Source organism: Triturus cristatus, chromosome 7, assembly GCF_964204655.1.
Source record: "Triturus cristatus chromosome 7, aTriCri1.1, whole genome shotgun sequence".
NCBI lineage: Eukaryota > Metazoa > Chordata > Amphibia > Caudata > Salamandridae > Triturus > Triturus cristatus.
In genome coordinates this window covers 880,856,574-882,010,006 of record NC_140590.1, presented here as the reverse complement: position 1 = coordinate 882,010,006, position 1,153,433 = coordinate 880,856,574, and positions in this window count along the sequence as shown.

Below are 1,153,433 nucleotides of genomic sequence, written 5' to 3'. Positions count from 1 at the left end.
AATCATGGGTGGATGGGGATTTAAAGGAGGAAATGATCCAGTTTCTCCTGGATTATATTTTATCTGCGGGAACAAAGCATATTATCGTTTGCCAGACCATTGGTATGGCACATGTTATGTAGGCCTGGTTTTCCCAAAGATATTCCATGTGGGAAGAGGAAGAGATGGTGTACATGAGTTAGGTAGTCAACTAACACGTATAAAAAGAGAATCTTGGTCAGAAATTGTGGGAGACATTTTTGGAGCATTGATACCAGCAGTGGGAATATCTCTGAATGCACACAAAATTAGAAATGTATCAACAGTAGTGGATCGCTTGTCAACAAGCACCGCTGGAGGATTTTTATTGGTAAATACAGAGATGGTTGCCATGCGTGCCATGGTAATGCAAAATCGACTTGCCCTTGATATCATTTTGGCAAAAGAGGGTGGAGTCTGTAGAATGCTGAAAGTTCAACATTGTTGTACTTATATTCCTGACGAAAGTCAAGATCTAAAGACATACATTAAAAATATAACTGATTTGCATGAGGAAATTGCACCACTGGAGGTTGAAGGTGTTTGGGAAAAGATTGGAAAGAAATTATCCTCTATTAAAGATTTCCTATTAAAATTAGGTAGTAATTAGGTAAAATCCTATTTCCATTAACCTGTGTAATTTTTCTAGTATTAATTTTAAGACTAGGATGTTTATGTCGCAAAAGAACGAAAATACAGAAAATTTTAAAAAGAGAAACTGTGAGAAAGAGACAAAGAGAGAAAATAAAAGACGAGAAAGAGAATTTGAAGAAGTAGAATTAGAAGAAATGAAAGATGGTATGTATAGAAAAGCACTAGGAGAAGAAATTGGTGAAACAGAAATGTGAACTAATAATAAATGAATTCATTTTCTTTTTATAATAAACTTACACAATTTTAGGTATTGTGGTGATATAATCACCAAAGGGGGGATTGATGGAGCAGGTAGTGCAACATTTTGTATACCTGCTCTATTCTTGCATGAAAATACTAATTATATAATCTATTAACTATAATATTATTAAACGAGTGTTGCATGTATACTAATCAACATCATTAAAACTTAAACTACACATGGGATTTGCTATTTGCATGGCTAAATAGCTCTTATAACTAAAATCTGTACGCATAATAATGAGTAGTATATGTGGTAATAGAATATTGCATGATATATGTAGCTTTGTAACGTTGCATCATCGAGGAGGATCGAAAAAGGCGAATATAATGGCTTTAAATTTCGCTATATGCTTGATAAATACAAGCACATAGATGGATTAGTAAGGGGTTAACATTAGAGTCACCATTTCTATGTATTCATAATTCTTTTGTGTTTGTTTCGCTTAAGTTGACATCTGGGCCTAAATCCAATATGGCCGCTGACATCGCACTCAGAAGTAGCCACTGTCTCGTGAGGCGCGTAGAGAAATGCGCAAGTGCGAACAGTATCCTGAACCTCTTAACGACCTTTGCTCTTCACGTACCCGGTCAGGGATATCAATTTGGTGGTTCGCCAAGATGGGGGAACAATCAACCTTACTGTAAACCGGAACAAGCCGACACTTTGGCTGACAAGTGACCTCACCCCTTGAACTGTACTGAGAATCTGGGAATAAGAATCGGACGATCCCAACCAGCCAATCATGACTGTCCTAAGCCTAAAAATGTATCTTCTTTAACCTGATTTTATTATAAAAAAGGGTAATAGAATAGAGAGGGTTATGTGAAGTTCGTGATGCCTTTCCTGATGGTCCAGATGCTGCCCGGCCACTTGATGACTGCAAACTTTTTCCAAATCTACGGGCTATGATAGATGCTTGCACGATTTCTGGTCCTTTGATAAAATTGGGGACTGTAACGTGCTGAGCAGAGGACTTTGAGCTTTGGCTGCTTTATTCGGACAATTTGCAACAGACTTGGTTATGCAGAGCCAATGAATTAGAGGATCCCAAATAGCCAGATTAGATAAATATGATGTTCTGCGATTTACTTAATTGATCTAGAAATTCTAAACTTTGATGAGACAAATGCAAATATAAATCATTATGAAAATTTAGATAAACAAATATTGATTAACAAAAAATATGAGTTTGTGGTTTTTCATTAAGGGAAATAAGGATTCTGAGTCTTAAATGTGTTTTAGCTGGTTCTAAATCACCATCAACCAATCCAACTAATTGGTCCGTCGACCAAGTGAGTGGAGTGCCTTGATGTTTAGGATTAGGGATCTATAGGCGACGGATGTTAATGTATATTTTGTAAAATAACTTTTCTCTCCCTATAGGTTATAAGGTGTTTCCCCCACATGTCCAGCGCTTGAATTACTCATCTCTCCTGTGTGTGTAGACTCGTGAATGGTGACATTTGTGAGTTGGTGTTATGGGCCCCACCAATGAATGTGTGTATGAATGATTGTGCGTGACGACGGGTCTGCGACGCAGGGAGGATATCGATATATGTTGTTCCCCATTTTCCCAGTCTTGCGCTGGATCAAAACTATGGGGCATATTATCAAGACAGGCGATAAAATTATCAGCGCTTTAGCATCAGAAATCTGCCACTAAAACGGCGATAATGGGCTTGATAATATGCTCTATGGAATTACAATTGAAGCCCATGTTAGATGTGAAGGACATCTAACCTGAGCTTTAATTGGAATTCCATAGAGCATAATATCAAGCCCATTATCGCCGTTTTAGCGGCAGTTTTCTGCCGCTAAAGCGCCGATAATTTTATTGCCTGTCTTGATAATATGCCCCAGAATGAGCAGTATGTTGAGAATAAAAAGAGGGACAGTTACATTAGAAAGATACAATAAGCATGTATGGAGAAGAGGTATGTGATACAGCCAGAGGAAGAAAGACAGATAAAGGGAGAAAAAAGAAGCAATCAAAACAGATGATGAATGGAAAAAAGAAGAGCATGGACGATTAAGGAGGGAAAGGGGTGAACTAGAAAACTGGTAGAATGAGAAAAAACAGGAGTATTAGAACAAATACAAGCATTGTGAGAAATCAAATTTGGCTAAAGTGGACATCTTGGCTGAATAAAATAGATACAATTGTAAGGAGGAAAACTGAAAGGTTTGGAAAAAAAGAGAGTGGGATAAAGAAAGCATGTTGAGTTTGAGGTATTCAGTAGAACAGGAAGTGAACCTACAAAGAATAGGGATGGAGAAAGCAAGCATCTTAATTTGTGGCGAAGATACAGTCCTTGTGGCAGCATGCAGTAACTCAGCGGGGTACCTACAGACGCTCTGTCTGAATCCGTGAGGAGCATAAGAAAGTGCTTGGAGTGCTCCATTAAGATCCTGCAGAGCCTGTAATAGTTTAACCTATACCAAGCGGCACATCAGTTGACGGCTCTACAGGAGTCCTGAGGGTAGTCTCCTGCAGAGGTTCACTAATATGCTGGCATGAAATCTGTGGCGTGTCACAGAGGCTCGGGATCACTGTTGGGCGCCGGTAGGTGCTCAGTAAGGTGCTGTATTTAAGCAATATGATGTACTTCTGTCCTTTCTGTCTACGCTGGTGCCCTTTCGGCAGCCTTGTACCATTGCAGGTACACTTGCACTATGGTTCCTCTGTTGCAGGCAGGATTGTTTTTGCTTGTGCAGGAAGGGGTGGCTTTGCGTGGATTCATAAATCTTTACGAGAGCCCTGCGTCATGCATGTAGCACTTTACGTGGTGCAAAATTGACACAGGGCTTTCATAAATAAGCCCCTATGTTGCTAGGTACCAGCATGAATTCAATGTGCAATCTTTCTTGCCCATAGTGCGCCAGGTATGCCCAGACGTGGGTCCTGGGCTCACTGTGCCACTAGGATCAAGCTATCCTGGCTGATGAGGGCAGAAACCCCGAAACTGGTCCCAGGATGCTTGTTTCCAGTCCAGGCAGGACCTGGCCTGGCAGTTTGGACTGGACTGTTCCCATTGCGTGTAGGGTCAAAACTGATGTGCATATGGCTGGGTCCAAACTGGAATGGCATGGTGAGCAAAACAACGATGGATTTAGGCCCAGATCTCTGTACTGGGGTGAATGTATGACATTGTTCTGCGTTCTGTCCATCAATTGTTCTTTTTGCATTAATAAAAATATACCATGAACTTGAAGTTGGAAATTCAGGGGGTAGGTGTTTTTTATGTCTTTTTCCAACTATTCAGTAACTACAGCTCACAATCAAACACATTCTGTGGTTTCGAGAACGTCATATTAAAAGTTCAGGTAATTTGGTTGCTGTTTTTTTAGACTTCAAAAGTAAGGCAATCATCTCCAGCAACTTACCTTCACAGTTCAAACACACTGGTTTCTCACTTTAGAAAAGTGTGCAACCTGCAAACACAAAGTGAGACTGACAATGGTACTCTGACCATAGTTTTTCATCTTTAATTTATCTGAATATTCGAGGTCCCAGTTAATTGTATTAAAAGAAGAAAGGGAATGTTTTAACACTGGGGAATCATGTCAGCGCTCTTGCTCCAAAACACTTCAAATGAAATGTCACGTCACAGCCATCATTCACGAGACCGCAAGGTCAAGAGCGGTTAACCTGAGCTCTTGGATGTTTTTATCTTGTTGAAAGGCATTCGCGGCGGCACCGCGGTGGTTGTGTTCCTAGAATGCAGATTGTGTTCAACACCTGTGACTGCGAGAACAATCAAACAGCACTACAGGACACAGCCAGGGAGATACAAAACAATCAAATGCGGTGAGCATTTATTCACATGTGATGAGCAAACCAGTAAATAAAACGTTGGCAAACTACACATTTGTCCATTTTCAATCAACATACAGTCCTCTACAAATTAAATGCTGGAAAAGATCAGAGAAGTTCAATCCATTTTCAAAGAAGAGCTTCTTTTTATGGATCCTTGGAGCTTCAGTGCTAATGCTGGATGGTGTGCCTCCCCCGCCTTTCAAATCCAAACCCCTTCCCCTTCTGTAGCCGGACCTCAGCGAGAGAGCAATGAGCGGGAGCTTATGAGGCAGTAAAAGCGCTCTTTTTCTGGAGCCTGAGGGCCTAGGAGCAAAGGAACGCAGAGCATGGAAGTTGGAAGAAACTTAGATATGACTCAAAGTGGTGGAGGCATGAAGACGGTGTAACATTGTTCTGATGGTTAATGCACTTACTTGTGTGTATTCTGTTGATCACAGGCAGGTTTGATTTGCCTGCCATATAGTTAGCTATGCGTTGCCACTTCAACAGTAAATTCATATCAAGTTATATTCATGCTTCGTACTATTTGCATAGTATAAACACCAAACACATTTGATACCACCATGTGCACAAAACTGATTAGCAAAAGACACACAGATGATGGACGAAATGCAAAGCAAATCAAACATTCACCCTCAGTCAAGAGATCAGGGTTAAAGCCATCATTCCTTTCTCACCATGCCACCCCAGTTTGGACCCAGCCATATGGTTTTTTTCACCCTAAGTTTGCAGGGCATGACCAGACGTGGCCCCCTTGCTCACTTTGCCACTCGATTCAAGCTAGCCTGACTGATGAGGTGTGTTACCCCGAAACAGGTCCAGGATGCTTGTTTCCATTCCAGGGAAGACCTGGCTTGGAAATTCGGGCTGGACTGTTCGCATGAGGCACAGGATCAAGACTGATTTGCAAATGGTTGGATCTGAACTGGGTGGCGATGTGAGCTAAAGAACGATGATGGATTCAACCCAGAGCTTTGACTGGGGGTGAGTGTCTGAAAAGTTTCAGCACTCCGTCCATCATCTCCTTGTGTTTGCTTCATGTAACTAAATAGGAATTGGCATCACAACATCACCTGGCTGACATAACTTCCATAGTTTACCCTAGCCCAACATTACACATTAGACACCGTCCCAGGCACCATTTTGTTTAAACACTCCTTGCATGAAGGTGGCTAAACATTGCCACCTTAACAGCAAATCCATATCTGCTCATAAATCTATAAGTCAACCACCAAGAACAAATTACCTCTTTGCTTCAAATCCACATATTTAGCAACATGCTGCCAAACATAACACTGACTATTAACCGACCACCGAAAAGCTCTGCAGTCGAGAGGAATGAAAAAAATGACAAAGCCTTGAAGCTCACGCAATCCTGAACCTTAGTGCTCCTCATATGTACATGACAAGATCCAGCAAACACTTTACAACATAAGCTACAACTAAACAATGCCTTTGTCTAGCCATGCTGAGGACTGTCCAATTTCACTTACTGCTAAGTAGCACGAAAACAACTAAACAGACTCCCTTGACTTCGGTTAATTAAACATCCCAAAGAACACATGCTACAACAACCAGAATGCATTGCAGGTGAATACAAATGATAGAAATTAAAAATGCAAATGCTTGTAAACAGAACACAAAATAAAATGCCTTTGATGGTTAACATGCATGAGACAGACCACTGGATACAGCTCAGAGGTAACATTTTGTACAAAAGTAACATTTTTCATTGGGTTAATGTGTCTGTAGCAGAGGTCCTTGTGTAAACTACAGGTCATAGGTTTGAATCTTAGGGCCCGATTCTGATCCCGTTAGGAAAGCCCCCCAAACGACTCAGATCTGGAGAGCTTTCCAAGCGAATTGCACTCCAGGACTCCAGGAGTCCGTGCAAACGATTCCGATGGATCCATATAGTGACGGACTCAGGTCACTCGGACTCCCATTGAACTCTATGGGAGCCTGTGCACCGATCGAGTACACAGGCTCCCATTGCAAAAAGGTGTAGGTGGGGAAAATTGAGCACCTGCGCGCACCCTGTGGCGGGCACCCCATCGTGCCCGACACACTGTGCAGTCTTGGATCGGGGGACCCATGGGAACTGTTGAGAAATGAGTAGTGCCATGGTGGTGACGGTGATTCCTAACAGGCACCCACCCACAACCGATTCGGAGGTCCCCAGGTGAGGGGTCTTGCTATGGCCCCCCAAAGTCTGATTCTCAAAGCCTTTCCATCTCGTCAAAACCGAGTCAGTATGGCTGTCACAATCAGGCATGGTACTCGCTGTTTCGGAAGCCGGCCCCATTGCACGTCACGATTCAGCTCCGAACGGCTCGGACTAACAAGATCGGGTTCGGAAATGATTCGTTCGGCATGTAAGAGATAGTTGCATTGTACTTGGTCGTTCGGAACGGTGGACGATTCGGCCGGAAACATAGGCTCTGAATCGGATTTGCTCATTCCGGAACTCGTTTAGAGGCCTTCTTAACCGGATCGGAATCGGGCCCTTAGTAAAATAGCTCATGTGTTAAACACACTCTGTAAATATATGTATGTATCCTGTAAGTCAAAGTTTGAAAGCGTCCATGTTTTCAATGTATGTATCTTCAAGTTTAATACAGTACGTAACATTGAAATGGATGGCAATTTGCCCCCAATTGTTAGTTGCCATAGAACAACTGAACTTCTGTTGTGCTCTATACATAGTTATGTTTAGCATTACTACACACATAAACCAACATAATTAAAACATGGTTAATTCAATGTGTATTGACGTGTTATTTTTCTCGACAGCCCCAAACACTGTTGTGTTTTTCAGCTGTATCCTGATTACCCCAATTCATCAGTTCACCAGGAGCACTCAGGTGGACAGTGGGAGTAGGCAGCACAATGACACTTTGTGATTCTGGTACTACCAGATGAACGTGGCCATGCTGCAATGGTGATAAATGCATCCAAAATGTTTAGGTGACTAACTTCTGCCCGTTACAATCGACCCTGCCATAGCAAACTGCTTTGGTTTTTGGAAGAGAGAGCATGAAACCTGCTCTCTCTTCTAAAAACCAAAGACGATTGCTTTTCCACACGGGGAGCTGCATCTTAGCAGCTCCCCATGTGGAAAAGCAATGCTGGCTCCCGAAGGACGCGGGGAGCCGGCGGGATCGTGGGGGGATTGGGGACCCCCCCACGGTCCCCAACGGAGTGCGCCAGCCCCAGGGGATGGAGTCCCCGGGCTAGGAGTGGCCCCCCTCCTCAAAAATCTATTTTAAAAAAACAAAGGCTGGCCCTGGAGGATGGGGTCCCCGGGGCTAGAAGTGACCCAGGATGCGGCCCCCCTCCTCAAAAATGTATAAAAAAAAAAAAAACAACGTCGGCCCTGGGGGATGGGGTCCCCGGGGCCATAAGTGGCCTGAGGAGGGGGGCAACCCAGCCCCCCTCCAAACCAATAAAAAGAAAATGGCCATGACCCGGGGGATGGGGTCCCCGGGGCCGATTATGGCCTCCAGAGGGGGGCCACGCAGCCCCCTTCCAAAGTAAAAAAAAAAAATAGGGGGCAGGCCCTGGGGAATGGGGTCCCCAGGGCCAATTAATTAGGAAAAGAAGGGGGGCCACACAGCCCCTTTCTTAGAAAAGCAATTTTAAAAAAACCGGCATCGTGCCGGCGGCCCCACCCCCTCCATGCAGCACTCTGCAAATGCACCCCCTGGGGCATTTGCAGATGGGGAACTAATTCCCCTTGAATACTGGTGGTCCCTGGGGCCCAACTAGCCCACCAGTAACCTCCAGTATGCACCAGGGAGCTGCGTTGCAGAGAGGTGTTCTGAGGACAGGCCCTTTTTTACACCTCTCTGCAACGCAGCTCTCTGGCGATGTACCTGGTGGGCTAGTTGCACCCCAGGGACCCTCAGGATTCAAGGGGAGTTAATCCCCCAACATAAAATGCACCACGGGGCGCGTTTGCACAGTGGTGAAGGGAGGGGGCGGGGCCTGAGTTGACATGTGTGCAAACACACCCTGTGGCGCGTTTTAAAAGTTGGGGAATTAATTCCTCTTCAATCCTGAGGGTCCCTGGGGGCTAACTAGCCTACCAGGTACTTCCAGTAAGCACCACGGAGCTGCGTTGCAGAGTGTTGTAAAAAAGAGCGTGGCCATTGAACACCTCTCTGCAACGCAGCTCTCTGGCGCATACTGGAGGTACCTGGTGGGCTAGTTGGCCCCCAGGAACCCTCAGAATTGAAGAGGAATTAATTCCCCAACTAAAAAAGCCACAGGGCGTGTTTGCAGACATGTCACCTCAGGCCCCGGCCCCTTCCTTCACCATTGTGCAAATGCCCCCCTGGCGAGTTGTAAGTTGGGGAATTAATTCCTCTTCAATATTGAGGGTCCCTGAGGGCCAACTAGACCACCAGGTACCTCCAGTATGTGCCAGGGAGCTGCGTTGCAGAGAGGTGTTCAGAGGCCACACCCCTTGTTACACCTCTCTGCAACTCAGCTCTGTGGCGCTTACTGGAGGTACCTAGTGGGCTAGTTTGAGCCTAGGGACCCTCAGGATTCAAGGGGACTTAATCTCCCAACATAAAACAACAACAGGGCGCATTTACACAGTGGCAAAGGGGCCTAAGGTGACGTGTGCAAACATGCCCTGTGGCGTGTTTTAAGTTGGGGAAGTAATTCCCCTTCAATCCTGAGAGCCCCTGGGGACCAACTAGCCCACCAGGTGCTTCCAGTAAGCACCATTGCGCTGCGTTGCAGAGAGGTGGTCCAGGCCGTACCCCATTTTACACCTCTCTGCAACGGCGCTTACTGGAGGTACCTAGTGGGCTAGTTTGACCCTAGAGACCTTCAGGATTCAAGGGGACCTAATCTCCCAACTTAAAACAGCCACAGGGCGTGTTTACACAGTGGGGAAGGGAGGGCACGGGGCCTGAGGTGACGTGTGCAAACACGCCCTGTGGAGCTTTTTAAGTTGGGGAATGTTAGAAGGCGACCTCAGAGGAGCCCGGAGGGGGCCCTGGCTATCCTGAGACCAACCCTCGAGGTATCGTAGCCGGGCACTGGCGGGAGACTCCTCAGGGGAGGAATCTCGTATCTAGGATCGTACACTTGGCACCATACGACAAAGAGACACCACACCGGGAGTTCTTAAGAACAAATCTTTATCAGATCGGAGTGGTAGGATCTTTATGATCAGCAAGGCAAATATGTACAAGTGGAGCGCGGGCTCACAGAGTCTTGGAGGGGGTAGGAGGTAGCGGGACAGTCTTTGGGGATATGGATCAAATGCAGGGGCGTACCCGGCGCACAGCTAACAATCCTCGAGCTGGGGGATACGCTTGTCATCGTCGGGGTCCGGCGGGACAAACAGAGTCTGTGGGAGCCGCGAGTCACTTAGCAAGGCTTAAGCACAAGTCGGAGGTCTTACGATCGTTTCGGGGAGCCGCGAGTCACTCGGCAGGGCTCAAGCACAGGATCAGAGGTCTTACGATCTTCCGGGAGCCGCGAGTCACTCAGCAGGGCTCAAGCACAAGTTCGGAGGTCTTACGATCTTCAGGGAGCTGCGAGTCACTCAGCAGGGCTCAGGTGTTTCCAAAGGCGAATCTGCTGGACAGTCCCAGAGCACCCCTTGTTATAGGGCGACTCCTTTTTGATGTCCGGAGCCTGTGCAGGCAGGGGTCTTGTCACCTGGGGGTCGCTTGTCGGGATTTCCTGCCATTGTCTTTTGTTCCTTTCAGGGCCGGTCGGGAGGAGTCCCAGACACCCAGCAGGCGTGGAGCCAGCCCTCTGGGAGGCCGGCGGGCCGATCGAAACCCACCTTCCCGGGGGAGCTCAGAGGTGCGATGGAAACTGCTCCTCCCTCTCTCATCCCAATGAGAGCGCGATGTTCCCCAGCCGTAGTGGCGCCTCTAGGCCAGGGTCGCGCTGGGGCCGGGCGGCCATCATGGTGCATGAAGTGGGCACACGGGCCCGGTGTGGCCGAAAGGAGGAAGGCCACGGACGGGGAAGTCCGGGTCGGGTGTGCGTGTGTTCTGGTGGGAAGGATCGGCTAGGCCGGGGGCTCGGGGGCTGCGTGAGGTGCATGGGTCGGGTTATGTGGTGCGGGGACAGGGATGGCTATGCTACGAGGCCGGGTCTAACAGGGAAATAATTCCCCTTCAATCCTGAGGGCCCCTGGGGGCCAATTAGCCCACCAGGTGCTTCCAGTAACCGCCACTGTGCTGCATTGAAGAGAGGTGGTCCAGGCCGTCCCTCTTTTTACACCTCTCTGCAATGCAGCTCTGTGGCGCTAACTGGAGATACCTGGTGGGCTAGTTGGACCCAAAGGAAAACTCAGGATTCCGGGGGACTTGAGCACCCAAATTAAAACGGCCACAGGGTGTGTTTGCACACATGTCACCTCAGCCCCCCCCCTCCCTTCACCGGTGTGCAAATGCGCCCTGTGGCGCGTTTTAAGAGGTAGTTTTAATCCCCCTGCCCTATTATGTACTAGGGCCTTACAGAGGAGGCCATGTAATCACAGGCGTACCCCAACGCATAGTGTTCCCTAGTGTATGTAGGTGTTTACACCGTATTCTAAGTGTCTTTTAGAATAGCACTGGCTCTAGGACTGGTTAGTCAGAGTCAGTTACCACCAGTACTCATCTGAAAAAGTTGAGAGTACAGGATGATTTTGCAACAAGGCCTCTTTCTGCTCCTCTGTTTTTTTTTTTGCACGTCTTCCTTCCTCCCGCACTTTTCTTCGTCTTTGAGGACTTCTGTTGCTTCTTTTTGCATTTCTTTTGCTTCTTTCTGTGCGTTTTTTCTTCTTTCTTCACATGTCCTACCTCTGTAGGCATAGTTAGAAACTAGCATTTAAAAAACCTTTAAATTTCACTGAAAAAACATAGGTTTCAGGCACGTTATAGTTAGAAATTAGCATTTAAAAAACCTTTGAAATTCACTGAAAAAAACATAGGTTTCAGGGATGTTATAGTTAGAAATTAGCATTTAAAAAACCTTAGAAATTCACTGAAAAAACCATAGGTTTCAGAGGTATTATAGTTAGCTGGACATTTCACTCGCACAAAACGATTGAAATTCCCCCGTTATAGTTAGTTCAGCTAACTATAACTCGCACCCCCCGCAATGCACTGCTGATGACATCACATTTTACATCACTCATGACATGGTCAGTGACATCACTCATGACATCACTCATGACATCTCAAATGACATCACTGATGAAACCGCGGATCACTGAAATTTTGGCAATTTTGCATTCTCCGCGGAACGCAAAATTACCCACATTCCGCAAGCGGAACGGAATTTACCACCCAGGCCTACTAATAGTGCTGTCTCAGTACTCTTTCGATGTCAGAAACCAGACTGTTTCAGCGCGCGCAATGAAATTTGTTTTATTTATTTATTTCTTTACATTACTCCGGTCTGCCGTTTAGCCGGAGTTTACTAACCCCACCATGCCCCTCCCACGCCCCGCCCCACCGCCCCGCGGAACTCCCTCCATGGGCCGCTACTGTGGAAAAGGTTGACATCCTACTTCTATTCAAAGAAGGAGTAAGCGCACTTTCCAGGGTGAGAATGAGATTCAACTCACACCCAAAATTAGTGCGAGTGAAAGGCAGGGTCGGATTGGCAGGGCGGGCAATCGCCCCCTGCCCAATGGGCCTGTGGCAGAGGCCTGCTTGTGGGCCGTTTTTTTCAGACTGTGGATCAAGAAACTCCAATACCTGGGCTGGTTTTCCAATGGAGCTCCAGCTTCAGATGAGTGGTAGTTTGAGCAAGCCACATATTAAGTCCCATTAATTGTTATTTGCAGAATGACAATAGGGCGTCAGGAGGACACCATCATGTGGTGCACCTTCTTCCTTCCTGGGCCCCAAAGGTGTCAGTGAGCCTTTGAGAGAGGTGTGTCTTTTGATCAGTGCAATTAAAAAGTAGTCAGCGCAAGGAGGAAGCTTTTGTCCCCCACAGCAGGTCACAACGACCAGACAGACAAGCCTTCTGCTAGTTTTCTCAGATTGAGGTTAGGAGTTTCATTCAAATACTTTGGAATGGCATTAGAGAAAAAAACAGAATACGCAAAGGTTTTAAATAACTTTGCAATAAAAAAAAAATCTGACTAGACACAGATAAGAAGAAATCACCTTTTTCAGCTTGAATGGTTGCAAACTGCAATTGTGGGCCACATTTTTCTGGGGTGCTTGGGACGATTTTTCATCCCATTCCTAGCCTGTCATAAGGGGATGTTTCTTTGTGAAGGGAAGTGTTTTCTCATTGAGAGAAATACAAAGAAAAAATGAATTTGCAGGAATGGCAATTCATTGTCCATAATGTGCAATTACTGTTCCTTCACACCTATTACGGCAGTGGGAAGTGTGACCGCATACGTTGTATTCCAGCCCTAGCGACTTCTTTAAAATATTGGCAATGAACAGAGCGTCATAAATACAAATGTCACAGAAAAATGTGTCTGGATATTTAGTATTTACTGCAGTATTTTCCTCTTGAATAGAAATAAGTCACAATTAGGTAGAAGTGCTGCATCTTAATGACAGCAGTAATTATTATGACACAAATTCCTGCCGGTGTACCTGATGCCAAGCACCATTAATTTTTGTGTAAAAACGCAGATCAATCTTTCCATTAGCAACACATTAGCACTGGTGGAAAGGAGCAGGCTTGTGTTTTCTTTGAGGAACATGTAACCTGAATACATTCTGTTGGCAAGATGAGTGCATTTAAGATGGCACTTAATCTGGCGCGTTCACTCCCCTCACACCTGATGGATAGTACTTCCTGTCGCACTGCTAGTAAAATGTTGGATAAGCAGGCAGGCAGCAAGTGTTAAAGCGATGAAAACAAGAAGGGGCAAGTCGCGCTTGCACGTGCATGTGGGCGGGATTTATCAGTGGCATTCACGTCTTATTTTAGTACTAGCTATTCATTGGCATCTGACAGTTTATGATCGAGTGACAAAATACTCGAGGAGATTTGCATTTCACTGCACCATCAAATTAATATATATTAACGGCTCCTTATTTGAGTAAGTGATCGTGCAATTAATGAGCTACCCACTGACACCACCAATGATCAGCTAAAGAACCAGTCAAACTGGAGCCCTTTGCATCGCCTTCAGCCACAGTGAGAGGATAGCCTATCTGCTAAAGAATAGTTGGAACTGTTCGACGAGGAACTGGAGAGAAACAAGGTGGGTAGCTTACTAACGGGACTATTCACAAATTTAGCTTACACTTTTGAGAAATGTACCCATGTAATTTGCTCATGCTTTAGAGTAATTTTTGCTACTTTTAGCTATTCACAAAATCTGAGTGTAAAATTACTCAGCAATGTAGACTTACATTTCGCCACCCCGATGAAACAGAAAAAGACCATTGATTGTTTATGTGCAGGAAGGTTCCCCTTCCTGCATATGAACAATCTTTTATATCTTACATTTTGCAACTTCTATGTGTGCTGCATTAAGTGGTGCAAAAGTGCCTGCGGTGGCGCATGGAAGCCCATTGTGCTCCGGCGCAGGGGAAAAGGACAGGAATGTGCCGTATCTGTAAGATACTAGTAGTTGGGGGATTAAGATAAGGATAGACACAAACTAAATAGTATTTATGTCCTTTGTCCAGCCGGACAGGAATTTATTTGGCGATGCACAAAATCAGAAAGTAATGTCAAGGGGGCACAGTCCGTGACCTACAGTGAACAAGACAAAACAACAAATATAGGCAACAGCGAGCAAATCGGTCTGTATACTTATAATCAGTGAACAGACCTGATTATAATTTGAGTGACCATTGTACATAGCATTCACAAGCATATTCAGTACATATGATCCTATTGTGTCGACGATGTTTCGATGCCGAAAAACAAAATAAATGGCATCATCTTCAGGACAAATATATAAATCATGTTTGTCTTGGAATTATAAACAATTTGCCTTTCATGCAAGGCTGGTCCGTAAAGCGGGGAAGGTCGTTCAGGTAGAGAAAGATTAAGACCATCAGTGGTGCGTCGATATCAGGATATCCCGCGTATTTATCAAGGAAACCGTCCAGATCACCGCTCAAGTGGTGCCGGTTGCAGAATCGCAGGCCGCGGCATCTCTGGCGGGGATCGCGATCAAGTCTGTTCACTGATTATAAGTATACAGACCGATTTGCTCGCTGTTGCCTATATTTTGTCTTGTTCACTGTAGGTCACGGGCTGTGCCCCCTTGACATTACTTTCTGATTTTGTGCATCGCCAAATAAATTCCTGTCCGGCTGGACAAAGGACATAAATACTACTTAGTTTGTGTCTATCCTTATCTTAATCCCCCAACTACTAGGGTCCACTGTTTTTTGTAATAAGTTAACGCCCGAGGTCCCTAGTGTATTACCTTCGGATTCCCTTGTCTCTCATAACTGTATTTGTAAGATACGGCGCATTCCTGCTAATTTCTTTTACTGTAGGGCAGCGCAACAGCAAGGCCTCCAGCACTGCCTTAATGCAAAAAACCCACAAATGAGGCCCTACATATTTTTAGGAGATTGGGTCTCCCTATAGCGATACTTCATATTTACTGTACGGTTCTGAGCGTAGTGTATTTGAAACTTACTTCAAACTTGTGAGTTTGCAACCAATTATTGGTCCTCATTAAGTGGTTTTAAACATCCTAATCCCCACCCCTCCTATCTGCAAAGAAAGATCCATCAGAGGATCACATGCCTCTGTGGTACGGGTAATGGTGTGATCCACCTAACTGTAGCGGCCCAATACAGTTAGAGGGGCAAATGAGTAAGTAGTAAATTGAAAGTAAACCTGAAAATTATTTATACTGCTTACGCTGGATCACTTTCACTACACTTCTCATGCTCCTCTACCTCTCTCTTTTATTAACGCAGCATTTTTCCACTCTGAACACCTGTAGCACTTGTGTGAATTTAAATGCTCTTTTGACCACTTGCACCTGGTTCTTTATCAACATCCACTCTCCAAAAATAAATACTTTTACTTTCCATTCCCACTCTGTTGTAGTAATAGCTCTGGCTTCTTTCTTGCACCTCGCATTTTACGAACCATTGGGAATGCAGTTGCTCATTCAACTTGAAAACATATTTGCAACAGAAATCGCCCTTTTAGCGACTCAAATTGAGCTTCTCCTCATTTTGAAGGTGTAACATTTACAATTCTCCAAGATGTCAGTTCCAAATAAGTATCTATATCAACCCCAATGCTGTGGTTAACTGAATTCCTTCTTTCATATACCTATTAGCTCTTTCACCTAACCCATTAGATTGTAGCTAGTGAAAAGGAACATTGAAGTAAACAATAAAAGTTGTCATCAGAAAGGGTTTCATATTTTCTAACGCTGGTTGAGGGCCATTATCAGAGCCAGAACACAAGGCAACCCTCCTAAAACATACATTCTCAAAAATGTAATCACAAATCCTGTGTTAACTTGTTTTATAAATGAACAGTTGAACCATTTAGAAAATAAAAACATTTCAATGGCCATGTACTGTAGTTGCTCAAGTAACTTTTTTACTGGTTCAGAAAAATCATGTGCTACTTTTTCCCACACTTCACCAGGCAACGGTACAACATTCAGGGGAGATTTTCTGGTTACCTATTGATAATCAGAAATAAGCACTCACTACAGCTACTGATGAAAACCTCCACCAATTTATCTTTTCTGGGTCACCAATATATTGCCTGAGAGCTTTCCTGGTGCATGTTATTCCCAAGTGCCTTTTTAGGTATTTTGAATAAACGTATTCTAGAGTAACTAACTCTAGTGGCACTAGTTTATGTTAATTCATCACAATATCTTTCTTGTTGCACAACTTATTAGTTATCTATTTGTAGATGCGCAGGTCCTCCCAAATGTGGTTATTCTATGGAAACCTTTCCTGGATCTATTGAATTTAAACTTCGCCATCATGCTTCCCACTCTTCTGCAATCACTACACTATTTCAGTTCTCTGCAGTGTCCAACCAAGCAACAACAAATTCATCCACTCTAATACCACTACACTCATCTACCTTCTTTTTGAATGAAAGTGACATTCTTCACAGACTATCTGCTCCTACATTTGCTGTACCATGTGTATACTGGATTTCAAAATCATATTACTAAAATCCTGCAATCTAATTCACCAGCCTCAAAGTGCCTTAAAACCTTTTTTTCTCCTATTAGATACACCAATGGATTGTGTAAACAATGCAACATTCTGCCACACAATTATGTTTTGAGTTTATGTTTAGACCACATAAGTGAGAGCTTTGTGATTTACTGTACCATAATGCACCTCTGTACCTTTCAAACTGTGCGATAAAATGCAATTATTCTTTCTTTTCTATCCACTCTCTGACACAGCACTGCCCTAAAATAATTGCACTAGAATCAACAGTCACGTTTTCCACTTGCTACAAATGATTTCAAAGTCTGTGATTTCAAGATAAATTATTAGGTCTCCTTAAACACTTAGGGGGAGATTTACTAAGATTTTGTGCCTTGTTTGCGCCACAAAAGTGATGCAAAATGGCGCAAAATCTTTTTTTCCTAATTTTCTTTCCAGCGGTAAACTTGTTTTGCACTGAAAATCACGTAAAAGTAATGCAAAGCAGGTCATAGCTCTGCTTCGCATTACTTTGCGCCATGAGGCTGTGTCAAGGGTGGTGCATGGGCGTTCCCATGCAACCACCCAAGTTTTCTCACGCTAAACCCAAATTACTGAACACAGTAGATTGGGTTTAGCATGAGAAAACTGCACCCTTTTAAAAGAGGCGCCAGGAAGGAGAAATGCTTTAATTTCTCCTTCCTTTTCTGACTTTGCATGCATGCTGCACTGTGCAGCATGCATACAAAGTGGGAATAGCTGAACCTTGTGTCTAGGCATAGTATTATGTACAGGAAGGGTACCCTTCCTGTACAAAACCTATGCTAGACTCACTCACACACCCTATCGCTATGGCGCTAAGGTGGTACATAGCGCACAGCAGCTGTAATCAGAGCCGGCACAAGGGAAAGGGGAGGAGAGAGCCATATCCTTGAAAATATGGCGCTCTCCTGCTCCTTCCCTGTCACTCAACGCAGCACAGACTTGCAGGAGCCTGCGCTGCGTTTCGTGGGGATTTGGTAAATCTCCCCGCAAGTATCCATCCTTACCTTCATCAAAACTTTTCTTTTCTTTCTTGCTCAACAATGTTTTAATGGGTCTGTGATGACAGCACACCCACTTCCAAAACATGCACACTACTACTGATTTAAATCCATGAATGACCTCAAAGTGTCCCTATCCAAATCTTCCTCTGATTTGATGATGTTGGACCTGATGCTCTCTGTAGGTCACCCACATTTTTACCTTCCTTTGCTTGCTGAACCTGTTTTGTTGAGTTTTAGGACTGTGCAATGTTTTCCTGCTAACCAGTAGTAAAGTGCTTGTGTTCTTTTTCTAAAGCTTGGTTAAACTGGCCTACACCTGATTGGTACATTTAATTTACTGGTAAGTCCATATTATATGGTACTACATGTACCCATAACTGTAAATTAAATTCTACTAGTGGGATGCAGCACTCATTGTGGCACCCACTAGAGTAGTGTGTAACACATGTCTTATGCCTGCCACTGTAACTTGCAGTGCAGTTTTAAACTGCCATTTTAACCTGGCAAAATAAAAACATTGCCCAACATAAACCTTCCATTTTAATAATTATAAGGCACCACTAAGATAGGCCCTAACCACTTGTATGGCATCATGCATAGTATTAAAAAAGTTGTACGGAAGTGCTTAAGCTTTATATATCCTGGTAGGGGAAAACCCCTAAGTAAACTTTTCACTGCTATGATGCTGTCTCTCCCATAGACTAACAATGGCTTACCTTATCTCAATTAATAAGTGCTAACTTCAGTTTGGGACCAGGTAGAGAAATGCTGTTTACACTCAAATGAATGGGGATTTACAACCCTCTTTAGTGGTAAAGTCAGAGTCTAAATTATATTTTTTTTATTTCACTTTTAAAAGGATGGCATTTTTCTGCCTAAACCAATTGTCCCTTACAGCCATCAGTGTCCTGGGTCACATGACTGTGAATGACCCTTTTGGAAGCAGAGGGTCTTCCTGACAGGATGATGTAGGAGGAGTTGTGTCCTGCACATATTGCACTTCAGTGGACCCTGCCTGCAGCACACAAAGACAACTGACACCAGGCCTGTCCTTGTCTTTGTCACTCTAGAAAGTTTGGACGTAGGATCAGTCAAAGGGAAATAACTGACCAGAATCTGTTTTGGGGTAGGCAATGGAATTCTCCTACACAAAGGTTGGTGCCATATATAAAAGTGGCATCAAACACACAAAAGGTGATAGGAGTATTCTTGCAAACAGTCAAACCAGTGGCAATTGCTGAGGGTACCATTCCAACCAACAATTTTGTGGCCATCATGCCACCGCAGGTTAGACCCAGCCATATTCAAATCAGTTGTGGTTGTGCTCCAATGGGATCAGTCCAGCCCAAACTGTCAAGCCAGGTCCTCTCTGAACCAGATCAAAAGCAACTCTGTTTTGCTATGGCTGGGACTCTTTAAATGGGTGTAGCTTTGTCCCAGTGTTACAGTGAGCAAGGGACCTACATCTGGGCATGCTGCTGCTCACTTAGGGTTTACATATCAAATACACAAAAAGTAGCAAAATGACTAACCACTTGCAATTGATCTGGGTACAATACCAAACCCATTCTTTTTATCCCCACCATGCCTCCTCAAAATAGACTCAGCAATATCAAACTCAGTGTTGGTTCTACCCTAATGGGAACTGTCTTGTGAGATTGTAAGGTAAAAAATAAGTCTGTGGCATTAATGTGACACCATGGTACGTGACCAGAATGGAGTATCTGCATAGCCCAGCTTAGTAACATATTTTATCTAAGTTGTGACTGCCCATGTTGTAAAGAGGACATGCCATTTTGTATGGTGTTTATCTCAGATGACAAAATGTTACCCGGAGAGTATATCCTAGTGGACAATGTAGTCATAACTTTATCTACTCCCAAAAGAGCCCTTTCTAAATGTGCCCTGTCTAAGGCAGTGTGCATTATATTTTATGCGAGGACATATCTGCATGAGAAGATATGCCCCTATGATGTCTACTTCCATTACTAGATATTACAAGTGAGCAGGGAAACCATTTTGATCTAATGTGCTGGATATGAGTGAAAGGGTGTTCCCCAGTTACATGAAGGCTTCACTGACAATAGGGATGTTTGGTATCAAACATCTTGTATTAATGAACCCACACTGATGCCAGTGTTGAATTAATTAATATGTGCACACAGAGGGCACCTTAGAGCAGTCGTGGCTTGCTGGGCGGGTGGGGGGTGTTGCGTGGGGGTTTGCATGGGGGAGGATTTTTAAAAAAATCCTCACCTTCCCAGCTCCTGTGCCGCCTCTGTTCCTTGTCGGGTCCTGCTTTTACCTGCTGCTTTCCTGCTCTCCTGCCTCCGGCAGGAGCAGGAAGCAGGCAGCCTCCCTCCCCTCCCCTAAGCCAATCACAACACTGCAATGGCAGGGTAGTGATTGGTGGGGACAAGGATAGGGAGGCCATTTTCTCTATGTAGGCTGCATGCAGTCCAAATAGAGAAAATGCAGAGTGCGCATGACTGGTTTGGTCGGCCCCAGAGGGCTGACCAAACAGTCGGGGCCCACAGCTTTGTGCAAGCCACTCCTCCCTGACCTGCCCACCTGCCTGCCCCCAACCAGGCATACCCTTCTGCTTTCTCGCAGCTCAAGAAGCAGAAACATAAAATGGTATTTAAATTCCATTTTATGTTTCTGCTTCTTGCACTATGAGAAAAAAGAGGGGCAGCGCTCCTCTGCCCTAATGGAAGAGCCGCCCCTGCCATAGAGGTGCCCCCTGAAATGAAACACTACCAGCCACTGGTGTGCTGACTGGCTGGTTAATGCCAGAGTGCCACCAGAGAAATGTTTATGACCCCCAAGCCTGAGGGCCTCTGGTCTCAGGAGGTCAAAACAAACCCTGCTTGGGTGGAGGGTGTTCACACCCCCTTCCACAGGATGACCCACTGATTAGTATTCCAAGGCATGGGAGCTTCAAAAAAGCCACTGCCATTGATATGCAAGTCTGGCTTTCCTCACTGGAGAGGAAGCCAACCCCCTTTGTTCATAGCCCCTTTGTCCATAGCCCATTGGCACCTGGACAGGTGGGAAATTTAGCTAATCAAGGAGGCATACCTACGCCCATGCTAGTACCACCCCTAACATGGCTGAAGTGGGCACAACTTTTGAGAGTTGGCCATCTTGATGATGGCAAACTTAGGGATTCTGGGACAGGGTTATGCCCACTTCCCACAGCAAGTGGTCATATTGGGGTGTTGCTCGGATATGAATTTACATTGAAAAATAAAAAGACAAGAGGTGTTTGGCAAAACAGGAACAAGTTGGTTTAATTAAATGCAGCATCGGGAGACCAGCAAAAGAGGCATGTCTGAAAACTGCCTCAATGTACAGAGGATTTGGCCGGCATTATATACAGTTCTTGAAGTACAATAAGCCAATTACAGATTTTTTTAGAGCACGTACATCCGGTCTCGTCATCAACCACAAATTAAACCATTATATAAGGAGGCACAGATGGCTCATGACTTTATGGAAACCTAATGTAGGCCAGTGTGTATGTGTCCAGTGTTCCTAACTACATGTGGCATCTGACTTTGCGGTATTCTGGGAATGCGTGTCCCTTTGGCCAAACGTGTATTATTGGGGCCAGTCTCCTCAGACCTTTTGTGGTGTAGCTGCCTATCTGTTGGATCTATCTGGGTTTGCCCAGTTTGCGCTTTTGTTTTCGGGCTAGGTGTAACCCCACCTGTGACCTATCACTTGGCTTGGGTTTGGGTCACAGGGCCTGTCTGACCACATATCTCTGACAGGGGGTTGATGGGGAGGTCATCTCAGGTGGATTTGACAGCAATGATACGAGTTCATTATTATGTGTACATTTAACATGGTGGTTGTTGATATTGCATTTACTGACATTCTCATTATTATGCATACAGTTGTCATGACGTACATCAACATCATATTTATCGGTATTGACATTGTTGTGTACATATATTATAGCGTACATTGACATCACATTAACCGATATTAACATTGTTATGTGTTCATATGTTCATATGTGTTCATATATCATGGCGTACATTGACATGGCATCCACCAATATTAAAAGAGGGCGTAGTGACCCCAGGGATAAGTTGCCTACTGGCTATTACCCCTCACTCCCCTTAACACCACATAATTGAGTATTTAAGGGATCCACTGATACCATATCTTCAGATTTTATTGGACACAAAAGAAGGAGAGGAAGAAGAAGACTGCTGACCTGAGAACCGAGGAGCACAACTTACTTGGCGTCAACCCCGCCGACCTGTCTGCTGCACCCGACCTTCATGGAGCAACTGATGTTTCCTGTCGCTGTGCAGACCTCAAGAAACCCAGAGAGCAACCAGTGGTACGCCTATTGCCACAGAAACTCACTTGAAGTAAAAGAGCTATACCACTTCTGCCACAGACACCAAAGAAGCACAGCCTGTAGACCAACTGTGCAGCAGCTCCCCTAGGAATAGGTGGATGTGCTATTAAATGTCAGATCCTTCCTCCCTTCAAGTGTGGGGATGCCAGGACTGATCTGAGCCATATAGTACCAATCCATGGGGTACTGGACCCCTTGCAGCAGTCAAGGCTTGTGCACAGACCGGACATTAACACTGAGGAAGACTGACCCACATGTCAAGTGACTTCAGGGACAGTTATATCCACATCGAGAGTGGCACAGCTTTCCTGTTTGCCCCTCTGGAGCAGAAACAAAGACCAAGAGTGAGTCTGTGACCACTGCAACCCAACACCTCAAAGCACCTATGCACCTGGGCTCCTGAGCCCGAGTTCAAGGGAGGTGAGAGTGCCAACCGGATCCCCAGACCCACAAGCCCATGCTTGGATTTGACCATACTGGACTTCCAGTTTCCGCCGGCAGCCTCTTTCTGCAGGCCCCCGCCAACAGGCAGTGACTCCATCACAGAATCCTGATGCCAGAAGACACCACTGCACCTGAACCCCATAGCGCAAGGAGTAGTGGACCAATGGTGTCTCTAACTGCCCGAGAATCTCAAAGGGTCTAAACTCCCTGTAGGCTCCCCTGGACTGGTGCCCCAGTCCCTGCTTTCAGCCTCTTTGTAACTGAACCGATCTCCCATTGAAGTGAATGGGATCCAAAACTCTGTGACACACCTCTACAATGGGATGCCCCAGAGCCTCCTGAGGTGACCTGTTGGTGTTGCCTCTCACCTTGCTTCATACTTACCTCAAATCCAGAAGAACACTCCCGTAAGTTGCTGACAAGTGCCCAAATGCAATACATGTTTTCCATCAATAGGATAACATTGATGGTTCAGAAGATGCACTGTGTCCATTGATGAAAACTGTAGAAAAAAAACATAACTCGAAAAGTACTTACCCAATTCCGATGATCTTGGTATCTAAATTCATATAAAATGATGTGTTATTTTTATACATTAGTGTTGGGTTTCTTTATTGAGTGTGGTCACACTTATTGTCTGTTTGTGTGCAATAAATGCTATGCACTACCCTTTGTTATGCCTAACTGCTCGCCCACACTACCACAAAGGAGAGCATCTGGGGTGCAATTTGTGCCTCTGTAATTCCTTTGGTGTTCGCCTGGACTGTTAGCTGGGTCTGGTGGCTCAGTGGACTAAAGCTGCCACTGCAGGGGCCTGTGTTTGACCTCAAGGTCACAGGTTCAAATCCCGAGGAGTCCACTGAGCCTTTTATCCATCTGAGGTCGATAAAATGAGTACCATTGAGTTAGGTAACAATAAACATCTGTTAGTCAGCGCCAGGACACCGATGGGTAATTGTGCACTTTACAAATACACCTGTTATGTTATGTTACTCTCTGCACAGTATAACTCATTTTGGGGCACAATATAGAGAGACAGCTTCCTATACAAACTACTTGGGATTCACGTTGGTTGGAATAATACCTTTGTTTTTCCAATTTCTCATTTTTTTGAGTTCAATAAAATTTTATTAGTCAGTGGAAAAGGATAAACCATTACATAACATCAGTTTGGAAGGGGAAAGGAGGGGGAAAGTGGGGAGGAAGGGGGGAGGGGGGAATAACAGAATGTGGCACGTAGAGGAAAATATGCAATAAAACAATAATCATGGGCAATGAGTATCTGAACAGTTAATCATGGGCATTGAAAAAGAAGAGAAACAGAGAAAAAAGAACAATGCAATTAAGAAAAAACTTGGATGTGGAAAGGGTATCAAGGGGGTTTGGAAACCTCTTGTTGGGCAGGCGTTGGGCGAGACGAATGAGCAGTACATTTATCTAGGTACAACGTAATGGGGAGCCACATTTCTGCTCGTTTAGTAGCTAATTGAACAGGAAAAACAAAAGAATTATCGAGTCTGTGGTTATGACAGACATTATACCACCATCCTTTGAGAGAAACATTAGATGCAGTTTTCCAATTTACAGTAATCTGCTGAAAGGCTACAGCTAATAACAGATCTACAATGCGAACACACATATCCACATTATCCCAACCCGGGGACAGGCTACCCAAGAAAAGATGAGTGAGGGAAAAAGGAATACAAGTATGAAAAATAACATTGACTTGAGCCCATACCTGTAACCAAAAGTCATGCACATACTTACAGAGAAATATCATGTGAAATAAGGTAGCATTAGGGGAGCCACACGACCAGCAAATGTCTGGGGTATTGGGAAAGCGTTTGTGCAGTGTAGAAGGAGTGTGAAGTAATCTGTTGTATATAAAGAATAAAGATTGTGTCAGGGAGGCTGCTCTGGAAGTTTTACGGAGTTTTGTCCATATTTTATCCCAGAGAGATATCGGCCATTCTGTTCCAAGGTCGGTCTCCCATTGGATCTCAACCTTAGATTTAGGTCTAAGTGATGGATGTGAGTGAAGATGTTTATAGATAAGGGATGCTTTGGGGCTTGTACGTAAAAGAGAATGGAGTTGGAGCGTTGGGAGTTGTTGAACAGGGGAGGGAGAAGAAGAACCCGAGAGCCTCTCATAAACCTCTAAAACGGTACTTTTAAGTAATAAGTATTTAGGGGCAAAAGATAAAGGTAGACCAAAGGAAGAACTAAGATCAGAGAAAGAGAGAAAGATGGAATCAGAAAAGAGTTGCGAAATCCATATCAAACCTCGGGACCTCCATGTTTTCCAATAGAAGGGCTTATTACCGATTAGAAGATATTTATTATGCCAAATGGTGGAAAAGAGGAAATCGGTGACAGTCATGGGAGGGCCAGGGGCCTCAGATAACAAGAGCTTAAGGGTATATTTGTGGATAGGAGTAGGAATCGAAGAAGGTTTACGAGAAAAAGCAAGATATTCTGTAAAAGAGAATGGAGAAAGGAGAGTGCGCTCAACCTTGAGCCACAAAGGGCAGGGAACAATGATATCATGTAGCCAGAGGGAAGCTTGACGTAGCAAAAAGGCCTTCTGATATGCAGGAAAGTCAGGGAAGTTGACACCACCCTCAGAGGTGGGGCGTATAAGTCTAGCAAGAGACATTCTAGGTTTTTTAGAACTCCACAAAAATTAAGATAACGTTAAGTTGATCTTCTTAAAGAATTTCATTGGAATAGATACTGGGATATTGGATAAGGTGTAGAGAATAATGGGGGAAATCATAATTTTAATAGTATCAAGGCGACCCCACCAGGAGAGATATAGGGGATGCCACTTTGTAGTAAGGTCCGTGATTTTTTGTGTACATTTGGACAAACAAAGAGAGATAGTGTCAGGAATGGAGGGGGTGATATATAGCCCCAGATATTTAATGTGAGTGGGGCACCAAGTAAATTGAGAGTCACAAAATTCTTGTTTGAAAGTGAATTTGGTCAGGGGTAGGATCTCACATTTATCATGATTAAGTCTATACCCAGAGAGGGAGGAATAATTCCGAACTTCAGCCAGAAAAGCAAAGACAGATTCCGCGGGATTGGAGAGAAAAAGTAAGATATCATCTGCATAAGCAGCAAGTTTAAGATGAAGGTCCGCAAACTGAAAGCCATGGATAGCAGGATTTTGACGTATTCTAGATAAAAAGGGTTCTAGAGCGAGGTTAAAAAGAAAAGGGGAGAGGGGGCAACCCTGACGAACGCCCCTACCCAGATTGAAATAAGAAGAAATTTGACCATTGGCAATTACTGCGGCTCTGGGGTGCGAGTATAACAGGGAAACTAATGAAATAAATTTGGGGCCAAAGCCAAACCAAGTAAGAGTGTGAAAAAGATATCGCCACTCAACTCGATCAAACGCTTTTTCGGCGTCAAGGGCAATCGCTGCAAGTGAATGTTGACAGCGGGAAGACTTTGATAGAATATTAAATAGAAGTCTGGTATTATCCGTAATATGTCGGCCCTTAACAAACCCGGATTGCTCTTCCCCAAGAAGATCCGGGAGTAGGTGATCCAATCGGACCGCCAGTACTTTAGCAAAAAGTTTATAGTCAATATTGACTAAAGATATGGGCCTATAATTTTTGCAATGTTGTACATCCTTCCCAGGTTTAGGTATTAAACATATGTGAGCATCCGAGAATGTCCCTGAGGAAGTACCTTGGGCAATAAAAGTACGGAGAAGAGAGTGTAGGCGTGGGATCAACAGTTTAGAAAAATGAAGATAGAATTCAACGGTAAAACTGTCGGGGCCAGGGGCCTTATTAAGCTTAAGGTGTTGCAAAGCAGTGAGTAGTTCCTTTTGTGTAATGTCAGATTCTAAGGAGGAAAGGTCAAGAGGAAAAGTGGGTGGTGCGTGAATGGTGGAGAAAAATGGGCAAGAGAGTTGGGGGAGGGCTGAGTTTCAGATGTGTATAATGTTTCATAAAAATGGGAGAAGGCAGCCAAAATATCAACATCTTTATGCTTCAGAGTGTCATTAGAGTCATAAACAGATTCAATATTGAACTTATCATGCTTAATCTTTAAATAGTTAGCTAGTAGCTTCCCTGCTTTATTCCTACCCCCATAAAATTTAGCAGTAGATTTTAACAAGTATAAGGAGGCGTCCTCCGTAGCTTTCTCATTAAATTTCAATTTTGCAGCAACAAGGGCTGTCAAGCTATCCTCAGAGTGGGAGGTAAAGTATGCGTGTTCCAACTTCTTAATATCTAAAAGGAGCTGTTTGGTGGATCTTCTGGCAGCCCCGCGCTTACTCGCAACGTATCTGATGATAAAGTCACGTGCAGCCGCTTTAAAAGCGTCCCAGATAGTATGGTCCGGAATATCAGTGTGGTCATTAATCAGAAAAAATTCATCAAAAAAGGAAGTGAAAGTAGACGTAAACTTGGGATCAGTTAGGAGCGAGTTATTAAATCTCCATCTTCTGGGACCATTAACCTTAGGGAACACATCAACGCTTGTAAGGACGGGGGCGTGATCCGAAAGTAATATCGGGCCAATCTCAGAATGTAATAGTGATTGAGCAAGGTTGTGGGAGACAAAAACATAGTCAAGTCTTGACTGGGAGTGATGACATGGAGAGTAAAAAGTGTACTCCCGTAATTTGGGGTTGCAAAGGCGCCAGGAATCCACCAATTTATGCTGTGAGATAGCATGACTAAATAGCTTGTGGGGTTTGTTGGGAATATAGGGGGCCATAGATTTCCTATCAATAAAGGGATCTAGAGGTTGATTACAATCCCCCGCCAAAATAAAGTTGTGGTCCATAAATTTAGTTAGTAATGGAGAAAAATCAGCCCAAAAGGAGGGCTCACCCGTAGTTGGGCCATAAACATTAAGAAGGGAAATTGGAACACCTCTGAGTGATAGCTTGGCAAAAACCCAACGACCGGAAACGTCCGATTCTTGAGTAAGAACCTGAAATGACAGAGACTTGCGACAAAGGATTACCACACCATTCCGTTTGCCATCACCCTGTGAGTAAAAGAGTTCGCCCACCCATCCACGTTTGAGCTTAACTGATTCTACATCGTTTAAGTGCGTTTCTTGAAGGAATGCAATATCAACATTCAATTTGGCTAGGTGTGACAAAATTCTTTGACGCTTAATTGGGGAGTTAATACCCTTCACATTCCATGACAAAATATTCAAGGACATAACGATAACCTATCTACAAAAATGTGAAAAAAACATATCAAAGAATGGAAAGCCCATGTACCTTGGAAAAGACATGAAAAAAGAAGAAGAAAGCGAGAACCAGTGTAAACATGCTGGAAAAGAGGAGAAGAAGAGGATAAATGAAAAGCTAAAGAGTAAGTGCACCAGGAGGAGCAAGGAATATAACTCTTATATAAGCAGAAGATTTCAGTCGAAGATAATATGCTAAAATATAAACATGTGAACAAGAATACATACAAGAGAAGAGGGAGGAGGAAAGGGTAAGGAAAGAAACCATCAAATGCATAGGGAAAACAGATAGGGGAACGGAGAAAGATCATACCTACAAAGGAGGGGTACGAGGAAGGGTGGAGGAGGGAAGGAGCCACATGGGTGAGGCAGCACATCCAGGAGCAGCGAGGCAAGGACCAAGAGACATCATCAAACACGGGGAAAACTTCCTGTAAGACGAAAAAAGAGAACGAGAGTTGAAACAAATCAGGACATCATGCGAGAAGCGTGACTAACAAGAAAACATGGGACAACCATCATGCATAAACGGTAACAAATCAGCAAAATAAGCTACTGGAAGATCAGACAGAGTCGAGTGAACTGCAACTGAGAGAAAATCTCTGAGCAAGTACAGGAAAAAAAAAATACAACAACCACATGAGAATTATGAAAACATTAGTCAACCATGAGCAGAGGTTGACGGTCCGGAGGCGTCCATGGCAGATGACTTGTGCGCATTGATAAAACTTTGTAGGCGCACTGGGTCTTCATAGGTTGTAGTCTTGTTATTATAGGTAACTTTAAATAGACATGGGTGATACAGGCCATATCGCGCACCCATCGCCCTCAGATCTGCTCTTAGGCTCAGAAAGACCTTACGGCGGGTGGCTCTGGCTTTAGCATAATCCTGTGCAAAGAACAAGGGCGTGCCAGACCAAGCTAGATTCGGAGCAGATTTAGCCGCCGTTAGAACCATCAAAAGGTCAGTGTATTCCAAGAAATAGATGATGACCCCTCTAGGTCTCTGTGAGGAGGAAGCAGAAGAAGGTGGTCGACCCAGTCTGTGAGCACGTTGGATGTTAAGGGACTTGTCCAGTGACAAATGCAAAAGCTTAGGAAGGAACGACTTGAAGAAGGCGATTGGATCAGATCCCTCAAGTCCCTCAGCCAGTCCGTAAATACGGAGGTTATTGCGTCTATTTCTATTCTCCAACTGCTCCACTTGTTGTTGAAGGTCTGAGACTTGAGATTTTAGGTTGGAGACCACAGAGGACGTCTCTTGAAATGACTGAACAGATTTTTCCATCGAAGTTACCCTCGTTTCCATCTGCGACCAATTATCTGTAAGGACCTGGAGTTTCATATTGGTCTCTTCCATGAAAGGACGCAAGGACCTTATCTCTTCTAACAACAACTCCATTGATACTGGACTGGAGAGTTTTGGAGGTGAGAGAGAATTTGACTTAAGTCTTTTTGTGGTAGATTTAGAATTATCCAGCGTACTTTTGGAAGGATCCATTGGTGTGTCTGAACCAGGCGAGTTAAGAGAGTCTTCCAGTTGCGAGAAAGCAGAGAAAACCTTAGAGTTCTTCACTAGCTGGGGTTTAGTCGAACGAGGCAAGTGCGACATTGATTTAAGTTTACCCATGTAGTAAAGGCGCGGAATGGCTGATACAGCAGATGTCACAGGAACAAAAACGGGGTAAATTGAATGTTTTATGAGGAGGATATGGCCAATTTCACAGCGCTTAAGCTAAAAAACAGTCGTTAAAGCATACATGGACAGGCAAAGAAGGTCATTAATGAGGAGATTACGGTAGCATGTATACGGCATATATTGCAGAGATTTGGCAGCAGCTCACCGCAGCATATGAAGCGATTTTAATCCACACAGCAAGAGGTGACAGGAAGCGCCTCGTGACATGCCTCTCAGGAATCCACATTAAATAGCAATATCAATGATAGAAAGCAACTAGGCATGTCATAGAGACACCCCACCACTCGTAGACAGATTCAGGGCACATCGTGGATAAAAGAAATTATGCCTTGAGGAACGACTTAGTGGTAAACATATGGAGCAAGGGCACCGCAAGAAGGGACTTTATATTTGCGTAGTACATAGGGTGAGTGGTACCATACTGCAGACTTGGTGCAGGGGAGCAGAGCAAATAAATGGGTTATAAGCCCATTAGAAATGTATAATTAGCGCTGGGCTGACTGAAAAAAAACCGCCACAAAACGCGCATCATTTGGCGGATCCAAGATGGCGGCCGCCGACGTGAGAAACTCGTCAGAACTTACGAGTTCAGTTGCTGTGTCACGGAGGCATAAAAATTGCTCCACTGCTGCCAGGTGAAGTCAGGACATGTTCCGACACCTTCCCATTCGAGCGTCTTCAGGAGGCGAGAGCAGGAACCGGCTCGTCCCTCAGCGCCGCCCCGGAGCTCTACTCGGACGCTGCCACCACCATCAGGCGCCAAGCCACCTCCAATTTCTCATTTAACCATAATTGGTGAATTTGAATTTGCCACTATTCCCATGTCAGCACTCCATGCGAGCATTGCAAAAGGGTACCTTGTGTCACCATATCCTGCTTTTAGCACCGCAAGCTAGGATCATGCTAGAAATGCTTCATCTCTTCCACTAGTGACCCACAGAATGCAGCCACTAACTTTGCACAAAAAAGCACCACATTCTTACACTTCATGTACTTTTTTCAATGAGCTCTGCAATTTGCAGAGTTTTCAAAATGCAGCTTCAACCCACATCTGTGACAAACTTGCTGACACATTTCTTATCTTTCCTCACTTTGACTTCAAACTGCACCATTCTGAAAAGATAATCCCTCCTCTCTGCTATCTGGAGCTTTTGTTCACAACATCAATCTTTCTACCCCTTTTGGCATTGGTATTGCATAATTTAAAGTGGGCACAATACTGTTTCTCATATCTTCTTTAAATACCTACCCAGAACAGCTGGTCCCTCAACGACATGTCAACAGCATTTTCAAAATCACATGCAGTGGCTAATGTTACTAATTTAGGGGTTACTGGATAACTGTTAGGCTGGGCTTCCAGGTGAGCCTAAGAGCATGAGAGAGGGGCATGCGACCTCACCACCAGCCTGTACTGGATGTCTTTGCCATAGTTGAGAGGGAATATGCAATGTTGCATCGCATGTGCTACAACGCATGTGATTACAGCGTGGTCTTTGTAACAACCGCATTGTTACAATGCAAGCCATTACATCGCAAGTCTTTTCTACGACTTGCTGTAGGGCACGCTGAACATAGGAATAGTATAATTTACTATTCCAACTCCTGTGTGTGCAACAGTAGGGAAGGTGTTCGAATAGTAAATTATACTATTCCTTAGTTTAGCGCGCCCCCTACAGCAAGTTGTAGAAACGACTTGCGATGTAATGGCTTGCGTTGTAACAATGCAGTAGCTGTAATGAACGCGTTGTAATCGCATGCATTGTAGTGCATGCAATGTAAACGCTGTTTCCCATAGAGAGGTTGTCTGCTTTGGACTGGTAGGGCCTAAGGCCAGAAACACTGCCTGTTTTGTTTACCTATACAAATTAACCATCCGATATCTGCAACAACTAACAAACACACAATATTTCAACAAACGCACACCTATCACTCCCATCAAACATGGTCACTCTAATTAACCATCACGCTCCAACCACTATTCACCTCTACAAAACACTCCTACATGCCCATCTATCATTCCACCACTACATCCACACTAATGCTGTTTCACTTCTACACAAAATGTACTCTGTCCCAAACCATAACCTAAAACACCAATCCCGACTAGGCAACTATGCCATGTATCCATACTCCCCTCAATCTAAAACACCCTCTCCCTTTTTCCCTAAATCCTATATCCTTCCATTACTTTTTTCCAACTCCAAGTGCTTCCCATGACAGCACTCTAAACCATCTAATCATACCCTCCACCACACAACCCTCACATTCTTGCCACCTGAAGCCAACGATATCACTCTTTTAATACTCCATTCCAGAAATAGGCCTACCTCTCCCCCATCTCACCCTACATATATCCCTCCTAAACCTAGTTTGTCCCCTCTCCCACTTCCCAAAGACTCTTCTTTAATCCAACCCCCATTCTTCAAAATCCTCACCACCCCAATATTTCACAATCAAATTATATATTTCAAGTCACAGCACCAATATTAGAAAACACTATACCATCAAAACAACCAAAACATCCAAACAACCTTTCTCTGTACAACCTCTCACGCATTCAGAAAAGTCCTATCCATGCCAGAATATCCATATGCATCCACTATGCACTTGATAACAACACAAATAACTCATATTATCACCCATCTCTACCTCACAGTTTCTAAACGAAAAAGGCAGCAAGCACTCAGGCATAAAACCAGAACCTCATGCTCCTCGACATCTCTCAGCTATACTCCTTCCACCTTCAACACACACAAAATAAAGCCAATCCACACCACTCTTGATAACCTCTCATCCCCTTGTATATAAACAGGAATGTTCCTTTTCAAAGCCAGCTCAATGCACCATCTCCTTAATTTCAGTTAATCTGCCGCCAGCCACACAAGCAAACCATAGAAAAAGACTGTTGAACGAGGATAAAGACACTCAAAAACAACTCAATTTGTTTTCTTCTGCAACTAACACAATTACCTTTAACACACCACCTACAACCTCCATGGCCAATACTCACTCTCCTGCAGTACAAAATCACACCTCCTCTACAACAACTCCTCTAAACTATCTAGTAATAAACTGTCTACTAATAAATGCCAATGCTATAGCCAAAAAGAAGCATCACATCTTTGACCTATTGGCAGACATAGAACATTACTTACTCTTCATATCTGAATCATTGCTGGGATAAGACAAAGCTTCAGTATTGCATCCCAGAAATCACATAGGCAAATGAGGAAGCAGATTATCCATCATATTTAAGGAAACACCAAATTTCACCAAAACTAAGCATGTTTCCTAACGATGTTGTGAGGCCCTCATTGTCAGACGCAAACCTATCTCAGTTTTTACTGAAACTTCCTTCTTTTTTACAGACCACCACCTTGCAATTAATTTTCCAGACTTCTTTGTTAGACACAGTTTCAAACCTACTTACTAAATACTCAAACCTATGCATCCTTGGTGATCTGAACATATTGTTTGAGAAACCTAACATGCCTTACCTGGTACAATCCTAACTCTGCCAGCTGTGAAACAGGAAGGGTTATGAGTAGGGCTAGCTACCACACCATGTAAAAAAATCCTAGCTACAGAAATGACAACAAAAAGAGGTTGATGGCCTATACCCCAGGAGGGGTATTAGTGTTATGTAAGTAGTTCAGTACTCACAGGCCTGGACATGCTGAACCTACAACAGTTCATTCCCAAACCCACATGCATCACAGGCCACACCCTAAATGTAATTGTCATGAACACAGACCCTCTTACAATCCAAAGAATTAATATAGTCACGTGGTCTGACTATCACCTGGTCGCTTTCCACACAAAACAGCACAGCTCATCCCAGCTATACTCAGCTTACCCACCCATATCGACCTTTGAACTAGTTGAATTTGAAGAATCTAGAAGTGAATCTTACTTCCAGCACAGATCTGGACACAATAACTGTTCAAAAACTCTGTGGAGGCCTCATGACATTTTTGTTATATTAATCCCACAGAAAATATCAAAACATAAAATAAGAAAAAAATAATCACTTGGATGAAAGCAGATTAAAAAAAGATAAAATGCCAAATTACATAGCAGCAATGGGCCTGGCTCAAAACAAACAATTCGCAAGACAAAAAACACAAACATATCATAATGTCAATGATATAAGAAGTGAAATAAACAATACTACAAAGAATTCAAGTGCTCTAGTAGCATTATTTTTAATACTCTCAGAATTTTGTATTCCAAAATGTACAAAACTAACCAATCTCATTTCTCAGGAATTGTATCTCAAACTGGCAGCTCACTTTACAACCAAAGGAGACATATTAGATTCACACAAAAAAACAACCGCAGTAACTAATCTCCACAAACCCCTCCAGGGGTAGGTTAACTGATTCTCTACACTCCTTCAAAGATCTATCACCAACTGAATTTCATGATCTTGTCAAAGCTAAAAGGTGATCTGGTAGCTCTGACCCTTGTCCAACACAAATCTTTAAGAACATTCTTTAAAAAAGCGTCAAAGGTCATCTCATTCAGAACACCAACTCCTTAAATGCAGACATTTTTTCAGAAGAAATAAAAAGGCATACACATGGCCATTATTAAAGAAAATAAACCCGGACCTTCAAGCCTCCAACAATTAGAGACCTGAATCAAACAATCTACCCCAAGGCAAATGCAGAGAAAGAGCAGCCTCTGCATAGATTTCACAATTTAACGCAGAAAACTCCCTGCTTTCCAAATGTCAAAAATAATTTTAGCCAGGAAGAGAAACTGAATGAGCCCTAATCTCCATCTGTAAAAACTTTAAAAACATAGTAGACCAGAATAATACTGCTGCGCTACTCCTTTTGGACTATTCAGCTACCTTTGACACTGTGACTCACGATGCCCTAGTCCAAAGACTGAAGCAAGCTGGCAGAGAGGGTACTGCTGTCACTTGTATCTCATCTTACTTACACAATAAAAAAAATGTGGTCCATACTCCTCCTGGCTTCTCAAGCCCCTACAGAAAAAAAAATCAGATGTCACTCAAGGCTCTATCATCTCTCTCCTCCTGATTGACAACTACATGAAATCCTTTCCAGAGCGGATTAATGTTTTTGTGGTGACCTGCTATAACTATGCAGACTACACACAGATACCTCTTAAATTGCAAAGCCCCAAGGACATTGAAAGCTTCAAAAATGTTAGTTGCCTTCAGGCCATTAATCAGTGAATGACTTGGAGTCACCTCAAATTGAATGCCTTCAAAACTGAAATATTTACGTGTGGTTACTTGAAAACGTAGGAGCATCTTTGTTCCGAGCCACTACCAAAAATATCCTAAGAAGTGTTGAAATTAGCAAGGTCTCCAAGCTCTCCATGAATGCCCAAATGGATAGGTTATTCAGACCAAATATTCTTACCATGAAAATGCTGCAACCCATCCTTCAGCACCTAGGAACCCCCCTACAAGATCAAAGCAACAATCTCTCTTGTCCTCCCAAAACTATATTACGCTAATGGTCTATGTCATGGCTCACCTTAATTAACCATGAGAAAAATACAGAGAAGTCAGAACTCCGCTGCCAAACTGCTTCTTCATGTAAAGCCACAAGCCCATATCTCCCCTGCTTTGAAGGCCCTCCACTGGTTACCAGTTGCCAGAAGAGTATCCTTCAATCTGCTTTGTGTCAACTAAAAGACAATAAATAGCAAAGGACCACTTCTCACCAGGAAGAAAATCACAAAATACATCCAACAGAGGATCCTACGCTCTAGACTGGAACCCTGTCTCATAATCCCAGCAGAAAGAAAAAAAAAACTTTGGTGAACTATCCTTCTTTGTGCAAGTACCTAAACTATGACATTTGTTACACCCATAAATAAGATCTGCTGAGAATAATCTCAGCTTCAAAAGACAAGGCAAGAGATGACTCTTCCCTATACGATCACAAAACTCGCAGCACAATATTGTACAGCAATTCTATGAACAAAACATTAATGAATAAATAAAAATGTTACCTCCCCTATGTATATAACAATGCATTTATATTTATACCTTACACATTTATGTATGTCTATATATAGCGACGTTATAGTGGGTACATACATACATATAGGGATATGAGACTACCTGGTCTTAAACAGGCGCAAAGAGGAGAAATTAAACATTTCTCCTCGTTTTTTGCTGTTTCCATATGTGCTGCATTGTGCAGCACAGGTAGAAACAGCAAAACGCCTTTGATTGTTTATGTGCAGGAAGGTTGTTTATGTGCAGGAAGGTGTCCCCTCCTGCACATAAACAATCAATAAAAAAATGAAGTTTTGCAACTTCTATGTGTGCTGCTTTAAGCGGCTTCTTCCTTCACATAAACAATCTTCCCCTCAATGCAGTGCAAGGGTGCCTGTTTTGGCGCTAGGCTTCTAAATTTAGCGCCAAAGCAGGGGGAAATACTGGGCTGCACCATATTGTTGTAAATATGGTGAAGCCTTGTGTTTCAGAAGTGGCAAATAATTGAGTCATCTGATAGAGGAGGTACAGAGGAATTTAAGCTATGCTCTTGTAAAAATTACCAGATCACTGCAGCATTAACTCTTTCAAAGCTTGCAGTTTGCCGTTGCTTGTACTTTGATTTTAGGTGTTAAACACCCAGTCAGTGAATAGTGATTTATAATTTTTCAACCAACTCATTTTATTTGATCGGACTGATGTTTAGTTTTGTAAAATAAAATCTATGACACAGAATAGCACAAATGTTGCTGCACTGTTTTAGAATGGCCATGGTTCCTACTTCTGCAAATGATGCAGTTCGAAGCAGTATTTCTGGTAATTGCTGCTTCTTGCTTAGACAAATGACACTACTTGTGTTCCTCAGTGACTCCATTTAATCATGATCCTCTCCGGACAGCAAGTGCCCATAATTAAAGACCTGCTTTTCTAATAGGGCCCACGATCCTGGTGGAAATTGCTTTCCTAAATTGACCGGCCTGACTGCTTCTACTGGAGAGTCAGTTGTGTAGTCCTTCTTCTACATTTCATAACAAGTTTCTCTTATTTTACACCAGGGCTCCAAGAAAGTCTTATAAAAGTGTCACCTTCTTACTGCTCTGTACGGACCGGCAGAAAACATTTCTGATTCCATGATCCAGCGTGTGCACTGTGGAATGGAAACTCAAAGGTCTGATACTTCTTCGACTCTGTCACGATGGCAGTCTGAAATTTACTGCTCAGTACGATGGTCTTTCAGTGGCGCTGGCTGGCTCCAAATTACATCTCATATGTAGTCCTTTTTCCTTTGCGTCCAAGCAATTTTGTTACAACCAACATGTAGATTCCAATCACTAACTGGAGCTTTAACTACGGCACAGGGAGTTTTGTCTATGAATATTCTCTCCATTATAATAAAATATGTGAGAGGCCTACACCCTACTCTCTACCAAGGCATCAAAGTGAATTAACTGCTCATTATCCTTTTACTAGTAACCTGTTGCCACTTTAGAACCAGAACAATCATTACTAGCCTCCATTTCTGATCTCTAAACTCACTGTTGTCTCCACACCTGTACTTATTACACTCCAAATGTTGTATCAATCAGAGATAGGCAACACTATTTTTTTTAATAATGTATTTATTAGTAGAAGTAGCAGTAAAATGTTTTTCACCAAGAGGTGCTGTGCAGAGACACTTGCACGGTACGTAAGCAATAGTGGGTTAGGATGGAAACATATCAAGAACTGATGGATGGTGTTGGACCTGTCAGCCCTAGGGTGGTCTCCCCATCTATTTTTGATCGTGCCTCATTTTTTTCCACCCTCATTTTTATGTTGGATCTAGGTCTCCGGGCGCCTTTTCATTGCCAATCAGTGTTAAGGTGCAGGTGCTCCCTTCTCCCAAGATGGCTGCCACAGGCCCCTGCTACTGCGGAGTGGTCGTTACTAGTAGCACCCTAGCTGCCAGGAGCTGGCTGGAACCCCACAACAATGTTGCGACACCAGCCCGTCTTTTTTGTCCCATAGGTAGAATGGGGAAGCTCCTGGAATATGCTGGAACCTTCTAGAAGGGAGGTGGGGTTTTACTTTTGCCGCCTTGGATAGAGGTCACCTGACCTAGGGATACATAAGTGAGGGAGGGAACATTTTCTGGTCAGTTGGCCAGTGGGAGTAAAGCAGACCTGGGGAAAATCCACGCAGGAGTGTAGGCGGTAGGGCCTAGCCAGGGACTTATGCCTCTGAAAGTGACAGGACTTAGGTACTGCCTTTTAAGTGAGTGAGGGATCCTGTACAGCCCACTGATCTAGCCCAGTGATAGGAGAACCCAGGGGCCATCTGCTACTCTTGACTAGGAAGGAACTAGTCACCAACTCAGTCCCTAACCCCCCAGGAACAGAACCCCCCAAGGGCGACAGTGACATCTGCGCCGCAAGAACTGAATGCTGAAACTTTGTGCCAGAGCTGAATGCTGAAACTTTATGCCAGAGCTGAATGCTGAAACTTCATGCCAGAACTGGATGCTGAAACTTTATGCAAGAGCGGAATGCTGAAAACTTCATGCCAAAACTGAATGCTGAAACTTCACGTTACGATTGAATGCTGAACTGCTGGGGATCAACCAGGTATTAGCGCTGTGACCCCTGCGCTCCCTGACCTGGCCTGAGATTCCCTGCATCTATCCCCGTTGAGCGCCAAGCGCTCCTGCTTAATTTGACCCACCCCCCTAACGCGGGGACCAGAGTGCGCTCACCGCCGCGGCCCGGAGGCCGGAAGCTTTCGCCATCATCGCATCGACGCCCGCGGAGAAGCCCGGGTCCCAATCGCTACCGTCGCAGCTACTGGCGGAGGTGTGAGAGGCCGTGGCCGGCCCCCGTCGCTGAAGCATCGACTGCGGAGTCCGGAGCGTTGTCGGAAGCCCCAGGACGCCGAGATCAAGGTAACCCCTGGGGGCTGGGAGGTAGCGTGGCCGAGTGGAGGCCGGAGAACTCAACCCCCCTGCTCCCCGGGAGGCGTGGGACGGGCCTGGTGCGCCCCCTACAGATCGGGAGCGGCACCGCACCCTACGACACTGGTTCCCCTCCGCGGGAGTTCCCCCCGTTCACTGGAGACTCTGACACCCCTCCGAGGAAGTGCCCCTTCCTTAGAGACTGCTGCTTATCAGTGGACCGCCTACTTGAGGCTTGTCAAGTACGAGTAGCGCTGTGTTCTGAAGTTCTGCACACAATTGCTTAAGGCCTAATTATTACGAGTAGCGCTGTGTTCCTAAGCTCTGCTCTGAAGGGCCTCATACTTGATTATCACGAGTAGCGCTGTATACTTAAGTTCTACTCTGATGTGTGTAATGTTTAATTATTACGAGTAGCGCTGTGTTCCTAAGCTCTGCTCTAAAGTGCCCAATGCTGGATCATTACGAGTAGCGCTGTGTTCTTGAGTCCTGCCCTGAAGGGCTTAGTGTCTGATTATTACGATTAGCGCTGGATCCTCAAGTTCTGCGCTTAAGCGCTAGTAGTCTTCCATGTGTGGCGCTACATTTTCCAGCCCTATTTCCAAGTGCTGATAATCGCTAGATACTGCGCAAGGTACCCACGGCAGGTTGAAACGCTAGTGGTGGGAGGGGCGCAGCGCACTGGTTAACCGCTGGGTTCACCGTTCCCACAGGTTCGCCAGGTATTACAAAGGGAACTATGATGAGTTGCTGATGAATCTGACCCTAATGTATTCAGGTACTGCATATTGCATCATCATGAATTGCTGGTGAATCTGACGCTAATGTATTCGGGTACTGTCTAGGGCACCATAATGAAATACTGGTGAATCGACTGTTAATGTATTCAAGTAATGTCCATTGCCATCTCATGAACTGCATTTGCACATAACTGCTTAGATAAAACATGTTTGATTTTCACTGAACCTACTGTGTGGCGTCCATTATTGTGTGCGTTTCCTGCTTCAGGGGATGTGTGTGTTGTATGGTCGCTTTACACTTAAGCCTTCGGGTGCCCAACCGCTCGAGTCACGTTACCCCCTTAGGGCCCGGTGACCCCAGGTCTTACAGATGGTGAATGCGAGCACGAACATGACATTGACATTGCAAACAATTGTCCCAATATATACGTATTTACAAAGCTAGTATAAATGATCAGGTGAGGCTCGTGGATGACTGCCATTTAGGCTTTACTTAACATGAGGCGATCATTGATCGCACTTTTGGAGGAGGTTCGCACACAGATAGGGCACAGTTCTTCCAGGAGAGGGTCCCAGGGCAGTGGTCCCATTATATAGAAGGACCGTCACTGGAAGCTTCCCTTAGAGATTATGGAGTGACCAGAAGACTAAAGTTGAGCAGGCTGAGCTGCGTGTAGGTTGCGATTTGAGGCATAACTGCACTCGATTGAGGAGAGGTAGTGAGCATCAGAGCCATTCATGGTGTCACCATTGCTTGATCACTGCCAGGATCTTCTAGAGAGCTCTTTTCAAGGCAGACTGGCAGCTGGCTTGGAGATCCTGCAAGACTAGTGGTAGGAGTGGGCCTTAGATGGCAGGAAAATGTGTGTAACACCCTCTCCCGCACACACTATGAAGGTATCTCAACAAGAAGATAACATCTCCATGTCCTGTACATTATCCAGCAAAAGCGTAGCTAGGTTCACTTTGATACTAACCCCGTTCGTACAACCCTATTTACCTGCAACACTAGGAATGTAATGACTGCCATTCTTAAATATATGCTGGTTATTATGGCGTGCAACAGCCCAGATAATTTTTGCGCACTGTTGTTGGATTTAGATTTGCTTGTTAATAGGAAATTCACTGATTTGTGGGGAAAGTGATAAGCCCTCCATTGTCCACTCTCAGCCAGAATTTAGTAGCAGATGAGCCATATTTTTTATTCTGTTGCTTCTTTTGTAGTCAGTTTAAATTTAAATTCCAGTTAGTATTCTGCAGTGTGCCCTATTTTAGCTATATGTTTTATAGTGTATTATCCATATAAAACTCTACAAAAAAATAAATAAAGAAGTAGCAGTCACTGTTCTGGTACAGCAATCCTATTGATTGCAGGGGTATAGTCTGATTGGACGGTCATCGGATCGATCATAGATTGTTTTAGGCTCACAAAATGTTCGGTAATTTGGTGGCGAGGGCGAGGTGATCAGCGGAGAGCAGCTGCAATAGTTGAGAATGTGCAGAAGGATTGGGCATTCACAAACTGCTGAGGAGACGACTTTCTCTCATGGGCCTCTGGTTGTGAGATTTTCTAAAGGATGGGGCTTCCTTCTCTAATTATTGGGTGAATTTCCTTTGACACATTATTTCAATTTGACCTTGAATAATACTGTATTGTATTGTATTGTAACTGAAGCCTTGTGGAACGTGGGTGCCCACTCATTTAGAGAGATGTCAACTCTAAGATCCATTTGGGTGCATATAGTAACTGGTGATATTTACAAGCAGAGGCCTGCTATTACAACCTGGGTGTGCAGTTTTAAGATGTAATTTCAATCTGGCAAAAACAAACCCTTGCTTGGCCTAAACCTTCCTTTTTTATATATGTCATCCCTAAAATATGCCCTAAATGCCCATATGGCAGGGTGTCTGGTATTTAAAAAGCTGGACATGTAGATTTGATCTTCACTATTTTGGCATATGGTGTTGAAGGGTGCGTTTGTTTACTGCTCCGCCTGTGCCATGTGTAATAGATATTTGAACTCAAGAGGCAGCTGGCCGTGATTGTCCCTGTTGGTAGCAACTCCATAGATTGATGCAGTCACAGAGGGAACACACAGTGCCTATGTTTACTTTACATAAGTGACACATGCTGAATAGAGGGAAATGCCCGTGCAGTTGGGCTAGACCAATACACTTTAAAAGGTTGGAGTGCTTGCTGAATCTAAACAGAACAAACAGGTATTTTACTTTATCTCCCTCTATCCCTCAAACAGGGGCAGGCTGGCTGGATAGCCTACATTGTCTCGAAGAAAAAGAGAGTAAGTAAACAAACAGGTTATTTTAAAACTCTATACTGTCCTAGACTGTCCCAAAAGCTTCAGTGAGGGAGCCCCTTGAAAGATGTGGGTTGTGGGACAGAGCCCACTATGCCCATACATTAAATGGTTTCTGCTCCTGCTTAACCTTAACTCTTGGGACTTTGAAATGTTTTCAATTCCTTTTTCCTGGAGAACCAACAGAAGAAAGGAGCGAACCTGCCAAGTCAATTTAATGAATGTGTGTAGTCGCTGGGCCAAAGATTCAGTTTGCCCTCACTCAGAGCTTTTTATCAGCAGAAAATCTGCTTCAATGGGATGTCGCGGAGAAGGTACATGTCCTTGTGGAGACCTGTTTGGCTACAGCTTCCAGCCTTTGCCAGAGGGATGAAATTTATCTCCCAAAAAGTGACTAAGTCTGAAGGTAGAAATCTTCATTGGGCGAGGGAGTGAATTCTGAATTTCTACCGCATGGACGTTTTCCGTTAAAAGTTAATGGCTTCAATGGGACTTAGTCCAGCAGCTGTTAAGCCTTCTGGAACCCATCTATGCCACAGCCTGCTGCCTTGCCCCACTGAGGATTGTTAACTTCCATTTCAGGGACTAAATTAGAAAGTAAAAGATCCCACCGGGATGAATCACAGTTGGCCTTAACTCATGCCTACGTATCGGTCAATTGTAAACAAAATGACCACAGCTGGTGTTTAGCCCTTTTTGGCATTATTTATATTTAAAGTGTAGAAATTCATACCTGAAGTGAGTGCTAGGCCAGTTGCAAGTGCACAGCTGAATGTTAGGCCAAGATTGACAACTGGCAGGGTGAAGAATACTTTGGCCGGTAATGCAGCAATCTCCTGATCAAATAGCTGCTCTGTATGAGGCGATTGGTCGCTCTTTATTGGATCTGAATAAAGCCATCACAAAGGGAGGCACAATTCGCTCGCTCACAGGGGTGGCCATGTTACATGCTGCACTCACTGGCAAATTAATGGATCCATTTTATGCAGAAGTACAGATTAGGGGCCAAAAAAGTTTGGCCACTCCTGTTTTAATCGGAGGTGTCATGAAGAATAATTAGTCTTGTTCCTAGCTCTAAAATCCATGGATAGGCCATCCATCAAGCTCAAGTGGACTATTTATAGAGATACCACCGCCTTAACAAAGAAATACTGGGAGAAGGAAAAGTGGGACTCCCTTCATGAGACCTTGATGTCCAAGGACTTTAAAGCCTTTTGGAACATCGTAATCACTGGTTGCCTAGAGGACAGAGCCGGTTTGGAACCCAACATTGCAGCCAAAGTGTAGAACTGGCACTACCAAGCATTGTATGCCACACCAAAGGCAGATGAAGAAATAAAGGGGCTTGATGCCGGCAATTTAAACAGGAAACTAGTCCTGTGTAGGAGTACCCAGAGATAACTTTGTCTTAAGTGCTCAGTTCCATTAACAAAATAGCTTCACAGAAAACACCTGTGATGAACAAAATCCCCGAGGACCTCTTTATCTCAGAAATGACAATTTGGGGTCTATAGATGTGGGCAAACCATAATGCTGATTTGAGGGGGGGGGGTCGATTCCCAAAACATGGGCTGGAGCAGAAATTGTCCCAGTCCACAAGAAGGGTTCTCCTTTGCTACCAGGCAACTATAGACGCTTTAGTCTAATTGATGTGATGCATAAAGCTTTTGCCCAGGTACTATTGGCACGTCTTCAGGGCTGGATAGAGAATCATAACATTCTTAGCCCTTTCCAAGCAGAATTCAGAACATGCACATCAACAATAGCTCACATTTTCAGGCTGCAACTCGTATATTGGAAAAACGTTATTCTGGAGGGCGTTGCTTCTACCTAATATTTGCTGACCTCAAGACAGCCTTCGATCTAGTACCAGGGACAAGTTGTGGTCAATATTAACTAATATTGATGTCCCGCCGTATCATTGTCAGATGATTAGGAGACTTCATGAGGGAAAGTTTGCCCAGGTTAGATATTGGAAATATGGGGATCTTACTGCACTATTTACTGGTAGCAGAGGTGTCAGACAGGGATGTGTGCTGGCCCTGACTTTATTTTGCTCATAAATCAATGACCTGGTAGATCAATTGATTAGGGTCAATTATAACGGCCCTATTCAATTGATCCACTGATATCCTTCCTCTTTCAAAATCTCCAATTGGTACCCAGAACATCCTTGACAGCTTCAACTCCTTCTGCGACGCCAGTAGACTAGTAATTAACATCACCAAGACCAAATAGATGGTCTTTAATCTGCTAAATTCTACACGTCCCAATCCCTGCCTGAATAATATCCTCCTCAAGAGGATATCCACTTTTGAATATCTAGGGCTTACTCTCACTAAAGACATGGACTGGACAACTCATATTACCAAAACAAGCCTTCAACTAGCTCAAATATAGGGGGATCTGGCCAAAATGCATAGGAGTTTGTTCCATAAGACGATCAGCCCCACTGTTGAAATCTACAAAGTGCAAACCCTGGATGCTAGTTTGTATGGGGCAGAACTCTGGAGGCATTGCTCCACCAAAGACATCACCAGAATGGAAAACAATTTCATCAGACAGCTAGTTAGTCTCCAAACTAGCACCCCACTTGATCCACTTTGATTAGACCTAGGTGTTAGATCTCAGAGAAAATTGGGCTCAGACCACTCACATTTTGGCAAAGAAGTTGGGCCACCCCTGAGTTGATTTCCTACAGACTCAAGCTAGAGGAGGTGTTTGGGTTACCTGGGGCTGGGAGTCTACACTGTTTTATCTATATTAGGGACACCCTGAATGGCATTCGTATAACCAACCTTCGGAGTAACCCCACTGGATACTGCCCAGAAACATCTAGAAAGGAACTTGCCAAGTGCTACAAGGAGCACAAACTAACTCTTTTCCAGGGAAGCACCACACTAGGCTCTCGGACAGTAACTTTTATTGGAGTAAAGCATACCTATAGACTAGAGCTCTTTTTAGATGATATCCAGCCCTCCTTAGTTAGAAAACTTTACATAGAATTCAGACATGGGTCACTTCCTCTACACACATTCACCAACAAATGGGTGGGCACCTTATCCTCCAAGTGTACAGCTTGTGATGTAGCTGAGGGTTCAGAGCTGCATGTACTTTTTTCTGCCTCGCCTATAAAAAATGTAAATAAAAATTGCTGATGGAACTGTGCAGAAATTTGGGGACCCTACGTGTTTAGAAGCATTTAGGCTCTTAAAGAATGACATCCAACAACTCATTGTCTTTGCTGTTTCTAGACACTTGTTTACAATGTGGTGTACACGCATGTGGTTCTTACAATTTAATTACTCATTTGTTACAATTAAATATTTTGTATCTAGGTAAAAGAGCTGGCCAGATTGTTGGGTATGGCCCTTCCCAAGATGGAACCAAGGTCTTTTGTTCTTTACGAATTCTTTGCAGGGGGGATGAGACTATATGGGTCTCAATGAATCTATGTTTTTTTCTCTGCTGTTGCTTTCAATTGCACTTTATGACATTTGCCGATAGTGGCTTACTATCTGCTTTTACTCTGAATCATTTTAATCAAGATAACTTTTTAAAATGAAAAATGAATGTTTTATATTTTTAAGTGTTTATTCTGTACTTTTATGGCAACCGTTGAAATGAAGATGATTAAATGAAATGAAAAATTCATATATCTAGTTCGGTTTAATAGATTTTTGTTGTTTTGGTATCATTTTGTTATTTAAAATATTTCCTCTCTATTTTTACAAACTGGAGTGGGTTTTTTTATTGTATTGTGTTTTTGACATTTTAATTGGTGCTTCTTAATGCTTTACACATGTTCTTAAATTAAGCCTGTTTGCTCAGTGCCTTAGCTACCAGGGGATGAGCTCATGTTTAAATTTCTGAATCCTTTACTGGAACTAACACAAATAGTGACATTATTCCTTGTGGTGGTCTACTGTCAATCCCAACTAATACTTCACTTTCCCATAACATAGGATCACAAAAGAAAGTCAGGACCCTTCTATCCACACACCCTACATGGCATAACTTGCTGACCTTGTAGGTAAGCGTTTCAGTGCTCCACAAAGAGGTAGTAAGCACTATACAGATGCTGCAATAAAATACAATACAATACAGAAGTTAATTACTTTTTTTATGAATAATACCTTGGCATGTATGGTGTGCATAGAATATATTCTACATTTGTGCTGAAATTGCTTCTCATCTTCAAACGAAATACAAAAGATTTCATGTGTAGATGTTGAGGATAAAAGATATACTGAATATTGTCATTTAGAGATAGCATCAGTCAGAAGGACAAAGCCTTAGCTAAACAAGTCACGACTTTATTCTGTAAACTCAGCGATGTTTACCATTAGGGAATTTACTCGTGCATGTTAAATCTGATGTTTAGGAAGAGCTGAAGAGCATCTCAGGCAACGAAGAATTGCTATTAATACAAGAGCATTGTCCCCATAAATATTAACCAGGTAACGTACAGGATGAATAATAAAGTCTAGAGCCACAACTCCATTTTATTGTACAGACTGCATGAACTAGTCTGAATTCTCTATCTACGATGAGCTATTCACCTACAATGAACCTCTACATTCCAGCAGATACTCTTGTGAAAGCTTGAGTCTACACGTGCCTTCGTGAGCGAAACACGACAGCTGAAGAAAAAAATACAAAAGCACTAAATTACCGGTTGTCAGTAAAATCAAGAATTAAAAGTAAATAATTCAAATCTACTACATTTGCTTTCTGAATAGTTCAGTTCATACAAATAATCACTCTGATATAAATGTAAAGCGCTTTAGTGCTCAAGGGACTCATGTTATCTCTAATGACATTGCATACATTATTCAAGGTGTCACGGGCATCCTTCAGTTTCCATGATTTAAATATCTTTTCAATTCGGTAGATAGAAAAGGACATATATGAGCTAGTTAAGCAGTAAGGGATGCACTCTATTATGTGACGGTTTTTTCTTTTAAGCAAATAAAATCAAGCATTATCAATGCCAATAGGTCTGGATTTAAAGCAATGTTGTGTGGTAATGTGTATCCTTTCAAGTAAATAGAGAGGGACTGGATATGTAAACCAAAGACCTGTAGAATGATATTGATTGAGGTTCTAGCCAGAACTAAACATCCATGTAGTTTAATGGCTGTCCAATTCTGTCTGGATAGCTGCCAGAGAAAAACACCACGCATTTTCTAGCCATCTAAGACACTTTAATGGCTTTACAATGTCATGTTTATGACAATATATGTTCAAGGTCAGGCAGCTGGATAAATAAAGAAAATGATCACAGCTGTGTGGCAGATTTTACACTTTTCTGTGAAAGCACACAATGTCTACCCAATTAAAACATACTCCTGTCTCCCAAAATGTGGACAGAGCCAAAACCCCTCTCTAGGGGTCGATTCCGATCCTGTATTTTTTTTTTCGTACGAGTCGTATCCGTATTTTTTTCCGTATGAATCGTACAAGTCACGTCGGACCCGTGAAGTACGATTCGTACGGGAAAAAGTACATACGGATCGTCCCAATCCGTACGAATCGTAGCTGGAAAATTAGTACGAGACGGACCCGGACACTTCTCCGTACAAATCGTAAAAACTGAAGTCCGACCGTACTAGTACGATCCGGACCGGCTTTACAATTTACAATGCATACAGAAAACGTCCCGTACACGGGGAATGACTTTGCCCGCTATGAAGCGAAGTTTGTACGCATTGTACCCCCAGCGCGAATATATGGTGCATACCCCCAGTGCGTAGGTACGCACCATACCCCCAGCACGTAGGTACGCACCGTACCCCCAGCGCGTAAGTACGCACCATACCCCCAGTGCATAGGTACGCACCGTACCCCCCTGCGTGTAGGTACGCACCATACCCCCAGCGTGTAGGTATGCACCCTACCCCCAGCACGTAGGTACGCACCGTACCCCCAGTGCGAATGTACGGTGCGTACCCCCAGCGCGTATGTACGGTGCGTACCCCCAGCGCGTATGTACGCACCGTACCCCCATTGCAAATGTACGGTGCGTACCCCCAACATCGCGTATGTACAGCGGATGTTGCGGGTACGCAATGTTGCGGGTACGCACCGTACATACGCGATGGCAGTCTACGCACCCGCACCGTCCATAAGCAATGGGGTGTACGCACCGTACATAGCAATGTCCGTGTACGCACCTTATGTCCACTACGCATGGGGGTGTGTGGCTGTACGACTCGTACCCCTGTACCGTACTGAGCCACGGACACTGTAAAACAACACAAGGAGGGCCTATTCGACTCGCACAACACCACAAAACATGTCTACACTGCACAAAAAATGGAAAGGACTGACTGACCTGGACACATCCAAACAGGCAAACAGAGGGGCAAACTCACAACCACCCCTTATAACACACCCACCAAAAATTCAAACTGAACCTCACCCACAAATGGACCAATAAAAAGGGACCACAGACACAAAACATGAGCCTTTGCAACAGACTCACTACTGCTACAGAGCACACACAAACCACTGCACCCATCCACCTTAACATATACACCTTCACAGTCACACACACCCCTTCACACATACCCCCTCTCCACATTCAGACACACACCGTCACATTCAGACCCACACACCCACAACCATCCACACCCTCACCCCACACCATGCCCACCGACAAGAATCCAAAGTTCACAAGGGAGGAGCTGGAGATCCTTGTCAATGAAGACATCAGAGTCGAGCCACAGCTGTTTGGAACATTGGTCAGACAGACCAGCATAGCTGAAAAATCACGCCTGTGGAAGAGGATCGTCGATAGGGTGAATGCTGTTGCACCCATCAGATGGACCAGGACCGAATGCCAAGCCAGGTGGTACGATCTGCGGAGGGCGGTCAAGAGAAAAATGAATGAAGAACACACCCAGAGCAACATCAATGGAGGTGGTGCTCCCCGCAGACCAGTACATTACCATCCCTGGGAGGAGAAGGGGATGGCCATGCTTCCGCCGGTGGGAGTACATGGACTCCAAGGACTTCCAGAGCCTGGTGAGTACACAAACAACTTACGTAACATGGGGGTAATGGCATCCACACCCCAACTACACCAAATGCACGCAACTACAACCAAGCCCTCACCCGCCAGAACCACAGTCAAAAACAACGCGAATGCCAATAACGTGTATTCCCCATTGAGAAAGCAGGGCCATGCTATGTCCCATGCTACACGAAGCACCAACCCAAGAATGGATGTCTGGTATGCTGGGAGGGTGGGTGCCCCAAAACACATGTTTGAATTCCAAATCAGACACAATTGCCCTCATCCCATATGGCCCAGCTACATACCCATGCACCATGCGCAATGCACAGGGATTGGGAAAGTATTGACAAGATAGCTCACACTTGGCCCGGGTGTAGGCAGCACAAGGCCCTCCTGTGACCAGTGCAAACACAAACACCAACACAACAAGGTCAGATATCTAGGACAGGAACTCACACTCACTGTCATGGCAGCATGCGCCATGGGGGGACAGCCACATCACCTGGGAGCCCCAATGCCAAATCACACTCCACCCACCAGCAGGCTCTGTCACACACAACCCCTTACACAAGCAGACACCACCAGGACAGCCAATGGATTTACCCACTGTCACAATGGACATGTAACACAACAACAACAATACATAGCCGAAGAAGCACCCAAGCCGCAAATCGACATGTCAAAGACTCAGGAGAACATATCAAGCTGTCCCCGCAACATACACATACACAAGTGAACATTGAGGAGAATGCTAGGCACATACAACTACCTGGAGGAACAGTGCCAACTTGAATGTGCATGAAACAGCATTAACATTGTCTGTCTCTCACACACATGGCAACGTGATGAACATCCCCCCAACAATGGGGGTGAAGAATCACAGTCACAGGCTCGGGAGGAACCGGATCCCACCAGTAGCGACGCCTCTCAACACTCCGCGGATGACCCCGACCGACCTGGACCCTCTGGTGTCCAAGCCCCTGCAGAACCTGGTTCAGAAACATCAGTGCCAACCACCACCCCCATTCCTGCCACATCCCAGGAGACACCCAGGAGCCCTGCCCGCAGTGAACAACAGAGCCAGTCTGACCAGGAGGGACAAGGAGGAGGCAGACAACACCGCCACTGCCATCCCTCAGGGGTCCCGTCGACCCAATGTGCCCACAACGGCAGGCCAGGCTCGTGTGAGCAGGGGTGGTGAGAGTGGAGGCAGGCAGAGGCGAGAACCTGACCAGCCAGCTGAAGGGACCGGTATGTCACACATCCACACCATCATGGAGGCATACCGGCGTGACACCAGGGAGATCAGCCAGGTAGTGGTGACCCTCACAGAGATCAAAAACCAGCAGGCCGAGCAACACGCCAGTCAACAACAACACCAAGGAGGATGGAGGCAAGACTGGCTGAGCTCCTGGCGGTGCAAAGGGACATAAGCCATTCACTCCGTCGGATCACCGACAACATGGGCAACCCTCCCTGTGCCACCAGGTGCAGACCAGCACCAGCCACAGGGAGGGAGGAGGAGGAGGATTTGTCCGACGGAGCATCCCAAGGATCGTCAAGGCCTGCATCTGAGGGTCCCCGGAGGACGGTTGGTCGTCCACGGAAAACACCGTGAGAGGCAGCGGGCCTTCCACATCTCTCAGGTCACCTGGCCTGGCACCAGGCCTTCATGTGCGACAGCATCACCTCATTGACTGACATCATCTGCCACATGGACTTGCTGGTCACAGTCTGACCAATGATGCCAAACACTGTGGGCTGGACTCTGATGACTTCAAATGCCAAGGATCCCATCTCCCCCTGTGAACTTTGGATTCTATGGTCCCTGCATTTCCCCTTTTTCTGTGCACAAATCACGCCCCAGAGCTAGAAATTAAAACATTAATAATTGAAATTTCATGTTGCAGTCATTTAGCATGAGTCCACAACATATGTGTGGGGATATGTCGAAGTATGCCTGAGTGTGGAACTAACTCCACCCATCCATACATATGGATCTGAGTCCGGTCGAGGACACACATGGCTCACAATGTATCACAAAATAGAGACATGGAGCACAATACTCACCCGTGATGGCCTCAAGCTGCTGAGGGGGGGCTTGCTATATTGCTCAGACAGACCAATTTGGAAGAGTTACATGAAGGTGTAGAGGTCATGGGTCATGTTGATGTGCCCGGGGAGGGAGTACCAGGTCTGTTTTGCGAGGTGGGAGAACTATCTCCTGCATGCAGATATTATGTGGATGTGATGAATGGTGGCCAGGGCAAGGTGGGCTGCATGGAGTTGGGCCAACGGGGTGTTGGATGACACACGTCCAAGGTCGGTTTGGGTCTGGGGTTGTGGACTGCCTCCTGAGTGTGGTTGAGGAGTCTGAAGGTGATCCTGCAGCACACAGTGAGCCATTGTACCTCTCTCAGGTAGACGGTGATGTGGCTGGGGCGGGGGATGTTGCAGATGAGGTGTGCGGATGCACCCTGGATGTGGATAAGTTCTCCTGCATTTTTGCTGTTGTCTTCCGTAGAGGCCGGTGCTGTAGTTGAGCCGGCTGGTGTCCTGGACCAGGGGGACGGTCTGTCTTGCCTTGGAGTGGATCTATCTGGGGTCATTAGCAGCATGTGGAGGGTGTTGCAGCATGAGGTACAGATGTTGGTGAGTTGCATGGTAATTGTGAGCGATGGGTCCATGATGAACACTAGCTTGCGTGTGTGGCCACTGGGTGCTGGTGCGGTGCACAGACCAGTGGGATGCAGGGAGTGGACCCAGCCGTAAGGGGACAATCCTCAGATGATGACCTCTGTCCTGTCCAAGTCCAGCCTCAGATGGCTGATGTTCAGCCATTCATCAACGGATCTCATGCCTTCTTGAAGTTTGGATCTGGCAATGGCTGGCTCTTTGGTGAGTTTGAGGAGCAGCTGGGTGTCAATGGCATACCAGATGATGATGAGGTTGTGTGCGCATGTGATGGTGGAGAGGGGGGTCATAGAGACATTGAAGATCGTCACGCTGAGAGAAGAGCCCTGAGGCATGGGTCAGATGACCCCAGCGTACTACATGTTGCAGGGTGGAGGCAGACTCCCTGGGCCTTGCTGGTGAGCTACTTTCTGATTTAATCCTGGGCCCTCCTCTGTTTACCAGTGTTGGAGATGTGTGAGCTGACAGTGTGGTAGCACATGGTGTAGAATGCCGTTGAGAGGTCAAGGGTGGTGGCCTCACCATTGCTGAGCAGGACAAAGTAGTCGTTGGTGGAGGCAATGATGACGGTTGCAGTGGTGTGATTACTGTTGAAAACGGTCTGGTGCCGGTTGGCTGCAGCTGGTTTCAGGGAGGAAATTGGTCAGTTGCTTGTTGAGTGTCTTCCTGATGACATTTGCTGGGTAGGGAAGCAGGGTGATGTACCAGGAGATCCTGCGGTACTGCCGTCCGTTGTTTAAGAAGGGCCTGGGGCTCTGCATGCCTCCTGCACCCATGGAATGTGACTAACTCAAAGGAGACATTCATTACGCTCTGGACGTGGGCTTCAAGGATGAGGAATGATGTGGTTGAGATGTTGTGTGGGAAGGGGCCTGATGGAGAGCCAGAGTGGATGGTGCACATGACCCCGGTTGTGTACTTGCTGCTGACGGGAGTCCAGGACCTGAGGGGGGTTTGTCCAGCGGAAAATAGTGCTGTCTGCCTCTGTGTGCCAAGGCTGTTGTGTATGGCCATGAGCTTGCAGTGGTACACAGTTGCAAGGGATGGGATCTGCCTTGCAAGGGTGGGGTGTCTTGGATGGAGATCTGCTGTCAGTTCACTCACAATGCTGATGAGCTCCTTGATGTCGTGTGTTTGGGTGTCTCGGCACTATCTGAAGGATCTCAACTTGTCCTTGCTGATGATATGGTGATGGCTGTGTGTGGTGTGTCCCAGGCCTGTAAGGAAAATGATGTCTCTTTGTGTTGCAAGGTTTGCACAAGAGTCTGGCTAGGTCTGTAGGAGTCCAGTAGGTCTGCCTTGTCCCAGGTGCCTTAACTGTTGTTGTGCTTCACAGGAAAGTCCGTCAATGGGCCAAGATTGTTGGATCAGTTGCTGATCCAGTGCGTGAGTCTGCAGAGTGTGGCGGTGGTGTTGTCTTGAGTGTCCCACACAGCTTGTCTGTGGCGACTTACATCAAGCATCTTTGGGGGATCTGTAGTGGGGTGTGTGGCACTGTGTTGCTTGTTGGAGACGTGGATTCAAATGTTGATGGACCAATGATGGATGGTGGTGTGTTTCCCCTCCAGCAAGAAGTTACAGGCCCCCAGCCACATGTAGCCTGTGGAGGTGAGGGCTTGCGTGCAGATGTACGTGTTGATGGCTTAGCGGAATTGTGGATGTAGGCCTGCAGATCTAGAGATGAGTCTTACTCCAAGGGTTGCCAGGGAGTTGCTGTGAACCCGGATTTGTGACTCTGAGGGTGTACTTGTGAAGAAATAGCAATTCAGCCCTCGGGATTGGTGTTGGCGTCCCTGCGGGTGATCTTTGATCCGTCTGAGATGGCAATGAAGACATCATGTGCTGAGGATGCTTTTGTCCAGGTTACTGTCATGAAGGTGATGTGTGGGACTGTAGTGTTGAGGAGGTAACAGAGTCCAATGGCGTGCTGGTGGTTGGAGCGGGTGTGGAGTAGGAGGCACATTACCTGGTTGTTCTGACAGGGCCTGGTAGGCTGGGCAGCGCTGTGTAGGCAGTTGGAGCAGCACACTCAGCATGCAAAGGTGTCGTGTGTGTGCTTAGGGGTTGCCTGATGGCAGGTGGATGATTGTCACAAGGACATTGCTTGGAGAGTGGCTGCAGCATGAGCCTGTTGTGTGACGTGGGTCATGCAAAGACTAGAGGGTCGTGCGCTGTGCATGTTGCAGGCGCAGACGGTCCTGCCTTTGGCACAGCGCTGGGGCCACAGTGCCACAGAAAAGCTGCTGGCAGCATTTTGAATGGGTGGAGGGGGAAGGGCTGAGCATTTATGAGGCGTGGGGGTTGCACAATCAGGGCACTCGGAGTGGCGGGCCGCAGGTGAGGCAGCAGCAGGCGGAAGGGGTTAGAAATTATGCAAAAATCAACACACAAAGACAAGGAGGTCTGCAAGGCACAGTGCAACAGGTGTATGTCAAGGAAGGAGTGTCAGGTCACTCATGGGTAACTCCCAGAAAGTGTATGATCAATCACCATAAATTACAGCCACTGTATCAGGCAACAAAATGCACAGATGCGCAAAGGAGACACACCCTCAGCAGGCATTCACGTCCCGTTGTGGGGAGCAACCTGCACAAATACATACCCAACCAGGTACTTCATGCACAATAGAGATCATTAGCCATAAAGGACTGCATGCATGTTGCCAAAGTACACATACACTCATATGCTCAATCTTTGTCAATTATGCCATAGATGACGCATGCAAACTGGTAAGAGATCTGTAGTGACCGAGATGAGGCACTGTTAGAAATGGGATTTCTGGTTGGCTAGGGCTTGCGCCAAAGCCAGACAGAAACCACCACTCTAGTCAGGGCTGGGGAGTTACACGCCAAAGATAACCCCTGCTCACCCCCTTGGTAGCTTGGCACGAGCAGTCAGGCTTATCTCTGAGGCGATGTGTAAAGCGTTTGCGCGCGCACCCAGCAACAACACCCAAGGCCCACCACAAAGGAAACTCCACACAAGGTATTCTATAAAAATAGCCTTTGTATTATACACAACACATTAGATAAAAACACACACTCTACAATGTGCCAACAGGCACGGGCAGAATTTACAAGGGGATTATATATACAGGGGACAGGGCCACCTGGACCGCTGTCCGGACTTAGTACTCTTAGAACATAGGAATAATACTTTAGAACATAGCACATACAATCACTGTAGCACTAAAAATAGAACATATAGCACACAACCAGTAACTACTGGCGCAATAATGACCTCAGCGTCATCACACTAGCATCAGGTAAGTACCACCTACGCAACCCTAACCACCTTTAGGAAAATATTGCGCAGGGAATCAGGACCTCACTAGCACCACCTGTACTAGGGAGAAAACAACCACCTAAGTATCACAATACCTGTAGGGGTCTAAGCACATAAACACATGATGCATAACATTCAGAGGTGTAAAGCAAAGCACATGACGCATAAACACATTCAGAGGTGCAGGAAAGGAACACAATTGCGCAAGAACTCGCATAAGCCACCACCTGTGGCAGTCCCTAGGCCAACTGGCCTTGTAGGGGGCTAGGACGCCCTGTCCAGCAGAGTCAGGGCAAGACTGCGCCCGCAGTCTAGGCAAAACACCAAGCGCCCAGGAGCAACTGAGCACAGCCTACACGTTGCAGCTGCCCACGAAGTGCTGGGCAGCTGTGGAACTGAACTTGGGCACCACTGTGCCTGTACATTGAATGTGGCATACGCTGGAGCCTCTCTGGGCTCTGAAACTACTATGCCCCCTTGGAGCCTCGTGGGCTCGAGAAAAAGGATGTGCCCAAAATGTTGGAGCGGCCCGCTGCCTTCCGGGGCCGCTCTGATCGCAAAGAAAAGTGCCCCCAGACGTTGGAGTCCCTCGGGACTCTAAGCAACACTGTCCCCAACTTGGGAGCGACCTCGCGCTTTCAAACAAATATGCCCCGCAATGGATTGGAGCCCTCTAGGCTCTAGACAGGAGAAATGCCCCCGTAGCGTTGGAGTCCCTCTGGACTCTGAAACACAATGGCCCCAACCGTTGGCGCAACTCGCGCTGTTAGCAACTCTGTCCCCCAAGCGCTGCCGCTGCCCACTGTCAGGCGGGGCAGCGGGAGGGATGAATGAGCACTGCGCCCGCAGTGCTCGACTTCAATACGGGGACGGCACCGGACGACGCGCCTCACCACACCCCCAGCCACCCAAGCTGAGCAGCACTCACCGGCTCACGGGCAGGCAACACACGGAGGCGGGGTGGGCTCCCGGTCCTCCTCTCGACGGAGCTGGGGGCAGTCACGGCGCTTCCTCTGGCAGTGGCCGCCGGTTCTTCCTCGGTGCGGGAGCGCGGGGTAGGCTCCCGTCCGCTCTCACTCTCCTTCAGGGTGCCGTCCAGTGCAGGGTGGGCTCCCGCCTGGACTTCCGTTCCCGGCCGAGGCCCCGCCCCCGTCCTACGAGAAATTGCCTGACTTCCTGATTGAGTCCCGAACCGGGCTGCAGCAGTGATTTTTCCCGTCACAAGAGGGGTAGGCTCCCTCGTTACAGTGGATGTACGGCGGGGTGGGCACCCGCCGTAAAATAAACAAATAAGCGAGGTGGGCACCCGCCAACGAGCACAGCAAGGTCCCTGGCAGGGTGGGCACCTGCCAGGGGATTTCAGGATCTGTATAGACGGGGCAAACGCCGGGTGGGCACCGGCTGTTAGAAATAAAGCGCTCCTGAGCGCTAAAGGAAAATGAAAGCGCTTCCAAGCGCTTAGGGACACAGGAAGAGCACTCCCAGCGCTTTAGCCTGAAAAGCACCACAAAGTCCAGCAGAGTTCTTCCCTGCATGCAGCAGGGCAGGGGTGGGGGGCAAGGCTGGACCCAGAGCCAGCTCACTGGGCCTCCAGGCAGGGAGGTAGTCCAAGTGGCGGTCCTCTGGTCCAGCGGCAGCAGCAGCCCCCCTCAGGTAAGATCCTGGCAGAGAACCGTTTCTGTGGGGACACAGCCCCATTTTTATACAGGCAAACCCTTTGTTCTGGGTTCAGGGTGAGGGGGAAAACCAGTCGCAGCTGGTTGGGGAGCACCCTTGATGTGCTCAGCCCCTCACTCTATTCACTGGAAGGGCTAGGGTCGTCAGTCGCACCACAGGGGGCGGGGCCAGCATTGTGTTTGGAAAACCCTGTCCTATTCAGGACCCAGGTGGACTCCTCCCACCCATCTAGCTGCTGATCTCCCCATTCACCACTGGGTGACTCATCCTGACACTGGGGAATCCCTAGCCCGTCACATGACATGACCAGCCAATCACGCAACAGACACACTGCACACAGAAGTGCCCACTTCTAGAAGTGGCACTTCCACCCTAGGTACATGCACGCCGCACACATCATCGCGCAGCATTCACTCCCACGAGTCCGCACATACCAAACTCGGGCCTGCACACCCCACGCATCAGGAACTACTAGGGACACATACATTCCCCATGCATTCCTATGGGAGGGCGGGCCTATCTCACCACATGCACTCAGAGCACGCACGCACTTTACCCTGGGACACAGGGAAAGTGCGCAGAGACCAAACAATCACCACACCAAGTCACCAATAAAAAGCCAAAAAGTCCAGGGGTGAACCTGCCAGAAGGGCCAAGTCCAACACAACCCCCTTCCAGCCAAAACGCAGGGCAGACCAATCACCACCGTGATGGACTTCCCTGCTTGGGGCGATAGAACACGGACGCGGGCCCGCAACTGCATGGACACCCTCCGGTTCTACGCCACGGTGAACCCATGGAATTCTTTTTAACACCACTGTCTGGACCAACTGGGCTACCCCACTGGTACTCCCAAGCTGTCCGCGGCCAAGACCAGGCCCTAGGCCACCCAGGTGCCACTGGTCTTTGCCTAACCACAGAGTGGGGGGTAGTAACCCCTGGCACATAGCGGCCATTCTCCACTCTTCCTCTCGGAAAGACAGGACTAGACTGCCACTGGTTCTCCAGCCTAGGGTCTACACCCTCAGGCGGACCAGGAGTCTCAGGGAAAGCTCTCCTCCCCCTACCTCTTCACCTAGGGTTCCTCCTCCTCTGGCGAGGGGTACACCTAGAACGCCATCCCAACCCAGGGTTTAACCCCTCAGGTTGTACCGGGGGCAGAGGTGGGCTCTCCCACCCTCTGCACCCCCTTCCAGAGCCCTGCTCCCTACCAACTGGGGCGGTACCTCTGGAAGAAGAACTGGTCGGGACGCTGGTTACAGACGTCCCACCCTTCAGGTTAGGCTGATCCCGAACCTGGCCTTCCAACCTCCGGCCTAGAACCTTTGGTGGAATAATTGCCTGGCACTCCAGGACTTCTGGGGATTTCCACTCCATCCCCCTGAGGCTATCAAAGGACACATACGTCAAGCGGCTGTCTGTCTGGCGCTGATCTCCCGTCCCCTGTCCACCTGACAGTGCGCGGAGATCCCCCAGAACAGAAGTGGTGCCACCCTGGTCACTACACGGGATCCTAGCCCAACTGGGTAGTCCCTGACCCACAGGCTCTTCCACTGGGAAACTCATCCCCCAATCACTCCTCACACTGGTCTCCTGTACCCTCCCTACCGGAGCGGTACTGCCAGACTCTAGAACCACAGGAGCCCTGGTTACAGGCGCTCCAGGTCCTCTACTCACCAGGAGATCTTCCTCAAATGGGCTAACAGGACAGCCTAGGTCCCCAACTTGGTGTTCCCTCATGGAACCATCCAAGTCCTGAGGCAGGGTTTCGTACGTCCGGGGACCCTCGGTCACCCTCTCACTCCTGCTCCACTGAGCCAGGCAGTGAGCCCCTACACCCTCCTCGCTATCCTGGGACCTAGCTGGGCTACACTGAGCCTCTTCCACCACGCTGGGCTGAAAGATACCTGACCCACTACTTTTGGAGTTACTCCCTAGTGACCCTAGAGAACCTCTAGCCCTTTCCCAGCGCTCTGCTTCATCTCCAAGCTCAAATGGGGCAGACACCCCACACCCCAACAGGTGTTGGCGCAACCCCGGTGCACAACAATTGAGCAGGTGTTCTCTGAGAATCAGATCACACAGTTTATCATAATCAGATTCTGCGGGAACTCTTATCCAATCAAACAGTGCATCCTCACATTCATCCACAAACTCCTCCCAAGACTGGTGAGACAGTTTCCTACTGCCCCTGAACTTCAACCTTAACTCCTCCTCCTGGGGAACAGGTACCAGACTGGGGGGACTGGGATTGGGATTTCCTACACTGGAATCTACATCGCTACTACCACTGGACTCAACCCTCCCTGGGGAGCCCAGAAAATTAAAACTGCGCGCAGGGGATAGTCTACCCTCCAGAGCTACTTTGCCTCTGGTGGAGGCCCTCTCAGCCTCCTCTACCCTCTCCCGCGCCAAGACCCACTCAGTCTCTCGCTGTTGCTTCCTGGCCTCCAGCTGCGCCATCGCCTGAGCATGCTCTAACCTGAGCTTCTCTAACGCCAGCTGGTGCTCCCTTTCTTTCCTCCTATCTTCCCACTCCTCTGGGGACAGGGAAAGGGATGAGGCGCTGCCTCCTACGCTGGACCCAGCACGGGACGCCCTACCTATGGGGTCCTCACTCTCTACTGGCGTCCAGGTATTGTCATCCTCTACCTCCTCTTCTGACTCTTCCTCTGTACAGTACCTTTCTAACTCCTGCCTCTGGCGCCAAGCTAGCTCATAGGGATCACAAGCAGGCTCCATTCTGGCGGACGTTATGGTAACAATTATACAGGGAACCTAGGGGTCTGAGTTCCACACAGGAGCACACAATTCACAAAAAGATTCAGCAAGCTCTCTAACCCAGAGAACTCACACTCACTTGCCTAGTGCCACACACCATTCATCCACACACACAACCCTCCCCTCGGACTGGTAAGGCAGTTTCTACCACCCCTGATTCCTCAACCTGACCACCACGTGACACAGGTACCAACTCTGGGCGCAGGGCGGGGGACAAATGTACAGGACACTATTACGCTGCCACCACTGGATCCCACCCTCTGGTGAATCCAGAAACACAATGCACTAAGGGGGATGATCTACCCTCCCGAGCTAGGGACACCTAACTCACAGTGCACAAAACCACATTTCCAAAGAAATGACAATTAAAAACAAACTTTAAAACAATAATCCCTATACCATGTGATTTATCTAAATGCAGAGTTTTGTAGTGCGGCCAGTTGCTGCTGCGGTACAGCGCAAACGCAAGTCCAAATCCCACCGCTGCCACCAACGCTAGAAATGGGATTTCTGGTTGGCTAGGGCTTGCGCCAAAGCCAGACAGAAACCACCACTCTAGTCAGGGCTGGGGAGTTACACGCCAAAGATAACCCCTGCTCACCCCCTTGGTAGCTTGGCACGAGCAGTCAGGCTTATCTCTGAGGCGATGTGTAAAGCGTTTGCGCGCGCACCCAGCAACAACACCCAAGGCCCACCACAAAGGAAACTCCACACAAGGTATTCTATAAAAATAGCCTTTGTATTATACACAACACATTAGATAAAAACACACACTCTACAATGTGCCAACAGGCACGGGCAGAATTTACAAGGGGATTATATATACAGGGGACAGGGCCACCTGGACCGCTGTCCGGACTTAGTACTCTTAGAACATAGGAATAATACTTTAGAACATAGCACATACAATCACTGTAGCACTAAAAATAGAACATATAGCACACAACCAGTAACTACTGGCGCAATAATGACCTCAGCGTCATCACACTAGCATCAGGTAAGTACCACCTACGCAACCCTAACCACCTTTAGGAAAATATTGCGCAGGGAATCAGGACCTCACTAGCACCACCTGTACTAGGGAGAAAACAACCACCTAAGTATCACAATACCTGTAGGGGTCTAAGCACATAAACACATGATGCATAACATTCAGAGGTGTAAAGCAAAGCACATGACGCATAAACACATTCAGAGGTGCAGGAAAGGAACACAATTGCGCAAGAACTCGCATAAGCCACCACCTGTGGCAGTCCCTAGGCCAACTGGCCTTGTAGGGGGCTAGGACGCCCTGTCCAGCAGAGTCAGGGCAAGACTGCGCCCGCAGTCTAGGCAAAACACCAAGCGCCCAGGAGCAACTGAGCACAGCCTACACGTTGCAGCTGCCCACGAAGTGCTGGGCAGCTGTGGAACTGAACTTGGGCACCACTGTGCCTGTACATTGAATGTGGCATACGCTGGAGCCTCTCTGGGCTCTGAAACTACTATGCCCCCTTGGAGCCTCGTGGGCTCGAGAAAAAGGATGTGCCCAAAATGTTGGAGTGGCCCGCTGCCTTCCGGGGCCGCTCTGATCGCAAAGAAAAGTGCCCCCAGACGTTGGAGTCCCTCGGGACTCTAAGGAACACTGTCCCCAATTTGGGAGCGACCTCGCGCTTTCAAACAAATATGCCCCGCAATGGATTGGAGCCCTCTAGGCTCTAGACAGGAGAAATGCCCCCGTAGCGTTGGAGTCCCTCTGGACTCTGAAACACAATGGCCCCAACCGTTGGCGCAACTCGCGCTGTTAGCAACTCTGTCCCCCAAGCGCTGCCGCTGCCCACTGTCAGGCGGGGCAGCGGGAGGGATGAATGAGCACTGCGCCCGCAGTGCTCGACTTCAATACGGGGACGGCACCGGACGACGCGCCTCACCACACCCCCAGCCACCCAAGCTGAGCAGCACTCACCGGCTCACGGGCAGGCAACACACGGAGGCGGGGTGGGCTCCCGGTCCTCCTCTCGACGGAGCTGGGGGCAGTCACGGCGCTTCCTCTGGCAGTGGCCGCCGGTTCTTCCTCGGTGCGGGAGCGCGGGGTAGGCTCCCGTCCGCTCTCACTCTCCTTCAGGGTGCCGTCCAGTGCAGGGTGGGCTCCCGCCTGGACTTCCGTTCCCGGCTGAGGCCCCGCCCCCGTCCTACGAGAAATTGCCTGACTTCCTGATTGAGTCCCGAACCGGGCTGCAGCGGTGATTTTTCCCGTCACAAGAGGGGTAGGCTCCCTCGTTACAGTGGATGTACGGCGGGGTGGGCACCCGCCGTAAAATAAACAAATAAGCGGGGTGGGCACCCGCCAACGAGCACAGCAAGGTCCCTGGCAGGGTGGGCACCTGCCAGGGGATTTCAGGATCTGTATAGACGGGGCAAACGCCGGGTGGGCACCGGCTGTTAGAAATAAAGCGCTCCTGAGCGCTAAAGGAAAATGAAAGCGCTTCCAAGCGCTTAGGGACACAGGAAGAGCACTCCCAGCGCTTTAGCCTGAAAAGCACCACAAAGTCCAGCAGAGTTCTTCCCTGCATGCAGCACGGCAGGGGTGGGGGGCAAGGCTGGACCCAGAGCCAGCTCACTGGGCCTCCAGGCAGGGAGGTAGTCCAAGTGGCGGTCCTCTGGTCCAGCGGCAGCAGCAGCCCCCCTCAGGTAAGATCCTGGCAGAGAACCATTTCTGTGGGGACACAGCCCCATTTTTATACAGGCAAACCCTTTGTTCTGGGTTCAGGGTGAGGGGGAAAACCAGTCGCAGCTGGTTGGGGAGCACCCTTGATGTGCTCAGCCCCTCACTCTATTCACTGGAAGGGCTAGGGTCGTCAGTCGCACCACAGGGGGCGGGGCCAGCATTGTGTTTGGAAAACCCTGTCCTATTCAGGACCCAGGTGGACTCCTCCCACCCATCTAGCTGCTGATCTCCCCATTCACCACTGGGTGACTCATCCTGACACTGGGGAATCCCTAGCCCGTCACATGACATGACCAGCCAATCACGCGACAGACACACTGCACACAGAAGTGCCCACTTCTAGAAGTGGCACTTCCACCCTAGGTACATGCACGCCGCACACATCATCGCGCAGCATTCACTCCCACGAGTCCGCACATACCAAACTCGGGCCTGCACACCCCACGCATCAGGAACTACTAGGGACACATACATTCCCCATGCATTCCTATGGGAGGGCGGGCCTATCTCACCACATGCACTCAGAGCACGCACGCACTTTACCCTGGGACACAGGGAAAGTGCGCAGAGACCAAACAATCACCACACCAAGTCACCAATAAAAAGCCAAAAAGTCCAGGGGTGAACCTGCCAGAAGGGCCAAGTCCAACAGGCACTTTGGATTGTGCTGAACACCTTTATTCCACATACACACACAAAGGGATATGCATCCATATTAACAGACTCACAGGTCAGATGACAGAACATGTGGGACATACGCTGGACACCCCCTTCACAACACGGATGATGTCAATCCCAATGAACTGACACACAAGGTAAGGGGATGAGCAAAACACATCCTGCTGCACACACAGAGGTTGCAATTCCCCATAGAGCATGTTGTTGTGATGTCCCCCACTATGTCCACCCGTAGCATCTGGAATGTTTCAGAGGCAAGGTTTACACACATTGATGCCTTCATCATACGCCATATTCCACTACAGACTGTCAAGAAGGCTGACTATCATGTCATGGGAGGCATGCTACATGTTATATGTTCCATGTTGAGAAGACATGTATGAATGGTACCACAACATTCACAGAAGCAGTCACCACACATTCCCAACCTGTACCACCACCAAAAAGCCTTGCTGCAATCCTTACCCAAACTGACATTTCCACATGTCCGTGCATGGAACGCTGATTCAGCACACGTTGCAATCCTCACGAGGAATAGCAGGAGGACAACGATGACACGAGCAGACAACAGGTTCAAAATAACTGGGAATGACAGACACACAAGAAGTCACCTAAAACAATTCTCAACGCACACATGGAAGTGTACAAAACATGAACAATGTTGGACACATGTAAATTGCAAATCAAGTCTCTCCGCAAAACTGCGTTGCATGACATCATCACTCGAGTGACACATCAGAACACACATCCAAGTCACTTTGCATTCAGTCAGCTGGACACACACATTGCAACACATGCCAATCAATGCTACAAGCTTGCACACTCATACCCGGTGACTCACCATTATGAGAAGAAGTTGCGTATGAGCTGACTCCGGATATCATCCCCCTCCTCCTCCCCATCACTAGCCTCATGACCAAGGCCTTGATCCTCCACGGGTGGATGCTCCTGCTCATCTGGATCCAGGATGAGTGGCACTGCCTTCTCAACTGCCATGTTGAACAGGATGCAGCACACAATGAAGATTTTGCAGACCTTCTCCGGGGCATAAGGGAGGGACCCGCCTGTCTTGTCCAGGCACCGGAATCGGCTCTTCAGGAATCCAAACGTCCTTTCAATCACTCGCCTGGTCTGCCCGTGTGCATCGTTGTACCGGTGATCTGCCGCTGTTCTTGGGTTGCGGAGAGGTGTCATCAGCCATGGCATGTTGGGATAGCCAGAGTCCCCTACATGGAAACATCATGTAAATAAGTGGGTCAGGAGATGCCGTAAGAGACAAAGATACCGCAACACATAGGACAAAAATACTATACCCACCAACAAGACATGCTCGTTCGTTGTGCAGCCGCTCCATCATTTGTGGCACCCTGCTACGCCTCATGATGTAGGCATCGTGTGCTGATCCTGGAAAACGTGCACAGACATGGGAAATCGGCATGTTAGCAAGACACACTACAAGGACATTTATCGAGTGGTAATGTTTGCGGTTGCGATAGGCTTGTTCCTGTGCCTGTGGTGGTACAAAAGCCACATGTGTACCATCAATGGACCCAATTACATGGGGCATCCCACCCAGGGCATAGAAATCCCCCTTGACATCCCTCAACCCCTCTGGAGTCGGAAATTTGATGAATTCATCAAGGTGCTCCAATATGGCTGCTAAAACATCACGCAGGACACGGCTGAACATAGTCTGGGACATCCCACCCACAGCAGCTATGGTCAATTGAAACGTGCCCGTGGCAAAAAAGTGTAAGGCTGCCATCACCTTCATCTTGGGGGTCAGCGCAGTAGGATACCTGTGTTGCGGTTGGAGGTGTGGTGCCAGCTTGTTTGTCAGGTCCTCAATCAACTGTTGAGTGAATCTGTAATGGCGGATGCAGGCACGTTCCCTCATGGCAGCCAAGTCTGGCATTAGTCTTGGGACAGGTGGTGCCCTGCAAAACATAGTTTTGAAGAATGAAGATTGAGAGTCGGCCAACATCAATGTCAATGAACATAGCACATGCTACACTGCTAATACACATCAGGTAACTATGGAGTCGGGTGTGTGCAATACATCCAGGACACAGATGCCAGCTTGCTGGCACTCCTCCAAAAACACCTGATACACCTGTTGATTATCAAGTCTACATGACATGCCCTGAAATGATTTGGGGGCCAGTCTGAGTGAAGAGCCACAGATATCACCGGAGTGACACACAACCACATAGCTGCATTTGAAGGATGTCATCTCATCCAGACAGCTGACTGCAAGGCACCTGCACAGGTCACATGGAATGTCAAATGTACATATCAAACACAGTGCGATGAAGGGGTACACGTGACAACCCAAAGACACAGCCATTGAGACAACAAACACATGTATGACAGAAAATATATGATGTCCGATGCATACAGACCCTACAGCCTTGGGAATCCACATGTGGCATGGTGTGCGTAGATGTGTTACATGCCCATCTCCACACAGACCCCTGTTGGATGCACCAACAGCAGATGCCGTTGACGGGACACTGACATCAAGCTCATGGGAACACATGACACACACCTGACATAGTCCCAAAGGGGCACGCTGATCGTGACATGTCAGTTGATAAAGTGTTCCTGTCCCTGGCATCAGGAGACAGGTGTGGGTGTTAATGACTGTGCCACCCACTGCTGCTATGCATGAGACAGTTGGATTACAGACACACATGTGGCAAGTGGCAAGGTGATGTGTGCCACATCGTGCCCCATCACACATGACATGTGTCCACAGGTCAGAACACATCAATTGTGCAACTAGATGATATGACCTGTGCAATATCACTGGCTAACACACCTAGGGCCTGCACATGACAGTATGCAATGATAAGTACTTGATGGACATCCATGTGCGACTCGTAGCCCTCCATTCCTGGCATGTGTACGGCTGTATTACCATTGTAAGCATGTGAAATGCGTACCCGTACGTGTACACACTGGTAGTACACATATGTGTACTAAGGTAGTACACCACTACCTTAGTACACATACGTGTACAACTAGTGCCTACACGTACTTGTACACATACGTGCACAAAGGTAGTACACGTACATGTACAACTAGTGCGTACATGTACTTGTACACGTACGTGTACAACTAGTGCCTGCGCGTACTTGTACATGTACGTGTACAACTAGTGCGAACACGTACTTGTACACATACGTGGACTACACGTACGTGGACTACCTTAGTACACGTACATGTACAACTAGTACCTACACGTACGTGTACAACTAGTGCGTACATGTACTTGTACATGTACGTGTAGGCACTGGTAGTACACGTACGTGTACTACCAGTGCCTACACGTACGTTACGTGTACTACCAGTGCCTACACATACGTGTACAACTAGCAACTAGTGCGTACACGTGTACACGTACGTGTAGGCACTGGTAGTACACGTACGTGTACTACCAGTGCCTACATGTACGTTACGTGTACTACCAGTGCCTACACGTACATGTACAAGTACGTGTACGTACTAGTTGTACACGTACGTGTAGGCACTGGTAGTACACGTACGTGTACTACCAGTGCCTACACGTATGTGTCAAACGCACTGTGCAACTGTTGCCATAGGGGTACGTGTAAAACGCACCGTACCTGTGTGTGGCTTTCAAAATTACATCGGGGACACATAAGGGACAAGTATTAGGCCCTAAATGCATGCTGGTTGTCATGGATACCGAGTTTTCTCTTCAAATTTTTCCATCAGGTGTCCTGGAAAATCAGTTGGCCACAAAATACAATGTTGCAAAGTGGTTGTTGACTTGACATGATGCTCTAAATTTGAACGATGCAAATGCTGTCACTGGTGTATGTTTAAAGGTATTGGAGTAAACGTAAGATGCAAATGATTCTGACCAATCACTATCTACTCCTCAAAATGAGAAGCCATGAGAGGGCACTTGCCTGCACAACTTTCCTGTCGACAACATTGCTGCTGTCTCTGCTTCCCTGGACCATGTCTCGTGCTGTGGAGAGGGCCCAGTCATTCACCCTGGAGGAGAATCAGGCCTTGCTGGACGTCCTCCTCCCACAGTACACCAGCCTGTATGGGAGACCAGGGGAGCAGGTGAGTGCTGAGTCTACTACCTTTGCCTATGCACCTGTTGTGTGACTGTCAATATTGTGTCCAGGTGGGACTGACATGCAATGTTGTTTAGAGTGTGTCCCGGAGGGGGGGTCATGCTTATGTCTCTCATGCAGAGCATCATGTAGTTCCTGTGTGCACTCCTCACTTGCATGGTGCTTCCAGTGACTTTCACTGCATAGTGCATGAGATATTCAGCCTGGCTAATCCTTGGGGGCTTTTATTCCTGTTGTCCTGAGGTGATTCAGTGGTCCCCCCAGTGTGACAGGTGACTGTACCCACAGATGTGTATGAGTTGAGTGGACCTGTGGTGAGAGTGTCCAAATGACGTGTACGACCTCATGGACATTGATGTGTGTGAATGTTCCTTGTCATGTGGGTGAGTGTCTATGTGAAGTGTTGCACCACAGCTGCATGTTGGAGGCTACTGATCTAACCATCTGATGTGACAAGTGAGCCGTGCTTTGTGTCTGACTTGCAGAGCTAGCACGACACCTGTGACTCCCCCTGGCAAATGGCACATGTGCAGAGTGAGGGTTGTATCCGCTGTTGTCAATGATAGGCCAGTGATCTGTGACTGGGTGTGTCTGTCTAGTCTGCTGAGGGTGCGTCAGTGGAGTGGGACATGTGACTGCATGGCACGTGCTGGCCATCAGCCTGCTGTTGCATGTGCTGCACAGTGTGTGGCATGATCAGTGAGTGTGTTGCACCCCTCATGCCACCTGTAGACTTTCAATGCCATGTACTGCATTGGCTCTTGCACACAGGCCAATTTCATGTTGTGAATGAGGCTATTCATGTCAGCATCCTATGCCCTGTTCAACATTTCAAAGATGTTCTAATGTGTGTCTCTGGGACATGGAGCAGGTGTATTGATGTTGTGTCACTTTGTCCTTCTGACAGGTAACTGCCTACGAGAAGGGGGTGATCTGGACCAACATCGTCAGGGCCGAGAGGACTGCGGGGGGCATGATCGGCAGCTGGCCCAGGTCTGCAAGAGGTGGCAGGACATCCGATGCTGGACCCGGCGGATCGCCCGTGTCCAGCTCAAGCTCTCTCCTCCTCGCCCCCAGGGCGGCCGCCGACACCTGACCCACCACATGAAACGTGTCCTGGCGGTGGTCTTCCCTGACCTCGATAGGCAGTTACAGGAGAGACTGCAGCAAGGAGGGGGTAGGTACATGGCATTTTGTCGTGTTATGTGTCACCAGCTTTAGGAAGTGCTATTTTGCATTAATACACTCCCAGAGTTCATATGTGAAGTGCATTTTCTGTTCCCAAATTTGACCTGGGGATCTTTTTCATCCCTTCCTCTCCTTGACATGTGTCCCCTGGTGTGTGTGTAATCACATTTGCACATGGTCATCTAGGGTGCCAGTACATTGCTTTCTGCATCATGTGGGAGGGTAGTCTGTGACTTGTGTCGGTACCTTGCCTGTGCCATGACCTGTTCACTATGTTGGGGGTCCATAGTTGTTGTCACTGATGCTGATTCTCAACATAGGAGTGTGAGCTTTCAACTGGACACCCTTGCAGCATGCATGAGCAATGTTGTGGCCTCAGACATGATGTGCATGAGTGTGAGATATACATAGTGCCCTGACGGTTGAACATGGTAGAGTCAGCTCATTCCAGGACCATGGAGCAGTGTTCCCACTACAGTCCCCTGAGACACCCTGGCTTCCTAATCATGTGTGTCATCCAGCAGTGTGCACATTCTCTGTGTGTGCTGCATAGGTATGCCTCTGTGGCATTGTTCCCTGGCCTAGTTTGGAATTTGTTAATGTATGCTATATGTGTCCACTGGACAAGGATACACCATTTTGCTTGTGCATACTCACACTGGGCAGTGCCTGTGTGGCTATTCACAACAATCTGTTGATGGTGGTTTGTCACAAATATGTGCTGTCAGCCCCATGAGGTGATCTGGTGTAAATGAAGCAAATTTTCTAGCACAGTTGTTGTAACCCTGAATAAGAGGTATCACTTCTTGATCTGTATAAATCACATTGACTCAGGTATCGGGGGGGGGGGGGCGTGAGGGAGAGGCATACATGTGCAACCCTCATTTTTCATTGCCGGGTCTGACTTGTGTGTGAGAATTTCCTGGACTAAAATACACTGGGCAGTGCCCCTGTGATGTTGGCCAGTGCTTAATGTGCGTGCTTTGCAGCCTGTGTCATTTTTTTGCCAACAAAAATCCTGCTCATACATTTTTGGCACGTGTGTGGTTCAGATGCAACGCAGTTTGGACTCTGTGTGCTGACATCTGTGTGTAAATTCTGGCTTGCCATGAGGGTGTCCCCACAGTACAGCTGGTCTTTTTTACAAACCAATTGCAGGCCCATTAGCTTATGCATTGTCCTGGGTGTGGACATGTGTGCCACTCCAGATGACAGGCAGTAGGTAATATGTGTAGCCAACTGTGTAATCAGGTGACGGATGGCCTGGTGACAAATGACATGATTCAAGTTGTTACTCTTCATGAATTGTACCTTGGCACTCACAGCACTTGTCAACAGTTGTTCATGTTTAACATGTGGAAATTTGATGATTTGTGTTGAGAACACTGATGTGCCTGCATGCAATATGTCGCACAAGGCAGTGCACACAAAAGTACATTGACACCCTTCATTGAATAAGCTGGCACCTTTTCAAAGAAGCCACTGTTATAAATAAATGGTGTTGCAGATTCTCCATATACATGTTCCCTCGGTGTGAGACTCATTAGTTGTCGGTGATACAAACTAACGAGTGTCAAGACCTCCATGGGCCCATGTATATGTACTTTCTGCAACACCATCTATTTCTAACAGTGGCTCCTCCGAAAAGGTGCCAGCTTCTTCAATGACAGTGTCAATGTATTTTTGTGTGCACTGCCTTGTGCAACATATTGCATGCAGGCAAATCAGTGTTCTTTTCACGAAATGGCCAATTGGCACATTCCAAACATGTAGATTGGTAAAGTAATGTGGGTCCCAAGGTACCAACATTTGTTCGTTTTTTGTTCCAAGGGACTTACAGATCTCTGAGTGTGGTGACACCTTGAGGATTGAGGTGTGTTAGTTTACCTTGAGTGCACCACTCCTGTTTATTTCAGGGTAAACAAGAGGTGTCATGACTTCATTGTGTTGCTGTGCTCACCGGTTCACAGACACTAGCTTCTCAGTGTATTGCTCATATAAGTTGTGGCCTTTTGTGTATTTAGTTTCCTGGTGTCAAAGTGGCATGGTGGGTCTACCAACTGGGCAGTACAGGGATAACATATGTGCGGAGTAATCCAGCTGTTAATCATGATGCATTGCCTGATATGCACTGTGACCAATTGTGCTCATGTGTCAGATGTATACAGGTGACTGATGCTTTCTGGTTTCTTCTCCTTGCCCATAGCATCATCATCCACAAGCGAGGGAGACACCTGCATAGACCTTGAGGAGGGACCCAGCGACAGTGCCACCAGTGCTGTGGAGTCAGCAGGAGACAGTGGCACGGAGGGTGAGGGGAGTCAGTCGGAGGACCTGTCCGGAGGTGAGAGCATGTACGACACCGATGGGTCCCAGGCTGACATCCTTGAGGAGGCGGAGGATGCAACAACATCTGGCAGCATCCCACCATCTGCACCCGCCTCCTCCATTGCCATCTCCGCCCTCCCAGTGTCTCCCATCCCTTCTGTCCGTGCAGGGTCCCACCGTGTCTCCTTCGGACCAGGCACCGCAGCCCCTGCCCCTGTCACCCCTGCTGCCCTCAGTGAAGAGTCTGTGGACACACTGCGGCAGTTGCAGGTAGGTCAGGCATTGATGCTGCATGTCCTCCTCCATGAACAAACTAGACTGCTCACACAGTTGGTGTCGTTCGTGGAGGGCATGTCATCAACGATGACTGAGCAACGCAGGTTTCTGCAGTCCATGGACTCTTCACTGACGGAAGCAGTGTCTCTCCTGCAGCGCTCCGTCCCCCACTACCCCGGACCCATCCACACTGCCCTCTCCCATGCCTGACCAAAGCACACACAGACAGTCACAGGCACACACCCCAACAGACACATCCAGCACACACCCAACTAAGGCACAGCGCACATCTCCTGGCACGCACACTCAGGGGGATGTAGTCACACCCACAGGGTCTGGGGGCAAACGGCACACATGCAGCCACAGTCAGAGTCCGCAGTCCTCACGACCCACTTCCTCCAAATCCACTCCCCTTAGCTCCCCTGCCAAACTGTCACCCAAAGAGACCTACATGGCTAGTCTGTCCCTCAGCCCCACTGTGACACCACCCCGCAAGCGGTTGAGGAAGTCTCCGGCCAGGGGAGTTGATTCCCCCCCATGTCCACCCCCTCCCCCAAGAGCGCAGCACCCCATCCCTCGGACATCCCCCCCTCCGTTGGCCCTGGTGTTTCTTCCGGTGCAGGGGTTCCTCTGGATGCCCTGGCAGCAGTGTGCAGCGAGCTTCTCACCGCCACCTTTGGCACTGCCCCACCCCCTGTGGTGGATACGTCCAGCCCTGCACCCACCACACCTACCCAACCCACGCCTGTCCCTGCAGTGCCTGGTACTCCCACTGATGATGCCCCCCCCCGGTCGACAAACCTTGAGGTGACTTTGTGCAGGCAAGGTAGGGGTGGACACAGTCGCATACGTCCACCCTTGGACTCGAACTATGGACTGGCCATTGGCCTTTGTAAATAGTGTCTTCTTACAATTTTTTTTGGGTGTGCTGAATAAAGACTTTTCATATAGTTTCCACACTATTGCATTTCAGGTACTTGATGTTGGTGATGAGGCCCATGAAGTTGGTGTTCTGGTAATGTGTTAGGGTTCTGGGAAATGTTTTAGTATGATGGTCATGAGGTGGACCATGGTATCTGTGTGCCTTCACAATGTCTGTGAAAATATTAATTGGTAGTGTGTGTTCCTTTGGATTGTGAGACATTGTCCCAAAGAGTGTTCCTTCCTCTGTGGCACCTGACATGTTCCCTGCAAACAGTTGCACAATTGTTGTGCTGACATGTGTCAACATATCCTTTGTTGGTGACGTATCCCTTCAACAATGGCCATGCATGCTCACTGATGTCTCCTGCTGAATCGTCTGTGCCATCCTTTCCAGTCACTGTACTTGTGTTTTGTGTATGTAGGAATGGCATCAGGGACCAATTGCCCATTTTTAGCACTATGCATGTGTGTAATCATGGCCTAACACACAAATGGCACGTGTAATGGAGGGTATTTGGGCACCTGACTCACAATTGTGGGCATTGTATCTAGTTACAGTGAACCCTATTCCTTACATGAGAGACAACATCTGGGTGGCTGGACCAGCACCTGGACATTCCTATCACTCCTGTGATGTGCGTGACAGTGTGTGTTCCCTTTGGCTAACTTATTTTAGTATGCATTTCCATGACTATACAGTCTGTTGGCATGAAATCAGGGTGTGTATTGTGGGGCTTCTGCCATGGGTGGGTATGCATGTGTTGTATGTCCTGCAGTGTGTGAATGACATCCATCCTCCTGGGAGTGGGGCACTGCTGGGAGTCCTCTGCACCCACCCCTCATATGTCTGTCCACTGCTGGGAGTCCTCTGCACCCACCCCTCATATGTCTCTCCACTGCTGGGAGTCCTCTGCACCCACCCCCATATCTCTGTCCACTTCTGGTAGTGATATGCACCCACCCTTCATATGTCTGTCCACTGCTGGGAGTCCTCTGCACCCACCCCTCATATGTCTGTCCACTGCTGGGAGTCCTCTGCACCCACCCCATATGTCTGTCCACTGCTGGGAGTCGTCTGCACCCACCCCTCATATGTCTGTCCACTGCTGGGAGTCCTCTGCACCCCCCCATATGTCTATCCACTGCTGGGAGTCCTCTGCACCCACCCCTCATATCTCTGTCCACTGCTGGTAGTGATATGCACCCACCCCTCATATGTCTGTCCACTGCTGGGAGTCCTCTGCACCCACCCCCATATCTCTGTCCACTGCAGGTAGTGATATGCACCCACCCCTCATATGTCTGTCCAATGCTGGGAGTCCTCTGCACCCACCCCTCATATCTCTGTCCACTGCTGGTAGTGATATGCACCCACCCCTCATATGTCTGGACACTGCTGGTAGTGATATGCACCCACCCCTCATATGTCTGTCCACTGCTGGGAGTCCTCTGCACCCACCCCCATATCTCTGTCCACTGCTGGTAGTGATATGCACCCACCCCTCATATATCTGTCCACTGCTGGGAGTCCTCTGCACCCACCCCTCATATCTCTGTCCACTGCTGGTAGTGATATGCCCCCACCCCTCATATGTCTGGACACTGCTGGTAGTGATATGCACCCACCCCTCACAAGGCTGTCCACTGCTGGTAGTCCTCTGCACCCACCCCCATATGTCTGTCCACTGCTGGTAGTCCTCTGCACCCACCCCCATATCTCTGTCCAATGCTGGTAGTGATATGCACCCACCCCTCATATGTCTGTCCACTGCTGGGAGTCCTCTGCACCCACCCCTTATATCTCTGTCCACTGCTGGTAGTGATATGCACCCACCCCTCATATGTCTGTCCACTGCTGGGAGCCCTCAGCACCCACCCCTCATATGTCTGTCCACTGCTGGGAGTCCTCTGCACCCACCCCCATATGTCTGTCCACTGCTGGGAGTCCTCTGCACCCACCCCTCATATCTCTGTCCACTGCTGGTAGTGATATGCACCAACCCCTCATATGTCTGTCCACAGCTGGGAGTCCTCTGCACCCACCCCCAAATCTCTGTCCACTTCTGGTAGTGATATGCACCCACCCCTCATATGTCTGTCCACTGCTGGGAGTCCTGTGCACCCACCCCTCATATCTCTGTCCACTGCTGGTAGTTGTTGGACTTGGCCCTTCTGGCAGGTTCACCCCTGGACTTTTTGGCTTTTTATTGGTGACTTGGTATGGTGATTGTTTGGTCTCTGCGCACTTTCCCTGTGTCCCAGGGTAAAGTGCGTGCGTGCTCTGAGTGCATGTGGTGAGATAGGCCTGCCCTCCCATAGGAATGCATGGGGAATGTATGTGTCCCTAGTAGTTCCTGATGCGTGGGGTGTGCAGGCCCGAGTTTGGTATGTGCGGACTCGTGGGAGTGAATGCTGCGCGATGATGTGTGCGGCGTGCATGTACCTAGTGTGGAAGTGCCACTTCTAGAAGTGGGCACTTCTGTGTGCAGTGTGTCTGTCGCGTGATTGGCTGGTCGTGTCATGTGACGGGCTAGGGATTCCCCAGAGTCAGGATGAGTCACCCAGTGGTGAATGGGGAGATCAGCAGCTAGATGGGTGGGAGGAGTACACCTGGGTCCTGAATAGGACAGGGTTTTCCACACACAATGCTGGCCCCGCCCCCTGTGGTGCGACTGACGACCCTAGCCCTGCCAGTGAATAGAGTGAGGGGCTGAGCACATCAAGGGTGCTCCCCAACCAGCTGCGACTGGTTTTCCCCCTCACCCTGAACCCAGAACAAAGGGTTTGTCTGTATAAAAATGGGGCTGTGTCCCCACAGAAACTGTTCTCTGCCAGGATCCTACCTGAGGGGGGCTGCTGCTGCTGCTGCTGGACCAGAGGACCGCCACTTGGACTACCTCCCTGCCTGGAGGCCCAGTGAGCTGGCTCTGGGTCCAGCCTTGCCCCCCACCCCTACCCTGCTGCATGCAGGGAAGAACTTTGCTGGATTCTACGGGGATCCTCCTTTAAAGCGCTGGGAGCGCTTCATTTGTGTCTTTAAGCGCCTGGAAGCGCTTTTATTCGCCCTTAGCGCTCAGGAGCGCTTTATTGCTGCCAGCCGGTGCCCACCCGGCATTTGCCCCGTTCTGGACTAATCCTGAAGTCCCCTGGCAGGTGCCCACCCTGCCAGGGACCTTGCCGCCGTATCGAGTGCCCACCTCGATTTGCGGTGTTTTGCACGAGCCGGTGCCCACCCGGCGTTTGCCCCGTCTTTGCCGATCCCTACGTCCGCTGGCAGGTGCCCACCCTGCCAGGGACATTGCTGTGCGTGTTTGCGGGTGCCCACCCCGCTTACTTGTGGTATTTCGCGGCGGGTGCTCACCCCGCCATATATCCCTGGTTACGAGGGAGCCTACCCCTCTCCTTACCGAGATTTGTAACTCCGCGCCCTCCGGCACCCGACCAGGAAGTCAGGCAGGCCGGGGGCGGGCCTCCGGGACAACAGGGACCGGAAGTAGGAAGGCGGGAGCCTACCCCGCCTCCCACCTGAGTCTCGCGGCGAGATTCGAAGCTCCAGAGCCGGCAGGAGCCTACCCTGCGCCCCGGGGCCCTCCGGAGAAGCACTGAGACCGGAGGAGTCCTGGCCACATCCGGTGAGTAGGGCTCCGGTGTTCCTGTGCCTATTGGTGGAGTGCCCGGGAGGAGGACCGAGCAGAGACACCGCGGGAAGTCCCAGGTAAGCGGGACTCCGGGTGATTGGAATCTCTGCCCCTCTCCCCCACAGCGGCACCGCAGTTGCGGGCCGCTCCGACGGGGCACACCAACGTGAGCGCCCCCCTCGCCCCCAAGAGAGGCCTCAGTCTAGAGGCGCTCCCACATAGGGGGGCAGTTGCTTTGAGGACAAGAGCGGCCCCAGAAGGCAGCGGGCCGCTCCAACGATACCCCCTCATTGGCGCCAGAGTCCAGGGTGACTCCAACAACAGGGCGAATAGTTGTTTAGAGCCCCGAGGCTCCAGCGTTACAGGGGCATTATTGTTTAGAGCCTGCGAGGCTCAGGGGGCATTTCTTGTTAAGAGCCTGCGAGGGCTCCAACGACGGGGGCATTTCGTTTATGCTCAGAGCGGCCCCGGAAGGCAGAGGGCCGCTCCTACGCTCTAGGGGGCACATCATTGAAAGAGCCTAGAAGGCTCCCAAAAAGGCACACTATTCATTTCAGAGCCTAGGAGGCTCCAACCCCGGCCATATTCGTGTGAGAAGGACCAGGGGTGCCCCAGCATTTCTCCAGTTGCCCAGCACTTAGTGGGCAACTGCTACGTGTAGGTTGTGCTTTGTGCGCCCTGGTCTGCGCAGCCTGCGCGGTCGCGCCCTGACTTTGCTGGGACATAGGGCGTCCTAGCCCCGACAAGGCCAGTTGGCCTAGGGACTGCCACAGGTGGTGGCGAATGTGAGTTTTGCGCTATTGTTCCTTTCCTGCACCTCTGAATGTGTTTATGCGTCATGTGCTTTGCTTTACACCGCTGAATGTATTTTATGCATCATGTGTTTCCCTTGTTCTACACCTCTGAATGTGATGCATCATGTGTAAAGTGCGTTTACCCCTACAGGTATTGTGATACTTAGGTGGTTGTTTTCTCCCTAGTACAGGTGGTGCTAGTGAGGTCCTGATTCCCTGCGCAATATTTTCCTAAGGTGGTTAGGGTTGCGTAGGTGGTACTTACCGGATACCAGTAGTGACTGGTTGTGTGCTAGGTGTAATTTTGCGCAACTGTAATTTTATTTCCTATGTTCTATGTGCTATGTTCTAAGAGTGCTACTTCCTGACAGTGGTCCAGGTGGCCCTGTCTCCTGTATATATAATCCCTTGTAAATTCTGCCCGTGCCTGTTGGCACATTGTAGAGTGTGTGTTTTTATCTAATGTGTTGTGTAATACAAAGGTTGTTTTTATAGAATACCTTGTGTGGAGTTTCCTTTGTGGTGGGCCTTGGGTGTTGTTGCTGGGTGCGCGCGCAAACGCTTTACACATCGCCTCAGAGATAAGCCTGACTGCTCGTGCCAAGCTACCAAGGGGGTGAGCAGGGGTTATCTTTGGAGTGTAACTTCCTTGCCCTGACTAGAGTGGTGGTTTCTGCCTGACTTTGGCGCAAGCCTTAGCCAACCAGAAATCGCCATTTCTAACATTGGTGATCAGCGGTGGGATTTGGACTTGCGTTTGCGCTGTACCGCAGCAGCAACTGGCCGCACTACAAAACTCTGCATTTAGATAAATCACATGGTATAGGGATTATTGTTTTAAAATTGTTTTTAATTGTCATTTCTTTGGAAATGTGGTTTTGTGCACTGTGAGTTAGGTGTCCCTAGCTCGGGAGGGTAGATCATCCCCCTTAGTGCATTGTGTTTTCTGGATTCACCAGAGGGTGGGATCCAGTGGTGGCAGCGTCATAGTGTCCAGTACATTTGTCCCCCGCCCTGCGCCCAGAGTTGGTACCTGTGTCACGTGGTGGTCAGGTTGAGGAATCAGGGGTGGTAGAAACTGCCTTACCAGTCCGAGGGGAGGGTTGTGTGTGTGGATGAATGGTGTGTGGCACTAGGCAAGTGAGTGTGAGTTCTCTGGGTTAGAGAGCTTGCTGAATCTTTTTGTGAATTGTGCTCCTGTGTGAAACTCAGACCCCTAGGTTCCCTGTGTGATCTTTTCTCTAGAACGTCTGCCAGAATGGAGCCTGCTTTTGATCTCAGTGATCTAATTTATTACAGTATGCAGGAGTTGGAAAGGTTCTGTAGAGAGAGAGGCATAGGGGTGAGAGAGTCAGACACTATGTGTGAACTTAGGGGCCACATGATCCAGTGGGTTAAGAGGCAAAGGGATCTTGAGCGCAGTACGGAAAGGGCCCAGGCCTCACACCTGGAGGGTGGTGGGTCTGTGGGGAGCCCTGAAGAGTCAGAAGAGGAGGTAGAGGATGACAATACCTGGACGCCAGTAGAGAGTGAGGACCCCATAGGTAGGGCGTCCCTTGCTGGGTCCAGCGTAGGAAGCAGCGCCTCATCCCTTTCCCTGTCCCCAGAGGAGTGGGAAGATAGGAGGAAAGAAAGGGAGCACCAGCTGGCGTTAGAGAAGCTCAGGTTAGAGCATGCTCAGGCTATGGCGCAGCTGGAGGCCAGGAAGCAACAGCGAGAGACTGAGTGGGTCTTGGCGCGGGAGAGGGTAGAGGAGGCTGAGAGGGCCTCCACCAGAGGCAAAGTAGCTCTGGAGGGTAGACTATCCCCTGCGCGCAGTTTTAATTTTCTGGGCTCCCCAGGGAGGGTTGAGTCCAGTGGTAGTAGCGATGTAGATTCCAGTGTAGGAAATCCCAATCCCAGTCCCCCCAGTCTGGTACCTGTTCCCCAGGAGGAGGAGTTAAGGTTGAAGTTCAGGGGCAGTAGGAAACTGTCTCACCAGTCTTGGGAGGAGTTTGTGGATGAATGTGAGGATGCACTGTTTGATTGGATAAGAGTTCCCGCAGAATCTGATTATGATAAACTGTGTGATCTGATTCTCAGAGAACACCTGCTCAATTGTTGTGCACCGGGGTTGCGCCAACACCTGTTGGGGTGTGGGGTGTCTGCCCCATTTGAGCTTGGAGATGAAGCAGAGCGCTGGGAAAGGGCTAGAGGTTCTCTAGAGTCATTAGGGAGTGACTCCAAAAGTAGTGGGTCAGGTATCTTCCAGCCCAGCGTGGTGGAAGAGGCTCAGTGTAGCCCAGCTAGGTCCCAGGATAGTGAGGAGGGTGTAGGGGCTCACTGCCTGGCTCAGTGGAGCAGGAGTGAGAGGGTGACCGAGGGTCCCCTGACGTACGAAACCCTGCCTCAGGACTTGGATGGTTCCATGAGGGAACACCAAGTTGGGGACCTAGGCTGTCCTGTTAGCCCATTTGAGGGAGATCTCCTGGTGAGTAGAGGACCTGGAGCACCTGTAACCAGGGCTCCTGTGGTTCTAGAGTCTGGCAGTACCGCTCCGGTAGGGAGGGTACAGGAGACCAGTGTGAGGAGTGATTGGGGGATGAGTTTCCCAGTGGAAGAGCCTGTGGGTCAGGGACTACCCAGTTGGGCTAGGATCCCGTGTAGTGACCAGGGTGGCACCACTTCTGTTCTGGGGGATCTCCGCGCACTGTCAGGTGGACAGGGGACGGGAGATCAGCGCCAGACAGACAGTCGCTTGACGTATGTGTCCTTTGATAGCCTCAGGGGGATGGAGTGGAAATCCCCAGAAGTCCTGGAGTGCCAGGCAATTATTCCACCAAAGGTTCTAGGCCGGAGGTTGGAATGCCAGGTTCGGGATCAGCCTGACCTGAAGGGTGGGACGTCTGTAACCAGCGTCCCGACCAGTTCTTCTTCCAGAGGTACCGCCCCAGTTGGTAGGGAGCAGGGCTCTGGAAGGGGGTGCAGAGGGTGGGAGAGCCCACCTCTGCCCCCGGTACAACCTGAGGGGTTAAACCCTGGGTTGGGATGGCGTTCTAGGTGTACCCCTCGCCAGAGGAGGAGGAACCCTAGGAGAAGAGGTAGGGGGAGGAGAGCTTTCCCTGAGACTCCTGGTCCGCCTGAGGGTGTAGACCCTAGGCTGGAGAACCAGTGGCAGTCTAGTCCTGTCTTTCAGAGAGGAAGAGTGGAGAATGGCCGCTATGTGCCAGGGGTTACTACCCCCCACTCTGTGGTTAGGCAAAGACCAGTGGCACCTGGGTGGCCTAGGGCCTGGTCTTGGCCGCGGACAGCTTGGGAGTACCAGTGGGGTAGCCCAGTTGGTCCGGACAGTGGTGTTAAAAAGAATTCCATGGGTTCACCGTGGCGTAGAACCGGAGGGTGTCCATGCAGTTGCGGGCCCGCGTCCGTGTTCTATCGCCCCAAGCAGCGAAGTCCATCACGGTGGTGATTGGTCTGCCCTGCGTTTTGGCTGGAAGGGGGTTGTGTTGGACTTGGCCCTTCTGGCAGGTTCACCCCTGGACTTTTTGGCTTTTTATTGGTGACTTGGTATGGTGATTGTTTGGTCTCTGCGCACTTTCCCTGTGTCCCAGGGTAAAGTGCGTGCGTGCTCTGAGTGCATGTGGTGAGATAGGCCTGCCCTCCCATAGGAATGCATGGGGAATGTATGTGTCCCTAGTAGTTCCTGATGCGTGGGGTGTGCAGGCCCGAGTTTGGTATGTGCGGACTCGTGGGAGTGAATGCTGCGCGATGATGTGTGTGGCGTGCATGTACCTAGTGTGGAAGTGCCACTTCTAGAAGTGGGCACTTCTGTGTGCAGTGTGTCTGTCGCGTGATTGGCTGGTCGTGTCATGTGACGGGCTAGGGATTCCCCAGAGTCAGGATGAGTCACCCAGTGGTGAATGGGGAGATCAGCAGCTAGATGGGTGGGAGGAGTACACCTGGGTCCTGAATAGGACAGGGTTTTCCACACACAATGCTGGCCCCGCCCCCTGTGGTGCGACTGACGACCCTAGCCCTGCCAGTGAATAGAGTGAGGGGCTGAGCACATCAAGGGTGCTCCCCAACCAGCTGCGACTGGTTTTCCCCCTCACCCTGAACCCAGAACAAAGGGTTTGTCTGTATAAAAATGGGGCTGTGTCCCCACAGAAACTGTTCTCTGCCAGGATCCTACCTGAGGGGGGCTGCTGCTGCTGCTGCTGGACCAGAGGACCGCCACTTGGACTACCTCCCTGCCTGGAGGCCCAGTGAGCTGGCTCTGGGTCCAGCCTTGCCCCCCACCCCTACCCTGCTGCATGCAGGGAAGAACTTTGCTGGATTCTACGGGGATCCTCCTTTAAAGCGCTGGGAGCGCTTCATTTGTGTCTTTAAGCGCCTGGAAGCGCTTTTATTCGCCCTTAGCGCTCAGGAGCGCTTTATTGCTGCCAGCCGGTGCCCACCCGGCATTTGCCCCGTTCTGGACTAATCCTGAAGTCCCCTGGCAGGTGCCCACCCTGCCAGGGACCTTGCCGCCGTATCGAGTGCCCACCTCGATTTGCGGTGTTTTGCACGAGCCGGTGCCCACCCGGCGTTTGCCCCGTCTTTGCCGATCCCTACGTCCGCTGGCAGGTGCCCACCCTGCCAGGGACATTGCTGTGCGTGTTTGCGGGTGCCCACCCCGCTTACTTGTGGTATTTCGCGGCGGGTGCTCACCCCGCCATATATCCCTGGTTACGAGGGAGCCTACCCCTCTCCTTACCGAGATTTGTAACTCCGCGCCCTCCGGCACCCGACCAGGAAGTCAGGCAGGCCGGGGGCGGGCCTCCGGGACAACAGGGACCGGAAGTAGGAAGGCGGGAGCCTACCCCGCCTCCCACCTGAGTCTCGCGGCGAGATTCGAAGCTCCAGAGCCGGCAGGAGCCTACCCTGCGCCCCGGGGCCCTCCGGAGAAGCACTGAGACCGGAGGAGTCCTGGCCACATCCGGTGAGTAGGGCTCCGGTGTTCCTGTGCCTATTGGTGGAGTGCCCGGGAGGAGGACCGAGCAGAGACACCGCGGGAAGTCCCAGGTAAGCGGGACTCCGGGTGATTGGAATCTCTGCCCCTCTCCCCCACAGCGGCGCCGCAGTTGCGGGCCGCTCCGACGGGGCACACCAACGTGAGCGCCCCCCTCGCCCCCAAGAGAGGCCTCAGTCTAGAGGCGCTCCCACATAGGGGGGCAGTTGCTTTGAGGACAAGAGCGGCCCCAGAAGGCAGCGGGCCGCTCCAACGATACCCCCTCATTGGCGCCAGAGTCCAGGGTGATTCCAACAACAGGGCGAATAGTTGTTTAGAGCCCCGAGGCTCCAGCGTTACAGGGGCATTATTGTTTAGAGCCTGCGAGGCTCAGGGGGCATTTCTTGTTAAGAGCCTGCGAGGGCTCCAACGACGGGGGCATTTCGTTTATGCTCAGAGCGGCCCCGGAAGGCAGAGGGCCGCTCCTACGCTCTAGGGGGCACATCATTGAAAGAGCCTAGAAGGCTCCCAAAAAGGCACACTATTCATTTCAGAGCCTAGGAGGCTCCAACCCCGGCCATATTCGTGTGAGAAGGACCAGGGGTGCCCCAGCATTTCTCCAGTTGCCCAGCACTTAGTGGGCAACTGCTACGTGTAGGTTGTGCTTTGTGCGCCCTGGTCTGCGCAGCCTGCGCGGTCGCGCCCTGACTTTGCTGGGACATAGGGCGTCCTAGCCCCGACAAGGCCAGTTGGCCTAGGGACTGCCACAGGTGGTGGCGAATGTGAGTTTTGCGCTATTGTTCCTTTCCTGCACCTCTGAATGTGTTTATGCGTCATGTGCTTTGCTTTACACCGCTGAATGTATTTTATGCATCATGTGTTTCCCTTGTTCTACACCTCTGAATGTGATGCATCATGTGTAAAGTGCGTTTACCCCTACAGGTATTGTGATACTTAGGTGGTTGTTTTCTCCCTAGTACAGGTGGTGCTAGTGAGGTCCTGATTCCCTGCGCAATATTTTCCTAAGGTGGTTAGGGTTGCGTAGGTGGTACTTACCGGATACCAGTAGTGACTGGTTGTGTGCTAGGTGTAATTTTGCGCAACTGTAATTTTATTTCCTATGTTCTATGTGCTATGTTCTAAGAGTGCTACTTCCTGACAGTGGTCCAGGTGGCCCTGTCTCCTGTATATATAATCCCTTGTAAATTCTGCCCGTGCCTGTTGGCACATTGTAGAGTGTGTGTTTTTATCTAATGTGTTGTGTAATACAAAGGTTGTTTTTATAGAATACCTTGTGTGGAGTTTCCTTTGTGGTGGGCCTTGGGTGTTGTTGCTGGGTGCGCGCGCAAACGCTTTACACATCGCCTCAGAGATAAGCCTGACTGCTCGTGCCAAGCTACCAAGGGGGTGAGCAGGGGTTATCTTTGGCGTGTAACTTCCTTGCCCTGACTAGAGTGGTGGTTTCTGCCTGACTTTGGCGCAAGCCTTAGCCAACCAGAAATCGCCATTTCTAACAGTAGTGATATGCACCCACCCCTCATATGTCGGGACACTGCTGGTAATGATATGCCTCTGCCTCTGCACCCACCCACGCACCCCCTTGGAGCAGTACACTGCTGGCCAGGACCTACACACACAACAATATGAAGGTAACATGCTGGGCTAGTCCTCTGTGCCCACATTCCTGGTGTGTGTACGCCTCGTATCCAAATTTTCCTGCTGCCATAATGGGGTAGGTGTGGTACGGACCGTACCCACGCATGTGTGCGTAGGCACGGTCCGTACCTGAGTACTCATGGGACCGTAGGGGTGTTCTGGTAATGTGTTAGGGTTCTGGGAAATGTTTTAGTATGATGGTCATGAGGTGGACCATGGTATCTGTGTGCCTTCACAATGTCTGTGAAAATATTAATTGGTAGTGTGTGTTCCTTTGGATTGTGAGACATTGTCCCAAAGAGTGTTCCTTCCTCTGTGGCACCTGACATGTTCCCTGCAAACAGTTGCACAATTGTTGTGCTGACATGTGTCAACATATCCTTTGTTGGTGACGTATCCCTTCAACAATGGCCATGCATGCTCACTTATGTCTCCTGCTGAATCGTCTGTGCCATCCTTTCCAGTCACTGTACTTGTGTTTTGTGTATGTAGGAATGGCATCAGGGACCAATTGCCCCTTTTTAGCACTATGCATGTGTGTAATCAAGGCCTAACACACAAATGGCACGTGTAATGGAGGGTATTTGGGCACCTGACTCACAATTGTGGGCATTTGTTAGAAAAGGTAGACGGACCGGGAGGGCCGGCCGGGGTCAGGGGGAGAGGTCTCCGGGGAGAGCCGTCTCCAGTGATCGTACAGACAAGTAACTTCCCCCCCACAGACAGATATCACACACGGATAAGGTTCAGTGTTCTTTATAAGCACTTATTTAAGGTACGGTTGAATGGTACAAGGAGGTCTGGACTCAGGGGTCCCCTCGTTTAGAGTCTCGTCAGGTAGGGAAGGGGGTAGCGGGACAGTCTATTTACCAATCAGGTAGTTCGGATGAGAGGATGATGAGCTCACAATCCTCGAGCTTGGTGGTTAGGTGGTACGGTCCGCGGCAGCGCCAGCAGGTCCCGGTGCGGATGGTCGTTACTACGGTCCGCGGCAGCGCCAGCAGGTCCCGGTAAGGATGGTTGATACAACGGGCCGCGGCAGCGCCAGCAGGTCCCTGGAAGATGTACGGTCCGCGGCAGCGCCAGCAGGTCCCGGTGAGGATGGTCGTTACAACGGGCCGCGGCAGCGCCAGCAGGTCCCAGGAAGATGACGGTCCGCGGCAGCGCCAGCAGGTCCCGGTGAGGATGGTCGTTACAACGGGCCGCGGCGGCGCCAGCAGGTCCCAGGAAGATGAAGGTTGCAGAAGGCCGCGGCAGCGCCAGCAGGCAGGACGATGGTTCACAAGAGCGGGCTACGGCAGCGCCAGTAGACCGTCAGGGTTGAGTTCACTCGGTGTCTCTCGACTCCAGGATACAACTGCCTTCCTGCTCCGGAGCTGCCTCAGTTATAGGGCTGGTGCCCTTTGATGTCCGGACCCTCGCACTTGGAGGTCGGGGGGTCCGGGATGAAGGTGTCCAGACACCCAGCAGGGGGTGGAGCCCGCGCCTGGGGGAGCTGGAGGCGATCGGCACCTGGCGGGGGAAGAGCTCTTGACACTTCGTCCTCCCATTGACCTGCCAAGTGGTCCGCTCACCTCCTGGGTGGATGGTGGTGCCGGGATGTCGGGGCCGGCCAGGCCCGGGGTTAGGGTCGAGGTGAGGCCATGCGGCCGCGTGGTGCAGGGCCCAAGATGGCGGCTTGACCCGGCCGGGGAAGCCGGTGGGCTGGACCCCGTGATGAGTAGGGGTCCGAGGGCAGAGGGTCCGTCGGGAGACGGAGTACATGGGCTTGTCACGGGGGTATGCCTGGTGGGCCGGAGCTCGGGCCCTGTCGTGCGGGGAGGGAGCAAGCCCTCTGTGTGGCCTGTCCAACATGCGTCCCCCCCAGCTGAAGGCGGGGAGAGTCACCCATCTCCTTGGGGACTCTCTTCGTCGAGGTGGAAAAAGCGGGACAGGCCATCCGCGTTGGCGTGGTCTTGGCCTGGCCGGTGCTCCACAGTGAAGTCCATTCCCTGCAGGGAAATGGACCAGCGCAAGAGTTTTGGGTTCTCCCCCCGCATCTGCATCAGCCATTGCAGGGGTCGATGGTCGGTTTGTACCCGGAAGTGGGTACCGAAGAGATAGGGTCGGAGCTTTTTGAGGGCCCACACTACTGCAAATGCCTCCCTCTCGATTGTGCTCCAACGCTGTTCTCGGGCCAGGAGACGTCGACTGATGAAGGCCACCGGCTGGTCATGACCTTCGGGGTTCAGCTGAGAGAGGACGGCCCCGATGCCGTGGTCGGAGGCGTCGGTCTGCACCACAAATTCCCGACTGTAATCGGGGGCCTGGAGCACCGGGGCGGTGCACAGGGCGGCCTTCAGCTCCTCGAAGGCCGCTTGGCAATCAGGAGTCCAGTGGACCCGCTTCGGTTGATTCTTGGATGTGAGTCCCGTGAGGGGCCCCACGATGCTGCCGTAGTCCTTCACGAACCGCCGGTAGTAGCCGGTGAGCCCCAAGAAGGCTCGGACCTCGGTCTGGGTGACGGGGGGCTGCCAGGACTGGATGGCAGCAATCTTAAGTTGTAGTGGGGCCACCAGCCCGCTTCCCACTTGGTGCCCAAGGTAGGTCACAGACCCTTGGCCAATTTGGCACTTGCCGGCCTTAATGGTGAGGCCGGCCCGCTGGAGGGCTTGGAGGACCTCTTGGAGGTGACGGAGGTGGTCGGACCAGTGGCGGCTGTATACAGCGATATCGTCCAGGTAGGCAGCGCTGAATTCTTCGAGCCCTGCCAAGACCTGGTTCACAAGACGTTGGAATGTGGCGGGGGCATTCTTCATGCCAAAGGGCATGACCTTAAATTGATAGTGGCCATCGGGGGTGGAGAAGGCTGACCGTTCCTGAGCCCTGGGTGTGAGGCCGATCTGCCAGTAGCCCGCCGTTAGGTCGAAGATACTAAGGTAGCGGGCGGCCCCCAGCCGGTCGATCAGCTCGTCTGCTCGGGGGATGGGATGAGCGTCGGTCCGGGTGACAGCGTTCAAGCCCCGGTAGTCGACGCAGAATCTCAGTTCAGGGGCGGTGCCGGGGGCAGCGGCCTTGGGAACTAATACAACCGGACTGGCCCAGGGACTGTCCGAGGGCTCGATGACCCCGATCGTGAGCATCTTGGCCACTTCCTCCTGTATGCAGGCCCGTACCCGATCTGGTACATGGTAGGCCCGGTGCCGGACAGGGGGACTGTCCCCGGTGTCTACGTCGTGCAAACACCAAGGGGTGACCCCGGGGGTGAGGGAGAACAGGGCAGCGAACTGCAGCAGGAGGTCCCGGCAGTCCTGGCGTTGTTCCGAAGTGAGGGCGTCAGAGAGCCGGACCCCATCCACGGAGCCGTCCTTCTCCTGAGTCTTTAAGAGATCCGGGAGGGGCTCGGAGTCTTCTTCTGTACCACTGTCTGTCGCCATCAGGAGGCTTAGTTCGGAGCGCACAAAGTGTGGTTTGAGCCGGTTGGTGTGGAGGACCCGCAGGGGGTTCCGGGTGGACCCCATGTCGATGAGGTAAGTGACGGGGCTTTTACGCTCGACCACTTTGAAGGGCCCCGTCCACTTGTCTTGCAGGGCACATGGTTCGGTGGGGGACATCACCCATACTTGCTGCCCAGGCTCGAATTCAACGGAGGAGGCATTGTGATCATACCACCTCTTCATGTCCTCCTGACTGGCCTCGAGGTTCGCCTTGGCCATCTCCCTGAAGCGCCGGGTCTGGTTTCGTAGGGCCAGGATGTATTTGAAGACGTCGGGAGGGGTCGTTAAGGGGGCCATCTCCCAACCTTCCTTGACTAGGCTGAGGGGCCCTCGCACAGGGTGCCCGTACAAGAGTTCGAAAGGGCTAAAGCCGAGGGACTTCTGGGGGACTTCTCGGTAGGCGAAGAGGAGGCACGGGAGCAGCACATCCCACTGGCGACGGAGAGGCTCTTCCAATCCCCCAATCATCCCCTTGAGAGTGCGGTTAAAACGCTCCACTAGTCCGTTCCCTTGGGGGTGATAGGGGGTCGTGAATCTGTAGGTGACCCCGCATTGTTGCCAGAGGGACTTCATGTATTTAGATATGAAATTCGTACCTCGGTCGCTGACGACTTCTCGGGGGAAGCCTACCCTGGAGAAGATCCCCATCAGGGCCCGGCCAACCACCGGAGCTGTCACTGTCCGTAGGGGCACCGCCTCGGGGTAGCGGGTGGCATGGTCCACTAGTACCAAGATGAACCTGTGTCCTTGTGCCGTGCGGGGGTCCAGAGGCCCCACAATGTCTATCCCCACCCTCTCGAACGGGGTGGTGACCACAGGGAAGGGTTGCAGAGGGGCCTTCAGCTTTCGACCACTCTTCCCGCTGGCTTGGCACGTGGGGCAAGATCGGCAGTGGTTCAGGACGTCATTCCTCATTTTTGGCCAGAAAAAGTGGGTCACCAGGCGACTGTATGTTTTGTCCTGGCCCAGGTGTCCCGCCAGGGGGACATCGTGGGCTAGGTTGAGCAGAAAGTCTCGGAAGCGGAGCGGTACCACCAGAACTCGACCGGCCCCCAGCTCGGCGATTCTTTGCTCGCTGTAGAGCAGGTCGTTGTCCCAGTAGACCCAGTGGGTTCCGGTGGTGTCCCCTGCGTTTTGGGTATCGGCTTGTTGGCGGAGTCCCTCGAGGGAGGGACAGGTCTTTTGTTCCTGGCGGAACTGTTCTTGGGTGGGCCCCCCCTCTTGACGCCACTGAGCCAGATCCGGAAGGTCCTGGTGTTGCGCGTCTGCTTCGATAGTCGGGTCCGGGAGGTCGGACTCGCCGTTGTCCTCGACGGGGGCAACCGGGGGCGGAGGTGCTGGCCATTCGGTTTCTTCTGATCGGGGGGTGGCACGGGCGGCCATGGATCGGGTGGTTATGCAGGCCCAGTCCGGGAGGCCCAGCATCCCCAGGTGCTCTCTTTTCTCGACGGTGGCCCACGGGGAACTCTCGAGGTCATTCCCCAGGAGGCAGTCCACGGGGGCATCGTCCCGGACCGTCACCTTCAGTAGGCCGGAGACCCCTCCCCATTCAAACGGGACGCAGGCCATCTTACACATACTCTCAGAGTTATCTGCCGAGCGGACGGGGCAAAGAATGTTCGGCAGGATCTGCTCGGGCTTCACCAGATGACAGCGGACGGCCGTCACGCTGGCGCCGGTGTCACGCAAGGCCTCGGCTCTCTGTCCATTAATGGTCACCCACTGACCGTATTTTCTGGTGTTGGCGGGTAGGGGAGCCCGCGGAACCATGTCTCTTCCCCCTAGGCATGCCAGGACCATGGCGGCCGGTTTCCACCCTTGCTGGGCCGGCTCGTACTCTTCGGGTCCCTCCGATGATTGCTCTTCCCCTAGGGCAGCGGCCGCTACCTGGCGGGGCTTGGGTGTTTGATTTAGCGGGCAGTTCGGGTCATTGGCGTAGTGGCCTAGTCGCTGGCACCGGTGGCACGTGACGTTGGCTCGGTACCCAGGCCGCAACGGGGGGTTGCTCCGGCCGGCCGGAGGCGGGGTGCTGGCCACGGGTGTTGCTGGTAAGGCGTCTCTCCCTCGCCCCTGGCCCCCTCCTCCTCCCCGAGGACGGTGCTGGCCTTGGTTGCCTCTGTTCTGGTCGTGGGGCCCTCTCCGGCCCACTCGGGTGCTTTCCCACCGGTCAGCTTCGGCGGCGAGCTGCCGGGGGTCGGTCAGCTTACTGTCGAGTAGGTGCTGCCTGAGCTCGACGAAACAGTTGTTTGACAGGTGCTCCCATACCATAAGGTTGAAGAGTTGTTCGTAAGTGGTGACCTGACTCCCCTTGATCCAACCTTCGAATGCCCGGCTGAAATAGTTCACGTATTCTACCCAAGTTGTACCTGGGATCCTGGTGCAATCTCTGAACCTCTGGCGGTACATCTCGGGCGTGAGGCCGTAGCGGGTGAGGAGGGCAGCCTTCATGTGGTCGTAGGACGACATTTGGTGATCGGGGAGCTGCAGCAGGGCATCGCGACCCTCGTTGATAAATCTCCCCCAAAGTCCGGCTCCCCAATCACTCCGGTCGATTCGGTGGGAGGTCATTGCGATCTCATAGGCTTTAAACCACTGTTGTATGTCGTCTTCTCGGACATATTCGCGGACAACATCCTTGGGGATGTGAACTTTTTTCTCACTTGGCCCCGGGGTGTGTGGTCGCTCAGGCACCCCCAGTTCCTTATTCTGTTTGCGCAGTTCTATTTCCGCTAGTCGGCGCTCGTGCTCGAGCGTTATTTTTTTCTCTTCCAGCTCTCTCTGTCTCTGCTTTTCTTCTCGTTCCTCTCGAAGCCGCATATGCTCGAGGTTGAGTTTCTGTTCAGCTAACTTGAGTTCCCCATCCATCTTGAGTCGTGCCATCTCCAACTCGTGTAATCTGACTCTGTCTCTTTCTCGGATCTCCTCCTGTGGGAGGCCCGTTCCCCGCTCCTCGGGAGCCGTGGCGTTCTCCTCTGGTGTGACGCTGTTTTGGTCGGAGGGTCCTGTGACCCCAGTTTCTGTCCATGACTCAAGAGCGCGCTTTAGATCATCCTTGGTACTCAGGCCGGTGGTAGCAATGCCAAGTTCTATGCAAAATTGTCTCAGTTCGCGGTGGTTGTATTCTTCTAATTTCTCCATTTGGAATTTCTCGGTGGAGCTGCTATCTTTGGTCGACATCGTGCTTATGTCGTGGGGTGAGCTACTCTCTGTACGATTACGCGTTGATTCGGATCGCGCCGCTGGCCACCAATGTTAGAAAAGGTAGACGGACCGGGAGGGCCGGCCGGGGTCAGGGGGAGAGGTCTCCGGGGAGAGCCGTCTCCAGTGATCGTACAGACAAGTAACTTCCCCCCCACAGACAGATATCACACACGGATAAGGTTCAGTGTTCTTTATAAGCACTTATTTAAGGTACGGTTGAATGGTACAAGGAGGTCTGGACTCAGGGGTCCCCTCGTTTAGAGTCTCGCCAGGTAGGGAAGGGGGTAGCGGGACAGTCTATTTACCAATCAGGTAGTTCGGATGAGAGGATGATGAGCTCACAATCCTCGAGCTTGGTGGTTAGGTGGTACGGTCCGCGGCAGCGCCAGCAGGTCCCGGTGCGGATGGTCGTTACTACGGTCCGCGGCAGCGCCAGCAGGTCCCGGTAAGGATGGTTGATACAACGGGCCGCGGCAGCGCCAGCAGGTCCCTGGAAGATGTACGGTCCGCGGCAGCGCCAGCAGGTCCCGGTGAGGATGGTCGTTACAACGGGCCGCGGCAGCGCCAGCAGGTCCCAGGAAGATGACGGTCCGCGGCAGCGCCAGCAGGTCCCGGTGAGGATGGTCGTTACAACGGGCCGCGGCGGCGCCAGCAGGTCCCAGGAAGATGAAGGTTGCAGAAGGCCGCGGCAGCGCCAGCAGGCAGGACGATGGTTCACAAGAGCGGGCTACGGCAGCGCCAGTAGACCGTCAGGGTTGAGTTCACTCGGTGTCTCTCGACTCCAGGATACAACTGCCTTCCTGCTCCGGAGCTGCCTCAGTTATAGGGCTGGTGCCCTTTGATGTCCGGACCCTCGCACTTGGAGGTCGGGGGGTCCGGGATGAAGGTGTCCAGACACCCAGCAGGGGGTGGAGCCCGCGCCTGGGGGAGCTGGAGGCGATCGGCACCTGGCGGGGGAAGAGCTCTTGACACTTCGTCCTCCCATTGACCTGCCAAGTGGTCCGCTCACCTCCTGGGTGGATGGTGGTGCCGGGATGTCGGGGCCGGCCAGGCCCGGGGTTAGGGTCGAGGTGAGGCCATGCGGCCGCGTGGTGCAGGGCCCAAGATGGCGGCTTGACCCGGCCGGGGAAGCCGGTGGGCTGGACCCCGTGATGAGTAGGGGTCCGAGGGCAGAGGGTCCGTCGGGAGACGGAGTACATGGGCTTGTCACGGGGGTATGCCTGGTGGGCCGGAGCTCGGGCCCTGTCGTGCGGGGAGGGAGCAAGCCCTCTGTGTGGCCTGTCCAACAGCATTGTATCTAGTTACAGTGAACCCTATTCCTTACATGAGAGACAACATCTGGGTGGCTGGACCAGCACCTGGACATTCCTATCACTCCTGTGATGTGCGTGACAGTGTGTGTTCCCTTTGGCTAACTTATTTTAGTATGCATTTCCATGACTATACAGTCTGTTGGCATGAAATCAGGGTGTGTATTGTGGGGCTTCTGCCATGGGTGGGTATGCATGTGTTGTATGTCCTGCAGTGTGTGAATGACATCCATCCTCCTGGGAGTGGGGCACTGCTGGGAGTCCTCTGCACCCACCCCTCATATGTCTGTCCACTGCTGGGAGTCCTCTGCACCCACCCCTCATATGTCTGTCCACTGCTGGGAGTCCTCTGCACCCACCCCCATATATCTGTCCACTGCTGGTAGTGATATGCACCCACCCCTCATATGTCTGTCCACTGCTGGGAGTCCTCTGCACCCACCCCTCTTATCTCTGTCCACTGCTGGTAGTGATATGCACCCACCCCTCATATGTCTGGACACTGCTGGTAGTGATATGCACCCACCCCTCATAAGTCTGTCCACTGCTGGGAGTCCTCTGCACCCACCCCCATATGTCTGTCCACTGCTGGGAGTCCTCTGCACGCACCCCCATATCGCTGTCCACTGCTGGTAGTGATATGCACCCACCCCTCATATGTCTGTCCACTGCTGGGAGCCCTCTGCACCCACCCCTCATATGTCTGTCCACTGCTGGGAGTCCTCTGCACCCACCCCCATATGTCTGTCCACTGCTGGTAGTGATATGCACCCACCCCTCATATGTCTGTCCACTGCTGGGAGTCCTCTGCACCCACCCCTCATATGTCTGTCCACTGCTGGGAGTCCTCTGCACCCACCCCTCATATGTCTGTCCACTGCTGGGAGTCCTCTGCACCCACCCCATATGTCTGTCCACTGCTGGGAGTCATCTGCACCCACCCTCATATGTCTGTACACTGCTGGGAGTCCTCTTCACCCACCCCCATATGTCTGTCCACTGCTAGGAGTCCTATGCACCAACCCCCCATATGTCTATCCACTGCTGGGAGTCCTCTGCACCCACCCCTCATATCTCTGTCCACTGCTGGTAGTGATATGCACCCACCCCTCATATGTCTGTCCACTGCTGGGAGTCCTCTGCACCCACCCCCATATCTCTGCCCACTGCTGGTAGTGATATGCACCCACCCCTCATATGTCTGTCCACTGCTGGGAGTCCTCTGCACCCACCCCCCATATCTCTGTCCACTGCTGGTAGTGATATGCACCCACCCCTCATATGTCTGGACACTGCTGGTAGTGATGTGCACCCACCCCTCATATGTCTGTCCACTGCTGGGATTCCTCTGCACCCACCCCATATGTCTGTCCACTGCTGGGAGTTATCTGCACCTGAGAAAATAAAGATTATGACAAGGCCTATGTGTCCCCTATGTGTTCCCCAACGTTTCGTGTACATGCATGTACACCATGCATTTTCCCTCCATGGCCTGTCAACCATGATGCCTTACGCATATTGCACTTTAAGAAATTTTGTATCTTTGCACAATTTATCTTTGAGTTGATGAAAAGATTAAATACGATGATAATGAGGGGTGTAGTCATATTATTGACTGCAGGCTAGTAGATAAACTGTTATCAAGATAAAATTGAAGTTTAGAAGTAAGTCTTACAGTCTTGTACATTACACTTTAGGAGTTCTATACTTTTTTAGATTATTTATATGGTATTCATTATAGGTATTTTGACACATCCATTGTTGAACTGTCGAGGGCCCAATTGCACTGCACATTGCACTTCAGCAGGTCTACACTTTTTGTATCCTTGATAGATTGGTGTGTCAGGATGTGTTGTTCCAGATGTATACATGTAATAGAAAGAGACTGTAAAATTGCTTTAAAAACTGTCTTTTTTTTTTTTTATTTCTTTTCCTGCTCTAATCTGCTCAATAAAAACATAAAAAAAAAAAAAAAATACCATGATGCCTATGCTATAACGTGGCCTGCCATCAAGTCTCCCATGAGAGAAACGACAAATCTGCACTGAGGCCTACACGTTTTGCATCATGTTTTCCTGCACTCGTGCCATTTTCATGAAAGCCCATTTTGTGGCTCAGCCGGAGCCCGAAAAGAGGTTTCAGGCCTCAGACGCTCTGAGAGCTGCAGCTGCGTATCCTTGGCCTCGCACACTTGGGCCTCAGCCAAAAGGGCCCAGTCCGGGGTGCCGAGATAGTATTGAGCACGGTTATCTGCTTACTCCTACTGAATCACATGCCTGCCTGGAAAAGGAGGAATAAACAAAACCCGCCTGCAAAGGATAGAGCCTAGCCTTTCTGTCTCCCTTTCAGTGATTGCAAAGCTCACGTCAGTGAAAAACCCATAGCCCCCATGTAAGGCCCACGCAGTGAATAAAGAAATAGAAGCCACATCGGCTCTTGGTGATGGGCAACCTATGTCACAGATCAGTTCCTGCTCCGGACTTTAGATATCAGATAATACAAGATGTGCTGGTCGTCCTGACACTGAAGGCCTCTCTTCCAGACTCCCCGACTGCACAGCAACCTTCCCCCAGTTACACGTCAGTTACACGTCATGCTCGAGTTGAGCACAAGTAAGGCAAAGTTCCAGTAAAGTTCCAGCTGATCACGCAACCCCCTCCAGGTACCCACCCACCTATGACACTCACCTATGACTCATCAAGTGGACGCCCACATGGACACCCACCTTCACGCCTACTTACACGCCCACATGCTCTTATCTCATTTTCTCTTGCTCTGCCTGAAGCGCTCCTGCTTACGTATAATATTGAATGTATATATACTGTACTCTGTGAATAAAGTTTCAGAAGACCCTTCCTGATCCCTTGTGGTGATGGAACCATTCTCCCTATAACTCGAGTTATTGGAATAAAGCCCTTTTGAACCTGATACCACGGACTCAGCCTCTTGTTTTATGCATCATCCTATTGATACCTATAGAAATTATGAGTGCGTAATACTTTATTTACGACATTTATATGGCGCCCGAACAGGGACGAATCCCCTTCCCCACGCGCCGGAGATGAAGGTCCAGTTTTGCCCCCTTCTACAGCCGTGACGGACTTCAAGTGTACACGTCGCAGGTTTTCCCGCCAACTCCCTCAGGCCAACAGAGGAGACGGACTGCGACCAGGCATCCATACGAGGCGGTGAGGATTGCGGATCGTCCCGACCCAGAGCCCACCCTGCGAGAGAGCTGTGTCCGAGGTTTCTAGAGATCCGCCAAAGATACGCCATTCCCGCGCATGCGCAGCGTCGAGTGTCCGAGGCCTTCAAGTTCTGCTTCCCGGTGAGTTTCATGGGGGTTGCATAAAGACGGGTTCATTTAATGAACACGGTAAAGACGTGTCTCACTCGTGAGACCGGTATGGTTGTGCTGTATTCCAGTGCACAGAGTTTTTAAGTATTCAAGTATACAAGTGCATGCATAGAGTCATTCAAGTATTCAAGTTTTCAGGTGCACCGATTCAACTGTATGAATGTTATTGTCTTAGTCAGGTTCAGTTAGGTTTGAATGTGTCAGGTTTGTATGTAAGATTGTTTCATTGTGATTTTGTTTTAGGTTACATTTCAACATGCCGTTGTTTTCGAAACTGCGTAAAATAGGTACTAGGAAAGGTGTATTAGAGGAATCAGTTAACATTCCGCCTAGAGACAAACCTGGACATTTCATGTACTGTAAACATGGTTTAGAGGCCGTGTTGTTTTTAGAGCTATGGGTAGATTACACGAAGGATTTAGAGACACAGTATAGATGGCCTATCACGGGAACGTGGGATGCGGAATGCATTATGAAGGTAGAGGAAGAGCTATGGAAGAGAAAATGTAGACCTGCTCAGAAGGATGCCATTGAGTTTTGGCGCAAGGAGTCACATAGAAGAACAGAGAAAGAATTCCACAAAGCAGAGAGAAGTAGACAGGAGTCTGAAAAAGCCAAAGAAAAAAAGTTACAGGAGGAAGGGGAGCGGGTAAAAAGAGAACAGGCTGAAAGAGAAAGAAATACTGTCGTTGCTGGTATTTATCCCGTCCTTTCAGAGGAACTAGCAAGAGTGGCCCCAGTAGAAAGACCCGTTAGAGTGCCACCACAAGTACCCCGAAAAATAAGACCAACAGCATCCGAAGCGTTTGTTACCGCCTACCTAGAGGAATCCCCACCAGCATACCTAGACGGATCTTTCCCTGCACCCCCAACACAGGCCCAGCTCCAGGAGCTCGAGGACGGCGGGGAGGGATCCGGGACAGCATCAGGGGGGGGCCGACTGTAAAAGTAGACATCTCCGAATGTATATACGATCCAGATCCAGGAAAGGGCAATATGCTCGTGATTTCACTAAGACTTAGACAAGCAGTCGCATATTTGGAAAAATTACCAGATATGGATCAAAACCTAAAGAAAATGTACAATTTCATAAGAACAGGGGAAGGTCCTGAGTGCATAGCAGAGGCCACACAAAACAGAAAAGTAATTATTAAGAACTATATCCTTCGTTTCCTAATTAACTGTCTGATCAGGGAAAAAGACGAAGGTGACGGGGACGTACACCCTTGTTATATAGGTTGGAGTGATCACATAGATGCCGGTCAGCATGATAAATCAGGACAGACAGACAGCATGTTGACCAAAATCCGAAAGGCAATAATAGCCTCACACGAAGCAGGACCGGACGGAAAGGCTGAGTCATCCTCTGATGACGAAGCCGGGGACAAAGACAAAGTACTATACGTGGGCCATGCCCGACGGTTCGAGAGGCCCAAGGGCCTCAATTACCGTAATCAGGGAACGGATATAAAAGAAAGATATTCCCTTGAGAGTTTTTTCCAAACTACCGAAAAGGCCCTGAATAGATGGATAGGTAACGACCAGCCCCTCACCCCGACCGAAAAAGAACTAGCACGGTCAGCCACCCTGTGGGTGTCCCAATATGATACATATAATAATGATATAGTAGCCCAAACGTTCTTGAGCCTCCCACCAAACGAACAGCGCATAGCTGGTGTTTACATGGTCCAACATTTGATTACATTGTATGAGAGTCAATATTCTGATCCCGGTCTATTGTATAAGTTGCTGGACGACATAGTACTAGACAGGTGGACGAACATGGGTACTGAATTGATTAATGTCATCCTAGATCAGCGACACACATATATAGAATTCGTGACTAGGTCCCTGCTTCCCGCTCCACCCCATGATAGGCGACAGTTATACGACAAGCTGAACCCCCTACGAGAGGTTCATCCTGTAAAAGATACAAACAATGTACTACAACGGGTGTATGTCTACACCCCCTTGTCAAAATTAGAGATACTGGAAATGAAAAAGATGTTGCCCTCCCATGATAAAGACCCGGGGGGTTTTCACCGAGAACTAAAAGACATTCTCCGCTTAGGAGAGTATACATATGCTGACATTCTAAAATTATTGAAAGTACTATTGCCTGCTGGTATTTACGAGAAGCTTAAAGAAAAGGACTGGGAGGTGGGAGAGAAAAAGATTAGCTGGGATGTGTTGGAAAGAGAGGATGCAGCCAGAGTTGGTCTGGGTCCCCGAGCTAAAGAATTACCTGAATTCCTTGTACAAGTTTTGCCTAGATTATTAGTTACTAAAAAAGAAGACTGGGATGCTATTTCAGCCTGTAAGCAGAAACCAGACGAGGACACAAGCGATTTTTACTCTAGGTTTGAGAAATGTTTTACTATCAATAGTGGCCTTAAGCCCGGTAGCGAATCATATCCCCATCTTTTCGTGCGCAAACTAGTCGAAAATTCCCTACCCGAGATTAAGTATAGGGTACTGAAGGTTGAAAGTACTTGGCAAGCAAACAGCCCTTCACAAATGTTACAAATGTTACAATATCACCAGAACAGAATTCGAGAAGAACACGAGCAGGAAAAGAGACGCATGAAAGACACAAAGATGAAGATGCTGGTGGCCCAATCGGCACCGGCAAACACAAACACGAACCAGAGTAGCGCGACACCAGTTAAAGGGAACTGTAATTATTGCAAGAAGCCAGGCCACTACGTAAATGAATGTGCAGTCCTGAAACACAATATAGCTACAGGTAAAACAAAGCCACGTCCATATCCTCCCAAGGAAAATAACACACATCAGACATCAGATACGTTTCCACCGCCACCACCGCCAGCCCATGCACCTGCACCCACCCACGCTACAGCACAAATATATCAGCACGCTCAACCTAACTATCCAGAATACCAAGCATATTCATGAAGCAGCCTAGAGAGGGAATTCGACTTGCCCCTTATTCCAGTTCCTGTGGACCAAGAGGGTCCCTATGTACATGCACGTTTACTGGGACAGGATAAAAAGTTTTTGATTGACACTGGGGCGAGTAGAACTACCATCAGTCATTCCGAGGTTCCAGGGGCACCCCTCTCGGGCTCAAAGAGCATATCCCTGGGTTTTTCAGGAAAGCCAATTATTAATGAAGTTTCGGAACCAGTCTCTTTAGGAGTTGGTCCACTGATACATACAACAGACTTACTGCTTACTAAATCATGTCCAGAAAACTTACTTGGTATAAAGACATTAAAGGAACTGGGAGCAATTATCTGTTGCTCGCCAGAAGGAGTGCGACTGTATTTACGTGATTTCAAGGGACATTTTGTAATAAAAGATTTTGACATCAGGCTCCAAAATGTACCACAGCACCTATGGGCACAAGGTCCGACTGACGTAGGTTTCATGAACATTACACCACACCAGGTCACCCTCAAAGCAGGAGTAGTGCTGCCACGAATACGACAATACAAGGTCCCACCTGAGGCTGAAGTAGGGTTACTGAAATTAATCGACGAACTCATTGCACAAGGGGTGGTGGTGGAGACTGATTCAAACGTATGCAACTCACATGTTCTTCCTATTCTTAAGCGAACTGATCCCAAAGCACCACCTGTCTATAGATTAGTTGTGGACCTGCGAGAATTGAACAAATGTGTAGTCCCACAGTACCCGGTGGTCCCAGACATTTCTTCATCATTGACTGCTATTGACGCAGAGGCTACGTTCTTTACAGTTATCGATCTGAAGAACGCATTTTTCAGTATCCCAATACATCCAGACAGCCAATATCTTTTTGGCTTCAGTTTAAAAGGCCGCAGCTTCAGATTCACAAGAGCACCACAGGGCTTCACAGAGAGTCCTAGCATCTACAGTCAGGCACTCAAACGACAACTAGACAGTATTCATATGCCTACCACTACAGCGCTGATACAGTACGTAGATGACATTCTCATCACAGCAAGATCAGAAACTGACTGCGAAGATGCACGGTTTTACACTTTCTGGCTGACAAGGGGCACAAAGTGTCCCCTTCGAAGTTACAATTCTGTGAACAGCAAGTGGCGTACCTTGGGCACTTGCTGTCCAAGGACGGTAGGCGACTGACACCGGAACGTATTCAATTGATTTCTGGCCTTTCACAGCCCAAGACACAAAAGGAGGTACGTGCATTCATTGGCCTCACTTCATATTGCAGGCAGTGGATTCCCCAGTATGCTTACATAGCCAAGCCCCTAATACAGTTGACGACACAGGAGGCAGCTTCTACTAATGTCCTCCCTTGGACACAAGAACACACTGTGGCATTTGAAGAATTAAAAAGAGCTTTATGTCAAGCACCAGTTTTAGCGACCCCTGATTACAACAAATCTTTTATGCTTTTCGTGACAGAGCAGGATGGAACAGCACTATCTGTCCTCACATAAGATCATGCAGGAAAACACAAGCCCTGTGCTTATTTTTCTAGTACATTGGACCCAGTAGCCCAGGCTTTGCCTGCGTGCCTAAAATCTGTTGCAGCAACGGCCTTAGCCATAAGACAAAGTGACTCGATAGTGCTGGGCCACCCCCTGACAGTACAAGTACCGCACGCAGTGGAGGTTCTCTTGAACCGGACACAAACCCAACACCTGACTGTAGCGAGACTGACAGGTTATGAGCTGACGTTATTTCAACCACACATAGAGATCAGACGATGCAACATACTGAATCCTGCTACTCTTTTGCCCTCTAGTACAGAAAACGTTCCACCACATGACTGTGTTGAAGTAATACATACCGTGACTAAACCAAGACAAGACTTGACAGATGTTGCACTCCCAGACCCTGACCTAACACTCTGGTGCCAATTCCGATCCGGTAAAAACCGGGTACGAACCGTCGGACGGAGCCTTTTCTCCGTCCGACTCGTACCCGGTGCGAAATCCATCCGAAAATGCAAGTACGATTCATACGGAAACACCATTTCCGTACGAATCGAACAAAACACCGACCGAACAGAAACAAAACACAATTCCGATCCTGAAAGGCGCCGACGTGACGTCGGTACGCATCCAGCCTACGTTTCACGAACCAGGAAGTACGATTCGAACCAACGTCATCCCGCACGGAAAATATTTACCGGCTGCCAAAAACTGCCGGGAAATCAGGACGACACACGCAAGGAGCAGCTGGATGCGACGAACAGACATGGACCCGAACCTACGTGCCATCCCTGCCCTCCTAGCAGTCCACCTGGCGTACAGGAACCGACGCAGACGCCGCAGAAGGTCAGCACAACAACCAGGGGCAAAGGGGGGGGCAGGGGCAGGACACACAACACCAACACATGGTACCAAATCACACATGGCCTGGACATACCTGACCATCAGGGCCTGGTCACTTCCAGGGGGTGGGGGCGAGGCCAGCAACGCAAGCGTCTGCCACAACGGAAGTGGATGGTCACGCGAACCGGTACGTACCCTACCCAGGCCGCAAGAGCGTGGGTACGGAACGTACCACGCGTCCACCTACGTCACTCCAACAATGGCGGTACGGCCCGTACCCACGTCAGAAATGCCTTGGTACGGCTCGTACCAGCATTGCTGGGGTCATGTAGGGGTACGCGTGGTACGACCCGTAGCCATGCCCCCAAGGCCTGTGTACGGTGCGGACCCCACGGCACCGCAACAATGGGGGGACGCACCGTACCCACCCACCAAAGGCATGGGTAGGGCCCGTACCCAGGCACGCAGAGCGTGGGTAGGGGTATGTACGGACCGTACCCCCACCCGTGCATGTACGCCCCGAACCCCCACCCGTGTATGTACGCACCCAAGCACCACCCGTGTATGTACGCCCGAACCCCCACCCGTGTATGTACACCCCGAACCCCCACCCGTGTATGTACGCCCCGAACCCCCACCCGTGTATGTACGCACCGAACCCCCACCCGTGTATGTACGCCCCGAACCCCCACCCGAGTATGTACGCCCCGAACCCCCACCCGTGTATGTACACACCGAACCCCCACCCGTGTATGTACGCCCCGAACCCCCACCCGAGTATGTACGCCCCGAACCCCCACCCGTGTATGTACACACCGAACCCCCACCCGTGTATGTACGCCCCGAACCCCCACCCGTGTATGTACGCACCGAACCCCCAGCCGTGTATGTACGCACCGAACCCCCACCCCACCCTGGTATGTACGCCCCGAACCCCCACCCGTGTATGTACGCACCGAACCCCCAGCCGTGTATGTACGCACTGAACCCCCACCCCACCCTGGTATGTACGCCCCGAACCCCCACCCGTGTATGTACACACCGAACCCCCACCCGTGTATGTACGCCCCGAACCCCCACCCGTGTATGTACGCACCGAACCCCCAGCCGTGTATGTACGCACCGAACCCCCACCCCACCCTGGTATGTACGCCCTGAACCCCCACCTGTGTATGTACGCCCCGAACCCCCACCCGTGTATGTACGCACCGAACCCCCAGCCGTGTATGTCGCACCGAACCCCCACCCCACCCTGGTATGTACGCCCCGAACCCCCACCCGTGTATGTACGCACCAAACCCCCACCCGTGTATGTACGCACCGAACCCCCACCCGTGTATGTACGCCCCAAACCCCCACCCGTGTATGTACGCACCAAACCCCCACCCGTGTATGTATGCACCAAACCCCCACCCGTGTATGTACGCACCAAACCCCCACCCGTGAATGAACGGACCGAACCCCCCCCCCCCAGCCATGTATGTACGCACTGAACCCCCCCCAGCCGTGAATGTACGCACCGAACCCCCACCCGTGTATGTACGCACCGAACCCCCACCCAAGTATGTACGCCCCGAACCCCCACCCGTGTATGTACGCACCGAACCTGCAATAAGAATGGTGTGTGCCAAACACCCCCAGCAGTGCCCAGACATAGGAGGGGTGGGTGCAGAGTCCTCCCAGCAGTGCCCAGACACAGGAGGGGTTGGTGCAGAGTCCTCCCAGCAGTGCCCAGACACAGGAGGGGTGGGTGCAGAGTCCTCCCAGCAGTGCCCAGACACAGGAGGGGTGGGTGCAGAGTCCTCCCAGCAGTGCCCAGACACAGGAGGGGTGGGTGCAGAGTCCTCCCAGCAGTGCCCAGACACAGGAGGGGTGGGTGCAGAGTCCTCCCAGCAGTGCCCAGACACAGGAGGGGTGGGTGCAGAGTCCTCCCAGCAGTGCCCAGACACAGGAGGGGTTGGTGCAGAGTCCTCCCAGCAGTGCCCAGACACAGGAGGGGTGGGTGCAGAGTCCTCCCAGCAGTGCCCAGACACAGGAGGGGTGGGTGCAGAGTCCTCCCAGCAGTGCCCAGACACAGGAGGGGTGGGTGCAGAGTCCTCCCAGCAGTGCCCAGACACAGGAGGGGTTGGTGCAGAGTCCTCCCAGCAGTGCCCAGACATAGGACAATATACCCCATCAACAAGTTCAGTGACCAACAAGGGTGATACCCCAGATGCAGGCGGAGCCATCGCTGAGCCAGCATGGCTATATTGAACGGCAACCCTCACACATCCAGGAAATGTAGACACAGCACAGCACAGCATCTGGGAGACACCCTGCAGGGAAAATGGCCTGCTCCACAGAGGATGGAACACACCTTGGGACAATGTCACCATACAGTGAGAGCAAACATGACCAAATACCATTGGCAGAGACCTTTGTGATGGCACGCAGATGGCAGGGTACACCCCATGAGCAGCACACTCCAACATTTCACAGACCCCTAACACATTATCACCACCCCAACGCAGGGAGCACCAGCACCAACAGCAAGTCCAGGAAAGCATCAGTGTGCAAAACCAAAAGAAAATGCTTTATTCAGCAGGAAAATATCTCTGAGAAAATGTCCACTATGTACAAGGGCCATGGGCCAGCCCAGCAGCAAAGTCCGGGGGGGGGGAAAAATCGGGACGTGTGTCCCCTAGCTTTCCTGCACAGTTCACAAGTCCATTTCATCCACAGAAGAGGGGGCATCAGGGGGGAGGGTGGAAACAGGCACCGCAGGGACAGGAGGGGAAAGGGTAGGTGTTGTGGGTGCAGGGAGGGATGATTCTGCCACAGGGGGGGTGCCAGCGCCAAAGGTGGAGGACAGAATGGCGCTGCACACGTCGGCAAGTTCCCCCAGCGACTCCCCCGCACCCAATCCAACCACAGGCCCCAAGGAGGGGGGGGGGGCAAAGGGATGGGTCGCAGCGCCACTGGGGGAGGGTGTGGACAGGGTGGGGGACTCAACTCCCCTGGCCGGGTCCCGCCTCCACCGCTTGCGGGGTGGTGTCATCCTGGGGCTGGGGGGCACACTCGCAGTGGATGATGCTGTCACCGACTGTTGGCCAGGAGAGCTAAGGGGAGTGGATTTGGAGGGAGTGGGTTGTGTGGAATGCGGACTCCCACTGTGGCTGCGTGTTCTACGTTTCCCCCCCGACCCAGTGGGTGTGCCTTCCTCACCCTGTGTGTGCGTGACAGGAGGTGTGCGCTTCGACTTCCCTGGTGGTGTGGTGCCTGTGTCTGTTGGGGTGCGTGCACGCTGACGTCTGGATGTGCGTGGGACAGGCACGGGAGTGGGAATTGTGGATGGGGCAGGGGTAGGGGGGGTACGCAGCGCTGCAGGAGATCCAGTGCTGCAGTCAGTGTGGAGTCTATGGACCTCAGCAACTGCCGTTGGTCAGACTGCGCAGCCGACATACCCTCCATGTATGCCTCCATCTGGGTCAGCACCTGGGTGTGGGCATGGAGGACATTTAGCATCGCAGTCTGACCAACCTGCAACTGCCTAAGGATGTCCACAGACTCCGCACTCACCGCAGCAGTGGTGACAGGGGCAGGGGGTGCGGTGCCTGGCAGGAAGGAGACATGTGGGGACCGAGCACGGAGGGAAGGGCCACGAGCATGTGGGAGGCCGGTGATGGAACCTGAGGTGGCGGGGGGATGTGGAGGGCTGCCATCAGCTGGGGGGGCAGACTCCGCCACCTCCTGGAGCTCAGCCTCGGACCCGTCTGCGTCATAGTCTGTGTTGGCAGTCGACAGGTCCTCTGCCTCACTCCCTTCGGCCTCCGTGCCACTCCATGTGCCAGACAGGACAGCACTGCTGGCACTGGTGCTCAATCCCTCCTCCCGGTCCGTGCTAGTGTCTCCTTCCGTGTCCCCCGGCGATGCTGTGGGCAAGGTGAAGAGACAGGAGATAATTAGACACCTGTACACATATGTCACATGAGTCAAATATACATAGGTCACATTGCATAGCCTGAAAAGCAACAGGAGTAACACCTACAAAACAATGTACATATGTAGGCCATGGAACACACAGTTTTTCGACCCACCATGCCACTGAGACACAATGGAGAGCATGACACAACAGCAAATCACTGCACCTGAAATTTTACAGAGGAGCCAGCCTCTGGGGACAAATGTGCACAGCACCTGCACCACACTGCGTCGTCAAAAAGGGATGAGCATGAATGATCTACATTTACCCTTGCCGCATGCTGCAAAGGCAATACATTAAACCAGGCAAAACATGACTGGGTCACTGCACCTTGAGCGTATGTCCAGTCAAACATCACACACAGGCTAAACCCAGCAAGGAGGATGAAGCTCCTGACATGTAGGCCTTGTACGCACAAACCACCCACACCTGAGACAATCTCATTGAGACGGAGAAAGTATGTACACCTCTTACTCTGGGATGAAAACACATGGCCTCCACCAATTAATGACTGTACACACACAGCCCCTGGTGGCCATGTCCACACATCATTGACAGGCAAACATCATCAGATTGTCTCAACAACACACACAGGTAATGCCCACTGTGAGTATGCACAAGCAAAATGGGTCCCCCTGTACAGTGGACACATGTAGCAACCTGTAGGTCCTAACAGTTGAGCCCAGGGTACAATGCCACCCTACCCAATCCATGGCGAAGACACAGTGAATGGCCATATTGTTGGATGACGCACATGAGACCTAGGAAGAGGTGCCCCAGGGCACAGTACTGCCCACACTCCTCCATGGTCCAGGATGGACATGACTGCAAATTAAGCAACCGTCCCTGCACTTAGCAGGCCTCCCACTCAGGCACATCATGTCAGAGGGCACACAATTGGACATGCATGCTGGAAGGCTGTACAGTTTGGAGACACACCCCTATGTCGTGATTCACAATCAGTGCCAAGTGACATGGACACCACAATGACTGAAATTGGCCATGGCACACGCAAGGTCCCCATACCTGTGGCACATCACCCCCACACATGATGCTGATGGCATAGGGCACCTGCATGAACTGCCTGCCTAAATAACCTTGTGCAAGAGTGGCTACAGACAGACCAGGGAACACATGACAAGGAGGGGAAGGGAGGGAGTGAGAACAGCACCGGGCTACTTTGGGGACAAGTTGACGCACTGCACAATCAAACCCTGGCAGTGTATCCATGCAACTGCGCACTTACATTGGCTGGGGACACACAACTGACACACATGTACCTACCTCCTTCCTGCTGCTGCTTCTCCTGTAGGCGCCTGTCCATATCGGGGAAGACCACCGCCAGCACACGCTTCTGGATGTGGGTCAGACGACGGCGCCCACGGTTCTTACGGCTCTCAGGTGAGTCCCCCAGCAGGAGCCGTGCAATCCTCCTCGTCCAGCACCGGATGTCCTGCCAGCGTTTCCTCACCTGAGACAGGCTCCGCCTCCGACCCTCTGTAACCCTCACGGCACTGACGGCTTCCCTCCAGATCTCCCCCTTGGCAATGGCGCCTACCTGTGAGGATGCAAAAGTGAGAATACATTAATCCACATGAGCAAAGACACAGAGACACACATATAGAACAATCCTCTTTATGAACAGGCCATGGTATGCATGCAACTAATTGCACCTTTGTCATAGGGACATTATCCACTGTGGACGGCCAAATGCACTACGTGCCATTGAAAGTACACGGGTGGCATGAGGGGTACCACACACTCACTGACCAGGGATCACACTGTGCCTCACAGGCTACACCAGGATTATGTACAGCACCTCACAGCAGTCACCTGCCCCAGCACACTGTTGCTACCTCAGCAGAGTACACAGACACACACAGGTACAGGACAATCACATGGCATTGCCAACTGCGGGTACACACCTCACTCTGCCCATGTGCCAGTAGACGGGGGGTGTCACAGGTGTGGGGCTGGCTCAGCACGGCATGCACACAGCACTGCTCCCTGCTCACATCGGATGGCCAGGCTATATCCATCCCTCATGCTGCTTGTGTGCAATACTCCCCATATGCACTCACCCACATGACAGGGAACTTACACACACACCAATGTGCAGGGGACGAACACGGCCTTTGGACACTCACAGCACAGGTACACTGAACAAACACACATCCATGGGTACTGACACCTGTCACACTGGGGGGAACACAGGATCACATCAGGACTGTGGAAACAACATCCCCAGGAGGAGTATGCAGGCAGAATGTGGCATGCACCTTGCATTCATTGTCACAGTAGGCACTATGCAAGTGAGGAGTGCACACAGGAAACACAGCATGCTCTGCATGGGTGACATGAGGCCTTCCACACCCTGGGACCCACTCCAAGCAACAGTGCATGTCTGTCACACATGGACACAATGCCAGAAGTCACTGGCACACAAAAGGGGCACAGTCTAAGCTAGTGGAGTCTGCACTCACCTGAACCCCTGGTCGACCATACAGGCTCTGGAACTGTGGGAGGATCACATCTATCAGGGCAAGGTTCTCCTCCTGGGTGAATGGCTGTGACCTCTCCACAGTCCTGGACATGGTGCCAGAGGAATCACTATCAGCAGCAGTGGTCATGGATGAATGGATGTGCAGGCAAGTGCTCTCTCATGGACCTGGCTGCCTTATATATGCCTGGCTGGCCTGTTCATGTATAGGAGTACAGATTGATTGGTCAGTCACATTTGCATCCTACGTTTCATCCAATCCCTTCAAACCTACCCCAGTGTGTGGCTTTGCATGGTTTCAGTTTTGATGATGATGTCAAGTCAACATCCACATTGCAACAATGTAGATTCTTTCAAACTGACTTCTGCTGGGCACCTGGTGCTCAAATTCAAAAATCTAACTCAGTCTCCATGGCAACCATCATGCATTTAGGCCCTTATACTTGTCCCTCATGTGTCCCCTATGTGTTTTCATACATTTACACACAGGTACGGTGCGTTCCACGCCCTAGGGCACCCCACAAGCAGTGATACGGACCGTACACGCGCTTGTACGGTCCGGATCACAATATGGGCGCTGGCGTATGCGTACGCCACAGTAGTACGGACCGTACACGCGCTTGTACGGTCCGGATCACAATATGGGCGCTGGCGTATGCGTACGCCACAGTAGTACGGACCGTACACGCGCTTGTACGGTCCGGATCACAATATGGGCGCTGGCGTATGCGTACGCCACAGTAGTACGGACTGTACAAGCGCTTGTACGGTCCGTACTACTGTGGCGTACGCATACGCCAGCGCCCATATTGTGATCCGGACCGTACAAGCGTGTGTACGGTCCGTACTACTGTGGCGTACGCATACGCCAGCGCCCATATTGTGATCCGGACCGTACAAGCGCGTGTACAGTCCGTACTACTGTGGCGTACGCATACGCCAGCGCCCATATTGTGATCCGGACCGTACAAGCGCGTGTACAGTCCGTACTACTGTGGCGTACGCATACGCCAGCGCCCATATTGTGATCCGGACCGTACAAGCGCGTGTACGGTCCGTACTACTGTGGCGTACGCATACGCCAGCGCCCATATTGTGATCCGGACCGTACAAGCGCGTGTACAGTCCGTACTACTGTGGCGTACGCATACGCCAGCGCCCATATTGGCCCAGGGACCCTATACACGCACTCCGAGCGTATGTACGGTGCGTTTCACAACTGTCAGTGGTGACAGGCGGCACACAGACAGGAATGGAGCGGTCAGGTATTGCCAAGGGTGGACACCAATGCATTGTCTGTGCAATACCACATGTGTGTGACACAGGTGTGTCAGGATGTGATGTGGCACTTTACCCCTGAGGTGTGGGCAAAGCACATGTACGATGAGCTGTGTACACATGTCGTGTGTGATGGTGCACATTGTACCACACATCCCCTGCACTCCTTTGACATGTGTGCATGTCGTACACACTAGTGGAGCCATGAGTCACTTGCATGTCCCAGTCACGGACACCCGCACCTGTCCCCTGATGCCAGGTACACGGAATATTACACATGACATGTGTATGGCTGCGTTGCACGCTGCAACCATGTCATGTGTGTGGCATGTCTTTCCATGATTTTGCTGTAGGTGTGTGGTCCAATGCATCAGCAGTTGCTGCTGCCAACATGTGTCTGTGTGTAGATGGCCATGGCACACTGTTCCGCACACCAGCCCACATATGTGATTTGCCATGAGGTGTGTATGTATGCAACTACACGGAGTATCAACACAAGTACATATCCACATGCTCTCTATGTATGTTCTGTCTCGACATGTACTCCTCCAAGGCAATGTGTGTGGCCTGTCCTATTCCTATGACATGTGACCAGTGCATATCGCATCCAACAACCTGTCTGTACCATACGCATACTACTTCTGCACATGTGTGGATGTCTGTGAATCCTGTGATGCGTGTGCATGTTCACTTACACTGGCCCACAATTAGTCTCATGCCATGTCATCGTGATCTTGCCCCCCTCCGTTAGTGGCTGTCCCTTGGTAGGAGTGTCACCTGACTGGCGTACGTGTCCAGGAAATGTGGCACAGACCTGACTCAGAATGTGGCATATGTGTATTGGCTGTGTAACATGTGCTCAGTGCATTGACAATGTCGTTGTACAGTGCTCACTCTTCGGTGTTCCTTCCATTTCACTGCAGGGCTCCGCCTCTCCCTCGACGTATGCCAGACATGGCTGCCCTGCATGAACGGGACTGTATACGCCGCTACAGATTCAGCCAACGGTTGATTGATGAGTTGACTGGCCGGCTGGAAGCACAACTCCTCCCGCGCCACAGGTATACCAGTGCACTGACACCCAAGTTGAAGGTGATGGCAGCCCTACATTTCCTTGCCACGGGTACGTTCCAACATACCATTGCTGATGTCGGGGGCATGTCCCAGACGATGTTCAGCCGTGTTCTGCATGATTTCTTAGAGGCCATGTTGGTTCACCTGGATGAGTACATTAAATTCCCAATTCGTGAGCAGTTGACAGATGTCAAGCGTGAGTTCTATGCCCTGGGAGGGATGCCCCATGTCATTGGTTCCATAGATGGGACACATGTTGCGTTGGTACCACCACAGGCACAGGAGGTGGTGTATAGGAATCGCAAACATTATCACTCCATTAATGCCCTTGTGGTGTGTCTGTCCAACATGGTGATTTCACATGTCTGTGTTCGCTTTCCAGGATCAGCACACGATGCCTTCATCATGAGGCGTAGCAGGCTGCCTGAAATGATGCTGCAGCTGCGGAACGAGCGAGCATGTATTGTTGGTGGGTAGACTCTGGCAGTTCAGTGTTTGGCGTCATCTTCCAATCTCACTGCCTGTGCTGACACACTTCTGTCCATGATGTTTCCTTGTAGGGGACGCTGGCTATCCCAACATGCCATGGCTGATGACGCCTGTCCGCAACCCCAGCACGGCTGCCGAGCACCGCTACAACAACGCCCATGGGCGGACCAGGAGAGTCATTGAGAGGACGTTTGGACTTCTGAAGAGCCGATTCCGGTGCCTCCACAAGACCGGCGGAGCACTCCCATATGCCCCGGTGAAGGTGTGCAAGATCATCATCGTCTGCTGCATGCTGCACAACATGGCAGTGGAGGAAGCTGTTCCACTCATACTGGATCAAGATGACCAGGACCATCCACCCGTGGAGGATGAAGGCCTTGGTGACGGGGCAAGTGATGTGGAGGAGGAGGAGGCTGTGGAGGACATGCGGAGTCGGCTCATACGCAACTTCTTTGCTTAGTGGTGAGTTCCAGTGTCTGAGTGTGCACGCATTGGGCTGTGTGTGGCATGTGTTGCAATGTGTGTGTCCATCTGCATGTCTGCCAAGTGAGTCAGTGGTGTGTATTGAAGTGTCACTCGAGTGATGGCGCAATGGAAGGATGTTGTCTGAGGGTCATCATTGTCACCTGTCATGTTGACAACATGATACGTGTTGAGTACATGCTTGCGGATGTGCTCCTTTGGGCTGACTCTTTGTGTGTCTCTCTTCCACAGGTCCATGGGCATGCTGTCTGCTGGTGGCATTGTTGTGCTCCTGCTACTCCTCATGAACACAGCAACATGTGCTGATTCAGCGTCACATGCACGGGCAAGTTTTGAAATCTCCTTAGGGTAAGGGATGCCTCACGGCGTTTTGGGTGTGTGAATTGTTTGTAGTCTGTGTGCACTTCTCCGGTTCATGTGTGTTCCATTTGCATACATGTTGATCCTACATGGGGAACATGACATGGGGCAGGCTTCACCTGGAGCCATGGTCAGACTTGGTGGCTGTCATGTGGCAGGGGATTGGGGATTGTGATGAGGCCATCATTGTGTGTAACACTGACCTCGGAAACATACAGGTTGCACCGGGTTGACATGGTGTGTGATTGCCCCATCAGGGCCTCAATGGTGTATAGCGGCCTCTCCGTGGCAGCAGGGGGTGTTTAGCTGTTATCCGTCACTTGTGTGCCAGTTCAATGGAATACCAGCATCTGTGTTGCAATGGGGGGTGCCAGTGTTGCTCCCACATGTTCATCCACATGACCTGTGTATGTGTTGACAGAGTATCATTGCCATTCCAACACACATGACTAATACATTTGTCCCTCTGTCTCCAAGGTGCCTCTTCCCTGTCAATGGTGGCCTGTTGCCACTGTGCGTGCGGCATGTCTGGCATAGTTTTCAGAGGTGGTGCATATGTGTCTATGTGTAGAGTGACAAGATGCTAGGGGTTTGTCAGGGAGTGGGAACTGTATTATGCACAAGAAGCACAGTTCCATCCACCTCAAGGCAAGAGAGACCATCCCCCAGGGCAACTACAACATCCGTGTCGAATCCTACCCTGCAGTCTACGGACATATGCCTTACGACTCCCATGATACTTGTCCATATCCGGAGTGCATCTGCACAGCTCTGCTACTGCGTCGGGCAACCAGGCCACATCAACGTCCAAACGGGATGGGGGGAATGTTTCACAGCCAGCTGCAGGATGACCTTCTCGATCCACGCCCACACTCATGATGCAGCCCACAACCCCAACACAACCATGTGGCACTGTGATCCAAAACTGCATTCTGGCATCTCCATGCATCCAACCTTGGGCTAGCCACCATTCTCAACATCCGCCTGACGCAAGCATGCAGGACATTGTAGGGACACATGTCTAGACATACCTGGGAGCGGCAAGCCAGGTCACTCCACATGATCCCTGACCTCTGCGCATGACTGTTGCTCCCCTGAATGTGTCTGTAGCCACAGTTGTGCGGGAACCACTCAGCTGGTTGGGCCCAGCACAGGTGAGTATGGTACTCCATGTCTGTATCAGATGATACATTGGGACCCATGTGTGTCCTGGGCAAGACTGCGACCCCACGGTTTGGATGGTTGGAGTTAATTCTGAGATCAGGCATGCTTTGACTTTACGACACACACATGTATTGTAATAATGCAGAATCACGGCATCATCTTGTAAGTGTGATTAATTTATTTGTGGTGGGGTACGGGTTTGTGGGGATGACAAGAGGTGCACAGCGGGAGTGTAGACTCCAAAGTTCACTGGGGGAGTTGGTATCCTTGCCGTTGCAAAATGTCAGAGTCCATGCCACAGTCTTCGTCAACATAGGTCAGACAGTGACCAGTAAGTCCATGTGGCAGAGAATGTCATGTGCTGCTATTGGGCCAGAGGGCCAGGTGCCAGGCCAGGTGACCTGGGAGATGGTGATGTTCTGCTGACTCTCACAGTCTTTTTCGTGGACGACCCACCTTCCTGCGGGGACCCTCGGAAGCAGGCCGTGACGATGTCTGTGACGCTCCGTCGGATGAATCCTCCTCCCCCTGATCCCTCCCTGTGTCTGGTAATGGCCTTCGCGTGGTGCCACAGGGAGGGTTGCCCATGTTGTCGGCAATCCGACGGAGTACACCGGTCATTTGGGTTTGCACCGCCACGAGCTCAGCCTGTCTATCCTCCATCCTTCCTTGGTGTTGCAGTTGACAGGCATGTTGCTGGGCCTGCAGGGTCTTCATCTCCTGGAGGGTCCCCTTGATGTCATTGAGGGTGGACGCAATCTGGTCCATGCCCCTGGTGTCACGCCGGTATGTATCCAGGATGTTGCTGACCTGGGACACTACCGGGTCCTGAGCTGCCTGGTCAGGTTCGCGCCTCCGCCGTCCTCCACTCCCGCCACCCCTGCCCACGTGCACCTGGCCTGCCGTTGTGGGTGCATCGGGTCTCCGGGACCCCTGAGGGAGGGCATCTGCGTTGCCGCCTGCCTCCTCCTGGGTGCCCGGAGGACCGTGTCCCTCCTGGGCAGACTGGCTGGGTGGTCGTGTGCGGGCAGGGCTCCTGGACGTCTCCTGGGATGTGGCAGGAATGGGGGTGGTGGTTGACACAGTTGTACCTGACGCAGGTGCTGCAGGTGGTTGGACACCAGAGGGGCCAGGTTGGTCTGGGTCATCCACGGAGTGGTGAGAGTCATCGCTGGCGGTGGGGTCCTCATCCCGCGGAGCCTGGTCCTGTGAGACTTCCCCCCCAGTGTTGGGGGGTGTTCGTCGACGTTGACCTGTGTGTGAGAGAGACAATGTTAACAGTGTCACATGTGGCATCCATGTTTCATGCATTTCTGATTTGGCACTCTTCCTCTGGGTAGTTGGATCTGTCTTGCATTCCTCTCACAGTGCACTTGTGCATGGGTATGTCCCTTGGCCACAGCTGTCAGGGCTTTACGCATGTGTGAGACACAATCTTAGTTGATGCATCTATTTGGGTACACAGTCAGCAGTGTGGTGTGCGGGCGTAGCGAGCCATGCAGAGGCGCCTTACGTGTTGCACTGTACGTGGCCAAATGTTGTTTTGCCAAGGCAATTTGATGTTGCAGGTAGGGGACTGAAGCATTTGTGACAGGGTTCTTACCGACACAGTGGGTGGGTATACTGGGTGTGTGGTTAGGTCTGTGCCTGCAGCACGGATGGACTCGTGCACAGATTGACACATGGACCGGTCTTCATCTACGGAAGGGGGGGTTTGAGGCACTGCCAGACCTGGTCTGCATGCACACAGTCCACCGGCTGACGAGTGGACATGGCCACACCACCCAAGGGTGATTTAGTCTCCCTGTGTCTCCCTTCCTCCCTCCCTCTGTCACCCTCCTCCCTCCCTGTGTCGGTCTCCCTCTGTCACCCTACTCCCTCCCTCTGTCTGTCTCCCTGTGTCCCCCTCTGTCTCCTTCCCTCTCATTCCCCCTCTCCCTCCCTCTCTTTGTCACTCTCTGTCACCTCAGGCCAGCTTCCTGGGCACACACAGTTAGCCGGTCTTTGAATGGCCATTGGCTTGTTCATGTGAGTTAGTCCCTGTTCTCCGGGCACCCATTGGGCAGTGTGTCTGAGTGTAGGCTGCTGCTGTGGCGGTGTGTGCTGAGACTCTATCAGAGCGATGCATCTTCATTGTCTGCTGTAATGTGCAAATTGTGCCTTCAGACCCATGTCATCCTGCATGGCAGCCACCATTTGCAGGCAAGACAGTACTGTGTGGGTACACACAGTTTGTATGGCTGTGCCCTGGGCCATATGGGCTGAGGGCATTGTTTTGTGCTTGTGAGTTGCTCAATGTTAGTTTTGATGCCCCCACTCCCAGCATCGACCACATCCTGTGTTGTGTTGGTGTTTTGTGTGGCCTGTGACTTGGCATGGCCCTGATTGATGCATGGGGCATGGAGGCGCTAGTGGCATGTGTGTGTTTGTGGAGTGTTGTTGTGTGCGGTGGTGGCTTGGGGGGGGTGGCATGCATGATTGATTGTGTATGGCATCCCCCCCATGTGAGGTGAGTTGTTTGTGTACTCACCAGGGTCTGGGAGTCCAGGCAGTCCGTGTAGTCCCTCCACCGCCAGCGTGGACATCACCTTCTCCTCCCAGGGATGGTATTGTACCGGTCTGGGGGGCGGCCCTCCTCCAGTGATGTTCCCCTGGTTGTGATTATCAGTCATCTTCCTCTTGACCGTCCTCCGCAGATCGTACCACCTGGATTGGCACTCGTGCCTGGTCCTTCTGGTGGTCCCAACAGCATTCACAGAATCGACAATCCTCTGCCACATGGCGGTTTTTTCGGATATGCTGGTCTGTCTGACCAATGTCCCGAAGAGCTGTGGCTCGACTCTGAGGATTTCGTCAACAAGGATCTCCAGCTCCTCCTTTGTGAACTTTGGATTCTTGGTGGTGGACATGGCGTGGGGTGTGGGTGTGGATGGTTGTGGGGGTGTGGGTGTGGATGGTTGTGGGGGTGTGGGTGTGGATGGTTGTGGGTGTGTGGGTGTGGTAGTGGAGGTGTGTGTGTGAATGTGATGAGGGGGTGTTTGTGTAGGTGGTTGTGTGAAGGTATGCAAGTGTGAGGTTCAAGTATGGTGGTGTGGGTCGTCTGTGGGCTCTGGCAGCAGTGGGTCTGTTGCAAAGGCTCATGGTTTGTGTGTGTGGTCCATTTTTATTGGTCCATTTGTGGGTGTGGCTGTGTTTGAAATTTGTGTGGGTGTGTTATGAGGAGTGATAGAGTTTTGGGCCTCTGTTTGGCAGTTTGGCAGTTGCAGGTGAGTGTATGTGATGTTTGTGGGGTTGTTGGGCATGTTTGGTGGTGTGGGGAAACTCTAATTGACTCTCCTTGTGTAAATATGGTTTGTCCTGGTTCAGTACGTGTGTTTTTGGCGTCAGTACGGTCCGTACATGCACTGGTGGGGGTACGGTCCGTACATTCCCTGGTGGGGTGTGGGTACGACCGTACATACACGGGTGGGGGTTCGGTGCGTACATACACGGCTGGGGGGGGTTTGGTGCGTACATACACGGGTGGTGGTTCGGTGCGTACATACACGGGTGGGGGTTCGGGGGCGTACATCCACGGCTGGGGGGGGTTTGGTGCGTACATACACGGGTGGTGGTTCGGTGCGTACATACACGGGTGGGGGTTCGGGGGCGTACATACACGGGTGGTGGTTGGGTGCGTACATACACGGGTGGGAGTTTGGTGCGTACATACACGGCTGGGGGGGGTTTGGTGCGTACATACACGGGTGGTGGTTCGGTGCGTACATACACGGGTGGGGGTTCGGGGGCGTACATACACGGCTGGGGGGGTTTGGTGCGTACATACACGGGTGGATGTTGGGTGCGTACATACACGGGTGGGGGTTCGGGGGCGTACATACACGGCTGGGGGGGGTTCGGTGCGTACATACACGGGTGGTGGTTGGGTGCGTACATACACGGGTGGGGGTTTGGTGCGTACATACACGGCTGGGGGGGGTTTGGTGCGTACATACACGGGTGGTGGTTCGGTGCGTACATACACGGGTGGGGGTTCGGGGGCGTACATACACGGCTGGGGGGGGTTTGGTGCGTACATACACGGGTGGTGGTTCGGTGCGTACATACACGGGTGGGGGTTCGGGGGCGTACATACACGGCTGGGGGGGGTTCGGGGCGTACATACACGGGTGGGGGTTTGGTGCGTACATACACGGCTGGGGGGGGTTCGGGGCGTACATACACGGCTGGGGGGGGGTTCGGGGCGTACATACATGGGTGGGGGTTGGGTGCGTACATACACGGGTGGGGGTTCGGGGGCGTACATACACGGCTGGGGGGGGTTCGGGGCGTACATACACGGGTGGGGGTTTGGTGCGTACATACACGGCTGGGGGGGGGTTCGGGGCGTACATACACGGCTGGGGGGGGGGTTCGGGGCGTACATACACGGGTGGGGGTTTGGTGCGTACATACACGGGTGGGGGTTCGGGGGCGTACATACACGGCTGGGGGGGGTTTGGTGCGTACATACACGGGTGGTGGTTCGGTGCGTACATACACGGCTGGGGGGGTTTGGTGCGTACATACACGGCTGGGGGGGTTTGGTGCGTACATACACGGGTGGTGGTTCGGTGCGTACATACACGGGTGGGGGTTCGGGGGCGTACATACACGGCTGGGGGGGGTTTGGTGCGTACATACACGGGTGGTGGTTGGGTGCGTACATACATGGGTGGGGGTTTGGTGCGTACATACACGGGTGGGGGTTCGGGGGCGTACATACACGGCTGGGGGGGTTTGGTGCGTGTCGAACAGGCTGGCCTGAGAGGCTCGGCACTTAGATGGCTGAAGTCATTTATCTCGGAGCGTACCCAGGCAGTGAGATTGGGAACTTTTACAGCGCCCAAAATCAAAAATGAATGTGGAGTCCCCCAGGGCTCGTCCCTGTCCCCACTTTTGTTTAATTTGTACTTACGACCCTTGTTATTTTCATTAAAAAAGTTTAGCGCCTTAATTTTTAACTATGCAGATGATCTGCAACTGATCTTCTGTCTGGACTCCCCTGGCGCTGCCACCGAATTTCGGGAGGTCATGGTTCACATTCAGAGATGGATGGGCCTAAATCATCTGAAACTCAACCCAGGCAAAACTGAACTGATTTTGCCTGGGAAGAGTGAACTGCATTGGGGACCACACTTCTGGCCTCCAGAAATGGGAGATCCTCCAGCTAAATCCCAAACAGTTAAGAGCTTAGGTATCACTTTTAATGAAGATCTTTCGCTCAAAAGCCAGGTAGGGACTGTGGTATCTGCAAGTTTCTTCCAACTTCGCAAGATTAAGAAGATCGCCCACCTTTTAATCCACCCTGCTCTGATTCAGGTCATCATTGCTCTTGTGCTGTCCCGTTTGGATTATTCCAATAGTTTATATCTGGGCCTACCGGCGGGGCAGCTCAAGAGACTCCAACTGGTTCAGAACCAAGCGGCCAGGTTGATCTGTAAAATTCCTAAGTGGCAGTCTATTAGACCTGGACTGGCCAGTCTCCACTGGCTGCCTGTAGCGCAGAGAGCAGCATTTAAAGCGGGATGCATTATCTTCAGGGCTCTACAAGGTAAGGGCCCTGGATTCATTAGCTGCCTGCTGGTCAGTTACACTCCCTCCCGTGCTCTCCGTTCTGGCCAAAAGAATTTGTTAGTCGTGCCCCGGATCAGGAAACAACGCCAGGGAGGAGGATCTTTCCACTTCCTAGCTTCCTCCCTGTGGAACTCCTTGCCACTGCCACTAAGACTCCACGAAGATCTGTTAGCCTTTAGACAGGCTTTTAAGACTTGGCTCTTTAAGCAAGCTTATCCTTAGTTAAATTTTCTTTCTTTCTGTCACATGTTATGTTTTGCTAGTCTTCCACAGCGCCATGAAGCCTACGGGCGTACGTGCGCTTAATAAATTTAATTTAACATAACATAACATAACATACACGGGTGGTGGTTCGGTGCGTACATACACGGCTGGGGGGGTTCGGTGCGTACATACACGGCTGGGGGGGTTCGGTGCGTACATACACGGGTGGGGGTTTGGTGCGTACATACATGGGTGGTGGTTCGGTGCGTACATACACGGGTGGGGGTTCGGGGGCGTACATACACGGCTGGGGGGGGTTTGGTGCGTACATACACGGGTGGTGGTTCGGTGCGTACATACACGGCTGGGGGGGGGTTCGGTGCGTACATACACGGCTGGGGGGGGTTCGGTGCGTACATACACGGGTGGGGGTTCGGGGGCGTACATACACGGCTGGGGGGGGTTTGGTGCATACATACACGGGTGGTGGTTCGGTGCGTACATACACGGCTGGGGGGGGGTTCGGTGCGTACATACACGGCTGGGGGGGGTTCGGTGCGTACATACACGGGTGGGGGTTCGGGGGCGTACATACACGGCTGGGGGGGTTCGGTGCGTACATACACGGGTGGTGGTTGGGTGCGTACATACACGGGTGGGGGTTTGGTGCGTACATACACGGCTGGGGGGGGTTTGGTGCGTACATACACGGGTGGTGGTTCGGTGCGTACATACACGGGTGGGGGTTCGGGGGCGTACATACACGGCTGGGGGGGGTTTGGTGCATACATACACGGGTGGTGGTTCGGTGCGTACATACACGGCTGGGGGGGGGTTCGGGGCGTACATACACGGCTGGGGGGGGTTTGGTGCGTACATACACGGGTGGTGGTTCGGTGCGTACATACACGGGTGGGGGTTCGGGGGCGTACATACACGGCTGGGGGGGTTTGGTGCGTACATACACAGGTGGTGGTTGGGTGCGTACATACACGGGTGGGGGTTTGGTGCGTACATACACGGCTGGAGGGGGTTTGGTGCGTACATACACGGGTGGTGGTTCGGTGCGTACATACACGGGTGGGGGTTCGGGGGCGTACATACACGGCTGGGGGGGGTTTGGTGCGTACATACACGGGTGGTGGTTGGGTGCGTACATACACGGGTGGGGGTTCGGGGGCGTACATACACGGCTGGGGGGGGTTCGGTGCGTACATACACGGGTGGTGGTTGGGTGCGTACATACACGGGTGGGGGTTTGGTGCGTACATACACGGCTGGTGGGGGTTTGGTGCGTACATACACGGGTGGTGGTTCGGTGCGTACATACATGGGTGGGGGTTCGGGGGCGTACATACACAGCTGGGGGGGGTTTGGTGCGTACATACACGGGTGGTGGTTCAGTGCGTACATACACGGGTGGGGGTTCGGGGGCGTACATACACAGCTGGGGGGGGTTCGGGCGTACATACATGGGTGGGGGTTCGGGGGTGTACATACACGGCTGGGGGGGGTTTGGTGTGTACATACACGGGCGGTGGTTCAGTGCGTACATACACGGGTGGGGGTTCGGGGGCGTACATACACGGCTGGGGGGGGTTCGGGGCGTACATACACGGCTGGGGGGGGGTTCGGGGCGTACATACACGGGTGGGGGTTTGGTGCGTACATACACGGGTGGGGGTTCGGGGGCGTACATACACGGCTGGGGGGGTTCGGGGCGTACATACACGGGTGGGGGTTTGAAGCGTACATACACGGCTGGGGGGGGGTTCGGGGCGTACATACACGGCTGGGGGGGGTTCGGGGCGTACATACACGGGTGGGGGTTCGGGGCGTACATACACGGCTGGGGGGGGGTTTGGTGCGTACATACACGGCTGGGGGGGGTTTGGTGCGTACATACACGGGTGGTGGTTCAGTGCGTACATACACGGGTGGGGGTTCGGGGGCGTACATACACGGCTGGGGGGGGTTTGGTGCGTACATACACGGGTGGTGGTTGGGTGCGTACATACACGGGTGGGGGTTTGGTGCGTACATACACGGGTGGTGGTTCGGGGGCGTACATACACGGCTGGGGGGGGTTCGGTGCGTACATACACGGCTGGGGGGGTTCGGTGCGTACATACACGGGTGGGGGTTTGTTGCGTACATACACGGGTGGTGGTTCGGTGCGTACATACACGGGTGGGGGTTCGGGGGCGTACATACACGGCTGGGGGGGGTTTGGTGCGTACATACACGGGTGGTGGTTCGGTGCGTACATACACGGCTGGGGGGGGTTCGGTGCGTACATACACGGCTGGGGGGGGTTCGGTGCGTACATACACGGGTGGGGGTTCGGGGGCGTACATACACGGCTGGGGGGGTTTGGTGCGTACATACACGGGTGGTGGTTCGGTGCGTACATACACGGCTGGGGGGGGGTTCGGTGCGTACATACACGGCTGGGGGGGGGTTCGGTGCGTACATACACGGGTGGGGGTTCGGGGGCGTACATACACGTCTGGGGGGGTTTGGTGCATACATACACGGGTGGTGGTTGGGTGCGTACATACACGGGTGGGGGTTTGGTGCGTACATACACGGCTGGGGGGGTTTGGTGCGTACATACACGGGTGGTGGTTCGGTGCGTACATACACGGGTGGGGGTTCGGGGGCGTACATACACGGCTGGGGGGGGTTTGGTGCGTACATACACGGGTGGTGGTTGGGTGCGTACATACACGGGTGGGGGTTCGGGGGCGTACATACACGGCTGGGGGGGGTTCGGTGCGTACATACACGGGTGGTGGTTGGGTGCGTACATACACGGGTGGGGGTTTGGTGCGTACATACACGGCTGGTGGGGGTTTGGTGCGTACATACATGGGTGGTGGTTCGGTGCATATCGCATCCAACAACCTGTCTGTACCATACGCATACTACTTCTGCACATGTGTGGATGTCTGTGAATCCTGTGATGCGTGTGCATGTTCACTTACACTGGCCCACAATTAGTCTCATGCCATGTCATCGTGATCTTGCCCCCCTCCGTTAGTGGCTGTCCCTTGGTAGGAGTGTCACCTGACTGGCGTACGTGTCCAGGAAATGTGGCACAGACCTGACTCAGAATGTGGCATATGTGTATTGGCTGTGTAACATGTGCTCAGTGCATTGACAATGTCGTTGTACAGTGCTCACTCTTCGGTGTTCCTTCCATTTCACTGCAGGGCTCCGCCTCTCCCTCGACGTATGCCAGACATGGCTGCCCTGCATGAACGGGACTGTATACGCCGCTACAGATTCAGCCAACGGTTGATTGATGAGTTGACTGGCCGGCTGGAAGCACAACTCCTCCCGCGCCACAGGTATACCAGTGCACTGACACCCAAGTTGAAGGTGATGGCAGCCCTACATTTCCTTGCCACGGGTACGTTCCAACATACCATTGCTGATGTCGGGGGCATGTCCCAGACGATGTTCAGCCGTGTTCTGCATGATTTCTTAGAGGCCATGTTGGTTCACCTGGATGAGTACATTAAATTCCCAATTCGTGAGCAGTTGACAGATGTCAAGCGTGAGTTCTATGCCCTGGGAGGGATGCCCCATGTCATTGGTTCCATAGATGGGACACATGTTGCGTTGGTACCACCACAGGCACAGGAGGTGGTGTATAGGAATCGCAAACATTATCACTCCATTAATGCCCTTGTGGTGTGTCTGTCCAACATGGTGATTTCACATGTCTGTGTTCGCTTTCCAGGATCAGCACACGATGCCTTCATCATGAGGCGTAGCAGGCTGCCTGAAATGATGCTGCAGCTGCGGAACGAGCGAGCATGTATTGTTGGTGGGTAGACTCTGGCAGTTCAGTGTTTGGCGTCATCTTCCAATCTCACTGCCTGTGCTGACACACTTCTGTCCATGATGTTTCCTTGTAGGGGACGCTGGCTATCCCAACATGCCATGGCTGATGACGCCTGTCCGCAACCCCAGCACGGCTGCCGAGCACCGCTACAACAACGCCCATGGGCGGACCAGGAGAGTCATTGAGAGGACGTTTGGACTTCTGAAGAGCCGATTCCGGTGCCTCCACAAGACCGGCGGAGCACTCCCATATGCCCCGGTGAAGGTGTGCAAGATCATCATCGTCTGCTGCATGCTGCACAACATGGCAGTGGAGGAAGCTGTTCCACTCATACTGGATCAAGATGACCAGGACCATCCACCCGTGGAGGATGAAGGCCTTGGTGACGGGGCAAGTGATGTGGAGGAGGAGGAGGCTGTGGAGGACATGCGGAGTCGGCTCATACGCAACTTCTTTGCTTAGTGGTGAGTTCCAGTGTCTGAGTGTGCACGCATTGGGCTGTGTGTGGCATGTGTTGCAATGTGTGTGTCCATCTGCATGTCTGCCAAGTGAGTCAGTGGTGTGTATTGAAGTGTCACTCGAGTGATGGCGCAATGGAAGGATGTTGTCTGAGGGTCATCATTGTCACCTGTCATGTTGACAACATGATACGTGTTGAGTACATGCTTGCGGATGTGCTCCTTTGGGCTGACTCTTTGTGTGTCTCTCTTCCACAGGTCCATGGGCATGCTGTCTGCTGGTGGCATTGTTGTGCTCCTGCTACTCCTCATGAACACAGCAACATGTGCTGATTCAGCGTCACATGCACGGGCAAGTTTTGAAATCTCCTTAGGGTAAGGGATGCCTCACGGCGTTTTGGGTGTGTGAATTGTTTGTAGTCTGTGTGCACTTCTCCGGTTCATGTGTGTTCCATTTGCATACATGTTGATCCTACATGGGGAACATGACATGGGGCAGGCTTCACCTGGAGCCATGGTCAGACTTGGTGGCTGTCATGTGGCAGGGGATTGGGGATTGTGATGAGGCCATCATTGTGTGTAACACTGACCTCGGAAACATACAGGTTGCACCGGGTTGACATGGTGTGTGATTGCCCCATCAGGGCCTCAATGGTGTATAGCGGCCTCTCCGTGGCAGCAGGGGGTGTTTAGCTGTTATCCGTCACTTGTGTGCCAGTTCAATGGAATACCAGCATCTGTGTTGCAATGGGGGGTGCCAGTGTTGCTCCCACATGTTCATCCACATGACCTGTGTATGTGTTGACAGAGTATCATTGCCATTCCAACACACATGACTAATACATTTGTCCCTCTGTCTCCAAGGTGCCTCTTCCCTGTCAATGGTGGCCTGTTGCCACTGTGCGTGCGGCATGTCTGGCATAGTTTTCAGAGGTGGTGCATATGTGTCTATGTGTAGAGTGACAAGATGCTAGGGGTTTGTCAGGGAGTGGGAACTGTATTATGCACAAGAAGCACAGTTCCATCCACCTCAAGGCAAGAGAGACCATCCCCCAGGGCAACTACAACATCCGTGTCGAATCCTACCCTGCAGTCTACGGACATATGCCTTACGACTCCCATGATACTTGTCCATATCCGGAGTGCATCTGCACAGCTCTGCTACTGCGTCGGGCAACCAGGCCACATCAACGTCCAAACGGGATGGGGGGAATGTTTCACAGCCAGCTGCAGGATGACCTTCTCGATCCACGCCCACACTCATGATGCAGCCCACAACCCCAACACAACCATGTGGCACTGTGATCCAAAACTGCATTCTGGCATCTCCATGCATCCAACCTTGGGCTAGCCACCATTCTCAACATCCGCCTGACGCAAGCATGCAGGACATTGTAGGGACACATGTCTAGACATACCTGGGAGCGGCAAGCCAGGTCACTCCACATGATCCCTGACCTCTGCGCATGACTGTTGCTCCCCTGAATGTGTCTGTAGCCACAGTTGTGCGGGAACCACTCAGCTGGTTGGGCCCAGCACAGGTGAGTATGGTACTCCATGTCTGTATCAGATGATACATTGGGACCCATGTGTGTCCTGGGCAAGACTGCGACCCCACGGTTTGGATGGTTGGAGTTAATTCTGAGATCAGGCATGCTTTGACTTTACGACACACACATGTATTGTAATAATGCAGAATCACGGCATCATCTTGTAAGTGTGATTAATTTATTTGTGGTGGGGTACGGGTTTGTGGGGATGACAAGAGGTGCACAGCGGGAGTGTAGACTCCAAAGTTCACTGGGGGAGTTGGTATCCTTGCCGTTGCAAAATGTCAGAGTCCATGCCACAGTCTTCGTCAACATAGGTCAGACAGTGACCAGTAAGTCCATGTGGCAGAGAATGTCATGTGCTGCTATTGGGCCAGAGGGCCAGGTGCCAGGCCAGGTGACCTGGGAGATGGTGATGTTCTGCTGACTCTCACAGTCTTTTTCGTGGACGACCCACCTTCCTGCGGGGACCCTCGGAAGCAGGCCGTGACGATGTCTGTGACGCTCCGTCGGATGAATCCTCCTCCCCCTGATCCCTCCCTGTGTCTGGTAATGGCCTTCGCGTGGTGCCACAGGGAGGGTTGCCCATGTTGTCGGCAATCCGACGGAGTACACCGGTCATTTGGGTTTGCACCGCCACGAGCTCAGCCTGTCTATCCTCCATCCTTCCTTGGTGTTGCAGTTGACAGGCATGTTGCTGGGCCTGCAGGGTCTTCATCTCCTGGAGGGTCCCCTTGATGTCATTGAGGGTGGACGCAATCTGGTCCATGCCCCTGGTGTCACGCCGGTATGTATCCAGGATGTTGCTGACCTGGGACACTACCGGGTCCTGAGCTGCCTGGTCAGGTTCGCGCCTCCGCCGTCCTCCACTCCCGCCACCCCTGCCCACGTGCACCTGGCCTGCCGTTGTGGGTGCATCGGGTCTCCGGGACCCCTGAGGGAGGGCATCTGCGTTGCCGCCTGCCTCCTCCTGGGTGCCCGGAGGACCGTGTCCCTCCTGGGCAGACTGGCTGGGTGGTCGTGTGCGGGCAGGGCTCCTGGACGTCTCCTGGGATGTGGCAGGAATGGGGGTGGTGGTTGACACAGTTGTACCTGACGCAGGTGCTGCAGGTGGTTGGACACCAGAGGGGCCAGGTTGGTCTGGGTCATCCACGGAGTGGTGAGAGTCATCGCTGGCGGTGGGGTCCTCATCCCGCGGAGCCTGGTCCTGTGAGACTTCCCCCCCAGTGTTGGGGGGTGTTCGTCGACGTTGACCTGTGTGTGAGAGAGACAATGTTAACAGTGTCACATGTGGCATCCATGTTTCATGCATTTCTGATTTGGCACTCTTCCTCTGGGTAGTTGGATCTGTCTTGCATTCCTCTCACAGTGCACTTGTGCATGGGTATGTCCCTTGGCCACAGCTGTCAGGGCTTTACGCATGTGTGAGACACAATCTTAGTTGATGCATCTATTTGGGTACACAGTCAGCAGTGTGGTGTGCGGGCGTAGCGAGCCATGCAGAGGCGCCTTACGTGTTGCACTGTACGTGGCCAAATGTTGTTTTGCCAAGGCAATTTGATGTTACAGGTAGGGGACTGAAGCATTTGTGACAGGGTTCTTACCGACACAGTGGGTGGGTATACTGGGTGTGTGGTTAGGTCTGTGCCTGCAGCACGGATGGACTCGTGCACAGATTGACACATGGACCGGTCTTCATCTACGGAAGGGGGGGTTTGAGGCACTGCCAGACCTGGTCTGCATGCACACAGTCCACCGGCTGACGAGTGGACATGGCCACACCACCCAAGGGTGATTTAGTCTCCCTGTGTCTCCCTTCCTCCCTCCCTCTGTCACCCTCCTCCCTCCCTGTGTCGGTCTCCCTCTGTCACCCTACTCCCTCCCTCTGTCTGTCTCCCTGTGTCCCCCTCTGTCTCCTTCCCTCTCATTCCCCCTCTCCCTCCCTCTCTTTGTCACTCTCTGTCACCTCAGGCCAGCTTCCTGGGCACACACAGTTAGCCGGTCTTTGAATGGCCATTGGCTTGTTCATGTGAGTTAGTCCCTGTTCTCCGGGCACCCATTGGGCAGTGTGTCTGAGTGTAGGCTGCTGCTGTGGCGGTGTGTGCTGAGACTCTATCAGAGCGATGCATCTTCATTGTCTGCTGTAATGTGCAAATTGTGCCTTCAGACCCATGTCATCCTGCATGGCAGCCACCATTTGCAGGCAAGACAGTACTGTGTGGGTACACACAGTTTGTATGGCTGTGCCCTGGGCCATATGGGCTGAGGGCATTGTTTTGTGCTTGTGAGTTGCTCAATGTTAGTTTTGATGCCCCCACTCCCAGCATCGACCACATCCTGTGTTGTGTTGGTGTTTTGTGTGGCCTGTGACTTGGCATGGCCCTGATTGATGCATGGGGCATGGAGGCGCTAGTGGCATGTGTGTGTTTGTGGAGTGTTGTTGTGTGCGGTGGTGGCTTGGGGGGGGTGGCATGCATGATTGATTGTGTATGGCATCCCCCCCATGTGAGGTGAGTTGTTTGTGTACTCACCAGGGTCTGGGAGTCCAGGCAGTCCGTGTAGTCCCTCCACCGCCAGCGTGGACATCACCTTCTCCTCCCAGGGATGGTATTGTACCGGTCTGGGGGGCGGCCCTCCTCCAGTGATGTTCCCCTGGTTGTGATTATCAGTCATCTTCCTCTTGACCGTCCTCCGCAGATCGTACCACCTGGATTGGCACTCGTGCCTGGTCCTTCTGGTGGTCCCAACAGCATTCACAGAATCGACAATCCTCTGCCACATGGCGGTTTTTTCGGATATGCTGGTCTGTCTGACCAATGTCCCGAAGAGCTGTGGCTCGACTCTGAGGATTTCGTCAACAAGGATCTCCAGCTCCTCCTTTGTGAACTTTGGATTCTTGGTGGTGGACATGGCGTGGGGTGTGGGTGTGGATGGTTGTGGGGGTGTGGGTGTGGATGGTTGTGGGGGTGTGGGTGTGGATGGTTGTGGGTGTGTGGGTGTGGTAGTGGAGGTGTGTGTGTGAATGTGATGAGGGGGTGTTTGTGTAGGTGGTTGTGTGAAGGTATGCAAGTGTGAGGTTCAAGTATGGTGGTGTGGGTCGTCTGTGGGCTCTGGCAGCAGTGGGTCTGTTGCAAAGGCTCATGGTTTGTGTGTGTGGTCCATTTTTATTGGTCCATTTGTGGGTGTGGCTGTGTTTGAAATTTGTGTGGGTGTGTTATGAGGAGTGATAGAGTTTTGGGCCTCTGTTTGGCAGTTTGGCAGTTGCAGGTGAGTGTATGTGATGTTTGTGGGGTTGTTGGGCATGTTTGGTGGTGTGGGGAAACTCTAATTGACTCTCCTTGTGTAAATATGGTTTGTCCTGGTTCAGTACGTGTGTTTTTGGCGTCAGTACGGTCCGTACATGCACTGGTGGGGGTACGGTCCGTACATTCCCTGGTGGGGTGTGGGTACGACCGTACATACACGGGTGGGGGTTCGGTGCGTACATACACGGCTGGGGGGGGTTTGGTGCGTACATACACGGGTGGTGGTTCGGTGCGTACATACATGGGTGGGGGTTCGGGGGCGTACATCCACGGCTGGGGGGGGTTTGGTGCGTACATACACGGGTGGTGGTTCGGTGCGTACATACACGGGTGGGGGTTCGGGGGCGTACATACACGGGTGGTGGTTGGGTGCGTACATACACGGGTGGGAGTTTGGTGCGTACATACACGGCTGGGGGGGGTTTGGTGCGTACATACACGGGTGGTGGTTCGGTGCGTACATACACGGGTGGGGGTTCGGGGGCGTACATACACGGCTGGGGGGGTTTGGTGCGTACATACACGGGTGGATGTTGGGTGCGTACATACACGGGTGGGGGTTCGGGGGCGTACATACACGGCTGGGGGGGGTTCGGTGCGTACATACACGGGTGGTGGTTGGGTGCGTACATACACGGGTGGGGGTTTGGTGCGTACATACACGGCTGGGGGGGGTTTGGTGCGTACATACACGGGTGGTGGTTCGGTGCGTACATACACGGGTGGGGGTTCGGGGGCGTACATACACGGCTGGGGGGGTTTGGTGCGTACATACACGGGTGGTGGTTCGGTGCGTACATACACGGGTGGGGGTTCGGGGGCGTACATACACGGCTGGGGGGGGTTCGGGGCGTACATACACGGGTGGGGGTTTGGTGCGTACATACACGGCTGGGGGGGGTTCGGGGCGTACATACACGGCTGGGGGGGGGTTCGGGGCGTACATACATGGGTGGGGGTTGGGTGCGTACATACACGGGTGGGGGTTCGGGGGCGTACATACACGGCTGGGGGGGGTTCGGGGCGTACATACACGGGTGGGGGTTTGGTGCGTACATACACGGCTGGGGGGGGGTTCGGGGCGTACATACACGGCTGGGGGGGGGGTTCGGGGCGTACATACACGGGTGGGGGTTTGGTGCGTACATACACGGGTGGGGGTTCGGGGGCGTACATACACGGCTGGGGGGGGTTTGGTGCGTACATACACGGGTGGTGGTTCGGTGCGTACATACACGGCTGGGGGGGTTTGGTGCGTACATACACGGCTGGGGGGGTTTGGTGCGTACATACACGGGTGGTGGTTCGGTGCGTACATACACGGGTGGGGGTTCGGGGGCGTACATACACGGCTGGGGGGGGTTTGGTGCGTACATACACGGGTGGTGGTTGGGTGCGTACATACATGGGTGGGGGTTTGGTGCGTACATACACGGGTGGGGGTTCGGGGGCGTACATACACGGCTGGGGGGGGTTTGGTGCGTACATACACGGGTGGTGGTTCGGTGCGTACATACACGGCTGGGGGGGTTCGGTGCGTACATACACGGCTGGGGGGGTTCGGTGCGTACATACACGGGTGGGGGTTTGGTGCGTACATACATGGGTGGTGGTTCGGTGCGTACATACACGGGTGGGGGTTCGGGGGCGTACATACACGGCTGGGGGGGGTTTGGTGCGTACATACACGGGTGGTGGTTCGGTGCGTACATACACGGCTGGGGGGGGGTTCGGTGCGTACATACACGGCTGGGGGGGGTTCGGTGCGTACATACACGGGTGGGGGTTCGGGGGCGTACATACACGGCTGGGGGGGGTTTGGTGCATACATACACGGGTGGTGGTTCGGTGCGTACATACACGGCTGGGGGGGGGTTCGGTGCGTACATACACGGCTGGGGGGGGTTCGGTGCGTACATACACGGGTGGGGGTTCGGGGGCGTACATACACGGCTGGGGGGGTTCGGTGCGTACATACACGGGTGGTGGTTGGGTGCGTACATACACGGGTGGGGGTTTGGTGCGTACATACACGGCTGGGGGGGGTTTGGTGCGTACATACACGGGTGGTGGTTCGGTGCGTACATACACGGGTGGGGGTTCGGGGGCGTACATACACGGCTGGGGGGGGTTTGGTGCATACATACACGGGTGGTGGTTCGGTGCGTACATACACGGCTGGGGGGGGGTTCGGGGCGTACATACACGGCTGGGGGGGGTTTGGTGCGTACATACACGGGTGGTGGTTCGGTGCGTACATACACGGGTGGGGGTTCGGGGGCGTACATACACGGCTGGGGGGGTTTGGTGCGTACATACACGGGTGGTGGTTGGGTGCGTACATACACGGGTGGGGGTTTGGTGCGTACATACACGGCTGGAGGGGGTTTGGTGCGTACATACACGGGTGGTGGTTCGGTGCGTACATACACGGGTGGGGGTTCGGGGGCGTACATACACGGCTGGGGGGGTTTGGTGCGTACATACACGGGTGGTGGTTGGGTGCGTACATACACGGGTGGGGGTTCGGGGGCGTACATACACGGCTGGGGGGGGTTCGGTGCGTACATACACGGGTGGTGGTTGGGTGCGTACATACACGGGTGGGGGTTTGGTGCGTACATACACGGCTGGTGGGGGTTTGGTGCGTACATACACGGGTGGTGGTTCGGTGCGTACATACACGGGTGGGGGTTCGGGGGCGTACATACACAGCTGGGGGGGGTTTGGTGCGTACATACACGGGTGGTGGTTCAGTGCGTACATACACGGGTGGGGGTTCGGGGGCGTACATACACAGCTGGGGGGGGTTCGGGCGTACATACATGGGTGGGGGTTCGGGGGTGTACATACACGGCTGGGGGGGGTTTGGTGTGTACATACACGGGCGGTGGTTCAGTGCGTACATACACGGGTGGGGGTTCGGGGGCGTACATACACGGCTGGGGGGGGTTCGGGGCGTACATACACGGCTGGGGGGGGGTTCGGGGCGTACATACACGGGTGGGGGTTTGGTGCGTACATACACGGGTGGGGGTTCGGGGGCGTACATACACGGCTGGGGGGGTTCGGGGCGTACATACACGGGTGGGGGTTTGAAGCGTACATACACGGCTGGGGGGGGGTTCGGGGCGTACATACACGGCTGGGGGGGGTTCGGGGCGTACATACACGGGTGGGGGTTCGGGGCGTACATACACGGCTGGGGGGGGTTTGGTGCGTACATACACGGCTGGGGGGGGTTTGGTGCGTACATACACGGGTGGTGGTTCAGTGCGTACATACACGGGTGGGGGTTCGGGGGCGTACATACACGGCTGGGGGGGGTTTGGTGCGTACATACACGGGTGGTGGTTGGGTGCGTACATACACGGGTGGGGGTTTGGTGCGTACATACACGGGTGGTGGTTCGGGGGCGTACATACACGGCTGGGGGGGGTTCGGTGCGTACATACACGGCTGGGGGGGTTCGGTGCGTACATACACGGGTGGGGGTTTGTTGCGTACATACACGGGTGGTGGTTCGGTGCGTACATACACGGGTGGGGGTTCGGGGGCGTACATACACGGCTGGGGGGGGTTTGGTGCGTACATACACGGGTGGTGGTTCGGTGCGTACATACACGGCTGGGGGGGGTTCGGTGCGTACATACACGGCTGGGGGGGGGTTCGGTGCGTACATACACGGGTGGGGGTTCGGGGGCGTACATACACGGCTGGGGGGGTTTGGTGCGTACATACACGGGTGGTGGTTCGGTGCGTACATACACGGCTGGGGGGGGGTTCGGTGCGTACATACACGGCTGGGGGGGGGTTCGGTGCGTACATACACGGGTGGGGGTTCGGGGGCGTACATACACGTCTGGGGGGGTTCGGTGCATACATACACGGGTGGTGGTTGGGTGCGTACATACACGGGTGGGGGTTTGGTGCGTACATACACGGCTGGGGGGGTTTGGTGCGTACATACACGGGTGGTGGTTCGGTGCGTACATACACGGGTGGGGGTTCGGGGGCGTACATACACGGCTGGGGGGGGTTTGGTGCGTACATACACGGGTGGTGGTTGGGTGCGTACATACACGGGTGGGGGTTCGGGGGCGTACATACACGGCTGGGGGGGGTTCGGTGCGTACATACACGGGTGGTGGTTGGGTGCGTACATACACGGGTGGGGGTTTGGTGCGTACATACACGGCTGGTGGGGGTTTGGTGCGTACATACACGGGTGGTGGTTCGGTGCGTACATGCACGGGTGGGGGTTCGGGGGCGTACATACACGGCTGGGGGGGGTTTGGTGCATACATACACGGGTGGTGGTTCAGTGCGTACATACACGGGTGGGGGTTCGGGGGCGTACATACACGGCTGGGGGGGGTTCGGGGCGTACATACATGGGTGGGGGTTCGGGGGTGTACATACACGGCTGGGGGGGGTTTGGTGCGTACATACACGGGTGGTGGTTCAGTGCGTACATACACGGGTTGGGGTTCGGGGGCGTACATACACGGCTGGGGGGGTTCGGGGCGTACATACACGGCTGGGGGGGGGTTCGGGGCGTACATACACGGGTGGGGGTTTGGTGCGTACATACACGGGTGGGGGTTCGGGGGCGTACATACACGGCTGGGGGGGGTTCGGGGCGTACATACACGGGTGGTGGTTCGGTGCGTACATACACGGGTGGGGGTTCGGGGGCGTACATACACGGCTGGGGGGGGTTTGGTGCGTACATACACGGGTGGTGGTTCGGTGCGTACATACACGGCTGGGGGGGGTTCGGTGCGTACATACACGGCTGGGGGGGGGTTCGGTGCGTACATACACGGGTGGGGGTTCGGGGGCGTACATACACGGCTGGGGGGGTTTGGTGCGTACATACACGGGTGGTGGTTCGGTGCGTACATACACGGCTGGGGGGGGGTTCGGTGCGTACATACACGGCTGGGGGGGGTTCGGTGCGTACATACACGGGTGGGGGTTCGGGGGCGTACATACACGTCTGGGGGGGTTCGGTGCGTACATACACGGGTGGTGGTTGGGTGCGTACATACACGGGTGGGGGTTTGGTGCGTACATACACGGCTGGGGGGGGTTTGGTGCGTACATACACGGGTGGTGGTTCGGTGCGTACATACACGGGTGGGGGTTCGGGGGCGTACATACACGGCTGGGGGGGGTTTGGTGCGTACATACACGGGTGGTGGTTGGGTGCGTACATACACGGGTGGGGGTTCGGGGGCGTACATACACGGCTGGGGGGGGTTCGGTGCGTACATACACGGGTGGTGGTTGGGTGCGTACATACACGGGTGGGGGTTTGGTGCGTACATACACGGCTGGTGGGGGTTTGGTGCGTACATACACGGGTGGTGGTTCGGTGCGTACATGCACGGGTGGGGGTTCGGGGGCGTACATACACGGCTGGGGGGGGTTTGGTGCGTACATACACGGGTGGTGGTTCAGTGCGTACATACACGGGTGGGGGTTCGGGGGCGTACATACACGGCTGGGGGGGGGTTCGGGGCGTACATACATGGGTGGGGGTTCGGGGGTGTACATACACGGCTGGGGGGGGTTTGGTGCGTACATACACGGGTGGTGGTTCAGTGCGTACATACACGGGTGGGGGTTCGGGGGCGTACATACACGGCTGGGGGGGGTTCGGGGCGTACATACACGGCTGGGGGGGGTTCGGGGCGTACATACACGGGTGGGGGTTTGGTGCGTACATACACGGGTGGGGGTTCGGGGGCATACATACACGGCTGGGGGGGGTTCGGGGCGTACATACACGGGTGGGGGTTTGGTGCGTACATACACGGCTGGGGGGGGTTCGGGGCGTACATACACGGCTGGGGGGGGTTCGGGGCGTACATACACGGGTGGGGGTTTGGTACGTACATACACGGGTGGGGGTTCGGGGGCGTACATACACGGCTGGGGGGGGTTTGGTGCGTACATACACGGGTGGTGGTTCGGTGCGTACATACACGGCTGGGGGGGGGGTTTGGTGCGTACATACACGGCTGGGGGGGTTTGGTGCGTACATACACGGGTGGTGGTTCGGTGCGTACATACACGGGTGGGGGTTCGGGGGCGTACATACACGGCTGGGGGGGGTTTGGTGCGTACATACACGGGTGGTGGTTGGGTGCGTACATACACGGGTGGGGGTTTGGTGCGTACATACACGGGTGGGGGTTCGGGGGCGTACATACACGGCTGGGGGGGGTTCGGTGTGTACATACACGGCTGGACGGGGTTCTGTGCGTAAATTACACGGTGGGGGGGGGGGGTTTGGGGAAAAATTTTTGCGTACATACACGGCGTGGTCCGTCCCCGGGACCCTTCGTACATACACGGCTGGGGGGGGTTTGGTGCGTACATACACGGGTGGTGGTTCGGTGCGTACATACACGGCTGGGGGGGGTTCGGTGCGTACATACACGGCTGGGGGGGGTTCGGTGCGTACATACACGGGTGGGGGTTCGGGGGCGTACATACACGGCTGGGGGGGTTTGGTGCGTACATACACGGGTGGTGGTTCGCTGCGTACATACACGGCTGGGGGGGGGGTTCGGTGCGTACATACACGGCTGGGGGGGGTTCGGTGCGTACATACACGGGTGGGGGTTCGGGGGCGTACATACACGGCTGGGGGTGTTCGGTGCGTACATACACGGGTGGTGGTTGGGTGCGTACATACACGGGTGGGGGTTTGGTGCGTACATACACGGCTGGGGGGGGTTTGGTGCGTACATACACGGGTGGTGGTTCGGTGCGTACATACACGGGTGGGGGTTCGGGGGCGTACATACACGGCTGGGGGGGTTTGGTGCGTACATACACGGGTGGTGGTTCGGTGCGTACATACACAGCTGGGGGGGGTTCGGGGCGTACATACACGGCTGGGGGGGGGTTTGGGGCGTACATACACGGGTGGGGGTTTGGTGCGTACATACACGGGTGGGGGTTCGGGGGCGTACATACACGGCTGGGGGGGGTTTGGTGCGTACATACACGGGTGGTGGTTCGGTGCGTACATACACGGCTGGGGGGGGTTCGGTGCGTACATACACGGCTGGGGGGGGGTTCGGTGCGTACATACACGGGTGGGGGTTTGGTGCGTACATACACGGGTGGGGGTTCGGTGCGTACATACGCGGGCGGGGGGTGGTGGGGTGTTCGGCGCGTATGCGGGCACATGTCTCCATGGTTGCTATGGGAGTTCGGTTCGGACGGTGTTTTTTGCGTACGGTTGTGAAATGGGGAGGACGGGAGGGATCGTACTTGCGCTGTCGGACTTTATTTTTCCGCACGGTGGGTTTTTCGACCGGGGACGTGTCGGTGACTTTTCCCGACCCGAGGACGTGTGGGGAAATCTTCCCAATGCGATTCGTATGGACTTTTTTCCGTTCGAATCGTACTTGGCAGTTTGTACGCTACTTTGACGATTCGGACGGAAAAAAATCCGGATACGAGTCGGACGGGGAATTTTTTTACCGGATCGGAATTGGCACCTCTATGTTGATGGTTCATGCATGAGGATGGGGGCGGGAGAATTAGTGGCAGCGTATGCAGTGACCACTGCTACTGAAATCATAGAGACTAAAAGAATAGACATACTGTCAGCACAAGCAGCAGAGCTCATCGCTCTGACACAAGCATGCATAAGAGCTAAGCACTTGAGAGTAAACATTTACACCGATTCACAATATGCATTCGGGGTAGTTCACGATTTTGGAGTACTATGGAAAGAAAGAGGTTTCTTGACCTCTCACGGGGCCAAGATACAGCATGGCCCCCTTATACAAGCCCTTCTGGAAGCGATACATTTACCGACTGCCATAGCTATCCTGAAATGCAAAGCACATACTAAAGCCACAGATACCATTTCTCAAGGCAATGATCTGGCAGACCAAACTGCTAAACAGACAGCTCAGACCCCACTAGACATGACGAACTCACAGATACCATCAATGACCAAAGCCATGACAGTCAGGGATCCTTCCAGGGATGTACAAGATATACAGACACATGCTACTCTAGACGAATTGAAGAAATGGTCGGAACAAGGAGGGGTACTGACTGATCAGGGTTGGATGACTAAGGGCAAGGCAACATGGTTTCTTCCTGATTCGATGGTACAAGTGATCATAAATACCGCACATAGTCCTGCACACTTAGGAGAGAAAGCAATGCTAGACAGCTTACAGAATATCTGGTTCAACAAGCACCTGCGTGCAGCAGCGAAACAAAAGGTCAGAACATGTATGATCTGTTGCCAATTCAATCCAGGTAAAGGCATTCCGGTGGAACAAGGTGGATTCTCTCCACCTGACCATCCTTTTGAAGTCCTCCAAATGGATTATATCCAAATGAACAGATGTAGAGGTTACAAATATGTCCTCGTAGTTGTATGTGCACTCACAAGATGGACAGAAGCCTATCCAGTCCCTGATTATACTGCTGTAACTACCGGCAGACAATTGGTGCGAGAGTTTTTCCCACGTTATGGATTACCGCGTGTCGTATATTCCGACAACGGTCAGCCTTTCTCCTCTGAACTCATGAAGCAGGTGTCCCTTCTGTTAGAGTATACCTGGAAGTTTCATTTTGTGCGACATCCTGAAGCAGCAGGCCTTGCAGAAAGGCACAATCAGACCTTAAAGACAAAACTAGCAAAGATTTGTGCAGAAAAGGGTGTAGATTGGATGGTAGCCCTGCCGGTTGCCCTCTTTTACATGAGAATGGTAGCCCATTCTAGAACTGGCTTATCTCCTTACGAAGTGGTCTTTGGTAGGCCACCGAATATGTGGGGCACTCCGATGCCTAAAAAGATTACTGATGTTGATAGTAACATGCTGACAGATTACCTGGCTTCCTTGATGTCTGCACTACTCTCTTGTCGTTCGCAGGTTGCCGCCGCCTTCCCTGACAACACCCAGGTCAAGGAACACTCCATCGCTCCTGGGGATTATATTTTAATAAGGAACTTTGACAGGACGAGCCCTCTTGAGCTGAGGTGGAAGGCGCCGAAGTTAGTGCTATTGACCACAAGGATAGCCGTTAAAGTCGAAGGACGGAAAGGATGGCTGCATATACATCACTGCAAGCGCTACTTCGGGAATAACGACTCTTTTAAAAAGGAGATGAACTTTTCAGACTTTGAGCCCCCTTTACTAGAGGAGACTCCTCAGCAGGAGTACAAAGCTAAACTTAGATCTAGAAAGCCAGACCCCGTTTGATCAATTAAGTCCACTAGGTGGTGAATCGGTTGAACATGTATTCTGACTTGCATAAGATCTCGGACAATGATAATCATAAAAAGAGCAAGATGAAAAGCAAATACTGTAAAATATTACGTGGTAGATGTATAGTGACTTTGATTTTTCTATCTCTTCTGTGCATCACGATAATATGTATCAGCTTAATACTACATGCTATTTTTCCTCCTATTGCCTCACTCTTACACTCCTCCACTAATGATACCATAAAGCACACATTTAGTGATCTGCCATCCTATGAGCTATCCTATCGACTTGCCCTGCGCAACAATACCTTTATTCAGATGCTGCACCATTCACATCAGACTAGCAATGCTACAGACTGCTGGGTCTGTGGCCGACTTCCCCCGTATCAGAAGGTGAAGGGAGTGTTACCTCTTTTCCCTTTTCCGTTCTCCCATAATGGTTCTTGCGGAGCATGGTTTGCCTTAATGACATCTATCAACGGTGATGCCAAAGAATGTCACGACAAGGAGTGTAGGGGTGACTGGGTATGGGGTAACTTGAATAAAGTCATGAATGAAGCATGTTTCCCAGACGAAGAAGGTCTTCCCCAAAGAAAAGGTACAGATCTAGAAAATGAAGAGTATCAGCAAGGAAATGCGACCCTCGACTTTATAATGTTGAATGTCAAGCCCATACACAATGTAGGCCCATCCTCAATTACAATCCTGCCAGTAAAAGGGGACTTGTGTGTCAGAAAACAAGGCTCAGTACATTTGGGGCACAGCGAGTGTAATACTATAATAGAGTTTAAAGACAAAGGAAAGTCCTATTTCAGAGCATCACGACACACCTACTTTATTTGTGGCCAGACAGCCTATGTACAGCTGCCCTTAGACTGGGGTGGGACGTGCTACATATCATTTCTTTTACCACCCGTTTTCTTGGCCCCATCGAACTATCATCAAGATCCCCAACTAGCACTTATCAGACACAGACGAGGGCTCGATGCCTCCGGCATTGACCAGACCGAGACAGCTTGGGAGCAATATACAGATTTCAACAAAGGATTCTTTTTCTTCATAGGTCCCGTCCAGAATAGTAAACTTATCCGCAGGCTAACAAGGATTCTAGAAACAGTTGTAAATAAGACTGCATCAGCCCTGGGGAACTTGACCCAGGAACAGTCTGCTATGAGAATGGTCGTTCTTCAGAACCGCCTTGTTCTTGACGTCATCCTGGCGGATAGGGGCGGGGCTTGTAGAATCATCGGCTCCAGCTGTTGCGTTTTTATTCCTAATAACGCACCATCTGTATACAAAGCAATAACAAGGCTCCACAAGATTGCCCAAAGCATACATCAAGACCCAGGCACGTGGACTTGGTCCAGTTGGCTCTGGGGAGTAATATCGGCATGGGGATGGAAAGTGTTGACCGTCTGTGGGTTAATACTACTAATGGTATTCAGTTGTTGTCTATGTCTGCAGTGTGGCCCGGCCATTTGCGGCCTGTGTGCTACTGCATGTGTTCCACGTCCCCATATACAAAGCATTGAAAATGGAAAAATAATGCTGCAAGAACAGATCGACTGTCTCATGAGACTAGATGTGACATGAAGGGTCCACTAGGGGACAAGGAGGGAATGAGAAAATAAAGATTATGACAAGGCCTATGTGTCCCCTATGTGTTCCCCAACGTTTCGTGTACATGCATGTACACCATGCATTTTCCCTCCATGGCCTGTCAACCATGATGCCTATGCTATAACGTGGCCTGCCATCAAGTCTCCCATGAGAGAAACGACAAATCTGCACTGAGACCTACACGTTTTGCATCATGTTTTCCTGCACTCGTGCCATTTTCATGAAAGCCCATTTTGTGGCTCAGCCGGAGCCCGAAAAGAGGTTTCAGGCCTCAGACGCTCTGAGAGCTGCAGCTGCGTATCCTTGGCCTCGCACACTTGGGCCTCAGCCAAAAGGGCCCAGTCCGGGGTGCCGAGATAGTATTGAGCACGGTTATCTGCTTACTCCTACTGAATCACATGCCTGCCTGGAAAAGGAGGAATAAACAAAACCCGCCTGCAAAGGATAGAGCCTAGCCTTTCTGTCTCCCTTTCAGTGATTGCAAAGCTCACGTCAGTGAAAAACCCATAGCCCCCATGTAAGGCCCACGCAGTGAATAAAGAAATAGAAGCCACATCGGCTCTTGGTGATGGGCAACCTATGTCACAGATCAGTTCCTGCTCCGGACTTTAGATATCAGATAATACAAGATGTGCTGGTCGTCCTGACACTGAAGGCCTCTCTTCCAGACTCCCCGACTGCACAGCAACCTTCCCCCAGTTACACGTCAGTTACACGTCATGCTCGAGTTGAGCACAAGTAAGGCAAAGTTCCAGTAAAGTTCCAGCTGATCACGCAACCCCCTCCAGGTACCCACCCACCTATGACACTCACCTATGACTCATCAAGTGGACGCCCACATGGACACCCACCTTCATGCCTACTTACACGCCCACATGCTCTTATCTCATTTTCTCTTGCTCTGCCTGAAGCGCTCCTGCTTACGTATAATATTGAATGTATATATACTGTACTCTGTGAATAAAGTTTCAGAAGACCCTTCCTGATCCCTTGTGGTGATGGAACCATTCTCCCTATAACTCGAGTTATTGGAATAAAGCCCTTTTGAACCTGATACCACGGACTCAGCCTCTTGTTTTATGCATGATCCTATTGATACCTATAGAAATTATGAGTGTGTAATACTTTTTTTACGACACACCCACCCCTCATATGTCTGTACACTGCTGGGAGTCCTCTGCACCCACCCCCATATGTCTGTCCACTGCTGGGAGTCCTCTGCACCCACCCCTCATATGTCTGTCCACTGATGGGAGTCCTCTGCACCCACCCCTCATATGTCTGGACACTGCTGGTAGTGAGATGCACCCACCCCTCATACGTCTGTCCACTGCTGGGAGTCCTCTGCACCCACCCCTCATATGTCTGTCCACTGCTGTGAGTCCTCTGCACCCACCCCTCATATGTCTGTCCACTTCTGGTAGTGATATGCACCCACCCCTCATATGTCTGTCCACTGCTGGGAGTCCTCTGCACCCACCCCTCATGTGTCTGTCCACTGCTGGGAGTCCTCTGCAACCGCCCCTCATATGTCTGGACACTGCTGGTAGTGATATGCACCCACCCCTCATATGTCTGTCCACTTCTGGTAGTGATTTGCACCCACCCCTCATATGTCTGTCCACTGCTGGGAGTCCTCTGCACTCACCCCTCATATGTCTGTCCACTGCTGGGAGTCCTCTGCACCCACCCCCATATGTCTGTCCACTGCTGGAAGTCCTCTGCACCCACCCTTCATATGTCTGTCCACTGCTGGGAGTCCTCTGCACCCACCCCTCATATGTCTGGACACTGCTGGTAGTGATATGCACCCACCCCTCATATGTCTGTCCACTGCTGGGAGTCCTCTGCACCCACCCCTCATATGTCTGTCCACTGCTGGGAGTCCTCTGCACCCACTCCTCATATGTCTGTCCACTTCTGGTAGTGATATGCACCCACCCCTCATATGTCTGTCCACTGCTGGGAGTCCTCTGCACCCACCCCTCATGTGTCTGTCCACTGCTGGGAGTCCTCTGCAACCACCCCTCATATGTCTGGACACAGCTGGTAGTGATATGCACCCACGCCTCATATGTCTGGACACTGCTTGGAGTCCTCTGCACCCACCCCTCATATGTCTGTCCACTGCTTGGAGTCCTCTGCACCCACCTCCATATGTCTGTCCACTGCTGGGAGTCCTCTGCACCCACCCCCATATGCCTGTCCACTGCTGGGGGTCCTCTGCACCCACTCCCATATGTCTGTCCACTGCTGGTAGTGATATGCACCCACCCCTCATATGCCTGTCCACTGCTGGGAGTCCTCTGCACCCACCCCCATATGTCTGTCCACTGCTGGGAGTCCTCTGCACCCACCCCTCATATGTCTATCCACTGCCGGGAGTCCTCTGCACCCACCCCTCATATGTCTGGACACTGCTGGTAGTGATATGCACCCACCCCTCATATGTCTGCCCACTGCTGGGAGTCCTCTGCACCCACCCCTCATATGTCTGTCCACTGCTGGGAGTCCTCTGCACCCACCCCTCATATGTCTGTCCACTTCTGGTAGTGATATGCACCCACCCCTCATATGTCTGTCCACTGCTGGGAGTCCTCTGCACCCACCCTTCATGTGTCTGTCCACTGCTGGGAGTCCACTGCAACCACCCCTTATATGTCTGGACACTGCTGGTAGTGATATGCACCCACCCCTCATATGTCTGGACACTGGGAGTCCTCTGCACCCACCCCTGATATGGCTGTCCACTTCTGGTAGTGATATGCACCCACCCCTCATATGTCTGTCCACTACTGGGAGTCGTCTGCAACCACCGCTCATATGTCTGGACACTGCTGGTAGTGATATGCACCCACCCCTCATATGTCTTGACACTGCTGGATGTCCTCTGCACCCACCCCTCATATGTCTGGACACTGGTAGTCGTCTGCACCCACCCCTGATATGTCTGTCCACTTCTGGTAGTAATATGCACCCACCCCTCATGTGTCTGTCCACTGCTGGGAGTCCTCTGCAACCACCCCTCATATGTCTGGACACTGCTGGTAGTGATATGCACCCATCCCTCATATGTCTGGACACTGCTGGAAGTCCTCTGCGCCCTCCCCTCATATGTCTGTCCACTGCTGGGAGTCCTCTGCACCCACACCTCATATGTCTGGACACTGCTGGGAGGCCTCTGCACCCACCCACGCACCCCCTTGGAGCAGTACACTGCTGGCCAGGACCTACACACACAACAATATGAAGGTAACATGCTGGGCCAGTCCTCTGTGCCCACATTCCTGGTGTGTGTACGCCTCGTATCCAAATTTTCCTGCTGCTGTAATGGGGTACGTGTGGTACGGACCGTACCCACGCATGTGTGCGTAGGTACGGTCCGTACCTGAGTACTCATGGGACCGTAGGGGTACGCACCGTACCCACGCATGTATGCATTGGTATGGTCCGTACTTGAGTACTCATGGGGCCGTAGGGGTACGCACAGTACCCACGCATTCATGCGTGGGTACGGTCCGTACCACTGTTGTCATGGTGCCGTAGGGGTACATGTGGTAGGCACCGTACCCACACATGCCTGTCCACTGCTGGGAGTCCTCTGCACCCACCCCCATATGTCTGTCCACTGCTGGGAGTCCTCTGCACCCACCCCTCATATGTCTATCCACTGCCGGGAGTCCTCTGCACCCACCCCTCATATGTCTGGACACTGCTGGTAGTGATATGCACCCACCCCTCATATGTCTGTCCACTGCTGGGAGTCCTCTGCACCCACCCCTCATATGTCTGTCCACTGCTGGGAGTCCTCTGCACCCACCCCTCATATGTCTGTCCACTTCTGGTAGTGATATGCACCCACCCCTCATATGTCTGTCCACTGCTGGGAGTCCTCTGCACCCACCCTTCATGTGTCTGTCCACTGCTGGGAGTCCACTGCAACCACCCCTTATATGTCTGGACACTGCTGGTAGTGATATGCACCCACCCCTCATATGTCTGGACACTGGGAGTCCTCTGCACCCACCCCTGATATGGCTGTCCACTTCTGGTAGTGATATGCACCCACCCCTCATATGTCTGTCCACTACTGGGAGTCGTCTGCAACCACCGCTCATATGTCTGGACACTGCTGGTAGTGATATGCACCCACCCCTCATATGTCTTGACACTGCTGGATGTCCTCTGCACCCACCCCTCATATGTCTGGACACTGGTAGTCGTCTGCACCCACCCCTGATATGTCTGTCCACTTCTGGTAGTAATATGCACCCACCCCTCATGTGTCTGTCCACTGCTGGGAGTCCTCTGCAACCACCCCTCATATGTCTGGACACTGCTGGTAGTGATATGCACCCATCCCTCATATGTCTGGACACTGCTGGAAGTCCTCTGCGCCCTCCCCTCATATGTCTGTCCACTGCTGGGAGTCCTCTGCACCCACACCTCATATGTCTGGACACTGCTGGGAGGCCTCTGCACCCACCCACGCACCCCCTTGGAGCAGTACACTGCTGGCCAGGACCTACACACACAACAATATGAAGGTAACATGCTGGGCCAGTCCTCTGTGCCCACATTCCTGGTGTGTGTACGCCTCGTATCCAAATTTTCCTGCTGCTGTAATGGGGTACGTGTGGTACGGACCGTACCCACGCATGTGTGCGTAGGTACGGTCCGTACCTGAGTACTCATGGGACCGTAGGGGTACGCACCGTACCCACGCATGTATGCATTGGTATGGTCCGTACTTGAGTACTCATGGGGCCGTAGGGGTACGCACAGTACCCACGCATTCATGCGTGGGTACGGTCCGTACCACTGTTGTCATGGTGCCGTAGGGGTACATGTGGTAGGCACCGTACCCACACATTCATGCGTGGGTACGGTCTGTACCACTGTTGTCATGGCGCCGTAGGGGTACGTGTGGTAGGCACCGTACCCACGCATTCATGCGTGGGTACGGTCCGTACCACTGTTGTCATGGCGCCGTAGGGGTACGTGTGGTAGGCACCGTGCCCACGCATGAATGCGTGGGTACGGTCCGTACCACTGTTGTCCTGGCTCCGTAAGGGTACTGTGGTACGCACCGTACCCACGCATTCATGCGTGGGTACGGTCCGTACCACTGTTATCATGGCACCGTAGGGGTACTGTGGTATGCACCGTACACGTCCACTTCCGTTGTTGCGGTACGCAGGGGTTGCTGGCCACGCCCCCCCGAATGACCAGACCCTGGTGGTAATGTATGGCCTCCATATTATAGGTTTGTGTTTGCGAATGGGTTATGTTTCCTGGCCCTCACCCCCCCTGGCCCCTGGGTGTTGTTCTCACCTTCTGCAGCGTGTGCGTCGGGGGCGGTGCACCAGGTCGTAGGCCAAGAGGACCGGGATGACACGTACAATGGGGTTCATGGCTGTACGTCGCGTACCGGGGCTCCATGGCGTAGGGTTCTGCTTTCCCTGCAGTTTTTCGCTCCCGTAGTCACAGCGAGGTGCTTAGTGACGTCGGTACGAATCGTACTTGCTGGGCCGTAAAACGCTGCTGAAATACGTGCGGACGTCGCGTACAAGCAGTTCCGGATCGGAATCGTGGGTATTTTTGTGCTGTATGGTCTTTTGTACGATTCGTACAGAAAAAGGCTTTCTGTACGAATTGTACTTCCTAGGTTGTAGAATGAGTTTACCTGGTACGAGTCGTACGGAGAAAACGCTCCGTACGACTATTCGTACAGCCTTTTTCCATGATTGGAACTGGCCCCCTAGTGTTCCTCACACAATATTCTGGCAGGTGTCAGACAACATGAACTGCAATTGACAATCTATGTTGTGCCTGGCAGTATTCATAAAACTATTATGCTAATATATATTCCTACATGATGATTTTGATGTTATTTATAGATGTTATTTCACCGAATACCACACGTTGCGGTTGATATTTAGTTGGCTTTAGTCAATATATAGCTGGGATCTTCAAACACCTCAATAATAGGTTACAGAGTGAAGTTGAGGGACATTGAGATTCGAAAAGTAAGAACTGTGTGTTACTGACATATTCATTGAATTTAGGGCCATATTATCAAGAACGGTGATAACATTATCGCCGCTTTAGCGGCAGGAATCTGCCGCTAAAGTGGTGATAAAGGGCTTGATAATATGCCCTAGAGAATTCCAATAGTAGCCCAGGTTCTGGTGTGAAGGACCACAAACCTGGGCTTCTATTGGAATTCTCTAGGGCATATTATCAAGCCCTTTATCACCGCTCTTGATAATATGGCCCTTAGTGTGGGAGAACGCCACAGCTACTTGTGTCACTTACCCTTGCCTAGTGGTGAGAGAGTTAGACAGCTTCTTCAATTCACCTTAGAGTATAATATAGGTAAAATAATTCGAAGAGGGAACATTTGGATGGTGAGATGTATTGTGGCAGTCAGACTCTGAGGTTATGCACTTTACATTAACCCTTGTATGACATTTTAAGTAAGATGTGCTGCAAATATCTGCCAGGAAGCTATCACTCCTCAGAGAAAATAAGAGGGACCTCAATCTGAATCCCGCAAAAGAGTGAATGTATAAACTGTGGTATAATAACTAGCGTTTTGTATCTGTTAATCTAATAAAAAATCATGTGGATTAGAAGTGTCATCATCATTATAGAAAATTCAGTGATTACAAATATTATCAAGATGTGTTAAAAAATAAACCACTAAATAATGTTCTCTCTAATTATCTTTCTTTGTGTTCAACATTCAGTGATGTGCATGTTTATATTGCACATTGAACTAAAAAGGTACTTCTCATGAGCAAGTCTAATGTTATTGGAATTGTAACTGCATTTACATTGTGCTTGCAACCCATGTCGGGGAAATTAATCACTTAACGTCAGACAGCACCAATGTTAGTGGTTAGTACAGTGTTATTGGTACAATTAGTTATTGGAATTAGTTTTATATGCTCAAACAAAACAATTCAAAACCCTTATTCAGTTTCTTTGTAATAGATTATAATAGGAGGACTTAGATGTGGGAGTTAATGGGGAGGGGAGGTATGTAAGTGCATGCAGAAGGACAGGTGGCATTAAAAGATGAGCTAGAGATTCGGAATTGCAAGGCTGCAGGGGTATGACTTTCAAAGGACAGGTTGTGATCTTTGAAGTGAGTTGTGGCCAGCTTGCAGAAAAACATTAATAGTGATTTAGGCAAACATGCATCTGATTTAAACAAGGTTGTATACAGGGAGAAGGCATGCAGAGCATGGAAAGGAGTAGAGGACCATTTTAAAAAAACAGGAGAGTTGACAATCAGACGTTTTTCAGTAACGGACAGCTTTTCATGCCCCACTTTAGGAATATAGAGATTGAAATTTAGGATGCAAGGCTGGAGAAAGAACAACATTATGTGCATGTGAAAATAGTGTTATATTAGGTACATTTGATGGCACTAGAATCAGCTGAACAGTCTATCCACTCTTAGGGGCCTATTAGGAAGTCCGCCCGCCACCCTAGCGGTGCTGGGACCGTCCACCAGTGGTCCAGCGGTCCCGCACCGGCAATTAGGATGCCACCTCCACGGTGGCGGTGGCATCCCCCATCCACATCATTGTGGCGGGCGGTGCACACAGCACCACCCACCACAATGCTGTGGCTGCACATTGTGCATTTGCATGCACAATATGGCAGGCACCGCACCGTGCCTGCCATGTCATCCATGCAAATGTAGGGGGGTACCATAGGTACCACCCATGTGCCCCCCAACCCTCCAACATCCTGGGGGCCCGCAACAGGCCCCCAACTGTGGAAGCCGTATGCCTTTCCATGGCGGCGTTGGGCTGCATCCCGCTGCATTTGTAATATGGATGGTGGTGTCTAGCAGACACCGCCACCATATTTAACCCTTTTCCGCCCGGGCGACTCGTCGACCGGGCGGAAAAGTGGCGGAAGGTCTTCCTGTCCGCTGCGGTACCCCCGCCATCATAACATGGCGGGGGGAAATGGGAGGCGAGCGGGGGATGATGTCGAGCGCATCGCCACCACCATGCGGGCGGTGGCGATCCGCCTGACATCATAATAGACCACTTAGTCTACAACTAGACCACCGTCCAAGCAAGGACAGCTGAAAAGCTCTTGGGTTGGAGAATACAGTATTGGCTAGATACATACAGATTGAAATAATAATAAGAGATTTAGGCCATACTTAGAGGAAACATGAGATTCTGTAAGTACTGGAAAAGATGTTTTCTAATATTAATCTTCAAGTTTGGCTCACAGAATTATGTACAAAGCAAAGTGGGATCCGTTTTTCATACCCCAAGTTGAGGTACAAGATGGAGGGTGAGAATAGCTTCCTCAGACAGTTGAAATGTATTTTATGCATTTCTGTGGCTGGACGGTTGAAATCCATACCCTAATGTCCGATGTATGATGATTAAGCCTCTTTTAGAAATGACTGAATGAAGACTTCAGGTCTGATTTAGATCTCGGCGGACCGGTCACTGCATCACAACAGTGAGGGATATCCTGCCTGCCTGCAAAAAAAAAAAAACTTCCATAGGATATAATGGGATTTACATTCGGGCGGATGGGATATACATCACCTTTGTTATGGAGTAACCTGCCTGCCGAGATCTAAATCAGGCCCTTTGTTATCAAGGGTCTACTGAGTACACTTTGTGAAGCTTTGCTCTTTGGTAAGGGTTGGGACTACAGATTCTGTCTGCAAGCTGAAGGGGACCCTTTAGATGAGGTCCAGATTTTGTCTTCCTTGATTACACTTTCAGTTGGGCTGCTGAAAACCAAGCACAGAAACCTCACACCACTTTATGCCTCTGATTTGCTGTTAGAGGGATCATTAAACAAAGGCTGTGTGTGGAGAGCAACCTGGAAAAGACATTTTAAAGGAAAACCACCTCAAATTTGTTCTGCAGCATTAGACAATTAATACACAAACTAGATAGTCCAATAAAAATGTCTAATTATATAAGCACCACTTTCCTTGACCCTCACTAGAATTTATGGTTCACTTCAGTCTTTTGTAACCTATATCACATTTCTTTTCCTTAATGTTTCCTATCTTCTGCACGACACACAGTGCAGTTAGTTTTCAGATGGGAAGATCTGGGTACTTGGGTGGAGCACAAATTCTCCAATAGGTAAAACACACAAATGGAGTCAGGCTGAGACCTGAAATTTATTTGGAATATGAATAAGGAACAATAGCCTGCTCAACCAGAGTTGAAAGGTGGCATTTTGACATTTTAGGGTGGGCTACACATTTTATAAGAATTTCCCCTCCCACTATATCCAATTCTCTTTCAGCTTTTTTCTATTCCTCTGTGAGCACTCTCTTTTTCCTGACTTCTCTTGCAGCCAGGCCCTGTGCTCTACGTCCTGCAAGCAGCCAACCCACCTTTGCTGGCCAATCCTCAATGGATATGTTGGTTGGGGGGGACCCTACTCATGCAACAGCCCAAACCTTGCCAGGGTGAACCACAACAAGTCCCTACATTAATCTGTGCTTTACCCTCTGGTAGCTTGACATGAAAGCAGTCCGACTTAACTTAGAGGTAATGTGTAAAGTATTTATGCAGCAAACAAACAGTTTTATAATGTTCACAACACAAGAAAAATCTGACACCAATCTAGAAAAATAGAGTACATTTTAATAGATTATTTGACATAAAATGACAAAAATCCAACCATTACAACCAGAGTTAGCACTTTTTAAGCTTAAGATTCAAAATAGCACCTAAAACATCAAAGCCTCAATGCAAGACATCTAGTCGGAGCTAAGTCAAAAGTTATGGCCAATCTCGATGGATCACAGTTCGGATAAACAAAGTGGATTATCTGGGCCTCCGCCTACCTTCAGACTTAGAAGACATTTTGAAGAAAAATGTCTCAGAAAGTAAGTTCCGTGGGACAAGGCAGCCGGTGGTGTCAGAAAAAGAGGTGAAGTCAATGTGAAGATTTTTACATTCTACTTAGTCTCTTTTATGGAAGAAGAAAATCTCCAGCAGGACAAAGCTGTAGGCTGCAGCAGAAGAGTGCTCCACAAGGCCGGATACCCCTTCTGCAACACTGAACAGGATTTGCTGCTGCAGAGAGGAATGTTGCTGGAGCTGCTTCGATGTCAATGCACTGGTGATGCACCTTGGGTGGATTGGCGAGCAGGTAGGTCTCAGTCTCCTCTCAGTTCTCAGAGAACTTTTTTGCAGAAAATGTTTTATGTCCCAAGTTTTTAGATGAGGGCTATCTGGGTACCTTTAGCACCACTTCCAAGGATTCAGAACTAGACTGGCACCATGTGGAGGATCAGGATTCAATCAGGCTGGAGCGAGGTGCAGGTTCAAGATGGTTGGACCCTTTCCCGTCCTTGAGGCTCTGATCAGGAGGCCAGCCAACTAGCCCTTGGAGTCACTCTGGACATTATGGGTTAAATCTGGAAAGCAGGCCTCATGTAGGAAGGCAGTCCTCTAAGGGCACAGGGCAGATGTCAGGCAACAGAACAGCCCTCCTGGTGCAGCAGGGCAGTCCTCAGAAGTACACTGCAGACCACATTCAGCAGGGCAGTTATATGAGAGTCCTTCTGCAGATCCAGAAGTGAACAGAAGAGTGGGTCTGAGAGTCCTAGTTTAACAGCTTTGAAGTGGATAAATCTTCTGAAAAAGTGGGAGGAATTTTCTGCTTTCCCTGTCCAGGTCCCAGTCAGTCTGGGTGCACAATAGGCTAGTGTGAAGTTCTTTGTGTGCAAGCTGATGCAGGGTCTTTGAAATAAAAGTAAGGCTGCGCACAGCTCCGCACCCACATCCTGCCAACACCATTCCCTCTATTGTTTGACTGTCTGGGAAGAATGCACAAAGGCCAACTGCCAACTACACTTTGTCACATGACCAAGGAAACTGACTGCAGGCACCAAATGGTTAGGAAAACAAGTTGCCAACTTTCTAAATGTGCCATTTTCAGAATTGTGACTTAAAATATGAGTTTACCATTCAACAGGATTTTCAATTTCATGGACACCAAACAAGATATTTCTAACTTCTCCCAAACAAGTGTTTCACATATTAACTGTAATAAGGTAACCCAGTGTTTTCCAATAGGAGAGGTACGTCTCACAGTAGTGAGCAACAAATTTGTGAGTTTTTTACTGCCATGATATGTAAAACTTAAAAGTCTAACTTTTTCAATATAATGCATCCTCCCCTATGGGCTGTTTAGGGATTACCCAAGAGGCGCATTACATGTAAAAAAGGGAGTTTTAGGACTCGCAAAAGGTTTATTTTGCCATGTCAAATTAGCAGTTTAAATCTGCTCACAGGCTGCAATGGCAGGCCTGGGACTTGTTTTAAGAGGCTACTTAAGGCGGTGGCACAATAAGTGTTGCAGGACCACTAGTAGCATTTGTCATACCAGTCCTGGATATATGGTATGCCACAGTACAAGGGAATGTTAAGTAAACTAAATATTCCTATCAGGGGCAAGCCCCTGTTACTATGCTTTAAAGAGTAATCACACACTCTCTGCCACTGGTTAGCAGTGGTAAAGTGCACAGAGTCCTTAGGCCAACAAAAACACATTCAGTAAAACAGGAGGGAAAAAGGCAAAACGTATGGGGGACAACCACCCTAAGGCTGACAGGTCTAAAACAGGGACTGAGCCCCAAGTTCTAAAATGGTGGCTGCAACATTTCTCTTCATGCTGCTGCCAATCAATCACAGCACTCAGTGTTGCAGGACTGGTCCCAGTCTCGAAAGACCAGCAAATCAGAATGCTTAATTTGTCATTTTATTCCCCCCTCAGTGCTCCCCCAGTAGTACTGCATCACTAGACATCTATACATTTTTAAGCTTAGTTTCTCTCAAACGGCTGCATGGATTTCTACCCAATCACAAAAAACACACTTTCTGGGTAACAATCTAGCTTTCTGTAAAATGTGGTATAATTACGCTCAACCGTTTTGGCTGTGGCATTGTCTAAAGTTCCTATGGGGAATTGCCTTGGGAAAATGTGATTTAGGACCCCCCCCCCCTTTTTCTCAGCTCCAGCTTGACGGCTCACCCTGAAACTTTTCAGGGACTAGCTGGACTTTCCACTAAAGAGGCATTATTTTGGTTTGCATTTAACTTATGAACCCATGGATGGATGTGAAACTAATCTGGCACTCACTAAGAGTAAGTCCAGTATGCCAATTTTCATGCACATGCTTGCAGGGTAAGGAAAAGAATTTAAGGTAAAAAAGGTGTGGTTTCTCATTTTAGCGGCCATAGGTATTTATCCCAAACTTGGCATGAAAGAAGAATTTTACACAGAAAATGTAATTACTGTTGTTTGGTAAATATTGGCACACAATTCAGAAAAGGTGCTGCGTGAGCATGAAAGAGTTAACATTATTATATATCTTGTCAGTAAAAAAGCCATTTGTTGATCTCTTTTTAACTTGTGCACTGTTTGAAGAATATACATGAAACCGACTGAGATGACTTTTGGTCATTTCAAATTCATGCAGGCACACCAAAAGATAGTAGTTAAAAATGGAGGGGGTGGGGGTTGGGAATCACTTTAGCACTGTGTGGTGAACCTGCGCAAGTTTTGGCCTGAATCTTGGAAGAATTAGTTTTCTATGTTAAATTTTGTGCCTATCCATTAAGGGGGATGGGGTGTAAGATAAAAAAAAGTAGGGGCAATAACATATTTATTTGCTTATTACTATGATGATATTTGATGAATATGCATCAAAAGTGGAAGGCAGTTAACCAGTGACACCCAGGCGGGTTTTTAAGCGTTGTACAGATGCAGTGGGGGCAATGCTAAATAAGGGATGAAAACCTTATTGATTTATTAATCATTTTGGCTTCCTTTGTTGGATCTGCAGGCTGACATTACCTTACCCTATTTATTTTACTCTTTCTATTTTCATGTTTAGACAAATGGGGCATGTTATAAGTTTGGGGTTAAAGATTGTGTTCATTTGCTAATAATATTGGCACTGTGTAATTATTCTGCATAACATTTGGAAGAATCCTAGGATTGATTATCTATTGCTATGTCAAATTTGTGACAATCCATCAAAGTTGTAAAATTAAAGGGGGGGCCCTGAAATTTAACAGTTTTTATTTTCTTATACATTTAAGGCTGTTTGATGAATGTGCATCAAATATTATATGTTCTATATATTTTGGATTTTGTGCTGATCCAATGGGGGAGGGGAATTAAAGCAGGGAAGATATTTTTCAATTACTAACAACTTTGGCACCATTTGTTGCACCAGCACAGACGTTTTGCAGAGACTTAGATTGTTTAGACTACTCTTAGTTTAGTTCAGGTAGGTCCATAAAGGGTGACATACTTAAAGGGGAGAAAACAAATTGTTTGTTTGCTGACAAATTTGTCACAATTTTCATCAATTCACACGTAACTGGAAATATGTTTTTTTAGGTTTATCGTTGGTTTGAGGGGCAATATAAATTAATTCACTAATAAACAATGGGGCATATTATCAAGGCGGCGCTATGAAATTATCGCCGCTTTTGCGTCTGTTTTCGGGCGAAAAGCGGCGATAATTTCCTTGCCTTATCAGCAAAGACACGCTATTGCGTGTTTTTCTGACTTAGTGCCCATTTCCAGCACGCCTAACTTTGCATCGCTAATGAGATGCAAAGTAGGCTTGGCTGGGAAACCAAACAGGGAAAATATCGCGAAGACAGCTTCGCGATATTAACAAGGAAGGGTAGCGATTTTTTAAATCACGTTAAGTATGCCTTAACGCAGGAATTTAACGTCTGTTAAATTCCTGACTAAGGCCTACTTAACATGGGGGTTGGGTTCTGTGGCTAAGACCACAGGCCCTATCATCTAGGATATCGCCGTTTTCCACCATGGAAAACTTCGATATTCACACTATCTCTGGAATTTTTATCGCCTCGGCGATGCGCGTTGTTGATAATGCTCTAACCGGGCGATAAATTCCAGAGATAGCCGTCGATAAATATGCAAGAACTAAGCGCGCTTTGCGATAGTTATCGTCGGCCCTTGTTAATATGCCCCTTGGTGCTCTTTCATGAGTCTGCATTAAATTTAACAGCAAAGTAAGCCCAGTGTTAGGACAAGAGGCTGGTTAAGCAAACCCTGCTGTGTACGACTGACAGGGGTTGGCGGAAAGCCTGGCCAATGTATTTTTTGCTGTGCAAAATAGGTACATGGCAGATGAATGCAGAATATAATTAAAAATCCATTACGTTCAGTGAAAAAGGACAGCTAAAAGTTAGATGGTACAGTGAACACAAAATTGAAAAAAGCCACGAATCTTTGGAGTTATGATGCGCCATGCACAATGCACACCATAACTCAACCATACCAATACACCCCTTAACAGATGAGATGTATAGAAAAACGAAAAACATGGTGGGGCATAAGTAATTTCGAATACTATTGAATATTGCTTATATAATTTTCCAATCTATTTTATCAAATGGAACATGGAAGTAAACAAAGTAACGGTGTAATGTCTTTGCTGTGACCTCTAAGAGACAGATAGGTAGGGAAAACAGTGTTCTTTTGTACTGTGTGCAAGGCAAAATACATCCAATTCATATGAAATTATATATTTTTTTTGATCTGGGAAGATAATTGCTTGAGACAATTTCATCCAAATGTGAAATAAGGCTATAGTTGCCTTGCATATCGTGAAACGTTTCTTATGAAGCACCTTTGTAACAGGTGTTTAGAGTTTCACCTTTATTGTTACCAATATAAGGAATGGTGCACCTATAAATATTTAATTTTAAAACAGACCATGGAATATAATCTGATCCACTTGCTGATCAATATTTAATTTAAATGGTACTACTTTTATTATATATTCAGTAGTGTTGTTAAAGAAAAGCAAACTCAAATTTCCAGAGTAAGTAGCAGTTGACAAATTCTCTAAAACTTCCAATTTATCAGTTTATAATGTAAACCAAAATGTAACCCTTGATGACTCCCGTGTTATAATTCTTAAGACACTGTATCTGTATACAATTTCTCAGTAAACAAGTGCCAAAAGGCCAGATGCATGACTGTTTTTTGAGGTCGCAAACGGGAAATCGGCCCTTTTGCGACAGCAAAATAGGTCTGCCCCATGTACAAACCCTATTTTGTGAGTCGGTTACCTATTACTGACTCACAAAATAGGGTTTGCAGTTCACCATTAGGAAGGGGCGTGCCAAGGGCGTCTCATCCGAATAGCGACTTGCACTATAATGTAAGATTTTTTTGCGACCGCAATTGTGGTTGCAAAACACTTGCAGTTTACCACCCACTCCAAGTAGGTGGCAAGCCACTCGCAAATGGTAAGTGGTCCCCAGGGGACCCCTTCCCTTCCCCTTTATAAATGGATGCAACAATATTTTTAAGAGCAGGCAGTGGTCCCACGGACCACTGCCTTCTCTTAAAAAGTGAAACAGAAACGTTCTATTTTTTCTTTTTTTTATGCATCCTATTTTCCTTTAAGGGAAACGGGCGGCATTTTTTTAAACTACTTTATTTAGAAAGCAGTCACAGACATGGTGGTCTGCTGACCCCAGCAGGCCACCATCCCTGGGAGTGCTTGCCATTACCAATGGGGTCGCAAATTGCACCTGCCTCATGAATATTAATGAGGCAAGTAATTTCCAACCCCATTAGGAATCGCAAACAGTGTTTGAGACACTGCTGTAAATTACATTTTGCGAGTCGCAAAACGACGCAATCCGCGACTCGCAAATTGTAAGGGTGGTACATCTGGCCCAAAATCTCTTAGTGTCCCCATTATAAACTGTACATTTCATTTGAATGAAAAACAAATCTATATGTTCCCCTTTAACATCAATGTGATACCAAGTTCTGCTCTTTTTAAGTGAATCAATTAAAATAAAGTTTATTCAAATTCTCCTCTAAAATGAATGGAACAATCTCTGTGCACCAATGTGCTCCTTATCATATTAGGTTTGTTCTTGAAGATCCTAAGGACATTTCATTAAATTTGTGTGAGAGGGGGCGTGGCCAACCGCCGTGCAAGATGGCCATGTAGTGGAGAGGCTCCAGCCAGACACGCCCGTTCAACAATAAATTCGCACAATGATCCGCATGGGTAACCTAGATAACTGGTGATTCCTGAACCGGAATGTGGAAGGAACAATTTGAGCCCAAAACCAGAAGAAAGGGATGAGGTGGAGCTGAGATCAGCCTCGCTAAGCACAATGTGGGCCGAGCTGTGAAGCCGGAAAGAGGAGGAGGGGCACTGCAGTATTAGAGGTGGTGAAGAGTGCTGGAGTGCCGCGATCGAAGAGGCCTGCGACCCGGAGTCACCTTGGAGCGCTCCTGCACCCAACTAACAGTCCCGTGCGCTGGACCGGGGGGGGGCGCAGTGACTCTCGGGCGGTGTTGAGCACCTGGTGGCCGACATCGAAGTGCCACCATCCTGGAGACAGACCTGGGTGGGGCCTGCCCTGAAGCGATCCAGATAAGACAAGTAGCAGGCGCACAGATCAGTGGGGGCACAAGACACCGAAGGGTACTAGCAACGAGACTGCGACGTCTGGAATATGCCTTCGAGGCCGCCTCAATGATACATAAGTGCTGCCTGAGCCCCACGCCACCAAGTCCTCCAAGGCTGTCATAGGGCGCAGTTGCCTTCCCCCTCTTCTAAAACAGTTCCGAGCTGCAACTGAGCACAGAAGCTCCCTGCATATTCAGGCGGCGGTTTGGGGGTAAGACTGGAGAATATAGGGGCCGGGGGCACCTCAGATAAATTAGCTCCTCACTGCAATCTTTGACCAACTGCTGGTACACGGCTCTCAAGACCTCCACAGGGAGATGTGACAATAGGAACTGAATCCTCCGTTCGAATTACTGCTGCACAAACATCTGCTGAGGTTGCTGGGTCCTCTCTCCCCCCACCCCACCTAATTACCTCGAAACATCGGCACCGGGGTCAGAGGGAGCTATACTCTGGAGGCGAGGAAGTGCGATATATATACGGAGAATATCACAAGAGGGGCAGCTTGGGCACTTGGCCACCGAAAATGGCCCAGAGGTTGTGAGGGGTCAACGAAGGTTTTCACATGTCGCAACTTACCCGAGCCAACCACGAAGTCACATAGAAGCTTGGATAACGATCAGGCTGGTGGAACAACCAAAAACCTGAGGCAACCCATTGGAAGGGATACCCTCCTTATCTTGAATGTCTGGCGAAGGGTAGGATGTAGTGAGTTTCCCCTACCACAGGAGAAGAAATCCTTTCAGAGCCGGACATGGCTGGCGGGAGAAGCGGTAAAGTGGCCATGCACGCAAAGCTGGATAAATATGCCTGGCAAAAGGACCCGGGCCTGAAGGAGAAAGCTGGGGAAGACCTGCCGGATAAACCACAGGTGGCGGGGGCTCACCAGAATCGACCCTGAAAGACATAATGGCCACCATCACAATGGTTAGAATGTCACTTGAAGCAAAACTTGATGCCGTTACCAGTGAGGATTCTCTGATGCGGGCAGATATGTGAAACATGAATACCAGACTCAAGGACGTGGACTCTGCAACCGGCTCCCTAGCCACAGATACTACGCCGCTGAAAAAACAAATGGCTGACCTGCAAGCAAGTGCAGATAAAATGGCTGAACAACTGCATGAGTATGAAGGAAGGGCAAGACGAAATAATATATGAATCCTTGGCGTGCGGGAGGGTGCGGAGGGGCCAGCCGCTGACCTGTTTGGTAAAGATCTGATTACTACCCACTTGCAGCCCGTCAAGCTATCTGAATTCTTCACGGTGGAACGAGCATATGGAGGCCCAAACCTGGAGCACCTCCAAGACCAATTGTGGTAAAGATTTTTAACAATATAGACAGGGATATTATTTTGCAGACGGCCCGGACTGCTTCTCCTGTTGTACTTGAGAACAGTACAGTGACCTTTTTTATGGACTTTACTCTCAAAGTTCAGCGTCAACATCATAGTTTCCTCGAGATAAAGAAAGCGTTGCGCGAAAAGGGACTCAAGTACGCAAAAGCGCGAAATTCAAAACCATACCGGGCTGTCCTGCTCCTGCTCCTGCTCCTCGGCGGGGGTGCCGTCCTTGCCCTCCCTGTAGCGCCGCTGGCGTTGTTGGTGCTCTGGTGGTGCTGTCTCGCTGGCTGTGGACTGCCGCTTCGTCGCGCTGACCGGAGCGGGGAGAACTGCAACTCCCAGGAGCCCCGGCGCTCCCTGACGACATCCAAGCGCCCGGAGGCGCATAAAACATCGCTGCTTCCTTGATGAGGTGGGAAAAGCGCGAAATTCAAAACCATACCGGGCTGTCCTGCTCCTGCTCCTCGGCGGGGGTGCCGTCCTTGCCCTCCCTGTAGCGCCGCTGGCGTTGTTGGTGCTCTGGTGGTGCTCCCTCGCTGGCTGTGGACTGCCGCTTCGTCGCGCTGACCGGAGCGGGGAGAACTGCAACTCCCAGGTGCCCCGGCGCTCCCTGATGACATCCAAGCGCCCGGAGGCGCATAAAACATCGCTGCTTCCTTGATGAGGTGGGAAAAGCGCGAAATTCAAAACCATACCGGGCTGTCCTGCTCCTGCTCCTGCTCCTCGGCGGGGGTGCCGTCCTTGCCCTCCCTGTAGCGCCGCTGGCGTTGTTGGTGCTCTGGTGGTGCTCCCTCGCTGGCTGTGGACTGCCGCTTCGTCGCGCTGACCGGAGCGGGGAGAACTGCAACTCCCAGGTGCCCCGGCGCTCCCTGACGACATCCAAGCGCCCGGAGGCGCATAAAACATCGCTGCTTCCCCCGCGTCGTGGGACGCGCGCGGGCGGGCGCCGGGAGAAGCCCGGGACAAGGGCGGGACCGTCTGTGGCCGTCAGAGGCCGAAGGAGGCCGGGCTGGGCCACGTCCCTTTTTCTCTCCAGCATCTGTGAGTTCATACGCTCGGTGTGTGTCCCCGCTCTGTTACCGGAGAATTATGTCTACTCGTTCCGGAAAGCTGTTAAGGAACGAAGGCGAAAAGGGGCCAAATGTGGCGAGCCCTATTATAGGAACTATGGACCGCTTCATCACCAGGGTGGCGGCGGTGATTGAAAAGGAGATTGCTATGTCTGAGCGGCGTTTATCTGAGGTTTACCTCCCCTCAAGATGCTCATCCTTGGGGGTCGACGCTCAATCGTTTATACCGGCCAGTGCCCAGGTTCAACCGCTTTCTCCATCTAGTGTGCCTGGTGTTTATACAGACCCCCCCCAGTTGGCTGGTATAGAGCAAAATATAGGTAGGCTGGAAAATTTGGCTGCTCTTTTCCCTATAGTTACAGCGGAAGACGATGGCCTTGGTAAGCTGTCCACATCATTATTAACTAATCTCCCAAGCGAAGCTATCAGTGAGCTGGAGCCCTCAATACCGCTCACTGCGCCCTTACCTTTATCAGAAGGGGAGCTAGTTAGGTCTTCCCCGAACTCCCAAACTCCAATCACTAGACAGGAGAATAGGCCCCTAAGCAAAAAGCTACGAAAACGTAAAAAGGGTTGCCTAGCGAGACAGGCCGCTCTTTACCAAAGACTAAGAAAGCCTTCTGGATCTGGTACGAAACCCACAAGGGGTAAGCCCATATCGAATGAAATTGACATAGATGGTGAAGTTCTGATCTCTTCCAAGGGGCTACACCCAGACGCAAACACTGTCAAGTTTTCAAAGCTTCCTGACTTAGCAACGGTTGAAAATATTTTTGAGAAGGTATACAGCCTCTTGAAACCGTTACTAACACAAGTCAAGGGTCTAGGGGAAAGGATAGACAAACTCGAGCAATCAACCCTTGACGGGTTTCACTCACTTAAAACAACATTTAAACAAATAATTAGAGTGACTGAAAACAAGGACTTGGGTGCAAAGGGGAACGAGCCCTTGCCTCAGAGAGACCCTAAGCACCCAATATGTCTTAACAAGGTTGTTCCCAATAGTCCATTAATTCCAGCTCTCATATCTCCCCCCGTCCCAAAACAGGGCCAAAACATAAGGGTTCAACAACTCACATAGAGCCTGACAAAAATAACCCTAAGCCTCTTCAACAAAATCAGCCACAGACTGTTAGTGGTAAAATGGAAGTCTCCAAAAAACCAGGGGCACGTAGCAATTTTAATGGGTTAGTGCTAGAGAAAGACCCTAGGTCTGCATCCCAACCTACCGCCACATCTACCCTCTCACCGGCCCCCAGTAAGTCAGATCGACGGATCCCCCCAGTAAACCTCCCACCAGACTGTCAACCTTTTGTTGCAGTCATGGTTAATGTGCCCCCTCTAAAGGATGGCCAGTTAGAAAACCATCAATCACTCAAGAACAAGTGTATCCACTGGCTGAAGGCAAACAAACCAATCCCGCTGGGTGTGGATGGTATTATCTTAAGTGTCCGCAGAGTGGATTGGGTAGGGCAGGGGAAAAAAACGCAGGAGGGGGATTGTATAATCATAAACTTCCAAGACCCAAGAGTAGTACCATCGATCTGTACTCCTATTAAAAGAATGGGGGCTCCGGGGTTTAAAGTGGTAGATCTTTCTTATTTTTAGCCTAGGCAAATTGTTGGCTCAACTGGTGGAAGTTTAAGTCCCCCTGTTTTTGGTCAGAACTGGGCTGGGGTCTCAGGGGATATCAGGGAGAACCAATTGTGGGCACCAGGGCCTTACTGACTGGAAACTGGGAGTAGAGCAGACCCAGCTGGAGTATTACCTACCAAAATAAATCTTTCAAGTGGGATAGGCGACTTTATATCCACCCCACATGATCCCTGTTCCCCTCATATTTCTCCGAGGAGGTCCATAGACAGGGGTATTCTGGCGCCCAGCGACTCTTCAGCTGTGACGGACCTAGTCTTTAAGGTTTTCAGCTGGAATGTCGCAGGGATTGCAAGAAAATTGGCATTACCGGATTTTACTGCTTCGGTTGATGAGCACTCCCTGTGCCTTTTCCAAGAGACATGGAGCTGTGTACCGGTCCATAGGGTGGGCTTTTCTTCCTATTCCTCCCCTGCGCAGGTTTCGGAAACAGGGAGAGGGCGTCCAGCGGGTGGCCTTCTCATCTGGGTCGCGGCTTCTCTAGACTGCAGAGTCTTGGAGTTTCCCACAGGTTCCCCTGACATACAAAACATTACCCTAATAGATCAAAGGGGAAGAACTGTCCTAAATGTTTATAATGTTTATGCCCGGGGAACCGTGGGCGGGAGAAAGTCCCCTGTAATATCTCTCCTCGAGACCTTGCTAAATAATACCCCATATAAGTCTCGTACATTGGTTGCTGGTGATATGAATTGTACGTTCGAGCCCTTGGGCTCGAACGTCTCCCTCGACCAAGACGAGGAGGATACCAGGTGGGGGATTCCGGTACTGGAAATCCCACCGATTAGAAGGTGGACAGAAGTGGCGCTCCAGTAATACTCCCTGAGCCTTGAATTCAACTTAAGGGCAGCAAATGGGAGGACATCCTCGGATAGGTTGGGTGTCCACACGTACAATAGGCCAGGACATACCTCTAGGCTAGATTATTTTCTAATAGACGTATACCTATGGCCTTATGTAAGGGACATGCAGGTGGTCTCCTCGACTGAAAGTGACCACAACTTGCTCTCTTTAAGTATGGTCCAGTGGTGGCGCCCCTCAAGTAAGGATCACATTAACCGGGTAGCCGCACCCCCGGATGAGTCTGAAGTCTCCCCTTGTGGTAGACGAATAAAATGGGCCAAACTGGTTTTATCAGAGGCAAAGGTAGGGGAAATTCAATTCCACTTAAACCACGCGGTAACAACTCTTGGAACCTCCTTGGAAGAGGTGGGTAGTGTGAGTGGGCTTTTCGTCTCCCTGGTAGAAGCCTTAACTAACGTCTTTACATTATACCATAACAAGTCGGGTAACAAAGACCTTAAAAAACCAGTCGATGGTTGGTATACCCAAACATGCAGGGTTCATAAGGCTAAGTTAGTTGAGGCGCTCAAAGTTAAGTCCCGTAGTGTGATACAGGAAGCAAGGAAGGCCTACAATAAGTCCCTTAAACTTGCCAAGAGGGAGTGGGAAGATAAATACTGGGAAGACCTGCTCCAGGCTAGTAAAATTAGGGACTCTAGGGCCTTTTGGCATCTCATAAGCACGCGGAAAAACCCCGATGCATTTGTGAGACCCTGCAACATCCCGCCTCAAAGCTGGGTAAAACATTTTGGGACCCTATACCTCCCCCTAGATGGGGAACGCAACGTGGGGATGGACTTCACACGAGTATTCGAACCTCACGCCTATGATCTCTTCACTCCCTTAGAGATTGAGGGGGTTATAGGGTGGGTAGCCCCTCGCAAGGCAGCGGGCCCAGACGGCCTTCCGGGGGACCTTATGAGGGCATATCCAGCGGATTGGGCACGGGTTATAGCAGCTCTTCTAAATGATATCATGATGGGAGGGGCAGTGCCAGAATCCTGGAAAGGGGCGGTGGTGGTCCCGATCTATAAAAAAGGGTGCAGGGAAACACCGGGGAACTACCGCCCTATAAGTCTGATTGACTCCACCCAAAAGATAGCTGGTAAAGCTATCCTTGGAAGGATTCTCGATTGGGTGGAGGAGAAAAAAATCTTATCAGACTTTCAGGCAGGTTTTCAGGCTGGTATGGGGACAATAGAACAGGTGTTCAGGCTGGCACTACTGGGGTGGAAGGTGGTGGAACTGGGCAAGGGTAGTCTTTATTTGGCCTTTATAGACCTGAAGACTGCCTTTGACCTAGTCCCCCGGGAAGATCTTTGGAGGGTACTTTATGAGTTGGGACTACCCCCTTACATCTTGTCCCTTCTCATTAGCCTTCATGCCCATACCTTTGCTCAGGTCCGCTGGGGTAAAAACGGAGAACTCACTGAGAAGATTCCAGTGTCCAGGGACGTAAGACAGGGCTGTGTCTTGGCACCCACCCTATTTTCACTATATGTGAACGGGGTGGTTAAACATCTACAACAAGAACCAGCCGACGCCCCCTGTCTCGGAGGAGTTCGTATCCCCACCCTGCTTTTTGCGGATGATACGCTCCTGATCTCGAAGACCCCTCAAGGCCTCCAGAAATTACTAACGCGTTTTCAGGAGTTCTGTGCTGCAAAAGGACTAATAATAAATGTGGACAAAACAAAATATCTAGTCCTAAATCCTCCTAAGAAATTGGGCCGTCCACCCACACTTAACTCGATCCCCTTAGAGAAAGTAGCCGAATTCGATTACCTCGGTATTCGGATTACGGATAGGTTGTCTTGGGCTAATCATATTGATAAAATGGTTCTCAACCATAGGAGAGTAGGAGGTGCCCTCATGAGGGAGTTCAGGGCCTCTCCTAGGAGATCACTTACCCCAGTAATTGATATCTACAAGGCCAAAGTAGTGTCATCAGCCTTGTATGGGGCAGAACTGTGGGGCCACTGCCGATTGGACGCCCTAGAGATAGCGGAGAGCAAGCTTCTGAAATCCTTTATCTCCGTTCCACTGAGCACACCATCTGTACCAGTGCGGTTGGACACGGGCTGTAAAAACATTAAAGACCAGGCCCAGCTTCGCCCGCTCCTGTTATGGACACGAATCTGGAGGGGTGAAGAACTAAAATCCTATGCTGATGCCCTGGGGGAAATAATGAGTCTGGGGGGCTGGGCGAAGATAAAGTGGTTAAGAGAAACTAAAAAGCTTCTGGAGATGATCGGACTAGGAGGCTGTTGGTCATCACGTTCAGCCCCTCCAAAAGAAGTTGTTAAGGCGCTTTTCTGGAAATGGACTGTGGAGCGTCTAATTACAAACTCTAACCACTGCAAGTCCACTGTCGCCTTTTTGCACATTAAAGACATTGTGGCTTTTGAACCCTACCTGGACTTGATCACTCTCCCCTTTGACCGAGCCCTTTATTTTAAATTTAGAGTTGGATCCCTCCCCCTGGGTGCAGTGGTATCGAGTTGGTCATCAGCGGCCCGTTCTTCTCCCAACTGTGCATGTTGCCCGAGTAGGGTTGAGTCCATTGCGCATATCTTATTTGAATGCCCGGATTATGCAAGGCCTAGGAGTTCCTGGTTGAAACCCCTCTGTCGTAATATGGGCACACGTAGCCACCTAGTAGCCTTGCGTATCCTAACTACGGACACTTCCCCCCCTATAGTTTGTGGAATAGCAAAATTTTTAAAGTCTTTTTGGCTTATTCGCTGTAAGAGATTGTCAGTAGCTGTTTAATTCTTTTTTAGCTAATTTAATAACGGGCATTTCATGCCCTTTTATCTTTTTATGAATTCTTTTACTGGCTTCTTGTAGCATTGTTTTTTTTGTACATTGTAATGATTGTATTTTTATTGTGCTTACAAGATATCTTGCATATCGAATAAAAGCTTATGACTGACTGGCAATGCTCTTCACGGCCAAGTTACGTGTGGAGGCGTAAGGTAAAGTTTGGTTCTTCGCTACCCCTAGCGAAGATTGGGACTGGTTTGAAGGATGGTGACAGTGGGGAAAGGGAACTCACAAAGTCAACGTGACGGGGGCTCACATTGGGGCAGTCCTGCACTGAACATGCTGCAGGAACGGAATCCAATGGAATCCAATGACGCATCTCTGGCTGGCGGCGCTGCGAGATAACTTATTGACATTTGGTTTCGCTGTACGTGCAAAGGGGGAAGCGGCCAATTCCATCCCTCTCAGCTTACATGGACCCCACCTTCCCTAATGGGCTCAGAAGTAAGGTTTTGAGCAATGTGTAAATTAATTCCTAGTATATAGTGAGGAACGCAATAATGGGAGAAGGTTTGGATTACTGGCATAGTTTTAACCAAGGAAGGTTCATCCCTTTTTCTTGGTAGTTGAGCGCGTGGTTGGCTGTTCCACGCACCACAAGTTACTAGGGTGGGCGATAGGGCTCTGCAGATGGGGGAGGTGGGAGGTTCAAATACCGCCATGCAGGGATACAGGGAGGTGGGTGGGGGTAAGGGAAGCTGTTGGGGGGGTTTACTGTCAGAAAGCAACTCCCACACTGGAGACGTGAAACGTAGGCTGAAGTACTCCGTCATAGTCTCTGACAGACAAGGGGTAGGGGGCAGTTTGGTAAGTTTTTTGTTTAGTTTACACACTGATGACAGGAAGCGACAGACTCGGAACACTCGGACTTCCACCACATGCACTGAGAGACACAATGCACGACATGTACCTTATTCTAACACATCATTGCAGGATGGTGACTGGCCTGGACGGATGCAGGGCAAGACAAGTATTGACATGGTAGTTAGCAAAGGGTCCATTACTAAAACAGGGTCTTAAATTGTTATCCTGAAACATCAACCGCCTTGGTAATAGGATCAAAAGGTGCATTGTGTTACAATATATAAAGAGGTACTTGCCGGATGTGGTTTTACTCCAAGAAACCCACTTGCTGGGGAATGCATGCAAGGCATTGAAGAGAAGGGGCTTCTGACTTATGGCACACTCTGCGTTCAGAGCTGGTTCATTGGGCGTGGGCATAATGGTGCGCAAAAACCTCCAGTTGGGAATAGATCACATTTGGATGGATGACCGGGGTAGATATTGCGATCTCGGGGACGTGGGAAGGACATATCTTGAACTTAGTGTTGTATATTCCTCCTGGCCTCCAAGCCTCAGGTTTCAGCGACCTAGGCGATCTAGTACTTGCTCTGCCGGAGGGAAGGCTTCTTGTAGGGGGCGATTTTACCTAAATTGTTTCAGACAGTCTCGTTTGCTGGCCCCCGAAACACCTACCACCCGCTCGTACCCATGGAGCAGCAATATACATTTACTCAGGTGCCCACTGCAGCATGTCCAGAATAGACTACATAATCACTACAGTGGACCAAATAGGGCTGGTCACAGAGGTGAGACACCTAGGTAGGGGAATATCAGACCATTCACCTATCTGGGCCCTGGTAGAGGTGGGGGAGCCACAGGTAGTAAGGGTAGCCCCAATAAATCCATGATATCTCAAGGATCCCTCCATATGAGAAAAACTAGTGAAAGAAACAAATGTCTATTTCAGTGAAAATAGAGAATCAGTAGAATCCTCTCAGACGCTATGGGAGGCCTATAAAACAATGGTCAGAGGTCATGCCATCTCACTGATTGCAGGTTCAAAGAAAGAAAAGCAGGCAGTAATGGCAAGTCTTGAAGCAGAGATACAGTCACTGGAAAGTCAGTTAAAAGACGTTAGTACAGAAGAAGTCCGACACTCCTTGAAATTAAAAACAAAAGAATATGTGGCCCTGGCCACATATGCTGTCAAACCTCAACACAGGGCAACTCTTAGTAGAATTTAAGAGGCTGGTAAATTATTAGCATGGCTGGACCGCAGGGAACAAGCCAGTAGAGTAGTGGTGAAACTCAGCGATGAATCTAACAACCTGCATACTAAGCCGCAAGTTATCGCAAACATATTCGGAAGTTATTATGCCCAAATTTATTGTCCTCATTCAAGTTACACGGTAGAAGAAGCGGATGCATTCCTGGAAGACATTTCCCTGCCCGTACTCTCAGACGCTGACCGAACCGACTTAGAACAGGAACTTCCCGCTACAGAGGTAGAAAAGGCAATACAAGACTTACACTCGGGCAAGGCAGACGACCCGAATGGTTTACTCATTGAATTGTTTAAACTCGCTCCCAGTAGACTTGCACCCTACCTTACAGCTATGTTTCAGGAGAGATGTGAGCTCTTCCATTAGATCAGAGATTAGCAAACATAGTGGTCATTCACAAAAGTGGAATACCAAAAAACAAAAGCTCCTCAAATAGACCGATTTCATTGCTTAATGCGGAAGCGACAATCCTAGCCAAAATACTGGCCACTCGATTGCTACCAGTTATTATCAAACTGGTACATCTGGACCAGTCTATCTTTATGCCTGCTAGAAACACTGCTCTTAATTTGCGACGGCTCTATGGGGTGCTAGCTCGAGTCGATACAATACAAGAGGACGTGGTGGTGGTATCCCTGGATGCCGCCATGGCATTCGACACAATCGAATGACCATATATGTTCTCAGTCATAAGGAAATTGGGCTTTGGCCAGAGTTTTTTGAGCTGGATACAACTACTGTACAAAAGCCCAGCGGCTCAGGTGGTGGTAAATAATCCCAAATCCCCAATGTTTACCCTCGGGAGAGGAACTAGGCAGGGGTGCTCCCTATCTCCACTGCTTTTTGCCCTGATGTTGGAGCCGTTAGTAATGTGATACGGAAGGATCTGATTATCAGAGGGCTCAGGTGGGTGGAGGACTGGGAGGACGGCATATCTTTGTATGCAGACGGTATTCTGCTATATCTAGAATCACCCAGTGTCTCCCTGAATAGAGCTATGCATATTTTATGGGTTTTGGGAAGTGTTCTGGCTATGGTATAAACTAGTCCAAATCGGTCATTTATGTTTTGTGTGGGAAAACACCTACACTGCCACGAGGTATCAATATCACTGAAGCTAAAACAAGTTTTAAATACCTGAGGATTCACGAGTTGAAAGATCTCGTCCTCTACTATGAGCAAAATCTCCTGCCCCGCTACAAAGACTAAGATAAGATGTTAGACATTGGGAAATGCTTCCGTTGTCCCTGCTGGGGTGAGCAGGTTTCTTCAAAATGATGGCCCTGCCACGTTTCTTATATGTACTACAAAACTTGCCTTGTCAGATTGGGGCGGTTTATTTCAGATCCACAGAGAGCTCCCAAAGGAAGCTTCTTTGGGGAGATAGACCACCCAGGATATCCATCTCTAAACTCACTTGTGGGTGGTATGACAGAGGGATCACACTCACCGACATAAAGCGATATTACTGGGCGGCTCAGCTGGCAGCAATTAATCAATGCCGCTGTAGGCCCCCGGGAGATCCTGGATATCAAATGGACAGATGGTTGCTTCCAGGAGGGGATTTCATAAGGGTGTTATGCACCAAACCCACTAAATTGAAACTTACTGGCCCCACACTACAAGCAGTACATATATGGCGGGTGGCATTGAAAAGCTTGGCATGGGAGGGGAAGATAACACGCCCCACTCCTCTTTGGGACGCTGAGGTTTTTGGCACTCTCAGGAAAACCAAAGGATTAATTCGGTGGGATCAGATTGGCATCTCCAGGATAGGAGATCTTTGGAAGGCGAGAGAGGTGGTCATCTTTTCCCAGTTTCAAAGCGATTATGACCTGGCCAGCCACTCTTTTATAACCGCAGTTTTTTAGTTTTTAAACCAATGCCTCTAGCGGCATATAACAATATGGCGGGCCTGCCCGGAATTCAGGAAGTGGTTCCAGCCCGGTCACCAATCTTGGTGCGCATTTTAGTGTTTTGATTGGCTCGCTCCAGGAACGATGTTTTGATGGATTGGGAAACGCAAGGGTGTATTTAACACTGTTCAGTGCTACAATAAGTAACATGTAGGCTACAGAGTATGTGAATAGGTCTTGAGCTGAGTAGGAACTCATGATAACATGAATACATGGCCATTTATCTGAGGCATTAGCAGTGTAGTACTGGCAATACCAACTATGGCAAACTATTTATAATACGAATTCTCCCTACAGTGTAGACACATTACTCTTATGAGATCACTATGAGGCACCAGACATCCACTAAATAACTAGGCATTTAATTTAGCTATTCAGAAGGCTGCATGTCTGTAGTATGCATTGAACCTCTGATGTATTGATTGTGTTTGCTGTGTTTTCCCCTTGTTTGTATTGGCATAGAAAAAACTAACACACGCACCAGCTTCTGTTTTAACGTTATGGCCTTACGGTACACACAGTATGTTTTTTATGCTTATACAGGTCGTACCAGAACCATGTTTTGAACCATACTCTTGATCCCCTGCTGTGACTAAATGTTTTTCTTATCCTCAGGTGGACCCTCTTCTATGGAAGGTTATTGTGGTAATGTACCGTTGTTGGACCTGGCCCTGTTTGCCTTCTTCCTCTTATATCTTCTGACCTGTTTTTGTTGGCTTTAGGAATCTGGGCAATTTACCAATGCTGATCAGTGCTAAAGTGCATCTGCTGTCTGTCTAAATTGTAATGGTGATTGGTATATCCATGATAGGTGTATTTGATTTACTGGTAAGTTCCTAATAAGTGTTCTGTATGTGCCCAGGGCCTGTAAATCAAATGCTACTAGTGGGCTTGCAGCACTGATTATGCCACCCACATGAGTAGCCCTGCAACCATGTCTCAGACCTGTTACTGCTGGCTAGCTTGAATCCAGTGGCAAAGTGAGAAAGGGACCCATGTCTGGGCATACCCTGCCAACATAGGGCAACGATAATGGATTCAACCCAGATCTAATAGTGACTGGGGGTTAGTGTAGGAAATGTTTCAGTGCTCCATCCATCATCTCCGTGTGTTTGTTTTGTTTGCCCTAAGTTGGCAAAGTATGCCCAGACATGGGTCCCTTGCTCTCTTTGCCATTGGATTCAAGTTAGCCTGGCTGAGAAGTTGTGTTTTCCCAAAACTTCTCCCGGGATGCTTGTTTCCAGTCCAGGGATGACCTGGCTTGGCAGTTCGGGCTGTGCTGTTCCCATGAGGAACAGGGTCAAGACTGATTTGCTCATGACTGGGTCTGACCTGGGGTAGCGTAATGACCTAAAGAACAATGATGGGTTCAGCCCAGATCTAATAGTGATTGGGGTGAGTGTCTGAAAAGTTTCAGCGCTCCGCCCATCATCTCCTTGTGTTTGCTTTTTCCACCCCTGGAGTAGGCCCATGCTAGCCCTAGGGGCAGGGTGCAATGTATTTAAAATATAGGACAGGCAACAGTGTGTTTTACATGTCCTGAGAGTGAAATACTGCTAATTTCGTTTTTCACTATTGCAAGGATTATCTCTGCCATAGGTTACAATTGGCGCTGCCTCGTAACCTCTTACAAACGTAACTTCTAATTGGTAAGAGATAGGGCTTTGGAGTTTGGGGTCCCTGAGCTCACAATTTAAAAATACATCTCTTAGTGAAGTTGGTTTCTAAATTGCACGGTAAAAAATGTCACTTTTAGAAAGTGGCCATTTTCTTGCTTCACAATTCTGTGCCTCTGCCTGCCTGTTGTATCCACATCTGAGAAAGGGTGACAGTTGGGCTCTTTGTACATTCACTCTAGGCAGTCACACAAATGGAGCTAAGCTGTGCCCTGCATATCCTGATGGCCTATCACCAGGCTGAATGGTCTTGCTGAGTTAGGGTGGTGGGAGGAGTTGTCACTGACACCTGAATAGGTTTGTGCCTGCCCTCACACAAAGCTGTCTCCACCCCCTGTAGTGCATCTGGAGCCAGGTCAGGAAAATGCAGGGTCTTGTGCACTACAAAGACTTTCCTTTGATATTTGCCTAATTCATTGTCAGAAACTGGTATAAGTACTGGAGGTGTGACACCATAGCTTCAGAACACTTCTATACTAGGAGGACATTCTACCAAGAATAAGAGATGGATGTTGTAGGAGGGGAACTGCCACTCTGCTTGTTGCTTTGTTGTGCTGGCCTACTGATTTCTGCTTCTGTCTTGGGCAGTGAAAGGACTGGGCTTTGCTTTCTACATCCTTCTTGCCAAGGTTTTCCAAGGGCCTGTGTGTGCGTGCCTCCTTATAAGAAGTCTCAGGGCCATCAAAGGCTTCACCTGTAGCCCTTGAACTTCTCTGCTGGGACCTCTGACCTGCCGAGTGGTGCCAAATCCAGTTTTGGGCCCTTGGAGGTGTTTTCTGCTGCAAAGAACTAAGAAAACCTATTCATTGACCTCCAGCACCTGTTTTGCCTAACGCAACACCGCCGTGCAGTTGAAAAACCAACTCATCACCGTGGTGCAGCTGAAGAATCGATGCAGTGACTGCCATGTGGCTGAAAGATCGCAGCAGTCCATGTCCAGAGCACCGCATCGCCAACATCTGTGGCACTTGCTCCGACTTTGACACATGCCCTGCTGTGCAGCTGGAGAAATCGATGCATCACCTGATTCGCAGCTGGAAAATCGACGTCAAGATGTTCAACACATTGCACCTCCGCGCCAAGTTCTCCATCGACATTGCCCAGCAGTACGGAATTGAGGCCGTGTGTCCAGAAACCGATGTATCACCTCCACTCACAGTAAAGTACTTATGCATCTCCTACCCTGAACTACAGTAAGGAACCGACGCATCACCTCCCCTGGCAGTAAGGAACCAATGCATCACCTCCCCTGGGAGTAAGGAACTGATGCATTGCTTTGCTTTTCCAGTGCCTCACCTCCTCTGCACCTGTTTTCATCTTTGATTGTGAAGCATCCCAAGTACTTTGTGATAAAAAGGGCACATCCATAGTTTCCTATAGACTGAACTATTTTGACCCTTTTACAAGTGATATCTTGATTTGGGTATGTTGGATTTTTTTCATTTTTGGCTTGTTCTATTCAGCTAAATATTAGATACTTTTCTAAACTGGTGTGGTGTCCATTGTAGTGTTTTCACTGTGTTACAGATGTGTGTGCGTGTGTATAAATATTTTACACATTGCCTCTGAGATAAGCCTTACTGCTTGTGCCAAGCTACCAAGGAGGTGTGCAGGGGTTATCTTAGCTTTGTAATCCCCTTACCCTGACTAGAATAAAGGTCCATACTTGGACAGGGTGCAAGCCGCTGCCAACTTGAGACCCCCATTTCTAACAACTGGGTACGTGTGTGGCATGGTACGAACGAATTTATTATTACCTAGCCACCCTTTACCAAAAAGGTATTAATAGGAACATACTGATCCTGACAGAAGCCACTGGATTCAGGTATGTGGAAGACACTAATTGATCACACTTAAGTGCCAAGGAGCGATAGTAACTCCAACTAGGCTGTTTTCCCCAGTTTTTAACCTTGTCAGACAGACCCGTGAATAAATATTGATTTGGACAACGCCTAGGCAATTTTAAAGATTTCCTTCTATAGTTCCCATGCCATTTTTCATTAAAAAATGCTCCCTTGTAAGGAAAGAGATCACAGCATTCCCTCAGAACGTCGGGACGAACTCAATGATAAAGCATGTGACTGGATAACATTCAGTGAGTGAGAGTTGCTTTAACCCCTTCAGTGCCACGCCCTTTCCCCGCCCTGTGCCGGGCGTTACATTAGCGGGCGGGGTTCATGACGAGATAGTCTCGTCATGGGCACAGCGCAACCGTGCTCCATGACGAGACTATCTCGTCATGGGCACTGAAGAGGTTAAGAAAAATGTATTTTCCCTATATCCAGTAGGCCCACCCTAGATGACTGGACGCAGTATATGAGGAGGGTGAGTCATGACCTCTGTTTCCCTCTTCCTCACCTCTCTTGATTTTTACACAAATAGTTCAATACAATATATTGACATAATCAATCTTAATATAGTATCAATAATTTAATCAATTCACAATAAAATCAGTGCTCATTATAATGTAAAAACACAATGAAATATAAAATTATGATTTCATTGCCCATTACTAACAACAAGCAATTCAAATATTTCCTAATAAAATACGTAGAATCAGCTATTATCAGGATATTTAAGCATCACACTTACGTCTGAGTCGTACATCCCCAATTAAAAAGCAGGCAACATTAAGATATATTAATTCATTTGGCAGCATTTGTAGGAAGGTCAGGCAGGACTAACTCGAGTAAAATATTTCCCTCTCAATAGCGGTAAAATATACATCTGTTGAACGGTCCTATAGTGCCTGCAGTGCCTGCAGAACATTACAAAGTGCAATGTGTCTTGATCTGAGAAGGGATCACAGCATCATGGGCCTACATTTTCAGCATTGTTCCAAACCTTTGGTTCAGCCAAGAGGCAGTAAATCTTCATAACAAAAATCTATGATAATTGCAATGCAATTTTCCAGGTCCACAGGCAAGATGTTATCCCTCACTTTGCAACATTTTCGTCAGCATTCGGGTCTATGGACATTGCATCCTTGCTTCATACAGTATTTCTTGTGAAAATGCCACTCCTCTCAATAAAGAATAAAACCTATAAAACAAACCATAGCTTTTGGTTTTCGTGGAGGGGCATGTTAAATAATGGGTTCAAGTCCACAATTAAAGATTCTCATCTTTTATTCTACAAAAGCGCATCCACCTGTAATAGATATATTGTTGGATATAAGACATCACAATACCGCCCTCATTAGCCTGAGAGAGGGGTATATTCACAAGAACATGTGATAACTACCGCAAGAGTAGCGTAACGCAACTTTCAATATCGCAACCTATCGAGAGAAAATAACCGCTTGCCAACATGGAATTCATAACAAGGCGGTAGCATGCGATAGTCACCAGATAACCCGCCAAATCTCTGCATGAAAATCAATGCCATGCCGCATAAATGCCATACGCAAATGCAAAAAAAAATGCGATGAGGCCAACCGCAGTACCAAAAGAAGCAAAAAACAGCCACAGGCATGCAAATTCCACGCGTCTGGCGGAACAATGCACCATAAAAACCACCGAAAAAATACACCAAAAACAATACAAAGCGCGCAGCAACATGGATGCACCCTGACACAGCGCAGGGGCCAACTCAAACCCCACAATCCCCACAGACTACCAGCAAGGAACAACAGGGTCCCGGAAGGCCAAGGAGAAGAGGGAGAGGAAGACGGGGTGCAGATCGCAGGAAAACAAGACCAGCGTCACGGAGGTGACAGAACACTACCAGCAACTGACCCAATAGCAGACCACCTGGATTGCAGTCGGAGTGCCCAGGAGGCCAATCCAGGAGGCCAAGAGGCGCCGGCATGACGTGACTACCTAAACCAGGCACAAACCCACTGCCACCAGGAAGGCTGCAACGGCGACAGGAGGTGGCATTCCAGTGCCACTGGAGGAGCTGAAGGAAACCCAGGCCACAGTCATCAGTGTGGAGATGGTGCAAGGAGTAGGGAGTATGACACAACATCAAAAGGGAGTGCAATGAACATGGACTGGGAGGACGGGGGAGTGGGCACAATGGCATACATGCACCACGAGGTGTAGCACACTGCACACCCACAATCACCCAGGTCCATGGACCCGATCCTCTTGGCACACTGCAGCACACACACATAGCACGAGCAGCACACCCACATTGATGACAACGAGGAACAACGCGCATAGCCGACACTGCAGAACAGAAGACACAACTGGCTCCGCACATGCACAGAAACATGCCTACTACATCTGATGGAGCCGGAAACAGTGAAATGGAAATGTACGCGTACGACATCACATCTGTCATGTAGACCAAATGTACACTGTCCTGCAGTAGAATCCAGCACCCCTAAACAGTCACAATGTACATTGCCATACAGTTTGCATGCAAACCGGCACAATGCGCCAACATATATGTCAACGCAAAGTCAAAATGCACCTCCCCTTCACATCGCAGAGGGGCACACAGCACCTTCAGCAGAGCACAGAATACGACACATCAGTGATGTCGGAGAGGACCACCACACCTTCGACACCGATGCCCTACAACAGCACATGGATACCCCACACAACCCCACACCAGGAACCGGACAGCCAAGCTACTCAGAGGAGAACACCCAGCCTGCAACAGCCCCCCTCAGCAGGAAGCACCCGCAAGCACAGTTGGCTCACAACACTTCACCCATCCACACATCGCACCCCTATGCCATGTTCCTGCATGCCAAAAGGAGGTGGCCCAACAGGTGTGGGTGGGGGCCAAACCCATGGAATGCGAACCAGGACACATACATAGGTGTCCATCACCCTTCAGGGGCGACCAACACCCCACTAAGGAGACCCACATTGCCATAGAGACAGATTCAGTTGCACATTCACAGTACAGAACCATGGGCAGGGGTGCTCAAATTGCAGTCACACACCCATGTTGGCTCTGCGTACGATGGCCCTGGCCACTCCCCCTACGAACTGAGTGAGTGACGACAAAGCTACATGTCCAAGCTCCAAACCGCTGCCTGCGGTGACACGTCTGCATCCGATGTACACAGCACAATGTAATGGCGTCGGGCCCAGGGCCCTCATGCATACAACAAGACCCCAGGGACACATGCATATATCATGTTGAACTGGCTATGGGCAAATGCCCCCAGCCTCTTTATTGGCAGGGCCACATGTACAGTGATGCCTGTGCTGGATGTGTGTGGGGTGAGTGTAAGTCATTCCGCACAGAATGTCTGGTGCTGGCAACCACTTGAACATTAGACACCAGTGCAACGGAAACAGAAAACACATGCATAAAAGAGTCAACTGCTGAGCAACATGGAGGGAGCTGGAGAAAGTCCAGGGGACAGCCAACATGCAAACAGAAGTGTCCGTGAGTTGCAGTGCACTGGGGATGGGACACTAGAGATGAGCATGCCCATATGAAGAAAAAGTCTTGGATTGTGTCCCTCTGACAGACACCTGATGCAGATGCAGTGGGGTGTGTCATACCTGCATCATCATCCCCATCAACGTCTCAGGGCCCCCACACTGTTTAAGGTAACATAGCTGCACAACCTCTCCACAGCTCAAAACTCAATCAGAAACGGACAATGGCTTGTGGTGCACTGAGTCACTGGCACCTGGATTGCTGAGCAGGGTATCAGGGTGATGATGGCATCCACGACAGGTGTGAGCAACTCCGTAAGTCTGTCAGGACCACAGTTTCGACTCTGGCAGATGGCTATTGCAGGTGGTCCTTGCGGTGGTGGCGTGTGCCTCCTGCGGTGATGTCACGTCCGGGCCAGTCAGGACTCGATTTGGTGTGTGAGCCCTGGTGGGACGCTGTTGGGCCCGGAGGCTGCGTACAGTGCAGGGCAACAGAGAAATGGCGTTGATGATCCCAAGGCCAACTCTTCAGGGGCCATCCAATATCTCAGAAGAAGGGGTCCCGGACCTGACCAGCACAGAGTTAGTGGCCCCAGATGCACAGCGGCCAGCACAGGTACCCAGCCACCGGACGGTGACTTGCGGCGCGGTCAGATGGGCCATGCGACCTGAGCGGGTCACCATCAATGTCCGAGGTGTATGTTGCAGAGGGTATCGGGGGACAGTGGAAGGTGTCCTCCAGGGCATGATGCCAAAAGGTTTGATTTTATCCGAAAGCAGCAAATGGAGGAGTGGAATGCAACACGCTCATTGCCACCGCCAATTAGGTATCAGCTACATGAGGATGAAAACTGCCCCCAGTCCTTAGACTCAGACGCCACCAAAGTTCGACCAGAGAGTGTCCATGATTGTTGGGGAACAGACTTAGTGGCACCGGGGCTGAGAGGAGATGCTGTCTGCGATGATGCCGGTACGCTGATATGAACTCAGCCGGTGCAAAATGAAGAGTCTGTGACCTACTGGACCGCAGTGTAGGCCGGAGGCAGCGGTCAGCAGAGGCCCACAGCCACGTGTCGTTGGCTGGGGAGGCACAGAGTTAGTAACACAAGGGCAGTTGTCTGTAGTGTTCGATCACCTCTGTAACGATGATCTTGTTCCCTCTGGACTGCAACGCGTCATCCTCTTACGCCTCTCCGTGCATGCGATGACATGTATTCTGCCTTTTGAATAACCAATGTTCAGTTCCAAACCTGTGACCCATTCATGTGCAGGGGTAACCGAGGGCAGTAGTCCGCGTAGGACCACAGACACGTGTGGTTGTGATGCCATGCACAGACTATTTGGCACCACATCGAAGTGAGGATAGTGACTTGTCCTATGTCTTAAATGGTGTTCACTGCCATGGTGTAATCAAGACTCAGTTTCAAATATGTGACCTACCTGACTGTGGTGTAGGCCTGAGGCAGTGGTCAGCATGGCCCATTCACCGAGTGTTACCGGCATAGGTTGGATGACCCCACCGGCCTGCGTAGTTCAAGTTCAGTGGCACCACGTGTTGGGACACCTCGATGCATGTGACCCGGGTTTCGTCTGGACTGAGCCGCATCTTCCTCTTACTCCTCTCCATGTGACCACTGGTGTGGACTCTGCCATTCGTGATTTGCACCTAGGTGCTGGATGTGGGACCTACTGGTCCGCAGGGTATTCCTGGTCCCTCATACACGTATCGCCGGCTGGCATTGAACAGGATTAGTGGCACCACATGTCGTCGGCTGGAATTGAACAGGGTTAGTGGCACCACGTGTCGCCAGCTGGCATTGAACAGGGTTAGTGGCACCACATGTCGCCAGCTGGCATTGAACAGGGTCAGTGGCACCACGTGTCGCTGGCTGGCATTGAACAGGGTTAGTGGCACCACGTGTCACAAGAAGCCCATATGGAATTATGCCTCACTGATTGAAGGGAGTCTGGTGCTGTTGCTGGTGGACCGGATTTGGGGTCACTGCCATTCATGACTCAGGACACAGTTTCACACATGGGACCAACTGGGCTGAGGAGTAGGCCTGAGGCGGCAGTAGAGTACGTCAACGAAAAAGGACTAAAGCAGGCCCGTGTCGTGGAGGCCGTGATGGTCTGAGGAGGCTGCCAAGGTCGCGGGACTCGGGCCTGGAGCTTGAGCCAGAATGTGATGGGCCCTCCTTGACACACGCTGGTGTCAGCAGGTGACCAGTGAGGCCTGGCTGCACAGTGGCGGGCCTGACGGGTTTGTGGTCTGGCAGGCGCACAGCGTCGCAGGCAACTCCGCTCATGAGGACGGCGTCGGCCTCGTGGCGTGGTGAGAGGCACCACCCTTGCAGAGACATTGGGCTTTCTGGAAGAGGACCACACCCAGGGCTATGTGCTACTTATTCACACCCCTATGCTGGCGTGGCGTACGCTGGGTCATCCCACTCCGATCACGCTTAGGGGGGGGCATAACAGGCAAGATTTCTGCGAGGTACCCCACTGGCTGTGGTGACATGGTTGTGTCCACTGTCCACAACACTCCATACACCAGAGGTGTATGTCGCCATGGATATGGGTGTGTGCTGCAGACTGCAGTCTGTCCAGCACATCTCTGCCACTCTTGGCATTGTGTACTTTCCCAATCATGGTACTACTGCATCCTTCACACATGCCTGTTTGCCACCTCTCCCCACATTCCGCTGTTGTGTGGCTGAGGTGCCATGCCATTGACGGCTCATGTTCACGGCTTGGCCAGGTGACCATTATGAGTTGTTCTGTCGTGTCTGGTGGGTGGGCATGTTGTTGTGCATGTTGGTTGTGATTTTGTGATATGTGTATTGCCAGAGTTGTGATTTGCATGGTTGTGGAGTTGAGGTGAATGGAGTGTTCATTTGGAACTTGCCAAGGGGCTGCGCATTTCTCTTGGTGCCATTCTGGGAACGCTGGTTGCTGATGGACTGCCGGAGGATGGAGGAATCATGCACACTGGCTGTGTATTTGAAGGCGACATTGTTGGAGGTTCCACGGTGTTCTGTTGTTGCCTGCACATTGGGGTGGGACGTGTGCTTTCTATTGCCGTGATTGTGTGCTGTATCACCAGGGGGCACAGGTGGGACATGTGTGCTGTGGATTGCCCCCAACACGTGCGTGCATCCTGCTATGGAGTATGATCCTTGCTTGGTCTTCAGCGTGACCTGGGCATTGTTTTGGACGTATGGGGACTGTGGTAACAGGATGTTGGTGATGTCCAGGACAGGTGTGAGGGACTTGGATGTGGCTGGCAGTGGGACTCCTCCGACTTTCGTAGCGCGCGATGCATCGCATTTGCGATGCAGCGCGCGCTACGAAATTCGTTTTATTTATTTAATTGTTACTTACCTGCAATTATCCATATTCTGGTTTTTAGAAAACCCCACCCTGCCCCTCCCCCGCCCCGCCTTACCGCCCCACGGACCTCCCTCCACGGGCCGCGGCTGGATAAAGTGCTGTTGACTCGGCGATAATTTCTTGTGAATATACCCCTGAATGTTTAACGGATAGATTGCATTTTGTAGACTTTTTTCAGACAATGCTTCTTTAAAAAGGTTTTTGGGATGAAAATATGGGAGGGAATAATCAGGAACCATTTCCTTTGTATTTAAAATTGACTTCCTATTGCCTCTTATTTAGGAAAAATCAAGACCATTTTGTTTAAATAACTTCCTTGCTGCGGGTATTGTCCTCTTTTCTTGTCTTTAGCTCCAAGAGACCTTTTTGGTGGAAGATGAGCTCAGTAAGATGTCTAAACGTGAAACATGGTGTAATAGTTGTTCTTTTTCATGTTCCTACCCTGCTCCCTGGGGCTGAATTATATACCACCAGGGGTTTCTAAAAACTACCTGCGTGTGTTTGTTTTCTAATTTGTTGGGTATTTTGCGCAAACTAAGTTCTAAGTTAAGTAAACAATTTCTTGGTATCCCTTCCCATGAGACAACACTTTTACCTTTTAATAGAATCCGTGCATACTGATTATTGCATCTCCAAACATTTTTTGCATGTTAATTGGGAGCTAATGGCATGGGTCACAGCTCTCCCTTGCACAGCCACTTAAATCATGTAGCTACAAAACATTTCCTGTTTTATTAGAAACAGTCAATTTGGAAATGAATTTCCAATTAAAGTTGGTCGAGGTTAAAAGGTTTGGCCCCGGTTCGGGGCCTTTTCCTTTAAGCTGTCAAGAGTGAACGAACTACGATGTCCCCAGGTGTAATTACAGTGAAAAATGCTGTGCCAGCGGCCGCTGCAGTGGGGCACAGAATGTTATGAAGGGCGAGGCAGCTTGTTCTCGGCCGAGCGGCCGGGGTTCGCAGTGCGTCACTCTAAGCTCTGTTGACAGGCCTGTCGTGTGAGCTTGGCACATTGACCCAAAGAGAAGCCCTCTGCCGTCAAATCCCCGTCCTCTCTCTCAAATGCAGGCTTGGCGAACTCTCATTTTAGCTCTTGGCGGACGGTTTTCAATCATATGACACAAACTATAAAAAAGAAACGAGCACATCTCGTTGCTGGTCAACTTTTTTTCTGAATTCAAATCTGAAAGCCGCTATATTAGCATGGAGTGTGAAAGGTTCACAGGAGGGTCGAGTCGAAGGCAGGTAAATACAGACACTATGGGGCATATTAACAAGCCAGGCGATAAAATTATCGCCGCTTTAGCGGCAGAAAACTGCCGTTAAAACGGCGATACTGGGCTTGATAATATGCTCTATGGAATTCCAATTGAAGCTCAGGTTAGATGTCCTTCCCATCTAACATGAGCTTTGTTGTAATCTAGGAAGTTTATAATGCATCTACTCTCTGTTGCTGTCCTTGCCTTGCTGCTCAGTCTGTGTGATGTCATCGGAATGTTAAGTGGGTTTGAGTGGAAGGAAAGATCAGTTGGTGAGATGGGCTGAGCAGCAGGGAGGCTGCTCCTGGTGGGGCATTGTTGGATATTAATCAAGGCCTAATCTGAACTTGTTGTGGATCCTATCTAAGAAATAAAGCTAAGATCTTGGACCACATCTATGGACTACCTATCTTTCTTTAATTGTAACACTGGCGACGAGTTAGAAGAACCTGCGTGCTGATTGGACTTTTAAAAGTGAAGGAATCAATTCTGAAGAACCTGCGTGCTGTTTGGACTGCAGAAATCAATTTTCAGTAAGTTAATATCTGGATCTGAAGGAACCTGGCACCCCTAATGCCCCACCGGTGACCCTGTCAACGGTCGCCCACAACTCAAGGTGCCAGTTCCTGCTACATTGTCTTTGTATTGGCCTGCTGTAACCTGCTGTGGTAGAGCATTTGTGACCTGCATTTCTATGTGGACAGCATACAACCTGGACATCTGTGGATACTTTTGGCCTGGAAACTCGAGGCGCTGTGGGCGTTTAGTCAGGGGCTGCCTCGAAGTACATTGGATTGTAATGGTTGTTCGTGTCACATCAAGGTTGCTCGGATTGCTGTCCTATAGACAACTGAAGGAGATCCGGCGTGTGACTGGATAGAGAAGTGTCACATTTACACAATGAACGAACGAACCAGCGTGTGTTTTTTTTTTATGTTGACCAAGCAAAGAGGCGGAGACTATGAACTTAACAGAGCCTGAACCAAGGTGTGTTTTTACTGAATGAATTTCCACGTTGCAGGCCTTTAGAGTTATTGCTGGAGAGTTGCTGCAATACATCAGAATTCGGCTTTTCTTGGTAAATTTTGTGGTTTACAATTATTTACGGTTGCTGGACATCGTTGACATTTTAAATGGTACACGCGCACCTTACCGTCAGTTTGTTGCCGCGCGCTGGCATAGGGAATTCTAAATGCTGTCCTTGACTTTCTCCGCTGCCCAGTGACGCTTGTGTGCAGCTACGCACCGCTAGCCATCCGGCGCGGCGTCACCGTACGTGCCGCCATCTTGTGGTTGGCGTCCATGTTGTCCTTGGCTATTCCCTGATGCACGCTCCCGTTTTGCCAACCACGTTTTTGCCAACCAAGCAGTTCGAGGATTCCGATTTACATCTTGAGGTGTTTTGTGAAGTCCACCGACCACCTCCTTTCCTCGTGGACATTTGGTGATCCAGTTATTTCTGGAGAAGAATTTGAAGACGTTCTGGCAGTTTGGATTTTCTGAGGAACTGTTGTTGGTTAATCCTTGTACAAGGTACTGTTTTTCCTGGTTGTAGCTCACATGTTCCAGACCTAAGCTGCTTACTGACAACGGTGACTACCTTCCTTATTTTAGCTTGTTGTTTTCCTGAGACTGTGCATTTTTCCTTATGTTGTCGTTGGTGCTCAAATGCCTTAATTCTGTCTTTCCGTCATGTGTGCTTTGTATGCGATGAAGTACCAACTACCGTTATCTGCCCTGTAGTGCGTAAATGGGTGAGGTAGGGGAGGCGTTATGTGTTTCCAGTCATGTGAGTTGGTGATTATGAGGGTTGTCCTTGTTTTGTGGTTGTATGAATAAGGGGGAGAGAGAGTATAGGGTCTCTGGTTTTGTTAGTGTATGTTTTGTTAACTTTGCCATGTGCGAGGTGTTGGTCTGTGTGTTTGAGTACCCACGTCAGAAGATTCTTAATGTGAGTCTTCTCAGACTTACCTGTCTGGTTTTACTATGTGTTTGTGGTTACCTCGAGTGAGGTCTCAGTCTGTGTGTTATGGGTGCGCACGTAAGAAGACCTTTGTTTTAAGTCTTCTCAGACTTGCCTGTCTGGTATTACCCATGAGTTGGTGGTTGCCTTGTGTGAGGTGTCGGTCTGTGTGTTGTGGGTGCGCACGTTAGAAGATCCTTACTATGGCTTCTCGGACTTACCTGTCTGGTTTTACCCATGAGTGTTGGTTACTTGTGTGAAGTGTTGGCCTGTGCGTGGTGGATGTGTACGTTAGAAGACCTTTGTCATGGCTTCTCAGACTTTGCTGTCTGGTTTTACCTTTGGGTTAGTGGTACCTCGTGTGAGGTGTTGGTCTGCGTGTTATCAGTATGCACGTTAGAAGTCTCCTAATATGAGTCTTCTCAGACGTATGTCTGGTTGTACCCTTTAATAGGTTACTTCGTGAGAATGGTTGGTCTGTGCGTCATGGGAGCGCACGCGTAGAAATTGTTTATCTTTTTATCATCTTGATTTGTTTGTTAGGGCATCCAATGTTACCCTTTTCAAGTTTTTACTTGAAGCTCATTGGTTTTTGGGATGTGTGTTTTTCTATCTTCGCACAGTTTATTTATTTAGCCTTGTTGCATAATGTACTTTGTTTTTGCATTTTACTATCTTCACAATTTGCACAAAAGTACATTGTTTTTGCACGTTCATATTTTCACTAATTTGATGAGGGGGGGGGATGTGTTGTAATCTAGGAAGTTTATAATGCATCTACTCTCTGTTGCTGTCCTTGCCTTGCTGCTCAGTCTGTGTGATGTCATCGGAATGTTGAGTGGGTTTGAGTGGAAGGAAAGATCAGTTGGTGAGATGGGCTGAGCAGCAGGGAGGCTGCTCCTGGTGGGGCATTGTTGGATATTAATCAAGGCCTAATCTGAACTTGTTGTGGATCCTATCTAAGAAATAAAGCTAAGATCTTGGACCACATCTATGGACTACCTATCTTTCTTTAATTGTAACAAGCTTCAATTGGAATTCCATAGAGCATATTATCAAGCCCATTATCGCTGTTTTAGCGGCAGTTTTCTGCCACTAAAGCGGCGATCATTTTATTGCCTGGCTTGTTAATATGCCCCTTTGTTCCTCAATGTACAGAGTAAGCGACCGGCAAGGCAACCGTCGCAGCACCAACGGCCGAGGATCCACACGCCCGCATTTCCCTATGACACAGTTGCCAAGGTGGCACCCGCGCACACATTCAGGTTGAAGACCCAACACAGTGCTTTATGAGCTATACACTGTAAAATAATAACTAATAAGGGCGCGGTGCCAATATTCCCCACTTGGTCGCAAACGGTCACTTAACAAGCATGTGCAATGCAATAGGTCTCGAGTTTTCACGAATTTGAGCTGTTAGCATTGTAAATGACAATGACTTTTATTCATGTTTTGTTTTTTAAAACAAATCAATGGCATTGTCATTTACAATGCTAATAGCTTAAACTCCCACAAATGCGAGACCTCTTGCATTCCAAATGCTTGAAGGCATCACTGAGTTGCCCCCTTCTGTCTCCCATGGCCCTTGAAGAGGTCCCAGTTTGCTACGAGTTAAATAAACAAGCTGGTGGTCACAACTAGGCCTGGGCTAAAATTTCGTTCCGTTCGCGGAAATTGAGATAATTTGACATTTTTGCAGTCCGCGGAAAGCGCGAAAATGTCAAAATTTCCGCATTCCGCAGCTTAGCGATAATTTGGTTCTTGCTCGCGCTGTAAAATAATACATTCTCGCGCGCGCGCGATCGCCTTACCTGAATCCCTGCGTTCGCCGACAAGTTTTCTTGATCCGGTCGCGTTCTCCATGAGATGTTGTATTGTTTTTAGCCATTTGCGTTGTCTCGCGACAGTTCACGCCCGCAGTGACGTCATGCGTCGCGCGATCACGTCTTTCTTCTCGCGATCATGCACCGCGAGACAACTGAAAACAAGATGGCCGCGCCCGCGAGCAACCACATGGGTAAGTTGGCGAGCCGCAACCATGCAGAAAATCTCGCGAACATGCGGGAAAAAAACTTCCGCATCTTCGCGATATTTCCGCATGTTTGCGATAATTTTTAACATTTTTGCGATAATTTGCGAAAGTGGATTTCGCAAATTCTGCCCACCCCTAGTCACAACTGCGTACAAGAGACCCTCCTGCAGTACGAGAAACTCGTTAAAGAAAATAGTGCTTATAGACTAAAGAAAACTACTGTGTAAAAACCAGAGTAAAAGGGCCAGTCCTCATGGGAGGTTACAAATGAAGACAAGGTAGGACTAAGGAGGGACTAATAAGCCTAATAGCTATTCAGTAACCAGCATTTACGATGGACAATGACAAATACTGGGTAGAGAGTGGGCGGGGCTTCAAGTACATACTCCAATCCAGTATGCTTTGCAGAGCATGATCATGCGGTGCCCAGGCTCGACCTAAAAAGCACTTTTTACCAATCTATTTTTGGTGAGGCAAAAATAGTCTAGAACCTCCATCCCCTAGATCTAAGAAGAACATCAACTGCCTTCAAGAAAGCCACATAGGAGAACTCCTCTTAAACAGCCCTTTGGATCAGTAAGTTAAACTCCTTAGACAATCATAAACTGCTTATTTTTCTACCAAAACAACAGCACAAGGTCTTCAAACCAATTTCTTACTTCTATAAATGTAGAGGTTTTTTTGAGGAGGAGATGCGGCGTAGTAGCCAAAGCTGCCGACTTTGAAAGCGGGGAACCAGCTTTGAGTCTCGGCGTTCATTCAACATCCTGTGATTCTGAGCAAATCACTCAAATTAAGCTCCCCCTGCCTTAAGAATCTAACCTTGAGTAATATCTTACATTTAATGCTATGTAAAGTGTTCCAATGCCCTTGGACCAAGTTCGCACAAAATAAAACAATAATCCCTATTTTGTGACGTCTATAGGATTTTATTCTCTTTTGTGGTACATGATATGTTTTCTTTTTGCAACTTTGTAAAGCTCTGGGATGACGATGACATGGTCTGCGCAGTATAAATACTTAAATAAAAAAAGAAAGTCAAACGTTAAGGATCATATTACAGAACATCTTTTATTTTACCCTTAAAAATGTTCACTTCTTTCTTCTAAATATGTAACTAGTTCTGACCGTATTTTAGGCAGCTAAACATTGCCACAGTTCTATAATCTGCATTTCACTGTATCTTGTAACCGTTTCTATTTGACTCTTGCTGAGCTGAGAAGCATCCGTTTCCACAAACCCCCTCCTCCCATCATCCCCCCAGCCTCTTACAGTTTTTAATACTTCTTTTGCAGTCTGACCTCTGGACAAATGTGAGATTTTACATAAAGTATACATAAATCTGCAGAAGATTGTACTGTACTGTCAGCCTCCCGCCCCCTGCTCCTTGCAGGACAGTTTTTACTGAGCCCAGCCCTGCTTGTGAAGTTTTTGAACATCCCTGAGCAGGAAACACCGCCCCCTGCCGGCCTGGGTGCTGTGGTGTTCATTCTGTGGGGAGAGAGGGGCGTCCACTCTTCGCAACAGCAGCAGCACGACAGGTGCTGCGTCCCAACAGCAAGCAGTCGATATAGGTAAGTATCTATGAACCATAAAAGGTCAAATGGATGTCTACACCCATGAATGAGTGCTGCGAAAGATGCTTCGGGGAGTGCTAAGAAAAGTTCTGCCGTACGCCAGCTGCCTGTGATTGCTGCATTGAAATAGGGCGCACTTCACTGTTCCAGTCTAAAAAACAGTTCCCATGTGAGGTGAGTGACTGGTCCTTGCTTATTGGAGCGGTCAGTGTTGTTCCGCTCTTGTATTTCTCAGACCTCATGGGGTCTGCGTTTTCGGTACCTTCGAAATGGAGCGAACAGATTTGTTTGTGTGGTTTGGCAGTAGGTGACACGATTGTAGTGTGAGTGTGCACATCGTGTTCCAGTCATGAAAATTCATTTAAATGCCTGTTGAATTGTGGGAGTTGTAGTTTTCCTCACTGATTCAGTCTCACGAAATGTCTACATTACAGTGGTTTGGGAAAGGAAAACATGGTCTGGAGTCTGCTGTCCCTGATGACACGGAGTCACCAAGTAACATTTGTAACACAGCTATTACAACCAGTGTGCAGTTGTAACTAAACACCTTACAAAAGCCATATTCTCATCATGGTTCAGCACACATCAAAAGACAGTCTCTACTACCACATTACTGGTAATAGAATGTGAGAATAATTCACAATTTCTGTACTTTAAAACATGTCGGGTAAAAGTTAAGGAATTATTTATAATCACTGTATTCAACACTGGATAATTATAGTTCAAAATATTTTTTATTCTTTTCTCTTCATCTTTAAAACAATGTCGTAGCCAACTCGTTTCATCCTTTCTCGGACTTCTTCAGGGCTACAGAAAGTATATACAGAAAATATATTTACATATTATATACAATGGTGCACCATCTAAAAACACATTAACTATACATTAATCGTACAAATTTGCAGACTTGCTCCAACATGTCAAGCGATCCCTTTAGTGACACTAACAACTGAACATTGTTACATGTGTAATTTTCCAAAATAGGTCACATATAGTTAAACAGAGAGGAGATAATTATTTGGTTATCTCTATTAAGTATCCTTGCTATCTGTGATCGCATTACATACGAGACATACAGATTCTAGATCTCAATGCACTCCTGTTCTTAGTATTTCAAGCATAAATGGGAGATTCAAAAAATTGGGGATATAACAAAATTCATCTGTTCACATGTTAATCTACTATCATGAATGATAGTGCATATTTCTTAGCATTATTGATATTTATCTTCTACCTTAGATCTGGATGTGAACATACCGATTTCTTCAAGTTGATTGACTCAACAAAGTTATTTTAATCAGGACAAGGTTATTACACTATTATAGTGACAATTATTAACTGATGAGCAAAGCATACCTCAAGTTGTAAGGTAGATACAAACAATAGATTATTGTCCTGAGCAATTTTTTTTCCAAATTATTAGAAAAGGTCCACATCAATATTTGTGACAGGCTTTGTTTATCTTGTTTATTTTCTCTTGCCAAAATTCAACAGACTTCTAGCCAACACGTGTTTTGTCTTATAATTGTGTCACACCGCGTTTCTTGAGACCACTCTCTTCGGGTCTGGAATTTTACGACCAGGTATATTTATCCACGTTTTGGCTACAAGAATTTTTCACCATTAGAATTTCAGCATGGGCGATTTGTACATGAATATGATCTCACGACTTTGAATTCAATCTATTGTGGCCCGTGACGCTTCTAGACTTCTTGGTTGGCGAGTGCTAACCTCCAATGTGCTTTTGGCTTATTGCATTTGCCCTGAAGAAGTCAGTGGTTGGCACCATTATAAAAACGAAACACTTGGTGGCTAGAAGTCTGTTGAATTTGTCAAGAGAAAATAAAGAGGATAAACAAAGCCTGTCACAAATATTGATGTGAACCTTTTCTAATAATTTGGATAATTGTTATGCTCAGGACATTAATCCATTGTTTGTGCCAGAATACAATTTTTTTGGAGCACACAATTGCAGTAATCATTCAAATCACAATTCATAAAACACGCAATGACTAATAATCATTTGGCATATGGGATTGGAGAAAATTAGGAACAATAAACGAAGAGCCAGAGCCCAACTGATTATTAGTCCTTGCGTGTTTTATGAATTGTGATTTGAATGATTACTGCAATTGTGCGCTCCAAAAAAATTGTATTTTAGTTGTTCAATCTTTGGATTGAGTTTAGGGAAGTAGGGTGTTCTCTTCCCCTATCTTTTGGATGCACCTTGGATCTTATACTTAGAGGTTAATTTAGTGTGATCACTATATGAGCGCCAGTTTTTCCCTGTACACCCAACAGTAATAAATTGTTTGTGCCAGGTGTAGAATTTTGTTCTATTAAAGTGGTGATAGTGGATGACTCTCACTTATGTCCTTTGAGCATTTGGCATTGAGAATTCTACCTGTATGCAACTCAGCGCAAAACGTATCCCATCCATCCTCTTGCTGTGTTATTATTGTAAGGTAGATACAAGATCCTAGTGGTCCTTTCAATAAATAAAGATGTCTTCAATCATTAGTACGCTCTATCTAGTAATGGAGAATAAATGTAATCAAAAAGTATGATAATTATACAAATTATATTACATTTCCTCGTTACGCAGCTATCCAGAAAGGTTAATGTAACATACCTTCCAAAGTTATTGTGTTCATCAATCTCATATATTAAATGGAGAGATGAAATCTTCTGTCTTGTAGCAGAAAATCTGTAAAATATATAACATGGCTAAATGTTGCTGTGAAGCATCACTAAGCTACCATATTGAGCAGAAAGCAGCTCAACCACTATCTTCAAGACACATTTTTATCGAGCGCTGCCTGTTTTTCAAAAAAAATATACCCCACACTCCGTGAAGGTTAGAACCATGAAAAGTTTAGGGAACAAAACTCAGCAGTGAAAAGTCCATTGGTGCAATTTTGAGCGCACTCATTATCACAGTACTGCCCATGACTGGTGACTAATAACAGCCAAGCAAACCATAAGGCACTGATTATTATGATAAAAAACGTGCCCGCAATATATGGGAGTCCTGGGTTCACCCCAAAGCAAGTGCGACCATAAATCCCTGATATTCGGGTAGCGCCATATTGGAATGGGGCACAATGTATAATTAATAGCCCCAACCAAAGTTTTGCATACCAGTCTTAAATAAATTAGTCTGTAAGTATATATAAGTATTATCTTATGTGGTCCCGCACTCGGTGAGGGTTAGAACCATGGAAAGTTTAGGGAACAAAACTCAGCAGTGAAAAGTCTATTAGTGCAATTTTGAGCGCCCTCATTATTACAATACTGCCCATGACTGGTGACTAATATAAGCCAAGCAAGCCATAAGGCACTGATTGTTATGGAAAAAAACGTGACTGCAATATATGGGAGTCCTGGGTTCACCCCAAAGGGATGTCATCATACGTCACAACAGGGCATCCACTTCCTTTAGAGGTGCAGTCCTATTTTTATAGAGACGACCTCAGATTATGAAAAAACTACGTAAGGTTTCGCGCCACTTGTAATTGGAAAACAGGGTTATTTAAAGCCCCACATTAATCGTTAACAATTTAACGTATCTGATTCGGAGAACGGGAGGACTATTGCGCGGAGGAGATCAAACCTTGGAAGAGGAAGTAAGCATGCTAGCAGACTCTTGACCTACGGGGAATAGACAATGAAGCATACGGGCATACGGGCTCTCTATTGGAGAAGCGTAGTTAAGTAGTTGGTAGCATTGTACTTATTATTGTGGCAAGGCTTCATATAGCTAATGGTGTTGTCTCTACAATTGTTTTTTTGTTTTTTTTTGTCTCTTTGCTGTCGTCTGTCTACTTTCACATACTTTAATATGACGACGTTGTTCAGCACTGCGTTTATGGAGACATCCATAAACTACACATACTATACGATATGTTTTCACGATACTAGCAATTTGAAAATGGAGCCATTCAAAGTTTGGCAGTGCTTAATGAAAATTAAATGTACTCTATTTAGGGTACCGTGGGTTTATGTGTGCAAGAATTTGAAACTTGGACTAAAAAGTAAACGGGTCAGTTATGTAGTTGCTTGGTTTCATCTTTAGGTGTTGAAGTTAGAGATATCAGTAACACGGTAACCCCGTTCTTTTTGGACAGAACATAGCTGTCAGCATTGCATTTTCTATAACGGCAATTAATTATATGGCAAAGAGCACGTTATACAGTGTTTGTTTTATCATGTTAGTTTGCAAAGAAAGAGATAGGAACCATATTTAGATCCTTCTCTAAGGTGAATGAGACTGACGAGCTATAATCATCGGCTTGGATAGATTTGGCCCATATGGGTTCCCCGTGTTTTTGCGCAGTTTGCCAGTCGTGGGCATCGAAAGAACTGTACCAAGTAGGGTAAAATTGTATATTTTGGTTGGTTATTGGATTGGTTTACATCGGGTACTAAGACGGGTATGCTTATTGATTGTTATTATTTTTTCTTCCAAGGAAATCCATAAATCATCCAAGCCAAGACACGGCCTTGAAGCAGAGTATGGTTTGACGACTAAGAATGTTAAAGAGGGATTAGAAGCGTATCTTTCCCAAACCTTTCTGGGTCAGTATTTGGAGCGTTGTGCCTATCCTTTTTTGTTAAAAACAAACAAGCTAATTTGTATGAACTAATCCAAAAAATACACATGACCATACAATGTTTGGTTATTATTATATTTTTTTAGGACCAGTGTGGACCCTTTTTTAGTGCTGTGGAGTATGGAAGAAATAGAATAAATCGGCATACCTTTGTTAAAGGAATTCTCTCTTTGGTAAGGATATATAGGAACCCAGGCTGTGCGCATTATATGTGTGTACCTCCAACTATTAACATCGTTCCCTAATGACTTACTTTATTATTTAGATAGACATAGAGGCTCTATAGGTTGTATATAGTGGAGGACGTCACCATAGAGCAAATGACTACTTGAAAGGCTACGGATGGATAAACTCTGGAAATACCTCCTATTTTGTGATCTTGTGAGTAATGCTGTGAACTCCCCTAGAAACAGGGTTATAAAAGTGGAAATATTGTATATATAGGACAAGGAACTCTGCCCTTCTTTTAGCTTTCTTCCTCTTTCTTCTTTTTTTTCTCCCCCCCCCTCTTTTTCTTTTACTTTTCTTTCTTTTTTTGTTTCTTCTTTTGTCTTTCTTCTTTTTTCTTTTTCTCTTTTTTCTCCTTTTTGCTTTGTTTTCTTCTTTGCTTTGTTTTTAAGAATTTTTTCTTTCTTCTTTCTTTTCGTTCTTTCTTTTTTTTTTTTTTTTTCTTTTTCTTCTTTTCTTCTTTTTCTTTTTCCTTTTCTTCTTCTTTCGCGTGTTCTTGGTCTTTAAATGGTTTAAATTATAGTTTGGTGTCAAATAGCGGCAAACATATCAATCCTTGAGTGAGGGGTGGGGCTCCTTTTGGGTCACATATAAAAAAACAAAAACAAAGAAAGACATTTTTTTCTAAAAAAAAGAACTTTAAAATTTTTTATTTATTGTCCATATCAGTCTTTTGAATAGTGGGAACACCATAGGGACTGGGAGGGCTTTTGACTGACAATATTTACTATGTATTCATGTTTGGCCCTTTCAACAACTGAATATTGTCTTATTCTTTTAGTACTCACGGTGGTGACTTTTTTGTATGTATTTTTTAGGTCCCTTGATTGCTATGGCACGGATGGAACTGACTTCTGTATAGGTCCTGATGTAGGTGGTCTAACTATCTTTCTTACACCACCGAAACGCGCGTCGACCGTTTATTGAGCCTTTGCTCTACAATAGAAAATTCTACTGGTCGTAGAGGTGTTATTTGTTACAACATATCCTCATCCTATGTACAGATGTCTATTGTATGAATTTTTGTGGGAGTATGGATGTGTTTGAATGAATGTGGTATGTTTGTATTTATTCAAGTTAAATACAGGGACATTTTTCTATTTGAACGGAATTGTGGATATGAATTTGTATGTAATACTTGTGTTTCTTTTGCTTTGTACATAAATTGTTATTATTAGTCTGACTGAAATAGAAAAAGGATATACATAAAAAAGAAAAATGAAAATGTTATGATACATATTCAAAGAAATTGAAGTAATAAAGCAATGACAAAGTTCATGTTTTTTTGTCACTATTGTGAGTGAATGGATAATTTAAATTGAAAAGAACTAAGTTTCAATGGAAGTTATAAATAGGCTATGAGGGAACATATTTAATTGTTTGTCACCCCAAAGGGAGTGCCACCATAATTCCCTGATATTCCGGTAACGCGATATTGGAATGGGGCACAATGTATAACTAGTAACCCCAACCACAGTTTTACATACCGGTCCTAAATAAATTAGTCTGTAAGTATATATAAGAATTGTCTTATGTGGAACTACAGATATTAGAATAAGCAATCTTGAGAGTACACCCACATGCATTAGCTGTAAACTTATAATTTTATTGATTTGTTTTATCGGTACTCACAAGGGGCCCGATTCACAGAACTAACTTAAGACAAAATCCTAAACTTACTTCCATTTTGGTATTCACAGAAGGCACTTACTCATTTCGGTATTCACAGAAGTTAGGAGTCCTAACTTTAGGACTCCTAAATGCCTTCTGTGAATACCGAAAGTCTTAAAATTAGGATTTTTCTCAGTTTAGTAGTATTAAAGTTAGGACTCCTAACTTTAGGACTCATAAATGCCTTCTGTGAATACCGAAAGTCTTAAAATTAGGATTTTTCTCAGTTTAGGAGTAGTAAAGTTAGGAGTCCTAACTTTAGGACTCCTAAATGCCTTCTGTGAACACCTAAAGTCGTAAAGTTAGGAGTTTTCTCAGTTCAGGAGTAGTAAAGTTAGGAGTCCTAACTTTCCTTCTTCTAAACTGAGAAAAATCCTAATTTTAATACTTTCGGTATTCACACAATGCATTTAGGAGTCCTAAAGTTAGGACTCCTAACTTCTGTGAATACCGAAATGAGTAAGTGCCTTCTGTGAATACCAAAATGAGTAAGTGCCTTCTGTGAATACCAAAATGGTAGTAAGTTTAGCATTTTGTCTTAAGTTAGTTCTGTGAATCGGGCCCAAGGTCCGTATGTCCCAAACGCCTACATTGCCCTCCCTTTGCTGTGTACCGACAAACATTCTACCATGATTTGGAGAATGCTTAAATACACTTAAAGCCTTACAAAAGCTGTATTGTATGCTCTGCAAGTCAAGGGAATAGGGACAGTCCGCATGACCTTTCACAGCATTGACATTTAAGTCACAAATAGGTCACCAGAGGGCACATCTGTTTTCCTGCATCCTCAGGTGGGAAGGGTAAACAACCGGCCGCCATTGTCCCAGCTGCGCACGTCATCCTGCCTGCAGTAGGAAAATAGAAAATAGTGCTTACAGACTAATAAGCATGTACCATGTAACTACAGAAGTAAAGGGGGCAGTAACTATGGGAGGGTACAAATGAAGAAAAGGCGGTACTAGGGAGGGACTAACAACCTGATTACTGAAAGAGAAGCCTGCATTTACGAAGGACAAAGACAGAAGTCAATGACAAATATGGGGGGAGTGGGCGGAGCTTCTCTTTCATACTCCACTACAGCAGCTCTTCAGGGCAGCGCATGTGTGCTGACTCAGGCTTGACCTAAAAACTTTGTAATCAGCCCTTAATGTACCTCAGTGTAATTGGTAGCACCCTATCCGCCCCCTACCCTCCTATCTTCCTGCACCTCCTGCCATCACACCGCAACAACCCCCCATGCCCCTGCCCCACAAAAAATACCACACCTTTTTCTCACCTGTGGTGCTGTCTCTGTCAATCCAATTTAGGGCCGGCCCTGGCTGTGCTGGTAAGAAGTAGAATTAGAAGTCTTTTAATAGAAGCAGCAGCTTTAACTAAGGGTGTTTTCACTAGGGTGACCAACAGGCATGGGTGCAAATTCAGGACGGTAAGTGTAAAAATTCAGAACAACGGATCAAAATTCAGGACAGAAGGTCAAAATTAAGGACAAAACTTCAGGACAAAAGGTCAGTTTTACAGACACATCAGAGGAAGTTGCACAATAGTATAAAAGTAAGTAAACAGACACCCACTTAAGTCCAAGTCTAAATAAGTTTATATTAGGTTGCGACAATTGTGCACTTCATAGTTTTTTGGTATGGGCGCAGCTATGAGCAATTGTGAAAGTCTTTTTGTGGCATTTTATATGATAATAATCTATTTATATGGTAACTGTTGGACTTGGCCCTTTTTGCCGGATCATCCCTAAACTTTTTGCCTTTCTCCTAGCCTGTTTTCTGACATGATGTTGGTGGTTTTAGGACTCTGGGCACTTTAGCACTGCTGTCCAGTGTAAAGTGCGTGTGCTCTCTGTGTTACATATGGTAAGATTGGTCTACACCTGTTTGGCCCATTTAATTTACCTGTCAGCCCCTTGTAAAGTGGTATCTCAGATGCCATGGGCTGGTAAATTAAATGCTACTGGTGGGCTTGCGCTGATTGCGCCACCCACCAAGGTAGCCTTTCATACCTATCTCAGGCCTCTGCCATTGCAGGGTCTACGTGCGCAGTGTCACTGCCGCTGTGACGTGGCACCTAAAGTGTGTGCCATGTCTGTGACCCCCCTTTTACTGCATGTCAGTCACCCCAAAGGTAGGCCCTAGCTAGCCCTATGGGCAGGGTGCATTGTAGGTAAAAGATAGGACATGTACCTTAAGTGTGTGACATGTCCTGGTAGTGACAAACAGCCATTTTGGTTTCTCACTACTGTGGGGCTGCCCTCCCATAGGAATGCATTGGGGGTTTCCTGATAAGTGTTTCAGTGGTAATTCCTGATATGAGAAGAACAGCGTGGTCAAGTTTAGTATATTTGGAATGGTAATATTAAATGCTGCGCAATGGTGTGCGCAGATTTATTATAACTATTTTAGAAATGCCACTTTTAGAAGTTGACATTTCTGTGTGCTATGTGTCTGCCTGCCTGATGTGAATTGCATGTCTGGCTTTTGAGTGACAGGGGCTGGTGAGGTGTGTGTGGCTCTAGGAGGGGCAGAGTGAGTCAGCACTAGGCTGAATGGGACATCTACATTTGGAGTAATGAGAGGAATAGTACCCTGACCCTGAATAGGATTGTGCCGGCCCTGTACAATGCTGGCTCTGCCCCCCTGTGGTGTGTCTGATGATGAGCCCCCACCTGACAAAGGGGAAGAGGCTCCTGGTACACAGAGTACTTCAATTCCCCCCTGAACCAGTTTTTGCTGGTTCTCCCAAGCCCTGTGCCAGGGCAGACAAAGCCAGAGGTGATATAAATATAGGGGCTGTGACCCCCATGAATGGGTGGTGCTATTCCTGTGCTTGGAGTGCATGCTGCTGCTGGGCCTCAAGAGGAACCGCCACGAGGGACTGCCTCCCTGCTGGAGGGCCCTGGGTGCTGGCCTGCCTGGGTCCAGCATTGCCCCCCTTACCCTCTAAGGACTTTTAGGGACTATAGCGCCTTGAGAGCTCGCTGCTTTTCTTCCAGAAAAAGAAGAGCGTGGTTTGCAGCGCGGAGCTGCCGCCTATCTGGAGGGAATCCCGATGTGGGGATTCCCTCACATTCCTGCCAGGTGAAGCGGGAGCCCACCCCGCATTGTGCCTGTCGAGCGGGTGCCCACCCCGCTTTAGGCTTTTATTTTAAGGCGGGTGCCTACCCCGCATTGCCGCTGTGTTGGCAGGTGCCCACCCTGCTTATATGATTATATTTCAAGCGGGTGCCTGCCCCGCATTGCCGCCGTGAAGAGAAGCCGCCAGCCCGACCAGGAAGCCAGGCAGCCTTGCCTGACTGTGAGCGGGGCCTCTGAGGCTGGTAGAGCAGGGAGAGAAAGTCCCGCCGCAGGAACCATCTGGAGCCTTGCGGGCTCCCCGACGGAATTCCCGTGTTCCTGGAGAGAGACCGGGTGAAGACAGAGTGAAGGGGGAGTTTTGCGGGCTCCGGAGGCTGCTGCAACTGGCGTAGAAGGGAACAGAGTCCTGCCCAGAGCGGTTGAGTGGGGGCTCGAGGTTGCACCAGGTTGGTGCCAGTCGAGGCACATTGCCGGTGCCTGAGCGGTCCCGCAAGAGAGCGGGCCACTCCAAAGATGGGGGCCATTTCATTTAGAGAGCCCCAGAGCGGGGCTCCAGAGGCGCTGCCAGTGCCTCTTTGTTTTTCTCACAGCTGCACCGCCGTAGCAGGCAGCTGCAATTTTGGCCATATTTGTTTTTAGGGCCCCAGTGGGGGCCCAGAGGGCACCGAGGTGCCCGTGCCTGTAATTATTTCCTCAGTTGCGCCACCGTAGCGGGCAACTGCAACGATGGGGCAAATTTTGTTTTAGAGAGTCCAAGTGGGGACCAATGGCACAGTGAGTGCCAGTGCCCACATTTTTCTTCACAGCTGCACCGCAATTAGCGACAGCTGCAACGTTTAGGCCAGAGCATATTGAGGAGTCCCAGTGGGGACCCAGGAGGCACAGTGGTGCCAACGCAATTACGCACCTGTGATTCTGCTGCAGTGGCAGCCAGCCCTGACATTTGGTATATAGGGCATTTAAGCCCTCTGAAAAGGCCAGTTGGTCAGGGGGTCAGTTGTACGTTGATAGGGCGCCAGGCCCTAATTTGATTTATGTTGTGCCTACGAGAAATGTGATTTATGCACCCTGATTTATGCCTCTACCGTGGTTTATGCTTATGAGGTTATTGCATACTGTGTTTATGCTGGTGAGGTTTATGGCCTAATATATTTATGCATAGGAGGTTGGCGCATATGGAGTATTACGCCTAATGTGATGCTCAGTGCATAATATGATTTATGTTGCAGGAAATAATGCTGAGTACAGTGCTTTGCCAGTAGTTACTGGTTGTGGCCTACATTTTCTATTTGTGCTTTGTGATGGTTCTGACAGTGGCCCCATTGGCCCTGTCATGTGTGTATAATCCCCTGTAAATATTGCCTAGTGCCAGTTGGCACAGTGTATATTGTGTGATTACTATTCTAATGTCTTTTGTATATTACAAAGGCTATTGTTACATATAACCTTGTGTGGAGTTTCTTTTGTGGTGTGCCTAGTGTGTTGCTGTTGTGTGTTTGTTGCGCAAACGCTTTACACATTGCCTCTGGGATAAGCCTGACTGCTTGTGCCAATCTACCAAGGGGGTGAGCAGGGGCTATCTTTAGCGTGTAACTCCCTCGCCCGACTAGAGTAGTGGTTTCTGCCTGGCTTAGGCGCAAGCACTAGCCAACTAGGAATCCCATTTCTTACTTTTACTGCACTGGTTTGTCCAGTCTGATATTTTGTATACAACTCATGGTCCTGAGCAGACATGTTTGGTGAGAGAAGTGGTCCGGAAGATCTGCTCAGATAGACTTTGTTACTAGCATCTCATATCTGAGTGCCATTGTGAGATGTAAAGCAGAAGCATAGGTGAACTAAAGGAGGATTGCTGTGAGAAACCCACTATTGGGAACACATTATGGGTGTTTCAGAAAGTGGAACTTAGAATATGGAATCTGACTTTGCTTATTGGGGCTTCGCAGAGAGTTGCACTAGCTGACGGAAGTCACAAAGGTGCTTTTCTCTGCAGCTTTCTTAAAGAAGGCACTGTTGATACACAATTACATAGTTTATTTTTGAAGCCTTGCCTATTGCTACAACCACAATATACATCTCAAACACAGCTCATGGCACTATGAAGCTGTCCCTAAAACCTTACCCCTAAAACAAAACATGTGAACATTTACAATTACTAGTGTAACATTCAAGAAGCAGTTGGGTCTCACTCAAAATGTCATATGAATTATGTATAAATCCCACACATAAGCACACAGCAAATACAGAATAGTAACATATAGGCAAGGAAGTAGCAAGAACATTAAATACCTCCCATTTTGAACTAAAGCTCTTATGGCACCAAGAAAGCAAAGAAAGTCATCACAACCCTCCCCAGAGAGCTCTCTTGTCCAAGGATCTAGCCATTCATCCTTCCATCAACCCCTGACATCCACCATTTCAAATTCACATTCTGTCATCTATTAATTCTTTCAACCATCATTTAGTCTTTCACCATTCATTCTGTCCTTCCATCTGTGTGCCACCTTTTCAACCATTGGCAAACCTATCCATCATCTATCCTTCCATCCACCCTTTCACTCATTCAGCCATCATCCATCCACCCTTTCACCCAATCCATCCTTTCCCTCATCCATCCACTCTTCCACCCATCCATACATTCACTCATCCATTCAACAATTTACACTTTCACCCATCCAGCCATCCTTTCACTTACTCATCCATCCACCAAGTCACTCATCCATCCACCCATTCAACCTTTCACTCATCCATCTATCCATCCTTTTTTCAGCTCTCCACCCTCCCTTTCACTCATGTATGCATTCTTTCACCCATCCATCTTTACATTCTTCTTTTCACTCATCCATGCACCCATTCGCCCATCCATTCTTCCAGTCATTCATCCATGCCTTTACTCATCCATCCATCCATCCTCCCTTTCTCTCTCCATTCCCCATTCACTTAGCTGCCCATCCTTATATCCACCCTTCACCCATCCACCCACTCATCCATTTACTCATCTGCTCATAAATCCATCCATTGACCCTATCACTCATCCATCCTTTCACTCATCCATCCATCCTTTCTCATTCTTCCACCCTTTCACTTATCCATCCGTCCATTCATTCACCCTTTCACTTATCAATTCATCAATCCATCCATCATTTCTCTCATCGATCCACTTGCCCATCATCCACTCTTTCACTCATCCATCCATCCTTTTACTGGTCCATTCACCCTTTTACCCATCCATCTACCCTTCCACCCATACATACATCTATTTACCATCATCTATCCTTCCACTCATGCATCAATCCATCCTTTCTCTCAGTATCCATCATTCACTCTTTCACTCATCCATTCATCCTTTCCCTAATCAATCAAGCCATTTATCTATTCCTTCACTTATTCACTAACACACCGTTTCACATTAATTATGAGCTGCACCTTTGTCTACTGAGTTGCAGACAGAAGAGGCCCATAAAGAACTTCACCCTCGCTGTAGTTCCTAAAGCAAGGGGTGGGGTGGGGGAGGGTTCACTATACCCCTGCACATAGGCAATCTGAACACTTGGAAGTAATGAGTGATACATGATGCACAGTGTCAGGATGTGAGGTGACTGTGACATGGTGTTGTTTCAAGGGCTTTAAGTGAGATTAAAAAACTGGGGGACTCTCCAAGGAGTGTGTTTGATGTAATTAGGGCATGGCTTAAAACGCCTAAGCTAAAAATATGTGCTGAGCAGAATGTGCCACCCGACTGATATTTTTCTGTTTCTATCATTGCGTCCAGTAACATTAGACCTACAACAAGCCATGACTTTTGGCTTTGTCAATGGATGTTAGTTGAATAAAATAAATAAAAAAGCAACAACTATAGCTTTGTTGTGTATAATAGTAAAAATGCTTCAGCTCTGAAATGATGAGACTGTGTAAGAACTATAACCTCTTCTTTTTAACTTCTTTCGCCAGCTTCATTTCATGAACTGGCACATAGCAGCATGGGCTTTTTGAACATTTGTTTTGTACATTTCTTCCATCTAACCCTAACAGAATGCCCTGCCCTAGACCACAGCAGGAGGAGGACACCACATGGTGTAACAGCTCACACTGGCCTATTGTCATTCTGTATGTCACAATCAGCCGCATACAGAATGACATGGGCTGATTGTGGGGCTGCTTTGTTACTGTGTCGGTGTGCATAGGGTGATCTGCTATGCAAGGGAGTCAGTATCACCAAAATATTAATTGGGCTGTGCCACAGATCCTATTAACAGGGGTAGCTCCTCCGCATTTCTAGAGTAGTGTCGCCCCCCCCCCCACCAGCAGCACAGAAGAAAAATGATAATAACCCAGTGTTTAGTATTGTTTTATTTTATTTAAAGGAGTATTGGTAGAGGGCCCAAGGGGATAAAAGGCACCCATGGGGAGTGGTATGCACTGGTATCAGTATGCATGACGGTTTGGCCAGCTGTCTCAGGCATACCCATGCGTCATGCGCATTGATGCTCTCTCCAACCCCGCTGACTTGCTGGGTTGGGGACAGCAACGCACAGGCTCCCAGTCTCTGGCCAATCCTGAAACCTTCCTCATACGTGAGAGCAGATTCAGGATTGGCCTCAGAGGAGGCTGGGAATCTCTGCCTGTGGTGGAGCCATGAGAGGATCAGAAGACGGCGATGCAGCAGGCTACAGGTGGCAGCAAGGTCTTTTTTTTAAATATTTTTTTCGTTGTTCGTTGTCTTCCCCTTTGCTCCTCCCTTCTCCTCTGACAACACTGCTACACATATGAGTAGATTATGAAAGGGCTGGGCCCATAAATTCTAGATCAGTTCTAGAGCTTCAATCAAATGGTTCTTTTTAGCATCATGAAAGCGTGGGTGGGGGGGGGCGAAAATCGTCAAAAATGCCAATCAATTCAAAAGGAATTTCTCTGGACATAGTAACCACAGGCTACTACATAAAGTGACTTAATTTATTACAAAGCCAAAAATAACTGGACATAGAGACACCTCAAAATGAGTGTGTAGAAATACATTGGAAGCACCATAAAGCCAAGTCTGCCAATAAAGTTAAGTCTGTGCAACATGCACACAAAAAAATTAGCTCACGAAATAGGATGAAGAAGATCAAAAAGCACGAGTCCAAACTTCCCTGCATTGAGGGTTGATGAATATAAAGCATCACTCTATCCCTATACTGATACTAACGTGACTTCTCTACTTAGGCATTCTTCAGGGAACAAACTGAAAAGGTGTCAGCATGTGGAGTCTTCCTAAGAAGTCTCTCTACCATCAATAGCTCAATAGCATAAAGCTATCGAGATGGAGCTTGTTTTGAGATGCTCTCTCTCTCAAAGCAGAGAAGAAGTGGGCTGCTCTACCTACGTACAATGTCCCAATATTACAGCTATCTTCCCAAGATTCCTTAGAGGTCATGCCATCCACTCCGACCACATTCTCATAGATACCTTTCCACATGACAGCATTGCTCCTGAACAGTAACATGGGGACCTTGATTCCCAGGCCTTCTCCGGTGTGAAAATACAACACTTCTCCTTATCAGTCTTGTATCCTCTTCTCTCCTTGCCTGACTCCTAAAACAAAAGACATAGTTCTAACTAACAAGGACGCCACTTCCACCAGCAGCAAAAATGTGAGAGAGAACAAAATCCACAGCACACATGAAATCTAAACCGTTAATTCTAAAGTGAGAGCTTCCAGGGAAATGCATTACAGGCCTACAAAATTATAATATCATAGGAGAAAGGGAGTATAAGCTTTAAGAAATTGCATAGGAATAAGGCACATTCACTTAATATTCCTACACACATGTAAAATGACTCGGTTAATAAACACTTTTAATAATGAATGATTGTCAGTGGCTTAAGACGATTTCTTCACGTTAGCGGTTTCTACTAGTTACATTTGCTTTCCACGTTGACTCTTCACGTTTTCCATTTAATGGCCTAAATACATCACATTTTATGTTATTATGTTTCAAGAAACTAACACCTTATGATAAAACGACAAGGATTATATGAGGGTGTGTTCCACATGTGTGAATATAATTCACCCCCACAAATGAAATGAAATTTCTGTTACATCAGTCAGCATAGACTGCCGAATTCCCTCAATCATGCACCTCATTCTCATTTCCCAGTAGAAAAGACCCAAGAATCAATATACAACACACACACAAACACACGCCCCAGAAGAGTTAATTTGTAGGTTTCACCTGAACAGTGCTTGCGCCAGAATGTGAAAGCTCTTGTATTTAATATATCTTAAAAAGAGGCTTTTATCAGTTCCCATTTGCGAATTACTGTGTTCATTCGCTTTTGTGTGGAATTACTTTTTTATTAACTTCCCCTGGCAGCACACATTTATGATACTTCTACTAAATCTTTTGAGACTGTTTAAGCCCCTGTCACTGTCAAGGTAAGATCACTTCCCATTCAAAAGGCAGACAGCTTTTAACAGTATGCTGGAATGCTTCCTTTGTATTAATTAGTTGTGTAAAGCAGATGCTTTAGCCTAAGAACGTTTGTGGCATTTCCTATTCATTCCTCAGTACCTTTCTTTGCACTTTGTAGGCATTATCGGATTGATTTTTTTCAACCTAATCTATTTGGTCATTATGATAAAATTCTAAATGTTGTAATAAACATTGCCCATTAAAAGTAAAGTTAATATAGAAGAGCTATGCTTTATTTTACTACTAAACAGGGAGCCACAAGTGCACTTACCTTGCAGACAACAGGGTCATGATTTCAATGGTGCAGTGACATCAGGACCCAAATCTGTAGGCACCCCAATTAACACCTAGAATTGCTATATTCTACAACTAAACAGGGAGTCACAAGTGCAGTTATCTTTCAGGCACTAGGGTCATTATTTGAGTGGTGCACCAGGTGGAGTGGCACCGGCCCCAAAAGTGGTCAGAACTCCTCTAAACACCTCGGGGCAGAATTACAATAACTGGCGCATCCCTGCATATCAGCAGGGATGCGCCAGTTATTGTGCGTCACTGCTCCGCCACCATGGATGCGACGCATTTACAATGCGGCACACCATTGGGCAAAAACGGACAGATGCATGACGCATCTCTGCCGTAAAGGCGGCACACTGCTGGAGTTGCTTCGCAAGTGTGACGCAGCTCCAGCAAGGCTCCGGGGTGCCCTATCTTTGAAATGCTGTGTCAATCCTTACGCCTGCTTCAAGCAGGCGCAGGGTTTTGATGCAGCATGGGCTTAAAAATGACTGAGTGAAATCTTGTAGATTTCCCTCAGCCACTTTTAGGAGGCATTCTCTGCTCCAGAATGCCCCTCCCTGCGCTGGAATGCCTACTTCTGCCGCAGGGCTTTACAACGTGACACATCTCCCAGATGCGTCACGTTGAAAAATACCCCGCAGCATGGCGCTGGATTTGCGCAGCCATTGCGTCACAAAAGTGACGCAACGGCAGTGTAAAAGAGGCGCAAGGGGCATGTAAATGTGCCCCTTTGTATTTTTTATTTTATTTAATGGAAAAGTGCGCAAGTTACACCTGTCATTCGAAGACAGAGCGAAAGACGTGTGATTTTATTCTATTACTTTACAGTGTGTTTTGGTGTCTTGTAATATCGTTTATGATTTTACTAATGTACAGGCACACACAATTTCAGTTATCTTGCAGTTAAAAGGGGCTTGACTTGAATGGTGCAGCAGGTACAGTGGCATCGGGGCCAAAAGCTCCATGGAGTCTACTAAATGCAGAATATTGCTACATTTTACTGCTAAACAGGCAGTCACCAGTGCAGTTATCTAGCAGGTACTAGGGCCATGATTTTAATGGTGCTGCAGGTGCAGTGACACTTTGTCCAAAAGTTGTCAGAACTCCCCTAAACACCAACTATTGCTATATTGAACTACTAAATAAGCAGTCGCATGTGCAGTTATTTTACAAGCACTAGGTTCATGATTACAATGGTGCAGCAGGTGCAGTGACACCGGGGCCTCAAAGCTCTAAGAACCCCTTTAAACTGTGGTAAATATTTCATTACCGGTACTATTTTTTATGCGGTAAAGTCAAGTAAGAATAACTCAGTAAATATAAGAGGCAGAATCCGTGGTATTAGAGGTTTTAAAAGGCTTTATTCCTATACAAAGGAATACAATTCGAATTGTAGGCTTTCTATTCCATCACCACGAAAGTTCAGGAAGGAAGGGCATACATTATTGACAGGTAATCACTTTTATAAGAATTACATTATAGTGTAACAGATGCAGGAGGCGTAACAGTTGATAAGAGAGATAAAATATGCATACGTAACCAAAAAAGGCGTAAACATGGGTGTAACTAAAATACGTCATTAAACATGATGTCACAAATGGGTGGATCCATAAGAGAATCCTGCAATGTCAGCAGAAATATTTGGCAGAGATGCGTGCGCAGCCGCATGACGTGTGATTGACTTGCAACTAGAGGGTGAAGGGGACTTGACATTTAGCTCTACATGTGGAGACAGGAGTCTGGGGGTTATGTCAACCTAATCCCAAATCATATCTAATATCCTATGTTTAAAGAACTGTGTTATCCAAAAGGAAAGGTCTCTAGGATAGAATCTATTCTATACTGACTGTTAGTGCGTGTACGGGCGTCTAAGTGTCTACGTGAGATGTGAGGGGGCAGGAATCTTCCATGGTAACGGGGCTATGAATTACTTGCACGAGGACAGTGAGGCCTGGCCCTTTGCACGGTAGCTGGAGGAATGTTTACCTAAACTACTAGACAGGAATGCATCGGATGAGGAGCGAAGCAGATAATCTTGAAGGCGAAATACAGTTTTTGGCAGGCAACTGGCTGGATCAGGCACCGTTAGCCGCGCAGGGAGTAGGACAAAGTTCATGGATACAGATACAGGCTCAGACTGGAGCTTTCAGAGGCAGAAGACAGGAAAAGGCTTGATGACAGAATTCAGGGCCTACTCGCCTGAATCTGTAAAATGTGGAAAGTGAACCACATAAAGTCGGTGGCCTTTCATACTTAGGAGTGGAGTATCTGACCCATTCATGGCGGATCTGAAAGAGGACATGTTGACGGTGGACGCACATGTATTTGCGTCTTCAAAACTGGAACTGGAGGGAACATACATGTACTTGTAGCATGCACATGGAGCCGTTGGGGTCTACGATAGGGGACATAACTGATCACAAAATTCATATTTCCTCATTCCCTCCTTGTCCCCTACGGACCCTCAGGAGATATCGATCTTCATCAATCCATCGATCTGTTCATATAGCATCATTTGTTCTTCTTTCTTCTTCCGGGATCTTGAACGAAAACGTGGATGTGGGATACACGATGTGGCACACAGACCACAAATCGCTGGCCCACATTGTAGACATATGCAACAACTGAATAGTATGAGAAAGCCAATACCTAGGAAGGATAGGATTCTCCATCCCCAGGCTGACAACACGCCCCAGAACCAACCGCACCAAGTCCAGGTGCCTGGACTCTGGTGTATCTGGCTTATAATTTTATGAAGGCGGGTTATGGCTTTATATACTGACGGCGAATTTTCTGGTATGAAAATGCAGCAACTTGATCCGATGACCCTACAAGCTCCGCCCCTATCGGCCAGGATGACGTCAAGGACAAGACGATTTTGAAGCACAACAATCCGCATAGCAGACTGCTCTTCTGTTAAATTGCCTAAGGCGGAAATAGTCTCGTTCACTACTGCTTCAAGGGTTCTGGTTAATCTACGTATCAGCTTACTATTAGTGACTGTACCTATATAGGGAAAGAATCCTTTATTGAAATCTGTGTATTTTTCCCATGCTGTTTCAGTGTAATCGACAATTGGGAGATCTCTCTGTTGTCTATTGTGTACTAAGTGAGTATTTCTGTGATAATCAGGAGGGGCTAGGAAAACAGGTGGCAGAAGGAATGCTATGTAACAAGTACCATCCCAATCTAAAGGTAGACATATATATGCGGTCTGGCCACATATGAAGTAGGAATGATGGGAAGCTCTAAATGTAGACTTGCCTTGATCCCTGAATTTTATTACAGTGTTGCATTTACTATGGCCCATGTGTATGGAACCATTCTTTTGTACACATAATTCCCCTTTTACTGGGAATACTGACATGGCGGGCAAGATTGGTGTAGCTTCAGATTCAACGTTCAGGATCATGAGGTTAAGAGTAAAATTACCTAATCCATATACTTCATTTTCTAGATCAGTTCCTGTTCTTTTGGGGAGTCCCTCCTTGTAGCAGACTTTAAGCAAAACTAGGTTCAGGTTTCCCCATACCCAGTTGTCTTGATAAACTGCGGAATTTGAATCTAAGGAATTAATCAAACTAAACCATGCTCCACAGGAGCCATTGTGTGTGAACGGATATGGAAAGAGGGGCAAAACTCCCTTATAGTTTTGATAGGGAGGGAGTCGGCCACATATCCAACAATTTGTGGCATTGCTGGTCTGATGGGAATGATGTAACATACTAATGAATGTGTTGTTGCGCAGCGCAAATCTATAGGACAATTCATGCGGAGGTAATTCGCTAAAAGAATGTTCTGCAGTTATATTGTAAGCACGTTTTAGAATAGGGTAATACATATGCAATAGTATGCTGAAAATAATGATCAGAAGACTTAGAAAAAACAAAATTAATAATGTTACTGTGCAGTGACTACGAAGTGATTTACAATACGCATGTTTTTTCAGCTGCATCTGTTGATTTCTTTCTCTATTCCGGTCTAGAGGATACATGTCAGAGACAAATTCAACCGATTCACCTCGGAGAGGACTTAAACAATCAAATTGTCTGACTTGCTAGACCTCAATTTCAGTTTGTACAGTTCTGGTTTTGATTTTTCAACCAAGGGGAGCCTTGAGTCTGTCTGTGAGGGAATACAAGGTTGAGTATTCACACTGGATGGTAGTCCGTAAAATTTCTTGATATGACTCGAGTGCAACCACCCTTTGCGACCCTCAATCTTCACGGCAGTCCTTGTAGTCAGTAGAACCAACTTAGGCGACTTCCACCTAGGATCCAGTTGGGTCTTCTGGTCGAAATTCCTGACCAAAACCAGGTCACCAGGAACCACGTTATGGGGCTTCCCCTCAGTATTATCGGGAAAAGCTGCGGCTACCTGTGAACGACAAGATTGTAGTGCAGACATCAAGGAAGCCAGGTAATCTGTCAGCATATTACAGTCAACATCAGTTATTTTGCGAGGTATAGGCGTCCCCCACATATTTGGTGGTCTACCGAAGATCACCTCATACGGGGATAGCCCTGTTCGAGAATGTGCTACCATTCTCATGTAAAAGAGTGCAACTGGTAAGGCTACTATCCAATCGACACCTTTTTCTCTACATATTTTGGACAATCTAATTTTCAGGGTTTGATTATGACGTTCCACGAGACCTGCTGCCTCGGGATGTCGGACACAGTGGAATTTCCATTGGTAGCCTAACAAAAGGGAAACGTGTTTCATTAGTTCGGATGAGAACGGCTGGCCGTTATCTGAGTAGACAACACGTGGTAAACCGTATCGTGGGAAGAATTCTCAAACTAACTGTTTGGCAGTAGTCGGGGCGGTGTAATCTGAAACCGGGTAAGCTTCTGTCCAACGGGAAAGAGCACAGACAACTACGAGAACATATTTGAATCCTCGACATCGTTCCATCTGGATATAATCCATCTGGAGGACTTCAAAAGCATGATCAGGAGGTTGAAATCCACCCTGCTCTACGGGGATGCTTTTACCTGGATTAAACTGACAACATATCATACAGGTACGAACTTTCTGTTTAGCTGCTGCTCGCAAGTGTTTGTTGAACCAAATGTGTTGAATGCTGTCTAACATAGCTTTTTCTCCTAGGTGCGCTGGACTATGTATTGTGTTAATGATGACTTGAACCATAGAGTCGGGAAGAAACCATATAGATTTTTCCTTCGTCATCCATCCTTGATCCGTTTGGATCCCTCCTAATTCAGTCCATTTCTTTATTTCTTCTGGTGTAGCATGTGTCTGTATGTCAATCACATCAAGGGCGGGATCCTTAACTGTCATGCAATGTGTTGGTGTCGGAACTATTGTCTTTGTCATGTCAGTTGTGTGAGTCTGATTCTGAGCAGTCTGTTTAGCTGTTCTGTCAGCTAGGTCATTACCCTGAGAAATGATATCGGTAACTTTTTTATGGGCTTTGCATTTCATAATCGATATTGCAGTAGGTAGATGAATCGCGTCTAATAGGGCTTGAATGAGGGGTCCGTGTTGGATGTGGGCACCGTGAGAAGTTAAATAACCTCTCTCTCGCCACAGTACGCCGAAGTCATGGACGACTCCGAATGCATAACGTGAATCTGTGTATATGTTGACTTTCTTATTCTTGGCTTGAATACAGGCTTGTGTCAGAGCGATGAGCTCTGCTGCTTGAGCTGACAAAGTGTTAATACGATTTGTTTCAATGACTTCAGTGTCTGTTGTGACTGCGTAAGCGGCCACTAACTCTCCTGTACTTGTTCTCATACATGACCCATCTACATACAATGTCAAGTCTGGATCTGACAAAGGGATATCTGTCAAGTCTTGTCTGGGTTTCGTCGTGATAGTAATGACTTCGACACAATCATGTGCCAATGGATCTGTTCCGCCCACTGGTAACAGTGTGGCAGGATTTAACGTATTACAACGTCTGATTTCTATATGTGGCTGAAATAATGTCAATTCGTAACCGGTGAGTCTCGCTATAGTCAAGTGTTGTGTTTGTGTGCGGTTCAAGAGAACCTCTACTGCATGTGGTACTTGTACTGTCAGTTGGTGTCCTAACACTATGGCATCGCTTTGTCTGATAGCTAAAGCTGTTGCTGCCACCGATTTCAGGCACGCAGGAAGAGCCTGAGCTACTGGATCTAATGTACTAGAGAAATAAGCACATGGTTTGTGTGATCCTGCTTGTTCCTGAGTGAGTACTGACAAAGCAGTACCTTCGCGTTCTGTAACAAAGAGTGTAAACTGTTTACTGTAACATGGTGTTGCTAAAACAGGTGCTTGGCATAAAGCTTTCTTTAAGCTTTCAAAGGCGTGTGTGTGTTCTTGAGTCCAAGGGAGGACAGTCGATGTGGCTGCCTCCTGTGTTGTTAACTGGATGAGTGGTTTTGCTAGAAATGCATATTGAGGGATCCACTGCCTACAGTATGAAGTGAGGCCTATAAAAGCCCGTACCTCTTTTTGTGTCTTGGGTGGTGGCATGTTAGCGATTAACTGGATACGGTCAGATGTAAGCTGCCTTCCTTCCTTGGACAGCGAGTGCCCAAGGTAAACAACTCGCTGGACACAGAATTGCAGCTTAGAAGGGGACACCTTGTGCCCCTTGTCGGCCAGAAATTTCAAAACCGTCAGTGACGCTGTCTCACATTCAGGTTCGCTTCGGGCGGTGATCAGCAGATCATCGACATATTGAAGCAAGGCAGTGTTAACTGGCATGTGGATACTGTCAAGTTCTCGTTTCAGTGCTTGGCTATAGATGCTGGGGCTTTCTGTAAATCCTTGAGGTGCGCGTGTGAATTTAAAACTTCGTCCATTTAAACTGAATCCGAACAGATATTGACTTTCCGGATCTATTGGGACGCTAAAGAAAGCATTTTTGAGATCAATTACAGTGAAGAACGCTGCTTCCGAGTCAATAGCTGTTAATAATGAAGAGATATCTGGGACCACAGGGTATTGTGGTATAATACATTTATTTAATTCGCGCAGGTCAATAACTAATCGATATACTGGTGGTGCTTTTGGATCCGTTCTTTTAAGAATCGGAATTATCGGGGAATTACATACATTGGAGTCGGTTTCGACAACCACTCCTTGTGCAATGAGCTCGTCAATGATTTGCAGCAAAGCCACAACAGCATCGGGTGGTAACTTGTATTGTCGCATTCGTGGTAGTATTACTCCTGTTTTTAGTGTGACACGATATGGTGTAATATTCATGCAACCAACATCAGTGGGGCCTTGTGCCCATAAATGTGTAGGTAAATTCTGCAGTCGGTGATCCATGTCTCTGGACACGTAGTGACCTTTGAAGTCACGTAGAAATAGTCGTACTCCTTCCGGAGAACAACATATTATAGCTCCCAGAGCTTTCAATGTTTTTATACCTAACAAGTTTTCTGGACATGATTTAGTAAGCAATAAATCTGTAGTACGTGTCAATGGACCAATCGTGAGTGGAAGAGGTTGTGTTACGTCATTTATTATAGGTTTTCCTGAGAATCCAAGGGAAATATTCTGTAAGCCTGAGAGTGGTGCCCCTGGAACTTCACTGCGTCTTATAGTTGTTCTGCTTGCCCCTGTGTCAAGTAAGAACTTTCTGTCTTCCCCTAATAGTTCACTATGTACATAAGGTCCCTCTTGGTCTACAGGAACCTCAATAAGGGGTAAGCCAACTTCCCTCTCTAGGCTATTTCATGTGTATCGCTGATACTCGGGATAATCTGCTTGTGCATACTGATACATTTGTTGTGTTGTTGCTTGTGTTGCAGCAATAGGCTGCGCTTGTGGTGGTGCTACGTTCTGTGGTGCAGCTCCTTGTTGCGGAGCTAGTTGTTGCGGAGCTAACCTAGGTTGTGCATGCTGAGGGATTGGTTGTTGATTCTGATCCTGTCTAGGTGGACGTGGTCTCTCCTGGGTTCTACCTGTAGCAATATTATGTTTCAGGACTGGACAATCGTGTATATAATGACCTTGTTGTTTACAATAGTTGCATGTCCCTTTCGTAGGACCTGCGGGATCACCCTTTTGATGACCATTAGCTGGGACTGACTGAGCAACAAGCATTTTCATTTTTGTATCTTTCATACGTCTTTGTTCGTGTTCTTGTTCTTCTTTAATTCTATTGTGGTGATATTGTAACATCTGTGATGGGGTATTTCCTTGCCAGGTACTTTCGAATTTCAATACTCTATTCTTAACTTGCAGCAGAGAATTTTCAACTAATTTTGTCACAAACAGATGTGGATATGACTCGCTACTGGCTTTTATACCACTATTTATACCAAAACATTTTTCAAATCGGGAATAGAAATCACTAGTGTCTTCATCTGGTTTTTGTTTACAGGCTGAGATTGCACCCCAGTCTTCCTTTTTCGTAGTTAATAAACGTGGCAGTACCTGCACTAGTAGTCCTGCTAGTGCTGTAGTCTTTTCCCCAAGTCCTGCTCCTGCAGCTCGGGCCCTTTCTTCGTTTTCTAATGCTGTCCAATCTATCTTGTGGTCTCCCACCTCCCATTCCTTTTCTTTAAGTTTCTCATAAACACCAGCGGGTAATAGGACTTTTAATATCTTCATAATGTCGGGATAGGTATACTCTCCCATGAGTAGTGGAAACCTGCTGGATCCTTGTCATGGCTGGGTACTACTTTCTTCATTTCTAATAATTCTAGTTTAGTTATAGGCGTGTACACAAACACGCGTGTAAAGTTATTACCGTCACCTCTGATTGGGTGTACTTCGCGTAACGGGTTCTGTCTATCTATGTGATACATTTTTCTTCCCATAATGGGAACTGGAACGTGTTCTGGGCATACGAAATTTAAATATTGGTTTCGGAATTCTAAAATTTCCCTAATCAAATCAGTACCTGACCCTCTCCATATATTCGTGAGTAGTTCTGTCAATATGTCAGGTAAGGGTCCTGGATCGGAGTGTTGGCTTTTATATAATATAAGGAGGTGTTGAATCATGTATATACTAGCTAAACGCTGTTCATATGGGTCAAGATTCAGAAACATGTGTGCGAGTACATCATCATTGTAGTCGCTGGGACTGTCAGCCCATAGTACTGCTGACCTGGCTAATTCTTGTTCGTCCATGGAATCGAGCATATGGTACCCCCTTCGATCTCGGAGTAATTTATCAACGGCTTGGAATAGGTGTTCAGGGGATTTTGTTTTTAACATAGGATTTGGAAAATGCCTATTATGTTCTGGACGTATTGGACGTATCTGATCATTAAAACCTCTAGTATTATTATGGGGTCTTCCTCTACCTACATAAGCTATCGTTTCTATTTGTACTGATTCTTGCTCCTCCTCCTCTTCTGATTCTACTCTGTCTGTTTCTCGTCTTTCTTTATGTATTCGTTCTACTTCTTTGCGGATCTTTCGACACATGGCGATTATACACGCCTGTCTATCATGTTTCTCTTCTGATATGTTCTGACCCCATTTGACAAGTTTTTGCATGGTATCATGATCTACCCCGGGCCTGTCTTGATTCCTAATTACACAATTTATGAAAAAACGTAGTAGTTGTCTTTGTACATCCACTTTCTGGTTTTCCATAGCTTCGTTAATACTTTCTGAACCTCGCCCTGTTTGGACAAAGCGATATATATTGTCTAGGTGTTCAACCATTCCTGGTATCGTCATTAAATATAATGTAGCTCGTCGTATACGTAGTGATGATATGAGCAATTTGTCCTGTCTACCTGGTACTGGATCGTATCTACAATCCACAAGCTGTTCTTTAAACATGTGGGGTGTACGTTGGAGTGCTAAATCTCTAAGGGTCTGTTTATTTCGCGGCGGGGTGGCAAACATGTCTGTCGTACCTCCTGTAGCACCATCTGAAGCGCTGGGCACGAAAGGATTCGTTGGACGTAGGATAGAGATTGTGGATGCGGGAAAAACTGTAGAAACGGACGGACCCGTGGGAACTTGTGTAGGAGTTTGTAGTTGCGGGGATACAGACCGATGCTCTTGGTGTTGAACACCATCGGCAAGCGGTGTGGGTGGCATGGCATTAGCATACTCGGGAGCTACGTCATCTAAATAGGAGGAAAGGAAAACGTCCTTTGCTGTTTTGGGATGTGTTTTGGGATGTGCTTTTATCGGGAGCAATGGAGGAGTTAAGTCTTTTGGTATTTCCGGGATAGCCTTAGGTAACCCTTCGGCCAGAAGAGGATACATACCATTCATAAGAGTGTTTCTTTGTCTATCTATTTGTTCTGAGTTTACTCGGTTTCCTTCCTCAAGTAATAGATTTTCTCGGGTTTTATTTGAATTCTCTCTACCTTTCTCGTCCTGTCTGAGTGCTTTTTCTGTACGTCTGTATGATTCTTTACGCCATAATTCAATGGCATCTTTCTGCGACTGTCTGGCTTTCTTTTTCCATAATTCTTCTTCTACTCTCATGATGCAATCTGCATCCCAGGTCCCAGCTGTGGGCCATCTCTGATTTTCTGGCAAATCCTTGGTGTAGTCCACCCATAAATCAAGAAATAATACGGCATCTAGGCCATGCTTATGATACATAAAGTATCCTGGAGTGTCCCTAGGTGGAATGGGAACAGCTTCTTCGAGTACCCCTTTTCTAGTTTTGATCTGTCTTAGTTTCGAAAAGAGCGGCATTTTTAGACCTTATTACTAGAACACACTTTATAAAACACAATAATGAACAGTCATTCACACCACAATGTATAGAACGTATTAAAACATTTAACGCTTAACATTTTTAACGAACGATGATAACTAATAGAAAACTAGTTACTGACATAATACTGACACTAGATAATACTTATTTATATGCAAGACATACTATATATACTGCTAAACAGTACAGATACACTGCTGAAACAGTGCAGACCGGATTTGTGTACCCAAACCCGTCTTGACCGGCACAGACTATGTGCACGTTAAGTGCCTCCCCGGTAATGGTACTCACCGGGTAGCTCGGAACGGAAGGCCTCGGAACGGAACTGAAACTGGACCGGACTGGACTCGACTCGACTGGACTCGGAACTTCGGAACCTGGTGGGTCTCTGTATACCTCGGATCTTGCTCTCTCAGCTAGGCTCTGATCGGGATACTTCGCACTTCTCACCGCCTCGTCTGGGTGTTGATCGCAGCCTCAGTTGCCCCTGCTTGGCCGGAGGGAGATACAGGAAATCCTGCAGGTACGCGTTTTTGTCCGTTCAGCTGTGGCAGGAGACCGGGCCTGCAATGCACCGCCGGCGCGTGAGATGAGAAAGTGTCCCTATTCGGGCGCCAATTTATGTGGTAAATATTTCATTACCGGTACTATTTTTTATGCGGTAAAGTCAAGTAAGAATAACTCAGTAAATATAAGAGGCAGAATCCGTGGTATTAGAGGTTTTAAAAGGCTTTATTCCTATACAAAGGAATACAATTCGAATTGTAGGCTTTCTATTCCATCACCACGAAAGTTCAGGAAGGAAGGGCATACATTATTGACAGGTAATCACTTTTATAAGAATTACATTATAGTGTAACAGATGCAGGAGGCGTAACAGTTGATAAGAGAGATAAAATATGCATACGTAACCAAAAAAGGCGTAAACATGGGTGTAACTAAAATACGTCATTAAACATGATGTCACAAATGGGTGGATCCATAAGAGAATCCTGCAATGTCAGCAGAAATATTTGGCAGAGATGCGTGCGCAGCCGCATGACGTGTGATTGACGTGCAACTAGAGGGTGAAGGGGACTTGACATTTAGCTCTACATGTGGAGACAGGAGTCTGGGGGTTATGTCAACCTAATCCCAAATCATATCTAATATCCTATGTTTAAAGAACTGTGTTATCCAAAAGGAAAGGTCTCTAGGATAGAATCTATTCTATACTGACTGTTAGTGCGTGTACGGGCGTCTAAGTGTCTACGTGAGATGTGAGGGGGCAGGAATCTTCAATGGTAACGGGGCTATGAATTACTTGCACGAGGACAGTGAGGCCTGGCCCTTTGCACGGTAGCTGGAGGAATGTTTACCTAAACTACTAGACAGGAATGCATCGGATGAGGAGCGAAGCAGATAATCTTGAAGGCGAAATACAGTTTTTGGCAGGCAACTGGCTGGATCAGGCACCGTTAGCCGCGCAGGGAGTAGGACAAAGTTCATGGATACAGATACAGGCTCAGACTGGAGCTTTCAGAGGCAGAAGACAGGAAAAGCTTGATGACAGAATTCAGGGCCTACTCGCCTGAATCTGTAAAATGTGGAAAGTGAACCACATAAAGTCGGTGGCCTTTCATACTTAGGAGTGGAGTATCTGACCCATTCATGGCGGATCTGAAAGAGGACATGTTGACGGTGGACGCACATGTATTTGCGTCTTCAAAACTGGAACTGGAGGGAACATACATGTACTTGTAGCATGCACATGGAGCCGTTGGGGTCTACGATAGGGGACATAACTGATCACAAAATTCATATTTCCTCAAAACACCAAATATTGCAATATTTTACTGCTAAAGAGGCAGTCACAAGTGCATTTATCTTACAGGCAATAGGATCATAATTTGAATGATGTAGCTGGTGCAGTGGCACCGGGGGCAAAAGTTGGTATAACTCCTCTAAACACCAAATATTGCTATATTTTGCTATGAAATAAGCAGTCCCAAATGCAGTTATCTTGCAGGCACAAGGGACATGATTTGAATAGTGCAGAAGGTGCAGTGGCACTGGCCCAAAAGTTGTCAAAACTCCTCTAAATACATAATATTCCTACCACATCAATTAATTCCATTATTTTCCTCTTTCATTTCATTTTTCAAAGATTTTGCTAGTATGTATTCACACTAAGCCACCCGTAACAGCACATTATATTGCCTTTTTGTCCACAAACAAATCATAACACTTTAACAGTCTTTCTGTAACTTATATTTTACAACTACTCAGCAAGCTACACCTTACAACAAAAAACAGCTTATTATTAATCACATAGGCGAAACCTAATGGATTTACCTATGCTTGTTTGATTTGGCTTAGCATTTAGCTTCCCTTGTTGTATATCTAATCTGCCTGTTCTTGCACACTGATAGCAGAGGACAATTCCAAAGCAATAGTTTGAAGACTAACAAAGTAGCATAAGCCATCATATATCTTCATCACAGACAAGAATGGCATTATATAATAAGGTGCAGGACAGCAATTTTATCCAAAAGGTTGTGGCCTGACCCTGGGAGCCTAACATGAATAGTTGCTGGGCTCAAAAAGTCCGTACAACTTAGCACCTATGTTACTGTGGATTTGCACCTCTCGTTTTGCGCAATTGCATCTGTAATTGTCCTTCTGGTAGGGGACCTGCTGTAGGTAAATTTGTTTCAGTGTAAGGTATCCTGAGTCATACACCTCTTGAGGAACATCACTGTTGAATATCATGTAAGACATTCATTGGGCACCCACCCAGCTGATTGACTGGGGAAACACAAGAATAGTGGGCCTTGACAAAAGTGTTCACTATGCGATATTTTGCTGTGTATGCCTTTCAACTTCAGTTTAGATGGAAAATTAATCTTCCAACACCTTTTCATAACATTCGTATGTGAGAGTGAAGTTTAACCTTTCTGAAGCAATATGTTCAGCAAAGTGACCCTACTTCCAGGTTCCATGTTGTTGTAGCTCAAGATGTTGCTTCATTATGGGATTTTCCTTCTTGGACCCTGGGAAGAGCAACATACACAAAGGTGCTCAACTTTTAGCAAATACTTAGCTGAACAAAAGTTCAGATCTATTGGCTTTGCCAATTCGTCTTACTTTATGTTGCTGTTTGGTCCCTGAGTGCATTGGAGGTGCAGCAGAATTTATGGGAGGTGGAACGTGGTTGTCTATCAAGACATAGAGGGTGGTTTCGGAAAGAATATTAGATGCAGGATCAGACGAGTAAACAGATAAATGGAAATTATGTTTTGTGTGAGAATGCCCATGGGAATGACTTAAAAGAATCCCTGATTATTGCAGATGACTTGGCTGCCTTTTAAGAGATGACTTGTTAGTAGTGTTTGGGATAGCGGGTTGCAAAGTCGTTACGCCACTCTTTAGTGCAATTTTCTAGACAGACCAGGAATGAAGGCGCCCAAATTGTTACCTTTCCATATGTTGGTGTAGAGATGTGTAAGGAGATTTTTCAATCTGGTGATTATGACTATTCATATGCTGTTCATGGCTATACTTGTATGGTCCAATGAATGATTAATTTGTCAAGGTAAATAATGTTAGCGCAAGTAATTGTAGCTGTAGGTGTTAGATTAGAGAAGTTGATGGAGAGATGCTGCAATTGGCAAGTAAGTGGCATGTCATTTTACAGTTTGGGTACTGTAAGGATTAGCCCAGTAGACAAGTACTTGAAGGACGAGGAGTACAGTACTGTGTGTTATAAGTGGGGGATCGTGAAAAAGTACTATCAGATTTGTTTGCTCAAGTTTGATGAGTGAGGATGTCAAGGTTATAAAAGAGATGAGTTGTACAGCATCAAATGTGGGGCCAAGAGTGGCGCATGCACTGAGTGTACAATAATGGTGAGTTTTATTCAGGAAAGGGAAGCTTAACAGTTCGAATATGAAGGAGTTAGGCAGGAAGGCTGTTGTAAATGTTTCCTTCTCGCAACATGGCTACTGTTCATCCTTATACCTTTCTCTATGTTTCCTCCCTCTCACCCTTCCAGAATACCTGCGCATATTCTCTATTCCATATTGATGTTCTAGACTTGTCAGTTGGTAGTTTGGTCAGCAGGTGTTGTGTATGTTCTGGCTGTGCTCTGCAATAAACTACATAAACTCCTCTGCGGAAGTATCCGGAGCCTACTTTCAACAATTTGGCGACGATCCCGGGATAGCAGCTGCCCAGACCGCAGGGTGCGCTGATTTCCACTCCAATTCCAGCCACAGCCACCGGAACAACACTTCGCCAAACGAATCCACCGACATCAAACTCATTTTCCCTCTGTCGAGCAACCGTTGAGTCCGCCGAGGAGAAAATTTGGAAGAAATTCAACGAAAACTTCAAAACAAAGGAAAAACTTCACAGACGCCATCCAACCAAACCGTGAGTTTAACGCTGCCAGCGCGTGTAACCCACTACGTGTCTCCGTTGCCAAGCACGTCTCCTGGGTTACCTCTAAGCGACACCAAGCAACGCTCCTCAGCTGCTTGCTGCAGCGTCACTTCAGGGTTGCCTAGCTACTACCCCAACAATGCCCTAGTATGTCATCCTTTGCACAGTCAGTGACAGCACGTCGAACTTCAACGCTGCACTTCACTCCTCGCTTTCATCAACATAACGCAGCACGTCAGGACGTAAGCGGACATCTTCAGTTCATTTCCCAGTGTTGCTATGCAACTTCAACTATCGGCATCTGTAAATCTCCGTGTTCTCATGAGGTATATTTAACGCTTCTTCACTGCGTATCACACGACTCAAATGTGGTGATGTGCGCACCTGTTTCCTGATCTCACTGATATGCTCACTTTCACCCAGCAGCAGGTACCATTCAGTGTTTACGGGGCTTATCTCACGATGATACGCACATCTTTCCTTATTGTGTGAAATTTATGTTTCTGTTTCCAAACTCATTACGCATGGTATATTTGCATTTATATTGCTGTAATCATCAGTTATTTGTCCTTGCCTAATTTTATCTTCTCATTTAAGATCTTTTGCACTATTTACAGTCATGGCACAACAAATAACAGTTACTCTTCCACCACCACTCTTAAATGAATCTGGTACTCCCTCCATACAGTGGGAAGATTGGATTATTATATTTGATAACTATTTGGATGCTTTGGATGGTCAGGAATTTTCAGGGAAACGGAAAAAAAGTGTTGCTTCTCAGCACTTTAGGAAAGGAGGGACAGCGAGTCTTCAGATTTCTTCCTCAAGCTTTACAGGCCAACGGGCAGCCCATGCCTGATGAATACAAGGAAGCTATATGTAGATTGGAGGTACGATTTTCCAAAGAGGAAAATTTAGTGATGAATCAATATAAATTTAACACTCATCGCCAATGGAGTGACAAATCAATTGATGATTTTGTTGCTCGCCTAAGAGAACTATCTGTGAAGTGTAAATTTGGAGCCATGAACGATGAACTTATTAGGGATCAGTTAATAGTACAATGCAACAATAAAAAGATTCGGGAAAGGTTATGGGCTGCAAAGAATCCTACATTGAAAGTAGCCATTGACCTTGCCAAAGTAATAGAAGAATCGGAGAGTTGTATGAAAGAAATACAAAAGAAAAACAGCACTCAACAAAAAGTGTCTGAAGTCTCTTAGAAAAATCCAGGTGATGAAAGCGAGCTAGTTGATGAAGAATTGGTTGCTGTTGTAAAGAACAAAATTAGACCATCTAACAAGAAGAATTCTCTTACAAAGATTTCAAACAAGTGTTGTTCACATTGTGGCAGCAATGGAAACACGTCAGAAGCTAGATTCTGTTTTGCTTCGAACAAAAAATGTCTAAAATGCGGTCGGCTTGCACATTTCTCTAAAATGTGTAAGACAAAAAAACATCCAAAAATAGCAGTCATTCAAGATTCTACGGGAGAAACCAAACAAGAGAGAGATCGATTGTTAGCAATTGATGACATTGATGTTGTTTCTGAAGATGATAAGAGACACATTAGACCAAAAGCTCTTTTTATAATTGATGATCGTGAAGTGTCTCTCATGGTGGACACAGGCACCAGATACACCATCATTCCACAATCATTACTTGAAAGTCAATGGGGTATTAAATCTTTATGCAAAAGTGATATTTCTCCAAGAGGTTTTCAGGGCCACTCCATTGACATTTTGGATTATTTTGAATGTGATATTCTCTTTAAAAACAGATCTATCTATGGTAAAATATATGTCTCTGTTGATGGACCTCCTATATTGAGATGGATTCATCAATATGATCTTCATATTATCATTAATCCAAGAGCACCCTCTCAGGTCATGGTTGTAGATGATCATTCCTTAGATGACATACTACAAGAAACTAGTGCAGTATTTAAAGATGAGTTAGGTGAATTGAAAGGTTATTCACATGTTATTCAATTGAAGAAAAATAGCCTACCCATTCAGCAAACATTCTGAAGAATTCCTCTATCAGTTAGACATGATGTTAAATCCTTGTTGAATGAAATGTTGCAGAGTGGGGTAATTGAGCCTGTTGAGGCATCCTCATGGGTGTCTCCGGTTGTTATCACTAAGAAATCAGGCGGAAAATTAAGGTTCTTTGTCGACTTAAGATCACTAAACAAATGTGTTGTTGCGGATACCTTTCCCCTACAAAATATTGGAGAATTGGTATCTACCTTACAGGGTGCTTAAGGGCATATTATCAAGCCAGGCGATAAAATTATCGCCGCTTTAGCGGCAGAAAACTGCCGCTGAAACAGCGATAATGGGCTTGATAATATGCTCTATGGAATTCCAATTGAAGCCCATGTTAAATGTGAAGGACGTCTAACATGGGCTTCAATTGGAATTCCATAGAGCATAATTTCAAGCCCATTATGGTGTTTTTTCTCACAACATGGTTCAAGATATGGTGTGTGCTTATCGTACTACAATTCATGGTTCTAATGAAAAGTCACCTTATGAGCTTATGCGTGGCAGACTTCCTGGTACAAAGCTTACCCCTTCCTGGATCAAAGAGTGGGTTTCTAAAGGGGGTGATTTTAAATTTCTCACCTGTCACTAGAACCAATATCATTTCTGGCTCGCATATTTCCGAAGGTGATTATGTCAAAGTAAAACCTGGAAGAATTTCCAAAGGTTTATCTAAATTCAAAGGTCTGTTTTGTGTCAAAGAAGTGTTTCCTCATCATGTTGTCTTGACCAATGGTGAAAAGTGGAATCTTCGCAGAGTTGCTTTATATCAAAAGTAATCTCCTGTCTGCAAAGATGTAGTTGCTCAAGAGTCTCATTTTTCCTCAGGCAACAGTGGGAATAGTGGTTACATGTTGTCTACAATGGAAGACGCCACTTGGCACTCTGCCCCTGTGTGCAGGTGGAGGTGATGCTTCTGACTCAAGCAACGCTTGTGACTTAAGCAACAATGCCAATGGTTTCCTCAACTTTCAGGGTGTACCCCTGTCTACAAACATCAGAATCACAAGGTGTCGTAGACCACCAGCTTACCTGAATGATTATGATAGTATATTAAGCAATCTAGGCTCATTTTCAGCATTTTATGTTTTTTCTTTTCCTTCCCTAAAGGAGGAAGGAGTGTTGTATATGTTTCCTTCTCGCAACATGGCTACTGTTCATCCTTATACCTTTCTCTATGTTTCCTCCCTCTCACCCTTCCAGAATAACTGTGCATATTCTCTATTCATGTTGATGTTCTAGACTTGTTAGTTGGTAGTTTGGTCAGCAGGCGTTGTGTGTGTTCTGGCTGTGCTCTGCAATAATCTGCATTAACTCACCTGCGGAAGTGTCCGGAGAATACTTTCAACAAAGGCCAGACAAGGCAGCTGTGGAAACTGAGATTGGTGGGGTGACCTCCATGGACCAAGCCTTCCTAAGTGGAATCAGAATGCTGCTGGCTGCTTAAGCTATAGCTTCAGATGGTGCAAGGTGCACATATCACATAGGAATGCTTTTTTATTTCTCTATTTCATTTTTAGTTAACTGATAGGGGGTGATTGTTGTATATTGCATTGATCATATTGAGCAAAAGTAAACCAGAATTTCTTACTTGCTCCACTAAAGCCATATCCACACAGGCCCTTCAGGTAGTTATTATAGGTTTTCAGATTGGCACTGGCATTTTGCTCACAAAGTTTTTCCTTCGAGCTTGGTTACTTTTTGTGCTCTACTTTACCACCAGCTAATATCTGGGCATTAATCGGACTGTGAAATATAAACAAGATAGTACAGTTTATGCTCACATGAAACTAGGCACAGCACAAGAAATGAGTGTGAAACATTTGTTCCAATGCTTACCTCTCCACCGAGGTCAAAATGAGGAGTCAAGTTTTGATATTTATCTGTGAGGTAGGCTTCCATTTCTACTCATCAATTAAAGAAGAAAAAGACAAGCTGGTAGACTAGGCATTTTTACGCAATGTATATCATGTTTTTGTTGAACTCACACTAGGGGCAACATCATAAATGTCTGTGCTACATGCAGAGTTCTGTGCCTTTTTGTATACACTTTAAGGTCCATATTTACAAAAACTTTGTGTAGGGCTTGCATTACTTTTGTAACCCAGATACAATTTAAAGTCTACTAGTGGGATTTACAATCCAACCAAATTGTGATTTGTGTTTAATTGAAATGTGTTGGACATTTTGCTGACTTTAGAACTGTACATTTTCTCTCTGCTAAACAGTGGTAGAGTGTGGAAGCTCCTTTTTTCAACATGGTAAACCTGGAATACTCCTGATTAGCATATTTAACTACCAATAAGGTCCACTTCTGTGACAATGCAAACATGGCACTAGGCCTGCTACCAGTAACCTGGCTGTCCAGGTTTAAAACGCAAATTCAACCTGTGAAAATAACTCCTTTTGCGGGCCTAAAACCCTCCTTTTAAAGGTTTACACTGTGTATATGTCACCCCTAAGAAAGACTTACTACATATTAAGACCTGGTATACATTATTCAAAAGTAGAAAATGCAAATGTTAATGCTAAACATGTGCTTACAGTTACTAGAATCTCAAAGCTATTTTCACTGTAGCAAGGTTGGCGTTTCGGAGGAAAGCATTGGGATACAATATTATGTTTAATAAATATCACATATGCCTAGGAAACAGCTATAAATGTAATTAAAGTCTTTTGTTTTTGAAATATTAATTACAAGCTCAATTCACAGGTGAAGTCAGATTTGTAAAGAACATTTTAAATAGATGATTTTTAAAAAGACACCTTTGCCATGGTTGAGGTCCCTGAATGCTAAATATACATTTTGCTAACATGTAGCAAATGTTAGCAAACCCACTTCTGCCACCCACTTCAATAGATGTCAATCAGGATTGAACTTGCTTCTAGGAGAGAGAAAGACGGATTTGTATGTTGGGACCTTCACAGGATGGCCTGTAAGCTGTGCCCAAAGACTTGATTAACTTCAAAAAGGCTTCCATGTCACAAGTACATGTGGCTAACTCTGAGTCCTGCACCACTTTGTGTCCCTCCAGCCAAACTGTCATCCATCACTGTGGGCCTCTTGTTGACATTTAATTGCCAGATCCTGCCTAAGTGTCAAGACCTACTTAACAGGCTTGCTGGAGTTTATCATATGACACTGGGGACACATTTCAAAGGAGGCTAACAGAATTCCAAAATAATTTGTGTATTCACTGTCTGGTTCCTGAAAGCCCATCTTTGTCATTCTAGACTTCTATTACTGCATTTGCTGGGGTACTGGGACTGCCTCAAACTTGATTCTGTTCTTAGAAGTAGGAGCTCACTAGGATTTCCCACACACCTCCAGCTGTCAGAGCCTAAATCTAGTATGGTGAAGACTTTGCACATATTGAAAACACCTAAAGTGGGTAGGGTTAGCCACAGAAACCTGCACCCAAATGTTTACGGTGACCACAGGGTCATTCCCACCTAATAGCTTGTGTCAGGCATAATTGTGGCATCTCCAGGCACCCACTTCAGAACATTCATAGATCAGTGAAAAATCAGAAGAAGACTGAACCTACTTGCTGTCTAAGACCTGAGAAGAGCCTCAGGCCAAACTTCATCTTGAGAGGCCAAGACTCAATTTTCTCTATTTTTGCAGAATCATCAACGTGTCTGACTTTGACGCAGATGTTGTCTGCCCTTATCTTTCCAATAGTCTATGAAACTGTCAAGTCACTCAGACAACGACATTGATAAGACACATGATGCGACATCAGTCTGGAGAAAGTACCTTCTTATCTCTATTTCCAGGTCAGACAAAGAACAATAGCCAAAACAGTGTAGTCTGAATTGATGTTGATTATTTGTTTACAAGAATGCATCTTCGAGTAGCATCTAGATGCACATTAGTTATGCCAGACATTCCCAAAGTCATAACAAAACATCAAAGAGAGTGAAACTGAACCATGCAGGAACACGGATTCTCTTGAAAAATATATTAGGATCCTCAACAGCTAGTTTTGGTCAGCAGCATGCTATCCCCACTGACGTACACTACCCAACAGTGTCATCCTCTGGTCTTGCCTCCACCAGGTGGAAGAGTCTCAAAGTGCAGAGACAGTGTGGAATCCATGAAAGAAATGTACTGGTATAAAATTACCTTCTACCCCAGAGGTAGATGTGTTTATTAAAATTAACATTTTGAATGGGAGGGCTTTGTAATTCTTCCCTGACGCATCTCACTATTTTTTAACCTTACCCCGCCCCACTATAACTCATGCCCTATGGAAACTGTAACTCGTGCCCCCACCATGCACTGTTTTCTCATGAATAATTTCACAGCAAATGTTGCAGTGATATTATCAATGATATCATAGAAGATGTTATGAGTGATGTAATATCTGGAGTGATTAACAATGCATCGCAAGTTTGCGAGTTATAGTTCCCTTAGGGCACGATTTATAGTTTTTTGAGCTAACTCTAGCTAAAACTGCTGAATTTCCTAACTATAACATCCCTGTAAGCTTTCTTTTTTTTCAGTGAACTTCTAAGTTTGTTGAGCGTGAAACAATATTTAATTATTTACGTCAATCCTGGCCCCCCTTTTAAATGCTTAATATTGCCTCGGGGTGGTGGTGGTCACCAGGAGAAGGGTCCGCATGGCCACCCTTATTTAAAATCAAGCCACTGGAGATGGTGGTTCCATTGAGCTCATGGTTGGGGCTCCGTGCGACCCCCCCCCATCAATATAGTTATAAAGCCCCAGAGAGGTGGTGGTCAACAAGGCTCATACAGCCTTAGGAGAAGAGACCTGTGCAATCCCCTCTTTTCTTTTTATATCCCACATGATGCCCCTAGGACCTGGCCCACCTGGAGGCTATATTATAAACAAGCGTGGGAGACTATGCTTGTTTTAAAAAGAATTTGTGAATGCTCTCAATTTTTTGTGAAAATTCAACAAAAAAAAATGCTTTTTTGCCCTGGTAGGGTCCAGCACCAATGCTTGGGGGTCAGGGTATTCCTACCCTGCCCCCTTTTCTTTTTATAATTTTTTTGTTTGAGACTCAGCTGAAACCGAGTCCCAAAATGGCTGCCAACACTTCCTGGTTGAAGTGTTGGCAGCTAATAAGATCTCTGGATGAGATCATCAATATTCACAGAGGCTTCGCGCTTCTAGAAATACAATTTTGTTTTCCCATTATAATCTTGAAAAACCACTGAACGGACTTACAAAACACACAAAAAGGGGTTTCTCTGGACCAAGAGCTAGCTTTCTGTCATATTTGGTGGAATTCAGTGCAGTGGTTTGAGCTGTAGACGTGTCAAATATCCCTGTGAGAATTAACACGGGAAACACACTTTTTTGCCCCGCCCCTTTTTCTCATGCCCCACTTGATGGCTCAACAAAAAACATTCCATGCACAACTAGAACAAGCTGGGCACTTTTTTGGGAAAATGTCTTGAAGATACGTCAAACGACGCAATAGTTATAAACAAGTCAGGGAACTTTTTTCCTATGGGAACTAGGTCTTAACTATAACTATATATATTACCTGTAAAAGTTCAGGCCTGGAAAAAAATCAATACATTAGATATAACCAGCCCTCTATTGATGAAATATTCGAATCTAACAGCTGAGACATACTCTAATTGGCTAAGGACCGCTGTTACCAAGCAAGCGCTGGTCAAAACTATTAAAAATCACAGAAATAGACCTTTTGACCCCTGGCTTTTACCTCAGCTTATGGAACAAAAGTAAAAGTGTATATGACAGGAGAAAGTATGGAGGTAAAACTATCTGAGGGAAGAAAAGATCAGTTATAACGAATATCTTCAAGAGCATACAAAGCTGATTATTTTATAGAAAACGAAGGGCCTTATTCTCAAGGAGCTATCGCCGAGTTAACGCCACTTTATCACAGCCAAAGGTGCAATAAATTTATCACCCCATTCACAAACTGGTGTCAACAGCCCATAACACCAGTTTACCCGCGATAGCAGCTGCTAAAAACATCACCACAGATGGCTCCGACAACTATCACTAATGAGATGAAGAGTAGGCTTTCCTGTGCAAAAAGCCACGACAACACCACTCCTCAACATTCTCAATGACCAGCCAAATCTGCGAAAAGACCATGAAACATGCGATAATGCACGTTAGCAGCAGGAAACTAACACCTGCTCTGACCTGGTGTAAAGTCGGATGACACCCGGCAGCAGCCAAGGGAGCACAGCCCAAAGAACAACAGATGCCCTCAAGTAACTGAACATGCAGCCCGGAGCCCTACTAGGACAAGAACACCCACCGCCACCACCCCCAGGACCACAACCCCCCAGAACCTTCCCCTGACCACCACAGAGGCAGCACGGACAAAGACAGTGGACCCACAGGAAACGCACCAGCCTCACAGACTTAACACCAGAGGATATCATTGCCCACTACAGGCTCAAAAGGACAACCATCCTACGCATCCTGACCATCATCGCCCAACATGCCGACGGCACCAACACAGCGGACATCCAACATCTCACCCCACACAAAGCTACTGGCTGTGCTGCACCTGTTGGCCTCTGGTACCCCCAAACAACACCCACTAAAGTCGGAGGAGTCTCACAGCCAGCCACATCCAAGTCACTCACACCTGTCCTGGATGCCATCATCAGCTTAGTAGCCCAGTATCTATACATCTACCACAATGTGCAGGATCCGCTGGAGACCAAGCAAGGACCATATGCCATAGCTGGATGCATGCACGTGTTGGGGGCAATCCACAGCACACATGTCCTACTTGTGCCCCCTGGTGGCCCAGACACAATCACTGCAACAGAAAGCACATGTCTCACATCAATGTGCAGGCAACATCAGTACACCGTGGAATCTCCACCAACATCATCACCAAATACCCCGCCAGTGTGCATGATTTCTTCATCCTCCGACAGTCCATCAGCAACCAGCTCTTCCAGGATGGCACCAATGGGAATGCACTGCCCGTTGTCAAGTACCAAATGAACACCCCACACACCTCATCTCCACAACCATGCAACTCACAACTCTGGCAATGCACACGTCACAAAATTACATACCACATGCAAAACAACATGCCCACCCACCAGACACGACAGAACAACTTACAATGGTAACCTGGGCAAGCCGTGAACATGAGCCATCAATGGCATGGCACCTCAGCCACACAATAGCGGAATGTGGGGAGAGGTGGGAACCAGGCATGTGTGAAGGATGCAAGTGAACCATGATTTGGAAAGTACACAATGCCAAGAGTGGCGGCGATGTGCTGGACAGACCGCAGTATGCATAACACACCCATATCCATGTCGACGTACACCGCTGGTGTATGGAGTGTAGTGGACAGTGGATGCAACCATGTCACCTCAGCCAGTGGGGGAGTTTGTGGAAATGTTGCCTGTTACGTTCCCCCCGTAAGCGTGAGCAGAGTGGGATGGCCCAGCGTATGCCAGGCCAGCGTAGGGGTGTGAATAAAAAGCACGTAGCTCTGGGCGTGGTCCTCTTCCAGAATGCCCAACATCTCTGCCAGGGTGGCGCCCCTCACCAGGCCACGAGGCCGACACCATCCTTGTGAGTGGAGTTGCCTGCGATCCTGTGCACCTGCCGTAGCCCGGCCTGCTGGACCCCGAACACATCAGGCACACCCCTGCACAGCCAGGCCACACTGATCACCTGCCGACACCGGCATGTGTCACGGAGGTCCCACCACGTGCCAGCGCGAGCTCCAAACTCAAGGCCCCTGACCATGGCAGCCTCCTCAGACCATCACGGCCTCCACGACACAGGGCCGCTTTACTTCTTTCTCGTTGACGTACTCTACTGCTGCATCCGGTCTACTCTACGGTCGAGTAGGTCACACATTTGGAAGTGAGTCTTGATTACACGATGGCAGAGCACATATGTTCATTGCAGATTTTATATCAGTGTACTCCCTTTGATGTGGTGCTATCAACTCTGTGCATGGCATTCGTACAACACATGTCTGTTGTCCCCTGCTGACTACTGCCTTCGGCCTACACTACAGACAAGTAGGTCACACATTTGGAACTGAGTCTTGATTACACCATGTCAGTGAACATTATTTAAGGCAGAGTTTATGTCACTATACTCCCTTCGATGTGGTGCTACCAAGTCTGTGCATAGCATTACAACCACACGTGTCTGTGGGCCTACGTGGACTACTGAAACAATGTGAGGGGAGTATTTCTTGTTTCATATTCATCTGCTCAGTTTCCCTCTTACTCCCAGACCTTACTTGCCTATTCGAGGGGGTCCCTTGCTCTATGATCCTACGTGGACTACTGCCCTCGGCCTACACTGCGCATGAGTAGGTCACCGAATTGGAACTGAACGTCGATTGTTCAAAGGCAGAATATATATCATTGCATGCAAGGAGAGGCGTAAGAGGATGACGTGTTGCAGTCCCGAGGGAATAGGATCATCGTTACAGAGGTGTTTGAACACTACCGACAACTGCCCTGGTGTCACTAACTCTGTGCATCGCTAGCCAACGATACGTGGCTGTTGGCCACTGCTGACCGCTGCCTCCGGCCTACACTGCGGGCCAGTAGGTCACAGAGTCTTGATTTAGCATTTGGCGGAGTTCATATCAGTGTACCGGCATCATCACAGACTGCACCCCCTCCCAGCCCCGGTGCCACTAAGTCTGCTCCCTGACATTCATGGACACTCTCTGGTCATACATTAGTGCAGTCTGAGTTTATGGAATAGGGGGAAGTTTTCATCCTCCTGTGGCTGTCACCGAATGTGTGGTGGCAACGAGTCTGTCGCTTTCCACTCCTCCATTTGCTGCTTCTGGATAACATCAGAACTCTGCATCATTAGCTGGAGGACACCTTCCACTGTCCCCTGCGACCCTCCACCACATTCACCTTGGAAATTGATGAGGACCTGCCCAGTCCACGTGGCCCTACCTCAGTGCACCGCAAGTCACCGTCGCGTGGCGGTGTGCCTGTGCCGACCGCTATGCATCTGGTGCCACGAACTCTGTGCAGCTCACGTCAGGGACCCAGTCTGAATGAATATTGGATGACCTCTGTGACTGTGGTCCTGGGATTATCGACGCCATGTGCATGTGGCCCTGCGCTGTCCGCTGCCTCCGGCCTCAACTGCGGACCACCAGGGCTCACACATCAAATCGAGTCCTGACCGGTCCGAACGTTGCATCACTGCAGGAGGCACATGCCACCATCGCAAGGGCCAACTCCATCCACCATCTGCCAGAGTCAAAACAGTGGTACTAGCAGACTAACGGAGTTGCTCAGACCTGTTGTGGATGCCATCATCTGGCTGATCCCCTACTCAGCCCTCCAGGTGCCACTGACTCTGTGCATCGCTAGCCAATGACACATGGCTGTGGGCCACTGCTGACCGCTGCCTCCGGCCTACACTGCGGTCCAGTAGGTCACAGGGTCTTGATTTAGCATTTGGCAGAGTTTAAATCAGTGTACCGGCATCATCGCAGACTGCACCCCCTCCCTGCCCCGGTGCCACTAAGTCTGCTCCCCGACATTCATGGACACTCTCTGGTTGTACATTGGTGCAACCTGAGTCTATGGACTAGGGGGTAGTTTTCATCCTCATGTGGCTGTCACCAAATGTGTGGTGGCAACAAGGCTGTCGCTTTCCACTCCTCCATTTGCTGCTTCTGGATAACATCAGACCTCTGCCTCATATGCTGGAGGACACCTTCCACTGTCCCCTGCGACCCTCCACCACATTCACCTTGGAAATTGATGAGGACCTGCCCAGTCCACGTGGCCCTACCTCAGTGCACCGCAAGTCACCGTCGCATGGCGGTGTGCCTGTGCTGACCGCTGTGCATCTGGGGCTACGAACTCTGTGCAGCTCACGTCAGGGACCCAGTCTGAATGAATATTGGATGACCTCTGTGACTGTGGTCCTGGGGTCATCGACATCATGTGCATGGGGCCCTGCGCTGTCCGCTGCCTCCGGCCTCAACTGCGGACCACCAGGGCTCACACATCAAATCGAGTCCTGCCCGGTCCGGACGTCGCATCACCGCAGGAGGCACATGCCACCATCGCAAGGGCCAACTCCATCCACCATCTGCCAGAGTCAAAACAGTGGTACTAGCAGACTAACGGAGTTGCTTAGACCTGTTGTGGATGCCATCATCTGGCTGATCCCCTACTCAGCCCTCCAGGTGCCACTGACTCTGTGCATCGCTAGCCAATGACACATGGCTGTGGGCCACTGCTGACCGCTGACTCCGGCCTACACTGTGGTCCAGTAGGTCACAGAGTCTTGATTTAGCATTTGGCAGAGTTCATATCAGTGTACCGGCATCATCGCAGACTGCACCCCCTACCAGCCCCGGTGCCACTAAGTCTGCTCCCCGACAATCATGGACACGCTCTGGTTGTACATTGGTGCAACCTGAGTCTATGGACTAGGGGGTAGTTTTCATCCTCATGTGGCTGTCACCAAATGTGTGGTGGCAACAAGGCTGTCGCTTTCCACTCCTCCATTTGCTGCTTCTGGATAACATCAGACCTCTGCCTCATATGCTGGAGGACACCTTCCACTGTCCCCTGCGACCCTCCACCACATTCACCTTGGAAATTGATGAGGACCTGCCCAGTCCACGTGGCCCTACCTCAGTGCACCGCAAGTCACCGTCGCATGGCGGTGTGCCTGTGCTGACCGCTGTGCATCTGGGGCCACGAACTCTGTGCAGCTCACGTCAGGGACCCAGTCTGAATGAATATTGGATGACCTCTGTGACTGTGGTCCTGGGGTCATCGACACCATGTGCATGTGGCCCTGCGCTGTCCGCTGCCTCCGGCCTCAACTGCGGACCACCAGGGCTCACACATCAAATCAAGTCCTGCCCGGTCCGGACGTCGCATCACCGCAGGAGGCACATGCCACCATCGCAAGGGCCAACTCCATCCACCATCTGCCAGAGTCAAAACCGTGGTACTAGCAGACTAACGGAGTTGCTCAGACCTGTTGTGGATGCCATCATCTGGCTGATCCCCTACTCAGCCCTCCAGGTGCCACTGACTCAGTGCACCACAACCCATGGACTGTTACTGATTGAGTTTTGTGTTGTGGAGAGGTTGCGCAGCAATGTCACCTCAGGCAGAGTGGGAGACCTGGGACATTGATGAGGAAGTTGATGCAGGTGTAACATATCCCACTGCATCTGCATCAGGACTAACCCAAATGGACACACTACTAGCAGTTTCTTCACATGAGTGCGCTCATCTCTAGTGCCCCAACCTCAGTGCACTGCAACTCACGGACACTTCTGTTTGAATGTTGGGTGACCGCTGTCCTTACTCTGGCTCCCTCCATGTTGCTCAGCAGTTGGCTCTGTTATGCAGGTGTTTTCTGTTTCCATTACACTGATGTCCACTGTTAAAGTTGTTGCCAGCACCAAGCACACCGTGCTGACTGGCTTATATTCACCCCACACACATCCAGCACAGGCGTCACTGTACATGTGGTCCTGCCAATAAAGGGGCCATGTGCACGTGCCCGTAGCCAGTTCAACATGATATATGCGTGTGTCCCTGTGGTCTTGTTTTATGCATGAGGGCCTTGGACCCTACGACATTACATTGTGCTGTATACAGCGCACGCAGACATGTCACCGCAGGCAGCGGGTACGACCTTGGACATGTAGCTTTGTCGTCAGCCACTCAATACATAAGAGGAGTGGACTGGACCATCGTACGGAGGACCAGTGTCGGGGTGTGAATGGTGATTCCGTGGCTCTAGGCGTGGTTCATTGCAGGACATGTGCACATGCATGTGTACCTGTTGTGGTGTGGGTCTCCTTTGTGGGGTGTAAGTGGTCCCTGATGAGACCTGAACACCCACGTATTAGATCTAGTTGGGCTTCCATGAGCTCTGACCCCACACGCACCTGTTCGGCCACTTCCTTTTGGCATTCTGACACCTGACATTGGAATGCAATGTGTGCCTCGGTGAAGTGCTGCGAGCCAGCCGTGGTGGCGGGTGCTTCCTGCTGTGTGGTCTGTGCCTGGGTTGGGGTCTTCTCTATGTGGCTTGGCTGCCCTGCTCCTGGTGGTGGGTTGCCTGAGAAGTCCATGAGCTTTTGTAGGGTGTCGGTGTTGGAGGTATGGTGGTCGTCTCCGGCATCACTAATGGGTTGTCTGGTCTGACCTGCTGGAGGTGTTTTTTGTCCCTCTGCAATGTGAAGGGGAGATGCATGTTGACATTGTGTTGACATTTATGTTTGTGCATTGTTCTGGTTAACATGCAGACTGTGTGACAATGTACATTGTGACTGTTTGGGCAGTGCTGGCAATTTGGGGGAAGAGTGGACATTGGGACTACATGACGGATGTGAGGTTGTACCTGTGCATATGCATCTCACAGTTCCCTGCTCTGTCCAGTGTGATTGGCCTGTTTCTGTGCATGAGCGGACCTAGTTGTGTCTCCTGTTCTGCAGTGTTGGTGTTGTACTTTGTGCCACATTGTCATGGAATGTGCAGTGATTGCCATGTGTGTGTGCTGCAGCGTGCCACGGGGATGAGGGACATGATCCTGGGTCATTGTGGGTGTGCAGTGTGCTATACTTGATTGTGCTCCATTGTGCCCATCTCCCCCTGTCCCCCCAGTCCCTGGTCGATACTCACCCTGTTGTTGTTATGTCAGGTCCTCTCAAGCTGTGTCCATACTCCCAACTCCTTGCATCGTCTCCACACTGATGACTGGCCTCCATTTCCTCCTGCTCCTCCAGTGGCTCAGGACTCCCACCTCCTGTTGCCGTTGCTGCCCTCCTGTTAACAGCAGGTTTGTGCCTGGTTTAGGTTTTCAGGTCATGCCAGCGCCTCTTAGCCTCATCCATTGCCCTCCTCGACACTCAGGCTGCATTCCAGGTAGTCTGATTGTGGGACAGTTGCTGGTAGTGTTCTATCACCTCCGTGACGCTGGTCTTGTGTTGCTGCGGACTGCACCCCATCTTCCTCTTCTCCTTGGCCTTCCCCGACCCCATTGTACCTTGCTGGTGGTCTGTGGGGCTTGTGAGGCTCGCGTTGGCCTCTGCGCTCGCTCAGGGTGCATCCATGGTGCTGCGCACTTTTGATTGTTTCTGGTGTATTTTACTTGTTCTGCTTTTATAGTGCATTTTCCCGTCAGACTCATGCGATTTGCAGGCCTGTGGCTGGTTTTCGCAGCTTTTTGTATTGCGCTTGGCCTCATCGCAGATTTTTTTTGCTGTTGTGTTTTGCATTTTTGCGGCGTGGTGTTGATTTTAACGCGGCCATTTGACACGTTTTCTGGTGACTATCGCATGGTACCGCCGTGTTGTGAATACTTGGTTAACACGGCGTAAATTTCCCACGATAGACTGCGATGTTGTAGGTTGAGTTACTTTTGCGATGATTATCACACGTTCTTGGGAATATGCCCCTAAGTATTTCTCAAAAAAGATTAAAAGAACTTCACGAGAGAACTGTTTGAGACAGTTCAGATTCTCTCCATTCTACCAAACAAACTGGGATCAACTAGGAGAATGTTTTGTAAAGAAAGTAGAGGAAATCCACAGCAAGTTAAGTACCATTAGTAGGCCCTCAGTCCCTGCCTTAGAATCTCATAATATAGTCCTGGTTAAAAAAACTTCCTGTAGCTTTCCTCCACTTACAGAAGAAAGAGTAGCAGAACTCATAAGTCAAACTAAATCAAGGACTCCTCTGGATCTCTGCTCCCTCAAGACAATTATTCATTATATTTCAGGAGCAGTAACTCTTACCCTCACTACACCATTGAACACTATTTGGATTCCAGACTCTTTCCTATAGAGTGGAAAAGGCCTCTATCCTTCACTGTTGAAGAAACTATCACTAGATCCAGAAAAGGTAAAGAACTACCATTCTTATCTAAGCTATCCTTTTCAACTAGAATCATTGGAAAACATATGAATACCACATTTTCCAAATTGCTAGAGGAGAATAAAACCTTTGACTCGAAACAGTTTGGGTCAGGCCACACCATAAGACTGAGTTTGCTATGGTTGTAGTCGCAGAGGAGTTGAGAAGTGGACTTGACAATGGTGGGAAGGTGGCAAAGATCCTGTCGGATCTATTGGCAGCCTTTGACACCATTAACCACCTGGTCCTTGTGGATCATCTGGAAAAAAACAGTGTTGGAGGTCTTCTCTTAAGCTACTGTTCTCTTTCCTCTTGGATAGGGAACAGACAGTCGCTCTGGGTGATTTTGTGTCCAAGGTCTTTACACTGCCTTGTGGGGTTCCTCAGGGCTCCTCGTTGAGCCCCACACTTTTTAACATTTACGTAGCTCCCATGACAAAATTGATTAATTCTTTTGGTTTTGCCCCACTGGCTTATGCAGATGACACACACATTTTTGTCTCTATTTTGAAAGATGTCAAGAAAACTGCTCATCTCTTCTTAGCTTTTTAACAGCTGCATGGGAGCCATCCAACAGCAATAACTAATGGACGCCATTTTAGGCTAGTTAGGGGTCACAGCTGCAACCTCTAACTTGCTCCCTGCTACTTCTGGTACTTCCTTGCAACCCTGGGCCTAAAAGGGGGCAAAACGTTTGCCTCCTCTGAGGCCACGGGTTCCAAAGGAAGTGCCAGGATAGGCAGGGAGCAAGTTAGAGGTTGCAGCTGTGACCCCTAACTAGCCTCAAATGACGTTTATGTAACAACTGCCTTATGTTGAACTCAGCTAAGACTGAGGTTCTCCTGTTGGGGAACAACACGGTTTTCAGGGATCAATCCTGTTGGCCTCAGATGATGGAGTCCTGTCCCATTCATTGCAAAAATAAACAAACTGACTTCCTTGTGCTTTTTTGTGGTGCGTACAATTAGGAAGATCCTCACTTTCATACCTTTTAAACTTCAAAAACCAGTGGTCAGGGCCACAGTGCTGGACTACTGTAATGCCTTATATTTAGGAATTCATCAGTGCTCTCTGAGGAAACTCCAGTGGTTACAGAAATCAGCAGCTTGCCTCTTAACGGAGATCCCCAAGTTCAAGCCAGTGTCTGAGACTTTACAAGAGCTGCAATGGCTCCCTGTGAAAGAGAGTTAGGTTCAAAGCTTTATGTCTGGCACACAAAACCCTATATGGTGAGTGCCCAGCATATTTGAAAAAAGTTCCTTCCTGGTACAGAAGGACGTCCTGTTCAATCAATTCCAGGACAGTCCGCATCCAGAAAATCAGAGCAAAGAAATGGGGAGGCAGAGGTTTTATTCAAAATACAGCTCATTTGTGGTATAGCCTCCCCGAACACCTCAGAAGTTGATCTAATTTTCTCAGTTTCAGTACACAGCTTAAAAAACTTGTTTGTGTAAAGAAGCAAACCCTAACCAAGCTGAGCTTTAATTGATCTCTCTTTATCTGACCTTCCGGTCTGTTATTTATTTATTTATTTATTTTATTTATTTAGCCATTTGTAGAGCACATGGTTACACCACTGGTGTGTCCCCGGGCTAAGACAGGCACTCTGAAAAGATGTGACTGCAATCTGCATGTCCCACCGAGTTGCACAGACTATCCAAGATATTATCTTTATTCTGTTTTTAAGAACAGCCAGGTCTTTAGCTGTTTGCAAAATCTACTTTCGCATGGTTCTGTTCTTAGGGACATCAGTAGGGTGTTCCACGTTTTTGCTGCGAGGTACCTGAAGGAGCGTGCCCACATTCTTGCTCAAAATATTCTTGGTACAGTCACTAGTGCCTTCCCCATAGATCTTAAACTCCACACTGGGGCGTATTGGGTTAGTAGTGGTTGAAGGTACCTTGGGCCACTCTTTGATAGAATACGGTGGCAATGGCACATTGCTAGGGGTGGGCGGAATTTGCGTAATTGCGTTACGCAAATCTCCGCGAAACGGTAAAAAATCTCAGCGAACACGCAGAAATTCCGCGAACACGCGGAATTGCTTGTTCGCGATGCTTTTTTCCTGTTCACAATCGCTGTTTGCGTGCTCGGGGAGAAATATCTCGCGAACACGCATTTTGGGACCGCGAACAAGCAAAAAATTTCGCAAAGTCGCGGAAACCAGAATTTTGGGCAATTTCGCGTTCTCCGCGGAACGCGAAATTACCCAAATTCCGCAAATTCCGCGAGCGGAGCGGAATTTACCACCCAGGCCTACACATTGCCTTAAACACGGCTCTCTTTTCCACTGGCAGCAAGTGCAGTATTGTCAGGGCTTTCTTTGTGTTAGCTCTTCTCGGGAAGCTAAGTACCAGTCGAGCCACTGCATTCTGCACCCTCTGTAGTTTGGATAGTCCTTTTTTTTGTAGCACCAAGATATAGTACATTCCCGTAGTCCATTTGGGAGGTTATCACCGCGTGTACTATGGTTTTCCTGGCATTAGGTGGCAAAAGATCAATGACTTTCCTCAGGATTTTCATGGCCCCGTAGCATTTGCCTGCTACCTTCCGAATCTGGCTGTCGGATGTCAGTTCGGAATCAAACCAAATTCCGAGGTTTTTCACTTCTGCTTTTGGGGCAGGTAGTTGGCCTAGTGATTCAGGTCACCACGCGGACGACCATATGGTTGGCACCTTGCCTACAACCATTACCTCCGTTTAACTCCCGTTTAGCATGAGGCAATGGTTCAACATCCAGTCTGCCACCTCTTCTAAACATTTGGAGAAATGGATTGCTGCCTGTTCCCTATCTTGAGATAGCATCACAATTAGCTGTGCATCATCCGCGTAGGAAACAATAGACACCTCATGTTCTTCCACTCACTTAGCCAGTGGTTCCACATACGGGTTAAAAGGAGTGAGGCTCAAATTGATCCCTGTGGTACCCCCTGGGGCAGGGGAATACTCTCAGAAAAGTATGTCTGTTGTGCGACTTGGAAGGTCCGTGCGGAGAGAAACAATGTCATCCAACTCAGAGCACTTCGCCTGATGCAACTGGCCTCTAATCTTTGGAGGAGCAGCTTGTGAGATACGGTGTCAAACTCTGCATTGAGATCCAACAGGATCAGTGCCGCCGTCTGCCCTTCGTCTGCTTATTTTGTCAGTGTTTCTGTGGCCAGGAGTAGTGCTGTCTCCGTGGAGTGGTCCATTCTAAAACCTGCTTGAGATGGGTGCAATAGATCGTTCCTGTTGATGTGGTCTACCAGTTGTTTATTGGTTACTTTCTCTGCAATCTTGGCCACAAACGGTAATAGTGAGATTGGGCGTAAAATTTCTAATACCGTTTGCTCTAAGGATGGTTTCTTTTTGAGCGGCCTAACAATTGCCTGTTTCCATTTAGTGAGGACCACACCATTCTGAAAGGAACATGAGATAAGCTCCGAGATATATGGCATAATCAGGTCCACTCCCTCCATTACTATCTCTGGTCGTGCCAGGTCTAAAGGGGAGGCAGATTTTATCCCTTTTGCTGGGACTATGAGTTCTTCTAATTCCTGAATCTTAAATTCATCCAGAGTCACCCCTGCACATTTTGTCTGACTTACACATGTCAGGCTAGTCCCCTGTTGCGCTTCTACCGGGAAGCTGTTATAGATTTTTGTCACTTTATCAGCGAAGAATTCTGCCACCTTATTACAGCTCTCTACAGAGGCAGCTGCATCACTTCTATTTTCGTGTGTTTTGAGAGACTTCAGTATGGCGAACATTTATTTGGGGGAGTTACTGGCCCTTTCAATTCTCTGTATAAAATTCACTTCTTGATTTCTTAATTAATGCATGATATTGTTTTAGTTCCTTTTTATAATTTTCTTTGGCCCTACTACAATATTCCTCCCTCCAGTCTCGCTTGAGCTTCTTACACTATTTTTGGCATTCATCAGTTCATCATTAAACCATGGTGCCGTTGCATTTTGTCTCTTAGGGGTCCTAGTGCTCCATGGTGCTATCTAATCTAATGCCTCTGTAATTCATGTTTCCGGTTGATTATTGGCTTGATTTATATCTTTATCTAGTGTGAGATTTTTTTCAATCAGTGCCTGGGTGAAAGAAATGGAAATGAAGTTATTCCACTTCCGTGTTGTGACTTTCTTAGTTGGTTGTTCTGATCTCTTTCTGTGAGAAGGCACCGTAAAAGAGACTAAATAGTGATCTGACCAAGGAATTGGCCTTGGTGTTCCCACCTCTGTCTCTGTGAAATTGGAGAAAATTGGATCTAGAATGTGACCCCCTTGGTGTGTTTGTGTGTTTTTGCACTAGATTCAGTGTCAGTAGGTCCTTGCATATTGTATGAGCTTCTTGGTTCTGCTTGTTATCAAAGTGTATCTTCTGATCGCCTAGCACCAGGAAATTTTCATACCCGAGAGCTGGGTGCACTGCTTTCTCCGGTAGAAATAAAATTCCGTGGTGCAGTATAATATATAATATATAATATATAATATAGGAATTAATAATATTAGGAAACTGAATTGTTATATTCAGGTACACGATCATAAGCCCATGTGCTAGGATATGTCCATCATACCACTATACAATTTAATAAAAACATCATATTTTATTAAAAGCCAATTAAAAACAAACAAAAGCAGTTAATGATCCTGTCATAAATGCAACTATTGCCAAAACATACAAATATCATATATACTTAATGCAAATTCTACTAAATTCAAGAGCACAACTTGTACACAGTACTTAATTACAGTTTTTTGGACCCAACATAACACAGTAGCTACACCTAGCAATTAACAATCCCACAAACTTAGAACAGAGAAACAAAGACAGACAGTATAATTTGTCATTAGATAACACATCCGTTAATAAATTTCAAAAAGGCTTTTCCTACACACAATATATTAATGCAGTGTCTACAAGAAAAGCTGTTCCCACAGATTGTGTTGTAGGGCTGCGTCGATGCGTTTCGATGGTTTAATCTAATTGTCCATCTTTTTCAAGACAAAAAATGTTTCATCGTCTCTCTTATTATAGGCACTGTTTGGTTGCCGTTGTGATAGACTCCTTATAACATATCTTGATCTCCTCGGATTCGTGGATTATCTATTTGTTCTTTGTCATTTAGTCAAGAACATCTTATTAAGCGATATTGGTTGTTTTATTACGAGACCCTGCTCCTGCGTCTTATAAGTACGGGGCAGATTATTCTTAATTGCAAACTCGTCCTCAACTTGCCTTTAGCGATTTCATTACAAGACCGGAGGCTACCATTATGCATATAACTTTTAATGCGTCACCAAGCAGCCGCATACATCATAAAGAAGTGAAGTTCCAGAATAGAACAATAAGGAAACATCAGCCGTGAGGACATAACAATCAGCCTCTTTTAAATGCGGCTCCAAGCAGATAAGTCAAGCTTTACTACTTCTCTTGCCTTTGATGTATTTAACTGCAATTTATTTACATTATTAATGTTTGTGTTAGTATTAATCGATCGCTAGCTGATTCTTTCTTGCTACAATATTTTTACTGCCATAATGGGCTAATTTAAACCGTTTTGGGTTCCCCCCCACCCCCCCCTTCCTGCCGCCGGTTTACCAAGCTCCTATTTTGGTCCTTGGTCTTCCTCACCCCCCCCCTACTCCTTTTGAAGCTGCCTTTTGCTTCATTCTTTCTCCGCCTTTCTAGCGTCTTTACCGGACCTCCGAATCTAAAGGCAGTGCGACCCCAGGCCTCCGCTTCATTACCTCTGTGACCCCAGGCCTCCGCTTCATTACCGACACCACTCGTTGTAGGAAATGCTCTCCTTTTCTTCTTTCGCGTTACTAGCTTCCTTAACTCGATGGTGAGAGGAAAGTACCTTGGCAGCACGCGCGCTACGTTCGCGCATTGCCAGGGCACTTTCCTCTCTCTATTCAACAACGTTGCAATGAGCTCGAGCTGTTTCTCATATCGCTCGTTAGTTACAAGAACCGGTTAACCCCTACTCCCTCAGTATTTGATCAGTTTTTCCTTACTAAACCTTAATTGTTAACGGTTTAATCCCCCTTGGAAGGCAAATCATTTATTTTCTGAAGAGGTTACCTCTTGAATAACCTTACTATCTTCATTTACCAATATATAAAAAAAAAAAAAAAAAAAAGGTACTTTAGATTAATTAGATTTTATTTAAAAAACAAAAAAAAAAAAAAATATATTAAGAGAGAAAATATATATTACATATAGAATATTAATATTTATTTATCAGTGATCTTATTTAAAACAAGAGATCAGTTATTTCCCTGTGTTCCTGATTAATATGTCTGATCTAGACTCGGATGAGGCCACTGCCCCCATCCCTAATTTGGAAAATGAGGCAATCAAAAATTTGATTCACGACGAAATGAGATCTTGTATGTTGTCTACCTTATCAAAAGTGATTACTTCAAAAAGATCACTCCCCACTGAGGAGAATGAAACTCAACATACTTTTGGTGATGACGATCTCTTTGAAATTCGGGGAAAAAGGTCTAAAAAGACTAAAAATATTGACTCTATCCCCAAGAGCACGACGGGAGGTCTCAGCACCTCAAAAATATTGGGAGGTCTTTGCACCTCAAATACTTCAGGTGTCCCTTGCGGCACAACTTTTAAAGGTGTCCCTTGCGACACAAATTTTATGGGTGTCCCTAGCGGCACGAACTATCGAAGTGCTCACATATCTGATACACATCTTGAGCAAGATGTTGATGATGATTTTATCGATGACGATGCCTCCGTTTTTCCTGATGAATATATCCTCGATCTAGATGAGGACGATGAGGATTTTAACTCTCAACCCTTAGACGATGATTTGCCTTCCTCTTCAAAGGACACCATCCTTGACCCTTTAGGCGGTGAGATGTTCTCTCCCCTTAACATTAGGCACCCTAGAAGCAACGAGTGGCTTCCTCAAGAGCACGTTAGTAAATTCATAACTAAGTGGCTAAGGAACACTCTGGAGAGGGACACACGTAGCTTACTAAGATCAGAATGCTCTAGACCCTTTATAGAGAATAAGGTTTGCCAGACTCCAAATCTTGACCCTGAATTAATTAAATATCTTTTTAAACTTGGGCGAGATCCAAGAAAGGGTATGGAAAGATCTTTCAAAATTTGCCAAGATCGTTTATTAGACGTCCTCGGACCCCTCGCTAAGATCATCGACGCCGCAGAGGATAGTTACCTTAATGGTTCAGTACTGAATACCGAGGCTATCCGAGGCTGGAGCCAGAGGGCCCTGGTCTTCTTGGGCAATGCTAATGCCAGCATCATTTCCGAGAGAAGGAGAATTGTTCTCACCAAAATCAGTCCAAAATTGAGCGACTTGGCGGATAAGGAGTCCACGAACAACCCTAAAGGGCTATTATTTGGCGAAGACATGATCAAGACCTTGAGCAAATACGTCTCTACCTTTACCGCTCTTGACAAGGCTAACCAGAACATGAAACGAGTTTTCAACAACTACAACCTTTTTGGCAGGGCCGGAAGAAGAGGCCAATCTTCCGGCCGTTTCAACCGAAGGCCATACTCCAGGTCCAGGGGTTACGGAGGTAGAGGCTACCAACCCTCAAACACTCCTCAATTCTACCCCCCAAGGGGGAGAGGATTTCGCTCGAGAAATTTCAGAGGAAGAGGATCATCCACCGACTTCAACCCTCAAAGTGAGTACTCTTCCATCCAACCCCCCTTTCCCCTCTCCAAAAGTAGGAGGCAGATTAAAACATTTCGTTCACAATTGGAAACTAATTACCCAAGACCCTTGGGTTCTGAGTACAGTGAGTGGTTTTATGATAGACTTCATAGATACTCCGGTTCAATTTTCTATACCAAAAAGCATCCCCTTGTCCTTAGATCAAGAAAAAATTATAGAAGAAGAGATATCCTCTATGCTTTTGAAAGGAGCGATAGTAGAAGTACCCTTCCATCTGATGAGATTTGTGAGCACTCTTTTCTTAGTAGAGAAAAAAGACAAGGGTTGGAGACCTGTAATAAATTTAAGGGAACTCAACAAGTTCCTTCTTTACAGACACTTCAAGATGGAGGGTATCCATCTTTTAAGAGATCTTCTTCTGGAAGGAGATTGGCTTGTGAAATTAGATCTGAAAGATGCTTATTTCACAATTCCAATGGCCGAGTGCCATCAATCCTTTCTCCAGTTTATTTGGAAGAATCATCTTTTCCAGTTCAAAGCCCTTCCCTTCGGCCTTTCATCAGCCCCTTGGTGTTTCACCAAGGTGATGAGAGCCGTGGCCTCATGCATACGGGAAAAGGGCATCCGTCTTATCATATACCTGGACGATATACTCATCCTATCTCAAGATCACTCTCAAATTGTTCAGGATATGAATTTTGTAATAAACCTCCTAGAAACTCTGGGTTTTATAATAAACAGAGAAAAGTCTATTCTTTTCCCCTCAAAGGAATTAGAATTTCTGGGTTTCAACGTCAACACTACGAATTGTCTTCTCCTCCTTCCCTCCAAGAAGATTTCAAAAATAAGAAAGGTTATAAGACACGTTCTCAAACAAAAGGACTTATCCTTAAGGGAACTAGCCAGACTTCTCGGTCTGCTTTCCTCTTCCATTCAAGCTATCTTCCCAGGCCCGTTGAACTATCGAGCTCTCCAAAGGATAAAAGGGAAGGCTCTAAGAGCAGGTCTTTGGTACGGAGATCGAATCTCGCTCAACCAAGATGCTATTCTGGAACTCAATTGGTGGTTGGACAACCTAGACGCTTGGAATGGACGAGCGATCTTTGGGTCAACCCCAGATTTTGTTTTAGAATCAGATGCCAGTCTTCACGGATGGGGTGCATGTTTCCTAGATCAGAACACAGGCGGAGTGTGGTCTCAGGTAGAATCTTCCCTCCATATAAATTTCCTAGAGCTTACTGCCGGTCTCTATGCTCTGATGAGTTTCAGAAAATTTCTTCAGGGGAGATCTGTCGTTCTAAAGATGGACAACATGTCTGCGGTTGCTTACATAAACCGTCTTGGAGGTACAAAATCCGCAGATCTCTCGAACCTAGCGAAGAAACTTTGGATGTTCTGTCTAGAACACAAAATCTCCCTAAGAGCGGAATATCTTCCGGGGAAGGCGAATCTTTGTGCCGATTGGAACTCAAGGTTCCTCCTAGATCACAGCGACTGGAAGCTCAACACCTCCGTTTTCAATTCTCTCAACAGTTTCTGGGGTCCTTTCCAGATAGACCTTTTTGCGAGCAGATTATCTTTCCAACTTGCGAATTACTACAGTTGGATGCCCGACCCGGGAGCTCTAGCAGTGAATGCATTTCTTCAATGCTGGAAAGGGATCAACGCCTATGCCTTTCCCCCTTTCTCAATGATTCAGAGAGTCCTTCAGAAAGTCAGGCTTCAACAAGCTTCAATCGTTCTAGTGACTCCCTTTTGGCCATCCCAAGCTTGGTTTCCCACTACCCTAGAACTTTCTTGCGATCTTCCCTTCCTAATTCCTCCCCTCGCAGATCTCCTCTCAGACGTGGACGGACACATTCACCCTCTAGTCCAATCAGGGAATTTGAACCTTCTTGCCTGGAGAGTGTCAGGAGATCCAATCATCTCTCAGGGCTTTCATCAACAGCTTCTACTCTCCTCAGCGAGTCTTGGGCTCCCGGAACACACTACCGGTATAACAACATCTGGAAAGTTTGGTTACGTTGGTGCCTGGAAAGGGACCTGGATCCCGTGGAGGCTCCTATCGTTCACATAGTTAATTTCTTAGTCTTTCATTTCGAGAGAGGGCTTAGTTATAGATCAATTAATTGCTATAGATCAGCAATCTCTGCAGGTCATGCTCTCATTAATGGAAAGACAATAGGCAAAAACAACATTGTCTGTCGAGTCCTTAAAAGTATCAGACTTAGAAGACCTCCTAAACCTAGATACCAATTCCTTTGGGATGTTAATTTAATTCTTGATCTTTTCTCTAGTTGGCCTGACAATAATCTTCTGAATAGGAAGAACCTTTCTATCAAGTTAGCCACTCTTCTTTGTTTAGTTTCTTGCCGTAGAGTTTCTGATGTTAAGGCTCTTGACATTTCATATAGATCTTATGACATGTTTGGAGTCAAATTCGACTTGTTCAGAAGAACCAAAACTATGTCTGACTCTATCTTTTATCCCAAATTTGATCTTTACCCAAAACTTTGTGTGGTTAACTGTATGAAAGAATATGACTGTAGAATGAGTTCTCTCCGCCCTTCTGGTGTGAATCAGTTACTCATCTCCTTCGTTAAACCTCACCTAGGTATTAGTTCTGCTTCTATCGCAAGATGGGTTAAAATCGTTATGGAACTAGCAGGTATTGATTTAAACATTTTTAAACCTCACTCCATCAGAGGCGCTATGGCCAGCAAATCCTTCTACTCAGGTGGTAACTTGAATGATATTCTTAGAGCTGCTGATTGGTCTAATTCTAATACTTTTGCTAAGCATTACTGCAAACCAATTTCTCATATGTCTGATGTTGTATTACATAGCTACCAACATGCATAATGGTAGCCTCCGGTCTTGTAATGAAATTGCGATTCTCCTATTACCATGACTAGAGAATCTAGATTTCATTAAAGACACGGAGGCTAACATTATCCCTCCCACCCTTCCCAGGGTGGTTAATTTAGTACTGTATTTATATCCTATTTGCATTGTTTATACTATATTTTATTCTATGTCTCTCTGCCTTTATTATTTATGATGTTCATTTGAAATGTTTTCTTGTTTTTACTTTTATAGTTTTATACTATTCTTTCTTCATTTAATTTTCTTTTTCTTGCAGATAATCCATCTTAACTTTACGATCTTCATTGTTTTTGGAAGAATCCTTTCTTCGTTTCCTGAGTTCTCCCTCGTTTCTGTGATATCCTCTACTACCTATGGAATCTTTCCTGGAGTCTAAGTTTTTTGGGACTTATCGTGCTATATTCCACAATTTAAAAGAGGCTGATTGTTATGTCCTCACGGCTGATGTTTCCTTATTGTTCTATTCTGGAACTTCACTTCTTTATGATGTATGCGGCTGCTTGGTGACGCATTAAAAGTTATATGCATAATGTTAGCCTCCGTGTCTTTAATGAAATCTAGATTCTCTAGTCATGGTAATAGGAGAATCGCAATTTTCACCGTATTATTTGAGGAAAACCGCTTGGTCTGTTGTTTTGATGTTACAGTGTAAGGCAAACACGTATCACCTCCTAGTTACGGTATTAGCCCCTTTCCTTAGCCACACAGTGCCGTCTCAGTAATCCTGTATAGCTTCCAATGGGTTCCTCTTGTCCTCCTGACTGCCAGCATTGCACTGCTTTCTCCTCCAGTCTCACCATAAATTGTGTTACTGGACCTGGTGGGTGGTAGATTAGAAAGCCAGCTATGGTGTTATCTTTTTTGCCGCTGATAGAGTAAATAAGAACGCCTCACAGTTATCTAGGTTAGCTTGTTTAATCTCACACTTCATTGTGGATTTATGAATTATAGTGATTCCGCCGCCTATTTGGCCTTTTCAAGCCTGCCTTACTAACATATAACCTCTTTGGATCACATCCAATGATCTTTCCCTCAGTAAGTCATGAAACTCATATTTGTGTTTAGCCAATGACCTGCAATTTAATAATGCTAAGTGCAACTTGCCCTCATTATTCCTGGTATGGGTTTTAGACGTTAAGATAATATTACAGTGCCCACATTTTAATGCTTTACTATCTACATTTATATTATGTTCGCATGATTTGTCAATGGGCTGTGATAGTCTAAGTAGTCTAAGTAGCTCCTCTGCTGAGTACTTACTCCTCTCTTGTGACCCCCACACACCAGGGGTCCTGGTCCCTGGACCCGGTCGAGCCCGGACAGGTGCAGATGGGCTTGCCTTTGGCTTAGGACACAGTGTTGGCACTAATCAGCCATCTTAACTATGTTGCCCTTTTTCTCAGACTCAGTGATCATTTGCGATGTCATCAGTGACGTCATCAGTGATGTCCCTAACCATGTCATGAGTTATGTAATATGTGAGGCATAAGCAGTACATTGCTGGTCAAAAGTTATAGCTAGCTCAGGTAACTGTAAGTGCTGAACTTCACTGGTTTTGTATGAGTGAAATGTGAGCATAACTATACCTTCCCTGTACCCTATGTTTTTTTCAGTGAATCTCTACAGTTTTTGTAATGTTATTTCCCAAGTATAACATCGCTGTATTTGTTTTTTTAAGTGAATTTCTAAGGTTTTTAAATCTTATTTCTTAACTGTAACCAGTAACCACTAACAGTGGGTGCGTTAGTGAGTTCATGAGTGTCTCAGTAGGTCTGTGAGTGATGTGAGAGTATCTGAGTGGATCTTTGAGTGGGTGCATGAGTCTGTGGGTCTGTGAGTGTGTCCATGAGTCTCTCAGCAGGTCTGTGAATGGGTGTAAGAGTCTCTGAGTGGATCTATGAATGGGTGCATGAGTGTCTGAGTGGGTCTGTAACTGGGTGCATGGGTCTATAAATGGATCTGTGAGTTGGTGTGTGAGTCTCTGAGTGGGTGTGTGAGGTGGAGCGTGAGTCTCTGAGTGCATCTGTGAGTGGGTGCATGAGTCTCTAAGTATGTCTGTGAGTGGTACATGAGTATCTGAGTGGAGATCTGAGTGGGTGCATGAGTCTCTCTGTGGGTCTATGAGTGGGTGCATAAGTCTCTGAGTGGGTCTGTGAGTGTGTGAATGGATTCCCGAGTACATCTGTGAGTGGATGCATAAATGTAAATTTGGTCTGTGTGTGGGTGCATGACTCTGTGAGCGGGTGTATAAGTCTCTGAGTGGGTCTGTGAGTAGGTTTGAGTCTGTGAGTGGTTCTGTGAGAGGGGGCATGAGTCTCTGAGTGGGTCTGTGAGTGGTTGTATAAGTATTTGAGTGGGTCTCAAAATTGGTTCATCTGTCTGTGAGTCGGTCTGTGAGTGGGTGCATGGGTCTCTGAGTAGGTCTGTGAGTGGGTGGATAAGTCTTTGAATGGGTCAGTGAGTGGGTGCATAGGTATATCAGTGGATCTGTGAATGGGTGCATGAGTCGCTGAGTAGGTCTGCCAGTGGGTGCATGAGTCTTTGAGTGGGTCTGTCAGTGGGTGCATAAGTCTCTGAGTGGGTCTGAGAGTGGGTACATGAGTGTCCAAGTGGGTCTGTGAGTAGATGCATGAGTCTCTGAGTGGGTCTTTGAGTTGGTGTATGAATCTCTGAGTAAGTCTATGAGTGGGTGCATGAGTATCTGATTGGGTTTCTATATGGGTGAATACGTGTATCAGTGGGTCTGTGGGTACATGAGTCTGTATGGGTCTGAGAGTGGGTGCATGACTCTCTTAGTGGGTCTGTGAGTGGGTGCATGACTCTCTGAGTGGGTCTGTGAGTGGGTGCATGAGTATCTGAGTGGGTCTCTAAATGGGTGCATGGTCTCTGAGTGGGTCTGTGAGTGGGTGGATGAGTTTCTGAGTGGGTCTTTGAGTATGTACATAGGTGTGTCTGTGAGTGGGTGCACGAGTCTCTGAGTGGATCTGTGAGTGGGTGCAAGAGACTCTGAGTGGGTCCGCTAGCAGGTATGCAAGTCTTTAAGTGGGTCTGTGAGTGAAGACATGAGTCTCTGAGTGGGTCTATGAGTATCTGAGTGGACCTATGAGTGGGTACATGAGTCTCTCTAGGGGTCTGTGAGAGGGTGAATGAGTCTCTGAGTGGGTTTGTGAATGGGGTGAATTTCTGAATGAGTCTCTGAGTGGATGCATAAGTGTATCAGTGGGTCTATGGGCGCATGAGTCTGTGTGTGGGTCAAGGAGTGGGTGTGTAAGTCTCTGAATGGGTCTGTGAGTGGGTGCATGTGTCTCTGAGTGGGACTGTGAGTGGGTGCATGACTGAGTAGCTCTGTGAGGGTGTGTGTGAGTATATGAGTGGTTTTCTAAATGGGTGCATGGGTCGCTGAGTGGGTCTGCAAAGGGATGCAGGGGTCTCTGAATTGGTCTGTGAGTGGGTGCATTAGTGTATTAGTAGGTCTGTCAGTGGGTGCATGAGTCTGAGTGGGTCTGTGAGTAGGTGCAAGACTCTCTGAGTGGGTCTGTGAGTGGGTGCATGAGTATCTGAGTGGGTCTCTAAATGGGTGCATGGTCTCTGAGTGGGTCTGTGAGCAGATACATGGGTCTGTGAGTGGGTTTGTGAGTGGGTGGATGAGTTTCTGAGTGTGTCTGTGAGTGTGTGCATAGGTGTATCTGTGGGTCTGTGAGTGGGTGCATGAGTATCTGAGTGGACCTCTGAGTGGGTGCATGAGTCTCTGAATAGGTGAATACGTCTCTGAGTGGGTCTGTGAATGGGGGTGAATTTCTGAATGAGTGAATGCATATGTGCATCAGTGGATCTATGTGTGCATGAGTGTGTGTGTGGGTCAATGAGTGGGTGTGTAAGTCTCTGAATGGGTCTGTGAATGGGTGCATGTGTCTCTGAGTGGGACTGCGAGTGGGTGCATGCCTCTGAATAGGTCTGTGAGGGTGTGTGTGAATATATGAGTGGTTTTCTAAATGGGTGCATGGGTCACTGAGTGGGTCTGCAAAGGGATGCATGGGTCTCTGAGTTGGTCTGTGAGTGGGTGCATACGTGTATTAGTAGGTCTGTCAGTGGGTGCATGAGTCTGAGTGGATCTGTGAGTGGGTGTGCGAGTCTCAGAGTGGGTGTGTGAGTCTCTGAGTAGGTCTGTGAGTGGATGCATGAGTCTCTGAGTAGGTCTGTGAGTGAGTGCATGAGTCCTGAGTGGGTCTATAGGTTGGTGCATGAGTATCTGAGTGGATCTCTGAGTGGGTGCATGAGTCTCTCTGTGGGTCTATGGATGTGTGCTAGAGTCTCTGAGTGGGTGGATACATTTCTGAGTGGGTCTGTAATTGGGTACATAAGTGTATGAGTGGGTATGTGAGTAGGTGCATGAGTCTGGTTGGGTCTGTGAGTGAGGCGCAAGTCTCTGAGTGGGTATGTTAGTGGGTACATGAGTCTGTGAGTGGGTCAGTGAGTGGGCACATGACTATCTGAGTAGGTCTGTGAGTGGCTGCGTGAGTCTCTGAGTGGGTTTGTGAGTGGGTGTGTGTCTTTGAGTTCATCTGTGGGAGGGTGCATGAGTCTGAATACATCTGTGAGTGGGTGTGTGAGTATCTTAGGCGGGTGCATGAGTCTCTCTGTGGGTCTGTGAGTGTGTGCATAAGTCTCTGAGTGGGTCTCTGAGAGGGTGGATGAATTCCTTAGTAGGTCCTTGAGTAGGTATGTAGGTGTATGATTGGGTCTGAGAGTGGGTGCACCATTGTCTGAGTGGGTCTGTGAATGTATTTTTTCCTTAATGTTTTCACTGATATTTACTAATTCGCTGCAACATTACATGGGGGGCGTATTGAAGTTTGTAACGAATTTGCGAATATGGTGCATGGTGCATGAAATAAAAATGTTTAGCGACAAATTGTACAGATGTGGAGTCTTTGAAAGATCCTTATATTCCTCTAATGGGATCAGGACACATCCAACCTGACCCCTTATCCCAAGTTCTGCCATTTCATTTCAGAACCAGGTACAATTTTGATAACCTAAAATGGTGGCCCCAACTCTGTGCTCAGGTTGCAGCCAGCCTATCATGCCATTCCTGTTAGTGCGCACATTCATGATTTCTCAAAAATTCAGCATGAATTATCCACGACAGTAAATATACAAATTTTGATTTTGTTTATTATCTTGCAAAGTACTGAATAGATTTACACCAAATAACAAAAAAGACCAATCTGAGGACCAACAGCTAGCTTTCTACCAAATTTGGCGTAATTTCGTTCAGCAGTTTGGGCTGCAGTCGTGTCTAATGAGTCTATGGGAATTAACATGGGAAACACACTTTTTTACCCCCATTTTTTCTCTGCCCTGGCTTGATGAATCACCCTGAAACTTTTCATGCACAACATGACCCAATATGACACACACACCCTTATGCATCAAGCCAAAATCCAGTCGGTAAAATACCGATTCCTTATTAGCTCCCGGTATTAAGTAAAAAATACCCAATCCCAATGCATCAACCCAAAAGCAGAAATCGGTATTTAAGGAATCCTTAAATAGCGATTCTTTAAATAGGGATTCCTTAAATACCGATTCCTTAAATAGCGATTGCATTTAAGGAATCCCAAAGTGAGATTCCTTAAATGCAATGCATCAAAGTTAAAAAATTAGCGATTTCGCTAATAAGGGGAGCAAATTACCATGAAGATGAACTGCATGGTAATTTGCAAAAACTTTGAAAAATGCACTTTTGTGCATTTTTCAAAGTTTCATGTTGCGCACACACATGCCCTTAGAGCATGTGTGTGTGCAACATATGTGCACATATCATTTTCAGGGGTGCAACAGGGTGTCCTTTTGACACCCTGGCACCCTTGAAAGTGCTCCAGCTATTAGCGATTCGGTAATACCGAATCGCTAATACAGAATGGCTTTACATTCATTCCTATGGGCCTCCAAGCCCATAGGAATGAATGGGTAGGTATTCCTTATTACCGATTCGGTATTACCGATTCGGTAATAAGGAATGTTAAGGAATCGCTATTTGAATAGCGATTCCTACATGCATAGCCTTTTGCTATTCCTTATTAGCGATTCCTTATTTTTCGCTAATAAGGAATCGCAAATGCTAATGTTGATGCATATGCCCCTTTGTTTGGAAAATTTCTGAAGATTTGTCAAATGGTGCCAAAGATATATGCTAGTCAAAAAAAGCGCTTACTATTGAAACATGACCCTAACTATACCTCCCTATGTAATATATGTAAATATTATTTTACAGGCTGCCAGGGCCCAGCTCAGAGTGCCGCACAACTGTTTCGGGGTGCTGGGGTGGGGACACTTAGATATATATGTCCCCACTCTGGTACCCTGAGGCAGTTGTGCGGCAGTCTGAGCCGGGCCCCGGCAGTCCGTAAAATCCAATAATCAGTATCACACAAAGAAAGGACACACTCGGACACCTTGCGTGTTCAGTAGTGCTGTTTATTTTCAGAAGGCTCTCCTGATGCAATTCGGCATAGCCAGGCCTTTGTCACAGTAAAAGGAGTGTACCAAATGACACGGTGAAATAATAAATATAAATGAATGGTCAAGAAAAACTGTTCCGTGCGTAGGGAAACTATACATACATCTACACAAATATACAGTGAAACTGATAATTATTCCCATATGAAACATGCAGTAACTGAATCATATGAAACATATACTTGTACTGTTAATGTTTACTATGCACAACAAATACGGATATGTAACATACTTTTTAATGTAAATATAAATGTATCAGTTAACTTCACTTTATATGTTACCGGTCTGGTTTCCCTGCATAGGGCGCTGAGAAGTACCTATATTAATGTAGTTTCAGGACATGAGGTGCGCAAAGCTCGCTCTGGTGCATGTACCCCGAACGAGCCATATGGTGTGCCCCAGAATGCCTTTTGCTGATGTTAATTCCCATAGGACCTTTGAACAAGGCTACAACCCGAACCCATGGATGGAATGACTACAAATTTGGCAGGGAGCTAGATGTGGGTTCACAGATTGTGCATTTTGTGATTTGGTGTAAATCCGTTCAGAATTTTTAGAGATATTAGGCCTAAAACAAATTTGAATATAGGGACACAGATTACCCGCAAATCCACCCGTGGGAAATCCGGGGATAAGCTTACATTAGCGAACTCCTGATTGGTTAGCCACAGCTTCACAGAAAAGTTGCAGCCTCGGTTTTGTTTGCCCGGAAACGGTTGCCAGGGTTGAAGAGTAGAGTGAATATTAAATGAAGTGGTCAGGTGAGAGGTTTCCTGACCCCTTGTGTATACTTGCAATGATGGGCGGGGATGTATTATGGCCATAAATATAACCTCAAAATTTGTTTCGTGATCGTTCAAAAACTCCGAGGATTGCTCGCGGAGCTCCGGCCGGCCCCCGGTTTAACTTCATGGTGGATCCGTGGATTCAGCCTGGCTGGAAAAAAATAAAAATATATATATGGAAGAGTTAATGGTACTGCACACAATCTACATATTTAAGTACAGCACATCAGTGTCAAAGCATGACTCATTTAATCAACGCATAAGAAAAGACTGGATTCCAATCCTACTAAAACTTCACAACATGACAGATTTTAAAACAGTTATCTGTCAGCAAATACATGATGTTACCAAATGATTCTCTCACACTGATCCCAAATACACACTAACTCACAGTGTGATTCTAGACAAGCACCACTATCCCTATGAGTTTACCAAAACTCATTCACTACAGTGCAAGTGGTAAGGGAACTGCACACAATCTACATATTTCACAACTGCAATTTACTGTTAATGCCTGATTCATTTAATGAAAGCATAAGCCATAACTGTCTTCTAGTGCTACTAAAACTTGACAACCTGACTGGTTTTAAAACAATTATCTGTCAGCAAATACACAATGTTACCAAATGCTTCTTTCACAGTGGTTCCCAAATGCACACAGACTCACTGTGTGATTCTAGACAAACAACACAATCCCTTACACTATATCAAAACACATTTCTTCATCTAGAAGTAGTACTACATTTTAGTATAGAAACATAACATAACTCATTTCACAAATTCATAAACAATGACTGGTTTCTAATTATACCAAAATATAAAAACTGCACAGTTATCTGTCTACAAACACATAAAAAACACAAATGCCAATCACAGAATGGTTTCTACATGCACACACATTGTAGAGAAAAAAAGTACTCCCTACACTTTAGCAGGAAAAATACATTCGTCTGATTAAAATCAAAATAGTCTACATACATCCCCTCACAATTAAATAACTCATCTTTCAAGTTCTTTTGTAGATGAAGGAGTATATCAACCACTCACCATATTTTCTTTTACAGAATCTCTGCACTGTGCACCTCTCAGCAAAAGCAAAGAATGAAAAAGTTTCCCTTTCATTTTCCACACATATACATTTAAACATCAAATCACAATCCTTCGCACATAAACTCAAAAGCAAACACACATTTCTATTGGTTAAACATTTCAACCCTTTCCAACTGAAATACATTTCAACCCTTCCCCCAATCTGCCTTCTGCCTGTTACCATAGAAACAGGTCATGGAACACTGCACTGAGCTCACAGGTCACAAATTCAGCACACAATGTTCCTACACAAGACAGGAAGTGTGCTTGACTTTTCAACATATCAGCTTATCATATATAATGTTCCTTACAATCTGTATTTGTTAACCAATAACAATCATACCTTTAAAAAACAAAAATATACACCCTACCTTTCAGTGTAGAAAGTTGTTATACAACCAATGATTTCTTGTCGTTTTTCAAAAAACATTGCAGTGGATCTGCGCACCCACCGCGAGAGAATCCGTGCATCCAACGCGATAGGATGCGCGCATTTCACCGCTTTTTTTTAAAAAAGGGGGGCCACAGGGGGTCCTTCTGGGACCCCCTAAGCAGATCTAGAGGGTCAGAGTATTTTCACTCTGCCCCCTTTATATCTTTTACACACTTATTCCCCTTCCATCTTCAGCCTCGCTTCTACCGAGGCAGAAAATGGCTGCCAGCAGTTCCTGGTTTCGAATGTAGAGAGACGCTCGACAGCCAATTAGCATTCGGCGCGCGATCAGGAGGGTGCGTGCTCCGTTCGGGGAGGGTGCGCTTACGGTGCCGGTACGGTCCGCGGATCCTCCGCGGCCATAGATATCACTAACTTTTTTACCCTAATTTTCTCAGGAACTACTGAACAGATTCACACCAAATATGCAAAAGGCACGAGTCCGAGCTGAGGACTACCTCTTTGCCAAATTTGGTGTCATTCCGTTCAGCGGTTCGGGCTGTAGCTGCGGCAATAGATCCTACGGGAAATTGCATGGGGAAAACGTGTTTTGGGACCCCCCTTTTTTCTCGGCTCGCCCTTTACGGATCACCGCAAATCTTTCAGGGTAGGAGCGGAGCTGGCCAAAAGTTTGGAGAATTTCACGAATATTCGTCAATCAGCGCCAAAGATATTCCCAATAGAATGTTGCGGATTTCCTATGGAAAATAGGTCCTAACTATAACTATCTACTGGCGACCGCCAGTAGATAATATCTATCTATCTATCTATCTATCTATCTATCTATCTATCTATCTATCTATCTATCTATCTATCTATCTATCTATCTATCTATCTATCTATCTATCTATCTATCTATCTATCTATCTATCTATCTATCTATCTATCTATCTATCTATCTATCTATCTATCTATCTATCTATCTATCTATCTATCTATCTATCTATCTATCTATCTATCTTCTGCTCCGTAGTGGATTTGCCTGACGCGTTTCGAAGCTCCATATGCTTCTCTTCAGAGGCTTTAACGGAAACGGTGTGCATAACCGCTAACCCACTTCGCCATTTAATATATGACACACCCACCAATGGGAGGCTCAAATGAGACTGTGCATTATGGGAAGTGTAGTGCGGAAAGCACATAATCAAGTCCTATATGGACCCTGCAAGTGGGCCCGTCCTCGATCCTATGTACGGCTGCTGTTCCACTTTCGTGGCCCCCAAGACTTCCGGGGTGTGCATACTCCGCGGCTGGACGACCGCATGTTATATTCTGCTCCAAAGTTGTCCACCTGTAAGTAGCACTCGACCAGCAGCTTGATTTATGTGTAGGTAGGGACGGGGATCCGCTTGTAGGAGCCGCTCCGTAGTGGATTTGCCTGACGCGTTTCGAAGCTCCATATGCTTCTCTTCAGAGGCTTTAACGGAAACGGTGTGCATAACCGCTAACCCACTTCGCCATTTGATATATGACACACCCACCAATGGGAGGCTCAAATGAGACTGTGCATTATGGGAAGTGTAGTGCGGAAAGCACATAATCAAGTCCTATATGGACCCTGCAAGTGGGCCCGTCCTCGATCCTATGTACGGCTGCTGTTCCACTTTCGTGGCCCCCAAGACTTCCGGGGTGGTGCATACTCCGCGGCTGGACGGCCGCGTGTTATATTCTGCTCCAAAGTTGTCAACCTGTAAGTAGCACTCGACCAGCAGCTTGATTTATGTGTAGGTAGGGACGGGGATCCGCTTGTAGGAGCCGCTCCGTAGTGGATTTGCCTGACGCGTTTCGAAGCTCCATATGCTTCTCTTCAGAGGCTTTAACGGAAACGGTGTGCATAACCGCTAACCCACTTCGCCATTTAATATATGACACACCCACCAATGGGAGGCTCAAATGAAACTGTGCATTATGGGAAGTGTAGTGCGGAAAGGACATAATCAAGTCCTATATGGACCCTGCAAGTGGGCCCGTCCTCGATCCTATGTACGGCTGCTGTTCCACTTTCGTGGCCCCCAAGACTTCCGGGGTGGTGCATACTCCGCGGCTGGACGGCAGCGTGTTATATTCTGCTCCAAAGTTGTTCACCTGTAAGTAGCACTCGACCAGCAGCTTGATTTATGTGTAGGTAGGGACGGGGATCCACTTGTAAGAGCCGCTCCGTAGTGGATTTGCCTGACGCGTTTCGAAGCTCCATATGCTTCTCTTCAGAGGCTTTAACGGAAACGGTGTGCATAACCGCTAACCCACTTCGCCATTTAATATATGACACACCCACCAATGGGAGGCTCAAATGAGACTGTGCATTATGGGAAGTGTAGTGCGGAAAGCACATAATCAAGTCCTATATGGACCCTGCAAGTGGGCCCGTCCTCGAGCTACCCATTGGTGGGAGTACAATATGACAATGGCGAAGTAGGTTCAGCGCTTGCACACACCGTCTCCGTTAAAGCCTCTGAAGAGAAGCATATGGAGCTTCGAAACGCGTCAGGCAATTCCACTACGGAGCGGCTTCTACAAGCGGATCCTCGTCCATGCCTATCATAAACAAAGCTGCTGATCGAGTGCTGCTCACCTGGTGGACAACCTTTGGAGCAGAATATATATATATATATATATATATATATTATCTACTGGCGGTCGCCAGTAGACAGTTATAGTTAGGACAGTGTTTCCATAGGAAATCCGCAACATTCTATTTGGAATAACTTTGGCGCCGGTTGATGAATCCTCGCCAAATTTTCAAAATAGGTGGGGCGCTCCGCTCGGCTCCTACCCTGATAGTCTCGGGGGGGTCGTCAAGCGGGGGCTGAGAAAAAAGGGGGTCCCGAAACGCGTTTTTCCCATGCAATTTTCCATAGGGACATTTAGTCCAAGGTACAGCCCAAACGGCTGAACAGAATTACTTGAAATTTGGCAAAGAGGTAGTCCTTAGGTCAGGGATGTGCCTTTTGCAGGTCTGGTGTCAATCTGTTCAGTAGTTCCTGAGAAAATCTAAAGTAAAATCATATATATATGTGGGCGGAGCCTAACCACACATCTCATCCTGAGATCTGATTGGCTGTCAGCACTTCATCCAAGAAGTTTTGGCAGCCATCTTGGGACCAATATACATGATAGCACCTCATTAAAAAGCATTGCAGTTAATAGAAGGTTTTAAGACATTAGTTACATTATAAATCATTTGTTGCTGGTACCATACTCTTTTTAGGAATTGTGGTATGTTCTAAGGTGATTTCACCATGTGAAAAAGCCTTCTGCTGGGATATCATGATTGAAAGAAAAATATTTTCTCATTCTTTTCCCACAGAGGTTTGGAAGGTGATCTATAAGCTAAACTGAGAGCTTATTTTCTGTAAATTCACATTATCTTTCTCGGTCATGTGAGAATGAAGTCTGACATTCTCAGTAAAACATGTACATCCAACAAGGGCAGAGACTGTCAGTTGATTCCTTTGTGTTCTACTGCAGCTTCCCAGAGTGTTCCAAAGAACAACTAGAGCGCTAACAGTCCTACTTATGATAAACGTATGGCACACCTGAAGCCATCTTGCTTGGATTAAAGTGGTAACTCTTAAAACATTTAATTTAAAAAGGAACACAATGAGGGGGTTCATTTTTCCATAAAAAGTATGATTAGTGCTGCAGAAAGAAAAATTAGGGCACATTTTGAGTGACTTCTCAAATCCTCTTCTATTTCATTAAAAAATTCTGACATGCAGACTGAAACATGCACTTTCAATACCAGCAGCAGTTTTCCCTGGTGAGCAGTAGCTTTACTACAGTGATCTAATGAGCAAAAAGAGTGCTAACATTCTGAATTTATGGCAAATGTGTGACACATCTGAATGCCTTCTTGATGGAATCAAAGTAAAAAACTGAAAGTATTTCCTACTGAGGAGACTGCAGTAAATGAGGAAATTAGGAAACTTCATAACAAATAAGTCTCCCAAGATGGCCACCAGACACAAAAGAGCCCAAATGTAGCCCAAGTATCACCCAGATGTAGCCCAAGTATAGCCCAATGACAGAATGTCCCAGAGTGTTCTTAAAAACAACTAGAGCGCTTACTGTCTTACTTATGACAAAAGTATGGCACACCTGAAGCCATCTTGATTGGAATAAACTGGTAACACTTAAAACATTTAATTTAAAAAGGAACACAATGAGGGGGTTCATTTTGCCATAGAAATTATGATTAATGCTGAAGAAAGAAAATGAGGGCACATTTTGACTTCTCAAATCCTCTTCTATTTTAGGCTGAAACATGCACTTTTAATACCAGCAGCAGTTTTCCCTGGTGAGCAGTAGTTTTACTACAGTGATCTAATGAGCAACTAGAGTGCTAACATTTAGAATTTATGGTAAATGTGTTACATATCTGAATACCTTCATGATGGAATCAAAGTAAAAAACTGAAAGCATTTCCTACTGAGGAGACTGCAGTACATGAGGAAATTAGGAAACTTCATAACAAATAAATCTCCCAAGATGGCCACCGGAGACAAAAGAGCCCAAATGTAGCCCAAAATCACCCAGATGTAGCCCAAATATTGCCCAATGACAGAAGTGTGCAAAACACTTATTATTTTGTGTTTTTGCAGTGTTATATAGTGCAGACTTGTCAGGTATTGGAGTGCTTTACATGAGCATTGGTTACATCACACAAGAACAAATTCATTTTGGTTGTAGACATGGGGAGACTAAGTGATTTGACCAGAATCACAGAATGGCGAGCTGAAGCAGAAACTTCAACCTGGTTCCCCAGTTGCAAAGTCTGCAGTTCTGGAAGTAACACCACATCCTCTCCCCTAAGTGCAACATTTAATCAAGTGGTCAACTGGATAAAAAAACATAAAGATAACAAATAATTTAAAAGTGCTTTGTCGCTATTTGAAAACTCAGAAAATATGTATTTATTTTAGTCTTTTAGAGCACTAACCAAAATTTTGATGCCAATAAGACCCTCTCATATATGTACTTTCTAAAGGAAATGCTCTAGGTATTACAGTTTTGATTACATCAAGATGACTTCAGGCGTTCCACACTTTTGTAATAAATATAGAATGTTAGCAATCTAGTTGTTCATACTGTTGAGAGGCAGAGGCCAGGGGCACGGACTCTGAAAATTGAAGGCAGGTAGGAGGGTGCAAAGGCAACAATTTAACCACACTGAGCTGGCAGGAAGGGCCGTGGCAGCACAACAGACTATGGAGGGCAGTGGAAAGGGGGGCAGGGGCAACAAACCAACAATACAGGACTTGCAAGAGAGGCTGTGGCAATGTAATAGACCATTGTGGGCAAAAGGAAGAGGCAATGGTAGTACAACCATACATGCCAACAGACCCGATACAGCCAGGAAACGTCCAATGTTTTTAAGCTCAAATGGGCTTTATTTGATCTGTCTCCTGTCTACAATCTCCTCTTTTTCAATGTAACTCAAAGGGGAAAATCAATACCCCAGTTTTTTTTCAAAATCTCCCTCTTACCAAGTTCAAAATGTTCGCAAGTATGGTACATTGGATCATGGAAGGAAATGGGGTAGGGACATGGACTTGGATAACAGAGGACAGGAGGGACATGGAGAGGTGCACCAAACTGACCCTGCAGGGCAGGCATCAGGGTTTGCAGCAGCACAATACACCACACAGGGCATGCGGGACGGGAGTGCAGCACAACAATCCATAGAAAGCAAGAGGGAGGGGACAGGACCATGCACATGGACAAGAGAGAACAGAGGGGCAAGAGGCAATGGTAGCTAGCTGACCATAATGGACAGACAGGAGAGAAAGCTGCAGCATAACAGACCATAAAGGGCAGGAGGGACGGATCAGGGGCATTACAATGGAACAGACAAGCCAGAAGGGAGGGAGTAGGGGTCTGCACATGTAAACCGAGGGCTGGGGGCAAGGGGGCAGGGCAGGAGCAGCAAGATATCCATGGAGGTCAGGCAGGATGGGCACTAGAAGCAAGACACACCATGAAGAGCAACAGTCAGACTGTGATGGCATATACACAGACCATGGAGGGAAGGTGGGAGGGGGTCAGGGGCAGCTAACTGACCACACAGGGAAGGTGGGAGGGGCCATGGCAGCACAGAAGACCATGCATGGCAAGTGGGAGGGTTAGTGGCAGCACAATGGCTATGATGGGCAAGAAGGAGGGTGCAGGGGCATGCACAAAGTACGATGGAGGATAGAAGGGAGGGTCAGGACCTGTGCACAGACAAGAAAGTTCAGGGGAAGGGGCCTCACAACAGACCGCACGGGGCAGGCAGGAGGAGCAGTTGCAGCACAACAGACCAGGGAGGGCAGAAGGGTGTGGCAGTACAATGGACCATGTAGGACAGGAGGAAGAGGATAGGGGCATGGCATGTGGACAGGCAGGGTGGAGGTGGCAGGGACAGGTTACAGTCATCTGACAATGCTAGGCAGGTGGGAGGGGAGTGGCAGCTCAACAGAACACTCAGAGTAGATAGGAGTGGCAGGTCCATGGTAGGGGTGGGCGGAATTTGCGTAATCGCGTTACGCAAATCTCCGCGAAACGGTAAAAAATCTCCGCGAACACGCAGAAATTCCGCGAACACGCGGAATTGCTTGTTCGCGATACTTTTTACCTGTTCGGGATCGCTGTTTGCGTGCTCGGGGTGAAATACCTCGCGAACACGCATATTGAGAACGCGAACAAGCAAAAAATTTCGCGAAGTCGCGGAACACAGATTTTTGGGCAATTTCGCGTTCTCCGCGGAACGCGAAATTACCTAAATTCCGCAAATTCCGCGAACGGAACGGAATTAACCGCCCAGGCCTAGTCCATGGAACATGGTGGGCAAAAAGGATGGAGCGGGGGCATGCACAAAGATATCGGAGGGCAGGGGGAAGGAGAATAGGGGCAGCAAGCTAAGCACAGAGTTTAAGCAGGAGGTCAATGATGGGGCATAGAATTGGGCAATGGAGGGCAGGAGGAGTGGACTGGTACATCATACTAAATTGAGGGCAGTGGCAGCACATCAGACCATGCATGGCAGGAGGGAGGAGGCTAGTCCATGGATTCAGACAACAGAGGATAGGGAGGAGGTGGATGGGGCAGCAAGCTAACTGTTCAGAGAAGGAGGGTATTAGGCACTTTATTGTTTTTAAAATGTGTGTCTGTGTGAACTACTTAAAATATGAACAAGTATGCAGCATAATCTCACTTTTATTCAGGAAGAAGAGGAAGTTTGTGACTGTGACTCCGGGCTCACTTGGCAGAAACACCCCCTGACCCTCCACCCCCTATCGCAAAATGTAATGGCCGTGAAAAGGGGAGGTGAACACAGTGTTATATAGAACATAGTCCTGAGAGCACGAATGAAAATGAAAACTAGATATAGTGTATGGTATAAACTATGCACCAAAAAGTGTGATATAAGATGAACCGGGCGTGAAATATAATATGCAATACATTGTGCGCAATGACAGATTCATTGGAGAGCGCGAGATAGCACAGGCACTAGCGCGTGCTATGTGATATGCGCCTTGGAGTGTAATATGCACAGGGCAGTGTTCTGTAACCTAACTAGTCTCTAAAGTTGTAATATAAAATATGTGCTGGGGAGTGTAACGTTGCATATGCACTGTGACAAAGATATGAATCCCAGATTGTAATATGTATGGCATAGCACTGTGCGTTATAACATAGGCATCGAGGAAGGCACGTTAGATGGAGCAATATAACCCGTGCGAAGACAAGTGTGGCATGACATATTCACGGGGTGGTGTTACAGTGCACATGGGCTAGACAGTGTCATAGCATGTGCACTAGCTGGTGGAATACAACACAGAGGTGTGAGGCAATCGGCGGGCACTGGTGGGTGTAACACAGCATTGGGCTCTGCCAGGAGCGCGCTGTGACTCTCAAGTGATGTTCGTCCCCTTTCCAGAGAGTAAAATAAAAAGCATTACACATCTGGCAGTGGATGTGTGTTTTATTAACCGTGAGGGGGGTTTCTTGCATAGTTTTGGTCGAATTTTTGTCGAATCCCCTTTGAATGGCTTGGTGTGCATGTGTATTAAATGTGCCCGTCAATAGCTACCCATGTTTGTATAAATAAACGACAAGGGTGTCTACCGGGATTAGGCACGGTAGGGCATCAGACATGTCAGAGCTTCACTAGTGGTGTAAAAACATTCCACGTGGATTCATAGTATGCATAGTCGCCTTTTAATGAATATCACGCAAATCGTCATGGTGATAGGTACGTACGGTTTGTCCAGCATGTCCTAGGTGTGTCTATAAATATATATTTTTTTAAAATAATAAAAAAACAGTGGCCGGCCCTGGGGATTGGGGTCAAAAAAATATAATTAGGAGACAGGCCCTGGGGGATGGGGTCATCAGGGCCAATAAATTAGAATAAGAAGGGGAACCACACAGCCCCCCTTCTTAAAAAATTAAAATAAATAAAAGACTGGCATCGTGCCGGAGGCCACGCCCCCTCCTTGCAGCACTCTGCAAACGCGCCCCCTGGCGAGTTGTAAGTTGGGGAATTAATTCCTCCTCAATACTGAGGGTCCCTGAGGGCCAACTAGCCCAACAGGCATCTCCAGTATGCGTCAGGGAGCTGCGCTGCAGACAGGTGTTCTGAGGCCAAGCCCCTTTTTACAACTCTCTGCAACGCAGCTCTGTGGCACTTACTGGAGGTACCTAGTGGTCTAGTTTGACCCTAGGGACCCTTAGGATTCAAGGGGACTTAATCTCTCAACTAAGAACAGCCACAGGGCGCGTTTACACAGTGGTGAAGGGAGGGGACGGGGCCTGAGGTGACGTGTGCAAACACGCACTATGGCACGGTTTAAATTGGGGATATAATTTCCCTTCAATACTGAGGGCCCCTGGGGGCTAACTAGCCCACCAAGTGCTTCCAGTAAGCGCCACTGAGCTGCATTGCAGAGAGGTGGTCCAGGCCGTGCCACTTTTTACACCTCTCTACAACGCAGCTCTGTGGCACTTACTGGAGGTACCTAGTGGGCTAGTTGGACCCTAGGGACCCTCAGGATTCAAATGAACTTAATCTCCCAACTAAAAACTGACACATGGCGTGTTTACACAGTGGTGAAGGGAGGGGACGGGGCCTGAGTTAACGTGTGCAAAAACGCCCTGTGGCCTGTTTTAAGAGGTAGTTTTAATCCCCCTGCCCTATTATATACTAGGGGTTTACAGAGGAGGTCATGCTAATCACAGGGGGACCCCAACGCATAATGTTCCCTAGTGTATGTAGGTGTTTTCACTGTATTCTAAGTGTCTTTTAACATAGCACTGGCTCTAGGACTGGTTAGTCTGACTCAGTTACCACCAGTATCCGTCTGAAAAAGTTGAGGGTACAGGATGATTTTGCAACAAGGCTTCTTTCTGCTCTTCTTTTTGTTCTTTCTGCACGTTATCCTTCTTCCTGCACTTTTCTTCGTCTTTAAGGACTTCTGTTGCTTCTTTCTGCACTTCTTTTTTTTCTTTCTGTGCATTTTTTCTTCTTTCTTCACATGTCCTATCTCTGTAGGCATAGTTAGAAATTAGCATTTAAAAAACCTTTGAAATTCACAGAAAAAACCATAGGTTTCAGGCACGTTATAGTTAGGAATTAGCATTTAAAAAACCTCAGAAATTCACTGAAAAAAACATAGGTTTGAGGGGTGTTATAGTTAGCTGGACTTTTCACTTGTACAAAACCATTGAAATTCCCCCGTTATAGTTAGTTCAGCTAACTATAACTCGCGCGCCCGCAATGCACTGCTGATGACGTCATATATTACATCACTCATGACATGGTCAGTGACATCACTCATGACATCACTGATGACATCTCAAATGACATCACTGATGACATCACTGATGACATCATCCTTGTGATAGTGTGGCAGACCTCCTCTCACCCTAATATAACCTTTGATACACACTTTCAAAAATAGAGACTAAAATGTTCAAAACAATGGACATACCAATTCCAGTTACAACAACCTCTTCAGTAATTCTAAGATCCACATACACATCCACTCATTCACCAACAGTCCTATACAGTCACTCATACATGTACTCACTCATCATATGTACTCATACACCTATACATCCTGTTACACAATGCCACTCATCCATAGAGTTACTCACACACATAGTCACTCATGCTAATAAAGAATCAAACATACATTTACTTGCATATACAGTTATACACACACCACCACACTTACTTCTACGGAAACTTACACATACTTAGTCTTTTAAACAATCACTTATAGAAACACATACTTATTCCTACAAGGACTCTTTCAATCTCTCACTCTCACATATACTCACTTATATACACCAATAGTCACATATACTAGTTTAAAACATATGTAGTTACTCATAAAGACACTATTGAGACAGTCATTCACTCACTAACACACCCATACACACACTCATCCACCCATACAGTCCTGCATACATGCTGTCTTCAACACATACAAACAGTGAGTCACTCATTCATGCACCTATGCACTACGTAATACCCCCCACCGAACCATGCAGGCACTCAGACTGATACTCAAAAAACCAACTAATAACCTATATAGACACCCATGTAGCTACTCACCAACCCATGCAGCCACTTATACACAAAGTGAGAGACTGATACAGATATTTACATATTTAAACATTACTCACTAAGCCATGTATTCACTATGATACACTTAATCAGTCAGTTACACAATCAATTTTTCAAAAACAAATCATCCATTTAGACACTTATATACCCATTTATTCTTCCATCGACCTTGAGATATACATATATAAAACATATTTAATTTTCAGAAAAACACACATTCACTGGATGATGTCATCAGTGATGTCATCAGTGATGTCATTTGAGATGTCATCAGTGATGTCATGAGTGATGTCACTGACCATGTCATGAGTGATGTAATATGTGACATCATCAGCAGTGCATTGCGGGCGCGCGAGTTATAGTTAGCTGAACTAACTATAACGGGGGAATTTCAATGGTTTTGTACAAGTGAAAAGTCCAGCTAACTATAACACCCCTGAAACCTATGGTTCTTTCAGTGAATTTCTGAGGTTTTTTAAATGCTAATTCCTAACTATAACGTGCCTGAGACCTATGTTTTTTTCTGTGAATATATATATAGATCATATGTCAGGACTTTGTGTCCCAGCATGCATCGTACTGTACAAAGGGATTACCTGTGATCCACTGCGGGTCTTCGCATGCTCCTTAAAAGACCCAAAAGACTGACTGGAGCCGTCTGCGCAGTCATCTGAGTTGTCTATGAAGAAGAGGCTGCCTGCCTCGAAACGCGTCGACAAAATCAAATTCCAACCCAACGTGAAAGATGCTGGCTCTCTGTTTTAATAAAACCTTTTGGTTTCACAACTGCTGTTGAGTGCGCCTCTAAAACCCTCGGGACCTTGGAAAAACAAAATGATAATTACGGCTGCCCGGCCGTGAGAGGCTGCACCATTCCCGTTTATGCAGGGAAGGCTACGCGGTAAAGGAACCATGCCGCCACCGCGAAAAGCACAGCAGATGTGGGTTAATCAGCCAGCATTGCATTTGGGGGGCCCACTGAAGGGTGAAAAATCGCTCCCACATTTGATGACTGCACGGAGCCCACTGGGGGCAATACTGAACTCCTGTCAGGACTTTGTGTCCCAGCATGCATCGTACTGTACAAAGGGATTACCTGTGATCCACTGCGGGTCTTCGCATGCTCCTTAAAAGACCCAAAAGACTGACCGCAGTCATCTGAGTTGTCTATGAAGAAGAGGCTGCCTGCCTCGAAATGCGTCGACAAAATCAAATTCCAACCCCACGTGAAAGATGCTGGCTCTCTGTTTTAATAAAACCTTTTGGTTTCACAACTGCTGTCGAGTGCGCCTCTAAAACCCTCGGGACCTTGGAAAAACAAAATGATAATCACGGCTGCCCGGCCGTGAGAGGCTGCGCCATTCCCGTTTATGCAGGGAAGGCTCCGCGGTAAAGGAACCATGCCGCCACCGCGAAAAGCACAGCAGATGTGGGTTAATAAGCCAGCATTGCATTTGGGGGGCCCACTGAAGGGTGAAAAATCGCTCCCACATTTGATGACTGCACGGAGCCCACTGGGGGCAATACTGAACTCCTGTCAGGACTTTGTGTCCCAGCATGCATCGTACTGTACAAAGGGATTACCTGTGATCCACTGCGGGTCTTCGCATGCTCCTTAAAAGACCCAAAAGACTGACTGGAGCCGTCTGCGCAGTCATCTGAGTTGTCTATGAAGAAGAGGCTGCCTGCCTCGAAACGCGTCGACAAAATCAAATTCCAACCCCACGTGAAAGATGCTGGCTCTCTGTTTTAATAAAACGTTTTGGTTTCACAACTGCTGTCGAGTGCGCCTCTAAAACCCTCGGGACCTTGGAAAAACAAAATGATAATCACGGCTGCCCGGCCGTGAGAGGCTGCACCATTCCCGTTTATGCAGGGAAGGCTACGCGGTAAAGGAACCATGCCGCCACCGCGAAAAGCACAGCAGATGTGGGTTAATCAGCCAGCATTGCATTTGGGGGGCCCACTGAAGGGTGAAAAATCGCTCCCACATTTGATGACTGCACGGAGCCCACTGGGGGCAATACTAAACTCCTGTCAGGACTTTGTGTCCCAGCATGCATCGTATTGTACAAAGGGATTACCTGTGATCCACTGCGGGTCTTCGCATGCTCCTTAAAAGACCCAAAAGACTGACTGGAGCCGTCTGCGCAGTCATCTGAGTTGTCTATGAAGAAGAGGCTGCCTGCCTCGAAACGCGTCGACAAAATCAAATTCCAACCCCACGTGAAAGATGCTGGCTCTCTGTTTTAATAAAACGTTTTGGTTTCACAACTGCTGTCGAGTGCGCCTCTAAAACCCTCGGGACCTTGGAAAAACAAAATGATAATCACGGCTACCCGGCCGTGAGAGGCTGCACCATTCCCGTTTATGCAGGGAAGGCTACGCGGTAAAGGAACCATGCCGCCACCGCGAAAGGCACAGCAGATGTGGGTTAATCAGCCAGCATTGCATTTGGGGGGCCCACTGAAGGGTGAAAAATCGCTCCCACATTTGATGACTGCACGGAGCCCACTGGGGGCAATACTGAACTCCTGTCAGGACTTTGTGTCCCAGCATGCATCGTACTGTACAAAGGGATTACCTGTGATCCACTGCGGGTCTTCGCATGCTCCTTAAAAGACCCAAAAGACTGACTGGAGCCGTCTGCGCAGTCATCTGAGTTGTCTATGAAGAAGAGGCTGCCTGCCTCGAAACGCGTCGACAAAATCAAATTCCAACCCCACGTGAAAGATGCTGGCTCTCTGTTTTAATAAAACCTTTTGGTTTCACAACTGCTGTCGAGTGCGCCTCTAAAACCCTCGGGACCTTGGAAAAACAAAATGATAATCACGGCTACCCGGCCGTGAGAGGCTGCACCATTCCCGTTTATGCAGGGAAGGCTACGCGGTAAAGGAACCATGCCGCCACCGCGAAAAGCACAGCAGATGTGGGTTAATCAGCCAGCATTGCATTTGGGGGGCCCACTGAAGGGTGAAAAATCGCTCCCACATTTGATGACTGCACGGAGCCCACTAGGGGCAATACTGAACTCCTGTCAGAACTTTGTGTCCCAGCATGCATCGTACTGTACAAAGGGATTACCTGTGATCCACTGCGGGTCTTCGCATGCCCCTTAAAAGACCCAAAAGACTGACTGGAGCCGTCTGCGCAGTCATCTGAGTTGTCTATGAAGAAGAGGCTGCCTGCCTCGAAACGCGTCGACAAAATCAAATTCCAACCCCACGTGAAAGATGCTGGCTCTCTGTTTTAATAAAACCTTTTGGTTTCACAACTGCTGTCGAGTGCGCCTCTAAAACCCTCGGGACCTTGGAAAAACAATATATATAGATACATATAGATATATTACCTACTGGCGGTCGCCAGTAGGTAGTTATAGTTAGGACCACGTTTCCATAGGAAATCCGCAACATTCTATTTTGAATAACTTTGGCGCCGGTCGACGAATCCTCGCGAATTTTTCAAAATAGGTGGGGCGCTACGCTCCGCTCCTACCCTGAAAGTCTCGGGGGGATTCGTCAAGCGGGGGCGGAGATAAAAGGGGGGTCCCAAAACGCGTTTTTCCCATGCATTTTTCCATAGGACCTTTAGACAGGGCTACAGCCCGAACGGCTGAACAGAATTACCTGAAATTTGGCAGAGAGGTAGTCCTCAGGTCAAGGAAGTGCCTTTTGTAGGTTTGGTGTAAATCTGTTCAGTAGATTCTGAGAAAATAGCCTTTAAATCAATATATATATCTGAGCCAGCTTACGGTGCGCTTACGGTACGCTTACGGTGCGCTTACGGTACGCTTACCGTACGCGTACGGTGGCGTGCGCGAGCGTGATTCTGATTGGCTCTTAGATCTTAGTAAACATTCGAATCGGCCGAAACCAGGAAGCGGCGGCCGCCATTTTCTCTCTCGCACTGAGAGTAATGATGAAAATACAAAGCACAAAAACATGTAAAGGGGCTGTTTAGACAGCTCCCACACACATAGCCATGTTGAGGGAGTCCCCAAAGATCCCCCAAGGCCAAAAACGGATTTTTTTTTTTTCCGCTATTTTCGCCGATTACGCTTACCGTACGCGTACGGTAAAAAATGATATAAAAAAAAAATTATCCACACTCTCCCCACCCCGTGTGCAATTGGTGGGCGAAGGCCACCAATTGGGCATGGCTTATAACTGATGAAATAAACTATAATATTTTAAAAAAAAATAAATAAAAAAAAAAATTATCCACACTCTGTCCACCCCGTGTGCAAATGGTGCCCGAAGGGCACCATTTGTGCATGGCTTATAAAAATTACGAAAAATTAAAATATTACCTTTCAAAACGAAGTGCATCATATGTCCTCCATGTGCGCACGGTGCGCGAAGCGCATCGTGCGTACATGGCCCATCTAGCGTAACGTGGGCAAGCGGTGCGCGTAGCGCACCGCGTGCCCACCGTGCGTGCACGGCACTAACTGCGTAAAGTGGGCGCGCGGTGCGCAAAGTGCACCGTGCGCGCACGGAACGAACTGCATTAAGTGGGCGCGCACGCCACGAATGGCGTAAAGTAACTTAGCATTTAAAAAACCTTGCAAATTCACTGAAAAAACCATAGGTTTCACACATGTTATAGTTAGCGGAAATTTTACTGATAAAAAAACAATGAAATTCCCCCGTTATAGTTAGTGCAGGCAACTATAACTCACGCGACCGCAATCTTCTGCTGATGACATATGTGTCTTTATGAAAAAAAAATATTTGTAATATATGTATAGCTAAAAATGTATGGAAGAAGACATGGGCAAATAAGTGTCTAAATACAGTATTAGCATCAGCAGAGGATTGCGGTCGCGTGAGTTATAGTTGCCTGCACTAACTATAACGGGGGAATTTCATTGGTTTTTTATCAGTAAAATTTCCGCTAACTATAACATGTGTGAAACCTATGGTTTTTTCAGTGAATATAGATATAGATATATATAGATATAGATATATATATATTCACTGAAAAACCATAGGTTTCAGGGGCGTTATAGTTAGTTGGACATTTCCCTCGTACAAAACCCTAGAAATTCCCCTGTTATAGTTAGTTCAGCTAACTATAACTCGAGCCCCCGCAATGCACTGCTGATGACGTCACATATTACATCACTCATGACATGGTCAGTGACATCACTGATGACATCTCAAATGACATCACTGATGACATCACTGATAACATCATCCATTGAGTATGTGTTTCTGAACAGTTTTAATATGTTTGATATACATAGGGAAAGACCTGTTGAAAAATAATTGGGTGTACAAGTGTGTGAATGGATGATTTTCTAGGTGTGTAACTGACTCTATAAGTGAGTCATTAAATGTATCTTACTGCAGACTAGTGACTAAACTGTGTGAATGTCTGTATGTGTCTGTGTGTTGGTGTATAAGTGGCTGCATGGTTTTGTGAATAGCTATATGAGTGTCTATATGGGTTATTGATTGGTTGTCTGAGTATCTGTATGGGTGCCTGAGTGTTTGTGTGGGTAGGGTGTGTGTGACTCTGTGACTAGATGTGTGAGTGGGTGATTCAGTGGGTGCATGGTTTTAAGAGTGCATCTGTGATGGACTGTATGGTTGGGTGAGTGTATGTATGGGTGTGTTAGTGATTGAATGTATATCTCAGTTGTACATGTGTCAGTAACTACATATGTGAAACACAGTATATATGTGTGTAAGAGTATATAACTATCTATATGTGAGAGTGTGTGATTTTGGGAGTGGCTGTATGCGCCATAGTGCAAGGATATCTGTGTCATGTGCTGTTTGTTTTTCTGCAGGAAGACACAGAATGTGTTAGTATTTTTATGAGTAAGTGAACTTGAGTGTTTTTAACTGTATAGGTGAGTAAATTTTACTGTGATTAATTATTTGCATGACTGACTAGATGTGTCAGTACCTTAAAGGATGATTGGCGGTGTGTGAGTCTCTATATAGGTGTATAAATTAAGGGTGGGCGTAGTGGGCGTAGTGGGGCTACGTGAAGCAGCACGTAGTGTGCCCAAATCTACGCACACTACGCGCTTCGCGTAGCCCCACTACGTGCCACCCACCTCCCGCCCGCCCTTCTTTTAAATAATATAAGCAATGAAAAATAAATTTTGCGCGAGAAATGCGCATGCGCGGGTGTCCGCGCATGCGCATTTGCCAGAAGAAATCAGAAACAGAAAGAGGGAGCCCCGGAGACGCCGCGCTTACGGGTAAGTCGACTTACTTTAATTTATTTTTCAATGCTTATATTATTAAAAGGAGGGCAGGCGGGAGGTGGGTGGCGGGTGGCAAGCAGCTACGCTTCGCCCTCGGCGTGTGCGTAGCGCTGCCCTGCTTCGCCTACTTCGGAAAGTGCGAAGCAGGCAGCGCTACGTACACTACGTGGGCGAAGCGTAGTGCTACGCCCGGGGTTAGTATAAATGCACAGAGTGACTGTAAGTATGAGTGACTGTACAGGTGAGTGAGTGGAGATGCATGTAGATCTAAGAGTCAATGAGTGGGTATGTAGTTATTGGTATTGGAGTATCTATGGTCTTCAAAATGGCCGTCTGAAATTTGAGTTGGTGTATCAAAAGTTATATTAGGGTGTGAAAAGGTGTACTAATTTATCACATAGATGATGTCATCAGTGATGTCATTAGTGATGTCATTTGAGATGTCATCAGTGATGTCACTGACCATGTCATGAGTGATGTAATATGTGACGTCATCAGCAGTGCATTGCGGGGGTGCGAGTTATAGTTAGCTGAACTAACTATAACAGGGGAATCTCTAGGGTTTTGTACGAGGGAAATGTCCAGCTAACTAGAACGCCCCTGAAACCTATGGTTTTTTCAGTGAATATCTAAGGTTTTTTAAATGCCAATTCCTAACTGTAACATGCATGAAACCTATGTTTTTTTCAGTGAATTTCAAAGGTTTTTTAAATGCCAATTCCTAACTATAACGCCCCTGAAACGTTTGGTTTTTTCAGTGAATTTCAAAGGTTTTTTAAATGCCAATTCCTAACTATAACGTGCATGAAACCTATGGTTTTTTCAGTGAATTTCAAAGGTTTTTTAAATGCTAATTCCTATCTATTACTTATCTCTAAAGATATCATGTTTAATGATTTTGATTGGATTTTATATTTTTCAAATTCAGTGTGTCAATTTCATTAATTATTTTTTTTTTAAATACTTTTTTATCACCATTTTTTTAACTTATTTTTTCAATTAATTCTTTTAAAAATTAAAAAATATTATTTGAACTTCATGGGTTTTTCAAACATATTTTTTTATATCTTTCAAAATATTTTTTTAACTATAAGTGCAAAACTTTATTTTAGATATATTTTTTTTCAATGTTTTTGGATCCTCGCATCCTAAGCGCACCGTTCACGATCCGTACGCGATAGCATCCACGATGCGACCGGTACGCGACTCCCAGCCTATACGCGATACGTTCGATGTACGTAACGCGACGTCTACGGGCTTTCGCGATGCGTCATATGCGTCCGTGACGCGGTAGGTGCGCGGATCCCGCGAAGTATTTAACCTTTAAAAACTCTAAACTAGTCTTAAAAGTAATATATTTTTACATCTAATCCTATAATTTTTTTTAATTCAATTTCGTGGATGCGCCCTGGGTGCATGCTGCGTAAGCGCACAGTGCGATGCATCACCGAAAAACCTCTGAGGATGAATTTTTGCCGGAGGAACCACACAAAAAACGTTTTGCTTCAGTGGTGTGTAAATTTTGTACTTTTCCCGAAGGACAGAATAAGACCAATGCCACCTTGGTCACATGTAAGATTTGCAAAAGAGTCTTATCGAGAGGGGATCCTACCAAGAAATAATCTTGCGGCACGGCAAGTATGATGAAGCACATGAGGAGCCTTCATCCGAACAATCTTGCATGTGAAGAGTGCTGATGGATGAGAGCCACTCCTGCGCCATCCACCTCATCGCAGCAGAGCACGTCAAGAGTGCATCCCTCAGACCAAACCTTGGACATCCGTCCTCAATTTCAATTTTTAAAAGTGCTCTGCACTAAGTGCAATAAGACTTTGTGCTATGGCGAGCAGTCAATCGACCTCATCTGCCGCCGGCAGGAAAGTCATATTTGCTAGTTTTTTGTTGTTATTTTTTTTACTGTTCCCTGAAGTTCATTTTTTGGTTTCTCCTGTTTTGTTTTTTGTTTCTTTTTCAGAAAAACCAAAAAAATCAAAAAATTGTTCAGAAAACCCCCAAAAAAACATAAAAGAAGAAAGAAGAAAAAAAAAAGTTCTTGTAAGAACTAACTTTCCTGGTTTAAAAAAAGAGCTACATTTCTTTGTTAGTGTGTGAAAGTTTAGATGAATGTATGTGTAGTACGTAATTGACTGAATGAATGCATTAGTAGCGTATGGTGAATGTATAAGTGCAGAACTATAAGGAAGTGCTGCAGCATCACACAGTAACCTCTTTAATTGTAGTGTGCTGTAGTACTTCCGAAGCACAGGGATGCAACATATGTACATAAATATGTTGCAAATCTATGCTTCTCTCTGCACGGCTGCTTAAACTGCAGCCATGTGGAGACACAGGCACCCTTGCACAATAGTGCAAGGATATCTGTGTCATGTGCGGTTTGTTTTTCTACAGGAAGAAACACCTTCCTGTACAAAAACAATTAGAAAATGCATTTTTCTCCTTCAATGTATGCTGAACATTTCAGCATGCATTGAAGATATAAAAATGTGGAGAAATTAAAACAACTCTCTTTGTTGTGCTTTTCTACACCAATTGTAGAATGGTGCACCATTCACACACACATCGAGATTTACAATTTCTAATAAATCTAGACATGTCTTGTTCTAGGAGTATTAAGTGCAATCATTCACAACAACACTTATAGAACACCCTTTCAACCGAAAGTGGTCTGCATGATGAGGTTATATTTTCATGGAGTATAAAAAGTGCACAGAGTGCCTTTTCCTCTCTTTGTAAACATGAAAGAGTATCTTACACAATATCTATGTTACAAAAAGTGACATATTTCCGTTTTTAAATTTCCTTGCAAATGATAGAAGGTAAGCACAGAATTTTGACTGCAAAGATGTTCAAAGAAGAATGATTGAAATGATTGCGGTCCTGCAACAGCTAAAAAGATGAAATATTATGAACCCCTCAAATCTCTTTTTTTGCAGGTCACTTGATATCTGATTATGGTCAGATTTCAAAACTACATAAACAAAGTGTTTACGTGTTTCAACTTTGTAGATTCATGCAGGCCTCTTCATTCTGCTTATTGAGACTTAGTTAAACTTACCTTCACAGTAATTGGAATAAAAAACTGTTATTCATTTTTGCCTATTTTTCATTAAAATATAAATTCTTAAAAATGGCTCATTTTAAAATTTGGATCTGTGAAAGAAAATAAAATAAACATTATAACATATAATAATACATTTTTTACAACACAACATAATTTCCACAAAGTAATTGTTTTGCCTTTTTTGCTGTTCTCAGAATATATTGAATTTCACTCGAAATAGTGATTTCAATGGTACTCATCACTTAACAGCGGGCAAAAAAAAAAATCAGAAAGATTGTTAAAAAAAAAAACAACATACTATTCTCAGTAAAATACCAGAAAATACAAATCATACATATATGAAATGCTTACAGATTACAAAATTTTATAACTTTAACTTATAAAAACTGTAAATGTTGCTACATTAAAATAATCACCGAATAAATGACCATCATAAAGTCCATAATTCAAAAATATACCTTTCCTTGAGGCCAAATGGTATTTTTGCACTTCTTCTTTATGTAAACTGTCCAATGGAAGTTCTATTAAATTATAATAATAAATTTCTCAGAGAGTGAATTAGCTTCCTAAAACTTTGGCTTCAAAAATATTAGGTAGGAATTTTGTAATTCCCTAGGCAAACGTTGTTTGAAAACCAACTGGGCATCATTACAAAGTGTCCAGCCTTTGTCACATTTTAGATTGGCAGTGTAATGTCCAGATGTGGTGGAAGGACCATCATGGAAAATTATTGCAATTGCTACTAAAGTCCTTCCTGATATTGATATTTGTGCTTCTATAAATTGTTTTATTAAAGTATCAAATTTTCTTCCATGAGCTGTACAACGTTGCATCATTAAAATGATGTATTTTCCATATTTTGTTAACAATAATGTGGATAACATTTCTGATTTACATTGGCTACACTCCATGTTTTGAATTGCACCTTTCACTAATTTATTGAAAGCCACTGATTTACAGTCTGGTAATGTTAAATACAGAAATCTCTCAGTGTCTACATTGGTGCTACATGTATACGTGCAATTTTCACAATGATGTTCCCATTTGTAAGAAAGGCCAAAAATATTTTCTATTTCTACACCTTCATTTTCAAAAATGGTAAGCATATACATTAAAAATTCCTGAGCATCTTGTTGGATATTTTGGGTAAATTGTGTAGAACCAGAACACACATCCAAAAGACTACGAACATCTGAAACAGATTGTATCTTACTTCTATCTGTTGTCAATTTTTCATAAACAGAGTGCAACAGAGAACAAAATCTTTTTTGCCGATTCTCCATAATTTGCTCTTGCAAATCTTCAAGATAAAAAACAACATTGACCACTACATTAGCATAGTAGTTGACACCAGAACCATTTTCAAACTGATAACTAACAATCTCTTCAACAGTGTCAAATTTCTTTTTACCTGCAATCGCAACATTATCTTGTTCTTTTCTTTCTTGACACCTTCAGAACAGATATTCTCTAACCTTCTTTTTCGACCAACCACATGCTTTTCAAATACAGGATATTGACCTAAATTTGGAGCATACACCCTTCTTAACCTATTATACTCTTTTACACAGTTTGCATCAGCAGTAACCTTTGTCTCATCAAAATTAATCAAAAACAAACCAGATAATGTTCTGACTTGCGACAAAGCAACATATGCCATACCCTCTTTAAATACAGTAGATCCAATGTTCACCAATGCACTGTCTACACTTAATCCTTGAGATTTATGAATAGTCACTGCATATGCCAGAGAAAATGGAAATTGTTTCCTACGGACATATAAATCTTTAACAAGCAAAAAACGAACTGAACAACGACCAATTTCTTTAACTTCATCAATCTGATCAAATTTAATTTTTAAAAATTCAATTCCTTCTTTTTTCTGATAATTCCCAAAATCCACCACTTTGCCCATTGCACCATTAACTAAACCTTTCTCTACATCCAAATTACGCCTTAAAATTACCCGGCAGTTTACACCCACATACAGTGTCTTTTCCAAACCAGCAGTTTTAGATATTTTTTTTTCTAAACAATCTAGTTTTGATCTCAACATACCCGTTAAAATAATAGTGATTCCTTCATGTAGTATTTTATCGATGGCTTCCATTTTGACAATTTCTTCATTTTACAATTTTAATAATTTTTCGTTGAATATTGAACACTCACGCAGTGTTGGCATTAAGCAAATCACTGACTTATTTTTAGCAATTTCCACGTACACTTTTGCAGCAACTGCATTTTCATTTGGAAAGACATTGCAAAGTAATCGACTCTCCAAAGCTTCTTTCCCTTTTTTTGAAAGAATTCCAATTCTTATATCTTGAAGAATACTTCCATATTTAGCATCATTTGCCTGTCGCATATTTGTTGTCAGTTCTTTGTATTCAAAATTACTCCAAATGTTCACATTACCAACACTGCCAAGAGACTTTCTAGTATCTTCATGGGCAAGTGTTTTAAATACCGGTTGTCCTTTTACCGGTATCAATTGCAGTAGATCTCCAAAAACTATGACGTGCTTTCCTCCAAATAACACGTCGTACTCTGTTTTAAGAATTTGCTGCATTCTTAAATGCACAAAGGCAAGCATCAAGTTTGAAACCATGCTCACCTCATCAATAATGAGAAGTTTAATTTTCTTCAGCACTCTTGAAACTTCACAACAAGCTTCTCCAGATAGCTTGTGGTATTCCAATGTGTTCTCATGCTTTACTGGCAGCATTAGTAAACTATGTAAAGTAATTCCTTTAATGTTATGTGCTGCCAACCCAGTTGGAGCAGTGACAACACAAGACAAATGCGACTCAGTTGTTTTTTGCAGATAACTTGTAATTACTTTAATTAAGAAACTCTTTCCTGTTCCAGCTTGACCACTCACATACATTCGGATAGGTTGAAATGATGTACATGAGCAGTCTTTCTTTTCATGAAGTAATCCATGGTCAATCTGCTCTTTCACTTGCTGATATATTTGTTTCTGTTAAACATTTAGTTGCTCTTCCAAGTTTCCTAACTGTATTGCATCTTCTTGTGCTTGATACATTGCTGTTTCCACCTCATTCATGGCAATCGCTGCTTCATTTTCAACTATTGTTTGTCCAAGTGGATCTTGACTCAGTGCAGCAGAACTTTGACTGTCTTGAGAACTGTCTCTAGCAATCTCAGCTGCAATTGTAGCTTCTTGATCAATGTCATCATTCAACATTTTCACATAATTTGCGAAAGCACTGCATTGTATGCTATCTTTACAAGCATTAAATGAATCTTCATAGCTGGGAAAATCTCCAAGTTATTCCAGTTCAGAACGCCATGGTTTGAACATTTGTAAAAGGGCTAAATAGTAAAATTCCCTTTTGTCAGCAGTGTCGCAACTCAGTTTTCTGTGATTAATTAAATTTCCTTTCCTTTGTTTCACCAGACATCCTTCAGAACCAATCACTCCATATTTTCCATCGTTGATGTTCTCTTTAATATTCCGTTTAAAAGTGTAGTTTTGCAACACTTCATAGAGACACATGTTCTCTAGATGATGACTTCTCTTTGGATAGTGTGTGTCCAACATATTGTTTTTCAAAATATCTGTACTTTCAGGGTCATTTTCTGCTAAATATTCAATTTCTTGAACAGATTTCAGTACCCGATTTCGCATTCCTGCAACACCTAGACTCACCCAAATGATTCTTCTACTTTTGGAATATAGACTTGCAGATGATAACCGATCTGAACAATCATATGCTCCAATTTCACGATGCGATAACATTTTCAAACTGAAACTGTATAATTTCTTACTTAGACTCTTCTCATGAGAAATCTCTTCCCACATTTCTTTCAATTCAGTCTTTTCTGATTTAGTAATGTAAGACGTTACATATCGAGCAACAGCAATAGAATTGTCCGCAACATACTGAATATCCATGTTAGCGTTCCACATGGATAAAATAACTGGGTTGTAGTCATTTATGTATTTTGATTCTTCGCTTCTTCTTAAGTTGTAGGTGTTTTTCGCAGACTTTCTTGTGATGGTATGTCGTACAGCTGACATGAAACTGTTCACTCTTCCTTTGGCTAATACAGGACATGGAAATCCAAAACGACATTTGGTAAAGAACTTATCCTTTGACTTGTACTTTCGTCGACAGTATTTTCCACACCTATGGCTTTGAAATCGTAAGACTTGTTCTTTTAAGTTTTTGTCTTCTCTGCTATTTGGTACAGCACATGTAGCATAATCTTCAATGAAAGACAAAACACTTTCATCTGAATCTGTTCCAAATTTGGGGGCATCCTTGACCCATAACAACATATGTATGTGAGGAGCACCTCTTGCTTGATACTCCTTTCTCCAAAAGAAATCCACAACTTCTCCAAGAGGAGGGATCTTTTTATTGCAGATGAAAGACATCATAGCTTCAAATCTATGATTGAAATATCTGCATACATTGACAGGATCCAAAGAGCACAATTCTCCAGGTGTCTTGTATTCAATATTATTTATCTTGGAATTTGCCTCTCGAAGAAATTCAAGTAAATCATCCCAAGCATACTCAGCACAGCTTAGTGTAACAAACCATGTAGGAGTTCCCAAGTTCCGTAGCATGCATTTCAGTTCTCCATGTCTACGGTACCAATATTCATTAGTCCCACGCTGGCATGCCATCAGATTAATCAACTTAGATTCTAAATGATCATCTCTCTGATGCACTTTATCCATAAAACCCTTTGCAGTTACATTTTGCAGATGCATTCCAGTTTTTAAAATGTGATTTACTGCATATGAAAGTCCAGACAAGTCACTTTCAAACAGAAGATGAAACATATAAGGGATACATTGTCGAAATCTTGGATCTTCTGCATATAATCTTGTTGTCCGATATTCAGAGGCAGGAATCTGCATAGGACGTTCATCATATCGTCCCCCTTTTCCTGTTGGAAACAACTGCGGGAAACAACGAGCTTCCAAACTCTCTTCCCATACACTCATGGGACTTCCTCTTGCTTTTTTCATTTGAAACAACTCAATTGTATTCCCCATCACCTCTTTGGAATGAAGTGGATGTACACTGTAATGTTCATAGATCTCTTCACATCTGGACATGTCCACTTTTTCATTTTGTCCACTTAATGTTTCTCTATCTTCTGCTAAATCTATTTCTTCTTCTCCAACAAACACATTTCTATAGTACTCATTATTTTTTATCAGATACAATGATGCCTTTTGCACTTTTCTAACATCCACTAACTCTTGCCAGATTTTCTTATTCTTAGTAGGAACACCATTAACTAGAATGGCTAGTGGCTCATTTTCTGCATGATCTACACCAATAGTTTCAACATTTTTCCTTAAATCTAATGGTAAATACACTACTCTTCCTTTCAATCCTCTTTGCAACTCTGCTGGAGGTAATTTACTTGTTTTGGGCTCCATACGAACAATAGCCTGAAATGGGTGAACACATTGTATCAGAATAGACTCTGGAGGAATAGCAACCAACTCTAGATTATTATGAACAGCTCTAGCAGGCATTTTATTCTCATCTAATTTATTATAACAATATTTGCAAATACGCTGCTCACATGCCAAATCAAAACAATCCTCTACCAACAAATAAGTTGCAAATTCCATCCACTTATCATTATCTTCTATTTCACTTTTAAAATACAGATTGACACCCCTAGTCTGATTTTTATAGTGACTTCGCCGACAACAAATACAAGAAACATTTGGTCTTTCACCTGAAATGACCTTAAACTTTGTCATTTCATCCTCAAATGTTTCTGTAATTACAGGTTCTACATTGTCTTCAACATTTTGTTCTACTAATGTTTCAGTTTCTTCACTCTCTTACTGAGGCCCAAAGTAACAAAACTCAATATCCTCACAGACCTGCTTCACATCTGAAACCAACCCACGCAAAAGAGCACTGTTCAACTCACTTAACTTTAGTGCTGGACTTTTTGCATAATATAACCTTCTCACTAACTTCCGCATTTGAGTATGATATACTGCCAGCATTCTGAAATGGTGAAAAACACTTTCACAAACTTTCCTAGAAAGACAAGCCAGAGAATGACCTTGCAAACCAGTATGTTTTCTCACTCTGCAAGGGTCTAGTCCTTGCAACAGCTTAATCTTTTGTTTTACACTTTTTTTAGTATAGACTCGTAAAAAACTACATAATTTTTCAATCGATTCCTGTCGTACACTACAAACACTACTGCAATCCCAAGTGTACACAGGGATTTTAGCACGTCTCCCTAAAACCTCATCAGCTATCACTTCTTCTGCATTTCTTTCTACAATTTTCTCTTTCTCCATTGGACAACCATCACTAACCTCATAACCTCTACCACTGGTGTCAACTGCATACAATAATTTTTCACTTAGTAAATAACTCTCTTCATTAAAAAAAGGCTCTGAACTAGAACTGTGTTTCCATTCTCCCAAAAAACATTTTTTTTTTAATAACTCTTTTCCTCCTACTTTTGGCGTGCATTACATATATTGATTTATCTAGTGATCGAATTCTGTTTAACACTAAAATAAACAGTTTCCTTTTTACTTCAAAAGCCTTTTCCACAATGCTTTCAATATGCTTCTTCTTTTTATAAAATAAAGCTCTCTTTTTATATTTCTTTACATCTTTCAGCAAATTATGCACTACTCTCTTGTAAAATATTTTTTTGCGTAATTCCTTATACTGATTTTGTCTTCTTTTACCATACTTTATCTCCTTTGACTGAACATTTGCTTTTTTACTTTTCCTCTTATTTTGATTTTTTTTCTCACTTAAAAAATTATTTGAAGTTGCAGCATTCTCTACATTCTGTTTGCTCCTACAAACATTTTTAATAAATTGCTTCGTGATCTTACCAGAAGATTTTTTCCTTTTAGACATATTATCTTTTTCATTCAATACTTGTGGTTGATGTTTCTTCAAATAATCCTCCTGTCTCTGTTCTCTTCTTTTTCTTTTTTTTTGTGGCATACTTTTAATGTTGAAAAACAGTATCTGCAAAAAAAGTCACAAATACATCTATATTAATAACTTTCAAATTTACAATATTCCATTACTGTACAAACACATTTTATATAAAGACAGACTAAAAAACTATAGCCCTGAACCACAAGTGTGACGATGATTAAAACACTACATACATAATGCATAATACTTTGAAGCAGTTAATGCCCTAAAGCCTACCTCACTAAAAGACCTCATGCTAACTAACTGAATGATTACAGTACTAAAAAGAGACACACTGGGTGAGTAACAGGGTGTTTGCTAGAAGTGTATGAATACTAACTGGGGATTTGAAGCTGCGAAAGACAACTGTGTAGAACTGAATGTATACTGGATAGGCATTTAAAGCAGTCCATATGCTAAGGCCCGGCTCACTGCATGAGTTCTTGGGTACTGACTGAATGATTAGACTACAGCAAGGAGACTGCCTGGATGAATTTATAACTGGTAGACTTTTCGCGCAGGGAATGAATTAGTACTTGGTACTAAAAAGGTCACTAAAAGACTGCAAAGGGAGTGACAATATGTTTGCTGGACTATATGGATATTGACTAGGGAATTGAAAGTATAAAAGAGAAATCTCTAGGTGGTTAAAAGACTGCATGCATAGTGCATAGGGGTTTGAAGCAGTCCATGTGCTAAGTCCGGGCTCAGTTCATGAATACTTAGACAGTAACTGAATCATTAGAGTACTGGAAAGAGAGTGTCTTGGTGAATTTATAAATGTTTGGGTTTTGGCACAGTGAATGAATTACTATATGGTGCTGAATGGGTCACTAGAAGACTACAAAGAGAGTGATAGGATGTTTCCTGGAAGTGTATGGAAACTGTCTAGAGAATTGAAGGTGTGAAAAACAACTGTGTAGTTGGTTAGAGAACTACATGCATACTGCATGGACATTTGAAGCAGTCTATTTGGTAATGAATGGTTCACAACATAAGTACTTATAAACTGACTAAATCATCAGACTACTTCTAGGACAGTGCCTGGGTAAAAATATTAAATTTTCAGTTCTGGGGCAGTAAAGACAATACTACATGGCACTGTACTTTAGTGGCAAAGCATGACTCATTTTATCAACGCATAATCAAAGACTGGCTTCTAATGCTACTAAAACTTGACAACATGACAGGTTTTAAAACAGTTATCTGTCAGTAAATAAACAATGTTACCAAATGATTCTCTCACAATCCTTACCCAAATGCACACAGACTCACAGTGTGATTTTAGACAATCAACACTATCCTAGGACTTTACCAAAACTCATTCACTACTGTGGAAGGGGTAAGGGGACTGCACACAATCTACATATTTAAGTACAGCACATCAGTGTCAAGGCATGACTCATTTAATCAACATATAAGCAAAGACTGGCTTCTAATGCTACTAAAACTTCACAACATGACAGATTTCAAAACAGTTTTCTGTCAGCAAAAGCACGATGTTACCAAACGCTTCTAAGACAGTGGTTCCCAAATGCACACAGACTCACAGTGTGATTCTAGACAAGCACCACTATCCCTTGGAGTTTACCAAAACTCATTCACTACACTGGAACAGGTAAAGGAACTGTACACAATCTACATATTTCACGACTACACTTTAGTGTCAATGCCTGACTCATTTAATCAACACATAAGCAAAGACTGACTTCTAATGCTACTAAAACTTGACAACATGACAGGTTTTAAAACAGTTATCTGTCAGTAAATAAACGATGTTACCAAATGCTTCTCTCACAATCCTTACCCAAATGCACACAGACTCACAGTGTGATTTTAGACAAGCAACACTATCCTAGGATTTACCAAAACTTATTCACTACTCTGGAAGAGTTAATGGTACTGCACACAATTTACATATTTAAGTACATCACATCAGTGTCAAAGCATGTCTCATTTAATCAACGCATAAGCAAAGACTGGATTCTAATGCTACTAAAACTTGATAACATGACAGGTTTTAAAACATTTATCTGTCAGCAAATACATGATGTTACCAAACGCTTCTCTGACAGTGGTTCCCAAATGCACACAGACTCACAGTGTGATTCTAGACAAGCACCAGTATTCCTAGGAGTTTACCAAAACTCATTCACTACAGTGGAAGTGATAAGGGAACTGCACGCAATCTACATATTTCACGACTGCTCTTTAGTGTCAATGCCTGACTCATTTAATCAACACATAGGCAAAGACTGGCTTCTAATGCTACTAAAACTTGACAACATGACAGGTTTCAAAAAAGTTTTCTGTCAGCAAATTCACGATGTTATCAAACGCTTCTCTGACAGTGGTTCCCAAATGTACACAGACTCACAGTGTGATTCTAGACAAGCACCACTAGGAGTTTACCAAAACTCATTCACTACACTGGAAGTGGTAAGGGAACTTCACACAATCTACATATTTCACGACTACACTTTACTGTCAATACCTAACTCATTTAATGAAAGCATAAGCCATAACTGTCTTCTAATGCTACTAAAACTTGACAACATGACAGGTTTCAACACAGTTATCTGTCAGCAAATGCACAATGTTACCAAACGCTTCTCCACAGGGGTTCCCAAATGCACACAGGCTCTCTGTGTGATTCTAGACAAACAACACTATCCCTTACACTATACCAAAACACATTTCTTCATCTACAAGGAGTACTACATTTTACTGCAGAAACATAACTCATTTCACAAATTCATAAACAAGAAGTGGTTTCTAAATCTACCAAAATATAAGAACTGCATAGTTATCTGTCTACAAACACATGAAAAAACACAAATCCTTATCACAAAATGGTTTCTACATGCACACACACTGTCAATAAGATTGTAGAGAAAAAAAAATACTCCCTATAACTTTAGCAGAAAAAATACATTAGTCTGATTAAAATAAAAATAGTCTACATACATCCCCTCACAATTAACTCACCTTTCAAGATGTTATGTAGATTAAGAAGTATATCAGTCACACACCTGATTTTCTTATACAGAATCTCTGCACTGTGCACCTGTCAGCAAAACCAAAGAATGGCAACGTTTCCCTCTCATTTTCCACACATATACATGTAAACATCAAATCACATTCCTTCCCACATAAATTCAAAAGCAAACACACATTTCTATTGGTTAAACATTTCAACCCTTTCCAAATGACATAAACTTCAACCCTTCCCCCAATCTGCCTTCTGCCCATTACCATAGAAACAGGTCATGGAACACTGTACTGAGCACACAGGTCACAAGTTCAGCACACACAATGTTGCTAATCAAAACAGCAAGTGTGCTTGACTTCTCAACATATCAGCTTATCATATATAATGTTCCTTACAATCTGTTTTTGTTAACCAATAAGAATCAAGCGTTTAAAACACAGAAATATGCACCCTACCTTTCAGTGTAGAAGGTTGTCAAACAACCAATGAGTTCTTGTCTTTTTTCAAAATTGCATCTTAGCCACCATTTTAGAAACATCTTACTTTCCAAACTGCCATTTCATTTGCAGAGACCATCTGAGTGCATCCAGACCTCCTTACAAGATGCTTACAGTGTGGATTGTGGGACACAGCTACATTTTCTGGAGCCAAAGGTATGCAAAAAACAAAGGCATTCACAAAGACCTAGGTTTGCCAAATGTAGACATTAAATGGATTGGACAGAGAGGGTTAAAGTGGCACCAATTGATGCCGTTGGTGAAATCCTTCATGCAAATCCAACACCCTGACCTCATAATAGTGCACTGTGGTGGCAATGACCTAGGCACTTTGACTGGGGTAGGTCTGGAAATGCTTATGAAGTACACCTTTGCACAACTGATTTCACTTTTCCCTAAAACTGCCTTTGTGTATTCTAACATATGCCAAAGGCAGAACAGGAACTGGTCCGATCATTTTTGTCCACAGATTGAGAAAGCTAGGAAACATGTGAATAAATCTGTTTCTGCTTTTCACCGAGACTACAGAATGGGGTCCATTTACAATAACAATCTGCGCTTTCATATGCAAGAGATGTATAGGAGAGATGGAGTACACTTTACTGATGAAGGAAACAGAGTCTTCCTCAACAACTTTAGACTCTGTATAGGTACTTACTTATAAGTACCAAAAACTCTCAATGAACACAACGGCTCTTTTTAGAGCCACTCAAGAACTAAACACTTAAGCTTAATCTTTATCTCCCAACAATTTCATTTTTTTTCCCTTGGATCCGTGAACCCACCGCGAGAGGATCCGTGCATCCAACGCGATAGGATGCGCGCACCATGCGTGCATTTCGCCGCTTTTTTTTTTTAAAAAGGGGGGCCCCAGGGGGTCCTTCTGGGACCCCCTAAGCACCTCTAGAGGGTCAGAGTATTTCTACTCTGCCCCCTTTATATGTTTTACGCGCTTATTCCCCTTGCTTCTTCAGCCTCGCTTCTACCGAGGCAGAAAATGGCCGCCAACAGTTCCTGGTTTCGAATGTAGAAAGACGCTCAACAGCCAATTAGCATTCAGCGCGCGATCGGGAGGGTGCGCGCTCGGTTCGGGGAGGGTTCGCGTACGGTGCAGGTAGGGTCCGCAGATCCTCCGCGGCCATAGATATCACTAACTTTTTTACCCTAATTTTCTCAGGAACTACTGAACAGATTCACACCAAATATGCAAAAGGCACGAGTCCGAACTGAGGACTACCTCTTTGCCAAATTTGGTGTCATTCCGTTCAGCGGTTCGGGCTGTAGCTGTGACAACAGATCCTATGGGAAATTGCATGGGGAAAATGTGTTTTGGGACCCCCCTTTTTTCTTGGCCCCGCTTGACTAATCACCACGAAACTTTCAGGGTAGGAGCGGAGCTGGCCAAAAGTTTGGAGAATTTTGCGAGGATTCGTCATCCGGCGCAAAAGATATTCCCAATAGAATGTTGTGGATTTCCTCTGGAAAATAGGTCCTAACTATAACTATCTACTGGCGACCGTCAGTAGATAATATCTATAAAACCAATGAAGTTGCCTCCAAATGACGAAGCCAATCATCGGCGTGGTAATCTGTATATTCAGGTAAGTAGCAGCCAAGTAATACGCACAAGTTCAGCCATACGCGTTTTGAGCTCACACTAGCTCTTGTTCACTGGCGGCAAGGAGACAGGAAACGGAATTGAGACCATTAGATTTATTTAAATAGAGACTCCTGCCCCAGTGGGCTGAATGGCATGCTGGTCTTTGTAGTCCATATAGCTGCCAATAAACTCAAAGTTCATTAACCCAGTGGCTCCGTACCTGCCTCGATGTAGACAATTTGAAAACCCAGTAGGGTATGTGCTTTACTGCCTGGCTTGCCTCATGTCACCTTCCCTGAATTGGCCACATTGTCCATCTGTGCCTCTTGATGTACGGCATAGAGTTCCCGCATGATGTGCAGTGGGGCTTCATAGCGGCCGGGCAAGCCGCTAAACACAAAACCAATGAAGTTGCCTCCAAATGACAAAGCCACTCCTCGGCGTGGTAATCCGTATATTCAGGTAAGTAGCAGCCAAGTAATATGCACAAGTTCAGCCATACGTATTTCGAGCTCACACTAGCTCTTGTTCACTTGCAGCAAGGAGACAGGAAACGGAATTGAGAACATTAGATTTATTTAAATTGAGAACATTAGATTTATTTAAATGGAGAGTCCCGCCCCAGTGGGCTGAAACATGTATGGCTAAACTTGTGTGGCCTGTTGGGGGACGATGGCCGGGATGCATAGGATGGTTGTCCTTTTGAGCCTGTAATGGCACAAGTTTCCTGCCACCCAGCGTTCCCCAGAGTCTCCAGATAAAAATGGTGCCTCACTAAATTTGAGGTTTGCAGGGGATTCTGGGTAAGAAAACTTTGGGGGATCCATGCAAGCTGTACCTCCCTAGCATCCCCCCGGTGTCTAGTTGTCAAAAATGTATAGGTTTGCTAGGTTTCAGGAGGTGCCAGCAGAGCTAGGGTTAAAAAACTACAGCTTGGCACTTTGCAAAAAAAGGGTCATTTTTCGCTGTGAAAATGTGGTGTGTCCACCTTGCATTTTGGGCTGTTTCCTGTCGCGGAAACTAGGCCTACCCACACAAGTGAGGTACCATTGTTCTTGGAAGACTTTGGGTAATGCGGGGTGGGTGGAATTTTGTGGATCCACGCAGATTCCAGAACTTTCCAGCACAGAAATGTGAGGAAAATGTGTTTTTTTGGACAATTTTTCAGGTTTGCAAGGGATTCTGGGTAACAGAACCTGGTGAGAACCAGTCATGTGACCCCATTCTGGATTCCCCTGGGTGTCTAGCTTTCAAAAATGTATAGGTTTGCTAGGTTTGCCTAGGTGCTGGCAGAGCTAGGGTTAAAAAACTACAGCTAGGCACTTTGCAAAAAAGGGGTCATTTTTCATTGTGAAAATGTGGTGTGTCCAAGTTGCGTTTTGAGCCGTTTCCTGTCGTAGGCACAAGGCCTACCCACACAAGTGAGGTACCATTTTTATCGGGAGATTTAGAGTAACACAGAATTGTAGAGCAACTGTTATTACCTATTGAATTTCGATGCATTTCTGTCTTCCAAATGAAAGACAATGTGTAAAAAAGAAGTAATTTTGAAAAATTACCTATAATTCTCATGCTAGTATGGGTACTCCCAATTTCGGAAATGTGCAAATATCTACTGTTTCTAAACTCTATATTTCGTTCCTATTTCAGAAATACATAGGTGTCTTTCATACCGATTTTTCCATGTATACATTTTCCCAAAATAATTGCTATATACCCGGTACATAATAAAAAACCATTGCAAGATGCTACTCAGTGATTGGCTCTGGGTTCGTCGGGTTCTTGGTGAACCTACAAGTCCTATATATATCCCCACAATCAGAAAGGTCCAGCAAATGTACCGGTATATTGCTTTCAAACAGCTGTCATAATTAGAAGAAGTTACAGTTGAAAACGTAGACACAATTTGCTGTTTATTTCAACTCATTTTCAGTTTTTCCTATATTTTACTGTTAGTTTCTATGAAGAAGCCTTGACATAAATTACCCCTTGCTGAATTCAGAATTTTGTCTACTTTTCTAAAATGTTTAGCTTTCCAGGATCCATTATTGCTTTCATACCCATTTCTACCATTAACTGGAAGGAGGTTGAAAGCACAAAAAATAGCAAAAATAGGCTATGTCCCAGAAAAATGCCAAAACTGTGTAAAACATTTTGGTTTTCTGACAAAAGTCTGCTTGTCCCTGAAAGCTGGGAAGATGGTGATTTCAGCACCACAACCCCTTTTGTGATACCATTTGCAGGGGAAAAAACAGACACTTTCATTTTTTTCTTTTTTTTGCATTTTTTGTTTCATTTTTTAAAACACAGATTAATACATTGCATGTCATGCAAATAATTTGTAGATGCTTTCAATATCGTAATGCCATTTTTAATCAAAAACAATTTGAAGGTGAACAAAAACAGAGCATAAATACCCTTTTCCTATGTAGTAACCTAAACACTAGACATCCAACAAGATACATCATAGCCACAAGAATGTTTTTTAAAGAAAAGGTCGACAGTATTTTATTTTTCAAAATGTTTTTTAGTGAGTGTTTTAGAAATGGAGTTGTGAGATTTTACAGAACAAAAGTTCTTTTTGGGGGTTTATCCTACTACTCAGCCTACACAACATCGATGCTGAGATTGGTTAAGAGCGTGCTTGTCTTGTGGGTGTTTGAGCTGAAGGTGGTTGAGCTGCTGTTGGTTGAGATGCTGGTGGTTGAGGTGCTAGTGGTTGAGTTGCTGGTAGTGGAGGTAGTGCTGGTGGAGGTGGACAGGGTGGGAGTTGTCAAGGTGGAGGTGGTGCAGGTGTTTGTGGCAAATGTGGTAGGTTGGCAGGTGGTATTTTCCTCCAAGGTTGAGTGCTTTAAGGGAAACAGCTATCTCATGGCGAGTGGGCCTCATTGCATCAATATGCTCCTGCATAACCAGACACTTTCATCTGTAGCCCTTTTTTCCTATTATACCCCAAAAAACTAAATTTTGCTGTATTATGGCTAATTTCTGGGTCCCCTCTAGGGGAATCCACAAACCCTGGGTACCGTTAGAATCCCCATGATGTTGGAAAAAAAGGACGAAAATTTGGCGTGGATACCTCATGTGGTTGAAAAGTTACAGGGGGCCTAAGCGCGAACTACCCCAAATAGCCAAAAAAAGGCTTAGCACAGGGGGAGAAAGGCCTCGCAGCGAAGGGGTTAAAGTTGACTTAATTTTCATTTTTTGGCATTGCTGAATTAATTGTAGTGTTTTCTTCTTTGTATATCATGCATCCTTTCTCTGCTTTGCTGGCCAAGTGGCCAATATTGTGTGGCCTGTATGTGTATGTGTGTTTGCCATAGACCAGCAGTTTGGCTTTGGTTCAGGCAAACCTTGTTCCCCACGCCATGTGGCAGGGTGGCTATTTAGAGTCTTCTTTACATAGACCTCCATGTTATCTTTGTTTTTCATTCCTTCTTCCTAGTTGTTATGAACATGTGGCCAGTGGACATTTTGTGTAGTCAGTATGCTTTTGCTATAGGTCTGCATGTGTTCTTATGTTGCCCGTGCCTTCACCCTTGGCGACCATGTGGCAGGGTGGTGATATGAGAGTAAGTATGTGATAGTATCTATATAAATAAGGGAAGTGGTGTGTATATATCTGCGTGCATGGGTGTGTGATTGATTTTTGGCATGACTGAGTAGATGTGTGAGTAACTCTATAGATCAGTAGCACTGTGTGACTGTATGGATAGTGTTAGACCTGGCATCTTTGGCGTGGTTACCCCTGACTTTTTGCCTCTACCGCCTGTATTTTTGATGCTATGCTGGATTTCATTTTTGCTGGTTTAGATGCTTTGGGCACTTTGCCACTGCTGATCAGTGTCAAAGTGCAAGTGCTCCCTTGGTAAATTGTTACATTGATTGGTTATCCATGATTGGTATATTTGTTTCACCTGTTAGCCCCTAGTAAAGTGCACTGGGTGTGCCAGGGCTGGTGATTCAAATGCTACTAGTGGGCTGCAGCACTGATTGTGCCACCCACAGGAGTAGCGCTAAAATGATGTCTTAGGCCTGCTTGCAGTGCCTATGTGCAGTCCAGGACTGCCATGTCGACCTGGCCAGTGCACCCACTGACCAGGCCTTATCCTTCCCTTTCTGTACATGTCAGGCATCCCTATGGTGGCCCTAGGTACCCCCCTGGGCTGGGTGCAGTGTATCTGAAAGGTAGGGCATGTACTGAGGTGTGTAACATGCCCTGGTAGTGAATTACAGCCATTTTCGTTTTTCACTGCTGAGAGGCTATCTTGCCCATAGGATAGAATGGGGAAGGCTGTTTACATGCCTATCTTCCCATAAGGGCAAGATAGAAAATCCAAGTTTGGTATCTCTGTGTTCAGAATTTAATTATACATCTTTTTAGCAAGATGGTTTTTAAATTCACTGTGTGAGAATAGCACTTTTTAGAAAGTAGCTATTCTCCTGTTTAACCTTCCTGTGTGCCTGTGTGCTGGTTGGCTGACTGGTGTCATGTGATGGGCTAGGTGGCTCCAGGAGCCTGGATGAGTCAGCAGCAGGGTGAATAGGGAGATCTGCTTTAGATGGGTGGGAGGAGTAGTCCCTGGGTTTGAATAGGGCTGCCCCTGCCAGCACAAAGCTGGCTCCACCCCCTGCTGGCCAGGCTGAGGACTCTGCTTCTGCTGGCACAAAGAAGGCTCCACCTCCTGCTGAGCGTCTAACAACCCTGCCCCTCACTCTGAAAGGAACCAGGTGCTCCAGAGCAGAGCACACCCAGGAACCGGTTTGAGCAGGGGAATCCCCCCACTGAAACACAAGAGACAAAGACTTGGAGGGGTATAAGAAGAGGACCCCAGACACCTAAAACTTTAGATCACTTTGGAACTAAGAAGAAACCTCTGCCAAGGAGAAAGCTGAAAAGGACTGAAGAGGAGAAGACTGCCTGCTTGCTGTTTTGCTTTGCTGCCAAGGAGAGGGGAAGGACTTTGCTGTGTCCCCTTCTTTTGATTCTGATCTCCAAGGGCCTGAGAAGAGCTGGCTCCCTGTTAAGAAGTCCCAGGAACAAAAGGACTTCACCACCAGCTCCCCTTGAACTCTGCTGAAGGAGTTCTGACCTGCCTTGGAGTGCTTGCCCAGTCTTGGGGCCTCAGGAGGTCGATTTGCTGTGTTTTGGGAGCTGGGAAGCAGAAGCGTGAAAAGAGTAACTGGTACCCAAAGCATCATCCGATTGCGTGTCGCAAGAACGAGAGTGCGTGGAAAATTTCATCGCGGCACCATCGCAACACGCAGGGTCCCCGCATCGCCGAGTGCGTCGAGCATCGTCCCGAAGCGTGAAGATTCCTGACATTGCGAGGGTCATCGCAGAACCAGTTTGCGAGCCGCACCACTGCCAGTGCGTGAAAGTCTCCAGTCGCTGTGTGCGTCGACGCAGAGTCCCGTTCTGTGGCGCATCGAGAGTTGCGGCACCGGAAGGCAACGCTGCGCCACGCATCCTCACCACATCGAAGAGTGTCGCATCGAACCTGTGCGTGAAGCTTCCCCCTAAGAAACCTACGCAACGAAGGCCAAAGTCATCGCATCCTCCCCTTACAGATCGGAGCCGGCGCATCCACCTCTGCTGCGTGAAGCAGGGCTGCTGCAAAGCCTCCCCAGGATCTCAGGAGTATCGCATCGCCTTTGCAAGCTTCCTTGTTATAGCTTTTGGGAACCTTATCGCAACTACAGGTACTGTTGGGCACGAAAGTGTCGCATTTTGTGCGTTGAGAGTCGCATTGTGCAGGACACTGACTTTTACATCCTGGAGTACTTTCTGCAAACTCTGAACTATCTTTAAAGTAACCTTTTTGAATTATATGTTGGTTTGTCTGTAGTATTTGGTCTTGTGAAGTTTTTAGTAAAGATACATTATTTTTCTAAAACTGGTGTGGAGTAAATCTGTGGTGTTTTCACTGTGTTACTGTGAGTGTTGGTACAAATACTTTACACATTGCCTTTGATAGCCTAGACTGCTCAGGCCAAGCTACCTAGAGGGTGAGCAGGGGTTATCTTAACAGTGTATCCCCCTTTCCCTGACTAGAAGCAAGGGTCCCTACTTGGACAGTGGTACCTACCCGGCCAACTGGAGACCCCCAGATCTAACAGATAGGTGTATGAGTGGATATTATACTGATGTAATGATGAGTGACAGCATGTATGAGTGACTGTATCAGTGTATGTCTGGCTCACAATATATAGATAGGAATCAGTGGATGGGTATCTAGTATCTGGTACTAGTGTGTCTATGGTTTCGAAAATGGTAGTCTGTATTTTAGAGTGGGTGTATTAAAGGTCATATTAGAGTGTGAAGAGGTGTGTCAGACTATCACGTGGATGATGTCATCAGTGATGTCATTTGAGATGTCATCAGTGATGTCATCAGTGATGTCACTGACCATGTCATGAGTGATGTAATATGTGACGTCATCAACAGTGCATTGCGAGCGCCCGAGTTATAGTTAGCTCAACTAACTATAACAGGCAAATTTCTCTGGTTTTATATGAGTCAAATGTCCAACTAACTATAACGTCTCTGAAACCTATGGTTTTTTCCTGTGACTTTCTAAGGTTTTTTAAATGCTAATTTCTAACTATAACGTCCCTGAAACCTATGTTTTTTTCAGTGAATTTCTAAGGTTTTTTAAATGCAAATTTCTAACTATAACGTCTGTAGAACCTATGTTTTTTTCAGTGAATTTCAAAGGGATTTTAAATATCAAACTACTATTGTGCTATTTGTCAATACTACTGTTTTCTCTAACTTTTCAACTACATAAAATAAACTGCAAAACTACTATGTAATGTAATATATTTCACAAATTACAGTGAGTTTTTAAATAATACAAAATAATTTAACATTCAGAAAACAATTTTTCTCCCTTTTTTTGCTGTCATCGGCTACTACTTAACTTCACTATTCACAGTGATGTCAGAGTAGTTTCATCATAAACAGCAGGGAAAAAAACAATCAACTAGATTGTTAAATAAAACCAAATCCCTAATTCTCACAAATATAATACAAAATCAACACAAATAACACATCCAATCGTATTTCAAATCTTCCATTCTTACCTTTACTACGTAGCTTCTGTGAACATTTTCCCAATACACCAAATAATGTATCAAAAATTTTGCTTTGAAAGCATCCAGTATGAATTCCTTAAAGTATCTTCACACCTTCCCACAAAGCCGAATGGTGTATCTAAAATCTTTGTTTCAGAAATATCAAGTACGAGTTGGGTAATTCATAAGGCAATCTCGGTTTCATTTCCAAGAGTGTATCGCTGCAATGACTCCAACCATTATTACACTTCAAATAAACTGTATAATGTCCACTTGTGGTAGTACTTCTAGCATGGAAAACAGTAGCAACTGTTGCAAAAGTTCTTCCAGAAACAGATACTTGACTAGCAACAACATTTTTAATTTTGGTTTCTACTTTTCTTCCATTTGGTCTACAGCGTTGTAGCATTATAATCAAATATTTTCCATATCTTTGTAGGCATAATGTAGATAGCTATGTTGATTTACAACGAGAACAGATCATCTCGTGATCTGCTTCTTTTAATAATTTGGAAAATAGTACAGATTTGCAGTCAGGTATTGTCAAATATAGAAATCGTTCTCTGTCAACTACAGTGCTTGAAGTTAACGAACACTGTTCACATTTATGTTCCCATTTGTAACTGAGTCCAAATAAACTCTCAATTTGAATTCCTTCATCTTCTAGTACTTCAAGCATAACTACCAAGAATTCTTGTGCATCTTGTTGTATATTGGCACTGAACGTTAAAGATCCAGTACATGTATCCAACAGTTGGTGAATACCAGAAGCAGACTGGATCTTACTTCTATCAGTTCTCAATTCTTGAAATAAAGTATAAAGTGCCGAACATAATCTTTTTTCCTGACTTTCCATAATTTCACCATAAACATCTTCAAGATAAAATATAATGTTTAGAATAACATTACCATAGCAGTTGACACCAGAAGCATTTTCTAAATGGCATCCGACAACATCATCACTTGTTTGTATTTTCTGCTCCTTTACATCTTTTCTTTTCTCTTGATTTTGTTTCTGCTTTCCAACCATAGTTGATTCTTCACCATGTTTGCGTTTTGAACACACAACACATTTCTCATAAATAGGATATTCACCTAAACTTGGAGCATAAAACCTTCTCAAACGATTATATTCTCTTACACAATTAACATCAGCACTAACCTTGTTCTCATCAAAATCAATTAAATACAAACCAGACAACGTTCTAACTCGAGATAATGCAACATATACCATTCCCTCTTTAAACACAGTTCCTACATTTATCAAAGCATTATCTACACTTAAACCTTGAGATTTATTAATAGTTATTGCATATGCTAAACAGAAGGAAAACTGTTTTCTACGAACAAACAAGTCTTTTAGAAGCAAAAAACATACAGCACGACGCGCAATCTGTCTTACCTCTGTAATCTGATCAAATTTAACTTTCAAGAATTCAATTCCATTTCTATTTAATATTTCACAAAATCAACAACTTTCCCCATTGCTCAATTCACTAAACCTTCTTCCACATTCAGATTACGCCTCAAAATTACCCGACAGTTTAAACATAAATCTACATTTTTTTCTAAGCCAGCAGTTTTTGATACAGACTTTTCCAAAGAATCCAATTTAGTCTGTAGATTTTCTGAAAGAAGAATTGTTATTCCTTGATGCTCGATTTTATCAATAGCTTCAATGTGAACTATTTCTTCATTTTCCAATTTCATAAGGTCTCTATATAGGGGCCAATTACGATTCCAGCCGCAAAACGAACCGGCCGACACAGATCCGGACCGAACACCGACCGACACGGACCAGCGCCGTACGACCTGTGCAGTACGATGCAACGCGTGTGAATTACAACTGACATGTACGGAATACAAGCCGTACGACTGAGCCGTAGGGAAAATAGTGATCCGGCTGGAAAACCGACGCGAATATCACCGACCGACACAAACCCGGAATGAAGCCGACCGACCCATACCCGCGATGTACGATTTGCGCAGTACGATGCAATGTGTGCAAAACAAGACCGACTCGCATGGAGAACAAGCCGCACGACCGACACTCACAGACAACCCGGCACACAAGCAATAGAGAACGTCGCGAATGACGTGTACCAAACACAGAAGACAGGCAGCGTGAACGAGGCGGACAAGCCCGCACGAGACAACAGCAGCATCCGTTTGCCTACAAAACACAAAGGAAAAAAAAAAAAGGACCAAACAAGCAATGACAAAGCCAATACATACCAACAAAAAATCATGGGACAAAGACACACCCACCACTCCAACTATAAAGGACTACAATCACAACCATGATCCCTTGCAAACAGGAGACACAGCCAGCAGCAAACACCAGTACGCAGCAACCACAGACACACTCACAACTCACTCATCACACAACTCACACACCATCAGCACCTCATACAAAAGCACACACACATACACCCAGCAAAACCAACACCAACCCACCATCACTTGCACCCTCACACACACATCCCTCACCACCACCACCCATCACCATGCCTCCAAAGAAGAAACCAAAGTTCACAGATAGTGAGTTAGTAGTGCTGGTAGACGAGATCATCAGAGTATAGCCACATTTGTTTGGTACATTGGTCCAAAGGACCCCCATCTCACAGAAAACCAAGATGTGGGTGAGGATTGTGGACAAGGTGAACCCCCAAGCACCAGCAAGGCACACAAAGGACGCCATCCAGAACAGGTGGTATGACGTGCGCAGGAGGGTCAAGAAACTCATTGAAAAAGATCACGCCCTGAGTCAGTGCACTGGCGGTGGCCCTCCTGCCAAACCAGTCTACTTCAGGACCTGGGAGGAGAAGGTGCGGGACATCCTACCACCAGAGAGTGTCCATGGCCTAACAGACATCCCAGAGCCTGGTGGGTACACAAACAACATACCCAAGATTGTGTGGCAAGGGGACAGTGAAACCATGCACCGCAAGCAAAGCTATACTAACCAATAGATAATCAACCCAGGATGTGTATGCCAGTCACACAAACACAATACCTGCCATCTCATAGTGACTGGGAACTGTGTCATGACATGTACCAACCTACAAACAAATAGAGCAAGCCAGTGGCTCTAAGCCAAATAAACCCTGCCGGACAATTTGACACCACAAACACACCACCTCACAGTGCAGCTGACTGTCAGGAAGGAATAGTGGGGATGCAGGTGAAGTGACTGTAGCCAAAAGCATGATGGGGCCTGTAGTCACAGATAGTGCTCCCCCTCCTGATTGGCCCATCAAGACCTCTCAGAAACATGCCCACATCACAGGGAGTGGAAAATGACTGACAAGATGGCTGACACTGGGTCCTGCTGTGGGGAGCACAAGGCCCTGCTCGGGGTTGTGTGCAAATCAGAAGCAGGACACCACTGACTAACATCCTGAAAGACAACTTGCACGCCCTACAATGGAAGCACGTTTCATGATGGGAAGGTGGACTGACAGCCCTGACCATACTTATCAGCATGGGGAGACACCCCCTCAACACAAACTCCACACAGCTCACCGGGTACAATGCATTGACACACACCTCATTGAAATATCAGCAAAAGATACCCCGTACTGGGTGCTGCTGTGTGAAGCACAGGGGCTCACTTGGGACTTGTAGCCAAACAAACACCAGGATTTCCCAGTCAGCCATCTTGCTATTGCTGTCACACCCCCTAACAGGGAAGCAGAGTCAAGAGGGAGGAAGTTTGAGCATGCTGGGAAGGGGGGTGTAGCCAAGAGTATGATGGGACTCGCAGTCACAGACATCCTACACCCACCCACATGGCACAGAGAGATCAAACTGAACCATACTCGCCTCACAGGGAGTGGGAAGGGACTGACAAGATGTCTGACACTGGGCTCTGTTGTGGGGAGCACAAGGCCATGCTGGGAAATGGCCAACAACAAATATCAGGACTTCACAGTCAGCCATTTTGTCATTGCTGTCACACCCCCTCACAGGTAAGTAGAGTCAAGAGGAAGGAAGTATGGGCATGCTGGGAAGGGGGGTGTAGCCAAGAGTGTGATGGGACTCGCAGTCACAGACAACCTACACCCACCCACATGGCCCAGAAAGATCAAATTGAACCATACTCACCTCACAGGGAGTGGGAAGGGACTGACAAGATGTCTGACAGTGGGCTCTGTTGTGGGGGGCACAAGGCCATGCTGGGAAATGGCCAACAACAATATCAAACTCTCTCCGTGACAAGCTGGGAAAAAGCAGTGTACAGGTAGGCATCTGTTTGAAAAGTAGAAAATGTCATGTTTGTGAACCAACGATGCATGTAGAAACATAAATCACATTCGGTGTCTCTTCCAAACACAGGTGGTGCTGGGCACCCAGCACCAAATGATGAGGATACCCAGTCCCAGACTCTGGTAGACACTGAGCTCTCTGGTCTGACTCTCTCACGGTCCTCTTCGGATGATGACGACCAACCTGGCCCCTCCGGTGTGAGCCATCATGCAGCACTAGCAGCATCAACATCTGCCCCCCCTGTACCCACGCCTCCAGCATCTGGACACCGACAGGGCACCGCTGCCAACACGGACAGACCAAGGACAATCAACACCCACAGCACAGGGACACAGGACCCCCCGGAAGCTACAGCCAACAACACCAGCAACACCACCCAAGGGGTCCCAGTGTCACCTGAGCGTCCTGCCGCTGGTCCTGCCTGTGTGGAGAGGGGTGCTGGGAGGGGTGGGAGGCACAGGGCGTGCCTTGCAGAGGGGTCTGGACTGCATGATGACCCCCACCTGGCACACATCTTAGAGATGCGTACCAGGATAGCACCGGAGGATTTGGCCAGGTAGTGGGGATCCTCAAGGACATGCAACACGAGCAGGTCGCCCACCATGCCCGCATGGAGGCCAAGTGGGATGACATCACTGCGGTGCATCGGGACATACTACAATGCCTCTGCCAGATCAACACCAACCTGTCCACACCCCCCTGTGTGCCCACAACATCTGTCGCAACACCATCTGCCAGCGCCACAGGGAGGGAGGAGGACTCTGGCGGAGAATCCCCTGCACCGCAGAGGCCTGCACATGAGGATACCCCCCCGGAAGAAGAGGGGTCGTCCGAAGAAGGACATGTGAGAGGCAGATGTCCCACCACATCCCCCAGGGCCTCTAAACCTGTTCTGGACAATGTTCTTCTGTGCGCAACCCGTTTACCTTGTCCAATCACACACAACTCGCCCACATGACATGGAGGGTTCATGTTGGGCCAATGTATCAGATGACGGTGGACTTTACTCTGGACATTTCATCTACCAGCACTTCCAACTCCAAAATGAACTTTGGATTCCCAAACCACTGTACAGCACCCGCCATCCTGTGCACTTCCCTCACACATGTTTGTAAATAAACTCACCAGTACACCATACTTGCCTCTGTTGTGATTCCAACTTGTCATGTTCAGGGAGATGTCGATCTGCTACACAACACAGTGCATGCCAAATACTGCAACAATGTGACCAACGTAAGATGAGTCATGGGGATGTGACACATGTGAGGGAGACACACCACTATGGCAACACAAAACATACTCACCATGGCCATGTTACTCATCCCACACAATGATGTTGACCTGAAACACATTGGCATGCACAGACACAACACCAAGCCCAGTCAGTGGTAACAAGTCGACAGGTGAGGTAAGCAGATGTCACTCAGATGTGGGAAGACAGACAACGTACATAACAAAGCGTAGCACAGGTTCATTACACATCAGCAACACGTTTATTCCACACTAGTTGCACGGTAATTCTACGTAACAGTGGACACATGCTCCCAATGTGTTGGAGAATGGAAGTCCAGGGATGTGTGGTACATCAGTTGATGGGAATTGTCAACTTCCACACTGGTGTTGGCTTCTGCGTGTTGGGGGTCAGTGTTGACCACACAACGGGCAAAGTACCATGGGAAGGACAGACAAGATACAGTCAAAAGCACAGAAGAACAGGAGAGAAATGCAATACACATGCACAAAACATGTTGCAAGACACCTATACAAACACTAGTTAGCAGTACTACCCTATTGTGGAGTACACACCACCTGAATGGACACATTACAGCACACATCCAGACAAGGGGCACATAGACACACTCAGACAGCAACAGAGCTGGCACAATACATACCAGGCTACCTCCATACATTCACATAACAACCCTGGAAACTCACATTCAGGTGAAGAAGTTGAGCTGAGAGCGGACGTCACCATCATCTTCATCATCACTGGCATCTTGGCCCAGGCTGGGATCCTCCACAGGTGCCGGACGTTGGTCGCCGTCATCGTCATCCTGGATGAGAGGCACCTTCTTCCGCACCGCCATGTTGTGTAGCATGCAGCAGACAAGGATTATTTTGAACACCTTTGCAGGCTCATATGGGAGGGCCCCTCCGGTCTTGTCCAGGCAGCAAAAGCGGCTTTTCAGGAGGCCGAATGTACGCTCAATCACCCTCCTGCTCTGACCATGTGCCTCATTGTAGCGCATCTCGGCTGGTGTCACAGGGTTCCTGTGGGGTGTCAGCAACCACGGCATGTTGGGGTATCCGGAGTCACCTACACACACAAGAATGAACAAGTAGCTGTGTTTTGTCGGAGTGCGGAATGCAACATAGACAAACACACACAATGAGAAACAGTCAGTACACACCGACAAGCCAGGCATGCTGAGCTGGCATCTGTGACATCAGCGTTGCAATGCGACTACTCCTCATAATGTAGGCATCGTGTGCAGAACCAGGGAACCATGCACACACATGTGTGATCGACATGTCAGCAAGACAGACCACCAGAGCATTGATCGAATGGTAGTGCTTCCTGTTCCGGTATGCCTGCTCATGTGCCTGTGGTGGTATCAGGGCAACATGACGTTCGGCATCGGCATCCTCCCCAGTGTATAAAAGGCATCCTTTATTTCAGGGAGTTCAGCTGGGCTCGGGAACTTGATATACAGGTCGAAGAATTGCAACATCCCCTCCAAGACATCGCATAGCACCCGACTAAACATCATTTGCGACACCCCACCAGCAGTAGCCACAGTGTACTGGAAGGTACCAGTAGCAAAGAAGTGCAGGGCTGCCATCACCTTCACCTTTGGGGTCAGTGCTGTAGGGTATGTCCAGCCAGGTAGCAGATGTGGCGCCAACTGCTCCGCCAACTCATCAATCAGTGGCCTGGTGAAGCGGTACCGTCTGATGCAGTTGCGTTCCTGCATGGTTGCAAGGTCTGGGAACGGACGATGGACAGCTGGTGCCCTGCAGTACAGAGATGCACAAAGGAAGATTGTCAGTTCATCCACCCATGTGGCCATGACCACGATCACTATCACATGCTAGTTCATGACATTACCCAATGTACTGAGGTGTGTGCTGGTGGTCATGGACACATATGTCACCTACCAGACCACCACCTCACATCTCAATTCCACATGTCCACATGAGTCCCATGTAGTGCAATGGCTAATCATCTGGCTGTGTCACCCAACCTATGTGATGCTGCAACGTTCCAAAAACACACCACAGTGACAATTGAGGCCTCATGTCTCCCAGGCATCACAGATCTTTGCCATACAGAAACCCAGGCTCCCTGTATTGCCACATCAACACAGCAATGGACATGGCATATCACGTACACACCACAAGGCAAGCGTAAGTCCCACAGGTAGTGGCCACTGTTGTTCCTGCTGGCCCTACATGTACGTCTCTTAGACACACACTGCATCAAGGTTGATGCATATACCACATGGATGTGGAGACTGTCACCCATTGGAAACATTTGATCAGACACATCTGAGACACAACATGCACACAGACTGTGGATGCACATCAGTATTGTGGCTACAGGTCTCACTGTGACGTACATGCCATCACCCCCAGGACTCAGGGTGTATGTGACTTGTCCTAAACATATCCAACCTGACACTGTGGCCGTGACTCATGCCCATTACTGTCCATTTGCACATCACAGTGGTAATGTGCACAACACACAAAGGATTCTGCCCCCATGTACACGTGCCCAGCCTGGGAGTGGCTGCACAAAAAACAGATGTGCCCCCCCCAAACACCCAGGGAATGCAGCCTTACATGCCATGGGACACTGTGTGGCCAATGCTGTAGTGTGGTAGGTGTGCACAGGTGTCCCTGGCCAGTATATGTGTGTTGCATCCGTATAATAGTCACACTAATGAGGTCCGACGCGGGTGACACTGCGTACGCATTGCACGGGTCATGTTCGAGCCATGCGTACGCTTTGTCATTAAATGCAATGAGGTCAGACGCGGGTGACAATGTGTACGCATTGCACGGGTCATGTCCGAGCCGTGCGTATGCTTTGTCATTGAATGCAATGAGGTCCGATACGGGTGACAATGCGCACGCATTGCACGGGTCATGTCCGAGCCATGCGTACGCTTTGTCATTGAATGCAATGAGGTCCGACGCGGGTGACTATGCGTACGCATTGCACGGGTCATGTCCGAGCCGTGCGTATGCTTTGTCATTGAATGCAATGAGGTCCGACGCGGGTGACACCGCGTACGCATTGCACGGGTCATGTCTGAGCCGAGCGTACGCTTTGTCATTGAATGCAATGAGGTACGACACGGGTGACAATGCTTACGCATTGCACGGGTCATCTCCGAGCCGTGCGTACGCTTTGTCATTGAATGCAATGAGGTCCGACGCGGGTGACTATCATGCATACGCGTCGGACAGGCATGGTCCGAGACAGGCGTACGCCTTGGCCATTGAATCGTATGGAGACGGGTGCATGTGTATATTCAAAATACACGTGGCACAGTCAGTTGAACGAGCCGGGCGCACCCATTGGCTCAGGACTGACATGGAGACGGATGCGGATTCAAAACTTGTACGAGTTGTGCACTGGAAATTCAGTTGGATGCCTACAACAATGTTGCAATTTCAAGTGTTCCATGAAGGTGAAGATTTTAACGATGCTGAAGGCGTGGACGAGTCATACTTTTAAATGGATTGGCCAGATTCATAGAATGCAACCGTGTTGGACCTATCACTTGGGACACAAGGCACAGAGTCTGCCTCTGCAGCACAGATATAAGGCTGGCTGGCCCCCAGGGAGCTCACTTGCCTGCACTACATGCTACTGGACCACATCCCTGCTACCACTGCTGCTGTCTCTGCATCCTCTGGCTCCTGCTATGGCACATACTCTGGAGAGGGCCCCAGCCTTCACTGAGCAGGAGACCCAGGCCCTGCTGGACGGGCTCCTTCCATAGTACAGAAAGCTCAATGGCAAACCAGGGGAGCAGGTGAGTGTGCAGCCAACTGACTTCCTAATTATGCATGTTATCTGACTAGCAGTACTAGCAGTGTGTACACCAGTGGCAAGCATTGCGTTCTGCATCATTGTTCTTCACCACGGTCCCGGCAATTAGGCGCGCCCGGATCGGTGGGCGTTCTTTTAAATATCTTGCGCCTCGGGCCTGGAACGTCCTCCCACTAGCTCTAAGAAAGAGCGACAACTTGACGACCTTCAGAAAGAAGCTCAAAACTTGGCTGTTTAGCCTATAAGTTTTCCTCCCCTGACGAAGCTTTATGGTCTCGGGTCTGCCAGCGCCGGGACACTCTGCTTGAGTAGCTAAGCTCTTAACAAAACCCATAATAACATAACATAACATAACATAACATAACATAACAAGCATTCTCACTGACTACTTTCATCCCCCAAAGTGTGTAGGTACATGTAATGAATAGTTTTCCTGCTGCTAAAGTGCATTATTGCAAGCTTAAACTATCCAGGCATTGTTAACATGTCAGACATGCAGGTGATTTTTCCTTCCCCATGGTTGCACTACCTGTGTAATTAATTTCCCTTTGTGATCATGACATGTATATCCAAATGTGTGCTGCACAAATCTGGGGCATGTGTGTTAATGTACTTTTCACTTTGTCCTCCTCACAGGTTGATGCTCACCAGAAGCAGGAGATCTGGCTGACCATCGCCCGAGCTGTTCTTTCTGTGGGGGTCTACAAGTGCCGGATTCGCAACTGCCAGAAGAGGTGTCAGGATCTTCGGGGCTGGACCCAGAGGATAGTTAGAATCCAGCTGAAGCTGTCACATCCACACAGGAGGGGTGGACACCGGACCCTGACTCCCCACATGCTCCGTATCCTGGCAGTGGTCTTCCCGGACCTGGATAGGCAGCTGAAGGCCAGACAGCAGCAGGAAGGGGATGAGTCCATGTCTGATCTGTGTACTATGACTGACATGCAAATAGCAGTCTTTTGTCCTGGTCACACTTCCACATTACGTAGGTCTTGTAGTCCAAAACTCAGGTCCCTCAATTGTGTGATGCACCCTCCTCATCTGTTCCACAGGTGTGGCCCCTCCAGTCTGTTGCTTGTGTAACTAGGGCACTGTATCCCTGCAGTCAGCTATGCTTCAGGTACCGGTCAGCATCAGTTCCCGTGAATCTGTTGTGTGTTTCATGGGTGGGTCAATTGTTTACACAATGCCTGAGATCTGACATGTGATCTGTGTGTGCCCTTGAGATGTGTACCAATTGCTGGTCTGACTCGCAACATGTGGCTGGGGTATTCCAAACAAACCCATGCAGCAGGGGACTCCAATTTTTGGGCCTCAGGAGTATGTATATCAAGTATGTCACACTTGCTTAGCCACCTGACTACTGTCCATGTCCAAACACTGTTTTACGTTGTCCTGGCCAGTCATGCTCCGTCAAGGGCATTTAGAAACACTCTGTAATCCCACTCCTGTGTATGAAATTGCAGGTTGTGCTTAGTGACATGTGCCCTCAGGTGTCTGCCTCTGTGTCATTAGGGTGTGGCTTGTTGTTACGTACAACTGGGGTGTCCATGATTCAGAGGGTCAGCATGACATCTGTGATGTGACTGTGAGAGACAAGACCTGTGTGACATATAGGTGTGTGATCATCTGACAGCGCACAATGGTGTATGCAGTTGGGTTACATGCATGACAGACTGTGATGTGTTAATGTACAGGGATTTGTGTTTGCTGAGACTCATATGTATGATTTGCATGATGTGGGGTCTTCTGGGTCCTGGATATGTTGTTTGCATGGGATGGGCAAGTGCGCCGGTCATCTGCAGAGTTAGCTTTACCCCTGAGCTAGGATTGTGAGTCAGTGCATATTGTTGTTGTCTGGATGCCCTGGTCCTGTGACAGGAGACAGTGTTGATTGACCTTCAGGGCATCCCAATGCCATGGCATTTAACTTGCTATGAGTGAGCCTGCATTGTGTTCAAGTGTGCACCATGCACCCCATTGTGGCATTGCCCATCAGGATATGAGTACATAATCGTGTGTGTTGCTGGCATGCATCCCAAGCATGAGAAATGAGTCTCTGCTCATCCCTTCATCCGGACACCTGTACTGAGTCAGTAGCAAGAGATGTGCTGTGTGTCTTTAGTAGGGGTGGGCGGAATTTGCGTAATTGCGTTACGCAAATCTCCGCGAAATGGTAAAAAATCTCCGCGAACACGCAGAAATTCCGCGAACACGCGGAATTGCTTGTTCACGATGCTTTTTTCCTGTTCGCAATTGCTGTTTGCGTGCTCGAGGAGAAATATCTCGCAAACATGCACTTTGAGAACGCGAACAAGCAAAAATTTCGCGAAATCGCGGAAAGCAGACTTTTGAGCAATTTCGCGTTCTCCGCGGAACGCGAAATTACGCAAATTCCGCAAATTCCGCGAGCGGAACGGAATTTGCCGCCCAGGCCTAGTCTTTAGTGACATACTCCTACATGTTCACTTGCATGTACAACTAATGTGTGGGTGGTGCATGTTGGCACATTGGGGTGTTGGCATCCAACATGCAACGGGCATATGTGTGCAAGTCAAGGAGGGATATGTGTGCCATGGTTGATGTTGAGAATGACAATTTTCTTATCCTAAACAGTGTTGGCACTTTGAGCTGTGTTCTGCTGATGATGCCAGGGCTTGCCCTGTGATGTGATGTACTCACTGTGGTGTGTGCAGTTGGTGCAGGTGACTGATGTTGTTCTCTTACTTCATATTCCTATCCAGATACATCCATGGCCACAGGAGGGGACAGCTCCACTGACCAGGAGGAGCCATAGAGCCTTACAGGGATAGAAGGAGAGGAGTCGGGTGGACCCAGTGGCACGGAGGGCGAGTGGAGCCACACAGAGGAGTCGTCAGCACCATCACCCCCAGCTGAGGGCCACAGCAGCTCTGAGGATGACTCCCTTGTGGAGGTGGGTGTCAGCAGCCACCAAACCCCAGCCAGTGAGGCTGTCCCCGCCCCTGCCACCGCCACCACCACCACCACCACCCCCCTACCATTGGCTCCCATCCAAGAGGTCCCTGTGGGCTCCCGTGTTCATGACATGTCTCCTTTGTGCCAGGCACCACACCCCCTGCGTCCCCTGCTGCCCTGAGTGAGGAGTCTGTGGACTTACTTCGACAGATCCATGTAGGGCAGATGTCGATGCTGAAGGTCCTCCATGCACACACAGGTCTGTTGACACAACTGGTGTCATTCATGGAGGGCATTTCCTCGGGCATGTCTTCCCTACAGAGGACCAATCAGTCCGTGGCCTCCTCCCTGATGGCAGCAGTGTCCCTCCTCCAACAGTCCCGAAACCCTCCTACCCCTGCACCAACCACGATTCTTAGCACCCTACCTGTCCCAAGCACAGAAACCCCCAAACCAAGGTCTAGACGTGCACACAAGCAGGCGCAGGGGACTGATTCCACACTCACAGGGGCTGGTTTGCAGACACACACACAGTCATCCACAACCAGTCCGCAGTCCTCCGAGACCTCTCCCTCCCAGCCCCCTTCCCTTGCCTCACCTGCAACCCCATCCCCCCAGAAGCTCTTCCTCTGTGACCTTGGCCTTTTCTCCACCGACCCTGCAGATCCTGATTACAAGGGGAAGAGGAAGTCCCCACACACAGAAGGGAGTGCCCCTCACACCCGGACACCCTACCCCAGGTGCAGTCAGACAGTGACCCCCACCCACAAGTCCCCCCGGCACCAGAAGAACAAGACCCCCCCCGCCACCACGCAGCTCCAAGGCAAAGTCTCCGTCCTCCATCCCCCAGGCCACCACTCCAGAGGTTCCCCTGCCACTACCTGCCCCGGGTTCCCCCACCCACAGATACACCATACCCAAAATGCTAAGGCCATCCCCCCTAGCACTTGCTTATCCACACCTGGTCAGACAGTTAGTGCCACTGATGTGGGGACCGTGTCCCCCCCTGCCCTGACGACCTCACCTGTCCCCCATTCCGCTCCCATGGATGTAGGCACTGCTTTGGAGTCCACGACCACCCCGTCTGACTTTGGCACTGCAGTGGTGAGCCAATCCACTCCATCTGACCTGCCCACTGGAGTTGTGCCGGCACCCCCACCATCTGACTTGTGCCCCACAGTTGTGACAGCACCCACCACTTCAGTCAGCTCCACTGCAGTTGCAAATGTCTCGCCTGCATCCCCCACCTCTTCACTGCCCCATTCTGCTGCGCCCTGATCCTGTCCCTGTGGTGCCTGGCCTGCACCCATGTATGCCCCTCCGAGGGGATGACCCCGGTCCTTAGCAGTGCAGGCAAGCACGGTGTGACAGTTGTCACCCTACTTCACTCCTTGGCATTTGGACATGGACTGGCCATGGGCCTTTTGTTTGCACAGACGTTTAACATTTAAAATTCTGAACAAAGCTTTTTTCTTTCTCCCTGGGAACTAGATTTCTCTGTACATTATGTTGATGATTTTTAACATGCCCTTGCACCTGTGATGCTTTGTTTACAATGTTGAATTCTGATGTGTTGCTGTGAGGTACTCCCTGTGGTCCATGAGATATGTATCCTATTCTGGTGGGTATCCATGTCATCCTTTGCAGCTACCTGGGTGTGTCAGGATCTACTATTTGTGGACATCTCTCTGTGAGCATTTCATTTGCATGGTCACATCTGTGGCTTGCACCCCTGCACATATGATGTGCTTCACATTGTCCAAATTGTCACTTCCACATACTTTGTGCTCATCAAGACTGGACCTACAGGTGTGGGCATCATTGTAATAGGAGCAACTGGGTCCTCTGTGCAACTTACTAGACATATGTTTTGGGTATGTGCAGATGACTTAGGGGAGACTCACGTACCCAGGCTGTTGTGACCAGAGCCTTCATTGTGTGGTAACTGATGGCTGACTGACCAAGTTTTCTGCAGACATGAGTGGGACTTGCGGTGAATATGTTTGGCACAGCTGGGGTCCCACCGAAGTTGGGTCCCCTCAAGTAAGTGTGTTGTCCCGTGACATGGCCTGGGCCCATGGTGTGTGTTGTATGAGCATGTGTGTGTTTCCACATCCCTGTTCATACACAGACAGTGTTCCCTTGATATGTTCCTGTTGTTGATGCTTGCTGACTGGTACTGGGTTCATCCCACTACTTTTCCAATGGGCTACCAGATGTTTGGGTGCATGACACACTAATGTTAATTGGTGTATCATCAGTGGGATTTGTCAGTTCTGAGTGGTGATGTTGTTGTCAGACACAGATGGGACGCAGTCAGGGTTCCTCAAGGCACCTGTTTATTTGCTAAATCATGTAGTTGTCCCTAGGTGGTAGTTTTCAGTGATTGAGACATTTGTATGTGTGTGTGACTGCTCCCACTTGTAGGGTTCATGGCTGTGATGCTGGCAGGTGTTAGCATGTTTGCCTTGTGGTTCTCCTTGGCATCTGCATTGTCCTGGGACTGTGGCAGGGATTCTGAAGGTTATGTGAGCTTTGAGGTCATGGCCATGTACCGCATACTGCGCAGTATGTCTGTCATTCCCCAGGGTTGTGAACTGTCCTTGTGTGATGTGTCTGTGCACCTTAGTTCCTCCCAACATTCCTGTGTTTGTCATGGGTGCATGTGCAATGTCACCTGTCTATGTGAGCTTCACAGATACACATTGTTGCAGTTCAGGGTGTGTGGTGTTGAGGGTGGACTGATGTGAATGTTTGCATGGATGGTCCCCAGTTTGTACGACATCTGCCTTTGTCATCACAGTGGAGGTGTCATGCATGCTTGTGTCACCCCAATGTCTGTTCCTTGGGGGTAGTGGTGTTGTGTGTCAGTCTCTTGCTGTGTTAGTTGGTGTTCATTCCAGCTTGTGTCACATGTGTCTGTTGTGTTCCCTCTCATCTCCCAATGCCTGATTGCTCACAGAGGGTGTCCCAATGATGGTTGACTTTTGTATGGCATTGTGTCCACATCTGTGTCACTGTAGTTCAGCCCCCCTCATGTGTTGTGTAGTTGCCTGGGGATACTGTGACACACACACACACACACACACACGTGCTGTGTCAGATGTGCAGTGTGAGTTTGCCTGTTTGTGTGTGTGCATCTGCACCAGTGCATTTGTATTGCTGTTGTGGGCCTTTGGCTGGATGCTGTTTCTGTAATTTTGCATGCTGTCCCTGTGAGTCACATCACATCATTGTGCACATTCATCCTGGCTGTTAGGTGCCATTGCTGGCATGGAATGTGAGTTTGGGATCTGACACCTACAGTCTACACATGTTGTTTTGATTGGTGTATCTATTTTCGAGATGTGTGCATGCTTGGTGATGGTCACTTCTGCTGTTGTGTCATTGTACGCTGTATGCATTGTCAGCCCCCATGTGTGGTGCTTATCTGCACATGGCCGAGAGTGTGTTATGTTTTCACAGCACTGTTAGCCTCACCACATCTCTGTGTGTATGGGACACAACCACTAGTTTGCCCCAGAAGTGTTTGATGTGTTGGGAGCAAGGATCATACATGCTGTTAGTTATTTGCAGCTTTGACTATGATGACACTTACCTTTTGGTCACTGTGATGAGGGGGGTTTAGTCCCCATCACCACAATGCTCAACATCTGCTGCATTTTGGAAGCCCCCACTTAACTTCTGTTCTACACAGTGAGGGGGTGTTCTTTTTACATTGCCACAGTGCCATGGTGATGCTTGCCTTGTGTATGTCACACTCATGTATTGGTCACACATGTGCTGTTACTTACATTGTATGCTTGTGGCCATAATCACAGTTGTGGGCATTTGTCACAGACTACACACTGTTGACATGATGTTAGGGGGGATGTATTTCGCAGACATACCTGATTTTGGAGTATGCTGATTTGTTGTGCATCACCCATCGTATGTGTGGGGGTGGCAGTAGTGATGTGCAACATAAGCCCTATGGGTGGGGGTGGCGGTGGTGATGGGCAACAGGTCCCCTGTGAGTGGGGGTGGCAGGGGTGATGGGCAACATCAGCCATATGGGTGGGGGTGGCAGTAGTGCTGGGCAACATAGTCCCTATGGGTGGGGGTGGCAGTAGTGATGTGCAACATAAGCCCTATGGTGGGGGTGGCAGGGGTGATTGGCAACATCAGCCATATGGGTGGGGGTGGCAGGGGTGATGGACAACATAAGCCCTATGGGTGGGGGTGGCAGGGGTGATGGGCAACATAGTCCCTATGGGTGGGGGTGGCAGGAGTGTTGGGCAACATCAGCCCTATGGGTGGGACTGGCTGTAGTGATGGGCAACATAAGCCCCATGGCTGGGGGTGGCAGTAGTGATGGGCAACATAGTTCCTATGGGTGGGGGTGTCCGGAGTGATGGGCAACATCAGCCCTATGTGTGGGGGTGGCAGGGGTGATGGGCAACATCAGCCCTATGGGTGGGGGTGGCAGGGGTGATGGGCAACATCAGCCATATGGGTGGGGGTGGCAGGGGTGATGGGCAACATCAGTCCTATGGGTGGGGGTGGCAGTAGTGATGGGCAACATAAGCCCTATGGGTGGGGGTGGCAGGGGTGATGGGCAACATCAGCCCTATGGGTGAGGGTGGCTGTAGTGATGGGCAACATAAGCCCCATGGCTGGGGGTGGCAGTAGTGATGGGCAACATAAGCCCTATGGGTGGGGGTGGCAGGGGTGATGGGCAACATAGTCCCTATAGGTGGGGGTGTCAGGAGTGATGGGCAACATCAGCCCTATGTGTGGGTGTGGCAGGGGTGATGGGCAACATCAGCCCTATGGGTGGGGGTGGCAGGGGTGATGGGCAACATCAGCAATATGGGTGGGGGTGGCAGGGGTGATGGGCAACATCAGTCCTATGGGTGGGGGTGGCAGTAGTGATGGGCAACATAAGCCCTATGGGTGGGGGTGGCAGGGGTGATGGGCAACATCAGCCTTATGGGTGTGGGTGGCAGTAGTGATGGGCAACATAAGCCTTATGGGTGGGGGTGGCAGGGGTGATGGGCAACAGGTCCCCTGTGAGTGCAACATCAGCCATATGGGTGGGGGTGGCAGGGGTGATGGGCAACATCAGCCATATGGGTGGGGGTGGCAGGGGTGATGGGCAACATAGTCCCTATGGGTGGGGGTGTCAGGTTTGATGGGCATCATCAGCCCTATTTGTGGGGGTGGTAGGGGTGATGGGCAACATCAGCCGTATGGGTGGGGTGACAGGGGCGATGGGCAACATAAGCCCTATGGGTGGGGGTGGCAGGGGTGATGGGCAACATAGTCCCTATGGATGGGGTGTCAGGAGTGATGGGCAACATTAGCCCCATGTGTGGGGGTGCCAGGGGTGATGTGCAACATCAGCTCTATGGGTGGGGGTGGCAGGGGTGATAAGCATCATCAGCCATATGGGTGGGGGTGGCAGGGGTGATGGGTAACATCTGCCCTATGGGTGGCAGTAGTGATGGGCAACATAAGCCCTATGGGTGGGGGTGGCAGGGGTGATGGGCAACATAAGCCCTATGGGTGTGGGTAGCAGTAGTGATGGGCAACATCTGCCCTATGGGTGTGGGTGGCAGTAGTGATGGGCAACATAAGCCTTATGGGTTGGGGTGGCAGGGGTGATGGACAACATAGTCCCTATGGGTGGGGGTGTCAGGAGTGATGGGCAACATCAGCCCTATGTGTGGGGGTGGCAGGGGTGATGGGCAACATCAGCCATATGGGTGGGGGTGGCAGGGGTGATGGGCAACATGAGCCCTATGGGTGGGGGTGTTAGTGGTGCTGGCCATGCAACCCCTATGGTGGGCTGTTGTTAGTGGCCAGGATGTGTATCCCCTGTGTGTGTGTGTCATTTGCGGGTATGTGTAGTTTGTTTATGTGGTAGGTGTCTGACTTACCGCCTGCGCCGTCGGCGTCGGTTCCTGATCTGGTCATAGATGCAGAGTACTGGTATGACATGCGCGATGGGATTCATGAGGTGTTCGTGTCGTACACGCTGCTTGTTGCTCCATTTTGTACCTGCTGCAAGCATCTCTGTCTCGTAGCCGTGGATTGAGTTGTGGCGCGAATCGTAGCTGATATGCTTGTTTTCCGGTTGCTGTGACATGCCGTACGTGACGACCCATCTGGCGCATAGGAAGTACGCATCGTACTTGTCATGCCGAAAACTGCTATGGATACTGCTTCCGGGCGATTCGGGTCATCGTTAGGAGTTACGGCTCGGACGGAGAATGGAGCGTGATTCACAGCCTACGTGTCGGTCGTGTTTTTGGCAGTTATGCGCATCGTACTTACTCTACAGGACGGACCGGCTCCGGGTACGTGTCGGTCGCACGGTAAGGCTACGGACAGCTGTCCGACCGGCTATCGGAATCGGCCCCTAAATGTATAACACTCTTCCACTGTAGGCATTAGGCAAACTATAGACCTTTTTTCTTTCATTTTCTTGCACATTACTTCTGCTGGTGTGTTTTTATTTGTAAACAAGTTCTTTAGTAGGCGACTTTGAAAAGCTTCTTTACCATGTTTGCTTAGAACATCAATTCTTACATCTTTTAGAATATTTCCATAATCTTCATCTCTTGCTTGTCGCATATTCTGAGTGAGTTCTTTATATTCAAAATGTAACCACAGATTCACATTTCCAATAGTTCCCAGAGATTTCTTTGTGTCTTCATGTAGAAGAGTTTTAAACACTGGTTCTCCTTTTACAGGTGTTAGTTGTAGCAGATCTCCAAATATAATTAAATGTTTTCCTCCAAAGAGAACGTCATAATCTGTTTTTAATACCTGTTGCAATCTTAAGTGTATAAAAGCAAGCATTAAGGTTAAGACCATGCTCACAATGCAGAAAGTATTGGGACCCCCTTTGTACAGATTAATTTTCCAACAGGTCAGGGAGAAAAGGGGAAAATGAAACCAATCTAACTAATAATACTCCCTCTTGACCTATGTAACAATTTCCTATATATGAGCTAGCACACAAAAAACACCAAAATGTATTCTTTATATTTTTATTTATCGTATTTTTATATTTTCATTTTTTCTTTATAAAAATATAATCAATTTTGAACAAATAAATCAATTTTTCATAAATAACATCATAACTATACTTTACACATTATTCATGCCAGTTCATTAATACAAGGGTATTATTCCAATTCATGACAAAAAACCAAACAAAGCCCAGGGAAAAGAACACTGCACATACAAACTCTTCATTCATAGAAACACATACCAGACATTCCTTGCACATATATCTCAGTAGTTTTCCCACTTAGCACATAATGAGTGATAAGGTAATCCTGATTGCCCCCCAGAGGGAGCTGCTACAAAGATTTGTAGGATCTACAGGGAGATTTGGTCAACGCGTTTCGGTGGTAAAAGGAAACGTGAGAACCACCTTCTTCAGGACCAGCTACTTCTCTTAGCGCAAGTTCTCAAAACCTGGGGTATCCTAAAGAAAACAAATTTTTACATACAAATGAAAAATTAGTCACTAGCCTCTAAACATTATTATTGGCAATACTGTGTGCTATAACAAGAGACACCGGTTGGGCCAATTTATACAACTGAGCATCAAAGTAAGAAATTAAAAGAGGAAGAATTCTAAAGAAAACAGAGATAGTTTGAGAGGGCCAACACGCAAAATGGTGCAATTTAAAATATTATTTCTAATCAAAGAAAGTTACCTTTGGCTGAGATTATAAGGACAAGATGTGAGTGGAGATAATCCCTATAGTACTCTACTCTACTCTGACCAGAAAGGTATAAATCCAAACAAAGAAATACTGTTTTTTGTAGTAGTCCTTTCAATAAGGCAAAGAAGGATACTTACTGTTTAGGGGAACAATATCGACCTACAAAGCCTGCTGTTTGTGCTGTAAAACGTAATCGCAGTATAATTTCTTCCTTTTATTTTTTTTTATCTGTTTGTCTGTAGATGTCCTAATAAAGTTTAAAGCAGAAAAAACCTAAATCAAGATTATTGCATTTTTTAATTGTCACTCCCAGTTCCCTATTTAGGTATGTCTAAATCTTTTTATTATATCCGCATAGTGTTTACATACCAATAATATTAGACTCCAAGTCCCACTAAATGTAGTGTGAGGCTAGGGTACATCCAACAATAATTCCGTAGTGCTCCATATATCTGTGTGAGGAAGTTAAAATATACTGCATCATAGTCTGTCTCCTATTTACAAATTGCTGCATACTATCACCAGATTTAAATGATTGTAAATACCTTTAAGAAGTAAATTGCTTAAAGATCACCAGGGTATTTCTTTTCCATCCAAAACCAGATATAGGTAGAATCCCAAAAATACAGAGACACGCTGTTGTAATTCTTTATGGTGTCCCTATGACAAAAGAGATACAAAAAGACAACCAAAAGGATAAAAGTCAATTAGTCTTGATAACCCATATATGGAGTCTATGTCCCAAAACACGGGACCAATAGTAAAATAAACGGACACCAAAGATCATACCTATGCATTACTTAAATAGTAAGGACGAATATAAGGAAGTATATCAAACACAACCTTTTCTTTAAGAGTAAATACACATTAGATAGGAACCGGAATTTTACCACTATTCTATATAGATCTACGCCCACCTTCGCTTTGTGGTAAATTGCAATGCTTAATCTTTAAATGATACTAGATACCCAACTAGCCATAGGTTAAGGGTAAAGTAAGCGCTAAATTGGAATACTGACAAGGGATAAAGGAGCAAAAAGATCCAAATTACCCCAGTTTAAACAACAATTCAAGCCATTTCCTCCTAACTCGCCAGCACTCGAAACATCAAAGTCCTTCAATAGCACGTAGGCGTCCTCAGATCGTCCTGCCGTCAGCAAGTGAGCATTGACCCAAATGCGTGTCTCTACTTATACTCTTCCCTCCGTAATCAATCTACCAAGATTGTCTAAACCGTATCACCTGTGAGTAAAGCAGTCACTAAGAAGGGACTAACAGATTTACGCTAATCGGAGCGCCATCTTTGAAAGGTATAATATATGCTCTAATATCATATCAACAGAAAGCCACAGTAGTCCGATCTAAATTACAGACCATCCAAAACCGAGGTTTTCTAAAATATAAATAGTAATAACATACCTCTATTAAGCGAAAAAGGTCTACATACAAGCCATGACTTCATGGCAGAACGGTTCTCAATAACAGAATGTTATTTTTTCGTCAGCGCCATCTTGTAGTGGCGAATATAAGGTCATGCAAGATAGGGAAAAAGGGACTAACAAAGTACCGCTATTGCAGGGCGCCATTTTAGAAAAGCATAATACAAGCCATCGAGCCTAATTTCTAAGTTCCCAAAGAGACTTCTATCTAAAATACATAACCCGAGGAGGTATGTATAACTCAACCAGCTATACCATACTAATTAGGGCATGTACGATCTGTCACGAAAGGGAGCGACTCAAGGCTAACGATTTCCATTACTGCCATATGCAAGTAGTCTATGTGCGGTCATCTGTTTATAGAGTCTGTGAACAAAATACGGAGAATCTTTTGAATAAGCGCATGATTTTTCTTGACACAATCACATGGAACAGGAACTATCCACATCAAGCCACTTAATTACAGCCAAACTCAACACCATAATATACACCCAGCTATATATATGTGTGTCTCCATCTGAGTTGATAATCCATATACTCGCTCAGAAGGAACAAAGAAAGAGGAAAAAACTTTTTTAATATAATAGGTTAGACTTTCTTATAGGCAGACACTGTAGCCCAGTGAACATTGTTTTCAAAGACCATTAATACGAACAATCAGATCCATAAATGAGTCGACATATTGTCTTAGGATATGAATTCCAAAACACCCCCTAGAGAAGCCCAACATAAAGAAATTTTAGCTCATTTAGAAAACTCATTAGAGCTGTTCATAATTATACATACAGGGAGAGTATCAAGTAATAATTACAGTTAGCCCCAAATCTCATAAACAGGTAACCGTGCGTTGTCTAGGTTATATAGATACTAACGGTAAATCCCTCAATCAGATTCTTAACAGAATATATCAGAAACCAATAGATAAAGAAAGGCCTAGTGTCCAGGGTTGAAGAGGAGAATATCTACATAAACATTTACCAAGATCGGGTAATATTCCATTGAATTTCCTCATTAAGGCCATGTTTCACACTGTCAAAAGTAAAGATCCAGAAGGTCTCTCTCCTTTTGCGCAGGGTTTCCATAGGAACCCCTACTTGGCCTTTCACTTTCTCCAGAATACACCATTTAATGTCTTGTTCAGTGTGATGTTGAGTACAAAAGTGTTGGACAAGAGGAGCAGAGGCCTTACAGGTACGGATCGCAGATTTATGCTCGCTAAAGCGTACCCTAAACTCACGTGCTGTCTCCCCTATGTAAGCTAGATTACAGAGACATAGGAGGATATAGATGACATTACGACTTCTACAGTTTGTGAGATCTTTCAGTTTGGCAGTATGTCCCTGGTACACAAGTACATCTGTAACTAAAGCAGTGTTGCAAGCGTGACAGGAGCCACAGGTATGATTTCCCATTATGGCTGGTAAACCCGTTAAGGTAGTTTGACGCACAGTATTGCTTAAGCTTGATCGTGTATGTACTAATATGTCGCGAAGATTGCGATTTCTGCGGTAAGCTACCAAAGGTTGCTCTAGCTGGGTTTCATCAGTGTCAGTATTCAAGATTTTCCAGTTTTTCTGGATGATGTTTTTAATCTTGAAATTCAAGGGGGAGTGATTAATCACACATACCACTTGTTCTTTAGAAGTGCGTTTCGTTCCCTCCAATAAGGCATCACGATTATAATACTTAGCCCTCTTGTATGCGTGACGTACTAATCTCTTTGGATAACCTCTTGCTAAGAGTCTTAATCTAAGGGCATCACCATGAGTGTGAAAGTCCAACATATTTGTACAATTTCTTCTTACCCGTAGGAACTCTCCAAATGGAATAGAGTCCTTTTGGATGTTAGGGTGATAGCTATGGTACTGTAGGATGGTATTTTTTGCAGTGGGTTTCCTGAATAGACTGACCTCTAGGATGTAGAATCCCGAAATCAGGATGTCCAGGAATCCCACAGAGTGGACACTACTCTTCACTGTGAAATTCAAATTATCATCACTTGCATTCAACCATAAGATGTATTCATTCAGAGATTCGTTGTCACCCTTCCAAATAAAAAAAATGTCGTCAATGAAGCGTCTCCAACTCTCTACATTGTCAGAGAAGGGGGCCGCCTCATTGAACACATGCTTGATTTCCCATTCACCCATATAGGTGTTGGCAACACTTGGAGCAACCGAAGCCCCCATGCTGGTGCCCTTAACTTGTTGGTATAGGGAACCATCAAATTCAAAAAAATTATTCAAAAAAACAATCTCCAAACAATTTAAAATGAAGTTATCTGGTCTGTCCTCAGGGAACCTCTGAAGTAAAGAGGTGACAGATTGCAACGCTTGACATTGAGGTATGTTGGTGTACAAAGCCTCAATGTCAAGCGTTACTAGGATTTCAGTCATGGGGTTGAATGGTTTACCCTCAAGTTTGCTGATGACATCTCCAGTGTCGCGAACAAAGGACGCATACGTCTGGGTGAGAGGACAAAGGAATGAGTCTACATACTTAGAGAGTGGTTCAGTGCTAGAGCCTATAGTTGATATAATAGGCCGCATAGGTGGATTATGAATATCCTTATGAGTTTTGGGGAGCCCATAAAGAGCAGCAGTCTTTGGACAAGTTTTGTTTAGTAACAGGTATTCCTGCTGACAGATGTCACTAACCTCCAATGCTCTAGTTGTTAATTCTTGAATTGTCTTTTTCAAATGGAGAAGTTCTCTGGGATGCGATTTTTTTATAATGTTGGGGAACAGCTAGCATATTAAGGATTTTATCATCATAGTCATTCTTATCCATAACGACTATTCCACCACCTTTTTCACATGGTTTCACAATAAGATTGTTGTTAGATTTGATCTTCTGCAAGGCATTATTTTCAATAGGGGACAGATTGTTTCTTACATATGGTAGATGTTTGGTTAGTTTGGTAACCTCCTTTATGACATTCTGTTAAAAAATCTGTACTTCTGGGCCAACCATCTCCAAAGTCGGAGTGAATTGAGATGGAGGTTTGTTTGGTTTTTTGTCATGAATTGGAATAATACCCTTGTATTAACGAACTGACATGAATAATGTGTAAAGTATAGTTATGATGTTATTTATGAAAAATTGATTTATTTGTTCAAAATTGATTATATTTTTATAAAGAAAAAATGAAAATATAAAAATACGATAAATAAAAATATAAAGAATACATTTTGGTGTTTTTTGTGTGCTAGCTCATATATAGGAAATTGTTACATAGGTCGAGGGAGTTAGATTAAGACCATGCTCACCTCATCAACAATTAATAGTTTCATTTTCTTAAGCACTCTTGACACTTCATGAGAAGCTTCTCCAGACAACTTCTGATATTGTAATTTACTATCATGCTCAACTGGTAAAATCAGTAATCTATGCAAAGTAAAACCTTTAACATTGTGTGCAGCTAACCCAGTTGGAGCTGTTACCACAGAACATAAATGTGAACCAGTAGTTTTTTTAAGCTAACTGGTCAAAACTTTAATTAAAAAACTTTTATCTGTCCCAGCTTGACCACTGATGTACATCAGAAGAGGTTTGAAAGATGAACACACACCTTCTTTTTTTCATGCAACAAACCGTGTTCTATCTGTTCTCTCACTTGTACATATATTTCTTTCTGTTCAACATTTAGTTGTTCTTCTAACTTTTCCAATGTAATATTCTCCTTGTGTGCTTGTTGCATTGCAATTACGACTTCATTCATAGCAATCGCTGCTTCATTTTCCAGTATTGGTTGTCCAAGAGGATCTTGACTACATTGACCACTACATTGACTATCTTGAGAACTTTCATTAGCTATTTCAACTGTAATAGTATTTTCCTGTTCAACTTCATCATTGAACATTTTTAAATATGTAGGGAAAATTGTACATGCAATGCTATCTTTACATGCATTAAACGAATCTTCATAGTAGTCAAAGTCTCCAAGTAATTCACTTTCGCTACGCCATGGTTTAAAGAGTTGGAGAAGTGCTAAATAGTAAAATTCTCGCTTATCTGGAGTTTCACAACTGAGTTTCTTGTGGTTTATAAGATTACCCTTTGCATGTTTTACTAAACAACCATGACATCCAACTACTGCATATTTTCCTTCTTTTAAATTCTGTTTAACATTTCTTTTGAAGCTGTAATGTTGAAGTACTTCATACAGACATAGCTGTTCTAGATGTTGACTCATTTTCGTATAGTATGTGTCCAACATATTAGTTTTAAGAATGTCTGTACTGTCTGGTTCATTTGCTGCTAAGTATTAAATTTCTTCTAATGATTTCAACACTCTATTCCGTGAGCAGGCAAGACCTAAACTTACCAAAGTGATTCCTCGAGACTTTGGATAAAACTTGAAGAGCACATGTGGTCTGAACATTCATAGGATCCAATTTCTCGGTGGGAAAGCATTTTCAAAGTAAAGCTGTACAATTTTTGGGCATTTTCCTTCCCACATTTGTTTCATCTCTGTTTTTTCTGATTTTGTTATGTTCGATGTAACATAACGGGCAACTGCAATTGAGTTATCTGCAACATACTGGATGTCCATGTTCACATTCCACATTTTTAAAATGACTGGATTGTAGTCATTGATATACTTAGACACTTCTGTTCTTTTTAAGTTGTAGGTATTCTTTGGAGATTCCTGAGATATTGTGTGCCTTACAGAAGAAAAAAAAGAATTTACTCTTCCTTTACAAATGACTGGACGTGGAAAACCAAACCGACATTTGGTGTAAAATTTCCCTTTAGACTTGTATTTTCTTCTACAGTACATTCCACAACGGTGACTTTGAAAACGTAAAACTTGCTGTCTCAAGCTTCTATCTCCTTCTTCTCTCGGAATCTCACATGTCACATACTGTTCAATGAAAGACAATACTGTTTCATCAGAATCAGTTCCAAATTTAGGTGCATCCTTGACCCATAGTAGCATATGTATATGAGGTGCACCTCTTGCTTGGTACTCCTTTCTCCAAAAGAAATCGGTAACTTCTCCAAGAGGTGGATTCTTTTTATTCCAGATAAAAGACATCATAGCTTGAAACCTATGATTAAAATATCTGCACACATTACAGGATCAAATGAACACAGTTCACCAGGAGTCTTTATTTCAACATTTTTTATATTGGAATTCACTTCTCTTAGAAACTCAAGCAAATCTTCCCATGCATACTCTGCTCAGCTAAGTGTGACAAACCATGTTGGTGTACCTAAGTTCCGCAACATACACTTGAGTTCTCCATGACGATGATACCAATACTCATTTGTTCCACGTTGACATGCCATCAAATTGATTAACTGTGCTTCTAAATTTTCATCTGCTTTTTCAACTTTCTCCACAAGTTCTTTTGCAGAAATAAGTGATTGATGAACTCCAGTTTTAAGTATGTGGTTCACTGCATACGACAGAGAAGATAAATCACTTTCAAACAAAAGGTGAAATATGTCTGGAATGCACTGTCGAAATCTAGGATCTTCAGAATATTATCTTGTTGATTGATATTCTGAAGCTGGAATACGTACAGGTCGGTCATCATATCGTCCACCTTCTCCAGTAGGAAACAGCTGTGGAAAACAACGAGCTTCCAAGCTCTTCTCCCATACACTCATTGGAGTTCCCTGTGCTTCTTTCATTTGAAATAACTCAATGCTGCTTCCTATTACTTCTTTTGAATGCAAGGGACATATTGTGTAATGTTCATAAATCTCTTCAGTCCTTGACTTGTCCACTTTTTCTATTTGACCACTTGAAATTTCACATTCATCATTTAAACCTATTACCTGTTCATCCACATTTACAGTTTTGTAATAAATATTGTTCTCTATAATATATATGGTAGCCTTTTCAACTTTATTAACATACACAAATTCTTGCCATATTTTCCGACTCTTTGTTGGTACACCATTTACTAGAATGACTACTGCCTAATTTTTCTCTTTCTCTCCAGCAATAGTTTCAATATTTTTCTTAAAATCCACAGGTAAGTACACCACTCTTCCTTTCAGCCCTCTGTGCATGTCTGTTGGTTGCAGTTTACCTGTTTTAGGCTCCATCCGAATTATAGTTTGAAAAGGATGAACAGATTGAATTAGAACCAACTATTCAATTCAGCCAGTTCCTCTGGAATAGCTACTAATTCTAAGTTATTATGTACTGCTCTAGCAGGAATTTTGTTCTCTTGTAATTTGCTGTAACAATATTTACATATACGTTGATCACTACCTAACTCAAATCGATCTTCCACCAACAAGTAAGTTGCAAATTATTCCCACTTACTATTGTTCTCCTTTTCACTTTTCAAATACAAATCAACATTCCTACTTTTACTTTTATAATGAGTACGTCGACAACAAACACAAACATAGTTTATTTCAGAGCACACTACATTAAACCTTCCAATTTCTTCTTCAAACTGATCAGTGGTAATCACTTTCCTATCTTCTTCAACATCTGTAATTGTCAAACTTTCATTTCTATTGACTGCTCTTCTGAACCAAAATATCGCATTTCAATATCATCACACTTTTTTTGAATATCTAATAAAGATCCATATAAAAGAGCAGTATTCAGTTCACTTAAACATAATGCAGGACTTTTTACATAGTAGTTTCCTTACAAACTTCCACATTTCTGAATGGTTTACTGCTAACATCGTCAAGTGATGAAAAACACTTTTACACACTTTTCTTGAAAGACAAGCCAGAGAATGCCCATGTTTCTCAGTATGTTTTCTTACATTACATGGATCTAGTCCTTGCAACAACTTAATCTTCTGTTTAATACTTTTCTGTGTATATTCTCGTAGCACATTTCACATGTTATATCAATAGATTCCTGTCAAATACTACAAATACTGCTACAACCCCACTTATACACAGGAGCTTGTGTACCTTTCCCTTGCACTTCTTCAATTATTAACTCTTCTGCACTTTTACCAACCAATTCCTCTTTTGGAAGGGGACAGCCATCCTGAACCTCATAGCAATGACCTCCAGTATCAACTGAAAATGGTAAACTATTTTCCTGGAAGTAACTTTCTTCATTAAAAAAAGGCTCACTACTAGAAGTATGGTTCCGATGTCCACTAAAGATTTTGCAAAAGTTGAGTATGTTCACAAGTCTTTTTCTTCTACTCTTCTCTTTCAACACTTTGATTACTTTATCTAATACTTTGATGCTCTTCAAAATCACAATTAATAACTTCTGTTTTAATGTAAAAGCAGTATCCGCTATACTTTCGATACGCTGTTTCTGTTTGAATTGCAGCACTTTCCTTTATATTTGCAGCATGTTCTCATTAAATTCTGAATCACTCTAGTTCGAAAAAGTCTCTGACGAATTTCTTGAAAGTGTTTTTGTCTCCGGGTAACAGATACTGTTTCTTTATCATGTTTTCTTTTCCTTGTATTTGAAATTGAAGTCTCCTCCTCCTTACTTGAAAAATTCTTCTTTTTCCTTTGCGTGATGTTATTTTCATTAAATGTTCGTAATATTTTTTTCTGAAATTGTCTAGTGTTTTTACCAGAAGAAACTGTTTGTGTAGTGCTCTCATTTTTTTGTAATTGAAAATCTTTTATTTTCTGCAAATATAAATGCTTCTTTTCTTGTCTTTTTTCCTCAGTTCTTCTAGGCATTTTAAAATTTTTATCCGAACGAAATAATTTTCTGAAAAAAAAAATAGATTCAATTACTTTTATATCAGTTCAATATATTACAATAATAACATACAATTACATAAATTCTACTGACGGCTTCCAGAAGCAGTGCTGCAATGTGATGGAGCACAGCAGGGGAGCAGTAGGACGACGGGTAGTGCCATAGAACATACAGCAAGTATTTATTTCATTATTTACATACACCTTTACAATTTACATGTAACTGCACTACCTTGTACTTGTCACCTCTCCACAGCACCCCACCACCCCAGACACTCCCTCTGCAACCCACTGCAGACAACTGTATAGATAAAAAATGTAAAAGTTGTAATCTATATACTTAGGATGATATTATCAACCAAACGGTACACAGAAAAATTACCATTATTAGCCTAACAATTTTATCTCCAACTTCGCAAGCATAACACTGCACCCAAAGCTTTAATTTGAGGGGAGGGAGTCTACGCACTGGCAATTTAATTTTGGGGACCTTGAAACGGATCTCTATGGGGCTCTATTTTCGGGCATCGCAAAGGTAGTCCGTTGTTTTTTTTTTTATGGGACTGTAGTGAGATAGTGAGACCATGCACATTGCTCACTACTAAAAAGTGGAGACATAATGCCAGGTGAGTCGCGTTGTAGGAGAAAAGAAATCCTTTAAGGAGAACAAATTTTCTCTCACGATTTCCCTTCTCTTTTTGCAGCGCAGGAGCAACATCATCGTGGCGTGATTAGCAGAGAGACAACCAGGCGTACAACGCCCATTGCCCCGGACTCCCTGAGACAGCTTCCCAATAGCACAGACAGAGCCACACCCGAGTACTTCACAGGTCTTCAAAAGACCATTTGCTTGTAAACGATGCTCTGTTTTTTCCCACCCCTTTTTAGAGCCCCTACATCCCCACTCTGCCTATTGCTGAAAGAACTAGCCTCCCCCAAAATTTCGCTCTGGTTGCGGCTTTGGGGACGACCACATGCAGCCAACTCCAACACAACCCCGCTCTCATCTTTCACAGGGTGTTGTTGTAGAGCTACGAAAACACACGCTTTGCCTGGCTCACTTAGGGGCATATTATCAATAACGGCATTCAAATTCTCACCGCTTTAGCGGCAGGAAACTGTCGCTAAAGTGGCGATAATGAGATTGATAATATGCCCTTGTGAATTCCCATAGAAGCCCAGCTTCACACCACAACCTGGCCGGCTATGGGAATTGACAAGGGCATATTATCAAGCCCATTATCGCCGCTTTAGCGGCAGTTTCCTGCCGCTAAAGTGGTAATAATTTTAACGCAGTTCTTGATAATATGCCCCGTTATCGTTCTAAATTAATGTCTTATGCTGAAAAGCTGCTTTACATTTCTTTCCCTACATCAACCTTTGTTTAAAACACCACCAGAGAAGGGTGATGAACTCTGGTCCACAAAGAGCAACTCAAAGCTTTCTTGTTCTTTATCAGAAACTTCATCAGCCTCTCAATGATTATCGCCAGCGTTTTCGGCCCCTTAAGAGGCTGGGTTGATGAGTATAATATGCAGTATTTAGGTTCGGCGGCGGAGAGTGCACGAAAATAAGGATGGATAGTTGAATAAAGGGTGACTGGATGGATGGCCAGATGGATGAATGGATAGCTAGATGGGTGGATGTATGGATATATGGATGAATGGAGGGATAAATTGATGCATGAACTAGTACTTAGGATACACGGGTGGGCTGATAGATGCATAGGATTGGTTCTGGGACAGATGTATGTATGAATATATGGGCGTATAAATGGATGGATGGCACAGTGCTTACCATAGGTGAGTGGGCTGCTAGATACTTAGAATAACTGCAGGACAGATGTATGTTTGTATGTAGGTAGGAATGTCTGAATGAATTGAAAGATGGTTGGATGGTGCAGTGCTTAGGATGAATGGATGCAGGGCTTTAAGCGGGCCAGCTCTGAGCACCGGCAGTTATTTTCAAAAAAACTCGAAACAGGTCTCTATCTGGCTCTATTTTCAGCCCTCGCAAAGGTAGTCAAGTTTACTTTTTTTTTATTGGACTGCAGTTAGAGCATGCACATCGATGTGCCCATGCTCATTTTGCTCACTACTGAGAAGTGGAGACATCATGCTACGTGAGCCACGTTGTAGGAGGAAGGGCAATCCCTTTCCCCAACGTAGGATAATTCGAGGGGATATTCTTAAGCACACAATGCTAGATATCTTCATGTAGACCACACCCCTACTTGGATATCCCACACCCCTTTAACCCCTTCTGTGCCCATGACGTGCTGGACTCGTCATGGAGCACAGTCGTGCTGAGCCCATGACGAGTCCAGCACGTCATGAGGCATTCCCTGGGGAATCCCTCTGGTGCGGGCACCAGAGGGATTACCTTTAATTAAAAATAGCCTCGGGAGCTGGGGAAGAGCTTCCCCAGCTCCCGAGGCCCCCCCCTTTCAGTGTAATGACGATCAGCGCGCACGTCGCGCCGACGTCATTACACTGAAAGTGAAACTGAAATGAGCCAAGAGGCTAATTTCAGTTTCACTTTCTACGTGCTCAGGGGGCTATCTCAGCCCCCTAAGCACGTAGAAAGATGGGAGAGGTATCGTTGGAAAGGGGAGAATCTCCCCTTTCCAATGGTACCCCTCCCCAGTGGATCCCTGCTTGGGGATTGCAACAGGAGGGCGATCCCCAAGCAGGGATCCACCCACTAGACACCAGGGAGGGGGGAGCGGCCCCTTGGGCAAGGGCCTTTGCTCCCCCCAAATCATTTTGGCCAAATTTAGACTTTTTGCCCCCCTGGGGGGCTGATAGGGGCAGTAGCCCCCAATCTGCCCCCCCCGGGGGGCAAAAAGCCCACTAGACACCTGGGAATTAAAAAAAAAAAAAAATACCCCACCCCAATTACTACAGTCTTTCTGCCCCCCGTGGGGCAGATGGGGCATTGGCCCCTAATCTGCCCCTTCTGTTGAAAACTAAAACGGCGATATGATTAAGCATTTACTAAAGACATGAATTCCTCTTCCTTAGAAAGTGTTTCTTGTCTTATGTTGACTAATGTCTGGACTCCATTTTGTATTGTCATGTCTCCACGTGCTGTGCACGAGAAGAGTCCTACCTTCTCATTAGTTGCTCTTGTAATCTGCCTAGTAACAGTCTATAAATAGCTCCTTTGTCCGTCTGGCGCATGCCCAGACTTGACCACATCTGTAATCAGTTAGTCTTTGCTTGACCATGTTTTCGCGGGCTCAGGACATTGTCGTCCCCGCCCACATATTGATTCTGTATCGAAAATTTCCATAAAAGGTAAAGAACTTTGCCTCATGTTGTATCCACCCACTTATGAGCCCCTCTGTTGTGTATAAAAGGGGACCGCGTACGCAAGTTCTTTGTGCTACTCTATGCAATACTGAAGAGTGTTGTATGGGTTGTAGGACCACCCTTAAGGGTTAATAAACTTTGTCTTTGTGTTTGCAGCTTCCGTGCCAACTTCCTTCTAACTTTTGTTACAGGAGAGTGAACCCTTGTATTCTGCGGGCCTAGCTGGGGCCTGTATTCTTCAATTGGCGCCCGTCACGTGGGGCTCATCGGCGACTGGTCGTGACGAAGGTGAGGAATTTGGCCGGGGATGTGATCACTGCCAGCGGCGGTTTTAGTCCTGGCATCCCGAGGTTTCTTCCTTCCCTTCCGAACTGACCTTCTGGGTGGCGCCGGTCCTCGACTGAGACCTCTTCTGTCGGTTTGCCGCGACAGCCGTTTGGGCGAATTTTGGAACTTGGCAGTTGGAATCTGGACACTCTTGATTGGTAAGAACCGTTGTACGGTACTTGCTCCGAGTTTTGAAGCCTGGGTGGCTATTTGAGTATGATTTGTGATGACCGGTCATATTTTGTATTGATTACTATGAGAATATATGCGTTGCAACACATATAGGCAGGTAATGTGGAGATATTTCTCCGGAGCTGTGAAAATTTGAACGGCACAAAGTTTAAGTGCCATTTTTGATAATACTGCATATTTTGCATTATTTTTGAGCATGCCTGTTTTTAACGCACTCCGTAAGTGGTGCTGCTGTTTTGGAAACCGGTTAAATCTCGAGGAATCTGCTCCAGCCCCCCCCGAGGGGACTCCTAATAGGGATATGTATGTGAAGCATGGTCTTTCCTCTATAATGTACAGCACAGTGTGGAGGAAATACACCAAAAAGGATCGTGAGTTGCGATGGCCTTTGTATGGTTCGTTTGATATGCGTAAGATTGAGTATGTGGAACAGTGTATGTGTAAACGGCGTGCTCGGCAAGACATGTTTGAATGTGTACGGTTATGGGTGAAGGAAGTGCGTGAACGAGAGACACGTGAGAAAGCGCTGTTTGATAAAGAGCAACGGAAATGATCATGTGAGAGCGCAAGAAGCGAAGCGTCGGGAAGCAAGAGAACTGGCGGGGAGACAAGAGAAAGAGCGTAGGTTGCAAGTCTCGGGTCAATATGCTGTCCGCCAGCCACTTTATCCTGTCCTTACTAATCTTGAAGATGATTTTTATTTATTAGATCGCTCTCCGCCCCCTTATGTTGGCGCGTCCGCCCCGAGATCGCAGGATTCTGGATCGGTTTCGGATAAGGTAGACACGCGGTCCATGTTATCAACTGACCGTATGGGTGAGCTTCGGAAAATTTCTCTTCGTGTGCTTAAGGGCAAGCTATCTCTTTCTGAATTATTGGAATCTTTGGAACTTTGGCGGGATAAAGAGCAGCTGTATTTTCTTGAAACCTTTTCTCATGACGTGATTACTGCCTTTCGGAAATATTCTGATGTTTTCGAGCCTGATGCTGTAGTTTTAGATGCTAAAGCATTACGTAACGGTACTTTTTCTCCCTCTAAGGTACCCGATGCGGTCCGACGGCTGTTTGCATTGCGGGACGCGGCGTCTGAACTTAAAGAGAGAGCGCACCTAAAAGCAGGGGAGACGGAGCAATCGGATTCCCGTACCGGCGGCGACCAATCATCTACCTCCCATTCAGATAAGAGTGAACTAGTGCATGCTAAACCGATGCGAGAGGCGGCACCTTTGTATGTTCCTCCTAAAGGAGCAGGAACTAGTTCAGATACATCTTCCCCCGATGCTAGGGGATATTTTGTGTATAATTGGGTTTATACTCCCTGGCATAGGGCTGATGTTATGGCATTAAAGAATGCATTGCCTGACCCCCGCAAGAATCCAGCGGCCTTTTACGAAGAGGTCGAAGGGGCCTTGAATTCTTGTACGATGACTTTAGCAGATATAGACTTGTTCTTTGGGCTTATTTTACCACCGGATATGTGGCGATCTGTGCGGAAGGTGGATGATCAAGCCGTTTTTACGGCCAAATGGTCTGAGATTGAGGATGTGGATAGGGAGAGAAAACCCGCGCAAAAACCACCCCAGCTTATTTTAGATCTTCCTGCTGCTATCTTGACTAAATTGAAAACAATTATCCCCCCTAAAAAGATTGATTGGAATATGTTAGCATTGTGTAAACAGAAGGTTGACGAATCAGTCTCCGACTTCTTTACACGTTTTGAGGAGACATTTCATGATTTCAGTGGTCAGTCTCTTACGGATGATACGGGTCGACATCTTTTTGTCGATAAATATGTGGCGAATTTATTACCGGGAATAGCAGCTCGTTTAAAAGCGAGTGAAAGTTCTTGGTCTACCTCGTCTCCAGCATCCCTCCTGACTATGGCTCAGTATTATGAGCGTCAGGAACAAGAAGCGAAGGGGCAGGAGGAGAAGAAATCGAAAGATTTGAAAACTAAGGTGATGTTAGCACAAGTATATGGTCCGCCTCGTCGGGGTGTCGACAGAGGTAGAAGAGGATCCTATGGTCCCCCTTCCGTTCGGTCAGATGTTAATAGAAATCAATGTGCGTATTGTAAACAGTCGGGTCATTGGGCTAGAGATTGTCCGGTATTATATGCATCTCGTCAGGTACGTGGTCAGGGACCACCGAGAGGTAGAGGGGGCTTTTCGAATTTCAGAGGGAATTCCAATGATCGTGCTTGATTTGACTCTAACGTGCAGCAACGAGATAGACCTAATGTATTTGATCGACAAAATCAGTATCAAATGTCTGGGAATGACCACCCTGGGTACTATGATTCGCAGCATGCATAGGATTGCGTTGGATGGGGGTTGGAATCAGTTGAAGTACCGGTTGATCAGAAGGGTCCTTATGTTTCAGCAAGCGTTTTGGGTTCTACTGATCGGTTCCTAGTTGATACCGGAGCTACTCGCAGTGCACTGTCCAAACAATTGGTTCCGAGGGCTCCCCCATCTGGCTTAATGGTTACATCGGTAGGGTTTGATGGTACACTCTCTCGCAGCCCTCTTTCTCGACCCCTTGCTTCCATGTTGATCACTTTTCTGCACCCTGTCCGTTTTTGCTCGCTCCGAACACGCCCGACAACATTATGGGTCTTGATATGCTTAAGCACTTTAGGGCTACGATCCGCTGCTCCCCTACTGGAGTACGTGTGATCTTAAACGATAATCACCCCCTGACAGACCGGATGTGTGTGGTTGCGGAGGATACTGCATTAGCTTCCCTCCCTCATTCTTTGTGGGCCACTTCGGATACTGATGTGGGACAGATGGTGATTCCGCCTGTCCACATTAGGGTCCAGGAGGGTGCGGTGTTACCGCGCCTCCCTCAGTATCGTATTTCCCAGGAGGGGGAGGAGGCACTCATACAGATTGTGCAGGATTTGATTAAGGTGGGAGTAGTGGAGGAAGTTCCCTATAATGTTTGCAACAGTCCTATTTTACCCATTTTTAAGAAAGATACCGATACTAGGGTTTATCGTTTTATCATTGACTTAAGGGAAGTGAATAAGATAGTGATACCTCAGTATCCAGTGGTTTCTGATATCACGACGTTACTCACTTTGGTCCCGCCAACGGCGACCATGTTTTCAGTCATTGATTTGAAAAATGCTTTCTTTTCGATTCCTATTCATCCTGATAGCCGATATCTTTTCGGCTTCACTTTGAATAATAGGTCTTATAGATTTTGCAGAGTCCCTCAGGGTTATATAGAGAGCCCTAGTATTTACAGTCAAGCATTGAAAAGGCAATTGGATTCTTTTGTTCTTCCTGATGGTGTCGCCCTCATACAATATGTCGATGACATCTTGTTGGCGGCCGACACTCCTGAGCTGTGTGAGAAGTGTACGTTATCCTTGCTTTCCTTTTTGGCATCTCACAATCACAAAGTGTCGAGGAAGAAATTGCAATTCTGTAGACCAAAGGTGACTTATTTGGGTCACCTTTTGTCTAAGGAGGGGCGTGCACTTACACCAGATCGTATTCAAGCAATTTTGGACACACCAGTACCTTCCACACAGAAGGATGTGCGTGCATTCTTGGGTTTGGCCTCTTTCTGTAGGCAATGGATATTGGGGTTCTCACACATAGGTAAGCCATTGTTAGCACTTTTGACAAAAGACACTCCGATTCCTCTTCCCTGGTCAAATGAGTGTGAAATTGCCTTTCAGAATTTACGGCAAGCCCTTTGTTCGGCACCAGTGTTAGGTACCCCTGATTATACGAAGCCCTTTTCACTGTATGTGCATGAGAAAGATGGATGTGCATTACCAGTTTTAGTGCAGATGCACAGCGACAAGCAGCGCCCTTGTGCATATTTTTCGGCTGTACTTGATCCTGTTGCCCGAGCATTACCAGGGTGTTTTCGCTCGGTTGCGGCGACAGCTGTGTCAATACGCCAAAGCGAGGGAATTGTGTTATCTCACAAGCTGTTGGTATTAGTTCCCCATGCTGTGGATGCCCTGCTTAATCAGACAAAGACGCAGCATTTGACCAGTGCTCGTTTAATGGGATATGAGTTGACGCTTTTGGCTCCTCATATTACGTTAAAGAGGTGTGCAACGTTAAATCCAGCCACATTGTTGCCATTTCCGGAAACTCAGTCTGAAGCACGAAAAACACATGACTGTATTCTTGTGACTGAGGAACAGACAAAGGGTCGTATTGATCTCCAGGATACGCCCTTTACAGATGTGGATGGAGAACTGTGGGTGGATGGATCATGCCTGAAGCTACCAGATGGTACGTCTTCAGCAGCGTATGCAATTACCACATTGCAAACAATAGTGGAGACAGCACGCATACCGCAGAAATCAGCTCAAGCAGCGGAACTGATAGCATTAACACGAGCATGTGAGCTCAGTGCAGGATTGTGTGTGAATGTTTATACAGATAGCCGCTATGCCTTTCGGAGTAGCGCACAATTTCGGCCTACTCTGGAAGGAGAGAGGGTTTCTAACGTCACATGGAACCCAGATAATGTATGGGGAGTTAGTTCACAACCTTTTGACTGCATTAACATATCCAAAGAAGATTGCTATAGTTAAATGTAGTGCCCATAAGAAGGTGGTTGATAAAGTGGGAGAAGGGAATGCTTTAGCAGACCGGGTGGCACGAGAGACTGCGATGCAGCCTGGTTCTACTGCAATGTATGTTGTGAAATCACAGACCGAGAAATGGCATGATGCCAGGAGAGTAGTGTTGGATATACAGAAGACCGCTTCCGATAAGGAACGGGAGCAATGGTCCAATGATGGAGAATTAGATGATGAAGGATGTTGGAGAAATAAACAGATGGATAAATGGAAGTTACCCACAGCCTTCGTACAACCTATGGTTCAGATGGCACATGGGCTAGCGCATGTCGGAGCTTCCGCAATTGTTAAATTACTCACACGAGTTTGGGAGCATCCGGAGATCGCTAGTACGGCAAAGAGGGTAGTGCAGACTTGCATGATTTGCCTAAGGTATAACCCAGGAAAGGGTACACGAACTCCAGCAGGAGGATTTGCGACACCTACTGCACCCTTTGAGGTTTTGCAGATGGATTACATTCAGCTTGAGCGCTGTAACAATCTGAAGTATGTTCTAGTAGTGGTTTGTGCCTTCAGTAAATGGGTGGAGGCATACCCTACGAAAGACAATACTGCAATGACTACAGCGAAGATGCTATTGAAGGAGTTTTTCCCTCAATATGGGGTTTGCAGATTGTTGTGGAGTGATAACGGACCTCATTTTATAGCAGATGTTATCAAGTATGTCCTGAAAGGCCTAGGCATTAGGCAGAAGTTTCATGCAGTGTTTCACCCTCAGTCTGCGGGACTGGTTGAGAAATATAACGGTACTTTGAAGCTTAAGATTGCGAAGATCCAAGCTTCGACTTCTTTGACTTGGCCAGATGCTTTACCACTGGCATTATTGTCACTTAGATCGATACCGCATTCTCGGACCGGTCTTACACCCTACGAGATTGTGTTTGGACGCCCAATGAATATTTGGGGTCCACCAAAACCGCAGTCAATGTATGATGTACCTTGTGTAATGATGAGTGATTATCTGGCACAGTTAACGGATAATTTGGTTTCTATTCATCAACAGGTTCGAGAAGCGCTCCCTGATCGGTCCACAGGTGAAGGTCATAACCTCCGACCTGGCGATCAGGTTATGATAAAGGTGTTCGAAAGGACGAACAGTCTGGAACCGAGATGGGTTGGTCCTGAGCAAGTCTTGCTCGCAACGTGGACAGCTGTGCGAGTTTTCAATCGGAAGAACTGGATCCACTCCTTGCACTGTCGTAAAGTGCCGCCTGGATTGGTGGACCCTGCTGTGTTGACCAACCATCGAGAAATCCTGACTGTGGAGAAAGGCCGTGCTGTGGAACCGAACGACACTGAGGAGCTCTTCCCGGACCAAGCGATCCCTGGAGGAGGGAGATATCATCTTCGACCGAGGAAGTGATTTTTCTTTTTCTGTACCCAGATATGTTGTCAGAGCGGCCCTTAGGTTAGTGAAACGGAGAGCCAATGAGGCAAGGGGGGGGATCAGCCCTGCATTAGTGTAGTGACCCCGTCTTGGCCCGCTGGTGAAGAAATCAACGGCTGCCTAAGGGGAAGAGTTCTGACAACCTTTTAGTTTCAGGAAGATATTGACTTTTTACTGCAAGATGGAAAAGAAGAAGATTCTTTGTGCGACAAGCTTTATTATCACTGTAGCTATTGTTGGTATAACCACATGGTTTGTTGAGGATGTGACTCCTGCCCGTGAGTTGCTTGTTTTGACCACTCCAGTGCCTGAGGAGCACTACTTCTATACCCTTCCGTATCAAGAATTGAAGCATCGTCAGTCTTATTTGAATAACACTTTCATCCAGATGTTGCATCATACCCATGTTGCTACGAATGCTACGAACTGTTGGATATGTGGTATGATGCCAGCTCATCAGAAGAAAGGAGGAACGCCATTCATACCTCTTCCTTTCTCTCATAATGGCTCTTGTAGAGCATGGTACACTTTGCTTTTTGCCACACGGAAACCTACAGTGGGACGATTACTTTTCAGACTTAATAGGGAATATCATCAGGATAAAGATGGCTATCCACAAGCGAATGGGACAATATGGGAATGGGAAGAATATCGACCAGACAATGAATCGATTCCCTACATTTTCACGAACACCAGAGACACTGCAGGGAAAGAGCGCTTTGTGATTCAAGTGATAAAAATGGTGCCTCACTGTGTGGGAGGCCTAAGGACCCGTGGGTACTTGGGCCTCCCACACAAGTGAGGCACCGTTTTTATCGGGAGACCCGGGGGAACGCTGGGTGTTAGGAAATTTGTGTCAGCCCGGTGATGCCACAACTTTCCCACACAAAAATATGTCAAAAAGGCGATTATTTCAGCTAAATTTGAGGTTTGCAGTGCATTCTGGGTAAGGAAACATTGGGGGATCCACGCAAGCCATACCTCCCTGGAATTCCCCGGATGTCTAGTTTTCAGAAATGTTTGGGTTTGGTAGGTTTCCCTAGGTGGCCGCCAAGCACCGGGCCAAAAACCCAAGTGACCCCGCTTGCAAAACCAGGTCGTTTTGAGATAGGCAATTTTCATGTCACCTCACTACGTTGTGGGCCCTTGCCTGTCGCGGGTACTTGGGCCTCCCACACGAGTGAGGCACCCTTTTTATCAAGAGACCCGGGGGAGCGCTGGGTGGTAGGAAATTTGTGTCAGCCCGGTGATGCCACAACTTTCCCACACAAATATGTGTGAAAAAGGTGATTTTTTCAGCTAAATTTGACATTTGCAGGACATTCTGGGTAAGGAAACGTTGGGAAATCCACGCAAGCATACCTCCCTGGAATCCCCCGGGTGTCTAGTTTTAAGAAATGTGTGGGTTTGGTAGGTTTCCCTAGGTGGCCGCCGAGCACCGGGACAAAAACCCAAGTGACCCCCCTTGCAAAACCAGGGCATTTTGAGATAGGCAATTTTCATGTCGCCTCACTACGTTTTGGGCCCTTGCCTGTCATGGGTACTTGCGCCTCCCACACGAGTGAGGCACCGTTTGTATCGGGAGACCCGGGGGAACGCTGGGTGGTAGGAAATTTGTGTCAGCCCGGTGATGCCACAACTTTCCCACACAAAAATGTGTGAAAAAGGTGATTGTTTCAGCTATAATTGAGGTTTGCAGGGCATTCTGGGTAAGGAAACGTTGAGGGATCCACGCAAGCCATACCTCCCTGGAATCTCCAGTGTGTCTAGTTTTCAGAAATGTGTGGGTTTAGTAGGTTTCCCTAGGTGCCGGCAGAGCTAGGGTTAAAAAACTACAGCTAGGCACTTTGCCAAAAAAAGTTCATTTTTCACTGCGAAATGGAGGTGAGTCCACGATGCGTTTTGCGCCGTTACCTGTCGCGGGCACTAGGCCGACCCACACAAGTGAGGTACCATTTTTCTCAGAATACTTTGGGGAACGCGGGGTGGGTGGAAATTTGTGGATCCACGCAGATTCCAGAACTTTCCACCACAGAAATATGGGGAAAATTTTATTTTTTTGGCAATTTTTGAGGTTTGCAAGGGATTCTGGGTAACAGAACTTGGTGGGACTCAGTCAAGTCACCCCATCCTGGATTCCCCTGGGTGTCTAGTTTTCAAAAATGTAGAGGTTTGCTAGGTTTCCCTAGGTGCCGGCAGAGCTATGGTTCAAAAACTACAGCTAGGCACTTTGCCAAAAAAGGGTAATTTTGCATTGTGAAAATGTGGTGTGTTCACGTTGGGTTTTGAGCCATTTCCTGTCATGGGCACTATGCGTACCCCTACAAGTGAGGTACCATTTTTAGCAGGAGATTTACGGTAATTCAGATTTGTAAAGGAACTGTTATTACCTATTGACTTTTGATGCATTTCTGCCTTCCAAATGAAAGACATTGTGTAAAAAAGAAGTCATTCTAAAAAATGACTGATAGTTCTCATGCTAGTATGAGTATTCCCAAATTCGGAAATGTGCAAATATCTACTGTTTCTAAACTCTATATTTTGTTCCCATTTCAGGTGTCTTTCATACCGATTTTTCCATGTACACATTTTTACAGAATAATTACTATATACCTGGTACATAATAAAAAACCATTGCAAGTTGCTGCTCAGTTTTTGGCTCTGGGTTCATCGGGTTCTTGGTGAACCTACAAGTCCTATATATCCCCCCAACCAGTAATGTCCAGCGGATGTAACGGTATATTGCTTTCAAAGAGCTGTCATAATTAGAAGAAGTTACAGGTGAAAACGTTGACACAAAAGGCGCTATTTTTCAACAAATTTTCAATTGATCCTATATTTAACTGTTAGTTTCTATAAAGAAACCTTGATGGATCTACACAAATGACCCCTTGCTGAATTCAGAGTTTTGTGTACTTCTCTAAAATGTATAGCTTTCCAGGATCCATTATTGCTTTTGTACCCATTTCTACCATTAACTGGAAGGAGGTCGAAAGCACAAAAAATAGCAAAAATAGGCTATGTCCCAGAAAAATGCCAAAACTGTGTAAAAAATGTTGGGTTTCTGACAAAAGTCTGGTATCCCCTAAAAGCTGGGAAAATGGTGATTTCAGCCCCACAAACCCTTTTTTGATAACACTTGCAGGAAAAAACCCAGATGCTTTCATTTGCAGCCCGTTTTTCCCATTTCCCCCCCAAAAAACTACATTTTGCTGTATTTTGGCTCATTTGTGTGACCCCTCCAAGGGAATCCACAAACCATGAGTACCTTCAGAATCCCCATGATGTTGGAAGTAAAGGACTCAAATTTGGCGTGGATACCTTATGTGGTCAAAAAGTTACAGGGGCCTCACCGTGCACTACCCCAAATAGCCAAAAAAAGGGCGTGGCACAGGAGGGGGAAAAGGCCTGGCAGCGAAGGGGTTAACAGGTTTGCCCCGCCCCTTTTAGAGCACCCCCAGTTTGGTTTCCCACTTAAAGCCCTCACTGCACCATAGTAACAAAGAAATGGTCCAAGCTTCCATTTAAATGTACAATGACACCAAGTTTCATAATTTGCCATCAACGCTGGCAGCCTTCTACCACAGTGCAAGAGTGTCTATCAGCACAAAGATTTGTTATCCACAGAAACGTTGTGTGATTTGCATAGCTGTCTGCTGGAACACTCATCACCAAAAGGTATTAAAACATGCACATTTGCGAGAAAAATGTATACCATACCATAAACCGCTTCATAAATGGGCCCAGTGCCACTACACCACCCTCATCCCCATTCTTGCTTAACCTTACAAAATCAAAGAAAGACCCCAGCAAACCTGGTAGAGCCACTATAGCAATACAGAGACTTAAGGCCCAGCAACAAAAGGTATTAAAACATGCAAATTTCCGGATAGAACATATACCATGCCATAGAGCACTTTATAAATTGACCCAGTGGCACTACATCACTTTTACTAGCTACATATATGCACATTCCAAATGTCCGTGTTATAACCAGCAACATACCCACCTCTCCCACCCCACCCCTTCCCTTGCTTAACCTTACGAAATCAAAACAACAAGCCCCAGCACTCCCGTTAGCACCACTATAGCCATACATAGCCTTAATTTCAACAGGTGTCTGCTGGAACGCTCATCAGCAAAAGGTATTGAAACTTGCAATTTTCCAAGTAAAACATACACCATACCATAAGGCAGTTTATAAATAGTCCCAGTACCACTACACCACCTCCACACCCGCCCCTGCTTAACTTTACGCAATAAAACAAAGAGCCCCAGCAAACCTGGAAGTGCCACTATAGCCATACAGAGGCTTAATTTCAACAGATATCTCCCGAAACACTCATCAGCAAAACTTATTAAAACATGCAAATTTGCATGTAAAACATATGCCATGCCATAGGGCGCTTTATAAATGGTCCCATTGGTACTACATCACCTTAAGTAGCTAGACATCTGCACGTTACTAAAGTCTGTGTTTTAATCACCAACATACCCACCTCCCCTACCCCCACCATTGCTTAACCATACAAAATCAAAGAGAAACCGCCACCATTCCTAGTAGCGCCACTATACCCATACTTGGGCTTAATTTTTAAAGGTGTCTTCCGTAACGCTTATCATCCAAAAGTATTCAAACATGCAAATTGGCGGGTAACACATAAACCATCCCATAGCATGGTTTATAAATGGGCCCAGTGGCACTACACCACCTTTACTAGCTATACATCTGTATGTTAATAAAGTTGTTTAAACACTCTGTAGAGTGTATTGCAGAGGATGAGGAGAGTAAACAAAGTTGTAATTCCCAAACTTTTGATATACCGTCCCTTTACTGTATGTATATTAAGTACATTAAATTGAAGGAAAAAATTGACGAGTGTCTCAAAAGAGATAGTAAAACTGAGCACCGGTAAAACCCGGCCCACTTAAACACCTACGTATATTCAGCACAGGAACACAGCCTGACAATCAGTATCACTTGTAATGACATGTACTTTACTAATGTCAAGAAAGTCATACAGAAAATATACCGAACATTTTCATTTCTTTTTTATCTCTCACACATTTATAAAACATCTCTTCTAAAGAAACACTCCCCAACTACTTCTATTTCATAAGAACAGACAATAATTAATATGTTTACTACCAAATATTTTTGTATATCTACCTTTTTATTATTCACTAGTCACAAACTAATAAAACTATTAACTATACCCAAATGCAAACGAGAAACCATGTTCATATTATATCTCAACCTATATTCAAATGATTCAAACTATGCGTACATATAAAAGGAACGTATCACTTTTACTATCTCCATCTCCTCTCCATGTAATCTCCAAACACTGTAGGCAGCCTCACAGTACAACAACCTACCTAGACTTATATTAAAATCTAACTCTCACTGTCAAAAATGAGACCACAACCTGTCCACATAACATTTCTGGGTTTGGTTTTATCGCTTTTAACTTAACACATACATCTCCTACCCCGCCCCCTCCGCACTACTTTCACAAAAAGTATAATTTGCAAACGTGGGACATTTTGTTTATCTCGCCTGAATACATTAACAAACCCAAATTAACACTGTGCCTCATTTTCAAAACCATACAGTCCTTTAAAGATGACAAACTGCACTTCTTCTTTGTGAAAAATTCCTAAACATATATAAAGTACTTATATAACAACAGGTCAAACTTTATGCATATTTTATAACCAATATGAAACACCACACTTTACTAACAGGATATTATTTTGAAATAAAAAATACTTTCAAACTTAAAAATATCATAACACAACCTGTTCTTTTCTGCCTCACCTTTGTAGTTGGTATGCAGATTTCAAATGTCACATACACATGCAATTCTTTCTTTCTCACACAGTGCATGTAATGCACCGCTTTCATCAAGAATGAAACCAGTAATGGCACAATTTCTCTGTCGCTCCACATATAAATAAATGTAAACAACAAATCAGAATACTTCATTCCTTCATCGACATTCCAAAACGTATCTCCATTGGTGATTTTTGAATTTTGCATCTGAAAAGCTACTTAATATTCCACGCCACACACAGGTCAGAAGTTCAACCTATTTTATCACCACACTTTCTGGAACATTCTACGACACCTGCAGGTTAAACGTTCATGATTGTTTTACACCTGCGGGTTAAAAGTTCACCATTGTTTTAAGTTACAAATGTATCTTCCAAATGCAAGTAGCACGTCTGGTTGAGCTTTGCACATTTCATCCTATCGTATGTACTCCACGTTTAAACTGCTCTTTATTAACCAATGACAAACTTGCTTTTTCACGCAACTAATATGCACCCTAGTTTTTAGTACCCAGTGCTTCTTATCTTCCAATTAATTATCGTTTTCTGTGTACTTTGCACTTTACAAATACCGTATTGATTTACCTTTGCACTCTCTGTATAACACCACCTAAGCACCATATCCAAATTACCGTGTTCCAAACAAAACTTCCTCCTACTACGTATAAAATGTTACTGACACTTCTTGTCAAGTGTGGCACAGCGGCCAGGGCACATGACTTCACACCATAAGACACACAGTTTAGGCTTACGCATTCATCCCCGACTCCCGCACCAGTTCACCTTACCAGCATCAGACTCTATGTAATACCTCACTTAATTTCCATACCCAGCACTTTCAGACCAGTAGCTATGAGTAGTTTGCTTCGCACCCCCTCTATAGCACACCCTAAACACCCCCACAAAGGTTACAGTGCTCCTACCGTCCTCTTTCCTACTTTTTTCACCCTCTTTTCCCCTTACTCGCTTCGATGGAATCACAAAATGGAGGCCAACACTTCCTAGTTGCAACCACTCGCAGCGCTCCCAACCAATAAGCAGCAAGCTCGTGCTCGTAATGCCTCAGCCAATCAGATGGCAGAATTCCCAAATATCGATATCTGTAAATTTCAATATTTTTCAAAAACTACTGAATGGATTTACACCAATTAAACAAAAGCGTGCTCTCTAGACCAAGACCCTTCTCCCTGCTAAATTTGGGGTAATTCCATTCACCCGTTCGACCTGTAGCCTTGTCTAAAGTTTCCTATGGAAATTAACTTGGAGAAAACATGTTTTGGGTCCCCCCTTTTTTCTCGGCCCCCCCTTGACGAATCACCCCCAAACTTCCCACATAGGAGCTGATATGAACAAAGAATTAGTTTTGAATATTTCATGAAGATTCATCAAACGACGCCAAAGTTAAAAGCAAAACAAAAAATGTTCTTCCTATGGAAACTTGGTCCTATCTATAACTACCTACTGGTTAAAAGACCAAGGGCTACACAGACGGTATAGTTAGGAAATAGAATTTTTTTTAAAACAAAGGTTACCGGGACGTTATAGTTAGTCTCAGATTTCATTTGTATAAAACTCAGCAGTTATAGTTACTTGAGCTAACTATAACTTATGCCCCCATAATGCGCTACTTATGACCTCCCATATTACATCACTCATGACATGGTCAGTGAGCTCACTGATGACATCTCAAATGACATTACTGATTAAATCATCCAGTGAGTGTAAGTGTTTTCCAACAGTTTATGATTGTTAGACATATAAACTAAGGTATCACAAAAGTTAAGTTAGTTTAGTTTGTGTACTGCTAATGAGGGATTGTATTTTAAAACATAGATTATGTGAGTTTCTGTTTAACTATTTTTATCTGCGTGTGTATCATTTTCCCAGCCCAGTATGGATTTAGGCAAGGCCTTGGCACCATTGAGCAATGCTTAAATCTCCATCTACTTGTCACTAAATATAAGTATGCCATGCGCAGCTCCTTGCAGCTGGCATTTATGAACTTATCAAGTGCCTTTGACTGTGTAAATCATTCCAAACTGTGGGATATACTAAATGTTATGGGCCTGTAAGCAGGTATGGTCGCCCTTTTGCGATTCTTTCACTGGGATCTAAAGACCCGCGTGAAGTATAGGGAAGAAGAAGAGTGCTCCCCGCTATTCTTGGTTAATCAAAGGATGCATGCTTGCCTCTATACTATTTCTGTTATATTTAAAAGAATTAGCTCTTGTTAGTGTGGGTGTCATGCTCCTCTATGTGGATGACATCGTGCTGCTTGCCAGGACCACTAATACCCTAAAGTCATTGATTTCTAGCTCTGTGAGGTTTATGGGAAAACTAGACCAACAGACTAATTTTTCTAAGATTTTTATAATGGTATGTGGCCCCAAGAATACACAATTCTGGTCCATATGCATTGGGGGGGAAATAATTGAGAAAGTAAGCCAGTTTCCTTATCTAGGACTGATGTTTGATGAGGCGTACGGGTGAACCCCTCGTGTTGGAAGAAGGATCAGTCGCACTGTTGGCTCTATATTCTCATTAGCTGCCAGTCTAGGTGGAAAACCAATCAGTCCGATTCTCGAGATCTACACGAGGAAGTGCTTACCTTTCCTGACTTATGGCTCAGGGGTTTGGGGTTATAGGGATACTGGCAGGGTGCATGTGGAGGAGTATACATTCTGCAGGCAGGTATTGAGTGCCCCCCTTTACACTCTATTTTGGAGTCCACCAGGAGCTAGGCCTGGATTATGTGGAGGACCAATTCAATCTAGCACAATTGTTATTATTGTTTTCAATATGGCTAAGTGAGGAGGTGAGCATCAATTGCACAATTATATCTGACTGCCTCTCTTGCCAGCATGGCCCTAACATTCCCTGGCTTAGGTATATTAGGAAGACAGCCACTGCCCTAGGCTGCCCATATATATCTAAAAAGTCAGAAAACATCACAAAGAGGAACAAAGGGTGGATTAAAGTCAAAGACTGTTTCCCATGCTATAGAGAGAGTGGGGGTAAGCAATAAAACCTTCAGTCAGAGAATACTACCTCCTTCAAACTACTGAAGCAGTGAATGTCTACATAATTAGTGTACAGAATATGTGGGAGCAGATGCTATTAATGCACTTCAGAATAGGCTCCATTAGATGGTGTGGGTGTGTGAACAATTTGATCCTGAAACCGTTTTTACTTCCAATACTACGTAAATAGAGGTTCAGCAAATGCAGAGTTGTGCTAATATTCCTCCGGCAATTGGAAGGTCCTTCAACCTGCAAGGCAGTTGGTTAATTTTTAAAGAGTGCACTTTATTTGCGTAAATCTATTTTGTTATAGTGTACGACATTTTTGGCCACATCCTGGTGCACTTTGTTGGTTTTAATGAGATTCCCTCCACGTAACATATGCTGACTGTATTTTATGTTTTAGTATGCCTCTGTGCGTCTTCTTTAAATAACTACTTGATCCCATGTAATATTGAGTTCTTATGCTGCAGTTTTTGATGTGTCTCTTTCTATCTGATATGTGCCGGTTGTACTCAATTTTTTATATGGCCTTTGTGAGTGCTTTTTAATATTTTAACTTATTTTATGTTTTATGATATATTGTGTTTTTCATTATATATCTTTTATAATCTGTTTTTCATGAGATCGAACAAAGAAAAATTTGATTTGAATTGTTATCTGACCAGCTTTAAAGCTGGTGATGTCAGTATTGATTTCGCTACCATCAGCTCTGCATCTTTGTAGCATAAGAATGAGATATTTTGAACTGTGTCTTAAAACGAATGTAGACTACAGTTATGACTTGCAGTCAAAACAGGAGTTGTTCTGTACAACTTTCACAAATAGTGTTTCAAATGACACTGACTTGCAATCTGGTACTGTAAGGTACACAAATTGCACTAATTGAATGTCTCTTTTTTCTGAATTGCAACCATTTTCACATTCATAGTTCCATGAATAGTTTGTTTTAAAGAAACCCTTAATAGGAATTCTCTCATTTTCTAAGATAGTTAGCACTACCGCTAAAAACTCCTGTGCATTTTGTTGCACGTTCACAGTAAACTCTGTAACACCATTACAGTTGTCAACTATATCACATATAAATGCACTAGAATTGCACATATTTTTCAGTATGTACTAAATTGAAAAGAGTTGTAAAAGCTTGACATAAAGTTTTCTCTTTGTGTTGAACAATGTTTTCAACCACCGCCTATGGGCGAAAAAGAACACTATTTTGCGATTGCCTTTTGGAATGATACATCCGAAAAAGTCTTTTTCCCGTTCGCAAATGGGCCAATTCTGCAAATCTGCCCGTTTGCGAATGGGAATACACTTGATACATCTGGCCCCTATGCTCCTTATCTGAGCTTATATCCCACTGTTGAGAAACATGCAATTAATAGAAAGCAAAAAAGTTCTGAGATTATAGATTTTTCTAAAGTTTCGAAATGAAGTGAAGAATCTACAAACACTTCAAAAGGCTAAAAACTAATGAAGTCAGCAATGTTTAGGTTTTCCATTCTCTAACACTTCTAGAGTCTCATGTTCAATTACAAGAACATGAGACTCTAGAAGTGTTAGAGAATGGAAAACCTAAACATTGCTGACTTCATTAGTTTTTAGCCTTTTGAAGTGTTTGTAGATTCTTCACTTCATTTTGAAACTTTAGAAAAATCTATAATCTCAGAACTTTTTTGCTTTCTATTAATTGCATGTTTCTCAACAGTGGGATATAAGCTCAGATAAGGAGCATAGGGGCCAGATGTATCAAGTGTATTCCCATTCGCAAACGGGCAGATTTGCAGAATTGGCCCATTTGCGAACGGGAAAAAGACTTTTTCGGATGTATCATTCCAAAAGGCAATCGCAAAATAGTGAATCGCACTGTTTGCGATTCCCTATTATGCAAATGCATTTCGAGAATCCAAATTTGCGATTCTCTAAATGCACTGCAGGTAGCGCTTTTTAAATTTCGACCCTGCTTTAAGGAATTGCAATTTACCACCAACTTCAAGTTGGTGGTAAACTGCAAATCCTTAGAAAAATGCACAATTTTGCATTCTTCTAAGTGCCATGTGGTGCACATACATGCCCTTAGGGCATGTATGTGCGCCACATGTGCACCCATGCATATTTCAGGGGTTCATCAGGGTGGCGTGTTGGGCCCCTTGCACCCTTGAATTTGCATGTGCAATTTGCGAGCCTCAATTGGGTACTCGCAAATTGTGCATGCAATTCACATTCATTCCTACAAGCCTCTAGGCCCATAGAAATTAATGAGAAGCCATTCCTTATTTGCGACTTGCAATTTGCGAGTCGCATGTAAGGAATGTGTAGGAATCGCAAAAAAATTGCTGAAACCTACATACATTGCATTTTGCGAGTCTATAATAGAGAATCGGTGAAATTCGCTATTATATAGACTCACAAAATCCAATTGTGATACATCTGGCCCAAAGATCCCTCGCAAGCGATTATACTCTTATCACACATGATGATCTCATCAAAATCAAGAAGGTACAAGCCGAACAATGTCCTCACCCATAATAAAGAAACATAAGACATTTCTTCTTTAAAGACTGAGTGATGTATATTTATAATAGTTGCATCCAAACTTTATCCTTAGTGAATAGTGACAGGCTAAGCCAAACACAGAGGAAACTTGTCTTTTCACATACATATATTTTACCAGGAAAAATCTGGCAGTGAACCTTCCTATTTATTTTCCTTCCTCAATGTGATCAAATTTATTGAGAATATATTCATACTCTGTTCTGTTGGGTTATGTAATGAAGTCTATCACATTTCCCATTGTACCATTCACTAATCATTCCTCAACATTTAGATTTAATCGCAAAATTAATCTGCAACTTTTACTGAGGTTTAGAGTCTTCTCTAAAACAGTAGTATGTGAAACTGCTTTCTCAAAAGATTCAATTTTCTTTACCAATGATTGACATAATGGTAAGTATAAACCTTGATTTTCCATTTTGTCTTTACTATTAAGAGTCACTATTTCCTATTTATCCAAATGAAGCATTTCTAACTTAAATTGTATGCAATCATCCAATGTTGGCATTGGGCACACAATCAGTTTCTGATTTTTCATAATATGTTGAATTAGGGAAACGGGTGATTTCTTATTTGGGAATAGAGATGTAACCATGCGAAATGCAATCGCCTTTTAGCTTTTTTGCTAGTTATACTCATTCAGATGTCTTTTAATATCTTCCTGTACTCTACATCTGCTTCTGTATCATATTTTCTGTTAAGGATGTGCACTGGAAATTTAACCAGACGTTTACATTTCCAATACTGCCAAATGAGTTTTAAGTTTCTTCATGCACAAGTTTTTTAATAACTGGTTGACCTTTGACCGGAGTCGATTGTAAACTATCACCAGAAACTGTGACGTATTTGCCTCCATATAAAGCATCATAGTCAGTTCTGAGAACCTCTTGCAGCCTCAGATGAATAAAAGCTAGTGTAAGGTTTGAACCATGCTAACTTCATCAATAATCAGAAATGACAATGTCTTGAGAACTCTGGACACCTCATGACTAGCATCATTAGATAACTTTGGGTATTCTAATTAGTTGTCATGTTCCACAGGCAACATAAGTAGTCTGTGATATATGATTCCTTTAATGTTGTGAGAAGCTAGTCCAGTAGGAGTAGTCACAACACATGAACGATCAAAGCTAGTTTTTCCTTTAACAAATGCAGTGAGCACTTTAATAAGAAAACCTGTCCCAGTACCTGATTTATCACTAAAAATGTTTTGCAAGTGTGTTCAGACTTACCATGTTGCAGTCCATGAGTACAGATTTTGTTTTTGCGGAAAAATCTTAAGCTGTTCTTTATTTAGTTGTGAGAATAAACTTTCTAATTCAATGTTCTCACTCTTCACTTGACCCATAGCATTTTCTACATTATAATAGCTAGGACTGCCTCATTTTCAATGATAGGCTGGACAAGTAGCTCTTGCCTATTAGGCCCTGAATTCTGGCTGTCTAGTGAGCTGCCCTTTGCAATTTGTATAGCAATTGCTTCCTCCTGTTGGATCTCTTCATTTAACATTTTCTGATATGTGGGAAAAACTTCACATTGCATGCTATCTTTGAGTGCATTGAAAGCATCTTCACAGCAATTCAGTCTCTGTGCTGCTTGACAGCTTAGTTTAAAATGGTTAATGAGACTTGGTTTGGCGTTTCTCACTAAATATCCATTACAGCCAGTCACCCTAAACTTTCCTTGAACAATGTTCTTATCTACGTTATTTCTGTTTTTATAGTATTGTAGTACTTCATACAAGCATATGTTTTCTAGATGGACACTTTGGTTAAGATAATAAGGGCCTGATTTAGATCTTGGCGGCTGGGTTACTCGGTCAAAATGGTGATGGATATCCAGCCGACGAAATATAAATTCCACAGGATATAATAGGATTTATATTCCAGTGAATGAGGTATCCATCACAGTTGTGATGGAGTAACCTGGTCACCAATTAGCACATGCATCAAAAATGCCATTTGCGATTCGTTATTAGCGAAAAATAAGGATTCGCTGATAAGGAATCGCAAAAGCCTATGCATGTAGAAATCGCTTACAAAATAGCGATTTCTAAATATTACTTAATTGCGAGTCGCAAATTGCGAGTCGCAATTAAGGAATACCTCTCCATTCATTTTTATGGGCCTAGAGGCCCATAGAAATGAATGGGAGGACGTTCTCAATTTGCGATTCTCAATTAGAGAATCGCAAATTGAGAATGCAATTTCAAGGGTGCAAGGGTGCCAAAACGACACCCTGTTGCACCCCTGAAATTGATCTGTGTACAAATGTTGCGCACACACGTCCAAAGGAATGCATTTTTCAAAGTTTTTGCAATTTACCATGAAGTTCAACTTCATGGTAATTTGCGCCCCCTATTAGCGAAATCGCTAATTATTTTACTTTAATGCATTGCATTTAAGGAATCTCAATTTGCGAATCCTTAAATGCAATCACAATTTGAGAACTCGCAATTAATTGCGAATTCTCAAATTGCGAGAGCCTTGACCCTTCATGCATCGCAAATGCCCTTTTTGCGGGCGCAAGCGGTCGATTTTTGCGAATCGCACCGTTTGCACTCGCAAAAATGGTTGATGCATGTGCCCCCAAAATCTTAATCAAGCCATATGTGTCCATCATATTTGTTTTAAGAAGCTACGTACTTTCGGGATCAAACAGAGCAAGATACTGAGGGGCATTCTCAAGAACGTGTGATAACCATCGCAAAAGTTACTTAACGCAATCTCCAACTTCGCAGTCGATCACGGGAATCCAACGCCGTGTTAACCAGGAATTCATAACACGGCGGTACCATGCGATAGTCACCAGATAACGCATCAACTGACCATGTTAAAAACAACACCATGCCGAAAAAATGCTAAACGCTAACGCAAAAAATCCTGCTGTGAAGCCAATCGCGATACAAAAAGCCGCAAAAACCAGCCTGCAAATCCCATGCGTCTGGTGGGAAAATGCACTATAAAAGCTACAAAAACTACTCACCAGAAAGAATCCAAAGTGCGTAGCAACATGGATGCACCGTGACCCAGCGCAGAGGCCAATGCGAACCCCACAAGTCTCACAGACCACCAGCAAGGAACAACGTGGCCGGGTAAGGCCAAGGAGAAGAGGGAGAGGAAGACAGGTTGCAGTCCGCAGGAAAACAAGACCGGCGTCACGGAGGTGATAGAACACATACCAGCAGCTGTCCCACAATCAGACTACCTGGAATGCAGCCGGTGTGTCGAGGAGGACAATGGATGAGGCCAAGAGGTGCTGGCATGACCTGAAAACCTAAACCAGGCCCAAAGCCGCTGCCAACAGCAAGGCAGCAATGGCAACAGAAGGTGGGAGTCCTGCACCACAGGAGGAGCTGGAGGAAACGGAGGCAAGTCATCAGTGTGGAGACGGTGCAAGGAGGTGGGAGTACGGACATAGCTTGAGAGGACCTGACACAACAACAATAGGGTGAGGATACAACAGGGACTGGGGGGACGGGGGGAGATGGCCACAATGGCACACATGCACAACGAGGTGTAGCACCCTGCACAACCACAATGACACAGGGACTTGTCCCCCATCCCGTGGAACACTGCAGTACACACACATAACAATCACAGCACACCCCATGCCAATGTGGCACAAAGTGCAACACCGACACTGCAGAACAGGGGACATAAGTGGGCCCGCCCATGTGCAGAAACAGGCCAATCACATTTGACAGAGCAGGGAACTGTGAGATGCATATGTACGGGTACAACCACACATCAGTCATGTAGTCCAAATGTCCACTGTCCCAAACCAAATTGCAAGCACCCCCCAAACAGTCACAGGGTACATTGTCACAGGGTCTGCATGACTACAAGAATAATGCACCAACATAAATGTCAACACAATGTCAACATCCATCTCCCCTTCACATTGCAGAGGGACAAACAATACCTCCAGCAGGTCAGACCAGACAACCGATTAGTGATGCCGGAGACGAACACCACACCTTCGACACCGACGCCCTACAACAGCCCCTGGACATCCCACGCAACCCACCTCCAGGACCAGGCCAGACAAGCTACTAAGAGAAGAACCAAGCCCCTGCAACAGACCACACAGCATGGAGCACCCGCAAGCACGGCTGGCTCACAACACTTCGCCGACCCACACATGGCACCCCAATGCTAGGTGTCAGAATGCCAAAAGGAGGTGGCACAACAGGTGCGGGTGTGGTCCGAGCCCATGGAATGCCAACTAGAACACATATGTGGGTGTCCAATACCCTTCAGGGACCACCTACACCCCACAAAGGAGACCCACACTGCCATAGAGACACATGCAGCTGCACATTCGCAGTACAGAAGCACACCCAGGGGCAGGCACATATTAGTCACACACCCACGTTGGCTCTGCGTACGACGGCACAGTCCACTCCCCTTATGAATTGAGTGGGTGACAACAAAGCTACATGTCCAATTTCTAACCCACTGGCTGTGGTGACATGTCTGCGTCCGCTGTACACAGCAGAATGTAATGTCATAGGTCCCAGGGCCCCCATGCATACAACAAGACCACAGGGACAAAAGCATATATCATGTTGAACTGGCTACGGGCACGTGTGCCCGGTCCCGTTTATTGGCAGGGCCACATGTACAGTGATGCCTGTGCTGGATGTGTGTGGGGTGAGTATAAGACAGCCCGCACAGAGTGCTTGGTGCTGGCAACAACCTGAACAGTGGAACCAGTGCAATGGAAACAGCAAACACCACCATATCAGAGTCACCTGCAGAGCAACATGGAGAGAGCGAGAGCAAGGACAGAGGTCACCCAATATTGTCAGGAGGTTCAGTGAGTTGCAGTGCACCAAGGTAGGGGCACTAAGATGAGCGTGCTCATGTGAAGAAATTGCTACGATTGTGTCCCTTCGGGTTAGTCCTGATGCAGATGCACTGGCGTGTGTTACACCTGCATCAACTTCCTCATTAACGTCCCAGGTCTCCAACACTGCCTGAGGTGACAGTTGCGTCCCCAGTCCACAGCGCAATACCCAGTAATAGATCCATGTGTGTAGCTTGACTTCCACCTCCAGTCTGCATTCCTGCTTTGGGGTTGTTGCCTCCTGCCCTCCCATTGTCTGTGCCTTCTCCCGTCTGCACACTTGACACATCTTCCTCATCATAGTCCCATGTCTTCCCTACTGCATGAGGTAACATTGTTGCGTGCACTGTCCACAGCACAGTGTCTATTCAGAACAGGTCCATGAGTTGTGGTGCACAGATTTAGTGGCCCCATATGCAGTGCGGCCAGCACAGGCACACCGGCACCGGACGGTGACTCATGGTGCAGTGTGATTGGGACTCAAGAGCTGAGCGGGTCCTCGTCGATGTCCAAGGTGAATGACGTGGAGTGTTTCAGGGGACAGTGGAAGGTGTTCTTCCAGGGCCTGATGCAGAGGGCAGAACCAAGCAAACACAGGCAATATGTAGTAGATGAATGCTACAGACACCTACTTGACAGCAAATCAGTACCGGCTACATGATGATGATGACAACACCCAGGCCATAGTCTCACACGCCACCAAAGTTCAAACAGGGAGTGTACATGGATCATGGGGCACAGAGTCAGTGGCACTAGTGCTGAAAGGGGATGCAGTCTGCGATGATGCGTGTACAATGGCATAGAATGTGCCATAAATAAATCACGTCACAGTTCCACGTGTGACCTACTTGTCCCCAGTGCAGTCCACAGCCATGGTTCAGCAGGGACCCACCGCCATGTTTCATTGGCTCGCGATGCACAGACTGCCACGCGTCATCCTCTTATACCTCGCCTTGCATGCAATGACATGTATTCTGCCTTTGAATAATAATAATGTCCAGTTCCAATTCTGTGAACTACTTGTGCACAGCGTAGGCCGAGGGCAGTTGTCCCCGTAGGCCCACAGACACGTATGGTTGTAATGCTATGCACAGACTTGGTGGCACCACATCCAAGAGAGTATAGTGACATAAACTCTGCCATGAATGATGTTCCCTGCCATGGTGTAATCAAGACTCAGTTCCAAATGTGTGACCAACTTGTCCGTAGTGTAGGCTGGATGCAGCAGTAGAGTATGTCAACGAGAAAGGAATAAACCGGGCCTGTGTCGTGGGGGTCATGATGGTCTGAGGAGGCTGCCAAGGTTGCGGGCCTCGGGCTTGGAGCTTGCGTCGGCATGTGGTGGGCCCTCTTTGACACACGCCGGTGTCGACAGGTGGGCAGTGTGGCCTGACAAGTTAAGGGTTTTTGAACAAAAGTATATAGGAAACAATTTTAACAAAGATAATGCACAAACAATCAAACACTTAAGATTTAAATCCCCATTGGTTGAATATGACTACTAATAGACATAATTTTCATTAAATCATTTTATTTCTTGTTACTTATATCTTTTTTTGTCTTTTAATCTTTTGTATTATAGTAGAGGGTCATTCCTTTCTTACTCTTATTTTGTATATAAAACCCTTCCTTATACATATTTTTTATCAAAATCATTATATCATTTCATATTCATATAGACAATTGTATTTATACTACACATAGAAATACCAAAGGGAAAAACAAAAAAGAAAAGTACGAGAAGTAATCATCAGTTATGGCTAATGCTTGATTCTACGCGCGTTTCGGCGTTCAGCCTTCCTCAGGTGGCCATAATTTTGATAACTCCTACAGTAAGAGAAACATAAACTATAATTGCTTGTACATATCAATACATGTTCAAGTGCACATTTATAATTTTAAAAATGCTTTCTATATCTACAAACATATTAATCCCAATCTTTATACACATTCCTGTACATATTATTTACAAAAAATCAAAAAATCAATGTCATTCATTTTCAATTCACTTTTCAGGTCAGCAGTATTCTACATGGCATCATAACCGGTCCTGTGCTAAAAAGTCTTAAAACTATCCATATATCTAAGACGATATAGTCAACCCATCTATTGTTATTCTGGTTACCTTTACACTTTTTTTAAAACTTTTTTGATATATTATTATTTTTATGTATCCCGTAACCTGATTTAGGAACTATTAAGGCAATTCATCAGCGAAAGATAAAATTCATTTGGTTTCTATTTTCTCGCTATACATTAGAACGTTATCTGTATTACCTTATTTTTTTATTTTATATAGTCCATGCCGTTAACTGATTTCCACTGGAAAGAAAGTTAGAAGGTTGTTTTCGCCTTGTATTAAGATGTCTTATGACTTCTGGAGAGTGAAGGGACGTGTTTAGAGCCACTGGTTCTACAACAGAACATAACATAATAGGGATAATGTGGATATTTTTGTATTTTTATGTTATTGTAATTAACACAATCTCTATGATTCGAGTCTGTATATATAGCTCTAGCTAACTTACTCTCAAATCTTCACGTGCTTCAAATGTGCATCGGATAAATGTTCCTGCCAGATTAAGGTGTATCCGCTATTGATCGCTTTTCGAATTAAGTTCTCGCGTCGTCTGGAAGAAAGCGCCATGTCAATATTTCTTTGCATTGCTACCTCTTTTTGTAGATGTTACTTACTACTACACAGAACCTGTAATTTCAGTACATTACTTACTAGAACATGGTGGCATGTCACAAACTTGCGATGGATTGACAGTCTGTGGGATGCCACTCGTGTTATAAAGATGCAACAACGCGTGTTGAAAAAAACTCATTGATCAGGTAGTATTGCCCTTCAATCTGGAAGAGAGCGCAATACAAATGTTCCCTGAGTCTAACGTCTCATCATAGGGATACTAGTTACTATTTCTACAAGCTTGTGATGATTATTAGATACTTACTAGCCAAACACAAACTTTCGGCGCTGGGGCTGTCCCGCCCAAATCACGGCGCGTACGTAAACCACTCGTTTTTTCTAACGACAGTGCAGTAGCGTCATCTAAAAGAAAGTATATATATTTTGGTGACTACCTAGAATACCCCGAGCTCAAAAGAGAAACACTTCTATTTTTGCTATTTAGCGAGGGGTCGATCCACACTTACCGGGTCATCATCCTTCTCTACTCATCCGGGTTCGGGGAATCGTATCGGCACAAAGACGCCGCCAGTGATTGGAGAGCTTGGATAGTTTTAAGACTTTTTAGCACAGGACCTGTTATGATGCCATGTAGAATACTGCTGACCTGAAAAGTGAATTGAAAATGAATGACATTGATTTTTTGATTTTTTGTAAATAATATGTACAGGAATGTGTATAAAGATTGGGATTAATAGGTTTGTAGATAGCTGTAGATATAGAAAGCATTTTTAAAATTATAAATGTGCACTTGAACATGTATTGATATGTACAGGCAATTATAGTTTATGTTTCTCTTACTGTAGGAGTTATCAAAATTATGGCCACCTGAGGAAGGCTGAACGCCGAAACGCGCGAAGAATCAAGCATTAGCCATAACTGATGATTACTTCTCGTACTTTTCTTTTTTGTTTTTCCCTTTGGTATTTCTATGTGTAGTATAAATACAATTGTCTATATGAATATGAAATGATATAATGATTTTGATAAAAAATATGTATAAGGAAGGGTTTTATATACAAAATAAGAGTAAGAAAGGAATGACCCTCTACTATAATACAAAAGATTAAAAGACAAACAAAGATATAAGTAACAAGAAATAAAATGATTTAATGAAAATTATGTCTATTAGTAGTCATATTCAACCAATGGGGATTTAAATCTTAAGTGTTTGATTGTTTGTGCATTATCTTTGTTAAAATTGTTTCCTATATACTTTTGTTCAAAAATATTTGCTTCAAAACCCTGAGATAGGAAACTTAATTTGGGGGTACCCTTGTTATACTACAATATATAACTGACAAGTTAAGGGTCCAGCCGGCCAGGGTACGGCAGGTGCACCGGATCGCAGGCAACTCCGCTCACGAGGACGGCGTTGGCCTCGTGGCAGGGTGAGAGGCACCGTCCTTGCAGGGACGTTGGGTATTCCGGAAGAGAACCACGCCCAGGGAAACGTGCTTTTTATTCACACCACTACGCTGGGCTGGCGTACACCGGGCCATTCCACTCCGCTCACGCTTACGGGGGGGATGTAACAGGCAACATTTCTGCGTACTCTCCCACTAGCTGGGGTGACATGGCTGCGTCCACTGTTCACTACACTCCATACACCAGCGGTGTATGTCGCCATGGATATGGGGGTGTTTTGCATACTGGGGTCTGTCCAGCACATTGCCGCCACTCTTGGCATTGTGTACTTTCCCAATCATTGTTCTCCTGTCTCCTTCACACATGCATGGTTGCCACTTATCCCCACATTCGGCTATTGTGTGGCTGAGGTGCCATGCCGTTGATGGCTCATGTTCACGGCTTGCTCAGGTTAACATTGTAAGTATTTCTATCGTGTCTGGTGGGTGGGCATGTTGTTTTGAATGTTGTATGTGATTTTGTGACTTGTGCATTGCCAGAGTTGTGAGTTGCATGGTTGTGGAGTTGAGGTGTGTGGGGTGTTCATTTGGTACTTGACAATGGGCAGTGCATTCCCATTGGTGCTGTCCTGTAAGTGATGGTTGATGATGGACTGTTGGAGGATGAGGGAATCATGCACACTGGCTGGGTATTTTGCGACAACATTGGTGGAGATTCCAGGGTGTTCGGATGTTGCCTAAACATTGATGTGAGACATGTGCTTTCTGTTGGGGTGAATGTGTGCTGTGTCGGCAGGGGGCACAAGTAGGACATGAGTGCTGTGGATTGCCCCCAACACGTGCGTGCATCCAGCAATGGCATATGGTCCTTGCTTGGTCTCCTACAGATCCAGCGCATTGTGGTGGACGTATAGGTACTGGGGTACCAGGCTGATGATGGCATCCAGGACAGGTGTGAATGACGTGGATGTGGCTGGCAGTGAGACTCCTCCAACTCTGGTGGGTGTTGGTTGGGGGTACCAGTGGCTAACAAGTGCAGCACAGCCAGTAGCTTGGTGTGTGGTGGGATGTTGGTTGTCTGCTGTGTTGGTGCCGCCTCGATACGCTTTGAGCTCTTGCCTGTTGTGGGTACTTGGGCCTCCCACACGAGTGAGGCACCATTTTTATCGGGAGACCCAGGGGAACGCTGGGTGGTAGGAAATTTGTGTCAGACCGGTGATGCCACAACTTTCCCACAGAAAAATGTGAGGAAAATTGATTTTTTTCAGCTAAATTTGAGGTTTGCAAGGGATTCTGGGGAAAAAAACTTTGGGGGATCCACGCAAGCCATACCTCCCTGAAATCGCCTGGATGTCTAGTTTTCAGAAATGTGTGGGTTTGTTAGGTTTCCCTAGGTGACCGCTGAGCACGGGCCTAAAACCCAGGTGATCCCCCCTTGCAAAACCAGGTTGTTTTATGATAGGCAATTTTGATGTCGCCTCAATACATTTTGGCCCCTGGGGTACAAGGCTGATGATGGCATCCAGGACAGGTGTGAGTGACTTGGATGTGGCTGGCTGTGAGACTCCTCCAACTCTGGTGGGTGTTGGTTGGGGGTACCAGTGGCCAACAAGTGCAGCACAGCCAGTAGCTTGGTGTGTGGTGGGATGTTGGTTGTCTGCTGTGTTGGTGCCGCCTTGATACGCTTTGGGCTCTTGCCTGTCGCGGGTACTTGGGCCTCCCACATAAGTGAGGCACCATTTTTATCAGGAGACCCGGGGGAATGCTGGGTGGTAGGAAATTTGTGTCAGCCCGGTGATGCCACAACTTTCCCACACAAAAATGTGTGGAAAAAGTGATTTTTTTCAGCTAAATTTGAGGTTTGCAGGGGATTTTGGGTAAAAAAACGTTGGGGGATCCACGCAAGCCATACCTCCCTAGAATCCCTCAGGTGTCTAGTTTTCAGAAATGTGTGGGCTTGGTAGGTTTCCTTAGACGGCCGACGAGCCCGGGGCCAAAAACTCATGGGACCCCCCTTGCAAAACCAGATCGTTGTGATAGGCAATTTTCATGTCGCTGCAATACGTTTTAGGCCCTTGCTTGTCGGGGGTACTTGACCCACCCACACAAGTAAGGTACCATTTTTCTCAGAAGACTTTAGGGAATGCGGGCTGGGTCGAATTATGCGGATCCACGCAGATTCCAGAACTTTCCTGCACAGAAATGTGAGGAAAATGTTTTTTTGGACACATTTTGAGATTTGCAAGTAATTCTGGGTAACAGAAGCTGGTGAGAGCCAGACAAGTCACCCCATCCTGGATTCCCCTGGGTGTTTAGTTTTCAAAAATGTATAGGTTTGCTAGGTTTTCCTAGGTGCCGGCAGAGCTAGGGTTCAAAATCTACAGCTAGGCACTTTGCAAAAAACGTGTCCATTTTCATTGTGAAAATGTGGTGTGTCCACGTTGCGTTTTGGCACGTTTCCTGTTGCGTGTCCTGTCAAGTGAGGTACCATTTTCTCTGAAGACTTTGGGGAATGCGGGCTGGGTGGAATTTTGTGGATCAATGCAGATTCCAGCATTTTCCACCACATAAGTGTGAGGAAAATATGTTTTTTTACAAAGTTTGAGGTTTGCAAGGGATTCTGGGTGACAGAACCTGGTGAGAGCCCAACAAGTCACCCCATCCTGGATTTCCCTTGGTATCTAGTTTTGAAAAATGTACAGGTTTGCTAGGTTTCCCTATGTGCCAGCTGTGCTAGGCCCCAAAATCGACAGGTAGGCACATTGCTAAAATAAGGTTAGTGCCTAGTGGGCTTTCTGCCATCTTGAGGGGGAATTGGGGAGAGGGAGTTTGCCCCTATATGCCAGGGGGGCAGAAAGACTGTGGTTATTCTTTTGGGGAGGTGGGGGCATTGCGATGCCCATTCTGGGAAGCCCCCACCCCATCTAATAGAAAAGCCAGCATAATCGCTGGTGCCTAGTGTACTTTCTGCGCCCCCGGGGGGGAGATCAGGGGCTACTGCCCCCATCTGCCTCCGGGGGGGCAAAAGGCTGTGGCATCTTATTTGGGGGCATGGGGGCATTGGCATGCCCATTCTGGGCAACCCCCACCCCGAACTTTGAAAAAATAATCCCCGGTGGCTAGTGGGCTTTCTGTCCCACCCGGGGGGGCAGATACGGGGCTATTGCCCCATCTGCCTCCCAGAGGAGGCATAAAGACTATCATTTTTTGGGATGGTGGGGGCCTTGACATGCCCATTCTGGGCAACCCCCACCCTTGGCTTTCTGCCACACCCAATGGGGGCAGATCAGGGGCTTTTGCCCCCATTTTTCCTCCTGGAGGGGCAGCAAGTATTTAGTTTTCTTTGGGGGGTAGGGAGGGGGCATTCACATGCCCATTCAGGGCAGCCCCCACCCCGGGCCTATGAAAAAAATCATCCCTGTTGTCTAGGGTGCTTTCTGCCCCCACGGGGGCAGATTGGGGGCTACTTCCCCCATCTTCCCTGCAGGGTGGCAGAAAGACTGGACTTTTGAGGGGGGGAGGGGTGGGGGCATTGGCATGCCCATCTTTGGCAGCACCACCCAAAAAATAATTGTTAAAAAAAAACCTGGTGTCTAGTGGGCTTTCTGCCCCCCCGGGGGGCAGAAAGACTGTTAATGTTCAGGTCATGAGCATCGAAGGGGTTAAAAATTCCACAACTACAAACATCCCAAGGCATCAAAAAATCTAAATACACTTTAACACTTTGTAGAAAAACTTCAAATACAAAATCAAACACATTTTGCATTTATTCCAAGGGCATCCATTTTTTTTTTTTTTTTTGAAAACCTTTATTAACCGTAGTTGCATCAATTGGCAATGTACAGTCCTGCGCCAAAGCATCAGTTCGGCAATACTAGAATACACACGTTCAGATGGTTAGACACAGCCATTTAGCCGACAACCCGGAGGTCCGGCGGCGGAGTTCAGTTGAACATATGCAGAGGAATTAGGTACGTACATTGCGTATAAGCGAGTCGATGGTGCTTTTCTGTTTTTCGTCGTGTCTCATCTAAAGCGCATTGCCGGCAAGTGAGGGGGGCGCTGTGTGTCAGCCCGCAGTGCAGCGCCGTCAATTAGCCCCTAGGCTCATAGGAGGAAGTGCGCTAGGCGCCGGGTTCTCCGCCAAATGCCCTGGTCTCCAGGCGTCGGAGTCCCGGTGGCCCGCTCGTGGCGTAAGCTGGAGTGCGACAAGGAGGTTGCAGCATAGCTCGCAAGGACGCTCATAGCGACCGTTGCTGTGGTGGAACACAGGTTCTGCCAGGGAGCGTAACCAGTCGCCGAACTGCTCCCCGTGCGTGCAACATGAACGTAGGGGTCAGGGCCAGGGTCGAAAACTCGGGTGGGGACTAGAGTAAGAGGGGTGGGGGGGGGGGAAAGTGGAGATCGTTCTGCAGCAGTGTGAAAGGAGATATGAGTTGCCCAGCGGAGCGGAGCCGGGCCATGTGGGAGGCGCGTCGAGTGGCTGGTCGCGAGGGGGGGGGAAGAAGAAGGGGGGGGAAGGGGAGGGGGCCAGAGGGCCATCGGAGGGGGGGGCTAAGAGTCCGCAGCGCTTGTGTTCGCAGTCTGGGATTGTCCGCTCATGTGAGGGAGGTTTACCTCCACAGCCAGTAAGGGGCATCTGCGCGGGGCGGAATGATCGTGGCTCCCCGGGTTTGTGCATGTCCCAGTAGTGCGCGCGCCCTCTCAAGCAGCAGCGGCAGCAAGCCCCGCGCGCGCGCCATAACACACTACAGGGGATATCTAACTGTAGTAGCCTGCAGCACAGTATGCGAGACGCGCCAGGGGAATAAGCAGGCAGAGGGGGCCGGGAGCTATCCCCGCCATGGTCTCAGGGATGTCGCCATCTAGCCAGTAGTGTATCAATGCCCACCCAAGGTTCAGGTTATCCCTCGGGTTCGGCAGGCCGTCTGAAAGGTGGCAAGGAGGTCATCCCAAAGTTGGGCGATGGGGAACTTCCTGAGCCCCGCAGTTTCCTCACGTAGGAGCACTGCACTCTCCGCTTGCGCCCAGTTTACGAAGGAGGCCCTCCAGTGTCTGATGTGCGGGGGGGTCGTCGCCTTCCAATGCTTGGTGAGTAGGCGTTTGGCCGTTACAAGCCCCATGTCCCAGAAGCGCCTGCACCTTATTCGCTTTTGTGCGCTTGTATAGGCCCAAGATACATGCCTCCCACGTGCGCGGCAGCCGTCCATCCGCACCACGCTCTATCAGTGACAGCACGTCGCTCCAGTATGCTTGTACGCCAGTGCAATGCCAGAGCATATGCAAAAGGTCCGCTCCCGGTGACGAGCACCGTGGGCAGACGGCGTCCGTCCGCGAGAAATATCTATTGATCTTCTCAGGAGTGAGATACGCTCGCTGTAGTATGTAATATTGTATGAGTTTGAAGCGGGGGTTGCGTGGAACATTGGTCGGGCTGGCCAGTATCATTGCCCATTCTTTGTCTGTCCAGTCTCTGCCCCTGTCTGTCGCCCAGCGCTCCCTCAGCACCAAAGTGGACGGTCGCGAATGCGCCAGTAGCGCCTGCACCAGACAGTGTATGATATGTGCGCCATTTCCCATGATATGCAGATACTGGATGAAGGTATGTGCCGGCGGCTCCGCCGCCATGTCACCCCAAGAAGCCGAGAGCGTCTGCATGAGGGAGGCATGCAGGAGGAACTGTCCTGCCGGGAGCGCCGTGCCCTCAGCCAGGGCGGCGAACGTCAGCAAGTCGCCATCCTCATACAGGTCACCTAGCGTGTCTACTCCTGCCCGCTCCCATCCTGCCAAGTGGGCCTCCGTGAGCGGTCCCGTCGGGCCAGGCATGCCCAATAGTGGTAACTCTGGGGCGTACGGTATGGTCGCGCGCGTGAGGCGAAGGCACCGCTGGAAACACCCGCGTGCCACTGCCAGGTAAACCTGGGAGGGGCAGGGCACACGAGTCAGCGGATGGAACAGTGTGTGGACTTGCGTCCGCGTCCAGGCAGGCGCATGCGAGGCAGTGTCCTCTAGCTGCTTGCCACTCAGCCACCCCGCCACCCATTGCATCTGCGCCGCTAGATAATATAACTCCATATTGGGGACCGCTAAGCCCCCAGAGTCTGTGGGCATGTACAATTTGGTCAGCGCTACACGCGGCCTCCCCTTGTTCCATATGAGGTTGCGCAGCAGTGCCTCCAGGTCGCGGAACAATTTGGCGGGTACATACAAGGGCAGGTTTGCAAAATAGTACAGTAGGCGGGGCAGCACTATCATTTTAGTCAGTGCCACCCGACTAGGCACGTTGAGGGGCAGGGTGTTCCAGTAGCCAACCTGCGTACACACAGATGTGATTCTGATCCCCAGGTAGCGGAAAGTGGCGGAATGCCACTGCAGTCTGTCCCCTCCCAGTCGGACGTCGCACTCAGGTGTCTCCGGGCCAAAGGGGTAGGCTCCCGACTTGGCCCAGTTAACCCTCAGGCCCGATACTGCCTCGAAGGTGCGGAATACGTCAGCGAGGGAGTCAGGGATGGCGGCCATGTCCCTGACGTACAGCAGCAGGTCGTCTGCGTATAGAGATACCGTGTGCAAGCCATCCGTCAATGGGATTCCCCATTCTAGTCCGTGTGTCCTAAGTGTCGCAGCCAGGGGCTCCATTGCCAATGCGAACAGCAGCGGCGACAGCGGGCAGCCCTGGCGGGTGCCCCTGCGGACCCGGATGGCGTCCGAGAGGATGCGGCCCGTGCGGAGCCGGACGGTCGGCTCGTTGTAAAGCAGGGCGATTATGGCGTTATAGCCCCCCCCCAGCCGGTATTTCTCTGTTACCGCTCTCAGGTACGGCCACTCAACGGAGTCGAAGGCTTTCTCCAAGTCCAGTATCAGGCATCCCGCCCTTGGCCACTGTTGCATGGCGTATTCCTGTACCCGGAAGAGCCTGCGGATGTTGTAGGAGGTGTGGCGTGTGGGGACAAATCCATTTTGGTCCCGGTGCACAAGAGCGGGTACATGAGGGGCCAGCCTTCTAGCCAACGCAGAAGCAAGGATTTTATAGTCTGTGTTTAGCAGAGCCAATGGGTGGTAAGAGCCGTCCCTGCCTGGCTTAAGTATAGAAACGAGTGTGGCCTCATTCAGCGTCGGGGGCAAAGCAGCTCCCTCCGCCGCCGCCGCATACATTCGCAGGAGCTCCGGGATTAGGATGTCCAAGCCAGCCTTGTAGAATTCAGCCGGTAGCCCGTCCGGGCCTGGGGTTTTCCCATTGGAGAGCTGAAAGATGGCCTCTCTGAGCTCGTCCGCCTCCAGCGGAGCGCCGAGTTCGTCTTGCTGTGCAATAGTCAATTGCGGCATCGGCAGGGGGGAGAGATAGTCTGTGATATCAGAGTAAGGGACCGCGAGTCGGGAGCGGTACAATGCGTTATAGTGGACAGTGAAAGTATCATGGATGCCAGTTTGCGTGTACACCAGTTCCCCCTCCTCGCCCTGTATAGCCGTCACTGGTGCGGAGCGGGCGTCCCGCGAAATCAGCCACGCTAAAAGTTTGCCTGGTCTGTCACCAAGGCGGTGGGTTCTCGCCGAGTGCGCAGCATAGTTGACATTACGAAGCCGCTCCAAAAGGTGCGTGTGTTCCGTGTGGGCGTCATGCAGTGGGCCCCCGTCTCCCTCCGCAGCCTCCCCCTCCCGCGCAAGCAAGTTCGACTCCAGCCTGGTAAGGTCTCTCTCCAGCTGATGTCTTATCTGCCCCTGAGTGTGCAGACAGTGGCCTCGTATCACTGCCTTGAAGGCGTCCCACTCCACCCTCGAGTCAGTTGCTGTACCGGTGTTATCCTCGAAGTATTGTGCGGTGCGCTCGAGTAGGGCAGCGCGGAAAGCCGCATCTAGCAGCAGCGCTGGCTGCAGGCGCCATGTGGGGACAGGGGGGTGTGGGCGGGCCCAGGCTATGGACATGAAGTGCGGATTGTGGTCCGAGTGTGTGCGGCCCATGTATTGTGCGTCCGTCACATGAGGTAGGAGGTCTGTGGATGTCATGAAGCGGTCGAGGCGGACATGTAAGTCGTGAGCGCCAGAGTAATAGGAGTACGTCCGCGTCCCTGGGTTGCGCTGCCGCCAGACGTCTTGTAAGTCCTATTGCGCGGCCCATTCCAGCAGCGCCTTCGTGGCTCCCCTGGTAGGGGCGTTGGCTGGGGGCGGGAAGGAGCGATCCAGCGTGGTGTCTAAGGTGCAGTTATAGTCACCCCCTATGATCCATGAAGTGTCGTGCCAAGTCGCCATAGTCGACGATAGCCGCGCCAGGAAGCCGGCCTGATCAACATTTGGGGAGTAGAGGGACATCAGTGTGATAAATTGGCCATCTAGTCTGCCTTGCGCAGCCGTGTATCTACCCTCACTATCTATCGCAGTGTCTGTGGCCTTCCACGGGGTCCCTGGGCGAATCCATATCAGTGTTCCGCGAGCAAATGAGGAGTATTCCGTAGCGTACAGCTGCCCTCGCCATCTACGATGGAGCGCCCTCACCTCGGCCCCGTTCAGATGGGTTTCCTGGAGCAGCGCTACGTTAACCTTGTGCCGCTTTAGGTACGAATAGATATGATAGCGCCTAGCCGGTGTATGCATCCCCCTGACATTCCAGGTGCATATTTGTGTGCTAGCCATAGTAGTCCTGTGTGTGGGGGTCTCCCCCAGCCCCCAAGAGCGCATCCCCCAGCTCAAGGGTCCCCCAGGGCCAGCAGTCCGCTCCCTCCGCGCAGCTAAAATGGGTGATGTGCGTGCAGTGTCGTGATCTCCAGCAGGGTAAGGGGAGAGGGAAGAAAGGGTGCATAGAAAGCCTGAACATGGCAGCTAAAAGAAAAATTGTAGAATACCAAAAGGTCGGCTGTACAACAGGTCGCCGTCCAAACACTCAAGCGAGCTTATGAACTATACAGTCTCGGGCGGTGGGTGATGTATCTTCTGAGCAGTAATGGAAACAGTGCAGTTTTGGAAGCGCCCCGCATGCTTCCCAGGTGTTGCGTATATGCTGCTGTCGGCCGGCAGGCATCTGAGGTCTGTAGTTCAAGGCCGTAGCAGCTGTGCGCCCGGCCATCAGGCCAGCGGGGGCTGGGGCGCCCGCGGAGGGGGGGGGGGCGCAGGTACGTCCCCCTTCAAATCACGCCAGTAGCAACAAGCCGACTATGCGGCACCAAGAGGCGTCTCTACATGTCTGTAAATCGGGTGTGCAGGCCGAGTGGTCATAAGTAGAAAATGTACTCACAGTGTCCAGCTCCGTGGGTGGATCCCTCGTAGTGCCAGCGACGGAGGCGCCGGGGCCCTCCAGCAGGTTCAGTCTCACAATGGGGCCGCCCAACAGGGACTTCGGCAGGTCAATGGCTCGCGTCAAGCGGCAGCCCATCACCAGGGCGCCTCAGCCGAAGAGGTCCGCCGTTTGCGGTGTGACCTCCGGGGGCCCCCCAGAGTCCTGTGTGTCCGGGATGCCATAGATCGCCTCGTCGTCTGTTGAGTGCACTGTCGGGCTGGCGTCCGGCCGAGCCGACGACGCCGGGGAGTTGCTGATCTCTGCCACCCTGCGCAGGGCATCCCGCTGCTCCTGTTGAACGAGGTCTACCGGCGGGGAGCGGCTCGCCGTCCCCCCGGCCGGCGGCGGTGTGGGCGTCCTGTGGCGGCGCCTTCGTCTTGGTCCCCTCGTCCTCTCCACCGCGCCTGCTCCCGTCGTCCGCCACGGCACGTCCGGCATTCCGCCATCGAGCCAGGCCTCCGCTTCCTCGGGGTCCGTGAAGAAGTGGGTTTTGTCGTGCGCCACCACCCGTAGTTTGGCCGGGAAGAGTAGCGAATACTGGAGGGCCGCTTCGCGCAATCTTCGTTTGATCGTTAGGAAAGAGTGTCTCTGCCTCTGTACTCGCGCCGTGTAGTCTGGGAAGAACATCACTGTTGCGTTGTCAATGGTAATTTCCCCTAAGGTTCTGGCTCCTCGCAGTATGGCATCGCGGTCTCTATAGTTGAGTACTCGGGGGAGAAATGGCCTAGGATTAGAGCCCGGAGGAGGTGGTCTCGCGGGCACGCGGTGGGCCCTTTCCACCACGAAGTGTGGGGAAAGTGTGTTGTCCGGTAGTAGGCCTTGTAGCCAGTCCTCAACCTTGCGGACAGGATTCGCCCCTTCCCATCTCTCCGGGATGCCTACCAGGCGAATATTGTTCCTCCGTGCCCGGCCTTCCGCGTCCTCAGCCCTTCCTTCTAACAGTTCCACCCGATGCAGAAGGTCTTGCATCCTCGTTTCTGTCCGTTTCGTCGCCGGCTCGACCTCTGCCATGGCGCCTTCCAGCGAAGTGGTGCGCGCTTGCAACTTTTTATGGTCGGCTCTGAGGTGCGTTAGGTCGATTGCCACACTGTCTATTCGGGTCTCCAGGGAGGTGCGTGTCTGCTGCAGCGATTCCTCCATCCTCTCCATGGCCGCCAGGACGCTGTTCAATTTCGCCGTTACGTGGTCAGCGTCCATCGTGGGTGTTGCTTTCTCGTGCCGTCCCTTCTCCGCCGCAGCTCCCGGTCCGGAGCGGGTTCGCGCCCCTCTAGGCATGGAGCCGGCGGCGTGTGCAAGGTGTCCCCCCCGTCGTCGAGGGGTAGGGGGGCCGCTGCCGCGCAGCGGGGCGGCTCCGCTCCGTCGATGCCCCACTCCAATGGAGGGGAGCGGCGTACTTCGCCCGGCTTCACCGCCTCAGCCAGCCAGGCCGTGCCGCCATCGCCACGTGTCCAGGGGTCCCAACTAATGAGGGGTCCGGTCTCGGCCGGAGCAACACTCAGTGTCTCCCTCCAGTCTGCAGGGCACTCCTGCGCCTCTTTCTCCCGCGTCGCCTCTCACTTCAGCCCGTGGCGCAGGGGTCACGCCATGTGTGCGTCCAGAAGGCCCAAGTCGGCGCTCCTACAGCGGCTCCAGGGCCCACGGGTGGCGGCAACGTGCGTCGGCGCGTCGTGCTGTAGATTTGCCGACCCCAAAGGTTAAAGCCGCCTCAGTACATCCACTGCCCTGGCAGAGTGCGGGGGGGGGGAGAAGCTAGGTCCGTGCGCGCCCTCTCAGGTCCAGGGGCCTCCTCCACTGCTCCTCCAGTGCACCCCCAGTCCACGTGGGACGCGACGGCTGCCTTTGATGCGCAGCCGGTTGTCTCTGGGGTCCAGGCACACGACTCACCCCGAGTCCGGGCGTCGCCAGTGGTGCGGTCTCGCGCTCTCGGGGTTGTCCCCCAGTTCGTCGCCACCCCCCCCCTCGGCTCCGCAGGGGGGTCCCCAGACGAGTGCAGTCGCAGCGTTCGCTTCACCAGGCCACCTCCGCCGCGGTCGCAGGCCGCCGCCCAGCGTCGCAGCAGCTCCCTCTCAGGTCGCAGCGTTGGGCCCAGGGGATAAGGCAGCGCCTCGGGCTTGCGTAGCCGCGAGCCGCGCGCCCAGCTGAGCGGCCGCAGCCCCGCCTGTAGGGTCGGCGCGGTTCTCCACCGCCGATTCTCTTCAAAGTCGGCCTGGTGTCGGAGAAGGCTCCGTAGAGGGCCCGCCGGCCAAAACGAGCGTTGTGGCGGAGAAACGACCCGGGGCAGGAGGGCTCAAGCGGGAGCTCTACCCGGGCACGTCCGCTTCCATCGCGTGCCTAGCCACGCCCCCCATTCCAAGGGCATCCATGATATATATTTTGAAAACAGAGAGCATAGATAACAGCATGAATCATCAACTCTGTGATTGAAATATATTCTCCATACCTTGTATCGATCTGAGTTCACAGGCAAAAAAAATGTTTTCTTTTATGCCTTGATTTTACAACACTGTTAATGTAGGATCTTTCACCCATCTTCCGATACTTTACTGATCATGATGTTTTATATCTTTTGTTGTAATATTTTGATTAATGCCATAAACTTATATTACTAGAGCACATAAAACGTTTTTTAATACACACCCAATGCTTAGTGCTAGCTGGCCGTGGCACGTGGGCATACTAGGCCCCAGAAAGTAAAATGAGTAAAATAGTACACAATTCACACAAACAACCACAAGAAAATTGTGAAAAGGTACTTTAAAACCAGGGCCCCAGCACTCCCAAAAATGTGCAGACTTTTTCCCTTAGGAAAAAACTAAAACAGTGAATGCAAAAAAGGTCCCTATTGCAACTCCATGCCACCCACAATCAATTTTTTTTTTTTTTTTTAAGTAAAAAAGGTAAACAAATACTGGTGCATGCCCTCTATCAAACAGCAAACATCCAAAAGTTCATTAACTTACTTAATTTCTCCAAAAAATCCTTAAAATGCAATGGTATATGAGGCATGGACTGCAGATAAAGAAGAGAGTAATCCGTTCCCTTCCAAATCCAAATGAAAAGTGACTAAGGGATGGATACAGCAGTGGGATGGGACTTCTGGACAGGGAGAGGAAGTTCCTTGCTTCCTGCATAATGTAAAATAAACAAATGTGTTTCACACAAAAAACTACCAGAGCCACCCATTCAGGTACAATGCCCACTCAAAAAATCTATTTAAGGTTGATTTTGCTGCTTCTCGAGTAGAAAATATACCTGACAAACAACCCTCTCACTGTGAGTCCTCTCGTTAAAAAATCGTATCGAAGGCTTCCTAGTGAACGGAAATCGCGCTAGGGTACTCAAAATCTCACTCGCCAGCTTGCTTGCTGGAGCCTCGCATTGTTTCCATTGTCATCGCGTTGCTCGAATGTGAAAAACATTCTGCCATGCAGCGATTGGCGGAGCTCTGCATTAAAAGAGTAACACAGAGTCCCCAAATTCCTTCAATTGGCTAATCGACTTATAAATGCCGCCTGCGCCTATTGAAATCAAGGGCACCTCCTGTTGGGAATATAGGAGCATCTATTGCTGTAGGTTTGTCAAGCTTGACTTTTAAAAGGTTATTCCCCATTCTGTGGGTTTTTCTAATTCTTTGACTCCATTCTACTTGAATCCGTTTGCTTACATGATGGCCCCTATTGTGACAGGAGTCAATTACCAGGAAACTGATCAGCATCTCATGGGTGGAGTATGAGGCTATTGACACTGCCTCTGGGCAGGTTTAAACTTATAAGGCTTAAAAGGCTGTCCCACCACCTGCATACAGTAGGGCTCATCAAGATCTGGAAATCCCTGTGACTTATCAGGAACTGCAGAACTGGTTTGCTGGTTAGTTACCACACATGCATAGGAATGTCTGTCTGTTAGCACTCGCTGATGTTGTAGGGATCTTGAATTACACAGTCACCTTATATAGGAGAATTGTATGGTTTGTACTGTGTGCCAAAAGCTCTATACCAGCTCTAATGACTGGACATGCAGTTCAGAGACATACACAATCCATTAGTCCACAGGCTATAAAAGCTTTCATGAGAAAAATGCATGACAATAAGCGTGATGAGGTTGCCTTCTGGATTGCTCGCAAGGCCAAAAAGTTGGAAGTGGTCTATCCACACACGATACTTCCGGTAAACATAGAATATTGACTATGTGGCTTCCTCTTGAGGTGCTGCCACCCGGAGAGGAATGGAATGCCTGGAGAAACATATTTGCACACATGTACACCAGCACACATTGCACACCTTCATCGGCAGTTCTCCCTGAGGTACTGAAACAAGTACAGAATGAGTACAGGGCTGCACCAGCACTGGACTTAGGAATTAATTAAATGTCGAACTTTTCTATGGTCTCCTTTATCATCCTGAGCAACATTAAGGGAGGAGATTCAGTTCTGGCCATTCGCCAGAAGAAGAAATTACCAGCCTTTTCTATGAAACATGGCGATACAACTACAGTTTCTCCTTCAAAGCAAGACTTGGGAAAGCGCGCTTTCAGACAGCACAACAGAAGTCATGATAGTGCACTAGACTTCAAAGATTTTTGGTGGCGAGTCCAACTGATCAGTTCATATGAGATGAGACTTTAGGTAAGCATTTAAAACCTCTTGATGAGATTTATAATTTAGAAATACAAATTGATGGAGATAAACCCCACATTATTAAAGCAGTCTTCTACCCTCGTACATCTGAGGATTGTGACATCATACTAGCTGATGGTGACTGGCCTCCAATCTTTATTAGGGAAGTGCCTCAGAGAAAGTAATAACAGTAACTGAGTCTTCAATAGTATCTGAAGTCAAGTGGGGTGGGATAAACATTCTATTCCCCATGTTATTCCTTTATACAGTGAACCTTAAATGCAGGCTCAATACCCTTTAAAGCCAGAAGCAAAACGTCAATATTAGATAAGTTGCAATATCAGGGCATAATAGCACCTTGCCTTTCAGCAATGAACATGCCCCTTTTTACTGTCTCCAAATCTGACGTCTCTTTTAGGATAGTTTTGGAATATAGTGCGTTGCAAAATATTCATAGCACAGGTTTAATGATGAACCTGAGTGGAAAAAAACCCAATGGATAACTCCAATGGGTTGTTTAGTTAGAACATAGTGCCTAAAAGCAAGTATTTAACCGCCTTTAATTAAGATGGAGTGCCGTTCTCGGTCCAATGCTTTCCTATGGACTATAAGAACAATCCTGGCTTATTCTCAGCATGCATCATGGAGATCTTACAACCAGTCCAACGATATTATCATATATTGATGATGGCTAACTCACTGATGATGGCTTAGGCATAGGCCTAAGCCTAAAAGTCTTAGAGTTTGTGTCCTGTCCTTGTAATTTTACTATGCCATAATTTGTTTTAAAAAAATGTGTGCATTTGCATGATAAACTCGCTGCTCTTACCAAATTTTGGGACCAAAGTCCGCCAGTCCCTCCCCGGTCCACCACCAGCCATTAGCGGGCTGTTTGCGTGGAGGGAGTTGTGAGTGGCGGATACCCACTTCCCCTGTGCCGCACCAGCACCAGTGAAAAGGGGCCGATGGCGCGGAAGCCCAGTTGCGCCCGTCCGCACCAGTTCGCCGCCAGACACCAGACATGCTGCCCTTTCACTAGAGATAGGCTAATCTACGCCCAGAACGATCTCCTAAATATCAGGAATTTGGTGAACAGCTGCAGACAGTCCTGTGGGGACGCTATTGAGGGACCTTTCTGCTGCATACTGTGTGGCTTTAAGGCTGCATTGGCCCCGTCTCCACGCTGCCACCGCCCCCGGCCTGGGAAACCTATTAGTATATTCAATCTTAATTGTCGCTCCTTAGCCAAACACTACGCTGATGTCCATGATCTTTTAAAGGACGCCTCCCCGGACGTCCTCTTCCTTTCTGAGATGTGGCTCTCTGATGTCATGATAGCCGAGCCAGGCCTAGCGCTCCCTTTAGGCTACTGCGTGGTTATTTTTAAATCCTGCTACTCCTGTACTTTTGTAAAACAGGTAGTTACCGGATGTAAATGCGCACACTTTAGGATTACACTGAGCCCTAACTACAAGATATCAGGGCTCTTAGTATACCAGCCCACTGGGCCGTCCACAGACTTTAGGGCAGCCCTTGTGGAGACGGTCAACTCCTTGGTGGTTAACGCCGCGAACTTTACCATCACTGGGGATCTGAACCTTCATCTGGACAATCATGATGACACTGACATGGCTAACTTTGCAGCTGACCTTGAGGCTTGCCAGCTGATGCAACTGGTTGCAGGTCCGAGGCATATTGCCAGCCACCTGTTAGACCCAGTTTTCACGCACATACCCTCACTTACAGTGCACGCGTCCATCCCCATGGGATGGTCAGACCACTATGTAGTCCCTATGTCACTCCATGGCATAGACCCGGTACAGAGCTAGGACCAGTCGATCTCCCTCAAACGCCCATGGCACAAATTGAACTGGGATGAATTTGACGCCTGCCTCTCGGTTACCTGCCCAAATTTGCCAGACGACCCCAACGAGGCATACAGGGTGTTCTCCGATTAGATCAGACAGCCATTAGACAGCCTAATTCCTGAGAAATGGTCTATTAGCAAATCTAAAACTAGACCATGGTATAAAGGTGAACTAGCCAATATGCGCAAGAGCTGTAAGCGGCTGGAGCGTATATGGAGAAGGGACTTCAATTCCGCCGCGAAGGATATCTACCGGGTGGCGGTTAAGAAGTACCACAAGGCCATTCAATTGGCAAGAGCGGCATTTTCATGCCAATCAAATCCACGAGAGTGGCAACTCAGCTGAGAGAGTGTTCTCAATACTCTCTAGCCTTCAATCCTAGCAGACATCCGCTGGGCCAACTATCAAGTCCAATGAGCAATGTGAGGACCTGGCCACCTTCTTCGTTAGGAAGGTGGATAACAGCTACAGATCATTTCCAACAGCACATAGTAGCGAGCAGGTGGCACGGTGCTGTTGAGAGGCTAGTACCTTAAATACCTTTATGCCTATCCCTGCCGACCAGCTGCTAGCACTGTGTAGTAAAGTTAAGTCAGGTTCCTGCAGACCCGCTCAAACCTGACCAATTTAGGAAAGTGCTTCCTACAATCATATCTTCTTGGGGCCTGGTGATTAACAGGTCCCTTGCCACGGGTACCGTGCCCAGGACATGGAAACAGGCCAAGGTGATACCCCTGTTCAAAAAACCTTCTCTTGACCCGGCTAAACCAGAGAACTACCGCCCTATTTCCTTGCTTCCTTGGGCGGCAAAGATCACGGAGGCATATGTCAAATCCCTCCTGTCGGACTTTCTGACCACGAATAACATGCTGGACCCCTCCCAGAATGGCTTTCGACCAGGTCACAGCACGGAGTCTGCTCTCCAGGCTGTGACAGAACATCTCTGGTCAGCACTGGGCCCTGTTCAAATGTCGGCACTGATTGTATTGGATCTTAGTGCCGCGTTTGACACAGTGTCCCATGCCATACTGTTGCGATGCCTGGAGGAGGCGGGAATAACTGGTTCGTCCCTGGAGTGGCTTGCCTCATTCCTTCATGAGAGGTCATTCGTGATAACAGTCCCCCCGTATGCCTCAGGCGAACACCCCATCAAACAAGGGGTGCCACAGGGTTCGTCCATCAGTCCCCTGCTATTCAATCTTTACGTCCAACCCCTGGCTGCAGTAGCCAAGAGCAGTGTACTGACCATGGTCTCCTACGCTGACAATACACAGCTGGTGGTGGTGCTCTGGAACAACGCCAAGCGGGACGCCCTTAAGTTTGAGGGCGAACTAGCGGCAGTCGCCGAGTGGATGACCACCAACTGTCTCCAGCTGAAGGCCAGCAAGTTGGAGGTATTGTTGGTGGGTAAGGATCATGGTCAATGGAGTGAACTCTGGTGGCCCGCAAGCCTTGGTAATCCCCCCTCCCCAAGCAGGCTGTGAAAAATCTGGGGGTGTGGCTGGACTCATCCCTCAATTTCCGAGACCAAACCAAAAAGGTGGCAGGGACCTGCTTCGACTACTACAGGGGCTTAGACCCCCCTATTGGGTTTCTTTGATGCATCCACATGACAGGCCATCATTCAGGCATCTGTAATGTCAAGACTGGACTATGCCTGCTCTCTGTATCTGGGGTCCAATAAGGTTGAAATCCTGAGGCTGCAAAGGGCACAGAACGCGGCAGCAAGAACCCTTCTTGGTTTGCGCAGGTCCTGCCCGGTGTCCAACGCCATTCGTCATCTTCACTGGCTGCCCATGGCCAGGCGTATTGAATTCAAGGTTCTATGTATCTCTTTCAAAGCCTTGAAATTGACCACCCCATTTATCTTGGCCAACCTCCTCTCGCCATATGTTCCCTCACGACACCTCCGCTCACAGGTTCAACACCTGGTAGTGGTGCCCCGGACACGGAGAGTCCATGCTGGAGGCCGCTCCTTTCGTAATATAGTGGCCCTCTTCTGGAATGCACTTCCAGCTCACATCCGGGGTCTTATCAACTACCTAGAATTCAGGAAGGCCATTAAAACTCACCTCTTCCCTGCACCATAGTCCTACTATCAGTCCCACTCGCATGTGTCAATTACTCTGCTGTCAGGGCTGGGATGCCCCTTTGCTGGGGCAGCTGTTGCGCTATACAAGTTGTGGTCACATAACATAACATAACTAGGATTGACAGAATTGTGACACTATTGGTATTGGTATTTATAGAGCGCGACTGTCGCTCCGGAAGGAGCATCCTGGCGCTAACTGGAAAGTATGCTTGAGGTTGAGGGAAGGCGGGGTTAACATCACTTGGTTAAAAAATTTACTTTAAAAAATAAAAGATTGCCTACCTTAAGTGACCTTCCTTAGATATGATTTTTCCAATGAGAGAAAGGGGTTGGCTTCTGATTTTCTTAAGAGATGTGCTATGTTGCAGCCTCCCGATACAATGAAGAAGTGGCAATCCCTGCTGGATTCCTTAACTTTGGACAAACTCACTTGCCTCAGGATGCTGAGAAACCCTTGTGTATGACTTGATTTCTCCCATGTTTATAGTAAAACTGCAGATGAATAAATACACTGACATCGTACGTTCTCTGCTATGCATGCTAGGAATGAAATATTTATGAACGAAGGACAGTAATGCCAACCTAAAGCTCAGAGCTATACCTAACCAGTAAAGTTACACTTATGTGACCCAAAATGAGGGACAGAGTAATCCCATAGCATGGAAGTCTTACTTGTATTCTCCATTCGAATCACGTTTTGTTTTCATTGAAAAAGTTATTACAATGGTACAGACAGATATGTTGAAGGAGCTCCCTTTGGTGTGAGGATATCTTGTGATTAAGAGTTTCTCCAGTACCCACACTAGAAGCAAGCATTCCTAATGCTCACACTCTATACCCAACATAGGTGCAGTGGGCCTCATCTTTAAGTGCAATGGATGTAGAGTTTCAGTTTGGTCCCACTCTTCCTACACAAGCTTTTCTTCAATATAGGCAGAATGTTGCTCCATCTCCAAAGGCTACACCCATTGAGTCTTATCAGAGCTTGCTCTACATGGATGGCTCTTGTCAAACAGTGGAAGGAATAAAATATAAGTACTCTGCAGCCTGTGTAGCAGTGCAAGGTACAGTGAAAAATGGTGAATTCCATCCGGGGGGCACCTATTGGTAGCCCTTGTTCATATAAACTAACTAGAAACTATGCTAGAAAATATTTGTCAACAAATCAAATCATCTTCTGTTAAGAGGTATTTGCCAATACCCCTCATAGTCTTCAACATCCCGTTCAGAGTAATTTATTTGAACAATATCAAACCAATAAATTCTGTTAACTGATATGAGCAGTTCATCAATTTCACTTAGATAATGGTCCTGCATTTGCCTTCAAGGCTTAGAGGGATACTATGTCTGCTCTGGGAGTTTGTAAGCAAATCAGCAATACATTTTAAACAGGTTAGAAGAGCATGCTAACAGCATGATTGAACAGCACTAACTGCTAGAAAGAGTTTGAAGAGATATCTATGCTGTAATCATCACTGATTATTCTGTGCCTGAAGGCCTAGTTTAGGAAAAGGTTCATTATCAAATTATGGGATGTAGCGAGACATTGCAATTACCATATATTTTGAAAGTTTCAATGAATGACCTGATTATTCCGGGTTCTATTTCAGATGACTGGAATACAACGAATGTAAAATGATTGATGTGTGATTTACAGGCACATGCCATGCTGATTAATAAAGATTCTTATTTCAATTCAGCCAATTACAAAGAAATCTAATGTTAGCATCACTTGGCAAACTATTTCTGACAAATAACTATCTATTTTAGAGAAATATACAGTTACGCACAATGGGAGCATTGTGAAGCTTTGTTTTTCTTTGCAACACCCCTGGTCCTAAACCTAAAGTTTGTATAAACAGACTAGAGACTGTGATAGAAAACATGATATTTGTCAACAGGTAATTTTTTGTTAAGAGACTCTTTCCAACTCCCCTCACAATCACCAACATCCTGTTCAGGGGAATTCCTTTTGGACAATAATTAGGCCTGTGCGTAGTTCGTGAAGTAGCACTTTGCGAAGCTACGCAAAGTGAAGTTCGCACTACGCGAGCTACGCGTAGCACTTCGCGAACTGCGTAGTACCTTTTTCGCACTGTGCCAGATGTCGTTTTCAATGATTGCACAGTGCGAACAACCAACTGGCACTGTGCAATCATTGAAAACGGCATCTTGCACAGTGCGAGCTGTAGTTTTCTGCTGCTCGAGTAGATTTTTACTCGAGCTTCAGCTTTCTCAACGCGACCTGGTAGTTTCTCATCGCGAGCGGTCGCTAGCATACGCGACCACTCGCATTGAGAAACCTTACCTCCTCGCGTTGGGAATCTCGCCGAGAGGTTTATTTTCCATGCTCGCGATCGCCAACTTGAAGTTGCTGATCGCGAACAAGGAAAAAGTCTCGCCGGGATGTCATTTTGCTTGCTCGCGGTCGCCAACTTGACGTTGAGGACCGCGAGCAAGCAAAAAATGACCGCAGCACTACGCAACACTACGCTACGCGTGTTCGCACTGTGCTACGTGCAGTTCGCGTAGTGCGAAGTAGCGCGAACTTCGCAAACTACGCGAGCGTAGCGTAGTGCTTTTCCCAGGCTTAGACAATATCAGACTAATACATTCTGTTAACTGATACAAGTATGTATTATAGTTATTGATTCATGTTTCTATTCTTGTGGGTGTGGCCACAAAGAAATGCAAGTACCTCAGCAGTCATAAAGGATGTGCAGTCTCTGGTAGCAATGGCAGAAGTTCATTCATTTCACTCAGATAATGGTCCTGCATTTGCCTCCAAGGCTCACAGGGATTCTATGTCTCCCCTGGGAGTTTGTATGCAATTTAGCCATCCTTTTCAAGCTGAGTCCAAAAGATTAGAAAGGTGTGCTACTGGCAAGATTAAACAGACCTTGACTGCTAGGGTACTAAGTTCTGATCTTAGTTACCATAATCTGTGTGGAGTCCAGAGATCAATAAATAACTTGCCTAGACAAGAATTGATGGGATGCACTCCACACAAGGTCCTCTTCAGAGTTCCTTTTTACATGACTGGCCTAGATAATCCTGGGAAGGTGGCAAATTAAGAAAAGAATGACCTGGAAAAATAATTGAATGTCTTACAGAGTATCCAAGAGGACAGAGACAAGCTGTCTAATGTGGACCATTATGAAGCCACCACCAGAAGGCTGTAATCATTGTTGATGGGTGTTATCCCTAAAGTAGAGTTTTAGTTCATTAAATAATACACAACAAGTACGCTTTTGAACCATTCTATAGACTATCCATTACAGTCTTTGTGATAAAGGCAAACAAACTGTCATTATGCCTCCTTCATCTGGTTCAAGCATAAACAGACAGGTGTGCATCAACCATGTAAAAAAGCACCATATGGCCGATTCTCTACAGCCGACCATCACAGACACCAAGAAGGAATCAGAGTAGAACCTCCCAGCCTCTCCATACTCTGAATGAAGTACCCCTTAATGCAAACAGTAATACCAGTACCTTGAGTACCCAGCTATTATTATTTGAGCACATTGTTTCTCTGTTACACAGAGCAGTGGATTTCACAGATGACTCAGAAGCGGCCATCACTACAACTGCAAATGTGACACGCAACTCCATGATTTATTATGAGATACCACCTGACTCCATATCAGTTGAAATTATGCCATTTTGATAAACAACTATTGATGAGAATGACTCTGAACTTAGCACAGAGGACCTTTTACCATACACCAACGTCACTGCATGTCATACTTTTTTTCTTGCTTATCCTTGGTTTCATGACAGATACTTGATTCCAAATTGGTCATATGTTTGGACCACTCTAGGAGTGTTTATTTTCATTATATAGCTATCATCGATGATCACTGTTCTCCTGCTACTGAATGGACAATACGTCCTTGAAAGAGCAATTGTACAACCTGTGGTTCATGAAGTGCAACCACATCTTTAATCTCGCAGAGCTCGAGGCGATCTCTACACTGCAAACATCACAGCTTATCCTGTGGCCAAAGGCATCATCTGGGAAAAGGCTCCTTATCAGAATATGGGACCTACTGAGACATTGCAATTACCATATGTATTGTAAGTTCAATGAATAATATGATTTTCTATGTTGTATTTCAGATGACTGGGATACAGAGACTGTAAAAAAAATGATGTCTGATTTGCAGGCATATACACATTGAACAATTAAAATCTTTATGTGAATTCAGTCAATTACAAAGAAATGTATTGGTGAGAATGGGAGTATTGTGAAGCTCCACCTCCTAACTGTCACCCACATTTCTTGAAGAAATGTCCTTACTTACCAGAGCAAGGGCAGGTCACATCTCTCAGCTTTCTATTATTCACAAAGTCCCCAATGACTTCAGAGGAATCTAATCACAACAAACACACTGATTTATTCAAATGAATTTAGTCACAATTAGGCTCTCCAAGGAAATGAGCATTGTAAAGAAAAGGTTGGTGAAAAAATATCGGGGAACAAAATGCTGGAAAATTCAAGCCAAGGAGCCTTACTTTGAGCATCCATTATACCTAAAGAAATTATTTTTCTGAACAAAACTATCCAGCAGACAACCTGTCACAGATTTTGTACTATGAAAGACCTTAAAAAACCTTCTATACCAAAAGTTAATCTGACCCTGTTCAATAAATGGCAATCACAAATAAACATTTCTAATTTGGATATAAATTAAATGATCCAGAATGTAATGTTTAATTCTTAATTCCAATCTGAAGGTTTAGCCTCATGGCTCTATTATTCCAAAATCTGCATGTGTAGTTTTCTTTCCAACATGCCTGATCCTCAAGCTTATCATCCTGATCTGCGATGTAGCACATGTGGCTCTATTATTCCAAAACCTGCATGTGTAGTTTTTTTTTTCTAACACCCCTTGTCCTAAAGCTAATCATCCTGATCTGCAATATAGCACACATACATCAGTAATAGTCCACACAGAGGTGCCGATTACGATCCTGTAAAAAAATTCCCCGTACGACTCGAATCCGGTCTTTTTACTGTACGAATAGTACAAGTGCCGTACAAACTGCCAAGTACGATTCGCATGGGAAAAAGTCCATACGAATCGCATTGGGAATAATTCCCCACACGTCCTCGGGTCGGAAAATGTGTCCGACACGTCCCAGGACGAATTACCGTACAAACGTGAAAAGTGAAGTCCGACCACGCAAGTACGATCCATCCCGTGCGTCCGATGTCACAACCGTATGGAAAAAACACCGTCCGCACCGAACTCCCATTGCAACCATGGAGACATGTGCCCACATATGCGCCGAACCCCCCCCAGCCCCCGTATGTATGTGCCTAACCACCCCCCCAGCCCCCGTGAGTACGTGTTGATCCCCCGTGTATGTACACCCATGTACGTGTCGAACACCCCGTGTATGTACACCCGTGTACGTTCGAGTCGTACCCCCACCCGTGTATGTACGGTGCGTACCCCCAGCGCGTACATACACGGGAGGGGGTACGACTCAAACGTACACGGGTGTACATACATGGGGGTTCGACACGTATACGGGTGTACATACACGGGGGGTTCGGCGCGTACTCACGGGGGTTGGGGGGGTACGGCTATGGGGTCTATTAGGATGGCGTTCGGAAAAGCACTCCTACCACCATGGTAGGGGGAAAACACCGCCCGCTAGGACCACGGCATAACTGCTGGTCCAATTAGTATGCTACGCAGTCAAAATCTGACCGTGGCGGTCGGATCGCGGCTTTTAACATTGCAGCGGTTGCTGCCGCCAGCAGCACCACCGCGATGTCCAAAAAGGCATGTCCAGCATATCCCTGCACTGCTGTCAGACACTGCACAGTGCCTGCCACCTGGTACAGGGACATGTAGGGGGTACCATGGGTACCCCCCCAGTGCACCTACACCCCCCCAAACACATTGGGGGCCCGTGATGGGACCCCGGAGACATTCTCTGCATGCCTTTCTATGGCGGTTCCACTGCCGCAGAAAGGCTGGCTACCGCCGGCATCATAATCATGCCAGCAGGGCCTGGCCCTGCACTGGCACCATTTTAGCAGTCCAACTCTGCACGCCAGGCAAGCGTGCAGACTGCTACCGGCGGAAAAGTGGCGGGTGGAAAATCTCACCGCCGTGGACATCACCACCATGCTAATGGGTCCGGCGGTTTTCTGGGTTGCGTCCGCGTGCGGATATCCGCCCTCCATCCTCATAGACCCCTATATTTTTGCAAACGATATTAAACACTTAGATATTTTAAACATTGATATCACTTTATTTATTCTCTTTGGACCTCCTATGAACATGCTTAGCATCCCTGTAGCTCTGCCATTTCAGAGAGATTGGGCGAACAGTCCGTCAAAAAAACTTTTTCGGTCAAAGCCCATAAAAGTAAAATTTAAAAATAAAACATTTTCAAAGATAAAAGGTTGCTTCATAGAGTGGCAAATATAAAGTCCAACAAAGCTGTCAACAAATCATATTTTATACAGGCCAGGTTTCCTATACTTATTGCACAATGTATGTAAATCACTAAAATAAAAAATATGCAAGATAAAATCGAGTTTGGAGCATAATAAAATATCAAGTATAAAAATGCATCTAGCAGTCAGTCAAACACATTTCTCTAAAGACCGAATTTCCTATGCTTAATAACACATTGTTTATAATTCAGTATTATCGAACATACACTCAGAGATGGAAGAGATTGTAGGGAAGGCATAGCTAACTCATAATGTCTGACATTAATATCCTTTAAACGTGACAGGAAAATAGATTTTCTAAAACTTGAATAAAATGTACAAATGAAATTAAGGGGCAATTCCGATCCTGTATTTTTTTTTCCCGTACGACTCGTATCCGTATTTTTTTCCGTACGAATCGTACAAGTCACGTCCGACCCGTGAAGTGTGATCCGTACGGGAAAAAAGTACATACGGATCGGCCCGATCTGTACGAATCGTAGCAGGAAAATAAGTACGAGACGGACCCGGACACTTTTCCGTACAAATCATAAAAATGAAGTCCGACCGTACTAGTACGATCCGGACTGCCGTTACAATTTACGATTTGTACAGAAAACGTCCCGTACACGGGGAATGACATTGCCCGCTATGAAGCGAAGTTTGTACGCACCGTACTCCCAGTGCGAATGTACGGTGCATACCCCCAACGCGTAGGTACGCACCGTACCCCCCAGCGTGTAGGTACGCACCGTACCCACCCCTGTATAGCTACGCAGCACCATACCCCCAGCACATAGGTACGCACCGTACCCCCGTGCGAATGTACGGTGCGTATCCCCAGCGCGTAGGTACACACCGTACCCCCAGTGCATAGGTACGCACCGTACCCCCAGTGCGAATGTATGGTGCGTACCCCCAGCGCATATGTACGAACCGTACCCCCATTGCGAATGTACGGTGCGTACCCCCAACATCGCGTATGTACGGTGGATGTTGCGGATACGTGATGTTGCGGGTACACACCGTACATACGCGATGGCGGTCTACGCATCCGCACCGTAAAGAAGCAATGGGGTGTACGCACTGTACACTGCAATGTCCGTGTACGCGCCGTACATACTCAATGCATGGAGGTGTGTGGCTGTACGACTCGTACCCCTGTACTGTACAGAACCACGGACACTGTAAAACAGCACAAGGAGGGCCTATTCGACTCGCACAACACCTCAAAACATGTCTACACTGCACAAAAAATGAAAAGGACTGACCTGGACACATCCAAACAGGCAAACAGAAGGGCAACCTCACAAACACCCCTTATAACAAACCCACCAAAAATTCTAACTGAGCCCCACCCACAAATGGACCAATAAAAAGGGACCACACACACAAACCATGAGCCTTTGCAACAGATTCACCACTGCTACAGAGCACACACAAAGTACGATCCGTACGGGAAAAAAGTACATACGGATCGGCCCGATCCGTACAAATCGTAGCGGGAAAATAAGTACGAGACGGACCCGTACACTTTTCCGTACAAATCGTAAAATTTGAGTCTGACCGTACTAGTACAATCCGGACCGGTGTTACAATTTACGATTCGTACGGAAAACGTCCCGTACACGGGCATGACTTTGCCCGCTATGAAGTGAAGTTTGTATGCACCGTACTCCCCGTGCGAATGTACGGTGCATACCCCCAGCGCGTAGGTACGCACCGTACCACCCAGCGCTTAGGTACGCACCATACCCACCCCCATGTAGGTATGCACCATACCCCCAGCACGTAGGTACACACCGTACCCCCGTGCGAATGTAGGGTGCATACCCCCAGCGCGTAGGTACGCACCGTACCCCCAGCGTGTAGGTACGCACCGTACCCCCAGTGCGAATGTACGGTGCGTACCCCCATCACGTATTTACGGTGCGTACCCCCAGCGCGTATGTACGAACCGTACCCCTATTGCGAATGTACGGTGTGTACCCCCAACATCGCGTATGTACGGTGGATGTTGCGGGTACGTGATATTGCGAGTACACACTGTACATACGCGATGGCGGTCTATGCACCCACACCGTACAGAAGCAATGGGGTGTACACACCGTACATAGCAATGTCCGTGTACGTGCCGTACATACACAACGCATGGAGGTGTGTGGCTGTACGACTCGTACCCCTGTACCGTACAGAACCACGGACACTGTAAAACAGCACAAGGAGGGCCTATTCGACTCGCACAACACCACAAAACACATCTACACTGCACAAAAAATGAAAAGGACTGACCTGGACACATCCAAACAGGCAAACAGAAGGGCAACCTCACAACCACCCCTTAGAACACACCCAACAAAAATTGTAACTGAGCCCCACGCACAAATGGACCAATAAAAAGTGACCACACACACAAACCATGAGCCTTTGCAACAGACTCACCACTGCTACAGAGCACACATAAACCACTGCTTCCATCCACCTAAACATATACACCTACACACACACCCCTTCACACATACCCCCTCTCCACATACACACACACACCGTCACATTCAAACCCACACACCCACAACCATCCACACCCTCACCCCACACCATGCCCACTGACAAGAATCCAAAGTTCCCAAGGGAGGTGTTGGACATCCTTGTCAATTAAGTCATCAGAGTCGAGCCACAGCTGTTTGGAACATTGGTCAGACAGACCAGCATAGCTGTAAAATCACGCATGTGGCAGAGGATCGTCGAGAGGGTGAATGCTGTTGCACCCATCAGAAGGACCAGGAATGAATCCCAAGCCAGGTGGTACGATCTGAGGAGGGCGGTCAAGAGAAAAATGAATGAAGAGCACGCCCAGATCAACATCACTGGAGGTGGCGCGCCCCGCAGACCAGTACATTACCATCCCTGGGAGGAGAAGGTGATGGCCATGCTTATGCCGGTGGGAGTACATGGACTCCAAGGACCTCCAGAGCCTGGTGAGTACACAAACCACTTACGTAACATGGGGGTAATGGCATTCACACCCCCAACTACGCCTAATGCACGCAACTACCCCCAAGCCCTCACCCGCCAGAACCACAGTCACACACAACGCAAATGCCAATAACATGTGTATACCGGTCCAGGGAAGACATGGCTTGGCAGTTCGGGCTGGACTGTTCCCATGAGGCACAGGGTCAGACTGATTTGCATATGGCCATGTCTGAGCTGGGGTGGCAGAGTGGGCTAAAGAACGGTGATGGATTAAACCCAGATCAGTTGACTGGGGGTGAGTGCTTGCAATGTTCAACACTCCGTCCATCAATTCCTTTGGTGGTTGCTTTGTTCGCCATAAGTTGGTAGGGTATGCTCAGACGTGAGTCCCTTGCTCACTTTGCCACTGGATTCAAGCAAGCCTGGCTGAAGACGGCTGAAATGCCAGAAACCGGTCCTAGGAAGCTTGTTTCCGGTCCAGGGAAGACATGGCTTGGCAGTTCGGGCTGGACTGTTCCCATGAGGCACAGGGTCAGACTGATTTCCATATGGCCTTGTCTGAACTGGGGTGGCAGAGTGGGCTAAGGAACGGTGATGGATTAAACCCAGATCAGTTGACTGGGGGTGAGTGCTTGCAATGTTCAACACTCCGTCCATCATTTCCTTTGGTTTTTGCTTTGTTTGCCATAAGTTGGTAGGGTTTGCTCACACGTGAGTCCCTTGCTCACTTTGCCACTGGATTCAAGCAATCCTGGCTGAAGATGGCTGAAATGCCAGAAAAAGGTCCCAGGAAGCTTGTTTCTGGTCCAGGGAAGACATGGCATGGCAGTTCGGGCTGGACTGTTCCCATGAGGCACAGGGTCAGACTGATTTGCATATGGCCATGTCTGAACTGGGGTGGCAGAGTGGGCTAAAGAACGGTGATGGATTAAACCCAGATCAGTTGACTGGGGGTGAGTGCTTGCAATGTTCAACACTCCGTCCATCATTTCCTTTGGTTTTTGCTTTGTTCGCCATAAGTTGGTAGGGTATGCTCAGACGTGAGTCCCTTGCTCACTTTGCCACTGGATTCAAGCAAGCCTGGCTGAAGTGGCCTGAAATGCCAGAAACCGGTCCTAGGAAGCTTGTTTCCAATCCAGGGAAGACATGGCTTGGCAGTTCGGGCTGGACTGTTCCCATGAGGCACAGGGTCAGACTGATTTGCATATGGCCATGTCTGAACTGGGGGTGGCAGCGTGGGCTAAAGAACGGTGATGGATTAAACCCAGATCAGTTAGCTGGGGGTGAGTGCTTGCATTGTTCAACACTCCGTCTATCATTTCCTTTGATTTTTGCTTTGTTTGCCATAAGTTGGTAGGGTATGCTCAGACGTGAGTCCCTTGCTCACTTTGCCACTGGATTCAAGCAAGCCTGGCTGAAGACGGCTGAAATGCCAGAAACCGGTCCTAGGAAGCTTGTTTCCGATCCAGGGAAGACATGGCTTGGCAGTTCGGGCTGGACTGTTCCCATGAGGCATAGGGTCAGACTGATTTGCATATGGCCATGTCTGAACTGGGGTGGCAGAGTGGGCTAAAGAATGGTGATGGATTAAACCCAGATCAGTTGACTGGGGGTGAGTGCTTGCAATGTTCAACACTCTGTCCCTCATTTCCTTTGGTTTTTGCTTTGTTCGCCATAAGTTGGTAGGGTATGCTCAGACGTGAGTCCCTTGCTCACTTTGCCACTGGATTTAAGCAAGCCTGGCTCAAGACGGCTGAAATGCCAGAAACCGGTCCTAGGAAGCCTGTTTCCGGTCCAGGGAAGACATGGCTTTGGCAGTTTGGGCTGGAGTGTTCCCATGAGGCACAGGGTCAGACTGATTTGCATATGGCCATGTCTGAACTCGGGTGGCAGAGTGAGCTAAAGAACGGTGATGGATTAAACCCAGATCAGTTGACTGGGGGTGAGTGCTTGCAATGTTCAACACTCCGTCCATCATTTCCTTTGGTTTTTCCATTGAGAAAGCAAGGCCATGCCATGTCCCATGTTACACGAAGCACCAACCCAAGAATGGATGTCTCGTTTGCTGGGAGGGTGAGGGCACCAAAAGGCATGTTTGAATTCCAAATCAGACACAATTGCCCTCATCCCATATGGCCCAGCTACATACCCATACACCATGCGCAATGCCCAGAGATTGGGAAAGTACTGACAAGATAGCTCACACTTGGCCCTGGTGTAGGCAGCACAAGGCCCTACTGTGACCAGTGCAAACACAAACACCAACACAACAAGGTCAGATATCTAGGACAGGAACTCACACTCACTGTCATGGCAGCATGTTCCATGGGGGGACAGCTACATCACCTGGGAGCCCCAGTGCCAAATCACACTACACCCACCAGCAGGCCCTGTCACACACACCCCTTACACAAGCACACACCACCAGGACAAGCAATGGATTTACACACTGCCACTATGGACATGTAACACAACAACACCAATACATAGCCGAATAAGCATCCAAGCCAAAAATGGACATGTCAAAGACTCAGGCGAACATATCGATCTGTCCCCCGCAACATACCCATACACAAGTGAACATTGAGGAGAATGCTAGGCACATACAACTACCTGGAGGAACTGTGCCAACTTGAATGTGTATGAAACATGCATGTTGCATTAAACAGCTTTAACATTGTCTCTCTCTCACACACAGGGCAACATGATGAACATCCCCCCAACAATGGGGGGGAAGAATCACCCTCACAGGCTCAGGAGGAACCGGATCCCACCAGCAGCGACACCTCTCAACACTCCACGGATGACCCCGACCGACCTGGACCCTCTGGTGTCCAAGCCCCTGCAGAACCTGGTTCAGGAACATCTGTGCCAACCACCACCCCCATTCCTGCCACATCACAGGAGACACCCAGGAGCCCTGCCCGCAGTGAACAGAGCCAGTCTGACCAGGAGGGGCAAGGTGCGGCGGGCACCCAGGAGGAGGCAGACAACACCGCCACTGACATCCCTCAGGGGTCCCGTCGACCCGATGTGCCCACCACAGCAGGCCCGGCTCGTGTGGGCAGGGGTGGCGGGAGTGGAGGCAGGCGGAGGTGAGAACCTGATCAGCCAGCTGAAGGGACCGGTATGTCACACATCCACACCATCATGGAGGCATACCGGCGTGACACCAGGGAGATCAGCCAGGTAGCGGGGACCCTCACAGAGATCAAAAACCAGCAGGCCGAGCAACACGCCAGTCAACAACAACACCAAGGACGGATGGAGGCAAGACTGGCTGAGCTCCTGGCGGGGCAAAGGGACATAAGCCATTCACTTCGTCGGATTGCCGACAACATGGGCAACCCTCCCTGTGACACCAGGCGCAGACCAGCACCAGCCACAGGGAGGGAGGAGGAGGAGGATTCGTCCGACGGAGCGTCCCAAACATCGTCAAGGCCTGCATCTGAGGGTCCCCGGAGGAAGGTTGGTTGTCCACGGAAAAGACCGTGAGAGGCAGCGGGCCATCCACATCTCCCAGGTCACCTGGCCAGGCACCTGGCCTTCATGTGCGACAGCATCACCCCATTGACTGACATCATCTGCCACATGGACTTGCTGGTCACAGTCTGACCAATGATGCCAAACACTGTGGGCTGGACTCTGATGACTTCAAATGCCAAGGATCCCATCTCCCCCTGTGAACTTTGGATTCTATGGTCCCTGCATTTCCCCATTTTCTGTGCACAAATCACGCCCCAGAGCTCGAAATTAAAAAATTAATAATTGAAACTTCATGTTGCAGTCATTTAGCATGAGTCCACAACCTACGTGTGGGGATATGTCAAAGTATGCCTGAGTGTGGAACTAACTCCAGCCATCCATACACTTGGATCTGAGTCCGGTCGAGGACACACATGGCTCACAATGTATCACCAAATACAGACATGGAGCCTAACACTCACCCGTGATGGCCTCCAGCTGCTGAGGGGGGGGCTTGCTATACTGCTCTGACAGACCAATTTGGTAGAGTTACATGAAGGTGTAGAGGTCATGGGTCATGTTGATGTGCCTGGAGAGGGAGTACCAGGTCTGTTTTGCGAACTATCTCCTGCATGCAGAGGTTATGTGGATGTGATAAATGGTGGCCAGGGCAAGGTGGGCTGTATATAGTAGGGCCAACGAGGTGTTGGATGACACACGGCCAAGGTCGGTTTGGGTCTGGGGTTGTGGACTGCCTCCTGAGTGTGGTTGAGGAGTCTGAAGGTGATCCTGCAGCACACAGTGAGCCATTGTACCTCTCTCAGGTGGACGGTGATGTGGCTGGGGTGGGGGATGTTGCAGACGAGGTGTGCGGATGCACCCTGGATGTGGATAAGTTCTCCTGCATGTTTGCTGTTGTCCTCTGTAGAGGCCAGTGCTGTATTTGAGCCAGCTGGTGTCCTGGACCAGGTGGACGGTCTGTCTTGCCTTGGAGTGGATCTCTCTGGGGGCCATCAGCAGCATGTGGAGGGTGTTGCAGCATGAGGTACAGATGTTGGTGAGTTGCATGTTAATTGTGAGTGATGGGCCATGATGAACACCAGCTTACCTGCGTGGCCACTGGGTGCTGGTGCGGTGCACAGACCAGTGGAACGCAAGGAGTTGACCCAGCTGTAAGGGGACAATCCTCAGATGATGACCTCTGTCCGTCCAAGTCCTGCCTCAGATGGCTGATGTTCAGCCATTCATCAACGGATCTCATGCCTTCTTGAAGTTTGGATCTGGCAATGGCTGGCTCTTTGGTGAGTTTGAGGAGCAGCTGGGTGTCAATGGCATACCAGATGATGATGAGGTTGTGTGCGCATGTGATGGTGGAGAGGGGGGTCATGGAGACATTGAAGATCGTCATGCTGAGAGAAGAGCCCTGTGGCATGGGCCACATGACCCCAGTGTACTACAGGTTGCAGGGTGGAGGCAGACTCCCTGGGCCTTGCTGGTGAGCTACTTCCTGAGTGAATTCTGGGCCTTCCTCTGGATACCAGTGTTGGAGATGTGTGAGCTGACAGTTTGGTAGCACATGGTGTAGAATGGCGTTGAGAGGTCAAGGGTGGTGGCCTCACCATTGTTGAGCAGGGCAAAGTAGTCGTTGGTGTTGGCAATGATGACGGTTGCAGTGATTACTGTGTAAAATGGTCTGGTGCCAGTTGGCTGCAGCTGGTTGCATGTAGGAAATTGGTCAGTTGCTAGTTGAGTGTCTTCCTGGTGACATTTGCTGGGTAGGGAAGTAGGCTGATGTCCCAGGAGATCCTGCGGTACTGCCATCCGTTGTTTAAGAAGGGCCTGGGGCTCTGCATGCCTCCTGCAGGCATGGAATGTGGCTAACTCAAAGGAGACATTCATGACGCGCAGGACGTGGGCTTCAAGGATGGCGAATGATGTGGTTGAGATGTTGTGTGGGAAGGGGCCTGATGGAGAGCCAGAGTGGACGGTGCACATGATCCCGGTTGTGTACTTGCTGCTGACGGGAGTCCATGACCTGAGGGGGGTTTGTCCAGTAGATAATAGTGCTGTCTGCCTCTGTGAGCCAAGGCTGTTGTCCATGGTCATGAGCTTGCAGTGGTACAAAGTAGCAAGGGATGGGATCTGTCTTGCAAGGGTGGGGTGTCTTGGATGGAGATCTTATGTCAATTCGCTCACAATGCTGATGAGCTCCTTGATGTCGTGTGTTTGGGTGTCTCGGCACTATCTGAAGGATCTCCACTTGTCCTTGCTTATGATATGGTGATGGCTGTGTGTAGTGTTTTCCAGTGCTGTACGGAAAATAATGTCTCTTTGTGTTGCAAGGTTTGCACAAGAGTCCGGCTAGGTCTGTAGGAGTCCAGTAGGTCTGCCTTGTCTCAGGTGCCTTAACTGTTGTTGTGCTTCACAGGAAAGTCCGTCAATGTGGCAAGATTGATGGATCAGTTGCTGATCCAGTGTGTGAGTTTGCAGGGTGTGGCAGTGGTGTTGTTTTGCGTGTCCCACACAGCTTGTCTGTGGCGACTTACATCAGGCATCTTTGAGGGATCGGTAGCGGTGTGAGTGGCACTGTGTTGCTTGTTGGAGACGTGGAATCAAATGTTGATGGACCAATGATGGATGGTGGTGTGTGTCCCCTCCAGCAAAAAGTTACTGACCCCCAGCCACATGTCGCCTGTGGAGGTGAGGGCCTGCATGCAGATGTATGTGTTGATGGCTTAGCGGAATTGTGGATGTAGGCCTGCAGATCTGGAGATGAGTGTTACTCCGAGGGTTGCTAGGGAGTTGCTGCGAACACGGACTTGTGAATATGAGGGTGTACTTGTCAATAATTACCAATTCATCCCCCAGGAGTGGTGTTGGCATCCCTGCGGGTGATCTTGGATCCGTCTGAGATAGCAATGAAGACGTCATATGTAAATGTAAATGTAAATGTGCAGATATTTATATAGCGCAAATCACCAACCGGTCTCTAAGCGCTTGCTTAGGGAACCCGTCCTGGTATTCCCCTGTGAGATAACCCAGCAGGGCATCCACAAGGTGAAAGCCAGGCATCCCGCCGCGAGGGGCCATTGTGGAGATTAAGCAAGCTATTGCCCAGAGTCGCAGAGTGTGAACCCATGAATTGTGTATGCACTGGAGCGAGAATTATCGAGTCCATGGACAATTTATGGACTCAAGACCCAGCCGAGCCGGGAATTGAACCCTGGTCCCGGGGTGACCTCTGCTTCCAGGTCTGCCTACTCTAACCAGTGAGCCACACTTCTCCAGGATGCTTTTGTCCAGGTTACTGTCATGAAGGTGATGTGTGGGGCTGTAGTGTTGAGGAGGTAACAGAGTCCAATGGCGTGCTGGTGGATGGAGTGGGTGTGGAGTAGGAGGCACATAACCAGGTTGGAATGACAGGGTCTGGTAGGCTGGGCAGCGCTTTGTAGGCAGTTGGAGTAGCACACTCAGCATGCGAAGGTGTCGTGTGTGTGCTTAGGGGTTGCCTGATGGCAGGAGGATGATTGTCACGAGGACATTGCTTGGAGAGTGGCTGCAGCATGAGCCTGTTGTGTGATGTGGGTCATGAAAAGACTAGAGGGTCGTACACTGTGCATGTTGCAGGCGCATACTGTCTGGCCTTTGGCACGGCGCTGGGGCTACAGTGGCACAGAAAAGCTGCTGGTTGCATTACAAATGGGTGGAGGGGGAAGGGCTGAGCATTTCTGAGGCGTGGGGGTTGCAGAATCAGGAGACAAAGACAGGGAGAAAAATATTTCCAATCAATTGAAAAATTACTTCAGTAACCTGGAGAATTATTTACTTCAGTCGAAGTAAATATAATTTATTTCATGAATAACAATTAACTCCCAAAAATTGTTTAGTCACAGATTTTTTTGATGCTAAATGCACAGTTATAGAAAGTGAAAAAGTGAACCCAGTGAAGTGATCATAGCCTTTGAAGTGAAGAATATGTGAATAAAGAAAAGGTCTTAAAAACAATGAGAGGCATTCAACAATAACATGAATCTTTGTTGCTCTCTCTTGGTTTGTGTCGACGACGTTTCAACCTACATTGGGTAGGGGGTCTCTTCAGGACAATTATCTGGGGACTAAAAAATTAAAATATGAATTATAAGTGCCAGTGGTTTATTAGGACCATCCGTAAAAATTATTATACGGATGCAGGTTACTAGTTCGCTTACCCAATGTTAGTCTCGTATCTCCACAGTTTTCTACATTGAAGCCACTGATCAAAACAGGGTCTGGGGGGGGAGCTAATCACTTCAATCCAGCCTAATTAAATAGACAATATAGACAGCCATGTCAGTGTAGTTGGACATTGTCTCAAGATTTAATTTATTACACATCAAGAGACGAAAACAATTCAATCCAGCCTAATTGAGATGATAAGAATTTGATCCAGTTAAGCTATAATCTATGACCAATGGAAACTCTCTTCATTGAACCATATACCATCAATTTATATCTACCACCGTTTGTATTTAATAGCTAACTGGTGAAGTTCGAATAACCCCTCATGTTAATGATAAAAAAGTAGCGATAATAATACAGTCGAAAACAGAACGATTAGAAAACACTCACATACGTAGTAAGTCTCTTTCACTTGTCCATGATATAAATTGGCAGCAAGAATGATATCAAGCTGAAAAAAACCCAGGGGAATTATTAGTTGATGCCTCATAACGCTTAGAGGTCGCGTAAGTCTTGGTTTCAACACAGGGTTTGATAGAACTTACTTAATTTGAATCTCTTGGACGACGAATTAAGCGTCTCCTTTGCACAGGCTGCAATGCCGAATATCCTGCGGAACTAGTAAAAATAGAAATCCGGACCATTCCCCGCATGCGTAATTGAATTGGCACCGAGCGTTAAATCGCGCCATCTTAAGGTACCAAGTTCTCCATTAGTGTTCCCAATTGATACATAGAAGGTGTAATCAGATGCAATTAAACACCGTCTATCTGGAGATGAATACACCTTCTATGTATCAATTGGGAACACTAATGGAGAACTTGGTACCTTAAGATGGCCGCGATTTAACGCTCGGTGCCAATTCAATTACGTATGCGGGGAATGGTCCGGATTTCAATTTTTACTAGTTCCGCAAGATATTCGGCATTGCAGCCTGTGCAAAGGAGACGCTTAATTCGTCGTCCAAGAGGTTCAAATTAAGTAAGTTATATCAAACTCTGTGTTGAAACTAAGACTTACGCGACCTCTAAGCGTTATGAGGCATCAACTAATAATTCTCCTGGGTTTTTTTCAGCTTGATATCATTCTTGCTGCCAATTTATATCATGGACAAGTGAAAGAGACTTACTACGTATGTGAGTGTTTTCTAATCGTTCTGTTTTCGACTGTATTATTATCGCTAATTTTTTATCATTAACATGAGGGGTTATTCGAACTTCACCAGTTAAATATTAAATACAAACGGTGGTAGATATAAATTGACGGTATATGGTTCAATGAATAGAGTTTCCATTGGTCATAGATTATAGCTTAACTGGATCAAATTCTTATTATCTCAATTAGGCTGGATTGAATTGTTTTCGTCTCTTGATGTGTAATAAATTAAATCTTGAGACAATGTCCAATTACACTGACATGGCTGTCTATATTGTCTATTTAATTAGGCTGGATTGAAGTGATTAGCTCCCCCTCCATACCCTGTTTCGATCAGTGGCTTCAACGTAGAAAACTGTGGAGATACTAGACTAACATTGGGTAAGCGAACTAGTAACCTCCATCCGTATAATAATTTTTACGGATGGTCCTAATAAACCACTGGCACTTATAATCCATATTTACATTTTTTTGTCCCCAGATAATTGTCCTGAAGAGACCCCCTACCCAATGTGGGTTGAAACGTCGTCGACACAAACCAAGAGAGAGCAACAAAGATTCATGTTATTGTTGAATGCCTCTCATTGTTTTTAAGACCTTTTCTTTATTCACATATTCTTCACTTCAAAGGCTATGATCACTTCACTGGGTTCACTTTTTCACTTTCTAGAACTGTGCCTGTAGCATCAAAAAAATCTGTGACTAAACAATTTTTGTGAGTAAATTGTTGTTCATGAAATAAATTATATTTACTTCGGCTGAAGTAAATAATTCTCCAGGTTACTGAAGTAATTTTTCAATTGATTGGAAATATTTTTCTCATTGTCTTTGTCTCCTGTTTTTTTTCGGATTGAATCAGTTACGAGTATATAAATTTGTACTCCTTATTGAGAAAGTGTTATTTGAAATAAGTTCCCTGTGAACATTGTTATTGCTTAGTGCAAAATACCCGGTTCATAGGGACATATGGGTTGCTCTTGTGTTTGCTAATAAGGTTGCAGAATCAGGGCACTCGGAGTGACGGGCTGCAGGTGAGGCAGCAGCAGGCGGAAGGGGTCACAAATCATGCTAAAATCAACACACAAAGACAAGGAGGTCTGCAAGGCACAGTGCAACAGGTGTATGTCAAGGAAGGAGTGGCAGCTCACTCATGGGTCACTCCCAGAAAGTGTATGATCAATCACCATAAATGACAGCCACTGTGTCAGGCAACGAAATGCGGAGATGCGCAAAGGAGACACACCATCAGCAGGAATTCATGTCCCGTTGTGGTCCGCAACCTGCACAAATAAATACACAACCAGGCACGTCATGCACAATAGAGATCATTAGCCATGAAGCACTGCATGCATGTTGCCCAAGTACACATACACTCATATGCTCAATCTTTGTCAATTCTGCCATAGATGACGCATGCAAACTGGTAAGAGATCTGCAGTGACCGAGATGAGGCACTTTGGATTGTGCTGAACACCTTTATTCCACATACACACACAAAGGGATATGCCTCCATATTAACAGACTCACAGGTCAGTTGACAGAAAATGTGGGACATACGCTGGACCCCCCTTCACAACACGGATGATGTCAATCCCAATGAACTGGCACACACGGTAAGGGGATGAGCAAAACACATCCTGCTGCACACGAAGAGGCTGCAATTCCCCATAGAGCATGTTGTTGTGATGTACCCCACTATGTCCACCCGTAGCATCTGCAATGTTTCAGAGCCAAGGTACACACACATTGAAGCCTACATCAGACGGCATATTCCACTGCAGATGACTGTCAAGAAGGCTGACTATCATGTCATGGGAGTGATGCTACATGTCATATGCTCCATGGTGAGAAGACATGTATGCATGGTACCACAACATGCACAGAAGCAGTCACCACACATTCACAACCTGTATCACCACAAAAAAGCCTAGCTGCAATACTTACCCAAACTGACATTTCCACATGTCCGTGCATGGAACGCTGATTCAGCACACGTTGCAATCCACACGAGGAATAGCAGGAGGACAATGATGACACGACCAGACAACATGTGCCAAATACCTGGGAATGACAGACACACGAGAAGTCACCAAAAAAATATTCTCAACGCACACATGGAAGTGTACAAAACAGCAACAATGTTGGACACATGTAAATTGCCAATCAAGTCTCTCTGCAAAACTGTGTTGCATGACATCATCATTCGAGTGACACATCAGAACACACATCCAAGTCACTTTGCATTCAGTCAGCTGGACACACACATTGCAACACATGCCACTCAACGCTACAAGCTTGCACACTCATAGCCAGTGACTCACCATTATGAGAAGAAGTTGCGTATGAGCTGACTCCGGATATCATCGCCCTCCTCCTCATCATCACTAGCATCGTGACCAAGCCCTTGATCCTCCACGGGTGGGATGCTCCTGCTCATCTGGATCCAGGATGAGTGGCACTGCCTTCTCAACTGCCATGTTGTGCAGCATGCAGCACACAATGAAGATTTTGCAGACCTTCTCCGGGGCATAAGGGAGGGACCCGCCTGTCTTGTCCAGGCACCGGAATCGGCTCTTCAGGAGTCCAAACGTCCTCTCAATCACTCGCCTGGTCTTGCCGTGTGCATCGTTGTACCGGTGATCTGCAGCTGTTCTTGGGTTGCAGAGAGGTGTCAGCAGCCATGGCATGTTGGGATAGCCAGAGTCCCCTACATGGAAACATCATGTAAATAAGTCGGTCACGAGATGCCGTAAGAGACAAAGATACCCCAACATATAGGACAAAAAGACTATACCCACCAACAAGACATGCTCGTTCATTGTGCAACCGCAGCATCATTTGTGGCGCCCTGCTACGCCTCATGATGTAGGCATTGTGTGCTGATCCTGGAAAACGTGCACAGACATGTGAAAACAGCATGTTAGCAAGACACACCACAAGGGCATTTATCGAGTGGTAATGTTTGCGGCTGCGATAGGCTTGTTCCTGTGCCTGTGGTGGTACAAAAGCCACAGGTGTACCATCAATGGACCCAATTACATGGGGCATCCCACCCAGGGCATAGAAATACCCCTTGACATCCCTCAACCCCTCTGGACTCGGAAATTTGATGAATTCATCAAGGTGCTCCAACATGGCTGCTAAAACATCACGCAGGACACGGCTGAACATAGTCTGGGACATCCCACCCACATCAGCTATGGTCAATTGAAACGTACCTGTTGCAAAAAAATGTAAGGCTGCCATCACCTTCATCTTGGGGGTCAGCGCAAAAGGATACCTGTGTTGCGGTTGGAGGTGTGGTGCTAGCCTGGTTGTCAGGTCCTCAATCAACTGTTGAGTGAATCTGTAACGGCGGATGCAGGCACGTTCCCTCATGGCACCCAAGTCTGGCATTAGTCTTGGGACAGGTGGTGCCCTGCAAAACATATTTTTGAAGAATGAAGTTGAGAGTCGGCAAACATCAATGTCAATGAACATAGCACATGCTACACTGCTAATACACATCAGGTTACTATGGAGTCGGGTGTGTGCAATACATCCAGGACACAGATGGCAGCTTGCTGGCACTACTATAAAATGCATGATACACCTGTTGATTGTCAAGTCAACATGACATGCCCTGAAAAGATTTGGGGGCCAGTCTGAGTGAAGAGCCACAGATATCACCAGAGTGACACACAACCACATAGCTGCATTTGAAGGACGTCATCTCATCCAGACAGCTGACTGCAAGGCACACGCGACAGGTCACATGGAATGTCAAATGTACATGTCAAACACAGTGCGATGAAGGGGTACACGTGACAACACAAAGACACAGCCATTGAGACAACAAACACATGTATGACTGAAAATATATGATGTCCCATGCACACAGACCCTACAGCCTTGGGAATCCACATGTGGCATGGTGTGCGTAGATGTGTTACATGCCCATCTCCACACAGACCCCTGTTGGATGCACCAACAGCAGATGCCGTTGACGGGACACTGACATGAAGCGCATGTGAACACATGACACACAGCCGTCATACTCCCAAAGGGGCACGCTGATTGTGACAGGTCAGTTCATAAAGTGTCCCTGTCCCTGGCATCAGGAGACAGGTGCGGGTGTTGATGACTGTGCCACCCACTGCTGCTATGCATGACACAGTTGGACTACAGACACACATGTGGCACGTGTCAAGGTGATGTGTGCCACATCGTGCCCCATCACACATGACATGTGTCCACAGGTCAGAACACATCAATTGTGCAACGAGATGGAAGGACCTGTGCAAGATCACTGGCTAACACACCTAGGGCCTGCACATGACAGTATGCAATGTATTTGTATTTGTATTTGTATTTGTATCTGGGTTTTGTATCGCGCCAACTCACCGACAGGTCTCAAAGCGCTACTGACCAAGTACAGAACAAAGATGGAAGAGATAGAAGGTGGCGGGTCTAGCAGCTCGTTATTGAAGTGGGAACGCGTTCTTGAAGAGTAAAGTCTTCAAGGCCTTCCGAAAGCGGAGGAGATTGGGCTCTCTACGAAGAGCCTCTGGCAGCTTATTCCAGTTGATGGGGGCCTGTACTGAGAACGATCTGCCTCCTTTGGTCGTTAGCTTAAAGCGTGGTTGAGACAATAAGAAGGAGCCCGCCGATCGCAAGACGCGTTTGGGTTCGTGGAGCTCGAGCCTTTCCTTTATATAGGCTGGCGCCTGTCCGTGTAATGCTTTGTGGCAAATACACATGCTTTTGAACTCCACTCTCTGCAGCATGGGTAGCCAATGTAATCGATGGAGCAGGGGGGAGGCATGGGTCCTCCTTGGAACTCCAAAGACCAGGCGTGCTGCGTCGTTTAGAATGACCTGGAGACGGCTAATGGAATACTTCGGAAGGCCGAGGTACAGCGCATTTCCATAGTCAATTCTAGACACTATTGTGGCTGACACGATAGTTTGCAGCATATTTCTCGAGAGCAGGGGGGCAAGTTTGCGTAGCTGCCTGATTAAGTTAGTGCAGCAGCCAACTACAGCAGAGACTTGATTAGCCATTGAGAGATCTTGATCGATTTTCATCCCAAGACTCTTGACATTGGGGCAGGATTTTGGGGCAGGGCCTAGCTCTTGGGGCCAGTATAGGTCGCTCCAAGGGGACACAGCAGTTGAAACAACCAGGACTTCTGTTTTATCCGGATTGATTTTCAACAGATTGGACGACATCCAGTTCACTGTGAAACGTAGGATGTCTTTGGCCTCTGATTGTGCCGATGAAGTGTTGTCGATGCTCAGCAGTAGCTGCGTATCGTCGGCATAGTTAAATACTTTGCACTTCATCTTTGCCAGCGACTCTACCAGTGGTTGCAAGTAGAGGTTGAATAGGAGTGGCGAAAGCGCTGACCCCTGCGGAACCCCACAAACTAACCTGCCCACCTCTGAGACCTGGTCTGCCAATTGGATCCTCTGCGTCCTTCCTGTTAAAAAGGCTGTGAGCCATTTTAGCGCCTGTCCCCCTATCCCGAACCCGGCCAGCCTACCCAGGAGCAGTGCATGGATGACAGTATCAAACGCTGATGAAAGATCTAATAATATCAGCGCGCATGGCTTTTTACTGTCAGCCATGCATCTTAGCTCATCCAGTACCGACAGCATTACTAGCTCCGTGCTATGATGTGCGCGGAAACCTGCTTGCCGGTCGTGGAGAAGATGGTGACATTCCAGGAAGGCTGACAAGGACTTAAGTACATGTTGTTCTAGTACTTTTGACAGGAATGGCAGCTGGGAAATTGGCCTATAATTCTTCATGCTAGATGGGTCGGCTCCCGTTTTTTTTATCAAGGGTCTGACACATGCCTCTTTAAAGGTGGATGGCAGAAGTCCAGTGGCTAATGAGGTGTTTAAAAGATCTAAGATCTGATCCTCTAGAAGCGGTATTGCCATCCGAAGGGTGTCAGGCGGGCAGGGGTCTGCAGGGGAGCCGGATTTAGTAGACGCTACTAGTTTCCTCAAAATACTAAGGTCAATGTGGGGAAAGTCAGTAAAGTTAGAAGAGGGAGAGTCTGGGGGGGGAGGTTGTTTGACATGAGGGACTGGGTTGTTCTTCTTAATCTCAGTCAAGATGGTCGCTACCTTACCCAAGAAATATCCTTGAAAGGTGTCACAATCAATCTGGGTATCAGTCTTTTCCTCTTTCTTGCTTAACTCCTTCAGTATTTGAAAGGTCTCTCTCTGTATATTGGTGGCATTCTTAATACGCGTCTCATAGTACTCCTTCTTTGTTATGACAATAAGCCTTTTGTATGCTTGGAAAGACTTCCGGTATAGCTCCCTGTCAGTGGCCCTTTTAGATTTCCTCCAGCATCTTTCGAGGTAGCGGAGCTTTCTCTTATTTTCGCGTAAACCTTCAGAGAACCAAGGGGCTCCTTTCTCTACCCCTTTTATTTTTTGTACCTTTTCAGGAGCCAGTTCATCAATGGTTGACCTAAGGGCAGTTGTTATCAGGTAGTACTTGGAATCTAGATCGGTGCTATCAGCAGGGAGTATAGAGTTCTGAATGTACTTGGGCATGGTCTTGGATAGAGTCTCGACATTCACCCTTTTCCATTGGCGCACTTTTTTAGTTTTAATGGGTAGTTTAACCTGGCAGATCTCTTGCGGTAAATCATATAAGATGAGGTAGTGGTCTGACCAGAGACAGGGTGAAACGCTGGTGATACATGCTTTTGGGGATGAAGACCAAACAAGATCTAAGGTATGGCCTTTTATGTGGGTTGGAGCTTCCACTAGTTGTTTCAGTCCAAGAGTAGTCATAATGGTCTGTAGCTTCTGGGCTGATAGGTCTTGAAGACTTTTATCCCAGTGGACATTAAAATCACCAGTTACCAGAATGTTTTTGTAACGTGTGCAAAGGTCAGAAATGATTGGATGGAAGAGATCGTTGAACCCAGGTGTGCTTTGGGGGGGGCAGTATACCGTTAGGATGATGAGGCAAGAGTTGTTCATAGTGATTTTTATACCCAGTAGATCAACGGTGTTAGTTGTCTCGGCTAGGATCTTTGTTACCCTAAATTGATTTTTAAAGATCGTTGCTACCCCCCCACCCCGGGTACCCTCTGGTCGATTGTGCCAAACCATGTCATACCCGCTGGGAAGGGCGGCGATGATATCTGGGGAAGAGGCATCACTCAACCATGTTTCAGTGAGTGTCAGGATATCAATGGTCTCATCCTGTAGCAGGGTAAAGATCTCTAAGTGATGTTTCTGCAGCGACCTGGTGTTAAGGGTCGCTAACTTCACAGGGGCTAAGAGGCTATGGTTCTTAAACCTAGAGCTATACAGGATGTTGAGTTCTTTGAGTATGGCACCTGTACTCGGAGATAGGATATACCTGTCGGAGTTCAGTCCGAGAAGGTCCGCTGATGTATAGCAGGTGCGTGTGCCAGAGTCCCTAAGCCCTAAGCCCGGTCGTGCGCGGACGGGCGCAGACGGGCAGGACTCTGGCACGACTCCGGCGCAGCTCCGGCGCGTCCGCTGATCGCGTCCGCTGCGCGGAGACATCCTGGCCCGTTTTTATAGCGCTGACGATGTCCTGGCTCACCTATCCCAACCCAAGATGGCCGCCAAACTCGACGCCCAGCGCTCTCGACCTCGAAACTCAGGCGAGAGTGGGACTGGAGCTGGAGGGAGGGGATAGGGGTGAGAAACCAGGCGCTGCTGAGCTCTCAGGGGTTATGGCTCCTCAACAGCAAGCCCGCCGCAAAACATAAAAATTCACGGGACTAAACAATATCCCAGGTAAGCTGTTAAAAGTAAATCAATTTTGTCAAGAATAGATAGGAGACCTCCCGGCTTCCGCCTCAGGAGGGAAAGGAGCGTACAATGTCAGGAATTACTTGTTCCTCACACCTGGCGCCTTTTATAGCGCTGACGATGTCCTGGCTCACCTATCCCAACCCAAGATGGCCGCCAAACTCGACGCCCAGCGCTCTCGACCTCGAAACTCAGGCGAGAGTGGGACTGGAGCTGGAGGGAGGGGATAGGGGTGAGAAACCAGGCGCTGCTGAGCTCTCAGGGGTTATGGCTCCTCAACAGCAAGCCCGCCGCAAAACATAAAAATTCACGGGACTAAACAATATCCCAGGTAAGCTGTTAAAAGTAAATCAATTTTTTCAAGACTAGATAGGAGACCTCCCGGCTTCCGCCTCAGGAGGGAAAGGAGCGTACAATGTCAGGAATTACTTGTTCCTCACACCTGGCGCCTTTTATAGCGCTGACGATGTCCTGGCTCACCTATCCCAACCCAAGATGGCCGCCAAACTCGACGCCCAGCGCTCTCGACCTCGAAACTCAGGCGAGAGTGGGACTGGAGCTGGAGGGAGGGGATAGGGGTGAGAAACCAGGCGCTGCTGAGCTCTCAGGGGTTATGGCTCCTCAACAGCAAGCCCGCCGCAAAACATAAAAATTCACGGGACTAAACAATATCCCAGGTAAGCTGTTAAAAGTAAATCAATGTTGTCAAGAATAGATAGGAGACCTCCCGGCTTCCGCCTCAGGAGGGAAAGGAGCGTACAATGTCAGGAATTACTTGTTCCTCACACCTGGCGCCTTTTATAGCGCTGACGATGTCCTGGCTCACCTATCCCAACCCAAGATGGCCGCCAAACTCGACGCCCAGCGCTCTCGACCTCGAAACTCAGGCGAGAGTGGGACTGGAGCTGGAGGGAGGGGATAGGGGTGAGAAACCAGGCGCTGCTGAGCTCTCAGGGGTTATGGCTCCTCAATAGCAAGCCCGCCGCAAAACATAAAAATTCACGGGACTAAACAATATCCCAGGTAAGCTGTTAAAAGTAAATCAATTTTGTCAAGAATAGATAGGAGACCTCCCGGCTTCCGCCTCAGGAGGGAAAGGAGCGTACAATGTCAGGAATTCAATGACAAGTACTTGATGGACATCCATGTGCAACTCCGAGCCCTCCATTCCTGGCATGTGTACGGCTGTATCACTATTGTAAGCGTGTGAAATGCATACCCGTACGTGTAGGCACTGGTAGTACATGTACGTGTAAGACTGGTGCGTACACGTACACGTACGTGTACAGGTACGTGTACGCACCGGTTGTACACGTACGTGTACTACCAGTGCCTACACGTACGTGTACAACTGGTGTGTACACGTACGTGTACAGGAACGTGTACGCACCAGTTGTACATGTACGTGTAGGCACTGGTAGTACACGTACATGTACTACCAGTGCCTACACGTACCTGTACACGTACATGTACGCACTAGTTGTACTCGTATGTGTACTATCAGTGCCTACACGTACGAGTACAACTGGTGCGTACACGTACGTGTACAGGTACGTGTAGGCACTGGTAGTACACGTACGTGTACAACCGGTGTGTACACGTACCTGTACACGTACGTGTACGCACTAGTTGTACTCGTGTGTGTACTACCAGTGCCTACACGTATGAGTACAGGTACGTGTAGGCACTGGTAGTACATGTACGTGTACAACTGGAGCGTACACGTACGTGTACACACCAGTTGTACACGTACGTGTACTACCAGTGCCTACACGTACGTGTACAGGTATGTGTAGGCACTGGTAGTACACGTACAAGTACAACTAGTGCATACACGTACGTGTACAGGTATGTTCAGGCACTGGTAGTACACGTACTTGTACTACCAGTGCCTACACGCACGTGTACAGGTACGTGTAGGCACTGGTAGTACACGTACGTGTACTAACAGTGCCTACACATACCTGTACATGTACGTGTACTACCAGTGCATACACGTACGTGTACTACCAGTGCCTACACGTACCTGTACACGTACATGTACGCACCAGTTGTACACGTACGTGTACAGGTACATGTAGGCACTGGTAGTACACGTACATGTACAACCAGTGCCTACACGTACTTGTACAGGTACGTGTAGGCACTGGTAGTACACGTACAAGTACTACCAGTGCCTACACGTACCTGTACACGTACGTGTACTACCAGTGCGTACACATACATGTACTACCAGTGCCTACACATACCTGTACACGTACGTGTACTACCATGGCGTACACATACTTGTACACGTACGTGTATGCACTAGTTGTATTCGTACGTGTAGGCACTGGTAGTACACGTACAAGTACAACTAGTGTGTACACGTACGTGTACAAGTACGTGTATGCCATGGTAGTACACGTACGTGTACAACTGGTGCATACACGTACGTGTACAGGTATGTGTGGGCACTGGTAGGACACGTACGAGAACAACTAGTGCGTACATGTACATGTACAGGTACTGGTAGTACACGTACATGTACTACTAGTGCCTACACGTACCTATACACTTACGTGTATGCACTAGTTGTACTCGTATGTGTCCTACCAGTGCATACACCTACCTGTACATGTACATGTACGCACTAGTTGTACTCGTATGTGTACTACCAGTGCCTACATGTACGAGTACAACTGGTGCGTACACGTACCTGTACACGTACGTGTACACACCAGTTGTACACGTACGTGTACTACCAGTGCCTACACGTACGTGTACAGGTATGTGTAGGCACTGGTAGTACACGTACAAGTACAACTAGTGCATACACGTACGTGTACAGGTACGTTCAGGCACTGGTAGTACACGTACTTGTACTACCAGTGCCTACACGCACGTGTACAGGTACGTGTAGGCACTGGTAGTACACGTACGTGTACTAACAGTGCCTACACATACCTGTACATGTACGTGTACTACCAGTGCATACACGTACGTGTACTACCAGTGCCTACACGTACCTGTACACGTACATGTACGCACCAGTTGTACACGTACGTGTACAGGTACATGTAGGCACTGGTAGTACACGTACATGTACAACCAGTGCCTACACGTACTTGTACAGGTACGTGTAGGCACTGGTAGTACACGTACGTGTACTACCAGTGCCTACACGTACCTGTACAAGTACATGTACTACCAGTGCGTACACACACATGTACTACCAGTGCCTACACATACCTGTACACGTACGTGTACTACCATGGCGTACACATACTTGTACACGTACGTGTATGCACTAGTTGTATTCGTACATGTAGGCACTGGTAGTACACGTACAAGTACAACTAGTGCGTACACATACGTGTACAAGTACGTGTATGCCATGGTAGTACACGTACGTGTACAACTGGTGCATACACGTACGTGTACAGGTATGTGTGGGCACTGGTAGGACACGTACGAGTACAACTAGTGCGTACATGTACGTGTACAGGTACTGGTAGTACACGTACATGTACTACTAGTGCCTACACGTACCTATACACTTACGTGTATGCACTAGTTGTACTCGTACGTGTCCTACCAGTGCATACACCTACCTGTACATGTACATGTACGCACTAGTTGTACTCGTATGTGTACTACCAGTGCCTACATGTACGAGTACAACTGGTGTGTACACGTACATGTACAGGTATGTGTACGCACTAGTTGTACATGTACGTGTAGGCACTGGTAGTACACGTACGTGTACAACCGGTGCGTACACGTACCTGTACACGTACGTGTACGCACTAGTTGTACTCGTATGTGTACTACCAGTGCCTACAAGTACGAGTACAGGTACGTGTAGGCACTGGTAGTACATGTACGTGTACAACTGGAGCATACACGTACCTGTACATGTACGTGTACGCACCAGTTGCACACGTACATGTACTACCAGTGCCTACACGTACATGTACAGGTATGTGTAGGCACTGGTAGTACACGTACGAGTACAACTAGTGCATATACATACGTGTACAGGTACGTGTAGGCACTGGTAGTACCCGCACGTGTACTACCAGTGCCTACACGCACGTGTACAGGTACGTGTAGGCACTGGTAGTACACATACGTGTACTACCAGTGCCTACACATACCTGTACATGTACGTGTACTACCAGTGCGTACACGTACGTGTACTACCATTGCCTACACGTACCTGTACACATACGTGTACGCACCAGTTGTACACGTACGTGTACAGGTACATGTAGGCACTGGTAGTACACGTATGTGTACAACCAGTGCCTACACGTACCTGTACAAGTACATGTACTACCAGTGCATACACATACGTGTACTACCAGTGCCTACACGTACCTGTACATGTACGTGTACACACCAGTTGTACACGTACGTGTACTACCATGGCGAACACATACTTGTACACGTACGTGTGCGCACTAGTTGTACTCGTACATGTAGGCACTGGTAGTACACGTACGAGTACAACTAGTGCATACACGTACGTGTACAAGCACGTGTATGCCATGGTAGTACACGTACGTGTACAAATGGTGCGTACTTGTACGTGTACAGGTACGTGTAGGCACTGGTAGTACACGCACGTGTACACCGTGGTAGTACACGTACGTGTACAACTGGTGCATACATGTACGTGTGCAGGTACGTGTAGGCACTGGTAGGACACATACAAATACAACTAGTGTGTACACGTATGTGTACAGGTACTGGTAGTACACATACGTGTACTACTAGTGCCTACATGTACCTATACACTTACGTGTACGCACTAGTTGTACTCGTACGTGTCCTACCAGTGCCTACACCAACCTGTACACGTACGTGTATGCACTAGTTGTACTCGTACGTGTACTCCAAGTGCCTACACGTACCAGTACAACTAGTGCGTACATGTACATGTACAAGTACGTGTACGCCATGGTAGTACACGTACAGTGCCTACACGTATGTGTACTACCATGGCGTACACGTACTTGTACATGTACGTGTATGCACTAGTTGTACTCGTACATGTAGGCACTGGTAGTACACGTACATGTACTACCAGTACCTACACATACGTGTCAAACGCACTGTGCAACTGGTGCCGTAGGGGTGCGTGTGAAACGCACCGTACCTGTGTGTGGCTTTCAAATTTACATAGGGGACACATAAGGGACAGGTATTAGGCCCTAAATAGATGCAGGTTGCCATGGATACCGAGTTTTCTCTTCAAATTGTTCCAGCAGGTGTCCTGGAAAAGTCAGTTGGCCACAAAATACAATGTTGCAAAGCGGTTGTTGACTTGACATGATGCTCTAAATTTGAACGATGCAAATGCTGTCACTGGTGTATGTTTAAAGGGATTGGAGTAAACGTAAGATGGGAATGATTCAGAACAATCACTATGTACTCCTCTAAATGAATGCCCCTCAGCAAGACAGATATAAGGCAGCCAGAAGCCATGAGAGGGCACTTGCCTGCACAACTTTCCTGTCGACAACATTGCTGCTGTCTCTGCTTCCCTGGGCCATGTCTCGTGCTGTGGAGAGGGCCCAGCCATTCACTCTGGAGGAGAATCAGGCCCTGCTGGACGTCCTCCTCCCACAGTACACCAGCCTGTATGGGAGACCAGGGGAGCAGGTGAGTTCTGAGTCCACTACCTTTGCCTATGCACCTGTTGTGTGACAGTCAATATTGTGTCCAGGTGGGACTGACATGCAATGTTGTTCAGAGTGTGTCCCGGGGGGGGGCATGCTTTTGTCACTCATGCAGTGCATCATGTAGTTCCTGTGTGCACTACTCACTTGCATGGTGCTTACAGTGACTTCCACTGCATAGTGCATGAGACATTCAGCCTGGCTAATCCTTGGGAGCTTTTATTCATGTTGTCCTGAGGTGATTCAGTGGTCCCCCCGGTGTGACAGGTGACTGTACCCACAGATGTGTATGAGTTGGGTGGACCTGTGGTGAGTGTGTCCAAATGACGTGTACGACCTCATGGACATTGACGTGTGTGAATGTTCCTTGTCATGTGGGTGAGTGTCTATGTGAAGTGTTGCACCACAGCTGCATGTTGAAGGCTACTGATCTAACCATCTGATGTTACAAGTGAGCCGTGCTTTGTGTCTGACTTGCAGAGCTGGCACGACACCTATGACTCCCCCCTGGCAAATGGCACATGTGCAGAGTGAGGGTTGTATCCGCTGTAGTCAATGACAGGCAGTGATCAGTGGCTGGGTGTGTCTGTCTAGTCTGCTGAGGGTGCGTCAGTGGAGTGGGACATGTGACTGCATGGCACGTGCTGCACATCAGCCTGCTGTTGCATGTGCTGCACAGTGTGTGGCATGTTCATTGAGTGTTTTGCATCCCTCATGCCACCTGTAGACTTTCAATGCCATGTACTGCATTGGCGCTTGCACACAGGCCACTTGCATGTTGTGAATGAGGCTAATCCTGTCAGTATCCTATGCCCTGTTCAACATTTCAAAGATGTTCTGATGTGTGTTTCTGGGACATGGAGCAGGTGTATTGATGTTGTGTCACTCTGTCATCCTGACAGGTAACTGCCTACGAGAAGGGGGTCATCTGGACCAACGTCGTCAGGGCCGTGAGGACTGCGGGTGGTGTGATCGGCAGCTGGCCCAGGTCCGCAAGAGGTGGCAGGACATCCGGTGCTGGACCCGGCGGATCGCCCGGGTCCAGCTCAAGCTCTCTCCACCTCGCCGCCTTTTCATTTAGTTTCCACACTATTGCATTTCAGGTACTTAATGTTGGTGATGAGGCCCATGAAGTTGGTGTTCTGGTAATGTGTTAGGGTTCTGAGAAATGTTTTAGTATGATGGTCATGAGGTGGACCATGGTATCTGTGCGCCATCTCAATGTCTGTGAAAATATTAATTGGTAGTGTGTGTTCCTTTGGATTGTGAGACATTGTCCCAGGAAGTGTTCCTTCCTCTGTGGCACCTGACATGTTCCCTGCAAGCAGTTGCACAATTGTTGTGCTGACCTGTGTCAACATATTCTTTGTTGGTGATGGATCCCTTCAACAATGGCCATGCATGCTCACCGATGTCTCCTGCTGACTCGTGTGTGCCATCCTTGCCACTCACTGTACTTGTGTTTTGTGTATGTAGGAATGGCATCAGGGACCAATTGCCCCTTTTCAGCACTATGCATGTGTGTCATCACGGCCTAACACACAAATGGCACGTGTAATGCAGGGTATTTGGGCACCTGACTCACAATTGTGGGCACTGTATCTAGTGGCAGTGAACCCTATTCCTTCCATGAGAGACAACATCTGGGTGGCAGGACCAGCACCTGGACATTCCTATTACTCCTGTGATGTGCGTGACAGTGTGTGTTCCCCTTGGCTAACTTATTTTAGTATGCATTTCCATGACTATTGTTGGACCCGGCCTCGTAGAATGGCCCTCCGTGCCCCCGCACCACCGAAACCTGGTACCTGCAGCCCAAGCACACGGCCCAGCCGACCCTTCCCACCCAGACACCAGCACCAACCCCGGACATCCCCGTCCATGGCCTCCCTCCTTTTGGCCACCCCGGGCCCACGTGCCCACTCCATGCAACAAGATGGCCGGCCGGCCCCAGCGCGACCCGGGCCTCGAGGCGCCACTCCGGCTGGAGGACATCACGCTTCCAGGGGATGCGAGAGGGAAGAGCAAGTTCTATCGCACCTCTGAACTCCCCTGGGACGATCGGTTTCGATCGGCCCTCCGGCCTCCCTGCGGGCTGGCTCCATGCCTGCTGGGTGTCTGGGACTCCTCCCGACCCGGCCCTGAAAGGATCAAAAGACAATGGCAGGAAACCCCGACGAGCGGCCCCCAGGTGACAAGACCCCTGCCTGCACAGACTCCGGACATCAAAGAGGGGTCGACCTATAACAGGGGGTGCTCTGAGACTGTCCGGGAGAATCGACGCTGGAACAACGAGAGCCTGCCGACGTGGTCGCGGCTCCTGGAACCTGAACCCACCTGAGCCCTGCTGAGTGACTCGCGGCTCCCTGAAGTTCGTAAGACCTCCGAACTTGTACCTGAGCCCTGCTGAGTGACTCGCGGTTCCCTGAAGATCGTAAGACCTCCGAACTTGTACCTGAGCCCTGCTGAGGGACTCGCGGCTCCCTGAAGATCGTAAGACCTCCGAACTTGTACCTGAGCCCTGCTGAGTGACTCGCGGCTCCCTGAAGATCGTAAGACCTCCGAACTTGTACCTGAGCCCTGCTGAGTTACTCGCGGCTCCTTGAAGATCGTAAGACCTCCGAACTTGTACCTGAGCCCGCTGAGTGACTCGCGGCTCCCCCAGCCTCTCACGGTCCCGCCGGACCCCGACTCCGTCCACGTATCCCCCAGCTCGAGGATTGTGAGTTGTGCGCCGGATACGTCCCCGCTTTGAACCGTTACCAGAGACTGTCCCGCTACCCCCTACCTTTCCGAGACTCTCGAGCCCGTGCTCACCTTGTACATATTTGCAGTGATAACTATTTGATAAAGCTTGTTTTCTGAGAATACCCAGTGTGGTCACTCTGTGTCGTGTGGTGCCAGGAGTACGATCCTAGTTGCGAGATTCCTCCCCCTGGGGAATCTCCCGCCAGTGCCCGGCTACGATACTTTGAGGGTGGGTCTCAGGGTAGTCAGGACCCCTTTCCGGGCTCCTCTGAGGTCGTCGTCTAACATTGGTGGCAAGCGACGGGATTCGGGCCCATCACCTAGAGATCGTACAGTGAACAACGGACGCACGACCAACAAAGATGGCAGAAGGAAGCGCCATGAGCTCCGCAGAAACCAACGCCAACAGAGTGTTCCAGGTGGAGCATCTGGAAGAATACACACACAAAGAGCTAAAGCAATTTTGCAAAGAACTTAAAATCGCTACCACTGGCCTCAACACTAAGGAAGACTTGCAGAAAGCACTGAAAACTTGGGTGGAGACCGGGGCCTCCCGCCCGGAAGGCACGGGAGAGCGCCCCGACGAAGCCGAACCCCCTCCAAGTGAAAGCAACGACAATCAGGTGCGAGGCATAGTACCAGACGGGGGCCTATCCCCGGAAGAACTTGCGGACAGAGAGAGAAGCCGCAGTCATGAACTCGAGTTAGCCAAACTCAAAATCGAGGGCGAATTGAAGCTAGCGGAGAAAAAGCTAGCGGTAGAGCAAATGCGCGTACAAGGCGAACTGGAAGAAAAGAAGCTCCAACGGGAGCACGAAGGAAGGAAGCTCCAACTGGAGCACGAACGCAGCTTAAAGGAACTCGAGCTCAAGGCCCGAAATGAGGACGGGAGGCCCTCGGGAAACCGAGAGACGGCCCCCCCAGCGGAACAGAAGGTCCACATCCCCAAGGATGTGGTCAAGGAATATTATAAAAACGATGACATTCAGCAATGGTTTCGGGCCTACGAGGTCGCCATGACCTCCCATCGGATCCCACAGAAGGACTGGGGGGCTGGGTTGTGGGGGCGGTTTCTGAGCGAAGGAAGGGACACCCTGCTCGACCTACCCCTCTCCCTCCAGACCTCCTACAGCCACATGATAGAGGCTCTCCTCACAAGATACGGCCTCACCCCAGAAATGTACCGCCAACGGTTCCGGGACTGCAGGAAGATCCCGGGCACCACCTGGGTGGAGTATGTAAACTTTTTTAGTCGGGCCTTCGATGGGTGGGTCAAGGGCAGCAAAGTCACCACCCTTGCCGAACTCACTGATCTCATGTTATGGGAACATCTGGCTGCGAACTGCTTCATAGAGCTACGTCAACATCTGCTGGATAGCAAGCTCACAGATCCCCGGAAGCTGGCTGTGGAGGCCGACCGCTGGACCAACACCCGGGTCTCCCGGGGCATGGTAGGAGAGTACCCCCGAGCCAGTCAGGGACCACCCCGCCAGAGAGGAGGAGGGAACCAGGGAGGGCCAAGAGAGTCCCAGCCTAGCCCCCCGAAGACACCACCTCCACCTTTCCCGGCGCCCCCTCCACCAGTGACCGGGCCCCCTGGGAGACGGGGACACCGGGTGACCGTCACATGCTTCCGTTGCCAGAAACCCGGGCACTACGCCAATGACCCAGAGTGCCCCATGGCCACCCAAGTCCCCCCTGCAAGACAGATAGCAAACGTAGCCCTGGGGGAGGAGGTGGGGGAAGCCGAGGAGTGGGAACCCGCCGCGATGGCCCTAGTATCCCTGGGAGATAGGGAAATGATCCCTGGTAGCCTCCTACCCTCCAACACACAGAAATATGGGCAGCTCGTCAAGATCAATGGCCACCAGGTAGAGGCCCTGCGGGACACCGGGGCCAGTATCACCGGTGTCCTCAGGCACCTAGTCCCCGAGGAGCAGATCCTCCCCAATGTCTTTTGCCCCGTAATATCCGCAGACAATAGGGAAAGTATGTGTCAGGTAGCCCTGGTGCCATTTGAGTGGGGAGGGGTGATAGGTAAACTCAAGGTGGCCGTAAGAACCTCCCAGCCGGTCGACTGCCTCCTAGGGAACGACCTGGAGAGTTCTCCCTGGAAGCACGTAGAGCGCAAGGCCCACCTAGGAATGATGGGACTCCCCGAGTGGGTGTGTGCCACCACCCGATCTATGACAGCCCGACTCACTCCCCGGAGAGAAGTCGAGAGCCCCCCGGTCGAAGAAACCAGTACCGTCCCCGCCGAGGGTCCTCCCGTTCCCCCATCGGAAGGGTCCGTCGCCAGCGACGAACCCGCACCATCCGACCCCGCCCCGGTCCCCGAGTTGGGGGATCTACCCGAGTTGGCCCATTGGCGCCACGAGGGCGGGCCCACCCGGGAAGAATTTTGCCAGGAGCAAGCCACCTGTCCTTCCCTGGTCGGGCTGCGGCGCCAGGCCGAGCGCCAAGCCGCAGGTGACCAGACCGGAACGCACCGAATCTATTGGGAGAATAACATCCTGTACAGTGAGCAGAAGTCGGTGGAGCTGGGATCCGGACGGGTACTGGTGGTACCCCTCCGCTTCCGAGATTTCCTCCTGGGCTTAGCCCACGACGTCCCCCTCGCCGGCCACCTGGGTCAGGACAAGACCTACAGCCGTCTCGTGACCCATTTTTATTGGCCTAAGATGAAAGCAGCGGTAGAGGCACACTGCAAGTCCTGCCCCACGTGCCAGGCCAGTGGGAAGAGTGGGGGGAAGCGCAAGGCTCCCCTCCAACCCTTCCCGGTCGTCAGTACCCCCTTCGAACGAGTCGGAATCGACATCGTGGGGCCACTGGACCCCCCCACCTCCCAAGGTCACCGTTTCATCTTGGTCCTAGTAGACCACGCCACCCGCTATCCGGAGGCTATTCCCCTACGCACCATTACGGCCCCCGTGGTGGGCCGGGCCCTGATGGGGATCTTTTCCAGGGTGGGTTTCCCCCGCGAGGTCGTGAGCGATCGCGGCACTAATTTTATATCAAGGTATATGACGTCCCTGTGGCAACAATGTGGGGTGTCCTATAAGTTCACCACCCCGTACCATCCCCAAGGGAACGGCCTAGTAGAAAGGTTTAATAGGACTTTGAAAGGGATGATCGCTGGCCTAGAAGAGCCCCTCCGGCGTAAGTGGGACGTCCTGCTCCCCTGCCTCTTGTTCGCTTACCGGGAGGTCCCCCAGAAGTCCTTAGGGTTCAGCCCCTTTGAATTACTCTATGGGCACCCCGTCCGAGGTCCCCTCAGTTTGGTTAAGGAAGGGTGGGAGGCAGCGCCCCAGACCACCCCCCGAGATGTGTTCCAATATGTCCTGGCCCTCCGGAACCAGACCAGGAGGTTCCGAGAACTGGCCGAGGCCAACCTGGAGGCGAGTCAAGAAGAAATGAAGCGCTGGTACGACCAGAATGCTACTCTGGTCAAGTTCCAGACGGGCCAGCAGGTGTGGGTCATGGCCCCCGTGAAGCCTGGCGCCCTCCAGGACCGATGGACTGGGCCCTACAAAGTGGTTGAGAGGAAGAGTCAAGTCACCTACTTGGTGGACGTCCAGTCGCCTCGGGATCCACTCCGGGTCCTGCACGTGAACCGCCTCAAGCCTCACTTCGTGCGGACAGAACTGAGCCTCCTGCTGGCCACCGATGACGGGGCCGAAGATGAGTCGGATCCCCTCCCGGACCTCCTGTGTGTCAAGGAGCAGGATGGCTCCGTGGAGGGGGTGAACCTCTCCCCAGCCCTCACTACCCAGCAACAAGCGGACTGCCGCCAGCTCCTCAGACAATTTTCCGACCTCTTCTCCCTGACCCCCCGGGTCACCAACTGGTGTGTTCACGATGTGGACACCGGGGACAGCCCGCCGGTGAGACACCGAGCCTACCGGGTTCCTGACTGGGTCCGGTCCTGCATTCAAGCTGAAGTCTCGAAGATGTTAACCCTGGGGGTGATCGAGCCCTCTGACAGTCCCTGGGCCAGCCCCGTGGTCCTAGTTCCGAAGGCAGCGGCCCCCGGTGTCGCCCCCGAGCTCCGGTTCTGCGTGGATTACCGGGGGCTCAATGACATTACCCGAGCCGATACCCACCCCATTCCGCGAGCCGACGAACTCATTGACCGCCTAGGGGCCGCCCGGTTCCTCAGCACTTTCGACCTCACCTGCGGATACTGGCAGATTGCGCTCACCGAAGGGGCCAAGGAGCGGTCTGCTTTCTCCACCCCCGATGGGCACTACCGCTTCCGCGTGATGCCCTTCGGGATGAAAAATGCCCCGGCCACTTTCCAGAGACTGGTGAATAGGGTCCTGGCCGGGCTAGAACAGTTCAGCGCGGCCTATCTGGACGACATCGCTGTCTTCAGTTCAGAGTGGAGTGAGCACCTCCAGCACCTCCGGAGGGTGCTAACAGCCCTGCGCCAGGCAGGCCTCACCGTAAAAGCCATCAAGTGCCAGATCGGGCAAGGATCCGTAGTCTACCTGGGGCATCAAGTCGGGAGTGGCCAGGTCGCCCCTCTACAGCCAAAGATCGACGCCATCCTGGCATGGGAACCACCCATCACCCAAACGGAGGTCCGAGCCTTTCTGGGGCTCACGGGCTACTACCGCCGATTCATTCGGGGGTATGGCAGCCTGGTCGGCCCTCTCACTGAACTCACGTCTAAAAAGCAGCCAAAGAAGGTGCAGTGGACGGCTGCCTGCCAGGAAGCTTTCGTTGCTCTGAAAAAGGCCATGTGCACTGCCCCCGTCCTCCAGGCTCCCGACTACACCAAGGAGTTCATAGTCCAGACCGATGCCTCCGAGCATGGTATTGGGGCCGTCTTGTCCCAAGTGAATGATCAAGGCCTAGACCAGCCCGTCGCCTTCCTCAGTCGGCGGCTGCTGCCCCGAGAACAGAGGTGGAGCACCATAGAGCGCGAAGCCTTTGCCGTGGTCTGGGCACTCAAAAAACTACGACCCTACCTGTTCGGCACTCATTTCAGAGTCCAAACTGACCATCGGCCCTTGCGATGGCTCATGCAGATGCGAGGAGAAAACCCCAAGCTACTGCGGTGGTCAATCTCCCTCCAGGGAATGGACTTCACCGTAGAACACCGCCCTGGTATGGACCACGCCAACGCGGACGGCCTCTCCCGGTTCTTCCGCCTCAGCGAAGAGAACCCCCCAAGGTGATGGGCAGTTCTCTCCGGCTTTCAGCTGGGGGGGACGCGTGTTGGACCCGGCCTCGTAGAATGGCCCTCCGTGCCCCCGCACCACCGAAACCTGGTACCTGCAGCCCAAGCACACGGCCCAGCCGACCCTTCCCACCTGGACACCAGCACCAACCCCGGACATCCCCGTCCATGGCCTCCCTCCTTTCGGCCACCCCGGGCCCGCGTGCCCACTCCATGCAACAAGATGGCCGGCCAGCCCCAGCGCGACCCGGGCCTCGAGGCGCCACTCCGGCTGGAGGACATCACGCTTCCAGGGGATGCGAGAGGGAAGAGCAAGTTCTATCGCACCTCTGAACTCCCCTGGGACGATGGGTTTCGATCGGCCCTCCGGCCTCCCTGCGGGCTGGCTCCGTGCCTGCTGGGTGTCTGGGACTCCTCCCGACCCGGCCCTGAAAGGATCAAAAGACAATGGCAGGAAACCCCGACGAGCGGCCCCCAGGTGACAAGACCCCTGCCTGCACAGACTCCGGACATCAAAGAGGGGTCGACCTATAACAGGGGGTGCTCTGAGACTGTCCGGGAGAATCGACGCTGGAACAACGAGAGCCTGCCGACGTGGTCGCGGCTCCTGGAACCTGAACCCACCTGAGCCCTGCTGAGTGACTCGCGGCTCCCTGAAGATCGTAAGACCTCCGAACTTGTACCTGAGCCCTGCTGAGTGACTCGCGGCTCCCTGAAGATCGTAAGACCTCCGAACTTGTACCTGAGCCCTGCTGAGGGACTCGCGGCTCCCTGAAGATCGTAAGACCTCCGAACTTGTACCTGAGCCCTGCTGAGTGACTCGCGGCTCCCTGAAGATCGTAAGACCGCCGAACTTGTACCTGAGCCCTGCTGAGTGACTCGCGGCTCCTTGAAGATCGTAAGACCTCCGAACTTGTACCTGAGCCCGCTGAGTGACTCGCGGCTCCCCCAGCCTCTCACGGTCCCGCCGGACCCCGACTCCGTCCACGTATCCCCCAGCTCGAGGATTGTGAGTTGTGCGCCGGATACGTCCCCGCTTTGAACCGTTACCAGAGACTGTCCCGCTACCCCCTACCTTTCCGAGACTCTCGAGCCCGTGCTCACCTTGTACATATTTGCAGTGATAACTATTTGATAAAGCTTGTTTTCTGAGAATACCCAGTGTGGTCACTCTGTGTCGTGTGGTGCCAGGAGTACGATCCTAGTTGCGAGATTCCTCCCCCTGGGGAATCTCCCGCCAGTGCCCGGCTACGATACTTTGAGGGTGGGTCTCAGGGTAGTCAGGACCCCTTTCCGGGCTCCTCTGAGGTCGCCGTCTAACAACTATACAGTCTGTTGGCATTAAATCGGGGTGTGTATTGTGGGGCACCCGCCATGGGTGGGTATACATGTGTTGTATGTCCTCACACCCACATTTGGTGTGTCATGCAGTGTGTGAATGACATCCATCCTCCTGGGAGTAGGGCACTGCTGGGAGTCCTCTGCACTCACCCCTCATATTTCTGGGCACTGCTGGGAGTGATATGCACCCACCCCTCATATGTCTGGGCACTGCTGGGAGTCCTCTGCACCCACCCCTCATATGTCTTGGCACTGCTGGGAGTCCTCTGCACCCACCCCTCATATGTCTGGGCACTGCTGGAAGTCCTCTGCACCCACCCCTCATATGTCTGGGCACTGCTGGGAGTCCTCTGCACCCACCCCTCATATGTCTGGGCACTGCTGGTAGTGATATGCACCCACCCCTCATATGTCTGGGCACTGCTGGGAGTCCTCTGCACCCACCCCTCATATGTCTGGGCACTGCTGGTAGTCCTATGCACCCACCCCTCATATGTCTGGGCACTGCTGGTAGTGATATGCACCCACCCCTCATATGGCTGGGCACTGCTGGTAGTGATATGCACCTACCCCTCATATGGCTGGGCACTGCTGGGAGTCCTCTGCACCCACCCCTCATATGTCTGGGCACTGCTGGTAGTGATATGCACCCACCCCTCATATGTCTGGGCACTGTTGAGAGTCCTCTGCACCCAGCCCTCATATGTCTGGGGACAGCTGGGAGTGATATGCACCCACCCCTCATATGTCTGTCCACAGCTGGGAGTCCTCTGCACCCACCCCTCATATGTCTGGGCATTGCTGGGAGTGATATGCAGCCACCCCTCATATGTCTGGGCACTGCTGGGAGTCCTCTGCACCCACCCCTCATATGTCTGGGCATTGCTGGGAGTGATATGCACCCATCCCTCATATGTCTCTCCATTACTGGGAGTCCTCTGCACCCACCCCTCATATGTCTGGGCACTGCTGGGAGTCCTCTGCACCCACCCCTCATATGTCTGGGCACTGCTGGGAGTCCTCTACACCCACCCCTCATATGTCTGGGCACTGCTGGGAGTGATATGCACCCACCCCTCATCTGTCTGGGCCCTGCTGGTAGTGATATGCACCCACCCCTCATATGTCTGAGCACTGTTGGTAGTGATATGCACCCACCCCTCATATGTCTGGGCACTGCTGGGAGTCCTCTGCACCCACCCCTCATATGTCTGGGCACTGCTGGGAGTCCTCTGCACCCACCCCTCATATGTCTGGGCACTGCTGGTAGTGATATGCACCCACCCCTCATATGTCTGGGCACTGCTGGGAGTCCTCTGCACCCACCCCTCATTTGTCTGGGCACTGCTGGGAGTCCTCTGCACCCACCCCTCATATGTCTGGGCACTGCTGGGAGTGATATGCACCCACCCCTCATATGTCTGGCCACTGCTGTTAGTGATATGCACCCACCCCTCATTTGTCTGGGCACTGCTGGGAGTGATATGCACCCACCCCTCATATGTCTGGGCACTGCTGGGAGTCCTCTGCACCCACCCCTCATATGTCTGGGCACTGCTGAGAGTCCTCTGCACCCACCCCTCATATGTCTGGGCACTGCTGGGAGTCCTCTGCATCCACCCCTCATATGTCTGGGCACTACTGAGAGTCCTCTGCACCCACCCCTCATATGTCTGGGCACTGCTGGGAGTGATATGCACCCACCCCTCATATATCTGTCCACTGCTGGGAGTCCTCTGCACCCACCCGTCACCCCTCATATGTCTGGGCACTGCTGGGAGTCCTCTGCACTCACCCCTCATATTTCTGGGCACTGCTGGGAGTGATATGCACCCACCCCTCATATGTCTGGGCACTGCTGGGAGTCCTCTGCACCCACCCCTCATATGTCTGCACACACCCCTCATATGTCTGGGCACTGCTGGGAGACCTCTGCACCCACCCCTCATACGTCTGGGCACTGCTGGTAGTGATATGCACCCACCCCTCATATGTCTGGGCACTTCTGGGAGTCCTCTGCACCCACCCCTCATATGTCTGGGGACTGCTGGAAGTGATATGCACCCACCCCTCATATGTCTGTCCACAGCTGGGAGTCCTCTGCACCCACCCCTCATATGTCTGGGCACTGCTGGGAGTGATATGCACCCACCCCTCATATGTCTGGGCACTGCTGGGAGTCCTCTGCACCCACCCCTCATATGTCTGGGCACTGCTGGGAGTGATATGCACCCACCCCTCATATGTCTGGGCACTGCTGGGAGTCCTCTGCACCCACCCCTCATATGTCTGGGCACTGCTGGGAGTGATATGCACCCACCCCTCATATGTCTGGGCACTGCTGGGAGTCCTCTGCACCCACCCCTCATTTATCTGGGCACTGCTGGGAGTCCTCTGCACCCACCCCTCATATGTCTGGGCACTGCTGGGAGTGATATGCACCCACCCCTCATATGTCTGGCCACTGCTGGTAGTGATATGCACCCACCCCTCATTTGTCTGGGCACTGCTGGGAGTGATATGCACCCACCCCTCATATGTCTGGGCACTGCTGGGAGTCCTCTGCACCCACCCCTCATATGTCTGGGCACTTCTGAGAGTCCTCTGCACCCACCCCTCATATGTCTGGGCACTGCTGGGAGTCCTCTGCATCCACCCCTCATATGTCTGGGCACTACTGAGAGTCCTCTGCACCCACCCCTCATATGTCTGGGCACTGCTGGGAGTGATATGCACCCACCCCTCATATATCTGTCCACTGCTGGGAGTCCTCTGCACCCACCCGTCACCCCTCATATGTCTGGGCACTGCTGGGAGTCCTCTGCACTCACCCCTCATATTTCTGGGCACTGCTGGGAGTGATATGCACCCACCCCTCATATGTCTGGGCACTGCTGGGAGTCCTCTGCACCCACCCCTCATATGTCTTGGCACTGCTGGGAGTCCTCTGCACCCACCCCTCATATGTCTGGGCACTGCTGGTAGTGATATGCACCCACCCCTCATATGTCTGGGCACTGCTGGGAGTCCTCTGCACCCACCCCTCATATGTCTGGGCACTGCTGGTAGTCCTCTGCACCCACCCCTCATATGTCTGGGCACTGCTGGGAGTGATATGCACCCACCCCTCATATATCTGTCCACTGCTGGGAGTCCTCTGCACCCACCCGTCACCCCTCATATGTCTGGGCACTGCTGGGAGTCCTCTGCACTCACCCCTCATATTTCTGGGCACTGCTGGGAGTGATATGCACCCACCCCTCATATGTCTGGGCACTGCTGGGAGTCCTCTGCACCCACCCCTCATATGTCTTGGCACTGCTGGGAGTCCTCTGCACCCACCCCTCATATGTCTGGGCACTGCTGGTAGTGATATGCACCCACCCCTCATATGTCTGGGCACTGTTGAGAGTCCTCTGCACCCAGCCCTCATATGTCTGGGGACAGCTGGGAGTGATATGCACCCACCCCTCATATGTCTGTCCACAGCTGGGAGTCCTCTGCACCCACCCCTCATATGTCTGGGCATTGCTGGGAGTGATATGCAGCCACCCCTCATATGTCTGGGCACTGCTGGGAGTCCTCTGCACCCACCCCTCATATGTCTGGGCATTGCTGGGAGTGATATGCACCCATCCCTCATATGTCTCTCCATTACTGGGAGTCCTCTGCACCCACCCCTCATATGTCTGGGCACTGCTGGGAGTCCTCTACACCCACCCCTCATATGTCTGGGCACTGCTGGGAGTGATATGCACCCACCCCTCATCTGTCTGGGCCCTGCTGGTAGTGATATGCACCCACCCCTCATATGTCTGGCACTGTTGGTAGTGATATGCACCCACCCCTCATATGTCTGGGCACTGCTGGGAGTCCTCTGCACCCACCCCTCATATGTCTTGGCACTGCTGGGAGTCCTCTGCACCCACCCCTCATATGTCTGGGCACTGCTGGTAGTGATATGCACCCACCCCTCATATGTCTGGGCACTGTTGAGAGTCCTCTGCACCCAGCCCTCATATGTCTGGGGACAGCTGGGAGTGATATGCACCCACCCCTCATATGTCTGTCCACAGCTGGGAGTCCTCTGCACCCACCCCTCATATGTCTGGGCATTGCTGGGAGTGATATGCAGCCACCCCTCATATGTCTGGGCACTGCTGGGAGTCCTCTGCACCCACCCCTCATATGTCTGGGCATTGCTGGGAGTGATATGCACCCATCCCTCATATGTCTCTCCATTACTGGGAGTCCTCTGCACCCACCCCTCATATGTCTGGGCACTGCTGGGAGTCCTCTACACCCACCCCTCATATGTCTGGGCACTGCTGGGAGTGATATGCACCCACCCCTCATCTGTCTGGGCCCTGCTGGTAGTGATATGCACCCACCCCTCATATGTCTGGGCACTGCTGGTAGTGATATGCACCCACCCCTCATATGTCTGGGCACTGCTGGGAGTCCTCTGCACCCACCCCTCATTTGTCTGGGCACTGCTGGGAGTCCTCTGCACCCACCCCTCATATGTCTGGGCACTGCTGGGAGTGATATGCACCCACCCCTCATATGTCTGGCCACTGCTGGTAGTGATATGCACCCACCCCTCATTTGTCTGGGCACTGCTGGGAGTGATATGCACCCACCCCTCATATGTCTGGGCACTGCTGGGAGTCCTCTGCACCCACCCCTCATATGTCTTGGCACTGCTGGGAGTCCTCTGCACCCACCCCTCATATGTCTGGGCACTGCTGGGAGTCCTCTGCATCCACCCCTCATATGTCTGGGCACTACTGAGAGTCCTCTGCACCCACCCCTCATATGTCTGGGCACTGCTGGGAGTGATATGCACCCACCCCTCATACATCTGTCCACTGCTGGGAGTCCTCTGCACCCACCCGTCACCCCTCATATGTCTGGGCACTGCTGGGAGTCCTCTGCACTCACCCCTCATATGTCTGGGCACTGCTGGTAGTGATATGCACCCACCCTTCATATGTCTGGGCACTGCTGGGAGTCCTCTGCACCCACCCCTCATATGGCTGGGCACTGCTGGTAGTGATATGCACCCACCCCTCATATGTCTGGGGACTGCTGGGAGTGATATGCACCCACCCCTCATATGTCTGGGCACTGCTGGGAGACCTCTGCACCCACCCCTCATACGTCTGGGCACTGCTGGTAGTGATATGCACCCACCCCTCATATGTCTGGGCACTTCTGGGAGTCCTCTGCACCCACCCCTCATATGTCTGGGGACTGCTGGAAGTGATATGCACCCACCCCTCATATGTCTGTCCACAGCTGGGAGTCCTCTGCACCCACCCCTCATATGTCTGGGCACTGCTGGGAGTGATATGCACCCACCCCTCATATGTCTGGGCACTGCTGGGAGTCCTCTGCACCCACCCCTCATATGTCTGGGCACTGCTGGGAGTGATATGCACCCACCCCTCATATGTCTGGGCACTGCTGGGAGTCCTCTGCACCCACCCCTCATATGTCTGGGCACTGCTGGGAGTGATATGCACCCACCCCTCATATGTCTGGACACTGCTGGGAGGCCTCTGCACCCACCCCTCATATGTCTGGGCACTGCTGGGAGTCCTCTGCACCCACCCCTCATATGTCTGGGCACTGCTGGTAGTGATATGCACCCACCCCTCATATGTCTGGGCACTGCTGGGAGTGATATGCGCCCACCCCTCATATGTCTGGGCACTGCTGGTAGTGGTATGCTCCCACCCCTCATATGTCTGGGCACTGCTGGGAGTCCTCTGCACCCACCCCTCATATGTCTGGGCACTGCTGGGAGTCCTCTGCACCCACCCCTCATATGTCTGGGCACTGCTGGTAGTGATATGCACCCACCCCTCATATGTCTGGGCACTGCTGGGAGTCCTCTGAACCCACCCCTCATATGTCCGGGCACTGCTGGGAGTCCTCTGCACCCACCCCTCATATGTCTGGGCACTGCTGGTAGTGATATGCACCCACCCCTCATATGTCTGGGCACTGCTGGGAGTCCTTTGCACTCACCCCTCATATGTCTGGGCACTGCTGGTAGTCCTCTGCACCCACCCCTCATATGTCTGGGCACTGCTGGGAGGCCTATGCACCCACCCACGCACCCCCTTGGAGCTGTACACTGCTGGCCAGGACCTACACACACAACAATTTGTAGGTAACATGCTGGGCCAGTCCTCTATGCCCACATTCCCGGCGTGCGTACGCCTCGTATCCTAAATTTCCTGCTGCCGTAATGGGGTACGTGTGGTACAGAACGTACCCATGTATGCGTGGGTACGGTCCGTACCTGATTAATCATGGGGCCGTAGGGGTACGCACCATACCCACGCATTCATGCGTGGGTACGGTCCGTACCGGAGTACTCATTGGGCCGTAGGGGTACGCACCGTACCCATGTATTCATGTGTGGGTACGGTCCGTAACACTGTTGGCATGGTGCCATAGGGGTTCTTATGGTACGCACCATACCCACGCATTCATGCGTGGGTACGGTCCGTAACTGAGTACTAATGGGGCCGTAGGGGTACGCACCGTACCCACATATTCATGCGTGGGTACGGTCCGTACCACTGTTGGCATGGTGCCGTAGGGGTACGTGTGGTACGCACCATACCCACGCATTCATGCATGGGTACGGTCTCTACCTGGGTACTCATGGGGCCGTAGGGGTACGCACCGTACCCACGTATTGATGCGTGGGTACGGTCCGTGCCACTGTTGTCATGGCGCCGTAGGGGTACGTGTGGTACGCCCCGTACCCACGCATTCATGCATGGGTACGGTCCGTACCACTGTTGTCATGGCGCTGTAGGGGTACGTGTGGTACCCACCGTACACACGCATGTTGTTCTCACCTTCTGAAGCGTGTGCGTCGAGTGCAGTGCACCAGGTCGTAGGCCAAGAGGACCGGGATGACACGTACGATGGGTTCATGGCTGTACGTCGTGTACCTGGGCTCCGTGGCGTTGCCGTTCGCGTCGGACTCTGCTTTTCCGGCTGTGTTTGGCTCCCGTAAACAAAGAGCCGAACAGAGTGACGTTAGTACGAACCGCTCTTGCTGGGCCGGAAAACGCTGGTGAAAAACGTACGGACGTCGCGTACAAGCATTTCTGGATCGGAATCGTGGATATTTTTTTGCTGTACGGTCTTTTGTACGATTTGTACAGAAAAAGGCTTTCTGTACGAATCGTACTTCCCAGGTTGTGAAATTAGTTTACCTGGTACGAGTCGTACGGAGAAAACGCTCTGTACGACTATTCGTAGGGCCTTTTTACAGGATCGGAATCGACCCCTAAGGGCAAGGGGATTGTCCAGAATAATCATCACACGGGGACTCATCTGAGGACATATGACCAAGACAGGCGATAAAACTATCGCCACTTTAGCGGCAGAAAACTGCCGCTAAAACGGTGATAATGGGCCTGATTATATGCTCTATGGAATTCCAATTGAAGCCCATGTTAGATGTGAAGGACATCTAACCTGAGCTTCAATTGGAATTCCATAGAGCATATTATCAAGCCCATTATTGCCGTTTTAGCAGCAGTTTTGTGTAGGGGTGCGCGGAATTTGCGGAATTAACTTCGCCAAATTATCGCGAAAATGCAGAAAATCTCCGCAAACACGCCGGAAATATCGCGAAGACGCGGAAGTTTTTTGCCGCCTGTTCGCGGTATTTTTTGCGTGATCGCGGGTCGCCAACTTACCCATGCGGTTGCTCACGGGCGCGGCCATCTTGTTTTCACTTGTCCCGCCCTCTCGCGATGTTTACTTCCTGTTCCGGGTCGCGCAATGCATGTTCGCGGTCGATATTTCCTGTTCGCGACCGCTTTTACTTGATCGCGTTGCTTTTTGCTTGCTCGGAGAGAAAATATCGCGCGAACTTGCGCACGTGGTCGCAATGGGCGCGGACATCTTGTTTTCCACTCTATTGCATGGTTCTGGGGCCTGATTTTCAATCCTCCCTAAATCTTTTCAATCCTTTGTTTATAGCCACTTTTTTTGGATCTTTATTACTTATTATTTCTCTAACTATTTTCCTGCTTCTATATTTTTGGTTTTTGTCTACTTTTTTTTGTTTTTTAGCTACTTTTTCTCTTTGTATTGCCCACTATTTATTTCCTTTACTCCTTTATTTATTTTACCTTTTCTTTCCCGCCCCGTCCCCAGAACCATGTCCAAGGGCAGGGCTGTTCGCCGGCGCAGCCAGAGCCGCGACCGCCTTCCTTGCGGAAGGCGGCGCCCACCAGGGGTGCAGGCACGGGCCTTATTTGGGGAGGCGGAGTTGGCTGCACTAATTTTCTTTGTGCAGCGCCACCTCCCCTCAACCCTGGCAGCAGGTGGCAGGCCTGGGTCCGGGTACGGCCTCCGGGAGCGTCGGCAGCGGTGGGGGAAGGTGCGCCGGGCAGTGTCGCGCATCTCTGGGGTCCGGCGCACCCAGGCACAGCTGACGCACCGGTGATCCGACATCCTGGACCGTGAGCAGGACCTGCTGGACCTGCTAGGAGTGGAGGTCCCGGGGCTTGGTGAGTACCTATTTAATTATTACAACTTTGTGTCTGTTCTTCTGCTCTATGTTATATATTGCGAACATCTTTTTTTCCTTCCAACCAGCTAGAATGTTGCTGCTTACAATACATTCCAGGTTAATAACGTTTAAAAGTCTTCTGTGATTATGACACAGGTGCTCTTCTGCGCTACTACTAATCTTACTTGTTTGCAGCTTTGCGTTTGCGCTTGCTTAGCGTGATTCTTTACGAGTTTATTTTAGAGAAATTAAGTTACGTAATGCTACAGTGACTCACGTCCACTCCCTACTTTGTCCTGTCACTAATAGATAGGGGCGGATTGATACTTAGGTTTAGGTACTTTGTATGAGCTTCTAATTGGTTAGTGGTATGCGTGATGCCCCCCCTCACTCAGTTACGTGACGTGCTGCTAGTACGGCAGTCTTTAGAATCTTTTCTAGTTTGTTCAATGAGTGGAGGTAGGCTTTGCAGTTACTTAGCAGTAGCAGATCAGCATCAATCAAACCAAAATTTGGTGTATACAAAAAATGTAGTCATGTTCATGTGTCCTCCATGTTTGGATCATACACATTGTTGAGGAATACAGTGGAAATGCATACTTAATGTACAATTGGCATGCCTGGAATAGCTGGGCTCGGTTGGGTGGTACGTTGTACTAATACTTAGGCTTACTTGTAACTTAGTTTTCTGGAATCAGAATGGAAGAATGGATTACTGTTGATAAATAGTAACTTAAGTAGTCGAACTGCGAATCCCACGATATTACATGTTGACCAGATGAGATCGGTCAATGTAGTTATTGCAATTGTTGTTTACATAAGTGTTTTTTGACCGTTGTTGAAAAATATTGTATTTGTTTGACACCATCCATCAATGTTTGTCTCTTTCTTAATTCTTATATCTCTCCTGTCCATCAGCACCCAGGGGCAGACCGACAGGGACTGGACAGTCGGCGGGACAGGAACACCACCAGGAGGACACCGCTGAGGGCTCCTCTGCTGGCCCCAGTAAGTCTTCTTGTTTTTAATAATATTTCTTATTCCATAACTTTTACTGCCCCATTTCTCCCGAACTATAGTGTGTTTCCAAATGCTATTTTTTTACCACCAATTATCCTTCGATCTGTACGGTTTCAAAAAGCTTATCCCTGCCTCAAACTATGATGACTGAGTACTACTACATACTATCAGTCTGTCTGTCTGTACTGTAGTAGCTAGTCTTGCCCAGTTGGCCAGTGCCACTCTTTGTGAAAGGTTGTAATATAAAACTCATATTCACCAGTAGCTCGTACAATCCGTTGGGTCGTTGTCTTGTACTACTTTTACTCTTATTGATGTTGAGGCTTTGAAAATTCACAGCAACAACAGCCCTACCAGATTTCTTAATATTTTGATATGATACCCTATAGGACATACCACTGTTGTAGGGATCTTGCACATACATTTGCACCAGAAAATAGGATGTTGGTGATGGTAGGTTGGACCTTCCTTGCACACCTCAATCAGAAATTCCGCACCCACCACAATTCCACTGCTTGACTATAGTACTGTCTTGTCATACCTATTAGGTCTCGGAACCCTCCCCCCAAGATAACCAACAAGTAGACAACCCAGAACATAACACACCCAACCTCTGTCGTGGAAGCAATTCACATGCACACCCTTACTTTAATTTGCTCACTCGTGTAAGTTAGTCCACTCCACACCAAATACCACGAAGTCTATGTAAGTTTAAAATGTTTATTTCAATTTGAGAAGGTCTGTACACTGTTTTCTTAGCAGCACCAACCGGCAAATCAATAACATTAAAACAATATACATTGTTACACTTATACAGTTGGGAATTAAATCATGATAACTGAACAGTGGTGGAAGGCAGCACCACCATCCCAGAGCAATTTAGTTTAAATACATTTATAAATGAAGATGTGAGTGAAGGGACCCCTCACCTCAGAAGAACCTACTACTGGTAGTTGGTGCATCGTTCAGAAGCTCTAGTTCGTAGAAGGGAATCTTGCGTCTGTAATGCGAAAAAAGAAATGGTGTGCGTTAGTATATTGCAACTTGCAAGCATTTCTCAGCCGTGCCAAAAAGTGTAGCATCTATGGATAAGCAATATGGACTAACAGTAACAGTAGTACACCAGTTCTTCCTAAAAAAAGTGGCTTGTTAATGTTTGTTGACCGCTTGTACGCAGCGCGTAGACTAGACAGTAGCAGTGTGAGGCAGGTCATGTGGGCTCAAAGGTGTCTTAAGAAGCTGCAAGGTAAAGGTAACGTCACATGTGCATGGCTAGGGCTAATCAAGCAAATGCTACAATGATCATATAACTTAGTGTCTACTCTACTACTACCTGATTTGTACTAGTGATGTATGTTAGTATTAACTCATTTTTCAACCTTGCTACTGATCAATAGGGGGGAGGTGTATATGTCGCCTAATAAATGTGTAATGTTGTCTAGGCGCACTACCTACCACCATTGCTGGGGCCAGCGAAGGCGACGCCGAGGGCGAGGATGCGGCAGTTGCAGATAGCAACGGAGGGGGAGTGGCAGCACCAGTGGCAGGCGGTGGTAAGTTAGATTCATAATCTTTAACTATTGTTGAACTTGACAGCACACTCACTGCAAAGGTGTACTGTATGTATATGTATACTGTACAGTTGTGAATTAGGCCCCCATTAGGATGGTGGGCGTTTTGCCTCCGCCGGGCCAGCTGGAATTCACTGCCGTCACCGCAGGGGCAAACCTCCCGCCATCCCTGTAGAAAATATTCAGACATGTCCAGGCGGAAAAGGGTTCAATATGGCGGTGGTGTCTCTCTCACCACACCGGCAGCCATATAATCTGCATTTTGGAATGCCTTTGCGTGGCGGCATTGCCGTCCGCCACGGAAAGGCATGCACACATTGCAGAGTGTGCTTGGGGGCCCCCATGGAGGGTACCTACCGATGCTATGGTACCCCCCCGACTTTCAAAGCAAAACGTGACAGGCTCCGTGCAAGGCCCGTCATGTTGTGCTTGGAAAAGCAGCACAACATTTTAGCATTGCTTTCAGCAAAGCCAACCAGAATTTAAATTTAAAAAAACAGGGTGCGCCCGCCACTGTGCCGGGCGCATCATCCTAATTAATTGTCCCCACGGGACCCCCACCCTTTTTAGCAGTCGGATGGCGGGCGGACAAAGTCCGCCCGCTATCCGATGTCGTAAGTAAGTATGAGTTCTTGGGGACGTTTGAAGAGTGAACTAGAAGACTAGAATTCCCTTTAATTGGTATAGGACTGGGAGCCGGAGTATTGAGTAACCAATGTCCTCATCTCTCTGATTTCAACTCCGCTTTGAAATTTTTATGGAGAAGAGCACCTGGTGCACTGTTCAACTAAAAAGTGTAAGACAGGTGGAAGGAAGAAGGACGGGCGACATTTAAAATGTTATGTACTACTGTGCTTTATTTTATAGTGCTACTCTACCATGCCACTATGTGTATAAATAATTACCTTGTCCTACTGTTTTATTAAGACTATATTTTACAATTGTCTTGTTTTTTTCTTTTTGATACACAGCAACTCCGAAACTCAACCGTAAGGAGTTGGCCGCCAAGGCACGGCGCCGGAAGCTGGAGGCAATCCAGCAGGAATACTGGCGCCTTGTGGTCCTAGCCGAGGAGGAGGAGGAGACTGCTGCAGCTATTGAACCCTCCTCCAGTGCCCCGGGCCCCAGCCACCGCCCTCCAGCGGTACGGTGCCACCGCCTGGCGGCTGCCCGCCGCCACCGTGTCATCTCCGGCGCCCCCCCCCACTGTGGCTGCAACTGCCGCGGCCTTAGACGCCGCGTCGCCCATTTAGAGGACCAGATGCGTGTCCTCCTCCAGTCCCGCCCCACCAGTTAGTCCCTGTCACTGCCCCTTTTTTAATTCCTGTTCGTTCTTCACTCGTTTGGGCGTTCTCTACTTCTATGGACAGTCGTTGGGGTTAGGGAGGTGGGTGGGTCAGCTTTTGTGGGTTTAGTTTATTTGTTAGGGTCAATTAAATATATTTTTCTATGTTACATGCAATGTTGTTAATGTTTTGTAGTTGGGGTAACTGTTTTACATCACACTGTTTCCTTGCTGGTGCATGGCCGCCCATAGCGTGTGTTTGATTTCAATAATTTGCTGACTGTATAAGACACAAACAGATAGATGCGACACACCTCACTCATTGACTGGTCCTACTATGCATTCTTTGGAGTGGTGTTTGAAACTGAAATCATTGACAACATGTCCATTATTAATTCTGCCTCCCCCAAACTTCTCTCTTACCGGTGCTTGATGTTTATGTCCAACTGTGGCACAGCACTGGCTGCATGGTGAAGATGGTTTCCTTTTTCATACATGCCATGATTGGGGTGGTGGTGGTGGTAGTATAGTAGTAGTAATATACACTGGCAGGGTGGCAGCATTTCCAAGAAAAGGAGATAGTCAATCGCCTTTGAGAGACTGTTAGAGGAGTAGTTGAATGAAGTACATCACAGAATTTACCGAGCAACAATTATATGCTCAAATATTTGACAAAAAAACTGAATGCTGGTTATTATGAGGATAGCCTACTAGACAGAGTTACAAACTATAGTTTTGTCGACTTGACTATGCCTACAGTCTAATAGTTAGTGCTGTATATGAGGAATGACAACAAACAAATCCAATCAATGCCGGCAATTCATGCTGAGGTATATGTTCCTTTGGTAAATAAAATAACCTCTGAAATATCCTACTCATGGGTGGGCAAGCAGAATAAGATCATCGCTCTGCATTGAAATTGAAGTAGTGTTGCTTTCACCACATCCGCCCCAGCAAGTGTGTGATTAAGTATTGGTGTACATTTAATTTAGTTACACCTCGACAATAAGTCACACAGCCCGGGGGAAGAGGGTTAGGGTCCGTTGATTGGATGGGAAGGGGGATTTTGGGAAAGGTTTGACATAGAAAAACAGTATGCATACATAGACAAACAAACGACAATCATTGAAGACTACCATACCATATCCATTCCACATGTTAAGGGAGAAAAAGGCAATGCATGCATGATGATGAGACCCGGATTACATACACTTCTATTTCTTGTTCTGTTCCGGCCTTAATACTTTAACAGATAGCAAATAGAAATTTTAAATATTGGTAGTGAAGAATCGTAAACACAGAGCAAACGTAATGATGATTGATAATAACAACTCCAAGAACACACTGTTGTAAAGAATGTATACAAGATATTAATCAAATTATTTAAAAGAAGTGAAAAGTGGATACTGTTACTGTCTTATCCTGGTCAAAAATGTGGACTGTTTTTTTGCATCTCTGCATTCCTCTTGCTCCTCTCGTCCATCAATCTTGGGTGTGTCGCCTCGCCACTCGCCACTGCCCGGCTGGAATAAAAAGGTGATTGATTGGTAAGGTAATTAATATGCATTGTAATGTTTTACAAAGTTTTGGACAAGGCCCGGCCTGTAATTTTAGATTGAAAACCAAAGGGGATATTCAGAAAGAAAGTGAAAACAAATGCACAAGTGATGGTGTAGTGCAACAAGAACACTTTCCGAGGTGGCATGTATGCATATGCATCATCTCTACTGTAGTCTGTTTCCAGCATAGACCTTCAACAGTAACAGGAGAGATCAGGCCCACAGTGCTTACCATTAGCACATCCTACGTTAACACTTTAGAGTCCTTTTTTTTTCTCTCAAAGAGTTGGACAAACGCAAAGCACATTATCCATTCCAAACATAGCATTTTACAGTTAAAGTTAGGAAAATCAATGCACTGCAGTCATCCCACCGCTACACTCTATTCAACTTCTACACAGACATTTGGGTGTGCTGTGGTTGTTGTTGACGTGTTTACCTTTAGGCTTTTCCGTTTTATGCCACTCATGAAACATCCTCCTGACTTCATCATTAGCTCTGATACTTCTACTGACTGACTGGAGATCGGCCTGCAGTACAAGTGTAATTTTTATAACACAACAAGAGTAGAAATATAAATATTACTGACTTGAGTCATTCTTTATTGTGTACAGAAAGATAGATTACCACTAGTACACTTTGACATCACTTTGTGCACAACAAACAACGCAAACACAAAGACCAATAGCTCAGAGTCAGGTGTCCAATGCATGCCATTAATTGTCATCATTCATTACCTGTTCCTTCTCATCTTAAGTTAACGGGCCGTCTCTTTCGCCATCATCATGATGGACGGTGCTGTTAAGTCACAGTCATTTGCATTGCGCAGATTGAGTGAGTCCCCTTCCTGTATTGAATTAAAAGCAATGTATCACCAAGATGCAGGAGAAGTACACATTTCTTGTTTGCCAGAAGGGGAAAATTAGTAATTACTAGTGTGTTCTGTAGAAAGTTGATTAGTGGCAGTGCACAATTACAACAACTCATGCGCAACACACACCACAAAATCTACATCATTCAGTCTGCCATTCTGCGGCCAATGCATGGCATCAATCATTACCTGTTGCATCTCATCTCGTTAACGCTGCAGGCCGTCTCTTTCGCCATCATCATGATGGACGGTGCTGTTAAGTCACAGTCATTTGCATTGCGCAGATTGAGTGAGTCCCCTTCCTGTATTGAATTAAAAGCAATGTATCACCAAGATGCAGGAGAAGTACACATTTCTTGTTTGCCAGAAGGGGAAAATTAGTAATTACTAGTGTGTTCTGTAGAAAGTTGATTAGTGGCAGTGCACAATTACATCAATTCATGCGCAACACACACCACAAAATCTACATCATTCAGTCTGCCATTCTGCGGCCAATGCATGGCATCAATCATTACCTGTTGCATCTCATCTCGTTAACGCTGCAGGCCGTCTCTTTCGCCATCATCATGATGGACGGTGCTGTTAAGTCACAGTCATTTGCATTGCGCAGATTGAGTGAGTCCCCTTCCTGTATTGAATTAAAAGCAATGTATCACCAAGATGCAGGAGAAGTACACATTTCTTGTTTGCCAGAAGGGGAAAATTAGTAATTACTAGTGTGTTCTGTAGAAAGTTGATTAGTGGCAGTGCACAATTACATCAATTCATGCGCAACACACACCATAAAATCTACATCATTCAGTCTGCCATTCTGCAGGCCAATGCATGGCATCAATCATTACCTGTTGCATCTTATTTTCAGTTAATGGCCAGTCTCTCTCGGCTCTGAAGGAGGATAGCTATAGAAGTCATCAGATTCATGGTCCACTTGTTTTGGAAGGACGAGGAAAGTTTGAATTTGTTGTTACCATCATCCAATCATCATTCATGAGGGAAATGGAATTGAGCAGGAGATGCAGTATGATCGAGCGGAGGAGCTGGATTCTGAGGACTGTAGTGTCCAATGGCAGACACCTGAAACTTGTATCTTAAATTAGAAGAGTAGAAGACGGTGATAATGCATTTGTTGCGATTCACAAGTTTATAACCGGAACGACAGACACAAACAAAGGGGGAAAAAAGGGAGGAAGACAGTAAGTGCGAGCCTAATTGTCAGGGAAGTATAGCTCGTCCTCAAACTCTGGGGGATCTTCCAGTAGTAGGTAATCATCTGACACAATACTTCCGTCACCTGTGCAGCTGTCCTCATCTTCCTCTGTTGATTCATGCATTGTGTAATTCGGTGGTATGAAGTGCTGATTCATTTTGATCATTGTTAACCTCTCCACGTTTTTGGCAGATAGACTGGTCCTTCTCAAGGTTACAATGGAACCAGCAGCACTGAAAACACGTTCGGAAGAGACACTTGCGACAGGGCAAGCCAGATAGCTTATCGCCAGCCTGCTGAGCTGTGGCCATTCAGACCTTTTCCTATACCAATACTGCACTGGGTTTTGATCAACGTACACCTCTGTTGGGTCGTCCAGATAGGCCTGGACCATCCGCTCAATGTTCAGGGTTGCTGCTGGTAAGCTTTTGTGCTGTTTTTTCTGTGCATCAGCACTGTGCTTAAGGCCCATCTTTACATACTAATCTGATAATGATTGTACTCGGCCGAATGATCCAGTTATTGTTTTTGTAGTCGATGGTGATGGTGAGTGTTGCGATTGTGAGCCAACCGCACTGCCCTCAGCCGACGAAGTTGCACTTGATTCTGCATGGCCTGCTTCAGTATCAGTACTTGTTGTGGGTTGATGTGGCGGGCTTTTAATTAGCAGCCCTTCGTTTTCAAACTTGATGGCTGCTTCAGCTATACAACTTTTGTAGCGGGCAACATCATTGTCGGAAAAAGAAAGGAATAGTCCTAATTTTGCACGTGGATCCAGAATTGTGGCACAAATGTAATGTTCTTGTGACAAAATTTTATTTTGTATCCTTACATTTTCTGATAAGCGCCTGGATAAGCTCTCCACCAAGTCATGGGCTTGCCTTCTGTCCTCTAAACCTTTGTAGGATTCAGACACATTATTCAGCTCATGCTCTAGCATTTGCAACAATGGTGATGAATACAGGCCCCAGCTAGGCCCGCAGGACACAAGGGTTCGCTCTCCTGTAATGGAATCTATAAGGAAGTTGGCACGGAAACTGCAAAGTACAAAGACAGCATTTATTAACCCTTAAGGGTGGTCCTACAATCCACACAACACTCTTCAGTATTGCATAGAGTAGCACAAAGAACTTGCGTACACAGTCCCCTTTTATACACAACAGAGGGGCTCATAAGAGGGTGGATACAACATGAGGCTGAAGAACATTACCATTTATGGTCATTTTCGATACTGAATCAATATGTGGGCGGAGCTAACACACTCCTTGAGCCCGCGAAAACATGGTCAAGCAAGGCTAACTGATAACAGATGTGGTCAAGTCTGGGCATGTGCCAGATGGACAAAGGAGCTATTTATAGACTGTTACTAGGCAGATTACAAGAGCAACTAACACAGAGGTTGGACTCTTCTCGTGGGGAACACGTGGAAGCATGACAATACAAAATGGAGTCCGAACTTCGGTCAACATAACAGAGAAAACATGATCTATAAGAGGGGAATTAATGTCTTTAGTAAATGCTTAATCACATCGTTGTTTCACTTTACAACAGACGACCCTTTCAGCATTTACTGAAGACATCCGGCTTGTTAGAATAATCATCATATATATCAATTATCATCATCTCTTCTACTTCCTTAGCTAAACGTTTCTGATAAGTGACATTGGCAATAGCTTTCTTATCGGGGATACAAAATGATACACATAATGAGCAGAGTAAAGGACCACACTGAACGCAGATACAGCATGAAAACAGGATCGCTACAATAATGCAGAGACCAGTTAGAACCTTCCATCCCCAGGCAGTAATTAACGCCCAAAACCATCCAGAAAAGGACCAAGTGCCGTTTTCTGTATGGATCTCAGCTGCAATTTTATGCAGTTTATTGATGGCATTATAAACTGATGGCGTATGATCAGGAATAAACACACAACAGCTACTTCCAATAATTTTACATGCTCCTCCTCTGTCAGCTAGCATAACATCTAATACCATACGATTCTGCAATGCAACAATTCTAGTGATCTGTAATTCCTCCGTAAGATTCCCAAGAGCAGCAGCAGTCTGATTTGTCACAGCTTCTACCACTCTTGTTAATCTTCGGATCTTCCTACTGTTCAGGGCAGCTCCAACAAAGAAAAACAGTCCCAAGTTAAAATCAATATACTGTTGCAGGCTGGTGTCAGTCTGATCTACATCATCAATTGATAAAGTACGTTTATACCTATTTACAGTCACATTATTTAATAATTTCAAATCCTTATGATAAGATGCGGGAGCTAAGAATACTGGAGGTAATAGAAATGATACATAGCATACCCCAGACCACCCAGCCAGCAGACGGTAATAACCTTTATTTCCACACACAAAGTACGTATTATGGGAGGCTAAGAAGGTACTATTGTTCAACCCATCAATATTCAAAACAGTAATGCAATCACTAACACCAACAGGAATAAAACCCACACTCTGGACACACAGGTCCGCTTGAGCTTGTGCTACTTGAATTACAAACTTGTCCTTTCCCACAGTGTCTCTTGTGTTCGTAAAGATGTAGGGAATGGATTCATTGTCTGGTCGGTACTCTTCCCACTCCCAAATTGTCCCATTCGCTTGTGGATACCCATTTTTGTCTTGATGGCATTCTTTATTGAGTCTGAAGAGCAATCGTCCCACTGTTGGTTTCCGAGTAGCAAAAAGCAAGGTATACCATGCTCTACAAGAGCCATTATGAGAGAAAGGAAGTGGTATAAATGGCGTTCCTCCTTTCTTCTGATGAGCTGGCATCATCCCACATATCCAACAGTTCGTAGCATTCGTAGCAACGTGGGTATGATGCAGCATCTGGATGAAAGTGTTATTCAAGTAAGATTGTCGATGCTTCAATTCTTGATACGGTAATGTATAAAAGTAATGCTACTCAGGCACCGGAGTTGTCAACACAAGAATCTTCCGAGCGGGAGTTACATCCTCCACGAACCAGGTGGTTATCCCAACAATGGCTACTGTCAACATGAACCCTAATGCGCAAAGTATTTTCTTTTTCTCCATATCAAAGCAAAAATAAAACCCAATATCTTCCTGAAACTAGAAGTCTGTCAGAACTCTTCCCCTTGGGCAGCGGTTGATTTCTTCACCAGCGGGCCAAGACGGGTGTCACTACACTAATGCAGGGCTGATCCCCCCCCCTTGCCTCATCGGCTCTCCGTTTCACTAACCCAAGGGCCGTTCTGACAGTATGTCCCGGTACTGGAAAACTCACTTCCTTGGTCGAAGATGATATCGCCTTCCTCCAGGAGTCGCGTGGTCCGGAAAGAGCTCCTCAGTGGCGTTTGGCTCCGCAGCACGGCCTGTCTCTGCAGCCAAGATTTCTCGTTGATCGGTCAGCACGGCAGGTTCCACCAATCCGGGCGGCACCTTCCTACAGTGCAGAGAGTGGATCCAATTCTTTCGGTTGGAGACTCGCACAGCCGTCCTCGTTGGGAGGAGGACCTGCTCAGGGCCCACCCATCTCGGTTCCAAGCTGTTCGTCCTGTCGAAAACTTTCACCATGACATGGTCACCAGGCCGGAGACCATGTCCTTCACCGGTAGACCGATCAGGGAGCGCCTCTCGGACCTGTTGATGAATAGAAACCAAGTTATCCGTTAACTGTGCCAGATAATCGTTCATCATTACACAAGGTACATCATACACAGCCTTAGGTTTTGGTGGACCCCAAATATTCATTGGGCGTCCAAAAACAATTTCGTAAGGTGTAAGGCCAGTTCGAGAGTGTGGTACCGATCTAATTGACAATAACGCCAGTGGCAGAGCGTCTGGCCAAGTCAAAGACGTCGAAGCTTGAATTTTGGCGATCTTAAGCTTCAGTGTACCATTATACTTCTCAACTAGGCCTGCAGACTGAGGGTGAAACACGGCGTGGAACTTCTGGGTGATGCCTAGACCCTTCAAGACATACTTTATAAAGTCCGCTACAAAGTGAGGGCCATTATCACTCCACAGAAGTCTACAAACACCATATCGGGGGAAAAACTCCTTCAGCAGCAGCTTCGCAGTAGTCATCGCAGTATTGTCTTTCGTAGGGTACGCTTCAACCCATTTGCTGAAAGCGCAGACCACTACTAGAACATACTTCAGATTATTACAGCGCTCAAGCTGGATGTAATCCATCTGCAGAACCTCAAAGGGTGCAGTGGGTGTCACAAATCCTCCTGCTGGAGTTCGAGTACCCTTTCCTGGGTTGTACCTCAGGCAGATCATACAGGTCTGCACCACCCTCTTCGCTGTGCTAGCAATCTCTGGATGCTCCCAGACTTGGGTAAGCAATTTCACAATTGCGGAAGCTCCAACATGTGCTAGCCCATGTGCCATCTGAACCATAGGCTGTACAAAAGCCGTAGGTAATTTCCATCTATCCATCTGCTTATTTCTCCAGCAACCCTCATCATCCAATTCTCCCTCAGTAGCCCATTGTTCCCGCTCTTTGTCAGAAGCGGTCCTTTGCATTTCTCGCACTTCCTCCTTCGCATCATGCCATCTTTCCACCTGTGACTTCACTACATACACTTATATACAAATATTTGCCTCTGAACCCATAGATCACCACAATGTTTTGTCAATCAGTCCTTTTAATTGGCTGAGACTAACAATCTTATTTTTCTTTTTTACATATGCTTTAAACAGAGTTAGCTCTTCATCATTAGACTTCCTTTTATCTTACAGTATTTACACATTTATCCTGTACATCTTATTTACACATTACGACAAAGACATAAACATAAAACAAATAATATAACGTTTGTGCAAATTTAAATCTCCACTAATTGTGTTTCTTCACTATACAGTACGAAATTGTCCAACTATTTACATCTTAGGGACCTTAGATAAAGTGGTCCTCAATCTCCTTAGTCTTATTGGGTCCTAAGCAGGGTCAGAAACACTTATTCTAGTATTTTTATACAAAAACCTTTCAAATGTTATGTTTCACTACATACACGGCAGTAGTACCAGGCTGCATCGCAGTTTCCCGTGCTACTCGATCTGCCAACGCATTCCCTTCTCCAACTTTGTCAACTACTTTCCTATGGGCGCTACACTTAACGATAGCAATTTTCTTTGGGTATGTCAATGCGGTTAAAAGATTGTGAACTAACTCTCCATGCATTATCTGTACTCCATGTGACGTTAAAAACCCTCTCTCCTTCCAGAGTAGGCCGAAGTCATGCGCTACTCCGAAGGCATAGCGGCTATCTGTATAAACATTCACACATAGTCCGGTACTGAGCTCACATGCTCGTGTTAATGCTATCAGTTCCGCTGCTTGGGCTGATTTCTGTGGTATGCGTGCTGTCTCCACTATCGTTTGTAATGTGGTAATTGCATATGCTGCTGAAGCCGTACCATCTGGTAGCTTCAGACAGGATCCATCCACCCACAGTTCCCCATCTACATCTGGAAAGGGCGTATCCTGGAGATCAATACGACCCTTTGTTTGTTCCTCAGTCACGAGAATACAATCATGCACTTTCCGCGCCTCAGGCTGGGTTTCGGGGTATGGCAACAATGTTGCCGGGTTTAACGTTACGCACCTTTTTAACGTAATATGAGGAGCCAAAAGTGTCAACTCATATCCTGTTAAACGGGCGCTGGTCAAATGCTGCGTCTTCGTTTGATTGAGTAGGGCATCGACAGCATGGGGGACTAATACCAACAACTTATGAGATAACACAATTCCCTCACTTTGGCGTATTGACACAGCTGTCGCCGCAACCGAGCGAAAACACCCTGGTAATGCTCGGGCAACAGGATCAAGTACAGCCGAAAAATATGCACATGGGCGCTGCTTATCGCCGTGCATCTGCACTAAAACTGACAATGCACATCCATCTTTCTCATGCACATACAACGAAAAGGGTTTTGCATAATCAGGGGTTCCTAACACTGGTGCTGAACAAAGGGCCTGTCGTAGTTGCTGAAAAGCAGTATCACACTCATCTGACCAAGGGATTGGGATAGGCGTGTCCTTTGTCAAAAGGGCTAACAATGGCTTAGCTATGTGCGAAAACCCCAATATCCACTGTCTGCAAAAAGAAACAAGGCCCAAAAATGCACGCACATCCTTCTGTGTGGATGGTCTCGGTGTATCCAAAATTACTTGGATACGATCCAGTGTGAGTGCACGTCCCTCCTTAGACAAAAGGTGACCCAAATAAGTCACCTTTGGTCTACAGAATTGCAATTTCTTCCTAGATACCTTATGATTGTGGGACGCTAAAAAGGAAAGTAAGGATAACGTACTTTTTTCACACAACTCCAGGGTGTCAGCCGCCAGCAAGATGTCATCGACATATTGAATGAGGGCGACCCCCTCGAGCAGAGCAAAAGAATCCAATTGTCGTTTCAAAGCCTGACTGTAAATGCTAGGGCTTTCTGTATAGCCCTGGGGAATCCTACAGAAACGATAAGATCTATTATTCAATGTAAACCCAAAAAGATATCGGCTATCAGGGTGAATGGGAATGGAAAAGAAGGCATTCTTCAAATCAATCACTGAGAACATGGTCGCCGTAGGCGGGACCAAAGTAAGCAACGTCGTGATATCAGAAACCACTGGGTATTGAGGTATCACGATCTTGTTCACTTCTCTCAAATCAATTATGAACCGATAAACTCTGGCATCCGTATCCTTTTTCAGGATAGGAAGAATCGGACTGTTACAAATGTTGTAGGGGACTTCCTCGACTACCCCAACCGTTATCAAATCCTGCACTATCTGTATGAGAGCCTCCTCACCCTCCTGGGAAATACGGTACTGTGGGAGGCGAGGTAATACCGCCCCCGCCTGGACGCTGATGTGGACCGGTGGAATCACCATTTGTCCTACATCAGTATCCGAAGTTGCCCACAAAGCACGAGGGAGGGTAGCTAACAGCGCATCCTCTGACATTGTACACATTCGTTCTGATCGGGGGTAATTGTCATTCAATATTACCCGTACACCAGCAGGGGAGCAACGGATCGTAGCCCTAAAATGCTTTAACATATCAAGACCCATAATGTTGTCCGGTGTGTACGGGGCAAGCAGAAACGGACAGGGTGCAGAAAAAGAATCAACCTTAAACATGAGGGGCTGTGAAAGAGGGCTTCGGGAGAGTGTACCATCGAACCCTACCGATGTGACCATTAAGCCGGATGGGGGAGCCCCCGGAACCAATTGCTTAGATAGCGCACTACGTGTCGCTCCTGTATCCACTAGGAACTGATCAGTAGAGCCCAAAACTTCAGCCGATACATAAGGGCCCTTCTGATCGACCGGCACCTCAACTGATTCTAACCCCCATCCAACGCAATCCTATGCATGCTGAGAGTCATGGTACCCCGACCGGTCAATTCCTGATGCTTGATACTGATGCTGGCGATCGAAAACATTTGATCTATCTCGGTGCTGCCCAGCAGAGTCAAAACGAGCCTGTTCGTTAGAATTCCCTCGAAAGTTCGAGAAACTCCCTCTACCTCGCGGGCCACCAGAGGTATGCCCCTGACGCGATGCATGCAACACCGGGCAGTCCCTAGCCCAATGACCCGATTGCTTACAATACGCACATTGGTTCCTATTTAAATCAGATCGGCCCAAGGGAGGACCATAAGATCCTCCCCTACCTCTATTACTACCCCGTCGGGGCGGGCCATAGACTTGTGCCAACATCACCTTTGTTTTCAAATCTTTCGATTTCTTTTCCTCCTGGCCCTTTGCTTCTTGCTCCTGACGCTCATAATACTGGGCGATAGTTAGGAGGGCCGTCGGTGTAGCGGAGGACCAAGAACTCTCGCTCGCTTTTAGACGGGCCGCAACTGCCGGCAGCAGATTAGCCACATATTTATCCGCAAAAAGGTGGCGACCCGTATCGTCAGTAAGCGACTGGCCACTAAAATCATGAAACGTCTCCTCAAAGCGCGTAAAAAAGTCCGCAACTGACTCGTCAACTTTCTGTTTACATGCAGCTAACATATTCCAGTCAATCTTTTTAGGGGGGATAATTGTCTTCAACTTAGTCACAATAGCAGCAGGGAGATCTAAAATACTCTGGGGCGGTTTCTGCGCAGGCTTCCTCTCCCTACCCTCATCTTCCAATTCAGACCATCGAGCCTTAAAAGTGGCAACATCATCTACCTTCCGCACAGATCGCCACATGTCTGGTGGTAGAATAAGCCCAAAGAACAAATCTATGTCTGCTAAAGTCATGACGCAAGAATTCAAGGCCCCCTCGACTTCTTCATAGAAAGCCGCTGGATTCTTGCGGGGGTCGGGCAGCGCATTCTTCAATGCCATAACATCAGCCCTATGCCATGGAGTGTAAACCCAATTATACACAAAATATCCCTTAGCATCGGCGGAGGTAATGTCCGAGCTAGTCCCCGCTCCTTTAGGAGGAACATACAAAGGCGCCGCCTCTCGCATTGGTTTAACATGCACTAGATCGCTCTTATCTGATTGAGAGGTGGATGAGTGGCCCTCTGTTGTACACGAATCCGATTGCTTCTCCTCCCCTGCTCGCTGGCGCGCTTTCTCTTTAAAGACCAGCACCTCGTCCCGCAAGGCGAACAGCCGCCGAGCCATATCTGGAGCCTTAGAAAAAGAAAAAACACCATTACGCAATGCTTTAGCATCCGATGACACTTCGTCGGGCTCAAAAACACCAGAACGTTTCCGGAAAGCATCAATCACTTCCTCCGCAAAATGACCCAAAAAATACAATTTATCTCTCTCCTGCCACGGCCCCCAAGTATGGAATAATTCCTCTATGGATATCTTGCCGTTAAGTGCACGGAAGGAAATTTGCCGAAGCTGAGCCATTTGCTCGGCTGATAACATGGACCGCGTATCTACCTTACCCGTACCCGGGACAGAATCTTGTGGCCTCGGAGCAGATGCGCCAACATAAGGGGGCGGAGAGCGATCTAGTAAATAAAAATCATCATCAAGATTATTAAGGACAGGATAAAGTGGCTGCCGAACAGCGTATTGACCCGAAACTTGTAGCCTACGCTCCTTCTCTTGCCTGTCCGTCTGCTCTCTGTCCTCCCGACGCTTCGCTTCCTGTGCTCGCACATGATCATTCTTCCGTTGTTCTTTATCAAACAGCGCTTTCTCACGCTTCTCTCGCTCACGCACCTCCTTCACCCACAACCGCACACACTCAAACATATCCTGACGAGCACGCCGCTTACACATACACTGTTCCACATACTCAATCTTACGTATATCAAACGATCCATACAAAGGCCATCGTAACTCAGGATCTTTTTTTGTATATTTCCTCCATACTGTGCTGTACATTATGGAAGAAAGACCATGCTTCACATACATATCCCTATTAGGAGTCCCCTCTGGGGGAGCTGGAGCAGATTCCTCGAGGTTCAACCGGTTTCCGAAACAGCAGCACCACTTACGGAGTGCGCTGAAAGCAGGCATGCTCAGAAATAATGCAAAATATGCAATATTATAGAAAAATGGCACTTAATCGTTGCGCCGTTCAAAGTTACACAGCTCCGGAGAAATCTCTCCACATTACCTGCCTATATGTGTTGCAACGCATATATATTCACAAAGACAAATTCAAAATATGACTAGTCATCACAAATCAAACTCAAATAGCCAGATCAGGCTTCAAAAACTCGGAGCAAGTACCGTACACCGGTTCTTACCAATCAAGAGTCCAGATTCCAACTGCCAAGCTCCACAATCGCCCAAACGGCTTTCACGGCAAGACCGACAGAAGAGGTCTCAGTCGAGGACCGGCGCCACCCAGACGGTCAGCTCGGAAGGGAAGGAAGAAAAACCTCGGGATGCCAGGGCTAAGACGCCGCGGGCAGTGATCACGTCCCCGGTCAAATTCCTCACCTTCGTCGCGACCAGTCCTTCGGGCATCCGAGTCGCCGATGAGCCCCACGTTGGGCGCCAATTGATGAATACAGGCCCCAGCTAGGCCCGCAGGACACAAGGGTTCGCTCTCCTGTAATGGAATCTATAAGGAAGTTGGCACGGAAACTGCAAAGTACAAAGACAGCATTTATTAACCCTTAAGGGTGGTCCTACAATCCACACAACACTCTTCAGTATTGCATAGAGTAGCACAAAGAACTTGCGTACACAGTCCCCTTTTATGCACAACAGAGGGGCTCATAAGAGGGTGGATACAACATGAGGCTGAAGAACATTACCATTTATGGTCATTTTCGATACTGAATCAATATGTGGGCGGAGCTAACACACTCCTTGAGCCCGCGAAAACATGGTCAAGCAAGGCTAACTGATAACAGATGTGGTCAAGTCTGGGCATGTGCCAGATGGACAAAGGAGCTATTTATAGACTGTTACTAGGCAGATTACAAGAGCAACTAACACAGAGGTTGGACTCTTCTCGTGGGGAACACGTGGAAGCATGACAATACAAAATGGAGTCCGAACTTCGGTCAACATAACAGAGAAAACATGATCTATAAGAGGGGAATTAATGTCTTTAGTAAATGCTTAATCACATCGTTGTTTCACTTTACAACAATGGGATAGCTTGGCCCATTGTACAGTCCTCCTTGCTGACTTCACATGTGAAGACCTCAAAAGGAGACAGCATCTCAGTCAGGCATTGAATTAGGGTCCATTGCTCCCTCTGAAGGGTCATGCCTTTAACGCTAGCATCACTGCTTCTGTACCAGACATAATCATTGAGTGACCTGTGCTGTTCGTACAGACGATCAAGCATGTAATACGTTGAGTTCCGACGTGTTGCCACCTCCTGGATGAGTGCCTTGACTGGCATCCTACGGTCACGTTGGATGATCCTCAGCTGCTTCCGAGCTTTAAAAGAATGGCTGAAATGAGTGCATATTCTTCGGCAGATGGCCAGTAAATTGCTTACTATGGGTTCTTTTTTCAGAAAGTCTTGCACTATAATGTTTATGCAGTGTGCCAAACACGGAACCCTGAAATAGGAACCAAGTTCCATGGCCTTAAGTACATTACTGCCATTGTCTGTGGCAACAAAACCAATAGCAAGCCCTCTGGGCCGCAGCCATTCCAAAACCTTGGTGCGAAACTCTTCTAAAATGTTTTCAGCCGTAGGAGATTTCTCCATGGCGAACATGGCTACAGTTGCATGTTTCCGAGTACCTTCAAAAATCGCAGCTGTGTCAACAACACCTCGTGCAGATAGTTGATCTCTAACCCCCACAAAAGAGATCCAGTGTGCAGTGATGCACATGTAATCTGTGGCTTGGCAACTGGTCCACATGTCTGTTGTCAGGTGGATATTGTGCACAGCACTCTGCTGCAAACTGTGACCAACCAATTCCAGCACATCATGATGTAGTGCCGGAACAGCAATTCTTGCGAAATAGGACCGGCTGGGAACTTTCCATTTCGGGCAGATGGCAGACACAAATTCAAGGAAACCCACCCCTTCCACAAATGAAAAAGGAAGAAGGTCCAGCGCTAACATTTTAGCCAGCTTCGCATTGTACAATCGTGCCGTTGGGTGGTTGCGTTGGAACTGCCCCTCCAACCTAAACATGCTGTCAATGGTAGGCTGGCTTACTTTCCTTAGTGATGCTGTTTTCATTAACCCACTAAGGCTCAACGACACAGATTGTCTCATTGAGGTACTTGCCGGTCGCCTTGGTGTCTCACCCACACTCTGAGTATGGCTCTTACTGCGGTGCCACTCTGATGTTACTGAGGAGGATGTGGGCGTTACCACTGCAATGACTGCACTACTGGAGACAGGGCTAGAAATGCCTCCCTGTTCTTCACCTGCCACCACAATAATATCGCTCCCTGATTCCTGACCAACTTCAAAGGGTTTAGTTTTCCTACTTTCTTTTAACTTACGTAGGTGATCCTCCCACACGATATTGTGGTGTATTTTTAGATGACTTGCTTGTCCTCCGGTACCATAGTTTGTACCAAGCTTACCACGCCGAACACCTTGCCGACAAATTGCGCATATAGCAACGTTCTCCTCCTTGGCGCTAACAGAAAAGAAGTCCCAAACTGGGGAGGAGAACTTTCTGGCACTGCTGGATGTGCCACTTTCAACACCAGATGAACTTGAGGGGGTGCTTGAAAATATGTGACCCTGTCCACCTACACTGTGACTTTTACTACCACTTCCTACTGAGATGGTTGAGCTGGATGCAGGTCCCTGCCGGGCCTTGCAAAATATGGCAGCTGGAGGTAGTGGTGGTGTAACCTGTGTTGGTGAGATCCGTGCTACATCCCGCTCAGTAGCAGCCTTTCTGGATAGGGTGAGAATGTCGGTCTCGAATCCGTTTGGGGCGGGAGTAATGTGCGTGATGACTGGCTCGTCTTCATCAACATCATCACTCCCCTCTTCTACATATACCTCCATAACTCCAAGTTTTTCTGGGACCTTCCTTTTCAGAAGCAATGTCTTGTGGCGTACTTCACTCTCAGACCGAGCTGGTGGGACCCAAGTGTCATCACGATCATCAGAAGCGGGGCTTGAAGAAGAAGATGATGGACTAAGCCTCCTTTTCCTTGCTGGTGGTCTGGAAGACAATTGATCTTCTGAAACAGTGGTTTGACTTCGCTCCACTTTGTCTGCAGGAAGCTCGATTTCCTGAAATGCCCCTACGTCAGGAGCAACAACTACTATGGTGGGCTGTTGCGGCGGCTGCTGCTGTTCTGGTTGCGGCGGCTGCTGCTGTTCTGGTTGCGGCGGGTGCTGCTGTTCTGGTTGCGGCGGCTGCTGCTGTTCTGGTTGCGGTGGCTGCTGCTGTTCTGGTTACGGCGGCTGCTGCTGTTCTGGTTGCGGCGGCTTGACACTGATCTGCTGAGTTTGCGCCTGCGTTGAACTTGATTGTGTACTACTTTGCGGTAATGACATTTCTTCAACATCGCTGCCCGTTAGTAGACTGGCTACCTCTGCGACAGTAAAGCCCTTGGGCCTAGGTTGGTGGGGTTGCTGGACCGCTGTGCTGCTCCCAGCTTGGTTCCCGGACAACGCTTTGGTGCCAAAAAAAACCTTGGCCGGCACACCACCAGTCGTGGTTAATGGCACTTCCTTTTTCTGTTCCTTCTTCTCACCAGCAACTTTCTTGGTACTGGACCTGGTACCTTTCTTTGGGGCCATCTTCTTCCGATGTCAGGCAGGAGGCAGATGCACAACAAGTTCTGGTCACACGTGGGCGTGATGCGCAGCAGGACTTCTGTCTGGCTGGCAGTACAACGGGTAGCCAGGTGATGCCGATGACACCTCCTACTCTGTCTTTTGTGCACCTAAAAGCAAAGAAGACAGGAGAAGAACATCAGTGAAATGTTGCATTTGTTTTTGTGGTTCAGTTACTTAGTACTGTACTAGTGCAAACAAAAGATAGTCTAGCCATTTATGACTTTTTTTTAACTAGAGCTATGTTATACTACTAGTACTGTGTACAGCCACACACTACACTCTCAGGAAGGTGATGTCTAAAAATTCAACAGATCACATAGAAAACACTTGATCAATAAAGCTGTGGCTACCTGTTCTGGTAGCAGTGGATGAAAGCAGGCCTGTTGGCAGACAAGGCCAGGCAAGCTTGCAGGCCTAGGCCTCAAAATGGCCACCAGCCACATGGCCAGGCCCAACAACATCAGCAAGGCCACCCCAAAAAACACACTTCCCCAACTCAATCCAATGCCATCCATGCCCTAAATGATGTCTAAATTCAACAGAGCAAACAGAAAACAATAGATTACTAAAGCTGTGGCTACCTGCTCTGGTAGCAGTGGATGAAAGCAGGCCTGTTGGCAGACAAGGCCAGGCAAGCTTGCAGGCCTAGGCCTCAAAATGGCCACCAGCCACATGGCCAGGCCCAACAACATCAGCAAGGCGACCCCAAAAAACACACTTCCCCAACTCAATCCAATGCCATCCATGCCCTAAATGATGTCTAAATTCAACAGAGCAAACAGAAAACAGTAGATTACTAAAGCTGTGGCTACCTGCTCTGGTAGCAGTGGATGAAAGCAGGCCTGTTGGCAGACAAGGCCAGTCAAGCTTGCAGGCCTAGGCCTCAAAATGGCCACCAGCCACATGGCCAGGCCCAACAACATCAGCAAGGCCACCCCAAAAAACACACTTCCCCAACTCAATCCAATGCCATCCATGCCCTAAATGATGTCTAAATTCAACAGAGCAAACAGAAAACAGTAGATTACTAAAGCTGTGGCTACCTGCTCTGGTAGCAGTGGATAAAAGCAGGCCTGTTGGCAGACAAGGCCAGGCAAGCTTGCAGGCCTAGGCCTCAAAATGGCCACCAGCCACATGGCCAGGCCCAACAACATCAGCAAGGCCACCCCAAAAAACACACTTCCCCAACTCAATCCAATGCCATCCATGCCCTAAATGATGTCTAAATTCAACAGAGCAAACAGAAAACAGTAGATTACTAAAGCTGTGGCTACCTGCTCTGGTAGCAGTGGATGAAAGCAGGCCTGTTGGCAGACAAGGCCAGGCAAGCTTGCAGGCCTAGGCCTCAAAATGGCCACCAGCCACATGGCCAGGCCCAACAACATCAGCAAGGCCACCCCAAAAAACACACTTCCCCAACTCAATCCAATGCCATCCATGCCCTAAATGATGTCTAAATTCAACAGAGCACACAGAAAACAGTAGATTACTAAAGCTGTGGCTACCTGCTCTGGTAGCAGTGGATGAAAGCAGGCCTGTTGGCAGATAAGGCCAGGCAAGCTTGCAGGCCTAGGCCTCAAAATGGCCACCAGCCACATGGCCAGGCCCAACAACATCAGCAAGGCCACCCCAAAAAACACACTTCCCCAACTCAATCCAATGCCATCCATGCCCTAAATGTGCTTGAAAATGAAATATATTAAAAAAACAAAAGGAACAGTTGCTTCATCATGCACACACACACCCATGAGGCCATGCCCATGGCCAGCTCGGGCCTACTACTACAACCCACAAAATAAAAAAATAAAAAAAGGAATGATAATAATTAATTAATTATCAAAAATAAATTGTAGTTACACAACAACTGCAATGCCCACAATCAAACACAACAACCACTTACTTGTAAAATATCCTATTCCAAAAATCCTGAAATCCAATTGCAATGATGCAGCAGACAAAAAGAGTGATCTTTCCAGCTCCAAATCCAAAGGCAGAATGAGCAGGAGATGGACAAAGCACTGGGAGGAGCCTGCTGGACAGGAACAGGAAGTTGGAGATTCTGTGTCACTTCCTCCCTCTCTCCACCTTGTAAAAAAATGACTCCTTGCACAAAAAAGGAAAGCCAAATGTCAATGTAAGGAGTTCTTTTCATCCAAAATCAGTATTTGCAGATGGTTTCATGCTGCTAGAGCCGATATTCCTCTCCAAATTGTAAATTTTACGTTGTTGAGTTCTCGAGCTTCACATTACTTCCCGCCGGCGTGTCGAAAACTATATGATCGCGTTCTCTTCTTTGTCCCTGTCGCGTTGGATATGACGTGTTCGCGGTCTCTTTCTCCTGTTCGCGTTCGATTTCACGTGCCCGCGTCCTCATCCTCTGGCTCGTGATGTAGAATGACATGTTCGAGATCTCAATCTTCTCATACTCGCGCGGTGCATGATCGCGAGAAGAAAGACGTGATCGCGCGACAAATGACGTGATCGCGTGAAAAATGACTTTAATGCGGCCGTGAACTCTCGCGGGACAGCGCAAAATGGCTACCAAAATCCAACATCTCGTGGAGAACGCGACCGGGTCAAGAAAACTTGTCGGAGAACGCAGGGATTCAGGTAAGGCGATCGCGCGCGCGCGAGAATGTATTGTTTTACAGCGCGAGCAAGAAAAAAATTATCGCTAAGCTGCGGAATGCGGAAATTTTGACATTTTCGCGCTTTCCGCGGAACGCGAAAATGCCAAAATATCGCAATTTCCGCGAACGGAACGGAATTTTGGCCCAGGCCTAGTTTTATGCTGCTAAAGCAGCGATAATTTTATCGCCTGTCTTGATAATATGCCCCCAAGAGCCACTGGATATCTGACTGAGCATGGAAAAGCCATCATAAAGTGTGAAGTGCATTATCTCAACCTAATCAACCGAACCCACTAGTAATTATCGTTTAACCATATGAGGTGCAGTTCCAGAACAAGTCCAGAATTTAGAGGCCTGTATAGAAAAACTGAACTCTTAGCATTCTCAGCAGTTTCTTCTGTTCCTAGTCCAGCTCCAGAAATGATCTTTTAGGGTTTGTTTAAAAGTCAAGGAATGGTCATCTGGACTAGTATAAAATCCAAGAAAGCCCGGACTATTGCTCACATTCTTTATGTACACTAGCGAGGGAAACCGGCGGCCCTATCCAGCTCCATACCGTCCCTGGTCAGTCTCTGGCTTTGTCCAGATGGATAGCCACAGAAGAACCGGTCAGATCGTTAGCGTAATCAAGACCACATTCGGCATGGGTTATAGAAGTAGCTGTGCTGTGAGGGACCCATTACATTTGTGTCTAGATTGAACAGCTGAAAAACAAAAGCCCCATACCAATCTTCTGGTTAGAAAGATCTAAACATTACTTTCTGGCCCCAAATGTAATGATTGGAACAATACCACATGTGTCAACCTGTCCTAATGCTACTAGTGAAGGCTTCAACCCTCCCTCCCAATGTCACGTTAAGTGAGAAACTCTTGCAAATGTGCATGAAAAATGCAGACAGATTTTGTGATTATCATATTGGAAAGAAATAGTACCTGCTTGTGCTATATATCAGTGGGTTAAGTGCCAGGATGTGTGACTAGTAAGTCTTGTGTTTGATTTCTAATGCATATTCCTTTGCTCCTGCAATTGAATGTGTGCGTGTCAGTCAGATAGCAATTTTACCACCTGTTAATTACTCTGCCAGGAATATGTGCTATTCTAAATCTTCAAAATAAAATAGTTGTTTTTAGCACCCCATATTGCGTGAGATGACAGAGCTACAACCACCAGACTGAAAGAACAGGCAAAAGAGATAGTTGTCTTAAAATACATTTACAATGCATGCAAATGATGCAAGTATTCCTTCAAGCTCTGTAACACTCAGAATGTGTGGCTGAAAGGCAATGCCCTGCAACAAGATCACTCCAGCAGAGACAGAGATAGTGCATCTTAATACTATATTTTAAGAACAGCAACCATGCTTTCAATTCTATTCTGATGCCTAGAGCACATACAGTATCAAATCCACTAACGTATTGATGTTGTTTCTAATCCTGCAGCGGCAATGCACATTATCAAATGCAACTTTTGTCTCGAGTTTCTCCAAATTCCTTTGATAAAAATGACTGTTTTCGCCTAAATGGATATACTAATTATAACAATTAGTCCTGCTTGGGTACAGGAAGGGTCATCCTTGAATACAGCAAAAGAGAGACACAAAACAGACAGCATGGTTACCAGTTTGTCATTGTTACACTACAACAAATAGTACATAAAGTAGTGTTTTCATTGTGTAATGCTTTTCCATTGGTAACCCATCATACTCAATATCAGGGTTGTTAAAAATTGGGTTACTGGTTGACTGGGGTATAAGCCCTGGTCAGGCAGCAACCACAATACTTGTCAAATTAACCTGTGCTCAGCGCCCTGGTAGCTTGGCACAGAGCAGTCTGGCTTAACTTGGGGGCAATATGTAAAGTATTTGCTCAACACTTCAAACAATAAAACAGTGAAAAAACCACACAAAAACATCGTACACGAGGTTAGAAAAATAGAGCAGAATTTAATATATCAAACAAGATCAAAATGACACAAGTCCAATCAGTAGAACCGAGTTATGAGATTTTAAAGAATAAAGTGTAAAATAGCACATAAAAGCAGAAAGCACAATCGGTGGCTATCTGTTCCTGCTGACCGGGCCAAAGTCAAAAGTTCAGACTGATTGCGATAAAGCCCGGGTCAATCACAGTCCCAGATTAGTCCAGCTAAGATTTACCTTCTCAAGTTTTGTGCCAAGAGTCCTATTCATGTTGGAGATGGTCACAGGGAGCAAGAAGAGTGTCGTAGGTCGTTGCCCCCATGGCGCGAAGAGCAGACCAGGTGTCACTGCGGGCAGGCTGGTGCTTTGTGTTGGTTTTCCCCATGGGCTGTTGATGCTGCTGTGCAAAGAGACGGGCCGGCATCGGCTCATGCTGATTTTTAGTGTGAGCGGTTTAGTGCAAACGGGCCTGTTGGAAGTCACAAAGCCCAACAGCTTGATTTTAGAAGGCCGTCAGCAACACCAAGGGTTCAGGACTTGTGAAGTGCCACATTACGGTCAAAAACTCACCGCATCTGGGTTCAGCAGCTGGTTGGGGAGCGCTTTTTGTCCCTGAGGCTCAGATCAGGAGGCTAGCAGACTGACCCTTGGAGTCACTCTGGGGTCCTGAGTTCAACATAAGTTGCAGGTCCAGTTGTATCCCAGGCAAGAGGGCAACAGGCAGCAGGTCAGCTCAGCAGATCAGCAGTTACTTCGAAGCAGCAGTCCAGCAGAGTGGCAGTCCTTGTAGCAACAGAGCAGCCCTTCTTCCATGTGGAGTATCCACAGGTCCAGAAGTGTACTAAAGAGTTGATGACTGAGGTCCTTTGAAGTGGGGAAAGACGTTTCTAGAGTTTTCCCTTTGAAGTAGCCAGGCATCCTGCCGTCCCTGCCCTGGCGCAAGAACAACAGATGCCATGGAGCTACTCATCATGCAGCTCGGAGCCCCAATGGGCCCAAAACACCCCCCGCTACCACCCCCTGGCCAACCACCACCCCCTGGACCTCCTCCGTACCACCCCCGGACTACCACAGAGACAGCGCAGACACAGACCGCGGACCTTCCAAAAACGCACCAGCCTCATGGACATGACACCAGAGTATGTCATTGCCCACTACAGGCTCAAAAGGACAACCATCCTCCGCATCCTGAACATCATTGCCCACAGGCTGACGGTACCAACACAGCGGATAACCAACATCCCAATTCAGACAAAGCTGCTGGCTGTGCTGCACCTGTTGGCATCTGGAACATTCCAACCAACAACCGGCAGAGTCAGAGGAGTCTCACAGCCAGCCCTATCCAAGCTCCTCAAACCCGTCCTGGATGCCATCATCAGCTTGGTACCGCAGTACCTATATTTCCCCCGCACCGCGCAGGAGCAGCTGGAGACCAAGCAAGGCTTCTATGCCATAGCTGCATTACCGCACGTCTTGGGGACAATTGACGGCACACATGTCCTACTTGTGTCCCCTGCCTACACAGCACACAAGTATCGCAACAGAAAGCACATGCATTCCATCAATGTACAGGCAATAGTGGACCACCGGGGACTCTTCACCAATGTCGTTGCCAACTACCCAGGCAGTGTGCATGATTCCTACATCTTCCGACAGTCCATCATCAACCGGCGCTTCCAGGATGGCACCTCCGGAAATGCACTGCTGGTTGGTAAGTACCAAATGAACACACCACACACCTCAAGCCCACAATTGTGCAACTCACAACTCTGGTAATGCACACATTACAAACTCGCATACAACATGCCAAACCACATGCACACCCACCATACACAACAGCACAACTTACTGTGGGAACCTGGGCTAGCCATGTACACAAGCCATCAAAGGCATGGCACCTCAGCCACACCATAGCAGATTGTGGGGAGAGGTGGGAACCAGGCATGTGTGAAGGAGGCAACTGCACCATGAATGAGAATGTACACAATGACAAGTGTGACATGGATGTGCTGGCCAGACTGCATCATGCAGACCACACGCATATCCATGTCGACACACACCGCTGGTGTATGAAGTGTAGTGGACAATGGACGCAATCATGTTACCCCAGCCAGTGGGGAAGATCCTGGAAATGTAGCTTGTTACGTCTCCCCCTGTAAGCGTGATCACATTGTGCTGGCCCGGCGTACGACAGTACTGCGTAGGGGTGTGGCTCCTCCAAACGTGGATCTGGGTGTGGTGCAGTCTGGGCACTGCCAAGGGTGTGGCTGATGCGTGTGTCTCTGTTGTAGTGTCGGCGCCACCCGTCACGCAATCGATAATGTTGCTATGTGGCATGTCCCCGGTGTGCATGGTCGGCTGAAGGGGTACATGGAGGAGGGCATGCCCGCTCTGGGTCAGGGATAACACATGCCAACTGTTGTGTGTGTCGCTATTAGCGCAGTGTTAGAAGGCGACCTCAGAGGGGCCCACAGGGGGCCCTGACTGTCCTGAGACCCACCCTCGAGGTATCGTAGCCGGGCACCGGCGGGAGACTCCTCAGGGGAGAAATCTCGTATCTAGGATCGTACACTCGGCACCACACGACAAAGAGACACCACACCGAGAGCTCTTAGGAATAAATCTTTATCAGATCGAAGTTGTAGGATCGTTATGATTAGCAAGGCAAATATGTACAAGTGGAGCGCGGGCTCACAAAGTCTTGGAGGGGGGTAGGAGGTAGCGGGACAGTCTTTGGGGATATGGATCAGATGCAGGAGCGTACCCGGCGCGCAGCTCACAATCCTCGAGCTGGGGGATATGCTTGTCGTCGTGGGGTCCGGCAGGACCAAGAGAGTCTGTGGGAGCCGCGAGTCACTCAGCAGGGCTCAGGTGCAAGTTCGGAGGTCTTACGATCTTCAGGGAGCCGCGAGTCACTCAGCAGGGCTCAAGCACAAGTTCAGAGGTCTTACGATCTTCAGGGAGCCGCGAGTCACTCAGCAGGGCTCAGGTGTTTCCAAGGCGAATCTGCCGGATAGTCCCAGAGCACCCCTTGTTATAGGGCGACCCCTCTTTGATGTCCGGAGTCTGTGCAGGCAGGGGTCTTGTCACCTGGGGGTAGCTTGTTGGGGTTTCCTGCCAGTGTCCTTTGATCCTTTCAGGGCCGGGTCGGGTCGGGAGGAGTCCCAGACACCCAGCAGGCGTGGAGCCAGCCCTCAGGGAGGCCGGCGGGTCGATCGAAACCCACCTTCCCAGGGAAGCGCAGAGGTGTGATGGAAACTGCTACTCCCTTTCTCATCCCAAGGGGAGCGCGATGTCCTCCAGCCGGAGTGGCGCCTCTAGGCCAGGGTCGCGCTGGGGCCGGGCGGCCATCTTGGTGCATGAAGTGGGCACGCGGGCCCGGTGTGGCCGAAAGGAGGAAGGCCACGGACGGGGAAGTCCGGGTCGGGTGTGTGTGTTCTGGTGGGAAGGATCGGCTAGGCCGTGGGCTCGGGGGCTGGTGTGAGGTGCAGGGGTCAGGTCTGACTATGCTACGAGGGCCGGGTCTAACACGCGTCCCCCCCAGCTGAAAGCCAGAGAGAACTACCCATCTTCTTGGGGGTTCTCTTCGCTGAGGCGGAAGAACCGGGAGAGGCCATCGGCGTTGGCGTGGTCCGTACCAGGGCGATGTTCCACGGTGAAATCCATCCCCTGGAGGGAGATTGACCACCGCAGTAGCTTGGGGTTTTCTCCTCCCATCTGCATGAGCCATCGCAAGGGGCGATGGTCGGTTTGGACCTTGAAATGGGTGCCGAACAGGTAAGGGCGTAACTTCTTGAGGGCCCAGACTACGGCGAACGCCTCACGCTCGATGGTGCTCCATCTCTGCTCCCTGGGCAACAGCCTTCGGCTGAGGAAGGCTACGGGCTGGTCTAGGCCTTGGTCATTCCCCTGGGAGAAGACTGCCCTGATGCCATGCTCGGAGGCATCAGTTTGTACCACAAACTCCTTGGAGTAGTCGGGGGCCTGGAGGACGGGGGCAGTGCACATGGTCGCTTTCAGGGCATCGAACGCCTCTTGGCAGGCGGGGGACCACTGCACTTTCTTGGGCTGTTTCTTGGACGTGAGTCCCGTGAGGGGACCGACCAGGCTGCCGTAATTCCGGATGAATCTCCGGTAGTAGCCCGTGAGGCCCAAAAAGGCTCGGACTTCCGTTTGGGTAGTGGGGGGTTCCCAGGCTAGGATGGCGTAGATTTTGGGCTGTAGAGGGGTGACCTGCCCGCTTCCGACCTGGTGCCCCAGGTAGGTTACCGAACCTTGCCCAATCTGGCACTTGCTGGCTTTCACGGTGAGGCCTGCCTGGTGCAGGGTGGTCAGCACCCTCCGGAGGTGCTGGAGGTGCTCACTCCATTCAGAGCTGAAAACTGCGATATCGTCAAGATATGCAGCACTGAATTTTTCCAGCCCGGCCAGGACTCTATTTACCAGTCGCTGGAAGGTGGCCGGGGCATTTTTCATCCCGAAGGGCATTACGCGAAAGCGATAGTGCCCATCCGGGGTGGAGAAGGCGGACCGCTCCTTGGCTCCTTCTGTGAGCGCAATTTGCCAGTAGCCGCATGTGAGATCGAAGGTGCTGAGGAACCGAGCAGCCCCGAGCCGGTCAATGAGCTCGTCGGCTCGGGGAATGGGGTGGGTATCTGCTCGGGTGACTTCATTGAGCCCCCGGTAGTCCACGCAGAAGCGGAGTTCTGGGGCGACACCGGGGGCAGCTGCTTTTGGGACCAGGACCACGGGGCTGGCCCAGGGGCTGTCTGAGGGTTCGATCACTCCTAGGGTCAACATTTTCGAGACCTCGGCTCGAATACAGGACCGGACCCAATCAGGGACTCGGTAGGCTCGGTGTCTCACCGGTGGGCTGTCCCCGGTATCCACGTCATGGACACACCAGTCGGTGACTTTGGGGACCAGGGAGAAGAGGTCAGAAAACTGCCCTAGGAGCTGGCGGCAATCCTCACGTTGCTGGGGAGTGAGGGAGGGGGAGAGGTTCACTCCCTCTACGGAGCCGTCCTTCTCTTTGGTGCACAGGAGATCAGGGAGAGGATCCGACTCCTCCACGGACCCGTCATCCGTGGCCAGTAGGAGGCTCAGCTCCGTCCGCACAAAGTGGGGCTTGAGGCGGTTCACGTGGAGGACCCGGAGGGGTTCCCGGGGTGACTGGACGTCCACCAAGTACGTGACCTGGCTCTTCCGCTCAACCACTTTGAAGGGACCGGTCCATTTATCCTGGAGGGCGCAGGGTTTCACGGGGGCCATGACCCATACCTGCTGGCCCGGCTGAAACTCGACCAGAGTGGCGTTCTGGTCGTACCAGCGCTTCATCTCCTCCTGGCTCGCCTCCAGGTTGGCCTCGGCCATCTCTCGGAACCTCCTAGTCTGGTTTCGGAGGGTCAGGACGTAACGGAACACATCTTGGGGGGGGCCTTGGGGTGCCGCCTCCCACCCTTCCTTGACCAGGCTGAGGGGCCCCCTGACGGGGTGTCCGTAGAGTAACTCAAAGGGGCTGAACACCAAGGATTTCTGGGGAACCTCTCGGTAGGCGAATAGGAGGCAGGGGAGCAGGACGTCCCACTTACGACGGTGGGGCTCTTCCAAGCCCGCGATCATCCCCTTCAGAGTCCGGTTAAACCGCTCTACCAGGCCGTTTCCTTGGGGGTGGTACGGGGTGGTGAATTTATAGGACACCCCGCATTGTTGCCATAAGGACTTCATGTATCGGGAGATAAAGCTGGTACCGCGGTCGCTCACGACCTCGCGGGGAAAACCCATGCGGGAGAAGATTCCCATCAACGCCCGGCCCACCACGGGGGCTGTGACGGTGCGCCGGGGGATGGCTTCAGGGTATCGGGTGGCATGGTCCACCAGGACGAGGATAAAACGGTGCCCTTGGGAGGTTGGGGGGTCCAGGGGCCCCACGATGTCGATCCCGACCCGCTCAAAAGGGGTACTGACGACAGGGAAGGGTTGGAGGGGAGCCTTGCGCTTTCCTCCGCTCTTCCCACTGGCCTGGCACGTGGGACAGGACTTGCAGTGGGCTTCTACATCTGCTTTCATTCTGGGCCAGTAGAAGTGAGTCACGAGGCGACTGTAGGTTTTGTCCTGGCCCAAGTGGCCTGCGAGGGGAACGTCGTGGGCCAAGCCCAGGAGGAGGTTTCAGAAGCGTAGGGGGACCACCAGCACCCGGCCGGACCCTAGCTCCACCGACTTCTGCTCGCTGTACAACAGGTCATTCTCCCAATACACCCGGTGCGTCCCAGTCTGGTCGCCGGCGGCCTGGGCCTCTGCCTGTTGCCGGGGCCCGACCAGGGAAGGACAGGTAGCCTGCTCTCGGCAGAACTCCTCTCGGGAGGGGCCCCCCTCGTGGCGCCACTGGGCCAATTCGGGCAGATCGCCTAGCTCGGTGACCTGGGCGGAGTCGGAAGGCGGGGGTTCGTCACTGGCGACCGACCCTTCTGGTGGGGGGATGTGGGGACCCTCGGCAGGGACCATCCTATCTTCAGTGGTCGGGGCGTCGTTGACTTCCCTCAGGGGGGTCAGTCGGGCCACCATGGATCGAGTGGTGGCGCACACCCACTCAGGGAGGCCCATCATCCCTAGGTGGGTCTTGCGCTTGACTTGTCTCCAGGGGGATCTTTCCAGGTCGTTCTCCAGGAGACAGTCGACTGGCTGGGAGGTTCTCACTGCGACCTTCAGTTTACCGACCACCCCTCCCCACTCAAAAGGCACCAGGGCTACCTTACATAGGCTTTCCGTGTTGTCGGCGGAAATGACCGGGCAAAAGACGTTGGGGAGGACCTGGTCTTCGTGGACTAAATGACTGAGGACACCGGTGATGCTAGCCCCGGTGTCACGGAGGGCTTCTACTTGGTGGCCATTGATCGTTACGAGCTGCCCATATTTCTTCGTGTTGGAGGGCAGGAGGCTTCCAGGGACCATTTCTCTATCTCCTAAGGATACTAGGGCCATGGCTGCGGGTTCCCACTCTTCGGTCTCCTCAACCTCCTCCCCCAGTGCTACATTGGCTATCTGTCTAGTGGGGGGTGCGGCCTGGGTGGTGTGTGGGGCCATGGGGCATTCAGGGTCGTTGGCGTAATGCCCGGGCTTCTGACAACGGAAACAAGTGATGGTCACCGGTGCCCCCGTCTCAGGGGGGGCGGATACAGCTGGTGGGGGTGCCGGGAAAGGCGGAGGTTGGGACTTCGGGGGACTAGACTGGGACTCTCTCTGCCCTCCCTGGTTCCCCCCCTCTCTGGCGGGGTGGTCCCTGACTGGCTCGGGGGTACTCTCCTACAGGGCCCTGGGAGACCCGGGTGTTGGTCCAGCGATCCGCCTCGACGGCCAGCTTTCTCGGATCCGTGAGCTTGCTGTCGAGCAGATGCTGGCGCAGTTCCACAAAGCAGTTCGCAGCCAGGTGTTCCCACAACATGAGGTCTGTTAGTTCTTCGAGGGTGGTTACCTTGCTGCCCTTGATCCACCCATCGAAGGCGTGGCTGAAGAAATTCACATACTCCACCCAGGTGGTACCCGGGATCTTCCTGCAGTCCCGGAACCGCTGGCGGTACATCTCCGGGGTGAGGCCGTACCTTGTGAGGAGGGCTGCTTTCATGTGGTCATATGAGGTCTGCATGGAGGTTGGTAGGTCGAGCAGGGTGTCTCTCCCTTCGCTCAGGAATCGTCCCCACAACCCGGCCACCCAATCCTTCTGCGGGACCCGATGGGAGGTCATGGCGACCTCGTAGGCCCGGAACCACTGTTGAATGTCATCGTTTTTGTAATATTCTTTGACCACATCCTTGGGGATGTGGACCTTCTGCTCCGCCGGGGAGGCCGCCTCTCGGTTCTCCGGGGGCCGCGCTTCTTCGCTTCTTGCTTTCAGCTCCATTTCCTTCAAGCTGCGTTCATGTTCCAGTTGAAGTCTCCTTCCTTCGTGTTCCCGTTGGAGTTTCTTCTCTTCTAGTTCTCCCTGCACTCGCAGCTGTTCCACTGCTAGCTTTTTCTCGGCTAATTTCAACTCGCCCTCAATTTTGAGTTTGGCTAATTCGAGTTCGTGATGGCGACTTCTTTCTCTGTCTGCGAGTTCCTCCGGGGATAGGCCCCCGTCTGATACGAAGCCTCACACCTGGTTGCTGCTGTGTTCTCCTTGGGAGGGTCCAGCTTCGTCTTGGGGCTCCCCCGCTCCTTCTGGGCGGGAGGCTCCAGAATCCACCCAAGCTTTCAGTGCCTTTTGCATATCTTCTTTGGTGTTGAGACCAGTGGTAGCGATTTTGAGTTCCTTACAGAATTGCTTCAGTTCTTTGTGTGTGTACTCTTCCAGCTGTTCCACCTGGAACACGGTACTGGTGTCGTTTTCTGTGAGAACCACGGCGTTTCCTTCTGCCATCTTTGTCGGTAGTGCGTCAGCCGTTCACGGTACGATCTCTAGATTATGGGCCCGAATCCCGTTGCTTGCCACCAATGTTAGAAGGCGACCTCAGAGGGGCCCGGAGGGGGCCCTGACTGTCCTGAGACCCACCCTCGAGGTATCGTAGCCGGGCACTGGCGGGAGACTCCTCAGGGGAGAAATCTCATATCTAGGATCGTACACTCGGCACCACACGACAAAGAGACACCACACCGAGAGCTCTTAGGAATAAATCTTTATCAGATCGAAGTTGTAGGATCGTTATGATTAGCAAGGCAAATATGTACAAGTGGAGCGCGGGCTCACAAAGTCTTGGAGGGGGGTAGGAGGTAGCGGGACAGTCTTTGGGGATATGGATCAGATGCAGGAGCGTACCCGGCGCGCAGCTCACAATCCTCGAGCTGGGGGATATGCTTGTCGTCGTGGGGTCCGGCGGGACCAAGAGAGTCTGTGGGAGCCGCGAGTCACTCAGCAGGGCTCAGGTGCAAGTTCGGAGGTCTTACGATCTTCAGGGAGCCGCGAGTCACTCAGCAGGGCTCAAGCACAAGTTCGGAGGTCTTACGATCTTCAGGGAGCCGCGAGTCACTCAGCAGGGCTCAAGCACAAGTTCGGAGGTCTTACAATCTTCAGGGAGCCGCGAGTCACTCAGCAGGGCTCAGGTGTTTCCAAGGCGAATCTGCCGGATAGTCCCAGAGCACCCCTTGTTATAGGGCGACCCCTCTTTGATGTCCGGAGTCTGTGCAGGCAGGGGTCTTGTCACCTGGGGTCGCTTGTTGGGGTTTCCTGCCAGTGTCCTTTGATCCTTTCAGGGCCGGGTCGGGAGGAGTCCCAGACACCCAGCAGGCGTGGAGCCAGCCCTCAGGGAGGCCGGCGGGTCGATCGAAACCCACCTTCCCAGGGAAGCGCAGAGGTGTGATGGAAACTGCTCCTCCCTTTCTCATCCCAAGGGGAGCGCGATGTTCTCCAGCCGGAGTGGCGCCTCTAGGCCAGGGTCGCGCTGGAGCCGGGCGGCCATCTTGGTGCATGAAGTGGGCACGCGGGCCCGGTGTGGCCGAAAGGAGGAAGGCCACGGACGGGGAAGTCCGGGTCGGGTGTGTGTGTTCTGGTGGGAAGGATCGGCTAGGCCGTGGGCTCAGGGGCTGGTGTGAGGTGCAGGGGTCAGGTCTGACTATGCTACGAGGGCCGGGTCTAACACGCAGCATGAGCCAAAGCTGTCTTCTCAACTGCATGGCGAGTTCAGCCAGTCATGAACTCTACATCTGTGCCAGCACTGTCCGTGCAATAGGTCTACACACATGTGACCGTCCAGATTCTGCACAGCATCATCACTGTGTCGTACTCTGGCTTGTAGACATGCGCAGACAGGCATGTCAATGGTGTGTCGTAGGGGTGATGTAATCGCGCTGCGCACACTAGTAAATGTGCTCGGAGGGAGGTGCAGCAGTGAGGCTACGTAGTACACAGTGATGCAGCTCATTTGCAACAAGCAGTACATGTCATACAGGAATCACTAAGTCACACATCACACACCAATGAGTCAGTGAGCCTGCCAACACATCATGCAGCATGTAGTTGTGACTCATGTCTCTCTGCACTGTCATAGGTGACCAAGGATATGCACTCTGCACTTGGATGAGGACATCCCTCCGAGCCCTGGACACACAGACCCAGAGGCAGCACAATTTGGCCCACAAACGCACCAGGGGCATCGTGGAACGCACATTTGGCGTGTTGAAGTCACGTTTCAGGTGCCTGGACGTCACAGGTGGTAAGCTCCTGTACAGCCAAGGCCTCGTGTGCAAGATAATCGTTGCACAACATATGTGTACGCAGCAAAGCCCCATGGATACGAGTGCCATATGCACCAGACGATGATGATGAAGATGAGGCAGGTGGACCACACCCCACTGCAGCCGCAGCAGGAATAGCCCGTAGGGACTACATCTTGAGTCAAAAGCAATTAAGAAATGGGCTGATCATGAAAATTGTGTAGTATCTCCTCAGATTTGGTCTACAATTAATAAGTTAAATTTCTGCACTCTCAGAGGGGCTAATTGGCGTAGGATGCTGTTTTTTAGTAAATGGGTATTATATCGAACCCCCGCTGTTTTAGCTAGGATGTTCACTAACCAGTCCTCTCAATGTTTTCGCTGCATGAATTATGCACACGCTAATTGGTCACATATTATGTTGAGTTGCCCAAATATCAAAATTTATTGGACTGAGATATTTTTTTCATTAGAACAAGAGTGCAATATAAAGCTTGAGGTTAACAGTAGGCTAATATTACTTGGTTATGACCCAGATCTTCTCTTCTCGGAATCCATGATTAGATTGCTCTACATAGCAATTGCGATCGCAAGGTCGCTTCTGCTGCAAAATTGGCGTTCGGATTCCATACCCTCAGCTATAAAATGGGTTCAGAAGATGAGGAGGGTCAAGAAGAGCGAATGTACCTATGCCGCACGCATTGGAGGCCTTAAGAAGTTTGAGAAAATATGGGGTAATAAGTTTGATTTTTGATTATTAGCCTTGGGAGATATTTGAAATTGCTATTAAGACGTGATTGAGTCAGGGGAGGCTTGAGCTTTTTTATGAATTTTACTAAAGTTGCCTTTAAGATAATTCTTTGTCTTAGATTGTTAAACAGGCTGAAAATTTGTAATATTCTGTGATCTATTAATCAATTATTTGTGTTGTAATATAATATCATGTTTTTAATCTGGTTGCAATAAAAAAAAAAAAAAAAAAAAAAAAAATCATTGACAGTTTCTTCTCTGGTTGACATCACATTGTGGGGGTCCTTCGCAGTAATGGCACAGTACGTTGACTTGAATTACCAAAAAAGGACACTGTTCCAAAGGTAATGTAACGAGGAATACCCCGTGCCCATTACCAAAAGTCAAACAAAAAAAGAAGAGGAGGGAAAGACCTAGGTATAAATGGGGATCCCCTCATAAAGGAGAAAGCACAAGGCCTTTTCTCCTGTTGCCCTCACACACCCCGAAGGATGTCATGCTTCATCATCGGGCATTTGCTCCTCGTCGGGCCCGGCACTGCAATACCCAACGGGTCCCCCGAAGGGTCACTTTAGCGGAGATCTTTTTTGGGGAAATGCCGGATGGTGCCTGTGGGTGTGTGGGGTATGGGTCCCTAGGAGGGTGAAAAGGTGCGTGCAAGGTAATGTAAAATTCAATCCGGGTTAACTAAACCAAAAACCAGGGCGGGGATTATGCCCATATAAAAGGGAATTAGAACCCCTCGGGTACAAGGTTACCCCAACAGGCATAGATATGCCTGCAGTAGACCAACATGTTTCGCGCCCCTATTGCCACTAGGGTCATTGGCGCTTCGTCAGGATCAAAAGATAGAATATGGTGAAGTGCACGTGAGAAGAATAGTTAAAAACAAATACCCTCATAATCAGACAGGGCCCGCCAACAACCTGTTTCCCCTACAGGGTGGCTGGATAGTGAAAAAAGCTCCTGATGAATACCTAGGGAAGAGAAACAAGATAGAAAACATACAGTATGTGCATCAGTAACAACTTGACGCATCAAAACGTGCCACAATCGTGTGCGCGACCTGTAACAATAAAAGAACACAACACGACACACAAACCCAAAATGTGGGATATACCAGCCATGGCGCTGGTCCCATGTCAACCCCTCCTGGGTGTAGTCCTGATGTGTGCACTCCCTCAAATGCCAAGTGCATCTCGTGGCCATTCCAAAAGGACACTCTCCAAATCAATTAAGGGACCGGAGCGTCTGAGTGGTTAACACTACCATTGACCACAGAGTGTTAGCATACATGACTGGTCAAGGTTAAGTTCCTAGTTACAAAAATAATAATAAAAATAGCCAGATTGCAGCGCTCTCATCCATACATACATAACAAGGCAATAGTTCTCATAAAAAGGAGGGATCTTACCCAACATTATAGGGAGGGACACTCCTATGGCCTAAGTACGTTGACTGCCACAGTACTGCATGTGCTAATAAAAGCATTCCGATTCACATTCCCTGCGTGCATGTCTCTCATCTGTACAGGCACTTCACTAAGACAAGTGTGGGTGTGATATGTTGTGCTGTCAATTGAGGGATGTGTTGATGGATGGTGGGTGAGTCACTTCTGTGCAGTGAGGCTGTTTATGGTGTTACGTATTTGAACTGCCAGTTCTGTGTGTCACAGTTGTTAGGGTATCCCACTCTTCGGCGTTTCACAGGTGTCCCATTTCATTCCATTTTGGCTGTCATTTGTGGCCTACAGGTGACAACACGGATCCTTTTGTGCTCTGATACGTGCCGCCATGATGAAGGGATGCACCCTGTGACTCAAGGCCCATGACATGGGCAACATGTGCGTAAGGGGGAGTCAAGGTCCCAGCATTTGTCCGTGCTTTCATTCTTGTTTGGTCATTTGCATGGCACGTCGGTGTGCAGGGGGTGTTATTTGTCCCTCTGCAATGTGAGGGGGAGATGCGGTTTCACAGTGTGTACCTTGTTTGTTTCCGGATTGGCGCAGGTAAAATCGATACTCTTGACCACGATATTTTTTCTGACGATATTTCTGACCCACCATATTTTTGCCTCGATATTGTGTCAATATTTTTACATCGATATTCTGTCATTGCACACAGCTGAACATAAATGTGGAACTTGGGCTAATATTGGAGGGGGCTAAACACCTACCTCTAGTAATAATCAGAGTCCTTATCAGGGCGAACCCTACAAGTCACTAAATTAACTTCAACTTAACATCCTGAAGGCTTAGCAGACAGGCTTGAATAAGAGGCAATGCGTAAAGTATTTATGCAGTACTAGGACTGTAATAAAGTTGAAATGCAAACTAATAACACCATCCCAGAGAACAAAACATACAAGGCATACATTAAGCAAATTCTTCACCTGTCTTATAATACACTCTGAGAAACTAATCATATTGTTAGGTTACAAAGGTATGACTCTGGTTGGACATAAATTACATGTTCTGGTGTCACATAGCTGAGCTATGACTCAACATAATCACAGGTTAAGTGCAGCATCCCTGAGCTATCCCTCCAGTGAAAATGCTCCCTCACCATAGGTCAGGGGCCAAAATACATAATTTATGCTCAATTTCTTCTAAATTTGACACCAGCCCTCCGTTTAATGTCTGAAAGCGACCACTAAATATATTGAACACCCCTACATGCAAGATATGAGTTGAGTTGTTACATAGAAAGTGCAAAGAACACCATATTGCATCTTGACACTCAAATGACTAACAACAACAACAGAGATATGAGGATAGTCATTAACATTTTAAGAGCTTTCCTAAACAAAATTACTGTAAGGACCCAGATTTGTCTGGCGAGATTCTGCCTTGTATTCCTTTTTCAAAGGGATTTCATGTACACATTTACCACATGATCAGACAAGATGGTAAATGTGTGCAGGGGTCTGGGGTAAAAGTGTGCAGGTGGCTTTTGTAAGGCAGGAGTTTCGAGAGGATTTAAGGAAGGTGAAGGAAGGAGCAAAGAATATTGCCTGGCAAGGTTCAGGCAGGGTGTATGGAAGGAGTCGGGCTACAATAATTGTAAATTTCTAATTGTGAAGAACATTATTCCATTCAGGAATTCCTTTCCAGACAGTTCTAAATTGGTGATTGTGTCTTTTATGGGCACCTTGCAAGGGGGTGGATTGGGAAGAGTAATTTTGATACAACGAGGCACGAGAAGCAATGAAAAGTCAAACAAAGCCTCTACTGCATGTAAATGGAGTTTGGATGACGTCAGTGATTGAAGTGGGCGGGATCTATTCGAAACATAATTCCCAATCTTTTTTAGTTGTGCCATAACAGTTCCCATAATGTTTATTAAAAACAACCGTTCCAGAGCGGTTGGTCCTCAGGTGCAGCTAGCTTAAGGGGAAGATAGATGATCCCTTATTGATGGATGAGCCACTGAAATATCAAGACAGATTTCTGGCTTTGGCTCAGCTTTAGGTCGCCCTGAAATTTCAGCCCACAGCAAGCCAAGCTTCCAAGTGACTTCTACCTGCTTTCTCTCTGCGTTTGACAAAATTACAAGTTGCATGGTCAAATCTAGTGGCTGAATTGTACAATGTAAAATGAGAAAACCTGGGATTAATCACAGCATCCTAACTTGACCAAGCTGTGTGATCCTAGCCAAACATTGTTTCACTGAGTCTTATTTTTCTTCATTATCAAATATGAGAGCACTTTCAAATATGTGATATTGGATTTTCTTTGTATAAAAACCTCTTCTGTTTGATTTAATATGCTATAAAGCTGCTATAAAATCAAAAAGACCAAATGTGGGACAGGTATGACCAAATGTGGGACAGGGTCACATGCTCTCCATGCCACTGGAGTCAAGCGAGCCTGGTTGGTGAGGGATGAAAGCCCAAAAGGGGTCCCAGGATGCTTGTTTCCGGTCCAGGGAGGACCTGACCTCGCAGTTCAAGCTGGCCTGTTCCCATGGGGAGCAGGGTCAACACTGATTTGCATATGGATATGTTTAAACTGGAATGGCATGGGGAGCAAAAAAACTATGAATGTAGACCCAGATCCCTGTACTGGGGTGCATGTTTGACATTGTTCAACATTCTGTCAATCAATTGGTCTTTTTGCATTTGTCACCCCATGTGGGCCGGGTATGCCAAGACGTGGGTATCGTGCTCTCCATGCCACTGGAGTCAAGCTAGCATGGCTGATGAGGCTGATAACCAGAAACCGATCCCAGGATGCTTGTTTAAAGTCCAGGGAGTACCTGTCCTGGCAGTCCAGGCTGAACTGTTCCCCTGGTGAGCGGAGTCAAGACTGATTTGCATTTGGCTGGGTTTAAACTAGAATGGCATGGGGAGAAAAAACACAATGGATTTAGGCCCAAGTCTCTGTACTGGGGTGAATGTTTGACATTATTCAACAATCTCTCCATCAATTGTTCTTTTTGCTTCTGTTACCCAGAGTGGGTATGCCCAGACATGGATCCCGTGCTCTCCATGCCACTAGAGTCAATCTAGCCTGGCTGATGAGGTGTGATATGCCAAAACCAGTCTCTGGATTCTTGTTTCTGGTTTAGGGGGGACCTGGCCTGGCAGATCGGGCTGGACTGTTCCCTTGCGGAGCAGGGTCAAGACTTTTTTGCATATGGCTGGGTTTAAACAGTAATGGCATGGGCAGCAAAAACACAATGGATTTAGGCTCAGATCTCTTTACTGGGGCAAATGTATGACATTGTTCAACATTTTGTTCATCAATTGTTCTTTTGAAAGTTACTCTACGCATAATAAGAATGTAGGTCACATATAGGGTATGCATGACAACTAACTTGCCTCTTTGTTTACTAGCGAGAGTGGCATAATTGCAGGGATGATTAGGATATGGATGTTTCCAAGTTCATATTTACAATCTATCACTATCAGTTTTAGTAAATGCTTCTCAATGCAGTGAGGAAAGTGAAACGCTTTGACATGTTAAAGAAACACACTTTATTGCTTTTACTAGATATCTGTCACTTTATTTAAATGCCAAAATATTTTCAAGCCTTGGCTCATGCACATAGTTTTAGAAGCAACACAGAATCTTGTCTCGGTTCAGGCTTACCTCTCCCTGTTAATTTGTTGGTTAACCCACCTCTCTCTGCTCTGTAGCCTGCTCGACAGGATGTCTACTATCTGAAAGAAATATAAATGTGTGAAATTGGTTAAGCAGTAAATATAAATGCTTATTGGGGGTCATTACATGGTTTATTTCATGGAGTCATTTGAGGCTTCATGGTTACAAAGATGTATTGTTTTTATGAGGCAATTGAGCAGCCGCGGTCCCTGCAGGTAACAGTGGTGGAGCGGTGGGGCCAGGTAAGGGGGATATTCGCGGGACTATGCTGAGGGAAAATTTATTATTTATTTAATTTTCCCTCGGCATCGCCCCTCAAAACCCCTCCTTACCCGGCCCCACCACCCCACCGCTGTTACCTGCATGGACCACAGCTGCAATGGAAGGGGGTTCTGTAGTATGATGTTTTGCAATATTAAAAATACATATTTCTAAGCACTTGTTTCATCTTTAGCAATAAGGCACTGAGTCCAGTAGTAAATCCCGCTCCCTCTGCAAACGTGTGTACAGTGGAATTGGAGCTACAAGTCGTGTGATAATGATCACACTCGCATAGTTTTCCCCTGATAAATTTTGTCAGATCAAACCCTATAAAAAAGTACTGTCGGAAAAGGTCAGTAAAAAAGGCAAAACATTTGGTGTGTTAATAACCTATTTTGCATGTTATGCTGCATTTGCAGATAAAACAAATGTGAAGTAGAGGGTATTTACCACTCCGAGGTACATAAATGTCACTATTACCAAGTGCACCAAGCAGGATTCAATTCGTTGACTGTTTGGTTACACACCCCAAAACTGCTCCCATACGTGTTTTATGCACTTCAACCTGTGGGCGAACTGTGAAATACTTTGTATTCGGCCTGTCATTGAGGGCCCGCCGCCAGCACATCCTTGCACACATAATCTTAAGACATGTGTGCTGGAAGATGCAGCAGCCAAGGCTAAGACAGAGCTGAAGCCCTTTTAGCACACTGGCGCTGTGTGGCTGCCAAAACCGGCCTTGATAACTGGACACCTAACTGTCTAAGGGCCAGATATACGACCATGAAATTGTGACTCGCAAATTGCGCTCAATTGCGAGTAGCAATTTGCACGTCGCAATTTCAAATGTACACCAGGGTCTGAGACACTGATTGCGATTCCCAATGGGGTTGCAAATAGCGAGCCTCATGAATATTAATGAGGTACTCGCAATTTGTGACCCCACTGGGAATGGCTGACCCTCCCAGGGATGGTGGCCTGCTGGGCTCAGCAGTCTGGGACTGCTTTTAAATAAAGTAGTTTTAAAAAATAAAATGCAGTCAAAGAAAAACGGGATCCATTTAAAAAAAAAAAAAAAGAATGAAACGTTTTCGTTTCATTTTTTAAGGGCAGGTAGTAGTCCCTGGGACCATTGCCTGACCCTAAAAAATATTTTCCCCTGCATTTGCTAAGGAAAAGGGGTCCCCTGGGGACCTCTTCCCTTTTGCGATTTCATTACCACTCTCTTGAAGAGGGCGGTAAATTGCGAGTGTTTTGCAACCGCAATTGTGGTCGTAAATCATTCGTACATGGCTTGTGAGTCAATATTGGGAAGGGATCACCCCTTCCTAATAGCGAGTCACAAAACACTATTATTCGAGTCGCAAATTATTTGCGAGTCGCAAAATAGTGTTAGTAGATGGCCCGGAGGAAAATTGCATGCACAAACGGGTCGCAAACCCATTTGCGCATGCAATTTTCCATCGTACACCTGGCCCTAAGTATTCAAGAACCAGTTGAAACAGAAGGCAGCACATGGTAAAAGTAGCTTTTCAATCCAGAGATAGTTTCTTCATTGGGACATTTATCTATTTAGAATGTATGAAACTGGCTATAAGAATAGGTGTTTGTATGTTTTTTGCATTTCCTGCTGATGGCATATAACTAAGACACAGGATCATAAACTATGGACATATTGGCACAGTCTGACCGACAGTATCGAAGGCCTTACTTTTAGCAAATACGCCTTCCGATGTTGGAATTCTGTTGTCAATAAAAAGCTGAGGTGACTGACATTGCATTCCATTTCCCAGGAGGTCCCAGTGCGAGCTCTTCCTGACTACGGCATGCTTGAAAAATTGCATTTAGAATTGTTAGGAAATCATGGTCATGTGTCTTCTTTGATTTCTTTTTTTTTGTTCGAATTGAAAAGGTAAGCAAGACGAAACTTTGTGCCAAATTTCCAAGCTCTAGAATGATTGAATGTACTAGGAACATAGGGCCATATGTATGAAAATAAAGTTTTGCGATTCTCAAATGCGATTTTCAGTGAATCACAATTTGAGAATCGCAAAATGCAATGTATGTGGGATTTGCTAATAATTTTGCAAATCCCACATATTCCTTATTATATAAATAAATAAGGACTAAATAAGGAATACTTTCCCATTCAGTCCTATGGGCTAGGATGCCAATTGGAATGAATGGGAAGGCATTCTCAATTTGCGTTTAGCAATTAGAGAATTGCAAATTGAGAATACAATTTCAAGGGTGCCAGGGTGTCAAAAGGACACCCTGTTGCACCCCTGAAATGTGCATGTGTGCACATGTAGCATACATACATGCCCTAAGGGCATGTATGTGCGCCACATGGCACTTTAAAAAATGCAAAATTGTGCATTTTTAAGTGAAATCTCAATTTACCACCAACTTGAAGTTGGTGGTAATTTGCGATTCCTTAAGGCCAAATCGCACTTTCTTTTGTGCTTCTTACATTTGCACTTAAGGAATCGCAATTTGCGATTCCTTAAATGCAATCGCAAAATAAGGAATCGCAAAATTTGCGATTTCTTATATTGTGAGGGGGTTTTTGCGTGCTACATTGCACACTGTTAATTTGCGATCGCAAACGCTGAAATTCTGCGAATTTCAGCGTTTGCGATCTTAAATTGGCTTCATACATATGGCCCATAGGGGCTTATGTATGAAGTCCATTTCCGGTTCGCAAACGCGCCTATTCTGAGAATCAGCCCGTTTGCGAACGGTTAAAAGCCTTTTGGGATGTATCATCCCAAAAGGCCCTCGCAAAATAGGAAATCGCAAAATTTGGGATTCCCTATTTTGCGAAAGCATTTAAGGAATCGGAAATTGCGATTCCTTAAATGCGATGTAAAAGGCACCCAAGTTGTGCGATTTCTCCTTAAGAAATCGCAAATTACCACCAACTCCAAGTTGGTGGTGATTTGCGATTTCTTTGAAAAATGCACTTTTTGGCATTTTTCAAAATGCCATGTGGCGCACATACATGCCCTTAGGGCATGTATGTGCGCCACATGTGCACACATGCTCATTTCAGGGGTGCATTAGGGTGTCCTTATGACACCCTTGCATCCTTGAAATTGCATTCGCAATTTGCGAGTACCTAATGGGTACTCGCAAATTGCAAATGTTTTCCCATTCATTCCTATGGGCCTCTCCTTAAGCCATTCCTTAATTGCGAATCACAATTTGCGAGTCACAATTAAAGAATACCAACGAATAGCAAAATATTTGCAAATTTTTAATTACATCTCGCTTTGTGATTCTCAAATAGCGATACTCAAAAAATCGCTATTTTAGAATCGCAAATACTGTATTTGATACATATGCCCCATAGTGTAAAACAACATGGTTTCCAAATTACCTTTACTTCTGGATGGTGAGGTCAACCCACAGTGCACATAATTTCCCATCAGAGATTGATTCATTATAAAGCTGATGGAGATTATTTTATTTTCATTAGCAAGAAAACCTGCAAGCAACAGAATGGTGTTTAATAGGCATGTCTGCACAAAGTTGCATTTCAAATTACATGACATAGGGTGATATGGGTTTCCATTGGATGACAGAATGTACTTTATCTCTGATGAACAACGTGATAATTACGGTTGGAAATTATTTATCTCCAGCACTTTGCTTTGGTAAACTTTATCCCTGAACGGGAAAGCATGTAGTTGTGAAAATTCTTTTTTACTTTTCGATGTGATCTAGATATGTCATCTGAATGGGGAGACCCCAATGAGAGATTGTGGTTGCCGTGGCTACCTGACTTCAGTTTCTGGATGATGTGCAATGAAGTGCTGACACTTGCAAAGCAGGGGGTAATTAGGCAGTTTTTTTCTTAATTAGGTGGCACAGAAATAAAACACACAAACTCACGATGTGATTAAAGTATGCAGTAAATAATTGTAGCAAAAAGGAAGTACAATTATTCTTCTCGTTTTGTCTGTTAGGACTTTTAGACCCCTCTGGATCTAAAACAGTCCTAGTGTCAAGAACTGTCTTCTGACTGTGGTAGCTCTCAGTTGTTCACTAGCTGGGGCCTGCCTCGGAATTTTCTTTTCTTTCTGCAGGGCTCACACTTAGGGGCATATTATCAAGCACGACGTTAACATTAGCGCCGCTTTAGCGGCAGAAAACTGCCGCTAAAGCGGCGATAATGGGCTTGATATTATGCCGCAGAGAATTCCAATAAAAGCCCATGTTGACACCAGAACATGGGCTACTATGGGAATTCTCCAGGGCATATTATCAAGCCCATTATCAAGCCTATTATCGCCGCTTTAGCGGCAGAAAACTGCCGCTAACACGGCGATAATGGCCTTGATAATATGCCCTTGGGAATTCCAATAGAAGCCCATGTTCTGGTGTCAACATGGGCTTCTATTGGAATTCTCTGCGGCATATTATCAAGCCCATTATCGCCGCTTTAGTGGCAGTTTTCTGCCGCTAAAGCGGCGATAATTTTAACAACATTTCTTGATAATATGCCCCTTGGTTCTTCGGCGGCCCTTAACAGAATAATAGGTTCAAATGTCTAAGGGCCCCACTCTTCTTTCCATGATAATCCCAATTTGGGTGCATATGCGAGTTCCCTGAATGGGGAGAGCAACTAGAGAAGTAATACAGTATTTTTTCTCTTTAAAATATTTTTTAAATCCTATCTCAATTTTTACAAAGAAACTGCCACACCTTACAAACGTTGCACCTCAGAATTAGAGAAACTAACAACAATTCCACATATTTCTGAAGTAATCCTGCACCAAATAAAAAGTGTCTCTGGTGGTATCAGTAACTAACAGGTGTGGCATTACCACCACGAGTAACGACCCTCTGAGATTGAGGGTCTAAGTAGTCATGCCACACAATAGGAAACCTGTCCAATTCCATATTAAGCTGCACCACATACATATTTTGGCTCTTCTATTGTCGCTTTAGTCTTCAAATGATTAAAGTGCATTTTAATTTTCTAAGAAACAATTGCTAAAAGTGGATTAACTATACCATACACCAAAATGATATTGACTCATGAATATAGCAACATTAGGAAGATAAACAAGAATTTTTTTTTTTTGAGGTGGTGGTGTATGCAGAAAATACAATTGTTTTGATCAAAACTGGATGCAGAGAATTATCTAGATGTAATGGGCCTCATTTAGAGTTTGGTAGAAACTAAACATCTCCCACTTTTTGAACAAATATTGTAAATATGTAGACAAATGCTCCAGATGACTTTTTCCCATCATTGGCATAGTATTGTGGATGAAATTCAACTGTGGATTTGACTCTGTATTTAGAGTTACCTCCAGTTATTTGAGGATTTTCCGTTCCTGAAAAATAAGGACCAATGATGTATGAATTAAGATGTATTTGTAGAGCTCGAGCCTAGCTTGAGAGTAATGTGGTACTAAACAGGGACATGGACCCAGGAAAGATACAATTATTGGAGGAGGGTCAGGGTAGACAGTCGGGTTATGGGTAGTGATCCTTGGAGAGTTAAGTCTTCAACTTTTTTTTAATTGAAGGACTGTAAGCGTTGATCTTCAGTTTATCACAATGTTATTCCAGATCTTGGGAGCATAACTAGAGATATTTTTTTTACTGTTTTCTCCATCCTTGCAATACTTTGTCTCTGGTTTGGGAATATCCAGGCTCCTGGTCTGGCATTTCCCCTAGATGCTGCTAGACTGTTTTCCTTGTCAGGTGCAGTTGTATTGAGATATTTATAAGTGATGTATCTCATCTTGAGTATAATTCAGGTTGAAAAGGCAGGCTAGGGTAGGTCTTTTAAAGTGGGAATGATGTGGTTGAAGTTCTTCAAGCCTTTGAGGAGCTGTGCTGTTGCATGTAGTATATATTTCAAGGGTGCTAGGGAGGGATCTGGGAGACTGCTGAGCAGAGTGTTGCCTTGATCCAGATGAGAGAGACTAAGACTTGTAAGGTTGTTCTGACGACATTTTTCAGAAGAAACTGCATTACTTTCAAGATGGAGAGTTGAAACTAAGCGATATTGGTCTTCACTGATACTTTTTTCTTGAATGAATGGTGTGTATCAAAGATGAATCCTAGAGATTTTGCCTGGTCTGTCAGTTGCGGGCTTAAGCCTGGTAAATTAGTTTAAGTTAGTTAGCCAGCCATGAATCTGGGATTGTTTTGTGCTTTTGGTAAACATGAGGAATTGTGTATTTTTAGTGTTTAGCTTCAGGAAGTTAGTTGACATCCAAGATTAGATCAATCTGAGGCAAGATTTGAATTTTGTTATGTTATTGGTTCAGAATATTTGTAGGTAGAGTTGAAATTCATCTACGTATTGATTGGTCGTGATACTGCAGTCTACAAGAATGGGTCGAAGAGGTTCCATGTAGAGGTCAAAGATGATGGCAGAGAGAATGAAGCTCAGCGGTACTCTGCAGTAGATGCAGGGGCAGGGTGACTGGGATCTTTTTAAATCTGTTTGCATGAGGGTGTGGTAATCATTTCAAAATGATGCCTGAAAACCCCATGAGTGTTTTAAAGTGTTGATTGGAGGTGGGTGGCTGGCTGTGACGAAGGCTACAGAGCGATAACACAGGACCAGGAAGCAAGGGTAGTTTCTGTTATTGAGTACGGCATTGTTGACTACTTGAAATGGTGCACTGTGGCTTGAAGCCTGATTGTCCTTTAAAAAGACATTTTGAGTAGGGTTATAGTGGAGTTTTTTATTTCTTTCTCTGTTTTCACATGGTACATTTATTTTCTTTAAGCCCTTAAATGTACCAGGGTGCTGAGGATTTTGTTTGCTGGATTGGGGTTTCAGTGGAGCATAACTGTTAACATGTATTCGTATAGTGCTGTTGTAGATGTTGAGGAGGGTATTGACATTGGTGGAGAGTGGGAAGAGTTCTTGAAGGTTAAAATCTTCGATCCTTTCCAGATAGATATCGTTGATGGAGTGGAAGGTTATTTTTCTTCTTTTTGGTCGAACTTGATGCTTAGTTGTGGTATATGTGATGTTGATGGGGATGGAGATGTGCTTGGGCTAGCCCAGGGCCATAGTTGCCTGGCAATGGACATTAAGGGACACTGATAGGAAGCGGTCCAGTATGTTGCCTTTGGAGTGGGTTGGGATATTGATGACTTATTTTATTTTCAATGTGTTGAGAAGTGTATAGAAGGCTTCTTCATGCATTTCATGTTGGAGTTGCCGGGTAGGTAGGAGTCTCCTAGCAGTGTGCGGTGGGTGTGTTGGATGAAGGCAGAGGTGATGAAATCTGTGATTTCTTCTAGGATGTGCCTGTTTTGTCAAGGGGAGCTGTGGATCAGATAGACATAGGTGATATTTAAGAGGTTGAGAAAGGGAAGTGGCAGGAGAGGACCTCAGCAGACTTAGATGTGGTATAGTTCATAAAGTGCAGAGCCAGGATGTTCTATGTATGACTGCGGGTCCCCTTCCTGTTCTGAGTGTACGAAATATATGTTGGATTATAAAACCATGAGGTATAAAGTCATCCACATGTGTGTGTAGGAGGGTGTAAACCACGTTTTAGTGATGAAGAGTTCATCTAAGTTGTGTTGGACAATAATATCAGCAAAGACTGAAGCATGTTTTACTGCAGCGTTGCATTGATGAGCATCAATTGACTCTGTCAAGTATGGGAGAAAGTATATTCTAGAGAGTGATATATGAATGAAGTTAGAGGCATTAAATGGGTGAATAAAATAAAAAATGTGATGTTTGCTAAACACATGATAAAGCTAGTTTGAGGGAGCAGTGATTCTGGTCTTAAGTCCTTCCAGGACCAAACAGGTCCAAACAGATATAGAACTCTTGATATTTTTAAGAACTTTAATTCTTAAAACAGTCAATTAAAATTGATATCTTTAGCGTCTACTTAATATATCTATTTTGAGAAGGTGGCCTGATATATGCTGTCCACTAGTTCTAGTGGGCACCTTGTATCAGTCCAAACAACCCCTTATGGTGAATGGTTAAAGACAACCTTATGTGAAAGCTATCCTAGTGGCAGCTATGGAGAGCGGTCTTCAGGCTAAGTCTTGAAGGAATGTAAAGCAGCTTGGTTTACCAGTCTATAATCTCTTGAATGATCAAAATGAAAGGACAACCACACCAGGTATATATTTAAAATATATGTATTTAGGTTGACACACATCCTTCTAGTCTCTTTATGAGACTGCAGCTCGAAGTACTTAAGCTACAAATGATCAAGCATCAGTAAAAGCACAAATACACGTTTGGGCACTAGGGGCGTACCAAACTATATACCAAAAAAGTGGTATAAGAACCACGACTGGAACAGGCACTAGGCCTATTGCCTCTAGAATCACTGGGATCCCAAGGAACCACCCAAGGTAGTGACACAGGGGACCCACAGGAGCTGTATGCAGTGTGAAAACACAACCGCGGGTTCCTATTATCTTCTATGGGCAATGTCGCGGTTGGAAATTTAAAGATTAGGGACACTTCTAATCGAGTCTGGACCAAACCCTTTTGGACTTAAGAAGTTCTAGGGCTAGCACCCACGAGAGCACTGGAGTACTCGAGTTACCTCACCCAGGGAAGCCGGGTGCATAGGTGTCTTTTGGTGTTGGGTCGCGTCATCGATTTCAATGGAAGCCTGCAAAGAACTGCTGCTGCCGTGAAGAGGAGAAGTGTCCGAAGAGATCCAAGCCTGGATCTAGGATGTAAGGAACCTGAAGGCAGAGGGAACAGAGTCTGGGTCACTAGCCAGTGACCGAGGACAGGATGGACCAATGCCCACAGATGTCGGGTGCTTAACCCCTTCGCTGCTAGGCCTTTTCCCCTCCTGTGCTAAGCCCTTTTTGGGCTATTTGAGGTAGTGCGCGCTTAGGCCCCTGTAACTTTTTGACCACATTAGGTATCCACGCCAAATTTGCGTCCTTTTCTTCCAACATCTTGGGGATTCTAAAGGTACCCAGGGTTTGTGGATTCTCCTAGAGGGGTCACAGAAATTAGTCAAAATACAGCAATTTTTTTTTTTTTTTGTGAAAAATGTGAAAAACGGGCTGCAAATGAAAGCTTCTGGGTTTTTCTCTGCAAATGGTATCAAAAAAGGGTTTGTGGGGCTGAAATCACAATTTCTCCAGCTTTTAGGGAATGACAGACTTTTGTTAGAAAACCAACATTTTTTACACAGTTTTGGCATTTTTCTGGGACATACCCTATTTTTGCTATTTTTTGTGCTTTCAACCTCCTTCCAGTTAACGGTAGAAAAGGGTAACAAAACAATAATGGATCCTGGAAAGCTATACATTTTTGAAAAGTAGACAAAATTCTGAATTCAGCAAGGGGTCATTTGCGTAGATCCATCAAGGTTTCTTTATAGAAATTTACAGGCAAATATAGGAGAAATTAAAAATTTGTTGAAAAAAGCAGCCTCTTGAGTCAACGTTTTTACCTGTAACTTCTTCGAATTATGACATCTCTTTGAAAGCAATGTACCGTTACATCCGGTAGACCTTCCTGGTTGTGTGGACATATAGGACTTGTAGGTTCATCAAGAGCCCAACGAACCCAGAGTAGAAAAATGAGCAGCATTTTGTAATGTTTTTTTTTTTTGGTCCGGGTATATAGCAATTATTGTGGGAAAATGTATACTTGGAAAAATCGGTATGAAAGTCACCTATGTATTTCTGAAATGGGAACAAATTACAGAGTTCAGAAACAGTGCATATTTGCACATTTTCGAAATTGGGAATACTCATATTTGCATGACAATTATTGGTCATTTTTCAAAATGACTTTTTTTTTACACAATGTCTTTCATTTGGAAGGGAGAAATGCATCAAAAATCAACAGGTAATAACAGTTGCTTTACAAATTTGAACTACCCTAAGTCTCCCGAGAAAAATGGTACCTCACTTGTGTGGGTAGGCATAGTGCCCACGACAGGAAGTGGCTCAAAACCTAAGGTGAACACACCACATTTTCACACTGAAAATTTACACTTTTTTTGCAAAGAGTCTAGCTGTAGTTTTTGAACCCTAGCCCTGCCGGCACCTAGGGAAACCTAGCAAACCTATACATTTTTGAAAACTAGACACCCAGGGGAATCCAGGATGGGGTGACTTGACTGCCTCCCACCATGGTCTGTTACCCAGAATCCCTTGCAAACGTAAAAAATTGAAAAAAAAACCACATTTTCCCCACATTTCTGTGATGCAAAGTTCTGGAATCTGCGTGGATCCACAAATTTCCACCCACCCCGCATTCCCCAAAGTCCTACGAGAAAAATGGTACCTCACTTGTGCGGGTCGGCCTAGTGCCCGCGACAGGAAACGGCGCAAAACGCAACGTGGTTTTGGAGTGAAAAATGACCCTTTTTTTGGCAAAGTGACTAGCTGTAGATTTTGTACCCTAGCCCTGCCGGCACCTAGGGAAACCTAGCAAACCTATACATTTCTGAAAACTAGACACCCAGGGGAATCCAGGATGGGGTGACTTGACTGCCTCCCACCATGGTCTGTTACCCAGAATCCCTTGCAAACATAAAAAATTGAAAAAAAAAACACATTTTCCCCACATTTCTGTGATGCAAAGTTCTGGAATCTGCGTGGATCCACAAATTTCCACCCACCCCGCGTTCCCCAAAGTCCTACGAGAAAAATGGTACCTCACTTGTGCGGGTCGGCCTAGTGCCCGCGACAGGAAACGGCGCAAAACGCAACGTGGTTTTGGAGTGAAAAATGACCCTTTTTTTGGCAAAGTGACTAGCTGTAGATTTTGTACCCTAGCCCTGCCGGCACCTAGGGAAACCTAGCAAACCTATACATTTCTGAAAACTAGACACCCAGGGGAATCCAGGATGGGGTGACTTGACTGCCTCCCACCATGGTCTGTTACCCAGAATCCCTTGCAAACGTAAAAAATTGACAAAAAAAACACATTTTCCCCACATTTCTGTGATGGAAAGTTCTGGAATCTGCGTGGATCCACAAATTTCCACCCACCCCGCGTTCCCCAAAGTCCTACGAGAAAAATGGTACCTCACTTGTGCGGGTCGGCCTAGTGCCCGCGACAGGAAACGGCGCAAAACGCAACGTGGTTTTGGAGTGAAAAATGACCCTTTTTTTGGCAAAGTGACTAGCTGTAGATTTTGTACCCTAGCCCTGCCGGCACCTAGGGAAACCTAGCAAACCTATACATTTCTGAAAACTAGACACCCAGGGGAATCCAGGATGGGGTGACTTGACTGCCTCCCACCATGGTCTGTTACCCAGAATCCCTTGCAAACGTAAAAAATTGACAAAAAAAACACATTTTCCCCACATTTCTGTGATGGAAAGTTCTGGAATCTGCGTGGATCCACAAATTTCCACCCACCCCGCGTTCCCCAAAGTCCTACGAGAAAAATGGTACCTCACTTGTGCGGGTCGGCCTAGTGCCCGCGACAGGAAACGGCGCAAAACGCAACATGGTTTTGGAGTGAAAAATGACCCTTTTTTTGGCAAAGTGACTAGCTGTAGATTTTGTACCCTAGCCCTGCCGGCACCTAGGGAAACCTAGCAAACCTATACATTTCTGAAAACTAGACACCCAGGGGAATCCAGGATGGGGTGACTTGACTGCCTCCCACCATGGTCTGTTACCCAGAATCCCTTGCAAACGTAAAAAATTGACAAAAAAAACACATTTTCCCCACATTTCTGTGATGGAAAGTTCTGGAATCTGCGTGGATCCACAAATTTCTACCCACCCCGCGTTCCCCAAAGTCCTACGAGAAAAATGGTACCTCACTTGTGCGGGTCGGCCTAGTGCCCGCGACAGGAAACGGCGCAAAACGCAACGTGGTTTTGGAGTGAAAAATGACCCTTTTTTTGGCAAAGTGACTAGCTGTAGATTTTGTACCCTAGCCCTGCCGGCACCTAGGGAAACCTAGCAAACCTATACATTTCTGAAAACTAGACACCCAGGGGAATCCAGGATGGGGTGACTTGACTGCCTCCCACCATGGTCTGTTACCCAGAATCCCTTGCAAACGTAAAAAATTGACAAAAAAAACACATTTTCCCCACATTTCTGTGATGGAAAGTTCTGGAATCTGCGTGGATCCACAAATTTCCACCCACCCCGCGTTCCCCAAAGTCCTACGAGAAAAATGGTACCTCACTTGTGCGGGTCGGCCTAGTGCCCGCGACAGGAAACGGCGCAAAACGCAACGTGGTTTTGGAGTGAAAAATGACCCTTTTTTTGGCAAAGTGACTAGCTGTAGATTTTGTACCCTAGCCCTGCCGGCACCTAGGGAAACCTAGCAAACCTATACATTTCTGAAAACTAGACACCCAGGGGAATCCAGGATGGGGTGACTTGACTGCCTCCCACCATGGTCTGTTACCCAGAATCCCTTGCAAACGTAAAAAATTGACAAAAAAAACACATTTTCCCCACATTTCTGTGATGGAAAGTTCTGGAATCTGCGTGGATCCACAAATTTCCACCCACCCCGCGTTCCCCAAAGTCCTACGAGAAAAATGGTACCTCACTTGTGCGGGTCGGCCTAGTGCCCGCGACAGGAAACGGCGCAAAACGCAACGTGGTTTTGGAGTGAAAAATGACCCTTTTTTTGGCAAAGTGACTAGCTGTAGATTTTGTACCCTAGCCCTGCCGGCACCTAGGGAAACCTAGCAAACCTATACATTTCTGAAAACTAGACACCCAGGGGAATCCAGGATGGGGTGACTTGACTGCCTCCCACCATGGTCTGTTACCCAGAATCCCTTGCAAACGTAAAAAATTGACAAAAAAAACACATTTTCCCCACATTTCTGTGATGGAAAGTTCTGGAATCTGCGTGGATCCACAAATTTCCACCCACCCCGCGTTCCCCAAAGTCCTACGAGAAAAATGGTACCTCACTTGTGCGGGTCGGCCTAGTGCCCGCGACAGGAAACGGCGCAAAACGCAACGTGGTTTTGGAGTGAAAAATGACCCTTTTTTTGGCAAAGTGACTAGCTGTAGATTTTGTACCCTAGCCCTGCCGGCACCTAGGGAAACCTAGCAAACCTATACATTTCTGAAAACTAGACACCCAGGGGAATCCAGGATGGGGTGACTTGACTGCCTCCCACCATGGTCTGTTACCCAGAATCCCTAGCAAACGTAAAAAATTGACAAAAAAAACACATTTTCCCCACATTTCTGTGATGGAAAGTTCTGGAATCTGCGTGGATCCACAAATTTCCACCCACCCCGCGTTCCCCAAAGTCCTACGAGAAAAATGGTACCTCACTTGTGCGGGTCGGCCTAGTGCCCGCGACAGGAAACGGCGCAAAACGCAACGTGGTTTTGGAGTGAAAAATGACCCTTTTTTTGGCAAAGTGACTAGCTGTAGATTTTGTACCCTAGCCCTGCCGGCACCTAGGGAAACCTAGCAAACCTATACATTTTTGAAAACTAGACACCCAGGGGAATCCAGGATGGGGTGACTTGACTGCCTCCCACCATGGTCTGTTACCCAGAATCCCTTGCAAACGTAAAAAATTGACAAAAAAAACACATTTTCCCCACATTTCTGTGATGGGAAGTTCTGGAATCTGCGTGGATCCACAAATTTCCACCCACCCCGCGTTCCCCAAAGTCCTACGAGAAAAATGGTACCTCACTTGTGCGGGTTGGCCTAGTGCCCGCGACAGGAAACGGCGCAAAACGCAACGTGGTTTTGGAGTGAAAAATGACCCTTTTTTTGGCAAAGTGACTAGCTGTAGATTTTGTACCCTAGCCCTGCCGGCACCTAGGGAAACCTAGCAAACCTATACATTTCTGAAAACTAGACACCCAGGGGAATCCAGGATGGGGTGACTTGACTGCCTCCCACCATGGTCTGTTACCCAGAATCCCTTGCAAACGTAAAAAATTGACAAAAAAAACACATTTTCCCCACATTTCTGTGATGGAAAGTTCTGGAATCTGCGTGGATCCACAAATTTCCACCCACCCCGCGTTCCCCAAAGTCCTACGAGAAAAATGGTACCTCACTTGTGCGGGTCGGCCTAGTGCCCGCGACAGGAAACGGCGCAAAACGCAACGTGGTTTTGGAGTGAAAAATGACCCTTTTTTTGGCAAAGTGACTAGCTGTAGATTTTGTACCCTAGCCCTGCCGGCACCTAGGGAAACCTAGCAAACCTATACATTTCTGAAAACTAGACACCCAGGGGAATCCAGGATGGGGTGACTTGACTGCCTCCCACCATGGTCTGTTACCCAGAATCCCTTGCAAACGTAAAAAATTGACAAAAAAAACACATTTTCCCCACATTTCTGTGATGGAAAGTTCTGGAATCTGCGTGGATCCACAAATTTCCACCCACCCCGCGTTCCCCAAAGTCCTACGAGAAAAATGGTACCTCACTTGTGCGGGTCGGCCTAGTGCCCGCGACAGGAAACGGCGCAAAACGCAACGTGGTTTTGGAGTGAAAAATGACCCTTTTTTTGGCAAAGTGACTAGCTGTAGATTTTGTACCCTAGCCCTGCCGGCACCTAGGGAAACCTAGCAAACCTATACATTTCTGAAAACTAGACACCCAGGGGAATCCAGGATGGGGTGACTTGACTGCCTCCCACCATGGTCTGTTACCCAGAATCCCTTGCAAACGTAAAAAATTGACAAAAAAAACACATTTTCCCCACATTTCTGTGATGGAAAGTTCTGGAATCTGCGTGGATCCACAAATTTCCACCCACCCCGCGTTCCCCAAAGTCCTACGAGAAAAATGGTACCTCACTTGTGCGGGTCGGCCTAGTGCCCGCGACAGGAAACGGCGCAAAACGCAACATGGTTTTGGAGTGAAAAATGACCCTTTTTTTGGCAAAGTGACTAGCTGTAGATATTGTACCCTAGCCCTGCCGGCACCTAGGGAAACCTAGCAAACCTATACATTTCTGAAAACTAGACACCCAGGGGAATCCAGGATGGGGTGACTTGACTGCCTCCCACCATGGTCTGTTACCCAGAATCCCTTGCAAACGTAAAAAATTGACAAAAAAAACACATTTTCCCCACATTTCTGTGATGGAAAGTTCTGGAATCTGCGTGGATCCACAAATTTCCACCCACCCCGCGTTCCCCAAAGTCCTACGAGAAAAATGGTACCTCACTTGTGCGGGTCAGCCTAGTGCCCGCGACAGGAAACGGCGCAAAACGCAACGTGGTTTTGGAGTGAAAAATGACCCTTTTTTTGGCAAAGTGACTAGCTGTAGATTTTGTACCCTAGCCCTGCCGGCACCTAGGGAAACCTAGCAAACCTATACATTTCTGAAAACTAGACACCCGGCGGTTTCCAGGGAGGTATGGCTTGCGTGGATCCCCCAACGTTTCCTTACCCAGAATCCCCTGCAAACCTCAATTTTTGCTCAAAAAAATCACTTTTTTCACACATTTTGGGGTGGGAAAGTAGTGGCATCACCGGGCTCACACAAATTTACCACCACCCAGCGTTCCCCCAGGTCTCCCGGTAAAAATGGTGCCTCACTTGTGTGGGAGGCCCAAGTACCCGCGGCAGGCAAGGGCCCCAAACGTAGTGAGGCGACCTCAAGATGGCCTATCGCCAAATCACCTGGTTTTGCAAGGGGGGTCACTTTGGTTTTTGGCCCGGTGCGCGGCGGCCATCTAGGGAAACCTACCAAACCCAGGCATTTTTGAAAACTAGACACCCGGCGGCTTCCAGGGAGGTATGGCTTGCATGGATCCCCCAACGTTTCCTTACCCAGAATCCCCTGCAAACCTCAATTTTTGCTCAAAAAATCACTTTTTTCACACATTTTGGGGTGGGAAAGTAGTGGCATCACCGGGCTCACACAAATTTACCACCACCCAGCGTTCCCCCAGGTCTCCCGGTAAAAATGGTGCCTCACTTGTGTGGGAGGCCCAAGTACCCGCGGCAGGCAAGGGCCCCAAAGGTAGTGAGGCCACCTCAAGATGGCCTATCGCCAAACCACCTGGTTTTGCAAGGGGGGTCACTTTGGTTTTTGGCCCGGTGCGCGGCGGCCATCTAGGGAAACCTACCAAACCCAGGCATTTTTGAAAACTAGACACCCGGCGGCTTCCAGGGAGGTATGGCTTGCGTGGATCCCCCAACGTTTCCTTACCCAGAATCCCCTGCAAACCTCAATTTTTGCTCAAAAAATCACTTTTTTCACACATTTTGGGGTGGGAAAGTAGTGGCATCACCGGGCTCACACAAATTTACCACCACCCAGCGTTCCCCCAGGTCTCCCAGTAAAAATGGTGCCTCACTTGTGTGGGAGGCCCAAGTACCCGCGGCAGGCAAGGGCCCCAAAGGTAGTGAGGCCACCTCAAGATGGCCTATCGCCAAACCACCTGGTTTTGCAAGGGGGGTCACTTTGGTTTTTGGCCCGGTGCGCGGCGGCCATCTAGGGAAACCTACCAAACCCAGGCATTTTTGAAAACTAGACACCCGGCGGCTTCCAGGGAGGTATGGCTTGCGTGGATCCCCCAACGTTTCCTTACCCAGAATCCCCTGCAAACCTCAATTTTTGCTCAAAAAATCACTTTTTTCACACATTTTGGGGTGGGAAAGTAGTGGCATCACCGGGCTCACACAAATTTACCACCACCCAGCGTTCCCCCAGGTCTCCCGGTAAAAATGGTGCCTCACTTGTGTGGGAGGCCCAAGTACCCGCGGCAGGCAAGGGCCCCAAAGGTAGTGAGGCCACCTCAAGATGGCCTATCGCCAAACCACCTGGTTTTGCAAGGGGGGTCACTTTGGTTTTTGGCCCGGTGCGCGGCGGCCATCTAGGGAAACCTACCAAACCCAGGCATTTTTGAAAACTAGACACCCGGCGGCTTCCAGGGAGGTATGGCTTGCGTGGATCCCCCAACGTTTCCTTACCCAGAATCCCCTGCAAACCTCAATTTTTGCTCAAAAAATCACTTTTTTCACACATTTTGGGGTGGGAAAGTAGTGGCATCACCGGGCTCACACAAATTTACCACCACCCAGCGTTCCCCCAGGTCTCCCGGTAAAAATGGTGCCTCACTTGTGTGGGAGGCCCAAGTACCCGCGGCAGGCAAGGGCCCCAAAGGTAGTGAGGCCACCTCAAGATGGCCTATCGCCAAACCACCTGGTTTTGCAAGGGGGGTCACTTTGGTTTTTGGCCCGGTGCGCGGCGGCCATCTAGGGAAACCTACCAAACCCAGGCATTTTTGAAAACTAGACACCCGGCGGCTTCCAGGGAGGTATGGCTTGCGTGGATCCCCCAACGTTTCCTTACCCAGAATCCCCTGCAAACCTCAATTTTTGCTCAAAAAATCACTTTTTTCACACATTTTGGGGTGGGAAAGTAGTGGCATCACCGGGCTCACACAAATTTACCACCACCCAGCGTTCCCCCAGGTCTCCCGGTAAAAATGGTGCCTCACTTGTGTGGGAGGCCCAAGTACCCGCGGCAGGCCAGGACAACAAACGTAGTGAGGCGACCTTTGGGATAGGCAATGTTGATGTTGCCTCACTACGTTTGGGGCCCTTGCCTGCCGCGGGTACTTGGGCCTCCCACACAAGTGAGGCACCATTTTTACCGGGAGACCTGGGGGAACGCTGGGTGGTGGTAAATTTGTGTGAGCCCGGTGATGCCACTACTTTCCCACCCCAAAATGTGTGAAAAAAGTGATTTTTTGAGCAAAAATTGAGGTTTGCAGGGGATTCTGGGTAAGGAAACGTTGGGGGATCCACGCAAGCCATACCTCCCTGGAAGCCGCCGGGTGTCTAGTTTTCAAAAATGCCTGGGTTTGGTAGGTTTCCCTAGATGGCCGCCGCGCACCGGGCCAAAAACCAAAGTGACCCCCCTTGCAAAACCAGGTGGTTTGGCGATAGGCCATCTTGAGGTGGCCTCACTACCTTTGGGGCCCTTGCCTGCCGCGGGTACTTGGGCCTCCCACACAAGTGAGGCACCATTTTTACCGGGAGACCTGGGGGAACGCTGGGTGGTGGTAAATTTGTGTGAGCCCGGTGATGCCACTACTTTCCCACCCCAAAATGTGTGAAAAAAGTGATTTTTTGAGCAAAAATTGAGGTTTGCAGGGGATTCTGGGTAAGGAAACGTTGGGGGATCCACGCAAGCCATACCTCCCTGGAAGCCGCCGGGTGTCTAGTTTTCAAAAATGCCTGGGTTTGGTAGGTTTCCCTAGATGGCCGCCGCGCACCGGGCCAAAAACCAAAGTGACCCCCCTTGCAAAACCAGGTGGTTTGGCGATAGGCCATCTAGAGGTGTCCTCACTACCTTTGGGGCCCTTGCCTGCCGCGGGTACTTGGGCCTCCCACACAAGTGAGGCACCATTTTTACCGGGAGACCTGGGGGAACGCTGGGTGGTGGTAAATTTGTGTGAGCCCGGTGATGCCACTACTTTCCCACCCCAAAATGTGTGAAAAAAGTGATAATTTGGACAAAAATTGAGGTTTGCAGGGGATTCTAGGTAAGGAAACGTTGGGGGATCCACGCAAGCCATACCTCCCTGGAAGCCGCCGAGTGTCTACTTTTCAGAAATGCGTGGGTTGGAAAGGTTTCCCTAGATGCCCGCCGATCCCTGGGCAAAAAACAAAAGTAACCCCCCTTGCATAACCAGATTACCTATTGTTACTACAGCGTGAGAATTTAGGAATAATACTGCAAAGAAAATGTGGCAGACAATTTGAGGTTTACAGGACAATGGGGATAAAAAATATTTTTCAAATCACTAGAGAGACATCACCATAAACTCCCAAAGGTTTTCGACAATATCTACAGTTGGTGGGTTATTCTTACATGGAAAGTGTACCTTGGCAGAGAAACAAAAAAAAAAGATTCCTGCACAACCATCTATTCCTCAAACACACACACATACTGGTTGGATTTGGCACGAGGGCAAGTCATGGTTCAGTGTATTAAATTTTATTAACAAGAGATTTCACAAATATGAAATGCACTGTCAATAATTAAATTCACAAAAAACCAAACCAATGACTTGCAGCTCGTGAGCTGTAAAGCCACGTCAAGGCACCAACCGCTTTACAGGCCATTCACACACCTTTCATACGTGATACAAACAAGACCATTCGCACCACCAGGTACAAAAGCAACACAGTACAAAAATCACCAAAAAGGGACAAGGTACACCCTGCTTCAAAAAAACAAATATTACTGCACAGTCATCTAACCCGCAAGCACACGCACATACTGGTTGGATTTGGCACGAGGGTGAGTGATGGTTCAGTAGATAAAATTGTATTACCAAGTGATTTCACAAAAAATGAAATGCACTGGTAATAATTGAAAGGGCAAGAAACTGAACCATTGACTCACAGCTCGTGAGCTGTAAAGCCACGACAAGGCACCAACCTCTTTACAGGCCATTCATACACCTTTCATACGTGTGAGACATACAAAACCATTCACACCGCCAGCCGCGGGCCCATCACATAACAAAACTCACACCGGCACACAGCGCCATTCAAGGGCCCATCACTTTCACACGCCCACAATCCAGACACAGCAACTACACAGGCAGAAGGATTGCGTGGAGTGGCACTCAGCTAGCAGTGTGTGTAGTGACCAGCAGAAAGTCACTACTCGCACACAGCCAGCCAAGCACCGGTCGACACACACCGCTAGCCAAACGCCAGTCCACGCACACCGCTAGCCAAGCGCCAGTCCAGGCACACCGCCATCCAATCGCCAGTCCAGGCACACCGGCAGCCAATCGCCAATCCACCTACACCGCCAGCCAAGCTCCAGTCCACGGACACCACCAGACAAGCACCATTCCACGCACACCGCCAGCCAAGCTCCAGTCCACACACACCACCAGACAAGCTCCAGTCCACGGACACCACCAGCCAAGCTCCAGTCCACGGACACCACCAGCCAAACACCAGTCCGCACACACCACCAGTCCACACACACTGCCAGCCAAGTACCAGTCCACGCACAGCGCCAGCCAAGCACCATTCCACGCACACCACCAGCCAAGCACCATTCCACGCACACCGCCAGCCAAGCACCATTCCACGCACACCACCAGCCACGCACACCGCCAGCCAAGCACCATTCCACGCACACCACCAGCCACGCACCAGTCCACGCACACCGCCAGTCCATGCACACCGCCAGTCCACGCACACCGTCAGCCAAGCACCATTCCACGCACACCACCAACCAAGTGCCAGTCCACACACACCAACAGCCAAGCGCAAGCCTACACACACCGCCATCACATTTTGGATTTTTTTAGAAAAAAATAAAAACACAAACAAATTGCAAATAGATACAAATCTTCTAACAGAAAATCAGCAACTAAATACATTGCACTAACACCAACATTGAAACAGAATCAAATTATCCAAAGAATACAGACCAGCCAGTTCACTTTACCACTCAAGAATCCTCCCAAAAAAATTTTCGCGTGTGGTACGCTCTAAAACAAGCAGAGAGACACAGTGCAGGATGAGAGGGACAATCGGGGCAGTACATACGACTCTCCTTCCGCAAACCTCTTCGCCAACAGACTCTACATCTCCTACTGGGAAAATCTTTTGCGGGTGTGGGAGGAATGTGTTCTGGAAAGTGGCGTTCTTTCAATCTAGCAACATCCTCCACCAGTCCAACTCTAGGAACACTTGCCTGTTCCACTACAACAAGGCTGCCTATTACAGACTCCTGAAACTTAACAAAAGTCATCTTTGACTCAGGGCAAGAATCCTGGAACACAACAAAAGCATTAAACATTGCCAAGTGGAAAAGATGGATAGCCAACTTCTTGTACCAAATGTAAGCCTTACGAAGAGCAGTGTAAGGTTCCAACCTCTGATCTACTCTGTCAACACCACCCATGTACCTATTATAGTCTAAAACACATACAGGTTTGCGCGCTTCAGCGACCTGACCCCAAACAGTCACAGGTGCAGTGCTTTCATCATGGATGGAAGTCAGCATGTAGACATCTCTCCTGTCTGTAAACTTCACAGCAAGAAGCTCCTGGCAACGCAACGCACTGCACTGTCCCCGCACAAGCTTTTGACAAACAAGTTCTTTCGGAAAACCTTTACGGTTACAGCGAACTGTGCCACAAGCAAAAGTGTCCACTTTGGCCAATTCCCTGAACAACCGTACACCAGTGTAGAAGTTATCTACATATAAATGGTGGCCTTTGTTAAAAAATCCTCTTCCAAGTTCCCAAACAATTTTCTCAGTCACTCCAAAAGTGGACGGACAACCAGGGAGGTTAAACCTAGATTCCTTACCGGTGTACACCCTGAAATTAGAGACATATCCAGTCCTACTGTCACACAGCATATACAGCTTTATTCCATAGCGTGCCCTCTTACTAGGAATGTATTGCCTAAAAACCAAGCGGCCCTTGAACAACACCAAAGACTCATCCACTGCAATTTCTCTACCAGGGGCATAAATCTCAGAAAATCGATCAACAAAGTGATCAAGGACAGGCCTAATCTTAAAAAGACGGTCACAATCAGGGTGATCTCGTGGCAACGCTAAACCATTATCTACAAAGTGCATCATCCGAAGCAGAAGCAAATACCTGTCACGACTCATGACTGCCGGAAAAATAGACGTTGCCATCAAGGGACTGCTAGACCAATATGAAGCCAATGATGGCTTCCTTAGCAAGCCCATCAAAAAAGTTAAACCCAAGAACTTCTTCATCTCTTCAACATTTGTGGGAGTCCACCGGGTAGCTCTAGAGTGTGGCTTAAGACTGGCACTGTTGTCCCTCAAAAACTGTTCGGCATACAAATTAGTCTGCTCAACAATCTCTGCCAAAAACACATCGTCCATAAACAACTGAAAAAAATTTACAGGCAAAAAGTTCTCGGTATTCACTCTAGACCCTGGAACACCAGTAAACTCAGGAAATTCCGGCTGCACCATGCCAGGGGCAACCCAGAGGTCATCACTTTCAACGGGAAGACTTGCAGCCCCAGCCTGCAGCCCAGATGTCTCTTGCCGCACTACACCAACGGAAAGGCTTGCAGCCCCAGCCTGCAGCCCAGATGCCTCTTGCCGCACTACACCAACGGGAAGCCTTGCAGTCCCAGCCTGCAGCCCAGATGTCTCTTGCCGCACTACACCAACGGGAAGCCTTGCAGTCCCAGCCTGCAGCCCAGATGCCTCTTGCCGCACTATCGGCACATCAGTCTCCTCCTCTAACACAGGCACTTCATCCGCGCTAAGAGTATCTTCATCATCCGATGACCCCATACGGAGAGAAAACTCACTGCCAGAATCGTCCCCTGCCCCCTCGCCCTCAGAAGCAGAGTCAGTCTCTGACCCAATATCAGAGGAAGACTCAAACAGCAAACCAACAACCTGCTGAGCAGTCATCCTGCGGCTAGCCATTATACCTACTAAGATGGAAGACTGCACAAACAAGTCAACAACAACCAACAATGTGCAAACCAAGTAAGTAAAGAAATGTGTACCTTATATCAATAAGATCAATGTACTCAAAAACTATACAATCCAAAATCAAAAGAGACAGCTACACTCACCAGAAACAAACTCTGCAGTGACACAGCAAAGACCAACGATATCAAACTAGAAAGAAGAAAAAAAAACAAATTACTCACAAGACAACAAAATACACATCATGCACCAATGCAAAAAGTTTTTGAAACTCAAAAACCAAACATACTGCTATTATTACACCATTTGCAAAAAAAAACAGGCAGAGAAATCAAACACATTTGCATTGTACAAAAAAACAGTCTCTTACCAAACTACACAAACAGCAAAACCACCAGAACCAAAATGTCACCGTGAACAGAAGAAAAGCCTTCACCTAGAACAAAAAAGTAAACAAAAAAAACATTACAATTGGAAATCTCAAAACATATAACAATAAACATTATAACATGCCATGTCACTACCCAAATGGTCAATCGGTTTGTGTGCCAGGTCAGGCAGAAAACAGCAGGAAAAAAAAGGCTATTCAGTCCCGGGGCAGGTGACCCAAATACATATAACAAATTGCACCCTGGAAGCGAGGGGTCACTTCTATTTCTAATTGAACTAATTCCCTGGTGTCTAGTGGGCTTTTCTGCCTCCAATGGGAGCAGAAACGGCAAAAAAATAAAACCGATCTGCCCACAGAGGGGGCAGAAAAGTCTTCAAAACATTTAGGGGCCCAAGGAAGCGACCCTTGCCCAAGGGGTCGCTTCCTACAATAATATTTATATCCCTGGTGTCTAGTGGGCTTTTCTGCCCCCCCCCAAAGAGCAGAAACGGACAGAAAGACGACCAATCTGCCCCCAGGGGGGGGCAGAAAAGTATTCTAAAAAATTAGGCCGCAAAGGAAGCGACCCTTGCCCAAGGGGTCGCTTCCTACATAAAGAAAAAGACATCCCTGGTGTCTAGTGGGCTTTTCTGCCCCCCCTGGGGGCAGAAACGGGCAGAAAGACGACCGATCTGCCCCCAGGGGGGGCAGAAAAGTCTCCTAATCACTTTACCACCCTAGGAAGCGACCCTTGCCCAAGGGGTCGCTTCCTACATAACGAAATAGACATCCCTGGTGTCTAGTGGGCTTTTCTGCCCCCCCTAGGGGGAGAAACGGACAGAAAGAAGACCGATCTGCCCCCAGGGGGGGCAGAAAAGTCTTCAAATTATTTGGCCCCCAAAGGAAGCGACCCTTGCCTAAGGGGTCGCTTCCTACATAGCATAACCAATATCCCTGGTGTCTAGTGGGCTTTTCTGCCCCCCCCCGGGGCAGAAACGCGCAGAAAGCGGACCGATCTGCCCCCAGGGGGGGCAGAAAAGACTTCAACAAAATTTGCCCCCAAGGAAGCGACCCTTGCCCAAGGGGTCGCTTCCTACATAGTAGGAACAGCATCCCTGGTGACTAGTGGGCTTTTCTGCCCCCCCCGGGGGCAGAAACGCGCAGAAAGCGGGCCGATCTGCCCCCAGGGGGGGCAGAAAAGACTTTACAAAATATTCGTCCCCAAGGAAGCGACCCTTGCCTAAGGGGTCGCTTCCCAAACTCCAAATCCAAAATCCCTGGTGTCTAGTGGGGCATCCCTACTCCACGATCGCGACGCTGTGCGCGATCGTGGAGCAGGAATGCCCTGTATTGAGAGATCGGGGGAGAGGAAATACTCTTTCCTCTCCCCCGATGCCTCAATACTAGAGATTTCACCGCCGCGGCCCCCACCAGACGCCAAACACCTACCTCTGCTCCCCTCGGACGCGCTGGAAGAAATGGATTCCAGCGCGTCCAACGCTTCCTGATGACGCCGGCGCGCGCTGTGCGCGCTGACGTCATCAGAAAGCGTGGGGGGGCTCGGGGGGGGTCGGGGGTGGCAGCGGAAGCTCTTCCGCTGCCACCCCCGTAAAGGGGGCCAAGATCGAGGGACAAGGGGGGGAGCGCCAGCGCTTCCCCCGGGGGCTGTCCTCATGACGGAACGGTTCCGTCATGAGCACAGCCCAACCGATGCTCATGACGGAACCGTTCCGTCATGAGCATCGAAGGGGTTAAGGTGAGTTGATGGGTGTCTTGACTCTTCAGCCACGAGGTCCAGGAGGTGTCGACGAAGCCCATGAGCCGGAATCGAGCTGTACCACGAAGTTTGTCAAGTGCTGCGGTGTTGGCGACCAGAATGGACCCAACAAGCCTTGGCAACGGCAAGTCACCGGAATTCAGAGAAAGGACTGCGGTGCAGAACAGCAAGGTCTGAGGGACTCACCCAGCAAGGGTAAGTCAGGGCACGTCTGGAGTAACAAGAAAAGCCCAATCAGAAAAGGAGTCGCCTTCGTGGGGACCTGCTAGCCAACGGGCTCGTGATCGCGAAGGAGCCTCGAGTGGTTGCACTTGAAGCTGGCCCACGGTTCACTAGTGGAGTGGAGGCCAACAATCTTCGGTGCAGGAGGTGCTCAAGGATGGGGCTACTCGGAGCCCAAAGCATAACTTCAAGGAGGACCACGAAGATAGTGTTGCTGAAAAAGTTCATTGTGTCCAGGGGTCACGGTTCAACGTCACCCACGACAGCCACGGGCCTCAGCTTTGCTGTGGACTCAGGGTAGCCTCGGAGAAGTCTGGAAATCTACCTCTGGGGATGCAGAGACTTCGGCGTCCGGCGGGAGCTTCAGAATTGCAGACCGGTCAGTTGCTTCTTTGGTGCCTGCCAAGCAGGGGAGTCACTCCTTGACCCCAAAGGAGATTTCTTCAGTCTTCTAGTCAGGATTGAATGTCGAAGGTCCAGGATGTACGTTGCAGAGTTTCATCCAGGGTAATCTAAAGTCCTTATACTAAGTTTAGGGGATGGACTAACTCTAAGGCCCCACCTAGGGGTGGGCCAGGAAAGAGGGGTGGTTACACCCATTTCCTTTGTCCAGTTTCATGCCAGAGCAGGGGCAGGTAGCCCCTGCAACCGGTTTGAACTGGAGTATGCACAGGGACACCAAGTGTACCCCAGTGCAGGACTTCAAAGCACCAGAGAGTGCTCCCGCCCAGCCCCAATACACATCAGCCTGTCCGTGGAGGTGGGGACACCTCCCCTCGACAGGAAACCTATTGTCCAGGCCTCCTCTGCCAGAGTTTTGGTCAGCAGCAGGAGGCCAGACCTGTGTCTGTGGCAGAGGCATCCATTTTGTGATGCGAGGGCTCAGGAAAGTCCTTCTGGGTTTAGCCAGTGTGAACATGTCTCTCCCTCTAGAAGGGTGGAATGCTACCCCCGCCACCAGGACTGGTGGGGGGTGGTATTCCAAAGCGTTTGACACCAAACATGACATGTTTAGATGCAGCCATCCCAAAGTTAGCATTTACTGCGAGGTTATAATGCACTTAAGAGTATATGGTATGGCTGTATCACAGAACAGTCATAAGGAAGTATTTCCGAAAGCTGCAGAGGGGCACAGCTCATGCTTGGGCACCCTCTCACAAAAACCAAGCACTCTGCCTTCAGGATTGTCAAGGCCTGCCATAGGAGTGGCTTATAGGTTTATATGTGTCTGTATATATTGGTGGGTATAGGTAGCCTATACCACTGTAAGGGGTGCAAGCACACCCTCACCCAGGCTGCAGTAGCAGACCTGTGGTGCCATTTTGGAGTGCTTCCCAGGGGTGGCATAATACATGCTGCAGCCCCTGGTAGGCCTCTAAGGTACCTATGCCCTAGGTACAAAGTATACCATATTCTAGGGTCTTATAAGGCACTGCAGAATCCAATTAGAAATGTACCTAATGTACATGGAAACCATGTTAAAGAGGAAGCAGCTCTGTGGTCCTGATTAGCAGGGCCACAGCCAGACTAAGGTCGAAAAACAGTGAAACACCAGCAAAAAGTGAGGGTACGCATGTGAAGCAGATCCTACTCTCCTACATCTATTATTAATGGAATTTGCAACAATTCCAACAGTGAGGATCCTCTTGTAATACTGATGGTCCACCATGCTCTGAAGCAAGTCTAAGGATAGGAAGTTTGGCAAACAGGGTACTCAATTCTGACTGTGACAGAGTGGCCTGTCCTCCAAACTCTTCATAAGTTTCCCTTTTCTACATTTAATAAACAATTGTTTCTGCCTGATATCAATCTCTATGTTTTAACATGTTTCAATCTTGTGTGCGGAACAAATTTTATTTCAAAAGGCATGCAATTGCTCAAAAGTGATATGATTTAAAGGTTGATGAGTGGGCACCCAGTGGCTAAAGTGGCAGTGGCATGGTTCATGCCACCCCAGCAGCAGCCGGCCTAATGAAGAGTTCCCAACAGGGTCAGTCGGATTTTATTGTCTGAAAGTTCCTCTGCCAGTATGACATGCTCACCTTAAACAACAATGGTTTACCCTACCAGCCAGCCCACCTTTCTATGGTTGTATGATGGACATAGCAGTGATTTTTACATTCTCCAAAGACGCCCGAAAATGGAGAATTGTTTCTGGAAGATGGAAATTAAATATCATTAACATGTTAAAAGTTATCTCCCAGCGAATGAGTGACAATGAACATTGTTTCCTGCCGAAGACTGCAAATGCTGTGTAAAATGGTCCTTGACACTGATATAAACAGCATACATTACGGTTCCAAAGACCTGCGCTAAATATACCAGGTTTCTGATGTGGAACAATGTTAACAAGCATTTGCAATGCAATCGGTCTCGCCTTTGGGACCTTATAAGAATGTGCTAAAGCCAAGCGTAATATGACAATATTTAAGACTTTATAACCCCCATACAGAAACAAATACTTTTAAAACAAAAACAATATTTTGACATAATGGTAAATATACTAAACGTATGCTTTAGACGTCATTAGGCAGCCTGTCTCACATTAATTCACTTCACACCACTCGTATCGATTGACGACCGCGTCCTGGATGTCCCTGCACACGCAGCCTGTCTGGCTGCCTGCACCCACATCAGCACATGCACACATAGGCCATCCAACGATAACCTATCCCTACGCCTTAAAGGGACAGTGCTCGTATTTCTATCATTATACCATAAGAAAAATAGAAAAGGTGTGTGTTTCCTCAAGTGCCTGCTGCTGGTAAAATCTGCCCGAGCGTTGCTGGGTAAAAATAACAGATTCGAAATTCTGAGGCAAATTAAGAACTTCGGTGCGAAAGGGACCAGGGACCAAGGTTCATGTTTGAACTGAAAGGGAAAGGCCGGCTAACCGTAATTACATTTGGAAAACCCCTGCACAAGCAATGATAACTTAAAACACCTAAAGAACGCCGTTTACCCACTTCTACACCCATTCAAAAAAACATCAAGTTTGCTTAAATCACTTCTCTTTACGACAAACGCATAAGGTCGTTATTGCAACCAATCAACATTTTACATGAAAAAAGTGCCAAACCTATACAATAATGTTTAAAGAGCAAATCAAATCAGGTTACAATGTAGGCATGCCCTGAATAAAAAGGGCACTTTCTCTGTAGTCGTGGAGGCCTCCTCCCCTCTTAAGGGTAGCTCGGCCGAGCAGTGAAGGCTCAGCTCAACAGAGGCGGTGTGAAGGTTAAGACTGGGATCCTGTTGAACATAGCTGCAAATCAGAGGCGATTTTATTTTTGCATTAAAGCATCATTTAACTAACACCATTATATACAACTATAGCTTTACATAGAAAATGGAACCAATGATTTAATTCACACAAAGCATCAGAATATCCCAGTAAATTTCAAGTGCAGCAAGTGGTGGCCGTGCCACACCTAATATATAACGTTTCACTAATTGCGAAAGCTGCACCGCTCGTAAAGCAGCCACGGGCACACACTGGTGCAACCAGAAGTGCGGGAAAACAAAATCCTAACACTGTAAATTCAAAGGCCTTCGTGTTTGCGGTGAAAAGTTGCATAATCAGGACACTGTGCTTTATGCCCCCGTTTAGCGATGGGGTCGGTACCTTTTGGATCTCTCGCACCGATAGATCTAGAGGGCTCCCTGGACAACTCTGAAACACTGAACACAGACGTTTCTACCCTGCAATCTTTAGCCTCTAATCACGTCTCTACTAACCCCCTCATGATCGGTCACCCTCATACAGAAAGGCAAGGGAGTTCCACTAGTCAAGATTCTGGGATATGCAGGTCTCCTCCACGGAAAAGACTGATAGCCTGCCCCTCCCTACCGACCCCAGTGCAAGACTCTCACTACCTAATAAGAGCCTTCCGATCGCAAACTGCTGGAGGTCTCACTACACTCTGCACATTATCCAGACATGCTTAGACTTGACTGTTGCGCTCACTTTAGGACCCCACTCATAGGAACTTATTGTCTATATTGTCGCTCCAACTATGACATTGCTAGTACTACATCACGACCTCTAACCCTTAAACGTTCTGATCTACCGGCAGAAGTCGCGAGCTTTCTCTCCCGTCCACTCTGCTAAGACCCCACATAATAAAAGGTACTCAGAAGAAACAAAAAGGAAGTACTGTGCATATTAAATTAAGCGGGCATCTTGCTTTAGTGAGGCACTAGGAGGCCCGAGTTAGATGATTTAAAAAATAATAATAATGTAGACAGTGGACGCGGAGCTAGAACATCAAGCGTGGCGCCCTACATATTAAATTAAAGCAAGCGCCGTGGTAGAACAAAAGCACAAAAGTTGCAGAAAATATCAAAAGTAAAAGCATCGGTTTACGAGAGCATTTTTAAAGCGTAGGATAGTAACGTGGCCTCCAACAGTCAGTCTCAATTTGATTTGACATTCAACAAATGAACAGTCTGGTGCATGCTCTGAAGTCCTACCTGGTCTGTCAGCAGTCAAGCCAATGACAACGGGAGGGACAGTAAACAAGCAGCGCCAACCGGTTATGGCCACGCCGACCGCCGCTTCGCAGCTTGTGCTGTCTCTGCCTCCCACAGTGAATCGTCACTGTTTTGTCACGCATGCGAGACAAAGAGTGCAGATTCAGCCACCAATCAGAAAACAAACAAGCACTGAAAAATAGGACTCGTATTTACGCGAACCCTATTTCATTTTAAACAGAAGTGCGTTAAAAAGTTCCTTTTTAGTCCAGAAAATATCTTATTAATAATTTCACAAAACCAAATAAGAAATTCCCGACAGGAAAAAAAACATACAAATACTCCCGGTATGGGGGTTCCGTTCTTTTAGAGTGCACAGTCTCTTGTGTAGTACAAAAAATGGAGGAAGGAAGGGGGGAGGAAAAGGGTAGAGAAGATGGAGAGGGACATTCTACATTAGATGCTGCAGTGCTCCTTGGTTACTAGTACCCCAATACTTAAGAAAAGTCGTCACCCTCATGTGTCATAAAAGAATATAGGGTGTGAAGTCATTGGTGAATGTTCCTCACCTAAGTACACGCTCCCTTAGTCGCATCTCTGACAGGGACAACTCTTTTCCATGGTACAATGTCACAAATTCCACACCTCAGAAAAGCACTGTCTGGCATTGGACCGCCCCCTTTGCTGAAGAGCCCCAAACGGAGTGGTCCCACCCATCCCATGGCCTCGGTTGTTCAGAAACAGCTTCCGCTCATTGCCCGAATGCTGTTACCAGGTTCTCCTAGAAGTAGACCTTCCACCAATCAGTTAGTGGCAGGTTCCTGGTAACAGGTTCCTGGCTACCCTGGGCTCCTCAGAGCAGCGCCCTCTATGGCGCACAGGCAGCAGCCACGAGGGAGTCCCACAACTCATTAGAAGTGGCACCCTCACCCTCCTTGGCACATGCCCTCACAAACCAGCACCATTCTCAAGTCTGAGATAGAAACAGTCATACCACACAGACTACCGTAAGGCGCTACGATGCCATACTAACAGCAGATTGTGCACTACTTAAAGGCTAATTAACAATAACAACACAAAAAGACTGGACTAGCAATAGATAGCTCAGACCTACCTGGTCTGTCAGCAGTCAAGCCTGAAGGCACTGACAACGGGAGGGAGAGTAAACAAGCAGCGCCGACCGGTGACTGGCCAGGTCGGCTGCCGCTTTACTGCTTGTGCTGTCTCTGCCTCCCACAGTGAATCGTCACTGTTTTGTCATGCATGCGTACGATGTAAGGCATCGCGCGCATGCGAGACAAAGAGTGCAGATTCAGCCACCAATCAGAAAACAAACAAGCACTGAAAATGCAATAGGACTCGTATTTAAGCGAGGCATATTGCATTTTAAAAAGAAGTGCGGTTATTAAAGAAGGCACGAATGGGAGGGGGTAGGGGGTGGTTGTGGTCAAAAAAAATTATGGACTGCGGGAGGGAACAGGGAGAAGTAGGGGAACAAAACGATTTTTAAAGTAAAGGGGCTGATAGCCTCGGAAGAACAAAACTGACGACATGGCCGCCAGGAGGCGGGACTAAGGAGCCAAAAACCAATCGCAATGCGGAATTTGTGAATGAAGCCAATGAAAATGATGGATGAAAAGTGGGTGGAGCTTCCCCCAGCTATAGGATATACTGCATGCCTCGCAGAGCGATGGCAGTGCGTTGCACTGCAACGCTATGCGAGACCTAAAAAGGGTGTTGCAAAGCAAGATTCATCTTTGGCTCCACTATTGGAAATGCAGAAATTGCCTTTAAAAGGGTAGGGGGCAGAAATAGGGCAGCAAAGCTACTCTGGCACCACCTATCTTTAAATGACCCTAGAGATTTTTTTCGTTTTAATGAAGGTCTTGATTCCATAAAATGTTGGTATCATTTTTGGAGACACACATTATTTACCAAAAAGACATGCGTTGTATGCGCATGACACAGAGCTAGTATTCTTGGACAGTTTCTTGGCTTTGGTTTGGCCCTCCTTAATACTTTATCTGTTAAGCAGTGGACCAGCCTACTTCAACCATAATCTCTTTTGCACTGTTAGATGTAGCTTTTTCATGATCACATTTGCTCATCTGCCTGAAAAACGATGCATTTCATTGCCAGGACTGCCTCGAAAATACTTTAATTTAGCAAGGTTTTTTCTTTACATGATTTATTTAAAAAAAATTGTAGTCAACTTTGTGTGTCCATGAGCAAATACTACTCATATATTCTCCTCTCGTGTGCATTAGTACTAAAAAGGGTTTCTAAACGTGTTCTGCGTAAACCTGCCTAGTAGGAAACACAGGCACTGCACTATTAAAATGATACGTAATGCTTAGTTTATCTTTACATTTTAAATAAAAAATAGCAAGCATATGGCCACTACATTTAGGGCACAACATATGTTCTTTTTTTCTTCTTTAAATTTTGTGGCAGATGCTTGCAATTAAAAATAATTGAAAAAATGCAAAGCTTGTCAAGGCACGCCTATTGGCTTTGGCAATCGTTTTTGTTTGAGCAACATCTTTCTGCCGGTACCTCAGTGTTTATAACTTGAAAATATAGATTTCTATAATTCAGAAATGGGTATATTTATGAAAACAGCATACCAACAATTAAAAGAAACATTACTCATTCATAGCTGTCCCTGAATTTAAGTGTGTGATGTCTGTTTTTATTTTGGCAGTTCTTGGTCTCCTGACATAATCTTAGTCTGCACAGAGGAACTGATCTACATTATAGCTGACTCAAAAGTCAACATGGGGTTTCTAATGTCAATTCTGTCCAGGCTCTAAGAAAGAACAGAGTACAGAAGCTATGATTTTTCTTTCTCATGGACTGTGGGCTTTGTTTTCATTTGGATAAATGCTATCCTGCTCAGGCATATTATCAAAATAATCATTCTGACCAAATTCAATTTAATCTTTATGAATTAAGTACACTTAGCAATGTATTATCAGCACTGGAAATGAAAAATTCCTCGAAAACTGTATACCTTAGTTCTAGTAATCTGCGATCTGTGATGATCTGTTAAATACAGTGTTAAAGGGTTCTAGGAAATGAAGAGGCTGCGTTGTATGTTCTGGAGAAGTAAAATCTTTCAAGGTTGACAGTTCCCCAGAAAATGTCCCTCACCATAATGAGAATGCCAATAATCAATAGCAATCTCTTTGAATGAAAATGTATGAATATGCAAAGAGAACAATCCCATGACCTCTTCACATTGACTCTGTGACTCAGAGAGGCATCATGCTTCTTTTTAATGATCCAATCAATTTCCAACAAGCTCGATTACAAAGTAAATTTGGTTAATTTTCACAAAACAGAACCAGCACATAATTACATTCAGCAAAATGTGAAAGTTTTGCCTCTGCTTTTATAGTGTTTGCAGGCATGTATTCTTCAAAGGTAGACATACTTGGGCTTGTGCATGCCATTTTTGGAAAGCAACAAAAAAACCAAGCATTGGCAAAGCCAATAAGTCTCGTGTACGCAAGAGCTACCGGCTTTGCCAATATGTTTTTGTCATGTTGTACACCAGCGTGACTGCTGTTCACCATGGCTAAAGGTTGGTGGGGTAAAGGAAAGTGGCGTGGAGTGTGCCTGACATGTGACCTCTGTCTTTGAATGACAAGATAAGAACAAAGGGGCATATCATCAAGGCCATGCGATAATTATCGCTCAGCGCTCTTAGTGCGAGAATAATTATGGCCGGCCAACTCTGAATATTATCGCGGAGATAGCGTGCTATCAGCAACGCTTATCTCCAAAGGGATAAAATTCAGAGCGCAAGCTGCCAATTGTGCGATTATCGCTGGAAATACAGCGATAATTGCACAAGGTTTGGCGAAAGCTTGCTGATAGGGCAAGGCATACTTAGCCATGATATCCACATTACATAGGATATCATGGCTAAGTCAGTTTTGAAGCAGGCGTAAGGAAAGTAGCGATAACATAGGTTATCGCTACTTTGCTTGTCGCTCTGCAGGTTAGCATGGCCATTGATAATTGGAGAAATGTCGCTTAGCGACATTTCTCCATTTATGTCAGGGCAGGAACGCCCACTTTGCATCTCATTAGAGATGCAAAGATGGGCATTGGGGTAAAGGGCGATAATGCAAGGATTCACGCGATAGCGTGACCTTGCTGATTAGGCGATAAAATTATCGCCACTTTCCGTATGAATATCTCCGGGGCTTGATGATATGCCCCCTAATGTCTTCAGCAAACCTGACTGCTGGGCGGTGTGGTAGGTTTTGCAATAGCACAGATATCGCAAGCATGTTCTGGGAGACATAATCAGTTCCCTTTCAAATAAAAATGTGTTCTTTGTTACAAGTACAATGCAGCAGACACTGCTGTGAAATAATGTAGAATTTTCGTTTGACTTTAAGTGGCTCAGGTCGCACACTGATGGCTAGTGCCCTTAGTTACAGAATTGCCAGAAGCCGTTTGGATCTTGGGCGGATAGGAGGACACATGCGCTTGCATGAGAATGGTTTACATTCTCTCAGTATCAACAGATCAAAGTTAAATATCGACAGTCCACACCTGCTACCTCTACAGCAAATGAACCATAATCAAGAGGCATTTCACAAAGAGATCAAGTACGGTGTCACTAAGTTAGAGGACTAGTATGAAACCATTAAATCCAGGCTCGAAGATAGGAATCCAACTTTGTAAAATGTAAGCATTGCTTAAGGTCTCAGGTTCCAGGAGTGCATGGAACATCATACGCACCCTTGTTTGGTTTGGAAGACAGGTGAAATTAAAGGCTACTGAGAACATAATCTACAGTCACGGTGCAGTGTCAAAATATATGTCACCAGCAAAGTCTGCAAGCACAAGTAAATCACATTGAGAATGTGACATCGGTGACTAAAAATAATGTGTGGTCCTTCCAATATAGGGACAACACCTTCAAAAAGATCCCCCCCCCCCCCATCCCCCACTAGAGTCCATCAGAGGGGTTCATGAGCAACACATTCCTTACTATACAAGGAAGAGTCTAAATCAGGGGGAAAATAAAAAATCTAGGCCCTCACTTAGTAAGGCCTCTATGCGAGCAACGTGAATACTTTATCACTGCTATGTAAACAGGACGTCTGGTCCGCCATATTACTGGGGCTCGTCTTTCAGCAAAGCAGTGATGTTCGGTCAGCAGGGATCAAGATGGCCGACAAATGTTCTACAAATGCTGATACCATGACACAATTCACCATGTACCAAGTTGTGGACAATTGTGGAAAGCTACAGACCATATGAAAGCTGAGTATTACAGGAGTTCAGATGATTGCAGATGGAATATATGCCAGAGCACTTGTCTGTTGAATACTAAAGCAGAGTAGTCATAAATACAAAGAAACTTAGGACAACACACACAGCCCTGTGGAAGCTCATTTTATGCAGCCACAGAGGAGCCAACAGTGAAGATAGCTATGCAGACCAGGGCCACATTGGGAACACATACTGCCTTCTGCTAGTCTCTTTCCTAGCACCGGGCAACCAAAGCTTTCGAATGCACAAGAAGGATTTCCAGGGTTGACTTCACACATCAAACATGAAACTGTGGGTGCTAATTAATCTATGATACAAATCAATGCCCCATCCCACTTGAAACAAAATAACATTAGCTGTGTTAAATTGCACCCAAGTACTCCACGAAATGGATGCAAAATGCACAGTGCTCACATTTCCTAGGCTCACGTGTAGCTCATCCAGGTATGATTTTAGCTTTGCATTCCGGGACTTGTAGTCCTAGTGCTATTATGTCATAAATGTGAATACAAGTTCCAGAATGAACTACACCTGGGCCGGATGAGCTACTCATAGGTTATTGTTTTAATCCAAATGGTTTTGGAATCCCTATTAGCGGTTCCTAGAGAGGAGCTTGCGCATGGTGCATGAATCCACTATATAAGCCTAGTGGGAAAGAGTAAGATGACGCAGGTCTTAAAGCAGAAAGAAAAAGCATTATGGAAGGAGCACCAGGCAGAGGGAGTGGGAATGGAGAAATAAATAGTACCTCAATCACTTCAGGAGCAGGGACGGTCAGTGATAAAGTTTGATTAATCTGTGCTTGGTTCCAGCTCCACAGAGACAAACCGAACTGAGATTTGGGATGCCCTGGCCACTTAGGAGGCACCAAAGAAGACAGAAACTCAAGCAAACAAATGATAAGCAGTGAAAGGGCTGCAAGTCCTTTACTGAACACAAAAGTATGGCACACAAGCGTATGTGCTTGCAGGCTTGAACCCAAAAAATTGAGTGAATGAATTATAATATGTCCCGTCGTTTTTCTTTCTTAACATTATCCTTGTGTAAATCTGTATTCTGATGTTGTAACTTTCATGGTTTTTGTTTTTAAACCGAATAAAGTTTTTCTTGAATCTTGAATCTTGAATCTTGAGTTATCTACGTGTTTCTGGTAATTCCTTTACAATAGGACACTTGCAGTGATATTTATGAAGTTTGTGGTTCAGGGCAGCACAATGAGTCACCTTGCTGCACTGCCCTATGTTAAAGGGAAAGGGCAAGAATGTGCCATATTTAGCCAATACAGCAAATTCCTGTCTTCCCTTGCGCTGGTGCCGTTTTGGCAACCAAGCGCCAATGCAGGCCCCTTGCAATATGGTGCAAGGATGCCTGTGTTGTAGGCAGGTTTGTCTTTGTGCAGGAAGATGCCCCTTCCTGCACAAAAACAAACATGCCTACAACACAGGCAGCAGCACACATAGAAAGAGGAAGTAACAAGGAGTAATACATCTATTTCTCCTCGTTACACCTTTCCTGGGAAGGGGTATCTTTTTGGCGCATTCCCAAGTTGACAAGTTCTTGTAAATCTGGGAATGTGTCAAAAACCATGGGAGATGCATGGAAAATCCACACAATGCCCATGGAACGCCTACCCAGGGAAGAGTAACAACACAGCGATTTGCGCTGTTTTGCATTGCTCCAGATTTTTGGAACAACTCAGAGCCACACCGTGTGGCTTAAAAAAATCTGACTTAAGGTTTGCATTGTTCTTGCACCACATTGTGTGGTGCAAGAACAATGCAAACTGGTTCATAAATATGGCTAATGGGCTTCAGCAAACAGACCTAGAGTAACTACTTCTCAAGCAATGCAGCGCTGTGAGAACATTTCAGTGCAGGATTGTACAAGAAAGAAAAATACGCTGCGCAATATTTAGAAAAAAATCATTAGGCAGGCTAGTACTAAAAAGGTCGTTTTAGTGGAAATGTAAGGTAGTGCTGCATTCCATCAGATTTGCAGTCGAGGTAAATAATATGGCAAAAATGTAAAGTGAGTATATCTGCTCATTTGCATACCAATATGATGTGTAGTTTTGAGGCAATTACACATTTGTGACTAGAGCTATCATGTGACAATCCTCTTGCCTGTTGCTTCGACTAGCTTCTTTTGGTACTAGGATTACCAGCAAATCTATTTTAGTAGATTAGACTTTATGTGAAAATATTATGTGTGTTTGTTGTGTTCCTATCCCATTAAGCTTCCTTTGCATACATTTCAGAAACTTCTTCTTGCAAGGAACAAAATAAATGTTGCACCGTCCTCGAATTAACTTTCGGCTTAAAACATTTTTGTGCATGAACGTTGATGGGGCTTCCACTCAAGAAGCTTTGAGCAGCAAATCACTGCCATGCATTTCATGGCCACACAACATATAGTAAGTGTGGGCACCAGTGTTCTCGTGCCATAAACAATCATTGCTAAAGCCAGTAGGTCTCGCCTGTGTGAGAGCTTTTTGTTTTGCCAATGTCTACTAACCATGTTGTAAAGCACTGTGCCTGCTGTGCAGCATGGTTAAAAGTTATCTTAAAAAATGCTTGTTTTTTAGAAGTAATAGACCATCACAATTCGACTGCACATGCTGGCAAGACATGAAACTTATTATATTGTTCATTGACCTAATTCACATCTCAACCACAACTGATATGCATCCCATTCTCAGAAATTAGCCAATTTCTTAGTGTGAGCCTGCAAAAAGCTATTGTTAGACCTGGCATCATTGGCGTGGTTTTCCCCTATATTTTTTTCCTTTGCCTCCTGTGTTTTACTGTGTGTTGGACTTCGTTTTTGCTTGTCTAGAGGCTTTGGGCACTTTGCCACTGCTGTTCAGTGCCAAAGTGCAAGTGCTCCCTATGTAAGTTGTTGTCATGGATTAATGTGTCCATAATTGGCCTATTTATTTACTGTTAAGACCCTAGTACAGTGCACTGTGTGTGCCCAGGGCCTGTAAACCAAATGCTACTAGTGGGCTTGCAGCACTGATTGTGCACCCACACAATCGGCCTTGCAAAAGGGTCGCACGCCTGCCATTGCAGTGTATGTGTGCAGTTTAGTCCTGCCATGTCGACCTGGCAAGTGCACCCCCTTTGCCAGGCCCTAACCTTCCCTTTCCTTACATGTGAGTCACCCCTAACGTAGGCCCAAGGTACCCCTGTGGGCAGGGTGCAGTGTATGTAAAAGGTAAGTCATGTCCAGATGTGTGTGGCATGTCCTGATAGTGAAATACTGCCAAGTTTGTTTTTCCCTATTGAAAGGCTCTCTGTCACATAGGATAGAATGGGGAGTTTACTTATAACATTTTATAATTATGACTGCTCATGGGAAGAAGTTAGGAAAATTAAGTTTAGTATACCTGAACTCAGAATATAAAGATTCATCTTTTAGTAAGGACGATTTTTACATTCTGGGTTTGAAAATACCACTTTTAGAAAGTAGATATTTTCTTGCTTAGCCATCCAGGGAGCCTCTGCTAGGTTTGTTGATTCACTGCCTGGCTTTGGAGTGACAGGGGCTGGGGATGCGCATTCTGTTCAGACAACCGCGTGGGGGGTGATGTGTGTTCCTGCCTTTCCAGGGTGAGTCAGGGCTGGGCCGAATAGACCTGGGCTGCAATTATAGCAGGGGAGGAGATTTCCTTTACAACTGAATGGGCCTGGTCTGCCTTGGAAAATGTTGTCTCTACCTCCTGGCGAGAAGCTGCAACAAAGAGGACAGAACTGGTTTTTGCTGAGCACAGACACTCACTGCCCTCAGAGAACAAAGGATTTTGCATAATAAAAGGTGGGACCCAGACCCCTGAACTTTAGATCACTTTTGCAATTCAAGAGGAACCTCTGCCAAGGAGAAGAGCTGGGAGAACCTGGAGAAGTACTGCCCCTTTGCTGTGTGCTGACTGGGGTTGGCCTGGAGTAGCTGTTTCTGCCAAGGAGAGGAACTGTGTGTCTATCTTGCCTGGCATAGTATCTCCAATGGCTTGAGGTAGAGCTTGCCCCCTGTTCAAGAAGTATCAGGAATAGCAAAGACTTCACCATCCTTCTGGGCACCGTCTCTTGAACCGCTGGTTTCAGCCACCACAGAAGAAAATAGAAGCCGACTATGTCACCGAGTCCATCGCCGGTTCCATGTCCTGAAGGCACCACAGAAGGCACAGACCCAATTCGCACCACATCCTTAGTCTCACTGACGTTGCTGGGCGACAGTCACAATTGCTTAGACCGCACCCTGTGGGCACCGCACTCCACACCACCTTGCTTCACTCTGCCCGGATGTTACCGACATAGTCACTGCCCGACCCGAACATTGCCCGGCTCCGTCACCTGCACCGTGACCTGCCAGCACAGCATCGCGCACCGCCTCACTCCGCATCATAAGCCTTGGCCTCACCTACGCCATTGGATGACCGTCACTGCGCTGCACTGCTTCCACTTCACATCACAACCATGATGGTTGCCCCAACCAGCCCACACCAATGGCCGCAATGAGAAAGGTACTGCCCACGAGTCTGTTGACACTTTAGCTGGCCTGTACCGACACGGTCAGCTGGAACTGTTAGATTACCGTTTTCAACATTGCGCAAGCCCCGGATGGAGCTACCGACTCGAAAGAACTGTGCTTTTCAGCTATTCTAGCAATTTAAAGGCTATCTCGCAAAGTACCTATTTTTCCAGTATTGTATGTTGGGTTTTGCCTTTTTGGTCTTGTTGGTTTAGATAAAGTTTAGAAGAATAAGCAAAACGTATTCTTCTAAACTGGTGTGGTGTTCATTTGTAGTGCTTTCACTGTGTTACTGTATGCATGCGTAAATACCTTACACACTGCCTCTGAGATAATCCTGTCTGCTTGTGCCAACCTACCAAGATGGTGAGCAGGGGTTATTTTAGGAGTGTATCTCCCTTACCCTGACTAGGAAGAAGGTTCCTTACCTGGACAAAGTTGCAAACCATTGCCAACTAGAGACCACCATTTCTAACACTGGTGGTCTGCGGTGAGGATCCAGACTTGCATTTGTGCCTTACATACAGTAATTGGTGTACACTACTAGTATAGTGCAGATCATTACGCAATCACACACCGTGGTGGAAAATTTTCCTTTTTGAGTACTACAACTTGAGAACTACCAATGTTTTCGTCATGACCAAGCCAGCATCTATTGCATCTATTGACATTGAATTTGAAGAAGATAGTTTGGAAACCTACACTGTGTCTCAGCTTAAAGCCATCTGCAAGACATTTAAAATCTCTTTAAGAGGCCTCACCAGAAAGGAGGAATTCCAAAAGGCACTGAGGGCCTGATTGGAAACCAAAAAAGCCAGTGGGCAGGTGGAAGAGCCTATGGTGGAGGTAGAGAATTTGGATGGGCAGCAGCGGGGGCTGTTGAACCTGCCAGGGAGGGGAGTGCCTTCCAGGGAGGGCAGCAGTATGTCCCCAAAAGGTCTGTCTCCAGAGGAGCTGGAGGACAGAGAGAGAAATAGAATGCATAAGTTGGAGCTCACAAAGTTCAGGTTGGGCAAGGAGGGTAAGGAATTGGAGTTGGAAAGGCAGACATTGGCTCTGGAGGAAAAGAGGATGCTCTAAGATCATGACAGAGGTTTAAGGGAACTGGACATAAAAGCCAAGAGTGTGGAGTCTAGTTCCAATGGTGGAAGCTTGTCATCAGTGCCTGGAGAATGAGGTAATCAAAGATTATGTTAAGAGTGATGACATTGGTCAGTGGTTCAGGGGTTATGAGGTAGCAATGAGGTCCCATAGAATCCCTGAGAGAGACTGGGGAGCAGAGTAGGAGGCCTCTTCATAACAGAAAAGAGAGATACCTTTCTTCGCCTCACCAGGCGAGGAGCAAATGTGTTATGCTCCAATGAAGGAAGTCTTAATCAAGCGATATGGCTTAACCCCAGAATTGTACAGGGCCTGTAAGAATCTTGAATAAAAAACTTGGGTGGAGTATGTTACCTGTTTCTGCAGAGCACTGGATGGTTGGGTGAAGAGTAGCCAGGTAAATGATTTTCAGAGGCTCTATGATTTGATGGCATGGGAGCACTTGTCTGCAAATTGTTTTCCAGAGCTACACCAGCATTTGATTGACAGTAAGCTGCCTGACCCCAGGAAACTGCCTGTGGAGGCGGACCACTGGGTCCACAAGGGATATGTGGGAGATTCTGCCAAAGGTGGGCAGGATCCCCATCAGAAGAGTGGGGGAGACAAGTTTAAACAGAAAGAGTTCCTAAAAGGGCCCCAAAGGAATTCCCAAGGGAAAGGTTCCCAGCCCCCCGGTGGTAAGAAACCATGCTTGTCATTTTTCACAATAAAATAACACCAGGTCCGATGGTACTCCACACATCACTACTGCCATGCTGCACCCCCCTCATTGTAACTCTGTGTGTATGAGGTGCAAAAGCCATGCTGGGCATGTAAACCTTAAGAGGGTGGCGTAACAGCCACAGCTGATGATTATAGAACAAGGGAGCCAGGTTTATGTCTCGGCGACGGCACAGCATCATGTGATTCTGGGCAAATCACTTCATCTCACCGTGCCCATACAAACCAAGCAAGAATGTGGTGTGTGGCATGCAAACGCCATAGGCACAGCAGCAGGTGGGAGAGTGGGGTCAAGAAATAATACCTCAATCACGTTAACTTGAATTAATCTGTGCTTGATCCTTCTCAAGAGCAAGCATGGGAAGTGACATTTGGGCTGCACTGGTCAATTACAGAGCAGGTAAAGCAGAGTGACGTGAATACCACCAATGGTAAGAAAATGGTGGACTCCAAGTCCTTTTCTGTATACAACAGTGTCTCCAAAGCCAGATAGATAGGCATGCACTCGCAGTCTCCACCCTAAAAAGCATTACATGTGATTCTCCTTAGCTTTTTATTTTATCGACACATCATCTGGACGGGTGTGAAAGTCAAACAGTGAACCTTTAGAGATCCTCTGATGAAGCGAAAGGAGTCGAGCTACCTCACTTTTCTGCCCCATCTTAAAACCACTGTAATCCGTGCTGTAGCGCTATGCATGGGTATGCTCTGCATGAGCTGAAGGGGCCTGTGTAACACCCCTGGTTTACTGTTTCTTGGCAACAAATGAAGTTAAGTGATCATTTCCTTTCCGGATGATTATGCAGTTGGAGTCCCAGTTGGATGCTTGCATGTAGTACAGTGAAGTGCCCCTCCAGGTGATACTTAACATGCAGAATCTGTCAATTAATTTAATAGACTCATTACGATTGTTATTCTGAATATATTATTGCATAAAAATACACTGGGGAAGAATGCACGTCCTTCTTATTAGCTCTCTAGTTATTCCTCTCCCAACTGTTTATCACACCAACAACTTTTAGGTGCATATTTTTACATTATTCCAACTTCCCTAGTCTTCGGCTAAACCAGATCATTGAACGGATTTGAAATTAGTATCTACCCAATGATTAATTACTATAAACGTATGCCGGTTGCTCTGTAGAGTTCGATCACAAACAGGAAAATACCTGTCTGTTGAATATATTTCAGAGAATTTTACCGACTAAGAAATGTTTCAAGTTGTCCAGCTCTTTGATCATGATTTCATTCTAAATCTGCCTTCATGGCTTTAAAGAAGGGAAAATGTGAGTATGCAAAATACAGCTTATTCATGTCATGTAAGGTATGCAGATGGCAGTCTGTGTAAGAAAGTGAATTGTTATTTGGTGTGGACAGAAGTCCACCACAAGAAATAAGGTCACAAACATGTTAAAATAAAATACAGTTTCAATAACTTAAATGTTTGCTCAACCCCCTGGAAATATTTAATGAGTAAAATAAAATGAAAATGACAAAGATCCAAAGAGGGGAACAGGAAAAAGTAAAGCGCCAATCTATAGTCACTGTTCATGGTTGAGCTGTGCCTAAGCATGATTTCATTTAAGACGCAATGGAGCGTGTGTCAGATAACCCAAGCAGATTGGTTTTCAGTCAAAGATTTTACCTTCTGACTTAGTCTCTGAAATAGAAGTCAAATTCCTCAATCGCAGCAAGTTGGTAGGCTGATTCTTTCATCTTGAAGCTGAATAGCCGCTGGAAGAAGTCTTGATGAAGCCATTGGGTTTAACAAGAAAAACATAGAGTAGGGGAAATTCAAATTTTGCGACCTCTGAAGTCATCACTGTGGGCGGATATTTTTTGTGCCTTCACCTGATCAATATATCTACCTTTTGACTGTGGGACTGATTTAGAGTTTGGGGCACAGGATACTCTGTCACAAACATGATGGAGTATGGCCCTTGATCAGTCCACCAAATTTAAATGGGTAGACCATATGTATTCAGTTGACAAAGCCCTCATTAGATCTGTGGATGAAATGCTTCCTCCAATGACCTGACTGACAATACACCATCCACCCTATTTAATGTGGACAGTGAAATGGCTTGTTTTCCTGTCTGTCACCACCAGGAAAAACGAGGTGTTGAGGGAATGAAATAAATCAATAAAGACCCCCACACACAGAGGTATCTATCAGGGTGCAGGGAAGTCATTCATTTTTTGTTTTTCAAAAACAAACTCCTACTTTATGTTTGAAAAACAAAAAAGGTGTTGCCAAGTTTGAATACCAACCCTCATGGCTGAAGGTCCCGTCAATCAAACTTTTCCTACCTTGACAGGAACTGCCTTGAAAGCAGTTCCTGTCAATGTAGAGAGATGTCTGTGGGGCCTGTGGACCTCTCTAGATTTGGTGGATGGGATGTCCTTCAGGGCAATTGAGTAAAGGACTCCCTCACCCCAACATCTATTCACCAAACTCTAAATTAGGTCCTCAGTCTTTTTTTATGGAGCCAAAAATCCTCCAGCGGGGCAAGCCTGAAGCTGTATTCAATGATATCATACATGAATATGACTCATTACATCACATACCAATACCACGCGTGCCATTACAATGTGGTTATTACTACGCAATGTCAATGACAACGACATACCATTACATCGCAAACTTTTATCACGACTATACCTTTACCACGCATGCCATTACAACGCAAAGGCATTCGTGGTAAAGGTATACTCATAGTAAAAGTTTGAAAGGTAAGTGACTCTACCCTGCCCTACCCTACTCCCTAATTTAGTACCCCTGCACAACCCTCCCCTGACCCCCAGTCCTCTCCCTACATTTACACTGCCCAGCACACCCCCGACACTACCCTAAAACACTACCCTACACTACACGAATACCACACTACCCTAAAACACTACCCTCAGCACGACTCTCCCCTGCCCCCAGTCCAGTCCCTACACTGAAACACTACCCTGCACGACCCCCGACACTACCCTTAACCCTAAAACACTACCCTACACTACACGAACAGCCCACCACTACCCTAAACCCTAAAACACTACACCCAGCATTACCCTCCCCCGCCCCCAGTCCGGTCCCTACACTGAAACACTATCCTGCATGACCCCCAATCACTACCCTAAACCATAAAACACTAACCTACACTACACGAACACCAGAATACTACCGTAAACCCTAAAACACTACCCCCAGCACGCCCCTCCCCCAGCCCCTAGTCCGGTCCCTACACTGAAACACTACCCCCAGCATGACCCTTCCCCTACCCCCAATCCCCCACACCTCTCTCCTTGTGGTTCCTCTCTCCTGGTTCCAGCATCGTCTGAGGGTCGGTGTACGTCATTGTGAGGAAACGGAAGAGCCTCAGTTTCCTCACAATGATGTGGATAGGGTTCACATCGCATGCGTTGTAAAAGCGCATGCGATGTAATGGTATGTGTAGTAATGGTTACGCGTTGTTACATTGCATGCGTTTTAACGCATGCAATGTAATGACTTGCTGTGAAACAGCCGTGTTGTAATGGCTGTTCACCATCATACACCTATGCAGTAAGGTTTGACTGATGCTACTGGCATCTTGGAAGTCCCTGTAGCCACACAGGTCAGCCAACTGACACTTGAAGTCCACTTCTTATTCCTGGGTAAAATTGGGAGCAGGTCCAGTCTTTCAGTTTTCCAAACAGGTTTCAAACACTAGGTCCAGTCATCATCATCATAATAAATGTATTCGATTTCTCAAAATAGACCATAGAACTACAAAGAAAGGAAAAATATTACATTATAATAAATAAAAAACAATAATACATTATGCTGAAACCACACAGTAATATAAAAAAAACATAGTGGTACACGTCGTTTACCATATCCCATAATTTACAAAAGTAATGTGCCGGGGTAAGTCCAAAAAAACGTAGAGCCGGGATGGGTTAAGATCTAAATGCCTGTAGCGAGGCAGTTCATTGACTCCAGCCCCCTAGATTACAGGAATACTAAAGCGGGCTATAACACAAACTAAAACAATCATATATAACAGTCATCTCAGTTCCTTAGTAGCCACAGCCATATAGGTTAGTTACAACTAGATCTAAGCCTAACCGCCGACCTCAAGAAACTAAGGACGTATAACACAGAATTACTGGAGAGCATTTGTAAAAAAAGTAAAAGCAGGTCTAACCTGTCTAAAGTTTGCTTTCCTTAAAATAGGAATGAGGTAAGACTTTCTTGGAGCCTCATAAAAACTGCTGAACATTAAAAAAAAAATGCATCATGTCCTGTGGAGACTTCCCGTTGCAGCCACAGGGAGGGAGACTCTTGCCCCTATGTGCCCCACCCGGGTGGACCAGCAGATAATGACAAAGGTCCAAGCAGAACCTTGTCAGTAAAAATCAGTCATGAGTACTTTTAAGCCATAGAAGATAAGTCTCAGTCGATGGCAGAGTTTTCAGTGAAAAGTACCTACACACACTGGGCATCCTCAGCTCCCTTTCTATCCTGACCAGCTGCTGTTTTTTTAAAGAAATTCTCCTTCACCAGTTCTCATCTCTTCTGCACATACTCTCTGGATTGGTAAATATGTTGACCCTTCCCAAATCAGTGAAACAATCCCTGACATACTTGAGCCAGGGAATACTGTAATAATGATCCAGAGAAAGGCAATCAGTTAAAATATCCTTGCTTAGAGTGATTTTCTCCCTGAGCCACAAGTTCAACCATAGTGATACGGGTGGTAAGACAGCAGGTCAGAAAGAAAGACCATCCCCAGTTCTTTGTGGTCTGCAATAGAGGGGATACACTGTAGTAGGCATAAAATATGTTTTAAAAAGATGTTTTCGACAGTTTAAAGTTCCACGTGCTCTATATACCCCCAGATCTCACTACCATAGGCCATCTTGGTGATATACTTGGCCTTATAGATCTGCAGGAGGGTCTATTGCCCAATCTAGATGCAAAATTGAAAATGGCGGTATTGGCCCTAACAAAGTCCCCTTTTTTTCTGCTGATAAGCAGACGCCAGCTCACAGGTCCAGTCAACTTCTGTTCTTCTGCAGGTACAGAAAGTGTGCTGATGAGCTGTGGGTGAAGCAAATTGGAAAATAGCCAATTTGGAGACAGTAGACATCAAGCCCGTTGATAAAGGGAGAGCAATGGTGATATTGCCAAAAGATGTACAGAAACAAATGTCTTAAACTGTTAAATGAGAAAAGACATTACAGAGGACTACAGAGAGACCCTACTCATGATCCTATTGACGATATTGCATACATGGTAGAAGTAGCAAAATAGAACAACTGCATTTCCAAGCCAGAAACGGAATTCTTGTGTGAAAAACATCCACGTATTATGTACATCTACCTTCAACCCGAGGCACATATCGGCAAATATACTCCCACAGGATGACCAATAGTCTAAGGAAAAGGTCCTGTCCTAGAACCATCGTCAAAAATCGCAGACCATTTTTTGAGACCAGTGGTAAAGACCATTTCATTCCATCCGCGACAGACGAAGGATATGCTGAATATCCTCAAAGGGATAACATTTGATTCATTGTCAGAAATATTGTTAACAATGGATGTGGAGAGCCTAGTGTCCCCCAAAAACAATCACTAAAGGTGCTAACAACTCTTCTCAGCAATTCAAAATGTGATGCCTTTCCCTCAAGAGAGTTTTTCTTATATTGTGCATATTTGGCTGTAACAAGCAATTATTTTGTTTTGTTTATAACTTGATTTTCAATCACTAGAATCATAAAAAGTACAACCTTCAAAAATATATAGTATATACCTATAGCAAATCCCACAAAAAGAAATACAGGAGTATAAATCACAATAATAAAAAATCACGGTTAAGATCATAAAAATTCAAAGCATCAAGAGACTCAAAGCAGCAATGTACACTGTAATGTGCTTCTTGCCAATATCTTGCTCTGTACCCGGTATCGGTAATCAACAGTTCACATTTTTTGTGTTAGAAAAAGTGTCCTGTGCAAAGCCAAAAGCCGTAGCATTAAAAACCATAGTAATACAAAGTAACTGATTTCCATGAAAATGCTAAAACCAAAAATGACTCCATTATTATTTTGTAATAAGAAGGGGGTAAAAACAGGAAAGAGCAGACAAACACATTACAGTACTTACAATATTTTTAGACCAGTGCATTTACGGCTATATACAAACTTCCTGCCCCCCTTGTTGCTCCTGGATTATCATTGTAGTGGAAACCATAAACACAATTCAGGTACTCAACCTCCCACCAGCTTATAGCCCTCACTTTCAAGACGCTTAGTGCACCTTACCTATAGTTCCATTAGATTTTTGGCTATACCGAACATAGTTACTCTACTTGTGTCAGTTCTCAAGATTCTAAGAGCGTCTAGATACCTCCTGGTGCCCAAATTCTTGAAGAGGGGCAGAACTTTCTTGACCCGACGGTTAAGACAGCAAGGACAAAAAAGAATATACAGCGATTCTGTACCCCCTTGGCATTCTGGATACTGATCATCAATCTCACCCTTTCCATACAATTTGGAGCTAAACACTTTAGTGGGTAGGGTGTCATACCTAAATTGGAGGAATAACTTGAGTGCTAGGTTTGAGATAATTTCATCAATGGTCACCTCATAGCCCACATGTTTTTACATCAATGAAAGTTAATGTTAATGTTCCTTTGCTGGATATCATCATTTCTATGGCTACAAACTCCTAGTAGTGTCCCTTGAGCCTATATCGTGGGATCAAGCTCATCGATTCAGGGGAGGATCAATAGTTAACAAGCCCCAATCTCTGTAAGAGTGCTTTTAGGGTTCAAAACCTGGGGATCTATTTGGCTCACTGCGGGGCCATAAAACATCTTATTCCTTCACGATATGGTTCAAGGGCTGGGGTAGTCCAAAGACAATGCCAGAAAGTTAGAAGCCTGCATTCTATTCTATGCAAGATCTTTCTCTGTGCTAGATCTAAATATAGTGGCAAAAGTGGAGTACTTTGGGGAAGGTTTAATATAGATCTCAAAAACCTATGCGCCACAATATCAACACTATTGCTGTTAGAACTTCCCCACACTTTGGCCTCATACAATACAGACCATATTGCCTTTGCGTTATACATTTCAAGTGCTTGGGCAATACTTCTTGATGAAGTCCTCTGGAGAATCTTGACTATATTTGTAGGATGATGGATAGGGGCATGTGAACCATGTCTAACTGGGGAGCACAGCTCAGTTTGGGTGTAAGCCTGATGCATAAGTAATCGAAAGCAGCTACCTAATCGAAGGGGGTGTCACCCACTAGCATGCATCTTTTAAAGAGGCTCACTTTTTGATTAGAAAAGAACATACACTTGGTCTTGGCACTATTGAGCTCTGAGCCCCTCTCATCATAAAAAGAATGAAAGAGGTTGCGCTGCATCTGGAGCCCTTACAGGAATTAAGAAATCAGCAGGGTATCAGCCCCCAAGTTTGGGCTCAGTGCACCCATCTCTGATTAAGTACTCTGTCACCCCATTGATATAAAGGGGTGAGCACGCATCCATGCCTAACTCCACAATCTATTTTGAAGGGTTTGGGCCATATTATCAACATGCAACCTTACCAAGATGTTCAATAGGGGAGCAGGAATGGCAATTTTCTCCAACACCCCCCAGAGCTTCCTCTTAGGGATCAATTCAAAGGCTGTGTGTAGGTCAAAAAAGGATTAGAATCTTTCTCCAGTAAACACAAAAGAAACAGAAAACCTAATCAGAGGTACTAACATTTGCTTTAAAGCCCGCTTGCAATTAACACAGGACACCCTCTTCTATTATCCAGTCCTGCAGATGAGTCTGCACTTATTTGCAAAAAAATATTTGCATGGACTCGATCAAGCTGATTGGTCTATAGTTCCCTGGGATTGCCCAATCCGCCTTCTTGCATATTGGTAAAATTTTCGGTAGTTTCCATGAAGTGTGAATATCCAGTCCGGAGAGGATGGAATTTGATAAGATATTTATATATGGACCCCACACTTCTGGGCTCGCTATAGACGTCATTTGGAATCCTATCAGGACCAGGAGCAGGGGCAAGAATCCATTTCTCTCAACGTCTCTTTTAATGTTAACATAAGGGTGGTAGAATTATCTAAATCACCCTTGACTAATGACACCCTAACGTCTTCCCCAACAATAATCTTGTTTGTAGACAACTTACTAAAGTGGGGTTGAACTCGTCAGGTTGGACACAAAACTCTAGCTCAGATTTGGGGCCATTAAGGCAAACTGCCACAGTCCTAGAGAAAGATGTTTGTCTATAACAGTCTTGGTTTGATGTAAAGAAGTCCACAAGGAATACTCCCACTACTTTTTAGCCAAAACCTGCCTTTGCCTGGTCCTGCACCTCATCATATTTGGATGAGAGTTAGTCTTTACTGCAGTTAAAAGCTCAATTTTTTGCTAGCCTACCATCACCATTTTACCAATAATTGGTCTTCTTGAGCCCTTCTTCCCCACTCATGTGGCCTTTACTAGCAAATCCCTGACTTGGAAAAACAGGGAGAAATGTTTAGAACTCAACTCTACCCTCCTGAGCTTTGCAGGGAGTTGCGATAGGTGTGCAACTTCTTTCTCCACTCTGTTTGTCTGATCTATCCTCGCACTACCATATCAGAAACTTCTGGCCAGAGCTTCACATCAACCAAGAAATAGTAAATTCCACTGAGTTGGCCAGGCCTGTTAAATGTTGTTTTGCCCAATCAGTCTGAGGGAATCCTACCATTTGTAGCTCTCAGATCATAGTCAAGCTTTAGTGCTAGCACCTGGGCTGCTTTAGGGCTCCATCTCACACTCTGCAAATCTAATTACGGAATGCACCACTGATTGTCCCAGTCCAAAGTTAGGTCAGAGGGAGTACCTGTTAAAGGTTCAAATGTGGTGTTTAAATCTCCAGCCACCGGTGGGAAACAATTCCCCATGCGCTCTGATAAAGATAGCAATAATACATTTGTAACCCTGGTCTCCGCACTACCTGTTCCTTCTATATTGTAAAACATTAAAACAAATTAGGGACAGCTCTGATGGGAGCACCAGTCCAGCTGCCAAAAAATCAAGGGAATCAATGGGAATTGTCCTGATTTGACAGTGCAGGGCTGTTTTGATCCACTTCCCTAGCCCCTCTGAGGGTCTGCCCCTTCCAGTCTATACTGCATTAACACTAAACAAAGAAGTGAGCCCACTCCTGTGAAAGGGGGTAAGACACCATGTCTTTTGAAAGAGGCAGATGTCATGGGAATCTACAAATTGACCCCATTCCACCCCAGGGAGCACTTCAGAGATCCCTGCTGCATTCCATGCAAGATATTGAGCAAAGGCTGCTGCGGTCGAGGATACAGTAAACCGATCCCCAGTGATCCTCTCACCTGCAGGGTTATTATTCTTGGGCATACCCTGCCCACTATTCGTAACAGACAGCCCAGGAGGTGTTAAAAATTCATATTGAAGCAAGGAGGAAAGCCAGGGATCCCACTATCTGCATCACCCACTTGGTGAGGGACTCCATCTAGGTCCAGACTAGCATCAACTGCCGGGGCATGGTATTTGATCCTAATGCAGGTATTTGCTTGGGAAATGGTACATGAATCTATAGCCATAAGACGATCAACTATGGTATTATGGGAAAAGCAGAACTTCACCCTGTCATATCATTCCTCTGGATTGGAGAGCCTTTCTATACCCACAATACAACTCCTGATAATAGAGTAGCAGTGAAAAACCTCACGGAACCAGTGTGTGATTCATAATCTTCTCTGGCTCCCGCAGTCAACTTGGGAATCTGGGTAAGGTAAATTTCAACCTGCTGATACCCTACCTGCTTCGGAATATAGAACCCATTTTGCATCAGCCCTCTGGACTGCACGGTATAGGAGCTCTCCATGGGGGATTTGCACAAACCCATAGCTGTTGGTCTTCAATCTACACCTTCTCTTGTCTCCCTTCTCCCTCCTTGGGGGTCCTATCCTAGGAAAACCAGACTGATATCCCACTCACCCAGAGATGTTACTCATACAGGGGAAGGGCATAGAGAGGATCTCTCGAAATTCAGCAGTGTTTCCCTATGGGGGCTGTTGGATTAGAACAGTTATGGATGGATGGTGGGGCATCTCATTCCATTGTCACCAGGTTTCCCCACCCTTTCTCCTCCCTCCATTGTGTTGCAATTAGCAAGGTTAGGGTTGGGCTTCCCATGTTCCCTCCCTTCATAACTCTCCACGGCATTCTTTAAAGCTGTGACCTGGTCCCTTAGGTCTCCAATCACACCCATCAAGCTACGGAAAATTGAAAAACACTCCAAATTGGAGATGCTAATCACTTCTTCTCAAGACCCCTTCTTTAAAACAGCAATGGGGAAGAGAATTGAGATATGATTACTGCACTCAATTACTTTATTATTACCTACAGACAAGGGCCTCTCACTGACACCCTTTGTGGAGTGCACAATATTTCCCCCCAGACTGCATTCCAACACACACCTGAAGTTTACTAAACATTTGAGGTATGTGCTTAGTAGACACCACTGTAATGGGTTTAGTAGTATTACTGCTAGAGGAAGGGTTGGTATTAATAACGTGCTCACATTCAGGTATGAGTTTGTCAAGCCTGTCCATTACGCAGTTACCTGCTGCCAAGGATAAAGTCTTCTTTTTCGCTTTAGAGGACACCAAAATCACTTCTGCTTCCTTCGTGTGTGTATATCTACATATATATATATATATATATATATATATATATATATATATATATATATATATATATATTATCTACTGGTGGTCGCCAGTAGATAGTTATAGTTACAACCTAGTTTCCATAGGAAATCTCAAAATTCTATTTTGTATAACTTTGGCGCCGGTTGAAGAATCCCCGCGAAATTTTCAAAACTAATGGGGCGCTCCGCTCAGCTCCTACCCTGAAAGTCTCGGGGTGATTCGTCAAGCGGGGGCCGAGAAAAGGGGGGGTCCCAAAACACGTTTTCCCCATGCATTTTCCATAGGACCTTTAGTCGCAGCTACAGCCCGAACGGCTGAACAGAATTACTTGAAATTTGGCAGAGAGGTAGCCATAAGGTCAAGGAAGTGCCTTTTGCAGGTCTGGTGTAAATCTGTTCAGTATTTCCTGAGAAAATAGCATTTAAAAGCATATATATATGTGGGCGGAGCCTAACCACACATCTCATCCTGAGATCTGATTGGCTGTCAGCACTTCATCCAAGAAGTGTTGGCAGCCATCTTGGGACCAATATACATGATAGCACCTCATTAAAAAGCATTGAAGTTAATAGAAGGTTTTAAGACTTTAGTCACATTATAAATCATTTGTTGATGGTACCATACTCATTTTAGGAATTGTGGTATGTTCTAAGGTGATTTCACCATGTGAAAAAGCCTTCTGCTGGGATATCATGATTGAGAGAAAAATATGTTCTCATGCTTTTACCACAGAGGTTTGGAAGGTGATCTATAAGCTAAACTGAGAGCTTATTTTCTGTAAATTCACATTATCTTTCTCAGTCATGTGAGAATGAAGTCTGACATTCTCAGTAAAACATGTACATCCAACAAGGGCAGAGACTGTCAGTTGATTCCTTTGTGTTCTACTGCAGCTTCCCAGAGTGTTCCAAAGAACTACTAGAGCGCTAACCGTCCTACTTATGATAAACGTATGGCACACCTGAAGCCATCTTGCTTGGATTAAAGTGGTAACTCTTAAAACATTTAATTTAAAAAGGAACAAAATGAGGGGGTTCATTTTTCCATAAAAAGTATGATTAGTGCTGCAGAAAGAAAAATTAGGGCACATTTTGAGTGACTTCTCAAATCCTCTTCTATTTCATTAAAAAATTCTGACATGCAGACTGAAACATGCACTTTCAATACCAGCAGCAGTTTTCCCTGGTGAGCAGTAGCTTTACTACAGTGATCTAATGAGCAAAAAGAGTGCTAACATTCTGAATTTATGGCAAATGTGTGACACATCTGAATGCCTTCTTGGTGGAATCAAAATAAAAAAACTGAAAGTATTTCCTACTGAGGAGACTGCAGTAAATGAGGAAATTAGGAAACTTCATAACAAATAAGTCTCCCAAGATGGCCACCAGAGACAAAAGAGCCCAAATGTAGCCCAAATATCACCCAGATGTAGCCCAAGTATAGCCCAATGACAGAATGTCCAAGAATGTTCTTAACAACAACTAGAGCGCTTACTGTCTTCATTATGACAAAAGTATGGCACACCTGAAGCCATCTTGATTGGAATAAACTGGTAACACTTAAAACATTTAATTTAAAAAGGAACACAATGAGGGGGTTCATTTTTCCATAGAAATTATGATTAATGCTGAAGAAAAAAAATGAGGGCACATTTTGAGTGACTTCTCAAATCCTTTTCTATTTCATTAAAAAATTCTGACATGCAGACTAAAACATGCACTTTTAATACCAGGAGCAGACTTCCATGGTGAACAGTAGTTTTACTACAGTGATCTAATGAGCAACTAGAGTGCTAACATTCAAAATTTATGGCAAATGTGTGACATATCTGAATACCTTCATGATGGAATCAAAGTAAAAAACTGAAAGCATTTCCTACTGAGGAGACTGCAGTACATGAGGAAATTAGGAAACTTCATAACAAATAAATCTCCCAAGATGGCCACCGGAGACAAAAAAGCCCAAATGTAGCCCAAAATCACCCAGATATCGCGCAATAAGACAGACCACACCAAATTTTGACTTAGCAAAAAAGGTCTCTTTATTAGGACAGGTAACTAAGAACCACTTATTGATACAATGTAAATATTATCAAATTGCTTCCCAAACATTTTTGCCACAAACAATTCCAAAAATACCCCAACCAAAATTTACCATAAATTACCCCATGTACTGCCCCAATGGCATCATTTCCTTTTTGACCATTTTGGTTTACCTGTCCAGCTTTTCCTCCACCCTCCCCCCGCCCCAGAGGGAAGGATAAGCCCGCTCCAGACTATCCAAACCCTCAAAAAACCGCATGAAAGAAAAACACATGAACAGAAACAAAATGTCACCTGTCCTAAACGTGACTTAAGATCAAAAAATTCATCAATATATATTATATATATATATATATTTTTTTTTATTTTTTATTTTTTTTTTATTTATTTTTTTTATTATTTTTTATTTATTTTTTTATATACATATATATATTTTTTTTTTTTTGTATTACTTTTTTTTTTTTTTTTTTTTATTTATACAGAAAAAAGAGGGTGGGAGGGAGGGTCACAAAAAACGACCGTCTCCCTGCCTCAGCGATCGTTTCCCGCCTAAAACCTTCCCAACGGTGAAAAACCTAAGCCCCGCCCCCTACCTAACACGTGATTCGCTGCGTGGTCTGTACCATCGCGCGAACCTTCCCAGGGGGACACCCGGCTCGCGCCGCGGTCCCCCCGGGTCCCATCGCGCAATAAGACAGACCACACCAAATTTTGACTTTGCAAAAAAGGTCACTTTATTAGGACAGGTAACTAAGAACCACTTATTGATACAATGTAAATATTATCAAATTGCTTCCCAAACTTTTTTGCCACAAACAATTCCAAAAATACCCCAACCAAAATTTACCATAAATTACCCCATGTACTGCCCCAATGGCATCATTTCCTTTTTGACCATTTTGGTTTACCTGTCCAGCTTTTCCTCCACCCTCCCCCCGCCCCAGAGGGAAGGATAAGCCCGCTCCAGACTATCCAAACCCTCAAAAAACCGCCACCCAGGAAAACCCAAAGAGTTTTCCTGGCCCACCCCCAAAACAAATATGCTCCAAAAAAACAACATACTCTACTTTAAAAGATGATCACACCAAAGATTCTCATTCCAAAAACCCGCCAGCAAGTCCCGTAATTCCATCATATAGTAGGCTTGACCTAACTGGGATAAATGAACCCCATCCTCCTGAAAAAGATGATACTCGACACTGGTAATGTTATCATGAGACAAAACCTGAATACCCATTGCATTGCAAAAAATCTTCATCGCACGGTTTAATTTTTTGCGAGCTTTTTCCATGGCTGAATGATTGCGGGCCCCCCTCCACTGTTGTCTATAAATAAATTCGGTCCACACCAGAGACGTACCCACCCAATTGTTCTTGATGACTGCTAGATCCAATTGCATTTGTTTCAAGAGCGATAACCCAGATAAAGGTACAAGATCATTCTCACCTAAATGTATGATTAACAAGTCTGGAAAACCTCTATCAGTTGATAATTCAGATAGCGTAGAAAACAACTTGCTCCACCTCATCCCACCGTTACCCTTCCATAGAACTTCGTGGCCTTTGCTAGGAAGTCCGAGCGACCTGCCGTAGATCTGACATTCTGCAAAAACAGCAGACCACTTGACGAAGGAATGACCTATGATCCAAGTACGCATTTTTGAGGAAAAAGAATTGATGGCACGACCTAGGTAGAAAAGTAAAAATTAGCCTGTATCCAAGCAAACGGATAAGCCATCATAGTCTGACATAACGAGAACAACATGCAGACTTCCACCTACCAATCCTCTTAATGTCCTCCCAGTCCCAGCCCAATTTAGCCGCTTCCGTAGCTGCCCCGATCCTAAATGAGTGAGTCCCAAAAAGTAAGGGGTCCCTCCCAATCTTCTTCAAGGATTTGCGTAAAACAGCCAATAAATGAGCATCAGTAATTTTTGACCCATCTTGATGCAAAAATATGGGCCCATGTATGAACTCAGGGGAACCTACAAATGAATCCCATTCCCCAATCGGACAACATCCTTGAACCCCACTCCCACTCAACTTAACCCAAACACCTTTACCCAACTGGTCAGTTTTAGACTTTTTCAAAAATAACTTGATTGACACCCCACGTTGAAAATCAATTTCACTGGACCGAATCCCCATTTGTCCTCGCAGCCCCAATAATTCTGAAACCCGAAAGGCACCAAAAAACAACCAAATCATACATAGACGAAAGCGCGTCACTTCCCAATGGTCATAACAACAAAAAGGCAATTGAACTAGTAACTGCTGTAACAATCCAAAAGTAATAGGTTCTCGTAAAGGCCCGGACTGTGTCCGCTCCCTGCTCAAACCTTTGAGCATCCTCCGCAACAAAACATCCCCAACTAAATCTTGACCCACCATAGCTGACCATAAAAAGAAATCCCAGCCAATTTGCCAGAAATGGTTGTGTGTGATAAACCTTTATTGACTAAAGATAAAACAAACTGTAACATACAAAACTTGGAATCCAATAAAGGACCTTCAAAACAGTGTGATCTCATAAAAGTTAAAAATTCAGACCAAGCCTGCAGATAAGTGCGTCTAGTAGCAGGGGCTATCGATTTCTCGACCAAATCGATGATTCTCATTCCCCCAGCACCCAGATGTCTTGCGGGATTGGAGTTTTGTAGGTGTCTGCACCAGGCGCCAAGTTGCGGAATTTCTGCCAATTAGAACGAGACAAGGCGTCTGCAATTGAATTATTGACACCTGGAATGTGCTTTGCACGAAAAACAATATTGCATTTTAAGCTGAGCAACATGAAAAAACGCAAAAGCCTCAACACCCTTAGATCTTTGGCCTTCTGATTATTTATGAGCTGAACCACAGCCATGTTATCAATGTGGAACATCACACATCTGTTACTGAATTCCACACCCCAAACCATCAGGGCCACAATTAATGGAAACAACTCAAGGAAAGCAATACTGCGCCCTTGTGATAACCAATGGCGTGGCCATGCCTCCGCACACCAACGACCCTCCCAAAAAAGACCAAAACCGTGTGCTCCAGAGGCATCCGAAAAAATCTGTATCTGCCAAATAGTATTGTCACCAAGAAAATATAAAGAAACTCCATTGAAATCTGACAAAAAGGTTAACCACACCCGAAGATCTTCCTTGATGGCTTTGGTAAGACGAATTCTGTGGTGAGGAAGGTAGGCTCCGGACATCGCAAAACCCAACCTTCTGCAAAAAGTCCTGCCTGCCCTAACAACTCGACAAGCAAAATTCAGATAGCCCAACAGCCGTTGGACTTGCCGAAGCTCAATCTTATCCTTACCCAGCACCTCCAAAAGAAAAGACCTGATCTCTTCTACCTTTGCAGTTGGCAAACTAGCCATCATAGCTACTGTGTCTATCTCTATGCCCAAAAATACGAGCTTAGTGCAAGGACCTTCAGTTTTTTCAGGAGCCAGCGGAACACCAAACTCCTCAGCCAAGTCCTGAAAGAATTCGAGACCTTTAAGACATTGTTTTAGTTGTGCATCGCCAATGAACATAAAATCGTCCAAGTAATGACAGACATGTGTGTGGCCACTCCTCACCGAAAAACACCATTGTAGGAACGTGCTAAACGTTTCAAACAAGGCACAAGACACTGAGCACCCCATAGGAAGTACCTTGTCAACGTAAAAAGCTCCATTAAAAAACATACCTAGCAATTCAAAATCCGATGGATGGATAGGAAGTAAACGGAAAGCCGATTGAATATCACATTTTGCTAATTCTGCACCAACCCCTACCTCCCGTACCAATCTCAAAGCGTCATCCACGGACGCATAAGAGACATTGGAATCCTCAGGGGAAATGAAATCGTTAATAGATTGGCCTTCCGGCCATGACAGGTGTAAAATCATTCTGAACTCACCAACCCGTTTTTTAGGGACTACCCCCAACGGAGATATTATCAAATTCTCCAAGGGGCATTGAATAAAAGGCCCAGCTACACGACCAGCTTGAATTTCAGCCTCCAATTTCCGTTGCACCACTTGAGGCAGTTCCTTAGCAGATTTTAGATTGTCAGCCCAACGGTGATCACGAGGCCCTTGGTAGCCAATGCGAAAACCTTCTTTAAAACCCCAAAACAGTTTGGACGCAGCTTCATAATCAGGATAAGCTTCCAACCAAGGCAGCAAACGCATCAGATTAATTGGGGTATGAGCCCTTTGACATAAGTTGAGGGAATCCCCCTCCACCCCTTGGAAAACTCCCTGAACCCCCTTGAGGCTGTTTAGCGAAGCATTGGGTGATAGCATGTCTACCGCCACATTGGGAGCACTCGTGTTTGAACCTACAGAATTGCCTAGTGCATGAGCCCCGGTTAAAATTCCAGCAGGCCCCTGGCATCGGCAAGTGACCCCTTCCTGTAACCCCCGCCCCGACTGGAGCGGGGCGAGGCAGAAAGGGCCGATATATAATCGGCAGACCACTTGCAGTGTGCGTTGACGCAACCGGCTGAGCAGAGGACATCCACTGCAGCCAAAGCTCTTGATCTACTTCACCCCACGGTTTATCTTTAAACATACTGATCCTCGCTCTAAATTCTTCATCATAATTAAGCCATGCATAGCCCCCAAACTGCAAATGTGCCTTACGAATGGAGTCCATGTATTTAAACAATGAAATAGCCCTGTCCGGATACCTCTCACAATACACGCTAGCATATATCAAAAAAGCTGCAGTCCAATTTTCTATAGACTTTGGGACCCTGGGCCGCCTAGAAAGTTCCCACTCCTCCTCCTTGGACCCCTCTCTGGCTTGAATATCCCTATGAAGGAGTTTAAAAATATCGACAAATTCATGAAGCCAAATCTTATTCTTGGTGTTAACTGACAGATGTATGCCTAAAGGCATGGCAAGACCCATATAAGGAAGCTTCTGCCGAGTCCCAGCAGTAGCCTTCACCTGACTTGAACCAGCAGGACCAACCTCAGCAACCCCACTACCCAACGAAGACCTTTTGCTGGATCTATCCGCATTACCTGAAATAGATGTTCGAAAAGCCTTGTCCCTTGTATCCCCACCAAAACCAACCCCCAACACCTTAGATGTATTTGACTCGTCCACCCCCACTGAGCCTGGCAAAATTTTGCCTACCCAAGGTTGAGACCAAGCAGCCCACCAATGAGGCTTACCTGACGTTAGTTGTGCAGCACGCTTCTGAAATTCCAGAGGATCATCACGACGCTGATAATCGCGATGCCGCTCTTGGTCCGCCGTGAAATCCGCACTTGACTTCTGTAAGACACTAGCAGAATTGGTTGCCCCCGCACCGTTGAAGGCACGAAAGGAACATGTTCGGAACAACAATCATTACCCCCACGATCCTTTTCTGAAAAAACATCTTCAGTACCATCAAAATAACCCAGACCTTGAATACCCTGCACCTCTGAAGCTTCAAAAACATCCTTGCTTGTACTTGGCATTTCGCCATCTCCCACCCCACCATCGTAAAACTCCCAATTGGTCACAGGCCTCCGAATAGAGAGCCCGGCCGCTATATTAAGATCCGCACCTGATCCGCTTGACGAAAATGGCACGTTACCAAAAGGCGAAACCTGTTTCTGAATTGCTTTTCGAGGAAAAACTTGAGCTGTCTGCTGGACTGAATAACCTACCGCCTCCTCGCCGCTCGTGCCAGAATGCGATAACTTACCATGACCAGAGACATGATTATAAGCATCCGCCTCCGAAGAGTCAGGAACAGCATGCTCAACCCAAATCCATTGACCACGTTGAGGACCAAAAGGAGAATCAAAATCCACCTGCGGGTGACAAGGAGGGGGGCGAGAAGCCGGGAAAATGGAGACAATGTCTGAAGAATTAATAACAGTATCTTCCTGTAAAGGCCCAGCATCTTCCGATGACCTCTGTATCACCGTAGCCACATTCTCTGACACATCTTCACCCAAAGGGAGACAAGAAGGAGTAACTTGCTCCAAGCCAACTGCTGATGTGAGAGCATACACACCTTTGGACCCAGGGGGGCCCCTAGGTAAAGGGGACACCCCAGAAACTGAAAAACGCTTACCGCAATAAGTTCCCTTCTCTAGGCGTCCCCCACAAGCCTCAGAAGGGATAGAAAAAGATGACCTGTCTAGACAAACCTCCTCCTCCCCACCACTATCACTGGGATAGTCCACCAAAGCTGCAGAGCGTCCCAATGACAAAACAGGAGGAGCAATGTCAATATTATGCCCAGAAAAGTAACCGGGTCTGTTCAAAAAATACTCTGCGCCCCTCAAAGACGCCCGTTTTGCAGGAGAAGGGGACTCAATAAACATAATGTCAGCACCCTCACTAGACATTCCCCTCCCCTTCCCACCTGTACCTCTACGTGATGATGCAGGCAGGCTTCTAGAAACCGCGCCTCCCCTGGCGCTGACTCGACGACGGGCTCGTCCCACCCGAGTCACAGAGACCTCCCCAGACTCCCTCACCGTGACTGCTGGTGCAGAGGCGCAGCGCGCTGTCAGGAGCCGGGAATGGGAGCTCAAACGAGCAGGCCTGCCGCGTGGATCCTTAGCTGAAAAAGGGGCGAGTTCACCTCTGGTGGCCATCTCCTGCACACGTCCTTTGGCAGGAAGACAAGCTGCCACTGCGTCGCTCACACCTTTCGCCGCCAATCTCTTCGGGCGCCTCACAGCTGAAGACATTAAGTCAGGAACACCAGGGGCCAGTAAGTCCACCCGGCCTGCCTCATACAGAACACGGAGCGCATTCTGAACAGCTGGGTCGTCAGCCATGACCAGCTACTTTAGTTAAATACCAATTAAATAAATAATGAGGCAAAAAACTGCACAAAAAACGACCGTCTCCCTGCCTCAGCGATCGTTTCCCGCCTAAAACCTTCCCAACGGTGAAAAACCTAAGCCCCGCCCCCTACCTAACACGTGATTCGCTGCGTGGTCTGTACCATCGCGCGAACCTTCCCAGGGGGACACCCGGCTCGCGCCGCGGTCCCCCCGGGTCCCATAGCCCAAATATAGCCCAATGACAGAAGTGTGCAAAACACTTATTATTTTGTGTTTTTGCAGTGTTATATAGTGCAGACTTGTCAGGTATTGGAGTGCTTTACATGAGCATTGGTTACATCACACAAGAACAAATTCATTGTGGTTGTAGACATGGGGAGACTAAGTGATTTGACCAGAATCACAGAATGTCGAGCTGAAGCAGAAACTTCAACCTGGTTCCCCAGTTGCAAAGTCTGCAGTTCTGGAAGTAACACCACATCCTCTCCCCTAAGTGCAACATTTAATCAAGTGGTCAACTGGATAAAAAAACATAAAGATAACAAATAATTTAAAAGTGCTTTGTCGCTATTTGAAAACTCAGAAAATATGTCCTTATTTTAGTCTTTTAGAGCACTAACCATAATTTTGATGCCAATAAGACCCTCTCATATATGTAATTTCTAAAGGAAATACTCTAGGTATTACAGTTTTGATTACATCAAGATGATGTCAGGCGTTCCACACTTTTGTAATAAATATAGAATGTTAGCAATCTAGTTGTTCATTAGGATACTGTTGAGTGGCAGAGGCCAGGGGCTCGGACTCTGAAAATTGAAGGCAGGTAGGAGGGTGCAAAGGCAACAATTTAACCACACTGAGCAGACAGGAAGGGCCGTGGAAGCACAACTGACGATGGAGGGCAGTGGAAAGGGGGGCAGGGGCAACAAACCAACAATACAGGACTTGCAAGAGAGGCTGTTGGAGGGAAGATCTATTATGGGTCAAGGAAGCTAGGGGCGGTCCCCAGAGCCCCGGGAGCCACCACAGAACTGAGCAGGAGAGTGAGTCAGGGACAAAAGGGGCACCTTAACTTGAGCCGGGGTGCCTAGGAACGCTTGCTCCAAAAATGAAGAAAACAGACATATGAGACATGGAATTGGAGGCAGAATACAATGGCAGTTTAATGAGAAGATGCAACTTCAAAGAAACCGCAGAATAGAGACATAAAGTACAAAATACAGAATCCAGATAATCATACAGCTGTCATGATATTCTCTGTATCTCAATTAATGTACTGACAGAGAGAGAGAGAAAACACATCTATAAATGCATCATGAGAAACAAGTTACACCAAGGAAAATGTTACCTAGGAACACTCACGTTTACTCTTAGAGCAAGCATTCCTGCAATTACAATACAAAATCTTTTAAATGCAATAGTAAAGAGAACAATGGTTAAACATAACATGACATTTCATATAGGTAAAATAGAATAAGATACTTCAAGCAAAGCAGAGCAAGACATTTTCAGCAAAGGAAGACAAGAGCTCCCAGCTCTTGGGGAAAACCTGCACAGCCTGTTAACCTACATACAGACGGCGAGGTAGTCCGTCGATATCTGTGGGTGCTCCCTTTTTATATCATTTTGTGGGCTCCTTTGCACGCTACATCTACCTACGTATGCTACCCAAAAGCTTCGTCTGCAGATTTTACCAGACATTTCGTCATTTACCCACTTAATGCTGACAATGGACTGGGTGAAAAGGTCAGTCTCTCAGGCCAATCGCTTATCGTAAGTTCCATAGAGCAAGCAGAAAATAATGGGTATTGTACGGGAATTCAATATATTCATGTATAAAATCTCCTCAGTTCTCCTAACTTGACGCTCTGCGGTTGCCACTTCCTTAAAAGCGGGAAACCTGCCCAGGAAGCAAGTACCAGTCCAGGATGCAGCCTACTGTATGTCGACAGCTTCAGGGGGATGTTGAACTTTGATACCGAGCACGGAGCACTCGGGTAGGGTGGGGGCTACTAGTTTGGAGCAGAAGGCCTCGCAGACCTGCCTTCAGACTGCTATACACTAAAATTGCAGAGCTATGGTCAATTTAACAAAGAGGCCTACATATTGAACAGAAGGGCCTACACAGGGGTTTTATGCTGGCTGAGTGGTAAGGATGTCTCAGGATAATTATATAGCAACACAGGACCCGCTGGTCAATTTAATACGGACTACAAATGCGGCTGGCAGGGCAAGGACAAGGGTCTCATACTTCAGGTGTGGACAGAACGGGCCAGGGGCCCCCTGTGATACAAAATATACCCTCCTTCAAGGCTGTGGCAATGTAATAGACCATTGTGGGCAGAAGGAAGAGGCAATGGTAGTACAACCATACATGCCAACAGACCCGATTCAGCCAGGAAACGTCCAATGTTTTTAAGCTCAAATGGGCTTTATTTGATCTGTCTCTGTCTACAATATCCTCTTTTTCAATGTAACTCAAAGGGGAAAATCAATACCCCAGTTTTTTTTCAAAATCTCCCTCTTACCAAGTTCAAAATGTTCTCAAGTATGGTACATTGGATAATGGAAGGAAATGGGATAGGGACATGGACTTGGATAACAGAGGACAGGAGGGACATGGAGAGGTGCACCAAACTGACCCTGCAGGGCAGGCATCAGGGTTTGCAGCAGCACAGTACACCACACAGGGCATGCAGGACGGGAGTGCAGCACAACAATCCATAGAAAGCAAGAGGGAGGGGACAGGACCATGCACATGGACAACAGAGAACAGAGGGGCAAGAGGCAATGGTAGCTAGCTGACCATAATGGACAGACAGGAGAGAAAGCTGCAGCATAACAGACCATAAAGGGCAGGAGGGATGGATCAGGGGCATTACAATGGAACAGACAAGCCAGGAGGGAGGGAGTGGGGGTCTGCACATGTAAACAGAGGGCTGGGGGCAAGGGGGCAGGGCAGGAGCAGCAAGATAGCCATGGAGGTCAGGCAGGATGGGCACTAGAAGCAAGACAAACCATGAAGAGCAACAGTGAGACTGTGATGGCATACACACAGACCATGGAGGGAAGGTGGGAGGGGGTCAGGGGCAGCTAACTGACCACACAGGGAAGGTGGGAGGGGCCATGGCAGCACAGAAGACCATGCATGGCAAGTGGGAGGGTTAGTGGCTGCACAATGGCTATGATGGACAAGAAGGAGGGTGCAGGGGCATGCACAAAGGACGATGGAGGATAGAAGGGAGGGTCAGGACCTGTGCACAGACAAGAAAGTTCAGGGGAAGGGGCCTCACAACAGACCACATGGGGCAGGCAGGAGGAGCAGTTGCAGCACAACAGACCAGGGAGGGCAGAAGGGTGTGGCAGTACAATGGACCATGTAGGACAGGAGGAAGAGGATAGGGGCATGGCATGTGGACAGGCAGGGTGGATTTGGCAGGGACAGGTTACAGTCATCTGACAATGCTAGGCAGGTGGGAGGGGAGTGGCAGCTCAACAGAACACTCAGAGTAGATAGGAGTGGCAGGTCCATGGGACATGGTGGGCAAAAAGGATGGAGCAGGGGCATGCACAAAGACATCGGAGGGCAGGGGGAAGGAGAATAGGGGCAGCAAGCTAAGCACAGATTTTAAGCAGGAGGTCAATGATGGGGCATAGAATTGGGCAATGGAGGGCAGGAGGAGTGGACTGGTACATCATACTAAATTGAGGGCAGTGGCAGCACATCAGACCATGCATGGCAGGAGGGAGGAGGCTAGTCCATGGATTCACACAACAGAGGATAGGGAGGAGGGGGATGGGGCAGCAAGCTAACTGTTCAGAGAAGGCGGGTATTAGGAACTTTATTGTTTTTAAAACATTGTGTCTGTGCGAACTACTTAAAATATGAACAAGTATGCAGCATAATCTCACTTTTATTCAGGAAGAAGAGGACGTTTGTGACTGTGACTCCGGGCTCACTTGGCAGAAACACCCCCTGACCCTCCACCCCCTATCGCAAAATGTAATGCCCGTGAAAAGGGTAGGTGAACACAGTGTTATATAGAACATAGTCCTGAGAGCACGATTGAAAATGAAAACTAGATATAGTATATGGTATAAACTATGCACCAAAAAGTGTGATATAAGATGAACCGGGCGTGAAATATAATATGCAATACATTGTGCGCAATGACAGATTCATTGGAGAGCGCGAGATAGCACAGGCACTAGCGCGTGCTATGCGATGTGCGCCTTGGAGTGTAATATGCACAGGGCAGTGTTGTGTAACCTAACTAGTCTCTAAAGTTGTAATATAAAATATGTGCTGGGGAGTGTAACGTTGCATATGCACTGTGACAAAGATATGGATCCCCGATTGTAATATGTATGGCATAGCACTGTGCGTTATAACATAGGCATCGAGGAAGGCACGTTAGATGGGGCAATATAACCCGTGCGAAGACAAGTGTGGCATGACATATTCACAGGGTGGTGTTACAGTGCACATGGGCTAGAGAGTGTCATAGCATATGCACTAGCTAGTGGAATACAACACAGAGGTGTGTGGCACTCAGCAGGCAATGGTGGGCGTAACACAGCATTGGGCTCTGCCAGGAGCGCGCTGTGACTCTCAAGTGATGTTCGTCCCCTTTCCAGAGAGTAAAATAAAAAGTATTACACATCCGGCAGTGGACGTGTGTTTTATTAACCGTGAGGGGGTTTCTTGCATAGTTTTGGTCGATTTTTTGTCGAATCCCCTTTGAATGGCTTGGTGTGCATGTGTATTAAATGTGCCCGTCAATAGCTACCCATGTTTGTATAAATAAACGACAAGGGTGTCTACCGGGATTAGGCACGGTAGGGCATCAGACATGTCAGAGCTTCACTAGTGGTGTAAATACATTCCACGTGGATTAATTGTATGGATAGTCGCCTTTTAATGAATATCACGCAAATCGTCATGGTGATAGGTACGTACGGTTTGTCCAGCATGTCCTAGGTGTGTCTATAAATTTATAAGTCCAGTTTTGGGAGGCCCGCCCCCTTACAGCAGTGACTGCACCTGTGTCTGCTGCATGCTGTTGGATGGGGGAGCGAGTCCCCTGGGGTCTTTGAAGTCTGGTGCAGTAGTATACCCCCAAGAAAGATTTTGATGTTTCCCACGCTGCGGGTTTGTGGAGAACTTTTAAGCATGGTGATGAGAGACCCACCTGCTTGAGCAGAGACTGCACCTGCACCTCATGGCATGTTGAAGGATGAGGGAGTGAGTAAACTGGGGTCTTTGAAGTCCGGTGAAGTAGTATGCCCCCAAGAAAGTTTTTGATTTGATCAGTGCTGCAGAATTGCAGAGTGCTTTTAAGTGCTATGATGGGAGGGCCCCAGGAGAGCCCCACCCCCTTATAGCAGAGATTGCATCTGATCCTCCTAGTGCATTGTAGGATGGGGAAGTGAGTCACCTGGTGTCTTTGAAGTCCGGTGGGGTAATACACGCCCAAGATATCTTCTGATGTGTTCCGCGCTGTGGGACTGCCAAGCGAATTTAAGCGTGGTGATGGGAGAGCCACTCTCTTAGAGAAGAGACTGCACCTGCAACTCCTAGCATGTGAAGGATGGGGGAGTGGGCCCCCTGTTTTTTTTTAGTTCAGTGGGGTAGTACACCCCCAAGAAAGCTTCATCTGTGTCCCACGCTGCCAGCGTTGCAGTACGCTATTAAGTGTGATGATGGGAGGCCCCGCTGCTTGGAGCAGAGACTGCACCTTCACCTCTGGTACGTTGGTGGATGGCAGAGTGAGTCCTGTGGTGTCTTTGAAGTCCGATGTGGTAGATTACCCCCAAGAAAACTTCTGATGTGTCCCTTGCTGCAGGATTGCATATCACTTTTCAGCCCGATGATGGGAGGCCCTGCCCCCTTGGAGCAGAGACTGTACCTGCACCTCCTGGCACATTGTTGGAGGGATTTCTGACTCCGGTAGGATAGTATACCCCCAAGAAAGCTTCTGATGTGTAATTTGTTTCTAATTTGGCATCTTTCCTCTCGACCCATGGGACTTTTATGGGTAGCACTGTTGCGACTTGTATAGCCTGCCTATATGTACACATCTTTGGAATGAAACACATTAAATAACAGCCACTATAAAGAACAAATGCATTGTAATTTGAAAAGGGGACCAGAGACTGCTAAATTAGTTTAATGACTAGTTAGACAGCAGAAATGAGTTTCTTAAATATATAGTCAATATGAGTAGAGAAGAAGCACCCTTGTTAGACCTGAAAATCTGTATTTATAAGGACTCCCTAAATTGTGAAGTCTTCTACAAATCATCTGAGTGTAACAACATGTTGAGATTTGATAGCTTTCATCCTAGACCAACCTGGTAAAAGCTCAGAAAACATACTACATACAATCCAAAAGAAGGAAGGAAGGTTTTAGTTGTGGTGACATTTCACTGCTTCTTCTCTCCACTTTAGCTTGAATTTTGTTTTCAAGTGGTACAACATGCTTATAGTACCTCATAAATGTCTGACTACATATAAAATCCTTTCAAATGCTTTAAAAAAGATAATCAACAAACAATGAAAAACTCTCAATTCAGTGGACATACTACAAACAATCCAAAAGAAGGAAGAAGATAGGTATGTCTGACTACATATAAAATCTTTTTAAATGCTTTAAAAAAGGAAAATCAACAAACAATGAAAACTCTCACTTCAGTATAAGAAATCAATGTTGTCATTTAAAAGAGAGAGATCAATAAAGGATACAATAATTCACACAAGGCATAAAAGACCAACACTGACACTGATATCAGATATCTGTGGAATTGTCCATCTACCATAGGTAATTTCCCCTGTGGTAACTGCAATATATGTCCGTTCACAGCAAGAGTAAAACAACTTTACCTTGGACTAAAAACACCATGGGTACTGAAACATCAAACAAATTTTAACTCTTAAAATTGCATAATCACCTTCACGTGCCCCTGTAATTTGAGGTATATTGGTATGATGACTAGAAAGTTAAAAATTCAAGATTCAAGATTTAGAAGCACATCAGGTGTACAAAATATAACACCACGGGGCAGATTTACAAGCCCCTTGGACCAATTTTGCGACACTTTTAACATGGGAAAAGTGACGCAAAAGTGGCGCAAGAGGCTTGTAAATATGCCCCCACATTTCTTGGATACAGTCGTTCGGAAAACTACCTCAGGTGTGCCATTATAGACAGACTTAACACTAACACAAACAATATTAGCTCAAAAGTACTGTATCATGAGCAACGCTGCCCATATTGCCTCCAGACTTATAAACAGGTTCTAAACTTCTACTGACTTCTATTTACGTCTCAAATCCACAGGATTAGGCTATTTTCTAGCCCTCCCGAAAAAAATCCTCCTAAATATAAGTATCTCTAAAAAAGGTTTCTAAGAAGCAGGCGGCCAACCAGACCTGCAAGCAACTGAAAGATGTAAGAACATTATTAGAGGCTACAAAGCTGTTTAGCCTTCCAGAGAATTACGGGGCATGGTTGCGGCCACTGAATGATTGTCACCAAGCATATCCACTGTGTGAGAGTGATGCATATTCATATATAAACGTTCACATAACTGGCGAATTCTCATAATTACTACTATGAATCATTTTAACATTTATTAAAGTGAAGGGCATTTTTACATCCGCTACTGTCTATACATGAATCTTACTCCTACTTTGCACGATAAGGAGTAGCTATGCATGAATTAAGCGTAAATGACAGGCAATAACCCTAAATGATTGTTGTGTCCTGTATGCTTTCATGCTGGTTCTTCCTAGGAAAGTTCCTGGTGGGACTCTCAACAATCAATTGCAAAAAGTTCAAACCGCAAAACAGGCAATCTCAATCCACGCCTGGAAGTATGTGACCACAGGGAACGCCCCCCACCCCACCCCACCTCCATTTTTATTTTTTTATTTTTCTCAAATGTGTTTATTGATTGTATTAAAGTTTACATCTGTATCGCCATATAACATGACATCGCGTTACAGCCTGTAGCAATAACATAGACAGCATTCCGTGTGTTGCAACTGGGCATATTCGCACCTACATCAGATTGGAAGGCATTATGTCCGGGCAAGAGATGTTCATGCACCATGTTTAGTCAGTCTCAGCATTCATAGTCCATTAGTCTCGCCACGTGCGAGTTGTATAGCGGATAACCTGTCAAGGTGAGTGGCGCAGCTGCGTGTATGGGTACCAAACATCCAAACGTAACTGGGGGTAGGTAACAGAACTAGGGGTTGAGTTGGAGGGAGGGCGTGTGTCTGTAACTATTGACATGTGTGATTATCACATGGCGCGTCCCAGCTTGTGCAGTGGGCACGTGGGTTTAAATATCAGTACCCAGACAGGGAGAACTACTGCAGCGCCTTTGGGGAGTGCGAAGGCAGGGAGTGCTTGCGCAGGCCTATTCCGTCGGATCAGGGAGTTGCTGAAACGCTTCCAGAATCGTGTCCCAGTGGGTAGAGATAGGTATTTTCCTGAGGCCTACAACTTCCTCACGGCGTATCGCAACGCTTTCAGCTCTAGCCCGTGCTAGTACAGAACGTCTCCAAGCGTGGGTGTGTGGGAGGTCTGGTGCTTTCCACCGCTTCGTAATCAGCTTTTTTGCTGCCACAATGCCCAGGTCAAGGAATCGAGAAGTGACTTTACTGTTACGGGTTCTACGAAACAGATGTAGCAAATAAGTGGGCCAGTCAAAGGGTATGTCTCTGTCAGTGCAGGCACGGAGCCAAACCTCCACCCCTCTCCAATACTCACTGAGGCTGGGGCAGCCCCATAGCATATGTATTAGGTCTGCGCCTATAGCAGCGCACCTGGGGCAGGCTGCATCTATGCGGTGAAAATATCTATTGATATTAGCTGGCGTGAGTTATGAGCGCTGTGCAATTTAGTATTGTCTCTCCCTAAATCGGGCGTTTCGGGGTATCTGTACTGGGCCAGCAAGCACCTTCTCCCACTCCTTGTCCGAGAATTGACGGCCCAGATCTTGTTCCCACTTTTGTCGGAGAGAGTTCAAACTGAAAGCAGCGTGCAGGCACAGTGAGGCCGCAAACCAGCACGTCAGGCGTTTGCCCCGCCCCATGACATGTAAATATTGTATAGTTAAGTGCATTTGTGGCTCTACCGCCATGTCTCCCCACCGCAGCTTGAGCGTGGCAATCAGAAATCTGTGTAGGAGGAACTGTCCTGTGGGGAGTCCGTCTCTTTCCACCAGTGTGGTATAAGGGATGAGAACGCCATCACCGTACAGGTCTGCTAGCGTTTGTATCCAGGCTTCATGCCAGCATTGCAGTTCGGCACTCACAAGTGTAATCTGTTCTCTAGGGGTACTGTCGAGTGGGAGCGCAGGAGCGTAGGGTGGCGTGTCCTGAGTTAAGTAAAGGCTTCTACGGTAGCACCGATAGGCCACATTTAGTAACTGGGGCTCCGGGGGTCTTTTCCAAGCGCCGGGGTGGAACAACGCAATTAACTGCAACTGCGACGCTAGGTAGTAGTGCTCAAAATTAGGCATCGCCAGACCTCCCTGGTTAGTAGGCAAGTAAAGCTTCTTAATCGACACTCTCTGTCGATTAGGACCCCAGATAAAATTTCTAACCATTTTTTCCCACGTCGCGAAGAAGGACACGGGTACATAGATAGGCAGATTGGCAAAGTAGTACAGAAATCGCGGGAGGGCAAACATTTTTACCAGCGCTACTCTGCCCACCACTGCAAGGGGGAGTGTACTCCAGAACTGCATCTGGGATTTCACTGTTGTCAGCGCCCTGCCAAGTTACCATAAAAAAGGTCCATCGGCTGGCGGTATACCCGTATGCCCATGTAACGAAATGTGTTCTCGCACCACTGCACTTGTATGCCACTTAACATCAGCGCTGGGTCGAGACATCCCTCTCGAAAGGCGTATAACTTAGATTTGGCAGCGTTCACTTTTAATCCTGAGATGGACGCAAATTCCTCCAGGATGTGGGCCAGTCGCCCGGGCACAGGATGGATATCTCTAAAGTAGACCAACAGGTCATCAACATACAGTGACACATTGTGCGTTCCATCGCCCAGCGGTATGCCATCTTGTAGCTGCGTTCTCAGTGCCTCGGCCAGTGGCTTCATCGCCAGCGCGAACAGGAGGGGGGACAGGGGGCAGCCCTGTCTCATCCCTCGCTGCACTGTGATCACACCGGAGATATATGAGCCCACCTTTACCTTCACCTCTGGGTTGGCATAGAGCAAACGGGTCAGCTGCAGGAACGCAGGGTCAAGCTTATACCTCTCAAGGGTCGCGAACATATATTCCCACTCGAGGGAATCAAAAGCTTTCTCAAGATCTAGAATGAGGCAGCCCGCTCTCGGCCATTCGTGAGTGGAATAGGTTGCTATGCAGAAGAACCGCTGCAGGTTGAGAGAGGTGCTGCGGGAGGGAACAAAGCCATTCTGGTCTGAGTGCACAAGGGTGGGGGCCACTTGCGCCAGCCTATCATCTAGGAGCTTTTCTAGAACTTTATAATCAGTGTTGAGCAGGGTGAGGGGCCTTTATGAGCTCATATTAGTAGCATCCCTGTCGGGTTTAGGCAAGGACATAAGGTGGGCCTCGCATAGTGAGGGGGTAAGACGCTCTTCCTCTACAGCAGGGGCATAGAGGGCGTGGAGCCATGGCACCAGCGACACTTGGTACGCTTTGTAGAATTCCGCCAGAAGCCCATCTGGGCCCAGGGTCTTCACTGTGGCTAGAGATGCAATGGCTGTCCTAATCTCCTCTGGCGAGATCTGTTCGCCTACAAGTTCATTTTGCGCTGGAGATGCCTCAGGTAGCTGGACCAGGCCCAAGAAGGACTGGAGGGTGTGCGGATCCTGCGGGCCTTGACTCTGATTCAGTCCAGTGTAGTGGTGCGTCAAAGCAGCGTGAATGTAGCATTGTGCATATACCAAATGTCCTGACGTGACGTGTTCTTGGCGAATCAGCCAAGCCAGAAGATGGCCCACACGGTCAGCTGTGGAGTGCGTGCAGGCGGTGTGCGCCGCATAGTTGTGACAGCGGAGGCATACCAATGGCTCAATGTGCTATGCGCGCAGTGTCTCCAGATGTTGCCCGTCCCTGCCGCCCCCCTCCCCTCCCACCTGATGTTGCAAGAGTCTCGTTTCAAGACAGTGTGCTCAGGTCAGATGTTTTTTTCTTTTTTTTTTTTTTTTAAACCGTTTATTACAAATCTCAAGAATATACAAGTATGGGCCTACAACCTTCCGGCCGGCCGCTAGGAATGACAGGAGCATATGACATATGTTCATAAACACTTGGCATTGCAGAGAAGCATAGTCAGGAGGTATCAACGTCGTGGGCCACATCAATCAGACCCCACAATACGGTTTCATTTTATACAAACAACGAAAAAACCACACCCACAAGGCAACCAGCAATCGAAAATAGCAGCGCGTGCTCCCCGAATGGGGGACCCCAGCTATCCACAGGAGTCGAAAGAGGGGAAGGGGAACAGAGCAAGGACTGGGGGAACCCTGTGCCCGGGGCTGGGGGAAGGAGTCAGCTAAGGGGACGGGGCTGGTGAAGCAGCAGGCAGCAATGGTGGCGCGCAGATACCCCCGCGGTAGGCGTTCCAGGGGCCCCATACCTTCATCCATGTCCCAGGCTTACCCCTCGCCACATACACCACCTTTTCTCGAAACATGCACCAATCCATGTGTTCTTTCCAGGCCGACACCGCCGGGGGCTTCTGGGATCCCCACAATTGAGCAATATCACGCTTAGCTATCATATATCCCAGAGTCACCCACCACGTCTGCGGAGCCGAGTAGTCAGTTGGCTCCCACACATTCAACAGGCATCTCCTCGCTTCAGGCAGCAGAGCGACACGCGTAACCACTCGCAGGACCTCGTGCACACCACGCCAGAATCGCTCCACCTTCGGGCATTCCCACAAAATATGCAGGAAGGTCGCCAAAGCACCACACCCACGCTTACACAACCCATCCTCAGCATAGCCCATACGCAGAAGCCTTGGCCCCGTCATGTAGACCCGGTGGAGTATCTTAAGCTGGACGAAGCGAAGGCGAGCCGGTATGGCCACCTCCTTCGGAGAGGCCACCGCGGAGATCCAGTCCTCGTCGTCCAGCTCCAGCCCATCGGCAACCCAAGCCTCTCGGAGGCCTGTCAGCAAGCCCGAGCGGTCATTGATCAGTTTTTTGTAAATAAGTGAGATCGTGCTGTCTGGGACGTGGCCATCTAGCACTCTATCCTCCAGGGGGGAAGACTCCGGGATGGAGGCGACGTCTGAGAAGACGGAGCCCAGTGCATGACGGACCTGCAAGTACCGAAAGTATTCACTGCCCTGCAGCTGAAACTCCGTCTGCAGCGTCTCGAATGTTTTAAATCCCCCCCTCGTCCAGAAATCCCCCACTTTACTGATGCCTATCGTGTCCCACTTCTCGAAGCCCTTCGAGGTCCACAGGGAGCCCAACCTCTCAGACGCGTACAACGGTGACGCCCGGGTCAAACGGTCCTTCCACCCCATAGCTGCATTAGCCGCGTGCCATACTCGCACCATGACACGCGTAGGTCCCGTCAGGCGAGCGTCGGGCGCGCCAGAGTAGAGCGCTCGATTGTAGTCACCACCGGGCAGTAGCATCTTGTCCATTTCAAATGCCGGGTTTAAGGCAGGCCCGTAGAGGCCATGGTTAATTGCAGCTAGCTGGGAGGCCCAGTAATACCGTTTAATATCCGGGAGGGCAATCCCCCCGTCGTACCATGGGAGCGTCAATTTCGCCAGGGCAATACGCGGCCTCCCGTCCCAGAGCAGGCGGCGCTGTAGACTCTCCACCTCACGGAAGTAGCGCGCCGGGACTAAGTCCATAGTGTTCTGGAGAGCGTACAGGAAGCGTGGCAATGACATCATCTTAAACAACGCCGCCCGGCCGAGCGGCGAAAGCGGCAGGCGCCGCCAGCGCGCGACGTCCTCCTTCAAGCGCAGGAGGGGGGGAAGCAAGTTCCGCTCGTAGCGGGCCTCCGGGTCCAGAGTGATGTAGACACCCAGGTACCTAAACCCCTGAGAGGCAATCTGGATCGGACAGCCCCGCGGGAGGACGGGAGCCTCCCCGGAGAGCACATACACACATGATTTAGCCCAGTTGATGACAAGGCCTGAGTTGCGGCCGAATGAGCGCAAAACATCAACCAGGACAATCAGTGATTTACGTGGGGAGGCTAGGTATAGAAGGATGTCGTCAGCGTATAGGGACACGCGGTCCTCGTACTCGGGGGTCCAACGGAGACCACGGATGGAAGGATGCCACCGCAGCCACTCCGCCAGGGGCTCCAAGGCCAGCGCAAACAGGAGCGGCGACAAGGGGCAGCCCTGTCGCGTGCCCCGTCCCAGCTCGAATGGGGCCGATACTCTTCCATTCACCACCACCTGCGCCAATGGGCCCGAATACAACAATTTGACCCAGCTGATGAACCCCGGGCCAAATCCAAACTTCGCCAGCATCGCCCAAATGTATGGCCACTCAAGCGTGTCAAACGCCATGGTGGCGTCTAAGGACGCCAATATGGCCGGCTCCCTCACGAATGGGACACGTGCGAGCACCCCGTGCAAGCGCCGCAGATTAAGGGCCGTGTTGCGATGGGGAATGAAGCCGGACTGGTCTTGGTGGACCAGATCGCCCACCACGCCGACCAGCCGGTTGGCCAGCACCTTGGCGAGAATTTTGGGCTCCGCATTCAAGAGCGAGATAGGCCGATAGGATGTAACCCGGTCTCGAGGTCTCCCCTCCTTGTGGATCACCACGATTGTAGCTAGACGCTGGTCCAGCGGGAGGGAGCCCAGCGAGTGGGCCGCCAGGAACATCGCGCGGAGGTGGGGTGCCAATACATCCGGTCGCAACTTATACAACTCGATAGGGATGCCGTTCGGGCCCATGGCCTTGCCGGAGGCGACCGAGCGCATAGCGAGGGCAATTTCGTCGGAGGTGGGAGCGGCATCCAACGACACCCTGTCCACCTCCGAGAGGGAAGGCAGCGCGATATCCCTAAGCAGGGCGTGGGAATCCTCCTCCGAGCAGGGAGAAACCGGGGAATACACCTCGCGGAAATACTCCGCGAAACAAGAGACAATGTCTTCTGGCTCGGTTACACTCACACCATCCATCCTCTCAATCAGCGGGACCACACGACTCGCTCTCTCCTTTTTATCCAACCACGCAAGCAGTTTACCAGCCTTATCACCCACATCATACAATCGCCCCTGTTGCTCTCTACTGAGGCCCCTGGCCGCCTCCGTAACGAGGGCCCTGTAGGCCGCCTGCTTAAGCTGTAGGACATGTAATGCAGCATCTGTCACCCCACCCTCTAGATCGCCCTCCAATTCGGCAATTTCGGCCTCCACCCGGGTCACCTCCTCCCGCTCGCGCCTCCGGGAATGGGAGATAAGGGACAGGGCTTCCCCTCTGAGAACTGTCTTGAAGGCTTCCCACAGGGAGATAGCCGAAGGGACGGACCCCACATTCTCATCAAAGTATCGCTGCAAGGATTTAATCAAGTCAGCGCGAATAGTGGGGTCGCGCAGGTACCAGGCATTGATTGGAGCTACCCTGCCCTCACCCCTCGGGAAGACATAAAAGTGTAACAGGAGCGGGGAGTGATCTGAAATACCCCACGCCAAATGGCGCACCTCTCCTACCCTCCCAACATAGGCCGCAGGGACAAGGACATAATCAAGCCGTGAGAGGCTACCATGGGCACCCGAGTGGAAAGTGTACTGCAGCTGCGTGGGATGTTTTAAGCGCCAGCAGTCCACCAGTCCCAGTGTATCCAAGAGGCCGGATAGCCACGCCTGTGCCCGGGGGAGGTCCCTAGGGGGGTGACGATCCACAGTCCCAGAAACCACCGCATTGAAGTCCCCCCCCCACCACCAGAAGCCCCCCCGGAAGGCCAAGGAGGAGGCGCCCCAGGTCTGCAAAAGTGGTCGACTGTAGCCCCGGTGGGACGTATACTGATACAAAGACAACCACTTTGCCCTCCATTCTCCCCACCAAGACAGTGTAGCGTCCCCTATCATCATGGCGCACCTCGTTTATTTCCAACGGGAGCGAGTTCTTCACCATGATGCCCACACCCCGTGAGCCCGACGTGAAGCCCGAGTGGGCCACCAAACGGTAGCCACGCCGATTCATGGCACAAAAAGAATTACCAATAAGGTGTGTCTCCTGCAGAAAGACTACATCGGGTGAGATTCGTTTCAGATACTGCAGGACCACACCTCGTTTGATCCTATCCCCCAGTCCATAAAGTTCCAAGACAACAAAGTCAAGTCCCTACCCCCCATCACAAACAGAAGCCATCATTCGTCCCCCCGAGAGCACCTTAATACCAATACAATAAAGGGTTTGCCTTGTGGTAAAAACGAACAACACCCCACCCCAACCCACCCATCCCAACAGAACTCCCCCCTCCCTGCAGCCCTGCATGAGCCCAAACAGCCCCCCCAAAGTGCAGTGTGCCTGTCGCCCCATAGATGGTTAAACTAACTAGTCCCCCAGAGGAGGAGGGGGAACCCCCAAGAGACCCCATACGACCTCCACAGGAGGGGAACTTACTCGAACAGACGAACAGTCAAAAGTGACATCAATTTTGTCCAGAGCGAGGCCTAATATTAGTCCCTCAGTCCTGATCCGGCGAGCCCTCTCCTCCAACCGCGCCCCCCCACCCCCCCGACCCCGATCCCCGGACAAAGTATCCAGCCAGTCCCCGGCCGCTTCGGGACGATCAAAAAAGTGCGTGCGGCCATCCACCTCCACCCGCAACTTAGCTGGGAAAAGCATCGCATACTTGAGGTTTAGGTCCCGTAGGCGACGTTTGACTCCGAGAAAGCTCAGTCTCTGCTTTTGGACCGCTGGGGTGAAATCAGGATAGAAGTTTACGTCCATATTGTCGAGTCTGACCGGTCCTTGTAGTCTGGAAGTTTGCAGGATAGCGTCTCTGTCCCGAAAGTTGAAAATCCGGGCAATGAGAGGCCTCGGAGGGGCTCCGGCCTTAGGCCTTCCCCCGGGAACCCTGTGGGCCCGTTCCACCGCGAAGAATTTACTCAGCCCCCGGGGCTGGAGATGGGTGAGAATCAAGTCCTCCACAAATAGGTCCGCCGCCGCCTCCTCACGTCCCTCCGGCACCCCGATGATGCGGACATTGTTCCTTCGGGCCCGACCCTCGGAATCCTCCAGGCGACGATCCATCAGCGCACTCGCCTGGCCAAGCCGGCGCACCTCCTTTTGGAGGGCCGCCACATCCGTCGTGAGGCCCGATGTGGTGTGGGCCAAAGAATCGACCCGGTCGTTGGTCTTGGATAGATCGGCCCTCACCAGGCCGACATCCACGAGGACCGAGTCAATCTTCTGCGCCAGTGTGTCAAAACGCTGGTCCACCGAGGCCTTCATCTCGGCGATAGCGCCCATGACATCCCGAAGGGTCAGATCCGCGGGCAGAGCAGGAGCATCAGTCGGGCCCTCAGGAGACCTACGCGGCACCTCGGGAGATCCCTTCTGGAGGGTGTAGCGGTCCATGCTGTTAGACTGATGGACTGCGCCACGTCGGGTCGATTTCACCTTTGCCCGGTCGCCATCTTGCTTTGTGGACATGGTTCCAGTCCCCCAATCGTGCCAATCACGTCGGAAAGGGCAGACAAGCCGGTTCACGGGCTCCGGGGGGGGGCAACTACAGGTCCGCGGGGTGGATCACAGCCGGCGGGCCGGCAGGGTACCCCAACGAGGCCACACCACCTCACAGTGCCCCGCAACCCAACCTCGCCGAGGCAGCAAGGAGGGTGCAAAAGCGAAAGTGAAAGTGCGGGGTACGCGAGTCGCCTGGCCCTGCCCGCCGCTGTTGTTCACTTTGGCTCCGGATCGCCCCACAACTCCAATCCGGGGGCCCGGCGTGGAGAAGGCCGCAAACCTCGATCGGTGCTCCCGCCGGTGTCCGAGGTCCAATTTGGAAGCGGAAAACGGGTGACACCTCAGCTCGGGTTCACCAACACAGTCCCCTCATCTAGGACAGGATATTTTCAGGATTAATGTAGGAGGTCACGGAGGTCCTCGGGAGCCTCGCACCTACGCGGCCATCTTGGTTGCGCGCTAGGCTCCTCCCCCTCAGGTCAGATGTTAATGTCTTTCTTATGTTCCAGGACGCACCCATGAAATGCCCCCGCGTTGTAACTTTAAAGGCGTACCACTTCACTAGCGTGAGCCCTGCTGTACCCTCATTGAGCTTAAAGAATTCAAGAATCGCCATGCCCAGAGAGGATCTGAATGGGGAATACTCCAGCACTGCAGTTTGGAGTCTCCACATGGGAACCGAGGAGCGTTCAGGCTCCCATGTAAGGTGAAGCAACTGGGGATTAGGATCCGAGTGTGTGCGGCCCAGATCTTCAATGTGGCGGACTAAGGGGAGTAGCACAGGGGACCCCACTATTCTGTCCAGGCGCCCATGCAGTCCGTGAACTGCTGAGTAGTGTGAGTAGACCCGGACATTGAGATTATGAGCTCGCCAGAAATCTCATAGAGCTCAGTGGGTGAGCCAGTCCCTGAGAGCCTGCGCGTTGGACACGGCTGTGGTCCTAGAACGCGCTTAAGGCTTCTAAGGTGACCTGAACTGCATCAGTGCACGTACTTGTGGGGCGCCTGAGAAAGGGCTCCTTTTAATATTTCCTGGAATTTATCTTAACTTGCACTGAGCTTAGACTATTCACTGCACTAGTAGAGCGCCTGGGAAAGGGCTCTCACACCAAAGTTCTGCTGCTTATTTGTTTTAATTCGCCGCATTAGCGCAACTACTTTGTACTTTTCGACACTTGTACCTAATTTTAGCTAACCTCTTGCACTCTTGAAGCGGCGTCCCTCCCCGGTCCAGCGCGGATTGTTCCGTTTGTTTGGAGGGAGGTGCCACCTACCGGAAGTGAGGCACAACCACTTCCGCCTGAAACCAGACGGGAGGTTAGCAGTCTAGCTTACCTCCCACCATAAACACATGCCTGAACAGACGAGCAGCGGACACGCTTAAGGCTTCTAAGGTGACCTGAACTGCATCAGTGCACGTAACTATGGAGCACCTGGGAAAGGGATCCTTTTAATATTTCCTGTCACTTATTTTAACTCGCACTGAGCTTAGCCTATTCACTGCACTAGTAGAGCGCCTGGGAAAGGGCTCTCGCACCAAAGTTCTGCTGCTTATTTGTTTTAATTCACCTCATTAGCGCAACTACTTTGTACTTATCAACACTTGTACCTAATTTTAGCTCACCTCTTGCACTCTTGAAGCAGTGTCCCTCCCCGGTCCAGCGCGGATTGTTCCATTTGTTTGGAGGGAGGTGCCACCTAACGGAAGTGAGGCAGGACCACTTCCGCCCAAAACCAAATGGGAGGTTAGCAGTCTAGTTCACCTCCCCACATAAACACAAGCCCGTCTGCACCCGTCAATGCCCGGACGTCGCCAGGAGCAGGAACCCATGCTGGTTTGGGCCAAAAGGACTTTTTGCACCTACACCAGCCAAGAGCTGGTTAAGATTAATGACGGCTTTACAAACAGATGGACAGCAAATAAGGCATGCACCATACCCACAGAAGTAGTGGGACTGTTTTCATGCAATACCTGTAAATTCCAAAGTATGCAGTCTCAGCCTCAGAGAGTTAATATCGCCACCAATCACCAATCACCATTCCACCGACAGTAAGTGCTCTCCTAGGACAGATAGTAGGAAAAGCTGGAACTTCTTTCTGGCCAATGTAAGGTCTCTGCCAAAGCTTGCAGTTAATATATGGGACCTGCTGTCCTCCACTAACCCTCATATAGCATTCCTGACAGAAACCTGGACTAAGCCATGCTCCAACCCGGCAATCGCCGTGGTACTTCCAGATGGCTACCACATACAAAAACTAGACAGACTGCACAGGGCAGGAGAAGGAATAGCCATAATTTACAAAGACTCTATCACATTCTCCATCCTATACCAAATATACAACGACCAGCTGGAAATATTGGTTTTTAAAATGGACTTACACCAAAGTCTTAGCTGCAAAGGAGCTTTAGTATACCACCCCTGGGACCACTATCCAACACCACCACACAGCTTATGGAACTTATTGCTCCGCATGTCATATCAGCCAGGAATTTTTTACTGCTTGGAGACTTAAATGAACACAGCGAAAACCCAGACAATCCAGAGGCGTCATCCCTTCTGACAGAACTGTCCTCACTCAATCTAACTAAAATAAATAAAGACCCTACCCATCAGGCAGGTCATACTTTGGATATAATACTAACAAACTCCCCCAATATATCCTATGGAGCAACGCACCCCTTGACTTGGTCAGATCATTCCATGGTCGAGTTCCATGTCAATGGCCCTAAGGCACAGGCTGTCCCCAAGTACTACCCAAAATAAACTACAGACACTGGCATAAACTTATGCCATCACGTTTTCAGGCCACTTTTAGTCCACCCCAACACTCTGAAATGGACAATGTAGAAGAACGCCTAGCCTCCTTCAATTCCAGCCTATTTTCCACTATGGACAGCTCCTTTGAGACAGTGCCCCACGAATATAAAACGACGCCAGGCACCGTGGTACTCAGCCACCCTGCAGCTTGAAAAAAGTCAATGTAAAAAACTTGAACACCAGTGGGGGCGCTCACATGACCCAACAGATAAAGAAAAATGTAAGTGTGCACTAACACAACACCATAACAATTTAAAAAACGCGCCAAAAACTCACATCACAACCACACTTGAACAAGCAGGGAGTTCTCCGAATATTCTCTACCAGATCCTAAAAAGATTCACCAACCCTAAGGCTTGTGACATTGAATCCGCCTCATCTCAAATATTGTGCGACAATATAGCAAGCCACCTAACCCAGAAAATTGACATGATTTATAGTAAAATTACTTCAACGAAGGGCTCTCAGACTGACCTTGAGTTTGATCTCCCACCAGCCTCGCCCATTTCTCACATGCTGGAGAACTTCCCGTTACTCACTACAGAGGAGACAGAAGCTCTATTAAGTAGCGCAAAATTGGGGTCCCCATTGGATCTCATTCCTGCTAAAATAGTCGCTAGTCTGTCCAAACAACTTGCCGGCCCCATCTACTCTATCCTAAACATCTCCATGAAGGAAGGCACCCTCCCTCTGGACTGGAAAGCTGCGCAGATTCTCCCTATTAGAAAGAATCCTAAAATCTCCACGGAAGACATAACCAATTACCGCCCCATTTCCCTACTTCCTTTACACACCAAAATCTTGGGAAAACACCTCTCAGATTTCGCTGAATCTACAAACTGCCTGGACCCCTCTTAGTCTGGATTCTGTCCCAGATATAGCACAGAGTCCGCGCTGGTGGCAGTCATGGACAACATCAGGATGTTGCTGGATAACGGTTAGGCAGTGCTTTTGGTGCTGCTTGACCTTTCCGTTGCATTCGATACCATCTCCCACCAGACTCTACTTAGGAGATTGGGAGACATAGACATCACAGGGAATGCATTGAAATGGTTGTCCAACTTTCTGTCCGACAGAACTCAGACTATTAACCTAGGACCATTCCACTCAGACCACCAGGTTGACCAAGGGAGTACCACAGGGCTAATGTGTGAGCCCCACCTTGTTTAACATTTATGTTACTCCTTTGGCAAGACTGCTGAGGAAGTTCGGATTTACCCCCATATCCTACACTGATGACACCCAACTGCTCCTCTCATTTGACAAATCCAATTTCAACATTCAGAACACCTTTGCAGAAGGAACGAAGGCCATAGCAGAGTGCAACGCCTGAGGCAAGCCCGTCTGCGCCCGTCCGCGCCTGGCCCGCGCCCAGCGCCAGACCCCCTGGCCCCCGCAGATGCCAGCCCACCCACAAGTCCTACAACGCCACCCCTCTCATCGCACTCAACACCGGCCGGATCCCCGGCTGCTGTAGAGCCACCCCAAGACGCACCCACGGACCATTCAGCTGCCATTCCTGCAAGTTCTCCTGCATCCGGACCTGTACCGCACCCGCCAAGCTGAGCACCAGCAGCAACCACCTGAAGTGCATCATGCTCAACACCCGCTCCGTTCACAGACACTCCGTGGAACTCTGGAATCTGCTCGACACCACATCTCCAGACGTCGCCTTCCTCTCGGAAACATGGATGAACGCTTCCTCAGCACCCGACATCGCCATCGCCATCCCAGACGGATACAAGATCACCCGGAGGGACCGCGTCAACCAGACAGGAGGAGGCCTCGCCATCGTCCACAAGAACACCATCCGCATCACGACCAACTCCGACGACAACCTCACAGCAGCCGAACACCTTCACTTCCAGATACACACCGACCCCAAGACCACACTCAGAGGCACCCTCATCTACAGACCCCCAGGACCCCGCACTCAATTCAGCGAAGACATCGCAGACTTCATCAGCCCACATGCCCTCCCCTCCGCTGACTAGATCCTCCTAGGGGACCTCAACTTCCACCTGGAGAACAACAACGACAACAACACCACCACCCTGCTGGACAACCTCGCCAACCTCAGACTCAAGCAACTGGTGAACTCCCCCACCCACTACGCCGGACACACGCTTGATCCAGTCTTCTCCTCCAGCAAGTACATCTCCTTCAGCCACGCCACCGGACTCCACTGGACAGACCACAGCTGCGTCCACTTCAGCTTCAGAAGAACCACGACTCACCACCACCCGCAACAGGCTCCCCGCAGGAGCTGGAACAAGATCACCACCGACCAGCTCACCACATCACTGAGCCAGAACCCTCCCGCCAGCTCAACGGACCCCAACCAAGCAGCCAACAACCTCACACAGTGGATCACCAACTGCGCTGACGACCTCGCACCTCTGAAAAACCACCCCAGCAGGCCCGGCAGCAAGAAAGCCTCCTGGTTCAACGAAGACCTCAAAAACTCCAAGAAGAACTGCCGTATCTTCGAGAAAGCCTGGCGAAAAAACCTGACTACAGACAACATGACCGCCCTCAAGCACGCCTCCCACAAACACCACCAGCTGATCCACACCACCAAGAGGACAGCATTCAAGGAACGACTAGACAACAACGCACACAACAGCAAGGAACTCTTCAGCATCGTCAAAGAGCTCTCCAACCCCAGCGCCGGAAACAACGACATCACTCCCTCACAAGACCTCTGCGACTCACTCGCCTCGTTCTTTCACCGCAAGATCGCCGAAATACACAACAGCTTCGGCGCACAGACCACGCACCCAACCACCGAACCGACGACCCCCATCACCACCCTCCGCGCCTGGACCCCGGTCAGCACCGAAGACACCATCCACACGATGAACACCATCCACTCCAGATCACCAACCGACCCATTCCCCCACCAAGTCTTCAACAAGGCCGACTCCGTCATCGCACCCCAACTCTGGGACATCATCAACTGCTCCTTCAACACCGCCACCTTCCCGGAGAGCTGGAAGCACGCCGAACTCAGCGCCCTCCTGAAGAAGCCATCAGCAGACCCCTCCGACCTCAAGAACTACCGCCCCATCTCGCTCCTGCATTTTCCTGCCAAAGACATCGAGAAGACCGTCAACAGACAGCTTGCCGCCTTCCTCGAGACAAACGGATCCCTCGACCACTCACAGTCCAGCTTCCGAGCCAACCACAGCACCGAGACCGCCCTCATCGCAGCCACTGACGACATCCTAGCCCTGCTCGACAACGGGGAAACAGCGGCCTTCATCCTCCTGGACCTCTCCGCAGCGTTCGATACTGTCTGCCACCGCACCCTAGTACAGCGCCTCAGCAACATCGGAATCCAAGAGAGGGCACTAGATTGGATCATCTCGTTCCTCACCGGAAGAACCCAGAGAGTCCGCCTCCCCCCGTTCACATCCGAGGCCACCGAAGTCATCTGCGGCGTCCCGCAAGGATCATCACTCAGCCCCACCCTCTTCAACGTCTACATGAGCCCCCTCGCAGCCATCGCACGCCAACACAACCTCAACATCATCTCCTACGCCGACGACACTCAGCTGATCCTCTCCCTCACCAACGACCCAGCCACCGCCAGAACCAACCTACACGAAGGGATGAAAGACGTAGCAGAGTGGATGATGAACAGCCGCCTGAAACTGAACTCAGACAAGACAGAAGTCCTCATCCTGGGATCATCACCCTCCGCCTGGGACGACTCCTGGTGGCCCCCCGCCCTGGGCAGCGCATCCAAAGCTACGGACAACGCACACAACCTGGGCTTCATCCTGGACTCCTCCCTCTCGATGACCAGACAAGTCAACGCCGTCTCATCATCATGTTTCAACATCCTACGCATGCTCCGAAAGATCTTCCGATGGATCCCCACAGAAACCAGAAAGACGGTCACCCAGGCTCTCGTCTCCAGCCGACTGGACTACGGAAACACCCTCTACACCGGAACCACAGCCAAACTACAGAAAAGACTCCAACGCATCCAGAACGCCTCCGCACGACTCATCCTTGACATCCCCCGACACAGCCACATCTCCGGACACCTGAGAGACCTGCACTGGCTCCCCGTCAGCAAGAGAATCACGTTCCGACTCCTCACCCACGCACACAAGGCCCTCCACGACCTGGGCCCCAGATACCTCAACAACCGCCTGACCTTCTACACTCCCACACGCCAGCTACGATCGACCAGCCACACCCTCGCCACCGTTCCACGCATCCGAAGAGCCACCATGGGAGGAAGATCCTTCTCCTACCTGGCAGCCAAGACTTGGAACTCCCTCCCCATCCACCTCCGCCTGACCCAAGACCACCTCTCCTTCAGGAAGCAACTCAAGACCTGGCTGTTCGAGCAGTAGCGGACCCCCCTTACCCTAGCGCCTTGAGACCCTCCGGGTGAGTAGTGCGCTTTACAAATGTCTTGATTGATTTATTGATTGAATTTTCTCCAACTCAATGCAGCTAAGTCAGAGATTATGCTATTTGGTGAAGCCACTGTGAAATGGTCCCCTAGCTGGTGGCCAGAGGAATTAGGTCCTACCCCATGTCCCAAACAGTTGGTAAAAAATCTTGGAGTTCGGTTGGACCACAAACTCACATTGGGACCTCAGCTTACTCAGAAGAGTCTTCCCTTTCCTGCCACTATCAACTAGGAAAACCTTGATCCAGGCACTAGTCCTAAGCCGCTTTGACTGTTGTAATGTGCTACTGATCTCAGCCAATGAAAGTTTCTTAAACAAACTCCAGGTGGTTCAGAACACCGCGGCCCGACTGGTGACCAATGCCCCTACAAGAACCGCATCACTCCCTCTGCTTCAAAAACTACACTGGTTACTAATACGGAAGAGGATTACATTTAAGATCTGCTGTATGGCATACAAAGCATTAAACAGCCTAGGCCCCCGCTACCTAAACGATACATTTGTTAACTATGTTCCCTCCAGACCCCTCCGCTCTTGAGCTAAAGTATTGCTCCAAGTCCCGTGCTTTAGAAAAACCCGCCTAGGTGGTAAAGCCTTTTACCATCTGGCCTCACATTACTGGAATGAACTCCCAATTAACATGTGTCAATGCACGGATTATCTGTCATTCAGAAAGCTGCTGAAAACCGCACTATTCTGATGTTCCCTCCTTAGCTCACTTTTGTGGTCCTAGAGCGGAGATACCCTTATGGGGTGATTCGTGCGCTCTATAAGTAAATAAATAGAAAATAGAAATAGTACGAGGTGGGAAGGATCTGTCCAGCTCTACGCTGAGCACCGAGTTAAAGTCGCTCCCCAGAAGCCAAAGGAGTTCACTTCAGCCAGCTAGGATCTGTGAGAGGGACTCTAGATAGGAAGACTGATTAACGTTTGGGGCATAAATGGAGCCAAGGAGGACTGGTTGGCCATTCAGCCGCCCGCTTACTAAGGTGTATCACCTCTCAGGGTCAGCAAGAACCGCATCGCTTGCAAAGGGGACTCCTGCTCGGACCCAGATGAGCACGCCACAATCATGTGCTGAGTTGCTGGTGCCATGCACCTGGCCTCTCCATCTTTGCCGTAAGTGAACAAGTTCTACGTGTGTCATGTGCGTCTTGAAGCAGAGATATGTCTGTAGCTCGGCACTGGAGGTATGCATAAATCGAGTATCTACGCGACAGGGTGTGTAGGCCGCGCACATTCCATGTGCCTATGTTAACCTGCGTCATGATTCCTATGTACACTGATCAGCCCTGCGCGAGGGGATCGCAGATGTTACATGTTTGAAACTGTGCATATGCACTCCAACTCAGTGTGCCTAATAACAGGGTGTTGGTAGAAACTAAACTGGGCATAACTTAAAGGGCGAAATCCAAAATTGTATTCTTCCAAACAAACTGTGTCAAACAGACTAATAGTATGGCGTGGGGTACGTGGCACAGACTAGTGTCGAGGTCAATAAGGGTGTGGCTGGTGTGTGTCTATCTGTATGTTTTGCTTGTCCCTCTGAGTCTAGGATTTGCCACCCCATTCCCTAGCCCTCGGGTACGCGCGCCTAACATATTAAGTGTACGGTGGGGTGTTAACAGCCAGCGGAGAGAGCATGTACATGAGGCTGGCACAGTCAGGGGCGACGCGCTCTGCAGCAATGACAGAAAGGGAAAAAAGGAGCAACAACAACATCAGCAGCCTGCAGCGGCACAGTCATTTGTACTTGCTTGTACAGTTTCTTCTCTGCTCCTTCCCCCCGTCACTCCGGACGGCGAAGGACACTTCAGATAATGTCATCAGCAGTCTGTGGGGTGACATCTGGCAGGACCACCTCCTCTAAGTCCTCCAGCGTGGGGTTAGACAAGCCGCTGACGGTTGCCGAGTCGGAAGAGCTGATTTTGTGGGTTTCGCTGAGTGTCTGAGAGCCCAGAGTTGCAACTGCTTCCAGAGCGATACATCGCTCCACCTCGCTCTACTCCGACCGTCTGTTCCTCTTATTGCCTGGGCGGGCCTCGTCCTTGTTTGCGGGGCGGGATCCCTTCCACAAACCTATGTCCTCCAACCAGTCCCATGCTTTGTCTGGTGACTCGAAGAAGTGGGTAGTGCCATTTGCCACCACCCTCAGTCTGGCTAGGAACAGCAGGGAGTATGGGACTGCCAGTTCCCACAACTGGCATTTCACCACCATGAAAGTGCCACGCCGTCTCTGCACCTGTGAAGTGTAGTAAGGAAAGACCATGATCGGACTACCATTGACCTTCAGGTCGGGTAGCTTGCATGTTTCACGTAGGACCGTGTCCCTGTCCCTATGATTCAAAAGATTGAAAAGGAAAGGTCTTGGCCGTGCCCTTAGAGGGGGCCTCTGAGCCGGCACACGGTGGGCTTTTTCCACTGCAAATTGCGGTGATAGTGTTCCCGGAGATTGGACGTCCTGCAGCCAATGCTCCACATATTGTTCTGGGGTCTGGCACTCCACTCCCTCCGGAAGGCCCACCACGCGGACATTGATGCGGCGGGAGTGCCCTTTCGCATCTTCCAAGACATCTTGCAGAGCCGCTGCATGGCTGTGAGTGACAGGTTTTAGGTCCGATATTGAATGGCCTTGTAACTGCACCTTCTCCGCAGTTTGTGGTGATCCGTTTTTAAGAGAGTGAAATCCGATGCTACTTTGTCTATGTTCGGCTCAAGTGACGTATGCGTCTATTCCAGTGCGGTTCCGCGTCCCTCAACTGCCTCCAGCCCCGCTTCCAGCTTTGACGCTAGTGCGACATTCGGAGTATCTCCAGACGCACCAGCGACAGCATTTTGCAGGTCCAGGTCAGTAGTTCGAGCTGCATTCTGCTGTGTACTATTGCAGAGACGACCCATTGCCAGCTTCTGTGCAGAGAGCATTGACCTTGAGTACTGGGCGACAACACAGCAACAGGTGTCTGGGCAGAGCGTGGGTGCACAGTTGATTCCGGGAGCTGTGTGTATCGAAGTGTGTGCAACAGTCAGTGTCACGACCTGAAGCGGCGCTATTTGTGTCATGCGCAGCATGTAACAGACCCAGAAGGACCATGCTGCGTTGCTTCTGTCGCAGGTTCACCCCCAGTGGCGCAGCTACAAGGCAAAGGGAATGGGTCGCATCTCAAATGTCCTCAACGCCGGCCCTCTTCAGATGGGATCAGTGTAAAGGTGGGCAGCATATGGGTAAGCGAAGAGCCCCTGTTGATCTACCACCAGGTGCACGCCCCTGGCACAGAATGGGGGTGCAAATCTTGCATGTTTGCAGCTGCTGGCCAGCTGCGTCCAGCCGGTTTCAGGAGGTGCAGATGAGAGGAGAGCGCAGGCCCGAACCGTCACAGTTGGCAGAGTGTTCGATTGATCCAAACCTGTTACTGCGGTTCCCTACACAGCAGTCCACATCGAGCACGTCCTCAGAACCAGGTCTACATGGGGCATTGTCTGCTCTGCATTAGCCTCCAAGCGCGGGGTCCGGGCTTTCGTGATTCCCCGGTAGTCGCAGTAGTGGAAGCCTATGCATACTCCGTGATTTCTTCTCGCCGGTAAACACTTAATTTTCCCCCTCAGGTAGGAGGATCTGGCCTGTTCGCCGTGGGCATGCAGGGTCTGTCCTCTGGGCGCTTCCGGGTCTCGGCCAGGTGCCACTGGACTCACGGGCAGAGGCCCACAGCAGTGCCGTCAATCTGGCATTGTCCGCAGGGGGACAGGACGGTGGTTGCTCCCGCTCAGAGAGTGCTCTCCCAGGCGGGGCCAGGCCAACCAGGCTATGGCGTCGCAGCCACCATTAGGGAAACGCCACCGCACTCTCGGGCCTTCTGTGGAGTGGGGGACTCGTGGTTACCCCTTCGCCTGCGAGGCCTCGCCTTTCCCAACTTCCAGCAACTGCGCAGGACCTACCTTAACAGATCACTTACAGGAGCCTCCTGTGTGTCACTCCAACCAGCAGGTGGGCCATTTCCGTATCAGGAAGTCCCTCAGGCCACCACTTGCACACACTGTTGGCATTGGCGCATCCACATCGTTGTGTTGATGCTGCGTGCCCCAACCAGGGGGACAAACTCAGGCACAGCAGGCCGTGATCCTCCGGCCGCCGGGTGGTCACGCCCGGTGCACTCACCGCCTCCAGAGGCCAGAGGCATGCCGTTGCAGTGTCTTTGCAGGGTGAAATCCAGGCAGCCACCCACTCCACAGTGCCGCCCGGCGGCGAAGCCAGCCCTTTTCAAGCCGAGTCCTCCACTGCAGCCCACCAAAGCCTGGGTCGCAAGACAGAGGCCCCGCGCTTGATCACTATAGAGGGCCCCGTTCAGCATCCATCGGAGCCTGGCATCAGCGTTTCCCCACCGCAGTTGTGGCCAGATGTGCGGGATGTAGGGCAAGAGATAATGGAGGAATTCGGAGCGGAGCCTCAATGAGCCACGTCCGTCATGTTTGCCTGCTGGCCCACACATCCCACCCCCCACCCCATGCCGAGGAAGTAGGAACAAATCCTAAAAGAGGGTAAGTTAGGAAACTTGTCTGGATTCCACGCTGCTTTTATTGCTTAAATATATGTGCAGTATACACCAAATAGGTTTGGGCTTATCAAAAAGTGTTCCATTGCTGTGATTGCCAAAGGGTGCAGCATAATGTTGATTTTTATTAATTAAAAAAAAATAAACTCTCTTCTAATTCAGATCACAGGTAATTTACATTTGCGGTAAAACAGGTATAAAGAGCCTTATGACTACCACAACTATATAATGTTTTAAACCATTTAGGTAGTGATTTTCCTGTAATAAATGCCTATGGCCAATTCGAGCTGAAAAGACAGCTGAAATATGTAGGCAAAGTCTCTCAAAGGATTTACAAAACATTGTTTTCAGGACCGTACATAATAAATTACTTTTTAATCAGGCCTAGGGTACCAGGAGAATAAAGGAGAAATCCCTGCTTCTATACATATAAAAAATTCTTGCAAGCTCTTCAACAAGTATTTGAGCCCATCTGAGTGGTATTTACCTCCTCAGGAGAGAAGACACCTATGATGAAGCATGTCACCACTAATTGTGGGTGGGGCGTCTTCTCCTAAATTTTTAGATATCTGTGATGTGGCAGGAGATTAACTAATAGGTCAATCTTTGAAAGGATACCATGCACGTTTTTGTGTAAAGGTGTTGTAGTATTTACTAGTCAGTAGGCGGGAGTGCCTCCTGGACACTCCTAATTAATGAGGGAAAAACCTTCCCACTTTTGCAGCACATCCTACTTGCCTTACTGCAAACTATTCCACAGTGCACTATTCTAAGTAAAATCTATGATGGCATAGAATGTATGCCCTTTGAGGTGGGTTGTGTGTGGGCCAGCCAGGTGTGTTTTGGTAAATAAGCAGCCTCCTCCTCAGCTACAGCAAACAGGTTCTGAGACCAACTCCACCCTCCCACTGGGCTGGTTCCAAAAGGCAACAAAGAGCCCATGAAACAATGGCTTCTCTTGCTTAGGTCTCCTTTTAAAGTTAACTGAGAATGGGAAGGCCTCACTCTGGTCCCTATCAAGTTAATGAAGTTCCTAAACCCTCTCCAGCCACCCGTCCTTAGCTGATATATGTCACATACCTCACACCCAGGTCTTCTGCAAAAAGGCATAAGCCATTGTTGGTGCTCTGGGAGCAGTTTTCATAATCAAGGGTGAACACTGGCAGGGTCATCTGCCAGTAGGCTAATGCTAATTAGCCAACTGGAGGTGCAGGAAGAGAAAGTCTAACTTTTTAAAAGTCACTTTTAACATCAACATTACAAATAGTATTTGTATTTTCATATTAGCTCGTTCCAAACCAGAAATAGCAAAGTTATGATTTTATTCTGAACCTTTTTCTCATTGGACAGCTATATCCCTTTACAATAAAAAGAGATTTCGAAGGCCAGTCACTGTAGGTATATAGCCCAACACTAATTTCTTGCATATACCACATTTAATTAGTAAACACCCAACCTTTTACCTTTTCTACAGGCCTTCTTAGGGCTTACGTTTAATATTTAAAAGTAGAGTTTTCTGGTTATTCCTAGGCAGCCAAGATGGCGGTCTCTCTTTAGGACCGATCCTGACCTCCTCATCCATCCTTTGTCATCCAGAGCCAGAATAGTCATAGTAGACCTCCCCCAGGCATCATTCCTGCCTGCTGCTAGGTCGGGCCAGGTGATAGAGGAGACTTGATGTTCACCGGTGGTCTGGTGGGATGAGAAAACATCGGACCCAGTGAGCGGCCCTACTCAAAATAGCAACCCGCTGCTTGTTACACCCTGCCCTTGTGATTTGAGGTGCCTGAGGGAATCTGCTTCGAGCAGAGATGTGCTGTTTCCACTTGGAGGAGTGCTGTGTGACTGAGCAGGACAACAGATCTGGATATGAGCCTATCGGGCCACGGCAACCAGTGACAGGTGAGTGATGGGCAGACTGAAGCATATGAACCTCCTGTGCTGCCGAGCAGCCACCTGACCCATGTTGCCTGTGCAGACCCTGAACCGTGACTGCACAAAACAGGCCGGTTCCCCGCCGACCAAAATGCATCTGTGGACCCCCTGGAGGTGGGGGAACCCTGGACTGATGGGTCCTGGTGCACCCAGTGCATCTATAGATAAATGGGGGGGTGCTGTTCCCAAGGATAAAGGAAGAAAAACAGGGAGGAAGGGGAGAGGAGGGGGGCTAGTGTTCCGTTATGAGGGGAGAGCTCCAATAGGAGCAAGTGCCCTCACACACCCCGGAAGGTGTCATGCTTCATCACTGGGCTTGCTCCTCATCGGGCTGGTGCTGCAATAGCCGACGGGCACCCATGAAGGGGCTCTTTTCCATAGATCTTTTATATAAGCTGTATGATGAAGTGGGGGTGAGTGGGTCATTGCTTGTAGTGTGTATAGAGTAATGTTTTAACAGGAGTGAATTAAAATAGGTTTAGTGATGTTTATTTGTCAAATAACTTTATTGATTGAGCTCACTAACCTAATTAAAATCGTGGTGCTCTTTTAGGATACACTGGTCCTAATAAGCCTAATGAATGTCTAATCTAAAATGTGGTCAGTATTAGTCCGATCGGATCTAGTGGCGACCCAGCAGCAACTAACTACACTACAGGATGACTAGATTCCATATTCTATGTGTTGTGTCATAGTAATGAGGCAGGTATGAGGTCAAACAAATCATTAATTGTACCTTGACCTGGATCATATTCTGGAACAAAAATGGACAAACATTACATAGTCAAACAAACATTAGATGCATATTTCCGATAATTCAAAAACTGCTTTCACTGCATGCCTCAAGGTGGGGTAACACACATGCACAAACTGTTATCAAAGACTAGTGCAATGAGTTTTCTTCTTATAAAATAGCAATTACATTTTTTATTCAAAGCAATGTATCAATGGGATGGTTGCAAATGAAGCAGGCCATCGTTTTTAGAGCCGATTATCCCTTACCCCAGCGCAGGGAAGTAATGGTCCTTTGAGGTTAGGGCAGAGTAGAATGCATATCAGAGCCCTGTGAGCAAAAAGAGAGGGACGGGAGAGGGCTCAGTACAGTCGAAGTCAGCCTTCCTGTAAGCTGGTCATGATAGTCGGTGAGTTTCTAGTTCTACTTACTCGAACGCAATGTGGCATCTGTGGTGTTTATTCACAGCACCTGCGCACATACAGCAGGACACAGAAATGAGGAGACACACACTTGGTTCACCGTGTGGGCAGGAAGTCCAGTGCGACCTCCGCCTGTTTATTTAAGCTCTCTGGCCATGCCTGGCCAGAGAGTGATACAAAGTATGTGTATGCTTCCGGGCCATGGGAACAGCCTTCAACAGAACAACTAGACTGCTACAGCATCCTCCTTCAGGCCTACTCCAGCTCTGTTTGCCTCAGTGGAAAGTGGGCACAATGGGGGGGGCATGGGCAGTCTGTTATGGAGACGCACAGCGTGTCTCTGTAAAGGCTCGGCTACATGTGAATACAGTCTGACTTAGCCCGCCATATTGGATGACAGATCTCTAAGTGTCTCCCAGTGGTTAATAAAGTTTAGTTCCGTGAGTGTGTGTTTGTTGTTTCATAGTCAACATATTCTTTGAAGGACAACGATCCTGTGGCAGTCATGTCATATAGATGTTAGATAATTATTATTTTCCCCGAGTGGTATCAAGTGTGGTACTCAGGCGGTGACGACATCCACTGTTATGTGCGGCATCTGAATGGGTGTCGAACAACCAGTTCAATGAACCAATAGACAGCAGGCACAGTCAGGTGTATTGAACTTTGCCCACTCAGGTGAGTTTGTGTGGCACAAACACCTTCAGGAAATTAGTCAAAACAAAAGTTTAGGAGTAATCAGTGGGTATGATCATTATCAATCTAGGAGTGAGCCAGCTGGCTTATGTGTTATGTAAGTCTGTTCTTGTAGCCCAGTGACAGAAAACTGGGTAGTATCTTAGTATTCTTTCCTATGGTCGTGGTCTACAGGGTGATATTGTGAGGTAAGACAGGATGCCACCATGCGTGTGAGGTTATGATCGTGCCCATGTGTGTGTTCTCAGAGTGACATAATCATCCTTTTCTACCCTGTCTCATATGCGGGATATCAATCAGTTACTGTAATAATGAGTACCCTCAGGAGTCGCATACATTTATAATCGTCTTGTTATGTCAAGAATTCCTTTCGCGATCATTCAATGACTTTCGTGCACCCCTTGTCTGGTGGTATGGTCATCTATTTCATTCCCCCCATGGGATGTCATCGTTCATTTCCTCCTTATGTATGGAGAATCAGAAAATCCACTGTTGTTGCTTGTTGAATAGGGCTTCTTGCCTCATAAGGGAATATGTTTCAAGGACCGTCCATTTCAGGTCATCTGGGGTATGTCCAGCTGCAAGACAATGTGTGGTCATTTTGGAGTTTGATTTTCTGCATCTAATGTTGCATCAGTGCTCTGTAATTCTTACTTTTACAGCACTTGTTGTCATTCCTATGTCTCATTTGGCACAGGCAGGTGATCATGTAGATGCAATTGCATGAGTTACAGTTGGTGTGCTTCTTTTGTGTCCACAATACGATGTCACTTAACTGAATAGCCTTGGTGGCCTCAGTAGAGGCGCATACATTACAGTGTCCGCATGGGTAATGTCATGTGACAGGGGGTAGATTCCATAATGGTTTTTGTGCAGATGTTTGCAACCCCCTTGGCCTTATGTGTACCAGTATATCTTTCACGTTGGCAGTTATTTTATATGCAAACCTTGGGGGAGCCAAGGTGAGATTTCCTGTTTGCAGGATCTTCCAATGTTTTTTAATGATTTTTTGTATGGTGTTGGGTTCTGGAGTGAAAGTGGTGACACATGTGAGCACATCTGATTTAGGTCTCTCACAGGGTTCTAAGAAAGCTTCCATATTGTTGTTGTGTGCTTTGTTTTTATGCACTTGCTCGGGTATCCGCGATTCGCCAAATAGCCTGCCAATTCATTTGCTTGTTCCTTATAGTCACTGACCTCATTGCAGTTGCGACATAGTCTTAGAAATTGCCCTTAGGGTAGATTCTCCTGCAGGTTCCTTGGATGGTCGCTCCCATAAAGGAGTAAGCTGTGGCTATCAGTGGGTTTTGTCAAGGTTTTTGTATGCAGTTTGATCTCTTCTAGGCTGATCAGAAGATTTAAGTAGTGGAGTTCTGTTTCAGAAATGCTGGCAGTGAAGTGTAGGAAAGGGTTTAGGTTGTTAATCGGATTCACAAACCTGTTGCACCCATCCTTGTCTCCTATCCAGAAGACAAGGATAGCGTCAATATATCAATGCCATGTCACAATATTCATGTGGAATGGATTTGTGGTGTATCGCCTGGACATTGTGGGCTGACTGGAACTGAGGATGCGCCTCAGTGGACATTGACACTGACAAGAACATGGGGTTTGGTGGGAGGGGCCCCTCTGCCCCGGGGACAAAGTCACATGTGACCAGGAGGTGGAGGTGTTGGGGCCCCCTATGGGGTCCCGCTGGTTGAGGGGCCTCAAGGTACTTAATCACTCGGGGTCACCATCGTGTCGGCCTGTCCTCTGTGGCTGTCCCCTGGACTGTGGCCCCAAAGTGTGCACCCTGGCCTCACCAGTGTTCCAATGGCTTCATAATGGCATACTCTTCAGTTGCCCCTGTTTCTAATGCTTTCTGGCCAGCCTCACCTTCGGGGTAGCCAGGAAACCCACAAAAAGAGTCCTGGCTAAAGGCTTTATAAGTGGCATAGAAAAATAAAAACTTGTACAAATTACGACCTTAGAGGCGCAAATCCGCGTCTTGGAAATTCAAGCTCTACCAAGACATCAGCAGGGCTGACCCATTGGCTGGCGGTGTCAAGAGCCTCAGTGAGACATGTCTTGTTGGAAGAGGATAGGCAATGTTAGAGAGCAGCAACCTGATGGGTGTACGAACAAGGGGATACATCCGGGAAGCTCTTCCACTGGCTGCCCACCACAGAGGCTGCATCCAGAGTTTTTACCTGGGTCTTGGGTATTGCGGGTCCACCAAAGAGTTGTTAATTCAACATAGTACAAGTGTTCACTAAATATTACTGGGAGTAATATGCACACAGGACTATGCCCCTGATGGAGGAGGCTCACCCATTGCTCGCCAAGATCTCCCTTTCCTTGAATCCCCAATTGCTCATCCAAGACCATGACAGGCCAATTACAGGTGAGGAAATAGAAGAGGCACTATCAGATATACCCAGGGCAAAACAAAAAGGGCCAGATGTACGACCATTCACTTTTGCGAGTCGCAATTTGCGTCGAATTGTGACTTGCAATTTGCGACTCGCAAAAGTGAATGTACAACCGTGTCTCAGACACTGTTTGCGACTCCCAATGGGGTCGCAAATTGCATGCCTCATTAATATTCATGAGGCAAGCGCAATATGCGACCCCATTGGGAATGGCTAGCACTCCCAAGGATGGTGGCCTGCTGGGGTCAGCAGACAACCATGTCTCTGACTGCTTTTTTGAATTAGGCATTTTTTTTAATGCAGCCTGTTTTCCTTAAAGGATAACCGGATGCATTTAAAAAAGAAAAACTGAAACTTTTCAGTTACATTTTTTAAGGGCAGACAGTGGTCCCTGGAACCACTGCCTTCTCTTAAAAAATATTACCGCACACGCTCACAAAGGGGAAGGGGAAGGGGTCTCCATCCTGTTTGCCAGTGGTTTACCACTTACTTGAAGTAGGTGGTAAACTGGAAGTGTATTGCGGCTGCAAACTTGGCAAAAAACAATAGTAAATTGCTTTCGGACTAGCTATTAGGAAGGAATGTCAGTGACTAGCAAGATTGTCCATTTTTGCAGTCGCAAACAGGCCAATGTCCCGTTTGCAACCGCAAAAAACAGTTGTACTTCTGGACCAAAGGACTGTATAGCTTCCTTGTGGAGTATCATTGACTCACAAAACCACACACACACCCACTCACAAACCCATACAGTCACTCACACACTATACAGCTGCTCACACACCTACTCTGAAAAATGACAGGTAACAGATAGGAAATAGAATTTAAAAAACCTTTGAAATTCACTCCCAAAAAAACAAAGGTTACAGGGACTCTTACTCACACAGCTACTGACACCCCCCCACAGACACTCAGACACCCACTCACGTTCCCATTCTGTCACTTTCAGATCTATTCGCATTCCCACACAGTCACTCAAACACCCACCCATTGAGCCACTCACACACCATTCACATACCCATATAGCCACTCACACACCCACATAACCACTCACACACCCACTCACAGACCCATACAGCCACTCGCACACCCACTCACACCCACATAACCACTCACACACCAACACCAACTCAGAGACCCATACAGCCAATCCCACACCAACAAAGTCACTCACACACTTATTTGCAGGCACATTCAGCTAGTCACATACCCACTCACAAACCCATAGAGCCACTCACACACTCACACACCCACATAACCGCTCAGACACCCATGAAATCTGAGCCTAACTATATCATATATATAATATATATATATATATATATATTATCTACTGGCGGTCGGCAGTAGATAGTTATAGTTAGGACCGTGTTTCCATAGGAAATCTGAAAATTCTATTTTGAATAACTTTGGCACCGGTTGACGAATCCTCGCGAAATTTTCAAAACTAATGGGGCGCTCCGTTCAGCTCCTACCCTGAAAGTCTCGGGGTGATTCGTCAAGTGGGGGCGGAGAAAAAAGGGGGTCCCAAAACGCATTTTCCCCATGCATTGTCCCATAGGACCTTTAGTCGAACGTACATCCCGAACGGCTGAACAGAATTACTTGAATTTGGCAGAGAGGTAGTCCTCAGGTCAAGGAAGTGCCTTTTGCATATATGTAGTCAATCTGTTCAGTAGTTCCTGAGAAAATTGCATTTAAAAGCACATACATATCTATAGCCGCGCACCGTGCACGCACCGTGCACGCACCCTAATGTGCGCGAGCGTAATTCTGATTGGTGGATTCATGACATTCAACATTCGAATCGGTCAAAATCCGGAAGCGTCGGCCGCCATTTTGTTTGTTGTGGGTGCGAGAGTGAAAAAGAGAGGTGGCGAACGTGAGAAGGGGGCAGGGTAGAGAGTTCCTGACCCCCTAGCCTTTGTCAGGGGGTCCCTAAAGGACCCCAAAGGGTAAAAAAAACATTTTTTTTTTTTTTTACAATCACGGGGTGCGCGCACCGTGCGCGCACGATGATAAACCATAAAAAAAGAAATTTAAATAAAAAAAAAAAAATTAGCATTTAAAAAACCGTACAAATTCACTTAAAAAACCATAGGTTTCACACACGTTATAGTTAGGAATTAGCATTTAAAAAACCTTGCAAATTCACTTAAAAAACCATAGGTTTCACACATGTTATAGTTAGGTGGACATTTCACTCGTAAAAAACCAATGAAATTCCCCCGTTATAGTTAGTTCAGATAATTATAACTCGCGCGCCCGCAATCCTGCTCATGACGTCACATATTACATCACTCATGACATGGTCAGTGGCATCACTCATGACATCACTGATGACATCATCCTTGTGATAGAGTGGCGGTCGCGCGAGTTATAGTTATCTGAACTAACTATAACGGGGGAATTTCATTGGTTTTGTACGAGTGAAATATCCACCTAACTATAACATGCATGAAACCTATGGTTTTTTAAGTGAATTTGCAAGGTTTTTTAAATGCTAATTCCTAACTATAACGTGTGTGAAACCTATGGTTTTTTCAGTGAATTTGTACGTTTTTTTAAATGCTAAGTTATGTATGTATTATTATTTTTTTATATATTTATTTTACAATAAATTACGTATTAAAAGTGTTTTTTTTGGGGGGGTGTTTTTACCATGCGCGCACGGTGCACGCACCACCGCGATTTAAAAAAAGAAAAAAAAAAAAAATGTTCTGCCTTCGGGGTCCTTCAGAGACCCCCTGACAAAGGGTAGGGGGTCAGGAACTCTCTACCCTGCCCCCTTTTCACGTTCGCCACCTACCTTTTTCACTCTCGCACTGAAAACAAACAAAATGGCAGCCGACACATCCTGATTTCGACCGATTCGAACGTTGACTAACATATAACCACCAATCAGAATTACGCTCGCGCACGTTAGGGTGCTCGCACGGTGCGCGCACGGTGCGCGCACAGTGCGCGCTTATAGATATTTATATGCTATTAAATGCTATTTTCTCAGGAACTACTGAACAGATTGACACCAGACCTGCAAAAGGCACTTCCCTGACCTGAGGACTACCTCTCTGCCAAATTTCAAGTAATTCTGTTCAGTCGTTCGGGCTGTACCTTCGACTAAAGGTCCTATGGAAAAATGCATGGGGAAAACGCGTTTTGGGACCCCCCTTTTTTCTCTGCCCCCGCTTGACAAATCACCCCGAGACTTTCAGGGTAGGAGCTGAGCGGAGCACCCCATTAGTTTTGAAAATTTTGTGAGGATTCATCAACCGGCGCCAAAGTTATTCAAAATAGAATTTTCAGATTTCCTATGGAAACACGGTCCTAACTATAACTATCTACTGGCAACCGCCAGTAGATAATATATATATATATATATATATATATATATATATATATATATTCACTTAAAAAACCATAGGTTTCACACATGTTATAGTTAGCTGGACATTTCACTCATAAAAAACCAATGAAATTCCCCCGTTATAGTTACTGCAGGCAACTATAACTCACGCGACCGTAATCCTCTGCTGATGCTAATACTGTATTTAGACACTTATTTACCCATGTCTTCTTCCATTAATCTTTAGCTATACATATATTACAAATATTTATTTTTCAGAAAGACACATATGTCATCAGTGATGTAATATCTGACGTCATCAGCAGTGGATTGCGGTCGCGTGAGTTATAGTTGCCTGCAGTAACTATAACGGGGGAATTTCATTGGTTTTTTATGAGTGAAATGTCCAGCTAACTATAACATGTGTGAAACCTATGGTTTTTTAAGTGAATTTGCAAGGTTTTTTAAATGCTAATTCCTAACTATAACGTGTGTGAAACCTATGGTTTTTTCAGTGAATTTGTACGGTTTTTTAAATGCTAATTTATTCATGTATTATTTTTTTTATATATTTATTTTACAATAAACTACGTATTAAAAATTATTATTATTTTTTTTTCGTTTTCACCCTCCGAATCTTTTTTTTTTTTTTGTAAAAAAAAATTGTTTTTTTTGTGTTTTTCAGGGTGCGCGCACTGTGCGCGCACCCCCGCGATTTAAAAAAAAAAAATTTGTTTTTGCCTTCGGGGTCCTTCAGGGACCCCCTGACAAAGGCTAGGGGGTCAGGAACTCTCTACCCTGCCCCCTTTTCACGTTCGCCACCTTCCTTTTTCACTCTCGCACTGAAAACAAACAAAATGGCGGCCGACACTTCCTGATTTCGACCGATTCGAACGTTGACTAACATGTAACCACCAATCAGAATTACGCTCGCGCACGTTAGGGTGCTCGCACGGTGCTCGCACGGTGCGCGCACCCTGCGCGCATATAGATATATATATGCTTTTAAATGCTATTTTCTCCGGAAATACTGAACAGATTTACACCAGACCTGCAAAAGGCACTTCCTTGACCTTATGGCTACCTCTCTGCCAAATTTCAAGTAATTCTGTTCAGCCGTTCGGGCTGTAGCTGTGTCTAAAGGTCCTATGGAAAAATGCATGGGAAAAACGCGTTTTGGGACCCCCCTTTTATCTCAGCCCCCGCTTGACGAATCCACCCGAGACTTTCAGGGTAGGAGCGGAGCGTAGCGCCCCACCTATTTTGAAAAATTCGCGAGGATTTGTCGACCGGCGCCAAAGTTATTCAAAATAGAATGTTGCGGATTTCCTATGGAAACGTGGTCCTAACTATAACTACCTACTGGCGACCGCCAGTAGGTAATATATATATATATATATATATATATATATATATATATATATATATATATATATATATATATATATATATATATATATATATATATGAAGAATCCTCGCTCTTCTGTATTCCCTCTTGCTGAAAACAAAACGAGAGTGGACCCAGGTGAGTGCTTATCTTTGTTTTATTGCAAGTGGAAACACTCCGCCATATATATATATATATATGTTACACTAAATCCAAAGTAGTACGCACACTCAGGAAATGCCAGATACAGAATTTAATGATTTAATGTAAACAGGTTACGCGTTTCGACAGATTTGCTGTCTTGATCACACAGTGAGTAAACAGTGAACATTTTCTTTACATAGCCTTGTATAAACATTGGAAACAGACTAATTCATACGAATCTGTATTAGTCACAAATAATCATGGGGGCCATTTTGGAAAGGTAAATAAACATGTTCAATGGCACCCTCTATAAACATATCCTTTGCACCACTATGGGGATTTGTTTTGCCCCAAGCTTTGCCAATCTGTATCTAGGTCTCTGGGAAAAAGAAATCATGGAGGACACTACCATGGAGTTAGACTTCTCCAAAGTGAGATTGTGGCTACGCTACATTGATGATCTCTTTGTAATCTAGAATGGCACTGAAGAAGATGCCACTAGATTCATCAACAAAATGAATAACAACATCTACAACATCAAAATCATGTCAAACAGGAGTAAAAACCATATTAAGTTCCTGGATATACTAGTAACAGCTAACCAGGGCACTTTACAAACTAGCCTTTTTTGCATGTTAGCTCAGATATATAAGCAGTACCACCTTAATGGCTAAAAAGAGGGTACTTGAGCATATGCGTACCATAAACAACAGGAACATGCATTACCCAGTGGTGAGACACTTTCAAGAGTACCATCTCTCTAAAAGCTCTATCTTGAGCTTCTTCATCATTGAACAGGTGCATACGGGCCCTAGGGGAGGAAGCAGAGTCCTCAAGCTTCGCAAACGCAAATCTAAATGGATTTTAGAACTTAAAACAAAATATCCTGGGAGGGCATAATCTTGATGCGGAACTTAGCACGCATTTACATGAAAACTAAATTTCGTAATGTACTATGATTTTTCTCCTATGTAAATCCATGATGTGCCATATTATATTTTAATACTGTATGTTGCTATGTACGAACATATGTTTAAATAGTATAGTTTTTAACTCGTACACTTTTTCTCTTTATATTTTCACAGGAGGAAAGGAAGGGACCTACCGCCTTCGGATGGACACAGCATGTATGGGTTTCCTACCCTTTTCTTACCCCCTTCCGGGTATATTTCAGTGAGATAAGACTTTCTTCACCTTATCACTTGATTCATCTTAGTATTCAAGTTTGTTTCTTGTATAACTTGCCTTGTGCTCTCCAACAGTCTAGGCCATGTGTTTAATGTTCTTAACTATGACTGAGTCCAAGCTGTTTAAACGGATAACCATTCTATTTGTAACATTTACACCTGAATGCATTGGTGTTATACCTTTCTGTATATGAGTATCCAAGCATCTAACATATACGTAATACCACTTGGTGATTCGTATCTAGCTTTATGAGGGCAGAGTATAGCGTGCTACCTGTAATATATAAGCTCAACCACTTAGGTTAAACTTTTGGCTTGCCCCATCACCACTATGGTGACCTCATAATCACTCTCATGTGCTTAGATATCTCTACAATGCGCAACACCACTTAGGTGACTGTACTTTAGACATAAGCGAGTTACTATTTACACGTGCAACCACTTTGGATACACAACATGCCTCATCACCACCATGCTGATTCTTGTTGCACACCCTTGAGTAAATACGTCTACTCTATACGCGATACCACTATAGTGACCCCAATTTAGCTTAAGGAGCAGGAACTTATTGCATTATGCCTAACCTTTTAAGCTCTTTTGCGCAACTAGTGTGTTAATATATGCCCGGCAAGTCCGGATCATGACCTACAATCCAGGGCTTTGTGTCATAAAATGTCTTAATGTTATCCGCTTTATTGTATGGAGTTCCATCCATGTCTACACATTTGCACTTCTATTGTTTTAACAACTTTTAAGACACATTACAGGATTGTCATTTGTTGCTACTTAGAGGTCCATTATGATGTTGGGAGGATCGCCACTGCTCGATCAGAGGTGGCGATCCGCCCGACATCTTTCCCCACCCGCCCTCCATTTACTCCCACCATATTACAATGGCGGGGGTGACAGCGGCGGGTGGCTAGACTGTCTGCCGCATTTCCTCTGGCAGGCAATTATTCTGATTCCCTGCCGGGTGGAACACAGGCCTTCTATGGTGGCGGTGTCTGGAAGATACCGCCATCCATATCAGGATACCTGGCAGAGGAGGCCTTTAAAGGCATGCAGGAATTGCTTTACGGGCCCCCCGGGTGGGGGTGAGGGGCAGCACTTGGGGGGTACGGTACCCCCCTACATTGGACTGCACAAGATGGCAGAAAAAGGCAAAAAAGGTGCATACAGAGGCACGAGGGATACAGAAACTTGTAAAAGAGGTGCAGCAAGAAGCAAGAGAAGTGCAGAAAGAAGCAACAGAGGTGCAGAAAGAGGCAAGAAGGCTGCAGAAAGAAGCGAGAGAAGTGCAAAAAGAAGGAACAGAGGTGCAGAAAGAGGAAAGAGGGGTACAGACAGAGGCAAGAGAGGTACAGAAAGAAGCAAGATGGGTGCAGAAAGAGGCAAGAGGGTTGCAGAAATTTGCAAGACTGATGCAGAAAGAAACAAGAGCAGTACAAAAAAAACCAAGAGAGGTGCACAAAGAGGCAAGAGGGGTGCAGAAACAAACAAGTGGGGTACAGAAAGAGGCAAGAGAAGTACAGAAAGAAGCAACAGAGGTGCAGAAAGAGACAAGAGAACTGTAGAAAGAGGCAAGAGAGTTGCAGAAACAGGCAAGAGATGTGCAAAAAGAGTAAACAGGGGTACAGAAAGAATCAAGAGAAGGTGCAGAAAGAGGAAACAGAGGTGTGGAAAGAGGGAAGAAGGGTACAGAAAGAGGCAAGAGGGGTGCAGAGAGAAGGAACCGAAGTGCAGAAAGAAGCAAGAGAAGTGCAGAAAGAAGAAATTGATGTGCAGAAAGAGGCAAGAGTGGTGCAGAAAGAGGAAGAGAAGCGCAAAAAAAGCAACAGAAGTGAAGAAGAAGGCAATCGAAGTGCAGAAAGAGGCTAGAGAGTTGCAGAAACAGGCAGAAGAGCTGTAGAAAGAAGTAGGAGCAGTGCAGAAAAAAACAACAGAGGTGCAGAAGGAGGCAAGAGGGGTGCATACAGAGGCAAGAGGGGTGCAGAAAGTTGCAAGAGAGGTGCAGCAAGAAGCAAGAGCAGTGCAGTAACAAACAACAGAGGTACAGAAGGAGGCAAGAGGGGGCAGAAAGAGGCAAGAGCAGTACAGAAAGAAAAAAGAGACGTGCAGCAGAAAAAGGGAAGAAGGTTGCAGAAAGAGGCACGAGGGGTGCACAAAGAAGGAAGAGAAGTGCAGAAAGAAGCAACACAGGCGCTGAAAGAGGCACAAAGGGTGCAGAAAGAGGCAAGAGAAGCGTAGAAAGAAGCAACAGAGGTACAGAAAGAGACAAGAGTGATGCAGAAAGAGGGAAGAGAGATATAGAAAGAGGCAAGAGAGTTGCACAAAGAGAGAAGAGGGGTGCAGAAAGAGGCAAGAGGGGTACAGAAAGAAGCAAGTGAGGTACAGAAAGAGGCAAGAAGAGAGGTGCATAAAGAGGCAAGAGAACTGCAGAAAGAGGCAAGAGAAATTGCTGAAAGAAGCAACAAAGGTGTAGAAAGAGGCAAATGAGGTGCAGAAAGAAGCAAGAGAGGTACAGAAAGAGGGAAGATGAATGCAGAAAGAGACAACAGGGGTGCAGAAAGAAGCAAGACAAGTGCAGAAAGAAGCATGGGAAGTGCATAATGAAGCAACGGGTGCAGAAGGAGGCAGGAGAACTACAGAAAGAGGCAACAAAGTACAGAAAGAGACAAGACAGGTACAGGAAAAGGGAAAAAGGGTGCAGAAAGAAGCCCATGATGTACAGAAAGAGGCAAGAGAGGTGCACAAAGAGGCAAGAGGTGTGGAGAAAGAAGCAATAGACGTACAGAAAGAGGCAAGAGTAGTGCAGAAAGAGGAAGAGAAGTGCAAAAAAGCAACAGAAGTGAAGAAGAAGGCTAGAGAAGTGCAGAAAGAGGCTAGAGAGTTGCAGAAACAGGCAGAAGAGCTGCAGAAAGAAGCAAGAGCAGTGCAGAAAAAAACAACAGAGGCGCAGAAGGAGGCAAGAGGGGTGCATAGAGACACAAGAGGGGTGCAGAAATTTGCAAGAGAGGTGCAGCAAGAAGCAAGAGCAGTGCAGTAGCAAACAACAGAGGTACAGAAGGAGGCAAGAGGGGTGCAGAAAGAGGCAAGAGCAGTACAGAAAGAACCAAGAGACGTGCAGCAGAAAAAGGGAAGAGGGGTGCAGAAAGAGGCATGAGAGGCGCACAAAGAAGGAAGAGAAGTGCAGAAAGAAGCAACACTGGCACTGAAAGAGGCACAAAGGGTGCAGAAAGAGGCAAGAGAAGCATAGCAAGAAGCAACAGAGGTACAGAAAGAGACAAGAGTGGTGCAGAAAAAGGGAAGAGAGATATAGAAAGAGGCAAGAGAGTTTTACAAAGAGAGAAGAGGGGTGCAGAACGAGGCAAGAGAACTGCAAAAAGAGGCAAGAGAATGGCTGAAAAAAGCAACAGAGGTGTAGAAAGAGGCAAATGAGGTGCAGAAAGAGGCAAGAGAGGTGCAGAAAGAAGCAAGACAAGTGCAGAAAGAAGCATGGGAAGTGCATAATGAAGCAACAGGGGTGCAGAAGGAGGCAGGAGAACTGCAGAAAGAGGCAACAAAGTACAGAAAGAGACAAGACAGGTGCAGGAAAACGGAAAAAGGGTGCAGAAAGAAGCCCATGATGTACAGAAAGAGGCAAGAGAGGTGCAAAAGAGGCAAGAGGTGTGGAGAAAGAAGCAAGAGGGGTGCAGAAAGAGGCAAGAGAGGTACAGAAAGAAGCAACAGCGGTGCAGAAAGAGACAAAAGAACTGTAGAAAGAGGCAAGAGAATTGCAGAAACAGGCAAGAGATGTGCAAAAGAGGAAATGGGTGCAGAAAGAATCAAGAGAAGGTGCAGAAAGAGGAAAGAGAGGTATAGAAAGAGGGAAGAAGGGTACAGAAAGAGGCAAGAGGGGTGTAGAGAGAAGCAACAGAAGTGCAGAAAGAAGCAAGAGAAGTGCAGAAAGAAGCAATAGACGTGCAGAAAGAGGCAAGAGTGGTGCAGAAAGAGGAAGAGAAGTGCAAAAAAAGCAACAGAAGTGAAGAAGAATGCAATCGAAGTGCAGAAAGAGGCTAGAGAGTTGCAGAAACAGGCAGAAGAGCTGCAGAAAGAAGTAAGAGCAGTGCAGAAAAAAACAACAGAGGTGCAGAAGGAGGCAAGAGGGGTGCATAGAGAGGCAAGAGGGGTGCAGAAATTTGCAAGAGAGGTGCAGCAAGAAGCAAGAGCAGTGCAGTAGCAAACAACAGAGGTACAGAAGGAGGCAAGAGGGGTGCAGAAAGAGGCAAGAGCAGTACAGAAAGAACCAAGAGACGTGCAGCAGAAAAAGGGAAGAAGGGTGCAGAAAGAGGCACGAGAAGCGCACAAAGAAGGAAGAGAAGTGCAGAAAGAAGCAACACAGGCACTGAAAGAGGCACAAAGGGTGCAGAAAGAGGCAAGAGAAGCGTAGAAAGAAGCAACAGAGGTACAGAAAGAGACAAGAGTGGTGCAGAAAAAGGGACGATGAATGCAGAAAGAGACAACAGGGGTGCAGAAAGAAGCAAGACAAGTGCAGAAAGAAGCATGGGAAGTGCATAATGAAGCAACAGGGGTGTAGAAGGAGGCAGGAGAACTGCAGAAAGATGCAACAAAGTACAGAAAGAGACAAGACAGGTGCAGGAAAATGGAAAAAGGGTGCAGAAAGAAGCCCATGATTTACAGAAAGAGGCAAGAGAGGTGCAAAAGAGGCAAGAGGTGTGGAGAAAGAAGCAAGAGGGGTGCAGAAAGAGGCAAGAGAAGTACAGAAAGAAGCAACAGCGGTGCAGAAAGAGACAAAGAAACTGTAGAAAGAGGCAAAAGAGTTGCAGAAACAGGCAAGAGATGTGCAAAAGAGGAAATGGGTGCAGAAAGAATCAAGAGAAGGTGCAGAAAGAGGAAAGAGAAGTATAGAAAGAGGGAAGAAGGGTACAGAAAGAGGCAAGAGGGGTGTAGAGAGAAGCAACAGAAGTGCAGAAAGAAGCAAGAGAAGTGCAGAAAGAAGCAATAGACGTGCAGAAAGAGGCAAGAGTGGTGCAGAAAGAGGAAGAGAAGTGCAAAAAAAGCAACAGAAGTGAAGAAGAAGGCAATCGAAGTGCAGAAAGAGGCTAGAGAGTTGCAGAAACAGGCAGAAGAGCTGCAGAAAGAAGTAAGAGCAGTGCAGAAAAAAACAACAGAGGTGCAGAAGGAGGCAAGAGGGGTGCATAGAGAGGCAAACGGGTGCAGAAAGTTGCAAGAGAGGTGCAGCAAGAAGCAAGAGCAGTGCAGTAACAAACAACAGAGGTACAGAAGGAGGCAAGAGGGGGGCAGAAAGAGGCAAGAGTAGTACAGAAAGAACCAAGAGACGTGCAGCAGAAAAAGGGAAGAAGGTTGCAGAAAGAGGCACGAGGGGTGCACAAAGAAGGAAGAGAAGTGCAGAAAGAAGCAACACAGGTGCCGAAAGAGGCACAAAGGGTGCAGAAAGAGGCAAGAGAAGCATAGAAAGAAGCAACAGAGGTACAGAAAGAGACAAGAGTGATGCATAAAGAGGGAAGAGAGATGTAGAAAGAGGCAAGAGAGTTGCACAAAGAGAGAAGAGGGGTGCAGAAAGAGGCAAGAGGGGTACAGAAAGAAGCAAGTGAGGTGCAGGAAGAGGCAAGAAGAGAGGTGCAGAAAGAGGCAAGAGAACTGCAGAAAGAGGCAAGAGAATTGCTGAAAGAAGTAACAGAGTTGTAGAAAGAGGCAAATGAGGTGCAGAAAGAGGCAAGAGTGGTGCAGAAAGAGGAAGTGAAGTGCAAAAAAAGCAACAGAAGTGAAGAAGAAGGCTAGAGAAGTGCAAAAAGAGGCTAGAGCGTTGCAGAAACAGGCAGAAGAGCTGCAGAAAGAAGCAAGAGCAGTGCAGAAAAAAACAACAGAGGTGCAGAAGGAGGCAAGAGGGGTGCATAGGGAAGCAAGAGGGGTGCAGAAATTTGCAAGAGATGTGTAGCAAGAAGCAAGAGCAATGCAGTAGCAAACAACAGAGGTACAGAAGGAGGTAAGAGGGGTGCAGAGAGAAGCAACAGAAGTGCAGAAAGAAGCAAGATAAGTGCAGAAAGAAGCAATAGATGTGCAGAAAGAGGCAAGAGTGGTGCAGAAAGAGGAAGAGAAGTGCAAAAAAACAACAAAAGTGAAGAAGAAGGCTAGAGAAGTGCAGAAAGAGGCTAGAGAGTTGCAGAAACAGGCAGAAGAGCTGCAGAAAGAAGCAAGAGCAGTGCAGAAAAAAACAACAGAGGTGCAGAAGGAGGCAAGAGGGGTGCATAGAGAGGCGAGAGGGGTGCAGCAATTTGCAAGGGAGGTGCAGCAAGAAGCAAGAGCAGTGCAGTAGCAAACAACAGAGGTACAGAAGGAGGCAAGAGGGGTGCAGAAAGAGGCAAGAGAAGTACAGAAAGAACCAAGAGACGTGCAGCAGAAAAAGGGAAGAAGGTTGCAGAAAGAGGCATGAGAGGTGCACAAAGAAGGAAGAGAAGTGCAGAAAGAAGCAACACAGGTGCTGAAAGAGGCACAAAGGGTGCATAAAGAGGCAAGAGAAGCGTAGAAAGAATCAACAGAGGTACACAAAGAGACAAGAGTGGTGCAGAAAGAGGGAAGAGAGATGTAGAAAGAGGCAAGAGAGTTGCACAAAGAGAGAAGAGGGGTGCAGAAAAACGCAAGAAGAGAGGTGCAGAAAGAGGCAAGAGAACTGCAGAAAAAGGCAAGAGAATTGCTGAAAGAAGCAACAGGGGTGTAGAAAGAGGTAAATGAGGTGCAGAAAGAGGCAAGAGAGGTGCAGAAAGAGGGAAGGCGAATACACAAAGAGACAACAGGGGCGCAGAAAGAAGCAAGACAAGTGCAGAAAGAAACATGGAAAGTGCATAATGAATCAACAGGGGTGCAGAAAGAGGCAAAAAGAGAGGTGCAGAAAGAGGCAAGAGAACTGCAGAAAGAGGCATGAGAATTGCTGAAAGAAGCAACAGAGGTGTAGAAAGAGGAAAATGAGGTGCAGAAAGAGGCAAGAGAGGTGCAGAAAGAGGGAAGGCGAAAGCAGAAAGAAGCATGGAAAGTGCATAATGAAGCAACAGGGGTGCAGAAGGAGACATGAGAACTGCAGAAAGAGGCAACAAAGTACAGAAAGAGACAAGACAGGTGGAGGAAAAGGGAAAAAGGGTGCAGAAAGAAGCCCATGATGTACAGAACGAGGCAAGAGAGGTGCACAAAGAGGCAAGAGGTGTAGAGAAAGAAGCAAGAGGGGTGCAGAAAGAGGCAAGAGAATTACAGAAAGAAGCAACAGAGGTGCAGAAAGAGACAAGAGAACTGTAGAAAGGGGCAAGAGAGTTGCAGAAAGAGACAAGAGATGTGCAAAAAGAGGAAACTGGGGTGCAGAAAGAATCAAGAGAAGGTGCAGAAAGAGGAAAGAGAGGTATAGAAAGAGGGAAGAAGGGTACAGAAAGAGGCAAGAGGGGTGCAGAGAGAAGCAACAGAAGTTCAGAAAGAAGCGAGAGAAGTGCAGAAAGAATCAATAGACGTGCAGAAAGTGGCAAGAGTGGTGCAGAAAGAGAAAGAGAAGTGCAAAAAAAGCAACAGAAGTGAAAAAGAAGGCTAGAGAAGTGCAGACATTTGCAAGAGAGGTGCAGCAAGAAGCAAGAGCAGTGCAGTAGCAAACAACAGAGGTACAGAAGGAGGCAAGAGGGGTGCATAAAGAGGCAAGAGCAGTAAAGAAAGAACCAAGAGACGTGCAGCAGAAAAAGCGAAGAAGGGTACAGAAAGAGGCACGAGAGGTACACAAAGAAGGAAGAGAAGTGCAGAAAGAAGCCACACAGGCGCTGAAAGAGCCACAAAGGGTACAGAAAGAGGCAAGAGAAGCGTAGAAAGAAGCAACAGAGGTACAGAAAGAGAAAAGAGTGGTGCAGAAAGAGGGAAGAGAGATGTAGAAAGAGGCAAGAGAGTTGCACAAAAAGAGAAGAGGGGTGCAGAAAGAGGCAAGAGGGGTACAGAAAGAAGCAAGTGAGGTGCAGAAAGAGGCAAGGAGAGAGGTGCAGAAAGAGGCAAGAGAACTGCAGTAAGAGGCAAGAGAGTTGCTGAAAGAAGCAACAGAGGTGTAGAAAGAGGCAAATGAGGTGCAGAAAGAGGCAAGAGAGGTACAGAAAGAGGGAAGATGAATGCAGAAAGAGACAACAGGGGTGCAGAAAGAAGCAAGACAAGTGCAGAAAGAAGCATGGGAAGTGCATAATGAAGCAACAGGGGTGCAGAAAGAGGCAAGAAGAGAGGTGCAGAAAGAGGCAAGATAACTGCAGAAAGAGGCAAGAGAATTGCTGAACGAAGCAACAGAGGTGTAGAAAGAGGCAAATGAGGTGCAGAAAGAGGCAAGAGAGGTGCAGAAAGAGGGAAGGCGAATGCAGAAAGAGACAACAGGGGTGCAGAAAGAAACATGGGAAGTGCATAATGAAGCAACAGGGGTGCAGAAGGAGGCAGGAGAACTGCAGAAAGAGGCAACAAAGTACAGAAAGAGACAAGACAGGTGCAGGAAAAGGGAAGAAGGGTGCAGAAAGAAGCCCATGATGTACAGAAAGAGGCAAAAAAGGTGCAGCAAGAGGCAAGAGAGATGCACAAAGAGGTAAGGAGATTGCAGAAAGAGGTAAGAGGGATGCTGAAAGAAGCAAGGGAGGTACAGAAAGAAGCAAGAGAAATGTAGAATAAAGCAACAGGAATACAGAAAGAGGCAAGAGGGTTGAAGAAAGAGGCAACAGAGGAGCAGAAGAAGGCAAGAGAAATTGAGAAAGAGGCAAGAGTGTTGCAGAAACAGGCAAAAGAGGTGCAGAAAGAGGGAACAGGGGTGGAGACAGATGCAAGAGAATTGCAGAAAGAGTGAAGAGGGGTACAGAAGTGTGCGAGAGGTGCAGAAAGAAGAAAGAGCAGTGCAGGAAGAACCAACAGAGGTGCAGAAAGAGTTAAGAGGGGTGCAGAAAGAAGAGAGAGAAGTCAATCAATCATTTGTAGAGCGCACTACATACCCACGAGGGTCTCAAGGCGCTGAGAGGGGGGTGCTACTAGTCAAACAACCAGGCCTTGAGTAGTCTCCTGAAGGTCAGCAGGTCTTGGGTCTGTTGTAGGCTCAGTGGGAGAGTGTTCCAGGTCTTGGCGGGGAAGTGGGAGAAGGATCTCCTGCCAGTGGCTGTTCTTCAAGGGACGGTGGCGAGTGTGAGGTCGGCGGAGCGGACTTGGCGGTTGGGGATGTAGAACGAAAGTTATCTGTTGAGGTAGGCTGGGCCGTTATTGTGGAGTGCCTCATGTGCGTGGATGAGGAGCTTGAAGGATATCATCTTGTTGATGGGGAGCCAGTGTTGGTTTCTCAGGTGGGGGGTGATGTGGCTGTGGCATGGTACATCGAGGATCAGTCGTGCATAGGCGTTTTGGATGCATTGCAGTCATTTGACGAGCTTGGTCGGGGCTCCCGCATATAGGGCGTTTCCGTAGTCGAGTCTGCTGTTGACGAGGGCCTGGGTGACTGTTCTTCTTGTGTCTGTCGGGATCCACCTGCAGATCTTGAGGAGCATGCGGAGGGTGTTGAAGCAGGAGGAGGAGATGGTGTTGATTTGCTTGGTCATGGAGAGCGTTGAGTCAAGGATGATTCCCAGGTTGCGTGCATGGTCGGTGGGTGACGGGGCTGCCCCTAGTGCCGTCGGCCACCGGGAGTCGTCCCAGGGTGAAGGGTTGGAGCCGAGGATGAGGACCTCCATCTTGTCCGTGTTCAGCTTCAGTCGGCTGATCTTCATCCAGTCGGCGACGGCCTTCATTCCTTCATGGAGGTTGGATTTGGCGGTGATGGGGTCCTTGGTGAGGGAGAGGATCAGATGAGTGTCGTTGGTGTAGGAGATTATGTTGAGGTCGTGCTGTCGGGTGACGTGTGCGAGCAGGGCCATGTAGATGATGAACAGTGTCGGGCTGAGGGAAGATCCCTGGGGTACGCCGCAGATGATCTCGGAGGCTTCGGATCGGAATGGGGGAGGTGGACACTCTGGGTTCTGCCGGAGAGGAAGGAGGTGGTCCATTCCAGAGCCTTGTCTCAGATCCCTACGGCGTGGAGGTGTGCGCATAGTGTGCTGTGGCAGACGGTGTAGAAGCCAGCAGATAGGTCCAGGAGGTAGAGGAACGCGGTCTCACCGTTGTCCTGCAGGGTCCTGATGTCAGTGGCGGCGATAAGGGCAGTCTCGGTGCGGTGGTTGCTGCGGGACCCTGACTGGGAGAGGTCCAGAATTCTGTTTTCTTCAAGGTATCGGGTTAGCTGTCTGTTGACGATCTCCTCGATGACCTTGGCCGGTAACGGAAGCTGAGAGATGGGCCGGAAGTTCTTGAGGTCTCTTGTGTCCGCCTTGTTTATTTTTTACAGCATCTCTTGACCACTTTTGCTACCTTCATGAAGTCCCGCGATTTGGATGTAAATTTTTTAAAATCCCACATCATGATTATGGGACCCAATCCTAAGAAATATAAGACTCACTAATGTGAGGGGAATGAACTTACTCGGGTAACGTCATTCCCATATCTTGGTGTCCTATTTGACGAAAGGGGGTCTTGGATCCCAAAAATGCAGGCCAAAAGAAACATTATGGCTAGATCACCTATTGCTGTTTTAGATTTTGCACGTAGATTGGGCTCTAGACTAGGGGAGGGCGGAATTTGCAAATTCACTTTCGCAAACCATCGCGAAAATGTTAAAAATCTCCGCAAACACACTGAAATATCGCGAAGACGCAGACGTTTTTTTCCCGCCCATTCGCGGTATTTTCTTCATGATCGCGGCTCGCCAACTTACCCATGCGGTTGCTCACGGGCACGAGATCTCAATCATCTCATACTCTCGTGGTGCATGATCGCGAGAAAACAAATGACGTTAATGCGAGCGCGAACTGTCGCGAGGCAGCGCAAATGGCTACCAACAATCCAACATCTCGTGGAGAATGCGACCGGATTGGGAAAACGTGTCGGCGAACGCGGGGATTCAGGTAAGGCGATCGCGCGCACGCGAGAATGTATTTTTTTGCAGCGCGAGCAAGAAGAAAATTACCGGTAAGATGCGGATTGTGGAAATTTTGACATTTTCGCGCTCTCCGCGGAACGCGAAAATGTCAAATTATCGCAATTTCCGCGAGCGGAACGGAATATTAGCCCAGGCCAACTCTAGACCCATCCAAGCTATGTTAAGCATTTATAAGGCCAAATGTCTTGCTATTGCGAGTTATGGATCTGACCTTTGGGGTTATAGGAGTACCAAGGATATCCAAATTGTGGAAAACTAATTTTTACAAAATTTGCTGTCTGTTCCGCCCTCAACTGCAACTTATATCATTCATCAAGAGCTGGGCATTGGTTTCATTTCAGATATTATAGAAGTGGCTCCCCTGCTGAAATGGATCAGTATTTGGACTAACCCTGAGCGCTTGATGTATCGTGATATTATTCATGATTGTTTATCTCTCGACTTGGTTGGTCGTATTCCATGGTTAAATTATGTAAAAAGTGTTGCTACATATTTAGGGAGACCTGAATTATTTAGCTCTCTGGAAAAAACGGTTAAGGCAGACATATTGTGGGCTAAAAATATGTATGCCCAAATATCCCAATCTGATTGAGAGCGAAAAGAACTAAATAAGCCTCTTGTGCGAGCACACCAGTTGATATGCACGACATTAACGATTGAGCCATATTTGACTATAGTGTCAAATCAGCAGCATCGTTTTCTCCTGGTTCGATTCAGATTGAATCAATTGTACCTGCTTTTCGCTGAACCCAAGGGATGGAAAAAGTTGGAGGATTTAAATGTATGCACTTGCGACAACTTTTCCACTCAGGACTCCATGCACTTTTTTCTATTTTGTGAGCACGTTTTACATATTCGGAAATGATTTATAATTCCGATTTTAGCAAGGTAAAGGTTTTATCCAGGCAAGACCGGCCCTCAATTATCTCCAAATGTTAAATAATGCGTTGGAAATTTTTAGTATTGCTAGCTTTTTAATTGCTGCAGTCAGAATAAAGAAGAAAGTAGTGTATGATCATAATTTGTGTACACTGATAGTTACTTGGTGAGATTTCTTTTGACGTGTATATTGATGAATTGGATTGTATTTTATGCTATTTGTTGGATATTTTTATTGTATATTTATAGTATGCTTTTATGATTTTAACTAACCGAATAAAGTAAACTTGACTGACTGACTGGAATAGGGCGTTGATCTCAGTGTGTTTCCAGCTCTCTGGGAAAGTCGCGGTCTCGAGGGAGATATTGATGACATTGCGCAGATGGGGTGCGATGGAGCTGCTGGCTTTGTTGAAGATGTGGTGTGGGAATCGGTCTGACGGGGAGCAGGAGTGGATTGTGCTCATGGTCTTGATGGTGTCATCGAGGCTCATGTTGGCCCAGGGTAGCAGGGGGTCGTGGTCGATGGTGTGCGGAGAGTCTGTTGTGTTGATGTCTGTTGGGGCTGTCTGGGTGTTGAAGCTGTCGTGGATGTCTGCTATCTTATGGTGGAAACAAATGGCGAGGGAGTCGCACAGGGCTTGCGACGGCGGGATGTCGTTGGTGTTGGAGCTGGGGTTGGAAAGTTCCTTCACGATGTTGAAGAACTCTTTGCTATTGTGTGCGTTGTTGTCGAGTAGGCCTGGGCGGTAAATTCCGTTCCGCTCGCGGAATTTGCGGAATTTCGGGAATTTTGCGTTCCGCGGAGAACGCGAAATTGCCCAAAATTCTGCTTTCCGCGACTTCGCGAAATTTTTTCTTGTTTGCGTTCTCAAAATGCGTGTTCGCAAGATATTTCTCCCCGAGCACGCAAACAGCAACTGTGAACAGGAAAAAAGCATCGCGAACATACAATTCCGCGTGTGTGCGGAATTTCTGCATGTTCGCGGAGATTTTTTACCGTTTCGCGGAGATTTGCGTAACGCGATTACGCAAATTCCACCCACCCCTATTGTCGAGGCAGTCTTTGAAGGAGGTCCTCTTGGCAGTCCTGGTGAGGTGATGGTGATTGCGGATGGCGTCCTTGTGGGCTGCGTGGCTATCCGGAGTCTGCTCACTGTGCCATTTCTTCTTTAGTTTCCGGCAGACTCGCTTGGAGGCTAGGAGTTCTGAGGTGAACCAGCTGGCCCTCTTGCTGGTGTCTCTGTAGGAGGGTTTCTTCAGCAGGGCGAGGGTGTTGGCGCAGTCGTTGATCCAGCGTCTGAGGCTGTGGGCAGCGTCATCGGTGTTGGAGGGTTTGGTGAGTGGGCTGAGAGCGAGGTTTGCGTGTAGTTGGTCTTAGGTGATTTTGCTCCAGCAGCAGCGGGGGATCTGTTGGGTGCGGTGGTGTGTGGTGGGTTTCTGAAAGGTGAAGTAGATGCAGCGGTGGTCGGTCCATGGGAGTTCGGTGGTGTGGCTGAAGGAGACGTGGGAGCTTGAGGAAAAGACGGGGTCGAGCGTGTGGCCGGCGGAGTGGGTAGGCGTTGCGACGAGTTGCTTCAGTACGAGGTTGGCTAGGTTATCGATCAGGGTGGTGGAGTTGCTGTCATTGTTGCTCTCAAGGTGAAAGTTCAGGTCTCCGAGGAGGATGTAGTCGGTGGAGGTCAGGGCGTGCGTGCTGATGAAGTCGGCAATGGAGTCGCTGAACTGGGGTCAGGGTCCGGGGTGTCTGTAGGCGAAGGTGCCTCTGAGGGTGGAGTTGGGGTCTGTGTGGACCTGGAAATGCATGTGTTCGGCGGTGCTGAGAGTGTCGTCGGTGCTGGTTGAGACCTTGATGCCGTTCTTGTGGACGATGGTGATTCCTCCTCCAACTCTGTTGGGGTGTGTGAGAAGGTGGCCTGATATATGCTGTCCACTAGTTCTAGTGGGCACCCTGTATCAGTCCAAACAACCCCTTATTGGTTATAGGTTAAAGACAAACTTTATTGAAAGCTATCTTAGTGGGAGCTATGGAGAGCAGCCTTCAGGCTGAGTCTTGAAGGAATGTAAAGCAGCTTGTTTTACCAGTCTATAATCTCTTGAGTCACTAAATGAAAGATATCCACAACAGGTATATATATAAAATAAATGTATTTATTACTAAACACACCCTCCCAGTCTCTTTATGAGACTAGAGGTCAAAACACATAAGTTACACTTCAATAATCACAGTAAAATAACACAAATACACGTCAGGCCCTAGGGACGAGCCAAACCATATACTAAAATACTGGTATAAGAACCACGACTTAACTAGACACAAGGGGCCCGATTCACAGAACTAACTTAAGACTAAATCCTAAACTTACTACTTTTGGTATTTACAGAAGTTAGGATTTTGTCTTAAGTTTGTCTTAAGACAAACTTAAGACAAACTTAAGACAGACTTAAAACAGACTTAAGACAAACTTAAGTCTGTCTTAAGTCTGTCTTAAGTTTGTCTTAAGTTTGTCTTAAGTCTGTCTTAAGTCTGTCTTAAGTTTGTCTTAAGTCAAACTTAACTTCTGTGAATACCAAAAGTAGTAAGTTTAGGATTTTGTCTTAAGTTAGTTCTGTGAATCGGCCCCACAGCCTAGAGCCTGTAGAATCGCTGGGATACCAAGGAACCACCCAAGGTAGTGACAGTGTGTGAACACAGCCGCGAGCTCCCGTTAGCTTCTATGGGGAAAGTCGCAGTTCGATTTTTAAAGATTAGGGACACTTAGAAATGAGTCCAGACGAAACCCTTTTGGACTTAGGAAGTTCTAGGGCAAACACCCACGGGAGCACTGGAGTACTCGTGTTACCTCACCCAGGGAAGCAGGTTGCATAGGTGTCTTTTGGTGTCGGGTCGCGTCGTCGATTTCAATGGCAGCTGGCGAAGAAGTGCTGCTGCCGTGAAGATGCGAAGTGTCCGAAGAGATCCATGCTTGGATCAAAGATGAGAAGAACCTGAAAGCAGAGGGGACAGAGTCTGGGTCACTTTCCAGTGACCAGGAAGGCGATGAGCAGATGCCCACTGATGTTGGGTGATTTCAGGTGAAGGAAGTGAAGCTTGACTCTTCAGCCACAAGGACCAGGAGGTGTCGAGGATGACCAGGAGCTGGATTCCAGCTGTCCCACAAAGGAAGTCTAGTGCTGCAGCATCGGTGCCCAGATTGAACACAACAAGCCTTGGCAACAGCAACTCATGCAGAAACGAGAAAGATGCTTCGGTGCAGACCAGTAAGGTCTGTGGGACTCACCACTTTATTGGGAGTCAGGGCACATCTGGAGCAACCAGGAAAGCCCAAGGAAATGCAAAGTTACCCCCTCAGGGACCCACCAGTCAACAGACCAGGGATCGTGAAGGGACCTCAAGATGAAACACAAAATGGTGGCCCACGGGTCACTCTGAATGACCAGGCCAACAATCTTTGATGGATTCAGTGCTCGAGGTAAGGGCTACAAGGTAGCCCAAGCATGACTTCAAGAGTCGTTGAGAAGTCAATGCACTTGCAGAAATGCACAGTGACCACGAGTTCTGGTTCTAAGCTACTCACAAAGGCTGCGGGTCTCAGCTTCTCTGGGGACTCGGGTTGGCCTCTGAGATGTCTGGAAATCCTCTTCCTGGGCTGCAAATACTTCAGAGTCCAGCGGGAGCTTCAATGATGCAGACCGGCAAATTGCTTCATTGGTGCCTGCCAAGCAGGGGAGTAACTCCTTGACCCCAATGGAGATTTCTTCAGTGCTCTGATCTTGAGCAGAGCGTCGAAGGTCCAGGATTCAGCTTCAGAGTTTTGTCCATGGTAATCTAAAGTCCTAAGGACAGGGGTCCCATACTTATACTAAGGTAGGGGGTTGGACATAATCTGGGGACCCACCTATGGGAGGGTTTGGAAAGAGGGGTGGCAACACCCATTTCCTTTGTCCAGTTTCATGCCAGAACAGGGGCTCGAAGCCCCTGAACCGTTTTGAGCTGGACTATGCACAGGGACACCAAATGTGCCCCCAGTGCAGGACTTCAAAGCACTCAGAGAGTGCTCCCACCCAGCCCCAATACACATAAGCCTGTCTGGTAGGTGGTTACACCTCCTTGTGATATGAAAAACCTATTGTCCAGGCCTCCCCTGCCGGAGTTTCGGTCAGCAGCAGGAGGCCAGACCCGTGTCTGTGGCTGCAGCATCCATATTGTGATGCGAGGGTTCTATTAAGTTTCTACCGGGTATACCAGTGTTGTCATGTCTCTCCCTCTAGAAGGGTGGGATCACACTCCCACTTAAGTTACTGTTGTAGGGTTATGATTCCAAGGTGTTTGACACCAAACACGACATGTTTCCTTGCAGCCAGTCCAAAGTTAGCATTTACCGTTACAATGCACTTAAGAGTATATGGTCAGGCTGTACTACAAACAGCATCAGAGAAGGGTCTCCGAATGCTGCAGAGGGACTCTGCTCATACATGGGCACCCTCTCACATAAGGACCAAGCACTCTGCCTTCAGGATTGATAAGGCCTGCCATAGGCGTGACTTATAGGTTTATTTGTGTGTATATAGGGTGAGATATAGTGAACCTATATCTCAGTAAGGGGTGCATGTACCACCTTACCCAGGCTGCAGTAGCAGACCTGTGTTGTCATTTTGGGTTGCTTTCCAGGGGTGGCATAATACATGCTGCAGCCCCTGGTAAGCCTCTGGGGTACCTATGCCCTGGGTACATAGTATACGATATACTAGGGACTTATAAGGGCGCCTCAGTTCCAATCTGAACTGTACCTAACGTACATGGAATCATTTTAGAGAGAAAGCAGCTAGGCTGGGGCCCTGATTAGCAGGGTCCCAGCCAGACTAAAGTCGAAAATCAGTCAAACACTAGCAAAAAGTGTGGGTAAACATGTGAAGCAGATCCTACTCTCCTACAGGGTGGTCTCTGCGGGTGATCTTGTAGCCGTCTGGGATGGCAATGGCGATGTCGGGTGCGGAGGTGTTTCTCATCCAGGTCTCTGTCAGGAAGGCGACATCTGGGGATGAAGTGTCAAGCAGGTCCCAGAGCTCAACGGCATGTTTGCATGCGGAGCGGGTGTTTAGTAGGATGCATCGAAGGTGATTGTGGCTTTCTTGGTGGGTGGTTTGGCGGCTCTGAGGCTGGTGTAGCTGCAGTCCCGCAGGTGAAGGGACCCTGTGTGCGTTTCGGTGTGGCTTTGAAGCAGGTGGTGGTCCGTCCGGAGTTGAGAGCGCGGAGTGTGCTGGCATCGTAGCAGCGGCGGTCATCGTGGCGGGCACGGGGACCAGGGTTTTTTGCGCTGGCGCGGCCAGGTGCAGATGGGCTTACCTTAGGCACGCCTTTAGCGCGCCAGCGGCTCGGCCGTGCAGCGGCCGCCATATATGGGGAGGAGGGACAGAGGAGCAGCTGGGAGGCGGGAGGCAGGGCAGGGGCAGCGACTGGGCGGTCAGGGGGGCGGGGCCGCAGGGGGTGCAGCGGCTGGAGCGGGAGCAATGAGGGGCGACGAAAGGAGCAGAAGGCAAAAGGGCACCGAATTAGAGGGGCAGCAAGGGAACAGAATTCAAAAATGGGCAGAGAAACACGGGGACAGTGAGGGGAACAGAAGGAAAAGAGGGCACAGAATTCTGGGGGCAATGAAGGGAACAGAATGCAAAATGGGCAGAGAAACACGGGGTCAGTGAGGGGAATAGAAGGAAAAGAGGGCACAGAATTACAGCGCAACGAAGGGAACAGAATGCAAAAACGGGTAGAGAAACTCGGGCACAGCGAGGGGAACAGAAGGAAAAGAGGGCACAGACCAAGTACAGGCACCAGGGGAAGACAGACAACAGCAGTCACAGACACCAAATAACAATAGGCAATGCAATAGGATACAGATGGTGATAAAAACCTATGGCCTACCACTGGCCACCAGGGATGAGGCGCAGGTGGTAGCCTGCGGGTGGAAGAGGGCCTCCAAACTTCCTCAGCAGCAGCAGCTGGGGCAAGGAAACACAGAAAGAAAGAAGCAAAAGAGCAAAAGAGATGCAGAAAGAGGCAAGAGGGGTGCATAATGAGGCAAAAGCAGTGCAGAAAGAACCAAAAGATGTGTAGAAAGAGGCAAAAGAGGTGCAGAAAGAGGCAAGAGATGAGCAGAAAAGGAAAGCTGTGTGCAGAAAGAAGCAAGAGAAGTGCAGAAGGAGGCAAATGAGGTACAGAAAGAGGCAAGAGAACTGCAGAAAGAGGCAAGAGAGTTGCAGAAACAGCCAAAAGGGGTGCATACAGCTGGAACAGGTGTGCAGACAGAGGCAAGACAGGTGCAGAAAGAGGGAAGAGGGGTACAGAAAGAAGAATGAGGGATGCAGAAATTTCCAAAAGAAGTGCAGAGAGAATCAACAGAGGTGCAAAAGGTGCAGAAAGAGGCAGGAGAAGTGCAGAAAGAAGCAATAGAGGTACAGAAAGAGGCAAGAGAGGTACAGAAACAGGCAGGAAAGGTGCAGAAAGAGGGAACATGGGTGCAGAAACAGGCAACAAAGGTACAGAAAGAGGGAAGAGGGGTGAAGAACAAAGCAAGTGAGGTACAAAAAGACGCAAGAAAGGTACAGAAACAAGCAAGAGCAGTGCAGAAAGAGGCAAGAGAATTGCTGAAAGAAGCAACAGACATGTAGAAAGAAGCAGGAGAAGTGCAGAAGGAGGTAAGAGGGGTACAGAAAGATGCAAAAAAGTGCAGAAAAAAGCAAAAGAGGTGCAAAAAGAGGCAAGAGAACTGCAGAAAATGCAAAAGAGTTGCAGACAGAGGCAAGAGAGGTACACAACGAGGCAAAAGGGGTACAGAAGGAGGCAAGAGGGGTGCAGAAAGAAGCAACAGAGGTGCTGAAAGAGGCAAGAGGGGTGCAGAAAGAGGCATGAGAAGTACAGAAAGAAGCAACAGAGGTGCCAGAAGAAGCAATAGAGGTGCCAATATAGGCGAGAGGTGCAGAAACAGGCAAGAAAGGTCCAGACACATGGAACAGGGGTGCAGAAAGAGTTAAGAGGAATACAGACATTTGCAAGAGAGGTACAGAAAAAGCAAGAACAGTGCAGAAAGAAGCAAGAAAAGTGCTGAAAGAAGCAAGAAAGGTAGAGAAATAGGGTAGAGGGGTGCAAAAAGGGACAAGAGAGGTACACAAAGAGGCAGGAGAGGTGCAGAAAGAAGGAAGAGAAGTGCAGAAAGAAGCAACAGAGGTGCTGAAAGAAGCACAAAGGGTGCAGAAAGAGGCAAAAGAAGTGCAGAAAGACGCAACAGAGGTACAGAAAGAGGCAAGAGAGGTACAGAAACAGGCAGGACAGGTACAGAAAGAGGGTACAAAGGTGCAGAAACAGGCAAGAGAGGTGCAGAAAGTGGGACAAGGGGTGCAGAAAGAGGCAAGGGGGTTGTAGAAAGAAGCAAGTGAGGTACAGTAAAAGGCAACAGAGGTGCAGAAAGACACAAGAGAGGTGCAGAAACAAGAAAGAGAAGTGCAAAAAGAAGCAAGTGAGATTTAGAAAGAGGCAAGAGGGATGCAAAAAAGGAAAGAAGGGTACAGAAAGAATCAAGAGAGGGGCTGAAAGAAGCAAGAAAAGTACAGAAAGAATCAAGGTGCATGAATAGGGAAGACAAGTGCAGAAAGAGACAACAGGGGTGCAGAAAGAAGCAATAGATGTACAGAAAGAGGCAAACGGGGTGCAGAAAGAAGCAACAGAGGTGCAGAAGGAGGCAAGAAAGTTGCAAACAGTCAAAAGAGGTGCATAAAGAGGCAACAGCGGTGCCGACAGAGGCAAGAGAGGTGCAGAAAGTGGGAAAATGGGTACAGAAAGATGCAAGAGGGGTGCTGAAATTTGCAAGAGAGGTACAGAAAGAAGCAAGAGCGGTGCAAAAGAAGGAACAGATTTGCAGAAAGAGGGAAGAGGGGTGCAGAAATAAGCAAGAGAAGTGCAGAAAGAAGGAACAGAGTTGCCAAAAGAGGCAAGAGGGGTACAGAAATAGGGAAAAGAGGTGTAGAAAGAGGCAAGAGGGTTGTACAAAGAGGGAAGAAAGGTGCAGAAGAGGCAAGAGGGGTGCAGAAAGAAGCAGTAGAGGTATAGAAAGAAGCAAGAGAAGTGCAGAAAAAAGCAACAAAGGTGCAGAAAGAGGCAAGAGAGGTGCAGAATCATGCAGGAGAGGTGCAGAAAGAGGGGTACAGAAAGAGACAAAAGAGGTACAGAAAGAGGCGAGAGGTGCAGAAGAGACAAGACAAATGCAAAAAGTGGAAGAGATGAGCAGAAAGAAGTGCAGAAAAAGAAAATAAGGTGCAGAAAGAAGCAACAGAAATACAGAAAGAGGCAAGAGAGGCATAGAAAGAAGCAAGAGTGGTTTGCACACCATTATTACCAATTTTATACCCACATTTGGCAATAAGTAACAGGTGACCATTCTAGGTTTGCAAAGGGACTTCCACCACGCTGCAACACTTGCCTCTGCATAATTGGTAACATTTGAGCCGTTTTAGATAGAAACAAGGGAGCAGATTTACAAGAAAGTGACACATCTATAGAGATGCTTCACTTTCCTTGCGCCACATTAAAAAATGCTTGCGCCACCATGAATGTGCCGTATTTACAATACGGCGCACCATGGCGGATGGATTGACAGATGCGTCAGAAATTCTGACGCATCTGTTGGGGCAAAAGTCACGCATTGCTGGAGTCGTGTCGCAAGCACGACGCAACGCCAGCAATGCATTTTGTGGCCTATTCCCACTACACTGCGTCACTCCTTACGCCTGCTTGAAGGAGGCGTAAGGTTTTGACGCAGTGGCGTCCTAAAAGTGACACAGTGAAATCTTGTAGATTTCACTGCACCACTTTTACGAGGCTTTCCTGCATGGGAACGCCTCCCTGCATGCATTATACCTGACACAAGTATAATGTGACGCAGGGCTTTACAACGTGACGCATCTCCCTAGATGCGTCACGCTGTAAATAGGGCGCATTGTTTGCGCCGCCTTTGCGTCAAAAAAAGTGATGCAATGGCGCACAAATGGGTGCAAGGGGCTTGTAAATCTGCCCCAAGGTTTTTATTTGTTCAAATCTGCAGATTATGCAGCAGATGATGGATTATGTGGCAAATGCTGAAAATGTATAATTATGCAAATGTCGTTGCAGCCAAGCAGTCGCATAATTCCAGTGGCCTTGCTCATATCTCTGACTTGGTCCGGAATTGCTCCTCAGTGGTTCCTTCTTTTTTTTTGTCTCATTGAGTTTATAGTTTAGATTCTATGGAAACAAGGAAGATTAAACCTGAGGTTACCACTCCACAACACAGACTATCATGCCACACAATTACTCTCCATAACACATAATCCTACTCTACATAATTCCTACACACTAAATACCACATACTTTCTATCCACAAAATTTCACTGCACAATATACCATATAATTCCACTACACACAACCTACAGCCAGTCCACTCCAAGAAACTTTAATAAAACACTTTTAAATTTACAATGCCAATAGCTCTAACTCTCGGAAATGTGGAACCTATTATATTGCAAATGCTTCCTTAACTAGTAGTCGCGTTTGCAGAGAGGTGGACAAAGGGGGCTGGGCCTTCGACGACCACTCAGGAATTCCACTGTGTAGGACTTACAGGAGGTACTAGGAGGGCTTCTTGGTCCCCAAAGTGCCTCAGGAGAAAAGTGGACTTCATCCCTCAACCCGTAAAGTACCAGGAGGTGCGTTTGCAGAGTGGTGGAGAAAGAGGGGCATGGCTTTCAAAGAAGACCTCTTAACAAACCCACTGTTTGGGACTTACTGGAGGTAACAGGAGGGGTAGATGGCCCCCAAGACAGCATTAGTAAATTCCCATAGCAGGCCACTCCCCCTTTGCCCACAAGTCTGCAAACGCGCTCCCTGGTGCACTTTTCAAAGGGGATTCAATTCCCCTGCGCTGCTGGGGGTGGTTAGGGCCCAACTAGCCTACCTGTTACCTCCAGTAAGGCCCACACAGTGGGTTTGCTGAAAGGTGGACACAGGTCACGCCCCCTTTGTCCACCACACTGTAAACATACCTCCTGGCACACTCTTGGTTGGGGGATGAAGTCCCCTTGCCTCCTGAGGGTCCCTGGGGGCAACTAGCCCTCCTGTTACCTCCAGAAAGCCCCACACAGCTGGATTGCTGAGAGTGGTCTGAAGCCACGCCCCCCTTTTTACATCACTATGCAAACACGCCGACTGGCGCGCTGCTGCTGGAGCGATGAAGTCCACTTCAGTCCTAAGGTCCTCAGGACACAATAGGACCTCATCACCCCACCAACAGTGCGCCAACAGGCACCTTTGCAGAGTGGTGTAAAAAGGTGCATTGTCTCGGGCCACATCTCAGCAAACCCATTGTGCGGGGCTTACTGGAGGTACCTGGTGGGCTAGTTAGCCCCTAATGACCCTTAGCATTCAAGGGGACCTAATCCCCCAACCCAGAACGCGCCAGGAGGCACATTTGCAGAGTGGTGCAGGGAGGGGGGTGGAGCCTCCCACGAGATACCGGCTTTTCTTTTCTTTTTGTATTTTTAGAAGGGGGCTGTGTGGTCCCCCTTCTTTTAGTAGTTTTTTGGGCCCTGGGGACCCCATCCCCCTGGATCTGACCCATTTTTTTACTTTAATAAAATGGGAAGGGGCCATGCGGCCCCCTCTTGATGCTGATTTCAGCCCCAGAGACCCCATCCCCCGGGGTCTGGCCTTGTTTTAAAACAAGTATTTATAAGCGAGGAGGGCCGCATGGCCCCTCTTCCCTGGACCACTTTTGACCTCGGGGACCCCACCACCCGGAGCCTGGCCTCGTTTAAAAAAAATATTATATTTTTTTTCTATGGGGGTGCCACGTGGCCCCCTTCACTTAGCCACTTCTGACCCTGGAGACCCCATCCCTCGTGACCTGGCCAGCTGTGTTTTTTTTTTGGGAAGAGTGCCTAATGGCCCCGCTCCTGAATATGGCCTGGGGACCGCATCCCCCAGGGCCGGCCTTCCTTTTTTTTCTTTTTTAAATAAATAAAATAAAGCCCCACTCTCTGGCCACTTCAGGCCCCGGGGACTCCATCCCCCGGGGCCTGGACTCAGCGGTGGGGACCATGGGGGGAGCCCCAATGCCCCCACGGTCCTTGCAGGCTCCCCGCCTCCTGCGGAAGCTTGGATTGCTTTTGGACAAGGGGAGCTGCTGACATGCAGCTTCCCTTGTCCAAAAGCATTCTGATTCACTTAAGCGAAGCATAGTTTGCAATGGCAGGGCGGAAACACTGCTCCCACCCTGCCATTGCAAACTGCAATATCCAAGGTGTGGGCATCCCAGGACTTTGCCAGAGCCGACCCTGGGGGGTGGCGTTCCCCAGGGCCATGAAGGGCTCTAGGAGGTGGGCTGCACGGACCCCTCCCTTAAGTAATAAAGCCCCGTGGAGGTGGTGGACCTGGTGGGCCGCAATGGACCCCCACATTATCTTAATTAGTGCCCTGGGGAGGTGGTGGTCCCCAGGGCAGTGTGGGGGGCAGGAGCCCCCACATTTTATCATTGAAGTCCCAGGGAGGTGGCAGTCCCCGGAGCTTGGGGGGGCCGCAAGGCCCCCTGCATATTATTACTAAATGCCCTGGGGAGGTGGAGGTCTCTGGGGCAGTGTGGGGGGGCAGCAGCACCCCATGCATAAATGACACAAGCATCGGGGAAGTAGAGGTCCCCAGGGCTGAGGGGGGCGCATGCCCCTTCAAGCATAATTAAAGAATGCTCCGTGGAGGTGGCGGTCCCGGGGCTGTGGGGGCCCCCTGCAGGCCCCTGCATACCAATAATAAATTGCCCCCAGTACCTGGCCCACCTGGGGGCTTAAAGAAAACGAAGCGCGGATTCGCACATCCAGCATGAATTCAGCCAATTTTCTTTTTTTCTTTATTGCTTTTTTGGGCCCTGGGGGTCCCTGTGGGACCCCCTGAGCAGGCCTAGGTTGTCAGGGTGTTTCTACCCTGCCCCCTTTTCTTGTTTTTTTATCTTTTTTCTACTGTTTTCTTGTGACTCGGTTACTGAGTCATAAGATGGCTGCCAAAACATTCTGGTTTGGAGTGTTGGCAGCCAATCACAATGAAGTTCGTGCTCGGGAGGGTTCGCAAATTCTCCTTGGTGCTCGGATATCAATATTTTTATTTTTCTAATTTCTCAGCAACTACTGAATGGATTTACACCATTTAAAAAAAGTTGCTTTCTGAACTAAGACCTACCTTTTTGCCAAATTTGGTGTAATTCGGCTCAGCAGTTCAGGCCATAGCCAAGTCTAAAGTTCCTACGGAAATTAACATTGGGAAGGTATGTTTTGGGACCCCCCTTTTTTTCTCAGTCCCCACTTGACAAATCACCCCAAAACTTACAGGACAGGAGATGACCTGAGTGAACCATTAGTTTTCAAAATTTCACGAAGATTCGTCAAAAGGCGCCAAAGATATTGGCAAAATAATAAACATTTCTTTGAATAGAGACAAGGTCCTAACTATAGCTACCTACTGGCGAACGCCAGTAGGTGATATATATATATATATATAGATTCACAAGAAAACAGTGAAACGCCCTGACCCCCTAGGCCTGCTGAGGGGGTCCCACAGGGACCCCAAGGGTCAAAAAAAGCATTTAAAAAAACAAATCAGCTAAAGTTGCGATGGGTGCGAGAATCCTGCTTAGAAAATTTGAAAAAAATGAAGCGCGGGCTCCCACGCTTTGTTATTGTTAAGCCCCGGGTGGGCCAGTTCTTGGGGGCATGCCCAAATTATATAGCAGGGGCACCCGCAGCCCCGGGACCACCACCTCCCCAGGTCTCTTATTTTTTATTTATTAAAATGTGTGGGGAGCTCAAGCCCCGCCACATGCCCTGGAGGACCTCAGGACACAAGTGGACTTCATCCTCTGAGCAGCAGTGCACCAGAACCCGTGTTTGCAGCGTGGTGTAAAAAGGGGCGTGGCCTCGGAACACCTCTCTGCAACGCAGCTCTGTTGCGCTTACTGGAGGTACCCGGTGGGCTAATTGGCCCCCAGGGACCCTCAGGATTCAAGGGGACTTAAAAGGGACATTATAGTTAGAAATTAGCATTTAAAAAACCTTAGAAATTCACTGAAAAAAACATAGGTTTTAAGGACGCTATAGTTAGAAATTAGCATTTAAAAAACCTTTGAAATTCACTGACAAAAACCATTGGTTTCAGGGACGTTATAATTAGAAATTAGCATTTAAAAAATCTTTGAAATTCACTGAAAAAACCATAGGTTTCAGGGACGTTATAGTTAGGAATTAGCATTTTAAAAACCATAGAAATTCACTGAAAAAACCATAGGTTTCAGGGACGTTATAGTTAGTTGGACATTTTACTGATACAAAACCAGAGAAATTCTGCCGTTATAGTTAGTTGAGCTAACTATAACTAGCGCCCGCAATGCACTGCTAATGATGTCTCATACTACATCAATCATCACATGGTCTGTGACATCACTGATGACATCTCAAATGACAAAGCCGTGAGGCAAAACGCGTCTGTCAGCGGGGGTCTGCACAATAAAAGCACCCAGCTTTGAAACTTTTGCGTGTGCTATCCATTTTTTCTACCATATACAGTCGCTCTTTTGGAGAAAATGTTTTTTATATATATATTCATGATATAGTGAGGCTCAGATTTCACATGTACAAAATCATTGACCCTGAAATAACTTTAACTTACTTACTTATATATAGATCACTGATATAGTTAAACTACATATATAGTTTATCATTGAATTGCAGAGAATGTGCAGTGATTCACATTCAGGAGCAAAATAATTCTCTAGGAGTTTGATCACAAGTGTGTTTTTGAGTACAATGGGTAGACCACTGCCTATCATTATTTGCAGATAATTTTAGAAGTATTTTACAACTTTTTTATTTAGTGTGTTAAGGTGAAGTGGATAGAAGAAAGGTCAAGTCATTTTGTAAATCATGCATTCTTAATGAACTTAGTATGAAGTATGAGTAAGGGGAGAATGAAAGAGGGCACAATTTTAATTTAGCTGACATGTTTTCTTCCGTGCACAGTAGTAAATATTTTCTGAAAATAAATTCATTTTTATAAAAATGACAGCTTTTTACATCTGATAATAAAACAAACGAAATATTGTAAATAATTTTGTAAACAGACTAATTAGCGCCTTTGTAATTTAGTAATTTCGATGCAATTGGCAGATGTTGTGTATTCTTGGCAATGCCGGCTTCTCGGATGGCAGATTAATTAGTCGTCAACAGTATATTATATCCTTTTAGAACACTGTGCTGTGGCCTGCAGTAGACTATCCGTCACTCTGCCCAGCCCTTCAGGGCATCAAGACCCAGAACACATCCTGATCGCAAACAATGTGTTTTCAAAACAAGTTCGGTTCATAACTCAGAGAACACAACTATCTATTTACTGGGTTCTTTCTAATAATGTTTTTCATTTGTGCTTTTGGCTCTAATATGATGGATTCATTGGACAGAAGATATGAACATTGCAAGTCATTCAGTATGCAAGTAGTTCCCTAATGACGTGGAATGAACTGATAGCAGATGTTAATACATCTAATTATTTGTTGTTAGCTTTCAACGTGTTACTGAAAATCTGCACTGTTCAAGTTGTTGCTAAAAGTGTTACCATGTGAAGGAGACGAGATTAAGTGCTCTAACTTTTGATGCTATAGTTAGTTACTCAACTTTCAGACCTTTGCAGTAGCGCAAAACCACATGGTCAATAATTGCATCAAGCTCACTGAAAGATAGAAAAAGAACCACAAGTGAAAAAGGTGAAAATGTGTCAGACATATTGGAGACAAAGGGCCTGATTATGAACTTGGCAGATGGGATACTCCGCCACAAACGTGATGGATATCCAGTCTGCCATATTACAAGTTTCACTATCCTATGGAACTTGCAATACGGCGGATACGATCCTGTCCGCTGATTGAGCATGATTATTTGCGAATGGTCTTGCTTGATCAAGTCTGCTCATAAGTGTGTTTTAATAAAACCTAACTAACAGTGTGGAAAATTATTAATGTGGAAGATTCCTTAAAGTGCAACAAGAAATGTGCAAGAAAGACATGACACAGTTAGTAATCAGAAGCTGCAAACATAAACGTGCAGAAAGCATGGAAAACGTGTTTATGAAACTTATATGATATGAGAGAGAAACTTAATAAATGTGCTAAGTAACTTACAAGTAGAATTATAAAAATATGATAATAAAAATGTTTTTCATTATGATATTTTTCCAGAAAATGATTGAGTATTAATAACTTACATTTAGAAATTAGATTATGCTTATGAGTTTAAATAGAATAATGAATCCATGAATATCGTTTTCTTATGTATTTTCTCTATTTTCTTAACATTAGTGTGTTTTATTCTTCAGAAAAAACAATAATTTATGGTTTCACTATGAAGCCCTCAAACCTGCTAGAGGTATTGTCCTTTTCTAATGTAGGCCTCAGAAGAATGCATTTTGTCCTTCATTATTTCTTAAATGCTGATTTGCTTGTTCAGCTGTGTACACTATATCACTAGAATTTCCTTCCTACGGTTAGAGTATTTCTTTCTATGAATATTTTTGTTGACTATGTTGCAAGCTGATGTGGAAGCAAACGTGAGAAAATTGAGAAGTTTAAATTGTTTTTCCTGCTTCCGAGGTGTAATGATGACATCCAGATGAACAAACGACTCATTTGTTAAAGTTCCAGATGAACTAGCATGAAGAATGATCACCTCATGAACTTAACCAACTGTCAAATTGAAACATTTGGGGTCTGGAATTGTAAACATCTTGGGGTATAATTATTTCCATGGGAAAAGAACTGGGCAGTAACGGTTTTTCTATGCAAAGAGAGCCTTTGCTGCTGTACTCCATGATACTCTGGCTGGCTATTATCCTTGCATTCCTGGTGTGACATGCTGTTGGTCCAAATTTAAATTTGCCTTGAATTGAACTATCCTGATTGCCTTGCACTTCATCAGCTGGTGATGTTGCATTAGCTATACCCTTTTGGCTGAAAGGTTGGCTATTTCTGACTATTGTACGCAAGTTCATTGATCTTGGGTTCACATGAATCTTAAATTGCATACTGATATACTGCATACTGATATTGCAATGTCTTATTTTCTTTTGTCTCTCTCCTCTCAGACTTGTTATTGATTTTATGCTGTATTTTGCCTTGAACTGTATTTTTTATTGTGATTTACCTGGTACCTTGTGTGTAGACCATTCATATTTGGATTATTTAGAAAAAAGTAACTTGATAAGTATACAGAGTGTGTCTTTATTGGTGATTTATTTGACATGATACACATTGTGACTATTGTTGTAGGTTAGGCTTTTTTCTTCATTATAGGTCCTTCATGAAAGAATTAGCATCTGTCTCTTATTATCTGAGTTCCTATTAGCTCTCTCAAAGATCTATCATAGGACCTGATGTTTGTAAGTGGTTATTGACTTTCTATGGGTGCAAACTCTTGGTTATAATAAAGTTTCTGTTCATGACATATTGTTGATATCGTAAATGATTATAAAAAATTCCACTGTTGCCGCCGGATCAGTTTCTGGTAGCTTTATTGGATGGTTAATTTAGACTAAATATACTAGGTAAAGAGAAAGACATTGATTGACTATGTACCTTTATGTTATATGTTGGGGTCCGTCTTTGACCTTAATGGAAGTAACGGGTCCGTCGTTGGCCTAAGATCCCGGGATAAGCCTAAGGACAGTCTTAGTGTGGCATACACTAAGGGCCAGATGTTCGACCCCTTTTTGCATGCGCAAACGATTTGCAAACCCGTTTATGCATGCAAAAACTTATAGGGCCATGTACATAGCCTATTTAGCGAGTCGGAATTTTTTTGCGACTCGCTAAATAGGTTTTGCGACTTGCTATTTGGAGGGGGTGCTCCCTTCCAAATAGCGAGTCTCAAAACAATGTAGTAATGTTTTGCGACTGCAATTGCAGTCGCAAAACACTCGCAAATACCACCTACTTCAAGTAGGTGGTAATACATTTGCAAATGGGAAAAAGCTGCTTTATAAAAAAGCAGTCCCAGTCATGGTGGTCTGCTGAGCCCAGCAGGCCACCATCCCTGGGAGGGCTGACATTCACAATAGGCTCGCAAATTGTGAGAGGCTAATTAATATTAATGAGCCACGCAATTTGTGACCCCATCGGGAATCGCAAAACATTGTAAACACACTGTTGTACATTTCATTTAGCGCCTCACAATTTGCGACTCACAATGTTTCGCAACTTGTGAGGTGCTAAATGAAAGAGTCACACATGTGGACCACAGTTTGTTGTCTGCTGTTGTTGCAGTGCTGAGCAATGGTCTTATTTTCAGTACTTGCACAGGGAATCTTGAAGTGTAAATAGTGAAGATTTATTTAGGTAACCTCAGAAAGCATATCTGGAGAAGTCCTGAGAGTTTCCACTCGAGTGCGGGTAAAATCGCGCTTGTCAAGTTTTTTCTGGAAGCAAAAGAATTCTAAGTGTGTATGGTTTTATCGTTTTTTCTTTTAATGGAGCAGACAAGTTGTTTTATGTTGTTTGTTTGTTAAAGACTGTGTAAAGACGCAGATGCTGATTTTGTAAAGGGAGGGTCAGTCGCAGGAGTTAAACTGACATCACAAAGTGCCTCGCTGGTATAGGTTGGTTGCTGTGAGTCATACTGGGATTGGGCAGCGTGATTAATTCTGATTGGTAGCAGAGAATCATAATACGGAAAAATCATTTTTAGGGATTTTCTTATATAGTTTTACTTTTAGCGTAGAGAACAATGAAGTTATTAAAATGGTTGATGTTGGACCTGGCCCTTTTTGTGGGGTCATCCCTAAACTTTTTGCCTTCCTCCTGTATTTTTCCTGACCTGTTGTTGGCTGATTTATGACTCTGGGCACCTTACCACTGCTGACCAGTGCTAAGGTGCATATGCTCTCCTTATGGTAAAATGTATACATTGATTGGTGTCCATGATTGGTTCATTTGGTTTACTGTCAGCACCAGGAGTGCCAGGGCTTGTAAATACAAATGCTGCTGGTGGGCCTGCAGCACTGGTTGTGCCACCCACAGAAGCGGCCTAGTAAAATGTGTCTAGGGTCTGCCACTGCAGAACCTGCGCGCAGTCTGGTACTGTCGCGCTGACTGCGCAAGTGCACCCCCTTGCCAGTCCCTAAACCTTCCCTTAACTACATGTTAGCCACCCCTCTAGTAGGCCCCAGGGCAGGGTGCATTGTAGGCATAAGGTAGGACATGCCCTGATGTGTGTGGCATGTCTTAATAGTGAATTACAGCCATTTTCGTTTTTCACTATTGAAGGCTACCTGCTCTCCATAGGCCAGAATGGGCTGCTGGAATTACTACACCCTGTAATCCCAGTGGACTCATAGAGCATGGTAGAAAGTCATGTTTAGTATGCCTGAACTCAGAATAATAAAATACTTCTTTTAGTAAAGTGTATTTTAATATCCTGCGTTTGTAAATACTACTTTTAGAAAGCTAGTATTTACTGATCTGGCCATTCAGTCCGCCTCTGCGCTGTGTGTGTGTGTTCTGCCTAGCAACAGTAAGGAGCAGGGCTGGAAAATTCCAGGAGACAGGTTGGCTGCCAGGTGGTGGGTAGAGAGATTACACCAGGATGGGTGGGAGGAGTACACCCTGACTCTTGAATAGACCTGTGCTCTGCCACCACAAAGCCGGCTCCGCCCCCTGTGGAGCGGCTGATGTCTCTGCCCTGCTGCTGAAAGGAAAGCGCAGAGTCACCACAACAAAGTGCTCCAAAACTGGACTAAGCCAGGCCCAGGCCCCCTGGCGCTAAAGAACAAAAGAATCACTGTATAAAAGTAGGAGCCTGGCTCCTAAGAAATCACATCCTGTTTGCGCCAAGAAGAAACTCTGCCTGAAGGAGAAGGACCTGGAGAAGCTGAAGGAGGAATACTGTCTCTCTGCCTGAGAGACTGGCCTGCAGTGGGTGCCTCTCTGCTGGAAGGAGAAGGAAAGCCTGAAGAAAAAGACTTTAATTCAACTTGTGCTTTTACAAACAATCTCCAAGGGCTTGCGTGTGAACTTGCCCCCTGACCTGCACCCCAGGAACAGTGGGTGCTACCCCCCTGAAAGAAGAGGAGAAGTGCCGTGGGTAATTCTGCAAGCTGACCCCTGGGAACCTGTGCATCCCCTGACCTCACTGAGCAACGCGACTTCTGCTGCTGGCGTGGCTGCAAACAAAGTAAAGGCCTGACAGCCCGAGCACCGTGAACAGCTGCCCCCTCGAGCCGTAGCTCGCAAAGTAAGGAGGAGAGTCCTGCGTCTGAGCGCCGAGCCCCCTGTGACCCCGCCGGGTTGTGGAGGCTCTTGTGAGGACCTGAAACGTGCCCTGGTTCGCCGTCCGAAGTTGACAGCGCGCTGCGCTGGGAAATCACCCCCGAGGCTGCCCTTCTGCTTCTGACCTCCCTTAGCGGCGACCTGCATCCTGCACGAGCGCCCCACGAAGCTCTGCCGTCCCCTGGACACTTGGGACGCCAGCGCGATGTGGGACACCCCTGGACTGGACCGCGAGGCCACCACAAACCTTCCCCGTGAACTCTGCCAGGTATTGTGCCAGCGCGTGAAAAATACGGCCCGTACTTGCCTTCGTACGGACCGTACCGATCATTACAGAGTTGAGATCTAGGTCGTTAGTCTGAAGCGTACTGCCTTGCAAGTTTGAGCCGTACTTACACCTGAAGTGTTTCGCCCCGTACTGCCTTGCAGCATAGTTCGCACCGTACTGACGTCTTGAATCACCTGGTTCGCATCGTACTTTCCTTTGGCTAGGTTTGAGCCGTACTTACACCTGGAGTGTTTCACCCCGTACTGCCTTGCAGCGTAGTTCGACCCGTACTGCCATTCAAAGAAACCGTGTTCGCACCGTACCAGTGTTTCCCTCGATGTACGGAGCGTCCCTGGCAGTCCGGACCGTACCGCATTGAAAATCATTGCCGGTGCTCACGCGAGAAGCGTGCTGTTCGGCAATCGTACTCCGGCTCACGCGGGAAGCGTGAGAAACGGCAAGGTCCTCTCAAAACCTTGCCCAGAGCACCCCAAAGGCACTACGAAGTGCCCCGAAGACCTAAAGAACTTATTTTAAAGAGAACTGTGCCATTTTGACCCTGTGGCTGCCCTTAAGCAACTAAAGAGTAACTGGATTGATATTCCCCAAGAGAACTGTATTTATGCAACCTGCCTGAAAGCAAACCTTTTATATAAAGAATTATATTTTGGATACATACAGCCTTGTGTCTTTGGGCCTCATGTAGGTAGCGAAATACCGGTCGGTAACGGCCGATTTTCGGTAAATATGCCGTTACCGACCGGTATTCAGACAAGTGAGATGTAGGAGTCCAAAAACCACTTTTCGGTAAATATGAGGCGGTAAATACCGATTCATAGTTACCGAATTCCAAAATACCGATTCATGTTTACCGAATACATAATTAACGAATCGGTAAATATGAAGTGGTAAATATGAAGTGGTAAAAATTTAAAATGACATGTAGGAGCAGGCGGTAATTAAGAAATCCAGGAAAATCGGTAAATAAGAGTCGGTAATTAACACGGATTGAAAGCAGGTGGTAACCATCAACAATGCACATAAGCAATCCCAAAATGCAACAGCGTGGACAACATGGCCGCCATGTACGTCATTGCAAGGCGCCTACGTCTACAGGCAGCAGGACTGAGGGTGTGGCGACGGGAGGAACAAATCTACAGACAGCGCATCACACTATTACAGCTGACTGATGCAGAGATACATGAGAGGTACAGGCTACACCCCGAAACCATCATGGACCTGATAAGGGACCTGCACCCACTCCTGGACCAGCCAACAAGAAGGGCGCACGCCATACCACCACATGTGCAGGTGCTCTGCAGCCTACATCTACTGGCATCCGGCAGTTATCAGGTGGTGATAGCTGCGGTGGGTGGTGTATCCCAGAGTTGCCTGTCCCGTTTCTTCAGGAAGTTCCTGGATGCCATGATGCAGAGAATGCACCACTACATAAGCTTCCCAAACACACAGGCTGCACTGCAGAAAACAAAAACAGACTTTTATCACATGGCACAGTTCCCCCATGTCATCGGCTGTATTGATGGTACACACATCCCAATCTGTCCACCAGCTGATACAGAGCACATCTACAGGAACAGGAAGTCCACCCACTCCATCAATGTGCAGGTGATCTGTGATGCAGGGAACATCATCACAGATATTGTTGCAAAGTTTCCTGGGAGCACCCACGACTCATACATCTTCCAGAATAGTGGGATCTACACACGACTGAGTGCCGGCGAATTCGGAGAGGGATACCTGCTGGGTAAGTAACAGTGACGCCCCTTGAAACCTGCAAATCAGAGTGTATAGAGGCATGTAACTGATGGTTCCCTCTTACTCATCCAGGCGACAGTGCATATGCATGCCGTTCATTCACCCTCACTCCCTACCTACACCCAGCAACCCAGAGTGAGAGACGATACAACGTGGCCCACAAAACAACACGCAATGTGGTGGAGCGCACGTTTGGACTACTGAAGAGCAGGTTCCGCTGCCTCCACAAGAGCGGAGGCGCACGCCAGTACAAACCCATCACCTGCTGCAAGATTATTGCCACTTGTGCAATGCTGCACAACCTTGCCACGAAAAAAGGTACAGATGTGGAACTAACATATGTTGAGGACAACGAGGATGAGTCAGGCCAGCCAGAGGGCAGCGCAGCTAGAGTGCCAACTGCAATCGATGGGAGAGAGAGACGGGCAGAGATCACATGCAACTATTTCTGAGTAAGTGAGGGGACACAGCGAGTTGTGAGAAGTCATGACGTAGTTTAATGTGGCACCACGCCATGAACACATGAACAGGCCAATCTGGCAATATACCATCTATACAAGGAGTATGTCCAGGGTTACGTCACCCAATGGGAAGTGGCTAAGCAGGGCCACATCAATGTTTGCGCATACGCGCTGCAGTGGTGGATTGCACGGCCTGTGCATCCTCACTAGAGCCAACCCCAAGCCGCCTGCTGCTCCTGCGTGCTTCTGGGACGGGGGGTGTGATGCTGCTGCTGGTGTCGATGCGCTCCGCAGCATCCCCTGCAGCAGTTGTCGACGCCTGACTACTCAATAGCACCCCTAGTGCACTTGTCACCTGCACCATTCCCCGAGACAGGTCGCTGCAGCACTGTGTTAGGCCCTCCTGCATCGTCACAGAGCGCCGGCAAAGTAGGGAAGTCGCAGTTGCCAGACGGTTGAGTGCCCTGCTGGTAGTGTCCCTTCTCTGGAGTTCCCGGCGCCGTGCTTCGATGTCAGCATCTAATTTGCTGCACAACTGCTGGATTGACTGGGACATGTCCCGAATGCCCGCAGCCATGCCGCCAATGTTTGTGTCCATGTTGACTAAGCTTGTCTTCATCACCCGCATGTGCCTCTGGACTGACATAACTGCCTTTGATTGCAGGCGCTGTTGCTTCAACATTTGGCCCTCGAGCCCCAAGAAGACACCATGGCCGTCAGTGGGTGCTGGTGGACTCTGGACACGCGACCTGCGGCGCCCTCTTGCTCCCGTCTGTGCTGCCTGTGAGGTGTGGGGCACAGTGGGATGGCTCCCTTCCTGGTGCCCGGTGCGGTCTTCTGGGCCCATGCTGTCGTCTGACGAGGTGTCGAAGGCCCGTAGCCTGGCTGCTGGACGCCTCCTCATTCTCACACCTGCAAGCGGAGATGTGGCCGGTGATTCGAACATGAGTGGCGATGCTGGCTGTGGTTGTGGTGATGCTGGCTCTCGGTGAGGTGATGCTGGCTCTGTGTGCGGCGAGGCTGGCTGTGTTGGTGGTGCGGCTGCCAGTGGGCCTGCTCCCTGGTCTGAACTCGTGCTGGCTAGAGGTGATTTTTGTGGCAGGTGTGCCGTCTCCCCTGCAGCATGCCCTGTACTGCATGATGTCACATCTGTGGACAGAAAAACAACATTGGCTCAGTGTCCCCGAAGGGCTGCATTGCAAGCGTCACAATAAATCATTTCACATTCCAATCTGTCCTCTGTCTCCTTGTGCCTCGAGTGCGTGACATGCCCTGTTGCCCTGTGACATTTACGTCATGGTTAGTGTTGCCCTGACTACATCTCCCGGAATGCATTGCCTGTCTGCACTGACACGTGTGGACTGCAGTGTGATTCTCGTTTCACAATGGGGGATGTGGGATAGGGGTAGGGGGGGCTACATTGCTGTGCTTTCGTCTTACCTTGGTGTGTTGCGGCTCTGGCAGAGCTGTCGGCGTCCCCAAGACCCACGACGCTCTCTTGCTCGATTGTGGCCGCCACCAGCTCCTCCAGTTCGGTGAGGGCAGGTGCCCTGTTGGTTCCACCTCCGGTCTGGCTGGCCTCCTTCTGGATGTCGCCCATCTTCCTCTTGGTCACAATCCTCAGGTCATACCAGCGCTTTTTGAGGACCTCAATGTCCCTGTGGGTCACTCCCACAGCATTGACCTGCGCCTGGATGGCCAGCCATATGTTGCGCTTTTCAGCCTCAGGCACTTGCAGGGATTGCCTCCCAAACAGCTTCTGGTGCTGCTTCACCACCTCCTCCACCAGCACCTGGAGTTCCTTGGGGCTGAATTTGAGCTTCCTCCTCCTTTCCCCTCCGTCTTTCTGTGTTCTCTGGCTGGACATGCTGTTCGTTTCCCGCTCGCACATGCAACTGCTCCCTGCCTCTCCTCTGCACTCCAAGCCTCTCCAGGGTAGGCTAATTATGTACAGCTGCCTGGGTGTGGCCACGTCGGCTAATTGTGTACACCTGCCTGGGTGTGGGCAGTTCCTGGTTGGGTGGGCTGTCGTTGCACAGGATTAGCTGTTTCGTCAAGTCATGTGATGTTATTTACCGAATCCGTACATACCGATTCGGTATTTTCCGATTCGGTGGATACCACCTCGGTATTTTCCGAATCGGTAGATACCACCTCGGTATTTTCCGAATCGGTAATTATCACCTCGGTATTTACCGATTCGGTGAATTCCGATTCGTATTTACCGAATGTTACCGAATCGGTAACTGTTACCGAATTTTTACCTACATATAACTTACCGATTCTAATTTACCGATTCGGTACGGCTCGGTATTTAAGAACCGGTAAAATTTATTTACCTACATGAGGCCCTAAGTGTGGTGGGGTGGTGATTATTATTATTATTATTATATATAAACTTATTAAGCGCACAGCTACCCGTAGGTTTCCCGGCGCTAGAAGCACAAAAGTGACACGAGCAAGCAGAAATGCAAGGAGCGGGTTACAAGGAAAACAACCAGGTTTTAACTCCTTTGCGGAACTTAAGATAGCAAGTTTCAGACCGCAAAGGGATGGGAAGCGAATTCCAAAGCGTGGGCGCCAAATAGGCAAAGGATCGCCCACCAACTCTAGTACGCTTGAAACGGGGAACAGAGAATCTACACTGGGAGTAGGATCGGAGAGTGCGGGAGGGACAGTACTGATGAACTAAGGTGGATAAATAGTGAGGGGATTTGCCAGCTTTAATACGATGCATAAAGCATAAAGCTTTGAATTTGGACCTCGATTCTATGCGAAGCCAATGCAGGCTGCGAAGAGAGGAGGAAACAGACATGGTTCTGGGCAAATTACAAAGTAAATGGGCGGCCATGTTCTGAACCACTTGAAGTTTGCGGGAAACCTCCTTGTCGGCACCCAAGAGTAGAACATTGCCGTAGTCACGCCGTGAAGTCACTAAGGCGTGGACCACTGATTTCTGGGTGTCGTGGGGAAGCATCCATGTGATCTTCCTCAGCCACCTGATGATGGTAGTACAGGTGGCTGCGACTTTCACCACATGTTGCCTCATAGATAGTTGGTTATCAAAGAGGATCCCGAGATTACGTGCAGTAGTTGCTGGGACCGGCAAAGGACCCATTTGCTGAGGCCAATGTTTCGGGCCCCAGAGAGTAGAGTCTGGCCCGAACAGAAGCAGCTCCGTTTTATCGCCATTTAGCTTCAATTTGTGAGTCAGCATCCAATTGGCGATAGCAGTAAGCCCAGAGCGCAGAGAGGAGGAAGAAGAATGCTGATTGGAGGAAAGAGAGAAGATGATTTGAGTATCATCTGCGTATGAAAAAATAGAAAGTCCAAATTGTTCGGCAAGGAAAGAAAGAGGTCTGACGTAAAGATTAAAGAACAGCGGACTAAGAATAGAACCCTGGGGGACACCAAAAGGAGCGTTATGAACAGTGGACACCGAAGAAGAGGAGAAGACCTGAAAAGTACGATCAGAAAGAAAATTGGAAATCCAAGCAAGTGCGGAACCACATATCCCGACAGACCTTAAGGCAGACAGGAGTATGGTATGGGAGACGGTGTCAAAAGCAGCACTCAAATCCAGAAGGATGAGTGCCACCGTCTCCCCACCATCAACCCGTCGTCTGACTGTCTCCGTGACACCCAGAAGGGTGGACTCAGTAGAAAAGCCCGCCGAAAGCCTGATTGGGAAGGGTGCAAGATATTTGCTGATTCTATGTGAGTAGTTAGGAGACGATTAACATGTTTCTCCAATACTTTCGAGAGGCAAGGAAGTAAGGAGATAGGTCGAAAATTTGCTGGGTTGCTAGGGTCAGCATTAGCTTTTTTCAAGAGTGGAACAACCATAGCATGCTTCCAAACATTGGGGACAGTTGCCTTAATAAGAGAAGCATTCAGAAGAGTCAATATATAGTCAAGTGGAATGAAGGCTAAAGTGCAGAGAATCTGCGGGGGCATGGGATCCAAGGGAGAACCAGATTTGATCTCTGCCAGCAATTTCTGAAAGATGGGTATAGAAATGAGTTCCCACTTATCTAAAAGAGGCGAAGAGGCTTGAACAGTATCATCCTGAGGAGGTGTAAAATCATGATTCTGTAAAGGTTGGCTAAATAAAGCCGATGATGCAACTCCAAAGCCTGCATAAATGTTGTCAATTTTCTGCGTGAAAAAGTCCGCCAAGGAATTACATTGAGTGCTATCCAGACAGGGGGCTTTGGGAGCACATGACATACCCGATAATTCCTGAACAGCTTTAAAAAGAGCTTTGGGGCGATTCTTAGCTTTCAGTATCGTGTCGTTGACGTGATTGGCCCTGGCAATATTACACAGAACGTGATATTCATGTAATGCACGTTTGTAATTTTCTTTTTCAGCAGGAGAGTAATTTAACCTCCAGATACGCTCCAGTTTTTTGCAGCGGGACTTCTCTGTTTTTAATTGTTCATTAAACCAAGGGGCAGGTGAGTGAAGAAAATTATGCTTACATTTATGAGCTGGGAGGCAGAGATCAATTGCGGAGGTAAGCCAGGTGCTAATTGTCACAGCATCGTCCGTAGGAATGTTAGAAAGGGGAGGCAAGGTCTTTTCAAGGCAATTATTAAGGCGCTCCACATTAAGTCTTTGCCAATTTCTACGGATTCTAAGAGAGTAAGGATTATCGACAGAGCAGATTACACCCACCATCTTAATAAGGAACTCTACAATAAAATGGCAGACCAAATAATTGGTCTGGGGGGTAGACAGGTTACAGTATCCAAATTAGTAAAAATTGGATCTAATAGATTGCCACCTTTATGAGTCGGACCAGAGTTCCGGAGACTTAAATTAAGGGCGGCAAAATCCTGTATAAGATGGACGCTAGTAGAGCATAGGGTGTCGTTGAGATGGATGTTCAGATCACCTAGTAGCAAGAAATTATTAGATTCCAACAGAAGAGGAGCAATAAGCTCAGGAAGAGCAGCTGCCCATGCGCCGGACGCACCAGGTGGGCGGTACACAAGGGCACCAGACAAAGTAAAATTAGGGGATAGTAACAATTTAAAGCTACCTGCTTCACAATTAGGGATATTGAGATCTTCCCACTTACAGGAGTAGCACCTCTTGTAAATAATAGCAATGCCACCTCCATCCCTGAGAGTTCTGTTACGTCCCACATATGTGTCTTCATCGGGGAGGGCAGTGGCAATGTCAGGTCCAGAACAGTCATTGAGCCAAGTCTCTGTCAAAAACAAGGCCGAAGGACTGGACGAAGTAAGGAGGTCAAATATATCCCTTTTGTGCTTAGGCAAGGATCTACAATTTAAGCTAATAAAACTAAGGTCAGGAAGAGGGTCAGAGGGGTGAACAATCACAGGGGAGGGAAGATCATTCCAAAAAGAGGAGGAGGGGATACACAGCTCCGAAGGGAAGGATGTAAGAGCCAAAGCACATGAAGGGCAGGACACCGGGGCGTCATAGCAGCGCAAACGGGAACAATGACTACCAGGTGGCGGTCGTAGGCTATATAAAAGAGAGCAGGAATACATGAATCTGGGAAGCGTGGAGCCAGAAGCAGAGGGGGTGGCCCTAGGTCCCGTCTGGGCGCGGACGGGCTTGCCTTTGGCGCGCCTTTGGCGCGCCGCCGGCGCGCCCGCTGCGCGCGTCCGCTGCGCGTTCGCACCATGCCCCTCTTTAGTAGCGTCAGGTAAGCATAGACTAGACTGCTTCCTGCGCTACCACCAAAATGGCGGCCAGGCAGAAGGTAATGGGAAGCGAGGGACGGGATTAAGCAGGAGGTAAGAGTTAAAACGAACACACAAGAGAGTTAGAAGGAGCGTACAAATTATAAGCTAACTTGCAGGGCCACAGTACAATAAAAAACAGATAAACGGCGAAATTTAAAAACAAGTAAAAAAACACGTAACCACACTTAGCAGACTTTATCAGCTCAGTGGTGCCACAAATAGCGCCAGGCGACTAACTCCCGGCTCAAGCCTCAAGAGTATACGCCGTGATTATTGTGTGGGACAACTTGAACGCTTAACCTATATGCCCTCTGGAAGTTTAGCCTGACTGCTCGCGCCACGTTACCTAGAGGGTGAGCAGGGGTTATTTTTAAAGAGGTGATCCTTTGCCCTGACTTAGATGAAAAGGGTCCCTGCTTGTCGCAAGTGCATACCTGCGCCAACCAGAGACCCCGGATTCTAACATTGGTGGCAGCGGTGCGGATTTACGGATTTGCGTTCTTGGTGTCTGCGCAGTGATTGCCAACCATTGCACAGTAGACGGTCCAGTAGCTTAAGCCACAGAACTTTGCCATTTAATTTCGCCTACCAAGAAAAGATCCCTTGCGTTGAAGCCATGCCGGGCTCAACCACCACAGCATCTGAAGCCTCTGAGATGGAATGGGAGTGGGATGCGTCAAAACTGGACGACTACACAAAAAAGCAACTCAGGTACTTTTGCAAGAAGTTCAAGGTTCCGCATGCAGGATGCAGGAACAAGAAAGATCTCTACAAGGCGCTGAAAGCCTGGATGGAGTCAAGGAATGCAACTGATGAGATTGTGTTAGTGGAACCAGCGGAGAGCGTCCACAGCTTTGGCAGAGACCTGTCGCCAGGGGAGCTGGCAGACAGGCAGGCCGCAAGAGAACAAGAGGTCACTTTGGCAAAACTGGAACTGGCTCTGGAAGAGAAGAAGCTGGCTCTTGAAGAAAAGAAAATGCAAATGGAGCATGACTTTTTAATGAAGAAATATGATATGGAGCTCGAGAGGCTTGAGGCCATGAGTGTCTCAGCCCAGCAGCAAGAAAGGTGCGCAGCTCAGAGGATGAGCTTTTCTGAGTGGGAGGAGGAACCCAGCTCAGATGGTGGCAGCAATAGTGAATATTTTAGTGCTGAAAGAGTAGTACGCACAACCATGGATTTGGCGCCTGACTTGAAGGAGGGGGTTAACACACACCAGGAGGTTCAAGGGCATGAGGTAGCTCCAGTAGTGCGCAGTATCCCCGAAGGGAATAGGGTGACTGGCGCAGGGGTTCATGGTCCTAGTGGTGGGAGGGACACTCTACTGACTCTAGATGAGAGGTGCGGGGAGAGGGGTTCCCCCAAAATTGAAGTCCTGGTAGGTGAGTGTGAAGACCGCCCAGAAGAGTGTGGGTTGTGTGACAGAGACAGTCAGATACTGTCTTGCCAGTCTCAGGAGAGTGGTGTGGAGTACGTGTGTGAGGCACTGGATGGTAAGGTGAAGGCTAGTTTGGTTAACCCTGCTAGGGGGCTGTTTGATCCAATTGTGAGAGAGCATATTTTAAGTCCCTGTTTTCCAGAGCTATGTCAACACCTGTTGGGGAGTGAGTTCTCTGACCGCAGAGAACTCACATTGGAGGCAGACCTTTTGGTGGATTCCAGAGGGTCTGGAGAGGCATTGGGGAGTGACCCTGTGGGGAGTGGCTCAGGTATCTTCCAACCCAGAGTGGTGGAAGTGGTGCAGAGTAGCCCAGCTAGGTCCCATGGTAGTGGGAGGGGTGTAGGGGCTCACGTCCTGTCTCAGTGGAGAAGGAGTGAGTGTGGGGCTGCGTGCCCCCAGGTGCCCGAAACCCAGTCTCAGAGCCTGGATGGTTCTTTAAGAGAACATCAGGCGGGGAGCCTAGGCTGTCCTGATGGGCTGCCCATTGAGGGGGATCCCCTAGTGTCTGGTGAGCTGGGAGTGTCTGTAATCAGGCCTCCATCAGTTCTGGTGTCTGGCAGTACCGCTCCAGTTGGGAGGGTGCAGAGGCCCAGATTGAGGGGTGAGAGGGGGAAAGAGTCCCCAGTGGAAGAACCAGTGGGTCAGGGGCCAGCCAGAAGGGCTGCGTCCCCCTTGAGTGACCATGGTGACACCACTTCTGTCCTGGGGGATCTTCAGGCACTGTCAGATGGACAGGGGTCGGGAGATCAGTGCCAGGCAGACTGTCACACGACACATGAGTTATGTGTCACCCTCAGGGGGGGCATGCGTGCTCCCTGGGAAGTCCTGGTGCGCCAGGCGAGCGTTCAACCGCATGGGTTGGTCCCAGGGTTGGGAAGCCAGGTTCAGGGGTTGTCTGACCTGGAGGGTGGGACTACTGTAATCAGTGTCCTGACCCAAGTTGCTTCTAGGGGTACCACTCCAGTTGGGAGTGGGCAGTACTCTGGAAGGGGGTGCAGAGGGAGGGAGTCCTCGCCTCTGACCCCGGTGCAGCCTGAGGGTTTAGACCCTAGACTGGAGAGCCAGGGTCAGGTGTTGTCTGACCTGGAGGGAGGGACATCTGTAATCAGTGTCCCTACCAGTCTGTCTTCTAGGTATACCACTCCAGGTGGGAGGGTACAGCCATCTGGAAGGGGGTGCAGAGGGAGGGAGTCCTCGCCTCTGACCCCGGCTCAACTGTAGGGTTTAGACCCTAGGTTGGAGGGCCAGGTTCAGGGTGTCCCCCCTGACCTGGACGCCCAGTTGCAGGATAGAACCCCTGAACTGGTGGGCGAATTGCGCAGGACACCTGCCCCAGGTGCCCTGGCAATTCTGGAAGGGGGTACCACTCCAGGTGGGAGGGTACAGAGCCCCAAGGAGGAGGACCGGGTGTGGGAGAGGCCACCCCAGTCTTTGGTCCAGCTGACAGGTACAGGCCTGGGGCTGGTGGGTCAGTGCCAGGATGTCATACCTGACCTGACAAGGGGGAGAATGGACAAAGGGTGCCAAGCACCTGGGGCTACTGCCCCCCGCTCCCTGACGCCACAGAGGATTGAGAGCCCTGAGAGGCATACGGTTTGGGTCTCATCCCTGACTACTGTCAGTGGCCACTGTAGCATTTTGCTGTCTGTCTGTTGGGACACACCTGTGGGCCAGTTAAGGGTAGGTGCTGCGCAGGTGGTGTCCAAAGGTGAGGAGAAGGGTTCCCCATGGATTGGCTTGGTGGGCCCTGAGAGTATGGACAGAGGGAGTCCAATAGGTTCGGATTGGCATAGAACTGGAGTCTGCCCCTGCAGTTGCGGGCCAGGTCCTTGTTCTATCGCCCCAAGCAGGGAAGACCATCACGGTGGTGATTGGTCTACCCTGCGTTTTGGCTGGAAGGGGGTTGTGTTGGACCTGGCCCTTTTTGTGGGGTCATCCCTAAACTTTTTGCCTTCCTCCTATATTTTTCCTGACCTGTTGTTGGCTGATTTATGACTCTGGACACCTTACCACTGCTGACCAGTGCTAAGGTGCATATGCTCTCCCTATGGTAAAATGTATACATTGATTGGTGTCCATGATTGGTTCATTTGGTTTACTGTCAGCCCCTAGTAAAGTGCACCAGGAGTGCCAGGGCTTGTAAATACAAATGCTGCTGGTGGGCCTGCAGCACTGGTTGTGCCACCCACAGAAGCGGCCTAGTAAAATGTGTCTAGGGTCTGCCACTGCAGAACCTGCACGCAGTCTGGTACTGTCGCGCTGACTGCGCAAGTGCACCCCCTTGCCAGTCCCTAAACCTTCCCTTAACTACATGTTAGCCACCCCTCTAGTAGGCCCAGGGCAGGGTGCATTGTAGGCATAAGGTAGGACATGCCCTGATGTGTGTGGCATGTCTTAATAGTGAATTACAGCCATTTTTGTTTTTCACTATTGAAGGCTACCTGCTCTCCATAGGCCAGAATGGGCTGCTGGAATTACTACACCCTGTAATCCCAGTGGACTCATAGAGCATGGTAGAAAGTCATGTTTAGTATGCCTGAACTCAGAATAATAAAATACTTCTTTTAGTAAAGTTTATTTTAATATCCTGCGTTTGTAAATACTACTTTTAGAAAGCTAGTATTTACTGATCTGGCCATTCAGTCCGCCTCTGCGCTGTGTGTGTGTGTTCTGCCTAGCAACAGTAAGGAGCAGGGCTGGGGAATTCCAGGAGACAGGTTGGCTGCCAGGTGGTGGGTAGAGAGATTACACCAGAATGGGTGGGAGGAGTACACCCTGACTCTTGAATAGACCTGTGCTCTGCCACCACAAAGCCGGCTCCGCCCCCTGTGGAGCGGCTGATGTCTCTGCCCTGCTGCTGAAAGGAAAGCGCAGAGTCACCACAACAAAGTGCTCCAAAACTGGACTGAGCCAGGCCCAGGCCCCCTGGCGCTAAAGAACAAAAGAATCACTGTATAAAAGTAGGAGCCTGGCTCCTAAGAAATCACATCCTGTTTGCGCCAAGAACAAACTCTGCCTGAAGGAGAAGGACCTGGAGAAGCTGAAGGAGGAATACTGTCTCTCTGCCTGAGAGACTGGCCTGCAGTGGGTGCCTGTCTGCTGGAAGGAGAAGGAAAGCCTGAAGAAAAAGACTTTAATTCAACTTGTGCTTTTACAAACAATCTCCAAGGGCTTGCGTGTGAACTTGCCCCCTGACCTGCGCCCCAGGAACAGTGGGCGCTACCCCCCTGAAAGAAGAGGAGAAGTGCCGTGGGTAATTCTGCAAGCTGACCCCTGGGAACCTGTGCATCCCCTGACCTCACTGAGCAACGCGACTTCTGCTGCTGGCGTGGCTGCAAACAAAGTAAAGGCCTGACAGCCCGAGCACCGTGAACAGCTGCCCGCTCGAGCCGTAGCTCGCAAAGTAAGGAGGAGAGTCCTGCGTCTGAGCGCCGAGCCCCCTGTGACCCCGCTGGGTTGTGGAGGCTCTTGTGAGGACCTGAAACGTGCCCTGGTTCGCCGTCCGAAGCTGACAGCGCGCTGCGCTGGGTAATCACCCCCGAGGCTGCCCTTCTGCTTCTGACCCCCCTTTGCGGCGACCTGCATCCTGCCCGAGCGCCCCACGAAGCTCCGCCGTCCCCTGGACACTTGGGACGCCAGCGCGACGTGGGACACCCCTGGACTGGACCGCGAGACCGCCACAAACCTTCCCCGTGAACTCTGCCAGGTATTGTGCCAGCGCGTGAAAAATACGGCCCGTACTTGCCTTCGTAAGGACCATACCGATCATTACAGTGTTGAGATCTAGGTCGTTAGTCTGAAGCGTACTGCCTTGCAAGTTTGAGCCGTACTTACACCTGAAGTGTTTCGCCCCGTACTGCCTTGCAGCATAGTTCGCACCGTACTGACGTCTTGAATCACCTGGTTTGCATCGTACTTTCCTTTGGCTAGGTTTGAGCCGTACTTACACCTGGAGTGTTTCGCCCCGTACTGCCTTGCAGCGTAGTTCGCCCCGTACTGCCATTCAAAGAAACCGTGTTCGCACCGTACCGGTGTTTCCCTCGATGTATGGAGCGTCCCTGGCAGTCCGGACCGTACCGCATTGAAAATCATTGCCGGTGCTCACGCGAGAAGCGTGGTGTTCGGCAATCGTACTCCGGCTCACGCGGGAAGCGTGAGAAACCGCAAGGTCCTGTCAAAACCTTGCCCAGAGCACCCCAAAGGCACTACGAAGTGCCCCGAAGACCTAAAGAACTTATTTTAAAGAGAACTGTGCCATTTTGAAACCTGTGGCTGCCCTTAAGCAACTATAGAGTAACTGGATTGATATTCCCCAAGAGAACTGTATTTATGCAACCTGCCTGAAAGCAAACCTTTTATATAAAGAATTATATTTTGGATAAATACAGCCTTGTGTCTTTGTGTGGTGGGGTGGTGATTATTGTGTGGGACAACTTGAACGCTTAACCTATATGCCCTCTGGAAGTTTAGCCTGACTGCTCGCGCCACGTTACCTAGAGGGTGAGCAGGGGTTATTTTTAAAGAGGTGATCCTTTGCCCTGACTTAGATGAAAAGGGTCCCTGCTTGTCGCAAGTGCATACCTGCGCCAACCAGAGACCCCGGATTCTAACAGTTGAAAACTTTATTTAGTAAAGATGAGCCGATACCTATTAGAGAAGGAAGTCCTGTTGTTCCTGAAGGGACCCCCGCTTCATTGATGTAATTAGAAATGGGTTATCATATGCGTACATGGTCAGAAAATCAGATGAAATATACTGAGTAAGATGGTAATTTAGCATTTCCAGCGAATGGGACTTTTAATCCTAGAATGTTAGAGAATTTAAGAAGACAAATGAATAATTTGAGACCAAATCCTAGACCTATGCTGTATGAAGCTCTAGAAGTATGTTAACACGAGGCATACAAAAAAGCAAGAGAAAGGTATCAGACTAGATACAAAATTCTGTGAGGAGATAATCAGACGTAAAATGTGATGCTCAAAAGAAAGTGTGGAGAAGAGACATAGCAGAAGGAACAAAAATGTTTACAGTTATGATAGCTGAGAATAATGAGGGAGAAAAATGTAAGGAGAAAAAGAAGAATATTGAAAAACTAAAATCTAAGAATACTGAATTTGCTGAGGAAATGGATGACATAGATGATGAATTTTTAAATGAGTTATTGATGAATAAACTTCCGCCTTATCAAGAGTAACAGAACAGAGTAGAGATACATTTTTTACCAAATGCTCCATTAATTCAGGTAGAAGTGCCTCAAGAAAAAACACCCGTAAATCAGAATCGAAATCCAGTTAAAGAGGAGTTGCTGAGACTAGTAACACCATTGAACCCAGATGTTTTGCCAGTACAAGTGACTTTGGTCCAATTTGTTCCATAATACAACGATCTTGTGTGTTTTGCTGTTCGCCCTATGTGGGAAGGGTATGCCCAGACGTTGGTCCCGTGCTCACTACGCCACTGGAGTCAAGCTATCCTGGCTGAAGAGGGGTGAAACCCCGAAACCGGCCCTAGGATGCTTGATTCCGGTCCAGGGAAGACATGGCTTGGCAGTTCGGGCTGGACTGTTCCCATGAGGCACAGGGTCAAGACTGATTTGTATATGGCCATGTCTGAACTGGGGTGGCGTGGTGAGCAAAATAACGATGGATTAAACCCGGATCTGTGACTGGGGGTGAATGTTTTGCCAATGTGCAACATTCCGTCCATCTTCTTGTGTGTTTTGCTGTTTGCCCTATGTGAGAAGGGTATGCCCAGACGTGGGTCCAGTGCTCATTACGCCACTGGAGTCAAGCTATCCTGGCTGAAGAGGGGTGAAACCCCGAAACCGGTCATAGGATGCTTGATTCCTGTCCAGGGAAGACATGGCTTGGCAGTTCGGACTGGACTGTTCCCATGAGGCACAGGGTCAAGACTGATTTACATATGGCCATGTCTGAACTGGGGTGGCGTGGTGAGCAAAATAACGATGGATTAAACCCAGATCTGTGACTGGGGGTGAATGTTTTGCCAATGTGCAACATTCCGTCCATCATCTTGTGTGTTTTGATAATACAACGATGGGCAAGGAGTTTCTTGAGTGCATGCTTTAACAATTCCAGATAGAAATATGAGTATTGTTCATATAGGTTAGAGAAAAATAAATGAAGTTAACCAAGGATTGATTGAAAATAGTGGATCAAATCTGAGTGTAGTTACAGACAAAGAATCAGAACCAGTAATTATTATTTCAGAAAGATCAGTTGAAACCCCAAAATGAAGTATAGATATAGATTCAAAAAGGTTATTGCAGATTGAGAAAAGAGTGTCACCTACATTAGGAGGGTCAAGAAGTGAAACAGGTAAAGATACTCAGAAATCATTAGGTCCTTCTCTGAAAGGATTAGATGACTGGATAAAAGAAATAGCATCTGGTTGCAGTTTACAGAATAATAATTCAAGCATAAATGTGAGCAAGTTAAAAGTAGATTCGGAAGAAATGATCTTAGGTTGATAAGTCCAGAGAGAGTAGGTAAATATCGGGATGAAGAATTGCTTTTTTATGTGTAAAAATATTACACAGAGAGCAAGAAGCTTACATGAGAAGTTTGGTGAAATTGCACAAACCTATGTTGTTGACATAGAGAAGTCAAAAGCTTTACAAAAGACATATAGATTAGATTTCAGTGACAAAGATTTGAAGAGTTTGAATGTTTCGCAAAGCTGTTCACAGATTAAAGAGCTAATTAACACATTAAAGCATTGGGGTGATTTGGATCAATGGAAAGGAAGATGAGCTAAAAAGAAAGAGGATACAATACTGACTTCAGTGTCATTACCACTGTGTCCCGTGAAGGAGACAGGGGCAGAAACAGCTGATGTGACAATGTATCCTATGAGAGAATTACCAGGAGGTTGGTTTTTTCATGTCCCATAGTCACGGCAGGATATATTATCATTTACCAATGATTTCCCAAGGTTGAGAGAAAATCCGTGTGGTCCCTATGTGGATGACAAGGTTGACACAAACTCAATTACTTTTCTCATAGATACTGGTGCTACCCATTCCACTGTGAGAACTGTGGAAATTCCCAACCTACCCCTCTCAGGAGAAAGTATCCAAGCTGTAGGAGTTTCAAACAAATTGATTAAGACCCCAGTGACTAAACCAATGAAAGAGCATATTGGAGGATTTCAAGATTTACACAAATTTGTAGTGTGTGACTCAAGTCCAGTTAATCTATTAGGAAGGGACTTGTTGTGTAAACTGAATTGCTCTATCTACTGTACACCAGCTGGAATAGCATTTCATTCAAAAGATGAGGATATAGTCTTCAAAATGGCAAGGCAGGGAACAGAAGTGAATGATTGATATCCTTTATTTACAGCGAATGATTTGCCTGTTGAATTGAGAGTACAGTGTTGTCTGGTGTTTGGGATTTTTCAGGAAAAGACATTGGTTTGATGAAAGGAGTAGCTCCAGTTTAGATTACAGTTAAAGTGAATGCAGAATTTCCAAGAACGCCAGCTTACAAAATAAGTCCTGAAACAACTGTAGGAATAACACCTGTGATTGAAATGTTAATTGAACAAGGTATCCTAAAAGAGATTCATCAATCATGGGAATTTGCAAACCTAACGGTAAATATAGAATAGTTCAGGATGTGCGCAAGATCAATCAGATTGTAATACCTTGTTGTCCAATAGTGCGAAATACAACTGTGATTCTTTATCAAAATCTTGTGAAGCAGAATGGTTTTCAGTAATTGATTTATGTCAAGCTTTTTCTCAATACTTCTGCATCCGGATAGCCAACATTTTTTTGCTTTCCGGTTTGGAGACCGTGTTTTGGCATGGTTCCGAGTTCCTCAAGGGTATACAGAGAGCCCCTCAATCTTCAATCAGATATTGAGGAAATGTTTGGAATTATTAGTAATGCCTAATAATTCAGTTATTGTGCAATACAAAGATGATTTGTAGATTGCATCAAGAACGAAAGAAGCTTGTGTGACTGATACAATTGCTCTGCTGAACCATTTGGCAGTAGGTGGGCATAAAGTGCCACCAGCAAAATTACAATTTTGTAAAAAAGAAGTTCTTTACTTGGGTCACAATATTGAGACAAGGAATCAGGAAAGTGTCTCAAGATCGGATTAATGCTATTTTGCAAATGAATTCGCAGAGTACACAAAAATAAGTTTGAATGTTTCTGAGAATGGTTGGATATTTCAGGCAGTGGATTGCTAGTTTTTCACTGATAGCCAAGCCATAACAAAGATTGACACACAAAGACATGTCAGATCCTGTACATTTTGATGATGAATGTATGAAACCATTTCCTAAATTGCGAGACAGTTTGTGTCGAGCACCAGCATTGGGGATGCCAGGCTTCAACAAGGACTTTGCATTGTTTTGTAGAGAGCACAATGGTTGTGAACTTTCAGTTCTAATGCAAATGCATGGAACAGCACACTGTCAAGTGGCATATGTTTCAGCCACATTTGGATCCCGTAGCTGCAGCCTTTACCTGGTTGTTTGAAAGCGGTTGCTGCTACTTGTAAGAGTTTGATGCAGAGTGAAACGATTATAATGGGACATCCGTTGAAAGTGTATGTGCCACATTCATTTGAGATTTTTTTAACACGAACTCGCACTCAGCATCTTATAAGCAGTCGGTTAACAAAATACGAGCAAGTGATTTTGGGAGCAGAAAATCTTTACAGTGACAAGATGTACGAGTTTGAATCCAGCTACTTTATTGCCGATTCCAAGTTGTGAAGTAGTGGTGGATGAAGCAGATCATGATTGTTTGGATGTGACTGAGTTGTGTACGAAACCAAAACCTGACATCCAAAATACTCCATTACCTGAATCAGATTTCATGCTGTTTGTAGATGGGTCATGCTTGAGAGATTTTAAAGGTACCTTGGGAGCTGCATATGCGATTTGTGCAGTGACAAATGTCATTGAAGCATCATGGTTGAAAGCAGTGCGTTCAGCACAGGTGGCAGAATTGTTTGTGCTGACAAGAGCATGTTGTCTTGCAAAGCAAATGTGAGTAACCATATTTACGGACATCCAATGGGGTTTCGGGGTTGTACATGACTTTGGGCAGTTGTGGTCTCAACGTGGATTTTTGGTCTCTTCGGGTTCACTCATACAAAACGGAGAGTGTGTAAAAGATCTATTGATGGCACTAAAATACCAGCTCAAATTGGGGTGGTGAAATGTCCAGCAAATAAATCTGGTTGTGGCTATGTCACCGTGAGCAACAGATATGCTGATGAAATTGCACATTTCTGTGCTCAAATTTCATATGCAACCAATGCATAGCATTTGAAAGAACAATCTGATCAAACAGACTGCAGATTCATGTTCTCATCTTTTGAAACATGTGTAGAAATCAGAGAATTACAAGATGCAGCTAGTGATACAGAAAGAGATGGGTGGATCAAAGCAGGATGTATACGCAGAGCAGATGATGAAGTGTGGATTTTACACAGATGGAAGACCGATATTGCCAGACAGTATGTTATCACAAATGGCAAGGGTTTTTCATGGTCCAACACATGTGGGCAGTGATGATATGATTAGACTTTTCAAACAGACATGGCATAACACTAAATTTAGAGTCATTGCAGAAAGTCTCTGTCAAAGGTGCATAACTTGTCAACAACAAAATGCAGGGAGGAAGACAGTTGTTAGTCTGAGTCGAATTGGAAAAGCAGCAGGTCCATTTACACGTATGTAAATAGACTTTATTGACATACCTCCTTGCCATGGATTAAAGTATGTGTTAGTGATTGTGTGTCTGTTTTCACACTGGGTTGAGGCATACCCAACAAGATGCAATGACAGTCTAACTGTTGCTAAACTGCTTCTTAGAGAAATTATACCAAGGTATGGATTTCCAGTCTCATAAGAATCTGATAGATGAATTAATTTTAATAATTAATTGATTCAGATGATTTGTGCTGCATTACAGATTGAGCACAAATTGCATGGTGCTTATCAACCTGAGGCATCTGGAATGGTCAAGCAAATCAACGGCACAATAAAATCACGACTAGCAAAGGTTTGTGCATCCATAACACTGAAATGGCCTGATGCATTACCATTGGTGTTAATGAGTTTAAGAAGTATGCCAGACAGAAGAACTGGACTGTCCCCACATGAAATTGTGATGGGAAGGGCTATGAGACAGCCAACAGTCCCAGCAAATCAACTTGTGAACATAACTGATGATTTAGTGCTCGATTATTGCAAAGGATTGGCCGACATTGTGCGTTCTGTGTCCCACCAGGTTGGAGAAATCGCAACTACAGTTCAGCAAGAACAAGCACATGATTTGATCCCAGAGAGTGGGTACTTATGAAGAAGAATGTGAGGAAATCTTGTTTGGAACCTCGTTGGTGTGGGCCATATCAAGTGATTCTTGTAACAACAACAGAAGTTAAATGTAGTGGCTTGCCTAACTGGATTCATGCAAGTCATACTCGTCGAGTCCCATGTCCACTTGAAAGTACAGAGTTAGTTGAAGATGAACAAAGAGAACAAAAAGAGCCTGAACAGACTGAGAATCAAGTAAAGTGGGCTCAAGCTACTGGGTCCCGTAACACTGTCACTGTTGAAGCTCAAAGAGAATTGATCCCTGAAAAACACAGAGAAAAAGAAAAAAAAGAATCAGCTAAGCGAAGTGTTGAATTCAATAAAGTTGACAGTGTTTCTGGAAAACGAGCAAGAAAAGGTGATAAATGGCCTGGAGGAGTTACGTAGTTGAAATATACTTTGGATCAAAAGATTCCAGCGACTGTAATTGAAATCTCTAGCCAATCTGAACAAAGCGATACTGAAGGAGAAGAAAATAGAGTACACTGAACAAAAAGAGCACGAATCCCAAGTAAAACGTACACAGCACCTGAATGGACATATTTGGCAGCTGCAATCAACGATTGGGAAAAAGAATTAGTTGTGTTTTGTTCCAAAGACAACTCATCATATGAGCCACCCTAAATGAGCTGTGCTTAAGAAAAGAGGTGCAGAAAATGAAAGAGGAGATTTGAAAATAAGGCTGTGACCTTAAGCTCAGAAGAGTGTGTGGGGTACACAAACCTTGCTAAATAAACCTTGCTAGTAAAACCTTTAGACAAAGTTGATTGAAAATTATTTTACACAATTTTTGATTTTTTGAATAGATTTTTTTTCACTCCATAAAATGGATAGAATTGAGACTAGTAATCACAATCAAGGTTAATTAGGCGAAGGTGTTATAATGCTTGCTTCATTTGTGTCCTTATAATTTTGGTTGTCTGGTTAATACTAATTTCAATAGCGCCTTATTTTATGAATGCTGTTAATGTTAATTCTACTAATTATTATGTAAATACAATAACTGACGTAACAAAAGTTCTTAAAGAAGACCAAGAGACTAATATTAAAAAACTAACAGGGAATGACATACACCAAGATAATTCTATTAATGACTCTTCATTTAATGTTTTTACTAAACTTTATATGAGCATGTAGACACTATGGACGCAAGAGATTGTAATGTGTGCACGCAGTTACCCTCGTCTGTGTCAGAAGGGGTTACCTATCACCACCTTCCATATGGAATTTTGTGTAGTGTAATAACACGTTTATTCTATGGCGAACAGCAGTTTCAATATTTCTATTCTAATTATGATTTAGTCTTTTCAGAAGTTCCTATAAAGAAGAATAGGAATATAGTGAATAGTGCGAGGAATGCAGAATACATGGGAGATTTCTTTTATACTACTAAACCTATAGATACTGTATACGCGCATCGAAATAATCTGACTTGTAGTTTATGTATTGTAGAAATAGAAATATATTGTAGAAGATAGGCGACAAGAATGATTATAGGAAAGGTGAGACATATGCTGCAATGACTCCAGATTGGCATCACAAAGGGAAGCTTTGCTTACTAAGACAAAAGACTGAATGTAACAATTATTTAATTGGTTCTAGTGAATGTGAACATACCTTCCTAATTACGGGGGGTTGGGAATTAAGAGGTGGTACTGATCCAGTTTATCCTAGAGTTTATTATGTGTGTGGTAAAAATTCTTATTATAGATTGTCACAACATTGGTACAGGTGTTGTTATGTGGGTTTAGTATTTCCCAAGATCTACAACGTTAATAAAACTCATGGAACCAATGAAAATAAACTAGCACAGAATAAAACAGGAATAAGTGATGCAGAAATTGGGGGTGATATTTTTGGTGCATTAATACCTTCAGTTGGGGTGATTTGAACTCACATAAAATTCAAAAATTATCTACAGTGGTTGATCGTTTATCAACAAATACTACTAGTGGCTTCTTGATTATTGATACTGAAATGGTTGCAATGAGATCAATGATTTTGCAGAATAGGCTTGCCCTTGATTTATTATTGCAAAAGAGTCTATAGTATGCTGAAAATTCAACAATGTTGCACTTATATCCCTGACGAAAGCAAAGACTTGGAGGGATATATCAGTAACATTACCAATTTGCGTAATGATTTAACAGAATTAAAGGTTGACGGTGCGTGAGAGAAACTTGGTAAGAGTTTTTCCTCAGTAGGTAATTGTTTTTCAGCACTAAGTAACAGCTTGTTAGGATGAATACTAACACCAATAATTGCTATTGTTCCTGGCATACTAATAGTAATACTGATATATAAATGCAGTAGGAGCAAAACAGAAGAAACAAACGGAGAGCAAGAAAAAGGAAAAGAGATTAAATAGAGTTGGAAGACAAAAAGGGTGCTTACTATGAAGTATTGAGAGATATAGAGGGTGTTAGACTAAAACAAATGAGAACAAGGACATTCCGAGATAATCAGATCATAATCAGATTATGTAGATTGTGTGATTGCTTGATTCACCATCAGATGGGGGATTGATGGAGTATAATTATTTGTGAATAGTCTTGATTGATCAAGTCTGCTCATAAGTGTGTTTTAATAAAACCTAACTGTGTGGAAAATTACTAACATGGAAGATTCCTTAAAGTGCAACGTGAAACGCGCAAGAAAGACAGAACACATTTAGTAATCAGAAGCTGCAAAGACAAATGTGCAGAAAGCATTGAAAATATGTGTTTATGAAATGTATATGATACAAGAGAGAAACTTAATAAATGTGCTAAGTGACCTAAAAGTACAATTATAAAAAGATGATAATGAAAATGCTTAAATTAAAATGTAACATGTTTTTCATTATAATTTATTTTTCATAACAAGAAAATGATTGGGTATTAATAGCTTACATTTAGCAATTAGATTATGCTTCTGAGTTTAAATAGAAAATTGAATCCTTGAATATCTTTTTCTTATGTATTTTCTCTATTTTCTTAACAGTAGTGTGTTTTATTCTTCAGAAAATTTTTGTCCTTCATTATTTCTAAAATGTTGGTTTAGCTGTGTACAGCATATCACTACAATTTCCTTCCTACGGTTAGAGTATTTCTTTCTCTGAATAATAGTGTTGACTATGTTGCAAGCTGATGTGGAAGCGAGTGTGATGATATGGAGAAGTTTAAATTGTTTTCCTGCTTCCAAGGTGTAATGATGACAACCTGATGAACAAAGGACTGATTTATTAAAGTTCCAGATGAAGAAGCTTGAAGAATGATCACCTCATTAACCTAACCAATAGAATCGTGCAAAACTGTGAAATTGAAACATTTGGGGCTAGAATTGTAAATATCTTGGGGTATAATTATTTCATGGGAAAAGAACTGGGCAGTAGATGTTTTTCTATGAGAAGAGAGCCTTTGCTGCTGTACTCTCAATGATACTCTGGCTGGCTATTATCCTTGCAATCCTGGCGTGACATGCTGTCGGTCCAAACTTTAAATTTCCTTTTGAACTGAACTATCCTGATTGCCTTGCACTTCATCGGCTGGTGATGTTGCATTAGCTATACCTTTTTGGCTGAAAGGTTGGCTATTTCTGACAATTGCACGCTGTGAATTAGCTCATTGATCCTAGCTTCGTATGAATCTTAAATTGCATACTTATATTGCAATGTATTATTTTCGTTTGTTTCTCTCTCTCCTCTCACACTTGTTATTGACTTTATGGTGTATTTTGCCATTAACTGTATTTTCTTATTGTGATTTACCTGTAAAATTGAAATAACACAGAGCTGACATTTCAAATGTACTTTGTGTGTTAAACATTCATATTTTGATTATTTAGATAAAAGTAACTTGATAAGTATACAGAGTTTGTCTTTATTGATGAGTTATTTGTTATGATACAAATTGTGACTATTGTTGTTGGTTAGGCTTTTTTCTTCATTATAGGTCCTCATGAAGGAAATAGCATCCGTCTCGTATTATCGGAGTCCCTATTAGCTCTCTCAAAGATCTATCGGAGGACCTGATGTTTGTAAGTGGTTATTGAGTTTCTATGGGCGCAAACTTTTGGCTATAATAAAGTTTCTGTTCATGACATATTGGAGATATCGTAAATGATTATAAAAAATTACACTGTTTCTGGCAATCGTTGTGACAACAGTACCTCTGAAGGCACATAAAGAAATGTCTCTGCCACTCTGATGAACGGTGGGCCACTGGTGAAAGTAAAAATTACATGCTCATTATGTTAACATATACCTCTTCATCTTGACTGAGCTCATTGATGGATATTTCTGTTAAATTTAAGCTCAATATTTTGATGATAAAGATACACATGTTAGAATGGTAAATTCTTTAACTTTTAAAACTCAACACCATTGACATGTGACATGTCTACATTCTAAGCAGTGATTGAAATGGGACTCATACACAAACATTCTAATTAATGTTGTCTGTAATTAAAACAAATTGTCTCCTTCAATCACCTTTATTTTTTTACATATTTAAATATCTATTAAAACACATAATTTTTTAAACACTCTAAAGCTTTACATTTTTTCACTTATTTTTTAAATATTTTTGTAATTCTTCACATTTTTAATAATTTCAAATAATTTGTGAACAATCTTCTAAATATTTCTCTATTCATTTTAATGGGACCTATACATTATTCATTGATGAAAGCAATGTAAAAGATGAAGAATGCATCTGTCAATTAAATAATCCCAGACACAATTTGTGCAGGCATCTCCTATGCTAACCCTGGTGGTTTTAAAAAGTGGTCTCAAAATGGAGGATGACAGACTTATCTGCCTTGGATTACAAATTAATAAGCTAATAGTGAACCTACCTTTTCCAGCTGCTGCGGTCCAACATTAGATAAACGTATACCTAATTGATGAAGTTTGCCATCTGCTTGCTTGCTTGTAAGCTTCCATTGATGCAGATTCTGTCACATAGATGTAAATGTGTTTTAAGCCATCAGTAAATTTGCCTCCCAACTACCATTCGCTGAGGAATCCTCATCATTTTCTGCTCCCAAATATCTTCTGGGAACCACCATGGGTGAAGTCACAGGCAACAGTGCCTCCAACACCAGACCTAGTGGAAATGCTAATGGAGGGGGCTTGACCAAGTGCAGCCAACTCTCTTGCCCAGCAGAAAATCAGTTTTGGTGTACAAAGTGGAGAGCATTGTATACTATGGTACTTGTAATAAGGCAGGTGGGACATCTGCCATGTTTGTAATGGAATCACCCATTTGGCAAACTCTAAATCAGGCCCAGAGTATTCTGTCCTCAAAACAGAGAAAGCCCTTTGCATCTGACTTTTGCTTAATGATGTTGCAGTTGACAATGGATATAGCTGGATCGTTTGTGTGTTTGGGATTTTGAGGACTGTTGCTCTTTGCAAGCCAATAGTATATGCTAAGGCTCCCGGAATAATATGTTTGTAGTACTAGTCAGTACATTTTTGTGCCAATTGACTAATGACAGTATCCTACTGACAGTCCCAATGTCCCATAAAATTGACATTGTTCCCTTTATTTGTAAAGGGTAATTTGATCTTTTGAGTCCCCAAATTACATGACTTTTCTTCAGAATATTATCATTAGTTATATAAATTCTGGGCTCTGTTGTATGTCACATGGATATTTGACTGTGTACTCTTTAACTGATGTGTGCATATGTCTGCTTCCATGTTCATCAGGAGCAAGAGAAGGAGAAGTAGTGTGTCAGCCTTCGGGGAAGTGCAGGAGGCTACTGGGACTCGGAAGGCACCTACACTGCCCCTGAGGAACCCAGTGGCACTGAAGGTGAGTGAGCTGGCCCTAAGCCCACTTCACCATCTGAGTCTAAGTAGTGCAACTCTCGCCAGCCCTCTGTGGTGGCAGTAGAAGCTTCAAGTCAAACACCTTTACCCGTACCCCACACTACCACCAGAAACACCCTTGTTTCTTCTGCCACGATACCAAGTCAGTATGAGCCTAAAGAGGGACCAGGGGCTCCTTTGACATGTGCACTTATGCTCTTCTCCTGTCCCACCAGCACTAGTGTCTGGGGAGACAATGCAGATTCTGCAACCTCTCCATGGTACAGACAACACTGTTGGATGCTATCCATTTTGTCAGTCAATGAATGGGCACATTATTTGGCATCCTGGGAGACATCCACTCTGCCATGTATAATTACAGAGATGTTTGAAAGTAGTGATGGCACTTCAGGCACTAGTGGTTCTGCAAAACGCGCCCTAATGTCTTCATCTGCTCCTATACCTCAACATGCCTCCCAAATATCCAAGCTCCTATTGCTTGTGCACCTCCCCACAATATTTTGAAAACCCCACGTAATCTCCCCAAATAGGTGCCTGGACAAAGCTCTGCTTTGTGAGGATGGAGAGCCCACCTGGAATGGGCCTGCAGAAGTTTTGGAGGAAAGATCTGAGGCTCCGCCGTAAGGAACACTTTATTCCCCAACTGTAGTTTTGGAATTTTTGGGAGGAAAATTGAACATTATTTTGAACATTTATTTTTTGAATTCCAACAGTAGAAGATTTTTGTTCTTGTTTCTTTTACATATATATAAATTATATACATTAAAGTTGACAAACTTTGTGTTCTTTTTGGTGATATTGGGTCTTGCTGAAAATGTTAACATTTTTAGCATATCTGATTGACTATTTTACGTAAATCTAATGTGGTTTTCTTACCCACTTCACTGTCACGTAACTGGGTTAGGCCCAGGAAGAAACATTGCCATTTTACGTGCACAAGTTTCTTAAGTTGCCTTCTTTTCTAAAAGATTACTTTTGACACACATTTGCTTGCGTGACAGTGCAGGATTAGTTTCTCAGAAACCATATTGCTTACATATCCACTTTGGAAGCACACTATCACAACATGTTGAACATTTAGTACAAGGCCTAAATGTCCATTATGCAAATGTTGGTGGTCATCTGTAAGGCAACACAGCTATCACAAGAGCATAAACAATGACAGCCTGGATGAGGCCTTGGTACATAAGCATGGATGTGGTTATTATATATACACACACGCATTTCCGTGCCCAAATCAGAGGAGTGCACTGCTGACACTGCAAGGTCGCTGTTTGTCGGCGTTTCCGCCCAGCTGATTACTGTTTTCCCTCTGTGAGGAAGGATGTCCAACTTGTGACCAAGACAGGAACCTGAACACATTCACCCACAGGTAATGGGGAGTTAGATTAAGCAGTAGGGGATTTTGGCAGATCACGCACCCTAGGTAACTAGGATAGGGAGCGCATAGCAGGAGTACACTATACAACATACTTATATTCTAGCATACATATACTGCTTTAGCACAATGATGGAAGTGTTTATCCTATTGACTGTTCTCATATTGCTAATTACGTTAATCTGCTTCTATCTATTATTCATTGCAGCACATATATTTTACAGAAGAATAACAATGGTTCAATAAATATTGAAACACCTCCTTGTGTATTTCTGGTATGCACAAGTGACTTAGCGAAAACGTTCTATATCTGTTCCGACAATACCTTGGGGAGTCAGGACTGTTATGGTCTGAGTTTGCCACATCCATTCGCTACCCTCTTAGGTTTAGGGGCACTTAAGGAGGCACTGCAAGCTAGCAGGGCTATAGGCCAACATATCCTAAGGGGATGCAAAGAATCAGTCTGGCTCCTTCCCATCATTTATGTTGTCCAGCAAACTCACAGTTCCCACTGAGAAAGTGAAACCATACGACAGGGTGCTGCCAACGATGGCAGATTGGGCTCTTATTGAATGGATTGCCTGAGTAGTTTTCTTTTGTATACCCAAAGGCCCCCTTCTCACCTCCTAACTGGAAACATCTGTGTTGGTAGGGACTATACTCCTCAGCTGAGTAGGTATCCCCTTTGTATTGGCTGTTGGTTGTTCAAGCTTGAACCTTTCAAAGGATTATCCAATTTTGTTACCCTCTCGCAATTCTATTTTCTATCATGTCAGACACAGACAACCTTAACATCGGTGAGAAGTGCAGACAGGTGGTTACTCAGAAACTGGGACAACATGGTCTCACACTTACTGGTGGAGATGTGATCTTTGTGGTTGAGGCCCACAAAGCATATAGGACAGAGGTATTCTTTTTATGGGTTACATTCCAATTATGATCTCAGGAAAGGGGCAGAGACGGAATATCGATGTAAAAATATCGACTTGTAAAAATATCGAGGTAAAAATATTGTGGGTCCGAAATATCGTTAGAAAAAATATCGTGGTCAAGAATATCAATTTTAGGTAAGTAATATTGATGTTTAAAATTTTAAAGTGTTTAATATCGTTTGCAAAAATATAGTTGTTAAAAATATCGATTTTTTATTATTGTTGTCTATTTTAGTATATATTTTATATGCATGTGATGTAAGATTTTTTGTATAAGAATTGATTTTACTTTTATTATATGTGTGAAAACGTTAGTAGTTATTAATTTTTTTTTATTTGAATTTTGTGTTTTTAAAACCGTAGCAGGTTGTGGGTTTATACTGGAAAAGGGTGGGAAGTAATTTAATTATATTACATGTACTTATTATTTGTAGTAGTTATAAAAAAAAAATATTTGAATTTTGTGTTTTTAGTACTCTAGCAGGTTGTGGGTTTATAAGGGAATAGGGTGGGAAGTAATTTAATTATTTTAAATGTATTGAATATTTTTTAGTTATTAATATTTGTTTAATTAAGATGTTATAGGGTTAAATGTGGAAAGTATTTTTTAATGAATGAATTAATAATTTGTTTTTAATCATTTTAACTAATTTATTGGCAATTAATTATGGTAATTGTGTAAATAATGTTAGGTGTGTGTTGTGGTATGTATAGGTGTAAATAGTGGGAAGGATGGGAAGAAATATATTTTTAATTGATGATTCAATAATTAGTTGTTAATTATTTTAATTAGTCATTAATTATGGAAATTGTGTAATTATTTTAGGTGTGTGTTGTGTTTATAGGTGGAACGTAATTTATTTTTAATTGATGAATTAATATTTAGGTGCCAATTCCGATCCTGTCAAACCCGGGTACAAATGGTCGTACAGAGCGTTTTCTCCGTACGACTCGTACCCGGGAATTCCACCTTACAAACCAGCAAGTACGATTCGTACCTACAGCACTCCGCACTGCTATATTTTTACGGAAGCCAAAAAGTGCCGGAAAAACTAAGTACGCTGCAATGCACGACGAAAAGGGCGCCCGCGACGTACACGCCATCACCCACATCGTACGTGTCATCATGTACCCCAACATTGCATATGTACGGACCGTACCCCCCACCCCCATATGTCCGCACCGTACCCCCCACCCCCGTATGTACGGACTGTACCCCCCACCTCCCGTATGTATGGACTGTACCCCCCACACCTCCCCTGTACCCCCACCCGTGTATGTCTGCACCGTACCCTCCCACCTGCGTATGTCCGCACCGTACCCTAGGCGTACCCCAATCCTCGCGTATGTCTGCACCGTACCCCAGGTGTACCCCAATCCTCGCGTATGTACGGACCGTACATATGCAAGGATTGGTGTACGCCTGGGGTACGGTGCGGACATACGTGGGTGGGGGGTACACCTGGGGTACGGTGCGGACATACGCGGGTGGGGGGGTATGCCTGGGGTACGGTGTGGACATACGCGGGTGGGGGGGTACGCCTGGGGTATGGTGCGGACATACGCGGTAGGGGTGGGAGGCTGGGGGGGCGTATGACTCGTACCCCGGGCACAAGTGTACTTGGGGTAGGGGTCGTACAAAGTTCGCTCCGTACGGGGCCTTTTCCATGCGCTTGTGTTTTCAGACGGGCGGTACGGATCGTACTTGCGCGCTCGGACTTCAGTTTTACGATTTGTATGTAAAACTGTCCGGGGACGTCTCGTAGACTTTTCCCGAGGCGATTCGTAGGTATTTTTCACGTACAAATTGTACTTCGCCGTTTATACGGGACTTGTACGATTCGTACGTAAAAAAAATACGGATACGACTCGTATGGGAAAAAAAAATCCAGGATCGGAATCGACCCCTTAGTTGTTAAATTATTTAAATTAATTCATTAATAAATATGGCAATTGTGTAAATAGTTTTAGGTGTGTGTTGTGTATATTATTAATAATAATTTGTTAATTAATTAATAATTATGTTAATTATGGAAATATATTTAAATACAACTTTTTAAGTGTTTTTTTATTGGTGTGGTGTTGTAGGGTAGGAAATAAAATAAAACTTTTATATTTTACATAATGTTTTTGTTTCTTAATATTTTCTCCTTTTAAATAATTTCTTTTTTTAAATGTATTTATGAATGTATTTTATATAATATTTGTAGCTTTTTTATATGTAATTTATATTATAATATGTGTTCTTTTTATATCTTTAATCTTTTTAAATATATATTTGTTTAATATTGTTGATATATTTTTATGTTTTTTTTATAAAAAATTCTATTTTTAATTTGCAATTTTTGTTTCTCTGCAATCCAGCACTTTCCCTACTGTTGCACTCACTGGACTGGGAATAGTAATGTTTACCCCTCTGCTGTCCAGCACTTTCCCTACTGTTGCACTCACTGGAGTGGGAATAGTAATGTTTACGCCTGCACTATCCAACACTTTCCCTACTGTTGTACTCACTGGAGTGGGAATAGTAAGTGTTACCCATTCGCTATCCAGCGCTTTCCCTAATGTTGCACTCTTTGGCGTGGGAATAGTAATTGTTACACCTCTGCTATCCAACATTTCGCTTACTGTTGCACTCACTGGAGTGGGAATAGTAATTTTTACCCCTCCGCTATCCAGCACTTTCCCTACTGTTGCACTCATTGGAGTGGGAATAGTATTTTTTTCCTCTCCACTATCCAACACTTTCCCTACTGTTTCTTCTACTGGAGTGGGAATAGTAATGTTTACCCCTTTGTTATCCAGCACTTTCCCTACTGTTGCACTCTCTAGAGTGGGAATAGTAATTTTTACCCCTCCGATATCCAGCACTTTCCCTACTGTTGCATTAATTGGAGTGGGAATAGTAATTTTTCCTTTCCGCTAACCAACACTTTCCCTACTGTTTCTCTTACTGGAGTGGGAATAGTAATGTTTACCCCTCCGCTATCCAGCATTTTCCCTACTGTTGCACTCACTGGAGTGGGAATAGTAATTTTTACATCTCCGCTATCCAGCACTTTCCCTACTGTTAAACTCATTGGAGTGGGAATAGTAATTTTTACCCCTCCGCTGTTCATCACTTATCCTACTGTTGCACTCACTGGAGTGGGAATGGTAACTTTTACACTTTCACTATCCAACATGTTCCCTACTGTTGTATTTATTGTATTGCGAAATGTACGTTTTTTTTTATAATTTAATGTTTTAAATTATTATAAAATGAATTTTATTATTTTAAAATATTGATATATATATATATTTTATTAATATTTAATTTTAAAGTTTACAAATTAAATAAGGATAATAGTTAAATATATGTATATGTACAAATTATTATGTTTTTGTGTTTAAATGATGTTTATGTTATATTTAATTAAAATGTATATGAAATTAAATTTTGTTTGTTGAAAATAATATTATTATTTAATACATTTAATATATTTTATTTTACATATATTTTTAATTCAATATTTTTTACATCTATATTTTTTACTTCGATATTTTTGAATCAATATTTTTGTACTTACCTGTTTAAGCATAGGGAGTTGATATTTTTGCATTCTATATTTTTATTTCGATATTTAGAACATCGATGTTTGTTACATTGATATTCTATCACTGAACCCTCAGGAAAATATCTAATGGGAATAATGGAATCCTGCACCTGGCTTTTATTGATTTATCAAGCACTTTCGTTGTCGGTAATCATTCAAAACTTTTGGACCTGATGCCTACACCAGTACCTAACTGTTAGGGTTTGTTATAGCGTTCAGGCTGAAACTACCTTCCAAATTAGATCTAACTTGGGTGTAAGACAGGGCTGTATCCAAGCCCCTTTCTGTTTTTTCCTTCACATAAATGGGATTTCTAAATATCTAGGAGGTTGGTGGTCCCCCAGAAGTACAGAGTATTCCTCCTCACTTTAAGCCATGATATCCCCTTGGCAGGACATTTGGGACAGAGCAATACATGGAATAGGCTGGTTAACCATTTCTATTGGCCCAACAATACTGCCAAATTGAAGGAGATCTGTAGCTCCTGTGCAACCTGTCAGGCCAGTGCAAGACTGAGGCAAGGCCAAAGGCTCCCTTGAAACCACTAACAGTGGTTGAGACTCCCTTTGAAAGGGTGGGGGTGGACATTGTTGGTCCCCTAGACCCACCAACTGCCTCAAGCAACAGATATTTTTTGATGGCAATGGACCATGCCACAGGATATCCAGAGATAATACCCCTTAGAACTGTCAGTGCTCCCTCAGTGGCTAGGGTCCTACTTGGTGAGTGGGTTTCCCAAAGGAGGTAGTTACAGATAGAGGCACGAATTGTATGTCTGCCTATCTGAAGGTGATGTGTGATGAATGTGATGTTACCTACAAGTTCACCACCCAATATGATCCTCAGGCTCATGGTCTGGTCGAAAGGTTCAATAAGACCCTGAAGGGCATGAATCTGCGTTTGTCTGACAAACTTAAGAGAAGATGGAATGTTCTCCTTCACTGCCTGCTGTTTGTATACAGGGAGATCCCATAGAAAGTGGTTGGTATTAGCCCCTTTGAGTTACTATTTGGTGACCCTGTGAGAGGGCCACTGTGTCTGGTGAGAGAGAATTGGGAGAAGCCTCTCAAAGAAGCCAAGAACAATGTGCTAGACTATGTACTAGTACATGAAGAGAGCAAGCAACAACCTGGAGGCCAGCCAAGAGCTCATGAAGCTTTGGTATGACCAGAAGGCTACTATGCCTGAGTACAAACCAGGACAATTGATGTGGGTGTTGGAGCCTGTGGCTTTCAGGGCCATCCAGGACAAATGGACTGGGCCCTATCCAATCTGAGAAAAGAAGGGTGATATTACCTACTTGATAGACCTCGTCCACCTGAAGGAAGTGCTTGGGTCCTGCAACAGGTGGGCCTGACTATCAAGGCCAGCAGGTGGCAGATAGGGCAGTCTTCAGTGGTGTAACTGGGCCGCCTTGTAGGTCGAGGCCATGTACAAACTCGCCAACCAAATATTTAGACTATGCTAGACTGGGAGGCTCTTAAACCCCAGACACAGATCAAAGCCTTTCATTGCATGACTGGGAATTACAGAATGTTTATTCAGAACTATGGGACCATTGTGACTTACCTCTAAAAAATATCCCAAAAAGGTCATTTGGACCCCAGAGTGTCAGAAGTCCTTTGACACTCTGAAGGAGGCTGTGTATTCAGCACAAGTGTCACTGGCCCCTGAGTACACAAAATAATTTGTGGTTGAAACAGATGCTTCAGAACAAGAGATTAGGGCAGTGTTGGCACAAAATAAACGGATGTCCAAATAATCAACTTTGATATTAAAAGTACTTCCAAAGTCTTAAACTACCTTATTTTTACATATTAGTCATCCCTAAGGTCTAAACTAGATGCCCCAAGGGTAAAAATACGCATGGACATTATATAAGATGTTTTATATGCCCTGGAGAGGGGAAAACTGCCAATTTCTTGTTTCCCTGTTGCAGTACATTAGCTCCATAGGCTAACATGTGAAGGCTTTATTTGATATTAATAACATCTACCTATTGACAGATGTTAGATAAAATAAAGTATTCAAAGTGTTAAAATAATAGTTAGAATAAATCTAACAACTTGCCAAGGTTGGACTATGACAGAAAAGATGTTATAGAACTTGCTTTTTGATGTGCATGAATCCATCTCTAGAGCAGCCTCTCCTGATTGGCCAGCTTTTTACAGGCAGAGCCAAACTGCTCTGATAAGGTGTGAAGTGGCGTGAAAGGAAACAAAGAGAACTCTGCTGGGAGGAGATCTGCATCTGCAGAACAAAAAGCAGAAAGGTGGCTGGATAGCCAAACTGGTCTTCAAAGGGAGAAAGACAGAAAGGGTAGAAGCCAGGCCCACCCACACGTCTTGCACCTCCACACAGATGTTAGGCCCTGTTATTGAATAAGAAGAGGGGCTGGAAGAGGAGTGTTCGGGAAAGTTAGCCACACCTGCAGGTTAGGTTAGCCTACACTTAAGCTCTAGGAGAGATGTTCTCTATTTTGATTTTTATGGAACAATGCTTTCTGCCTGAAAAAAAAAAAGATAAAGAAGGACAGCCGTGCTGAAACCCTGATCTGTACCAAGGGGACGGCACTCTAAAGCACTGCATCTGCTACACACTTTGGGCTTCACCAAAAGAAGGACTTTGCCTGGCTCTGAAAGTTTAAGGAATGGACTTGCTGAAAGCAACAGGTTAAAAGGGTTCCACCTGCAGCACCTCCACCATGAAGAACCCAGCTGACCAGCTTCTTCTGGACCTTGAAGGATTTGACCCGGTGCATTGTAGGTAGGCCTGAGCTAAAATTACGTCCGTTCACGGAAATTGCGATAATTTGACATTTTCGCGTTCCGCGGAAAGCGCGAAAATGTCAAAATTTCCGCATTCCGCAGCTTTGCGATAATTTGGTTCTTGCTCGTGCTGTAAAATAATACATTCTCGCGCGCGCGCGATCGCCTTACCTGAATCCCTGCGTTCGCCGACAAGTTTTCTTGATCCGGTCGCGTTGTCCATGAGATGTTGTATTGTTTTTAGCCATTTACGCTGTCTCGAGAGAGTTCGCGCCCGCAGTGATGTCATGCGTCGCGCGATCACGTCTTTCTTCTCGCGATCATGCACCGCGAGACAACTGGAAACAAGATGCCCGCGCCCGCAAGCAACCGCATGGGTAAGTTGGCGAGCCGCAACCATGCAGAAAATCTCGCGAACATGCGGGAAAAAAACGTCCCCATCTTCGCAATATTTCCGCGTGTTTGCGATAATTTTTAACATTTTCGCGATAATTTGCGAAAGTGGATTTCGCAAGTTCCGCCCACCCCTAATTGTAGGTCTTGTAGTCCCAACTTCTCAAGGAGCAAATCAGAGCTTCTGGAACCTTGGATTGGTGTTGTGGACACTTGAAAACCCTAAACGGGCCTTCTGGAAGAAAATACAGCAGTGTGAAACCATTTAGATATTTTTTCATAAATATCCCATATAAGCTGACCAACCCGTCATCGAGAGTCAAGCTTCTGAGGTCAAACCACGACTAAAATCCAGGATTGCCCAGATGAAATGTCCAGAGCTCTGTGGTGTTGATGATGAGAACCAAGACATACAAGGCATAGCGTGGAAGGAAGCCGCCAATGTCAAGCTGGAAACAGGGCTGATGAGGAGCCTCGCTCGACGGCAGCTTGTTAGCTTGTTGGTTAGGTTTTTATTTATTTATCCTTTTGCTTAAGTAAAGTTGTTTACTTGCATTCTTCAATTTGTGGGGTTGGATTTTGGTTCAGTTTTGTGTCTTTTGAGATTCACGTCTCTATTTTCCTCAAATGAATAGAGACAATAATGAGGCGCTAAGACTTTATATATGTTAGCCAAAGTGATGTACCTGTTAACATCCACTCATTCTTAAAACCAGAAATAGATATGGTCCTGGAGAATAGGAAAGTTAAATGGTTAGGAACAACTGATAATTTTTACAAGTTTACAATCAGAGAATCCATAACAGAGGTACATATTATATGCATTAAGGAATTAAGTACTAAGAAAGTATAAGATGCACACATTTGTCCCTAAATCTGCAACTTTACTGGAGACCCCACTCAGATCCTTTTGAACCATGCAGGGCAACTTTAATGGTTCAATCAGAGCTTTTGAGAATCTACTTTCTGTTTGTGCTCTGTTTGTTTTGGTCACCAGCCTTGTGGTCAGCACTGCAATGAAACAGCTTTCCATGTGCATGTGGGGTTAGTTTCAATCTGCTCTAAGAAATGCTTCTACTTTGTTGGTGCACTGTGCTATTAGACCAATGCTCCTACTTATTATAGTACGGTTATGGTCCGTACAATCTAACAACTGACGATGAAGTGGAGATTGTTAACTATTGACAGCAGCTAACCACAGGATGGTGGAAGATGGTGGAAGATATTGACATGATCACGTGCCCATATTCCAATTGCATGTATCCAACATGAAGCCACTGAATCTATTTCAAGTATTCTCTAGCATGGCACACACAGAGGTGCACATCCAGGATACAATCTTTTCCCTTCAAAACCTCATGTCTGGATGTATGTATTGGTGCTTAAATAGTGCGATCCTAGCTGTGAAGCAACGGAGTGCTGTATATTACAAGAGAAGTTACACACATTTAGGCAAGGGAGATTAAGTAATTTGCATAGAATCTCACTATGTTGGGCCAGGATTTAACCTGGGTCCCCACGTTCCAAAGGCAGCATCTTAAGCCGCTGGGCCAAAACTCCTCATTTCCATCTCAAGGTTCACTTAAATCTGCAATACTATTGTAGAATATACAAAGCCACTATTCCTCTCATGTTTGTGACACAACTAAGGGTGGGCGTAGTTCGCGAAGTAGCACTTCGCGAAGCTACGCAAAGTGAAGTTCGCACTACGCGAGCTACGCGTAGCACTTCGCGAACTGCGAAGTAACATGTTCGCACTGTGCAAGATGTTGTTTTCAATGATTGCACAGTGCGGACAAGCAACCGGCACTGTGCAATCATTGAAAATGGCATCTTGCACAGTGCGAGCTGTAGTTTTCTGCTGCTCGAGTAGATTTTTACTCGAGCTGCAGCTTTCTCAACGCGAACTGGTAGTTTCTCATCGCGAGCGGTCGCGAGCATACGCGACCCCTCGCAATGAGAAACCTGACCTTCTCGCGTTGGGAATCTCGCCGGGAGGTTTATTTTCCATGCTCGCGATCGCGAACAAGGAAAAAGTCTCGCCAGGATGTCATTTTGCTTGCTCGCGGTCGCCAACTTGACGTTGAGGACCGCGAGCAAGCAAAAAATGACCGCAGCACTACGCAACACTACGCTACGCGTGTTCGCACTGTGCTACGTGCAGTTCGCGTAGTGCGAAGTAGCGCGAACTTCGCAAACTACGCGAGCGTAGCGTAGTGCTTCGCCCAGGCCTAGACACAACATGACCAACCAAGGAATTAGATTGTTGCTTTATTTCCTATCCCAGTATGCTGTACCTTCAAAGCCACTCACACACCACTTCTACGTGGAACATTTCACCTCCAAAACCAAGGACGTGGAAATATCTTGAGGCTAAAACCAAAGAGGACATTCAGATTAACTCACAGTTGTTGAACCTGCATGCAGAATACCTCAAATTGCCCTCATACATATGTGCTGCTTACCAATTCTGGGTATTACTAAAACTTTGTGTATATCTTATTGATTAATTTTCTAGATAGAAATGTGGCAAGTAATCAACATTGAACATTTCCAGTCCTGATAATTATTCTGTCTGATTTCTGAGCCTGTGCTAAAGGCCAATATTTGAGGAGACAGGATCTGAGTCTTCTTTGCATGCAGGGACGCACTTCCTTCAGCTCCTTCATCCTACAATATTGGTATGTGGTTCATTTTTCAGTGTATATTTTTCGCTGATATAAGTGGTGGTGTTTTCTCAGTGTTTTTCAAACCTTTTCAAATCATAACCCCCAAAATAAACACTCTTGTCTCTTGGGCAGGCCAAATAGTCCTGCGCACTGAATATTTCCCACCAGGCTTGCTTTACACAGTCTGGTCAAGAACATGCAAAGCCTCCCAGTACGCATCAGTGAGCCGAACCCCCACGCTCAGACCAATCACAACACTGCATTGCAGCGTTGTGATTAGCTTAGGAGAGGGAACCTGTTTTCTTCCTGTTTCCTTCCGCTACGGAAGCAGAGGAGAAGGTGGCTGAAGATAAGTGAATTTTTTAAACCTTTTTTGTTTCCCCGCTTCTCCCTCCCCTGCCCCGCCACCCTCGTCCCTTGCCAGCCACCACTGGCCCTGGATGGCCCAGTTATCACTATGTCAGGCCTAAAGAGCCTCACTATAGAAAAGATGACTGATTATGTTAGTGAGGTCATACTTATGCCATCTCCCAACAGCATGCACAGGGGGGCACAGGGAGCTAAGTGAATAACACATATAATGCAAAGACCTTGCCAGAGACCTCCGCTCTACTTGCACCTATTGAATATTTTTCATTTCAACCGTTGTATATTTAAATATCAGATTAGTCAAAATAAAAGACACCAAAAGCCACACTGCTCATTTTATCATTTAAAGATCTGTGTGAATCAGCTCAAATAGGATATGTTTTTCTTTCTATTGTCACCTACATTTCTCATTTGGGTTCACATTTACATTTTAAAGGTGAATATATGTTCTGTGTCTATGTATCTTTAAGGGTACTAGCTTTCCCTGTATAGACAGCGTAGAATGTGCAATATTTAAATGATTAGAGTGATGGTGGATGTTTTTTTCTGGAATCTGGATGTAAATGCGTGTGATTAATCTACAGGAGATTACATAATTCATTGAACAATCCGGATTTGCATTTAATTATTCATGAATTTAAGGGAATGATGCCTAAATGTGTTATGCATGTAGATAATGGATATTTTATTCTGATACTTTAAAGACGATGGGTGAGATTTAAAGCATTTTGAGAGAGAATATCTATTCTGGAGCCTAAGCATGAATATTCCTTAGACGTATACACCTGTTGCTATTATATATGTATTCAAGATATCTTTATTGGATTTACAGTTTCTCAAATAATTGTATAAATGTGAAATACTCATGTTCTCAAGTTAGAGATGTATTATTCTAAGAAGCACAAGCCAATAACTGGGATTACATATATGAAATCATTTATCATTTTAGTAATGTCACTAATATATATTTGGCACATTAAACCTCTGCTTAGGGACTTCAGTGATACATCAACACACTGTTGACGTGAAAAAAATAATGTTCAGGTTTTTTTTAGAGTGTTCATTTAATGTTGGTGACGTGCAGTTCTTTGATTTTATTACGAATGCTTTCTATAATATCTAGGCACAGGTTTGAATCTCTCCATTAAGCATAGGTAAACTGGTCATAAAATGACCCACACATTACAGTGGTTTAACCCTAGGAAATTTGGACAATCCTTGAATTAATAACATTTAAAGCATGTGAGAGAAACTAGGACCCCTGCAGATGTCATGCTTTTTTTCTCCTAAGCAACAGCCATTACAAAAAGTACAACACCAGGTAGGGCAGCGAACCTTGATTTTTTAAGGCAATCCTGGGGGAAAGGCAATCACCCATACCAGCACAGAGAATTATTTGTATTTCTTTTGTTTTAATCCACATATTATCGATAGAACACAAATAATAGCATTTCTATAGTGAGAGTGGCGTATACTGAAACAGCTGTCTGATGTCCTGTTTCCTCTATTTTGCTGTAGATATCACTATATGAACTGCAAGAAAGATTTAAAAATAAAATACTATACTCCCATGGCAGGGAATACCCAGCCCGTAGACATATAATGAAAGCAAAATTACCTTTAAGGTCCTGCCCTTCCCTTTGGGTTTATACCAAAACATATCTTTCTACCCTGCAGGGGCATGCTCCTGCTAGAAAGACTATGACAATACAGAGAGCAAAATGCCCGAAATATCCTGAGGAAGAGATGTATCCCACGCCCTACTACATTACACTGCCTCTCCTCCTCACAGACTGAATCTGTGAACTATAAAAACATGTGCGAAAGAAGATGAGCTCCAAATCACACCAAAGTATGAGTGATTCAAAGACTAGAGGAACAGGTTTGCTGGGAGATGGTCTCTCCAACTTCAAGCAAGAATGCTGGTTCAGATAAAGATACCTCTTGGGCAGGAGGAGTGGCAACCGGGGTACAGGTTTATTTATTTATTTATTTTAATTTAAAACAGGTTGTACTGGTATTTCACTTAAACACATTGTCCTCATCAAATTTTCAGGATACATTTGCACATTTTCAACTTACAGTTCCGTCTTCTCTGTTCTGTTGTAATAGGAAATCAACAACCCCCCACTTAAATAATGAGTCGCTTAAATGTAGTTTAGTGTCTCTAGCAGTGCATGTTCGCGTCTTCTATTTTGTCTTTTGCTCTAATTTGGGGTCCACTTTTAGTGATGAAGGGGCATATCATCAACGTCCAGTGATAATTATCGCTGGCCGTGTTTAGCGTGCACAAAATGAACGCCACCTATCGCCCGGTGAGCGCACTATCAACAAGGCGCATCGCCGAGGCGATAGAATTCACGGCAATAGCTGCGATAAGGAGCAATAACGCAGGATAACCTGCGAGAAAAAAGCAGTGATATTCAAAAAAACGTTGATAGGGAGATGTGGACTCAGCATGAAGATCCACCTCCCATGTTAAACTTGGCTAACTCAAAGATTTAGCAGGCGTAAGGAACCAGCGATAAAGCCGGTTAGCGCTACTTTTAATGTTGCTAGGCAGGTTAGCGTTTATCTTGTTAATAGGGGGATCCTTCATTAGCAATTATTTTCGCTGTATTTCTCACGGAAACGCCTCGCCTCGCATCTCATTAGCGATGCGAGGCAAGGCGAGGCGATAAGAAAATGGGCGCTGAAGCATGGAATCACGCGTTAGCGTGTCCATGCTAATAGGGCAATAAAATTATCACCGCTTTACATCCAAAAACGGACGCAAAAGCGGCGATAAGTTTTTTTTCGCCGGCTTGTTGAACCTGGGTGTAGTTCGCGAAGTAGCACTACGCGAAGCTACGCAAAGTGCAAGATGTCGTTTTCAATGATTGCACAGTGCGGACAAGCAACCGGCGCTGTGCAATCATTGAAAACGGCATCTTGCACAGTGCGAGCTGTAGTTTTCTGCTGCTCGAGTAGATTTTTACTCGAGCGGCAGCTTTCTCAACGCGGACTGGTAGTTTCTCATCGCGAGCGGTCGTGAGCATACGCGACCACTCGCAATGAGAAACCTGACCTCCTCGCGTTGAGAATCTCGCCGGGAGGTTTATTTTCCACGTTCGCGATCGCCAATTTGATGTTGCTGATCGCGAACGAGGAAAAAGTCTCGCCGGGATGTCATTTTGCTTGCTCGCGGTCGCCAACTTGACGTTGAGGACCGCGAGCAAGCAAAAACTGACCGCTGCACTACGCAATACTACGCTACGCGTGTTCGCACTGTGCTACGTGCAATTCGCGTAGTGCGAAGTAGCGCAAACTTCGCAAACTACACGAGCGTAGCATAGTGCTTTGCCCAGGCTTAGTTGATATGCCCCGAAGTTCGTGTGCTACTCTCGCTCTCTTATGCTCTTTGGACCGTCGTCCCATTGTCTCTGTCCGGTGATCTGTCCGGTGATGGTGGGCTCGATTGGGCATCTGCTGTATACCATCTAGCAGCCTCCCCCAAGCCCTTGCAGTTTCCAGGTTCCAACCGGGGCACAGGTTTAGCAAAGGTTCCATCCAGAAGAGAAAGCATCTCAGAAGGCCATTGGTGGCATAAAACGCGTTATACGGCGGACCAGGCACCTTCCTGGTAAAGAGCTGCATACAGCCTACGTTGTTCTAATGTAGACGCTATGCTCAGCAGTCGTTTGACTTATTTACAATATCCAGCTCCTCTTACAATGAAAAACATCAAAAATATCGGATGAAAACAAACATATTCAGGTGGTGCGAACTCTTCACGGGAAAAAATATTCAAATGTAATTCACAACGTGCAGCGGAAAAGTGGCAGAAGGGTGGATTCAAGGACGGCTTGGTGAAGCGAAATTGCAGGGTTAGGTTAATTGGTATGGGTGGGAGGTCTTTCCATCAGGTTTAAGCACAGAGCGTGTCTAAATAATGCAGAGAAAATTGAGTTAGAGAGTGTACACACAACACTTAGGAGGAGCCATGATTGCATTTCTGCTTATACCAGAGATCCTGCAAATGGAAATCATTTTCCTGTTTATCCACGTGTGCATGAGGGAAGGAGATCTGGAATTAAATCTGAAAGCAGGCACAGTGGCTTGTGTCAGATGCCCTAAACGCCAATTCTGCAGGGCTTGGGCTTTCTGGCTTTTATCCATATTTTCCAAGTTAACTGCTTCTCGTTTTTTAATCTTAATCGGAATGTAAAATTATTATTACTTTCTGATAAAGCTCTTAAGGAAAAACCCGCTCGAGGGTACTAATGACTTTCAGAGAAGTTATCAATTGAGGTTATCAGATGACGGCGGTACATACGTCATACGACATGTGCACTACAGGCTTTGACCATACACTGGCCATTACGATGAAGCCTCAAACTCAATGCCAACCACAGCTCTCACGTATAGTCAATGCATTTTCAAAAAGGACCTGCCTGTGACTCACATATTAAAAAATGCCACCACTGCACCAGATTTACCCATTTGTAGTTGTTGCTTAAACATCGTACAAGTGGCAAGACCTTTGTATTGTATATTGGGTAAGAGAGGCTGGCTAACTTTCGGGAAAATGTCCATGGTATGCATACAACGTGCGAATCGCCCCACTTATTGTGCATCAACCCCCTCCCAACAATCCTGTACAACCAGAGCGTCCAAACATGGCGTGTTGATCAGCCACCGCGTAGTCCTTTATTTCACATTAAGGTGATCATTTTAATTTGATCATTAACTTGATCATTTATTCAAGCATAAGCGAAAACAAACATTGTTTGCTACTTAACTTATAAATGGCCAGAAGATGCAAGCATATTCAAAAGATTACGTTTAGGCAAAGATTGTATTTACATTATACATTTTGCATTACCCATCAAGACACCAAATTGTGGTGAACCCCCTCCCCTCCTGCTCGCTGTGTCAGCAGGCCCCAACTTACACAGGCCCCTGAGCACCATCCAGGGCCTCCAACAGCATTGATGTATCACATTAACCAACAGTTATTTCTTTAGTAGTAACTTTTTCTCCACTCATTCCTAGTGGTAACTACCACTAGGGCACTGCATAACGCATTGGCCCCACCGGGGTTCATGAACACAGGACACCCCCAAAGTTTCTTAACACAGGCATCTCAGCTAGGGAAGGAGGGTCCACCTCCTCCCCCAGCCCTGAGCCCCATTCAATGCTCACCCTGTCCCAAGGGTCAGTCAGTCCATACAAAAAAAGAGTCCACATCTCAGTATCCCTGGCTATTGTGCTGTCAGGGACCCCTCCCTTCAGTCCTAGGGATGGGTGGGTGGATAACTTGCCGCCGGTCCACAACTTCAGGAGCCGCTGGAAGGAACAAAGAGGATTGCCCTGTTGTTTCCCGCCGCTAATTTGTTCACCGGGGACTCCTTGCTCCCTCAGATGACATCACCGGATGACCCCATGCTGCCATTGCTTCTGGGGCATCAAAGGGGGAGAGAAGCAACTAAGGGCACCATGCCCGAGGTGTGGATGGCGCCAAACAATATTAGGAAACGTGGAAAATGCTTATTAAAAACTCAAAAGGTGATGGAAATAATGCTTGCAATAAGTATAACCACTGACTAGACTGGTCCTATTGCAGCAGAGTCAAGACTGATTTGCACATGGCTGGGTCAAATCGGTGGTGGCATGGTGGGCTAAAGAACAATGGGTTGGAATGCGATTGCCCGTTATTGGACTTATTGCAAGAATCCTCCCATCACCTTTCATGTGTTTGATGTAAAACCAACTACAACCGACTGAAGTACCCCAATCAGAATGAAACTAGCCTTGGATTGCTTGTGTTCAGGTTTAGAGAGGGCCTGGCTGGACACTTCGGGCTGGACTGTTCCTACTGGAAAAGGGTCAAGACTGATTTGTGTATGGCTGGGTCTAATCTGATTGGAATGGTGAGCAAATGAACGATGGGTTGGAATGCTACCCCAAGGAAATGCCAGCTCTTAGACTTATTGCAAGGATCCTCCCATCACTTTTTGTGTGTTTGAGAATATATGTTCATCATCTATTAACATAATAAGGGATGGAAATAAGGCAAGGTAGTGGTAAGGAAGGTCCCTAAAGTAGGGAGAGTGATTCAGTGGGTTATATGTTTTGACCTTACTAAAGCCTGCCGTGTGGATGCTGAGAGTTCAACCTGGGTTGCTGCAGCATTCTTTGCAGTAGTATAGCATGGATGCTATGGGCCCTGACGGAAGCAAGGAACAGGCTTCTTTGAGTACTGTTCTGGTAGTAAAATACAGCAATCACCCAGATTCAATTGGTCCCTCAGTGCTCTGGGACCTGGTGTCACTGCACCTGCTGCATCAATAGCAGCTACCCCCGATTTCATTTGTTCTTCAGACCTGATGTGGCTCATTATTTGTTAGTTGCATCCTGGAGCAGGCCCAATGGGCCCTGTCATTTCTGAATGAAAAACATGTGAACAAATAATTGAACTCTAATGGAAGGACTAAAAAGCCATTGGAATCCTGTTTTGGACATAACCATGAGTTACCACACCCGCAGGTTTTTCTCCTCGGAATTTTCACCAGGGTAAGCCTTATGGAATTTATGTTGTGAAAAACACAGCATTACAGTTTTTGCCCCTCAGAATGTGGGAAAACAAAAGTTATTACAATGTCATCCCTCTTTCAAAGGTCTTGATTACAAAGCCAGGCCTAAATTCCAATCTCGTCACAGGGAAAATAATTATGAGTTATGTGATAAACATCACACTCTTTCGCCTTTGCAAATACCTGAAGGTCAAACCTGCTGAAATGTATCAGAGGTAAGGCCTGGAAAATAGGCAAGAGTTGCACAATTATGTGTGTTAAATAACGATGCTTCATGTTATGGCTACTTTCTAAGTTGAAAACATAATAGGAGATACTTGCCACACATGATAAAACATCTCACATGGGTCAATGGTATTTACAGCTTGTAGTAAATATTACACCCTTTCTTTTCTGTTCAACTTGTAAACAGGGCCTAAGATGCCAAACTCAGAGTGCTGTGATTATACCGTACCCAATAAAATACCCCAACCTATGCTATAGGTATTTACCAAGGGCCTAATTACGGGTGTTATCAGTTGCGGAGCAGGTGACACGCCACTTCCCCAATAGGTCATCACCAAACCTCACTGCCTCCCGCCCACCAGATTAGGAGTCAATTAGTGGTCTGGCAGGCGGGTGGTGTGGTGGTCCCATGGCGGTGCATTAAAAAAGGCTAAAGTGCGTTCCAGGACGACATGGACTGTGCCCCTCTGCATGCACCAACATGCATGGGGAAAGGAGGGTCCTGTAGGGCCCCCTTTGTTTCCTGACCTCCAGCAGCTTCATGGAACATCCATGAGACCGCTGGCAGTCAGGAAACTCATAATATGCATGGCGGTGCCGCAGCAGCACCACCACCAGCATATTGTGAGCCCCTGTCCACCGCCCCACTGCCAGGGCATTTGGTTCCCTGGCAGTTGCGGCAGTCCAATGGCGGCCCGACTGCCTAAGTTGTAATAAGGTGGACGGACCACCAGTGCGGCGGTGGCTGGACTTCCACCTCCATACCCCTGGGAGTTTGGAGGTCCACGGACCCCCAAACTCATAATCAGGACCTAAGTGTATTATTTCCACACCAAGCTAAAAGTCCTAGAAGATCGAGCAACATAATCTTTGGTTATTTACGAACTTTTTGCAGAGCATTTTCGACACCTTTTTCCATATTTGACTTGAATTTAACAGGTTAATGAGATGGAGGCAGGAAGGGCAGGCATTTGAGGGAAAATGTGCTTTGCACATAAAAAGCAAGTGAAAGTTGTCAGATTACACATGTGAGATTATTCATGCATGGATGGTAATCTCAGCACATAAAGTCAGTTTTGATACAGCACATCATAGCACAGAAAACTGCTGCACTGCATTGCTTCAGAGGGTGAGAAATAAACAGAGGCATAAAAACTAAGATATGACGCTATTTTTCTTTTCAGTATTGCTGGTGTGCGTAGGAATGTGTCAACATGTACAGCCTTGCATCATAGTGCAGGGGTGTGTACATTCTGTCAACAATAGATGTTATACTGGAAGGGGCCCTTCCAGTACAAAACTATTCCTTCATTCTTTTCACACTATGCATGTGTGCTGTTCAGTGCTATACAAATACAAACTTAGAAACATTTGGAGACATTTAAAACGATCTCTACTTGCCAATATCTCTGCTACAAATGTTAGGAAATAGGGATTTGGATCAAAACCCATAGGTGGTTGCAAGCCCATGGCTGGTTTCATGGGATCACCTATGTACCTCTTGTGGTAAGTTCCCTAGACACAAAGCAGCATAAGCACCTGCCGCTATTTTATGTCATTTTAGGCATTTACCAATGCAAATCATGATTTGAGTTGGAACATAAATCCCACCTCAAAACATTGCGCTAGGACTACAGCACTTTTGTGATGCTAATCTAGTGCAACGTGTTAGTAAATCTGGGCCACAATATGCAATCATGGGGCCTCATTATGTGGTCTACAGATAATGGGGTGTCAATTAAGAACCCTCTGAGATAACAATACCATGAATCCCATTAACTTCGATTAGGCCGAATTTACTGAGATTCCGGGCTGAACCCTGAAGAATACCATGAGTAATGAGATATTACTAGAAGAGACATTAATTCTGGGTTCTGTTCCCTTAGTAATTCTTATTTCAGCAGCTAAAATATTTGGCAGAAACAAGAAAGACCTTTGGTGACTCTATGGAGTTCATAATTCCCAATAGGATTGCAATTAGGGCTATGGCCCGATAGGGAATTGCATAGCTCTTGTACTGATTGCCATAGTGGTAAGAAAAGAGGCAACATTCTTTGAGAATTTTTCAGGTTATTCATGGTTACCACGATATAGGTCACAGGCTATGATTGTATATCTAAACTAGGCTCATCAATTCCTCAAGAACCCAAAATTGTGCTCTGTTGTTGTAAATATAAGAGGCAAAATGAAGGTGCCATAGAACATTTAATATTCATAGTGCTAAATATTTGGAAGCTCACTTGAGCAAATTAAGTCCTTGTTTCCCTGCCATATGTTAATGGCAGATACTAAAATGGCCTGTCTATCTACCCCTCTGTCTATCTTCCTCCCTATCTTTCTACCTGCATATCTACCTGCCTAGCTATCAACCTGTCCGCATGTGTCTATCTATCTATCTATCTATCTATCTATCTATCTATCTATCTATCTATCTATCTATCTATCTATCTATCTATCTATCTATCTATCTATCTATCTATCTATCTATCTATCTATCTATCTATCTATCTATCTATCTATCTATCTATCTATCTTTACAATCATAACTATCTTTTCTATGTTTGCAACCATGTTGGACTTGGCCCTTTCTGCTGGGTCATCCCCAAACTTTTTTGCCTTCATCCTCCTGTTGTCCGAACCTGTTTTTGTTGGCTTTTAGGAGTCTGCACTCTTTACCACTGCTAACCAGTGCTAAAGTAATGGTGCTATTGCCTTTAAAATTGGTTAAAAACTAATTGGCCTATTTAATTTACTTGTGTGGCCGTAGTAAAGTGGCACTGCATGTACACAGGGTCTGTAAATTAAATGCTACTAGTGGGCCTGCAGAACTGATTGTGCCACCCACTTAAGAAGCCCTTTAAAAATGTGTAAGGTCTGCCATTGTGGCCTGTGTGTGCAGTTTTAAACTGCCATTTCAACTAGGTGATGTAAACCTTTTGCCAGGCCCAAACCATCATTTTTAATACATATATGTCACCCCTGGGTAGGCACTGAATAGCATGAGGGCAGGGTGCACTGTATTTAAAAGGTTAGACATGTACTTTTAAATTTTACATGTCCTGGTAGAGAAGCAATCTTACATTTATTTTACACTATTACAAGGCCTACTTTTCCCATTGGATAACATTGGAGTTACCTTATTACATTTAATAAAATGTCATTTCCAATTGGTAGTAGGTAGACAGCTTGAGTTTGGTGTCTAAAGAATTGTAATTGAAAGCCTTTTTTAATGGTAAAGTTGGATTTCTAATCACAGTTCTGAAAATGCCGCTTTTAGAAAGTTAAGTACAAATTAACAAGAGCACAACCCAAATGTCCATGTGAACATAGATATCAAGTGCATAACTTGGAACAAGCGTACACATTTGCTTTTCAAATGCAAGTGTACATCATTTCATTAGAGTAATGAATTTTTGCCATTCCTTCATGGAGTTTTAAAACATTTCTTATAGAGTCACATTTATCAATCCACTTGCATTCCAGTCTTCAGCAGGTATACAAAATATCACCCCCTCTGGGGGAGGACAGGGCACGCAACACAAGTTTGAATTTTTTATTAAAAAAATTCCTAGAACTCCAGTACTGTATACACTTTGCAAAATCCACAAAAATATAACGAATTTCCAGGCAGACCTATACTTTTGGGCTGTGACTCTATCCTAGAACCCCTCGCAGAATATATGTTAGACCTGGTACCATTGGCGTGGGTCTCCCGTCCACTTTTCGCTGTTGCCTTCCGTGGTTTTGCGACATGTTTTGCTGGTCTAAATGCTTTGGGCACTTTGCCACTGCTAATCAATGCCAAAGTGCAAGTGCTCCCTATTGTAAAGTATTGTAATGGATTAGTGACTTCATGATTGGCTTATTTGGTTTACTTGTCAGACCCTAGTACAGTGCACCGCGTGTGCCCAGGGCCTGTAAATCAAATGCTGCTGGTGGGCTTGCAGCACTGATTGTGCCACCCACCAGAGCAGTTTGTAACCTATGGCCAAGGCCTGCCATCGCTGAGCCTGTGTGCAGTCTGGGACTGCCATGTCGACTTCGCCAGTGTACACACTTGCCAGTTTATTTATTTATTTGCAAAGTTTTATATATCGCTGGTTGGTTTGAGAGCGCTGTACATGAGGATCAGCGAGTTACAGGCTACATAATTACATCAATTACAGGAGCCAAGTATAGACATAGGAGAAATACATGAGATTACACAAAATATGAGTTATTGGCGCTTAGCATAGCCAAGACACACATCTTATGGAGAATGAAAGGTAGAGAGGGAATGGCAAACAGGGATAAGTAATGCAGATAGGGTCAGACAGACCGGCAAGGGGGAAAAGGACTTCAGGGGGAACAAAGCAGTCAAAGCAGTCAAAGTGAAAGACAGATAGCATTAACCCAAAACGGCGGGATATACAAAATCAAACAAAAAACAATAAAGGTAGCTGACTCCATGGTTCCATGCAGGGCTGGAAAAGAGGAGGAAGCCGCAGTATCACAGAGGGAGGAGGTGGGGGAGGGAAGGAAACACAACGGGGAGACAAGGAAAACAATTTCCGATGTCCGGCTGGGTAGGTAATGGCCATGGGGGTGAACCAGAGCCAGACTCCTCTATAGCTGCATAGGGCAGCTCCACTGGGCACCGGCCAAGGTTGCTCAGGCTCCTCAGTAAGTACAGACAGTTATGGTTTCCACCCAGGGGGCATCGTCGTAGTTCCATCAAAAGCACCAGTCCCTCTGCTACTTGAAAGCGCCGTCTGCCTAGTCCTCCAGCTCGCCCCCAGGTCAAGAGTAGTTAGAGGAGAGGTGGAAGTGACAGTTTCAAGGTCTGCAGAACCATCATAGGTGGCCAAACTGAGACAAATTGGACAAATAGCAGGCATTAGTAACACACATCTAGGTACGACGAACAGCGACAACAGTGAGTGGACAAAACTATTAAACGTTAAGAAAAAAGCAAAAAGGATGGAATCCCATGCCTTTTTTATGCTTGAATACCTAAAAGCAGGAGTAATACCGTGAGGTTTGAGAGTCAGAAACATACCAGCACTTTTTATAGAAGTGCGTAAATTCCTGGAGAGATGGTCGCAAATAGCAAACCGTTGCTCCAGGCATTGGATGCTGCTCATTGTAGAAACAGTTTGAGAAATGATAGTGATCCTTAATTCAGAAATACTAGAACTAGAAGATAAACTTAAAGCTAGCCCAGCCCTGGATGATGCTAAAGCCAAGCTGTCAAGCATCAACCAAGAAATACAAGATTTTGATGAATGTCTCGTCAAGAAAAAAACAGATAAATTAAGAAAAGATAGAAGATGGTTCTCACAAGACAAAATATACCCATACCTTACCAGCAACTACTACCAAGAAGGGCAACCAGAACAAAGCCAGTACAATCAACGGCCCAATGGGCGAGACAAAATACTTACGTTTTCAGACACTAACTCGTCAGATTCAGACTATGAAGGACAGACCATGGGGGAAGGTTCTAATTACAATGAAAGAAATCAGAGAGGACATTTCTCAGAACAATATCAAAGAGCACAATCACCCTTACCTTTTTTACAGAGAGGCAGAGGGAGAGCCAGGTCAAAATTTGCGAGGCCAGAGAGAAATTTTTACCAACGTATAGAGCCTCCACATCCACAGCCTTATATGCAGACAAGAAATCACCAATATTGGAAATCATACGGAAGCTCAAAGATCAGAGCCATCAGATACCTATTTTTAACCTCTCGGTACATGAATTATCATCAGAAGAGATCAGGCTTCTGAGTAGAGGACTTTCTTTCGTCCCCAGTACACAACTTAATCTTTTTTGACTTAATCAGGATATGTTTTCCTTTTTTCGCAAGATAAGGTTAAACAAATATTTCTCATCAATCGAACTTAACGAACAAGATATCAACTATTCGGGATGCAAACCTCCCTCTACATTTACTCCCACCCTAGATATGGTGGGACCTGAAGTTTGCATATTTGAAAAAACAGTTATCAAAATGACTAAAAACATTCGTAGAAAAATGTTTCAGAGAAGAGTGATGTTCAATTTGCTAAAGGATGTGAAAAATTATAGGAAGAAAGCCAAATTTTATAAGAAAAAGAAACATATTGAATCAATTGTTGCAAAGGCTTTGGAATTAAAAAGAAAACTATTCATTTTAATTTTGAACAGGATCCGTACATTAGATAAATTAGTGAATGTAATGAAGTCAAAAAGAAAAAGAAAAAGAGAAGTGAAAAAAAAACCTTTTGTACAGTGTTCTTAGGAGAATGGAAGCATAGTTCAAGTACTGAACCATTTTTTAATGAAGAGAGTTATCTTCAAAGTAATAGTTTGCTGCATGCAGTTGACACCAGTGGTCGAGCATATGAAGTTAAAGATGGCTGTGTAATGGAAAAGGAGAAAATGGTTCCAAGAAATGAGGAAGAAGTGTTAGCTGATGAGGTTATGGGGAGACGTCCTAAAGTCCCAGTGTACACTTGGAATTGTAGTAGTATTTGTACTGTACGACAGGAATCTATTGATAAATTTCGTGACTTTCTAAGAGAATATAGTAAAAAAAGTGTTAAACAGAAGATTAAGGTGCTTCAAACACTAGATCCATGCAGAGTGAGAGAGAATACTGGTTTGCAAGGACATTCTCTGGCTTGTCTTTCTAGGAAAGTTTGCCAAAGTGTTTTTCACCATTTTAGGATGCTGGCAGTTCATCATACTGAAATGAGAAAGTTTGTGAGAAGATTGTACTTTGCTAAAAGTCCAGCACTAAAGTTACATGAGTTGAATAGTGCTCTGTTCCGTGGATCTGTATCAGATGTGAAGAAGGTTTGTGAGGATATTGAGTTTTCTTACTTTGGTCCAGAGCAAGAAAGTGCAGGAAATGACACAGTTATTGAAGAAAATGTGGAAGAGAATGTAGAACCCAGTGTTAGTAAAACATTTGAAGATCAAATGACAAAATGTACTATCATCTCTTATGAAAGACCAAATATTACTTGTATTTGTCGCCGGAGAAGCCATTATAAAACTCAAACAAGGAATGTTGATCTCTATAAAAAAAGTGAAAAAGAAAATAATTCTAAGTGGAAGGATTTTGCTGCATATTTATTTCTGGAAAATTGTTTTGATTTGGGTGAAGATCAGCGTATTTGTAAATACTGTTATAACAAGTTAGAAGAAAATAAAATGCCAGCTAGAGCTGTACATAATAATTTAGAATTGGTTGATATTCCTGCAGAACTTAGTGATTTAAATACGTATGAGTCTATACTCATTCAATGTGTCCATCCGTTTCAGACTATAGTTCGTATGGAGCCCAAAACAGGTAAATTACCTCCTTCAGATTTACAAAGAGGTTTAAAAGGAAGAGTTGTCTATTTGCCATTAGATTTGAAAAAAAATATTGAAACAATTGATGCAGATAGTTTGGAAACTGAACCATTAGTTATTCTGGTTAATGGTGTACCTACAAAGAATAAGAAAATTTGGCAGGAGCTGGTAGATGTACGAAAAGTACAAAGAGCAAATTTATATTTGAAAATAAATAATAAATGGTATGAATCAATTTATATGGATGAAGATGAAGAAGTTTTACTAGCATACAAAGGAATACCAACTGGGCAAATTGAAAAAGTGGATAAGTCAAAAGAAGAAGACATTTATGAACATTTCAGCATACATCCTCTTCATTCTAAAGAAGTTATGGGAAACACTATTGATCTGTTTCAGATGAAAAAAGCAAAAGGAACTCCCGTGAGTGTATGGGAGGAGAGCTTGGAAGCTCGTTGTTTTCCCCAGCTGTTTCCTACAGGAAAAGGTGGACGATATGATGAACGCCCAGTACAGATTCCTGCTTCTGAGTATCGGACTACAAGATTATATGCAGAAGATCCAAGATTTCGTCAAAGTATTCCTTATTTGTTCCATCTTTTATTTGAAAGAGACTTATCTGCACTATCTTATGCAGTAAATCACATTTTAAAAACTGGAGTACATCTACATAATGTGTCTGGAAAGGATTTTATGAACAAAGTGCAACAGCGAGATGATCATTTGGAATCTCAATTGATTAATCCGATGGCTTGTCAGCGTGGGACTAATGAATATTGGTACCGATGCCATGGAGAATTGAAATGTGTGTTACAGAATTTAGGAACTCCTACATGGTTCCTTACCCTAAGCTGTGCTGAGTACGCTTGGGATGATTTACTGGATTTTCTTCGAGAGGCAAATTCAAATATTGAAAACATCCAATACAAGACTGCAGGAGAATTGTGCTCATTGGATCCGGTTAATGTTTGCAGATATTTCAATCATAGATTTGAGGCTATGATGTCCTTCATCTGCAATAAAAAAAATCCACCTCTTGGAGAAGTTGTGGATTTCTTTTGGAGAAAAGAGTACCAAGCAAGAGGTGCTCCTCATATTCATATGCTGTTGTGGATCAAGGATGCCCCAAAGTTTGGAACAGATTCTGATGATGCAGTTTTATCTTTCATTGAAGGATATGCAACATGTGCTATACCTAAAAGCACAGAAGAAAAAAACTTAAAAGAGCAAGTTTTACGTTTCCAAAGTCATTGGTGTGGAAAATACTGTCGACAAAAGTACAAGAGTAAAGATAAATTCTACACAAAATGTCGATTTGGATTTCCACGACCTGTTCTTTCAAAAGGAAGAGTAAACAGTTTTATGTCAGCTGTGCGACATACTATAACAAGAAAATCGCCTAAAAATACCTACAACCTAAGAAGAAAAGAAGAGTCAAAATATATAAATGACTACAACCCAGTCATTTTATCCATGTGTAATGCTAACATGGATATTCAGTATCTAGCTGACAATTCTATTGCTGTTGCTTGGTATGTCACATCTTACATCACTAAATCTGAGAAAACGGAATTGAAAGAAATGTGGAAAGAGATTTCTCACGAGAAGACTGTCAGTAAAAAGCTATACAGTTTCAGTTTAAATATGTTATCGCATCGAGAAATTGGGTCATACGAATGCTCAGATAGGTTATCATCTGCAAGTCTGTACTCCAAATCCAGAAGAATAATTTGGGTAAGTTTAGGCCTTGCAGGAATGCGAAATCGGGTATTGAAATCTATTCGAGAAATTGAATATTTAGCAGAGTACGAACCAGAAAGTACAGACATTTTAAGAACAAACATGTTGGACACATATTACCCAAAGAGAAGTCATCATCTTGAGAACATGTGTCTCTATGAAGTGCTGCAGAACTACATTTTTAAACGGAATACCACAGAAGACATCAACAATGGAAAATATAAAGTCATTGGTGAGGAAGGATGTTTGGTAAACAAAAGGAAGTTTGATTAATCACAGAAAGCTGAGTTGCGACACTACTGACAAGAAGGAATTTTACCACTTAGCACTTTAACAGTTGTTTAAACCATGGCGTTCAGAGGATGAATTACTTGGACATTTTCAAAGCTATGAAGATTGCTTTAATGCATGCAAAGATACCATAAAATGCAGTACTTTCACAACTTATGTACAAATGTTAAATGAAGAAATTGAACAAGAAGCAACAATTGCAGCTGAAGTAGCTAAAGACAGTTCTCAAGACAGTAAAAGTTCTGGGACGCTCAGTCAAGATCCTCTAGGACAACCAATCGTAGAAAATGAAGCTGCAATAGCCATGACTGAAGTGGACACAGCTATGAATCGAGCTCAGGAAGATTTAATAGACTTACCAAATTTGGAACAACAACTGAATGATAAACAACAACTACATGAAAATAAAGAGTGCTCATGCACATCATTTGAACCAATCAGAATGTATGTGATTGGATAAGCTGGAACTGGAAAAAGTTTCTTAATTATAGTAGTTAGAAGCTACCTACAGAAAAAAACTGATTCAACTTTGTCTTGTGTTGTTACTGCTCCAACTGGGTTAGCAGCATATAACATAAAAGGAATTACCCTCCATCGTTTGCTAATGTTACCAGTAGAGCATGAGAACAAAATATAATACCACAAGCTAACAGGAGAACATGTTTTGAAGTTTCAAGAGTATTGAAAAAAATTAAAGTTCTCATTATTGATGAGGTAAGCATGGTATCAAACTTAATGGTTGCCTTTGTGCATTTAAGAATGCAGCAAATTCTAAAGACAAACTATGACGTGCTATTTGGAGGAAAACATGTTATAGTTTTTGGGGATCTACTGCAGCTCACTCCAGTTAAAGGGCAACTAGTATTTCATACTCTTACACATGAAGACACGAAAAAGTCCTTTAGGAAGTATAGGTAATGTGAATATTTGGACATACTTTGAGTACAAAGAACTCATTACCAATATACGGCAAGCAAATGATGATGATTATGCAAGTATTCTCAAAGATATCAGAATTGGACTACTCACAGAACATGGCAGAAAAGCTTTACAGAGTTGATTGCTATGTAATTTGTTTCCAACAGAAAAAATAGTTCCAGAGAAAATATACAAGAAAATTGCTGGAAAAAATACTGTAATCTGCTTAATGCCAACACTACATGAATGCTCTATATTCAATCAAGAACTTTAGAAATTGGAAAATGAAGAGATTATAAAACTGGAAGCTGTGGATAAAATACAGCATGAAGGAATAACTATTATATTGACAAGCAAATTGACAACTAAATTGGATTCTCTAGAGAAAAACATATCGAAAACTGCTGGTTTAGAAAAGAATCTTTATGTATGTATGAACTGTCGAGTAATTTTAAGACGTAATTTGGATGTAGAAAAAGGTTTAATGAATGGAGCTATGGGTAAAGTTTGGGGTTTTGTTAATTACCAGAAAAAAGATGGAATTGAATTTTTAAAAATAAAATTTGATCAGATTGAAGAGGTTAAAGACATTAGTCGTTGTTCAGTTCGTTTCTTGCTTGTGAAAAACTTATATGTACGTAGGAAGCAGTTTCCGTTTTCTCTAGCATATGCTGTAACTATTCACAAATCTCAAGGATTAACTGTAGATAGTGCTTTTGTAAACATTGGATCTAGTGTGTTTAAAGAAGGTATGGCATATGTTGCTTTGTCACGCGTGAAAAAAATATCTGGTTTATTCATAATAGACTTTGATTAGTTAAAAGTTAGTGCTGATGCAAACTGTGTAAAGGAGTATAATAGATTAAGAAGAAGCTATGCTCCTCATTTAGGTCAGTATCCTGCGTTTGAAAAACGTGTTGTTTGTCGGAAAAGGAGAATTGAGAATATCTGTAATGAGGATGTACAGAAGAGTAAACAAATAGAGACTGATGTGATTGCAAGTAAAAAGAAAAAGGGCAATGCTGAAGAGGTTGTTGGTTGTCATTTTGAAAATAGCTCTGGTGTCAACTGCTACGCTAATGTAGTGCTGAATGTTGTATTTTATCTTGAAAGTTTGAAAGAGATAATACTAAATCATGAAAAAAGATAGCGTTCTCTGCTGAGTTTCCTTTTTGAGAAGCTGAGTAATGATAAAACTAAAATAGAAAGTGCTTCTGATGTTAGAAATCTTTTAGATGTATGTTCTGGATGTACACAGTTTACTCAAAATGTCCAGCAAGATGCACAGGAATTCTTCATGTATATGCTTATGGTACTGGAAGATGAAGGGGTAGAAATAGAAAATATGTTTCGTCTCTCTTATAAATGGGAACATAGTTGTGAAAAGTGTTTGAACACATGCAGCTCTAATGTTGATTCTGAAAGGTTCATATATTTAACATTACCAGAGAGTAAATCAGTGACTTTTAGTACATTAGTTAAAGATGCAAATCACAACATGGATTCCAAAATGTAAATCAGAAATGTTATCAATGTTATTTTTAAAGAAATATGGACAGTATGTAATTTTAATGATGCAACGTTGTAGAGCTGATGGAACAAAATTGGACACTTTAATAAAGAAGTTTACAGGAAATCAATTATCAATATCAGGAAAGACTTTTGTTGCAGTTGCAATAATTTTCCATGATGGAGCTTGTATAACTTCTGGTCATTACACAGTTTATCTAAAATGTGATAAAGGCTGGACACTGTGTAATGATTCACAATTGCTTTTCAAGCAACGTTTGCCTGCAGAATTACCAAATTTCTACTTAATTTTTCTAAAACCAAAATTTTAGATACAAATTGCAGCATCTGAAGAAACCATTATTTCGATTTTATTGGATTACCATTGGATATTTCACCAAAAAATAATTTAAAAATTACCATTTGGCCTCATGGAAAGGTAACTGTTTCTATTGTGGACTTCTTTGACAGATATTATTTTGGTGTATGTGCTTAAGCAACAAGATTTACAGACGATATTTATTGCAAATAGTTAATGTTCTTAGAAGATATTTTTAATATATATGTTACATTTCTATCACGGTATGTTTTACTGAGGATAGATTCAGGGCTTTTTTTAAAGAATCTTTCAGATTGTTAATTTTTTTGCCCGCTGTTAAGTGATGAATGCAATTGATTTCACTATTTTCAGTGAAATTCAATATATTCTGAAAACAGCAAAAAAGGGCAAAAAATTACTTTGTTAAATATGAAAATATGTGTACTGTATTCTAAAAATGTATTGTTAAATATTAATACTTTTTTTCTTTTTTTTCAGATCGAGAAAGAAAATTTAGGAAATGTAATCCTTTTTTCAAGCAATTAAAAAAAAACATTTATTTCTAATTAAGTTATTTTGTTGGTCAGGTAAGTTTAAAATATCTGTATTTCTCACCCCTTCACTTTCATGCTCCCTTTTCTTCACTTCTACTCACTCTGCTTTTCTCTTTCCCCTTCCCTCTCTCTTCTTCCTCTACTGATCTTTCGTAACTCCCTCACTCCTTCTCTACTACTCCCCTAGGTTTACTGCCTCCTCTATTTTGTCAACCATCTTTCTCTCCCTGTTTCCATATGTCTCCGTCATTCTAACTCAGTTCCTTGCTCTCTGTCTCTGTTTCTGTCTCTCTCCCTTTTTCTGTCTTACTCTTAATTTCCTTAACATCTCTGTTTCTACCACTCCTCCTCTCTCCATCACTCATTTTCCATCTATGTTAAATTTTTTACCCTTCTCCGTCATTCTGCTTCCCTCACCTTCCCTAACGGTCTCTTCCTTTACTCATAGTCACTCCTATTCTCCTACTTCACTTCCTCCTGTCTGTATCTCACACCCCTTCATCTTTTTGCATTCTTTCCTTCACTCTCCCTCACTCTCCTTTGCCCATTGAAATCCTGACTCCCTTTCTCTCACTCCAGTTTCCTAAATCCTTCCATCCCCTCACTCCCCATCTCTCACTTTCCCTTACCCCCTTTTCTAATCCTCATACCCCTTATCTCACCATCATTCCACTTCTCTTACTTTCAATCCCTTTACCCTGCTGTACTTCATCCCCTTCATCTGTTACTCCCTTTTCCTATCTCTGTCCCTTGCTCCCCTTTTCTCACTCCCCCTCCATCACTCTCCATTACTCACTGCCATTCCCTTACTCATTTACTCTTCTTACCTGTATCCTCTACCCTTAGTCCTTTTGTTGCAGTCAGTCTTTCACTTCCCTTTCATGACTGATCATAATTTTCTTTTCTCACTCTTCACCCAGTCATTTCAATCATTTCAATCATTCATGTATACAGTACACATTCATTCAATCAAAATAAAAAAACATTTTCTTAAGAATATAGCTCTTTTTGGAGAAGTGAAGTGAGTTCTTAAAAGAACTGTTTTTTTGTCTTTTTTTTGTTTTATCTTTTTTTTAGTTTTCAAACAATTTTTTATTTTTTGGGGGATTTTTTTAAAGCACCAAATCAAAACTGGGAATCAAAAAACTGCTCAACAGGAACAAAAAAAAAAAAAAAATTATGACCTAGAGCATGTGTGCTGCTGTATACGGTTTTCAATTAAATTTATGCTACTCTCTCCGTAGCAAATTACCTCATTGCACATATTGCAATGAATGTGCACTTTTTGGAACAGGGGCCGGATGTCAAGAGGCCTGGTGCATGGTGAATCTGCAGCCGCAGATGATGTGCTCAGCTGAGAAGGTCCAGGTGGAGGGTTCTCCCTTAGGGCTCTTGTGGTTTCACGAGCAAACCAAATTGGATGCATTGATTTAAAATGCCTGAGCATGCAATGAATGCTGAAGGAGTATTTTTTGCCCGGATTCCCTCTAGACAGGACACTTCCGCAAATTGTACAAGTAACCTTTGGCATGCGCGTACGGAGCACGCGTGCACGGAGCACGCACGACATACGCATGCGTACGTGGAGCTCATAACGTGCGCACATGGTGTGTGCACGGTCAAAAACCCTTAAAAAAATAAAAAGTGTTTATAAGTTTATAGAAGATATTAACTATGCTGTTCAACTTTATCCAAATAAAAAAAAAAGAGCTGAGCCATTCAATATTACAGGATACAGTCAATCTATAACTATATACATAGGTAGTTTATTGTAAAATAATTATATAAATAATATAAAAATACATACATAAATTAGCATTTAAAAAACCTTACAAATTCACTAAAAAAACCATAGGTTTCACACACGTAATAGTTAGGAATTAGCATTTAAAAAACCTATGAAATTCACTGAAAAAACCATAGGTTTCACACACGTTATAGTTAAGAATGAGCATTTAAAAAACCTTTGAAATTCACTGAAAAAACCATAGGTTTCACACACGTTATAGTTAGGAATTAGCATTTAAAAAACCTTGCAAATTCACTGAAAAAACCATAGGTTTCACACATGTTATAGTTAGCTGGACATTTCACTCTTAAAAAACCAATGAAATTCCCCCGTTATAGTTAGTTCAGCTAACTATAACTCGCGCGCCCGCAATCCACTGCTGATGACGTCACATATTACATCACTCATGACATGGTCAGTGACATCACTGATGACATCACTGATGACATCTCAAATGACATCACTGATGACATCACTGATCGGTTCTGCAAAACTTGCCTTCTCTATAAATGCTGCTGCACTCATCCCAGTCCTACACCTGCCTCTACATTATGCTTATCGCATTACTCACAAATTGTCTGCACACATTTTTGGTCCTCCGTCTCCCTCCACCACAGTGGTGGATTCCACCATAGAGAAAACTTTTCATTATTATCCGCCCTATATGTCTCGCAGAAGACCTCTGAAGCATGGTATCCCCACCACAGCCCATATTACTTTGCATTCTCTATCTTAATGTCAATTGCTTTATTCATTATATCAATCGAAAAAGACACTCACATAAATTGCTTCAAAGGCCCCTGATATTGCCCTAGTACTGGAAACTCTTTTGTTGGGTTCAGAGTCAGATAAGTTGAAGAGGGGTTGGGTGGTTAGAGCTATCAGCAGTAGCTTCACTAGTGACACTCTTGCAGCTTCTGCCCTGCTCACTTCCAACCCCTGAAGAAATGTGGCATGGCCATTCTCATACAGAAATCATTCCCACTTTCTGTACACATAGTGGACAGGCACTCTGGATTCCAATGTTTTTGTGAAGTTGAAGACACTGGAATGGACCATGGTGGTGGGATCCATCTGACCCCCAGCCAGGACAGGGCCCCTTTTCTCTCCGCCCTATCCATGTCTTTGATGGAATTTGGTAAAGTCAAGGTGGTAGTAGGAGCGGGGACTGGAATCTGCCAATTGACCCTTACCTGGATAGATCAGGATGCCCCAAAAAGGACAGTGGTCGAGATAGGGTGCTACCGTTGGACATTATGCAGGTTCATGGTCTAAAGGACACATGGCATCTGACCCACCCTTGCAACAGAGATTGCACTTTCCTTTCTTGTGTGCATGGGACCTGCATGAGTATCGCTTTTCATATGACCCATCCTTTGTTGGCCCTTCTTTGAGACTGTAGGATGGGGGAGTGGGATTGCGAACCATGCTACTGTGGTTCTGGAGTTGAAACTAGAACATATCTTGCCTAATTCCAAGCGATGATGATTGAATAAGCCCACTATAGGTTGCTTGATGACAAACGACAACTCACAGCCCACCTATGTCAATAGTTGAAGGACATAGAATCCTTGGTATCCTCATCGCCACAGGAAAAGCCACTTTAGGGCGAGGCCTAGAAAGGGACTCAACTGTGAGGAAACAATATACCTGGGAGAAAATTAAATGGTTGGAGTGGGAAGTGTGCGCCCTGTGATTATCCATGCCATGCCTCCTCCATCACTTAGAGATTGCTAAATTCCATCGAAACTCCTATATCAATACACAGACTGAACACACTCTGTTATGCCCTTAAGTGGTGACAATATGAGCAGGGGGAAAGAGCTGATAGACTCTTAGCAGCATGATTGAGGCAGTGGGAAGCCAGGAAAGCCATATCGGGGGTGCTGGACAGTGCAGGGAGAGTGGTGATGCACCAGTTGAAGATAGCGGACACTTTTGCCAGATTTACTGGTGGCCTCTACAGCTCAGAGATGCCTGAATTTTTCTGGGATGAGCAGGCTTTAATAGATGGCCTTCAGATGCCTGCTCTTTTGGAGGCTGATAGAGAGTTTTTGGAGGGGGATATTACAGTCGGTGAGATACAGGAGACTTTCATTGCTCTGTCCAACAACAAGGCCTCAGGAGATGACGGGTTCCCCATCGAACTTTACAGACTCAACAAAAACCTAATGGTACCCCTGCTCTATAAAAAATTTAAGGAGGCTGATGTCACCTGCACTTTGCATCCAAAGTTTAATAAGGCACTTGTTCGCCTTATATTGAAACCTCAATAACCTCATCCAATTTGCAAGTTTCCACCCGATAACGCTTCTTAATATTGACATAATAGTGCTTGGGAAAGTCATAGTGATCTGGCTCAGAACGGTCATCATGAATCTGATTCATGCCTCGCAAGTGAGATTCATGCCAGGTAGATCGTTAAGAAATCACATGCGCCACCTCACAAATAAATTGTGGCAAGTGTGTAACAACCCTGAGGATAAGTGTTCGGCCATTTTGAATGGGGATACTTATTCTATATGCTTCATAGAACGGGGACGGCCCCAGCTTCTTAGCGAGAGTTCAATGGCTTTATACTGATCCACAGACTGACTGCGGGGGACATATGTCACAGGACTTCTCTATTCATATGGGGATGAGACAGGGGTGTCTGTTGTCCCCCATGATTTTTTGGTTGGCTCTGGCACCCTTGGAAGCTATGATACACCAGGCTGCTCAGCTCTAAGGCATGGAAGAGGTGTGGTGCCGCGGCCAAGGCGACTGACTCCAGAATCTGGGGATCACGGTTCGATAGCTGGTGGCAGATTAGCCCAGCACCATGTGACTCTGGGCAATAGCTTGCTTAATCTTCCCGACGGCCCCCAGCAACTAGAGACCCTTACGGGTGATTGTTTGCACTTTACAAATGTGGATTATTATTATGACACAAGTAGTGTTGCAACAAAATTATGCTTTGTGCTGATGATATTTTGTTGTCCCTTAGTGACCCTGATCACTCGATAACCACCTGATCTCTCTAATTGATTCCTGCTGAGTTTTCTCCAGGTACAAAATTAACTGGACCAGGCATGAAGCACTTCCCTTGACCACTTACAGACCTAGGAATAGAGGTTACACATTTGGTTTCACCTGGAAGACCTCTGGATTGAAATACCTCAGTGTTCTGATCAACAAAGGCGAATAATTAGCAACCCCTGATGACAAAGATGGAGCATGACTTTCTCTCTTGTTAGGCCTTACAAGCCTCTTTTAATGGGGCAAGGTACCTCTGGTAAAGATGGCGATTGCACCAAGGTTTAATTATGCTCTAGGTATTTTTCCCCTTCTGGCTCGAAAGGGTCTGCACAGCACTTTAAACAAACATATTAAAATGGTTATTTGGGCAGGCCGGAAACCCCATCTGAAGACAACACATATATACAAGAGCCGCGAGGCAGGGACTACAGGACATGCATTTGTACTACATTTCGAATCATCTGTCGCAATTGGTTTACTGTGTGGAGCCTAATGATAAACAACCATCGTATGTGACTCTGGAACGCAATGCAGTATGTGCCCTGAGGGTTTGCGGATACTTTATGATAGTAGTCCTTCACTGTCCAATTTCTGTTTTCCCACCCTTAAGGTGATGTGAATGGTGAAGAAAGACTCCCATACGTTGCAGAGACTGGATAACTACCTTCATGCAGATGCCCTGCTTTGGTCAAGTGGGGACATCAAAATAGGTCATGCATTGTTTAGGTGGCCAATATGGGAAGAGAAGGGGATTCGGACAACTGGTGACCTCCTGTCTGGGGATACTTTTTGGTCCTTTGAGATGCTCAGAACTAACTTTTTGTCACCTCAATTGTAATTCTTGAAGTGCTGGCAACTAAGGCACTGCATGAGAGGCAAATTGGGAAAGGACCCTATCCTCCTCCCTGGATCACCTTTCCTGGCCTATGTGAAAAAGTTAGGTACCTCCTGAGGGTGCTGTTTCCAAGTTATACCAGATCCTCATTGATAACTTGGTACACATGGTACACAGTTGGCACTTAAAGATTACTGGCAGAAGCTATGGCCTACTTGGATAAGAATTGGAAGAAACTCATTTCTTATCGTGACCGCACCTTGCGGGAAGCCCATATGGAGTACGCCTATCTTAAGATCCTCAACAATTGGTATTTGTTAGAAATGGGAGTCTCTAGTTGGCAAGGGTTTGCACCTTTGTCCAAGTAGGGACCCTTCTTCCTAGTCAGGGTAAGGGGGATACACTTCTAAAAAAAAACCTGCTCACACCCTTGGTAGTTTGGCATGAGCAGACAGGCTTATTTCAGAGGCAGTGTGTAAAGCATTTGTGCACAGACACAGTAATACAGTGAACATACTACAAATGGACACCACACCAGTTTAGAAAAATAGGTAATCCTTATCTAAACCAAAACAAGACCAAATACGACAAAAATGCACAGTACAATATTGTAAAAATAGTCACTTTGCAAGATAACCTCTAAATTGCAGAAATAGCTGAAAAACACAGTTCTTCCGAGTCGGTTCCGTCCGGGGCTACCTCGATGCTGAAAATGATAGAGTCTCACAACTCCCGCTGACCGCGTCGGTGCAGGGTCAGCTAAAGCGAAGACTGATTCGAAAACAGTACCTTTACTTATTGGGGCTGGCACGATAGTCAGGGGCAACCGTCGCGGCTGTGCTGCAAACCAATGGAAGCAGTGCAGGGTGCAGTGCCCTCACGATGCAGTGCAGGCAGTGGCTCTGTGTCAATCATCCAGATGGCATTGGTGAGCCCAAGGCCTATGGTGCAGGGTGAGGCGGGGCTCAATGCGGGGCTGGAACGTTGCAGTGTAGGCGACGGAGCCGGTCAATGTACCGGTCTTGCAGCGACAGTGTCGGTGATGTCCAGGCAGGGTGAAGCGAGGCGGTGCGGAATGCGGTGCCCACAGGACAGGGTGCAAACAACGGCTCGGTGATGATCACCAAGATGGCATGGGTGAGGACAAGGATGCTGTGCGAAGTGCAGCGGGGCCTTCTGCAGGGCCTTTAGGACACAGAATGCTGCGATGGACTCAGTGACAGAGTCGGTTACCCTTGTCTTCTACAGCAACTGAAACCAGTGGTTCCAGAGACGGTGCCCAGAAGGATGGTTATGTCTTTGCTGTGCCTGAGACCTCTTGAACAGGGGGAAAGTTCCACTTCCAAGCCCTTGGAGACACTTCTCAAGCAGGGTACACACAGAGTTCCTCTCCTTGGCAGAAACAGCTACTGCAGGCCAATCCCAGACAGCACACACCAAAGGGGCAGTACTACTCCTCCTCCAGTTTCTTCCAGCTCTTCTCCTTGGCAGAGGTTCCCCATGAAGTCCAAAGTAGTCTCTGAAGTCGTTTCTATCCCTGAGACTTTCAACAGGAGGCAAGCTCTACTTCAAGCCCTTGGAAAAAACTCTAACAGCAGGATGATGAAAGCACAGTCCAGTCCTTTTCCTGCCCAAGACAGAAGCAACCACTGTAGGCCAACCCCAACAGCACACAGCACAGGGGAAGTACTCCTCCTTTAACTTTCCCGGTTCTTCTTCCTGGCAGGTTCCTTAGTTCAGCAGTGATCTAAATTACTGGGGTCTTGGCCCCACTATTTAAGCAGCAAATTGTTTTGTTCTCCTATGGCAGAGAAGCCCTGTGCCCAGCCAAAACCAGTTCTGTTCTCACTGGTGCTGCCTCCTGGTAGGAGGTAGAGACAGCATTGTCCTCGGCAGACCAGGCCCATTCAGGTGTGAAAGGAATCTCCTACCCCTACTCTAAATGCAACCTAGGTCTATTCAGCCCAGCCCTGACTCACCCTGGAAAGGCAGGACACACCTCAAACCCCCAAGTGGCTGTTTGAAAAGAATGCACATCAGTCAATACACAACCTAGCAGAAGCGCACTTGATGATTAGAGAAGAAAATACCTACTTTCTAAAAGTGGTATTTTCAAACCCAGAATGTAAAAATCACCTTCACTCAAAGATGCCTTTTAACATGCTGAGTTCAGGCATATCAATCTTTATTTTCCTATCTTGTTCCCATGGGCAGTAATACTCATAAGATGTCATGAGAAAACTCCACATTCTATCTTATGGGACAGATAGCCTTGTATCAGTGAAAATAGAATTTGGCAGTATTTCACTATCAGGACATGCCACACACATCAGGGCATGTCCTACCTTTCACATACACTGCACCCAACCCACAGGGGTACCTTGGGCATACCTTAGGGATGACTAACATGTAAGAAAAGGGAAGGGTACGGCCTGGCAAGTGGGTGCACTCGCCAAGTCGACATGGCGGTACCAAACTGTGCACAGATACTGCAGTGGCAGATCTGAGTTACTTTTACAGGCTACTTATGTGGATGGCACAATCAGTGCTGCAGGGCCACTATCAGCATTGGATTTACAGGCCCTGGGCACACACAGTGCACTATACTAGGGACTTACCAGTAAATCAAATATGCCAATCATGGAATCAACAATCCATAAACACAATTTACAGGGAGAGCATATGCACTTTAGCACTGATCAGCAGTGATAAAGTGCCCAGAGTCATAAAACTAACAAAAACAGGGTACAAAATATGAGGCTAAAAAGCAGAACGTCTGGGGATAAACCTGCTGGACAAGCCAGGTCTAACAGTATTGGTTCATGTATAAGCTAGGCAGGGCTAGACTGATTCCTAATTATACATGCTTGAGATATGCCAGAGAGGGTTGTGACCTAACCATATACTGTGGACTTGTCCAAGCCTGGTTCTGTACTAGTGTGAAATATGGTGTACATTGCATACTACTAGCTCAGCCAACTCCATGGACTCTGCCAAGTTCACCATTTTGCATGATTTCACTTACATCAAGGAAGCCACCTCATATTGACGGAGATGGATGTCGATGGCCCTCATGGTTGTAGAAATCTGTACTGTTTGGCACTAACGTGTCCCATTGATACCAACTTACCAGGACAGGCTGACTGAACTATATAGACTGCCGACATACAAAAGGCGAGAACTGTAGGTTAGTGTGGGTAGTAAATGGCACACTCCCCCGGTTGGGGTACACGCACCCTTCTGACCCAGAATTACCTTTTTTGTTATTAAAGTTAGTATTTTGTGTAAAATATATGTCTTTTTTAATGCATTACATTAAATAAAAAGTAACTATTTTTAACAGTTAATATAATGTCGCTTATATGTATTTATGTGTTCTTACCCTGCAATGTTGATAAATTGAACCATGATATTTATATAGTCAATATTATTGTGCTTTGTATTGTAAGTATGTAAAGCCAATATTTTTACCTCTATATGTTTTCGGCAATATTTTTGCATTGCAAAATGTTTGCCTCCTTGTCCTATAATCTTTCCTAGAGTGCATTCACATCCCAGAAACAATGCCACAAGATCCGTGCACATGTAGAACAAAGACACATCAAACATCATGTATGTGATACCTGTGTGATGCATGGATTATGTCAATTTTCCTATGACACAATTGTGTTGTGTGTGCATGAGTGATCAAACATTGACTAAGTGCATGTTGTCTATTTATGTCTGTTGAAGTGTAGGTGCTCTATGCATACATTTGTCAATGATTGTTGTGTTTGAAAGTGGAACTAACAACCTAAAAAATATTTGTGACTAAGCCCCCAAGATATCAAGGACCAAGCTTATTATTACAAGTGTGCTTTTATGTAGAGCTTCATGTTGCAACCTGTTTCCAAGTTATTTAAATACCAAATGTCACTATTGCCTACCTGTGGTGTTCAATTTACGGACCTTCAAGAGGATGGACTATGCCTTGCAGTAACTGGAACTTTTGCGCTTACTTGGACTCAAAGTCATGCCTTTGGAACCTGAGGAACCGATGTCCACAGATGAAATATCTTGGCTGAAAATGACGACTCCAAAGATGATCGCTACGTGCAACGGGGAGATGAAAAGGAACGCACAAAATTGGAAAAAGTCATCAATGCTTGGTTCAGAGATGTACGGATAAAACATCCACATAATAGAGTTGTCTTGACCAAATCGAGAGCATCCTTTAAAGCTTGACCTACAGAACTCTACAAAGACTGCAAAATATGGGATGTTGGCCTAGAGACACAGATCTAAATGAGAGTTTCGCCCAGAGTGAGCAGTTGACAACTGCACCCTACAGTATGTCTGCCAGCATCATAAGAGAAGAGCAAAAATGATATTCTGAGAGGGCAACCCCTCTGTTACTGTAACACAACTTTGAGTATTGCCAGTTTGGAGAGTTTTGGACTTGTCCTCCTTAGCAAGATTGCATGTCAATCTTCTTCTTTCCTCCCCACCTCCACAGTGAAGGTTGGAGATCTACAGGATGCCTGAACCCTCCTGCTGGCCCTCAGGCTTTCTTGTTGATATTTGCTATTACCCATATTTATCCTTCTAATTTTTGTGGAATGTATGACATGCAGTTTTACCAACTGTTTGTGGTTATCACAATGTGTTTTCTGTCTGCATTTATTTTTAAAAGTGGATAAATACAGAAAATTGGGCTTCTTTTAAGTGACTCTGTGCTTTCTTTTTTATGAATTATAGGCCAACAACTGAGCAGATGGACAGCATGGGAAATTTAAAAAACAGGATACAATTTCATCAAATAATGCCATGTCTCACCATACATTGGTGGTATAATGCTAATATTTACCAGAGGATGTTTTGCTGTATAATATTTGGCAGCTTAAATAGCTAAAATAGACAGACATCAAAGTATGAGTGCGAGTCTATCAGTTAAATAAATATGAAAATATACAGTTTTACAACTTAATTTGTCCCAAAACACAAAATAAATATGAATAAATACAGATAAAGCCGGCAAAAAATAAATATGGATAAATACAGATGGAAATGCACACCAAAAAATACCATAAAACCGGGAGCCCTATATATAATATATTTTTCGGATTGCAAAATCAATAAAAAGAATAAATATATTTTTTTTAAATCATGACCTACTGCTTATTTATTTCCATCAGGCAAGCATTCAGCTCATCAAACTAATCCTTTAGGTATAAGGTGCCCATTTTTCTTCAATTTGTTGTGGGTGATATGCCTAGATGACTGACTGTGTCCAGTTTCTAAACAGAAAAGGTTTGGTGTCCTCAACTACCTGACTTTAGTCCTCATCAGTGCATCAGTGTAGTTTATCCCCTTGGAGCAAATATTCCTGTCAAGATTAAAATGACAGTATGGAAAAATAACAGATTTAGTGACTTGAGTATAAACTGCTCTCAATGCAGGCGGCGAAGAAAACAAGAAATGAAACATAAGGTTGAATAAATTTGTAATCAGAGTAACCGCAGATTGCTCTGTAATTAAAATGTAAAACAAGCACAGTTAATTTAAAAATAATTAAGATTGTGCATAAAGTATTCCGTTTGATAGCCTCTTGCAAGTGATGTCTCAATGTCTCCTCACTCTGCACTGTACAGATGAGATTTGCGTTCTGTCGAGTGCCGCTCGTAGGACTAAGGTCGACACCAAGAGATAGACACCAATTAAGGATGATTCCCTTTACCCACTTTGCTGCAGTATTTACAAACCAAGCAAGCAAGTATTGAAATGTATGATTTATGACATAAACATGAGAAGGTCAAGCTGTATAGTGCACTATCAAATTCCTTGTAGATCCCAGTATAGTATGTGCTGTTACTTTGCAAGTGTTTTTTCATTTGTGTATTTGTATACAGAATGCTGAATAGAGAGAGGGTGGTTACGCTAAGGCCCCAATCATGAGAATACCATTGATCACACCTGATAAAACTATATTACACAGGGGATGCTCCTCCAAGTGGGCGGAGGAGTGTTGCACCACTGCTTTCTCGCAGAGCGAGAAGCAGAAACATTAAATGGTATTATAAATACCATTTTATGTTTCTGCTTCTCACACTGCGAGAACGCTGAAGGGTTTGGTTGGGGCAGGCGGTCCTGCTCTAGGGCAGGGAGGAGTGGCTTGCCGCTGGGCGTGATACAGATGGTAGGCATAGACCCTGTGTGTGCTATAGGGCCAGCACCTTGATCTTATTTCACTTGGACCACTGGGCATGATACAGATGGCAACGCATGACCCCTGGGTGTAATACATGCTGTAATTCGGACATTAGGGAACATTTTGACCTTGGAGATTAGGTGTAGCTTGTGCTTGATCATGGAGGGCCTTTGGTTGTCATGTTGTTCCTCATTTCCATGAACATTGTTGTTATCTGTGTCTCTGAGCTGATATTGACAGACCAACACGCTCACCTAGTCCCGTGTACTGCGCAAAGCCTCCCTTCGTCATCGGGTACCATGCGCTAAGGAGCGGGCTGAGGTATTTTTTGACAAAGTCATCACTTTTCTCTGTCAGTTTTTTCTCTTCTCTTTCTTTCTTTATTTTAGTTATCAGTTGATGCATTGGTGATGTTGTGATGCTGGTAAATTGTTGCAATTGCATGTCTTGTCTTGAGTGTTCTGTTTTGTTAATGACTTAATGTGCTTCTGAAGGCACCGCTAATTTGTGCACTCCTTTGCCATATCTACTGTTTTTCTGCTGAATTTACATGTTTTGAACCAACCATTGCACTTTCTTTGAGGTTGTGATCCTTCATATGCATTTGTTGTTGTATTTAATGTCCATCCTAATGCAGCTGTGTAAATAGTATTGAGCTCATAGATGTAGTTTAAACTAGTAATCCCCATGTATTTATCTCTCCAATGATCAGAGTACAATTGAAAATTAATTGATAACCAGGAGCTGGAGTGTATGATTCCCTTAAAAAAATCCCAGCTATCGTGGAGTCACCAGTAAAATACATGCAAACTAGATTCCTCACATAGTTAAAAAAAACTTGGAAAGGCAAAAAAAGGCACATGTGTTCCCTTGGCCAGAGGGGGGGAACCTTTGACACCAACATAATCAAACACACAAGAACACACATTCAGACCAATATGTAGGACAAATAAGACCAGTTCAGAGGCACTTCTAGAACTATAGTCTGTCTTTGAGGAAGCTCAGACTGACAATCCTATCCTAGAACCCGCAAGCAAGTCGTCCATGCCTCCGTCACTATATGTAGGAATGGAGGTGCTCTCCCCGATGCCTGCCATCTCTGCATTAGGTTATACTGCTCCACCAGTTGAGGGAGCCGGAAGACCGCCCCACTGAACAACAAACTCTCAGATCTAGACAAGGGAGGCCAAGAGGCCCCCAGACCCAGGCAATTCTGGCATCACCCCATCCCAGGTCTAGAGCTCCCCAAGTTCAATCTCCTGTCTGTCAAGCTCGACCCAACGAACCCCAGCGACACAGAGAACAAGCACTCCCACTCGCCCAGGTAAATACACTGAGTTGGCCAGGAGTTTCATAGCAATATTAGACAGTACTGCAATCAGTGGGGGTTGAAAAGAGGGTCCCTAGTCCTCTGGGATCAGGCGATGAAGAAGTGGCTGCAGGGTATGCTCAGGGGCCGAAGGGAAAACAGGGAGCACGTTAGAGGGAAAAGTCCTACCCAGAAAAACAGATCCTAGCACAGAGCAAAGGAGGCAACCCAGGTGGGAGTTAGAGGAAATGAATGAATTAAGGATGGTAACTTAACGAGAGAAGAGAGCAGCGCACCCTACTCCTGAGGACGGCGGGGGGAGGTATAGAGGATCACTCGGCGAGGAGTCCGAGGTAGGAGGAAGGCTTATGCCTGGGGCCCGAGGCTCACCAGATCATCAGCGTAGGAGAAGGGCCTACCAGGTGATAAGAGATCAAAGTAGCCTGGCACATACTCAATTAAGACATAGGAGAAGCATTATGGCACCTTTACATGTGCACAAGGAAAACAGTGATGATGTCGTCCACTGCTCCCCCCGAATGAGTGGTCTAGACAAATTGACCCCAAGGGAGATAGTGACCAGAGAGGAAGGCGAGACCTTTGCACAAACATTTTGAGACCTGCTAGCCAGCTGGATCGAAAGGGAGGGCTAGCATGATAGACCCTGGCCAAAGGTAGGATCCTTCGAACAAGAGGACATGGCTGAAAGACTGTACCCGGCATGGATGAGGAGATCCCAAGTGGAGCTTCCCTACATGCAGGATTGCCTAGGGAAATGGGAGCACTACATTAGCGAGACACCTGTAATGCTGCCACAAGCCACAATATGCCCGCTACTACAGAAGGGCACGTCGGAGATGATCCAGCTGTGTGCCTTGGACCTAGATGGATAAGGAAGGGCTCAGAAACAAACTACCACCATTGATGGATGGTGCGAGGAAGTGGATTGCATGTTTCAAGAACAATTCCGCAAGGATAAACTTCACGATAGGCGATGTCAAAAGTCTGCTAAGCAGTCTCATTGGTGAGCAGACTAACACGATGTTCACCCAAACCCGCATGCCAGTAGTCGCGCTGAAAAACACCGAGCAAAACGGTGCTGCATTCAATTCATACAGACACCCAATTTGGACACCACTGAGGGAAAAGTATAACACGATAATCCAGATGTAAGAGGATTGATGGTAGAAAGTATGAATCCCGGATAAACCATAACAGACTTTCTAGAGAGAATGAGTGAACTATGGGGACAAGAGAAAGTCCAGCCTTGGACCTATATGGGCCCCCAGGTCAAATTTTTCTACAAATCCTCAAAAAGGAGTTGCCCACCGAAAGACAGAGTGGATTGGACAGTGTAGTAGCGTTAGACACCAAACCTGTTTGGAAATACAGGCCCACATATTACACTATTATAAAAAAAAGAAACAGGAGAAGGACACGGAAAAGCAATAGCATGCCTAGTGAGTCACCGTCAAATTGGTCCAACACAAATTGAAAAAGCCATCCTCCAGGAGCCGTGTTGGCCGATAGCATACAAACAGCACCAGTCTTGAAGTGGGCTTCACCGCAAAACCACAGAGGGTTTCACCCAGTTATTATGGCTGAGGTAAGGGAAGTTGACAGCCGCTGGACATCATAGAATGTTACTATTGCCACCGAATGAGCCACATGACTGACTGATGGCGCTTGAAAGCATATCACGAGCAGAAATCAATATATCTGGGTCAGTCTCATCAGAATCCCATCCTCAAAACCAAGCCCAAGTTACCCCAAATACATCATAGTTCACAGTAGGGAGGTCACATAGCCACTGCACTACCACAGCAGGGGACAGGTGGTTGGTCAAACACATGGCAACAGCAGCAACAGACTGGGACCTCATCCCAACAAGAACCGCAGCAGGGAGGGGTAACTGTCTGGGGAGGAAATGCCTTTACACAATCCAAAACTCACATATGCAGTAGATTCAATTGCCCAGAACATACACTTCATGCAAACCTTGCACATGCACACACATTACAAAATGAAGAGTAGTAAGACAACATTATGAATTCAAAGCCTTTACTTGCGTTTGGGAAACTCAGGGCTGTAGGTTGTGTAGATCAGGAATTTGCACTAGAGTCTGCCATTTGGATGCACATAGGAGCCCAAATCTGCTGTCCATCCCCCTAGGGCAGGGTTGACTGTCAATGCCCCAGGGGGAGAGCAGTCTGATGAGGGGGCAGAGTGACTCCCCATCCAGGTCATAAAAAGCAGGCACCCAGGTCTCCTCACCCAAGTCTAATTGAGACAGGTTCCTATGATCAGATCAAATGGACCCCATTCTCTGACCTCTGGCCGGGACTCAAATTCGGACATGTCATGAGGTCCCAACCACAGCCAATAGCCTCTAGGCCAATGGAGGCCCCTTTTCAGTTCCAAAATGAGACAAGGTTCAAGTGTCTGGAGCCAGGTCTCCAACACACATGGGATGATGAAGACCCCATAACGTCATAGTATGCACAAAACTCTGACCATTCACAACCCACAGCATGATGCCAAGTCAGTAGGGAGTCCACTAAAGCAATCGATCATCCCAGTCTATTACTCGCATCAGGCAAAATTCTACATGTTTTAGCCTCGCACCAGACTCTCCATTGAGCAACATTTTGCCACCTCCTTTCCCTCAAGGTTCTACAATCATCCCAAGCCTGCTAATTAGGTGATGTCCCTCCAAAACATTGAAGGTAGACTGTTACCAGTCGTAAATCTCTGGCCATGGTTGGGGACAGCAAATCCATAAATCTCGGGTAGGATGTAGTTGTAGTATGTGATCTAGTGATCAAGCTGAAAACAGACAAGCCTTACACACACCGTCTAGGAGAGCAAATAAGCCCAGTCTCGGATAAATACACATCGGAAACCCATGGGGGCGGCGGGACAGCTCTCTGACCCCCTCCAGTAAAAAATAATGGAAATAACCACATCACAGGAGAACTTAGGGAAATGCCTAAGATGCCTGCAAAAAGAAGCCCAAAACTAGCCCAAAAAGAACTCTTTAGAAAAAGGGCATATCTAAGACACCTGGCACCGCTAGGGAGGGTCCTACTGCATGTCACATGCTAGGACTAGAGGGGTATACATGTGACCGCAGAGTCCGCTGTGATCCCCCACACCTAATTATGGCATGCCTTTGCATATCACCCCCACGTGTAGGTCAAAAAGCATGCCCTGCAATCCCTCACTAGGGAAGGCAGGACAAAACGTTAATTAAAGAACCCAGACCATCCATAGGCTTGTGAAAACCACCATGTAGCAAAATATATCCTATCCCATCATAGTGAGGGGAAAAACCTGATGACCCAGAAGCAAGAATTAAGGCAACCCAAGAATAAATATAATTTGCCTCAAAAAGTGGACAGTCTGATCAGGCCATATTCTGGTGCCCACCAAAAATAAGACGCATGAATGTAAAAGCACAACCCTAAAAAAGAAACGCATAGGAATCCACAAGAATGACTGATGATGGTACATGAGGATGCAAATGTTTTCTAAAACTTAACCTACAAGCAACAACTCTTATCCAACAGATCGGCAATCTAGCCACAAAAGAGCACCACCCTTATTGCAACCCACCACCTCTCTGGCAACCACTTTCATAATCCTAACAAAGACCCAGGTGTACATGTCCAAGACTTCAAACTTTTAGCAAACTTCTTAAACTATTTCAAACTTTTCCAGAGTAAAGAAATCTCCCAGTCACCGGTGGACCACAGACATCTTTCCTGGTTCTATCCCAAGATCGGCAATGTTCCACAAGTTATGTATCATTGTACAACTGTATACCCTCTGTTTACTGTTGATGTGGCTGCATCTACATGCTGCCAAAGATCTGCCTAGTCAAATGAAGTCCATACCAACATTTTTCCAACGATTGAGTAGTGACCTGTCCCATGTCACCTATAATGAAACTGAATACAACACTAGTATTCCACACGCACTGTACAGCACACCCTTACACAACACATGGTATCAGCACATGACTGCCGTGGGCACCCAGACATTGGCCATGTTATGTTTTATTTGTTCGCTGATACCACATGCATTAGGCACAGACATATTTACTTCTCCAAGAGATAGCCCCCAAAAAAGCGAAATGCCTTTTCTGCCTATACCTATGTAGAATTAGGGCCAAGATATAACCCAACAGAGTAGAATCTCATAGAATAGTAATGAACGTGACCCATAACAAGACCAATCCCACAGCACTATACCTCTTCACTGATCCTAGCGAGATTCAAACAGCACTAGATAGAATGTACAGGAAGGGCACCGTAGGGGAGGATACTGTTTGAAAGTAAACCACAGAATGGTGCACCCACGAAAAAGTACAGAATTCCTTTTGCATATTAGTTATTTCCTTTATTGAAATGTTGTAGTTTTTTCATAATGACAGCAGCGGCCACAGCCAAAGCATTTCATTCAGCTAAGCTGAACTTCATCAGGGCTGTAAATAATATATAAAAAGCAAATATAAGTCATACAACATATAAATAACACCTCAATGACACACTATACTATACAAAAATTACAAAAACATTTAAATCAATCATGGCCATCACCTTGGTCTACTAGTGACCATACTATACTAACCGTATAGACATGAAGATCCCATGGGCAAGGCTACCCTATAAAATACACTTTTGTCACTAATAATACATGATGCAAATTTGCCTCAGTCAAATCTTGTATTCAGGAGAACCAACATGTGGATGGAACCGAAGCCCCTCTTTCAATAGTACTTTGAGAGCCTTCTTTTGCTGATCACATATGTTTAAACATCAGTTGCACTGTCAAGCCAGACCTAAATTTCCATGTAAATTAGTTTACCCCTGGGCATCTCATTCTGCTTTAAAACACAAATCTGTACTCTTAAAACTAAAGTTAATGATGGAGGGGAGGAAGGGGACTCCAATACATTCCTCATGGCTTCCCTCCTCCCATCTCTGCTGCTGCCTGAGAAAGACAAAAAAAATAAACTATCTAGTTATCTGAGACACTTTATTAGCATTACAATGGTATATGTGGGCCTCTGCAAGTTGAAGCTCAAGCAGATGGGTAAATAAACGAAATCATCACAGCTGTGTGGAGGGCAAGTACTTTTTTGTGGAAGCACACACATGTGCCTCTGGCTCCCAGCTTGCGGGCAGAGCCAGTCCCTCTTTTGGTAATTGTCCTGTAATTGTCTGGTGACAGGTGCACTGTCAAGGCACACCATAAAAAGATAGAAGAACAGGAAGTGTAAAGCTCAGAGGGTGGTGATGTGTCAAAGACTTACTAGATGGATGGAAAAATCCAATGGACATCTGGATTGATGTAGAAGTGCACAATATATTTGCACTGAATTTGTTTGCATCTAAATAGAACCAGAAAACCAGGGAAACTCTAATTGGGTGGGGAAAGGCAGCTGAAGTGTGGCTGGATACAGGAAACTCAACAGGCATCTGGGTAGATGGGGAGTGCCACAGATGCCTCAGATGGCTTTCGCATCGGTGAAAAGTGTCAAAAAAATGTCTTGGTAGAAGGGGAGTGTACAGGAACATTAGCCAGCACATTAGAAGTTAAAATATGAGTTGATGAGTACAGGCACAAGAACTTCAGTTAAAAGGGAGACACGTAGAGAAAGTCTTCTTATTTGAATAGTATTAACAGGTGATTCGGTGAGGAGCTGTAGATAGAGTCCAGAAAGGTGTTTATGTTCATGGGAAGTGACGATTTGTAGCACATTGGTGCAGTAGAGGACATGGTAGGGCTAGTCATGATGGATGGGTAATGCCAACCATATGTTAAATAAATGAAGGTTGTCCATAAAGTTATGCAGGTATATAGAGTATCGAAGTAACTGTGAGTTGAGGGTGGGAGAAATTTGCCTTTTGCCAGTATTAAATCTCCATAGGACATTTTTTAATCTTATTCTGATCATCAAGTGCCTCTGAGTGGCCTTTTTGGTTGACATGCCTTGCAGAGTACAAATCAATGAAGTAAATAATTAAAAGAAGTCCAAATTTATGGCACATGTCACCTAGATTGGGAGAAATGGAACAATTTATTAATGTGGGTGAGTCAGATTAAAGGTGTATCTGGATGGCAAGTGCTAACAGAATAGTTAATGGTTGGAGTATTTTAGTGGACATTGGGTGGATGCGAAGTGTTGCAGGATGTGCTAATAAATGTTAAGGAAAGTGTAGGAAATCTATTCTTGGACCTGACCCTGTCTGCAGGATTACCCCCAAACTCCTTGCCTTTACCCGTCCTGTTTTTCTGAACTCCATTTTGCTGGCTTTATGACTCTGTGCACTTTACCACTGCTAACCAGTACTAAAGTGTTTGTGTTCTCAAATGTACACATTGTAAAATTGTCTTACCTCCAACTGCCATATGTAATTACTTATACATTCCTAGTATAGTGGTACTACATGTACCCAGGGCCTGTAAATTAAACGCTATAAGTGAGCATGCAAAAGACACACAAATGATGGACGGAATGCAGAACAAATCAAAACACCCCCCCCCCCCCCCACCCCCCAGTCAAGAGATCTGGGTTAAATCCATCGTTCTTTTGCTCACCATGCCACGTCGGTCCCGTGGAATCCATTCCACTGTAGTCAAACTAGCCTGACTGATGAGAGGTAGAACCCCGTTACCAGTCCTAGGATGCTTATTTCTGACCTAGGGAGAACCTGGCCTGGCAGTTCGGCCGGGACTGTTCCCATGGGGTACAGGGTCAAGACTGATTTGCATATGGCTGGGTTTAAACTGGAATGGCATGGGGAGAAAAGAAACAATGGGTTTAAGCCCAGATCTCTGTACTGGGGTGAATGTTTAACATTGATCAGCTTTCTGTCCATCAATTGTTCTTTTTGCATGAGTGGGCCTGCAGCACCTATTGTGCCACCTGCTTGAGTACCCCTTTGAGACGTGTCTCTGCCCTGCCATTGCAGCCTGTGTGTGCGCTTTTAAACTGCCATTTTGACCCGGCAAAATAATCCTTTTAATTGGCCTAATCCTTCCTTTTTAATATATACATTAATCACCCCTAGGGGGACCTACACAGCTAATGTGGAAGGGTGCGTTGTATTTAAAAAGTTATACATGTACTTTCAAGTATTACATGTCCTGTTAGTTAAAAGCTCTCAAATTCATTTTCACTATTGCAAAGCCTACCTCTCCCATTGGATAACATTGGGTTACCTTATTGCATTTAATAAGTGATATGCTTTGTGTGGGAGCAGGAAGGAATGTCATGTTTGGTACCTGAGAAATTGTTATTCAATGGTAAAGTCAGATTAAGTAACAATTTAGAAAACACAATTTTTAGAAAGTTTACATTCTCTTCTCCTAACCATCTGGTGCCTGCAAACTGTTTCCTGGATCACGTGACTAGGTGTAGCTGACAGCTGGCCTTTGTGTATTCCTCCCAGTCAATATCACAATAAAGTGCCTGGGTGTTGGCAGGATGGGCTATCCTCACTTGATGAGGGGGATGGAGCTGTCACTTGCCACTAGGCCTAGGCATGAAATTCCACTCGTGGAATTTGCTGACTTTTTTCCCACTCAGTGCTCCGTGTAGCACGCCGAGTTCTGAAAAACTCGGCTCTGCAGAGCAGAGTTTTTTTCCTTGCTCACTGTCACCAACGTTAAGTTGGCGAGTATGGGCAAGGAAAAGCTTTCTCCAGACCATCTCCCGGCAAAATATCTCAATGCAGGTGGTCGAGGATGGATGCTACTGCTCGCCTTGAGAAACCTTCCTTTTGTGTTGAGGAAGCTGCCATTTGAGTAGGACATCTACTCCATCGACAGAAACAGGGCCGGCCTGACTGTAGCGGGCACCGGGCATTTCTGCTGTGGGCCACCAAGGTGGTGGGCCACCAGTTGGGCCACTGGGAGGCTGTTTCTGTTACCGGGGGCCGGCAATATCGGCCCCCTGTAACAAAATCTTCCAAAACCGGCCCTAGTAAACAGCTCGACAGCACCCCTCCCTGGGGCTGGCTGAGCAGTTTGCCTTCGCCGGTTTTAATTTTGGTTCCCAGTCCGGCACTGGGCAGAAAGAAGCAGCACCCTCTTGTGCTGTGCATGGTGTCTTTTGTGCAAACACCTAGCACTAAAAATCATCGCGAATGGCACAACCTAACGCTCTCCACTGATTGCGGAACTCCGCTCAGGCCTACCTGCCACACCTGCACTTCAAAGCCTCAGCTCACACACAAAGAATTTTAAACTGCAGACAGACTGGGGGCCAGGGCAGGGAGGCAGGAGATTCCAAACACCTCTGTGTTTGGGCGGGGGGGGGACTCCAGAAGCATCTCTCATTTAAAAACTAGCACCAGGTATAAAAGTAGGACCCTTAGACCCACTCTTCAGATCACTTCGGGCCATGTGGAAGACTCATAAGAAGGACTACTCTGCTTCGTTGCTGCTAAAATGACTGTCCCGCTGTTCTGCTGCAAAGATGACTGATCTGCTGATCTGCTGCCTTTCTGCCTGAGGAAGGAAGACTTGACCTGCTCCTTGAATGAAAAACCACCAGATTGACTCCAAGGGCTAGCTGACTGGTCTCCTGTTTTAAGCTAAAGAGACATAACATGCTCCAGAGAATGTTCCTGCATTGCCCGGCTGCCCAGGCTCAAATGACCTTCCTCTGGTCTGCTGCTGGCCTGTGTTGGTGTGAGTCCTAATCCCCAAGAGATGCCTCCTAGCTCCTGGACACTTGGCTAGCATCAGCGTGTACTCCTTGAGTCCTATCTGTGGGTTCCTTAAAAATGGAGGCAGCACAATGCACCACAACACAACTAGAAACAGTACAATACAGGGCTTTGCATCGCAGTATCTCACAGACCCTGATTGGTGGTCTCATCAGAAGTGACGCAGCACAAAGCAGCTTGATAAAGGACCTAGTATTGTATCCCTTCCAACTCCTTTTCAGAACTTACACTTACAGAGTGCAGTCCAACTCAATGCAGGACCTCACATTGCAGCCCTCGCAGTACTTCATCAGTAGTGACGCAGTGTGACGCAATGCTCCACATCAAGGACATAAGGTGCAATTCTCAGGGGGACTAAGCCAGGGCCTATATCCGGTCCATTATGGTTGCCCTGAATTTGTGACTTTGTCCCGGTCTGACGTGTCCAGATAACCACAGCTGGTGCTTTTTAATTTTAGGCTCTATACAAACCTTAATCCTTAGAAATTGCATATATCCCGTTCTAATGATTGGATGTTTGTAATTTGGCTGTCAAGTAAATTATTATTTTTTTTGCTATTTTTCTAAAGTGTTGTGGAATTTTTCTTGTGTTTTGTTTTCACTCTATTACAGTCTGTGATGAATAAATACTTCACACATTGCCTTGAAGGTAAGCCTGAATGCTTGTGTGCCAAACTAACAGATGGTTAAGCACAGGCTAATTTTGTGACTTTTCCGGTTTACCCTGACATAGATTGCGGCTGTTGCTCGAGAATGGTTCACACCCCACCGAAACAACAATCCAATTCCTCACACCTACACAGTTTGGAAGCTCCCCAATTATCTAGATGAATGAGTAATAGAGGTTGTCATTGTCTTCTTGGCTTATGGCATATGTCAAAAATCTTCTTGTTGGGTAAAAGAGAGGCACAGGTATCGTATATGGTAGAATGCCCGTCCACAAGCAAAAGAGGTCTAATACATAGGATGCCATATATAATTGTATTCTGGAATTGAGTGAAACACGATGTGTAGAATTTGTAGTGTCCTCCGACGCGGGGTAGCGGTGCAGTCTACCCGCGTCGGAGGCTTCACGTTAGCACTGGTGCGTGTCATCACGTGCTAGCTATAAATGAAGGGGCGTGGCCCGGCTCAGGCAGTCGGGACCATGCAGCAAAGCAAATAAGCCGTATCTGGTAATTACTTCGGCCGCAGCGCTAATTACACACGCGTGTGCGGACCCTCCCCCATCACACTGGCGACGATGAGCGGAAACAAACCCATTTAGAGCACTTAATGGGTTTGTGATCTCTGGAGGACTGTGAGCCTTTGATCTAGGCCGTGAGTCCACGAAGGTGCTGCCTGCCCTGTGCAAGCCTGCTGTGTGCCCCTGGCAAATCTGTTGCATCCAGGAAAGGCCCTGCCGCCCCTGAGAGTGCCTGGAAAGAAGGGGGGCCATCTCTGCTTACCCTGTTGGAGACAACGCACGTGTGTGCCCCCAGCACCCTGGAAGGGGAGAAAGCTACAGTGAGGCCTAGCACCCACAGGCCACAGGAGAAGACCCGGACTGCGCTTTCGTCACGCTCGGCCAGGCGGCTACTACCACACCCAGGAGGTAAGCAGTGCACATGCCACGAGGTGTGACTGCGTCTGCGCCAAGATGGCGTCAATCCCCGCCATTAAGACCTTTGTGGTGGACGGCGCCCCCTCATCCCTTGCCCCGCGATGGAGAGACTGGACTGACCGTCTCCAGATGTACTTTGTAGGGGCGGGCATAGCCCGGGACAGGCGCAGAGCCCTACTCCTTAACCTAGGAGGTAAAGACATCCACCGCATTTCCAAAACCCTGGTGGAGGCCACACCCAAAATGTATGTGACGCTTCTCAACGCCCTAAATGTGCACTTTGTGCCAATGGCGAACAGGGACTATGAAAGATTCTTCTTTCGTCAGGCCAAGCAAGAAGCGGAGGAATCGTTAGGCGCATTCCACGGGCGTTTGAAAGGACTCTGCAGCACGTGTGGATTTCGAGACGAACAGGAAGAAATCCGAGGTCAGATAATACAAGGGTGCTACTCGTCCAAACTCAGAGTGAACATTCTTCAGGAGGATGGCAAGTCTCTAGCGGACATCCTCACCCTGGGCCGGTCAAAAGAACTGTCGCAAGCCAGAGCATCCCACATGGAGGCGACCCTCCACCGACCCATCAAGACGGAACAAGACAACGTGGTGGAAAAGGCGAACGTGGTGAGGCCCAAAGTGCGCCAAAATCCAGGAAGAAGACAGCAAGACAAGAAAAGGGAATGCGGCTACTGCGGAGGCACGCCCCATCGCATGCAAGACTGCCCAGCGAGAGGGAAGAAGTGCAGTGCTTGCGGGTGGATGAACCACTTGGCTGCGGTATGCCAGTAAGCAAAATCACGGAAAAAAGCAGCACAGACAGTGACTGAAGCGCATGACAGAAAGGACATGGACGATGACGTGGGAGACTACCCGGTCCACTATGTATTCGCAGTAAACCAGCCATGACGGAAGTGACGACGACTTCCAAGGTGCAGAATCAAGATCCACCACCAGGATGTGAGAGCCACCATAGACACTGGGGCCTTGATCGAACTAATGGCTGCCAATGTATATAATTAACTAAGTCCACACCCGCCATTATGCGAAGCAAGGATCAGGGTATTTGCATACGGACAGAAGACAACCATCCCGCTCCTGGGATATTTCAAGACTGAACTGAGACACCAGGACCTCAAGATCCCCACCACAGTGTACGTGACCAAGGAAGGAAGTGGTATGCTGATAAGCGGACAATCAGCAGAAGAGCTGATGCTTATATCATTCGCCATGGCGGTACAAGAGAAGGAACTGGAAGCCATCATGGAGGAGTTCGAAGTCGTCTTCAAAGGCATTGGATGCCTGAAAGGGAAAGAGGTCTCTCTCCACATTCACCCGTCAGACCACACAGAGAGGAGAAAGATATTTTCTGGATGTGTCATCAGCTAAAACTTTAGTGGTTTTGATTTGGGACAAAGGAGTGACCCATGAAAATGAGTGTTTGCTCTAATTACTTTCATATTCCACTGCATGACATATCTTGCACACATATATAAGCCCCACTGAACCTATGGTGGAGAATTCCGTGGTCCAAAACATTGAAGCAGCTGTAGTGCCTAATACTAATATATTAGTTTGAATTAGCGTGTAACTCCAAGTAACCTAGTAGTCTTCACCACACCCTGGGCCACATTTCATACTTTTTTATGCAACGGGGTGCAGCAACCAAATTTGATGCACTGCGCTCTGTTGCACAAGGAGGAACAGCGCTCCCATGGACCAGTGTCTTGTCCCCCTGAGGCCACCCAGCCTTTCTAAAAGGAACCGATAGCACATTTCAAAAATATGAATTTAGATGTTCGTTCAGAGAAAATGATAGCAATTTAATAACAAATGCTCCCTTTTTGCCTGATAACGATGTGCAAAAGCCGATGATTTCGAATTTCATAACCAGAGCGAAACACCTATCTAATTAGCATTTTATCTCATTATGTGACACCAGGAAAAAGCTACCGGAACATGTTGATGTGCTTGAAAATAGAGATTAATTATATTTTCCTTTAAGATCCGAATTAAAACCTGTGGAGGAGATAGCCAAATGATTGATGCAATCAAGCTTTCCCAAAATAATGGTGTTTTTAATCAGATTTGAGTTGCTTAAAATCGCAGAAGTGTAATTAAAACGCAGAGTTCTCATATGCCATGACAGTCAAGCAGCCTTGCTATTAAGTCTGCTCCAGCAATCTAGCTGAAGAAGTTCATGGAGATATGTAATTATTTTGAAAGTCAGACGGTGCATTTCTTGCAGCCTTTGGGGTTTTAGCAGCGAGGCATGCTGCTATCTCCAGGCATGCTAGGACTGGTAAAGCTTCTGGTTCGCCAATGAAATTGTACAACGAAACCTTCTCTTTTTGGATGACAAGTTCAGTTATTTTCCGTGAAAATGGGGAAGATATTACTTCCACGAACCGATATCGTGGTTGTTTTGACAGGCAGTCATAACCCTTGTGAAAGATGCCTCACCTCACCTGGTGTGCGTACCACCTCATTAAGAGGCAGTTTCTACCACTCAAATCAAATCCATTCTTTCAAGTGTCCCATCCAAATATTCACACAGTTTGGACACATCCTTTCTGAGCACTCCGTCCTCCACCTAAAGGCTGCCACTGGTCAGGAAGTCTACACCCCATCTGACCCATGCAGCCCTTGGACAAGTCAATGCTCTGGCGGAGGCTACTTTTTTCTGTGGAGTGTCCATTCCGCCAGGAGCTCGCTATATGGAGCGAGTGAGCACCTTTCTCCAGGCAGGCACTGTTATGTGAGTCCATACCATGACACCTGTGGATCATGTGTGTTGTGTACGAATGTATTATTGATTGAAACTTTCCTTTCACCCTATCTTTAACAATGGTGCAGAGAGCTCACCATGTTTTAGGAGTACAGGACTCATTGAACACCCCACTCATCAATCTATGGGTCCTTTAGATGAACACCCAGTGAGTAGTCGGCTAAAAAGCCTTAAGAGCCCCCATCTGGCTCTAAAATTGCACAATGTAAGGACGCTAGGGAAGTGTCCTTCCCCATAGAGAAACTCATGAGTCATCGGTCTTGTTGGTAAAAGAGATCATGGGGCAGATTTACAAGGTCTGGCGCATCTCTGCAAATCAGCAGGGATGCGCCAGAACCCTTGCGACCTGCAAAACCACCCGTGCACCACCACTGATGCGCCGCATTTACAATGCGACGCGCCGTGGCGCATGGATGGGCAGATGCGTGTCGCATCCCCCGGCGGAAATGCGGCGCATTGCTGGAGTCACGTCGCAAGCGTGGAGCGGCTCCAGCAAGGCTCGGGGGTGCCCTATGCCTAACATGCTGCGTCAATCCGTTCGCCTGCTTTAAGCAGGCGCAGGGTTTTGACGCAGCATGGCCGTAAAAGTGACTCAGTAGATTTCACCGTGTCACTTTTACGAGGCGTACCTGAGAGGGAACGCCCACCCTGCGCTGGAACGCCCACATGAAACCTGACGCAGGTTTCATGTGGCGCAGGGGTTTACAACGTGACGCATCTCCCTAGATGCGTCACGTTGTAAATATGGCGCAACATGGCTCATGATTTACGCTGCCGCTCCATCACAGAAGTGACGCAACGGCGGCATAAATGTGTTGCAAGGGGCTTGTAAATCTGCCCCCATGTGTTTCTGTTGGTCAGTATAACTTAGCTCAGGGGGTTTGTTAAGAAGAGGGGATTGCTGCAACTTTCAGACTACATAGGCGTCAAGCATGCGGCGGAGCCCTCACTATAAAGGGCTCAAGATCTGGACCAAAAAATATTTCTTTCCAGGTCACACACCCACCTGTCATGGCCAGACTGGCCGTAGCGGGCACCGGGCAATCCCCGGGTGCACCGCATGGGTGGGGGACGGTTTTGGGCCCCTGGGGGCCGTTTTTGTTACAGGGCCATTTTTGCAGCCCTGTAACAAAATCGGCCAAAAACCGGCCCTGGCAAAGAGCTCGGCGGCACCCCCAAGCCAGGGGGGGGGGGGGGCGGCCCAGCACTTTGCCAAGGCCGGTTTTGGTTCCCAGTCCGGCCCTGCCACCTGTACAGTTCTTTGTCTGGGTTTGCTCTCACAGTACATCGTACAGCAGAAGAATTAGTTCTGAAACATTGCTTCAAGCATGTCTTTTTTTAGCTTAAATATTTCTGAATTATTATCTCTTACTTTTACACTGCCATATTAATTACCCAAAGTGCTTGGTTTTGCAAAAACTGTTTTTTTGCAAAAAAGTATTAAACTAGTTATTATTTCCTAGCTGTGCTCACAGAGTTCACTAGATCTGAAGGTTCTATGTCCACGACTGAAAATGTGTGATGTGTTCTCATAGGTGTTGGGTTGGCTATATTTTCTACAAGAGAGCCTTTAATTGAATTAATTGGTTCATTTGTTTAGATCGTTTTTGTAAACTCATACTCGTCATTGCTCTAATTCATCTTCTTCCTGGGGGTTTGCAATGCATCACACCCAAATACTTTCCAGTAACTTGGGTCTATTCTTTATCTGTGAGAAAAAACATATTTACACTGAACTCACAGATGTCCCTATCAGTTTCATGCGTAGAACACCAGAGTCCATCTAGTAACCTTCCCTGGCATACAGAACCAAAGCTGAACTACTCAAAGCACAGTTTTCTAAACCTCTCACCAGAGTTTTTCCAAGCGCAATCAGATGCCCAACTTGATATCATTTTTAAACAAAGTAAATACGTTATCATAGGTTATTTATTATGTAAAATCATCGTACCACCCACTGAGGCCACACAATATCAATTTGAAATTATACATCATTAATCGTTATCCCATGATATTCTCCTCATAGTAATAATTCTGCAGTCATAACCCCTCCTTTGAAAACAAAAAGTGTTCATGTAACTTGTAAAATGGTGGGACCTGTTGCCCTCCGGATAACGTTCCAGTTCCCAGCTAATTTCAAGGAAAAAGACTGTAATGGGTAATCTTGAATCCTTACCTAAAAACCCTTGATCTCCTAGAACCCATGCAAGCTGAATTTGGCCCAGATTGGGGAAGAGGCAAACCTGCTCTTTTTGCTTGTTGTCCACTGCAGAACGTTGGACAATGTTTGTGTAGGTGTTGGTGTTAGTGCCCTGATCTAAGTTAAACTGCCACTAACATGTGCCGTTGTCAACCATACCACGCTGCTTTCCTGTTTGCAAAAATGCAGTGTTTGAAAATGAGTCCTTAGTTGTGTGGCCTGCAGAAGTAATGGGTCTACATTTGTCCTTCACCGGGAACCGAACACCCCATTCTTGAGCTTGACTCTCACAGGGTAGCGAAGCAGAGCAGTCCAAGACCTATTCAAGGAAGGTGGTGTGTGCTAGTAATCACCATTCCCAGATACACAATATTAACACTCAATAAATGATTTTCTGGTGTGTGCTCTTTCTTTTGAAAAAGGAAAAAGTACATTTATTACGCACACACACTACTCAATATTATGCAATAATTAACAAATAAACACAAGCTGATGGAATTACTTCTTGAGGACCTTGCATAATCACTCTTACCCCTTCCAAAGGTATGTCTAGATCAACAAATCACATGTCTGAATATTCATTTGTAGTAAAATGCAATAATGGGATATCACATTGAAGGAATACACTTAATACTTTGCATACAAGTGGTCGTCAGCGGCCTTCTTCAAAGCACTCACAAGGAAAAATGTCTAGGCACATATAGGGGATTTGTGTCATTAAAATTACCCTTAGCATGAAATACGCACTTTGAACATAGCCCCTGAAGGCAACACAGTTAGAATCACAACATCTATAAATTATAGTCCTTCACCCCTAGATGGTGTTGGCAGCCTAAACAATTTTAGCAGGAATAAATATACTGTACTTTAAACACAGTCCCTAAAAGACATGATTCTGTTCCCCCATATCCTATGTACTCTTTTGGTGGTGACCCCACTCTTCTGGGGCCACAAAGAGAAAAAAAGAGTGATTTTGCTGATAAAAAATGGACAAGCCCCACAGGGCATTATGTGTCGCTCCTTGTTAGAACTGGGGGTCTCTCGTTGGCTGAGGTAGGTACTCTTGCTTCCACATTAGGGAAAGGAAGGACACCATCTCAGAAAGCCCCTGCTCACCCCCTCGGTAGCTTGTCACCAGCAGCCAGGCTTATCTTCAAGGCAAGTGTGTAAAGTATTTGCAACCACGTTCTCAGTAACCCAATGATGACACCACGAATGGACTCCACACGAGTTTCATAAAAAAAAGTATATGTTTATATAAAAAGATATACGATGAGACCACACAATATACATCCAATATATGCATATTTGTAATATTCCTCCTGGCTGGTTATTAAGCCAGCCACCCTTGTAGGTTCTGGCGGTATTAATGAGCAATTCTAGATGATCCAATGCAGTCCTAATGCAATGAATGCTATGCAGTTCGTAATGCAAGAATCAAGCACTTCACAATGCAAAAATAATGCGGTTTGTTATGCAACAATCAAGCAGTCCGTAATGCCAAAATAATGCACTGCGTAATGGAACACTCAGTTAGTTCCTTATGCAAAAATAGTGCAATGCGTAATGCAACAATCAGGCAGTTCGTAATGCAGAAATAAAGCAATGCGAAATGCAAAAATCAGGCAGTTCTTAATGCAGAAATAAGGCAATGCGAAATGCAACAATCAGGCAGTTCGTAATGCAGAAATAATGCAATGCATAATGCGACAATCAGGCAGTTTGTAATGCAGAAATAATACAATGTGTAATGCACTCCGGCACTAATCACGGTGCTTCAGACGGTCTCTCCGCCACTCGTACTGACTTGCGGTCAGCTTCCGCTAACATATGCCTCCAACACGGGTATGGTGTACCAAAGTGCAGCTCCGCACTCCAGCCCCGGTACTGCCACTCCTTGGCAAGTAAGGGCCGCGATGCAAGCTGCAGCAGAGACTCATGCTGCAAGAATGGGAGAGGCCGAGAGCGTCCCTCTCCAAGGCCGCACCACGCCCCAGGCGGCGACACATGTTACCTGGGGGGTGTAACATCACTCACCTCTCCTCTTTGTGGATTCTGGGCAGTGGAACTCGAGGTCCCGCTCTGGCAATGGCAGCTCTGTCCGGCAGCACAACTCCCCCGGGGATGCCGGTCCGGGCCGTTGGCGCTAACGAAAATCTCAGGCTGCAACAGGGCACACGCACACAGCATCGCTGAAACTCACTTGAGCTACGGGTGTGCACTATCACGGGGCAATCCTCACAAAGGTCTCAGCCTGCAAGAAGCACACAGCGTTGCTAAGACTCACTTGAGTTCCGGGTGCACACAATCACAGGGCAATCCTCACGAAGGTCTCAGGCTGCACGAAGCACATGCACACAGTGTCGCTGAGACTCACTTGGACTCCAGGTGCCCACGATCACAGGGCAATTCTTATGAGGGTTTCAGGCTGCAAAAAGCACACGCACACAGCGTCGCTGAGACTCACCTGGAAACGTTTGTGTTCCTTAGTTTCCACAACTGGGAGCCAGCTCTCCTCGGGCCCTTGGGGATAAGTTACTTCACGATGCAGCACACAGAAAAGACCTTTCAAGCAGTGGGACACAGCACACAGCAAAGTCCTTTAGCCTCTCCTTGGTTAAATCAGCAAACTGCAGGCCAGCCCCGGAACACACAGCAAGGGTCAGCCCTTTCCTACAGTCTCTTATGTTGGTTCTTGCTTGGCAGAGGTTCCGCTTGACCATAAAGTAGTTTCAATCCTTTTCAATCTTGAACAGCTCCATTCCTGTTCAGTCTTGATCAGATCCATTCCATTCCAAAGTTCAAGTGCTTCAGCTCTCGTAGTTATACCCCTCAATGTCTTTGAAGTTTCTGTGTTCAGGGGGGCACAGACCTCTGTCCAAACCAGTTCTGGATGTCTCTCTGCCAGTGACACCTTCTTCCTTTGACAGTGGGGGTCTGGATCCTTAATCACTCAGAAGGAGATGGAGCCATTGTTTTATGGCTGCAGCACAGGCCTCTTCACCTCCAGGAGCTACTCCTCCCCCTCCACTCCAGATGCAGGTCAGCCTGTTGTTGTCTCACCTCCTCCCCTGGGTCAAGACATTCCCCAGATCCTATCGCTTTCAAATCCAGACAGCCTATCCACAGCCAGGCTGAGACACACAGAAATGTTAAAATACAAAAACTCAGCCACTTCTAAAAGAGTGGTTTCTAAACACACAATGCAAAAACCACCTTCACAAAAAGATGTGTTTTTGAATTGTGAGTTCAGGCACACAAAACTTCACTTCTTACATTTACAAATGTCAGAAGAGGGCGAGAAATCAACCAAGAGAAGGTCTTTTAGAAACAACACCAAAGACCCCCACACCAAATACTTTGACCTGTGTTACAACGTATATCATAGCTAGTAATGCAGTCAAGAAGATTACTAACAAAAACTGGCGAATACTGACATCAGGTTCATTGAATTGGCCAAAACCCATGTTTGCCAACAAGAGAACAACAAATTACAAAGACATACTGGTCCACACATGACCTCTAGAGCCCAAAACAAGCAAAGCAACGAACACCCTATGGGCCATGCAACCAGTAACTGGCCATTACCCCTGTGGACACTGCTCTGTGTGCAATATGACTGAAGTCACCAAATCAATTGAATTAACTCCTAAATTAACATGGACCATGAGACAACACACGAATTGCAACTCGACACATGCAATTTACATGATTACATGTCCCTGCAAGCTCAAATATATCGGCATGACTTGTCGCAAAGTCAAGCAAAGGATATGCGAAAACAGAAGCAATATGAAGTGTAAAAGGGGAACCACCAAAATGAGCAATCATTACATTGAATACCCACACACCATTGAAGACCTAAAATGGATCATCCTCGAAACCCTTACTGAAAAAACACATAACGCCGAAAAAATACGCTTTGAAAAAGAGCAAAGATGGGTACACAGCCTCAAGACTAATGTGATAGGGCTCAACAATGACATTCCCTGGTTAAGTGTCATGTAGGAACCAAGAATACAAAACAGCCCGTGAGAACAAACCGACCTACTGCTTCCTTTCCTTTTGCAATTCTGCAATATGCTACTGTAGAATGCGTATGATAATCACCTTTATACCATTTGAATTTTTAAACCTAATACAATAAGGCTTAACGATGATACCCCCTTGCTGAGCGTCATGTTAGAATTAGATACACATAACTGCGCGTGAGAACAATTTGAACCACCGCTTTTTTCTTTCCATATTTACCTTTATTTTTCTACAATTGGTCACTGTAATAAATACGCATGAAAATCACCCCCGCATCCAACTTAAGAATTTATCAAGAACTTTTGATCGCGCAATTAACATATACAAATCTTTCTTCTTATTAAGTACACTATTTAAGGCCCAACTATTCTGACCTCCGAACCACCCGGGAACAGGAAGGCAGCGTCAGCACAAGTCATGTAAACTGCTGGAATCGGTACGAGGAACAGAAAGACCCGAGCCACACAGGAGACACGTAACGTTACCATTTGAACGCTTTATTGAATTCTGTTCCCATTTTCCTTCTTTTAGCAGCAGTGCAAATGCGCCCTCACCTCTCGTTGAAGCCCTGAATTAGGATTTCACAGGTATGTGTTTGCCTCAGTTTTGCTTGCGTAACGCCCTTCAGCACGCGTTCCCAGCGACGGTATCATTGTAACATTACAACCCAAAGACTAAATACCCTACACCCCATTATTGGCTCAGGGCATGCCTCACGTAAACGCCCCTTAGCACGCGTTCATAATGGGACAACTTCAGCGCGCCTTATATCATCCTGATTTTGCTTAGGCACTGCGCACATACTCACCGTTTCAATAACTTCAGCGACGATATTGTAACATCACCATTCAAAGACTGAATAACCTTCACCTCATTAATGGCTCAGGGCACGCCTCCGCTACTATATAAATAGATACGCCTAACATTAGCTTAAGCAATAGTATATGAACATACATAAATGGCACAACTGCGGACAGAATCTGAGGAATACATTTAACAAACAAGTGAACTATACAAATTCTCTTTATCAACAACAGTAGGGTTATTGCTATATCGACATCTTAAAGAGTTGCCATTTTCCTATTTGCTTATCTATGCAAGTTGACACACAACAACTTCTTTTATTCACTCACAGAGTGGTCTTCCACATGCCACACGATAACGGAACAGACATTTATGCAATAGAACTCAGTTAACTCCCACACCAGTTCAGTAATACTAGATCACAACCCTACCATACGTCCGATTGCCTTTTCAACTGCACTCACTGCCTTGTTCACACGAGGGTGAACAAGAACTTTGTATCTACCAACTGAAGAATTGCCATTTTCTTAATTGCTTTTTAAAATGTTCAAGTTGAACAATACACACTTCATCATTAGACCATCTACCCTTTCTTACAATGTTTTTAGGATGTATTTGTCTCTGATTCCTTTCCCTTCTCCACATTAGGTACTTCTTGACCTCAAGTTCAGTAACGTGTACCCTGGACTTTTTACTTTGATTTTGGACAATATCCATTTCCTTCACAAAATACTCTTTTCTAGGTCCTGACGAAAGCCTCCCGACCTCTAGGGGCAGATAAAGGGGCTGAAACATGTCGAACGACCACTTGGACTAACAGTGCAGTGGACTCATTGTCTGTCCAATCTTGCACAATACTGTTTTTATTCTTTTCCCACGCTCCAGACTGAATAAAATATAAGTCTAGGTAGCATGAGGAATCCTTTTAAACAATTTTTCACTCCACACGAGCACTTTTCACCAAAGATTTTTTTGATTTCTGATTACTACTGTAATAACCGGTGGTTCCCTCCAGACGGAGAAGCATGGAAGAAACCCTATGATGATGCTGTCACGTACTTGAACCAAGGCGGAGAATCAAGATATACCACCCATTGACCTGCTTACGTGAATGAGGGTTTTTTAAGTAAATGAATGAAAGAAACACATGAACCCTGGTAACAGGTACAAGTGATCCATTCCTCTTTGATTATGGATAACTAGTTGGAAGCCGAATGGATCATTGCTTCTTCTACCTCCCTCCATCATTGATTTGAACAACAGCACTTGTAAGGACAACATGGCAGTTTAACAAACTGCATGCAGGCACTGCAGTGGCAGGCCTGAGTTCTCTCTTTAAGGTGACTTGTGCGGGTGGCACAATTAGTGTTACAGGCCCACTAGTAGCATTTGCATTACCAGCCCTGGCACACATAGTGCACTTTACTAGGGACTTTACTAGTAAGGCAAACATACCAATCAGGGACAATCAATTACCATAACACTTTATGCAGAGAGCATATGCACTATAGCACTGATCAGCAGTAGTGCCCAGAGTCCTAAAACCAACCAAAAAAGGTCAGAAATAATACAGGAGGAAGGGAAAAAGTTCAGGGATGACCCTGCAGAAAGGGCCAAGTCCAACACTCCTCCATGCTTTGCTATGAATTTTAGAGCAGCAGATCTTTATTTGGTTCCGCTGGGCAGTGGAGGCTTCTAACCCCAGTTTTACTTTTCTCTGCATGCCTGGTCACACTCAGGCACCCCATGTGCTTTTTATACATTGGAGAGCAGCTCAGGAAGCCCACCCCAGCCAATCTCGCTGGCTCCCCGCATGGCCAGCACCCTTGCGTGCTGCTGTGGGAGCTGGCATTTCCCTCTGGTTTGCATGCCTCTGCAGGCAGACGTACGTTGTGCAGTATGGTGAGCGGCCACATGGGAGAGTGCAGGGGCCCAGGGATAGGTTCCTGGACCCCTTTGCAGCTTTGCCTAGGATGCTACTGCACTCCCCCACCTCCATTTTGTTGCTGGGGGCCAGGGATGGGGTCCTGGGCCCCCTTGCATCTTACAGAGAGCGCACTGCCACTCCAGGCCTCCATTTCTTTGCAAGGTGATGCATGACAGCGCTCCCCGGCAGAATTTATTCTGGGGAAAGGCTAAGACCAGCGGCGGAGCCCCCTCCGCTACGTCGCAGTGCTCCCATAGGCAAAAGGTGAGGACACTTTACATGGGGATATCTTGGGCCCCGCTGGGACGATTTGGACGGCCTTTGGCTCATTTTGTTTTTGATAGTGAACCCTAAGCACCTGGAGCACTTTATACAGGCCTCCTTGCCTAAAAGGGTGACAAACTTTGCAGGGAGTTGGTTTGACCGGTTCCCTACACCAGCCTTTCGCTTTGTTTACTCTGTGTCTCTTTCTCCTTGTACAGAGCCCAGTCTTTTCTCCAAATGGTCCTCAGGGAGTATAAGGGGACCAGCTTTCCTGGTCTTGGGGTGTGTCCAACTGGTCTTTGAGTCAATCAGAGTCAGAGTCCTAGGGCCAGGTGGCAGTCAGGGGGTTACTCCTTCCAAATGTCCATGGCAGCTGCCTCCGAGTCCAGTGTGTCGCAGAAAAGCACCACCAAGAGAGCTCTCTCCCCTGCCCAGGACATTTTAAGTGTGGGTAGAAGTGACCAGCAGGGCTGTGCCTCTGGCTTATCCTGATGTGCCACATCACCTTCCTGCACCTGTCCCAACTGCCCTACACAGTCTCCTTGGCTAGCACAAAATGGCATCACCTAGAAGTCACTAGCTCCATGTGCTCTGGGGGTCTCAGCTCCGCCCCTCACAGACATCACTGCCAGGGCTTCCCCCAGCAAATCTTCAAAGGAGCCCCACACCCTGTTGATTGGCCTGGGGCAGGTCCGCTTCATGGCTGAAGATGACAGCTTGCTGATTGAAGCAGAGCAGTTCACCCAATCCCACCCTCCTTTAGAGCTGACTTAGGCACTGCTAATTGCTTCCTTTGATGGGTGAGGCATTTATTCATGCAGCTGGAGAGAAAAGTAATTAACTCAGCCCAGCAGGGCGACAAAAGGCTTGGGCTCTGATCCGGAGCTGAGTCAGAGAAATATGACATTCCTGGATGACCCATAAGCTGTACAGATATGATTTTGGAGTTCACAGGAATTGCTCTTTTCACACAGGTTAGAGTTTACACTGGTGCGACTCTGGAGTCTGTAGACCAAAGGGAACTGGAGCTGCATCCTAAGGCAGCCTTTCCAATAAGAGTATAATGGAGCGTGTGGACTTGGCCCGTTTTGCAGGGTCATCCCTAAACGTTTGCCTTTCTCCTACCCTTTTTCTGACATGGTGGTGGTGGTTTTAGGGCTCTTGGCACTTTAGCACTGCTGTCCAGTGTAAAGTGTGTGTGCTCTTTGTGTAAAATATGGTAAGATTGGTGATCACCAGTTTGGCCAATTTAATTTACCTGTCAGTTACTTGTAAAGTGGTATCCCATATACCCAGGGCTGATAAATTAAATGCTACTGGTGGGCTTGCAGCGCTGATTGCGCCACCCACCAAAATAACCTTGCAAACCTATCCCAGGCCTCTGCCATGCAGGGCCTGTGCACGCAGTGTCACTGCCGCTGTGAGGTGGCACCTAAAGTGTGTGCAATGTCTGTGACCCCCCTTTTGCTACTTATCAGTCACCCCTAAGGTAAGTCCTAGCTAGCCCTATGGGCTGGGTGCATTGTAGGTAAAAGATAGGACATGTACCTTAAGTGTGTGACATGTCCTGGTAGTGACAAACAGCCATTTTGGTTTTTCACTACTGTTTGGCTGCCATCCCATAGGAATGCATTGGGGATTCCCTGATAAGTGTTTCAGTGGTAATTCCTGAAATGAGAGGCGCAGCGTGGTCAAGTTGGGTATGTTTGGAATAGTGATAATAAATGCTACGCAATGGTGTGTGCAGATTTATTATAACTATTTTAGAAATGCCACTTTTAGAAGTTGGCATTTCTGTGTGCTATATGTCTGCCTGCCTGATGTGAATTGCATGTCTGGCTTTTGAGTGACAGGGGCTGGTGAGGTGTGTGTGACTCCATGAGGGGCAGGGTGAGTCAGTGCTAGGCTGAATGGGATATCTGCATTTGGAGTGGTGGGAAGACAAGTCCCTGGTCCCTGAGTAGGATTGTGCCTGCCCTAGTGAATGCTGGCTCCGTCCCCCTGTGGTGTGTCTCACGACGAGCCCCCACATAACAATGGAAAAGAGGAGCCCTGTCAACAGAGTGCTCCAATTCCCCACTGAACCAGTTTTGGCTGGTTCCCCCAAGCCCCTGTGCCAGCGCAGACAAAAGAGGAATGGAATATAAATGTAGGGGCTGTGACCTCATGTGTAGAGCTGTTCCTGGACCTTTGGGGGCTTGCTGCTGATGGGGCCCGGGAGGAACCACCATGGGGGCTTGCCTCCCTGATGGAGGGCCCTGTGTGCTGGCCTCCCTGGGCCCAGCTATGCCCCTTGCACATTTTTTCAGGATTCGAGCGCCTTGTGAGTACTTTATTTTCTCTTCCAGGAGAGAGGAGAGTACTGGGGCTGCGCAGCACTGTGCTGCACATCGTGGAGAGGGAATTCCCGGCATAGGGATTCCCCCCGAGTTGCTGCCAGGAGTGGGAGCCTACCCCGCTTTGATGCGTATTTACTTAGCGTGAGCCTACCCCGCGTTTATGCCGTGTTTTTGCGTCTCCAGAGCGGGAGCCCACCCTGCTTTATGCTTATTTTTAGGCGGGTGCCCACCCCGCTTTGGTGTGTATTTTATTCTAAGATTGGCGGGAGCCTACCCCGTTGTGCTGTGCCTTTTTGATAGCGGGTGCCCACCCCGCAATTATCACTGGTTTGTAGCGGGTGCCAACCCCGCATTGCACCGCTGCCTGAGGGAGCCGCCCGGGCCGCTGCTAGTGCGACACGGAAGACAGGCACCATTGCCTGGTTGTGGGCGGGCCAAACGGAAGCTGCCAGGGCCACCCAATCATGGCGCGGCCGAAGGAGAAGGTCCCGGAAGTGGCGCATGCCTAAGCGGGGCTTTCGTGAGTCGGAGAGAGCCCAGTAGCCACCCTAGAAATTAGAACAGTGCTTGCTCCAGTCTAGCTGCCCCCCTACCTGCCAGAAGGGGAGGCAGAAGTCGCTGATAACGGGAGAAGTCCCCGAGGAGTGGGGGGTCCTTTGGCAATTAGAGGACCGGCGCAGAGAGGAGCAGACGCCCAGAGTCCCGGTGACTGGGGGCTCCATGTATGACTGGTTGGTGCCTTTCGAGGCACGTTGTTGGTGCTTGCTCTGAGCGGACCCGCAGAAAAGCGGGCCACTCCAACGTTGGGGCACATTTGTTTAAAGCATCCCAGTGGGGGACCCAGGGCACGTTAATGCCCTTTGTCTTTGTCCACAGCTGTGCCGCCATAGCGGGCTGCTGCCCCAAGGGGGGCACGTTTTGTTTTAAGGGTCCCAGTGTTGGACTCCAGAGGGCCCAGTCAGTGCCCATGCTCGTTTCTTTGGGGGTATTGTGTGTGGGCAGTCCAAGGGCACGGCGGTGCCGATCGGGCCACATTGCTGGTGCTCATTTGGCCACAGTTGTTTCAGCGAGTCCCAGAGAGGGGCTCAGGTGGCACAGTGGTGCCAGGGCTGATTTCTTGTTCGCAGATGCACTGCACCAGCACGGTCAGCTGCAACTTTGCCCATGCCTACAGTTCATCACAGCTCAGCAGCAATTAGTGGCAGCTGCAACGTTTAGGCCCCGGCGCACTGCGCACTTTGCTTTGGAGTTTGCTGCATTGGCAGCCACCCCTGACATTTTTGGACAGAGGGCATTTGAGCCCCATCCAAAGTCCAATTGGCCAGGGGGTCAGTTCTATGCTGGTAGGGCGCAAGACCCTAATGTGATGGCGTAATGTGATTTATGCTTGTGAGGCCTATGACATAATGTGTTTATGTTTAGGATGTTTTATGCATAATGTGTTTATGCTGGTGAGGCCTAGTACGTACTGTGTTTATGCTAATGAGTTTTGGGCCTAATGTGATTTATTGCCTAATGACATGCTATGATATTTTAGGATGGTCTCTAATGCTAACGTGATAATGCTTAGGTCATTATGGTACCAGCAGGAACTGGTTGTGTTTTATATTTACTTACCTGTTCTGATGGTTCTGACCGTGGCCCGATTGGCCTGGTCTTTGATCCCGCTGTGAATATTGCCAGTGGGCACAGTGTATATTGTGTGATTATATTTCTAATGTGTTTATGACAATAAAAAGGCTATTTTTGATATAACCTTGTGTGGAGTTTTGTTTGTAGTGTGCCTAGTGTGTTGCTGGTGTGAGTGTGTGTTGCGCAAACGCTTTACACATTGCCTCTGAGATAAGCCTGACTGCTCGTGTCAAGCTACCAAGGGGGTGAGCAAGGGTTATCCTCACTGTGTAACTCCCTTGCCCTATCTAGAGTGGTGGTTTCTGCCTTGCTTTGGCACAAGCCTTAGCCAACCAGAAATCCCATTTCTAACAGAGTGTCACTGCAGTGAGGACAGTAAAGTACACTGACTTTCCTTACAAATGTATACCCACATTATAAAGCCTATTCCAGGTCACTACCCAACTCTGCTTAGTCCCTTCTGGACCAGGCTACCTGTGTGCAGTTCCTGGGCTGAGCAAAACAGGTGTCTCCCACAAGCAGCCCTCATACATGTGCACACATGTGCTAACGTGTAAATATGTAACCAACCCCCCTTAGCCTGGCTGCATCACAGCAGCCTTATCTTAAAAGGCAGATACTGGCGGTAAACACACACCGTCCGTTTTACCATGAGGTTATCATTGGTGAGTTACATGTCATCAGGCTCTCCCACAGTAAAAATAAAAAAGCAGGTTATCAAAAAGCAAAAATTTGAGGCGGATTAGATGGTCAGAACCACCTTCTCACATTCAGCACCTTGGTAGAGTTATTACAGTGGGTATTATTCTATTTGTCAAGTGATGTGCAATATATCCGCATACCCCAAAAATTATTTCTAAAAAATATGCTCTAAAGGACCTTCAAGCATGAACATTTCTCTTGCATATTGATACTGAGAACATTTCATTGACTCACTCTTGAGAAGCATTATTAAATCAAGGCACGTTTCGTAGAACATCTTGTCATGAATAAAGTTTGCTCTACACTTCTCCACTTAGTCCTTTCAGACTAGGACAGACTTCCCTTGCATTCACATGGGTGACTTTTCACTCTTATATCACCATACCTTTCAATGTGTCCCCCCCAACTGTGCTTCAGAGTACTGGTAAATTTCCCCTCTTTTGTGAATAACTGTCTGTACTCTGGAATAACAGTGCACATGTGCAAGTGTTCTCTATAGATACATTTTGAGATATCTCCTTCCCTGTCTCTGAGCTACTAGTCTTACAAGAGTCACCCAACAAAAGTGCAACCTGTAATGTCAAGGATGATTCACTAGCAGGAGTAAGGCAATTTCTGGATCAACCTCTATTAAATTGGAGGTGCAACCTTCAAATATCTGAAAAAACTGAAATGATGATTAATTACCTCCTGTGCCTGTTCTCTGGTAATTGAAGTGTTGCACCACTGGGCAGATTTTGCCTTCCATTGCAAAGGGTGGTGATCGCTGTGGCGAAAAGTGGGATCCAGGGCCATAACCTATTAAAGGAGTTTCAGCCACCTAGCCTTCCTGCAGAATGGAGACTTTCTACTCCACAGAACTATGCACTAAATGTAGTTCTTTTTTTACAAACTAAAGTCCTAATGTTGCTGAGTTACTTAGGTTTCTCTACAAATATCAAAAGAGCAAAATGCTTCCAAGATGAAGTTTTCATAAGGAAGAAGAAACCAGTTCCTGAAAAGGTGGAATCAGAAGACTATGAAATCAAGTTTAGTTGGTGTAGGACAGGGTTCTCCAAAGTCGGTCTTGGAGGGCCGGATCCATGCAAGATTTTTAAAACTTACATTTATCTAAATGGGGATATGCTAAAAATCTGGCATGGATGTGGCACTCCAGAAATGACTTTGGAGAACCCTGGTGTAGAATAACATATTTGAGGATGTGACTTTTGGACATCGGCAGGAAACCTTACTTCTTAAAGGTCTAATTGAGATGTATCAGTGTATCGGCATGATTCTCCAACACACCTATTTCACCAATAAGATGATGTACTGGCTTCCAGAATTCTTCATGCGTATGTGCTAAAGTCAAAATTAAGTAGCATTGGCAATGCCAATTGGTCTTGCTTTATAGGAATGTTGTATGGTTATGTAAAGCATTACCAGTAAATAGCCTGGGAATAGATATGTGTTTGTGTGTAAGCAAAGACCTGTAAAATAATATCGGTGTATAAAAAGGCAGGTGACAATTGCACTGTCAAGCCAGACCCACACATCTAAGTACGTTAATTACTGCCCTCCTCCCATCTGTATAAAACACCATAAATTATTTAGTTATCAAAAACACTTTAATAGCATTACATAGTCATGTGTGTGGCCCAGAATTTTTCAGCTCAGGCAGCTGGGTACATAAAATGATCACTGCTGTGTGAGGGCAATCACTTTTTTGTAGAAGCTCACAACACCTGCCCATTCAAAACATGTACACCTGGCTCCCAACATGTGGTTGGAGCCAAATCCTCCCTCTATTAATGCTTACTTAATTGTCTGGTGACAGCTGCTCTGTCAAACCAGACCATAAAAAAATATCCATTGAGGGTTCTTCCATCTGTCAATCTACCATAGATCTCTCCTTGTCAGCCTGATCTAGTGCCTACCCCCGGTCACCTGTTTATATATGAATTCACTGATTTTCTAGCTTGTGTCTGTGTGCTACCCATGGGGAGCAGGGACAAGACTTATTGCATCTGGCTGGGTCCAAACTGGGGTGGCATGGCGAGCAAAACAACAATGGATTTAACCCAGATCCCGGGACTGGGGGTGAGTGTTTGAAAAGTTTCAGCACTCCGTCCGTTTTCTTGATGTGTTTGCTATGCATGCTAGCCCAAACCGCGTCCCTCTCCTGTAGACGAGCTTGATATATCCTACTATACTCTTCGAAGATGTCATTTTTTAAAGGGACGGTCTGGTCTTTAAATATCTTGACTGGGTTTGCTTTAATTTCATGTTTTTATTTTTATCTTTATGTATTCTTTTAGGATTTCTAAAGAGTGCAAATACCTATAAAGGTCGCCTTGTGTTAAGCAAAGTTAACGTGCCTAAACTAAACAAGTGACACAGATAGCGTAGAGTCATGTCCTGCACGTGAGGCTTTACAAATGTACCTGGCACATTCTTATATATATATATATATAAAACAAAAACAGGGATCTAACTTCAGGTTCCTTGGTTACTAGCTTAGCCAACAGACTGTGGGATATATTCACAAGAAAGTGTGATAACTGCCACAAGAGTAGCTTAACTCTCAACATCATAGCCCATCGTGGGAAAATAACCCCGTGACAACGTGGAATTCACAACAAGGCGGTACCATGCGATAGTCTGCCTAAGCCGCGAACAATGTCTGCGATACAACCACCTCGATGGAGATAAAAACACAAACCACAACACAAAAAAAGCTGCGATGGGCTAAAGTGTGATGGAGAAATCAGCGATAAGCAGCGCCAGGCCTGCAACACACACCTGGCAGGCGGGAAAATCACCATAAAAGTAGAAAAAACACCCAAACACAAATTGACCAACACCCAAGCACCATGGAGGCAGCCGGAGCAGGTGCATAGGACATGTGCAACACCACAAGCACCCCGGATGACAAGCCCAGGACCTCGGGGACAGGGAAGGGCAAGAGCAAGAAGAAGAGGAGGACGAAGTTCCGTCCGCAGGCGAACAGGATCATAGTCACGGAGGTGATGCAACACCATCAACAACTGTTTGTCACCTCCAACATGTCATTGGGCACCAAAACTGGAATATGGCGGGACATCGTGGACAAGGTGAATACCGTCGGAGAGCACAAGAGGACAATGGATGAGGTCAAGAGGAGATGGAATGACATCAAGAGAAAGACCAAGTAGAAACTCGCTGCCAATCAGAAGGCAGCAATGCAGAGTGGAGGTGGGGGCCCAGCGCCACAGCACCTGCTGAATGAAATAGAAGAGCTGGTGTCGACAGTCATCAGTGTGGATACTGTGGCCGGAGTCGAGGGACCGGACACTGCTCGACAGGACACAACACAACCGCAACAGGGTGAGTGACCATCAGGTACTGGGGGGACGGGTGGAGATGGCCACGATGGCAAACATGCACAATCAAGAAGAGCACAGTGCACACCCTCAATGACTCTGGGTCATCACCCAGATCTATAGACTGTCACAATGTACAATGCCATGCTGTCTGAATGTCAACATGTACCATGCAGCTACATACATGTGGACACATTTCAACACACCATCTCCCCTTCACATTGCTGGGCCACTGTCAACACCCCCTGCAGAGCAGTCCCAGCCACTCTTCAATGATGACGAGGAGGACAACCACAGTATCGACGCACAAGCCCTCCTAGACATCATTGACATCATATGCGACTCACCTCCAGGATCAGGGCTGACCAGCTGCATCGAGGAGACCCCACCCACCACCCAAACCACCCAGCAGGAGGCACCCACGGCCCCAGCAGTCTCCCAAGAACCCCAGGAACAACACATGGCCTTCCAACGCCGTGTGCTGGAGGACCAGAGGGAGATGGCTTAGCAGGTGTGGGTGGGGTTCGACCTCATGACCACCAATCTGGACGCCATCCATGGGTGTCTAGGCCCGCTCCATGGTCTCCAACGAGCCCTGACTGACATCGCTGGAGTCCTGACGAGGAGAGAAGAACACCTGTCCACTCAGAGGGGCACCAGCGATACCAGCCGTGAGCTAGCACACATGCAGAGGCTCATGGAGGACATGGTGCGGATGGAGGCAGAAAGGATGGCAGCCACCGCTGTACATCAACAAAATGTAGCTGGGATCTACCATGACCTGCAGATCATCATCATGGCATTGCTGCCACAAGGCATGGCGCAGATGAATGCTGCTGCCCCCACACCATCCACATCTCCGCCCCCTGGTGTGCCATTGCCTCATAGTGTGGCAGACGTATCCACTCCGGCACCTGATGTGTCAGTGGCACACAGTGCCTTAGCTGGTACTGCAACACCCACAGGTGGGGCAGAACACACATCCGGGGACGAGGACGTGGATGGGTTTGTGATCAGGAGACACTAGCATTCATTTACATTCATTCATGCCACCTGGCCTGTTTCTGCTTGGTGCCACACATGGCCTCATGGCCGTCCTCTGACCCCCGATACACTCCGAGGAACTCACCTTGGACAGCAACATCAACTGCCATATCCTGTTTGATGACCAATGACACGGAGACCAGACTGCGGACTGTGCCCTTCCTCTTCTGCAGTACTTTTCATCCCCGGATGAACTATGGCTGGCTCTCCACGGGCCCATATTGTGTAGTGTGCTTGGCATTGCCCTGTACCGCTCCAGCTGCAGAACTGCACTGGATGTGCAATAAACAACCAGTGACACACTGCTGTGTCATGTCTTTCATCATTCAAGTATGAATGTGTGGATGAATGTAGGGACAGTGATTTTCCTTGCGTCAATGATGCTCATCCTGTGGGATGCCAGTCAGAGGGTGCTACATTGCATATTGTGTACTGGGTCCCGTGAACACTACAACAGGGACACACGCATCAGTCACTTCCATGTCCGGACATGGACTGAATCACGCCCAGAGCCCACAAGCCATGTTTGCAGGCCCTGCACTGGTCCGGCGTATGGCAGGCCAGACCCCTCCACTTATGCTCCGAGGAGGGCCCTCATTGCTACCCGTCACAGGCGTACACGCTGGTGGTGTGCAGGTCACTGGTCTAGTTGTCCTCATGTCACAGCCAGTCCCTGAGGGCAGGTTTGCACGCACACCACACCCATCCAGCACAGGCGTCACAGGCCATGTGACTCTGCCAACATAAGGGGCCGACGACGTCACATTCCCCTCTGCCAGTGGTGACTGGTTGACGGACGCTTCACGGTTCTCAATCATAAAGGGCACATGAGTTGTTGCACACAGGGTTAGTGGCACCCAAGGCCTCGCGGCCATCATGGGCCTACCACCATGTGGCACTGACTGGCGCTGCACAGGGTTAGTGGCACCCGAGGCCTTGCTGTTGTCATGGAGCATTGCGGCTGGCACGGGCACCCCGCCACGGGACGGTGACTTTGGGTGCACTGAGTCAGTGGCACCTTAAGCTTCTGGGCGGGTGTGCAGCCTGCGATGATGCCCCGTCCTGGCGTTCCGGACAGCTCAGGTTTTGTGTGCCCTGCTGGACCACAGTAAAGGCCAGAGCCGGCGGGCAGAGCGGGCCTACTGCCACGTGGTGTCGCTTCCGGTATCCCAGAGTTAGTGGCACCCATTGGGCTGAGCGGGTGTGCAGCCTGCGATGATGCCATGTGGCGTCACTTCCGGGATCCCAGAGTCAGTGGCACCCATTGGGCTAATTGGGTGTGCAGCCTGCGATGATGCCGGGTGCACTGGTATGTCCTATCCCATGGAGTAATCCAGACCCAGCACCAAACGTGAGACCTGGTGGCCGGCGGAGCGGTGCTGCATCGTGTTGAGGGTGCCATGTCCGCGGGCCCTGGGCTTGTGGCTTGCAGCGGCATGTGGTGGGACCTCCTGTCTACACGCTGGTGGTGGAAGGGGAGCAGTAAGGCCTGGGTGTGCATGGGTGGGCATGCTCCGATGAGCGGCGGGAGGGGCTGGGGTGCCTCTGCCTGGGTGTGCATGGGTGGGCATGCTCCGATGGGTGGCGGGAGGGGCTGTGGTGCCTCTGCCTGGGTGTGCATGGGTAGGCATGCTCCGATGGGCGGCAGGAGGGGCTGGGGTGCCTCTGCCGGGGTGTGCATGGGCGGGCAGGCAATGTTGTCTTGTGCAATTGTGTGTACTGTGCCAACCATGTATCTGGACTCTGTTTCAGATGACAGTCTTGTCTCAGATGTGTGACCTGGTGTACTGCTATACATACCAGCAAGTGGTAGGAGACACACTGGTGGCAGCAGGTGAGCAGTGTGGCCTGGGTGTGCAGGGGCGATACTCTCTCTCCCCCTCTCTTCTTCTCTCTCTCTCTCTCTCCCCTCTCTTCTTCTCACTCTCTCTATCTCTATCTCCACCTCTTTTTTTCTCTCTCTCTCTTTCCCTCTCTTCTTATCTCTCTCTCTCCCTCTCTTCCGCTCTCTCTCCTTCGCTCTCTCTCTGACCTTTGATGTGCACAGGACACACCTTCTCATCATGATTTTTGTATTGCAGGCTGTGACCTACCTATTGTCCCGAGGGGAGCCGCCATGTGTCTTCATTTCATTTCAGTGTTCATGTTAATAAAGTTTCATTTGTCCTTCGAAAGTGAATGTGTGATGCTCATTTTTGTGACGACACATGCATGTCACCAGTTGTGATTGTGCGACATCAAGCGGATTATTTTGGACGTGTTTAGGTGTAGCTGATGTGGCATGTCTTTTGTCTGGGGGGGTGCTGGGGAGGGGGGTACTGGGGTTGGTGGCGGCGGGTGTTGTTGCCCTTTCAGCCATTCATGCTGCATGTTCAGTTGCCCGGGAGCATCTGTTGCCCTTCCGATGTGGCTGTGGGCTGTGCTCTCTCATCTGGTGCAGGCTGTGGTCCGACTTATAACGAGTGAGATTGAGTTGTAGGTATTATCGGGACACATAAAAGGCCTTGAAAATGATTCTTTTAGCGATGAGAAGCCAGCGACAGAATGAAGTTATGGATCGATATGAGCACATGGAATAAGATTAAAAATTAAGTGCACTGCTGTATTCTGAATGTGTAATGGATTGAGGGCATGCCAGAAGGTGAGAAGGAGAGATGAAATAAAGGAAATTGCAATATTCAAGCCGACTGAAGGCGATAGCTTGCACAAGCAGACGTCTAGTGATGAATGAAAAGGTAGGGTTTTTTAGAAGAAGAATCATATTTAAAGTTATGTATTGTTATTGATAGTTTTAGAACCTCTGTAGGGGAACTTGGAGCACTGTACATTAATGGGAAGCTGGGATAAAATTCACAGTCATGTCCTACACGGGAGGCTTTACAAATGTACCTGGCACATTTTTATATATATATATATATATTATATATATATATATATATATATATATATATATATATATATTCACTGAAAGAAACATAGGTTTCAGGGGCGTTATAGTTAGCTGGACTTTTCACTCGTACAAAACCATTAAAATTCCCCCGTTATAGTTAGTTCAGCTAACTAACTTGCGCGCCCGCAATGCACTGCTGATGACGTCACATATTACATCATTCATGGCATGGTCAGTGACATCACTCATGACATCACTGATGACATCTCAAATGACATCACTGATGACATCACTGATGACATCATCCAGTGAATGTGTGTTTTTCTGAAAATTAAATGTGTTTTATATTTGTATATCTCAAGGTCGATGGAAGAATAAATGGGTATATAAGTGTCTCAATAGATGATTTGTTTTTGAAAAATTGATTGTATAACTGACTGATTAAGTGTATCTTAGTGAATACATGGCTTAGTGAGTAATGTTTAAATATGTAAATATCTGTATCAGTCTCTCACTTTGTGTATAAGTGGCTGCATGGGTTGGTGAGTAGCTAGATGAGTGTCTATATAGGTTATTAGTTGGTTTTTGGAGTATCAGTATGAGTGTCTGAGTGTCTGTATGGTTCAGTGGGGGGTATTGCGTAGTGCATAGGTGCATGAATGAGTGACTCACTGTTTGTATGTGTTGAAGACAGCATGTGTGCAGGACTGTATGGGTGGATGAGTGTGTGCATGGGTGTGTTCGTGAGTGAATGACTGTCTCAATAGTGTCATTATGAGTAACTACATATATTTTAAACTAGTATATGTGACTATTGGTGTAAATAAGTGAGTATATGTGACAGTGAGAGATTGGAAGAGTTCCTGTATGAATAAGTATGTGTTTCTATGAGTGATTGTTTAAAAGACTAAGTATGTGTACGTTTCTGTAGAAGTAAGTGTGGTGGTGTGTGTATAACTGTATATGCAAGTAAATGTATGTTTGATTCTTTATTAGCATGAGTGACTATGTGTGTGAGTAACTCTATGGATGAGTATGAGTGGCATTGTGTAACAGGATGTATAGGTGTATGAGTACATATGATAAGTGAGTACATGCATGAGTGACTGAATAGGACTGTTGGTGAATGAGTGGATGTGTATGTGGATTTTAGAATTACTGAATAGGTTGTTGTAACTGGTATTGGTATGTCCATTGTTTTGAAAATGTTAGTTTCAATTTTTGAATGTGTGTATCAAAGGTTATATTAGGGTGAGAGGAGGTCTGCCACTCTATCACAAGGATGATGTCATCAGTGATGTCATAAGTGATGTCATTTGAGATGTCATCAGTGATGTCATGAGTGATGTCACTGACCATGTCATGAGTGATGTAATATGTGACGTCATCAGCAGTGCATTGCGGGCGCGCAAGTTATAGTTAGCTGAACTAACTATAACGGGGGAATTTCAATGGTTTTGTACGAGTGAAAAGTCCAGCTAACTATAACGCCCCTGAAACCTATGTTTTTTTCTGTGAATTTCTAAGGCTTTTTAAATGCTAATTCCTAACAATAACGTGCCTGAAACCTATGTTTTTTTCAGTGAATTTCAAAGGTTTTTTAAATTCTAATTTCTAACTATACCTACAGAGATAGGACATGTGAAGAAAGAAGAAAAATTGCACGGAAAGAAAAAAAGAAATGCAGAAAGAAGCAACAGAAGTCCTCAGAGACGAAGAAAAGTGCTGGAAGAAGGATAACGTGCAGAAAGAACAAACAGAAGAGCAGAAAGAATCCTTGTTTCAAAATCATCCTGTACCCTCAACTTTTTCAGAAGGATACTGGTGGTAACTGAGTCTGACTAACCAGTCCTAGAGCCAGTGCTACAGTGAAGACACCTACATACACTAGGGAACACTATGCTTGGGGTCCCCCTGTGATTAGCATGACCTCCTCTGAAGCCCCTAGTATATAATAGGGCAGGGGGATAAAACCTACCCCTTAAAACGCGCCACAGGGCGTGTTTGCACAAGTCACCTCAGGCCCAGTCCCCTCCCTTCCCCACTGTGTAAACACGCCCTGTGGCCGTTTTAAGTTGGGAGATTAAGTCCCCTTGAATCCTGAGGGTCCCTAGGGTCCAACTAGACCACTAGGTACCTCCAGTAAGCGCCACAGAGCTGCGTTGCACAGAGATGTAAAAAGGGGCACGGCCTAGACCACCTCTCTGCAACGCAGCACAGTGGCGCTTACTGGAAGCACCTGGTGGGCTAGTTGGCCCCCAGTGACCCTCAGGATTGAAGGTGAATTATTTCCCCAACGTAAAACGTGCCACAGGGCGTGTTTGCACACGTTAACTCAGGCCCCGTCCCCTCCCTTCACCACTGTGTAAACACGCCCTGTGGCCGTTTTTAGTTGGGAGATTAAGTTCATTTGAATCCTGAGGGTCCCTAGTGTCCAACTAGCCCACTAGGTACCTCCAGAAGTGCCACAGAGATGCGTTGCAGAGAGGTGTAAAAAGTGGAACGGCCTGGACCACCTGTCTGCAACGCAGCTCAGTGGCGCTTACTGGAAGCACCTGGTGGGCTAGTTAGCCCCCAGGGGCCCTCAGGATTGAAGGGGAATTATTTCCCCAACTTAAAACGCGCCACAGGGCGTGTTTGCACACGTCACCCAAGGCCCCGTCCCCTGCCTTCCCCACTGTGTAAACACGCCCTGTGGCCGTTTTAAGTTGGGAGATTAGGTCCCCTTAAATCCTGAGGGTCCCTAGGGGCAAAATAGCCCACTAGGTACGTCCAGGAAGCGCCATTGCAGAGAGGTGTAAAAAGGGGCACGGCCTCCACCACCTCTCTGCAACGCAGTGCAGTGGCACTTACTGGAAGCACCTGGTGGGCTAGTTGGCCCCCAGGGTCCCTCAGGATTGAAGGGAATTATTTCCCCAACTTAAAACGTGCCACAGGTCTTGTTTGCACATGTCACCTCAGGCCCCGTCCCCTCCCTTCACCACTGTGTAAACGCGCACTGTGGCCGTTCTAAGTTGAGAGATTAAGTCCCCATGAATCCTAAGGGTCCCTAGGGTCAAACTAGCCCACTAGGTACTCCCAGTAAGCGCCACAGAGCTGCATTGCAGAGAGGTGTAAAAAGGGGCATGGCCTCAGAACACCTGTCTGCAACGCAGCTCCCTGGTGCATACTGGAGATACCTGTTGGGCTGGTTGGCCCTCAGGGACCCTCAGTATTGAAGGGGAATTAATCTCCCAACTTACAACTCACCAGGGGGCACGTTTGCAGAGTGCTGCAAGGAGGGGGTGTGGCCTCCGGCGCGATGCTGGTCCTTTATTTATTTTATTTTTTTAAGAAGGGGGCCACGTGGCCCCCCTCCCAAGGCATTAATCGGCCCCGGGGACCCCAGCCCCTGGGGCATGGCCTTTTTAAAAAAAAAAATTCTTTAGCAGGGGGGCTGCGTTGCCCCCCTCCTCAGGCACTTATGGCCCCGGGGACCACATCCCCCGGGGCTGGCCTTTGTTTTAAATTTTTTTTTTAATATATATATTTATAGAAACACCTAGGACATGCTGAACAAACCGTATGTACCTATCACCATGACGATTTGCGTGATATTCATTGAAAGGCGACGATGCATACAATGAATCCACGTGGAATGTATTTACACCGCTAGTGAAGGTCTTATGTGTCTGACGCCCTACCGTGCCTAATCCCGGCGCACCCGCCGGTGGATACTTTCCAAGTAGACACCCTTGTTGTTTATTTATACAAACATGGGTAGCTATTGACGGGCACATTTAATACACACGCACACCAAGCCATTCAAAGGGGATTCGACCAAAACTATGCAAGAAACCCCCCTCACGGTTAATAAAACACACATCCACTGCCGGATGTGTAATACTTTTTATTGTACTCTCTGGAAAGGAGACAAACCTCACTTGAGAGTCACAGTGCGCTCCTGGCTGAGCCCAATGCTGTGTTACACCCACCAGTGCCTGCCGAGTGCCACACACCTCTGTGTTGTATTCCACCAGCTAGTGCGTATGCTATGACACTCTCTAGCCCATGTGCAATGGAACACCACCCCGTGAATATGTCATGCCACACATGCCTTCGCACGGGTTATATTGCCCCATCTAACGTGCCTTCCTCGATGCCTATGTTATAACGCACAGCGCTATGCCATACATATTACAATCTGGGATCCATATCTTTGTCACAGTGCATATGTAACACTCCCCAGCACATATTTTACATTACAACTTTAGAGACTAGTTAGGTTACACAACACTGCCCTGTGCATATTACACTCCAAGGCGCATATCGCATAGCACGCGCTAGTGCCTGTGCTATCTTGCGCTCTCCAATGAATCTGTCATTGCGCACAATGTATTGCATATTATATTTCACGCCCCGGTTCATCTTATATCACACTTTTTGGTGCATAGTTTATACCACACACTATATCTAGTTTTCATTTTCAATCGTGCTCTCAGGACTATGTTCTATATAACACTGCGTTCACCTACCCTTTTCACGGGCATTACATTTTGCGATGGGTGGTGGAGGGTCAGGTGGTGTTTCTGCCAAGTGAGCCCGGAGTCACAGTCACAAACGTCCTCTTCTTCCTGAATAAAAGTGAGATCATGCTGCATACTTGTTCATATTTTAAGTAGTTCACACAGACACACATTTTAAAAACAATAAAGTGCCTAATACCCACCTTCTCTGAACAGTTAGCTTGCTGCCCCATCCACCTCCTCCCTATCCTCTGTTGTCTGAATCGATGGACTAGCCTCCTCCCTCCTGCCATGCATGGTCTGATGTGCTGCCACTGCCCTCCATTTAGCATGATGTACCAGTCCACTCCTCCTGCCCTCCATTGCCCAATTCTATGCCGCATCATTGACCTCCTGCTTAGCCTCTGTGCATAACTTGCTGCCCCTATTCTTCTTCCCTCTGCCCTCCAATATCTTTGTGCATGCCCCTGCTCCATCCTTTTTGCCCACCATGTTCCATGGACCTGCCACTCCTATATACTCTGAGTGTTCTGTTGAGCTGCCACTCCCCTCCCACCTGCCTAGCATTGTTAGAAGATGACTGTAACCTGTCCCTGCCACCTCCACCCTGCCTCTCCACATGCCATGCCCCTATCCCCTTCCTCCTGTCCTCCATGGTCCATATTACTGCCACACCCTTCTGCCCTCCCTGTTGTGCTGCAACTGCTCCTCCTACCTGCCCCACGCGGTCTGTTGTGAGGCCCCTTCCCCTGAACTCTCTTGTCTGTGCCCAGGTCCTGACCCTCCCTTCTATCCTCCATGGTCCTTTGTGCATGCCCCTGCACCCTCCTTCTTGCCCATCATAGCCATTGTGCTGCCACTAACCCTCCCGCTTGCCATGCATGGTCTAATGTGCTGCCACGGCCCCTCCCACCTTCCCTGTGTGGTCAGCTAGCTGCCCCTGACCCCCTCCCAACTTCCCTCCATGGTCTGTGTGTATGCCATCATAGTCTCACTGTTGCTCTCCATGGTGTGTCTTGTTTCTAGTGCCCATCCTGACTGACCTCTATGGTCATATTGCTGCTCCTGCCCCCTTGCCCCCAGCCCTCTGTTTCCATGTGCAGACCCCTATTCCCTCCCTCCTGGTTTGTCTGTTCCATTGTAATGCCCCTGAACCATCCCTCCTTCCCTTTATGGTCTGTTATGCTGCAGCTTTCTCTCCTGTCTGTCCATTATGGTCAGCTAGCTACCATTGCCTCTTTCCCCTCTGTTCTCTGTTGTCCATGTGCATGGTCCTGTCATCTCCCTATTGCTTTCTATGGATTGTTGTGCTGCACTCCTGTCCCGCATGCCCTGTGTGGTGTATTGTGCTGCTGCAAACCCTGATGCCTGCCCTGTAGGGTCAGTTTGGTGCACCTCTCCATGTCCCTCCTGTCCTCTGTTATCCGAGTCCATGTCCCTACCCCAATTCCTCCTGCCTTCCATGATCCAATGTACCATACTTGCGAACATTTTGAACTTTGTAAGAGGAAGATTTTGAAGAAAAACTGGGGTATTAATTTTCCCCTTTGAGTTACATTGAAAAAGAGGAGATTGTAGACAGGAGACAGATCAAATAAAGCCAATTGGAGCTTAAAAACATTGGACGTTTCCTGGCTGAATCGGGTCTGTTGGCATGTATGGTTGTTCTACCACTGCCTCTTCCATCTGCCCACAATGGTCTATTATATTGCCGCAACCTCTCTTGCCAGTCCTGTATTGTTGGTTTGTTGCCCCTGCCCCCTTTCCACTTCACTCCATAGTCTGTTGTGCTGCCACTGCCCTTCCTGCCTGCCCAGTGTGGTCAAATTGTTGCCTCTAAACCCTCCTACCTGCCTTCAATTTTCAGAGTCCGTGCCCCTGGCCTCTGCCTCTGAACAGTATCCTAATGAACAACTAGATTGCTAACATTCTATATTTATTACAAAAGTGTGGAACGCCTGACATCATCTTGATGTAATCAAAACTGTAATACCTAGAGCATTTCCTTTAGAAATTACATATATGAGAGGGTCGTATTTGCATCAAAATTATGGTTAGTGCTCTAAAAAACTAAAATGAGGACATATTTGCAGAGTTTTCAAATAGCGACAAAGCACTTTTAAATTATTTGTTATCTTTATGTTTTTTTCATCCAGTTGACCACTTGATTAAATGTTGCACTTAGGGGAGAGGATGTTGTGTTACTTCCAGAGCTGCAGACTTTGCAACTGGGGAACCAGGTTGGAGTTTCTGCTTCAGCTCAACATTCTGTGATTCTTGTCAAATCACTTAATCTCCCCATGTCTACTACCAAGTTGAATTTGATCTTGTGTGATGTAACCAATGCTCGTGTAAAGCACTCCAATACCTGACAAGTCAGCACTATATAAAACTGCAAAAACACAAAAAATAAGTGTTTTGCACACTTCTGTCATTGGGCTACATGTGGGCTACATCTGGGCGATATTTGGGCTACATTTGGGCTCTTTTGTCTTTGGTGGCCATCTTGGCAGACTTTTTTTATTATGAAGTTTCCTAACTTCCTCATTTACTGCAGTCTCCTCAGTAGGAAATACTTTCAGTTTATTACTTTGGTTCCATCAAGAAGGCATTCAGATGTGTCACACATTTGCCATAAATTCTGAATGTTAGCACTCTAGTTGCTCATTAGATCACTGTAGTACAGCTACTGCTCACCAGGGAAGTCTGCTGCTGGTATTGAAAGTGCATGTTTCAGTCTGCATGTCAGAATTTTTTAATGAAATAGAAGAGGATTTGAGAAGTCACTCAAAATGTGCCCTAATTTTTTTTTCTGCAGCACTAATCATACTTTCTATGGCAAAATTAACCCCCTCATTTTGTTCCTTTTTAAATTAAATGTTTTAAGAGTTACCACTTTATTCCAATCAAGATGACTTCAGGTGTGCAATATGTTTGTCATAAGTAGGACTGTTAACGCTCTAGTTGTTCTTTAGAACACTCAGGGAAGCTGCAGTAGAACACAAAGGAATCAACTGACAGTCTCTGCCCTTGTTGGATGTATATGTTTTACTGAGAATGTCAGAGTTCATTCTCACATGACTGAGAAAGGTAATGTGAATTTACAGAAAATATGCTCTCAGTTTAGCTAATAGATCACCTTCCAAACCTCTGTGGGAAAAGCATGAGAAAATAGTTTTCTCTCAAACATGATTCATGATATCACAGCAGAAGGCTTTTTCACATGGTAAAATCACCTTAGAACACACCACAATTCCTAAAATGAGTATGGTACCATCAACAAATGATTTATAATGTAACTAAAGTCTTAAAACCTTCTATTAACTGCAATGCTTTTTAATGAGGTATATTGCTCCCAAGATGGCTGCCAACTCTTCTTGGATGAAGTGCTGACAGCCAATCAGATCTTACGATGAGATGTGTGGTTAGGCTCCGCCCAGATATATATGTGATTTTGATTTTCTCAGGAACTACTGAATTTACACCATTGAAGCAAAAGGCACAACTCTGAACCAAGGTCTACCTTTCTGCCAAATGTGATGTAATTCCGTTCAGCAGCTCGGGCTGTAGCTGCGGCTAAAGGTCCTATGGGAAATTGCATGGGGAAAACACGTTTTCAGCCCCCGCTACACAAATCATCCTGAGACTTTCAGGATAGGAGCGGACCGGAGCTGGCCAAAAGGTTTGAAAATTTCACGAAGATTCTTCAACGGGCGCCAAAGTTATTCCAAATAGAATGTTGCGAATTTCCTATGGAAAATAGGTCCTAACTATAACTACCTACTGGCGATCGCCAGTCGGTAATTTATATATATATATCTATATATATCTATATATATATTCAATGAAAAAACCATAGGTTTCACACACGTTATAGTTAGGAATTAGCATTTAAAAAACCTTAGAAATTCAATGAAAAAACCAAAGGTTTCACACACGTTATAGTTAGCTGGACATTTTACTCGTAAAAAACCATTGAAATTCCCCCGTTATAGTTAGTTAAGCTAACTATAACTCGCGCGCCCGCAATGCACTGCTGATGACGTCACATATTACATCACTCATGACATGGTCAGTGACATCACTCATGACATCACTGATGACATCTCAAATGACATCACTGATGACATCACTGATGACATCATCCCGTGAATGTGTGTTTTTCTGAAAATTAAATATGTTTTATATATGTATATCTCAAGGTCGATGGAAGAATAAATGGGTATATAAGTGTCTAAATGGATGATATGTTTTTGAAAAATTGATTGTGTAACTGAATGATTAGGTGTATCATAGTGAATACATGGCTTAGTGAGTAATGTTTAAATATGTATATATCTGTATCAGTCTCTCAGTTTGTGTATAAGTGGCTGCATGGGTTGGTGAGCAGCTACATGGGTGTCTATATAGGTTATTAGTTGTTTTTTTGAGTATGAGTCTGAGTATCTGTATGGTTCGGTGGGGGGTATTACGTAGTGCATAGGTGCATGAATGAGTGACTCACTGTTTGTATGTGTTGAAGATAGTATGTATGCAGGACTGCATGGGTGGATGAGTGTGTGTATGGGTGTGTTAGTGAGTGAATGACTGTCTCTACAGTGTCTTTATGAGTAACTACATATGTTTTAAACTAGTATATGTGACTATTGGTGTATATAAGTGAGTATATGTGAGAGTGAGAGATTGAAAGAGTTCCTGTGTGAATAAGTATGTGTTTCTATAAGTGATTGTTTAAAAGACTAAGTATGTGCAAGTTTCCGCAGAAGTAAGTGTGGTGGTGTGTGTATAACTGTATATGCAAGTAAATGGATGTTTGATTCTTTATTAGCATGAGTGACTATGTGTGTGAGTAACTCTACGGATGAGTAGCATTGTGTAACAGGATGTATAGGTGTATGAGTACATATGATGAGTGAGTACATGTATGAGTGACTGTATAGGACTGTTGGTGAATGAGTGGATGTGTATGTGGATCTTAGAATTACTGAAGAGGTTGTTGTAACTGGTATTGGTATGTCCTTTGTTTTGAAAATTGTAGTCTCTATTTATAAATGTGTGTATCAAAGGTTATATTAGGGTGAGAGGAGGTCTGCCACTCTATCACAAGGATGATGTCATCAGTGATGTCATCAGTGATGTCATTTGAGATGTCATCAGTGATGTCATGAGTGATGTCACTGACCATGTCATGAGTGATGTAATATGTGACGTCATCAGCAGTGCATTGCGGGCGCGCGAGTTATAGTTAGCTTAACTAACTATAACGGGGGAATTTCAATGGTTTTTTACGAGTAAAATGTCCAGCTAACTATAACGTGTGTGAAACCTTTGGTTTTTTCATTGAATTTCTAAGGTTTTTTAAATGCTAATTCCTAACTATAACGTGTGTGAAACCTATGGTTTTTTCATTGAATTAGCAAGTTTTTTAAATGCTAATTTTTTTTTTTCTTCTATTTTTTTAAACATATTTTTAATTTAATGTTCTTACCTTTTATAAAGACTATGGTTAAATTATTAAAATTCTTTAATATGTTTTTTTAAATATATTTCATAAAATAAACATGTTATAATTTTTTGCAGTTCATTTTTTCTTTTTTTTTTAGTACGCGTACCGTAAGCTTACGGTAAGCGTACGGTTTACGCAACACCCGTAATTTATCTACGCTGTTTGCGTATAGTTACGCAATTTGCGTAGCCACGCGTACTCCGCGTGGGACGCATACGCGCGTACGCTACACGCGCACGTTACGCGGAAGTGTCGGGTAGTGACTGTTATGCGCATGCGCGCAAGCGCGTGTCTTTTTTACGCGCATGCGCACTTTTGCCGTAAGCGTACCGTAAGCGTACCGTAAGCGTACGGTAGGTCATGTGATCATGAAACACAACTTTTGATTGGTTGAAACTACTTTCAGTTCTAGAACTCTCCTACACCACACCCATTCTTCTCATTTCTGCTTGTAATCCCTTAGGAGAAGGAGCTGGGTTGTCTTTGTGATACGATGGCAGACCAGCAGAGCTCTTCTGAGAGTGAGGCTAGCACTAGCAGCACTACCTTGAGGCAGAGAGCGAGGAAACAAAAGACTTCTTATGTATGGGATTATTTTACTTTTCCTGAAGGCCAGCAAAAGGTAAATGCACCCTTAGTAACTTGTAGGCTGTGTAAGCGTGTACTTTCAAGAGGTAATCCTGACAGGAAGTATTCCAGTTCTTTTTGGGAATCATACCATGAAGAGACACCTCAAGGATGTACACAGAAGGACACATGCTCGACTTTTTGGAGGTAACTCTTCAGAAAGTCAACCAAGCACATCCACAGCAGCTCAGCCTGGACCATCATCTGCAGGGCTGACTCCTTCTTCTGCAGGTCAGGTGAGCCCTTCATCTGTGGGGGGAGCATCTCCTTTTGCTGGCCCTCTGGAAATTAACCCTCGGTTTGCGAGGGTTGAAGTACGGTGCGCTCATTGTCACGATCTAATTCCTCTTTGCACATGGTGAAAACATAGTCCATAATATTTTACATGTTCCTTACATTTAAATTTCTCCCAAAACACAAAATGATAAACACAACTTCAACAAAAGGAATCCCAATTCTAATATTAATTTCTTAATTTACCACATACATCTCCTCTAAAACTCTAAACTCACCTTTAAAATTAGTTAGTTGTGAAAGAAATGTGGCACTCAAACAGCAGATTATCAGAGCCAGGATCTCTGTTCTTTACACCTCTCTCCTCTCAGCAGAACCAGATAATGGCAAACTTTCCCTCTCTTTTTCCACACATATACATGTTAATTTCAAATCTCAGTGCTTCCCCCTTTTTTTCAAATGTAATCACACATTTCTATTGGTTGAAAACCAACCCTTTTCCAAAAGTACCCTTCCCCCAACTTGACTTCTGCCTAGTACCCTTCCCCCAACTTGACTTCTGCCTGCTACCATAGCAACAGCTCATGGAACACTGCTTTGTTGAGTTAGGTCAGAAGTTCACCAAACAATGTTTCAATTCCACAGAGCAAGAGTGCTTGACTTTTCAAACCTAACAGCAAATCCATAGTACTGTTCTTTGGTAACACATTTTTTTGTACCAATACAAAACATGCTTCTATTAATTTACACATACAGCCTAGTTTTTATTCTAGAATGGTATGAAACAGCCAATCAGTTCTTTTTGTTTTGAAAAACATATGTATGCCTCCATTTCCAAACTGTCTTTCTTTTCATATTGCCATTCTACTGAAAGACACCTCCTGAGTGCATCCAGTTCTCCTTTGAAGATGTTCACAGTGTGGATTGTAGGGCACAGCTATGTCTTCTGGAGTGAAAAGTTTGCAGAGAAAACAGGTATGGTGAGAGACCTTGCTTTGCCAAATGTAGACATTAAATGGATTGGTCAGAGAGGGTTAAAGTGGCACCAATTGATGCCATTGGTGAAATCCTTCATGCAAATCCAACACCCTGACCTCATAATAGTGCACTGTGGTGGCAATGACCTAGGCACTTTGACTGGGGTAGGTCTGGAAATGCTTATGAAGGACACCTTTGCACAACTGTTTTCACTTTTCCCTAAAACTGCCTTTGTGTTTTCCAACATATGCCAAAGGCAAAAATGGAACTGGTCCAATCATTTCTGTCCGCAAATTGACAAAGCAAGAAAGCACGTCAACAAATCTGTTTCTGCTTTCCTCCGTGACTATGGTATGGGTGCCATTTACCACAACAACTTGCGTTATGACATGCAAGACATTTATAGAGGAGATGGTGTGCACTTCAATGATGAAGGGAACAGAGTCTTCCTCTTGAACCTTAGACTCTGCATCGGTACTTACTTGTAGGTACCACTTAAAAAATGACTTCATAAACACAACGGCTCTTTTTAGAGCTCCCTAATATCTAAACTCTTAAATCTGCATTTCATTTCTTTTTTAATTTATTTTTTCTTCCGTACGCTTACCGTAAGCTTACCGTACGCGTACCCCGTGATTTTTTTAAAAATCAATAAATGTTTTCTTTGTACTTTACAGTCCTTCTTTGACCCCCTCACAAATGTAAGGGGGTCTGTAACTCTCCTCCTTGCCCCCTTTTCTTGTTTTCACTCTTTTTTTTTCTGAGTGAAACACACAAAATGGCGGCCACCGCTTCCTGGTTTCGGCCGATTCGAATGTTTACTAAGATCTAACAGCCAATCAGAATCGCGCTCGCGCACGCCACCGTACGCGTACGGTAAGCTTACGGTACGCGTACCGTAAGCTGGCTCAGATATATATATTGATTTAAAGGCTATTTTCTCAGAATCTACTGAACAGATTTACACCAAACCTACAAAAGGCACTTCCTTGACCTAGGGACTACCTCTCTGCCAAATTTCTAGTAATTCTGTTCAGCCGTTCGGGCTGTAGCCCTGTCTAAAGGTCCTATGGAAAAATGCATGGGAAAAACGCGTTTTGGGACCCCCCTTTTATCTCAGCCCCCGCTTGACGAATCCCCCCGAGACTTTCAGGGTAGGAGCGGAGCGTAGCGCCCCACCTATTTTGAAAAATTCGCGAGGATTCGTCGACCGGCGCCAAAGTTATTCAAAATAGAATGTTGCAGATTTCCTATGGAAAAGGGGTCCTAACTATAACTACCTACTGGCGACCGCCAGTAGGTAATATATTCACTTAAAAAACCATAGGTTTCACACATGTTATAGTTAGCTGTACATTTCACTCGTAAAAAACCAATGAAATTCCACGTTATAGTTAGATCAGGTAACTATAACTTGCGCGCCCACAATAAACTGCTGATGACGTCACATATTACATCACTCATGACATGGTCAGTGACATCACTCTTCACATCAATGATGACATCTGAAATGACACATTGTGGATTGCGGTCGCGCAAGTTATAGTTACCTGATCTAACTATAACGTGGAATTTCATTGGTTTTTTACGAGTGAAATGTACAGCTAACTATAACATGTGTGAAACCTATGGTTTTTTAAGTGAATTTGCAAGGTTTTTTAAATGCTAATTCCTAACTATAACGTGTGTGAAACCTATGGTTTTTTCAGTGAATTTGTACGTTTTTTTAAATGCTAAGTTATGTATTTATTTTGTATGTTTTTTTTCTGGTTTTTTACCGTGCGCACACCCTGCGCGCACGGTGTGCTTCGCGCACCGTGCGCGCGCTGTGGGCACTCGGTGCGCTTCGCGCACCGAGCGCCCACGTTGCGCAGTTCATACCGTGCGCGCCTCGCCTTTTTTTACACAGTAACAATTTTTTTCTCTCCCTTGCGGGTCCTTCAATTTATTTAATAAATGTGATTGTTCTTTCGTTTTTTTTTTTAATTATTTTTTTTTGCTGTACGCGTACGGTAAGCTTACCATACGCGTACTCCGCGATTTTTTTTTTAAATTAATAAATGTATTTTTCGTACTTTTGTGTCCTTCTTTGACCCCCTTTCAAATGTTAGGGGTCTGTAACTCTCTTCCTTGCCCCCTTTTCACGTTATCTCCCTTTTTTTTTCCGTGTGAAACACACGAAATGGCGGCCGACACTTCCTGATTTCATCCGATTCGAATGTTTACACTCATGTGACAACCAATCAGATTTGAGCTCGCGCACGGCACCGTACGCGTACGGTAAGCTTACCGTAAGCGCACGGAGCGCGCTTACAGATATATATATTGCTTTAAATGCTATTTTCTCAGGAAATACTGAACAGATTTACACCAGACCTACAAAAGGCACATCCTTGACCTGCGGACTACCTCTCTGCCAAATTACAAGTAATTATTTTCAGCCGTTCGGGCTGTAGCTCGGACTAAAGGTCCTATGGAAAAATGCATGGGGAAAACGCGTTTTGGGACCCCCCCTTTTTCTCAGCCCCCGCTTGACGTATCACCCCGAGACTTTCAGGGTAGGAGCTGAACGGAGCGCCCCATTAGTTTTGAAGATTTCGCGAGGATTCGTCAACCGGCGCCAAAGTTATTTAAAATAGAATTTTGAGATTTCCTATGGAAACACGGTCCTAACTATAACTATCTACTGGCGACCGCCAGTAGATAATATAAATATATATATATATATATTCACTTAAAAAAGCATAGGTTTCACACATGTTATAGTTAGCTGGACATTTCATTCGTAAAAAACCAATGAAATTCCCCCGTTATAGTTAGTTCAGATAACTATAACTCGCGCGCCCACAATGCACTGCTGATGAAGTCACATATTACATCACTCATGACATGGTCAGTGGCATCACTCATGACATCACTGATGACATCATCCTTCTGATAGAGTGGCGGTCGCGCGAGGTATAGTTATCTGAACTAACTATAACGGGGGAATTTAATTGGTTTTTTAGGAGTGAAATGTCCAGCTAACTATAACATGTGTGAAACCTATGGTTTTTTAAGTGAATTTGCAAGGTTTTTTAATTGCTAATTCCTAACTATAACGTTTGTGAAACCTATGGTTTTTTAAGTGAATTTGTACGTTTTTTTAAATGCTAAGTTATGTATGTTTTTTTTTTTTAAGGTTTTTCACCGTGCGCGCACCGTGCGTGCACCCCGCGATTTAAAAAAAAAAAAAAAAAAATGTTTTTTTACCCTTCGGGGTCCTTTAGTGACCCCCTGACAAAGGCTAGGGGGTCAGGAACTCTCTACCCTGCCCCCTTTACACGTTTGTTACCTCTTGTTCACTCTCGCACCCACAACAAACAAAATGGCGGCCGACACTTCCTGATTTAGACCGATTCGAATGTTGACTGTCATGAATCCACCATTCAGAATTACGCTCGCACTCGTTAGGGTGCGCACACCGTGCGCGTACGGTGCGCGTACGGTGCGCGGCTATAGATATTTATGTGCTTTAACTGCAATTTTCTCAGGAAATACTGAACAGATTGACTCCACACATGCAAAAGGCACATGCCTGACCTGAGGACTACCTCTCTGCCAAATTTCAAGTGATTCTGTTCAGCCGTTCGGGCTGTACCTTCGACTAAAGGTCCTATGGAAAAATGCATGGGGAAAACGCGTTTTGGGACCCCCTCCTTTTTTCTCGGCCCCCGCTTGACGAATCACCCCGAGACTTTCAGGGTAGGAGCTGAGCGGAGCGCCCCATTAGTTTTGAAAATTTCGCGAAGATTCGTCAACCGGCGCCAAAGTTATTCAAAATAGAATTTTCAGATTTCCTATGGAAACACGGTCCTAACTATAGCTATCTACTGGTGAACGCCAGTAGATAATATATATATATATATATATATTACCTACTGGCGGTCGCCAGTAGGTAGTTATAGTTAGGACCGTGTTTCCATAGGAAATCTTAAAATTCTATTTTGAATAACTTTGGCGCCGGTTGACGAATCCTCGCAAAATTTTCAAAACTAATGGGGCGCTCCGCTCAGCCCCTACCCTGAAAGTCTCGGGGTGATTCGTCAAGCGGTGGCTGAGAAAAAGGGGGGGTCCCAAAACACGTTTTCCCCATGGATTTTTCCATAGGGACTTTAGTCGCAGCTACAGCCCGAACGGCTGAACAGAATTATGTGAAATTTGGCAGAGAGGTAGCCATAAGGTCCATGAAGTGCCTTTTGCAGGTTTGGTGTAAATCTGTTCAGTATTTCCAGAGAAAATAGCATTTAAATCAATATATATATCTATACGCGCGCAGCGTGCGCGCACTGAGCAAGCCCTGTGCGCGCACCCTGCCGTGCGCGAGCGCACTTCTGATTGGTTGTTAGATGTCAGTAAACATTCGAAACGGTGGAAATCAGGAAGCGGCGGCCGCCATTTTGTCTCTCGCAGTCTGAGGCAGTAAAAAACAAAGGGGGAGAACGTGTAAAGGGGACAGAGTGGGGAGATATTGACCCACAGTAAAGTGTTTAGATATTAGGTGGCTCTAAAAAGAGCCCTTGTTTTCATTGAGTGCTTTTTTTGGTAGTACCTACAAGTAAGTACCGATGCAGAGTCTTAAGTTCTAGAGGAAGACTCTGTTGCCTTCATCAGTGAAGTGTACACCATCTCCTCTATAAATGTCTTGCATGTTGTAACGCAAGTTGTTGTGGTATATAGAACCCATACCATAGTCTCTGAGGAAAGCAGATATAGATTTGTTGACGTGCTTCCTTGCTTTGTCAATCTGCGGACAATGTTGGTTGGACCAGTTCCACTTTTGCCTTTGGCATATATTAGAATATACAAAGGCAGTTTGTGGAAAAAGTGACATCAATTGCACAAAGGTGTCCTTAACAAGCATTTCCAGACCTACCCCAGTTAAAGTGCCTAGGTCATTTCCACCACCGTGCACAATAATAAGGTTAGGCTGTGGGAGATGTAGAAAGGTTTTCACCAAAGGCATTAATTGGTGCCACTTTAACCCTCTCTGACCAATCCATTTAATGTCTACATTTGGCAAAGCAAGGTCTCTCATCATACCTCTTTTTACTGCATACTTTTCACTCCAGAAGATATAGCTGTGACCTACAATCCACACTGTGAACATCTTCCAAGGAGATCTGGAAGCACTCAGGATGTGTCTTTCAGCAGAATGGCAATATGAAAAGAAAGAAAGTTGAAAAAAGGAGGCATATATATATTTTTTTAACAAAAAGAACTGATTGGCTGATTCAAACTATTTTAAAGTTAAAACTAGGCTGTCTGTATACATTTTTAGAAGCATGTTTTGTATTGGTTATGAAAAATGTGTTGCCACTGAACATTACTTTGGATTTGCTGAGAGGTTTGGCAGGTCAAGCACTCTTGCTCTTTGGATTTGAAACATTGTGTGCTGAACTTTTGACCTCTCTGCACACACCAGTGTTCCATAACCTGTTGCTATGGCAGCAGGCAGAAGTCATGTTGGGGGAAGGGTTCAGTTGGAAAAGGGTTGAAAATGACAACCAATAAAAAAGTGTGATTCCATTTGAAAAAATGTGGGAAGGAATGTGATTTGGAGTTAACATGTATATGTGTGAAAAAAGAGAGGGAAACTGTGCCATTAACTGGTTCTGCTGAGAGGAGAGAGGTGTTCAGCTCAGAGATTCTGGTCTGATAAACTGCTGTGTGACTGCCACATTTCTTACACAACTAACTAATTTTAAAGGTGAGTTATGAGTTTGAGAGGGGGTGTTTGTGGTTAATTTAGATATAAAAAAAAGAATTGTGATTATTTGTTTAAAGTTGTGATTTACATTTTGTGTTTTGGGAGATATTTAACTGTCTTGAATATGTAAAATATTATGGAGTATGTTTTCACCATAAGTTAAGGTGTACTGGTAACAATGAGGAATAATATGTTGTGCCTACTATCAAACCATGAGTCTGTGTGCAGAGAGGAATTGTTGACAGAGATTTAATTTGTGTTGCTGTTGAAAAGTAAGACTTGCACTTGAAAGAAAAGGAAAGCTTCTTTTTAACTGTGATGGTTAGGATTTAGCAGAAATCACTTTGAAAGAAATGAGAGGCAAATGCCAACACATTTGAAATTAGCATGGTAGATTTTCGTTCTACATTAAAAGTTGTGAATTACATTTTATGTTGTGGAAGATATGTATCTGTCTTGAACATGTTAGATATTTTGGAGTATGTCTTCCCCAGAATCAGAGGTGTGCTGAAACTATGCACTGTTACATACATCCCAGCAGTCTTCATGCATTTCTCTTGCACCAGACAATAAACAGTCTCTGTGTGCTGTTTCAGATAGCACTGTGTAACGCAAACACATTCAACGTCACCAAGGCTCATTTCCTTTGCTCTAGTGTAGTCACTCACCCAGATTGCACATGCTCATGGTATGAAGTAGCTGTTAGGACATGTGCTCTTTTCTGCCTCTGTGATCTACAAGGAAAATGTGTCAGGCTGTAACAGTAATTATCACTTGCTCTACCACAGTAGTAAATGTGCTTTGAAATTGCCAATCATATTCTGTTTTGTGCTTAGAAGCACACCATGAGGCTGTGTGCGCACAGGAATTGTGGCCAGAGATGTAATTTGTGTTGCAGTTGTTCTGTAAAACATGCACTTGCAGGAAAGGGACAGCTTGTTTTCTTCAAATGCGGTGGTTAGCAGTCAGCAAAAATCACTAAATCGCAAATGAGAGGCAAAAGCTAAAACATTTGAAACCAACAGGGTAGATTTTCCTTTCAAAATAGCAAAGGCACAGGTAGTTGCCATATGTTCAAAACTGAAAATAACCCTTAGCACACATGCACTGTTACATACATCCCTGCAGTCTTCATGCAGTTCTGGAAGTCTCCTTGCTCATCTCTCTTGCACCAGAGAATACACAGTCTCCAGAAACACACTCTTGGCACACATGCAGCAGCTTCTCCAACACTCCCATGCGTAGTACTCAGCTCTGTGTGATGTTTCAGATAGCAGTGTGTAACGCAAACACATAAAAACATCATCAAGGCCTCATTTTCTTTGCTCTAGTCTAATCACTCACCCAGGTTGCACATGCTCATGGTATGAAGTAGCTGTTAGGAAATGTGCTCTTTTCTGCCTCTCTAAATGATAAGGAAAATGTGTCAGGCTGTAACAGTAATTTGGTACTATCCAGGAACACTGTTTTGTGCCTAAAATCACAGCATGAGTCTGTGTGCATACAGGAATTGTGGGCAGAGATTTAATTTGTGAAGTTGTTGTTCTGAAAGAATTGCAGTCCCAGGAAAGGGGCAGCCTGTGTTATGTGCCTAAAATGACGGCATGAGTCTGTGTGCCCACAGGAATTGTGGGCAGAGATATAATTTGTGAAGTTGTTGTTCAGTAAGAATTGCAGTCCCAGGAAAGGGGCAGCCTGTGTTATGTGCCTAAAATGACGGCATGAGTCTGTGTGTGCACAGGAATTGTGGGCAGAGATTTAATTAGTGAAGTTGTTGTTCTGTAAGAATTGCAGTCCCAGGAAAGGGGCAGCCTGTTTTCTAAACTCAAATTATCCCTTAGCACACATGCACTGTTACATACATCCGTGCAGTCTTCATGCAGTTCTGGAAGTCTCCTTGCTCATCTCTCTTGCACCAGAGAATACACAGTCTCCAGAAACACACTCTTGGCACACACGCAGCAGCTTCTCCAACACTCCCATGCGTAGTACTCAGCTCTGTGTGATGTTTCAGATAGCAGTGTGTAACGCAAACACATAAAAACATCATCAAGGCCTCATTTTCTTTGCTCTAGTCTAATCACTCACCCAGGTTGCACATGCTCATGGTATGAAGTAGCTGTTAGGAAATGTGCTCTTTTCTGCCTCTCTAAATGATAAGGAAAATGTGTCAGGCTGTAACAGTAATTTGGTACTATCCAGGAACATTGTTTTGTGCCTAAAATCACAGCATGAGTCTGTGTGCATACAGGAATTGTGGGCAGAGATTTAATTTGTGAAGTTGTTGTTCTGAAAGAATTGCAGTCCCAGGAAAGGGGCAGCCTGTGTTATGTGCCTAAAATGACGGCATGAGTCTGTGTGCGCACAGGAATTGTGGGCAGAGATTTAATTTGTGAAGTTGTTGTTCAGTAAGAATTCCAGTCCCAGGAAAGGGGCAGCCTGTGTTATGTGCCTAAAATGACGGCATGAGTCTGTGTGTGCACAGGAATTGTGGGCAGAGATTTAATTTGTGAAGTTGTTGTTCTGTAAGAATTGCAGTCCCAGGAAGGGGCAGCCTGTTTTCTAAACTCAAATTATCCCTTAGCACACATGCACTGTTACATACATCCCTGCAGTCTTCATGCAGTTCTGGAAGTCTCCTTGCTCATCTCTCTTGCACCAGAGAATACACAGTCTCCAGAAACACACTCTTGGCACACACGCAGCAGCTTCTCCAACACTCCCATGCGTAGCACTCAGCTCTGTGTGATGTTTCAGATAGCAGTGTGTAACGCAAACACATAAAAACATCATCAAGGCCTCATTTTCTTTGCTCTAGTCTAATCACTCACCCAGGTTGCACATGCTCATGGTATGAAGTAGCTGTTAGGAAATGTGCTCTTTTCTGTCTCTGTAAACTATAAGGAAAATGTGTCAGGCTGTAACAGCAATTATCACTTGCTCTACCACAGTAGTAAATGTGCATTTAAATTGCCAATCAAATATTGTTTTCTGCCTAGAATCACACCATGAGGCTGTGTGCGCACAGGAATTGTGGGCAGAGATTTAAAGTGTGTTGCAGTTGTTCTGAAAGACTTGCACTTGCAGGAAAGGGGCAGCTTGTTTTTTTCAACTGTGGTGGTTAGCACTCTGCACAAATCAGTAAATCACAAATGAGAGGCAAATGGTAAAACATTTGAAATTAATGAAAAGCTTAAAAAATATTTTAATGAATTATAATTACAAAAAGGAATTTTTTTAAAGTTTCTTGCAGGTAATGCTGAGTGTTAGACCTGTCAGCCCTTTGGCAATTCCCTCCTCATTTTTTTTTTTTTTTTATTTTTATCCCTTGTCCCCTTCTCATTTTTTCTGTCTACCAAACTTTTTGGGGTGCTGATGTAGAGGTTCTGGGCGCCTTTTCCTCCTCACATGAGGAAAAGGCGCAAGGTGCTCCACTGAGGTGGATAGAGGAGGAAGGTAGGATTCACAAAATGGTGGCTCCAACTGTCACCTCAGCACCCGGGCCATGACTGCCATGGGAGGTTCCAGAACCTTCTGGACCCCTCTGGCAAGTCCAGCCCAAGGTGATAAATAGAGGTGGCAGGAGGGCGGCCATTTTAGAATCAAGCTGGGCTGTGGAGTAGTCAGGAGTGAGGCACCTGAGTGGTGAGGTGATTGCGCGGGATTGGGAGAGGACAGACCCTAGGGTCTGCGCGAACCCCCTATCCAGCTGACATCACCCTCTATCATTTGACCAATCCCTGAACTCAGCCATCGACCCTGGGAGGCATTGTGTTCTGGTTAAGGATCCCTAGCATAACCTGGAGGCCTGAAGAGGGATTCCGTGCGGGGAGTGCCGTTGGGACTGCCTAGACCTCCCTGGATGTCATTTGGGAATCCAAAACTCCCCCCCCAGTGGCGTCAGCGACAGCGCCCATCGTGGGCTTAGGGCAAGGAGCAGTGCCAGATATTCCCCTGGCTAGTGGATTTGCTCACCTGGGCTCCTGTGAGCCACACCCCCCTTGTTCCCCACCTACCAGCGCCAGCCCCCATCTAAGAATCTCACCTCCAGCTATGCCGAGGCAGGGAGCTGACTGCGGGTCCCCGGTGGAGGCCTGAGAGAGAATCGTGGGGTTTGGTGCGAGGTTCCGGGCTCTCCGGTGTTGTCGGCATCCATCGCGCGTGTCAGCTGTGAGGAGAGCTGACAACGCGCCGAACAGCTGACTGAGAAGGCCGTGGCCGGGGAGTTGAGTCGGGGCTGGCCTGGAAACTGACGCCGGGTCACGTGAGCCGGGCCCTCGAGGAAGTACCGCCCCTCTCCACAGCCGGGAGACGAGGCCGCACCCCTCACGAGTCGCGCTGCATGAGGAGCGGCGGAAGTTACTAACAGAGCCAGGGCAGCGCTCTCGCAAGTCGCACTGCGGTCGGCAGCGACGGGAGCGCCTGGCAGAGCGGGAGAAGCCGGGAAGGTGCCCCAGGAGAATTCTTCCGGCGGAGCTCACCTCACGGGAAGTCCCTTGAGGGTGGGGGGGGGTAGTTGAGAGGTGTTATTCCCTTAGCCCCAATCAAGACGCCCCTCCCTGCTGAGGAGTTCGACGAGTCCCACTGCCAGAGGAGGACCTCAAGCCTTTAAAGTAAGCTGGGCTTTGGAGGGGCGGGGAAACTGAATGCTGACAAAGGGGAAGAGCGCTGGAGTAGCGTTGTGCGAGACTGAGCTAAGGAGAGTACGGATCTCCAGTACAAAGAACCATCGTCTCCAGTCTGGCACATACTGGGTCTTAAGGATTCAGCGAGGTCATGGTGACTTCGCCTCCATGTTATGTGAGCTAGTGGGAGAAATATTCATAAGAGTTACAAGCGCTGTGGAGAAATATTCATAAGAGTTAAATGCGCTTTGGGAGAAATATTCATAAGAGTTAAATGCGCTTTGGGAGAAATGTTCATAAGAGTTACAAGCGCTGTGGAGAAATATTCATAAGAGTTAAATGCGCTTTGGGAGAAATATTCATAAGAGTTAAATGCGCTGTGGAGAAATGTGCATAAGAGTCTAATTGTGCTTTTGGAAATGTGGGTTGAAACTTGTCATGCATAAATGTAAATAGGCCCTCTAGTTTTAAGGTGGAGGGAGAAACTCAAAGGGTGTCTTAGAGATTACTTCATGAACTGTAATGTTGGAACCCTAATGTTATTCTAGTTACAGATGAAATGATGTCCTCTGTGATGTGGAACTGAGAATCCCTGTAAAGTAAGGAAAGTGGAAGAATTCTAGTAAACCTTAAAATTCAACCAGTGTAGTGTCCTTTTTGCGTGAGGCTGCGCAAGATTGCGAGCTGGGCAGGATGCAAGCATGAGAGGCCAAGTAGAGATGTAAGCCTGTTGACCTGAGCCAAGCTACCCCTGGGACATAGGTCCAACAAATTGGTGCTCAGCGGTGGGATTACTTATTCAGTGCTTGCATCCGCTTAGTGGCAATTTAGCGTGCATCACCACCTACACTGGATTGTTTTGACTGGAGTTTTCTCCAGATTGTTTTCTAATTGGAGGATTTTTGAAATTGTCCTGTGTATATTCCCTTTCTTGAGTAAAGTTCTTGTTAACTGTGTTGGGGTCCCGTCTGGCAGGATGGAATTCGAATTGGGTAGGCTGGAGGAGTATACAGTGGCCCAATTGAGGGAGTTCTGCCAGGAACGGGGGGTATTCTTTAAGCAGGGGGCGAAGAAGACAGAGCTCCAGGCAAGCTTAAGAGCCTGGGTTATGGCCCACCCTAGCGGGAAACGGGAAGAAGAACCAGGACTAGATCTCCAAGAAGAACCGGAAGTCCTTCTTCCCCCTGGGAGCGGTAATATGGACGTTGGGTCCAGGGCCCCATCAAGAGTGGGAAGTAGCGCCTCAGGGGGGAGCCTGTCCTCTGCTGACCTAGTTGATCGGAGGGAAGAGAGACAGCTTAGAATGGATCTGGCCCGGTTGGAAAAGGAGAGGGAGGAGAGGAGGTTCCTCCACGAGCTTCACTTAAAGGAGTTAGAGCTCAAAGCCCTTCAACTTGGAACCCCCAGCAGTCCTAATGGTGGCAGCATACCGAGAGAAGTCCCGAGAGAGTCCAGGCCCTACCTGCCCAAAGATGTGGTTGCTAGCTATGGTATAGGGGATGACATTGTAAAATGGCTGGCTGCCTATGAGGTTTCTCTAAGAGCCCATGGGGTCCCCGAAGCCCAGTGGGGGGGGTGGCCTGTATAGGTATATGCCTCCGGTGGGGAGGGATGCCTTGTTGGCGCTAGAACAGCCAGACCAGACCAGGTACCCCGTCATGAAGGTAGCCCTAGTAAGGAAATTTGGACTGACCCCTGAAAAATTCAGGCAGAGGTTTCGGGGCAGTCAGAAGTTGTCCACTCAGAATTGGGTGGACTTCTTGGACTATGCCAGGAAGGCCTTAGAGGGCTGGGTGCAGGGCAGTGATGTCAAGGACTATGAGGGACTATACAATTTAATTTTAAAGGAGCACCTCCTAGAGAAAAGTTTTCCAGAGCTGCGTCAGCACCTGGTAGACAGCAAGCTAACTAATCCCAGGAAGCTTGCAGAGGAGGCGGATATCTGGGCGAGTACCCGGGTATCCTCAAAAGGGACTGGAGGGAATTTCCAAGGGGCTGGTCAGGGCGCCCCCCAGAAGAAAGAGGGGGGAGACAAAAAGAGGGAGTTCTCTAAAGGCCCCCAAAAGAGTTCACCAGGGAAGGGAGTAGGATTCCCTCCTAAGGTTGGTCCCCACAAACCCCCTTATCCTGACCGTGGTCAGCAGCCTAGGGTTGTCCGATGTTACGAGTGTAGTGAGGTTGGGCACTATAAGGGGGATGCCAAGTGTTCCAAGAGACCACACCCTCCCATTGGAGGAAAGACCTCTGGGGTGGCGAGTGTAGTGCTCGGGGAGGAGTTGCCCCTAGATAAGGGAGGTGAGTGGGCAGGGCTAACCTTAGTGTCCTTAGGGGATTGTGAGATGGTTCCTAAGACCCAGATGCCTTCGAATACTACTAAGTACAGGCAATGGGTCACCATCAATGCCCAGAGGGTGGAGGCTCTGAGGGACACAGGAGCCAGCATGACTATGGTAAGGAGTCAGCTGGTGTCCCCAGAGCAGGTGGTCCCCAATGTAGTCCACCCGGTTGTGATGGCTGACAACCGAGAGGGTCACTATCCGGTGGCCCAGGTTCCCTTTGAGTGGGGAGGGGTGGCGGGTCCTCTACGAGTTGCGATCAGCCCTGCCATGCCGGTCGACTGCCTGTTGGGAAATGACCTTGAACACTCGGCGTGGAAGGAGGTTGAGTTCAGGGCCCACATGGAAATGTTGGGGACCCCTGAGTGGACGTGTGCCCACACTCGGTCCGTGACCACCCGAAGAGGGGATTCACAGAGGTTGGAGCCTGGGACAAAGGCCCAACCAGCTGCCGGAAAGGGTAGACGGGGACGGGGAAAGCCTGCCCCGGCATCTGACCCTCCAAAGGTGGATGGGGCAAATTAGGTGGTCCCGGAGTCTACGGAGGGGGATGTAACATCCCTGGAGGGCTTGCCTACCCCTGCAGACTGGCAGGTGGAGGGAGGACCTACTAGGGAAGAGTTTTGTCGGGCCCAGAAGGAGTGCCCTACCCTTGAGGGTTTACGGCGGCAGGCCGAAGCCCAGGCAGCGGGTAACGATTCAGGGAACTTCCACATATACTGGGAAGATGGACTCCTGTATAGCGAACCCAAGGCTCCGGTGCATGGTTCATCCCGGGCCTTGGTAGTTCCCCAGCGTTACCGAGCCTTCCAATTAGGACTGGCTCACGAAATACCCTTGGCAGGACACTTGGGACAAGACAAGACCTTTGCTCGACTTGTCCCTCATTTTTACTGGCCTCAGATGAGGATTGCGTCAGATACTTTTTGTAGGACGTGTGTAACCTGCCAAGCTAGTGGGAAAACAGGGGTGAAGCTGAAGGCTCCCCTGGAACCACTGCCTGTCGTTGGTACCCCCTTTGAAAGGGTGGGCATCGACATTGTCGTGCCATTGGATCCACCAACGTCAGCCGGTCACAGGTTTATCCTGGTTCTGGTGGATCATGCCACACGGTACCCAGAGGCTATCCCTCTGAGGACCATTACTGCACCTGCGGTGGCACGGGCCCTTATGGGAATTTTTACCCGGATGGGATTCCCCAAGGAAGTGGTGTCGGACAGAGGTACCAACTTCATGTCGGCCTACATGCGGGCCATGTGGAAAGAGTGTGGAGTTACCTACCGGTTCTCCACTCCTTATCACCCCCAGACTAATGGTCTGGTGGAAAGGTTTAACAAAACCTTAAAGGGCATGATCCGGAGTCTGCCCGAGAGCCTGCGGAGGAAATGGGACGTCCTCCTACCTTGTTTGCTGTTTTCGTACAGGGAGGTACCACAGAAGGGAGTGGGCTTCAGCCCCTTCGAGTTGTTGTACGGGCACCCTGTGCGTGGACCCCTCAGCCTGGTGAAGGATGGATGGGAAAAGACTCCCAGAAAACTTCCCCCGGATGTGGTGAGCTACATGCTGGCCTTTCGTAGCCAAATGGCTAGGTTGTGGAAGCAAGCTTCTGAAAACCTAGAAGCCAGCCAAACGGTCATGAAGGAATGGTATGACCGAAACGCTCACCCGGTGGAGCTGGAGCCTGGCCAGAAGGTGTGGGTGATGGAACCTGGAGAGCTTAGCGCCCTCCAGGATCGCTGGTCAGGTCCCTTTGAGGTGGTTGAGAAAAAGGGCAAGGTTACCTACGTGGTAGATCTTAAGACCCCCAGGCAGCCCCATCGGGTGCTCCATGTCAATCGCCTCAAGCCTCACCAAGAGAGACCCGAGGTCACGTTAATGATGGTGACTGATGGGTCAGAGGAAGAGGAAAGTGAACCTCGTCCTGATCTGTTTGCGTCCCAAGAGAAGGATGGGTCGGTGGAGGGAGTGATCCTTTCACCGTCACTAACTCCTGAACAACGGAAGGACTGTCGCCAGGTACTGGAGCAGTTTGCTTCCTTGTTCTCCCTTATCCCGGGAAGGACTCATCTGTGTACCCATGACGTGGACACAGGGGACAGCCCACCTGTGAAGTCCAAGTCCTACCGACTGTCGGATAAGGTGAAGGCTAGCATCCATGAGGAAGTTACCAAGATGCTAGAGCTAGGAGTGATTGAGCCTTCGAGTAGTCCCTGGTCCAGTCCGGTGGTACTGGTACCCAAAGCTGCCCCACCGGGCACTACCCCAGAACTCCGGTTCTGTGTGGATTATAGGGGACTGAATTCTGTGACAAAGACAGACGCTCATCCAATCCCGAGGGCGGATGAGCTCATTGACCGGTTGGGAGCTGCCCAATATCTCAGTACCTTTGACCTCGCTTCCGGGTACTGGCAGATTTCCCTGACGGATGGAGCCAAGGAAAGGTCAGCCTTCTCCACACCCGAGGGTCACTACCAGTTCTGTGTGATGCCCTTTGGGCTCAAGAACGCCCCTGCTACGTTCCAGCGATTGGTGAACCAGGTCCTCTCTGGTATGGAAGCCTTTTCAGTTGCGTACCTGGATGACATCGCTGTCTTCAGCCGCAGCTGGGAGGACCATCTGCGTCACCTTCAGGCTGTTCTTCAGGCTTTGCAGCAGGCAGGTCTGACGATAAAGGCCAGCAAGGGCCAGATCGGGCAGGGGTCGGTAGTGTACCTCGGTCACTTGGTGGGTCGGGGTAAGGTGCAACCCCTCCAGGCCAAGATCGAAACCATCATGGCCTGGGAGCCCCCCAAGACTCAGACGGAGGTTCGGGCCTTCTTGGGCCTCACTGGTTACTACCGACGCTTCGTCAAGGGATACGGTACCATTGTAGCCCCCTTGACCGAGCTCACTTCCAAAAAGCACCCTCGACGGGTGATCTGGACCGAGGGATGTCAACAAGCTTTTGACACCTTGAAAAAGGCCATGTGTGCGGCACCTGTTCTCAGGGCCCCTGACTTTGCCAAGGAGTTCATTGTCCAGACGGACGCATCGGAGCACAGTATTGGAGCAGTGCTGTCGCAACTTAATGATGAGGGTCTAGACCAACCGGTGGTTTTCCTATCTAGGAGACTACTCCCCCGGGAACAGAGGTGGAGTGCGATTGAGAGGGAAGCTTTTGCGGTGGTGTGGGCTCTGAAGAAGCTGCGGCCATACCTGTTTGGCTCGCACTTCCTGGTTCAGACCGACCACCGGCCCCTCAGGTGGTTGATGCAAATGAGGGGCGAGAATCCCAAGCTGTTGAGGTGGTCCATTTCCCTACAGGGGATGGACTTTAGGGTGGAACATCGCCCAGGAGTGGACCACGCCAATGCTGACGGTCTCTCCAGGTATTTCCGCCTTAGTGAAGAGGACTCCCAAGGGGTTGGGTAGCTCTCCCCACTTTTAGCTGGGGGGGACGCGTGTTAGACCTGTCAGCCCTTTGGCAATTTCCTCCTCATTTTTAATTTTTTGTATTTTTATCCCTTGTCCCCTTCTCATTTTTTCTGTCTACCAAACTTTTTGGGGTGCTGATGTAGAGGTTCTGGGCGCCTTTTCCTCCTCACATGAGGAAAAGGCGCAAGGTGCTCCACTGAGGTGGATAGAGGAGGAAGGTAGGATTCACAAAATGGTGGCTCCAACTGTCACCTCAGCACCCGGGCCATGACTGCCATGGGAGGTTCCAGAACCTTCTGGACCCCTCTGGCAAGTCCAGCCCAAGGTGATAAATAGAGGTGGCAGGAGGGCGGCCATTTTAGAATCAAGCTGGGCTGTGGAGTAGTCACGAGTGAGGCACCTGAGTGGTGAGGTGATTGCGCGGGATTGGGAGAGGACAGACCCTAGGGTCTGCGCGAACCCCCTATCCAGCTGACATCACCCTCTATCATTTGACCAATCCCTGAACTCAGCCATCGACCCTGGGAGGCATTGTGTTCTGGTTAAGGATCCCTAGCGTAACCTGGAGGCCTGAAGAGGGATTCCGTGCGGGGAGTGCCGTTGGGACTGCCTAGACCTCCCTGGATGTCATTTGGGAATCCAAAACTCCCCCCCCAGTGGCGTCAGCGACAGCGCCCATCATGGGCTTAGGGCAAGGAGCAGTGCCAGATATTCCCCTGGCTAGTGGATTTGCTCACCTGGGCTCCTGTGAGCCACACCCCCCTTGTTCCCCACCTACCAGCGCCAGCCCCCATCTAAGAATCTCACCTCCAGCTATGCCGAGGCAGGGAGCTGACTGCGGGTCCCCGGTGGAGGCCTGAGAGAGAATCGTGGGGTTTGGTGCGAGGTTCCGGGCTCTCCGGTGTTGTCGGCATCCATCGCGTGTGTCAGCTGTGAGGAGAGCTGACAACGCGCCGAACAGCTGACTGAGAAGGCCGTGGCCGGGGAGTTGAGTCGGGGCTGGCCTGGAAACTGACGCCGGGTCACGTGAGCCGGGCCCTCGAGGAAGTACCGCCCCTCTCCACAGCCGGGAGACGAGGCCGCACCCCTCACGAGTCGCGCTGCATGAGGAGCGGCGGAAGTTACTAACAGAGCCAGGGCAGCGCTCTCGCAAGTCGCGCTGCGGTCGGCAGCGACGGGAGCGCCTGGCAGAGCGGGAGAAGCCGGGAAGGTGCCCCAGGAGAATTCTTCCGGCGGAGCTCACCTCACGGGAAGTCCCTTGAGGGTGGGGGGGTAGTTGAGAGGTGTTATTCCCTTAGCCCCAATCAAGACGCCCCTCCCTGCTGAGGAGTTCGACGAGTCCCGCTGCCAGAGGAGGACCTCAAGCCTTTAAAGTAAGCTGGGCTTTGGAGGGGCGGGGAAACTGAATGCTGACAAAGGGGAAGAGCGCTGGAGTAGCGTTGTGCGAGACTGAGCTAAGGAGAGTACGGATCTCCAGTACAAAGAACCATCGTCTCCAGTCTGGCACATACTGGGTCTTAAGGATTCAGCGAGGTCATGGTGACTTAGCCTCCATGTTATGTGAGCTAGTGGGAGAAATATTCATAAGAGTTACAGGCGCTGTGGAGAAATATTCATAAGAGTTAAATGCGCTTTGGGAGAAATATTCATAAGAGTTAAATGCGCTTTGGGAGAAATGTTCATAAGAGTTACAAGCGCTGTGGAGAAATATTCATAAGAGTTAAATGCGCTTTGGGAGAAATATTCATAAGAGTTAAATGCGCTGTGGAGAAATGTGCATAAGAGTCTAATTGTGATTTTGGAAATGTGGGTTGAAACTTGTCATGCATAAATGTAAATAGGCCCTCTAGTTTTAAGGTGGAGGGAGAAACTCAAAGGGTGTCTTAGAGATTACTTCATGAACTGTAATGTTGGAACCCTAATGTTATTCTAGTTACAGATGAAATGATGTCCTCTGTGATGTGGAACTGAGAATCCCTGTAAAGTAAGGAAAATGGAAGAATTCTAGTAAACCTTAAAATTCAACCAGTGTAGTGTCCTTTTTGCGTGAGGCTGCGCAAGATTGCGAGCTGGGCAGGATGCAAGCATGAGAGGCCAAGTAGAGATGTAAGCCTGTTGACCTGAGCCAAGCTACCCCTGGGACATAGGTCCAACACTGAGCAACAGTGAAAAAATAAAAAAATGCCTTTAAGGACAAGAAAGAGGAAAGAAAAGCAACAACAAGTATATCTGGACAAAACTGGGGAAAAAAATAGGAGGAAAAGCTTGTGATGGAAAAAAGAAAAACTCTACTGGTAAGAAAACTAAAGTTTTCTTTAAAAATATCTTCAAAAAACCAGAAAATGGCAAAAATAAATGTAAAACAAACAGTGTTTTATGTACAAAGCAACAACAGAGTCAACAGCAAAAAACAAAAGCTAATGTACAATCAGAAGTAAGTAAAACTGATTTAACACGAAAATTAGATTTTAAAAACATTCGTCGAAAAATGTTTTAGAGAAGAGTGATGTTAAATTTGCTAAAGGATGTGAAAAAATATAAGAAAAAATCAAAATTTATTAAGAATTTTTTTTTTATAGAAAATATTGTAAGTAAGGCTTTGGAAATAAAAAGAAAACTTTTTATTCTAAATTTTTTTTTTTGTTTTTTTTTTGTCCTCATGCGCCACCAAGGTTCTATGTGCGTGATCGATAGGTTAGCAAACAAAATGCTAGCTCAGTCGGCAACTGGAGGGGACCAAACGGTGAGCGAGAGCCTCGTCCCATAGCAGTATAGCTTGACATACCAACGATCAGCATAGCATAACCTTACAGAGGATTTTGAAGATCCACCAAAATACTGAACAGGAGAATCCAGGCATTACTCATACCCAGACATAGTATAGATGGCTTAATCATTGGACCTGGGGAAAAAAAAAAAAACCCAGACTCTCAATGATCCCATCTCAGGAGGTGCCAAAAAGATCTTTTCTCAGGATTCCCTATTCTGACCAAGTCCAGCTTGGAGACTTGCAGAGCAGAAGCAAACCATTCAATAACAGAGGGAGGTGAACAGTCCTTCCACTTCTTACATATCTCCCTTCTAGCAAGCAATATTGCATAGAAGACTAACTTTTTCGCCATTTTGGAAACCCCCTCTAGGATTCCAAAGATCACTAACTGAGAATCCAATACTATGTTGAAATCGACAGAAGTTGACAGAATCTTACAAATAGCTTCCCAAAACTGCGACAAAGATGGACACTCGTAAAACATGTGGATGTCCGAGGCAGCCAAGAGACCACATCTAGCACACTTCACCGTGTTCCCTTGAGTAAATTTGGACAGGCGAAGGGGAGAGTAGTACGCTCTGTGGATAGTATAAAGGTGGTTCCTGCGCAACCATGCCGGCTTCACGACATCCCACATCATTCTACATGATTTCCCCATACCTCTTGCAGGTTGGTATTGCTTATATCTGACCCCCAAAGCTCCTCAGGTAGCTGAAATTCCCTGTCTAACTCCTCCAAAATCAAATTGTACCATAAAGAGATCTCTTTCCTGGCAGGGGGTTTGTCGATCAACAAATTTATGAAAGTACTATAGCCACCTATTGGGGGCTTGCTTCTCTGAGAGGGCTGTGCTATATAAGATCTATACCAACTGGACATCTGCAGATATTTTAGCCTAGATAGGCCAGAACCGATCTTCCCCCTCAGGCAGTCCCAAGAAAGCAATTCACCCTCAACAAATAGGTCTCCCCAACACTCCAACCCTGCCTCCCTGATGGGTAATGCAAGCAGATCACACAACCAGGTTGGGGGATCGGGGAGATCCCATAAGGGAGTCCTACTGCCATAATACCCTATTTTGGTGGCTTTTAGAACCTGGGCCCAAGTCCTTGCCATCCCCAGTAGGATCTTCAGCTTAATCTTTTTGAAGTACTTCGGATCTCCAAATTTCAAAAGGAATCCAGACTGACTAACCCCCTCTCCATCTAGCAGGGTCGCGTATAATGTTCCTACACCAGACTCTAATGGCTTTTTTAACAGCATTCTGGCATGGGAAAGCTGGAACGCCCATGCATACAACTGGATGTCCGGAGCAGCCAAGCCCCCCTTTTCCCTACGCCTCCTTATCTTTTTCCACGAGATTCTTGGAAGATGTTTATTCCAAATAAATGTATTAATCTCGGCCTGGAATGTTTTAATAGGGATTGGATCAAAGTACAGGGGAATAGTACTAAATAAAAAGGAAAGCTTTGGCAGAACCGACATCTTGACCAGATTAGTCCGCCCCAGTAACGACAGAGGGAGACAAGACCAGGACTGAAGTAACTTACGACAGTCCTTAACTATCTTTGAAAAGTTGGTCTTGACAATCTGGTCTAAATCCTCAACAATGTCAAGGCCCAGGTATCTTAACTTCTTTCCTGGCTGAATACCGGCAATACTCGGACTCTGATCCATACTCCAAGTCATCATCTCAGTTTTTGTGGCATTGATCTCATATCCAGATACTTCTCCAAAAGCAGAGGCTAGCTTGAATATTTCTGGAAGAGCCATATGGGCATCGGAAGTATAGATAATGATGTCATCCGCGTACAGAGCCACTTTTCTCTCCCAGCCCCTACACGCAAACTCCTTGATGTTAACATTATCCCTCAGACTTTGGGCAAAGGGTTCAACATACAGATCAAATAGGAGCGGAGAGAGAGGGCATCCCTGCCTTGTACCTCTCGAGATGTTAAAGGGATCGGACAAACCTCCGTTCACCAATACACAAGCACTTGGGTTCTGATATAAAAGGGCAATTGTCCGACGAAACACTGGTCCCACTCCAAACTTCGCCAGGGCCTCCGACAGATACGACCAATTCACTCTGTCGAAGGCCTTGGCAGCGTCCAGGGTAAGGACCGCCAAGGGGGACGGCTCCAAGACTGCCAGATCTATTGCCCCAATTAAGTCATATGTCAGTTCATATAACTGGCGCCCTTTGACAAACCCTTTCTGATCGGGATGTAGTATTTTAGGTGCAACAAGAGCTAGTCTATTTGCCAAAATTGAAGCAAATAGTTTATAATCTGCGTTCAGAATGGAAATAGGCCTATATGAACTACATGCCGTTGGTGATTTCCCCGGTTTTAAAATTACAGTGATGGACGCACTGTCCCAGGACTTAGGGGGAGACCCGCCAGCCAATAAGATATTATTAAATAGTAGAACCAGGAAAGAGACAAGTTCCCGCTCGAGCACCTTATATAATTCAGCCGGGAGGCCGTCTGTACCAGACGCCTTCCCCTTTTTGGCATCATATAAGGCCTTGATGACTTCCTCCTCCGAGATTTCACCTTCTAATGTTTCGCTCTGCTCAGCAGAAAGTGCTGGAAGGGTGATCTTACTAAGCCAGTCATTGATGGTATTTAACTAATATTCTTGTCTTCACAATAAATATTTTGAAAAAAATCTCTAAAGGCAGATCTAATGTCATCATCCCGGGAGAGCGGGGAACCATTGACTCTAATCACCTCGATGTTATTCCGTACTTGGTCAGTTTTGGTTTTCCAGGCTCCTTCTCCATATTGAAAGTGTGCAAGTTTGCTGGCCTCCCACCTTTCTTGAACCCGCTGATTTAAAATCGAAGCTAGATGGCCCTTTGAAGAAAGTAAACTCTCAGACAAAGAAGAGCGGACTGCTGCTGTGTTATAATTATCCTCTTGATCTAATTGGGTCTGAATCTTAACAATATTTGCTTCGGCTGACATAACGGCCTCCCTATATTCCTTCCTCCTGAAAGCCGCTTTATTTGTAATAAGCCCTCTCAGAAATGCTTTCAGAGAGTCCCATACAATTCCGATGTCTGCCGAGTCAACATTTACCCTTAAAAAGAGGCTCACCTCAGACTTAAGAAAAAGAACGTCTTCTGAGTGGGAGAGTAAGGAACGATCGAAGGACCAACTCCTCGCCGGCGCCCTCAATAGTGATGTAAGATCCAAAGCTATAGCCGAGTGGTCAGACAAGTGAATTGGAAGGTATTTAATATCTTTAACAAGATCTACTAAGGAATGGCTAATTAGTATAAAATCAATTCTAGATTGATGGTTGTATTTGTGATTTCTATAGGAGACACCCTGTTGTTCCCCTGCCCCTAACCTCCAAATATCTGCATATCCAAACTGCTTCATAGCATTTAACAAAACAGACCTTGATTTAGATGAAATTAACGATCGACTATTGCAAGATTTATCCAGGGAGGGATTTAGGACAATATTAAAATCACCAGCAAAAACTACAGGTTCTGGGAAGGTCAAGAGGTGAGATAGAATTACCTCTAATGAAGACGGGTCGTCCTGATTGGGACCGTAATACCCCACCAGAGTTATCTGGGTACCCAAGATGGAGAGCGCTGCGATTACCCACCTACCTGCAGGATCGACTTTGAAATCCAATACCCTAGCTCTGAGATACTTTTTAAAAATGATCGATACTCCTCTACAAGTCAAAGACTGCGAAGTAGAAATTGCAAAGTCGATCCACTTGTTGCTTTTGACTACTGCGTCCATTTCATCCTGAGTCAAGTGCGTCTCCTGCAATAAAATGACCTGTGCCTCTGAGTCTCTAAGATATTGTAATATTTTCCTAGCCCTGGGTTTAGTACGCAGACCATTCACATTCCACGATAATATCTTTAAATTAGTCAAAGCCATGATGTTAGATAGCTGACCCTAAAAATACAAAACCTTGCGTAGGTGCCCTCATTTGTCTGACCTAACTTTATAGCAGACAACAACATATCTAAGATTTTCATATTCAAAGCAAGAAATAATAGAACACTAAGATGGCACAAGAGGAAATTTTTAATCGTTTTACCCCGTGACCCTCCCAACCCCCCCACCCTCACCCCCCCACCCCCCCCTGGAGAACCCGTGGTGTATCTAACCGGATCGAATCCAGCAGATGGCACCCCCAACTCAAGCTCCCATGTTACACACCCACCCCTGAACCGAGTAGCAATCAAAAGAAAGAGTTCGGAGTAACCGTTTATACAAGCGGAAGGTAGTTGGGAAAGTACACAAAGAAATTTCTTGTCCACCCTCTTTTTTTTTTTTTTTTTTTTGTTATTTGTTGTTTGTTATTTTTTTTTTTTTTGTTGTTTTTTTTTTTTTTTTTTTTTTTTCTTTCCTTCCTTCCTTCCTCATCATTTCCCTTCCCCTTCTCAAATAACAACATTCAAGTAAGTGAACCTAGCCTTCAAAAATCAAATCCTTCCTTAATTCTAACTTAACCCGTTGTCTTATTGCCTAGTTCTAAGAGGAGCTCATCAGCAGCTTGCACTGTACTTATGTTAGACATTTTGTTGTTAAACATCACCCTCAAGACAGCAGGGAAAACCAACTGGGCGGTGGCTCCCAACTTTCTGAATGCTTCAAGCCGCCTTCCAAACTCCCACTGTTTTTCTAACGTGGCCCTGGATAAATCTGACCTAATAAGGAAAGTGAATCCCTTTCCAGGAAGAGATTTTTGCTTCAAGGCTAAATTAAGAATCCGCTCTTTAAGGGCATAGGTGTGGAAGTTGACGAGGATTTTGCGAGGCTTAGCTCTTTGCTGGTTGCGCCTAAATGGGTCCCTATGGACCCTTTGAATGTCAACGGCCAGTTCTTCTGCTGACTGATCTAGACCCAACGACTCCTTCAATAGCTGCACCACATAAGTTTTAACATCAGAGCCTTCAGAGCCCTCTGGTACATTAAGTATACGGATATTAGATCTTCTGGCATTGTTCTCTAAGACCTCCATCCTGTCTAATAGGGTCTGGTCGACCTTCCACAACTTGACAATCTCCTCTTCAGCCTTATCGAGGTGCGTAGACAACGCAGTGACTGTTTCTTCTAACTCTCCAGTCCTGGAAGTTAAACCGTTGATCTTTTTATCTAGGTTGCGAATGTCCATCTGGTTAGCGGAGGATTCTTCAAAACCCTTTTTGATATCTTGAGAGAGGGAAGAAAACATTGCTAGTAGGGAGGCAGCGGAAACTGTGCCCTCGGTCTCATGATAAGAAGCGGAGGCTTGTTGTTGTGCCAAATGTGGGGGAACACCCAACCCTGCTCTAATTGTGTCAACAGAATCCAGTTCTGCTCCGCCCCCCTGGCATTCACGTATTAACGGTGCAGGCAAGCCTCCAGGCAATGGATCGCCCCTAGATATAACTAACTCCCCCGTAGGTGAGAGGTTCACAGAAGTGGGCAGTGCCACTGAGTCGCCTCCTAAGGGGGGACAAGGGGCAGAACAGGGGGCAGGACAGGGAGCAAAAGAGGGGGCAGAAGTACAAACAAGAACTGAGATCTGAGGATCCATGACATCCGGAATGATGGAAACAGGCATTCTCACCTCCCCTGAGTCCGTAACTGACAGAGAGTCAGACATATCTTGAGCGTCTTGTAAGCAAAGTACCTGTGGTATTGCTTTGAAGTTGGAACGCAGGGACGGAGTTATTTTATTACCCAACTCTGTGCTCAAATCCCTTTTAAGTTTCACCTTACGTCTGGCTCCGTTTGCACTTATGCCCTTTGATTTCACTTCTGTAGACAAATAAGAAGAAGCTTTCTTACCTTTAAGAAGGCCTCCCACCAGCCTAACCTGGGTTACCTCGGGTGGAGTATGATGAGTGGACTCCTTCTCCAGACCTCTGCCCTTTCTGCGAGCCCCTCAGCCTTTGCTTTTAGATTTGGGGGACCTTAAATGCGGCTGCAAACACTCCTCCTCAGACTTCTCCGAAGACTCCTCTACGCAGATTTCCGTTAGTCTTGTGCCCATAGGACACTGATCTGCCTCTTGACCTTCCACTGCTCCTCGTAGATCAAGCTCAAGATTAACAGCTTGGGAATTGACTAGCGCGCTACATACAGTAAGTGCTAGACAGCGTGCCTTTCTCCCCCGTTGCAGCTCCAGGGCGGCAACAGACCAAAGCCAGAAACCGGCCGATCCTCCGCGATGTATTTCCTCGTCTTCGACCTTCAGACTTAATTCAGGGCCAATAGGGCGTACAGCTTTCCAGCCGCCTCCGCCGCTGAAGCTGCCCGATTCGCCGCCCAGAGTTCCCGTCATAGGGAGGACGAACAAACAAACAGCCGCGTCGAGATCAACAATCGCCGCGTATGTCCAAAAAAAAAAAAAAGAAGTCGCCGTTTTCCCTTCGGTTTGTTCTTTAAAAACCAAGAGCCTGGACTAAAAAGGGATCCTTTCAAAGGTACGGGGAAAGTCACAATTCTCAAAAGTTACTCATTTTCCTTAAGTTGCAGGGGTTAGGTGACGAACAGCGGGAGCTTGGTCACGGAGCTCCGCAGCGAGTCAGCCGACTGCCGCCATGTTCTCCCTGGATTTGGATGAGTTTTGGGAAGAGTCCTTTTTATTCTAATTTTGAATAGGATGCGTAGATTAGATAAATTAGTCAATGCAATGAAGTCACAAAGCAAAAGGAAAAGAGAAGTGAAAAAAAAAAAAAAGTAACTTTTGTAAAGTGTTCTAGGGAGAATGGAAGCACAGTTCAAGTACTGAACCATTTTTTAATGAAGAGAGTTATCTTCAAAGTAATAGTTTGTTGCATGCAGTTGACACCAATGGTAGAGCATATGAAGTTAAGGATGGTTGTGTGATGGAAAAAGAGAAAATGGTCCCAAGAAATGAGGAAGAAGTAATGGCTGCTGAGGCTATGGGGAGACGTTCAAAAGCCCCAGTGTACACTTGGAACTGTAGTAGTATTTGTACTGTGCGTCAGGAATCTATTGATAAATTACGTGACTTTCTAAGAGAATATAGTAAAAAGAGTGTAAAACAGAAGATGAAGGTGCTTCAAACACTAGATCCATGCAGAGTGAGAGAGAATACTGGTTTGCAAGGACATTCTCTGGCTTGTCTATCTAGAAAAGTGTGTAAAAGTGTTTTTCATCATTTTAGGATGCTGGCTGTTCATCACACTGAAATGAGAAAGTTTGTGAGAACATTGTATTTTGCTAAAAGTCCAGCAGTAAAGTTAAATGAGTTAAATAATGCTCTGTTCCGTGGATCTGTATCAGATGTAGTGAAGGTTACCGATGAGATTCAGTTTTGTTACTTTGGTCCAGAACAAGAAAGTGCAGAAAAGGACACAGTTAATGAGGAAAATGAGGAACAGAATGTAGAACTCATTATTACTAAAAATTTTGAGGATGAAATGACAAAATTTACTATCATCTCTAATGAAAGACCAAATATTACTTGTATTTGTTGCCGCAGAAGCCATTATAAAATTCAAACAAGGAATGTTGATCTGTATAAAAAAAGTGAAAATGAAGATAATTATAAGTGGAAGGATTTTGCAACATATATATTTCTGGAAAATTGTTTTGAATTGGGTGAAGATCAGCGTATTTGTAAATACTGTTATAATAAGTTAGAAGAAAATAGAATGCTGACCAGAGCTGTACATAATAATTTAGAATTGGATGCTATTCCTGCCGAACTTTCTGATTTAAATACATATGAGTCTATACTCATTCAATGTGTTCATCCGTTCCAGACCATAGTACGTATGGAGCCCAAAACTGGTAAATTACCTCCTTCAGATTTACTGAGAGGTTTAAAAGGAAGAGTGGTGTATTTGCCATTGGATTTGAAAAAAAATATGGAAACTATTGATGCACATACTTTGGAAACTGAACCATTAGTTATTCTGGTTAATGGTGTACCTACAAAGAATAAGAAGATTTGGCAGGAGCTGGTAGATGTACGGAAAGTACAAAGAGCAAATTTATATTTGAAAAGGAATAATAAATGGTATGAATCAATTTATATAGATGAAGAAGAAGAAGATTTACAAGAAGACACAGAAACACCAACTGGACAAATTGAAAAAGTGGACAAGTCAAAAGAAGAAGAAATGTATGAACATTTTAGCATACATCCTCTTCATTCAAAAGAAGTTATGGGAGACACTATTGATCTGTTTCAGATGAAGAAAGCAAAAGGAACTCCCGTGAGTGTATGGGAGAAGAGCTTGGAAGCTCGATGTTTTCCTCAGCTGTTTCCTACAGGAAAAGGTGGACGATACGATGAACGCCCAGAACAGATTCCAGCTTCTGAGTATCGGACTACAAGACTATATGCTGAAGATTCAAGATTTCGTCAAAGTATTCCTTATTTGTTTCATCTTTTATTTGAAAGCGACTTGTCTGCATTATCTTATGCAGTAAATCACATTTTAAAAAGTGGAGTACATCTACATAATGTGTCTGCTAAGGATTTTATGGAGAAAGTGCAGCACCGAGATGATCATTTGGAAACACAATTGATCAATCTGATGGCTTGTCAGCGTGGGACAAATGAATATTGGTACCGACGCCATGGAGAATTAAAATGCATGTTACGGAATTTAGGAACTCCTACATGGTTCGTAACTAGGCCTGGGCGAAGCACTACGCTACGCTCGCGTAGTTTGCGAAGTTCGCGCTACTTCGCGCTACGCGAACTGCACGTAGCACAGTGCGAACACGCGTAGCGTAGTGTTGCGTAGTGCTGCGGTCATTTTTTGCTTGCTCGCGGTCCTCAACGTCAAGTTGGCGACCGCGAGCAAGCAAAATGACATCCTGGCGAGACTTTTTCCTTGTTCGCGATCGCGAGCATGGAAAATAAACCTCCCGGCGAGATTCCCAACGCGAGAAGGTCAGGTTTCTCATTGCGAGGGGTCGCGTATGCTCGCGACCGCTCGCGATGAGAAACTACCAGTTCGCGTTGAGAAAGCTGCAGCTCGAGTAAAAATCTACTCGAGCAGCAGAAAACTACAGCTCGCACTGTGCAAGATGCCATTTTCAATGATTGCACAGTGCCGGTTGCTTGTCCGCACTGTGCAATCATTGAAAACAACATCTTGCACAGTGCGAACATGTTACTTCGCAGTTCGCGAAGTGCTACGCGTAGCTCGCGTAGTGCGAACTTCACTTTGCGTAGCTTCGCGAAGTGCTACTTCGCGAACTACGCCCACCCTTATTCGTAACCCTAAGCTGTGCCGAGTACGCTTGGGATGATTTATTGGATTTTCTACGAGAGGCAAATTCAAACATTAAAAACATTGAATACAAGACAGCAGGAGAACTGTGCTCATTGGATCCGGTTAATGTTTGCAGATATTTCAATCATAGATTTGAGGCTATGATGTCCTTCATCTGCAATAAAAAAAAATCCACCTCTTGGAGAAGTAGTGGATTTCTTTTGGAGAAAAGAGTACCAGGCAAGAGGTGCTCCTCATATTCATATGCTGTTGTGGATCAAGGATGCTCCAAAATTTGGAACAGATGCTGATGAAGCAGTGTTATCTTTCATTGAAGAATATGCAACATGTGCTATACCTAAAAGCACAGAAGAGAAAAAGTTAAAAGAGCAAGTTTTACGTTTCCAAAGTCATCGGTGTGGAAAATACTGTCGACGGAAGTACAAGACCAAAGATAAATTCTACACAAAGGTGCCAATTACGATCCGGTAAAAAATTTCCCCGTGCGACTCGTATCCGGTCTTTTTACCGTACGAATCGTACAAGTGCCGTACGAACTGGCAATCACGATTCGCATGGTAAAAAGTCCATACGAACCGCATCGGGAATGATTTCCCACACGTCCTCGGGTCGGAAAATGTGTCCGACACGTCCTCGGACGATTTACCGTACAAATGTGAAAGGTGAAGTCCGACCGAGGAATCACGATCCATCCCGTGCGTCCGATCTTACAACCGTATGGAAAAAACACCGTCCGCACCGAACTCCCATAGCAACCATGGAGACATGTGCCCGCATACGCGCCCAACACTCCCCCCCGCCCCGTACGTCCGAGACGTACCCCCGTGTATGTACACCCCCACCCGTGTATGTGCACCCCAGTACGTTCGAGTCGAACCCCCACCCCTGTACGTGTCATACCACCGTCTATGTACACCCCTGTACGTTCGAGTCGTACCCACACCCCTGTACGTGTCCGACCACCGTCTATGTACACCCCAGTACGTTCCAGTCGAACCCCCACCCCTGTACGTGTCCTACCCCCGTGCATGTACACCCCTGTACGTTCGAGTCGTACCCCCACCCCTGTACGTGTCGTACCACCGTCTATGTACACCCCTGTACGTTCGAGTCGTAGCCCCACCCCTGTACGTGTCGTACCACCGTCTATGTACACCCCAGTACGTTCGAGTCGTACCCCCACCCCTGTACGTGTCCGACCCCCATGTATGTACACCCCAGTACGTTCGAGTCGAACCCCCACCCCTGTACGTGTCCGACCCCATGTATGTACACCCCAGTACGTTCGAGTCGAACCCCCACCCCTGTACGTGTCCGACCCCCATGTATGTACACCCCAGTACGTTCCAGTGGAACCCCCACCCCTGTACGTGTCCTACCCCGTGCATGTACACCCCTGTACGTTCGAGTCGTACCCCCACCCCTGTATGTGTCGTACCACCGTCTATGTACACCCCTGTACGTTCCAGTGGAACCCCCACCCCTGTACGTGTCCTACCCCGTGCATGTACACCCCTGTACATTCGAGTCGTACCCCCACCCCTTTACGTGTCGTACCACCGTCTATGTACACCCCTGTACGTTCGAGTCGTACCCCCACCCCTGTACGTGTCGTACCACCGTCTATGTACACCCCAGTACGTTCGAGTCGTACCCCCACCCCTGTACGTGTCATACCACCGTCTATGTACACCCCAGTACGTTCGATTCGTACCCCCACCCCTGTACGTGTCGTACCACCGTCTATGTACACCCCAGAACGTTCCCGTCGCATCCCCAACACAACCTCCTAAGTACGGAGCGCACCCCAGGCCCCAACATCACAACCGCATGCACGAGTCGTACCAAGCCACACACAAGGACAGCACCGTACAACCAAATGGCCCATGTACACACCGTACACACGCTCAAAACGCACGTACACAACCAGGACAAAACAAAACAACACAAGAGTACACTATTCGAATGGCACACAGCCACTAAACATGGCCAATAAACAATAAAAAAACACATTCACTGACCTGCAACTGCCAAAAACAAACAGAGGCCCAAAACACCACCACTCCTTATAACACACCCACCCAAACTTCAAACACAGCCACACCCACCAATGGACCAATAAAAAGGGCCCACACACACAAACCATGAGCCTTTGCAACAGACTCACTGCTGCCAGACACCACAGAACCATACTACAAGCCTCACCACACCTTACACTTGCACACCTTCACACAACCACCTCCACAAACACCCCCTCATCACATTCACACACACACACCTGCACAACCACACCCACACACCCACAACCATCCACACCCCCCCCCCCACCATCCACACCCACACCCCTCACCATGCCCACTAACAAGAATCCAAAGTTCAGTAACCGAGAGTTGGAGGTCCTTGTTGATGAAATCCTCAGAGTCGAGCCACAGCTCTTTGGAACATTGGTCAGACAGACCAGCATTGCAGCAAAAACAGCCATGTGGCAGACCATCGTCGATGCTGTGAATGCTGTTGCGGACACCAGAAGGACCAGGCAGGAATGCCAAGCCAGGTGGTACGATCTGCGGAGGAGGGTCCGAGCCAAGATGCTGGAGGAACACAACCAGGCCAACGCCACTGGAGGAGGGCCCTCCCGCAGACCCGTACACTACCAGCCCTGGGAGGAGAGGGTGATGGCCATACAGCCGGTGGAGGCAGTCGAAGGATTAGGAGGACTCCGAGACCCGGGTGAGTACACGAACAACGCACCTCACATGGGGGGGACCTCATCCACAACCAAAATCACTAACAGGCACGCAACCACCCCAACCTATCGCATGACTCAACCACACTCCATGAACACGCACATGCCACTGCCGCCACCATGCCCCATGCACCCAGCTGGACAATGTCAAGTCACAGAAGACACCAACACATGACACGGTAACCCAGATGGCGGGAGGGTGGGCCCCAAAAATCACATAGTGCAACTCAGAAGCAGACAACAATGCCCTCTGCCCATATGGCCCAGGTCACAGCCAGACAAACAGTGTGTCCCCACACAGGAAAGACTCGCCAGCAAATGGCGGACGCCTTGCATCAACACATGGGGGTGAAGGCACTGTTTTGCACATGACAGCAGCTAATGAACAGCCAACACTGTGAAAGAGTGGCAGCACACACAACCACAGCAGCAGCGCACACACAGACACTACACCCAATGGGTGCCTGGAGATCAGAAACAAACTCACAGCAACAAGCCAAGGGCCATTCAAAGGACTGGAAAAAGTGTGTGTCTAGGAAGCTGGGCTGAGGTGACAGAGGGTGACACACAGAGGGAGGGAGAGGGGGACAGAGAGGGAGGGAGAGGGGGACAGAGAGGGAGGGAGAGGGGGACAGAGAGGGAGGGAGACACAGGGACACGGACAGAGGGAGGAGGCTGACACACAGAGGGAGGGAGAGGGGGACAGAGAGGGAGGGAGAGGGGGACAGAGAGGGAGGGAGAGGGGGACAGAGAGGGAGGGAGACACAGGGAGACGGACAGAGGGAGGAGGCTGACACACGGAGGGAGGGAGAGGGGGACAGAGAGGGAGGGAGAGGGGGACAGAGAGGGAGGGAGAGGGGGACAGAGAGGGAGGGAGACACAGGGACACGGACAGAGGGAGGAGGATGACACACAGAGGGAGGGAGAGGGGGACAGAGAGGGAGGGAGACACAGGGACACGGACAGAGGGAGGAGGCTGACACACAGAGGGAGGGAGAGGGGGACAGAGAGGGAGGGAGAGGGGGACAGAGAGGGAGGGAGAGGGGGACAGAGAGGGAGGGAGACACAGGGAGATGGACAGAGGGAGGAGGCTGACACACGGAGGGAGGGAGAGGGGGACAGAGAGGGAGGGAGAGGGGGACAGAGAGGGAGGGAGAGGGGGACAGAGAGGGAGGGAGACACAGGGACACGGACAGAGGGAGGAGGCTGACACACAGAGGGAGGGAGAGGGGGACAGAGAGGGAGGGAGAGGGGGACAGAGAGGGAGGGAGAGGGGGACAGAGAGGGAGGGAGACACAGGGAGAGCAAATCAGCCGTGTGGTGTGTGGGAATGTCTGCTCGTCAGCAGGTAGACTGCGTGCATGTAGCCAAGGGTGGCCAGTGCCAGAACCCCCCCCTCTTCACCATGGCAAAACACAGGGCCATGTCACAACCTGTTCACGAGCACAACGACAGCTACCTGCATTATATAAGTGTGTGGATCCACTCCATGTGCACATGTACAGTGCTACACGGAAGGCGCCAATGCATGGCTCGCCACACCTGCCCACTCCACTGCTGACTGCAGTCACACTTGACGCAGCAAGTAAGACTGTGCCACACATAGTTAAAGGGGCCAAAGTGGTGCCCAAGGGACACACCCATGCACAAGTGCACTGTGAGTGGAATGCAAGACAGATCCTAATTCCAAGAGGAAAAGTGCCAACTTTGAAACTGATGAAACATGGATGTTGCATGCACCAAAATTAACATTGTCTCTCTCACACACAGGTCAACGTCGTGGTTCACCCTCCAACACTGGGGGGGAAGACTCACAGGACCCGGATCTGCGGGAGCCCGATCCTACCGGCAGCGACGACTCTCACCACTCTGTGGACGACCCCGACCGACCTGGCCCCTCTGGTGTCCAACCACCTGCAGCACCTGCGTCAGGTACAACTGTGCCAACCACCATCCCCACTCCTGCCACATCCCAGGAGACACCCAGGATCCCTGCCCCACCACCACAATGCAGCCAGGCTGGCCAGGAGGGACACGGTGTCCCGGGCACCCAGGAGGAGGCAGGCGACAACGCCAATGCCACCCCTCAGGGGTCCCGGAGACCCAATGTACCCACAAGGGCAGGCCAGGTGCAAGTGGGCAGGGGTGGTGGGAGTGGAGGACGGCGGAGGCGCGAGCCTGACCAGTTGGCTGGGGAACCGGTATTTGCCCATGTCCGTAACATCATGGACACATACCGGCAGGACACCACGGGCATGGCCCAGGTTGTGTCCATCCTCGAGGGGATCAAGACCCAGCAGGCCCAGCAACATGCCTGTCTACTGCAACACCAACGGAGGATGGAGGACAGACAGGCTGAGCAACTGACGGTGTTCCAGGGGATTCACGATACACTCCGTCGGATGGCCGACAACATGGGCAACCCTCCCTGTGCCAGACGGCGTAGAACATCACCACCCACAGGGAGGGATCAGGATGAGGAGGAGACATCCGACGGAGCATCCCAAACATCGTCACAGCCTGCTGCTGAGGGTCCCCGCAGGAGGCCGGGTCGTCCACGGAAAGGACCGTGAGGGTCGGCGCTACATCACCATCTCCCAGGACACCTGGCCTGGCACCTGGCCCACTGGAGCAACAGCATCACAGCATCAAGAGACATTCTCTGCCACATGGCCCTGCTGGTCACTGTCTGACCAATGTTGACAAAGACTGTGGCATGGACTATGAGGATTTCCAATGGCAAGGACACCAACTCCCCTACTGAACTTTGGATTCCAAACTCCCAGAAAGCCCCTCACTTTATCCACCCCCCCCCAAAATAAAAATTCACACCATGAAGAGAAGATGCCTGCTGGTTGCATTATTACCTTACATGTGTGTTGTAAAGTCTAATCATGCCTGAGCTCTCTTTTGACTCCAACCATCCACACCCTAGGGCCTGAGTCTGGCACCGGACACACGGGTCACAGTGTATTAGGCAAGACAGACATGGAGCACCATACACACCCGTGATGGGCCCAACCAGCTGAGGGGGTGGCCGCACAACCGTGCCTACAGACACATTGAGTACAGCAACAGTCATGCGCAGAGGTCAGGGATCCAGTCCAGTGTCCTGGGGGGCACCCAGGTATGTGTAGACAGGTGGCAGAACCATGTCCTGCAAGCTTGAGTCCGGTGGATGCACATAATGGGGGCCTGGCCAATGTTGGATGCATGGGGATGGCACATGTCACAATACCCACACAGTCATGGACATCATGCACAATACACAGTCTCAGCCCACACACACAGCTTGCATCTTGCTACTCGACACATCGACACATAGACACTATCAGGGCAAACCATGCCAGACATGCTGGATGCACCGTGGCAACACACCAGCATTGACTGAGAAGAGGCACCTTGGAGGCATAGGGACACCTTTATTAGTCCTGTGTTCGGGATTGCAGAGGCAACTTGAAGTACACATGAACACATCTTGTGGAGTAACATGTGGGTCCAACACTGGCACCCCCCTTCTGCAGCACAAATGCATGTTAGCCATGGAACTGGCACACAATTGTCGGCTAACAGCTAAACACCCACAGCTGGTCACGGAGAGACTGCCATACACCATTGATCCACTGATGTGGAAGTCCCACACCATGTCAAGCCAATGCTAACCGTATGTGTCAGAGGGCAGTGTTACACACATTGATGCCATCATCACAATCCACTATCCCATCACTGATGACTGTCAACCAGGCAGACCATCTATTCAGGTGTACACAGCTGCATGTCGTGTCCCATGGTGATGCCACATGGCTGCAGAGGAACCAAACATCGACAGGGGCAGTGTGCATACATCGTGAACTACTGCCACACCCAATACACCCCTGATGCATCCCTTACCCTATGGAGACTTCCAAACGTGTCCGTGCCTGTAACGCTGAGTCAGCCCACGATGACGTGTCCATGAGGAATAGCAGTGCCACAACAATGCAACCAGCAGACGGCATGCGCAAGTACCTGGGGAAGAGAGACACACAAGAAGTCAGCCACAAAAAGCACAGCCACTTGCATGTGCATTTACTCGACACATGTATGGATGACAACATGCTAGGTCACAATTATGACTGGGGAAATACAACCATCACTGCCACCATCACTCCAGTGACACACCCACACACACCTCTGACTCACGTGACATACATGCAGGTTGAGACACACATCACAACACATGCCACACGGTGACCAATGCGTGCACACTCAGACACTGGTACTCACCACTAAGCAAAGAAGTCGCGTATGAGCCGAGTCCGGATGTCCTCTTGCGGATCCACATCCTCCACATCACTAGCCCCATTGCCAAGCCCTTCATCCTCCACGGGTGGATGGTCCTCGTCATGTTGATCCAGGATGAGTGGCACAGCTTTCTCAACTGCCATGTTGTGCAGCATGCAGCAGACCATGAAGATTTTGCAGACCTTCTCAGGGGCATATGGGAGCGCGCCGCCGGTCTTGTGGAGGCACCGAAATCGGCTCTTCAGCAGGCCAAACGTCCTCTCTATCACTCGCCTCGTCCGGCCATAGGCGGTGTTGTAGCGGAGCTGGGCCGGCGTGATGGGGTTGCGGAGAGGTGTGAGCAGCCATGGCATGTTGGGATAGCCAGCGTCCCCTACATGGGAAGCACATGGACATCGTTAGAAGTGGTGAAGCGGTCGTGCTGGTAGGCTATGCAAAATACAGGACAGACAGACTGTACCCACCAACAACACATGCTCTTTCGTTGCGCAGCTGCATCATCATTTCAGGCATCCTGCTACGCCTCATGATGTAGGCATCGTGTGCTGATCCTGGAAAACGAGCACAGACATGTGAAATCACCATGTTGGACTGACACACCACAAGGGCATTGATGGAGTGGTAGTGCTTCCGATTGCGGTACGCCACCTCCAGTGCGTGTGGTGGTACCAAAGCTACATGTGTCCCATCTATGGACCCAATGACATGAAGCATCCCTCCCAGGGCATAGAATCCACACTTGACCGCAGTCAACTGTTCAGGGGTTGGGAACTTGATGAAGTCATCCAGGTGAATCAACATGGCCTCTAAGAAATCATGCAGCACACGGGCAGAACATGCTCTGGGACATGCCACCAACATGAGCTATGGTATTTTGAAAGGTACCCATGGCAAGAAAATGTAGGGCAGCCATTACCTTCAGCTGGGGTGTCAGTGCCGTAGGATACCTGTGCTGCGGTTGCAGGTGTGGTGCCAGTCTCGCCGTCAACTCCAGAATCAACCGTCGTGGGAAGCGGTAGCACCGGATCCGATCATTCTCCCGCATGGCAGCCAAGTCCGGAATTGGTCGGGCAAGAGGCGGCGCTCTGCAGTAATTTGGAAGTGACAAGGAAGAGTGAGTGCACTATGCCAACAATTCATATGTACTGAGCACATGTTAATCTGTCAATACACATATGCTACATAGGGAGTCAGGTATGTGCTACATGCCCAGGACACGTATGGATGCAAGGTGACACTCCTACCAAGACCCAGCTACACACGGAGATTGAGAACCTCCCCATGCCATGCCATGGGAATAGCTGTGTCCCAGTGCAAGTGAACAGCCAGACGCAAGACAGGAGTGACATACGCCCACACATCAGCAGAAGTAGGATGCCGATTGCAGAGACTGGTAGCGGAACACTAGAGCCACAGGTCACATGACATTACACTAGGACAGCCCACACACCTTGCCATGAAGGTGCACATGTCATGACTCACCACACATTCATTGTGAGGATGCAGACATGTCCTTGTCACGCTACTCCGTGTCCCATGCATACATGTGCACCTCACATCCGATACCACATGTGGCATGGTGTGCGGAACAGTGTGCAATGTAAATCTACACACAGACACATGTTGGTTGCTGCAACAGCTGCAGCTTGTGAGGGTGCTCCAACATCAACCTGATGGGAAGCCCCCACACATACATGACATAGTCACATTGTGCACCGTGGGTAGTGACAAGTCAGGTGTGGTAACCCCTGTACCGGGCATCAGGGGACACGTTCGTGTGTTGGTGTCCGTGCCATGCCAGTGACGCTCACCCCAAGTGTGCAGTACGACATGCACACATGTCAAAGGAGTCAAGGGCATGCCTGGCACACATTGCACCGTCACACAGTACATCTGTACACATCTCATCATACATCTGGTGCCTTCTCGGCCCAGGAGTAATGTTCCACATCACAGCCCATCACACCTGTGCCCCACACATGTAGTAATGCACAGACGATGCCTTGATGTCCATTCATGGACAAGTATGTCCATTCATGGACAAGTATGTCCATCCATGGACAAGTATGTCCATCCATGGACAAGTTTGTCCATCCATGGACAAGTATGTCCGCCCTATCCCTACCTGTGTGCCGCCTGTCACCACTGTGATGGGTGAAAACCGCCATACTGCTGCTAAGAGGGCCTGTGTACGTTCCCATATCACTATGGGAGTGCTGCCGTATGTGTACCCATCGTGATGGTGAGCGTACAGGCATGTGTACGGGCCGTACCACTACGTGTACGCATACGCGAGGACACCCATAGTGATAGTGAGCGTACAGGCATGTGTACCGCCCGTACCACTACGAGTACGCATACGCAAGAACACCCATAGTGGTAGGGCCGTACACACGCCTGTACGCTCACTATCACTATGGGTGTCCTCGCGTATGCGTACTCGTAGTGGTACGGGCCGTACACACGCCTGTACGCTCACTATCACTATGGGTGTCCTCGCGTATGCGTACTCGTAGTGGTACGGGCCGTACACACGCCTGTACGCTCACTATCACTATGGGTGTCCTCGCGTATGCATACTCGTAGTGGTACGGGCCGTACACACGCCTGTACGCTCACAATCACTACGTGTACGCATACGCAAGAACACCCATAGTGGTAGGGCCGTACACACGCCTGTACGCTCCCTATCACTACGTGTACGCATACGCAAGAACACCCATAGTGGTAGGGCCGTACACACGCCTGTACGCTCAATATCACTACGTGTACGCATACGCGAGGACACCCATAGTGATAGTGAACGTAGGCACGCGTGTACGGGCCGTTGCAATGCATTTGGGGTGCCCTAGGGCCCCGGAACGCACCGTACCTGTGTGTGAAGCTCCAAATTACATAGGGGACACATGAGGGACAAGTATTAAGGCCTACTTGCATGCTGGTTGTCATGGAGACCAAGTTCAAATTTTGAATTTGTTCTGGAAGGTGCACAGCAGAAGTCAGTTGGAAATAATCTACTTTGTTGCAATGTGTTTGGGGGGCTGACATCATGCAGGAGAATGAAACCGATAGAGAACCCACAGACTGCTAGGTTTGAAGGGATTGGAGGAAACATAGGATGCAAATGTGAGTGACCAATCACTCTGTACTCCTGTGCATGAGATGGGCCAGCAAGGCAGATATAAGGCAGCCAGGTCCCATGAGGGAGCACTTGCCTGCACATCTTTGTATTCCACGACCCAGCTGCTGCTACTGATTCCCTGGAACCATGTCAAGGGCTGTGGAGAGGTCAATCAATCAATCAATCAGTGACACTTGTAAAGCGCGCTACATACCCGTAGGGTCTCAAGGCGCTGGGGGGGGGGGAGGGGGGGGGGTGCCGCTACTGCTCGAACAGCCAGGTCTTCAGCTTCTTCCTGAAGGAGAGGTGGTCTTGGGTCAGGCGCAGGTCGGTAGGGAGGGAGTTCCAGGTCTTGGCGGCCAGGTAGGAGAAGGACCTTCCTCCTGTAGTTGCTCTTCGGATGCGGGGGACGGCGGCGAGGGCGTGGTTGGCTGAACGGAGGTGGCGTTTGGGAGCGTGGAAGTTGACTCGGCTGTTGAGGTAGCTCGGGCCTTGGTCGTGTAGGGCTTTGTGTGCGTGGGTGAGGAGGCGGAAGGTGATTCTTTTGTTGACGGGGAGCCAGTGAAGGTCTCTCAGATGTCCGGAGATGTGGCTGGTTCGTGGGATGTCGAGGATGAGTCTGGCTGAGGCGTTCTGGATCCGCTGGAGTCTCTTCTGGAGCTTGGCGGTGGTACCGGTGTAGAGGGCGTTGCCGTAGTCCAGTCGGCTGGTGACGAGGGCCTGGGTGACGGTCTTCCTGGTCTCGGTGGGGATCCACCAGAAGATCTTCCGTAGCATGCGTAGGATGTTGAAGCACGCCGAGGAGACGTTGTTGACTTGCCTGGTCATGGAGAGGGAGGAGTCCAGGAGGAAGCCCAGGTTGCGTGCATGGTCTGTCGGTTTGGGTGCGGTGCCCAGGGCGGGAGGCCACCAGGAGTCGTCCCAGGCGGAGGGTGAGGAGCCCAGGATAAGGACCTCCGTCTTGTCCGAGTTCAGTTTCAGGCGGCTGGTCGTCATCCACTCGGCTACCTCTTTCATCCCTTCGTGCAGGTTGGATCTGGCGGCGGCGGGGTCGTTGGTCAGGGAGAGGATCAGTTGGGTGTCGTCGGCGTAGGAGATTATGCTGAGGTTGTGTTTGCGTACGATGGCCGCGAGGGGGCTCATGTAGGTCACAGCCATTAACCCTGGAGGAGAACATGGCTTTGGTGGATGTGATCCTCCCACGGTACCCCATGCTGTATGGGCGACCAGGTTATCAGGTGAGTGCAGTGTCCACTGGCACAGACTGTGTCCCTTTTTAGTGACTGTGACTTCTGCCATTGTGTCCAGGTGTGACACACATGCTATGTACTGTAGGGGGGGTCTCAGGGGGGGAATGCCTGATGTCTCCCAGCAGTGCCCTGAGACAGGAGGGGTGGGTGCCTATCACTCCCAGCAGTGCCCTGAGACAGGAGGGGTGGGTGCAGAGTCCTCCCAGCAGTGCCCTGAGACAGGAGGGGTGGGGGCCTATCACTCCCAGCAGTGCCATGAGACAGTAGGGGTGGGGGCCTATCACTCCCAGCAGTGCCCTGAGACAGTATGGGTGGGGGCCTATCACTCCCAGCAGTGCCCTGAGACAGTAGGGGTGGGGGCCTATCACTCCCAGCAGTGCCCTGAGACAGGAGGGGTGGGTGCAGAGTCCTCCCAGCAGTGCCCTGAGACAGGAGGGGTGGGTGCAGAGTCCTCCCAGCAGTGCCCTGAGACAGGAGGGGTGGGTGTGATGCACAGTGTGAGCCTGGCTCATTGATTGTGTAGTTGCCCTCATTCCACCTGTGTCCTTTCAATGGCACGTACTGCTTTTGGCCTTCCTCCAGAGGATCATGTCCCTATGACAAAGTTGCAATGCGTTGGATGCACACTATGCCTTGTTGTAAACAGCAAATGTGTTCTAATCTGTGTCCCCGTGACATGTGCAAGGTGTATTGATGTAGTGTCACTTGTTCATCCTCACAGGTAGACGCCTCTGCCAAGGAGCAGATATGGCTGGACGCCGTCAGCGCCGTGAGGAGTGCGGATGGTCGGAGGCGGCACCTGTCCCAGGTGTGGAAACGCTGGCAGGATATCCGGTGCTGGACGCGGAGGATCGCACGGCTCCTGCTGGGGGACTCACCTGAGAGCCACAAGAACCGCGGGCGCCGCCGTCTCTCCCACATCCAGAAACGTGTGCTGGCGGTGGTCTTTCCTGACTTGGACAGGCGTCTACAGGACATGCAGCAGCCGGAAGGGGGTAGGTACATGTGTGTGTTTGTTGTGTTTCACCAGCATTTGTAAGTGCACTGTTCCATGGATACACTTCCAGGGTTTATGGTGCTGTGCAGATCCTGTTCCCCACTGTATTGCAGTGCTCTCCTGCCTCCCTTCCCCTCCTTGCAATGTGTTCCCTGGTCTGTGTGTAGTCACTCCATCACAAGGTTATGTAGCCTGACACCTTCTCCAAGTGTACAATGCCTGCAGCATCATGTGTGGGGGTGGTGTGTAACAGGTTTTGTGACCTTGCCTGTGCCCTGTCCAGTTCTGGACTTGTGGGTTCCATGTCAGTTGGCACTAATGCTGAGTCCAGACATGGGAGTTAATCTCTCGAGTGCCAGGCCTTCCAGCAGGCATGTCCCATGTGGTGGCCTGTGACATGATGTGCATGAGTGTGCGTTGGGCATAGTGCAGGGATGTTAGCGTGTGTTGCAGTGTTGCAGTCATTCCCATTCAGGAGCATGGAGTTGTGTGGCCACTACTGTCCCCAGGGGCATCTTTTCCTAGGTATCATGTGTGTAATCCGAGTATGTCGACAATCTCTGTGTCTACAGCATAGGTTGTGCTCTGTGCCATTGTCCCCTGGCACCATGTTCCTTGACGTGAGATGTATTACAAGTGTCCACTGTCCAGCCTGACCTGATTTTCAAAGTACATACTCACGGTGGCCATTGCCTGTGTGTCTTGTTGCAATCATCTGATGATGCCCATTTGTAGATTATTATTAGGACAGGCGCACCTTGGGTATTTGGTGTGCAATCTTGAATTGTTGCATCCCATGTGTATTTCACCCAGACTAAGAGATGTAAGTGCTTCCTGTGTCTCCACAGATTTGTCTCATGTAGGGGGTGGGTGGGGCGGGCATGGCCTACATGTCAAGAACTGTCATCACCTTGCTCGGACTGGCCAGTGTGTGATGTTTGTCTGGACATACACTCAAGGTGCAGCGTGCCAGTCAGGGTGGGCATGTTCTCAGTATTACCTATGCTGCATGTGCCTCTAGTTCCTGGCTCATCCCAATTTCCTGCCACGCTGTGTGGTGCAGATGCAGTGCTGTATTGTCCCCAGGGCCTTGCTCCTCGGTCAGAATACCATGTCATCTCATTTGCTATTGTGTCATGCTCTCCATAGTTTTTCCATGGCATGGTGGGTCACACAACTGTGTCTTGCAGGGCCCACGTATGTACCTTGTGTTGTAGTTGTGACTCATCCTTTGTTTCTGGCTATGCACTGTAACCTACGTAGATTTGACTCATGTGACATATGTATACAGGTGTATGATTAATTTCTGTCTCTTCACCCCGCCCACAGCATCGTCGGGAGACACGGAGGGAGACATGGACACAGACGGCGCGGAGGGACCGAGCACCAGTGCCAGCGGTGACATCGGGGCTGGCACTTCGAGTGGGACTGAGGCGGAGGAGAGTGACCCCGGGGACCTGTCGACTGGCACAACAGAGTATGAAGCTGACGGGTCCGAGGATGATCTCTCCGAGTGGGCGGTGGCTGAACCACCATCTGACAGCAGCCCTACATCTGGCACCGCCCCCTCCATTGGCATCAGCCGCCTCCCACGTGCTCGTGTCCCTTCTCAACGTGCCCGGTCACCACATGTCTCCTTCCTGCCAGGCACCGCACCCCCTGCCCCTGTCTCCACTGCTGCCGCCAATGCTGAGTCTGTGGACATCCAGCGGCAGTTGCAGATTGGTCAGACTGCGATCCTTAATGTCCTCCATGGCCACAGCCAGGTCCTCAACAACATGGAGGCATACTTGGAGGGCATTCATTCATCGCAGGCTGACCAACGCAACTTGCTGAGGTCCATAGACTCCACACTGACTGCAGCAGTGGGTCTCCTGCAGCGCTATGTCCCATCCCCTACCCCTGCTCCTTCCACAATTCCCACTCCCATGCCTGTCCCACATACACCCAGACGTAAGCATGCACCCACCACAACAGACACAGGCACCACACCAGCAGGGAAGGTCCGCCGCACACCTCCTGACATGCACACACAGGGTGCAGTAGGCACACCCACTGGGTCGGGGGGCAAACGTGTGACACGCAGCCAGAGTGGGAGTCCGCATTCCACCCAATCCACTCCCTCCAAATCCCCTCCCCTCAGCTCTCCTGGCCACATCTCCCCCAAAGACTCCTTCATGGCCGCTCTGTCCCTGAGCCCCACAGTGACGCCACCACGTCCCTGAGTCCCCCCCCTGTCCACACCCTCCCCCAGTGGCGCTGCGACCCATCCCTCTGACCCCCCCCCTCCTTGGGGCCTGTGGTTCCTTCGGGTGCAGGGGAGTCCCTGGAGGACCTTGCTAAGGTGTGCAGCGAGATCCTGGCCTCCGCCTTTGGCCCTGCCCCACCCCCTGTGGTGGAGTCCTCCATCCCAGCACCCACAACGCCTACCCTTCACCCTCCCGTCCCTGCAGTGCCTGTTTCTTCCCCCCCACATGATGCCCTCACCCCTGTGGAAGACAACGGATTGTAACTGTGCAGGCAAGCTAGGGGACACGCATCCCACTGTGTCCCCTATCCAGCTGGGACTCCTGGACTGCCCTATGGCCTTTGTTAATCTTGGACTTATGTCATACTAGTTTTTTGGTCATGCTGAATAAAGCTATTTATTTTTTGCCCTTGTAACACTCCTGCATTGCTGGCATTGCTGTTGGTGGGGCTGCTACATAGTTGTGGGTGTTGGTCATGTGTTGGGTGTGTGGGAAATGTAGTAGTGTGCTGCTCATAGGGGGGACCCTGGGATCTGTGTGCCATCACACGGTGTTAGCTACCTTTCTCCATTCATGTAAGCAGTTGCTGCATGTTGCAATTGTCCCAAGGTGTATTCCTTCCTCTGTGTACCCTGACTTCTTCCCTGCAGGGTGTCCCCTGACTTTGGCACAGAGCTGTGTGTCCATTAGCTGGGTGTGTGACGTAGTCCTTCACCTTTGCACATGCATGCTGAGCGATGTCTCCACCTGCATCATTCGTGGCATCCTTGGTAGTCATTGTACTTGTGTATGTGGCCTATTGACATGACTTCATGTCAATAGGCCACATATTGTCATCCCGGCCCTCATAGCAGTCGACCTCCTCTACAGGTTCCGATGCAGACGCCGCAGAAGGTCAGAACAACTAAGGGAGGGGGGAAAGTGGGGTGGGGTGAGGGTGGCAGGACCAGGGCAGGCCACAAACCCCCCAACAAAGTCACACAGCACACATGCCCTGGACATACCTGACTCCCATGCCCTGGTCACTACGAGGGCGTGGGGGCATGTCCAGCTAAGCCAGCGACCGCCACAACGGAAGTCCGTCACGACGCGAACCGGCAACACAACCAGACAGGTACGTCCCGTACCCACACCTGAAGAGCGTGGGTACGAGTCGTACCACGCCCACACCCACGTCACCCCAACAATGGCGGGACGGCTCGTACCCACGTGGCAAAGGCCTGGGTACGGCCCGCACAAGCATCACATAGCGTGGGGACGGATATGTACGGACCCTACCCCCAACCCTTATGCATGGAGTGTACCCCCACCCCAACAGTGTAAGTACGACCCGTACCCCCACCCGCGTACGTATGGAGCGTACCCCCACCCCAACAGTGTAAGTACGACCCGTACCCACACCCGCATACGTATGGAGCGTACCCCCACCCCAACAGTGTAAGTACGACCCGTACCCCCACCCGCGTACGTATGGAGCGTACCCCCACCCCAACAGTGTAAGTACGACATGTACCCCCACCCGCGTACGTGTGGAGCGTACCCCCACCCCAACAGTGTAAGTACGGCCCGTACCCCCACCCGCGTACGTATGGAGCGTACCCCCACCCCAACAGTGTAAGTACGACCCGTACCCCCACCCGCGTACGTATGGAGCGTACCCCCACCCCAACAGTGTAAATACGACACGTACCCCCACCCGCGTACGTATGGAGCGTACCCCCACCCCAACAGTGTAAGTACGACCCGTACCCCCACCCACGTACGTATGGAGCATACCACCACCCCAACAGTGTAAGTACGACCCGTACCCCCACCCGCGTACGTATGGAGCGTACCCCCACCCCAACAGTGTAAGTACGACACGTACCCCCACCCGCGTACGTATGGAGTGTACCCCCACCCCAACAGTGTAAGTACGACCCGTACCCCCACCCGCGTACGTATGGAGCGTACCCCCACCCCAACAGTGTAAGTAAGACACGTACCCTCACCTCGAAGGCATGGAGCGTAGCCCCACCCCAACAGTGTAAGTACGACACGTACCCCCACCTCGAATGCATGGAGCGTACCCACATCTGTGTATGTCATGAGCGTACATATTGTGAAATTGGAGAGGTGGGTGCAGAGTCCTCCCAGCAGTGCCCTGAGACAGGAGGGGTGGGTGCAGAGTCCTCCCAGCAGTGCCCAGACACAGGAGGGGAGTGTGCAGAGTCCACCCAGCAGGAGGGGTGTGTGCAGAGTCCTCCCAGCAGTGCCCAGACACAGGAGGGGTGTGTGCAGAGTCCTCGCAGCAGTGCCCAGAGGCAGGAGGGGTGGGTGCAGAGTCCTCCCAGCAGTGCCCTGAGACAGGAGGGGTGGGGGCCTATCACTCCCAGCAGTGCCCTGAGACAGTAGGGGTGGGGGCCTATCACTCCCAGCAGTGCCCTGAGACAGGAGGGGTGTGTGCAGAGTCCTCCCAGCAGTGCCCTGAGACAGGAGGGGTGTGTGCAGAGTCCTCCCAGCAGTGCCCTGAGACAGGAGGGGTGGGTGCTGAGTCCTCCCAGCAGTGCCCAGAGACAGTAGGGGTGGGGGCCTATCACTCCCAGCAGTGCCCTGAGACAGTAGGGGTGGGGGCCTATCACTCCCAGCAGTGCCCTGAGACAGTAGGGGTGGGGGCCTATCACTCCCAGCAGTGCCCTGAGACAGGAGGGGTGTGTGCAGAGTCCTCCCAGCAGTGCCCTGAGACAGGAGGGGTGTGTGCAGAGGCCTCCCAGCAGTGCCCAGAGACAGGAGGGGTGTGTGCAGAGTCCTCCTAGCAGTGCCCAGACACAGGAGGGGTGTGTGCAGAGTCCTCGCAGCAGTGCCCAGAGGCAGGAGGGGTGGGTGCAGAGTCCTCCCAGCAGTGCCCTGAGACAGGAGGGGTGTGTGCAGAGGCCTCCCAGCAGTGCCCAGAGACAGGAGGGGTGTGTGCAGAGTCCTCCCAGCAGTGCCCAGACACAGGAGGGGTGTGTGCAGAGTCCTCGCAGCAGTGCCCAGAGGCAGGAGGGGTGGGTGCAGAGTCCTCCCAGCAGTGCACAGACACAGGAGGGGTGTGTGCAGAGTCCTCGCAGCAGTGCCCAGAGGCAGGAGGGGTGGGTGCATAGTCCTCCCAGCAGTGCCCTGAGACAGGAGGGGTGGGGGCCTATCACTCCCAGCAGTGCCCTGAGAAGACAGTAGGGGTGGGGGCCTATCACTCCCAGCAGTGCCCTGAGACAGGAGGGGTGTGTGCAGAGTCCTCCCAGCAGTGCCCTGAGACAGGAGGGGTGTGTGCAGAGTCCTCCCAGCAGTGCCCTGAGACAGGAGGGGTGGGTGCTGAGTCCTCCCAGCAGTGCCCAGAGACAGTAGGGGTGGGGGCCTATCACTCCCAGCAGTGCCCTGAGACAGTAGGGGTGGGGGCCTATCACTCCCAGCAGTGCCCTGAGACAGTAGGGGTGGGGGCCTATCACTCCCAGCAGTGCCCTGAGACAGGAGGGGTGTGTGCAGAGTCCTCCCAGCAGTGCCCTGAGACAGGAGGGGTGTGTGCAGAGTCCTCCCAGCAGTGCCCAGAGACAGGAGGGGTGGGTGCAGAGTCCTCCCAGCAGTGCCCAGACACAGGAGGGGAGTGTGCAGAGTCCACCCAGCAGGAGGGGTGTGTGCAGAGTCCTCCCAGCAGTGCCCAGACACAGGAGGGGTGTGTGCAGAGTCCTCGCAGCAGTGCCCAGAGGCAGGAGGGGTGGGTGCAGAGTCCTCCCAGCAGTGCCCTGAGAAAGGAGGGGTGGGGGCCTATCACTCCCAGCAGTGCCCTGAGACAGTAGGGGTGGGGGCCTATCACTCCCAGCAGTGCCCTGAGACAGGAGGGGTGTGTGCAGAGTCCTCCCAGCAGTGCCCTGAGACAGGAGGGGTGTGTGCAGAGTCCTCCCAGCAGTGCCCTGAGACAGGAGGGGTGGGTGCTGAGTCCTCCCAGCAGTGCCCAGAGACAGTAGGGGTGGGGGCCTATCACTCCCAGCAGTGCCCTGAGACAGTAGGGGTGGGGGCCTATCACTCCCAGCAGTGCCCTGAGACAGCCGGGGTGGGGGCCTATCACTCTCAGCAGTGCCCTGAGACAGGAGGGGTGTGTGCAGAGTCCTCCCAGCAGTGCCCTGAGACAGGAGGGGTGTGTGCAGAGGCCTCCCAGCCGTGCCCAGAGACAGGAGGGGTGTGTGCAGAGTCCTCCTAGCAGTGCCCAGACACAGGAGGGGTGTATGCAGAGTCCTCGCAGCAGTGCCCAGAGGCAGGAGGGGTGGGTGCAGAGTCCTCCCAGCAGTGCCCTGAGACAGGAGGGGTGTGTGCAGAGGCCTCCCAGCAGTGCCCAGAGACAGGAGGGGTGTGTGCAGAGTCCTCCCAGCAGTGCCCAGACACAGGAGGGGTGTGTGCAGAGTCCTCGCAGCAGTGCCCAGAGGCAGGAGGGGTGGGTGCAGAGTCCTCCCAGCAGTGCACAGACACAGGAGGGGTGTGTGCAGAGTCCTCGCAGCAGTGCCCAGAGGCAGGAGGGGTGGGTGCATAGTCCTCCCAGCAGTGCCCTGAGACAGGAGGGGTGGGGGCCTATCACTCCCAGCAGTGCCCTGAGAAGACAGTAGGGGTGGGGGCCTATCACTCCCAGCAGTGCCCTGAGACAGGAGGGGTGTGTGCAGAGTCCTCCCAGCAGTTCCCTGAGACAGGAGGGGTGTGTGCAGAGTCCTCCCAGCAGTGCCCTGAGACAGGAGGGGTGGGTGCTGAGTCCTCCCAGCAGTGCCCAGAGACAGTAGGGGTGGGGGCCTATCACTCCCAGCAGTGCCCTGAGACAGTAGGGGTGGGGGCCTATCACTCCCAGCAGTGCCCTGAGACAGTAGGGGTGGGGGCCTATCACTCCCAGCAGTGCCCTGAGACAGGAGGGGTGTGTGCAGAGTCCTCCCAGCAGTGCCCTGAGACAGGAGGGGTGTGTGCAGAGGCCTCCCAGCAGTGTCCAGAGACAGGAGGGGTGTGTGCAGAGTCCTCCCAGCAGTGCCCAGAGACAGGAGGGGTTGGTGCAGAGTCCTCCCAGCAGTGCCCATGGAATGCAAAGGGTGGAGTAGTCACAGATACCATGCCCACAAATGTCAGTCAGGTGCACAAAGACCCTGCAGTACATGTACCACATGTGTGCGAGGCTGGGAGTATACGCATGCATAGCGCAGAAAAGAAAACACCCCAACAGTGTAAGTACGGGTCGTACTTACACTGTTGGGGTGGGGGTACGCTCCATACGTACGCGGGTGTGGGTACGGGTCGTACTTACACTGTTGGGGTGGGGGTACGCTCCATACGTACGCGGGTGGGGGTACGGGTCGTACTTACACTGTTGGGGTGGGGGTACGCTCCATGCATAAGGGTTGGGGGTAGGGTCCATACATATCCATCCCCACGCTATGTGAAGCTTGTGCGGGCCATACCCAGGCCTTTGCCACGTGGGTACGAGCCGTCCCGCCATTGTTGGGGTGACGTGGGTGTGGGCGTGGTACGACTCATACCCACGCTCTTCAGGCGTGGGTACGGGACGTACCTGTCTGGTTGTGTTGCCGGTTCGCGTCGTGACGGACTTCCGTTGTGGCGGTCGCTGGCTTAGCTGGACACGCCCCCACCCCCTCGTAGTGACCAGGGCATGGGAGTCAGGTATGTCCAGGGCATGTGTGCTGTGTGACTTTGTTGGGGGGTTTAGGGCCTGCCCTGGTCCTGCCACCCTCACCCCACCCCACTTTCCCCCCTCCCTTAGTTGTTCTGACCTTCTGCGGCGTCTGCGTTGGATCCTGTAGAGGAGGTCAACTGCTATGAGGGCCGGGATGACAATATGTGGCCTATTGACATGAAGTCATGTCAATAGGCCACATGAGGGTACGTGTCTTACTTACACTGTTGGGGTGGGGGTACGCTCCATACGTACGCGGGTGGGGGTACGGGTCGTACTTACACTGTTGGGGTGGGGGTACGCTCCATACGTACGCGGGTGGGGGTACGTGTCGTACTTACACTGTTGGGGTGGGGGTACGCTCCATACGTACGCGGGTGGGGGTACGGGTCGTACTTACACTGTTGGGGTGGTGGTATGCTCCATACGTACGCGGGTGGGGGTACGGGTCGTACTTACACTGTTGGGGTGGGGGTACGCTCCATACGTACGCGGGTGGGGGTACGTGTCGTACTTACACTGTTGGGGTGGGGGTACGCTCCATAGGTACGCGGGTGGGGGTACGGGTCGTACTTACACTGTTGGGGTGGGGGTACGCTCCATACGTACGCGGGTGGGGGTACGGGCCGTACTTACACTGTTGGGGTGGGGGTACGCTCCATACGTACGCGGGTGGGGGTACGTGTCGTACTTACACTGTTGGGGTGGGGGTACGCTCCATACGTACACGGGTGGGGGTACGGGTCGTACTTACACTGTTGGGGTGGGGGTACGCTCCATACGTACGCGGGTGTGGGTACGGGTCGTACTTACACTGTTGGGGTGGGGGTACGCTCCATACGTACGTGGGTGGGGGTACGGGTCGTACTTACACTGTTGGGGTGGGGGTATGCTCCATGCATAAGGGTTGGGGGTAGGGTCCGTACATATCCGTCCCCACGCTATGTGATGCTTGTGCGGGCCGTACCCAGGCCTTTGCCACATGGGTGCGAGCCGTCCCGCCATTGTTGGGGTGACGTGGGTGTGGGCATGGTACGACTCGTACCCACGCTCTTCAGGCGTGGGTACGGGACGTACCTGTCTGGTTGTGTTGCCGGTTCGCGTCGTGACGGACTTCCATTGTGGCGGTCGCTGGCTTAGCTGGACACGCCCCCACCCCCTCGTAGTGACCAGGGCATGGGAATCAGGTATGTCCAGGGCATGTGTGCTGTGTGACTTTGTTGGGGGGTTTGTGGCCTGCCCTGGTCCTGCCACCCTCACCCCACCCCACTTTCCCCCCTCCCTTAGTTGTTCTGACCTTCTGCGGCGTCTGCGTCGGAACCTGTAGAGGAGGTCGACTGCTATGAGGGCCGGGATGACACGTAAGTTCGGGTCCATGTCTGTCCATCGCGTACGGGTCCTCCTTGTTCGCGTCGTCCTGTCTGTCCGTCGCGTACTGGTCCTCCTTGATCGCGTCGTCCTGTCTGTCCATCGTGTACTGGTACTCCTTGATCGCGTCGTCCTGTCTGTCCGTCGCGTACTGGTACTCCTTGTTCGCGTCGTCCTGTCTGTCCGTCGCGTACTGGTAGTCCTTGTTAGCGTCGTCCTGCTTTCCCGGCAGTTTTTGGCAGCCGGAAAATATTCACCGTGCGGGATGACGTCGGTGCGAATCGTAATTCCTGGTTCGTGAATGGCAGGCTGCGAGCGTCCCGACGTCAGGTCGGCGCTTTCCCGGATCGCATTTGTAGGTTTATTTTGTTCGGTCGGGGTTTTTTACGATTCGTACGGAAATGGTGTTCCCGTGCGAATCGTAATTCCATGTTTGTAAATTTTGACGACCGGGTACGCGTCGGACGGAGAATATGCTCCGTCCGACGGTTCGTACCCAGTTTTTGCCGGATCGTAATCGGCACCAAAGTGTCGCTTTGGATTTCCTAGACCTGTTCTTTCAAAAGGAAGAGTCAACAGTTTTATGTCAGCTGTGCGACATACTATAACAAGAAAATCTCCCAAAAATACATACAACCTAAGAAGAAAAGAAGAGTCAAAATGTATAAATGACTACAACCCAGTCGTTTTAACCATGTGGAATGCTAACATGGATATTCAGTATGTGGCAGACAATTCTATTGCTGTTGCTCGGTATGTCACATCTTACATCACTAAATCTGAGAAAACAGAATTGAAGGAAATGTGGGAAGAGATTTCTCACGAGAAGACTGTCAGTAAGAAGCTGTACAGTTTCAGTTTAAAGATGTTATCACATCGAGAAATTGGATCCTACGAATGCTCAGATAGGTTATCATCTGCAAGTCTTTACTCGAAATCCAGAAGAATAATTTGGGTCAGTTTAGGCCTTGCAGGAATGTGAAATCGGGTACTGAAATCTGTTGGAGAAATTGAATATTTGGCCGAGAATGACCCAGAAAGTACAGATATTTTGAAAACAAACATGTTAGACACATATTACCCAAAAAGAAGTCATCATCTTGAGAACATGTGTCTCTATGAAGTGCTGCAGAACTACATTTTTTCACGGAAAGCCACAGAAGATATCAACAATGGAAAATATAAAGTCATTGGTGAGGAAGGATGTTTGGTGAAGCAAACAAAAGGAAGTTTGATAAATCACAGGAAGCTGAGTTGTGACACTACTGACAAAAAGGAATTTTACTACTTGGCTCTTTTACAGCTGTTTAAACCATGGCGTTCAGAGGACGAACTACTGGGAGAATTTCAAAGCTATGAAGATTCTTTTAATGCTAGCAAAGACAGCATAGAATGCAGTACTTTCACAACTTATGTCCAAATGTTAAATGAAGAAAATGAACAGGAAGCAAAAATTGCAGCTGAAGTAGCTAGAGACAGTTCTCAAGACAGCCAACGTTCTGGAACACTCAGTCAAGATCCCCTAGGACAACCAATCGTAGAAAATAAAGTTGCAGTAGCCATGACTGAAGTAGAAACGGCTATGAATCAAGCACAGGAAGATTCAATAGACTTACTAAATCTGGAACAACAACTGAATGAAGAACAAAAACAAATTTATGAAGAAGTCACCAAAAAAATTGATCATGGATTACTACATGAAAAAAAACAGTGCTCATGCACATCATTTGAACCAATCAGGATGTATGTGAGTGGACAAGCTGGAACTGGTAAAAGTTTCTTAATAAAAGTCATCAGAAGCTACCTACAGCAAAAAACAGCTTCAAATTTGTCTTGTGTGGTAACTGCTCCAACTGGGTTAGCAGCCTATAACATAAAAGGAATTACCTTACATCGCTTGCTAATGTTACCAGTGGAGCATGAGAACAAAATAGAATACCACAAGCTAACTGGAGAAGCATGCTTCGAAGTTTCAAGAGTGTTGAAGAAGATGCAAGTTCTCATTATTGATGAGGTGAGCATGGTATCAAACTTAATGCTTGCCTTTGTGCATTTAAGAATGCAACAAATTCTTAAGAGAGACTATGACGTGTTATTTGGAGGTAAACACGGCATAGTTTTTGGAGATCTTTTACAGCTCACTCCAGTTAAAGGACAACCCGTGTTTAATACTGTCACACATGAAGACACGAAGAAGCCATTAGGAAGCATTGGTAATGCAAATATTTGGTCGTTCTTTGAGTACAAAGAACTCACTACCAATATGAGACAAGCAAATGATGAAGATTATGCAAGTATTCTGAAAGATATCAGAATTGGACTACTCACAGAAGTTGGCAAAAAAGCATTACAGAGTAGGATGCTACATAATTTATTTCCAAATGAAGAAATAGTTGCAGAGAAAATATACAAGAACATTGCTGAAAAAAATACTGTAATCTGCTTAATGCCAACACTACGTGAGTGCTCAATATTCAATGAGGAACTTTTGAAATTGGAAAAGGAAGAGATTAAGAAAATGGAAGCAGAAAACAACATTCAGCATGAAAGAATTACTATTACATTAACAGGCAAACTGAAAAATAAAATGGATTCACTAGAGAAGAACATTTCCAAAACAGCTGGATTAGAAAAATATCTACATGTTTGCATGAATTGTCGAGTGATTTTAAGGAGAAATTTGGATGTAGAAAAAGGTTTAGTGAATGGAGCTATGGGAAGAGTTGTGGGTTTTATTAATTACCAGAAAAAAGTTGGAATTGAATGTTTAAAAATAAAATTTGATCAGATAGAAGAAGTTAAAGACATTTGTCGTTGTTCAGTTCGTTTCATGCTTGTGAAAGACTTATATGTGCGTAGAAAGCAGTTTCCATTTTCTCTAGCATATGCTGTAACTATTCACAAGTCTCAAGGATTGAGTGTGGATAGTGCTTTTGTAAACATTGGTTCTACTGTGTTCAAAGAAGGTATGGCATATGTTGCTCTGTCACGAGTAAAAACATTATCTGGTTTATTTATGATAGACTTTGATGACTCAAAAGTTAGTGCTGATACAAACTGTGTAAAGGAGTATAATAGATTAAGAAGAACCTATGCTCCTCATTTAGGTCAGTATCCTGTGATTGAAAAACATATTGTTTCTCGGAAAAGGAGAATTGAAAATATCTGTAATGTGGATGAACAGAACAAAAAAAAAAAGACAGTGATGTGATAGCAAGGAAAAAGAAAAAAGGACAGTGTTGAAGAGGTTGTTGGTTGCCATTTTGAAAATAGCTCTGGTGTCAACTGCTATGCAAATGTAGTGCTGAATGTTGTATTTTATCTTGAAAAGTTGCAAGAACAGATAATAGTAAATCATGGAAAAAGATTGTGTTCTCTGCTGAGTCTCCTTTATGAGAAGCTAAGTAATGATAACACTAAAATAGAAAGTGCTTCTGATGTTAGAAATCTTTTAGATGTATGTTCTGGATCTACACAGTTTAAAGAAAATGTCCAGCAAGATGCACAGGAATTCTTAATATATATACTGAGCGTACTTGAAGATGAAGGAGTAGAAGTAGAAAACTTATTTGGTGTCTCTTACAAATGGGAACATTGCTGTGAAAACTGTATGAACACATGCAGTAGTAATGTTGATTCAGAAAGGTTCATATTTTTACCATTACCACAAAGTAAATCAGTGACTTTTAGTAAATTAGTTAAAGATGCCAATCACAACATGGAATGTTCTGAATGTAAATCTGACATGTTTTCCACGTTATTTTTACAGAAATATGGTCAGTATGTAATTTTAATGATGCAACGTTGTAGAGCTGATGGTTCAAAATTGGATACTTTAATAAAGAAGTTTATAGGACAACAATTATCAATTTCTGGAAAAACTTTTGTTACAGTTGCAATAATTTTTCATGAAGGACCTACTGTAACTTCTGGACATTACACAGTTTATCTTAAATGTGGAAAAGGCTGGACACTGTGTAATGATTCCCAATTGATTTTCAAGCAACGTTTGCCTTATGATTTACCCAATTCTTACTTAATTTTTCTGAAACCTAAATTTTGAAAACTAAAAACTGCATCTGAAGAAAGCATTTTTTGTAATTTTAAAGGATTATAATTGAAGATATCACTTAAAAAGGATTTTGAAATTACTATTTGCCCTAAAGGAAAAGTAATAAAAACAATTGTGGACTCCTTTGACAGAAATTATTTTGGCATGTGTGCTTTTGCAACAAGGTTTAAAGATGGTTTATCTAGAAAAATTTTATTCATCTAGAAAAGTATTTGTAATATATATGTAATATTTCTAACAAGGTATATTTTAGTGAGGATAGTTTTAGGGCTTTTTTTAAACAATCTTTCAGATTGTTTTTTTTTGCCCGCTGTTAAATGATGAATACAATTGTTTTCACTATTTTAAGTGAAAATTAAAAAATTCTGAAAACAGCAAAAAAAGGGCAAAAAATTGCTTTGTTAAATATGTAAAAACATGTAATGCTTTTTAAAATGTATGATTGAATATTAATACTTTTTTTCTTTTTTTGCAGAACTAGAAAGAAAAATTAAAAAATGAAATTCTGTTCCCTTGCAAATTACCAAATTTTTTTTTTTTCAAAATAAGTTATTTTTTTTAAAAAATGAGTGAAAAATATTTGTATTTCTCAATCCTCCCTTTCCATGCTTCCATTTCTTCACCTCTCTTTGTACATTACATTTTTTAAAAAAAAATTCAAAAAAAAACTAGGGTGCGCGCAGGGTGCGCGCACCCCCAAAAAATAAATAAATAAATAAATAAATCCCCCAAAAATTTTTGGGGGTTTAGTTTTTAAGTGGCTCTTAAAAGAGCCCTTGAGTTAATGTAGGGAAACAGGAAGAGAAAAACGAAAAAAAAGAAAAAACATCTATGGCCTACTGCACTCATGCGCATCAAATTTTCTCTGAATGAGATCAAGACTGGTCTCACCCACAGAAATAAGTCGACCGCAATCAGTGCAGCGTGTGGACAACCTCGCCAAACAAGGTGGTCCAACAAGAGGTGTGGAAGAAGGCGAAGGCACCATCGCAGAAGAAGTGCTCGCCTGAGCTGCCGAAGATGTGCTCGGCTGAGCTGCTGCAGATGTCGTCGGCTGAGCAGGTGGAGGGTTTGCTCCAGAAGCTCGACGAAAAGTCACTGGATGCATTGCCTCAACATGCCTCATCATAGTATGAATACTAAAAGAATACTTCTTGTTAGCATTCCCACGTGATAAGACTTTTTGACACAATGTACAAGTAACTTTCGGTGCATTCACCTTTTTTTGTCCCTCTGGGAAAGTAAAAAACTGCCATATAAAGCTGTCTTTCTGCTTCCTGTTCCTCTGTCTCTCAAGAGTGTCCTGGTCACTGTCTGAAGATGGTTGCTGTTCAGCCATTGTCTCTCAACAACAGAATAGCTCCTTCTCCAAGGGAATCAGAACTAATAATGAGGGGAATAGGTGTGGTTTGGGAAGAATCTGGAACTGAAAGTACTTCAAACCAATCAAAAGTGATGATTCTTGATCACATGACTTGCCATGAGGGGATTGGGTGTGGTGTTGAAACAATCAGAAACTGAAAGTAATGATAACCAATTAGAAGTGTTGTTTTATTAAGCATATAACCCGAGGTGCGCGCACTGAGCAAGCTCCGAGCGCGCACCTTGTGATTACGCATGCGCGGACGCGTAGGAGCGCATGCGCATACGTCATATGCGCGTACGTAATGCGAATACGTTGCACACGCGTATACGCGAACGTAAACGCGCGTAATTTAAGCGTATGCGGAAGTGAACCGCGTGGAGCGCGTACGACGCACGCACGCATGCGTACGTACGCATACGTACGTACGCATGCGTACTGGGTGCGCGCTCCCAGCGCGCACTAAAACGTATGTATGCGTACGTAAATAACGTACGACGGTATTCATAAAAAAATTACGAAAACGTACTAGGTGCGCGCTCTGAACGCGCACCCCAAGAATTTATATAAAAAAAAAAAAGTGGAGAAAAATTAATTGCAAAAATTAAATAAACTGTTCAACTTTATCCTAATTGAAAGTAAAAAAAAAAGAGCCAAAACAAATAAAAGGATACAGATAATATATAAATGAATACATAGGATTTTTTTTTTTAAATATATAATTTAATAATTCAAAAATGAGCATTTAAAAAACCATACAAATTCACTGAAAAAACCATAGGTTTCACACACGTTTTAGTTAGGAATTAGCATTTAAAAAACCTTGCAAATTCACTTAAAAAACCATAGGTTTCACACACGTTATAGTTAGCTGGACATTTCTCTCGAAAAAAAACAATGAAATTCCCCCGTTATAGTTAGTACAGCTAACTATAACTTGCGCGACCGCAATCCACTGCTGATGACGTCACATATTACATCACTCATGACATGGTCAGTGACATCACTCATGACATCACTGATGACATCTCAAATGACATCACTGATGATGTCACTGTTGAAGACATCAATGTGATAAATTACCACATCTTCTCACACCCTTATATAACCTTTGATATACCAACTGAAAATTACACAGTTCCATTCTCAAATCCATAAATAATGCAATACTAATAACTGCATACCCAAAAAATAACTTTTAGGTCTTCATTCACCCCCACACACTCACCTGTACAGTCACTCATAGTTACATTCAGTCCATAAAAAAGTATCATATGAATTTATACATACATCTATATAGACACTCACACACTAACAATCATCCATAGAGGTACTCTCACACCTAGTCATTCATACAAATAATCACACTGCCGTTTACTCATCTATGCAGTTATACACACTCAAGTTCACTCACTCACAAAAATAGTATCATATTCTTATGCTCAATTAGAATCATTGACACAAGCACACATTCATCCATACAGTCACTGTCACAATCACACACTCTCACATCTAGCCACGTATATACTCTTACACACATATATAATGCCTTTTACATATTTAGTTAGTCACAAATGTACCACTGAGATATACATTCAAACCATAACACAGCCATACATACACTCACTCAACCATACAATCCTTCAGAGATGCACTTTTAATAACATCCAGTCATAGAATCACACTCACTCATCTATGCACACTCACACACACTTTACGCACACAAACACGCAGGAACTCATACAGATACTGAGACAAGCAATCAATAACCCATATAGACACTTATATAGCTATTCACAAAACCATGCCACCACTTATACACCAACACACAGACACATACAAAACATTTATACAGTTTATGCACTAGTCTGAAGTAAGATGCAGTTAAAGGACTCACTTGTTGAGTCAGTTATACAACACAGAAAATCATCCCTTTACACACTTGTACACCCACTCATTCTTTAACAGGCCTTTCCCTATATTTATAAAAATGTTTGCAAATTAAACGTTCACTGGATGACATCATCAGTGACGTCATCAGTGATGTCATTTGAGATGTCATCAGTGATGTCATGAGTGATGTCACTGACCATGTCATGAGTGATGTAATATGTGACGTCCTCAGCAGTGGATTGCGGTTGCGCAAGTTATAGTTAGCTGTACTAACTATAACGGGGGAATTTCATTGATTTTTTACGAGAGAAATGTCCAGCTAACTATAACGTGTGTGAAACCTATGTTTTTTTAAGTGAAATTATATATATATATATATATATATATATATATATACTTCAAACTTCAAACTTCAAAATAAGCTTTATTCGGAAAGTTAATTTCAGTCCATAAAAGCAAGTACAATATTATATTTCAACACTTATACATTAACAAAAAAAAAAAAAAGATTCTCATATGAGCAATATTATTTAGAATATGTGCAAAAATGGCAATGTTTAAAAGAGACAAAGTTAAATATCATTTTCAGTTTATCAATAGATACGTTCAGCTCTCTATTTGATTCTATAGTATACAGAAATAGAATCAGAAGTAATATAAAACAGTGTGTACAGTACGATGAATTTTACATACAAAACCGCATACAAAAGTTTAAGACCTTTTTGAAACGGAGCGAAAGAAAAGATAGCCCCCATCTGCAGTATTAGGATGCATTGGGGGATATACCCAAAACAACGTTTGGTATCTAATAAATACAATACTCCGTCTTAATATCTATGATTAACGTCTTTCTCTGTCTTCGGTAATATTTTAGGCATTAGCGACGTTGGAAGAGTCTACATCTATGCTATTTCGACATTTAATGATTTTTTTTAAAAAGACAGTAATATTTAAATTTATACATTCGTTGTCAAGACATTGGAGAGCCATATATGCTGGACGACATTGTCGATGGCCCCAGATTTTTAAAATTGGAATTAACCATTTCTTTCTCAAGTCTTTATAAAATTTACAAAATAAAATAACATGGATTGTTGATTGTACGGAAACAGAGTCACATGGGCAGTTTGGTAGATTTTTTGACCAGTTATTAACAGTTGGAAAAGTCACCAGCCTATGGAAGATGTTTAACCGAAATCTGGTAAGAACAAATCTGTCATATCCATTTTCAATATTTTGTAGGTAAAATTGCATACCAAATGAAGATAAAATCATGAGATTCTATGTGACAGTCAGTTTTGGAGCTTCACTCGTAAATCTTAACCTCTCCATGTGGTTCAAACAGCATTTCTTAAAATCTTTTCTTGAAACGGTTAACATAGAAAGTGGATTACTAAAATACTCAGGTTTACCACTGTCTGTCATGAAGTCCCTCACATATCTGATCCATTCTATGTCAAGGGAATGGTCCAACTTAAGAGCATCCTGAAGCACTAGCTGATTAAAATAGTTAGTGTCTGATTTCCAAATACGATGCCAGAGGATCGTGGGTTGGATTGTTATGATATCTATTAGGTAGGGGACTCCTAACTCGGCATGGCAGACATAGGTAGATGTAGATCCCGGAACGGCCAATAAATATCTAAAAAATGCATTTTCCACTTTCTGTAATTCAGAAACATTGCAGTGGCCCCAAATCCCTGCCCCATACGTAACTACACTTATGCATTTTGCATTATATATTTTGATTAATTCCAGAGGAGCTCTTTTTCCTAATTTTTGTGAGAAATTAACAAGGGCGGAAGTAGCTCTCATAAAAAGAAGTTTTCTTGATGTAATTGCTTGGGTCCAGGAGCCCTTGTCATCTATTAAAATCCCCAAGTATGAATAGGTAGGAGTAGTTGCCAATTTGCTCCCGTTTAGATATATATCCTTTCCCTTTTTATTACCCTTGCCACAATTCATCACATAAGTCTTAGAAACATTTATCTTCAAGTCAATGTCTTGCATAAACCTATTGTAGGACTCCAATGCCTGCTGGGGAGCCAATGGTGTCCTTGCTAAAATAACGGCATCATCCGCATAAAGCAATGCTGGTATGCGTCTGGTAGCCGAATTTTGATGCACTTGGGGAACGTCCTGGCTTCCTTCCAGTAATGCCTTCTCAAGTCCATTAGTATATAAGGTAAAAAGAAAGGGAGCCAAGACGCACCCCTGTCTTACCCCTCTGTGCACCCTAAATGGCGATGTACATTCGCCCATTGAGCCAAATCGGACGCGCGCTGAGGCGTTACTATACAAAGCTTTCAAAAAATCAATTAAGGGTTCCTCTACCTGCATTTCTTTTAGAATACTCCATAATTTCCTGTGGGAAACACAATCGAAGGCCGAGGAGAGATCCACGAATGCTGGGTGTAGTTTATCTCTCCTAGCCTTCGTGTATTTACCCATCAGGATAGCCCTGATCAATTGTCCCCCGGCCTTCCATGAAACCAAACTGTAGGTCGGAAAGTATATTCTTTTCTACGGCCCATGTTTGCAGCCTCGTGAGAAGTATCCTTCCTGCTACTTTTCCTAATGAATCTAAAAGTGAAATAGGTCTGTAGCAGGAAGGATCCTGTCTATTGCCTTTCTTATAGATAGGGACCACGATAGATTCGGTCCAGCTTTTAATTAGGCCCTGCGAAGAGGTTGCATTAAGAACACGTGTTAATAGCGGCACCCACAGGTCTGTATTATGTTTATAAATATCGACAGGGACCCCGTCGGGTCCAGGGGCCTTAGAACCTTTACTTTCATTCAATGCTACCAACACTTCTTTTAATGTAAAGGATATGTCAATTGGATGGACCACGGTATGTTCGGAATGAGGGAGCGTTGGGCTATTCGTAATTGAATTCACCTCCGGAGAGCCAAACATTTTTGTAAAGTGGCTCACCCATTGGGATTCATCTATCGTGACCTCTGCAGAGGGAGAATTATCAGGTAGGAGAAATGGTGATCTAATTACTTTCCAAAATGCTTTGCTATCTTTTTGAGTACTGGCCCTATGTAGATCATTCCACAAAGAATTTTTCATTGTCTTTTTTCTGTTGTTAATAGCCTGATTATATAGGTTTCTTGCTTGTTGGACCGCTTGTTTATCCCTTTCCTTATTATGGATTGCTTTTTTTAATGCACAATGGGCTTTCGTGCAATTGGTATCAAACCATCTAAATTTCTTTTGATCTCCCCTTTTTTTCTCTATAAACAAACAGTTTTTTATTGTTGCCGTGATATGTTGAAAGCTTTCTAGAACCAGCGAAGGAGGGGAATTCTCATTTAAGGTGGTCAAAATGTGACCTAGTGCACTAACCACTACAGAAGATGTAACAGAATCAGGGTCTGCAAGTTCCCATTTCAAAGAGTAACCGTTCATGCTATCAATGTCCAAATTAGCACAGGTATGTTGACGTTTTTTCAAATTGCTTTTATTGTGCAAATTAGGATTTTTACCTGTCACTGTTATTGTTTGTGGAAAATGGTCACTAATAGCAATCTTGTGCTTTATAAATTGTTTTACCCTACTGCCAAAATCGTTTGAGACCAGAATGTAGTCTATTACCGAACCTGCGCCTCTCCCATTATATGTTGGTAAAAAGGGAATTAGAGGGGTTACCATTTCGTTGGCGAAGGACAGGTCAAGCATAAATATGGTCTCGTTCAGTGCTCTACCAAAGATGTTGTGGGAGAAGTGGGTTAGATTACTGTTTTCCTCGTCACTCAAACCACATAGCTGGTTATTGTTATTAGCGCACAAGTTAATATTAAAATCTCCTCCCCAGACAATCTGGGAGTTCCCTGAAGCAAGAATGTGGATATTATACATTATTTGTCTAATTTGATCTATTACTTCGGTCTCTTTCTCTTTAGGGATGTTGTTGTAGAAGTTCACAAGCCGTATAACATCCTTCCTGTCCATTGAAAGGCTAAGGATTTGGTAATAGTCAGATATTTCGAGCGTGATTTTTTCCGCTATCACCAAATTGGAGACATATATACATAATCCTCCCTTTGATCTACCATGACTGGAAGGACAGGCTGGAGTATGAAAGGTTTTAAAACCGTCAATGTGAATTTCTTTTTGAGACCAGGTCTCTTGGAGACAAAGGATATCCATATTCTTAATAAAGTCGAGGAAGAAATCGTTTTGAAGTTTAGAATGTAAGCCCGCTATGTTCCAGAAAGTAATGTTAATCTGCCCTTCCTTTTTCCAGGGTGTTGATGATAACTGGGAATCTAATCCTGGTAAGACTAGGTTGGATAGACTAAAAATCATAGGTTCCTTTCTATTTGAAATGATAGCGGGAATTTCTACAGGAATTGATTTATTCTGCGCATGTCTATATAAATTGTTATCTCGACCTTCTAATAGGTACTCTGGCTCAGATGTCACCCTTTGGGGTGGATTAATCGGGCTAATATCCGGATTTCCAGATGGAGCCACTAAATCATCCACTATCTTTTGGGGTGGTCAATCCAGATCCTCTAATGAGGTGAGTGCGCTAAAACGGTTGTATACTGGAACACTGTAATTTGGGTTGGACATGGTCTGACAGTGTCCCAGGTTCGCCCGATTCGCTAGATCAAGGGGAGGTCGATAAAAGAAACCTAGGGGAAGAATGTTAATCCCTGTTTCAAAGGTATTTCTGCTCGCTCTCCCCAAGATCTTTGCTACTAGCCAAGGCGAGCGGAAGGTCAATACCAGACAGTCACCAGTAAAAGGTTTCCTAGTTCTGCCGATCCATCCTATCCTACGTACCATCTTAAACTCTTCAAACATAATTCTGGTGTCTCCCACTCTGTCCCCCAACCAGTGAAGTGCTTTGTTTCTTAGAGATTCACACGTCTCTTGGTCCTGCTGCCCTAGTTGAGGTACGTTTGCCAAAATCACTGTGTATGGAGTGCAGGCTGGTGGGAGGTCCAAGTGTGCGGGAGGTGGTGGTTTTACGTATAATGGTTTGGAAGCACATGGTGTTAATTTATCAACAGCTGAATTACAGATGGTAGTGTGGATTTGTTGTGTCTTAGATGTACTAGGAAGGTTACTGATTTCATTTCTAATGGTGGCACTAGAAATACCAAGTTGAGACTGAGGTCTTCGTATATTCCTGATGTCATCCGCCTCGCTATTAATTGGCTTAGGCTTTGGACTAGGGGATAGAATGGCCTTGTTTTCGTTATTGACTGGGAGTTTGGCCACAAGGGACTCTATACGATGCAGTCTTTCACCCATAGTCTCAACGGCACCTCTCACAAAACAGTTTTTTATGGATAGGAGTATGGTCTCTAAATCAATCCCCTTAGTATGTTGTTTTCTTGTATTTGCTGTTATAGCAGTTATTGGGGAGGTATGAGGTATGGGTGTACCATGATGGTTATCATGGTCGCTTTTCCTTGCTATACTATCCCTTTCGCTATGTATACTTGATTTACCCAAATCTCTTGTGTCCTTTCCTGTCTTTACAGTCTGTTTCCTAGCTATCTTTTTTTTCCTATTTATTTGTGGGGGGATTATGTCTCCGTGATTGCTATGTACTGTAATATCACATACATTTTGTTGAATACAGCCATTAGCTAGAGATCCGGTGGCGTGATCCACATTAGAAGCAGGGTCTTGAATTGGTGTAACTTGGTCAACCGTCTCTCCGAGTTCTTCAGTCATCAGTGACCCTGCTGCTAAAGATTGTTCCACTGTGGAGATTTGTTTCTCTATTGCCCCCCTAGCCCCAGTCAAGTAAGTTAAGAGTGTTTGCTTTTGCTTTTTGGGCTTCTTGATGTCCTTCCCCTCGTGTAGGTCACTGCTCAGTGCTTTCCTTTTGCCCATACTTAGGGATCTTGTTGGTTAGAAGGGACAGCAGGGAATATCGTCTTATTTACCCGCTTTCAAACAAATTGCTATAATACAGGTCTTAGGGATTGGACTCCGGAGCTGTTTCTCTCGATACAATAAAAATTACCTTTCAGGAGTCCTCTAATGCGGCTTTAAGAGATGATGCAGCAAGGCAACGAGGGAGTGCCCGGTCCGGTCTCACACGGGCCAGGACGGGCCCGCCCTTGGCCCGGGCTTTGCCTGGGCGCTGCCCGCGCACGTCCTGTGCTGCGGGAGGCGTGCAGCCAAGATGTAGGCGGGTGACACCTGCCACTGACGTCACCTGTTGCGCCGCTCAGGGGAACCTGGGAAGTGTAGTTGCACTGAGGGCAGGTTTGCTAGACTGATGGCAGGTCAGTTGTCCGTGCGTTCGGGGCCAGGTGAAGACTGCCGTTGCCCTCACGGCGTCGAGGAAATAGCCAGACTCGAGCTCCCTTCAAAAGCGTCCCGCGCTGCGGGAGGCGTGCAGCCAAGATGTAGGCAGGTGACGCCTGCCACTGACGTCACCTGCTGCGCCGCTCAGGGGAACCTGGGAAGTGTAGTTGCACTCAGGGCAGGTTTGCTAGACTGATGGCAGGTCAGTTGTCCGTGCGTTCGGGGCCAGGTGAAGACTGCCTTTGCCCTCACGGCGTCAAGGAAATAGCCAGACTCGAGCTCCCTTCAAAAGCGTCCCGCGCTGCGGGAGGCGTGCAGCCAAGATGTAGGCAGGTGACGCCTGCCACTGACGTCACCTGCTGCGCCACTCAGGGGAACCTGGGAAGTGTAGTTGCACTCAGGGCAGGTTTGCTAAACTGATGGCAGGTCAGTTGTCCATGCGTTCGGGGCCAGGTGAAGACTGCCGTTGCCCTCACGGCGTCGAGGAAATAGCCAGACTCGAGCTCCCTTCAAAAGGGTTCTAACTTCAGATTCCTTGGTTACCAGCTTACCCAACAGACTGTGGGGTATATTCACACAAAAGTTTGATAACTACCGCAAGAGTAGCTTAACGCAACTCTCAACATCACAGCCCATTGCGGGAAAATAACCCAGTGACAACGTGGAATTCCCAACAAGGTGGTACCATGCGATAGTCTGCCTAAACCGTGGACAATGTCTGTGATACAACCACATCGATGGAGATAAAAGCACAAACCACAACACAAAAAAAGCTGCGATGGGCTAGAGCGCAATGAGGAAGTCAGCAATAAGCAGCACCAGGCCTGCAACAAACACCTGGCAGGCAGGAAAAATCACCATAAAAGTAGAAAAAACACCCAAACACAAATTGACGAGCACCCAAGCACCATGGAGGCAGCAGAAGCAGGCACAGAGGACGAGCGCAACACCACAAGTACCCCGGATGACAAGCCCGGGACCTCGGGGACAGGGAAGGGCAAGGACAAAAAGAAGAGGAAGACGAAGTTCTACTGCTACGTGGCGTCGCTTCCGGGATCCCAGAGTTAGTGGCACCCATTGGGCTGAGCCGGTGTGCAGCCTGCAATGATGCCGGGTGCACTGGTATGTCCTATGCCATGGAGTAATCAAGACCTAGCACCAAACATGAGACCTGGTGGCCTGCGGAGCGGGGTCGCATGGTGTTGAGGGTGCCATGTCCGTGGGCCCTGGCCTTGTGGCTTGCAGCGGCACGTGGTGGGACCTCCTGTCTACACACTGGTGGCAGAAGGGGAGCAGTGAGGCCTGGGTGTGCATGGGCAGGCATGCTCCGATGGACAGCGGAGGGGCTTGGGTGCCTCTGCCTGGGTGTGCATGGGCGGGCATGTTCCGATGGGCGGTGGGAGGGGCTTGGGTGCCTCTGCCTGGGTGTGCATGGGCGGGCATGCTCCGATGGGTGGCGGACAGGCTGGGGTGCCTCTGCCTGGGTGTGCATGGGCAGGCAGGTGATGTTGTCTTGTGCAATTGTGTGTACTGTGCCAATCATGTATCCGGACTCTGTTGCAGACGACGGGCCTGTCTCAGATGTGTGACCTGGTGTACCGGCAAGTGGTTGGAGACACACCAGTGGCAGCAGGTGAGCAGTGTGGCCTGGGTGCGCAGGGGCGAGACTCTCTATCTCCCTCTCTTCTTCTCTCTCTTCCCTCTCTTCTTCTCTCTCTCACTCTCTCTCTCTCTCCCCTCTCTTCTTATCTCTCTCTCCCTCTCTTCCTCTCTCTCTCCTTCATTCTCTCTCTGACTCTCTGACCTTTGATGTGCACAGGACACACCTTCACATCATGATTTTTGTCTTGCAGGCTGTGACCTACGGATTGTCCCGAGGGGAGCCGCCATGTGTCTTCATTTCATTGCAGTGTTCATGTTAATAAAGTTTCATTTGTTTCTTCGAAAGTGAATGTATGATGCTCATTTTTGTGATGACACATGCATGTCACCAGTTGTGATTGTGCGACATCAAGTGGATTATTTTGGATGTGTTTAGGTGTAGCTGATGTGGCATGTCTTTTGTCGGGGGGAAATGCCGGGGAGGGGGGTACTGAGGGTGGTGGTGGTGGGTGTTGTTGCCCTTTCGGCCATGCAGGCTGCATGTTCAGTTGCCCGGGTGCATCTGTTGCCCTTCAGAGGTTGCTGTGGGCTGTGCTCTCTTTTGTGGTGCAAGCTGTGGTCCGACTTTGCACCAGGTCAGAGCAGGTGTTATTTTCCTGCTGCTAACGCAGCTTATCACCTGTTTTGTGTTGTTATCGCAGTTCTGGCTGGTCGTTGTGAATGTTGTGGAGTGGTGTTGTTGTGGCTTTTGGCACGGTAACTCCTACTCTGCATCTCATTAACGATAGTTGCGGGGGTCATCTGTGGCGATGTTTTTAGCGGCTGCTATCGTGGGTAAAATGGTGATGTGGGCTGTTTACACCAGCTTGTGGTTGAGGCGATAAGTTTATCGCTACTTTGGCTATGATAAAATGCCGTTAACTCTGCAATAGATCCTTGTGAATATCCCCCTGTGTGTATCAAAAATGTAGGGAGAGCAATGTCGTCTGCAGGAAAGGTGGAGTCAAAAATGGAGTCCTGTAAAAATGTTGCAGTCGAGAAAAGCTGAACGATTAAAAAACTTCTGAGGCTGCATATTGTTGTTATTGTTATTGTTAATTGGCATTTGTAAAGCGGGTTATCACCTTCAGGTCTCTAAGCATATAAAGGAGATGAGACCTAACAAGGCCACTCTTGTAGGGAAGAAATAAACAAATTATATTAAATTGATGAGCATCCATGCGGGTGGCTTACAATTATCATGCACGTTGTGGCAATAATTAAAGCAAGCATTGGAAATGCAATAGACCTCGCCTTTGTTGGAGTTGGAGTTATTGGCATTGTAAATGGCAATGTTTTTTTACTTATGCATTAGGCCTCGTATTTGTTAGTGCTATTGGCATTGTAACCGGTAATGGTTTTTACTTATGTGTGTAATGGAGTGTATGTATGTGGTGTGTTGTGTTGTGGAATTATGTAGGTTGGATGAGTTAGTTTTGTAATTGTGTGGTGATTGTGTGGTGTGGAGTGGATTTGTGTATTGGAATTATGTGGCATGGTGTACTGGGGAACTATATGGTAAATAATTATGTGGTTTTGAGTGTACTGGAATTATGTGGAGTGGGATTGTGTGTTTTGGAGCGTATTTATGTGAAATTGCATTTTGTGTTGTGAGTGGTATGTAGTGGAGTTTAATGACGTGGTGTGCTGTTTAGGGCAGCCTTCCATGGCACACAAAAGCCTATAAATAATACTTTAAAATTACATAATACGTGATGTAAACGGCCAAACATTAATGCACTTGGTAAGGATATGCCCTTCCCACCTTAATACAACAAAGAACTCTGTTGTGTGTCTTTCTGTAGAACTTTGCACAGCATGCTCATTACTTAGCGAGTCACATAGTACCGCTTGAAAGGAATCTCACTGTAGGAGCTCAGCACTTAAAAAATCATCAAGATGCCGAGCTAAGACAACACGTGACCCACAGTCACAACAACAGTCCGAACAGACTGACAGGCTGCTGATTGAAGGCTCTTGTATTGATTGCATATGGTTTGAATGTTGCAAAGATATGCACTGGTACAGCACTGTGGAGTAATCCCATCACTTGAAGGAAGGTGGTGCTGCAGATAGGGCTAGAGGTGCTATGGCAAAGACTTGTGGATCTATTAGAGGGTCTGTTCATAATAGAGGTGAATTGGTGGAGAAGGTGGTCCTAGCAGTTGGCAGCAGGGAGTGTTCCTGTCAGAATAGCGCATTGATGCAGTTTCAGAGCACTGTAGCCTGGGAACTGCTAGGTGGTTGGATGGTGAAGATGAGGGTGCATTGCCAGAACAGTCACAGTCAATGTTTTAGTCAAGTGTTGTAAGTGGTGAAAAAAATCATATTTCACACTAGGCGGGTATGGCAGAGCTGGTTTCCAGGTGTCTATTTCTCACTCTCTGTAAGTGAGCATTGTGAAAACATGTAATGGAGACTGTTGCTCAAACACGTTCCTTAGTGCATCACCTAACCTATAAATGAATTAGCCAATTTCTTTCACATCCAGACATAAACCAGGAGTTTGGTTTACAGCATATCTAGCTTGCCTGAAAACTCAAATGAGAGTGTCTGAGAATGGAATGGGAAGAAACTACTAGGCCAATCTGCTCTCAAATGAGTCGTAATCGCAACTGAATAATTATCTGATCACATTCGGAAGAAGCTGATATGGAAAACAAAGTTGGGTGCTTTTGTGTGCATCTACAAACCCCGATATTGCCCCGCGCTTTAACCACGAGAGGTGTGCATGACATCATGAAGGATACTAACTACACAAGCGGTTATTGAAGAAGGCCCAATCACAAACACTTTGGAGAGTTGGGGTGGGTACAGTTCCCCACCTATTGGCTCTCGTTTGTGGTTAGAGTTGTTTTGAGTGCAGTAGGATAGAAGAGATCACCTTTTGAAAGCTATATGCTTGTTTCAAGATGTCCAGCGTCAGGGGTGATGGCCAGTCTCGGGCATCAATACTAAGCACTGGTTTGGCTACAGCTTGTGGTAACCACATGCAGGGCTGGGTATGAGTCTGGAGTCCCCCGGCACTTGCAGACTTTCAGAACAACAGCCAGCGATTCCTGCAGCTGTTTGGGGCTGCAGGCAGGAGGCTCCCGGAAGCACCCACTCATAAACATTGCACCAAGAATTTAGAATGCTGTGTACAAGTGCCTAATTTATTGCCTGCTACTAACTAAACCTAATGGGAGGGAGAACAAATAGCGACAGGGAAAGGGATAAGACGAGAGCGAATAAGATGTTGTGACAAGAGTCAGGAGTGAGAAAAAGATAAAAAAGGAACTGTTTGGAAGGAGAAGGGGGAGAGCAAGGGAGGGAAAGAGGGAAAAGACTATTTACCCAACAGTCTTGTCCTCCAGTCCGTACAGATTGTGTGGAAGACAGATTTGTTTTATGATCTTCTCTGCTGCTGACGTTCTCAGAAATTCAAGAGCATTGCTCAGCCTGTTAGCATTGTAAAGCGTGTAAAATGAGCACCATTTATGTCAGTAACCAGGAGAGTATAGGACAGTAGTATCTAGGCCTGGGCTAAAATTCCGTTCCGCTCGCAGAAACTGCGATAATTTGACATGTTCTCGTTCTGCGGAGAGCGCAAAAATGTCAAAATTTCCGCAATCCGCATCTTTCCGGAATTTTTTTTCTTGCACGCGCTGTAAAAAAACTACATTCTCATGTGCGCGCGATCGCCTTACCTGAATCCCCGCGTTCGCCTACAAGTTTTCCTGATCCGATCGCGTTCTCCACGAGATGTTGGATTGTTGGTAGCCATTTGCGCTGTCTCGCGACAGTTCGCACCCGCATTAACGTCATTTGTCATGCGATCACGTAATTCGTCGCGCGATCACGTCTTTCTTCTCGCGAACATGCACCGCGAGAGTATGAGATGATTGAGATCTTGCGCCCGTGAGCAACCGCATGGGTAAGTTGCCGAGCCGCGATCACGCAGAAAATACCGCGAACAGGCGGGAAAAAAACTTCCGCATCTTCGCGATATTTCCATGTGTTTGCAGAGATTTTTAACATTTTCGCGATAGTTTGCGAAAGTGAATTTCGCAAATTCCGCCCACCCCTAGTAGTATCCACTCCTGCTGGGATTGGAACACCAAAAACATGGGTGCCAATGCACCGGATAATTTAAGAGGTGGTGGAGGTTTGCCACCTTCACTGCCAATGCCGAAAACGTTGAATACTGTGCCGAATTGTGATTGTGGTTGTGAAGGAGGCCCAGTCAGAGGTGAGGAGCAGTAGCGAAGCAGTCCCCTGTGGTATCTTGCGGCCCATATTAGGAAGCTGCGGGAGCCGCTGTGAAGGGGACTGATTGGTGAAGAGGCATGAGTGTTGTGGGAGGAGTGACAGGGCGGAGGGATGGCACGGGATGGGGAGAGTAAGTGACGGAAGCTGTGGAGCCATCTGATAACCATACCTGAACGTGTTGAGATGGCTGATCAGGAGGAACATTCCACAGCACACACAGAGATGCCTGAGAGCATTTTGTTGAGCCCATATGCAGAAGGAGCATGAAAGGCCACTTAAGCTTCTGTTGCTTGCTTTGTTTTCCGCACCAGCTATGGACAACCAAAAGAATACTAAGGCTGCAATGCCCAGACAGGAGGAGGAGCCATTGCGTGCTGTGAAGGAGCATTGCAGCCGACCCAAATAAACCATTAGTGAAATTGCCATGGTGTGGGCACAGACACAGAGAGGAGGGACCAACACGGACAAACACCAATAACAAGCTAGCATTTCTGAATGGCAACGATAACAACCAATGGCAATCTGTGGGTGTTCCAAAATCCCAAAGAAGACAACAACAGACAGACAGCACAAGCACTGTTGAGACTAGGCCTGGGCCAAAATTCCGTTCCGTTCGCGGAAATTACGATAATTTGGCATTTTCGCGTTCCGCGGAAAGCGCGAAAATGTAAAAATTTCCGCATTCCGCAGCTTAGCGATAATTTGTTTCTTGCTCGCGCTGTAAAATAATACATTCTCGCGTGCGCGCGATCGCCTTACCTGAATCCCCGCGTTCGCCGACAAGTTTTCCCGATCCGGTCGCGTTCTCCACGAGATGTTGGATTGTTGGTAGTCATTTGCGCTGTCTCGCGACAGTTCGCGCCCGCAGTAACGTCATGCGTCGCGCGATCACGTCTTTCTTCTCGCGATCATGCACAGCGAGAAAAGTGAAAACAAGATAGCTGCGCCCGCGAGCAACCGCATGGGTAAGGTGGCGAGCCGCGACCACGCAGAAAATACCGCGAACGGGTGGGAAAAAAACTTCCGCATCTTCGCGATATTTCCGCGTGTTTGCGGAGATTTTTAACATTTTCGCGATAATTTGCAAAAGTGAATTTCGCAAATTCCATCCACCCCTAGTTGAGACTCAACCTAAAAAGGAAGTAGGTGGCTAGAGGTACTCAAAAGAAGTAGTAGGGCCTAATAAACCTGAAGGGGAGTGTTAGAGTTCTACTGCACAGACTGAGGATAGAGAGAGGAATAAAACAGAAGATAGATAGATAGATAGATAGATAGATAGATAGATAGATAGATAGATAGATAGATAGATAGATAGATAGATAGATAGATAGATAGATAGATAGATAGATAGATAGATAGATAGATAGATAGATAGATAGATGAATGTGTCCTTTAGTATTGCCAATTGCATTACTAATCAGCATCTTTTTCTTCCCTTCTATCCGGTCACATTAAGAAACACAGAGGCAAGAAGGCGGCCAAGGCCAAGAAAGGGAGCCAGTCAAATGCCATGGCCACCACAGCTGAAGGCATGCCTGCCTCTTCTCATAAGTCTTGTTTATTGTTTACTCTCTTTTGATATTACTGATAACATTCTTTCTTATACAGCAATATTTTGCGTTTTCTTAACTTTTTCACAATTTTCCCTAACTTCCACTTTTATACATTTTAATGTCTGATACAATAAACTATCAAACCTCCTGTTTTCAAATTAACATGCCATTCTAGAATCTTTTTCCTCTGTCTATTTCTGTTTTGTTTGTATTATTTATGATTTCCTTTTTCTTTTCCCTCTTTATTTTACTACTGTAGCCTTATCAACTAGCCCAACTAGCAAGAAGTTTAAACATTCTACCTCCTCAATACCTTTGTTAGTCATTTCCTCTTCTTTCGCTGCTTCTTGTCTTAGGACAAACAGGTGGGTGAAGGCAAAACATTTGGGGATGACCCTTTTAAGTCTCCAGTAAAGTACTGTAATTAAGTCTCCAGTAAAGTACTGTGTACCCACCCTTGGCCTGTAAATGAAATGCTACTAGTGGGCCTGTAGCACAGATTTTGCCACCCACTCAGGAAGCCCTTTTAAACACAACTCAGACCTGCCATTGAAGAGTTTATGTGTACAGTTTTAAACAGCCATTTCGACCTAGCAAAATAAACCTTGGGCCAGGCTCAAACCTTCCTTTTTAATACATATAAGTTACCCCTAGCATAGGCTCTGAACAGCCCAGAGAGCAGGGTGAAATGTATTTAAAAATGCTGGACATGTATTTTTAGGTTTTACGTGTCCTGGTAGTAGAAAACTCTAAAATTGGTGTTTGACTACTGCAAGGCCTATCTCTCCCATATGATAATATTAGAGTTACCTTATTACCTTTTATAAGTGTCATTTCCAATTGGGAAAAGATAACCAGCTCATGTTTGGTGTCTATGGGATCCTGTTTTAAAACCCTATCCTATAGTGAAGTCGTATTTTAAATTACAATTCTGAAAAGGCCACTTTTGAAAGTTGCCATTTTCTTGCCTCAGTCATTTGGGGCCAGATGTGCGACGCATTTTACAAAGACAGTTTGCGACTGGTAAAAAGCATTTTCCTGCATACCAACCCTGTTTTGCGAGTTGGCGACCTATTACAACTCACAAAATAAGGTTTGCGAGTCGCTATTAGGAATGGGCGAGTCACACTGGTATATAGGAATGTTTTGCGACTGGGAATGCGGTTGAAAAACATTTGTAGATTAACACCAATTTCCAAATTGGTGGTAAGCCATTCACAAACAGGAAGGTGTCCCCCCAAGGGACCCCTTCTCCTTTCTAAATTGGGGTGCCAACATTTATTCAGAGCAGGCAGTGCCCATTGTAAAAAAAATGAAAAGAAAACTTTTCATTTTCATTTTTGAAATGCATCCCATTTTCTTTTAAGGAAAATGGGTGGCAATTAAAATAAATGATTTATTTAGTAAGCAGTCACAGACATGGTGGTCTGCTGAACCCAGCAGGCCACCATCACTGTGACTGCCGGCCATTCCCTATGGGTATCAAATTGTGACCTGCACATGAATATTAATAAGCTGATCCCTTGCGACCCTTTTGTAATCTCAAACAGTGTATGAGACACTGTTGTACATCAGATTTTGTGACTTGCAAATTGTGAGTCATGAAACCTGACTGTCGTACATGTGGCCCTTGGTGTCTGCAGCTTATCTGTGGTCAAATGACTGGGTATAGTTGGCAGTTGGGCTTTTTGTATTCCCCCTAGACAGTCACACACAATGAAAGTTTATATGTCACTGGATGAGCCATCACTGGCAGGATGGGAGGGAGGGCCCGGGCCCATCATCACTTACTCCTGAATAGGCTGTGCTGTGTCTCCGCATAAAAGGGCCTAATTACCCTGCATTGTCACTTCAGCCAGTTTGGATGCAGGATAGGGGAGGAAGGGAATCCCATGAGCTTCAAAGCCACTGTCTAGAATCTTCTCCGACCTTCCAGAACCAAGGCACAAGTATATAAAAGAAGGACAAGAGACACCACCACATCAGTACACTTCTGGACCTGAGGATACTCTGCCAGGAAGAAGGACTGCTGTGCTACGGCAAGGAATGCTACTCTACAGAACTGCTGCTCTACAAGGAACTGCTGCCCTGCTGTGCTCTCCTGCTGCCTGCCACACTCTTGCCTGGGAAAGAAGAACTGGACCTGTAACTCCACATTGAACCCAGAACTACAGAGTGAGTTAAAGAGCTAGTCAGCTGGCCTCCTGATCTAAGCCTCGGGGACAATTCAGCTTCACAAAGAGCTCCTGGGCCCGTCTTCAGCAAGTTCATGATCCCCAAGAGCTGCCTCTCAGGTCCTGGACCCTTGGTATGGCTCTTGAGCTCTTAAATTCAAGATTTTGTACTATTTGCGGCTGCAAATCCGTTTGCAGCGGAACCGTGCCGCTTGCACCAAAAATCAGTTTGAGCAGCCCTTGACCCACCTCTCCACACAGCAGCATCGTCAGGCTGAAAGGACCACTAATGCAAGGCTTCAACCTGCTCATCAGTGAAGCTCGGCCTGCTCTTAGCACCATCCCGACTGCCGCTCATCACGCTCTCCTTGCTCCTGATGACCCTCCAAAGCAAACGGGACTCTTGGCACTAAACTTTAGATGGTAAACCTTCAGTGGGACTAGTCTGGGACTGTATCTCACCCGCGCTCCATCGTGGTTGACCTGAACCTTTGACTTTGACCCTTTCCAGCACAACTACATAACAGTAGTTGTTGCTTTATGCTTTTAGGTGCTTTATTGCAGTTTATTCTTCAGAAATTCATAACTCTGGTTCAACTAATTGGACTTGTGTTGTTGTGGTCTTGTTTTATTCATTAAAATCTGTTCTATTCTAACCTGATGTGGGATACATTTTGTGTGGTGTTTTTGCTACTGTAAGGCCTATCTCTTCCATAGGATAATATTGGAGTTGCCTAATTACCTTTTATAACTGTAATTTCCAAATAGGAAGAGATAACCAGTTCTTGTTTGGAGTCTCTGGGTGTCTCTCTGAAGTGTTGCGTAAACACTTTACACATTGTCTCTACGTTAAGCCTGACTACTCTGTGCCAAGCTCCCTGGGGGTTGAGCACAGGTATATTTGGGATTTGCTTGTGCCTTACCCCGACTAGGATTGTGGTTGCTGCTTGACCAGGGCTCACACCACGGTCAACCAGTAGCCCAATTCCTAACATATCCCTTCACTCACCAAGTGCAATATCTGTTGATTGGAATACATAACTCCACAGCAGTTCCCAAAGCTTGAGAAACAAAATTAGAGATTTCATGAATGCATGGCTTGGGAGAAATATGAAATATGAGAGGGTGACAAAAGGTTACAAACACAGCATTCACCAGCTCTAAGAGCACATCACATCTGTCAGGAAGGAAGATGAGAGTTAAGTTAATCTGTTCAAACAGTCTTAAACAGACCACTGACTACAGTCCCAAGTTAGGTAATAGATACCTAGGTTGGGATGCAAAATAGGTAGGACCCAGAGGTAAAATATTGATGATAAAAGGAAAGAAAAATGATCCGTATACAAATGGTGCAACTGCATTCTTCTAGCATTTTCCATCTTGGGAGCGGAGCAGAACAGAACAGCAGGAACCCATGGAGGTTCATTTCAGAAGAGAATGCCTATGAAATGAAAAAGAAAATTGCAATATTAGAAAATCAAGGTAAGCATAATGCACAAGGAATCAGAGTTAAGGGCATAAGCTGGCATACCATTAGCTAAGAGTCAATCTCGTACCGATGCCAGACAACCAAGCAACTAGCTGCATGTACTTTGATCACCCAAACAATAAGAACATTTAGCAGTGCCAAGCAAGTCAACAATCGCCTTATTAGGATCTGCCACTCGTCTGCATTTTTTTATCAACTCACCTCTTTCCAGTATGTAAGGGTAGGCTTATTTGAGTTCTCTTGTTTCAGTAGAATAAGATGGGCATTGCTCCTTTCGGATGTTGCATATTTTATTTCCTCCAAAAAGAGATAGAATTTATGGACATGAATATAACAAGAAATTGAGTCTCAGTCCAGTCTAGGTAAACTGAGTAGTCTCACAAGAACAAAGAAATGATGGACTTCAGTTCACGAAAGGACAATCAAATAGGAGTCCCGTTGAGACGTGGAAGCATTGATCCAGAAGGCTCACTCAAAAATACCAAGTTTACTATACAAGATTACTAGACCCTCCTATCCTTCTCATTGATCATTGATCATCATTTGGCATTCATGGATGCAAGTTGCCAGATCCAAATATAGGGCCCTTTTATCTGTGTATCCATGTTTCCCATGCAAGCTATATACATAATTAGGCTGTGCAGTCCTTTGAATTTTCACTGACAAGCAAGCATGGGACTGAAGTGTTAGGCGTGGGAGGCAAATTGTTCTTTTTAGTAAATGGAGGCTTCTATTGCAGGCTTAGATACTATTGTTCACTTCAAAGTCTACGGTTGATCAAAGTTAAATTTGTTTTCTTTTTTTGTCATGTCTCACTACTCAGTCATCATCAGGCCAAAATTGCTAGATCCTCATGGATTACCTATCTGTGCCATGCACACAGGTCAATTTAAATGTATATGCAATAGCTGCACACCAAATATAAAAAGAAAACATTTTATGTTTTTATCTTTGCTATCTTTTTTTTCCCCTGTCATTGGTTCTGCTGCTTTCCTTTTCCCCATTATTGCCCTAAAGATATTTTACAAAAGTTACTAGTATAGCTGTTGTAGCTCTATAGCTACAGACAGAATGGTATCTTATAGTAGGGTTAATTTAAAAGGGATATGATATCAGTTGGCAGCTTACACAAAGTACAAGACGGATACACTTTTATCCGACAATGCCGTCCCTAAACGATATAACAAAATGACACCCTGGGTTAGCACAATGGTCTATCTATTTGTTTTAGTGTCCTGAATTTGAATATTTGTGCCTGGATACAACATATAAGCCCCAAAGGATAATTCAACAAATAGTTCTCTTAAAAAGATGCTAGAATCAATATTCATAAAATACAGGATGAATCATGTCCCGCATAAATATGTATGTAGTCTTACCGCTATATTAGAGATAATTCTTTATAAATATCAAGGGGTATGGCCCAGCCCAGTCTTATCCGGTCTTAGACGGGCGCTGAAGGGCCTGCCCTTGGCCCGGGCTTTGCCCGGGCATGCCCGCGCGCGTCCCGCGCTGCGGGGTGCGTGCGCGTACCGTGTCACAGCTACGGGACTGGTTCCTGAAGGCTGCTGGGAACAGTAGTTCAATAGTTGGCCATTCCCCTCACGGTGTGGAGCAAAGTAGCCTTGCCGTTCCCCTCACGGCGTCTGGCAACAACGGCTGGGCAACAAGGTAAGCCATTCCCCTCACGGCGTTCACGGGACCTGAGCTGCGGGGTGCGTGCGCGGCTTAAGTTTCGCAGCAGTACCGCGTCACAGCTACAGGACTGGTTCCTGGAGGCTGCTGGAAACAGTAGTTCAATAGTTGGCTGTTCCCCTCACAGCTTTGAGCGAAGTAGCCTTGCCGTTCCCCTCACGGCATCTGGCAACAACAGCTGGGCAACAAGGTAAGCCGTTCCCCTCACGGCATTCACGGGACCCGCGCTGTGGGGTGCGTGTGCCACTTAAGTTTCGCGGCAGTATCGCGTCACAGATACGGGACTGGTTCCTGGAGGCTGCTGGGAACAGTAGTTCAATAGTTGGTCGTTCCCCTCATGGCGTGGAGTGAAGTAGCCTTGCCGTTCCCCTCACGGCGTCTGGCAACAACAGCTGGGCAACAAGGTAAGCCGTTCCCCTCACGGCGTTTTGTGCTTTTGTTACCACACCAAACATTAATGTTGTGCTACTGCTTCAATTTTGGATCTGTATGTAGAGTTCATTCTCAAATTTAGGGAGGCCATTTGGAAAAGTATCACTCACCTGCTTATCATGTCCAAGAAATTTCCCCATCCATTATTGTGTCTTCTGAAGCATTATATTTCATGGGTATGAAATCTTTACCCATTTTAATCATTGCCAGTCTCCAGGTTTTGAGAAGAGAGGCACGTCCTTCTGACCTTGACAATTGCCCCAGCTGCACTGATCAAATGATCTAATATACACTGGTAACAGGACGTGCTAGATTATTGACAGCCTTTTGACTTTGGCCACTGTTCCTTCTTCCCATGCCAATAATTTATTGGACCCTGATCCAGGTATACTCTGGTGGGTCATCTAGATAATGTATTACCATCTTCTAAACTGTCATTATTGTTGATATTTACTGTTTATTAATACTGGGTGGAGAACTCTGCTACGCTGGTGGAGTTTGCCCAGTTTTGGAAACTCAGCGCACCGCTTGGAGCACAAAGTTGGCAAAAGCACTCCACCTCCCACGAAGCTTAGCGGAGTGTGCTGAAGCATGCCCTCCCCATAATTGTAGGTGTGGTGCTAGCTATTGGGATAGTAAAATAAAGAGTGTCAGTGCAGATTAGAGCCAGCCACTGCTGCTCAACTCAAACTGGAATCTCCAGAGCAGCCTCCCCTCCTCCGAAAAGGGGAAACATGACCTCCAGCAATCAAGCCACAAGCGCTGGGGGAAAGTGTAATCTGTTTGCCTTTTCCCCTGTGGCTGCACCTCGAGAATGCCCCTGAGAGTGCCTCCCCAGCAATGACATGGCTGTGAGTGACCACATCCTGCTCCAGTCCTGGGCAGTCTTGACACACTGCATGCAGCACGAGCACAAGCAAGGCAAAAAGGTATGGTAGCTGGCGATATAATTTATCTACTTTGATAACATTTTTATCACATGTGGTGAAATGACTTCAGTGTGTGGGTTTATTGTAGAAAGCATTCTTTGTTACAGCCCTGTCCAGGGAATTGTGGGACAGCACAATAAAAGGAGTAGGAGAGGGGGTGGAAACAGAAGTGTTTAGGCATTAGGACCTCTTCCATTGAAGGTTCGGGAAATGTGGTTGACTCGATAAACAGGAACTTACTGTACATCTAGCTGTTGCATGAAGAAGGGTTTGTACTTAAGGAGCATCAAAAGGACATGGTATAATAAGTTATAGAAAAATAAGTTTCTGACATACGTGGCTTCAAATTACAATGCAATCTAGCAATGCATAGATATCTGCCACTCATCATTTGTTTACATTTTGTGGGAGACACAAGGGCATAATATGAATTTCCTGATTCGAATGGCAAACTAGAGATGTTTTTCTGAATGCCTTTTATTTATAATTGAGAATGGTCCTGTCAGTAGTCACATCGCAACGAGTTAAGGATTGTTTTATAATTCCCTGTATCGTGATATATATTGGCCTTGTCACTGTGTACACTTAAAGCATGTTTGCAACAACATTACACAACTGCCAAGGTACAGATGCAATATCTCTGTATGACTAGGCCATACCTCTCCTGCACTCAAGCTCACTCACAGCTCCTGGGAGGGTAACTTGATGACGTACCAGAAAGGTGAGTTATTTTGAATGCTAATAACAATGCAGAATGCTGCTCATATAAGAAGAGTTGAACTCTTGAATGTACCCTGAATAAACACAGCCGGGAAGAGAACTGTAAACAGGCAGGAGCATGATGCATCTTCAAATGCTGAACCTTAGGGGAGGGCAGAGGAGAGTTCTTCAGAATTCCAGTGACGTTTTATGCATGTCTGTGGAATTCTGCATAGTGCAACTTCGCGAGCTCCACCCAACCCCTGCTTCTTATGCATTGCCGGCACTTGTGCCCTTGATTACGGTCCTGCCATATCGAGTTGTTCATGTTGGAGGTAAAGCTGTTGGTGCTGTAAGTGTAGGAGCAATCAATGGTTTTACTACTGGTGGGTTCTGCAACTGCAATAAACAACAAGGTAATGCATAGAATGGTTGAATTGTTCTCAGACTCTGGTGATCACTCAGGGCCTTCATTCAAGCTCAGCAATTTTGACTCAAAATGCCACTGAAGACAAAGGCCCACCTTATGCAAATCAATACGGACCCTTCCCTCATGGGAACTGTCTGCCCTGTTGGCATGTGAGCTCCCCTCCAGAAGTGGCCACAAACAACCCAGACTGGTTTAGCCCTAGTTGGGGCTCATCAGTATGGTGTAGCTTGAGTCCTGTAGCGCAGTGAGCTTGAGATCCACGTCTAGCATACCTGTAACACATATGGCTTCAAATGCAACAAGCAGAAAAGTGATAGATGGAATGCTTGAATTAATACCAGCCACTGGCTATCACTCGGGGTTACATTCCAGTTCATAGTTTGTCCCCACCATGCCACTCTAGAAATAATATTACTGCAAATAATTACCAGCCCTTCTCCTCATGGGAACAGTCAATCCCAAATTCCCAGAGGTGAGGACATCTCCATAAATAAAAACAAGTAACCTCATACCAGTTTTACCAAAGTTTGGGATTGCCAGTAGGGTGTTTCTTGATTCTTTTGCCACAGATCCCACTTCTGGGCAAGCCTGTCACACTAAGGCATCAATTGCAACAGGGAGATGGATGGAGTGCTTGAAATAATATCAACCACTACCTATCGCATGGGGCCACATTCCAGTCCATCAGTTTTCACCCACTGTACCACTCCAGACTAAGGCCTGCCTTACACAAATCAGTACAAACTGTGCTCCTCATGGAAACAATCTATCCTGAACTGCCAGCGTGGCCTCCTCTAGAAGACTCCACAAGCAACCCAAGACTGATTTCACCCTAGCTGGGACACATCAGCAGGGTATAGCTTGGGTCCTAGGGATCAGCGAGCATGGGTGCACCCCTGGGCATGCATCCCCATCACACTTAGAGCATCAACTGCAACAAAAAACAAGGTGATGGGTGGAATGCTTGAATTAGTCTCAGCCATTGACGATTTCTCAGGTTGCATTCAAGTCCATCATTGTTTACCCACCATGCCACTCTAGACAAAGGCCTGCTCTAAACAAATTAGTACCGTCCATGTTGTTCATGGGAACAGTCTATCCCAAGCTGCCAGGCGAGGCTGCTATTACGACATGCTTCTGGACTCAGAGCCAATTCTGCTCTATCTGGAGATTTCTGCTATGGCCTCGAATTCGCAATCCTTCATCTTCTAGGTCACATGCTTTCCTGATGAACCAAATAAAGTAAATTCCGGCATTCACTGTCGAATAGGGAATGAAAGTATAAAAGTAAGTAGTGCTTTTTTCACCTTGGATCCAGTATTGTGGCACAGATGTACTCTTCAGAGGAACAATCTCTTTCTGCAGCATTTGATTTGTATGCACATGAAGAATTAAGCTGTTGACAAAAGTATCTGTTGCTTTATTGACTTTGATATTTGTTTGTTCCACCTTGTCTCCTGTGGCACATGCACCAGTGTTACTTAGCTCATAATACAGTTTTTCTTGTTGATTTCCTGTGTCAAGATTTCATAAGGCACTAGCATTTAGAACAGGCAATACATTAGCTCCATTTGTGAAATCTATTGTAAGGGTTTTGGCAATGGCATCACCTCTCATTTGTAGTATGTAATCATCGATAAGCATGTACTGCTCAAAAAGGCATTGCAACATGTGCAAGGTGAAGTTCCAATGGGTTGACATTGACTCCTACTGTATGAGAGCTTTTAGAGGGACTCTACTAGCACGCTTAATGATCCTCAGCTGTTTCGGAATTTGAAAGACTGACTGAATGAATGTATATCCTGCAACAGGTGACAAGTTGTTGAATACTGCTTCTTTTTTGTCAAAATCTTCCATGGTTTGGTTGATGCCATATGCTAAACATGGGACTCTGAACCATACTCCATCAGCCACGGCTTTGACAATATTATTGCCCCTGTCCATTGCTAGAAATTGGGGTTCTGGTTGGCAGAGGTATGTGCCTTGTCCAAGCAGGAACCAAAATCCTAGTCAAGGGTGGTCACAACACAACCTAAATTATCCTTTGCTCACCCTCTGGTAGCTTGTCACAGAGCAGTCAGGCTTAACTTAAGAAGCAACCTTGGGTCAAGTCCGATTGTGAGGGACCGGGTTAGGATGCGATGGGCGGCTGCTGCTCCTGCAGTAGGTGATGCGTTGATATCGAAGACAAAGCGCTGGTTCTGGGGGCGATGCACTGGGTCCCCCCCAGGCAATGGCAAGAATGCCCAATTTTCTACCCATGCAAAGGCGATTGCTGGTTCTGATGAAGATGCCTGGGTTCTGGAAGTAGATCACTATTGGCCTCACTTCCAAGGGTCCAGGACTGGGGTGGCGCAATTGGTAGGGCAAACTCACAGCTTGCAGTGTCCAGGTGCAGCTGCAGGAGATTCAAATCTTTGATATCCCTGAAACTTGCAAACTGGAGGTGTTAGACCTGGCACCATTGGTGTGGGTCTCCCCAGTATTTTTGCCTGTGCCTCCTGTTTTTTTCTGTGTGTTGCACTCCGTTTTGCTGGTCTAGATGCTTTGGGCACTTTGCCATTGTTGTTCAGCACCAAAGTGCAAGTGCTCCCTTGTAAATTATTGTTATGGATTAGTGATTCCATGATTGGTATATTTGATTTAGTAGTCAGACCCTAGTACAGTGCACTGTGTGTGCCCAGGGCCTGTAAATCAAATGCTGCTAATGGGCTGCAGCACTGATTGTGCCACCCACAGAAGTAGCCTGTAAAATGTGACTCTGGCCTGCCACTGCAGAGCCTGTGGGCAGTCTAGTACTGCCATATCACACTAAGGCATTGTTAGAACCGGCGGTCTCTAGTTGGCAGAGGTATACACTTCTGACAAATAGGGACCTACCAACTCTAGTCAGGGAAAGGGGATTACACACTCAGATAACCCCTGCTACCCCCTTGGTAGCTTGGCAGAGCAGACAGGCTTATCTCAGAGGCAGTGTGTTAAGCATTTATGACCACATACAGTAATAAAGTGAATACACTACAGATGGACACGACACAGAAGTTATTATAAAAATAGTATTTTTATATAAGGCTTAGCACAAGACCAAGTAACGACAAAAATATACCACAGTCTTAATAAATACTCTTTGGAAGGAAAAATAATAGTTCAAGTAAGGTTTCTTCTTGGCAAATAGTTCTTTAGCAAAGTATTCTTCTGAGCACAGTTCTCTGGCAACAATGTAACCCCCACAGGAGTCACACGACGTCGAGTCTACAAGATTCCCAAGGTTCGGCGTCGACCGCGAGGAGCGCTACGTCGAGCCTGGAGTTGCAACAGACCCCACAAGTACAGTACCTTGAGAAACGAAGAAAATGATGATCCACGGCGTCGAGGTGTCGGCGTCGAGGTCGGCGTCGATCGTGCCTCGGAGTCGGGTCAATCCGCAGCGGCGTCGAGGGATGTCGGGCCGGAGCAGCGCTCACGGCGTCTAGAAGGGCGTCGAGTCGATGCGATCAGCAGCGGCGTCGGGACGGGGTCGCTTGGAGGTGGAGCCGATACTCACTCCTCACTGGCGTCGATACCGGCGTCGAGACGGGGTCACTTGGAGCCGGGGCCGATACCCACTGCTCACTGGCGTTGCTGCTGGCGTCGATCGGGCCCGGCGGCCGGCGTCGAAGGCTCGGGACACTGGAGCCGTTACTCACGATGTCGAGCTGGATTCAGCGGCGTCGGCGGCGTTGAGACTGCAGATTTTCCCTTGTGTACTGGAAACAACACTTTCCAGCAATTCAGCAAATGGTGAAGTCCTTTGGCCCTGTGACTTCAGCAGGAGACTGGCACTCTTCCAGTCCTTGGAGATTTCCTAGCAAGTGTTCAGAGAGTACACACCAAGTTCCTCTCTCCTTGTTCCTTGGCAAAAATAAAGAAGCAGCTTTCAGGTTCCTCCACAGCAAAACAGCACTCTGGCAGAAAGGGGAGGCAAGTCCTTAGATCAGCAGGCTTCTTGTCCTTGGTACAGGTTTCCTTGTCAGAAGTGATCTGAGTTCTTGGTTCAGGGGTCCTTCTCTTATACCCCTTTTTCCCTTTGTTCCCTTTGTCCAAGCAGGGCGATTCCCACCATCTCAGGTTTGTTGTGGGTGTTGCCAGGCAGAGGCACCTGGCCTATTCACTGAGCAGGGCAGAGTCCTCAGCCGCCCAGCAGGAGGCGGAGCCAGTATTGTCACTGGCAGGAGCAGGGCTATCAGTCGCCCAGCAGGAGGCGGAGCCAGTATTGTGTCAGGCAGGGCAGGCTACTCTTCCCTCACTCTACGTGTAAACGCCCCATTCACCCCACACTGACTCACTCAGACCTCTGGAGCCACCCAGCCCCTGACACACACACCAAACCAGCAGAGACCGGTAGATAGTTGGACAAGAAAATAGCCACTTTCTAAAAGTGCTATTTTCAAACATAGAATTTAAAAACCATCCATCCTAAAGGGTGTGTTATTAAATTCTGAGTTCAGGGATACTAAACTCGACTTGCTACCATGCTCCCTGAGTCAGATAGATTATAATGGAGTTAATAATCAGTCTGCCCAGTCTGGCCTATTGGAGGCAGGTAGCCCTTCAATAGTGAAAAACGAAAATGGCTGTAATTCACTATTAGGTCATGCCACACACATCAGGGCATGACCTACCTTTTACCAACAATGCACCCTGCCCTAGGGCCTACCATAGAGGTGTCTGAAATGTGGCAAAGTGAAGGTTTAGAGACTGGCAAGTAGGTTGCCTTGCCAAGTCGACATGGCAGTCAGGGACTGCACGCAGGCGCCGCGGTGGCAGGCCTGAGACACATTTTGCACGCTGCTTCTGTGGGTGGCACAACCAGTGCTGCAAGCCCACCAGCAGCAGTTAACTTACACGCCCTTGGCACACGCAGTGCACTAGACTAGGGTCTGAACAGTAAGTCAACCAAGCCAATCATGGTAACACCAATCAATGTAACAATTTAACATAGTGAGCACTTGCACTGTGGCACTGATCAGCAGTGGCACAGTGCCCAAAGCAATAAACCAGCAAAAACATCGTAAACAGAGGAGGCAAACAGAAAAAAATGGAGGAGAGACTCATGCCAATGATGCCAGGTCTAACACGTGTCCCCTCCAGCTGAAATGTGGGGAGAACTACCCTTCACCCAGGGAGTCCTCATCACTAAGGCGGAAAAATCTGGACAGACCATCAGCATTGGCGTGATCTGTACCAGGGCGGTGTTCCACCGTAAAGTCCATCCCCTGTAGGGAAATGGACCACCTCAACAGCTTTGGGTTGTCACCCCTCATCTGCATTAACCATCTGAGGGGCCTGTGGTCTGTCTGAACCCGGAAGTGAGTCCCAAACAGGTAGGGTCTTAGCTTCTTCAGCGCCCAGACCACAGCAAATGCCTCACGCTCTATCGCACTCCACCTTTGTTCCCTGGGAAGTAACCTCCGGCTGATGAAGGCTACAGGTAAGTCTCGGCCCTCCTCATTCATCTGTGCTAGAACAGCCCCCACACCATGCTCTGAAGCGTCCGTCTGGACAATGAATTCTTTTGAAAAGTCGGGTGCCTGGAGGACCGGTGCTGTACACATTGCAGTTTTCAGGGTGTCAAAGGCTTTCTGACAGGCGTCAGTCCAGATCACAAGTCTCGGCTGCTTCCTGGAAGTCAGCGAGGTCAAGGGGTGCACAATGTTGCCATACCCCTTGACAAACCTCCTGTAGTAACCCGTGAGACCCAAGAAGGCTCTCACCTGAGTCTGGGTTTTGGGCGGTTCCCAAGCCAGGATGGTATCTATCTTGGGTTGCAGGGGGGCCACCTTGCCACTCCCTACTTGGTGCCCCAAGTACACCACTGAACCCTGCCCAATCTGGCACTTACTAGCCTTGATTGTGAGGCCTGCTCTGCGCAGGGCCAACAACACTTCCTGGAGGTGGCGCAAGTGTTCCTCCCAGCTGGCGCTGAACACTGCTATATCGTCCAGGTAGGCGGCGCTGAAATCTTCCAGCCCGGCCAGTACCTGGTTAACCAACCTCTGGAATGTGGCAGGGGCATTCTTCATCCCAAAGGGCATCACACGGAACTGGTAGTGCCCATCTGGTGTGGAGAATGCAGACCTCTCTTTTGCCCCATCAGTCAAGGCGATCTGCCAGTACCCAGACGTTAGATCAAACGTACTAAGGTACCGGGCAGCCCCCAACCGATCGATGAGCTCATCAGCTCTGGGGATGGGGTGCGCGTCAGTCTTGGTGACCGAATTGAGTCCTCGGTAATCCACACAGAACCGAAGTTCAGGTGAAGCACCAGGCGCTGCAGCCTTTGGGACCAAGACCACTGGGCTGGCCCAAGGACTGCTAGAGGACTCAACCACCCCTAAGGCAAACATCTTGGAGACCTCCTCCTTGATATATGCTCTGACCTTTTCAGTCACCCTGTAGGCCTTGTGCCTCACAGGAGTGCTGTCCCCAGTGTCCACATCATGGACACACCACTGAGTGACACCAGGGATTAAGGAGAACAGATCAGGGAATTGTACCAACAGATGGCGACAATCTTGCTGCTGCTCAGGGGTCAGTGTGTCAGAGAGGACAACACCATCCACTGACCCATCTTTTTCTTTTGCACACAGGAGGTCAGGAAGAGGCTCACTCTCCTCCTCCATCCCAGCATCTGTGGCAAGGAGCATGCCCACTTCGGACCTTTCTAAGTGGGGCTTTAACCGGTTGACATGCAGGACCCTTAAGGGGTTCCTGGGAGACTTCAAGTCCACCAAGTAGGTGACATCGCTCTTTTTCTCCACAACCTCAAATGGTCCAGTCCACCTGTCCTTGAGCGCACAAGGTTCCACAGGGGCCATGACCCAAACTTTCTGACCAGGTTGAAGCTCAACCAGAGTGGCATTCTGATCGTACCACCGCTTCATCTCTTCCTGGCTGGCCTCCAGATTTGCCTGAGCAAGATCTCTGAAGCGCCGAGTCTGGTTCCTAAAGGCCAGCATGTAACTATATACATCCTGGGGAGGTTTCCTGGGAGATTGCTCCCAGCCTTCTTTGACCAGACTCAAAGGTCCTCTTACCGGGTGACCATACAAAAGCTCAAAGGGGCTGAACCCTAGAGACTTCTGTGGCACCTCACGGTAAGCAAACAGCAGGCATGGCAAGAGGACGTCCCATTTACGCCTCATTGGTTCTTCAAGACCCATGATCATGCCTTTTAGGGTCCGGTTGAATCTCTCAACCAGCCCATTACCTTGAGGGTGGTAAGGAGTGGTAAACTTGTAGGTTACCCCACACTCCTTCCACAGAGACTTCATATAATTCGAAATGAAGTTGGTGCCCCGGTCTGACACCACCTCTCTGGGGAACCCCATGCGGGAGAAAACACCCATCAGTGCCCGTCCCACCACGGGGGCCGTCACTGTGCGGAGAGGGATGGCTTCCGGGTACCGGGTGGCATGGTCCACCAAGACCAGGATAAACCTGTTGCCCATGGCTGTCTTGGGGTCCAGTGGCCCCACAATGTCAATTCCCACTCGCTCAAAGGGGGTACTGACGACGGGAAAAGGTTGGAGGGGAGCCTTCTGCTTCCGCCCGCTTTTCCCACTTGCCTGGCAAGTTTGACAGGTCCTACAATGGATATCTGAATCCCTTCTCATCTGGGACAATAAAAATGGGTGACAAGCCTGTCATAGGTCTTGTCCTGCCCCAGATGTCCAGCTAACGGAACGTCATGAGCCAACCCCAGTAGGAAGGCTCTGAAGCGCTGGGGTACCACCAGCACACGGGCTGACCCAGGTTCAGCAGCCTTAGGCTCGCTATAAAGGAGGTCGTTCTCCCAGTAGACCCAATGTGATCCTGACTGATCACCTGTCGTTTGGGCTGAGGCCTGCTGCCTCATACCCAGAAGAGAAGGGCACACTTTCTGTTCAGCACAAAATTCCTCCCTGGAGGGACCACCATCCTGCTGCCAATGGGTCAGCTCGGGCAGGTCTCCCAGTTCGGCCACTTGTTCTCCTGTCGGTTCCAGGGCATCCCCCTCAGGGTCTGCTCCCTCCTGGACCGCGGGAACGATGGGGGACGGTTTCCCGCGCCCCCTGCCCCTTCTCTTCACGGTTGGGACCTGGGCCATACTTTCAGGCTCCAGGGCCCCATCAACACCCTTACTGACTGACATGGACCGGGTGGTCGCACACACCCACTCAGGCAGACCCAACATTTCCAGATGCGCTTTTCTCTCCACCTTAGCCCAAGGGGAGTCCTCCAAATCATTGCCCAGGAGACAATCAACAGGCATGGCGGGCCTCACAGCAACCTGAAGAGTACCTGAGACCCCCCCCCACTCAAAGGGAACTTGAGCTACCTCACACGGACTCTGTGAGTTGTCAGCAGCTACAACGGGGTAGAATGCATGAGGGACCACCTGCTCTATGGACACCAAGTGACACTTGACAGCTGTCACACTCGCTCCGGTGTCTCTGAGAGCTTCCACCCTATGGCCATTAATGGTCACCCACTGCCTATATTTCTTAGTGTTACTAGGCAGAGGGGTTGGAGGGACCATTTCCACGTCTCCTAAAGAGACCAGGGACATTTCTGCGGGACCCCACCCACCGGGGGCACCCATCTCCTCCCCTCCCAGGGCTACACTCGCTACCTGACGAGGGGGTGCACGCGGCGGTGCATTCGAATCCTTCATGGGACACTGGGGATCATAATAACGGTGTCCCACCTGCTTACAGGCATAGCAGGTCATGGGGCCCCTGTGAACAGGTTTACCTGTCGGGGCCTCTGGCTTCTTTACAGGGGGAGGCTGGGAACCCTTCCCTTGGTTCCCTTGGGGACTACTTTGGGGCCCTTTCTGAAACTCCCTCTGTTTACCCCTGTCCCCCCCATTCTTCTGCTGGGGACCCTGCCCACCTTTGGCTGAGTCTCCCACTGGACCCTTGTGGACCCTGGTACTGACCCAGCGGTCCGCCTCCTCAGCAAGTTTTCTAGGGTTAGATAGCTTGCTATCAACAAGGTGCTGGCGTAGCAATGGAAAACAGTTATTAGACAAGTGCTCCCAAGCAAACAAATCATAAAGAGCATCATAACTATCAACCTTGCTACCCTTTATCCAACCATCCATGGTTCTGCAGAAAAAAGACACATATTCAACCCACGTAGTACCAGGCAACTTCTTACATTCTCTAAATGTTTGTCTGTACTTTTCTGGAGTTAAGCCATATCTCAGCATTAAAGCATCTTTCATATGAGTATAAGACATCCTATCCTCAGCAGGAAGGCTCAACAAGGTATCTCTCCCCTCGTTTGTAAAGCGGCTCCACAACCCCGTTCCCCAATCCTTCTCAGGGACCCGGTGGGCCAACAATGCTAACTCATACGCTTTAAACCATTGGCTAATATCTTCATTCTTACTGTAATCCTTGATCACATCTTTAGGAAAATAAAACCTACTTTCTGCAGGCACAGATGGAGTGCTGCCACCAGAGGGATTCAACTCTAAACTCTTAGTTTTAAGCTCCATCTCCCTCACCATCTTCTCACGTTCAAACGCTAATTTCTCTCTCTCAAAATCTAATCTTTTGCTCTCCATTTCAGCTTCTCTCTTGCTTCTTGCATTCTCTAATTCCAACTGCCCTCCTAATTTAAGTTTTGCCATTTCCAACTTGTACCCCCTCTCCTTCTCCCTGTCTTCTAATTCTTCGGGGGAAAGGCTCCTAGAGGACGCACTACTGCCTGGAGATGACACTGGCCCACCTGTGGGCTCTTCCTCTTCCTCTTCTTCTTCCTCTTCCGGTACCACCACCGGATCAGAGGGATTTCTGGCCTCTAACCAGGCCTTCAGCGCTTTGAGGAAGCCCTCTTTCTTTGAGACACCTGTGGTAGGAACTTTAAACTGCTTGCAAAATCCTTTCAGATCTTTTAGCGTGTAGGAATCTATCTTCTCCTTATCGAATTCCCCCACAACATTCTCCACAGGTGTAGCAGCTCCGGCATTCTCCATGGTCAAAACTGGCAGTGTTTAAAAAAATAAGCTCCAGGAAAGCGGAGAACAAAAATAGAATATCCTACCAAAAACAGATTGTGGCTGCGTTATGGTCTGCTTTCACTATGTAGCGTACACTAATCACTGCACATGAGTCATAAATGCAAAGTTCAAATCCCACCGCTGACCACCAATGTTAGAACCGGCGGTCTCTAGTTGGCAGAGGTATACACTTCTGACAAATAGGGACCTACCAACTCTAGTCAGGGAAAGGGGATTACACACTCAGATAACCCCTGCTACCCCCTTGGTAGCTTGGCAGAGCAGACAGGCTTATCTCAGAGGCAGTGTGTTAAGCATTTATGACCACATACAGTAATAAAGTGAATACACTACAGATGGACACGACACAGAAGTTATTATAAAAATAGTATTTTTATATAAGGCTTAGCACAAGACCAAGTAACGACAAAAATATACCACAGTCTTAATAAATACTCTTTGGAAGGAAAAATAATAGTTCAAGTAAGGTTTCTTCTTGGCAAATAGTTCTTTAGCAAAGTATTCTTCTGAGCACAGTTCTCTGGCAACAATGTAACCCCCACAGGAGTCACACGACGTCGAGTCTACAAGATTCCCAAGGTTCGGCGTCGACCGCGAGGAGCGCTACGTCGAGCCTGGAGTTGCAACAGACCCCACAAGTACAGTACCTTGAGAAACGAAGAAAATGATGATCCACGGCGTCGAGGTGTCGGCGTCGAGGTCGGCGTCGATCGTGCCTCGGAGTCGGGTCAATCCGCAGCGGCGTCGAGGGATGTCGGGCCGGAGCAGCGCTCACGGCGTCTAGAAGGGCGTCGAGTCGATGCGATCAGCAGCGGCGTCGGGACGGGGTCGCTTGGAGGTGGAGCCGATACTCACTCCTCACTGGCGTCGATACCGGCGTCGAGACGGGGTCACTTGGAGCCGGGGCCGATACCCACTGCTCACTGGCGTTGCTGCTGGCGTCGATCGGGCCCGGCGGCCGGCGTCGAAGGCTCGGGACACTGGAGCCGTTACTCACGATGTCGAGCTGGATTCAGCGGCGTCGGCGGCGTTGAGACTGCAGATTTTCCCTTGTGTACTGGAAACAACACTTTCCAGCAATTCAGCAAATGGTGAAGTCCTTTGGCCCTGTGACTTCAGCAGGAGACTGGCACTCTTCCAGTCCTTGGAGATTTCCTAGCAAGTGTTCAGAGAGTACACACCAAGTTCCTCTCTCCTTGTTCCTTGGCAAAAATAAAGAAGCAGCTTTCAGGTTCCTCCACAGCAAAACAGCACTCTGGCAGAAAGGGGAGGCAAGTCCTTAGATCAGCAGGCTTCTTGTCCTTGGTACAGGTTTCCTTGTCAGAAGTGATCTGAGTTCTTGGTTCAGGGGTCCTTCTCTTATACCCCTTTTTCCCTTTGTTCCCTTTGTCCAAGCAGGGCGATTCCCACCATCTCAGGTTTGTTGTGGGTGTTGCCAGGCAGAGGCACCTGGCCTATTCACTGAGCAGGGCAGAGTCCTCAGCCGCCCAGCAGGAGGCGGAGCCAGTATTGTCACTGGCAGGAGCAGGGCTATCAGTCGCCCAGCAGGAGGCGGAGCCAGTATTGTGTCAGGCAGGGCAGGCTACTCTTCCCTCACTCTACGTGTAAACGCCCCATTCACCCCACACTGACTCACTCAGACCTCTGGAGCCACCCAGCCCCTGACACACACACCAAACCAGCAGAGACCGGTAGATAGTTGGACAAGAAAATAGCCACTTTCTAAAAGTGCTATTTTCAAACATAGAATTTAAAAACCATCCATCCTAAAGGGTGTGTTATTAAATTCTGAGTTCAGGGATACTAAACTCGACTTGCTACCATGCTCCCTGAGTCAGATAGATTATAATGGAGTTAATAATCAGTCTGCCCAGTCTGGCCTATTGGAGGCAGGTAGCCCTTCAATAGTGAAAAACGAAAATGGCTGTAATTCACAATTAGGTCATGCCACACACATCAGGGCATGACCTACCTTTTACCAACAATGCACCCTGCCCTAGGGCCTACCATAGAGGTGTCTGAAATGTGGCAAAGTGAAGGTTTAGAGACTGGCAAGTAGGTTGCCTTGCCAAGTCGACATGGCAGTCAGGGACTGCACGCAGGCGCCGCGGTGGCAGGCCTGAGACACATTTTGCACGCTGCTTCTGTGGGTGGCACAACCAGTGCTGCAAGCCCACCAGCAGCAGTTAACTTACACGCCCTTGGCACACGCAGTGCACTAGACTAGGGTCTGAACAGTAAGTCAACCAAGCCAATCATGGTAACACCAATCAATGTAACAATTTAACATAGGGAGCACTTGCACTGTGGCACTGATCAGCAGTGGCACAGTGCCCAAAGCAATAAACCAGCAAAAACATCGTAAACAGAGGAGGCAAACAGAAAAAAATGGAGGAGAGACTCATGCCAATGATGCCAGGTCTAACAGGCATCAATTGCCATGTCGACTTGGCAAGTGCACACTCTTGCCAGGCCCTAACCTTCCCTTTTCTTACATGTCAGTCACCCCTAAGGTAGGCCCAAGGTACCCTTGTGGGCAGGGTGCAGTGTATGTGAAAGGTATGACTAGAGGTGGGCGGAATTTGCGAAATCCACTTTCGCAAATTATCGCAAAAATGTTAAAAATTATCGCAAACACGCGGAAATATCGCGAAGATGCGGAAGTTTTTTTCCCGCATGTTCGCGAGATTTTCTGCATGGTTGCGGCTCGCCAACTTACCCATGTGGTTGCTCGCGGGCGCGGCCATCTTGTTTTCAGTTGTCTCGCGGTGCATGATCGCGAGAAGAAAGACGTGATGGCGCGACGCATGACGTCACTGCGGGCGCGAACTGTCGCGAGACAGCGCAAATGACTAAAAACAATACATCTCATGGAGAACGCGACCGGATCAAGAAAACTTGTCGGCGAACGCAGGGACTCAGGTAAGGCGATCGCGCACACGCGAGAATGTATTATTTTACGGCGCGAGCAAGAAACAAATTATCGCCACGCTGCGGAATGTGGAAATTTTGACATTTTCGCGCTCTCCGCGGAACGCAAAAATGTCAAATTATCTCAATTTCCGCGAACAGAACAAAATTTTCGCCCAGGCCTAGGTATGACATGTCCTGGTGTGTGTGGCCTGTCCTGATAGTGAATTACTGCCAATATTGTTGTTCACTCTTGCAAGGCTACCTGTTCCCATAGAACACAATGAGGAGTTTATTTATAACATCTTATAAACATAACTGGCCCTGGGAAGGCGGTAGGAAAATAAAGTTCAGTAGGCCTGATCTCAGAATGTTAAGATGAATGTTTTAGTGAGGGTAATTTTTACATTCTGTGTTTTTGAAACTACCACTTTTAGAAAGTAGGTATTTTCTCGCCTAACCATCCAGTGTGCCTCTAATAGGTTTGTGTATTGCATGTCTGGCTTTTGGATGACTGGGGCTGGAGAGGGGCAGTGGCTCCAGAAGTCTGATGAGTCGGGGATGAGTTGAATAGACCTGGATTGCATTTAGAGTACAGAGTGGAGATTTCCTTTCACCTGCATGGGCCTGGTCTGCCTTCAACAATGCTGTCTTTGCCTCCTGCCTGGAAGCTGCACCAGTGAGGACAGAACTGGTTTTAGCTGGGTACAGACACTCTCTGTCTTCAGAGAACAAAGGACTTTTGTGTATAAAAAGAGGGGCCCATGTGGTACTAAAAATTCTGGACCCGTGTTATAAACATCGTCGTATCATGACGATTTTGGTATCAGCAGACCGCAAATGATGAGGATACTATGCATAAGCATTTACGCCATATTCGGGTGAAGAAATCACCCTGAAATCATAGTTTCCGTTCTGAAACCTCGGGTTCCATTTAAACGGCAGCCATTTTGTGATTGCCCTCACATAGGCCAAAAACGAGTCTGAAGGACACATGCACCTTCGCTGACTCCTCTGTAACCTGGGCAAGCTGACTCCACTGCCTGAAGCCAAACCTGTTCGGCCAGTTCCTTTCCCAGTGGCCGAATGAGATTAGTATCAAGGCACAATATATCATAAAACCTTTTCATCACACACAAACCATGCCTATTCTTACACACACCTGTCCCTGTTTCTTACTTTATGACTTGCTTTACGAGGAGGAGGTGCCCGTTTTTATTGGGGGCCCGTCGATATCTGATGAAAGTACTAAGCCTCGCCGGGTAATTGATTGAGGGCTGGACAAACTGAAATATGGGCTTGTCATCATGACTCTGCTTTTTCTTTGTAGTGAAAATATGTGAATGGTCAACTGTAAAATAAGGAATGTTTGCCTAAAGCATAATATTTTGTATAAAAGGAGAAGGCTGGCTTTGTAAGGTTGAGCAGTCTCCTGAGAATATACACCGTGTTGTACTTCTAGGATACCTGTTACTGGTTGCAGCCAATAAATACGATCTTTGACTTCACCAAGAAGACTCTGGGTTTCTGTAGTCTGAAACAGGAAGAACTCGAAGTCTTAGGGTGTGTTCCCTGGCACCGCTGGGTTCTGAAAAACCCAGTACTTCAGTTGGCACCCAACGTGGGGCGATTTCAGCGGTACCGGTCCAAGCCAGAGGTTCGTGAGGAGCTTCGTGTGAAAATTCTGGAGGAAGGCCGCCACTTCATCGACCCCTGTATGTCGACGTGGTCCGAAAGTCTTTGCTGCGAGGTTCCCCGCTTCCCGACGGCTACGAAGGACTGCTGCCCTGACTATCGCCCTGTTTTGGACCCTTGATGATTGGTAGAGCGAAACGATAGACGAGTCTTCTGGTGACATCATCGATACCTCAGTTAAGTATAAGTGGAGCGTCTCCCAGTCCTTAGTTTGGTTCTTAGTTTGGTATTCCCTTGGGATCTTTGATTTGGAACTTGCAAGTACCAAAGCCGAGGGACTCGTGTATTCACGAGACTATCGTATTCGATAATCCTTTGAAGTTTGAAGCTAGACTAGAGAGCGAAGATGCCTGGTCTTAGCAGACTTGGAAATTTGTTTTGTCTTGGTTGTAATAGGGATTCCCGATTGGAGGACTCGTGTCCGGTTCCTCCGATTGGAACTCCAACCTATGAACTATATGTGAAACATGGCGTAGGCCCCATCACATATAATGAAGTATGGATCCGATACACCAGGAAAGATGGTGCTTTAAGATGGCCCCAATATGGTAGTTTTGACACAGAGATTCTGGATAATCTGGAGGTTAAAAGAAAGCCCGGCCGGCGATGTTTGACTCTTTCCGCCTATGGCGAAAGGAAGCCAAACAGAAGGAAATTAAATTAGCAAAGAGAAATAAGAGAGAAAAGGGTATCTCGGTAATGCAAGCTGCTATGCAGTTTAAAGATAATGAAGAACAGGTGAGTGAGCAGTTGCACAGGCAACGTAAAATGGTGATCGATAAATGTTATCCAGTTTTGCCGCTTCTTCAGCAAGATGCAGCAAAAGAAATTGAGAAAGATCCTTTAATGTCGCACTTGTTGAGTTTGCCACCCCCTTATGCGCAGAGTGCTACAGCACCTCCGCAACAGTTAGTTGTGCAACCCCCAAATATTGTGCCTCAGGTTCTTCCACAGCCGCCAGCTCCTCTTCAGTTGGCTCCTACTCCTATGGCGCAGCCCCCTCAAGGGCCGCCGACTATGCTACCTGCTTCATCTGTACTCCCTACGACTTTGTCTACTACATCGACTGCCTCTTCTGGTGTTCTTCCTGATACTGCCTCTGCGTCTGCATCTGCGTCTGCCTTGCCTCCCTCTGTTTTTTTCTCCTGTTCTCTTGTCAACTTCTCCTTCTATCCGACAGAGAATGACTGATACTGTTGCTAGCATTATATTTCCTCTCTTCGGGTCAGCTGTTGGGACCCCTAATTCGGAACGTAAGCAGTCGCGTAGTCAACGGCCTGATTCGAGAGAGAGAGAGAAGCGTTTGACCATATGGCGCGTAAATGGGTTACTTTCCCTTTTAAATATGATGTAGAGTCTGTTATGGATGTCTTCCGTCAATGGGAAGCACCAAAACAAAGATACGTTTTTGAGAAAATGTGTGCTTTCCTTTGTGAGGAATTGGAAGATAATGAGTTAGAAACAAATCCGCCTGAGTTGTGCCGTGTACGGTTTGAGTTTTTAAAGGGCACGATTGTGGGTTCCGATATTGAGAAAGCAGTTGCGACGCTGTTGTCCTTTAGGAATAAGGATCTTTCCCAGTCACTGTTTGAACATGACTCCTCTGTTAGGAAAAAGGTGCGACAGTACCCAATGAGAGAAGTCCCTCCGGTATGGAAGGACGCCGTTGCGGCTGATGCCGTTAATAACATTATTGCTGCTCCAGCTCATTTTCAGCGTGTTTGGGTACATGTTCCTTGGAAGCGAGCTGAAGTTTTAGCACTTAAGCAGACTTTGCCTGACCCCCGTAAAAACCCTGCAGGGTATTATAAGGAATTATCACAGACTGCAGACTCATGCATTATGAATTTAGCTGACATAGACATGTTATTTGGGAATGTTGTTCCACAACCTTTGTGGGGATTGATTCGCCATACAGCTCATGCACAAGAGTTAGGTGACACATGGGCTAATATTAGTACTGCAAATGATAGACAAGTTGGTGGTGCCAAGCCTGAGCCTTTGGTAGCAGAACTTCCTGCTAGGATCATTACTTACATGAAGACTTTAATGCCTGCGATGCGTGTGAATTGGGATAAATTGTCTGCGTGTAAGCAGAAGAAAGATGAAACAGTGTCTGATTTCTTCACTAGGTTTGAAGAAACGTTTATCGACCACAGTGGTCAAGATATGAGTACAGAAGGTGGTCAACGGTTGTTCGTTGACAAGTTTGTGCACAATTTGCTTCCCAAGCTGTGGAAGAAATTGAAAGATTCAGAGAGTTCTTGGGCCGTTTCCTCTTCAGCACAAATATTGGCTACTGCACAGTACTACGAAAATAGGGATAAAGATGAGAAGGATAGAGCAGAAAAGAAAACGAAAGAATTGAAGACGAAGGTTCTTTTACAACAGGCGTATCCGCCACGTGGTGGTCAGAGTAACTATCAGCAGCCTCAACAGTTTCAGAGAAACTCGCAAAGGTTCGAGTATTCTCAACCAAGTGCTCCTGTAGGTCCCAATCAGTGTTCATATTGTAAGGAAGAGGGTCATTTTAAGTATAGTTGTCCTATTTTGTTACAGCGTGCGAATGGTGCTTCTGGCGCAAGAGGTCGAGGTGTTCAACAAGTTCCTAGAGGTAGAGAACGTGGAAGTTTACCCCAGAACGCACGTTCCCTTCCGCCTCAGAATTCAATGAATAGTTTTGACCAGCAAAATAACGCGTCTGGTAGGACGGCTCAGTACTATGCTGATGACTACTATGCAGAAGATGAGAATATGGAAGGTAATGATTGCTAGGACAGCCATAGACAAAGAGAGGGAGTTGTTTCAGTTCCAGTAGATCAGAGTGGACCATATGTTAAGGTGATTACATCAGGTGTGTCAGAGCCTTTTCTGTTGGATACTGGTGCTACAAAGAGTTCTATTATGCACTCAAAACTCCCTGGCGCACCTTTGTCTGGCGAGATGAATGTTTCAGTAGGTTTTTCTGGCGCCCCGGTTAGGAATCTGATTTCTAGTCCTATGTCCCTTTCTGTTGGACTTTGTGAATTGGAAGCACCCCTTATTCTGACGACAGGTTGTGGTGAAAACTTGTTAGGATTGGATTTGTTGAAAAGATTGTATGCAACATTATATTGTTCTCCTTCGGGAGTACAACTTACACTGGGTAAGAAAGCGATCTCTCCAATGTATTTGTCGAAGGATAAACTTCCGACAGAATTGTCGTTTCTTCCTGATATTCTTTGGGCTATTGGTCCTAATGATGTGGGTCTTTTGGAAATACCGCCATATGTTGTGACGTTGAAAGCCAATGTTAAATTGCCACGCATTCCCCAATACAAGATCTCTAGTGAAGGTGAAAAGGCGTTGCTAGCGATCATTTATGATTTGATTGAAACAGATGTAATTGAAGAGACAAGAGGCAACGTTTGTAATAGTCCTGTTCTGCCTGTTTTGAAACGTACTGACCCTTCTCAGCCACCTGTTTACAGGTTCGTGATTGATCTTAGGGAGGTCAATAAAATAGTTGTGCCACAGTTTCCAGTTGTTCCTGATATCACTGCCCTATTGACTATGATTCCAGCTTCCGCCACCTGGTTCTCGGTGATTGACTTGAAAAATGCTTTCTTCAGCATCCCGATTGCCGAGGAGAGCAGGGATATTTTTGGCTTCAGTTTAGGAGGCAGAAGCTTCCGCTTCAAACGCGCTCCTCAAGGCTACTGTGAAAGTCCATCAATATATAGTAAGGCTTTAAAAACACAGCTTGATGCAATTGTTTTACCTGATGGCGCCACCCTTATTCAGTACGTCGATGATTTGCTAATCGCTGCAGATACTGAAAAGATTTGTAAAGAAGCCACCTTGTCGTTGTTGCGTCATTTGTCCGATTTAAATCACAAAGTGTCACTTTCAAAACTGCAATATTGTCGACAAGAAGTGACCTACTTAGGTCATCTCTTATCGAAGGAGGGAAGGAAACTGACCCCAGAAAGAATTCAGGCAATTGCAAAATTGAGTGTGCCAAGGACACAGAGAGAAGTACGTGCTTTCTTGGGCATTACATCATACTGCAGACAGTGGATACCGAATTTTTCTTTGCTGGCCAAACCTTTGGTAGCTTTGACCTGTAAAGATACACCGAATCCCGTTCCGTGGTCTGAAGATTGTCAGAAAAGTTTTTCCGAATTGCGTAATGCACTGTGTTCGGCTCCTGTGTTGGGTACCCCCGACTACAGTAAGCCCTTTACACTGTATGTCCATGAGAAAGAGGGTTGTGCATTGTCAGTGCTGACACAGTCTTTTGGAGACAAGCAGCGTCCATGCGCGTATTTTTCGTCGACTTTGGATCCGGTAGCTAAAGCATTGCCGAGTTGCTTGAGAGCCACAGCGGCAGCAGCTGTTTCTATTCGACAGTCTGCTGGGTTAGTGATGAATAATATGTTGATTGGGATGGTTCCACATGCAGTGGACATGTTGTTAAACAGGACCAAGACACAGCACTTAACTAGTGCTCGTTTGTCAGGTTACGAGTTGACACTGTTAGCGAGTCATTTGCACATAAAGAGGCGCAATACGTTGAATCCAGCCACGTTATTGCCGATTTCAGTAGAGACAGATGATGTTGAACAGCATGATTGTTTTCTCAGGACAGAAGAAGAAACAAAAGGGAGAGTAGATCTTAAAGATACTCCTCTTGTAAAGTGTGATGGTACCTTATGGGTGGATGGTTCATGCTTCAAGCTTCCAAATGGTGATACGACTGCAGCATATGCTATCACGACTTTGCATACGATTGTTGAAGCTGCACGTATACCACATAATTCAGCTCAGGCAGCAGAGTTGATTGCACTTACGAGAGCGTGTGTGTTATTGAAAGGAATGAAGGTGACCATATATACTGACAGCCAGTACGCGTTTGGTGTGGCTCATAGTTTTGGACGATTGTGGAAAGAACGTGGGTTCCTGACTTCGCATGGAGCTAAGATTCAGCATGGTCAGTTAGTGAATGAGCTTCTTGAGTCACTGACCTTGCCGTTACAAGTTGCGATTGTGAAATGCAGTGCACACAAGAAGGTTACTGATGATGTTGGTTGTGGCAATGCATTTGCTGACGAAACTGCAAAAGAAACAGCAAAAGATGTGATGAATCGGTTGGTAGTTTGCAGGCCCTGCAAGATGGGTTGGTGACGTTGGAATGTGTGAAGATACGATAGAGAGTGTGAAGTCCCTACAAGCTGAAGCTTCAGAGAAAGAGTTGAGTGTGTGGAGAGAAAGTACAGGTAAATTGGATGAAAATGGTTGTTGGGTTGACTTGTCAGAACATCAGCGATGGTTGTCAAAAATTGCATGGTGTGTCTGAAATACAATCCTGGTAGGGGAACCCCAACTCCAGCTGGTCATTTTGCGCCTCCAACGTATCCGTTTGAGGTTTTGTAGCTAGATTTCATCCACATGGAAAGGTGCAACAATTTGAAATACGTACTCGTTGTTGTTTGTGCCTTTTCAAGAGGGGTAGAAGCATAGCCCTTAAAAGACAACACAGACTTATCCACAGCTAAAGCCCTTGCCAAAGAATTCTTCCCTAGGTTTGGAATGCCGAGAATGGTCTGGAGTGATAATGGGAGTGAGTTTGTGGGTCGTGTGATGAAGAAAGTATGTGAAGGGCTAGGTATCCAGCAAAAATTTCACGCTGCAAATCACCCCCATTTCGCTGGACTAGTAGAGTGCTATAATGGCACGATAAAATTGAAGTTGGCAAAGATACAAGCGAGCTCTGGTCTTAAATGGCCTGACGCTCTGCCCTTAGCACTCCTATCAACAAGAATGACTGTGCATTCGCGAGTGGGACTTAGTCCCTATGAAATTGTGAAATTGTGTTCGGCTGCCCGGCCAACATATGGGGAGTGCCAAGGCCGACAAAATTCAGTGAGATCGAACACCCTGTACTGCTTGATTATTTGTATGAATTGACGGCTAAATTGCGTGTTTTACACCAACAGTTTCACGATACTCTGCCTCAAGTCTCTGAAGCTCCAGGACATCTTATCGATCCTGGATCATGGGTGCTGGTCAAAAATTTCCAGCGGACAAGCAATGACCAGCCCCGCTGGACCGGCCCCCATCTCGTCCTTCTCTCAACAAGATCAGCTGTTCGAGTGGAAGGGAAAAAGAACTGGATCCACGGCGTACACTGCAAGAGGTTCCCTTTGCCTCTACCGTATGACCGGTGGGTCCAGGAGGGGATCGCTGACTCTGAGACTGAGACCGTGCCTCGTTTTCTGCCTTTTAGTGACACACGTGTAAAAGGAACACTTTCTGAACAAGAAAGTGACAGTATTTTGCAAGAAGCTGTGCCACCGTCAATTCGATTGAACACTACAGAGCCTGAACTTTTGTTCCAGAACCAGACAGTACCTGGAAAAAGTCGTTACAATCTGAGACCGAGAACTATGGACAAATAAAAAATTCCTTTTCTTTGCTATTTTTGAAAGTGCGGCTCTCTCATCTGAGAAACTTTCTTATTTTTGTTTTTTCGAACCGCCATCCGGGTTCAGCTGTAGGGTCGTGGTTGCCCAAGTCTTTGGAGTGCAGCTGAAGACGTTAGGTCGACAGTTCTGGTCGGTCTAAGGGAGTTGCCCTGGACTGACAGAAGCATTCCTTAGCATAGAACACCCTACCACCACGAGCAGCAATTAGAGAGGATGGAGTTTTTCGAGAATAAAATACGATCTTTGACTTCACCAAGAAGACTCTGGGTTTCTGTAGTCTGAAACAGGAAGAACTCGAAGTCTTAGGGTGTGTTCCCTGGCACCGCTGGGTTCTGAAAAACCCAGTACTTCACCCAGACACCAGACTTTTTTTTGATCAGTTCTGGTAATCAAGAGGAAGCTTTGCCAAGGAGAAGAGCCGGAGAAGCTGAGGAGGAATACTACCCCTGTGCTGTTTGCTGTCTAGGGTTGGCCTGCAGTGGTTACTTGCTACCAAGGAAAGGAGAAAAGGACTTTGCTGTTGCTTTGTCACCTGCTTGAGGAAAAGATCTCCAAGGGCTTTAAATTGAGCTTGCCTCCTGTTCTGAAGTCTCTGGGACACAAATACTTCATTTATTCTGTCTCTCTTCATCTGGAACTGCTGTTTAAGTTGCCACAGAAGGAAATTGCAGCATCAACGGTGGCGAGCATCGCTGTAACCTGCACCGAAGCCGTGGGCACCGCTCATGAAGGGCACAATACACCCCCCGACTTGCACCATTGGCCCGACGCCTGCTGCCGTCGTGCTTCATCAACTCCAAAGCCGAGGCTGCTGCCTACAATGGAGCCGAGGACACCGCTCGTGGTGTCCACAACGCAACGTCCCGACACGCACCACAGCCCCGACTTCACCAACACCGGTGCTTTATCAACACGGAGCCTATACTCGACGTGGTAGACTCCTGAATCCATCGACACCGCACCGTCGTAAGGAACCAACGCCTCACTGCCACCATGTTGTCACCTCCCTGACACAGTAGGGGACCAACATCTTATATCTCCTGCACCGCAGTATGGAACCGAGGCTTCACCTCCCCTGGGGTCGTATGGAACTGATGCCGCTCGCCACCAACGAAGCATCACCTCCCTGACGCCATGCAACGTCTTTGCTTTCATTGTTTCCAAGGTACTGTTCTTTGTTGGTCCACTTCACTCCGCGCCCGACGCCGCGCACCTCACGGTCAGTGCCGTACTTTCTGATTTTTATCTGTCACACCGTTGTAATAACTCGAGGTGGAGTTATATGTTGCTACAAATTTTAATTGAGTGAATAACCTATTTTTGAGGACATCTTGATAACTGTATTGTGGAGTTTTGTCATTTGGTCTTGTTTTGGTTTAGATAAAGATTACTTATTTTTCTAAACTGGTGTGGTGTCCATTTGTAGTGTTTTCACTGTATTACTGTATATATTCACAAATGCTTTACACACTGCCTCTGAGATAAGCCTGTCTGCTCGTGCGTAGCTACCAAGTGGGTGAGCAGGGGTTAATTTAGAAGTGTATCCTCCTTACCCTGACTAGAAGCAAGGGGTCCTATTTGGACAAAGGTACCTACCTCTGACAACTAGAGACCCCCCATTTCTAACAGGAGGCTAGCCAGCAAGCCCTGGGAGTCACTCTGGGTTCGAGTGAGTCAGGTCCAGTCCTTCTCACCTAGGCAGGAGAACAGCAGGCATCAGGGCAGTTCAGTAAGGCAAGATCACAGAAAGGCAGAGTTCAGCAAAGCAGCAGTCCAGCAGAGTAGCGGTTCCTAGAGCAGCACTGCAGCTCTTCTTCCTGGCAGAGTAGTCATAGGTCCCCAAGTGTGCTGATATGGTATTGCCAGCGGTCCAGTACTTATACCCAGTGGTTCTTTAAAGAAGGGGGGAGCTTCAAAGAAAGCTTTGAAGTGCACAGAAGCTCTCCCTACCTGCCCTGGCTCCAGACACTACAGGGGGTAATCAATGCTTTATGTGGGGACAGGGCACAGCACTTTCAGGTGTAAGTCTCAACTCAGCTCTCACATCCTGCTCAGGAGGGCCCATCTGCACGCAGATGACCACTCAGGCACAGCTCCACTTCCTTTGTGTGGCACTGTCTAGAGGGAATGCAGAAAGCCAGCTGCCACACACCCTAGACATGTATTCCAGAGACAGGCAGAAGGCACCAAATGGATAAAGTAAGCAAATGCCAACTTTCTAAAAGTATGTAAACAAAGTATCTAGTTGCCAAGTTTTTGTTGTACTTACTCAAAAGAAAAGGACCAATAATCTAATTTCCATTAGCACTTGCGATCTATTTCACTTTACTTCTGTATTAACTCTAAGATTTTTTGTACATCTTATCACATGTCTTTTTGATGGGAAAACTTTTTTTGGGGAAAGGGTTCAAATATACACTTTAAACACATTTAACAATACAACAATACAAAAACATATAATGACAAAAACAATAACGTTTTTTTCATTAAGTTTTAAAAAACACATTGGGATTGACCTTTATTAGACCAGTCCTTCATTTAGACATAATGACACCTGGCGGTATGCACACTTTATGCTAGATTGTGCTGACATAACTAAAAATTATGTTCACACCTAATTGTTATAACTTTGTCAGCAAATATCTGTCCTTCAAATTGAATTTATAATAAGGTGAAAGTGTCTGGATGAACTAATGATAGCATGCAATGCAGCCTTTATATATGACTTTCTCATCTCTGCTCTTAGCCCATATCATCGGACTTTCACAGTTGATGCCTTAGTGCTGTAATACATCATAAAGCATTTGTTCTGATCAATGTAGTCTTTATATGCCCCCGCCCCGAATCTGACTACAGAAGGTGATGGATTACCCTGATTGCACCTTTTGTCTTCTTTTGAACAACATCTGCTGATAATATCATAAGTGCAAAAAGAACAATTGATGGACAGAATGCAGAACAATGTCATACATTCACCCCAGTACAGATATCCATTGTTTTTTTTGCTCACCATGCCATCCCAGTTTGGACCCATCCAAATGCAAATCAGTCTTGACCCTGTGCCCAATGGGAAATGTCCAGCCCGAAATGCCAGGCCTGGTCCTCCCTGAACTGGCAACAAGCATCTTAGGACCGGTTTCGGGCCTTCAGCCCTCATCAGCCAGGATAGCTTGACTCCAGTGGCAAGGAGAGCACGGGACCCACGTCTGGGCATACCCGTCCTATTTGGGCTGACAAATGTAAAAAGAACAATTGATGGACAGAATGCAGAACAATGTCATACATTCACCCCGTACAGAGATCTGGGCCTAAATCCATCGCTTTTGTGCTCACCATGCCATTCCAGTTTGGACTCAGCCATATGCAAATTAGTATTGACCCTGTGCCCAATGGGAACAGTCCAGCCCAAACTGCCAGGCCAGGTCCTCCCTGAACTGGAAACAAGCATCCTAGGACCGGTTTCGGGCATTCAGCCCTCATCAGCCAGGATAGCTTGACTCCAGTGGCATGGACAGCACAGGACCCACGTCTGGGCATACCCGTCCCACTCGTGGTGAATAATGCAAAACGAACAATTGATGGACAGAATGCAGAGCAATGTCATACATTGCTCACCATACCATTCCAGGCCAGGTCGTCTCTGAACTGGAAACAAGCATCCTAGGACCGGTTTCGGGCTTTCAGCCCTCATCCGCCAGGATAGCTTGACTCCAGTGAATGTTTTCATTTGTTCTGCATTCCGTCCATCAATTGCGTGTCTTTTCCTTTCTCTCCCTAAGGGCGCCAGGTATGCCCAGACGTGGGTCCTGGGCTCACTGGGCCACTGGATCCAAGCTACCCTGGCTGAAGAGGGGTGAAACTCCGAAACCGGTCCTAGGAAGCTTGTTTCCAGTCCAGGGAGGACCTGGCTTGGCAGTTCGGGCTGGACTGTTCCCATGAGGCACAGGGTAAAGAATGATTTGCATATGGCCAGGTCTAAACTGGGGTGGCATGGTGAGCAAACGAATGATGGATTTAACCTAGATCTCTTGACTGGTGTTGAATGTTTTGATTTGTTCTGTATTACGTCCATCAATTGTGTGTCTTTTCCTTTCTCTCCCTAAGGGCGCGAGGTATGCCCAGATGTGGGTCCTGGGCTCACTGGGCCACTGGATCCAAGCTACCCTGGCTGAAGAGGGGTGAAACTCCGAAACCGGTCCTAGGAAGCTTGTTTCCGGTCCAGGGAGGACCTGGCTTGGCAGTTTGGGCTGGACTGTTCCCATGAGGCACAGGGTCAAGACTGATTTGCATATGGCCAGGTCTAAACTGGGGTGGCATGGTGAGCAAAGGAATGATGGATTTAACCCAGATCTCTTGACTGGGGGTGATTGTTTTGATTTATTCTGCATTCTGTCCATCAATTGTGTGTCTTTTGATAATATCATAAGACCTGAAAGCAGGATCTCCTGAAATATTGCCCATCATTAGTACTCCTTGTACTGATTTAATTAGGTTTTCTCAAATGTGTACTGAAGAGTTGGGTCTGTGGGTCCAATATTCATACCTGCTGCCCACTTTGAAGTAAGAAAGGGTTCTGGAGGTTTCCACCCCAGAGCTGCTTGTAATTTCTTGCCACCCTGTCCTGACCAGAGATTATCAGGGGTCACAATAGCCTAGTTTCTAACACTTTGTGAGTGTGCTCAGGCAGAGCCTTTGTGATGTGCAACTGTGGTAGGACACAGCTTCTCCACCTCAGCAACTCAGAGATGACCTATCCTGCCTACACCTATGCTCCTTTGTTTTACTGTCTGGGAGCAATTTACAAAGACCAAGTGCCAATTATACCTAGTCATGTGACCCAGGAAACAGGCTGGAGACACCAAATGTTTATGGACAAGAAACTGACAACTTTCTAAAAGCTCAGTAACTAACTAGGGGTAAGGCTAGGCCACTATAACATCAAAAGGATAATGAAACGCGAGTCTCAGTATCGGCTCGACATCCTGTGATTCTGGCCAAATCACTTAATCTCACCCTGCCTACCATAAATGAATGTCTCCTTAAATGGTGCTCATGAAAGGACTAAGTGCCGGTGTTAAGCACTGGAAATCACCAGCTCAAATTAAGCACAGAGCTTTGCTTCACTGGACTCCTATCCACACACATCCCAAGCATAGACAGAACCAGTAAAGGAGGATGGGCATTCTCTTATATTGCTTCTAAAATATGGAATGACCTTCCACATTCATACACACACACACACACACACACACATGCACACATGCACACACACATCTTCTCAGTGCCAAGATACCCTTGTGGGTGATAGTGTGGTTTACAAATACACATAACATAACTTAACACGCATGGCCCTCCATGCCAGTTAACAGCCTTTGTATCCTGACTATATGTTAAGATGTCGCTCATGTCTGCCACAAATCTGTATTTGATGTCTGGTACTGTTAGATCTGGGGGTCTCTAGTTGGAAGAGGTAGGTACCACTGTCCAAATAGAGACCCTTGCTTCTAGTCAGGGTAAGGGGGGTACACTCTTTAGATAACCTCTGCTTACCCCCTTGGTAGCTTGGCACGAGCAGACAGGCTTATCAAAGGCAATGTGTAAAGTATTTGTACCAGCACTCACAGTAACACAGTGAAAACACCACAAATGGACTCCACCCCAGATTATAAAAACAAAAGTATTTAATCCAAACTAAACAAGACCAAAACGACAAAAATCCAACATACACAGTTCAAGAATATGATTTTTAAAGAGTTCAAGGGTTTAGGTCAAAATAATTCACAGTTGCGTCACGTTTAGCCCAAAGTACCTGTAGATGCGACAAAAGTTCCAAATAGAAGCTGCAGCGTTGAAAAACAAGCAATGCGTCATTCCTGAGACCCTGGGGAGGCGATGCGACAGCCCCGCTGCACGCAGCGGGCGTGTTGTGACGAATCCGGTCTGTATGGGGAGGGATGCGATACCTTGTATGTTCAGTAGGAAGCGTCTCGCACAGGCACGATGCGACGATCTCAGGTGCGGTGGCGATGCGATGCGCGGCGCAGCGTCGAATTTCTCCTCTCGCGGCCCCTCGATACGATGTTCGCAGCGACGTGATGCGGTCCGCAAGCAAGCGGTGTGACAATCTCATCCAGCGGTGACAGGCTCTGCGACGATATTCGCAGCAACAGGAATGTTCCCGCACCGGGGCAATGCGCTCCGCAAGTGAGCGATGCGTCGGCTCTTGCAGCAGCAACAGGCCCTGCAACGATCTTCGCGGCAGCGGGAATTTTCTCGCACTGTCGGCGATGCACTCCGCAAGCGAGCGATGCGTGAAAGTTGCAGATCTTCTTATTTTCTTCTTGTCCAGCTCCCCAAACATCAGGCACAACTTCCAGAGGCCCCACAATTGGATCAAGCACTCTAGGAAGGGCAGAACTCACTCAGCAGAGTTCAGGGGGGAAGCTGGGGGTGAAGTCCTTTTGTTCCTGGGACTTCTTAACAGGAGGCCAGCTCTCTTCAGGCCCTTGGAGATCTCTTCAAGCAAGGGGACACAGCAACAGCAAAGTCCTTCCCCTCTCCTTGGCAGCAAAGCAACTGCAGGTCAGCCCACAAACACACAGCAGGACAGTCCTTCCTCTTCAGTCTTCCAGCTTTCTCCTTGGAAGAGGTTCCTTCTTGATTCCAGGATGATCTAATTTCTTGGGATCAGGGTCCCAATATTTATACCCCAAAATCCTTTGTCCTCTGAGGGCAGAGGGTACTTTGCCCAGTCCAAACCAGTTCTGGAGGACACTGTTTACATGACTCCTTCTTTCCTTTCACAGTGCAGGGCAGAAACATCAGACGCCCCACAGGAGGTGGAGCCAGCATTGTGGAGGGAAAGCACTGCCCTGGAGCACTTTGTTGACATGATTCCTTCTCTCCTTTCACAGTGCAGGGCAGAGACATCAGACGCACCACAGGGGGTGGAGCCAGCACTGTGAGGGGCAGGCACTGTCCTATTCAGGTCCCAGGTGCAATTCCTCCCTCCCATCTAGATGCAGATCTCTCTATTCTGCCCTGTGCGGACTCACCCTGTCTCCGGGAATTCCCCAGCCCCCTGGAATTCCTCAGCCCCTGTCACTCAAAACTCCAGACAAGGAACACACAGCCTAGCAAAGGCAGGTTTGGATGGTTAGACAAGAAAATACCTACTTTCTAAAAGTGGTACTTTCAAACACAAAATGTTAAAACCAACTTCCCTAAAAGATGTATTTTATCATTTTGAGTTCAGGCATACTAAACCCGAATTTCCACCATGTTCCCTTAGTCAGTTTAGGATTATAAAATGTAATAATCAATCTGCCCATTCTGGCCTATGGAGGACAGGTAGCCTTGCAATAGTGAAAAACGAAAATGGCTGTAATTCACTATTAGGACATGCCACACACATCAGGGCTTGTCCTACCTTATACTTACAATGCACCCTGCCCTTGGGCCTACCATAGGGGTGGCTAATATGCAGAAAAGGGAAGGTTTAGGGACTGGCAAGTGGGTGCACTTGCCCAGTCAGCATGGCAGTTAGCAACTGCACACACGCACTGCGGTGGCAGACCTGAAGTCCTTTTGTTCCTGGGACTTCTTAACAGGAGGCCAGCTCTCTTCAGGCCCTTGGAGATCTCTTCAAGCAAGGGGACACAGCAACAGCAAAGTCCTTCCCCTCTCCTTGGCAGCAAAGCAACTGCAGGTCAGCCCACAAACACACAGCAGGACAGTCCTTCCTCTTCAGTCTTCCAGCTTTCTCCTTGGAAGAGGTTCCTTCTTGATTCCAGGATGATCTAATTTCTTGGGATCAGGGTCCCAATATTTATACCCCAAAATCCTTTGTCCTCTGAGGGCAGAGGGTACTTTGCCCAGTCCAAACCAGTTCTGGAGGACACTGTTTACATGACTCCTTCTTTCCTTTCACAGTGCAGGGCAGAAACATCAGACGCCCCACAGGAGGTGGAGCCAGCATTGTGGAGGGAAAGCACTGCCCTGGAGCACTTTGTTGACATGATTCCTTCTCTCCTTTCACAGTGCAGGGCAGAGACATCAGACGCACCACAGGGGGTGGAGCCAGCACTGTGAGGGGCAGGCACTGTCCTATTCAGGTCCCAGGTGCAATTCCTCCCTCCCATCTAGATGCAGATCTCTCTATTCTGCCCTGTGCGGACTCACCCTGTCTCCGGGAATTCCCCAGCCCCCTGGAATTCCTCAGCCCCTGTCACTCAAAACTCCAGACAAGGAACACACAGCCTAGCAAAGGCAGGTTTGGATGGTTAGACAAGAAAATACCTACTTTCTAAAAGTGGTACTTTCAAACACAAAATGTTAAAACCAACTTCCCTAAAAGATGTATTTTATCATTTTGAGTTCAGGCATACTAAACCCGAATTTCCACCATGTTCCCTTAGTCAGTTTAGGATTATAAAATGTAATAATCAATCTGCCCATTCTGGCCTATGGAGGACAGGTAGCCTTGCAATAGTGAAAAACGAAAATGGCTGTAATTCACTATTAGGACATGCCACACACATCAGGGCTTGTCCTACCTTATACTTACAATGCACCCTGCCCTTGGGCCTACCATAGGGGTGGCTAATATGCAGAAAAGGGAAGGTTTAGGGACTGGCAAGTGGGTGCACTTGCCCAGTCAGCATGGCAGTTAGCAACTGCACACACGCACTGCGGTGGCAGACCTGAGACACCATTTTAGGGCTACTCATGTGGGTGGCACAATCAGTGCTGCAGGCCCACTAGTAGCATTTGAATCACCAGCCCTGGCACACTTGGTGCACTTTACTAGGGACTTCCTGGTAACACAAATATGCCAATCATGGATAACCAATTACAATAACAATTTACCTAGGGAGCACTTGCACTTTGACACTGATCAGCAGTGGCAAAGTGACCAAAGCATCTAAACCAGCAAAAACGAAATCCAGCACAGCGTCAAAAATACAGGAGGTAGAGGCAAAAAGTCAGGGGAAACCACGCCAAAGATGCCAGGTCTAACAGATACCTTCAACTAGTGCTGCTTTTAAAGCTGAGACCACATTGCTTGCTGAGATTCCCGAGCCCCTACTTATAATTAGGCCTGGGCTAAAATTCCGTTCCGCTCGCGGAAATTGCAATATTTTGACATTTTCACGTTCCACGGAGAGCGCGAAAATGTCAAAATTTCCGCAATCCGCAATTTCCAGGAAATTTTTTGCTTGCTCGCGCTGTAAAATAATACATTCTCGCGTGCGCGCGATCACCTTACCTGAATCCCCGCGTTCGCCGACAAGTTTTCCCGATCCGGTGTTGTTCTCCACGAGATGTTGGATTGTTGGTAGCCAATTGCGCTGTCTCGCGACAGTTCGCGCCCGCAGTAACGTCATTCGTCGCGCGATCACGTCTTTATTTTCGTGATCATGCACCGTGAGACAAGTGAAAACAAGATGGCCGCGCCTGTGAGCAACCGCATGGGTAAGTTGGCGAGCCGCGACCACACAGAAAATACCGCGAACGGGCGGGAAAAAAACTTCTGCATCTTCGCGAGATTTTCGCGTGTTTGCGGAGATTTTTAACATTTTCATGATAATTTGCGAAAGTGAATTTCGCAAATTCCAACCAACCCTACTTATAATGATAAAATTGTAGCAGCACGTCACAACATGCAGCTACTCCTTATTTAAAAAGCATGGACTAATAGAAGGCATCACACATGGCACGGCCGCACTTGGCAACTATATACCATCATTTCTGTGGTTATGATTCGATAAGGGGCAAGCATAAATCTATAACGGCGGCCCATTTCCAATCAGATAAGTTTAAGATAAGGTTAAGTGCCTTCGGATAAACTATCTTCCCTTGCTGTAAAAATTCAACGAGTAATTTTTCTTTGCAGAAAAGACCGTTAGCGGGTGGTGCGATTCACGGGCAAGGAAATAGACAGATGTTGATGTGAGCTTTTAGGAAACAAGAATAGAAACAGCAGAAGATGCAGTAATGATCTGTTTTTGACAAGTGGGAAAACCATTTCTCTTCCAGTTGCAGTTATATTTAACAAGAAAGCACTTCACGAAAGCAAATCTAGAAAGCACGTCCCTGGACACTTGTCCTACCAGCTCTATCGGAAATTCACATTGCTTAAGAGATTACACTGCATAAATGTCTATATACCCGTCTAGCTTTCACCTGTGAATAAACAGCCTGCACAACTCCTCATCGCAATGATAACGGCAGAGAAACTACATAATATTGGGCAAGGAGCACCAGTCCTAAGTAGTGAGGCTTTAGACTGTTGGAAAACGCGGATTTCTGCTGGACAAGGAGTGCTCCCTGCCCGTGCAGCTGATAAAGAGACTGTTATCTTTGGACGCTCTGCTCCTGAATAGAAAGCATACGCCAAGGAGCCTTGTTTGGAGCCTCCTGGAGCCTCTGTTCCCTCTTGCTATTCCGGTCACAGCTGGCTCCTTTGTAAATTACATCTACTGTCATTCACTCTTCGCCTTAACCTGGCATTTGAAGCCTCTATCCGGGCCCTTGAGATCCCTCATTCTGTGCGCTCAGCACTATTCTTTTCATTCGGCCCTAAGAAACCGGCTAATTTTGCAGCCCGCGCTCCCAGACGGTGATCTTCAGCCTGGCTTTAAAAGATCATGCCTTTCTTTTCATCATGTTGCAGCCATTAGCTGTTGCCCTATTGTAGGCCTGAGTGAATGAAATTCACCTATTTTCCTTGCATAAACTGCACAAAGTGGCCGAAAAATCGTACGAAATTATCTCTGGCATTTTGCACTATTTTTTAGCATGAAATGCGCCCTCGTGTCCATTTGTGGCATATTTACGTATTTCACATAAAAAAATAAAAAAATAGCGCAAAGTCATGCGTGAGGTGGAAATAGCTGCTTGTCGTTCCCATTCTTTTCATACTCCTGTGATAGGATCTTTACTCGAAATTCAGGTACGTCATGTGGCATAATAACATAATTGTTGGCATTTTGTGCACTAACCTTAATATGAAATGCAAGAAATTATGTGGGATTATGCTGGTGTAAAATGTTGTCCGCAAACGTTGGATAACAGCACAAATCTAAATACAAGGGGGCAGATTTACAACATAGTAACGCAGCACGATGCAGCAAGTCATTTTGCTGCGCCGTGCTGCGTTAGTTTGGAAGCACAGAGATGCAACATATTTACAAGAATATGTTGCATCTCTGTCCTTCCCCTGCGCTGGCACACAAACTGCAGCCATGCGCCGGCGCAGGCACCCTTGCACCATGGTGCAAGGATGCCTGCGTCGTGTGGAGATTGTTTTTGTGCAGGAAGGAACACCTTCCTACACAAAAACAATCACAAGAGGCTTAAGAGGCTTTTTCCTCTTTCAATGCGTGCTGTAGAATGCAGCACGCATTGAAAGAGGAAAAAACGAGGAGAAATGAAAACATTTCTCCTCGTTGCGCCTCGCTACGCCACCTCTAGGGTGGCGTAGCATTCACACGCATCTCCAGATTTACGATTTCTCGTAAATTTGGAGATGTGTCTTGTTCCATGGGTGTTGCCTGGGAACACCCACAGCAACACCCATGGAACGCCCCTTCAACGCAAAGTGCTGCGTGTGAAGGGGCCGTATTTACGAGGGGGCCGATTTACAAGCCCCTTGCGAGACATTTACACCACCGTTGCGTCACTTCTGTGATCAGCAGCGGCGTAAACCATTCGCCATGTTGCACCTTATTTACAACGTGACGCATCTAGGGAGATGCGTCACGTTGTAAAGCCCTGCGCTACATTAAACCTGCGTCAGGTTTAATGTATGCAGGGTGGGCGTTCCGTCGAAAAAAGCCTCGGAAAAGTGACGCAGTGAAATCTACAAGATTTCACTGAGTCACTTTTCCGACGCTGCTGCGTCAAAACCCTGCGCCTGCTTGAAGCAGGCGTAAGGCATGACGCAGCATGTTCGGTACGGGCAGCCCCTGAGCACTGCTGGAGTTGTGTCGTGCTTGCGACATGACTCCAGCAATGCGCCGCCCTTATGCCATCAGATGCGTCACGCATCTGTTTATCCTTGCGCCATGATGCGCTGCATTGTAAATGCGGTGCATCTGTGGTGGCACAAGGGTAAACTTGCGTGACGCATCTTTCCTGGCGTATCCCTGCTGATTTTCAGGGATGCGCCAGGAAACATAAATCTGCCCCGAGGAGAGGAAAAGTCACGCTGGGTGACTTTTCCTCTCCTTGTAAATATGGAGGAGCCCCCTGCGCCACCAGTACGTCACGAAAAGTGACGTAGTGGTGGCGCAGGGGGCTTGTAAATCTGCCCCTAGGAGCTTGATCTATGCTGAATGTGCTCAACTGTATCAAACCGAATGCTGCTTCAACCACTGATCAAAGGCCCAGGACAGAAACACAATATTAAATAACATTAAGGTGAGGTATGTTGAACATCTCCCGTGGAAACCGTTAACTAACGGTCATGTCACAATTTGAAATAAAATATCATTTCGGGTCCATGGTTTTGGTACTGCAACATTTTTATACCTGCTTAGTTTAGTCCCTATGGACGCATGATATTTCCTTCAAGAACTGACAAAGGAGAGTATACATTTTTGTAAAAGCAGTTAACAGCAAGAATGCTCATGACTAGCATAGATATAAAGGGGAGGATCTATGTTGGAGTTGCGCCACTTTTACGCCGCCGTTGCGACACTTTTGTGACGCAGCGGCGGCGTAAATCCTGTGCCACGTTGCGCCCTATTTACATCGTGATGCATCTATGGAGATGCGTCACGGTGTAAAGCCCTGCGCCACATGAAACCTGCGTCAGGTTTCATGTGGGCGTTTCCACGCAGGGGGGGGGCGTTCCGTCACAGGAGCGCCCCTGAAAAGTGACTCAGTGAAATCTATAAGATTTCACTGAGTCACTTTCCCAACGCTGATGCGTCAAAACCCTGCGCCTGCTTGAAGCAGGCGTAAGGCTTGACGCACCATGTTAGGTATGGGGTAGGTTGGAACAGTGCTGAAGTTGCGTCGCGCTTGCGACACAACTTCAGCACTGCGCCAACCTTACGCCGGCAGATACGTCACGCATCAGCTTGTCCTTGCGCCACGATGCACCGCATTGTAAATGCGGCGCATCTGCGATGGCGTAAGGGCAAACTTGCGTGATGCATCTTCCCTGGCGCATCCATGCTGATTTGCAGAGATGCCCCAGGGAACATAAATCTGCCCCAAAATTCTCAAATAAGGGTCAATTCCAGTTCATGTTCATTCTCAGGCCTACGGATTCAAGAAAAGAGGATCTGCATGTTAGGCACTACTTTTAATACCTCATTGAAGGCTGGACTCATATTATGAAAAATATGGAGAGGAGATTAATGCTTAATTGACCAAAAATATTAGAAGGTGTCAGCGTCAAGGCAATGTGAGCTATTCTGCAAATCAACATTGGCCTGGAGAGGTGCAAGCGAAGGGGCTGCTTTTAGAGAAAGGTGGGTTGCAACAACCCACTAATATTCCTATTGTCTGATCCTAGCCGCATTTTCCTGCAGTGTTGGGCTGGTTAGAACATTTCTGCCACGGCTAATTTGATTTCAAGTTTTTCCCTGTTCAGTATTTTCTCCGGAGACCACCACTAGTGATGCCGAAAGCCAGCGATTCTGAACTCCAAGAATGTTTAGAATTGACATCACCGCTTTCTTCTACAACCGATACACTTCCCATCTCTTTATGCGACTCCTGCAGGATCGTTTTCATCCCATCCTTTTGTCACTGTTTTTCAATATTTATCTTCCACAATCTTATGCATTTTGTGCCATGCTCTCTCTTGATATGGCTGAAAGTATGACAATAACAAATGAGCCCGCCCCTCAAAAATGCATACTAACAACAACCACCATCACAAATTTGTAATTAAAGGTGACTCTTAAAAGAGAACATCCTCTAGGAGAGTTTACATGAAGGACGTCTTGAGTGTGAGTGTCAACTGTGGTGCAGAGTGCTTTGACTATTTAATTACCTCCCATCCCTATCTCACCTTCCTTCTTAAGCAATGAGGCTCCCTTTCTCCTAACAGACCCCTCCCTTATTTAAATAAAAGTACCCGTCCCCTCCTCATTCTGTTCTTTTTATCTCCCAGAAGACTTAGCTTCTTTCTCACCTCAAAGCAGAGCCTGGGGGCTCAGTTGTTGGTTCCTCCCCAGCAGCGAAGTTCTGAGCAGCAGTCTCTTGGCTTGGTGGCATTTTCCAGGGCGAACGACCTTTACAATGCGGTCGTTACATCGCGATACATTTACAATGTGGTCATTACAACGCAAGTCGTTACAACGACTTGCGCTGGATGGCGCTCTAAACTGAGGAATAGTATGATTTACTATTCCAACACCTTCCCTACTGTTACACACACTGGAGTTTGAATAGTAAATCATACTATTCCTAAGTCCAGCGCCTCTAGCGCAAGTCATTGTAATGACTTGCGTTGTAATAACCACAGTGTAAAGTCCTGCGATGTAAATGATCGCATTGTAACGTCATATATTCATTATCCAGAACAGCAGCATGGCTGGTAAAGGAGCGTGGCCAGTGGACGCCGCAATGGAATCGGGCTGTCCTGCTGCACCTGCGCTTCCTGGTCGGTGCCTTTGCATGGCAAAGTGCATAATCGGAGGCATTTCTCAAGTGAAGAAGGTGGTAGGAACGGGCTTGAGCATGTTTTTCTTCCCATTTTGGGGGGTAATTGATGGGGACTGTGATTGACTTATGGTTTAGCTCTGCTTGCATTTTTCCATTCGTTTAGGTTGGGGTTTTGTTTACTGAAGTTAAGGAGCCCTGTTGTGTTTTGTGGCATTTATGTATGGTCATGGATGGGAAGGGAGCTATCAAGAGGAAGCATGTGCTATTGATCATTTCTTCCTTGTAGGAGGATGTTCCTCTCCCCGCAAGAGGGCTCAGGATTCTTGGAGTACAGCAAGGGTGAGTGAGCATCTCATGTCTAGGGAAGAGGTGCAAGACATGATTGAGGTAGCATTGGTGAGAACCCTTCAGGCTCAGCCTGTAAAGCCCATTGAACCTGCCAAGCCTAAGACTTTGGTGGTGAACGATGAATCTTCAGCTTCAGATTTGGAGGCTCCATCGACTTCCTCGGGAAGGAAATATGTTTTCCGAGGGGAAATGTGGGACTTTCTAGCCCATGTGAGGGAGAACCTGGGCTTTCCATCCTTTTAGGCAGTGGAGGAAGGGAATGCTCTGTTTCCCCAATATGTTAAGCACTCTAGATTTGCCAAGCCCTTTCAAGGTCCTGTTGGGATATGGTAATGAAGGAATGAAAGGAGGTTGATAAGATTCAGGTCCTTCAATTTTTACAGAAATTGTACCTGTTAGAGGGAAAGAACACTCTTCCTTAGTCAGTTCATCTGGACTCTATTCTGGCTACCCTGATTGGCAAGATGGTCATTAATCCGGAGGTTTGTACTACCACTGAAGCCATGGATAGGAAGGTGGACTCTGGTATTAAGAGGGCATTTATGGTTGAGGATTTGGCTTTGAAAGCTAGCCTTTTCTGTGTGTGTTCAGCTCAATCCTTGGTGCAGGACTTCAATAAGATGGCTGTGAACGTTCAGGAGAGTACAGAGTCCCATGGAACAGCAAGCGAGGCTGCTTGCAGACATTTCATCAGACAGTATACATTCTTCGACTATGTCCGCTGGGGCTTTGATTGCGGCCAGAAGGTCTCTATGGCTGAGGCAGTGGAAGGCAGACCCTGGGGAGAAGGCTGCCTTGATGAAAATTCCATTTGAAGGTCAGACGCTGTTTGTGGAAAAATTACCTGCCATGATCTCCAAGGCTGTTAAGGAGGGAAAGCATGCCTTGCCCTATAAGGGTGGTTTTTCTGCTGGGAAGGGATGGAAGAAAGCCTATAAGTCATCCCCAAAGCATGAGTCCCATCAACCTTCCTTCCGCGGGAGGAGGTTTCAGCCCCATTTTTCTCCTAAATGCACTGTTCCTGTTTAGAAGGGGGCCTCTAAGAATAGCTCCTGACAATCACTGTCATGGAGGGGCCTTCCCTGTGGGAGGCAGAATCCAGCATTTCTTTTCAGTGTGAAAGCAGGATGTGTCAGATCGATGGGTACTAGACATTGTGGCCAATGGCTACACAATAGAATTCGATCACGTTCCCCCAGATACTAGCGTCCTGCTGACTACGGTTTAGGCTGCAGAGCGGAAAAGGTTGGCCCTTCTAGATGGCGTCAGGGACTTATTTATTTATTTTTATTTATAAAGTTTTATATAGCACAAACTTGACCCTAGAAGGGTATCAGAGTGTTTTACAAATGGTTAGGCAAGAAGAAACAGAACATTAAGACACAAACACACTGAAAATATTAGTTGAAAATCAGGAAAAGGTCAATGAGTTAATAAACCAGGATGTAGACGGAGAGTGATAACCCTGGTTGAAGACACTGCATCAAATCAGTATCCAGATGGATAAGTCAGTGGGTTCTAGGGTAGAGCTTTGTTTATCAAAATCAATTTGACTTCTTTTTTGAATTATGTAATTGAAGGGTCCAATCTGATTTCAAGGGGCAGGGAGTTCCAAATTCCAGCGGCCATTCCGGAGAAGGCTCGGTTGTAAGTTTTCTTTTTCTGGAAATTTCCGAGGTTTCAACAATAAGGTGCTGATGCTTCTAGAGTATCTGCAGCCGGCAGACAGCTCCAGTTTATCAGCTAGGTACTTCGGTGTGTTGGTGTAGGGTTTTATGGGTCATGCGAGCAATTTTCAGTTGTATCCTTGCCTCATATGTGAACCAGTTAAGTGCCTTCAGATCAGGAGTGATTTGATTGTTTCTTTTGGATCCAGTGATGAGCCCTGCAGCAGGGTTAAGGGATGCCCTTAGTGGAGCCAGCTTGGATCTCGTAAGACCACATAGGGTTGCACTCCCATAGTCTAACCTGGGGATCACTAGAACTTGCACATGATTTGAGGTCGTCTAAGGGGAGGAAGGGTTTTATTTTTCTTAGAACATTCATTTGAAAGTTTGCTCCTTTGTTGGCTGAGCTGATGTGGTCCTGCATGTTAAGATTCTTGTCAAGTGTTATTACTAGTGATCTTGTGGAATCTATAATATGTGGAAGGCAATTGAAGGCTGTTAAATGCTTCATCCAATCTTTGATGTCAAGGGATTGTTTGGGTGGGGTGATGAGAGGAATTTGATTTTCAGTGAGTTGAGTTTAAGGTGGTTTCTGGTCAGCCAGTTTGGGGGGTTTGCAAGGTTGTGTTGAGTGAACAGGTATCTCTGTGGGAGTTGATTTTTAGGTACAGTTGTGTGTCATCTGCTTACATGTGATATTGGACATTGGAAAATTTCAGAATTTCGGTTAAAAGTTCCACGAATAGTTGGAAGAAAGTAGGCGACAGGGTGGACCCCTGTGTGACCCTAATTTGACCAGAGTGGTATTGACAGGGACGGGTTGACCGTGATTCTTTCAATTCTGTTGTGTAGAAATGAGGCAAACCAGTTTAGAATGACCCCTGATCACCCCTTCCTACATTCAAGGAAATAATGGAAGCTGTCATGTTTGACCGTATTGAAGGCTGAGGAGAGGTCTAGGAGGAGAAGGAGGCAAAATATATTCTGATCCAGCATTTTAAGTGCATCATCAACTATGTGTGTAAGGGCTGTTTCTGTACATTGAGCCTGATGGAAGCCAGATTGGAATTGGTCAATAAGGTGGAACTGAGCTATGTGGTTACATAGTTGGGTATGGACACATTTCTTAAAGAGCTTTGCCAGGGTTGGAATGGTGGAGATTAGATGGAAGTTATTTGGGTTTGTATGATCTGCTGTGTGTTTTTTTAGAATGGGGGTTACCTGCCCCTATTTTAGGCAGTCTGGTATAGCTCCTTGAAAAAGTGGAGCATTCACTATCTTGGTCCAAAATGGGAGAGCAGATGTTTTAATCCCATTGAGGAAGTTAGATGGTAGGAGGTCGCAGAAGTGGTTTGATGGTTCAAGGGTTGTTAACATTTTAAGAATAGCTTTTTCATTAAAGGTTTTGAATGTATTCCCCAATGATTTGATGATGGTGAAAGAGGTAATCTGCAGGGTAACAGTGGCAGAGCAAGGGGAGGGGCCTACTCCTTGTTTCTGGGTCAGAAGGTGTCAGGGGCATTTTGGCCAGCCCTGAATCTCAAATGGGTCAATTCATGGATAAGATCCATTCATTTTCGAATGTTGACAGTTCAGGCAATTATTCCTCTAATAGGTCCAAGAGATTTTTTGAGCATCAGTGGATCTACAGGATGCCTACCTGCACGTCCCTGTCACAGTTCCATCTCAACGGTTTCTACATTTTGGGATAGGAGGCGAGCATTTCCAGTTTTGTGTTCTTCCCTTTGGCCTCAAGCCCTCACCCTGGGTGTTTACAAAGGTTGGGGTCCCGTTGATGGCTATTCTTCATGCAGAGGGAGTGTTCTTACACCCCTATTTGGATGATCTCTTGATGCAGTCCCCAAGCGAGTCACAGTTGGGGGTTCATGTGAAAAGAGTGTTTTAGGTCCAACAGGGGCATGAATTTTGGATAAATTGGGAGAAGTCAGCTTTGGATCTGTCCCAGGACATGGTATTTGTTGGGATACATTTTCCGACTCTCAGAGCTCTAGTGGCGCTGTCATGGAGGAGGTTGGTCAGCCTGCAGGCTCAGGTTCAGTCTTTGGTGGCTCAGGAAACACCAAGGGCAGTGGATTGGTTGCGGGTATAGGGTCATGTGGAGTTGATTGTGTTTCTGGTCCCTTGGGGCAGGTTTATCCTACACATACTGGGCAACTGAATTCTCTCCCTTTGGTCATCCGGGGCAAATTATCTTCTGGTCCATTGACAGATGATGGCTCCAGTAAACAGGGATCTGTTGTGTTGGCTGGAGCGGGATCATCTGGTAATGTCCATTTCCCTGTCTCCTCCGGCTGCGGTGGAGGTGACAACGGATGCTAGCCTCTCCTGGTAGGGGGCTTGGCTAGAATCAGAACGGGTTCAGGGGTTCTGGTCGCATCAGGACTTTCTCAGGTCTTCAAAATGGAGGGAGTTGCAGACTGTTCTTCTGGCTCTGGTCCATTTTCAGTTGATCCTGAAGGGGAAAGTGGTACTGGTTCAGACAGACAATCTGGTGGCGAAGTCTTACATCAACAGGCAGGGGGGTATCAGGTCCAAGGCCCTGAACATTATTGCGTGGGACATTTTCTTGTGGGCACATGATTCAGTCTGTCTCTGAGTGCTCTGTAAATTCGGAGGAGGGAGAATGTCTAGCGGATACTTTAAGCAGAGTAATTATGTCTTTCCTAAGATTTCTCCCTGCACCGGTGTCTGTTCGATCTACTGATTCTGAGATGGGATCTTCCAGTATTAGACCTGTTTGCTTTGCCCGAGAATGCCAAAGTACAGAAGTTCTGTTCAAGGGGATGGTGTCCTCTGGCTTAGGCAGTATACCCGTTGAATTGTCGTTGGCCTCTGGGTCTGGTATATCCCTTTCCACCCTTTCAGTTGGTCTGGGAATTTCTGGAAAGGGTTAGGAAGGAAAGGGGGCAGATAAATTTGGTGGCGTCACAGTGGCCTCGAGCGAATTGGTTTGTTGTCCTGGACTTTTTGAGGAGCAGTCAGGAGTGGAATCTTTTGGTGGTTCCGCCTCCAATCTTCTTTTCGGCTCTCCTTCTGAGGTCATTGAGGAAGAGGGTTAATCCTTGTCAAGTGTCAATGCTGCAGACTAGTCTATTTTTGCACCTCTTTTTAGTTTTTGATAATATTATGCTACATTAGAAGTCCAAATTGTATTTAAGCCAATAATTGTCCTACTTTCAAAGTTAAGATGTTCATATGATGTAGTTTTCTAATGGCCAAGCTCTTTTATGAGCCACCCTATATTTTGTCATTTATAAATTCTTTTTTATAATTCAATAAGTACTGCAGTACTTTCTAGATAATTTTGAGAAAGTACTGCAGTACATCGTCATCTTAAAAAAATATATATAAATCAATTGAAATAATTTCCCCTAACTCTACAGAGTTTGCTAAACTGCCTCATTTCTTCCCATGTGTGGTCCTAACAATACGCCTGCATTTTTATTTTGCAAGGGCTGTCATTAACCAATAATATTGTGTTTCTTCAATGCCATGTACCACGCTATACTGTGAAGGTACTGTGGTATAACACGGCCCAATGTATCACTAAGATTATGCCTCTTATTGCTTAAAAGCAGCTGAACAAATTGAGATCAAATAACAAAAGTGACCCTTTCCAAAACCATAATCCATATGTCTGCCAAATTTTATGTAAATCCGTTTAGCCATTTTGCCACTATGTCTTTTAAAATATTGGAAGGAAAATGCATTGGTGGAAAGACATGTTTTGGACCCCCCTTTTTTCTTAATACCCACCTTTAGTTTGTATCATGAACCAAAGTATAAAAAGGAATAGGTTTGCAGATTTTTCTGGAGATTCATCAAACAATGACAAAATTACTAGCAAGCAAAAATATGAGGAATTCTCATCTTTCTGAATTCAAACTTAGACTACATATATATATTTCTGAGAAATTCAGTTGTAGGTTGAATGGGGGATGACCACAAAACTAAAATTAACCTGTGCTTAACCCTTTGGCAACTTGGCACAAAAGCAGTCAGGCTTATCTTAGAGGAAAAGTGTAAAGAATTTATGCAGTACGCAAACAGTAATAAAGGGACAACTCAACACAAGAAAAATCCCACACTAACTTAGAAATATACAGAGAAATGTAATAAATAATTTTACATCAAAACAATGAAAATCCAATTAGCAGAGCGGGAGTATTAAATGTTGAAAGTTTAGGGAAAAAACTAGTGCTTAAAAGATCAAAGCAACAATCGCATAAATCTTGTCATGCGAGACTGGATCAAACTTAGAAATTAAGCCTACCGTGATGGACCAAAGGACAAAGGTTGGATTGAGCCCGGTTGGCTCTTAACTTCAGTCTTATAAGAAATATGAACTAAAATGTTATGAGAAGGTAAAAATTCAGCAGGAGAAGGCTTCAGGCAGTGTCTGAGTAGAAGGCATCATCCTCGGGGAGCCGCTGGACGGAGTCATGGTGAACATTTCCACTTTTGGACTTGGTTTCTTCTTTGGAGGTCGATAATCTCAAGAGGGACGGGAGAATGTAGTTGATGAGGGCCCCTGTAATACATAGCTTTCTCATCAATGATTTTACAGCAGATTTTGCAGTGATTTTATGAATAGTGTCATAGAAGAAGTCATGAGTGATGTAATATGTAGGGTAATTAGCAGTGCATGGCGAGGGCGTGAGCTATAGTAACCTTAGGGTGCAAGTTAGTTACTTGAGATAACTATAACTATAACTGCAGAATATCTATAGTTTTTGTGTGTTACATCTGAACCTAACTATAGCGTCCCTGTAACCTTTGGGTTTTTAGTAAATTTTAAAGATTTTTTAAATATTATTTCCTAACTATAATGTCAATGAAACCTTTAGTTTTTTTCAGTGAATTTCTGAGTTTTTATGCTATTCCCTAACTATAACTATTGTCAGTGAATTTCTAGTTTTTTTTAATATAAAGTGATATTTAGTTATCAAATGTTAATCCAACTGCTGCAGCGCATGGCCTTTGCGGTGTGTGGTGGGGGATTGGCCGCAGGTTCCAGCTTGCAGCAAGGCCCTGTAGCCAACAACCTGCATGCAGCCAACCCCATTCTGTGCATAGCCGGTCAAACCCCCCGCATGCAGCCAACCCCACGCTGTGCACAGAATTCAACCATGTCCATCCAGAGGTTGGACAAAAGGCCTGGCCTCCAGCTAGACCCTGTGGCCAAACACCTAAAGGCAAACAAATGGTGGCCCCACTTGGCAGGCTGCTTTTGGCCCCAGGGTCCCCATCCCCTGGGGCTCGTCAACATATTTCAGGGGTAGGAGGGCACACTGCCCATCTCCCCAGGCTGATTTCAGCCTGGGAACCCCATTCCCCGGAGCATGGCTCATTATTTTTAGGGGAGGTGGGTATGAGGCCCTCCTTTTCAAGTATACCAATTTAACTCTTTTGGTATCTTAGCATATATGTTGAGCACTCAGAAACTTTAAGAAAACACTCACAATCATTGGATGATGTCATCAGTGATGTAATTTGAGATGTTATTAGTGATGTAATAAGTAATGTCACTCACCATGTCATGCGTGATGTAATATGTGAGGTCATAAACACGCGCATTGCAGCGGCGTAAATTAGAGTTAGCTCAGGTAACTATAACTGCTGAATTTTAATGGTTTTGTATGAGTGAAACCCGAGCCTAACTATAACGTCCCTGTAACCTTGGTTTTTTTAGTGAATTTCTGAGGTTTTTTAAACGTTATTTCCTAATGATAACGTCCCTGTTACCTTTGTTGTTTTGGTGAATTTCTATGTTTTTACACGGTTATCTTCTAACTATAACATCCCTGTAACCTTTGTTTTTTTGTGTGAATGTTGAAGGTTTTTAAAATACTATTTCCTATCTGTAACCTGTAAGCTTTGAGAGTGTGTGTGTGTGTGGCTGTATAGTTCAGTGAGTGGGTATGTGAGTGTCTGTATGGGTCTGTGAATTGGTGTGTGAGCAGCTGTATTGGTCCAGGAGTGGGGGTGTGAGTGTTTTTCTGGGTGAGTGGGTGTGTGAGTGGTGGTATAGTTCAGTGAGTGAGTGTGTGAGTGGTTGTGTGGGTCTGTGAGTGGGTGTGTGAGCAGCTGTATGGGTCTGTGAGTGGGTATGTGAGTGTTATTCTAGGTGTGTGAGTGTGTGTGTGTGTTTGAGTGGCTGTATAGAAGTGTGAGTGGGTATGAAGGTAGCTATATGGGTGTATAAGTTGGTATGTGAGTAGCTGTATAGGTCATGACTTGTTGTATGAGTGGCTGTCTGGGTCTGTGAGTGAGTGTGGGAGTGGCTCTATGGATTTGCAAGTGGGTGTCTGAGTAGCTGTATGGGTGTGTGAGTGGGTTTGTAAGTGGCTATGTAGGTGTGTGTGTAGGTTTGTGATTGGTTGTATGGATATATGAGTGGGTATGTGAGTGGCTATATGGGTGTATGAATAGGCATGTCAGTGGTTCTGTGGTTGTGAGAGTGACTGTATGGGTCTGTGAGTGGGTGTGTGAGTGAAAATGAATGTGTCTGAGTGGGTGTGTGAGTGGATGTTTGGGTCTGCAAGTGGGTGTGTGAGTGGCTTTATGGGTAAATGTGTTTGTGAGTGAGTGACTGTATGGGTATATGGGTGGGTATGTGAGTAGCTATGTGGGTATGCAAGTGACAGAATTGGTCTGTGAGTGAGTATGTGAGTGGTTATATGGGTATGTAAATGGGGTGTGAGTGGCTGTATGGGTCTGTGAGGGTATATGTTAGTACCTTTGTGAGTGTGTGAGTGCATTTGTGGATGACTGTATGGCTGTGTTTGTAGTTTTGTCAGTGTGTGAGTGGGTCGATTTATGAGTCAATGGGTGGGTGTGTGAGTGTCTATATGGGTTTGTGAGTGGGTGTGTGAGTAACTGTGTGGGTGTGAGTGAGTTTGGGAGTGGCTGTATGGGTATGTAAGTATTTTTCTGGTTGTGTAAGTAAGTTGCTGTAGGGATGTGTGATTGGGTGTGAGAGTGGCTATATATGTGTGTGAGTGGGTGTATGACTGGCTGTAGGGGCGTGTGAGTAGATGTGTGAGTAGCTGTATGGGTCAGTGACTGGTTGTGTGAGTGGCTGTATGGGTCTGTGAGTGGGTTTATGAGTGGCTACATAGGTATGCGAGTGGGTCTGTGAGTAGCTGTATAGATATGTGAGAGGGTATGCCAGTGGCTGTATGGGTCAGTGACTGGTTGTGTGAGTGGCTGTATGAGTCTGTGAGTGGGTTTGTGAGTCGCTAAATAGGTATATGAGTGGGTTTGTGAGTGGCTGTATAGATGTGTGAGGGGGTATGTCAGTGGCTGTATGGGTGTTTGGGTAGGTGTGTGAGTAGCTGTATGGGTGTGTGAATGGGTATCTGAGTAGCTGTATGGGTATGGGAGTGGGTTTGTGAGTGGCTATGTAGGTGTGTGAGTCAGTTTGGGAGTGGCTGTATGGATATGTGAGTGGGTATGAGAGTGTTTGTATGGGTGTGTGAGTGGCTCTATGGGTGTGTGAGTAGGTGTGTGAATAGCTGTATGGGTCTGTGAGTGAGTGGCTGTATGGGTTTTTGAGTGGGCATGTGAGTAGCTGTATGGATGTGTGAGTAGGTTTGTGAGTGGGTATGTGAGTGGCTTTGTTGGTATGTGAGTGCATGTGTGAGTGAGTGAATTGATAGGTATTTTGGATGGGTTTGTGAGTGGTCATGTGGGTATGTAAGTGGGGATGTGAGTGGCTGTATGGGGCTGTGAGTATGTATCTGAGTATTTTGTGAGTATGTGAGTGCATGTGTGGATGACTGGGTGTATAAGTGGGTGTTTGAGTAGTTTTGAGGGTGTGCGAGTGAATGGATTTATGAGTCAGTGAGTGGGTGCATGAAAGTCTGTATGGGTTTATGAGTGGGTATGTGAGTAGCTGTGTGGGTGTGAGTGGGTTTGTGAGTGGCTGGGTAGATATGCGAGTGGGTTTGTGAATGGTTATATGGGCATGTGTTTTCTGGGTGTGCCAGTTGATGTGTGAGTTGCTGCATGGATATGTGAGTTGATGTTAGATTGGCTGTATATGTATGTGAGTAGGTGTGGGAGTGGCTGCATGGGTTTGTGAGTAGGTATGTGAGTAGCTGTATGGGTCTGTGAGTGGGTTTGTGAATAGCTATGTAGGTGTTTGAGTGGGTTTGTGATTGGCAGTATGGATGTGTTTGTGAGTGTATCAGTGGCTGAATGGGTATGTGAGTGGGTGTATGAGTGGATGTCTTAGAATTTATATGGGTCAGTGACTGGTTGTATGAGTGGCTGTATGGGTCTGTGAGTGAGTGTGTGAGTGGCTGTATGGGTTTGTGAGTGGATATATAAGTAGCTGTATGGTTATGTGAGTGGGATTAAGAGTGGCTCTGTAGGTGTTTGAGTGGGTGTGTGAGTGGCTGTATGGGTGTGTGAGTGGATATGAGAGCGGCTGTATGGGTGTGTGAGTGGCTGTATGGGTGTGTGAGTGAGTGTGTGAGTAGCTGTTTGGGTCAGTGACTGGTTGTGTGAGTAGCTGTATGGGTCTATGAGTTAGTGGCTGTATGGGTTTGTGAGTGGGCATGTGAGTAGCTGTATGGATGTGTGAGTAGGTGTATGAGTAGAAATATAGGTGTATGAGTGGGTATATGAGTGGCTGTAAGGGTCTGCAAGTGGGTGTGTGAGTGGCTTTGTGGGTGTGTGAGTGCATGACTATAGGTATGTAGATGGGTGTGTGAGTGGTCATGTGGATATGTAAGTGGGGGTATGAGTAGCTATATGGGTCTGTGAGTATATATGTGAGTACCTTTCTGAGTGTGAGTGCATGTGTGGGTGACAGTTTGGGTGTATAAGCGAGTGTGTGTGTAGTTTTGAGGGTGTGTGAGTGGGTAGATTTTTTTGTATTTCTTTAAATTAACATAACATAAAAACAAAAATCAGCACAATACGCAAAGCATATCCACAAATTATAAGTAGGAGGAGTTTGTACAAATACATTTTGGAACATCTGAGTAGCAGTCAAAATAAAGTCCCAAAGCATGGTTTTTAACAAATCAAGGTATGGCCAGGTCATCTAGGTCAATGCTACGAGGTGGGCTACAAATCTCTCCGCAGTATGCGTTCTAGGACCCCCAAATTAATGACCACTTCTCTTCTTCGGGCACCCCCTTGCAACATAGACCGGCCTTTCTCAGAGAGTGGGTAGATTTATGAGTCAGTGAGTGGGTGTATGAGAGGCTGTATGGGTTTATGAGTGGGTGTGTGAGTAGCTGTGTGGGTGTGTGTGGGTTAGTGAGTGGCTGAGTAGGTATGTGAATGGGTTTGTGAGTGGCTGTATGTATGTGTGTGTTTATCTGGGTATATGAGTAGGTGTGTGGGTTGCTGTAAGGATGTGTGAGTGGGTATGAGATTGGCTAAGTGACTATATATGTGTGTGAGTGGGTGTGGAAGTGGCTGTATGGGTATGTGAGTGGGTGTGTGAGTAGCTGTATAGGTTGGTGAGTGAGTGTGTGAGTGGCTGTATGGGTTTGTATGTAGGTATGTGAGTAGCTGTATAGGTCTGTGAGTGGGTTTGTGAGTAGCTATGTAGGTGTGTGAGTGGGTTTGTGATTGGCTGTATAGATGTGTTTGTGGGTATATTAGTGGTTTTATGGGTGTGTGAGTGGCTGTTTGGGATGGAGAGTGGGTGTGTAAGTAGCTGTGTGGGTGTGTGAGTGGGTTCATGAGTGGCTATGTAGGTGTGTGAGTAGATTTCTGAGTGGCTATGTGGGTGTGTGAGTGGGTGTGTCAGTGGTTATGTGGTTATGTGTGTGGAATTATAGATCTGTGAGTGGGTCTGTGAGTAGAAATATAGGTGGTTGAGTGGCTATATGGGTCTGTGAGTGTGTGTGTGAGTGAGTGGCCTTGTGGGTGTGTGAGTGAGTGACTGTATGGGTATGTGGGTGGGTGTGTGAGTGGTTATGTGGGTGTGCAAGTGGCTAAATGGGTCTGCAAGTGGGTATGTGAGTGGTCATGTGGGGGTGTAAGTGGGAGTATGAGTGGATGTTTAGGCCATGAGTATATATGTGAGTGCTATGTTAGTATGTGAGTGCATGTGTAGACAACTGTATGGGTGTATGAGTGGGTGTGTGAGTAGTTTTAAGGGTATGAGAGTGGGTTGATTTATGAGTCAGTAAATGGCTGCGTGAGTGACTGTATGAGTTTATGAGTGGGTATGTCAGTATCTGTGTTGATGTGAATGGTTTTGTGAGTGCTGTGTAGGTGTGTGAGTAGGTTTGTGAGTGGCTATATGGGTGTGTGAGTGGTTTTGTGGGTGTGTGAGTGGCTATATGGGCCTGTAAGTAGGTTTGTGAGTAGCTTTGTGTATGTGTGAGTATGTATGTGAATGACTGTATGTGAGTGTGTGTGGATGTGTGAATGGCTGTGTGGGTCTGAAAGTGTGTATGTGAGTGCCTTTGTGGATATGTGAGTGCCTGTGTGAATGAATGTATAGGTTTACGAGGGGGTGTGAGTAGTTTTGAGGGTGTGTGAGTAGGTGTATGAGTGGATTTTTTAGTCTGTGATTGGATGTGTGAGTGGCTGTATGGGTTTGGAGTGGGTGTGCGAGTAGCTGTGTGGGTGTGAGTAGGTTTGTGAGTGACTGTGTAGATATATGACTGGGTTTGTGTGTGCCAGTATGGGTGTGTGAGTGGATGTGTGAATACATTTGTGGGTGTGTGAGTGGCTATATGGGTGTGTGTATAGGTGTGTGCGTTGCTGAGTGGGTCTGTGAGTGGATGTGAGTGGCAGAATGGATGTGTGAGTGGGTGTCTGAGTACCTATGTGGGTGTGTTAGTAGCCATGTGAGTGACTGGGCCAGAACATATCCTAACCTGTCCCTTTATTCAACAAGCGTCCACAGTATGCCACAAAATATCTACCTAACTGGAGTACCCTTTACTGGTTAATTGGTAAGTGCTACTTTGTAATGCATATTCTACACTACATATACCTCTATGTCTCCAGTGACCTTGTGTGTTTCTGCAATGTGATTGTTCCTCATACGTTTTTATCCTGAAATTTGTTATAACATGAATCGCCTATAGAGAGGAAAACGAAGCTGTAAAGAGGTAAATCTCTACCACACAAGGTTTCTGCCTCTTAACTACATGAAGAATGTGCTTATTTGTTTGGTGGAGATGTCCTCAAATACCTAGGCATCAAGAATGCCTCAACAAAATTAGTGGAAAACAAGCTGAGGTGTCTCTTGTTGAGCTGTCCATCTTATTGGCAAAAGGTGGGAAGACCTTTACTTACTACTAAGGTGGGTGGGACCAAAAGGGGCGAATCTTCCAAGTGATTTGCACATTTGCATACTCATAATAATACAAAGGGAGAACCATGGACTCTGCATTCACCATGAGAGGCCAAGAAGGAACCCACTTGTCACAGTCAATGCAGATTACCTCTATATATCAATCATACATTCATCTTTACCAAGGATGTTAGATGGGTTTTGAATGTGGAATTGCAGTGAAAAAACTCTTGTTTTGCCTTCGTCAAGGCCAGGAAGTTAGGCTCATTTATCCTTCAACTGGGGCATCTGCTATGTTTATGGTTCTAAGTGATTGCCGTTCAGGTTTGATTTCTGTGAAATGAACATCAGGACCAGATCGGAACCTCACCTGCCTGTATGTCCAGAAAGAGCCAACAGTTTTTCACACAATTGGGGTGCTAGGGGAACCCCAATATCCCCTTGGTCCCTGCCGGCTCCCTGTCTCCAGCAGGAACCAGCATTGCTGCAGTACGTAGGGAGCAGCAAAACTGCTTCTCCCTGCTTGCAAGAGCAATTATTGCATCTGTTTTCCTGCTCGCTTGACAACAGGCAGTAAAACAGAAGAAAAATGTGTACCAGGTGAATAGGAGCAGTTTTCCTACTCCCGCATGCTGGGAGCAGACTTACTGTTTGCTCTCGCTTGGTGGGAGCTGTCATAGCTCCCTCCAAGCAAAAGCAAACTGCTGTCTCTCAAAAGTGAGCACCTCAGGAGATAGGGAGTCAGTCCCTGGGGGAGGCAATCTCCACAGCCATTAATGGCTTCAAGAGGAGAGCCACGCAGCCCCCTCATTCTAAAATGCACAGCTTTGCCCCGTGGAGGTAGTGGTCCCCAGGGATCTTAACAGCCACAGGAGGGGGGTCTGCACAAACCCTCTCAAATTTCTGAATTTCTGGGGCTCTTTAGAGCAATATGGAGAAGGTCCATGTGGCCCCCTTCTAACTTTTCAATTAATCCCTGGGAAGGTGATGGTTTCCGGGGCTCTAATTAGCTTGATGGGGGGGTTTGTGTGGTCTGTTTGTTTATAAAGCCCCAGGGAGATGGTGGTCCCTGGGTCACTTCACTGCTTGAGGTGGGAGGTTGGGTGTGCCCAACCCTATTTATTATATACTTTTGGCATGCCCCCGGGACATGGCCCACCCGGGGTCTAAACTGTAAACAAGAGTGGGAGACGGTGCTTGCTTTTTGTTGTTTTAATTTTTGCCAAGATTCGCTGATCCTCTGTGCATTTCATTGCAAAAATGTAAAATGATTTTAGGCCCAGATGGGGTACCTGGGGGACCCCAACACAAGGCCTAGGGTCAGGGTATTCTTACCCTACCCCCTTTTCTTTATTTTTCATGTTTTTGGGGGGACTTGGCTGCACTGAATCCCAAAATGGCTGGCAGCATTTCTTGGTTGAAGTGTTAGCAGCTAATCAGATCTCTGCATGAGATTTGTTGGATTTGCAGAGGGTCTGCATCTCTAGATACACTCATTTGTTTTCCCCTTAATATCTAAAAAAACTACTGAACCGATTACACCAATTCCGTTCAGTGGCTCAGGTTGTAGAAGTGTCTAAAATCCCTATAGAAAATCGCATTGGGAAAACACATTTTGGGTTCCACCTTTTTCTCAGCCTCTGCAAATTTCTAGACTGCAGCTGAACTCAGGTGCATACTAGTTTTTAAATTTCATGATGATTCGTCAAACGACAATAAAGTTATTGACAAAGCAAAAATAGCTTTACCTATGGGAACTAGGTCCTAACTGTAATTACCTACTGGCGACCGTATATATATTCACAGAAAAAAACATAGGTTTCAGGCCTGATATAGTTAGGAATTAGCATTTAAAAAACCTTAGAAATTCACTGAAAAAAAATAAAAAAATGAAAAACTGTTCACCAGGAACAAAAAAAAAAGGAAAAAAATTAGGGGGTGGAGCATGTGTGCTGATGTATCTTGTTCTCTATTAGGTTAATGCTGCTCTCACCATAACAGAGAACAGCATTGCACACATTGCACCGTATATGCACCTTCTGGAACAGAGGGTGCATATCCAGAGGTCTAGAAGCAGGTGAAGCTGCGGCTGCAGATGATGTGCTCGGCTGAGCTGCGGCTGCAGATGATGTGCTCGGCTGAGCTGCTGGAGGGTTGTCTCTTGCAGCCCGAGCATAAGCCACAGGATGCATTGCTTTAAAGTGCCTTATCATGGAGTAAATACTGAAGGAGTATTTTTTTTAGGGTCTCCTCTAGATAAGACCACTCCACAAACAGTGCAGGTGACTTTAAGAGCATTCACCTTCTTCTGACCCTCTGGAAAAGTAAAAAATTGCCAAATAAATGAGTCCTTTTGTTTCCTCTGCCTTGGGGGCACACAGTCCTCCTCACTCCCTGAAGAAGTCTCCTGTTCTGCCATTTTCAGGTGCAGGAAAAGCTGTTCAGCTCCTTCTCCCAGGAAATAAGAAGTATTAATGAGGGGAGTGGGTGTGGTGTTGGAAGATTCTGGAACTGAAACTACTTTGAACCAATGAAAAGTGTTGTTTCGTAATCACATGACTTGCTGTGCGCGCACCGAGCGCGCACCGTGCGTGCCCGGTGCGCGCACGGAGCACGCGCGCAGGTACGTACGGAGCACGCTTGGAGCATGCGCACAAGTGCGTACGGAGCATGCGCGCACGGAGCACATGCGGAGCACGCACACATGTGCACACGGAGCACGTACGCATGCACACACGGAGCACGCACGCATGCGCACACGGAGACGGTGCGCGCACGGTGCGCGCACCGTGAAAAACTTTTTTTAAAAAAACTGTTTATAAGTTTATGGAAGATATAGGTTTCACACTTAGGAATTAGCAATTTAAAAACCTTGCAAATTCACTGAAAAAACCATAGGTTTCACACATGTTATAGTTAGGAATTAGCATTTAAAAAACCTTGCAAATTCACTGAAAAAACCATAGGTTTCACACATGTTATAGTTAGCTGGACATTTCACTCGTAAAAAACCATTGAAATTCCCCCGTTCTAGTTAGTTCAGCTAACTATAACTCGCGCGACCGCATTCCACGGCTGATGATGTCACATAGTTAGAAATTAGCATTTAAAAAACCTTTGAAATTAACAGAAAAAAACATAGGTTTCAGGCAGTGTATTGTTAACAATTAGCATTTAAAAAACCTTAGAAATTCACTGAAAAAACCATAGGTTTCAGGGGCGTTCTAGTTAGCTGGACTTTTCACTCGTACAAAACCATTGAAATTCCCCCGTTATAGTTATAGTCATTGGAGATGTCATCAGTGATGTCATCAGTGATGTCACTGAGCATGTCATGAGTGATGTAATATGTGACGTCATCAGCAGTGGATTTCGGGGGCGCGAGTTATAGTTAGCTGAACTAACTATAACGGGGGAATTTCAATGGTTTTTTACGAGTGAAATGTCCAGCTAACTATAACATGTGTGAAACCTATGGATTTTTCAGTGAATATATATATATATATATATATATATATATATATATATATATATATATATCAGTGATGTATTTTTATGTCATTGACGATGTTATGAGTGATGTAATATGTGAGGTCATAAGGAGTGCATTGTGGGGGTGTAAGTTATAGTTAGCTCAGGGAAGTATGGCTGCTGAATTTCACTGGTTTTGTGCAAGTGAAATATGAGCCTAACTATAGTGTCCCTGTATCCTTTGGTTTTCTCTATAAATATCTAAGGATTTTGTTTTATGTTATTTGATAACTATAATGTCCTTGCAACGTTTACTTTTTTAGTGAATTTATGAGATGTATTTTACTTTTATTTCCTAACTGTAACCTGTAACATTTGAGAATGGGTGTGTGAGTGAGTACATGAGTGTCTCAGTGGGTGTGTGAGTGTGTGTGTGAGTGTTAAAATGGGTATGTCGGACTGAGTTTTATGTATGCCTTTGTGCTTGGAAACACAATATGTGCTACAGACGAGGGGAGCAATGGAGACTGAGCAAAATGATGATTGTAGGGCATACATAACTGCATGAAGACATCTGTTTCCTGAGGAATATTAGGGGCAGCCCATACAAGGCTTAATTAGTAAAGGAGGACTAAAGTACCCTGTTTATATGTGTGCAATTTAAGGACCTGGGGTGTTTCTTTCACATTATGAACTCATATTTATAAAGGAAGACATCAATATTATTAGAAATATTGCAAGAAGCACCAGTACCGCAATTGAGCAGATATTACGAACCACACTGAGACATGGCCACTGTACAAATTGATATTAACAACATCAAGAGTGTAGTCCTCTCTCTCTTGCCCTCAACAATCCTACAATGGGAAGTTCTTACTACCAGTTTAAAAACATCATGGAAAGTGATTAATTTTGTTTGTGACCGGCATTAATAAAGGCAAAAGCCGAAACGCATTTGCTGTTTGATATATTAAAGGAATGCATTGAAGTCCCTGTGAGTGCCCGCTTTTTCCTTTGGGAGTGTTCATGTGTAATGTTTTTGTGAGTTCATCTTCACATTGCGGTGCACCAGACCAGTGAGAGTACGGCTGCTTTTGATGGAAAGGGAAAATGGAGTTTATGGAATGCAGCCTGAACCGCCACAGCATAAGGAAGAATACAAGAGGATCCACGACATAAGAGTCTGTGGTTATTTAACCAAGGGGAGAGCAGTCATCGGACTGAACCCTATGGATGTCCTTGTGCTGAAAAACATGATCTGTGGTACGTACGAGGGGAGCAATAGAGACTGAGCAAAATGATGATTATTGGGCAAACAGTATTGAAAGTTATGCCTGCCACTCTATGAGTGACTGTATGGAGGGCTAAAGTGCCCTGTTCGGGTTTGAGCAATTTAATGTCCTGGGGAGTTTCTTTGACATTATGAACTCATATTTATAAAGGCAGGACATCAATATTATTAGAAGTATTGCAAGAAACACCAGTACCGCTATTGAGCAGATCTTATAAACCACACTGAAACATTGCGGCTATACAAATTAGTATTCACCACATCAAGAGTGTAGACCTCTCTCCATTGCCCTGGACAATCCTCCAAAGGTAAGTTCTTACAACCAGTTTAAAAACATCATGGAAATTGATTCATTTTTTTTATTGACCGGCATTGATAAAGGCGAAAGCCGAAACTCGTCTGCTGTTTTATATATTAAAGGAATGTATTGAAGTCCCCGTTAGCGCATGCTTTTTCCTTTGGGAGTGTTCATGTGTAATGTTTTTGGAGTCCCTCCTCATGTTGCAGTGCACCCAACCATCGACTTTGGACACTTTTGTTGGAAAGGGGAAACTGAGTTTATGGAATGCGATCTGAACCGCCACGGCGTAAGGACGTATACAAGAGGATCCATGAAATTAGAGTCGGTGGGTATTTAACCACAGGGAGAACAGTCATTGGATGGAGCCCTTTTGATTCCAATGTGCTTGTAAACACGACCTGAGGTACGGACAAGGGGAGCAATAGAGATTGAGCAAAATGATGACTGTGGAACATAAAGGATTGAAAATTATACCCTCCACATTATGAGTAACTGCATGATGACATCTGTTTCCTGAGGAATATTAGGGGCAGCCTATACAGGGCTTAATTAATAAAGGAGGACTAAAGTGCCCTGTTCATGTGTTGACAACTTAAGTCCTGAGGGACGATTCTTTGACATGATGAACTCATATTTATAAAGGCAAGACATCAATATTTTGTAGAATTAGTGCAAGAAACACCACAACCGCTATTGAGCAGATATTACGAACCACACTAAAACATGGTGTATGTACAAGTTGATATTTGCCACACCAAGATGGTAGTCCTCTCCCTATTGCCCTCAACAATCCTCTAATGGAATGTTCTTACAACCAGTTTAAAAACATCATGGAAAGTGATTCATTTTGTTTGTGATCTGCATTGATAAAGGCGAAAGGAATCTATGGAAGTCCCCGTGAGTGCCCGCTTTCTCCTTTGGGAGTGTTCATGTGTAATGTGTATATATATATATATATATATATTATCTACTGGCGGTCGCCAGTAGATAGTTATAGTTAGGACCCTGTTTCCATAGGAAATCCGCAACATTCTATTTTGAATAACTTTGGCGCCGGTCGACGAATCCTCGCGAATTTTTCAAAATAGGTGGGGCGCTACGCTCCGCTCCTACCCTGAAAGTCTCGGGGGGATTCGTCAAGCGGGGGCTGAGATAAAAGGGGGGTCCCAAAACGCGTTTTTCCCATGCATTTTTCCATAGGACCTTTAGACAGAGCTACAGCCCGAACGGCTGAACAGAATTTAATGAAATTTGGCAGAGAGGTAGTCCTCAGGTCAAGGAAGTGCCTTTTGTAGGTTTGGTGTAAATCTGTTCAGTAGATTCTGAGAAAATAGCCTTTAAATCAATATATATATCTGAGCCAGCTTACGGTGCGCTTACGGTGCGCTTACCGTACGCGTACGGTGACGTGCGCGAGCGCGATTCTGATTGGCCGTTAGATCTTAGTAAACATTCGAATCGGTCGAAACCAGGAAGCGGCGGCTGCCATTTTCTCTCTCGCACTCTGACAGGGGGTTGAAAAACAAAGTGCAAAACCATGTAAAGGGGCTGTTTAGACAGCTCCCAAGCACCTAGCCATGTCGAGGGAGTCCCCAACGATCCCCCAAGTGAAAAAAGGGAATTGTAATTTTTTCGAAAATTTCGCCGATTATGCTTACCGTACGCGTGTGGTAATAAATAATAAAAAAATTAAAAAATCCACATTCTCACCACCCCGTGTGCAAATGATGCCCGAAGGGCACCATTTGTGCATGGCTTATTACATATGAACAAAACATATATTTTACCTGTCACAACGATGCTCATCATATGTCCTCCATGTGCGCACGGTGCGCGAAGCGCATCGTGCGTTCATGGCCCATCTAGCGTAACGTGGGCACGCGGTGCGCGAAGCGCACCGCGTGCTCACTGTGCGCGCACGGTGCGCGAAGCGCACCGTGCGCGCACGGAACGAACTGCGTAGTGGGCGCGCACGCCACAAATGGCGTAAAGTAACTTAGCATTTAAAAAACCGTACAAATTCACTGAAAAAAACATAGGTTTCACACACGTTATAGTTAGGAATTAGCATTTAAAAAACCTTGCAAATTCACTGAAAAAACCATAGGTTTCACACATGTTTTAGTTAGCTGGACATTTTACTGATAAAAAACCAATGAAATTCCCCCGTTATAGTTACTGTAGGCAACTATAACTCACGCGACCGTAATCCTCTGCTGATGACATATGTGTCTTTATGAAAAAAAAATATTTGTAATATATGTATAGCTAAAATTTAATGGAAGAAGACATGGGCAAATAAGTGTCTAAATACAGTATTAGCATCAGCAGAGGATTGCGGTCAAGTGAGTTATAGTTGCCTACAGTAACTATAACGGGGGAATTTCATTGGTTTTTTATCAGTAAAATGTCCAGCTAACTATAACATGTGTGAAACCTATGGTTTTTTCAGTGAATTTGCAAGGTTTTTTAAATGCTAATTCCTAACTATAACGTGTGTGAAACCTATGGTTTTTTCAGTGAATATATATATATATTCACTGAAAAAAGCATAGGTTTCACACATGTTATAGTTAGCTGGACATTTCACTCGAACAAAACCATTGAAATTCCCCCGTTATAGTTAGTTCAGCTAACTATAACTCACGCGCCCGCAATGCACTGCTGATTACATAACATATTACATCACTCATGACATGGTCAGTGACATCACTCATGACATCACTGATGACATCTCAAATGACATCACTGATGACATCATCCAGTGAATGTGTGTTTTTCTGAAAATTACATATGTTTTATATATGTATAGCTGGGTATATAAGTGTCTAAATGGATGATTTGTTGTTGAAAAATTGATTGTATAACTGACTGATTAAGTGTATCTTAGTGAATACATGGCTTAGTGAGTAATGTTTAAATATGTAAATATCTGTATCAGTCTCTCACTTTGTGTATAAGTGGCTGCATGGGTTGGTGAGTAGCTTCATGAGTGTCTATATAGGTTATTAGTTATTTTTTTGAGTATCAGTATGAGTGTCTGAGTGTCTGTATGGTTCGGTGGGGAGTAATACGTAGTGCATAGATGCATGAATGAGTGACTCACTGTTTGTATGTGTTGAAGACAGCATGTGTGCAGGACTGTATGGGTGGATGAGTGTGTGCATGGGTGTGTTAGTGAGTGACTCTCTGTCTTAATAGTGTCTTTATGAGTAACTACATATGTTTTAAACTAGTATATGTGACTATTGGTGTATATAAGTGAGTATATGTGAGAGTGAGAGATTGAAAGTGTTCCAGTATGAATAAGTATGTGTTTCTATAAGTGATTGTTTAAACGTCTAAGTATGTGTAAGTTTCTGTAGAAGTAAGTGTGGTGGTGTGTGTATAACTGTATATGCAAGTAAATGGATGTTTGATTCTTTTTTAGCATGAGTGACTATGTGTGTGAGTAACTCTATGGATGAGTGGCATTGTGTAACAGGATGTATAGGTGTATGAGTACATATGATGAGTGAGTACATGTATGAGTGACTGTATAGGACTGTTGGTGAATGAGTGGATGTGTATGTGGATCTTAGAATTACTGAATAGGTTGTTGTAACTGATATTGATATTGGTATGTCCATTGTTTTGCAAATTTTAGTTTCTATTTTTGAATGTGTGTATCAAAGGTTATATTAGGGGGAGAGGAGGTCTGCCATTCTATCACAAGGATGATGTCATCAGTTATGTCATTTGAGATGTCATCAGTGATGTCATGAGTGATGTCACTGACCATGTCATGAGTGATGTCACTGACCATGTCATGAGTGATGTAATATGTGACGTCATCAGCAGTGCATTGCGGGCGCGTGAGTTATAGTTAGCTGAACTAACTATAACGGGGGAATTTCAATGGTTTTGTACGAGTGAAATGTCCAGCTAACTATAACATGTGTGAAACCTATGGTTTTTTCAGTGAATTTGCAAGGTTTTTTAAATGCTAATTTCTAACTATAACGTGTGTGAAACCTATGGTGTTTTCAGTTAATTTGCAAGGTTTTTTAAATGCTAATTCCTAACTATAACATGTGTGAAACCTATGGTTTTCCAAGTGAATTTGCAAGGTTTTTTAAATGCTAATTTCTAACTATAACGTGTGTGAAACCTATGGTTTTTTTAGTGAATTTTTAAGGTTTTTAAATGCTAATTTATGTATGTAGTATTATATTTTTTATATACTTATTTTACAATAAACTACCTATGTATATAGTTATAGATTGACTGTATCCTGTAATATGGAATGGCTCAGCTCTTTTTTTTTATTTGGATAAAGTTGAACAGCATAGTTAATATCCTCTATAAACGTATAAACAGTTTAAATGTTTTTTTTCAAGGGTCTTTCACAGTGCGCGCACCGTGCGCTCACCGTACGCGCACCGGCAATTTTTTTTATTAAACGAAATGTTTTTTTTTTTATTTACGAGGTCCTTTAGGGACCCCCTGAGAAGGTCTAGGGGGTCAGGGAGTGTCTTCCCTGCCTCCTTTTCATGTTTTAGAAATCGGGTTAAAAGTAATTCATTTCTGATGCGTGCGTGCACCGTGCGCGCATGCGTGCGAGCACTGTGCGCGCACGGTGTGGCATACGTGCGAGCACCGTGCGCGCACGGCAAGTCATGGGATTACGAAACAACACTTTTCATTGGTTCCTAGTAGTTTCTGTTCTAGAATCTTCAAACACCATACCCACTCCCCTCACTATTTCTTCTTCTTTCCTGGGACAAGGAGCTGAACAGCTATTCAAGTAAAATTGTATTTGAAAATGGCAGAACAGCAGTCTACTTCAGGGAGTGAGGAGGAGACCTTTGTGATACCACCAAGGAAGACCAAACAAAAAGACTCCTTTATCTGGAAATTCTTCACCTTTCCAGAGGGCCAAAAGAAGGTCAATGACCCGAAGGTGACATGCACTATTTGTGGAAGTGTGTTATCAAGAGGAGAGCCCACGAAGAAATGCTCGTTTAGTATTTATTCAATGTTGAGACACTTCAAGACAGTGCATCCTATACCTTATGCTCGAGAGTCAACTAGAGCCCTAAGAGACAACCCTCCACCTGCTCAGCCGAGCACATCATCTGCAGCCGCAGATTCCCCGTGTACCAGGTCACTGGACATCCGCCCACTTTTCCAGAAGGTGCACATACATTGTAATGTGTGCAATGCTGTTCTTTGCTATGGTGAGAGCAGTATTAACTTGATCGAAAACAAAATACAGCAGCACACATTCTCCAGCCCATAATTTTTTTCATTTATTGTTTTTGTTCCTGTTGAACAGTTTTTCATTATCAGTTTTTTTTGGTGCTCTAAAAAAAAAAAATACAAAATTGTTAAAAAACTAAAAAAAAAATACTAAATAAAAAAGACAAAAAAACAGTTCCTTTTAGAACTCACTTCCCAAGAGCTATATTCCTAATATACTGTGTTGTAATTGTATTGAATGAATGTGTAATGTATACATGAATGATTGAAATGATTGAAATGACTGAGTGAAGAGGAGGAAAGGACAGACAGAATGAGTGAGAAAAGGAAAGTATGATCAGTCATGAAAGGGAAGTGAAAGACGGACTGCAACAAAAAGACTAAGGGTAGAGGATACAGGTAAGAAGAGTGAATGAGTAAGGGAATGGCAGTGAGTAATGGAGAGTGATGGAGGGGGAGTGAGAAAAGGGGAGTAAGGGACGGAGATAGGAAAAGGGAGTAACAGATGAAGCAGATGAAGTACAGCAGGGTAAAGGGATTGAAAGTAAGAGAAGTGGAGTGATGGTGAGATAAGGGGTATGAGGATTAGAAAAGGGGGTAAGGGAAAGTGAGAGACGGGGAGTGAGGGGATGGAGGCATTTAGGAAACTGGAGTGAGAGAAAGGGAGTCAGGATTTCAATGAGCAAAGGAGAGTGAGGGAGAGTGAAGGAAAGAATGCGAAAAATTGAAGGGGTGTGAGATACAGACAGGAGGAAGTGAAGTAGGAGAATAGGAGTGACTATGAGTAAAGGATAGTGACAGTTAGGGAAGGTGAGGGAAGGAGAATGACAGAGAAGGTTAAAAAGTTAACATAGATGGAAAATGAGTGATGGAGAGAGGAGGAGTGGTAGAAACAGAGATGTTAAGGAAATTAAGGGTAAGACAGACAAAGGGAGAGAGACAGAAACAGAGAGCAAGGAACTGAGAAGGAGTAAGGCAGTTAGAATGACTGAGACATATGGAGACAGGGAGAGAAACATGGTTGAAAAAATAGTGACGGAGGCAGTAAACCTAGGGGAGCAGTAGAGAAGGAGTGAGGGAGTTACGAAAGAGCAGTAAAGGAAGAAGAGAGAGGGAAGGGGAATGAGAAAAGCCGAGTGAGAAAAGGGAGCATGAAAGTGAAGGGGTGAGAAATACAGATATTTTAAACTTACCTGACCAACAAAATAACTTAATTAGAAATAAATGTTTTTTTTTAATTACAAGAAAAATGGATTCAATTTCCTAAATTTTCTTTCTAGATCTGAAAAAAAAGAAAAAAAGTAGTAATATTTAACAATACATTTTAGAATACAGTACACATATTTTCATATTTAACAAAGTAATTTTCTGCCCTTTTTTTGCTGTTTTCAGAATATATTGACTTTCACTGAAAATAGTGATATCAATTGTATTCATCACTTAACAGCGGGCAAAAATATAAACAATCTGAAAGATTGTTTAAAAAAGCCCTAAATCTATCCTCAGTAAAACATACCTTGATAGAAATGTAACATATATATTAAAAATATCTTCTAAGAACAATAACTATTTGCAATAAATAACGTCTGTAAATCTTGTTGCTTAAGCACATACACCAAAATAATATCTGTCAAAGAAGTCCACAATAGAAACATTTATCTTTCCATGAGGCCAAATGGTAATTTTTAAATCCTTTTTAGGTGAAATATCCAATGGTAATCCTATAAAATCGAAATAATGGTTTCTTCAGATGCTGCAATTTGTATCTAAAATTTTGGTTTTAGAAAAATTAAGTAGGAATTTGGTAATTCTGCAGGCAAACGTTGCTTGAAAATCAATTGAGAATCATTACACAGTGTCCAGCCTTTTTCACATTTTAGATAAACTGTGTAATGACCAGAAGTTATAGAAGGTCCATCCTGGAAAATTATTGCAACTGCAACATAAGTCTTTCCTGATATTGATAATTGATTTCCTACAAACTTCTTTATTAAAGTGTCCAATTTTGTTCCATCCGCTCTACAACGTTGTATCGTTAAAATTATATACTGTCCATATTTCTTTAAAAATAACGTTGATAACATTTCTGATTTACATTGAGAACATTCCATGTTGTGATTTGCATCTTTAACTAATTTACTAAAAGTCACTGATTTACTCTCTGGTAATGTTGAATGTATGAACATTTCAGAATCAACATTAGTGCTGCATGTGTTCATACAGTTTTCACAACAATGTTCCCATTTATAAGAGAGACCAAACATATTTTCTATTTCTACCCCTTCATCTTCCAGTACCATAAGCATATACATTAAGAATTCCTGTGCATCTTGCTGGCCATTTTGTGTAAACTGTGTACATCCAGAACATACATCTAAAAGATTTCTAACATCAGAAGCACTTTCTATTTTAGTGTTATCATTACTCAACTTCTCATAAAGGAAACTCAGCAGAGAACAAAATCTTTTTTCATGATTTAGTATTATCTGCTCTTGCAAACTTTCAAGATAAAATACAACATTCAGCACTACATTAGCGTAGCAGTTGACACCAGAGCTATTTTCAAAATGACAACCAACAACCTCTTCAACATTGTCCTTTTTCTTTTTGCTTGCAATCACATCACTCTCTTTTTGTTTTCTCTTCTGTACATCCTCATTACAGATATTCTCAATTCTCCTTTTCCAACAAACAACATGTTTTTCAAACACAGGATACTTACCTAAATGAGGAGCATAGCTTCTTCTTAATCTATTATACTCCTTTACACAATTTGCATCAGCACTAACTTTTGAGTCATCAAAGTCTATCATGAATAAACCAGATAATTTTTCACTCGTGACAAAGCAACATATGCCATACCTTCTTTAAACACACTAGATCCAATGTTTACAAAAGCACTATCTACAGTTAATCCTTGAGATTTGTGAATAGTTACAGCATATGCTAGAGAAAACGGAAACTGCTTCCTACGTACATATAAGTCTTTCACAAGCAAAAAACGAACTGAACAACGACTAATGTCTTTAACCTCTTCAATCTGATCAAATTTTATTTTTAAAAATTCAATTCCATCTTTTTTCTGGTAATTAACAAAACCCACAACTTTACCCATAGCTCCATTCACTAAACCTTTTTCTACATTCAAATTACGTCTTAAAATTACTCGACAGTTCATACATACATAAAGATTCTTTTCTAAACCAGCTGTTTTCGATATGTTTTTCTCTAGAGAATCCAATTTAGTTTTCAATTTGCCTGTCAATATAATAGTTATTACTTCATGCTGTATTTTATCCACGGCTTCCATTTTCATAATCTCTTCATTTTCCAATTTCAAAAGTACTTCATTGAATATAGAGCATTCATGTAGTGTTGGCATTAAGCAGATTACAGTATTTTTCCTGCAATTTTCTTGTATATTTTCTCTGGAACTATTTGTTCTGTTGGAAACAAATTACATAGCAATCGACTCTGTAAAGCTTTTCTGCCATGTTCTGTGAGTAGTCCAATTCTCATATCTTTGAGAATACTTGCATAATCATCATCATTTGCTTGCCGCATATTGGTAATGAGTTCTTTGTACTCAAAGTATGACCAAATATTCACATTTCCTATACTTCCTAATGACTTTTTCGTGTCTTCATGTGCAAGAGTATTAAATACTGGTTGTCCTTTAACTGGAGTGAGCTGCAGTAGATCCCCAAAAACTATAACATGTTTTCCTCCAAATAACAAGTCATAGTCTGTCTTTAGAATTTGCCTCATTCTTAAATGCACAAAGGCAAGCATTAAGTTTGATACCATGCTTACCTCATCAATAATGAGAACTTTCATTTTCTTAAACACTCTTGAAACTTCAAAACATGCTTCTCCTGTTAGCTTGTGGTATTCTATTTTGTTCTCATGCTCTACTGGTGACATTAGCAAACGATGTAAGGTAATTCCTTTTATGTTATATGCTGCTAACCCAGTTGGAGCAGAAACAACACAAGACAAAGTTGGTAGGACTAGCAGAGTGCGGCCAATCGGATTTTTGTTTTCAAGACAAAGTTGAATCAGTTTTTTCTGTAGGTAGCTTCTAATTACTTTAATTAAGAAACCTTTTCCAGTTCCAGCTCGTCCACTCAGATACATTCTGATTGGTTCAAATGATGTGCATGAGCACTCTTTATTTTCATGCAGTAATCCATGATCAATTTGTTTTGTGACTTCTTCATAAATTTGTTGTTGTTCATCATTCAGTTGTTGTTGTTCCAAATTTGGTAAGTCTATTAAATCTTCCTGAGCTTGATTCATAGCTGTTTCCACTTCAGTCATGGCTATTGCAGCTTCATTTTCTACGATTGGTTGTCCTAGGGGATCTTTTTTTTCTTTTTTTTTTTTCTTTTTGTTTTTTGTCCTCATCTCTATCATGGCTGCATTAACCAAACTTTACAAACAAGGCTGCGAAGGCTTTTAGGTGCAGGTGCGCTGTCTCAGTCATAGACTGGTATGGGTTGCCGGGAGAACGAGGAAGAGCGAACCCTACAGCGACAGCCAGCATCATTCACAGCCCGATGCCCAGTTGTTGAGTCGGCAACTGCTACCCATGTGCCAGTGACACCAGTGCTGACCACTTGCCAGAAAAGAGCTACGTGGAGTAGCAGGGAGATTGTATCATGGCTAGATAATCATCGGGCTGGGAAAAAAAAAAAATAAACCCCAGCTGTTAAACAATCCAATCCAGCAACAACCAAAAATCTCTCTTCTTTGGGTTGCCACTTCTAGCTAGGTCCAACTTCGAAATTTGAGAGCTAGATGAACACCAGTCGAATAAAGTGGGGGGATCAGGTTCTTTCCAACATTTACAAATTTCTCTACGAGCTGCCAGCATACAATAAAAGAGAAGATTGTTAACTGGGCTCTGAACCAGGTCGAGGATACCAAAAACTACCAGCCGAAGATCAATAACCACTGCAAACCCCAGGGAAGATGTAAGTTTCTTGCCGATGGCGACCCAATACGATGACAAATGAGGGCATTCAAAAAACATATGAGCGTCTGAGGCTGTTATCGAGAGACAACGAGGACAAACCACCGGGTCGCCTGTAGAAAACTTGGACAGCCTCTGTGGAGAATAATATGCTCTGTGTATAGTAAATAGGTGGTTTCTTCGGAGCCAGGCTGGCTTAACTATGTCCCACATGACTGTACAGGATTTTGTCCAAAGATCATTCAAATTACAACTGGGAATCAAGGGAATTAAATTCCCCGTCAATCTCTTCAAGTATTAAATTATACCACAAAGAGATTTCTTTTGAGGCAGGTGGTTTGTCCAACAAAAGAGATACCAGTTGACTTCTACCACCCAATAGAGAATTCTTACAGCGTGGGTATTGAGTGGAAAGGGCCTGTGCCCTGCTTGACATTTGGAGCAATTTAAATCTGGAGAAATTGGGACCTATTTTATTACTTAAGAGTTCCCAAGAAAGCAACACCCCTTCAACAAATAGATCCCCCCATACTAAAATACCCGCCTCCTTCAAAGGAACTGATAACATGTCCCTTGTCCAGTCCGGGGGTACTGGTAGATCCCAAATGGGTGCCCTATAGGAATAATATCCCAGTTTAATCGACGAGCTAATACTCGACCATGTTTTGGCCAAACCCTGTAATACTTTGAGTTTAACCTTCTTGAAGTATTTGGGATCACCAAACTTAAATAAAAAACCAGACTACCCAAGTCCTTCGCCCTCCAACATTGCCGAAAACATCGTCCCTACCCCCTGATCACATGGCATTTTTAGCAACATACGGGCGTGGGATAGTTGGAATGCCCAAGCGTAGATCTGTAAGTCAGGCCCTACCAGTCCCCCCTTTTCACGGCGCCGCCTAATTTTTTTCCATGCAACCCTAGCATTCTTTTTTTTCCAAATAAATGAACTAATATCAGCTTGTAATTTAGTCACAGAATTTTTATCAAAATATAATGGGATTGTATTAAATAAATAGGAGAATTTTGGCAAAATAGACATTTTAACCAGATTTGCACATCCCAGAACCGACAAGGGGAGATGCCCCAAAGTATCCATTGATTTCCAACATTCTTTAGCTACTGCAGATAAATTGGTAGATGCGATAACATTTATATCCTTAACAATTCTTAGCCCCAAATATCTCAGACTTGTGCTGAGTGGTTCATTAAACCCAGTTAGATCCGAGTTCCAAACTATTATTTCGGTTTTTGAGGCATTTACCTCATAACCCGAAACATTTCCGAATTCAACGGCTAGATTAATGGCAGTGGGGAAGGCGGTTCTAATCTCTGATGTTAATATCATTACATCGTCCGCATACAGGGCCACCCTCTTCTCCCACGCTATGTACCTAAAGGGCTTGATGATATTGCTATCCCGTAGTGTCTGAGCAAAAGGCTCAATGGACTGATCAAAAAGCAGGGGAGATAGAGGGCAGCCCTGACGAGTACCCCTTGTGATATTAAAAGGCTCGGATAGGCCCCCATTAACCAGAACGGATGCTGATGGACTATGATAAAACGAGTCGCACAGCTCTACGGAAGCCCTCACCCACGTTGAACTTAGCCAACGCACCCGACAGGTACAACCAATTGACCCTGTCGAATGCTTTGGTGGCGTCCAACGTGAGGATAGCAAGTGGCAAAAAGTTAGTAGTGGCCATATCTATAGCTCCCACTAGATCATAGGTTAATTCAAAGAGCTGGCAACCCCTTACAAAACCCTTCTGGTTAGGATGTAAAATATCTGGGGCAACCTTCCCCAATCTCTTAGCCAAAATTGAGGCAAAGATCTTATAGTCAGCGTTGAGAATGGAAATAGGACGATATGACCCGCAATCTGTGGGATCCTTGCCAGTTTTAAGTAGCAATGTAATGGACCCATTGTCCCAGGAGCTAGGGGGGAGTGCCCCATCCTGCAGTATTTGATTAAAAAGCAGAACAAGAAAAGGGGAGATCTCTTCCACCAACCTCTTATATAGTTCGGCTGGTAGGCCATCAGGCCCTGCCGCCTTACCACTCTTACTCCCGTTTATTGCGGCCAACACTTCTTCCTCCGTGACTGCCATATCTAAAAAAGCTCTTTGATCTAACGAGAGCGAAGCTAAAGATATTTTATTTAACCACTCACTAATGGATTCAGGAGAGATGTCTTTATCCTCTTGATAGATCTCCTCGAAGAAATATTTAAATACCGCTCTAATTTCTGCATCAGACGTTGAAATACCAGAGCTGGAAGTAATTGAATTAATAGTATTCCGTACCTGGTCAGTTCTAGATTTCCAGGCAAGCAATTTGCCAGCCCCTTCGCCAAACTCAAAGTGGGCTAATTTACTAACTTCCCATCTACGGAGCAAGCGTTGATTGAGAACAGAAGCCAATTGCATTTTAAGCTCAAGCAGTTTCTCTTGTTTAGCTGATATAAGGTTGGATGTACTACTACAGGAATCTAAATCCGCCTGTGCTAATAAAAGATTGGCTTCAATAGAGGCCACTACCTGAGTGTACTGCCTCCTGCGAAATGTGGCCTTACTTTTGATAACTCCACGCAGGAAGCACTTGAAAGCATCCCATACAAAATTGGTCCCTGCTGTAGCTATACTGACTTGCATAAATTCACGTGCCTCCAATTTGAGATAAGCCACATCATCAGGTAGAGAAAGAAAAGTACGATCAAAAGACCATGATCTATTAGGGCATTGCACAATACCTGCAAGATCTAGGATTACTGCGGAGTGATCCGACAAATGAGAAGGCAAATGGCTAACATTATTTGTGAAACCCTGCAAATTGCGACTAATCAAAAAAAAAAAAATCCTGGACTGGTGGCGATATTTACAATTTCGAAAAGAAAAACCAGGTTGTTGACCTGCACTTATCCGCCAGATACCGATATAACCATATTGCTGCATGCAGTTAAGTAGAAACGCTCTAGACTTGGAATGAACTTGTTGTCGACTTGATGGCATTTTATCTAGGGTGTAATCAAGCACGATATTAAAATCCCCTTCAATTATTGTGGGTTCAGGAAAGTGCAAAAGCTGTGAGAATAGAGAATCTAGTGCTGAGGGGTAATCCCTATTAGGGCCCTAATAACCTACCAATGTTATTTGGAAACCTCCTATCTCTACCGTGGCAATTGCCCATCTCCCAGCCGAATCTACCAACTGACTAACTAATCTGGTAGTGATAGTCTTCTTAAAAAGGATAGATATACCTCTCACGTTGAGTGACTGAGCGTACCAGAACTATGACTGTCTTGAGAACTGTCTCTAGCTACTTCAGCTGCAATTGTAGCTTCTTGTTCAATTTCTTCATTTAACATTTGTACATAATTTGTGAAAGTACTGCATTCTATGCTATCTTTACATGCATTAAAGGAATCTTCATAGCTCTGAAAATCTCCAAGTAGTTCATCCTCTGAACGCCATGGTTTAAACAGCTGTAAAAGTGCTAAGTAGTAAAATTCCTTTTTGTCAGTAGTGTCGCAACTCAGCTTCCTGTGATTAATCAAACTTCCTTTTGTTTGTTTCACCAAACATCCTTCCTCACCAATGACTTTATATTTTCCATTGTTGATGTCTTCTGTGGCATTCCGTGTAAAAATGTAGTTCTGCAGTACTTCATAGAGACACATGTTCTCAAGATGATGACTTCTCTTTGGGTAATATGTGTCCAACATATTTGTATTCAAAATGTCTGTACTTTCTGGTTCGTTCTCTGCTAAATATTCAATTTCTCGAATAGATTTCAGTACCCGATTTCTCATTCCTGCAAGGCCTAAACTTACCCAAATTATTCTTCTGGATTTGGAGTACAGACCTGCAGATGATAACCTATCTGAGCATTCATATGACCCAATTTCTCGATGCGATAACATCTTTAAACTGAAACTGTATAGCTTTTTACTGACAGTCTTCTCGTGATAAATCTCTTCCCACATTTCTTTCAATTCCGTTTTCTCAGATTTAGTGATGTAAGATGTGACATACCGAGCAACAGCAATAGAATTGTCAGCTACATACTGAATATCCATGTTAGCATTCCACATGGATAAAATGACTGGGTTGTAGTCATTTATATATTTTGACTCTTCTTTTCTTCTTAGGTAGTAGGTATTTTTCGCAGATTTTCTTGTAATGGTATGTCGCACAGCTGACATAAAACTGTTTACTCTTCCTTTTGAAAGAACAGGTCGTGGAAATCCAAATCGACATTTTGTGTAGAATTTATCTTTACTCTTGTACTTTCGTCGACAGTATTTTCCACACCGATGACTTTGGAAACATAAAACTTGCTCTTTTAAGTTTTTTCTTCTGTGCTTTTAGGTATAGCACATGTTGCATATTCTTCAATGAAAGATAAAACTGCATCATCAGAATCTGTTCCAAATTTTGGGGCATCCTTGATCCACAACAGCATATGAATATGAGGAGCACCTCTTGGTTGGTACTCTTTTCTCCAAAAGAAATCCACAACTTCTCCAAGAGGTGGATTTTTTTTATTGCAGATGAAGGACGTCATAGCCTCAAATCTATGATTGAAATATCTGCAAACATTAACCGGATCCAATGAGCACAATTCTCATGCTGCTTTGTATTGGATGTTTACAATATTTGAATTTGCGTCTCGAAGAAAATCCAGTAAATCATCCCAAGCGTACTCAGCACAGCTTAGGGTAAGGAACTATGTAGGAGTTCCTAAATTCCATAACATATATTTCAATTCTCCATGGCGTCGGTACCAATATTCATTAGTCCCACGCTGACAAGCCATCAGATTAATCAATTGAGATTCCAAATGATCATCTCGCTGTTGCACTTTGTTCAGAAAATCCTTTGCAGACACATTATGTAGATGTACTCCAGTTTTTAAAATGTGATTTACTGCATAAGATAGTGCAGATAAGTCACTTTCAAATAAAAGATGGAACAAATAAGGAATTGTTAGACCTGGCATCTTTGGCGTGGTTACCCCTGACTTTTTGCCTCTACCTCCTGTATTTTTGATGCTATGCTGGATTTCGTTTTTGCTGGTTTAAATGCTTTGGGCACTTTGCCACTGCTGATCAGTGTCAAAGTGCAAGTTCTCCCTTGGTAAATTGTTATATTGATTGGTTATCCATGATTGGTATATTTGTTTCACCTGTTAGCCCCTAGTAAAATGCACTGCGTGTGCCAGGGCTGGTGATTCAAATGCTACTAGTGGGCTGCAGCACTGATTGTGCCACCCACAGGAGTAGCGCTAAAATGATGTCTTAGGCCTGCTTGCAGTGCCTATGTGCAGTCCAGGACTGCCATGTCGACCTGGCCAGTGCACCCACTGACCAGGCCTTATCCTTCCCTTTCTGTACATGTCAGGCATCCCTATGGTGGCCCTAGGTACCCCCCTGGGCTGGGTGCAGTGTATCTGAAAGGTAGGGCATGTACTGAGGTGTGTAACATGCCCTGGTAGTGAATTACAGCCATTTTCGTTTTTCACTGCTGAGAGGCTATCTTGCCCATAGGATAGAATGGGGAAGGCTGTTTACATGCCTATCTTCCCATAAGGGCAAGATAGAAAATCCAAGTTTGGTATCTCTGTGTTCAGAATTTAATTATACATCTTTTTAGCAAGATGGTTTTTAAATTCACTCTGTGAGAATAGCACTTTTTAGAAAGTAGCTATTCTCCTGTTTAACCTTCCTGTGTGCCTGTGTGCTGGTTGGCTGACTGGTGTCATGTGATGGGCTGGGTGGCTCCAGGAGCCTGGATGAGTCAGCAGCAGGGTGAATAGGGAGATCTGCTTTAGATGGGTGGGAGGAGTAGTCCCTGGGTTTGAATAGGGCTGCCCCTGCCAGCACAAAGCTGGCTCCACCCCCTGCTGGCCAGGCTGAGGACTCTGCCTCTGCTGGCACAAAGAAGGCTCCACCTCCTGCTGAGCATCTAACGACCCTGCCCCTCACTCTGAAAGGAACCAGGTGCTCCGGAGCAGAGCACACCCAGGAACCAGTTTGAGCAGGGGAATCCCCCCACTGGAACAAAGAGAGACAAAGACTTGGAGGGGTATAAGAAGAGGACCCCAGACACCTAAAACTTTAGATCACTTTGGAACTAAGAAGAAACCTCTGCCAAGGAGAAAGCTGAAAAGGACTGAAGAGGAGAAGACTGCCTGCTTGCTGTTTTGCTTTGCTGCCAAGGAGAGGGGAAGGACTTTGCTGTGTCCCCTTCTTTTGATTCTGATCTCCAAGGGCCTGAGAAGAGCTGGCTCCCTGTTAAGAAGTCCCAGGAACAAAAGGACTTCACCACCAGCTCCCCTGGAACTCTGCTGAGAGAGTTCTGACCTGCCTTGGAGTGCTTGCCCAGTCTTGGGGCCTCAGGAGGTCGTTTTGCTGTGTTTTGGGAGCTGGGAAGCAGAAGCGCGAAAAAGAGCAACTGGTACCCAACGCATCATCCGATTGCGTGTCGCAAAAACGAGAGTGCGTGGAAAATGTCATCGCGGCACCATCGCAACACGCAGGGTCCCCGCATCGCCGAGTGCGTCGAGCATCGTCCCGAAGCGTGAAGATTCCTGACATTGCGAGGGTCGTCGCAGAACCAGTTTGCGAGCCGCACCACTGCCGGTGCGTGAAAGTCTCCAGTCATCGGGTGCGCCGACGCAGAGTCCCGTTCCGTGGCGCATCGAGAGTTGCGGCGCCGGAAGACAACGCTGCGCCGCGCATCGTGCCACATCGAAGCGTGTCGCATCGAACCTGTGCGTGAAGCTTCCCCCTAAGAAACCTACGCAACGAAGGCCAAAGTCATCGCATCCTCCCCTTACAGATCGGAGCCGGCGCATCCACCTCTGCTGCGTGAAGCAGGGCTGCTGCAAAGCCTCTCCAGGATCTCAGGAGTATCGCATCGCCTTTGCAAGCTTCCTTGTTATAGCTTTTGGGAACCTTATCGCAACTACAGGTACTGTTGGGCACGAAAGTGTCGCATTTTGTGCATTGAGAGTCGCATTGTGCAAGACACTGACTTTTACATCCTGGAGTACTTTCTGCAAGCTCTTGAACTATCTTTGAAGTAATCTTTTTGAATTATATGTTGGTTTGTCTGTAGTATTTGGTCTTGTGAAGTTTTTAGTAAAGATACATTATTTTTCTAAAACTGGTGTGGAGTAAATCTGTGGTGTTTTCACTGTGTTACTGTGAGTGTTGGTACAAATACTTTACACATTGCCTTTGATAGCCTAGACTGCTCAGGCCAAGCTACCTAGAGGGTGAGCAGGGGTTATCTTAACAGTGTATCCCCGTTTCCCTGACTAGAAGCAAGGGTCCCTACTTGGACAGTGGTACCTACCCTGCCAACTATAGACCCTCAGATCTAACATTGGTGGTCAGCGGTGAGGATTTAACTTGTATTTGTACTTGACCCACAGTAATTGGTGTACATCACTAGGAGTGCAGACCAATAGACAAACACATACTGTATTATTTTTTCATTATTCTATTTTTGGGTAACTCTTCAAGAGCATCATGTCTCAGGTGGCAACAAGTGAGAAGGCAGAATTGGAGTTTTCCATTGCGGATTTGTTTTCATACGGAGTTGTAGAGCTCAAGCGATTCTGCAAAGACCGTGGTTGCCCTTTTAAAAGTGGAGCTAGAAAGGATGAGCTCCAAAAAGTCTTGACGGCCTGGTGGGAGTCCCAAGAGGAGGATGATGCAGATGAAGAGGATGGTTTTGTTCCCCAAGATCTGCCCGTGGGCAGAACAGTCTCAAGGGCTGGCAGCTCCCATTCCAGTAGGGGGCTCACTCCAGAGGAGCTGGAGGAGAATCAAAGGGTGAGAAACCATGAGTTGGAAATAATGAAGATGAAAATGAAGCAATTGGAAGTAGAAAAGGCGGTGGAGGAGAAGAAATTGCTTCTGGCTCATGAAGTGAGCATGAGAGAACTGGACATCAAGGCCAAGCAGGTGGAGTCCGGTTCAAATGGTGGCAGTGCACAGCCAGTGCAGGGGGGTAAAGTATATATCCCCAAGGATTTAGTACAGAATTACAATAGGAGTGAGGATATCTATGCATGGTTTACATCATATGAAATTGCATTGAGAATGAATGGTGTGCCTGAGCAGCATTGGGGGGCGGGCCTGTGGAAACATTTTGAGGCTTCTGGGAGGAGTGCTCTAGAGCCCTTAGAATTAGCAGGTACCATGACCTATCCCAATATGAAGGAGGCCTTATGTCTCAGGTATGGACTTACTCCAGAGCAGTATAGACTGCAGTTTAGGAACTCCAAGAAGAAAGAGTCTGAGACTTGGATGGAGTGTGTGAATCTGTACTCGCGGGCACTGGAAGGTTGGATGAAGGGCAGCAAGGTAACTGATTATAAGGGGTTGTTACATTTAATTAGTTGGGAGCACTTGAGTAGTCTATGTGTTCCAGAGCTGCGCCAGCATCTGTTAGATAGCAAGCTGACGGACCCCATTGAGCTTGCTAAGGAGGCGGACCGCTGGACCAGTACCAGGGTCCACAGAGGAATTGTGGGTACCATTGCCAAAGGTGGGCAGGGTCCCCAGCAGAAGAGTGGGGGGGACAAGGGTAACCAAAAGGAGTTCTCACAAGGGCCCCAAAACAGTTCCCAGGGTAACCAGTCCCAGCCCCCCAAGTCTAAACCCAAACCAACCTGGCCCCCTAAGGGCAGGTCGGATAACAAGGGTCCCATTAGGTGTTATCACTGTCAGGAATTGGGTCACAAAGCACCTGTGTGTCCCAAGAAATCCCAGGCACCCTCGGGTGTTCCAGCCCCGGGAATAGCTAGTGTAGCTTTTGGTGGGGATTTAATTTCTACCGATTTGGAGGGATTAGCAGTTATGTCCCTTGTCTCTTTAGGAGACACAGAGATGGTCCAGGAAACCCCTGTCCCTGATAACACTAAGAAGTACAGGCAGTGGGTGACCATCAATGGGAGGAGGGTGGAGGCTCTCAGGGACACTGGAGCCAGTGTGACTACGGTCAGGTGTCAGTGGGTCCCTGAGGAGCTGATCATTCCAGACGTACTTCACCCAGTAGTGTCAGCTGACAACTCTGTGCGCCTTTGCAAGGTAGCACATGTTCCCTTTGAGTGGGGGGGGGGTCTCAGGTCCTCTCAGAGTTGTTGTGAGTCCATCCATGCCAGTAGACTGTCTGCTAGGTAATGACCTGGAGAGTTCCCCGTGGAAGGAGGTGGAACGCCAGGCTCATTTGGAGATGTTGGGTTTGCCTGAGTGGGTCTGTGTGACCACCCGGTCCATGGCAGCCAGACAGGGTTGTGAAGCAGACCTGGAGCCTGAAACAGTGGCCCAGGTCCCTGCCAGAAAGAGGAAGGGCAAGGGGCATGGTGCGTCCACCCCCGCTGTTCCCACGGTCCAGGAAGGAGCAGAACCTGCGGGGGATGCCCTGGAGCCGACAGGGGAACAGGTAGCTGAGCTGGGAGACATACCTGAGCTGACCCATTGGCAGCAAGAGGGTGGTCCCTCCAGAGAGGAGTTCTGCCGTGCGCAGAAGACATGCCCAACTCTTGAAGGTCTGCGGCACCAGGCTGCAGACCAGGCAGCAGGTGCTGATCCGAAGAACTTCTTTCTCTACTGGGAGAATGACTTGTTGTATAGTGAGCCTAGGTTTGCTGAGCCCAGTGGATCACGTACCCTGGTGGTACCCACAGGGTTCAGAGACTTCCTACTGGGTCTGGCTCACGACGTGCCGCTTGCAGGACATCTCGGGCAGGACAAGACCCGACAAAGGCTTGCCACCCACTTTTACTGGCCCGGGATGAAGACGGACGTCGCTTCCTTTTGTAAATCATGCCAGACTTGCCAGGCAAGTGGCAAGGCTGGAGGAAAATGCAAAGGCCCTCTCCAGCCTTTTCCTGTAGTGAGCACCCCTTTCGAGCGGGTGGGAATGGATATTGTGGGGCCACTGGACCCCAGGACAGCCTTAGGCAACAGGTTCATCCTGGTCCTGGTGGATCATGCCACCCGGTACCCGGAGGCTATCCGTCTCAGAACAACCACAGCCCCGGTGGTGGGCCGTGCGTTGATGGGGATCTTTTCCCGTGTGGGTTTCCCCAAAGAGGTGGTATCTGACCGGGGGACCAACTTCATCTCCAGGTATATGAAGTCTCTGTGGGAGGAGTGTGGGGTAACTTATAAGTTCACCACTCCTTACCACCCTCAAGGAAATGGGTTGGTTGAAAGGTTCAACCGGACCCTGAAGGGCATGATCATGGGGCTGACAGAGCCCATGAGACGGAAGTGGGACGTCTTTTTGCCATGCCTATTATTTGCCTACAGGGAGGTACCACAAAAGTCTCTAGGATTCAGTCCCTTTGAGCTTTTGTACGGGCACCCTGTTAGAGGACCTCTCAGTCTGGTGAAGGAGGGTTGGGAGAAATCCCCTGGGAAAACCCCCCAGGATGTGTTCAGCTATGTGCTGGCCATCCGCAACCAGACACAGCGCTTCCGGGCCCTCGCTCAGGCGAACCTGGAAGCCAGCCAGGATGAGATGAAGAGGTGGTATGACCAGCATACCACTCTGATGGAATTTCAACCTGGGCAGATGGTGTGGGTGATGGCGCCAGTGGAGCCTTGCGCGCTCCAAGACAAGTGGACTGGGCCATATGAGGTGGTGGAGCGCAAGAGTGAGGTGACCTACCTGGTCAACTTGCGATCTCCCAGGAACCCCATGAGGGTCCTACACGTGAACCGCCTCAAACCCCATTTTGAGAGGTCTTAAATCACAATGCTCCTTGCTACAGATGCAGGGCTGGAGGAGGATAGCGATCCTCTTCCTGACCTCCGGGAAGCTAAGGAGCAAGATGGGTCAGTGGATGGAGTGGTCCTCTCGCCCACCCTGACCCCAGAACAGCAGAGGGACTGTCGCCATGTGCTGGGTCATTTTGCATCTCTGTTCTCCCTGACCCCCGGTATCACCAACTGGTGTGTCCATGACGTGGACACGGGAGATAGTATGCCTGTGAAACAGAAGTTTTACCGGGTGGCTGACAAGGTCAGGGCCAGCATCAAGAAGGAGGTTTCTAAGATGATGGAGCTAGGGGTGATTGAGCCCTCCAGCAGCCCCTGGGCTAGCCCAGTGGTACTTGTACCGAAAGCTGCTGCGCCAGGTGCCACTCCAGAACTTAGGTTTTGTGTGGACTACCGTGGGCTCAATGCTGTCACGAAGACTGACGCACACCCCATCCCCAGAGCTGATGAGCTCGTGGATCGTTTGGGAGCTGCCAACTACCTCAGTACGTTTGATTTAACTTCTGGGTACTGGCAGATTGCCTTAACTGATGGGGCCAAGGAGAGGTCTGCGTTTTCAACGCCAGAGGGGCACTTCCAGTTCCGTGTCATGCCCTTTGGGTTGAAGAACGCCCCTGCCACATTCCAGAGACTGGTCAACCAGGTACTGTCCGGGCTGGAGCAATTCAGCGCCGCATATCTGGATGACATTGCTGTGTTCAGCTCCACTTGGGAAGAACACTTGCAACACCTCTGCGCAGTGTTGAAGGCTCTGCATAGTGCAGGCCTCACTATCAAGGCCAGTAAGTGCCAGATAGGGCAGGGTTTGGTGGTGTATTTGGGACACCAAGTAGGAAGCGGCCAGGTGGCGCCCCTACAAGCCAAGATAGATACCATCCGGGCCTGGGAACCCCCCAAGACCCAGACAGCGGTGAGAGCCTTCTTAGGACTCACCGGGTACTATCGCCATTTTGTCAAGGGGTATGGCACCATTGTTGCTCCCTTGACAGAACTAACTTCCAAGAAGTTACCGAAGAAAGTGATTTGGACCAGTGCCTGCCAAGAAGCTTTTGATGCCCTGAAGGAGGCCATGTGTACAGCACCTGTACTCAAGGCGCCTGACTTCTCCAAGGAATTCATAGTGCAGACAGACGCTTCTGAGCATGGAGTGGGAGCGGTGCTCTCACAACTAAATGATGAGGACTTGGACCAACCTGTAGCTTTCATTAGTAGGAGGCTACTTCCCAGGGAACAGAGGTGGAGTGCGATTGAAAGGGAAGCTTTTGCTGTGGTCTGGGCGCTGAAGAAGCTGAGACCCTACTTGTTTGGGACTCACTTCCGGGTTCAGACGGACCACAGGCCCCTCAGATGGTTGATGCAGATGAGGGGTGAGAATCCTAAGCTGTTGAGGTGGTCCATTTCCCTACAGGGGATGGACTTTACGGTGGAACACCGCCCCGGTACAGAACACGCCAACGCTGATGGTCTGTCCAGGTTTTTCCGCCTTAGCGATGAGAACTCCCAAGAGGGTGGGGACACGTGTTAGACCTGGCATCTTTGGCGTGGTTACCCCTGACTTTTTGCCTCTACCTCCTGTATTTTTGATGCTATGCTGGATTTCGTTTTTGCTGGTTTAGATGCTTTGGGCACTTTGCCACTGCTGATCAGTGTCAAAGTGCAAGTGATCCCTTGGTAAATTGTTATATTGATTGGTTATCCATGATTGGTATATTTGTTTCACCTGTTATCCCCTAGTAAAGTGCACTGCGTGTGCCAGGGCTGGTGATTCAAATGCTGCTAGTGGGCTACAGCACTGATTGTGCCACCCACAGGAGTAGCGCTAAAATGATGTCTTAGGCCTGCTTGCAGTGCCTATGTGCAGTCCAGGACTGCCATGTCGACCTGGCCAGTGCACCCACTGACCAGGCCTTATCCTTCCCTTTCTGTACATGTCAGGCATCCCTATGGTGGCCCTAGGTACCCCCCTGGGCTGGGTGCAGTGTATCTGAAAGGTAGGGCATGTACTGAGGTGTGTAACATGCCCTGGTAGTGAATTACAGCCATTTTCGTTTTTCACTGCTGAGAGGCTATCTTGCCCATAGGATAGAATGGGGAAGGCTGTTTACATGCCTATCTTCCCATAAGGGCAAGATAGAAAATCCAAGTTTGGTATCTCTGTGTTCAGAATTTAATTATACATCTTTTTAGCAAGATGGTTTTTAAATTCACTCTGTGAGAATAGCACTTTTTAGAAAGTAGCTATTCTCCTGTTTAACCTTCCTGTGTGCCTGTGTGCTGGTTGGCTGACTGGTGTCATGTGATGGGCTGGGTGGCTCCAGGAGCCTGGATGAGTCAGCAGCAGGGTGAATAGGGAGATCTGCTTTAGATGGGTGGGAGGAGTAGTCCCTGGGTTTGAATAGGGCTGCCCCTGCCAGCACAAAGCTGGCTCCACCCCCTGCTGGCCAGGCTGAGGACTCTGCCTCTGCTGGCACAAAGAAGGCTCCACCTCCTGCTGAGCGTCTAACGACCCTGCCCCTCACTCTGAAAGGAACCAGGTGCTCCAGAGCAGAGTACACCCAGGAACCGGTTTGAGCAGGGGAATCCCCCCACTGGAACAAAGAGAGACAAAGACTTGGAGGGGTATAAGAAGAGGACCCCAGACACCTAAAACTTTAGATCACTTTGGAACTAAGAAGAAACCTCTGCCAAGGAGAAAGCTGAAAAGGACTGAAGAGGAGAAGACTGCCTGCTTGCTGTTTTGCTTTGCTGCCAAGGAGAGGGGAAGGACTTTGCTGTGTCCCCTTCTTTTGATTCTGATCTCCAAGGGCCTGAGAAGAGCTGGCTCCCTGTTAAGAAGTCCCAGGAACAAAAGGACTTCACCACCAGCTCCCCTGGAACTCTGCTGAGAGAGTTCTGACCTGCCTTGGAGTGCTTGCCCAGTCTTGGGGCCTCAGGAGGTCGTTTTGCTGTGTTTTGGGAGCTGGGAAGCAGAAGCGTGAAAAAGAGCAACTGGTACCCAACGCATCATCCGATTGCGTGTCGCAAAAACGAGAGTGCGTGGAAAATGTCATCGCGGCACCATCGCAACACGCAGGGTCCCCGCATCGCCGAGTGCGTCGAGCATCGTCCCGAAGCGTGAAGATTCCTGACATTGCGAGGGTCGTCGCAGAACCAGTTTGCGAGCCGTACCACTGCCGGTGCGTGAAAGTCTCCAGTCATCGGGTGCGTCGACGCAGAGTCCCGTTCCGTGGCGCATCGAGAGTTGCGGCGCCGGAAGACAACGCTGCGCATCGTGCCACATCGAAGCGTGTCACATCGAACCTGTGCGTGAAGCTTCCCCCTAAGAAACCTACGCAACGAAGGCCAAAGTCATCGCATCCTCCCCTTACAGATCGGAGCCGGCGCATCCACCTCTGCTGCGTGAAGCAGGGCTGCTGCAAAGCCTCCCTAGGATCTCAGGAGTATAGCATCGCCTTTGCAAGCTTCCTTGTTATAGCTTTTGGGAACCTTATCGCAACTACAGGTACTGTTGGGCACGAAAGTATTGCATTTTGTGCATTGAGAGTCGCATTGTGCAAGACACTGACTTTTACATCCTGGAGTACTTTCTGCAAGCTCTTGAACTATCTTTGAAGTAATCTTTTTGAATTATATGTTGGTTTGTCTGTAGTATTTGGTCTTGTGAAGTTTTTAGTAAAGATACATTATTTTTCTAAAACTGGTGTGGAGTAAATCTGTGGTGTTTTCACTGTGTTACTGTGAGTGTTGGTACAAATACTTTACACATTGCCTTTGATAGCCTAGACTGCTCAGGCCAAGCTACCTAGATGGTGAGCAGGGGTTATCTTAACAGTGTATCCCCCTTTCCCTGACTAGAAGCAAGGGTCCCTACTTGGACAGTGGTACCTACCCTGCCAACTAGAGACCCCCAGATCTAACAGGAATACTTTGACGAAATCTTGGATCTTCTGCATATAATCTTGTAGTCCGATACTCAGAAGCAGGAATCTGTACTGGACGTTCATCATATCGTCCACCTTTTCCTGTAGGAAACAGCTGGGGAAAACAACGAGCTTCCAAGCTCTCCTCCCATACACTCACGGGAGTTCCTTTTGCTTTTTTCATCTGAAACAGATCAATAGTGTTTCCCATAACTTCTTTAGAATGAAGAGGATGTATGCTGAAATGTTCATAAATTTCTTCTTCTTTTGACTTATCCACTTTTTCAATTTGCCCAGTTGGTATTCCTGTGTCTGCTAGTAAAACTTCTTCATCTTCATCCATATAAATTGATTCATAGTACTTATTATTTCTTTTCAAATATAAATTTGCTCTTTGTACTTTCCGTACATCTACTAGCTCCTGCCAAATTTTCGTATTCTTTGTAGGTACACCATTAACCAGAATAACTAATGGTTCAGTTTCCAAACTATCTGCATCAATTGTTTCAATATTGTTTTTCAAATCTAATGGCAAATAGACAACTCTTCCTTTTAAACCTCTTTGTAAATCTGAAGGAGGTAATTTACCTGTTTTGGGCTCCATACGAACTATAGTCTGAAATGGATGGACACATTGAATGAGTATAGACTCATACGTATTTAAATCACTAAGTTCTGCAGGAATATCAACCAATTCTAAATTATTATGTACAGCTCTAGCTGGCATTTTATTTTCTTCTAACTTGTTATAACAGTATTTACAAATACGCTGATCTTCACCCAAATCAAAACAATTTTCCAGAAACAAACATGTAGCAAAATCCTTCCACTCATAATTATTTTCGTTTTCACTTTTTTTATAGATATCAACATTCCTTGTTTGAGTTTTATAATGGCTTCCCCGGCAACAAATACAAGTAATATTTGGTCTTTCATTAGAGATGATTGTAAATTTTGTCATTTGATCTTCAAAATTTTTACTAACAGTGGGTTCTACATTCTCTTCCACATTTTCTTCAATAACTGTGTCATTTCCTGCACTTTCTTGTTCTGGACCAAAGTAACAAAACTGAATATCATCAGTAACCTTCTCTACATCTGATACAGATCCACGCAACAGAGCACTATTCAACTCATTTAACTTTAGTGCTGGACTTTTAGCAAAATACAATCTTCTCACAAACTTTCTCATTTCAATATGATGTACTGCCAGCATCCTAAAATGGTGAAAAACACTTTGACAAACTTTCCTAGAAAGACAAGCCAGAGAATGTCCTTGTAAACCAGTATTCTTTCTCACTCTGCATGGATCTAGTCTTTGAAGCACCTTAATCTTCTGTTTAACACTTTTTTTTACTATATTCTCTTAGAAAGTCACGTAATTTATCAATAGATTCTTGTCGTACAGTACAAATACTACTACAATTCCAAGTGTACACTGGGGCTTTAGGACGTTTCCCCATAACCTCATCAGCTAACACTTCTTCCTCATTTCTTGGAACCATTTTCTCCTTTTCCATTACACAACCATCTTTAACTTCATAAGTTCGACCACTGGTGTCAACTGCATGCAGCAAACTATTATTTTGAAGATAACTCTCTTCATTAAAAAATGGTTCAGTACTTGAACTATGCTTCCATTCTCCTAAGAACACATTACAAACGTTATTTTTTTTCACTACTCTTTTCCTTTTGCTTTTTGACTTCATTACATTGACTATTTTATCTAATGTACGGATCCTGTTCAAAATTAAAATGAATAGTTTTCTTTTTAATTCCAAAGCCTTTGCAACAATTGATTCAATATGTTTCTTTTTCTTATAAAATATTGCTTTCTTCCTATATTTTTTCACATCCTTTAGCAAATTGAACACCACTCTTCTCTGAAACATGTTTTTTACGAATGTTTTGAAATTCTGTTTTTCTTTTTAAGTCATTCTTTCTTGCTTCTGATTGTACATTAGCATTTAGTATTTTCTTTCTATTGTCTTGTTGTTTTCTTCTTGAAACACTATTTGCAGTGGATATACTTTGTACATTTTTTCCATGTTTGAGGATATTTTAAAAAAAATCCTTAGTCTCCTTACCAGAAGACTTTTTCTTTTTTCCAACATGAGGTTCTTCAACTAATTTTTGTTGTCCAGTTGTCTTCAAATATAGATGTTTTTGCTGTTCTTTTCTCTTTCTTGATTTTATAGGCATGTTTAATTTATTTCAGTGTTGTTCAGCAATACCTAAAGGAAACTAAAAAAAAAATAACTTTATGTAACTTAAATATATTACTATATTTTTTTGAGCTTTTCAAATCCTATCATATGAGCTGCCCCTTTCCTACGAGTGCAAGTCTCTGACAACAATTCCTGTGTTATACCCTGTTGTTTTCAAATGTGTTACCATTTGCCTCTCATCTGTGAGATAGTGATTTGTGCTAAATGCTAACCATCACAGTTCAAGAAAACAAGCTGCCCCTTTCCTACGAGTGCAAGTCTTACAGAACAAGAGCAACACGAATTAAATCTCTGACATCAATTCCTGTGTGCACACAGACTCATGGTGTGATTCTAGGCAGAAAATGATATTTGATTGGCAATTTCAAAGCACATTTACTACTGTGGTAGAGCAAGTGATAATTACTGTAACAGCCTGACACATTTTCCTTATAGTTTAGAGAGGCAGAAAAGAGCACATGTCCTAACAGCTACTTGAGACCATGAGCATGTGGAACCTGGATGAGTGATTAGACTAGAGCAAAGGAAATGAGCCTTGGTGATGTTGAATGTGTTAGCGTTACACACTGCTATCTGAAATACCACACAGTGCTGAATAGTAAGCATGGGAGTGCAGAAGAAGCAGCTGCCTGTGTACTAAGAGTGTGTTTCTGGACACTGTGTATTGTCAGGTGCAAGAGAGATATGCATGGACGTTTGCACAACTGCATGAAGACTGCAGAGATGTATGTAAGATCACCTGTGGTAAGGGTTAATTGGAGTTTTGAACATGTAGGAACTACCTTACCCATTGCAGGAGTGGAAGGAAAATCTACCCTGTTGTTTTCAAATGTGTTAGCATTTGCCTCTCATCTGTGAGATAGTGATTTGTGCTGAATGCTAACCATCACAGTTCAAGAAAACAAGCTGCAACTTTCCTACGAGTGCAAGTCTTACAGAACAAGAGCAACACAAATTAAATCTCTGACAACAATTTCTGTGTGCACACAGACTCATGATGTGATTCTAGGCACAAAACGGTATTCCTGGGTGATACCAGTACACCTTAACTTATGGTAAAGACATACTCCATAATATGTTACAAGTTCAAGGCAGTTAAATATCTTCCAAAACATAAAATGTAAAACACAACTTTAAAAGAAGAAACAAATTTCTATTATTTATATCAAAATACACCACATACATCCCCTCTCAAATTCATAACTCACCTTTAAAAGTAGGTAGTTGAGAAAGAAATGTGCCACTCACACAGCAGATTATCAGAGCCAGAATCTCTGAGCTGTACTCCTCTCACCAGAACCACTAAATGGCAAAATGTCCCTCTCTTTTTTCACACATATACATGTTAACTTCAAATCACATTGCTTCCCACATTTTTTCAAATGGAAACACACATTTCTATTGGTTGCAAATTTCAACCATTTCCAAATGATTCCTACCCCCAACATGACTTCTGCCTGCTACCATAGCAACAGATCATGGAACACTGGTGTGAGCAGAGAGGTCAGAAGTTCAGTACACAATGTTTCTAATCCAAAGAGCAAGAGTGCTTGACTTTTCAAACCTAACAGCATATCCAAAGTAATCTTCTGTGGGAACACATTTTCTGAACCAATAGAAAACATGCTTTTAAAAATGTAAACATACAGCCTAGTTTTTAGTGTTGAATGGTCTGAAACAGCCAATGGGTTCTTTTTATAAAAAAAAGTATGTAAGCCTCCATTTTACAACAATCTTTCTTTTCATATTGCCATTCTACTGAAAGACACCTTCTGAGTGCATCCAGATCTCCTTGAAAGATGTTCACAGTGTGGATTGTAGGTCATAGCTATGTCTACTGGAGTGAAAAGTATGCGGAAAAAATAGGTATATTGAAAGACCTTGCTTTGCCAAATGTAGACATTAAATGGATTGGTCAGAGAGGGTTAAAGTGGCACCAATTAATGCCTTTGGTGAAATACTTTCTACATCTCCCACAGCCTGACCTTATAATTGTGCACTGTGGTGGAAATGACCTAGGCACTTTAACTGGGGTAGGTCTGGAAATGCTTGTTAAGGACACCTTTGTGCAATTGATGTCACTTTTTCCACAAACTACCTTTGTATATTCTAATGTATGCCAAAGGCAAAAGTGGAACTGGTCCAACCAATATTGTCCGCAGATTGAGAAAGCAAAAAAGCACGTCAATAAGTCTGTTTCTGCTTTCCTCAGAGACTATGGTACGGGTTCTATATACCACAACAACTTGCGTTACAACATGCAAGGCATTTATAGAGGAGACGGTGTACATTTCACAGATGAAGGGAACAGAGACTTCCTCTTGATCTTTAGACTCTGCATCGGTACTTACTTGTAGGTACAAAAAACACTCAATGAACACAACGGCTCTTTTTAGAGCCAACCAACATCTAAACACTTAAACTTGATTTTTGATTCTATTTTTTTAATGAATTTTTTGCCGCCGTGCGCGCACCGTGCGCGCACCGTGCAATATTTATAAAATTTATTTTTTGGGGACCTTAGGGGTCTTTCATGGTGCCCCTGAGAAGGCCTAGGGGGTCAGGGACTCTCTACCCTGCCCCCTTTTCACGTTCTCCACTTGTGTTTTTAGCTCTTCTGCCTCTAAAACTCAAAATGGCGGCTGGGGGGGGGGCACCCCGCGATTTTTTGAAAAAAAATAAAATGTTTTTTTCACCCTTCGGGGTCCTTCAGGGACCCCTTGACAAAGGCTAGGGGGTCAGGAACTCTCTACCCTGCCCCCTTTTCACGTTCTCCACCTTTCTTTTTCACTGTCACACACAAAATGGCGTCCGACACTTCCTGATTTCGACCAATTGTAATGTTGACTGCCATCTAACCACCAATCAGAATTACGCTCGCAGACATTTGGTGTGCGCCCCGTGCACGCACGGTGCGCGCACGGTGCGCGCATATAGATATTTATGTACTTTTAACTGCAATTTTCTCAGGAACTACTGAACAGATTGACACCATATATGCAAAAGGCACATGCCTGACCTGAGGACTACCTCTTTGCCAAATTTCAAGTAATTCTGTTCAGCCGTTCGGGCTGTACCTTCGACTAAAGGTCCTATGGGAAAATGCATGGGGAAAATGCGTTTTGGGACCCCCCTTTTTTCTCAGCCCCTGCTTGACGAATCACCCCGAGACTTTCAGGGTAGGAGCTGAGCGGAGCGCCCCATTAGTTTTGAAAATTTCACGAAGATAAGTCAACAGGCGCCAAAGTTATTCAAAATGAAATTTTCAGATTTCCTTTGGGAACTCGGTCCTAACTATAACTATCTACTGGCGACCGCCAGTAGATAATATATATATATATATATATATATATATATATATATATATATATTCACTGAAAAAACCATAGGTTTTAGGGACGTTATAGTTAGAAATTAGCATTTAAAAAGCCTTTGAAATTCACTGAAAAAAAACATTGGTTTCAGGGACGTTATAGTTAGTAATTAGAATTTCAAAAACCTTAGAAATTCACTGAATAAACCAGAGGTTTCAGCCACGTTATAGTTAGAAATTAGCATTTAAAAAGCCTTTGAAATTCACTGAAAAAACCATAGGTTACAGGAACATTATAGTTAGTTGGACATTTCACTCATACAAAACCAACGAAATTCGGTCGTTATAGTTAGTTCATCTAACTATAACTCATGTTCCCGCAATGCACTGCTGATGACGTCACATATTACATCATTCACGACGTGGTTAGTGACATCACTGATGATATCACTGATGAAATCATCTAGTGACTGTGTGTTTCTGTAAAGATTAAATATGTTTTACATATATATATGCCAAGGTGAATTGAAGAATGAGTGGGTGTATGAGTGTCTGAATGGATGATTTAGTAGGTGTGTGACTGACTGTATAAGTGAGTGGTTAAACGTGCCTTATTGAATGCATTGATTAGTGACTGAACTGTGTACATATCTGTATCAGTCTGTCAGCTGGTGTGTAAGCGGCTCCATGGGTTGGTGAGTAGCTACATGAGTGTCTATATGGGTTATTGATTGGTTGTCTGAGTATCTGAGTGTCTCTGTGGGTAGATGGGGGAGTCTGTGCCTGAGTGTCTCTGTGGGTAGATGGGGGAGTATGACTCCCTGAATAGATGTGTGAGTGGGTGAGTCACTGGGTGTATGGGTTCAAGAGTGTGTCTTTGAGGGGCTGTATGGGTGGGTGAGTGTATGTATGCCTGTGTTGGTGAATGAATGGATGTCTCAGTGGTACATGTGTGAGTATATACATATGTGAAAAGCAGTATATGTGAGTGATGGAGTATATAAATGACTATATGTGAGAGTGAGTGATTGTGAGGGTGGCTGTATGGATGAATGTGTGCTTCTATCAGTGATTGTATAAGAGAGTAAATATGTGTTAGTATATGTATGAATAAGTGAGGTGATGTGTGTATAACTGCGTAGGTGACTAAATGGGATTGTGATTGATTCTTTGCATGACTGACTAGCTGTGTGAGTAACTCTATGGGTGAATGGCAGTGTGTGAATGTCTCTATAGGTGTATAAGTGCATATGATAGTGCTGTATTGATGACTGACTGCATATATGAGTGACTGAATAGGTGAATAAGTGGATGTGTGTGTAGACCTAGGAATCAGTGAGTGAGTATGTAGTAACTGGTATTGGTGTGTGTGTAGTTTCCAAAATGGTAATCTTTATTTTAGAGTAGGTGTATCTAAGGTTATATTTGGTTGTGAGAAGTAGGCCTGGGCAAAAATTTCGTTCCGTTCGCGGAAATTGCGATAATTTGACATTTTTGCGTTCCGCGGAGAGCGCGAAAATGTCAAAAATTCCGGTTTCCGCAGCTTGGCGATAATTTGTTTCTTGCTCGCGCTGTAAAATGATACATTCTTGCGCGCGCGCGATCGCCTTACCTGAATCCCTGCGTTCGCCGACAAGTTTTCTTGATCCGGTCGCGTTCTCCATGAGATGTTGTATTGTTTTTAGCCATTTGCGCTGTCTCGCGACAGTTCGCGCCCGCAGTGACGTCATGCGTCGCGCGATCACGTCTTTCTTCTCGCGATCATGCACCGCGAGAACAACTCAAAACAAGATGGCCGCGCCCGCAAGCAACCACATGGGTAAGTTGGCGACCCGCAACCATGCAGAAAATCTCGCGAACATGCCGGAAAAAAACTTCCGCATCTTCGCGATATTTCTGCTTGTTTGCGATAATTTTAAACATTCTCGCGATAATTTGCGAAGGTTAATTCCGCAAATTCCGCCCACCCCTAGTGAGAAGGTGCATCTGATTATCACATAGATGATGTCGTCAGTGATGTCATCAGTGATGTCACTGACCATGTCATGAATGATGTAATATGTGATGTCATCAGCAGTGCATTACGGGGCGAGATTTATAGTTTGCTGAACTAACTATAATTGCAGAATTTCTCTGGTTATGTACAAGTGAAATGTCCAACTTAATATAATGTCCCTGAAACCTATAGTTTTTTCATTGAATTTCCAAGGTTTTTTAAATGCTAATTTCAAACTATAACGTGGCTGAAGCCTATGGTTTTTCATTGATTTTCTAAGGTTTTTTAAATGCTAATTACTAACTATAACGTCCCTGAAACCTATGGTTTTTTCAGTGAATTCAAAGGTTTTTTAAATGCTAATTTCTTACTATAACATCCATGAAACCTATGGTTTTTTCAGTGAATTTCAAAGGTTTTTTAAATGGTAATTTCTAACTATAACGCCCCTGAAACCTATGTTTTTTTCAGTGAATTTCATAGGTTTTTAAATGTTAATTTCTAACTATAATGTCCCTAAAAGCTTTGTTTTTTTCAGTGAATTTCAAAGGTTTTTTAAAAGCTAATTTCTAGCTATATATGTCCCTGTAACTTATGTTTTTTTCAGTGAATTTCTAAGGTTTTTTAAATGCTAATTTCTAACTATACCTACAGAAGTATTACATGTGCAGAAAGAGGAAGAAAGGCACAGAAAGAAGCAAGAGAAATACAGAAAGAGTCAACAGAAGTCCAGAAAGACAAAGAAAGGTGCAGAAAGAAGAAAAAGATTTGCAGAAAGAACCAACAGAGGTGCAGAAAGAGGCCTTGTTGCAAAGTCATCCTGTGCCCCAAACTTTTTGCTGACGGGTACTGGTGGTAACTGACTCTGACTAACCAGGCCTAGAGCCAGTGATATGCTAAAAGACACTTAGAATACAGTGAAACCACCTACATACACTAGGGTACACTTTGGTTTTGGGTACCCCTGTGATTGGCATGACCTCCCCTGTAAGGCCCTAGTATATAATAGGGCACGGGGATAAAAACTACCTCTAAGTCAGAGGTGCAGAAACATGCGAGTGGTAGAGAAAGGGTGCTGGGCCTCCGACCAGCGCTCAAGAATTCCGCTGCATAGAACTTACAGGAGGTACCAGGAGGGCTTCTTGGCCCCCAAAGTCCCTCAGGAGTAAAGTGGACTTCATCCCCATCCCGCAGTCTACCAGGAAGCGCGTTGGCAGAGTGGTGGAGAAAGGGGGCATGGCCTCCCAAGACGTCTTAGCAATCCTACTCTGTGGGACTTACTGGAGGTAACAAGAGGGATACTTGGCCCCCAAGGACATCCTTGGGGGCCAACTACCCCTCCTATTACCTCCAGTAAGTACTAGGGGTGGGCGGAATTTGCGGAATTAACCTCCGCAAATTATCGCGAGATTGCAGAAAATCTCCGCAAACACGCCGGAAATATCGCGAAGATGCGGAAGTTTTTTTGCCGCCTGTTCGCGGTATTTTTTGCGTGTTCGCGGGTCGCCAACTTACCCATGCGGTCGCTCATGGGCGCGGCCATCTTGTTTTCACTTGTCCCGCCCTCTGGCGTTGTTTACTTCCTGTTCCGGGTCGCGCAATGCATGTTCGCGGTCGATATTTCCTGTTCGCGATCGCTTTTACTTGATCGCGTTGCTTTTTGCTTGCTCAGGGAGAAAATATCGCGCGAACTTGCCCACGTGGTCGCAACGGGCGCGGCCATCTTGTTTTCCACTCTATTGCATGGTTCTGGGGCCTGATTTTCAATCCTCCCTAAATCTTTTCAATCCTTTGTTTATAGCCACTTTTTTCGGATCTTTATTACTTATTATTTCTCTAACTATTTTCCTGCCTCTATATTTTTGGTTTTTGTGTACCTTTTTTTTTGTTTTTTAGCTACTTTTTCTCTTTGTATTGCCTGCTATTTATTTCCTTTACTCCTTTATTTATTTTACCTTTTCTTTCCCGCCCCGTCCCCAGAACCATGTCCAAGGGCAGGGCTGTTCGCCGGCGCAGCCAGAGCCGCGACCGCCTTCCTTGCGGAAGGCGGCGCCCACAAGGGGTGCATGCACGGGCCTTATTTGGGGAGGCGGAGTTGGCTGCACTAATTTTCTTTGTGCAGCGCCACCTCCCCTCAACCCTGGCAGCAGGTGGCAGGCCTGGGTCCGGGTACGGCCTCCGGGAGCGTCGGCAGCGGTGGGGGAAGGTGCGCCGGGCAGTGTCTCGCATCTCTGGGGTCCGGCGCACCCAGGCACAGCTGACGCACCGGTGGTCCGACATCCTGGACCGTGAGCAGGACCTGCTGGACCTGCTAGGAGTGGAGGTCCCGGGGCTTGGTGAGTACCTATTTAATTATTACAACTTTGTGTCTGTTCTTCTGCTCTATGTTATATATTGCGAATATCTTTTTTTCCTTCCAACCAGATAGAATGTTGCTGCTTGCAATACATTCCAGGTTAATAATGTTTAAAAGTCTTCTGTGATTATGACACAGGTGCTCTTCTGCGCTACTACTAATCTTACTTGTTTGCAGCTTTGCGTTTGCGCTTGCTTAGCGTGATTCTTTACGAGTTTATTTTAGAGAAATTAAGTTACGTAATGCTACAGTGACTCATGTCCACTCCTTACTTTGTCCTGTCACTAATAGATAGGGGCGGATTGATACATAGGTTTAGGTACTTTGTATGAGCTTCTAATTGGTTAGTGGTATGCGTGATGCCCCCTCACTCAGTTACGTGACGTGCTGCTAGTACGCCAGTCTTTAGAACCTTTCTAGTTTGTTCAATGAGTGGAGGTAGGCTTTGCAGTTACTTAGCAGTAGCAGATGAGCATCAATCAAACCAAAATTGTGTATATACAAAAAATGTAGTCATGTTAATGTGTCCTCCATGATTGGATCATACACATTGTTGAGGAATACAGTCGAAATGCATACTTAATGTACAATTGGCATGCCTGGAATAGGTGGGCTAGGTTGGGTGGTAGGTTGTACTAATACTTAGGCTTACTTGTAACTTAGTTTTCTGGAATCAGAATGGAAGAATGGATTACTGTTGATAAATAGTAACTTAAGTAGTCGAACTGCGAATCCCCCGATATTACATGTTGACCAGATGAGATCGGTCAATGTAGTTATTGCAATTGTTTACATTAGTGTTTTTTGACCGTTGTTGAAAAAAATTGTATTTGCTTAAGTTGACACCATCCATCAATGTTTGTCTTTCTTATATCTTTCCTGTTCATCAGCACCCAGGGGCAGACGGGCAGGGACTGGGCAGTCGGCGGGACAGGAACACCACGAGGAGGACACCGCTGAGGGCTCCTCTGCTGGCCCCAGTAAGTCTTCTTGTTTTTAATAATATTTCTTATTCCATAACTTTTACTGCCCCATTTCTCCCGAACTATAGTGTGTTTCCAAATGCTATTTTTTACCACCAATTATCCTTCGATCTGTACGGTTTCAAAAAGCTTATCCCTGCCTCCGCTATGATGACTGAGTACTACTACATACTATCAGTCTGTCTGTCTGTACTGTAGTAGCTAGTCTTGCCCAGTGCCACTCTTTGTGAAAGGTTGTAATATAAAACTCATATTCACCAGTAGCTCGTACAATCCGTTGGGTCGTTGTCTTGTACTACTTTTTACTCTTGTTGATGTTTAGGCTTTGAAAATTCACAGCAACAGCCCTACCAGATTTCTTAATATTTTGATATGATACCCTATAGGACATACAACTGTTGTAGGGATCTTGCACATACATTTGCACCAGAAAATAGGATGTTGGTGATGGTAGGTTGGACCTTCCTTGCACACCTCAATCAGAAATTCCGCACCCACCACAATTCCACTGCTTGACTATAGTACTGTCTTGTCATACCTATTAGGTCTCGGAACCCTCCCCCCAAGACAACCAACAAGTAGACAACCCAGAACATTAACACACCCAACCTCTGTCGTGGAAGCAATTCACATGCACACCCTTACTTTAATTTGCTCAATCGTGTAAGTTAGTCCACTCCACACCAAATACCACAAAGTCTATGTAAGTTTAAAATTTTTATTTCAATTTGAGAAGGTCTGTACACTGTTATCTTAGCAGCACCAACCGGCAAATCAATAACATTAAAACAAAATACATTGTTACACTAATACAGTTGGGAATTAAATCATGATAACTGAAGTGGTGGAAGGCAGCACCACCATCCCATAGCAATTTAGTTTATATACATTTATAAATGAAGATGTGAGTGAAGGGACCCCTCACCTCAGAAGAACCTAGTACTGGTAGTTGGTGCATCGTTCAGAAGCTCTGGTTCGTAGAAGCGAATCTTGCGTCTGTAATGCGAAAAAAGGAAATGGTGTGCGTTAGTATATTGCAACTTGCAAGCATTTCTCAGCCGTGCCAAAAAGTGTAGCATCTATGGATAAGCAATATGGACTAACAGTAACAGTAGTACACCAGTTCTTCCTAAAAAAGTGGCTTGTTAATGTTTGTTGACCGCCTGTACGCAGCGCGTAGACTAGACAGTAGCAGTGTGAGGCAGGTCATGTGGGCTCAAAGGTGTCTTAAGAAGCTGCAAGGTAAAGGTAACGTCACATGTGCATGGCTAGGGCTAATCAAGCAAATGCTACAATGATCATATAACTTAGTGTCTACTCTACTACTACCTGATTTGTACTAGTGATTTATGTTAGTATTAACTCATTTTTCAACCTTGCTACTGATCAATAGGGGGGAGGTGTATATGTTGCCTAATAAATGTGTAATGTTTTCTAGGCGCACTACCGACCACCATTGCTGGGGCCAGCGAAGGCGACGCAGAGGGCGAGGATGCGGCAGTTGCAGATAGCAACGGAGGGGGAGTGGCAGCACCAGTGGCAGGCGGTGGTAAGTTAGATTCATAATCTTTAACTATTGTTGAACTTGACAGCACACTCACTGCAAAGGTGTACTGTATGTATATGTATACTGTAAAGTTGTGAATTAGGGCCCCATTAGGATGGTGGGCGTATTGCCCCCGCCGGGCTGGCTGGAATTCACTGCCGTCACAGCAGGGGCAAACCTCCCGCCATCCCTGTAGAAAATATTCAGACATGTCTAGGCGGAAAAGGGTTCAATATGGCGGTGGTGTCTCTCTCACCACACCGGCAGCCATATAATCTGCATTTTGGAATGCCTTTGCGTGGCGGCATTACCGTCCGCCACGGAAAGGCATGCACACATTGCAGAGTATGCTTGGGGGCCCCCATGGAGGGTACCTACCGATGCTATGGTACCCCCCGACTTTCAAAGCAAAACGTGACAGGCTCCGTGCGAGGCCCGTCATGTTGTGCTTGGAAAAGCAGCACAACATTTTAGCATTGCTTTCAGCGTCACTGTGCCGGGCGCATCATCCTAATTAATTGTCCCCACGGGACCCCCACCCTTTTTAGCAGTCGGATGGCGGGCGGACAAAGTCCGCCCGCTATCCGATGTCGTAAGTAAGTATGAGTTCTTGGGGACGTTTGAAGAGTGAACTAGAAGACTAGAATTCCCTTTAATTGGTATAGGACTAGGAGCCAGAGTATTGAGTAACCAATGGCCTCATCTATCTGATTTCAACTCCGCTTTGAAAGTTTTATGGAGAAGAGCACCTGGTGCACTGTTCAACTAAAAAGTGTAAGACAGGTGGAAGGAAGAAGGACGGGCGACATTTAAAATGTTATGCACTACTGTGCTTTATTTTATAGTGCTACTCTACCATGCCACTATGTGTATAAATAATTACCTTGTCCTACTGTTTTATTAAGACTATATTTTACAATTGTCTTGTTTTTTTCTTTTTGATACACAGCTACTCCGAAAATCAACCGGAAGGAGTTGGCCGCCAAGGCACGGCGCCGGAAGCTGGAGGCAATCCAGCAGGAATACCGGCGGCTGGTGGTCCTAGCCGAGGAGGAGGAGGAGAGTGCAGCAGCAATTGAAGCCTCCTCCAGTGCCCCGGGCCCCAGCCACCGCCCTCCAGCGGTACGGCGCCACCGTCTGGCGGCTGCCCGCCGCCACCGTGCCATCTCCGGTGCCCCCCCCCACTGTGGTTGCAACTGCCGCGGCCTTAGACGCCGCGTCGCCCATTTAGAGGACCAGATTCGTGTCCTCCTCCAGTCCCGCCCCACCAGTTAGTCCCTGTCACTGCCCCTTTTTTAATTCCTGTTTGTTTCCTCACTCGTTTGGGCGTTCTCTATTTCTATGGACAGTCGTTGGGGTTAGGGAGGGGGGTGGGTCAGCTTTTGTGGGTTTAGTTTATTTGTTAGGGTCAATTAAATATATTTTTCTATGTTACATGCAATGTTGTTAATGTTTTGTAGGTGGGGTAACTGTTTTACATCACACTGTTTCTTTGCTGGTGCATGGCCGCCCATAGCGTGTGTTTGATTTCAATAATTTGCTGACTGTATAAGACACAAACAGATAGATGCGACACACCTCACTCATTGACTGGTCCTACTATGCATTCTTTGGAGTGGTGTTTGAAACTGACATCATTGACAACATGTCCATTATTGATTCTGCCTCCCCCAAACTTCTCTCTTACCGGTGCTTGATGTTTATGTCCAACTGTGGCACAGCACTGGCTGCATGGTGAAGATGGTTTCCTTTTTCATACATGCCATGATTGGGGTGGTGGTGGTAGTATAGTAGTAGTATACACTGGCAGGGTAGCAGCATTTCCAAAAAAAGAAAAGGAGATAGTCAATCGCCTTTGAGAGACTGTTAGAGGAGTAGTTGAATGAAGTACATCACAGAATTTACCGAGCAACAATTATATGCTCAAATATTTGACAAAAAAAATGAATGCTGGATATTATGAGGATAGCCTACTAGACAGAGTTACAAACTATAGTTTTGTCGACTTGGCTATGCCTACAGTCTAACAGTTAGTGCTGTATATGAGGAATGACAACAAACAAATCAAATCAATGCCGGCAATTCATGCTGAGGTATATGTTCCTTTGTTAAATAAAATAATCTGTGAAATATCCTACTCATGGGTGGGCAAGCAGAAGAAGATCATCGCTCTGCATTGAAATTGAAGTAGTGTTGCTTTCACCACATCCGCCCCAGCAAGTGTGTGATTAAGTATTGGTGTACATTTAATTTAGTTACACCTCGACAATAAGTCACACAGCCCGGGGGAAGAGGGTTAGGGTCCGTTGATTGGATGGGAAGGGGGATTTTGGGAAAGGTTTGACATAGAAAAACAGTATGCATACATAGACAAACAAACGACAATCATTGAAGACTACCATACCATATCCATTCCATATGTTAAGGTATAAAAAAGGAAATGCATGCATGATGAGACCCGGATTACATACACTTCTATTTCTTGTTCTGTTCCGGCCTTAAAACTTTAACAGATAGCAAATAGAAATTTTAAATATTGGTAGTGAAGAATCGTAAACACAGAGCAAACGTAATGATGATTGATAATAACAACTCCAAGAACACACTGTTGTAAAGAATGTATACAAGATATTAATCAAATTATTTAAAAGAAGTGAAAAGTGGATACTGTTACTGTGTTATCCTGGTCAAAAATGTGGACTGGTTTTTTGCATCTCGGCATTCCTCTTGCTCCTCTCGTCCATCAATCTTGGGTGTGTCGCCTCACCACTCGCCACTGCCCGGCTGGAATAAAAAGGTGATTGATTGGTAAGGTAATTAATATGCATTGTAATGTTTTACAAAGTTTTGGACAAGGCCCGGCCTGTAATTTTAGATTGAAAACCAAAGGGGATATTCAGAAAGAAAGTGAAAACAAATGCACAAGTGATGGTGTAGTGCAACAAGAACACTTTCCGAGGTGGCATGTATGCATATGCATCATCTCTACTGTAGTCTGTTTCCAGCATAGACCTTCAACAGTAACAGGAGAGATCAGGCCCACAGTGCTTACCATTAGCACATCCTACGTTAACACTTTAGAGTCCTTTTTTTTTTTCTCTCAAAGAGTTGGACAAACGCAAAGCACATTATCCATTCCAGACATAGCATTTTACAGTTAAAGTTAGTAAAATCAATGCACTGCAGTCATCCCACCGCTACACTCTATTCAACTTCTACACAGACATTTGGGTGTGCTGTGGTTGTGGTTCACGTGTTTACCTTTAGGCTTTTCCGTTTTATGCCACTCATGAAACATCCTCCTGACTTCATCATCAGCTCTGATACTTCTACTGACTGAAGATCGGCCTGCAGTACAAGTGTAATTTTTAGAACACAACAAGAGTAGAAATATAAATATTACTGACTTGAGTCATTCTTTATTGTGTACAGAAAGATAGATTAACACTAGTACACTTTGACATCATTCACTTTGTGCACAACAAACAACGCAAACACAAAGATCAATAGCTCAGAGTCAGGTGTCCAATGCATGCCATTAATTATCATCATTTATTACCTGTTACTTCTCATCTTAAGTTAACGGGCCGTCTCTTTCGCCATCATCATGACGGACGGTGCTGTTTAAGTCACAGTCATTTGCATTGCGCAGCAGATTGAGTGAGTCCCCTTCCTGTATTGAATTAAAAGCAATGTATCACCAAGATGCAGGAGAAGTACACATTTCTTGTTTGCCAGAAGAGGAAAATTAGTAATTACTAGTGTGTTCTGTAGAAAGTTGATTAGTGGCAGTGCACAATTACATCAATTCATGCGAAACACACCACAAAATCTACATCATTCAGTCTGCTATTCTGCGGCCAATGCATGGCATCAATCATTACCTGTTGCATCTCATCTCGTTAACGCTGCAGGCCGTCTCTTTCGCCATCATCATGATGGACGGTGCTGTTAAGTCACAGTCATTTGCATTGCGCAGATTGAGTGAGTGCCCTTCCTGTATTGAATTAAAAGCAATGTATCACCAAGATGCAGGAGAGAAGTACACATTTCTTGTTTGCCAGAAGAGGAAAATTAGTAATTACTAGTGTGTTCTGTAGAAAGTTGATTAGTGGCAGTGCACAATTACATCAATTCATTCATGCGCAACACACACAACAAAATCTACATCACTCAGTCTGCTTTTCTGCGGACAATGCATGGCATCAATCATTACCTGTTGCATCTTATTTTCAGTTAATGGCCAGTCTCTCTCGGCTCTGAAGGAGGATAGCTATAGAAGTCATCAGATTCATGGTCCACTTGTTTTGGAAGGACGAGGAAAGTTTGAATTTGTTGTTACCATCATCCAATCATCATTCATGAGGGAAATGGAATTGACCAGGAGATGCAGTATGATCGAGCGGAGGAGCTGGATTCTGAGGACTGTAGTGTCAAATGGCAGACACCTGAAACTTGTATCTTAAATTAGAAGATTAGAAGACGGTGATAATGCATTGGTTGCGATTCACAAGTTTATAACCGGAACAACAGACACAAACAAAGGGGGAAATAAGGGAGGAAGACAGTAAGTGCGAGCCTAATTGTCAGGGAAGTATAGCTCGTCCTCAAACTCTGGGGGATCGTCCAGTAGTAGGTAATCATCTGACACAATACTTCCGTCACCTGAGCCGCTGTCCTCATCTTCCTCTGTTGATTCATGCATTGTGTAATTCGGTGGTATGAAGTGCTGATTCATTTTGATCATTGTTAACCTCTCCACGTTTTTGGGAGATAGACTGGTCCTTCTCAAGGTTACAATGGAACCAGCAGCACTGAAAACACGTTCGGAAGAGACACTTGCGACAGGGCAAGCCAGATAGCTTATTGCCAGCCTGCTGAGCTGTGGCCATTCAGACCTTTTCCTATACCAATACTGCACTGGGTTTTGATCAACGTACACCTCTGTTGGGTCGTCCAGATAGGCCTGGACCATCCGCTCAATGTTCAGGGTTGCTGCTGGTAAGCTTTTGTGCTGTTTTTTCTGTGCATCAGCACTGTGCTTACGGCCCATCTTTACATACCAATCTGATAATGATTGTACTCGGCTGAATGATCCAGTTATTGTTTTTGTAGTCGATGGTGATGGTGAGTGTTGCGATTGTGAGCCAACCGCACTGCCCTCAGCCGACGAAGTTGCACTTGATTCTGCATGGCCTGCTTCAGTATCAGTACTTGTTGTGGGTTGATGTGGCGGGCTTTTAATTAGCAGCCCTTCGTTTTCAAACTTGATGGCTGCTTCAGCTATACAACTTTTGTAGCGGGCAACATCAGTGTCGGAAAAAGAAAGGAATAGTCCTAATTTTGCACGTGGATCCAGAATTGTGGCACAAATGTAATGGTCTTGTGACAAAATTTTATTTTGTATCCTTACATTTTCTGATAAGCGCCTGGATAAGCTCTCCACCAAGTCATGGGCTTGCCTTCTGTCCTCTACACCTTTGTAGGATTCAGACACATTATTCAGCTCATGCTCTAGCATTTGCAACAATGGGATCGCTTGGCCCATTGTACAGTCCTCCTTGCTGACTTCACGTGTGAAGACCTCAAAAGGAGACAGCATCTCAGTCAGGCATTGAATTAGGGTCCATTGCTCCCTCTGAAGGGTCATGCCTTTAACACTAGCATCACTGCTTCTGTACCAGACATAATCATTGAGTGACCTGTGCTGTTCGTACAGACGATCAAGCATGTAATACGTTGAGTTCCAACGTGTTGCCACCTCCTGGATGAGTGCCTTGACTGGCACCCTACGCTCACGTTGGAGGATCCTCAGCTGCTTCCGAGCTTTAAAAGAATGGCTGAAATGAGTGCATATTCTTCGGCAGATGGACAGTAAATTGCTTACTATGGGTTCTTTTTTCAGAAAGTCTTGCACTATAATGTTTATGCAGTGTGCCAAACACGGAACCCTGAAATAGGAACCAAGTTCCATGGCCTTAAGTACATTACTGCCATTGTCTGTGGCAACAAAACCAATACCAAGCCCTCTGGGCTGCAGCCATTCCAAAACCTTGGTGCGAAACTCTTCTAAAATGTTTTCAGCCGTATGAGATTTCTCCATGGCGAACATGGCTACAGTTGCATGTTTCCGAGTACCTTCAAAAATCGCAGCTGTGTCAACAACACCTCGTGCAGATAGTTGATCTTTAACCCCCACAAAAGAGATCCAGTGTGCAGTGATACACATGTAATCTGTGGCTTGGCAACTGGTCCACATGTCTGTTGTCAGGTGGATATTGTGCACAGCACTCTTCTGCAAAGCTTGTCCAACCAATTCCAGCACATCATGATGTAGTGCCGGAACAGCAATTCTTGCGAAATAGGACCGGCTTGGAACTTTCCATTTCGGGCAGATGGCAGACACAAATTCAAGGAAACCCACCCCTTCCACAAATGAAAAAGGAAGAAGGTCCAGCGCTAACATTTTAGCCAGCTTCGCATTGTACAATCGTGCCGTTGGGTGGTTGCGTTGGAACTGCCCCTCCAACCTAAACATGCTGTCAATGGTAGGCTGGCTTACTTTCCTTAGTGGTGCCATTAACCCACTAAGGCTCAACGACACAGATTGTCTCATTGAGGTACTCGCCGCCGGTCGCCTTGGTGTCTCACCCACACTCTGAGTATGGCTCTTACTGCGGTGCCACTCTGATGTTACTGAGGAGGATGTGGGCGTTACCACTGCAGTGACTGCACTACTGGAGACAGGGCTAGAAATGCCTCCCTGTTCTTCACCTGCCACCACAATAATATCGCTCCCTGATTCCTGACCAACTTCAAAGGGTTTAGTTTTCCTACTTTCTTTTAACTTAAGTAGGTGATCCTCCCACACAATAGTGTGGTGTATTCTGAGATGACTTGCTTGTCCTCCGGTACCATAGTTTGTACCAAGCTTACCACGCCGAACACCTTGCCGACAAATTGCGCATATAGCAATGTTCTCCTCCTTGGCGCTAACAGAAAAGAAGTCCCAAACTGGGGAGGAGAACTTTCTGGCACTGCTGGATGTGCCACTTTCAACACCAGATGAACTTGAGGGGGTCCTTGAAAATATGTGACCCTGTCCACCTACACTGTGACTTTTACTACCACTTCCTACTGAGGTGGTTGAGCTGGATGTAGGTCCCTGCCGGGCCTTGGAAAATATGGCAGCTGGAGGTAGTGGTGGTGTAACCTGTGTTGGTGAGATCCGTGCTGCATCCCACTCAGTAGCAGCCTTTCTGGATAGGGTTAGAATGTCGGTCTCCAATCCCTTTGGGGCGGGAGTAATGTGCGTGATGACTGGCTCGTCTTCATCAACATCATCACCCCCCTCTTCTACATCTACCTCCATAACTCTAAGTTTTTCTGGGACCTTCCTTTTCAGAAGCAATGTCTTGTGGCGTACTTCACTCTCAGACCGAGCTGGTGGGACCCAAGTGTCATCACGATCATCAGAAGCGGGGCTTGAAGAAGAAGATGATGGACTAAGCCTCCTTTTCCTTGCTGGTGGTCTGGAAGACAATAGATGTTCTGAAACAGTGGTTTGACTTCGCTCCGCTTTGTCTGCAGGAAGCTCGATTTCCTGAAATGCCCCTACGTCAGGAGCAACAACTACTATGGTGGGCTGTTGTGGCGGCTGCTGCTGTTCTGGTTGCGGCGGCTGCTGCTGCTGTTCTGGTTGCGGCGGCTGCTGCTGCTGGTCTGGTTGCGGCGGCTGCTGCTGCTGGTCTGGTTGCGGCGGCTGCTGCTGTTCTGGTTGCGCCGGCTGCTGCTGCTGTTCTGGTTGCGCCGGCTGATGCTGCTGTTCTGGTTGCGCCGGCTGCTGCTGCTGTTCTGGTTGCGCCGGCTGCTGCTGCTGTTCTGGTTGCGCCGGCTGCTGCTGCTGTTCTGGTTGCGCCGGCTGCTGCTGCTGTTCTGGTTGCGCCGGCTGCTGCTGCTGTTCTTGTTGCGGCGGCTGCACACTGATCTGCTGAGTTTGCGCCTGCGTTGAACTTGATTGTGTACTACTTTGCGGTAATGACATTTCTTCAACATCGCTGCCCGTTAGTAGACTGGCTACCTCTGCGACAGTAAAGCCCTTGGGCCTAGGTTGGTGGGGTTGCTGGACCGCTGTGCTGCTCCCAGCTTGGTTCCCGGACAACGCTTTGGTGCCAAAAAAAACCTTGGCCGGCACACCACCAGTCGTGGTTAATGGCACTTCCTTTTTCTGTTCCTTCTTCTCACCAGCAACTTTCTTGGTACTGGACCTGGTACCTTTCTTTGGGGCCATCTTATTCCGACGTCAGGCAGGAGGCAGATGCACAACAAGTTCTGGTCACACGTGGGCGTGATGCGCAGCAGGACTTCTGTCTGGCTGGCAGTACAACGGGTAGCCAGGTGATGCCGATGACACCTCCTACTCTGTCTTTTGTGCACCTAAAAGCAAAGAAGACAGGAGAAGAACATCAGTGAAATGTTGCATTTGTTTTTGTGGTTCAGTTACTTAGTACTGTACTAGTGCAAACAAAAGATAGTCTAGCCATTTATGAATTTTTTTTAACTAGAGCTATGTTATACTACTAGTACTGTGTACAGCCACACTACACTCTCAGGAAGGTGATGTCTAAAAATTCAACAGATCACATAGAAAACACTTGATCAATAAAGCTGTGGCTACCTGCTCTGGTAGCAGTGGATGAAAGCAGGCCTGCTGGCAGACAAGGCCAGGCAAGCTTGCAGGCCTAGGCCTCAAAATGGCCACCAGCCACATGGAGAGCCCCAACAACAACAGCAAGGCCACCCCAAAATACACACTTCCCCAACTCAATCCAATGCCATCCATGCCCAAAATGATGTCTAAAATCAACAGAACACACAGAAAACAGTAGATTACTAAAGCTGTGGCTACCTGCTCTGGTAGCAGTGGATGAAAGCAGGCCTGCTGGCAGACAAGGCCAGGCAAGCTTGCAGGCCTAGGCCTCAAAATGGCCACCAGCCACATGGCGCGCCCCAACAACATCAGCAAGGCCACCCCAAAATACACACTTCCCCAACTCAATCCAATGCCATCCATGCCCAAAATGATGTCTAAAATCAACAGAACACACAGAAAACAGTAGATTACTAAAGCTGTGGCTACCTGCTCTGGTAGCAGTGGATGAAAGCAGGCCTGCTGGCAGACAAGGCCAGGCAAGCTTGCAGGCCTAGGCCTCAAAATGGCCACCAGCCACATGGCGAGCCCCAACAACATCAGCAAGGCCACCCCAAAATACACACTTCCCCAACTCAATCCAATGCCATCCATGCCCAAAATGATGTCTAAAATCAACAGAACACACAGAAAACAGTAGATTACTAAAGCTGTGGCTACCTGCTCTGGTAGCAGTGGATGAAAGCAGGCCTGCTGGCAGACAAGGGCAGGCAAGCTTGCAGGCCTAGGCCTCAAAATGGCCACCAGCCACATGGAGAGCCCCAACAACATCAGCAAGGCCACCCCAAAATACACACTTCCCCAACTCAATCCAATGGCATCCATGCCCAAAATGATGTCTAAAATCAACAGAACACACAGAAAACAGTAGATTACTAAAGCTGTGGCTACCTGCTCTGGTAGCAGTGGATGAAAGCAGGCCTGCTGGCAGACAAGGCCAGGCAAGCTTGCAGGCCTAGGCCTCAAAATGGCCACCAGCCACATGGCGAGCCCCAACAACATCAGCAAGGCCACCCCAAAATACACACTTCCCCAACTCAATCCAATGCCATCCATGCCCAAAATGATGTCTAAAATCAACAGAACACACAGAAAACAGTAGATTACTAAAGCTGTGGCTACCTGCTCTGGTAGCAGTGGATGAAAGCAGGCCTGCTGGCAGACAAGGCCAGGCAAGCTTGCAGGCCTAGGCCTCAAAATGGCCACCAGCCACATGGAGAGCCCCAACAACATCAGCAAGGCCACCCCAAAATACACACTTCCCCAACTCAATCCAATGGCATCCATGCCCAAAATGATGTCTAAAATCAACAGAACACACAGAAAACAGTAGATTACTAAAGCTGTGGCTACCTGCTCTGGTAGCAGTGGATGAAAGCAGGCCTGCTGGCAGACAAGGCCAGGCAAGCTTGCAGGCCTAGGCCTCAAAATGGCCACCAGCCACATGGCGAGCCCCAACAACATCAGCAAGGCCACCCCAAAATACACACTTCCCCAACTCAATCCAATGCCATCCATGCCCAAAATGATGTCTAAAATCAACAGAACACACAGAAAACAGTAGATTACTAAAGCTGTGGCTACCTGCTCTGGTAGCAGTGGATGAAAGCAGGCCTGCTGGCAGACAAGGGCAGGCAAGCTTGCAGGCCTAGGCCTCAAAATGGCCACCAGCCACATGGAGAGCCCCAACAACATCAGCAAGGCCACCCCAAAATACACACTTCCCCAACTCAATCCAATGGCATCCATGCCCAAAATGATGTCTAAAATCAACAGAACACACAGAAAACAGTAGATTACTAAAGCTGTGGCTACCTGCTCTGGTAGCAGTGGATGAAAGCAGGCCTGCTGGCAGACAAGGCCAGGCAAGCTTGCAGGCCTAGGCCTCAAAATGGCCACCAGCCACATGGCGAGCCCCAACAACATCAGCAAGGCCACCCCAAAATACACACTTCCCCAACTCAATCCAATGCCATCCATGCCCAAAATGATGTCTAAAATCAACAGAACACACAGAAAACAGTAGATTACTAAAGCTGTGGCTACCTGCTCTGGTAGCAGTGGATGAAAGCAGGCCTGCTGGCAGACAAGGCCAGGCAAGCTTGCAGGCCTAGGCCTCAAAATGGCCACCAGCCACATGGAGAGCCCCAACAACATCAGCAAGGCCACCCCAAAATACACACTTCCCCAACTCAATCCAATGCCATCCATGCCCTAAATGTGATTGAAAATGAAATATATTCAAAAAACAAAAGGAACAGTTGCTTCATCATGCACACACACACCCATGAGGCCATGCCCATGGCTAGCTCGGGCCTACTACTACAACCCACAAAATTAAAATAAATTAAAAAAAAAAAAAAGGAATGATGATAATTAATTATCAAAAATAAATTGTAGTTACACAACAACTGCAATGCCCACAATCAAACACAACAACCACTTACTTGTAAAATATCCTATTCCAAAAATCCTGAAATCCAATTGCAATGATGCAGCAGACAAAAAGAGAGATCTTTCCAGCTCCAAATCCAAAGGCAGAATGAGCAGGAGATGGACAAAGCACTGGGAGGAGCCTGCTGGACAGGAACAGGAAGTTGGAGAATCTGTGTCACTTCCTCCCTCTCTCCACTTTGTAAAAAAAAAATGACTCCTGGAGTCCTTGCACAAAAAAGGAAAGCCAAATGTGAATGTAAGGAGTTCTTTTCATCCAAAATCAGTATTTGCAGATGGTTTCATGCTGCTAGAGCCGATATTTCTCTCCAAATTGTAAATTTTACATTGTTGAGTTCTCCAGCTTCACATTACTTCCGCCGGCGTGTCGAAAACGATATGATCGCGTTCTCTTCTTTGTCCCTGTCGCGTTGGATATGACGTGTTCGCGGTCTCTTTCTCCTGTTCGCGTTCGATTTCATGTGCCCGCGTCCTCATTCTCTGGCTCGCGATGTAGAATGACATGTTCGAGATCTCAATCTTCTCATACTCGCGCGGTGCATGATCGCGAGAAGAAATACCTGATCGCGCGACAAATGACGTGATCGCGTGAAAAATGACTTGAATGCGGCCGCGAACTCTCGCGAGACAGCGCAAAATGGCTACCAAAATCCAACATCTCGTGGAGAACGCGACCGGGTCAAGAAAACTTGTCGGAGAACGCAGGGATTCAGGTAAGGCGATCGCGCGCGCGCGAGAATGTATTGTTTTACAGCGCGAGCAAGAAAAAAATTATCGCTAAGCTGCGGAATGCGGAAATTTTGACATTTTCGCGCTTTCCGCGGAACGCGAGAATGCCAAAATATCGCAACTTCCGCGAACGGAACGGAATTTTGGCCCAGGCCTAGTAAGTACCACACAACAGGATTGCTAAGTTATCATAACAGGCCATGCCCACTTTGCCCACCACTCCGCAAACAAGCTCCCTGTCACACTCTTAGATGGGAGTTGAAGTCCTCTTCACTTCTGGGGGTCTTTAGGGGCCAACTAGCCTACCTCTTACCTCCAGTAAGCCCCACACAGTAAGATTACTGAGAGGTGGACACAGGCCATGCCCCCTTTCTCCACAACTCTGCAAATGTGCCTCCTGGTGTGCTCTTGATTGGGGGATGAAGTCCCCTTTCCTCATGAGGGTCCCTGGGGGCCAACTAGCCCACCAGGTACCTCCCTTAAGCCCCACACACCTGGATTGCTGAGAGTGCTCCGAGGCCATGCCCCCTTTTTACACCACTCTGCAAACGCAGCACTTGGCGCATTGCTGCTCGGGGGATGTGGTCTTCTTGTGTCCTGAGGTACTCCGGACACAAGAGGACCTCATCGCCCCACCAGCAGTGCGCCAAGAGGCACGTTTGCAGAGTGGTGTAAAAAGGGACGTGGCATCGGACCACCTCTCAGCAATCCAGCTTTGTGGCGCTTATTGGAGGTGTAGCAATGTTGCCAGTGTGCACTCGTCACTTTTGTTGTTCAACTCGAGTTCATAAAGATAAACACGCTATAGTGTGCATCCACGCTTGGTGCCTTGTCTGAAGGCTACCATTATTGAATAATGTACAAGTCTGTGAGAGGAACATCATTTCATTTTGATTCACTGTTACCGCGGCCGGTGTTTTTGGCTGAAGGAACTTCGGTAAGCGTATTAGACACTTGAGAATGTACACTTATGAATCACCGCATGTTTGCATGGACGCTGATATCTACTTCACACAGGAGCTTGCTTTTAGCTAATCGCTTTGCATGATTTCAGAGTTCGGGTTTAATACATGAAGAACTGTTAGTTCCAACACTATTTTCCACTATAGCTTCGAGCCTAAATCGATATGGTTTTCACTTGTATAGCGCGTATATTTCTCATGTTCTTTTTGATCTCCTGCACAGCCACCAAGCTAGTCTTTTATGCACGTCGCTTTGATTTATTTCCACATATGACAACTTTTTGAGTAATGCGTCTAGACAATGCGATGAAAAGGTTGCATTCCTATTGCTCATAGCGGTTTGAGATTTAAGCATTCATGCATGAGATCGTTTTTTGACTCATTTGGTTTTGTTTTATATCACTCTCTGTTTATGAGGTTTATTATACCATTAGACTGTATAGTTTTTAGACTCTTGTTCTTTTTATTTTCTAGAATCATGAGTGATGACCCCTGATGAAGGGTTGTGTTATTGATCCGAAACGCATTGGGTTGTGAATTTGATTATGGAAAATGGCTAATCGAATGGAAGACATTTCATCGTTTACGAATGAATAACAGAGAATAAATCCTTTTGAAATTCGCACAAGAGTTGAATTAAATTGGAGTCATTGAATTATCATTTGAATAGGTTTTTTTAACATAATTCCCATTGTTATTGACGTCGTGCTCCTGCCAGTGAATAGGTGTTCCTCTCACAGGCTTACTGGAGGTACCTGGTGGGCTAGTTGGCCCCAGGGACTATCAGTATTCAAGGGGACTTAATTCCCCAACTTAGAACGCACTAGATGGTGCGTTTGCAGAGTGGTGCAGGGAGGGGGTGGGGCCTCTGGCGAGATGCCGGCTTTTAAAAAAAAATCTTCTTTGAAGGGGGGCTGTGTGGCCCTCCTTCTTTCAATATATTTTGGGCACTAGAAACCCCATCCCCCATGGCCTGCAATGCTGCCCCCCGGTGCATGGCCAGACTTGTTTTTTTTAATTTTGTAAATGAGGGGGCCGCGTGGCCCCCCTCCTCAGGCCAGTTTTTGCCCCCGGGGCCCGGCAACTATTTCTTTTTTAAATAAAGGGAGGGGGGCCGTGTGGCCCCCCTCTGGGGCCACTTTTGGCCCCGGGGACACCATCCCCTGGGGCCTGGCCTCTTTGATGGGGACCGTGGGGGGGAGTCCCACTTTCTCTACGGTCCCTGCCAGCTCCCCGTCTCATGTGGGAGCCGCTATTGCTTTTGGGCAAGGGTAGCTGCTAACATGCAGCTCCCCTTGACCAAAAGTAATCTGCTTTGCTTTTTGGGAGTGAGAGCAGGTTTCCTGCTCTTGCTTCCAAAAAGCAAAGCAGAGTTTGCTATGACAGGATGTGAGCCGTGCTCCCGTCCTGTCATAGCAAATGGTAATGTCCGGGGGATCGGCACCCCGGGACATTGAAAGAACTGGCCATGGGGTGTGGCGGTCCCCAGGGCCATCAAGGGCTCTAGGAGGGGGGCCGCACAGCCCCCCTCCTAAGGTTAAGATAGCCCCAGGGAGGTGGTAGTCCCTGGGGGCCTGGGGGTTCACAACGGACCCCTGTATTTAAATAAGCAGTGCCCTGTGAGGTGGTGGTCCCTGGGGCTTGAGGGGGCCCGCAAGGCCCCCAACTTATTAAAATAAAGACCCGGGGAGGTGGCTGTCTCCGGGTCTTGCAGGGGCCCACAAGGCCCACCCCCCATATTTACAGATTGCCCTAGGGAGGTGGCGGTCCCCAGGGTTGCGGAGGGCTGCATGCCCCCTGCACATTATGTATAAAGCCCCGGGGAGGAGGCGGTCCCTGGGGCTGCTGGGGCCCCTACGGACCCCCACTATATAATTCCAACTTGCTCCCGGGACCTGGCCCACCCAGGGGCTTAACAATAACAAAGCCTGGGAGCCCGCCCTTTGTTTTTTTTGTTTTCTCGGCCCCAGCACGAATTCGCCCGTTTCTTAAAAGAAAATTTTTTTTTGGGGCCGTAGGGGTCCTTGTGGGATCCCCTGAGCAGGAACGTATGCCATAAATTGTTAGCAATTGTGTTTGCATAATTTGTATAAAAACGTTTTTTTGTGCTATGTACAAAAAAGCACAAAAAAACGTTTTTATACAAATTATGCTAACACAATTGCTAACAATTTATGGCATATGTTCCAGATGATTGGAAAGGCAGAAGTTATAATGAATATGGTAGATAAACTTAAAACTGACTTAATTCCCTCCCTGTTTGAATTTAAATTAACAGAAGTAAACATACCATTATATAAAATCAGATCCAAAGTATCCGATCCAAGTTAAAAACAGGCCCACCAGGGGGCCAGAATGTATGAAGGTCGTTACAAATGAATGACGAAATTAACTGCCCACCAGAGGGCTTTATTTTGGTTTTGGGGTTTTTGCAGAATTGTTAAATCAAGTATTGGTGGACAATAACGCAGGGAATTGGTAGATACGCGTAGTCTACAATTTGTAAAAAATGGGTCTAAGAATTAATTTGATATGATTGAACTATATATATATGAATTGTGTAAATGATTGTGGGAAGGGTGATGTCAGTGATTGTTATAATGCATTTACGAAAATAACGAAAAAAAACAAAAACAATTTCAAAACTACCATTACCATGATGCTTAGCTGTTCAAACAGGAAATGACGTAATGAGTAATGTGTGCGCTTTATAATTTGAAAAAATGGCAGTTCCTGTGATCAGTCTCGTGAACAAGGTCTCAGTCGAGACCGAAACGCGTAGAGTTAACAGAACTGGCATGCTGAATAAATATTATGGAATAAAAATCAATTTGCATCACTGCACAACTGTCTCCTGACTCGTGAGTGCGCGGGGAAACCCGTTGTGGGAAAAAGGACAATATATATATATATATATATATATATATATATATATATATATATATATATATTATCTACTGGCGGTCACCAGTAGATAGTTATAGTTAGGACCGTGTTTCCATAGGAAATCTCAAAATTCTATTTTGAATAACTTTGGCGCCGGTTGATGAATCCTCGCGAAATTTTCAAAACTAATGGGGCGCTCCGTTCAGCTCCTACCCTGAAAGTCTCGGGGTGATACGTCAAGGGGGGGCTGAGAAAAAGGGGGGGTCCCAAAACGCGTTTTCCCCATGCATTTTTCCATAGTACCTTTAGTCCGAGCTACAGCCCGAACGGCTGAACAGAATTACTTGTAATTTGGCAGAGAGGTAGTCCGCAGGTCAAGGATGTGCCTTTTTTAGGTCTGGTGTAAATCTGTTCAGTAGTTCCTGAGAAAATTGCATTTAAAGCAATATATATATCTGTAAGCGCGCTCCGTGCGCTTACGGTAAGCTTACCGTATGCGTACGGTGCCGTGCGCGAGCTCAAATCTGATTGGTTGTCACATGACTGTAAACATTCGAATCGGACGAAATCAGGAAGTGTCAGCCGCCATTTCGTGTGTTTCACACAGAAAAAAAAAGGGAGATAACGTGAAAAGGGGGCAAGGAAGAGAGTTACAGACCCCCTAACATTTGAAAGGGGGTCAAAGAAGGACACAAAAGTACGAAAAATACATTTATTAATTTTTTTAAAAAATCGCGGAGTGCGCGTACGGTAAGCTTACCGTACGCGTACGGCAGAAAAAAAAAATAAAAAAAGAAATAAAATTCAGATTTAAGTGTTTAGATATTAGGGGGCTCTAAAAAGAGCCGTTGTGTTTATGAAGTGATTTTTAAGTGGTACCTACAAGTAAGTATTTTACCATTTTATTGGATTACCATTGGAATTTTCTAATAAAAAGATTTTTTAAAATTACCATTTGGCCTAAAGGAAAGGTAACCAATTGTATTGTGGACTTATTTAATTCCTAATTAATCTTTCGGAAACCAAAATTTTAGAGAGAATTGGTAACATCTGTACAAATCAAATTTTGGAATTTTATTGGATTACCATTGGAAATGTAATCATAAAAGAATTTAAAAATTACCATTTGGCCTAAAGGAAAGGTAACCAGATGTATTGTGGAGTTATTTGAGATATATTATTTTTGTGATTATGCTTCTGTAACAAAATTGTCAGACGGTATTTTTTAGAAATAGTTATTGTTATTAGATGATATTTTTTTTGAATATTTTGCATTTCTATAATATTATGTTTAAGTGAGAAGAGATTCTGGGCTTTTTTAAAACAATCTTTGAGATTGTTATTTTTTTTTTTGCCCGCTGTTAAGTGATGAATGCAATTGCTTTCACGATTTATAGTGAAATGCAATATATTCTGAAAACAGCAAAAAAATGGCAAAACATTTGTTGGGGAAAATATGTAAATACGTGTACTGTATTATAAAATGTTTTATTAAATATTAATACTTTTTTCTTTTTTTTACAGATTGAGAAAGAAAATTTACGAAAAATAAAACCATTTTTCTAGCAATTTAAATAAAATTTAAATTGATATTTAATTTTTTGGGTGGGTCAGGTAAGTCAGAAATTTCATGGTCCCTTTTTTCCACTTCTCCTCAATCAGATTTTCAGTTTTTCGTTATTAATCCCTCAAGGACCTTGTAATGTGGTAATTGTTTTTTAGTGTTTTTAAAAAAAAAAATACGCTTACCGTACGCGTACGGTAAAAAAAAAGAAAAAAAAGTTTTTTTAAAAAAAAATAAAAAAAGTTGAAAGGTAAGGTTGGCTCTTAAAAGAGCCGTTGTGTTCATACAGGGACAGAGGAAAGAAAGAATGGGAATATTAGCTGGTAGGACAAATGTGCTGGTCTATTCTGTTGTTAATTAGGGGAACACTGGTCTCCCCACGAACAATTAGACCATGACAATTTGAGCACCGCATTGTAACCCTCGCAAATCGATGGTTAGTTTCCAGAGGACCAGAAAAAGGTGATTCTCCCCCCACAGATGAAGGGCTCAGCTGAGCTGCCGAAGATGTACTCGGCTGAGCTGCTGTGGATGTGCTCGGTCGACTTACTGCAGGGTTTGCTCCAGTATGTCGAGCATTTGACCTAGGGTGTACATCCTCAAGGTGTCTTAACATAGTGTGATTCCCGAAGGAATACTTCTTGTTAGGATTACCTCTAGAAAGTACACGCTGGCAAAGCTTGCAAGTCACTAAAGGAGCATTTACCTTTTTCTGGCCCTCAGGAAACGTAAAATACTCCCATATAAAAGAGCTCTTTTGTTTCCTCCTTCTCTGCCTGATGGTGGTGCTGCTAGCCTCACTCGAAGAAGAGGACTGCTGGTCTGCCATTGTATCCCAAAGACAACTCAGCTCCTTCTCCTAAGGGATCACAAGCAGAAATGAGGGGAATGGGTGTGGTGTAGGAGAGTTCTAGAACTGAAAGTAGTTTAAACCAATCAAAAGTGTTGTTTCTTGATCACATGACCCACCGTGCGCGTACGTTACGCTTACGGTGCGCTTACGGAGCGCTTATGGTAAAAGTACGCATGCGCGTATAAAAGACACGCGCACGCGCGCATGCGCATAACAGGCACGCCCCAACACTTCCGCGTAACGTGCGCGTGTAACGTATGCGCTTACGCGCCGCGTACGCAGTACGCACGTCTACGTAAATTGCGTAACCATACGCAAAAAGAGTAGAAATATTATGTACATAAAGCAAAACATGCGCTTACGGTAAGCTTACCGTACGCGCACGTAAAAAAAAAAAAAAAAAAAAAATTGGAAAAAAAGAATCACTATGTTATACTAATATATCTTACCTGTTTGGTTAAAAAAAAAAAGGTGAAAAAAATATATATTGCAGAATTTTTAAAATTTTAGCATAGTGTTTAAAGAGAATATAAAATAAAAATAAAAAGATGTAAAAAACCTTGCAAAAAAAAAATCACACACGTTAAATATAAGAATTAGCATTTAAAAAACCATACAAATTCACTGAAAAAACCATGGGTTTCACACACGTTATAGTTAGAAATTAGCATTTAGAAAACCATACAAATTCACTGAAAAAAACCATGGGTTTCACACACGTTATAGTTAGGAATTAGCATTTAAAAAACCTTGCAAATTCAGTGAAAAAACCATAGGTTTCACAGACGTTATAGTTAGCTGGACATTTCACTCGTAAAAAACCAATGAAATTCCCCCGTTATAGTTAGTTAAGCTAACTATAACTCGCGCACCCGCAATCCACTGCTGATGACGTCACATATTACATCACTCATGACATGGTCACTGACATCACTCATGACATCACTGATGACATCTCAAATGACATCACTGATGACATCACTGATGACATCAACCTTGTGAAAAAGTGGCAGACGTCCTCTCACCCTAATATAACCTTTGATACACACATTAAAAAATAGAGACTAAAAAATAAAAAATTAATGGAAATTCCAATACCAGTTTCAACAAACTCTTCTGTAATTCTAAGAACCACATACACATCTACTCATTTACCAACAGTCCTATACAGTCACTCATACATGTACTCACTCATATGTACTCATACACCTGTACATCCTGTTACACAATGCCACTCATCCATAGAGTTACTCACACACATAGTCACTCATGCTAATAAAGAATCAAACATCAATTTACCTTCATATACAGTTATACACACACCACCACACTTACTTCTACGGAAACTTACACATACTTGGTCTTTAAAACAATCACTTATAGAAACACATACTTATTGATACAGGAACTCTTCCAATCTCTCACTATCACATGTACTCACTTATATACACCAATAGTCACATATACTAGTTTAAAATATATGTAGTTACTCATAAAGACACTATTGAAACAGTCATTCACTCACTAACACACTCATACACACACTCATCCACCCATACAGTCCTGCACACATGCTGTCTTCAACACATACAGTGAGTCACTCATTCATGCACCTATGCACTACGTAATACCCCCCACCGAACCAACCTATATAGACACCCAAGTAGCTACTCACCAACCCATGTAGCCACTTATACACAAAGTGAGAGACTGATCCAGATATTTACATATTTAAACATTACTCACTAAGCCATGTATTCACTATGATACACTTAATCAGTCAGTTACACAATCCATTTTTCAAAAACAAATCATCCATTTAGACACTTATATACCCATTTATTCTTCCATAGACCTTGAGTTATACATATATAAAACATATTTAATTTTCAGAAAAACACACATTCACTGGATGATGTCATCAGTGATGTCATTTGAGATGTCATCAGTGATGTCATGAGTGATGTCAGTGACCATGTCATGAGTGATGTAATATGTGACGTCATCAGCAGTGGATTGCGGGTGCGCGAGTTATAGTTAGCTTAACTAACTATAACGGGGGAATTTCATTGGTTTTTTACGAGTGAAATATCCAGCTAACTATAACGTCTGTGAAACCTATGGTTTTTTCACTGAATATATATATAGATATCTTTTGTGCCATTTGGCGAAATCAAAACTAATGCCCTGCTCCGGTCAGCTCCTTTCTTGAAAGTTTCAGGGTGATTCGTCAAGCGGGGGCAGAGAAAATAGGGGGTCCCAAAACGCGTTTTCTCCTTATTAATTTTAATAGGAAGCTTTCGACAAAGCTACAGCCCGAACTGCTGAACGGAATTACACCAAATTTGGCAAAAAACTAGCTCTTGGTTCAGAAAGCGTTCTTTTTGTTAAATAATGTAAATCTGTTCAGAAGTTCCTGAGAAATCCAAAAATAAAAAATATCGATATCTGGTGACCGCGGTGGATCCGTAAACCCTCCCGATCTAGAGCCTGACTCTGATTAGCTGCCAACACTTCAAACCAGAAAGTGTTGGCAGCCACCTTGTGACTCTGTAGAATCGAGTGTGGAAATATGGATTTTTCTGGTCAGTTATGTCCCCTATCTTGGACCCCAACGGTTCTATGTGCATGTTACAAGTACATGTATGTTCCCTCCAGTTCCAGTTATGAAGACGCAAACACATGTGCGTCCACCGTCAACATGTCCTCTGTCAGATCCGCCATGAATGGGCCGGATATCCCCTTCCTAAGTACGAAAGGCCACCGCCTTTATATGGTTCACTTATGCCATTTTTACCGTCCAGGCAAGTAGGCCCTGATTCTGTCATCGAACTCTTCTTGCTTTCTGCCTCTGAAAACTCCAGTCTGAGCCTGCATCTGTGACCATGAACTTTGTCTCATTCTCTGCGCGGCTCAGGAAGCCTGACATCAGCTTGCTGCCTGCCAAGAACTGTATTTCACCTTCGAAATTATCTGCTCCGTTCCCTGCCCGATGCATTCCTGTCTAGTAGCTTAAGTAAACATTCTGCCAGCTACCAAGCAAACGCCCGACTTCTTTGTCTTCATACAAGTAATTCATAGCCCTGTTACTATGGAAGATTCCGCCCTCGCATCTAGTATAGACACTTAGACGCTTGTACACGCACGCACAGTCAGTATAGAATAGATTCTGTCCGAGAGTCCTTCTGTTGTGGATAACATAGTTCTTTAAACATAGGATGTTAGATATGATTTGGGATTAGGTTGACTTGACCCTCCAGACTTCTGTCGCCACATGTAGAGCTAAATGTCAAGTCCCCTTCACCCCCTAGTTGCACGTCAAATCACACGTCATACTGCTGCGCGCGCATCTATGCCAAGTATTATCTTATAGATCCACCTATATATGACATCATAACCAATTATGTTCCTTTTTACTCCTTATTACACCCTTTTTCGGTTACGCATATGAAGCGTCATTTTCCTTATCAATTGTTACGCCTACTGCATTCGCTTCATTGTAATGTATGTACTATAAAAGTCATTTCTTGTCAATAATGTATGTACTTCACTTCCTGAACCTCCGTGGTGATGGAACTTGGAGCAACCGATTATAATCGTTCATTGGAATAAAGCCCATTCCGAACCTCTGATACCACGGATTCTGCCTCTCATTTTACTGAGCTGTTTTATTATGTTTCCGTATCAAATTAAGTCCAGGTAATGAAAATTATTTACCACATGAATGGCGCCCGAACAGGGACACTTTCTCATCTCACGCGCCGGCGGTGAGTTGCAGGCCCGGTCTCCGGCCACAGCTGGACGGACAACAACGCGTACCAGCAGGATTTCCTGTATCTCCCTCCGGTCAAGCGGGGGCGACTGAGGCTGCGATCAACACCCAGACGAGGCGGTGAGAAGTGCGAAGTATCCCGACCAGAGCCTAGCTGAGAGAGCAAGATCCGAGGTATACGGAGGCCCACCAGTTTCCGAAGTCCCAAGTCGAGTCCAGTGTCCGAAGCGTTCGAGTCGAGTCCAGTCCGGTTCAAGTTCAGTCGAGTTTCCGAGGCCTTCCGTTTCCGAAGCTACCCGGTGAGTACCATTGCTGGGGAGGCATTTCTGACGTGCACATAGGTTGTGCCGGTCAAGACGGGTTTGGGTACACAAATCCGGTCTGCACTGTTTCAGCAGTGTATCTGTACTGTTTAGCAGTATATCAAGTATTCCGAAGTATCTAGTTATTGTCAAAGAATTATGCTTGGTGATTAGTTATGCAGACGATCATCATTGTTGGTTATTTCAAAGGTTAAAAAAAATGTTTAATGTTTAATGTTTAATGTGTTAAACGTCCTGCATATTGTGGTATGAATGATTGTTCATTATTGTGCTTTTGTACTAAGTGTGTTCAAGATTAAGTATCAGATCAGTTCTCAATATGCCACTCTTTTCGAAACTAAGACAGATCACAACTAGAAAAGGGGTACTCGAAGAAGCTGTTCCCATTCCTCCTAGGGACACTCCAGGGTACTTCATGTATCACAAACATGGCCTAGACGCCATATTATTTCTTGATCTATGGGTAGACTACACCAAGGGATTACCAGAAAGTCAGAGGTGGCCCACAGCGGGAACCTGGGATGCAGAGTGCATCATGAAAGTCGAGGAAGAGTTATGGAAAAGGAAAGTTAGACAATCACAGAAAGACGCCATTGAATTATGGCGTAAAGAATCACATAGACGAACAGAAAAAGCACGTAGACAGGAAGAGAAGAGTAAAGAGAATTCCAATGAAGTCCAAGAAAATCTATTAATTGAAGAAGGTGCACGAGTGAAATCAGAACAAGTAGACAGACAAAGAAATGCCCTTATGAATGGTATGTATCCCCTTCTGGCTGAAGGATTACCTAAGGCTACTCCAGAAATACCAAAAGACTTGCCAACCCCATTATTTCCAATAAAGGTACATCCTAAGGGGCATCCTAGAACCGCAGAAGATGTTTTTCTTTCCTCATATTTAGATGACGCAGCTCCCGAGTATGCTAATTCCGCCCCACATAGACCGCCTAGCAGGGAGGTTCAACGCCAAGATCCAGTACCCGTATCGTTACAGCAACAAGTTCTGACACAAGTTCCGGCAAGCACATCTGTTTCTGCATCTGTTCCTACAACTACTTCTATAGCTGTATCCACACCTATAGTTGCTGTATCACGTTCAACGAATCCCTTCACACCCGATACCCCAGATGGGGCTACCGGAGGTGCTACCAATATCTTTTCTACGCCACCTAAGAATAAATAAACTTACTTTTCAAGAGTCAGCACATTCACGTACCCCCAAACTCATAAATGCCCGTACGCTTAAGGAACTTCTTATAGATTGTAGATATGACCCTGTGCCTGGCAAAGAGGACGAAATGACCCTAGCATCATTACGTATCAGACGAGCCGCAGTGTATTTAGGGAAGTTACCAGGAATGACTGCGCATCTAGATAATATATATCATTTTGTCCAAACAGGGCGAGATTCTGAATGTATTAACAGAGCTATGGAATACCAGAAAGTGGAAATACAGGGGGAACTGTTACGTTTCCTCATAAATTGTGTGATCAGAAATCAAGACCGACCAGGGGTAGACCCGGAAGCAATGCAAATTCTTACCAGATGGAGTCAGAATATATCAGAAGGAAGACATGATAAGCAGAATTGTATAATAGCCATGTGCCGAAAGATCCGAAAAGAAATAGAACGCCTACACGAAGAAAGATTAGCGGTAGACCAGTTCGATCAAAGCGAGGAAGAAGGATCAGGACTGCCTACAGGACAGTCAGACACTATAGCCTATGTAGGTAGAGGAAGATCTTGTAATAGTAATAGATGTCTTATTGACCCGATACGTCCGATATGTCCAGACAATAACAGGAGTTTCCCAACACCCATAGTCCATATAAGGTCTAACGAGCATTCGTTCCAAGCAGCTGACAAATTACTCCGAGAACGAAGGGGTTATCATTTCCTCGATTCTATGGATGAACAAGAATTAGCTAGGTCAGCTGTCTATTGGGTTGACAGTCCCGGAAAATACAGTGATGATACAGTAGCACGCACATTTTTGAATCTCACCCCAGATGAACAGCGGTTAGCTGGGATTTATATGATTCAACAACTCATTATACTATATCAGAGTCAGCATTCGGACCCTGGTCCCTTACCTGATATATTGACTGAATTACTCATGAATAGATGGAGAGGTTCAGGTACTAAATTAATTAAAGAAATTCTAGAATCAAGAAAGCAGTATATTCTTTTTGTATGTTCAGACCGTGTTTCATTGCCCATCAAGGAAAGAACCACGTATTACATGGATAGACAGAATCCGTTACGAGAAGTGCACCCAATAAAGGGCGAGGACAACGAGTTTAAGCGCGTATTTGTATATACGCCCATATCAAAAATAGAATTGTTAGAAATGAAGAAAGTGGTACCCAGTCATGACAAAGATCCAGCGGGTTTTCACCGAGAAATTAAAGACATGTTACTCATGGGAGAGTATACCTATCCCGACATTATGACAATATTAAAGGTATTGATGCCTGCTGGCATTTATGAGAAACTCAAGGAAAAAGAGTGGGAGGTAGGAGATCAAAAGATAGAATGGTCAGTATTAGAAGCAGAAGAAAAGGCCCGAGGTCCAGGTTCGGGGCTTGGGGACAAAACTAAAGCACTACCAGGTTTATTAGTACAGGTACTGCCACGTTTATTAACTACGAAAAAGGAAGATTGGGGTACAATTTCAGCCTGTAAACAGAAGCAAGATGAAGACACTAGTGATTACTATGCCCGATTCGAAAAATGTTTTGGTATAAATAGTGGCATAAAAGCAAGTAGCGAATCATACCCACATCTGTTTGTAACAAAATTAGTGGAGAATGCCCTGCCCCAAGTAAAGAATAGAGTATTAAAATTCGAGAGTACCTGGCAAGGTAACACTCCATCACAAATGTTACAAATGTTACAATACCATCACAATAGAATTAGAGAGGAACAAGAACATGAACACAGACGCATGAAAGACACAAAAATGAAAATGCTAGTTTCTCAGACAGTTCCAGCTGAAGGACATAAAAAGGGTATGACACATTCCGGTGATGCAGCAGGACCTGTAAAAGGGACATGCAATTATTGTAAAAAGCCAGGTCATTACGTACACGATTGTCCAGTTTTGAAACATAATATCGCCATAGGTAAAACACAAGAAAGACCACGACCACTTAGACAGGACCAGAATGAACAAGGAGCTCCGCAGCATGCACAGTCCATGCCAGCTTCACAACAGTCTATACAGTTTGTGCCAGCTGCACCAGCACTGCCCGTCGCTGCCACACAAACCACGACACGACAACTGTACCAGACCGCACAGTACGACTATCCTGATTACCAACGATACGCATGAACTAGCCTAGAGAGGGAAGTTGACTTACCCCTTATTGAGATCCCTGTAGATCAAGAAGGACCTTATGTACATAGTGAATTGTTAGGCCAAGACAGAAAATTTTTACTCGATACAGGGGCAAGTCGAACGACCATAAAACGTAGTGAAGTTCCAGGGGCACCCCTCTCAGGCTCTCAGAATATTTCCCTTGGTTTTTCAGGAAAACCTATTGTTAATGAAGTGTCACAACCTCTTCCACTTACGATAGGACCTTTGACCCGAACTACCGATTTATTGCTTACTAAATCATGTCCAGAAAACCTGTTAGGAATAAAAACATTGAAAGCTCTAGGAGCTATAATATGTTGTTCTCCGGAAGGAGTAAGATTGTTTTTACGTGATTTTAAAGGTCATTATGTGTCTAGAGACATGGATCCCCGATTGCAGACTTTACCTACACATCTATGGGCACAAGGCCCTACTGATGTTGGTTGCATGACCATTACACCATATCGAGTCACATTAAAGGCAGGAGTGGTACTACCACGAATGCGACAATACAAGTTACCACCAGATGCTGTAGTGGCTTTACTACAAATCATTGACGAGCTCATTGCCCAAGGAGTAGTTGTAGAAACAGACTCCAATGTATGTAATTCACCGATAATTCCGATTCTTAAACGAACAGATCCAAAGGCCCCGCCAGTATATCGATTGGTTATTGATCTGCGCGAATTAAACAAGTGCATTGTGCCACAATTCCCTGTGGTCCCCGATATCTCATCATTATTGACAGCCATTGATTCCGAAGCAACATTCTTTACTGTAATTGATCTTAAAAACGCCTTTTTCAGCGTCCCAATAGATCCGGAAAGCCAATATTTGTTCGGATTTAGTTTAAATGGGCGTAGCTTTAAATTCTCACGCGCACCTCAAGGATTTACAGAAAGCCCCAGCATCTATAGCCAAGCACTGAAACGAGAACTTGACAGTATCCACATGCCAGTTAACACTGCCTTGCTTCAATATGTCGATGATCTGCTGATCACCGCCCGAAGCGAACCTGAATGTGAAAAAGCATCACTGACAGTTTTACAATTTCTAGCAGAAAAGGGGCACAAGGTGTCCCCTTCTAAGCTGCAATTCTGTGTCCAGCGAGTTATTTATCTTGGACACTCGCTGTCCAAGGAGGGAAGGCAGCTTACACCAGACCGCATTCAGTTAATAGCTAACATGCCAATACCCAAGACACAAAAGGAGGTGCGGGCTTTCATAGGCCTCACTTCATATTGTAGACAGTGGATCCCTCAGTATGCATTTCTAGCAAAATCACTCATTCAGTTGACAACCCAGGAGGCAGCCACATCGACTGTCCTCCCTTGGACTCAGGAACATACACAAGTTTTTGAAAGCCTAAAGAAAGCTTTATGTCAAGCACCTGTTTTAGCAACGCCATGTTACAGAAAACAGTTTACACTCTTTGTTACAGAACGCGAAGGTACTGCCTTGTCAGTACTCACACAGGAACAAGCAGGAGCACACAAACCATGTGCTTATTTTTCTAGTACATTAGATCCCGTAGCTCAGGCTTTGCCTGCGTGCCTGAAATCAGTGGCAGCGACAGCATTAGCAATCAGACAAAGCGATGCCATAGTGTTAGGACATCCACTGACAGTTCAAGTACCACATGCGGTAGAGGTTCTTGTAAATAGAACGCAAACACAACACTTGACTATAGCGCGACTTACAGGGTACGAACTTACATTGTTTCAGCCACACATAGAAATCAGACGCTGTAACACATTGAATCCTGCCACACTTTTACCTGTAAATGGAACAGACCCACTAGCCCATGATTGTATTGAAGTTATCACTATCACGACGAAACCCAGACAAGACTTGACAGATGTTCCATTGTCAGATCCAGACCTGACGTTGTATGTAGATGGTTCATGTATGAGAACAAGTACAGGAGAGTTGGTGGCTGCTTACGCAGTCACAACAGAGACTGAAGTCATTGAAACTAATCGTATAAATACCTTGTCCGCTCAAGCAGCAGAGCTCGTCGCTCTGACACAAGCCTGTATTCAAGCTACAAATAAAAAAGTCAACATATACACTGATTCACGTTATGCATTCGGAGTTGTACATGACTTCGGCGTGCTGTGGCGAGAGAGAGGTTATTTAACTTCCCACGGTGCCCACATTCAGCATGGACCCCTCATTCATACCTTATTAGATGCGATACATCTACCGATTGCAATATCGATTATGAAATGCAAAGCACATACGAAAGTTACTGATGTCATTTCTCAAGGCAATGATTTAGCTGACAGAACAGCTAAACAGACTGCCCAAACACAAACATCCGACATGACAAAGACAATAGTCCCGACACATTGTATGACAGTTAAAGATCCTACTTTTGACGTAATTGACATCCAGACACATGCTACATCAGAAGAAATAAAGAAATGGACTGAATTAGGAGGGATCCAAACGGACCAAGGATGGATGATGAAGGAAAAATCTGTGTGGTTCCTTCCTGATTCAATGGTCCAAGTTATAATTAATACTATACATAGTCCAGCACACCTAGGAGAAAAAGCTATGCTAGACAGCATTCAACACATTTGGTTCAATAAACATTTACGAGCAGCAGCCAAACAAAAGGTCCGTACCTGTATGATCTGTTGCCAGTTCAACCCAGGAAAAAGTGTTCCCGTAGAACAGGGTGGATTTCATCCTCCTAATCACCCTTTTGAAGTCCTCCAGATGGATTATATCCAGATGGAACGATGTCGAGGATTCAAATATGTTCTCGTAGTTGTCTGCGCTCTGTCCCGCTGGACGGAGGCATACCCGGTTTCAGATTACACTGCCCCGACTACTGCCAAACAGTTGGTTCGAGAATTTTTCCCACGATACGGTTTACCACGTGTTGTTCACTCAGATAACGGCCAGCCGTTCTCATCCGAATTAATGAAACACGTTTCACTCTTGTTAGGTTATCAGTGGAAATTCCACTGTGTCCGACACCCCGAAGCAGCAGGTCTCGTAGAAAGACATAATCAGACTCTGAAAATAAGATTATCCAAAATATGCAGAGAGAAAGGTGTCGACTGGGTAGTAGCATTACCAGTTGCACTCTTTTACACAAGAATGGTAGCACACTCTCGAACAGGGCTATCCCCGTATGAGGTGATCTTCGGCAGACCACCAAATATGTGGGGGACGCCTATACCACGCAAAATAACTGATATTGATTGTAATATGCTGACAGATTACTTGGCTTCCTTGATGTCTGCACTACAATCTTGTCGTTCACAGGTAGCTGCAGCCTTTCCCGACAACACTGAGGTGAAACCCCATGACGTAATCCCGGGGGACCTCGTCCTTGTGAGGAATTTCGACCGAAAGACTCAGCTGGAGCCCAGGTGGAAGACACCCAAGTTGGTCTTGCTGACCACAAGGACAGCCGTGAAGATTGAAGGCAGGAAAGGATGGATTCATTCAAGTCATATCAAGAAATTTCATGGACTTCCTTCAGATGTAAACAGCCCACCTCGTGTGTCCTCACCAATTGACTCAAAACTACCTTTGGCTGAGACCGACAGTAAAGAACTCTACAAACTAAAATTAAGGCCTAGGCCGTCGGACGATTTGATTGTTTAAGTCCTCTCCTAGGTGAAGCGGTTGAATCTGTCTCCGACATGTATCGCCTAGACCTGAATCATGGACAGTCGCGAAAAATAATGAAACGACAGGCGTATTGTAAATCACTGCGTAGCCATTGCATAGTGACATTATTAATCTTGTTTTTCTTAAATCTTTTAATAATTACTGCAAGTATATTGTTGCACATATATTACCCTATTGCCAGAAACGTTTACAATGTTACTGCTGAACATTCTTTTAGTGACTTACCCCCGCATGAATTGTCTTATAGACTTGCGCTGCGCAATAATACTTTCATTAGTATGTTACATCATTCCCACCAGACTAGTAATGCAACTAATTGTTGGGTATGTGGCCGGCTCCCTCCCTATCAGAATTATGAAGGAGTCTTGCCTTTCTTTCCACATCCGTTCTCACATAATGGCTCCTGTGGAGCATGGTTTAGTTTAATCAATTCCATAGACTCAGATACAGCCGTTTACCAAGACCAGTGGGTATGGGGAAATCTGAACCTAGTTTTATTCAAAGTCTGTTACCCTGACAAGGAGGGTCGCCCCAAAGGAACAGGAACTGATCTAGAAAATGAAGTATATGGATTAGGTAACTTTACTCCTAATCTCATGGTTCTAAATGTCGAATCCGAAGTTGAACTAGTTTTACCAACCATGTCAGTATTCCCAGCGAAAGGTGAATTGTGTGTAAGAAAAGTTGGTTCCATACATATGGGCCATAGTAAATGCACTACTACAGTAGAATTCAGTGATCAAGGTAAATCTTCATTTAGAGCTTATCGCCACTCCTACTTTATATGTGGTCAGACTGCATATATGCGTCTACCTCTAGATTGGGATGGTACCTGCTACATTGCATTCCTTTTGCCACCTGTTTTTCTAGCTCCTCCTGATTATCACAGAAATATTCATTTAGTACACAACAGAGAGCGGAGAGATCTCCCGATTGTCGATTACACTGAAACAGCATGGGAAAAATACACAGATTTCAATAAAGGCATCTTTCCCTATATAGGTACTGTTACTAATAGTAAGCTGATACGTAGATTAACTAGAACCCTTGAAGCAGTAGTGAACGAAACTATTTCCGCCTTAGGCAATTTAACAGAAGAGCAGTCTGCTATGCGGATTGTTGTGCTTCAAAATCGTCTTGTCCTTGACGTCATCCTGGCCGATAGGGGCGGAGCTTGTAGGGTCATCGGATCAAGCTGTTGCATATTCATACCAGAAAATTCGCCATCTGTATATAAGGCCATAACCCGCCTTCATAAGATTGTAAGCCAGATACACCAGAATCCAGGCACCTGGACTTGGTCCGGTTGGTTTTGGAGCGTGATATCAGCCTGGGGATGGAGAGTCCTATCCTTCCTAGGTATTGGCCTTCTCATATTATTCAGTTGCTGTCTATGTCTGCAATGTGGACCAGCGATCTGTGGTCTGTGTACCACATCGTGCATTCCACACCAAGATTTTCATTCAAGATCCCGGAAGAAGAAAGAAGAACAAATGATGCTATATGAACAGATCAATGGATTAATGAAGATTGATATCTCTTGACGGGCAAGTAGGGGACAAGGAGGGAATGTGGAAATATGGATTTTTCTGGTCAGTTATGTCCCCTATCTTGGACCCCAACGGTTCTATGTGCATGTTACAAGTACATGTATGTTCCCTCCAGTTCCAGTTATGAAGACGCAAACACATGTGCGTCCACCGTCAACATGTCCTCTGTCAGGTCCGCCATGAATGGGCCGGATATCCCCTTCCTAAGTACGAAAGGCCACCGCCTTTATATGGTTCACTTATGCCATTTTTACCGTCCAGGCAAGTAGGCCCTGATTCTGTCATCGAACTCTTCTTGCTTTCTGCCTCTGAAAACTCCAGTCTGAGCCTGCATCTGTGACCATGAACTTTGTCTCATTCTCTGCGCGGCTCACGAAGCCTGACATCAGCTTGCTGCCTGCCAAGAACTGTATTTCACCTTCGAAATTATCTGCTCCGTTCCCTGCCCGATGCATTCCTGTCTAGTAGCTTAAGTAAACATTCTGCCAGCTACCAAGCAAAGGCCCGACTTCTTTGTCTTCATACAAGTAATTCATAGGCCTGTTACTATGGAAGATTCCGCCCTCGCATCTAGTATAGACACTTAGACGCTTGTACACGCACGCACAGTCAGTATAGAATAGATTCTGTCCGAGAGTCCTTCTGTTGTGGATAACATAGTTCTTTAAACATAGGATGTTAGATATGATTTGGGATTAGGTTGACTTGACCCTCCAGACTTCTGTCGCCACATGTAGAGCTAAATGTCAAGTCCCCTTCACCCCCTAGTTGCACGTCAAATCACACGTCATACTGCTGCGCGCGCATCTATGCCAAGTATTATCTTATAGATCCACCTATATATGACATCATAACCAATTATGTTCCTTTTTACTCCTTATTACACCCTTTTTCGGTTACGCATATGAAGCGTCATTTTCCTTATCAATTGTTACGCCTACTGCATTCGCTTCATTGTAATGTATGTACTATAAAAGTCATTTCTTGTCAATAATGTATGTACTTCACTTCCTGAACCTCCGTGGTGATGGAACTTGGAGCAACCGATTATAATCGTTCATTGGAATAAAGCCCATTCCGAACCTCTGATACCACGGATTCTGCCTCTCATTTTACTGAGCTGTTTTATTATGTTTCCGTATCAAATTAAGTCCAGGTAATGAAAATTATTTACCACACGAGTCACAAGAAAAAAGGTTAAAAATGAAGAAAAGGGGGCAGGGTAGAAACACCTTGATTCCCTAGGCCTGCTCAGGCCAAAGAAAGCATTTAAAAATAATATTTTAGGCGGGATTCTCTCTGGGTGCGAAGAATCTGGCCCAAAAAAAAAAAAATGAAGCGCGGCATCCAGCTCTTTGTTTTAATGAGCCCTTGGATGGGCCAAGTCCTGGGGGCAATGTATATATCAGGTGGGGGCCCATGGGGGCCCCTGCAACCCCAGGAACCGCCACCTCCCAGGGGCTTTGTTATTGATGTGTGGGGGCACGCGCCCCCCTGCAGCCCTGGGAACCACCAGCTCCCGGGGCTCTAATACAATTAAAGAAGTGTGGGGGACTCCTGCCTCCCACACACTGCCCCAGGGACCACCAGCTCCCCATTGCTCCAATACAATTAAAGAAGTGTGGGGGGCTCCAGCCCCCCACACTGCCCCAGGCCCACTGAAATTAAAGGCAGGGGCCTTGTGCCCCCCAAGCCATGAGGACTGCCACCTCCCAGGGGCTCCAATACAATTAAATAAGTGTGGGGGCTCCTGCCCCCTCACACTGTCCCCAGGGGCCACCGCCTCCCTGGAGCTACATACATGTTGGGAGGGGGGCCTCGCAGCCCCCCTCCTAGAGACCTCCATGGCCCTGGGGACCACCACCCCCCAGGCCCAGCTCCAGCAATGCCAAGAGGTGCGTTTGCAGAGTGGTGTAAAAAGGGGCGTGGCCTCAAAATCCGCTTTCAGCAATCCAGCTGTGTGGGGCGTACTAGAGGTACCAGGAGGGCTAGTTGGTCCCCAGGGACCATCAGGAGGCAAGGGAACTTCATCCCCCAACCAAGAGTGCGCCAGGAGACATCAGTGACATCACTGATGTCATTTGAGATGTCATCAGTGATGTCATCAGTGATGTCACTGACTATGTCATGAGTGATGTAATATGTGACATCATCAGCAGCGCATTGTGGGGGTGCGAGTTATAGTTAGCTCAGCTAACTATGACAGCTGAATTTCTCTGGTTTTGTACGGGTAAAATGTCAACCTAACTATAACATCCCTGAAAACTGTGTATTTTTCAGTGAATTTCTAAAGTTTTCAAAAATGCTAATTTCTAACTATAACGTCCCTGACACCTATGATTTTTCAGTGAATATATATATATATATATATATGGGTCTTGGGTCTATTTAATTGACTGCTGGGTGGTTTGTATGTCTCTGAGGGTTGTACTGCCTTCCTATTGTGCTTCTAACTCACTGGATGGCCCACAATGTAATATGTCCAGTGAAAAATATTGTAGGCACCATCACATGCATAACAAGGATCAAAGGTGTGTAGCTGGCTAATTCTTTGCAGTCTCAGAGGGACATCTTGTTAATTCTTTGCTTTTGCATTAGCCAAGAACAACAGTAAACATTAGACACAAGAAGCACTATCATTGCAACAACATAGCTGCAGGCCATAGAGTTCACGGAGCATTTTCCTCCTCAACGGTAGACTCAGATCAAGGCTTAAGCACTCATAGTCTTACAAACTTGTAAGATATTCTACATAACTTCTGAAACCATCATTCATAAGACACAGCCCAACACCATCTAAATTACTAATATTTTAACACCTCAATTGAACATCCAGACCAAGTAATACTCCCTCTTCAAAACCACACCACCAATACACAGTAGACACAAACCATTGGGCTATATGCACAACCTGGGTCTAAACTATACTGTTAGTGAAGTTCTCAACACCTCAGTGTTGCACATATTAATTATTCTGAAGAAGTTAAACTTAATCTGCTACAACTATGTAGACATGGAATGGCATCAAAGCTATATAATGGTTAATAGTATCTTGAATACTGAGCAGCCATATTAAGCCGAGCTCTACAATCCAGTACAGCAAAACAAAGTGCATGCCCACTGGTGCACACACCCATTTGCATAATGAGTCAAATAATCCATTGAAGGATATAGCTGGTTATATCCAGTATTGTAATATACCCCATCTTACTGGCTAACCCTAAAACAGTAAAAACACAAACCAGAACTGTTTCAACAGACCTTTTTGACTCTGGTCAACAAGGATCCCATAACTTTGAAGGGCGGTGATATCAAGAGTGCTTTGTGACCATACAAACTGTAAGAATCCTCTATAAAAACTGAACATAACAACAGTGGTAATCAGTATCTGGTCACCAGAGTGGTAGTGGGTATAATACTACGTGAGAGGTGATTATGAGAAGCAGTATTCAACCATCTTTCCGAATCAACTCTTTTATATTACTCTTTTTAGAACTGCACATTAAAATATTTCAAATTCAACTTTTTTTTAGCGTTTTAATGAAAGCATTGGCAGTTCAGTCAATCCCTGTGTGTGTGTGTGTGTGTGTCCAGGCTTAATCGGAGCACCATTCTAGATATTGGATTCCACGGCGAAACATCTTGGTTTTTTTTGCCTTCTAAAGTCTTGTTTCCGAAGATCAAAATGCATCCATAATCACCCACGAGGCCTGACCCTGGATTTGGTGAAAAACAACAACACGAATGATTCACTGACATCCAAAGGTGTGCTGACAAAAAGAAAATGTAATCGATACCTCTGGGCCTGCACTGAAGGCACTAGAAAAAGAACTTCCGGCTCATGAAAATAAATCATTAATTTTCTCTCTAACCGACTTCAAAATGCAATGCGTGTCTGAAGGTTTGGGAACCTCTGGTAACCAAACCATTGCAGTATTTGGAATCTCCCAAGAATAAGGAGTCTTCACAAATTCGTATTCCAGTAAAGAAAACTTAATTGAATAGAGGATAGAGTGCCCCCAAAGTCATTCGTTCTACACATAGAAATTAAAAATATTCACATTTCTGGAGTTCAATTTGCCATCAATTTTCACACGAACAGAGACACTTTGAACATATTCTGAGCTTAGAGTATAAACATGATTTGAAGAAAGACAAAAGAGTAAACTGCTGAAGTAAGTTGCTGATATTTCTGTTCCGTTGACTTGTGTGTGTTTTTTGCAAAGAAAAAGTCAGTTAAATATTATCAGTAAAACCTGAAAGGTTTCAAGTGCATTTGCACTTGCACTGCGCTCGTTGTCTCTCTTTGAAACTTGACTGACTCCAGAATTACTCGGGGAGATTTAACAAACTCAGAGGCGATAATAATTTTGAGAAGAACATAGGGGGATATTCACAAGGATCTTTTGCAGAGTTAACTGCACTTTATCACAGCCAAAGTTGCGATAAACTTATCGCCCCAATAACAAGCTGATGTTAGCATCCCACAGCACCAGTTTACCCGTGATAGCAGCCGCAAAAAACATCGCCACCGATGACCCCCGCAACTATCGCTAATGAGATGCAGAGTAGGCGCTCCTGTGCCCAAAGCCGCGACAACACCACTCCACAACAATCACAACGACCAGCCAGAACTGCTATAAGAACACAAAACAGGCGATAAGGCGCGTTAGCAGCAGGAAAATAACACCTGCTCTGACCTGGTGCAAAGTCGGACCACAACCTGCACCACAAAAGGGAGCCCAGCCAACACCCACACTGGAAGGGCAACCGATGCCATGGAGCCACTGGTCATGCGGCCTGGACACCCAAGAGGGCCACAACACCCACCGCCACCACCCCAGGACCCCAACCCTGACCCGGAACACCCCCCCGGACCACCACAGAGGCAGCGCAGACAAAGACAGCGGACCCCCAGGGAACGCACCAGCCTCACAGACCCAACACCTGACAATGTCATTGCCCACTACAGCTCAAAAGAACAACCATCGTACGCATCCTCACCAACATCGCCCAACAGGCCGACGGCACCAACACAGTGGACAACCAACATCCCACCCCACACAAAGCTGCTGGCTGTGCTGCACCTGTTGACCCCTGGTACGCCCCAACCAACACCCACCAGAGTCGGAGGAGTCACACAGCCAGCCACATCCAAGTCCCTCACACCTGTCCTGGACATTACCATCAGCCTGGTACCCCAGTCCTGATACGTCCAACACAATGTGCAGGATCTGCTGGAGACCAAGCAAGGACCATACGCCATAGCTGGATGCATGCATGTGTTGGGGGTAATCCACAGCATACATGTCCTACCTGTGCCCCCTGGTGACAAAGCACAGAATCACCATAGCAGAAAACAAACATCTCACATCAATGTGCAGGCAACAACCGAACACCGTGGATCAATGTCGCCTCCAAACACCCAGCCAGTGTGCATGATTCCTTCCTCCTCCGACAGTCCATCAGCAACCAGCATTCCTAGGATGGCACCAATGGAAATGCACAGGCCCTTGGCAAGTTCCAAATGACCACCCCACTCACCTCAACTCCACAACCATGCAACTCGCAACTCTGGCAATGAGCACGTCACAAAATCACAACCAACATGCAAAACAACATGCCCACCCACTAGATCCGACAGAACAATACACAATGGTAACCTGGGCAAGTCGTGAACATGAGCTATCAACGGCATGGCACCTCAGGCACACACTAGTCGTATGTGGGGAGAGGTGGCAACCAGGCATGTGTGAAGGATGCAGGAGAACCATGATTGGGAAAGTACACAATGCCAAGAGTGGCGAAGATGTGCTGGACAGACCGCAGTATGCCAAACACACCCATATCCATGGCGACATATACCGCTGGTGTATGAAGTGTAGTGGACAGTGGACGCAACCATGTCACCCCAGCCAGCGGTGGAGTTAATGGTCAATGTTGCCTGTTACATCCCCCCATAAGCATGAGCGGAATGGGATGGCCTGGTGTACGCCAGGCTAGCGTAGGGGTGTGAATAATAAGCACGTAGCCCTGGTCCTCTTCCAGAAAGCCCTACGTCTCTGCCAGGGTGGTGCCTCTCACCACGCCACGAGGCTGACGCAATCCTCGTGAGCGGAGTTGCCTGCAATCCTGTGCGCCTGTCGTACCCCGGCCTGCTGGACCCCAAACCCGTCAGGCCCACCCCTGCCCAGCCAGGCCACACTGATCACCTTCCGACACCAATGTGTGTCAAGGAGGGTTCACCACGTGCCTCTGCAAGCTCCAAGCCTGAGGGCCACGACCTTGGCAGCCTCTCAGACCATCACGGCATCCATGACACAGGCCCGCTGTAGTCCTTTCTCGTTGACGTACACCACTGTCACCTCTAGCCTACACCACGGTCCAGTAGGTCACACATTTGGAACTGAGTCTTGATTACACCATGGCAGTGAACATTATTTAAGGCAGAGTTCATGTCACTATACTCCCTTCGATGTGGTGCAACCAAGTCTATGCATAGCATTACAATCACACGTGTCTGTGGCTTTACGCGGACTACTGCCCTCGGCCTATGCTGCGCACGAGTAGTTCACAGAATTGGAACTAAACATCGATTATTCAAAGGCAGAATACATATCATCGCAAGCAAGGAGAGGCATAAGAGGATCACGCGTTGCAGTCCGGAGGGAATAGGATCATCGTTATGGAGGTGATCGAACGCTACCAACAACTGCCCTGGTGTCACTGGTGCATCGCGAGCCAACGACAGGTGGGTGTGGTCCCCTGCTGACTACTGCCTTCGGCCCACACTACGGACAAGTATGTCACACATTTGGAACTGCGTCTTGATCATACATTGTCCGCGTACGCATAAAAAGGAAGATTCTACTTCACTGTACTCTGTTTGGTCAGGTGGCAGCAACCATGTGCATAGCATCCCAACGGCACGTGGCTGTGGGCCCTTGCTGACCACTGCCCCCGGCCTACACTGCAGTCAAATAGGCCACACACACCTTCGAATTAAGCCTTGGTTTATTTATGGAAGACTTGATGTCATTGTACAGGCCTCATCGCAGACTGCATCCCCTTTCAGCCCTGATGCCTCAATGTCTATTCCCCGAGACCCATGGACACTTTTTGGTTGGACTTTGTTGGTACCTAAGTCCATGAACTTGGGGTTGTCGTCGCCATCATGGCGGTGATACTGACTTTGTGGTGAAAACGAGGCTGTGGCATTCCACCCCCTCCATTTGCTGCTTCCGGACAGCTTCCACCCTCTGCATCATGCCCTGGAGGACACCTTCCACTGTCCCCCACAACCCTCCATGACATACACCTCGGACATTGATGAGGACCCGCTCAGGACGCATGGCCCATCTGACTGCACTGCAAGTCACCGTCCCGTGGTTGGGTGCCTGTGCCGGCTGCAGTGCATACGGGGGCACTAACTCTGTGCTTTTCATGTCCAGGCCCCTACTTCTGAGATATTGGATGGTCTCTGAGGCGATGGCCTTAGGGTCATCAACGCCATGTGTCTGTGGCCCTGCGTTGTCCGCTGCCTCCAGCCTCATCACGTCGCATCACCACAGGAGGCACACGCCACCACCGCCAGGACCACCTCCAACTGCCATCTGCCAGAGTCAAAACGGTGGTCCTGACAGAATTACGGAGTTGCTCACACCTGTCGTGGATGCCATCATCAGACTGATACCCTGCTCGGCACTCCAGGTGCCGCTGACTCAGTGCACCGCAAGCCATCCTCCGTTACTGATTGAGTTTTGTGTTGTTGAGAGGATGCGCAGCAATGTCACCTCAAGCAGTGTGGGAGACCTGGGATGTTGATGAGGAAGATGATGCAGGTCTAACACACCCCACTGCATCTGCATCAGGAATATCTCAAGGGGAACCAATCCGAGACTTTTTCTTCACATGGGCGTGCTCAGCTGTAGTGCCCCTACCTCAGTGCACTGCAACTCACGGACACTTCTGTTTGCATGTTGTGTGTCCCCTGGACTTTCTCCGGATCCCTCCATGTTTCTCAGCAGTTGGCTCTCTTATGCAGGTGTTTTCAGTTTCCGTTGCACTGGTGTACACTGTTCAAGTGGTTGCCAGCACCAAGCACACTGTGTGGGCTGGCTTACACTCTACCCACACACATCCAGCACCGGCGTCACTGTACATGTGGCCCTGCCAATAAAGGGGCTGGGCGCACGTGCCCATAGCCTGTTCAACATAATATCTGCCTGTGTCTCTGTGGTCTTGTTGTATACATGAGGGCCCTGGGCCCTACGACATTACATTGTGCTGTGTACAGCGGTTGCAGACAGGTCCCCGCAGGCAGCGGGTTGGAGCTTGGACATGTAGTTTTGTCGTCACCTCCTCAATTCATAAGGGGAGTGGCCTGGGCCGTCGTACGCAGAGCCAAAGTGACTGCTATTTGTGTGCCCCTGGGCGTTGTTCTGTACTGTGAATGAGCATCTGCTTGTGTCTCTATGGCAGTGTGGGTCTCCTTTGTGGGGTGTAGGTGGCCCCTGAAGGGTAATAGACACCAACATATGTGATCTGGTTTGCCTTCCATGGGCTCAGACCCCACCCACACCTGTTCGGCCACCTCCTTTTGGCATGCTGACACATGGCATTAGGGTGCCATGTGTGGGTGGGTGAAGTGTCGTGAGCCAGCTGTGCATGCGGGTGCTTCCTGATGTGTGGTCTGTTGCAGGCTCTGTGTTCTCCTCTAAGTAACTTGGCTGCCTGGGTCCTGGTGGTGGGTTGCGTGGGATGTCCATGCGCTGTTGTAGGGCATCAGTGTCAAAGGTGTGGTGGTCCTCTCCGGAATCACAGATGTGTTGTCTTCTGTGCTTTGCTGGAGGTGTTGTGTGCCCCTCTGCAATGTGAAGGGGAGATGCATGTTAAAATTGTGTTGACATGTATGTTGGCGCATTGTTCTGGTTTACATGCAGACTGTATGACAATATGCATTGTGACTGTTTGGGAGTTGCTGAATTCTACTACGGTACAGTGTACATTTGGACTACATGACGGATGTGAGGTCGTACACGTGCATTTCCATTTCACAGTTTCCTGCTCTGTCAGGTGTAGTAGGCATGTTTCTGTGCATGTGCGAAGCCAGTTGTGTCCTCTGTTCTGCACACTGTACCACATTGTTGTCAATGTGGGTGTGCTGATCTTGCTATGTGTGTGTGCTGCAGTGTGCCAAGGGGATCAGGGACATGATCCTGAGTAATTTTGGGTGTGCAGTGTGCTACACCTCATTGTGCATATGTGCCATTGTGCCCATCTTCCCCCGCCCTCCCAGTCCCTGTTTGTTACTCTCCCTGTTGCTGTGGTGTCAGGTCCTCTCGAGCTGTGTCCATACTTCCTACTCTTTGCACTGTCTCCACACTGTTGACTGTGGCATCGGTTTCCTCCAGCTCCTCCTGTGGTGCAGGACTGCCACCTCCTGTCACCGTTGCTGCCTTCCTGTTGGCAGAGGGTTTGTGCCCGGTTTAGGTTGTCACGTCATACCGGCGCCTCTTGGCCTCCTCGGCACTCCGACTGCATTCCAGGTGGTCTGCCTGTGGGTCAGTTGCTGGTAGTGTTCTGTTACCTCCATGACGCTGGTCTTGTTTTCCTGCGGTCTGCACCCCGTCTTCCTCTCCCTCTTCTCCTTGGCCTTCCCTGACCCCGTTGTTCCTTGCTGGTGGTCTGTGGGGGTTGTGGGGTTCATGTTGGCCTCTGTGCTGGGTCAGGGTGCATCCATGTTGCTACGTGCTTTGACTTGTTTCTGGTGTGTTGTTTCTGTGGTTTTTATGGTGCATTTACCCGCCAGACGCGTTGGATTTGCAGGCCTGTGGCTGGCTTTTGCTACTTTTTGTACGGCGATTGGCCTCATCGCATGATTTCTTGCGTTTGCGTTTCGCATTTTTGCAGTGTGGAGTTGAATTTTGAACAGCCATTTGACGTGTTATCTGGTGACTATCGCATGCTACCTCCGCGTTGTGAATACTTGGTTGGCACGGCGTAATTTTCCCACGGTAGGCTGCAATGTTGAGAGTTGCATAAAGCTCCTCTTGAGGTAGTTACCACACTTTCTTGTGAATATACCCTTAATGTAGTCAAACACACTCAAATTCCAAAATGCTTTGGAAGTTGAGGGAGCTGCGAATTACCGTCTATGCGGTGAACTGTGACCATGGCGTTATAACAATGTACTCACATATTTGAAAGCGATGGGGAACCCATGCTTGATTTGTAAAAGAATAAGGATCAGATTTACTAACCTTCCACGCAATGCAGTGTAGCCAGGCAACTTGCTGCGCTGCATTGTGTTGCCTGAAAGGGAGAGAGCAGAAATATGCCATTTCTACTAAGATACAGTGCACTTCTGCTCTCTCATAGCGCTGGCGCACGGCTTCTGGGAGCCTAGTGCCAACGCAGGAACACTTACACCATCGTGCAACTGGGCCCGTGTTACAAGGAGAATTGTTTTTGTGCAGAAACAAATACCTTCCTGCTCAAAAACAATCTAATGAAGCATGTTCCTCTTTTTATATGTGCTCCGGTTTGCAGCTCACATAGAAAGGAGAAATATCATGGAGAAAAAGCAAAGTTGGAAGTATGTGAACCTTAAAAATGTTTGTAAATACGTCAACTTATATTTCATTACTTAATTTGCTCCTAACAAATATCCAGTGCTGCCTCTATGGAGCGCTGATCACAACTAGACAGGAATTATTATGCATCCATTTTCTGCAGGAGAGAATAGACACTGGAGGTAGGAATACACTGTATTTAACATAATACAACACATTTCTGTCCTTTCCTTGCATTAGCGCCCTTTTGGCTGCATAGTGCCACTGTAGTGCAAGGGTGTCTGCATTGCAGACAGGATTGTTTTTGTGCAGGAAGGGACACCTTCCTCCACAAAAACAATCCTCTGAGTTTTTTTCTTCTTTTCATGTATGTTGCAGAATGCATAAAATATAGAAAGAGGAAAAACGAGAAGAAAAAAACATATTTCTCCTCATTATGCCTCCCCTGGAGAGGCGTAGCATTGTGACATATTCTCAGGTTTACCAGTATTGGGAAATCTGGGAATGGCCCAAAATCCATAAGTAGATGGATGCTTGGGAACACCCACACTTTACCAATGGAATCCCTCATGGAGCAGTGTAAAGCACCGCAGCGATTTGCACTGTGATGTGTTACTCTGGATTAATCAAGCCATGCAGGGCCAAGCAAGGTGGCCTTGCATGGCTTGATGAATCCGACTTAGGTTTTTTGTTGCCCTTGCGCACCCTTCCAAGGGCACTAGGGCGACGCAAAACCTTCCCCCTATGCCTCCACTGCTCCATGGCGGGCCTAGAAATACTCACACTCACAAATCTTATAATTAATCCCTTCAGTACTGCACAATGCTTTGAGCACAGCCACCTTTAGCATGGGATTAGTGACACAAAACGTTAGTGCACTGCTCCTTTTGAGAATTATGTCTAGGAATATTTTCACGAGAAAATGCTTGATAAATGTTCACTCGATATATATTTATGTGACATATATAGTGTCAAGCTGTCTACACAATACCAGAGCAACATATACGCTGATGGGCTATCAATACAATATCGGCGCACAGCAATGAGTGTGCAGAAAATTAGGATGTATGGAAGGACTGTGTAGAGAGGGAGACAAGACTTTAAGTGGGCCAGGTCCCTCTGGGTCCCAGACTGGGTAGTAATTTAAAACGTACATTGAAATGGGTCCCTTGTGTGCCATGTTTGCATGTCTTTAACTTTTCATGTTTAAGCACTGATGAATTTCTGAACACTGAGTGCAAAAAAAGTTAAGGTAATCCATGTAATTGGTGCTTATATTTCACAAGATTTACTTAATCTTGCATTATCCAATCCTTGCCCTCTCTGCAATGTGCAGAGAGCAATTGTCACGTATGCCAGTTGTAGTTGTTATTCCTTTCAAATGTCTTGGTACCATTGCAGTCCACGCAATTTTAGTGAATATTTTTAAACCACACCTTTAATTATACAGGCCCCACCCTTTCAGGGACCCCACACTTTCTTCATCCCACTTAAAGCCCGGACGGGGGGGGGGGAGGAGGGGGAGAGAGTTTTACAGTGATAAATAGGAAGTACGGAGAAGGCGATTACAGCAGCTGCTCATGAAAAGTCCAGATGCCAAGCGGTCACAATACAAAAAGGTTGTTTTTACATTTCTTCCGGAAGTCAAGAAGGCCTGGTGCCTGCTGCATCTGAACTAGGATTGAATTTCAAACCTCTGTGCATAGTGGGAGAAGGACTACATGTTCTTCTTCCTCTTTCTGAGCTTCTCATTTTAGGCCTAGGGATATCATTGCTGTTGTGAAATTAACCGCTCAGGGGATCCTGAAGTTTTTACGAATAGGTGTGACTCTTTCTTACCCTATCTTTCCTCAGTTCGACTTCAGGTTTGAGGATGCTCAGTTATATCTCAGGGCATAGCCTTTCTCGAGATATGACAAGGACCAATATATGGTTGTGTAAGAAAAATATTTACTTTGCAGGGGAGGGATAGTTTATGTAAGGTGGCTATTGTCTTGTGTTGAACATAATTCCTGTAGGTGAGGTTCGGTATCTAGATAGAACCGGGTTAATGGTGCTTGTGTTAAATCATGGAGATAGTGCAGAGATACAAGACTACACTTGTTGCCTGCTCTCACTATGATAATAGCAAGCTCCATTTTGCAGGGTTGTGCTTGAGGGAGGCTTTGACATTCATGTTAAAATCACAGAAAGGCCTTTACATGTTACAACCAAGGAAGGCATTCAGGTAGAGAGGATGGTGGTCGCCATTTGATGTATATTGTCATTTTGTTCAGCAAGCAGGGCTCTAAGGGGCCCCATAGAAAATATATAAAGGATGAAGATCACTTGTAAGAGAATTGGTACTTGAAGAACGATAGAGGTTATGGACATGGACTCAGTTTTTGGTTAAGTCAATGATCTGGAGCCTTTTACGAATGTAGGATGTTTTTGTATATAAGATATCAATTAAGCAAGCGGAGTGAAACAAAGAGACAAGAAGATTGTATTTGCCATTTGTGATCTGAACTTGCCATTGGTGATCGGAACTGGGTCGTTGTAAGCTGCTTGAAAGGATGCTGTCTTTGTGATAGATTGGGCTGATCCCAGAATGGTAGCCCTGAAGTAGACCGTTGATTATGGTCTTGTCATGTAGCTAGTAAGCAATGCTTGATTATCTTCACCAGAAATGGCAGGTGGACGGCAATCATTTGTAAGTCTGCCAGGGTCTAGGTTGTGCTTCAACAGCAGGTCGTAGGCTGTGAATGCCCGTAAGGGAGGCTATGAATGCCCCTTATATCACGGAGGATTGTCTGGTCTGTGTTGAGTAGTGGTGCTTGAGCCTCATCAATGATGTCCTACCCTTGATACCAGCCTTGTTCGATGTGCCCCAGAGTGAGTGAAGGAGATTTGCCAGATCCTCAAGGGTGCTGGTGGCAGTTTGTTTTTTGTAGTGTTTATAACATGGAATTATGGTGGTGATGCTTAGGGCTTCTGTGCTGTTTATATGATAATGGAGTTTGTTGATTTTGTATTTAAAAAACCTTTATTTGTGACATGCACAGCATCTTCCCAGGCTGGGTATCCACCAATGACCATGCCACACACGGAGCTTAGTATTACAAGTCTTTATTCTGTTGCATGTAACTGCAAACTCAACATTCCAAAACAAGCTTTCATGGTATTTGGCTCTGACACCTATATTACAACTCTACGGGTCCGTTAGAAGCTTTTGTCATAAAATATCACAAGAAACTACATCTCCCCCTCTGGTAAATAAAATTGTAATTTTTTACAAATTAACAAATGTGTATATATATATATATATATATATATATATATATATATATATATATATATATATATATATATATATATATGCAAAACCAAAAAGTGCTCAGATATGAAGCCGCACTCCACTGACAGGTAGGTTCACAACCTCTTTATTTTCAAAACATGCAGCTTTCCATCTCGTTGCGTAATCTCCCGGCCTTACGGTTTTCAAAGCCTTTGTGCTTTTCATCAGAGGCCAGCATCAGGAAAGAGTTCATTTCCACCACATCCTCTCTGCATGCCTTTAATTACTTCTATTGGCCTCCGGTGTGCCCTTGTAATCAAGTTCGTTTTTCACAGTGCATGCTGGGGTATGTAGTAAATTTAGCATTTTTTTCTGCCCTCCAGTGGGTTTCTTTCTCCCATGCTCAATTCGAGATAAGTTTCACAGCCCTCCAGTGGGCCCCTGATGAAACTCTGCATGCTTTTTAATTTTGGTACCTGCAGCGCTGATACCGAGGGGATTTTGCCCCTCTGCCAGACCTTCAAATGCTCTACTGGCGGTGCGTCGCCTCCACGGCCGAAGCCACCGTGTTATTATGCAAAACCAAAAAGTGCTCAGATATGAAGCCACACTCCACTGACAGGTAGGTTCACAAACTCTTTATTTTCAAAACATGCAGCTTTCCATCTCGTTGCGTAATCTCCCGGCCTTACGGGTTTCAAAGCCTTCGTGCTTTTCATCAGAGGCCAGCATCAGGAAAGAGTTCATTTCCACCACATCCTCTCTGCATGCCTTTAATTACTTCTATTGGCCTCCGGTGTGCCCTTGTAATCAAGTTCGTTTTTCACAGTGCATGCTGGGGTATGTAGTAAATTTAGCATTTTTTTCTGCCCTCCAGTGGGTTTCTTTCTCCCATGCTCAATTCGAGATAAGTTTCACAGCCCTCCAGTGGGCCCCAGATGAAACTCTGCATGCTTTTTAATTTTGGTACCTGCAGCGCTGATACTGAGGGGATTTTGCCCCTCTGCCAGACCTTCAAATGCTCTACTGGCGGTGCGTCGCTTCTACGGCCGAAGCCACCGTGTTATTATGCAAAACCAAAAAGTGCTCAGATATGAAGCCGCACTCCACTGACAGGTAGGTTCACAACCTCTTTATTTTCAAAACATGCAGCTTTCCATCTCGTTGCGTAATCTCCCGGCCTTACGCGTTTCAAAGCCTTCGTGCTTTTCATCAGAGGCCAGCATCATGAAAGAGTTCATTCCCACCACATCCTCTCTGCATGCCTTTAATTACTTCTATTGGCCTCCGGTGTGCCCTTGTAATCAAGTTCGTTTTTCACAGTGCATGCTGGTGTATGTATATATATATATAATCACATTTCCTCAATCAACCTTCTTGAAACTTTAATTATTCAACCTGATCTAGTTACTTGAAGCTAAGAGCTGTCAGCTTCACTGTCAGAGATCTTTGAAGCAGTCGCTGGGTTTTTAGGTTCAGTCTTTCTTTCACAGAAGACCGATGAATCAAATGCTGAAAGTGAGAAGAGTCTCTAGTAACAGACTTGCCAGGATGCTGGCAGTCACCATATGTCCCCTTGGTGGACACAAAGTTGAAAGGTGCAGCATCATATGGAGCATCAGATTTTCTCCTTCACAGTTGGCAGGCGATCACTAGGTCTCCTGTCTTGAACTCAATGTGCTCTGCATGTCGACTCCTGTCTGCATAGGCTTTCATCTTTTCCTAATTAACCAAGTCCTCCATTCGAGTTGTATTCTCACCTCTTTCTCTTCTTGTTGTTCTATTGAGGTAACTTGGCTGTCATTGCTCTCCTGAACATTAAGGTCGAAGGAAGGACTTTTGCCTCTGATCGAGTGAGGTATTTAACTATAGGCTCGTAGGGTAGATTCCACATTTTGAAAATTAAGCCAAGAGTTGCACACTGTACTGCTTTCTTTAGCATACTCATCATAATACACTGAACAACTCCATTGTTTTGCAGCCACATAGGTGTACTCTTCTGTTGCATTATGTTGAGATGCTCCAGAAAATCTTTGAATTATTGACTGTTGAACGGCAGGCCATTATCAGACTTCAAAATGGCTGGACCTCCCCATGTTGCAAAAATGTCGTCAAATCTCTCAATGAGTCGCTCATGAGTTGTGGATGAGAGATACTCTATTAATGGAAATAGAGAGTGCTCATCTACAATTACCGATCATGCCCATTGTTGAGTGGACCAAATAAATCGATGTCTATTCTCTTCCATGCATGCTTAGGGAGTTCGGACATGGTAAGAATATGTTGAGTAATGTTTGTAGAGTGGCAGTTACATAGATGACAGTCCTTGAGTTCCTTTTCAACCCTCTCATCTAAATATGAAAACCAAACTAGATCTCAGAGCTCTCTTAGTGGCAACAATTCCACTATGTCCTTCGTGAGCCACTTCAATTATTTTCTGTGTTATACTCTCCGGAATTAGGATTCTCGATCCTTGCATTATAACTTCTTCCTGAGTAATAAACAGTTCATCTTTAAAATGTTTTTACTTTTGGTATTTGCCTTTACTGATGAGAGGTCGAGCTTGTTGGTTCCACGACTGGTGTGTAATTTAATCTTTTAACTTCAGCATGTCACTATCATGGCTCGTTTCAGTGATGATCTGGGCTAAAGATTTTTCAGCTGGCATATTTGACTTTACAATGAAAGTAATGCAGATTTCAGTCGTCTTGGATGGAGTACCTTGACCTTGCATAGGCACTCTGGAAAAGTAGTCAGCAGGGCTTTGATCCTTTACTGGATGATGTACAATGCTGTAATCATGCTCTTGTAATCGGAGTCCCCAACATTCAATGCGAGGAGTCATCTTGGCTTTTGGATTGCCAAAGACATTCAATAAAGCTTGATGATCAGTTACCAGAGTAAAAGACTTTCCATACAGGAATACATGGAAATGTTTGTAAGCCAATACCTTGGCCAAACTTTCTTTCTCAGGTTGAGAGTAAGTGCATTCTGTGTGGGGGTGCTGGCATATGCCACAATATGCCTTTGAGCATTGGGGTGTCTGCTGTGTTGTGCCAGGATAGCACCTAACCCAATGGGCTAGCGTCAACAACAACCTCTGTATTAAGTTTTGGATTGAAATAGGCCATTATAGTAGCAGTTTCAATGGCATATTTGATTTTCTTGAAACTTCTCTCACATTCTTGTGACCACTTGAATGAAACATTTTTCTTCATTAACTCACGTGAGGGAGCACTTATGGTAGCAAAGTCTCACATGTATTTTGAACAGTAACTGGCCATGCTGAGCAATAAACGTATCATAGAAATATCTTGTGGAGGATCAGCATTTGACACTGATTGTACTTTAGCAGTATCAGGTATCATACCCCCATCAGAAAAAACATGGACAAAGAATTTTAACTTTGTCTTGTGGAACTCACGCTTGTCTGCATTCAAAGTCAGGCCTGCATCAGTCAGTAAGCGACATGGTTGGGTGAGAGCTTTATCATGCTCCTTCTGGGTAGCTTCGAAAAAAATCAATGTATTCACTATAGTTGAATTCATTCAAAACTGGCTGTATGACACATCAAATGTGGTCTTGGAATAGTTCTGCAGCCAATGACACACTAAAACCAAATCTTTTATACTGAAACAGACCAACATGTGTAACAAAGGTTGTAATATACCTGCAATCTTCTTCAAGTTCCAACTGATAACAACCTAATTGCATTATCATGTCAGTATTATGTAGACCTGGATGTCTGGATACTTTGAAAAGAAGTCCTGAAACTAAGGTAATTCTTTCAATTTGACAATGACACTCTAAACGTGTGCTAAGGAGCCAATTTAATTCTAACCAAATTGTTTCTGGCTTTTCCAGAACACTTCCTGTCCAGTCCTAAGCCCTGATGAGAATCCCAGGAATGAATATTGTGATTCGAAATGCGTCAGCATTTACCCTCCTACTGGATCATTAAAATGATAGTAGTCCAAGGGTAGCATTATACTCAAATAGGGATGCACATTGGATTCTCAAATGTTTACCCAGCAGCACAACAACCTCTGTACTGTGCATACCAAGTGATGTAATATTAAATGACGAAGTGGTTGTTGTTGTTTTTAGTTGAATCATCTGACTGGCATTTTTCTGTAATGTTTTCTACATTTTATTTGATGCATATCACATGTTTTGTTTGATAATCTTTGTTGAACCTAGAACAAGGATTTAATTTATATGTGTCTTTTAGACAGGCATTTTGTAATACTCTATTAAATAGTCAAATGAATGTTCCAAAATACAGTAATTAAATTACTCAGACCATTCGAAATAGATAAAGGTCCAAGTCTGTTTATTGGTTGAAACAACAGTTATAAACAGCAGGTCAGGTCCGCTTTCTCCCAAAAAAGTTCATTTGCTTGACAGCAGCTCGTGTTGTGCTTTGACTACACGTGCATGACACATTGATTCCGTTCTTCGACAGAGACACACGTGGCACACAGGAACAGTTTGCTTGGAACAGGGCAAACTCTTTGGGAGAACACAGTGGTTCTTCGCGTTACTTATCCCCTGTCTCATCACCATTTGTAGTATATCTTCCCCGCCTGGGTAACCACTAATGGCCATGCCACACTTAGAGTTTAGTATTACCCGTCTTCATTCTGCTGCACGTAAGTGCAAACTCAACATTCTAAAGCAAGATGTAATGGCATTGGGCTCTGGCACCTATGTCACAACTCTATGGAGTCCATTAGGAACCAAAATGGTTCTGTCATAAAATATTACAAGACACTACAGCATGCTTCTCCTTGAGTGGTAAATCTGGCCTGTGGTTCACACAGTACTAAGCACTTGGCTGCTTTTTGGAGGTTTCACAATGCACCTTTATGAAGTAGGATTCCTTAGCCTTTGCAATGGGTATACTGCAAGTGGTTAAGGAGATTATGCACTCTTTTCATAGCTAGCATCATGCCCAGTTCTTCTCTTGTCGTTTAAAGCCAGGTTTGCAGTTGGGGAACTTCTCCTTATAATCTGATATGGAGTGCTTCAGCTTCTCAGAGTGGAATTTTAGGGAAGCATAGGCATCTGTTGCCAGCTTGAGGATATGATTTAAATCAATGGGTGCATGATGTAAAGACATGAGGCGGGAGGTTGCTGTTAGGGATGTCAGGTCCCCTTGATGTTGCCTGGCAGGTAGCTTCTGGAAGGATCTGGTCAGTTGTTGCTGTCCATGGTGGTTGAGTGATGAAGCATGTCCAAGGTGATGAAAGTGTGACCGGACTAGTCAATACATCTCAGGAGATTACAGGTATGGTTGCTGATGGAGTAACAATGAAGTCCAGGGTGCTCCATATAGTGTGTTCTACCAGAACGATGAGATGAGTGATGATATCAGAGCCCAGAAAGTCAGAGAAAGATTAATGTATAACCTAGCATGATGCGCTACTGTGGGAGGCAGATGTGGCAGAGAAAGCTGTTGTCCCCAAAACTAGCAAAGGCCACTGTGATAGGGCACAGATGAAGGCTGCATTGGTTTCAGGTGATCAGTAAATCACACATTGTGCTGCTGTGAGAAAGAAAGAGGCAACAGATGAGTTTGAAAGAGCTGAAATACAACTCTTTTTGTGGCTGCAATGATCTTTAGACAACCAGTCCACCGATTTTGCTATAAGTAGTCATTAAAAGTTCAGGTTCATAAGTCTGCATGGTATTATATGACGCAGTAACAAATTAAATATTAACATAATGTCACAAAGCAAAAATGAATTTTAAACTAGTTGGTTATGGTGTACCTCTTTTTCACGCTGACACTCATTCATTTTGCAATGTGAGTAGGATGGAATAAAAAGTTTTGTTGAAAATCAAAATGAGTAAATCTTATTTATAATAGCCTCAATTTTCTTTTTCTAAATCGAGTGATCTCATATTACACTGCTGTTTTCCACTTTACCAGAGGCAAGCACAGATAACAAGTGGTGGTGTATCCAAGACTGACAGTCTGACCTACTTCACTGATGAGGCTCGAAGTGCAGCAGTGTACAGGCACACTAGCCCTGTGAGGGTAGACACCTTTTTTTGCACGCTAATGTCACAAGCCATCTGTATTTGTAAAAAAAAGTAGTGAAGGCAGACAAGCCAAAAGCAGGAGTTTTTGGCCCAGTCTCAGGGCCCGAAAATAACAATGCCTTCAAATAAAACACAATAAATAGCAAATTGTGTGGTCACAAGAAATAAAGCAAAGATAGTCATTAATGGTAATACTGTACATTAATAAAATTACTCGAACACCGCCTTTCGCTGTTTAATTATTTCCAGTAAGAAAAATTATAATATTATGCGTTTTCCCTTTGAAGTTCTGCCTTTTCTTGATTTGTGAGCCATTTTGACTATTTTTATTGTTGTCTTCTTCTGCTTGGTATAGTTTCCTCAAAAATTTAATTCATCCATTTTTGTTCACACCGAGGTGAATTTTTATCAGACTTGGATTATCTAACTTAGGGACTCATTAGGATGGCGGTCGTAGGCACATCAGCGTTGGTGGTGGTGGAAAATGTCCTTTTCTGCACTCCATCGGTGGTCCTCGCGTCCACCATATTACAATGGGCAAACATAGTCCATTTTCCATCCGCTGCAGGGTTACTTGATCCGCCAGAAATTTTCGTACGCAACGGTGGCGGAGGGAGCCAATAGAGAAACACTGCCGTGCTGAATGACATCCCGACCGCCGGATAAATCATGATGCCGCAAACAGCCCATCACACCGCAGAGGAGAATCCAGCCACCCGGAGATGGTGGAAGCACTACTGCGGAGTGCGAAACTCAAATCCCGGTCACCTCCATGTGGTCCTGACCGCAATGGATCCAGCTCTTTAAGCCCTTCCTCTGCTGTACCTCATCCACTACCAGCAAATAGGACAACACCGCAGGTATGTAACAACCACAACACACAACTCCGGTGCTGAAATATGGTTCCTGTCCACATCAGACACTCTGGTGGGGACAGAAACATATCCCCCAGTATACTCACACATGTCCTGCCTGATAGAAACTCACACCTCCTCATCTGGGTCACCCATCAAACGTGAAATCACTGCAATGTCCCAGGCAAGTCACTGCAGCGGTGAAGATGTGGGAAAACCTGCGCACAATGTAGTAGGCAAGGCCGGTGCCAGCCAAGGGCAGTCTGGCCAGATGCACAGGGCTCCACCTTCATCCTACCCACAGTAAGCTTCCCACACCCATTTGGGCACATGCTGTGTGCCCCTCCTGTGCCCCCCTGCACAATTTATCAGCCAGGTATGGCTAGACCTTTCACCTCACACATCAAAGGACAAGGTGGATTGACTGGGAATGTGGGGGTGAAGATGAACACCCTGCCCAGAAGGTCAGGGGCTGGACAACCCTCCTCCTCACACCTACCTTCCACTCATGTGAATCAAACTGAGTATAATTAAGAAATGAAGACTCACACTGCATATGGACAACCACTGAACTGTTCACACTTCTTTTCAAGTCCCTCAGAAAGATCCCACACTGACAAATACACATACCATAGGTCAGCAGCAATGGAGGACAATAAATGTGCTATCCCAAAGTGAAGTGGACAGTGCTGGAAAGCCATGGAACAAGCCACATAGCATGTGTACATCACATGCAAGAGGAAGAACATATCACACCACCCATAGGCCCCAAATCAGACATGGGTGCCACAGTGAGTGAAATTAAACCACAGTGACCTCTGTACAGCAACTCAGGGATACATCAATGCAAGCCATGCATAGGCACAGGAATGATAGGAAGTGTCAGAAGTCATAGGGTGACCAGCCACACATCTGTGTCAACTTACTTGACATGCGTATGCCATCAGCACAACACACATGGCTTATTGTCACACTCCCTGACTGTCAAACACAAGTAGGACCTTCACACATGCCCCTGATCTACCCATCTCACACCTGCAACACTCAACACCTGTGTGACACACACACAATAGTGAAAATGATGTCCTGTGAGTTTACTGACAACCAATCACACATCCTGTGGTGCATCTACAAATGTCAGACTCACACTCAGGGATGCCTGAACCAATGCTGACCCAAAAACAATATCCAAACACAAATCTCACAAACAACATACACAGAAGTCCAGCAAGCCAAGCCATGTGCAGCCAAACAGTGGAAAGGCAATGTGACCCTGGACAGAACAGGAATACACAACATTGTCGCTCTGGACCAATGCACAGACACCATACCCTAACACAAACAAGAATTGCCTCATCAAAAAACAATCATGAAAAATAACTGGAATCAAGGGGACAAATCAGCTAGCACAGACATAACACACCACACCAGTCATCAAGGGAACATGGTGTCTTAGTGTACCACAAGCATGCACATGCACAAACCTGATCAGTGACAGGCCAAAAATAGGAGGAAAAACACTATTGTGCACTCAATACAAGTTCATGAACATGAATTCACATTGCTGTGACATACAAACAAGAAATGCACAATACACAAGCAACACATATCTGAATGTATTACAATGCACAAACTACTAACACACAATGTCATGCAAATAGAACATCACACACACATTGCACCTGTCAGTAGAAGGAGCCAACACAGGCCAAACACTGCATACATCCACAAAAAAACACAACAGATGAACATACCAATCCATCACATAGCAAACTCAGCTAGTCATCAGGGGGATGCACACCAAGCAAGTACAAGGCAACATACACTGACCGCACTGCATGCATACCAAGCAGTGTGTGCACAACAACAAAACCATTTGCACACATATCTGAGTGCCCCACCATGAACTCCCACAACACAAATCATCAAAGCACACTGATAATAACACTCAGGGAGGGTAGCAGTACCTCAGCAAACACACATACAGCTTAGCCTTCACCCACAGATGCACATCTTAGGGAAACCCAGATGCAAACAATGTGACTAGAGGACTGTGCTGCTAAACCATATGCACTGAACATGAGCAACCATGACTGCAAACTAGAAGAAAAAAATAACATGAAACTGATTGTGAAACTGTCCTGAGTGGCTCATTGGTCCTGTACACAGATCATCCTCACACAGTATAGTGTTACACTATGAAGTGGTGGGGAGGCTCACACACTGGCAAGGCATGGGGTGGAAGATATGAGACTGAAGTGGTGTGTTCATCAGTATTGGAAGGTGAGGAGCATGCAGTGCAAAAACACATAGTGGAGTAACTTCCACTGTGCAGCCATTAGAAGCACCTATAGTGACTCCTCATACCACATACCATACTGGAGCCAGAAATGTGTCAAGTGACAGCAATGCATGAGAAAACTCACAAATAGTGTCAGTGTGGCTGAGCAGGTCAGCACAGTGAGCTCAAACATAAACAAGACACATGGCAGATCAACAAAACACAACACACTCTGCATACTCACAACTGGCAGCAACAACAAGTAGGTGTCCCCCAGGAGTGCAAGGACACACCAACACACTGCACAGTGCTCAACCTACAACTCCTACATGTGCCTACAATCTGAAGCACGTCTAACAATTTAAACAAACAGGCACTCATTACCTGGGTCATACATGTGTGTAGTTGGCATTGCAGGGGCACACACACATCAAGCCTACTGACAATGACAGGCCATTCACACTGTATGACTACTCAAGTGCACACATTCAAATGTACCCATGTGACTATAAACACAGGCACACACAAGATGACTACACACCAACGCTGCTATGCACACATCAAGAAAGAGCCCACAGAAATGCCGGACCCTGGCCACTCTTAAGCAATCCTGTGGATAGCATTCACCTCTGTTCTGGTATTGCATCCTGACATGACAAGTACAATTTAGCAAACCTGAGCACAGAATGATTAGGAGAAGAGTAAACCATCACAAACAACCATCATTGCACCCTCAAGCCTCAGACTGAAGAAGTACAAAGGTGCCTGTTACCTCTGGAAACCTCTTAAAAAGTAAAACAAGCAATTGGCAATGTTAAAGTGGCTTACTGAGCATGCATCACATGAACCAATACGCATACATGAAACCTTTTATTTAGCAAGGACATTGACAAAGCAGACAGCAGGAGTAACAGTCTTTATTATGTAATACCCAGAAAGGCATCAAAAGTACAAAACAGCAAGGCCATTGGCCAGTACAAATTCAAAGTATGCACATGTGTGCATGAGAAACTCCACAGGGAATGGGCATCAAAAGTGACAAACAGCAAGGCCATTGGCCAGTACAAATTCAAAGTATGCGCATGTGTGCATGAGAAACTGCACAGGGAGTGGGCATCCAAAGTGACAAACATCAAGGCCATTGGCCAGTCCATAGTTCCGGTGTGCACATGTGTGCATGAGAAACTGCACAGGGAATGGGTAACACCATCCACTGCCATGGATATCACCCCAGTTCAGGGGATACAAATGGGCAGTCCAGGCACCGCTGTGGGAGGGATGGTGTTGGGAGGGATACTTTGCCTGAAATTTGACTGTCAGTTGAACTGGTAGGTGGCTGATTGTCGGGACCAGTTTGAGGACTGGACCTGGGAGAGAGAGGACGGGCTGATGTAGAGGTATCACTGGCTGTGGGAGCCTGAGGGCTGCTTGGACTGGGTGGTGTGGTGGCATGGGGAGGCAGAGACATGCTGCCATGAGACACAGTGTATGAGGGTGAATATTGAGGGCTGGGTCTCAACTTCTTGGGGATTCGATAGCCCACGATTGTCTTGGCTGGAGTGGGAAGTGAGGTGGGCACAACAGCCTCACTCTCCACCAAAGTTGTATCAGGTGCAGGTGGCTCTCCCCGTGGGGATTTTCTGGATCTGGTGGTACACTTGGGGTGGCCTTGCCTTTTCCCCTCCATCCCCTATTGTCCAGGTAAACCCCCGGACTTTGCTCTCCTGTCCCAACTTCACAGGGGTGTGGGCGGGAGTTGATGTTGTGGGTGAATGTGCCTTAGAGAAGTGTTTGTGCTGAGTCGTTGCAGACACCAGGTTCACAGCAGACAGGGCAACTGTTTGTTTGTCTTTTGGAGCAGGTGTGGGGATGGGAGTGCCCTTATATGGGGTTGATTTGGATGAATGTGAGGTTGAGGCCTGCTTCTTGGCCTGATGCCCCTGAGTGTCATGTGATCGGCTTTTGACTTTGCACTCCTGTGTTCCTGTTTTGTGTTGTGGGGATGGTGTCTGTGGTCTGGGTCGCTTGGAGTGCTGCTGTTGTGTGCTGCATGTGGAGTACTTGGTGTCTGAGGGCTGGGGAGTGTGGGCACTCTCTTCAGGTGGTGCCACTAGCAGGGTGGTTGCTGAAGGGAATGGATCTGGACTGGGACCCGGTGCCTGCTGAATGGCTGCCGTCACTGTGGAGGACAAAGACTGGACAGATTGGTGTAGCCCACCCACGTCAGAATGAATGCCCTCCATGAAGGCAACTACCTGTGCCAACCTCTTGTCATGATCATGGTAGGCATTGAGGAGAGCAGTCTGGCCCACACACAGCTGGTGCAAAAGGTCCACCGCCTCCACACTGAGGGCAGCAGGGGAGACAGGGGCAGGGGCAATGGTGTCTGGGGGGAAGCAGACTCTACCCTTCCTAGGGCTGCGGGCACAGACAGCACTTGTGGTAGCATCTGGGAGGGCGAAGAGGCAGATTTTGAACTCACTGTGCCCGCCAACATTGAGGAGTCACAGATGGAGTCAGATGATGTGGAGGTTGGTGTTTCCGGGTGTGATTCATCCAGAGCACTCCTGTCCCCCTCCGAGGAGCTGGTCACATTAGTGTCAGTGAGCTCATGTGTAGCAGTTGTGCCAGAAGCTTCCCCACTGGTGTCCGTCCCTGTCCTTCCGTGCCCTCAGTAGATGCTGCAATAGACAGAGACGTAGGTTCAGTATAGTGCTATACTCACAAACATCATATGCAAGCAAAGCACAAAACTAGAAAATGAGACCCCCATGTTGTCCACCACCATGTGCAGTCTGCATGTGCAACCTTTATGCAATCATCAGAAGATGCATGGAAACATGCATAGTTGACATTAATGACCCATGTGACGTTGACACAGCCAAAGAGCTGGCCCGTGCTTCTTTGTAACCTAACATACTAATCTCTGTAAGCATACCTACATGCCTTTAGGTGAGATAGATCTACATCTCAACATGTTGCCTCATATGGAGTCACTTTAAGGGAACACCACAGATACAGACTCCCAAATGTCCTTTTGCATTGGCCATACACTCCTGCTATCCAACATGTTTCAGTTGCACATTGGTGTCAGATGTGTAGTTCTCACAAATTTTAAGTTGTGCACAGCACACATCTACAAAAGCACACTAAGATGATGCTCACTGCTGTTCACTGCCAGGTGATGTCTATGACACTCATAATGCAGCATATGTCACAAGGCCACATCTCAACTTGCAATGTCAAGGGTCATTAAACACATGAGAAACTACATGTTGTGAAAATGCATGACAGCTGCACTCAACACAGAGGCCACTTAGAAGCCATTGCATCACACTAGAAACATCACAGAGCTCCGCACTGACTCAGGGTTGGGATTTAGCAGTCACTCACACTCAAAGTCACACTTCACAGAATACTCACAAAACTTGGTGCTGATGGGCCCTCAAGCATTCATCCAGCTCTGGCTGTGTCACTGCCAAGATGCAGGCCATTAATGGTGTCATGCTCCTGCGCGCCAACCTGCTGTGCAGAGGGAGCACCCCAAGCGTCATCTCTGCAAAGTTTTTGCTCAGCCCACAGCTGTCATCCCACCTCTTGTGACAGTGTGTGTGCCGTTGGTTGGAGACACCCTGGGCCCGCACCTTGCGTGCAATGGCCCTCCATGTGGCCTTACGCTGGTGGACCTTAAGCTGCAGGCATGGGAGACAAGAAGATGACATTTCAGTGACACCGTTTTATGTACCACTGTGTGTCAGTACTGGAGCATGAAAAAACATAGCACACCAATACATACATTTTGAGCGGAGGCCATACAGCATGACAGGTAGTATACTGGCATCAAATACTCTCATATCAATGTATACATGTGTGAGGATGGACACAGTACATGGCCATCTCATACACATGCAGAGTGCGAGCACAGAAACCAATGTAAAGAAGACCCTCGTCTGTAATGCAGTATGTGAGTGAGCAATACATACAATACATTTGAAATGATGTGTTGGGGCAGACTCACTGTGTCCAACACTACACACCCCTGAATGTCCTTGGCCAGTGAATGGCTACCTGTGTCATGGAGGTCACATTTAGGGCCATGATCTTACATTCTCACACTTTTCTCACAAGGTGTGGGCCTGTCTTGTGCAATTCTCAGGCCTAAGATAGCGCATTGAGAAATTGAGTGGCAGACAACACATAGATTTCACTCTGTCCATTTACTGATGGGTCCTTGTCAAATTGGGCAGTTTCTGTGCAGGCCACGGGGACTCACACTGAGGTTAAACGCAGGCCATCAGAACATTCATGCATGTATAATATGAGAGGGCAAACGGGGCCTACACATGTGAGACAGAACACATAATGAAAACAATGGAAGGATGATATCTCCAAATTACATTTATCTGATGTGTCATAGGTGAATTACACGAAAAGTGTTACACTCAGGTATTTTACTCTTGTGCATAATGCTCACATATCCATGGGGGCAATATGAAAACTGTACACCCATTCTTCACTACCCTCTGGAAGACATACCTTTGCAATGTCACAAATGAGCATGTGAAAACCTCATGGACTATGTCATCTCATAGCCCAGGCAATGTTTTTTCATACTTCAACTGTGCAAACCAGCAGTGTGACAGTATGGCTGCAAAAACACTGTATGTCCCTCCCATCCTTCAATGCAGCCATGGATCTGTGGAAATAAGGCTACACACCCCATTCACATGAAGTCAGCATGCCAGGCAGTGTATCACTCACTTACATTACCCAGTCTCAGACCAACGTTTGTATTTTACTTGCTGCAGAAGGGCTGTACAAATGTCCATGTTGCCATCCTCCCCAAATACTCAAGTGCAATATTTACTAGGCCAGGTATGGAGCATGGTACATCAAAAATGAGGATGCATGCACATTAACTTGCACACACAGGCACATACTACTGCAGAGCAATATAATGTGAGCACTGTGAGCACTCTCAAACTATCACTGTGAAACACTTACCAGTACATCTGGAGCACCATATAGCCTCCCATACTTTGAAAGCACCTCGTCCACCAGGACCTCCAGCTCCTCTGTGGTGAAGGGACGGGCCCTAATGCTCTCAGTTCTCGCCATCACTGGGTCCAGGAGACAGGAACTGCAGCAGTTGTTTGTGAAGAATGGTAGGCAGCAGTGTCTGGATGCAATTGAAATGTGTGGCACTCTCACAGGCATATATAGCCCCCTGGGCATGTATCAGTGGTACTCAGCTGCTGTAATTGGTGTTCCTGGTCAGCTTTTTTCAAATGTAAACAATGACCAGGTCCGCGGTGGCAGTGCATGCCTACCGCAATTTTCAAATGTGTAATACACTACCGCGATCTCGGTTCCCATTGGCTGACAAGGCATGGGCATTGGCGGTGTCATACCAGACGGATGCTACTGCAATCATACATCTTTTGATTGTATCCAATGACCGGGCCCACGGTAGCAGAGTACGTCTACCACGAGTTTAAATGTGAAATTCATGATCACGGTTCCCATTGGCTGTACGGCATGGGAATTGGCAATGTCACACTGCGGGGCCCTGGCAGTCGCTACCACAATCGTGCATCTTTTGATTGTACCCAATTACTGGGCCCACGGTAGCGGAGCACGCCTACCGTGGGTTTCAAATGTGTAAATCACGACTGCGATCGTGGTTCTTGTTGGCTGTAAGGCATGGGCATTGGCGGTGTCACACCGTGGGGCCCAGGCGGTCTCTACCGCGAATTGGCATTTTTCAATTGTGGCCAATGACCGTGATTGCGGTGGCGGAGCATGCATACCACACCTATGAACACATCATGCTGTAGCAATGGAACTGGCCAATTCTCATCATGGAACACTAGACACTTACAATGAATTATGCCACCTGATTGCTAAATTCAATGCTAGTGTGACATTGAACTCACTGATGACTACACATGCCATGTCAGTGCACAGGATTACATGCATTGGCATGTACTTCCTCACATGTCATATATGATATTTGTGTGCATGTACACAGATCTGTTGTGTAATGATGGACTGACTATATAATGTGCCTATTTCACTGTGTAGATTGCTAAAATCAGTTTGATAGCTGATATGCTTACACACACTGTGCTTATTGTGTTGAAAATATGTGCTCTGTCTGACTTACGCAAAAAGGTGTGGCAGGTACAGCTGCTATGTAGAAGTCAGCAGTGTTGCTGTTCCAAACATGTGCTGTGTCAACTACTCTCAGGGCTGGTGAGACAAGATGTTGGAATGTACCATTTTCCATTCACATAGTCAGAATCTATTTTGGAGGTACTCAGTATGTACATACTGACCACATATACAACTACTTGAGATCAAGGTGACTCTGCATGTGACTTGTGCATTAAGCTGTTGTTTCAGTCCAGTCATTGTTGGCGCTGTGTCAGTCAAGACGTAAGATATTGGACACATCTCATAGGGGAATTGAATTGACATGTGTCCACTTTAATTTTATGTAGGAGACAACCAAATGTGCATCATCCGTTCACAGTGCTGGCGGACATGAAGGATGAGGACATCATAAGGAAATTCTGTCTGGATCGACTTACCCTTCAAGACCTATGTGGTCAGTTGGAGCCCCATCTCAGGCCTCACAGAACCTATCCGACTGCTTTGACACCATCAGTTAAGGTGATGGCAGCCATGCATTTCTTTGCAACTGGTTCGTTCCAGTACACGGTGGCCAGCGCAGGTGGGATGTCTCAACCAATGTTCAGCATGGTGCTACTTGATGTCCTGTCCGCAATGATGACATACAAGGACTGCTACATCCATTTTCCCAGGAGACATGAATTGGCAGCTGTGAAGGGTGATTTTTATGACCTTGGCAACATACCGAATGTTGTTGGCGTCATTGACTGCACACATGTTGGACTGGTTCCACCACAGGCACGTGAGCACATATACAGGAACAGGGACCATTTCCATTCCATTAATGTGCAGGTGGAATGCCAAGGGGATATGATTATCTCCGATGTCTGTGCCAGATTTCCAGGATCAGTACATGACTCCTACATACTGCGTAACAGCATCATACCACAGCTGATGGCAAATGTGCATCCGGAGCGTGCGTGGCTTGTTGGTGAGTACGCAGAGTCAAGTAGTGTGCTTTATGTGTGACATGCTGTTCTCAGCTACTGTTTATATTACAAAATAGGTCTGTGTATATCACACCTAGTTGACTCTGCGTATCCCAACCGGCCTTGGTTGCTGAGCCCACTGAGGAATCCAAGGACTCAGTGAGAAGTCCACTACAATGAGGCACATGGGAGGACACGTTGTGTGCTGGAGCGTACTTTTGGGCTTCTGAAGTCTAGATTCCGGTGTCTGGACAAGAGCGGATGTACACTACTCTACTCACCCCAAAAGGTGTGTCAGATCGTAGTTGCATGCTGCATGCTTCACAACCTGGCCTTGCACAAAGACATCCCCCTGGACAATGATGAGCAGCAGATGCCCCCTCCCTGCAAACCCACACATGTCCAGTGACGATGATAGTGGAGAGGAGGAAGATGTTGACCTGCATCAACAGCTCATCAACTACTACTTCCCTCGAGTGTGAGTGACATTGTACAACAGTGACATTGTCTGTTGGCTTTGATGGTAGTTACAAGGCTTAGAAGAGCTTTTTGACTGCTGGCTGTTGTTGGCTCTGTGCTAATGGCTGATGTGTGTGGCACAGGGTATTCATGACCAGCTACCTAATGTCTATGGTTAGGTTGTTGCTCATTGTTATGTGTGCTGCTTTGTGTTCCTTGATGACTAGTGGTGTGTTCTAGATGTGATAGCTTCACCTGACAAGTAAATATCATCCTCTTGTGTCTTTCAAGATCCCTTCACCCTCTCAATGCCTCGTCACAATCAGAGCTTGTGGTACATTGGAATCTGAGTTTACATTGTACATACTGTGATAAACATGGAGCTGAAACAAAGACATAGGTGTGTAAAGAGTGTTTATTTACAATGAGTATTTGTGACAGAAAAGTGATTATTTACAAAATGGTCCTAAGTGAATTTCTGAGTTGTCAGTGATGGTAAATGAGACAGTAGAGTAGTACCACATTGAAAAGGGAACATGAGAACAACCGGCTGGTTGTTCTCATGTTCCCTTTTCATTTGAAGACACGCACTATTAAATCTACAAAGACATTTCTGGTGTAGACCTCCTTCGTACTTTCGACCATACCCTTCGGTCTCACTACATTGTGTTTATTTCTAATCGTGTGCGCAGAACCTGTTTCCAGATGGGCCAGGTTGTTGCTCCTCATCCGAGAAACATAGGGAGTCTGCATCTGAGAGTTCATGTCCTGTGGGTGGAGACTGGCTCTACAGGTCAGTGTTGTCTTCTTCAGTAGTTGCTTGTGGATCTCCTGTTGAACAGAGGTGAAATGGTCATTGAAGTGCACTCCACAAGCTTGGTGTTAGACGTTTGGATGTTACATGTGATACACCACACACTTCACATTGCAATCACTTGATATGGCTGCAAGGTACTGATCATTATGACATGATGTTGAGGTACATACATTACTTTTCCATGGGGAGACATGTAAATAGTAACTATGTGCCACGTACAGGTTGTGATGTCATCATCTAACGACTTGCGGCACATCAACTTTATGTGTTGCGTCTTTTTGGTTTGCTCCGTATGGAATCAGTTTCAGCTAAGCAAGAACTAGCCATTGTAATGTTATACATACCATTTTCATATCATATACTTTACTTTGTTTTTCCGATTGACCATGCATGTTTTGTGTTCATATGGGCCTTCATGCTCTGACACCATGGCACTTAGACATTGCATTCTGTGCTGTGCATGATTGGGCCCTGAATTTCTTCAACATGTGACTTGGTGAGTCAAAGTAAAAGTTTTGTGACATTTACATACGCTTAGCTGTCTGCACATTGGATGTGGCTTTTGGATCTATGCCAAGTTGGATGACATGTGAGGGCTGGTGTGGTCATATGGCTTCATGCATTTTGAGAAGGATGGCAGGGTGCATGCACTGTCTACCTACCTGTTCGGGAGACACAGTGGAGGGAAATTGCTGCCACATGGTTATGAGTGGGAGGGGTGTACCTTCCTGCTGAGCAGTGGGAGAAGGTGCCTGGTGGGAGCTGTAGTGCTGGCCCCACCCTCAAACACCCCTCCCTGTTACGATGGCTACCTACCTGTGAAGTGGAGCAGAGGAAGGGAATAGGTTACACATGGCTCTTGGATGGGGGGAGTGTTCCATCCTACTCAGGGGTGAGACAAGAGAGCATGAGAAGGCTACCTACTTGTAAGTTTGAAGAGAGCCATGCAATAGCTGCCACATGGTTCTGGCTGGGGGGAGTGCTCCATCCTGATCAGGGATGAGACAAGCGAGTATAAGAAGGCTACCTACCTGTAAGTTTGAAGAGAGCAATACAATGGCTGCCGCATGGTTGTGGGTGTGGGAGGAGTGTTCCGTCCTGCTCTGCTGTGGGACAAGAGGGTCTGGTGGGAGTTGTAGTGCTGGCTTCCCACCCACAAACACCCCTCCCTGTTAGGATGGCTACTTACCTGTAAGTTTGAAGAGAGCAATGCAATGGCTGCCGCATGGTTGTGGGTGTGGGGGGAATGTTCTGTCCTGCTCCGCTATGGGACAAGAGTGCCTGGTGGGAGTTGCAGAGCTGGCTTCCCACCCACAAACACCCCTATCTGTTAAGATGGATAACTAACTGTAGGTTTGAAAAGAGCAATGCAATAACTGCCACATGGTTGTGGGTGTGGGAAGTTGTTAGAACTGGGGGTCTCTAGTTGGCAGAGGTAGGTACCTTTGACCAAATAGGGACCCTTGCTCCTAGTCAGGGTAAGGGGATACACACTTTAGATAACCCCTGCTCACCTGCTTGGTAGCTTGGCATGAGCAGACAGGCTTATTCCAAAGGCACTGTGTAAAGTATTTGTACCAACACTCACAGTAACACAGTGAAAACACCACAAATGGACACCACACCAGTTTAGAAAATACAATATATTTATCTAAACTTAACAAGACCAAAACGACAAAATTCCAACATAAAGAAACTCAGTAGAATGTCTTTAAAAAGTTTGTTGCAAAAATAAACTTGTAGATGATAAATGCAACACTGTAGTCTCAATTACCTGGGATGCGTAACGCAAAACAAACAAAAGGGTCGCAGAGAAGATGATGCGTTGATTCTTCTTGCGCTCCGGTTACAATGCAACAAGATGGCGCCTCGATGCGTTGTGACGATTCGGTGCGATGCAGCAAAATGGCGTCTCTGTTGTGAGGCAACAACGTGGAGGCAATGTGTGCACACCCAACGGCCATGCGGCGAAGTCGGTGGTTTCTGAGCCGCGACAGGCCCTGTGACAAACTTCCTCGGTGATGGGACGACACCCTCGGCAACAGCGACATGCTTCTCCAGTGTTATGGCGGCAATCAGCGGTGGCACGATTCCTCAGCGATGCGATGACCCTGCGACAAGCTTCTCCGGTGATGCAACGGTGAACAGCGGCAGTGGCGACACGCTTCCTCGATGATGTGACAGCTGCTGCTGCGGTAGCATCACGCTTCTTTCTCATTGCGTCTCGCTTCCAGCTCCCAATAACAAAACGTCCTCACACACAGTTACAGGCCCTCCTGGCAGACTGTATCTCCCAGCAAGTAAGTTCAGGGAAGCTGGGGGTGAAGTCCTTTTGAGCCAGGGACTTCAGAAACAGGAGGCAGCTCTTCCCAAGCCCTTGGAGACTTTTCTTCAGATGGACACAGCACACAGCAAGGTCCTTCTAAAAGCAGGGGACACAGCACACAGCAAAGTACCTTGGTCCTCTCCTCAGTAGAAACAGCAAACGGCAGGCCAACCCCAGACACACAGCAAGGGCAGTACTTCTCTTCAGTCTCTTCAGCTGATCTTATTTGGCAGGGATTCCTCTTGATCACGAAGTAGTCTAACTTTCAGGGGTTTCAGCTCTCATATTTATACCCCAAAAGTCTTTGTTCTCTATGTGTGAGGGGTCCTGGACCCAGTCCAAACCAGTTCTGGGGGCACTCTGACAGTGTACATCTTCTTCCTTTGTGAGTGTGGGCCAGGGCCATCAGACACACTGCTGGGGGTGGAGCCAGCATTGTGGAAGGCAGGCACAGCCCCATTCAGGCCCAGGTGCTACTCCTCCCACCACTCCAAATGCAGATAGGTCTAGTCAGCGTAGTGCTGACTCACCCAGACTCCCAGAGCCACCCCAGCCCCTGTCACTCTCAAACCAGACAGTCAATCTACAAACAGGCAGAGGCACACAGAAAGGTTGAACAAGAAAATAGCCTAAGGGAAGATGCGCAGGTAAACATGTTTTACAGCATTCCCAATTCTGTCCTATGGGCAAGATAGCCTTTCAATGGTGAAAAACGAAATTGACAGTATTTCACTATCAGGACATATTACCCACACTAGTTCATGTCCTACCTTTCACATACACTGCACCCTGCCCAGGGGGGTACCTTGGGCCAACGATAGGGGTGTCCAATGTGTAAGAAAAGGGAAGGGTATGGCCTGGCAAGTGGGTACACTGGCCAGGTCAACATGGCAGCTAACAAACTGCGCACAGGCTAACCCTGGGCGTAGTTCGCGTAGTAGCTCTATGCGTAGCTGCGCAAAGTGCACTTCGCACTACGCGAGATACGCGTAGCGCTACGCGAACTGCATAGTACGCTGTTCGCGATGATTGCACAGTGCCAGATGCTTGTCCTCACTGTGCAATCATTGCAAACGGCATCTTGCACAGCAGTCGTTTTCTGCCGCTCGAGTAGATTTTTACTCGAGCGGCAGCTTTCTCAACGCGGACTGGTAGTTTCTCATCGCGAGCGGTGGTGAGAATACGCAACCACTGGCAATGAGAAACCTGACCTCCCACATTAAGAATCTCACCGGGAGGTTTATTTTCCATGCTCGCGATCGGCAACTTGATGTTGAGGACCGCGAGCGAGCACAAAATGGCAACTACGCTACGCGATTTTGCACTGTGCTATGTGCAATTCGCGTAGCATGAAGTAGCACAAACTACGCAAACTTCGCGAGCATAGCGTAGTTGTCCACCCAGGGTTAGCACAGGCACTGCATTGGTAGGCCTGAGACCTCTTATCAGGGCTACTTATGTGGTTGGCACAATCAGTGCTGCAAGTCCACTAGTAGCATTTGAATTACCAGCCCTGGCACACTTAGTGCACTTTACTTGGACCCTCCTGGTAAAACAAATATGCCAATTATGGATACCCAATCACAATAACAATTTACACAGAGAGCATATGCACTTTAGCACTGATCAGCACTGGTAAAGTGCCCAGAGTCCTATAGACAACAACCAAAGGTCAGGGAAAAAAAGGCGGAAGAAGCAAAAAGTTTTGGGATAACCCTGCAAAAAGGGCCATTTCTAACAGGAGTGCTCTGTCCTGCTGAGCTGTGGGACAAGGGGGCCTGGCGGGAGTTGTAGTGCTGGCTTCCCACTCACAAACACCCCTCTCTGTTAAGATGGCTACCTACCTGTAAGTTTGAAGAGAGCAATGCAATGGCTGCCACATGGATGTGGGTATGGGGAGAGCACCATCCTGCTGAGCTGTGGGACAAGGGGGTCTGGTGGGCGTTGTAGTGCTGGCTTCCCACCCACAGACACCCCTCCTTGTTAAGATGGCTACCTATCTGTAAGTTTGAAGAGAGAAATGTAATGGCTGACACATGGTTGTGGGTGTGGGGAGTGCTCCATCCTGCTCATCTGTGGGACAAAGTGGCCTGGTGGGAGTTGTGGTGCTCGCTTCCCACCCACAAACACCCCTCCCTGTTAAGAAGGCTACCTACCTGTAGGTTTGAAGAGAGCAATGCAATGGCTGCCTCGTGGTTGTGGGTGTGGGGAGTGCTCTATCCTGCTGAGCTGTGGGACAAGGGGGGCCTGGTGGGAGTTGTAGTGCTGGCTTCCCACCCGCAAACACCCCTCCTTGTTTAGATGGCTACCTACCTGTAAGTTTTGAGAGAGCAATGCAATGGCTGACACATGGTTGTGGGGCTGGGTGGGAGGGTTCCGTCGTGGTCTGCTGTGGGACAAGAGGGCCTGGTTGGAGTTGGAGTGCTGACTGCCTGTACACATGCCCACCTGGGAATATTGCTAGCTACCTTTGGGGTGAATCAGAGGGAGTAAATGTTAGATCTGTGAGACATGTGTTGGCAAGAGTGTGTTGCACATAAGTGTTTTTGGGCCTAGGAAGTGTAGCTTTGTAGTTCTGCAAGACAGTACATAGCAGTGTAATAGGAGAATTTTTTTTAACTTACCAGCCTCAATCCCCCGGCTACTACTGTGAGACTCTCTGGATGCAGTATGGCAAGCACCTTCTCCTCCCATTCGCTGAACCAGCTCATTGTTGGCACGCTCTTTCACCCTGGTCTCGAGGTCATGTCACCTCCTCCTGATCTCCTTCTGGGTGCGCAGGGTGGTCCCTACTGTATTGACTTTGTTGACTATCCTTGCCCACATTTGATTTTTTATGGCTACCGGTGTCTGTTGGACCATGCTTCCAAACAAATGTGGTTCTACTCTGATTACCTCACCTACCATCACTGACAACTCAATGCCAGTGAATTTGGGAATCTTCTTCTGTGACATGGTGTGTGATGTGCAAATGGGGGAAAAGTGCAGTTGTGAAGGTGGTGGTGATGATGTGTGAGTGGTTGTGATGGTGTGATGTGTGCTGATTTGCCTCTCCTTTGTGCTGTGGGGTTGGGCCCTTCAGTTGTGGAATTGTGCAAAGGATTCTGGTCAGGGAAGGGGCTGGTTTTATACTCAACTATGTGGGTGGGTCAAAATAAAGTATTCATGTCAGGTGTGTTGTGTGGGTTGACCTGGGATTTGTATCTTTTACTTGCCATGGGGATATGTCATTGGGGTGTGTTAGGTGTTTTTTGAGGCTGAACCAAATGCATAACTGCACTTGGTAGCCTTGTTGTGTGGTTGCTTTCGAACCACATTACTCTTCCGGCACGACCACGGCGGTTGGAATGAAACAGCCCTTCCGCCTGCTCTCCCATTCATCATTTCTTGGGATTGCGGCAGTCGGAAACAACTGATCGTTCCGCCATCGTAGCTACCGTATCTTAATTTCATGTGCGGTCAATCTTCTGGTCAAACAGCTGTTTTGGGTCTTGCCGCAGCGAATCCGACCGCCACTGAACGATTATCTGCTTTTCCTGACGTTCCCAGCGGAGTTTCATGGAATCTGTCCACCGCGGTCAGATTTTACTGGCGGTTCATCATAATCTGACCGCCGGTTTTCCTGCTGTACACGCGGATGGTTAATTTCCGCGACCACGGCAGTCTGGATGGTTTTCCATTCACCATCCTAATCAACCCCTTCGTTTTTTCCCAGAATCCTCGTGAATTCTGCTTAGAAATAGAAAAACCATCTAACAGTAACTTCTCCGTTATGGAGGCAACCTGCATAACCTTTATAAAACATAATTTTTGCTCCACCTCCAAAAGCATTTCTTCAATTCAGTCATAAATATATTATTCTATGCAGTATTGTTAGAGCACAGTGTGGTGGCCACCAAAAGTCTCATGTCAAGTACAATATTGTATGAAATTAAAAGCATTTTCTGTTAAGGGGTTTATGCATTTTGGAAACACGCTATTGAGGAAAAGGACGTATCTTCACTGTTTGATGTTTGAAGCCAAGTGAACTGTCCTAACACAACATCCCTCCAAGAGAGTTGTATGATGGAACCACACATGCCATTAGCACACATGCCTTTACAAAGCGATTTTTACAATGCATACATCTTCACCACGCATGCCTTTACAACAAAAATGTAAGTGTTTTACATAAACCATTTATATTAATATGTACATATATATAGATATATATACAGGATAGCAAACATTTTTTAATAAAATCAAAGGTGTGGCTTGGCTAGATAATTTTCTTCTGATAACCCTCACTGTGTTCAGTTTGTACACCTCCATAAAACATACTGATGGCATACAAGCTTGCAAACACTTTTTGAAGTCACGCTCCATTTCCTTCTTGCAGCACACTGAAATCTTGTTGGCCTTGATTGGATTTTGTCTAGAGAATAACTTTTTTGATTTTTAATGACATCTCTTTTTTAGGCAGAAGCAAGGGACTGCAATGGGCACCTCTTTTGTTCCTAGTTATGCCAACCTCTTTATGGGGTGGTGGGAGCAGCAGTTGCGCAAGGCCTTCAAACAATATAAGGACCATATAAAAATTTGGTTGCGTTATATTGATGATCATTTTACTGTGTGGGAGGGGAGCCAGGATCAAGCAGCTAACTTTATCTCCTTCCTTAACATGAATGATTTCAATTTAAAATTTGAAGGCAGCATTAGTGAGACTTGCATAGAGTTTTTGGACACACAGATTTCAGTGGCCAACAATCAAATTACATCTAGATTATTACGCAAAAAATCTGCAGGGAATATATTAATCCATGCAGACAGTGGCCACCCTAAGACTTTGATTCAGAGCATTCCATACGGGGAGTTCCTTCGGGCTCGAAGGAACTGCAGCTCTGATACTGATTATGACAAAGAGTGTGATTGTATGGCAACCAGGTTTAGAGATCGTGGTTACACAGATAAGACCATTCAAGAAGCACGTGACAAGGCAGCTACCTTGAGGTGAGAAGAGATTTTAGCTCCCAAAGTGAATGTTGTCAATTCTAGTGATAATATCATTAGGTATGTTACCACCTACAACACTACCTCACAGGACTTGAGAAGGTGTCTAGGGAAACATTGGAAGATCTTAAAAACAGAGCTCACTTTGAAAGGAGCATTAGCTGAATACCCTAATATTTCATACAGGAAAGGTATTTCACTACGGAATAGGCTATGTGATAATGTTATTTCACTAACCAGACAAACAGGTTTTATTGCACAAGGTTTCTACACTTGCATGTCTTGCAAGGCATGCAAGTTTAGTACGAATGTTAAGAAGGTCTACCATCCAGTGTTCAATACTGAGTGATTGATCAAAAAACATTTAACTTGTATCTCAGATTGTTGTGTTTACGTGCTGACATGTCCGTGCTCAAAAAACGATGTGGAAAGCACTATGATTCCTGCAAAAAAACGGATCCTGGAGCATATGCGTGCCATCCAGAACAAAGACAAAGTGTATTCGGTGGCACGCCACTTTGAGGAGGAGCATAAAAGTAACCACAATCTTTTGTCTTTCTATGATATTGATCGCGTCCCTCAGACCATCAGAACCAAGCCTTAGGGGGTTCGAGCTCCCCTGCCTGTCTTCCCGCTCAGGCCGCCAGACCCTGTCCTGACCCTGCGGGCCCTAGCCCGCAAGTACAACCTACACCCTTGGACTTTGAATCTCTTAACACTAGAGCATCCATCATAGTTCTGAGAATCCAGAAAACCCTATTAGAATTGATGAACATTCTTCTTCTCACTGAATACTCTATCCCCACCCTCAAACCCTCCCTTAACTCAGTCCTGCCCCTGCTCACCATACCCACCCTCCAATCCATGCTGCTGGCCAGCAGACACCTTCACCCATGCAAACATCCCAACTACCGCTCAGAGGAGGATACCCTAGCCCTCCACCCATCCTACATGACCTCCCACAGCACCCCATCCTCCTGACAAGATAATCCATCACCTGATTCCCACTATCCCAATCAACACCAACAGATCATCATAGAGGAGTAAACAGCAATAACTCAACACAAGTGCCCCTATCCTCCCCTTCTTACAACACTTGTCCCAATGCCCCTCTCTCTAGCCTCCTTCTTAACTGCTGCTCAACTGCGAGACATGCCTCTGACATCCCCACCCTCATCCTAAGCCATAAAACTGATGTAGTTTTCCTAACCGAGTTGTGGCTCAATGATTCTTCCTCTCCTTACCTTGATTTACTGGTCCCACCAAACTACAATATCGTTAGACTTGATAGACAAGTAAAAAAGGAGGAGGCATTGCATGCATCTACCGCTCAGACCTTCTTCGCACAGAACTCCATGCAGAACCTACGGAGTCCTGCGAATATCTTGCCCTATCCATTAGTAACAACTCTACTCAGCTATGCAAATAGCACATCTTCTACCACCCCCCCAGGCAAGAACGACACATTCATTGATCTCCTCATGGGAATCATTACTGCTGAAGTCTCCCCCAATGACATTTTCCTCGGTGACTTTAATCAGCATTGGAATTACCCCAATGACTCCCAGGTCAACGCTGTCAAAACCTTCCTCGCTGACCAATCACTCCCCCAGGCCCGCACCCTGCCAACCCACTCAAAAGATGCCATGTTGGATTGGATCATCGCCAAGGCATCAGCGGTCAAACTGAATTCAATTGATCCATGTGACTGGTCAGACCACCACACCATCACCTTCCTAATACCTGACTGCCGCATGAAAAGACATGGGCAACTGGTGAAACATAAACGTTGGCTCAGAGACACTAAGAACTTTGACCTCGAGAAGCTGACTACTTGCTGCGAGAATGACCAACACCCCCGCAAATCTATCCAAGGTCAACGACGTCACAGAGCACTACAATTCGACTATGTCCATCATATTGGAGGATGTGGCCCCGCTAAAGCTCAAAAGGTCACAAATCAAAAACAATATCCCCTGGTTCAGTGCACCCCTCAATAGTGAAAGGAGAGCTCTCTGACACAAAGAAAGGAACTGGAAACAGCACCCCTCAGCCCCCCAACGTAAACTTCTCTGCCGGGCCAGAAATACCTACACCAAGAACATCTTCATATCCAAAAAAGAGTTTTTCAGATCAGAACTGGAAAATGCCAAGAACAGACCCTGCATACTCTTCGAAATAGCCACATTTCAATCAAACAAACTAGCAAAATCATCCAAAGAAACTAATAAATTACTAATAACCTGTGATGAGTTCTCCTCTTTCTTTACAAATTTGCTAGGTTTCAAACTTAATGCCACCTCAAACTTCACTCCTCCTCTTACCTGGACCCATCTCTCCCCTCTTCCCGCCCAGGCAACACCCAAAAACACTGTTCACTAGTCCTACTTTGAACTTTATGATGACCATTCCATCTTGAAAATTCTATCCTCCTTAAAACCAAATACCCACTTCAACGACCCTCTCCCCGCCCACTGCTTGGCAGCGACCTCCCTACTCATCGCTCCCATTTCGACTGCAATTATCAACGCTTCCCTTCTTCAAGGGTCCATACCTGACTCCCTGAAATCCGGGCAAGTCATCCCCATCCTAAAAAACCCACTCTGAATCCGGCAATTCCAGACAGCTTCAGGCCAATTTCTAACATTCCTCTTCTTGCGAAAGTGCTGGAGAAATGTGTGCAGCTACAACTCAATTTCAATCTGCTCGACGATTTCCAATCTGGTTTCAGGTAGGCCTGGGCGAAAATTCCATTCCGCTCACGGAAATTGCGATAATTTGACGTTTTCGCATTCCGCGGAGAGCGCGAAAATGTCAAAATTTCCGCAATCCGCATCTCACCGTAAAATTTTTTCTTGCTCGCGCTGTAAAAAAATACATTCTCGCGTGCGCTCAATAGCCTTACCTGAATCCCTGCGCTCGCCGACAAGTTTTCCCGATCCGGTCGCGTTCTCCATGAGATGTTGGATTGTTGGTAGCCATTTGCGCTGTCTCGCGAAAGTTCGCGGTCGCATTAACGTCATTTGTCGCGCGATCACGTCATTCGTCGCACGATCACGTCTTTCTTCTCGCGATCATGCACCGCGAGAGTATGAGATGATTGAGATCTTGAACACGTCATTCTCCACCGTGAGTGAGAGCGTGAGGACGCGGGCACGTCATATTGAACGCGAGCGGGCGGGACAAGTGAAAACAAGATGGCCGCACCCGTGAGCAACCGCATGGGTAAGTTGGCGATCCGCGATCATGCAGAAAATACCGCGAACGGGCGGGAAACAAACTTCTGCGTCTTCGCGATATTTCCGCGTGTTTGTGGAGATTTTTAACATTTTCGCAATAGTTTGCAAAAGTGAATTTCGCAAATTCCGCCCACCCATAGTTTCAGGCCTGGACACAGCACTGAAACTACTATTCTTCACATCGTTGATGATGCTGTCCTAGCCCTCGACCATGGCAAAACCTGCCTCCTGATCCTTCTGAACCTCTCTGCGGCATTCAACATCGTCAACCATGAGAAACTTCTCGAACGCCTCGAACACAGGATGGGTCAAGGAGGTACCTTTCATCAAATGGTTTGGTTGCTTCCTCCAGAGCTGCACCCAGAGATTCTTAGTCAACAGCAACCTATCTGCTTCCTCCCTGATATCAATAGGTGTCCCTCAAGGCTCTACTCTCTCCCCTACCCTCTTCAATCTCTACCTTGAACCCTTAGCTGAAATTCCTTGCACGGCCAACATCTCCTTCCACATGTACGCTGATGATACCCAGATATACATCAAAATCTCTTTTCTGGAGGAGATTACCCACCTGAATGACGCCCTGAAACTGACTGTTCAATGGCTCGCCAATAACCAGCTCAAACTGAATGCCCAAAAAACAGAGTTCCTCCTCATCTCCCCCCCTAATAACTTCAATGACATCTGGGAATGGATTAACTCGATCACAGCACTCAACTGCACACCAACCATAGCGGATTCTGCCAAATCTCTCGGTATAACCTTGGACAGCAACCTGAATATGTGCAAACACATCAACTCAATGGCCAAAACGGCCAGGTTCCATCTGAGCTACTTGAAAAAACTAAAACCCTTCCTTGAAACTGCCGACCTAAAAAACACAGTTCAGGCGTTAGTTATCTCCAGAATTGAATACGGCTGCTCTACCCTATCTGGCCTACCAAATACTTCCACGGCCTCTCTAAAAGCTTGCCTCAATGCAGCAGCTAGACTCTTAGCTGGCTCAAGAAAATTTGACCACATTTTACCACATCTGATGGCCTTGAACTGGCTTCCTCTCGAGGCCAGAATCCAGCTCAAGCTGGCTTGCATCACACACAAAGCCCTGTACACGAACTCCCCAGCATACCTCGCCCAGAAAATTGTGGTATCTGGAAAACTCAGAAACTCCTGGTCCGCAAGAGATCTTGTGCTCCAGCCACCCCGCTTCCGCAAGGAAAAAACTTATAACCGAGAGTTCTGTGGGTCTGCTCCAAGAATCTGGAACTCGCTACCATCCTCCATCAGAAGAATACCTTCTCTGTCTATCTTCAAAAAGGAAGCTAAAACTTTACTAATTAGCAAATTCCTCCAATAACTCTACTTGATCGCACATACCGCCTTTTATCATGACTTTTGTTTCTGTGCATAATCTCCTATACTGCTTGGCACTCTCTGTGTACCAACTCTCACTCCTTCAAATGTTCTGCCAGTTCCCTCTGCCTTTTGCTATCTTCTGTCCCCTCGTATACAATTGCTGGTTTTCCCTTTTTATCGCTTACATGTTGCTCGCTGATTTTGGCTCTGCACTGATTATTGTATATAACACAGGCTTTGGCCTTTTGTTCAATTCCCTAACCCTATTCCTTATTTTTTTTCCCTATGCCTAATGCAGTACATAACAAGTTTATCCCTGTAAAGCGCTCTGATTCCCTAACGGGTCATATTCGTGCTTTATAAAACCTCAAATAAATAAATAAATAGGATATGCAGATTAAGACAGCTGGAATCCAAATACATTTTGGAATTAGATACCAGAGCTCCTTAGGGTCTAAATTCCGAAGAGGAATTATCATGGTTTTTGGGTTATTAATTTTGATTGTTGTTAAGAGTGATCTAGTAACCCTTTTTCTTCCCGATGTTAACTTGTACTTTGTAAATTTGGCCTATTTTATATTCAATAGTGATATTTTGATATCACTTTATATATTACTGAGATGCTCACATCAGGCCTCTGATGTCACAGTGGTTTTAATCTTATTTCTTTATTTTATGTGTGCATACACAATTTTCACTTTTATGAAAAAATACGTTTTTGTATGAAAAAGTTTTTGGTATGTGTTGGAGCATTGGTCATAAGGATCTAATTGTGGTCAAATATTTAATGCTTTTTTACAGGTTGTGTTATGAAGCGGTATATGCCTTAGCACAACAAGGGTATCCCTATGAACTTATGAATTGGTATTAATATTGTAAATCATGGAGAAAAGTATGCAGGTCCAGAATAACTGTGGGTATAGCATTATATTACAGCCAATGGATGTACAGTACACCAGGATATAAAACAATGATAAGATTTTGGGCCCACTGGGGCGGGATTGTTGAGATGGTTATTTAAGGCCACTGAATATCCACGGTACATGCCCACTTGGGCTTATTGTTTTTGTGACTATACCAATATCATTGGATGTTGTTTATCCCTTTTATATTTGTGTATACTGATTATTTCATGCAGAAATGACATTTATCCAAATGTAACAGTTATTTATAAATTTCAGTATATGTAGGGATGTCATCAAACACGAGATGTATTGTTATTTGGTAATTGGTGTTTACGAGATGCAGGCGTGTACTACCTGACGTGATGCAATTCGTATTGGCACAAGAAATTTGCATTTAGCCATGTATTTAATATTTTGTTTATGGCGATGATAGTCTATTTATTTTACTTTATCAATTATCATGATCAATGAGTGCCAAGACTGTCCTACTGCCTTGGTTCTGTCTAATATGCATATGCATATTTCCAATGAAGATTGTTAACGTATTGTTTTACAATACCATTACAAAATGGCCAATTTGTTTAAATCGCGAGCAATGCTCTTTTGTAAGTCCGTTATTTGTTTTATATCTCTTTAAGTGTTCACGTTGCACGTAATCATGTATTGAAAGGTGATTCGCAAGCTTTGTAATTCCACCCGTGATCAAGGCGTGTAAACGTTGAAACGCGTTGGGGTATTTGGCTTGGTACCTTGAATAAACTCACCTCAAGCACTATTGGATTGTACCTTTATTTTGCGGAAAGAAGTGTGCGCCTGGTGAATCGGAGTTTGTTACAGGGTATGCTCGGACCCTGGCGCGCATCACAGCTATTGTGTCCCGGCTTTGGCGAGGCAAGTGGAGTTGTTGATTGAGATATATATCTATATATATATATACATATATATATATTCACTGAAAAAACCATAGGTTTCAGGCACATTATAGATAGAAATTAGCATTTAAAAAACCTTAGAAATTCACTGAAAAAAACATAGGTTTTAGGGAAAGTTATAGTTAGTTCGACATTTAACTCGTACAAAACCATAGAAATTCCTCCATTATAGTTAGTTCAGCTAACTATAACTCGCTCCTCCGCAATGCACTGTTGATGACGTCACATACTACATCACTCATGACATGGTCAGTGACATCACTGATGACATCACTGATGACATCTCAAATGACATCAGAAGGAGGGGGCGGGGTCTCGGCACAATCTCTGTGTTTTTTTTTTTTTTTTATTTAGAAGGGGGGCTGCGTGGCCCCCCTTCTTTTTACTTTTTTTGGGCCCTGGGAACCCGATCCCCAGGGCATTACCCCATTAAAAACAAAAAATTGAACGGGAAGGGCTCCACATGGGCCCCCCTCCCGTGGCCAATTCCAGCCCCGGTGACCCCATCCCCTGGGGCATGGCCACATGAATATTATTTTTTAATTATGAAGGGGGCTGCCTGGACCACTCCTGAGGCCTCTATTGGCCCCGGGGACCCCATCCCCCAGGGCCAGCCTTTATTTATTTATTTATAATTTATTTTTGGGGGGAGGGAGGCCACGTGGCCCCCCTCCCGGGTCAATTCTTGCCCTGTGGACCCCATCCCCGGGGCTTGCCCTCTCTGTTGGGCATTGGGGCTCCCCCCATGGTCCTGCCTGCTCCCCGCGTCCTGCGGGAGCCGGCATTGCTTTTCCACATGCAGCTTCCCTTTTGGAAAAGCAATCTGCTTTGCTTCATTGAAGCAAATCAGTTTGCAATGACAGGTGCCCTGTCAGTGCAAACAGCAGTGTCCCGGGGATGGGCACCCCGGGATACTGCAGGAGCCGGCCCTTGGGGGTTGCGGTCCACATGGCCAACAAGGCCTCCAGGAGGGGGGCCGCGTGGCCCCCTCCCACCTATTGCACAGACCTGGGGTGGTGGTCCCTGGGGCTCAGGGGGTCTATAACTAATTTGCATATTAGTGCCCCGGGGAGGTGGCAGTCCCCGGGGCGTGTGTGGGGGCTCGAGGCCCCCCACACAGGTGTATATTTTTTAAAATAGTATCCCGGTTGGTGGCTGTCCCCGGGACAGCGGGGGGCCATGTGCCCTCCTGCAATTATAATCAATAAAAAGCCCTGGGGATTGGGGGGGCTGTGTGCTCCCCCACAAATACTTATGGAAAGCCCTGGGGGTGGCAGTCCCTGGAGCAGTGTGGGGGGATTGGGTCCCCCCACACATTTGTTTTTCTGCCCCCGGGACCTGGCCCACACGGGGGCTTCAATTAAACGAAGCGCGGGAGCCCGCGCTTAGTTTTTAAAATTTTCGCTGCCAGATCTGCGGATCCTCCGCGCATCTCGGTGTTTTTAAAAAAATATGCTTTTTTGGGCCATGGGGGTCCTTGTGGGACCACCTAAGCAGGTCTAGGGGGTCAGGGTGTTTCTACCCTGCCCCCTTTTCTTGTTTTGTCGCTTAGTTTTTCTGTTTTCTTGTGTCTCGGTTCTACCGAGGCACAGGATGGCAGCCAACACTTCCTGGTTTGGAGTGTTGACAGCTAATTAGCATGAAACTCGTGATCGGGAGGGTGCGCAGATCCTCCTTGCCTCTAAATATCGAAACATTTATTTTTGATTTTCTCAGCAAATACTGAACGGATTTACACCATTTTAAAAAAGGTCACCTTCTGGGCCAAGCAGTACCCTTTTGCCAAATTTGGGGTAAATCCGATCAGTAGTTTCTGCTGTAGCCTTGCATAAAGTTTCCTATGGGAAATTGATTTTTTACTCTTATTTTTAGAATTTCTCAGTAACTGCAGAACGGATTCACACCATTTTAAACAAAGGTCTCTTTCTGAACCAAGGGCTACCTTTTTGCCAAATTTGGTGTAATTCCGTTCAGCAGTTCGGGCTGTAGTCATGTCTAAAGTTTCCTATGGAAAATAACATGGAAAAAACATGTTTTGGGACCCCCTTTTTTCTCGGGCCCTGCTTGGCAAATGACCCCGAAACTTTCAGGATAGGAGTTGACCGGAGCAGGCCATAAGTTTTAAAAATTTTGCAAAGATTCATCAACCGGCCCCAAAGTTATTGGGAAAAGAAAAACGCTTTTTGAATAGAAACAACTATAACTACCTACTGTAGGTTATATATATATATATATTATCTACTGGCGGTCGCCAGTAGATAGTTATAGTTAGGACCTATTTTCCATAGGAAATCTGCAACATTCTATTCCCAATAAGTCTGGCGCCGGTTGATGAATCCTCGCGAAATTTTCCAAACTTTTGGCCAGCTCTGCTTCGCTCCTACCCTGAAAGTTTTGCGGTGATCCGTCAAGCGGGGGCTGAGAAAAAAGGGTGTCCCAAAACACGTTTTGCCCATGCAATTTCCCATAGGATCTGTTGTCGCAGCTACAGCCAGAACCGCTGAACGGAATGACACCAAATTTGGCAAAGAGGTAGTCCTCAGTTCAGACTCGTGCCTTTTGCATAAATGGTGTGAATCCGTTCAGTAGTTCCTGAGAAAACTAGAGTTAAAAGTACATATATATCTATGGCTGGGGAGGAGCGCGCACCCTCCCGATCGCACACTGAATGCTAATTGGCTGTCGAGTGTCTGTCTACATTCGAAACCAGGAACTGTTGGCGGCCATTTTCTGCCTCGGTAGAAACGAGGCTGAAGAAGCAAGGGGAATAAGTGTTTAAAACATATAAAGGGGGCAGAGTGGAAATACTCTTACCCTCTAGAGGTGCTTAGGGGGTCCCAGAAGGGCCCCCTGGGACCCCCTTTTTTTTTTTTAAATGGCAAATGTGCGCACGGTGCGTGCATTCTATCGCGTTGGGTGCACGGATTCTCTTGCGCTGGGTGCGCGGATCCACGGAAAAAAATTTGAAAAAAGACATGAAATCATTGGTTGTATGACTACTTTCTACACTGAAAGGTAGGGTGTATATTTCTGTTTTTTAAAGGTATGAGTCTTATTGGTTAACAAAAGCAGATTGTAAGGAACATTATATATGATAAGCTGATATGTTGAAAAGTCAAGCACACTTGCTGTCTTGTTTCGCAACATTGTGTGCTGAACTTGTGACCTGTGTGCTCAGTGCAGTGTTCCATGACCTGTTTCTATGGTAACAGGCAGGAGGAAGATTGGGGGAAGGGTTGAAATGTATTTCAGTTGGAAAGGGTTGAAATGTTTAACCAATAGAAATGTGTGTTTGCTTTTGAATTTATGTGTGAAGGATTGTGATTTGATGTTTACTTGTATATGTGTGAAAAATGAAAGGGAAACTTTTCCATTCTTTGTTTTTGTTGAGATGTGCACAGTGCAGAGATTCTGTAAAAGAAAATCTGGTGTGTGACTGATATACTTCTTAATCTACAAAACAACTTGAAAGGTGATTTATTTAATTGTGAGGGGATGTATGTAGACTAATTTGATTTTAATCAGACTAATGTATTTCTCCTGCTAAAGTGTAGGGAGTACTTTTTTTCTCTACAATCTTATTGACAGTGTGTGTGCATGTAGAAACCATTCTGTGATAAGCATTTGTGTTTTTCATGTGTTTGCAGACAGATAACTGTGCTGTTTTTATATTTTGGTAGAATTAGAAACCAGTCATTGTTTATGAATTTGTGAAATGAGTTATGTTTCTATATTAAAATGTAGTACTCCTTCTAGATGAAGAAATGTGTTTTTCGTATAGTGCAAGGGATAGTGTTGTTTGTTTAGAATCACACAGTGAGTATGTGTGCATTTGGGAACCACTGTGAGAGAAGCATTTGGTAACATTGTTTATTTGCTGACAGGTAACTCTTTTAAAACCTGTCATGTTGTCAAGTTTTAGTAGCATTAGAAGCCAGTCTTTGGTTATGCATTGATAAAATGATTCATGCTTTGACAGTAAAGTGCAGTACTGAAATATGTAGATTGTGTGCAGTCCCCTTACCCCTTCCACAGTAGTGAATGAGTTTTGGTAAGCTGCAAGGTATAGTGTTGTTTGTCTAGAATCACACTGTGAGTCTGTGTGCATTTGGGAACCACTGTGAGAGAAGCATTTGGTAACGTTGTGTATTTGCTGACAGATAATTGTTTTAAAATCTGTCATGTTGTCAAGTTTTAGTAGAATTAGAAGCCAGTTTTTTCTTATGCTTTGATTAAATGAGTCAGGCTTTGACACAATAGTGCAGTCCTGAAATATGTAGATTGTGTGCAGTTCCCTTATCAGTTCCACAGTAGTGAATGATTTTTGCTAAACTCCTAGGTATAGTGGTTGTTGTCTAGAATCACACTGTGAGTCTGTGTGCATTTGAGAACCACTGTGAGAGAAGCATTTGGTAATATCGTGTATTTTTTGGCAGATAACTCTTTTAAAACCCGTCATGTTGTCAAGTTTTAGTAGCATTAGAAGCAAGTCTTTGCTTATGCGTTGATTAAATGAGTCATGCTTTGACACTAATGTGCTGTACTTAAATATGTAGATTGTGTGCAGTACCATTACCTCTTCTAGACTAGTGAATGAGTTTTGGTAAACTGCTAGGGATAGTGTTGCTTGTCTAAAATCACACTGTGAGTCTGTGTACATTTGGGTAAGGATTGTGAGAGAAGCATTTGGTAACATAGTGTATTTGCTGACAGATAACTGTTTTAAAATCGGTCATGTTGTCAAGTTTTAGTAGCTTTAGAAGCTATTCTTTGCTTATGCATTGATAAAATGAGTCAGGGTTTGACACTAAAGTGCAGTACCATGTACTATTCTCTTCACTGTGCCAGAACTGAAAATGTAAAAGCTTTACCCAGGCACTAACCTAGCAGTTGTCTGATGATTTAGTCAGTTTTCCAGTACTCATGTTGTGAACCATACATTACCACATAGATTGCTTCAAATGTCTATGCAGTATGCATGCAGTCTTTTAACCACCTACACACTTGTCTTTCACAACTTCAATACCCCAGTCAGTATTCATACAGTTCCCGTAAACACCCTGTCACTCCACTTACACTCCTCTAGTGACCCATTCAGCACCATGTACTAATCCATTCACTGCGCCAAAACCCAAACACTTATAAATTCACCCAGGCACTCTCCATGCTGTACTCTAATCATTCAGTCAGTACCCAAGTATTCATGCAGTGAGCCAGGCCTTATGACATAGACTGCTTCAAACACCTATCCACTATGCATGCAGGCCTCTAACCACCTACACAGTTGTCTTTCCCACCTTCAATTCCCCAGTCAGTATTCATACACATCTAGCAAACACCCTGTCACTCACCCAGTGTGTCTCCTTATAGTACTGTAATCATTCAGTCAGTTAGCATGTAGTCTTTTAGTGAGGTAGGCTTTAGGGCATGAACTGCTTCAAAGTAGTATGCACTAAGCATGTAGTGTTTTAGTGATCGTCACACTTGTGGTTCAGGGCTATAGTTCCTTAGTCAGTTTTTATATAAAATGTGTTTGTACATTAATGGAATAGTATACATTTGAAAGTTATTAATATACATTTATTTGTGATTCTTTTTTACAGATACAGAACTGGAGTGTTTCTCATCTGTTTGCACTCTTCTCGTGCAAGATTGTTTGGATGAAGGGTCCTTCGGTGTTTCATCATACTTGCCGTGCGAGTATTTCTTGTTAGGATCTCCTTGCAACAGAACTCTTTTGCAAATCTTGCACGTGACCAAGGTGGCATTGGTCTTTGTTTGCCCCTCGGGAACAGTAAAAAATGTCCACACCACTGAAGGAAAATGTTGTGGGCGTGGTGCGTCCTCCAAAAATTCATCCTTAGATTTAGTGAATATTTTAAAGTGACAACATTTACAGTTTTTGTAAGTTAAACTTATCAAATTTTGTTAGCTGTAAGCATTTTATATATCTGTGTTTTGCATCTTGTGGTATTTTGTTGAGAACAGCATGTTGGTATTTTTTTTAACAATCTTTGTGATTGTTTGTTTTTTGCCCGCTGTTAAGTGATGAGTACGATTGAAATCACTATTTTTAGTGAAATTTAATATATTCTGAGAACAGCAAAAAGGCAAACAAATTACTTTTTGGAAATTATGCTGTGTTGTAAAAAATGTATTATTACATGTTATATTTTTTTTTCCTTTTCTTTCACAGATCCAAATTTTAAAATAAGCAATTTATATGAATTTAGATTGGAATGAAAATCTGAAAAAAATATGTACCATTTTTTATTGCTATTACTGTGAAGGTAAGTTTAACTAAGTCTCAATATGCAGAATGAGGAGGTCTGCAAGAAGCTACAAAGTTAAAACACGTTTCTAAAAACACTCTGTTTTTACCTATGTAGTTTTGAAATCTGACCATAATCAGATACCATGTGACCTGCAAAAAAAGAGATTTGAGGGGTTCATAATATTTCCCATTGTACCTATGGAAGGACCGCAATAATTTCAATCATTCTTCTTTGAACATCTTTGCAGACAAAACTCTGTGCTTACCTTCTATCATTCGCAAGGAATTTAAAAAACGGAAATATGTCACTTTTTGTAACATAGTTATTGTGCAAAATACTCTTTCATATTTACAAAGAGAGGAAAAGGCACTCTGTGCACTTTTTATACTCCATGTCAATACAACCTCATCATGCACACCACTTTGCGTTGAAAGGGTGTTCTATAGTGTTGTTGTGCATGACACATGTCTAGATATATCAGAAATCATAAATCTCGATATGTGTGTGAATGCTGCACCATTCTAAAAATTGGTGTAGGAAAGCACAACAAGGAGAATTATTTTCATTTCTCCACATTTTTACATCCTCAATGCATGCTAAAATGCTCAGCATACATTGAAGGAGAAAAATGCCTTTACTGATTGTTTTTGTGCAGGAAGGTGTGTCTTCCTGCACAAAAACAAACAGCACATGACACAGATATCCTTGCACTATGGTGCAAGGGTGCCTGTGTCACCACATGGCTGCAGTTTAAGCAGCCGTGCAGAGAGAAGCATAGATTTGCAACATATTTATGTACATATGTTGCATCCCTGTGCTTCGGAAGTACTACAGCTCACTGTAGTTAAAGAGGTTACTGTGTGATGCTGCAGCACTTCCTCATAGTTCTGCACTCATACATTCACCATACACTACTAATGCATTTGTTCAGTCAATCACGTACTACACATACATTCATCTAAAATTCACAGACAAACAAACAAATATAGCTCTTTTTTTCAACCAGGAAAGTTAGTTCTTAGAAGAACTTTTTTTTTCTTCTTTTTTGGTTTTTTAATTCTTTGTAATTTTTGGAACAATTTTGTTATTTTTTTGTTTTTTTCAAAAGGAAAAAAAGACAACAGGAGGAACAAAACAGTCAACTTCTGCAAAAAAATAAATAAACACAAGTTTAGCACTTGTGGTTTTGCTGCGCTCGGCAGATTATTTCAATTGACTGCTCGCCGTAACATAGCAGTTTGTTGCATTTAATGCAACTAATTTTTAGTTTTCCAAATTCTGGACGTATGTCTGGGTGAGTGCTCGATGGTGATGCTGCAGAAGTGCTTGCCACTGCTGGCTGAGGCTGCTGTCGGAGTCTTCTGCATTCCTGCTTGGCCAGGTTCACAGGATGCAGAGTCTTCAGGTGTTTTAACATACTCGCAGTCCCACAAGAGTACTTTTTTGATGGATCTCCTCTGGAAAGCACTCTTTGACATATTTTACATGTCACTTTAGTTGAATTAGTTTTATTTTGTCCTTCTGGGAAGGTAAAAAATGTCCACACCACAGAGGTGTATCTTTCTGTGCGTGGAGGTTCCACAACAAATTCCTCATCGGACGAATGGTCTGATTCTGATGGTGGCTGCTGTGCAGAAGCCATTGTCTTCAGAAAAATTGCAGCTGTGGAAATCTTCCCCAAAAAGTTTCTTCTAGTTCTAAGGTGTGAGATGTTCCTCCAAAGAAGCTCAAAGAAGAATGATTGAAATGGGTGGGGTCTTTCAATAGTTAGAATAGGAAGTGTAATGAACCAATCAAATCTCTTTTTTTGCAGGTCACATGGGATCCGCACACCGTGCGCTTACGCAGCACGCACCCAGCACAAATCCGCGAAATTGAATTTAAAATGAATATAGGATTAGATGTAACAATTTATTACTTTCATGAGTAGTTTACAGTTTGTGTTCAATTAATATTCACATGAAATACATATATATATGTTTATTTAAATGTTAAATATTTCGCCGGATCAACGCACCCATCGCGTCATACACGCATATGACGCATTGCGGAAGCGGACACACGTCACGTTACGTACATCGTATGTGTCGCGTATAGGCTTGAAGTCGCGTACCGGTCGCATTGCAAACACGTACCCAACGCATACCGTGCGCGGATGCTTTCACGTAGGGATCGAGAACGGTGCGCATAGAGTGCGCGAATCCCAAAAAAAAGTGGAAAAAAAATAAAACATAACATTTTGAAAATGTAGTTTAAAAATAGTTTTAAAAATATAAAAAAATATTTTTTAAAAACCCAATAAAACAAATAATATTTTTTAATTTTTAAAATAATTAATTGAAAAAATAAGTTGGAAAAATGGTGATAAAATAGTATTTAAAAAAAACATAATTGATGAAATTGACACACTGAAATTGAAAAATATAGAAATCCAATGAAAATCATTAAACATGATATCTTCAGAGATAAGTTATAGATAGCAATTAGCATTTAAAAAACCTTTGAAATTCACTGAAAAAAACATCGGTTTCATGCACGTTATAGTTAGGAATTAGCATTTAAAAAACCTTTGAAATTCACTGAAAAAACCAAAGGTTTCAGGGGCGTTATAGTTAGGAATTGGCATTTATAAAACCTTAGAAATTCAATGAAAAAACCATAGGTTTCAGGGGTGTTATAGTTAGCTGGAAATTTCCCTCTTACAAAACCCTAGAAAATCCCCTGTTATAGTTAGTTCAGCTAACTATAACTCGCGCCCCCGCAATGCACTGCTGATGACGTCACATATTACATCACTCATGACATGGTCAGTGACATCACTGATGACATCACTGATGACATCTCAAACGACATCACTGATGACATCACTGATGACATCATCCATGTGATAAATTAGTGCATCTTCTCACACCCTAATATAACCTTTGATACACCGACTCAAAATTTCAGACGGCCATTTTGAAACCTATAGATACTCCAATACCAATAACTACATACCCACTCATTAACTCTTAGGTCTACATAGACCTCCACTCACTCACCTGTACAGTCACTCATACTTACAGTCACTCCGTACAAGACTATCATATGCATTTATACACCTATATAGACACTCACACACCGCCAATCATCCATTGAGGTACTGACACACCTAGTCAGTCGTGCAAGTAATTAAACACAGTCCAGTTTACTCACCTATACAGTTAAACACACTCAAGTTCACTTACTCATAAAAATAGTACCACACTCTTATGCTCTTATACAATCATTGATACAAGCACACACTCATCCATACAGCCACTCTCACAATCACACACTCTCACATATACCCACTTATATACTCTTACACACATATATACTGCCTTTCACATATGTAGTTAGTCACACATGTATCGATGAGATATACATTCAATCCCTAACACATCCATACATACACTCACCCAACCACACAGTCCATCACAGATGCACTCTTAAAACCATTCACCCATAGAATCACCCACTCACACATCTATGCATAGAGTCACACACACCTTATCCACACAAACATTCAGGCACCCATAGAGATACTCAGACAACCAATCAATACCCCATATAGACACTCATATAGCTATTGACAAAACCATGCAGCCACTTATACACCTGCACACAGACACATACAGACATTCACACAGTTTAGTCACTAGTCTACAGTAAGATACATTTAATGACTCACTTATAGAGTCAGTTACGCACCTAGAAAATCATCCATTCACACATTTGTACCGCCACTCATTCTTCAACAGACCTTTCCCTATATATATTAAACATATTAAAACTGTACAGAAACACATACTCACTGGATGATATCATCAGTGATGTCATCAGTTATGTCATTTGAGATGTCATCAGTGATGTCATCAGTGATGTCACTGACCATGTCATGAGTGATGTAATATGTGACGTCATCAGCAGTGCATTGCGGGGGCACGAGTTATAGTTAGCTGAACTAACTATAACAGGGGAATTTCTAGCGTTTTGTACGAGGACTATTATCGCACTCCAGGGCGCGCAATTACGTGTATTTAAAAGGCAGTGCCGGACTGTGCTTCGTTTCACCAGCAGCCTTTGAAAAAGAAAGAATTCGAAACGCGTCAGGCAATACTGGTATTCGGCTGTGAAAGAGATCAGCGAGATGAGGCTTCCGTACCTAATAAAGAGCTTTTGGCTTGGAAGCTCATGATGGTGTTCGAGTGAGGGTGCCAGCCTGAGCAAGAATATATATATATATATATATATATATATATATTCACTGAAAAAACCATACGTTTCACACATGTTATAGTTAGCGGAAATGTTACTGATAAAAAACCAATGAAATTCCCCCGTTATAGTTAGTGCAGGCAACTATAACTCACGCGACCGCAATCTTCTGCTGATGCTAATACTGTATTTAGACACTTATTTGCCCATGTCTTCTTCCATAAATTTTTAGCTATACATATATTACAAATATTTTTTTTTCATAAAGACACATATGTCATCAGCAGAAGATTGCGGTCGCGTGAGTTATAGTTGCCTGCACTAACTATAACGGGGGAATTTCATTGGTTTTTTATCAGTAAAATTTCCGCTAACTATAACATGTGTGAAACCTATGGTTTTTTCAGTGAATTTGCAAGGTTTTTTAAATGCTAATTCCTAACTATAACGTGTGTGAAACCTATGGTTTTTTCAGTGAATTTGTACGGTTTTTTAAATGCTAAGTTACTTTACGCCATTCGTGGCGTGCGCGCCCACTTAACGCAGTTCGTTCCGTGCGCGCACGGTGCGCTTCGCGCACCGTGCGCGCCCACTTTACGCAGTTAGTGCCGTGCACGCACGGTGGGCACGCGGTGCGCTATGCGCACCGCGTGCCCACGTTACGCTAGATGGGCCATGTACGCACAATGCGCTTCGCGTACCGTGCGCACATGGAGGACATATGATGCACTTCGTTTTGAAAGGTAATATTTAAATTTTTCACAGCTCTTATAAGCCATGCACAAATGGTGCCCTTCGGGCACCATTTGCACATGGGGTGGGGAGAGTGTGGATAATTTTTTTTTTTTTATATTTTTTTACCGTACGCGTACGGTAAGCGTAATCGGCGAAATTAGCGAAAAAATAAAAATTCCGTTTTTGGCCTTGGGGGATCTTTGGGGACTCCCTCAACATGGCTAGGTGTTTTGGAGCTGTCCAAACAGCCCCTTTACATGTTTTTGTGCTTTGTATTTTAATCCACACTCTCAGTGCGAGAGAGAAAATGGCGGCCGCCGCTTCCTGGTTTCGGCCAATTCGAATGTTTACTAAGATCTAAGAGCCAATCAGAATCGCGCTTGCGCACGCCACCGTACGCGTACGGTAAGCGTACCGTAAGCGCACCGTAAGCTGGCTCAGATATATATATTGATTTAAAGGCTATTTTCTCAGAATCTACTGAACAGATTTACACCAAACCTACAAAAGGCACTTCCTTGACCTGAGGACTACCTCTCTGCCAAATTTCTAGTAATTCTGTTCAGCCGTTCGGGCTGTAGCTGTGTCTAAAGGTCCTATGGAAAAATGCATGGGAAAAACGTGTTTTGGGACCCCCCTTTTATCTCAGCCCCCGCTTGACGAATCCCCCGAGACTTTCAGGGTAGGAGCGGAGCGTAGCGCCCCACCTATTTTGAAAAATTCGCGAGGATTCGTCGACTGGCGCCAAAGTTATTCAAAATAGAATGTTGCGGATTTCCTATGGAAACTGGACCTAACTATAACTACCTACTGGCGACCACCAGTAGGTAATATATAACAAATAGGGACGAAACGCGTCATAGCTGCAATGATCTGTTGGGTGCAATAATAAAATAGCCAGCAGAACAAAGCTACGTGGTCCGGAGTGAGCAAGACCGGAAGGAGTTTCTTGGATATATACATATATATATATATATATATATACATATACGTATATATATATATATATATATATATATATATATATATATATATATATTATCTACTGGCGGTCGCCAGTAGATAGTTATAGTTAGGACCGTGTTTCCATAGGAAATCCGCAACATTCTATTTGGAATAACTTTGGCGCCGGTTGACGAATCCTCGCAAAATTTTCAAAATAGGTGGGGCGCTCCGCTCCTACCCTGAAAGTCTCGGGAGGATTCGTCAAGCGGGGGCTGAGAAAAAAGGGGGGTCCCAAAACGCGTTTTCCCCATGCAATTTTCCATAGGGACCTTTAGTCCAAGGTACAGCCCGAACGGCTGAACAGAATAACGTTAAATTTGGCAAAGAGGTTGTCCTCAGGTCAGGGATGTGCCTTTTGTAGGTCTGGTGTCAATCTGTTCAGTAGTTCCTGAGAAAATCAAAAGTAAAATCATATATATATGTGGGCGGAGCCTAACCACACATCTCACCCTGAGATCTGATTGGCTGTCAGCACTTCATCCAAGAAGTGTTGGCAGCCATCTTGGGACCAATATACATGATAGCACCTCATTAAAAAGCATAGCAGTTAATAGAAGGTTTTAAGACTTTAGTTACATTATAAATCATTTGTTGATGGTACCATACTCATTTTAGGAATTGTGGTATGTTCTAAGGTGATTTTACCATGTGAAAAAGCCTTCTCCTGGGATATCATGATTGAGAGAAAAATATTTTCTCATGCTTTTCCCACAGAGGTTTGGAAGGTGATCTATAAGCTAAACTGAGAGCTTATTTTCTGTAAATTCACATTATCTTTCTCAGTCATGTGAAAATGAAGTCTGACATTCTTAGTAAAACATGTACATCCAACAAGGGCAGAGACTGTCAGTTGATTCCTTTGTGTTCTACTGCAGCTTCCCAGAGTGTTCCAAAGAACAACTAGAGCGCTAACAGTCCTACTTATGATAAACGTATGGCACACCTGAAGCCATCTTGCTTGGATTAAAGTGGTAACTCTTAAAACATTTAATTTAAAAAGGAACAAAATGAGGGGGTACATTTTTCCATAAAAAGTATGATTAGTGCTGCAGAAAGAAAAATTAGGGCACATTTTGAGTGACTTCTCAAATCCTCTTCTATTTCATTAAAAAAGTTCTGACATGCAGACTGAAACATGCACTTTCAATACCAGCAGCAGTTTTCCCTGGTGAGCAGTAGCTTTAGTACAGTGATCTAATGAGCAAAAAGAGTGCTAACATTCTGAATTTATGGCAAATGTGTGACACATCTGAATGCCTTCTTGATGGAATCAAAGTAAAAAACTGAAAGTATTTCCTACTGAGGAGACTGCAGTAAATGAGGAAATTAGGAAACTTCATAACAAATAAGTCTCCCAAGATGGCCACCAGAGACAAAAGAGCCCAAATGTAGCCCAAATATCACCCAGATGTAGTCCAAGTATAACCCAATGACAGAATGTCCCAGAGTGTTCATAAAAACAACTAGAACGCTTACTGTCTTCATTATGACAAAAGTATGGCACACCTGAAGCCATCTTGATTGGAATAAACTGGTAACACTTAAAACATTTAATTTAAAAAGGAACACAATGAGGGGGTTCATTTTGCCATAGAAATTATGATTAATGCTGAAGAAAGAAAATGAGGGCACATTTTGAGTGACTTCACAAATCCTCTTCTATTTCATTAAAAAATTCTGACATGCAGACTGAAACATGCACTTTTAATACCAGGAGCAGACTTCCATGGTGAACAGTAGTTTTACTACAGTGATCTAATGAGCAACTAGAGTGCTAACTTTCAGAATTTATGGCAAATGTGTGACATATCTGAATACCTTCATGATGGAATCAAAGTAAAAAACTGAAAGCATTTCCTACTGAGGAGACTGCAGTACATGAGGAAATTAGGAAACTTCATAACAAATAAATCTCCCAAGATGGCCACCGGAGACAAAAGAGCCCAAATGTAGCCCAAAATCACCCAGATGTAGCCCAAATATAGCCCAATGACAGAAGTGTGCAAAACACTTATTATTTTGTGTTTTTGCAGTGTTATATAGTGCAGACTTGTCAGGTATTGGAGTGCTTTACATGAGCATTGGTTACATCACACAAGAACAAATTCATTTTGGTTGTAGACATGGGGAGACTAAGTGATTTGACCAGAATCACAGAATGTCGAGCTGAAGCAGAAACTCCAACCTGGTTCCCCAGTTGCAAAGTCTGCAGTTCTGGAAGTAACACCACATCCTCTCCCCTAAGTGCAACATTTAATCAAGTGGTCAACTGGATAAAAAAACATAAAGATAACAAATAATATAAAAGTGCTTTGTCGCTATTTGAAAACTCAGAAAATATGTCTTTATTTTAGTCTTTAAGAGCACTAACCATAATTTTGATGCCAATAAGACCCTCTCATATATGTAATTTCTAAAGGAAATGCTCTAGGTATTACAGTTTTGATTACATCAAGATGACGTCAGGCGTTCCACACTTTTGTAATAAATATAGAATGTTAGCAATCTAGTTGTTCATTAGGATACTGTTGAGAGGCAGAGGCCAGGGGCACGGACTCTGAAAATTGAAGGCAGGTAGGAGGGTGCAAAGGCAACAATTTAACCACACTGAGCAGGCAGGAAGGGCCGTGGCAGCACAACAGACTATGGAGGGCAGTGGAAAGGGGGGCAGGGGCAACAAACCAACAATACAGGACTTGCAAGAGAGGCTGTGGCAATGTAATAGACCATTGTGGGCAGAAGGAAGAGGCAATGGTAGTACAACCATACATGCCAACAGACCCGATTCAGCCAGGAAACGTCCAATGTTTTTAAGCTCAAATGGGCTTTATTTGATCTGTCTCCTGTCTACAATCTCCTCTTTTTCAATGTAACTCAAAGGGGAAAATCAATACCCCAGTTTTTTTTCAAAATCTCCCTCTTACCAAGCTCAAAATGTTCGCAAGTATGGTACATTGGATCATGGAAGGAAATGGGGTAGGGACATGGACTTGGATAACAGGGGACAGGAGGGACATGGAGAGGTGCACCAAACTGACCCTACAGGGCAGGCATCAGGGTTTGCAGCAGCACAATACACCACACAGGGCATGCGGGACGGGAGTGCAGCACAACAATTCATAGAAAGCAAGAGGGAGGGGACAGGACCATGCACATGGACAACAGAGAACAGAGGGGCAAGAGGCAATGGTAGCTAGCTGACCATAATGGACAGACAGGAGAGAAAGCTGCAGCATAACAGACCATAAAGGGCAGGAGGGACGGATCAGGGGAATTACAATGGAACACACAAGCCAGGAGGGAGGGAGTAGGGGTCTTCACATGTAAACAGAGGGCTGGGGGCAAGGGGGCAGGGCAGGAGCAGCAAGATAGCCATGGAGGTCAGGCAGGATGGGCACTAGAAGCAAGACACACCATGAAGAGCAACAGTGAGACTGTGATGGCATACACACAGACCATGGAGGGAAGGTGAAAGGGGGTCAGGGGCAGCTAACTGACCACACAGGGAAGGTGGGAGGGGCCATGGCAGCACAGAAGACCATGCATGGCAAGTGGGAGGGTTAGTGGCAGCACAATGGCTATGATGGGCAAGAAGGAGGGTGCAGGGGCATGCACAAAGGACGATGGAGGATAGAAGGGAGGGTCAGGACCTGTGCACAGACAAGAAAGTTCAGGGGAAGGGGTCTCACAACAGACCGCACGGGGCAGGCAGGAGGAGCAGTTGCAGCACAACAGACCAGGGAGGGCAGAAGGGTGTGGCAGTACAATGGACCATGTAGGACAGGAAGAAGAGTATAGGGGCATGGCATGTGGACAGGCAGGGTGGAGGTGGCAGGAACAGGTTACAGTCATCTGACAATGCTAGGCAGGTGGGAGGGGAGTGGCAGCTCAACAGAACACTCAGAGTAGATAGGAGTGGAAGGTCCATGGAACATGGTGGGCAAACAGGATGGAGCAGGGGCATGCACAAAGACATCGGAGGGCAGGGGGAAGGAGAATAGGGGCAGCAAGCTAAGCACAGAGTTTAAGCAGGAGGTCAATGATGGGGCATAGAATTGGGCAATGGAGGGCAGGAGGAGTGGACTGGTACATCATACTAAATTGAGGGCAGTGGCAGCACATCAGACCATGCATGGCAGGAGGGAGGAGGCTAGTCCATGGATTCACACAACAGAGGATAGGGAGGAGGGGGATGGGGCAGCAAGCTAACTGTTCAGAGAAGGCGGGTATTAGGAACTTTATTGTTTTTGAAACGTGTGTCTGTGCTAACTACTTAAAATATGAACAAGTATGCAGCATAATCTCACTTTTATTCAGGAAGAAGAGGGCGTTTGTGACTGTGACTCCGGGCTCACTTGGCAGAAACACCCCCTGACCCTCCACCCCCTATCGCACAATGTAATGCCCGTGAAAAGGGTAGGTGAACACAGTGTTATATAGAACATACTCCTGAGAGCACGATTGAAAATTAAAACTAGATATAGTGTATGGTATAAACTATGCACCAAAAAGTGTGATATAAGATGAACCGGGCGTGAAATATAATATGCAATACATTGTGCGCAATGACAGATTCATTGGAGAGCGCGAGATAGCACAGGCACTAGCGCGTGCTATGCGATATGCGCCTTGGAGTGTAATATGCACAGGGCAGTGTTGTGTAACCTAACTATGCACTGTGACAAAGATATGGATCCCAGATTGTAATATGTATGGCATAGCACTGTGCGTTATAACATAGGCATCGAGGAAGGCACTTTAGATGGGGCAATATAACCCGTGCGAAGACAAGTGTGGCATGACATATTCACGGGGTGGTGTTACAGTGCACATGGGCTAGAGAGTGTCATAGCATATGCACTAGCTGGTGGAATACAACACAGAGGTGTGTGGCACTCGGCAGGCAATGGTGGGTGTAACACAGCATTGGGCTCTGCCAGGAGCGCGCTGTGACTCTCAAGTGATGTTCGTCCCCTTTCCAGAGAGTAAAATAAAAAGTATTACACATCCGGCAGTGGATGTGTGTTTTATTAACCGTGAGGGGGGTTTCTTGCATAGTTTTGGTCGAATTCTTTTCGAATCCCCTTTGAATGGTGTGCATGTGTATTAAATGTGCCCGTTAATAGCTACCCATGTTTGTATAAATAAAGGACAAGGGTGTCTACCGGGATTAGGCACAGTAGGGCATCAGACATGTCAGAGCTTCACTAGTGGTGTAAATACATTCCACATGGATTCATTGTATGCATAGTCGCCTTTTAATGAATATCACGCAAATCGTCATGGTGATAGGTACGTACGGTTTGTCCAGCATGTCCTAGGTGTGTCTATAAATATATATTTTTTACAAATATTAAAACACAGTGGCCGGCCCTGGGATTGGGGTCAAAAAAATATAATTAGGAGACAGGCCCTGGGGGATGGGGTCATCAGGGCCAATAAATTAGAATAAGGAGGGGAACCACACAGCCCCCCTTCTTAAAAAATTAAAATAAATAAAAGACTGGCATCGTGCCGGAGGCCACGCCCCCTCCTTGCAGCACTCTGCAAACACGCCCTCTGGCGAGTTGTAAGTTGGGGAATTAATTCCTCTTCAATACTGAGGGTCCCTGAGGGCCAACTAGCCCAACAGGCATCTCCAGTATGCACCAGGGAGCTGCGCTGCAGAGAGGTGTTCTGAGGGCAAGCCCCTTTTTACACCTCTCTGCAACGCAGCTCTGTGGCGCTTACTGGAGGTACCTAGTGGTCTAGTTTGACCCTATGGACCCTTAGGATTCAAGGGGACTTAATCTCTCAACTTAGAACAGCCACAGGGCGCGTTTACACAGTGGTGAAGGGAGGGGACGGGGCCTGAGGTGACGTGTGCAAACACGCACTATGGCACGTTTTAAATTGGGGATATAATTTCCCTTCAATACTGAAGGCCCCTAGGGGCTAACTAGCCCACCAAGTGCTTCCAGTAAGCGCCACTGAGCTGCATTGCAGAGAGGTGGTCCAGGCCGTGCCACTTTTTACACCTCTCTGCAACGCAGCTCTGTGGCACTTACTGGAGGTACCTAGTGGGGTAGTTGGACCCTAGGGACCCTCAGGATTCAAATGAACTTAATCTCCCAACTAAAAACGGACACAGGGCGTGTTTACACAGTGGTGAAGGGAGGGGACGGGGCCTCACTTATATACACCAATAGTCACATATACTAGTTTAAAACATATGTAGTTACTCATAAAGACACTATTGAGACAGTCATTCACTCACTAATGCACCCATACACACACTCATCCACCCATACAGTCCTGCACACATGCTGTCTTCAACACATACAAACAGTGAGTCACTCATTCATGCACCTATGCACTACGTAATACCTCCCACCGAACCATGCAGACACTCAGACTGATACTCAAAAAACCAACTAATAACCTATATAGACACCCATGTAGCTACTCACCAACCCATGCAGCCACTTATACACAAAGTGAGAGACTGATACAGATATTTACATATTTAAACATTACTCACTAAGCATTGTATTCACTATGATACACTTAATCAGTCAGTTACACAATCAATTTTTCAAAAACAAATCATCCATTTAGACACTTATATACCCATTTATTCTTCCATCATTGTTTAGATATACATATGTAAAACATCTTTAATTTTCTGAAAAACAGACATTCACTGGATGATGTCATCAGTGATGTCATCAGTGATGTCATTTGAGATGTCATCAGTGATGTCATGAGTGATGTCACTGACCATGTCATGAGTGATGTAATATGTGACGTCATCAGCAGTGCATTGCGGGCGCGTGAGTTATAGTTAGCTGAACTAACTATAACGGGGTAATTTCAATGGTTTTGTACAAGTGAAAAGTCCAGCTAACTATAACACCCCTGAAACCTATGGTTTTTTCAGTGAATATATATATATATATATATATATATATATATATATATATATATATATATATTACCTACTGGCGGTCGCCAGTAGGTAGTTATAGTTAGGACCACGTTTCCATAGGAAATCCTCAACATTCTATTTTGAATAACTTTGGCGCCGGTCGACGAATCCTCGCGAATTTTTCAAAATAGGTGGGGCGCTACGCTCCGCTCCTACCCTGAAAGTCTCGGGGGGATTCGTCAAGCGGGGGCTGAGATAAAAGGGGGGTCCCAAAACGCGTTTTTCCCATGCATTTTTCCATAGGACCTTTAGACAGGGCTACAGCCCGAACGGCTGAACAGAATTACTAGAAATTTGGCAGAGAGGTAGTCCTCAGGTCAAGGAAGTGCCTTTTGTAGGTTTGGTGTAAATCTGTTCAGTAGATTCTGAGAAAATAGCCTTTAAATCAATATATATATCTGAGCCAGCTTACGGTGCGCTTACGGTACGCTTACCGTACGCGTACGGTGGCGTGCGGGAGCGCGATTCTGATTGGCTCTTAGATCTTAGTAAACATTCGAATCGGCCGAAACCAGGAAGCGGCGGCCGCCATTTTCTCTCTCGCACTGAGAGTTAGGTTTTAAAATAAAGCCAAAAAACATGTAAAGGGGCTGTTTAGACAGCTCCCACACACATAGCCATGTTGAGGGAGTCCCCAAAGATCCCCCAAGGCCAAAAATGCAATTTTTATTTTTTCGCTAATTTCGCCGATTACGCTTACCGTACGCGTACGGTAAAAAATTCTAAAAAAAAAAAAACTATCCACACTCTCCCCACCCCGTGTGCAATTGGTGGCTGCAGGCCACCAATTGGGCATGGCTTATAAGAGGTGTGATAAACTATAATATTTTAAACAAAAATAATAAAAGAAAAAATTATCCACACTCTCTCCACCCCGTGTGCAAATGGTGCCCGAAGGGCACCATTTGTGCATGGCTTATAAAAATTACGAAAAATTAAAATATTACCTTTCAAAACGAAGTGCATCATATGTCCTCCATGTGCGCACGGTGCGCGAAGCGCATCGTGCGTACATGGCCCATCTAGCGTAACGTGGGCAGGCGGTGCGCGAAGCGCACCGCGTGCTTACTGTGCACGCACGGTGCGCGAAGCGCACCGTGCGCGCACGGAACGAACTGCGTTAAGTGGGCGCGCACGCCACGAATGGCGTAAAGTAACTTAGCATTTAAAAAACCGTACAAACTCACTGAAAAAACCATAGGTTTCACACACGTTATAGTTAGGAATTAGCATTTAAAAAACCTTGCAAATTCACTGAAAAAACCATAGGTTTCACACATGTTATAGTTAGCGGAAATTTTACTGATAAAAAACCAGTGAAATTCCCCCGTTATAGTTAGTGCAGGCAACTATAACTCACGCGACCGCAATCTTCTGCTGATGACATATGTGTCTTTATGAAAAAAAAATATTTGTAATATATGTATAGCTAAAAATGTATGGAAGAAGACATGGGCAAATAAGTGTCTAAATACAGTATTAGCATCAGCAGAGGATTGCGGTCGCGTGAGTTATAGTTTCCTGCACTAACTATAACGGGGGAATTTCATTGGTTTTTTATCAGTAAAATTTCCGCTAACTATAACATGTGTGAAACCTATGGTTTTTTCAGTGAATTTGCAAGGTTTTTTAAATGCTAATTCCTAACTATAACGTGTGTGAAACCTATGGTTTTTTCAGTGAATTTGTACGTTTTTTTAAATGCTAAGTTACTTTACGCCATTCCTGGCGTGCGCGCCCACTTAACGCAGTTCGTTCCATGCGCGCACGGTGCGCTTCAAGCACCGTGCGCGCACAGTGAGCACGCAGTAAGCGTACGGTAAGCGTAATCGGCGAAATTTTTGAAAAATAAAAAATTACCGTTTTTTGCCTTGGGGGATCTTTGAAGACTCAACTAACATGGTTATGTGCATGGGCGCTGTCTAAACAGCCCCTTTATATGTTTTTGACATTTGTTTATCAGCTCCCCCCTCAGAGTGCGAGAGAGAAAATGGCGGCCGCCGCTTCCTGGTTTCGACCGATTCGAATGTTTACTAAGATCTAAGGGCCAATCAGAATCGCGCTCGCGCACGCCACCGTACGCGTACGGTAAGCGTACCGTAAGCGCACCGTAAGCTGGCTCAGATATATATATTGATTTAAAGGCTATTTTCTCAGAATCTACTGAACAGATTTACACCAAACCTACAAAATGCACTTCCTTGACCTGAGGACTACCTCTCTGCCAAATTTCAAGTAATTCTGTTCAGCCGTTCGGGCTGTAGCTGTGTCTAAAGGTCCTATGGAAAAATGCATGGGAAAAACGCGTTTTGGGACCCCCCTTTTATCTCAGCCCCCGCTTGACGAATCCCCCCGAGGCTTTTAGGGTAGGAGCGGAGCGTAGCGCCCCACCTATTTTGAAAAATTCGCGAGCATTCGTCAACCGGCGCCAAAGTTATTCAAAATAGAATGTTGCGGATTTCCTATGGAAACGTGGTCCTAACTATAACTACCTACTGGCGACCGCCAGTAGGTAATATATATATCCAAAGAAAAATCTCCAACCAAGGGAGCCCCCATCCCTACATGGCGGCTTCACTGACACGGGCATGGAGAATCCCATGATTTGGCATACCAAAGAGCAAGAAATATTGAAGCCCATCTTGGCAACTTGTTGCCTTTATTGTGTCACAAAGGAGGCAAAACATCGATTGTTATGCATTTCGGCAGTTGGTTATGGCCTTGCTCACAGGTGAGGAAAATCTCATTGAATGAACTCACACTCTTTAAAACACAGTGCTCACGTGACCCGGTGCAATTCTACATTTCCCAAAATGCACCTGGGGTGTTCTTATAAACTGCGGCAGATTAAAATAATGCTGAATAGGGTTATGATGCCACAGTATGGTAGAAATCGAATGCTCAGTGCTTAAACTGTGATATAATATAGATCTTGCTAGATAGCGCACCAAATCACAGTTTCAAAATAATCCAAGTGCAATGTAATGTACAAAGAATAAGAAAACGTAATGTTTTAAATGTGCACCCTTTACCTTCCATTTTAAGAGTCCTCATGATGTGCTGCCAATGTTATCATCATCTCCTTGTGCACAATGCCAGAGAGTCCAAGTTGGCAAGAGGAGACCTGACTCCTCTTGTACTCCCTACCATGCTGCCGTATGATACATATATCGTAATGGAGATGAAATCTCACTTCAATCATAGGGGTGCATCTTAATCCCGTGTAGAGTGCACCCACATATAGACATCTGTAGTATTAACATAAAGTGCTAGAATTGTTAATTATATTACCATGGATACATGATGCATTTTAGGCGATTGATAAGTGGGAATTTACGTAGAAAATGAATGCAACTAGCAGAAATCGTTAACATGAAGAACTGTGTTGTGACAATTATTCATGCAATTAATGTACTTATTACTTTGAAATTTCAATGTAGGTAAATGCATTAGTTGAAATTGCACTAATGTTATGTGAATTTGTAAACTTACATGGTGTTCTCTTATGTTAGCTGACATTGTAGGCCTGAAATGCAAGTCCCTGACAACCCTTGCGTTAGAATTAATACGTGAATTTCATTTGTGCTGTGGAATCTGTTCTTTCTCACATTTTTTATTGCAGGTGAAGAAGCGGTCTTTTAAGCAGAATAATGTCTTTGTTTTACTAGCTAGGCAAGGAGGGAAGAAATAGCAATTATGTGACTTTGGCCAATAAAGGAAGGATGTTACGATTCACACAGGAGAAGCTCCGAGAACCAAGGACAAATTATTGTGAGAAAGGTTCGCGGTCAATATTGTGGAAAAGTACATGCCGGACTGTACCTGGATAGGATAGCACAGTCAAAGTTCATGATGGGATTTCTACCTGTGGATAATTGATTGGTGAACTAGGGAACAAGCCCCACTTCTTTCTTGCCTTCAGAGCAGGAGCATCTAAGAGCGAACTCTTGCAATGGTGGCTCTATGCTCCATGACCCATTGATGGTGGAGAATCAATTTTTATTGGGGTTTCCTTGAAAATGCATATTTAGGGATATCACCTTAGTGTTAGAGTAGGGATAGATTTAATGCTTTACACTCACCAACCCTCGATGAAGGGAAATTTTGACTAATGCTTCCTCATTTTCTATATTCTACTTCTTGAATTGATTGTTTTGTTCATGCTGTACCGTCTAAATTTAATGCCCAGATTCGGCAAAATGCTAATTCCTTTGTATTTCTATACACTTATGTTGAGGTGTCTCTATGTCCGGTTGCTTTTGGCCTTGTAATAAACTAACTAACCTTACGCAGTTTTCCGTGGGTTATTATATATCAAAGAGAATTATTGGCTAAATAAATGCTTGTTAACAACTTATCTCCCCTCTACACTTTCATGCTGTGAAAAAGAACCATCCGAGTGTGACTCTAGAAAAGTACTAGAACTTATGGGCCTTGCCCGTTTAGTAGTCAGCTCCAAAGAATTATGACAGACACTCCTGGGATACTTTTAAAGTTCTTTATAAGGAACTCAACAAGAAACATGGACAGACATGTTTTGGCAAAACACCTTTTCCAATGTCGGCGCATTCAGTTAAAGGCAGCAAATAATTTGTGAATCAAAAGCTTATCATTGGTGGACATCTACATACTTAATAATAAAAGACGTACATTTAACATAAAACCTTCATTTTTTCTCATTGCGAACTCACAGTCTTGACACTCTAAAAATATATCATTTATGTCTTCCATAATCATTGTAAATTCATTATTGCATGCTTGTTGTGTTAAACTTCCAAACATAATTTCTCCACTAGTGACAAGCCATATCTTAAACACAAATAAGGCCTGGATGGGCAATAAAATCAACATTCTAAATGTCCCTCTTATATATTTTTTCACTGACAGCTTTGTTTTGAACTTTGTTAGGTTCCAGGAAGTTCTTTACAAACACTCAGAGTGCCATAATACCTCCAAAACAATTTGTGAAATTCATCACCCATCATAATTTCACCCTGATTGGTTCTTACCACACATGCAATGATATATATATGATATATATATATATGATATATATATATATATATTCACTTAAAAAACCATAGGTTTCACACATGTTATAGTTAGCTGTACATTTCACTCGTAAAAAACCAATGAAATTCCACGTTATAGTTAGATCAGGTAACTATAACTTGCGCGCCCACAATAAACTGCTGATGACGTCACATAGTACATCACTCATGACATGGTCAGTGACATCACTCATGACATCAATGATGACATCTGAAATTACACATTGTGGATTGCGGTCGCGCAAGTTATAGTTACCTGATCTAACTATAACGTGGAATTTCATTGGTTTTTTACGAGTGAAATGTACAGCTAACTATAACATGTGTGAAACCTATGGTTTTTTAAGTGAATTTGCAAGGTTTTGTAAATGATAATTCCTAACTATAACGTGTGTGAAACCTATGGTTTTTTCAGTGAATTTGTACGGTTTTTTAAATGCTAAGTTATGTATTTTTTTTTTCTGGTTTTTCACTATGCGCACACCCTGCGTGCACGGTGCGCTTCACGCACCGTGCGCGCGCTGTGGGCGCTCGGTCCGCTTCGCGCACCGTGCGCCCACGTTGCGCAGTCCATGCCGTGCGCGCCTCGCCTTTTTTTACGCAGTAACATTTGTTTTTTTCTCCCTTGTGGGTCCTTTAATTTATTAAATAAATGTGATTGTTACTTCTTTTCTTTTTTTTTTTTTTTTTGCCGTGCGCGTACGGTAAGCTTACCGTACGCGTACCCCGTGATTTTTTTTAAAAATTATTACATTTATTTTTCGTACTTTTGGGTCCTTCTTGGACCCCCTGACAAACACTAGGGGGTCTGCAACTCTCTTCGTTGCCCCCGTTTTACGTTCCCCACCTTTGTTTCTCAGTGCGAGAGACAGAAAATGGCGGCCGACACTTCCTGATTTCGACCGATTCGAATGTTTACAGTCATGTAACCACCAATCAGAATTGAGCTCGCTCACGGCACCGTACGCGTACGGTAAGCTTACGGTAAGCGCACGGAGCGCGCTTACAGATATATATATTGATTTAAATGCTATTTTCTCAGGAACCAATGAACAGATTTACACCAGACCTACAAAAGGCACATCCTTGACCTGAGGACTACCTCTCTGCCAAATTTCAAGTAATTCTGTTCAGCCGTTCGGGCTGTAGCTGTGTCTAAAGGTCCTATGGAAAAATGCATGGGGAAAACGCGTTTTGGGACCCCCCTTTTTCCTCAGCCCCCGCTTGACAAATCCCCCCGAGACTTTCAGGGTAGGAGCGGAGCGTAGCGCCCCATTAGTTTTGAAAATTTCGCGAGGATTCGTCGACCGGCGCTAAAGTTATTCCAAATAGAATGTTGCAGATTTCCTATGGAAACACGGTCCTAACTATAACTATCTACTGGCGACCGCCAGAAGATAATATGATATATATATATATATATATATATATATATATATATATATATATGAATATATACATACACACACGCACACACACACACATATGTATAAATATATCACTATGTATGTCACTTGGTCAATGAAAGCTAATAGACAGGAATTACTCGATGCCTATAAACCTGCTGATATCTCTAACAAAGCCATAGAGTGGACAAATCCTGATCCTACTAATCCCCCATCTAACTCATTCCGAATAATCACTGGATACAGCAAACAGCATTCGGAGTTATACAAAATCATTAATAGCAACTGGCCCATTGTCCTGAGCGATCCACTGATTGGCCCCTCTCTACCTCGCAAAGCATCTCTTACCTTTAGCAGGGCCCCTTCAATGAGGGATAGACTGGTTGATACCAACCCGGAGATCATTGAAAAAACCTCATGGTTACAAACCAATTGGGGTTTTTTCAAATGCAAAACGTGTAAATCATGCACACACGGTATAAACATGAAGGAATACAGGGACGCTTTTAGTGATAAGAAACATCAAATCAGTAAGGTCCTTACATGCAAGACAGAATTTGGGATATATGTCTTACAGTGCCCTTGCGGGTTACAGTATGTGGGAAGCACGAAACACGCTGTGCATAAACGCATACTGCAACATCTCCGGGCAGTTACAAATCAAGACAAAACATACCCTGTCGCAAGGCATTTTAAAGAACATCACAATAGTGATAACCAGGGCCTCAAGTTTTTTGTAATTGATGCAGTAAATGCCAGTAGAAGAGGAGGTGACCGCGAGTCCAAGCTACGCAAATTAGAAACCAGATACATATTACAACTGGACTCGAAGCACCCAGGAGGCCTTAATATCACAGAAGATCTACATACATGTTTATTTTAATAAAGTGGTAATTATTTGTTATTGATAGTAGATCCCCTTTGTGGGACCTTTTAACTTTTTAAAATATTTATTGTTTTATTATATTCAGTAAATTTGGAAAAGTATATTTATGCTTTTTATATATGTGTTTTATACTAGCTACACATATTCGCTTTTGTCTATTACATCGGCATACGCAATTTTACCACTTTAATGATAATTTATAAGGTTTCCAGGATTGGACCATATATTTATTTTTACCATGTATGAAATACTTCTGTTAATGATCTAAGTGAGCATCCCCCAAGCCAAGTAACCCCTGATCCCGACAGTGATCACATTAGGTCTGAATATACATAATAAATATTGTTATAACTATTTGAAGGTATTCATTAGCACAGGCTATTTTTAAATAGTATTATTCTAGTATTGCTGGAGTAGTCAGTCCCCTAAGCCACGAAAGAAAATAAGATATTTATATTCTTATTCACTTTATTTCACGCAACATAAGGGTTCTATGTTTTTACTAGCAAACAATAAACATGAGAGAAACTATCTATATATTATAGAATAAGATTATTCAATAACATGCTATAGGGGGTAGATATGCTATCTGCCAATGAACGGAGGATACAACAATGTGCATCTAATAGTTTATTTGCACATATATGTGAAATTAGTATGTAAACATTATGTTTTGTGACATATTATCCATCTGGCATTTAACCCATGATTGTACATATTCAAGAAAAGACATAACATGTAATTGGATTTAACCACTTATTACATACTACAGTAGTTAATATTAAGATACACGGCATTGGACCGCTTACAAGAATTAACGCTGTGTTTCATTCGACTATAATACAGATTTGCACTATTTGCTGATTTGCACAATTGTTTTTTTAAATTTAAATCAATTGTATATTAGCCAACATATGAAGTCATTTTAATATGTATGATATTTGTCAAAAATTTGAAATTGGACTGTTTACATACCATTACGCAGTTGTATTTTTTCTACCTCTATGGTAAAACCCTATCACATGCTTGAACTTTGAACCCTGTTTAATCAGCAGTGTCACTTTAAATAATGTGGTCTAACTCATTCACATTGTCATGTGAACAAGGCTCGGACGAGCCGAAACGTTATGGCGACATACCGCACAAAATAAATCTTTTGCACGAATTACCTGGTCCGTGTCCGTGTATGCTTCGAGGCAGTTCTACGGAAATTGGTGATGTATAAATATATATATATATATATATATATATATATATATGTATATATATATACATTATCTACTGGCGGTTACCAGTAGGTAGTTATAGTTAGGACCTCGTTTCTATTGAAAAAGCGTTTTTTGATTTGCTAATATCTTTGGCGTCGTTTAACAAATCTTTGGGAAATTCTCCCAAAAAAAAGGTCTCTTCAGGTCAGCTCCTATCCTGAAAGTTTGGGGGTGATTCGTCAAGCGGGGGCGGAGAAAAAAGGGGGTCCCATAAAAGTTTTTTTCGTGTGTCAATTTCCATAGAAAATTTTGAGACAGGCTACAGCCCGAACTGCTGAACAGAATTACACCAAGTTTGGCAGAAAGGTAGCTCTTGGTTCAGAAAGCTACCTTTTTTTTAAATGGTCTAAATCCGTTCAGTACTTGCTGAGAAATTAAAAAAATAAGAGTCAAAAAATCAATTTCCCATAGGAAACTTTAGGCAAGGCTACAGCCCGAACTGCAGAACAGAATTACACCAAATTTGGCAAAAAGGTAGTGCTTGGTTCAGAAAGCGACCTTTTTTTTTAAATGGTGTAAATCCGTGTAGTCGTTTATGAGTTATTAAAGAAGAAATTATATATATATATATATAAGTGGGCGGAGCCTAACCCCCCCCCCCGCACGAGCCTGGCTCTAATTGGCTGCCAACACTTCAAACCAGGAAGTGTTGGCAGCCATCTTGTGCCTCGAATTGAGTGAAAATCTTCTCATGGATATCTTGGGGGCTGAATAGCGTGCTATATTGAAACCACGGCATGATTAAGGCTGAGCTCCTGAGTCCTGCGCTGCTGCTAACAATGTTGTTTCGTTTCAGGTAGCAGCACAGCCTGCATAGTAATTTTGGACCGCTCACACCATCGGTTACACACCGCAAACTGGTGGTGTGAGGAGGAGACGTTCAAATGCGAGCGCACGCCGCTCTGCTTTTCAACATTTTCAAATCATGAACGGATGCCATTTAGTTGAGATAGATACCGTAATATTTATGAATAGCATAATGCGCCTGGAGCAGTTTTGCCTACCACACAAGCTACATTTGAATGCATGGAGCTGGTAATGGGATTCTCGGTCCTTAAACACTGCCCCGTACACAGCAGCACCAAGGTTGCAGTCGGTAGCCCTGTGTGCCTACCAGTGCGTAGTGGTTTCCATTCAGTGTATGAAATAACTGGGAGTTTAATGGAGCGCGTGGCGCCGGGGAAGCCTTGGCCCTCCTTCCTGTGTGCCAGACCGCGTCTCTGATGACACTCTCATCGCTTCCCTCTTCCCCAGCCACCTGCCCTCTCCCCCTCCTCGCTGGCTTGGTGGGCAGAAAGCCGCAGACACTGGCAACGGTGGGCAGGGCACGGGTGCAGAGCTCCCACGTCCAACTTCCTGCGGGAAAAGATAGGCGTCGAGCTCTCTTTTTTCCATTTTAAAGCCGTTTTATTTCCACACCCCGGATTATGTACTTTTGCTGATGCCGGAGCAGGTCCTCACCAGACTCCTGTACTTGGGCAGTGGCAGAGGTGATGCAGGCACCGAGGCAGCTGCTCAGCACCTCGCGGTCTGCCATCTCAGCATTGTGGGGCTGAGCCATGAGAGCAGTTTGTAAGCAAGTGGAGGTGTGGAGAAAACGTGCTTCAGAAGCTAGATTGTGAACATACATCTGAGCAAATCCTTGCATCTCCACTACACAATAACGTGTGACCGTGGGCAAACAATGTAATCGACCTATAGCACATTACCCATTTTCCCCGGGCTCAGAAACAGGTTGTCCAGCAATAAGTATTGTGTAAAAAAACACATAGTGACATTGTCTATAACTTATTTATTTTAAAGGCATGTTGTTTTAAACTATAAGTGGAGGAACGCATTTCGCTAGGGCAGTGCAAGCTTGTTGCTTCACACGTGCACTTACTTTAACAGCAGGTTGCTGGAGCGGACTGACCACTATAAAAATGCAATTATTTTCATGTGTGGGCAATCAGTGTGATCGGCCGTTTCAGGTGCAAGCAGTACATCAATGGGCAGTGCACATGTGTGCGAGTGCACTCGTGGCTTCCAGGTACTACAGCACGCCGAGCCAGGGGGCTTCTAAGCACCCAGATTAACACTGGCTCAAAGCGTGCTAGACCCCTTGGGCGGTGCCCTGGTTGTTTTATTTGGCATGGAGCGGACTGACCACTATAAAAATGCAATTATTTTCATGTGTGGGCAATCAGTGTGATCGGCCGTTTCAGGTGAAAGCAGTACATCAATGGGCAGTGCACATGTGTGCGAGTGCACTCGTGGCTTCCAGGTACTACAGCACGCCGAGCCAGGGGGCTTCTAAGCACCCAGATTAACACTGGCTCAAAGCGTGCTAGACCCCTTGGGCGGTGCCCTGGTTGTTTTATTTGGCATGGGGAGTGTCTCAACGGAGTAGGTTTGCTGCTTCTGCCCTAATATACGCTGCCATAATTAAATAAGCTTTTTGTGTGGGGATGCTGAGCGTCAGTGTGAAAGGCTAAAGTGTGCCCAGTGGGCTGCTGTCACACCCCCCGCACCAGAGGGGCGCAGACGTGAAAGTCATGCACTTCTCAAGATCTGAAGAATAAAGCAAACTATGATCATTTTGAAGCTGAGTGAAGGGTGTGCAGAGAGACAGTGAGAGGCAGCAGAGATTGATACAAGTTGTGATGCATCTAGTCTTCTGCTTAGATGAGGGAAAAAAATGTATGGTAAATGACCCGTATCTAGTACAGAATGTTAGTTTATGTGAATAATGAAACTGCTGACAACAGTCGATCACCCATCCCAAGAGGTTTTTCTTTATATTCTGCTTTTTGTAGTACTGCTTTATTAAATTGCAATGATTTTAATTAATTTGCAAATAAATATTACATGTGTGTTTTTTACTACCCAACTCGGACCCAATGTAGTTCCCCCCCTTAGGGATTGAGACGTAGGTCACAATTATAATATACACATTACGCAGTGGGAGCATAAGGAACAAAGCTGCCTTTCCAGGATTGAAACGTATAACCTGCAGGTTACACCCGAATCCCTGCAAATAGCACATGGACCTTCTGAGCGCCCCTATTAGTATTCAAAGCTGGGACTTGCAGATATATATACTGTTCCCTGGAGCCACATTAACACCTATTTACAGTTCTGTAAAACTGCTGCACTCTGGTAATCAGCGGTGTGTTAATTACAAATGCATGCATGCCTACATTGGTGTTGTGCATAGGCATGGAAAAAAAAGTGACACTTTTGTGACTTTTTTTATCATGAACAGGGCAGATGAAACTATCCAAGAAGACCGTATTACCCTCCGGGAGTCTAAACTTTCAATATATTAGCTAAGGCTTACTGTCTCTGTGGCCAGTAGGGTGGAATTCCTAAGTGATCATAGTTACCCTTCAATAAAACCTCTGTAGGGTTTTTAAAAGGACCCTCACCCGCAGATTGCCTGTGGCCTGTTTCATCATCAAGTCCCTCATCCAGAACGTTGGTACAGCTGGATTGGCTCCACCTTCTACAGTGAGCACTTGAAAGGCCTCCTCGTCCCAGTCATTGCAATATGAGACAATCCTACCCCAAGCAGGCCTATCTACACCTAGTTATGTTATGTTAAAAAAAATTGTAGCCAATACAGTAAATCGCAGTCTCTGACTCGAGGAGTACAGCACAGATCCCCAGACTGTGCCTTGAATGCCAAATGAGATGACATGGTTGGTTTACTCCCCAGTGATTGATTCTATCAAACTAATTGATGCGGACTGCCGACTGAGGGGCTGTAATCCTGACTTCACCTCATCATAGGTTGCCTCCACCCTCTCCCCGTCCTGAGGAAAACCCGCCTGCAGAGGATATAATTTACCCTCTATGCGCCAGGGTCAAAACGTCGACACTCTCCCCCAGTGGGCCTGTACCTAACTTCACCCCAGCCCTGTCTTTTCACAGATGAATAAACTCTGTGCGTTATTAGGAAACAGTAAATACTTGTAAATCCATGAGGGGCAGGCCCAATTGTAAAACTGGTGCTACTGTAAACCACAGCCAGTTTACTAAGGACATTACCATCTAAAATTGATTGCTTACTTTATCCTTTGAATTCCCTTCCTATATATCTGTTCTATCCCACAAGCACTCTTCTTGTTCAAACTCCTTTGGAGCAACCCTTTTTCTATTTTGCAGCATTGAGTACAGTGATCTGTTATAATAACTGTGGAATTAAACAGTCACTTTTGGAGTTATTTATGGTGCCTGTGTGTCATTTGGAGGATATATTTAATTGAATTAAGAAATAGTTTGGGTACATTTATGATACAATTTAATTTTTATGTGTACCATGTATATATATTTTGACTAAATGAATGCCTTTCAGAACTAAAAAGCAATTAGAAGTAGTCTAGGACCATTGTTTTCTGTACCGAAAGAAATTTGTTGAGCGCAGCGTATACCGGGGGTTGTCTCGGCGCTAGTCAGAGTGCTCAACTGATGCAAAAGAAAAAGGCTACTGGTTAAAAAGCCAGTTTTTTGGGGAATTTCTGAATTTTCGAAGGGAGAGAGCTGATCTGATTTGAAAAGGGAGGAGAGTCCACTGATTGGTTTCTCCTTCCTCCCCATTTGGATTTTTTGTACCTAAAGGTGTTTATTTGGAACTGGGGTGACAAAGTGAGCTAAAGAACTATGATGGATTCAACCCAGATCTGTGACTAGGGGTGAGTGTCTCAAAAGTTTCAGCGCTCCGTCCATCATCTCCTTGTGTTTGCTTTGTTCGCCCTAAGTTGGCAGGGTATGCCCAGACGTGGGTCCCTTGCTTACTTTGCCACTGGATTCAAGCTAGCCTGGCTGATGACTAGGGATGGGCGGAATTTGCAAAGCCGTGCTACGCAAAGGTCCGCAAAACGGTAAAAAATCTCTGTGAGCACGCAAAAGTTACACGAACACGTGGAATTGCTTGTTCCGCCCGTTCGCGATGCTTTTTTCCTGTTCGCGACCGCTGTTTGCGTGCTCGGGGAGAAATATTTTGCGAACACACATTTTAAAAGCACGAACAAGCAAAAAATTCCACGAAACCGCGGATCGCAGAATTTGGGTAATTTTACGTTCTCCGCAGAACGCAAAATTACGCAAATTCTGCAAATTCCGCAAATTCCGCGATTTTTTGCGAATTGCTAATAAGGACTCGCAAAATGCAATGTATGTAGGAAACGCAATAATAATTGCGATTCCTACACATTCCTTAATTGTGACTCGCAAATGGCGAATTGCATTTAAGGAATACTTTCCCATTCATTCCTATGGACCTAGAGGCCCATAGGAATGAATGGGAAGACATTCGCAATTTACGAGTACCCATTAAGTACTCGCAAATTGCGAATGCAATTTCAAGGGTGCAAGGGTGTAAAAAGGAAACCCTGTTGCACCACTGAAATATATATGTGTGCACATGTGGTGCACATACGTGCACCACATGGCACTTTGAAAAATGCAAAAAAGGTATTTTTTCAAAGAAATTGCTAATTACCGCCAACCTGAAGGTGGTGGGAATTTGCGATTCTTAAGCCAAATTCGCACAACTTGGGTGCTTCCTACATCGCATTTAAGGAATCGCAATATGCGATTCCTTAAATGCATTCGTAAAATCGGGAATCGCAAATTTTGCGATTCCCCATTTTGCGAGGGCCTTTTGGAATGATACATCCCAACAGGCTTTTTCCCATTCACAAATGGGCCGATTCTGAGAATTGGCCTGTTTGTGAACGGGAAATGGGCTTGAAACATGTGCCCCTGAGTCCCTTTCTGGCTCAGCGTGGATTGTACTGTGATAATCCTATGCTTAAAAACTGTGATAGAAAAGCAGACATTTGAGGCAAGAAGACTTAGAGTGTCGCTGGTGTTGAGGGTGCTCTATAAAGGAGCTGCTTTCCACCTACACTTGAGAACTACCCAGAGTTCTCTGCTACATTTCAGCATAATGTATGCGTCACTCCATGCCTGAAAGGGTATTGTTTTGACTTATACTGGGGGCTCCCTTGTGTCTGGACAAAGCTATACCTCTCTGAAGAGCTCTAATAAGAGCGAAACATGTGTCAGGGCTTGCTTTTATACATTTCAGATTGGCTTGGTTGGTATTATATCAACTCAAAGCTGTGATACTGTGCCTGGAAATGTATAAGGCTTTGTGTCATTTTACAGCTCGGCATGGATAGCACTATGCTAGTCCTATTCTTAAAGACTTTGCTGTAGAAATGGCAAAAGACTTTTGGGCATATGTATTAAAACATCGTTTTGGGAAGTACTTAATAGCGATTTTTGCGAATCGCTATTCAGGACTCGCAAAATGCAAGGTATGTAGGAATCGCAATAATAATTGCGATTCCTACATATTCCTTAATTGTGATTCGCAAATGGTGAATTGCAATTAACGAATACCTTCCCATTCATTCCTATGGGCCTAGAGGCACATAGGATTGAGTGGGAAGACATTTGCAATTTACGAGTACCCATTAGGTACTCGCAAATTGCGAATGCAATTTCAAGGGTGCAAGGGTGTCAAAAGGACACCCTGAGACACCCCTGAAATATGTATTTGTGCACATGTGGCGCACATATATGCCCTAAGGGCATGTATGTGCGCCACATGGCACTTTGAAAAATGCAAAAAAGGGCATTTTTCAAAGAAATTGCTAATTGTCGCCAAACTGAAGTTGGTGGAATTTGCAATTTCTTAAGCCAAATTCGCACAACTTGGGTGCTTCCTACACTGCATTTAAGGAATCGCAATTTGCAATTCTCTAAATGCATTTGCAAAATAAGGAATCACAAATTTAGCGAATCCCTATTTTGTGAGGGCCTTTTGGGATGATACATCCCAAAAGGCTTTTTCCCATTCGCAAACGGGCCGATTCTGAGAATTGGCCTGTTTGTGAATGGGAAATGGGCTTGCTACATTTGCCCCTGAGTCCCTTTCTGCCTCTGCGTGGATCGTACTGTAATAATCCTATGCTTAAAAACTGTGACATTTGAGGCAATAAGATTTAGAGTGTCGCTGGCGTTGAGGATGCTCTATACAGGAGCTGCTTTCCACCTACACTTGGGTAGCTATTGACGGGCACATTTAATACACACGCACACCAAGCCATTCAAAGGGGATTCGACAAAAATTCGACCAAACTATGCAAGAAACCCCCCTCAAGGTTAATAAAACACACATCCACCGCCGGATGTGTAATACTTTTTATTTTACTCTCTGGAAAGGAGACAAACCTCACTTGAGAGTCACAGTGTGCTCCTGGCTGAGCCCAATGCTGTGTTACACCCACCAGTGCCCGCCAAGTGCCACACACCTCTGTGTTGTATTCCACCAGCTAATCCGTATGCTATGACACTCTCTAGCCCATGTGCACTGTAACACCACCCGTGAATATGTCATGCCACACTTGCCTCCGCACGGGTTATATTGCCCCATCTAACGTGCCTTCCTCGAAGCCTATGTTATAACGCAGAGCGCTATGCCATACATATTACAATCTGGGATCCATATCTTTGTCACAGTGCATATGCAACGTTTCACTCCCCAGCACATATTTTATATTACAACTTTAGAGACTAGTTAGGTTACACAACACTGCCCTGTGCATATTACACTCCAAGGCGCATATCGCATAGCACGCGCTAGTGCCTGTGCTATCTCGCGCTCTCCAATGAATCTGTCATTGCGCACAATGTATTGCATATTATATTTCACGCCCCAGTTCATCTTATATCACACTTTTTGGTGCATAGTTTATACCATATACTATATCTAGTTTTCATTTTCAATCGTACTCTCAGGACTATGTTCTATATAACACTGCGTCCACCTACCCTTTTCATGGGCATTACATTTTGAGATGGGAGTGGAGGGTCAGGGGGTGTTTCTGCCAAGTGAGCCCAGAGTCACAGTCACAAACATCCTCTTCTTCCTGAATCAAAGTGAGATTATGCTGCATACTTGTTCATATTTTATGGTAATTTGCACACACATTTTAAAAACAATAAAGTTCCTAATACCCACCTTCTCTGAACAGTTAGCTTGCTGCCACATCCACCTCCTCCCTATCCTCTGTTGTCTGAATCCATGGACTAGCCTCCTTCCTCCTGCCATGCATGGTCTGATGTGCTGCCACTGCCCTCCATTTAGCATGAAGTACCAGTCCACTCATCCTGCCCTTCATTGCCCAATTCTATGGCCCATCATTGACCTCCTGCTTAGCCTCTGTGCTTAGCTTACTGCCCCTATTCTCCTTCCCACTGCCCTCCGATGTCTTTGAGCATGCCCCTGCTCCATCCTTTTTGCCCACCATGTTCCATGGACCTGCCACTCCTATCTACTCTGAGTGTTCTTTTGAGGTGCCACTCCCCTCCCACCTGCCTAGCATTGTCAGATGACCGTAACCTGTCCCTGCCACCTCCACTCTGCCTGTCCACATGCCATGCCCCTTTCCCCTTCCTCCTGTCCTCCATGGTTCATTTTACTGCCACACTCTTCTGCCCTCCCTGGTCTGTTGTGCTGCAACTGCTCCTCCTGCCTGCCCCACGCGGTCTGTTGTGAGGTCTCTTCCCCTGAACTCTCTTGTCTGTGCCCAGGCCCTGACCCTCCCTTCTATCCTCCATGGTCCTTTGTGCATGCCCCTGCACCCTCCTTCTTGCCCATCATAGCCATTGTGCTACCACTAACCCTCCCGCTTGCCAATCATGGTCTTATGTGCTGCCATGGCCCCTCCCACCTTCCTTGTGTGGTCAACTAGCTGCCCCTGACCCCCTCCCACCTTCCCTCCATGGTCTGTGTGTATGCCATCATAGTCTCACTGTTGCTCTCCATGGTGTGTCTTTTTTCTAGTGCCCATCCTGCCTGACCTCCATGGTCATCTTGCTGCTCCTGCCCTGCCCCCTTGCCCCCAGCCCTCTGTTTCCATGTGCAGACCCCTATTCCCTCCCTCCTGGCTTGTCTGTTCCATTGTAATGCCCCTGATACGTCCCTCCTGTCCTTTATGGTCTGCTATGCTGCAGCTTTCTCTCCTGTCTGTCCATTATGGTCAGCTAGCTGCCATTGCCACTTTCCCCTCTGTTCTCTGTTGTCCATGTGCATGGTCCTGTCCCCTCCCTATTGCTTTCTATGGATTGTTGTGCTGCACTCCGTCCCACATGCCCTGTGTCGTGTATTGTGCTGCTGCAAACCCTTATGCCTGCCCTGTAGTGTCAGTTTGGTGCACCTCTCCATGTCCCTCCTGTCCTCTGTTATCCGAGTCCATGTCCCTGCCCCAATTCCTTCTGCCTACCATGATCCAATGTACCATACTTGCGAACATTTTGAACTTGGTAAGAGACAGATCAAATAAAGCCCATATGAGCTTAAAAACATTGGACGTTTCCTGGCTGAAACAGGTCTGTTGGCATGTATGGTTGTACTACCACTGCCTCTTCCTTCTGCCCACAATGGTCTATTATATTGCCACCGCCTCTCTTGCCAGTCTTGTATTGTTGGTTAATTGCCCCTGCCCCCCTTTCCACTGCCCTCCATAGTCTGTTGTGCTGCCACTGCCCTTCCTGCCTACCCAGTGTGGTCAAATTGTCGCCTCTGCACTCTCCTACCTGCCTTCAATTTTCAGAGTCTGTGTCCCTGGCCTCTGCCTCTCAACAGTATCCCAAAAAACAACTAGATTGCTAACATTCTATATTTATTACAAAAGTGTGGAACGCCTGAAGTCATCTTCATGTAATCAAAACTGTAATACCTAGAGCATTTCCTTTAGAAATTACATATATGAGAGGGTCTTATTTGCATCAAAAGTATGGTTAGTGCTCTAAAAAACTAAAATTAGGACATATTTTCTGAGTTTTCAAATAGCGACAAATAACTTTTAAATTATATGTAATCTTTATGTTTTTTTATCCAGTTGACCACTTGATTAAATGTGGCACCTAGGGGAGAGGATGTGGTGTTACTTCCAGAGCTGCAGACTTTGCAACTGGGGAACCAGTTTGGAGTTTCTGCTTCAGCTCAACATTCTGTTATTCTGGTCAAATCACTTAATCTGCCCATGTCTACAACCAAAATGAATTTGATCTTGTGTGATGTCACACATTTGCCATAAATTCTGAATGTTAGCACTCTAGTTGCTCATTAGATCACTGTAGTAAAGCTACTGCTCACCACAGAAGTCTGCTGCTGGTATTAAAAGTGCATTTTTCAGTCTGCATATCAGAAATAGAAGTGGATTTGAGAAGTCACTCAAAATGTGCCCTAATGTTTCTTTCTTCAGCACTAAGCATAATTTCTATGGCAAAATGAACCCCCTCATTGTGTTCCTTTTTAAATTAAATGTTTTAAGTGTTACCAGTTTATTCCAATCAAGATGGTTTCAGGTGTGCCATACGTTTGTCATAAGTAAGACAGTAAGTGCTCTAGTTGTTCTTAAGAACACTCTGGGACATTCTGTCATTGGGCTATACTTGGGCTATATCTGGGTGATATTTGGGCTACATTTGGGCTCTTTTGTCTCTGGTGGCCATCTTGGGAGATTTATTTGTTATGAAGTTTCCTAATATCCTCATTTACTGCAGTCTCCTCAGTAGGAAATACATTCAGTATTTTACTTTGGTTCCATCAAGAAGGCATTCAGATGTGTCACACATTTGCCATAAATTCTGCATGTTAGCACTCTAGTTGCTCATTAGATCACTGTAGTAAAGCTACTGCTCACCAGGGAAGGCTGCTGCTGGTAATCAAAGTGCATGTGTCAGTCTGCATGTCAGAATTTTTTTATGAAATAGAAGAGGATTTGAGAAGTCACTCAAAATGTGCCCTCATTTTTCTTTCTGCAGCACTAATCATACTTTCTATGGCAAAATGAACCCCTTCATTTTGTTCCTTTTTAAATTAAATGTTTTAAGAGTTACCACTTTATTCCAATCAAGATGGCTTCAGGTGTGCAATACGTTTGTCATAAGTAGGACTGTTAGCGCTCTAGTTGTTCTTTAGAACACTCTGGGAAGCTGCAGTAGAACACAAAGGAATCAACTGACAGTCTCTGCACTTGTTAGATGTACATGTTTTACTGAGAATGTCAGACTTCATTCTCACATGACTGAGAAAGATAATGTGAATTTACAGAAAATATGCTCTCAGTTTAGCTTATAGATCACCTTCCAAACCTCTGTGGGAAAAGCATGAGAAAATAGCTTTCTCACAAACATGATTCATGATATCACACCAGAAGGCTTTTTCACATGGTAAAATCACCTTAGAACACACCACAATTCCTAAAATGAGTATGATACCATCAACAAATGATTTATAATGTAACTAAAGTCTTAAAATCTTCTATTAACTGCAATGATTTTTAATGAGGAGCTATCATGTATATTGGTCCCAAGATGGCTGCCAACACTTCTTGGATGAAGTACTGACAGCCAATCAGATCTCACGATGAGATGTGTGGTTAGGCTCCGCCCAGATATATCTATCTTTTTAACTCCTAATTTTCTCAGGAACTACTGACTGAATTTACACCATTTAAGCAAAAGGCACAAGTCTGAACTGAGGACTACCTCTTTGCCAAATTTGGTGTAATTCTGTTCAGCAGTTCGGGCTGTAGCTGTGTCAACAGGTCCTATGGGAAAATGCATGGGGAAAATGCGTTTTGGGACCCCCCTTTTTTCTCAGCCCCCGCTTGACGAATCACCGTGAAATTTTCAGGATAGGAGCGGACCGGAGCTGGCCAAAAGTTTGGAACATTTTGCGAAGATTCGTCAATCGGCGCCGTTATTCCAAATAGAATGTTGCAGATTTCCTATGGAAAATAGGTCCTAACTATAACTACATACTGGCGACTGCCAGTAGGTAATATATACATATATATATATATACACATACATACAAATCGGGTCAGTGATGTAATTTGAGATGTCATCAGTGATGTCATTAGTGATGTCACTGACCATGTCATGAGTGATGTAATATGTGACATCATCAGCAGTGCATTGCGGGGGCGCGAGTTATAGTTAGCTGAACTAACTATAATGGGGGAATTTCTAGGGTTTTGTATGAGGGAAATGTCCAGCTAACTATAACGCCCCTGAAACCTATGTTTTTTTCAGTGAATTTCTAAGGTTTTTTAAATGCCAATTCCTAACTATAACGTGCATGAAACATATGGTTTTTTCAGTGAATTTCAATGTTTTTTTAAATGCTAATTCCGATCTATAATTTATCACTAAAGGTATGATGTTTAATGATTTTCATTGGATTTCTAAATTTTTCTATTTCAGTCTGTCAATTCTTTTAATTATTTTTTTTTAAAATTTATTTTTATCACCTTTTTTGTACGTATTTCTTCAATTAATTCTTTTAAAAATGAAAAAATATTATTTGTTTTTATTGGGTTTTTAAAATAAAATTGTTCATGTTTTAAAATATATTTTTATATTTTTTTTAAACATTTTACAACTATATTTTCAAAACTTTATTTTTTATTTATTTTTTTCAATTTTTTGGAATCCGCACACCCAACGCGTTGGGAATCATGCACCCAACGCAAGAGGAACTGTGCACGCACCGCGTTAGGATGTGCGACTCCTAATTTTACCGTAAAAAAAATTAGCCCCTATCACAAATTTTTATTATCCCCCACGGTCCCAGCCGGCTCCCCGCGTCCTTCGGGAGCTGGCATTGCTTTTCCACATGGGGAGCTGCTGACATGCAGCTCCTCGTGTGAAGAAGCAATATCGTTAGGATTTTGAAAGAGAGAGCAGGACCTGCTCTCTCTTTCAAAATCCTAACGAAGTTTGCTATGGGAGGGCGGGAGACTCCCGCCCTCTCATAGCAAACAACAGTGTCCTGGGGTGGGCTCCCCAGGACACTGTATGAGCCGGCCCTTGGGGGTGGCGGTTCCCAGGGCCCTCGAGAGCTCCAGGAGGGAGGCCATGCAGCCCCCCTCCCCCTATTAATATATAAACATTTTGCCCCCGGGATTGGGCCCACCCGGGGGCTAATTATTAACAAAGCGCGGAGGCCCGTGCTTCCGTTTTTAAAAAAAATTTCATCCGGATCCGCGCACCCTGCACGCATTTCGCAGATTTTTTTTAAAAAAAAATAAGGGGGCCCCAGGGGGTCCTTCTGGGACCCCCTAAGCAACACCAGAGGGTCAGAGTATTTCTAACCTGCCTTCTTTATATGTTTTAAACACTTATTCCCCTTACTTCTTCATCCTCGCTACTACCGAGGCACAAAATGGCTGCCAACAGTTCCTGGTTTCGAATGTAGACAGACACTCGACAGCCAAGTAGCATTCAGCGCGTGATCGGGAGGGTGCGTGCTCGGTTTGGGGAGGGTGCGCTTAGGGTGCGCGGATCCTCAGAGGCCATAGATATATCTATCTTTTTTAGTCTAATTTTCTCAGGAACTACTGAACAGATTTACACCATTTATGCAAAATGCATGAGTCTGAACTGAGGACTACCTCTATGCCAAATTTGGTGTAATTCCGTTCAGCAGTTCGGGCTGTAGCTGCGTCAACAGGTCCTATGGGAAATTGCATGGGGAAAACGCGTTTTGGGACCCCACTTTTTTCTCGGCCCCCACTTGATGAATCAACACGAAACTTTCACGATAGGAGCGGACTGGAGCTGGCCAAAAGTTTGGAAAATTTCACGAAGATTCGGCAACCGGCGCCAGACTTATTGGGAATAGAATGTTGCGGATTTCCTATGGATAATAGGTCCTAACTATAACTACCTACTGGCGACTGCCAATAGGTAATATATATATATATATATATATATATATATATATATATATATATATATATATGTATATACCTGCTTGGAGGGTGGATAAGTGCGAGGCAATGTGCGATGGGACACTCATCAATCCACTTGGATTTTTAAACTTTATGAAATTGTGACTTTGGAGAACATACTTGTGGGATTAATCTGTATAGAACTACTAATACCATGAGCCTTTGCATATGTGGAGCAACGGCGACGCCCACTGGAGAGGCTTGTTCTTCAAAATCCCCATATGACACCTGTGATCAAGGGCGTGTGCCTGAAACGCGTAAGGTGAAACTAACTGCTCTGTTTGTCTCTCGCCTGTTGCAGCGCAACCTCCAATAAAGGGATGGAATACTCACCTGTGTGTGATTCGCCGAGCGTGGGCAACCTCTTTCTTTCATATATTACGGCCGGCCTGGTTGTGGCAGAGGCACCGCCGCGGTAGCGGACCTGTGGTGACGCCGATGTGGAGTCGCTAGCCTGGACAGTGAGACCTGCTTGAAGGGTGGATAAGTGCGAGGCAATGTGCGATGGGACACTCATCAATCCACTTGGATTTTTAAACTTTATGAAATTGTGACTTTGGATAACATACTTGTGGGATTAATCTGTATAGAACTACTAATACCATGAGCCTTTGCATATGTCGAGCAACGGCGACGCCCACTGGAGAGGCTTGTTCTTCAAAATCCCCATATAACACCTGTGATCAAGGGCGTGTGCCTGAAACGCGTAAGGTGAAACTAACTGCTCTGTTTGTCTCTCGCCTGTTGCAGCGCAACCTCCAATAAAGGGATGGAATACTCACCTGTGTGTGCTTCGCCGAGCGTGGGCAACCTCTTTCTTTCATATATTACGGCCGGCCTGGTCGAGGCAGAGGCACCGCCGCGGTAGCGGACCTGTGGTGACACCGATGTGGAGTCGCTAGCCTGGACAGTGAGACCTGCTTGGAAGGTGGATAAGTGCGAGGCAATGTGCGATGGGACACTCATCAATCCACTTGGATTTTTAAACTTTATGAAATTGTGACTTTGGAGAACATGCTTGTGGGATTAATCTGTATAGAACTACTAATACCATGAGCCTTTGCATATGTCGAGCAACGGCGACGCCCACGGGAGAGGCTTGTTCTTCAAAATCCCCATATGACACCTGTGATCAAGGGCGTGTGCCTGAAACGCGTAAGGTGAAACTAACTGCTCTGTTTGTCTCTCGCCTGTTGCAGCGCAACCTCCAATAAAGGGATGGAATACTCACCTGTGTGTGCTTCGCCGAGCGTGGGCAACCTCTTTCTTTCATATATTACGGCCGGCCTGGTCGAGGCAGAGGCACCGCCGCGGTAGCGGACCTGTGGTGACACCGATGTGGAGTCGCTAGCCTGGACAGTGAGACCTGCTTGGAAGGTGGATAAGTGCGAGGCAATGTGCGATGGGACACTCATCAATCCACTTGGATTTTTAAACTTTATGAAATTGTGACTTTGGAGAACATGCTTGTGGGATTAATCTGTATAGAACTACTAATACCATGAGCCTTTGCATATGTCGAGCAACGGCGACGCCCACGGGAGAGGCTTGTTCTTCAAAATCCCCATATGACACCTGTGATCAAGGGCGTGTGCCTGAAACGCGTAAGGTGAAACTAACTGCTCTGTTTGTCTCTCGCCTGTTGCAGCGCAACCTCCAATAAAGGGATGGAATACTCACCTGTGTGTGCTTCGCCGAGCGTGGGCAACCTCTTTCTTTCATATATTACGGCCGGCCTGGTCGTGGCAGAGGCACCGCCGGGGTAGCAGACCTGTGGTGACGCCGATGTGGAGTCGCTAGCCTGGACAGTGTGACCTGCTTGGAGGGTGGATAAGTGCGAGGCAATGTGCGATGGGACACTCATCAATCCACTTGGATTTTTAAACTTTATGAAATTGTGACTTTGGAGAACATACTTGTCGGATTAATCTGTATAGAACTACTAATACCATGAGCCTTTGCATATGTCGAGCAACGGCGACGCCCACTGGAGAGGCTTGTTCTCCAAAATCCCCATATGACACCTGTGATCAAGGGCGTGTGCCTGAAACGCGTAAGGTGAAACTAACTGCTCTGTTTGTCTCTCGCCTGTCGCAGCGCAACCTCCAATAAAGGGATGGAATACTCACCTGTGTGTGCTTCGCCGAGCGTGGGCAACCTCTTTCTTTCATATATTACGGCCGGCCTGGTCGTGGCAGAGGCACCGCCGGGGTAGCAGACCTGTGGTGACGCCGATGTGGAGTCGCTAGCCTGGACAGTGTGACCTGCTTGGAGGGTGGATAAGTGCGAGGCAATGTGCGATGGGACACTCATCAATCCACTTGGATTTTTAAACTTTATGAAATTGTGACTTTGGAGAACATACTTGTCGGATTAATCTGTATAGAACTACTAATACCATGAGCCTTTGCATATGTCGAGCAACGGCGACGCCCACTGGAGAGGCTTGTTCTCCAAAATCCCCATATGACACCTGTGATCAAGGGCGTGTGCCTGAAACGCGTAAGGTGAAACTAACTGCTCTGTTTGTCTCTCGCCTGTTGCAGCGCAACCTCCAATAAAGGGATGGAATACTCACCTGTGTGTGCTTCGCCGAGCGTGGGCAACCTCTTTCTTTCATATATTACGGCCTGCCTGGTCGTGGCAGAGGCACCGCCGCGGTAGCGGACCTGTGGTGACGCCGATGTGGAGTCGCTAGCCTGGACAGTGAGACCTGCTTGGAGGGTGGATAAGTGCGAGGCAATGTGCGATGGGACACTCATCAATCCACTTGGATTTTTAAACTTTATGAAATTGTGACTTTGGAGAACATACTTGTGGGATTAATCTGTATAGAACTACTAACACCATGAGCCTTTGCATATGTCGAGCAACGGCGACGCCCACTGGAGAGGCTTGTTCTTCAAAATCCCCATATGACACCTGTGATCAAGGGCGTGTGCCTGAAACACGTAAGGTGAAACTAACTGCTCTGTTTGTCTCTCGCCTATTGCAGCGCAACCTCCAATAAAGGGATGGAATACTCACCTGTGTGTGCTTCGCCGAGCGTGGGCAACCTCTTTCTTTCATATATTACGGCCGGCCTGGTCGTGGCAGAGGCACCGCCGCGGTAGCGGACCTGTGGTGACGCCGATGTGGAGTCGCTAGCCTGGACAGTGAGACCTGCTTGGAGGGTGGATAAGTGCGAGGCAATGTGCGATGGGACACTCATCAATCCACTTGGATTTTTAAACTTTATGAAATTGTGACTTTGGAGAACATACTTGTGGGATTAATCTGTATAGAACTACTAATACCATGAGCCTTTGCATATGTTGAGCAACGGCGACGCCCACTGGAGAGGCTTGTTCTTCAAAATCCCCATATGACACCTGTGATCAAGGGCGTGTGCCTGAAACGCGTAAGGTGAAACTAACTGCTCTGTTTGTCTCTCGCCTGTCGCAGCGCAACCTCCAATAAAGGGATGGAATACTCACCTGTGTGTGCTTCGCCGAGCGTGGGCAACCTCTTTCTTTCATATATTACGGCCGGCCTGGTCGTGGCAGAGGCACCGCCGCGGTAGCGGACCTGTGGTGACGCCGATGTGGAGTCGCTAGCCTGGACAGTGAGACCTGCTTGGAGGGTGGATAAGTGCGAGGCAATGTGCGATGGGACACTCATCAATCCACTTGGATTTTTAAACTTTATGAAATTGTGACTTTGGAGAACATACTTGTGGGATTAATCTGTATAGAACTACTAATACCATGAGCCTTTGCAAATGTCGAGCAACGGCGACGCCCACTGGAGAGGCTTGTTCTTCAAAATCCCCATATGACACCTGTGATCAAGGGCGTGTGCCTGAAACGCGTAAGGTGAAACTAACTGCTCTGTTTGTCTCTCGCCTGTTGCAGCGCAACCGCCAATAAAGGGATGGAATACTCACCTGTGTGTGCTTCGCCGAGCGTGGGCAACCTCTTTCTTTCATATATTACGGCCGGCCTGGTCGTGGCAGAGGCACCGCCGCGGTAGCGGACCTGTGGTGACGCCGATGTGGAGTCGCTAGCCTGGACAGTGAGACCTGCTTGGAGGGTGGATAAGTGCGAGGCAATGTGGGATGGGACACTCATCAATCCACTTGGATTTTTAAACTTTATGAAATTGTGACTTTGGAGAACATACTTGTGGGATTAATCTGTATAGAACTACTAATACCATGAGCCTTTGCATATGTCGAGCAACGGCGACGCCCACGGGAGAGGCTTGTTCTTCAAAATCCCCATATGACTCCTGTGATCAAGGGCGTGTGCCTGAAACGCGTAAGGTGAAACTAACTGCTCTGTTTGTCTCTCGCCTGTTGCAGCGCAACCTCCAATAAAGGGATGGAATACTCACCTGTGTGTGCTTCGCCGAGCGTGGGCAACCTCTTTCTTTCATATATTACGGCCGGCCTGTTCGTGGCAGAGGCACCGCCGGGGTAGCAGACCTGTGGTGACGTCGATGTGGAGTCGCTAGCCTGGACAGTGAGACCTGCTTGGAGGATGGATAAGTGCGAGGCAATGTGCGATGGGACACTCATCAATCCACTTGGATTTTTAAACTTTATGAAATTGTGACTTTGGAGAACATACTTGTCGGATTAATCTGTATAGAACTACTAATACCATGAGCCTTTGCATATGTTGAGCAACGGCGACGCCCACTGGAGAGGCTTGTTCTTCAAAATCCCCATATGACACCTGTGATCAAGGGCGTGTGCCTGAAACGCGTAAGGTGAAACTAACTGCTCTGTTTGTCTCTCGCCTGTTGCAGCGCAACCTCCAATAAAGGGATGGAATACTCACCTGTGTGTGCTTCGCCGAGCGTGGGCAACCTCTTTCTTTCATATATTACGGCCGGCCTGGTCGTGGCAGAGGCACCGCCGCGGTAGCGGACCTGTGGTGACGCCGATGTGGAGTCGCTAGCCTGGACAGTGAGACCTGCTTGGAGGGTGGATAAGTGCGAGGCAATGTGCGATGGGACACTCATCAATCCACTTGGATTTTTAAACTTTATGAAATTGTGACTTTGGAGAACATACTTGTGGGATTAATCTGTATAGAACTACTAACACCATGAGCCTTTGCATATGTCGAGCAACGGCGACGCCCACTGGAGAGGCTTGTTCTTCAAAATCCCCATATGACACCTGTGATCAAGGGCGTGTGCCTGAAACGCGTAAGGTGAAACTAACTGCTCTGTTTGTCTCTCGCCTGTTGCAGCGCAACCTCCAATAAAGGGATGGAATACTCACCTGTGTGTGCTTCGCCGAGCGTGGGCAACCTCTTTCTTTCATATATTACGGCCGGCCTGGTCGTGGCAGAGGCACCGCCGCGGTAGCGGACCTGTGGTGACGCCGATGTGGAGTCGCTAGCCTGGACAGTGAGACCTGCTTGGAGGGTGGATAAGTGCGAGGCAATGTGCGATGGGACACTCATCAATCCACTTGGATTTTTAAACTTTATGAAATTGTGACTTTGGAGAACATACTTGTGGGATTAATCTGTATAGAACTACTAATACCATGAGCCTTTGCATATGTCGAGCAACGGCGACGTCCACTGGAGAGGCTTGTTCTTCAAAATCCCCATATGACACCTGTGATCAAGGGCGTGTGCCTCAAACGCGTAAGGTGAAACTAACTGCTCTGTTTGTCTCTCGCCTGTTGCAGCGCAACCTCCAATAAAGGGATGGAATACTCACCTGTGTGTGCTTCGCCGAGCGTGGGCAACCTCTTTCTTTCATATATTACGGCCGGCCTGGTCGTGGCAGAGGCACCGCCGCAGTAGCGGACCTGTGGTGATGCCGATGTGGAGTCGCTAGCCTGGACAGTGAGACATGCTTGGAGGGTGGATAAGTGCGAGGCAATGTGCGATGGGACACTCATCAATCCACTTGGATTTTTAAACTTTATGAAATTGTGACTTTGGAGAACATACTTGTGGGATTAATCTGTATAGAACTACTAATAACATGAGCCTTTGCATATGTGGAGCAACGGCGACGCCCACTGGAGAGGCTTGTTCTTCAAAATCCCCATATGACACCTGTGATCAAGGGCGTGTGCCTGAAACGCGTAAGGTGAAACTAACTGCTCTGTTTGTCTCTCGCCTGTTGCAGCGCAACCTCCAATAAAGGGATGGAATACTCACCTGTGTGTGCTTCGCCGAGCGTGGGCAACCTCTTTCTTTCATATATTACGGCCGGCCTGGTCGTGGCAGAGGCACCGCCGTGGTAGCGGACCTGTGGTGAAGCCGATGTGGAGTCGCTAGCCTGGACAGTGAGACCTGCTTGGAGGGTGGATAAGTGCGAGGCAATGTGCGATGGGACACTCATCAATCCACTTGGATTTTTAAACTTTATGAAATTGTGACTTTGGAGAACATACTTGTGGGATTAATCTGTATAGAACTACTAAAACCATGAGCCTTTGCGTATGTCGAGCAACGGCGACGCCCACTGGAGAGGCTTGTTCTTCAAAATCCCCATATGACACCTGTGATCAAGGGCGTGTGCCTGAAACGCGTAAGGTGAAACTAACTGCTCTGTTTGTCTCTCGCCTGTTTCAGCGCAACCTCCAATAAAGGGATGGAATACTCACCTGTGTGTGCTTCGCCGAGCGTGGGCAACCTCTTTCTTTCATATATTACGGCCGGCCTGGTCGTGGCAGAGGCACCGCCGCGGTAGCGGACCTGTGGTGACGCCGATGTGGAGTCGCTAGCCTGGACAGTGAGACCTGCTTGGAGGGTGGATAAGTGCGAGGCAATGTGCGATGGGACACTCATCAATCCACTTGGATTTTTAAACTTTATGAAATTGTGACTTTGGAGAACATACTTGTGGGATTAATCTGTATAGAACTACTAATACCATGAGCCTTTGCATATGTCGAGCAACGGCGATGCCCACTGGAGAGGCTTGTTCTTCAAAATCCCCATATGACACCTGTGATCAAGGGCGTGTGCCTCAAACGCGTAAGGTGAAACTAACTGCTCTGTTTGTCTCTCGCCTGTTGCAGCGCAACCTCCAATAAAGGGATGGAATACTCACCTGTGTGTGCTTCGCCGAGCGTGGGCAACCTCTTTCTTTCATATATTACGGCCGGCCTGGTCGTGGCAGAGGCACCGCCGCGGTAGCGGACCTGTGGTGACGCCGATGTGGAGTCGCTAGCCTGGACAGTGAGACCTGCTTGGAGGGTGGATAAGTGCGAGGCAATGTGCGATGGGACACTCATCAATCCACTTGGATTTTTAAACTTTATGAAATTGTGACTTTGGAGAACATACTTGTGGGATTAATCTGTATAGAACTACTAATACCATGAGCCTTTGCATATGTCGAGCAACGGCGACGCCTACTGGAGAGGCTTGTTCTTCAAAATCCCCATATGACACCTGTGATCAAGGGCGTGTGCCTGAAACGCGTAAGGTGAAACTAACTGCTCTGTTTGTCTCTCGCCTGTTGCAGCGCAACCTCCAATAAAGGGATGGAATACTCACCTGTGTGTGCTTCGCCGAGCGTGGGCAACCTCTTTCTTTCATATATAAATATATATATGTATACCAACAATATCAACAATTGAGTCCTCTCACAGAGTGCTCACGACTGGTTCGAGTCAAACGGAAAGGACTCGAATTGCGCAACTATTTTTCCCACCAAAAGAAGTTTTACTCACACTCCAGGAGTTTTGTTTAAGGCATTATTTATTCCATCGAATTATTAGCCATCACTCTTACCAATTGTAAACCAACGCGTTTCGACCAGATTGGTCTTAATCACAGGTAGCGATAGTCAATCTTCTGTTTCTATTTATACATGATTACCAATGTGGCCCATTATGTGGCATTATGGGATCTGTAGTCCACTGTATTACAAAGTTGTTTTATTCAAAAACAAAAAGTGTCCCTGTTAAAATTTGCACTGTTCATTGTGGTAGTGTCACAGTGTCAATTTAACCTTTGCAGGTTCTATTTTGTCTGTTCTCCAGACCGGTCTGGTATTTCTGGATAAAGTTCCATTTATTTAGTTGTGGATTCTAATGACCCCCACTGGTGTTGCATAAGAGTGTCACTCACAGGTATTGATCAATTCATTTTCAGGCTCATTGAAGCCCCTTGGTTAAGCACAGAATTTACAGATGAACATGCAGTTCTTCTTCTCCTTCAGGCCATGCGGCTGCTTAAAGCGGAACCAAATTATTATTCTGGTTTCCAGGCATCACAAGTTTTTTTTCTTCGATCCCCGCCTCTCTCACTGGCAGGGGTTGGTCCTAGGCCCCAATATTTAATTTGTTTCCAGTTGTAGCCCAGATGTGTGTGCATGTGTTTTGTCATCGCATAGTTGTCATCTTTTTGTATTGCACAGATGTGTTCAAGGATCCTTTTCTTCAATTGGAAGTTGGTACTACCAATGTACTTTAGGCCATAATTACACTCCAACATATAGACAACATAGGTGCTATCACAGTTGATCGTTTCATTGAAAAAGAAGGTTTTCCCTTTGAAGTCAATGATGTCTTTCATGTTCTTTCCAATGCAACATGCTTTGCATTTATCGCATTTCTTAAATCCAATTCGGAATTCCGTTAACCATGACTTCACTTGTGGTCTTGTGAAGGGGCTGTGTGTACCCATTTGTCTTTAATCGATGGTGCTCTTCTGTAGGTTATGCTTGGTTGGTTTCCCAAGACTTTTCCCGTGTCAGGATCTTTTAAAAGTTCACTTAAATGTTTGTTCATGATTTTGACAATTTCATGATTTTCTTTATTGTAGGTTAGAATTAGTCTGATGTGTGGGTTTTCCTTTTTCTTGGTTTTATTGCTTATTTCTTGGTTAGCAGGGTTGGTTCTCGAGATATTTGCTCTGCGTTCGTCGACGAGTTTTCCTATCCGTTCGTGTGCACCATGAGATTTTGGTAGCCGGCCGCGCGATCCCTCGAGAGTGTGCGATCGCGTTCATGAACATGAAACATGCATTGTGAGCGGGCGGGACAAGTGAAAGGAGATGGCCGTGCCAATTGGGGACTGTATTGGCAAGTTCGCAAGATATTTCCCCCGAGCACGCAAACAGCATTTGCGAACGGGAAAAACGCATCGCGAACGGACGGAACAAGCATTCCGCTTCTACGCGACACTCTGCGTGCTCACGGAGATTTTTTACCGTTTTGGGGAGCTTTGTGTAGCGCGACTCTGCAAATTCCGCCCACCCCTAGTTGGTTTACAACTGGTGAGGGTGATGGCTAATAATTCAATGGAATAAATAAGCCCTTCAACAAAATTCCACAAAATTCCTTGAGTGTGAGTAAAACTTCTTTTGGTGGTAAAAAAAAAAAAAAAATACAAATATATATATTATGGCGGCCTCAAATTAAAATATAAATTCAGCACTTACCCTGTGGTCTGTGTCCGTATGTTGAAGTAGAATCGGATTGACAGCGGAGAGTGTAATATATATGTATATATATATATATATATATATATATATATTCACTGAAAAAACCATAGGTTTCAGGTACGTTATAGTTAGGAATTAGCATTCAAAAAAACCTTAGAAATTCACTGAAAAAAACATAGGTTTCAGGGACGTTATAGTTAGTTGGACATTTGACTTATATAAAACCAGAGAAATTCGCCTGTTATAGTTAGTTGAGCGAACTATAACTCGCGCCTCTGCAATGCACTGCTGATGACATCACATATTACATCATCATGACATGGTCAGTGACATCACTGATGACATCACTCATGACATCACTGATGACATCATCCAGTGAATGTGTGTTTCTGTAAAGTTTAAATATGTTTTATAAATATATAGATATGAAAAGGTGTATTGAAGAATGAATGAGTGTATAAGACTCAGGGTGGATGATTAAGTAGGTGTGTGACTAACTGTATAAGTGACTAATTAATTGTGTCTTACTTAATGCATGTGTTAGGGACTGATATAGACATTCAAACAGTTTAGGTTGTTTGTTGGTGTGTAAGCAGTTCCATGGTATGGTTAGCAACTAAACGAGGATCTATATGAGCTATTCATTGCTTGTCTGAATACCTGTAGGAGTACCTGAGTGTCTGCATGGGTGGGTGGGGGGTGTGACTCTCTGAATAGATGTGTGAGTGGCTAAATCACTAGGTATATGTGTTCAAGTCTGTATCTGTGAAGGTCTGTATGGCTGAGTGAGTGTGTGTATGTGTGTCTCGGTGAGTGAATGGATGCCTCAGTGGTACATGTGAGTAACTCCATATGTGAAAGGCATTATATATGAGTGTTGGACTATATAAATGACTATATGTGAGAATGAGTTATTGTGAGAGTGCCTGTATGGATCAGTGTGTCCTTGTATTAATTATTGTATTAGAGTGTAAGTATGTGTTAGTATATGTTTAAATAAGTGATGTGGTATGTGTATAACTGTACAGGTGAGTAAATGAAAGTGTTATTAATTATTTCCATTACTGACAAGGTTTGTGAATAACTCTAAGAATGAGAGGCAGTATAGATATGTGACTGGATATGATAATGCTGTATTGATGGCTGACTGTATGATGAGTGAGTGTATAGGTGAATGAATGGATGTGTGTAGACCTACAAATTAGAGAGTGGATATGCACTAACTGGTATTGGTGTGTTCATGGTTTTGAAAATTATAGTCTGTATTTTAGACTGGGTGTATCAAGTGTTATATTAGGGTCTGATCAGGTGCATCTGATTTTTACGTAGATGATGTCATCAGTGATGTCATCAGTGATGTCATTTGAGATGTCATCAGTGATGGCACTGACCATGTCATGAGTGATGTAATATGTGACATCATCAGCAGTGCATTGTGGGGGCGTGAGTTATAGTTAGCTCAACTAACTATAACAGGCGAATTTGTCTGGTTTTATATAAGTCAAATATCCAACTAACTATAACGTCCCTGAAACCTGTGGTTTTTCAGTGAATTTCTAAGGTTTTTTTAAATGCCAATTCCTAACTATAACGTCCCTAAAACCTATGTTTTTTTCAGTGAATTTCTAAGGTTTTTTAAATGCTAATTTCTAACTATACCATGCCTGAAACCTATGGTTTTTTCAGTGAATTTCAAAGGTTTTTTGAATGCTAATTTTTAACTATAACGTGCCTGAAACCTATGGTTTTTTCTGTGAATTTCAAAGGTTTTGTAAATGCTAATTTCTAAGTATAACGTCTCTGAAACCTATGGTTTTTCAATAAATTTCAAAGGTTTTTTAAATATCGAATTACTATTGTGTATTTTTCATTAATACTATTTTTTCTAACTTTTCAACTACATGAAATAAAATAAAAATGTAAAATAATACATTTCACAAACTACAATGAGTTTTTAAATAATACAAAACAATTTAACATTCAGATAACAAATTTTCTCCCTTTTTGTGCTGTCATCAGTTACTACTTAACTTCACTATTCACAGTGATACCAGTGTAGTTTCATCATAAACAGCAGGGAAAAAAAACAATCAACTAGATTGTTAAGAAAAACCAAAACCCTAATTCTCTCAAATATAATACAAAATCAACACAAATAGCACATCCAATAGTACTTCAAATGTTCAAAGCTTACTGAACTTCGTAGATTGTCTGCAAAATTACCCAATACACCAGAGAATATATCAAAAATTTCACTTTGAAAGCATCCAGTATGAATTCCTTCATGATCTTACATAGTTTCTCTGCACATTTTCCCAATACGCCAGCTAATATATAAAGAATTTCGCTTCGAAAGCATCCAGTATGAATTCCTTAAAGATCTTACGTAGTTTCTCTGCACAATTTTTCCAATGCACCACATAATGTATCAAAAATTTCGCTTTGAAAGCATCCAATATGAATTCCTTAAATATCTTACGTAGTTTCTCTGCACAATTTTCCCAATGCACCAGATAATATATCAAAAAAGATCGCTTTGAAAGCATCCAATATGAATTCCTTAAAGATCTATATACCTTCCCATTAAAGCCGATTAGTGTATCTAAAATCTTTGTTTCAGAAAAATTAAGTATGAGTTGGGTAATTCATAAGGCAATCTCAGTTTCATTTCCAAGTGTGTATCATTACAGTGACTCCAACCATTATTACACTTTAAATAAACTGTATAATGTCCACTTTTAGTAGTACTTCCAGCATGGAAAACAATAGCAACTGTTGCAAAAGTTCTTCCAGAAATAGATACTTAATTAGCAACAATTTTTTTTATTTTGGTTTCCACTTTTCCTCCATGTGGTCGACGGCGTTGCAGCATTATACTCAAATATTTTCTATATCTTTGTAGGCATAATGCAGATAGCATTCTTGATTTACAACGAGAACACATCATCTCATGATCGGCTACTTTTACTAATTTGGAAAATGGTACAGATTTGCAGTCAGGTATTGTTAAATATAAAAATCGTTCTCTGGTGCTTAAAGTTAATGAACACTCTTCACATTTATGTTTCCATTTGTAATTGAGTCAAAATAAACTCTCAATCTGAATTCCTTCATCTTCTAGTACTCCAAGCATAACCATCAGAAATTCTTGTGCATCTTGCTGTATATTAGCACTGAACGTTAAAGATCCTGACTTTCCACAATTTCACCACAAACATCTTCAAGATATATATATCAAATATAACATTTAGAATGACATTACCATAGCAGTTGACACCAGAAGCATTTTCTAATTGGTATCCAACAACATCATCACTTGTTTGTATTTTCTGCTACTTTACATCTTTTCTTTTCTGTTGATTTTCTTTCTGCTTTTCAACCATAGTTAACTCTTCAACACATTTGCGTTTTGAACACACAACACGTTTCTCATAAATAGGATATTCACCTAAATGGAGAGCATAAAGCCTTCTCAAACGATTATATTCTCTCACGCAATTAACATCAGCACTAACCTTGTTCTCATCAAAATCAATTGAATTCAAACCAGACAACGTTCTAACTCGAGATAATGCAACATATAACATTCCCTCTTTAAACACAGTTTTTCCAACATTTACCAAAGCATTATCAACACTTAACCCTTTCGCTGCGGCGGGAATTCCGCCGCAGCGCTGGGGGGTGCGGGGGGGCAGCGCGGTGGCGCTGTGCTCATGACGGAGCCACTCCGTCATGAGCCACGGTTGAGCTGTGCTCATGACGGAGCGGTTCCGTCATGACTCCGCCCAGTTGCGTTGTCCCCCCCGCACAGGCAGGGAAACCGCGCCGCATGGGCGGAGCGGCCGCCAACGGTCGTGGCATGACGGAACCGCTCCGTCATGAGCACACGGCAACCGTGGCTCATGACGGAGCGGTTCCGTCATGAGCGGGGAAGGGGTTAAACCTTGTGATTTGTGAATAGTTATTGCATATGCTAAACAGAAGGGAAACTGTTTTCTACGAACATACAAGTCTTTTACAAGCAAAAAACATGCGGCAGAATGTGCAATGTGTCTTACCTCTGCAATCTGATCAAATTTAACTTTCAAAAATTCAATTCCATTTCTATTTTGATATTTCACAAAATCAACAACTTTCCCCATTGCTCCATTCACTAAACCTTCTTCTACATTCAGATTACGCTTCAAAATTACCCGACAGTTTAAATATAAATCTAAAAATGTTTTCAAGAAAGCATTTTTTGATACAGACTTTTCCAAAGAATCCAATTTAGTCAGTAGTTTTTCTGAAAGAACAATTGTTATTCCTTGATGCTCTATTTTATCAATAGCTTCAATGTGAACTATTTCTTGATTTTCGAATTTCATATGCTCTCTATTAAATGTATAACACTCTAGGCATTAAGCAAACTATTGTCTATTTTCTTTCATTTTCTTGAACATTACTTCTGCTGGTGTGTTTTCATTTGTAAACAAGTTCTTTAGTAGATGACTTTGAAAAGCTTGTTTATCATGTTTGCTTAGGACACCAATTCTTACATCTTTTAGAATATTTCCATAATCTTCATCTCTTGCTTGTCGCATATTCTGAGTGAGTTATTTATATTCAAAATGTAACCACAGTTTCACATTTCCAATACTTCCCAAAGATTTCTTAGTGGCTTCATGTAGAAGAGTTTTAAACACTGGTTCTCCTTTTACAGGGGTTTGTTGTAGCAGATCTCCAAATACAATTAAATGTTTTCCCCAAAAGAGAACGTCGTAATCTGTTTTTAATACCTGTTGCATTCTTAAGTGTACAAAAGCAAGCATTAAGTTTGAGACCATGCTCACCTCATCAATAATTAAAAGTTTCATTTTCTTCAGCATTATTGACACTTCATAGGAAGCTTCTCCAGACAACTTCTGATATTGTAATTTATTATCATGCTCCACTGGTAACATCAATAATCTATGCAAAGTAACTCTTTTAACATTGTGTGCAGCTAATCCAGTTGGAGCTGTTACCACACAACATAAATGTGAACCAGTAGTTTTTTTAAGATAGCTGGTCAAAACTTTAATTAAAAATCGTTTACCTGTCCCAGCTTGACCACTGATGTACATCATTAGAGGTTTAAAAGATGAACACATACATTATTTTTTTTCATGCAACAAGCCATGTTCTATCCGTTCTCTCACTTGCACATATATTTTTTTCTGTTCAACATTTACTTGTTCTTCTAGGTTTTCCAATGTTATATTCTCCTTGTGTGCTTGTGGCATTGCAATTTCGATTTCATGCATAGCAATCGCTGCATCATTTTCCAGCACTGGTTGTCCAAGAGGATCTTGACTACATGGACCACTACTTTGACTATCTTGAGAACTTTCATGTGCTATTTCAGCTATAATTGTCTTTTCCTGTTCAACTTCATCATTCAACATTTTTAAATATGTAGGGAAAATTGGACATCAAATGCTATCTTTACAAGCATTAAAAGAATCTTCATAGCAGTCAAACTCTCCAAGTAATTCACTTTCACTATGCCATGGTTTAAACAGCTGCAGAAGTGCTAAATAGTAAAATACTCGCTTATCTGGAGTTTCACAACTAAGTTTCTTGTGGTTTATAAGATTACCCTTTGCATGTTTTACTAAACAGCCATGACATCGAACTACTGCAAACGTTCCTTCTTTTAAATTCTCTTTAACATTTCTTTTGAAGCTGTAATGTTGAAGTACTTCATACAGACATAGCTGTTCCAGATGTTGACTCCTTTTCCGATAGTATGTGTCCAACATTTTAGTTTTAAGAATGTCCGGATTATCTGGCTCATTTCCTCCTAATTGTTCAATTTCTTCCAATGATTTCAACACTCTATTTTCGTTTGCAGGCAAGACCTAAACTTACCCAAATTATTCCTTGTGACTTTGAATATAAACTTGAAGAACACAAGCGGTCTGAACATTCATACGATCCAATTTCTCAGTGGGAAAGCATTTTCAAACTAAAGCTGTACAATTTTTTGCTAAGACTATTCTCTTGTGCAATTTCTTGCCACATTTGTTTCATCTCTGTTTTTTCAGATTTTGTTATGTACGATGTAACATAACGTGCAACAGCAATTGAGCTATCTGCAACATACTGGATGTCCATGTTCGCATTCCACATTTTTTAAATGACTGGATTGTAGTCATTGATATACTTTGACACTTCTGTTCTTTTTAAGTTGTAGGTATTCTTTGGAGATTTCCGAGTTATTGTGTGCCTCACAGAAGAAAACAAATAATTTGCTCTTCCTTTACAAATAACTGGACGGGGAAAACCAAACCGACATTTGGTGAAAATTTTTCCTTTAGACTTGTATTTTCTTCTGCAGTACTGTCCACAACGGTGACTTTGGAAACATAAGACTTGCTGTCTCAAGCTTCTATCTCCTCCTTCTCTTGGAATCTCACATGTCACATACTGTTCGATGAAAGACAATAATGTTTCATCAGTTCCAAATTTAGGTGCATCCTTGACCCATAGTAGCATATGTATATGAGGTGCACCTCTTGCTTGGTACTCCTTTCTCCAAAAGAAATCGGTAACTTTTCCAAGAGGTGGATCTTTTTTATTACAGGTAAAAGACATCATACCTTGAAACTTATGATTAAAATTTCTACACACATTTACAGGATCCAATGAACACAGTTCACCAGGAGTCTTTATTTCAACATTGTTAATATTAGAATTCGCTTCTCTTAAAAACTCAAGCAAATCTTCCCATGCATACTCTGCACAGCTAAGTGTGACAAACCATGTTGGGGTACCTAAGTTCCGTAACATACACTTGAGTTCTCCATGACGACGATACCAATACTCATTTGTTCCACGTTGACATGCCATCAAATTGATTAACTGTGCTTCTAAATTTCCATCTGTTTCTTGAACTTTCTCCACAAATTCTTTCGCAGAAAGAAGTGATTCATGAACTCCAGTTTTAAGTTTATGATTCACTGCATACGAGAGAGAAGACAGATCACTTTCAAACAAAATGTGAAATATGTATGGAATGCACTGTCGAAATCTAGGATCTTCAGAATATAATCTTGTTGACTGATAGTCTGAAGCTGGAATCCGTACAGGTCGGTCATCATATCGTCAACCTTCTCCAGTAGGAAACAACTGTGGAAAATAACAAGCTTCCAAGCTTTTCTCCCATGCACTCATTGGAGTTCCCTGTGCTTTTTTCATTTGAAATAACTCAATGCAACTTCCTATCACTGCTTTTGAATGTAAAGGACATATTGTATAATGTTCATAAATCTCTTCAGTACTTGACTTGTCCACTTTCTCTATTTGACCACTTGAAATTTCAAAATCATCTTCTAAACGTATTACCTGTTCATCCACATTCACATTTTTGTAATACATTTTGTTCTCTATAAGATATAAGGTAGCCTTTTCAACTTTATTAACATCTACAAATTCTTACCATATTTTCTGACTCTTTGTGGGTGCACCATTTACTGAAATAACTACTGCCTCATCTTCCTCTTTCTCTCCAGCAATAGTTTCAATGTTTTTCTTAAAATCCAAAGGTAAGTACACCACTTTTCATTTCAGCTCTCTTTGCAAGTCTGTTGGTTGCAGTTAACCTGTTTTAGGCTCCATCCGAATTATAGTTTGAAAAGTATGAACAGATTGAATTAGAACAAACTCATATGTATTCAATTTGGCCAGCTCCTGCGGAATAGCTCCAACTTATTATGCACTGCTCTAGCAGGCATTTTGTTCTCTTCTAATTTGTTGTAACAATATTTACATATACGTTGATCACTACTTAACTCAAAACGACCTTCAACAAACAAGTAAGTTGCAAATTCTTCCCACTTGCCATTGTTCTCCTTTTCACTTTTCAAATACAATCAACATTCCTAGTTTGACTTTTATAATGAGTACGTCGACAACAAACACAAACATAGTTTGGTATTTCAGAGCACACTACATTAAACTTTCCAATTGATCAGTGCTAATCACTTTCTCATCTCCTCCAACATCTGTAATTGTCAAACTTTCACTTTCTATGAACTGCTCTTCTGAACCAAAATATCGCATTTCAATATAATCACACTTTTTTTGAACATCTGATAAAGAACCATATACAAGACTTCTATTCAGTTCACTTAAACTTAATGCAGGACTTTTTACATAGTACAGTTTCTTTACAAAGTTCCGCATTTCTGAATGGTGTACTGCTAACATCCTCAAATGATGAAAAATACTTTTACAAACTTTTCTACGAAAGACAAGCCAGCGAATGCCCATACTTCTCAGTATATATAATTACATTACATGGATCTAGTCCTTGTAACAACTTAATCTTCTGTTTTATACTTTTCTAAGTATATTCTCGTAGCAAATTTCTCATTATATCAATGGATTCCTGTTGAACACTACAAATGCTACTACAACTCCATTTATACACAGGAGATCGTGGACGTTTCCCTTGCACTTCTTCAGCTATTAACTCTTCTGCACTTTTACCAACCATTTCCTCCTTTGGAAGAGGAACACCATCCTGAACTTCGTAGCAACGACCTCCAGTATCAACTGCAAATGATAAACTATTTTCCTGGAAGTAACTTTCCTCATTAAAAAAAGGCTCAGTACTAGAAGTATGTCTCCAATGTCCACTAAAGATTTTACAAAAGTTGGGTCTGTTCACAAGTCTTTTTTTCTACTTTTGTCTTTCAATACTTTCACTATTTTATCCAATCCTTTCAATCACTTAATAAAAATGAACAACTTCTGTTTCAAATTGAAAGCAGTATCCACTATACTTTCAATACGCTGCTTCTCTTTGAATTGGAACATTCTTCTTTTATATTTGCAGTATGTTTTCAATAAATTCAGAATCACTCTAGATCGAAAAAGTCTCTCATGAATTTCTTGAAATTGGTTTTGTCTCCGAGTACCAGATACTATTTCTTTATCATCTTTCCTTTTCCTCATATTTGAAATTGAACTCTGCTTCACCTTACTTGAAAAATTCTTCATTTTGCTTTGTGTGATGTTTTTCTAATTAAATGCTCGTAATATTTTTCTCAAAAATTGTCTTTTGCTTTTATTCAAACAAACAGTTTCTCTATTACTCGCATTTTTTTCTACTTCAAGATCTTTCCTTTTCGTCAAATATATATTTTTCTTCTCTTTTCTTTTTGTTCACTTCTTCTAGGCATTTTCCAAATTTCAATCGAAACAAAATAATTTTCTGAAAAACAAAAAATAGATTCAATTATTTTTCACATTTCTTCACTATGTTAAAATAAATAACATACAATTGCAAAATTTCCACTCACAACTTCCAGACCTAGTGCTGCAACATGATGGAGCACGACAGATAAGCACTAGGATGACAAGTAGTGCCATAGAACATACAGCAAGTATTTATTTAATTATTTACATACTCCTTTACAATTTAGATATAACTGCACTACCTCATACATTTCACCTCTCTGCCACACCCCACCACCCCACACCACTTTCTCTGCAACCCACCAAACACAACTTTATAAATAGTGGGGCAGATTTATGAGCCCCTTGCGCAACTTTTGCGTCACTTTTAACATGGGAAAAGTGACGCAAAAGTGGCGCAAGGGGCTCATAAATCTGCCCCAGTATTTTTAAAAATTGTAATCTATGTACTTAGAATGATATTATCAACCAAACAGCACAGATAAAAATTTCCATTATTACCTAACAATTTTATCAACAACTTCGCAAACATAACACTGCATCCAGGGCTTTAACTGGAGGGGGTGTCTGTGGGGATGTGACCACTAGCACTTTATTTTTGGGTGCCTCAGAACGGGTCTTTATAGGGCTCTATTTTCCGAGCTCACAAACGTAATTCATTTTTTTTTCTTTATTTCACTGCAGTGGCACTGTGATAGCATGCACATTGCTCACTACTTAGAAGTGCAGACATCATGCCAAGTGACTCGCATTGTAGGAGAAGGGAAATCCTTTAAAGAGAGCCATTTTCCCTGAGTATTTCCCTTCTCTTTTGCAACGCACCAGCGACATCATCGTGGGGTGATTAGCAGACAGACCACCAGGCGCGCAACGTCCATTGCCCCGGACTCTCTGACACAGCTTGCTGGGCGCACACACAGAGCCGCACCCGAGTACTTCACCAGTCTTAAAAACATCATTTTTTTGTAAAGGAGACTCTGGGCATATTATCAAGGATGGCGTTAAAAATTATCGCCGGTTTAGCGGCAGAAAACTGCTGTTAAAGCGGCGATAATGGGCTTGATAATATGCCCTGGTGAATTCCCATAGAAGCCCATGTTCTGGTGTGAACATGGGCTTCTATGGGAATCCTCCAGGGCATATTATCAAGCCCATTATCACCGCTTTAGCGGCAGTTTTCTGCTGCTAAACAGGCGATAATTTTAACGCCGTTCTTGATAATATGCCACTCTGTTCTTTTTCACCCCTTTGTACAACCCCTACATATTGCTGAAAGAATTAGGCTCCCCTGAAATTTCCCTCTGGTTGCGCCTCTGCAAACGACCACAACAAGGCAACTCCAGCACGAACCTGCTCTCACCTTACAAACCATCTTGTTTTAGTGCTACAAAAACACATACTTTGCCTGCCTCACTAAGTTCTCACACTCCCTCTTTAATATGAACATAAAAGCTTTCCAATTACTTTTAAATTCCTATTCTGTACTTCATATTGAAATATAGAACTCAAGGTTCTTCTCACCACCCCAAATTAGCTCTCTGGTCTACTTTACTCAAATATAAGAAGTACAAGTATTCAGTATCTGTCAGTCACGGCCACTTTAAAACAGTGTACCTATAAACAACTCGACAAAACGTTATGTTTCTAAATTAACGTATTACACTTAAAAGCTCCTTTACATTTCTTTCGCTAGATGTACCTTTGTTTAAAACACAACCAGAGAAGGGTGTGGAAGTATACTCCACAAAGAGTAACTCAAAGCTTTATTATTCTTTATTAAAAAATTTGCCTGTAAATGCTTTTCGCAAGCCTTTTCAACACCTTAAGAGGGTAGCTGGATGAGTATAATACGTCGTATTTAAGATCGGGGGCGGACGATGCACGGAATTAAGAACGTATAGTTGAATAAACGGCGAGTGGATGCATGCCCTGATGCATCAATGGATAGATACATAGATCAATGTATCAATGTATGGATGGATGGAAGGATGAATGAATGCAAAGACCAGTACTTACGATAGACGGGTGGGCTGATAAATGCTTAGGATTGATTCTGGGACAGAAATATCTATGCATATATAGGCGTATCTCTGCATGAATGGCACAGTGCTTACTATAGGCAAGTGCGCTCATAGATGCTTAAGATAAGTGGAAGAACACAATTATGTATATATATAAGTAGGAATATATCCATCAATTAAAAGATGGTTGAATGGCGCAGTGCTTAGGATGCATGGATACTGTGCTTTAATTGGGCCGGGTCTGGGGACCGGCACTTATTTTCAGGCAGCCTCCAAACGACTCTCTACCAGGCTCTATTTTCGGCCCTCTCAAAGATAGTCAATTTTTTATTACACTGCAGTGACAGCATGCACATCGATGTACACATGCTTATTTTGCTCACTACTGAGAACTGGAGACATCACGCTAGGTTACCCACGTTGTAGAAGAAAGGGAAATCCTTTAAACAATGTTTTTTTTTTAACCGACGATAATTGGAGAGGATTTTCTAAAGCACACAATGATACTTATCTTGATTTAGACCACGCCCTAACTTGCATAGCCCACACCCCTTTAAGAGCTTTAGCCCCCCCTTTTAGACCACCCCCACTTTCTTTTGTACCACTTAGAACCCTAACTACACCAAAATAACAATCAAACAGTATAACCTTCCATTAAAATCTACAATGGCACCAAGTTTCATAATTTTCCATCAACGCTATCAGCCTTCTACCACAGTACAAGAGTGTCTATCAGCACGAAGATGTCTTATCAACAGAAATGTTGTGTAATTTCTGTACCTGTCTGCTGGAACACTCATCACCAAAATGTATTAAAACATGGGAATTTGCCAGAAAAACATATAATATACCATAAAGCGATTCATAAATGGGCACACTGAAACTGCACCACCCTCTTCCCCATCCTTCCTTAACTCCACAAAATTAAAGAAAGAGCCACACCAAACCTAGTAAGCACACTATACCAATACAAGAACTTAATTTCAACAACCGTCTACCGGAACGCTCATGAGCAAAGCATATTAAAACATACAAATTTGTGGGTAAAACATATACCATGCCATAGGGCGCTTTGTAAGTGCTCCCAGTGGTATTATATCACCTTCAGTAGCTCGACATCTGCACGTTACTAAATTCTGTGTTTTAATCAGAAACATACCTACCTCCCCCACACCCACCCCTGCCCTTCCTTAACCGTACGAAATCAAACAGAAACCCCCACCACTCCTAGTAGCGCCACTATACCCATACACAAGCATAATTTTAACAGGTGTGTGCCGGAACACTTATCAACAAAAAGTTTTCAAACATTCAAATTCGCGGGAAAAACATACACAATACCATAGCACAGTTAATAAAAAGGCCCACTCAAACTACATTACCTTTACTAACTACACATGCCCACGTTACAAATGTCCGTCTTAAAATCAGCAACATACGCACATCCCCCACCCCCACCCATACCGATGCTTAACCTTACAAAATCAAACAACGAGCCCCTGCTCTCCCGTTACCGCCACTATAGCCATAGATAGACTTAATGTCAACAGGTGTCTGCCGGAACGCTCATCAGCAAAAGGTATTAGAACTTACAATTTTGCAACTCAAACATACACCATACCATAAGACGCTTTATAAATAGTCACAGTACCACTCACCACCTCAACACCCGCCCTTGCTGAACTTTAGGCAATAAAAGAAAGAGCCCAAGCAAACGTAGAAGCGCCACTATAGCCATACACAGCCTTAACTTCAACAGATGTCTCCTGAAAAGCTCATCAGCAAACCGTATTAAAACATGCAAATTTGCGGGTAAAACATATACCATGCCATAGGGCACTTTATAAGTGCTCCCAGTGGTACTACATCACTTTTAGTAGCTCCACATCTCCACGTTACTATATTCTGTATTTCAAACAGCAACATAACTACCTCCCCCACACCCACCCCCGCCCTTGGTTAACAGTACAAAATCAAACAGAAACCCCCCATTCCTAGTAGCGCCACTATACCCATACACAGGCTTAATTTTCACATGTGTCTACCGGAACACTTATCAGCAAAAACTATTCAAACATGCAAATTGGCGGGTAAAACATAAACTATCCCATAGCACTGTTTATAAATGGGTCCAGTGAAACTACATTACCTTTAGTAACTACACATGCCCACATTACAAATATCCGTCTTATAATCAGCAACCTACGCACCTCCCCCACCCCACCCATCCCTTGCTTAACTTTACGAAATCAAACAACGAGCCCCAGCACTCCCGTTACGCCACTACAGTCATACATAGACTTAATGTCAACAGGTGTCTGCCGGAACGCTCATCAGCAAAACCTATTAAAACCTGCAATTTTGCAACTCAAACATACACCATACCATAAGACGGTTTATAAATAGCCACAGTACCACTACACCACCTCAACACCCACCCTTGCTTAACTTTACACAATAAAAGAAAGAGCCCCAGCAAACATAGAAGCGCCACTATAGTCAAACAGAGGCTTAATTTCAACAGATGTCTCCCGAAACACTTACCAGCAAAATGTATTAAAACATGCAAATTTGCAACTAAAACATATCCCATGCCATAGGGCGCTTTATAAGTGCTCCCAGTGGTACTAGATCACCTTTAGTAGCGCGACATCTGCACGTTACTATATTCTGTGTTTCAATCAGCAACATAACCACCTCCCCCACACCCACCCCCGCCCTTGCTTAACCGTACGAAATCAAACAGAAACCCCCACCATTCCGAGTAGTGCCACTATACCCATATACATCGTTAATTTTAACAGGTGTCTGCCGGAACACTTATCAGCAAAAAGTATTCAAATATTCAAACATGCAAATTGGCGGGTGAAACATAAACCATCCCATAGCACGGTTTATAAATGGGCCCCTGTCGAACTACACCACCTTTACTAGCTAGACATCTATATGTTACGAAAGTCGTTTAAACACTCTGTAGAGTGTATAGCAGGGCATGGGGAGAGTAAACAAAGTTCAATTTCCCAAACTTTTGATATACAGTCCCTTTACTGTATCTTTATTCAAGATATTAAATGGAATGACTAAATTGACGAGTGTCTCAAAAGGGATAGTGAAGCTCACCATCAGTAAAGCACGAACCACTTCAACACCTACATATATCCGCCACAGCGACACAGCCAGACAAATAGTATCACTTATAATCACATGTAGCTCTCTAATGTCAACAATCTCATACAGAAAATATACCGCACATTTACAATTTTTATCTCTCACACATTTATAAATCATCTCTTCTACAGAAGCACTCCCCAACTACTTATATTCCATAAGAACAGACAATAATTAATACGTTTTCTACCATAGATTTTAGTATATCTACCTTTTTATTATTCACTAGTCAGAAACTACAAAAACTATTCACTATACCCAAATGCAAACCAGAAACAATGGGGCCGATTCACAGAACTAACTTAAGACAAAATCCTAAACTTACTACTTTTGGTATTCACAGAAGTTAGGATTTTGTCTTAAGTTTGTTGTAAGACAAACTTAAGACAGACTTAAGACAGTCTTAAGACAGACTTAAGGCAGTCTTAAGACAGACTTAAGACAGTCTTAAGACAGACTTAAGACAAACTTAAGATAGACTTGAGACAGACTTAAGACAAACATAAGACAAAATCCTAACTTAAGTCTGTCTTAAGTTTGTCTTAAGACAAAATCCTAACTTCTGTGAATACCAAAAGTAGTAAGTTTAGGATTTTGCCTTAAGTTAGTTCTGTGAATCGGGCCCATGGCATATATATATTTATCTCAACTTAGGATCACATGATTCAAACTATGCGTACATATAAAAGGAATGTATCACTTTTCCTATCTCCATCTCCTCTCCATGTAATCTCCAAACACTGTACACGGCCCCACTGTACAACAACCTCCCCTGACTTACATTCAAACCTATCTCTCAGTGTCAAAAATAAGACCACAACCTGCCCACATAACATTTGTGCATTTTGTTTTATCGCTTTTAACTTAATAATACATACGTCTCCTACCACCCCCCCCCCACTATTTCCACAAAAAGTATCAGTTGCAAACGTGCAACATTTTCTGTATCTCCCCAAATACATTACAAACTCAAATTAACGCTGTACCTCATTTTCAAAACAATGCAGTCCTATAAAGATGACAAACTACACTTCTTCTCTGTGAAAAATTCCTAAACATATATAAAATACTTATATAACAACAGCTCAAATTTTATGCATATTTCATAACCAATATCAAACACCACACTTTACTAACACTGTATTACTTTGAAGTAAAAAATACTTTCAACATTAAAAACATCACCTCAAAAACCTAATCAATACTATAAAACACATAACACACCTTGTTCATTTCTAACTCACCTTTGTAGTTGTTATCAAGATTTCAAATGACACGTGCATACAATTCTCTCTTTCTCATGTAATGCTCCGACTTCATCAAGAATGAAACCAGGAATGGCACAATTTCTCTGTCGCTCCACACATAAATACATGTAAAGAACAAATCAGAATACTTAATTCCTTCAACGACATTCCAAAACGTACCTCCATTGGTTAATTTAGATTTTTCCTTTCGAAAGGCTACTTGTTATTCCACGCCACATACAGGTCACAAGTTCAACCTATTTTATAACCACACTTTCTGGAACCTTCTACGACACCTGCAGGTTAAAAGTTCATCATTTTTTTTTAACCTAACAATATACTTTTGCAACATTTTATCAAACATTCAACGGCACGTGCACATTAAAACATCACAATAGGGGTCAGTAGTTCATCAGCTTCATTCCCAACTCCAGCAGCACCTCACCTTACGCCCCCAGCTCCATCAGACCCATAGGTGTCAGTGCTTTCCACGTTACAAATACCAAATTCATTTCATACACACCAATTTACCTTCGCACTCCCTATATAACACCCCCTAAGCACCGTACACAAATTACAATGTTCGAGACAAAAGTTCCTCCAAGTAGCTATAACTACATGCTGACACTACTTGCACAGATGTGGCACAGCGACCAGAGCACATGACTTCACAGCATATGACACACAGTTTGAGCTCATGCTTTCATCCCCGAGTCCGGCAGCAGCTCAGCTTAGCAGCATGAGACTCTACACACTACCTCAAATATTTTCCGTACCCCAGAACTTTCAGACCAGTACGGGTCAGTAGTTCGTCCTAGTAGTTATAAACACATGCTGACACTACTTCCACAGCTGTACTGCAGCGGCCACGGCACAGGACTTCACAGCATAAGACACACAATTTAGACTCACGCTCTAATCCCCGAGTCCCGCACCACCTCACCTTAGCAGCATCACACTCTAGGCAATACCTCACTTAATTTTCATAGCCTAGCACTTTCACACCGGTAGGTATGATTAGTTCACTTTGCGCCCCCTCTATAGCACATCCTAAACACCCCACAGAGGTTACAGTGCTCCTTCCCTCCTATTTCCCACTTTTTTCACCCTTTTTTCCCCTTACTCGCATCAATGGAATCACAAAATGGCGGCCCACACTTCCTCCTTCCATGAGACTCTAGACAATACCTCACATATTTTCCGTACCCAGGACTTTCACACCACTACGGGTCAGTAGTTCATCCTAGTAGGTATAAACACATGCTGACACTACTTCAACAACTGTACTGCAGCGGCCTGGGCACATGACATCACAGCATAAGACACACAGTGTGGGCTCACGCTTTAATCCTCGAGTCGCGCACAAGCTCACCTTAGAAACAGCACACTAGCCAATACCTCACTTAATTTTCGTAGCCTAGAACTTTCACACCGGTAGGTATGATTAGTTCACTTTGCACCCCCTCTATAGCACACCCTAAACACCCCACAAAGGTTACAGTGCTCCTACGCTCCTCTTTCCCACATTTTTCACCCTTTTTCCCCCTTACTCGCTTCAACGGAATCACAAAATGGCAGCCAACACTTCCTAGTTGCAAACGCTTGCAGTGCTCGCAGCCAATCAGCAGCAAGCTCGTGCTCGTAACGCCTTAGCCAATCAGACGGCAGAATACCCAAATATCGATATCTGTAAATTTCGATATTTCTTAAACACTGCTGAACGGATCTACACCAAATAAACAAAAGCGTGCTTTCTAGACCAAGACCCTTCTCCCTGCCAAATTTGGGGTAGTTCCATTTACCCGTTCGACCTGTAGCCTTGTCTAAAGTTTCCTATGGAAATTAACATTGAAAAAGCACGAGTTGGGACCCCCCTTTCTTCTCGGCCCCCCCTTGACAAATCACCCCCAATCATAGGAGCTGATCTCAACAAAGAATTCGTTTTGAAGATTCATCAATCGGCGCCAAGGTTATTGCAAACAGAATGTTGCCATTTTCCTATAGTAACTAGGTTGTAACTATACCTACCTACCGGCGACTGCCAGTAGGTAATATATATATATATATATATATATATATATATATATATATATATATTACAGCAGCTTGTGATACACTCCCGTTTTCGTACGGAAATCACGAGTACAGACCAGCTTGTGCAGCATTATTTTTTTATTTTCTGCTCCTCATATGTCAGGACGCGTTTCGGCCGTCCAAGCGGCCTTGATCACCTGATCGCACGTCACTGATAGACCCGTTTTTAAAGTGCAAGTGCATGGATCAACAATAGACATAGATGACATACTCTGTTTTCCTTATTTTAAATCACTATAAGTTGACCAACATTGATCATATCACAATTTGTAAAGAAACCACTCTTAATTGTATAATACATATATATGCCAATAGTGCAACTCACAAAATTAAAGCCTAAATGCATTGGTACTTGCATATAAATATGCATGTCTAAGTGAGTTATCTTAGGGCAAATGTATAATGAGAATGTCATTGATTGTTCAAATTACACTTAAGTTGATTCATTGCATAATAATCCTAAAAAAATGTTTTTCCTTCTTTTTTTCTTTTATAAAGTGCTCACCGAAATAAAGTGCTATAGTTACATCCTTTTAAAGTATACACAATACTAAAAAATAGATATACTATGATACAATTAAAACCATGAAATGTGTAACATTGCAACAATCAAACAGGGACATGAAATTGGAAGAGAATACTTTCTAAAGGGATATCATATATGCAGTACAGTTTGTCTATAGGGGATCTGGTTGAATACCAATCAACCAAGTTGTTTAAAATTAGTTCAATAAAACCAGCTTGGTGACGCAGTTAAAACAATCAATATAAAAAAACAAACATAGATAAAACTACCCATGAAATTCCTTTAAAATTGATTGTAAAAAACCAGCGTCCACATACTCATAGCCAAATACAATGCAGATAGCCATATAGTATAGGGCACCCTCTATTTCCAAATAGATATTAGAGTAGCGTATATATATATATATATATATTCACTGAAAAAACCATAGGTTTCAGGGGTGTTATAGTTAGCTGGACATTTCCCTCGTACAAAACCCTAGAAATTCCCCTGTTATAGTTAGTTCAGCTCACTATAACTCGCGACCCGCAATGCACTGCTGATGATGTCACCTATTACATCACTTATGACATGGTCAGTGACATCACTCATGACATCACTGATGACATCTCAAATGACATCACTGATGACGTCATCCAGTGACTGTGTGTTTCTGTAAAGTTTAAATATATTTTATATATTTATAGTGAAAGGCCGGTGGAAAAATGAGTGGGTGTACAAGTGTGTGAATGGATGATTTTCTAGGTGCGTAACTGACTCTATAAGTGAGTCATTAAATGTATCTTACTGCGGACTAGTGACTAAACTGTGTGAATGTCTGTATGTGTCTGTGTGTAGTTGTATAAGTGGCTGCATGGTTTTGTGAATAGCTATATGAGTGTCTATATGGGTTATTGATTGGTTGTCTGAGTATCTGTATGGGTGCCTGAGTGTTTGTGTGGGTAGGGTGTGTGTGATTCTATGCATAGATGTGTGAGTGGGTGATTCTATGGGTGCATGGTTTTAAGAGTGCATCTGTGATCAGCTGTATGGTTGGGTGAGTGTATGTATGGGTGTGTTAAGGATTGAATGTATATCTCAGTGGCACACGTGTGACTAACTACATATGTGAAAGGCAGTATATATGCGTTTAAGAGTATATAAGTGGGTATATGTGAGAGTGTGTAATTGTGAGAGTGGCTGTATGGATGAGTGTGTGCTTGTATCAATGGTTGTATAAGAGCGTAAGAATGTGGTACTATTTTTATGAGTAAGTGAACTTGAGTGTGTTTAACTGTATAGGTGAGTAAATTGGACAGTGTTTAATTACTTGCACGACTGACTAGGTGTGTCAGTACCTCAATGGATGATTGGCGGTCTGTGAGTGTCTATATAGGTATATAAATGCATAGGATAGTCTTGTACGAGTGACTGTAAGTATGAGTGACTGTACAGGTGAGTGAGTGGAGGTATATGTAGACCTAAGAGTTAATGAGTGGGTATGTAGCTATTGGTATTGGAGTATCTATGGTTTTGAGAATGGACGTCTGAAATTTTGAGTTGGTGTATCAAAGGTTAAATTAGGGTGTGAGAAGATGCAGTAATTTATCACATGGATGATGTCATCAGTGATGTCATTTGAGATGCCATGAGGGATGTCATGAGTGATGTCACTGACCATGTCATGAGTGATGTAATATGTGACGTCATCAGCAGTGCGGGGGCGCGAGTTATAGTTAGCTGAACTAACTATAACAGGGGAATTTCTAGGGTTTTGTACGAGGGAAATGTCCAGCTAACTATAACACCCCTGAAACCTATAGATTTTTCAGTGAATTTCTAAGGTTTTTTAAATGCCAATTCCCAACTATAACGCCCCTGAAACCTTTGGTTTTTTCAGTGAATTTCAAAGGTTTTTTAAATGCCAATTTCTAACTATAACGTGCATGAAAACTATGTTTTTTCAGTGAATTTCAAAGGTTTTTTAAATGCTAATTCCTATCTATAACTTATCTCTGAAGATATCATGTTTAATGATTTTCATTGTATTTTGAATATTTTTCAAATTCAGTGTGTCAATTTCATTAATTACGTTTTTTTTAAATACTTTTTTATCACCATTTTTTATTCTTTTAAAAATGTAAAAATATTATTTGAACTTAATGGGTTTTTCAAACACATTTTTTTAACTATATGTTCAAAACTTTATTTTATATATATTTTTTCAATGTTTTTGGATCCGCGCACCCTAAGCGCACCGTTCTCGATCCCTACGTGATAGCATCCGCGCATGATAAGCGTTGGGTACGTGTTTAGTGTGCGATTGCAATGCGACCGGTACGTGACTCCCAGCCTATACGCGACACGTTCGATGAATGTAACTCGACGTTTACACGCTTCCACGATGCGTCATCTGCGTCTATGACGCGGTAGGTGCGCGGAACCGGTGAAATATTTAACATTTAAAAAAACATATATATATGTTTTTCATGTGAATATTAATTGAAGAAAAACTCTAAACTAGTCTTAAAACTAATATATTTTCACATCTAATACTATAATTGTTTGTTAATTCACTTTTGAGGATGCGCGCTGGGTGCGTGCTGCATAAGCGAAGGGTGCGCAGATCCCATGTGACCTGAAAAAAAGAGATTTGATTAGTTCATTACACTTCCTCTTCTAACTATTGAAAGACCCCACCCATTTCAATCATTCTTCTTTGAACTTCTTTAGAGCACCATCTCTTTGGAGAGAAGAAGATTTTTTAGACTAAGTTTACACTTAGCTCTAACTTTTTTCAACCAAAAATGGCTTCAGGGCAGCAGGCATCACCTGCATCACCTCATACTTCTGAGGATGAATTTTTGGCGGAGGCACAACCCAAAGAACGTTTTTATTCAGTGGTGTGGAAATGTTTTACTTTTCCCGAGGGGCAGAATAAGACCAATGCCACCTTGGTCACGTGCAAGATTTGCAAAAGAGTCCTGTCGCGAGGGGATCCTAACAAGAAATACTTGTGCGGCACAGCAAGTATGATGAAGCACATGAGGACCCTTCATCCAAACAATCTTGCACAAGAAGAGTGCCGACGGATTAGAAACTCTCCTGCTCCTGCGCCATCCACCTCATCGCAGTCGAACACCTCAAGAGTGCATCCATCAGCCCAAACCTTGGAAATCCGTCCTCAATTTCAATTTTTAAAAGTGCTCTGCACTAAGTGCAATGCGACTTTGTGCTATGGTGAGCAGTCGATCGATCTGATCTGCCGCCTGCAAGAAAGTCACATTTGCTAGTTTTTTTTTTTGTTTTTTTTTATTGATCCCTGAAGTTCATTGTTTGGTTTCTCCTATTTTGTTTTTTTTTGCAGAAAAAACAAAAAAAATTAAAAATTGTTCAGAAAACTCCAAAAAAATTATAAAAGAAAAAAGAAGAAAAAAAAAAGTTCTTGTAAGAACTAACTTTCCTGGTTTAAAAATGTCTTTGTTAGTGTTAGTTTAGATGAATGTATGTGTAGTACGTAACTGACTGAATGAATGCATTAGTAACGTATGGTGAATGTATAAGTGCAGAACTATGAGGAAGTGCTGCAGCATCACACAGTAACCTCTTTAACTGCAGTGTGCTGTAGTACTTCCGAAGCACAGGGATGCAACATATGTACATAAATATGTTGCAATTCTATGCTTCTGTCTGCACGGCTACTTAAACTGCAGCCATGTGGTGACAAAGGCACCCTTGCACCATAGTGCAAGGATATCTGTGTCATGTGCTGTTTGTTTTTCTACAGGAAGACACACCTTCCTGCACAAAAACAATGAGAAAATGCATTTTTTCTCCTTCAATGTATGCTGAACATTTCAGCATGCATTGAAGATATAAAAATGTGGAGAAATTAAAACAATTCTCCTTGTTGTGCTTTCCTACACCAATTTTAGAATGGTGCACCATTCACACACATATCGAGATTTATGATTTATGATAAATCTAGACATGTGTCTTGTTCTATGAGTATTAAGTGCAATCATGCACAACAACAATTATAGAACACCCTTTCAACACAAAGTGGTCTGCATGATGAGGTTGTATTTAGATGGAGTATAAAAAGTGCACAGAGTGCCTTTTCCTCTCTTTGTAAATATGAAAGAGTATCTTACACAATAACTATGTTACAAAAAGTGACATATTTCCAGTTTTAAAATTCCTTGCGAATGATAAAAGATAAGCACAGAGTTTTGTCTGCAAAGATGTTCAAAGAAGAATGATTGAAATAATTGCGGTCCTTCAATAGCTAAAATAGGAAATAATATGAACCCCTCAAATCTCTTTTTTAGCAGGTCACATGATATCTGATTATGATCAGATTTCAAAACTACAAAGGGATAAACAGAGTGTTTTTAGAAACATGTTTCAACTTTGTAGCTTCTTGCAGACCTCCTCATTCTGCATATTGAGACTTAGTTAAACTTACCTTCACAGTAATAGGAACAAAAAATGGTACACATTTTTTCACATTTTCATTCCAATCTAAATTCATAAAAATTGCTTATTTTAAAATTTGGATCTGTGAAAGAAAAGGGAAAAAAATTATAACATGTAATAATACATTTTTCACAACACAGCATAATTTCCACAAAGTAATTTTTTTGCCTGTTTTGCTGTTCTCAGAATATATTAAATTTCACAAAAAATAGTGATTTCAATCGTACTCATCACTTAACAGCTGGCAAAAAAAAAACAATCTCAAAGATTGTTAAACAAACCCCAACATGCTATTCTCAAAAAAAAACAAGATACAAATCACAGATATATAAAATGCATACAGCTAACAACATTTTATAAGTTTAACTTACAAAAACTGTCAATGTTGTCATTTGAAAATATTCACCGAATCTAAGGATGAATTTTAGGAGGATGCACCACGCCCACAACGTTTTCCTTCAGTGAAGTGGAAATGTTCTACTTTTCTCGAGGAGCAAACAAAGACCAATGCCACCTTCGTCACGCGCAAGTTTGCAAAAGAGTTCTGTTACGAGGGGATCCTAACAAAAAATACTCGTGCGGCACAGCAAGTATGATAAAACACCTAAGGACACTTCATCCAAACAATCTTGCACGAGAAGAGTGCAAACAGATGAGAAACACTCCTGTTCTGTATCTGTAAAAAAGAATCACAAATAAATGTATTTTAATAACTTTCAAATGTATACTATTCCATTACTGTACAAACACATTTTATATAAAAACTGACTAAGAAGCTATAGCCCTGAACCACAAGTGTGACGATGGTTAAAACACTACATGCATAGTGCATACTACTTTGAAGCAGTTCATGCCCTAAAGCCTACCTCACTAAAAGACTACATGTTAACTGACTAAATGATTACAGTACTATAAGGAGACACACTGGGTGAGTGACAGGGTGTTTGCTAGAAGTGTATGAATACTAACTAGAGAATTGAAGGTGTGAAAGACAACTGTGTAGGTGATTAGAGGACTGCATCCATACTGCATAGGCATTTAAAGCAGTCCATGTGCTAAGGCCTGGCTCACTGCATGACTACTTGGGTACTGACTGAATGATTAGAGTACAGCAAGGAGAGTGCCTAGGTGAATTTATAAGTGGTAGGCTTTTCGCACAGGGAATGGATTAGTACTTGGTACTGAATGGGTCACTAGAGCAGTGCAAAGGGATTGACAGGATGTTTGCTGGACTGTATGGATACTGACTAGGGAATTGAAAGTGTGAAAGACAAGTGTCTAGGTGGTTAGAAGACTGCATACATAGTGGATAGGGGTTTGAAGCAGTCCATGTGCTAAGGCCTGGCTCAGTGCATGAATACTTAGGCACTGACTGAATGATTAGAGTACTCCAAAGATAGTATCTTGGTGAATTTATTAAGCCTGGGAGAAGCATTACGCTACGCTCGCGTAGTTTGCGAAGTTCGCGCTACTTCGCACTACGTGAACTGCACGTAGCACAGTGCGAACGCGCGTAGCGTAGTGTTGCGTAGTGCTGCGGTCATTTTTTGCTTGCTCGCGGTCCTCAACGTCAAGTTGGCGACCGCGAGCAAGCAAAATGACATCCCGGCGAGACTTTTTCCTTGTTCGCGATCAGCAACTGCAAGTTGGCGATCGCGAGCATGGAAAATAAACCTCCCGGCGAGATTCCCAACGCGAGGAGGACAGGTTTCTCATTGCGAGTGGTCGCGTATGCTCGCGACCACTAGCGATGAGAAACTACCAGTTCGCGTTGAGAAAGCTGAAGCTCGAGTAAAAATCTACTCGAGCAGCAGAAAACTACAGCTCGCACTGTGCAAGATGCCATTTTCAATGATTGCACAGTGCCGGTTGCTTGTCCGCACTGTGCAATCATTGAAAACAACATCTTGCACAGTGCGAACATGTTACTACGCAGTTCGCGAAGTGCTACGCGTAGCTCGCGAAGTGCGAACTTCACTTTGCGTAGCTTCGCGAAGTGCTACTTCGCGAACTACGCCCACCCCTAGAATTTATAAGTGTTTGGGTTTTGGCACAGTGAATGGATTAGTACATGATGCTGAATGGGTCACTAGAGGTCTGCAAAGGGAGTTACAGGGTGTTTCCTGGAAGTGTATGGATACTGACTAGCGAATTGAAAATGTGAAAGACAAGTGTATAGTATGTTAGAAGACTGCATGCATACTACATAGACATTTGAAACAATCTATGTGGTAATGTTTGGTTCACAACATGAGTACTTGGAAACTGACTAAATCATCAGACTACTGCTAACTTAGTGCCTGGGTAAAACTTTTAAATTTTCAGTTCTGGCACAGTGAAGAGAATAGTACATGGTACTGCACTTTAGTGTCAAACCCTGACTCATTTTATCAATGCATAAGCAAAGAATAGCTTCTAAACCTACTAAAACTTGACAACATGACTGATTTTAAAACAGTTATCTGTCATCAAATACACTATGTTACCAAATGCTTCTCTCACAATCCTTACCCAAATGTACACAGACTCACAGTGTGATTTTAGACAAGCAACACTATCCCTAGCAGTTTACCAAAACTCATTCACTAGTCTAGAAGAGGTAATGGTACTGCACACAATCTACATATTTAAGTACAGCACATTAGTGTCAAAGCATGACAGGTTTTAAAAGAGTTATCTGCTAAAAAATACACGATGTTACCAAATGCTTCTCTCACAGTGGTTCCCAAATGCACACAGACTCACAGTGTGATTCTAGACAACAACCACTATACCTAGAAATCATTCACTACTGTGGAACTGATAAGGGAACTGCACACAATCTACATATTTCAGGACTGCACCTTTCTGTCAAAGCCTGACTCATTTAAAAAACGCATAATCAAAAACTGGCTTCTAACTCTACTAACACTTGACAACATGACAGGTTTTAAAAAGGTTATCTGTCAGAAAATACACGATGTTACCAAATGCTTCTCTCACAGTGGTTCCCAAATACACACTAACTCACAGTGTGATTCTAGACAAGCACCACTATCCCTAGGATTTTACCAAAACTCATTCACTACAGTGCAAGTGGTAAGGGAACTGCACACAATCTACATATTTCTGGACTGCACTTTTGTGTCAAAGCCTAACTCATTTAATCAAAGCATAAGCAAAAACTGCCTTCTAATGCTACTAAACCTTGACAACAAGACAGGTTTTAAAACAGTTATCTGTCAGCAAATACACAATAGTACCACATACTTCTCTCACAGTGGTTCCCAAATGCACACAGACTCACAGTGTGATTCTAGACAAGCAACACTATCCCTAGCAGCTTACCAAAACTCATTCACTACTGTGCAAGGGGTAAGGAGACTACACACAATCTACATATTAAAGTACAGCACATTAGTCTCAAAGCATGACTTATTTTATCAATGCATAAGCAAACACTGGCTTCTAATGCTTCTAAAACTTGACAACATGACAGGTTTTAAAACAGTTATCTGTCAGCAAATACACAATGTTACCAAATGCTTCTCTCACAGTGGTTCCCAAATGCACACATACTCACTGTGTGATTCTAGACAAACAACACTATCCCTTGCACTATACCAAAACACATTTCTTCATCTAGAAGAAGTACTACATTTTAGTATAGATACATAACATAACTCATTTCACAAATTCATAAACAATGACTGGTTTCTAATTCTACCAAAATATAAAAACAGCACAGTTATCTGTCTGCAAACACATGAAAAACACAAATGATTATCACAGAATGGTTTCTACATGCACACACACTGTCAATAAGAATGTAGAGAAAAAAAGTACTCCATACACTTTAGCAGGAGAAATACATTAGTCTGATTAAAATGAAAATAGTCTACATACATCCCCTCACAATTAAATAACTCACCTTTCAAGTTGTTTTGTAGATTAAAAAGTATATCAGTCACTCACCATATTTTCTTTTACAGAATCTCTGCACTGTGCACCTCAAAAACAAAGAATGGAAAAGTTTCCCTTTCATTTTCCACACATATACATGTAAACATCAAATCACAATCCTTCACACATAAAATCAAAAGCAAACACACATTTCTATTGGTTAAACATTTCAACCCTTTCCAACTGAAATACATTTCAACCCTTCCCCCAATCTGCCTTCTACCTGTTACCATAGAAACAGCTCACGGAAGACTGCACTGAGCACACAGGTCACAAGTTCAGCACACAATGTTGCTAAACAAGACAGGAAGTGTGCTTGACTTTTCAACATATCAGCTTATCATATATAATGTTCCTTACAATCTGTTTTTGTCAACCAATTAGAATCATACCTTTAAAAAACAGAAATATACACCCTACCTTTCAGCGTAGAAAGTAGCCATACAACCAATGATTTCTTGTCTTTTTTCAAAAAGAATTTCCGTGGATCCGCGCACCCAACGTGAGAGAATCCATGCCCCCAACGCAGTAGGATGCGCGCACCGTGCGCGCATTCCGCCATTTAAAAAAAATTAAAAAATGGGACCCCCTAAGCACCTCTAGAGGGTCAGAGTATTTCCACTCTGCCCACTTTATATGTTTTACACACTTATTCCCCTTGCTTCTTCAGCCTTGCTTCTACCGAGGCAGAAAATGACCGCCAACAGTTCCTAGTTTCGAATTTAGGCAGACACTCGATAGCCAATTAGCATTCAGTGCACGATCGGGAGGGTGCGCGCTCGGTTCAGGGAGGGTGCGCTTATGGTGCGGGTAGGGTCCACGGATCCTCCCCGGCCATAGATATTTATGTACTTTTAATTCTAATTTTCTCAGGAACTACTGAACCGATTCACACCATTTATGCTAAAGGAACAAGTCTGAACTGAGGACTACGTCTTTGCCAAATTTGGTGTCATTCCGTTCAGCGGTTCGGGCTGTAGCTGCGACAACAGATCCTATGGGAAATTGCATTGGGAAAATGCGTTTTGGGACCCCCCTTTTTTCTCGGCCCCCGCTTGACGAATCACCACGAAACTGTCAGGGTAGGAGCGGAGCGGAGCTGGCCAAAAGTTTGGAAACTTTTGCGAGGATTCGTCAACCGGTGCCAGACTTATTGGGAATAGAATGTTGCAGATTTCCTATGGAAAATAGGTCCTAACTATAACTACCTACTGGCGGCAAAATATATATATATATATAAACTGCAGTGAAATCTTCAACACGCTGTGGTCTGTACCTGTTTTTTCTGGAATTTCGAGAACAGACGGGACGGTGATACTTTATATATCTATATATATATATATTCACTGAAAAAACCATAGGTTTCAGGGGTGTTATAGTTAGCTGGACTTTTCACTTGTACAAAACCATTGAAATTCCCCCGTTATAGTTAGTTCAGCTAACTATAACTCGCGCGCCCGCAATGCACTGCTGATGACGTCACATATTACATCACTCATGACATGGTCAGTGACATCACTCATGACATCACTGATGACATCTCAAATGACATCACTGATGACATCACTGATGACATCATCCAGTGAATGTGTGTTTTTCTGAAAATTAAATATGTTTTATATATGTATATCTCAAGGTCGATGGAAGAATAAATGGGTATATAAGTGTCTAAATGGATGATTTGTTTTTGAAAAATTGATTGTGTAACTGACTGATTAAGTGTATCATAGTGAATACATGGCTTAGTGAGTAATGTTTAAATATGTAAATATCTGTATCAGTCTCTCACTTTGTGTATAAGTGGCTGCATGGGTTGGTGAGTAGCTACATGGGTGTCTATATAGGTTATTAGTTGGTTTTTTGAGTATCAGTCTGAGTGTCTGCATGGTTCGGTGGGGGGTATTACGTAGTGCATAGGTGCATGAATGAGTGACTCACTGTTTGTATGTGTTGAACACAGCATGTGTGCAGGACTGTATGGGTGGATGAGTGTGTGTATGGGTGTGTTAGTGAGTGAATGACTGTCTCAATAGTGTCTTTATGAGTAACTACATATGTTTTAAACTAGTATATGTGACTATTGGTGTATATATGTGAGTATATGTGAGAGTGAGAGATTGAAAGAGTTCCTGTATGAATAAGTATGTGTTTCTATAAGTGATTGTTTAAAAGAATAAGTATGTGTAAGTTTCCGTAGAAGTAAGTATGGTGGTGTGTGTATAACTGTATATGCAAGTAAATGTATGTTTGATTCTTTATTAGCATGAGTGACTATGTGTGTGAGTAACTCTATGGATGAGTGGCATTGTGTAACAGGATGTATAGGTGTATGAGTACATATGATGAGTGAGTACATGTATGAGTGACTGTATAGGACTGTTGGTGAATGAGTGGATGTGTATGTGGATCTTAGAATTACTGAAGAGGTTGTTGTAACTGGTATTGGTATGTCCATTGTTTTGAAAATTTTAGTCTCTATTTTTGAATGTGTGTATCAAAGGTTATATTAGGGTGAGAGGAGGTCTGCCACTCTATCACAAGGATGATGTCATCAGTGATGTCATCAGTGATGTCATTTGAGATGTCATCAGTGATGTCATGAGTGATGTCACTGACCATGTCATGAGTGATGTAATATGTGACGTCATCAGCAGTGCATTGCGGGCGCGCGAGTTATAGTTAGCTGAACTAACTATAACGGGGGAATTTCAATGGTTTTGTACAAGTGAAAAGTCCAGCTAACTATAACACCCCTGAAACCTATGGTTTTTTCAGTGAATTTCTGAGGTTTTTTAAATGCTAATTCCTAACTATAACGTGCCTGAAACCTATGGTTTTTTCTGTGAATTTCAAAGGTTTTTTAAATGCTAATTTCTAACTATGCCTACAGAGATAGGACATGTGAAGAAAGAAGAAAAAATGCACAGAAAGAAACAAAAGAAGTGCAGAAAGAAGCAACAGAAGTCCTCAAATACGAAGATAAGTGCAGGAAGAAGGATAACGTGCAGAAAGAACAAAAAGAAGAGCAGAAAGAAGCCTTGTTGCAAAATCATCCTGTACCCTCAACTTTTTCAGACGGATACTGGTGGTAACTGAGTCTGACTAACCAGTCCTAGAGCCAGTGCTATGTTAAAAGACACTTAAAATACAGTGAAAACACCTACATACACTAGGGAACATTATGCGTTGGGGTCCCCCTGTGATTAGCATGACCTCCTCTGTAAGCCCCTAGTATATAATAGGGCATGGAGATTAAAACTACCTCTTAAAACAGGCCACAGGGCGTTTTTGCACACGTTAACTCAGGCCCCGTCCCCTCCATTCACCACTGTGTAAACACGCCCTGTGTCCATTTTTAGTTGGGAGATTAAGTTCATTTGAATCCTGAGGGTCCCTAGGGTCCAACTAGCCCACTAGGTACCTCCAGTAAGTGCCACAGAGCTGCGTTGCAGAGAGGTGTAAAAAGTGGCACGGCCTGGACCACCACTCTGCAATGCAGCTCAGTGGCGCTTACTGGAAGCACTTGGTGGGCTAGTTAGCCCCCAGGGGCACCCAGTAATGAAGGGAAATTATATCCCCAATTTAAAACGTGCCATAGTGCGTGTTTGCACACGTCACCTCAGGCCCCGTCCCCTCCCTTCACCACTGTGTAAACGCGCCCTGTGGCTGTTCTAAGTTGAGAGATTAAGTCCCCTTGAATCCTAAGGGTCCCTAGGGTCAAACTAGACCACTAGGTACCTCCAGTAAGCGCCACAGAGCTGCGTTGCAGAGAGGTGTAAAAAGGGGCTTGGCCTCAGAACACCTGGCTGCAGCGCAGCTCCCTGGCGCATACTGGAGATGCCTGTTGGGGGCGCGTTTGCAGAGTGCTGCACGGAGGGGGCATGGCCTCCGACACGATGCCAGTCTTTTATTTATTTTAGTTTTTTAAGAAGGGGGGCTGTTTGGTTCCCCTTCTTATTCTAATTTATTGGCCCTGATGACCCCATCCCCCAGGGCCAGTCTCCTAATTATATTTTTTTGACCCCAATCCCCAGGGCCGGCCACTGTTTTTTATTATTTTTAAAAAATATATATTTATAGACACACCTAGGACATGCTGGACAAACCGTACGTACCTATCACCATGACGATTTGCGTGATATTCATTAAAAGGCGACTATGCATGCAATTAATCCACGTGGAATGTATTTACACCACTAGTGAAGCTCTGACATGTCTGATGCCCTACCGTGCCTAATCCTGGTAGACACCCTTGTCGTTTATTTATACAAACATGGGTAGCTATTGACGGGCACATTTAATACACATGCACACCAAGCCATTCAAAGGGGATTCGACAAAAATTCGACCAAAACTATGCAAGAAACCCCCCTCACGGTTAATAAAACACACATCCACTGCTGGATGTGTAATACTTTTTATTTTACTCTCTGGAAAGGAGACGAACATCACTTGAGAGTCACAGCGTGCTCCTGACAGAGCCCAATGCTGTGTTACACCCACCATTGCCTGCTGAGTGCCACACACCTCTGTGTTGTATTCCACTAGCTAGTGCATATGCTATGACACTCTCTAGCCCATGTGCACTGTAACACCACCCCGTGAATATGTCATGCCACACTTGTCTTCGCACGGGTTATATTGCCCCATCTAACGTGCCTTTCTCGATGCCTATGTTATAACGCACAGTGCTATGCCATACATATTACAATCTGGGATCCATATCTTTGTCACAGTGCATATGCAACGTTACACTCCCCAGCACATATTTTATATTACAACTTTAGAGACTAGTTAGGTTACACAACACTGCCCTGTGCATATTACACTCCAAGGCGCATATCGCATAGCACGCGCTAGTGCCTGTGCTATCTCGCGCTCTCCAATGAATCTGTCATTGCGCACAATGTATTGCATATTATATTTCACGCCCGGTTCATCTTATATCACACTTTTTGGTGCATAGTTTATACCATACACTATATCTAGTTTTCATTTTCAATCGTGCTCTCAGGACTATGTTCTATATAACACTGTGTTCACCTACCCTTTTCACGGGCATTACATTTTGCGATAGGGGGTGGAGGGTCAGGGGGTGTTTCTGCCAAGTGAGCCCGGAGTCACAGTCACAAACGTCCTCTTCTTCCTGAATAAAAGTGAGATTATGCTGCATACTTGTTCATATTTTAAGTAGTTCGCACAGACACAATGTTTTAAAAACAATAAAGTTCCTAATACCCGCCTTCTCTGAACAGTTAGCTTGCTGCCCCATCCCCTTCCTCCCTATCCTCTGTTGTGTGAATCCATGGACTAGCCTCCTCCCTCCTGCCATGCATGGTCTGATGTGCTGCCACTGCCCTCAATTTAGTATGATGTACCAGTCCACTCCTCCTGCCCTCCATTGCCCAATTCTATGCCCCATCATTGACCTCCTGCTTAAACTTTGTGCTTAGCTTGCTTCCCCTATTCTCCTTCCCCCTGCCCTCCGATGTCTTTGTGCATGCCCCTGCTCCATCCTTTTTGCCCACCATGTCCCATGGACCTGCCACTTCTATCTACTCTGAGTGTTCTGTTGAGCTGCCACTCCCCTCCCACCTGCCTAGCATTGTCAGATGACTGTAACCTGTCCCTGCCACCTCCACCCTGCCTGTCCACATGCCATGCCCCTATCCTCTTCCTCCTGTCCTACATGGTCCATTGTACTGCCACACCCTTCTGCCCTCCCTGGTCTGTTGTGCTGCAACTGCTCCTCCTGCCTGCCCCGTGTGGTCTGTTGTGAGGTCCCTTCCCCTGAACTTTCTTGTCTGTGCACAGGTCCTGACCCAACCTTCTATCCTCCATCGTCCTTTGTGCATGCCCCTCCACCCTCCTTCTTGCCCATCATAGCCATTGTGCTGCCACTAACCCTCCCACTTGCCATGCATGGTCTTCTGTGCTGCCATGGCCCCTCCCACCTTCCCTGTGTGGTCAGTTAGCTGCCCCTGACCCCCTCCCACCTTCCCTCCATGGTCTGTGTGTATGCCATCACAGTCTCACTGTTGCTCTTCATGGTGTGTCTTGCTTCTAGTGCCCATCCTGCCTGACCTCCATGGCTATCTTGCTGCTCCTGCCCTGCCCCCTTGCCCCCAGCCCTACTCCCTCCCTCCTGGCTTGTCTGTTCCATTGTAATGCCCCTGATCCGTCCCTCCTGCCCTTTATGGTCTGTTATGCTGCAGCTTTCTCTCCTGTCTGTCCATTATGGTCAGCTAGCTACCATTGCCTCTTGCCCCTCTGTTCTCTGTTGTCCATGTGCATGGTCCTGTCCCCTCCCTCTTGCTTTCTATGGATTGTTGTGCTGCACTCCCGTCCTGCATGCCCTGTGTGGTGTATTGTGCTGCTGCAAACCCTGATGCCTGCCCTTCAGGGTCAGTTTGGTGCACCTCTCCATGTCCCTCCTGTCCTCTGTTATCCAAGTCCATGTCCCTATCCCATTTCCTTCCATGATCCAATGTACCATACTTGCGAACATTTTGAACTTGGTAAGAGGGAGATTTTGAAAAAAAACTGGGGTATTGATTTTCCCCTTTGAGTTACATTGAAAAAGAGGATATTGTAGACAGGAGACAGATCAAATAAAGCCCATTTGAGCTTAAAAACATTGGACGTTTCCTGGCTGAATCGGGTCTGTTGGCATGTATGGTTTTACTACCATTGCCTCTTCCTTCTGCCCACAATGGTCTATTACATTGCCACAGCCTTGAAGGAGGGTAGATTTTGTATCACAGGGGGCCCCTGGCCCGTTCTGTCCACACCTGAAGTATGAGACCCTTGTCCTTGCCCTGCCAGCTGCATTTGTAGGCCATATTAAATTGACCAGCGGGTCCTGTGTTGCTATATAATTATCCTGAGACATCCTTACCACTCAGGCAGCATAAAACCCCTGTGTAGGCCCTTCTGTTCAATATGTAGGCCTCTTTGTTAAATTGACCATAGCTCTGCAATTTTAGTGTATAGCAGTCTGAAGGCAGGTCTGCGAGGCCTTCTGATCCAAACTAGTAGCCCCCACCCTACCCGAGTGCTCCGTGCTCGGTATCAAAGTTCAACATCCCCCTGAAGCTGTCGACATACAGTAGGCTGCATCCTGGACTGGTACTTGCTTCCTGGGCAGGTTTCCCGCTTTTAAGGAAGTGGCAACCGCAGAGCGTCAAGTTAGGAGAACTGAGGAGATTTTATACATGAATATATTGAATTCCCGTACAATACCCATTATTTTCTGCTTGCTCTATGGAACTTACGATAAGCGATTGGCCTGAGAGACTGACCTTTTCACCCAGTCCATTGTCAGCATTAAGTGGGTAAATGACGAAATGTCTGGTAAAATCTGCAGATGAAGCTTTTGGGTAGCATACGTAGGTAGATGTAGCGTGCAAAGGAGCCCACAAAATGATATAAAAAGGGAGCACCCACAGATATCGACGGACTACCTCGCCGTCTGTATGTAGGTTAACAGGCAGTGCAGGTTTTCCCCAATAGCTGGGAGCACTTGTCTTCCTTTGCTTAAAATGTCTTGCTCTGCTTTGCTTGAAGTATCTTATTCTATTTTACCTATATGAAATGTCATGTTATGTTTAACCATTGTTCTCTTTACTTTTGCATTTAAAAGATTTTGGATTGTAATTGCAGGAATGCTTGCTCTAAGAGTAAACGTGAGTGTTCCTAGGTAACATTTTCCTTGGTGTAACTTGTTTCCCATGATGCATTTATAGATGTGTTTTCTCTCTCTCTGTCAGTACATTAATTGAGATACAGAGAATATTATGACAGCTGTATGATTATCTGGATTCTGTATTTTGTACTTTATGTCTCTATTCTGCGGTTTCTTTGAAGTTGCATCTTCTCATTAAACTGCCATTGTATTCTGCCTCCAATTCCATGTTTCATATGTCTGTTTTCTTCATTTTTGGAGCAAGCGTTCCTAGGCACCCCGGCTCAAATTAAGGTGCCCCTTTTGTCCCTGACTCACTCTCCTGCTCAGTTCTGTGGTGGCTCCCGGGGATCTGGGGACCGCCCCTAGCTTCCTTGACCCGTAATAGATCTTCCCTCCAACAGCCTCTCTTGCAAGTCCTGTATTGTTGGTTTGTTGCCCCTGCCCCCCTTTCCACTGCCCTCCATAGTCTGTTGTGCTTCCACGGCCCTTCCTGCCTGCTCAGTGTGGTTAAATTGTTGCCTTTGCACCCTCCTACCTGCCTTCAATTTTCAGAGTCCGTGCCCCTGGCCTCTGCCTCTCAACAGTATCCTAATGAACAACTAGATTGCTAACATTCTATATTTATTACAAAAGTGTGGAACGCCTGACATCATCTTGATGTAATCAAAACTGTAATACCTAGAGCATTTCCTTTAGAAATTACATATATGAGAGGGTCTTATTGGCATCAAAATGATGGTTAGTGCTCTAAAAGACTAAAATAAGGACATATTTTCTGAGTTTTCAAATAGCGACAAAGCACTTTTAAATTATTTGTTATCTTTATGTTTTTTTATCCAGTTGACCACTTGATTAAATGTTACACTTAGGGGAGAGGATGTTGTGTTACTTCCAGAACTGCAGACTTTGCAACTGGGGAACCAGGTTGAAGTTTCTGCTTCAGCTCGACATTCTGTGATTCTGGTCAAATCACTTAGTCTCCCCATGTCTACAACCAAAATGAATTTGTTCTTGTGTGATGTAACCAATGCTCATGTAAAGCACTCCAATACCTGACAAGTCTGCACTATATAACACTGCAAAAACACAAAATAATAAGTGTTTTGCACACTTCTGTCATTGGGCTATATTTGGGCTACATCTGGGTGATTTTGGGCTACATTTGGGCTCTTTTGTCTCCGGTGGCCATCTTGGGAGATTTATTTGTTATGAAGTTTCCTAATTTCCTCATGTACTGCAGTCTCCTCAGTAGGAAATGCTTTCAGTTTTTTACTTTGATTCCATCATGAAGGTATTCAGATATGTCACACATTTGCCATAAATTCTGAATGTTAGCACTCTAGTTGCTCATTAGATCACTGTAGTAAAACTACTGCACCATGGAAGTCTGCTCCTGGTATTAAAAGTGCATGTTTCAGTCTGCATGTCAGAATTTTTTAATGAAATAGAAGAGGATTTGAGAAGTCACTCAAAATGTGCCCTCATTTTCTTTCTTCAGCATTAATCATAATTTCTATGGCAAAATGAACCTCCTCATTGTGTTCCTTTTTAAATTAAATGTTTTAAGTGTTACCAGTTTATTCCAATCAAGATGGCTTCAGGTGTGCCATACTTTTGTCATAATGAAGACAGTAAGCGCTCTAGTTGTTTTTAAGAACATTCTGGGACATTCTGTCATTGGGCTATACTTGGGCTACATCTGGGTGATATTTGGGCTACATTTGGGCTCTTTTGTCTCTGGTGGCCATCTTGGGAGACTTATTTGTTATGAAGTTTCCTAATTTCCTCATTTACTGCAGTCTCCTCAGTAGGAAATACTTTCAGTTTTTTACTTTGATTCCATCAAGAAGGCATTCAGATGTGTCACACATTTGCCATAAATTCAGAATGTTAGCACTCTTTTTGCTCATTAGATCACTGTAGTAAAGCTACTGCTCACCAGGGAAAACTGCTGCTGGTATTGAAAGTGCATGTTTCAGTCTGCATGTCAGAATTTTTTAATGAAATAGAAGAGGATTTGAGAAGTCACTCAAAATGTGCCCTAATTTTTCTTTCTGCAGCACTAATCATACTTTTTATGGAAAAATGAACCCCCTCATTTTGATCCTTTTTAAATTAAATGTTTTAAGAGTTACCACTTTAATCCAAGCAAGATGGCTTCAGGTGTGCCATACGTTTATCATAAGTAGGACTGTTAGCGCTCTAGTAGTTCTTTGGAACACTCTGGGAAGCTGCAGTAGAACACAAAGGAATCAACTGACAGTCTCTGCCCTTGTTGGATGTACATGTTTTACTGAGAATGTCAGACTTCATTCTCACATGACTGAGAAAGATAATGTGAATTTACAGAAAATAAGCTCTCAGTTTAGCCTATAGATCACCTTCCAAACCTCTGTGGTAAAAGCATGAGAAAATATTTTTCTCTCAATCATGATATCCCAGCAGAAGGCTTTTTCACATGGTGAAATCACCTTAGAACATACCACAATTCCTAAAATGAGTATGGTACCATCAACAAATGATTTATAATGTAACTAAAGTCTTAAAACCTTCTATTAACTGCAATGCTTTTTAATGAGGTGCTATCATGTATATTGGTCCCAAGATGGCTGCCAACACTTCTTGGATGAAGTGCTGACAGCCAATCAGATCTCAGGATGAGATGTGTGGTTAGGCTCCGCCCACATATATATATGCTTTTAAATGCTATTTTCTCAGGAAATACTGAACAGATTTACACCAGACCTGCAAAAGGCACTTCCTTGACCTTATGGCTACCTCTCTGCCAAATTTCAAGTAATTCTGTTCAGCCGTTCGGGCTGTAGCTGTGTCTAAAGGTCCTATGGAAAAATGCATGGGGAAAACGCGTTTTGGGACCCCCCTTTTTTCTCGGCCCCTGCTTGACGAATCCCCCCGAGACTTTCAGGGTAGGAGCGGAGCGTAGCGCCCCACCTATTTTGAAAATTTCGCAAGGATTCGTCGACCGGCGCCAAAGTTATTCCAAATAGAATGTTGCGGATTTCCTATGGAAACAGGGTCCTAACTATAACTACCTACTGGCGACCGCCAGTAGGTAATATATATATATATATATATATATATATATATATATATATATATATATATATATATATATATATATATATATATATATATATCCAAACAAAGGGATCCAAATTCCGGGGCACACAGTCAGCGGGTGCTCAGCATGACGGGCCGGATCCTGGCCGCGGAAACCACAATAATAATCCAAAGATGCGGCACTCGGGAAGGAGGTGATTTCAAACAATTCTTTATTAATTTACACAGCTCAACCAACGCGTTTCAGCCAACGGCCTTGTTCACGGTTAGTGAGTCCTTCTTCTATGGCACTATATATACACCCAGCTAGCCTGAGTATGGCATTGTGGGAAATGTAGTGCAATCAATACAATGTTGTACAGTTTAACCAAAAGAAACTCGATCTCATGTTATATTTAACAGGTAAATGAATTAGCATCAACGGGTCATGGTATAGTACCTAAAACGCAAAGGTATACAAACAACTTATAGGTCATAGAACATATTCAGCCTGGTGTCTCTGTATAGTACAAAGTATTGACAAACGGCGGGATATCTGAACTCAGAAAGTAAAAAATAGGTAAGAGAAAGTGCTGTGTAGTGTCAAAAATGAGATAAGAATCAGTGCTTGAAGTGCATGAGAGAGGGAAAAAAGGGGTGAGAAAGAGAAAGAGGAAAAAAGGGGATAAAGGAGACGGGATGAATACTGCTGTCTCAAAATGTCATTGATGGCTAAGGAAAACTGAGTTTATGCCAAGTGCACGTAAAGTTCTTCATCATTGTTCATCCCTTTCGGGGTCTTAGTATGTAATCTGATAATATAGCGGGATTCCAACTGTCGTAGTTTTTTGGTTCTATCGCCACCGCGTTCGTTTGGCATGATAGTGTCAATTCCATAGTAGCACATCGCTCGCCAGTCTCCCTTTTGGCATGATATCATATGTTTGGCAGTTGCATATGCAGTATCCTTATTTTTAACTGCTCGGATGTGCTCCAGAATACGCTTTTTGAGTGGGCAGATAGTACTGCCTACGTACTTGTGACCGCAGGTGCACTCAATGATGTAAATGGCGAATTTGGTGTTGCAGGTTATTCTTTTACTTATGTTTATAGTATTTCCATTTGGCTCAGCAATGTGTTTCACGTTTTTTCCAATTTTGCAAGCCTTGCAAGAGTTACATTTGGTGAACTCATTTTGTTGTTCAGTTAGCCAGCTGGTTTTTTCTTCCTGAACGAAGTGGCTCTTAACAAGCATATCCTTCAATGATGCCGTTTTTCTGTACGTTACTGTCGGTCTTACTCCAACTAGTTTCCCAATGTCAGGATCTTTTGTGATCAAGTGCCAATGTTTCTTAATTTTGCTCAAAATGAGCGCACTCTCTTTGCTGTACGTGGTGATAAACCTAGGAACTTGTTTTTCATCTTCAGAGGTTGGTTTGATTTTAGGCATAAGAGTATCCGCTCTTGTTTTGGCATCAATTCTGTTTTTGTTCCGCTTTAAAATGGACTCAGTATAACCTCTTTGTTTGAGCCTTTCCATAGATTCATATATTTGGCTCTCTGCATCTTCTGGTTTAGAGCAGTTACGTTTGAGTCTTATGAATTCTCCAAAGGGAATACTGTTCAACAATGGTTTGGGGTGAAAGCTGGTTCCATGTAGAATGCTATTAGTAGCCGTTTTCTTCCTGTAAAGAGTTGAATGGATCGGATTATTTTCAATGTAGATCAGGGTGTCGAGAAATGGAATCTTTGATCTGCTCATCTCATATGTAAAAGATAGGCCAATGTTGTTGTTATTCAGTTTATCAAAGTAATTTCGAAAGTCCCCATCTGTGCCATTCCAGATGAGCAACAGGTCGTCGATGTAACGAACCCATAGAATGATTTTGTCCATCTCTTCCTGATTGTCTGAGTTCCAGGCTACTGTCTTTTTCCACCATCCCATAGTGATGTTGGCGTAGTTTACAGAAAAGGAAATGCCCATTGCCGTTCCACATATTTGTTTAAAGAGTTCTTTGTTGAAACAGAAGATGTTGTTAGTAAGGCATATCTCGATCATACTGAGTAACATTTGTGTGTGCTTCATTTCAGTTATTTTCCTTTGTTTTAAAAAATAGGTACATGCTTGCATTCCCACTTCATGACGTATTGACGTGTAAAGTGACACAACGTCTATGGTGACTAGAAGGTATTGATTGTTCCAGGAAGTTCCATCCAGGATCCGTAGGAAGTCACCAGTATCCCTGATGTAAGAGCTCATACTCTGAGCAATTGGGGCAAGAAAATGATCCACATATTCTGAGATATTTTTATATAGTGATTGACATGAAGAGACGATCGGTTTGCCCGGTGGGTGATTCAGAGTTTTATGAATTTTGGGTAAAAAGTAAATGGTCGGTATGACCGGAAATTCATTCGTTAAGAATTTAAGTTCTTCGTCGTTGATTAGGTTGTCCTTGTGCCATCCTGTTAGTTTGGTCTCTAGTTCATGTAACATTTTATTCATCGGGTTGATGGTAATCCTATTGTAATTTGAGGAATCATTTAATTGCCTATATGCTTCAACTAGGTAGTCCGTGGTGTTTAGCAGTACGGTGTTACCACCTTTATCAGCAGGTTTGATAGTTAAGGTTTTATCTTGCATCAGGTGTTTGATTGCTTCCCGTTCTTTTTTGCTTAAATTTTCTCTGTTGGTGTTGTTTCTGGTGTTTCTGATTTTGTTTAGTTCTTCGATTACAGCTTCACTGAATTGGTCAAAGCGGTTCCCTGGTGGTAAAACAGGGCAGTACTTAGACTTTCTTTTTAGCCCACTGTTTGTTCTCTTATCCGTTTCAATTGACAGATGGTCCAAAACTTGTTCTTCTGTCATGTCGTCGTCTTCTAGATTGTATAGGAGGTCAAAAATAGTTTTTAAGTCGGTAGCTTGATCGATGTTGAGCATCGGATCCGAATTGGATGTCTGGTCATTATTGTATGCAGGATCAATTGGTGAGTCTTTAGAGGTTTTATTGGCATGAACTTTGGCTAGTTTAAGCTTGCGGATGTATTTATATAGGTCTATTCTCACTTGTGTGTGATCAAAGTGGCTCTCTGGGCAAAAAGATAATCCTTTGTTTAAAGCAGAAGTTTCTTCAGGTGTCAATATATGCTTTGAAAGATTGATAATTAGATTGACATCATTCATTTTCGACTTCGTAGTGGATATTGCCTTTTTGCGTTTTGCGCGTCTGGTTTTTCTGGTGCTTGCGAGGCATTCTCTCCTCGTCCTCTTCCGCGCCTTTGGTACCTTCCGCGGCCTCTTCCTCGTGTTAGAGTTTGGTCTACATGCATCAGGCGCATTTCCTCTAAAAAATTGGTTTTTGGTCCAGGTGTAGCCCCAGTGTGTAGTTCTCCTTCACTGAGGTCTGATTCACTTGCCGTTGTGCTGCCTGTAGCTCCCAACGTGTTCACTGGGTAATTTTTCTTTAATGTTTCAAATCGTTTGGCAAATGTTAGGATTCTGCCATACCGGTAATCCTGTTCATCTCTAATGAATTTGCGTTTTTTCCGCTCCTGGATTTCATTTTCATAATTTTCTAATCTTGATTCCATTTCTTTACGCAATTTTGTAATTTCCTCCACATTGGTATGTGCTTGTATCAGTGTCTCCAATTCTTCTAGCTGATTAGTGATTTCCGTTAAATCGATTTTAGCGTGCTTGATTAAAATTCGCATCATGTTCGCAGAACACTGGGCGTTGTTCTCTGCCCATTCCTCAAGAAGATCAATTTTAGTGTCCGGATGTGTAGGCATTGTAAAAATGCGTAGCCCTCTTGGTACTCTTTTGACTTCTAAGTAGTTCTCAAGGGCTAGTATCTCCCAGCTCTTATTTATCTCCCTTCTATACAGTCTTTCTGCTTTATTAAATTGCTGCTTGATCGTAAGGTCAACTGATGGGACTGATGGGATTGGTTCTTTAGCAGTGTCCCCTGTTGTACTTTCAACAATTTTGAACAATGTTGCCGCCGTAGTTGCTCGTCTGCCTTTGTGAGCTTCCATCTTCCTGTGTTTTCAGATCGGAAAACACTTCTGGCGGCAAAATATATATATATAAACTGCAGTGAAATCTTCAACACGCTGTGGTCTGTACCTGTTTTTTCTGGAATTTCGAGAACAGACGGGACGGTGATACTTTATATATATATATATATATATATATATATATATATTCACTGAAAAAACCATAGGTTTCACACATGTTATAGTTAGCTGGACATTTCACTCGAAAAAAAACCAATGAAATTCCCCCGTTATAGTTAGTGCAGGCAACTATAACTCACGCGACCGCAATCCTCTGCTGATGCTAATACTGTATTTAGACACTTATTTGCCCATGTCTTCTTCCATTAAATTTTAGCTATACATATATTACAAATATTTTTTTTTCATAAAGACACATATGTCATCAGCAGAGGATTGCGGTCGCGTGAGTTATAGTTGCCTGCACTAACTATAACGGGGGAATTTCATTGGTTTTTTACGAGTGAAATGTCCAGCTAACTATAACATGTGTGAAACCTATGGTTTTTTCAGTGAATTTGCAAGGTTTTTTAAATGCTAATTCCTAACTATAACGTGTGTGAAACCTATGGTTTTTTCAGTGAATTTGTACGGTTTTTTAAATGCTAAGTTACTTTACGCCATTCGTGGCGTGCGCGCCCACTTAACGCAGTTCTTTCCGTGCCGTGGATGGGCCATGTACGCTCGATGCGCTTCGCGCACCGTGCGCACGTGGTGGACATATTATGCGCTTCGTTGTGAAAGATAAATATTTATATACAGTTTAAATTAGATGTTATATGCCATGCACAAATGGTGTCCTACGGGCACCATTTGCACACGGGGTGGGGAGATTGTGGATATTTTTTTTTTTAATACATTTTTTTACCGTACGCGTACGGTAAGCGTAATCGGCGAATTTGCGTAAAAAAATTAAAATGAATTTTTGGCCTTGGGGGTTCTTTGGGGACACATTTAGCAAGCCTAGGTGGTTGGGAGCTGTCTAAACAGTCCCTTTACATGTTTATTCTCTTTGTTTTTCATCCCCCCCTCAGAGTCCGAGAGAGAAAATGGCGGCCGCCGCTTCCTGGTTTCGAGCGATTCGAATGTTTACTAAGATCTAACAGCCAATCAGAATCGCGCTCGCGCACGTCACCGTACGCGTACGGTAAGCGCACCGTAAGCGCACCGTAAGCTGGCTCAGATATATATATATTGATTTAAAGGCTATTTTCTCAGAATCTACTGAACAGATTTACACCAAACCTACAAAAGGCACTTCCTTGACCTGTAGACTACCTCTCTGCCAAATTTCAAGGAACTCTGTTCAGCCGTTCGGGCTGTAGCTGTGTCTAAAGGTCCTATGGAAAAATGCATGGGAAAAACGCGTTTTGGGACCCCCCTTTTATCTCAGCCCCCGCTTGACGAATCCCCCCGAGACTTTCAGGGTAGGAGCGGAGCGCAGGGCCCCACCTATTTTGAAAATTTCGCGAGGATTCGTCGACCGGCGCCAAAGTTATTCAAAATAGAATGTTGCGGTTTTCCTATGGAAACAGGGTCCTAACTATAACTACCTACTGGCGACCGCCAGTAGGTAATATATATATATATATATATATAGGAAACACACTTAACTGCAAATATTTACATTTTTCGTGGTAACGGCATGCTTTTTAAAGGTAAAGTCACAGACGTTGTAACACTTGCGTTGTAATGGCATGCATGGTAAAGCTTGCATTGTAATTGCTGTTTCCCCTGTTATGCATTCGCTGATCATTCTGAATACAACAGATCTGGAAACACCTTAGTTAAAAAAGTGTATCACAAAAGATTTCCTGTCAACGTGGTGAGGATTTAATGGCTATATGTATTCCATGAAAAAAGGCAGCTCTTTGCAAGGCCTTTGGTATGGAAAAGAAACAGAAATCCCAGGGAAGCGATAGGGCTAATGGTGAAAGTAAGATGATCTACTCTCAAAGAGATGTACTCTTACTAAATAAGTAATGACCTTCGAGGCCGCAGAATAACACAAATATCATTTCTTAAACTCTAATAATTCTCTGTTTGTGTTTTAAAATATAGTTAATACTTCATGACTACTCATCAGGAGTTTGAGTCCTAATCCCCTGAGTGCAACAGTAAAAATCAATCTATGAACACACAGTTTTCTTCCTCAGACTTGTTGCTTGCCAATATATTTCAGGTATAGAATTTTCAGACATGCTTATATAGTAATTGCTTTTGGCTTTCTTTTGTGATGTTTGTAAGGGCCTTATTGAAAAGGCCATAAACAACACGTGCCACAACGTCCGTCAAAGAGTACATTATTAATCAGCATTGGAAAACACGTGCAGAAGCCGTTGATCTTAAAAACAGAAATAGATATGGCTGTCCAAATCGCTTTATTTTTCAGAAGTTGCCTAATAATAAGCATTTGTTGCAAGATGCTCTTCCAAAATAGAGGGAAAGAATGAGATTACTCTCAAATGTTCTTTAAATCTTTTGGCAGTTTTCAATTACATATTTTGTGTCTGAAGATGCAATTTCCTTTCAAGGTGAGATTTCACAGCATGCACTTTTTATGATCACTTTTACTTGCTGGAAAATCGCATGTGGATCAAGCCCAGAGGTTAGAATTGGGTGCAATAAAATCCCTCACAATAAAATTATGAGAGTAGAGCCTGGAAAATCCTCATAACTGAGCTATTTTTCTGGTTTAACACATGATTTTTAACGCTGGTAATTTTAATAACGGGTGTGATTTTACTGCACCTAACTATGCAATCAGGGCCATAGAGCGGAAACACAAATAGCCTCCATGAAAATGCACTAAGAGTATTCAGGGCTATTATGCATTTCTCACTGACAGACAGCTACTTTCTGTATTATGTTAGCACGCTCTGTGATTTAAATTATTTCAAAGTGAAAAGTTTATAAACTTCGACATAAGAAATGCAAATCCTATGTCAATGGCAGGATTTGGTACAGGATGAACTTACCTCTCTGTGCCGGTCTAGGGTGACATGCTACTCTGATAAACCTGAACTGGCATATCCTCAGGAGCTGAAGAGGCTGTAATGTTTTGCAGACTAAGAGCGCCATCTGGATAGAAACCTTACTTCTCAGGGGGTTTTCGCAATGTTAAACCCCTCTGTAAAGATAAAAGAACTACGGGCCATGGGGCATATTATCAAGGAACATCGTTAAAATTATCGCCGCTTTAGCGGCAGAAAACTGACGCTAAAGCGGCGATAATGGGCTTGATAATATGCCCTTGTGAATTCCCATAGAAGCCCATGTTCTGGTGTGAACCTGGGCTTCTATTGGAATTCTCAAGGGCATATTATCAAGCCCATTACCGCTGCTTTAGTGGCAGTTTCCACTTCTTTTGGGGACTAACCTCGGTAGCAGCAGATGAATGCCATACTGGTGATAGTTCCCAAAGGGAAGGGGGGTTGGGAATGAGAGAAGAGAAGACAAATACATACTGTGGACTGGTCACGTCTTCTGATCGCCGGAGCTTGCTGGTGCTGGGTATTTTCATGGGATTTCAGGGTTGCAGCACAGTAATTATATCTGTAGAGGACAGGTAAAATTACTAGAAGCATCAAACATTACATTTTTATATACGATGTTAGTTTGATTTATATTTACGCTATGTTACATACCAAAACTCTCTCTAGAACATACAGTATATAGCACACAATGATTTAGGTAACTGGGTACTTTCACATCAGGTTCAGGTTATCGGTAAAGTTAGTCCAGGAGATGGTTAGTTTCACCTTCACATTTCAGAGAAACCACAATGTGCTAGAATTCATTATAAATCAAGGTTCCACATGAACTCAACACGTAGATGACAAATATGCAACAAGAGTCTTCACTGTTCCAGTGTTAAGTCCCAATGTCTATGGGCCCGATTCACAGAACTAACTTAAGACAAAATCCTAAACTTACTACTTTTGGTATTCACAGAAGTTAGGATTTTGTCTTAGGTTTTTCTTAAGACCAACTTAAGACAAACTTAAGACCGACTTAAGACAGGCTTAAGACACAAACTTAAGACAGACTTAAGTTAGGATTTTGTCTTAAGTCTGTCTTAAGTCTGTCTTAAGTCTGTCTTAAGTCTATTTTAAGTTTGTCTTAAGTTTGTCTTAAGTCTGTCTTAAGTTTGTCTTAAGTCAAACTTAAGACAAAATCCTAACTTCTGTGAATACCAAAAGTAGTAAGTTTAGGATTTTGTCTTAAGTTAGTTCTGTGAATCGGCCCCTATATATTATGCAGCTGTTCAAAGCACTGTAGCGCTGAGTAGTTCACCAATATGCAAAGCGTGATAGCGCTGTCAAACGTCCCATGTGCGATAGCGGTTTTCAAATATACAATGCATGATAGCGCTATGCAAAGTACTATGCACAATAACGAAGTGAAAAATATTGTGCACGAATGTGCAGTGTGAAGTACACTGCACGATAGCTCTGCAAAAATTAGCTTAATGCAACTCTTCACATCGCAGTCTATCATGGGAAAATAACGCTGTGTTAACATGGTATTCCCAACACGGCGGTACCATGCGATAGTCCCAATAGTAGCGATGACGCCAATCGCGATACAAAAATCAGCTAAAACCAGCCACAGGCCTGCAATTCCCTCATGTCATGCGGGAAAATGCACTATAAAAGTAGAAAACAAAACATACAAACAAAAGCCAAACAACAGCAAAGCACAATGGAGGTAGCCGGAGCAAGTACAGAGGACAACCAGAACACCACAAGCACCCCAGAGGACCAGCCTGAGTCCTCGGGTTCAGGGAAGGGCAAGGACAAGAAGAGTAGGAAGAAGCGGTTCAGTCCGCAGGAAAATAGGATCCTGATAACGGAGGTGGTAGAACACCATCAACTACTGTTAGTCACCTCCACTGTGTCACTGGCAACTAGAAATGGAATATGGCAGACCATTGTGAACAAGGTGAATGCAGTCGGAGTGCTGAAGAGGACAATGGAAGAGGTCAAGAGGTGCTGGATGATGTGAAGCGCAAAACTGAGCAGAAACTCGCAAAAAAACGGAAGGCAGCAATGCAGACTGGAGGTGGGAGTCCAGCGCCACAGGAGGAGCTGGACGAGATGGAGGAAATGGTGTCAACAGTCATCAGTGGGGAGACGGTGGCAGGAGTTGGTGGTCCGGACACTGCTCAACATGACCTGATAAAACAGCAACAGGGTGAGTAACGACCAGGGACTGGGGGGACGGGGGAGATGGGCACAATGTCACACATGTACATTTAAGCATAGCACATCTGTGGACAAACCTTGACCAAGACCCCCAACTCCCACCAAGAGACCAATGCACCCAAGTTTGCAACATCTCAGCACTGTATAAGCACAGAGGTCAGGGACACACCGCATGTAAGGAATAAGGGGCAGCTAAATCAGACCTGCAGGGGCGACTTCCCCAAAATGTGGCACACACACATTACATGCAGAGCACATCAACATTGACAATGATGTGGCTCAAACCGCAACACGTTCACAACAGAACAGAGGACACAACTGGTGGCGCTTGTGTGTAGAAACTGCCCAATCACATATGGCATTGCAGGGATATGTGAATTGAAAATGTACAAGTCTGTGATGTTGTTGAAATGTCCACTGTCCCGCATCAAATAGGCAGCTCCCCCCAAACAGTCACAATGTACACTGTCATGCAGTCCGAATGTAAACATGTACAATGGGTCAACATACATGTGAACACAATGTTAAACTGCATCTCCCCTTCACATTGCAGGGGGAAATCCATCACCTCCTGCAGAGCAAGCCAAACCTCTCTTCTCTGATGACGAAGAGGACCACGACACCTTCGACTCCGACACCCTCCAACAGCTCGTGGAGAGACTCTGCAGCCCACTTCTAGGAGCAGGGCAGCCCAGCTGCTACGAGGAGAACCCACCCCCTGCACAGAACACAAAGCAGGCAGCACCCACCAATACGGCTGCCTCCCAGGACCCCCACATCGAACACATGGCCTTCCAATGCCATGTGTTGGGGTGCCAGGAGAATCTGGCTGAACAGGTGCAGGTGGGGTTTGACCGCATGGCAGCCAAACCAGACGCCATACGTGGGTGTCTAAGTCCCATCGGGGACCACTCACAGTCCCTAATGGACACTCACAGTCCGCTCCATGCTCACCAAGGAACCAGAGTGGCTCCAGCGATCTCGCCCGGGAGTCAGGACACATGCAGAGGATCATGGAGAACATGGAGCAGATGTGGGCGGAAAGAGCAGCTGTCATGGCTGCACACCAGCGAGAGGTAGCTGGGTCCCTCAATCACAATGCCCTAAAGACCCTCCTCATGGCTGGTGCTGATGCATGCTGCTGCTACCACTCCAGCCACACCTCCGGCCCCTGATCTGTCAGTGCCACACAGTGTGGCAGACATTCCACCTCTGGCCCCTGAGGTGTCACTGACACACAGTGCTGGAGACAGAACACCACCACCCACACGTGAGTCACATGCAACAGCAGAGGACAAAGATGCGGATGAATCAGCCTTCGTGGTCAGAAGGATGCAGTAGCATTCATGTCTGGCATCTGGCCTGTTTCTGCTTGGTTCTGCCGTCTGCATCATCACCTTCCACAGTCCCCCGATGCACTCTGCAACACTCACCTTGGACCTCAACATGGACTGCCATATTCTGTTTGGTCACCAAAGACACAGCTATCAGACTGCGGAATGAACTCCTCCTCTTCTGATGTACTTGTCATTCCCTAAAGGACTCTGGATGGCCCTCCACGGGCCCTCCACGGGCCAACAATGTAAAGTGGGGTTTGCATGGCACTGTACTGCTCCATCTTCAATACTCCACTGAATGTGCAATAAACATTCATGTCCACACATATGTGTCATGTCTATGATCATTCAAGTGTGGAAATATGGATGAATGTAGGGTCAGTGATTCCCCCTTACGTCCATGTTGCTCATGGTGTGGGACTTGGGTCACTGGGTGACACATTGCCGATTGCGGTCCGGGTGGGGCTGACACTACAACGGAGACACACGCATTAGTTACTTTGTTGTCCAGCCCAGGACGGAACCATGCCCAGAGTCCCGGGGTCATTGTCCACACCCTTACGCTAGACTGGCATACGCCAGGCAAGCCCACTCTGCTAACGCTCACAGGGGGGGACAACACTACATGTCCCAGGTCTTCCCTGTAGGGGTCTGCTGCTCACAGGTCTAGTTGTCAGCATGCCACAGCCACTCCCTTACAGCTGGTTTACACCCACACCACACCCATCCAGCACAGCCATCACATAACATGTGACACTGCCAATAAAAAGGGCCTGGCACACGTGCTGGATGCCATTTCCACTTTCTAACTGGGTATCTCCGTGTGGTTATCATTTATGCCTGAGGGCCTAGGGCCCTGCCACCTCACATGGCCAGTGCCGGGGTGTCATGATGGCATCCACACCACGAGACTCAATCATAAAGGGTCCATGGCTTGTGGTGCACAGACTTGGTGGCACCGGGTACACTGCGGCAGGCACAGGCACACCACCACGGGACGGTGTCTTTCAGTGCACTGAGGTAGGGGCACCTAAAGTGCTGAGCGGGTGTGCAGACTGCAATGATGCACCGTCTTGGTGGTCCGGAATGGTAAGGATTAGCGTGAGCCCTACTGGACCGCAGTGTAGGCCTGAGGCAGTGGGCAGTGGGGGGGCCTACCACCATGTGGCGTTGCCTCATGGTTCACAGAGTTAGTGGCACCTCAAGAGCTGAGCGGGTGTGCAGCCTGCGATGAGGCCATATTCACTGATGTGATCTTTGCGATTGTGAAATCAAGACCCACAATCAAGAGTGTGACCTGGTGGCCCGCGGTGTGGGCCTGAATGATTTGGAGGGTGCCATGGTCGCGGGCCCCGGGCTTGGAGCTTGCACCGGCAGGTGGTGGGCCCTCTTGGCGACATGCCGGTGGCAGAAGGTGTGCAGTGAGGCCTGGTTGCACAGGGGCGGGCAATCACTGCTGGGCGGTGGGAGGGGCTGGGGTGCAGCAGCCTGTGTGCGCAGGGGCAGGCAAGTGATGATGGTGTGTGCAACTGTATGGACTCTGCCATTCATGTCTCTGGAAACTGTTTCAGATTAAGGGACCTGGGGGACTGCAGTGTATACCGGCACGTGGTTGGAGACACGCCGATGGCATCAGGTGAGCAGAGAGGCCTGGGTCCGCAGTGTCGGCACTCTCTCTCCCTCTCCCTCTCTCTCTCTTTCTCTCTTTCTCTCTCCTTCTACCTCTCTCCCTTCCTCTCTCTCTTTGTCTCATTCTCTCCCTTTCTCTATCTCCCTCTCTTTCTCTCTCTCTCCCTCTCCCTCTCTTTCTCTCTTTCTCTCTCAGTCTCTCTCTCCCTCTCTTTTTCTTTCCCTCTCCCTCTCTCTCTCTCTCTCTCTCTCTCTCTCCCTCTCTCTCTCTCTCCCTCTCTTTCTCTCTCTCTTTCTCTCTGCCTCTCTCTCTCTCTCTTTCTCTCTTTCTCTCTATCTCTATCTCTCTTTTGCTCTCTCTCTCTGGACTTTGATGAGCGAATGACACGCCTTCTTTTCTAGATTTCTGTCTTGCAGGCTGTGACTTACAGAATGTCCTGAGAAGACCCGCCATGACTCTTCAGAAATGTTGCTTTGCGTTTATTCTGTAATAAGCTAATTATATGGATATTCTAAGACGGATGCATGATTCTCCTTTTTCTGTCCACACATGTATGTTAGGTGTTGTGATTGTGCGACTTCAGGTGAATTGTTCGGTTCAGGATTTCGTATTGTCCAAATGTGGGGGGTGCACAGGGTAGGGCCCATGGGGGGCCCTGGGGGTGGTGGAGGTGGGTGTTGTTGCCCTATTGGGGCTCCGGGCTACATGTTCAGTTGCTCCAGGGAATCTGTTGTTCTTCATGTGTGGCTCTGGGCTGTGCTCCTTTGTCTGGTGCTGGTTGTCGTCCGACTTTGCACCAGGTAAGAGCAGGTGTTAAAGTCCTGCAGCTAACGCGCCTTATTGCATGTTTTGTGTTCTTATCGCCGATCTGGCTGGTTGTTGAGAATGTTGCGGAGTGGTGTTGTCGCTGCTTTTTGCACGGAAACGCCTACTCTGCATATCATTAGCGTTAGTTGCCAGAGTCATCTGTGGCGATGTTTTTTGAGACTGCTATCACAGGTAAACTGGTGAGTTCTGTGGATGGAAACAAATGACCTCAAGTTCAACACTAGTAAGACAGAAAACCTCCACATGGGGAAAAATGTCAACTTCTGTCCTCATCTCTGGTGGCCAGAGGACTCCACAGCCCCTCCCCAGACCGTCACAACAGCAAGAAACCTCGGAGTCACCTTCGATACTGACCTATCCTTCGATCATCACGTAAGGAGGGTGGCAGGTAGCTGCTTCGGAATCATTAAATCCCTCAACATTTTTTTTGACTTCCTACCAACGGATGCTAGAAAAGCGGTAGCCGTGGCGCTAATCCTATCGCGCTTGGATTACTGCAACGGCCTAATGGCAGGTGTGAAAAAAGTCACACTCAAAAAACTGCAGAGCGTCCAGCATTCTGCTGCCAGAATGGTGCTTAAACTCCCCAGGAGGTCTTCAGCTTCCACTGCTCTGAGAACCCTCCACTGGCTACCCTTGCACAAAAGGATTCTTTTCAAAATCCTAATCATTGCATTCCGGGCATTCAACCACATCGGCCCCAAATATCTAATTAGGCGCTACCCCCATTACAATCCCCTGAGGACCCTGAGATCCTCCAATAACAATCTACTAAAACCATCCAACTTCAACCTAAAAACCAAAGGGGGTAAAACCCTCACCCACTTATCTTCTAGAGCCTGGAATTCCATGCCCCAGCACCTGAGGTCCCTAACCAAGGAAATCCATTTTAGGAAACAACTAAAAACCTGGATCTTCAGCCTTTCTGACGAGTACGTACTGGACGCCATCTAATCCCGCCTTCCCTCAACCTCAAGCATACTTTCCAGTTAGCGCCAGGATGCTCCTTCCGGAGCGACAGTCGCGCTCTATAAATACCAATACCAATACCAATACCAATACCAATATGGGCTGTTGGCACCAGCTTGTGATTGGGGCGATAAATTTAACGCAACTTTGGCTGCTATAAAGTGCCGATAACTTGGCGATAAATCCTTGAGAATATGCTCCTCAGTGCGCGATGGCGCTGGCCAATGTACCTTAGATTCACAGTTAAGCCTTTCAGTGCGGCTATCGCAAACCACTATGCCGAAAAATACCTGCTTAGCTTTTCTTATTCTCTTTTGTTTTTTACAGGCCTGGGAGTGTCGCACAGTGGAAGCAGAGAAGAAGAACCAGGAGAGGCCAGAGCTGCAGATGCGGCAGTGGTCCAGGATCGCGGGAGCACGGGTGAGTCTTTCTTTATGAGGAGGCCAAGCAAGCAGAAGAGAAAGGGTGCAGTTTAGATTGCCATGCCCTCTCAAGATGGCCACTAATGCACCTGGAGGGCCACGGGCAGTCTACCCCATGTGTTGATGCACTTGGTTCCCACCGGGCAGTCCAGAGCAGTTGCTTGAGCGTCTTGTGAAGCAAATACATTGTGTCATAGTTTCTACCATTGCCACCAAGGAATAAAGCAGGTTTGAGAGTTTTTGCACCAATACCATAACATATAAAGTATCCGTAAATACGAAATATGCAATACAATTTTGTTAGAACTGGGGTCTTTTCCGACACAGTAGCTTGGCGCGAGGTAGGAAGGCACCCAAAGGCAATGTGTAAAGCAGTTGTGCAGCACTCACTCTCACAGATTCAGCCTTGCGCACACAATGAAGGACACAACACCAAGTGGCTTGATGAGAAAACAAGATTCTTTATCTAGATCAGGTAGTGGTGACTCAATTCATTTCAGGAATGATGCAGTTAATTGCAAGGCATCAACGAGTTCAGTCACGCAATGAAGTAGATAAAACAGTTAATCACAGGGCAACAATCAGTTCATCCAAACGATGAAGTAGTACACTACAAGGCCACAATAACAATCAGTCAATTCAGTTACTTTAAGCAATGCAGGGTAGAGGAACAATTAATTCACAGCATTAAATCAATCAGGGCACTTCAAAGCAATAGTTAAATCATTGGGATAAAACAGGCATGAATTCATTGAGGAGAACAACCCTCTTAACCTTCTTGGGCCACACACAGTCCAAAATGACCCCAGCACGAGTTCAGTTCCCTCTGGGGGAATAAACGGGTCAAATCAGGGCAATTTGGAGGCCCGTGGGGGGCTCAACACAGAGGTAAACTCTTCCCATGCAATAACCTGCGCATCACCATTCCCCAATTAATTCCCTCCTATCTCAAAGGGATAATCCCAGACCCCGGTAATTTTGGGCAGGTGACTGGTGCAGACATCGTCTGGGGCTACACCTCCGACATCCATCTCACTGGGGCCGGTCAAGAGCTACGGTCTCCACTTCCCAGGGCAGTCTCGGGCTTTCCCCGGAGGGCGAGGGGTTACCTGATGGGCCAGGGCCTTGTGAGGCCAGGGCAGTCCTATTCCGATGTTGGGCGAGACGTTCGAGCCGCCCCTCACTGTGGCAGCGGCCTCCGGGCTCCGTCCTGGCTTCAGGGGCCGGGAGCCAATCCGGTCGTGGCCTTCCGGCATCGCGGCTTCTCCTCCAATGGTTGTGCACGTTGGGCGGGGGTGTGGTCGGTGATGCGGCCGGCACCCTCATCTCGTGGTGAGGTCCGGCGCGGCTTCCCCGTCAATCGTGCCACGCGATGAGGCCCAGCGGCCCAGCGGCCTCCGCGGCGGCCCCCTTCGGGGGCCGCCGCGGAGTCCTCCAGCAGTGCCAGGCTGCGGCGGTGATTACGGCGGACCGAGCTTCAGCGATCGCGGCACTGGGGCCATGACAGGCGTGACGGGCACAGCGCGCTCTTCCTTCAGGGTAGGGGCCCGTGGCGGTGATGGCAGCTAGCGCCTCCAGGGGCCCGGTGCTGGATCAGAGGTACCGGGGCAGCGGCGATGTCTTGGCGGCTCACGACGCCTAGCAGGCTGGGTGACCAGAGGGTCAGCATTCACCAGGGCACAGCGCTCACAAAGCCTAGCGCTTACAAGGCCTAGCACTTCCAGGGCATAGCTCTTGGGAGGCACCACGTTCACAAGGCACCCCGTGCAGGCAGGGGGGAAGGCACAGCCGCACTGCAGGGGGGAAGGCACAGCCGCACTAAGTCCTGCAGCGAGAGAGAGCGCTGTGGGGGTGACTCAGCGCGTAACAGCAGGCAACTTCTTCCTTGGGGGGCACAGTCCTGGCAGCACAGCGCTAGATGGACACAGCGCTTTACCTGTTGGTCCTGCGGAGCGCACCACGACAGTCCAAATTTCAGGGCAGCACTTATCTTGGTGGGAGCAGAAGAAGATGGCAGGTCTCCCTGGCAGGCTGAGAAGGGGGAGAAGGGGGAGTTGAGTTGGCAGGCATCAGAGGCAGGGTGGGTCCCTGCAGCACACTGGAGATGGTCCCCTGGGTTGCCCCCTCACCAGGCAAGATCAGCAGGCAGGCAGAGTCCCTCATCTAACTTGGGTACAGCAGGGCATAGACTCAGTCAGTCGCAGTAGTGTAGGTTTCTCCCCTAGGCCCAACCGCCCACGCTCCTGCAGAGGTTCCCCCAGGTCCAGTGGTGACCCAACTAACTAGTCAGGTTTCCCTACTTTCCTCTTATACCCCCAGGTCAGGTGACCCTTCTGCAAAGGCGGCAAAGCATAATCCCTCCCAGGGCTGGAAGGAGCTTCCACATAATAGTCTATGGGACAAAAAGGTGGGATGGAAAAAGATACTGTATCAAAATGTCCCAGCCTGCTCCTGACTACTAGTATGTGTATGCAATGGCCACTCCACAGTAGCAGTGGCCTGTGGCAGCCATGTTGTTAGGAGAGAGCACCTGCACCTCAGCACTGTTTAGCAGTGGCAAGGCGCCCAGAGACCTACGGCCAACAAAAATATGGCGGAAAAAACGAGGCGACAAGGGAAAAAAACGGGTAGACCACCCTAGGGCTGACAGGTCTAACAAATTTACACTAGGCACTCAGTCAGGTTCCCCACTACCACCAGGGATAAACTGAAGTGTATACACAACACACCTTAAAATAGGGGAGGGGGGGCACCTACTCAGCTATTTTTAACTTATAAACGCACCATGGTGGTGCGTGAGATTTATAGGCACACCGGGGCACGTGAGGATTCAAGATCATGACAATTGCTCCTCATGAAGGCCGCCGCATGAGGCAGGGTTTATCAGGAAACAATGTGTGGAATTGTCTTACAGGACGTGGAGCATGGACAAAAGAGGCAGGGTCCCATGAGCTGTCTGAGGGGTCACACATTTTCCAGTCCAGAATGCGTTGTACTTCATATGTCTATTGATCAGGATTGGGGGAGGTGATATATTCATTTGAGTGTCAGGGTGATAGGGCTTAATGAGGGATGCATGGAAGACTGGATTGATTGTGTATTCTGGGGGTAAATATTATTTTATCATGACAATACTTCTGCAATGGAAAAAGTCCCTATGAATCGTGGTTAGAGTTTATGCAGGCTGTCCATTTTGAGATTATGTGTGGATTACTACACCCAATCTCCTGGGGCCAGCTGTATGATGGTTTTTAGCATGAGCAAACAGGTTTTAGTCCCGTTTGAGCACGCTAAAATCCTTAGGCCCATGTACAAAACCTATTTTGCGACTCGCTAATCAATTAGCGACTTGTAAAATAGGTTTTGCCACTCGCTATTAGGAAGGGGCGTTCCCTTCCTAATAGTGACTCTTGAGACATGTTCGAATGTTTTTTTGACCGCAAATGGGGTCGCAAAACATTCACAAATTGCCATCTACTTCAAGTAGGAGGTAATGCAATTGCAAATGGGAAGAGGTCTCCAGGGGACCTCTTCCCCTTTGCAAATGCATACGAAAATATTTTTTAAGGGCAGGCAATAGTCCCAGGGACCACTGCCTGCCCTTAAAAAATAAAAGCAAAACGTTTAATTTTTTTTTTTTTAAATGCATATCATTTTCATTTAGGGTAAACGGGCTGCATTTAAAAAAAAACTGCTTAATTAAAAGCTGTCCAAGACATGGTGGTCTGCTGAGCCCAGCAGGCCTCCATCCCTGGGTGGGTCAGAAATTCCCAATGGGGTCAAAAAATGCGAGAGCCTCATTAATATTAATGAGCATCGCATTTTGCCATCCGATTGCGGATCACAATCAGTGTCTCTGACACTGTTGTACATAGTAAATTGCGACTCGCAATTTGCGACTCGCAATCGAGTGCAAATTGCGAGTCGCAATTTATTATGGTCGTACATATGGCCCCTGGTTTATAAACTGGTGCTGGGGTTGTGCGTTTGTCAGCTTGTAACTTCATAGTCTGTTTAACCTTGGCTAAACTTTGTTTGGTATGGTCCTGAATGGTGTGTACGTGTTGTAGATATTCTGTCACTGAAGGGACTATGGATGGACGACTATTGTTGGTGAGAATGGGAGGCAGTCTTGGATGAAAGCCTGTCAAGAAGTAAAATGGTGTGCATCTAGTGGCAGAATGGATGCTGTTATTGTAGGCGAATTCCACCAAAGGAAGTGCTTGATCCCATTGACTGGTGACTGAATACAACAGAAAGCAAAGAATCTGTTTGAGAGATTGGTTGACCCGTTCTGTAGGTCTGTCTGTCCGGGAATGATAGGCAAAAGAAAGGGCCAGTTCAATTGCCAGAGCTGCACAGAGTGTTTTCTAGAACTTTGATGTAAACTGCACCCCACAATTGGATATGATTTTAGACGGGAGCTCATGTAGCCTGACTATGTGTTGGATAAAAAAAATCACTAAATTCAGTTGCAGTTGGAAGACCTTTAAGAGGTATGAAATGTGCCATCTTGGACAGCAAATCAACCACTATTAGGAAGTGGTTGTGTTTATTGGTTGCAGGTAAATCTATAATAAAATGTGCCATGGCATAGGAGGTATTGGTAGGGACTGTAAAAGACCAGCAGGTGCATGATGCTGGGCTTTGTTGCTGTTGCATACTGGGCAGGCTGAAATGTGCTCCAGTACATTCTGTCAAATAGACTCCCACCAAATGTTTTTCTTGCAATTGTATATGGTCTTTTGTATACCATGATGTCCCGCGAGAGGGGAATAATGATGCCTTTGATTACTCATTGCATCAAGGGCATGGTTAGGATATGCAGAAGATTGTCATGGAAAAAGAAATCATTTTTGATACTAAGGTTTGGGCTCTGAACCCAGTCTGGGAGTCTTACTAATTTCTGTCCGTAAGTCAGCCATAAATGTATTCACCTAACTCACTGCTATAATTTTGCTCTGCGGGATGATGCTGGGGAGGTCTGATTCTTGGCCATTGATGAGCATATGCCCCAATATAGAGAGAACATCCCATTGCAATTGTTGGTTGGTATGTGATTGTAAAATCAAAGCCACTAAAGAAATACAGCCAATGCATTTGCCGTGGGTTTAGGGCATCGATGGAGCCAAAGAATTGCAGGTTTTTGTGATTGGAAATTATAGTAACAGTGTGTTTTACTCACATTAAATGGTGTCTACATTTGGCAAAAACTGTTCTATTGCCAACAGTTGTCTTTTGCCCATGGTATAATTTTGCTAGACAGGGAGTAACTTTCTAGAATAGAATGACATTGGGTGGGTGTGTCCAGTTTTTGGGTCTTTCTGAGATTGCACCCTGCCTATGGCTACTTGGGAGACGTCTGTTTCTATTAAAAATGGCAATCGGTGCCTGGGTGTTTGTACACTGGTACGGGGGTGAATTTCTGTTTTAGGATGCAGAATGCTTGGGTGGCTGCCTCTGACCAACCAAAGGACTGGGAATTTCCTTTCTTTATTAGCTGCTTGATTGGTGCTACTGTGTCTGAGAAAAGTGGGATAAACCTCATGTAAAAATGAGCAAAACCAAGACCTGGTTGTACTTCTTTCATCGTGGTTGGTTTTGGACAATTTAGAATAGCCTTCACCTTTTTTGGATCCATAGTAACCGACAAGAGATAGCCAAGAAATTCAACAAACTGTACATGAAAAGAGCATTTTTCCAATTTTTTGAAAAAGGCATGCTTGCTTAGATGGTGGAGGATTGCTCAGACATGTTGGATATGTTATTTTTTTGTTGCTTGAGTAAATCAAGATATCGTCTATTTAAATGATTGCACATTCATCAAGAAAGTCCTGAAGGACTTCATTTATAAAGTATTGAAAAAACGCTGGGGCATTGCACAGGACAAAGGGCATAACAGTGTACTTGAACAATCCTAATTTAGTTTGGTATGTGGTCTTTCACTCAGCGCCTTCTGTGTCCTGGGCAAGATGGTAGGACCTGCGGAGATCTTGGTTAGTGTAGATCATTGAGTGTCGTACTTGATCCATTAAGACTGGAATCAAGGTGAGTAGGTATTTATTATTCATGGAGGTCTTGCTGATAGCTCTGTAATCAATACAGACCTGTAATTCCCCATTCTTGTTCAGGATGAAAAATAGAGTGAGGAAACAGGCAATGTGAAATGGCGTATGAATTGACAGCTCTAATAGTTAGTCCAAATGCTGTTGGGGATTTTGTGTCTCAGGCTCGGTGAGTGCATATACCCAGCTACATGGTAAGGTGGCACTCGGGAAAAGGTCAATACGGCAATCAAATGGTCAATGTGGAGGTAATTGGGTGGCTTTCACAGTATCAAATACATCTTGAAAGTCTCTATAAACATCCGGTAAGGGGTCTCGACTAGATGCTTGTACTGCAACACAGTACAATGGAGATTCTAGCCCTGGTACTTCCTGATAAATGGGGGTCATACAAAAGGAGGAGTCTAGCATGGTGGTTCAGAGTAGCCAGTCTATCTTAGGGTTGTCATGCTCCAACCATGGAAGTGCTAGGGTAACCCTAAATGTGGGTGTGTCAATTAGATGGAAAGCGAGTTGCTTGGTATGCGCGTTCTCCCATATCAAAGTCTCAGGGTCAGTCCAGACTTTGAAGAGGCCCAAAGACAATTTGAATCCGTCAACTGCGCACAAAAGTTCCAGTTTATGTTTAGATATTTTTGGAGCCTCTAATTTGGCAGCTAGGGGTTAGGTCAAACATTTTTACTTTGGCACCAAAGTCAATAAGCATAGGGAGGACCTGTCTCTGGTGTGTGGCCAAAATTATGGTCAGTCTCTTGTATTGTGAGATGCTGTGGAATTCTACCAACAGTGTTGGACAAGTATTGGGAGATTTGGTACTCGGTTCCTCTCAGCAAGGTAATTTCCATCAAGAGCTCTAATTTCCTTGTACCATTTTGGTCAATGGAAGACTGGCTATTGTTTTGCTGTTTCTCTTAGGTTTCACTGTATAGTCCAGGGCAAAATGGCCAGCTTTTCTGCAATAACGACACAAATTTAACTTGTGTTGTTGGTCTTTTTCTTCAGCGGATAGTGGCCCTTTAATAGCTCCTATTTGCCTTGGTTCTGTCTCTGGGCCCTTACTCTCAGGTTAATTTCACTTGATTTTCACCACAACTATCTTGGTATCGCCAAGGAGGCCTTTGCCAAATAGGTTGTACTAGGTGGTGGTCTTGCTTGACCACGAGGTCTATAAACTTTGAACAATCATTGAATAGATCATTAATATGTGACAATGCATCTTTCAGATAGTCCCTCAAGCCTTGGTAGAACATGGATGTTCTTTTTTCCTTGGGCCAATGAGTCTCGGCTATTAGTCACTTAAAGGTGGCTATGTAAGTTAAACGATCCTTTGTTCCCTGCGAGTCGCTCATTTTCCCTGGAATGGACAAAGACGTGTTTTGTGAATAATCTAGTCACGGTGGCTTTAAAGGTGGGTAAATAATATAACATGGGATCATTGGTATCTATTAGAGGTATTGACCAGTTAGCCGCTACTCCACCCATATAAGATATTATGAATATGATTTTAGCCGCATCATTTGGAAAAGCCTGGGGCTTACATAAAAAGTCTAATTGCCATTGGCTCAAGAATACTGCACACTTTTAATTTTATTTGTAAACAACAGGAGAGAGAGGGAAAGGAATTGGAGCCACTCTTGGACCCCCTAATAAACAGTAATAAACAACAAAAAAGTAGAGCCAAGCAAATTGAGGGCTAGCAAGAAGAGTCACTCTTGTTCTCTAGGAGAACCCTCACTCACCAACCTAGTTGGTGACATGCTTCATCATTGGGTTCCCACCAGAGAGGCCAAAAGCCTCTCTGGTGTGCTTTAACGCCTGGCTACAGCAGAGCAGGTTTTTTTGTGATGGTGCAAGATCTGATGGTGCAAATGTTAAAATTGCCATGACCAATACAAAGATTTATTGGTGGAGTAGTAAGGCAAAGTTTAAAACAATTAAGGTGAGGTGGATGTAAGACTAGGTAAATTGGCCAGTCACATCACTATATGGTGATCAAGTGCGGTCTACATGTTTCAGCCTCATAATGCCCATAGCAAGGCTTTCTTCAGGACCCAATGCCACAGTGGTGTGCACTCGCTAAGGTGCACCCTAACCTGTGGCATCAGTAAGACTGCGTGACTTACGGTTACTGTTGCACCTTCAGAACTCCTGAAAGCGACGTTACTCTGTTAAACAAAGCACATATCGAAACAGATTTGCAAATAGACAGAAATCGTATAATCAACAATTACTGAGTTGTAGTAGGAGTGACAATCTTTATGCTGTAATTGTGTGCCCTTCGAGCCCTTCGAGCCTAACTCCTATCGAAGTGAAGGTTCTTGAGAAGGGCTTGGGCTTTGTACCCACGGGACATTTGGATAAATTAAGCTTGCATTGTGAATTGTCCGACTTCTTCAGAAAGTTACGACTAAAGGCCTATTTTGAGAAAACAGCCCCTATGAGAGATTCCAGCTCTATAGGAGAAACAGGATTGAGGCTTAAGTCCTTGTTTAGCCCACCTCCACACACTGTTCCTGTAGAAATACTCACCTTTGAAGAGGCAGTATTCGACGACTTTGAGGGGTTTGTGGATAACGCCACCTTCAAAAATCTAAGTGCTGTCGAATTTCGAGCTCTCCAGACCTTACAAACCACCACCACTGTTGTCATAAAGCCTGCAGATAAAGGAGATGGTCTGGGCATACTAGATAAGGGGGACTATGATAAGGAATGCATCCGCCTTCTGAATGATCAAATGAACTACACCCCTCTGGCTATTGATCCTACACCTACAATCAGAGCCATGATCATTAGTCTGAATAATTGTGCTGAGGCAAATGAACATATTTCCAAACATGAAGCCGACTTCCTAACTAATGGGGATGCTATAATTCCCTATTTCTATACCGTACCTAAAACACACAAGAACAGAATGCCCCCAACTGGACGTCCAATCGTCTCGGGAATCGGCTCACTTTTGAGCCACTGTCACATTTTTGCGACTTTTTTCTTAAACCTCTGATACAGAAAATGTCCACCTACCTCAAGGACACAAAGAGTCTCCTGGCTCTCTTTCAAGATCTGGCAATGGATGAAGAAGCTACCATTCTGGTTTCGCTAGACATCAAGAGCCTCTATACTAGAATCCCTCAAGATGACACCATCAGGGTTCTTGGTAAGGCACTGGAAGAGGCTGTCTGGGATTAAAATATCCCAAGCAGTTCATTATCGAATGTGCTACCCTGGCTCTTAAACAAACCTTTTTTGAAGATGAGGGTGAACTGTTCCTTCAGACAACAGGGACTACTATGGGCAGTACATTCGCTCTGGGCGTAGCCGGACTTTATGTACATGATTTTGAACAGAAATATATTCTGGCGGCAGACAATCCTTTTTCATCATTTATATCTTTTGGAAAAGATATATTGATGACATCCTTGTCATCTGGCAAGGACCAGAGCAAACCCTGATAGATTTCTTTGAATAGATCAATACCTGTGACCCTAATCTCAAATTCACGCATACCTGCAACAAGAAGGAAATTGTCTTTTTGGACGTCACCATCCTCAAGAAGAATGGCAGACTTACTACCAAAACATATTATAAGCCCACGGCCAAGAATAACCTACTAGAATTTTCCAGTTTTCCTCCCAGGTTTCTACTTGAAAACCTTCCTTACAGGCTATATCTACGCATTAGGAGGAATTGTAGCAGAGTGGATGACTTCCATACTCAGTCAGCAGATTTGACCACGAAACTACGCAACCGTGGCTACCCAGAAATACTTCAATCCCGCTCCATCTGTACTAAATGCATGGGGCCTACCCAGTGTTACAGGTCATTTTCCCTGCACTAACTGTAGTGTCTGCCACTTGACCTCCGTGACAAAAACTCTGGATCTTAAGCCCAATAAGACCTGGACGCAGAGATTGCACACAAATTGTAACTCTAGTAACGTGGTCTATTTGATCATGTGGCCATGTGGTCTACGCTATCTGGGGATGAATACTAGGAAGATCAAGCAGCGTATATGTGAGCATAGGAGTAATATCCGATGCAATAAGAGCACCACTAAAATGACAGAGCACTTCCTACAGATGAACCACACCACGAATTATCTGCATTGGACTAATATTGAGCACATAAAACCAGGCAGTACACACAAGGAGTGCTCTTTGAGAAAGAATAACGCTGGGGCTACCATGTCTCTACACATAGACATGGTCTTAATGATAATATCCTGTTATATTTCATATCGTTACCCTAATATAGGTTTAGAAAACATAGTGCTCTTTCCCGACATCATCTCCCCTTCATTTCATGTGACCGAGCCTTATAAAGACATGACTCCAAATAAGGATAGAATACCTTATAGGGACTGAACGCCTTATAGGGACTGATGCCTTTTAAGGACTAAACCTTTCACCTAGTTCTAGATGAGGGTGGGTTATGCCCAATCGATATTGCAAAGACGTCATCCTTAGCACATATGAAAAATGTATGAGTACACTCTCCAGGGGGGCATACTTCACCTCTCCTATCTACGCACAAAGGTTTAATCCCCAACGTCATCCTCATACTGAACAATGTGTAACATACACACATAGACTGTATATATACAGCACCTCTTGCTATCAGTAGTCAGGAGGCTTCAAGGCCGACACACTGACCAGAGACGCTGCGGCTTCGGCATGCCATCGCTCCAGCTGACAGTGGTCTAACTATCCCTGACGGGGTGTCGAACTCAAGTCCAGGACGAAGTCCCACGCTCTCACTATTCAGGTATGGGTGTTTGACTAAATCCTAGCGGGATTCTTGGCTCCCAGACTATTAGGCTCTTAGGCTTAGTACCTCTTTTGTACCTATTTACATGCTAGGTACACTCAGGTACAGCTAGACAGGCATCCTTGGAGTACGCACTTGTATAAATGCATTTTATATTCATGTATGCGTTCATGACTATTGCAAAATGGTAGAATAACACTATTCCTTTTAATTCACTGTACTGCTGGTTCTATATCTCTGCTACTGTGTTACAGTTGTAGCAGCACATTTGTTTTACATGAGAAGAACAACGGTACAATAAATTCTTATTGTAAACACGGCCAATTGTTTATTTTGTGTATCTCTATGAGAGCAAAACAAGCAATCATGAGTGACTGGGTGAAAAGTAGTATATTGTTTCCATGAGTCTGAGGTTATTGTGTTCTGAGGTTGCAAAAACAATAACAGGAGATTCTAGTAGCACTACGAGCTAGCTAATGCGAAAACAGGCTAACAACTGCACAGGGGTATACAGAGTCAGTCTGCCACGAGACCCACAGTTTATGTTATCCGCAAATACATAGGTCCTGCATGAAGGGTACTATTGGAGCTACACTAAAAGGCGCCCAACGTGGTCTAATGGCACCCAACCTTTGGTTTGGTACTTATTTTACAGTAGAATCTGAGTAGCTCAGTCGTGCTTATTCTCAGAGACCCTACTTACAAAACCCAGAGAAGTCTGGAGTGAGTGTGAAAAAACTCTGCCACAGCTGAGTAGGCGTGATATCCTAATTATTGACTGTTCTGTTGGGTAATCAAGCTTGAAGGAAATATTCCCAAAATTGTGCATAAAACCTTTGCATAAAACCTTTGACAGTTAGACAGTTTTTCCGTGTTCTATACACAATGGCTAACGAACAGGGAGTAGTAAACCCAATAGACCATCTAGCCCAGGGACTGAATCAGTCTGGTGAGGAAGATGTAGATGCAATACAAATTGCAGCCAAAGTAACACAAACTCTGACAGTTAAACTTGTCAAACATGGGTTATCACCCAGAGGAGGTGTAGTAATATTCGTGATAGAGGCACAAAAAGATTTCAAAACAGAGGTATTCTACTGGTGAGTTATATTCCCAGAAGCAGATGCTGTAACAAAAACTTTTCATTATTACACACATGAAGAAGTTCCAGGGGCCTACACTCTGTTTGAGGAGACTGAAATTCCGCTCACTTACCAGGAACATATTTTCTGGTTTAATGGTGCCCTACCCCATACAAGAACTAGAGCAAGGCTTGGAACTCTAGGAAGACCAGGAGCAACATGGTTGATATTAGCGACCTATGCACCACTTCCAGACATTGACACAATGCCAGGTGATGAACTGCTTGTTCAACACAAAGCGTTGATAAAACTGTACAGAAAGACACACTTCGTCTTTAGGACACTAGCAGTCCAAACAACAGTAATTACACCAAATCCAGCTCCTAGACAGAGCTCAGGTACTAAAATTACTTCACAAACATTACACACGTTAATGGCCAAAGTGCCCACAAAATGTGAACAAATTCCTTTCTGGGTAGCTCAGAAAATAACCCAGTTAAAAGCAGTATTCCCAATTACCGCACCGTTTGAAAAACACAGAATGTTGATAATCTGTTTGCCCATGGGGATTACACCACAGTTAGAGGATTGCACCTCTTGGGGTACAGTCTTTGCTGCCATATATACCAGAACTCATGGTATTCCTTCATTAGCAGTAATACCTGATGTATTAAGACAAATTCAAAATGAGTACGGAGCAGAACCTGCCCTAAATTTAGGGATGAAGTTATTAAATAACTACGACCAGGTATCAGCCATAATACTAGCTAACATTAAATGGGAAGCAGCATCAGTGGCAATCCGCCAACGGAGAAGGGAGGTCGGCCCGTTATTACAGGGGGCTGAACTACCGAAAATAATTGAAACTGCGTATGCAGAATTAGGCAGGGATACTTTGGGAGGAAACGCTTTAAAACCTCAACTACAGGGCAGTCCTGAAAAGGACACTTATATGCAGATACCTACTTCTTCTAAAAAGGAGTGGGATAATAAAAAAGTAAGCTTTAAAGACAAAAGATCTCAGTCCCAAGGTAGGTATCCTCCACAGGAGCCCATTGAAAAGAAGTACAACCTTAGGAATAGGGATAATATTAGGAAACCTGACAGGTATCAGGATACTGATACACGTTCATCTCGTTCCTTTAAGGGCTCGAAGAAAAGCTCCGAAAGAGAAGGATGGTCAGAGAATAGAGAGGAGCGCACACAGTCCAGAGATAAGCAGCGCACTCAAGACTTTACTTCTAAAAAAGAAGATAAGCAAAATCCAAAACCTCAATTTAAGAAAAAGGAAGTTGCTGATCTGAAAATCAAACTTGTTCAGAATTCTAAGGACACAACTTCTGAACAAGGAATGGGCTCTGACGATGCTAGACAGTGCGGCAGAAGTAACAATAGCTCGCCTGAACCCAAATGAATTTCTGGTGACAGTGGAGTTGAATGATTACATCACGGTGGAAACACCAGACACCAGGGTGAGCGTCTCACATAAGTTATATGAAATAACACTCCGGATGGAGGGGGACAAGCCCAGGAAAGTAAAAGCTCTTTTTTGGAAGAACTTATCATCTGGTTATGACATCCTGTTAGCAGAACAAGATTGGCCGCCTGCATTCGTAATGGAGTGCCCCAGGGGAGAAAGTATAATTTTTCCTGCATTTCCAACCACGTTCCTGTTCACCTTAAACATACATATGCACAGGAGTGGACAGTAGCCCAAGCGCCGGCATTGTACAAAAATCATGCAGGGTGGGATGAGAACTCAACCTACCACGTGATTTCATTAAAAGTTTCACCTAATGCTCAGAGGCAATATCCAATAAAGCAAGAAGCTAAAAAACAGGTCAGAGAGATCTTAGATCAACTTGAATACCAGGGGGTCATTGAAAAATGTACCTCTCCAATGAACAATCCTCTGTTTCCTGTCGCTAAACCTGACAATACATATCGTCTAGTTTTAGATTACAGACATTTGAACTCATGCACAAAGACATTCGCTGTCCAAAATGCACATAGTGCCGTATTAATGAATAACATTGTGCGCAAAAAAATACAAAACCACACTTGATATCTCAAATGGATTTTCCTAACAAAATATAGCGCCTGAAAGCAGGCATTCAGTGCTTTGGGTCCCATCGACAATTTTATCGACTCGCCCAAGGGTATAAAATAGCTCCGGGATATTTTCAGCAAGAGTAACAGAGTTACTTCATATATTTAATGAAGAAGCGTTGTCCTATGTGGATGATATTTATCTGACAGACGACGACTTAGAGAAGCACTTGACCAGAGTAAGCACCATAATTATGGGATTTGTCAGAGAGGGCTACAGAATTTAACTTTAAAAAATCAAAAATAGCCCACCTCAATGTCCTATTTTTGAGATAGGAGCTGTCAAGTGAAGGCAAAAGTCTGGCAGCTAACTTTTTAGAAAAGTGGGCACTGCTCAAGCCTCTGAAATAATTAGAAAATTTACAATCAATACTAGGATTCCTAAGTTTCAGCAGGACATACATTTTAGATTATGCACAAAGGGTAAATACTGGCTATGACTTAATAAAACCTGACTTTTCAGCCAGAGATTGGACACAAGAACATACTAATATTCTTTGTTTACACCAGGAAGACATGATTGCTTCCAAACACTGCACAGCTCAATTGGTAGAATTAAAAGTACTGATACTGGCACTTGTAAATACAGATCACGAATTCCCCACACTTATTGTGTGTGATTCTTTTTACTGTGTACAGTTGTACAATGAGTACTTACAGCATTGGGAACAAAACGGGTTCAAATATGCAAAAAGTTGCACAATTAAATATAAAATGCTATGGGAACAGGTAGCAGAGTTGAAAACCGAGCTACCAAGGACTCACCGATTCATACACTTGGGTGCCAATTACGATCCGGTAAAAAAAATTCCCGTACGACTCGTATCCGGTCTTTTTACCGTACGAATCGTACAAGTGACGTACAAACTGGCAATCACGATTCGCATGGTAAAAAGCCCATATGAGTCGCATTGGGAATAATTCCCCACACGTCCTCGGGTCGGAAAAAGTGTCCGACACGTCCTCGGACGATTTACCGTACAAACGTGAAAAGCGAAGTCCGACCGGGGAATCACGATCCGTCCCGGGCGTCCGAATGTACAACCGTATGGTTAAAAGACCGTCCGCACCGAACTCCTATAGCAACCATGGAGACGTCCAAACAGGTGCCCGGTACGCGCCGTACCCCCCCCCAGCCCCCGCATGTACGCACCGTACCCCCCGTGTATGTACACCCGAGTACGTGTCGAACTGTACGTGTCGAACCCCCCCGTGTATGTGCACCCGAGTACTTTGTCATCGCGCGCATTGCTGTATTTTAAAAATAATTTACAACTCTATGGGAATAGAGATTCTTTTAATCTGCTGCTACGCTGCTTTGCTGCGGGGGGAGACAGTCAGGCTTACCTGCATTTAAAACGATTCTATCACCCGCATTTGTCGGGATTTAGCTAGCGGGGGCTCCGGTTCAGCGGCGCTTGACCACCATCTTTGAGTGGGTGAGTGAGGCTTGGGACACTGTAGGCGCCATATTGGGTGGGTCAGACGCCTACGAGGCGGTACCCGCGCATTGGAGAGCTATATAAACTGCTCCTTTACACGGTAAGGCAGACTTTGTCATCGCGCACATTGCTGTATTTTGAAAATCATTTACAACTCTATGGGAATAGAGATTCTTTTAATCTGCTGCTACGCTGCTTTGCTGCGGGGGGAGACAGTCAGGCTTACCTGCATTTAAAATGATTCTATCACCCGCATTTGTCGGGATTTAGCTAGCGGGGGCTCCGGTTCAGCGGCGCTTGACCGCCATCTTTGAGTGGGTGAGTGAGGCTTGGGACACTGTAGGCGCCATATTGGGTGGGTCAGACGCCTACGAGGCGGTACCCGCGCATTGGAGAGCTATATAAACTGCTCCTTTACACGGTAAGGCAGACTTTGTCATCGCGCGCATTGCTGTATTTTAAAAATCATTTACAACTCTATGGGAATAGAGATTCTTTTAATCTGCTGCTACGCTGCTTTGCTGCGGGGGGAGACAGTCAGGCTTACCTGCATTTAAAACGATTCTATCATTCGCATTTGTCGGGATTTAGCTAGCGGGGGCTCCGGTTCAGCGGCGCTTGACCGCCATCTTTGAGTGGGTGAGTGAGGCTTGGGACACTGTAGGCGCCATATTGGGTGGGTCAGACGCCTACGAGGCGGTACCCGCGCGGCGTAATACTATAAAATCAATGGAGATGCAGGCGCGCAGCGTTCGCGTGCAGCGGGCGCACCGTGGGCGCGCCGGAGGTGCACCAGAGGTAAGCCCGTTTGCGCCCGTTCGCGTCCCGGTAGCTCCTGGCTCCAGAGACCCAATGAGGACACACTTAGTGTATTCTCGAGAAGAACTGTGTGCTCTGAACCACCACTCGGCCTCACATAAAGATTCTGCCGTGTGGCCACCGTCTTCGCCCCCCATCTCCTGTGGCCTTCTTAATGTCCGCTCCCTTGTAAAGCACTATGACGAAATATTTTTGTTGATTGAGTCAGCTAAATTGGATATTTTATTCCTGACAGAGACCTGGACTACATCAGATAGTGGAGCAGAGTTGGCCTGGGCATGTCCCTCAGGATATTTCATCAGACATATCCCTCGAACTACGGGTAGAGGTGGCGGAGTGGGGTTTATTTGTAAAGACACACTTGCCCTCTCACAGTTTACAGTTAAACAGGTGGTGGGCTATGAACTTCTGGGATTTTCCTTAATGGCTCAGGGTGGCACAGTTTTTGCTGGTCTTTTGTGTTACAGACCTCCCTCCGGTATAGCCCCTTCTTTTCAGCAATTTATTGACCTTGTGTACAATTTATCCAACTCTCATTCCAACTTTATAGTGCTGGGTGATTTTAATTTACGACCATTAGGCCCACAAGATCTAGCCTACAGAGAATTATGCCAAGCATGCAACAACATACAGCTGGAACAGCTTGTGCAATGTCCCACACATGTGAAGGGGAACATTTTGGACCTGGTCTTTGCTGATAAAAAGTTGGTTGCCATTAATGAAGTCCTGGATCAATGCTGGACTGATCATGCTCTGATCCTCATGTCTATTTTTGTGGCTGGAGTGCAGCGCAGTGACAGCTCGGCTGGGTATAAATTTAGCAGACAGTGGTCCCGTCTACTAAGGGGGTCAAGTTTACCTTCTCTGTTGCCTACAACCTTTGAGGTGCAGGAAACGGTGGATAAAAGCTACACTACCCTGTGTAAACAGATTGCAACATCACTGGATGTACTGATCCCTTTAAAAAGGGTGAAGAACAAGCCTCGGAGAACCAATGCTTGGTTCACTGGTGATCTCAGCCAACAGAAACTCCGCTGTAAACAGGCGGAGCGTGCTTGGAGGAGAGGGTACGCGGACTCAGATCGTGCACAATACAGACAGGCCCTGCGGGAATATAAAGACCATCTAAAGTTGGCTAAGGCGAAGTTTCTGGAAGACTCTTTGACTAAAGCCACTAATAAATTGCAGACCCCTTTTTAAGCTGGTTAACAACTTGGCAAATCCGGCTTCTGCAGCCCCAGCTACCACACCATCTCAGGAGCTGTGTGATTCCTTGGCCTCTGCATTTGAGGAAAAAATCTGACTCATCTTGAGTGGCCTCTCGACTCCGAGCCACGTGGCCCTGATGGAGTCTTCCCCACGGAAACCTCCTCACCCTTCAGGTGTCGAGGAGGTTAAGGGGGAACAACAGCTATTATCTTGCTTTCCTATCCCTTCCTTGGAGGAATTCTGCATAGTGGCTAATGGTGTGTCGTCGGGTTCCCCACTGGACCCCCTGCCACATAGGATATGGAAGGCCTTTCAGATAGAGTTGCTACCTCCGTTGTATACCATCTGCTGTCAGTCTTTGACTTCAGCCACGGTTCCTGATAGCTGGAAGCTTGCAATCGTGACACCGTTGCTAAAAAAGGCCTCCCTGGACCCGCTTTGTCCTGCCAGCTATAGACCCATCTCGCTGCTTCCATTCCCTATAAAAATTCTAGAGAAGTTGGTTACAAGAACTTTATCAAACTTTCTGGAATCCAACGCTTGTTTGGACGCTGTCCAGTTTGGTTTCAGGCCGGCGCATGGGACCGAGACCGCCCTGATCACCGTGCTTGACGATCTGCGAACGCGTGTCGATATGGGTAAGGCAGCATTTTTGGTGCTGCTGGACATGTCGGCCGCGTTCGACGCGGTGGATCACGCTGTCCTGCTGGATCGCCTCAAGGGGGCAGGCGTGGGTGGTCTGGCGCTGGGCTGGCTTGAATCTTACCTGGAAAATAGGCAGCAAGCAGTTGCATTACCACCTTTTCGGTCAGACACACGTCAGGTGAAGCAGGGTGTGCCACAGGGGTCTGCGATCAGCCCGATCCTCTTTAACCTATACCTCCGGCCCCTAATCAGTTTGATAAAATCCTTCGGCATCTCGGTTATCAATTATGCCGATGATACACAACTGATTTTTTCTTTGGAGGGTAAGGAGGCGGTTTCGAGGGACACTTTCCATCAGTGTATGTCGGAAACAGCAGAATGGCTTCGACTCAACTCACTCCAATTCAATGGGGCAAAGACTGAAGTGCTTCATTGCTCATTGGATCAGCCCTCCCGCACGTTACCAGAAGGTTTCTGGCCAGCCTCTATCTTAGGTACGGTGACAGCGGCGGAGTCGGCCCGTAACCTGGGGATTGTGTTTGAGCCTGGGCTGCAACTAGATGCCTCGGTGAATAAGACTATAGCTACGTGCATGGGCCTGCTTCGAGCCCTACGTAAAATCTTGCCGTTGCTCCCCCCACAGGCTCGAATAGAGGTGGTGCGCAGTACTATACTCAGTAGGTTAGACTACTGCAACGCACTACTTCTGGGGGCACCTAAGTCTTTAGTAGGTAGGCTGCAGAGGGTTCAAAACATGGCGGCCAAACTGGCTTTAGACCGACCTCGCTCTGCATCATCTTCAGAAGCTCTGTCTGACCTCCATTGGCTGCCTGTTCAGCAGCGTATTCTCTTTAAAGCTGCCTGTATTGTGTTCAGAGCGCTGCATGGGTTGGGACCGCTGCCACTTCAACATCTCTTCTCGTGGTACCAGGCTGCTAGACCCTTAAGATCCTCCTCGGCTTTTTTGACCATAGTCCCTAAATTCGTTAGAGTGAGGATGGGTGGTCGTGCCTTTGGTTTTACAGCAGCTAAGCTGTGGAATACTCTCCCTCTGTTGCTAAGGAGTAAGCAAGAATTCCCCTCCTTTAAAAAAGAGCTGAAGACCTATCTCTTTCCAAAGTAATGTAGTGTATTTGATCTGATGACTCACCTATGGTCCAGCGCCAGGATACCCTTGGGGTGACAGTTGCGCTCAATAAGAATTTAATACATACATACATACGTTCGAGTCGTACCCCCACCCGTGTATGTACGGTGCGTACCCCCAGCGCGTACAGGGGGTACGCACCGTGCATACACGGGTGGGGGTACGACTCGAACGTACACGGGTGTACATACACGGGGGGTTCGACACGTACAGTTCGACACATACTCGGGTGTACATACACGGGTGGGGGTACGACTCGAACGTACACGGGTGTACATACACGGGGGGTTCGACACGTACAGTTCGACACGTACTCGGGTGTACATACACGGGTGGGGGTACGACTCGAACGTACACGGGTGTACATACACGGGGGGTACGGCGCGTACATGCGGGGGCTGGGGGGGGTACGGCGCGTACATGCGGGGGCTGGGGGGGGGGTACGGCGCTTACCGGGCCACCTACTCTGGTCGTTTCGCGCCATACTTCGCATTTCCGGCACTTTTTGGGTGCCGTAAAAATATTGCCGTCCGGACTGCTGTCGGTTCGAATCGTACTTCCTGGGTCGTGAAACGCTGCCTGGAAGCGTCCCGACGTCATGTCGCAGCATTCCCGGATCACATTTGTATGCATATTTTCGTCGGTCGGTGTTTTTTACGATTCGTACGGAAATGGTGTTTCCGTGCGAATCGTAATTCCATGTTTGTAATGTTTTACAACCGGGTTCGAGTCGGACGGAGAATACGCTCCGACCGACGGTTCGTACCCGGTTTTTACCGGATCGTAATCGGCACCTGAGTCATCAACGTGAGGGCGTTCACGTTGCAGGGAAATCATAGGCTGATGAAGCCACAAAGGGGGTCTGTTTGCACAGCTTCCGTAGCTGACCTAACTTGTTAAAAAATGAGAATAGATGGAGATATTATGGTAGCTGTCATCGCATCACGCAAAGGCAGCACAGCAGTACCTAAAAAAATTCCACTCAAATACTGCTACAAGTTAGATGAACAAAACATTCCATATGCTCAGATTCCTGGAGTTGGGTATAGAGTAATACCAAATATGGATCGATTCGTTGGCAAGGTTTATTATTAGCTGCAAACGAGGGTTTGGGCTCTGTGCACACAGGCTTAAAAGCGACTATTTCTTTATTGAAACAGCACTATTGGTGGCCAGGGTTAACTAAGCAAACTAAAGACTATGGGGCCGATTACGATGGTGGGCGGACAAAGTGCACCCGCCATAGCAGCTGCAAAAGGGACCGCCCGCCATAGTTGCGGCGGTCCCACCATACGAATTATGATGCGCCCGCCAGTGTGGCGGGCGCATCCTGTATATTTTACATTGCAGCTGGCGGTGCTGCAAGCAGCACCCACTGCAATGTAAAAAATACATGTTGTGCTTTTACATGCACAATGGGACAGGCACTGCTCGGTGCCTGCCACATTGTACATGCAAATGCAGGGGGGTACCTATGGTACCCCCCATGTGCACTCCCCACCCCCCCAACACCCTGGGGGCCCGCAACGGGCCCCCAACAGCAGGAACCGTCAGCCTTTCCATGGCGGCAATGCAGCTATGGAAAGGCTGATCACAGCTTGCATCTTAATATGGATGGCGGTATCTTCCAGACACCGCCACCATATTAAACCCGAAAAGCGGAGGACGGTCTTTCCGTCCGCCACGGACCCCCTAGCGATCATAATATGGCGGGGGGTATTTGCAGTCAGGATGGTGGGCGGATTTCCCCTGTCGGGCCGGCAGTGACCACAGCTGGCCCGGTGGGGGCAATCCGCCCGCCATCGTAATCGGCGCCTATGTCTTGAAATGCGACATCTGCCAGCACATGAAAGGCTCCACCATTGCACGTCTGGCACAGACGCCATTACTAAAATCTGACAAACCGCTCCCATGTGTGTACTTGGACCACTGCGGTCCCTTACAAATGGGCGGGACTTTCAGATATATCATGATTGCAGTGGATTCATGCATGAGATTCCTATGGGTATGGCCTCAGCATTCTGCCCATGCTCGAACTGCTATAAAAGATTTGCGAGTCTTTATCGGCACATATTCAATTAGCACGCTACATTCTGACCGTGGCCCTGCGTTTAGCTCTCTGGCTTAAAAAATACCATTTCAACTAATCCTGATGCAATTCCAACAATTGATCGAACTGCTTCTGGCTATTTCATTAACTTTGATACGTTTTCTCTGGATCCAAGTGCGCCGGAAACAACGCCAGCCAAAACACCATTGAAGCAAGAATTAAAGAACTTTCTTCTATTTCTTCAAAAGACATACACCTTGAATTGAACTCTGGGTAATTTCTGGGATATTGTTTTTTCTTTTCTGGTTAAGCTTAGTATTGACTTTTAGTATGCTTATCAATGGACACTATCTTCAACAAGGTTCCACAGCCCAAAAGGTCAACATCCTACTAAAGCCACATCCATCATCACATCGTGAACAAAGAGACTTGTCATCAGTGAACATTACAGCAGTTCCTATACCCGATGGTGTAGCATGGGACAAGGTTGATTTCAAATAATGGAAATAAGGGGCTGATATGCGCACTATCGTTGCTGTTCATTTTGATTAGTTGTGGTGTGCTACTGTGGTTTCACTCTCTGGTCTGGAGTGTAAATGAATAAGATCAAGTCAAGCGTCTCCTGCAATAGGGCACGTCCCCCAGTGCACAGTGAAAGACCCTGACGGGTTTGATGATTTAATAGTCAATACATCATGGTTTGATATGAGATGAGAAATCGTCAGAAACAATGTTTTGACTGTGGATCTGTTGATATTTTAATCATATCACAACGGATTAATCCATGGGTTTTCAAAACATCAATCCATCATTAAAGTGAACCTTGCCCAATGCATTTCGGTCTGTACTGGACCTTCATCAGGGGACATCTCTACAACAAAGTTTAAAGCAAAGAGTCAGGAGGAAACCATATAACTACAACATGTATCGATTGCTTCATAATGGTAAGCAAACATAAGAAATTGGGGTGTCATGCACAATATATATGCACTGCAAGTCCATATAAAGAGCGTGTGAAAAAAGACTACCAACGTTGTTCACCATGAGAAGCTGTGCAATTAAACAGAAAACGATTAAGTGTCAAAGGTATGTGAATACCAAAAAGAAAAAGATCCAAGCCGAAAAGAAACCGATCTAAAAGCCATGAGAAAACAGAAAACGCTGTGACATATATAAAGTTGGTCAGGAAACCCAGTATGGTAATTTCCCATATCGGTAGAATGAAAGGGTGATATCAGAAAGTAGACGGTGTGTTATGAAGAAACCAGTAGATAAAAAGCAGGTGTTTTCAGAGCTGAAAAGTTCACAAATAAACAATAAGAACGCTGTTCCTTAAAACGAAATGCGCTCACCAAGTGGAAATTAGTTGCGTTTAAGAGTCGGGGAAACTGAAATGGCAACGTAACAAACATAAAAATAGTGGGTAAAAGACTCACGTTAAACAGCATGCAGTCGATATATTCCTGGTTCACCATGTTGTGAAACGCGGACGAGAAGCATATCTGGTTGCACTTTTTCCAACCAGATATGTAGATTGTTACTGATGTATTTCATTTCTTTTATATATTCATTTCATACATTACTTTGTATATTGTTCTTTATTACACGGTCTCAACATGGCACCCATCGTTCTTTTTACTTCAGTCCTCTTTCTATTTCCCACGTCACGTTGGGTTAATTAATCATGTATTTAAAATCTCATTAAGTGATTTCATTACCTCCAGTACATTTCCTGATGATTGGGACACTAAAACAGTAAAAAACATGTTATCTGATTTAGAGAAAACTGCTGCATGTTCTAATAATGAAATATTAGAGGGTTCTTCAGACTATCACAAATTGTACTGTTAACAACATTATGGTCATTATTTCCTGCAGAAATCCATTTCACCTAGAAATGTATTTGAGTACCATCAGTGGGAACATTGCCCAACACCACAAAAAACTAGTTCACAAATGTTTGCACAGAAATGTGCATACTATTCAGGATTTAACACAACAGATCCAGCCTCAATTTATTATAAGGTTGCACCAACATCAGCACAGAAAATTATGTTAACAAACACCAAACAGATTTACTCTGCTTCCTTTTTGGCCCAATTGTCTGAAGAGGGTTTCCACCTATGGAAAGACGAAATTGACTCGAAATCACTTTGGGGTTCAAGGAACTGGCAAGTCCAGTGTACAGAGGCACTATTTAGAGCATACTTCATTCCACCGCAGATTATCTTTTTTATTTTATTTTTTATTTCAAGAGTTTTTTATTGGTTGTTTTCATAAAAAGCAATACACATAATAAAGCACATACAATAAGACATAAGCATATTACCAATATGGAATCAAATAAAGACATAATACATTGATGGCTGAGTTTAAGGTGGTAACATGACATTCTAGGCAATACATTCCGAGCTTCATGGCAGACACTTTGTTAGAGTAGACGTAGGGCTGTAGGAGCCACCTTAAAATTAATCATCTGTTATAGAGTAAACTACAGAACATGTCGTATGAAGGGGAAAGAAAAGAATACAATAATACAGAATATACAATGAACAGTATGCATCTATTAGTATAAAATATACGACAGTATGCAACTATTAGTGCGATACAGCAATCTTGTACGAGAAAGTCTCATTTAGGGGACTAATTAGTCAAGCCTCCGAGATTTGTGTTTCATGGCGGTTTATGTGAGTTGAAATATAGATCAAGGCTATCCCACATGTACATGAGTGGGGGTTTCCATGATGAGTTCTGGAGAGCTATGTTCTCAGCTCCCCTTAGGTTGAAGACCCAGTTCAGCCAGCACTTGTAAGACGCTTTTCGTGTGTCTTTCCAATTTTTTAATATGATCTTAACCGCTGCTGTCAGGAGTAGATCTAGTAGTGCCCTATCCATATTGTTTAATGAGTCTACCCTGAGGAAGCCGAATGTCAGCGTGGATAGTTCTCTTTTGAGGGAACATGAGAACAGTTTAGAGATAAAGCTAAAAACCCTGTCCCAAAAAGGTTCCACACATTTGCAGAATGGTAACAGATGAGGGAGGTCCCCTATCTCCTCCCTACAATTACAGCAGTTAGGATCTTCACGAATCTTGTGTGACCTGGGAGCATTATTAGAAAAACTAAGCATGGACATCAATAATTTAAAATCAAAAGGTGATACAACTTTAATCCCTATTCTCGGTGGGGATTTTAACACTAGTTTGTGCCCACTTGCAGATTTAGGGAAGTGTGGCTTAACCTTGGATAAGGAAGACCCCCCGGCCCACTTTCTTCATACAGCTAAAGGTGAGCTCTTAAATGAGTTCTTGTTTAAACATGACTTTGGATTTTCCAATTGCTTATGTACGCCAGAGGTGGACTTCGGCTACACATTCGTAGGGAGAGGTGCTAAAACAACTATCGACTTTATTCTTATCCCAAATCGCCATGTTAGCCCCGTAAAAGGATATAAAATCCATCAAAACATCATGAGCGATCACTTGGCGACTAATGTGAATATAGCTTTCCCACACAGTGCATTCCAAAAATCAGGTAACAGCATTGCTTGGCTGTAGAATATCGAACTGGGTAGGAAGAACGGCTACACCATACGTTGGGCTTGCCGGGATCCTGCCGAGTTAACTAAAGAAATTGTTACTAAGGCATTAGACCCTATCTTAACATGCTTAAGCGATAGCCCATCGCATGTTGATGTTCTAAAAGATTTTAAGAGCATCACTGAGACAGTGAAAAGTACGCTGTCTGCGGAACGCAAAGGGACAAGTAACCGTAATAAAGGATGGTTTGACCAAAACTGCACTAGATGCTACACTAATCTGAAGAGAGCATTGCATAGTGCCGAAAGAGATAGTTGTGAGATTAGGGCTTGCAGAAAGCTATATAATGCAGCCAGAAAAACTAGGGAGAATGAGTTGAAAGAAAATGTTTGGAAGAATCTTTGTGAGGCTGCCGAGAGTAAGGACAGCTCGAAATTTTGGTCTGCTGTGAATGCTCCATTTTTAAATAATAACTTGGATGTTCCATCAATTGAGGTGACCATTGAGGAAAGTACCTGGATAGACTTTTTCACAAGGAGTGTGGCTCAATGGTGGGAGCAGCAGACCCTGAAGCAGTGTTCTGGCCAGGGACCAGGGTTCGATTCCCGCCTCGGCGGTGCTCGGGCTCAATTTCCTCGGACCTGTCTATTCTCGCCTTGGTGCCTCTTCTAATCACGGGCCCCACGCTGCAACTCTGGGCAATAGCTTGCTTAGCCTCCACACCGGCCCCAACAGCGCTAAGGATGCCTGGCTTCACCCTGGGGGTGCCCAGGAGTGGACACTTCACAGGGAAAGCCAGGAGGGGTTCCACAGTGGTATGAGTATCAGCACCAGGAAACCGCAAAAGGCGACACTGCAAGGTGGCCGTCTGGTGACAGTGCGCTCTATAAGTACCTTGACATTTACATTTACATTTACAAACGTATATTCAAACCAGGGAGTCACGGAGCTGATAGTACAGGACCATACCATAGAAAGGGCAAAACAGAAATGTATGCCTATCCAATTTCATATCTCACTTAAAGATGTTAATGCAGCATTTAAGGCTAGAAAGGGTGGTAAGGCAGTGGGCCCAGACGGGATACCAATAGATCTTTACAAGTCAAATATGGAGGTATGGGGCCCAATTTTAACCAGGGTGTTGCAAGCTTGCTGTGAAAATGGTTTTATAGACACTTGGTACGAGTCAAGTATAGTTCCCATCTTCAAAAAGGGAAAACGGGATAATCCCGCTTGTTATCGCCCAATATCCTTGATGGATTCCCTAATGAAGATAGCCGGCAGGCTCGTTTTAAACCATTTACAAGCATGGACGGAAGAAAATGGCATTTTAAGCGACGTTCAGTATGGTTTTAGAGCCGGTCTAGGAACAAATGAGCAGATTTTGAATCTTAGCATTTTAATTAGCAAATATACACAGGCTAAGCCAGGGAAACTTTATCTGGCTTTTGTTGATCTCACAGCTGCTTTTGATTGTGTGAGACATGATAAGCTGTGGGAAGTTTTAGATGGATTAAAAGTCGACCCCGTTTTAATATTGTTTTTAAGGCAGTTGTATTCTGGTGCTAGAGCTAAAGTCCGTTATGGTATAAATGGCAAGTGCACTGCATCATTCAGGGTGGAGAGGGGCGTAAGGCAAGGCTGTGTCTTGGCACCACTCCTGTTCTCACTATATACCAATGCTCTGGAACAGGAGTTGGTGACACATACTAGGGATCCTCCAATAGTTAACACGTGCCCGATTGCCTCTCTCCTCTATGCTGACGATGCAGTGCTCATGGCCCGTACACAGGTTGGTTTACAAAGGGCGCTTTCTTTTTATACTTGTTTTATGGATAGACTTGGCCTAAAATTGAACGCAAAGAAAAGCTTTGTTATGGCTTGTGGTGGGAAGACAAATAACCACAGAAGCTACCAGGCGGGTGGGAGCCGGGTGGAAACCACCAATCTGTTTAGCTATCTGGGTGTTCTTTTTAATAGAACCGGTTCATGGACTGCAGCAGTCAAGGCTAGGAGCTTACTCTTTATGAAGTCTATTGCGGGCCTTAAAATTATTTCAAAAAAACTGGGGAAAAGGCCACCCGAAATGCTATTACGGGGCAGCCATCTGGGGATTTCAGGAGTGTATGTCCATTCAATGTATTAAAAATGGCTTTTTAAGGTTCATCCTGGGTGTCCCAGCCAGTGCCCCAGTTTTTAATTGCCACAGCTAGCTAGGTGTAGGCTACATTTCCGATTAAATAAAGACCCAACCGATTTTGCTGTAGCATAGAATCTGGATTCGGATAGCACTGGCCTCAACAGAGAAATAATAATGGATGCCATGAGGCTGGATAATGCGGGCAAAATATCCTGGCTCAGATATGTAAAACATTTTTTACATGATATTGGACGCCCGGAGTTCTTCATTCTACCTGAAAACATGACCTCCATCAACCGAAGGACTTTAAAAAGATCTGTATGACACATCTAGAAGAAATCAGACTAAGCCTGGAATCACCAAATAATCACCGTTTCTAGCAAAATTCAACCATACCTACTATGTGTCGCAGAAGGATTTGACAGATACTAGCTTACAAGATTGAGATTCTGGACTTTTTATCGCCTTATTACTCACCCTGATATTAATGACTGGTCAAGGGAACTCTGCTGCTGCCATTGTGATAACATCTCACCACAAACTACATTACATGCTATTTTATTCTGTAAATTTTACATTAATGAAAGGCGCAGATGGCTAATCCCTTTACTAAAAAAAGGTAGATGGAGGCAGTGCCGTCCGGCCCTGGTATACCTCCAGATGTTGGAAAACTGTTATTGCACTGGTTCAGTGGCAGGCTTTTTAAAGAGCGTGTTGTGGGTTAGGAAACGCCTAATCATTTAATCCACAAATCAAGTAATTGGTCGAAATTTTTTCGAGCCTTATGGCTTGTCCAAGACGTTTCAGATGGTTGATATGTATGTCATGAATCGTCCTTCGTTATTTAAAACATATTTTTTACTTCATTGGCGTAGTACATTTGCTATTTGTGCTGGAACTTCTATTGTTTTTTAATATATGTCTGCTTTTATGATTTTGAATTTTATATCGAATAAAGCCTGTTTTTTTTAAGTGTAATCGGGCTGGTGCCCAATAGGCCTTATGTAGGAGCCAGAATTTTGTGTGGGAAAGGGCTGGTGAAATTTTATTCCTCGAGACAGAGCTCCATGTTTTGGACCAGTCATCCTCAGAAATCAGATAAGAAGAGTGTGAATCCCAGTAGGATAAAATCTTCTTATTGAGGGCAGATTGTTATGGACGGATTAATTTGTAGATCCAAAAGACCTGATGCCCTAATCTATTTATTCTCACCACGTATTGTGGTAGGGAGGGGGGTGAGGGCAGTAGTTTAGCTTTTGTTAAAGCTGCCTTTATTTTTAAGAAGTTGGAGAACTCCACGGAGTCCAGGTTATATTTAGACTGTAGTTCTGTGAAGGTAAAGGGGTATGCTGAGTCGAACAGTTGGTATGGAAAAAAGATACCTCTATCAATCCAGGCCTCCTTATGTAGTGTGTTTCCTTTATATAAAATATTATGGTTGTCCCACAGGAACTCAAGATTAGATTGGATGTCTAATTGTTTATCCAATTTTAATAGTGCAGATTTTGTGTTTTTAAATATGGATTTTGAACAACTGACTTGGGTGAAGTTTGAGATAAGAAGGGCTGCTTGGGCAAGGTTATTAAGCAATGATTTTTTAATTTCTAGCCAGACTGGGGTATACTCCTCCGGTGGTACGACCCAATACAAGCCCTGTTTTGCTAGGAATGCTGTTTGATAAAGTTTAAAGTCCGCTAGGCTGACCCCCCCAGGGATTTGTCTGATCTGAGTTTTTTCAGGCCAATTATGACCTTTTTCCCTTGCCTTAGAAAATTTGAAATCAGGATGTCCAACTTACGGTGGAAGTCCTCAGACAGTAGGAGGGGCAGCATGGTGATTAAGTAGTTCACTAATGGCGTGATCATCATCTTGATGGTCTTAATTCTATCCCACCATGTGATGAATCTTGGGGACCATGCATCGAAGAGATCTTTGATTTTCCCTTGGGTGATAGTTTCATTTAGTTGAAGAGACTCTAAGATAGTACTACCGAATTCTATCCCCAGATATTTGATAAATCCCGGCTGCTATTCAAGGCCCGAGTCTCTCCGTATCTCCCTGGTGCAGTGAATGTTCAGAGGCTTAACTTCGGATTTGTCTCTGTTTAGCTTATAACCCAAGTGGGTTGAGTAAACTTCTATGGATCGCATCAGGGCCTTAATGGAAGAGCTTGGGTCCTCTGTGACTATGAGAATATCATCCGCATATGCGGCTAATTTCACCTGAGAGTCCATAAAATGTACTCCTTTTATTTCTTTATTTCGCTAATGTCCTGAATTAGTGGCTCCAGGGCTAGGAGAAATAGGGAGGGGGAAGAGGACAACCCTGCCTGGTTCATTGCGCAAGTGTGTAGGCATCCGAGAGGGTTCCATTGATCGCTATACAGGTGGTAAGGGCTGAGTACATAGCCATACCCATGTTGATATATGAACTACCTAGATTAAAGGACAGCATGCAGTGTCTCAAGAATGACCACAAAACCCTGTCAAATGCTTTTTCTGCATCCAGGGTGATGGCTATAAATGGGTCAGGTTTCGTCTTTGCCTGCTCAAGTATGTGACACAGTAGACAAGTGTTATCATTAGACATTCTATATTTGAGGAATCCAACCTGAGAGTTACTAGTTAATTTAGGAAAAACCTCAATCAGTCCACATTGATCAATGAAACTGGCCTATCATTTTTTGGTAATAGTGGGTCCTTCCCTTCCTTAAGTATGACAACAATATTGTTTTCTCTAATTGAATTTGATATACGTCCCTCCCTGGCTATGGTATTGAATACTTTTAATAAGGTTGGTTGTAGGGACCCACAGAATGCCTTGTAGAAAGAAGCTGAGAAGCCATCTGGGCCCGGGGCTTTATTACTTTTTAGAGATTTGATAGAGTTAGCTAATTCCTTTTCAAAAATGGGTTTCCCTAGCGCTGCATTTTCTGTCCCTGATAGTCTCGGTAGGTTTAGTGAGTCTAAATACTTTTATATAGGTCCTCATAGAAGGATCTCTTTTTGTTTGGTTTGGATATTATTGTTGGAGTCTTTTTTCGAGGAGATAGTGAACTGTCTCTGCTTATGTTTGAGGTAAGTGGCTTGTAATTTGCCCGCTCTGTTGCCTTCGCAGAGTTGGAGGGCCTTGAATTTGTTGGTCCACACTCCCGCTTGCTTACTCACAAGTAAGTTATATTCATATTTTTCTTAACTAGTTGATCCAGGATTTCATTGCTATCTAATGCCTTGGCATGTGAGGCTTCTAGTAGTTTAATTTCTTTTTTTAGTGCACCTAGTTCTGAATTTAGTTTTTTATTGATTTTTGCTTTAATTCCAATGATGACCCCCTGATTGCATTTTCAATTTTTTCTTTGTCTACTGGATCAGAGAGTACCTCATCATTAAATCGCCATCTTTTAGGAGGAAGTATGGAGTGAGTACCTGCTACTTTGGTACTAATGCAAGAGTGGTCTGATACCAGTGTAGGGCCTATAAGATGTGTATATGCACCTGAGATTAAAATGTAGTCAATCCTAGAATAGGAATTGTGCGGGGATGAGTAAAATGTATAGTCCCTTGTATCTGGGTGCTGAAGGCACCAAGAGTCCTTAAGTTTGAACTTTGAGCAAAGTTTATGGAGAACCTCGTGTGATCGTGTGGTCTGGTATCTACGTTTGGATTGACTGTTAATAAGGGGGTCTAGAGGCAGATTGAAGTCACTGCTTACTATCATGAGATCATCTTGAGGAAAGCCTCCAATTGTAATTGAGATATTTTCCCAGAAGTCGGGCTCCTCGGAATTAGGGCCATAAATATTGAGAACATGGATTGAATCATCCCCTCTTTTCAAGTGTGTAACTAACATCCACCCTTCATCATCATGTGTGTGTGAGACAGTGGTAATATTGGATTTTCTGGCTGTTAGGGTAATAACTCCTTTTGTCTTGTGGTCTGCTGGTGAGCAGGAGATAGGGGGGATCCAGTTGTGTTTAATAAAACCAACATCCTCCTCTGAGTGTTTTGTTTCCTGAAGAAGTATGATGTCTCCCTTAGTTTTAGCCAGGCAGTCGAAGATTTTCCTACGCTTAACTGGATGGTTAAGCCCTTTCACATTCAGGGAAACTATATTAAGGTCGTCTGCAACATCTTCAGCTTGAAACATCTGCAGATCTAATGGTCGCTATGGAAATAAATAAATCTGTAAAGTAGGTGTGTAACACTGCCCTCGAAACCCACAATGATGTATTCAGATTCATACTGAAGCTCAACTGGTAAGGACGTCTCACTTTACTGCCCACAAGGGCCCTGTCACTGATCATGTATCGGAAGCAGAGCATACCTGTCATTTTAACGTAACCTAGGAAAAGAATAAGAACAACATACGACAAATAGAAAACAACCACAAATACTTTTACCCCCTGTCCCTCCTCTCCTCGCCCCACCCTACCCCCACTACCTGAGAGATTCGGATGCAGGAGCAGCGACAGCAGGTCCGTCAACTGGAAACCGGGAGGGTATTAATTTTGATGTTATTTCATCTGGAGAAACTCAGACTGAAATAACGTTAAATTATTACCTGTATGGCAATGGTAATTTTGACTTATATTTAAACACAGTAGGTATCAGTAACCACCAATGATATATATAACTTTTTATATACCATGTTAACTTGTTAACTTGTTAACCAGGGAGAATAGAATAAGGCTCTGTCCATGAATCCAATGTGCCAGGATCTAGATTAATTGTTTGTCATGAAGGGCATGGACTATTGCAGAAAACATTTGTGCCTGCTTAACTGCTTAACCGCTGTGCCTGCTTAACTGCTTAGCTGCAGCGAGCACTTGTGGAGTGACGCATAAAACCAGCTACCTAAGATGCAGAAACCCTAATGGGAGTGATGAACAACCCACTACTCACACATAACCCCTTGTGCCCAGCGGGAAAATGAACCATAGTGAACCGTAGTGTTCCGAGCCACAACTTGCCTGTAGTCAGTAGAGGCAAGGCACTTGTGTAACATTAACATTAACGCCTGTGCAAACTTGTGAAGCTGTTACAATTGGCAAGAGAGCACGGATAAAGCTTATACAATTACGAATGCATGAGTAGAGTGAAGCAATTACAATAAACCAAAGGATATCAAGTCTTTTGTTTGTTTGAGGCCCCTGCAGAAAGTTCCATTTCTTGTTCTGGAGCTGCTTCCAAGTGTTTTGCTAGTTCTTTGGGATTTGTGAAGAAGTAAGGCTTGCCATTTGCAAAGATCCTGAACTTATATGGGCCTGCAAAGGAAAATGTAATGTTTTTTTCTCTCAATTTGTCTCTTAGTAGAAGCAACCCCTTTCTAATATCTATCGTCTCCTTTGAATAGTCCTGTGTGAAGTTTATTCAATGGCCTTCTCAGGAGACTTGGTGGTTTTTCCTGGTGAAGCTTAGGATGGCGTCCGTATGTTGGTAGTGTAATGGTTTGCAAATTATAGGACGAGTCCCTTTTGTTGGCCTGACACAGGAACTTCCAGCAGAAGCGCCCGTTCCCCGGGAGCGAAGACAGAGCCCCTTCCTTTCCCAGAGATACAGCCTCCCCAGTGTTAAAGCAGAACACACTAGAGGAACACTAATATCCCCAAAAAATGGAGGGACCGAAAGGGAGAAGGTCAGGTTCAGTAAGACTTGGAATTTCTATTTGGAAAGTGACAGAAAAACAAACATACGTGATTAAAGTAATTAGTATATAAAACAAACACAATACACTAATGCTTACACAGGCAATGTTAATTGTGCACTCCACCACACTTACTTGGTTCAAGGGCTGGTAGGTCTCTTAAAGATGGTCTCTTGAGAATAATCCAAATAATAAAGAAAGGCTGGTAAAGTTTTCTTGTAATCCAGCGTTATCAACAAAAAAACAAATCCTAGAGTATACGTCTGCTCTTACTTGCAATTGCAGTTCAGGAAGGAATTTCCGACATTCCAGGGAGTGGAGCAACATGGTGTCCGGTTGATTTAACAGTCTGAAGCGGTCCAGCACTTATAACGCTTTGAAATGATACGAAGACTGACACAGGTTCCTAACACGATAAATTAGGATTCGAAAACCAGGCTTCAGATAAATAAAGGAGGTAGCGTGTGTTCAGCTGAAAGCTACAGATTAGGAAAATGAACTGCGCCCATGCTCTGGGCAAAAATGAAAAGGCGGGCATCCCCCGCAGGTGAAAGCCATGTGAGAAGGCTTAATGTGTACTCGTGTTACTGCAACAAGGCTGCTCGAACAGCAACCGAGGCGGCAGAGAAAGTAACATCAATCTGGGAATGCACACTTGTACACGAAGCAAAAAGAATGAAAGTATCTCAGCCATATAAAAAAAGGAGAGCGCTCCGTTAGGGGTGACAGTGTGATAACACGCTGGGGGGAAAAAACATAAATGATAAGTGGAAGCCAAAATAGACAAAAGGTAGAATCTAAGTTGGGGGTAGCATCGCGCCCTCGCGCTAAAACGATACTGGAGTAATAGAAAGTCCAAATATTTGACTAGAAGTTCTGACAGCTTGCAAACAGGCATTACAGGCGCAGGAATCCTTTAGGAAGGAATCCAAACAGGAAGCAGGACTAGGTGCAAAATGAGGAAAGCCAAGCACTGAGGAACATCAGCTGAAAGGCTGAAAACCTCCCAATCACCTGACCACTCCAACAGCAGTATGGGAGAGTGCACAACCCACATCTCTTGCTGAGCCTTCTGGGAGATGTAGTCTCAGTATTGCACACGAAGCCTGACTTCTAACAGTTCTCCCCCCTAAAGGCCTACTCACAGGTCTGGGTTTAGAGGGATGTAGCGCATGAAACCGTCAAACTAATACAGGCGCATGCACGTTTTCAGCGGATTCCCATGATCTGTCCTCAGGGGTATATCCCACCCAATCTATTAGATACCGCAATATACCCCTATATCTTTGGGAATCAACTATACATTTGACTTCATATTCCAATTCTCCTTCCACATCAATTGAAGGAGGCGGGGGTTCGGGGCATGAGGGAGGAATGTATGGCTTTAATAGAGAAGTATGGAACACAGGGTGTATTTGCATTTCTGGTGGGAGTTCTAGTTTTATTGCTACAGGGTTGATAATACGACTGCCTTTGAAGGGACCTAGGTATCTGGGTTGTAACTTACGTGGCCCAGCTAGCCGGAGATGTCTAGAGGCTAACCAAACCTGCTCTCGTACTTTGTAATTAGGAGCAGGACATCTTTGTTTGTCCGCTTGGTCCTTCATATGTTCTTTGGCTTCAATCAATTCCTGTCTGGCCTTCTCCCAAATGGGCAGGAGGTGTGCATGATGATCTGTAACTGCTGGTGTGTGGGAAATAGAAGGGGGTAATTCCAAAGGGAGGAATTTGGGATGGGCATTGGTATCCTGATGTAAAGAAAAAAAAGTGATATCTTGGAAGCTGAGTGAGTGGTGTTATTATAAGCAAACTCGGCCAAAGGTAGAGCTTGAACCCAGTCCCCTGTGATGGTGCTAATGAAACATCTTAAGAACTGCTCGAGAGTCTGATTTGTTCTCTCTGTTTGGCCATCTGTTTGCGGATGATAGTCCGTTTAGAGACGGTGATCGATCTGGAGAACTTTACATAGACCTTGCCAGAACTTGGATATAAACTGAGGGCCTCTATCTGAGACTATCACAGAGAGCAATCCATGAAGACAGACGATGTTTTGGATAAACTCATCCGTTAGTTCAATGGCAGTAGGCAGTTTCTTGAGGGGAATAAAATGAGCCATCTTGGACAGCATGTCTACCACCACTAATATAGTGGTATACCCTCATGTTGTGGGTAAGTCTGTGATGAAGTCCATGCTAAGGGATGACCATGGGCTGTTGGGTACAGGTAATGGGTGCAATAGTCCGGCTGGAGCACAGTGTAATGTCTTTTGTCTGGCATAAGTAGGACATGCTTTGACATATTCGATGATCTCTAGAGTCATGCCTTTCCACCAAAACCATCTTTGACAGGTTTGTATAGTCTTTGTTACCCCAGGGTATCCCGCCAAGGGTAAGGAATGACACCATTTCATAATCAACTCTCGTGTTTCTGTTGTGGGGAGAAACAATCGGTCATCATGGAAAAACAGGTTGTCTGTTATCTTATGGCGAGAATCGGATAACCACACTTCCCGATCTAGAAAGGCAAAGGCTTGTTCAAGAAGTGAGAAAAAGGTGTCAGATTCTCACCACTATCTTCCCCCATGGCAATGATCTTGTGTTCAGGAATGATAGGCACAGGTACCTCCACAAAGTCTTTATGTTCTTTTCCCTTTTTTTTATTTTTTTATTTTGTTTTTATTGCAGGCATTACAAAAATTACTTGCACGGTTATTTGCAGAGAGGGAAATTTACATTAAACATAGAACATATAAAGTGAAATACATACATACAGGATGCATTTAAGGAGAAAAATAAAAAGATTAATCCATCAGACTAATGTAAATATAATTTAAACATATTGCAGTCATACATTTGCATTATTATTCTTCCAGGTTTCTATCGGTTCCCAGATCATATTCCCTGAGGCTCTCGCTTTTTTGCCTTTACATGCAAAGATAGCTTTCTCCTGGTTATACATAGCCAGTAACCTAGCTAACCAGACCTGGAAGTTGGGGCAGTCTGTATCCTTCCAGCGGGCTGTTAGAATTATCCTATAGATCGCAGTCCCTAGAAAGAGACAGATTTCCTCTCTCTTTGTATGCCCGAGTGTATTATCGTAACCGAGCATATATAGAGTGGGGACTTCAGGTATTGAGTGTCCTAACACATTCTGACAAAAACCAGCTATCAGATCCCTAAGAGGGGCAAGTTTGTTACATTCATAGAGCATGTGGAGTAAGTGTGCCCTGCTTTTACCACACATTGGGCATTCTGAATTCACCCTTTTCCCCCAAGAATAGAGCTTCGACGGTGTGAAGTAGAGATCATATATGGTCTTGTATAGCTGAGCTTTAAGATTGGATGAAACAAACAATTTTGTTGAAAGATACAAAGACATATCAATGTCTACATTAGGGTTATTCAAATTGCAGGACCATCTCCTTTCCGTTTTTTCCAGATCATCCTGCTGATTTTCCACTAGTATTGTATATACAGTACCGATCTTGGTTGTAGATTTAGCCATGCATTCAAATATGGGGATATTACTCAAGAAAAAGTCAGAACTCCTTAGTTTTAAGATTGAATTAATCTGAATGAATTTAAATATATTATTATCCGGAATGGAAAATTTACGTTGCAGCACTTGAAAACTATTAGTATTACCTGTTAGCAAAAAATCCCCTAACGTTATAACTCCCAAGTATTCCCATCTTCTAGCCATGATATCATATATGTGTGATGGTAAAACTGTAGAATGCCACAAAGAAATATATTTGTTATATTTAGGTATATTAAGGTGACGCATTATTTTCCTCCAGGTGGCCCAAGCACTAAATATAATCTTGAACAAAGTTTTCTTATAATAAGAGGGTTCCAGCTGTTTAACTAGGAGGCCATTAGCCTTATCTCCTATAAGAAGTTCATAGATTGATGGTATACATTTACCCCCTATTTCTTCTTCTGGTATTTTAACGAAAAGTAACGTGGTCATCTGTTGGATCAGAGTGGCCCATAAATAAAATCCCAAATTCGGAACAGAGAGGCCGCCTCTCATTGTTGGTAAGGAGAGAAAGCGAATTGATCTTATTTTCCCATAGCCCCAAATGAATCTGGCCATCTGGGATTCCATGGCTTTAATAATTTTATCGTCAACTAATATCGGGATTGCGCGAAATAAATATAAGACCCTGGGTAATATATTCATTTTAAGGAAATTCCCTCTTCTAATAATTGATAGATGAAGACCATCTATCCTTTTTAGATCGTTCGTGATTTTTTGGAGGAGGGGATCATAGTTAATTTTAATTATTTCCTCTATTTTTGAGGATATCCGAACTCCCAAATATATTGCACTATCAACTCTACTTGGGTCAGCGAATTGGGTGTTATGAGTGCAGATAACCATTGTTTTATCTCTGTTTAGAGAATATCCAGAGAGGCGCCCATAACCCTGGGTAATCTGTTCAATAGTAGATAAAGCCTCAGTGGGATGAGATGTTATTATAGCCACATCATCGGCGTAAGCAAGGACTTTAGTATCGAATGGGCCTATAGTAATAGGTTTAATAGACTCTGCTTTTAACAGTGTCAGAATTAAAGGATTTATATAGAGGGCAAAAAGAATCGGAGAGCATGGACATCCCTGGCGAGTGCCACGAGATATATCAAAGTAGCCAGACTCAAGACCCATTGCCAAGACCCTAGCTCTTAGCATACAGTACATAGCCTTGATGGATTTCATAAGATATGGCCCAATTTTATTTTGCTCGAGTATCGCCCATAAAAATGCCCATGAAACCCTATCGAAGGCTTTCTCCGCGTCTAGAAGGATCATCGACATCCGGCCACCCAAAACCCCCATGGCCTCAAACAGGGCAATAGCACGGCGGATATGATCCGTAGTGCCCCTACCCGGAATGAAGCCATGCTGCCATGGGGAAACCAGACGCTCGATGATCCCCCCAAGGCGATTAGCTAGAATCTTGGAATAGAGCTTCGAGTCTGTATTTATAAGAGAAATTGGGCGGTACGATGTAGTTAGATTGGGCGGTTTGTCTTTTTTAGGAAAGACAACTATATTCGTTTCCCTCCAAGAACTGGGGGGAGTGGCGCGCACCTGAATACTTATAAATAAATCTAGGAGAAGTGGTGTTATGGTATTTCCGAGAATTTTATATAGCTCCAAGGGTATTTTATCTGGGCCTGCGGCCTTACCTGGAGCAAGCTCTGCGAGGGTGGTTTGTAGCTCTAATAGGGTTATGTCTCTATCTAGATCTTGTATGGTGGCCTCATCTAGTCCTGGGTTATCCATCTGGTCTGCTGTCCACCTAACCAATTCGTCCTTGATTTTTAAGAAGTCCAGCGTATCCTATTTTGGTAGAGTTTCTGATAGTATTTTTTAAACGCTTCCAGAATGGCTTCGGATGTTATATGGTCTTGACCGTCTGCCTTAATACTGGTAATTAGATTTAGAGATTGTTTTTGTCTCGTGCGGAGAGCTAATTGCTTGCCAACCATCTCACCCGCCTCATATATCTCGTTGCGATGAGATTGATAAGTCTCTGCTGCTCTCTTAGTTAACCTGCCATTAATTGCCATTTTGAGAATCATCATTTCATTTAGAATCTGCCCTCCATCACCACCTTGCATTATTATAGCGGTATGTTTCTCCTCCTTCTTAGCTAGTTCTAGGAGAGACAGCTCGTTAGCTCTAGCCAACTCCTTCCTCTTCCTGGCCACATAACTTATTGTTTCACTGCGAATTGAGGCTTTAAAACAATCCCAGACCACATCCCGTGGGGCACTGTAGCGATTAGCATCTATAAATCCTTGCGCCCATACTTTAATATATTCTAAATAGTCATTATCAACTAATAATTTTCTGTCGAAGGACCAACTTGACCGAGGTCTTAAAATATTATTAGTCCTTAATATGAGCACTAAGGGATTATGGTCCGAGATGATTTTTGGTAATTTATTTATTTGTACCTCATTGAGCCAACTACTTGTCACCCATATATAATCAATGCGGACATATTTATTATGTGGGTGTGAAAAATGGGTATATCCCGGATCTTGATATCGTTTCGTGACCCATACATCCACTAAGCCTAGACTTTCTTTTAATTGTAGTATGGCTCTATATGCCTTCGGTTTATATCCCACATATTTAAATTGCTCATGATTACGAATCAGGACCTGGTGAGTCATAGAAATATTAAAATCGCCACAAAAAATTAATGTAGAGGGCCAGGATGCTAGTTCCAATTCTAGATTGGTAAAAAAAGATGGATCATCCTGGTTAGGTGTGTAAATAGAGCATATGGTGATACCTGCTTTGAGCTCAACAATCACCCACCGGCCTAGAGGGTCAGCTGTCTTACGTGTAGGCGGTCCTAGAAAAGATTTTGCCAAGATAGCTACACCTCTTGTTCTAGTAGTATGGGGTGTACTCGCCATTAAATCAAACCCCGGGACCCTCAGTATGTTTCTTTCTGCCCAGGGAATGTGTGTCTCTTGAAGACAGATTATATCAAACATATTTTGGGAAATCACTCCCCACATTCGATCCCTTTTCCCCGTATCATTAAGGCCCGCTATGTTCCATGAGCATAATTTTAAGCTAGCCATACTTCGTTGAATCTATTAGCCAGTCCAATTTTACTATATGCCTAGATTTGAGAATAATAATTTCATAAACTCCATTTCCATCTCTGCTTCCATTTTTATTTCCATACCTGCAATTACATTTTTTATGTATTTTCACCCCCCTGAATGCCAACCCACCCCCAAGCCCCTTACCCTCCCTCCCTCCACCCATCCCCCCCACCCCCCGTAACTTATTTTAGACAAACTTGCCCCCCCATATTCCAGAGCTTAGAGCCAGCGAGAAGAGAGGAAAAAAAAAAGGGGAAAAAGAAAATATCAGAGGGAGAACATTAATTAACCAAGAGCGAGATGGAGAAAAAAAAGCCAAATTTCAGCCCTAAAGGGTGTCCAGATACTCCTTGGCTTTTATCTCAGAAGTAAAAAACTTTGTCTGATTACCGTTAATAACTTTCAAGCAGGCCGGATTATTCAGGAATGCCTGAAGTTTTTTTTCTTGAAATGGTCTAATGAGTTGGCGGAGACGCCACCTCCGCTCAACCGTTACATGACAGAAATCAGGGCGTACAAAATACGTTATGTTACCGCTAGTTTTTTTTGCCTCAGGTCTAGCTTTTTCCCAAATTGCCTGTCTCAACAAAAAGTTACCGAAGTATACCAATACAGCTCTTGGATATGCTCCGGGTTTTGGGGGACTTCTGACGTTAAGGGGTACCCGGTGGGCACGTTGTATCTCAATATCCCATTTCCACGTTGATAACTCCGGGAGGGAATCTTGAAATAATTTAACCATAAAAGACCTGACATCCCCCCCTTCAATTCCCTTGGGAATTCCCAGGACTCGTAGGTTACTTCGCCGTTGGCGATTTTCCATGTCCTCGAGTTTCCACATCATATCTGAGAGTTCTTTATCGTGCGCCTCAGTCTTCTCCCGATTAGATGTAGTTTCCATTTCATTGAGCACCAATCTTGATTCCATCTCATTCATACGATCATTGAAGGAGTCAATTTTCTTCGAAAGCTTACGGACCACCCCCTGCACTTTACGGAGCTCTGCTTGAGCCCTGCGACCATCGTGAGAGGTCTCTTCCCTATGGGCAGCTATAGCTAGCAAAATCGTTTCTAACGATGGCGCAGTCTTATCTTGAGTGGTACCTTGCTCTTGATGTTGATTGGTGCCAGAGATGGGTTGCTGTGATTGTATCGCAGTTGTCTCTGGGGGAGGGAGATCAGTAGTAGGAGTATAGTCCCAAGCCAAATCTATTGAGTCGTGACGACTTTTCCTGTGTCTAGGTCCTAATTTCTGAGCAGTTCTCACCTTACTAATGTTAGTATCTTCATCGCTGAACTCAGATAAATTAGACCCAGTATCGGTAGACCATCCCAACTCGTCAGAGAAAGAGTAAAAGTCACTAGGTTCCTTATCCTTATCTCTATCTTTATCTGTATCAGCCTCACTGAGATTTTCACTCAGATTTTCAGATCTGAGTTGCGCAGATTGCTGATCTTTCGATACGGACACCAGGACCTGATTCAATTGCTGGCTTCCCGGGCCACTTGTTTGAGTGGGGGGGGGTACTAGACAAGCATCGGTTTCAGTCTCTGAAGTAAGTGTTGTATGGGAGCTGTCTTCAGTCTTCGTATTCATTACTACCTTACTCAGAGCTTGTAACTCGTCATTAGCCCCCCCCAAAGGAGCCCTGTGATCTTCCCCCCCCTCTCACCGTCTGTTTATGTATGCTCCTTCTAATCTCGGCCGAGGAGACTCCATTAGTGCTGTTGTCAGTTTCTCTGAGAGCAGTGTTCGTTACAGTGTGCGTTGCAGCACCGCCCTGTGCGTCTCGAGTGTGGGGCTTGCACTGCTCACCTCGACCCGGAAGAGAACGAGCCGGGATCCCGCGTAGGAGCTCGATTACTGAGGAGACAGTCTGTCCGCTCTTCCGGGTCGTGCCGCTCACATTCAAGCCTTTGGATGAAATCCCCTCTGGCGCTCCTGCAGCTGGTGCCTCGGCTGTATCTCGGGCGGCCAGCCTAGTTACTCTTGTCTCTTTCTGCTTCGCGGTTGCAGAGACTGTGTTCTTCGAAGCATACTTCGGAGCCATACTGCTGGACTGCTGAATTTTCGTATCACTCAGGTGGGGATTGCGATAGCTTTTGACGTTTTTAATAATGCTGCATAAATATCGGACTATAGATAGACCGATTACTGAGGCCATAATCGAGACCCGACTCTTATTCAGTATTTCAGCCCTGTCAACTGATTCCTCGTGGAGCATTCCTGATCGTTAGCGAGGTTGAAAACTGTAGTTAAATCTTCACATAACAGGCTGTAAGACCCAGCTACGAGCACCGGCCGAAGCTCACTGCACTGCGGTCTCAAGCGGCCGCCATCTTGCCCTTTATGTTCTTTTCCCAGGCGAGACAAGGCATCAGCTTTTCCTTGTTTAACTCCAGGTCGGAAATGGATAACAAAATCGTATTCACGAAAAAGGGACACCCATCTCATCTGCCTAGGTGTAAGAGATTTGGCTGTTCTAAAATATTGAAGATTCCGGTGATCGGAATAGATGGTGATTGTGCGCGGGGATCCTAAAAGATAATGACGCCATTCTTGAAACGCCATTTTGATGGCCAAGAGTTCTCTCTCCCCGATGGTGTAGTTTTGTTCAGCCTGTGACAGAGTCTTAGAGAAATAGGCTACCGGATTAAGAGTGCCTGTGCTACGGTCTCATTGTAATAATACCCCACCTAAATCGTATCGAGAGGCATCAACTTCTACATAATACGGTTGTGTCTCATCTGCATGTCGAATGATGGGTGCTGAGGTAAAACTGTTCTTCAAGACTCGAAAGGCTGTATCAGCAGCTTGGTCACATTTGAACACTACTCCTTTCTTCAGGAGTCTAGTGATGGGTGCAATTAGTTCAGAGAAATGACTAATGAACCTCCTGTAGAAGTTTGCTAATCGTAAAAAGGATTGCACGTCCTTTCAGTGGTCGGACTAGTCCAATTGGTAATGGCAGGTACCTTGGCAGGATCCATGTGTATACCTTCTGGGGAGATGACAAACCCCAAAAAGGCCACCTTGCGGGTATGGAACAGGCATTTATCCAGTTTGGCAAAAAGATGGTTCTCTTGTAACCTACGCAGAATCAAACTCACATGTTCCACATGGTCTTTCTCATTCTGGGAATAAATCAAGATGTCGTCTATATAGACGATGACGAACACGTCCAGGTACTCTCTCAAGATCTCGTTTATAAAGAATTGGAAAGCTGCGGGTGCGTTATACAGACCAAACGGCATAACACAATATTCATAAAGCCCAAACGTCTTCCACTCATCTCCTTCTCTGACTCTGATTAAATGGTAGGCTCCTCTCAGATCAAGTTTAGTAAAGATAGTGGCCTTTCTAACCTGATCCAAGAGATTGGAGATGAGAGGAAGAGGATATTTGTTCTTAATGGTCACCTTGATAAGGGCCCGGTAATCCAGGCAAGCTCTCAAACCTCCCTCCCTCTTGGGGATAAAGAAGATAGGAGAGGAGACAGGGGAGGTTGAGTGTCTTATAAATCCCTTTTGTAACATATCCTGTAGATATTCAGACAAATACTTTGTCTCTGGTTCTGTGAGGGAATAAACTCTGCTAACAGGTAGATCTGCGCCAGGCACTAAATCAATCATAGGACCTATGAGGCGTCAAGGCTATTGCTTTGACTTCGTCAAAGACTTCTGAGAACTCCTTATGTTCAGAGGGCAACAAAGAGGAGTCTGTGGTTGAAAGGGCACAACATAAAGGAGTATGCCAGTGAGTGATTTCCCGATAGCAATGAGTCATACAATATGGTGAGCGTAACGTTACCCTTCTAGAGACCCAGTCAATTTGTGGGTTATGTCGTTGGAGCCATGGAACTCCGAGAATGGCTCCAAAGTTGGGGTTATCAATCATGTCAGATGTAATGATTTCCGAGTGACCATTATCACACTTAATGATAATGTCAGTGGTTTGATACGTTATCATGCCAGATGACAACTTCGAACCATCTACAGCCCTTACAGTTTCAGGGTGTTTTTTCAACCTGAATTCTAGTCCCAAAGCCCTAGCGACTGCCATATCCAAAAAGTTACCAGTTGCTCCAGAATCAAGCAAAATAGACATGTTTTGTCTAAGCTGAGACGGAAGAAGGAACACCACATTGATAGAAACATGTTTAGGCACAAGATGCATGGTATTAGCCAGGAATTTAGAGGCCTTTGAATCTGAAGGACTTGGAAGAGTGACCACTGTACTCCCCAAGTCAGTTAGTTTTCTTACTGTACCAACATACCAGTTCAACCTGTAGATATTCTAGGGGCTGCCTTAGGTTTAACTAGGCACTCTTTAGCAAAATGGCCTCCCTTACAGCAATACAGACAAAGGTTCAATTTTCTACGTTTTTCTTTCTATTCAGTGGACAGTGGTCCTCTGATCCCACCTATCTGCATGGGTTCGCTGGTGTCCCTTGCTTCTTTTTTCTCGCTTCTAGCCAGAAACAAAAGAGAATAATCTCCTTTAGTCTTTTCCCCTTTTCTCTCAGATAAGCGGTGGTCTAACTTAACCACTAGATCCATAAATGCAATGCAATCTTCAGGGGGATCAACTATCTGAGAGAGAATGTCCTTGAGTTCATCCTTAAGTCCCCGGTAAAACAAGGAGGTTCTCTTATCCTCAGGCCAGTGTGTCTCGGTAACTAATCGATTAAAGGTGGTGATAAATGTAAGTAAATCCTTTGACACTTGTTTGAGGTTTAGTAACTCGTTATCGCTGGCCTGCATGTAGGAATGTCACGCAAAAAAACTCCTCATCCTATCCTTGAACAGAGCCAAATCATACAAAATAGGGTCATTATTTTCAACAAGCGGCACAGCCCAGAGTGCAGCGTTACCACTTAGATATGAGATTATGAAGGCAACCTTTGCTGCATCGTCGGGGAAAAAGGAGGCTCGGCATAGGAATTGAAGGTGACACTGATTAATGAACACCCCATATTTGTTACTATCTCCGCTGAATTTCTCGAGCATTGCAAGAGGTGTCTGGGGAGGAGTGACTACAGTGACAGTAACTGGTGAAGGGGTAGACTCTGTGGGAGCAGGGCCAGAGAAGGGGGCAGGGACCTGGAAGTGTGCGGGTTGTATATAGCTACGTTTATGTTTAGGATTAGTGTCTGTCACTCTGACTTCTAATTGTTTCTGTGTCTTTAATACATTGATCTCAGTGATAAGAAGTTGGTTTTTGCCTCTCACTAACTTAAGTTCGGTTTGTAGATTAACTACCGCTGCTGCTAGTTCCCTCATAGTGGTCTCAGTGTTTTCAGAGGACATGGCCTCATCCATGCCGGCTTAAGACAGAAAACCTTCTGTCCTCGCTCAGGGGGAATAAATATTGTGGGCTTGGCTTTCTGTAGGCCTGACACAGGATCTTCCAGCAGACGCTCCCGTTTCCCGGGAGCGAAGAGAGAGCCCCTTCCTTTCGCAGAGATATAGCCTCCCCAGTGGTAAAGCAGAACACACTAGAGGAATGCTAATATCCCCAAAAAATGGACGGACCAAGAAGGACCACCAGAGAAGTCCCAACACAGCCAACAGGGAGAAGGTCAGGTTCAGTAAGACGTGGAATTTCTATATGGAAAGTGACAGAAAAACAAACATACGTGATTAAAGTAATTAGTATATAAAACAAATACAATACACTAATGCTTACGCAGGCAATGTTAATTGTGCACTCGTCCACACTTACTTGGTTTAAGGGCTGGTAGGTCTCTTAAAGATGGTCTCTTGAGAATAATCAAAATAATAAAGAAAGGCTGGTAAAGTTTTCTTGTAATCCAGTGTTATCAACAAAAAAACAAATCCTAGAGCATACATCTGCTCTTACTTGCAATTGCAGTCCAGGAAAGAATTTCCGACATTCCAGGGAGTGGAGCAACATGGTGTCCGGTTGATTTAACAGGCTGAAGCGCTCCAGCACTTTTAACGCTTTGAAATGATACGAAGACTGACACAGGCTCCTAACACGATAAATCAGTATTCAAAAACCAGACTTCAGATAAATAAAGGAGGTAGCGTGTGTTCAGCTGAAAGCTACCGATTAGGAAAATGAACTGCGCCCATGCTCTGGGTAAAAATGAAAAGGCGGGCATCCCCCGCAGGTGAAAGCCATGTGAGAAGGCTTAATGTGTACTCGTGTTACTGCAACAAGGCTGCTCGAACAGCAACCGAGGCGGCAGAGAAAGTAACATCAATCTGGGAATGCACACTTGTACACGATGCAAAAAGAATGAAAGCAACTCAGCCATATAAAAAAAGGAGAGCGTTCCGTTAGGGGTGACAGCGTGATAACAAGCTGGGGTGAAAAAACATAAATGATAAGTGGAAGCTAAAATAGACAAAAGGTAGAATCTAAGTTGGGGGTAGCAGCGCGTGCTCACGCTAAAATGATACTGGAGTAATAGGAAGTCCAAATATTTGACTAGAAGTTCTGACAGCTTGCAAACAGGTATTATAGGCGCAGGAATCCTTTAGGAAGTAATCCAAACAGGAAGCTGGGCTAAGTACAAAATGAGGAAAGCCAAGCACTGAGGCACATCAGCGGAAAGGCTTAAACCCTCCTAATCACCTGACCACTCCCACAGCAGTATGGGAGAGTGCACAACCAACATCTCTCGCTGAGCCTTCTGGGAGATGTAGTCTCAGTATTGTACTTGAAGCCTGACTTCTAACACCTTTCCTATTTGAGGAGTTGAACGTTGTAATACTTTGCGCCCTGTCCATTTCCAAACCATTAAGGCATTTTATTCCAGTGAGCATGGGTATCCAGGATTCCAAAAATGCCACGCTGGATGCGGCAGCATCCTCTGATCCCTCCGGAATTCCAAAAATACATATGTTGCCCCTTCTGTTACGGTCTTCCAACTCAGCTGTTTGTCTTTTAAGCTCGCTTGTGGTGTCTCAGAGGTGTTTTATTTCTTTGCTGGCCTGGGTGGCTACATCTTCAACATCGCTTATTCTTTGCTCTGCATCAGTAGTTTTTGAGTTCATTGTTTTCATCTCCGCCCGGATGGCGGTGAGTTCCAGATGCTTGGAATCAGTATTTTGTTTCGTAGATTTTGACAGGTAGTGTATTTAAGCCAATTTCTTTAATATCATGTCCATTGTACTATTTAAATCTGATTTGGCTTTGATTGGAGAGTCCGAGATTGCTGGTTCTGCTTTTGATTTTTTTAATAAAGCGCTGGATTATTTGTCTGCCATCTTGCACCAGGGATCTGTGGACGTTATGGACGGGCGACTTTAGGTATATGCCTAGCTGGAGTTGGTCGGTAGGGAACTTAACACTCACCGTGAGCAAGTAAATACAGACCACCGAAGTAGCAGACCCAGCTGTAAGGAACGATGGGAGGACTCTTGAATGTCACCTCCGGTTAAGGGGGTCAGTGGTCAATTTTAGCCGATGGAGCCTGACATGTGCTGATATGTAGGTATTGATAGATCTGGGACCTGTATCTACATGAAGTTAGAGAGGGTTTGGTGGCAGAGGTTGTGATATTAATGGATAATAATGGACTGGTGGTGCTGATATGAGTTGAATGGTTGCACTAGCAAAACAGGCAATGCTGGCATTTTTTGTGGTATGAGTTGGGCGTGTCACCAGTCTCACATGAGGCTGAGTTGTAGAGTCCAGCACAATTCTGGCATATCACCCGCAGCTCATCTGCTTCAAAGTCACCTCTTGCTTGTAAACAAAATCGCTTCAAAATCGCCTTTTGCGTGTAAACAGCGCCTTTACAAGCTGCCAGCCTTGAGCCTCACAAATACAGCACAGCACCTTCACAAGTCGCAAGTGCCTCCTCGTCTGTTCTATCTTCAATCTTCAAAGGGTCAATCTGCGTCTATGGAGAGGCAGCCTGTAGACAGGGGATCACTCACAGAGGCTCTGGCTTGCACTACTTTTCTCCTGAGTACGGGAATACGAAGCTATTCCACCATTTTGAGGGCAGGCTTCATTTTAATCCATACATTGCGTATATTGCGGTTGCTTTCCTTTAGAACCGGGAGATGTGGGAGCACCAGCTACTTCGATAGCCTTCACGAGCCGCTATCCTCAAGCCTCACAGGACCTTCACTAGCCGCGATCCTCAAGCCTCACAGCACCTTCGCTAGCCTCAGTCCTCAAGCCTCACAAGCACAGCTCAGCACCTTCATAAGCCGCAAGTGTCTCCGGAGCACTATGTTATGTTGGCGGGTCTGTTGGCTGTTGCGGGTCTGTTTGTGGGTTTGTTCTATTTTCACTTCTCAAAGGGTCAACCCGCCTCTATGGAGAGGCAGCTTAAAGGAAGGGGATCACTCGCAGAGGCTCGCAGAGGCTCTGGTGCGCACTTCTTCTCTCCCGGGTGCTAATCTGCCATTTTAAGAGTGGGCTTCATTTATTCTGTACATTGCGGTTACACACTTATAGATCAGACCCAAATTGGAAGGAGTGGGCGGTTTGGCCCTGGACACAAACACATGTCATAAACGGTTCCTGCACATCACCAAGGGACTCAGTATGCATAGGCCAGATCCACGATATGTACAGAGAGAACATCCAGGGCTGGTGACATACTATAGTGTTGGGAAGTTGGGCCTAGATTGGCTAGAAACCTCAACACTTGCAGAAGTGAAACAACACTTATCTTCACTCTCACAAGACATGGATCTTATGGACTTTTTACTAGGACCTAGGAAACAACGTCATATATGCAGGCATTTATGCTGCCTATAATGAAATCTGGAAGATTTTCCAACAAGAAGCCGCAGAGAGAATACGGGAAATAGACCGTAAAAACTTAGAAAAAGGTTTTGCTGTGGTAGATAATGGGTTAACAACTTTGACCTCCAGAGTATATTCATTGGGCAACATTGTATCTTCTGCTATTGACATACTGTAACAAGATTTAGCCATATCACAACAAGCCCAATCACAGTAACGTTCTATTATGTTATAGAGCTGGAAGCTGCAATCTTTGCAGGCAGGATTTATGCCATGGCATTTTATTAACAGTACGTCCCTGTTTTCAGAATACAATCTAACTGATACACAGATAGAAATGGCACAAAGGGTAGCTAAATATTCTATGCTGCAAATTGAAAAACTGGAACGGTTACCATTCACAGTAGCTGAATTACCATCAACAGATTGGCTACTTCATGGCCAAATCACTCTCCCGGTCACGACCTTTCAGTTTCCTATCGCCTTGAGCAAAGGCAGATAGGCAGATATGAAAAATTGGTAAAAGAATACATTAAGAAATCCTGGGATTTACCATATAGATTTCGATGCTGGAGTGGGGATCAAGAAGTGTTTCTTAGTGGTACTAACTGCAAGAACGCTTTAAGTGGTTCTCTCATGTGACAAGATATTATTTTGCACGGAGCTTGTAATGGTTCAATTTCTAATCTGTCTTGCCACATGAAAGGAACTCCAGCTGCCGGGATCACGCCAGTATTTGAGCTACTTTCGAATGGGAGTTACTTGATGCTGAGCGATCAAGGTTGTTGTGGGATGCTCCTGGGCATCCCATAGCTGGTCACCGTGAACACCAGTGTTACTTGCTGTACGCAAGTATTGTTTCCTCCGACAAGTACAATCAGGGAGGCGCCGAAATGGCCTTCACTGAATGTTTCCATTTGTACATGGCTTTCATTCTGCTCAAAGCATCAAACTGTAGATGCTTTGAGCAGAATGAAAGCCATGCTTTTACAGCAAACCGTGCCGTTAGCCTCCGCTCGAGAAACCTTTGAACTCCAAGTCGCAAGACCTCGACAGAGATACAGGCCTAATCCGTACCAACTGCCCCCTACATTTTGTAGAAATGGTGGGACGTATCTTTAATATGTCAGATACGAGTGGCATTGTACACCTATTTAAGACCATAGTGTCAGGATTCCTTAACACCTTCCAGAAAATCCTCGAAGTTATTCCTAATTTTATACACTCCGGTGCCGATTACGATCCGGTAAAAAATGTCCCCGTACGACTCGTATCGGGTCTTTTTACCGTACGAATCGTACAAGTGCCGTACGAACTGGCAATCACGATTCGCATGGTAAAAAGTCCATACGAACCGCACTGGGAATCATTCCCCACACGTCCTCGGGTCGGAAAATGTGTCCGACACGTCCTCGGACGATTTACCTTACAAACGTAAAAATCCAAGTCCGACCGAGGAATCACGATCCATCCCGTGCGTCCGAGCGTACCACCGTATGGAAAAAACACCGTCCGCACCGAACACCTATAGCAACCATGGAGACATGTGCCCGCATACGCGCCCAACACTCCCCCCAGCCCCCGTACGTCCGACACGTACCCCCCGTATATGTATACCCCCACCCGTCTAGGTACACCCCAGTACGTTCCAGTCGTACCCCCACCCCAGTACGTGTCGTACCACCGTCAATGTACACCCCCCCACCCCTGTACGTGTCGTACCACCGTCTATGTACACCCCAGTACATTCCAGTCGTACCCCCACCCCAGTACGTGTCGTACCACCGTGAACCTACACCCCAGTACGTTCGAGCCCCACCCCCACCCCAGTACGTGTCATACCCCCCGTGTACCTACACCCCAGTACGTTCCAGTCGTACCCCCACCCCTGGACGTGTCGTACCACCGTCTATGTACACCCCAGTACGTTCCAGTCGTACCCCCACCCCAGTACGTGTCGTACCACCGTGAACCTATACCCCAGTACGTTCGAGCCCCACCCCAGTACGTGTCAAACCCCCCGTGTACCTACACCCCAGTACGTTCCAGTCGTACCCCCACCCCTGGACGTGTCGTACCACCGTGAACCTACACCCCAGTACGTTCGAGTCCTACCCCCACCCCAGTACGTGTCATACCCCCCGTGTACCTACACCCCAGTACGTTCCAGTCGTACCCCCACCCCAGTACGTGTCGTACCCCCCGTGTACCTACACCCCAGTACGTTCCAGTCGTACCCCCACCCCAGTACGTGTCGTACCACCGTCAATGTACACCCCCCCACCCCTGTACGTGTCGTACCACCGTCAATGTACACCCCCCCACCCCTGTACGTGTCGTACCACCGTCTATGTACACCCCAGTACGTTCGAGCCCCACCCCCACCCCAGTACGTGTCATACCCCCCGTGTACCTACACCCCAGTACGTTCCAGTTGTACCCCCACCCCAGTACGTGTCGTACCACCGTGAACCTACACCCCAGTACGTTCCAGTCGTACCCCCACCCCAGTACGTGTCGTACCAACGTCAATGTACACCCCAGTACGTTCCAGTCGCACCCCCACCCCAGTACGTGTCGTACCCCCCGTGTACCTACACCCCAGTATGTTCGAGCCCCACCCCCACCCCAGTACGTTCGAGCCCCACCCCCACCCCAGTACGTGTCATACCCCCCGTGTACCTACACCCCAGTACGTTCCAGTCGTACCCCCACCCCAGTACGTGTCGTACCACCGTGAACCTACACCCCAGTACGTTCCAGTCGTACCCCCACCCCAGTACGTGTCGTACCAACGTCAATGTACACCCCAGTACGTTCCAGTCGCACCCCCACCCCAGTACGTGTCGTAGCCCCCGTGTACCTACACCCCAGTACGTTCGAGCCCCACCCCCACCCCAGTACGTGTCATACCCCCGTGTACCTACACCCCAGTACGTTCCAGTCGTACCCCCACCCCAGTACGTGTCGTACCACCGTCAATGTACACCCCCCACCCCTGTACGTGTCGTACCACCGTCAATGTACACCCCCCCACCCTTGTACGTGTCGTACCACCGTCTATGTACACCCCAGTACGTTCGAGCCCCACCCCCACCCCAGTACGTGTCAAACCCCCCGTGTACCTACACCCCAGTACGTTCCAGTCGTACCCCCACCCCAGTATGTGTCGTACCAACGTCAATGTACACCCCAGTACGTTCCAGTCGCACCCCCACCCCAGTACGTGTCGTACCCCCGTGTACCTACACCCCAGTACGTTCGAGCCCCACCCCCACCCCAGTACGTGTCATACCCCCCGTGTACCTACACCCCAGTACGTTCCAGTCATACCCCCACCCCAGTATGTGTCGTACCACCGTCAATGTACACCCCCCCACCCCTGTACGTGTCGTACCACCGTCCATGTACACCCCAGTAGTTCCTGGCGCACCCCCAACACAACCTCCTAAGTACGGAGCGCACCCCATGCCCCAACATCACAACCGCATGTACGAGTCGTACAAAGCCACACACAAGGACATAATCGTACAACCAAATGGCCCATGTACACACCGTACACACGCTCAAAACGCACGTACACAACCAGGACAAAACAAAACAACACAAGAATACACCATTCGAAAGGCACACAGCCACTAAACATGGCCAACAACCACTAAAATAACACAATCACTGACCTGCAACTGCCAAAAACAAACAGAGGCCCAATACACCACCACTCCTTATAACACACCCACCCAAAATTCAAACACTGCCACACCCACACATGGACCAATCAAAAGGGCCCACACACACAAACCATGAGCCTTTGCAACAGACTCACTGCTGCCAGACACCACAGAACCAGACTACAAGCTACACCACACCTTACACTTGCACACCTTCACACGACCACCCTCACAAACACCCTCTCATCACATTCACACACACACACAACCATCCACACCCCCCCAACATCCACACACCCCCCACACCCACACCATCCCCACCCACACCCCTCACCATGCCCACTACCAAGAATCCAAAGTTCAGTCACCGAGAGTTGGAGGTCCTTGTTGATCAAATCCTCAGAGTCGAGCCACAGATCTTTGGAACATTGGTCAGAAGCACCAGCCAGGCAGCCAAAACAGCCATGTGGCAGACCATCGTCGATGCTGTGAATGCCGTTGCGGACACCAGGAGGACCAAGCAGGATTGCCAGAACAGGTGGGACGATCTGCGGAGGAGGGTCAGAGCCAAGAGGCAGGAGGAACACGACCAGGCCAACGCCACCGGAGGAGGGCCCTCCCGCAGAGCCGTACAGTACCATCCCTGGGAGGAGAGGGTGATGGCCATACTGCCGGTGGAGGCAGTTGAAGGAGTAGAAGGACTCCGAGACCCGGGTGAGTACACAAACAACGCACCTCACATGGGGGGAACTGCAACCACAACCAAAATTACTAACAGGCACGCAACCACCACAAGCCATCGCATGACTCAACCACACTCCATGAGCAGGCACATGCCACTGCTGCCACCATGCCCCATGCACCCAGCTGGACAATGTCAAGTCACAGGCCACAGAAGACACCAACACATGACACGGTAACCCGGATGGCGGGAGGCTGGGCACCAAAAATCACATAGTGCGACTCCAAAGCAGACAACAATGCCCTCTGCCCATATGGCCTAGGTCACAGCCAGACAAACACTGTGTCCCAACACAGGAATGACTTGCCAGCAAATGGCGGACGCCTTGCATCAACACATGGGGGTGAAGGCACTGTTTTGCACATGACAGCAGCTAATGAACAGCCAACATTGTGAAAGAGTGGCAGCACACACCACCACAGCAGCAGCGCACAGACACACAGCAGACAAAATGGGTGCCTGGAGATCAGAAACAAACTCACATCAACAGGCCAAGGGCCACTCAAAGATCTGCTAACAGTGTGTGCCCAGGAAGCTGGGCCAAGGTGACAGAGGGTGACACACGGAGGGAGGGAGAGGGGGACACAGAGGGAGGGAGAGGGGGACTGAGAGGGAGGGAGACGGACAGAGGGAGGAGGCTGACACACGGAGGGAGGGAGGAGGCTGACACACAGAGGGAGGGAGAGGGGGACAGAGAGGGAGGGAGAGGGGGACAGAGAGGGAGGGAGACACAGGAAGACGGACAGAGGGAGGAGGCTGACACACAGAGGGAGGGAGAGGGGGACAGAGAGGGAGGGAGAGGGGGACAGAGAGGGAGGGAGAGGGGGACAGAGAGGGAGGGAGAGGGGGACAGAGAGGGAGGGAGAGGGGGACAGAGAGGGAGGGAGAGGGGGACAGAGAAGGAGGGAGACACAGGGAGAGCAAATCAGTCCTTTGGTGTGTGGGAATGTCTGCTCGTCAGCAGGTGGACTGCGTGCATGTAGACAAGGGTGGCCAGTGCCAGAACCCCCCCTCTTCATCATGGCAAAACGCAGGGCCATGTCACAACCTGTACACGAGCACAAGGACAGCCACCTGCATCATATAAGTGTGTGGATCCACTCCAAGTGCACATGTACAGTGCTACAAGGAAGGCGCAAATGCATGGCTCGCCACACCTGCACACTCCACTGCTGACTGCAGTCACACTTGACGCAGCAAGTAAGACTGTGCCACACATAGTTAAAGGGGCCAAATTGGTGCCCAAGGGACACACCCATGCACAAGTGCACTGTGAGTGGAATGCAAGACAGATCCTAATTCCAAGAGGAAATGTGCCAACTTTGAAACGGATGAAACATGGATGTTGCATGGACCAAAATTAACATTTTCTCTCTCACACACAGGTCAACGTCGTGCTGCACCCCCCAACACTGGGGGGGAACACTCACAGGACCCGGATCTGCAGGAGACCGATCCCACCGGCAGCGACCACTCTCACCACTCTGCGGACGACCCCGACCGACCTGGCCCCTCTGGTGTCCAACCACCTGCAGCACCTGCGTCAGGTACAACCGTGCCAACCACCACCCCCACTCCTGCCACATCCCAGGAGACATCCAGGATCCCTGCCCCAACACCACAATGCAGCCAGGCTCGCCAGGAGGGACACGGTGTCCCGGGCACCCAGGAGGAGGCAGGCGACAACGCCAATGCCACCCCTCAGGGGTCCCGGAGACCCGATGTGCCCACAAGTGCAGGCCAGACGCAAGTGGGCAGGGGTGGTGGGAGTGGAGGACGGCGGAGGCGCGAGCCTGACCAGTTGGCTGGGGATCCGGTATTTTCCCATGTCCGTAACATCCTGGACTCATACCGGCAGGACACCACGGGCATGGCCCAGGTTGTGTCCGTCCTCGAGGGGATCAAGGTCCAGCAGGCCCAGCAACATGCGGAGCTAATAGCCTGTCTACAGGTACACCAACGGAGGATGGAGGACAGACAGGCTGAGCAAGTGACGGCGTTCCAGGGGATTCACGCTACACTCCGTCGGATGGCCGACACCATGGCCGACCCTCCCTGTGCCAGAAGGCGGAGAACATCACCACCCACAGGGAGGGATCAGGAGGAGGAGGAGGAAACATCCGACGGAGCATCCCAGACGTCGTCACGGCCTGCTGCTGAGGTTCCCCGCAGGAAGCCGGGTCGTCCACGGAAAGGACCGTGAGGGTGGCTGCTACATCACCATCTCCCAGGACACCTGGCCTGGCACCTGGCCCACTGGAGCAACAGCATCACAGCATCAAGAGACATTCTCTTCCACATGGCCCTGCTGGTCACTGGCTGACCAATGTTGACAAAGACTGTGGCATGGACTCTGAGGATTTCCAATGGCAAGGACACCAACTCCCCTACTGAACTTTGGATTCCCTAATCCCGGAAAGCCCCTCACTTTGTTCCCCCCCCCCCCCAATAATAAATCACACTATTAAGAGTAGATGCCTGCTGGTAGCATTATTACCTAACATGTGTCTTGTACAGTCTAAACATGCCTGAGTCATCTGTTCACTTCAACCATCCACACCCTGGGGCCTGAGTCTGGCACAGGACACATGGGTCACAGTTTATTAGGCAAGACAGACATGGAGCACCATACACACCCGTGATGGGCAGAACCAGCTGAGGGGGTGGCCGAACAACCGTGCTGACAGACACATTGAGTACAGCAACAGTCATGCGCAGAGGTCAGGGATCCTGGCCAGTGTCCTGGGGGGCACCCAGGTATGTGTAGACAGGTGGCAGAACCATGTCCTGCAAGCTTGAGTCCGGTGGATGCAGAGAATGGGGTCATGGACAACGTTGGATGCATGGGGATGGCACATGTCACAATACCCACACAGTCATGGACATCATGCCCAATACACAGTCTCAGCACACACACACAGCTTGCATCTTGCCACTCGACACATTGACACATAGCCACAATCAGGGAATACCATGCCAGACATGCAGGATGCACCGTGCCAACACACCAGCATTGACTGAGAAGAGGCACCTTGGAGGCATAGGGACACCTTTATTAGTCATGTTTTTGGGATTGCAGAGGCAACTTGAAGTACACATGAACACATCATGTGGAGTAACATGTGGGTCCAACACTGGCACCCCCCTTCTGCAGCACAAATGCGTGATAGCCATGGAACTGGCACACAAGTGTCGGCTAACAGCTAAAACCCACAGCTGCACACGGAGAGCCTGACATACACCATAGATCTGCTGATGTGGAAGTCCCACGCCATGTCAAGACAATGTTAACCGTATGTGTCCGAGGGCAGTGTCACACACATTGATGCCATCATCACAATCCACTATCCCATCACTGATGACTGACAACCAGGCAGCCCATCTATTCAGGTGTACCCAGCTGCATGTGGTGTCCCATGGGGATGCCACATGTCTGCAGAGGAACCAAACCCCGACCGGGGCAGTGTGCACACATCGTGAACAACTGCCACACCCAATACACCCCAGATGCATCCCTTACCCCATGGAGACTTCCAAACGTGTCCGTGCCTGTAACGCTGAGTCAGCCCACGATGTCATGTCCATGAGGAATAGCAGTGCCACAACAATGCAACCAGCAAACGGCATGCGCAGGTACCTGGGGAAGAGAGACACACAAGAAGTCAGCCACAAAAAGCACAGCCACTTGCATGTGCATTTACTCGACACATGTATGGATGACAACATGCTAGGTCACAATTATGACTGGGGAAATACTACCATCACTGCCACCATCACTCCAGTGACACACCCACACACACCTCTGACCCACGTGCCATACATGCAGGTGGAGACACACATCACAATGCATGCCACACGGGGACCAATGCGTGCACACTCAGACCCTGGTACTCACCACTAAGCAAAGAAGTCGCGTATGAGCTGAGTCCGGATGTCCTCTTGCGGCTCCACATCCTCCACATCACTAGCCCCATCGCCAAGCCCTTCGTCCTCCACGGGTGGATGGTCCTCGTCATGTTGATTCAGGATGAGTGGCACAGCTCTTTCAACTGCCATGTTGTGCAGCATGCAGCAGACCATGAAGATCTTGCAGACCTTCGCCGGGGCATAAGGGAGTGCACCGCCGGTCTTGTGGAGGCACCGGAATCGGCTCTTCAGCATGCCAAACGTCCTCTCTATCACTCGCCTTGTCCGGCCATGGGCGGTGTTATAGCGGAGCTGGGCCGGCGTGATGGGGTTGCGGAGAGGTGTCAGCAGCCAAGGCATGTTGGGATAGCCAGCGTCCCCTACATGGGAAGCACATGGACATCGTTAGAACTGGTGAAGCGGTCGTGCTGGTCGGCTATACAGAATACAGGACAGACAGACTGTACCCACCAACAACACATGCCCGTTCGTTGAGCAGCTGCATCATCATATCAGGCATCCCGCTACGCCTCATGATGTAGGCATCGTGTGCTGACCCTGGGAAACGAGCACAGACATGTGAAATCACCATATTGGACAGACACACCACAAGGGCATTGATGGAGTGGTAGTGCTTCCGATTGCGGTACGCCACCTCCCGTGCGTGTGGTGGTACCAAACCTACATGTGTCCCATCTATGGACCCAATGACATGGGGCATCCCTCCCAGGGCATAGAATCCACGCTTGACCTCAGTCATCTGTTCAGGGGTTGGGAACTTGATGAAGTCATCCAGGTGAATCAACATGGCCTCCAAGAAATCATGCAGCACACCGCTGAACATGCTCTGGGACATGCCACCAACATGAGCTATGGTATTTTGGAAGGTACCCGTGGCAAGAAAATGTAGGGCAGCCATTACCTTCAGCTGGGGTGTCAGTGCCGTAGGATACCTGTGCTGCGGTTGCAGGTGTGGTGCCAGTCTCGCCGTCAGCTCCAGAATCAACGGTTGGGTGAAGCGGTAGAGCCGGATCCTGTCATTCTCCTGCATGGTAGCCAAGTCTGGAATTCTTCGGGCAAGAGGCGGCGCTCTGCAGTAATTTGGAAGTGACAAGGAAGAGTGAGTGCACTACGAGAACAACTCATGTCTACTGAGCACATGTAAATCTGGCAATACACACATGCTACATAGGGAGTCAGGTATGTGCTACATGCCCAGGACACGTATGGATGCAAGGTGACACTCCTTCCAAGACCCAGCTACACACGGTGATTGAGAACCTCCCCATGCCACGCCATGGAAATAGCTGTGTCCCAGTGCAAGTGCACAGCCCGACGCAAGACAGGAGTGACATACACCCACACATCAGCAGAAGTGGGATGCCGATTGCAGAGGCTGGTAGCGGAACACTGGAGCCACAGGTCACATGACATTACACTAGTCCAGCCCACACACCTTGCCATGAAGGTGCACATGTCATGACTCACCACACATTCCTTGTGAGGATGCTGACATGGCCTTGTCACGCTACTCCGTGTCCCATGCATACATGTGCACCTCACATCCGATAACACATGTGGCATGTTGTGCGGAACAGTGTGCAATGACAATCTACACACAGCCACATGTTGGTTGCTGCAACGGCTGCAGCTTTTGAGGGTGCTACAACGTCAACCTGATGTAAATCCCGGACACATATATGACATAGTCACATTGTGCACTGTGGGTAGTGACAAGTCATGTGTCATGACCCCTGTACCGGGCATCATGGGACACTTCCGTGTGTTGGTGTCCGTGCCATGCCAGTGACGCTCACCCCAAGTGCGCAGTCCCACATGCACACATGTCAAAGGAGTCAAGGGCATGCCTGGCACACATTGCACCCTCACACAGTACACCTGTACACATCTCATCATACATCTGGTGCCTTCTCCACTCAGGAGGCATGTTCCACATCACAGCCTGTGACACCTGTGCCCCACACATGTAGTAATGCACAGACGATGCCTTGATGTCCATTCCTGGACAAGTATGTCCATCCATGGACAAGTATGTCCGCCCTATTCCTACCTGTGTGTCGCCTATCACCACAGTGATGTGTAAAAACCGCCGTACTGCTGCGGAGAGGGCCTGTGCATGTTCCCAAATCACTGTGGGAGTGCTGCCGTATGTGTACCCATCGTGATGGCGAGCGTACAGGCATTTGTACGGTCCGTAGCACTACGAGTACGCATACGCGTGCAGACCCATAGTGATAGGGCCGTACACACGCATGTACGCTCACTATCACTATGGGTCTGCACGCGTATGCGTACTCGTAGTGATAGTGAGCGTACATGCGAGTGTACGGCCCGTACCACTACGAGTACGCATACGCGTGCAGACCCATAGTGATAGTGAACGTAGGCATGCATGTACGGGCCGTTGCCATGCATTTAGGGTGCCCTAGGGCCCCGAAACGCACCGTACCTGTGTGTGATGCTCCAAATTACAAAGGGGACAAGTATTAAGGCCTACATGCATGCTGGTTGTCATGGAGACCAAGTTCAAATTTCGAAATTGTTCTGGAAGGTGCACAGCAGAAGTCAGTTGGAATTCTTCTACTTTGTTGCAATGTGTTTGTGGGGCTGACATCATGCAGGAGAATGAAACCGATAGAGAACCCACAGACTGCTAGGTTTGAAGGGATTGGTGGAAACATAGGACGCAAATGTGAGTGACCAATCACTCTGTACTCCTGTGCATGAGACACATATAAGGGCACATATAAGGCAGCCAGGTCCCATGAGGGAGCACTTGCCTGCACATCTTTGCATTCGTCGACCCAGCTGCTGCTACTGATTCCCTGGAACCATGTCAAGGGCTGTGGAGAGGACACAGCCATTCACCCTGGAGGAGAACATGGCTCTGCTGGATGTGATCCTCCCACAGTACTCCATGCTGTATGGGCGACCAGGGTATCAGGTGAGTGCATAGGCCACTGCCACAGACTGTCCCTATGTTGTGACTGTGACTTCTGCCATTGCGTCCAGGTGTAACACACATGCCATGTACTGTCGGGGGGGTCCCAGGGGGGGGTGCCTGATGTCTCCCAGCAGTGCCCTGAGACAGGAGGGGTGGGGGACTATCACTCACAGCAGTGCCCTGAGACAGGAGGGGTGGGGGACTATCACTCACAGCAGTGCCCTGAGACAGGAGGGGTGGGGGCCTATCACTCACAGCAGTGCCCTGAGACAGGAGGGGTGGGGGCCTATCACTCACAGCAGTGCCCTGAGACAGGAGGGGTGTGTGCAGAGTCCTCCCAGCACTGCCCTGAGACAGGAGGGGTGGGGGACTATCACTCACAGCAGTGCCCTGAGACAGGAGGGGTGGGGGCCTATCACTCACAGCAGTGCCCTGAGACAGGAGGGGTGGGGGCCTATCACTCACAGCAGTGCCCTGAGACAGGAGGGGTGTGTGCAGAGTCCTCCCAGCATTGCCCTGAGACAGGAGGGGTGGGGGACTATCACTCACAGCAGTGCCCTGAGACAGGAGGGGTGGGGGACTATCACTCACAGCAGTGCCCTGAGACAGGAGGGGTGGGGGCCTATCACTCACAGCAGTGCCCTGAGACAGGAGGGGTGGGTGTGATGCACAGTGTGAGCCTTGATCATTGACTGTGACATTGCCATCATTCCACCTGTCATCAACAAAAAACTGGGGTAGTAATGTATCAGAGGATGCACATCTTAACAATTATCAACATCAAATTGGGTGTATAGTGATACTCGCCGGAGAGACAGTAAAATCGGTGACAAATTTGGATAAATGGTGCCGCTCGGGATTAGAAAGCACCCTACTACCTAAGTGCTGAATTATACGTATCATGCGATGCAATCCCCGTAGTTAACAGATATTATACATAAATTAATCCCGGCACTCTAAAGTCATCTGAAATTCTTAATGGCTATTAGCCAAAAGAAGAATAGGACACAATGACAATAATGAAAAACTGGCTGCGGAACATACTAGGTCCTCACGAAGTTATATGTCAGAAAGTAATTTTAATACAAAGTTTTTACAGAAATGAAATACACATTCAAAGGCAATTCTGAATCTTGATACAGATGGATGACAGCCGACACGTGTTTCGTCACGTATAGTGACTTCCTCAGGGCTGTAAAGAAAATGTCAAGATCTTAATTTATACCAGACACCATCAGTGTGTCGATTTGTACATTTTAGTGATGCGGTTCAATCTGTTATTATCTATTCCATTAGGAAAGATATACAGGATATGGGAGTTTGTGAAATGAAAAGAATGGGAGAAAAGAAAGAGAAAGGAGCGAAAGTTGGTATTTAAAGAGTGCTAATATGGAAATGAAAAAAGAGTGAGAACACCAGTGAAGTAATAAAAGTGAAGTAATAAAACTAAAGGATAGGGTTGTCCCCATCACCACATACCAGTGTAAAAGAAGTAAAATATTATCTCACAAATTAAAATATGAGAACTGACCTATGAAATAAGTCTATGGATGCCTTATAAGTCAAGCATGAATTGAACTGCAGTTGATGTTTCGTGTTGAATGCAGAAAATCTTGGACGCGGATTCTGACGTACAATATAATTCTGTTGAGAATATGTAAAGGAGAGCGGAGGTTTAGGAAATAGACAATAAACAGCAACACATTAATAATTGTAGTTATAGGCGAAGTACAAGTTGGACAATTTAAAAGGAAAGAGAATGTATATACCCAAGGATTTTAGAACCTGGTAAGGTTCGAAGAGACAGGTATTGTCGCAAAAAAGTCTTCTGATAACTGTGTAGTTGTCTGTAAGAGGTAACAGATCTTCCCCAGTAATTTCTACTGATAGACAACAAACAGAAAAAACGTGGTATTAATTCAATTTTATCAGAAAAAAATGTAAAACTAAGATAATCTCAGGTTTAGAAGAGTCTGGAATATCGTACCTATTACTATAGAGAAGATCGACTACGAATTGAAAATTTTTTCTCACACTTATGATTCAAGTAACATCAGACGAAAGTAGTTCAAGTCTCGATGAAAATTATTGATGGATTACAGCTTGTTTGAGAAGGAGCGAGTCTCCACCAAGGTTTCTGGAGATGATGTAAGACAACAATAAGTATGTGTATAAAAAATGGACACATTTTACTCTAAGAAGTTAAGGATCTTATATACAATACCCAATAATAAGGGTTGCTGCACCGTGATGTAAAATAGATTTGTGAGACAGAATTGGTGGCACGGTCTTCGCGTAGATTGAACCGCATCACTAAAATGTACAAATCGACACACTGATGGTGTCTGGTATAAATTAAGATCTTGACATTTTCTTTACAGCCCTGAGGAAGTCACTATACGTGACGAAACACGTGTCGGCTGTCATCCATCTGTATCAAGATTCAGAATTGCCTTTGAATGTGTATTTCATTTCTGTAAAAACTTTGTATTAAAATTACTTTCTGACATATAATTTCGTGAGGACCTAGTATGTTCCGCAGCCAGTTTTTCATTATTGTCATTGTGTCCTATTCTTCTTTTGGCTAATAACCATTAAGAATTTCAGATGACTTTAGAGTGCCGGGATTAATTTATGTATAATATCATTCCACCTGTGTACCCACTGTGGCACGTACTGCTTTTTCCCTCACCAGGGGATGATGTCCCTATGACAAAGGTGCAATGCGTTGGCTGCATGACATGCCTTGTTGTAACCAGCTAATTTGTACCCATATGTCTCTCTGTGACATGTGGCTGGTGTATTGATGTGGTGTCACTTGTTCCTCCTCACAGGTAGGCGCCACTGCCAAGGAGCAGATCTGGCTGACCGCCGTCAGTGCCGTGAGGGGTGTGGATGGTCGGAGGCGGAGCCTGCCCCAGGTGAGGAAATGCTGGCAGGATATCCGGTGCTGGACGCGGAGGATTGCACGGCTCCTGCTGGGGGACTCACCTGAGAGCCACAAGAACCGCGGCCGCCGCCGTCTGAGCCACCTCCACAGGCGTGTGCTGCCGGTGGTCTTTCCAGACCTGGAGAGGCGCTTACAGGCGATGCAGCAGCCGGAAGGGGGTAGGTACATGTGTGTTTGTTGTGTGTCACCGGCATTTGTAAGGGCACAGTAGCATGAATTCACTGGCAGGGTTTAAAGGTGCTGTGCAGATCCTGTTTGCCCCAGTATAGCGCTGTGCCCCTGCCACCCTTCCCCTCCTTGCAATGTGTTCCCTGGTCTGTGTGTAGTCACTCCTTCACAAGGTAATGTAGGCTGGCGCTTTGTCCACGAGAACAATGACTGTAGCATCATGTGTGGGGGTGGTGTGTAACAGGTTGTGGGACCTTGCCTGTGCACTGTCAAGTTCACTGCATGTGGGTTCCATGTCAGTTGGCACTGATGCTGACTCCAGACATGGGAGTTGGTCTCTCATGTGTCATGCTCTACAGCGCGCATGTCCTATGTAGTGGCCTGTGACATGATGTGCATGAGTGTGCGATACACATAGTGCAGGGATGGTGACGTGTGTTGCAGTCATTACCATTCAGTAGCATGTAGTTGCGTGCCCACTACTGTCCCCTGGGGCACCTTTTCCTCAGTGGTGTATGTGTCATCATAAACGTGGCCAATCTCAGTGTCTACAGCGTAGGTTGTGCTCTGTGCCATTGTCCCCTGTCACCATGTATATAGACGTGCTATTTTGTACAGGTGTCCACTGTGCAGCCTGACCTGATTGTCCTTCTTCATACTCACAGTTGCCAGTGCCTGTGTGTCTTGTTATACTCATCTGAGGATGGGCACTGGTACCTCATTATTTGTACAGGCGCACCTTGGCTGTTTGGCGTCCAATCTTGCTTTTTGCCTGCCCCTGTGTGTATCACCCAGACTATGAGATGTTGGTGCCACCTGTGTCTCAACAATTTGCCTCGTGTAGGGTCTTGTTGGGGCGGGCAATGCCTATGTGTTAAATCCTGATTTCCACTTGCTGGGTCTGGGCAGTGTGTGATGTGTCTGGACACACACGCAATGTGCAGTGACCGAGTCATGTTGTGCATGTTTTCAGCATTACCTATGCAGCATGTGTCTCAAGTTCATGGATATGGTCCCTGGTCATCGGTATTTTCGCCAACGCTGTGTGGTGCAGATGCAGTGTTGGATTGTCCCCAGGGCCTGGGTGCTATGTCAGACTCCGTTTCCTGTGTTTAGCTATTGTCTCATGCTCTCCATGGTATTTAAGTGGCATGGTGGCTCAACCAACTGTGTGTTTCATGCCCTACATCGGTACCCTGTTCAGTAGATGTTAGGGATCTTCCTTTTCAGGCCATGCAATGTTACCTATGTAGATTGGACTCATGTGACAGATGTGTACAGGTGTCTGATTAATTTCTGTCTCTCCACCCTGCCCACAGCATCGTCGGGGGACACAGAGGGAGACATGGACACAGACCAGGCGGAGGGACCGAGCACCAGTGCCAGCCGTGACATCGGGTCTGGCACATCGAGTGGGACAGAGGCGGAGGAGAGTGTGGCCGAGGACCTGTCGACTGGCACATCAGACTACGAAGCTGACAGGTCCGAGGAGGATGTCTCCGAGTGGGCGGAGGCTGCACCAGCAGCTGACAGCAGAACAACACCTCGCACCGCCCCCTCAGTTTCCACCAGCCGCCTCCCACTTGCTCGTGTCCCTTCCCAGCGTGCCCGGTCACAGCATGTCTCCTTCCTGCCAGGCACCGCACCCCCTGCCCCTGTCTCCACTGCTGCCGCCAATGCAGAGTCTGTGGACATCCAGCGGCAACTGCAGGTTGGTCAGGCTGCGATCCTTAATGTCCTCCATGCCCACGGCAAAACCCTCACCAACATCGAGGCTTTCTTGGAGGGCATTCATTCATCGCAGGCTGACCAACGCAACTTGCTGAGGTCCATAGACTCCACACTGACTGCAGCAGTGGGTCTCCTGCAGCGCGACCTCCCCCCACCTACCCCTGCCCCATCCACACTTCCCACTCCCATGCCTGTCCCACGTACACCCAGACGTCGGCATGCACCCACATCAACGGACACGGGCACCACACCAGCAGGGAAGGTCCACCGCACTCCTCCTGACACGCACACACAGGGTGAGGTAGGCACACCCACTGGGTCGGGGGGCAAACGTGTGACACGCAGCCATAGTGGGAGTCCGCATTCCACCCAGTCCACTCCCTCCAAATCCCCTCCCCTCAGCTCTCCTGGCCACATCTCCCCCAAGGACTCCTTCATGGCCGCTCTGTCCCTGAGCCCCACAGTTACACCACCACGCAAGCGGTCAAGGAGGTCCCCGGTCAGGGTGGTTGAGTCTCCCCCCCTGTCTCCACCCTCCCCCGGTGGCGCTGCGACCCATCCCTCTGACCCCCCCCCCTCCGTGTTGGTGGGGCTGCTACATGGTTTTGGGTGGTGTGTAAGGGTTTGGGTGTGTGGGATATGTAGTAGTGTACTGCTCATTGGTGGGACCCTGTGATCTGTGTGCCATCACAAGGTGTTGGCTAACTTTCTTTGTTCATGTAAGCAGTTACTGCATGGTGCACTTGTCCCAGGGTGTATTCCTTCCTCTGTGTACCCAGCTTTCTTCCCTGCAGGGTGTTCCCAATGTTTAGCGCAGAGCTGTGTCTACATGAGCTGTGTGTGTGACGGAGCCCTTCTACTTTGGCCATGCATGCAGGGCCATGTCTCCACCTGCAACAATCGTGGCATCCTTGGTGATCACTGTACTTGTGTGTGGAGTCTGTTGACATGAGTTCATGGGGACATGTTCCCTTGTAGCCAGTATGCATGTGGATAATTCTGGCCTCACACACATGTGTTACACCCCTCCTGTCTCAGGGCACTGCTGGGAGTGATAGGCACCCACCCCTCCTGTCTCAGGGCACTGCTGGGAGGACTCTGCACCCACCCCTCCTGTCTCAGGGCACTGCTGGGAGGACTCTGCACACACCCCTCCTGTCTCAGGGCACTGCTGGGAGTGATAGGCACCCACCCCTCCTGTCTCAGGGCACTGCTGGGAGGACTCTGCACCCACCCCTCCTGTCTCAGGGCACTGCTGGGAGTGATAGGCACCCACCCCTCCTGTCTCAGGGCACTGCTGGGAGGACTCTGCACCCACCCCTCCTTTCTCAGGGCACTGCTGGGAGGACTCCACACCCACCCCTCCTGTCTCAGGGCACTGCTGGGAGGACTCTGCACCCACCCCTCCTGTCTCAGGGCACTGCTGGGAGGACTCTGCACACACCCCTCCTGTCTCAGGGCACTGCTGGGAGTGATAGGCACCCACCCCTCCTGTCTCAGGGCACTGCTGGGAGTGATAGGCACCCACCCCTCCTGTCTCAGGGCACTGCTGGGAGGACTCTGCACACACCCCTCCTGTCTCAGGGCACTGCTGGGAGTGATAGGCACCCACCCCTCCTGTCTCAGGGCACTGCTGGGAGTGATAGGCACCCGCCCTGAGAACACCCCTCCTGTCTCAGGGCACTGCTGGGAGGACTCTGCACACACCCCTCCTGTCTCAGGGCACTGCTGGGAGTGATAGGCACCCACCCCTCCTGTCTCAGGGCACTGCTGGGAGGACTCTGCACCCACCCCTCCTGTCTCAGGGCACTGCTGGGAGGACTCTGCACACACCCCTCCTGTCTCAGGGCACTGCTGGGAGTGATAGGCACCCACCCCTCCTGTCTCAGGGCACTGCTGGGAGGACTCTGCACCCACCCCTCCTGTCTCAGGGCACTGCTGGGAGGACTCTGCACACACCCCTCCTGTCTCAGGGCACTGCTGGGAGTGATAGGCACCCACCCCTCCTGTCTCAGGGCACTGCTGGGAGTGATAGGCACACACCCCTCCTGTCTCAGGGCACTGCTGGGAGGACTCCACACCCACCCCTCCTGTCTCAGGGCACTGCTGGGAGGACTCTGCACACACCCCTCCTGTCTCAGGGCACTGCTGGGAGGACTCCACACCCACCCCTCCTGTCTCAGGGCACTGCTGGGAGTGATAGGCACCCACCCCTCCTGTCTCAGGGCACTGCTGGGAGGACTCTGCACCCACCCCTCCTGTCTCAGGGCACTGCTGGGAGGACTCTGCACACACCCCTCCTGTCTCAGGGCACTGCTGGGAGTGATAGGCACCCACCCCTCCTGTCTCAGGGCACTGCTGGGTGGACTCTGCACACACACCTCCGATTTCAGGATATGTACGCTTGGAACATACACGGTGGGGGTACGCTCAATGCATTCGAGGTGAGGGTACGAGTCTACTTACACTGGTGTGGTGGGGGTACGCTCCATGCATACGCGGGTGAGGGTACGGGTCGAACTTACACTGTTGGGCCGGGGGGTACGCTCCTTGCATTCGCGGGTGGGGGTACGGGTCGTACTTACACTGTTGGGGTGGGGGTACGCTCCGTACGTCCGCGGGTGGGGGTACGGGTCGTACTTACACTGTTGGGCTGGGGGTACGCTCCTTGCATACGCGGGTGGGGGTACGGGTTGTACTTACACTGTTGGGGTGGGGGGTACGCTCCTTGCATACGCGGGTGAGGGTTCGAGTCGTACTTACACTGTTGGCATGGGGGGTACGCTCCTTGCATACGCGGGTGGGGGTACGGGTCGTACTTACACTGTTGGGCTGGGGGGTACGCTCCTTGCATACACGGGTGGGGGTACGGGTCGTACTTACACTGTTGGGGTGGGGGGTACGGTCCGTGAGTCCGCGGGTGGGGGTAGGAGTCGTACTTACACTGGTGGGGGTGGGGGTACGCTCCGTACGTCCGCGGGTGGGGGTACGGGTCGTACTTACACTGTTGGGCTGGGGGGTACGCTCCATGCATACGCGGGTGGGGGTACGGGTCGTACTTACACTGTTGGCATGGGGGGTACGCTCCATGCATACGCGGGTGGGGGTACGGGTCGTACTTACACTGTTGGGGTGGGGGGTACGCTCCATGCATACGCGGGTGGGGGTACGGGTCGTACTTACACTGTTGGGCTGGGGGGTACGCTCCTTGCATACGCGGGTGAGGGTTCGAGTCGTACTTACACTGTTGGCATGGGGGGTACGCTCCATGCATACGCGGGTGGGGGTACGGGTCCTACTTACACTGTTGGGCTGGGGGGTACGCTCCATGCATACGCGGGTGGGGGTACGGGTCGTACTTTCACTGTTGGGGTGGGGGGTACGCTCCTTGCATACGGGGTGGGGGTAGGGTCCGTACATATCCGTCCCCACGCTATGTGATGTTTGTGCGGCCCGTACCCAGGCCTTTGCCACGTGGGTGCGATCCGTCCCGCCATTGTTGGGGTGACGTGTGTGGGCGTGGTCCGACTCGTACCCACGCTCTTCAGGCGTGGGTACGGGACGTACCTGTCTGGTTGTGTTGCCGGTTCGCGTGGTGACGGACTTCCGTTGTGGCGGTCGCTGGCTTATCAGGACACGCCCCCACCCCCTCGTGGTGACCAGGGCATGGGAGTCAGGTATGTCCAGGCCATGTGTGGTGTGTGACTTATGTGGTTGTTTTGTGGCCTGCCCTGGTCCTGCCACCCCCACCCCACCCCACTTTCCCCCCTCCCTTAGTTATTCTGACCTTCTGCGGCGTCTGCGTCGTAACCTGTAGAGGAGGTGGACTGCTATGAGGGCAGGGATGACTCGTAGGTTCGGGTCCATGTCTGTCCGTCGCGTACTGGTACTCCTTGCTCGCGTCGTCCTGTCGCGTACGGGTCCTCCTTGATCACGTCGTCCTGTCGCGTATGGGTCCTCCTTGGTGGCATCGTCCTGTGTGTCCGTCACGTACTGGTCCTCCTTGTTCGCGTCGTCGTCTGTCCGTCGCGTACTGGTGGTCCTTGTTCGCGTCGTCCTGATTTCCCGGCAGTTTTTGGCTGCCGCAAAATATTCACCGTGCGGGGTGACGTCGGTGCGAATCGTGATTCCTGGGTCGTGAATGGCTGGCTGCGAGCGTCCCGACGTCAGGTCGGCGCTTTCCCGGATCGCATTGGTAGGTGTTTTTTTGTTCGGTCGGGCTTTTTTACGATTCGTACGGTAATGGTGTACCCGTGCGAATCGTAATTCCTTGTTTGTAAAAATTGACGACCGGGTTCGCGTCGGGCGGAGATTGTGCTCCGTCTGACGGTTCGTACCCGGTTTTTGCCGGATCGTGATCGGCACCTCCGTCTTTGGAAGCATTTTCGGGGGTCTACCTCTGATCCTGCTCGCTGTAGCTGGAATACTGATTATCGTCTACCTGCTGAGCAATGGACGGACCATCCACCCGCGAGATTGCAAAAGCTCTCCTGGAGAGATATTACCATGTGCGTATGGTACAGCATCTGGGTGCACCTCGCCTACGAGAGCTAAGTGCTTCTTGGTTCTGATCCTTCAGACCAGTCTTTGATGACTGCATCGTACCTGTCTTCCGATGCCTGTTCTGCAGAGGAGAATGGGAGTTAGACATCTGCCTGACACCTGACACGAAGACGCCAGCAGACTTAGACTCCAGGCTGGAACCCATGTGGTCCCATGTAAGACTCTGTCCCTAGCGTATTCCCATCTTGACGCATACCTTCCTTGAGGAACCACAGGTGCCTTTCACAACTGAATTGAATTTCAGCTCCAGCATTGGCACCGAGGTGTCAAATTCAGCGCAGGCTACCTCCACAACAGCTGTTGGCAGCAAAGAGTTTCATCTATGCACACTTAACGTGCTATGCGAGTTATTGCAGTGTTTGTCCCTGCTGTAGCAGGCAGCCATAATGTTATGTCTCTCAGCCAGGACTTCTAATCTAAATCTGGCTCACCGTGTGCTGGGAACGAATTCAGAAATTTTCGATCCCCTTTTCAAAATAACTTTTTCAAATTGACACTTGCAAATGAGCATGGCCTTCAAAGTACTCTTGCAGTAGTTCACCTCGTTTTTTAAATTGTTTTTAAATGATTTTTTAAAGTTTTTAGAAACTTGATAATATTATGCACTGACACCGTTATAAATGTGTATCTCGAAATGTTTATTATTATTGTTAAGTATAAGGAGAAGTGGGTTTTATATTTCATATCGGTACCCTAATATAGGTTTAGAGAACATCGTACTATTTCCCTACATCATCTCCCCTGCATTTTATATGAACGAGCCTTATAAGGACATAACTCCAAATAAGGACAGAATGCCATATAGGAACTGAGCGCCTTATAAGGACTGACTCCTTTTAAGGACTAAACCTTTCACGTAGTTCTATGACGAGGGCGGGTTATGCCCGATCGATATTGCTAAGACGTCATCCTTAACACATGTGAATAATTTATGAGTACACTCTCCAAGGGGGCATGCTTCACCTCTCCTACCTACGCACAAAGGTTTAATCCCCAATGTCATCCTCATACTGAACAATGGGTAACATACGCACATACTGTATAAATTCAGCACCACTTGCTATCAGTAGTCAGGAGGGAACCAAGACTGCAAGGCCGACACACTGACCATAGACGCTGCAGCTCCAGCATTCCATCGCTCCAGCTGAAAGTGGTCTAACTATCCCTGACGGGGTGTCAAACTCAAGTCCAGGACGAAGTCCCACACTCTCAGTATTCAGGTATGGGGGTTCGACTAAATCCCAGCGGGATTCTTGGTTCTTAGACTATTAGGCTCTTAGGCTTAGTACCTCTTTCGTACCTATTTACATGCTAGGTACACTCAGGTACATCTAGACAGGCATCTTAGGAGTATGCACTTTATTGTTTAAATGCATTTTATATTCATGTATGCGTTCATGACTATTGCAAAATGGTAGAACAATACCATTCCTTTTTATTCACTGTACTGCTGGTTCTATATCTCTGCTACTGTGTTACAGTTGTAGCGGTGAGCAGTCTAAATATCAATAATTTAATTTCGACCTACCATAATATCGAGTCTAGAATATCGTAGGGACAGAATATCGATGTCAAGAATATCGATGGACGGAATATCGACCCTAAGGTAAGTAATATCGATTTTTGTTATATCGATGATAGTAATATCGAAGTTAGTAATATCGATATGAAATATATCGATGTTACTAATATCCATGTCACTAATATCGATATTTATAATATTGTTATGTATTTTATTATGTATTTAATATGTATGTGTTAATTATTTTTTGTTAAGTGTTCTACTGTTTTTAAAATATATGTATACAATTTATATATGTTAATAATGTTTTTTTTTAAGTTAATTTTGTGTTTTAGTACCGTAGCAGGTTGTGGGTTTATAGGGGAATAGGGTGGGAAGTAATTTAATTATATGAATTTAATTATAAATTTTTGGGAATTATAAATTAATTTTAAATATTTTTTGCGTTTAAATTCTGTAGCGGGTTGTGGGTTTATAGGGGAACAGGGTGGGAAGTAGTTTAATTATATGAAATTAATTATAAATGTTTAGGAATTATAAATTAATTTGAAATAATTTTTGCGTTTAAATTCTGTAGCGGGTTGTGGGTTTATAGGGGATTAGGGTGGGAAGTAATTTAATAATATGAAATTAATTATACATTTTTAGGAATTATTCATTTTTTTAAAATAATTTTTGCATTTAAATTCTGTAGCGGGTTGTGGGTTTATAGGGGAAGAGGGTGGGAAGTAATTTAATTGTAATTAAGTAATATTTATATTTATTTATTGGTATTGATAATTATATTATTGTTAATTAAGTATTAATTGGTAATTAATTTTTATTAATTGGTAATTAGTTTTGAATAATTGATTAATTGTTAATTATAATATTGTTAATTAAGTATTAATTGGTAATTAAGTTTTTATTAATTGGTAATTAGTTTTGAATAATTGATTAATTGATAATTATGTTAACTGTATTATTTTATTATTTGAGTGTTTCGTGCGTTTATAGGGGAATAGTGTTGGAAGTAATTGAAATCTAATTAAGTAATTATTAAATTTGTAGTTGGGTATTGATAATTAATTAATTGTAGATTAATTATTAATTGGTAAATATTTAAAATAATACTTTTTTGGTTATGAAAAATAATTTATTGTTGATTAATAATCAATTGGTAATTAAATATGTTTAAATATTATTTAGTGATATTTCTAATTAATATATTAATATTAAATTATTAATTGGTAATTAACGTATAATAATTATTATTTTGTGTTAAAAAATATGTAATTGTTTAAGATTTTTTAATTGGTAATTAATTTCTGATAATTAATTTTTGGTATACAAAATTTAATTGTTCAATAATGTTTAAATTGTAATTAATATTCCTTAATTATTATTTATTGGTATTTATTAATAATTTTTTGCTAATTAATTATTTATTGGTTGTTATGTTTTTAATAAATATGTATTGGTATTTGTAAGTAATTTTGAGTTATTTAATAATTAAAATATTAATTATTTTAAATAATTATTTTATTTAAAAGTATGTTATTTTTAACTTCTAAGCTATCCAACACTTTCTCTACTGTTGCACTCTCTGGAGTTCGAATAGTAATTTTTACCCCTACGCAATCCAACACTTTCCCTACTGTTGCACTCTCTGGAGTTGGAGTAGTAATTTGTACCCCTACGCTATCCAACACTTTCCCTACAGTTGCACTCTCTGGAGTTGGAATAGTAATTGTTACCCCTACGCTATCCAACACTTTCCCTACTGTTGCACTCTCTGCAGTTGGAATAGTAATTTTTACCCCTACGCTATCCAACACTTTCCCTACTGTTGCACTCTCTGGAGTTGGAATAGTAATGTTTACCCCTACGCTATCCAACACTTTTCCTACTGTTGCACTCTCTGGAGTTGGAATAGTAATTTTTAACCCTACGCTATCCAACACTTTCCCTACTTTTGCACTCTGTGGAGTTGTAATAGTAATTTTTAGCACTACGCTATCTAACACTTTCCCTACTGTTGCACTCTTTGGAGTTGGAATAGTAATTGTTACCCCTACGCTATCCAACATTTTTCCTACTGTTGCAGTCTCTGGAGTTGGAATATTAATTTTTACCCCTACGCTATCCAACACTTTCCCTACTGTTGCACTGTCTGGAGTGGGAATTTTAATTTTTACCCCTACGCTATCCAACACTTTCCCTACTGTTGCACTCTCTGGAGTTGGAATAGTAATTTTTACACCTACGCTATCCAACACTTTCCCTACTGTTGCACTCTCTGGAGTTGGAATAGTGATTTTTACCCCTACGCTATCCAACACTTTCCCTACTGTTGCACTCTGTGGAGTTGGAATAGTAATTGTTACCCCTACGCTATCCAACAATTTCCCTACAGTTGCACTCTTTGGAGTTGGAATAGTAATTGTTACCCCTACGCTATCCAACACGTTCCCTACTGTTGCAGTCTCTGGAGTTGGAATATTAATTTTTACCCCTACGCTATCCAACACTTTCCCTACTGTTGCACTCTCTGGAGTTGGAATAGTAATTGTTATCCCTACGCTATCCAACCATTTCCCTACTGTTGCACTCTCTGGATTTGGAATAGTAATTTTTACCCCTACGCTATCCAGCACTTTCCCTACTGTTGCACTGTCTGGAGTGGGAATCTTAATTTTTACCCCTACGCTATCCAACACTTTCCCTACTGTTGCACTCTCTGGAGTTGGAGTACTAATTTTTACCCCTACGCTATCCAACACTTTCCCTACTGTTGCACTCTCTGGATTTGGAATAGTAATTTTTACCCCTATGCTATCCAACACTTTCCCTACTGTTGCATTCTCTGGAGTTGGAATAGTAATTTTTATCCCTATGCTATCCAACGCTTTCCCTACTGTTGCACTCTCTGGAGTTGGAATAGTCATTTTTAACCCTACGCTATCCAACACTTTCCCTACTGTTGCACTCTCTGGAGTTGGAATAGTAATTTTTACCCCTACGCTATCCAACACTTTCTCTACTGTTGCACTGTCTGGAGTGGGAATCTTAATTTTTACCCCTACGCTATCCAACACTTTCCCTACTGTTGCACTCTTTAGAGTTGGAGTACTAATTTTTACCCCTACGCTATCCAACACTTTCCCTACTGTTGCACTCTCTGGAGTTGGAATAGTAATTTGTACCCCTACGCTATCCAACACTTTTCCTACTGTTGCACTCTCTGGAGTTGGAATAGTAATTTTTAACCCTACGCTATCCAACACTTTCCCTACTGTTGCATTCTCTGGAGTTGGAATAGTAATTTTTATCCCTACGCTATCCAACACTTTTCCTACTGTTGCACTCTCTGGATTTGGAATAGTTATTTTTACCCCTTCGCTATCCAACACTTTCCTTACTGTTGCACTCCCTGGAGTCGGAATAGTAATTTATACCTCTACGTTATCCAACACTTTCCCTACTGTTACACTATCTGGAGTGGATATAGTAATTTTTAGCCCTGCGCTATCCAACATTTTCCTTTATGTTGTTTTTTTGGGAGCTGGAGTAGTAGTTTTATTGTCTCTGCTATTTAATATTTATTTTTATTATTTTAGCTAATGTAGTATATAATTAATTTTAACAATCTTTAAATTAAATGTAATTTTGTAAATTTGTTATACATAATTATTTAATTTTTATTTATGTTATTGTTTTATGTGTGTAATGTGTTTGCAATTTTTAATATTTTTAAATAATTTATAATTTATTACAATAATTATAAAAACATTATTAAGTAAGTATATATATTACAATGTATATGTTTAATTCATTTTTTATTGAATTATATTGATTCATTATTAATTTTTAACATTATTAAATATATTTAATTATGTTTATTTTATTTATAAGTATTATTATGTTTATTTAACATATTTATTGTAACAAAAAAAAACGATATTTTTAAAAACGATATTTTTTACATTTTTTTTTTTTCGATATTTTTGCACTTACCATGTTGTAGATAGGATGTCGATATTCTTGACATCGATATTTGTGTTGCGATATTTTTGTAGGTCGATTTTCTGACCTTCGAAATTTTGTCAGAGATCCAGTTGTAGCAGCACATTTTTTTTACATGAGAAGAACAACGGTACAATAAATTCTTATTGTAAACACTCCCAATTGTTTCTTCTGTGTATCTCTCTGAGAGCAAAACAAGCAAGCACGAGTGACTGGGTGAAAAGTTGTATATTGTTTCCACAAGTCTGAGATTATTGTATTCTGAAGTTGCAAAAACAAATCTCTCTGATAGGAGATTCTAGTAGCACAACGAGCTAGCTAATGCAAAAACAGGCTAACCTATTCGGCGGGGGTGTACAGAGTCTGTCTGTCACCAGACCCACAGTTTATGTTATCCGCAAATGCGTAGGTCCTGCATGAAGGGTACTATTGGTACTACACTACAATCCCATGGGGTTCAGTGCTAAGACAATAATTTCTTATCCCTATACCAGCCTTTATTCCGTCAGAACATTATATTCCTTTACAGGCTGTTTTCCCTTAGGAGATTAGGACACTGATTACATAAAATCCCTTAGTGATCAGCAAATTTTTTTCACTCATGGGCTCTGCTCCGGTTTCATCTGCACCAGGTAAGACTGTGATGTTCCCTAGTGCCTCTTGTACCGTTCACTACCACTAATGCCCTGTGTACAGTTAGTCCCAAATTCAAGTTGATAGATGTGAGTCGCCTAGCCAGGCTCTCCATCTTTGCTCCATTATTTGACTTTATGTGTCAAATGCTATTAACAGAACTGGGGTCTGTATCTATTGCCAGTGCCATCTAATACAGTTTGGCACATCCTGACATAATCTCTACCTTCTTACCTGTCAATCTGTTTACTCCCTGCATACATTTTGTATTTCAAAAGGAGCAACCTTATTACAGCGGTTAGCGTTGTAGCCTATTCTGCAGCTTTCTGAACGCACAGTCACACACGCATACATCATAACGTCATTGAACCTGTGCCTCGGGTTGCGCATCCTCAATGCGGCAAGCACTGCTTTTAAGTTGCCTGGGGCAGGACTCCACCATCCTCAGGATCCTTCTGACAGGTATTTCCAGGTGCCACATAGGCGTCTGGCTTTGGTGTAGTAAGTACCTTACAGACATACCAGCTACTCGAGGTAATAACCTTGGCTTTTCATCTTGTTTTTAATGGGTCTTAACCTTTTTTCCTAGCGTGTGACTACAAGCCACCATCCCCTGCCAGGATCAATGGTGTGAGGGTGTCCCACACATTATGTAAGCCCAGGCGTTCTCCATCTTCTGTTTTCCATTCTTTTGTATATTTGATGCCACTAACCACATGACCGCGTGTGGCCATTTTTAATAGTCATGTTAACGTTTTCATTGCTTACCCACAATGCTCGAATCAGCGTGTGTTAGTTTAAGCACCAATTAGCGCTACTATATTGGCAAATTCTGATGTTTTTCCTGGATTTAGCCAGGATACTTGTGTTCCAACTATTGCTAGTGCTTAACAAACACGCATTTAGTCAAGCACCAAGCACTATAGGATAGAAGCTACGACTTATGGCTGCACATTGAAGGGCACACAATTGCAACATAAAGATTGTCACTCAAACTACAACTCTGTAATTGTTGATTATACGATTTCTGTCTGTTTGCAAATATGTTTCTATATGTGCTTTGCTTTACAGAGTAAAGTCGCTTTCAGGAGATCTGAAGGTGTGACAGTAACCGTAAGTCATGCAATCTTATAGATGCCAAAGGTTAGTGTGCACCTTAGCAAGTTCACACCGCCATGGCATTGGGTCCTGAAGAAAGCCTCGCTATGGGCATTATGAGGCTGAAACATGTAGACCACGCTTGATCACCATATAGTGATGTGACAGGCCAATTTACCTAGTCTTACATCCACCTCACCTTAATTGTTTTAAACTTTGCCTTACTACTCCACCAATAAATCTTTGTATTGGTCATGGCAATTTTAACATTTGCACCATCAGATCTTGCACCATCACAAAAAAACCTGCTCTGCTGTAGCCAGGCGTTAAAGCACACCAGAGAGGCTTTTGGCCTCTCTGGTGGGAACCCAATGATGAAGCATGTCACCAACTAGGTTGGTGAGTGAGGGTTCTTCTAGAGAACAAGAGTGACTCTTCTTGCTAGCCCTCTATTTGTTTGGCTCCACTCTTTTGTTGTTAATTACTTTGAATTTTAGCCATAAAAAAAGCTCAGGCGTTGTCAAGAGCACAGGACTATAGATGGTCACCTGTAGGGGTGTGGTTTGATCCAGGTGCACACGTGGTGGAGAATCGATTTTACCATAGGTCTCCCCTAGTCTAGAAGAATTTAGAATGGGGCAAGTGTCCTTATATGCATTATGCCCGCACAGTGTAAATCTGGGCTTATATCATAATAGCTCGTCTTTCAGCTAAGAATTCACCTCTCTAAGGGGCATATTATCAAGCAAGGCGTTAAAATTATCGCGCTTTAGCGGCAGAAAACTGCAGCTAAAGCGGCGATAATGGGCTTGATCGTATGCAGCAGAGATTTCAAATAGAAGCCCATGTTGACATTAGAACATGGGCTTCTATGGGAATTCTCCAGGGCATATTATCAAGCCCATTATCACAGCTTAAGCGACGATAATTTTAACACCGTTTCTTGATAAGTAGGTTGTGTAAGAATCTGGCCAAATCTTCATCACTGGGATAATCCCTTGCCAGGGCTTGTGCTAGATTGTGCATGTAAATTTGTTCACACCCTTCCATGTCACCCAAAGGGAATTCTAATTTTTGTGGCTTGGCCTTTTGTCACAAGCCACTTAACAGAACTCGTGGAGGTTCTGATGGGGCAACTCTGGACCTCCACTGCCTCTGGGGACTAACCTCGGTAGCAGCAAATGAACGCCACAAAGTATAGTTCACAAAGGAAAGGGTGTTGGGAATGAGCGAAAAGAAGACAAAAATGCACTATGAACGAGTCATGTCTTCTGATCGCTGGAGTTTGCTGTTTTTTTTTTATAGGATATCAGGATTAAAGCACAGCAATTATATCAGTTGAGGACAGGTACAATTAGTACAAGCATCAAACATTACATTTCTATAGGTTGTTAGTTTAATTTGCATTTAAGCCATTTTACATACCAAAACTCTCTCTAGAACATAAATATACAACACAAAACGATTCTGGTAACAGGATACTTTCACATTAGGATCAGGGTACTATTAGAGTTAGTCCAGAAGATGGTTTGTTTCACCTTCACATTCCAGGGAAATCACAATGTGCTTGTGTTCATTATAAATGAAGGTTCCATGGGGCATATTAACAACGGCAAGCGATAATTATCGCTGGCCGTGCTTAGCGATAATTATATTATTGCAGGCTATCTCTGGTATTTATCGCCCTGGTAGCGCGTTATTAACAACGCGTTACTCCAGGGCGATAAAAATTCCAGAGATAGCGAGGTTATCGCCCTTTTGCTGGGAACATCGCTGGTTTTCCAGCGATGTTCCCTGCAAAAGGGCGATAACCTTGCTGATATGACCCACAGGGTCGTATCAGCATAATCCATCCCCTATGTTAGGGATGGCTAAGCCAGGATTTTAGCAGAGGTTAGGTTTTGGCGAAAACGTCCGTTTTCGCAAAAATCTAATTTGTGCTAAAATCATGTGGGCTGCCTTGTAACTAACGCGATGTAAACATCAGCGATATTTGCAAGGTAGCCCATCTTGGGTACGCCCAGTAACGCCCACTTTGCATCTCATTGGAGATACAAAGTGAGGCGTTGGGAAAAAGGGTGCTAACATGCAATTATGCATGTTAGCACCCTCTTGTAAATAGGGTGCTGGTTTTATCTCTGCTAAAGCCCTTGAAAATATGCCCCATCATGAGGTCAGCAAGTACATGATGAAAATGCAGCAAGATGCTTTCACTGTTCCAGCAGTGTTAAGTCCCAATATCTTTATTGTATGCCGCTGTGTAAAGCATGCCAATGAGCCAAAGTTCAATGCACTATAGCGCTGAGTAATCCACCAATATACAAAGTGCGACATCGCTGTCAAATATCCGGTGTGCAATAGCTCTTTTTATTAAATATACTGGGGCAGATTTATGTTCCCTGGCGCATCCCTGCAAATCAGCATGGATGCGCCAGGGAAGATGCGTCACGCAAGTTTGCCCTTGCGCCACCGCAGATGCGCCGCATTTACAATGCGGTGCATCGTGGCGCAAGGACAAGCAGATGCATGACGTATCTGCCGGCGTAAGGTTGGCGCAGTGCTGAAGTTGTGTCGCAAGCGCGACGCAACTCCAGCACTGTTCCAACCTACCCTATCCCTAACATGGTGCGTCAAGCCTTACGCCTGCTTCAAGCAGGCGCAGGGTTTTGACGCATCAGCGTTGGGAAAGTGACTCAGTGAAATCTTATAGATTTCACTGAGTCACTTTTCAGGGGCGTTCCTGCGACGGAACGCCCCCCCCCGCCGTGTCGCAACGCCCACATGAAACCTGACGCAGGTTTCACGTGGCGCAGGGCTTTACACCGTGACGCATTTCCATAGATGCGTCACGATGTAAATCGGGCGCAACGTGGCGCAGGGTTTACGCCGCCGCTGTGTCACAAAAGTGACGCAACGGCGGCGTAAAAGGGGCGCAAGTCCCACATAAATCTGCCCCACTGTGCGCAATTGCGCTATGCAAAGTACGATTCTTGGTAGCACTGTGAAAAGTACTGTGAGCAATTGTGCAGTGCAAAGTACAGTGTGCGATATTGCTGGCCAATATGCCTTAGATTTCCAGTTGAGCCTTTTGGAGTGGCTACCGCGATCCGCGGTGCATAAAATGCCTGCTTAATCTTGAGTGTATTGCACAGCGGAAGTGTAGCTGCAGAACCATAAGGGGCCAAAGCTGCAGGCGTAGTTGTGGTACAGGATTGCAGGAGTACAGGTGAGTCTTGCTTTTTGACCAGGCCAAGCCAGTGACAGAGAGAAGGTGCGGTTTATATAGCTACAACATCTCAAGATGGCAACCAATGCACATGGAGGTCTGTGGGATATCTTCCCAATGTGCTGATGCACATGCTTCCCTGTGAGTGGTTCAGAGCAGTTGCTCGAGCCGCGTGTTAAAGAAATACAGTGTTGCATAATTCCGACCATTGCCACTATGGAGTAAAGCAGTTTTTAGACTTTGTGCAGCAATAACTTAACATATAAGTATCCATAAATATGAAACATGTAGTACAGTATACACTAAGAACTCAGTCAGGTTCCCCACTACCACCAGGGATAAAAGTGAAGTGTACACACAACACACCTTAAAACAGGAGATAGAGGCCACCTACTCAGTTATCTCTGACTTATATGCGCACTATGGTGGTGGGTGAGCATGTGGAGAGCATGACAATATATATACTATTGAATTTAAAGTTTTTTGTAAGAATTTAAGAAAGTTAAAAAAACATTTGGATAAGTTTGTTGTTTGACGGCGGGCAAGCACCAGTATGTCTTTTACCATTTTTTGTTTTTCTTAAATTTGTAGATTGGATTGTGGATCGCTTAGAGTATGAACGGGCGGAGGTCCAACATGCAGAACTCCGCGAAGTGACCAAAAAACTTTGCCGCGCTACTTTTAGTTCAGCAGGCAGCGGAGTGCGTTAGGTTAGGTGTGTTGCCGTATGCTCTGATTTTTAGCACCCGGGTGTTTGTCCCACACTGGAAAATCAATAGCACCATGTACAGCGCAAGAGGGTGCTGCTTCTTCCTGTCACTCGAGTAGATGTTCTCCATGAGTGGCAGCTTCCTCAACACGTACAGATAGTTTCTCAATGCGGGCGACGTTTTTCAGAACTCTGAGTAGTGCAGAAAACTCTGCAAACTCCACGGAAGGAGCAGAGTTCACCTCCCTAGGATGGAGTTGCAATAGGGGCCTTTTTTGCATTAGCATTTATGTTTTTCCTAAGGAAACATTTTACACATTTTGGGAGGGCTTCAGGCCTGGTTTTAATAAAGTTTTCTCCTTTTTCTTGTGCGTTGTTTGTGAATTTTGCACTGTTTTGCTCATTTTGCTCATTTTGCTGTCTGGGGACTAGTCTGCTAATGGGCCAAAGTCAGCCAGCACTAGGCACTGGGTTACTTTAAAATACTTTTTCTGTGATATGTGTTTTTTAAAACATCTACTGATTTATGGGCAGCCTCGTATTAAATGCAAAATGTATTTCTTTTATGTTTTTCCGCAAAATTGTTACGAGTATTTTGTAGGGTATTTTTTGATGCCTTGGGATGTTTATGGTTGGGGAATTTTTAAAGTTGACTTAATTTTCATTTTTGGCATTGCTGAATTATTAGTAAAGTTTGCTTTTCTGTTTACCATGCCGTGTTCTTTCTTTGCTAGCAAGTGGCCATTTTTGTGTGTCCAGTGTGTGTGTGTGCTTGCCAAAGACCATCATTTTGTTTTGCCTCTGTGCTTTTGCCATTGGTCTCTATGTGTTCTTTGTTGTCCAAGCTTTCTTGCTTATTGTTCTGAACATGAGGCCGGTGGACATTTTGCATAACCAGTGTGGTAAATCCTTTTCTTCCACTTTTCAAATCCATTTCCTAGGAACATTGTTAGATGAGGCCTATGTCTTTTAGTTTTTTGTTCATTTTTTCTTTTCCCACTGATATGAGTTTAATGATTAATTCATTATTGTCCATTTTACCTTGTGCCTCCTTGCCTCCAATACGATTTCTCATAGTCCCTAAGGGGAACACCAGCAATTATTTATTTTCAATTACTAGATTTTTCCCTGCACCCCCTGCCTGCAATGAGTGTCTCGTAGGCCATAAGCGCACCACACACCAGCAATAATGTTGTCAGGAAATACTACATTTTCCTCTGCACTCCCTGCCTACCATACTTGTCTCATAGGACATAGGCATCCACAAGCCATATATTTTTTCAATAATTATTCCATTTTCCCCTACACCCCTGCCTGCCACAGGTGTCTCATAGGCCTGAGAGGCACATAAAGTAAACTTTTCAATCTGTATGTTATTGAAATATTATGTTTATGCATGGTATGGAATGGTTACACCATTGTCAATTATTTGGGATAACCGCACTAAATTATATATTCAAACTGCAAATGCCACGGTTGCTTACGTTTGTCTTGTTGGTTTGCTTTTAGATGCACAAGAGACATCACACACAGTACTGCCAGATATAAGGCCGGCAGTGATACCACCTGAGTCCTCCTCTTCTTCTGCTTGTGCGGCTAATTGGCAGCTGCCAGAGCTAAGATCATGAAGGTAGCCCTAAAGAAGTGTGTCCCTGCCAAAAAGTGGCCAGTGAGGAAGAGAAGAAGGAGATTGCCACTACTGGCATGCCGCCCTCCAGCTTTTTCAGGAAACATGGTGTGACTGCCACACCCTCCTCTGGGGATCAAAAGACTGGGATCAACATCAACTGCACCATGCCTGCCGAAGCCCAATCCCATTTCTCACAGAAATAGAGCCACTGCAGTCATGGCGATGTGCAGTAAGTCTGAACTGGACTTATCTCGGCTGCTAAGTATCCAAATTATCAAAGGGAAGTGGATAACAGGAGCCACAACCAGCAGCAGTTCTTCATGAAGTAGGAGTGGAACGGGAGTTTGAGTTCCCTGCTGAGCAAGATGTTCCTATTAAATCATTAGCTTTACGATCTTCATCAAGAAAAAGAAAGGGTACTCCACCCTCTTCTCCTAGCCCCTCTTCTGATGATCTGGATTAGGTTTGAACAGAACTTGCAGAGTTTTACTGCTCATAATTCTGAGGAGTTTCATCAAAACTCTGCGAGATTCTGTGGAGTTCTGCCCACCCTTAGATTCGTTATTGAAAGTACTCACCATGGAATGGAATCACTGGCAGTTCTAGGGCACTAATCTGTCAAATTTCTGCACCCCTCAACAAACCCTAAACAATGACAGCTAAACGCCAGAGGCTGTCTTTAAACGTAGCTCTTAGCCTATAAGGAGGAAAATGTCTGGTATCTCATGATTACAAGGAGAGACTGTTCAGACTTTAACTTCCAATGGAAATGTGCTGGAGCAGATACATTGTCTGTAGGGTCTATGCAGGAAGTGAACCTCTCTACACTAAAAGTAGGAGAACACCACGGTGCACTCACATTTTTTTTTTCATGCACATGTTTGTAACACTGGCTGTGGCAGCAAACGGTGGTGGGAATGTTACAGAGCAAGTTGTTGCTTTACATTTTGCATGTCTGGCTGCAGTCAGCATTGGTGCGTTAGATATCATACACCGGTATGCAGCAACATTCACTTCCTCTCACATCATAAAAATAACTGACCGGAGTGGCTCTGTGCCTTTCCTGGACAAAGACATGATTGCAGCTGCTACCTGAACAAGCAACAGTAAAAGCAATTCTGTCTGGACCGGAGGTGAGGATCATACCATTCTTTCTTCTCTTTATTAACAGCAGCTGTTAGACGAGCTTTATTTAAAAAAATGATTATTCCCATGAGCCCTTGAGAATGCAATGCAGAAATCAACATTGTCCAATGGGAGAGCAGCTCCAAGAGTCAGCCAATCAGCATGCCACAATCCATTACAGAGTCCATCATCTGTGTCCCACCGTCCTCATTCTTCGCTGCTCACAGCCGAGATAAGTGCTGTTTCTCTCTTTATGGAATTTGTGCATGACTTTGTTGTTGCTATGATACTACTTGTGATTTCTTTCAGTGCATTCCTGTGCCGTGTGTATTTCTTTCAGGTTTCCGGCCCCTGGAACGCTTTGCACACCTTCATGGCCCCTCATCCTTTCTTTGTGTGGCTCCGCGGTGGGGTCCTCCAGCCACCTCGTGGCACCTGGCACGCCTATCTAGCAGTCGCACATGCTCCAATTCCCTTCACAGTGAAAGAGGAGCTGTGGGTCGATGGCTGATCTCTGCAAAGGAGCCTTGCTGCCTGTAGAGCTGATGCCTCCTGTGGGGTCTGTACTGTCCGATTGGGCTGTTTACTTTGTTATTTGACGCCCTGTAGTACAGGGTCTTTACCGGCACAAGCGTGCTGCATGCCCCACAATAGGGGTCAGTAATAAAATTTGCTAGGTCGTTGGACCAGTAGGGACACTCTCCCAGGCACAGTAAGAACAGAAATAGCGAGCACCAGGGGTGAAGTGTCTTCGGCACTGGACCCGCCTGCAGTGGCTCTGTCCACATTAGATTTGAGGCTGACACCTTGCCAGTTGTATTGCAGTGCTTTGCCTTCTTTTCTTGCCCTCATAAGTATAAGTATAGCTCTGGGCCAGAACCCTAACTAGTGCGCTGAGCAATCCTTACATTTTCTGACTGCACCTGTCCATTAGCAGCCCTATCACCTGTGATAGCACTTAGAGCGTGACTTAGAGGGCATCTGCTGCTCATTGTTTGGGGCTGATACGGCTAAAATGGAGCAGTATGATGATGATCGAAGTGAGGAAGATCCTCTTGCATCACTCCCCTGGGATGATGAGTTTTGTGATGCTGTCGATGCATCCATTTATATATCCATGAATGAGGCTGTGGCCCTCTTGGAGGAATGCCTGTCCCTGCGGCTTGAGCAGGCTTGCGCCAGAATTGCTTGGATTCCACCTGATCCTGCAGTGTCCCATGGTTCCTCGGGCCTTCTGTATCTTCTGTTCCTCTGGGGACTGACCCCAAGCCAGCAAAGCATTGTTGTGAAGCTGGAGTTGACCTCAACATATTTGACAGGCTTAAGCAGGCTTTTCTGTATAGCTGTGCACCACCTTCACCGCCCCACTGATGACAGCCATAGGTATACGGACGATGAGGCGGGCCCTTCCATACTATGGTTATCCTCCTTCCAGCCAACACCTCTTGCCTCTGACAGCCTGGGGACCAGTTCTGATATGCTGGATCCCGACAAGAGCCTTCATCCCAGGTCTTTTGAGTGTGCCCCATCCGATAAGGTTGCTAATTGTATGGCAGTCACATTCAGAAGCAATTGGAGAATAAATATCGCAATTGCCTTTGGGCAAAGTGCCCTCAACCCTCCCTAGAGGGCAAAGTGACCCTTACACCAGACATAGACCCACGAAGGGCCACCTTCCTTCAGAAGTTCATGAAAGATCCCAAAAAAGGGAATAGATAGGTCTTGGTGGGCGTACCAGGACAAACTCCTGGATGCTCTCGGCTCCTTCACGAAGATTCTAGACATGGCCGAAGAGACCAAGGCTTCGGGCTCCTTAATTGCCCTGGATTTGCTTTCTGGATGGACCCAACAAGCCATAATTTATCTCGGAATCGCAAACTGTGTTGCCAATGGAGCTTGACCGGTCTTTGTTGATAAAGGTGCACCCCAAGCTTGGGGACTTGGCCGATTCAGAAGCAGGGGCCATAGGGCAAGGAGGTCTTTTGGGGAATCCATTATCAAAGATTTGGGAAGGTTTGTCAACACATTCACTTACCTGGATAGGGCACAGTCCTTGATTAAACAATTGTTTTCACCCTGTGTTTTCCACAGGGCCCGTCGAGGTAGGGGCCGGTCGACCGGCCACCCTAATGCTCAATACCCTGCCAGAGGGCAAAGATCCCGTCAAAGAGTGTATCAAGACCAGGCTAGATTCATCAAATCTTACCCAACCAGATGGGGACAGTGCAAAAGGAGCCAGAGGAGCAGGAGCTTTAAACAATTTCGGTGAGTGTTCTTCCTTCTTTCCTTCTAAAAGTAGGGGGGCACCTGGTACATTTTTTCTTGGCCTGGACTTCCATCACAGGGGATGCATGGGTGCTGCAGACTGTTCAGTAGATTATAAATAGAATTTTACAGTTCTCCCAGACAGGACATTTTCCTGCGCCTATACAGTTTATGACCCACAAGGCCTCTTTGGTGGATGAGGAGGTGGCTTCCCTCCTGGCCAAAGGGGCTATTGCTATCTTTACTCCACACCCGAGGAATCATCAGCAAAATCTTTTTGGTTGACAAAGCCGACGGGGTCAGGTCCCCGTTATGAATTTACTCACGTTCAATGACTGGCTTGGGAATCAACACTTTAAAATGAAGGGGATTCACCTTTTGCGGGATGTACTGAGACCCCTGGATTAGATGGTGCTTCTAGACCTCAAAGACGCTTATCTATCCATCCCAGCGTTTTTCCCTAAGAGGCGTTTACTTCCATTTTTGTGGGATCACCAGACTTACAAGTTCACCACTTTACCTTTCGGCTTCTCCTCCGCCACTTGATGCTTCACGAAGGTTCTCAAACCAGTGGTGGAGAATCTGAGGGCGCAAGGGATTTGTCTAATTGTCTACCTCAACAATATTCTTATGATGTGTCAGTGCAAGCTGTCTGCCCAACTCCAAACGATGTTCAATCTTTTACAAAGCCTAGGATTTGTCATAAACTAAACCAAATCCCTTTTGGTTTCCTTGCAAAAGGCAGTTTTTCTGAGTTGTGATAGACTTGACTGAGGCTACCCTGAGTCTTCAATCACGCAGGGTGATGAAGATTCGGCACAAGTTGCAACGTGCCCTAGCCAAACAGCGGGTCTCGCTCAGGCAGGTAGCTAGTGAGTCTTCTCTCATCATCCTTCCAGACCATCTTCTCAGGGCCCCTCCACAATTGCACCTTGCAATGGCTGAAAGCTGCTCACTTACACCAGGCCTCGCATATTCCCGCATGGTGGCATTTTCCAAACAAGCGCGGGAAGAGATCTGTTGGTGTTTAGCCAAAGTGGATGTTTGGAACCTGAGGGCTTTCTTCGGGTCCTCCCCGGTCTCCTCAAAAACAGAGATCATATATCAATTGTTTGGAGCTGTTGGCCGAGTCCTTTGCAGTCCACTGCTAGACCAAAGATTCCATCCAGTCATGTGTGCTCCTCAAGATGTTCACGTATCGCCCGTACAATACATCATTCATCTGGGGGGCACCTGGTCCAAATGCTCTCTCTCACCTCGTGACCAGTTTCTGGCAGTATTGCCTAGACCGGCAGGTCTCTCTCACAGTATTTACCTGGCCAGGCAAATCAGGTGGCAGACTTTGAATCCCGCAACTTTAGGAATTCCAATCCCTGGAAGCTCCATGGAGTGGTGTTTGCAGGGGTGTATGCAGCCCTCCAAACATGGTTGGGGCCTTTCTCGATGGACTTCTTTGTGTCCCAGTTGGATCATCAGCTTCCAAGATTTTTCAGCTTGAGGCCAGACCTCTGAAGTCTGGGGAAGGGTTACGCCTTTTCCCCATTTGTGTTCATCATGCAAGCATCCGCTCTGGTCAGGCGTCAAAGGGAGGAAGTGGTGTTAATCACTTGAATTCCAAGTTTGGTTTCCAGTTCTTCTGGAACTTTCTTGGGATTCTCCATTCCTTCTCCCCCACTTTCCAGAGCTTCTGCTTAATCTGGATAAACTCCCACATCCACTGATTCAAGAGGGCTCTCTATCGCTCATGGCGTGGTGGATTACAAGGGACGATGGTAGGTCCCAGGCCTTTTGAGCATGGTTCAGGACTTCTTCACCAATGCCGGGCCGACAGCTCTGTCAAAAGTTACTGATCGGCCTGACTTATATGGACCCTTTGGTATCTGCGACCGAACCTTGATTCCATTCAACCATCTCAGCGGGACATGCCCAGGGATGGATCCCCAATTGGAGAACATCCCTTTGTGTGCTGTCTTTTCCGAGGGTCATATTGCCTTTTTCTCCAGAACCTCAATAGTCTGCCCTCTAGGATGTTAGTCAGGTGCTCAACATTTTTTTGTCCTGGCAACCTATCTGGTTTTTGGCCAGGAAGGAGCTCTGGGCTAAACTAGCCATGTTGCTTTGTCTGATTTCCTGTAGAAGGGTTTCTGACTTGCGGGTCCTGGATTTCACATGATGGGTGCAGAGCTAGAATATCGACGTGGAAATATCGACATACATACATTTTGAGGTAAGAATATCATTGGTGTTAAATATCGATGTTAGTAATATCGATGTAAAAAATATCGATTATATTGTTGTGCATTAATATCGAAATTTTAAATATCGATGTAAAAAATATAGATGTAAAAAATATTGTTGTTATGTTTATGTTTTTTTTTAGTGTTTTAATAGTAATTTTTACGTACTTTTTTTCAATTTCTAATGTTTATATAAAAACATAAATTTAAAATAATTAGTTTTTCTTTAATTTTCATAATAATTTTAGGAGCGGGATGTTGGTTTTATAGGGGATAAGGGTGGGCAGTAATTTAAAAATGTTGTTTTAAATTTATAACATTTTCTAAATGTGTATATATTTTAGGAGCGGGATGAAGGGTTTATAGGGGATAGGGGTGGGTAGTAATTTAAAAATGTTGTGAGTATTACATTTTAAATAGTAATATTTTAAAATGTAAAAAAATGTAATTTGAAGTTAGAAATTTATGTTTTTACTAAAACTAAAATAATATTAATGCAAAATTGTGCATTTAAATATAATTATTTAATTTTTCATTATTAGTAATTAATCAAATCTATAAATGTTGTTTAATAAATGTAAATATTTATTAATTTAAAAATATTCTAAACAATATTGAATAATATAGAAATGTATTAATTATAGATGTTAAATTTAAAATTGAGGATAATAAAATATATTAAAATTATATATTTGTTACAAGTTTAAAAATGTAACTAAAATCTTAAAGACTCTTTAATTAAAAAAATATTAATGTAAACGTAGACTGATAATAAATATTTATAATAATTATAAAACAAATTGAAATGTTTTATAATTATCAGATTTTTTGATGTATTCTCTAATTAATTAATTAATTATGAAATAGTTTAACAATTTTTTCAAATCTTAAATAATATTTGAAATTTGTTTAATTATTAATAATAAAAAATAAATAGAAATTAGGTTATAATCTAAATAATTATTTTCGAAATTTAGAAAGAAAATGTATATTTATTAATGATAATTTTTTAAGGAAATATATTATTTAATAGTAAAAATGAAAGGGGGATATTAACTATGTATTGTTTTGAGTTTATATTGATTTGCAGTTAGAATCGTACATTATTATGGTTTACCATCCAGCACTTTCCCTGAGTTGATTGGATTTGGAGTTAGAATAGTAAATTATTATGGTTTACTATCCAGCACTTTCCCTGACTTTAGATGTATTTGGAGTTAGAATAGTAAATTATTATGGTTTACCATCCAGCACTTTCCCTGAGTTTATTTGGATTTGGAGCTAGAATAGTAAATTATTATGGTTTACCATCCAGCACTTTCCCTGAGTTTATTTGGATTTGAAATTAGAATAATAAATTATTGTGGTTTACTATCCAGCACTTTTTCTGAGTTTATTTGGATTTGGAGTTAGAATAGTAAATTATTATGGTTTACTATCCAGCACTTTCCCAGACTTTAGTTGGATTACATTACCCTCATCCAACTAACAGGTAGGTAGCCATCTTCACAGTGAGGGTGTTTGGGGGTGGGAGGCCTGTACCACTACTCCCACCATGCCCCCTGGCCCACACCTCAGCAGGATTGAGCATTCCCCCACCCAGAAGCAGTCGCAAGCCATTGCAGTACACCAAACAAACTTACAGGTAGGTAGCCATCTTCACAGTGAGGGTGTTTGTGGGTGGGAGGCCTGTACCACTACTCCCACCATGCCCCCTGGCCCACACCTCAGCAGGATGGAGCATTTCCCCATCCAGAAGCAGTTGCAAGCCAATGCAGTACACCAAACAAACTTACAGGTAGGTAGCCATCTTCCCTGGGAGGGTGTCTGGGGGTGGGAGGCCTGCACCACTACTCCCACCATGCCCCCTGCCCCACACCTCAGCAGGATGGAGCACTCCCCCACCCAGAAGCACTTTCAAGCCATTGCAGTACATCAAATAAACTTACACGTAGGCAGCCATCTTCCCTGGGAGGGTGTTCGTGGGTGGGAGGCCTGTACCACAACTCCCACCATGTACCCTTGCCCCCCAGTACAGCAAGATGGAGCTCTCCATACCACCCAGATACATGTGGCATATAATGGCCCACCTCAAACAAATTAACAGGTAGGTAGACATATTATTCTGTCTCATGACACCACTGAGCAGGATGTAAGCCTCCACCACGCACACACAGATGTGTCACATTACAAAGCCAAATGTGAGCACATAACAGGTAAGTAGCCAGTACGTGCACCCACACATTTGTCACAAAAGAAATGTTGCCTCATGACAACATCAGCCCCCTCATTGCACAAATATGCACACCAACCCCATTGCCACACACAGTCTGCACACAGGTAAGCTTAGGAAACTGTCACAGCTACCAAAGTGTGACACACCAATGCACATGTAGAACAAAGTCTGGGCACAATCATGCTCAGCACCTATTGACATATGCATCGCCATGGGACCAGAGCAACAAGGACCATTCGAAAAATAAGAAAGAATGTGTGGTGGTATGTAGGGGTGGGCAGAATTTGTGAAATCCACTTTCGCAAATTATCGCGAAAATGTTTAAAATTATCGCAAACAAGCGGAAATATCGCGAAGATGCGGAATTTTTTTTCCCGCATGTTCGCGAGATTTTCTGCATGGTTGCGGGTTGCCAACTTACCCATGTGGTTGCTATCAGGCGCGGCCATCTTGTTTTGATCGGTGCATGATCGCGAGAAGAAAGACGTGATCGCGCGACGCATGACGTCACTGCGGGCGCGAACTGTCGCGAGACAGCGCAAATGGCTAAAAACAATCCAACATCTTATGGAGAACGCGACCGGATCAAGAAAACTTGTCGGCGAACGCAGGGATTCAGGTAAGGCGATCGCGCGTGCGCGAGAATGTATTATTTTACAGCACGAGCAAGAACCAAATTATCGCCAAGCTGCGGAAAGCGGAAATTTTTACATTTTCGCGCTCTCCGCGGAATGCGAACAGAGCGACATTTTTGCCCAGGCCTAGTGGTATGAATCAAGATATGCACATGATAGGACAAAGGTATGCAGGAAATGACAATGGCCAGTCCATGGCCAGATGTGACGTCTGCCAGGTCAGACAAATCAACAGAGTCCTCAATGAAATAACATGTTGTGGCAGTCCCTAAATGGCAACATGTCCCTGTAATCATACATTATGCACGTAGCGCATGGTATGCATTGACACCTCACACCATGGACAAGTAATGCATGTACCACTGTATCATGTCAGGAGGCACAGTAGTGCACATTGAAAACAATGTGCTGATCAGTCAATTGTGTAGTGTCAAACAGTGAATGACACACAGCTAACACGAAGCTTGCGGGGTGCACTATAATGACCATTTCCCTTCTGACCCACAGGTGACCAAGAACTGAATGCAGAGGACACCAGCAACCTGCAGAGCCAGTCTCCCCCCGGTACATGGACTCTCGGATGTTGACTCCCAGGATTCTCTGGACGATGAGCTTGAAGCCGGCCCATCTGGTGTGCCAGGGAGCAACAGGTCCCAGGAGGACCTCATCGTCCCCCCCACCACATCTGCTGCAATAACAACTTCACTGCAGACCCCTGCTGTTATGGCCTGTGCGTCCACTGGCACCACCACCACCACCACCAGTGCTGCCTGCAGCACCCTCCCTGTCCCAAAGGATGACCACCCCACACCACTGACTGAGGACGGCAGGGAGAGGATGCGGGTGCCCACAGTGGTGAGGTAACAGGTCCATGGCAGCAGGGTAGGTGAGAGGGGCAGGGTAACCCACAGACACCAGGAGGCTGGGACACAATCCCTGGACCACATCACCAGAGTCCTTGGCGCATATGAACAGGCCCAGGGACGAATGGACCGGTCGGACGAACTGGTACGCGAGCTCATCCTGCTGATGAGGTCCATCGTCACCCGCATGGGACAAATTGTGGACCTCTTGGGCCAGCAAGTGGCGGTACTGAGGGATAGGCCTGCGCCACAACCAACACCTTCACCTCCCTCTGGTGGGCCGCAGGATGACAGTTCACCATCCTCTTCTGCACCCACAGAGAGTGGTGAGTCCTCAGACCCTGCAGCAGGGCCCTCCCTGGCAAGCGGCAAATGGAAGTCCTAAGAAAACCCTGGGAGTATCTGGAGACAATGCACCTGCCAAATGCCAGTCACGGAGCCAGCCCTGATTGCAACCCTCTTCACCACTGCATTGACTTTTTGGACTGTCCTTCCCCACACTGCCTTGTGAATGGCATATGTCTGTGGGACTGGGTCACCACATCAATGTGGTGACTACTCGATTATCTCATTTACCATAACTGTCAACTTACTGCTCCACCACCACCTCAATGTAAATGTACACCCCCCTCACATCTCACCATTGTAAATAAAAAATCCTTAAACACATGTTGTTGTGTCTGCTCCGTCTTTATTGCAGGATGTACAGTCTTCAACATGATCACAATGTACCAGGAGTATGGACTGTATGTAGGCAAGGAGAAGTTGAAGGCACCTAGGGAAACACAACAGAACAACATTCACTGGTCTGGGTGGGGCATCACAGACATCACACAACACCTACCATCAAGATAAACCAGCATGCACACGTCACAATGGGCAACAAGTGTCAACATAAACGTCCTGTAGATGTTCCTGAATGACCTGTCCCAGAAACATTGCCAACTACTGCTGAGTCTACAACTGGCTGCTGTTACAATTCTCACATACCCCTTCACGACTACAGCAATATCATCAGACAATGGGTATGTTGTACATTGTCACCCACATTCAAGTGAAGTAGCGGATGATAAGCAGTTCACGTAGGTCAACACCTTCCTCCTCTCCACTGTCCTCATCACGGGACATGGGTTGGTTTGCAGGCGGGGGCCTTGGGTCCTCATCATCATCCAGGAGCTGTGGAATCTCCTTGCAAATGGCTAGGTTGTGGATCATGCAGCATGCCACTACAATCTGACACACCTTCCCTGGCGAGTATGCCAGTGCACCTCCGGTCTTGTCCAGGCCGCGGAAACGTGACTTGAGCAGACCAAAAGTACGCTCCACCACATGACCTCCCATGGGCCTCATTTTAGCGGACTTCAGCCGGGGTCCTGGGATTCCGCAGTGGGCTCAGCAACCAGGGATGGTTGGGATATGCAGAGTCACCTAGGTATGACAAACACAAATAGACATTGCAATGTCGCTGAGGCAGAGGGCAGCAGGTCATACAACCAGCACGCCATACGACTAGGCATACTCATCCACAATCCATGAACGCTCGAGAAGCAGATTAGCTATCAGCTGGGGCACAATGCTGTTCTGCAGGATGTAGGAGTCATGGGCTGAGCCTGGGAATTTTGCACACACGTGGGAGATGATCATATCTGCCAGGCATACCACTTGCACATTTATGGAGTGGTAATGTTTGCGATTCCTGTAAATGTGCTCACTTGCCTGAAGTGGCACAAGCCCGACATGGGTGCAATCAGTGGCACCAACAACATGGGGGATGTGTCCAAGGGGATAGAAATCTCCCTTCACAGCTGGCAATTCAGCACCCCTGGGGAAATGGATATATCTGTCCTTGTATATCATCATGGTGGACAGAACATCACGCAGCACCATGCTGAAGATTGGTTGTGACATCCCACCAGCGCTGGCCACTGTCTGCTGGAACGATCCCGTGGCAAAGAAATGCAGGGCCGCCATCACCTTATAAGTTGGGGTGAAAGCTGTTGGATATGTCCTGCGAGGCTGCAGGTAGGACTCCAACATATCACAAAGGGTTTTTAGGGTGGCTCTATCCAGATGGCATTTCCAGATGATCGCCACATCCTCCATGTCCTCCAGCACTGTTAAGTGACAAATCAGATTTGGCCTCATCCTAGTTGATATGAAAGTGGACACATGTCAATGCAATACATCATGAGATGGGCAGAGCATCTCACGTTCTGGATGACACAACGACAACAATGACTGCCATCAAAATTGAGTTACAGATCAGCTTACATGTAGAGACACCTTCAGCTTCACAAACGGCACACCTGTCAACTTACACAAAACAAGTACCTAAAACACCACCTTTGTCAATGTGAATGCACATAGGGATATGGCCACATTTCACATGGGCACGCCTGGGAGTATAGCATCCAGCATATGTGTAACAAATCAACCACACTGTCTCATACCTAGCTGCTGTACCTGTCACACCTTCATGCGTCATTTGAACCTGGCACACATCCACAACACAATGACCACAGTCGGAGCAAAAATGACGATTGTTTGCATGATCAGACATAAGAGGGCATGCAAAAAAGATCATGATTCATTGAGAAGAACATTGCTGTGATTGTCACTGCACCTCAAAACATTGACTGTGTGCACATTGTAGAGTCCAGAACACCACTGTCCTGCCTACATGACCATCAAATTCATAAGTGACATGTGAGGGAGTACAGGCCAATAAACGAAATCACATACACAACATGGCATATGTAGTCACCAGTGGAGTAAATGGAACATTGGCATTGTATGCACAATGATGTGCCATTGACCATGTGGGCACTGTGCACTGTTGATGTTTGCCAGATGGCCATTGCCATTGTATAGCACCCATATCACGGCAGCTACCGTCTGGCCCCAGCGCTGTGTCACAAACACTCCCCTTCACACAAGTGCGGTAGTGATAAGAATGGATACATGCCCAAATGGCAGTGGGCATGCTCCGCCATCCAAATCGTGGCAGCCACCGCCTGGCCCCAGCGGTGTGTCACCAGCACCCCGATTCACAAAAGTGCGGTAGTGATAGGCATGGAGACATGCCCAAATGGTGGTGGGCATGCTCTGCTACCCAAGTCGCGGTGCCCATGTCAATGTATGGCAACCATATCGCGGTAGCTACCGCCTGGCCCCAGCGGTGTGTCACCAGCACCCCCATTCACACAAGTGCGGTAGTGATAGGCATGGAGACAGGCTCAAATGGCGGTTGGCATGCTCCGCTGCCAAATTGCGGTGCCTCGTGTCAATGTAAGGCACCCATATCACGGTAGCTACCGCCTGGCCCCAGCGGTGTGTCATCAGCACCCCCATTCACACAGTGCGGTAGTGATAGGCATAGAGACATGCCCAAATGGTGTTGGGCATGTTCCACCGCCTAAATCGCAGTAGCGCACACCGGGCCCCTGTGGTGTGTCACCGCCATGGAGCATGCCCTTACAGCCAATGGGAACCTTGATTGCGGTGGCATGATGCAATTTTGAAAATCGCGGTAGGCATGCTCTGCCACTGCGGAGGCGGTCATTGGATGCATTTGAAAGAGGCAGACCTGGAACACCAATTGCTGCAGCTTGGCACTGCTGAAACGACCCCAGGGGGCTATATATGTGTGGGAGGGAGCCTCACATTTCTACTTTTCCCAGAGCCTGCTGTCAGAGACCCCTCACCTGCTGCTGCCTCCAGGGACTGCTGCCAGAGACCCATCACCTGCTGCTACCTCCAGGGACTGCTGCTGCCTCCAAGGACTGCTGGAAGAGACCCCTCACCTGCTGCTGCCTCCAGGGACTGCTGACAGAGACCCCTCACCTGCTGCTGCCTCCAGGGACTGCTGCCAGAGACCCCTCACCACCCAATTCTGACGCTGTTGTCTCATGTCCACAGTGATGGCAAGGACAGAGAAGATCAGTGCCAGTCCCTTCACGAGCGAGGAGTGGGAGGTCCTGTTGGACGAGCTGCTCACACAGTACCCAAGGCTATATGGTGCCCCAAATGTCGTGGTAAGTCATCAACAGTGTTGGAGGGCATGGGGGACAAACATGTAGTTGGACTGATGCAGTATGTGCCTAAGAGTGTGGGGTTGTGTCATGCACTGCCTAACATGCTGTCTCCAGGGGGAAGGTGTGTGTACCCAATGCCACAGGTTTCCCTGCCTGCACATGTATGTATGAGTGACCTGTGTTGTGTTGTTAGCTCTACAGTGACACAGAAGGTTGTTCATGCAGGAGTCAGGACAGTGATTGCTTGGCTGAATGGCTGTGTGTGCCCCTGTTGTCCATCTCAGTGTGAGCCCAGCTGGCCTGCACAGTCCTCGCCCACAAAGACAAGGACACAACACTTCACACACAGAGTATTACATCAGTGTTTTCTCATTGCACTGCAGCTATGGGCCATCTCAGCACTGTAGATTGCACACGACCGGCCTTGTGATGAGGATTTGTGAGATCATGTCCCTCAATGTGACATCCATGAATCAGTTATCTGTTCACATGGCAGGGACATTGAGGGCTGTGCATTCTTGTACACAGTGAGTCTACCCCCAAACACAGGTTGATATGTGATGTATGTGTTGCTCAACCCAACAATGGACTGGAAATGTGGGCAGGCTACATAGGGGTTTCAGTGCTGGCATCCTGCATGTGTGTGAGATGTGCAGGGACTGTGTTCCCCCTCACACCTGCGTGCATTTACATCAGCTTTTCCCATGCAGATGTACCATACGAGATGTATTCTAGTCTCTGATCGACATTTCGTTGGATTTGTGATGAGTCTGTATCTTGCTGCTATACTGATAGACGTTAGTACATAACACTGGGCCACTTACCATTTCCCCCTCTTGTCTCCCATGCCTGCAGCTCAGGGTACACCAGCGTAAGGCCGTGTGGAGGGCCATTGCGGCCAAGGTGCGAGCTCTGGGGTCCTCAAACCAACGGCGCACCCACTGCCACAAGAGGTGGGACGACATCAGCCGGCTGGCAAAGAACGTGGCGAAGATGACCTTGGGGCTGCTTCCTCGCACTGGGCGTTTGGCACGGCACAGCATGACAAAACTAATGGGCCGCATCTTGGCAGTGACACAGCCTGAGCTGAATGCACATTTGAAGGAGCATCAGCAGCAAGCCAGGGGTGAGCTTTCGGGGAGGGTGACTTTGGCTGGGAGTGGCTGCATGTGTAGAGAGCCTGTGCCAGCGCTGGCCTATGTGATGTTGGTAGTGTGATGCAGTGGCATGTAAGTTGCTGCTGGGAGGGGTGCTGGTGTTACGCATTTGCCCTACCTGTACTTACAAAGATAATTTGAATGCTGTGCATTCCCTATGCATTCTGAGTCGTGCTCTTCATGTTTCTTCTGCATTTGGGTAGTCTGGGGAATCCCATGGGAGGGAACGGCAGTGTGGCCGATCTGACTGTGCCTTCATCAATGCGTCCATTGCATGCACCCAGATTTGTGAGCCTAGACATCTGACAACAATGTGCACCAGTCTTTGGGCCCCAATCTACAACATGGTGGGTACCATGGGCTAATGGCCATTGTGGAATGTCATGTTGTAGTCTGTGTCTGTGTAGTCCCCTCCTTTTCCATCCAGATCTGCCAGTGGCAACAAGTAGTGTGCTAGGTGTGCTCAGAGCTAGATGTGTGTCTGGTTGAATGGAGCCACTAGCAGGGTGTTGTGCGGTCATCACATGGCTCACTTATGCCTGAATTTCCAGTTCCCACCCACTGTTTGAGTCAATATAGTGAGTTAGCACAATGTGATTGCACAGGGTGGTGTGCAACATGTAGATTTGGTCATCTTTTGATGTGAATTGCTTGCATATGTTTGTTCTGTTAAGGCCACCGAACTGACCCTACATCTCTCTCTCTCATGCAGCATATCCTGTGGTCACGGAGGGACAGGAGATGGACACCAGTGGGGGTGAAACAAGCACAACATCTGCACAGGAGCCCAGTGACACAGATGTCACCAGCGCCTTAGAGGGGGACAGGAGTCTGCTGGAGGAATCCCAGCCTGAGACGCAAAGTACCACATCATCTGATGCCAGCGGGGATGCATCTATGTTGGCGAGCACAGGGAACGGGGACTCTGCATCATCTTCCACCACACAGAGGCCAGTGCCCACCCTCCCAGCCACTTCCTCCGGTGCTGCCTGTGTCTGCCTCAGTAAGAGGGGAAGAGTGTCCTTCATCCCTGGCACTGCTGTCCCTGCCCCTGTCCAACCTGCTGCCATCAGTGCTGAGTCTGTGGACCTTTTGCGCCAGCTGTGTGTAGGCCAGACAGCTCTCCTCAATGCCTTCATAGACCACGAACAAAAATTGGCCCAGGTGGTTGCTTTCATGGAGTGCATACATTCAGACGTGGGTGGGCTGCACCGGACTGTCCAGGCTTTGTCCACCACAGTGACGTCAGCCCTTCAACAGGCACATACAGTCCAGCTCCGGTCCCTTTGTCCACCCCCCTGGCATTGGCCACGTCTGACGACAGTGTCCACGGTCCACATACATCAAAGTCACGATACAGCACACGAAGCACACAGCAGCAGCAACCCAAGTGGTCCCGGGCGCAGACACCATTCCCACAGAAGACCAAAGCCACCCCAGAGCGCAGAGAGAAAAGCCCGGTAGGCGACACCAGGGGACAAAAAGCAAAGCAGCAGACATCAGGCGCACATGCCTCAGAGGCATCCCCATCCAAGGACTCTCCTGTCCCTAAAGCATCTCGGAAAGAGAAGCATAAAGTTTCTGTGCCCACCGAGGAGGTGGTGCATGCCAAGGGTACACCTAGGAAGGGCTCCAAGGCAGATTCACCCACCACCTCGACTCCCATCCCAAGCCCAGTGAAGCAGGGGATGGAGGGCACTGTAGGGGTGACACCTATTAAACAGGGGAAGGGGGGGCAGAGGCGAAGCCAGGCAAAGCGTTCTGCAGGATCCAACACATCACCAGAGGTGGTGCCAGCGTCTGCACCTGACACAGCTTTGGTGGTGAGTGTTCCTGTTGTGTCCACACCACTTCCCATTGATCCAAAGTCAGGCAAGTCATTTAGGATCCCCAAGAGGTGGAAAGGCACCCATCCACAATCTCCCAGCCACACCGTGACTCCCGTCTGCATGACTCCGCCTCCACATGCCACTACACCACCTGGTCCAAGGAGCACTCCGGTTGCCAAGCCACTGAAAGCTCTACCTCAGCTGGTCCACTCTCTCCCCGGTCAAGTACCCGGACAGTGCCCGAGACACAGCCAGCTCCCAGTCCGCCTGACAGCCAAGTCTGAGTGGTAGTCACCCTCACACACCTGTCTCTCACACAGGTGGGCCTGTACTGCACATTGATACCCCCTCACTGTGTTGCTGAACATGGAAGGGTACAGTTGCACACATTCCCTGTGCAGCCTCTCCGGGACATACCCTGCACTTTGTTTTTGCCACTGGCCTTGTTTCTCTTTGCTGTGTTCAAGTATTCCCTGTGCAGCCTCTCCTGGACATACCCTGCTCTTCTTATTTGCCACTGGCCTTGTTACTCTTTGCTGTGTTCAAGTATTCCCTGTGCAGCTTCTCATGGACATACTCTGCACTTAGCCCTGGCCACTGGCCTTGTTGTTCACTGCTGTTTTGCCCTTGCCTGTGCAGCTTTTCATGGACATACTCTGCACTTAGCCCTGGCCACTGGCCTTGTTGTTCACTGCTGTTTTGCCCTTGCCTGGCAGCCTCTCCTGGACATACCCTGCACTTCGTTTTTGCCACTGGCCTTGTTGCTCTTTGCTGTGTTCAAATATTCCCTGTGCAGCTTCTCATGGACATACTCCGCACCTTGGACTGGCCACTGGCCTTGTTGTTCACTGCTGTTTTGCCCTTGCCTGTGCAGCTTCTCATGGACATACTCTGCACTTAGCCCTGGCCACTGGCCTTGTTGTTCACTGCTGTTTTGCCCTTGCCTGTGCAGCTTCTCATGGACATACTCTGCTCTTAGCCCTGGCCATTGGCCTTGTTGTTGACTGCTGTTTTGCCCTTGCCTGTTCAGACTGTCCTGGACATACCCTGCACTTCGTTTTTGCCACTGGCCTTGTTGCTCTTTGCTGTGTTCAAGTATTGCCTGTGCAGCTTCTCATCGACATACTCTGCACCCTGGACTGGCCACTGGCCTTGTTGTTCACTGCTGTTTTGCCCTTGCCTGTACAGCTTCTCATGGACATACTCTGCACTTAGCCCTGGCCACTGGCCTTGTTATTCACTGCTGTTTTGCCCTTGCCAGTGCAGCCTCTCCTGGACATACCCTGCACTTCGTTTTTGCCACTGGCCTTGTTGCTCTTTGCTGTGTTCAAATATTCCCTGTGCAGAGTCTCATGGACATACTCTCCACCCTGGACTGGCCACTGGCCTTGTTGTTCACTGCTGTTTTGCCCCGGCCTGTGCAGCTTCTCATGGACATACTCTGCACTTAGCTCTTGCCACTGGCCTTGTTGTTCACTGCTGTTTTGCCCTTGCCTGTTCAGCTTCTCATGGACATACTCTGCACTCAGCCCTGGCCATTGGCCTTGTTGTTCACTGCTGTTTTGCCCTTGCCTGGTCAGCCTCTCCTGGACATACCCTGCACTTCGTTTTTACCAC